The sequence below is a fragment of the Canis aureus genome, chromosome 1 (genome assembly GCF_053574225.1).
Source record: "Canis aureus isolate CA01 chromosome 1, VMU_Caureus_v.1.0, whole genome shotgun sequence".
Classification (NCBI taxonomy): domain Eukaryota; kingdom Metazoa; phylum Chordata; class Mammalia; order Carnivora; family Canidae; genus Canis; species Canis aureus.
In genome coordinates, this window is record NC_135611.1 from 63,408,179 (window position 1) to 64,480,627 (window position 1,072,449).

The 1,072,449-nt window shown below is 37.3% G+C and overlaps 2 protein-coding genes, 2 long non-coding RNA genes and 1 other non-coding gene across 8 annotated transcripts; 4 read left to right on the forward strand and 1 right to left on the reverse strand.

The window, feature by feature from the left end:
- Positions 1–17,492: 17,492 nt before the first annotated feature.
- NKAIN2 (sodium/potassium transporting ATPase interacting 2) lies at positions 17,493–969,612 on the forward strand. 4 transcript variants are annotated; one of them, XM_077902211.1, is made up of 8 exons: positions 17,496–17,708; positions 464,559–464,696; positions 534,590–534,670; positions 801,599–801,799; positions 942,679–942,739; positions 962,796–962,877; positions 963,576–963,664; positions 967,144–969,612. In XM_077902211.1, the coding sequence occupies exons 1-7, from the start codon at positions 17,655–17,657 to the stop codon at positions 963,598–963,600; spliced, it is 642 nt and encodes a 213-aa protein (XP_077758337.1). In that variant the 5' UTR covers positions 17,496–17,654; the 3' UTR covers positions 963,601–963,664; positions 967,144–969,612. The 4 variants fall into 4 exon arrangements, with proteins under 4 accessions (XP_077758358.1, XP_077758337.1, XP_077758349.1 ...); XM_077902217.1 differs by lacking the exon at positions 17,496–17,708 and adding an exon at positions 331,282–331,345; XM_077902223.1 differs by lacking the exon at positions 963,576–963,664 and having other exon boundaries at positions 17,498–17,708.
- LOC144316390 (uncharacterized) lies at positions 133,776–137,066 on the forward strand. Its single transcript, XR_013382316.1, has 4 exons — positions 133,776–134,073; positions 134,696–134,858; positions 135,747–135,955; positions 136,820–137,066. It is a non-coding gene; the product is annotated as an uncharacterized LOC144316390 (long non-coding RNA).
- LOC144316367 (chromobox protein homolog 1) lies at positions 680,802–682,917 on the forward strand. Its single transcript, XM_077902199.1, has one exon. The coding sequence runs from the start codon at positions 680,996–680,998 to the stop codon at positions 681,551–681,553; it is 558 nt and encodes a 185-aa protein (XP_077758325.1). The 5' UTR covers positions 680,802–680,995; the 3' UTR covers positions 681,554–682,917.
- LOC144316392 (uncharacterized) lies at positions 783,277–800,901 on the reverse strand. Its single transcript, XR_013382319.1, has 3 exons — positions 800,550–800,901; positions 791,380–791,474; positions 783,277–785,984 (listed from the first exon to the last, which is right to left on the reverse strand). It is a non-coding gene; the product is annotated as an uncharacterized LOC144316392 (long non-coding RNA).
- Positions 807,290–807,362, forward strand: TRNAK-CUU (transfer RNA lysine (anticodon CUU)). Its single transcript has one exon. It is a non-coding gene; the product is annotated as a tRNA-Lys (tRNA).
- Positions 969,613–1,072,449: the final 102,837 nt, after the last annotated feature.

Sequence of the window (1,072,449 nt, forward strand, 5' to 3'; positions counted from 1 at the left end):
TGGCCTTGGTTTCTCCTCTGTCAAAGAGGAAGAGTGTGGGATTTGTGGGTACTTGTACTCTATCAGTTATTAATAATATTTTGTGTTGAATACCTTTAAGTATTGAGTGACCATATAATTTATCAAGCTGGGATACTTTTGAGATTTTAAAGGGGGACATTACTTATCATTATTCTGAGATAACCGGCATAAATTACATTTGTTTTGGACAAATGAGATTTATGGCGAACCTCCTGAAATAATCCGATGGAAGCTCTGAACACTAGGTTAGGAACCCTCCCTCGAAGATTGGGGGTACTTTTATCCTCTACAACTGTCCTTTTCAAATTTCAAATTATAAACTGCTCCTTTCTTAGTGGCTTTGAAATCAGGTGCACTGAAATGTGGAGTTTTAGGGGTTTTCTTATTGATTATAGAAGGCAAGTCATAGAATTAATTAAAGTCACAAACAAAAATCCAGCCTCCTAGTCTAAGATCCATGGTGGTTCAAGGTGTCTCTTATACCATTGATCTTAGTCCGATGATCATGGACTTTGAAGTCAGAAAAACATGATTTAAAGGCATGGCATGATTTACAAGGCATGAAATAATACCTCTTGTTATCTGTGTGCCTGTGGGCAAATTATTACTCTCCTGAAGCCTCAGTTTCTCCTTGTATAAAAGGGTGCTGTTGCGAGGATTAACTTAAGTGAGAGATGCATTGTGCTCAGCACAATGCTGGTCAAACAATTTATTGACAGGTGCAATATTTTATATTATTAATCTCAATGCTTCCCAGTAATTCTCTAAGTCATGGCAACAAAGAACAATAGGTAAAATATCTCTGCCTTGACATTTCCTGTGTTTCATACCCATACCCAGCTACCTACCTACTTGCTATCTCAACTTGGTAGTCTAAACAACACTATAAACATATGGAAACAAACAACCATTTGTGTAAGATAAAGCACAAATTGACCCTCTAAAAGTCTTCCCCGTCTCCCAATATTAGTAACCCTGTTCACTCAAGGTGGTCAGGATAGAAACATAGGAGTTATCCTTAATTCCTAAGGGCCACAATGCTTCCCACAACCATCGGTGCATAAGTACTACTGACTCTACTCCCCAGATTTGGCAAATCCGACCATTCCTATTGGCTCACAAGGCAACCCTACACAGCAGTTACCTTGTGCCAAAACCACTGTAATTGAGTCTTACCTGTTCTCTCTGCAATTCTTTCAACCCAAACAGCCAAGGTAAAAATTTTAAATTCAGATCACATTCTCAGGTGTAAACACTAAAATACATTTGTTTTATTGATATATTTATTGATTGTTTGGGAAGTAGAGAGAAAGAGTAACAGAGGAAGAGAGAGAATCTCAAGCAGGCTCCATGCCCAGTGCGGAGCCCGATGTGGGGTTCTGTCTCACAATCCTGAGATCATGACCTGAGCCAAAACCAAGTCAGACTCTTAACTGACTAAGCCACCCAGGCCCCCAAAATACATTCGTATTTTATTGAATAATTTCTTTACTTTAAAATCATAGCCCACATGGTCTCCTATGATCATGACTAGCACCTTCATATTTTTTGGTCTCAGGTCAACTTTTATTTCCTTAGAGAGGTCTACCCTAACCATCCTACCTAAAGAAAGATTATCCATTAAAAAACATTTTTATTATGTATTTTCTTATCAGCCACTAGCCTGTGTATGCATGTTGCATACTTTTATTTGTTTTGTTTTCCCCCAGTAGAAAGTCGATGCCAATGCCATAAAGGCACTGACTTTGTCCTTTCTACTGTTTTATTCTCAGTATCCAGAATGTGCCTGGCACATGGTTGATGCTCAAAATAGAGCGACTGAGTACATGACTCTCTGCTCTCTGTTCTGTTTCCTAAGCTTTGGTGTTGTCTTCAAATACAAGCAATCCAATCATGAAATGGGCAAAAGACATGAAGAGAAATCTCACAGACGAAGACATAAACATGGCCAACATGCACATGAGAAAATGCTCTGTGGGATCCCTGGGTGGCGCAGCAGTTTGGCGCCTGCCTTTGGCCCAAGGTGCGATCCTGGAGACCCGGGATCGAATCCCACATCGGGCTCCAGGTGCATGGAGCCTGCTTCTCCCTCTGCCTGTGTCTCTGCCTCTCTCTCTCTCTGTGACTATCATAAATAAATAAAATTTAAAAAAAATATTAAAAAAAAAGAAAATGCTCTGCATCACTTGCCATCAGGGAAATACAAATCAAAACCACAATGAGATACCACCTCACACCAGTCAGAATGGAGAACATTAACAAGGCAGGAAACCACAAATGTTGGAGAGGATGCGGAGAAAAGGGAATCCTCTTACACTGTTGGTGGGAATGTGAACTGGTGCAGCCACTCTGGAAAACTGTGTGGAGGTTCCTCAAAGAGTTAAAAATAGACCTGCTCTACGACCCAGCAATTACACTGTTGGGGATTTACCCCAAAGATTCAGATGCAATGAAATGCCGGGACACCTGCACCCCGATGTTTCTAGCAGCAATGTCCACAATAGCCAAACTGTGGAAGGAGCCTCGGTATCCATCGAAAGATGAATGGATAAAGAAGATGTGGTTTATGTATACAATGGAATATTACTCAGCCATTAGAAACGATAAATACCCACCATTTGCTTCAATGTGGATGGAACTGGAGGGTATTATGCTGAGTGAAGTAAGTCAATTGGAGAAGGACAAACATTGTATGTTCTCATTCATTTGGGGAATATAAATAATAGTGAAAGGGAATATAAGGGAAGGGAGAAGAAATGTGTGGGAAATATCAGAAAGGGAGACAGAACATAGATACTCCTAACTCTGGGAAACGAACTAGTGGTGGTGGAAAGGGAGGAGGGTGGGGGTGGGGGTGAATGGGTGACGGGCACTGAGGGGGGCACTTGAGGGGATGAGCACTGGGTGTTATTCTGTATGTTGGCAAAGTGAACACCAATAAAAAATTTATTATTAAAAACAACAACAACAACAACAAAAACAAATACAAGCATTAACCAAGCCTTCAGTAACAGTGTAGAGAATTAAATATGAGCCCTCGTCTACAGCTTTACAGACCACAGCACAATCATGGAGGAATCAGCAACTGAATCAGTGGTGCTTGGTGTTGACATGGGCCTAATAAACTCTGTCAAATGAGAAACAATACAATAAGTGGGGCAGCTTAACACCGACATAACACTTTTATTACTGATAAGGCTGATATTGAAGGAAGTATCAGCAGGAAGGTGAGATCCCTAGGACTGAATTAGGCACTCTTACTTAAGTCTCAAGCACGGATGAATAATCAGAGCCTCCCTACACAGGAGACAATCTTTGTGGAATATAGGGTTTGGTGCATGTAGGCATGCTGGCTCCTTAGAGTGAGGAATGTCTAGGCTGCATAGGCCCGCTTTCTCTTTTTAAATTTACTACACAGATTAAACCCCACTTTCTCTGCTGCGGAGAAGTGAATGAGGCCAGAGACCAGCAGCAGTGGTATAATCATGGAACTCTTACCAATGGACAGAAACTAAGTTTTGATGAGGGAGTGTCCTTCAGTCTATGATGAACACTGTAATTTCTAAAATGTACATGTTTTTATTAAATTTTCATGTAATATTGCCTTTCCTCAATTTTTAACTCTTAATTTTTTTTTTTCACTAAACCTGAGAGTGAAAAGGAGGTAAACCATAGTGTTTACTATTCTAGACCAAGATGAAATGGCCCCAATTTAAGGGAAAATTAGTTATATTTAGGAATAACTTTTGAAGATATGGTCCTTGGGAATTATCATAAGACTAACATTTGAAACACATTTTAAGTCAACACTTTAATTCTATAGGCACTTCTATGGAAGCTGAAATGGAGAAATTACCCATTTTTATTGAAAAATGATTGCTTATTATGACTAAATTTGGAAGCTCTGCATTATTTACCCAGTGTGATAGCAGACATTAAAACAGTCATTACCAAAAGAAGGTCTTAGCTTCAATTTTCTCTCCTCTACACAAAACAGAATATATTGAACATGTAGAAGTATCATGAGTTCAATGTGAGCTTATGTTAATAATACTATTTTTTCAAATTTAAAACTGTCTTTGGGATTTTATGTTACTTTAGTTTTCAAAGATTTTTAGCATCTATAAATGGAGATTATCACTTATGCAAAGCATCATAATGGATGGTTCATGAAGAAATCTGTACAATATAAATTTTAGGAAAGAGTAAATGGAAGTTTGCTGAGAAGGAGCTATGACACATTATCTAATTTTATCCCTATGAAAGGATCAATACCACCATGTTGACTTTGCTCTTTCTGGCCATTTTCTGTGTCCAACAGTTCCTCCTTAATATCCCCTTGACTTTATTTCTCTGTCAGATGATTTTTACTAAATAAATCTCATTACATCCCATTCTCTTTCAAGCCTCATGTCCAAGTGTGAGCAGCATCAATTATTTCTGTGATCTTTGTTAGCTAGATCAGGGACTCTTGCCAGTGTTCTTTACCAACCAAATTTAGAACAATCCTCTCTGAACTTATATCTCTGTCTCATCAAATTACTAGAGGATGGTGAATTATCTCACTTTGGGAATAGATGATACCCAGTGTTCACTTACCTTAATCCAGTATCTAATGTGAGGAATGCGTGAAGCAATGAGGACTACCTGCCAACCCTGGTCAGCTAAATACTAACTTGAAGACCCTAGAATTTCTGCTAAACTCCTCCGAGGTGCTGGCCACTCTATGTGAATAAGCAGAATGTCACCATATCATGAAAGGAATTCTAGAGAGTAGTGCTTTGTTTAGGAGCACAATGAATCCAGTTCTAGGTGTTCCAGGCTCTAAAAATAACCATATTGTTTAAAGTTAAGTGGGTTAATGTGGCTATTTACTTAAGAAAAGTGTTAACTACAAACTGTCCTAGGAAAGAAACGCAGGTGTTGTAATAAAAACACGAAGTGGTACGTATGGAGACCTCTCTGAAATAGGCTATCCATTTTTCTGGGTCTGGATTTGGGCACTGAGCAGTGTAAACCTAAAGAAGCATAAATCATGCAATGACCTGTGGCAACTCAGAATCATGGACAAGACCAGCATCAGTTGGCAATGCAAATTCTACCAGAAAGGATCCTGTATGCTTATGTGGGTTCAGAAAAACCTTACTAGTATGTTTTCATCCATAGTGCATGAGTGATGTTGGCTTGAATCTGACCTTCTCCAGAGACTGTGAGTGATATTACAAACCTTCCTCATAGGATACGAGGTTATGTTTATTTGCCTATGGCAAATATTGTGTTATGGTTAGGTTAGCATGATTCTAAGTAGGAGATAAGTGCTGCGCTTGCAGATGGAGCAGTCTTATAGTTTTTAAAGGTTAAAAAAATGACTCTCTAGCTTCAGACATCTTAGATGTAACTTTGCATATGATGATCAAGTGAACTGAATCCACTATCAAGTATTGGTAGCAGTAAGTTATTAATAGTCTGGGATTATAATTCAAGGGTCTAAGAGGGTGAGAGAGAAAGTGGGAATTCAAAAATTTTAAAAGGAAATATGTGTTTTTCCATAATTAATTTTATAATGTCAAGCAACACTATACAAACAATCACTTCCTTGGGGTCTTAGAACTTTTAATATTATTTCATTTAATTTATCCAGCAATCATATAAGTACTATGTTAATATGTCTCCATATTATAAAGTTATAGAGGGTTATAAAAATTAAATGAGATGTCTAAAGTTGAATACATTATAAACAACAAAGGGGCATATTGGTTCCTCAAAAAAAATAAGAATAGAACTATCATATGACCCAATTCCACTTCGGTATATATCCCAAGGAAATGAAATAAGTATTTCTAAGAGATGGTTGCACACTCATGTTCATTGTAGCTTTATTCACAAAATCTAAGATATGAAAACAACATAAGTGTCGGTCAATGAATGAATGGGTAAAGAAAACATATAGATACATGAACATGGATGAATTTGGAAGGTATTATGCTATGAGAAATAAATCAGAAAGAGAAAGACAAATACTGTATGACATCACCCAAATGGAGACTCTAAAATGGAAACATGGAGTAGAATGGCTAGAGCGTGGGAAATGGGCTGCTGTTGGCCAAAGGGTACAAACTTTCAGTTAAAAGATGAATATGTTTTGGAGACCTAACATAGAGCATGGTGATTATAATTGACAAAACTATATTATATACTTGAAAATTGCTAAGAGGTGGATCTGAAATATTTTCACCACAAAAAAAGAAATGGCAGTTATATAAGGTAAAGAAGGTGTTAGCTAACCCTATAGCAGTTAAAAATCATTTCACAATATATTGTGAGTATCAAATTAACACATTAAATTTACTTAATGTTAAATGCCTCCAATGAAGCTTGAGAAGAAAGAAAGAAGGAAAGATGGAAGGAAGGAAGGAGGGAAACTAATAAGGGAGGAAGGAAAGGAAAAATAAGGTTGGGTATAAAACAAATGATTTGATGCTTGGTCACGACAAGGAGCTTGTTATTTAGAGGAATTTGGTGGCAGTATTTTCTTTTCTAAAATAAATATTACTATTTTTTCCTGGATTTTCTTGGGTTTTTTAGAAACTCAGAGCATGCAGAAAACTGGTCCTTATGTTTTTGATAGTGGCAGATATTATATAACATCTCTGCAGTTGGCTGTTACAAAGAGAAAGATAAAGTGAGCCATGGTGACGGGACATGGTGTGTCCTCTGCTTCTATATGACTAAGGAAAATAAGACTTCAGTGTTCATACTTACAAAATATCTGTATATTAACAAAAGTTTTGTCAAAATATATGTTCTTGGTGTATGAATTTTGTGGTAACGTATATATGACATATTTGAAATAGTGAATATTTTTTTGTGCAGGTAACCTTGAAAATACTCTGTGACCTGTTGAGAACTATATATTTATATATATTTAATCGCTAAAATTACCTAATTTTACTGACCATGAATACCAGTCTACTTCATTAAGCTTTTATATGTAACAATATAGTATGTTTTGTTTGGTTGGTTTTTTTCTTTTTTTTTTTTCTTTTTCTTTTTTTTTTTTGGTCTTGTACTTGAACATCTGAGGCATTTTAGGGCTAATGATACTTCCCCCTAGCTCTAGCAAAGAAAAAAAAGAAAACACTTTCCAAAATTCATTTTTACTTGGTTAAAGACAAGTTTTTCCTTTAAGACCTCTTTACAGAAATCACTCCTTAGTTAAAAAGATTTCAAGCATGAGACAATATGACAATTTTGTCACCATGCAAAATGTGAAAACTGTAATTAACATAAGGCGTTTCACAAAAGTATGTGACAGTGTAAATGTCACTTGGGCAATCAAATCTTGAAATCCTGTAGGAGAGAGGAAAAAAAGCACTTGGCATTCCATCTTCATGGGAACCATGAAATGTCTGTCATAATTTGGTATTACTATAATCCTGCTAGAATGAATACAAACAACTCTAAGAACTATAAACTTCCAATAGTTTTTATTGTGTCTTAAATTAAGTATACAAATATTTCCCTTGTTTTGCTTTTCCCGCCACATCATAAACACATTTGCTAGTGCATTATTTTAAAAATGGTATTCTTTAGTCCAACATTGATACCTAATTATATATTGTCAATCAGATAAATACACTTAATTTCTGTCTTTTCATTCAAATAGTCACATTTTAACAGGAACATAGAAAAGCCCAATTAAGTTATGTGTATAACTCACATACTCATATGTCTTAATACGTTTAAGTTTAAAGCATAACAAAGTTATTGACAGACAAAAAAATGTGTACCATGTTTTATATAGAAAGGAAGCTTCTGATATATTTGGATCTGAGCATGGCAATACATATGTGACTATAACAACTGATAGAAAATTGTATTTTTTATTTTTAGGATTCGAATATCGAACTCTTTGCCAAAGGATCTGTGGAACATCAAATCCATCACAAATACCTACCTTAGTGAAGGACTGAGAAAAGCAGAGTGGTAAAATTGGTTGATTAAATATAATTACTTAAAAGTTGACTTCTAGATGTCTTGGCCATACCATACGACATGGAGCAATGATTTCTGGCTCTAGTTTTGGTGGTTTCCTATATCTACACTTGCTTCTTTCTAATCCATTTTATGTACAACTGTAAGGTGACTTTCTGGGGAGGTGGGATGGGTAGTTCTTGTCCCTTCTCTGCTTGAAATATCTCATTGGCTCCTCATTGTTACTCAGAGTCCAAACTCTTTAGACTGACATTCAGACCTGCCATTCCAACAACATTGCCCGGGCTCCCTATGCTGCAGCTAAAATAACCTACTTGCCGAGTCTGGGTCTGTGATGTTCCTACCTCCAAGCCTTGAGCCAGTTTAAATACTCTGTTTCCAACTCACCCAGGTGACTATAACTTCCCCTTGTTAGAACTGCCATGCCCTCAGCCCCCACCTCTACTGATTTATGACCCTGAATAACTTTTCTTTGTACCTTGGCGATTTTTAGAGTCTCCCCATCTTCTCCTAGAGATAGTATATGTGTTCCACTCAACTTGCAGCTGTTAACAGGTATAACATTTTTGCTCCCTTTCTGCTGGCTGCTCTTCCCCTGTACCTCACTCTCGATTGTTAGCTTCTCTCTTAGAAGAAAGAAGAAGGGGAATCCTGAACTGGCAGGGAGAAGAGAAGGCAACTCACCACTTTAAGCCACTGGAGGACTGGTGGAAAGCAGGGTAAATGGCAAAGTAGGAGAAGCAAAGGGAAAGGTGTTTTGTGGTCCTTTCCTCACCTACTATGGTGGAAGTGAAATTCCTGAATGGTGGGTGTAGACTGAGGACAAAGTCCAAAGGAGAATTATATTTGTCACATTCCCCACGCTGACACCTCCAACATGGGGCAGCAGCAACAGAGTAAAATTGGCAAGTTAATGTGGCTGGACAGTGACTGCCTGGATATAGTTCTCCAGGGTCCCCTGGACTACTAAGTCATGTGACAGCATCCAGAAATTGCCCCTGGTCCCACAGAGGATTCTTGAGTCAGGCTGGCAGTGCTGTCTGGAGACATTCGATGATGACATTGTGACACACAGAGAATCGGTTGTTGGGCTGAACAGTATTATGACTAATGAGAATTTTATTGTGATTCGAAGCTAGCACTTATGTGGTTTTTGCCAAAGAGGCATATGTGAAAGCAAAAATACTTCAGGAAGTGGGCGAGTGTTGGCCATGCCCCCCTCCCCGAGATCATCACCAGAAGGCATCAAAGAACCCCCGTGTTTATCACAAAATACCCGGGCAAAGCCCACCAGAAGCATTTTAGAATCATCGTCTTTACTGGACAGTATCAGGATCGACAACGGAACCTGAACAGACCTACAGGTTCAATATAGACTCCAGCTCCCAGCCAAAGAAGATAAACACAAAATGCTTAAGTCTTTCATCCACCTCCAGATTTAAAAAGGACAATTTAAATTCAGTATCCCACTAAAGAATTCATTCCTTCTCTCTCAAAAAGGGAAAACAAACATTTGATTAGAATATCATATTTATATTACTGAATGTCTTAACTCTAAAAAAAGACACAACTGTGTTTAGAGATTTATTTTCCTTCCCTCCAGAAGCTCAAAACATACCACTGTGTAAGGATTTTGAATTAATCCTATTATAAGTAAGTACACTACATCTACTTTCCTAACATTTCTCTTTGTCACTATCTAATATTCTATTAAATTGGTATTTATTAGGGTTGTAGGAGGATAAACTGGGGAAAGCACAGCAAATAAAGAAACTTTACAGTAACTACATTATCTGGAAAGATACTTTCAAGCTATGTAATAAATCTTAATTACATGGAAAAAAAATGTAGAGTACATATTACTATTGCTTCACTAAAAACTAATCATTTGTTTAGTCTCATTCTGTTGAATGTTTTAAATACTCTATTCCTCATTTCATAATTGTAGGAAATGACTCTCAAATTTTAACTTGCCCTTGAGAATGTGAAGTCATTTGAATGGATAGAATATATATTCCCTTTACTTGTCTTGTCCACAGCATATGAAACCCAGAGTCTAATTATTATTAATCAATATTCATTCTGGTTAATTCAGAGTAACAGTTTCTTTTATATTCAATTAGCTGGTTTCCCTGACATATTAGTATAAAGGTAACGTTTTTATTTTGATACAATAGCATTATGTCTAAATTTTAATTTTTACTTATTTTTTATGTTCAGGAAACAATAAGTTCCCTTTAATTATGATTCCCTTTCATTATTAAATGGTTAAAACAGAGATTTGAAAACATGGCCCTCTACTTCTTTGACGTTTCTCTGGGAACAGGTGGGGATCTAAATCTTACCCCCTCTAGGTAGAGTGGGTTTGTAACTTCCTTGTAATTTAGCTAGTAGAATACGGGGTAGGAAAAGTAAGATAAAAACAGAGAGGGAGACAGACAGACCATAAGAGCCTCTTAACTATAGGAAACAAGCAGTGTTGCTGCGGGGCTGGGGTAACTGAGTGATGGGCATCAAGGAGGGCACGTGATGTGATGAGCACTGGGTGTTATATGCAACTGATGAGCACTAAATTCTACCACTAAACTAATAATACACACTCTATGTTAACTACAGAATTAATTAATTAATTAATTAATTAATTAATTAATTATTTAAAATAGGAAGCGGCTGGAGCCAGGTGACTTTTGAGGATGGCTTAATAAAAGGCAGTCCTGCTTCTGCCTTGCTGGCTGGACCACTGCTAGGAGACCTCGGTAAGGAGTCAGGCTACCCTGAAGCAGCCATGCTGTGAGGAAGCCAGACTGCAAGTACAGGCCATACATCTGCTCCAAAGGTCTGCTCCTCACGCCCATTCCAGCCATGTGCCAGACTTGTGAGTAAATGAATCTTCGGGTGAGCCCTGCCTTGAGCCATGAAGCCACACCTTCAGTCTTTCCAGCTGGAAGCCCCAGATGGTGTAGAAAAAACTTTCCCCTCTGTGCTGTCTCTGAATTCCTGACCCACAGAATCCACAAGCATAATTATTGTTTAAAGCCTTTGTATTTGGAGCCGATTGTTACAACAGCAATTATTTTTTTAAAAATTGTATTTATTTATTCATGAGAGACACAGAAAGAGAGAGAGAGGCAGAGACACAGTGCAGAGGGAGAAGCAGGCTCTCTGTGGGGAGCCCGATGTGGGACTCGATCCCTGGGCCCCAATCACACTCTGAGCCAAAGGCAAATACTCACCCACTGACCCACTCAGGTGCCCCTATAACAGCAATTAGAACACTAGGCTTGTCCTTACACCTATTTTCCAATTCTTCTTGTTAAAAAAAAAAAAAAAATCAGCACAAATTAGGGGAAAATCAGAAGATGACAATACAGCTTTTCTAATCTCGACAAATGTTTTTATTTCTATGCCTTTCTATGAGATAATTCACTAAAATAATGTTACAATTGGGAGTACGTTTGTAAAATAATTATATTAAGCTTTAAAATATAATAAATATGGTTGAAATGTTAAAAATAATTAAGTTAACGCATGCAACTGATCACCTGCACATAGGTACTGAGTATGGTATCCCAGCTTATTTGTGGTATTTTACTTCATATTATAAGTTTAATTTACATAAATTACAAATTAAAATAATTTAATTTAGAAGTATATAACCCAAATTATATATAATATAAAAATAATGACTGGTTAGGCATTGATCATAACTATAGCTCCCATCCTTATGATGGCATAGTCTGTCATTTACCAATATCTGTTCAGTGTTTTCCCTAACGGCCAGCATTTTGGTTAAATAGATAAATGGACTTTCATTGCTAAGGTTCCATAGAATAGAATCTGTCATTGGATAATACTATTAGAAATGGAATTGAACTTGTGAAGGAAATCATCACAGAAAGGCAAGAGATAATGTGATATATTTATGGGTCATAGTCCATCTCAGCACATTTACTAGGTATTTAAGAAATGATCGTTATATAAAAAATGTAGGGCAGCCCGGGTGTCTCAGTGGTTTAGCACCATCTTCACCCCAGGGCCTGATCCTGGAGACCCGGGATCGAGTCCTGTGTCAGGCTCCCTGCATGGAGCCTGCTTCTCACTCTGCCTGTGTCTCTGCCCCTCTTTCTCTCTCTATGTCTTTCATGAATAAATAAATATAATCTTTAAAAAAATGTAAATTACAATGGAAGATGGAAAAGTTTTTTTTTTAAAAGAATGATAATATCCATTACTGATAATGGCAAAGGGGAAATGACAAGTGCATGTCTTATAGGTTTATGTTGATAGAACCCCTGAAAGGAAATTTGGTATTATTTATCAAAAGCATCATATTGTTGCTCATTCTTTGACTCAAATATAACTCCTAGAAATTTATCCAAAGGAAGTAATCCTAACATAAGAAAAACATGCCTACAAATTGAAATACCAGAAAATAATATTGAAGCAGTGGAAGTAAACTGGATTTTTTTTTATTGCTGTTATAACATGTTACTCCAAATTTGGTGGCTTAAAATAGCACATATTAAATATCTCGCAGTTCAGCAGATGAGAGGTCTGACAAGAGTAGGCTGGGGCATGAATGCATTGCTCCTGGAGGCTGTAGGAGACATGCCATTTCCTCACCCTTCCTTGTTTCTAGGGGACACTTTGATTCCTTGACTTTTGCCCCCCTCTCCCTCCGCCCATTTATAAATTCAGCAATAGTGGGTTGAACTTCTCACCTTGCATCTCCCTGACCTTCTTCATCCACTTTCTCCATTATCCTGCCTCTCACCACTTCACTAGCCGGCAAAGGTTCTCTTCTTAAGGGCTCAAGCAATTGGACTGGGCCCACCTGGATAATCCAGGCTACTCTCCCCATCTCAAAGTTCTTAATTTGGGTTCAGTGTCTTTTTACCATGTGAAGTAACACATGCACAGGTTCTAGGGATTATGGTGTGGACATATTTGAGGGGCCATTATTTTGCCCACCACAACAATTCTAGGTCTAAGAAATGGATAAGAATAAAAAAATTGGGATACTTGCTTACGTTAGAATTTTATACCATGATTAAAGCTCCATTGTATGCAGAATAAAGATAATTATCCTTAAAAAATGTTAAGTAGGCACCAGGCCCTGTTTTGAAAGCTTTTCCTATATTGACATTTACAACAATCCTCCCAACAACCCTATAATGTATGTGCATGATTACTCCCCCTAACTCCTTAACCCCTTATAGGAAAGGATTCCCAGGCACAGAAGACTAAGCGATTTACCTACGGTTCACCGTTGGGAAAAGGCAGCAGTGTTCGGAATATGAAATTAAATGGGCTGTAGAATTCATAAGCTTAATAATTAATGAGTTGGACATATGTTGTTGATCTATTAAGTGAAAAGAAAAAGCAGATTAAAATATATTATGGATGATATAATCCCATTTTTACAAAAAACTGGTTTGTGCAAAAGTGACAGGTTATCTCTGGGTAGAAGGACTACGGGTGATTATTATCTTTTTCTATTCACCTTCTTTAAAAATATTTATTTTTGATTGAGAGAGAGAGAGAGAGCAAGCAAGCAGGGAGAGGGGCAAAGAGGAAGAGGGAATGAGAAAATCTCAAGCAAACTGCTCTGAGCCCAGAGCCCAAGGCAGGACTCAATCCCCCTACTCTGAGATCCAGACCTGAGCCAAAACCAAGAGTTCGACACTTAATTGACAGAGCCACCCAGGCACCCCTGATTCTTTTCTTTATAAAATTTATTTCGAAAATACTATTTTTTCCCTTTTTAAAAATATTTTATTCATTTATTCATGAGAGACACCCAGAGAGAGAGGCAGAGGGAGAAGCAGGCTCCATGCAGGGAGCCCGATGTGGGACTCCACCCCGGGGTCTCCAGGACCACACCCTGGGCCGAAGGCAGGTGCTAAACCGCTGAGCCATCCAGGGATCCCCCCTATTTTTTCCCAAACAAGAACAAAAATATGTCACGTTTTGCATATCACGTTTGTATATCATAGTCAATGAATCAGTTTTGTTGGTTTGTGATTGTAAAGTTAACTGCTGCCATCCTGTTTTTTAAACTATAATGAACAGAGTAAAAGTCAGATAAAACTGCTCAGTGGTGTGACAGGGCCAGACTTAAGTTCCTGCTCTTGTCAAATGATTGGATGTTGAGCAGACAGCAACTTTGTGGCTGTGTACCTACTGAATTCCATGAATGGTTCTGAGAGATAAATGAGATAATGGGGGGGGGGATAACCTTGAAAATACTTTAAAGGAAGATGTCAAGGTCAGTCAGATGGCGCTGTGTGATGTGTAACACATTCTCCCCGCAGAAACAAGACGCTTAATAATAGTTCTATCACCAGACTAGTCAAGGAAGACTAGTCAAGGAAAGCCTTCTATAGCTGACCAGTGTATGACTATTTCTAAATGAAAGTGCAATGGACGTTCCAGCTTGAGAAATCTCTCTCCTTCATGCGCTTCAATGGGACAATTGGGATTCTCTCTCTAGTCTTTTCCCCTAAGGCTCCAAGGATAATAGGAAATGCAACAGAAAGCACATAGCCACTGTGGGGAATGGAACTGTAGCCCGATCTAGGTACCTTTTCATAAGTCAGGCTTCACCTGTACTGTATCTAAAGGATGCAAGGTGAACTTAAAGATAGCAAAATCTGATCTCAATAAAGCTGGGAAAAGAGATAAAATATGTGTGCTCATTCTCCAAAGTATTTTTAAGGCATCATTTCTGTATGGAATTCCAAAAGCATGATGAAGAAGTACAGCAAAATATCAACACCGTATAGCACAGTGGTTAGAAGAGTGAATTTTGATGTCCCACAGACATCATGGGCTTCTTGTGAGTGAGGAATGAGACGATGCGAGTGTAGCATAAAGTAGTAGGTGCACACAATAAATGTTCGACACTATAAATGTAACTGGTTCACTCCTCTGAGGAGAATGTGCCTATGATGCCAGATTAGGAATAAAAGCCCTCGCAAATTTGCCTTATGTTGGGCTTCTCAAGATGCAGCCCTGACACAAGGATCTGAGTGATTTAGTTTGGAGGTGATCCCAGGAAGTACTGGGAAAGAAGAGAAATGAGGCAGGGAGGGGAGGAAGCTAATTCTGGGTGCACGACTGAACTAATAGGGTGAACCATGGGCATTGTGGGCTCCATCCTTGTGGGGAAGCTGATGACGCAGACTACAGCATGTCTCAGGATTTCCCATCTCTGGGTTGAGAAGTTGGGGTACCGATCCACCGACTCCCAGCCATTATTGGACAAGAATCGTTCTCACAGCTGTTCACTCCGGAGTCAAGCACCTCCAATGGTGGCTAGAAGGAGCCTGTAGACAGATACAGTCCCAGGTGCTTGAAGAAAGAAGGCGGGCACGCACTGAAAGGCAAGTGCTCAGGGACTACGGGCAAGGGCGCCGAGAGTCAGCTTCTCACTAACTCATGGGTTTCTTGTGAATAATGAATGGGGGGATGCAAGTGTAGCAAGCAGTGAAGTAGCAGGGGCGCACAATAAATGTCCAACACTGTACTTGTATCTGCTTTCCTTTAACCTGTCCATAGTCTAAACACCACTCAGGCTGTTGGTGGTTGCAGAACCACCTGCGTGGTCGCGGGACCCACCTGCATTGTTGCCAGTATGAACTTAGAAAGGCAATACAGTGCTTTCCCCCCTAAATGGCAGGAGCTTCTTCAATACTGAACATCAACTCGACAGCTTTTGGTTGGGCAGTGCAAAATGCCTGCATCCCCAGCAGCTACTCAGGCAGCTGAACGTGCGTGTAAAGACAAAAACAGTGACAACCTAAAGAACCATCTGCACTACACACCCCTGGCTTAGTTTTACCAAGGAGTGTGGGGCAGCTACTACCTACCAGGTCTGGCAGTGAGTAGGAACATAGATCGGGTTCTCTTAATTCCATTAAACCTTGGAAGACACTTTTCTGAGAAAAGCCCATTTACAAGAAGAGGGTGATTCAAAGCGGGCGTTTCCATTACGCTAATAAAGTATCTGCATTTCAGCAATTTGGCAAATCGAGTCCCCCTTTTTTTGGCTTTCGACGACTGACGAGTCCTTTCTGAAAATTCAGGGCCGGGTTTCGATGCCCTCTTCAGTTTCTTTGTATTTAGTCGTTCCGATAGGTCCTGACATTTATCTAAAGGAAGACTCATTTGGGATCCCTCCTTTGTGGTTCCCAGGCTGGAGAGCGCTACCCTACACAGAGGCCGGTTCATCAGAAGGCCAGATCCCGTTAGCGGTGGGAAGCTCGGCCCGGCGCGGTTTCATCCTTCACCCCAAGGGGAGTGGGGAGTGCGGGGCCGGCCCGCTCGCTCGGTGGCCTTTGCTCCTTTCTTCTCAGTCTCAGCTCCTCGTTGCAGCCGCTCGGCTCCCCGGCGCAGGTGCACCTGGCAAGGCCAGTGGGTAGCCGCGCCGCCAGCCGGCTGCCGGGGGCTCCGAGGCAAAGTGCACCCCGCGGTCCCGCCTGCACCCCGAGACCCCGGGACCCCGGGACCCGGGGTGCGGGCGCCACCTGGACGGAGCGCTTCGCCCTTCAGGCTTCCGCCCGCAGGTGGCAGCAGCGGGCTCCGGAGCGGGGCTCGGCGCGCGGCTCAGGCGGGCCCCGGGAGCGCCTGCACGACTCCCTCCCGGCGGGCGCGGGCCGCGGAGGCCGAGGGCCGGGGTCGGCTCCGGAGGCTCTGATTTCTGGCGCGGAAACAGTGGGAAGCAGCCGCGCGGCCGCCCGCGGGGGGTCCCCGAGTCCCCGGCAGCATCCCCGTGCCCGCCCGGGTCACCCCCCGGGGCTCCCCGAGCGGCCGGGACGGCGCGGCTGCACCCCCGCCCCCTCCCCCCCCTCCCGCAGCGGCGCGTCTCTAACCCCCGTCTCCATCCCGTCTCCGCGGACCCCCGGCTGCGCACACTTCGCGGGCGCCTCGGGCTCGGCGGCGGGAGCGGGACCGGCGCCCCCCGCGCCCCCCGCGCCCCTCCGCGCCCCCCTGCGCCCTCGGCGGCAGCCCGGCCAGAAGTTTCGGTGTCGGGAGCGGCTCCGCGGGCGCGGGGAGGGGCGCGCGGCGGCCCCGGCGTCTCGCAGCGGGAGGGAGCGCGGAGCCCGGGCGCCGAGCGGCGGCGGGAGGGGCGCGGGAGGGGGAGGGGCGGGGAGGGGGAGGGGCGGGGGCGCGCGCTCCTGCCGCCCCCGGAGCCGCCGCCGAGCGCGCGGGGCGAGCGGGCGCGGGGAGCGGCGGGGGCGCCCCTGGGCGGCCAGATGCCCGTGGGCGCGGCGGCGCTCCGAGGCTGCGGCTGCTGCCCCTGCGGGCCCGGGCGCGGCGCGGCGCGTGCGGCGAGCGGGCGGACGGAGGTGCGGCGGGCGCGGCTGGAGCCGGAGCCGGAGCTGGAGCTGGAGCTGCAGCTGCCGCCGCCGCCGCCGCCGCCGCGCCTGCAGGTCCTAATGCCTGTCCCCCCCCAGGACGCGGGCAGCAGCGGCAGCAGCAGCGGCAGCGGCGGCGGCGGCGGCGGCGGCGGCGGCCCGGAGCCCCCGAGCCCCCGGCAGGTGCGCCTGCCCTTCCCCGCGATCTGATTGGATACAGTGGGGGCTCGACGGTGGCCGCCGTGGGACAGTGCGGCGGCGGCAGGGGTCTCGGAAACCATGGGTTATTGCAGCGGCAGGTGCACGCTCATCTTCATCTGTGGCATGCAACTGGTAAGTGACACTCGGGTCCTCCCCTCGGGCGGCGCGCCTCCGGGCCCCGGGAGCCCTGCACGGGAGGCTCCGCCGCCGGCCGCGCTGGGAGGGGAAATACAGGAGGGCAGGTGACACAGGTAGCGGCCGGCCGTGCTGCACCGGACCGCGGGGACGGGCGCGGGGTGCGGGACCCCCCCCCCCCGTTTCCGCTCCTCCCAACGCAGTTTGGCAGGTGCGGGTTAAACTTGTCTGGGATCTCCCGAGCTCGGTCTCTCGTGCCTGCACGGTGTGCATTCCTGCTCCTGTAACCGCGTGCCTGCCGCAGACGGTCTACTGCACAGGGGTTGGAAGAGACACGGAATAATTTTTGACTTTCCTCCCGCCGGCTAACCCCCCGGCGGTACCTTTTCCTCCGTTGCCATGTGTGATGTTTCAAGGAAGATAATTCCCTTATCCAACTAACGCCCTCGCAAGACCACTGCGCAGGGCAGGTGGTGTCTCCACAGCAGCCCGACCCAGCGGCCACGCTGAGTTGTAAAAGTGTGTAGATTGAAGGGAAATAACTCGGACGGACTCGGTAACGCCACTGCCGTGAACCGAACCGGTGGCCTTTAAATCACAAATACACTGAACTAAAGGAAAGCATTGTATCTTCCTCCACGATGTATGTAACCGCTCCTGAAACAGATCACGTTGTCTCTGATCCTATAGGATGGAGAACCCTATGTACTTTTTGAGGAATGCTGTGTGTTTGCAAAGAGGCAAGGAGCCGGTAATGGAACACGTCAGGTCTCTGAATTTAAATGCTCTAAGGGCAATAGGAGAGGCGGGGGGCGGGGGGGTAGTTCAGAGGTGAGGCATGTACCACTCCAAGTGGTTAATTTGAGGTTAGGGAGTGCTTGCTCCCTCCTGCTGGCAAATAGCGTTCCTTGGAGAGTATGAATTAATCTGCAAAGCCACCCCCGTTTCCAACAATTGTTTCATAAAGGCTGAAAGGACCCCCAGACCGAAGGGGATTGCCGAGACCCCCACCAGGAAAGTGTTCAGAAGAGCAAGGATTTGCTGTTGAGACTGGTAGAAGAATTCCTTAGGGGGTCCTCATTGTTCATCAGTTGTCTTGATCCCCAAGACTGTTTGTTGTTGTTGTTGTTGCTTACTATTTAGCTGAAGCCCGTGCTTTTTGGTTGCATATTGTCTTGGGGTGTTTTTCTTCCCCAGGAAAGTTATCTCAAGATGCCTAGGTGGATCTGTGAATTACTTAGGCTTTCCCACCTTGGCACTTGGTTGTAAGAAAAAGAAGGTGGAACTGTAAATACCGTTTTAAGAATGTAATATTTTTGCAGTGAGTGTAAAGCAGTTTCTTTTTTGCTACACGCTTAAGTTGCGCAATAAAGGACTTTGACTGCTAACGAGAAAGCTAACCCGAACAATGGGAGAGTTTACTTTGTTAAACCAGTGGTTAGGCCAAGTAAGCCCAATTGTATAAGTGTTTTTTTTTTTTTTTTTAACATTCCTATGTTCATATATGATTCAGAAAAGAACACATTTGCTGATTCACTGTGTAAAAGCATAAAACTGTGAGAATGAGTGGGTGGGTAAGTATTCTCATGCTATTTTCAGTTTGAAAATTTTAAAATGTGATTTAACTTTAAGTCATTTAGCGCAGTAGGGCTTTATGGTGGCGGTTGTGTAGGCATTAGATCTATGTGGCATTTTGTGTGATGAACACAAACTTCTCAAGAACTTAGCAATTTTGGAGAAACCTAAGTATACAAATAAGCTAAATATACAAAGTGGCACGATAAGGCTCAAGATTTCTCTGTGTGTGTTTTGTTCATGTGTGTGCACATATGCGACGGTGTGTATCGGAGAAGTGCTCCATCCCTTATGGAACAGAAATTCTGAATCAAAGTGAAGTTCCCTAACAAAACAGAGGCAGTTGTGATACAGGAATGTTCAGCCTAAGCAAGTCTCCATTCGAATCTTAAGGATGTTCTATAACAATCATGTGATTTTTTTCCCCATTCCGACTTTATGTGCCACCAGGCTAATATAATTAGCAGCCATGCTAATGCAGATGCAGAACAAAAAACAAAGGACGAGGAACATTCGTTGCTTTGATAAGGCTAAAAGATCACGTTTAAAGGACCTCAGAGATCTGGAATTGTTACGTCTTAGAAGTAGAGTATTTAATTTTAATAAAATAATTCCTTTGCAAACTAATAATTGCAGAGCACTGCACACAGACACATAAAATAGGGGGATGAATATGTTTTCCTTTGCTCTTGATAGATCTTTAGAAACTTTTTGTATCTATCAGCTATTATGAGTAGAAGTGGTTTTTATATGTAGGGGTGTTTCCAGAGTAACTTATGGCTCAGGTACCGTTGATGGACACAGAGGTTCACCCACTTTTGTTTACTTCTGGAGTGTTCAGTGTGTGTTTTTGTGACGTTTGGGCATGTTGTACTGATAAATCTTAGATCTATTAAAATGAATGGAAGCGAAAGGTAGGCTAGGACAGCAACTTTGTAAAATTCCTTTATTAAGTAACTTGAAGTTTCTGGAAACATTTATTTCCAATTCCGTAAGTAGAATATCTCTGTGTTAATTAGACTTAAAGGAATAGTTATGTTTAGGCCAGCTTGCAGCTGACCTTTGTGGAGGATGAGGTAGCTGTTGGTACACTGGCGATGAGAGAACCTCATTCATCAGGTTATTATCAGAGCAGATGCAGTGTGTGATCTTTTAACAGGTGAGGGACAGAGACAAACGCTCCAGAAAAATTTACCTGTCAGGATTCGACATCTTTGCCTTTAATTATATTAAATGTGCTTTAATTATATTAAATGTGCGTTTAATTTAACATTTGGCAGATTACAAGTGTGGATAAACATACATTCTTTTAAAAGTCAGTTTATGAGACAGGAATTCAGAATTTCATACCAAAGAGACCCAATACAAAACTTCCATCTTATGAAAAAGTATCTGCTGCTGTATATCATAAATTAAAATCTTTGAGATGTATGGTTATTCTGACTTCAGATTTTAGGATGATTGCTATGAAAAAGGGGTGTGATCTCTGGGAACAGATTTGTTATATGTGCACGATCCAAAGTTTAAGCTCTTAATCTCAAGAAGGTAATTTTCTTTTTATCATCGCTGTCCCTAATGCTCAGAACCTGAAGATTTCAGATAGTAACAAAACTCATCACTGCATGTGCAGTGTTGGATATAGTGGCACAGGACAAGACCAATCTAGCTTCTTATTTACAACTCAGCAGCTTGAGATGACGTCTGTGTTGTTTTACTTTATTATTTTTGCTTTTTGTTCTTCAGTGTTTGGTTGACTCAGTACTTTATTTGAATATTGCAAAAATCACTCAGATAATCCTCAGTGAAAATCACTTAGATATACTGTGGAAAAAACATAACTTATTTTGGTTTGAAAAGAAGGCTTTGTTTTCAAGTAAGAAAATTAAACATGCCCCCCCCCTTTTTGTGTGCATCATATTCTTCTATGGAACATAGTGTATGTGCCATAAACTATTGAAAGTAGAGATTTATGTCCAGAGTAACGCTTGAAGGTGCCATTCTTACCATGTGCTTTCTGAAATATTGCTAACTTGGAGCAGGAGCAACTAAGGATTGTGTTAGTTCCCACGAAAAAGCACATTTGAAACTTACTCAAGAATGACCAGTTACCTTCTACTGCACAGGTAGTTACTAAGCATCTTCAGAGGGACACATTTTTTTAGAAAAGAAAGCCATGAGTGTGTTGATAGACTAAATAAAAGCAATCTGTTATAATTATGGAGTATTTCAGTGATGCCTGTGATGTTTGTACAGTGTTCATAGTTACATGAAGTATCATCATTTTTTTTTTTTTTTTTTTGTAATTAAAGCATGATGTGAAGTGACTTGAAAACTGCCTGTGGAATCTTACGATTTTCCTTTTGACATGTTTGAAAGTCCTGCAGAAGTTTAGAACTCTACCTGCCACAAAACCTCCATACCGGGACAATTTAAAATTTTAGTTTCCTATGCCACTGATAGTAAAATCTTGTGATCATGACCCAGTCTAACTCATGGAGAAGACTAACAATTTTCACGTGGTATTTCAGAGGCTTACGGTGCAAAAGTATGCTGGGTGTGCTAAGTTGTAAAATAACTTTCTTCTTTTCAAATGTTTTTTTCCTTTTGCATCCCAGCATTGTCTTGTGGGTATGTGTGCACATTTTTTTAGACCTGTCTTTTCATTGTAAATTCAGTACTGCTCTGCTCTAAACGTTTACCAGGAAAGATACAGAAACTCCTTCCCCTGTCCAGCTCTGTTTCTTGGTTCACGAGCCAAGTGGCAAAGCTCTTTTTTTTTTTTTTTTTTTTTCCATATACCCAAAGTTTCAAAGAACCAATCTGTGCAGAGCTTTTCCCCTGCTTTCTCCAGTAGAGGCTTGGATGGGCAGCATGCCGTGTGCAGAATGCCAGACTCCTCTCTGGCATGGGCCCCATTAGTGGGCAGTGGCCCAGAAATGTGAATAGGCATTGCCACTTCCTTTTCCCTGTGATCCTGCTTTATTTTGGGGTCAAATTCTCTCCTTGCCCAATCAAGAATTTTAGAATGGCAGCCAGGGACTCCCTTGAAATCAGTCTTTATTTCTGGTTCTGGTGCTTTTTTTGTGCATTCCGGCTTGAGAAAAATAAAATCTGAGACAGAGGCACATTTTAACCCTCCTAGATTTATACTGGAAATAAAAATATTAGAATTATGGCATCAGTTGCATTTAGTATTTGTATACATACAACTAATGGCCAAAATTTCAAAGGATATACTTCAGTTATGTTATTTGGTGGAATCTCAAGCAGCTCAGTGTAATTTTTCCAAAAAGTAGTTTTGAAACGAGTATCACTAATAATGGATAATTTTCTGTTTCCAGGATTTACCACACTCAAGTGTCAGGAATCAAACGTACGCATGAGAAATATTTCTATTTCCTTTCTATTCCATTTTTTCACCGATTACATGAACTCCTCCAATTTTAGCCGTCATTTCCCCCCAGAGAAACTTGATTATTGTTTATTTTCAAAATAATAAAATACATGGTCTATCAAGATACAATACATCTAAGGTTCCTTTTTCCCCTCTAAGAAGGATAGAAACAAATCTTGTGTTAACACTTAGATAATTTCTACATATGGAATGAAAACAAAAGTGTATGAAACTTTTATTCCTACCAACTCCAAGAAAATGAAGGATATTTAAACACTGGAAAGAAATAAGATAAAATTATGTTTTTTTTTCTTTTTTTTTTTTGCCTTTCTACATGTTAAGGTGGAAAATGAAATTTATAAACTGGGTTTCTTTTCTTTTTACCATTTGAGGTCCATTTGAGGTATATTTAAATTTGCAAGTTCTTACTATTTAAAGGAATTACTTGCTTCATCTTCCTGAATGCAGTGCTTTTCTTTTTAGGCTTAAACTCTAAAACAGGCCCTGGGTCTAATGAATAAAAATATTTCTAACAGTAAGTCTGATGGAATCTATAGACTTTCTTTCTTTCTTTCTTTCTTTCTTTCTTTTTTTTTTTCAACCCAGAATGGAAATAAGGTGACTTCTGATAATTTTTACCTTTTGAATTAATCACGGATCACATGCTAACTTTGAGCCTTGTAGAAACTTTACTTGAAAAGTTACAATAAACTGACTCTGGTGTGTACTTGGAAACAAATTTTGTGCTTTTATAATTTATTGTGCTTTAGACGTCTAGCTTTGTAAAATACTTATAATGATGAGAGCTGTCAGTATTTACTGGAAGCTTGTTCTGGGCTAAATGCTAATCATGTTTTTTCACCAATTCCAATAATCCTACGAGATGGGTGATAGATACTAATATCCTCACTTTACAGGGGAGAAAGTGGAGACTCTGAAAGTTTAAGCAACTTTCTGAAGTCCTTCTCTCAGTGAGTGACAGAGCTTGCCCTCACCCCCCCTGCCCCACTCTAAGCCAGACTGAGCTTCACTGAATCCCTTCCATGTGTCATAAAACAGTGTTGTAGCTCATGTTTCTTTGACTCACAAAGGCAAAATCTCCCTTCTGATTCCTAGTGGGCCCAGAAATCAACACAAGACTAAGCAGGCTCGGGGTGTGGGGGGGTGTTGGTGCCAGGCTTCTGTCCAACTTGGCCGGCCTGGGGGGGACCCAGGGTGGCCACAGCGGGGGGCTGCTGGTGGGTGAGGTGTGCGCTACAAGCAGACACTGTTCCCTGCACAGTCAGCTTGCCTCGCTGTTCCCACTGGATTTCAAGTGTGCATTAATATTGCAAAACACACTTGCAGTTATCCCTTGGAGAGGTGATCCCTCATAATGACGTTGTGTTTCTGTCATTGCTGAAGGGTGGGGAGGAGTGTCACAGCTACTATCTGTGTCCGGCCATTTATTGAGAAATCAGCACATGGGATGGGCTTGCACGCTTTGATATGTATGTTTTAGAAAGATTCTATGGGAAGACAGAATGTATTTGTTTTTCTCAAATTCCCATTTTTTTAAAACCAATTTCTGATGAATTGCTTATGCAGCGTGATGTTATTATTTGCCTCTTGTTTGTTTTTTTTTTTTAAACACGTCCCGGTCCTAAATCCATCAGGATGAGTTATTAGTAAGAATATTAGTTAAAATTATTGTCGTTGGGGATGACTTTGAGTAATAGGTTGTTTGAAATGTGCATTGAATATTCTAGAGCACTTCTGGGTCTTGATGGTGCATCAGAATCACTTGCAGGGTGCTCCCCACACAAATCAACGGACCCCAGGGCTTCTGATTCAGTAGGTCTCAGCGAGGTCCTGGACCTGGAATTTGCTCTTCCAGTGAGTTCCCCAGGGGGACACGGATGCCGCTGGTTAGGGACCACATTTTGAGAACCACTGGCCCAAAGAATATGTCTTCACTTAGGGTGTTACCCGAATACGTGAACCTTGTTTTTGAAAATTTTCAACCTAAGTAGAAAATTAGCTCATTCTTCCTTTGGCCTTTTATTTATGCGAACACAAACTCCTTCAGGACCAACTGTGTCTATTTAGGACTTTAGCTTAGTCTTATTCAGAAGTTTAAATAAGGGGAATGGAAGGTCTTTCTCCAGCACTTGAGTCTTTGCAGCGAATAGAGACGCAGGCCATGTGCAAGTGATTCTGTGCTTCTAGTGGGTTCGCTCCCTGCCTGTCATGCTGGAGCCGAATTGGTTCCTTCAGCTGTCTCTCTTTGCTAGCCTAGCCCCTCACTATGAATTTCTGGAATAGCTTCTCACTGCCAAGCGCAACCGTGGGGGACAGAGGGAGAGGTGGGGCTATGCTGGGAAAGCACTCAACTAAGCCAGAGGGCAGATTTTTCTACACCCCGTCTGCCCAACTAAGTGACTGATTGTCATTTCATCACTTACAAAAGAGAGGCAAATAATTCCTCATCCGTTTCCCCTACAAGATGCTTAGGAGCATCTGGGGAGAAAATGGGCTCAAAGTTTATGTATTGAAGAGCTTCCCAGATGTGAAAGGAGCTTCCCAGACTTGTGATATCTAGACAACCTTTCAGACTTGTGATATCTAGACAACCTTTGTAAGTATGAATAGTTTAATCTTCCAGAACTGCTTATCCAGTCACAGGAGGGGGGGGGGTATGGGCTGTTTGTATATCACTTGGACAATGACTTTAGTTGTTGTAACAACTAATTTCTTGTAGTAACAGTTTTTTTTCTTCACCCACCTGTCATTTTGGGGGACTGTGTACATAGGATGATACCCCTGGGTGCAGGTAGGTGAAATAGGTCAAGCGTTATGCTTCGGTGTCTAATACACCTACTTGAAGTGTTCATTAAGGATTGCATTTTACAAATCGGTCAGTACAGTCCTTCTTTGGACTGGTATTTCTTTTAATTTTTCATTATTTTTTATTTTTTTATAAATTTATTTTTTGTTGGGGTTCAATTTGCCAACATATAGAATAACACCCAGTGCTCATCCCATCAAGTGCCCCCCTCAGTGCCCGTCACCCAGTCACCCCCACCCCCTGCCCACCTCCCCTTCCACCACCCCTAGTTCATTTCTGGACTGGTATTTCTAAAACTGTGTTCCATGGGCACATGTTCTGCAAAATGCTCTGTAGTACAGGAGCTCTGAGGTTAAATAAGTTGTGGGATGCTACAGGCTTTTCAGCCTCTCTCCTGCCCCCGAAGGGTCACAATACATTCTAGTGGCCCCTAGAAGTCCTACACCAGAGAAACTGCTGCTTAATTCCATTTAACTTCACAAATACTTATAAAGTGCTTGCAGCCAACCAAAGACCTCTTTTCCTGAGAGCCCCTATTAATCTTCCATGGAACCAGCATTCTCAGTAACACTTTTTAACGAATTATTACTCTTGGCTAATAGTGCCGTCCAAAGTTAATAATATTAAATTATTATCTAAACAATATTGAAGGGCCGAAAATTCAATATGGACACTCTTAAGCTACTAAAGAGGTATTTAGCAAATAGCGATACATAAAGATGTCTAAGAATATCAAATATTACCATCGCGTAATTAAAATCAATGAAGGGGACCTCGTTTTCACACACTTGGCCAGTTTTTCATGTATTTCCTTGAGTTTCGTGAAATGATGTCTCAGCCACTAAAATCACACCCCTTAACCTTGAAATTCAGTCAGGTCTCATTATTGGTGTTACGAAGAAGGAGGGATGTTGCAATAGGCTTCCGAAGATATTTGGAAATTTAGAACACCTGGGGGAGGGCATCTGCGGTGAATTTTTTTTGAAGTCATAGGTGAGGAGCAGGGCCTGTATCTTATATCTGAAACCAAGCCAGCCTTTCCAGCATCGGCCCCTAAATGTCTGTCTTTGCAGGGCTGGTGGTAAGGAGTTTTTGTACTGACTTTTGTTTCCTAATCAGTGCACACACTCTAAAACAGTAACACATTTAAAAGCCCTAACAATGTTGTGTTCTTTGGAAACAAATGGGTCTTAGATGGGAATGGAGGAATCAGATCTCTTCTGCTAACAGAAGTCTTTGTACGCATGTGTATGATGCTAACTGCACAACAGAATAAGGAGGTGTTTCAAATGTTTTAACTGACAGCCATGAGTCAGAGGATAGATGGGTCAGTGTTATGTCTACAATGTTCAGTGGTCGGGGATTCATATGAGACTCCTCTATGTGGGCTTCTAGGCCTGGGGGTATACAAGGCAGATCTCCTAGACTATTATTATTATTATTATTATTATTATTATTATTATTATTATTATTATTATTTTTGTAAAGGACAGTCTCTGATGTCACTAGGAAAAAAACGTGGGGAAGACTTTTACAGGCCCCATGGAGACCATTACAGCCTGCATGCTTCCGTGGTCATGGGCCCCTGGCAAAGGGCTCTGTTGACTTGCCTTGGCATTGAGTACTTCCTTTGTTATGGCACCTGCAGGTGGTGGGAGGCAGCTTGCTCCTGGGGGTCATGATTCATCCTGTGGATGCGCAGATCCTGACCTTACTCTCTCAATCTGTAAATTTAGGGAATAGCTGACCTATATGAGTTGGTGAATCCAGGCGCTGCCCATTTGTTCCATTTGATTTCTCTGAGCTGCAGAGGTGAGATCAGGATCTGGGGATGAGTTTAACGCCAGTTATTGGGGGCAGTGAGCGAGCTACATATTTGAAGACTTTAGAAGCATCTGTGGGTTTGATAATGCGCAAGTGGTATGTAAAGAGCTCTGGGTCTTCCCCCCACCCCCTTCCACCTTTTTAAATAAAGCTTTGCTTGGCGTTAAATACAGTTAAATAAGCCAGTTCGGACTGGCTGGCTCAGTCGGAACAGCACAGGACTCTTGATCTCAGGGTGTGAGTTCGAGTCCTGCGTTGGGTGTAGAGATTACTTAAGTAAATAAGAGGATTTTAAAAAATAAAGCTTGCTCAAACTTGGTGATTCTCTACAATATTGGAGCTGTGTCTAGGGTTATGTATTTCTTACCCTTATCAATAAAGGATTAATGAAGTTTAATTTTTGCCCATCTTTCATAAAATGTAGCTCCATTTTATTCAGTCAGAGGATGTTAGTTAAATTATGGCTCTTCAATAGCATTTATGAACCTGAGTTTTGCTTTTCTTTTGGATTGGTATTGAAAGTTTTCTTCTTTCTTCTAAAGGGTGGGGCTGGGGAAGTAGAGAGATGTAGGGGAGAGGTGGCTGGATCCTGAATGTCTAGCAGTTAAAAGGCAACTAATACTTCTCTACTTAAAATGATATATGCATTTTTAAAGCCTGTGAAGATGACTGCGAATTCACTAATGAGTTTTCTCAGGAACATATTTCTGGTTTTATCTATAATGTTCTTGGGAAATTCCACAGGCTCTTATAGGGGACACTGCTCTCCCGTTTTACCATTTTATAGACTGTTGGAGTAGATTTGTTGCTGTTCAAAAAAAGCTGTCCTAGAAACCAGGCAAGTGGCATAAGTTCGATTTACATTTAGTAAATGTAAATCTTCTAATAACAGTGTTTAGTGACCTTTAATTATATGCCTCTCTTACTTTAATTCTTAAGGGAAACCTGTTGGTTTTCACTTTCTTTTCACAGGAATGAGATAGTGATGATTGCTACGTGATTGCACTTACTTTGACTCCAGGGTTATATTAAGTACCACAGCAGCCTGAAATGTTAGCTTTTCCTATAAGTAGGGAGAAATAAAACCCAATGTATTTTTTTTTTTTTTGAGATTTGTATACCAGTAAGGCAGACTTTACATGCAAAATAGTTCTGTTGAATATAGGCTTATTTTAAAATTTAATCTTTCATAATGTGAATAAAAATGTCACATATTGAACTTTAATAGTAATACATGGATGAGGAGTATTAGCAAAATTGTTGAGTCAGAGGCAGTGATCCCAGTTTACAGGAGGGGCATTAACTTTTTGGCTGAAAAGTTAATTCTGTGACATAAAAATATCTTTCTTTTACAAAAATACATCTCCCTGAAAGTCTTTCTGATGTAGTTTGAATGCAGCAGTAGTTGGACCCATGATTGTCAGATTGTCCGAGGTGGAGAACCACCTATGCCTGGGGCCCTGCCCTTGGGTCTTGGGAGAAGAAGACCCAGTGCAACTCCAGGAATCAACCTAGAGTTGATTACTAGCCTGCACTGCTGTGTTCCAGTTATTGTTTCAAAATAAATGAATGAACAGTGGGAGGAAATGAAGTAACTACTAAATCAGCTTCATCAAGAAGGATTTATGAAATGTCCACCCATGAATAGCATACTGACATGTGCTGAGTAACTTAAGTGTATGTTTCTGTCCTTTTGGCAGTTAGGGTATGGTCTAGCTGAAAGGAACGTCAAGCTGTGTTTCTGTCATGGGTTGATCTAATATTTAGTGTTTGTAATAATTGAAGATCAGTTTAGGTTGCAACATGATCCTTATTTATTTATTTACGAAGCCATAGTACTTGCTTAATGTGGTAGCACTTAAAAATGCTCTGCTGTTCTCTGTCATAAACCGAAGATCACATTTCAAGCTACTATAAATAAGATCAGTGTTGGTGAAAAGTAAATGTTGATGTAAACTGGGCCATCTTTGAAAACTGTGAATTCATATCTTTCAAATTTGTATTATCTAGCTTTACTTACCGTGATTGATAGAACATTATTTAAAGGCTCTCTTAGGTCAGAATGTAAATAATGAAGTGAATCCTGTCTTTATAGTTCACATCTCCAGAGCAGTACTTTTTACTTTTTGACTTTTTTTTTTTTTTAAATGCCTGATGGGCTCTTTTGAGAATCTGCTAAAAGTTACGAACTTTCTCATCAGAAAAATACCCATATAATTTGTGGGGGTTCACAAATGTCTCAACCCGATACATGAAATTGGGGTGAAACCTGCTGATAAATTTTTCCGTTTCTTTTTTTTTTCGTCTAACATTTCATCAAGATATTCTATTTATTGACAAATTTAATTCAGTTACTTTGAATTTGCAAGACATTTTAAGAGATTCTATAAATATATTTGACACGCATTATTTAAAATATATTGTAAAGATAATATAGGCTCTTTGTGAGTGCCTTTGTGTGAGTGTTATGGAAGGTAAAAGATGCAGAGTTGAGTTGGATAGTGTAAGCAAACTAGGCCTTTATCTAAGAGGTTAAGTGATATGCTTGGATACCTACAGAATGATATGGAATAATAAGAACTGTAAGAAAAGTAAGAGTGAAGTAATAAGGAGACTTGGGGGAGGTAATCACTTACGTCTTCCTAGGCTCATCATCCTGGTATATGATAGGTCGACTTCTACAACTAAAAACTGGAGAAAGGAGAATCCCAGAAGGAAGAAATGGTAGTCAGGGGGTGCCTGACTGGCTCAGTTGTTTGGGCATGCAACTCTTGATCTCAGGGTCAGGAGTTCCAGCCTGCATTGGCCCCACACAGAGCTCACTAAAAAAAAAAAAAAAAAAAAAAATAATAATAATAATAAATAAATAAATGAAGAACAAAGGTGAGAATGAAAGAGTGTGTGTGTGGGACAATGAAGAGTCAAGTTTACTGGCAAGTAGGAAGAGTTGGGGGGTGAAACAGAGAATGAAATGGGTAGGGCTGCAGTTTGCGGATGGACTAGAGCACCTTTGGAGGGAGTTTAAACTTTATAGGATATGCATTTCTACAGATGTCAATTTTCCAGGTGAATGACACCATTCCTCATAGTAGAATAAGAAGCAACATGACATGAGGGTGAAAGCCTGAGGTTTGGAGCAAGCTCTGTGGGGAATGTAAGGGAAAGCAGTGATAAATTAATTAAATAAGTGCTAAATTTCATCAGAGGCCTTATTTGACAGTGGGTTGCATGCATTTGTAAGGGAGCCTATTACTTTTCCATCATTCCCCAACTTTCTAAGAGCTGGAATGGAAAAGCAGAAAGTGGAAGTTTCCTTGGTCTTTCAACAAAACTGAGGCTTTGGTTGTCTTGAAATAAAGTGTAGGACTGGTGGCCATGAATAGGGTGCCAGAATGAAAGGGGCAATTAGGTAACTAGAGCACCATTGTGGATGTTCGAGGATAGGAGGCGAGTTCAGCAGAAGGGGGATGACAGGAAAGGTGGTTGTGTTAGTTAGTGGTATGGTGAGACAATACACAGAGGGGTTTAGGTCTTGGAGAGGAGTGCTGCCTGGGGCATGCGGAGCCCCTTGATTGGCCACCAAATTGGTGGAGGGTCTAGTTGCTGAGAAAGATGAGAGGCCACGAGGCCCAGCTGTGAGAAGAACCATCACTGTACATTTTGGCTTTATTAAAGATGGTCAACAGTTAGGGACGAAGAGGAACACAGGAAAGAACAAGAGCGTTGCAGGGATTGGAGGTAATTGTGAGAATTTGGGGAGAGTATGGTTTGATCTGGCAATTGGAGCTGGAAAAGAAGGATGGTGAGTGGGTGTCAGGAGGAAGAATTAGGAAGAATGGAAACGTTTAAAGAGTATGTGAGTGGAAAGATGAAGGAAGGGAACAGTAGGTCTCAGGTAAGGTACTGTCTCAGCTTCAGCAGTATTGTCATTTGGGACTGGATACTTCTTTGTCATGTGGGGCTGTCCTGTGCATCGCATGATGTTTAGCAGCATCCCTGGTCTCTACACATTGGATGCCAGTAGCATACTCCAGGTTGTGACAACCAAAAATGTCTTTAGACGGTGCCAAATTACAAAATAGCCCTCTTGCTGAGATCCACTGAGCTAGAGCAAAGCCCTAGAAAGCGCACTTAATAATAACAGCAGGTTTTCTTCATACTGATGGAATTTGGAATTGTCCAGAGAACAGTGGAAATATGGGTGAAGGGAAGAGAAGCTTTAAGCTTGGCCATTGTATACCTGTGAGGGTCATGCCCTGTGCACCGTGGCCGTGGGTCACAGTCACTGGGGGCTCTATTAAAAGTCAACACCAGCACTCCTTTCCCCAGCCCCTTGACCCTCAGGGAAGCAGCCTATTCATCTAGACATTTTGGAAAGTTTCTAGATGATTCTTCTTGTTTCTAAGCAGGTATCACATGAGAGCAGGCCAGTGGGTGAGCAGCTTTGGAGGCGTGCAGAGAAGTGGGAGGAGAGATAAAGGAGATTGGGAGGTAGGTTGAGATGTGTGTTAGGGACTGGGAGATATACAGTAGGAATCGGGAGCTAGGTTGAGATATACACTGAGTTAGCATTTGTGGGAATAGCTGGTGAGGCAGTGTCGATTGTAGATTCATTTGAAAGCTGCTTTTTATGGTCAATTATGTGCTCAGCCAAGCCTTTGCCTTCTTGGCTGTCTTGCTCCTTTCAGCTTGTACCAGGTGGATGTTATCTAAGAGCCAGTGAATGTCATCTTTTCTTTGGTGCCTGAAAGGACTGTCCATGAATATTTGACACTTTGCATTTGTCCTCTCCCAACTCTGATAGCCTGCTAAAATATGCACGTAGTATATAGTTCTTCACGAAATGTCTTAGTTAAGAAAGATTTCAGGTACAGAATATGTATTAATGAAGAGATAGACATGTAATCGTTTATATGAAGAGCGAGACATGAAGTTTTGGGTCAGATTGTAAGTTTTTAATTTGGGGATCCCTGGGTGGCGCAGCGGTTTAGCGCCTGCCTTTGGCCCAGGGCGCGATCCTGGAGACCCGGGATCGAATCCCACATCGGGCTCTCGGTGCATGGAGCCTGCTTCTCCCTCTGCCTATGTCTCTGCCTCTGTCTCTCTCTCTCTCTCTCTCTCTCTGTGACTATCATAAATAAATAAAAATAAATGTTTAAAAAAAAAAAAAAAAAAGTAAGTTTTTAATTTAATAAAAGATTTTGGGTAAGAGTTACTATGACTGTAAATAAAAAGTAAACCTTTTTTAAGGCTCTAAAGAATTTGGAAACGTTCCCTCACTCTTATGGAAATGCACAGACACACCCACATAAATTATAGCCCGTGCCGTTCAGGAACTTAAATTAAAAAAAAAATACTTAAGCTATTAATATTCCTTAGGTGATTCCCCCAGACCCAAGAATATTCAACAGCATTTTAATATTTGATATCCTGATTCACTAGAAGGCCCAGTTATTGCTAAAAAAGTATGGGAAGACAGCAGAGATTAATCTTTTAAATTATCCTATCTTAGACTATATAATTCCTCTTGGCCCACGTTGATTTCTTTTGGTACCTCAGTCTTTTGGTGGACTCTGATTTGCATGCCTGGGGGTAGGAGAGTAAATTACATGACTTCTTGAAGGTCCTTTTAGCTTGAAGATTTTGTGATTAAATCTTGCATTTAGAAAATTGGCTTTTTCTGGGAGATCCAGACTATAAGGTACTTTTCCATCTTCATATTTGTAGAGAGCTAAATTAATATGTCACCTCATGCAGTTTTTCTTTAATACGGTACAGGACAAGATAGCAGTAATAGAGGCAAGAATAAAACCAACACGAACACCTTAATAAACTTAGAACCAAGATGCATATGATGCTTTCTCAATTGCTCTTATGTACAAGCTTCTAAAGATGTAACTGGGTCCTCTGAAGGTTTAGGTGTGTGGCGTGTGTTTGTGTGTGTGTGTGTGTGTAATGAGTGCAGTGGGTACATGGTGGGAGCAAAGGGGAGAATAAAAATGATACTGTTCAGAGGAATTGACTTAGGTGTGGTGGATGTATGTATGGAAGAAGAGGGAAGTGGGTTTTCTTAGAATACACTCTGCTCTTCTTAGCACATTGTTCTTCCGGATGTGCTAGGTTTTCAGCAGGTCTTGTTAACTGGATGTCCTCAGGGCATGGAGTGAAAAGCAGGAACCTTCATGAAGCTCAATGCAGAGACAGAGAATGGAGAAGACTACTGTATTCGGATGGAACCAGTGCAAGTATAGGTAGGCGGATTGCAATTATCCCCACTGGAATTCAGCCAGGACACACATTAGTGCATGCTACTTCCTGTCTAGCCTAATTAAAGGATTGTTGAGAACTAACAAAGTTGGCTGATTTGCAAAAGTCAGCGCTTGCTAAAATTTGTAAGCTATAAGTGCTTAACAGTATGACCTGATTTTTATGCCAGGGTCATCTTATTAATTAAAGTTTTCCAATCATCTAATTAGAAAATACAGTCTGAGCTGAGTCTGGAGGATTCCCAGTCTTACTTGCTAATTTAAAGAAAAGTGGAAACGAAGAAGAACAGCACTCAATTAAAGCAATGCAATGGAAAGCTGTGTTCTGGACATGCCTTCAGAGATGCTCCATACCAGCGGGGTAATTATTTAGGATGTACTTCCAGTAGAGACATTAAAGGGACACCAGTGAGTTAGCTTTAAAATGGAGAAATCTGTGCCAGCCCCCAGATTAACTCTTGGACTAGAATATGAGTGCACAATGGAAAGCTGGAAGGCATGACCAACACTACTGATTGAAACGAAACAGTTTGCTCATTGACGTTATGCTTTATTTTTTTAAGCTCAAATAGTACTTTGTCCGAAGAGCAGAAGGAGAAAGAATAGTCTAATAGGATTTTAGATGATTACCTGACACTTAAATATATCTTCTTTTGGGAAAAAAAAAAAGTAGATAAAGGATTCTATGTATTTTCTAAATGTAAGATTCTCTAACTGGGGTGTCACATTTAAGTTCTGAATAGTCTGGAGTTAATTTCTCATTACTGTTTTTATATGCCTAGTATGCTGAGAGCAGTGCTGTATCCCCTGCCCCCCCCCAAACAACAACAACAACAACAAAACCAAAAAGCAAAAACCTTCAAAACATTTTATTAAATATCTATTATGGGTCACCCACTGGACTAAGCAGAAAGTCTTAAAAGAAGCACAAAAAAGATGTGGCCAACACAAAAGACACATGGGTCTGTGGATATCTAGCAATTGAGTAATTAATCATAGGTAGCTGAAATCAACTCAGTATTTCTCTGCAGATACTAGTAAATGAAGTTTTGTACAAAGAATTTTTTTATAAGAGCTTATTTCTACACAGTGAAATAAAAGGGATAGAAAGGAACTTTTAATTTCTGTTGAAATTTTAAGAATAAGCTGTCTGTATTCTGAGTTGTCTTGATCAGACACACGTTTGTAGAGCATTTCTCATTTATGTGACAACAGATAAATAAGCACCATGGGACATAGATGTTCCCTCCATCTTCCCATGTTGACCATCTACATGCTTCGCAGCTGAATAAATCACGCCAGCATTCAGGTGGCTGTGCCAAACCAGAATCTCTCCATGACAGCCATTGAGTAGAGCATGAGTGTGAATCACCTCTCTTGACCAAAGGTAGATTTATTTATGCATCTTATAGCTGAATTGGATTTTTAAAAAAATTAAAAAAAAAATTTGGTACTTGCTTTGAAATTAAGGGATATTGTTACTACCCCTTTGCTATGTGTCAGTATCCCCTCAACAATTTTTGTGTTGTCTTAAGCCTATAGGGTGATGTTACCTACATCATTTTTAAAAGTTAGAATATTATACCCATTCATCTGTAAGAGACTTAAATAATACATGTCAAATTAAAATTTCACCTTTAGGCTTCACTCAAGATGCACTTAGAATGAATATATCATAAGCCATAGAGGGAAAAACATTCTAGCTGTTTCACAATGGTTTGGCCTCAAAAAGAAAGCAGCCAAAGAAAAAAATGTAGCTGATGGTTTACACACCAACAACAGTGCTCAGGAATTTTTTGGGCCATTGCTTCTGTTTTTAATGAGCAATAGTACATGCCAGCCAATCACGTATCACTGGATCATTATATATATTAACACTTCCAAAGCAAATAAGGCACACTGACCTGAAAGGGTGGGAGTGAAGCATTTCTGTAGACAATACTGTTATCATAGGTAGATGTCACCAGTTTTTCTTTTCATTGAGAAATTGAAACAACACTTTAATGAAACATGGCTCCTTCATATTGTCCCTCCCTTTTTTAGATCAGGCATCGTATTTTTAGCTGGGAAGATGAGAGCAGCTGGTTCAGGCCAGGTGCTGATAGTACTAATGTTGATGTAAGATGCTGCTCAGATGGATGGTGCAAAGGGAAATCATTGTCCCTTGATTTGATCATGCTGGCTCTAAAATTTATTTTTTGATCTGGCATTTGACTTTGCATTATACTCAGAGAGCTGGAAATCACAAAGCTGTGCAGCTGCAGAGTATATATAGATAGAGACCCTGTACCATTACCTCACACACCCAGCACTATTAGCAGTCTGTGTGAGTGAAAATTCCGTTGGGGAACAAAAGCCCGTTATTTTTCTCCATACTGTAAGAGAGGCTTATAGCTTGGGCCTACTGTGGGTGTGTGGAAGGCCACAGACACCACAGACAGAGGCAGAGCTGGGGCCAGGGGTGGGGTTGTGTGAGGATTAGGGACCCATCAAGTTAAAAAACAATATTGTTTTCTTACGAGGTCTGTTTTACCCTTGCATATATGCATGCGCGTGTGTGTATATATATGTGTATATCTATATATGTGTGTGTGTGTGTGTGTGTGTGTATGGATAAACTGATTTTAGAATCTGATTAAGATTCTAAATATTTTTCATAAAGCTGGTAAGAGTAAAAGGGCCGAATACTAGAGAAAACAGAACTCAGTTATTATGCGGAGTTAATTGAATTTGAATACTTTTCCTTTTCTGCCTTTCTTATGTCGATGATCTTTTTTTTTTTAAGAGTGAAAAATACATGATTGAAATAAAATACTCAAGATAAATGGACTCAGAACCTTGTATGGAATTAAAAAAAAATATTGCTTGGGAAGTATTAATTTGCCCCGTTACCACATTTAATGAGATAATTTACCATATCCAGGCAAGTGATTTACACAAATGTTATAATTCTTTGCAAGGGGGAGAGCTGTGAAAAAAATTACTCCCAGGCTTCTAGCGACTCATTTTTATGCCTCTGTTGTGTCCTGATCTCTTCTTTCTAGCTTTGAGTGTTTCTGAAGGCCTAATTCTCTCTTTGCTATTCTTTAACTTTTGCCATTGGAGTTATACATTTTGGAGATGAGAAATCAGTTGGTCGATAAATATTGATTGATTACATACAATGGGACTTCTACAGAGCTTGGTATTATAGAATAGGGGAGGAAAAAGTTTTCCTACACTCTTCAGGGACCCTACCTGGGTCTGAAGGTTAAACTGCCAAAGACAGATTAACAGGAGAAAAAGCCTACAAATTAATTAAATACACATTTTACACAACACAGGAGTCTTCATTAGGAAACAAAGCCTCAAAGACAGAGTTAGACCTGAGTATGTTTATGCGAAATTTGATGAAGGGTGGACAGTCATGTAAAAATATGATGGGTTGAGTATGAGGTAAGTGTAGTAAACTGGGGAGTCTTGGGGAAGCATCAGGTGAGGGTTTTCTGACCTGTTTCAGGGGAGAAGAGAAAGAGGAAGGTCGGAATGACCCTGTTTCTGCCATTTTCTCAAACTCTTTCAGCTTAAATTATTGAATATGCCAAGGTGCCATATTTGGGGTAGCATGTCCTGAACCCAAATCTAAGGAGAGAAGATGATGCTATGAAGCTTTCCATCTGGTTAGCAATTCCAGAACGAACAGACTATCTTAGGAAGATTCATTGGTGTGGTACGTCTAGTTGAGTGCTGAAGCATGGATAAAGTTTAGAGGAGTTACCAGCAGAGTTAAAAAGGGAAGTGTGAGGCTGGGTAGATCTGAGACATCTCTCTCCCATTTAGGTTGATGTATTAATGTGGACGTAGTGGGGGTTACGGACGGATAGAGACGGTTAAGATTACAGATTTTAAAATACAGTGTAGTTTTTAAGAGCTTAGCTGCTGGAATCAAATTCTCAAATGATGACTCTACAGTTTTTGTCACCTTGCCCAAATAAGCTCTCTGGGCTTTACTTTTTTAATCTGTACAATGAGGATGATAATCGTATTTACTTTATAGAGCAGTTGGAAAGGTTAAAATAATTTATACATGTAAAATGCTTAGACTAGTCATGGAGACCTGCTAAACACTCAATAAATGTAACTTTTGTCATTATGAAGAGTTTTGAAAACTGACAGAGGATTCAAAATTTTATGGGATAAGTGACATACAGCCAGGATAGTTTCTTTATTATGTAATGACATGTTCAGAGCAACATTTAAGGCAAAAGAGGTAGAAAATATAGTACCAATTCACATGCGGGAAGGCTCCAGACAAGAAGGCTCCTGTAATAGGAAATATCTGGATTTAAGATAATGAGAGCCTAGGATAGTAGCTACATCAAAAATGTGGATAACAAGCACCAAAACCTGTTTTCTTTATAAAATACTTTTGATATAACAGTACCTCTGTTGCTACAACAATATCTTCAGTTCAGAAATGAAGAAATGGAAACTTGGTGCTGGTTTCTATCATGTGGAAAGAGCAAAGATAGAGGGTAAAAAACTGTTATCAGAGGATCTTTAAAAAAGTAATTGCTGAAGAACCCTTGGGTGGCTTAGTGGTTGAGCGTCTGCCTTCAGCCCAGGGCGTGTTCCTGGGGTCCTGGGATCAAGTCCTGCATCAGGTTCCCCGCAGGGAGCCTGCATCTCCCTCTGCCTGTGTCTCTGCCTCTCTCTGTGTGTCTATAATGAATAAATAAACAGTCTTTTTTTTTTTTTTTTAAAGAAAAAAGTAATTGCGGAGGTAGTTGAGAGGGTACAGGGTTAAAATTCTCTGGGTTTGGGGAATCACTGTTGGAAGGTTATCACGTTAGGAGAGGGAACCCTTGAAACGAAAATGAATAGGAGCTGGTTTTGAATTTTTTTGCACTTGAAGTGACAGAAGTAGAATGATAGAAAAGTCTACAAGGCAGTTGCAGAATTTATTTAGAGGTTAACTGAGACTCTTTTCTGACCAATGAAGCAAGACAAGGGCTGGGGACGTGTTTTCAGAAATGCCACCAATGGGATGAGAAGGGGAAGAGGAATTGCTGAAGAAAAAGAAAAGGCAAACTTGGAGTAGCTGGACCAGGACAGGTCATGTGTCATCGAGGGATGACACTAGGGGAGAGAGAAGTACCTGGAAGGGGAAAAAACCCTGAAGACAAAAGCCTAGGGGGAGGGTTGGGCAAGCATTTGGGTTCAAAACTCAGGGAATTTTTGACAAAGTCATTTAATTAGAATGGGGAAAATCAACATGAGGGATTTAGGGAGAAAGTGGTAGTGAGGAAAAGAAGGCAAAATATGTAGACTATTTCAAGGAGTTAAAAAATGCTGAACTGGGAGGTAGGATCCTTGGGGTTTAGTTCTGGATTTGCCATTAACTGCATGACCTTTGACAATTTCTCTGTTACTGATAGAATTTTCTGTACAAAACTGAAAGTACTTGTTTTTTACATTTAGGAAGCACTTTTGACCTTTTCGATATTCGTAAATCTATATAGTAATACAGTGTGTAGTTAGGATCCTGAAAAGGCCCTCAGAGGCCTCTGAGCATCCAGGCAGTTCAGAGTTGTAACTGAGGCCCAAGAGTGCAAGGCCCCTGGCCCTAGGGCTCCCAAACAGACCAAGTGTGGCCACTTGCCACTGACAAAATCCCAAGGCAGAGAGACAATAGTTAGGGGGGGTGGGGAAGGAAGGTATTTCAGCAACGCCAGCAGTGGGAAGACAGCAGACTAACATCTCCAAAGTGCTGAAAATACTTGTAGGATCATGTAAGGAAATGTGCCACAAAAGTCAGTGGGTGCTTGAAGCTGGCAGTAAAGGTCGGGTCGCTCATTGTCTTGGAGTCAGTCAAGGGGAGTCAGGTCGTTGCCTTGGGGCAATCCCTGTTGCTTGAGTGGGTAGTTTCCGTTCCCATCACAGGATGCTTTGCCTGTGGAGTCTCTTGCCTGAGTTAAAAGATGAGTTGGAAAGAACCTAATTAGAAAGTACGGGCCAAGACCAAATTGGGGGCCTTTCATGGTCATTAAAGCCCATGCTTCCTACCAGTAAGTGTGAACCACAGGCCTTTGCTAGGACTGTCTCTTCTTAGATCGAAACGAACATACATGAGCACGATGATGTGATGTAAACCACAGCAGACCATCTGTAGGGCCAGGTGAAAGAGCTTTGTGGCAGGTGTACTGATGGCAAGAAAAATTAATTAGATAGCAACGTCCTAAAGGGACAGAGGATAAGTCCAGCAAGTACAAGACTTAAAAAGTGTAACAGTTTGGGGACATTTTGGAGGGAGGGTGCACTCAGTCTCTATTCACCTGACTTGGTTTCGAAGGGCATTATTATTAGGAGCTCGAAGTAGCTTAAAGTTTAAAAGTTGCTGTCCCATAACCCAGTTAGCAAGTGAAGGGTTTGAGTTTCAGGACTAGATCTCCTGATTTGGAGTCGGGACAGCAAGCTGGCTGCCTTTCTTCTTTTCTGCCTGAATGAAAAGTTGGGTTCAGTATTCTCTGTTTCAGAAATCAGGGAAGTACATGATGTACTTTTTGAAAGATTTCCAGTCATTAATGCAAAACAAAACTGAGTTTTAAAGAGATGGGCAACTATTATCTGGGAAGAGCAGTTATATTCAAAAAAGCGTTTCTAGCTTAGAGTGGATTATGGATACTAGTTTATTGATAAGCTTTCTCTAAAATTCGGTTTTCAAGGTACACCATCATATTGGCACCTATTTTGACACAAAAATAGGTCCAGTGTAATATCCTAACCCTGAAAGAATGCTGAATCACCCCGCTCCGAATCTGCCAGCTATTGCATACCATTCTCGTTGTTAACAATGGATAATCTTTTTTTTTTTTCTCACATACCATTTCAGAGATGATTAGTGTATTCAGGGTGGGTTAAATGGGCATATTCCACTGCCCTAGAGCAAAATTTCACGTTGAATTTGTTTTGAAAATCACTTACACTGAGTTTGTTGTATAATTCAGTAACTTTGGTCAAGTGAAAACACCTTATCTTGCCATCTATTAAAATCTCCCACTGTGTGTGTTTAACAGTTTCCTTTGCTTTAAAAACAATGACAGAAATGCTCTCGCAGCATTCAGAATGATACGTGTTTTCAAACAGCAGCCCATCTCATTTCAAGAGATGGAATAAGTACCATTAAAATGGTAACTCAAATCAGTCAAAGCACTTTTCTGGAAGATTTAGATTAAAAGTGATTAAGAACTGCTGTGGTTTGCCGATAGACACTATTTTGTATGACATTAATTTCTGCATTTAAAAATAGATGACTGCTTTTAGTGCTCTAGGAGAACATTCAGTATCCCCTGAAATGCGTGGATTTAGTGGGGTGATCCCATTATATGGTGTCTTCGGCCTGAAAAGAAGGAGCACACCGCTGAGAGAAGACATCTCAGCACGGCCACTCTCGGTATCAACAGATCCTCAACAAAAGACTGCAAGGGAAGGAGAGATTTGTCAGCTTTTGCCTCTAAATTGGCCAGGAGAAATGTGAAGGATAAAAATACAACCAGTTGAGAATCCCCTAAATGTTGTTTTGAATAGAACTGGTTAGATGCTTGGTGTTGAGGAGTGTTAATAATCTTGGCAAGATATCCTGCAAATTGAACAAACGGATTTCCTGTCCCAGATGTCGACTTTGCTCCAGAACAACTCTGGGATAACTTTGCAGCTTTTATTCATTTGCTTAATTTAGGCTTTTTCTGGAACATTTCTCACTTATGGATGTACCAGATTATTAAAAGAAAAGCAACAGACAATAAAATAAACTATCTTGATAGATTTGGTTATAAGTGAAGTTAGTACCAGCCAGTCAGAATGACCAGGTTGCCCAGTAGATCCAATAACTGCGTATTCATTGTTTTGCACATCAGATCTTTTCAACAAATCTGACTTAGAGGAATGTGGAATATGTGAAATGGTTGACTATATGTACCCCTTAAGAAAGGTATTTGCACTTGAGCATTTTTTTTTAAGTGACATGGTGTTACGATTAACATAGTGAAAACTGGAACTATCTAAAAATGCTTTTCAAGGTATTCCATATTTTGAAAGGGCAAATGTTAATCTAAACTGAGAAGGTGAGGATAAAGGAAGAGAAAACAAAAGCCAGCATTGTTGTCTATTAAAACATTTTGGGCTATAGAATTAGGCTTTCAAAACCTCACAAGACAGCAGGCTCATACGTTGTAAATTGTGAAGATGTAATGGAGTTGTTACTGAAGTAAAGTTTTCTTTTTCAAGTTTAAATTGCTAACCATTTGAAAAGCTTTATTGTATTTTAAAATATTGAACAGGGGGCAGCCCAGGTGGCTCAGTGGTTTAGCGCCACCTTCAGCCCAGGGCATGATTCTGGAGACCAGGGATCGAGTCCCACGTCCAGCTCTCTGCATGGAGCCGGCTTCTCCCTCTGCCTGTGTCTCTGCCTCTCTCTCTCTCTCTCTCTCTCTCTCTCTCGAATAAATAAATAAATAAATAAATAAATAAATAAATAAAAAATCTTAAAAAAATAAAATATTGAACAGGGACCAAATTCATTCCGTGCATATTATCTTTAAATGTTGGGAGAAGTTTCTGAGAAGACCACACTGGGGCAGAATGCCGTGGCACCCAGGAAGGACCCACCGCCCCCCCACCCTGGCATATGCCCGCTGTTCTTGCTTAAGAAGCAGCAGATGTTTGTTTTGTTACTGTAATTTCTGTTGTCTTTCTAGCACAGCCGTGGAAGACGTGCTGTGAGACACAGAACTGGTAATCTGGAGGATGAGCTAGACATGTTCCATCCAAAATCTTTGGGGCCTGACAGTCAAGTCCAGCATATTCCGAGGATCCCTTCATCACCCCTATGTCCTAAATATATGGTGATTCCTCAGAGGTGTGCTTGGCAATTTTCAAGATATGGGGAAATCTAAAACAAGGCAACATCCGTGAGGAAGTTAAATATTCCCACAATTCAGTGGCATTTCATCCTTAGATATGCCTGTGGGAAAGGCTTGGGAAGGACAGGGGACTGACACCAGTGGAGTGCCTCCCGTGTGTCTGGCACCATATCCAAACTATTTAATCTGAACTTTCTGGCAAGTGTGTGGGGTAGCTATTCTCAGTGTCAATAACTGGACAACTCTGAGTTAGTTCTTTATCCTTTTTAATAAATGTAAACCTATTTGAAAAATGGTTGAATCTTACATTTGCTAATTAATGTGATGTTAGATCTGATTATATGTGAATTTCATTCAGACCAACTCTCATTTTACAGTTGAGATTATGAGGGCACAGAAGGGTTGTATAATTTCACCAAGATCTTGTTTCCTTATTATCTTATTAGCAAACCAAATATAGTTACTGAAATTGATTACAATGATCAAGGTTAATTCAATGCAAGATTAAAACGTGGAGAAGTATTTTCCCGTAGCAGCTGAATGGGGCATCTTGCTCTACCACCAGGTGTAAGGTAATTTACTATACCGAATCCTGATGTTCCTCTGAAGGAAGAGCGGATGGGAAGAGGGACATTTCCTGTTCAACTTGATACTTGATGGCCCAGCCTCTTCCTGCTGGTGAGAGGTTTGAATTTAGAAACCATTAAAAAGTAACCACCATTTTCAAGCTACAAATATTATTGAATCATCTCTTGTGGGTCTTTTTCCTTCGAATGTTTTGTGAAAATCCTTTAAATAATGTAATTTTACTAATGGCTGTTTGCTTCAGGAAGCTACAATTATAAGAAAAAGTAAAGTTCTGAGTACTTTATTAGAATTTAAGTAATTTTTTCCTCTTTATTTCAAAACTGATTGCATTCAAATCTGTTAAGTACTACTGTCACAGTAGAAAACGATCTAGCCAAGATGTGGTGTACATGTGTTCTGTTTTGTGATGGAAATGTTGTTAATGATATTTCGGGAGTAATGTCCCAAAATTGTGTGCATGACTAATAGTTCAAAGTATTAAAATGGTCTGTTAGTAGAAAAAAGGCTAATGATTGCACAAGGGTTCTCACTTTTACCTCAGCTAATTTTTAAATTACCAGTAGAAGCAGCTCAACATTTTGCTGAATGAAATTTACTCTATCTCTTGTTGCCTCAAAGGAAAGACTTTACTTAATCTTTTGCAAAGCTTAACATTGAACTGTGATAGGCCAGATGTGGCACTAGAGGAAGAGTGAAGAGATTGTTGTGATATGCTGTTATGATTTATAATGGTATAAGCTAAAATTCTTGCAGCCCCTCTTTCCTGTATCTTTAATTTAGAACAGCGCGCTTCCTTTTGTAAGAAATACTGCTCTGGTAATCCCAATGCGTCTACCCTCCTTATCTTAAGTAACTGTTGGAAGCTTTCTCTTGTACCTGTAAAATTGAAAGGAATCTGAAAAGCAAATGTAACTAATGGCTCATAAATATCCTGTTTTCATTGACTTCTGAAGTTTAGAGGAATATGGTAAAACCTTTAGGCTTTAAAAACAATTTAAATCAAATCAAGGGATTTGAATAGGGGAACAAAGTGTTTTTTGTTTTTTTTTAAATCTTCAACCTTCTGAACTTTGCCAAGGATATCTAAGTCAGGGATTTATAAACTTTTTTTTTTTTTTTTTTTAATCTCTACAATAGTCTTTACTATTTAAAGAAAAAAAAATGCAGCTTGTTTTACAGACCTTCTCCCAATCTACCTGAAATGTGTATTTTAGCACTGGCACTGCTTGAATTACTTCTGTAAATCCTTGAAACAGTTTCTCATTCTTTGAAGTAATTCTCAATGTTTTTATATTGTGTTTCCTCTACTTTCCTTATCTCCCATTCTTACCCTCCCAATAAACTTGCAGAAAAAGTGGTGGAATCATAATTTCTCTCTGTTCACTGTTCTTGCATAGCCCATTTCTTTTTTCACTGAGAATGCTGCTATTCTGAGTAGTACAATGAAATTTTAAATGTGAACCCTTGTATAATAAAGTTGCTTAGCACTATTTGATTTTAATTTAATTACATAAGAACTTCAAAAATGTGTTCAGAATCAGATATCTGTAGAATTAGGACATTCAATTGGAGAGATCATGTTATGGAGCCATTTCTCTACAGTTTTCAAAAGGAGCAGATTGAGATGATGGACTAGGAAGGTTCTGAGCTCCCCTCCTTCCTTGGACACACCAGTAATCTATAACTACACGTAGGAAAACTGTCTCTGAGAATGAACTAAAGACTAGCTGAACAGATTATACACTAAAGATATAATGAAAATGGCACATTGAGTTGAGTAGGAGGGCCGAAGTGTGGTTTAGTCAGGACCCACATGTAGGAGGAATATCACAACTATAGAGGGACTTCCTGAGCTACCGGGGTCTTATCCCCACATGGGAACTCACAGCCCAGGGGTTTGTACTGGGAAGATGAGCCCCCATAATGGGCTTTGAAAACCAATAGGCCTTATGTCTGGGAGAGTTGGAGGGTAGTAGGAAACTGTGATTCAGTTCTTTTTTTTTAATAAAAAAATTATTTAGAGCAAGCAAGAGAGAGTATGAGCAGGGGAGAGGGACAGAGGCAGAGGGAAAAGCAGACCCCCCACTTAGCAAGGAGCCTGATGTAAGGCTCGATACCAGGATCCTGGGATGGTGAACTGAGACAAAGGCATATGCTTAACCAGCTGAGCCACCCAGGTACCCTTGAGATTCAGTTCTTAAAGGTCATGTACGTAGACTCACTTGCTCCAAGTCCTAGTGTAGAGGCAGTAATTTGGAAAGAATCTGGGTTACTCATGAAGGATACCCATTGACTAATTTTAGGCCATGTGCCAGAGGGACAAGTTTTGTGCAGTTTCTCTGGGGATGGAAGCACTGTCAGATACCTTTGTCACTTCCTTTCTAACCAGCTGCCTGGGTGTACTCCATCTACTATTCTGGCACCTCTTGCCCCTGGGATTCTCCTGTGGACTCACCCCACTCAACCTGTATGTCTGGTCTGGAGCGTCTCTAGGGGTTTCCATTTCCACAATGTCAGGCAGATGCCCCTCAGCCAATTGTACGTACTTCTAAGAGGCTTGTGGCTCTGCTATTCCTGGCAGGTAGCCTTGGCTGGCAGTGGAGCCCCTCCCATGTAACTGTGGCCTAGTTGGAGGCCAGCCCTCCAACAGTAAAGTTTCTACAATAGTCACAGACCTGTGACAAGCCATGCCACACTCACCGCATCCCTGCAGCTGTCACTCCCATGCCTTGCAGCCAATTGTGTTAGAGGCCAACCTGTACACTAGCACATCTACATGGTTGTGTTTGGGCCTCTGAGCCAGATGGGCAGGGGCCAGCCCTCCTCACCAAGGTGCCTACAGCAATCACAAGTACAGCAACCTGTACACTAGCACATCTACATGGTTGTGTTTGGGCCTCTGAGCCAGATGGGCAGGGGCCAGCCCTCCTCACCAAGGTGCCTACAGCAATCACAAGTGGACCTTGCAGAGATCTGTGTCAGGGACAAACCTTCACACCAGCAAGTCTGCACCAGTTGTGACTCAGCCACAATGGTAGAGTGCATGCAGTCCCCATGGGGTCACCGGGGGCACCTAGTTCAGGTAACCAGGAGTGTTTGTGTTACTGGGCCCCACAGGACACCTTTTGCTTAAAGCCATTCTTTCAAGACTAGGAGATGTAACCAATCAAACTAATAAAAAGAAAAAAACAGAGTTAGGCAAAATGAGAAAAGAGGAATATGTTCCAGGCAAAATAAAACAAAACCTCAGCAGAAGAGCCAAATGAAACAGATAACCAATCTACCAGATAAATAATTCAAAGTAGTAGTCATAAAGGTACTCACTGAACTCAAGAATGGACGAACATAGGGAGAACTTCAGTAAAAAGATAGAAAATATAAAACAATCAAAGCTGAAGAATATAATAGCTGAAACGAAAAATACAGTATGGGGAATCAACAGCAGGTTAGATGATGTGGAAAAACAGAATAATGATCTGGAATACAGGGTTGTGAAAATCACCAAAGAGAAAAAAATAATTTAAAAAAATGAGGGTATTTTAGGGATCTCTAGAACAACATTCAGTTGCATTATAGGGAGTTCCAGGAGAAGAGAGAAAGAAAGGGATAGAAGACCTATCTGAAGAAATAGTGGCTGAAATGTCCCTACCATGGTGAAGAAAACAGACACCATACTCAGGAAGTACAGAGAGTCCCAAATGAGATGAACCCAAAGAGGCTTCCCATCAAGACCTGAATTATGATCAAAGTGTCGACAGTTAAGGATAAAGAGAGACTACTAAAACAGCAAGAGAAAAGCAGCTGCTATATACAAGGGAACCCCCATAAGACTGTCAACTGATTTTTTAGCAGAAATTTTATAGGCCAGAAGGGAGCGGCATGATGTATTCAATTCTTACAACCAGGAATACTCTTCTTGGCAAGATGATTACTCAGAATCGCAGGAGAAATAGGGAGTTTCCCAGATAAGCAAAAGGTAAAGAAACTCATCAGCACCAAACTGGCCTTATAGGAAATGTTATAGGGACTTCTTTAAAAGGGGAAGAAAAGGGCAGCCTGGGTGGCTCAGCAGTTTAAGCACCTGCCTTCAGCCCAGGGCGTGATCCTGGAAAAGACCATACTGGAAATGAGAAAGAAAAAAGTCTCACTGGTAAAGGCAAAAGCATAGGAAAGTTAGTGGAACACCCACCCACATAGCTAGGATGAGAGCTAAAAGACAAAAGTAGTAAGGTCATCTTTTAAGGGATACTCAAAGTAATAAGATGTAAAATATGACATCAGAAACATAAAAAGGTGGGGATAGACAGCAAAACTGTAGTATTTTTAGAATGTACTTGAACTTAAGTGACTTTCAACTAAAAATAGACTGATGGGTATCCCTAGGATATTATATATGCACCTCATGGTAACCAAATGTCTATAATAAGTACACAAAAAATAAAGAAAAGGAATATACACATAAGAGCAAGGAAAGTCACCAACTCACAAGGAGAGACAGCAAAAGAAGAAGAAAGGAACAGAGAAGAACTACAGAAACAAGCAGAGAACAACAGAGTGGCAATAAGTACATACCTATCAATAATTAATTTACATGTAAATGACTGAATGCTCCAATCAAAAGATTGATGGCTGAATTATGAGAAAATAGGACCATCTATATGCTGCCTAGAAGAAAGTTGGGGAAATAATGCTTATGTAAGACTAAATATACTTTAAAAAGACTGTAACAAGAGACAAAGAAGTACATTTTATAGTGTTAAAGGGATCAAACCAATAAAAGGATGTAACACTTGTAAATATCTATGCACCCATCGTAGGGGTGTGTGAATCAATAAAGCAAATGTTAACAGCCATATAAAGGAGACATTGACAGGAATACAATAATGGTAGGGGAACTTAACACTGCACTTACGTTGAAGATTAGATCAACCAGACAAAATCATTAAGGAAACAATGGCTTTAAGTGACACATTAGAGCAGATAAACAATAGATGTATACAGAGCATTCCATCCTAAACAAGCAAATACACAGTCTTTTCAAGGGTACACGAAACACTCTTTAGATCACATGTTAGATCACAAAACAACTCTCAGTAAATTCAAGAAGATTGAAATCATATCAACCATTTTTTCCAAGCAGTGTGATATAAATATAGAAATCAATTACAATAAGAAAATTTGAAAAACCACAGATATAAAGATTAAACAAATGCATCTGAACAATCAGGGGGTCGATGAAAAAATCAGAGAAATCAAATATACCTCGAGACAAATGAACATGGATACAAAACAGTTCACAATCAATGGGACACAGCAAATATAGTTCTAAGGGAAGATTATAGTGATATAACACCACCTTAAGAAATAAAAATATAAAATAAACTGTGTAACCTTACACTTAAAGGAACTTGAAGAAGGACAAAACCCAAAGTTAGCATAATAAGGGAAATCATAAAGATAAGAGCTGAATAAAGGAAATAGATATGCCAAAAATGAATAGAACCAATGAAAATTAAGAACTGGTTCTTCAAGGAGATAAACAAAATTGATAATCCTTTAATTACTGGACTCATCCAGAAAAAAAGGATAAGTCCCCAAATAAGTAAAATCAAAAATGAAAAAGAGGTCACAACAGATACCACAGAAATACAAAGAATTATGTGAGAATACTATGAACACGCTAACAGATGGAACAACCTAGAAGAAATGGATAAATTTCCAGAAACACAATCTTTCAAGATTGAATTAAGAGGAAATAGACCATCTGAATAGAGTTAATTACTAGTAGTGAAATTGAATCACTAATTCCAAACCTCTCAACAAACAAAAGCTCAGCACCGGATGGTTTCACAGTCAAAAATCTACCAAACATTTAAATAACAATTAATAGCTATCCTTCTCGAACTACTCCAAAATATTGAAAAGGAAGGAATGCTTTCAAACTCAATCTATGAGGCCAGCAATACCAAAACCAGACAAAGGCACCACAAAAATAAAAATTATGGGCCGGCATTACTATTGAACACTGATGCAGAAATCCTCAACAAAATATCGGCAAACCAAATTCAATAATGCGGTATAAGGATCATACACTGTGATCAAGTGATATTTGTTGCAGCCATGTAAGGATGGTTCAGTATCTGCAAATCAATTCACCAGATATACCACATTAACAAAAAGAAGTATAAAAAAAAAAAATAACTTAGGATCATCTCAATAGCTACAGAAAAATCATTTAATAAATTCAACATCCATATATGATAAATATTCTCAACAAAATAGGTATAGAGGGAGTATACCTAGACATTGCCTATACAAGGCTATATATGACAGATCCACAGCTAATATCATACTCAGTAGTTGAAGGATGAAAGCCTTTTCTCAAGGATCAGGAATAAGACAAGAATGACCATGCTTAACATTTTTTCAACATAATAGTGAAATTCCTAGCCATAGCAATTAGACAAGAAAAATAAATAAAACACATCCAAATTGGAGAAGTAGTAAAACTGTTAGTCACTATTTGCAGCTGTTGTAATCCTGTGTATAAAAAACCCTAAAGGCTCCATCAAAAAACTCAGAACTAATAAACACATTCAATAAAGTTGCAGATTACAACTTTGATATACATAAACCTGTGGCACTTCTATATAATAGTGAACTATCAGAGAAATTAAGAAAACAATATCATTCACAGTTGCATGAAAAAGAATAAAATATCTGGAAATAAAAGAGATAAAGACAAGTATTTTGAAAACTTTAAGATGTTGATGTAAGAAATTAAAGACAGCACAAATAGGGACACCTGGATGGCTCAGCAGTTGAGCATCTGTCTTTGGCTCAGGGTGTGATCCTGGCGTCCTGGGATCAAGTCCCACATCAGGTTCCCTACATGGAGCCTGCTTGTCACTTTGCCTATATCTCTGCCTCTCTCTCTCTGTGTGTCTCTCATGAATAAATAAATAAAATGTTAAAAAATAAAATAAAGATGGCACAAATAAATGGAAATGCATATTGAATTCATGGGATAGAAGAATTAATATTGTTAAAATGTCAGTACTACCTAAAATAATCTAAACATTCAGTGCAGTTCTTATGAAAATACAGTGGCATTTTTCACAGAACTAGAAAATTTGTTTGGAGCCAAAAAAATCAACAAATAGCCAAAGAAATTTTGAGAAGAAAGAATTAAGTTGAAATCACACACTGTGATTTCAAACAATACTGTAAAGTTATAGTAATCAAAAAAGTAGGATACTGGTGCAAAAACAGAGTCATAGATCAATGGAACAGAATGGACAGGCTGGAAATAAACCCACTACTATATGGTTTCTTAATCTTTGGCAAAGGAGGCAAGAATATACAATGGGGAAAAAGAGAGTTTCTTTGGTAAATGGTGTTGAGAAAGCCAGACAGCTATATGCAAAATAATGAAACTGGATTACTTTATTATACCATATACAAAAATAAAATGGATTAAAAACTTAAATGTAAGACTGGAAAACATGAAACTAGTAGAAGAAAACCTAGGCAGGATGCTCTTGGACATGATTTTTGAGCAGTATCTTTCTGAGCTTATCTCCTCAGACAAGGCCAAAAAAAAAAAAAGGAAAAATAAATATGACTGCATTAAACTGAAAAGCTTTGCATAGGGGAGGAAACCATCAATGAAACAAAAAGGTAACCCACTGAATGAAAGAAGATATTTGCAAATCATACATACAGTATGTGATTAATATCTAAAATATATAAAGAATTCATATAACTCAGTATAAGAAAATCAAGTAATCCAATTAAAACATGGGCAGAAGACCTGAATAAACATTGCTCCAAAGACATACAGGTGACCAGCACATTTGACAAAAAATGATCAACATTACAAGTCATCAGGGAAATGCAAATTGAAACTGTACTTACTAGCATGGGAAGCATCAAAAAGATGAGATATAACAAGTGTTGGTGAGGATATGGAGAAAAGGAAACCCTTTTGCCCTCTCTGTGGGAATGAAAGTGGTGTAGCCATTTTGGAAAATAGTATGGAGGCTCCTCAAATAATTTAAATTAGAACTACCATATGATCCAGCAATTCCACTTCTGGATATTTATTCAAAGAAAGCAAATACACTAATTTGAAAAGATAAGGTGCATGTGAATCTATGTTCATTGCAGCATTATTAACAGTAGTCAAGCTATGGAAGTAACCTAAGTGTCCACTGATAGGTTTATGGATAAAGAAGATGTGGTATATATGTATAATGGAATATTACTTGGCCATCAAAAGGAATTAAATCTTATTTGTGACAATGAGGATGACCCTTGAGAATATTATGCTAAGTGTAGTAAGTCAGATAGAGCAAGACAAATATCTTATGATTTCACTTACTTGAGAAATAAAAAAAATACAAAACAAACAAACAAGCTCATAGATATAGAGAACAATCTGGTGGTTGCCAGAGAGGATGATGGTGGTTAGATGGACAGAATAGGGGAAGGGCATTAAAAGATTCAAACTTCCAGCTATAAAATAAGTAAGACATAGGGGTACAATGTAGAGCATACGTAATATGGTTAATATTATGTAACAGCTTTGTGTGGTGGCAGCTGATAGCTGGATTTATCTTGATGATCACTTCACAATGTATATAATTGTTGAATCATTTTGTTGTATACCTGAAACTAATATGCGTGTCAGCAACTTCAATTAAAAAAAAGGGGGGGGGGGAGCATGATGATATTAGTATTCTATAAGGTCAATGATCTGATATTACTCTCTTTACAAGCTTATAATGTACACTTTACTATTTCATGGATGCATTCAGGATACTAGAGACTCCTGGATCAGAGACAAAGAATTGCATTATCCACAGCACCCGAAGCAGCATGAGCTTCATCAGGTGAGTTAGGCCCCCCTGTGCCCAAGCCCGAAAGAGAGGAAGATGGGAAGGATAACTCTGTGGGCCTACATGGATGCTAAACTCTCTTTTGCAGGCTCCCTTTCAGGTAGCAAGAGCCCATGAGACTGCTTCTGGCCGATGAGCTATACAGGGAAATAATGTGAGTTCTCATCAAGGCAGAGGATATGATGACAAAAACGCTGTTTTCAGATGCATGTGACACAGTGGAGAGAGGCTGGGGGAAGCCTCTATTTCTAAATCACTTTCATCTATTTTTATTTTTATTTATTTATTTTTAAGATTTTTAAATTTATTTATTCATGGAGACACACACACAGAGAGGCAGAGACACAGGCAGAGGGAGAAGCAGACACCATGCACAAAGCCTGATGTGGGACTTGATCCCGGTCTCAAGGATAACACCTGGGACTGCAGGCGGCGCTAAACCGCTGCGCCATCGGGGCTGCCCACTTTCATCTCTTTTTAAAGGAAATTTTTATTTTGCTTGAATGACCAGGTATACATATATTAGTGTAGTGAATATGGAAAAAAATCAGTTTACATCTATGAGATATGAATTCAAGCAGTTTTATCTGATAATATGTGAGATAAAAGCCATTTTGAAGACAGCTTACTCAAAGAATGATACTTACTCTTAAACATATTTATTAAGTATCTACTATGTGTTTGGAACTGGTCCAGGTTCATTTAGTTGTTTCAATGACCAGGACAAAGATTACTGATCATCCTGGTAATGGAACTTTCCTTCTAATTGTGGGAGGACAGGAAATGAACAACAAGCATAGAAAACATGAGAAGTAAAGGAAAAAAATAGCAGTGTAAGGGAGGTGAAGTTTGCTACATGTATTATTTTTTGAAGGGTTATCAGGATGTAAAATTCTTTGCCTGGCATAAAAGACCATTCTAGAATCAGTCTACTAATTCAATGTTTACTTCTTTATTTGTAAATTTTATTTCTCATTTGATTTTTACTTTTTTTTTTTTTTTGGAATGCCACTCTCTCCTACACTGTTAAGCTTCTGTTTAACCTTTGGGGTTAAAGCTCAATTCAGGGTTTCTGGTCAGCAAGCAGTTTTCTGCATGGTGACTTAGGAAGCCAGTTTCATCCTTTTTGTAGCTTTACTCTCTCTTAAGGCTTGTGGACTTTTGCATGAGGCCAGCAGATGGGGAATGAAATGGAAAAAACACACTCACCTCCTATAAGCTTCATGACCCAGTGCAATTGTCCATCAACTACCAGTGGGATCCAGTTACATGGCTCTCGTTCAATGCAAAGGAATGGGGAGTGGGGAAGATACAGCCCCTGGTAGAGCAGCTGATTCCCACAAAAATTCCTCACCGAGAAATGTCAAGTGCAGATCTTTGGCTGACATCTAATCATCTCTGACACATTCAACATGGCCAAAATTCAACTAATTTCCCAAAGTAACTAACCAGCCACGCAAACAAATGAACCCCAGACCTCTTGTTTCAGATAATGGCAAGTTTCTGGTAAGCTACAGACATAGATGTTATTCTTTTTATCCTCTTTCCCAAGCTCTTTTCTCAAAGAGGTTTATAATTTGTCTGCTGTTTTAATTCCTGATTTAAAAAAAAAAAAATCTGGGAAAATAGAAACTTTAAAGGTTAGGGAAATGGAAGCCGGAAGCCCAGGAATCATCTCCGACTCTTCCCTCACCCTGTTGATTTTGCCTCCTGTGTATCTGTATCTGCGTCTGTATCTATGTTTATTATCTGTATCTATCTCTATCTCTATAGCTAATCTTTATATAGAGAGACTGGGCTCATTTCCTCTCTGCCTGGACCATAAAATAGCCTAACCATTCTTCCTCATGTCCTCTGGCTCCTCTCTAGTCTTCTTTACACAGCAGGCCAAAGTGAACATTTAAAATGCAGATCTAATCGCATTATACCCCTGCTGTTAACACTTCAAAGCCATTCTATTGCTTTTGGCACAGAGGCAAAACTCCTTAACATAATTTACAACTTCACGCTTAGCCTGGCTCCTACCTCAGCTCACACTCTTGTTACTATTTCCTACCTTTTCTCGCCACACTGTCTTCTGGTGTTCTCCGTGCTACCCTCTGCCATAGGGCTTCACCTTCAAAATCCTCTCCTTTTTTTTTCACCTAGTTAACACTTACGTATCCTTGATATCACAGTAGAGTGTCACTTCCTTAGGAACACTTTTCTTGATCTCCCTAACCAGGTCAAATTCACCCATTTAAAACTTTTCAAGCAGTTTGTATTTCTCTTTTGTAGCACATATGACGATTTTCCACATTTCTTTGTGTGACTGTTAGATTAATATCTCTGCCACTGGATCTTACGTTCTGTTTGGCTCAGTTTTCTCTTTCGGTGTCTATATCAGTGTCTGACAAGTGATCAGTGTTTAATAGATTTTTTGAATGAATGAATCAGTGAATGCTGAATGAATGATTTTGTATACCAGGTAGTATTATCAGCTGACGTCATTATTTCTATAGGCATATAGAGATACATATTTAAGAACTTAGACCATCCCCGATATTTTTGTAGTTCCAGGGTTTTTTTAAGTTGCATATTTAAGATTTCTTTATGGAACAATGAAAGCCTTACAAAGGTTAGAGCATAAAGACTAGAAATGAATTTGTTCTGCTTAGAGATTTACATCAGATCTTTACATGGTTGAAATTTTCTTTTTTTCTTCTTCCCACTGGGTTTCCTAGCAACATACTTTGACACGATGGTAGGACATTCTACAGATAGTAATGCCCTTAGTGTCTTTCTGCGGTATTGCATTTATATATCCAGAAATAATATACTTGCAATTGTATTTCCTGAATATCTATATCTTTCTATATGTATATATGCATATTTATGTTATTTGCTGAAAATAGTATCATATATGCATATTGTGCAATATTTAAATCTTTTGTAGCTATGATTTCCAAAACTTTCCATGGCGATAACATTTATTTTTAATTTCTGGGAAAAGTTATCCCAGTGTCTAAACTTATTCTTTTTTTGGCAAGAGAGCCATACTGTGTTCTAACTGTGGCAATTGTAGGTGTTAGATATTCTTCTCAAGATTCCCGATCAAATGTTTGGCTCTGAGGTCTTCATAAAGCATATTTCTGGTATCATGGTCTTTAAACTACATTTCCATAGTGCTTCTTGGACCCCATAATAAAACAACAAAAAATTTTAAACTGTTTAATCAATTTGAGCTTCAGAAAATACAGATTTTTCTATATTAGTAACATCTTTAGCATATATACTCTTTTGCATTGTCCATTCTTTCTTTCTTTTTTTTTTGATACACAAAGTAAATAAAAGCAATGAGATGTGATCACTTACCTTTTCCCATATCTAGAACTGACTTTATGTTTTTATCATTCAACTCTGTGAATCAGTATTGTACAGGAAAGCATGCATAGTTTTTCATTAAAGAATTTTTTTTTTTTTTTTAGCTTGTCAGCAGTTAGGGGATTCAGAATGAACTATAGGACTTGTGACTCTGTTCTTTGTTTTGTAAGAATATATAGGTGTTCTTTCAGTGTCATGCTATTTAAAAATATAAGTATCAGAGTACTTCCTTTTGCATCCAGTTCCCTGTCTTCTGAACTAATAGCACAGAGTATTGGTGGTGTTTTCAGTTTTCCATGACCTAATGCTGTTGAGCCTCTCTGTGATGTGTACACTGGACTCATAGTAAACTGGGCCCAAACCTGTTTCCTTTACTTAAGACATTGGATGGACTGAAGTGTATATTTCTAAAGCAATTGATAGTTTGTGTAATACAGGCATACCTCATTTCATTGTGCTTCACTTCATAGGACTTTGTAGATAGTGTTTTTTTTTTTTTATTTTTTATTTATTTATTTATTTTTTTTACAAATTAAAGGTTTCTGTCAATCCTGCATTGAGGAAGTCTGTCCATGCTATTTTTCTGATAATATTTGCTCATTTTGTGTCTTCGGAGAACATTTTAATAATTCTCGTATTTCAGATTTTTCATTATTATTATATTTGTTAGAGTGATGTGTGATCAGTCATCTTTGATATTGCTGTTGTAACTGTTTTGAGATGCCATGAACCACACCCATATAAGATGGTAAACTTAATTCATAAATGTTATTCCTGGTCTGATTTTTCTGCCTACCAGTTGTTGGCCTGTCTTTCTCCCTTTCCTCAGGCTTTCCTATTCCCTGAGACAGTGTAGTATTGAAATAAGGCCAATTAATAACCCTATAATAGCCCTAAATGTTTGAGTGAAAGGAAGAGTGGCATATCTCTCACCTTAAATCAAAATCTAGAAAGGATTAAGCTTAGTAAGGAAGGCATGCCTTTAAAAACCAAGAGAGGCCAAAACCTAAGTGAGCCTCTTGTGCCAAACAGTTAGCCAAGTACTGAATGCCAAGGAAAGTTCTTGAAGGAAATTAAAGGTGAACACACAAATGATAAGAAAACGAAACAGCCTTATTGCTGAATATAGAATGTTTTAATGGTGAAGTTACAGCTACAACATTCCCTTAAGCCAAAGCCTAATCCAAGACAAAGCCCTAACTCTCGTCAATTCTGTGGTGCTGAGAGAGGTGAGGGAACCACAGAAAAAAACTTTGAAGCTACCAGAGGTTGGTTCATGAGGTTTAAAGAAGCCAACTCTATAATACCAAAATGCAAGATGAAGCAGCAAATTGTCCACATCTAGCTAAGATCATTTTTGAAAGTGGCTGCACTAAACAACAGATTTTAAATGTAGATGAAATAGCTATCTTTGGTGGAGGATGCCATCTAGGACTTTGATAGCTAGAGAAGTCAATGCATGGCTTCAAATGTTTAAAGGACAGCTGGCTCTCTTGTTAGGGGCTGATGCAGCTGATGACTTTATGTTGAAGCCATTGCTCAGTGACCATTTCAAAAGTCCTAGGCTCTGTAAGAATGGTGCTAAATCTACTCTTCCTGTCTTCTCTAAAGGGAACAACAAAGCCTGGAAGACAGCACATATGTTTACAGCATGGTTTACTAAATATTTGAAGCTGACAATTGAGACCTTTTGCTCAGAAAGAGATTCCTTTCAAAATACTACTGCTCACTGACACTGTTCCTGGTCACCCAAGAGCTCTTGTGGAGATGTGTAATGAGACTAGTGTTTTCATGCCTGCTGATACAACAGCCATTCTGCTGCCTGTGGACTTTCAAATCTTATTATTTAAGAAATATATTTTGTAAGGCCAAAGTGATTTTGTAAGACCACAGTGATTCCTCTGATGGATCTGGGCAGAATTGAAAACTTTCTGGAAGGGATGCAGCATTCTAGATACTATTAAGAACATTCATGATTCATGGCGAGAGATCAAAATACCATCATTAATAGGAGTTTGGAAGAAGTTGATTCCAAACCTCATAGATGACTTTGAGGGATTCATGACGTTAGTAGAGGAAGTTACTGCTGATGTGGTGGAAATAGAAAGAGAACTAGAATTAGAAGTAGAGCCTGAAGATGTGACTGAATTGCTGCAATCTCATGATAAAACTTGAATGGAGGAGAATTTGCTTATTATGAATAAGCAAAGAAAGTGGTTTCTTGAGATGGAATCTACTCCTGATGAAGTTGCTGTGAAGATTGTTGAAATGACAACAAGGATTTAGAATATTACATAATCTTAGTTGATAAAGCTGTGGCAGGGTTTGAGATTGATTCCAATTTTGGAAGAAGTTCTGACATGGATAAAATGCTATCAAACAGTATTGCATGCTACAGAGAAATGGTTCATGAAAGGAAGCCTCAATCAATATAGCAAACCTCATCATCTTATTTTAAGAAATTGCTACAGTCACCCCAGCCTTTAGTAACCACCACCCTAATTGGTCAGCAATCATCAACATTGAGGCAAGATTCTCCACCAGCAAAAAAAAATTATGATGTGTTTGAAAGCTAGGATGATGGTTAACATTTTTTAGCAATAAAGTGCTTTAAATTAAGGTATATACATTTATTAAGACATAATGCTATTGCATTCTTAATAAATTATAATTAGGCATGAAAATAATTTTTGTATGTACTAGGAAGCCAAAAAAATAATTTGGTTCCCTTTACTTCAATATTACCTTAATGTGGTGGTCTTGAACCAAACCTGTAATATCTTGGAGATATGGCTGTTATTAGGATGGAAAAGGAATAAATGAAATGTAAATTATATGTTATATATGGCTTCATTTGAATGACAGCAATGAAGTAATTCCATTTAAATTCATTAATTCATTTCACTGACTTTTCCCTGTATCCAATTTTATTCAATCAGTTCAGTTGACACTGCTTTTGAATCCTGAAACAAAAATAGAAAAGCATTTGAAATTCCACTTTCCTATGTTTGTTTATTGAACTAATCAACTTATTCATGCTGAGGTTCTCAGCCTAAGCATTTTCTTTTTTATTTATTTTATTTATTTTTAAGATTTTTATTTTATTTTTAAGATTTAAAAAAATTATTTATTCATGAGAGACTCAGAGAGAGAGAGAGAGGCAGAGACAGACATAGGCAGAGAGAGAGGCAGTCTCTGTGCAGGGAGCCTGATGTAGGACTTGATCCCAGGACTCCAGGATCATGCCCTGGGCCAAAGGCAGAAGCTAAACCGCTGAGCCACCCAGGCGTCCCCTAAGCATTTTCTTTTTGTGCATTGTTCTATAGCTGTTATTTATTTATTTATTTTAACAAATAAGAAATGAGATTATCTACAACCTCTGTATCTACCTCTATATCCATTCATTAAGAGAGGTTGGCACTTACGTCCATAGGTGTACTTTCCAGTCCTGGCAGAGGGTAATTTCTTTTTTCTTTAGTACATAAGGCAAATTAAATGTGATGTTTACTCTTCCATTTTGGAAGGGGCTTTGTGTGTGAGCATAGGCATCGTATCGCATAAAGGGGTTTATTCTTTATTTTGTGGTTATAACCTCATAGCTGGTTTTTAGGCTTGACTTAAGTGGAATGAACTTACATAATCTTTGTAAGACAACTGGTTTGTCTCTTGCTACTATTGTCCAGAATTCTGGGGAAATTGCATATCTCTTAAAGTGCTATTTCATTATAGTTTATTTATTTTTATGCCCAGGGTACAAAAGGCTCACATATCTGGCTCCCCTGAGATTCGTGTTTGGGAATGTAGGGGAGGAAAAATAATTTACTTTCTCTCTGCCCTTCTAGGTTCTTGGTTGAGATGTGCCCTCTAACAAAAGATTAACAGAAGAAAAGCAAACAAAAGTTTAATAACATGTATGTCTCATATATACATGGGATACAGATAGGAAAAGTGAGTAACTCCCTCAAGTGGCAAAGCCACAACCTTAAGGACAATCTCTAGCTAAAGACAAAAGAAAGATGTTAGGAGGAGGAGTCAGTTATGGGAGTTTTCCAGGTAAAGTTCATTAAACAGGGTTATGGTTATTATGCAGACTTAAATCTGTCTCCATCCATAAAGATTTTCTAGAGATTTAGTCGTTCTTCTTTTCCAAGTACTGAGAGATAGTAGTGAGATTTCCCTGATAAATGTAAATGACTCTGATAAAATGTTAACGTCTGGTTTTCAGAGCTTCACCAGTGTCTACTCTATCTTAAAAATAACCTGCCTCAAATCAGTATGTGAAAGAGGCATATTTTGCAGTGGTATATTTTTCTCCCCTTCAGAAAGCATACTGGTTTCTCTTCATCTTCAATCTCTGTTGTGATTTGCATGTATTTTGTATGTATTTGTAAGTATTGAGCTATATATTTATCTGTAAGATATTGATAGAAATATGCATCCTTCCTACTATAGTTTTGGAAGAATCGAAATAAAATGATACACTGTAACAAATAAAATATCCTTGAGTGCATACTAATATTACTAAAAATGAAGAGGGAGAAGGCTAACTCTTCTTTGCAGAAAAATGTGCTATAAGATATGCAGATACTTTCTGTTCTAGGACGTGAAGCTCTCCTTGAGTGTAGGGTAGACACAGTGATTCATTTAGAAAAGATAAAGTCTAGGAGTGCCTGGGTGATACAGTTGGTTAAGTGCTCGACTCTTAGTTTTGGATCAGCTCATGATCTTCAGAGTCGTGGGATGGAGCCCACCCCACCCCCTTACCCCCACTGTTGGTTTTACACTCAGCTTGGAGTCTGCAGCTCAACAACAGCAATAGGGTACATGCAACACACATAGACACCCCTGAAGCACTAGGTTCTAGTGAACAGGAGACATTGTACTACAGGTCACTATTTGACCTCTTCTTCATAAGGCCTCTACTTTCATGAGAAGGAGAAAAAGAAAATTTGAACAGATCAGTTACCAGTGATAGAGTTAAATCTGTAAACAAAAAACTCCCAGCAAACAAAAGTGAAGGATCAGATGGCTTTACAGGTGAATTCTACCAAACATTTAAAGAAGAGTTAATACCTAAACTTCTCGAGCTATTCTATAAAATAGAAGAGGAAGGAAAGTTTCCAAATTCATCCTGTGAGGTCAGCATTACTCTGATGCCAAAGCCAGATAAAGGCACTACAACAAAAGAGAAGTAGAGGCTGATATCTCTGATAAATATAGAAGCAAAAATTCCTAACAAAATATTAGCAAACTAATCCAAAAATATAGTAAAAAAGAGAGAAATCATTCACCATGATTAAGTAGGGTTTATTCCTTGGATTCAAGAATGGTTCAATATTCACAAATGAAGATAATATATCAACAAGAGAAAATATAAAAAAATATATGATCATTTCAACAGGATAAACATTTGACAAAGTGCAATATCCATTTGAGATAAAAGCTCTCAACAGAGTAGGTTTAGAGGGAACATACCTCAACATAATAAAGGCCATATATGAAAACCTATAGCTAACATCATACTCAATGGTGAAAAACTGAGAGCTTTTCTTCTAATATCGGGAGTACAATAAGAATATCCACTCTCACTACTTTTATTCAATACAGCACATAGCCTATAGCAATCAGACAAGAAAAAGAAATAGAGTATCCAAATTGGTAAGGAAGAAGTAAACTTTCACTATTTGCAGATGACTTGATGCTATTATGTAAACTTCACCAAAAAATAACTAGAACTGACAAATGAATTCAATAAGGTCTCAGGTTACTAAATCAATATTTAGAAATCTGTTGCATTTCTGTATTCTAATAATGAAGTAGCAGAAAGAGAATTAAGAAAATAATCCTATTTATAGTTGCACCAAAGATAATAAAATACTTAGGAATATACTTAAGCAATGAGGTGAAAGACCTGTTTTCTGAAAAGTATAAAACACTTGTGAAAGATACTGAGAATAACACAAACAAATGGAGAGATATTTCATGCTCATGGATTGGAAGAATAAATATTGTTAAAATGTCTATACTATCCAAAGCAATCTACACATTTAATGTGATCCCTGTCAAAACATCAACAACATTTTTCACAACTAGAATAATACTAAAATTTATATGGAACCCTGAATAACCAAAACAATCTAAAAAAATGAAACTGGAGATACTAAAATCCCAGATTTAAAGATGTACTACAAAGCTGTAGTAATCAAAACAGTATGGTACTGGCACAAGAATAGACACATAGATCAATAGAACAGAATAGAGAGCCCAGAAATAAACCCATGATTAAAATGGTCAATTAATCTTTGACAAAGGAAGAATGAATATGCAATAGGAAAAAGATAGTCTCTCCAATAAATTGTGTTGTAAAAACGGGACAGCTACATATGGAAGAATGAAACTGGACCACTTTCTTTTACTATACACAAAAATATGCTCAAGATGGATTAAGGACCTAAATGTGAGACCTGAAACCATAACAGTCCTAGAAGAGAGCACAAGCAGTAAATTCTCTGACATCAGCCATAGCAGTATTTTTTTTTTCATAGCAGTATTTTTCTAGATATCTGTCCTGAGGCAAGGGAAACAAAAACAGAAACAAACTATTGTGACTATGTCAAAAAAAAAAAAACAACAACAACAAAAAAAAAAAAACCAAAAACTTCTCTACAGCAAAGGAAATAGTCAACAAAACTAAAACACAATCTACGGGAATAGGAGAAGATACTTGCAAATGATATAGCCAATAAAGGGTTAGTATCCAAAATAAATTAAAAAACCTATATAACCTAACACTAAAAAAACCCAAATAATTAGAAAGTGGCAGAAAATACGAATAGACGTTTCTTCAAAGAAGATATACAGATAGCCAGTAGACACATGAAAATATGCTCAGCATCACTCACCATCAGGGTAATGCAGCTTAAAACCACAATGAGATATCACCTTACACCTGTCAAAATGGCTAAAATCAGTATTATGAGAAACTAGATTAGTGAGGATGGATCCCTTGTGGGATCCTAGATTAGTAAGAGGATCCCTTGTGGTTTTTAGGTGGGAATGCAAACTGGTGCTCTCAATTTGGAAAACAAATGGAGGTTCCCCCAAAAATACTAAACATAGAACTACCTTACAATCTAATAATTGTACTACTGGGTACTTAACCCCAAAATACAAAAACACTAATTAGAAAGGATATATCCATGCCATGTTTATCACGAGCATTGTTTACAATAGCATTGTTACAATCAACAATAGTTGATTATGCAATCAACCCAAGTGCCCATCGATAGATGAATGGACAAAGAAAAGGTGGTAAATATATACAGTGGAATATTATTCAGCCAGAGAAAGAGTAAAGTCTTGCCATTTACACTAAGGCTGGAGCTATAGAGTATAATGCTAAGTGAAATAAGTCAGTCAGAGAAAGATAAGTACTGTATGATTTCACTCATCATACAGTGAAATTTAAGAAACACAAAAAAATGAACAAAGAAACAAAGACAGACCAAGAGACAGATTCTTAACTATAGAGAACAAAGTGATGGTTACCAGAGGGGAGGTAGGTGGGGATAGGTGAGATTGGTGAAGGGGATTAAGAGTACATGTATCATGATGAGCACTGAGTAATGTATGAAATTGTTGAATCGTTGTAGTGTATACCTGAAACTTATATAACACAATAATTACTAATGTAATACTGGAGTTAAAATAAAAATAGGAATGTTGAATTAGATCCAACATGTGAAGAGGATGCCTTATTATTCTTTTACTTATTCCTTTATTACTCTCACAGCATCCCATCCTCCATTTCATTTAGTGGTTTTCTCCTGTTCTAGTTGTTAGACCAAACATATGGGGTTCATCCTTGGCAACTCTACTTCTCTTCCACCCACATTCAATCCATTAAGAGATTGTGTTAGCTTTACCTTCAAAATATATCCATATGAAACCAACTATTTCTCGTTTCTTCTGCTATCACTCTGGTCCAAGCCAATCATCCTTCCCTTGGATGTTTTCTCAGTTTCTACCCATATGGCATAGTCTATTCTCAACACAGCCATCTGAGTGTTTGTATTAAAAGAAATTCATGTCCTTCTCCATTCAAAATCCTTCTTTGGCCTCTCTTGACACTCACAGTAACTAAAATCCTTACTATTCTCTGACCTGTTCTTTCTGAATTATTAAATTTTATTTTATTATTTATTTTAGTGTTGGACTGTTTTTACTTAGAGGAAATTAGAGATAGTTTTCATTACTGTTCCACTGTGGAACATTCTGTTCTGTGAAAAGTGATGTGGAAACTGCCTTTCAATATATTCTCTTGAATAAGTCTTTGTGCATGGAAATAGTGACACTGATTGTCGGAAGTTTTGTAGATGGATCTTTGCTTTGATTTGAGAAAGAGGACAAGTTCATTAAAAAAAAAAAAGAGTTATGCAACTGTACCTGGTAAAGAAGATTTTAAGAAAGAAACAAGATTTAAAGCAAAGGCAGATAATAGGAGGAAAAGTTTACCCTGAACAGTATTTTACAGGAAAAAATTGGCAGAGTAGCTAATGCGATATTCTTGGAAATAAAATGCCAGATTTTGTTTTATTAATGCAGCAGTGATTTGTAATTTTCCCTTTTATTTCCAAGATAAAGAGAACTGAATTAAGGTAAATATGTTTTAACAAATGAACAAATGGAAGCTAAAGTGCTGAAGTCTACCTTTCTGTTTCTAATACATATGAGAAATTAGCTGAAGTGGTTTTGAATGCTACTTCATAAACTCTCTCCTTTATGAATCTATATTTTTCCACTTTTATAACCTCATAAATCCTGAGGGATGATTTATATAATTTAACACCGTCCTTGTCCTTCCATTGTTGATCAAGAGAGCAATAAGCCAGTCTTTGGTATAAAAGTTATAATGTTATTCATCCTGCTGCTGTCTGAGTGAAGGAAGTCATTTTTTATTTGAACTATGTCAAATTTCCACTCTTAGGTTTTTGATTTTTGAAATATACATATGCATATATATATTTATTTAAAAAACCACTGTAAATGCCATTTGATAAGAAATAACTAATATATTTACTTCATTTCCCATATACAGTAAAAATAAATGTGCCTCAGGCAAAACAGCCTATCAACATAGACACAACAAGCAAACACATCACATGGAGGGATCATTGTGTTAAAGAAGTGTTTTTTATTACAGTTCTACTGGAGGGTGCTAGGGATCTGGGAATCATTTTTAAAGGGGTAATTGCCTTTTACTTGTATGTTTGAAATCCGTTGTCTTTCAAAGAGTGTAAGATTTTACCCTAGGTGCCAGAAAAAAAGGCAATTTACCTTCCCAGGTTAGATTAGAGGATTTGTTCCTTTGCACACATAAAGATGCTGCTAGCAGTACGCTCTCTTGGATATGTATGAAAACTCTCAGAATTTAACTTGCAGAATGGCTAGTCGTCCATGGGTTCCAGCTCCACCTGCACGACAGCCACTGTTGTGCTTGAAAGTCCAGGGAGCAGAGCAGCTCGGGAACAAAGGGCAGCAACTGTCCTGTCCTGCTTAGGGGGGCAAGGGCCTTTGCATGCTTTATTTGGACATCTGAAGAGGCTGGCAGGACAGAGCACACCTTTGCATCTTAAACCTACAGAAGTGTAAAGGGTTTTGAAAGGTCATTTCAAACTTATTTTGCATCTTGTAAAGTTTATAGTAAATATAAATGCTTTTAGTAATTTAAGGAAAATACAAAGGAGTTATTTAAAATGTTTCATATATGTAAATGTTGTAAAAGTTCTCCTTTTAACTTGATGTGATTTAGAGAATTTCTCCAGTTATGAAGTGTTGACAGCAGACGATCTTTAGATGCTTAAGTGTGTCTAGACAGCGTATGCAATCGAATCCTATTCTTTCTGTAGGATTCACTGAAACAGTACAAATGAGCATATGCTCATTTGTTTTGTTGTTGTTTTTTTTCCTATAAAGTTGTCAGAGTTTCTACGTCCCTTTAACAGCTCAGTCTTTTTCTAACTTTCAAGATTTATTTTCACTTTGGCTGTAAATCCTGCCCCATCTTCCCCCCCAACTTTCTTTTTTTTCAGCATTGCTGTAACTACTAATTCCAGCTTTAATAACTGAATGGTTTAAAGTATTTCGGTCTCTATTTTTATTCACAGGATATTTATTGAGGGCTTATTAAAGATAATATAGAATAGATTATGAAAGATGTTCCTCTGCTCAAAGTATCACTTTTCAAAATTAGAAATTTCTTAATATATATGTTATGTTATAATATATATATTTACTTTTTATATGTTATTCTTAATATATTATATGCAATATATAGTTTTACTTTTTATATTTTTATATATACATATAAATTTATTGGAAAAATGTTTTCAGTATTAAGAAAAATACTACATATGACCCTCTGAAAAATAAATCAACCCATTCAAAACTTTCCGTATTAACTGGACTTGATTAAAAACAAGTTGGTTTGCTATATAATTTTTGGTTTTGGTTTCCATGTTTTCAATTAAATAGATATTATTTTTGACATAAAATTCGGAATAAACTAATAGTTACCTCTAAGTCATTTTTCTTCTATGGTTTCTTTATAACCTGTGGCCATCAATAGATATGGCAGGAACTGTAGTTGACAAATACTTTGTATGTATGTGCACGTCTAAGTATGTATGTTTGTGTATGTTTAATTACTACTATTATCCAAAGAGTACTTAGGCAAATGCTGTATTCTTTATATGATTATATGATGTTCTAAAAATATTTACTTTTTTAAACTATGAAAGTTGTATTCATAAAATTTACATATAAATTATATCTCTTGTGCCAAAAAATTATACGCACATAGAAAAAAAATGAAACATTCAGTTTTTTTCTTTCACTTAGAGATGGATTTTTAGGCTTGCAAAACTGCAAGCAAAAAACTCCATATTTATACCAAAAGGGATGTTTGAGGAAAAACTTATAATTGTTTTGTAAGTTTGCTTATATTTTTATAACATAAAACCTGGTTATAGTTTTATAATTCCAACTAATTTTTCACGTAATTATCATTCTCAAAATAAAGAACAAAGAAGTCATGGATGTCAAACGTCTAAAATGTATTTGAGGTACTTTTCCTCAAATGTGTTTTGAAATACATCTTATTAGACTTTTATAGTACTTAAAAAATATGAAAGTATTATATAGGTTTTTATTGAGTATTCAAAATGCACTGTGGTTTCAAAGACCAAAACGGGGAAAAAAGTCTGCAAAAGACTTCATCTCATATTATTGGGACTTAAATATGATAGAAAGGACCTCTTCATTAATTTTATTTGGTCATTTCATAACTTATGTACCATCCATCACTCTTTACTATAGGGCTGTTAGAAAAATATTCAAAGTATATTCTCTATAGGATTTTATCTTTATGTAAAGGAAAATGCATTATTTCCTTCAGACCATTAGAATTATTACTGTTCGTTCCATTTCACATTTGGCTGAGGTTGCAAACCAATGGAACTTCTACCCTTTGTGTATTTTTAGTACAATGGCAAATCCAATAAAAATCCCCAGACTCAGGCACTCTTGGACCTTAGCACAACTATTCTTTTGCACTTGCACTAGGAAAATTGCCTGGTGTGAGGGATGTGAATAGAGCAGTATTTGTACTCAAATAGAAGAAGAAGCTTAAGCTTTTTTTCCTTTTTGACCACATCTTTGGGAACTTTAACATACCACTCTCATTGGGACCAATTTGCAGGTAAGATCATCTCATAACAAGGTGCTTTAGATATTCTTAATTAAATTCACTTGAATGGAGTCCAAAATAAACTGGCCTAATACCAAATGCTACCCTGTAGTGAATGTTGTGATAGTGAGATGTCAGAGTCTAGCGTGTTTCTTTAAGCTGTAGTAATTAAACATGGACAAATAAGACTGAAGAGGGTGACTTGCTTTACAATGCCATATAATATGGCAAATATGGAAACCAAGCAGGCCTCTGCCCTTATCACTGCAGCGAAGAGTTCAGTTGTGATGGTAAGTCACACCTGAATAGCTTTCCTTTATGGCATCCATCCCTCATCAATGGCAAAGCTGTACGCATTCTGAGAAGGTTTCCCAGATGTGACATTCTGGGTCGGGTGCCCATCTCCTGAAGACAGTCATGGAACCAAGAGCCAGAGGAACAGCTTCACTGTGACAGCCCTAAGTAACCCTCAACACCCAGGCTGCTGAGGAATTTTAGAACATTTCAATCATTTTCATCAACAATAGGAAAAGCAGCAGAACTAACAGTAGCAATAGCCAAGGGATTCTCTATCATCGTAAAGACCTTGGCTTGAGTTTTCTTGGATCAGTTATTTCATAAGCTTGTCAGTCATGCAGCTTTGGAAGCAGCTATAGCATGACTTTTACAGAATGACAGATGCAGCATGGGTTCAGAAAACATCATTGAGAACTCAGTTGTGTTGGCTGGTAAACTGTTGGATACTGTCAGCAGATAATGGGCCGATTCCACAGTAGAAGAAGTGGAAGTGTTAATTAGCCCATTGTGATTTTAGGAGTGTTTGTCTACCAGTATCAGTAGCTATCCATTTTTGCTGTTTCTCCACTCCCAAGGGGTAGAATAATGCTGACAAAACAAACTTTATTCAATTGATTTTGGAACATTATACACAAAAATTAACTTTGATGCACATATTAGTTTACTTGGGCTGCCATAACAACAACAACAACAACAACAAAAACCAAAAAAAAACAGACTGGGTGGCTTAAACAACAGAATTTATTTCTCACCAGTCTGGTGGCTGGAAAGTCCAAGATCAAGGTGCCAACTGCTTAGATTCTTGTTGAAGGTTCTTATCCTGATTTGCAAATGCCTCCTTTTTGCTGTGTCTTCACATGGTGGAGAGAAAGCTGGTGTCCCTTCCTTTTCTTATAAGGGCACCAGCTTTGTTAGATTAAGCCCCACCCTCTGACCTAATTTAACCTTTATTGCCTCCTTATAAGCTCTGTCTTCAGGTATAATCACATTGGAAGTTGTGGCTTCAATATATGAATTGGGCAGGGGAGTGGTAGAGAGGGGCAGTACGGATTTTTAGTCCATAACAGTGATAATTAGGTTAATAGACTCTTTTGGAATTCTTAGGAACTTTTCAAACTCAGGATCGGGGCAAAGATGACTGATTTCATTCTTTTCTACACCTGTGCTTTACATTGAACTCCACTTACAGGATTAGTTGTGCTCCATGTTGGAAGATCATTCTTGTTCAGAAATTAGGGACATTTAAGAACTCCTATGCTGGTAGGTTAGTGAATCCTGAAGTCTGTGTGTCTGAAGTTTTTTCTGAACTTCTACTTGGGCTCCAGCAGTGTGCACTTTTCCTTTTCTCTGGTCTAGTCCTTTATCCCACACCTAATAATAAGGCCCTGGTCTTGCATACTTATCAATGCAATCCATACAATCCATACCTTGGTTTACTGGTTTCTTGGACAGTTTTGTTTTTAAAATGTTTAATTTACTTCTTTATTCAGATAACGTTATTTTTTTTGACTATTGACTAGTCAAAAATTATTCCTATTGACTAGTCTCTGTGCTGTGGGTTATTTTCCTATTGACTAGTCTCTGTGCTGTGGGTTAAGAACTACAACTGTGAATAAGACATTCAGGTTTCTAGTCTCAATATCTCTCTCCTGATGTAACACTAATATCTTATGTTCCTAAACTGATAGCCAACTAGGTATTTTATTTTCCTAGTTGCTTTATGATGGAAACAGATTTAAATAAATAGGCAATTTCAATATAGCATAGTAAACATTAGAATGAGGAAGAGGGGTACGGGTGATACAACAGAATGACAGGATAATACAGCAAACTTGCCAGAGTTGGACAAAGTTTCTTGAACAAACTGATAATTATTTGAAGTCTTGAACATGAAGAGAAGTTAGCTTAAGGAGTTACAAGGAGAGTAATTCTGGAAGAAAGAAATGGTTACACATATATATTGAAGAACTAAGTGGGTAAAGCATGGGCTATGAAGGAAGAATTAGTTCTACCTTATTTTCACTACCATCTTCCAGATGTTGGAATTTTGATTTTGAATCCCCATGTTTGTAGGTTTATTTCTCTCTGATGTATGTCTGTCATCTGTTGCTAAAATCCCATTTAGCTGGTCTCTGCTGAATCTCTACTGCTTGCTCCCCTTAGCCATTTCTAGGTAGCTAATATATGTGTGTTTTCTGAACAGGTGAAGTAACTGTCAGGCCATGTGGGTTTAGATTAACACCAGGACACGTGTCTGGGGAGAAAGGAGCAGAGTTTAATCATACCACATGGACATAAATGTATGTGCTTGATCATCAGTGGCATTGTCTTAAGAAAGTAATGGTCTAGATTTGATGGGAAAGCTTACAGATTTATTCATATCACACAAGCAGAATAGAATTTTAGTCCTGGAAGGGAGCTAGGAGATCGTGTGATCCCAGCCCTGCTAGGTTAGGTCTAACAGATGTGATTATTACTAAGTACAACTTTGGGTTCTTTCCATATCACCATGTGGCTTCTGTATTTATGTAGTATTGGAGATACACTCTTCATCAAGAGCGTATTTCTAGGTAGACTCATTCGGAGAGATATTTGCTGTTGTAGGCAGGCCTGTGGCTAAATCTCAACAAGTGAAACTGAACTAGATTACTTGGTTTGAGTGACAGAGGGAAAATCGAATAAAAGAATTAAACATTACCGAAGAAGAAATTTGCGTTAAGATGTTAATTGAAAAACAGCTTTAAATCCCTACTGAATAGATACCATTTGGTTTTTGAGGGGTCATTTCAGGCTTTTGAGAAAAATAGATGTTGAAGTAGAATATTCTGATTATAGGCTTATATACTTGGAGTAAAATCAATACATGTATTTTTTTTTTCCTTTGCAGATAGCTTGCTATGTTTCTGAATTGGGTCTGAATACAAATACTATCAAATGTGTTATCTTCTATGACATGAAACAATTTGATAATATAAAGAATCCAGTCATCTGTGATACTTAAAAAAAGGCATGGGATTCAAATAGTTTAAAAGTCTTTTGACAGAAACAGAATGTAATAACCTTCAAACATTTCATAAGTAGACATGCAGCCATCAAAAAGAAAAATACTAAAGCAACATGAGAAGTAGAGATTTAACAATTTTTGCTCTATGTGATGTATTTCCCTTTTATACTTATATCCAATACTATATTATTTATCTCAAGTGAATCACATATTTTGTATTTCTCTTCATTTCTTGATTTTTATTATATATCTTAAACTTCTATATAGTAATAGAGGCCATATCACAGATGGTAAAAACGTCCTAAATAAAAAGACTAATTTGAAAGTCATATAAAATTTTGACTTCTGTTATTCAACTTGTATGCAAACCATTTTTTTCTTTCTTCTTCAGTCTCTTCATGTACTCTCCATTCTTATTCCGTGACAATTTTAACCAAGTCTCTCTGACTCATGCTAATCTTTTTGAGTTCTGTCCACTTTAATTTTATGACTATACTTTTAGAAGCTTACATTTTTGCTTGTTTTATCTACATATTATTTTCTAACTAGAAAGGACCTGTCTTTAGCCCTATTAATGTGCTAAACTCTGAGCAGAAATCAATGTGTACATGCTGAGTTGGAATTAGGCTTTCAACTCTCATTTCTAGGCATACCTAGGTGGGGTAGAAAAGACTCTGAAACTGGCTTTGAATGAATGGATTTTCTTTGCTTATTTAATTCCCCATAAGGTAAAAATAATACTCTCTCCTGCCACCTTATCTAAGATAGTAATGCTTTTGCTTCTTTACTTAAAAAGTGAGCTCAATACTTGCTTCTATCCTTATCAAAACGTGGGGCCGAGTAAGGAAGAGATGTATGTAGCTAAGCGCTGTTTTTATTTGAAATCTCTACCCCATGGGCTTTTTATGAAATTATCTAGTCTAACTTGTAGACATCTGTTGCATTCACTTCTAATCCTTTGTGATCTATGTTTTGCCTTTTAGAGGTGATATTATCTCAATTGTGAAGAAATAAGTGAGATGCTAATAGGAATAGAAAATGATTTCTCCAGCAACATTGCATCAAGGAAAATTAGGTTGTGAGAGCAGTTAGTTCTTCATAGGAAAAAGTAGCAAGCAGTATTTGTGCATGAGCTTCTTGTTTTTTCAACGTTCTTCAAACCTAGGCCTCCTGGTGAGGGTGCTAATGGAAAATACTGTTGAAAATCTCTTTTCTAGAGGCATTCCCGTTCCATTAACACATGCACACACACACACACACACACAAACACACATAACTGTCTCTTGATTATTCTTTCATTCACAGATACCTAGTGAGTACTCACTCTGGGCCAGCCACTGTCCTGGAGGTGAGGATACAAGGAGAAACATGCCCTTTTGGGTTGTTCTATATAACACTGTGTAGGATGGTTAAGAAACAAGAGAAATTGTTGACCTAAGCACAAACTCTTGACCTAAGAATTCTATACCTTGGCTAAAAGGCTCCTAACTCCCAAATGTGCTGGCATCTTTCTAAATCAGCCTGGGTTGTCATTATCAATACATGTATATCCACCATAGTGAACAAATGTTCCCACCTAATGAACACACATAAAGGAAACATATTCTATAGCCTTTAAAGGCATTTCATCATGAGCTGACTCAGGAGAATTCTTAATAGATGCATGTCAATTTGCTGAAAGATGGTGGAAAGGGATTACATCTTACAGTAGTAATGATCTCCTTCACCTTAGTTCATATTAAAACATTTCAACCAAGCAGGAAAAAAAATAACATACACAGATAGTTGCACTATATTTAACAAAGAGGGTCTGAAGGATGTTACTTTTTTTTTTTATAAACTTAATTTTTTAGAGCAGTGTTAGGTTAACAGGAAAATTGAAAGGAAAGTGCAGAGACTTCCATATATACCTTGCCCCATTCATATATTGCCTCTGCTGTGATCAAGAACCCTCACCAGCCTGGTACATTTGTCACAACTGAACCTACGTTGACATATCATAATCACCTAAGTCCATAATTTACATTAGGGTTCACTAGGTATAATGCATTTAGTGGGTTTGGAAAAAAGTATAATGCCATACACCTACCGTTTTAGTATTATACAGAGTAATTTCACTGCTCTAAATATCCTGTGTCCATCTATTCATCCTTCCCTCCCTGGTAGGATGTTGTGTTTTGGTGCATCAGCCCAAGTGGCTATTCCTTGATAGATGGAACTCAGTGTCAGGAATTAGGTGTGTCCTGGTTGTACCAGATGTTATTATACAGCCATGAGTATATCATAAAATCTTTCTTAGGATTTGTTTCCTCTTCTTTAAAATGACTCAAATAAATGCTATTTTGGTCTCATAGGGATGATATTTGTGAGAATAATTTATAAATGGACAGGAATTATACAAATGCACCATTATTATTATTATTATTATTTTTATTATTATTTTTAAATGCCACCCCAAATTCTCAAATTTGATATTAAAATTGATGTGTCTCAAATGCAGACCTATCAATGTAAACTAGTGGTTCTCTATGCTGGCTTTGTTGAGAAGCACCTGAAAAGCTTTTAAAAATCTTGCCTAGGCAATTGGATTGGGATGGAGTCTGAGAGTCTGTTTTTTTTTTTTGGGGGGGGGGGAAGGTAGGGAGGAGTCATTTTATCAAGGTCCCATATGATCTACTGTACACCTAGTGTGAGAATTGGTGGTTTAAATGTCAAGACCTTCAAATATAAGGACCTTTAAAAACAGTCAAGCAGCAACATTCTAGCGCCTAGAGCAATGAACTCCATCTGTAGCCAAGAAAGAAATAGTAAATATTCTTATCAGAAAACCTTGTAATGATAGGTATTGTTAAATGAGGGTGGAAATACTGTCTCAACAAGTAAAACATTGCAGTAATGGAACTATATGCATCAATGCCTGGAACCATTTTCCTATTATCTTGTGGGTAAAAGGTGAGAGAAGCTTTAGAAACCCATATTGGTGCATATAGGTTGGATTGATAAGTAGTCATACATGACAGTGGGATTCTAAGACGAGGTGAAGAATCTGCAGGCTAATGCCAACTTCCATGACTTTAAAGTGTGAATGTTTGCATACTGCCACCGTGCATTTAAGGACCAGGAATAATTTAACTGCGACCAGGAGACATGCTCATTGTCAGGGTGCATCTGCAGTTTAGAATAATCAGGATTCTGGGTAGTTTGCTGTATTTCTCATGGCAGCTTCCATATCTGGAGAGAAGGGGCTATAAAACACAGCCCCTTCTCTGTTGTCTACCTTTGAAGAGGTCTCATATTACAACATAAAGAACAGGAAAACTCTAGGACTCAGTGACATTTCTACAGAATTATTCAAGCTGAACTTCTAAAATCACAGGACGGGGATTCTTTTACTTAAAACCTTTCAGTAATTTCCCATTTTTTTTCTTAAAGATTTTATTTTTAAGTAATCACTACACCCAGCATAGCTCTCCAACTCACAACCCCGAGATCAGAAATCTCATGCTCTACCAACTGAGCCAGTAATTTCCCATTTTCTTTCAAATGACATACAAACCCATTTTCTTAACACTCAAGGCCTTTTAAGACGTTGGTAAATTAATATCCCTTTCCTTTGTTGTACTTGCTTAATGAGTCGTGTCATTTTGTGTAACTTTTAGGGAATCTTTCTCATTCATCTTTGTATTATTTTCAATCATCCTTAGTAATAATAATAGTAGCAACCTGTTTCCGGAAGCTGTCCTTGAGATGGAATTCCTGTGCATTGGGAAGTATCCCTGGAAAAAACCCGAGGCAGGGTAAGAAAGACATTAAATGGAAGGAAGATAAGCAAGGAGTGAGATATCCAGGAAAATCCTACAGTGGGTGGGAGTAACATGACTCAGTCTTAGAGGATAAGCTCCTGGGACACTGTGAGGCACACTACTGAGTGTCCCATTTAGGAGGCAAGGGACCTGGAGTATTTTTTTGTCTTAAGTCCTTTAGTCATTGGCTAAGGCAATGAGGTTGGCTGAAGGCAGGGAGGTGGTGTATAATCCCTGGCGCTTGCTAATTTTTGTGGGCGTTGGCCGAGCAGTTCTGGTATCTTGTGGGCATCATTCCAACGAGGAACTGCAGATGTTGGTGTTGGTTGGGGGTGAGAGTGCACTTGGGGTTGGGGTACGGGAAGATGGTAAAGGGATCCAAGGAGATAAGGGCCAGAATGCCATATTCTTTGACTTCTATGTTCAAGTATTTCTTGGATTGGAAGGTCTTTAAAAGCAGATATGTCATTCCTTTTCTCTCACAAGCCCCTACAACACCTTATCCAAAATAATAAAAAGAATGGTTTCATAAATATTTATTAAGTGATTGAATAGATGAGTCAGGGTTTATTTTCTCTTTTTTCCCCCCTTTCTTCAAATGTTTCTTTGTATCTGTGCCAGGGCTGAGCATCAAGCTGCTGAACATGTGCACTGGGAATGCTGTAGGACGTGATCAGAACTCTCTCAGGGTACTCATTACAGATCACCCCCCTGAGCTCAGTCAAACAGCAAGGATGCTAGCAATCAGATTAGCTGTTGAGTTCACCTGAGAGGCCTGAGGGTAAAAAGACTAAGTCACATTCCCCTCTGCTTTACTGGGAAGGACCAAAAGACAACTACTGTTAACGACACTTGCAAGTTGCCAAAATGATGCGTTTTGTTTTGCTTTGTTTTGTTTTGTTTTCACAGGAAAGGCCAGTGATGGGTTAATGTCACCAACAAAGACAAACATTTTGTTTGGTTTGTTTGTTTGTTTCAGATGTTTATTTAAATTCTAGTTTGTTACTGTAGAATGTAATATTAGTTTCAGGAGTAGAATTTCGTGATTCATCACTTAACACGCAGAGCTTCATCACAAGTGTCCTCCTTAATACCTGTCTCCCACTTAACACCCTACACCTTCCCTCCAGGAACCTTCAGTTTGTTCTCTGTAGTTGAGGGTCTGTTTTATGGTTTGCATCTCTCTTGTCACCCCCCCCCCATGTTTCTTAGATTCCACATATAAGTGAAATCATATGGTATTAGACAAGCATTTTGAAGGAGACAATGAGTAATCAAAGGACGTTGTACCCGTGTTCATTGTGGGAACAGCCTTTTTACTGCCTAGTTGCTCTAACTCTTCCTGCATTAAACTACTCCCACTGCATTTTAGTAGAAGCTCCTCTTTCTGAAAGTTCTCTTCATTTGTCACTTCCAGTGTTATACATATACACCGTGAAGGAAAACACCTTAAGGAATTTGGGGTGTGTAGAGTGGTTGTGGTGCTCCAAATAAATCTGTGGAATCAAGAAAGGAACAAGTCAGATGTGTGCCGTTATATAGCATTAATTTAATTTAACAGGAGCCCCATCCTTAAGAGACTTAGAGTGATAACACCAGGAGTTCCATAGATTGGTATCATTACCATTACGTTGAGTATAATTATTGATGTATCTGAAATAAGCACTATGATTCATTTATAGCCCACGTTTCTTTATACTGTGTACCCCACAGTATAATAAACAAAATAACATATTTTAATGGAATGGCAAATTTTTAAAAACCAGTTACTTGCAGTTCGTTTTTACTTTGAAAAAAAAAATCTCTATATGATAGTGGGAATTTAGTAATTACCCCTATGAAAAATATTGACTTATCTTAAGCTTATCAATGTAAATGGATATATACCACGTTTGGTAAAATGCAATGCCCTTTTTATATATAATTCACAAATTGTTAATAGAAAAACTCAATGGTATCTATTCTGCAGGCAAAGTACATAGTAAAAAAAAATTCTAAGTAAGAAATTGCTCAGATTTCTCAAGTGAAGTGGTCACAAAGAAGAGAAAACCTATAGGAAATCTAATATTAATAAAAAGAAAAGCAGAGAATTAGACTTGACATTCCATTCATTCATTCTACAAACATTTATTATGCTATAATGAAATCTTGGTTATTACATTATCAGATAGGCAGAAACAAAGCGCTATGTTAGAAACACTAGCCTTTTCATTAATTTTTGAAAACATAAGGAAAGAAGTAAATACAAGTGACACTTCAGCTACTTGGAGTAATGACAAAAAGGAGGAGAATATTCAATAGAGAAAAATCAGACTCAAAAAATAATTCATTCCTGTGATTTCTGATGTTTATCTGCAATTTACCTTTAGATGGAATCATAAAGGGGAATATTTCTTTTCTTATTTTTCTCTTGGAGCAGGGGAAGGGGTTTAAAGGTGAACCATGAGGGAAATTTAATTTCAAAGATGTTTGGGAATCGATGCTTTGAAAACAAAATTTAAAATATACTTTGCCATGCCTTTTTATGCTGTACAAAATCCATCACTTATAAAGCTACTGATTCTGACAGTGCCTCTCTGCAACACAGGACATAACACAGAGCAATCAAAAGGCATTTTAATTTTTAAAATGCTCTCATCTGCTTTTCTATTGCCTTTGGTAGCTTATACAATTTTAGAACATATGCCGCATGCCAAGTTGTCTGGCTTTATCTGCCCTTTGAAGGAAAGATGTCACCAGAGCTGTGCATGGACTGTTTGCTGGAAATGGAGATTTTCCATGGGTCAAACTTAGTTTTGGATATTAAAATATTAGCATTAATAATTACCATTATTAAACATAATTATTACACTTAAGTTCTTTCTATATATACCAGGCACTGTGCCAAATGCTTTACATACATGATCACATTTTACCTTCAAAGCAACCTTAAAAAGTCATCATCAATATTCACATTTTACAGACCAGGACGATGAGACTTAGTGCGCAAATGACGACAGAAGGTCTCAGAAACTTTTCTGAGATAGAATCATGAGACCATTAACTTATTTAGATCTTCAAGCTTTTCCTAGAAGGATGCTGAATGCTGAGGCAGATCTAAAATAGCTTTGCTCTTCCAGAATTTCCCTTGACTGGGACAGGATTCCAGTGAATAGTCCTGTTTTCATCCTCACGTAGACCAATCACTGAAACAGAAACATTCTCTTTACTGTTTTTGGAGTGGGATTCATACCTCTGCTTTGCCCAGAAGGTCGTTGTAGTTGAAATTCATTGTCAGTTAAGTAGAGATGGGTTCGGGAAGTGATAAAATAAAATATTATACGAGGAAATAGGGTAACATACCCTTGTACATGAGCAAATTTGACCTCTTATGTGAACTTTGGGTTCAGTCTGAAATTCTTATTAATCACTTCATTGGCATAGGTTTCATCGTACTGCATTTATGGATTTTCCTCCCAGGAGCTCATCCCTAATTTTGGTGAATTAAAATATTGTGAACAAATATTGTTGCCCTTCTATCACAGTACATATGGCTGAGGCAAACTTAGAGAAAAATATTCTTGGATGTTTTAAGTCTGACATTTAGAAACTGGGTGGCACATAAAAAATACTGCCAAGGTGACATCATATTTCCTACGGATTCTGGAAACCAATTCAGATCACAAACATTTAAATTTGTATTTTTATGTGAATGCCATTTAAGAGGGCTTTTGACTATTGCAAATTGACCCAGAAGCAATGTGTGAAAAATGATATTTTCTAGCCCTCATTCTTTGTGGTTGGGAGCCTCCATACTTCTCAGAGCACCATATTTGCCACCCATCCTGGTCAGACTATTCTAGACTAGCCGAGGTTACTGCAGTTTCCTGTCAGCCACCCTTATTGTACTGCACGTGCTATGTCCCAGGATGATAGAAATTAGACAGATATGCTGGTGTTTTTGCATTAAGGAGGCAGTTCTGAGTGACAAGGCTATTTGTGTACCAAGCATATAAATATTGCCTGATGACGTCTGAGTTCACACGGCTTCACCATAGCAAGCTTGCGTAAGTGCCAAATAATTAATTGTATTGTTTAGACTTATAGAAAAATGATTAAAAGGATGGCTATGTTTGAAGAATTTTAGGTTGACCGTATTAGTTGTACCTTGCAGGGTGTAAATGCATTTTTAGCAATTATCAGGGTCATATTGTTGTGAAGTTTTACAATTAGGTGCCATTTTACCTTTCTACAATGTATTTCAAGATTTTTATAGTTTCAAATGACCTATTATTTAAACCAAATTGGAAATAATAGATGAAATGTTGCCTGTATCTTTGATTTCTTTGTTTCTCACTCTTTCACTTGTCATGATGAGCTGTTAAATTTATATAGCCTATTTATATTAGAACTGGGAATAAAACTTTCTTTTTCCCCCAGATATGTAAGATTAATCAAAGTTTAAGTCTCCTAATTTTTTCTGAGAGCATTGTGATTCTATGATTCTAGAATTATAGGGATGTAAACAAAACTGTTGTTAAACTGAGGCACTGTCTGGAATATAAAATGAATTTTATTTATGTTTTCATCTTCAATTCCACAGCACTATAATCTAAATTTGTGATTATCCGCTTTTTATTTATTCCTGTTTTAGGGGACAACAGTCAACAAGATGGCCTTTGAGATTGTCATTTCTTATCCTGAAAATTATTGAAAGTACCATTGGTATATAAGTCTTTCTTTTTTCATAGATTAGCTCTATAACTCTATATTATAGCATCTATAATAACTTTTATTGCTCTTTAGAAAAAATACAATAAACAGAATCTTGCCTCAGGATGCCTAGTTTACAAATTACAATACGGCACAAACTATTAAAGGAGAAATTTTTAGTGGATTGGAAGAAATGCAGTGTTTCTCATCAGGTTTTTCTGTTGGTTACCTAGATCTATCACTCCCCGCCACCCCCGTGCTGTTAAGTATGCAGATTCCAGGCTCCAACACAATCCTACAGAACCTTAGCTGGGGCCAGGCACTTTGTGTAAGAAGCCCCTGGTGTTGGAGCACACTTCAGTGAGAATAACTGGTGCTTCCAAAACCCTCCTTCTCTGAGTAAGTTTTGTCACATTGGCGATAAAAATAACTTTGTGATTTCTGGCACCTAAAGGGAAAAAAAAAAAAAAAAGAGAAGAGAGAGAGATATTGAGGTTCCTAATTTTCCCTTTCTGACCACACTAATTCAGTCTAGATTTAATTCTCTTTCTTTCCAGTATTTTTATTTCTCTTAAAGTATAAAACTCTTAACTTCTTATTATGTATTTTTTGATGAGGGAGTATGATGGGCTCCTTTCACAATCTAGGAAAGCAGTAGAAGCTCTATCTAGAAAAATGTGTATCATGTTTTTGTGTACAAAATCAAGGGTTTATGGAACACCTGAAGCTCAGAATGGTCCCTAAAATAAGAATCCCCATGCCAGTAGGTCTTCATAAGTATTATAAAACAAGCCTGTGATTTAGAGATTTATTTATTTATTTTTACATATGTGATAACTGTTGGGCAATACAAACAAGGGCTTTTCAGTGTGTACATTATTTCTTTGTAGCTGATAATGGCATCTAAGGAATCGTAAGCATGTAAAGTTGTAATTATTGAATTAAAAACGGTCTATACTGTTTTTCAGATAGTTCAGAATAGCACCAATTTGTAAACATGCAATTTCATTTTTTTAAAGTTACATTTGCTCTGTAGGCCATGGAAATTGCAAAAATTTCTTTTTTTAAGTTTGCAGAAAGAGTAAATCCAGAGAAAAATTTATATTAAACCAGAGCTTATTGTCAAATTGACATGGATGTACATGGATAAGACCTTATATAAATTTTTACATGAGAAGACATGTTTTTAGTTCTTTTGGATATATACCCAGCCGTGGGATTGTTGGCTCATATGGCAATTCTATTTTTAATTTCTTGAAGTATCTCCATACTGTTTTCCATAGAAGCTGCACCATTTTATATTCCCACGAGCAGTTACAGGGGTCCCATTTTCTTTCAACGTGTCTGGAAGTGTTTTTTGGTATATTGATGCATTCTACTTGATAAATTAAAAAAAAAATTCTGCTTCATTATTCTTCTATAAATGCAATTGATTACATATTTATATTCATATTACTATTATTAGGGTTTTACTTATATATTATATTTATGCTTACCTTAAAATAATTTGAGGAATTTTCTATGGTCTAGGTAAATAAGTTAAATTAATAATAATAATTTAATAATAATTTAAATAATTTTGGCATTGTCTGCTCTTTAAAGGTTACTAAAAAATTCTCTGAAAAAAAGGAGACATATTCAAAAGTTTATTTAACAAAAGAGAAAAACACACTTATCTAGTTTAGCTTTTCTGAAGGTTTCATCATGCTTAATAAAGACATGTTTAAATAACATTTTTTTTTTTTTTTTAAGAAAAAAAGACCACACATATCAAAGCACAGAGCTATCAGTTGTATTCATCAGACACACTTCGGGCCAGAAGATCAAAGCTTTTGCTTTTATAATTTTATTTAACCTCTCCAGAATATAGTCAGCTGCCCCATATGTCAGTATGATTGTATTTGAAGAGTGAGAATGACACAGATGATTGGCTTGACAAAGCTAACTTGCTAAACAAAGATATATTAGATTTATGTGAAGACTTGGAAAGGTAGTGTGAATGTGTTGTTTCTCCTGTCATTTTGAGAGTGAGTTTATTAGGGAGATAGGAGATTGATAAATGAAAAGTACCCATTCACAGGAAGAAAGGAGTCTAAGAGTGTGTCCACATAACATGTGTTGAACTCTCATTTTTTAGCATTATCTTTTTGATTTTCCAAACCTATTTTACAGATGAGAAAGTTAAGGCCGACATAGCTTGCCCAGATACATGAGTGCATTTAAGGGTGAGGATAACTCAGGGTTCTAGGGGGAATACAGGCTAGATCTCAGTAGAGCATGACCTGTGGTATTTAGAGCTTTGCAGCTAGTTCTCATCTTGGTAGTAGAACTTGAGAATCTAGGCTAATGGATTTCAGGTCAGACTGTGTGGATCAAAATCAGATATTATTGGACCTATATCATGACCTAATGAACAGGAAATGAGTTCTATGTACTATCGAAGAGGCAGGGTGGTGGAGGGAGCTGAGGTTAGTATCAGCAAATTCTAGGAAACAGTGGGTGTTGTGCTGGAAGCCTTAATTGAGAGTGGGGCTGGCTAAGCAACCATAGGAATGTGAATGGTTCTGAGGACCCCGATGTTCAGATAAACTCATGTTTTGAAAGACGTTTGTACCCAAAGGCTAAGATTGTATTGATATATCTTTATAAGCATACACACACACACAAACATATGTTGTAGACTATGTGTGTCTGTGTGTACATCAATAATTATTCTAGTTACTAGAATGCTCATTTACTGCTCTAAATGAAGAATTACATAGGACATTACACAGGGCATGACGATACAGTGTTAGGGGTCATTTTGTTGAGGGATACGGAAAATTAAACCACAAATCAAAGCTTTCTTTTGAATCCCTATAAGAATTCACTGTCAGAGTAAACAAACACAAATTCCATGTCAAGCAGTATGTTATTTCTTTATATGGGAAACCAAATTGTCATCAAAAGGGCATGTGATGAATTGGATGAATCAAAAGGGCTGGTCGTGACAAATATTCCAGTGGGCCCACTGGGTTTGAAGATACACAAGCAAAAGTTTTCCTGGACTGGAAGTTGCAGGATCTCATTTTAAAGAGACAGCCCCAGGGCGTGATCCTGGAGTCCCGGGATCGAGTCCCACATTAGGCTTCTGCATGGAGTCTGCTTCTCCCTCTGCCTGTGTCTCTGCCTCTCTCTTTCTCTGTGTCTCTCATGAATAAATAAAATCTTAAAAAAAAAAAAAAAAAGAGAGACAGCCCAATTCAGGACTTAACATTTCCCCAAATCTTGTCCAGCAGCATTTTCAGGAGTGTGTGGAGAAGGAATTGTTTAGCAAGTGGCTACCCATCTGTTTGGTTGTCCACCTGCTATTTCATCTGTAATACTCTCATATTCATCATGGTAGGAGATGAGTGATCAGCTAAATGTTTGCCTCTCTGCTTTTCAGAAGCCAGATTACTTGCCAGAATGACCCCTTTTATTTATTGAGTGAACATGGAGTATCTGATTTATTTAGCCTGTAGCACTGAATGTCTTAGGACCACTTGGGATCTAGTGCTGAGAATCTTAGTAAACATTGGCAGCATAGGGCTGGAGAGTGACTTATGCAAATAAAAAGATCCACCTTCTGCTGTAAATGTTTCTCAGAAATGAAAAATATGCCAAGAGGTAGCCCCCAAAATCTATAACCCCCAGAAAAAGTAAATGCAGAGCTGAGGATGTAGATTTTATTGGGAACCAACTGCACCAATTATGTTCCAATTTTTTAAAAAATTTTCTGTAAATGGTAATATATGGATTTTTATTACATTATACTTTATTTTGTTAAGTATTTTATTTTTTTCTCGAGTTTCTATTTAAGTTCCAGTCAGTTAAAACTTACAGGGTAATATTAGTTTTCAGGTGTTTCAAAAATTTTAAATTTTAGTATACATAATAATCTCTAGTAAACTTCCTGGAGATCTCCATATATAAAAAATGATCTTTCTCTCTGTCTCACTCTCACACACTCATGCCTCTCTCCTTTGCACTTCTCTTCATGTGTAATGTGTCTTTGCCTCTAATTCAGTCCAACTCAGTGTATGCCTCCTTGAGGAATTTAAGAGAAATAAGAGCATTTTCAGAGTCCCCACAGGGCACAAGCCACATTAGTAGGTGCCTTCTCAAAGTCTACTTAGAGAAGCTGGGGGTCCACATTGACCATCTCCCAAATCTCTGTTCTTTTCACATCGTGGCACCTCCTTGGCTTGGTCAAGTATTTGGGACAGATGATGATTTCCGAAGAAGTGCTTTGGTCGCAGTTATCACCAAAGTCTCCAAGTCTTCTGTCTACATTTAATAATTACTTCTAGTAAATCACAACTACAGGAAACAAAGGTGAACTGAAGCCAGGAACAAATGAGATGGAAGTCCTGTTTATTTCAATAGCCTTTCTAGCTGTTAGGAGCACAGTTTTCTAAATATATATTGAGGGTCTGATACTCTGTTGTATGTGTGTCCAAAAGTCAGTCAGTGTATAAAGGCAATCTTGTAAAATGTCTTCATGTATTTCAAGTTCAAATTACTATGTGCCATAATATGATGATGTCTCATTAGTTTCTAACTCTGATGACATACTATTGGGAGACATTTGGAGGTGATAAAGGACGATATTGTCCTTTCCTTGTAGAAACAATAACTATCTGAAAATCACATTGAAATTTATTGAGGTTCTATCCTTAGGCAACATGAAAATAAGTATTTCTGTCTCAAATTCTGTCATCTTAGGGGGGAAATCGAGGAAATATGTCAAATACTCTAATTTTAATCTACGTCGAAAACAGGAGAGTATGAAATTAACTTCTAAGTTTGTTTTCTCTAGGTTGTCCTCCTATCTGGACTTCTAAGAATTGTTATATCACCTATTTCCAGTTAAATTTCCCCTCTTGTTTTAATTTCCTTTTAATTTATTTTGATACCTCATTTGCATCAAAATGTTATTTTTACTATAGCGCTACCATTTAAGAGTGTATTACAGAAGTGAGTAAAATTAAATACATAAATTTAATAGATTAGAAACGCATGCATTTGATAAGTTGTTGTCAGTTGTAAATCTGTATGTCTGGGAACAACCTTGGAATGAAAAATATGGTACTATTAGTAGTAGTAGTATAACCACTCATGTCCTCCTAGGAGTTATAATATAACCAAGCAGTTTGGAATCCAGGTTGCAGCTTTGCCACTACTGGGCAAGTAGTCTCTAAGGCCCAATTTTTTTTGTATGTGTAAAATAGAGGATTGTTTATTCATTTGTTGTAATGAGGAATGTGTTCTATATATATATGATATATATATATATATCATATATACGAGTTAATATCTCAATGAATATATCCGTATCAGTCAATATCTCAGAATTGTCACTGACATGCCCCTCTCTGGTATCCCTGTGGCCCATCCTTTGTAAACCATTTTCTCTTCTGTCTCACTTCTCCTTGTTGCTCTTGCCCATTTTCATCATTGTCACTTTATTCCAGACCTCATCGTAGGTTACCTGGACTATGGTAATTGCCACCGACCATCCTGTCTCCTTACTCCCCTGTCTCCATTCGCTTTCCTGGCTGTTAGATTACCATTCATAATGGTACAAACATAGTAATAGCTGTCACCTCAGTCAGTAGTCAGATTCTTTCTAATACTGTTTTTTTTTTTTTTTTTGCCTCTTGAGTTCAGATGTAGCGTCTTAACATCTGTGGCCTTCCACAGTATAAACTTCGAGTCTCTTCCCTCTTGCTCCACTGCATATATCCTGTTATCTAACAGATCGAACTTTCTATTCTTACTTATTCTTCTTTAATTCTTTGCTTTTGCCTACAAGAGCCATCCTTAAAATCCATTTCTCATGACCTGTTTCCATACTGGATCCCACAAATACATGCAGCGTCTTCTTTTCAACCTTCAAAGCCTTTGCCTTTCCTTCCCTTATGGCATATATCATTTTTTCTAGCGTGTGTTATAGTCAGTTGTGTATCTCCTTTTCCTCCTACTATACTGTAAAGCCTTTGTTGGATGAAAACTTAGTCTTACCATGGGTCTCTGGTAACATTCAGGGCAGTACACATAGCAGGTGGCCAATGAATAAATTGTTTAATTGAATAGCTACATCTCAAAGCCCTCTCTTCTGATTATTAGTTCTATGGATTTCTGTAAATGTACAAATCATCATAATAAAAAAAAGTTAAAAGACAGTCATTCTGTAATGCCAGTTGGCCTCTTCAGGAATCCATAGGGACAAAGATGTAAGGTCAGAGTGCTATGGGGGAAGGGAGGGGAAACAAGTTATGTTGAAAGAGCTTCTAGGGTGGGAGTATATTTAAAATGGAATAATGTGGGTTTTTATTTTCTTGCTGGATTACAATACTTTGGAGACTGTCTGCAGTCATCAATGTTTGTCTTAGGTTTACAGGTAACTATAGCAATTAATATCATAGTCTGGATTTCAGATTTACTTACTAATCTCTCCTGTTTGTTATTTTTACTTCCAAATGAAGTTTTCACATTTTGTACCACCTTATTTTTTTTTTATCAAGAATCTATGAACTTTCCATTTGTACTAGCAGGTTGGAGAATTAAGGTATAGAGGGATGAAAAATGTCTGTCTTCTGACCGGAGTTTCTAATGTATCACTAGTTAAGTTGCAATCAAGTGATCTCACTCCTGAGAAGATTGTTTATAGCTATAGTATTAACCCACAGAAAAGCTGATTTGTGTTCAGGCCCTCTTGGCCTATGGGCAAAGCTTAGAGCAGATTTGGTACATTATTCACTGCCTTCCTTGTGTGATGATCTTCCTGGGTCTAGAACACCAGCACCAATGCCATGCTGTGTACTAAGGGCAGTAGTGCAATATGCTGAACGTAAAAACTTTCTCCCTTTCTATAAATGCAGGCTCCCATTTCACTCTTTTTCCCTTGATTTTTTTTACATTTCAGCTAGGGAAAATGAAGCTAACTCACCAGAGCCCAATTATTTCTTCTGTAACAATAAAGTTGTGTCAGAAGTCATATAGTTATCATGAAAGATACATAAATGAAGAAAAGATGCTCCTACATTACATCTTGTATACATTTTTTCTTCTTCCAGCTATAAATATCAGATTATCAAAGAACATGTGATAATCTTTTGAAGATCCGTATTACCTCTTCCAGAGTGAGTTTGTGTTTTCTTTGTTTGTTTCTTTCTTTGTTTGCTTGTTTTGCTTTTCTTTTGTTCCTGTTGTTGAAAGCATGAGGATGGCATAGAATGAAGTTTTGGGATCTGTCACTCAGTGTCTGTTAGATTGCTACAGCCTGTTTTAAATATTATCAGAGGTAGTGAGACTATAATTGGCTCCAATGCTGTGAGCTTTCTATTGTAAATAAATAGGACAATTCACAAAGTGAAATTCAATGATTGTGACTCCTTTGTTTCAATATCAAATAAATAATCTTTTTCGTCTCTGAATTCTTAAGTTCATTCATTCACAGATTGTCATTTTATTGTCTTCCACATACCAAGTACTATTGTAGGAGCTGGAGATGTAGTGGGAAACAAAACTAAGTCCCTACTCTTAGGAAACCGTCCATCTGTCTGGGCTGCTATGACACAATATCATAAACTGGGTGACTTATGAACAACAGAATTTATTTCTCACAGTTCTAGATGCTAGGAAGTCCATGATTAAAGTGCCAGCAGATTTGATATCTACTGAGGACCCACTTGCACTTCCTTTTGCAAAACATGGTGGAAGGAGGAGGGCAGTTCTCTGGGGTCTCTCTAATGAAGGCACTAGCCTCATCCACAACCATTTCACCCTTGTGATCTCATCACCTCTCAAGAACCCAACTCCTAATACTGTCACTTTGGGCATTAAGTTTTAATTTATGAATTTTGGAAGTACACAAACATTCAGACCATAGTGGGAGTTTATGCCCTATGGGACAGAGAAGCCATAAACAGACTCATAATGTGGAGAGAAGATAGAGATTGGAGGAAGGCAGATGCAGTTTCACCTAGAGCAGTAAAGGCAAGTGTTTCTGTTAAGAAGGCATTTGAGCAAATCCTGAATGAAGGAAAGAGGAAACTCATGTGCGTATCTGCAGGAAGAACATTCTGGGCACAGAGGATAGTAAATGCCATGGCTCTAAGGTAGGAGTGTGTTGCATAAGTTAAAGTATTAAAAATATAACAAGGACAGAAATTAGATAAATTGAATATACTCACTAATCAAATGTTCTATATTTTCTCCTGAACTTAAAAAAAAAAAAAGTGCTAGCTGAATCTCAGTTAATCTCCTAAAAATTAATTGGTTATGTAGAACAATTAGTAAAAGCATCATATCAACCTTTAATAATTAAACTTTTACACAGCAATATCCTGGTTAATTATCTTTGCTTTCGTTGAGCCTTTATTGCATTTTTATGGTCATCTATGCTGGAAAAATACTTTCACATTTTTCTCTGTTCCTTTTAATTAAGTTAAATGAACTATCCTAGAAAATGCCAAGTAATCTTAGGATCCTTTAGGCAAAGAACAAAAAAACATATATATATATCTAAGAACCTTTTAAAATTGTAAGTCTAACACAGATATCTTTCGATGTGAACAATGTATGACTATTGGCAAATTAATACATAAAATATCTATTATGTCATTTATGAAATCAGTCTCTTGGAAACTTTGGTAATTTAATCCTGATGCGTGCATTTTTTCCAAAGCAATAAATATTGTAAAAGTTTGCAGAAAGTCATTAAATGTTAATAAAGGGCTATATCTGATACTTTATCAGGGTAAGATGTCTTTAATTTCAGTTCATTCTGAAAGAGTCCTGATGGAAAGACAACTCTAGAATGACATTTATTCCAGTGATAAACATTTTTCTACTATTAAGCTACATAGAAATCTCTATGTCTTCCATTAGCTTTTTCTTATAATCATGCTTTAATTATTATTAAATATTATTATGACTCAAAACAAGAGTTAGCGATAGATATATATCACTTATATTACTGGGTTGGGCTAAATCAAGAAAAAAAGGTACATATTACTTATTCTATTATATATTTTAATCTACACAGAGATGTTATATATTTTATGTGTTACATATTTTATTGTCTATTCCAAAATTTAAACTTAATGCAATAATTTCATAATTTGCTTTAAAAATAATAATAATACCAATTTCTTAGGAACAAACTTCAGAATTTCAAAGAACTTAATATGTATCCATGATGTAACTTCCCAGGAAACATGTGGTTCCATAATTCTGTGTCAGGCCATTGCTATAGTGCCAAGGTCAACAGCAGTTGAGACAATCAAACAGAAGAATGGCCTTGTTGAATATTGAGAAAACAAAAATGAATGAATGAATATGTTATAGTGAGGGAAGATTTAAAGTGTGCAGATCATTTGAAAATTGTAATTATGCAAAGCAAGATTTTTAACATTTTTAATTATACAATGTACCAAAGTGCTTTCTCTCCCACTTATCTTCTATTAGACAAATAAAATAACTCCTTTGCCAAATGGTAGAAAACAAAATGCTCCCAGTGGTCCCAAAGAAGGATTCTGTAGGTGGTTTTAGAGTTTTGTCTTCCTAGAATAAACTATGATTTATTACCTGGGTAAAGCTGTCTTTCCCCATGGCAGATGTAGTTAGAAGTAAATTCCCCTTGTGCATTTCACTGACGACATTTGCTCATTCAGCTTCCCCTCTTTCCTGTACTCTCTCCCTCATGTTGACTCCTTTCTCTCTTTCCGTAACCTCTGTCCTCATTTGACCCTCTCTCTTACCGTTTGCAGCCAACTTTCTTGAAAGAGTAATTTATGCTCATGTTAAAAGTTGCTCCTCTCTATTGGTTATTATAGCATTATTTACTTTCTTTTGTTTGTTCCAGCCTCTCTGGTTGCTTTCTTTTGGCTTAAAAAAAGTTATTCCTCATCAACTGTATAAATTTGGCATTTCTTTGGATTCTACTTTTACCACCCCCACTTTCCCTATTTATAAAATTGTCATGCTTTTCCATGGGGAGCTTTTAACAGCTATCCTTTTCTTAATACTGTATACATAAATGACTCTCTCATTCCTCTTTACACCTTTCATCTGAGCTCTGGAGTGTTATCTCTGTATTGTCCAAGCCAGAGCCCAAGGAGACATCTCAGTTGTCTCTCTCACCATCCACATCTAATCAGCTATGAAGACATCTTGACCCTACCGCCTGAAGATCACATGACATTAGGTATCTTTTATCTTTCATCTCTTCTGTTACCTTTGAATCTTATTTACTCTCACTAGGAAAAATGCAGTAACTTTTCCTCAATATATGTAATTTCCCATCTTAAAACCTATTAATGGCTACTAATGCTGTCAGAAACAAGTCTGAGTTCCACAGCAAAGTGTGGTATCATTGTTTGGCTATGTCTATATTCTTTCCTTAGTCACTTCACTTTTATTAATCTTAAGAAAGTCCAGTATATTGGTGATCAGTTAAGAGCAAAAGTTGTGAAATCAGATGACTTGAATTCCAGTCTAAATCTTATGTGAATCGTACATTTTATATAGCCCTTATGAGCTTTTGTTTCCTGATACAAATTATAAGAAGTATTTACTTTCACAGTATGGTTGTTAAATGAATGCTTATTAAGATGCCTGATACATAAATAGGTACTCAAAACTGTTAGCTATTGTTAATTATTTGTGGTTTCCAGGTCGTTTTATACTATTTCCAAATAGGTGCCTCTGCATGTACTAAGATTGTGCCATCTGACCTTCACTTTATTATTCAAGATATAGTCAAGCATTTACTCTTCTCTGACACTTTCTCTAAGCACACTCCATTGTAGCTCCTTCCCCTGCACCACATGGTAGGTCAGATGAGAACTGTTGTGGAACTGGAGCATCCTTCTATTATTCATTATTGTACATTCTAATTGTTGGCCTATTCCAGTCTTCTTCCTTGAGGTTGTAAGATCCTTGGGAGCAAAGTTATGTCATATGGATCTCTTACTCTCCAGTATTTCTCAGAGTCTGCTGGTACTGAATAGGTTCTCAGTAAGGATTTGAAGGAAAAATGACTGATTGATAGAATAAATTAATGAATAAGTGTATAAATTAAGTTTAGCAGGGACATCTTTTTCTTGTTAGTCTGCCATTAGAAGTGTTTAAGGACTTATTAATTGATATTTTTTGATTAAACTGCTTGTGATATTTTCCTGAATGCTAAAAAATGAAATTAATTCATTCTTCCTGACTATAAGTAAGATGTAGTCCCAAGTTGAGATTTTCCAGTAAAACATGCATAGAGAGTTTGCTAGTTATATCATTGATTTGGTTGTGAACAGATAAATAGAATGGTTTAGAAATCAATTTCAAAATTACTTATAGGGATCCCTGGGTGGCGCAGAGGTTTGGCGCCTGCCTTTGGCCCAGGGCGCGATCCTGGAGACCCGGGATCGAATCCCACATCGGGCTCCCGGTGCATGGAGCCTGCTTCTCCCTCTGCCTGTGTCTCTGCCTCTCTCTCTCTCACTGTGTGCCTATCATAAATAAATAAAAAAAAATTTTAAAAAAACAAAACAAAACAAAAAAAAACAAAATTACTTATAAATCTGTCTTTGTATTAAATAAGTAGAAGTAAATAGAGAAAAGTTGATTACAAACCAGATGATCCCATTGGTTTTTTTCATTTAAGATCTTTCATATTTTATGCAGAGATAGTTACTTCTCCACATGTCCCACTATACTCATACTCAGAACTCTGAGTAATATTAGGAAATAATAATGGTTGGGTAATTGCACAGCAAAGGAAATAATCAACAAGACTAAAAGACAACCTACTGAATGGGAGAAGATACTTGAAAATGATATATCTGATGAAGAATTAGGATCCAAAATATATAAATAACTTATGTAACTCAACACCCTCAAAACAAATAATTCAGTTAAAGAATGAGCAGATGATATGAACAGACATTTCTCCAAAGAAAGCATACAGATGGCCAACAGATACATGAAAAGATGCTCAACATCAGTCATCATCAAGGAAAGACCAATCAAAGTCATGACGAGCTACCACCTCATACCTGTCAGAATGGCTAAAATTAACAACTCAGAAAACAACAGTTGTCAGTGAAGATGCAGAGAAAGGGGAACCCTTTTGCACAGTTTGTGGGAATGCAAAATGGTGCAGCCACTCTGGAAAACCATATGGAGGTTCCTCAAAAAACTAGAAATAGGTCTACTATACAGTCAAGTAACCTTACTACTGGGTATTTACCCAAAGAATACAAAAACACTGATTTGAAAGGATGTATATGGGAACAAAATCTTGCCATTTGCAACAACATAGATGGAACAAGAGAGCATAATGGTAAGTGGAATAAATCAGAGAAAAACAAATACCATATGGTTTAATTTATATGTGGAATTTAAGAGAGAAAACAAATGAAGAAAAAAAAAGACAAACCAAGAGATAGACTCTTAACTATAGAGAAGAAGCTGTTGGTTACTATTAGGTGAGGGGATGAGTGAAATAGGTGATGGGGATTACAGAGTTCACTTACCATGATGATCACTGAGTAATGTATGGAATTGTTGAATCACTATATTGTACATCTGAAACTAATAGAACACTGTATATTAACTGTACTGATATTAAAAATCTTGATTAAAATAAACTTGAAAAAATAAAGATATGGCAATTATAGAAATCATCTAATCTGTCATTTGTATTTTGAAGATAGTGAATAGTTATAAAAACAAAATTTAAAGAAGTTTAAAAAAAGCTACTTACTAATCAGGTACATATAACAATTTATCAGAAGAAATCCTTCTGTCCCAAATAAAGCCTGTTATTGATTGGTCTTTAAGTCCCAATTATCCAAAGAACTAGAAGGTCTTGAAGAGTTAGTTCATCTAATCCTGAATCTAAATCACTTTAGAGATGAATAAAAAACCAGAGATATGTGTTCTCAACAAAAGGGAAACAAAAGTGACTTTGTCATTTAACTCAGTGACTATTTATTAAATAGCCCTATACTTGGCCTCCCTAGCTCTTAATTGACCTCTTATCAAAAAACACTCAGTAAGTTCAAGTATGAAAGGGTAATCTACTGAGGGTATTGTGTTCGCCATTAGTTATTTATAGCTGTAAATCTGGAAAAGATTACAGACTTCTTATCTTTTAGTCTAACCAACAACATAACAAGTGGGTTCTTGTCTTCCAACCTTATATCCCCTAACAGACCACTAAATTCATGCAACTGTCAATTGATTTGAAAGCTAAATTATTACCTCATTATGCTTGCATCAGTCTTGCATTACAGATCGTACACAGGATCTTGAATGATTGTGCAATTTCAAGTGATTTCTGCTTGGGAGATTTTGGGGGAACATATGCTTTACTATTTTGTTTGCCTACAACCCCCCCACCCCAACATGAGGCACATGTTTCTCTACTCATGGACCCACTTTACCACAACAAGGCCTCTGCTTATGTTTGCCTATCAGGAAACATTATGATAATCCTGATGAAAGCAAAAGTAAACTCACTAACTGTTAAGGTTGTCCCATAATCCATTCTTGTACATGGGAGAAGAGGTGCTGTTTTCATAGATTTGTAGTAGGACTTGATTTCTCATAAAAGTGCTTTCATCCATGTTGTCTTCTTATGATAAGTTGTGTTTTGACAAGATTTGATAATCTCTACAACATTTACAAAGAGTAAGTAGAGTTTTCAATATGATATGGTGGTGGTAAAGATCTTAGATTCTAGGTTCATGAATTTGTAGCAAATTCAGCAGTTATTTTTTGACCCCATCATGTGTCTGATGCTCATCTGAGCCAAGAAATGGGTATGTTACAAGGATGTGACAAGAAAAGGGTATGTTATGATAAGAAAAGAGACAAAAAAAAATCCTTGTTCTTAACGGAGCTTACATTTGATTGATGAAACTGGCAATAAAGCATATCAATAAATGAACTATATGGTGTTTCACACGGAGAAGTGCTATGGAGAAAATAAATAAAGCACCCAGAGGTTAGGGGATGCTCGTGTGTGTGTGTGTGTGTGTGTGTGTGTGTTGAAGAGAAAATTGGTTTCCACTTCAGAGAGGGTGGTCCTGAGATTGTGAGATTTGTACAAAGACTGTGCAAAGACCATGGGACATGTGGATTTTTAAGGAAAAGGCGTTCCCACCAGAGAAAACTGAAGTCTTACTGCTGTTGCTTTCTGGGCATGAGACTTGAGCAGATACTGACCTCTCCTAATCCTTGGTTTCCTCCTATGTAATATGGAGAAAATTGTAGTACTATCTCAAAAAGATACTATGAGAATTAAATAATATATGCATTACAGACACTGGATAAATGTTAGGGATTATTGTTATTTGGAAATGTAGAGTTTCTCTTTCAGATCACTTTAGTCAAAGCCTTTACCTATTGGTTAGTATCTTGGTAGGATGTAGGATTCCTTGTTTGAATTAATCAGCTGTAAAAGAAAATATTCTGCTCTTTCCAGTAGAGGTGGATAAATATTAAATGCTCAAATATTAGATGACAGAGAAATGGTCCAAAGCTCTTTTTTCTCTCTTTAATGTTTGATTTTCAGTTGTATAAGAACAAAAAGGTGAGTCTTTTTTCTCACCCCCATAGTCTCATTCCCAATCCTTAGAAGCTGTTTTCAACTCTTTCAACTCTTTTCACTATTTCTTTTGATATTTGCTCCCATATATTTAAGGAACAGGCTTATGTTGCTACTTCATGATTTTTCAGTTTCAGACATTAACTCTTAATTTCCCACTATTAATTAATATTTGCCTTCTTTATACCACTGTGTATGCACACTTTGATTCTCCCACTTACCAGTATAGTTACATCATAATTTTGGTTAGGTAAGTGTTCAGTAGTTACGTTATTGTCACTCTAAAGTGCTATTCACAGCTGTGCAATGACTAGCTTTCCTTTCTTTACTGCTTTTTGTTCCCATGAGTTAATAATTGTCTTTTTTGGTTATTTCTTTACTTCATTTGCTTACTACTTCACCCCCGGATACTCCGTTAGAAATTTATATTTCTTTGCACTATGTTCCAGCACTTCGGATATCTTCTCAGTTTCTTCTTCAGAGCAGGTACTTTGCTGGAGCATTCCAACTAGCCCTAGTGTGGCCTGATTGCTCTCTGAGTCTGCTTCAGGGACAAATGTCATCACCATCAGCTCCTGGAGACCCTCTGTGCCTCTTCTCTTCAGTTAGATGCTGTTTCTGGAATCACATATGTGTTCCTTCTCCTTGCTTTATCCTCTTGTTTTAATGGAGTACACGTCTAAGAGCTCCCTGGATAAAGGTGTATGAGAGATATATTTTGACACTTTATACATCTGAATGTCTGTTCCTTTTGCAATTAATAGTTGCCTGAGTATAGGATTATAGTATGGAAATAATTTCCCTTTAGGGTTTTGAAGATATTTCTTTCCTGTCTTCTGTCTGTTAATATAGCTATTCAAATGTCATTGTGATTCTGATTTTTAAAAAAAAATTAAACATTTCATATAATTTGAAACATATAAATGCCCATTCATTTGCTAGTATTTTTATTAATAAATCAGTCTTATTTTTCAATATGAATTCCTGATTGCATTTCCTTGTCATATTCTTATATGCAACATACCTGTAATGCATCATCTATAATATGTTTCCTTTTCTTTAAGGTGGCGTGAATTTTAGATTTTTCTAGTTTTTCACAACCTTTTACCATTGACCTGTCCATTCCCAATTTGACATTGTTTTAATCTTCTCATGGTATTACTCCCTGCATGCCTGCAGTGTTGTGTAATTTCAGTGACATGACCAACAACTGTAGCCATGTTTAATATTATTCTCTTTTTTCATTTTTCATTTTGCTTATATTAACTGTCTTAGGTTGAGTTTCCCAGAAGCAGACCCTGAGATGAGGATTCATGTGAAAGCAATATATTAGGTTGTGTTTCCGGCAAACACTGGTAGAAAAATGAGAAAGTGGCCTGGAAAGGAAAGGGGGCGGAACAAGGAAGGGTGTGGAGAGAGTGCTGTGCACACCTTAGTTATTCTCATCTGTAGCCAGAGAGCCAGATTGTTTCACCCTAGCATCCTTTCATCAGTGCTTGAGGACAACCCCAGAAGGGCATAAATTTCAGACTCTCAATGTGCTGAGGCATGGTGGGATCCAACAGGGTGAGATAACTCTCCTGTGAAAAGACACAAGTGGTGAGGCACTTGGTGGCTCAGTCAGTTGAGCATCTCACTTCGGCTCAGGTCATGATCTCAGGGTCCCAGGATAGAGCCCCATGTCAGACTCCCCACTTAGCCAGGAATTTGCTTCTCCCTCTTAATCTCCCTCTTGGTGCTCTCTCTCAAATAAATAATAAAATAAAAAAAAAAAGACAGTAGTGATGCTGCTTAAGAACTGATGTTTCCTAGAATTGTGTCTAGGCATCTGAGGGGATGTGGGCTGACCACTGACTGCTGCCTTATTTTATAAGAAATAGCTGATAAGAAGCATAGGTCTTAAGACCCCAATATATCTGACACAAAGATAATATTCATTAAGCATGCTGAAAGTGAGATCATTTCTCTTCAATCATTCATTGCCCTTAAATCACTTGACTCCTATATTCAATTATAGAGGAAAAAAATAAACTAAAAAATGTTTATAAGTGCTAACTACATTATTTAAATTATCTAAAAAGGTAAGTATAATTAATTATGGGATTCTATAATATATTTAGCTTTCCAGGAGGTGAATCCATATTATACCCTAGGATTATTATTGGTTAGCCATATAGTCTTCTAACATACATGTTTTCAGGAACATCTTATTAATTCTCTCAAGTATTGTTGAGGACCAGTGTACTAGGCACTAGTTTTGGTGCTGGAGTTAACACTTGGAACAATATGGGTAAGATCTCTACTCTTAGGGTGTGTACATTCTAATGGGGAGATATGATGAAAAAATAATTAGTAAAATGAAAATAATGATAGGAATTGTAAAGAAATTCAAATAGAATGAAGTGATAATAGAGCACCAGAGGGCCAACTTGTATGCTCAAAAAAGACTGCTCTGAAGAGGTAATATGGCATGGATAATAAGACATGGATGATAGGAACTGACCAAGAAGGGGAAACTTGGAGGAAAATTGACTCTGAGAGGAGGGAACTCAGGTGCAAAGGCAGGAATGAGCAGGTGTGTCAGAGGATCTGAGAGTGGGCCGTGTGTTTGAGTGAAAGAGCAAACAGAAGAGATGACACTCAAAGTTAGGTGGGGCCGAATCATGAAAGCCATGGGAATGGATTCTGTGTTATGTCACTGGGCTTCGAGAATTCTTGGAAAGCTACTGGAGAGTTTCGAGCGGGGCAGTGACGTGATTTCTGTAGTATGGAAGATTCCTGTGAAAATGTTGTGTAAAATAGGGAAAGAGGAGAGAGAAGGAGAATGTGGAGGCAGGCACCTCCTTGGCCTACAGAATGGTACTGCAGTGGGAGGGACATAGGCAGATTCTGAAAGTCATCTTGGAGTAGAGTTGACAAGCATATTGATGGGAATAGATAGGGGGTCCTAGGTGTTTGGCAGGAGAGCCTGAGGGCATGGGAGCCCCATTTTGACCTTTCCTTATGTATGTGCTCATCAAGTGCAAGTGGTTGTAAGCAGCGTTGCTTTACTCTTCATCGTGCAGAGTCTAACTATAGGTAAACGTATACCATCCATCCAGGTCCTCTTTGTATTTCTTGACTGATTTTTGCCTTTCTCCTCACTTTGAATTTTGTTTGGTTAAAAGAGTTTTTTGACATATAAGAGAAGCAAGAAAAAAAATTGCACATATCGTGCCATCTGCCTCATTTTAATTCCTTGCCGGAAAATTCTCCGATGGGATGCATTGTCTTATTGATGCCAATTTTGTCATCAGAGAGACCGTTATATCCCTGGTTTTAACACTGACCTATTGTGTGGTCCTCGGTACTGACTTACTGGATACTTCCTTTTCAACTATGGGGAACTTCTAGCTGTGTGTCCTGCTGGGCCTTGAGAGAGATCCTTTCTTTCCCCCTTCTGATATGGCTAAAACTTGGGCTGAGTTCCTAAATCCTCGTTTGTGACAGTTGTGACTGTATCTCAGTAGATTCATAAACTATTTCTGATTTAAAAATCACATTACAGACATTCCAGGTTATCTGGTTTATCTAAGTAATCCCTTGTCTTTGAATGTTGGACCCTGACTTCAGAAGCATGCCCTCCTGTCCTGACTGGGAAATGGCAAGATTAGGAGAAAGCAGAGATTATGCTCTTCATTGCTGAAAGCTTTTCAGCAGCCATGAGAATTAGCATAGCTCCTAATACAGAGTCTGAAGGAACTTATTTTGGCACTAAATAAAATAGTTTATTAGAAATGAGAATATTAATGCAGTTTAAAAATGGAACTCATTGCTCTACAAATGCATTTTTTCAGAATTATTGATTCTCATTACAGTGAGATACAACATTACACTGAACAAGGTTCATAAAATTAAGTGGGTGTATAAAATTTTTTTATTGTTTCTTTTGATTATAAAAATATGTTTGCTGTAGAAAATTGGAAAAATATATGAAGTTGTGGATAAGAAAATAAAAACTTGTATTCCCTCTGCCAGAAGACAACTACTACTACCATTATTGAGTAATTCTTTGATTTTTCCCCTTCTATACATATATGTATGTGTGTACATGCACACATCTATATAAATTATGTGAAAAGTATTTATGACTATACATAGAGTTAAAGAATTTGAGATCTTGGTGCTTATATTATTTTGTAGCCCACTTTTCAATGTAATTATAAGTACATTGTAAAATTTGACTTATTTTTTCCATTTTTCCATTCTTAAACTCTAAAGCTTAGAAAAACAATATTATATACTATTACATATAATTTTACTGAGAATTAATATTAAATGTATTTATTTTTAAATTATTGCCTTGTTTCTTGGGAACTCTGTGGAACTATTGATGCCAGAAAGTCATCAGTTTTGCTCTCAGTTCAAGATCAAATGAACTCAATATAAATTATAAGTAATCCAAACATTTTTTTCTGAATATTCTTCATGTCTGTTGGTAGATACATGTGCTATTTATGAAGCTTAGTTATCTTTTAGCTACATTAAAAAAAGGATATAGTTAATCCAAAATGCAGAATTTCATATTTTATCTGTCATGCTGTATCCCACCTCATCTTGTATTGGGGTGAAGTCTACATTGCTATAAGAAACCCAGGGTACCTGGGTCACTCTTTCAGTTAAGATCTGACTCTTGATTTCAGCTCAGGTCATGACCTCAAGGTCCTGAGATCGAGCCTGCATTGGGCTCCATGCTCAGGGTGGAGTCTGCTTGAGATTCTTTCCTCCATCCTCTCCATCTCCCTCTGCTCCTTCCCCTGCTAGATCTTACATACATTCTCTCTCTCTTTCTCTCTCTCAAATAAATAGGTAGATAGATAGATAGATAGATGGATAGATAGAATCTTTAAAAACAACAACAAAGAAACCTCAAAATACAGTGCTGTAAAAAGATAAATATTCTTATTGCTCATGTAATATTTCTTTTTTTTTTCCTGAATGTAACCTTTGGCTTTTGTTTAAAATATACAGTGTTTTTCTTAAAAATTTTTATTTATTATTGAAGAGCTGTTGCCACACAATGTTACATTGGTTTCGCGTGTACAACATAGTGATTTAGCAATTCTATATGTTACTCGTTGCTCACCACAGTAAATGTTGTCACCATCTGTCACCACACAACGTTATTACAGTGCTATTGACTATATTCCCTGCGCTGTACTTTTCATCTCTGTGACGTATTTATTTTATAACTGAAGTTTGTACCTCTTAATCCCCTTCATGTGTTTTACCCATCTCCCCACGGACTCCCTTCTGGCAACCACCAGTTTGATTTCTGATTTCTGTATTTAAGAGTCTGTTTGTTGTTGTTGTCCTTTTTTTTTTTTTTTTTTTTTTTTAGATTCCACATATAAATGAAGTCATATGGTATTCATCCTTTTCCTGTCTCATTTCACTTGCCCTCATACCGTCTAGGTCCATCCTTCCTGAGTTAGCATTCTTGAAGGGAGTGGTCCAGGTTGTTGGCATAGCTCTGCTCCTTGTGGTCACTCAGGAGCTCAGTTCCTCCCACCTTGTCTTTTCACCATCACCCAGTGGCATGGTCACAACTGGAGCAGGAGCACCTCAGTATTCTAGAAGGAACAGGAAGGGCAGAAAAAGGGGAGCATCTCAGGCCCAGAAATGGCCCACGTCACTTCTGCTTACATGTCTCATTTGAGGAGACCTTCGTCACATGGGGCCACCTGCAAAGGAGACTTGATCACATAACTGTGCAGTGGCAATGCCCTTACTGGTAAAGGAGAGAATGGAATTCAGTGGTCCTCCAGCAACTCCCAGCGCCACACCTGTACTCAACGACTGCATGTTGGACAAGGGCAATGCGGGCCCAAATATATCAGAAAAGAAACCTGAAAAGATGGAAGGGCAGAACATTTATTTTCTGAACATTGCCTTCATTTTGGAACTACCAGGTAGTTGGCAACTTTCAGGAATAAAAATAATACTTCTATCACGTATCTTGGTGTGCTTACAGTTGAATCACTTGGTACAGTCAAAGGTACCAAGTGCTGGTTTTCAGAAAGTGTAACCTGGGGGAAATCAAGATATTTACTTTGAATCTTTTTCACCCCATTTTATTTTTGAAGTCTCTACTGTAATGTAAAAAGTGATGCTTGAAGGAATGGTAAATATTTTCCTAAAAGCATTTGATTTGAAGACATTTTGTAGTCAGCTGTGGTGCCAATGAAAGGAATGATCAGATTGGAGTCTGTTGATTTCCATCAGAGTCACATTCAAGGTTGGTGGGGCTTGGAGCGAGACAAGAGCCCCACAGGGACTGACAAGAGGGTGCTGACTACTCTGTGGCTAGGGATTTCATTCCAAAGCATGAGTCAGGAAAACAGACACAAGTTTGTGTATATGGAGAATGGTTTCATGTGTTCTGGCCACCGAATGAGAGTCCAAGGACGGCAGGAAGAGGAGCAGTATAGTATGTGAAGTGAAATGAGACCTTTTATAGTGAAACCTGATGTAGTGTATCTAGTGTCACAGTCTGATTGCTCAGTAGGGAATTAGGTTGCCTTTAACTCTAGGAAGAGGTATTAGCCAACTGGTTGCAGAGAACACGCATTATCCTTTTTTCTTCAGGAACTGTTTTGAGAGTTTGTTTTGTATGCCTGGCCATTTAGAAAGGTCTCTTATTTGTGTATTTCAAATATGATGCTTGGGGTTATAAAAAATACAATTCAAAGTGTGAAATCTTATTAGGAGAGCTCTATGTACTGTGACAGAAACATGAGACTGACGTTTTAGTCTGTAAGCCACTATCATGGTATGTGTATATATGACATATATATGAAACAAGTATAGGCATTCTAACTGCATATATACCTTCTGTCCTACGTAAGGGAGCTCAAATGAGCAAGAGGGGTTTAGACATGTCCTACAGATTTTTAATAAGACTTTGTGTTTAAATTTAGTATTGTAGTTACTGTTCATAATATTATTAAAAATCAGCACACCATATTACTAAAATAAGAACTACCATATTTTAAATTTTAGATTAGCTTGTGCTTGATGAATTATATTTGAACTTTACATACAGGATCCATAGATTATGCATTTTTTTTTAAACTTAGAGAGATTGCTGGGGTGCCTGGATGGCTCGGTTGGTTGAATGTCTAGCTCTTGATTTTAGCTCAGGTCATCATCTTAGGGTTGTAGGATCAAATCCCATGTTGAGTTCCCATGCTGAGCATGGAGCCTGCTTGTGCTTTCTCTCCTTCCCCCTCTCTCTGCCCCTCCCCACTCTCTAAAAACAAGAACAAAACCAAAATGAAAACCAAGCACTTAGATTGTTAAATTTTTTCGTGTTGCTGACATATATAATTAGTAATGTCCACCATCTGTAAAGTCTGATCTCTTCATATTATTTAATATTAACTCTTGATTTAAGTTTTTGCATAGTAAAATATATTAAATAAATATATTTTATTATTTTATTTTTTATTTCTTTATTTTTAAAGATTTATTTATTTGAGGGACAGAGAGACAGACCAGGGGGAAAGGGAGGGGCAGAGGGAGAGGAAGAAGCAGATTCCCCCACTGAGTAGGGAGCCCAAAGCTGGGTTCTGTCCCAGGACCCTGAGATCATGACCTGAGCTGAAATCCGGAGTCGACCACTTTATTGACTGAGCTACCCAGGCACCCCAAACGTACACATTTAAAAATAAGATTATATGTATATACTGTCATTATTTGGGCAAACTAAAGTATAAGATGTTCTAGGATTTGGGCCATTGATTATAGAAGAAATCACTGCTTTGAATACAATGTTGAGATAGATGACATGTGTGTCTCTTTCCATCCTGAAAAGAAGTCTCTCAGACTACTTGAAAATAGTTTCATTTTGGTTTTCAAGGATTATTTGTGTGTCTTAGTGTAAAAAGAATAGAGATAAACAATTTACAGGTTCTGTCAATGAGTTTGAAAGCACAATATTTTGTGTGTTATTGTGAACTGACTTTATAATAATGTAGTAACGTCTTTATTTTTATTATTTTTAAAAAAGATTTTATTTATTTATTCATGAGAGACACAGAGAGAGTGGCAGAGACACAGGCAGAGGGAGAAGCGGGATCCCTGCATGGAGCCTGATGTGGGGCTCGATCCCAGGATCCCAAGATCACGACCTCGGGACAAATGCAGACGGTCAACCACTGAGCTACTCAGGCGTCCCTATAGTACCTTCTTTTTTTTTTTTTTTTTTTTTATAATTTTTATTTATTTATGATAGTCACAGAAAGAGAGAGAGAGAGAGAGAGGCAGAGACACAGGCAGAGGGAGAAGCAGGCTCCATGCACCGGGAGCCCACCGGGAGCCCGACGTGGGATTCGATCCCGGGTCTCCAGGATCGCGCCCTGGGCCAAAGGAGGCGCCAAACCGCTGCGCCACCCAGGGATCCCTAGTACCTTCTTTAAGTGGAATTTATCTTTTATTCAGTATTCAGACCAGGTTTATGTGTATATGTATGTGTTTGGAGGACATCTTGGGAGGTTTACAAAAATGCAAACATCTTTTCTCTGGTAAAAAAAAAAGTCAGTATCTTTAAATGTTAGTGAGTAAATGTATAATTAAAGATTTAATAACTTGAATCTTATGGCATGGATTTGTTATTCATCAATCATGGTGAATTGTTTACTGATATTTAAAAAGAGGACCCTAAAGTCTTGTAAAACTTAAAATGAAAAGAGCCATTTTTAAGCAAAAAGAAAATCAAAGTAAAACAAAACATAGCATCCACATGCATGTGTCTCATCATGTTCGGGAAATTTAAAATAACCCCAATCAAGCAGAAACTAAGGCAGAAACTTTGACGCTCTCTGTTACGTCTGGATTTTGCACACACGTGTGTATATATCAACATGGGCATGTCTTTCTTCCTTTTAAGGAAACAGACGTGGGAATTAAGAAGTTACTGGAAAGACTGAATATAGTCAAAAGATTTTTCAAAGCAGGTGTTTGTGTGTGTGTCTGTATGCTCTGGGCTAACAGCTTTCCTAAAGGAATCTTTTACACTTTTGATTTTAGTTCAACGAGTACTCTGTTGATTTACTTAAGTAAGAGACATTTAGCAACGAATGGGTCATGACAACGTTGGTTGCTATCACTACATTCCTGTAATTCTGATAATCTTTCCAGGTACTTCCTAGGTTAACAACAGACAGTGAAAGGAATTCACTACAAGCAATTCATGCCCATTGGTCATAATATTAGATAAAACATTCATTCAACCCATTATAAAGACTAGTGACTAAGTCTGTAATAAAATTCACAGAGTGTGATATGGTAACTTAGATTACTATTATAGCTGGGCAATAAGCAGTGTCTTGGTTATACCTTGGTCATCATTTGTTTTAACAGTGTATTTCTATATAATTGACTATTAAAGATGCAGCTCATTTTTTTTGAAGATTTTATTCATTTATTTGAGAGAGACAGAGAGACAGAGACAGAGATAAGGAAAAAGAGCAGGAGCGGGGAAGAGAGGGAGAAGCAGGCTCTCCGCTGAGCAGGGAGTCCGGATCAGGGCTCCATCCCAGGACCCTGAGATCATGACCTGAGCAGAAGGCAGATGTTTAACCGATGGAGCCACCCAGGCGCCCCAGTGCAGCTCAATCTGTTGATTATCTACCTTGTGCTCTTTGCTTATTCTAGTTCTCATTATCCCAGATGCAATGAGGAAGCAATTTTATCCTCAGTTTACTAGGTTTGGTCCAGTTTTACGAGCCAGAAAGAAGTGATAATGTACTCATAAATCATATTTTTAAACACTTTATTAGATTTTATGCCTTTTTACAGATTTACTCACATAGTGATATGTTATCCTTTTTAAATGCATATTTACTCCCAAGCCTTGTATTCTGGATGCCTTTTTTTTTTTTTCCTGAATGATGTCAAAGGGTTCTGGATGATTTCACTTTTTAATCAGGCTGCAAAGACAGGTGGCTTCTGTTAGGGTTAGAGGGTAGCTTTGTATCAAAATTGCTTCTGATTAGCAGTTACACAGTCTGGCTTCCTACAGGTTGGTGTTTATCTCTTCTCAGTTACTCTGATGGTCCCTCTACAATAACTATATTTTAATCATTTCTGACACATTGATATTGAAGAGGGGCAAAAAAGGTATTTAGATTGAAATTTTTGATCAGATTTTTGGATGTCTTAGTTTTCTCAGGGAGTGTTAGCTTGGAACTAGTCAATAGTTAGCTTTAAAATATTGAGGTATAAATAACATAATAGGAAAATGACCGTGGCCACTGGGTTTTTAAGAGCAGCTAGCAATTGATCTCTTAAGTTCTAAATTTGAGGAAAATACATTCTTAGTGATATGAGAACTGCCACTGTTCAAAGGAAGTACAAGAAAGACATGTTTGGAGTGCTGAGCTATGCGATATTGTCTCTGTATTAGTTTATAGGCTAAATTGGCGTACCAATCAGAGGTCCTTTCAGTTCATCATTGACTCTTCTTTTGTATGAATGTTGCATTTTACACACAATGACAAGAAAAGCAACCAAAAGAATGTCATTTAAAAAAAATATTACCTAAAGGAAGAATGCTTTTCTAGACTTTTACTTTCTGGTGCCATTGCCACATTAGCCAATGAGGAATGAAAAATCCAACTGAGATATAGCAATGATCAAAAGAAAATAGGATTCCCACTAAGAAAAGGTGGCAAGGATGGAAGCAATTCAAAGAGACAATAATGATGGTTAGTAAATGTATTAAGATAGTTTAAATTCACTCATAGTAATAGTATAGGCAGATTAAATAACTTTTATTCATAAAATAAGTACATAAATAAAATAAGGACATAAAATATACTCTTCAGAGATGGGGAAGAGTGTTTCTGTCTGGTTGTGAAGGTAAATGTCCATACAACTTTCAAATTGGTGGTTTGGGAAAAATTAACATCATCTTTAAAAGTGTTCATACTTTTTGATAAAGGTGTTTTATTTGTAGAAACCTTCCCTGAAAAAATGTCCAGATGATGATTTGCTTATTAATATATATTAATAGAGTATTATGTTACTTCCACATGACAGCATATTTTAGTCATTAAACTATTTTGGAAAATGTTAAAGGATTGGAATAGGGCAGCCTGGGTGGCCCAGTGGTTGAGCGTCTGCCTTCAGCCCAGGGCCTAATCCTGGAGACCTGGAATCGAGTCCCACGTCGGGCTCCCTGCATGGGGACTGCTTCTCCCTCTGCCTGTGTCTCTGCCTCTCTCTGTGTCTTTCATGAATAAATAAAACCTTTTTTTTTTTTTTTTTTTTTTTAAGAATTGGAATAAGGACAGTATATTGCAGCAGGTTAAATATCTGACTCTTGGTTTTGGCTCAGATAGTGATCTCAGAGCCCTGGTCTCAGGGTCGTGAGATTGAACCCCATATCAGGCTCTACACTCAATGCAGAGTCTGCTTGGGATTCTCTCCCTCTCTCTCTGTGTCCCACCTGCTTGCTGTCTCTCACTCTAGTAAATAAATGAATCTTAAAAAAAAAAAAGAAACAAAAGCACCAGCTATATATACTCTCAGATCTAAAGCCTATAAAAAATGTATGTATGTAGGCAAAAGTGTGGAGGGAGGGAAAATAGAAAATTTTTTTTCTTTTTTTTTTTTTTCTTTGTGTGTGTGTGTGTGTGTGTTTGTGTCTGGGATTATGATCCTGGAACAAACGTGTTAATTATAGTGTAATAATAAAAATTTCATTTTAAAAGGAAAGTAAAAACTAGAATGTTTGAATAGAAAGAAGGAAGAAGTATATAAAATTACTTTTTGATGGAATTGTTCACAGAAATAGCCAATCAATTTAGTAAAAAGGAAAATCAATCAGTTGGTCAGCTCTTTCAGAACAGTAAAATATTTTGTCAGTTGCCCCAATGGAATTATTTTTCAATTGACTATATCGACTAGCTGTTTTGCAGTTGTGTAGACATGTTTTTGGAGATGAAAATATTGCTGAAAATACTTAGTCAGTGAAACTTAATAACAGGGCACAGTGGGAGATCATTAAAATGAATCCTCTTGCTTCATTGAGGCAATGTCCTGTAATGCAGATTGTATTGATTTACTGCAAATATCCATATGAAATGAAATATCTGTTCCCTTCAAGTGAGCCTATATATTAAAATCTGTATGTTATAAAAGCCAGAATGCAAGTTTGTTTGATGTCATTTTAACGAACAACCAAGCTAGTTAAACCATCACGTAGTTTTTGCATCCTCTTTAGATTTCTTTTAGCATTATGCAGGAATTCATTAACTACCTACATTCTCTTTTCTGTCCCTCCTGACCGCTTAGGAATGGATACTTCAGTGTTTCTCTTCTAAGCTGTTTCTAACAATGATTCTGTATTTGGGACACTTAGTAGAAATATATTACCCGCTCACAAAGTCTGCGCTCGGATATGACCTGCTGTAGCTCCCATGGTTAAGAAGAAGCTCACCTTCGTGTGTTCTAGTTTAAGCATTTGCCTTATTCACAGTTTATTTACGGTAGTGCCATTTTATACTTACCTTTACATTGAGCAGTCACTTTCAACATTAAAAACAGATGGAAAAATCAGGAAAGCTGTCACAAAGGACATTAATTCTGAATCAGATAATGTTGTATCTTCAGCTCTTGGTATAGTCAGTCTTTTTTTTTTTTTTAAGATTTTATTTATTTATTCATGAGAAACACACAGAGAGAAGCAGAGACATAGGCAGCAGGAAAAGCAGGCTCCATGCGGGGAGCCCGATGTGGGACTTGATCCCAGGACCTGGGATCACGACCTGAGCTGAAGGCAGACGCTCAACCACTGAGCCACCCAGGTGCCCGATATATTCGGTCTTTACACACCCGGTTTCTGGCACCCGGTTTCATCTCGTGCTCTTAACTTTTGTAAATATATTGCAGGTCAATAGCTCTGAATTTTAGAGGAAAAAGAGGTCTTAGTAAAGACCTTCCATTTCTTTAATGAGGAATAAGAGGCCCAGAGAATTTAAGGAAATTGCTAAGGTTAGATGGTAGTTACTGAGAAATAAAAATTAGACCTTTGTTCTGTTGCCCTATTATCCATCATTTCCTTCTTCTTTGAGAAGCTACAAATGAAGCCTTTCAATAGTGTGGTGATTAAGGGTGGAGTCTGGAGCCAGACTTTCTTGACTTAAATTCTGGCCCTATTTATTACGAGCTTTGTGACTCTGGGAAAAAGACTTAACCTTCCTGTCCATTGGTTTCTTTATTTGTACAATGGGTAGGTAATTGTGAAAATCCAATGTGCGAATATTTGTAAAGTGTATAAAACAGTGTCTGGGATAAATTAAGTGCTCCATAAATGTTTCTTAATATACATACCAAGAGGAAAAGCACTCTAGACAAAGAAAACACATTATTCTTAATGTATATGTGCTTTTATATTATAATCAATTTTAGTTTCAATAATGCTAATTTTATATAAAGGGAACCCAGGCACCCATATATATCACACAAGTTATAAAGATTAACAGATGTCGTTTATGACAGCTTTATTTCATATCTTCAGCCCATACATTTTCCAAACACATCCTCTCTTTTTCTGTGGCTTAGAAATACTTTCCAGTTAAGACTTTTTTTCACTGATAGTTTTAAATATTTACCTTTCAAAAAGATTTATTTATTTTAGAGAGCGAGAGAGAGTGAGAGAGTGTGTGCATATGTGAGCAGGGGGTAGGACAGAAAGAGGTGAGGGGGAGAGGCAGAGGGAGAGGGAGAGAGAGAATCTCAAGCTGGCTCTAGGCTGAGCCCAGATCCCAAGGCCAGGCTCAATCCTAGGACCCTGAGCTCATGACCAGAGCCCAAACCAATAGTTTGATGCTCAACTGACTTAAATGCCCCTTAATATAATGTTAAATCTTACCAGAACATGTACAGAGGGACCATTGTGGGGAGGGGCATTGGGAAATGTTGAGCTAGGTGTAAAACTTGATAATGCTTAAGTTTTTTTTTCCTTTACAAATGAGCATTTGACAATTTTGAATTTTTAGTCTTTTGTCTTTCCCTTCAATAATCCCTGATATTATTGACATATTTTATTAACAATATGCTATCAATATTAAAGTTCTTATAAAAGAACTTTAATAAGATTATTTTTCTTTTTCAAATTAAAAGAAAAAAAAAAAAACAACTGATCATGGTTTCCTTTGGTTTGAGGACTATCTTTCTACTTAATTAGAGACTAAATGATCCCGATATATTAACTCCCTTTTTAATGATCTCTACTTCCAGAGAATATTTAGGGGGAGATTTTAACTATTTCTCTTAGGGAGTATTCACACTTGAGGAAAATAGCCTCAGACCGAACATTTTCCGTGCATGTTTGAAATGGTAACTGCACCGTCATGCAGGCTTCACATTCTTGAGCTATTTTCAGCTCTGGCTGCTTTTAAAACAGAGTGGAGAGTGAAACAGCAGCTATAGAAGGGCGAGCTGGATCATGCACTTTCAAGTGTAGACCTGGCCTTAAAGAACAATCTGCCGAATGGCATTGAAAGGATAAGACCCAGAAGAGATATTATTTTCTCTATTTTAATGCTTTCTGAGTGCCTTGAAAGTGATACTTGACCTGTATATCATAAATCCAAACCAGAACATTTTAGAAGAGTCATTTATGTCTCAGCTTTTTATACTTCCGTCACATCCCGATAATGCATATCATCATATTATTAGTTAGACTAAGTGCTTCCTAGGGGGCATGGTAACTTGACATATGTGGAGCTGGTTGGTCTGAATGGCATATTCTAAATGAGGTGTCCTGCTTAAGTGACTAAGAATGGTTTCAGGGTGACCATTATATTTTGACCTTTTCTACCCCAGCATGACCTGAAATGGAAAGCAAGAGCGAACCTCTTGCTCTGCCCAAATTTAGGTTTCTTGGCATTTATTGCAAGTACCAGAAGAGAGGAAAGAAGAATTAACTGTACAATGTTGACACGAGCAGACTGTCTCCATGTGAATCTCTTGATTGAGAGAATACAAGGAGGAAGAGGAAAAAAAAAAAAAAACACAACTTTGGAATGGTGTGGGAATACTCTTAACCTGTATCTTAAATAAATGTCTAATATACCTCTTGAAGGAAAGGCTTGTTTCAGGCTTTTCTTTGAAATGATAGTTTGCATAAGGAGAACATAGTTAAATAAAACACTGAGTCATTAAGTTTAAAATAAAATTAAATCAACTCATGGAAGTTGGGGATGTATTAGAGATTAGGAGGCATATGATTCATGCTGTATCACCCCCATGTTTTTTGCCTGTTTTAACATGAATTCTCTTTCATCCTTGAATGTTGAAACAAACTCAGGACATAAAGTTACTGTTCTGGGTATTTTAATTTCCTCTTAATTTGGGGATTGGTTCCTGGTATTTTTCTTTTCACTTGTAAGCCACAAAGATGACATACATTTTATATTTTGTATGTATGGTTGCCATTCACCTGTATCTGTTCATGGATAAAAATCTGCCACTACTCTATCGTGCAGCCCATTTTTCTGGTCTATATGTGAAGTCCCCAGATATGAGTAAAGCAGATCAATTTGGATGATTTTGAGCTCAGATACCAAAACACCCATCACTGGCTTAAAATAGAACAATTTATTACCTCATATATAAAGACATTCATGGATCATGTAGATTTTCTGGTTGAGTGATTTTTGGCTTGAGTATATCATCAAGGATTCAGACTTTTTCTGGTTCTCTGCTTTGACATCTTTGGAGTTTCAGTCTTGTCCTCAGGCTGGTTCTTCTTACAGTTGTAAGACAGCTCCAGAAAAACCTATGACAGTGCACTGTCTTTTTATAACATATGTATGAGTGGGGTGGTGTGGTGAGGTGGGAAGAGAGAGAGATCATGGAGCATCTTTCAAGCCCTTAAAAAGCTTTCGGTTTGTCTGATTGAATTCATCCTGGACCAAAATCAGTAATGGGGAATACCACGAACTACGTGGCTAACTAATCAGCATCACCATCTAGAGCTGGGAATACAGTTGATACTCGCGTAAAATAGAATTCTTTAGAAAAGGGGAAAGAAGAAATGCTTGTTGGGTAAGTAATCATCAGTGTCCATCTTAATTAGAAGTCTTATGTACAAAACAATGTAAATCACCTCATATTCACTAGTATGGCTATTATTTAAAAATGGTAAATAACAAATATTGACAAGAATTTGGAGAAATTGTAGCTGTCATGCATTATTGATGGGAATGTAAAATGGCGTAGCAACTGTGGAACAGTCTGGCAGTTTCTCAAAAAAATTAAATGTAGACTTACCATATAATTGAGCTATTCTACTCATAGGTATATACCTGAAAAGAATCAAAGCAGAAACTTAAACAGATTCCTGTACACCATGTTCATAGCAGCGTTATGCTAAAAGCACATGTTCATAGCACAAGAGCTAAAAGGTGGAAATAGCCTCTGTGTCCATCATCAGAGGGATAGATAAACGGAATGTGGTTTATAATACAATGGGATATTATTCAGTCATAAAGACGAATGAACTTCTGATATACATTAAAACGTGGCTGAGCCTTGAAAACATTATGCTAATATGTCAGACACAAAAGGACAACTGTTGTATGATTGCACTTATATAAAGTACCTCAACTGGGCAAATCCATGGAACAGAGAGTAAAATAGAGGTCACCAGGAGTTGGGAGGGGGCAAATGGAGAGTTGCAAATGGGTACAGAGTTTCTGCCTGGGGTGATGAAAAGATTCTGGAAATTGTGGTGTTGGTTATGCAACATTGTGAATGTGCTTCCTGCCACTGAATTGTGCATATTGTAAGTGGTTAAAATGGTAAACTTTATGTTGTGTATATTTGACCACACAAAAGCTATACAGAAGCATGTAATGAGTTCATATATTGGCCACTTTAAGAGCTTGTGGATAAGCTTTAAGAATCAGGAAATTAGTTTCTTTGCTGTTCTCCTTATTCCTGCACACCAGGATAGAGAGGGACTGAATTCAGAGTATTGATTGAATGCCATTCACCAGAACCTGGTGCTTACTCCTAAAGATTAACGCTCAAACATTGGTGTTTGTTCCTCATATGAAACTTGGCTTTTTTTAGCCATGTAAGGGTCTGATAAACTGATTAACTTCAGCTGTTCTTCTAAAACAAGTGTCGCCACAGTGATAAGCTTCAGCAGTAAACACGGGGCAAAATAAACTACATCTCTCCCTGAAGTCCTAGTCTTAGTCTTTATTCTCCAATTTCGTAGTTAAACTGCTGGTAAGGTAGAAATTGAGATGGAGGGGTAAATGCCAAATCTCTCTTGCTTTATTTTCCGAATTAAATGAAGAATGGATACAAACATTAAATGGAGTGGCAAGTACCAGCCTTATTTTTGGCTTCATAGATACTGGCCTCCTTATGAAGTGGGACTCTGATAAACTGTATGGTATGGTGAAGCTTCTCCCCCAAACCCAGGTGGCTCTTTAGCTACTTTGGATCACATCTGTGGGCAAGGCCAGCTTTATAGGGCAGGTTAAACCTGATTTTCCTAGCCAGTATCAGAAAACCTCGGAGAGACAGAAGATGGTGTTCTTTTCTTTTTTCACAATGAGGAGGTCCCCCTCAGGTGTACCTAAAAGGTGACTAAAAATAATGAATGGCCTGTTATACCTGGACATTGGCAGGTCCAACTGCATTATATATCGCCCTGCTACAAGTGAGCAATGACCTTTTACACACGAATCTCCTCTAGCAGAATATGATTCTAGTAACTCTCGGGCTTTCCCCAATCAGATTAGCTGTGAGTCCTAATTTAGGGAGGAACATGCTCCTTTTTACACTCATGGAGTAGGCCTAGATTTTCATCTCACAGATAAAACTTGTACTTTGGAGGGAGCAAACAGACCAGCATGTGCAGGCATTCCAGGTGTATCTGGCTAGTGGGGCTCTCCACCCCAATCCTAATTCTCACGCAGCACTATCCTAGGAGTTGAGCCTTCCATCTATCATTTATTTCAGTTTGTCTTCTTGACATTGAACTGTCTCCTGGTGGTGTTTCTGAAATAAAGTTGGGCAGTAAGTAGAAGGCAAAACAATCTGAAATTCTGTGATACTAAATAGGAAATAATTAATAAATTTTGAATATTTATGTTGGATATAGGACATTGTTACCTGTCTCTGTTTTCAAACAACGTGTATGCAGAAATTTCTAGCTCCTATAGCTCTTTCTCTGAGGGTAATTAATATAGGATAATAAGCTCTCTTAAAAGGTTCTTTTTCTTATTACCCTGAAAACTGAAGAAATGTATATTGTTGGATCTTGAAGCTCTAAGGGATGACAAATATTGGTCGATCTACTCCCTTTAAAGTATTAGGCAATTGATGCTTGTAAGTGACTTGTAAGCCCAGTGTCAGGTGGCTGGGTGGTGATAGAATCCAGGATGTGGATCATTTGTCCCCTTTAGTTGGGATTTAATGGCATATTCAAACATTTGAGTCAAAGGCTATGGTGAGACCCTGAGAAACAGCTGTAATGTGACAAGGTCATATTCGATCTTTGGCTTTCATGCTGTTATCTTAGATTAGTGGCAGGGATTATTCCAGAAGAAGGCCCCCATTTGGTCAGGTCCTCTAAAGAAGGCCTAGAACCCTAAATTTACGTGTTTCACCTTGCTTTTCTCTGAATCATACAAAGATATTGCCTGATATTTTTAGGTGAAAAGTGTTAATATGTTAATATGTTTTTTATATACACATTGCTGGAGCCTCTCTGGAGCCCCGAGTGGCCCTGTCCCCGGCTCTTGGCCGCACAGCACACGTGGCCAGGCACATGCTGCTCACTGCAGCGGAGCCAGCTGTCGGTGTCAAAAATTACAGCTGTCCAGAGCCTAGCCCTGGGACTCGAAGCAGCCTTTCAGAATCTTTCAGGACTCCAGAATAACTGGACAAAATCTAGAAATCAGTATGTTGGCCGTGAGACAGAAGAAACAGGACCAAACAGCAGAGAAGAGCAAGGTTGTGAGGATGAGAGAAGGTTCGCCGGATGGTGCACAGATTGGCTGTTGGTATTTTTAAAGGACCTATGCAGCCTTAGAAGCTTTCAAGGACGGGGGTGAGGTGGAAGCCACCAAGAAAAGCAAAGCAGAGGAGCAAAAAGGAAGAGAGTGGGCGAGGAGGAGCATCAGTAGTGGAGAGAGAGAGAGCGAGTGAAAGGGAGAGGCAGGAGTGGGCTGAGAGGATAAAACACAGAACCGAACCCCAGAACACTGGTCCCTCACACCCCAGGATTCTGTAAAGGAATATCGTGTCCCTGCTATGCGATACAGGGAGGGGAGCAGGTAACGGAGGAGACTCACCTGGACTTAATCTCTGAGGTCAATCAGAAGCCATGGCAACCATCGCCACCCAGCACATTATACAAGATGAACTTGACTGAGTCCTAGAAGTTGTGTTTTAGAACCATCATGATGTATCAGTCGGGCTAAATGAGTTGAAAGAAAGAAAGATCATCCTACTACATTATCTAAGGAAATAAAGGGGAGTATATTTTAAAGAAAAAAAAAAAAAACAGAATGGAAGGGGATGTCTAAAGTCCTTGGGCTCAAGACGTCTTTCTCCCAATTTTCTCCTCCTATGGCCTCTTCCCTTCCTCGTCCCCTCTCCCCTTCCTCTCCTTCTCTGCTGCTCTGCCTCTCTCTGCACATCTGATTTAGTCTCTGTTCACACCAGGTGATTGCATCCTTTTTCTCCTCTTGTCTTTTCTGGTCCCTCCAGACTTTAGGTTAACACGTGACGTTATTTCACCATTAGCTCACTGCAGAGTTCCTTGGCGTTTCCCTTCATGGGTTTTGAAAACTAAGAATTTAAAGGTTTAGCTTACCCTTTCAGAGCCACATAGGCCATGTCGCATGCTACCCCATGAATCATTGGGCCATACATCTGGTGCTGGTTCTTGGGCCAGTCACCCAGCGGCAGGCCCAGCACAGGGTCACAGTGGTATGAAATTTGGCTGCTTAGGCCAAGTAGACCGTGATCGGCCTGGGCGATTATCCAGGAGAGATCCTTTGACATCTCTGCTGCAGCCATAAGCTCAGAAGTGTCGTCAGATAATGAACACACATGCAGTAGAACAGAGACTGTTGTCATGTTGTCGGATAGTGTGGAGTACAACTCAGATCCCAGATTTCATTTATAAAAGACAACCGGCTGGACAAGGCCTAGGTAAGTTGTGTTACCTGTGAAAGAACCAACGAACATCTTAGAGCTTGAAGAGTGCCTGCTACATCTGTTCGTCTCCCTTATACGATATCAGATCTTAGAAAGGCAGCTGTTGACATTTTTTGGTGCTTGGTAAATCATCTCAAGCTGCTGCCGATGCACGGTCATGCGTATGACAAAATTAGGCAAGTTAACTGCTTGTTACATGAGTGGCTCATTTCGCCCGACGTTCTGTTACAGTTGTGGCTGCATCTGCATCTTAGACACGTAGCGTTCACTGATGTTCGTGATGCCAACACTGAGTCATTGAGGACATCTTGTATTATGTCTGGTACAGTACCCTTGGGAAGTAAAGAGGTGGGGTCCAGGAAGAACCGTGGATTTCTGAATTCTTGCTGAATTGCAGACCCGGAGGAGATAAACTGCTTATGTTTTTGTCATTAAGTGGAAGGATTTCTGTGAGGCAGGTACAGTTACCCCCACTTTACAACCTAAGAAACCTATTTAGGCAGGTCACATACACTGTCCAAAGTCAGTTTAGGAATCCGGATCCGAATGACTCCAGAACTTTTGCTCTCCTCCTTATACCGCAGATTCAATTTTTTTTTTTTTTTTTTTTTTTAATGAGAAATGTTCAAGTCAGAATTTAAATGAGTTACTCTTGGCTAGCCAGCTTTAACTAGTCAGTGATTGACTGGAAATTTCCACAAAAGAGAGAAGAGAACTGACATTTGGAACCATGCACGATGATTTATTACCCTGTGAACTATGTATTATTATCCCCAAGGTATAAATTAAGGAAATTAGAGTTCACTGGGGCAAAGTGACTTGCCTAAGGCTACCACACTTACAAAGCTAGTCTTCTTTGCAGGCTTCTCTTTTTTAATCCACTGTTAAAATGGTAGGGTTTCTTTGTATTTTGATTTTTTTTTTTTTTTACGTTCCAGCCTCAGCCCCTTTTTCTTCTTCTTAAGTATACTTTTTAAGAGTAATTTCACATACCGTAGTGAATCTGAAATTGTTAGCTTTAGACCCTACCTCTCTCTCAAATTCTCTTAGATACTTCCTCCTTCATGTCTGATGGAATGCTCAAGCTCCAAATATGTAATTTGTTATTTTCAAGCAGTCTGTTTTTTAAAAATAATTTTATTTATTTATTCATAGAGACAGAGAGAGAGAGAGAGGCAGAGACACAGGCAGAGGGAGAAGCAGGCTCCATGCAGGGAGCCTGATGTGGGACTCGATCCAGGGTCTCCAGGATCACACCCTGGGCTGCAGGCGGCGCTAAACTCCTGTGCCACCGGGGCTGCCCATCAACCAGTCTGTTATAGGTGCCTCCCACCCTATGTTCTTGTCTCAGTGAATGGCCCTAGTTTGCCAAGCAAGAAATCTATGCATCATCTTGCTTGAGTCAATAGATGCTGACGGATTACTCCTTGATACCTTTGACATTCATCTCCTCCTCCTGCTCGTATGCTATTTCTCTAGTTTAGGCCAATCCTAAGTGGTTGCAGTAGCTTTATTAGTCTGTCTTTCTCAATGCCATTCGAGTGGTCTTTCTGTTGATCAATTCTGATGACGTCACTCTCTTGCTCACAGTTCTTCAGTTGCTCCCCAAAGAATAGCATCCATACCTCTTTGCATAGTACACGTAAACCTTCATGACCTGGCTTCTGTTTGCCTTTCTAATCTTACCACCTGTTACTCACTCTCATTTGTCATGATATAGTGATTTTGGTGCCCCGGACACACCAAATATCATTGTATCGTTGCAGGTTCCTGACTTTTCCTATGATTTTCCTTTCACCTGCTGTTTCACCCAAGTTTATCAAGCTCCCTCTCAAATGGTATTTGCTGTCTAAGCCTTTCCATTTTTTTTTTCCAGGAGTGCTAATACTCTTCATTCAAATTTCCAATACAGTGGCTGTCTTAGTGTTAGAATTACATATGGACCTTTGTTCCATTGATTGATCATCTTGAATTGAAATGCAGGAGGTACTGGGGTGGTCAGACCCTTTGTGGTGGGCATTCTTTCTGATTGGTCAGGTATTTGTGCTGATTAGTTGATGCTTATGCCATACCATTGTTACATATTTTGAATATCGACTCTAGCTTACTACCAAGCAGTGTGTGGCATACAGAAGGTGCTCAGAAATGCCTGTTGCTACTTAGATTATGAATGGCTGAATGCCTAAGTGATGGCTGGCCCCGAAGCCCCATCTCACCCTCTTATTCTCACTGCCTCTGGTTGTACTGTGCTAAGCCAGATGAGTCCCTCTGATATATCCATGTGGGCTGGTTCTGTAGCAAAGAACAAGTGTATCTCACAACAAACTCGCTTATTTGAAGAAAATATGCATGTCTCATTGAGACTTCGTTTTTTTCTTCTTTTATGCAAGCATAGTGAACATATAGTATTATATTAATTTTAGATGTATAATATAATGGTTCAACAATTTTGTACCTTTCTCAGTGCTCATCAAGATAAGTGTACTCTTAATCTCCTTTATCTATTTCACCCATTCCCCTGCCCACCTCTCCTCTGGCAACCACTAGTTTATTCTCTTTATTTCAGTCTTTTTTGTGTTTGTCTCATTTTCCTTTTTTGTTTTTTTCTTAAATTCTATATACGAGTAAAATCATGTAGTATTTGTCTTTCTCTGATTTACTTCACTTAACATTATACACTTTAGGTCCACCTGTATTGTTGGAAATGACAAGATTTCATTCTTTTTATGGCTGAGTAATATTCCATTATATGTATGTGTATATATATATCATATCATATCATATCATATCATATCATATCCATTTCATATAAACACCCCCCCCCCCGCACATCTTCTTTATTTATCTGTCAAAGGATTCTTTGGTTGCTTCCATATCTTGGCTATTATAAATAATGCTGCAATAAACATAGGGGTACATATAGTTTTTTTGAATTAGTGTTTTAATTTTCTTTAGGTAAAACTCAACACCAAAACAAATAATCCAATTAAAAAACAGTCAGAAGACCTATCTAGATGTTTTCCCAAAGAAGACATCCAGATGGCCAACAGACACTTGAAGAGATGCTCGGCATCACAAATCATCAGGCAAATCAAAGCCACGATGAGATATTACTTTAAACCTGTCAGAGTGCCTAAACATGAAAACACAGGAAATAACAAATATTGGCAAGTATGTGGAGAAAAAGGAACCCTAATGCACTGTTAGTAGGAATGCAAACTGATGCAACTACTCGGGAACATAATAGAGAAGTTCCTCAAAAACTTAGAAATACCATATGATCCAGTAATTCTGCTACTAGGTATTTACTCAAGGCTTCTTTTTTTTTTTTTTTTTTTTTTAACAAACTAATATTCTCACTTCCCTCAATTATTTCTCAAGTAGTTTTAAGACTTTCTACTTCCCATAGATTGTCTTCTAATCATCTAAATTTCTACTTACAGCACAGGAATCACAACTAAGACTAATAAATTATTGCAAGGTGAAGTAAGATGATTGCCTTCCATGTGTTGGAAGGGCCTTGCCTGATACTGATGCAGACGTGATACATTAGTTCCCTTCACAATCATATCACATTGAACTTGTAATTACTTAAAGCCCAGGTTTTGTTTTATTTTTTCCATATGAGCTGCTATCAAGTTAGATAATTATATTCCCATACTTGTGTCATTGATTTTTTAAAAAAATCTAAATGCAGACCTTTATTTTTTTATTTTTTTAAAATTTTTTTTTTATGATAGTCACAGAGAGAGAGAGAGAGAGAGGCAGAGACATAGGCAGAGGGAGAAGCAGGCTCCATGCACCGGGAGTCCGATGTGGGATTTGATCCTGGGTCTCCAGGATCACGCCCTGGGCCAAGGGCAGGCGCTAAACCGCTGCGCCACCCAGGGATCCCTAAATGCAGACCTTTAATTATGTTCCTGACCATTTGAAAAAATAAATTTATAGTTCCAGTGATCTCATCCTGCATGCACCTTTGTTCTCCATCCTGGTTTGAGATTCTCTGTAGTTTGACAAGTTTGCTTTCTATTGCTTTCTTAAAAATCACTGATGAAAATACATACATAGAAACGTAAATCACAGAACCCCAAATTACACAGCTTTCCTTCTAACTGCAGATTGATTCATTGGTTGACATTGTTTGGGTACAAAATGTTCAGGTATCGATTCCTGACTCTTGGGGTGTTTTTTATTTTCCTCTGTCTCATCCTTCTACTTTGTCCACAGAATATAATTAGAGACTTAATTAAATGCCTTGTTTAAATTAACAAGCACCACGTCTGCAAGTTTACTTAATCAATTACCTGCTATATTAGAAAATCATCCTCATTGTTGTCATCATCATTGATATCATCATCCATCTTTGAAGTCAATTTACATATGTAAACCCCAGTCTTAGCTGTTAGCAGCTCTCCAGTTCTACATCTCAGAGTAATTTATTTTTAACGATTTTATTTATTTATTCATGAGAGACCCAGAGAGAGAGGCAGGCAGAGGGACACAGGCAGAGGGAGAAGCAGGCTCCCTGCGGGGAGCCTGATGCAGGACTTGATCTCAGGACCCTGGGGTCACGACCTGAACTGAAGGCAGATGCTCAACCACTGAGCCACCCAGGTGCACCTCTCTAAGAGTAATTTTTAACTTGGATTAACCTAGGATTCCATGGCCCAGAATGTCTAAGTTGTCTCCTGGCTTTTTGCTGAGGCCCAACAGGGTTCACTTGTATGGCCACCTTTGCTTCTATCTCCTCTCAGCTGCCTTCATAAACTCAGATGCAAACTGAACACCTTTCCCTGATTCTCCATGAAGTCCACTCAGGCTGAGCCTCCCGGGGGTTTTCAGGTGTAGAGATCTGCACGTACACATTACAGGACTGTGTCACTTTCTGCCACCTTGTTGGCTCAGTCAGGGGCTGTAGCCTATCATTCCCCTCCCACTTGCTCCTCACCTTCTTTCTCCTAATTGCCCAAGGCTTCAGTTTCTTCCTTTCCATTCTGCCTAGCAATTCAGCGCTCCCTGGTTGCCACCTGTACCTTGTAGTGTGCCAAATCTGCCAACATTTTTAGTGAATAAACCCTTCTATTTACACTCCCTGTGGAGTTGACATTATAAATAATTCAATCTTCGTTGCATATATATTAATTCATTTAATTTGTAGAGAAGATCTGTGGGCTAGGTCTGGGTCTAGCATTTTGCATATTGCTAAACTGAGGTGTAGATAGATAGGTTGGCTTTTGTCAAGATCCCCAGCTAGTTGCTTGTGAATCTAGGTTTGTGACTCAGAGGCATCCGTGTGAGCCATTGAATTAACTCATCCTGTTAGCCTCAGGAGCAGATTTTCTTTCTTCCTTTTCCATCCTGTCTTCAGCTCTCTCTTCATAGGACCACATTGGTTGTCTAGGAACAAGTTTGAAGCCTGGATTCAACCCTTCTGGGTCAACCCCCCCCCCCCCCCGCCCCAAATGGAAATCAGAACATATCTCCTTTCACATATCTTGCAATAGATTATACATGATGGAAAAAGGACAATGTTTTCTGGTTGTTGTTTTTTGTTTTTGTTCTTCTGTTTTTAATTTTAGCCAAGCGTTAGTGATGGGGAAGAAAATCTCTACAGTCTAGTTAACCTCTGAGCTTAGTTCTTCAAGCATAGTTTTTGATCTGCAAAAGGAAAGAAAGCAACTTGGAGAATACTTTCTTTAGAGAATTTCCTGGTTTTAAAGGCTTTTGGCTTCTTGCCTAGTCATATTTTCATGTCAGAAGCTGACCATGCTTCAGTTTTTCCCTTTGCAGTGTATCTAAAACAAATTTTAATGAGTCCTCAGGCAGATGGAGGCCTTAAACTAGCAGGGGAACAGCAAAAGAAAAAAAATAGTGATATTTAAAATGATCCACTTAAGTAAAAGATTGGACATATTAATAACTTTTAGCTTTATATTTGATTTAATTTGAGATTTTCTTTAAGAAGATGGAAGAAAAGCACAGCTATGAGAAGTTAAAGTTTTGACCTAACAAGTGTTAATATTAGATCATCATTTGGTACTTGTAGTGGATCCATCACTTCCTTGATTGTTTTCTTTTTAAAATCATGTCTTTTATCTTAATATTATTGTTGTTAGTATTTTTTTAAATATTTTATTTACTTATTCATGATAGACATAGAGAGAGAGAGAGAGAGAGAGAGAGAGGCAGAGACACAGGCAGAAGGAGATGCAGGCTCCGTGCTGGAAGCCCAACGTGGGACCCGATCCCGGGACCCCAGGATCACGCTCTGGGCCAAAGGTGGGAACTAAACCACTGAGCCACCCAGGGATCCCCTGTCCTTAGTATTTTTAATAAGTCTCAGTTCATTTTGAGCTGAAGGACTCCCCAGAAGAACTCTATTAGCTTCTGATTTTATTTATTCCTTCTTTTGTGCTCCTACATTTTTTTTTTAAGTTTTTATTTATTTCAGAGAACGAGCAAAAGAGCACAAGCAGGAGGAGGGGCAGAGGCAGGGGGAAAGGCTTGATCCCAGGACCCCCAGGTCCTGACCTGAACTGAAGGCAGACACTTAACTGATTGAGCCACCCAGGTGCCCTGAGTGCTTCTAACTTTTTATGGCCATATTTTCGTAGGGAGTTTATTAGAAAGCAGGCAATGAAATAACATTATCTTTTTAATGATCTCACTTTTTTTCTCCTTAGGATTATTATTATTTGTTTTTAAGATGTATTTATTTATTTGAGAGAGAGAGCAAGTGTCAGTGGGGGTACTGGCAGAGGGAGAGAAGCTCAAGCTGACTACCCAGTGAGCGCAGATCCCTAGCGCCAGGTAGGGGTGGGGTGGGCTCAGTCCCCTGACCCATGAGATCATGACCTGAGGCAATGAGGCACTTAACCAACTGAGCCACCAAAGGACCCCTCCTTAGGATTATTTTTAATTAAACATCTGTTGTCTTTGCAGTTTTAGAAACACTTTATTTCAGTCTCAGTAGCAGGATACAATGTAATATTTTTTGAATTTTTTTTTTTTTGGAAATGTTTCACAAATTGTAAAATAAGTGGTTCAATATACCAGGCATTTCCTTTGTTTTTAGTTTGTTTGTTTTTTATCCGCAGTTTCAATAAGGGATTTTCTTATTTTCTTAGTGACTTCTGTCATTGTCACAAACAATATTTCCTTAGGAGTCAGAAGTAGATTTATAGTAGACATTTCCCTTCCTGCTGTTCTACATATCAGTCATTTTTCTGCAAAGACAGTGAAAATTTATTGAATAAGAAACTTTGAAACATCACACAATTCTCTTTTTGTGTTGTGAGCATATTTCATGTCTTTGAATGGAGACTTTTGTTCATTTCCATATTATGAACAATGTGCTATTATTATAAACATTCTAAAGCAAGAGTTTCCAGGATACAATTAATTGATAATTTTAGAGAATTGAGAAAAAGAGAAGCTAAGCTAAGCTGATCTTTACTTAGATACAATCCTTTTATTACCCTGGGACATGAAGACATTAAGTAAAGAGATTGATACTAGTTTCTCTTGTATGCTCTTAGTTACATTGAGTAAAGTTTTATTTTAATGGACTGTTAGATAAATTTTAGGAAACTAAAACCATAGAGAATCATCTGTGTCTTGGGGACACCTGGCTGACTCAGTTTGAAGAGCATGTGACTCTTGATCTAGATGTTGTGAGTTTAAGCCCCACACTGGGTTTAGAGATTACTAAAAAAACAAACTTAAAAAAAATAATTATCTATGTTTCCTTAGCATCGTAACGTCACATTTATGGAAATATAAAAGAGTTTAAATACTGAAGGACAAAGTTTATCAAGTGGTAAGTCAGGTGCAAAAATGCACTTGTGAAAAGATGACCCTATGAAAGGTGGAAGTAAGCCACTTAATGAAGCCACTATGCTTACACACATGTGGACATCCATGAAACTACACAAGAAAACTTTATTTTGATAGTGATCATGAGTGGCCATTAGGAATGAAAGTTTCTGTGTTTATACTGCTTCTATGCATCAGAAGTTGGTACCACCCGACCTAAGCAAAGTAAAAAGGGCCAGCTTTAAAAACAGGAATTACGATTTTGCTTTAAAAGAGGAATTCCTGCATCTAGTGTGAGATAGGTGGTTCAACCCCTTCGTTCTCCACATTGTTGATGTGAATTTATTGCACTGCGACTTTCATGTTAAGGGGCATTCTCAAAAGTATGACCTCCCTAATATTGATACTGAGCACCATTTCCAGCCATGCAATTAATCTTAATTAAACATTAGGAACATTAGCATAAAACCTGGAAGATCAGGAAGTTTTTAGTATCGTCTTGAATCTTACCCTTGCAGAATTAACATCCTGTTTGGGGTTAAAACATTCTAAAAATAAATTTAAAGAAGCTTCAATTTGTTCAAAGGGGTTGTATCTGCTTCATATGCATCCTTCAGTAGTATTCAGGAAACAGCTGTCAGATAAATTATAAAAATACATGATAAACAAAACCAACTCATCTTTTTAATTGATTTTAATCTAACTTCATCTAGGCAGCATAATGCTTTTTCACTGATAGTAGGGTGAATAATATATGTGCAATTACTTAGCAATTCACCATGGCTTAAAAATATGCAGAACCTTCATCTCTTACTAATATAGTCTAATGTGCAAAGTGGCAAATTATTGGTGGGAGCTATTAAAAGTCAACTGGTAACTAGTTGTACTGCTTGTTCCAGTTTAATTTCAAGAAACAAAGGAGGAAACTTGATTACTGGTAGTGTTAGCAATGACTTATGGGAAACTGCAACTGAATAATTTATTGATTAATAGTGACTGGAAGTCATTATCCCCTCATGGTTGTTCAAACAGCTAATGTGAAACAATGCAACTGATGTCTATCATTAAATTCCTGCCTTATTAGTTCTTTCTTAATTGTTGTTTTATTCCTTGCAGTTGAAAATGGAACGTGGATGGGAGCATCATGATTCTAAACTTTTTTCTTTTTTTCTTTTTCTTTTTTTTTTCTTTTTTTTTTGCTGATAAACAAAGTGGTTTTCAGTTTTAAATGCCTGCCATAATAAGTATTTTATTTGGCTACCTGAAAAAATAGTACATGTTAAATGATGAAGAATATCAAGATTCTTCAGTCTGATGACGTGCTTTGGTAATATTGGATGTCAAAGGTTAGCTTAGGCTCTTCTCTATGGAAATAGTTGAGAGTGGCCCATGTTAGTTCTGTCTACCACCTAAAAAGAGAAAAAAATGATTCTGGCCGCTCTCATTATCATTTATTTATCTGTTTTTTTTTTAGACTTAGCCCTCTCTCACTTGCTAGCAATTGGCCAAGTTTCTCTTGAATTTTGGACTGCTTACCATGGATTGTCAGAAATACAGTAAGGCTTTAGGATAGCGTTCATAAGGTAGACCTCATTATCTTTATATGTCAGATATTGGAAGTACACAATGGATATAATCAAAGTATAGTAATGTGATTTACCTATTTAATTTTAAACCTGGGTAATAAACACTAATTTAATTACATTCTATCAATATAATAAAAACTCATGCATTGAAACTTGTCAACTGATGATTTTTACCATTAGACTGTACAAGGCTACTCCAATCCATTTTATGGGATTTTCTATGAAGATGACACAAAACAATCAATTAAATGTGTCTGGCTTAGGAACTTAATGTTGCTTTTTTAAAAAAAAAAATTAATTCCAGTGTGGTTTACATACCACACTGGAATTAAATTATATTAGTGTTATATTGGTGTCAGGTGTACAACACAGTGATTCAGCAGGTCCATGTTGTTCAGTGCTCATCAAAGAGGTGTAGAGTTTTGTTTTCTAACTGATTTGGTCCATAATGAGACTTTGTTGAATAACAACAGGTTATCAGTGTGAAATGGCAGGTTAACTTTGTATATCTGCCATCTTCATATTGATCAAGTATTTATTATCTGCCCGTTTTGTGTACAGAACTTTACCATTATCCTAAGCCTCATAGAATAGACTTACCTAATAGATCCAGTTGGTTGTTTTCCAGGTTACCCTTCTCACACTTTGAAATGTTGAGCTTAGCTTTAAGGATTTCTCTCAGTGTACAAGTAGATCTTCAATATGACACTGAGTATTTTTCACTGAAAGAGTTATATGTGGGAATGTACAAAGAGTCTGTAGTTAAAGAGTTAATAGGCTTTTCACTCAGTGAACGTCCATGAACCTGATATGCATTTGTTTTGGCATTTCAGAAATGACATGCTAAATGAATTCTTGGATGTTGATTAGCAAGCCTGCATCTAAGATTTGCACTCCAATTTTTCTCTTCCTCACATGGATATAAGCCTAACTAGCTGAACTGGAGATAAGAAGGAGTGAACAGGGTGATGGAGGAAACCTGGTGTGACCTGTTTGGGGATATGTCTTAACATCTGGGCTCAAAAAACCATAATTATATTTTTTCAAAGTCAGTAGTCATGAAATTAATTGTATTATTTACATAATCAGGAATACCTACTGAAAGGGGCCAATAACCATTTTGTAATCTTAAAACACCTAGAAGAATTTCTAGAAAAGTTCATCTATTTCTTTCATGATGACTAATATTTGGGTTCCGATCAAGAATGTGAAGGGTCTGAGTTTGTTTTCCTACTTTCATGCCAGCAGGATAGCCTGCAACAGTTTCATGGCGGATTCTTGCAGAAGGCATGATATTCCTGGATCAGAGACAAAGGCTTTATTACTCACAATAGAGCAAGTGGCATCAACTTTATTATGCCTCCAAGTGCTTTGGGGATGATACGGATAGGCCCACCCTGTAAACATAATTGGTTTGTATCACAGCTGTGGAATCTTGAGTTTAGGAAATCTGAATCTTTGATAATGGATACTAAGCAAATCTGCTTGAATTTTATTGGGGAGAGCAGCCCTTATCTTGATACTGGACAGTAAACAAACCTGCCCTCTGTTCCCATTAGAGATGCTGTCTTCCCAAGCTGTTTACTATAGGGCGGTTAGTGTCTCTGCCTCATTCTGTACAACAGTGAGAGAGACCCATAGAGATGTAGGTCCTAGTCCTGTGCACTAGAGTTTGTGCTAGTTTATGGTAAGTGATCGTCAGGACTGGCAAGGCTCTCAATGAGATTGCATATTTCTGACTCAGGTAAAATAAAGGAATATATGGAAAACAACACTGCTGGGGATAATCATGCATCAGTTTTGCCAAAAGCTAGTGTTAATACAAGAATATCTTTAACCCCAGATTAAATTAACATGCTCCATCTTACATCAAATGTAAGAGTGCTATTAATCTTTATATATATATATATATGAATATATGTTTCTATCTCCAGATTAAATTAATATTCTTCAGATTAATTTGATATGCTCTAGTTTACATCAAGTATAAGATTGCTATTAATCTTTGACTACATATATGAATATATATTTCTATCTCATTGTTAGCTTAGCATGTGTATCATTATATATACCAAATTAAGATTGATTTTTGGAATTGTTTTCTGCCTTTTCAAACAGTGTGATTTTTTTTTTTTTCCACAAATTGTTGCTACACATGGTTGTGATTTCCCTTTACTGGTCTGTGTTAACACTAAAAGTACTGAAATTCACAACCCATTATGCAAAGAATCAGTCTAAACTGTTTCTTGAATTATAGAGTAATAAATATAATCTGTGTAAAATTTCCCTTGATCTTTTTTTTCCAATTAGTACTTAAAAAAATTGTTTGCCCTTCTATACCTTTGGATAAGCCTTCAATGATTTTGGTAAATTATATCTCAGTGACATTATCCACCTCAATTATCACCACTTTCTAAGCTCAAGTTAAAAAGCTTCTTTACCAAAAATGTCTCCATTTCCCCACTGCTTTAACCTCATCAGACTTTCATCACCTCCCACAGTATCTGTTTGTATTAAATGAGATTTTATAGTGAAATTTGATATATGCCTATTTGGTAGGTTATAGAAATTTTCATCTGATGATAAGGTTTTGCATCAAAGTGTTTTATGGTAATTTTTTTCCTTTACTCAATAATGGACACCATAGTATTAAGGTTAAATATTCTGGTGAACTGAAAATTATTGACACATATATAGCACCAGCATTTACAATACATTCATAACAAGTTTTCAAGGACTCGAAGGCAAGTATGTTTAAACTAAAGTTGTGATTTGATCTTTCTCTTCTGTTGCATTTAGTCTCTTACTTTGAACTGTAGGGATTTCTACATTATTTTAGAGATTTAAAATATTTGACCAAATCTTCACTTACCCAGTATCACATTTACTATTTGCTCCTTTCTGCTTTTATTATGAGTACTGTCATTTTTACTTTTAAAAGCCTGAATACGAAGTTCATAGGAAAAAGTACTGGTTACTTCTATTTTATGTTTACTAGTGTTGCAAATGAATAGGAATTTTTGTGAACCAAGTTTTCCTATATATCTCCTAAGATAAATTGGTTGCAAGAATTTAAAGTTCATGAGAATATATCATGTTATAAACCTAGAAGAGATCTTAGTAGTGATTCAGCCCAGTGTCTTCAATTTACAAGTGAGGAAATTGGTGGGTCAGATAAGTTGACAGACTGTCCTATGGTTTTCCAGATTATTACACCATAGAGCTAAGACCAGACCCCTGGTCTTCCATTTCTCAGTTCATTGCTGTTTCATAACCATATTATACTGGATCGAATATGACATTATTGTAAAATGTATCACCATTTCACTTATAAGGAAGAAAAAACGCTTTCATTAAATTATGGCAGTTTCATTAATAATATTCCCGCCCAAATCATAGATTCGTCACCTGTGTCACTTATTGCTTTGAAATTTGTCCTTCCTTAACCTGAATTGAATTGCATACGAGGCCATCATTTTGCATAAATATCAGACACAAAATATAACATAGCTTCATGTAATTCTTTGTCATGTTTCATTGGGCACATGTTTGTTGCATTATAGGAAAATCAGTAACTGTGGTCATCTCTCCCACAAAGAATGTTTTAGTAAGAGCAAAATTTTATCCTGTTCTTTGTTGCCATTCATTTCAGTATAAACAATGTATTTTTGTCTTAGTGATGAATTGTACTGTAAACATTTTGAAATTATTTTATTTTATTTTATTTATTTTTTAATTGAGCTCTGTACCCAAGATGGGGTTTGAACTCATAAACCTGAGATTAAGAGTTATATGCTCAAAAAAAAAAAAAAAAAGAGTTATATGCTCAATGGACTGAACCAGCTAGGAGAACTGAAGATATTTTTTTAGATTAAATTAAATTAAATTAAATTAAATTAAATTAAATAATTAAAATAAATTAAATTTTATCTTATTACTTTTTTCTGAAGATATTTTAAAACAGCAGTTAAATGTAGCACATATTGTAGCAACAAGGCACATGAGGATTTGTTTAGCTATGACCAAGAGCAGGTATTTGCAGCTATGTCATGACTGTCCATTGTATTGGTCTTCCCAGCATTTAAAAGACAGTATTGATAGTAAGAGGTTTCTTGACTTTAGAGATGTTAAAATGTAAACAAAACAAAACAAAAATCTGAGTCTTCCAAATGGTGAAATATGAATATCTCCTTTAGGAGATAATATACCTAATATCTAATATTAGGTATATTATTAATACCTAATATCTCCTGTAGGTTTGCTAGAAGCATGCTTCAGAATATTAATTCTTGAGTAGTATTTTTACAGAACACTTTGTTTATTTACCTATAAAGGCTCCTTACCTCTTGTTAGCCCCTCTAATCAGAGAAATACATCTGGGACTTTTGATTGCATGCATATCCCAATATACTTTTATACTTACCCAAATCTAATAGATGGCTTAGTAAATGCTCCTTGGTACATATGTCCAGAGTATTAACTTTGTGTTTGGTACATTGCTTTTGTCTTGGAAAATTTATTTACATGTAATGAATATCATAAATGACCCTAGATTTCTAAAATTGAGAGTGGTCTGTTCTTCATTATTTTTCAAAATTGAAATATATTTCAAATAAACATGATTTCAAAATCATTAAGCTACTCAAAGCAGTTCCCAGTTATATACCATTTATCTGAATCATGTTGTTGAATATTCAGTAATAAAGAGTTTGATTAGGGTTTTTTTTTTTAAGTACCTTAGTTTGGAATATACTGACTGTATGTAGAGGACAGGAATTTAATTTCAAATAAGTTTTCAGACTGTTTCTCACTTACCAAGTCATAATTACTATTTTGACAGTTATGTCTCATAGACATTTATTTTAATTGCATATGTTAGCAATTCATTTTGGCATGACAGTCTCTGCCATTGTTGTGTTGCTGAATTATGCTTACAGAAACTATGTCAGAAATTCAACATGTGGAGAACAGTAATTAACCTGAATCATCAATTAGCTTTTGTGAATACAGATGTCCTATGAATACACTTTAGTTGTTTTTTTTTTTTTTTAATTAAGTAAAATCTCACTAACCTGAGTGTCTCTACTACCCCCCCTATTTCTAACCCAACACTAAGTCTTCTTGATTTCCTTCCTAAATATGCTTTGGACCTGTCCTCTTTTATTGGTGCCATGTTACCCTTGTATATTGTAACATTAGCTCTCTCAGCCTGCTTTCTCCCTACACCTACTCTTAACCCTTGCGATTCATTTCCCACCTTGTAAACAGAAGACTTCATGAATGCAAGTCAGGCCTTAACATACCTACTTGCTTGGAGCGAATCAGGGGCTACTGCATTGGAAAAGACTAGCATCCTTGAGAGAGGATTTGATGCCACTACCCTGAGTGTCACTGTGTGCCCTTGTCTATGCCCACAGGCCACATTGATCTTGACAACCATGCTTTTTCCTCCATAAAGCCCTACCTAGAGTATTTTTTCATCTCCACTTAGCTTTTTTTGGCCAGCTCCCTCAGCTTGCGTATCAAGCCCCTGCAAGCATAGCATTGCCTTCCCTGACCACCCAAACCAGATTAGGTCTTCTTTATGTGTTCCCATAGAAACTTGAGCTTGGCCTACATCATTCTCATCAGAAAGTGTGAACATTTATTTTTGTGCTTACTTTCATAAGGTGTCTTTGCTGGAGTATAGTGAATTTTGTATGAGTATTCTCAGCCATTGGCTCAGCAATCTGCAGATACTAAATGTGCAGTAGTTACTTATGGGGGGAAAAAAAGAATAATTATACGACAGTGGAATGAGTGATTGTTAAATGTAGGGTAATGTGAAGTTGACTTTTTAAAAGTTTGCCATGAAAAATAGCCTGATCAATACATTGGTCCTTTTATTTTTTTTTACATATTTTTTTAAATTTTTTAAATTTATTTATGATAGGCACACAGTGAGAGAGAGAGAGAGGCGGAGACACAGGCAGAGGGAGAAGCAGGCTCCATGCACCGGGAGCCCGATGTGGGACTCGATCCCAGGTCTCCAGGATCGTGCCCTGGGCCAAAGGCAGGCGCTAAACTGCTGCGCCACCCAGGGATCCCCATTGGTCCTTTTAAACAGCCTTTGAGGAATTTAACAATATGAAGTTTGGAAATGCTCCTAATTAAAAAATGTATCTTATCATATGTGAGTCAGAGACCTTGTATATTTGCTTGGGCACTGCTACTTCCTGGCTGTGTGAAGTTGAGCAATTAATTACCTTCCTGAACCTGCTTCCTGCTCTATGTATTTCTCTGGTTTGTTGTAAAGAGAAAGCAGTGGGGGCTGGGGGTGTGTGAATGATGAAGCAGTGTTTCTAAGGTTTAACTATTTGAGGATGCCAAGCAGATTTTATTTTAATACATCTTTTAAAATAATTTCTAAAATGCCTTTACAATGTTCTGCACTTCGTATTTCCACTAATTGACTATCTTTAAAGTAGTCTAAATTCTAATGTATTTTAGTATTATCGTATGTATTTGTTTCATTAACCAATATTTGTATTGAGGACAGTGCATTCAGTGCGTGTTCTTAAATCTAGAAGTTTCAGCTCACCTGAGAAAGAGCTCATAATGATATAAAATAAAACTTTAAGTTGAAGATTTTCTCTGCTGTTTCATACAAAATCCTTATTAAAATTTTCAGATCTTGCAGCAGCTAATAGATAGTCATGTAGATTATAGTGGACATTTTTAAACTCAGTACAGGGACTTTTTAGATTATATATATATATAATAATATATTATATATCATATGTATATTTAATTATATATATATCTTATATACATGGTCCACATGTTGATTAGGCATTATCTAGATTATCAGGTTTACATTTTGTGTGCATGTATGCTATATTATACACGTATTTTAATATTTTTATAAATACACATTAAGTACAAGATATATGAATACACTTTTCTTTTAAAGCCTTAAACATTGTAAACCTCCTTCTGATTCTGCCCATGCAGAATATCTTATATACAAATTTGGAGAAGCATTTGGAGTGCCTCTTTGATGAATTAATCTTTATCTTTAGTGTTTTACACTAATAGTTTACAGCAATAAGGAGTGCTTACGTGTGTATTACAGTAAGATAGTCTTATACATATATCCCTAGGATATATTTTCTCAAGAAAGCATCAAGCACTTGACATACATTTTTTACTGAATATTTTCTACATTCCAGGTTAAAGTTTATAGCTTTAAGTTACATAATAGTAAATTAGACACTAAGTAAAATTAGCCAATATCCATAACCTCCTGGATTGTCTGGAATCATGAAAGTTCAATAGCTCCTTTCCCCAAAATATTGGGAAGTAGACACTTTTCTTGCTTATTAAACTAACTCTCATATTTACCTCTAATTATTAAAGGTAAAGTAAATTAAAGACTTTTTATTGCTGAGATAGATGATCTTTTTCCCGTGTCAAAGATAATCTTGAAAGAAATATAGGCCTAATGATTGGATTTCAGATACAACGTGTATTTTGTAATACATCGTAATACATGTATTTTGATGTTTGTGTGTATGTAATGCCATTTATGACATACTTTAGTAAATCATAGCATTTAAACCTGAGTCCACTTCAGTTTGATTCAAGTTACCAAAAGTTTCGAGCCTAAATTTTATGTTTAAAATATATTTGCTCTATTCCAAATGGGATGTGTGTTTTTTTAAGGCATTGAGTTCAGATTTGTTTCTTTTAGTGAATACTTTATTGATCTTTGCTCATTCCCTCATGAGTATCTGTTAAAGGATCCCTTAACTACTGTGAGTTAGCTTAACACTACTTATAGAAGAGGTTATGGTTTTACTTATTTGTATTATCCCTCATTAAAATGGGTGGATTTCTTAGACATCCCAAGGTTTGTGCAATTACTGAATCCAATATCAGTAGCGCCGCCAGTGCAGGCCTGTGCATCGTGCCATTCCTGGTCCTAATGGTTAACTTCATGAAGATAGTCATGAAAACATTGTTGCAGAAGTTAGGGCTTGGGGGAACCACACATATTCACCCAGGTTAAATTACTCCCCAACTCGTCCAACATCACTTCCTAACATGTCAGTAATGGTCGAAAATGGGCTACATTATAGGAATCGATAGAAACCGATGAAACATGGAAACTAATAGTACTTAACATCAACCATTTTAGTTGAGGAAACAAAGCAGGGAACCATGTTTTTATTGACCATACTGGAAATAATTTAAGGAATGCTTTGTTCTTTTATAACTGGCTGGAGTTACTAAAAGAGAAGAGAAAATACTTTTAACTTATCTTATGTGATTGCAATTTTTATGATTATAGATTACTCTTCATGAAATAAAATTAATATCATAATTCTTTCCATCTCCAAAATGATTTTGTAAGACAGGTGGCATTATTCAAAAGTGGATGCTTACTATGTGTATTAGGCCATGCTGAATGCTTTTACGTATATTATTTCATTTCATCTTTACAGGAACCCTCTGTATTAGTCTGCTGTGGCTGCTGTAACAAAATACCACAGACTGCGTGGCTTACATAATAGAAATTTATTTTTTCCATACTTCTGGAGGCTGGAAGTCTGATATCCATGGCCAGCATGATTGGCTTCGGGTGAGGGCTCACTTCCTGTTTTATAGACTGCTGCCTTCTGTCTGTGTCATTATGTCTCTCTTTTAGAGACACTAATCTTACTGGACCGGAGCCCCACACCTATACCCTCTTTATGCTTATTACTTCTGGAGATGCCCCATCTCCAAGTACCTCCACACTGGGGGTTAGGGCTTCAACATGTTAAATTTTGGGGGATACAAATACTCATTCCGTAACACCCTCTGAAGTAGGTTCTAATTGTCTCCAGTTTGCAGAAGAGGCAGTTGATGAAGATACAGAGTTTGGTGATTTGCCAGGTGCCCCATGATAGTAGATGTTAGAGCTCGGATTCAAACCCAGGCTATCTCACTCACATCTCATGCCCTTCATCATATTTCATCCTCTGCTTTATCCCAAGGAAACATAGAAAAGGTAAAAAGAGTAGAGACATTTGTGATAGGAGTAATGGATGAGGAAAGAGGACTTAGAAGAGTCAGATGTCTTATGTACAGTTGCAGGACTTGTGAAATGGCTCTGATCTAGAAGGTACTTGGTCATGCTTTCTGAATTTCCTATGTGACCTACCTCTGTCAGTTAGTTGTAAATCAGCCTGCCTCAGAGGAGAGTCTGTTACAGATTCTCAAGCCCACCTCACACTTACTGGATCAGAATCTCTGGGTGGCTGGCAGTCTGGGCCTGCATTTTGAAAGTTTCTCAGATGCTTCATGTGTGTTCTGAGGTTTGAGAATTGCTGCTTCTCAAAGGGTCATCCAGTTCAATTTAGGTCATCCAGTTCAATTTAGTCATAGGTTTGATATTGACCCTTGTTGGGGTGATGCACTGGCTATGTTTAAGCTCTAGCTCAATGAGAAAAGGTGGACATGCACCAACCTCTTCAAAGAAAGCTCTCCAAGGAGAATATGTTCTAGTTTTAGGTAATCAGTTCCTACTGCCAGCATTTTCTTCTTGTGTCTTTTTCACTGTTTGCCTTGGATATTTTCCCAGTCCCATGATCTGGCTCCATTTCCTGGTTGCCATCTTGATACGTCATTTGTCCACCCACTCCCATCTTCCCTACAAAGTGCACTGACTTTACTGTATGACACCTTTCCTTTCTTTTTTTTTTTTTTTTTGACACCTTTCCTTTCTTACAGGAAAAGTGTTATATGCAGAATAGCACATACTGATATCTTGCATATCATAAAAGAATGTAGGATATCATGCACCGCTTCACTCAGGACAGATTCCCTTGTCCTCTTCTTTCTAACTTAGCCATTTTTTTTTTTTTTTTTAATACCTAAGAGAGTAGTAAGTCATTTACCTGGCTTGATTTGAGGAGCACTGACAGGCCCACCCAACTCAACATTATTTGAAAGTCTAATTTCTGCAATGGACTACTCACATTGCATGGAGCAGTATTTCCAAGATAGACATCAAAGTTCCACGGTCACTTTTGATTATGAAACCCTTCAGTTTGCTCTCCATCTTAGAGGTGGTAAACAGTGCACATCTGGCATAGTAAATGTTCTAAAAGGAAAATAATTAATTCAGTGTAGACAAATCCACCAATCTCCAAAGTCATTTGATCCCGGAACACATGTTTTCTGCATAGTTCTGTTGATGTTCTGAGGAATTAATGTACTGTGGACACATTTTAGGACTGCTACGCTCCACTGGTGTGATTTGAAGTACTGGTTGAGGCTTAATTTCCCAAAAATCTATTTAAAAATACCAGCAATTTGCCTGGGGCAGAGGGGGCAGGGGTCTCTAAATACCTTGGAAAATTTTTATCACACAGAGAGTTTAAAAGCTTAGCTAGCAGAGAGTACGGAATAGGAACTCCCCTTGATATACTGACATATCAAGTATATATGTTTTTTTAACGATTTTATTTATTTATTCATGAGAGACACAGACTGAGAGAGAGAGAGAGAGAGGCAGAGACACAGGAGAGGGAGAAGCAGGCTCCATGCAGGGAGTCTGACGTGGGACTCGATCCTGGGTCTCCAGGATCAGGCCCTGGGCTGAAGGCGGTGCTAAACTGCTGAGCCACCCGGGCTGCCCGAGTATATATGTTTTGAAATGAGAAAGACAGCATGGAAGAACCAGAATGGAATGTTGGGTGTAACTGGGGTCATTGTGATGTTCTTGAATGAACTCTAATATAGTTGGGAGGGAACACATGAATGGAGAAGATGAAAGAAAGATAGATATGAAGATGGGGTATTTGAAAGCAGATTTTATGTCCTTCAAAAATTTTTTTTAGCTGCTACACCTATCAGGAAGATAGAAAACTGAAATCTAGAGGTAAGGGTGTATGTGTGTGTGTGTGTGTCAGACTTCAAATGACTAACCCTAATCATCTCAGGGCTCTGTACTCATGATATCAATGGCATAGTCATATCTAAAACTTTCTAAAATTGTGAAGTTGCTAAGCAAGAGGTCTAATACCCTGCTGTGTGTGAAGATAGGAACCGCCATAGATTAGAACACGTGGAACTTTTATTTTTATTCTTACTTTCAAGTCTTTCATTTTTTATTAATGTTCTTAGAGCCTCTTTCTCTGAAGACATACTTTGAAACTTTCCGTAAAGTTTTTTAAGAGACAAACTCTCTAATAAATTGAACAAAAGCAGGTGAGCTTGGATTTCATCCCCTTTTCATTTTCCTATTGGAATATAGATAATAGAATTCATGTGTGCTTAGGTTGTGACTATCCTGCTCGCATCCCCTATTGGCAAATATAGTTTTTTCGAAGCCGATATATATATACCTATATCCTAAGAACACTGCCTGAATTTTACATTGAAATCACAAATCATCCACAGAATGTATATGTTGGGCAGAAACTCTAAAACGTGTTAAACTCTGTCTAAAAGTTCATAGTAAAACTGAGCAATTGAAATTTCTCTATATTTGCATTTGTCAGAGCACCATGTAGGAAAGGCCATTCCCAACCTGGTTTTCAATTTGGCTCATCTTGCTTCTCTGAGAATCTGCTTGTGGGTCTATTTCCTTTTCCACATCCCTTCACATGTCTCCACATTGTCACTCTGTTCATCAAAGCCCGCCCTCAGGAAAGGAGCTGCCGTGTGAGTCCATAATAAGTATTAATAACTGATTTGGCTGAACGTATTACAGGAGGAGCTCATTATACTTTATTAATGTTAATCCTTGATTCTTAGTGAATTAAGTTCTCATTGTAGAGTATCATCTACCAGCAATGTTTAGGGAAAGTAAGGCTTCAGTGTATGCTGGAACCAGCTGCTACCAGCTCACAAGAAATTATTGTTACATTTTTCAGAATTGTGAGCTGGTTGTTCAATGAATGCCATTATTGAAAATTAAACTCTACAAACTTACAGTTAAGTAAATCATATTAAAAACAAAGTTCACTTTCCAAGCTAGTTATGTCCTGGTTTTACTACTACATCTCAATCACATCCATGCTCTTGGTATTTTCATCCGTTGTGTCAGTGGGATGTGTGACTACATATCCTGTCCCAACTCTGCCCAAGTGGCATTATATTGGTAGTTTGGAAATGGCAATGGTATGTGTATTTACACCATGGGAATGATCAAATCAGAGTTTAGTTGATTGTTTCGCTGACTTTCCAGACTTAAGAATATGTTAACAATGCTGATGGACCCTGAAAGTGTGCTAGAGCTATAGGTTTGACATTGTTTTAGTAGCACAGTGACGGAGGAGATATCCCCTTTGTATGTAAACGATTATCCAATTCAGCAACAGAGTCACTCATATCATTCTGACACAAATATCCTTTATTTCGTTTTCTCCATATTCTTTGAAGTAAAAGAAAATAACCAGCATTCATGATGGAAATGCCCTGTTCATCCAGGGCAACCACAGGTTAATTACTGGGATGGTTAATTTAATATATCAAAGAGGCGGGGCTATGGTACCCAGATAATGGATCAAATGTTATTCTAGAAGTTTCTGTGAAGTTTTTTTTTTTTAGATGAGATTAGCATTTAAATCAGTAGATTTTGAGTAAAGCACAATGCCCTCCATAATGCGAGTGGACCATATCCAGTCAATGAAGATCTTATTGAAAAAAACAAAACTGACCTTTCCCAAAGAAGAACTTCTACCTGCAGACTGACCTCAGACTGTAGCATCAGTTCTTCCTGCGGCATCCACCCCATCAGCCTATCCTGCAGATTCTGGGTATGTCAGCCTTTATAATTACGTAGCCAATTCCTTAAAATAACTCTTTCATATATGTGCATGTATACATATTATATGTATAGCTGCATGATACACAGACACACATATCCCATTGCTTCCATTTCTCTGGAGAGCTACTGATTCAAAAGTTTAGTAAAACAAACAGTTATGTACCAATCAACTGGCTATAGGGAATTTGGAATAAATGGCAATATAAATTTAAAAGTTATCTGTGAGTTGTGTGCTACACTTTCTATATAGAACTAACATTGATCAAAAACTTAAATATGTGTATATGTGCATACGCTTTCTTTCTCAGAAATCCAGGTGTTACATACTGAGCATCAGACCTCCGACAAGAGAGCGTATGAGTTCTTTTAATCATATTGTCTCCATGTAGATGTGATTTCATGTTTCCCTAGTTACTTATCAAACATTTAATGTAGGGACAGAAAAAATCCTATCTATTATATTCGTGCTATTTGAAAGACAGATATGAAATTTTTGCTTTCTGAATGTGGAACGACTAATATTAATTGCGATGTGTTTTTTTTAATGCAAAACTCCCGAAAGTAATTAACTGTGGTTTAATAAATATAATATTTTTGCAAACAATGCCATTCAGATACTTCTGCTGCAAAGACAAAGTTCATATGTGAATAACTGCAGGTGGTTCAGTGTTCAAAGCCTTTGAAAACACTTGAACATTGAAGCCTACGTGGTATTTTATCTCCTGAAGAGAGAGAGAGCTTGAGTGGATTCCACAGTTGTTTGAAGTTTGTAGTTTCATAATGCCCCAGCATTTCAAATTCAAGATTTAATAATCTCTCACCTGCTAAATCATCAAATGCCCTTTCATTACAGGATGCTGTAGTACCGTTCATTTCAATGGCAGCCCTGGGATAATATCGTCTTAAGCCATTGAGAGTGATAAAGAACCTGCAGAGCAGCAGGGGGAAAAAAAGCAAGCAAGCAAGAGCCTGTATGGATTTAATATGTTTTTGCTCCTTCAAAAAAGGCAGAATATTAACTTTAATTGATACAGTTACTCATTTTTTTCAACCTGCAGCATTACATTACATAATGTGGAAAATAAAAAGGATATGCAAAGTAGCAGCAAGCCCTTGTATGAACGGCGCTTTCTTAATGTTCAGTTATTGATTTTCTTTGCATGACTTGACTTTGCAATGAATATGATGGAAAGACAAAATCAATATGAAACGAAATTTACATAAGGGGTATTTTCTGTGTGGTACAGATTTTATACATCTCCAGACTGTATAGGTTTGTCTTTGTGAAGCAGTTTATAAAGAAGTACATGGAGTCAGTGGCAATAACCGTATAGCAGAATAAGTACATTATTTCTAGAATGGTGGCAATAGAGTCCTGCTCTAGAATTGTTGCTTTATAATTCTGACAGGTTTTATTATTTTATTTTATTTTATTTTTATTTTCGACAGGTTTTAAATTGAACTAATTTGGGGTGTATACTTCTCTACCTTAAGCCCATACCTTAAGCCAGTGCCCCAACCACCTGGCCCACAGCATCATTGTTTTCTCCATTACATCCCAACTAAGAATAAGGAAAACAATTCATATTCCTTCAAACTTCATATAATACCACATTTATATTTTGGCTACAGCTGTTAATTATAAGAGGTTCAGATAGGACCACATTATTTTGCTTCACTAACCCCCTTTGCCTATGAAGATAACTATAATGAACAAAGCAGGAAATTTGCCGCTTCTGTGGCATTACTCAAGTCATCATTTCAGAAGCTGTGAAAGAAAACAGAAATGGAAAAAAACACATGTATGTATATACATAGGAGTGGGGTTTCTAGTTCTTCTCCACTTTTACTCATAAGCACTTGGAATGTGACCGTGTGGTGGCCGTGGTAAGAGTAAATGGATGAGCAGCTAAAATTTGTTCTGCTGTAATACTGCTTGCTCTTTGTGGGGGTGAGAGTGAGGATGAATTATCAGGGTAGAGGGAAAACACCAAAAATTAGTAGCTTAAATGAGAAATGAGGCCCGACTAACAGAGAAATTCAAAAAGGAAAGGAAATCACAGCATCATTGGAATTTTGAAAGTCAGCCAGTCTGAATGCCTATCTGCAAAGCGCTGCCTTCTTTAACGACCAGTGGAAATGGGCAGAGCTTTGGGGGCACACCCAACTTTTAGAGACAGCCCATCTACGTTGTACAGCTAGTTTCTAATTTGTTTCATACATAAAAGCAAAGCTCTGTTCTCCCATAACTTGTACTTAATTCTGTGATTCTAGAGTAATTTTCTGGCTCTGGATATAATCAGCAGATGATTTGCGCATTAATTGATTCACCCCCTCAGTTATAGAGTCAATATTTAGTGAATATCTATAGTGTGTTAGGAATTATGCCAGGTGCTGACTATATCTAGCTCTTTTTCTATAGGAAAGTACTTCAAATATTTGAAGTCCTATAGCCCTGAAAATACTTCTTTAATTTCTCAGATGACATAATTCCATGTCTTTCACTGTTCTCGTCTCTCTCTTCTCTTTGCATCTGGTAATGGGATGGAAAGGTGAAGATGATCACTGAAATTACCTAATAAGAGGAAAACTTCTTTTTTCAGTACCTATATAGTATGCCTTCTTACTGCAGGGAGCCATATATGAGAAACCCAAAATCTGGTTTCATCATTTTGTGGCCATTATCTCATTGTTTTGCTTTTAGAATTGCCTAATTGTGATGAATTTTAGTAGTTTATAAATTATTACTCAGTAATTTTGTTTCAAGGTGTATGACTATTATGTAGTGCCCATTAATTTGTCTTAGGGTTTTTGACTTGACTTTACAGAAACACCTGTCTAAATGTTTCCCTTTTTTTAAACCAGAGTGAACTTGTCCAGCAATTTAATTTTCTTTTTCTCAAGAGATTTGAAAAAATTAAATATTCTTAGCTGAAGGCAACTCATTTATGTAATTACCCAAGTTTCTGAACTCCTTAGCTATTATTATTTTATTTTAAATTCATGCTATATATATTCTAAGAAAAACTATCTGTGAAAATGAGAAATGGAGAGCTTATAGACAGGCTGTGAAAATAAGTCTTTCCTTGGATTAAGTCTTATCTGTATGTGTTGTAAATTGTTGGGGAATGATCTGTTTTACATATGACAATTCTGTTGGTCTTTAATAACTTCTTTTCTTAAAAGATTTTATTTATTTATTCATGAGAGACACGGAGAGAGAGAGAGAGAGAGGCACAGACACAGGCAGAGGGAGAAGCAGGCTCCATGAAGGGAGCCTGATATGGGACTCGATCCTGGGTCTCCAGGATCACGCCCTGGGCCGAAGAGAGGCGCTAAACCACTGAGCCACCCAGGGATCCCCAAGTCTTTAATAACTTATTGGTGCTTATTGATTTTGTGGAACTCTGTCAAGATCTGAGAACTCCATACATAGTGGAGTAATACTGTAAGCCTTACAATATTTTCCATCATCTCCTTGTTGGGTGCCTAGTTCTGTTATTTCCTTACAGCTTTTGGTACATTTTGGGAGCAGGGAAAGAGCAACTGATATTATAGAATAACATGCTTTCCTCACAATAGCATCTGGATATTTATAGGGTTGATGAGGCTTACTTTCTTTAATGTGTATGGATTATAGTGCATAGGAGTCCAGTCTTTGTTGTTTGCTCAGTAATATTTTTCAATTATTCCTTTTCCTGAGAGTACGTAGTGGATAGAAGCAGAAGGCAGAAGGTGTACCTAGAAAACTAATCTTTTACTGAGTTGGCTTCTTCTTTATTGAAATGCAAAGCATAATTTAATATTTTTGGCTTTAATATTGGAAAAATTCACTATGGTACACTTAGAACTCTGCTCGCTCAGCATAAATTTCAGATCAAATATTATGTAATTATTTTTTGTATTACATTGGGTTTGTTAGAACATGCTTAGCTCCTTTCTGTAGGTAGCGTCTAACCAGAGCCGGTATAGCATTATGGCTACATACATGGGCTCTGGAGTCAGACTACTTGAGGATCTTCCCTGCCAGGTGGTCCATTCAAGTTTAATGACTTTGCATTTCATTTTTTCCCACCGTTAATGGGGTCTATAAAAATAACTACTTCATAGATTTGATTTTCTTATTGAAAGATTTAACTAAAATAACACATGTAAATAGCCATGTTAATATTAGTTACCATTATTACTCTGAGTACACAGCTTATTGAATTCACCCCTTTAATTTTGATTATAGGGAAAATAAAACAAAGTAAATAATTCCAACAAATAAATCTTGTGGATGTTTTGTATTATACTTGACATCTGTAACTTTTTACTGTAAGCTTTATGTATTCATTTTTTTCTAAATGATTCTGAGGATGCCACTTTACTGCTTTCTAGGAAATGAGTTTTGGTTTTTGGTAGTCAACATATTACTATCTCTAAAGAAAGCCTTCAGAGTATTTAACAGATAAATCAGATTTTTAATGTCCATCTACGGCAGGCAGGCAGACATATCCATACAAAACCTGACCTTAATCTGAGGGTAAGAATTTGGAGAAGCTGGTAACACATTGACTTTCAATAATAAGAGTCTTTTATAATGTGAACTGTTTTAATGGTCTAAAATATACAAATGCTTATAAATAAATAAATAAATAAATAAATAAATAAATAAATAAATAAAATTGTTTTGACGTTTAAAAAATTTCTTGTCTAGCCTCATTGTGTTTGTTTACAATTGAGTTGGAGACACGCATTTGGCAGTTATTTAGGCCACTATGTAATTGAGGACATCCTGTGAGGACAGTCTGGAAGCAAGCTAACCATGGGATTGGCCAGACCCATTTGGTAAAATTCCATGACAGTAGCAACGTTGCCACTACCTCTGTTCTCTGCCCTGACCTCACTTCCGTAATTTGGTGGTGTAAACAGCCCTTTCATACTTATTTGTGCATATATGTTTGTAGACTACCAGAAGGAATGCTGAACTTACTATCTGTGTGACTTTAAGTCACTTAACCATTTGGAGCCTGTTTCCTCATCTATAAAAAAGAAATACTTTCTCCATTATCCCATCCCATAGATTTTATAGTAGGGACCAGAGCTTTATCATTTATGAGGAGTGATAGCATTTATAAAATGATGTTATTTATGGAACTTATAATCGTCTGCAGAATTTATGTATTGCCCAAAGGTTATTTATTTATTTATTTTTCTATAATGGGGATTTAGTGTTACAGTAGAAGAAGAATGGGGATGAGATTAAGGAGGCCTGGATCATTCTGTTAGGCTTTGTATCTGCATTTCTTTATTTGTTGAATGAATGGGTTGCTTTCTATGAGATCCCATCTAGCTCCACATTTTAACTATAATCTCATGGTATCATTGTAATTTTCTTTAGGAATTTTTTCTTGTGTAAAATCAAAAAAAGAAAGGGATGCTTTTGCTTTTTCAACATGCTTTAAAGAAGAATAAAACTAGGAGGTAATGTGTTATACTTTTTTTAATGTGTTAAACTTGGAGATATGTATATGTATAGATATGAATATACAAAACTAAAATATGTGGGTTTTAATATATGTAAATAAGCCTTGTGATTAAGTTTGATTGATATGTGAAATGTTAAAATTATTGTATTATTTTATAATTGGAAAAAGTGTAAAGCTCAAAGAAAACATGTTTATGAACCAGATTATAAAATTTCAACTACTTTTCATTCAGAATGAAATTTACTTTGATTTTCTAATTACTTGTTGAAGTGACCATAATTTCTATTATAGAAGACACAATGGATGTGTTTATTTAAAGCACTAATTTTCCTCATAAGTATCATGTATATTTGTTAACTGAGTGAATTATTTGACTTGCAGAAGAAAGAAAAGAAGTCAATTGGCTCATGTTTTTATACTCGGTGCAAAGTTTGAATATAAAACATTGCATTATGATAATTTGTATTCTAGAAAAGTGCCTCAGGATCAGTCTCCAAATAAAAAGACACTGGTTCCAGAAACACTAGTGCTATTTTAGAAATTTCTAAAAGCTGTCCAACAAAGTGGACTTGACTAGAACTGCTTTCAATTTGCACTTGTCTCCTGGGTATCTGTTCAAACCTGTTTATGAATTTCCTCTGACTGATTTGTAAAGGGGGTTTGGTTTTGTTTCCTAGCGGTGTGAAAAATTCTCGTAAAAGCCACACCATTTCCCTGTTTGGTTCTATATTACACTGCAAGTTATCCTCTGTAAATTAAAAAAAAAAGTTATAGAGATAAAATGCAGTCTAGTGTCTCTTGTTTTCCTAGGTTTGCATGTGAAATAGTTCTAAAATCATTACCCTGACTGCATTATTGAAGGCGTAGGGGACATTTTTTGGTGCACTTCTTTCTGTTCATAGCATTTCTGCATTGTCTTCAAAACCATCCAACCAGTCTCCTCTTCTTGACTGATCTTCTTTTCAGCTTCCCCCAAACTTTGGCATTTCACACCCTATTTATCCTTCATTCTCTTCACTTCTCGCTCTGTACTGTCCAGGCATGTGATTGTAGCCACAGCAGTATGAAATGCTGGCTCCTTTATGGATAATATTTACAACAGTCTTCAGGACATTTCCACTTACATGGCCCACAGTTGCCTTTAAAGCAGCCTGTCCTAAACATCCTTAAACCTAACTCTTTCTTCATTTCTCCAAATTCCTGCTGCAGTGTTTACTACCAGCGCCTCCTAAGCTAAAACCTGGAGTGAGTTTCACCTCTGCCTTTTTTCCTCCCCTCCCCCAATACTTTTTTTTCACATTCTCTTTAGCTGTATTACCCAAATTTTGCCCCTCATCTTAATTTTCCACGCCGTTGTTTTGCTCCAGACTATATAAATGACTTCCTTATCACAATTCGTGGTCTCCCCAATGCTCTTCTTCACTACTTCATGTCTGGTCAACCTTCATTTATTTATTTATTTTTAAAGATTTTATTTATTTATTCATGAGAGAGAGACAGACGGACAGACAGAGACTCAGGCAGAGGGAGGAGCAGGCTCCATGCAGGAAGCCTAATGTGGGACTCGATCCTGGGACTTCAGGATCACACCCTGGGCTGAAGACGGCGCTAAGCCTCTGAGCCACCCAGGATGCCCTCTAGTCAACCTTCAAACGTGCAGTCAGATCAGTTACAACCTTATTACTTAAAAAGTTTGTCATGTCACTTAGTCTTCAAGATCCTCTATAATCTAACCCGATCTATTTCTGATGTGTGTGTGTGTTTGTTTTAAAATTTCCTCCTCTCTTGGACCTCTTATTTACCCTCATATGGAAGAAGCTGCTAGTGGTCTACCCAAACATATATTATTCTTCCTTGGGCAAAAGGCAAGACTCTCACCATTTGTTTGTAGTTCAGATGTGGCAATGAGATTAAGTTCCTGGGAATTGAAGTGAGAGCAAAAGTGGCATGTAACACCTCTGGGTTTATAATCTAGGACATTGGGCATATTCTCTTTTCCCCCTTTTCCTTCCTACTGTCTGGAATCTGAGGCAACCGTTTGACCACGAAGACGAGGACACTTAAAAGGAAGCTACCTGTCTCGGTGACTTCTCCGAACTGAGCTGCCTCCACCATCCTTGACTCTATACGGTGCATGACTGTATGGAAGTGAAATAAACAATTTTTCTTTAAGTCACTATGCTCTTTACAGTATGAACAGTATTTCTTAATTTTTTATAGAAACATTCTGTTTTATCTTTGGAAATTCTGTATCTTTGCAGAATGAAGACATTTTAAAAAGCTGCATATTAGTCAATAAAAGTGTCTCCAAGAACAGCAAAGATCTTTTTGAAAATAGCCTTATCTTATTTGCAATGTTCCACATGGTGGGAGAATGGAAATTAAGACTGGCCACTGGATCACTGACCTATGGCAGACATCACCATCTGTGATGTCCATGTGTTAGGATATCATTTAAATTGTTTTAGCAGACTCAAAGAGAACCTGGTTTAGGTAAGATGGAGGCTTATTTCTTAAGTAAAAATCGAGAACAATATAGAGAATGGTATAGAGCAACTCTGTTCTGCAAGATGCTTCTTCAGTCTTTTGGTTCTGCTACTCCTGAGTGTATTGCTCTCGTTCACATGACAAAAATGTGCCATCAGCAGTTCATTCCCTTTTTAGTTAATGAGAGGGGAGGAGGAAGTAGAGGGACCCAATAAGTCTTACTAAGGCCACAACCTGTAACTTGCAGAATGCCTTCTGTCCAGATCCCATTGTTCAGAACTTAATGTGTGGCCACACCTTCCAGCAAGTAAAGCTGGATATGAAATATAGTCTTTAATTGTGAGCCATGAGCCTGGTTAAAACTTGGTTATTTCCATGATCAAAAGGAAAAAGAGATGGGGAGTATTGGGGGAAAAGTAGTGATATCTGACACACCACATGGCTGTATAAGCTCTGTAAAATTACCTGCTAGCTCTCTCCAAAATGGAAATATTTTTTTCCTTCTAAATATTTCTCTCCTGTGGTCTACTTGATCTTGCCAAACATACCATCATCTATCTAATTGAAAAAAGAAACAAAAAGCCCAAACTACTTCCTTAATCCTCATACACATGTCTAATCCACAGCATTTTCTGTTGATTCTGTTTCATTAACATCATGTTCGCTTTTTCCTTTCCTCAAGATTTTGCAGTACAATCCACCTCTTCATCTTTCTTTTCAACTATTACAGTGGATCTTGAAATGGTGGTGGGCTTTTACTATTGTGTCTCTCTAACTCATTTCCCCAAACCATAATGATCCCTCTGAAATTCAAATATGATCATTTCTCTCCTCTCTTAAAGTGCCTTTTTTTTCTTTTTTTCTTCTTCTTAAAGTGCCTTTGATGATTCCTCATTGTCTATGAAATAGAGCCCCAAATCCTTAAGCAGAGCACTTGGGCACTCCGTGGTCTCACCCCTTATTTGGGTATGTGTGCATCCTTACCACTTGTAATCTACACTTTATCACTGCTGTCCCAGTTTTCTAACTGTGGAATGCTGATAAAATCTTTGGTGAATTTGCTTGCAGATGTTCCTCTCCATAGAAGGTTGCTCCCTGCTTGTAGCTCAGGAAAAAAAAAAAAAACTCTCTTTTAAGGCTACTCTTAACCCCGAAACTTTTATGAAGACTTCGTTGGCGTCTGTGTGCATCTCGGTTTGACCATTCACTCATTAACGCCTACACCGTCTCTTATGTAGTCATGTGCAACCAGGATGGATGCTGATCACATGGAGGCAGAAACAAGAGTAGGATTATACAGTTATTTATATTTTTATGTTATGCAATACCAATGTAAATACTGGATATATTCTTTTTTCATTTGTTCATTTCTATGTCATCACCTTTATTTGACTGAGAAGTCCTCAAGAGAAGATTCTGTCCCTTGAGTTGTATTTACTAGCTCAGAAATCAACACAATTTCTGGAATACAGTAGAGGCATACAATAAATGCTTCTTTAAAGCTCTAAGGGTATACCTTCAAATGCTAATGGTGGGGAAGTGAATTAGTACAACCACTTTGTAAAACAAGGTGGCAATATTTATTAAAGCAGAACATAATCTATATGACCCTATAATTTTATTAATAGTTGTATATCCAACATAAGAGCTTGAGCATGTGTGCCAAGAGACATGGACAAAAATGGCCCTAACAGCATTGTTTCTAATATCTGAAGAGTGGAGAATAAAGCCCAATGTCTATCAGTATTATAATGGATAAAGACATTGCAGTATATTAATACGATAGAATTTTACACAGCAAAGGAAATGAAAAAACTATAGCTCTTTGCAGTAACTTGGGTGACATCCCCAGATTAAAACAAAACAAAACAAAACAAAACAAAAAAAAACCAGAAACCAAAACACCTACAATGTATGAGCCTAATTGTGTAAAGTTATAAAACAGAAACCACAATGTTAGAATCAGGGTAGTATAGTTACTTAGGAAGATGAAGCAGAGAGTAGTGACCAGGAAGGAACATGAAGATGTGGTTCTGGTTTACTGATGATGTTAGATATTGATTGCATGTTTACTTTGTGGTAATTCAGTGAACTGTGTGTCTTATACTTCAGCAAAAATGTTGAAAATGAATGACTGATTGACTGATATGCTAGGGTGACAAAGGATCTTGAATGGGTGGGTTATAATTTGTGGCCATTGCTTTTTGGATGGGCGTCATGGGAGAGGTAACTCCGCCCCTCTGAGCTTCACTTCTCCAAGAGGGTGAAGAAGATTGATCTATGGTCTCATAGTTATATTCCAGCTCTGGCATTCCATGCAGAAATTAGAAAGAGATGGAAAGGCTCTATTTTATGTCTTTTGGGGAACTACTTTATGCAGTAGCTCAGGTCAAATTAAAAGAAAGGAATTCAAACTTTTTGCTACATTCATGTGTAAATCAAGCCTAACTTCTTAGGCACTTTGACAATAGGTGGCCAAAATGATCAATGCATTATAAAGTATTCACACTGCTATTACTTTGATTATGCTGCAGGTCAAATAAATTTTCCAGTTGGCATAGTAGAAGATGTGTTTGTCCTTCAGTGTAGCATTTAGAGCACACATTTGTTAGGGATTTCATGGTGAGAATCTCTTGTAAATAGAATTCATCAACCTGAGTAGTTTTAGTCCATCCAGCATTTTAAAATCAAGACCAACGTACAACATTCCAGAATTCAAATGAAAATGCAGTAATTTACGGTGAATCTGCATAATGGTGACAGTCAACACATATCAGTTATTGGATATTTTGGAAAAATGAATTTCTGCCAGAATTATTTAATTATTTTATTTATATACATTTTTAAGTGTAGATTTAGCCAAGTTATGTTTTGGTTTGAGTTATTCAGATGCGTAGTTACTTCATCTACCTTTTTAAACTTTCCTATGTAATCATGGTAGAATTGTTGCTAGAATGTGTAAAAATCTAGTTTCTTTGATTGTATTGTACATCCCATTGCCAATGTGGCTCCTGTCTTCTAAATCTAGAATATATCTTAAAGGAAAATATTCTTTACAGTTCTTGCAAGCTGCTGAGGTGAAAAATGACTTTTAACTATGACGTCTTGTCTGTATTTTGAATTCTACGGATATTACTTCTTGGTATCTTGTTTAGTACAAGTCATATATTAAATACACAATTTACTACAATAAATCCCCTAGAATAATAGAGGAGGGAGGAGCCTTCTGTTTATATGTGTTTGTAATACTTCTCCCTCCCTCCTCCTTCAGTCAATCAGGAAATGTTTATTGCCAAGACTACTCTGCAGACACATGGAAGGACACAGATTAGGAATAAGGGGTGTCTCACCGTCTTTGAGCAGCCCTAGCCAGGCACAGATAAGTTTTCGAATCCAAAGCAGCTAGAGAACCGAGCCAAAGAGCATATATAGTAGCATGTGGAACAAACTGGGTAAGGATAATAGAAATTCAGGAAGGCAGTTGATGATTGTGTACAGCTACAGTCTTCGGTGATTTCAAGGGGGAAAATGAACTCAAAAATAAGAAGATCTGTTTTGCCTGAAAAGGAGGGGTGGTGGTGTCCTGGCGGTGTGAATACACGGAGATGGTCAGAAGTCCTATTGATCTGTTCTTTGTAGAGGCTCTCACAGATGTTCCTACCCCCTCTCTCAGCAGGTGAGGTTACCTCTTATCTCACTGAGACCATCAAAGCTTCCTGACCTGACTTCCCCCAGCCCAAACAGTTCGATATAGCATCTTTTTCTCATTTACATAGCTCTGTAGTTTCACGTGTTCTTCGCGCTCTCCTGCTGGCCTTTGAGGAAGACATATTCTCATTGAATTCTCGGTCCCTGTTCTTCGTGGTCTAACACCATCCCCACGTGACCTTTTCAGATATTTCCATTTCTCACTCTCCACTGAAACATTCACATGACACTCTGAGCTGGAAAAGAAATATAACGTGGCTTATGTCTCTGTGTTCATTTCATTATGACCTTTCCTGGATTCTGTTTGATGTTTAGTTGGCAGTTTTGTGATAAATATGTCCCCTGCCATAAGCTCCCTGAGGGCAGCACGTCTATTTTCATTCTTGTTTTCCTAACAGTACTTTGCATAAGGCAGATACATCTTTTCGGATAGATAAGAGACTCCACATATTTTCCTGATTTCATCATTTTTTACTCTTTTACCTTTGTTTCTATTCCTGTCTGTCCCTTGATTACTCAAAGGGTTGCAGGTGGTCTATAAAAATAATAGAAAACATTGAGGTAACGGTGAAAACATAAGTACATATTGAAGATGATTACTCATTTGTCTTGAAAAATACTTCACCTGATTCTGCTCATGCTGTTCACCTCTCTTCTATTTAAGTTCACTCTTACCAGTAGCACATCTTAAAAAGGAGCAGTACAATTGCAACCTCCATTTTATCAACATCCACTCAACCTTTACATTCTCTCTAGTCTGACAATTTCTGAAAAGGTGCTCTCCTGAAATTGCTTCCTCCAAGGTCACTTATGGATATATACTTAAAAATTCAAAACACTTTTTATCACATCTCACTTTTTTTTTGCTCTGAAGACATACAACACTATCATATTCCATTCTTTTTAAATAAACCAGGTTCTGGCCTGGTATCACTGAGTTGCTGTCCTCACCTTCCTCAGATCTTTGGCTGCTCCATTTCTCTGAAGGCACTGGCTTTTCTTGTTCCTCTTGCTTTCTAAGCTGTGGTATCACTTACATGTTAGCACTCATGGATGCCTTCTCCCTGCACTATCTTTCCAGTACAATTTTATTTAATTCCATAAAGAAACACCATGTCCATGATGGTAGGCAGATTTCCACTCAGTTCAAGTGCAACAGGACAATGACCAATAACTCTTCAATGTCTCTCTTCCACTTAAGAGGCAACATACATGAAGTGGAGACCTTTGACTTCCTATTTCACCGGACAGCATTATTAGCCAGTCACAGAGGACATTTTGACATTTGGAGACAGATTTTGATTTCTCCACTACATTTTCTGCCATTTTGTGTCACCTTAGATCCCCTTTTCCTTCTATTACTTTCTTCTCTCTTTGCAGTGACCCTAGTGAAGGTCTTTAATTCTCACCATTCTGTTGTAAACATTTCCAGTGAGTCTCCCTGCATTTCTCTTTCTCACTTCAATCAGGCTTCTTTTAACCTGTTTCTATTCATGTCTGTCTATTTGACCCTTGATTACTCAAAGGATTGTAGGTGGTCTATAAAGACAATAGAAAAATCTCATGATTAAATCTCCTGAAATACATCCCTCTTCAAAATTCTTGACTGTCTCTCTGTTACCTACACCAGCAATTTTTAGCTCCAGTCTTCACAATTATCTGTGCAGGGTTATCTGTATAACTTTCAGGATCCAGTGCAAAATGAAAACGTGGAGCCCCTGGTTCAAAAGCAGGGAAGAAAAAGTGTCATTAAAGAACTAAGATGGAACAATGCTGTGCTCTTCCATGGTCTCTCAACTTCTCATGGTGTTTTTAAAATTTGTAATGTGCTAAATAAATAAAAATTAAAATTACTAAACTGAGTTTTATTATTCATCTTTAAATTGTACAGTGACAGTTTTAAATGGAATTGTAAGACCATTTAATTCATACCCAGAAAGATTAACATTACTCTTTTGCATTTTGTATGTGCAGAATACTTCTTTTTTTACCAGAATATTGGAAATGAAGCTCAAAACTAACTCATATGTTTTTATGTAATTTTTTGTTACATTCATATTTTAGTAGCACTCGGCTTATAGGCAAAGAAGGAAGAACTGAAAGGAAAAGAAGTTATGAGTTACCCTCTTCTTCTCTTTCTATGTCTTCATTGTAAGAGTAGATGGTTGGTTATTACAGAGGAGGCCTCCTAGTAGGAAAGGATAGGACAGGGTCCCCTGGTCGTTTCTGTTGCCTAGAATGCCACTGTGTTCTGTCTTCCATGCAAATTCTGGTTCATGCAGAAAACATGGCCTCTTGGGACCTGTCAGTGTACTTGCATTCAGTCATAGCTATTGTAAGCTTACCTTATATTAACTTTGGGTCATGCTGAACTCCCACACATTTGGGATCCACTGCAATTCTGCATCATAGGCCATTGTGAATATGACGTATGAAAGTAGTGACGAGGAATGGTGGGAGATGAAAGACCAATGGTAAAGTTATTGAGAATGTTATGATGGTGTGTGCTTGGTTGGCTCAGTTTGTGGACTCTTGATACAACTTTTGATCTGGGGTCATGAGTTCAAGCCCTATGTTGTATGTAGAGATTACTTAAATAAATATAACTTAAAAAAAATGTTAGGATGGTTACAGCAGAGTATTACACTAAGTATGGTGCCCTTATTAGCATGGGGACCTGTTAGACTGCCCAGGTTGTAAGCCTGGAAAGCCAACAGTATATCTGTGGGTTGTTTTAAAAATAGTCTCCAACCTCAGTCTCTGGGAATCAGAATCTCTAGCATGGAATTATGAGTATTCAAAATTAACAACCACAACAACAATAACAATAGCAACAATTTTGCAAGTGATTTTGTGAGCTTATATAAAAGTCCATGCTCCTGTAGGCTAGCACTGAAGATCTTTATAATCAATTTCTTAACTTGCTTACTTTTTTCACACTTCTCCCCACTTTGAGCCCTTGTCTGTGACCCATTAGGACTATTTGATGTGTCTGGTTATATTTCCTGTTTTGGTTTACCCTGTATTGCTCATACCATTATCTCCCATTTCAGTGCTCATTTTCTCCTCGCTACTCATTGGAATTGTACCAGTTTTTTTTTTTTTTTCCCACAAACACATATCAAAGCCTAACTTCTCTATAAAATCATCCTCCACTACTCGAGCCCATGGTGAACCCTCCTTTTCCTGTTTTTATAGGTCTTATGTTCTAGGCCATTTATTTTATGCATGGTGTTCTACAGTGTGCCATTACTTACCCTTTTATGTGCATGTTCTTTCTTCCTCGCTAGATTCAATGTGTCCTGAGCACCTGGTCTTCTATTGAGGTTTAAAATGGCCAGGCCAGGGCCTAAGAATTATGAATTGTGCCTAGAAAATCCTAAAGAATAAATAACTCTGATAAATAAGCTGACTGCTCTTTTTAAATTTGATTGGACCATAGTACTTTTTCAAAAGGAATGTCCATTCAGAATTTATTTTTCCCAGTCACCTTGACAGCTCTTTTTAAACTTAATTAGTTTTTGAAATTTAAATAAAATCTTTGGAACTCAACTAAAATGTGATGCCTTAGCTGTGCGATCACAAGTTGCTACAAGAGTTGCCCAATCTATTTTCTACAGTGTTTTGTTCTCCCCTCTGAATGACATTTGGGTTGTTTCCCTGAAAGACAGAATTTTCAAATAAAATGAAGAAGCTCTTTTCAAGTAATTAAAAATATAACTTTATTAGGCTTCTTTCTGTAAACTTGTTTTGGAGCAAGAAAGAAACAGATATAATTGGACTAGTTTTCTTTTATCTCTCTTGGTTTTTGGCCACAAACTAGTGGCAATATAGAGGATACTAGGCAGTGCTGTCTTTCCTGGGGAAGAAGAGTGAAATCAGGAGTTGTGTCCAAGTGGTTGGCTTACAATTTCTTCTTTTATTGTCAAAGTCACTATTTTATAAAGTGAGTTTGAAAAGTAAGGTATGTTCCACACACACACACACACACACACGGTATATTCTTTTATTAATTAAAATCACATTTTTATAAACTGTTAGTATATACAGATAATTTCTCGGGCCCCTTTCCAGTTTATATATTATTTTATGATTCTGTGATTATTTAAGTATAGGAGTAGATTTTCCCTAAAGCCTAGTCCTAATGAAAATCTTATTCCATGTTATTAGAATAGAAGCTTTATTTTTTAAAAAGATAATTATATTCTAATACTACATCAAATTTAGAAAAATAAGCTGTATTGAGGCACCTGGGTGGCTCAGTTAGTTAAGCGTCTGCCTTTTTCTCAAGTCATGATCCCAGAGTCCTGGGATCCAGCCCCACATCGGGCTCCCTGCTCCGTAGGGAGCCTGCTCCTCTCTCCCCCACTTGCCCCTGCTTGTGCTCTCTCTCTTTCTGTCAAATAAATAAAAAAAAAATCTTTAAAAAATAAAAATTAAGTTGTATTTTTACATATCAGTTACCTAAGGCCATTTAGTAATATAAACAAAATGTCTCTAAGTTCTAGCAGGGCTAATGCAGAATCCTTTTCTACTTCAGATACTAAATCTAATTGTCTGACGAAGTAAATTGGGTCACATTTATAATCACCAAAAGGATACTGGGGGTTCTTTTGTGTTTCTCTCTTGGGCCATTTAAGGAGACTGAGGATAGCCACACGTGGCTATGGCTGTGCCTTTTTTTTTTTTTTTTTTGGTTCATCCTTCTCTTAGGAATGAAACTAGGCAAGAAAAGCAGAGTAAAAAGAGATGTAACCTTGCTATGACATTTCATGACATTTCTACGTTTGAACATCTGGAAAGCCTCGTATGACAGTGACAACCCAATTGACAAAGCTGCTGACTGCATCCATTGTCCCCCCAAATATGCAAGCACTAAAAGCACCACTTTAATTCTGAAAAGCTTGTACAGTGTCTTTCCATTTTGGCCTTGGAGAGAGAAAGAGAAGCCACATTCATTTTGAAGATGCATTCTGAGTATTGTACACCACATGCATCGGCAAACAACGGTTCCAAAGAAAGGACCGTGCATTGTAGGGAAAGAGAAGAGCAGCTGCGGGACTGGCTCTAATTGCAGATCCTGGATGGACTTGATAATCAAATGACTACTCTGCATAAACTAGGAGTAAAACAGCAAAACATTAATTACTCCTATTATTACTTTTATATATTGAGATGGAAAAAATAAATGCATAAAACATTTTAAGAACTGAAATCGAAAGGAACATAAAATTTTCCACATTGAAATATCTGCAGTGGTGATGAAAAGATGTCACAGGAAGAGATGAATCCTAAAATAAAATGCTGACAGAAACAAAAGAGAAGTGATATATCTACATGAGGCTCTCATTTAAAGAAGTTATGAAATGTGGGTGGTAATAATATGAATAATCTATTAAATGTTTAAAAGAAGACAACATATACAGTATGACTTAGCCTGGTGGGGCTGCTGTAACAAAATGCCATGGACTGGGTGGCTTACAAATAACATAAATTTCTGTCTCCCGGTTCTGGAGGCTGGGTGCTCCACGATCGGAATGCCAGCATGATCACCTTCTGGTGGGGGCCTTCTTCCTGGTGCATAGCCAGCACCTTTTTGCTGGTTGACACGACTCTGGAGCTCTGTGGGATCTCTTTTATAAGGCTTCCAATCCCATTTATGAGGGCTCTACCCTCATGACCTAATAAACACTAGCCAAAGACATCACTTTCTATTACCAGCCATGACATTGGGCATTAGGATTCCAACGTGTGGACCTCAGTGGGCTTTGGGCACAGAAACATGTAGACCCAGCACAGGAAAATGATTTGATTAACTTGCAACAATTAAACAAGATTTCTTACGTTGGAGTAATTATGCCAAAGTGTTGTTATTTGATGTGCCAATAAATGTTATGATTTTTGTCAATAGATTGTGTCTGAAATTTAAGGGGCAAGAATCCAGTGAGCAATTACAGGAGAACAAAATGTGTTGGTGTTGTAGAACATGGTCTGTGATATTATTATTCTGGACAAAATAACTGCTTGGCGCACCAGTGTTTGTAATAGAAGCTCTTCATTAAAAATGGGCATTCTTCTATTATGACTAGATTTTGGAGATGGATTCCCAGTTAATTTCTAGAGAAATCACAATTAGCTCAGTGACCACTTGCACTACCACCATACGTGTGCAGCAGCTACTAGTCCTCCATGTCAAGAAACAAAGACTGCCACCACCATCACTATCATCACTACCGCAAGAGGCTTTGCTATTCTGACATTAAGTTCCCGGAGATGTCTGTTCTATTGATTTTATAATAAGGATGTCTTAACACAGTGTCTTTAAGGACCTTGAGAAGCCCAAGTCTAGTCTCTGCTCCATACCTCAAGAATAACCTCATGTTCCAGAAAGTTAAAATCATTCATTGAGCCAGAGCAAATTTATCCTTAAATCTAACTTAGCTCTCCTTGGAATGGTTTTGATTTCCAGAAAGAGTTTTGACCTCCAGAAAGGGTTTTGATTTGTCGAGGATTTTGTTGTCAGTAAGAGGCCCAATTGAACTTAGATCTAGATATTACAATGCCAGGTAATCTGCCATTTACTCTTCTCATCAAATTTGAACACTTTCTTTTAAAATTAACTTGAGATGTAGACCACTCTTGGGGAGTTAACCGTTCCAGTTAGCTAATAAAAAAAGTAAGAGTACACCATTGCATATGAAAACAAGGATGAGATTACCTAAACATTGCTTCGTTCCAACCTAAGGAGGAAGAAATATTTGCTGGTATCTTAAATTTCATATTTTAAAGACTCAACTATTCATTAATATAGACAAAATATCTACATTCTTTTAACTCATTGACTTTGTAGCCAGAGGTAGCCATGAGGTGGTAAACTCTTAATTGCTAACTTGATACTCATTTCCAGTGTCTTCGTTCTTAATTGCACCCAATTTATTTTGGGTGTCAATGTGCCCAACACAAGCAATGGATTATCTGTTTCAGCTAATCTTGCCAATTCTCTTTATAAAGTGTGTAGTCTTATGTGTAGCTACAGGTGTCCACATGACCCAGTCTGGCTGCTGAAAGGGTTTCACAGGAATGTTTATTTTCTAGATGAAAGGGTCAGATGTGGTCAGCTCTCACCTTTATGCTCCCTTATCTTGTACCTTCAGTGGGATCTGAGGCACACAGCTTCATGAGGAAATAGTGTGAGGAAAGACCAAGAGAATCCAGAAATCTCAGCTCTGGTATTGTTGAATTGCTGAACTAGTAATGGTAGCCATCTATCTCCACATAGTCTCCTTTTGTGAAAAAAATAAACCCCTTTTTTTGGTGTTTAAGCTACTGTGAGCTGGATTTTCTGTTGCTCGTAGCCAAAAGCATTCCCAACTAAAATCACATGGCTTAGGATTGAATACGCTCATTTCCAACACTAGAAGAGATAAAAAGGAAAGGATAAATGCCATTAAAACACACTTCAAAAATTGTTTTGATTTCTTAGAAGTTTATTTGAGCACTTTGTGCTTCGCTGTGATTGCCTTTACAATTCCTCCGTCAAGTGCCCGGAGATAGAACAATCTGCAGTTGCCATGAAACCAGAACTCATTTACAAGGGCAGTTCTTAAAGAATATAATTCCTTTTCTAAGGCAGACTCACAGGATGACCTGCATTTACTGACTATTGCAGACCTACTGATACTAGGAAGCTGAGAGAAAGAGTCCATCTATGAAATCATGGAGAGTTAGGGTATAAGTGGTCTCAATTCAGGCTCTGCTGGGTGTATTAGGACATAATGTTAGTGAAATTAGTGAAGAAGAGTGAGTATTGGCCATGCAGAACTGACCCATATGGTGGGTTAGTTCTTAGAGGAACAGTCATCAATTTACCTGGAATATCCAAAGAACATAGTAAAGTACAGACTTGTCTGTTCAGAAATAAAATTTTGGTGGCTAGGATAAGGCAAAAGGAGGTTCCAAGAAGCAGGCAGTGGTTCAAGAATGTGCTGTAGTTCATATTCAGAGCAGATCACCAGGCTGACTTTGGAAGTCTACGCGAAAGGGCCTCTGTGATGGGAGGAAGAGTCTGGAAGGATCTAAACAGAATACTAAGGCTTGGACCAAGAGAGTTTCGGATCTGGGTAAAGTCTCCAATTTTGATTGTAGAGTACCAATCAGGTACTGATTTTCTGGAAGTTGTAGAGTACCAATCAGGAAACTGAACCACAGCCCAAAGATAAAGTTATCCGAGGACCATGGTGGGTGGGTGGCACTTAGCACCCAGGAGCCCAGTGTTCACCAAGACATTGGTTATATAACTGCACAGAGGCTAACAAACTCTATACCTTGCACTCTCCTTGTGCTGAGATCTGTAATAATCCAGGGGCCCTGTAGCCTGTTTTCTGTGGAGGGTATGTTTTGTGAAATGGAAGATGATAACTCAGCACTACTTGTGGTAGTTTATGCTTAGGCTACTGGCTTCCATACATTTTACAATGTGACCCACGGACAGATGTTACATGACATAAAAAGACATGAATTAGAGATGAAGCAAAAATCATCTGGTGTACAGTTTACTGTGAAGGATGCACTGGGATAATTTCATTTTATTCAATTTTATGCTATTATTACTTGAGGGGAGAAAAAAAGGATCTTGGGGAGCCTGGGTCGCTCAGTCGGTTAAGCATGTGCCTTCAGCTCAGGTCATGATCTTAGGGTCCTGGAATCAAGCCCCACTATGGGCTCCCTGCCCAGCGGGGAGTCTCCTTCTTCCTCTCCCTCTGCCTCCGCCCTCCCCCCTGCCCCACGCTGGTGCTCTCTCTCAAATGAATAAATAAAATCTTTAAAAAATTAAAAAAAATTAAAAAAATTAAAAAAAGGATCTTAATCTACAAATTTGATTTCACAACCCACCAACAATTGGTCAGGACCTGAAGTTTGAAAACTCTGGCTGAGTTCTTACAAAGATTCATTCTTGGTACTCAATTTTGGTTTTCTGTCTTGGGTTTTCTTCAGTTTCTCGAGTCTGAATTCCTCCAGCAACAGCTTCTTTCACTTACCATTCCTGCAAATGCTGTCCCAGCCTTCCAGGCTTCAGTGAAATTAAGGATGCCTTCCCTCATGCCAGGAGGCTTTTGCCAGTCCTGAAGGCCCTGCAGATCTCTACCTAAAGTTTCCTCACTCATTTTCTGGAAGACACCTGGAGTCATCTTAGCCAAGACATGCTGACGGCCAGTGTTACACACTTTCTTTGTTTTTTGCTCGCAGATCTAGCCCGTAATAGTGTCATTACGAGCTCTAACTGCTTATCAGAACACAAAACAAGTAGCTGAAAGAGACACACCAGTGAGAGAAACACACCAAGGAAAATTCTTCTGCCCAGGATAAAGTTGTAAAAGGCCCTTGCGGGGATTTAGCAGCCTGATGCTCATGGGTCAAAAGCTATAGTTTGGTCTGCCAGCCGAGTCCCTACTGGCTGACATCATGCAAGAAACGTTCACGGTAGCTGTATACTACGTGAATTGTATGCATACAGACATATACAGTTTTTTAGGGAGATATTTCAGAAACAGATATTTTTAAAATTAGCAGCATTAAGAAAAAGGTTTATCTGATCTGCCCTGCTGTTACATTCCTTCTGGAAGCAACATCTTCAGGAATTCCTTACTCTGTCACAGAGTTCAGAAAGGAGTCTGGATAAGGAAACACTATGACTAACTCTCTTGTGGTTTTATTTTATTATTTTATTTTATTTTATTTTATTTTATTTTATTTTATTTTATTTTATTTTATTTTATTTTATTTTATTATTTATTTTTTCTATCACAGCTAGGCAGGTGCCCATGAAATGTCGCTGCGTGCCACGTCTTCTTTCTCCAAATCCTTCTTTGCAGATTCTATCCTCAGACTTTATCTTCAGTCTCATTTCACCTTACCTTGGTTCTGCAGACCAGCCCCAAAGCCTCAGAATAAGATGTAGCAGTATAAAATAGGTGGTTGGCTTTTGCTGACATCATCATTTTATGTGTATATAACAGTAGATCATTTTGTTGTTTATGTACTGCTGATGCGTCCTTAGAACAGTTACTCCAATGGTTTCTTAGTCTGAAATTGATTACTGAATACTACATGAAAAATTATTTTTCCATTTATGCAATTAAATGAAAACTGAGCATATTGGAACAGAATGTTCATTTACCTTCACAATCGGTGTAATAAAGAATAACCAAAATAATGACTAACATTAATAAAAAAGAGACATAATATTAATGAAATTTAATAACTAAATAAAAATCAGTGACAAGGTTTTCCTGTATGCAGCTCTAGAGAGTGAAGAATTTCTTTAAGAGCATGACAAAATAAGATGAAAATAAATATTTAAAAAGTATTTGTCCCTGGAGTTAAGTTCTGAATCATACTAATGAGAAGCTGTTTAGGGATTTCATATTCTAAGTTATATTCTTTGATATTTTTTTTTTTTACCGTGACACAAGACTGAATTTTTCCCTGGAGCTCAGTATTATTTTCTGCCATGTGTTAATTTCTTGCATGAATGCCTTATTTACCTTCACTTAGACAATGCTGCAGGTGGAATGTGAGCGGTACTTATTGCTGATATTTTTGTTGGCCAAAGCTGAAGGACAGCTATGAAGGTCTTGCATAGCTCTAGGGTTTTATGGCTATGAAGGCAATTTCGAGGTGTGATTTGTCATCACAGGAGAAGACGGACTTCTTAAACATTATTCTGTGAGCCATGATTCAAATTAATAAACTCTCTCAATAGCTTCTGAATAGGTGGTGTCTGTTTTAAAGGCCCCACTTTTTATTTAAGACTTCAGTGTAACCATAACTGAGTTTGTTCCTGGAGGAGTGCTTATTTATGTAATAATTGAGCCACTACTCTTACTAAACCTTTGTTAGGTTTTAGCTGCCATATTATAAACTATTTTTCTCTCTTAAAGCAGCCAGGTTATTACCTGTTACTCAATCCCACGTGCATTGCAAACCTTATGGCCGTAAAATTTACAGTGTAGTTTGCTTTGATTCATATGCATTTACTTTAGTAGTTTTAATAATTGCACGTTTCCATCAGGGGTAGTTGGAAAGGAATACAGCTGGCAAACTATTGTAAGAGGTTAACAGCCACTGGGCTTATGAAGCAAGCAGTAGTTACCTCTGAGCTATAATTAGTACGTGTGTCCAATACATCTAGATCTTTCTAAGGTGATTATCACCTATTAAATATGCCTGTTATTCTTCCCTCAAATACTTGTAGATTGGTACAGATATGTACAGCTTGCTTATATTCTAAATAGTAAATCAGTGCTTCAAAGGGTTTTTTCTTAATGACTTGCGTTATTATTTGAATCCTTCAGGAAACATATTCATGTAAAGGTACGACAAAAACCATCATTTTAAAATCCCAGTAGTCTTCTGGATGGAGGTGAGTCTTCTTTTGTCTCCCTGTGGAAAGGGAGTAAGCCATTGGGGGCTCAGTTCTTTTCTCCCCCGGCTTTATTGAGGTATAATTGACATATGACATTGTGTAATCTAAGGTGTTGATTTGATACATTTTTATATTGCCAGATGATTACCACCATAGCATTAGCTCATACTTCCATCCTGTCATTTCTAAGTGATGGGAATATTTAAGATGTACTGTCTTACATATTATTATACTAGTATAGTAGTAATGCAGTGATAATCTAGTAATAGTATTACAGCAGCAGTATAATTAGTTATAATCCCTATTAGCTCTATAGATATAAGTATATAGATATATATCACATCTTCTTATCCATTCATAAGTTAGGTTGTTTGTGTTTCTTGGCTCTTGTGGATAACGGTACAGTGAATTTGGGAGTGCAGACATGTCGACAAGATCCTGATTTCAGTTGCTTTGGATATATATTGGGTTCAGTTCTTCACTGTGTCTCAACTCCGCCTCAGTATCCCAGTTTGTAAAGTGGAAATCATACCCACTTCACTGTAGTGTTGGGAAGATTTTAGGAGAAAATATGTGAAGTATCTGTTTCACAATAGGTTTGCTTGTAATAACCATTCGCCTGTCCCCATGAAAAGAGTCAATATGACTTTAATAGTTCTCTCTACTTTATTGAAAATTAGACTTTAATTGTAAGTCAGCCTTGTTGGTTTTTCCATTGTTCTACGTATTCAGCTGCACTGAATAGCTGAGAGAGCAATTTGGAGATGCTTTATGGAGGTCAAAACACTTTAGCTCAATAATACCATTTTCATTCATTTATCAAACGCTTAGTGATGTCGTAATAGCTTTAAATAACAAAAAGCCCAAACGCAAACAAACACTGTTCACAGGGCTGTGTTATTGGACCTCATTGAATTTAAGTATTTACCTGTCTTTGAGTGACTACTTAGATAAATATTTGTGGACACTAATTGATTCCAAAGGGATTCTTTGAAGTTTTCTCTATAGTCCTATGGGATAACACCAGTTTCTTTCAAACCTTGCTGGGCCTGAAGCAAAAAAAAAAAAAAAAAAAAAGTATCAGGTCTATTTTCTTTTCCCATATTTGTGCCTTCCTCCTGTTTTTACTTATGGCATACACTTTCCCCAGTTTCTGATGCAAGCAGTGAATGATCAAGCTTATCACCAGTCCCCATTCCAGTTCATCCCCTCCCTGGTAGGATTTCAAATTAAATCACTCTTCCAGAATGCTAGATACTATGGCATAGACTGTAAGGATTTTGAGATTCCCACTTTAATCCTTAATAAGATTTTAGACCTTGTCCCTCTACATCAAAGGGTAACAACTGAGCCCTCTTTCTCCTTGAGTTCTGACACACTAGCTTCTTTCCCCCTTCAGCATGAAGCCTTAGGCTTTGATGGCTTGGTCATCAACTAGTTCAGGATATTACCCAGAATTGTGTCTTGATAGCAGTAAAGTCTTACTGACCAGCTCTCTTGGGTCTAATGTTACTCCTGTAATTGTAACCCTACCCTGTGCCCTACTCTTCTTGATACCTAATAAAGAAACCTACACCGACCCTACCTCCACTCAATCTCTGTAACAAACATTTTGATAAGGAAAACCATAAGACCTGAGAAATTAGTCTCTTACTTAATAAGAGAAGTTACTTTTGGATAAAGAGAAACCATGAAGCAATCACTTGGATACGCTGTTGATGCACATATGGTACAGTAAATAGCAACTTCTCAGGATTGTTTTCATTACCTTGGTATTTTCAAAACTCCTATCACTGAACTCCTTAACTCAAGGTCATAGTTCTAGATTTGGATAGACTTTTGATCTACTGTTGGGATTTGTTCTGTTTATATTCCTGTCACCCTGATACCACGGGGATAAGAGCAATGTCAAATATGTTTTCGAAAATGTCAAATCATGCACACATGTGTATATATATAAATTTTGTATGTGGAAACTTAAAGATTTATGAACCATATTTTAGGTGTTTTCACAATGTTGTAGAGGAGGGGTAAAATAGTGGTGGTTTATAAATTGAAGGAATTTTTTTTTAAGATTTTATTTATGTATTCATGAGAGACAGAGGCAGAGACATAGGCAGAGGGAGATGCAATCTCCCTGCGGGGAGCCTGATGCAGGACTCGATCCTAGGACCTGGGATCATGACCTGAGCCAAAGGCAGAAGCTCAACCACTGAGCCACCCAGCCATCCCAATTGAAGCAATTGCTAATGCTTAAGATGATAAAGCACTCACAGGGCTCCTGGGTCACTTAGTTGATTAAATTTCCGACTCTTGGTTTTGGCTCAGGTCATGATCTCAGAGTTGTGAGATCAAGCCCACACTGGCCCCTCCGAACTGGGTGTGGAACCTGCTTAAGATTCTATACTTCTGCTCCTCTGATTCCCCTCTCCCTTTCTCCCTCTCTCTCTAAAAGAAGAAAAAAAAAAAGATAAGTACTCACATTGAATTCTAGTTTTTTTATTCCCACTTTGTCCAGGGTCAGTATAACTGCTTATATTTGGAAAAGCAATTAGTCTGCTTTTCCCAGAGCAAATCCCCTGCTCTGATGGTCAGTACCATTAAACATACTAATAATGGCATTTATGACAATATCCTAAAGCTAGCACAGTGCGGGGCTGTGTCTTCAGTCATCTGCAGTCCTCTGTTTCTGGGTTTACTGGGGCCTCTCATAGGTCAGGATTGGTTCAGCTACATCCATTGTTGTGTCTCTTGGTGTATTAAAAAATAAAGAAATGTCTGATATTCTTATGGAAATTGTGTATATTGTATATATTGAGAATTTTAATATGAATACCTCCTTTCATTGAGCTGTTTCAATGTGTCTGTGACTATGTGGTAAAACTCAAAAAGAGGTAACATCAGCTTCTAAAAATGAGGTTCTTAGAGCAGGTGAGACCCAGACTGAATGGCCTTCCTAGTCCCCTCATTGTTCGTTCGGCCTGGCACCCCAACTTCTTCCATGGTGATCGTGAGACTGTGAACACACACCCTTTGGTTCTCACAGCTGTTCCCCAGACCTGCCTGGACCTTTGAGGTCAGTTTGGCGACTGTCCAACCACTGTTGCTCGATGCATCCTACTTTAGTGTGAGACTCACTCCCTTTTGTCTTTCCCTCCTCCTCTTTCAGCAAAGGAAACCTTCATCATGTCTTGTGTTGCTGGGAGTTATCCTTGCGAGTGAACTATTTCTACACAACAATTGAATTTCTGAGATAATTAGTCAATTGTGTCAAATTGAAACTTTTAATCGTGTATAATTCAAGTGAGATTAAACCATATTTAGAATGTTTTAACCCTGATTCCTGTTGGGTAAGTCATAAAGAAATCCACTATGGATGACTGAGCCTTCAGCACAATTTCACCCTCAAATTATTAGACTGTAATTTATGCTAACATCTGTTTCGGATACCATATCATTTCCTTAAACTGCATATTTTCCTTATGTCAATATCAAGTTCATTCAATTTTTATTATGGCATTGGAGAATAATGTATAATTAGTAACAGTTATTTCAAAATCTGTAACCACCTGTATAGTCTTATTTGCATAATAAAAAGGGAGGGTTATCAGCTGCACAACAGTGTAGCTGTATTCTGGTAGGTTAATGAGGAATTTAGGTGGTGAGTTGAGAAAGTAAAGTATTTCTCTTGGGATTAAAAAGAACCTTACATGTAAGTGATGATTTTAAGAATGAACGCCTATAATTTCAGTGGCACACAACACTAATTTCCCTGAAATTGTTTTTATTGTCTGTATTTTCCCCTTAAATGTTGACTGTATAAAATATTATTAAAATATATCTCTTTGAAATACTTTGCTCTAATATGCGTGATGTGTTAGATGTGCCTCAAATGAAATTTACACTTTAATTTTTAAATCTAATTTTACAGGGAGCTTCAGAACTCTCACTGTGTTAATGTAATTATCACTGCAGAAATTTTAAAACATGTTTTCCTTAAGGAACTTGAAGTCTTTTCATAATTTTCAGATGATGTGCCTTAAAAAAAACTGTGTCACATTACATCTGAGGGTTGTCATTAATTGTATCGTGCAACAGAAAAACACTCGGAATTTGGGGTAACCCACTGAATTGCCCCAGCTCTAAATAACAAGCTGTGTGATAGAGTAAAACCAACCTGCACATTCTGTGATCCAGATTGTTCAGATTCCTAAGAAATCTCTATACTGCTTTTTTTTCCCCCTTTCGTTGGTGTTTGGTAAGGTGCAGAAGTTCAAACAAGACATACCTGTGCTGTGACTATCAGGAGGAGAATGGGGGCATCAGTAAATGCCTTTGTCTGGCAGTCTCTGTCTCCTGAAGAATGATCGTTCAAGTGCCAGCCTCAGAGGTTCTAGATGTTGTTATACCCAGGAAAGAAAACCTTTCTTGCTGGAGTTGTTTTTAAGCTGGGGTGCCTCTGTCCCTCCAGGCTTGTTTTCCTACACTCAAGAGCAGCATGGGGTATCTAGCTGGCTCAGTTGGTTAAGCGCTGGAGGCTTGATTTTTGGCTCAGGTCATGATCTCAGAGGTCCTGGGATGGAGCCCCACATCTTATGCTCTCTCTCTCTCAAATAAAATAAATCCAAAAAAAAAAAAAAAAAAAAAGAAGAGAAAGAGCACAGAGTCTCAGCAGCCCTGGGAGTTACCCTCACCTGGACCACTCTGCCTTGATGTGTCAGTGCCCTGATTGATGTGATAAAGTGAAATGGCTGCATAATTCAGTTATTCTAGCCCATTGTCTTCGAGGTCAGAGCTATGATCTGGAAAGCATGTAATAGTAATATATATCAAGGCTTACAAAATACTTGGACTGTTTCTTTATCTGACTACACGACTCTACCCATTCAGCTTAAACTGAACACATGTGTCCATGTTTCTCCATGAAAAGCCAAGATAAGTGGAAAAAAAAAAAACTTGGAGGAGAGATATAGTAGCATTTTAAATATTATATTTGAGTCAAATCAACTTGTGTTCATTCTTCTGAAATACCTGAAATACTCCTTCACACTTTATCTTTTTTGTTCTCTTGCGTTTGTATACCACCAGAAGATTATTTAGATCCTGTGTTGCGGAAAGCTTTAATCCAAGACACTATTAAGGACTTAAGAGCGCATATCTGGCTTTGTCTACTTCTCTTAGCCGAGGCCAGACAACCATGGGGACAGGTTGCTGAGGCTTCAGAGCTGTTCATCCCCTCTCACCCATGCACTTTCCCTTTCGCCACGGCTGCCTTGGCCCCAGCACCTCTGTAAGATGCTGACTCAGGGGATCCTCTCCTTGGCTTGTGTTCTTTATTGGCCATCACACTGCTTTATCCTTTTCTGACCTTCCACCTTAGCATTTGAGCCCTTTGGTACCCCCAGAACCGAACTTTCTGGCTAGGGAACAGGGAGCGGAGTGTGTTAACATTTCCAGTGAAGGAAGTTGGAAGCAATGAAGAAAACAGCCATTTAGTAGAAGCTCAATACAGTGCCTGTGATCTCTGATCTCTGGGGTACGTGGAGGGAAAAAGCACAGGCTGGGGGTTGAGGGGAGAGAGAGAAAGTGAAAGAAAAGACAGATATGTAGACAGAGCTCCTTAAACATACCAATTCAGCCAGCATTTTAAAGCATTAATTTGCTGTTTGAGGCATTTTTAGTTAAAGGGTAGAAGAATATATAGCTGCCTCTCAAAGAGTTACTGAAGAACTGTAAAGAAAGAAAAGCCAAAAACTTTACTTGGCTATGCAAATGTAGAACTGATTATATTAATTAATGAGAACTGTTTACCATTTGTAGCTAATTGTCATGCCACAGACTAATGATTATGGATATCATGAACGTACTTTGATTGGTATCCTCCACTGTTCATGTATACCGTCTACTTCAACTTTCATCCTCAGTTGCTCAGAGCTTAAGGATGTGGGCATTTTGCATGAGATACAATTCATTCTTTTTAAATTCTTCATCACTGAAACAACTAGGTAAAGAATACTGATGAAAGCTGCAAAAACATCAGCTATGTAATCATGTAATCCTCTCAAAATTACTGTGGGGTTAAATTTAAATTTTCATATTTAAAAGCACTATTACATTCATAAACCTGATTGTAATTAAAATGCTGTATTTCTCTAAATATATTTGGATGTTTGGCTTAGAAGGAAGAAAGGAAGCCCACTTACTTGGTCTAAATTTCACAATTCTGAACCATCAGATTCTCAGAATTTTTTGGGGATAACTACCTTTCTAACAATTTCATCCAAGTTATAAGTTGAATCAGGAGAAATACCTTAGATCTGATAAGGCATTTATTAGTGTTTCACTCAAGAGATCAAGCTAACCCTCTGTCTCTGGGTCAGGATAGAATAAAAATTCATCTAAAGACTTCTGTAATTCTATTGTCAAGTCTGCTTAAAATCAATTATTTTTTAATACAGGAAACTTGGGGTTCCATTTGGCTGTAGAAGCACAGCGTACCATATAAAACTATTATCTGCCTATAGAAAAATAATGTTTTAAAAATATTCCATCAATATCTTAAAAATAGATTAGTAAATCATCCCTATACTGAATCACTAATTCTCTTTTATCGTTTCAAAATGTCAAAGTTACCTCTTTAGCCCATGTCTGAACTTTAATTCTTGTATCATTAGCACCTGGTACAGTGCTGGTTCCATCATGGAAACTCAAGCACATTGGAAAAATGAATGGTATATAAAAATTACATGATATATATCTTATGTTTTTCAGCAAGTAGGATATTTCCTGTTAATGTTACATTTAACAGATCTAGATCAAAGTAATTACTTTTGAAAAACCCTTTGATTGTAAGGAATGATTATATGTCTAATTATTATCAAGGTTCTTCAATTCTATCATCAGTTCTTCTTTTACTAATATAATTTTTGTTTTCAGTTTAGGTGTTTTTAAGTTTTCCATGGAGTATGCACTTGAATTACACTGTAGAAATGATCTACTGTGTGTTATAATTTAGTCCTAGAGGAATTGGGTTTTTAATATGCCATTGTTTAAGTTAATATACCACCCAGAAAGACAACTTATTTCTTAAAATAATTAAGAGGGTAAGGGATGTACAAAAAACTTCAAAATTAATTTTCTTTTTTACGTTAATGTTCGTGATTTATTACGTGATTCTTTTCACTGAAATTCTAGTTAGTTAAATTATTTAATGTGGGCATGAGGCTATCACGGTTCAGTTGGATTGATTGTGTTTTATGGAAGGAAAATATAGAGGTAATATTTGTAATGCACAGTGTGTCATGATACTGGTAATATTTTTACAAGTGGAAGGGATATTTGCCACTAGCCTTGTCTTCTCTTAATCATAGCTATTGTCTTTCCAAACTCCTGATCCTGAAATGGCAGAACCAGGAGACATTTAGAGTCTCAGCTTCCCAATAGCTGGGAAACTGGGGAGTGTAGAAGGGTACTCCCTACACCCATTTGAGTGCTGCTGTACCTGAAAAGTTGAGAGACAGCTTTTTGTAGGGAAAAAAATACGTTGCAAGTCATTAGAAGAAGAAATAGGTTTACTAAATCTGAAACTATAGACCATCTCATCCTTTGTCTTCATTCCTTTGGAAGTTGTAGGCAACTCCTGTGAGATGAGATGCTTTGGGGACAGCGATCTCTACTCTGTTCACCTCTCTGCACGTGGAGCCATCTGTCACTCCCTAGCCCTCAAGATCTGTCTGGTAGAGGAGTTAATATCTGAATCTCCCTGAATTTTGGATGTGAAGTTCCTCAAGTTGGACTTAAAGTTGTTTCAGAGTAGCTACCTTCTCTGTTCAGTCATCTTTCTCTTCAAACCAGCGGATGCTGGATGTGCCAGATTTGAATATTGGCTCCACCGAAACTAGACTAACTTCTCATTTTCCCCATGGCTCGCAAGGCTTTCCTTGGCCTAGCCTAGCCCACCAGCTCCTCTCCTAATGCCATCTCCAGTTCTTTACTATGCCCCAGCAGGAAAAACAAAACAAAACAAAACTGAATACAAATAGAAAACCAGCTAATGTATTGTATTAATTTATCTGATGACAACTCTAACCTCCCTTCATCTTTCTGTCAACATATCCTATTAGCTCTGCCTTCAAGATATTTTCCTGATCAACAGGTCCTCCCTGTATCACAGCACTTATGTTAGTACCACTCTTACTGCCTCTTTCCTGAACTTCTGCAGTCTCCATGCTCTCCGTGTTCTCTTCCTACTCTCCGTCTTCCACAGTGTAGAACAGGTGGTCCCCTAGGAGCCTAATCACAGCATGTCATGTATTTGAGGAGAATCCCCTGGTGGGTTCTAATTGCACGTAACTTTTCTCTGTGCCCTCCAAAATCCTAGAAGATCACACCTCTGTCCTCTGATCTTACTTCTTAACATTCTATCATTCCAGCCCCGCCAGGTGGTCTTGGCCATTCTTGCAATAGGAGCATTCCAATTGTCGTTCCTTTCAACTAGAATGTTTTTACCCTACACCTTTGCTTCGACTCTGTTCTCTACTCATATGTCTCCTCCGAGGGCCTTCACGAACCACCCTATCTAAAATAATTCCACCAGCCTGTTAGGCTGCCTACCCTATTTTAGTTTTCTTTAAAGCACTCACCGTGGGCTGACATGTATTTCCTCATCTATGTAATTGTCTTGGATATAAGTTTCTGGAAAGCAAGCATGTGGGACGCATTGTTGACTTTATCCTAGAGCTTACAAGAGTGCCACCATGTGATTAATCAGCCCATCAATAAATATTTGTGAAATGAATGGATGTTTATTTTTTATAAAGGCAAGAAATGAAATATGCTATAAATGAAGTAAGACATTACAAACGACTCATAATTTCTTTGGCAGCCATTGGCTATTGTTCTTGAATATGTGGCCTACATCAATGAGACATTTTCTTTGAGACCAACCCCAGTGAAGCTGTTACTCCTAGGTGGTGAGTTGAATGGTTTACTCAAGTTATCAATGTGACTGTTTGGGGGCTAGGGACTGGGAGAAGGGGCTGATGCAGGAAAGAGTTTATGAGAGGGAATTTATATAAACAGTGAGTCTATGGGTCTAGAAAATGAGCCAGGTTTTGCCAGGCATCTACATAACAGAATTAGACGGAGGATGGCATTCTTTCTTTGTGGCCATTAATGCATTGATGCTGCAAGTCTTGAGCTTGCCCTGGCCTCACACTGTGAATCTGTCTTTCAGATGCCTCCTGTAAGACTACAGAGCCATCGCAGAGTTGTTTGTCCGGTGGCACAGAGTAGAGTCAGAAGGCAGAGCCAGAGGCCTGCATGTGGCAGGTCTACACTGCCAGGAGCCCTTCAGGTGACTGGGGAGAAAAAAAGAGAAATGGGAAATACGGATTTATTTATTTATTTATTTATTTATTTATTTATTTATTTATTTATTTATAAAGATTTTATTTATTTGTTCATGGGAGACACAGAGAGAGGCAGAGACACAGGCAGAGGGAGAAGCAGGCTCCCCATGATGTAGGACTCGATCCCAGGACCCCAGGATCATGCCCTGAGCCACCCAGGCGTCCTGAGAAAGGCAGATTTAATACCGCAACCCTTGTACTCACTTTACAGAGCTTATTTTGAGAAAGTGGTTGTTGTAAAAATTATTTCTTAAATGTCCTTGAACATGATATTCCTTCAGTTTCTAATGTAATTGCCAAATGGGTATATTCATACTCCCTTCTAAAGGAAGAAATGGATTCTCCAGCTTAAATTGGTTTTCGTGTTTCTTAAACCTGTTAACATCATGCATAGAGAAGAAATATATTAATTGAACTATGAAAATACTTGCTAACTCATTGTCTAACTCAGCTTCAAATAACTCCAGTAACTAGGGAAATGAGATCCCCCCACCCAAGACATACTGTCTTCACTCATACAGCTATAACAAAATATCATAAACCGGGTGGTTTCTAAAGAATATAATTTATTTTTCAGGGTTCTGGAGTCTGGGAAGTATAAGATTAAGGTGCCTGCTGATTCGGTGTCACTTCCTGATGGTTCACAGGAGATGATCACAGAAGATGGTTCACAGATAGCCATCTTCTTGCTATGCCTGGATGTGCTGGAAGGGACACAGGAGCTCTTTGGGGTTTCTATTATAAAGACATTAGTCTCATTCATGAGAGTTCTGCTCATAGGAATCAGCTACTTTCCAAAGCCCCTGCCTCCTAATACAGCCCCGCTGGGGGTTAGGATTTCAACGTAGGAAATTGAGGAGGAGGATGCAAACACTTGGTCGATAGGACGTATTTCTCTTGACCTATAATTCCCCCTAATATTACCAGCACAAAGAAGACATAATTTGTAGTCAGAATGGGGAGCGACAGAGGGAGAGGGAGTGAGAAACTCTGAGCAGACTCTGCTGTGCCTGAGCCCACTGCAGGGCTCGATCTCAAAACCCCCAGATCACAACCTGACTCAAAACCGAGAGTCCAACACTTAGCTGACCGCATCACCCAGGTGCCCCTAATTCTACTCCTCAAAGAAAACGCAGCTCAAGCCAGGCAGCAGATCCAGGTGCAGACACCTGTCAGCTGTGATAGGCTCCTGGCCATCATTTGCTATATCTCTGACCGGAAATTAATGGCATTCATCTCCCAGCTTGGTCTCATTCACACCTCTGCTTCCGCAGGTATGCTCAAAAGGCCCTCGCTGTTGTCACTTGCTTTGGGGAAGGACCACTCCTCCCTCCAGATTTTCTCTATTCCGTCTCCCTGAGAAGGTCAGGAAGGTCTGCATCTCTAGGCAGGCTTTTCTAGGAAGCTGTGGCTCTCTCTCCAGAGAGTTCCTTCTTCAGAGTGCTCAGCTACATCTGGGGAGCACCGCTGAGGCCCTGGCCTAGGTGTGCGCCCCCTTGACGGTTCTTCAAGTGAAGTCTTTACATGATTTCAACTCCAAGGTCCTCCCAAGGTGGCCTTAAGAACAGCTTCTCTCCTCCGCATCATGACCCTTTCATGGGCTCTCCCCTGCTCTTATGCCTAGGCTGAGGGCATTTGCCATCTGCTTTTACTGGGGGGATAAGGGGCAGGACTTATCCCCAGCCTTGTAGGGTAAGAGTTCTCTTATGGTCAGAAGCCCACACCAGGCACTAGATCCTCTTACTGTGCAGCCGTTCCTTAGACTCTTTCTAGATGAATAAGAGCCCTAATGATGGACCTCTCTGATAAGTGGTGGGAAGGGGAATTTACTACAGCCCCTGTTCGTTCTTTTCAGGGATTATCAGCCTAAGCAATAATGTCAAGGTCTTTTGAAGTCAGGACAGAAAAATGTGCCTTTAACTCTAGTTCATATTTCAAAAAAAAAAAAAAAAAAGAAAAAGAAAAGAAAAAAGAAAATGAAATAGTTGTGAGTAGCTGGCTTCCCTGTCTTTGTCTAACATTGCACTGGTGGTGTTCGAGGCGTGCTGTAGTAGATGCAAAACAGACGTGTGTGTGTCCTTCCCCTTGTAGAGTTCTGTAGCCTGCCATTGTAGCTATTGCTCTTGGTGATAGGAAATGCGCATTGGCAACCATAAATGTGGAAGTGACATTCTAGTAAAGAAGACAAAGCAGAAGGAAAAAAAAAAAAACAAAAAAAAAAAACAACCCACAGTGCCATAAATGCACCGAGTTTTCTCCTGTGTCCCATTTTGTACAACAACAACAACAAAACAAGTCTTAAAACTATATAAAGCCTTTTCTTGTCGTATACTACTATTATTCTTGATTCATTAAATACTTTTGTGGCTGTAATCAAATTTGTTTAAAGCTCACGTGCTCATGGGCTAGAAAAACACTTTAGAAGAAATGTGAACAATCAAAGCACAATTGCCAGCATATTATTATTGGTATTTTTCAGCATAATGAAGTTTCTGTTCTAGTCTACTCCCCTTTCTGAACATTTTATGTGTGTAGGCATATGCAAGGACAAAGCCCTAATAGAATTCTTATTATGTCAGCACTTGAGCTATATTTACTTGCCAGAATATTCATAATATTAGGTGCCTTGTGAAAACCGTTTTATTTTTGTGGCTGAGATTGTATTGGGGAGATGATAGTTTGATATCAAACGACCGCCGCTACTTACGGCTTGTGGAATGATATGAGGCGTTTTTTTTCTGTTTGATAATAGATAAGGACACATTTTTAACATCGGCTGATAAAGCTTTCCCCCTTTCTACAACTTCTTATATTATTGTGTGAATATTGGTAAGTGTTAATGTTGAGCTTTTGTAGCTAAGGATTGAAATAATACCTCCCAAGCCTTAGCCTCACACCAACCCCAATATCAGGCAAACCGTGCTCTTGCCCAACCTTACCATATAGTATCCTATCCTGTTCCATTTTGTTCTGTGTACACACACACACACACACACACACACACCAGAATGAACCCTTCAAAACGCTGCTTATGCAATTCTGAAATAAAAATTATTCAAGATCGGTTGTTCAAGGAGAAACTGGTTCTTGAACCTTTACACTAAATTAGGGACCCAATTTCATTACATGTTGTAACTTTTCAGCATTTGATAGGCCCAGACTAGCTAATTTTTTTTTTTTTATTTATGACAGTCACACAGAGAGAGAGAGAGAGAGAGAGAGAGAGAGAGAGGAAGAGACACAGGCAGAGGGAGTAGCAGGCTCCATGCACCGGGAGCCTGACGTGGGATTCGATCCCGGGTCTCCAGGATCGCGCCCTGGGCCAAAGGCAGGCACCAAACCGCTGCGCCACCCAGGGATCCCCAGACTAGCTAATTTTAAAGTTCTGCAAGTCACAGCGTGTCTGTTAAGATGGAAATAGTAATGCATGCTCTGTTGAAAATACATAGGAATAAAGACTATACAGAAAAGATATGATTTAATTTCAAATAAGTAGTGCTAAAAACAATGAGTGTTATGGATGAAAGGATGATTAAATACATAATCTGTTTAAAATTATATAGAAGAAAATGGAAGGAACATGTTAAAAGATTTCTATAATTACATTATATCTCAGCAACAGCGTGTTTTAGACTATGCATTATTACACAGTAAACAAACTGAAAAGAAAAGAAAAAAAACCCTTTGCCTTTTATTGGTTATCCCGAAAGCTATAAACATTTTGTTTTTGTTTGGTGATATGTATCTTGAAATCTACTACTCTTGTATTAAAATGAGAGGTTTAGTTTACCCAATAAAAAGAGGTGCTTATGCATTGGGGAGTCAGATCCAGTATAATTTTTTCTTATTAATTAGAGATTTGACATGTTTCTTCGAAATTGGCTAATTTCGAAGGGGGCACCTGGGTGGCTCAGTCAAGCATTTGACTCTTGATTTCAGCTCAGGTCATGATCTCAGGGTTGTGACACTGAGCCCTGTGTCAGGCTCCATACTGGGCATGGAGCCTGCCTTGGATTCTCTCTCTCTCCCTCTCCCTCTGCCCCTCCTTCCCCCAAAAGAAATTGGCTAATACCAATAATTAGATTTTAGTTATGCTGATATAATCATCAGCCTTCATGACTGTTACTACATATTATACATATAATGCATATGTATTACATATAATCACAAAGCCAAATCATACCTAATATGCATGTGCATACATGCGATACATATAGGTGTATATGCATAGACATGTACACGTGATGTTTATATGTAGCTTAGCTGAAACATAGTTTAAAGACACCGTTATTTGACCAGCATTATTCCAAAACTGTTGGTGACTAAATATTCAATTACCTTGAGAATATATATGCAGAGACTAAAATATAATTTTATAACATAGTTGAAGGATGTCAGTAGGAACTTTATTCAAATTAGTGCGTGGAAAAGACAACTTTTAAAAAAACATTTAAATCTATCAACAGCGTAGATACTCCTGTTGTTATATTATCTCTTTTTATACTAGATTTTAATAAAAAGTTAGTTCTTTTTATATGCCATCTAACCATTTTATAATTGATCTTAAGGCAAGTGGATATAAACATCGTATTTAGTTATCTTAATGAAAACCTCTAGCAGTATCACAACCAACCAGAAAGTTAACATTTATTTTAAAATCTTATGCACACTGGAAGAAGGCACACTGGGTTTTCATATGGGCATTTTGGAACATATACTGGTGTAGTGGTTTATTTCATAAGGAGTCCCACTGGCCATTGCTAGTCTAGATTCGTGTCTGAAGAAAAACCTCTGGTGGGGCCATCCCTGAATTTTGAGAGGGTACATTTGACTGTCATCATTTCAAAGTCAGATGCTTTCCCATCTCCTTATCTCTCCTTACTCAGCTATTTAGAATCAATGATTTTTTTTTTTTCTGAGTCCTTTTAACCTTATTTGTATTTTCAGTTTCTACTGTCTCTTAGACTTACAAGTGTTCTGACACTGTAATCATTTGTGCAGAATGTTGGGGAGTTTCTCCTTTTACCATGTATGATTTTTCCACTCTCCTCCTTTATTTCTAGCTGACAAATGCTGAATTTCATTTCTCATCACATACATTGGCTTACTGTTGTTTTATTCGTGGTGTTTTGGGCCTAGAGTGGTGGGTGGCCTTTGCTTCATTCAGGAAGACGTTGTACAAAGTGGGGAGAAATGATGATTTCACTAACGTTATCCAAGGCCTGAACTCATACACACCACAGCGCCATCTGCATCAGGGCTGAGGATTTGTGTGGCATAGTCAACTGCTTACTAGACACATGCCTTTCTTGTGACCCACTTTAATCTTCCAGATAATGTTTAATATTCTTGGAGTGAAGGGAAAAAAGAGGGAACAGATGAACCAGAGAACCAACGATGAAACTCCTTCAAATCTTCACAAGGAAAGTCTATGTTACTATTTGAAACGAAAGATCCCTCTTTTGAACACAGCTCAAATATCACTGGAATGCTTCTCCTTGTTACAGAAGAATTTTGAGAGAAAAAACATTTTTCCAAAGAGCAGCATTTCCATAGTGTAGTATTTTGGATCCTACTTTCAAATCTTGACGCTGTCCCTTATTAGCTATGTGACTTCAGCCAAGTTACCTCATTTCTCTTAGTTATAAAATAAGCATAACAATTGTGCAAATATTACAGTGTTCTGAAGAGTAAGTAAATTAATACTTATGGAGTGCTTAGAAGGGAAACTGAAACATAGCAAACATGACAAATAGATAGAGGATAGATAGGAATAGGATTAGAAAAGGAAAGCAGATATTTAAGGACACTTGCAACATTTTCAAATTCAAATTCTGGCTTTCCAAATAAGTCCATCTGGATTCTGAGAAGGCACTCAATATTGTTGATTAAATATTTAAATTATGCTTATTATAGCTACTATATTCATTTTTAGATAGGTCAAATTTATGAGGCAACAGAATTGTAATATTGCATGTGGCGTGCACAATTTTATGGTGCATTTGGGCTCCTTGTACAATCAACATGTACTATTCATTTATGCCCATTTCATAGAACTAGAAATATAATGATGATGTTTTATTATGTAGGCCTAGTATTGTTCCTCTTTGCCTTTATTGCATATTGTTGATCATATCTCTGATTTATTTGAAAAACAAATTGTTGTTCAGGAACACAATATACAATTACAAAATTATTCCTAGGGGAAAATACAAAAGCTCTTTTATGGTGTGATTTCCAAGAATGCTTTGTGGTATGAAATAGAAATTACCTACATCAATTTTGTTTTCTTTTATTTATTTGAAAACTGTCTCAGCCCTTTGCTTTACCTTGTTTGTTCTAGTAGCCTAGGATTTAGTAAATAAGTCAGTATTTCGTCATTATTATACAGGCTGTCTATTTATCCTTTGACCCTTGCGTTGCCTCTTCTTGAACCCCCTCTAATTTCCTTGGATTTAATTAGTATGAATTCCTAGTGTCAGCAACATTGGATTGCTTTATAAGGCTGTATGAATGGCCTCCTATGGCTCTAATGTATATCTTAGTCATTCTGGCTAAAATGTAGAAAAACTTTGCTTAAAAATTGGTCTCTGCTATAAAGACATAAGTTCCCCCTCATCTCTATATCATATCTCAATTTCCTCATTTTATTACTGAAAGGACATGAGGATACAGGAAGGGCATGTATAGGAGTTCCAAAAATGATTATAGGTTTGAAAAATAATTCTTAAGTGAAAATGTCAAATGGGTTTGGAGTATTGCCCGGCTTCTTTCCTGCACCCACATTCATCCAGTATCCACCTCGTTGCCCTTACCCCATCTGGAAGCTCGGCTTCACTCCGGGTCCTGGAACCGTGCCAGCCCACACTGAAAGCTAAATGAGCCCTGCATCCATTTCTCACCTAATGGATCCAAGTTAAACATGCTTCCTAGTCCTGTTATCTGAGCTCTTAGATCCATCCACCCCTTGCCAATGGAATTCCTTGCTGTGGGATCCTCCTCCGTCTTATCCAGGTCACCTATATCTTTACTGACTCCAGAGCTGTCCCCAGACAGCCAGGGATGCTGAAAATCAAAGCTGGACCCTGATAACTTGAACTTGGTTGTCAAGAAGTGGAATCAGTAGTTAAGTTTTTCAGCTTAGATGACTTTTAGTTTATAGTGAGATACAAGATCAGAAATATTCTTAACAGCAGTTGCAGATCTAGTTTGATTAAGAGATGAAAACTGGGAATTTAGGATTGGGAAACCTCATATTTATCCTATCATGGGACCCCCTCTTCCTCCATGGTCAGAAACCTTTGCTGTCTCCCAGGGCTGCCAACATTTTAGCTCATTGTTCTTATCAGAGTATTCAAGATTCCCTGTAATTGATAATCATTCCTTTAATTTCCCATATGCTTCATTCCCCTACTCATCTCCTGTGATCACGTAAAACTAAACTACTGCTTTATTTCCCAGAGTCCTCACAATAGCCACCGTGGTGCTTTTGTTCATTTTGTTGCCCAGACTTGGAATTATTCCCTCCTTTCTGGCTCTCAGGATGCTATTTAGCTTTTGAAGCGGATTTCAAATGCCATTTTGTCCATGATTTATTTCCTCCTTTCTCCGATCAGATGTTAGCTCTTCCTCCTTTGAATTCACATAATAATTTGTTTTGGCGTCATGTACTGCATCCATTCTTAAATCTTGCCTTGTGTTATTGGTATACAATAAAACACGATCTAATTAATTAGAGGGGCTCAACACATTCTTAAATGCTAAAATGCTTACCATGTCAGCATACATTATTGCGGGCTTAATGCAATAAGTGTAGGCCAGCCTGGGTAGCTCCTTGGCCTGTAGTTCTTCAGGTGAAAAGAAAAGAAAAAAAAAGAAAAAAAGAAAAGAAAAGAAAAAAAAAAATCACCCCACCCTGATCTTGGCTGTGGTTTGGTGCCACCTGCTGTCCAGGGTATATAAAAGCTTAAATACCAGTGGGGATGATTCTGGATCCTGTGGTGGGCTTGGAACTTCCACAGAAATGGCAGCAATTTCAGAAATCTCTCCAAATGAAGCTTCTTTGGCCAGCCTGACCCAGGGAGCTTCCGTTGGGAGTATCCTGGGAGTGCGTGGGCACTCCTCTGCTTTCCCATTTTCTGCAACTCCGCTGCCAACTCTGCTCATTCTTCTCCTTTCACTCCACGTTTACTCAGTCATCCCCCAGAAGAGAAGAACTTTAAATCAGACCTCATCCTTCCTGCACCAGTTTGAGAAAGGAACCTAGGCAGTGCATAGGAGTTGGTGGCCAATTATTTAACATCCTAATTTGCTTTAGTACTAAGGTACATTTTTGTAAGATTTTACGACATCTATATTATAAGCTTCACCCAGGCAGAGGATTATCTTTATAATCCATCAGCAGGTAGCACAGTGCATTGATATACTTTGTGCTCAACAGTTGGTTACTTGGACTGAAGCTGAGACTGAGCTCTCCAAGCAAGGGTTTAAAGAAGGGGGATTTTCTCAGGAAGAAGTATAGAGAAAGCTAGTGATGTCAGACCCACAAGAGTCAAAGGCAAGTTCATGTGTTTGTGTAGCAAAAGCACCAACCGTAGTTGAGCGAGTCACATCATTTTGAGCCTCAAGATTATCATCTTTAAAATGCTATATTAATGCCCACCGCAGAAGGCTGTTCTTCACTCCACGGATATTTATTGATCGCCTATCCTGTGCCCAGTGCTATTTGGGAACACTTGAACGAAGGCCACAGACGTGCTTCTAAATCTCATGACATTTTCTTTTTCACTCTGAAAGAAGATGATTATTATATGCTTTAACTGTTAAAATATTAAGGACGTAGTTTACATAAATATTATAAAACTCCCTAGTCTGAAAAAATAAAATAAATTGCCCTGGCTTTCAAGAATGATCATTATAGGAGTGTCTGTACTTATATTCCCTTCCAGTAATTCCCTGAAAGTATTTATCTACTTTCAGGGATTATGATTAAAGGAGTATCCATACTTTTATTCGCTTTCACTTAGCCCCCTACCCCCTAAAAGAGTTTGTCCAGACAGAAACAAATACAGGGCTGCTCTAAGGCATAACTGGAATAGACAACATTTTTACTATGTTTTGAGAAGTACTGGGTGCCGTCCTCATCATTTCTCCCTAAACAACTGCCTTATCTACTTTACTAGCTCAAACTCCACTTTCAGAAAGACAGTGTTGAGAACGTGCACTTGTGCATGCAATTCAGAGGTAGTATTCTTCGGGGGATAAAACACATGAGGTTGTTATCAGTTATGAATATAATGAGTTTCTTTGATTCTTCCCTTCCTGGCACGTGGCTGAGATCACTGGGTAGCAAGCTAGGAAGGTGCTAAGCGCTGGAGTATAAACCATTTCTGTACTTAAAACCTTAAAAGTTACTCTCTTCTGACTCGACTACTTTCTATTTTATTTTTGTTACCTGGTTCGTTCAGCAATTTCAGCTCTTCATGTCATCACTCATGTTTGAGGTACAGTCGGTCAGGATTGGTGCTGGAACCTTAACTGGGGGTTTTATCTCCACCTGAAGGTCAGTGTGGAGCACAGACACTTAATGCGGCCAGTGTTATCTTCAGCTGGTGTTAAACACAATGATTAAAAAAAAGTGTGTGCATATATAAATATGTAAATATACGTGTGTGTGTATTATGGGCACTTAGATGAAGATGATATTAGTTCCTAGCATGTGCTTTCTACTTATGAGCAAAATAGCAAAATACAGGATTGGAATTCTTTTCTTTCTTTCTTTTTTTTTAATCAAGCCAAGTCTCTGACTATGAACAAACCACCTTGAGATACTGAAAACGCTGCGCTTGATCTCCATGGCATCACAACACTTAACTAATTGTGCCTATAAAGTGATGCTCTGAGGGCTCACTTAAGAAGAGAAGAGGGTTCAGGTGCCTCTCAGGATGTAAAATGATGAATTCTGGATGCACATTTTCAACAGATGGACACGGCATTAAGAAGGCAGCCACGAAAGGCAGCAGGTGGAGGAGGCAGCGGGAAAGCAGTGCCACTTGCAGGAGCACTTGACATTAATTACACCTGTTGGAATTCTCGCCCAACCTTTTGTTTTCAGATGTGTTCTCAGTATAATCACTGTGAGGAGAGAGGAAAAAGAAAAGAAGCTGAGGCTTGTAAACAGGAAATGGAGCACTTGTAGTGTAAGAACAAGGAAAGTGGAGGTGGGTGGTTTCTCTGGCTTATGTCCTCTGATGAATCACATGTGCAAAACGAAGAGCCAGGTGACGATACCCTCTTGGGGCTGAGCAGGACAATTTAAAAAAGGAATGTTTGAGGCTGGAGTTTCCATGTAGTAGTACTGTAGAGATTAAACGTGTTTTCCTGTATCTGAAGAGATCCAGTATGTACATGTTCCTTTTTGTATCATCTGAACACATTTAAAAAATACTTTCTTGGCCATTTGATGATTTTTGTAATTCTTTAGAGTCTTCATTTATTTGTGCCTGTAGATTTGAATCCTCGCTTCCCCACTAGGCTGTGCCTGTGACAACCAGCCCAGCCTGCATCTTCTGCACTGTGGCCCACATTGAGGCTCCATTCATAATAATCTTTGACTGTTGCCTGAAATTGCCTGGGTGCCTCTTGTCATTGCTCATGCCTTTCTTTCTCCCCACTAATGCCCTTTTCTGCTTCACAAATATCTGCTCGTCATGAAATGTCAACTCAAGGGTTAAATCTGCAGTGAGGTGGTCAGTGATTATCCCCAGGGCCAACCCAAGGCTTCATGCCCCCCAAAGTCAGAGGACCTGTACATCCATCTGCAGAGTGTCTGCTATCTTGGTATGTTGCAGTGTGCTGGGGCTGTCTCTTCCCCTTTCCACTGGGCTGGGAACTCCAGGATGACAGTCCCCTTTCTACTCTTCTGTGTGTCTACCTTCCCAACTAGGCTTCCATCTCCTGCTTATGGTGTCTGAGTAAATGAGATTTGAATAAAGATTGGGTTGCCTTCACCTGTAGGTATAGGCCTCACCCCTGCGAAGCAATGTGAGCATTATCTGGATATCTTTTGAAAGAATAAGGCATGGCCTTCAAAATTATCAAATGTCTTCATGTTTTGCTCGCTTTTTTTTTTTTTTACCATTATTGCTTCTCTATTAAACATGGCAGCCACCTCCGTTCTCTTTAAAAATTGATGCATGGTGAAAATTTTGCTCATCATGGTACAGTAGAATGTGCAGTATAACATATATTTTCATGGCTAGGAGGGGGCATTGTTAAAAAGAGATCTTATTGAAATGAAGGAAAAGGAAATGGAAATAAATGTAGCTTGTGAAGAAATGGGTAAGAGTTCACAATGACATTCAGCTGCACATAAACGGAAACATGACTAAGGGTAGAGGTTGAATTTTCTCACCAACCAGAAGACTGGCACACCTTGTAGGCACACATACATGATTGAATGTTTGCACCAGCTTAAGGATGTCAAAACCAGTATTCTGTGCACTTTCCTTGTCTTTTTTTTTCCCTTATGGTTTGAAGATGCTTGCCAGAGCTTACCATATGAATATCATATGAATATCATACCCATATTCATATGGTAACAAAGCATAGAGAGTTGCATAGGGGCCTGCAACCTGTTACTCAGGAAAGCAAGAGATTTATCAAAATTAACTCTCTAGAGAGCTGACATTGTTTAAAGAGGGCACATCAGTGTCACGTGGCCTCTGCTAGATGCAAAGGAAGCTAAAGAAAGGGAAGCTTTTGCTTTCCGAGACTCTGTAGTGGAGCAAAGAAAGAGACAAGGGTATTTGGAATGGATTTTCAGCTACCCACTCAGCAGTGTCTGCTACAAAAACAAAATATAGAATTGTTGAATCATTTTCTTGTACACCTGAACCTAAGATAACACTGTATGTTAATTATGTTTGACTAAGAAAAGGATTGAGGGGCACCTGGGTGGGCTCAGTAGGTTGAGTGTCCAAGTCTTGGTTTCAGCTCAGGTCGTGATCTCAGGATCATGGGATGGCCCCATATAGGGGAATCTGCTTCTCTCACTCTCCCCCTCCTCCTTCCTGCTCTCTCAAATAAATAAATAAAAATCTTAAAAAAGGGGAGGATTTAAATTAAAAAATGAATTGACCAAAGTAAATAAATTGAAAGAAGACATTAAATTCTAGAAGGATGTAGAAGAAAAATGAACAATTCCATCATGAGATGGAATAATGCATGTTGATAAAAACTGCGTAAGCTAGACATCTGTGTGTGAATCAAATCTATAATATCAAAAACAAAATATAGAGTGATGAGAAAGCAGATTGGTTCAATATTATACTACTCTTATAATTAGAGACACACAAAGCAATAGTGATTTTTTAAATTGACATGTTTCAGTATAAAAGTATAAAAATAGACTGGAAGCCACACATTACGTTCAGCTTCGTGGTTGCCCTCTGGGAAGGAAGATCATTAACAGAACTGAGGAACTGATGGGACTTCAACATTATTTGCAAAGTTTCACATCTATCATAAAACAAAAGACAAAACAACAAAAAAACTAAAACAGTGACAGGCATGTATCTGGGAGTTTGTTGTATAACGCTAGTTTTTGTGTAATTGTTAAGGAAAACAAAAGAAATAAAGTTGAAATTTAGTTATGTTACTGAAAATAAATTTAAGGGAGTGTAAAATGAAAACACAGGTGGGTCTGTTATTGTCACAGAGGCTTGGACGCTTATCTCAGGAAACAGTACAGAAAAAGAAGACGACACAGAATCAGCCCTTGACTTACTCTTTTTAGCTAACTCTCTTTGAACTTCAGTTTTCTCATTTGAGAGATGAGGATTTTGCGTTAGATTTTTTTCTCCATTCTTGAGCAGTATTGATCTTTTAAGAATATTAGTCGTTTTGCAGTAAGACAGGGTTTAAAGAAATCCTTACTGTTGGAGTAATACGTTGTGGTGATTATATGTTTTATAAAGTATCAAAATTGTTCATTTATTTGATTCATATTCATTAAATACCGATATGTTGCCTATACAGAAGATGTTTTAGCATTGGGAATATGGCATAAGCAAAGGAAAAGTCTCTGTTCTGAGGAAGATCATATTCTAGTTGAGGAGGAGAGATAATAAGTACATACATAGTATATAAGTGGTGCTAAATCCATAAAGCAAAAATGTAGTGAGATGATAGAGTCCTTGGGACAGGATGACAGTGGAGCCAATGCTGTTTTGGATAGATAGGGGTATTAAACATAGAATATAAATGTAAGATATTTTCCCAAGTAGTATTTGTTAGGAATTATTTTAACTATGTGTATGTGTGTGTGTGTGTTGCATCTTCTTCATAAAACTATTAAGAGCCCTGTGTTATTATGGGTTTGTATACACTTCATTAGTGTTTGCTCTTTCTTACTGCACACACGGTGCTTCTCCTGAAAGGACTCCTGTCTAGTTGGGGTGGACACTGCTTTCTAGTTAATCTCTTTATGTAGTTTGGATGGATACCTTTGATTTGATCCTTGCATATTTGACACTGTAGGCTGATCTTTCTGAAATACGATGGTAAGAGTTTCTCTTCTGGGAAAGCTTATTGCCCTTATCACGTCTATACTAAGCCGTCATTGGATATACAGTGTTGGCTGGTGTTGGGAGGATTGGGACGATTTTCCGTTGTTTCCTGCCTCCTGGACAAGATACATATAATGAGATCTAAATAGGTTATATGTCCATTTTCCACTCAAAAGTTTAGCTCTTGTATATGAAGATTGATATGGTTCAAAGTTGATGTAGTTCTAAAGAGTTGTTAAAAAGGGGTTTTAAAAGTTAATTGTATTCTGGAACAGTCTGGACAACTAACATATATTATTATCCAGATTTGATCAATGTGAATTTTTATGATTTGATTAGAGGTCGTCCCAGAACTCAAGGGGTTCTTGTGAAAAATAGCATTGTGGAAGGTTAATTGCAAAATGAAGAGGTCTTACTTTACTGTGAAAATTGGCAGTTGGAACTAAGGTTTATGAATCTGAGTAACTGAGAATACTGCCACTTGGCCTAGTGTCTGGAATATGATATTGAAAGATTGGGAAAAAAACCCATAATTAAATGGTGGGACCCTTTGGGTGCTGTGGAAAGCTTTGTAAGATATAAGAGCCTAGTGTTAGCTTAGAGTAAGTCCCTCTGACCCATTAATATTGGCACAACTTTGTTCTTGCTCAGAAAATATCCCTGAGTGTGAAAACCCACAAATATTTTCATAAGCCTATATATGATATTTTTCCTACTTAGATTGACATCATTTGCTCTTTGGCTTCTAGAGGTAGGTCCCCTATCCTGTTGTGCAGATCATAGCATTGGACATTTTTGGTCTATCATAGAAGCTGTACGGCCGTAGTGAGGTCTAGATAGATGATAGAATACATGTACAGTGCTTAGAATAGTGCCTGATGCATGGTAAGCACACAGTATCTATAAAATAAATATTAATCAAACCAGGGGCTTAATACTATCAAAATCAGAGATCAATATATTTTATAACTTTTATGTTTGCTGCCAGATTTTTATTTGCTCCCCAGATACCAAAACAAATACTGTCTGTTGGAGAAATCTAACATTTAAAAAATCGACTCAGGAGAGTTCTGGTTTCATCTCTAGTCTTCCCTGTGTTGTAGTGTAACCTGATCAGAGGGCTGTTCTCTCTCAAATGCATCATTCCTGCTGGAAACCGTGAGGTCTGATGTCACCATCAGAACTTAGAGTTTTCTATCTCTGCATCTACGTGGTTCAACCAAACATACCCCTGAAAGCTAACAGCCTTTATTATTATTATTAATAGTAGTAGTAGTAGTAGTAGTAGTAGTAGTCAGAAACATCAAGTTAAATAAAATATTCCTGAAAGAATGAAAGACAGACTAGGGTTTGAGTGAATTTGAGGAGGGAGAGAAATGGGGGGAAGATACCAGGAGAAAGGGAAGAGAGATTAAAAAAGCAGAAGGGAAGGCATTGAGCCTTACATAGCCTGCATCTTTCTTGTGTCTGGAGCAGTCCCTGGCTGTCTTTATGGAACAGAAGGTCACTGGTTACCAATTGATGATTCAAGTTGAAGATTCCTGGTCATCACAGTCAAGAGTAAAGATCAGAGTTTATCACCAGAGCAGGAATGCAGTTTACTTCCTGGGTTTCTGTCTATTTATAATCCCAGACTCAGTGTTTTTAAAACTATTTTATTTATTTATTCATGGGAGACACAGAGAGAGGCAGAGACACAGGCAGAGGGAAAAGCAGGCTCCATGCAGGGAGCCCAACTCAGGACTCGATCCCAGGACCCTGGGATCTGACCAGAGTCGAAGGCAGATGCCCAACCATGGAGCCACCCAGGGCCCCTCACAATTTTTAATCACATAATACAATAACTTGTTCTACCATATTTAGGAATCCAGCTATTGTGTCGGATTCTTAGCCAGAAAAGTTTGAAGAATTGTTAAAGGATAGAACTTTCCTTATAAAGCTCAATGTTGTGGTAGAGTCAGAGCCCTAAAAGTAGAGGAAAACTACTCAGAAAAGAGAGGCCCTTCTTTAAAGGAAGGAGGCTTACCTTAAAAATCAAGACAGAAGAAATGCCATGGAAAGTTTGATTTTGTGGCTAAAAGACATGAAACTTTTTGTTAAGAAAAAAGAAAGAAAAGTAAAAGTCGAGGTGCTTTCATATAAATGATGAAAATGAATCCGTGATTGTTATCCACTCGTCTGTAGACAATGTTATTAGATCAGAATGAGAACATCCTAATAAAGAAAGGCTCTTGGATAAGTATGTTGTGAAGCATCATAGGATGTACAAAATATGGTTTGGATGGCCCGAGGTGGTGCCACTGTGACTCCCGAAATTAGCGAAACTGTAATTCCTCTAAAAACGAAAGGATATTTTCCCTTAATGATGAGAAAAAAAAAAGTCAAGAAATAAGGTCTTTTTTTGGTGGATACTTTGAAGTAAGGATCGCAGTAGGCTTTATTGCTTCTTGCTGTGTTTTTTTTCCCCTTTAGATTAAAACTATGTATGTTCAAAAAAAAATAAAACTATGTATGTTCAAGGGGAGATGACTGCATAGGTTCAAATAAGAATTACCATGGTTCTTCCAAGGATGTTCCTTTAGTGGCTTTGAAAGAGGCTCTGAAATCTTCCATGGGGACTGTAGACTGCACACACAAGTATCAGATTCTGGAATAACAAGGAGGCAAAAATCCAATGTCAAAACATAAGACTGCTCTAACTGGCACATCGGTTTGGGAGTTTTCTGCTTGGGTAGCAAAAGGTTGGCCGCTGAATTAAAGAATGTGCTTTGTAGAATAATCAGTTCTTTCAGGGAAAGGTCAGCCAATGCAGGTAAGATTATTCAGTTGAGGTGCACCATGTCAGTGGGGACCCTCGAAAGGGACTTGATATTATGGTAGACATTATCTTCCATTTTCTAAGAAAATTCTAATAGGATGTAGAGAAGACTAAGTGTATTGCCTGCATACCTCTTATTAACACTGTCTTGCTCCACAGAGTGTGTGTCCTGCGAAAGGTAAGAAAAGGTAACACGCTTGTCATGCTTACAGTGATGAAATGGTGTGTGTGACCTCTACAGTAAGTTACTCATCAGTAAAGAATTAATTTTCTAGACCTGAATCCATTTCTTCTCTTACTTTATTTATTTATTAGTTTAGTTATTAAGAGGAAGGGAGAAGAAAACCTGAAAAATAGAAGCAGAAAATAAAGTTATTAACCCATCTTGCCAAAAACTCATTCCAAGTAGTAGAGAAAACGTTGAACTACTCCTTAGGTTTTTTTTTTTTTTTTCTATAAGGTTGGGTGCTGGGATTTTATTACAATTAAAATAAAATCCTACCCATTTAAGAAGTGACAGTTGGTGAATAAACTGGGCTTTGAAGAAATATTATAATGTATTTTTAAAGAGAATATAAATGCTCAGTGAACCCGTTACTCAATTTATGTTTCCTTTTTTTCACCTAAATTAAAAAAAAAAAAAGTGTGGCATTTTCTTATTTCCATGTGGATAAGAAACTGTGTAAATGAATATTCTCATACACTAGGAGAACTTTTTGAAGCACTATAACTTAATTATGGATTTAAAAGATGCCATTTTATAGAAGGAACTTTTAGAAAAGTTACGGGTCTTGACACTATTAAGTTTCTCCAGAGAAACATAACCAATAGGATGCACATATAAATGTATATGGAAAGAGATTCCTTATAAGAAATTGGCTCATGTGAATAAAGGGGCTGGTAAGTTCAAAATCTGCAGTGTGGGCCGGCAGGCCGGAGACTCAGAATCATCAGTGATGCAGTTATAGTCCATAGGCAGTTTGCCAGAGAATTCTTTCTTGGTGAGGAAGCCATCTTTTTGTTTTATCTGGCCTTATTAAACTGATTGGATGAAGCCTGCTCACGTTCTGGAGAATGACCTGTACTACCCAAAGTTCATTGGTTTAAATGTTAGTCTCACCAAAAATAGTTCCTAAGTTGACACTTAACATCAACTGTCATGCACCATATATTCGCAAATGGCCAGGAATTAGGATGACCTACCTTCATACACAGCTGCATTGGTAGCTGAATTTTCTATAAGAAGAATGCATAGACCAAGTTGTGGCTTTTTCCCCATTCCATCAATTTCTAAGGATTTAGAAGAATGGATAAGAAAGTGGTAAGGGCAATGGCGATGTCCACTCTCTTCTGTCCAATTACCATTTTGATCTTTCTTCTTTTTAGAACAATCAAAAAAAGAGATGTGGACCCGGGATACTAATAGTCCATTCAGAAATGTGTTTTAACATTAACATTAGTATCAACTTAAAATCAGGAGTTTTCTGTTAGTGATTTAAAAATGGAAAAGATATAAAACTAGTAGTGCAGGCCTACAAGGACTGTATATGATGGTTTCATTTTAGTCAGATGATTTTCTTTATTGAGAGGAAGGCTAGAATTCAGTGGAGTTGTGAGATATATCCCATTTAGGAAAAATATGCTAGCCAACATGTAAGATGAATATCCTTGCTTATTATCTATATCTTCTCCAAAGCCCTTCCTCCAGCAGTTAATTGAATGAATGACAGAGAGTCTTTCTTCTATGATCTTGGTCATGTTTGCACTTCAGACATCCTTGGGCAGTTAGAGCAGGAGTAACAATAGGTTATGCGGATATTTTTCCTAAATTGAGAATATTCATCCTTTGTATAGAAAGAAATAATGCATCACTCATATTTCTGTCAAACACTTGATTCATTTGCCTTCCTTTTATCCTAACTCCCACTGGAAGAAAGCATGTATCATATTTGAATTTATTTAAACAAACCCTCAAAGTTTACAGAAGGATAATATGTTGTATGGAACTTTTAGAGTGTAGCTCTTATATTTCGAAGAGGATCATGCAATACTATATGAGCATGATAAGCAAATACAAAAATGTGTCAATTTAAAATATTAAAATATTGCTTTTCACTTATTAATACCTATCATTTTTCCATATTATCATTAAAAAGCAACTCTTCTCTTTGCTTAAATCTTTACTATACTTTAAAATACTTAGCTTGGGTGCACCTGGGTAGCTCAGATGGTTGAGTTTCTGCCTTCAGCTTAGGTCATGATCTCTGGGTTCCTGGACTGAGCCCCACATCAGGCTCCCCCCTCAGCAAGGAGTTTGCTTCTCCCTCTTCCTCTGCCTCTCCCCCCTGCTCATGCTCTGTCTCTAAATAAATAAATAAAACCTTAAAAAAAAAACCCTCTATACCTTAAAAAAATGCTTACCTTGTAGGAATCATGTTTTTTTGTGTTTGTTTACATGAAATGCATACCAAATACAATCTTTAATTGTTCAATTGCAATTGGGCTCTGTTGGTTTTCTCACATTGTATTTAGATCAATGAAGTGAGAATTCCTAGTGGTCTGCTGGACTCCAAAGAATTTATTTTTTAATGGTGGTTAAAGTAGAAATTAAACAAGTTACTAGTATGTGTACCATTTTCCCTCTTGAATTATGAGTCTGCAAGGGCATTGCAATTTGCAACTTTAAGTCACTTTAGAGCTGTCAATGAAATTTCATACTTTGGGGCAAAATGTAATGGGATATAGCCTGTTAACAATTATTAATATGATATCGGTGCAAATTCAAGCATCAGAACAGTGAATGTTAGTCTTAACCACCTGTGTTGATGCACGGTGTTGAATATAGGACTTTTCTTTATCATAGTTTCCCAGAAAATGAATGCATTATTGAACAACTTAATTAAAAACAAAACAAAAGAAGCACTGAGAGGTTTTTTTTTTTTCTGTTTGGTTTTTAATTTCCAAAGTTCAAATATGCATATGTTTGCTTATGAGTGAATAAACATGTATTACACATAAACGTACACATTATTAAGGCTTGTTCTTAATTGATTGACTTGTTTCTACAAGGCAGAGTATATCGTCAATAAATTCAAGAGTACAGTATTTATCAGAGCATTTAGCTTCATCATTAAATAGCAATAGACTGCCTTCACAATCAAAGAGACACATTTTTATTTTTTAAACTTCATCACAGAGCATATGTATGTAACTGGTTAGGACTTGATCCTATATGTGTGGAGGATCATCATATTTAAGCAGAGGTTTGAATATGGACCAAACTCTGCCTCCTTCTTAGGAGATATAATCACATGAAACAAATATAATTATCATTCCCAAGCATAATTTCTGAGCAATCATGTTTGTGATTGTTGCTTAATATTACTGCATAAAATGTTCTTTTATATTCTCCATCTCCCCCCTCTCTTTTTTTAATAGGAGGACTGAACATCAATTCTGATTTGAGCCAGTCAATGCCTAACTCTCAGAGAAGCTCAGAAAAGCTTATGCATTTTTTAAAAATATTATTTTATATTGCAGTTTAAAGTCTTGTCATTAGAAAACCATAATTTAAAATTACTTTTTGAAGGTGCTAGTGAGGTGATGACATTTTTAACAAACGACAGAGCTCCAGTCTTTCAGGGCAGTGTGTATGGGATATGGGGGTACATATACAGGCACCAACATCGTGTATTTCCGGCCTAAATCACCTTCCACACTCTAAGACTGGCCGTGAGCCTTCTTGGGCTTCACCAGTATTGTGAGACCTTTGCAACTCTTACTTCTAACAGACACTAAATGACATCAGAACCCAAAACATTTGTGAATATAGGTGTTTATGCCATCCAGCATTCCAGAGAATTATCTTTCCAGCTATTTCTTTGGTTTCCACTTAGGAAAGTTAGCTTACCTGACGAGGACCAAATATAAATAGTATTAAAAAATAAAGTCCCATTGCAGTGTTCTTTTGCTCTTTACCTGTACTGTGGATCAAGTTATGGTTCCTGTTGCCTCATGCCTTTTGAAAAGTTCCATTTAATTCAGAGATACTTTATACAGTGTGTTCTCTGTATCTCCTTAAAACCCTTTTGAGCTCACCCTGGTTCAAACCGGTAATGAGGATGAGACAGTGAAACATGAGCAGGGGAAATAGCTCGTTTGTATTTACATTTTTTTTCTTTTTTTTTTTCTCTCTCTCTGTACCTGAAATGTCATCCAATTATCTCCTGCAACTATCTACAGAATTGTTAGTCAACATTATGCTACAGGTATTAGACAGTGATTGGTCTAATAGTTCTGGGAATCTTTACATATTCATAGAGCTCTTAATAAATTGGGAATATGTTTGAATTTGATGTTGGCATAAACTTTTTGTATCCTTGAGAATCTTTGATAATTGCTATTAAGTTTCTGATGTTTTTTTAATATAGAAGCCAGACTACTTCTTGCTATTAATAATATACAAATAAATACTTGATTATTCTAGTGACACCTCCAAAAATAAGGCAGATTTTCTAGGCATCTCCTGAAATAAATGTCTTTTTTGAAGATTGGAGGCTGTGAAGCTGTTAATGAGATAAAGAAGGAGCATTTTTGTAAAAGTGACACGTTATTTTAATCACAAAGGTCATGCATGTCAGATAGCACTATTGTGTTTTGAAGTGGCTTTGACTCTGCTTAAGTCAGTGAGAATTAAGATTTCAATTATACATCACTAATGGCTGGGACAGAGGGTGAGCGAGGTAGAGGTTTAAAACCTAAGCATTGCTGAAACGTCGTCTTGATTTACTGGTATCACTGCTAAGTACTCTGTAAATGCCAGCAGTTTATACCCTGCCACTAATGCCCAGGAGTAATGCCACGTTAGAATTACAAAACAGACGGCATTCTGCAATTCCCGGGCAGCAGAGTTAACTTCCAAACAAGATTTGAATACTAAAATGAATGTCATCTTTGAGAAGGAAAGGCTTTGGAATGATCAAGTTGGCTCTGTTTAATTATTTAAGTGATACCTTGGGGGACACTTACTCTCTTTACTACTTCTGATCCCATGGTGGACTTTCATCCTTCTAAACTGGGATCTAAGAAGAATGGAGCAAAACAGAGATCCTGGAATTAAGTGGGATGTTCCTGCGTCTTTATTTCTATTTGTCTGTTGGTCTGTGTATCCCTCTCCTTCATATCTCAGTTCATACAGATGGTGGATGCTAAGGGAACAGTCGTTGATGGTGAAGAACCCTTTATCGTAGGAGTCTAATAACATGTACGCACATGTTTTAATTTATGTAGACAGTTTAACCAGTGCTAAAAGAATGATGCCATCTAGTAGTGGGCAAAATGCCTCGACCAGCTTAGTTCTGATCATTTAGAGAGCCGTTTTGGCCAGGAAAAACAAGACATTTTCCAGGTAGTCTCGTGTTCTTCGGCATGCCCCACAATGCTGCATTCTGGTTTAGCATCGGGTCTTTGGTGAATGCCAACTTTCCTGCCAGCCACTATCTGGTCTCAGTTACTTTGGCTCCATCAGTATGGAAATCAAGCTTAATAACCTCAGGAGAGGGAGAAAAAGTGTATTCTATACTGACTGTGTGTTTCAGTTCATAATATAATTCTTTTATAAAACTTGGCTGGTGCTGCTTCTTTTAATGGCAGAAAGGCTAAAGTCACAGGACATTGAAATACTGTCCAAATATGCTTTATTGATAAAGGAACACTGGGTGTTGAGTGAGCACTGAATGAAATAAAGAGGGTTAAGTCTGAAATACCATAATTTTCCTGAGATGGATATGTGTTGCAGATGGGATGCTGAGGAAGAGAAGGAGAGAGGGAAGGAGAAGAAGGAAGAGAGGAATAGAGAGAGTGGGAGAGAGGGCAGGAGGAGAAAGAAATAGACCAAGCAGATTCAGCAGAAGGTAGGGAGGGGATGTTTTGGGGGTCCAGGTTATTATTTGTTGATGGTGGTCATTATCAGAGTGATCTGGGGGTGCTGATTAGCAATGTGAGGGGCACTGGAGCACTGCAGTGTTTGTTGAGAGGTCTTATTAGAACTCTACATCCCAGTTGATAATTGAAGTACTTTCTTTAAGTTAGATCTATCAAAAATATTGTTGCCATGTGACCAAATTTTCTTTTTCCTAGAAAAAATTTCAGGTTATTGTCCACGATGTGGTCTGACATGTGCAGAGCTGTTGTTGACTATCATTTAGGTGCTGGAGATGCAAAGATGTATGAGAGGCAGATCCTTGTCGCCCTCGGAGGAGTGGACACCTTAGTGATTCCTAGACTATAAAATTATGTGCTTGTACTAATATTATGTTTGTCACTTTCAGACACTGTAATAGACAAAATTTTGTAGACGTACAAAGAGGCTAGGGTATCTTAATTCTGAAAGTGAAGGATTTACAGAGGTGACTTTTAGGTTGACTGTTAAGGAGAGATTTAACTATACAGGGTTTCGATGAGACGGAATCAGGCTATGATATTTCAATTTGTGAACACCACCTGAAGAAAGGGGGAAGGATGCCAGATGCATTTTACTGTGCCTCTGTGTGACCCTGGGGTAGATGGGGGCAGGAAAGGAGTTGGGTTTGGGGCTGCCATAAGCTACAAATATAAAAGTATACCAAGGACAGGACTTTAAAGGCCCGTATTAAGCTACAGAATTTGAACATGATTTAAAAATAGTGGGACCCATTAAATATATTTTTAAACCAGAGGTGACCATTATTGTAAAAGAAAGATACAAGAATGAGAAATTTAGGGGCACCTGGCTCTATTGGTTAAGCATCTGCCTTTGGCTCAGGTCATGATCCCAGGATCCTGGGATCAAGCCCTACATCAGGCTCCCCACTCAACAGAGAGCCTGTTTCTCCCTCTCCTGTTCCCCCTGCTTGTGCTGCCTCTCTCCTTCCCTCTCTGTCAAATAAATGAATAAAATCTTATTTTAAAAAAGGAATGATCAATTTAAAACAAGATAACAATTTGAGAAATAAGAAAATGGTAGGCAAGTGGCAAGAGACAAGTTGGAAGGCTATTGCAATAATTAAAAAAAAAAAAACAAAAAAAATAGAAGCACCTACCAAGGACCATCAATGTGGAAATGCAATAGAAACAGTGCAGTTGAGCCTAAATTTAACTCCAAAATTGAAACTCCCCCTGTCCCATTCTTCTCCCTTTTACTCTCTCCCCCCTTTATTCTTTCCTTTCTTCCCTTCTTTTTGAAGTATTGTTACTCAGTGTCTGGTTTGTGCCACGCTGTGGAAGTGGGCAAGGGAATGGATCAAAGACAATGCCAGAAGGTCTAGCTTGGTGAAGTAGTAGGGCTGTTAACTACGACAGGGAACATTTTCGGAAAAGAAACAGTTTTGCAGCAGGGAATAAAATGACTTTGAATTTAGACAGACTGATTTGGAAATGCCTGTGGGACTTTCTTATTGAGATGTCCAGCAAAGAGCTGAGAGAGTTCCTGACATTGCTGTGGCTGTGTGCAATGAACGGTTCCCTGATGAGCCCAGGAACTCCTAGCGCTAGGAAGAGACATGGCTTGGCCAGGTGGCCTTGAGCCAGATATGTTAGGTGGAACTCTGGTGAGAGATTATTAGCAATCTTGAACCAAATGGAATACATTGTCCTTCAACCATCCAAGTCTGTAAGTCTGCAGATATGTATGAGATACACACACCTTGGCTTCTTTTTAACTCTGTGTAGTATCACAAGCATTATTACATCTGTTGACATTTTCCGTGTCACTTTTCTTGACTTCTTAACCTCAAAAGTGAATGTCTGGACGACTGAGGATGTTCTAATACTCCATGTTTCCCCACAGCCCACTCACTTCTTGGCTAATAAGGCTAATAAGCAGATATTCATGGTGTTTGCTACAACCTCAGTGTCACTTGGTACTTCACAATCTCAACCAAATTAGGGTAAATAGTTGAGGATATATTTTCTATTCACAATATTGTTAGGATATTCTATTATAAATTGAAACTAATAATTTATGAAATTCTTCTTGATGATTTTTTTTGGGGGGGTAAATTTGTCAGCAGTAAGAAATAAGGGTGAGCCAATATTTTGTTAGAGAATCTCCATGCTTTAAGGTAAAGCTTTAGGTTGTATTATTACTCCTATTGATTTTAGTTCCCTATACTCAGACTTTTACGTATACTTCAATGGGCTTTTACGATTTTGGAAAATATGTGAAATGGTATGCTATTCATAACTTCAACATACGTATAAATATAATTCATATCTTATGTAAGATTCTAAAATCTAGCACTATTGTACACTGAAATATCAAAAAGAAGAAGTGGTGTTGGATCTGATGCCTTATTTTTAATTTGTTCATGTACATCTGAAACTGTTTGCCTCCTACACAGGAACATTAATTTTAGATCCTGTGAGGTTTATCACTGGATGAGGTTGGACAAAGCAATGTAAATGCTTAGGAAAGCTGTTACTACCATTCAGCTGTCTTTCATGAATTTGATAGGTGAGTTAAGATTTAAAAGTTTGACCTACAGAGCTTTTCTGTGCTCCTCAGTTCTCAGTTTTCCGAAATGAATCAGTTTGGCTATTACTGAATGATTCATAGCAGTTGATACATTCATTGATGAAGATAACACAAATGGCTTCTTATAATAGTATATAAAAGAAAATGATGAGTTAACATTAAAAAGTAGAAGAAAAAGATTAAAAAATTTAAAGTAATTTACACTATTGATGGAAGTAAAAATTAGAAAGATAACTTATGGAGAAAAATGTATCACTTAAAATTAAAGTGATACTTTTTTTTTTTTTTGAACTCCGTGATCTCACCTGCAGCACTCTAAAGTCAATAATTGTACAGGTGACCAAATATGCATGTACAAGGATTGTAATTGGACAGGAAGATCTACGGGTAAAAGATTACATCAAGCTAATTGGTAAATATAGTAGAGTACAAACAAACAAAAACAGAATTCTCTAAAGAATGAGTGAGATTTACATGTAGTGACCTGGAAGAGTTCATGATATCCTGTCGAATGAAAATAAACAACATATATGTGTGCAATCCCATTTATAAATGTACTTATATGCCTTCAATGTCTGGAAAGATCCACAGATCCACACTATGCTGTTAGCATTCTTTCATTCAGTAAATGTTTAGTGAGTCCCAATTATGCAAGATGCCACATACTGGCAAAGAGATCTATGAAACAGTTATTCAAAATAAAGTGTGATGGGTTATTATATATTTGGTTTTAATTGGGGTTGCAAGGGTTGCATTTGGGAGGGAAAGTACTGGTTTAGACATCTGGGAAGGCCTTCTTAAAATAACCTGATGTCTAATTGAAACCACAAAGGGAAGGAGGAATTAACCAGGGGAAAGTTATTTCAGGCCAAGGGAATAACATCTAAGAAAGACTGCAGGCCAGAGAGATTTAATATATTGAAGGAACTGAAAAACTTAGGGATCAATGGATTGTAGAGTATAGAGGTTTACCTTTGGGGTTGGCATTATCCGTGCAAATTTACTTTCTGTTTTATAAATTTCTATCTTTGTGAATGAAGAGGTTTCCATTAAAGCATAAGTAATTGGGATGCTTGGGTGGCTCAGCGGTTGGGTGCCTGCCTTCGGCTCAGGTTGTGATCTCGGGATCCGGGATCCAGGATCGGGTCCTGCATCGGGGTCCCTGTGAGGGGCCTGCTTCTCCCTCTCTCTGTGTCTCTGCTTCTCATGAATGAATGAATGAATGAATAAATAAACAAACCTTTAAAAAATAAAGCATAAGTAATTAAGAAATTAGCTAAAATTATCACAAAAAAATGAGGAGATTTTAAATAGGAAACAAAAAAATAGTAAGAAAAGACAAAAGAAGTTGCAAACAATTAAGTTGAAGCCTAAAACAGGGGTAACGTATATTATGCTGAATTAAAGGAGAGGAATACAGTGATTTTAGAAGATGAATATATTTATAATAGACCTAAATAGAAACATTAATTAAAGCAACAGTGCAAATCTTTTTAAATGAGACTCCTATTATATAAAGACCCACAGGAATATTTGTATCAACATTACCGACCTTCCTTTCAAATGATTCTTTTAAGGCCTCAGGTGTCCTGGTAGATCTCATGAGGCCAAAGCAGGACCCCATAGACTGTATTCGCTCTTTCCCCCCATTGTTTCCAGTCCAGTTATAGTTTCTATAATCCCTTCCAAAGGGATAAGCCATCTCTAGATGAGAGGGCCTAAACCTTGGCTTCATGTTAGAATCACCAGGAGAGATTTAAAAAAATTTGATGCTCAGGCCCACTTCAGGTCAATTAAATCATTATCTCTGGCATTGGGCCCCAGACAGCAGATGTTTTTAATCCTCCCAGGTGATTCTTATGTGCAACTGAGACCGAAAAATCACTGTTCTAGGAGGGTTTAGCCTATTAACGCCTTCAGCGTTTAAACAGAGCTGCCTAGCATTAAACTGGGGACAGCATCAATCAAAAAATAAGTCCAAAGAACTGAGCGAGTCAAGGACTCAGAATGAGAGCTCTCAGACTTCACTGAGAGGCTGAGTGGTGAGGTTGTTTGGGATGTGGCCATTTGAAAGGTGTTCTATGCTGAACGAAGATGGAGTCTTTGCTGGAGAGATGAGCTATAAAACATAGGAGAGATTTAAAATTAAGATAATGTAGGAGCCAAGGGCAGGTCGCCCCAAAATGTGCCACTTTGGCAGATTGATTATTTTAAATAAAAGTTACTTAAGAAGCAGCCAGTGCAAGGACACTCAGAACCTCCTCTGTCCCTGAAAGCAGGAAACAGACATCCCATTTGGAAAATACCTTCACTGTACTAAGAAGTAAAAGGACATCCTATCATCAGAAATAGGGACTAAAGCTGATTGAGCTCTACAGACTTTGTTTTTTGTTTTTCTAATCACTACCTCTGCCCAAATTCTACTTAGAATGCCTTATCAATTAAAGCTCCCAAACATCTGTTTTCTGTATCCTGTGAATTCCTCATACATTTACTATATGTCTAAAATGTATGAAAACTGCCTGCCTTGGTCCTTTCTTTAGGTCCCAATTTCATTATATGCAGATAATAAAGCTGTTTTTTCCCCTCCTATTTGTCTGTCTTATCTAAATTTAAATCTTAGTCCAGCTGGAAGACCTTGAAGGCTAGAGATGAGAATTTTCCTGCTCTACAATAACATTAAATATGTGAAAGATAAACTTAAATCCCTAGGACTCTCAGTTTTCTCATCTGTGAAATGAGAATGTAACTAGTTCATTCCAAAGTTGTGGTAATTAAATCAGAATGCATTTAAAAGCATGATGCATAGTGCAGTTCACTGATAGTTCAGAGGCTCAATTAATAGAATAAAAAAATAGAGAAGTAGGGAATCGGGCCCTTTTAGATCTCATTTGTCAAATGTATTATAGCTTCAGTTCTTGGTTTCCATAAGTTTTGTCCTTTTAATGGTCTTTTGTTCACAGTAATGAGCCCAAAACAGTAGTAAAAGACAATGTACCTATTATCTTGGATATAGGTTTTCTTTTGTATAACAGGTGACCACTGATTCACAGCCTGTTGGAGAAGGTCATCAAGAGCACAGGACTTCCAGTTGACCCTGGTGCTAGACTCTGGGAAGTGGGATGCTCCTCATCCTTTCCCCTGACCTTGGAATATCCCTTCTGCTCACCGGGCCCACGGTGGGAGCTGTTCCAAGGATGCAGCCTTGAAAGAGTAACATGCTGTTGAGACCATCTGTTCCTCATATGGGGCTGAACTCAGTGAAGTCCTCTGTTAGAGACTTTCAAGATTCTCGTGGGCAGGCTTAGAAATCTGCTCGCCTTGTGGCCACCCAAGACAAACGTCATATGGAAATTCTCTCTCGCTTATTAAAGCTCCATCTGCCAATCTGGAGTGATCTGCTTATGTCTTTGGTCTCTCGTCACCCTCTGTGTATGGGGCCATTTTGCAAACCACCGGTGCTTTAAAACACCAGTTCATGAGCTTAGCTCTGTTGGTAAGAAGACCAGGCTGACGGGGCAGGTTTTTCTGCTCAGGGTCTCACAAAGCAAACACAAGGTTTGAGCTGTGCTGCATTATCATCTGAACTCAGATTCCTTTCCAAGCATGTGATTGTGGCCAGGTCCATTTGTCAGCAATTAGAGGGCTGAGAGTTTTGTCTCCTTTCTGGCTTTTAGCCAGAGCTCCCCTCATCTTTTAGAGGCAACCTGTGTTCCTTGTCCAGTGGCCTCCTCTGTCATCAGAGCCAGCGACAGAGAATTTCCCTCTTATGCTTCAAAGCTCTGATGTTCTCTCTCTGACATCTCCATCTAGAGTTAAAGGGTTCATGTGATTGGGTAAGGCCTCACTGAAGAGACTTGTGCTTCCTTAAAGTCAGCGGCACCAAATAACCTAGTCACAGGAGTGAGAATGCATCTATTTATGGGTGTCTCTCATACCAAAGATTGAGGTGATTATACAAGGGTGTGGATCATTGAGGATCACCAGAAAAGGTGATCCCTCATTTAATACTCCCTCATTTAAGAAGAATGAGTGGACTGTGTCACATGTAAGCTGACTTGGTGGAAGCAGGGAATGAGAAAACTCACTACTTTGCTTCATCAGTGAGTATCACTTTTTATTGGATATGGTGTATAAGGCTTGCTTTAATTCCTACAGGAAAAAAAGGGGAAAACATAGAATGATATTAATTATGAATTAAAAATATAAGCTTTGTTTCATTAGGATTTTGGTGCCTTACAAAGACTAGATGTGCTCTTATTTCTTAGTTATTTCTTCCCTTTTCATTCTTACTAAATAACATTTCTCCTACAACTTAATCTCATGACAAGGAGATATTGAAACATATACACTTAAACTTTTCTAAAGGAGCCACATTCAGCAAATAAAGATTGACACACATTAGTTGGTTTTTTTTTTTTTTTTTTTTTTGAAGGTTGTATTGATACAAAAACCAAGAATAGCTTGGTGGTACTCTTGGCTACATTGAGTGTAGCTGGTTGTGTGAGTTCGTTGGACTTACCACAGAACAAGGAAGGCCTCAGCTTCCAGCCTCCCAAAGCTATAAAACTTCTCAACACTTGCTTTAAGTACTTGACTGCTTTCTTACTTAATCCCCTGCAACTCTTTAAGAAAAGGTGTCTGTAGCCAGGAAATGTTGTTTAAGTTTGAGCCAATTTTGTATTTCTCAGAACCAAACTAAAGAAATAAATCTTCCAGCTGTTTTCCAAAAATTAAAAATGAATGGATTAATGGGTATTACTAATAATGCTTGGCCTTGTTTGGTTAGTATAATATTACTGAAGAAAATAAAATTCTGACATTCTTTGGAATACTTCTGTATAATTTGTATTAAAACTGAATAAATTGCCATAGATATTTGAATCATTAAGGGTGTGTTTGTGTGTGTGTGTATTCATAGGGATATGTGTGAATGTGTTTATCTGCTGATGATAAAAAGAAAATCCTTAGGATGATTTGTTCATTTCATTTCAGTTATCTGAGTCATAGTTATGGTGTGCTCTATTTTTACTTGTGTACTTTTAGGAGAATTGAACATATATAAGTTTAATATAAATAGCCATCATGCTGCTGTGTAATACACTTTAAATTGGAGTGTGCATATCCTTGGGGTTATGAGAATTTCCTACTGGTATATGGACTTGGTGCTTTGAGGATACCAAAAAAAAGGAGACCATTTGTTTGGTTATAGTATTGACAGATGGAATGGCTCTGATGACTGGGTAATAAATCCATATCCAAGTCAGGTGGTTTACAGTTCTCTACTTTAAACCAAGTTGCAGAAGGGCCTAATTGAATTGTCAGCCATTATGTGATTAAAATAATCTTTAATGAAAGATCACTGACTTTTGACATATAACTGAAGAGTTTGAGGAATTGGGTGACATAGCTATGATGGAAGGAATTCCTTCCATTTTCAACTATTTACATGAGCAAAATCTCCACAGTTACAGTAATAAAAACAAAAGCTATAAAAAATGGAAGAAAATTGATGTTGGACCCTGTTTCCTTTTAGCAATAAGTAATATTTCATGTATTCCATGGGTGACTAAGTGGGGAAAAAAGTCAAATCTATCCATCTTATTAAGAAATTAATTTCCAGTAATTGTAGCATTTATTTAATCCTATTTAATTTATCACAGTTTTAAATCTGTTTTGATAATTGTGTTTTTACAATTATAATTATTTAGAACTCAATCCAGGGGAAACTTTTTTCCCCCCACTCACAGTCATATGGTCATGGGGAATTTTTTTAAAGTCAGTTCTGCATACATATTTTTGTTGCAGAGAAATATGATCAATGAGAAGGCTTTGGAGCATAAAAATTATTACATTAAGATAAGATTCAGTTGGGATGGAAATATGAGTTCAGAAAGAAAGAGGAAGGAAGTAAAATTTCCAGCTGTAAATAAGATCCAGCTCATGTAGTTGTCTCTAGTAGTTAGAAGACTATGGATTCAGTAAAAGAATTATGTAAGTTTTATTCCCAAACATCAATATTTCTAGTATGTTACAACCTGTGTCCCTTATTATTTAAACTTAGCATGCAAAAAAAATGTCCATCTCAAGGTGTATGAGAGGCACGTAGCTCTGTCAAATTACTTAGAAGGGTTCATTAAGTTTGAAGACTATTGCTGTTGTAGAAAGACTATCCATGTGACCGTTGGCTTTCCCAATGTTGCAGCTAGTTCTAAGATTGACAGTAGTTCTCTTTTCTCTGAGCTCCTGAAACCTTCTTTCACGCTCTCAAACATTTCATGTTTTTTTACATGTCTGATGGTGTTGACACGAAGTATTGGCTATGTTAGTATAGGCTGCACTTTAGACCAGCTCCTAACCTATCATCCATACAGTTAGTTGGATTTCAATAGTAAAATGTGTCATTAAATAGACATACAGTGTCTTCCAAGTCATAATCTTCGTGTTGATGCCCAGATTGCTTTCCTGTATACATATATTGTATGCTTTAATGACAAAGTGAAAATACATGCTGCAGAGGGTTATAAGGAAATAAAGCAAAATTTCATTTTTCTCAAAGACGTGAAAGGTTATCTTGAGCCTGTTTACATCTGGGGAACTTTGTTTTGTTTAATGCAGTTTATAACTCTACCATTACAATTTTGATTAACAGATGCTTCATGAGTACCCAAATGCTTGATTTCTGTTTGCTGAGGGGTTCTGTGCTTTAGAACTAGTCCTGCTATTTGACGTTTTATGACCTAGAAGATGGCATCTGAAGTCTCAGACAGAAATGAGCTGTAGTTGGCAGCTACAGAAGTCTTAGACAGAAATGAGCTGTAGTAGGCAGCTTTTACTAGAAGAGTAAAAGCAAGTTTCTCAGATATTTAATAATGGTAGAGAAGGAGAAGGCGGGATTGGAAGGATCCTTAGAAGGAGAGTTAGCAAAGAAAACTTGGAGCATGTATTGGAGCCTGTGGAGATTTCAGGTCAACAGAAAGAGCTCCATGTGATGTTTAGCTGAATTCAGTGAAATGAGGAATAAAATGACCACTGGAATGTTAACTTAAAATATTTGAGGGCATAAAATTCAAAGGAAGAGGAAAAAGCCTCACTTTCTGTAGGATCTACTTAAAGCTTGGAAGTGGTCATTTGTGGTCAATTTTGTTTTATGTGGAGAGTAGATAGAAGGAATGAGAAAAAGATAATTTTTAATGGTCCCTAGTATGAATGGTAGAAGCAGAGACATGGAAGACAGTGGCGGTAGGGAAGAGGTTGAGATCTTCTCCATTGTTCTCATTTTTTTTTTTTAAGATTTCATTTATTTATTCATGAGAGACAGAGAGAGAGAGAGAGAGAGAGAGAGAGAGAGAGAGAGAGAGAGGCAGAGACTCAGGCAGAGGGAGAAGCAGGCTCCAAGCAAGGGACCCCAATGTGGGACTCGATCTTGGGTCTCCAGGATCACACCGTGGATTCAGGGCGGGCACTAAACCGCTGAGCCACCCAGGGATTCCCCCATTGTTCACTTCTACATCCTTTTGGTTTTCTTCTCTCTTCCTCCAAGAGAGAATGCTATCCATGAGAAGGCAAGCAAAGGAGCGGTACTTCTACATCCCAATAGGTGGAAGCAGGAAGGAATGGATAATACTGTAGTGCAGGTAAGATGTGTGCTACTGGAAGTTTCCTCTATTTTCTCAGGAAAGTTCTCTTTTCTCATGAAATATGAAGGAACTTCTGTTGGAAATGAAGGAGGCGAGGGGTGGTGGTGTTCCCCAAGATGTCAGAGGTTGAAAACAGATAAATTTGGAAAATCAATGCAGAGTGGAAGAATGAATTGATGAGGTAATATAGTGGGGTTGTTGGACTTAACGGATGAAAATATTAGAACATTGATCAAATATTTTGGATCAATTGATAAAATATTGATTCCTCCTTGAGGAGAAAGTAAAGTAATATAAATGCATATACTATTCCATCGATTTGGGACAGATTCATTTAAAGATGTTGAATGTAACGATTTGAAGACATAAACTTATGCAAAGGTGCATGATTCAAACACATGGATTGCATTTATGAACAAAAATCACTTAATGCAGAATAACAATGAAATATTTGATGTCAGGCAAGTCTGGGACTGGAAGAAACAAAGCTGGAGTTGCCCTACCACACTAAGCCAAATGTCTAAAGGAAGTGACCTTTATTAAATAGTGGGAGCTGAGTAGTATCACTTCTGGATATACTCACCATCACTTGTTCCTATTTTATTCCCTTGTGGTACCTTTGCTTCTAAAATAAGCTGTGTAACAAATCTACTACTAGCCCATAATCTTTGTCCTACTAACATGGTTTGAAGCCCAGCTCTACTACTTCCTAGTTCTGAGAACCCAGACAAAGAGCATAAACTGTCTCAGCCTTTTCCTCCACCTGGCGAAACAGGAATAATAAGACAGCCATCTCCTAGGAGTGCTGTGAGGATCAAATAGGATAAGTTATGTAACAATCACAGCACACTCCATGGCATATAAAAACTCAAGTGTTGTAACAACTTATTGTTAACTTTCTTAAAAGGGTGGTTAAGGCACAAGCATATTCACCTATTTCTGCCCACATCATTTTCTGTCATTGTTCCACTGTGCTAATTAATCTAATTCACTTCATTATAATAAGTGATAATACATTGGGGTATGAAACTCATTTTGATTATAGTTATAAGGGAATCAGTGTGGTAACAGCTTTGCAGTTCAGCAGCCTGACCAGCGTTAGATGAAAATCCACAGTAGTCCATAAATCTTAAAATTTTATAAAAGTTAATATTTAATGTTCTTTGATATTTTGAAAAGGACACTTTCTTCAGGCCTCAGGATCTATATGGGCATAACCCATGTGTTTCATTGGCATCCGATTTGCTTAACTATCCTTAAAGAAAACCTTCAAAGGTGGACTCTTGTTGACGGTATCAATACTACCGATGAAATGAAAGCCAAGTAGGTAGTTATTTTGACAATCAGTGCTTCCAGAATGATCCATATCCAATGTGCATTCTCCCCAGAGTTACATTGCTTATAAATTTTATTTATGCTTCATATAAGGTTTTATGTTCCAACATTTTTCCAAAGGACATCCTTTATGTCCATGTGCCTGCCCTCACTTATCCTCATAACTGTCCATTTTGTATTAAGGATCACATTGAAAGTAGTTCTTGTGATATTTCTGAATTATAAAAGAATTTAATTCCTTTTCCAACAGGGCTGTGCCACAGTTGAAATGTATTGTGGGTCTGCAGTAAGCTAATTGTAGTAAAAATAATTGGATGATCTTCCATGGTATTGAAATGACTGATGAAGTTTGTCTTGGCTAAATGGAGGGCTCAGGTACAGAGCCGGATTACCCACAGTCGTCCTCTGCTACTTCCCTAGAGGGTTCAGATTGTCGGAAAGTTTTCTGTTGAGATCAGAATTTTTGTTCTTGAGCAGTATTGGCTCTAAATTTGGTAGTTCTGCCCACAGGGCTCCTTGGAATACACCTCAGTTGGAGAAGGGAGAGGGACAAAGAAACCAAGATTTTCTCCCCCCACCCCAGCTTCTGAGGTCTTATCTACCAACCTGCTCGGTGTACCTCTGGGGACCCAGCATAGTTCATAGAAAGGCTGTTTTGTTTTTGTTTTACAGATAAGTTTGATCCTAAAGTTCCACAAATATTTACTATGGTGGGTAGAAAGAAAAAAACATTTCTTCCTCCTCCTCCCCTGCTCAATTTTGCATTGGGGAGGAAACCTTTCTATGCTTACTCTAGCCCAAAAGGGAATGGAGAATTAGAGTGTCTGATCTAGACATGATTTACCACTTTATTGTGGGTCATGCTCAGTTGTTCTGTAAGCAAATAGTAAGACTCTCAGGACATTTTCCCCAGAAGGTCAGTGGAGAGCCGCTTAAACTGGGAAGAAATACCTAATCCAGTTATGCCAGCAGTTCTCCTCTCACACCTTCCCCACGGGCCTCAAATAGGCTACAACCAAATGCATTCCCTGTGACCTCTCTTCATATGAAAGAGCCATACCTTCTACAAAGGTGTGTCCCATATGTTCCTGTGTTCCTGTGTTACCTGTTGTAGAAAAATTGGAAACCAGTGATCGATTAGTCTGTTTTGTCATAACAGGGTCCTAAGAAACCTTACACTGCCATTGCTTTGTATTTTGACATATTTGTGTGAGAGCTAAATATGCCCAGTTTTTGAGGTATAAGGCAAGCGTAAGGAGGGATCAACCTAATAGAGATACAAATACTGTTTTCATTTTGTTTAAGCTCTGCAAATATAAAGTGCAAGAAGGAGAAGGGATTTGGGCCAGGTACTGTCAGCAAGGTTGGGGACCTGTATAAGAAAAGACAGCCCTGTCCTCGAGGATATCACAGCCTCCTGGAAGAGGCAAATTCAAAGGATTTAACAAATGAGTGATGGAGGAAGGCACCATAACCACCAAGGTGGAGGAGGAGCCAACCAGGTGACAAAAGGGGACAAGGAAGTTCCAGGCAAAATATTTGGAAATGGGACAGAATAACAGACAACTTGGCCTTTTAGAAACCGAATCCCTTCTCCGCGACTGAACTCTGTGAACTAGTTTCCTGTTATGTAAAAATAGTTAATTCTTATCTACTTAAGGGATTTCCTAAGGGATAAGTAGAATAATTTATGTAAGGCACCAAGCATGGTAGGCAGAATTGTTAAAAAATAAATAAATAAATTCTCTTTCATCCCCTTTCATTAGCCCCTTAATAGTGAAATCAGTATTTTAAAGATGATGCAATTTAAATGTAATCAGAAATTAATGAGTAGTCAGATGAATTGGCCCTTTTCTGATATGGTCAGAGCCATTAGATAGAATCAAAACCGCCATCTTTGCTGTTAAGGCATTAAAATGTTATTGACATTTTTTGTAAATTCACAAAATTTTGTTTATAAGCCTGAAGGATTTTCTTGGTAGATGCTTTAATAGTTACTAAATAATCCACAGGTTGATTATTTAAAAAAAAAAAAAATTGAAAATCTCTAGTACAACCAGTTAGCTGAGCATACATTATATCTCCATCTTCATTATTATTGTTGTGATTATTATTAATGCTTTGCTAAAATACCATTTATGGAGTCAAGTACCAAACATAGATGATTTTTTTCCCCCAACAAACTAGTTTGTAACTTTGGTAAATAGGAAAATTTCACTTTTCATTAAAATCTTCATGAATGGGCAGCCCAGGTGGCTCAGCGGTTTAGTGCCACCTTCCGCGCAGGGCCTGATCCTGGAGACCCGGGATCGAGTCCCATGTCCGGCTTCCTGCATGGAGCCTGCTTCTCCCTCTGCGCCTCTCTCTCTCTCATGAATAAATAAATAAATAAATAAATAAATAAATAAATAAATAATTAATTTAAAAAAAGTCATCTTAAAAAAAATCTTCATGAATCAGTGAGATCTGGGTATAAAATCTCTAAAAGCTTATATCTTGAGCATATTTGAAGCAACAAAAAGTTGTATAGAAAGGGAAACAGCAACATAGGAGCGCTTTATTGAATGTTCAGTTATTTTTAATCCATCTTTCCTACTTCTTCCTTTTTCTTTCTTAACTGCATTGACTTGTACTTTTCTTAAACTGAAAGATAAAATGAATCTCAGGTTTATAAGGGTCAATAGTAAACAAAACTACTTTTTTCTCATTTTTTCCTAGTAAACCCCTGGGTACTCGGTCCCATTAATGTTTACTATAGGTTACTATTCTCAAACTTTTAAGTAACTTATGCCATTTTGGTTTTATTTATTAACTTTTTCCATTTTGGTTGTAAATAATAGGTTATTTTTCAGTCATGAAAGTGGTTTTCTTGGTAGCTAATGTTTAGTTTTCAGCTAATAAGTTTGTAATATCTCGATATTAATGTGTAAAGTAGAACAAACTTTATATTCCAGTTTGGATGCTTTAATGTTAAAGGTAAGATTTTATTAAATAATTTCAAATTATCAGCTAGTAAGTCTTAAATGATATTTTCCATATTTTGGTGATACATGCCTTTGCCTTATTTATCTGAGACATCTGAAAATTCTTTGCTTTTACTAATATTATAGATTGTTTCTCCTTAAATCCCTTTAAATCCAAACTCCTTCATTATTTGAGATTAGTGAATGTAAGAAACTTCTTAGAAAGTTTATCTTGTCAATTCTTTGAACCTCCTTTGTTTCGTAAAAGAAACAAATTCTGATTAAGAGGCCCTTTGAACTTCATTTCAGTATATGGATATTGTTGGACAGATAATTTTACCTTATTAAAATGGTTAAATATGATTTTTAAAAAACAGATCAGAGCATTTTAGTTGTGAATGTATTTTGGTCCATCATTTGAAAGTTTTTTTTAGAAATAGAGACTTGTATTTTGTTTCAAATTATATATTGTGTTTCTTTAAAGGATGTTGGAGATTCAGCATAATTGAACTGTGCATATCTGATGCAAAGCAACTTTTAGCACACAGCAACCATTTTGTAAACCATCAATCTAATGTGTGATCAGAAGATAAACATATTAAGGCATTTGAATAAGCTGCTATTTATTTTAGGCTGATGCGTTTTATAATTAACTCTAGCTTTCATAGATACCATGCTTTAAATGCAATCTATTTCGAGCATTTTCTCCTGTAATATTCTGTGACTATTCTCTACAAACATGGCCAAATGGAACTAGCCTATAAAACATGTTTCGTCTAATTCATTGCTACCCGTTTATAGCTGCACCATGTGGTAGGAATCCAGAAACATCAGGTCTGCTGTTCTTGTAACATTCAAGTGGCCTCCAGGTGATAGGCATAGCCAACTGTCTTGGCTAAGTGCCAGTTCACAATGGTCCTATCAACCAGCCCCACTTAGCATATTACTTTGAGGCAGTGAATGATCTTATGTGGAGCAAGAAAGGATTTTGCAAAGTGGTTATTAAGTTCTTCTGTCTGTGAACTGGTACGTGTCACTAGCTGGAGTCTACTGTTCTTTGTTCAAACAGTTTGTGTTTTGGGCCCTCTAGGAATTTTTTTTCAAATGGAATGAGGATAGTTGTGTGTAGATCTAGTCCTTCATTCCCCAGTTCCTTCCACATTCTACACCCCTTTTACCTTTGTCTTTTGTTATTTATATTTTTATCAAGTACATTTTATGTTAATTAGAATTGTAGGTTTATCTACTTAAATAACTACACTTGATCTTAGCCAAAAGGCCGAGAAGCGATCTACTTAAATAACTCTCATTAGTTTGGCTCTTTGTTATATCAAAGGTGTGTGTGTAGGGTGGGGGGGGGATGCAACCTACCAAAAAATTTGTTGGTATCAACAGATTATTTAGTGCTGAATTTTCAGTTCTGCATCTTCCTTTTACTAAGAAGAAATTCCCCAAGGGAATAATAGGTATCTATGTATTCATATTGAGCACTTTTATATACTATATTAAATATAGGCAATGTCAAACAAAGAAAAATATGTACTTTTTATGGTGAAGTTTGGCTCTGGACAAATTAATTGGTTCTCTAAAGCACCTAGAATTGGAGAAAACTATTCTATGTTGTATGCTTCACCATGAAAATCCTGTGGGGGAGATAAATGGAAATCTCAACAACCTCAAAATTAGAGGCAAACCTTAACCCTGAAATCAAAATATATCTAGTAAAATGGGCATCCAATAGGATAATAACCTGATTAAAGCAGTGTTGAGGGAGCAATGGGGTGGAGGAAGTTCCACAGAATTATCATGGGTAAGATTGGCACATTCAAGGTTAATTTTTATGGGGTATTGGCAGTGACACCTATTGGAGGAGGTTTTGAAGAGACCTGGTCAAATTAGATGAGGACTATATAGTCAAATATATATAAAATTTGTAAAATGTTTGTACCACATCTTATAGTCAGAGCTATAATAATGGGATTGTTTCTATTTAAAGATGGTCTTAAAAAGTTTGGTCATCCCAGGCCTAAACTCTAAATCTTTAGAACAACCATTTTTCTGGGTTGGTTTGAGTTGCTACTAGATTGCTTCTTGAATTCCGTGGTACCAGAATCAGACTATATTTTGGTGAGGATGATAGCATCAAAAAAGATGAAACGAATGCTCCACAATTTAAGTTTGCTTTTAGTTTACATTGTTAAAAACTAAACCCTGCCAACTTTTTGATACAGTCTTCATTATTTAAGACTTTATAGCTTTAATTTTATTTTCATAAACTTAAGCATTTGCCTTTTTTTGTTGTTGTTATGAGCGAAGCATAGACTCCTAAAGTAAATAGTTCATTAATTTTTATGTCAGCCTTGATGCTATTTACATGCATACAAATGAAACTAAAAGACCCCAGGGAACTTGTAGAGGGTCGGTTTCAAATCCATGAATTAATGCAAATGGTAAGGTTACATCATTTGGGTATAAGCTATAAGCTTTGGAGAATGGAGGACAAGCAATCAAGGTAAAATAGCCCTAGTGCTTGCATTATTTATGAAAATGAGATCCTGCCATTGCTATTCTAAGATGCTGTTACCGGAGCTAGAGCTACCTGTTTGTGCAGGTGCGCTATAAAGGTCAACGTGTGTCTAGGACCAGCCTGATATGTGGGCAGAAAAACTCTTCTGCTGCATCTTTATTCAGAGGAAATCCACAAGGCCTTCATTTGACCTGCTGTATTTCTAATGTTTATTGCTACCGTCCCTGAAATCTGTCCAGGCTGAGGGCAATCCTATTTCATCTGTTCTAAGGTGTCCTCAGTGCAAAGATGTGCATTATGTCCGGTATACCGCTAAGAGGAAAAGTGCTTCCAATGAAAGTGGGACTTTTCATAAGCTGAAGGCTCATCCCAATTTCAACAATGTGAAGATGTGAAAACTAAAAAGTCACCTTAGAGTTATTGAAATATGGTACTGCTTTTCTTTTATCAAGAGTGCTTGCTAGCTTGAAGGTAAAGCTTAAAGGTTGCTTCCGGAGGCCTGTCTCTCTCAGGCACAGACAGGACCTACAGGGAGTGAGAGGCCAGAGACTGCATGTCTCCCATTAACACATTCGAGAAACGTGGGGATATGAGAGCTGCGCCTGGTGGGGGTGGAGTGCTCAGAAGGCCTGCCTCTGTATCTCTGTCTTCCTGTATTTAATTGCTGCCAGGGAATTTTAGCATGATAGGCATAAGAACACTCTGGCAGTGTTTCATACACTATATTGTCTTATTAGTACAATTCTAAAATTCTACATCTCCTTAAACCATGCAGGCATTCTTAGTTGCATGCCGTAATAAGATTTTTGGGTACTTGGTTAATAAACCAAGCAAAAACCCTCATCTCCTTAACCTCTCCTATTTCAAAAAGTGGTAACTGATGGCTTCGTAAGGATCGAATAGCAAGGAATACTTCTCTATCCTTAAGAGACACAATTTCAATTGTTGCCACCCATACATCTACTTTGTTAATTAAAGCAAAAAGTCCACAGACAAAATGTAGTGCCCAGAACTTGAATTTTAATAAACGCAAATGAGCCAAAACTGAGAATAATCAGCTGAAGTTCCAGGATAGGATATTTGTCTTGTATTTACCTTGGAATTCATCAGCTTTTACTCAGCTGTAACGAAAGCCTCAGGAGTGAAGATAAAAAGAACGAGATTATTCCAGGAATTTGGCAACTAACAAATATACTTTGTAAATGCTTCAGAATTAAGCGTGTGGGGAATCATATAAATTCCATGAAGCCAGATGAAGAAAGAATATGACCCAGTCCTCTCTTTTCCATTTTTTTAAAATAAATTCCTGCTGTTTTTTTTTTAATATTTTATTTATTCATGAGCAACACAGAGAGAGAGCCTGAGACACAGGCAGAGGGAGAAGTAGGCTCCATGCAGGGAGCCCGACTTGGGACTCGATCCCAGGTCTCCAGGATCACACGCTGGGCTGAAGGCAGCACTAAACCCCTACGCCACCAGGGCTGCCCTCTTTTCCATTTTACTTCAACTCCATGAACACTGTTTCTTCATTCCCCATGTGTCTAGGAATCTGGGTCTTAAATTATCTCCTAAAAAAATACTCTGTAGGATTTATAGCTTTTAAGGATAGTAAGCATGTTATTCTTACCAGGTGATGAGTTATATCTTTTTTTAACCCAACATCCCTGAATTGCCAACACGTTTTTTGGTTTGTCTTGTTCTTTTTGCTTGTTTGTTTGTTTTTCACTGACACGCTAAATTCTGTTATTTGTTGTTGTTCATTAGGAAAGGAGCTTCCAAATCATACCAGGAAGGCAGTACAATTATTATTAGTGGCATTGCTATGAAGTGTCCCTTCTCATTATAGTGTGATTCCTTGGTTAATTGTCTCTCTGCTCCAGTACACTATAAAATCCACAAACTAGTTGTTCATCATTGAAATAAATAATCACCAGCACTGAGTACAAAGCCTGGCACATAGTAGATGGCCAGAATATTAAAATAGCCCATGGCTTGGTTGCAATAGCACTGGCATGTGCTAAAACTTCTTTTCAGAATGACCTAGATCAGACCAAACTAGAGATGCCAGTTAGTGATGCTGAGCAACCCATTATAATCTTTTTTTCCCCTTTCTTCCTCCTTTCCTCCTCTCTCCCTCCTTCCTTCCAAGATTTTATTTATTTATTCATGAGAGACCCAGAGAGAGAGAGAGGCAGAGACACAGGCAGAGGAGAAGCAGGCACTTTGCAGGGAGCTTGATGTGGGACTCCATCCTGGGACTCCAGGATCATACCCTTGGCCAAAGGCAGATGCGTAGAGCTGAGCCACCCAGGTGTCCCTAAATAAATTAAGGAGAAAGTTTCTTTTCATTTCTTAGGTGTAATTTTGTTTTATAAATTTTATTTTTCCTTCACTTCTCTTCACTTAGGGGAATGGCCTTTGAGTATCATATTAGAAAGCAGCCTATTTAGGGGCCCCTGGGTGGCTCAGTGGGTGAAGTGTCTGCCTTCAGCTCAGCTCAAGTCAGGATCTCAGGGTCCTGGGATCAAGCTTTGCGTTGGGCTCCCCGCTCAGCGGGGAGTCTGCTTTTCTCTTCCTTTCAACCCCTGCCCCCAGCTCAGATACTGTCTCTCAAATAAATAAATAAAATCTTAAACAAGCTGATTTATTTTTATTTTTTTTAACTATTCAGTTCTGAAAACTGTGATTGACTAATACCATGTCTACATAGAGAAAGTGAAACAGGAGATGAGAGGTTCTGTAGTGGATCTGTGTCTATGAGGTCAACTCCATGGAATGAAGTTATCCAGGACTGTGAAGATACTCATGTAAAGCATTCTCCTATAAAGACTTTCAACAATAGCAAACAGGACAAAGTAATATACTGCTCTTTCTATAAAGATTTTGAGAGAAAGAGAGAGAATCTGAAGCAGACTGTGCATTGAGCACAGAGCCCAATGTGGGCGGATCCCCTGACCTTGAGATCATGACCTGAGCCAAATCCAAGAGTCAAATGCCTAATAGACTGGGCCACCCAGGTGCCCCAGTAACGTACTCTTTCTTAAGTTGACATCTGCCTGCATAACAGAATCTCATGCACTGCTTTTCATTTAGGCATCTGGTTTTTCTAAAAAATAATGAATCAATGTATTTTCTAAAAATATGTCACTAATGTTCCAACTAAATATATATAGACGTGCATAGGAGTGTCAGCACCTAAATTCTCATTACCTTGTTAAAGAGCTAAATTGACAGATTTTTTAAGAGGCTGTTTCTTAGAATGCTGAACAATGAGTCCTACACAGAGAAATCAAGTGAATTCTAAAAGGAATGAGTAGTATAAATCAGTATTTATATCACATTCTAAATAGAATATGTAAGATGTTAGGTGCCAGTTATCCTACATATGAAAGCATAAATGAACATTGTAAATAAGGGTTACTCAAAGGAAAAATATTATTTGTCCTATATTATGATCATGTTGGTATTTCTCCATTGAATCATAATCACTGTTAGTCTGAATACAATTGTATACAGTTTATTCATTCAACATTTTATTGAAGCTGAGGGCTGCCTCTGAGTGCTACACAAAAGTGATGCAGAGACAGATTCATGCCTGAAAGATTCTAGTTGAAGGGTATATCTTCATATTTGATTTCCAGAAAAGCTAGTATAGAACAATAATCAAGTTTTCTCTATCATTCTTGGAGGCATAATGTAGAAGGGAACACATTTTTGGGCACCATCTGAGATGTGCCAGGTGTATCCATCCGATGCCTGAATATTATGGATGTCCCAAGACTGTAATGAGATTGGGGATAGAGAACACACTAAAAAAATAAAAAAAATAAAAAAATAGCATAATTTGAGTCAAATGGATAGTCTATGAGGAACTAGAGAACTTTGTGCTGGCATTAGACACCGGAGAAATTACAAAGAAACAAGTCTTCCTATTTAATTTATCCTATCTGTCCCTTTTTTCCCTTACTACTGACCTAATCCAGACTTTCATTTTCTTCTGTAGTTTTTTTTTTTTTTTTTTTAAGTATCAACCCATAATCCATCTTGTGTGTCCTCACCAAAAGAGTCCTCCATAGATCTGCTTCGACTCTGGAATAGAAGCTCTACCTGCCTTAGTTTGACATTTGAAGCTCTACCTGCCTTAGTTTGACTTTTAAGGTATTTCACAATCTGTCCTGCCTACAGTGTTCCTTCTTATTTACCTTTACTCCTTCCAGAAGAGCGTCTCATTTTCTTTGTTTATTGCAAGAAGAATTAGAAGAGCAGTTGTGAAAACAATTTAGTGAGAGAGAATTGGCCACCTTTCCAGTATTATATACTGTATTTGAATTTGTAGATCCACTGAGAATGAGAAGGGGCTTCATATGGATTATAAATAGACTTTGGCAGGGTTTGAACTGCCCATACTGTGTTCTAAGCTTTGAGCAGAGCTCTGCCGGCATGCTGCAACAACTGAAGCTCTCATGTGAGTTATAAAGACACAAAGATGAGTGGCTCCATTTGGAACATTGTGTTTCTAAGTAGGTAGAATGAATTCCTGATTAGACTTTCTTCTCAAACCCTTTTCATTCCTCACAGGATAATTATGATATCCCTTCTTGACCCAAAGGAGATAAATTGCACTATTCTTTATGGAAATGTTGCTTTATTATTTACAAGAACAACATAAGGTACCAAGACTCATTATGTTGGCAGCCCTATTTAAAAACAGTGTTAACATCAGGGGTGTAGATAGAGATCTAAAATCATATTTTCATAAACTTGCTGATGACCTAAGCTTGGATGCGTACATGTGTTTTTCTAAAAAATCATTCAAGATAGTGTGGGATCATCTTAAATGTTCTAAATTCTACTTTTGCCCTGGCCATATAGGCATTAAGAATGCGTTAATAAATACACAATAGGAAAGAATCCATATATCCCCTTTACTGGTACCATGATCTCCTACTGTTTTTGTGTTCTTGTCTTGGTTCTTGCCAGACTTCTTGGAACTTCCTGATGGAATGCAGTTTGTTTAGCAGACTTTGCTATGGAGTCCTTAATGTGTGTCTGCTACTGCTTTAACTGTGTGTCTCTAAGGACATTGATAGGAACAGGGGATTTTGTCCTTACCAAGATAGAGGAATGGCAAAGTGAGCAGGAATGACTGACAGTACACCTTGTGGGGCCAAGCAGATTAGTGTTGGGGGAACGGAACTGGTCACAGCCTCTGCCCGATTTCAAAGCTACAGAGAAGTGACTCCCACTGTTTATTGAAAGGCACCGCATTCTCAGAGCAACACTGCCATGTGGGGCTCCAAGTGGAGATGCCTCCAAGCAGCAGAGATCCCGATGGATGAGTGGAACTCCGCGATGGAAAATATCAGAAATGAGAACTGAAATGTATATAGCATTCAGGAAAATGGGGCACCTAGCTGGCTCAGTCTCGTAGAGCATGTGACTCTTGATCTAGGAGTCATGAGTTCAAGCCCCACTTTGGGGGTGTAGAGATTACTTAAAAAATAAAATCTTAAAAAAATGTTGAGGCAAAGAGAATAACTTATTTCTGCTTCTAAACTATCCTAACAAATTCTTCCCTAAAGACTAATTGTAAATATTTTTTGAAAAAAAAAAATCCGTGGAATGACTCTAAATATTTGCAAATATCTAAAATGTACCAATAAATGAACTCATCTTAGGAACTGCTAACAGATTTAAAGTCTAAATATAACATACACTTATATGTATGTCATAATGTCATAAATCATTTTATAGCGGTCACATGCTAGGTCATGTAACGTAATATATCCACTAGGTTTGAAATACTTAATATTCATTTTCATGTTTCAAATATCATTTCCCTTTTTATTTAATTTTGTACCAATTCTGGCAAAATGCCACCTTAGCATAGTCATTTAAATGAAAAAAAAAAAAAAAACTATAGTCCTGCCTATTTTACAAAATCCAATCATTTGTTTCCTTGAAGGGAATTACCAATTTATGACCCGTCAACCTGTAGAAAAAAAAATTAGTTCTGATTGTCCAGTATGATTATATCAGGGTGACGACGGGACAAGATTCAGGAGACCTGGCTTTTGGTACTGTGTCTTTATTAAGCCATTTCAACCAGCTGGGCAATCTGCCACCAATCTCATCAATCCCCTTGAGTCTTATAACTGTTCCTTCTTTTTGTCATTCTTTGAGACAGGCCTTTGTCATCTCACTGCAGGATTCCTGTGATAGACTCCTACCAGTTCCTCTGCATCTTTTTCGTTCCCTGCTCATCCACCCTTACACTCCAGCAAGGTTCAGAACACTGCCATTGTATCCTGTTTGTGTAGAATTTACTTTAAATAATTCTGTATGTATACCATAAAGGCTTGACAGTGTTTGAGGACAGCCTGAGGCATTCTGGAGAGGAGGGATAGTTGAAAAGATTTTTAAACAGAGGTGTACTTTCTGCAGGGTCTTTAAAAAAAAAAAAAAAAGTAGAATTTACACAGGAACATATTCTAGGGAAGACCGATGTCCTGAGAAAGGCTTTAACTCTCCTGGCTTTTTCAGTCGGTGGTGAGCAAACTGAGATTGAAGTTCCAGCATCGATGGGAGATAAAGCTGTTGAGAGTGGCTCTAACCTAGATTTTTTTGGGGGGTGAGGGGGTTGGGGAGGGCTACGGTGCCCAACTGTCAGCCTTCGGGAGTGGAATACAGGAGGGATGCATGAGGTAGTACTCATTCTGTTTCTAGTGACCAAATACAACTCCAGCCTAACTTAAAATACAAAGCGGGGATGTTGTTATTGCCTCATATAACCAAGAAATTGAAGGGGTCCTTTTGGGTCCTACTGAGCCCAAATAGCTGCACTTAAGAATATTGGAAATCAAACTCTATTTCCCCTTTCCTCCATGCACCACCCCATTTCCTTTGTGACCCAGCAGAGTTTTGCCCTTTTGCTTGTAAATCCACAGCTATTGGTTTCTAATTGTTCTAGCAATGTCCACCACCCCCTCCACTGAGCTTGCCTCTAATTGGACCTGGCAGGATGTAGAGCTCCAGTGCTCCTGTATACAGGCCTGAAGGTGAAGGTAGTAGGGTCAGGATGTCTCCAACAGACTAGAAGAGAGCAGGATGGCTCCCCCTGCCACTGTCACCGAAGGAATGGGGTATGTGCTGTTGAAAGGAACAGAAGTCATTCTAGGTTCCTCAGCACAATGCTGTGAAAGAACTGTGGTTAACTGACCTACGCAAATATGGCTGTTTAGTAATAGATTCCCGTAAACTTTTGCAGTCTCGGAGGGTAGAGATAAGTGGGCCATATGGCACCACCGCCCACCCCTATGCCCGCTGCCCCCACAACCATGAGGTTGCAACCAGTGAGATTGCACCATGAAAGCAACACTCAGATTAAATTCTGCTAAATGCACAAACGTTTATTGTCAAGCCATCGCAGAACTGTCCTGCAGACCCGTCTCCGAGCTCAGGGACAGCTGTCCTCTGCCCACAGGCACCTGGCTAGCCTGTACATTGAAGGTTTACTCTGGAGCAGCTGCAGCGACCCCTCCGAGGCAGGGCTCCCCAGCCTCCTACGTGTGTGCCGTCTGCCTCTCTCAGCCTGTTGATAACCTGGGCTGGAACTGGACCTGCCCTTGTGATTCTTCTGATGATTGCAAGACGCCCTCAATGGTAGCTACCCAGAAACTTTGGTGAGGGGGGAGGTTTATTAGTTAGGAGTCTGGAAATGAGGTGGCACTTAGAGCAGGATTCTGGATAGGGAGAGAAAGCGGGTGTCTGCGAAGGCCTGGGGTTCCGCTTTCATTGGAGTTGAGCGTGGGGGCCTAGAGTTTCGCAGGCTCAACCCTTATTGGTGAATTTAAAATCTGAAGGTAAGAATTTAAAGCATGGAAGCAAAAAAAAAAATCAAGGTCAAAGGAGGCTGGGGTGGACGGGGGCGCTTGTGAATGCTTTGTCCAGTCCTGTGCTTACTGGGGATAGCCTCCCTGAAGCTGATGTCTTGGCAGTCAGCGCCAAAGTCAGGCACTTGCATTAAAAAAAAGAAAAGCCAACTGTCAGGACTTCTACTACATTAGAACCAATGACCAAGTCTTTGCTGAAGTCGAGTGACACAGGACTAACGGCGATCTAGACCTCAACCTGCTGTAGTATTTATTCTGTGAAGCGCAGTTCATTCCAACCTACCACTTATGTTGAACACCTCTTATTTCACCGATGAAATATGATTTTTGACCCCTTACCCTCTCTGGTGTAGAGTTGGTCATATTTGAGGCCCGAAGTTTCAGTGCCCTAGGGTTTATTCCTGTTCAAGCCACATCACATACTGAGCATCCCGAAAATGTGTATTAAAGTTAATTGAAACATACACATGATAGCTTAAATCTGTCTTTTTCAGATTGCGGTTGTGGCGATCATGATATTAATTCAGTGGGTCATAACTACCTTTCTAAAATGAAACTACAGGCAATATAAAAATTAGAATACGATGTTTTAGAATAAAACATTTAACAAGGACAAGGACTGTTTTATGAAACTTTAGTTTCATGTGTTAATCTTATTTGTCATGAAGTGTGTTTTTGGTGGGCTACTGTTTAAAAGGTTGTGAGAGCCACAAATTTAAAGCATGTGAGCATTTTATTTTCCTACTGTGTTATGGCACAGCTGCTGGTTGCAATATATAATGTATATATAGTAAACATATATATTTTGTTATACAAGTATATATGTAAGTATATAATACTTATATATAAAATACTTCTATATTATTACAGTTATTTTACAGGATTTTATTAAGTTAGACTTGAATGTGTTTATGTTGAATCTATAAATTGTTTTTACACAAAATCATCTGAATTTATCATAGATTAGGAAGTGGGATATTGAATTACCAAAGTTATACTTAAAAGCACCTATTCCTCTCTTCTCACTTGCTGTACCTGGTTCTTCTTCTCCTTACTAATAATTATTGACTACTAAGCACTTTACAGATATTATGTCATTTAATCCTCTACCCTTGAGGTGTTTATTATTGTTCCCATTTTACAGACGAGGATATTGAGGCTTAGAGTCTTGACAGTCATTTCCTCAAGGTCACCCAGTTAGTATTTGAATGAGGCAGTTTGACTTACTAGCCTGTTATCTTGACCAATTTTTTTTTTTTTAAAGACCAAGTTGGATCGTTGTTATCAACGCATCCTGAATCAATTTGCCCTGAACACAGAGACCACAGGGAAGGAGAACACTGGAGGGTCTCTATTCCACTGAATTGCACACACTTTACCCTGCAAACTTCATATTCTCATGTCTCTAGGGCTTTGACTTCTGGAATTACAGGCAGGGGCATGAACAGGGAGATAAAAGATGGAAGAGTTGTGCACCTGAAAACTCAACAAAGAGCAGATAGACAGTGTCATGGAGGACCATATTCTGTTGAAAGCCCCTGTCCACCATCTCCTGCTGGTCATGCTGCCCCAGCGATGACCCATGAGTCAATCCAGGGCAGAGGGTAGAGCCAGGATGAAGAGTACTGGGTTTTGTTGTTTTGTTTTGTTTTGTTTTCAAACTTGAGCTCTCCAGTGGCTCTGCTTTGGTCAGAACCTTTCAGTGGCATCAACAGAGAAATGTGATCTTTCATCTCACGTGTGCTCATCTTTATTCCTCTTTGCATTCCCACTGCCTGCCAGCAAGGGTCCGTTTATAAGCATCGGTTCCTTTTTTCTTAACGACTAAGGAGTAGGACTGTTGTACAAACCAAACCAAAACACAAAAACAACCGTGTAAACACTTCTGTTTAAAAGGAACAAGATAATCGCAGATCAGGACTACTTTGAAATAGAAATCTATATTACGTACATCTTTTTGTAACCTACTTGAGAATCATTAATTTGGTAAGTGCATGAATGTGAAAGGCATTGTCATCTTTTCTTCCCTGAGGAACTCAGTCTGCCCCAGAGCCCTTTGGGTAGGAGAGGAAATGGCATTTGTGAAGCAGTTCCAGAGAATCAGCACAAATCTCATTATGAGGCCTTGGAGAAGGCCAGCCTGGAGTCAGTAATTCAGAAGTAGCCGGAACCGTGGCAAAATATGTTTGCTTGGATGCATGTTTATGAAAGCTTGTGCTGCGACCCTCTTCTAGAGGAGATGTTCAAGAATTAGAAATTGGGTCAAGCTTTAAATCTCCCATTTGTCATCCTGAAAAGTAATCCTTATAAATGGCTGTCTTGGCAACAGACAACCCAGTAAAACTGACACTTGACTGGCCAGATCAGTAGACTTCTTATTCTTAATGCAACACAGGTGAACGGTAGCATGAGTGATCCTTAGATGGACCCTTTGAGAGTAACCAAGAGATGTAACTCCTAGGAAATGGATTCACTGGCATGTTGCCTATTGCTGTGAGTATTCTTGGGGGAAAAAGGTAATAAAACCTATCATGAGACTTGGGCATGTGCTTTCAGATGGTTTTCCATGTTTCTACATATGAAAGAAAAATTTTCATTAAAATTAAGAGGAAAAACAATTACTAGGCTCTACATGATAGGTCAGAATTAGTAATGATTGTCACAAATCTGCACCGGAACAGTTGTAATCCTGAAATACAAAGCTTTGTTCTTTCGATTCCCTGGTTTAATTTGAGGTGCCTGTGTCTCCTATTCACTCTCTTCCGTTTGTTGCCTCCTTTTCTTCTCCCATCTCCATCTGCCTGCCTGCCTGCTTGTCTGGTTTGCAAGCTCCTCTGGAGCTTCTGGGTGAAATCTGAAACCTTGCCTCCGTATTTGGAGGGCACAGAGAAGTGGAAGAAGCCAGTTGCTCCAGATCAATAGTGGCAGGTTTCATAAGCAAGGAGTTCAATATGAGGCTTGTCTTGGGTGGCTGTAAAATGAGTGTGGAGGTCAACTGTCCGAATCCTAAAAGTTTATAGAGGCCTTTACTAGGTTTAGTCGTGTTTATACCATCTGGATGCTGTCCACACCACATCACTATCTCATGACTGTGTCCTTGAGGCAGCTTCTGGGAGGGGAGAAAGCAAATGGATCCCACATTCCAAGGACAAGGGGAGCCTCCAGTTGTTGGGCTCCAGCTCATGGACCATCTGGTGGTCGCTTCTTAATGACATCCACAATGACTGTTTCTCTTCTCTCTCTGTGTTTCTCTGAAGACTTGCCCAGTCTACTTACTTTTTTAGCTTTCTAGCTATCTCTTATTTCAAACTGATAGAATTTGTTTCATTTCCATAAGTGGTAAGCAGTCATCAAAGCTAGTTCTTTGCATTCTAAGTCTTGAATAGTCTGCTTTGTTGCTTACCCCACCAAGAATGTGACATTCCCTTTACAAATGTGCAGAAATAACGCTGGGTGGCAGCTTAAGAAGATAGGCTGCTCTTGCCACACACTGGGCAATGTCCCGTCCGTGTCACCATTGGACCCTGCAGATTGTTCTTTGCCAAAGAAGTACTCCTGACTTGCATTGTTTGTATTTCCATCCTTATCTTTTATACCGCTGAAAACAGAAATTTACTTATAATTAGATGTAGTCACTTTATGTGCAAACTTTTCTCATTCTATGTGAATGAATCTGTGCAATGTGCAGTATCAAGTAGGCTTTAAAAACTTTTCCCACTGGTTTTGGAAAGTGTGTCCATTTTGTTATCTATGGTGTTTGCGTGTCTCACACACTCACAGGTGGAGTGTTTGCCCATAAATCTATCACTTGGTTTGCATTGCTAACAGTTAGTGCCCTAACAAATAATTATTTACAGTTTTAAACTATAAATGGAGATGGATGGTGTACCTTTTAAATGCCTTCTCAATACTCAAGGGTTTGAGGTTAAATTCATAATATTATTAGAACTTTTAAATGTAAATGCATTTACTTGTTGCTGCTGTCCCCTGGCTGTTCTCAAAGTATGATTTGTGGACCTTTCCAAGAGTCAGAAAGATTGAACTATTTTACTAATAAAAGGGAGACATTATTTACTTTATCCATTTTACTGATATTTACACCAATGCAGAAAGTATTATTACTCACTTTAGCATGAATCAAGGTGCTGGCACCAACGTATACTTGTCCATGTGTTCTTTACCATAGTGCACTCGGAGTGTGTGTAAAAAAAACAAAAACAAAAACAAAAACAAAAAACCAAAAGCTAAGTTTCACCTAAAGTCCTTGATGAAACAGTAAAAACTATGAATTTTGTTAATTATTGCCCTCCCCCCAAATAAGTATCCTTTTACTATTCTGTGTCAAAATGAGGAGCATGCATCAAGCACATTTGCTGTATGCTGAAGTGTGATAATGTCATCTCGAGGAAAAGCACTTGTGCAGTTGCTGAGTGAATCTCAGTGCATTTTTTTCCATGTTAACATGAATTTTACTTGGAAAAGAACTGAAATTATGATTATTTAGACTTGGGTATTTTCATACGTTTTCTGAAACAGACAAGTTACGTTTATTACTTTAAGAAATTACGGTAGACATGGGCACCTGGCTGGCTCAGTAGGTGGAGCAAATGACTCTTGATCTTGGGGTTGTGAATTCAAGCCCCTACGTTGGGAGTAGAGATTACTTTAAAAAATAGAAATTAAGAAAGGCAATTGACTGTGTTTGTTTATGACAAAATTTGAATTTTTAGTTTTCAGTTGTAGAAAACTTGTACTTGCCATTGTGAATTTGACAGCTTCCAGTACTTGAAGAATTTTCTGAATCAGACGGGTGGTAACATTAGTAATGAATATGACTTCTGAATACTGTTTAACAAAAAGAGGCAACATTTGGAAAATTTGCAAAATTCAGATTATTTTCAAATTACTAATGTGGGACATTACAAAATTATTCCTGGGCAAGGAATCATCCAAAGTGCAAGACACACCAATTGATTTTAATATCACAAAATTGTATTGATATAGTTTTAGATCCATGTTGCAACATAACTTAAAAAAAAAAACCCAAACTACACCTTTCAACTTTTGGTATAGTATCAAAGAATATTGAAAGACTATTATAATACTCTTCTCTTTTCCGACTCCATATTTGTGTAAAACTAGGTTTTCTACATACTCTTTCATCAAAAGAGCATATGGAACAGACAACCAAATAGGAAACTCAGACTTTCTCTCCATAAAGCCTGTAATTCTAAAATACGTATATAATATTTTTTTCAGTTCTTTTTATTTTAGAAAACTTATTTTTCATAAATACTTAATATATTTAGGTTTATTTTTATTTTAAAATGTTTAAAATTTCTAATCTTTGTTGTGGTAAATATCACTATCACATAACCTACATAAACCCCTTTTTGGATCCAGTAACTACACTGTACCTAGGTTCTGAAACCAAGTACTTTTAAGAATAGCTGGTCTTGGGCAGCCTGGGTGGCTCAGTGATTTAGCACTGCCTTCAGCCCAGGGCCTGATCCTGGAGACCTGGGATCGAGTCCCATGTCAGGCTCCCTGCATGGAGCCTGCTTCTGTCTCTGCTTCTTGCTCTCTCTCTCTCTCTCTCTTTCTGTGTGTGTGTGTCTCTTCATGAATAAATAAATAAAATCTTAAAAAAAAGAATATCTGGTCTAATATATTCATATTGAAGTAATTGATTTTTTATTTTTTATTTTTTTTAAGAAATAACATATAGAATAGTAGGAACCATAATATATGTTAATCAAAAACAAAATTAGGTTGACTTAATGAGAATATACGAAGTCCCATAATCTCCCACAGAAAGCAGTATCTTGCCATAGTCCATGTGAAATCTCTTAAACAATTCTGTTCTCATCCAAGGTAGAGCATCAGTCTCTTAATACTACTTCTCCCCCTTTTAATTCCAAAGTGAGAATGCATCAAAGGAACAAAGATTGGCTTTGAAAAGATACCATGGTCTTGATTTTAAATGAAAATCCCAAGTTTGGATTTTTTTTTCTCTTATGGGGCCCACACTAAAAAATCTGTTCTCTTAAAATGTCAAGGAAGTACAATTCCTTTGAGAGACCAACACTGCCCTCTGAACAGGGTGGACCACTCCCACTTCTAATTCAGACTTTGCTCTCTGAGGAATTGAAGGGATATAAGGGCCTTTGTAAAATGACCTAACTCTCCTCAGAGGACAGATCAAAGAGTAACCCTTGGGCATTTTTCAACTGACAGGGGTCTATCCTACCCTCACCAAGGGTGGCCAGAGTAAAGGAAAGCATGTAATAGTAACTGCATAATCCTCCCTTCAGTAGTTCACAGCTATGGCCTTTTACTTTCTTTCCCCTTCATATCGTGAAGTTGTATAACATAATTATTTTGTATATCTTCATTGCAGATTTAAAGATGATCCCAGGAACAAAAATCATCTAGGAAGTTGGGTGCATCATCCTAGATTCCTTTAGTGTTCTGTTTATTCCATAGTGTCCTAGCTAAGAGTGTACCCTGGACTCAAACACTGTCTCTATCACTTACTAACCTTGGGAAAGTTTCTTAACATTTCTTTGGCTTAATTTCCTTCTCTATAACATAGGGATCATAATTGCTTGTACAAGCATAGGGACTTTTTAAAAGTTAAAGTGTGTGTGTGTGTGTGTGTGTGTGTGTTTAGAGTAGTGACTGGAATGTTACAAAGGATCAACCAAGTTGGCTAGTATAGTTATTGCTGTGGTGGTTTTACATTATGATGGGTCTTTCTGCCCTTAGGAATGGTTTTAAAAAGCAGAAATTGGCTGGGACTGTTTTTTTTTTTTTTCTCTTCTCTTTTGTACAGTTTTCTTTTATTTTTTTGTACAGTTTTTAATCTTCAATAGATATAATCTCTTTTATATTTGTTATCTACCTATTGATACATTTTTAAGGAGTAACCCCTAGTCACTACCTTTACTTTTTCTCTCCTTAACTCAAATTCATCGGTTTAACTCTTTTTGACCAGATTCTACTCACAAGGCTATGTGGCAACTGCCTTCACAAAGGCTGTTAATGAATCTATAAATGACTATTTGCTGAATCTATAAATGACTATAAATGACTTGGACTTTAATTCACAACCATTTGGCTTTCCACTGGCCATTGTTAAGTACCTCTTCCTCCTTTGGTCCTTCTTTTTTTCTATGGTCCTCCTTCTTAGTGTTGAATGGAGTCTTTCTTCAGTCATCTATCATACTTGAGGTCATTTTCCAGAGGCATAACTAAAGTCCTCTTTTGTTTTTGTTTTATATACTCTATGTGAGACCATCCATCCTTTTATGTTGAATGATCATAGTTCAGTTATTTATTCCCTAATGTATATTTCCCTTTTAAAGCTCAAGACTTATATTTTCAACTATGAGTCTCCATCTGAATATCATTTTTGCACCTCATAGTCCACATGTCTCAAACCTAAATTACTACCTTCCTTCCTCAAACTTGTTTTACACCTCTGTGCTAGTGATATCATCATATGCTGGGTCTCCCAAACTTGGTTCATCTCTTACCATACACTCTCCAGATGCCTTCATATTTCACGGAGCATCAGTTCTTCTCGCCTGAATTCTTTACATCTGTGCATAAAATTGGTCTCCCCTTGTTTTTCATTGGTCTGCTTAGTTTAGACCTTCATCAGATTTTAAGTAAAGAATAATACAGTCTTTGCAACTAGTATGTTCCTGTCAACAGACTCTTGGCGATCTCAGTTCAAAATCCACACTACTTGCTTCAAGGCATATTTTTTAGTGGTCTGATCAGATCACTCCCATTTTATCAATTTCACTTGGCTCCTCATTACACGTAGGACAGAATTCAAACCTGTAGCAAATTGGACAACATTCTGAGCCATAGCTTACCTGTCCAGCTTCACCACCTAGTCCCATACTCCTCCTTTCTTCTATTCATACAGATATAACCTATCTTTTTTTTCTGTTTTAAACAATTTGAGGTATAATTGGCATGAAATAAAACAAATATAGTCAAAGTTTTGTTGTACATATACCATACATATACCAAAGTTTTGTTGTACATATACCATATGGAACCTTGACCACAGTCATGATGAAAAACCTCCTCACCTCCAAAAGTTTTTGTGCCCCTTTTTTCCTACCCTCTCACCTCTCCAATCCCCACCCCAGATAAGGACTAATATCCTTTCTGCCACTATAGATTAGTTTCCATCTTCTAGAATTTTATATAAGTAGAATCATACAGTATTGCTGTTTCTTTCATCTGGCTCTTTTTTTAAATTTTAATGTGTATTTATGTATAATTCTCATGAATGTAATGCTTTCCTTTCTCTTGATTAAATATTTGGAATGAAAGGCTAGGTTATATGATGGTTGTATATTTTACTTTTTATGAAACTGTCACACTGCTTTTCAAAATGGTTGTAACATTTTATAATCCTATCAGTGATGCATGAGAGTTTCAGCTACTCTGTCTCCTTGATAACACTTGAGATGTTCAGTCTTCCTAATTGTAGCCATTTAAGTAAGTGTATAATGAAATAAAAAAGGTGTATGTGGTATTTTATTGTGGTTTCATTTGCACTGCCCTATAATCATTTTGAACATCTTTTATGTGATTCTCATAGAACTTCTTCGGTGAATTATCTATTAAAATATTGTCCATTTTTAAATTAGAAATTTTATCTTATTCTAAAACTTCGAGCACTCTTCATAGGTTCTGCATATAAGTCTTTTATCAAGCACACTTGAAAATATTATTTGAGTCTGATTTCATTCTCTAGTGTTCATAAAAAAATATTTAATTTGAAGTACTTACCTATTTGTTCTTTATAGATTTTGTTTTACCATTCAAGAAATCTTTGCCTAACCCAGAGTTACAATGGTTTTATCATATATTTCTCGTCTAGAAGCTTTAATAGTTTTAACATCAAAACTATTAACCTATATCTGTTTACATAGATAAGCTCATCATTTTCATCTCATTATTAAAATATGAGAAATCTAAGGTGAAAGGAGGTAAGGATATAGTGAATGAGTTGTTTTCCTTGTAAATTAAAGTTTCATTATTAAAGACCATAGTTAAGACAGACATCCCTGATAATTTGTGTGGTAGGCAGAATAATAGTCCTGGGTTGGGGGGAACTCTGCGGGGGTGGGAACTCTGGAAACTGACTATATTACCTTATATAACAAAAGGGAATATTCAGGTGTGATGAAGGTTCTGGAACTGCAGATGGGAAAATTATTCAGATGGGCCCAGTCTAATAATATGAGTTCTAAGAGCAGTGAACATTTCTTAGCTCAGGTCAGAGACCAATGCAATCACAGAAAATGGCTTAGGGAGATACCACCTTGCTGGCTTACATAAAAGAAAGGCCTCAAGCCAATGAATGCAGATGGCTTTTGGAAGCTAGAAAATGTAAGGCGAGGGATTCTCTCCTAGTCTTCAAAGAAGAATGCAGCCCCAGTGACATCTTGATTATAGTCCAAGAGATCTTTATTGGTTTTATAAGCTCAATAACTGTAAGACAGACCATGTACATATTTGCTAAGTGAACAAAAAATGGCAACATACAAAATATACAGTATTGTAATCTACTTTTTTCAATCAATAATATGTTGTAACCTAGTCTTTCACCGTGACCATCTTTCTAGGTCGATAAACATTGGATTTCCCCAAAAAGGCTTCTAGGGTTGGACACTGATATTATTTTAAGTATTCTGTTATTACAAAAAATTATAAATTTATTGCCTTTGGTATTTAAAAGTTCCTTTCTTCCTCCTTTTCAGATTATTTTTACCTGATTAAAAATATGTATTTATTGAAATACTCTAGAAAATAAAAGTGTGGGAATCCCTGGGTGGTTCAGCAGTTGACTGCCTGCCTTCAGCCTAGGGCGTGATCCTGGAGTCCCGGGATCGAGTCCCATATCAGGCTCCCTGCACGGAGCCTGCTTCTCCCTCTGCGTGTGTCTCTGTCTCTGTCTCTCTCTCTCTGTGTCTCTCATGAATAAATAAATAAAATCTTAAAAAAAAACAAAGAAAAAAGAAAAGTGTGTATATATAAGAAACTAATAGTTACTCTGGATGTTACCATTTTGTTGAACATCTTGCATTTTGTTTTAGAGCACATATTTACATAAAAGGAAATTTTAATATGCTTGTTTAACAAACTATCAATATTTTTGTCATTATTTTGAAAGGCTGCATATTCAGCCATATGAACATTCCATTATATGTTTGACATAACTTGTGCTAGTAGATATTTTTCCATAATATTTGGTATTTTAAATAGTCTTGAAATCAGTGGTCTTATATGAATAATTTTTAAAATATTTTCTTTGATTATTATCTTACAGAATTTTTTGAGATAAATCTCCTGTTCCAATGGAATGTATAATTTGAAGGACTCAGACTGTCTTTAAGGACATTTTAATTTGGATCATGACTAGCAGAGTATGAAGGCTGTATGCTGCCTGCCTGCCTAAAACCATCTCTTCTGTTTTCTTGCCCATAAGATGGTTATTATATTTGCATTTCTACAGCTTTGGGAAAGGGACACTTTCCCTTTCTTGAGGGTATATATAAGCCAAATGTATTTAATTCTTTTCCATTTGTCCATGAATGTTTTTAGAGATGGGCCCATAACCCAATTTTGCCCAAAATCTTTAAAATTTTTTTCTTTACTCTTAAATAGACAGTGAACTTTTCCTTTCCTCCCCAAATCCTATTTATCAATATGTGATGGGTTTTTTTTTAATAGAGTTTAAGTTTTAATTTCTCATTCCTTTAAATTTTCAAATTGATCCTGACTTCTTAAATCCCATCACCACGAAGTCACACAGTGTGCCTCATGCTTGAGAGGATCTTATTGGATCATTTCATAGTTCATTAAAAGAACCACATTTTGAATGGTTCAGCTGAGAATAAAAACCACCGTGAAGTACTGCAAAGCTGTTCTGTAAGTTTAGCATAACTGCTCAGTCCTCTGGTTGGCCATAAAATCATTAGCTGTGACTGGGTCATTAGTAACGATAACATCTCCTTTGATAACATACATCAGTCCAAAGAAGTTTGGCTCATTTTATTCTATGCATCTCCTATAACAATCAGTATTTATGAGCTCTTCTCTTGGAAGTACCATTGCAGGTGTGGTTTTAGTCTTCCTCCTAAGTACCCTGGAGGATGCCCTACCATCTATAGTGACCAGCACTTGAGATTGAAGCAATTACTAGATTTCTCTACCAGAATACACTTTGCAGACCTCCCCTTTCTCTCTCTCTGTCTCCCTCAATCTCTCACTCTTTCTCTATCACCAACTCTCATTATGCAATCAGTCCACACTGCTGAAATTCCTCTGATCCATATTCTGTATCTTTCTAGCTTCTAATTTTTCTTTCTGGGTATTTTCGATTTTGATTTGTGGATTCAGTGGTTAATTTATAGAATACTTGCAAATTTTAAAAAGCTGCATGAAAGCTATCTAGCTTTTTCCCAATTTTTGCATTTAACATTTTAGAACTTAAATTTTAAGAAAACTGTTCAGGGAATATTACTTACTACTTAATAAACAGAATAAAAACTGCCAATATAAGACCTCTCCTGGCAAGGTTTATGTGTACAAAGGAAACCAGAGATTCCTTTGTAAATTATTGACAGGCCAAAGTGTCATGGGCAGGTTTTGTCGTAAAATTTGCACAATAAAAACTCCTGAGGAAATTTGTTCAAACCTCAACAAATCATACCGTCAAGAACTAGTTAATTGTAAACATAATAATGTGAATTGCTGGAATTAAAAAAAAAAAGTTGCATTTGTATGCAATGCTTGATGTACCTTGATTAACTTGGCAGTTTAGTGCATGCTTTCCCCGAAAGCAGTGATCACTTTTTACTCAGAATAGAATGAGCCGTTGTGTGAATTCATGCCACAGTCCACAATGCTAATCAGTTTTGAGGAAGCTGAAATTACCTTTTTAACTTGGCTTTGACATTTTCTTTGCTCAACTTTCTTGCCTCAAACAATTTCACTGTTTTTGAGGCTGTTCCCCGGACTGCAGGCCTTGACTGTGTACATCAGCCCCCCAGACAACAGCAACAACCATCTGTCTCAACTGCAGGGCTGACTTATGGGGTCTTCTGTTTTGGTCCAGGTCAAGGTTTTCATCCTTCATTTCCTTTTCTCTTATGGTCCCTACAGCAGCTGTGGGAGGTTGGTTCTTTTTATTTCTATTTTACAAATTTAGAGAAATAACCAAAGACTGGAGATTTGAATTACATTTGCCTGCCTGAGGTATGTGTTGGAGCTTGTATTTGAACCCGGATCTGCACTCCTGCAAATGCCCAAGGCTGTGTTCCAGTGAGACACCCCCAGAGAGTCAACATACCATCCAAACATCACAGTGGCCCACTCTGGTACATTTTCTCACCATTAAAATATAGCCAATTAGGGTCATTTTTCCCCCTTAACATTCCTATCTTAATGTGCAACTCTTAAAATATAATAATTTAAAGTGACATTGGCTTGACTTTTCAAAGCATAATTCCTGCCTCTCTTACTATGGAGGTGGAAGGAAAGCATATTGAAGTAAATTAAAATATTATTTGGCATTTGGATTGTAAAATTCTGTGAAATTTTAAGGGTCTTTTATTTTGAAGTTTAAATTGTCAGGGTCAACAACAGTTTTCCTTCCTAAATCTTTAGGAGTTTGTTTTCTATAGTAAGAAACTCTTCGTGGTTACCTTTACCTAATGTCTTCATTTTTGTATCTGAGCAAAAACTTACAAAGTACCCCAGATCATCTTATAGAAAGGATAAATATTTTAGATCACTTTAAATATAAGGGTGTCTGTTTTGGACAGAACTGTGCATCGCTGGTATGGAAATTTAGTTTTGTCATCTGCATTTAGATAAATCAATGCATTAATATTATCTAAAATCCTTAACAAATTCTTGGCATGATCATAGTAAAAAATCAGTACCCCCTGCCTTCCCCTTCCCTTTGTTGGGGATAACTATTTTTTTCCATGATAACTAAACAGACTTTTAGAAAATATTGAAGATATTAGAGCTAGATAGAAAAGCATTCTGGTGAAAAACAACGTTCAATGGAAGCCACTAAAATATAATTTATTAGTGAATATTTTTATTAGTGAACTTGGATGGTCTGGGTGCTGTGGAAGATAGGCATCTATCTTATTGCTTATTCATTCATTCTCTTTTATATTATTGTTCACTTCAGCCTGAAATATCATCACTTTGAGTGATCTCTCTATTCCTCTTTATAACATTTGAACAGAAAAGGCAGTAGGAAGCGGAGATGACTTTTCCCCTGAGATCCTGTGAAGTGTACATCTGTACCCACATTGTCCATACTTATTCTTTGTATTTCTAAAAGCCAGTGTGAAAATGGGTCATTCTCTCTTGGTGAAGAAGTAATGTTTTTCTTGTGAAAATTAATGACTATCATTGATCAGTGTCCTTTGCATAATAATATAAGAATGGAGTTTTGAGGGTTTTTATTGGATCCATTCTCTTCCTATGCAGGTCATCCAAAACGAGATATCAGGGACAACACTGGTATTCTAACTTCTGGTTTTGCATCTTGAGAATAGGCTAAAATAACAGTAACATAGAGTCTTAAGTTTCCTGCCATCTTCTATGTATTTCGGGAAAGGACTTGATAGATATGTTGTATTGTCATAGAAGGACAATATTTAACCTTTTGAAGGAATATAGAAGCCGACATAATGATATTTATATTGACTCTTAAATGAATGAATGATTTAATAGCATTCATTCAGGCAGTACTTGTTGCATGCCTACTATATTTTAGATACCGTTAGTTCTGAAAATTATGAAAGATTGTCTTTTTTTAAAAAGCTTAAAGTCTAGTCCGAATGATTATGTATGTCATTTTCATTTATATCACCTAAACTTGCCATATTACCTCTCTTACTATTTCAATACCATATACTATGAATATTATCCTCTGAAAGCATCAGAAATTTTCTCTTCTAAAAGTGATCCAGAAAGAAAGGAGAGTTTTATACTCATCCACCTTACATGTTTTATGGAATTTTGAAAAAGAAGCAGTTTTTAAATTTTCGGATTTATAGGCTTGCTGTACAGGCACGTTTGTGCTCCTTTGCTGGAAAAACTTATTTGGCAATCTCCTTCCCATTTTACTACCTGTAATTATAGCTAGGTTTTTATGAAATTTCTGTAGGAGTTAATTGAATACACGTAAGCTCTCGTCCTATCATGATCATAATCTTTAACCAGGTGGATGTAAGGCATGGAGTTTCCACGTTTGTGGGTCTAGACATTTTTGACCATGTATTTTTGAGATGAAATAAAAGGAGGATAAATGACAACTTATTCCATTCTTTTCCAGTTACAAGCTAGGGTTAGAAAAGCCAAGTTCAGTCAGCTAAAGATGAGTTATCTACAAATGAGCCTACTTGGAAACAGATTAGCAATTTAAATGACTAAGTTAATAAGATCCAATTATAGCTAATTTGCCCATCCTTTCTTTCCCTTGCCCTCCCACAGGCTTCAGAGTGTGAACGCTTGCATGGATTCCTGGGAGTAGAGGAGGAGGTTTTTAGGTCAGGGGAGTTGTGAGGGAAATAGTCACAGTTATTACCTCTGTGGCATCTGTATGGGCTCTGCTGCCTGTACATGTGAATTAACAAATAATAGATATTTTAACACATGTATGATTATATGTATGTTAAAACTGTGTGCATACACACACGCGGGGGTACATCTATGCAAGTGTGAATATGTGTGTGCATGTTATAGAATGTGGGTATTATGTAATGTACATACATGTATGTGTGTGTACACGCATATACCCCTACTCAGCCGTATTCCAAGGGATATTCTAATTGATTCTTTTCATTTCTCACCTCTCTGGCTCACCTTTTCCTAACTACTCCTTCAAATTTACATTTTTAAAAAAAGATTTTATTTATTTATTCATGAGAGACACAGAAGCAGAGACACAGGCAGAGGGAGAAGCAGGCTCCCTGTGGGGAGCCCGATCTGGGACTTGATCCCAGGACCCTGGGATCTGACCTGAGCTGGAGGCAGATGCTCAACCATTGAGCCACCCAGGTGCCCCTCAAATTTACATCTTTCCCAGTTTGCTAGCATACTGCCAATTCTCCTTAATTCTTTTTCCCAACGCTTTTACCCCAGATCACTTAATTTAGTAATCCCTTTCCACCTTTCAAATACTGAATCTTCTCTGTGCCTTAATTTTTTAAATGTACTTTTGTTCACTTTTGTATCAATATGTATCTTTGAAATATTAGCTTATTGATGTTAATAACACGTTGTTACATTTAAGACTGCCATCGTTATCAGTAACATATTTTAAAGAATTTGAGATTTTAGAGAATTTCTCATTATTGCAGGAGAAATTAACTTTACATTGATTTTTTTTTTTTTTTCTCATTACCTCTGCTCAAATGCAGATAGTATTTCCCCAAGCGCTGTGTGGCTCAAAGAAGAAACATATATAGTGCTATTACATTTTTGTGACTGAAAAGTTACAAAATGTAAAGCAAAATAGGTGAGGGATTTGGACTAGGCAATACGGGGGAAAATTAAGAAATGTGGCTTTCCAGAGTTAAGAAACAACCTCTATTAGTAGAGTACCAGATGGGATAAGGAAAGGATTGATATAGAAAAGCCATCAGAAATTAATGTTTAGGGATGTAATAGAAAAAGTATACTATCCTTAAGAATTGTTAGGGAAGGGACACCTGGGTGGCTCAGTGGTTGAACACCTGCCTTTGGCTCAAGGCGTGATCCCAGGGATCCTGGATCGAGTCCCACATCAGGCTCTCTGCAGAGAGCCTGCTTCTCCCTGGGCCTGTGTCTCTGCTTCTCTCTCTGTGTGTCTCTCATGAATAAATAAATAAAATATTTAAAAAAATAAAAAGAATTGTTAGGAAATAATTACAATGTTTCAAATTTGAAAATTAAAAATCAGATCATTGGGGGCAATTTTTAAAAAATGGAGTGGTGTTAAAAACAAAAAACAAAAATGGAGTGGTGTTGATTTGTGTCAGTGAGAGAAACCATGTCCTGCACTCAAATATTGTCCAAATAAATGATTTATTTTACAATAAGAAAGTTTCAGGTTTTTGGGTGTTTTTTTTTTTTTTTTCCCAATGATGTATCATTTGTTTTAGTCAATATTTCCTCAATCTAGGAAATGATAAACACCTTATTAAAGTGTGTTATTGACCCCTTACTAAACATCTTCCATTAAATCAAACCTATTAGGTTAGTCCTTCACAAAATTTACCAGGCATAATAGTTTATACATCTAGATCACTTATATTTTAACATTGAGTGGCTTTTATAAAATTATATGTAATAGAATGCACAAAGAATTGTAGAACACCTGCTGAATGTGGGCGTCTCCCACTGCTATATTGTGTAGTCAAAACAAGTCCTCTCCCCCTGGAGGATGCGTTTTGTAAAAATAGAGAAGGGGAAAAAACAACACAAATACTTTAATGGATGCTAGGAGATATGAAATAACCTACGGAATTGTTTCATATATACTCATTGATTTTTATATTTAAATAATTTTAGATATAACAGGTCTTAAGGTAACTGTTATATTTTGCATGATTATCAGACAATTATGAAAACAAAAAAAATTGTGACCCTGCCACTTCAACAGAGTGCTTTTCCTAATTATTCGAGTGTATTTTGTGGTAATTCATTACTGGTATGCATCCATTTTCTAAACAATCTGTGTTAAAGATCCGCTTTCTTGGAGTACCTGGAGTGCAGGGAAATGCGTTTTTGCTTCAAACCAAGGCCATTTTTTTTTTAAAGATTTTATTTATTTATTCATGAGACACAGAGAGAGAGAGAGACAGAGACACAGTCAGAAGGAGAAGCAGGTCCCTTTGGGGAGCCCGGTGTGGGACTCGATCCGGGACCCCAGAATCCCGCCCTGAGCCAAAGGCAGACACTCAACCGCTGAGCCACCCAGGTGTCTCAAGGCCAATTTCTTGATGTTCCTAAGTCACTAATAACATACTCATTTTCTATCTTTTCTCTTTGTTTCTGAGGTTAGGGATTTCAGGGAGCTGTCCTTTATTTCCAGTGCTTACCTCACAGATCCTTTGTATTGATGGGCTAGGACATGAACTCCATGCAGTAGGAGAGTGAGATCTGTGATGCATGAGGATCTGTTCTCATCCATGCCCAACAAACCCACAGATCTAGAGAAACAGTGAGGTCACAGCAGAATAAAGAACCCCTCCCACATTCTTGCAGTGAAGTCTAGATAAGAACCAATAAATGAATGAAGGGAAAACCCCAGAAAAAAAAAAAAAAAAGATATCCTTAATGCATGGTGGTGGTCTCTTTTTCACCTTTTTTGTTTGTTTGTTCGTTTGTTTGTTTTTTAAGGTCAGACCTTCAAATACATTATTAATTAGGAAAATAATGCCTTCATATTTGCTTGTTTCTTTAATATTCTAGTAACCAATTTTATTTAAAGATTTTATTTATTTGTCCGTGAGAGAGACAGAGAGAGAGAGAGGCAGAGACACAGGCAGAGAGAGAAGCAGGCTCTATGCAGGGAGCCCGACGTGGGACTCGATCCCAGGACCCCAGGGAATCACACCGTGGGCTGAAGGTGGCCCTAAACTGCTGAGCCACCTGGGCTGCCCTGTAGTAACCAATTTGTGAGTCCTAGGGAAGCTGATTTCTAGCAGGTCAGTGGATTGCTCAGTAACTCCTTACCAAGAATGCCTTATTCTTCAATTCTCCTTTCCTTTGCTGATCAGAAAACTGTAATGTCTACCAGCATGTCCACTGTGCATCTCATCTGTAGATAACCCTACACCTTTGGAGTAAACCTACAAAGGAATGGCAGATCTAGGATATCCACGCCACTGCTTCCTTCTCCTGCTTGTAGCAGACACTCCTCGTCAATCACTGCTTTCCCCTTCACTGAACCTTACAGGCATCCCAGTTGTGTTCTTGACCTTGTGTTAGGACAACTAATACTCATCAGGGACCCACAGGCAAACCTGTTTCTTATCCCTTTCCTATAAACATCGTAAACTCTCTCATCCTAAAACAAAAACCAAACCTTGAGCCCACCTCGTAGTAGCTATCCCTTCATCTCTTCTTTCCTTAGCTAACCTTCTTGGAAGAGTGTCTCCACTAGCTTTCCCAACTTCCTCACTCTCTATTTTTGGCTTAGCCCCTTGTGGCCTGCCTTCCGCGTGCACTGCTCCATTGAAGCTGTGCTGGCAAATCGTGGGTAAACCTTGGGCTATGCGGCTGTTCAGGTTTTATCTTCCTGCCACTGGGTGCATCCTTCAGACTCTCTTCCTCTACACCCTCCTCCTGTTTCTTCATTTCTTCTCCTGAGTTGTCTTCCCATGACTCCTGAGCTGCTTATGCCACTTATATTCCCTAGGATGTCCTTGACCCGTAGTGGGTCTCACTCTCTACCTGTCCTCTGTCAATCTCTCTCAGGACTTTTAAAATTTTCATGGCTTGACATCTATATGCCCTACCTTAGCCTTTTTTGATATTTATTTAGTCCTTGTATATCAAAATTCCTGGTGGCTGTATCTTCTCTGATAACCCATGAGAAACCCATATGTAACATTGACACCTCCTGCAGTCCACCTTTCAAAGGATATGGTCACCTTCCAGTCATGCCTGGGTCACTTGGATATAGGCATTAGCATCACTCCTTATTTCATCCATTGCCTTCGCCTCAAATGAAGCAACTGTCAATTTTCTCATGAACTCCAAGTAGCTCTTCTGTTCTCTGTCTCTGTATCTTGTTACCATTGCCCTAAGTCAGGGCTCTAAACTACTCATCTGTTGCACTTCCATTCTTTGCCGCATGCAAAGAAAAATATACCTAACATTAAAATTCAGCTCTGCCATTCATCTGATCAAAATCTTTGAATGCTTCCCAGATACCTATAGAATAAAGGCCAATGTCTTCAGCATAGAACATATAGTTTCCCATGATTCGGTTCTTACCTAATGATATCTTTGGATTTTAGTTAGGCTAGAATGGCACTGAAAGGTATAGTGATCTCTGCACAAACCACAGTGTTTCTCAGTCTAGCCCATAATCCTCCTCTCTGAACCTCCATAGCACTTTTCTTTTTTTGCATGCAGTGGGTTGAATCATATTCACATTTAATATAAGGTGCCAATTTCATAATCTGAGCATGAAGAATGTAAGGCTTATTGCATTCCATGTTCCAGAGCCTGAGAATGATGGTTATTAAGTGGGGCCACAGTAAGTGATACCAGTTTGGGAGGACAGAGGAGCACATGGCCAGATCTTTATATTTTTCATTGTTAGGGATCTGATAAAGATATAGATCAAATCCAGAAAACATTTGTCGGTAGTAACTGTGTGCCAGACCTTAATGACCTGCTTTAAAATATATTATCATGTTTAAACCTCACCAAAAAAAATACAGCTTTAACTTAAAGAAGTGAGGTTCCATATTAAAGTAGAATGAAGTAAATGTAGAGGCGAGTAGGAATTCTTTAAAAATCTTCCATTTTCTCTTCCCTTAATGATTGTGAACATAAAATGTTGACTCTCTGGCCCTTTCCACAAAACTTGTTTTTGGTTCTTGAGTCTTAGCGGTTCTCACGGTGTTGAATATAAATCATTAGGACAGCAGTAGCATACAAGATCTATACTGGCTTTTATGGATGATTTAAGGAATTTACAAGGATTTTTATCTCGATGTACCAAATGTGCTTTTCTTAGGAACTGATCTTGCTTAAGATGGGATACCAATTAAGAAGTAACTCTGTCAGTGTAGAAACCAGCTTTGTGATCAGACAACTTCATACACACGTTGTATAGGATGCATGAATATGTTCTTATGAATTTTTGTATTCTCTGAGCCCAGGTTTAGTGCCCGGAATGAGTTAAGTGCTCATTAAATCTTTGTTGAACTGAACTAGACTGGAGGTCAACACTACTGGTACTCAAAATGGAGGAGAGCCACTTGCCCTTGTATTGATTGCTCGCCACACAATCCGATGTGGTGTATTCCTTAAGACAAACCAACCAGATTCTCTGAGGTATGTGGTGATGGAGCTGGCAGAGAGGCAGAATGAAAAAGCCATACTTTAAACATTTTTCAGGAAGAAAGCAAAACAAAAGATGAATCTGCCGCATGGGTAGAGGTAGAGGTAGATATGGTTGGGTTTAAACAAAGTAAGAAAGACTAAGGAAGCAGAAATATGCCAAACGTTCAAGACTCTAGATGGCCATATCCTATATTGAAACTTGTTTTTGTATCAAAAGAGATGGCCAAGAAGTAACCATTCCACTATGATCTCCAGTAATCTGTCTTTAAATAGAGTACTGACCCCATGTTTTTCAAAGATCATCAATTTAGGAAGAAATTGATGAGCTACCTGTGGAACCTTAGAACTTCATTTAGTGGAAGTAATCTCTCTGCATAGCTTCCAATTTGTTGTCATTTTTACTACTTAACAAAAGTAAGTAGGTGAGCAGATAATTCTTTCATACTGGGATAATCATTAAAAGCCTTGGGGGAAAGGCACTATTAAATTCCACAAAAGGGACTTACTCTTATAAAGCAATATAAAAATGATCCAAATTGCCATATTAATGTAATTATAGAATAAGAACATATTTAACATCATTTGATTTTTTTCTCATTAAAAAATAAAAATTTAAAAATCTGAACATTCAAAGGCAAGATTTGCTTGAAAGATCTATCTCCTTAGCTATTCCTTCATTATATTGTCATGACAGCAAACCAATGAAGGTAATATAGCAATAGTATAACAATATTTCCTTTCTGGTAATGTTTGTTTGCCTAGGTAATGTTTGTTTGCCTAGTGCCCTATTTTTGTATATAATGCTTTATATGTTTGCTTATTCTCTGGGAAAAAAATCAATGAAATATCATTGATTAACAATGCCTAGCCTACATGTGTTAGTAAACCGAACCACTTTGCCTATTGCTAGTATGATAGACACTTTTTATTTTATTTATTTATTTATTTTTTGATAGACACTTTTTAATATAAAAATCTGAACCAAAGGATGGCAAACATGTTTCTCTTTCAGGAGAAGATGTAGGGAATAGAGAGGAGAGTGATTCACAATATAAAAAGTATTAAAAAAAAACACATTAAATTGATGCATTAGCCATTTACAATTATTCAGGAATAGCATATTGTCTAGTTTCAGGGACTTGAGAAAGGATGAAGATTAGTGTTCTATTATGTAGAGTTAAATATGTTGCATTAATGCCTTAAAATAACTTGGATGATTATGTAAAAACCAGTTAAATTTTTAAATACCTGATAGAAAATATCTCAGTAAAGATTATTTTACTGTTCTCTCATTAGGCATAATACTTAAAAGATATTATTTAAAATGAATTAGCAATATAGGAATAGGTTGAAAGAAAGCCAACCGATGTGTTTTAAGCTGCTGCTTATTTAGGACCCTTGGACATCCATTGTACCACAGTTGTAAACGTACTTTCTAACTAGAATGCCGTGTAAAATAATTTGAGAATTAGTTAACAAAGGTTAAATCACATTTGGGACATTGAAAGGATAATTGATGAGCAGATTGTTGATGGGTGATTCCATTCTCACTAAGAGAACATCCCATCAAAAGAAAGAAAGGCCTTTGCATTATTAAAAGCCTGTTCTGTAACACTGTTGGGAATTTGGTTGGGTCATGAATGCTGGCAGGTTGTCAGGGAAACAGAAATAATGCAACTGCATGCATAGTCTTCTTGAAAAATGGCTTTAGCAATGCTACTTTTGATCGTCTAATGGCCGATCTGGAATTTCGAAAAGTAACAATGGAGAGGAACATATTTTCTAGTTTAATTACATATACCTCTCTGTCGATAATAGTAGTAATAAAAATGTTTTTCTAGATATGGAGTATTATACTTCTAATACAAAAGGAGAGTATTTTTCCCACAATTAGGGTTTGAAATTTTTGCTTTGATGACAGTTTGTACTTTCTGTTCATTTTTTGATAATGGTGTTACCCATTATTACATAGTGATGAAGTTTGCTAGTAGTTGTGTGAGGGTTTGTGTTAACTAGCTACATTCACTTTCCCATAACCCCTTTTTCTAATGCCTGCTATTTAGAAAGAGGCCTGGGAGGATCTACCTCCATCGTGTTATCTCTGATAAGATCTGACATTCTGATACAATGATAGGACCTAGTGACTGCAAGTACATGAAGACAAACATCCAGTAACGCTGTATCATAAATATTTATCATGATTCAAATCTATAGAAATGCAAGAAAACAAAGACATGGGGCCTTTTCTACAAGAGGCTGAAAACCCCTGAAGTGGAAGACAGCTGTAAAATTGTTCATAAGTTAGGGTTTGATCTTTTCAAAGTGGAACCAATAGTTTGACCATAAATAAATCTTTAAATTGTGGGTTTAAGAATATTCACATGAACTAAGAAAGCCTAGATGTTAAATTATAGCACGTCTTGTGGATCTAGCGCATTTACCTTGAGGAATATCTTCTTTTCCTTAGCTTGCACAAGCAGACCTTTAATAATCTCTTTAATACCTGTAGAATAAAAGTATTATCTTCATCTTACCCTAGCATTCAGGACCTGCATGCTCTCCCCTCCAAATTATCCCAAGCCATCTCCTCTAGTTCTCCCATGCCTTATTTCTTTAGATGCACACTGCTCTTTCCCAGCTGTCCCCCACTTACCATGTGATTCTGTGCAAGTTATTTCACCTCTGTGTCCTTTTGCTTTGTCTAGGACTTGATCTAAGTAATAGTAGCTGATACACAATTGCTTAATAAGTACTAGCCAGTGTTTGTTTTGTTGGTTTTTGTTTCTGTTTGGTTTTAGTAGGCTCCAGCCTAACCCAGGGCTTGAACTCAAGACCATGAGTTCAAGATCTGAGCTGAGATCTACTACTGAGACTACTGAGCCACCCAAGTGCCCCTAGCCAGTGTTTTTATTATCATTCCCACTTATGTGATTGACTCATGCTACTCCTGCCCCAAATGTCTCACATCTTAATTGCTGCCATTCAAACCCTGCCACGCTTTTAAATAAAAAGAGCATTTTTATTTAACATTGTGTGCAAGAAATTCAAAACTGCATTTTTGGCCCTGATATTTATCAAGGTTGTAAACCCACTGCACTTTGGTACTGCTTGTGAGTTAGAAATAATGTGTGGGGCCCCCCCATGCTAGTAGAAGGGGCAGGCCAGGTGTGTCCCAAAGGAACCTGTCAACTGGAGTGTTTGATGGTAATGCTGGAGAGAAAAATGAAGATGCTAGAAATGTGTTTTGAAAAGCATGCCATTGTGATAATGTAAAAAAACAGCTCAGAATGACTTGGTATTAAAAGAGTAAATAATGGATATCGTCTGTTAAGATTGATACCATGTTGATCCCGTGTAATTGGAAATTCTCTATTATACCTCAACCCACATGTGATACCCATAATGTCATTGATTTGATAGCCACAAACCCCACATTGTATCTGACCAGTAGGATTTTCTCAAGGCCAGAACTTTAGGTCGGAAATTTTTTTGGAGTATTGATACTGGAGACATGATCTTGAATTTACCTGTTTTACTTTTGACACACTTGTATGGCCGTTGAGTTGGTGTATTTTGGTTTGATACACATTTTCTGGTGAGACTTGGCTAAGACTATTTTCATTTGCTTTCCTCCCTTTACCCTTGCCGAAGTCTAAGGGAGATTGTAGATTCTCCTAGTTGCTATTCTTACTGCAACTTCCCTATAGCCTAATCCAAATATTTTTATACTATGTTTGTTTAAACGTGAAAATAGTGCCTTTCCAACCCAGCCCAAGGGAATAGTTTCTCTAGAAAGGAGAACCTTTCCTCTCCTTTTTCATTGGCTATAACAGATACTTATCTTTTATTGAGGAAATGAAACGAGCAGTTCATCAGCTAATCTCTCTCTTATATATCTATTTTGGTTTCTTTACCAACAAAATATTTTACAAGCCCCATAGCATTAACAGAAATTCCTGACCTTGCCTATTTTTGAAAGCCTGGGAAGTTAAACTACATCCCATAGCAATCAGGCATCAAAATCATTTCTTTTCTACTTCAAAAGTGTGTATGCAGTTTTTTTTTTTTAAACTGCTAATGAAAGCATTACAAAGATTAGCTTTTGAAGTGGTGAGCAGCTTTCATTTATTTTCCTTCTGGTATTCCCTCTGCCTCCAGCTAAAATTTAGAACCTTAAAAATGTTGCTCTTCGGTGCTAAATTCAGTTGATGTTCTATCAAAGTGCATTTGGATTATCAAAGCTTCGTTCTTATCTTGCAGCTCAGTATTCCTGAGAGAACACTAGTCAGGTTATAATCGACAAGTCTGTGTCTGGTGCTTTCAAACTAGAATGCTCTTTCTTCTCTACCCCGGGCCTGCCTACCTACACTGTTTGACTCTCTCCAGTTGCCGTGGAGGGAGTGGGTGTCCACACTGTGAGGCTAAGGGAGGCAGTGTTCACTTCCAGAAAGCGGAAGAGCTGCGTCAGCCCTCGCTACGATGGGAAAGGGTCACACAGAAATTACCAGCGGGAAGAGAATGCGTGATGAGATAAGTAGATTCATAAAACTCAAATTTGGAGACATTCGGCTCCATTATATTACCTAAAGCAGGAGGCTTCATTTTTTTTTTTTTTTTCTGCTTCTAATGACTTCTGAAATGGAAAAGAAAAACTTGGACACTAGTCATTCCATTTTTATGTCAACAGTCTTTCTTTTTTTTCTTTTTTTTTTTTTAAAGATTTTATTTATTCAATTAAGAGAGAGAGTGAGAGTAGGCGGAGGGGCAGTGGGAAAGGGAGAGAGAGAATCTTAAGCAAACTCTCCGCTGAGTGTGGAGCCCAACGCTGAGGGGGCTCGATTCCAGGACTCTGAGATCATGAGCTGAACAGAAACCAAGGGTCAGACACTTAACTGACTGTGCCGCCGAGGCGCCCCAGTCTTTCTCTTCCTGAATGCCATAAACTAGCACCAGTGAAATTTGCTTTCATAATATTTCACAGATGTTCTATTCTTCTGAGGCTGTGTAGTTACTTGCTCCTGAAAACCTTTGTAACTTGATATTTCTTAGAGGCTGTCTCCCCCACCCCCCCAAAAAAATTCAGACACATTAGATTTAATCATAATATTGGTTTAATGTGATTTAATTCTATCTCCCTCTGTACCAAATAGTATCTTGAGGCAGATTTGGAAACCACATGGTTTTATTTGAAGGCTTTGTTGATTCTTAAATGTTCCATTATAGTAACATTTATCCAAAGACTAGAATAGCCAACTGAGCTTTGGAATTGTATAATTTTCTGGGATTCTGAGGAGATGGCTAAACTTACATAAAGTAATGGGAACAAAAGTCAACTTGAAAGGCGTAAGACCTTGAAAGGTCTCAAAGCACCTGGCATGAACTGTGTGCTCGATGAGCTTGGTGCAATATGTGAAAAGTCCATGACTGGGCCAAAGGGCGAAGGAACAGCCAGGTAAGATGTATGTACTTTAAAGCAGAGCTTGTCTGTGAAAGTCAGGGCCATAGGGTTTTCCTGAGTTGTCTGGTGAGGCCTGGTTCTTGGATGAGTATGTCCCCTGAAGGGACCAACATCGTGTGCTTGCTTGAATTGAGGGCAGTGAAAATGGGTTTTAAGAGATCCCTTCATCTTATAATCTTGAAATCAACCAAGCTGACCACACATTTCCCATTAATTTAGGTGAGGCTAAAAGGTTTGTATAATTTAGTGAGCTGGCCCACAATTCTGCTGACATGAGAAGTTTCATCTTTCTTATCACTATAGATTCCAGTTTCCGCCTGAAACTGAACCAGGATACTTAAACTGCATATTCTCAAAAGGAAATAGGAGACCCAAGAAGGACTGTGTCTAGGTTATGGGTATATTGAATAACTTCATATTTTGTACTATAAGATTTGAGGTAAAATGCAGGCAATCACAGGACACAGAATCCTGATTTCTTGAACAAAATAAATTGATACTGAATTTTCCACTCTCCTCCCCCGCCCTTTCTTTCCAAACACATGCACAAGCACACAGCATCAATGAATTGATAGTTTCTATACCATACTAGCTCAGATAATAGATTAAAAAGCCATTTCTCTGATATCCTGTTAATGAAATACACCCAAGAAATTTCATTTTAATGAATAGGAACATGAGATCTTGGCACCTTTATTTAGGACTATGTACACATTCATACTTTCTAGTTTCATCAAAAGCAAATTAACAGGAGAGTTCAGGATTTTATAAATTGCTATACTTAGAATCAAGGGTATTTTAACCAGTGGTGTCTTCTCTCTCTCAGGGGATCTGTGACAACTCTGACAATTTTAATTCAAACTCTCCTTTCAGACAAATTTTCAGGGTCATGGGAGTAGTTGGGAGCCTTCGTGTTCTCACTATCTGTATTTCTCATGCAAAAGACATTTTTTCCATAAGTCTTTTAACATCTGTTGAAGTTCTAATGTATTTACTTAACTTTGTGCTTATTTTAAAAATACAAGCAGGGTTGCCAAATATTACCAATGAAAATAATTTGAAATATCAGGACCTATAGATAGGCTGATGCCTAGGTTCTATTGCAACACAGGATCATACTGTTTTAATTACTGTAACTTTATAATATTACATAAAGTAGTATTATACTTTATGTGTGATAGGGCAAGTAGTCCTCCACAATATTCTATAAAATATCAAGGCTGATACCAACTATTTTTAGAAGTACAGACATAATTTGTTTCATTACTGTGAATGCACTGTGTTCATCTATAGGTGTGTAAATGTATATTTATAATAATGAATGTAGTCATTTATTCAGTTATTTTACATCTTCATAAAGACTAGATGCATTTTTTTCTCTTTTTCTTTAAGATTTTATTTATTTATTTGAGAGACAGTGAGCGAGAGTGAGTGCCAGCATAGGAGTCGAGGCAAGGAACAGAAGGGGTAGGGAGAGGGAGAGGGAAAGAATCTCAAGCAGACTCTGCACTGAATGGAGCTCTAGCATCTCCCAGCCCTGAGATCATGACCTGAGCTAAAACCAAGAGTGTGAAGCTTAACTGTGCCATCCAGGTGCCCCCAGATGAATGTTTTCTTAATGCTACATATTTCATGTTTTGTGTTGCTACCATTAATTGACAAAAATTTTTTTGCTTATATTTAATCATTCCCTTATTCAATTAATATCTACCGAGAGCCTTCCAGAAATGGGGCATTTAGTTGTAGAGAAGAGGCAGTTCTTCTCCTTAGCTTAGGAAGATGATTGCTTTTTATATATTAATTGAAAACCTGTCCTTTGATGAAATTACATCTTTTTTAAAAAATGGGTTTTTGGTTGTCTCTCTCGGGCTGTAATTTACCCATATTGCCACTTTCTGCAAAATGAATGTCTTTTTCCATTCTCTTTATTTCTTTCTGTTGCCTGGTTGCAAAGATACTTCCCAAACAGCTATATGAGTAGATATATAGGAATACTTCCTATTAATAAGAATACTTCCTATTATTCATTACTCTGGCTTTTGAGACACACAATCATACATGTCTCCCCTCACCCTCCCCTCCAGCCCATACACATAAGCACAAGTGGTTATGATCTGATTCAAGTATGCAAGTGTTGCTATGATATAAGAAGTTTGTTCTGTTTATCAGGACCTTGCTGGAGGCTAACTTATTAATACATGTAACTTATTAATAGATTTGCTCCTCCGCCTCTTCCTCCTCATTATTGTTAAAATTATTGTACATTTTACCAAGCTCCAAATTTCTGTGCTGAGTCACTGCTTCATGGTATCACTGAATGCTACCCATGCAACTACAATGTAGGCATTTTCAGAGACTCTGGGACTCCCTCTGGGCTAAACGTGTGACTATGCCCATGGCTCTATCTGGCCCTAAGCTTCCTGGGTTCAAATTTATAAAGTCAAGTTACCAGAAACAACTGACTTAACATTTTTAATCTCGGTGTTCTCATCTCTAAGAAGGAGATGAAAGGGGTATTTATTTTAATAATATAAAAATTGATATAATGCAAGCAACTACCATAGAAACTATTACGGTTGGTGGTCGTAAAGATTCAGCATTGGTCCAAGGTCCTAGAGTCAAAGAAAGAGAGAGAGGAGCAGAGCCTGATTCTAATGCTCAAGGTCTTCTACTCTATGTTGACAGCCACTTCTGAACTCCATTCCCAGTTTGCTGTTTTGTGTACTTTTATTCATTTGAGTAATTCACCACCAGGAGGAGAATTTTTAATTGTACATTAACAAGGCCACATTCTACAAAGTCACGTGAATATATTTCTGATTCCACTATTGTGATAGGGGTGTCCTCTATCATTGTTGCAATATCTACTGTGCCTCCTTTAGCCTTTGATTCATGAGTGTGAGCACCACTCCTGTCCATGTTACCAGCTGAATGACTTCTGCTTTTAGTGATGATTATCTGCATATCATTTTTTTAAAGATTTTATTTATTTATTCATTAGAGAGACAGAGAGAGAGGCAGAGACACAGGCAGAGGGAGAAGCAGGCTCCACATAGGTAGCCCGATGTGGGACTCGATCCCGGGTCTTCAGGATCACGCCCTGGACTGAAGGCAGCGCTAAACCGCTGAGCCAACCGGGCTGCCCTCTGCATATCATTTATTGTGAGGACATCGCTGCCTTCTGGGCACAGAAATTGAACAATCCAGGAGACTTCTGTCTTTGTAATACTGTGTTGGATAAGCAGAAATCCTGAGAACTTAAGGCCAAATTGAGTTTGTTCAAACTTAGTGCAAATATTTGCATTTTGTTAATTTTACCCTATTGACATTCTTACGTATTTGTTATCATTCAACATTTTAGCCATGCTTTTCTGCTTTGAAATATAAACATTATTTCAAATAGATTAGTTTCATTCTAGCTAAAATGAAGAGTTGACAGGTTTCCCTTACTACATGAAAAGTAGGGCATTCCTAGGAAGCCTTTTGTAAGCTGAAATGATGTGAAGCAAAGAATATCCACTGCTTTCCTAAAGCTCACGTTATGCCACTTAGCTTTTAGTGTTAGTCAGTTTGAAGTTACTGTATTAATGTAGGTCTTTCATAAAAGTAGAGTGGCATAACATGAACTTTCAGAAAGCAAGGGTTACTGTTCAGAGGTTGAAAATTCCTGTATTTGTTACTGGAGTTTTTTCACTTTAGTGTTTTGCTATGAAATACTTCTGCTAGACAATAAAAATAATACTTTTATTACTATTAATAAAGGAGAAATGTTGGGGGGACCTGGGTGGCTCAGTCAGTCAAACGTCTGCTTTTGGCTCAGGTTGTGATCCCGGAGTCCTGGAATTGAGTGAGCCCTGTGTTGGGCTCCCTGTTCAGCAGGGAGTCTGCTTCTCCCTCATCCTCTGTCAAATGAATAAATAAAATCTTAAAAAAGTAAAATAAAAGAAGAGATGTTGATTCTCATATCTATACAGAGAATGGAAAGCAATACAAGGAAACATACATGTTTGCTTTCACAATCTCAAATTTGGATAAAGATGAAGTCATTAAAGTATAATGCTTTTTAAAAATCGATAAAACTAAGCTAATTTAATCAACGGGTGTTCAGTGATCAACTTGTTTTCTGAAAATTGGCCTTTTTTAGTTGGCTAACTCATTTGCAAGAAGAAAGAAGGTGCCCATGCCTTTCCTCACTTGAATAAACTGGAAAACTGTATCACTACTCTTCAATTCTAAATAAACAGGAATAAATGAATGGGTTTCTTGGTTTTCACCACCTGAATGACATTTGAGAATTTCATAGTGATGATAAAAGGGTCTGGTTTTTATTGTGTTGGGCTTGGGAAGCTTGGATTTAAATGATCCCTTAATTAACGATAGTGAGCCAGTGTGTTTGTTAAATGAAACAGAAGGACACTTCACTTGTCCCTCGGTGTATTCTTGTGCCCTTGCTTATTTGATCGGTAGCACAGTGAGTCACTGCTCACCTGGTTGGTGGCCACAGTGTTTGGAGCCAGAATACAAAGAAGCCTGTTCAGAGCAACTTACAAGGATGGCACTTGGCAGAGATACTAATACCTCTCCTGACTGGACATATGGTTCCTAAAGCTCTAGAGCATAGGACAGTCGAACCACATTGATACGTGACCATCAGCAAGTGGCTGGCCAGGGCTCCAGAATATCATTGCATTAATTAGAAAACATAAGCCCAGTTAACTCATTTTCTCATTCTACTCTTGCATACTTTGGGAAATGTAAATTGGTTTCAATATTCACTTAACTCAGAGGGGAAGAACAGTCCATAAATTGATCTCTGAAGAACATACTTACTATCTTTCTATCTTGGCAAATTTAGTGGTACAACTGTAGGCTGTGCACTAATTCTGAGACCTAAAAGCCCACAGGCAGCTGAAATTGGCAGTTTCAGCTCATAGAAATCTTGTGCATAGTGTAGAGCTAGTTAAACAGGAATACATTGTATACTCTATTTTCTAAATATTTAAAATTTTAAGGCACTATTGAGATTCAGAATACATTTTTTAAATGAACCGAAATGCCTGGAGTGTCCAAGTGAAATCTAGAAAACTATAATTTGAAAAAAAAGATTTTAAAATACTATCCATGCACATTAGCCTTTTCTTTTTGAGAGAGGTCTCTCATGTTCTTCTGGATGCATGAAAAATGCTGGTGAACTGAATGCAGTTAATTCCAAACAGAATGGCTTTCTCTGATATATTTAACATATGTTAATTCCTTTATCTTGATGGATAATTAAACATTTTTTAATAGAAGGATCTGTTTTTCCACTATCCCTATTAAAACATTAGGCAAATAGCTAAAGGGTATTTATTTGAAGGGATGCTAATTTAGAAACTGTCCCAGCTGTCTGCCATCTAGGTTCTACCCTCTATGACAGCAACCAATCTAAAAATTTAATTTTCTACAGGTATCAAGGCTCTTTTAAAAAGGTTAAAAAAAATCCAACTCTGTTTATAAATTCACAGTAAACAAAGTGTCCTGGCAGTCAAGATCCATTTTGAGAATACTTAAAATAATACGTCTTAAAAAAAGGACATAATAAGATATTGTTGAGACCAAAGAACTAGATGGTGACTGAGATCATATGTTTTTAGAATTATAGTTTTTGAATATTAAAGAGTTCAAGGATGATATTTTTTTCCCCGCAGGTTGTCTTACATTCCTCAAGTGTTCAACTCAGATCTATTTTGAGATTGTATTGGGCACTGGTATGGAGAGGAATGAGCTGTTCTTTATTTGAAGACAATGCATGTGAGGTGTTGTGCAGCTATGGATCATATACATCAGTAAACACTGACTTCCCTGGTGAATGGAAAATAAGACAGTGTGAAGTTTACTGCAAAAGGCATAATCAACTGGTCCTCTGCTCATTATCAACTAGACACGTGTTCTAGTTGTAAACCTCTAATGAATCACCATGGTTATGGTAGAAAGAGACTTGGGGGATCCCTGGGTGGCGCAGCGGTTTGGCGCCTGCCTTTGGCCCAGGGCGCGATCCTGGAGACCCGGGATCGAATCCCACGTCAGGCTCCCAGTGCATGGAGCCTGCTTCTCCCTCTGCCTGTGTCTCTGCCTCTCTCTCTCTGTGTGTGACTATCATAAGTAAATAAAAATTTAAAAAAAAAAAAAAAAAAGAAAGAGACTTGGACTGGCAACGCAAACACTGTTCTCAATCTCTTATCTGCTACCTGTGACCTTTAGCAAGTTATGCACTATTTTTCAGTCTTGGTATCTTACATTGCAAACGAAGTTAATGTCTCCGGAGCTCCCTGTAAAACGTCCAATTTTTGATGTTGCAATTTCTCATTATTACTTACTAGGCTCTTACAAGATGGCCGGGCTATTGTAAATGGCCAACATTTATGATGTAGAACCAAAGCAAAAGTAGTCATTTTCAACCATCACAAAGTTCCAAGGCTTCTACAGAAGAGGGTACTACACTTTCCTAAATATTAAAAATTGCAGGGTTTCTGCAGACATTGGGTTGGGATTATTCTGAACTACACCCGCGTTGCCCTCCCATCTCAGAAGATGTCTGGTTTCTCTCTGGGCCATTGGAAGGTGCCTTTTGAAGTAGTTTCTCTGTTCAGTAACTGTTGCCACTCCTTTCAGTAGTGGAGCTGGGAGTGACCAGCCCTGAAGCCTAGAAGGTCCCCTCTGAGTTGCTAGAGCCACCGGTCTCCCTGCTGTGATTTTTGCATCTGCTGCCAGGGCTCTGGGCCCCTGGAGGGCCCTCTTAGTGCTGTTTCCTTGTTCCCTGTGCATTATACAAGGTCACTCACCTAGACGGAATTTAAATGGTATTTTTTGACCTCCTCCTTTGCAGGTCAATTGCTTTGGCAGGATGCTAACCTTTTTCCAGAGTGCTGATCAGTTATCTGTATTTTCTGCAACATCCTCAATTATCATCGAAAGATGTTAAGGGTGGAATTTTCTTACCTGCCATAGAGAAAGAAAATCGGAAGAAAACTTCCTTTTAGTGGGTAAAGCTGGAGTGGAGTACAATAATTGTTGTAAGGAGGAGGAATATTTTGGCCTTCACCCCACCTTGATGCCCTCCAGCAGCCTAAACTGGGTCTTCTGATTCCTTGGAAGGGTAGTAGTAGCTTTGTCTCTGTGCCTGGAATTATCCAGTAGAGGTAATGTGGCTCATCAAAAAGCTGTCTCTCCATTAATGAAGCTCTCTTACGTCACCACTCGGCTTTACGTGTAGTTCTTTGAGTCGAAACCATTCTGTATGGTTCATTGTCCTTGTTCTGCTCTGGTCTGGTTGCCTCTCTTGCATGTCACTGAGCTAACATATTGGTTAAATGGATGAGTGGATGAATGAATGAATGTATGCCCTCCTGCCGTGGAAACATTTTGTGGAATTTACATAGTGGCATAAAGGGATAAGAACTTCTCCATTTCACATTTTCAGTTAATTTTAAAGACATTCATAGGGGGAGGAAATCTTTACAGATGTGGCTGTAAATACAGTTTTTAATCTCTTGTTTAGAAAACAATTTGTGTCTGCCCTTGTGTAAGAGATCAGCGAAATCCTCAAAATTAAGCACTTAATGCTCATCAAATAGAAAACAAGGCTGTAGCCTAGTAACCTTTGTCTGCATTGGAGGATTAGAAATGAAGCTAAGTGGTGATTCATAGAGATGGTGATTATGTGTTTCAGCTTATTCCAATGCGTAAGTGACATTTAAACCATATTCCAGAATTTGAAATTGATACATTCTGGTTTTAAAAGGTTACAAACAGTAATCCTTATCAATCTCTGACCCTTTCAGTAAATATCCGATATTTAACTTAATAATTAAATGGTCTTTTGATATAGTATTAGGAATGTGTGTGAGTTTAAGTTGAAATAGTTATGACGTCCACAAATTCAATTTAAGAATTGGGTGTGTCTGGAAATTGAAATTTGTCTTTTGTGAGTCTTTGGTTTAGCCGTCAAATGCAGACTAAATTAATTTGCAAACATTCTAATACAGTTGCAAGGAAGGAAATGTATTTCACGTTTTCTTTCTGTAGGTTTTCAGGAATTTGCACTTGATAGTAGGTCTCATAAAACCCGATTTCGGTTATGACTTTAAATCTATTGTGGTGAAGCTCTGTTACCCTAAAAACTTATCAGTCTTTTTGCACGTACGTGGAGTAGCCTAATAGACAAATACTATCTTTCTTTTTGAAGAGATTTAAAAGAAAAGTGATCCCACCTAGTTTGCCAGTTACCTGAATCATTGGGGAAAATGGTGCCTGTCTCAGATTCTGTTTCCAGAATACTACTGTTCCACACAAAAAAGACTTCACAATGAAATGAAGTAAGTGCTGTTAGTCCTTCTTGGGGAGTTGTAGTGCACATTAGCTCATTTAACACATCTACGTAGCCTCCCCATTATCAACAGCCCTCATAGGAGCAGAGTATTTGTTACAGCTGATTAACGTGTCCTAATCTTCCAAAGTCTACTGTTTACCTTTAGGGTTCCCTCTTTGGTGGTTTACATTTTATAGGTTTTGACAAATGTATAATGACATGTATCCATCATTTTTGATATCAGAGAGTGTTTTCACTGCTCTAAAAATAGAAGGGTTTTTTTCAACTGTAGCCATGAACACAGCTTTCAGATAATTACTTTACAGAGGAAGAGAAAGAAGTAAAGAAAGAGAGGAAGGAGATAGAGGGTCAGGGTAATATGTGGGTCAGGTAGTCACTGAACCAGGACATCAATTTCAAGCCCTGTCAATAACAGTGCTTCTCAGGGGATCCCGGACCTAGCAGCATGAGGATCCTCTGGGATCCTGTTAAAAATGCAAAACCCCAGAGCTACTTAATCAAATTCCGGGGGCTGGTGCCCAGCAACCTGAGTTTTAATCAGTTGTCCAGGTGACTCCAAGGAATCCTAAGTGTTGGAGATGGTGAGCCTGTGGGTACAGTGCTATGAGAGGAGAATCTGCTGCCCAGGAGCTCGTAAGTCTGTCCATACAGTAAGTGGGTTCTACAACCAGATCTCTGAAGTGCTTGCCGAGAAGCTGTGGAGTAGGGTCAGGGTAGTTCTGTGGTGTCTTTCATGAGGACAAGAGTGTATCAAGCTATTCAAAATGCTGTTTCTGCTTTATAAAAAGCTCAGTCTGTGTGTCTGATGAGAGCACTCCTGTGACCAGTCTTAAAATTTGGAACAAAGGGCCAATACCTGCACTCCTTCCATTACCTCTCCAGATACTTGCTGGTTAACCCTTTATAATCTGATTACTGTCATGGAAGACCTTCAGGTAAATCTGATTTGTGAGGTCGAAGGTCTTTGCATTTGCCTGGTGACTTATTTTCCTCCTTGCAGGACTGTGATTGCAGTGCTCATTGTGGGGCCCCTCGGATCTCTGCCCTTTCCTAACATTCGGCTGCAGTTGCCATAACTGACTGTATATATAGATCACCTACTGAGGCCCGTGTATTGGACACTTTGGTGAAACTCAATCAAATACTTGCCTTTCATGTATCTGCAATATTTGGGGGAGGGTCAAATAGAGTAGAATCAAGGAGTGGGGAAAAATGTGCCCCATAAATGTGTAGTCAGAGTAGGCTACATGATCTTAATGAGGTAAGAGAGTTGTCATGGGCCCTACGTTCTCACACAGAAAAGCGATATGAGAAATAGTGCTTCTCCCCTGGCTGCCAGGCTGTGCTTTAAGAGGCTCTGCTGTAAATCCAGGCAATCCATTTGTCATCCACCCTTAAAGACTCCGTGAGTAATACCAGCTCTGGCGCCCAAGTTATTTTGGATAGTGACCAATTTCTTCCTTAAGTAGAGGGCAGGAGCAGAGTGTAAAATACCCAGCTAATTCTTGGCACTGGATTTAACAAGAATAAAGAGAATGCAGACCATTGGTCAGTCTGTCTCTTGGCCGCCAGCAGTATTTGGCACCTTGTTATATAAATCAAAGCAGTGGCTTACCTAGGAAGGGGTGTCTCTTCTCATTTTGGTAGACCCTAGAACGTCTCCCCAGTTCTTGGAATCCCAGGCCTATGGATCAACTACTTCTTAGGTGCAGCTGGGTTAACTCTGTTCTTGAGATGTATTTGATCACTATTGGAGTGATATGGCTGTGAATATCACTTATCAGTTCTATTGCTTTAGCCTTGGGCATCATTGTGAGCTTTGTAGGCTTGAACATCAGACTTTCTGACACACTTGTCTCAGTAGTTTCTAACATCATCTTCTGACTCTCTTGTCCCATTTGGAACACTGCACACTACATGTATATGGATACTTTCTTTTTTGCTTCTGAAGGGAGATATTTTCCAAGATACTCCCAAGAATATTAAACCACACACACTCAGATTGTAGGAATCGAACTTTTTTTTGTGGCCTCTACTAAGTCCTTATTCTTGCCTTTTATTTTCTTAAGCAAACCCAATGCTTTAATTGCCTCTTTTGTAGACTTGAATAAAATTTCTTTAACAGACTATTTCTGTCTCCTAGAGATTACTACTCTTTGGGTTGTTTTCTTATCACTTTTTTTTTTCTGCATTGACATTCACATACTTTACATGTTTAAATATGATATTCATTTTGGTATTCTCTTTGCTTAATATTATGCATTGTGTGTTTTCTCATATTAAATCTTGGTGAATAGACTTTCAGTGTCTATTATCTCCACTGTAAGGATGCACTTCAATGTTAATTGACTTTCCTAATGATGTCTCTGAAGTGCTGTGTGAGCCTGAAGAATCTGGTGAATCATTAAAGAAAGATCAGACTATATTTAGTAATATTTGTGTTTATAATCTATTTCTTTTTTAAATAGCCAGTTCATACCTGGTATAAGTCATACTAAATATGCTAAGTAGTATATTTAAATAGTATACAGTTGTATTGCCTGGTTATCACATACGTAGTAAGATACTTGGCAGACTCATCATTTCCTATCTGTGGTCAAACAAAATCTTTTGTAGATTTGTGCAGGTCTGATAAATGCTTAGATTATGAATGTTTCAAAGATAAGTAACGGTAATACAAGTTGATTTTTTAAAATTAGTTATTTATTTGGCAGGGATAGAGAAAGAACACACACACAAGTAGGTAGAGTGGCAGGGAGAGGAAGAAGCAGGCTTCCTGCTGAGCAGAGCCCTATGCGGGGCTTGATCCCAGGATCCTTGGAACATGACTTGAGCCAAAAGCAGATGCTTAACTGACTAAGCTACCCTGGCACCCCAAAGAAGTTGTTTTTTAAGTGACATTAAACATTAACCATTTTTAAAAAGCATCATTAAGCGGTAAACATTTTTGAAACTTTGTGATTCTAAAGATAATTTTTTTTTCAATGAAAATCACTTTGAGATTGGTTAGGGATATTGCAAAAGAAATTTTACAGAGCAAATCTTTGCATTGATTTAGACAAGAAAAATGGACAGTTTACGATTATGGTATTTAATTCACTGTACTTTGCAGAAAAAAATACAGAAGTGAGTAAAGTATACACAAGTAAATATATATATCTACTAATTACTTAAGTCCTCAACAAAAATAATGAATTTTCATTAGGTCATGAAGACAAGAATAAATAGATTATGTTTAAGTAGTGGTAGGAACACAAAGCCTGTTTGGTGCCTAAAATTTAGAAAAGCAACAAAAGAAAGATCAAAAAAGACATGACAAATATTCAAATTAGACTTTTAGTGTCCTTTTATAGCTGAAGAATGCACATTTTTATGTTTCTCCCAATTTATGCTCAAGATTTCTAAGTATAGGAAAATGGAATACTCATTCAAAATATTGTATAGAGAAAGTGACTCAGTTTGAAGACTTGAGTTTCTCATAAGAAAAAATGGATTGACCCTTTCATCACCCCTTACACATTTTTAAAATTCTAATGGGCCTAACTTCCATTACAACTTGATCTTCAATTCTTTCTACATTTTGGCACTTAAAAATTCATTGAGGAGTGTTGAAAAGATATGAAAAAGCTCTAGGAGGGAAGGGAGAAAATAGTCTATTTCAAGATGCATCCTCGCAAATGCATTGAAGTAAAACTGAAGCATGATATGTGATAAATGAAGATGTTTGTATTATCTGGTATCTTGAAGAAGAACTATAAAAGAAAAATTAACTATTTGAGTTGCTGATTCTATCTGAACATGATCATGGGAAGGAGACACTCCTTAGAACCAGAAGTGACTGTTAAAGGTAAATGTGTGGTTGCCAGTTGGCTGGGGTAGGAGAAGAGCCTCTGGAGGAGACAGTGCAAGATAAAAGCAGAAAGAAATGTAGGTGGCTCCGTTGGTTGAGCATCTGACTCTTGGTTTCAGCTCAGGTCATGATCTCATGGGTCGTGGATTCAAGCCGTGTGTTGGACTCTATACTTAGCAAGGAGTCTGCTTGAAGATTCTCTCCCTCTGCTTTCCCCTCTCAAATCTTTTTTTTTTTTTTTTTTTTTTTAAGCAGAGAGAAATAAACATCCTGTTGATTTATAGGAACTGAAGTAGTTGGAATCTTTAAAGTTAGAAATGTAAAGTAGGCACAGTGATCACACAACTAAATGAGCTCAGATTATAGACTTTTATATGGTATAATAGGGACTTTGGGCTTTCCAGTCTTCAGTGGGGAGCCTGTGTAGGATTTTTGAATAGGGAGGACATGTGATCATATTTATATATGGGGAGAAATTCCTCTGATAGAATTATATAGGGAAGGGAAGGAGCTCTGGGCTAAGGTTACTGCATTGAAAATAATCATTATCCTGATGGTAGAAGATGCTGTTAGGATAGTGAGATGGTCTCCTGATTGTCCTAAATTAAAAGAGAGGCAAGACCCAGCACTGGAGATCACCTTCTTTGTGTGTGTACACAATTAAACAGACTTTTATATAACTGGTAGAAAGAGAGTGAGGAGGATTTAAATACTTCAGGAAGATTTCCTTCATTGCTGGCTGTTGAGACGGTATCTGTAAACATTCCTTTCTGACTGATTAATTTTTCCTTCTAGTAGTGGGAAAAATGCTAGCATCTATACAAGGCCGATGGTTACTTGGAAAATGCATATGAGAATAAAATGCCTCTGGGCTCTAAATTCTTGGCAATATTTTTAAGTCTCTGTGATGCTTATCAATTGATTGAAAGCTGTTTTCATTTTTGATGTAAAGCGTTATTGGAAAGTTCAGCTGACAATAGGAAAGTGAAAGAAAAGCAATGCCTTTTGGAAACATATAGTACACTACCTTATGCTGTTTAAGTAATTTTCCTAAGTGCGTCTCTCAATCACATTAGGTCTGGATTCTGGATTCTATTGGTCATTAGAGGCTGGAACTCTTAATGAATTGTAAATGACCTATAGTATAAATTTATCAAATGTTCTTGAAGAGAGTATGTAGGATCTGTTTGAAAACATTTTTATTGTGCTTATCATTTAGACTGTAGTTCTATTTATAAGATCACCTAGTGATTTTTAAATCTTATTTTAGATAGAGGGAGAGAGAGTGTGGACCAGCAGAGAGGGGTGGGGGGAGGGGAGAGAAAATTGAGAGAATCTCCAGCAGACTCCCCACTGAGTGCAGGGCCTGACATGGGACTCCATCCCAGGATCCTGAGATCATGACCTGAGCCAAAATTGAGGGTCAGATGCTTAACCAATCTACTTAGGTGCCCTAAGATCACCTAGTTCTTATTTTCATTTTTTTTTAAGTTTTATTTATCATTTATTTGGGAGAGAGCAAATGAGAGGGAGCAGGTAGGGGGGAGGAACAAGCGGACTCCATGCTGAATGGGGAGCCTAACTTGGGGCCCATCCTGTGACCGAGAGATCATGACCTGAGCTAAACCAGGGTCAGACAAGGGTCAGATGCTTACCTGACTGAACCACCCGGGTGCTCCAAGATCACCTAATTTTTTAATAAAGCACACATTATTGATTTCTAAGTTGTTATGGCTTTGGGAATGTTTGAGTCAACCCCCTGCATTTTATTTTCATAATGAAGTCTCAATATTTAAAACCACCTGGAAGTACTTTCATACATACCTCCTTTGGAGTCATTTGCTTGTTCACACATGGTCTAGGATAGTTTCTTGTATATAACAGGTGTTTAAGAAATGAATACTAAGTAGTTATGGAAAGCAGGACCTCATGCAATCTCACCTGAAAACAATGTATAGAAACATTACCTAAGATGGGAGACCCTGGAAGTTCCTGGAAGTCCTCTTCAGAGTCTTTCACATCTCTTCCAGCCACTCCAGGGCTTTCAAAGAGTAACTGTGGGCAAAATGAAGAAGTATAGCTCCTTCATCTCATATTCACCAAAGCTTCCATCCACTCCTTAGTCAGGATGTATTAAATACTAAGCTAGACAATATACTAATTGGGAACTGGAGAGGGAAATGTTACCCTTGATACTGTGGGGTTTGTAGTTTGCGGAGCATTCATACATTGAAACAGTGATCACAAGGGTGAGGAGTCTTGTCAGAGGAGAAATTTATGGTGGCAGTTTACTAATGGAACATGTAACAAGGGATTTACTAATGGAACATATAAGTGAGCAGGGCACTGGACAAGGTGCCTGCAGAAGCATTCACTGGAGTTAAACAGAGGATCCTGGGTCACGTCCCCTAGTTCCATAATAAGCAGGGTAAGCATCAGGCATCTCTCCTCCCATGTCCTAATATTCTTACCACATGGCAGCCTGGGTGGCTCAGCAGTTTGGCACTGCCTTCAGCCCAGGGTGTGATCCTGGAGACCCGGGATCGGGTCCCACGTCAGACTCCCTGCATGGAGCCTGCTTTTCCCTCATCCTGTGTCTCTGCCTTTCTTTCCTTCCTTCCTTCCTTCCTTCCTTCCTTCCTTCCTTCCTTCCTTCCTTCCTTCCTTCCTTCCTTCTTTCCCTCCCTCTCCCTCTCTCTCTGTCTCTCATGGATAAATAAATAAATAAAATCTTAAAAAAATAATATATTTACCACATTACTGGGAAGGAGGGTCAGCAGGTTCTTTTCAGCCTGTCTTGGGGTTCCGTGGGTTTCTTTAGAAAGCTCTGCCGTATGCACAGATTGGCAGATGAAGCCCATTTTGTGATCTAAAACTTGACTTTCTATAGTCAATGTGGTTAAGTTAAATTGTGCTTATTTTGTGTATGCTAAATTTACATTATTTTTACAATATTTTTTTTATTTCTTAGTTTAGATAGGGCTATTCATGAACTCAAATCCAGTATTCTTTACATCTTAAAATGCTTTCAAATGAATTATATTTATTTTTTTTCTAGCTTTCTAAAACTTGGGTGTTTCAAGTGACATACAGTCTAAATGTTAAGACCAGGACTATAAAATCAGTTGTACCTATTGAATCAGTGAAAAGTTATAGGAATTTTGCAGCTGATCAAGATCCTTAAATATGTTTGTCCTTTTCTAGGGGGAAAAAGAAATACATTGAGTCAAATAACTTAAATTTCAAATAACAGATTAAATTTGTAGTGCATAATAATTGTGAATAGAAATCCATTTTATTTTACAAGCTATTTAAATTATTTTAAATGGTTTCCTGTGGCTAGAGGCTTGTGTTTTGTACATGCATTTGAACAGATAATATTTTAATGATAGTCATGGTGAACTTTATAGACATTTTTTGTCTTCCTAAACACCCCCTCAGAGCCTCTCTGCATGCATTAGGATTAATTAGATAATGTCTCCCAGGTGCTTAGAGCTTTTTGGAGAAAGGGAATAAAGTATTGTGTTAAAATGATTATTACTGACTTCAAAGACAGCTATATGAGAGTTCAGAAAGAACAATTTTTTATTAATAATGACTCATAAATGCCATTGAGAAATAGCACTGTATGATGTTACAAATGGTCATGCTGTTAACAAGCCAGTCACTTTTTTTTTTTTTTTTTTGTTCTTTCCCCATTAGATATCGTGGGGAAGAAAATAAGTGTGTGTAGAACCAAGATACAGGATGGGATGCAATGAAGGGAACTAAAATGGTTTGATTACATTGGTTAAGTTCATTTAGGCGAATGGAATGACTTTAGCCTTGGCCTCTCTGGAAGCCTTGGTTTAGTGCTACCCAATAAAAGTCCCAAAACAGATGACGCTTACAGAATTTAGGCCTTTACAGGCAAAGAGGAAATAGAAATGGTGTCACTAAAGGATGGAGCTCAAAGCAGTGAAGCAGCACATGTCAGTAGTAGCCCCCCATCCCACTCCTCCTGGCAACTTGGAGAAGGGGAGCAGTAGACTCCCAGAGTGGGTGGAAGATTCTCATCTCTATCCCTCTAAGGTACATTTAAAATGCGACAATCTCAATAATAACTTTCTTTGTGTAACACTTCAAATTTTATAGAACTTTCACACGCATTATTTGACACTCAGAGCAGCACCATGAGGTGGGTACTATTATGCCCATTTTATTTATGTATTTATTTATTTTAAAATATTTTATTTATTTATTCATGAGACACACACACACACACACACACACACACACACACACACACAGAGAATCAGGCTCCATGCAGGGAGCCCGTTGTGGGACTCAATCCCAGGACACCAGGATCACACCCTGGGACCGAAGACGGATGCTCAACCTGTGAGCCATGCAGGCATCCCTATTATGCCCATTTTAAAGATGAAGAAGCTGATGCTCAAATAATGCAATGTAAGAGACACAGGTAGGATTGGAGGTGGGCTTGCCCAGTTGCATCGGAGTGCCCATTATGATGTGCAGTTAGAGGAGAGTAGCTCACTTGGGTAAGCTGTAACAGGTAGTAAGCTGTGGGACCGTAAAGTTGATCTGGTGACATATAGATAGGGTTGTTATCTGTTTGTTTTCATTAACATCATCCTGATTGCAGTCCCCCAAACCTTGAGTTTACAAAGAAAGTCTTAGTTTCCAAGTGGAGTTCAACTACCTTTGAGAGATACTGACTGGAGTAGTGTTCCACTGTTTTATTCTTCAACTCATTCATTGCAAAAAAACAGCTATAGATTTGTTATGTCATCTTGAAGATGCTATTATGGGAATTGATTAATTATATTTTCCACCTGTCCTAACTATTTACAGATCTTCCTTGGTTAAATATGCACTCAGGCTCTCTTTGAGATGACTCTGAAGTTTACAGCCCCTTTCCAATGGAAAAAAAAAAAATCCTTTTTACCATCATGTACATTCAGAGGGTAACTTCGTGTAAACACCAGCTTTATATTAGTGTCGGATAAAATAAAACAACATATTCTCATTTTTCAGTTGAGTTTGTTTGATTTTACCCTTTTAGCATGAAGTGTTTTGAGGAAAATGACCCTTACAAATAAAAAGATGCTCAAAAGGGGAAAACTGAATAAAATTTCACAAAGAAAGCAATATGCACAAAGAAACCCATGCTATGGTATTCACTTCAGCATTTTCTGTAACAGTGAAGTATGCTCTACCCATGTCTATCAATTGGTGAATGCATTGGCAGGACATGGTAAAATCATTTGATAAGATGTGAAAGGGATTAGTGACATTCATATTTAATCAAAATGCATGGATGCTATGTAAGTTTTTGCCAAATTTCACGAGAATACATAAACCACTAAACTCTATAGCTTCAAAGGTATATACAAAACATACCCCCCAAAAATATATATAGTACGTGTGTTTTTCATAGGTAAATATAGGTACATAAAAAAAGTGATTTGGGGAGTGTCTGTATCAAATAAAGTAATTGCCTATGAAATATGGAATTGAGGATGGAGAAATAAAGGGAACATAAGAAAGTCCTTCATTTAATATGATAAGATTATGTCCCTGAGACTCATACTTGATTGAATCTGCAGTACTATGTACATAATTTGCAAGCAAAACTCAAAATCTAAAAATGGTTATTTGATTTCCAAACAGGCTGAGTCTATGTAACTAATAGCAGCTTGGATAACTGCTTTTATTATCATCTTTTAAAACAATGGGTCTTAACCAGAACCTCACAAGCCATGGGTGTATTGATCTCAGAAGAAAGGGTTAGAATTACATGCTAATACTTCATGCCTAACCCCCAGAAGGCAACTTTATTTGTGATGCCTGCTGTCAGGTCCTATAAATCCAGGCCATTTTGCAGCTATTTCATGAATGTTAAAAAAGTTATGCTGTGCTAGGAGAACAATGTTGAGGAGCATAGATTTACACACACAACACACACACACACACACACATGTATTTCTAAAGATTTTGCTGGAATGCTTTTTAATGTTAGAAAAAATTCTAGAGTAAAAACCAAATGTACCTAGGATTTTTATTAAATGGTTAACCAAAATAAATTATAATTATTGATAAAGGACAGTCTAATGTAAACTTTTAAAAATTTAATGAAACTTACAAATTAATAAAACATATTTGCCTCACAGTAGAAAAATATAAGCTTTACAAGATGAGCTATACAAAAAGGATAAGTTGTTTGTGGGAGGATATGCTTCCCATCAAAATGACTCATCAAAAATTATTTAGAGGTATTCAAAGAATAGTAAAGACCACATTCAGTTAACAGGAGGATGAGGAAGTTCGTATAATAAAAGTCTTGTGATAAAGATAAGGCACGTGTGAGATAGGCCTTTCCACATGAGGCTTAAATCCTTTGATTTATCTCTGAATCCAGTGACTTCCATGTAGGAAGTAGAAAAGGATAAGCAAGTGAAGACTCAGAAGTTAGAATGGAAGCAAACTGAAAAGAAAGGAAGTTGGGGGAGGAATGAGGAGAAGAGAGAAGGGAGAGAAGTTGAGTGAACAGACGGGAGAAAGGATTGAAATGATTAACATTTTAATTTAACATCTAAGGCACTGGCTAGCATGTGTATGATGTACAACAAGCCAGTAAAAATGCCAAACTGGAGGGCAAAGCTAGAAACTCAAGATGTGGGGTGGAATACTGGTGGAAGCAATCGACTAAATAATTTAGTGTTACCTCTTTTATCTGGCTCAGCATTTCATTGGCCATTAAATACCACCTGTCCTAGACTAGAACTCATGGCAGTGGGCTGTTTGCTGTGCCTCAGTAGGTTAAGGCAGAGCCAGTGCGTTGGTAAGTTCCTGAAGTCCTTGACAAAGACCATTTGCTCCTAATGCATGATGAAGACCTGTTTATTCAAGAGTAGAATTGGTCTGTTGAGTTATGAGATCATTTTTTGTTCTAGAAGATGGTCTCCTCTCCATGGTAAGGTTTGAAATGGGTGCAAGGATGAGCATGTGAGTCTTTAAATGGATTGAGGAGAAAAATAGGTCCAAGAGTCAAGAAAATTTTCATCTAGGTTAGTCTGGCAGTTATGAGATTCTAGAAATGGTGGGTTCAGTGTGCTAGAATTTTTATGCTTCCAGCTTTCAGAGTCCCTGAAGATGGAGAAAACACTAATAAGAATGATGCTTACAAATGTAAGGTTATTGTAAGATGATGCAGCCTGTTTGTAAGGGAAGAAGGAACGTCGGATAACAAATTAATAGCTTGAAGAGAAATATTTATATTCCATCAAATATTCAATTTTTTAAAAATTTATTTTAGAGAAAGAGTGTGAGTGGGGAGGAGACTGGGGGAAGGAGAAAAAATCTGAAGCCAACCCTGCACTTGGCCTAGAGCCTGACCTGAGGCTTGATCCCTAAACTGCAAGATTGTGATCTGGAGCTGAACCCAAGTGTCAGACGCTTAACCAACCGAGCCACCCAGGTGCTTCTAGGCTAAGGCATTTTATATCTTATCCATTTTGTCTTTATAGGGTACAGCAAAAAAAAAAAAAAAAAAAAAAAACAGTCAGGCTAAGAAAATCATTAGGATTCGGGTAAAATCATATCAGCTTTGGTGGAAAGATAGGTTTCAAGGCACAGGTCTTCTGAGTCAAAGCCGTGTTTTTTCTGACTTCACATTGTCTCTAAAGGAAAAAGTTACCGAGGGATTATAGGTGGGAGATCAAATAAGGAATTCCTGCTATGTTATTGGACTGGCACACTGGTAGAGGAGGACAGAGCAAGTGAACATAAGTGGTTACAAATGGTAGGGTCTGTGCCTCCAGCTATCACTGTAGACATTGGGAAATAGTATTAAGAGTTAGACTCGGGAACTTTGTAGTAGAGGAGGAGCAGGTCTAAGCAAACTAATTTCATTGTGAAAGTTTTATTCAGACAGCACCTATTAAAAGTTGGTGGGTGGCTCCATCAGTTAAGCATCCGACTCTTGATTTTGACTCAGGTTATGAGACTGAACCATGTGTTGGGCTCTGCGCTGAGCATGGAAACTGCTGGAGATTCTCTTTCCCTTTCCCTCTGTCTCTCTCCCTAGAAAAATAATTAAAAATAAAAAAATAAAAATTGGTGAACATATTGCAGGAGTTTTCTTGGGTTCAGCTAATCATATTTGTGGTGTTGTTGGGACAAATGGTCATGCTAAAATACAATAGTTAGCCTAGATACAGAAGAGACCTTAAATATCGGCCTTGACTGTGTTTAGTCCATTGGTAACATTCAGAAAACGTGTCAGGTAGTTCATTCTCTGCCCAGGACTTCAAGGAATAGCATTTTATAATTTTGGGGCAGCCTATTCCTTTCCCCCTCATCCTAGCCAAGGGTCAGAATGGGAGATCTTATCTTTCAGCACATCTGATTGCCTGTGACCCTGCTCTCTGGTCACAGAGATCGAGGAAGCAATGGACTCTTTATCTATAGAGGGTCTCCCAGCTTGGGTGGCTCAGCGGTTAAGCATCGGCTTTTGGCTCAGGTCCTGATCCTGAGTCCTGAGATCAAGCTTGGGTCCTGGGATCAAGTTCAGCTTTGGACTCCCTGTCAGTGGGGAGTCTGCTTCTCCATTCCCCTGCTCTTGGGCTCTCGCAGTCTCTCTCTCTCTTTCTCTCTCTCCCTCCCTCCCTCTTAAGTAAATAAGTTAAAAAAAAAAAAAAAAAGAAAAAGAAGAAGGTACCTCCTAGAAATACACACACAATCACCCACCCAGCCTTTCTTTGAGGCTGTCAGAAGCAGATGGGGGGATAAGGGGAAGGGATGTTGACTGAATTCAGGTCCCTGGGTCTCTGGTTCCATGACTGGCTCCATCATTGCCCTTTCCTTGGCTTGATGAGAGGTATCAATAGTTTCCCCTTTGTTTTGTTGAACTTCTATCACTTGTGACTAAAAGTGCCCTGAGAAATGACCGAAGAATTTTCTTGATGACTTATGTCAATATAATTCAAAGATAGTCTTAATTTGCTATTGGATATTAGTTTTTTTGCTAGAATGAATAATTGGTAAATTTGGATTAATTAAATTCAACTGAATTGTGAGTTTTGATTTTTTGGAGAGAACATTCCAGGAGTTGGGGTGGGGAGGGGCTTAAGCAGGTTCCGCACACATAACTGCAGAGCCCAGTGTGGGGCTGGGTCTCAGGGCCCTGAGATCATGACTGGAGCTGAAATCAATAGTCAGAGCTCACCTGACTGAGCTACCCAGGCACCCCTCAAGTGAATTGTAGTTCAAATACCATTTCACCAAGATAGTCTTATGTATTGCCCATTAAAAAAAAAAAAAAAAAAAAAGTCCTGCCACCTAAGCAGAATTGTAATTTTCTTTCATGATAGGGAGGTGAGAGAAACAACTTGCATTCCAAATTCCACAAAGGTTTTAGTAGCCGTTTCTCCCTAAATAAATACTGCTGCATTTAGTTGTTTTTCATGAAATTACAAAAGGCAGGATATAAAGAATGCATCATTTTATTTTTTAAATTTTTAAAAATATTTTATTTATTTATTTGTGATAGACACACACACACACACACACACACACACACAGAGGCAGAGACACAGGCAGAGGGAGAAGCAGGCTCCATACAAGGAGCCCGACGTGGGACTCGACCCCGGGTCTCCAGGATCACACCCTGGGCCGAAGGCAGCGCTAAACTGCTGAGCCACCTGGGCTACCCTAGCCTGGGAATTTTCTTAACAAGAAAATTAATCATTGTATCCTAGACTGAAAAAATTTTAGTTTTACAAGATACAAGTTAAAAATGGACAGGTGATTCAAGAATTATTATTTTTTATATATAAATTTATTTTTTGTTGGTGTTCAACTTGCCAACATATAGCATAACATCCAGTGCTCATCCCATCAAGTGCCCCCCTCAGTGCCCGTCACCCAGTCACCCGCACCCCCTGCCCACCTCCCCTTCCACCACCCCTAGTTCATTTCCCAGAGTTAGGAGTCTCTCATGTTCTGTCTCTCTTTCTGATATTAAAAAAAAAAAAAAAGATTCAAGAATTAGATGGAGGATAGTTAGTTGTAGCATTTTGTTTTGTTTTGTTTTTAGTAATTATCCACTGCTTTTTAAAACTCAGTAAGACAATCGACCTTCCAATGAACTCCTCTCTTGAGTCCTCAGAGACCAGACATTTAGGAAAACTGGGAACAAGAGTCCCCTTAGTCAAGTCATGGCAGCCCTGGGTAGAATTCTGATTATTGGATAATTGTGCAGCTCTAGAATAACACAGCACACTTAATCACTATGACCTTCAAGCCTGAAAAGAATCTGAAAACTTGGGCAGAGTATGAGGCATGTTCTCTCATTTAGACTGACTTTTTAGAAATCACTTTGCTCTTCTGTCATTTGTTGAACAAAAATGCATCATTTTCATCTATTTTAGAATATAAGTGACAGGAAATGAGATATTCAATAAGGAAATGCAAAGGGAATAGCCTGAAATTCTGTCAACTATTGATCTAATATGTCAGAATTTTGACTATTATCTTTGAAATTGTCTTCCATTTTTCCATTAACTTCTTTCCTGGCTAATAACTTTTCTCCAATCTGTATAAAGCAGGTTAACCAAGGATAACATTTGCTGTGCTATGATTTTTGCATGTTTGTTCTACTGATTTCAGGTGAGCTGATCCATTGCCCACATTTCTGGAAGTATGAGACAGATCCTATGCCTAAACACAGCCTTGCAGGAGATTTGGCTGAGCAATGCAGGGTAATAAAAGTAATGAGGCCATTGAAATCCCTTTAGCTTTGTGCTGATGCCTGGAAACTGTCATTTATTTTGTAGTGCCTTTAATTGAGAAGGCTTTTTTTTTTTTTTTTTTTTAATTCCACACAGTAATTGGTACTACAAATTTTTCTTATATTAAGAAGAATAATAAAGTTGTATATCTTGTTTCTTGATTTTTTTTTAACAAGCACTGATATTTGTGAATCATGTCAAAATTTATTTTTATCGATCCTTTTGGTATTGTCACACAGAACTTAAAAGATCCTTTTTGGTACAAAGAGTAGATAAAGGCCAGTTCTTGTGACATTTATATGCATGTGAGGTTGAGAACTCACCTTCTTCCACTCTGTGAGGTTTCCTCCCCCTTTTGCAGTTCTCTAAATATAGGTGAATAGTAAATATGTATCATTAATAATTAATAGGACTGTAACAAAACACAGTATCAGCATAATCCTCTAAGACACTGACGAGTACATGTTGCCACTTTAAATAATGGCATGAAAGGCAGGGTGCTCTCTAATATGGATTTGCCGTAGTAAATGAGTTTGTGTTACTGTATATATTTTGTTCTACATACCTAGTTATCAATAATCGTCTTCATGCCTCTCAAAGGGCAGCACAAGCAGGAAAAGAATTATTGCCACTCTTCATGGAGCCAGCTTATTGATGAGGTGGACACAAGTAATATTTTTAGCCTGCTGGCTGTCCATCTGTAAGCAGTTTCCTGGAGCTGTCACTTCTCCTTTCTTTGGAAACTGTTATGGCTTTGTCTGCCCAAGGAGAAAATAATGAGATCCATCTATCAAGAAAAAAATAAACAATAAGCCCTATACCTTCCAATTAATTTGTTTTCACCTATGTTTACCTACGTGCATTCTGTTAACTATCCATCATGTTATATGCATGTAAAGAAATGCATTTTTCAAAAGGTTGAATCCATTAACCCTTTTGCTAACTAAATATATAGGCACCCCTTTCAGCTAAATCAAGGAGTTGTAAAAATCAATCCTTTTGGAGAGCTCATAAACACTTGGTCTGTCTTTCCCTTGTGTGCCCAGTGTTGATAAATCTGCAAGCTTAGTATGAACCAAGCAGGTTGTTCTCATTCATCCCTCCAAACTAAGTATATGTTTTTCCTTAAACATGTCTTTGATTTTAATGCCACCCTCACATTTTCAGAAACTTATGGAAGGAGCAACTTAAATCAGAAGCTTCAACTTGATCTTTTTTTTTTTTTTTATTCGTTAAAAAGCATTTAGTAGCAAACAGCGCACATAAGCAACCAAATGGCATTTTTATTTCTCCTCTCTTAAAAAGTATGCTTTTCCAAATAAAAGACACACACAAAAATGACTCAGGAAGTAATTTGTTCGTAGGATTTTGCTGACATTTATAAACTACTTGAACTTTACTGTTGCCTTGTTGCTGGCAAGAAGCTTCAACAGTGAAAGTGGTCCAGCAGTCAAGTATCTTCCTCTTTTTATCTATCTGTACTATCAAAATAGCCACATTAAATAAGCACTTTTCAAATGTTTTAAAGCCATAAAGGATAGCATGATAGAAGTCTACTGAAAATCTCCAATTAAAAAAAAATGTTCTAAGAATTCATTTGTAAAGAGAGTGGTTTGTAATTTAGAAGATCCAATCCTCAATATGGTGGTAAAATTCCTAGTTTAATGTACTAGGGACTATAGAGTCTCAGGGGTAATAACTTATCCGGATGTTATTTAACTTAAGACCATGAGTCTTAAGACTCTTGGTTATAGATATGAGGGAAGTAAGAGGTGTAGGGTAGTAGACTTGTTCAGTTTCAAAGAAAACAATTGTGAGCATACTGCTCGTTGAAAGAGAAATACAATGAAATTAGAAAATAGATGCATTGCTAACTAAAAACCTGATGCTTAAGGGGGAAAATGGGTTTCATTTGAGAAATATGAAGGGAATAGTTGTTTAAAAATTCGAAAGAACCTGGGTGGCTCGGTTGAGCATCTGACTCTTGGTTTTGGCTCAGGTCATGATCTCAGCATCCTGAGATGGAGCTCCGCATCCTGCTGCTTGCTCCACACCGAGTTGCTTGTTCCTCTCTCTCTGCTCCTCTACCCATGTGCTCTTTCTCTCTCTGTTTCACTCAAATAATTAAATACAATCTTCTGAAGAATACTAAAGAAAACTGGAAATATTTAGTGACCGTAGAGGTTGAAAGCATTGATTCTGAATAAAGGTTCTGTGTAATCTAACTTTTGGTTGGTTTGTTTCTGGTCCTAGCCATGTAACTTGCTTATAATTTGTGACCTTGCAAAGGGTAGGAAAGGGGAGGGCATGAGAAAAGAAGCAAGAAGGCATGATGAAGAAAGAAAAGGCGACTAAAAATATGCCAGAATTAGAAGATGAGAAGGAAGAGTGACATGAGGAGGGAGAGAATGGGAATGTATTAGGGCACTACTCAGCACTGGTTGACAGTGGGGGCTCCACATGTAATAAATAGGCTTTCTGCCACATTTTCTCGAGGAGACCTTGGGAGCATTCCTTAGGCATGCCTCTGTTTCTTTATTGCAAAACACCTATAATGCTGGTGGGTACCTCATAGGCTTGTTGTGAAGTTGACCTGGTACATAGTAAACCCTCAGTGAAAGCTAGTTGCTATAAGGCTAGCCATCTAATTTGTCATCTAAAAGGCAGATTAGCAAACTACAACCCATGGATCCAATCCAGCTACCTGTTTTTGAGTGGCCAGTGAGCTAAGAATGATTTTTGTGTTTTTATTTATTTTTTATTTTTTGGTTTTTGTGTTTTTAAAAATGGGAAAAGTCAAAAAGAATATTTTGTGACACATTGAGATGATAGGAAATTCAGTCTCAGTATCCATAAAGTTGTTATTAGAACACAGCCATACTCATTAGCTTCCATATCAGTCATGGCTGCTTTTGTGCTATAGTGCCACGGTCTCCTGGCTGCCTGGCCTACAAAGCCTCAAATCTTTTCTCTTTGACCTTTGACACAAGAAGTTTGACAATCCTGGTCCAAACCAGGACACACTTGAGAATGAATGAGGATACTGTGAATCATAAGTTGGAACAAGTGGCATAAACTGAGAATATCCTAAGCAAGCCGGTAAGTACAGTCAGCCTCAATATATATTGTGTTTGGGGGCAGGGCCTGGTGGGAGGGGGGCCTGATGAAAATAAGATTTTATGCAAGTGATGCAACTTGGGTAATTTAAATGTAAATCTTTGTTTCTCTCCTTTCATCAACTCTACCAACCATTCCCAAACTTATTCTGCAAAAGGCCTTATGTAATCTGGTCCCTGCCTGCCTCTCGGACACCTTCTCCAACAGCTTTCCTCTTTCTTCACCTTGCTCTAGTCACACTTTCCTATTCCAATAACATAGTAAGCTAGTCTCTATCTTAGGGCCTTTGCAGGACTCTCTACCTGGGATGCTCTGTCCCAGAGTTAGAAGTCTGGCCCGTCACCCTGTTTGAGCTATCGTGGTCCTCCATTCCTTATTCCATTTTATTCTCTCCTTAGGACTGCTAGTATCAGAAACATTGAACCGGAGCTTTATGGTGGGTGTGGGTTTTTCCTGTTTTTGTGGCCTTTGTGGCTAGCTCCAGTGTCCATCACGGTTCTGGCACAGAATGGGCGCCAGTCTGTGTGAACACATCCCCCTGATTCTCTTGCATTGTTGCCACTCATCTGTGCTGAGCATGTCAGTGGTTCCACTCACTGCTTTTCTCACCCTGAGCTTCCAGTGGGTCTTTGGCTCTAGATGAGTAGTTTGGCATTTACATAGGTTTTAGCCTGGGGTCTCTGGTCTAGATGGATCCTGTAGGCACACAATATATCTTTGATGAGTTTTCCTGCTATTTTCATATTCTTGTTAGCTAGGCTTACTTATGTATATGTCTTAGCAGTCTTTTCCTATCATGGCGCTTCCAGAGCCAGGCCTTATTTATTCATCGTTCATATCCCACATAAAATAAAGAGGAACATAGTAGCTCGCAAAAAAAGTAGCTTCCTTGGGGTTTATGCTGAATTGTTTTCAATTTTTTGGTTTACAAGAGTTTCCAAGGTTAGGCTGTAAACTCCTTGTAGGCAGAGATGATAACTTTTAAACTATTTCTTTGTGTCCTGCATAACCCTGGAGCAGGCAGGGGCAGGTGCTCCAGGAATATATGTGAATGAAGAGTAGAGGTAACTCTGTTACTCTCTGGGTAATGGAACAAACATCAGGAAAAACACATTAAAATCATTTGGCTTTCAGAAACCACTTTTGATCTTGCTACTGCTAGCCTTTGTGCCAGTCACAGGTTTCTCTTGTTTTCATTCTTGTTATGTTGGTGATCCATTTATCTTCTCGGAGCTCATGGAAGCCAGCCTTACAGCATGTGAACCTCTGTGCAGTTGTTAGTAGTCAGCTGTGGAGCCTGAGAAAAGGAGAAAAAGTTTCTCCGGGTTGTTGGTTTGAAAACTGGACCCCATCCGCCGAGGACAAAGCGAGACCAAAGAAAGAGCAGAGCGTTCCAGGTTGGGAGGCAGCAGCTTTAGGATGCAAAGGAACTTATATGTGAGGCTTGTCTTAGTAGCCATAAGGTGAGATTTCTGCACCAGCCCTGCAGAATCTTGCAAATTTATATTGAGTCCTTGACGGGGTTCAGTCTCCTATACACCAGATGATCTCAACAACATACTACTCTCAATGCTATGTCCTTGAAACAGCTCCTAGTGTGGGAATGGAGGGCACAGTGTACATTCTGAGGATGGGACGGGGTGAGAACCCTCCTCCCATTGCCTGGCTCTAGCTCACAGGTCAGTCAGTGGTCATGTCTTCAACACAATCTCCTCCAATACTGTTCTACTCCCCCCTCCATCCTTCTGCTTAAGTTGAGGCTACAAAGAAAAGAGGAAAAGCAGAAAGAAATGCAGGTTGGAACAGTGTAGTCTCCAACTCTAGCCAAGGCAGAAAAAAATGCCTATGGTCCATTTTTAATGCATTTATCAATACACCTAACTTCAGAGCTTCCAAGAGAGAACTGGACATCATTCACCAGAATGTGAGTTACAGGAGAAGTATGTCTGCCTTATTTAACATCTTTGCCAGATAAATCTGGTACCTAGAACAGTAGGGAATTGATATTTATTGCATGAAAGAATGACTTTCACCCTTAGTTCTTTGCTTGCTTACTCATCCAGTAAAGTTTAGTAGCCTGTGTAAATAAAAACTAAAATTTCATCCTCAGTGTTTAATTACAAAACTCTCCAAAGCAGAGCCTTAAAAAAAAAAAAAAAAACGTGAAACTTAACAATAGAAGAATTAGAAAATATGCAACACAAGGTTCTCTCTGGGATGTTATCAAATGCTTTGGCATGAAACTATTCATCCACTAAAAACAAAATGTCATCCAGCAATGGAGAAATAACATGATACAGGAAAAACTTGGTTGAAAAAAAGGGCATTTCTGTGATGATTAATGAAAATATGGCTTTTTATCCTAAGTATGTGTAGTTTCGGAGAAAGCTTTCAGCATATATAACACGTTGAAAATAAAAGTTAATGCGATTTGATTGGAGAGTTCCAACCTTTGAGAGACAGTAAATAATACAGTGTTTAGGAAATTACTTTCGATATTGTTCTGATTGGCTAAGATTGTTCACAAATTGCTGCACCTTTTGGGTATTGAAGAAACGAGTCTGAATAACCCATGCATCTTGAAGACAAGTTGAAATCCAACACTATTTTTATGCTCAAGGTGGAAGGGGAGGTATTCCCAGTAGCAATAACATTCTCACAGGTGTTTATAATGATTGGTTACTAAACAGCTGAGAATGTTATTATAGAATCTTCATCATTAACCTTCCTAGCAATTTTATGCGGAAGCTGGTAGAAGCAAGGCATCTTTTCAAAACTTTCTCAAAAGTCTTTAATCTTTCTCTCTCTTTTTGTCAAAAGTTAGATAATGCATGTGATTCTGTGGTGAGGATTCCATTAACGGAGATGTAATTTAAATGATGAAAACCTTCACACTAATAGTGTCTTTTGTGAAAAGGCAAGCAGGCTTGGTGTTCAAATACAAGTAAAAGGACAGTTGTTTACATCTTCCTTCCTTTCCTACTCCTTGGGTTCTTTCATGTTTTAATATTTTTTAAAAGGTGATTTAAATATTGGGAGATGTGCTGTCCCCAAGCACTGCCTACAAATTATTCATATTGCTCCCGTTACTTAGCAGCCTTAGACAGTAAGAGCTATTGCCAAAGAAGAGATCGGTTATAAAAAAAAAAAAAAAAAAAAAAAAAATCTCAGGAGTCCATAAACACATCATCAAAGATTATTTTCAGGTCTTTAACAAATAGTACGACTCATTCAGTTAAGGACAAATTAGAAATGATGTCTGCAGTTAATCCCAGCCTTTTCAAAAAAATGTTCTTCATTGGTTGATGAGACTTAAGCTGAGTGTAGTGGGCCGTGAGACAAAAGGGTGAAGGAAATAACACCAAGTATGTGTTTCAACATAAACAGGGCAGAAACTGGAACACCTTTGGTATTGGAAAGCAATCACACTTATTCCACCAACCAAATAAAACCAACATAATTTTAAAACCTTTCTTTCCCATCTGTTACCCAAAGTTATTCCGTCCGTTATAGTGAAATGTAAATATAAATAAAAATGTAAGCATAGGGATCCCTGGGTGCCTCAGCGGTTTAGCGTCTGCCTTTGGCCCAGGGCGTGATCCTGGAGTCCTGGGATCGAGTCCCACGTCAGGCTCTGGGCATGGGCCTGCTTCTCCCTCCTCCTGTGTCTCTGCCTCTCTCTGTCTCTATGTCTATCATAAATAAATAAATCTTAAAAAAAAAAGCATAAATGGGCATGTGAAATTCATTAACCTATTTTTTTCATCTAAGGTTATGGCCTAAATTGTTTTTTTATATTTTACGTGGTCTTTAAGATCAAGGCTTTCAGATCAAAATCACTCTCAGTTTTAGCCTATCTTTCTAATGAGAGGAATGCAAATATGATTATGTAATTCTCCTAGCATAGGGCATTTCCTTTTTTATTGCTCTTATAAATATTGTGATAATGAATAGCTTTGTCTTTGCGTATACAGAATACTCTATATTTTCCTTAGGATAGAGTGAGTCCCAGGAACGGGTTATTGTCAGTGACCTCCTCTGTGGCTTTTGATACCTAATTCCAATTTATATTCAAAAGAATTGTCAGCAGTGTAGGAGAGTTAACACTTAATGGTTCTTATGTGTCAGACACTCTTAAATAAACTTCTACATGAATTAACATCTTAAAATTCTCACCACCATCTTTAAGATATATGGTATTATTGCACTTCTTATACAAATTCAATTCCAGAATTGAATTTGAAGAAATTGCACCCCAGAGACATTAATTAACTTGCTCAAGGATGCACAGTTAATAAGTGGCAATAAGACCCCAGTTTCCTTGTCTTCCTTAATATATGACAAAATATATCACAATTCATTTTTGTGAAGGTAATGGACAAAATAATAGCTTTATGTTATTTCGCTATTGCTTTTTGATTAATGACAACTTTTTTCAAAATTTTTCCCCTACTGGATTAGTTACTTATCTCATAGGAGTATTGTGAGGAACAAAATTAATATTTGTGAAGGACTAGCTTGTGTCAAGTGTGGTCATAGCCATCTAATGAATGGTGGCTTTTGTTATTTTTAGCTAAATTACCGAGAGAATTAAGACAAAAACTCAGAGCCATGTATCTACTTCACTTTTTTCTTTTATACCACTGTTTTTAAAAGCGAATTAGTCTTAGTTCACTATATTTATTTTATATATAATTGCTCCGAAAATAAGATTACGTTTTGTAACCTATAACTAAATGTAAATTTTGGAATGGAATAGGATATCATAAACTGTTTTTGATCTCTTGTTTTTGACAAAGAATATATTTTAGCACACACAGATGTATGTGTATTTATACTGTACTAACACAAACAAATTGACATATATTGCATATAGTCTATAATTTTATTATGTGAAATAATTTTTTAAAGATTTTATTTATTTGAGAGAGGGAGAACACAAGCAGGGTGAGGGGCAGAGGGAGAAGGAGGCTCTCTACCAAGCAGGGAACCAGAGGTGGGGCTCCATCCCAGGACCCTGGGATTGTGACCTGAGCTTAAGGCGGATGCTTCAGTGACTGAGCCATCCTGGCACCCCATGAAATAATATTTTAAATAATTCTTATTTACAAACATTACAAAATACTTGCTTTTGCTAAAAATGATAAGTATATTTCATAAGAGCCATATCAGATCTGGTTGGATTAGATATCATCATTTTTATCTTGTATTCTGGCCAACAAGGAACTCCTACCAGCTGTGTGCTTCATTATTTGGTTTCACCCCCAGTATTTATATTACTTTCCATCCTCAGAGTTTCTTACAGAAATACGTTGGGCCATTTGAAGGTGAGGTTAGTGAAACCTAGAAAATGAAGCATCCAAATCCACTTCTCCCAGCATCAGTAAACTGGAAGATGTCAAAATACTCTCTAGACTAAGAAACTCCGTCTTCTCCAGATATGTCTAGGAAGTGACATTTGCCATCTGGACCAAACACGGATGCCAGTTCAGACATATATACCTTGGAGATATAAGCATCAGTAAGTGGTGGAGACCATGGGAGAAATGTGTAGAGTTGAAGCACGTGGGCCTCAGCATGTATGTGGTTGGGGCGGCCAAATTGTAGGACTGGTCTGGGAGCCCAGGGTGGGACCGAAGAGCTTTCAGTGGGATTAAGAGGGTAACAGTCATGTGAGTCAAAGTGCAGAGGATGGAGGCTGATGCAGGTGATGGAGAGGCTGGGGATCTCTGTTGCCTGGCGGTCCCTGGGCGCTGCACAGACCTGGGGTTTAGCCCAGGCTATGGCAGTTGGAGGATGTGCAACTTTGGCAGGTTTTAAGTCTCAATTTTTATGTGTACATAAAGCCCTCATGGGGCTGCAAGAAAATATTAATTTGTATAATTCTCTCATTCAGAGCAGACTAGCACAAAGTTAAGTGCTCAGCCACTGTTGCTCTAGGCAGTGGAGCATGGGGCCAGGCTGCCTGGATTGTAATCCCCACTCTGGGGATAGCCCATGACCTCTCTATGCTTCCTTGTCCTCACCTGTGAGGTGACAAAAATAATGATACCCACTTCACAGGGTTGTCATAAGGATAAAATTCAACAAGCTGCTGTATTTAAGCGTGCGTAGAAATGCCTGTCACTCACCAGGTAAACGCTAAACACATGTTTGCCGTTAATATTCCTGTTTTAGGTAGTCGTCGCTGGGATTTTCAAATAGCTTCCAGGGTTAACCCCCCGTGAAGAATTCCTCTCTTGTCCCTGGTTTATCGTCTCCCCTCTTCCCTCTCTCTCTAGATGCAGGGTGGTATTTGTGATGTTGCACCTGTAACTCTGGTTCTTGGCATCCAGTATCTGCTAGCTTTGGACCCATGTGCTCTCTCTGCACTGGAATACGGTGTTTTATCCACATCTTCAGTGTGTGGTAGCCCTGGTCTTGTGTTCACTGTGCTTTTCAATGGATAGAAAAGTGAGCCAGGTTTGCAAGGTAAACCTTGAAAATCCCACAGACTTACTTTACGTGTTCTTATTTTCCATCTTAGACATTTCTACTCACAATCTCACTCGAAGTACAGCCTTTCATTATTTTTACAAAAGCAAAGATCTTTATGGTATTTCCTTTAACTTCCTAATTTTTGCCCTGATTTTTCTTTTTTTCTTCATCTCTCACTCCTACCAGATGAACATACGCACATGAATACAAGACAGTCAGAAACTGAAAACTCCAGTGACTTCCATTTGATTTACTGCAAGTAAGAGCTCGCTAGCTGCTTTCCCACATACAACATGCATGCACACCAGCTCCTACTGACCCTGACCTGCTACTTACTGGGCCTGTCTTTTCTATTGGATCAATAGATTGATTGATCTATCTCTCCATCTTTTTTTAAAGATTCTATTTATTTATTAATGAGAGACACAGAGATAAAGAGGCAGAGACATAGGCAGGGGGGAGGCAGGCTCCATGCAGGGAGCCCCATGTGGGACTCAATCCTGGGACTCCAGGATCACGCCCTGAGCCAAAAGCAGACACTCAACCACTGAGCCACTCAGGCGTCCCTATATATCTCTTTTAACTCATATACACACATATATAATTTCATATATATATATATATATATATATATGATTTATCTTTTAACTCAGGCGTCACATTATATACAGTTGAATATTTGTTCATTTGAAATTCACACTTTTATGTTCTTCAACCCCGGGTGCATAACTCAAAAAGCTTTCATAGTTTCTATTAGTAAGGTAAGTGTGCATATGTGTATATGTGTGCAGATGTAATATACGTAGATATAATATACGTAGCCACACATCTGCATACACGCAACAGCATATGTGCAACTTTCTGAGCAGGTGTGAGGGTATGTGTGAAAGTCTAGATGAGAGAATCCAGTATCAAAGTGAGGAAGAATGTAACTTGAGTTACACAGAACTTGCTTTGTAAAGTTAGCACCCTGCACCGTGTCAACTTTTTTGTCTTCTCCAGGTCTTGGTGCCCAGGCGCATGATTGGTCCCCTTAAGAACTATGCATAAGGAAGAAAAAAAAAAAAAAAGAACTATGCATAAGGGTGTTGCGACCTCTTACTCTGGCCCTATCACTTAATGAGACTGTTATTTTTCTGAATTATAGGTATATTTGAGGTTCCACACCTAATGACTTTTTATCTCCCTGTTTCCTAAGCCGTGTTACCAACGTGGCAGTCTTTGGCTCTCGTCTGCCATTGCTGTATCTCCCCTCCTTGTCTGGCTGGGGTTCCTGATGGCACTGGCAGGAATGTGCACAGCTTTAGCTAATTAATTGCTTCGACAGAGCAGTAAAGTGTACTTACCTAGAGTGCACTTCCAGCAGGCACTATAGATTTATTAGAAAAGAGTTACGGATCGTGATTCATAGCTCATACATGCATATGCACATTAGAATTAGAACTGAGATTTTATAAATAGTATGTTAATGACCTCTCAGCAGTAACAGGTCCTGAGACCATTATAAACTTAAGAACTAGAAGCAGCAGGGCTTAATTGTAAAAAAATAAAATTATAACATATGATTTAGCCATATGTGTTTATATGTAAAAAGCTTGTTATTTAGAATGGGCTTCCTTTTGCTTCTGTAACCGCTTTAATAAGCAGGGAAGCACATAATCCTTTGAGTGCAGAGCATATTGTAAGGATCCTATCTCAAAACACACTGATGCAACTTGAAAGAGTATTTTAACTGTGCCTCATTTTTGTTTGTGTTAAAAGCAGCAAATACTCAAACTCCCAGCTTGAGAATATCTTAAATGCAATATGCCCTTTATTTGTCAATCTAAGCCAGCGCTTCTGAGGCCAGAAGAGAATATCCTCTCTTTGGCTGATGTGCGCAGTGTGACAGAGGCATCTTGTAATGGGCCTTCTCCATAAGCCTCGTGTGGCAGGTTTCTCCCTGTATTTTTAATCTGTTTTCTTGTCAGCTACTCCACTCCTTTCAGCCTCTTCCAAGTTCTCTCTGGAGGCTGAGGCCGACCAACAGAGCGGGTTGGGCTTTCGTGAGACAGCCGGGCATTCTTCCTAGAACAGACACAGCATGGATAATATTTTTGAATCACATAACTTTCTCATGCTCAACCCTCTCTAAGGAAAACATAGTTGTGGGTGCAGACCATTCTCCTAAGTCTGTCTATATTTGTCTCCTTTTATTCCTGCCCTTTGTTTTCACTCCACAGCCTTTCCTTTTTTTTTTTTTTTTTTTGACCCCAGTCCATTATGAGAAACCCTGATTCTCACTGTACTTCGCTTGGACGTACTCATTATAGCAAAGAACAAATGCTAGAAATCGAAATCTGAGGATGAGACACCTAATGACCTGATTATAATAAGAATTTCTAAAATGGAACTACATGAAAACACTTTGAACTCTATTCGTTGGATGTTTCTGCAAGTTAAGATTTCATGCAGTTTTCTTTTTGTTTTGTTTTGTTTTTTGTTTTGTTTTGTTTTTTTGACTAGCGAGGCTTTAAGATCATTCTCAATTTCTCTGTGTGGTACAGTAGGAAAGCATAGACTCTTGATTTAAAATCTCCCTTCTCCTAGATAGCTTTATTTCTTCCTTTTTTAACCTATAATTTTGTTTGTTTCAGGTATACAAACAACATAGTGATTTTGTGTGGGGATATGTTGTGAAATGATCATCACAATAAGTTAATATCCATCACCTCATGTAGCTACAATACTACTGTGATGAGAACTTTTAAGTTGTATTCTCTTAACTTAGAAACGCACAATACATCACATGCCCAGCATTTATGTATCTTAGAACTGGGAGTTTGTAACTTTTGAGACTTTTGACCACCTTTGACCACCACTCCTTTTCCCTACTCACCATCCCTTGCATCTGGCAACTGCCAGTCTATTCTGTTTGTTTTTAGATTCCACATATAAGTGAGGTCATGAATCTTTCTTCGACTTATTTCACTTAGCATGATGTCCTCAAGGCTCATGTGTTGTTGCAAATGGCTGAGTTCCCTTCTTTTTTGAGTGAACACTATCCTGTTGTATATCTATGCACCCTGTTTTCGTTATCCACAGTCATCTCTCGGTGGACGCTTCAGTTGTTTCAATGGCTTAGATATTGTAAATAACGTGACAGTGAACGTGGGAGGGTGGCTATCTCTTTGAGATTGTGATTTTATTTCCTTCAGGTAAATACCCAGAAGTAGAATTGTCGGATCATATGGTAGTTCTAATTTTTTTTTTTTTTATTACTTGACGATCCTTGATGCTGTTTTTCCGTATGTACCATTTCCTGAAGATAGAAGTTCCTCAGTTATAATCCAAACATAATGATGTCTGCATCACAGAGTTAATGTGTGAATAAAGTGTATCTACTTATCCAGATATTTATGGGGCACCTGTTTTTGTGACTGGCTCCTAAGTGCTAGGGTAACAATCAGGATAGAACCAAATGAGGTTGGGGAAATGAACCTATAAAGAGAAGAGTAGTAATATGTGCCACATGCCATTCTAAAATTTTTACATGGACTACATACAGTCCATAATGTAACTTTATGAAAGAGGCTTTATTGTACTCAATTTACGTGTGTGGAAACTGAGGCAGATGGAGTTTTAGTGACTTATTCTAGATAATGTAGTTAGTAAGTAGAAGATTAGGGATGCAATCCTAAGTGGTCTGGCTCTATTATGTAACCTCTTAAACACCCCTTTAGTAGTAATTACACTAGAACAAAATGAGAAAATAGAAATGCAGTTTCCAAGAGAAGGATTCGAGTTGGGGAAGATGATATAATGAACAAGATACATAGTCAGTATGCAATGAGTTAGTCTCTTTTCCTGATTTCTGGTAGAGGTTGAGATAGCATGCAGCCTGCTGTATGTCGGTGAAATGTAAGATACTTTCACCAATTCTGTCTCTGCCAGTGGTTTTTAAAAAAGATTTATTTATTTTGGAGAGAGAGAGCATGTGCACACAAGCCGGGGTGGGGGCCAGAGGGAGAGGGAGAAGCAGGTTCCTTGCTGAGCAGGGAGCCCGACTTGGGGCTCAGTCCCAGGACCCCGAGAACATGACCTGAGCTAAAGGGAGATGCTTAACCAACTGAGTCCTCTTTTGCTCATCTGGGGAGGAGCGGTGGGAAAGCCTAGTTGTGGCTAGCAGGGCACTTCATATTTGGTGGATGCGGGCAGCATTGAAAAATATCTTTTGGCTCGGGAAAGAACATTTTCTTGCCTATTGAGCTTTGCACTTCTTTGGAAGGATAACTTAATTATGTATCTTTGGGAGAAGGATCAACATAACCAAACCAATGAATGTTTTCCAAGTGGCGGCATGGCTGATATCTGGGGAGAAGACATGAAGGAGTCTTTCCTGAGAAGGGATCTTTGGAGAGATGAGTGGAGGGTAGGCCAACTACCCAGGCCATCTGGCCCCATGGGCCTGTGTTAAGTGACAAAAGTTGGAACACCATGGAGTAGATAGGTTAGCCATGCTTTGCTATTGCAGTGAGTTCTCCTCAAAGTGATTTTACTCCTGTCAACAGAGACCATAGCTTTCTGACACTGCCCCCGCCCCCACTTTCTTTTAAAATTCTGTTATGTATCCAGGGAGCACTATGTTTTGAAATCCTGCTTGGTTATCTGTTTCTTACATTTCAGGAATTCTGAGTAACCATTCTGCAAACACAGTTGACCACCACATCATCTGTCTCTATTTCACTGCAGATAGAATCTCATCTTTATTACTCAGGTTCTATTAAATTTTATTACCTCTTTTTTTTAACATTTTCTCTTAGAAATTGTTCACAGTCAGCTCAATTCCACAGAGCGATGGCCTAGCAAAATTTTCACGTGTAAACACAGCTACATCTGAATTGTCAGCTAGATATCCCTGAGATTTAGGAGAATTTTGAGTGAGAGGCTGTGATCCTGGCTGTCTCAGTTCTAAGAGTCCTCCACTTGGGACAGTGGCCAGTTGGTCTGGCTGCTGCAGTCACTCCAGTCAAGGGTACGCAAAAGAAACCTGGATTCAAGTCATTCAGGGAAGCAACCCCATTTCGTTGTTATAACTGGGTGTGGATTTTCAGTTGTGTAGTCCAGGGGAGCACTGAGGGGTGGGGGGAGAGCAGTTCTAGCACAGTGGCAGCTCCTGGTGTCTAATTAGACAGGTGACCTGCGGTGTGTCCGGACTGGGTCTGTGGTTTGCTCAGGCCCAGCTTCCCTGTGGAGATAAGGCTCAAGTGTGGGTAAATGGATGAGAGCCATGCATAGAGGTGATTTTGCTATTTTTACTTTGAGTCCTGCTAGCAGGTGCCACCTGCCCTAACCAGGAGCATCACTGATGGCTGTGGTAGCTCCCTGGCCAGCCGCGAGGCATGCTTTCCCTTCGGGCACTCATACCAAATTCCAGATGGTCTCTTATGAAGCTGACCTCTGATTCTAAGCCAGGGTAAAGCTGTAACTAGTCATGGTTGTGTCTGCCACTTACGATGTTTTCTACATACTTGTCAGTTCCCTGGTATAAAATGGCTTTGAGCCCTGGATTAGGAAACAGAGAAACCATTAACTTATTATTTTAATCGAACAAATTAGTATCTACTTATCTTTCTTACCTCCAGCCACACCACTGTCAGGACATGTATTTTCTGCTTTTGAAATTAAAAGTCTACATCTCATTGATACCTTCTTGCCTGCAGCAACCACAATACTGCTTTCCTTCAGCTAAGGTCACTTGTGAGCTCTAGTTCTACCGATTATATACACATTTTAGATAAGTAATGAACCTGTTTCTGTTCAGAGCGTGACTTACAGGCCTTCATCCCTTTCTAATTCTTCCAACCTGTCTTCTCTATTGTGGTTATAGTTGGCCTCTGACCCCGAGCCGGAGGCTGTGTATAATCCTTTATATAATGCATTGACTTCCAACCTGCCCTAAACTCCTTGCACTTGTTTTTACTCCTGCTTCTTGTTCCTCAAACCTAGATATGTTTATTTGTTCTGGATCTGAATTTGGTTCGATGGAAACATGACTAACCGGTGTGGGCTGGTCTCACTCTAGCCTGCTGGTAGCTGTACGAAGAATCCTTGGCTTTTAGCTCTTGGCTGTCCTGAGTGTAGCCCTGGAGTGGATTAGAACTGGAGAAGGCTCTAGAGGCATATGGCTGAGATTTGGTTTCCAGCTTTGTCCATTCCTCTAAGCCCAGTCTGAATATATCACACCTATGTTCAAACACCCGCAGATGACTCCCAGTGCCCATCAGAAATTTCATTTTCCTGTAGCATTCGTGAGCCCCCACCATTCTGCCATTGCTTTCCTTCCCAGCCATTTATACCATTCCTTCCCTCCATCTGCCCCCCCCCCCCCCCCATACCGGATCAATAAGCCATTCACTTTGTCCTCACTGTCTTTCCTGCCTGGATGGCAAAGACTCACTCTGAAAATGCTGATACTTTCTAAATTTTCAAGGAATGTTTCAAAATTTACCTTCTCTATGAAGCCTCTTTATTCACCACACCAAGTTTTATTTCCTCCTCCTTTGACCTGTGTACTTATGTTGTTACACTCACCATAATCTGCTTTTTATGTTACTTATTTTTTTTCCATAATTCCTGGTTTCATGGAATAGACATTCTTATCTTACATCAGTTCCCAATTAAATTGTAGGTTCCTGAAGGACTGGTGCACGGTCTGCATAATTTTATTTATTTTATTTATTTTTATTTATTTTTTTAAAATTTATTTATGATATATATATATAGAGAGAGGCAGAGACACAGGCAGAGGGAGAAGCAGGCTCCATGCCAGGAGTCCGAATGGGACTCGATCCCAGGACTCCAGGATCACGCCCTGGACCAAAGGCAGGCGCTAAACCGCTGAGCCACCCAGGGATCCCCCTCTACATGATTTTAAATCCATTTGTACTGGCTATGTTAGGTCATTTTCCCTGGGAAGTATATTCGGAAATGGAGGTTGGCGTGCCGGTGGATGGACTAGTCCTCTTGGAAACAGCACTAGCGAGGGAGAGAGGAGAGCAGAATTGAGCAGGTGAGAAACTGAACCATGGTGACATTGGAGCAGTGGTTCAGCCAATCCCCACAAGGAGCTCTAGAGCTTGGATAGGACTTCATTTTCCCTAAATTGAAGCAAGGAGGCTGGATGTCTTTACTCGCATCTTGGCCAGTTACTGGAGATGCACAAGGTGTCCAGGAAGGATTTGTAACCTTGGCAAAAGCATCTCCCTCTGACCAGGCAGTTCTGAGAGGGAATCAGATCATGGCTCTCGGAGCTGGGGGGTTGGGAGGGGGAGTGTTCTGGCCCTAGAGAGAGGCTGGCAAGGCTCACCACAGTATCCGCTGCGCTGGGACAGAGACTTAGACGTGACCAAGACTCTGTGACTGTTTTATCACACTGTATTTAAAGTGCTTCATAAATGTCTTACAGCTTCTAAGACTTTAGGAAGCCAGTTTCTGTATAAAATTTGGCCATGACCAGAGGCCTCAAAAGACCTCATGGTTCGCTGTTCTCTCCTTTCACAGGTGTTTTCCTACAAATGGCATGCTATTTTTTTTAAAGATTTATTTATTTATTTATGATAGACATAGAGAGAGAGAGAGAGAGGCAGAGACACAGGAGGAGGGAGAAGCAGGCCCCATGCCGGGAGCCTGACATGGAACTCGATCCTGGGACTCCAGGATTGTGCCCTGGGCCAAAGGCAAGCGCTAAACCGCTGAGCCACCCAGGGATCCCCCATGCTATTGTTTTTAATGCAATAGCAGCAGTTCTTTATTCTAGCCTATGTCCAAAATCTCATTAGATATATTTACAGGGGGAAAAAAAAGTGATACCAATTCCTTTCTGCCATATGTTTTGGTCTTTTCATTCGCTACCCTACCTTGCCTCTCTCCACTTTGATGGCTGATTAGGCATCACGCTGGAACTACGGTCCCCCACCCAGCCGAAGGATCCGGATGTTGTGGGTCTAAAAGGTTAGACAATTGTGGGATCCCCTTTAAGAAAAGGAATACAAACCTTTCTTACCCTGAACATTTAATAAGACCTATTGTGTTGGGGGTCTTCAAGACCTCCTAGGTTTCATGATATGCTAGGAGGATTCCCAGGGCTGAGCATTTAATTGTACTCACAGCTTTATGGCTGTGATTTATTACAGTGAAAGGATATGAGGCAGAATCAGCAAAAGGAAAAGGTTCATTGGGCAGAGTCCAGAGAAAAGCAGGTATGATCTTGCAAGAGTCCTCTCCCAGTGGAGTCACATAGGATGTGCTTAATTTTTTATGCAGTGGATTGTGACGAGTCTGAAATGTTGCCCACCAGAAAAGCTCATTTGAGACTTACTGCCTGGGTTTTCCTTATGGGGAGCTGGTCACGTAGACATCCTCTGTCTAGCAGGTACCAAAGTTACAAACTCCCAGGAGGAAAGCAAGTTCAGCACAAACCCATGCTTTTGGGTAATGAACGATGTAGGTGCAGTGAGCCACTTGTGTCATTCATGGAATGGTGGGAACTCTCCTGAAATCTAAAATCCCAGATGCCAACCAGTGGAGAGTAGACCTTTCCAAGGATGGGAATTCCAAGCCAGGGGAACTCTTGCCTGTACACGTGTAAACAGTTGAACCCATTGCTTGGTTCCTTCTAAAGCCTTGGAAAGGGCTGGTGCTGGGGAGGGGACGTGAAGCTGAAGCCTTTTCAGCTTCCATGCTAAGTGCTTCCCTGGTTCCAGCCACACCGAGACCCTTTCCGTACCTAAACTCACTAGCTCTTGCTCATCTCTGACTTTGCATGTGCTAGTCTCATATCCTCAACCACCTGTGTTGTTTCTTCACCAAAATCTTGTTCCTTGTTTAGCTTTCAGCATAGGTGTCCCATCCTCCTGTGTTTCTGATTTACCTACTATGACCCCCTAGTGAACGGAACTTTCCCATCATAGCACCTGGCATAGTGTAGTTACTAAACCACTTCCCTCCATCCCCCATGAGACTTGAGCCCCCAGAAAGCAGAGTCTGTTTAGTCTTCATATTTATACTCCTGTGCCCAGTGAGGGTTGTCCCTGCCACAGAGCAGACCTATAGGAATACTTCTTGAATGATGTAGTTACTCACTGATAGTGACCAGATTTACCACAGTACTGCAGTTAGTCCTCCAGTGGATAGAATTTAAGGATTTAGGTTCAATTGTGAGCGTTGTTCCATAACAGCATGGATAGCACCATGGTATCAGAGAAAATGTGCTGCATCCATCCTCAAGGCTCTACACACTTGTTGGAAAACCTCTAGGCAGTTTCCCTTAGCACCAGACAATCAATTAAAAAAAATCCAGTAGAGACACAGGGAAGTTATGGGACCTATATGGGTTTGCTAATAAAAAGCTTGGGTAGATTTTCATGCGACTGTATATGCCATAGAAAGGAAGCTACGTGGTGTTGGTGTTTCTCTTTCCTTGTAACATTTATTTATTTTCCATGTCTGTGCATATAAGCATGATATCCTAATTGATATTAATCGGAGTTAGATTAATTTCATTAAATTTTCAGAAATTTTATTTATTTATTCATAAGAGACACACGCAGAGAGAGGCAGAGACACAGGCAGAGGGAGAAGCAGGGAGCCTGATGCGGGACTCAATCCTGGGACTCCAGGATCACGCCCTGGGCCTAAAGCTGGTGCTAAACTGCTGAGCCACCCAGGGATCCCCAGAAATCTGTTATTAAAACCGGTGTTGTTAACTTTGTTGTCATAATTTTAAGACCCATTTCAAGATCTGCTGTAACTGTAGTGGACCTACTGGGAATTCTGATTCAAAGATGTGTCCCATATTGCTTCTGTAAAACATGAGGCAATACGGCACTTTGAAATAGCCACTCTTGGCATATGAACTACATACACATGCTTGTGTCTCTATATTCATTCGCATAGGCCACAGACAAACATGAAAACAGACAACCTACTTATTGTGTATTCTCCAGGCAGGCTGTATGTGAGATAAATATAACAATGCTGGAAGAAGTTGCTGGTGGCTGATGTCTCCATTAACTCCCAGCTTTGGTGGCCAGCACACCTTAGAAATGAAAAGGTTACCTGGATCTAGTGTTCGTAGTTTTAATCAGATCTAGTTTATTCTGGGGGCAACTAAGTCGCCGGTTGGTTAAGCATCAGACTCTTAGTTTTGGCTCAGGTTGTGATCTCAGGGTCGTGAGATCGAGCCCTGTGTGGGCTCTGTGCTCAGCGTGAGTCTGCTTGAGATTCTCTTTCTCCCTCTCCCTCTGCCCCTCCCCCTGCTGGGTGCACTTGGGTTCTCTCTGTCTCATAAATAAATAAATAAATAAATAAATAAATAAATAAATAAATAAATAAAATCTTGAAAAAAAAAAAAGAAATAATTAATTCTGAAAGAATTGATCCCCAAAGGGAATCGTAGGAGAATGAGAAATCAGCAGCAACATCAAGAAAGTTTCCCAAGAGTAGGGGTCTTAGAAAGTTGAGGCCGATGTCAAGCATCTGAGCTGGAAGGGAAGGGGGCTCAATAAAGGAGCCCGAAAGGAATGGGAAAAGTTGAGGTGATTGACATTCCCAAGGGTTCTTTTCATTTGTGTTTGTTTTCAAAGGCTTTTTCTGGAGGCCCAGCTAATGTGGGGATTGAAAGGCTGTGTCTTGGTGGGCTGTTTGTGGGCAGACTGCTGGGCAGAGAGAAAGTCTGGAGGAGGCATGGGGGAGGGTAGACCCACACTCTTGTGCTGTCTGTGTACGTGCTTCAGACAGAACATCTGAAGGTGAAAGAGCGGATCATTTAATAGCATTCATTGTATAATACAGAAAGGGTGGAGGTTTTGTCCTTCACACACATTTCTTGGAGGCCCGAAGACCTCAGTGGAGGTGTTCTTACACTGAGGTGGTGGTCAGAACCCTGAGCTTGTGCCGCGCTCAGCCCTGGGACATCTCTGCAGATGGAGGCCTGCATCTGGAATGCCTCTACCATCTAGCAGCGTAGGGTTTGGACTCTCGCTCTTCATAAATAGGGGATTACAAACCCTGTCTGGGGGATGGCCATGCAAAAATTCAGTGAAATAAGCGCTTAGTAGGCACCTATAGTAAATGAGTGTGTAGAGCACTTAAAACATAAGGCACTTAGTAAGTACTGAATAAGAGTAAGGTGTCACCTGCCTTGTTAAAGGGAATATACTTGAGACCCCTCAAGCTTGGAAACTCCGAGCCATTCCTCTGGATGGGCATCAGCTATAGTCCCGTACTGCAGTAGGGCCTTGGCCTCCTGCGTGTGACTGGAATACCTCAGGACAGTTGGTGTGTAAGCGGGCCCAGTGGCATTTTGAATCTTTTCAGTGATTATTCTTTCATGCACATGGTTTACTTTGGTCCATGTTCTTGTATCCATCTTCTCCTTCTCTTTTGCTGCTTAAAAACCACTATGAGCTCAGAACCCATATGAAGAGACTTGATATAAATATGGATGAGCTGAGAACACACCACTCCACAGGGAGGAGGTGAGACTTGCAGATAGGAGCCAGGTGGGTGAGGTTGTTGGTCCAGGAGACATCGACTTGATCTTTTCTGTGGCCTTTTAAAATGACTAATTCTTGGATTTCACTAGTGTGCTGTAGCCAGATGAAGTACCGTGAGGAAGTCTGATTTTCTCATTGCTAGTAAAATGGATATTATGCAACAAATCTTAAAATTCTTAATTCTATTTCATGACAAAAAACCGAAAGTTAATTATGGAAGATGTGTAAGCATTGAGGTTAATATGTTTCTTTTAGTTTGAATTTTATTTGATGTGCTCACTAATTCCGTTTTTGCTTCCATCCTCTTGATTTCATTCTTATTTAGGATATGTATTGTGGGAATAGAATATAGTTTGTTTCTTATCAGGTTTGTAAAGTAGTACCTTTTTAAAAGGGCTTAGGGATTGGACCTCAAAGATGTAAGTCACCTATTCCCATAGAGAGCTAGCCATTTTTAGTGTAATTTTTCTACACAAATGGACTATATCCTATATTTTTGGACTCTTATATTTATTGCTTTTGATCAAGATTTAGCCGAGCTGAAAATAATCTCTTAAGGATTTGCAGTGCAGAAGTGGAAGTTAAGTCTGCTTTTGAGTCAACAGGTGCTTAATCAACATGCCTAATATGTGCCAGTCAGTGTTGTTAGTGTTTTACAACTATTAATCCATTGAATATTATGGTAGCCCTTTGAGATAGATGCTGCTATTGAGACCATTTTACAGATTAGAAAATTGCAGCCCAGAGAGGTTCAGTAATTTGGCTAAAGTCACGTGTCTCATAACTGAGAGGAGAAGGTTTGAACCCAGACAGTCCAACCTCACAGCACTTAATCAAGCCTGAGAATGATCTGTTTGGCAAAGCAAATTGAAGAAGAGCTCTTTATCTTCAGCATGTTGTAATCTTAGTCTAAAGAAGTTCTCCTATTATTTTAAATTCCTGTAATATTAAATATATTCACCTGATTTAAATAGGATGTTTGTTTTTCCTATGACATTAAGTGAAAAAAAAAAAACAGATGACCATATATTATTTGTGTGTGTGTCCAATTATAAACCACGTGGAGATTTCATTTATTTTTATATAGATTATAGGCTTAAATCTTGTATCCCTAACTACTTTATCATTTCTTAATGAACATGTTGAAGTTATTTGTGTTAGTAATTGTAACAAAAGTGTATCCTGTATTTTCCTCCTTCTTCCTCTTGCTGTGTTAGTTTCTGATAGTTGTATGTATTTATCAGGCACTAACAGTGGAGGCAAATAAAATGCTCAAAGTTAAAATTAGCTTTGACAAAACTTAGTGGATTGGGTGAAAGATTCTTCAGTGTGAGGTACAAATCACCGGAAAATATTTCATTTTGCATTCTATTCTGTTTTCCATGTAAAACTGTAAATTAGAGCTTATTTTGTTCCCCCTTGGTGTGTGTGTGTGTGTGTGTGTGTGTGTGTGTGTGAGAGAGAGAGAGAGAGAGAGAGAGAGGTATATTTTAATTTTGAGAGTATAACTATTGATGATTATGTGATCACCTGAAAAAATTAAGTGCTCTAATTTCTCGGATAGCTGAAGCATGATAGGGTTTACTGACTTATAACCATCCTCGTGGTTTTCCTTTACACTTAGTGTTTTCACTACGTTGGCATAAGAGTTGAATAATGGTTATGTCCATTTAAAACTTCTTGTCCTGGGCATGCCATCTATTTTTGCTAAGCCTGCAGCACCGGGGTGTATTAATAAATGTGTAATTTACCCTAAAGCGATAGCCTCTTGAGACCCGGGAAACCTGCCTTTCTCTTGCCACAGAGAGAAGAAATTACTCAAGGCAAAATTAAAGGTAGTGAGCAGAGAGGAAAGAATTGATACTGGGGGGGGGGGGGGTTGCAAAAAGACGCAAAATTTTGTCCTCAGAGAGAAATGGTGGGAAGGCCTAGAGGGGAAAGGAAGCCTGGGCATCAAAGGATGAAAGCAGTGGGGAGTTTAGATTAGTGCCCACGGTCACCCTGTGTGATTCTGATGCTGGGATCACAGGTTTGCTCAGTGGTCTTCTGAGGGCCAGTCCTCCAGGATGGGCTCCCCACTGGGCATATTGTCCAAGTTCACCCAGGCTGGGGCATTTCCTGTCTCTCCTTGGACTTCCACATCTGTATATCACAGACACTGTAAGATTTGCCACAGGTATTTGCAAAGTTCTTCCAGATCTTTCATGATGGCCCTCTTGTTCCTACGTTAGAGCTGAGGTAGCGGGTCCCTTGCAGTTTCTTCTAGATCTATCAATCTCCATAAATTCAAGGTATATTTTTCTTTTTTTTTTTTTACTTAAATACTTATAATGATCAGTGATTCTTTTTTAAATTAAATCTCACTTCTTACTAAGTTCTTGTATATCTTAAATATATTATCAGTTTCCACCTTATATATAATGTACAGATAGACAGTATTGTTTGTAATCTCCAGTAGCTGTAAAATTACTTCCCTTGAGTTTGTTATACTAAACATCACTGTAAAGACTAAATTCCTTAATAACAATAAAAAAGGAAGAAAATAAACTGAGGATAATTAACACTTTAGTTTAATGGCCCTTCTTGATTGAATCTGGCTTTGCTCTCAAGCATGCACAGAACTACTGGCAAAAACATTTCCCCAGCTCATTGTAGGAGACCTTTTTTACACTCTCCTATCTTCCCTGTATTTATATAAATAATAAGAATATTCTTGAAATAAGATTCTTGGAATATAAACTCTTAACATTCTTCTAGTACTAATACTACCAGATGTGTCATCTTGCCAAAAACTTCAGAGAAATTAAGAGGCCTTATGAGACTAAATTTTTAATCATAAACTAACTTACCTACATCAATGTCAATATCACCATAGTAATGAAACTGGATTTCAGGGCAGTTGGTTTCAAGGATTTATTTATTCACTGGTAGCGGATAGTTTAGTTTAGATAAAAGAAAAATAAATCTCCTGGTCTTAAAAAAGAATTATTTAGCCTGAAATTAAAAGATGTACATTGCATGTGGATGTTCCTAGATGTCGCTTTTAATTGGCACCTCTCTTTCAAAGACTCTTATCTGCCAAAGAACCCTGGATGACAGGAGGAACTTACTTTATTTGCCAGCCTAACTGTGGAAAATACAAGGAATGGTGTTTCTGTACAGTAATGAAATCAATTTTATGTGTGATTAGTGGAATCAGATGAGGTGTTCTAAGATAAGGTTATATTACTAGTTTACTAAAATGTTCTTATTTCATTCATTTAGCTTTTACATAAGACTTGCATCCTTCTTATACAACATGCTCTTTACTGGGATTGAATGGTGTTATCTTTAGAGTGTCTAAGTATAGTCCTTATGTATAGAAGTTAGTAATTACTCATAAATTATGTTTTCTTTTGCAGATATGTTTTGCAAAAGGATTGTAAGGAAAGGAGAAAAATACTTATTACTTTTAGTAAAATATGCTATAATTTAGTAAACTTGAGTTGAATCTTCTAGCAGAGACATAATATAGAGTACATTTTTAGATATACTGTGATGGTTATTGAAAATACGGAGAATCAAAACTCTGAATCTTCAAGGCCAGTTTGCAATGTGAAGGCATAAATTTTTAGGACCAAATGGATTTCGAAAATCCAGTTAAAATATGTTTTGTTACAATGTGAAGATAGGAAGGTCCAAAAGTTTTGAATAACATTTTTATTGAATGACAGTGGTAGTTGGATCAAATACAATTATTTTTATGTTAAATAGCATTAATCATTATCACTAAATTAAAAATCTGACCTCTTCAGCATCTCGATTAGCCAGCCCTCTGAGGATTGCGGCTAGGCAAATAAAGCACAAAGGTAAATAGATCTGGCACCTGACCTCATTGGAGAAAGAGAAATAAAGCCAGTGTCAGGTGTGAGGAAGGATATGGGAAAGGTATTTTAGGAATTCACAGAGAGAGGCAAATAATCCCTCCTGAGACCCCAGGTTGGCATGTTGGAAGCCATGGCCAGTGGTGTGGGAGAGAGAAAGGGAAATCCAGGCTAGATTCTGGATTATGAATTAGTGGCAAGGACTCGATCTGAAGCATTAGTTCTCTGTGTCCTTAGGGGTCTTTTCACTCTGGCTATGCTAAACATCAATGCAAACAAAACTGTTATTATCATGAGATATTTAGTAGATCTTTTTCCCCCAAGTTACTTAACATTAGAGGCTATTGACATAAGGATACAGTTTTCTTTAATTTCAGAGTCATTTAAATGCAGACAGGTCCTATTGCATGTGAGCAATTGATGTGAAAGATACCTAATATGTACTTTGTGTACAATTTAAGTTGACAAACCTATAAGGTTTTGCTTTGCTTTTTCTCTTATAGGCTCCTTATATTATTCATTCATTGAGAAACAGAAATCTGGATGAAAAAGATATTTTACTAAAACATAACACATTTGGAAAAATAAGTTATATCCCTTCTTCAAATACTTGCTTTTAGTAAAAATGGCCAATATAAAAAAAAAATAACATATTCATTAGAATTCTTCCAAATTTAGGAAGCTGTGTCACAAGATTCAGAATCCAAAATTGTGAATTTGGATTCATGAATTCTTACAAGCCAGATTCTTTAAGTTTCTGTATGGTAGTTGTATCTGGGTAGGATCTCACAGAATAGAACTGTGTTTAATATTGAGGATTTAATAATTTACGCACACCTCCCAAATATGGAGAGTATATAATGCCTATTAGCAAGTAGTAGGTATTAATGCACATAAAATTAGGATTATTATTTTGCATTTATTGTAATATTTTTTATCCCTTTCATGTGTATTAACTATTATATCTCAAATGTCTTCCTAATGTGAGAAAAATCTATTTGGAAGAAAATAGAACTGTTTTTTATTTTAATTCCTAATAAATTCCTACTACAAGATATACCTTTCTATGAGCCCTTATATTCAAAAACAGAAGTTAATATGCATGTAACATTTGTTTTGAATAATTTTGGATTGCAATAAATTGAATTCAGATTTTTTTTTACTAATTGAGTGACTAGGCAAATTATTTACCATCTTAACATGAGTGTATTAATCTCTAAGATGAGATATTTATAGTACTTATTTATAGGACTGTTTCAAGAATTAAATGAAATAATCCATACAAAACATCTAGTAGAGCTTGGCACATAATCATGCTCAATAAGTGTTAACCGGTCTATCATTGTTATCATTGCCATCATTACTTTTCTAAACATAAAAATATTATCAATAAATGTTACATGTGTAGATATTTGGTGAAATAATGCTGTTTCATTTTTCTCTAGATCCCAATTTTCCCTTAATTTCAATGACATAAAACTTCTATTTAGCGATGGTTCTTTCATCAATACATATCTTGCTTATGTGCTTATAAGAATTTTTAATTGATATCCACATGCTTAGATTTCTAATCAATCTATAATATTCACCAGAGTCTTTGACATTTTCCTTTCATTCCATGCCAAATTCAAGTTGGGACCAGTTCTCAGTGATCTGTAGCAGCAGATCAGATCTCTGTAATTAGAATATCTACAAAAAAGGGACAAATCTTTTTATCAAATGCCCTAATTGTTTTCCAGTCTAAGAGAGACGGTAACAACAATCAGGTCTCTGTGATTGGCAGGGAGTGTACTGGCACTTTTAAAGGGCCCAGGATTATAGACAGCATCATTTTTCACACAGTTGCAAATTCCAGCATGGATGTATCCTTGCTGAGAAGCGGGGAACTGAAGAGGGATCCAAAATGATTGTAGAAAAGATCACACATGTTTTCATCTTGATCTTGAGAGCAAGAGGGACCCACTGAAAGTTTTAAGCAGTGAGATGGCAAAATAAGATCTTCTACTTAGGGAAGTCATTTTGGCGATCACTGGATACTGAACTAAAGGGACAGGGTTCCCAGTAGGTAGGTTGCTACAGTCATCTGTGTGAGAAGGGATGAAGCCATGGATTCGTGTGGAAAGGAGTAAAGATGGACATGAGGATACAAAGGAGAAGAAAGGCTGACTAGCTGGTTAGCATAGTTGTATCTGGAAGAAAGTGGATGTAGTGGGTTTAGACGCTGTCAGGTTTCTGGCTTGATTGCTGTGGTGGGTGTGGCCTTTGCACAAGAGGAAAAAGGAAATGAAACTCCTGGGAGTTGGAGGGAGGAGAGGAACACCCTTGGTTTTGGCCATCTTGTCCTCTGGATCTCAGATCAAAACTGTATTCTTGGGGTGTCCAACGTGGCTCAGCAGGTTAAGTGTCCAACTCTTGATTTCAGTTCAGGTCATGATCTCAGGGTCATGGGATTGAGCCCCACTTTGGGTTCCGTGCTGGGTACAGAGTCTGCTTGAGATTCTCTCTCTTCCTCTCTCTCTGCCCCTCCACTTGCTCTCTCTCTCTCTTAAAAAAAAAAAAAAAAAAACAATGGTAACAGTATATTCTCTGGTAGAACTTCTGTGAATAGTATTGATCTTCTGGGTATCCCTGGGTGGTGCAGCGGTTTGGTGCCTGCCTTTGGCCCAGGGCACGATCCTGGAGACCCGGGATCGAGTCCCATGTCGGGATCCCGGTGCATGGAGCCTGCTTCTCCCTCTGCCTGTGTCTCTGCCTCTCTCTCTCTCTCTCTCTCTCTCTCTCTCTCTCTCTCACTGTGTGCTTATCATAAATAAATTTAAAAAAAAAAAAAAAGTATTGATCTTCTGTTTCTCCATAACCTGATAGTTTCGAGTGTTTCCCCCTGTGCTACCTCATCTTGTCCACGAGATATGATGTGTGGGAAAGGGAAAGAATGTTCTCTATCCCCTTGTAGAACCAAGGCTCAGAGATCAAACACATACAAATTGACATGTCTAGAACCAAAGTCCAGGTAGTTGTACTGAAATCATGTAAGAATCTTTTTGGGTCAAGAATAAAGCTTACCTGAAGAGAAGGTAGCGGGGTTTCCAAGGAACTTCTCCTGTTGCTAGAAAAGAAAAATATCTCTCTGCTTAAAAATTTGCTAGTCTTGCTGAGAAACCCAAAGAGCATTTTCCATCAAAAAGCCGTGCACAGCAGGTAAATGCTATGATGATATTTGCTTAAAGAGTTTAAAATTTGTTAAAAGGAGGCTCACACCAGGATCTTACATGTCAATTTTCCACATGCATTTTATAAGTTAGAAATGCTGTAAATAGCGTATTTTGTACTGAAGAACTGACAGTGTTGTCTTTAGTATGTGAAAGCAAACTGAGGAAAATGCTTTTTAAAAAAATAGATTATGATTACAGTTCAGGAAATTATTTTATGCTCATCAGTTGGAATTCATATTTATGCGGCAATGGGGATTTTTAAATGCAATTACTAAATTTAAAATCTATAAAATTCCCAGTGGTTTGTTTATTAAAGAACTTTGAGAACTATAATTTATACTAAAGAGAAATGAGATAACCCTGAATTTGGCATTTAACAAAACTGCATCTAATGGCAAGGCAAAAATCATTGTATCAAATATATTGAGTACGCGCACTGTCATGGTTCTGTGCATATCTCTAGTCCAGAACTGGGTGGAATAGTAGGCAAATCTGAAGAATGGGCAGTGGGTGGGGAGCTCTTTGTATCTGGCAGATGCAAACTTAGGCTCACATCACCTACCTGCTGATGTCTGCCTTGGTATCCTTGGCACAGAGTTCACTTTTGTTGGTCTAGGTTTCTTCACCTGTAAACCCTGGTTAGTAATACTTTAAATGGTGTTGAGGACCAAGGACAAACAAATTATTTATGCATGCAACAGATATATATTGAGGGACAAATGTCCTAATAAGCACTACTTTATTTTTTATCATTTTATCTTATTTTCATCAAGGTAAGTATACCCTTTAATCCCCATCTCTATTTACCCCATCCCTCCCACCCACCTCCCCACAGGTAACCATCAGTTTGTTCTCCATAGTTAAGTCTGTCACCTGGTTTGTCTGTCTGTCTCTCTCTCTCTTTTTTCCTTTGTACCTTTGTGTTGTTTCTTAAATTCCACATGTGAATGAGATCCTGTGGTATTTGTGTTTCTCTGACTTATTTCAGCTGGCATAATGCCCTCTAGCTCTATCCATGTTGTTACAAATGGCAAGATTTCATTCTTTTTATGGCTGACTGATATTCCACTTTGTGTGTATATACAAACACATTTGGAAACACCTGTTTCCATAATCAGGCTGTTGTAAATAATGCTACAATAAACATAGGGGTGCATTTATCCCTTTGAATTAGTGTTTTTGTATTTTTGAGGTAAATACCCAATAGTACAATCACTAGATCATAGGGTATCTCTATTTTTAACTTCTTGAGGAACTGCCATACTGTTTTCCCCAGTGGCTGCACCAGTTTGCATTCCCACCAACAGGGCAAGAAGGTTCCCCTTTCTCCACATCCTCACCAACATGGGTTGTTTCTTGTATTGTTGATTTTAGCCATTCTGACCAGTGAAGTGATATCTCATTGTAGTTTTGATTGGCATTTCCCTGATAAGTGATATTGAGCATCTTTTCATGTGTCCCTCGGCCATCTGGATGTCTTCTTTGAGAAATGTCTGTTCCTATCTTTAGTTTAATTTTGCTTTTGAGTATTGAGTTGTATAATTTCTTTATATATTTTGGGTACTGACCCTTATCAGATATGTCATTTGCAAATATCTTCTTCCATTCAGCAGGTGGCCTTTTAGATTTGTTGACTATTTCCTTTGTTGTGCAGGAGCTTCTATTTTGATGAAGTCCCACTAGTGTGTTTTTGCTTTGGTTTCCCTTGCCTCCGGAGACATATTCAAAAGAGGTTGCTAGTGCTGATGTCAAAAAAGTTACTGTGTTCTCCTTTAGGATTTTTTGGTTTCTGGTCTCACATTTAGGTCTTTAATCCATTTTGAGTTTATTGTGTATGGTGAAAGAAAGTGGTCCAGTTTCATTCTTTTGCTTGTAACTCTTCAGTCCTCCTGACACCACTGGTTGAAAAGATTGTCTTTTTTTTTCCATGAGATGTTCATTGTTCTCTTGTCAAAGATTAATTGGCCATATATTGTGGGTTTATTTCTGGGTTTTCTGTTCGAATCCATTGATCTATGTATCTGTTTTTATGCCAGTACCATACTGTATTAATTTCTGTTGCTTTGTAATATAACTTCAAGTCTGGAATTGTGATACCTCTACTTTTGTTTTTTTCTTTTCAAAATTGCTTTGGCTTCTCAAGGTCTTTTGGGTTCTTTATAAATTTTAGAATCATTTTTTTCCAGTTCTGTGAAAAATACTGTTGGTATTTTGATAGAGATTGCATTAAATCTGTAGATTGTTTGGAGTAGTACATACATTTTAACAGTTTGTGTTACAACCCGTGAGCATGTAATGTCTTTCCATTTCTTTGTGTTGTCTTGCATTTCTTTAGTCAGTGTTTCATAGCTTTTAGAGTACATGTCTTTCACCTCATTAGTTAGGTTTAATTTTAGATATTGTTTTTGGTGCATTTATAAAATAGGACTGTTCTCTTAATTTCACTTTCTGCTGCTTCATTATTAATGTATAGGAATGCAACAGATTTCTGTACATTGATTTTTATATCTTGCAACTTTACTGAATTCATTTATCAGTTCTTGCAATTTTTAGTGGAGTCCTTTGTAGATCACATCACCTGCAAATAACGAGTTCCTTCTTCCTCACCAGTTTGGAAGCCTTTTATTTCTTTATGTTATCTAATTACTAGGGCTAAGACTTCTAGAACTATATTAGGTGTAAAAGTGGTGAAATTGGACGTCCCTATCTTGTTCTAGGCCTCAGGGGAAAAGCTCTCAGTTTTTCACCGTCGTGTATGATGGCGACTGTGAATTTTTTATGTAAGTCCTTTATTATGTTGAGATGTATTCCCTCTAAACCTACTTTGCAGAGGATTTTTTATCAGGAATGAATGCTGTACTTTGTCAAGTGCTTTTTCTGCATTTATAGAAATGATCGTCTGATTTTTATCCTTTCTCTTATTGATGTGATGTGTTACATTGACTGTTTTGTAAGTATTGCACTGCCTTTGTGTTACAGGAATAAATTCCACCTGATTGTGTTGTATGATTTTTCTAAAAAAAATGTATTGGTGGTTTCATTTTGCCAGTATTTTGTTGTGGATTTGCGCATCATTCGTGTATTGGTGGTTTCATTTTGCCAGTATTTTGTTGTGGATTTGCGCATCATTCATGTAGTTCTCTCTCTCTCTTTTTTTTTTTTTTTTTTGTGGTGCTTTTATCTGGTTTTGATATCAAGGTGATACTGGACTATTAGAATGAATTTGGAAGTTCTCCTTCCCTTTGTATTTTTTGGAATAGTTTGAGAAGAAGGAATATTAACTTCTCTAAATGTGTGGTAGAATTTGCTTGTGAAGCCATCTGGTCCTGAACTTTTGTTTTTTGCTAATTCTTTGATTACTGATTCCATTTTACTGCCAATAATTGGTCTGTTCAAATTTTGTTTCTTCCTGGTTTCATTTTGTTTCTAAGAATTTATGTGTTTCTAAGAATTTTAATCTATGTATTTTTAAGAATTTATCCATTCTAAGTTCAATTTTTTGTCATCAAGATTTTCATAATATTGTTATCATTGTTTGTATTTCTATAGTGTCGATTGTTATTTTTCCTTTTTCATTACTGATTTTGTTTGAGTCCTCCCTTTTTTTTTTTCTTTGATGAGTCTTGCTAGAAGTTTCTCAAAGAACTGGCTCTTGGTTTCATTGATCTGTTGCCTTTGTTGTTGTTGCTTTTGTCATTTAATTTCTGTATCATTTATTTCTGCTTTAATCATTATCATTTCCTTCCTTTTGCTGGTTTTGGGGTTTTGTTGTTATTCTTTTTGTAGCCCTCTTAGGTGTAAGTTAGGTTGTTTGAGATTTTTCATGCTTCTTGAGGTAGGCCTGTGTTGCTATAAACTTCCCTCTTAGAACCACTTTAGTTGCATCCCAAAGATTCTGGACCATTGTATTTTCATTTTCATTTGTTTCCATGTAATTTTTGATATTTTCTTTGATTTCTTCATTGACCCCATTCATTGTTTAGTGGCACATTATCTAACCTCCATGTATTTTTGCTCTTTCCAGATTTTTTCTTGTGGTTGATTTCTAGTTCCATAGCATTGTGGACTGAGAAGAGGCATGGTATGACATGCCTTTTTTTGAATTTGTTGAGACTTGTTTTGTGGACTAATATGTAATCTCTTGTGGAGAATGTTCTGTGTTCACTTGAAAAGCTGCTGGCTTGAGATGAAATGTTCTGAATATGTCTGTTTCATTCATGTAGTCCAGTGTGTCATTCAAAGGTGCTGTTTCCTTGTTGATTTTCTGTTTGGATGATCTTTCATCGTTGTAAGCGGGTGTTAAAATCCTCTTCTATTATTGTATTACTATAAATTATTTATTTTATGTTTGCTATTAGTGGCTTTATGTGTTTGGGGGCTCCCATGTTGGGTGCACAAATATTTACAACTGCTATATCCTCTTGTTGTATTGTTCCCTTTATGATTGATTATAGAGTGGCCTTCTTTGTCTATTGTTACAGTCTTTGTTTTAAAGTCTATTTTATCTGATACACATATTGCTACTCTGGTTTGGTTTGCATTTGACATCCATTTGCATGATAAATGCTTCTCCATCCCCTCATTTTCAATCTGTAGGTGTCTTTTGGTGTGAAATTAGTCTCTTGTAGGCAGCACATAGATGTGTGTTGGTTTCTTTCTACTCTATCACCCTTATCTTTCAACTGGAGCATTTAATCCATTTACATTCAAAGTAACTATTGATGGATTTGTATTTATTGCCATTTTGCTACTTGTTTCGTGGTTGTTCTATAGATTTTCTCTGATCCTTTCTTCTCTTGCTCTATTTCGTGGTTTGTTGATGTTAGTGATATACTTGGCTTCCTTTCTCTTTTTTCTTTACATATCTGTTATTGGTTTTTGAATTGTGGTTATCATTAGGTTTGTGTGTAACATCTTCTGCAACAGTTGATATTAAGTTGATGGTTGATGAAGTTTAAACCCATTCTTTTTTTTTTTTTTTTTTTTTGTTTAAACCCATTCTTAACTACTCACACCCTAGATCCATATTTATATATAGGGTGTCATATTTTATGTCCTTTTATTTTATGAATAATTTTTCATTTTGACTTGACTGATTTTTACAGAAATATAATTTTAAATGAATTTTTTTTGTGTGTGTGTGTGTGTTCTTTTGTGTTTTGTTTTGTTCTTTTGCTTTTTACACTCTCCCTTAGATGATATTTCCTTTCCACTCAAAGAACTCTCTTTAATATTTCTGGTTGAGATGCTTTAATGGTCATGAACTTTTTTAGTTTTTATTTGTCTGAGAAACTCTTTATCTCTCCTATTCTGAATGATAACCTTGTGGGATAGAGTATTCTTGGCTGCAGATTTTTTTTCTGTGTTAGCACTTTGAATACAGCATGCCACTACTTTTTGGCCCACAAAGTTTTTGCCAAAAAAATCTGCTGATTTTCTTAGCCTTACTGAGTTTCTCTTGTATGTAACTGCCTTCTTTTCTCTTGGGGCTTTTAAAATGTTTTGTTTATTGCTATATTTTACCATTGTAATTACTATGTGTCTTGGTGTGGACCTCCTTAGGTTAAATTCTTAGGGGGATTTCTGTGCCTCCTGGATCTGTATCTGTTTCCTTCCTCAGATTAGGGAAGTTTTCACCTATTATTTCTTCAAGAACATTTTCTGCTTCCTTCTCTCTTTTTCTGAGATTCATAATACAGATGTTATTATGTTTGATGGAGTCATTCAGTTCCCTAAGACTATTCTTAATTTGCCTAATTTTCTCTCCTCTCCTTTGCTCAGCTTGGTTGCTCTTCATTACTCTGCCTTCCAGGTCATGCATCATTCCTGTGCCTCATAAAGTCAGCTGTTTATTCGATGATGCATATTTCATTTGTTGTGTTCTTGATCTCTGATTGGTTCTTTTTTATCTCTGTGTTAAGGGTCTCACTGATGTCCTCTACTCTTTTCTCAAGTCCAATGAGTATCTTTATGATCATTGCTTTAAATTTTCTATCAGGCATAGAAAGTAAGTAGGAAGAACAAGATATATCTTGCTTTGGTCTCTTGCCATGGGTTGGCCTTGTTCTTTCATGTGGAAGATATTTCTCAGTCTCTTCCTTTTGACTGACTTTGTTTCTACATGTGTTAGCAAAGTCAGGTATTTCTCTTGCTCTTAATGATAATAACCTTATGAAGAAGAGGTCCTGTATTCCCTGTAGCGCAGTATATCCTCTTCTCCAAGGCCTTGCACTTTAGGGAGCATCTTCTATATGTGTTGCATGTGTTCTACTGTTGAGTCTTGGCCTCTTTTTCCTGCAACCTAGTGGTCTGAAGGGACTCTAATTGCCTCTAATGGGGTGGGGTGCATTTTAACAAGGTGTGGGGTGGTCTTCTTGCTAAATGAGACCTATCAGCACCAAAAATAAAGTCCCACAAGACCCAATGGACAAGAGATATGTTGGCAGGGTTTGCATTGGTCTTCTGAGGGGTCTACAGCCCCAGGACTGAGGGGACTGAGAAGGGTAGATCTGTGAAAGCCTCAACGGTGGGGGTAGTGGGTTTAGTGCAAGCTAGTTAGGTAATGAGTGTTAAGGCTAGTTCCTACATGTGGTGTGGGGGTGGAGAAAAATGGCACCTGCCAGTTCCTTTGCTCCTGGAGGGCTCTCCCAGTGATTCCTGTTTCAATGGGCCATGTTCTAAGATGGACAAATCACTCTCCCTCCCACATGCCCCCTCTTTTCATCCCTCCCCCCAATCCTAGGATTTTTTCAAGCTGCTGATTCAAGTCTGTATCTGCATGGGTTGTTTGTCCTGCTGTCTCTCTTTAAGGGCAGGGACTCTGCTTCCTAATGCCATCTGGGCTTTCCCAGAACCCATGAATTTTGGCCATGCCTATTTTCAAAGGTAAATATCATGGGGATTCATCCTCTCTGTTTGCTCCCCAGTGTGAAAATCTGTTTTCCGTCCTTCACTACACCACTGGCTCACTCCCCACATAAAAATCCTGTATGCTGTACTTATCTTGAGTGTCTTAACTAAATTAGCCTACCTTGTTGGCAGTGGTAGACAGGAATAATTAGCATGCAACTGGCCACCTATGAGGGGAAAATGTTTTAGCTATACTTGGAGAACATACACAGCTGAGAATGTCACTTAGAATTTGAAGATTGTATTATAGTAAAATCTACTTAATTGTAATATCCTCATGGAATTCAAAACTGTACAGCTTAAGTATTTACGACAATTATTAGTGAGTGTTTATATTATACATGTTCTCATCTTCACTTTTAGGATTTCCTTCAGGAGCAGTTTATAGTGGAATCACACATCCTTAAATACACCTGTAATAAAGCACATGAGTAGCATGAAGTTGCCAGAGGTCTATATAGCACATAATGTGTCTTGCAGAAGAATAAATGCAGTATTTGCAGAAGACCGTATTTCAGATGTCTCTACTACAAAATAGCAATTCAAATCCTTGACAAGTAGCTTCAAATAAGGAAATGGAAAATTGACACGGTTCTGAGGTCAATCCCCACCAGTCGTTTGTTAACCACTTAGCAATTTCATTACTAAAAATTTTTTCATTGTTCGTAAAAAATGATGTATCTATCTTTCACCTGCTCAATATAGTCATCTTCAGTACTATTGCTCTCTGTAGCAATAGTGGAACCTGACTAAACCAAATCTAGAAGTTACTCATTGAATTTAATGATGTAAGCAAAGTTCATAGGAAGCAAACAATATTGATTAGTGACATAAGATATTGAGTCCATTTACATATGATACATTATGCATTGCCATTGTTTTCGGTTTAGCAAAAGTGTCTGGTAGGATTTCTTTGCTAAAATCTTCTGAACTCACATGTATAATATCTTGAGTTCATAAAATTTACAAGTAAGTACCTGAATACATTGTCTATATTATACATTAACATTAGGAAACTTCATTTTCATGTAACTTCATTTTAGTATAAAAGTGAGAAATGTTGCTGTAGGTTATTACCTGTAGGACCTTTGCAAATACTTTAACTTTTTGAATAATCTCTACTTATTCAAGAAATTCTTTGTAAAATTATGGTAAAAATGGTTGAAGTCAACTATGATATAATAATTTTGATTGAATATAAAACAAAGTCTATCACCATTGAGTTGATATATCATCTGTTCCAGTACTAATTTCTTTTGAAATTGCACTCAGGTTAGTTACTCTCAATTAGTAATATGTACCATGCTTGATTAAATTAAATGCAATACATTGTTGTAATGTACTTCTTCAAAATGGGCTATATATAATGAATGATAGGAATTACTTTGAAGTCACCATTGATTAATTACTCATGCTAATGCAGAGGTACAGAGTTTATTGAAGTCATTATATTATGTATTTTGAAGTAAATGCTATGCTTTTATGTTGAATATTAGCAGATACATACGTTGCTTAATTGTTTGGGTGGTTAAGTTGAAGTGCAAGAAATGCTCTATGAGCTTTCATAAGAAATGTGTGAATTCTCTCCCAGTCCAAATAGGAAGTATTTGAAAAAAATGCCCATGATGTATTCTTTGTTGATCTAATAAAAGTGTTAATTCACATACTTAACATCAAATTATGAAGTAAGTGACAATTAACCAAATCAAGGTAGGGTGTTACCACTCAGTGGTTATTCACAGAATATATTTGGCAGAAGCTACATAACAAGTTGGTGATTGTCTTATTTTTCTTTATTTATCAATTTTATTCAACAAATGTTTCCTAAGTACCTAATTTGAACAAGCCACGATTCTGTCAAGCTAGTCCTAGTACTGTGATTAGACCTGACAAGTCATGGCCTTTCATCTTGAATTGTTTAGCATCTACTAACTCAATTGACATTAGAGGATCCTTGCTGGCAAACATTGTTATCTTCTCTCTTTTAGATTACTCTGTCTTTGTGATCTGTTTCTTACCACTTCTTTCATTTACCTTCTTTAATTTATCATTTTAACTCCAAACCCTATATCCTGTCTTACTGGAGCATGACCATTTCATCAGTAGACAGATAATTCATTCATGCCCTTCATTAGATGGTTCCCTTGCCCTAGATTGTATTTCTACTTTCTTTTCCATACAACCAACTCAAGACACAGGACTCACGTAGAACTCTGCAAAAAATTCCCTCCTCTCTCCCCTAGAAAGACTAGATTGGCCTTTCTTCTGGGTTCCATAGGACTTTATTCCTATAATTTAGCACATTCCATGATAATAAGTAAAACATATTAGCTAGTGACTATCAGGCACTGGTGTTAGCTTGACTAACTCTCAATATCACCTAATGCAGCAAATACTCTTATCCCTATTTCATGGGTGAGAAATCTAAAGTACAGAGTTTCTGCAAGCTTCACAGTCTTACCCAGCTAGTGAGTAAGGTGGCTTAAGTCATCATTAAGAATTCACTTTCAGAGTCTTCCTTCCCTCTTAACCAGTTTTCTATTGTACATCTATAGACTGAATTATAAGTAGGTGCTTGTATATATTCCACTATACCTTTATTTTCCCATCTCAATATTGATTTTCTTAAGAGACTGTATTTATGCCCATGGTATTCAAAACACCATTTAAGGAACTGCTTTGTAAATATTTTGCAGAATCATAGACAAGTTAACAGTGTGTCATGTCTTATAGGAATGCTTTAGTAATCTTATTTTGAGACATTTATAAAAAAATTGTTTTTTGCCTTCAGCTCTTCTAAACACAACCATGTTTTAGAACCTTCAGCTAAAGTCACAGTTTTCACAGGAGGACAGAGAAAGTCCAGAGGATCTTTAATATGAAAGAAAATGGCTTCAGGGTATTAAATCCTAATAGCAAAAATTAACTTGTGTGTGTGTGTGTATAAACTCTGATTACAGTTGTTTTGATATAATTGGGTAATAGTTCTAGGAAGTTGTAACATCTCCTGTGTAAATTAATAGTGGAGTTTTTACCCTGTTCTGAATGGTCTGAATTTTGTTCATGTAGAGGCAAGAGTCCGATTAAGTGGCAGTTGCCATAGTGATTGAAACCAGAGCTTCTAAGTCTGGATACATCTTTCTGAATCTAAGCTCCGTTGTATATTCAGAAAGTTACTTAAAATCTCTGGGCTAAAAAAAAAAAAAAAAAATGCTCTAAGCTAGGACTTGCCACTTAATAACTATGCAAATTCCTTAAATTCTCTTCATCTCATGAAATGAGATGAAATCACAGCCTACCTCTTGTTTGTTTGTTTGTTTTGTTAAGATTAGGTCACAGAGAACTCAAAGTGCTCAGCATCTTGCCTATAATACTACTTGCTGAACAATAATAATTCAGTGTATTTACCTATGAAATACAAAGAATAATGTATAGTGCCTCATAGAGTTATTTGAAGAATTAAGTGAGGTAATGAACATAGGAGCTATACCACTAGGCCTGGCATGTAGTAAGCTATAAATAAATGGTAGCCATAAGCCATTATATTATCAGATAAACATCCACAAGTTCTTCCAGTTGGATGCTCCTTTAAACCTAAGTCATAACAATTTAATAGCCTATTACATTTTAAATACTTTTGAATTGGAAATTAGTATAGCACATTACTGTGATTGTTGATATGGTCTATGTGACTAAACTCAAGGTAAAAAGGCTAACAAACTGAATGTGAAATAAACATTAAATTGATTTTAAATGAAGGCTAAGCAAAGCATTGTGAGATTGAAGGAAGCCGTATGCTACATGAAGTACTGAGACCACATTATAGTCCAACGGATCAAAGGAGTATCCCAAGGCTACAAATTAGGAAGATTATCAAGGCAAGAGCATAATCACTTGAGATCCAACTTGGAAAATGTAAAATATGATGGCAAGAATTTTCCTTTAATGATATATTCCAGTTTACCCATATGTTTATATGTGTATATCAAAGAAAGTGAATTTTTGAGTAAGAGGAGATTTGAGAAAAATGTAATTATTGGTAAAACTACCTAGATAATGGGAAAACTGAGTCTCATAAAGACATAGTCTCTAAACACTGGTTTTTCATCAAAGACCGTGGAGAATCTGAAAATATTTTTTCCTAGAAATTGGCTGAGTGGAACAGATTATCATTATCAAGCTCTGAATCATTTACCACAAGCCAATCACCTGTTCCCTCACAGATGAGCACCCAGCTGGAGCTGTGTTCCCCCCCACCCCCACCAAGTCGTCTCCCACACTTCAGCCTCATGGCAGTGATCCATTTACTCTCAGGTGGCTGCTTCTCAAAAATAATGCTTAAATCACATCGCTTATTTCAGTGGTACCCTTTGTCTTGTGCATTGAAGTCCATCTTTTCCATCGTTTGCACTTTTATCCCCTTACTCTTTCTTTCCCACATCATAGCCAGATCTCAATCTCCTGTTCCTTTTCAGCGTGGAATTTCTGCTTCAGTCAACAACCTCGTGTGCAGACTCACTTAGGGCATCACATTCCCTTCCACCTAACATAGTCCCCATCTTTGCATTTTAATTTTCCTAGTGCTGTGTGCTTTGTTAATCCTAACTTACATCATTTGCTTTTTAAACGGTTTAGTCTTCATGTCTGCATGCCATATGTATGCCCTTTCACCTCAGGGATTGTTTGAAGGAACCAAATAGCATTTGAAGACTTAAAATTCTGAATTGCCCATATTTTATATTTTATGTCTTGCCCAAGGCATGAGAAATTAAAAAGAACATCTTTGTGGTTGGTTTTCTCTTCAGATATTTTGAGAACATGCAGAGATCATCAGAGTTTAGAAAATATATAAGGAAAAATTTTCTGTAAAAGTATTTTATTTTTTAATTTTTTTAATTTTTATTTTTTTATGATAGTCACACAGAGAGAGAGAGGGAGAGAGAGAGAGAGAGAGAGAGGCAGAGACACAGGCAGAGGGAGAAGCAGGCTCTATGCACTGGGAGCCCGACGTGGGATTCGATCCCGGGTCTCCAGGATTGCACCCTGGGCCAAAGGCAGGCGCCAAACCGCTGCACCACCCAGGGATCCCTGTAAAAGTATTTTAATGATGATTATAATTTATCATCTTTTATAATCTCTTTACTGATTTTCAAAAGGACTTAAAGGCAATATTCAAGAGATTTTTTTGTAGTCTTTTCCTTTATGTAACACTACATGTTAGATTTTTTTTTCTTTAATTTCACAATAGACTCTGCTACTACATAACTATCTAATGCAAGCTTACATTAATCAACTTTAGAGTGACCTCAAGGAAGCTTAATTAACCTCTTTTGGTCTCACTTCTTTCCTGATGGGTTTGGATGATATCTAAACTCCTTTCTAGCTCTCAAGTTTTGAGCCTATTTAGATAAAATTCTTTCTTTATGTAGAGTTCATCTCAGTCCTACCAGACTAGATATTCTTGGCTCACCAGAGTAAGTTATCAAGAACTAGAAAAACTGAAAGAAAAAAAAATCACCTGAATAGGGCTGATCTCAGAAGATATAAAACTATTAACCATTTCTACATCATCAACCTCTATTGTCTTCAGCACTTTGGCTTGATTAAAGATTTTCCCCCCCACTGATTTTTCTCTCTATTTAATCCACTTAAATTTGCATCATTTTGTTTTCTTTTATCATCACTGCTTGCGGCTTCCTGCCAGTATGAATTTTAAAGTCTTATAGCTCCTAATTCTCATCTGCTTAAATGTTATAAATGTTGTGCAGATCTTAGCTGCATGATTCTCTCTGGGCATATTTTTTAAAAGCTTACTTAAAAACATTGAACTCCTCCTCCCTCAAGTCTACAAACTCTAGTTTGATTTGGTATATATGTTTATGGAAACCTGGATATATGTAAGATTAGAAAAATACATATACAGTCCCAGGATAAGAATTCAATCCCTGTGCAGTTTCATATGAGAAACTTACTATAATGGTGCTGCCAAGATAACTGGGATAAATGAAGTGTAGTGTAAGCTCTAAATCTACACTCCTAGGTTCGTGTGCAGGACCCACTGCTTCCCAGCTGTATGGCCTTGAGCAAGATGCTTAACCATCACCTCATAGGGTTGTTATATGGGTTAAATGAAGTACTTATGGGAAAGCAACCAAAGGAGAACTTAGTACATAGTCAGCCTTCAACAAATGTTAGTTGTTGTTATTAATGTATTCAAAATATTTTTAGAGTTAAAATTTAATCAATAGAGGGAAGAGAGCATTCTTCCCCAAGATTCAGAAATCTGTATACTTTAATATATATGTTTAATGTGAGCTTAAATATATGAAGTTTCCTATGAAATCCCATGTTCTGGAAAAAGTTTATAAGATGGGAATATTGATCGTATCATTTCTCTGACCATAAGCACCCTAAGGAATAGGAACATGCAAAACTATAGAAAGGAGATTGCTATAGCTACTAAGAACACCAACAGACTCATTCCTGCTACATTATGCAAGACATCTCATGGGACACATCGGAGAGAACATCAAGGAGAAGGATTGCATTTAGCATCATCTGTTTTCTTGAGATTTTTCTTGTCTAAAACAAATTAATTGGAATACAGAAATCAATGTTTATGTGATTGTGAGGGCCTGACTTTAACTGACAAGTCATTTGATATATGGAACAGCGTTTTTGTGTTTCTCACGCTTTGCTATGTTTGGACAGAATTGTAGTCTTCCACGTGGCACATAATACCAATACAGCCTTAGGAAACATTTCTCTTTTCCTCTTCTAAATATTTACAGTAATTCTAACACTCTACCACTTAACATTATCAGAGAACTAGAGATTTATTTCTAATTGTTTCATATACTTAAGGTTCATTTCCTCATATAGATTAAAAATCGAGGATTGAAGCCTTCTATCCCCTTGAATTCTTATTTCTTATCCCAATTCTGGAGTACTTTTAAGTTAATATTTTATGTAAAAATGGCCTGGTAATTGTGACTTTAATGTTTCTTTCTTTCTTTTTTTTAAAAAAATTATTGATTTATTCATGAGAGACAGAGAGAGAGAGAGGCAGAAACATGGGCAGAAGGAGAAGCAGGCTCCATGCAGGAGCCTGACGTGGACTCAATCCCATGTCTCCAGAATCATGACCTGGGCTGAAGGCGGCGCTAAACCGCTGAGCCACCCAGGCTGCCCCTAATGTTTCTTATTTTCCAGAAATTGTCTTTGCATTAGTTCCTAGGACAATCATGAGATTAAAAAAAACATCTATAGAACTCTACATGTTAGATGTTTTTTTTTGTTTTTTTTTTTTTTAATTTTTTTGAGGAAAGAAGAAAAGAGAGAAAGCAGGTTAAAAAAAAAGATCACAGATCAGATTTGAGAGCTTGCTTAGAATTTCAACTTTAGTTGGGCAGGAACCATTGGAGCTGGTTTCCAGTTGCCGTGATTAAATGTCTCTGGTTCTTTCATCCCCAGACAGGAACACCAGTGTCATCATGAGGGATCCACCTTCATGACCTTATTCAAAAGCAATTACTTCTCAAAGGCCCAATCTCCAAATTCCATCATATGGAGGGATTTAGGGCTTCAACATACAAATTTTAGGGGGACACAAACATTTAGTCCATAGCATTAGCTTTATTATAATAAATCTACTAAAGAATTTGGAGATTCTTCTTCAAAAGCTGTCTCAGGTGATCAGAGTGGTTGAAAAGTTACTGATTTTTATGATGTCATGTCAACCCAGCAGTTCCATTAAAAAAGTCATTATAGGGTAAAAACATGTTGGCTAGATGATTTTGAACTTTCAACATGTCTCAATGAATTAATATGTCCATTTGAACATTATTTAATCTAATTCTACAAATATTGGATGCTTTTCTTGTTTCAAACATACACTTGTGAATAAGACCTGTGTAGGTCATGGTTGATCAGGAGCCCTACATAAAATCTTGTGATGCATTCTGAGTTCAAATAAGGCTTATTATTGTAACTTAAAAATGTGTATGTTGTAGTTGTAGGTATTTATTCATAGATCTAAATTAAATGTTCATTTAATTATATTATAAAAATATGTATACCACTTTCAAAAATATATATGTGTAAAATTATTTAATCAGAATGTGGATTTTTGCCCTTCTTTGAAGCCTAATTTTAAAATGATCTGTATTCAAGTTATATGCAGATATATTTCATTGTTTACATAATTTTGCTGGAAATCCTAGGCTTAAAAATTTTCTAATACTATATTAGTCCACTTACCTTGGTAATTATACAACCCCCTCTGAGATAAACTCTATGAATATACATTAAATATCTCCCTGGGGCCTCCTTTTTTATTTTATTGCTTTGTAATATAATATGAAGTGATCCTATTTTTCAATAAGCTGGTTTGCATTAAACATCAAGCTTACTCATTCCCCTGGGTACTGTTAAGTATACTGTTGTAACAACGGGGCTAATGGTTGGAAATCAGAATCTGAAGTTGTGTTGTCTTTGCATGCGTGCAAGTGATAGTGTCTGAGTGTACATCCCTGGGTCCAGAGATCCCTTTGCTGTCCCTGACTGGGGAGAGGATCTTATTAGCCTAGGAAGATCAGGCAATTATGCCTCTGTGAACAAGGAGCAGAGAGTGGAAAGCAAAACCGTAGGAAAACTTTGCAACAAGAAAACATTGATCTAATGAAGTGAATAATAGTTTTCACATGAATAAGTCATTGCAGCATCTATTTGCTGGTCTGTCTGATTGCAAGAACTGAAGTGAAATATTACAACTACAAGATTTTCATTGCATTTCCTATAATGGGAATTCTCTAAAATATTGTACGGGCCGGCCTAACATTATCAATCAAATGGCAATGTCGAAGGATAGCCATTGTCTTCTCTTCCTTTAGCTTGTTGAAATCTGGCCATCCATGGCCTAATTAGAAAAATTCCCTCTCAAAGTGATACATGTCCCAAAACCATGCTGCCTTGATGTTTTAATGAACAATCCTGTGAGTGGCTCTCAGACCTCTCTGTTCTGGAACCCTCCTCACACATAGGCTCTCCTAATTCTAAATTGTTTTTAGTTACAGTTAAGCACCATGCTGTTCCACAGTCTTGATTGTATTATTCCTGAAAATCCTTCTTATCTTCTTCTTTTTAAAAATTCTTACTTATCTTTTGAGGCTTATTCCATGGTCATCTTCCCCAGGAATCCTTCACTGAGCTTTAGGATAGGCTGTAGATATTTTTTCCCCTGTACATTTTACTTATATTATTAAAATGGCCTATTATGTGTTTTTCCTCACTAGGCTTTGTAGCCAGGGGCCTAGAGCAGTTTCATACTCGTATTTAGACTTCGAAGGAATGTTTGTTGAACTGAATATGATTTAGGAAAATCAATGAAGGCTCTGACAAGACCGCTAAATAAGAAAGCATGTTTTATTACTGATAATTAATTATACTTGAGATTATAGAAGCCTTCAAGCTCAAGGAAAACACAAAGTTCAGCGACATTATCTTTTTTTTTCTTCTAGAATATTATAATTTAAACACAGGCTGTAATAAATGTGAGTTTCACTTTTAGATAGCAAACTAGAGAGTTTTCCAAATTAGATGGGCCTAGTAGACAACTAGCCAGTCATTTCTTTGCTATTTGCTGACATTTAGATTTATTCATAAGTGAACGGATTGCTCAGTTATTTGCTATCTATGTATGGTTGGCTGGCAAGTGTATCTCCTTAAACCAGAGCTGTGGGCGGTGATGCAAGATGAAGTCAGCAGTCTGGCTAAACTTAAGAACAAATGAGATGTTAATAATCCTACAACTGAAAATGTTGGCCCATAGATTGGCCAAAAGCCTTATGCTTTGGATACAAATTTTTCTAAACAGCATGTTGTATTTGTGCAAAGTGTGCATAGGACAAGTCTAGGGTGAAAGGAATCTTACGGCAAAAGGAGCCAACCTAGTCTGGTTGTCAAGCTCAGGGAAGAGTATCCTGCAGACCTAACCCTTAACCTGAGTCCTGATATCTTGGAAATTATTTGACAGTATTTCAATCTGGCTGAGGGGTGGACTATACTATACTATCCACTTTTTTCCCTGGGCTGGTCACCTGGTGGTGGGAAATGATTTGACTGGATCCATGAGTCTCTGCGAGAGAACAAGGGGTTTCTGGAGCATGTTACCTGGTGAAAGAAGAGAATATTTGAGCAAAATGAGGAGATCATGCATCCTGGAGAAGATGACTAGATTATATTGCTTTAACTTTGGTTATTTCCTGACAGCGAATATACATTTATTCAAGTTTTGTTGTTGTAATTGTAAGATTCTGGAGGGCCAAAATCATGCTTTATTTGCATTTCTCATGTGAGGGATGCCCAATAGTTTGAGTTGTTGTGTACAAAATAGTGTGCCACATGTGATTCCTATCAGAGTATAATATTGAACAATACTTCATACTATATATCCAGTTAACATCAATAATATGCATTTCATTGGTTTTAGACAGCTGCTTAGGATGAATAGGTTTCAGGAGGGTTTTGTAAGAAATAGCACTCCAGTTCTTTAGTGAGGTCAAATTGTGTCAATTGTGTGTCCTTTACTTATTATGTTTGAAAAGAATACAGCCAGAATCTTAAAGATGAAATAACTGTTAAAGTTACACTTACTCTACTGCCTTATTCCATCATAAAAAACAAATGGAAATAACTATGAATTTTACTCTTTAGAGATCTAGAGGCTCTTCCAAATGATACAGTTCTAGTTTAATTATTAAAAAGCTAGGAGAAGAAATATGCTATTTCGAAGAGAAAAACAGAACACACATAATATTTTTATAATTTTATGGTTATAAGCATAAGGTAATAGATTGACTATCTAATATGTGGCTTGCCCTTTAGGGCATTATCCCATTTGATTTCTATAATAATGTAGAGATACTGTTATCTATGCCTTTTTAATATGAAGACTAGAAGTGTCCAGAATTTAAGTAACTTAATCACAATCACACAGCTTCTAAATGTTAAAAATGAAACTTGAATTTTGGTTGCCTGACCTTAGCGACCTCAAAGCACTGACATTCCCTGAAACACCAAATACAGAGCCAAATACAGTGGCTTGGCACTCAGGATCCCCCTAAAATTCATGGCATTGGATTTGACTCATTCCTTAGTTACAGATCCCAATATCAATACACTGTTCAGCCTTTACAACTTTTCATTTTTATGGATATTAAAAATCAAATCCTTATTTGCTCAATAAACAGCTGTGTGAAGGAAATGACATGGAGAAAGTAGCTATAAGGGAATGAGATTAAAACAATGGCTCTTGGGGTGGGAATTTTGCCTTCAGGGGACAGTTGAGAGTGTTTGGCAAGTTGACTGTCTCAGTGTGTCGGGCGGGAGATGAGGGAGGAGAGGTGCACCTGACATCTCTTGGGTAGATACCAAAGATACAGCTAAACATCCTGTAGTATATGTCACGACAATAAAGAATTGAATTATCTGACCCCAAATGTCAATTGTGCAGAGGTTGAAAACTGACTTAAAGCCTCTGCATGGAACCTTACACATTACTGGATTCTTTTTGTCTCATTTGCTTTGATTTGAATTTCTGTTGGGTTAAGAGATCAATTACTACCAGTATTGCTGCCTTCCAGGATACTGATCTTCTAGAAAAGACATCTTAATTTTTAAAGACCTTCATTCTAGTGATTGGATTTTAAATCAAGTGGAAGTTAAAGAAATGTTCTTTCACATGTTAAAATTGAACATGGTTTATTCCTTACTGCAGACATTTCTTCCTTATTCACTACATGACAAAACCACTTATTGTTTCTCTCAAGACTTCCTGATCCTTCAGACATAAAGGGATGCTTGAGTGCTTCCTTTGAATTGGCAGATTTTTGAGAGTTTATGCAGGACAAGTAATGAAGTTAGAAAGTAATTTAAATCTAAAAAGAACACTATTAATGAAGTTTATGTAGAAGAAAAGTGGCTTGGAAGATACTATTCTTGAGAAAAAATTAGTTTTATCAATGTTTGAAAAGTAAGTACAGATATATAAAATTTACTTTTGCCTTCCAAATACGTATGTGTAATTCCTATCATTTATATATATTGAACTTAACACTTATTTAGTGTCTAGTGTTTATGAAGAGCCAGCAGACCTGTATTTCTCAACATTTTCAAATGGCAAAATATTCAGCAGCAAATAGAGTAGTTAATGTGAATGTTAATATAAATCTATAAATAGAGACACAACTCTTTTTAGGTTGTGATTATCTCAACGTTAATTTAAAAGAAGAGCTTTTCTGTCACTCATTGCTGTTCCTTAAAAGTAAAAAAAAAAAAATCTCTTGCTGCTGTATGGATGTTGATATCACAGCGTGAAAATTTAGACAGTTCTGCTTTATTTGAGAAGGAATCAGTAAACTCAGCTGCAGCTTCTGATAGTTTGGGGACCCCTGGACTTCTGGGCTATTCTTGGTTTATAGAGTCTTCCCCTCCCTCTAACTCCACCCCCCTAACACACAGACACAGGTGCATGTGCTACCTCCTCTCTCTCTCTCTCTCTGTCTGTCTCTGTCTCTCTCTGTCTCTGTCTCTGTCTCTCCTCTAGCATATTGATCTCAACTTTTGCTTTCTGCCCTGTGTCACAAATCTTCCTCGAGGCAAGGAAGCACAAAGAGGCTGGCTGCCACCTTCTTGGAATTTGAGGAGAGGACGGAATAGTGGGAGTACATGATAAGGTTATATCTGAATGACGTCCTGCCATAGATGTTTACTGGTATAATAGAATTGCTCACATTTTATATGTTTTCCCCCATGGATACAGTGAGCTCTATCTTGATGCCATCCAATCATTGTGTAATACCCTAAACATGCACAGGGAAACCATCTGTGTCTATCACAAAAACAAAAACAAACAAAGAAACAAAACAAAAAAAAAAAACAAAAAACAAAAACAATGAGCCGGTGATGCCAAGGTGTGAGATAACTGCCTTGATAGACTGTAAGGTTGACCCTTCAGGCTCCCTAAGACGGCCACCCAGACATTAGTGTTTATATAGGAGTGATGCAGCCTTCTGGAACTGAGTGGGGGAAATAATGGTCATCTTTGAAAGTTGGTGATCTCAGAAGACCTGCCGAATGCCTGAGGGAAAGTGCTGAGGGAATCCGGCCAGGATGTGTTCCTCACCATTCCATTTTAGGCAGGAAGCCGGCTGGAGGAAAGACTGTCATTTAGGGATAATGTCTCAAGAGTAGACTGTCCAGGAAATCACCAACATCCAACTACTAGAGGATTGCTGGGCACGGAATGTCAGATGTCATAGTTTCTATTAATTTTTTGTTATGCTTCTTGAACCTGTTATACCCCCTCCCCTGCTTCCCTCCATGGGGACTGAGAACCAGCCTGCCTTTCCATCTGTTGGGATGGAGCTAAAATATGTGTGTCTTGAGATGAAGTACGTGGAGTGGAAGTCAACCAAGATGTAATTGGATGTTTAGGGGTGAGAACTCACTGAGTGGCAGACTGATGGGTGCATGTACCAGAAGTAAGTGACCGATTTAGAATGAGTCAAGCCTACCTGGGTGTAAGACATGGTGAGCCCTCAAACACGGGTCCCAAAGGTGGACAAGGAGGCTGAGCAGAAACCACTCACCGAGTCAGGGCAAGGAGAGAAAGATGATGACTTGGCCACCAACGAGTCTTGGCACAGATGTTCTGTAGGCAAAACTCCCTGAGTCCCAATGCCAGAGGCTGTTGCTTTCAGGATGTTAGAGTAGGCAGGAAGGATATTCAGAGGGTGGCTTGGCACTCAGGATCCAGGCAGGTGGCAAGACTTGTATCAAGAGGCATGACTTGACTTTAGTAAAAGACCCAGATTCAAGGACTGTTAGGCAGTGTCTCACATGAGAGGAGGTGTAGTGGGTGGATTGGAAAAGGAAGTGAGATCTCAGAGGTCAGAAAAACACAATATGGGGTAAGAGAACGCTGCCATTGCCACTTCAGTGGTACAGGCCACCTGGGTCACCTTCACATCAGCTTCCATGGTCTAGTTGGCCACGAAGAATCCTGGGCCTCTGTGACATGCCAGTCACGGGGCCTGAGCACCTCATATCTGGGCCTGGAAATCTAACTTAATTCCAGGCTCTGGCTCCCATCAGAAATGAAGGGCCCGGTGCTTGGATTGGAGGCTTTTGGGAGATGTTTACCTTTTTTTTGGAGACTTGAAATAGACTAATTCTAAAGGTGAATTATTGATATGAGGTGTTAAGGCGGAATCTGGAAGTGGGGTTATTCTGTTTGTGAGTGGAGGCAAGATGCCCCACGAGAGAAGATTGTGATCACGACACGACACATAGCGCTTTCCTGCAGGAGTTGGTAGACTTCTGTTTTTTTTGTTTTGTTTTGTTTTGTTTTGTTTTTTAAGATACATCTGTATTGAGATCCCTAGTGATGCTCAAATGGAGCATGTGACTCTGTGCACAGGACAATTCCCTGAAGCATGTCCTCTTTTGTGAATGCATTGTGCTTTTTCAGAGAGCCTTTTATAACTATTCCACATCGCATCGATTGCTTCCTTTTAAAAAATTCTGTAATGCAGCTGGAAAAATGTAACGGAGCATTTAAACAGTTTTTGCTTAATAGTGTCTAATTGTTTCAGATATGTAACTCTTGTGTTTCTAGAACGTTGGTAGGTAGAACTGTCCTGTTGCTTTTGGTTTTCCTCAGGAGAGACCTAATAATACAGTGGTAGTCTAAACACGTGATCAAACATCTTTGCCTTTTGATCAGTTCCCTGCAGAATTCTAGACGTTGTCTGGACACACTTCCTTGAGTGGCATCGTATTCAGAAAAGAGTAGATTGGAAACCTATGGACTAAAAGTCTAGTCCTAATTCTGTGTATGACTTGAACAAAGGATGAGTACTAGATTATTCATCTGTAAGATAAAAACATGCCATAAACGGTGGTCACAATTGCTCATGTATGAAACAGACCTTGTTCAGGTATCCAGGTAGAGTGAAATGAGAGGAAACCAGACTTTGCTTCTAGTCCCAATTTGACTAATGTCATGTAATAAACACAGCAATTCAATTACATGAAAAATATATTATGAATCAAAATAGAAGGATTTTCCTAAATATTACCAACATAAGGGGTTTATTTGGGAGTTTATCATGTTCACATCTACTTTTCCAGAAAACCAGCGAAGGAGTAAGCTATGTGGCTGTCCTGTGCAATGTGAAAAAGATATACCTGCATTTGTCTTCTAGGATCTATTAATTTAATAGTTTGCAGCATTTTACCATCAGTATCTTTAGTCATTTCAGCTAATTAGAACTATCTGGGAGTGTTATTATTGAGCTAAAGAATGTCTGACCCTATAATTCATTGAATTATTTTTCTAATAATGACTTCAAATTTATTTGAATGATGGTAATTAAATGGAATGATTTTAGAATTACAGGAATTATATTACATTTTAAAACAAGTCTTTGTTGACTATGAGGCATGGAATTGTTTTTATTTTCTTTTTTTTAAATTTTTTTTTAATTTTTATTTATTTATGATAGTCACAGAGAGAGAGAGAGAGGCAGAGACACAGGCAGAGGGAGAAGCAGGCTCCATGCACATGGAGCCCGACGTGGGATTCGATCCCGGGTCTCCAGGATCGCGCCCTGAGCCAAAGGCAGGCGCCAAACCGCTGCGCCACCCAGGGATCCCTATTTTCATTTTTAAAATGGTAAATAATGCAATAAAGATGATTTAAAAAATGAAAAGCAAACAACTAAACTAACTTATCTGCTCAGTCTTTTTCTTTCCTCTTTTCTATAGATGTAGTAATATGAAGCAGTGAAGGAATGCTTCTCATACTAATTTTTATTTCTTTTTTTTTCACTTGGCTAAGTTCTTGACTCATTATCTCATGGAAGAAAAACTTTGAATTCAGCTTGAACTCATATCATTTCATATGGCCTGAGGTTTTTAGAGGATGTTCTCTTTCTGTTGTCAAGTTTGTTGATGATGGTGCTGCTGATGATATTTTGGTGTCATAAAAGTTATGATTAAATGCTCATTTGAATTTTTGTCTCATCAAGAATGGCATGTTTTTATGATTCTGTAATTTTTCATCTCAAGTTAAGAGTGAGGTATCTTTTCCAGTGATTTTACATGGATTAGGGAACTAAGGTATTTTAGATTTTTTTCCTTGGAATTTATATATATTTTTCCAAATTACCACAATTCAGATATACATGTGTATGAATGCAGCATACATCTATATTGTTAAGAAAAAAATAAAATTTACTTTCTTTCCTAAAGCCTCTAAAATAGATGAAAGAAAATATGGTATTGGAGATTCATGAATAAAGATTGTGCTCATTCTAACGATCGACCTATGAGATTCTAAATGAGATTTCTTATCTCTGCTCAGTTTTATAATTATTGCAGCCAAGAGATGACACTAGCATTGTTTTTCTTTTGTAACAGAGCATCTCGCAGGCCCCAAGCTATCACACATGTAGCTAGTATGTAGGGTTATGCAACACTCCATCCTTAAAATCTATTTAAGTGTACTGTTTAACATGGAGATTGAGACATCCTGGGAAGTGGAGGTGACTTCTGTCCACAGTTGGAGTTTGGAAATGTACAAACATATCCATCCTACGGACCGTGGTTGTGAGGTACTATGAAAAATCAAGATTGCGGACAGGGGGACTTTCTCTGTAAAGAATGAAGTCTGACGTAGCAGTGTGGTATAGCTTTGTGTGACCACAGGTACAATGAGCCAGACAGGTGTGTTTGAACAAGAAAAAACATCTCGTGTTTTCTGAGTATGGGTCCAAACAAATCTTCTTAACCATAGCACAGTGGAAGGAAGTGTTTGCCTTTCAGGGGGTGCTTGTGGCATGGGATTGGTTGACAGCAGAGACCTTCACTTTGGTGGATACAGATATTCCAATCAAGCCATTGAAGCCAAGAATGGAGTTCTTTTTCTTTTTTTTTAGGTTTTATTTATTTATTCATGAGAGACGAGAGAGAGAGAGAGAGAGAGAGAGAGAGAGAGGCAGGCAGAGACACAGGCAGAGGGAGAAGGAGGCTCCATGCAGGGAGCCTGACATGAGACTCAACTCAATCCCAGGACTCCAGGATCATGCCCTGGGTGGAAGGCATGAGCCACTCAGGGATCCCCAGGGATGGAGTTCTGATTTGGGTAGAAGAGCATAATGATAGTGCCAGTATTTTTACCTGAATAGTGATGGAAGCCTATCAGGGACAAGGGTCTTTGCATCAGTGATTCTCTGGTATTGTGTCTGGAGGAGAATGATCAACAAGACTTATAGTCCATTCAAATTAGTTGGGCAGAGACAGGCTTATGCTAGAGTCTTGAATCTGACCTCTGGAGAGGCATGTGGGTATAGGTAGACTTGTTGCTTTATGATAAGAAGGATTTCAGGTGTTCACAGTCAAACCTCTCTGGTGTCAAAATTGGCATTCAAATATCTGATACAAGTGTAGACCCAATGACATCAAGAGTTATTTAACTTATACATGCTCGACATGTGTCACTGTCTTCCTATTTTAATGTTTAAAGCTGAGTCATCAGGTTGCAAAGGAAAATTTATAAGCAAAGAAAACAATTGTGCTGTTTCCTTTATGTCAATAATATGTCAATAATAGCAAACGCCAGTGAACATTTTACATTCATTATCTCACTTCATCATCTCTGTAACCTATGAAGAAGGTGTTATTTTATTTTATTTTTTATAAATGAGAAAACTTAAAGCTGAAGGAGCTTAAGTAAGGGATTTCAACCCAGAAAGTATGTGCCTAACCACCAAATTAAGCTCACTACCCGGAGTAATATGTAACACCAGAACAGTTTACATGAATATTAGATGGTATATTCCTTTGAGCTTTAGTAACAAATATACTGTACTTTTTGAATATGTTGAAATAATTGATTAAATCAAGATTTCATATGAATCCCCTGCTCTATAATGCTGGTGCCAAAGTATATTGATACTAGTTGTATGATTGTGTAGTTGGTGGTTTCTGTCAGCTGTGGATTGGCCATTTGATGGAATGAATGGAAGAGCTGAAAACACTACTTGTGAAAAATCTCTTTTTTAAGAGTTTATGATTTTTCTCTTTGTAGCTGTTGGGAAAATGCCTATATTATTGCAACATGCTTTAATTAAATGCTACCAAATGAGACCATTTGTGTGTTATATCTAAAATATACTGAGATAAACTCCATTAATGGTATTGGTATAGCAATTGACAAATGGTTTTGACTTTGTACTACAATCAAAAATCCCATTTTGATAAAAACTTACAAGTTGATTTTGTTATGCAAGGAAAGGCAGAATGATTTAAGCTTGGTAAGTAAATCTAAAACAGATGTTGATTATTCTTTCTAAGTAAAGCTAAAGGTATTTCTCTGGTGATGTGTTTTATGACTGTCCTTCACTCTGTCCACCTCAATATTTTAATAACAGAATGAGGGCATTGGAGAAGGAGTAATCGTATTTATAGATCCATTCATTTGTGCATTAATTCATATTTACTGAATACCTTCTAATGTCAGGCCCTATTTTAGGCAACATAGCTGTGAACAAAATGCAAAAATGTCATTGCCTACATAAATTTTTACATTAAAATGTGAGACAAATTCTACAAAAAAAAAATCCAAAAATGAACAAACTGTGTCATACATTAGTATAGGTGCTATGCAAAAGCTGAAAGAAGGCAGTGGGATGGATACTACTGAGGGTCTACAATTTTATGTATAGTTGCCAGGTAAGGCCTCACGGAGTAGGTGACATGTGACAAAGACTTGACAGGTGAGGGACTATATTGTGCAGATACATAAGGCAGAGATGTCGACTTCTGAGAGTGAGTCTTTGAAAGGTTTAGATCAGAGGTGTTCTATGACTTGTTTTTTAAAGATCTGATTCTGGTTGACTGGTAAAAAACAGGGAAACATATGTTGTAGAAGCACAGAGATCCACTGCAATAATTAATTCAGGCAAGGGATGCCTGGGTGGCTCAGTGGTTGAGCGTCTGCCTTCGGCCCAGGGTGTGATCCTGGAGTCTCAGGATCGAGTCCCACATCGGGGTCCCTGCATGGAGCCTGCTTCTCCCTCTGCCTGTGTCTCTGCCTCTCTCTTTCTCTCTCTCTAATGAATAAATAATTAAAATCTTAAAAAAAATTAATTCAGGCAAGAGGGTGTGTTAGCAGTAACTATGCTCAATTTCTGGATATTTATTTTTGAGGTAAAATTTATGTATGGTGTAGTACATAAGTCTTAATTGTATAATTTGGTGAACTTTGACAAGTATATACACTTCTGCAAGCAACTACCCAGCCAAGTTGTAGAAGGTTACCATGCTGCAAAGTTTTCCTTATTCCCCTTTCCTGTCAATCCTTCTACCACCATAAGCAACCACCCTTATGATTTCTTTCCCCTTAGATTGGTTCTGCTCGTGTGTGTGTGTGTGTGTGTGTGTGTGTGTGATCAAGCATTTTGTACTCTTATTTCTGGCTTCTTTCAGCATCATGTTTTTGAGATTCATCTATATTGTTGTGGGTGCCAGTAGCTCTATATTTTTATTGCTGAGTACTATTTCACTGCGTGGATTACATCACAATTTGTTTATTTTCCATTTGGAGGACATTTAGGTTGTTTATATTTACATTTACCATGAATAGAGCTGCTACAAATATCCTTGTACAATTATTTTTGTGGTTGTGTTTTTCTTTCTCTTGGGTAAATACTAGGAATATCATTGCAGGGCACTTGGGTGGCTCAGTGGTTGAGTGTCTGCCTTCAGCTCAGGTCGTGATCCCAAGGTCCAGGGATGAAGTCCCTAATCAGGCTTCCTGCATGGAGCCTGCTTCCCCCTCTGCCTGTGTCTCTGTCTCTCCCTCTGTGTCTTTCATGAATAAATAAAATATTTTAAGAAGAAGTATTACCATTGCTGGCACACAGAGTAGGTATATGTTTAACATTTTAAGAAATTAAGAATTTTAAGAATTTCTGGTTTTTCAGAATGCTCTAGTGTTTATTCTTTCACCAGCAATACATGGGATTTCTTTTGCTTCACAGTCTCGTAATATGTTTTGTTATTGTCTTAATTTTTACAATTGTAATATGTGTAGGGTAGTATTTAATTGGGGTTTTAGTTAGAATTTTCTGAATTCTTTTAATGGAAGAATGAATAGGATTTCTTAATGATTTGGATGTAGTTATGAGAGAAAGAGTAGAGTAAAAGATGACTTGAAGGATTTTTGGCTCAGTTAACTAATAGCTGTATTGTCCATTAACTGCAATGGGAATTACTGTACAAGGAGAAGATGGGAGGAAAAGAAGGAATGTGAAAAATCTAGTATAGAATATGTTGATGTTCCTATTAGATAAGGTTGAGTGGAGATGTCAAGTAGGAAGTTGGCCATAAGAGTTTAGGTTCAGGGGAGATGCTTATTTAGAAGTCATCTGCATATAGATGACCAAATCCATAGGATTTGATGCTTTTGTTTATAGGATACATATAAATGGAAAGGAGATTAATTCTAAGTACTAAATACAAGCGTCCTCCACAATCAGATCTATTAAACCAGTAAAGACTGAAGAGGAGATAAAGCAAACAGAGAGGAAGGAGGACATGTGTGAGCTGTGGCACTCCTAAACTTAAGGAGCCTTCAATAGAAAGGAGTGATGAACTGTACCCCATGTTGCCTAAAGGGATGATCAGTACAACTAAGGTATTAGGGTGACAGGAGGTGGTGGCTGGAGAGTGAAATGCTTGAAACTGATGGTATATAGGATTCCATCTATTAGCAAATGGAAGCATATGAGGATGACCACTGGGACAATGGTTCTATTTAGGATTTAAGATCACAGGAAGAAAGGAGTTTCAGGGGCAGAAAGGCCAGTGTGTTCGCAAGTGTGCTGGAACAAATGATAAATACACAGTTGTAAAAAGTAAAAATTTATATATGTATATATAGTATATGTATATATTTGACAAGCGGGGATAATAGGCAAAATCTAGCAACATGCCATTTAATAAAAAAAGGAAATTCTGATTTTGTATTTAGGTCTAATACACTAAATAAGCCAGGGAAATCATCATTTTACATTGGACCATAAATATAGAATTCAATGACTTTAGTTGCCTTGCACATTTAATAAGGGTTTGCCAGTGGATTTTTTTTTTTTTTTTTTGGTTTATTCAGCATCATGATTAGGCTATTACATTTAGCAATCAACAGCATGGGTACAAAAAACAAATGAAAAACCACTATGTTAAAACCCTTTGTTGGAATGCTTTCTACTTTCCATAGAACAGCAACTAAAATAACCTGTTCTATAGTTCGTCACACATATAGTCCTTGAGTTTTTTTGCCCATACACGTGAGTATTGTCTAAAACAGGTCTTCTTTGTAGCAGCCAGGCCCTGCCACCACTGTGCTTGGCTGAGGTCACAGATCTGTTGTATCCTGTAGCTTCCCTGTCACTTCCCTGGCTCTCCTCTCCTGATAAGTTTTGTTTCCTGGTGGTAATGAAAACCTTCTGCCCCTGCCATAGCTGCTGCTGCTGCTGCTGGAACTGCCATAGCCACCTTGGTTTCATGGTTTGGAAAAGTATTGGCCTCCAGCACCATAGAGGCCAGAGCTTCTGCCTCCAAAATTTCCTCCTTTCAGAAGACCAACATTTAAAGATTGATTGTTGTAGTTGCCAAAATCATTATAGCTTCTACCTCCAAAGTTGCTTCCATCATTACCATATCCATTATAGCCTGCCCCACCGCCACCATATCTACCACCATCTCAACTGCCACCAAAGCCACCTCACCCACTGGAGTTTCCTCCATGACCAAAGTTGTCATTCCTACCAAAACCACCTCCATGCCTACCACCGCTTCCAGAACTGTTTCAACCTCTCTGGCTGGGTGAAGCACTAGCCATCACTTGCTTAGATAGGGCTTTCCTTGCTTCACGGTTGTGGCCATTCACATGATGGTATTTCTGAATGACAGTTGTGTCTACAGTCATGATCACCAAATGTTACAAAAGCCAAACCTCTCTTGCCACTGCCATGATCAGTCATAATTTTAATCACTCCAATTTTCCCATACTGTTCAAAATAATCTCTTCGATGATGTTCTTCAGTGTCTTCTTTAATGCCACCCACAGTTATCTTTGTTTTTTACAGTTAAGTGGGCACCAGGTCTTTGAGAATCTTTTCTTGAGACAACACTCTTTGGTTCTACAATTCTTTCATCCACCTTATGTGGCCTTGTATTCATGACGGCATCCACCCCCTCCACAGTGGCATATGTGAAGGGAGTGAAAATGCCTTTTGGGGAAAAAAAAAGGTACAAGAAGGGCAGGGGTACTTGGTGTTTGGATCCCTCATTACCACACAGTCCGTAAGTGTTCCTCATTGCTCAACATGTCTCAGACTCTCATCCATTGTTTCAAAGCTCAAACCTGTGATGAAGAGCTTCTGCAGCTGTTCAGGCTCTTTGAAGACTCTGACTTAGACATAACGGTGGTGGGAGGGGGGGACTTTAATGATGCTTACTCGGTGATGTCTGTGAACAGAAAAGCAGGGGTTTGTCAATTAGAGTATCAATAATGTTTCCCTCCAAAATTTGGCAGGAACAATTTTCCAGAAACGTAATTTGTTTTATTTTGCATTAAATAATAGCATCCAAAATAAGGAAGACAGTTTCATGTTACTAGCATAGATAAGCAATATTAATATACTGTATTCTTTTATATTTTCTACACAGCAAAAAAGAGAAAGACATATTCCCTTGTCAATTCAAAGGACAAGAGAGTGGAGTTATGTGAGAATTCCAAACAATATCACATAATCATGGTGTTGCCAAACAGACATTTTCATATTTGTCCCTTCAGAAAAAGAAGTTGAAGAAAAACAATTGAATGGCATTTAATATTCCTCCTTGAGCAATAGTCCTGAGAAAATGGAGAGATACCCCTTCTTGACAGCCTTAATTTTTTTCTATTTTAATGATTCATAGCACTGCTTCATCAGAAATCTAATCCTTTAAAATTTTTGAAAATTGGAGTTAACTTTATGGCGAAGGCTTATATTTTACAGATTCGAAGAAATATTAGATAATTATAAGATTCACTGTTATTTAACACAGCAAATTGCCATTAAAACGATGACATGCCTTCCCTTTTAAGACCCGCCGTAATTTCAGAAATGTCAAAATATGAAAAAAGATTAGCTTATATTAATGATATATATGCTAATTAAAAACTACAGTCCCTCAAGTTCTTGTTTTTAATAACTGTGTCTTAGGGTACTATGTATTTTTAGCTATCCCAAATTAACATAGAAATACATTGTGGAAAACACCATTTGATTTTTTTTTTTACAAAAATGTTTTTTTCTACAAAAATCATATTTTTGTTATAGTTAGGGTGGCTGTATGTTTTCCTTAAATCTTTAATACATGTTATCTCTTTCAGATCAGTGACAAAGTTCTTATTAGACTGATATCAGTTTTCCAGGCAAAATATCATTCTTGTTGCACAGAGGCCTTTTTTTTTTCTACTGGTGAGAAATGGAGATGATACAAAGAGTATGTTAGAACCATGTATCTTTAATACTCCATCTGCAGTGCCATCAGCCAGTTTGCATTAAGAAGTCCCTCTGGCTGTGTTGTAAAGTAGTTCCTGCCCTTCTTGTACCTTCTATGCATGGATTTTTGTCAGCACATTCTATCTTTATTATTAAGAGATCTTCCTTGACATTATATTAGACTATCATGGAAGCAGCATGCTTCTGAGATGCCTGTGTAATGTTGATAAATGTGACACGCTGTAACAGGAGGTAATAGTGCGTTATCACAAATAACTGAATTACGGATGTTTTAACTTTAATTCAGGATCCCTTTATGAAGAACCCTAAACACACGGCTGTAAAGATACCACTGAACACTGTTTTTGTGTGAATATCTAGTAGAAAGCTGGATTTGAGCGTTAAGTAATTTTAGCGGAGAGTAAGGAAGTAGCACTTCAAGAAGTAGCTGTGAAGCAGATATTCTAAACATCAAGCATGTGGTAACTCGTAAACTTCATGGTTTTCTTTTCTTTTTATTTAAATTCAATTAACTAACATATAGTACATCATTAGTTTCAAATGTAGAGTTCAATAATTTATCAGTTGTGTATAATACCCAGTGCTCATCACATCACATGCCCTCCTTAAATGCCCATTACCCAGGTACCCCATCTGCCCACCCACTACCACTCTGAGGACCCTCAGTTTGTTTCCTAGAGTTAAGTATCTCTCATAGTTTGTTTCCCTCTCTGATTTTTTTCCCATTCAGTTTTCCCTCCTTTCCTCTATGATCGTCTGTTCTAATTCTTATATTCCAACATGAGTGAAACTATATGATAATTATCTTCCTCTGACTTATTTCACTCAGCATAATACCCTCCAGTTCCATCTATGTCCATGTAAATGGTAAGATTTCATTATTTTTGATGACTAATATTCCTGTGTGTGTGTGTATGTGTGTGTGAGTGATATATGCGTGTATATATATCTCACATCTTCTTTATCCGTGGACATCTGGGCTCCCTCTACAGTTTGGCTACTCTGGACATACAGTGCCAGCAACATGGAGCCACAGCAGTTATAGACCTATGCTTAAAAAGAGGACTAAAAGAAAATGATAAAGATCTTGGTACTGTTTAATCTTATTAGTCATTACTTCTTAATTATTGCTTCTTATGACACTGTTTCATTTCTTAAAATGAATAGGTATAGGGACACCTGGGTGGCTCAGCGGTTGAGTGTCTACCTTGGGCTCAGGTCATGATCCTGGGGTCCCAGGATCGAGTCCCACATCAGGCTCCCTGCAGGGAGCCTGTTTCTCCCTCTGCCTGAGACTCTGTCTCTCTCTGTGTGTCTCTCATGAATAATAAATAAATAAAAATCTTAAAAAAAAATAAGTAGGTATAAAATGCTTTCTGGGTTTGAACTATTTACCTTTCTAATTCTTTACCTTTCCGTTATAATATAGGGTGGGAGATTCAGGTGGGGTGAGTCACTTGCTTTTTTCCATAATTGATTTAGAAGTGAATTCAGTTTTGGTTAAGGTAGGAAAACATTTCATAGAGAAATTATCCAAGTTAGGTGTCATGGAAGAACTAAGGTCAATGTATTTGCATGTCGTTGTGAGGCTTACAGAATGAAGTTCAGAAATACTGATTTTTTTTGAAATTTTTCTAAGTAATCTCTACCCATTGTGGGGCTCAAACAACCCCAAGATCAGGAGTACCACACCCCACTGATTGCTCTGATTATACTTTAGTAAAAGTTGAAGTGGTTCCTTCTAGGAGATCTGTCTGAGGCATGTGATAGCATGTCTCTCAACACTTCAAATTGCCCAGGGAGCAAGTAGCAGAGAGAATGGTCAGCATCATCCTGCATATTTCATTAGGCAGTAAGACAGAGAGTTGACCTGAACATCTCCCCATGTTATACTCTAATCTGATTTTAGTAACATCAGTATAATTCTATATTGACGCCCCGCCCCCCCTTTTATGTTCCATTGCCATAAAACGCTGCCATTACAGTATGTACTCTGTGCTAAATCTCATTGGATCTCTATATAAAATCCTTAAAACTATCAGGACCACGTTACATACCTTAGGAGGTGTTCTAACTATGAGAATGAGGTTTTCTTTCTCCTCAAGATACAGCCCTGAACATAACAGTAGGGAATTTTTTTTGTTTGTTTTTCTTTAAGATGAGGTCTTCATAGGGTCAGAGTATTCTCTTTCCTTCTTATTTTCCAGAGGCTTAAACTGAACCCCAGGGATAGGGCATGATGCAATCATAGGAATGGATTCTGTGACAGACAGAAGGTGTAAGCATCTTTCCTTTCATGTCTTTTTCTATGTAACTGATACTCTCATTTATTTATATCTACTCTTAATTAAAAAGAGATGAGATATGACTAAAATAATGTATACATTGCACCAGTATAAAGTGAACAAAGGAAACAGGGAAAAGGGCAACAACAGGACACGAGGGAGCTAAAATGAAACCAAGGGTCAATTAGTAAGTTGGAAGGTGTGCTCTGCCAATGGAAGTTAGCAGATTGCAGTTTTTAGCTTTAAGATTTTTAGCTTTTAAGGGAAAGAGAAAACAAATTATAAGACTTGAAGTGCTTATGTTATTAATGCTAATTTCTCATGAGGAAAATAAAAAAAGACCTTTTGTGGTACTCCAACTATAGATCTCTCATTTTCATAGGGGGCCCTGTGATGAGCTTAATATCCTCAACAATATCCCTCCAGTCAATGCAGTACAAATCATTCTAGATATTTTTCTTATTACCTATATTTAATGTGAGCCTGGTAGTGACATACACATGAAGTTCAATAAAAAGTTATTGTATGAGAGTCTGTAAAAGTGATCTCTAAGGACAAAGGACTATAATTGTCTGATTTTGTATGTAAGTACACAGATTGGAATACCTAGAGCAGAAGTTGTCAAACTTGTCCTACACAGACCAGAGTGAATATTTTCAGTCTTGTGGGTCATATGGCCTCCATCACTTATCATTCAGTGCTAGCATGATGGCATGAAAGGAGACAAGATAAAGTGTAAATGGATGAGTGAAGCTGTGTCAAAACCTGCTTTATAAATCAGGCAGTTACCCAGATTTGGTTCATGAGCCATATTTTGCCAATTCCTGATAGAAAAATGAATGTCATTTAAACAAAGTTACGTCACCTCTGAATAAGGGCAGGTGAGTGAGTAGAAGCAATAGGAGCAATATTTCCCTCCCCAAATTCCACATCCTGTGTAAGAATAAGTGTTTATCTATATGTGGGATATGGGAAGTGTACTATTAAATAATACGCAGCCAGGATTGGCCAGGTGTAGCTCTTGGCTCTTCTACCTGCCAGATCTGTTAACGTAATCAAATTTCCTCATCTGTCTCTAACTTGATCTCCTTATCAGGAAACTATGCATAATAATTCTTTCCTCACAAGGTTGTTATGAGGCAAAATACAGCTATTATGAGGCAAAATAATAGCTATTACCTGAATGATTCATATCAATTAATAGATAATAGGCAAGCTATTATGAGGCAAAATAATAGCTATTACCTGAATGATTCATATCAATTAATAGATAATAGTTTGGGTCCTGAAGTCTGTGCTAGAAATCTCAAATTGTTGGCCAAAGGACTCTGTCCAACATATAAACATGTTTAATTTGCTCTGAAAAACATGGACTGTTTAAGTATCTGACATGCTAACATGAAAATATATATATATGCACACATATATATATATTTGGTGACTATCTATGAAAATAAGGATTTTAGGGAAAAGATAAAGGAAAGATCTAGCTGCCTTGGGCCTGTAGCATTGAATGGAAACAATGAGCTGCCCATGTTGGGAGGGCAGCCTCTGGTTTGCATCGCCCCCACCAGCACACCTCGTCTCCCTGGTGCTCAGGCTGAGCTCTGTTGGCATTTATAATCCAACATGTCCTACTTGTTTTGCAGTTCCCAGGGGGGAAAAATCCACCTTGGTACCTTGTCTACCTCTTTCTTTTTCTTTTCTGTATCTTGTCCCCTTCATTGTTTGTTGTTGGTTGTTGGTTGTTGTTAAAACTCTAGAGAGTGGTGTCTTAGAGAGCATGTAAATTGATAAGTTAATAAGGTATCTGTGGTCAAAGAATTTTAAAAAAAGAATTCAATGGTTAAATATGGTTAGGGATGATGAAAGAAGCAAAGAAACCAGGTGTCTTTCCTGTGGGCATCTCATTATCCTTTAATATATTAATGTGTAGTTTTCATTTTCAAGATAGGAGAGTGCTCTACAGCTTTCCTGAATTGACGTTAACAAAAAAAAAAAAAAAAAGAAAGAAAGGAAAAGAAACTGTGTGAGAGACCTGTACTCTGAAAAGTATAAAACATTGATAAAGAAATTGAAGAAGACACAAAGAAATGGAAAGATATTCCATGCTCATGGATTGAAAGAAATATTGTTAAAATGTTTACACTAATAAAAGCAATCTACAGATTAAATGCAATTCCTATCAGAATACCAGCAACATTATTCATAGAACTGGAGCAAATGATCCTAAATTTTGTGTGGAACCACAAGACTGTAAGTAGCCAAAGCAACCTTGAAAAAGAAAAGTAAAACTGAGGTATCACAATTCCAGACTTCAAGTTATACTGAAAGCTATAGTAATAAAATCCAATGGTACTGGCACAAAAATAGACACAGAGATCAATGGAAAAAATATCTGCATTTATATGGTCAATTAATCTCCAACACAGCAGAAAGAATATCCAATGACAAAGGCAATCTTTTCAACAAATGGTGTTGGGAAAACTGGACAGCTACATGCAAAAGAATGAAACTGGATCATTTTCTTTCTTTAAAAAAAAAATCTATTTATTTATTCATGAGACAGAGAGAGAGAGATGTAGAAACACAGGCAGAGGGAGAGGCAGGCTCCATGCAGGGAGCCCGAGGTGGGATTCGATCCCAGGTCTCTAAGATCAGGCCTTGGGCTGAAGGTGGTGCTAAACCGCTGAGCCACCTGGGCTGCCCGGATCATTTTCTTTCACCATAATAATGGATTAAAGACCTAAAGGTGATACGTGAAATCATAAAAATCCTAGAGGAGAAGATAGTAACCTTTTTGACATTGGCTGTAGCTAGCAACTTTTTACTAGTTATATGTCAGGAGGCAAGGAAAACAAGCAAAAATATGCTATTGGGACTTAATCAAAATAAGAAGCTTCTATACAACAAAGGAAATAATCAAAATTAAAAGGCCACCTACTGAATGGGAGAAGATATTTGCAAATGACATATCTGATAAAGAGTTAGTATCAAAAATATATAAAGAACTCATGCAACTTAATACCCAAAACACAAATAACCCGTTTAAAAATAAGCAGAAGACATGAACAGACATTTCTCCAAAGAAGATATCCAGATGACCAAGTGACACATGAAAAGATGCTCAACGTAACTTATCATCAGAGAAATGCAAGCCAAAACTACAATAAGATACCACCTCACACCCATCAGTATGGCTAAAATCAAAACCACAAGAAACAGTTAAGTGTTGGCAAGGATGTGGAGAAAAAGGAACCCTCTAGCACTTTGATGGGAATGCAAACTGGTACAGTTTCTGTGGAAGACAGCATGGAGTTTCCTCTAAAAGTAAAAATAGAACTACCCTACCATCCAGTAATCCTAGGACTGAGTACCCTCAAAATACAAAAACACTAATTCAAAGGGATATATGCACCGTTATGTTTATTGCAGTTTTATTTACAGCAGCCGAATTATGGAAGCAGCCCAAGTGTCCATCGATAGATTGAATGGATAAAGAAGTGATAATTATATACATATCTATAATTATATAATTTATTACATAAAATAAAACAATTTAATTGTTTTATAATAAATGTAATAATTTAATCATTTATGTGTCATTACAAATAATTATATATGATAAATATGATTATATATGATTTGTTATATAAGGTATTTATTATATAAGGTATATAATTATAGAATTATAAATAGATTATATATAATTTATTATATATATATATATATATATATATATATATACACACACACACACACACACACACACACACACCATTATTCAGCCATAAAAATCTATCCATTTGGAATGACATAGATGGAGCTAGAGAGTATAATACTAAGTACAATAAGCCAGTCAGAGAAGGACAACTACCATATGATTTCACTCATATGTAGAAATTAAGAAACAAAACAAATGAGCAAAGTTAAAAACAAAAACAAAAACAAAAACAAACAAAAAAAACAGAGACAAACCAAGAAACCAACTCCTAACTATAGAGAACTGATGGTTACCAGAAAGGAGGTGGGTGGGGGAGTGGACAAAATAGTTGATCAGGATCCAGGAGTACAGTTGCTGTGATGAGCATTAGGTGATGTATGGAAGTGTTGAATCACTATATTACACACTTGAACTTAATATAACATGGTATGTAAACTGTAATGGAATTAAAGTTTTTAAAAATGAAAAAAAATGGAAATTATCATCCTTTAGTTTTAGTGCTCCATGCAGTTGTGGCTACTTAGCCATTTAGTATTATTTCCATAGAACATGATTTGGGAAACATTCCCATTACCATCCTAAAAATCCCCATGGAATTTGTAATTTTAAGACAGACATTCTAGATATAGGCATGGCAAGTAGTCTATACTGATACTATTTCAGGTAATTGTATTCACCGATTACATCATGATTGAACCTACTTTATAACATTTACTGGATAATAATAGTATCAAGAGTAATGTATATAGCCAAGATTAATTGAATACTTGCAGACAATGGGTAAGTACTTTGCTGGATTATTTAATTTAATCCTCACAGAAATCCTCTAAAGTGATTTTGTCTTATCCTTATTCTACAAAGGTTGAAAATGAGGCACAGAAAGGCAAAATAATTTGCTAAAGGTCACACAGCTACTAAGTAAGGCAACCAAGATCCTTAGTCCTTACTCTTAGCAGCTCGACACCTGTCTTGGCTAAATGCAGTGACAGTTGGAAGACATCTGACCCAAATTATATCTAAATTAGTGTGGTCTTGGACTGTATTTATTTTACTCAATAATTATTACATATTACATATAAAGATAAATTACCTGCTGAGAATAACTCACTTTTTTATTACAAAACTTTCATAAGAAAAGTGTATGTTCTCTTTCACTTCCTTTTTCTTCTAGGATGTGTATGTAGCAAATGCAGTAGACTCACAGAATTATGGTAAAATTAAAAAAAAAAACTTTCTGAAGCATCACTACTAAAACTATGAAGTAGTTTTAAAATGTTATATGATCTGATGAGATTTTTTTCTAAAGATTGATACCCATGGAATTAAGGCACAGATTACTTATACCTGTCCCAGAAGGTACTGATTAGCCCCAAACTGTTCCCTACTTGAATCAATAAAAAAGGGCCAAGAGAGATCAATAAAATCCACACATAACTTAATGTTTCTAAAATCCCCTCTGCAAAATGATAGTGTTTAATAAAGAAATAGATATGCCTAAGTTCCCTTTGTCTCTGTGTCATCACTGTCCACCCTTTCCTGGAGTTTCGTGTATAATTTTGCTCAAAGTACAAATTTCTAATTTATTAAGGAAAAAAATATAAGAGTATTGGAAAGATGTTTATTAAGGTCCAAGAATGGTCAATAAGTTAGAAGACATTTGTTATTCAGTAGATTGGAGAATAAATACATAACAAATTATAATAAAATATTAGTTTTAAATGTATAGATGTATACACAAATATAAATATATACATGTTGCATTTCATTGATATCAAGATGCTCTTGTTATATTACACGTAACATCAATGTAATCGAAGCTTTTAACAGAGAAGATGAACAATGTACCAAACCTGCAATTACAGTTTTTGTAAGACACATTCAGATTTCAGAAACTATAAAAATTCGAATGTATCTTATGGTGGAGTCTGGCTGAGATGGAATTAATGGATTATTAACTAATCTAATGTGGGGGTTGGTAGAATGAGCGAGAAGGAGAAATTAATTGAGATTGGTTCCAGGTGACTGGCATAAGGGTAGGGGTTGGTGTATATGGGAAGCAAATTGAGATGTAGCATGATGTGAAGTTTATTTAAGGTCTTAATCAGTGTCAAGTTCAAAGCCTTGTTGAGTTAGTTGGGGGTTACCTTTAGATGGGTCACCCTCTAATCATGCCTTATTTGTCCCTCTGATGTATTTACAGGTACTGAAGATGGATGGGCATCATTAGGTATCTCTTATTATATTGCCCCACAAATATCTTAACCGTGAGTTTTTCAGAGTAATATTTTTTCCATTCATGTCTACAGGGTGATATCCATTTGGAGAATTCATGACCATGCCTAAATGTTCATATTAATCCATTAAATCAAAACATGATTTTCTTCCTGAATTTTTTTAAATAACATATATTTTTCTGGTTCTGAAAATGATTCATGGTAATTGAAATCAGTTTGGAAAATGTTGGTATAAAATAGATGACTTAAAGTCACCTATAGTTGTACATCTACCTATAACTAATTAATTTAAAATGTTTCTTTTTTATTTATGATTTTTTTCACATAAAACTGAGATTGTGTGGTATAATAATTTTTACTATTTAAAATGGACATTGTAAACATGTCATTTTAAAAATGATTAGTCTGGATAGATAAGTCAATGTTTCACAAAACTTAGACTCATGTTCATCCATGTTACTAGACTGACTTCAAAGAGGAGGGTTCTATAACCTATAATTTTAACAAAAATCTATTGCCTTGTAAAACTAGCAAGAGGAAAGCAGATCTAATTACCATACCTCTAACATTTCATTGTATTTTGTAATATTACAATACCATGAGCTCAGGTGTCTCCATATATTTGGAAATTGGACACATTACAACTGATGATAACACTCCAAAATTCTGTATCATTTCTGGAAAAAATAGTGATTCTCTGTAATTTCAAATTCTCAGAAATATCCATAAACATATGTTTTCTATACAATTTCTGGATCTTAAATTCAATAAGAATATTCCTAATTGATAAGACTCTTCAAGTTATAAGCCTCTACCTTTGTTTGAAGAAATTTCCATAATGTCACAATTCAACAATTCATTCTCTTCCCAAAAGGATCAGATATCCACATTGATGTTTAAAAATAATAGGAGAATTGCATAGAATGTTTAAAAATGAATCTAAGTAAAGTGATTTATAGTACATATCACTGGGCCCATGATTTGATTTGATTTATTATTTAAATTCAATTAACCAAAATATAGTAAATCACTCGTTTCATATGTAGAGTTCAATAATCTATCAGTCGTGTATAACACCCAGTGATTTTAAGCTCCATTTTAATAATAAGTGTTAGGTAACCTATTTCAAAATAAGCTTTTTTTTTTTTTTTTTTTTTTAGCTTGGTCATTAGTGGCGCTGGGCAAAATAATAGGTGCCCAATGAGTGTATGACTATTTGGCAGAAGGCTGCTATGGCAGGCCCCCAGAAGGTAAAGGAAGAAATACAGAGCTTGGGAGGGTTTGAAACTCGGAAGGCTCTTAGGGTAACATGGTTACAATGGTAAGAGAGAAGATTACTGAAAAAGAAGTAGGGATAATCTAAAAGGAGACAGAAAGAAGTTCCAATATGTTAAAGATTAGCTAATTCTTGTTTTTCTTAAAATATATTTTTAAAAATTACTCTTTCGTGATTTTTCTTTTTCTGATATTATGCCCTAGATAGACTATGGAAATCAAGAGATTTTTGCATGGATCTTTACTTTTCACATTTATAGCAAAATCTAAGACTGTCATTTCAGAGATTATATATCAGTCATCAAGCAACATATGAGGAAAAACTATCTCTGATCGCTGAGGTTGGACAGTGACACATTAAAGGGAGTAGCTTCTCATTTTCTGGTAATGACTTTGTGGTCCTAGCTATGCTATAATTAAAAGTTGACCTGTGGATTACGTACTACCCAATAGCAGGGGCTGAGTTCTTTAGCCTGTGTTGTCCTATCCTGAATATAGCCGATGACTTAAAAACACTCAAAACTGCGACAAGATGCCATTGCATTTTAAGACAAAATTGATTGCCTAATCAATGTTAAGAGATGTTGAGAGAGAGAAATCTAAGACTTGACTTTGGATTATTGGATTGTCTAGTTGTTCTCATGATGCAGGATACTGATTCATCAATATCACTGACCACTTAGGATGAGCTGTCACAGCCCTCCATGTGCATTACTTTATTAAATCTTTCACATTTGGAGGGTGCAGCTATTTTTTTTTTTTTTTTTTTATGATAGTCACAGAGAGAGAGAGAGAGAGGCAGAGACACAGGCAGAGGGAGAAGCAGGCTCCATGCACCGGGAGCCCGACGTGGGATTCGATCCCGGGTCTCCAGGATCGCGCCCTGGGCCAAAGGCAGGCGCCAAACCGCTGCGCCACCCAGGGATCCCAGGGTGCAGCTATTGATGTGGCCATACTTGCTTGGCCTGAAAGTGTTCACAGTGTATTGGATTTTTTTAAAATAATGGAATTGATTAATCTCGTTTTTATTTATTTCTAATTCCAAGAAGGATGGATTTAATAAAAATATTACACTGGAATAGGAGCTTTATTTTTGTATATAGTTGGGAGAGAAAAGATTTTATAGCATCTCCATTTATCAGTCAGTATATGCAACTTAATTGTCCTTAGTTCAGGAGTTACCTCAACAAATAATTTATATTTAATATCATTTTTAAAGATTATATCAGTTAGTGCATGTCCTGTTACAAAGCAGTATTAATAGAAAACTGTTAATGGAAACTTGAATCATCTAAAGTATCCAGAATTTCAAAATGATACATCTATGATTTACTAAGAATAATAGTCCTGCAGTTTAATATAGTTACTTTTCTTTTTTTTGGTTTGCAATTGTAATATTCAGCCTGTTACTTTGTACAGTAGAAGAGGAGACAAATGTTAACTAAGCCAGGAATGTAGATTTTCTTTCTTTCTTTCTTTCTTTCTTTCTTTCTTTCTTTCTTTCTTTCTTTCTTTCTTTCTTTCTTTCTTTCTTTTTTTTATGTGGATTTTCAAAGATGCCTTCTGCTCAGTTCTCTGCATAGGCTCATTTCTTGCCTTGTTAACCATAACAAAAGACAGAAATGAAATATTTTTTAGTTTGATGTCTTTGTATAAGTTTTTTTTTCTTCTTCAATTTGTTTATACATCAGTGTATGATTTAGTAAACATTGTTCTTCCAAGTCAAGATAAGCAGGTGATCTTGTCACCTGCAATAACACGGATGGACCTAGAGGGTATTCTGCTAAGGGAAAGAAGTCAGACGGAGAAAGACAAATACCGTATGATTTCACTTATACGTGGAACCTAAAAAATAAGAACAAAGGAATAAACAAAACCAAAACAGACTCATAGATACAGAGAACAATCTGGTGGTTGCCAAAGGAGAAGAGGATAGGGAGAGAGCAAGACAGGGAGAGAACATCCAATATAAATAATACAGGGTGCTGTAATATGCAGCATGGGGAATGCAGTTAATAATATTATAACGGCAGCCTGGGTGGCTCAGCGGTTTAGCACTGCCTTCAGCCCAGAGCATGATCCTGGAGACCCGGGATCGAGTCCCACATCGGGCTCCCTGCAGGGAGCCTGCTTCTCCCCCTGCCTGTGTCTCTGCCTCTCTCTCTCATGAATAAATTAAAATCTTTAAAAAAAATAAAAATAAATAATATTATAACTTTGGTGACAGATGGTAGCTAGATTTATCATGGTGATCACTGCATAATATATATATCTTTTTTTTTAATTTTTATTTATTTATGATAGTCACAGAGAGAGAGAGAGAGAGAGAGAGAGAGAGGCAGAGACATAGGCAGAGGGAGAAGCAGGCTCCATGCACCGGGAGCCTGATGTGGGATTCGATCCTGGGTCTCCAGGATCGCGCCCTGGGCCAAAGGCAGGCGCCAAACCGCTGCGCCACCCAGGGATCCCTGCATAATATATATAAATGTGAATCACTGTGTTTGTTGTACATGTAAAACTAGTATGTCAACTATGCTTCAGTTAAAAAAAAAAAAAACATAGGTGATACTTGCTTTGGAAGTCTTCTAAAGGTGGAGGTTGATGGGTCTGGGTCTTTTTTTTAAATTTTTTTTAAGTTTTATTCATTTATTCATGAGACAGAGAGAGAGGCAGAGACACAGGTAGAGGGAGAAGCAGGCTCCACACAGGGAGCCTGACGTGGGTCTTGATCCCCAGTCTCCAGGATCAGGCCCTAGGCTGAAGGCAGCGCTAAAATGCTGAACCACCCGGGCTGCCTGGGTTTGGGTCTTTTTATAGTTGTCTACAGTTGGTGGTTCTCTGCAATGTTGCTCCTTTTCTTCTCTGTAATTCCATCCTAAATAGAGCTAATATGGAGTCAGTTTCTACTCTATTCAGGTAACAGGTAATAGGTACCTTGTATCTATTCCATTGTGTTTCCAGAACATTCTTTTTCATTTAGAATGATCTTTGAGACTAGGATTTTCTACTTATTTGAACATCACCAATAGTTAAGTCGTTCCATGTTTTAACCATAATAACGTTCTGCTAGATTGTCAGTTCTATATTCAATATTTTTATTTATTTATTTATTTATTTATTTATTTATTTATTTATTTATTTATTTATTTATTTATTTTTTAAAGATTTTATTTATTTATTCATGAGAGACACAGAGAGGCACAGACATAGGCAGAAGGAGAAGCAGGCTCCATGCGGGGAGCCCGATGTGGGACTCGATCTTGGGCTGAAGGTGGCGCTAAACCATGCTGCCCCCATATATTCAATATTTTTAAACATCAGTGGCTGTATAGTATATAGAATAAGGTCCTTTTAATAAAGAGATAAATTACAAACAGTTTTATAACTGTTTTATAACAGTGTTATAAAAGGGTTTTATAACAGTGTTTTGTGATTGAGTCACAACTCAATTCTTGGTGTGTGTATGTGTGCATGCGCACGCTTCCAAGTACACACTGTGTATGGATTATTTCATTTTGCCTACATGATAGCATTACCTACAGTGGCCCTTCTTTGTTTCACTTTATTTTCTTCTATAAATCTCAAATTGCTCTTTAATATGTGTTTATGAGCTATCCATTTCTTATTCCCTCCATATTTTACGAAGGCAAACACAGTTAAGTCAAGATGACTAATGGGTTGGTGGGGAGAAGTTTGGGCTGATAAAAACTACATAGGGAACAAACGATTTCCCTTTAGAGTTATCCTTTTAAAATAGCCAGTTATTACGAATAAAAAGGCAGCATTGTTAAACATTTCTTTTAATTAAATTTTACAATATATTTGCCATTCTAACTTCCAAGTCTCGTGTTCCCTATGGCAGGCCTCAGTAGGCATTCATAATATGAGAGAATATTTGAGTTCTGGAACCTTTTATAGGAAGGTAGGAATCTTATTTTATATACTTTAAAGTATTAGATACGGTGTTTACCAAAACAAAAGACAATCAATCATTAGCAAATATCAGTTTTCATCCTCTTCTGGGAACATCTTTCCCCCTTCTTACTCTCGTCTGATAGTTTTCTAGTCCATTCTGGTTCTTACTTATTCAAAACTGATAACATGTTTTCTTGACTTTTCTTTTTCTTTTTTTTTTTTTTTTCCAAATTTCAGCCACCTCTTCCACTGTCTACCCACTTTCCTGGCCAACTTGGCTCTTGCCTCACTGAGTAAATTGAGACTACCACAAACTTCCACAATCATCGTATTTAACACCTACCTGAGATTAAACTGAATCTACTTTTGATGAATTGTTCATGCTTTTACAGAAGGCTGCACCCTCTAAATGTTTTTTAGAACCTACCTTCCTTACTCAAGACTACTGGTCTAGCGATTATTACAATAGACGAGTGCAATATGATGCTGTTATTTCTTAAAAATCAGTATCTATTTACTGTGAAGGATGATTTAAGATGTGTTTTCAAGTTAAAGAAATATATATGTTACATATATGGAAAAGGATGTATGTCGTATAGCAATATTATACATTACATGTTATAGACATTCTTTAAGTAGGGATGTGAGAAATATTCAAACGTGGCCTCAAGAAGGTAAGACTTGAACTGAAAATTTTGGATGGAGAGATTTGGATATATGGAGAAAGAATCAAAGCAGCCATTCCAGACAAGAGACAGAACATGAGGACATATGCAAAAGTGCCGATGAGCATGGTATGTAATCAGGGTTCAGAAAGGAAGCCTGAGTAACTACAGTAGAGCTTCATGAAAGAGTTCAGAAAGGGATATGATGGCAAAGGAAGCTTGGATGCTGCTTTGTGATGCCCTTGAATTCCAGGATACATTCAACAGAGATGATATAGAACATCCACATGGAAATATCTAGTGGTGAATTTTGCATTTCTTGAGCTGAGATTTTATAGTAGGGTATGCTTAGACTCATGTTTCTTTTGATTTTCTGTTTAGTATCTTCCAAACTGAGTTCATGTGTCATACTTCAGGATTGAGGAAAAAATACACATCTTGGTGGCATTGAGGACACATACTGGTGAACAGGAGTATAGAGGCCTGAACACATCAAAGTTCTACTCCTTCATTGAGACATACGAAGAACAGATCAGGTCGGCATAGGAGGTTTTCCCAGTGAACAGATCCAGGGTTCCAGTTGAGTTTACATTTCAGCCTACCTGAGCTTCGGGGTCCCAGGATGAGACAGCAGACCCCATGAGCAGGGACTTGGCCTTTTAAGAGAGGAGATTGATGTTGGCCATTTCATGTGATGACAGAGCAGAGACCTGAAAGTCATTTTTCACCGAACAAACGATGTCCCTTACCTCCCCTTCTCTGACTCTGTCATTAGTACACTAACCTCATAGCCTAGAGCATTGATGTCTACTAGAAGTTTTTCTGATGGTGAGAATGGTCCATGGTATTTGTGGGTATTGAGCCCTTGAAATGTGACTAATACACATTTTTTTAAAATATAAATCTAAATTGTTACCCGTGGCTGTTGGGTATGGAATAGTATAAAGCAACTAGAGAACCAAACTTGAGCATTTCATGAGCATGTATCTTGTGCCTGACCTAATTTAAGAACTTTACATGTATGGACTCACTTAATCCCCATAGGAATCAGCACCAGTAGGCATTATTCTTTTTGCCATTATAGGACTGAGGGAACAGGGGCAGAGAGGTTTGGCACAGGGAGGAAATGACAAAGGTGGAATTTAAACCTAGGCGGTATATGCACATAGCTTCAACAACTGTGTTGCTTCATCTTTAAGTCCTTCATTGGTCTTGCTCTTCCTTTCTTGCTCACACTCACTCATTTGTGTATGTTATTACCATCAGCGATGCCAGAGACTGTTTTATGCATAAAATATGTTAGCCATTCCTGTTGAGGCTTGGTATGCTCCCTTACCACTGCCCCTGAAATAGCCTAGGTTCATTTAATGTGTGAATTACCGAATGGTTTCCTGATCATCATACATCTCCCCCAAAGCAGTGCTTCTGAAACTTGGGTGTGCACCAGAATCACAAGAAATACTTAGCTACTTGTTTCTAATACAGGTCTAGGGTGGGGCCTGAGAATTTGCATTTTTAACAAATTTCCTGGTGATCCTGATACTATTTTGCTGGACTGGTGGCCACACTTTGGAGACACCTGCTCTAAACCAAGTTTTATTTTATTTTATATTTATATTATATTTATTTATTCATGAGAGACACAGGCAGAGACCCAGGCAGAGGAAAAAGCAAGCTCCCTGCGGGGAGCCCAATGTGGGACTCAGTCCCGGAACTCCCGGATCACGCCCTGAGCCCAAGGCAGACAGATGCTCAAACACTGAGCCACCCAGGTGTCCCACCTAAACCAAGACTTAAATGTGCTGCTGGGTTAATTAACTTTAAAATAGAATTGTTAATACTTCTCGGATTCCTTCAGTGAAAGACATAATCCTTCATGGTCATTTTTTGCCTTGTTTGTTGCACAAATAGTATATGTATTCACCTGTTGTCAGGAGGTGACATACAGTGAAAAATAAAAAGGGAAGGAGAAGAAGAAAGAATGAGGGGGAGGGGAAAGCAAAGACACGTGAGAAGGCAGCAAGAAAGCCAAAGAAAAACATTGATTTGTAGAACTGAAAGGCTAGATTACACCAACCCTCTAAGATTCAGGCAGGGGTTGCCACCTGTTACTCACCAGGAGGAATCTGGTCGCAAAGCTATTGTGATCAGAACAATATTTGAAAAAAAAATCATTGTTTGTGATTAGAGTATATCTTCATTTTCCACAGATCTCACGGATGCATTTTGTTTTACGGAGATTGCTTTACACATTTACAACCTTTCCCCATCAGTTAGACTTTTAGGTTTGCTAATCTAGATTTAGAGCAACAAGAAATGGAATCAAGACTTGCTCAGTCCTCCTCTATTGGTATTTCCTTCCTCGAAGTAGGTTTTATTTTCACATTGGCTGTCTTGATATGGTGATGATGGTGACATCTGTCAGTTTTAGCCTTATGTGGATTTTAGTCCCTTTCAGTGAGAAGAGGATTGCCTTTTCCCAGTAGACCTTACAAAGTTCCATGATGAATCCTGATTGGCCCTGCGTCAGTCATGTGCTTACCCCTCTAATAAGAATGGCAGGGGTTGGGGTAAAAGAGTAGACCCTGCGGTAGAGGATGAGGGCTGACTACCCAAAGTAGAATTAGGGTGCTGTTACCCATGCACCAGGGGTAGGACTCCGGACCCAAGAGATGCACCAGGTATCCACAACCTAGGATGTGAACCCAAACCATGTTTCGAATTGTAACCTTGAAACTGTTCTTCTTACCTGAAACCCAGTGGCAATATACTTAGCAGTGGAAGAGGTTTATTAGTAAATAAACTGTCTGCCATTCATGGTAAATCTCAGAAGCCTCATCCATAAAAACGGTTATATCCCCTCCTTGAAACTAATGTTCCTTACCTTTTAAAGTAGTAGGATATCGTATTAAAATATCTCTCCTGTGTACCAGCTCTAAAAATAACTTTATATATTTGCTCTCTTTCTCCTATATTTCCAGGCATATGTAAATAGGAACAGTTTTAACATATTACTCCATAATATAGATATGATAACTGAATTAAATGTTTGCATTCCTTTTTCATTTGGATTTTGTAGAATGGTGATCTTCAGTGTGTTAGTCTAGCACTTACGATCACTCTTCTTGCTCAATTTTACTTTGAATTATTATTTGAGGGCAATAATCGCCTTTTAGGATGATATTTTACAAATAGAGATTGTGAATGCATTCATAGAAAAATGTTTAAAATAATTCACCGAAGAACAAAAAACAACTTTATATGTACTCCAGGTCATGGTGAGTAGACACTGATACAGGTGATCTTATCTGGGATGTAAAGTTAGGACAATTTCCAAACAACCAAGTCTAGCTGCTTTTTTCAGCTAGTGACAGGGACATGCGCACCAGCACTTGCCACATGGCTCGATGTCTGTCTCGCTTTTTCCACAGTTTGCTTAAGACCATCAGTACACACTAAGAACTCTTCTAGTTATAATTTTCCATGATTTTTAGATTATCTTAAAGTTATGAACCAGGATTCCATTAGTTTCTTCCTCTGCAAGAAACTTTAATCTGAGTTGTTTTAAAATTAGGCCCTCCACCAAATTATCAGTTGGTAGGAACTATGTGAGATACATAGTTTTTACCTAAAAGCTAGTTTATATTACTCAGTCTTTTTTGTATGAAAATTTGCATGATACATCACTTTTAGAAGTTAATGGGGGGAGAAAAATGGTCTCTCTAGACATATTAGATTTTTTATTTGAAAAATAAAAATTTATTACAGTTGATAAAAAGTTAAAAACTGAATTTAAGGCATAAATAAAATTACTAAATTACTCTGAGATTTATGTATGAAAATCTTCTCCTTAAAAAATCTTCTCCTTTATGATTTTTAAAATCTATTTAAGGGTCCTATTGTAATTTTTTTCTGAAATTATCTTGAATTGTTTTCATCTTATTCTTCCTTAAGTAGACTGAAGAACATAGAAGAAGAGTGTTTGACAGAAGCAGGGTATTTTCATTCCTTTCCTTTCTTCTTAGAAAATACAAGTTGAGTCTCCAAGTAAAGTTCATTAAAATACACATTTTTGCAGCCAAAACATGTGGCTTAATTTTAAGATCTGTCTTTCAGAAGATGACATAATTTCAAAAGTTAAGCTCTCATTAATTTCCTTCCCTCCCGCCCCCCACTGGAAAACAGAGTCTGGGAGAAGATCACCCAACACTTTCTAGTTAATATCACAAGTCCAGGGATCCCTGGGTGGCGCAGCGGTTTGGCGCCTGCCTTTGGCCCGGGGCGCGATCCTGCAGACCCGGGATCGAATCCCACATCGGGCTCCCGGCGCATGGAGCCTGCTTCTCCCTCTGCCTGTGTCTCTGCCTCTCTCTCTCTCTCTCTGTAACTATCATAAATAAATAAAAATTAAAAAAAAATTAATATCACAAGTCCAATTCATTGAAATTAGAAGTAGGAACTTCAGAAGGAAACTGGAAATACTGAAATCCTCTAAACTGAAACGAGTTATAATAGAACATTACAGTGATGAAACACAATAAAGTATCATGTGTTACTGTTAGACATCAATCTTCGCCCTCAGTCTGTCTTTTGCATAATCAAAAACGTTGCTATGGTTTCAAATAAAATAACTTTATTTTGGTACCAGAAATAATGCAAAATACACAGTATGTAGGTTGCAACACTAATGACAGTTCTCTGAATGACTGAAAAGCATGAATTCACAATACACATCATATTTATTCATCATTTGAAAAGTTGTTGACAATTCTCTTGGTGTGAGACAATTTGCTCTCCATTATCAGATACAGGTAAAAACATTAAAAAGACATGATCTATGCAGTGGGGTTTATGAGCTCAGTTATTGAGATGTTGCCTTCCTTTCCGAGAATTATCTGAACAGTGTGCTGCCTTTTCACTCCACCAGTTTCCACCTAGACCAGATTAATGGAAAGAACTTTTGAGAGTGACTGCCATCTTTTTCATTGACTAGCAGTGTGGCCTAGGGCCAGGACACTCACTGGGACCTTAAGTAACCAGCCTCTAAAATGAAGCATTCAAATCATGTATTACATTCCTATCCAACTCTCAAAAAATGTGTTTATTTCTATATTAGATTTTTATTACCCCAATAATGCATATTCATTGTAGAAAACATTTTAAAATACAAAAAAAAAAAAAAAAGAAAAGAAAGCTAGAAAAGGGAGAGGTATCTGTAGTTCCTTCTGCAACATAAAATGTTTGGATTTTCATCATTATCCATCTAGCTGGGCTCAGCCATGTAATGAGTTTGTTTCTGTAGAGACCTCTCAAGTCATTAATAGTATTTGTAATATTATGGAGACAAGATTATAGCAGTTCAACCTGAGATCCTCAGCTTTTATAATGTTTTCTAAGAGAATTAGGATTCTTCATAGGATAAAACTTGTAGTGACACTGCTGTGTGAGCTTGTTGCCAATGTTGCACTGAGTTGACCAGGCAAGGCATCCTTAGAAATTAAGCCACTAGGGAAATTTATCATTTATCATTCAAAAATAGAAGGAGGTATATACCCTTGTTAGATCAGAAATAGGAAAAATTAAAATATATGATTTCAGTTTCCTGGGAACAGCGAAAATTGCCTATGCTTGTTTAAGTGGGATTTATAAAGAAAAGATGGTTTTTTCTTTTTCTTTCTTTCTTTCTTTCTTTCTTTCTTTCTTTCTTTCTTTCTTTCTTTCTTTCTTTTCTTTCTTCTGAATTTTTTAGACTGTTAGCTTGAAATGTTTCAGTCAGCCTAGCCCAAGGAAAACCATTTTCATAAAAGTTTATTTAATAGTGGGTATTATATAGTTATTATATAAATAGGGAAGATTCAAATATGGAATAAAAATATTAACTGTTGGGAAGTTCAACTTAGCTTCTGAGTCAGCTTTCCCGTTCTGTGGAGGAAAGCCTACTTTTGCCAGTGATAATAATTTCATTGTCTGTGGTTTAAAATGGAAACCAGGGATCCCTGGGTGGCTCAGCGGTTTAGCGCCTGCCTTTGGCTCAGGCTGTGATCCTGGAGTCCCAGGATTGAGTCCCACGTCGGGCTCCCTGCATGGAGCCTGCTTCTCCCTCCTCCTGTGTCTCTGCCTCTCTCTCTCTCTCTCTCTCTCCCCCTCTCTCTCTCATAAATAAATAAATAAATAAATAAATAAATAAATAAATAAATATTTAAAAAGTAAAATAAAATAAAATAAAATAAAATAAAATGGAAACCATTATGGATTACTGTGGTCAGTTCATAATCTTCCCATCCTTCCCCTCCCCTGCCCCTTTCCTGGGAGCTTCTGGGTTCAGGAAAGTTTTACTAACCAGTGTAGGTGTGGGAACTGGGTTTGCAGTTCATTCTTGGTTCTCTCCTGTCACTGAGGGCTTGTGCTGAAGTGTGACTCATCAGATCAAGAATGTTTCTCTTTGTTTCTGATGCATCTACTGCTGGGATGCAATTCCCATCATGCCCTCCAATTCTCAGCTCCCTGTGCTCTGTGTCTTCCTATACCCAATCTCAGCACCTCTTCTGAAAATTTTGGTCTTTCAACAAGTTTACAACTCTCCTCTCTTCTCAAAATTCATAGCCATTCTCCCTACAGTACCTTGGCTCATACAAGACCCAAGCTGTGTTCAGGCTGTATCTCTGCACTTTCCTCTCATAATGGTTTCCTGACCTATATATGGCAAGTTCTTTGTTAGCGGCAAGTTCTCTGTAAGAATTGTAGTACCTCACACAGCATCCTGAACAACCCTTCTTTTTTTTTTTAAGAGTTTATTTATTTATTCATGAGAGACATGGGGGGGGGGGTGCAGAGACACAGGCAGAGGGTGAAGCAGGCTCCATGCAGGGAGCCTGACGTGGGACTCAATCCGGGGTCTCCAGGATCATGCCCTGGGCCAAAGGCAGGCGCTAAACCGCTGAGCCACCCGGGCTGCCCCTGAATAACTCTTCTCTGCAATTACCCCAAAACTTCATGAGGCAGGTGCTGCAGTTTCAGTGGTCCTGCCTCAGCTCCATTTGGGGGTTCTACAGTAGGAGGGGTCCTGGGACCCTTCATCAGAAATCCTCTATATCCTGTAAATAGCACATTTATTCTTTTCCTACTCTGTGTTGAGATTCTTGTCACCTTTTCATGAGAAAACATCTCTTAGATAATCATGAATTCCTTTTCACCCTATGTTTTGGATGTGATTACCATATTTTAAATCTTACAGGACTCAGGAATGAAAGAAAAAAAAAACTTCTGTTCTTGCTTTATGTTATTTTCTTATAATTGGAAACATGATATTCAAGAATACGTGTTTCTTCTACTAAACACTTTTGCAAGCCCTTTATTTATTTAAGATCTAAGCTATTTGAGAGAGAGAGAGAGAGAGAGAGAGAGAGTGCATGAGCTGGGGGAGGGGCAAAGGGAGAGGGACAAGCAGACTCCCTGTTGAGCAGAGAGCCTGACCAGGACCATGAGATCATGACCTGAGCCTAAGTCAGTTGCTTAAACCAGCTGAGCCATCCAGGTGTCCCCAAGTCCTTCAAAGAGTGAGAAAGCTCAGAAGAGTGACTAATGTTCTTACTACATCAGCCTTTCCTGAATATAGTGTATTTATTAACAAAAGATCAGAGAAGAGAGAAGTTAACTGGAAAACCACACAGTTGGATATCAAAATGTTATGTCAGTTACATTAACATATTCTATAAATGTTTGAAATACTATTTTTATTTTAATTTCATAAAGAATTTGGATTTTAGGATTCTTCTTATCAAGGCTAGAAACCCAATTTATTATGTTGTGCCTAAAGGAAGAAAGAAAAATAATTAGGTCATAAATTTGAGGATGCCTTTATTTTAATTATAGCACATCTAATTTATAGAGTGTTCATATTTTTCTGTTACTATTTTTACATTTCATGTGCATTTTCACCATATGAAGTAGATAAATATTTTGTCTTCCATTTTATCAATGAAAACATTGGGGAAAAAGAGATGGAGTTAACCAAGGTGAATCAATGGATAAATGAGAAAAGAAAGATCTAAATCCAAGACTTTTGACTCCAAAATCTCTGCACTTAATTGTGCTGTATTCTGAGAAAATGACTCAACCTAGTTAAATTTTTATCTCATTACAAACTTTCCACGAGTCTTAGACATCTTTAAAGTCTTCATAGTACTTATCAAATCCTAAGCATATAAGTAAATAGAAATCTATGTCCAAGTGGTTTCAGAATGCAGTGTTTTAAGTTTAAAAATGCATCAAAAACCACTCATTATTAAAATAAATTCTTCAGTTAAATATCTCACGTCTACGTAGGTGAACCTCACAAAGAGAATATTGAGCAAAAGTACAAATCAAAAGAATACATTAGGGTTCCACTTCAAAAATTTCAAAACTTACAAAGCTAAGCATGTTATTATTTAGGCATATATACATATGTGAAAAGTAGTGAAGAAATCAAGGGAATGAGTAATTATAAAATTCAAGAATGTGCTCTGGAGAAAAATGTGGTTGGGAAGCAAATGACAAGAATTCAAAAGTCTTGTCTTCCCTGGTCATACTTGTATTTTCACTGTTTTCAGTACATCCGTGCTGTTCTTTTTCACCTCCTTTATTATGTCAGAATTATTCATTAGTACAGGATGCAAATGTGGAAGTTTTTGAAAAACATTCTCTATCACCTTTTGTAGCACACTGTGCATTCATTCAGGATATCCTGAAAAGTGTGATGCTCAAAAAAAAAAAAAAAAAAAGCTGTGATGCTCTGATCCATCATTGTAAAGGTTCAGGTCATCCTTACTAACCTGAGAACGTAAACAATAGTGGATGGAGACAATTTCATTTTTGACCTGCAGTGGTTAAGGATCACTTCTGGAGGTCAAGCTCAACTGTACATGAACATGTTGCACATATGGAAGTAGAAGCAAAAAACTCTACCCTGAAGAGTGATAAGATCCAATTTCTGCCCACGACAAAAGAGATAAATAGACCGAAATGCTCAAAAGAAAGGTTTACTTTTCCAATAAGAGTCTCAAAAGAACTCTGAGAATTGATTATATAACCTTATGTATTTTGAGATTTAATTAGGTAATGTCTGGGGGGAAAAGAACTGAACTCCTCAAAGAAAGATGCTATCAAAGTGACTTTTTTATTAACTCTGGCAATTTTGAAACATCTTCAGCTGATGCATGTTTGCTGTTGAAGCTTGTTCATTTTCCCTCTACAAGCTGGTTCTTTTAATCCTTCAGTTTAATTGGCCATTACTTGCACTAGTAAAGCTATCAGTAGGAAGATATTTTGAAGTAATGGAATACTTAAATTTCAGTTGTGTTTCTTTTTCATATAAAAGGCTGTGAATATTTACAGGTATGAAAAATCCGCCTCCCGCCCCAGAATGGTAGTACATAGCTCCATAATACCTTCCCTGGACATAGCTTTCTCTTCTGTCTCGTTTTTATTGCAGGTCCATTATATACTAATTAAATTTATAATAATTGATATATATTCTACAATTACTCCTTTTATATTTCTGATTTCTGAATAAGTGTCCTTCTTCCTGTTTATATTTGAGGAAATGACTTCATATATTTAATTTTTAGAACCTCTGTTAGGCACCTGCTTTCTGCAAGAAATTATAAGATATAACTTTAGGGAAATTACATTTTTATAATTAATATTTTCCATTTAAAATTTTGTCGAGGGCAGCCCCGGTGGCGCAGCGGTTTGGCGCCGCCTGCAGCCCGGGGTGTGATCCTGAAGACCCGGGATCGAGTCCCACGTCGGGCTCCCTGCATGGAGCCTGCTTCTCCCTCTGCCTGTGTCTCTGCCTCTCTCTCTCTCTCTGTCTCTCTCATAAATAAATAAATAAAATCTTTAAAAAAAAAATAAAAAAAAATAAAATAAAATTTTGTCGAGATATGTGACATACCATAAAAATCATTTTTTTTTAATTCATACTGAATGTGGTTTTTAATATGTTCACAGAGCTGGGCAACCATCACCACAATCTAAGTTTAAAACAATCTCATCACACGGGAAGGAAACCTCCTATCTATTAGCATTCATTCCTCATTTCTACTTCCCTATCCTCCTGGCAACCACTGAATGATATTTCTGTCTCTAGGTTTATCTATTCTGGACATTTCTTATAAATGTAAACATATAGCATCAGTTTAGGGGGACTGGCTTCTATCATTTATAGTGTTCATACATGTTATAGCATGCCTCAGTACTTCCCTCTTTTCTGTTGCAGGATAATACTGCATTGTATGAATGTGTCACATTTTGTTTATCCATTCATCACTGGATGGACATTTTGGTGGTTTCCACTTTTTGACCGTTATGAGTAACACTGGCTATCAATATTCATACAGAATTTTGTTTGGGTACATTTTCATTTCTTTTGGATATATAACTGGGATGGGATTGCCGTGGTTACTTTATGTTTGAAGATTTGAGGAACTGCTCAACTGTTTTCCAAAGTGAGTCCATATAACATTTCCACCAGCAACATTGAGATTGAGGGTTGCTATTTTTCTCCATCCTCAACAGTGCTTGTTAGTGTTGATTATAGTCCTGCTGGTGGGTAGGAAATAGCATCTCCCTTTGATTTTATTTTTCTGACTAAAGGTGTTAAACATCTTTTCATGTTCATATAGGCCACTTGTACATCTTCTTTGGAGAAGTGTCAGATCCTTTGCCCATTAAAAAAAATGGGTTAGTTGTAAAGGTTCTCATATATTCTGGATAGAAGTCCTTTTCAGGTATGCAATGTGCAAATATTTTCTTCCATGCTATGGGTTGTCTTTCCATTTTCTTGGTAGTATAATTTGCAGTACATAAATTTTATCTTCTTTTTTTTTTTTTTTTTTTGCATTTGTGCATTTGGTGTCACACCTAAGAAGCTATTACCTTAACCCAAGGCCACAAAGATTTGCTCTTATATTTTCTTCTAAGAGATTATAGTGTTAGCGATATGATCCATTTTGAATTCATTTGTCTTGTGTGTATGCTGCAAGAGAGGGGTTCAACTTCATTCTTTTGCGTGAGGAGATCCAGTTCTAAAACAAACTGGTTAAAAAGGCTATTCTTTCCCCACTGAGTTTTCTTGGCACCCTTGTCAAAAACAAATTTGCCATAAATGAAGAGGTTTATTTCTGGACTCTTGATTCTATTCCATTCATCTGTATGTCTATTCTTAGGCCAGTGCCACACAATCTTGATTACTGTAGCTTTGTAGTAAGTTTGGAAATCAGGATATGTGAGTATTCCAATTTTGTTCTTTTTCAAAATTGTTTTGACTATTCTGAGTTGCTTGCAGAGAAAGATTTTTTTTTTTCTATTACCAATGTATATCTACTTGAGGGAGACTTTTTGGTTTAAAAAAGAAAAAAAAATCCAACACAATACTGCAAAACATATTAAAAAGAAAGTCTCTTCCAAAAGCTCAGACATGCCTGTTTGCAGGACACCACTAAGAAATGGTGTCCCATTCCATAAATAATAAATGCATGTGTTATTTTGTGAATATCTATTGCACAAAATTCTCTGTTGTTTGCTATACAAGTTAACAATATAATCCAGGGCCTCTATCACAGCCTAATAATCTATTTAAATAGTCATATAGAATTCCATTATAATGATAAATTGCAGTTCATTTAATCAGTTCCTTAATGATTGATATTTACATTAATTTTGGAGTTTTTGCTATTACAATCAATGCTGTAATGAACTTGTTTGTATAAACATATCAGTAGTAAGCTCATTTCGTAGAAGTTGAATCCCTAGGTCAAATATACGGGCATTTTACATTTGCAAAATGTACAGATTGCATTCTAGCAAGCTTTTGAGGACTTTAAATATGTTTGTGTCATTCATAATTATTTTCCTTTGAAATCTCTATTCTTGCTCTTCATATTTCTACTGAATTCATGGCATTATTGAGTTGAAACTGTTTTTACATATTATTGAAATTAACCCTTTGTCAGATCTTTCTTTTACTTGGTAAAAAAAAAAAAAAAAGTAATTACTAGTTTCCTCCTCACAAAAACCCTGTCAAGTAGGTATTACCCTCATTCAATTAAAAGTGAGGAACCTGAGTATAACCTCTATATGCTGCCATAAATTAAGGAAATCTACTCAGAATAACACTTTGATAGAAAGCTGAATCCCATAGTGTGTGTTGACTTTTATTTTCAAAGCACTGTTGTCATCTTTAAACTTCTGGATTTGAAAAAAAAAATAATATTGTGTTGTGAAACATAAGTTCATTTTTATGAGACAAAAAGTTACTGTGCATCTCTGAATTTTTCTGGGAAAACTGTTTTTAGATTTCCCTTTTTTAATGGAGTAAACAGTTTGTATATGGGATGAACAAAGAATAATCTGTATGGTAAAGTAATTTAAAAAGACAAATCTATAGTGAGAACCAATCTGTGAGAAATTTACATATGTATATACTCAACAATTTCCGATATCAACATTCTCTACTTTTTAAGATCCCTTCTTCAGCCTCCCATGTGCGTTACTGATGAACATTTGGATTATTTCCCATTAGGGGTTATGTTGTTGGGACATATGCACTAATTTCTGATTGGTATATCTGTAGTAATGTAATTGCTGAGTTACAGGGGGTAAATATGTTGAGTTTTAGTTGATAAATCCAAAGAATTTCCCACGATACACTCCCAGTAGCAACGTGTGAAATTTTCACGTATACTACATTCTTGCTAACATTTGATATTGTCTAGCCTTTTCTTTTTAGTGATATGAAATGGTGTGTCACATGATCACACTGTAATTTTTATTTCCCAATGACTTATGATGTAAGCATTTCTTAGTATGGTTATTGACCATCTGGACATAATCTTTCATAGAGTCTTTGTTCAAGATTTGCTAACACTTAGAAATGTAGTTGGCTACCTATATATTGATCTGGAGGACATTATAAATATGTTTGTATATTTGACATATGAGTTTTTATTTATGTATATTTTTCTATACTAATGTCTTTTTATGTAATATCTCTTAGGAAATCAGATAGTTTTATTTTTTTCAAGTTTTATTTAAATTTCAGTTATTTAATGTACCGTGTAACATTAGTTTCAGTTTGTAGAGTCTAATGATTCATCACTTACAACATACAGTGCTCATCACCATAAGTGCTCTTCTTAGTATCCATCATCCATTTAACCTGACCCCCTGCCCACCTCCCAGATATTTTTGCTTTTAATGAAGTAAACAATTTTTATAGTTGTTTTATTTGTTCTGCTTATTAAATCCTTGTTTACCTAAGTCCATGAAGATAATTCCCTATAGTTTCCTCTAAAAAATTCATTTTATCCTTCACATGTAGGCTTTTGATCTATCTTGCCTTATATTTGTATGTGTATCATAGGGTGTTTTCTTTTCTTCTGTTTTCCTGCCCCCAAACAGATACCCAGTTGATTCCATATCTTATATTGAAGGGACTCCTTGTCGTTGAATTCTTATGGAACTTCCATCATGGTTCTAGGTGACTGTAAATGTGAAGGTCAGCTTCTAGTCTTTATTCTGTTCCATTGGTCTAATTGTTAATCCTTATACCACCACCACATAACTTAATATAACTTTACAGTAAGTCTCACAACCTGAGACTATATGTTCTGTAGCTGTACATCTATGAAGATTGTAGTGGAAATCTAGATCCTTTGAAATTCCAAATCCGTTTCAGAATTAGATCTTCAATTTTCACAATAACAAAAAACAAAATGACTGGTACTTTCATTGGGATTGCATTTAATTTATACATCATAAGATATAATTAACTTCTTCACATTATTGAGTGCCCCAATCTATGAACATGAATATTTCTCTACTTTTTTTAAGTCTTTTTAAATTTCCTTCAGTAAGCATGTTGTATTTTTCAGTTTTGCAGTCTTACACATATTCAATAACACTCCTCAAATGTTTGACACTTGTGGTATCTTTTATTTTGGTATTTTTTCTTTAATTTCTCAATAATTTGTTTCTGAAATATATGTATGCTATTTTTTTTTTGTATATTGACCTTGATTCCAGTGACTGTGGTAAATTCAGTTAGTTCTAATAACTTATAGATTCTTTTGAAAGTAAAATTAGTTTTTATCCCCTCCCCCCAATATCTTGTGCTTTATATTTCTTTTTCTAATTTCACTGGTCAAAACCTGCAGCAGAATGTTAAATAGATATGGCAATAATGTGTATTTTTGTGTTGTTTCCAACCTCACGGGAAAGCATTATTTCATCATTAAATATATTTTGTATGTATGTTTTTGTAGATATCTTGTATCAAAAAAGTTCCTTTGTAGTTTTAGTATTTTAACTGAAGCATGGTTGAGTGTTTTATTACATATTTTTCTGCTCTTATTGAAGTAATCATACAATTTTTCACTTTTGCTCTATTGGTAAATTATCTTCACTGGTTTTCAAATGTTAAAATTTCTTTTTAAATTTGAGGAATAAGCACCTCTTGCTCATAGTTTTCCAGCTGAGTTCCATGAAATATAAAATTTTTACTTTGGCTATAAATATTAATACCTCATTTAAATGATGTCAGTGGATATTCATTAAAGAAATGTCCCTCAAATTATGAGTTTGTTAAGCTCTGTCATTCAGTTCTTTACATACTAATGCTTTCTTATGTCCTCCTGTAAGTAAGGTGATTCTTTCACTCATTTTTAAAGTTTAAAGTGAGCATTATTCACCACTGAAAAATGTGTGTGTTGTGAGTACATAGAGAGCACCATGGGATTGCATTGTTTGGATTTAATGCCAAATTCTAGACTCTTTCTTAACTGAAAAAATATTATCTGACAGATATAATATATAATAATATATCAGGTAATAATGTACAAAAACAAATATTCCATTATAAATTCACATAAAATGAATATTCCATTATTTGTGACACGATTTTGTCCATTGAGTATTTATTGGGAGAGATTTACATAAATGTGATTTTTAATCAGAACTATAAATAATTGATGTTCAATACTGTCTCAGATGGCAGGCAAGAGATTGTTTTAGATACTAAAAGGCAGAAAACTGCATGGTGAGTTTTGAATTCTGACATTTCAAAATTGCTGCTTATTCTGGATTAGAAGCTATTTGATTTTAAGCCATTAATATGTGAGATATGTTTGATATATGGATATACATATATATATTTGTCTTAGCTATTTCAGTATCTAGCAGAATGTGCAAAAGATCACTTAATAAATGGTGAATGAGTGACAGAATGAACAGGTTGATGAAGGAAGAGCTTGGAATTTATAATTGTAGAAATCACAAAATGGCCATAATGAGAGTCTTATTCTAAATGATGGAAGAGTATACATATAATGTATGCTGTCTTTTTTGCTATATTGTGTCAGGGGCAATTTTGATATGACTTACCAATTGCATGATATGGAGATAAATGGAAAAACAATTTGAAGGAAAATAAGCAGTTTATGCTTTTGGCTTCTAAATTGTGAGAAAGGTGATGTGATGACATAAGATGATAGAGAAGCAGATAATTGACACATAGTGAATGGATGATTACTAAAGCTGATATTTTAAGTGAATAAGACCATGGGCATAAATGAAAAGATAAAAAATGAACTCAGTTCATATTTCCCTACATGCCGTTGGTTTTGCACTTAAGGTCTTTAGGAACAATGAGAAACACAGAAATGCAAATAGTAGGACAGGGAAAGGAAGAAAAAATGCCTAAACCTTACATCAAATATGATGAATAAGTGGAGCAAAGGGAGGTTATGTTGCTTCCGAATAGGAGTAAAGGCTATTTTTGACAAGATGGACATTGTACTTTCTATTTGGGAGAAATACTTGAATTTAGAAATTTAGAAGTGGGGGCACCAGGGCGGTGCAGTCAATTGAGCATCTGACTCTTGGTTTCAGCTCAGGTCATGATCCTGAGGGTCATGGGATCGGGCCCGACATCAGGCTGCACACTCAGTGTAGAGTCTGCTTGAGATTCTCCTTCTCCATCTGCCCCTCCCCACTGCTCGTGCTTGCTCTCTCTTTCTCTCTCTCTTACTCTCTCAAATAAATAAATCTTAAAAAGAAAAAAAGCAATTTAGAGGGAGTAGGATAGGGACCAGAGAAGAGGAAGTAGATCACTGGGTACTGATGGATAACTCAGGTGTAAAGGAGAACAATAAAGAGAATGGACTTCATGTTTCTTTCTATTCATGCAGCTTTTTACTGGAGCAGCTCCTGCCAGAGTAGAAAAGGCAGGTTTTAGGGTTTATATCCATGATTCATACATGCATATTTATCAAACACCTTCTCTGTGCTAGTAACTGTCTTCCAGGATTTCAGTAGCAAGAGCCATACAAGGTCTTTCATTCTAAAGAGAAAATAAACCATCTAATATAACTACATGAACAAGGTAATTTCTGAGAGTGAAAAATGCTATGAACAAAATGAACAGAGGAGTACCATAGAGACTTAAAATTAAGGACTACTTTAGCTTGGGTACTCAAGTGAGTCTTTTCTGAAGATGTGACCTTTATGATAAAACATGAATAGTCAACTGTAGAGTGATTTGGGGAAAGAGTGTGCCAGGCAAAGGAAATAACAAGTTCAGGAGCATTAAAGCGTTGTTTAGGAATCAAAATAAATTCATTGCATCTGGAAAAGGCTGAGTGGGGGAATCCTAGCACAACATGTTTGCAGAGGTGGGCAAGGATCCCATAGGGCATTGTAGACGACTGGAAAGAGTTGGAATTCCACCTTAAATCAAAGAGAAAATTTTTGGAAAGCTCTGAATAAGAAAGTGAAAAAAAATCCAGTTTACATTTTTATTCTTTTTATTTTTAAAAAGATTTTATTTATGCATTCATGAGAGAGACAGAGACACAGGCAGAGGGAGAAGCAGGCTCCCCGCGAGGAGCGCAATGCAGGACTCAATCCCAGCACTCGGGGATCATGACCTGAGCCGAAGGCAGATGCTCAACCACGGAGCCACCCAGGTGCCCTCACTTTACATTTGTAAAGATCATTCTCCAGCCTTGTAGAAAGTGTAAAAGTGGAGGTTTGTAGGTTAGGCATACACAGTGGTACAAATGAGAAATTATGGACTGACTAAAGCAGTAACAAAAAAACGGAGATATTCCTGGGACATATATTAGAGAAATGGCAACCAGGAATTAATTGTCTAAGGTTAGGGTGAGTGCAATAGGAAAACAAAACATGTATATCCCTGAGCCCAGCACGTGCCTTCCTGTTAATTGATCACAACTATATGCATGTTCCTACCTAGTGCATATTGATAGTTTGATTATATGTTAAGGGTTTCTAAAAGCCATTCAGAAAAGTTCTTCAACTAGTTGTGTTTTCCTTCCTTCCTTCCTTCCTTCCTTCCTTCCTTCCTTCCTTCCTTCCTTCCTTCCTTCCTTCCTTCCTTCCTTCCTTCCTTCCTTCCTTCGTCTGGCATTGTTCACAAATGAAAGAATCCTATAGGAAGTAAAATTACCATTTTCTTTTTGAAAGATTGGTGAAGTTGTTTTTAGATCAGCTTATGGATCCATGGTTGAAATTAAAAACCTCATTCTCTCATGACTGACTATCTTTGTGAAGGGCGAGGATCACTGACACAATTGGTCAACTTTATCAACTCTTCTCCCTTTACTGTCTTATTTACTCCATTCTTGATGATGTATGCATGGTTTTCAAACTTTTTCAAGTGGCTCTAACACTCAGCCTCTTGAGGTTTCTTTTATTTTTATGTTTTTGGTTTTAACAATCTATATGAGAGGATTGTCTGTCATTCTCTGTTTATGTTGATCTCATTAACATAAATGGAAATTAAACTAATGTGGGTGTGGGAGATTGTTTCACTCTCTCTTTTTTTTTTTTTTTTAGATTGTTTCACTTCTTAAGCTGTGATTCCCTTCTGGTAGTTACATTTTTTTAATGTTAATGAATCCAACCTGCTTACCATGTTAAAGTGGGCTAGCCCTGAGGACAAATTTAATTAGATATGAAAGGGGTCCACCTGTGTCCACATTTATTCAAACTGCCTACATTTGTAGTTTTCTGTAAAAGCCTCTATATCAAAATTCCTATGTAGAATCCCATATGAAGAGTCTATTTTCTTCTCCTTTTATTAGTTTCTTAAGGGCTTCCATAACAAAATGCGATAGAGTGGTTGGTTTGAACCACGGACATTTACTTTCTAACAATTCTGGGGTCTAGGAGTTCAAGATGAAGGTGCTGGAAGGGTTCGTTCCTCTGAGGCTTCTGTCTTTGGTTTGCGGGTAAGATAGTTACTATCTTTCTGACACTTTGCCTGGTCTTTCTTTGTCCACAGGGATCCCTGGTGTCTCTCTGTGTGTTCTAATATTTTTTTAAAGATTTGATTTATTCATTCATGAAAGACACAGAGAAGCAGAGACACAGGCAGAGGGGAGAAGCAGGCACCCTGTGGGTAGCCGATGTGGGACTCGATCCCAGGACCCAAGGGATCAGGACTTGAGCCAAAGGCAGATGCTCAACCGCTGAGCTACCCACGTGCCCCTGTGTGTCCTAATCTTTATAGAGACACCAGTCAGGGTGGATTAGGGCCCTTCCTGACAGTCTCATTTTAACTTAATCACCTCTTTACAGGTCCTGTCTCCAAATAGTCACACTCTGAAATTATGGGGGTTAAGCCTTTAGCATATGAAGGGAGGGAGGCACAATTTAGCCCAGAATCCACTGAGGATTGGAATGAAACAAGTTATAGGTATGATAGTGTGCAAGAAAATATTAAAACAGATTTACTAATCCAAGAATGCTATTGCTATCTATCCACATAATTAAAATCTCTAAAGTTTTGGGATGAGTAGGGCAACATTAGTCTTGTAACTTGAACTGATAACAGACAGTCACTGTATCACTCCCTTCCTACCCAGGCGTGCAGAGTACCTCAGGATTTAACAGAACTAGCCCACTTGATATTTCAAGCCCTTTGGCTAATGAAGACCTTGCAGTATCCAGTTGGAGAAAACAAAACTTAATTTCACTCTGCATTTGTAGGCCGGACCCTTTCCTACTTGCCCATTTCTCACATTGCATGGAACTAGCCCATCAGATATAGCTTCAATAGCCAGATTGTGAGTACCCAACGTGTGACCTATGTTTGAAAGAGGCCTATGCTTTGGGGGTCGGAGAGGCCAGAGTTTATATGCCAGCTGTACTCTTTACTTGATCTTAGGCAACTGTTTGCTCCTCTGTGACATAGGGTTATACGTGCATATCACATAGGGTTTTGATGCTGATGGAGGTGAATGACATAGATGTCCCTCCTGACACCCATGCATTTTTTAGGGCAATTAGAATATACGGATAGGGTAGACTGTGGTCATTTACTCAGTCTCTCACTTCTTGTCCCATTTCTGTCATCAATATTCCCATATTTGTTTATCTGTGAAACTGACAGTATTGTGAAAGGACCTCAGGTCTTTGCTAGAAGATGTGGGAGGGTGCAGTGTGATCAAAGCCTTCAGATTTTTAGCAGGTTTGTCTTAATTTCACTGTATACAGTCATTGGAGGACTAACATCCTTATGTATTAATTGTTTATTGTTCGACCCGAAAGAAAATTCTCTTGATTGTGGCAGGATGTGGTAAAACCACTCAGGGACACTCAAACTCAAATCAACTAGTGTTTGTAGTAGTGGCTTACTTATATTGAGCAATTATTTTTTTACCAGTTCTCAGAAATGCCTACCCTCAGAGAGCTATACATACTGGGCAAGGAGAAAGTCTGACTGAAGCTGGGTCATGTCTGAGTTGAGTAATGAATTCATCTGTTGGGCTCAGATTGTGGAATCATCAAAACTGAGGAACTAAGAAACACAGGATTTAAGGTGGCCTGAGAAACCCAGAGGCTTTTTTTTTACCTGTCAAATGTTCATTATTTAGATATGTCCAATGCCAAATTATGCCCCATGTAAGAAAAATGTGAATACAGCTGACCATGCAATACACCCGACCAGACCCTAAAGCTGTGAATACTAAACCATGAACTTGGCCGTGGAGGGAGAGTGTTCAGTGTTCCACAGTCAGCCAGTGTTCGCCTTCCCCCTTTCCTGTCTTACTACTTATTTTTAAAGCCGTCATGGGAGTTGGGACTTGGCAAGGATGCTTATTCTGAGGAAGCAATGAGGCTCATTTGGCAGGGGAAGGGGGAGGGCCGTAAACACCAGCATGCATATGCCATCAGAGTACAATCAGGAAAAGATTCTTCCTTCAAGATAATATACCTAGTGGGAAATCTATTCGGTTGGGTGAGGAGATCTACAGCAAATAAAGGGACAGAGCTATAGGGTAGGAAAAATAAGCCTGGCTTTATCTACACAGCAGTCTCTTCTCCTTCACACTAACTGCTAACAGCAGCAATCTATTCTCAATGCCACTCTCCCGCTCAAGCCAAGACCCAATTGCTCCCAAGTGCACTTGTGTATTACAAGCTCTCAAGAGGGTACAAGAGTAATTCTATCAGTGAAATATATTCAGGTTTTATTTCGAAACAGCTGTATTTGGGAACAACTCTATCCTCCACATTAAATGTATGCATCATTATATGTTACATACTGTATATATGCATGTATATGTGTATAAACTGGGTCTCCAAATACATGTCTGTTTTATGTACAAGCTAAATATGCATTTAAAACAAATGTGTCTGCATACATTTAAGTTACCAGAATGACTGGACTTGATTAATTAAAACTAAGGAAAGCAGTTTTGTTATGCTGAGGCTAAACTGCCAAATCCAAAAATTTCAGATTCAGGAGAAGGGTGATTTATATAACTATGTTTATGCATGTATTACAGATGAGTTTTTTTGAGTTTGCGAGAATATCTGAAATCTGAATTTATAATCAAGCTACAAAGAAATTTTAGTTTTATCTAGTAGGTATCTCCTTTGCCATTAGAGTACACACAAATAGATAGAAGTTCGTTTTTCTTTTTTGAATTTCAAGATCCCATCATAATCTGGTAAAAGTCACTCAGTAAGGGCTTTCTTGGGTATAACATTTCCATATATAATGATTATTAATTGAACTATTTATATTTGCAGTTTTAACTTACACTAAATGGCATTGTCTTTGAAAGGACTATGGAAAGCTAGTTCTCTATTAAGCTATGAATTATCATATTAATAGAAAATGAATCCAAAAGCAAGATGACTTTATCTTTGAAAATTTCTGTGATGCTTTTTAATGACAATACTCATGTCACTGAGAATAGCAATGATACCAGGGTTTCCCCTTATAAATTGAAACCTAAAATGTATAATACTTGAAATATTGAAAAATAAGCATGCACAAGACAGGTTATATAAGAACACCAACTTTGAGAATGTGACTCTGTATTTTAGATTTTAAAATTATTTGAGGTTTAACATTGACTTTAAGTATAAGGCAGCCTTTGAAAATAAAATATGTTTCTTTTTTTTTTTTTTTTTTTTTTTGGTGAGGTCAGAGCAATCTAATGTGAAATCCGAGTTATACCTTTACTTGATTTTAAGCGGATCAGAAATTCTTTAAACATCAGTGTCCAGGGTGAAATAGTGATAGTAATATATACCTCATAGGGTTATATGGGGATTACTTGAGATAATGTGTGTGTGTGTGTGTGTGTGTGTGTGTGTGTGTATCTTGACACATATGGTAAGCCCTGCATAGGCTTAGGCATAGAAAGTTATGCTTTCTTTAACATTTATCAAGGTCCAGTTATGACAATTAGAATGGAATGATGAAGGATTACTGTCTTCTATCTGATTTATCATTTACTTATAACCTTAACTTGTGGATATTTCTACTTGGTGACATCAACAAATAGATACTCATTCAATGAGACAGTATTAAACACGAATGGATGAAGGATTTTGTTTTTGGAGAAAATTGGTATGGTACAATATAGAGGAATTGAACTATGCATGTATGTCAGAGAAACAAGTAGAAATCATGCTGTATGCTAGCTACAGATGCCATCTTGCTTTTCCCTAACAGTTCAGGTATTCCACTTCCAGAATGCCTGTGATACTTGGAAATATAGATCCACTTCAAAAGGTGGTAGGTGATAAACATTGATCGCAAACTTAAAATTGCCATGGGCCAGATAGTCCCATCAGGAAGAGAAAGAGCCTTAGTGAAAGAAGTCACAGGAAGAGAAGAACAGACCCTTCTGGGGGCCAGGCATTGTGGCCTGCAATTTCCAAACTGGAAATAGCATTTGGGGGATATTAGTGAAGTGATCCTTTCAAAGCATTCCTTATGTTTGAATAGCTAATATAGTAATACTTCCCCAGACATGAAGTTGTTTGAGGCAAAGTTCTATTGAATAAAAACTTACTGTTTAAAAAAGGAATATTCTTAATTTAGGGGAAATAAAGTTTGTTTTCAAAGACTCTGTTACAGTTACATGCTGTCTGGCTCGCAGTCTGCTGGTTTTCTGATTCTACCCTTACTATACAGGTGCTTCCTAAAATGTTGATCACATTTATATATCCGAAGTATGGTGTCTTTGATTGTTGAACTATTAATATTGGGATATTAGTTGATGCTTCAAAATCTACATGGTCAATACAAAATAATCTGTGTGAATTAGAGTTGAGTTAGAAATTTGACTTCTAAAAAGATAAAATAATAAAATAAAAAAAAAGAAATTTGACTCCTAAATTTATTTTAAAAATAGTTTCTTGTTTTGTTTTGCTTTTTCCTGAGGATGAAATATGCTGTAGTTAGAAAACCAATATAAGATTTCTAGGAAACAGGCTTGAAATATAAACAACAGTGTCACTTGATACTTGTTTATTAATCTAAAATGCGTCCATAGGAAATGTATTAGACAATTATGGTCAGTTTTGTACAAGGCCAACAAGAATGTCTCATTGATACATTTTAAAATTTGCTATGCTATATTTATATTATAGATATTTAAAAAGCAAGAATTTTCAAAACTATACTCCTGAGATCCTTCAAAATTTTCTCATATGGTTATGTTCTAAACAAAATAGCTTCACATAAGAATTTTTAGTATTTATAATCTGTGCGAATGGTAATAGATTTCATTGGCTGATAGAGGTCTTCCATACATAATTTCTCATTTAATCGCATAAGCTGTGCTCTGTAATTTTACTATTATATTTGTCAATTCTCTTTGAGGATCGATTGCTTAAAGAAATTTGGTGATATTGAAAGATAAAGACAAAAAAAAACAGATAAAGAAATCTAAAGACAAAAAAACAGATATTTAAAGAAATGAAAAGTGGAACCTGTGAGTGAAGATTAAAGGGAAATAGGGCTGGTTGGTTTAGAAAGAGACAAACATGATCTTTAGTTGTAGGACAGTGTTAATGTTGAAGACAAAGAACAGTCTATATTTATACAAATGATGGGTTAAGATAAAATGAACTAGAAATTGAAGGAAGATGAGTGGATTGAGCAAGCTGTTATAAACTGTTACAAACAACCCTGGAGTCACTCAGAATGAACTGCATCCTTAGTTCTACTTCTTTGACTCAGTCACCATTGGGTGGTATTTGGATTTTCTAAAAATTCCTATCAACCTGTACAAAGTAAAGTATGAAAATAGTTTTATATTCTGAAGGAGTTTTGTGAAAACTCTTCAGTAGATAAGAGTTTTAGGAGCACCTGGGTGGCTCATCTGGTTAAATGTCTGCCTTCAGCTCATGTTGTGATCCTTGGGTCTTGGGATCAAGCCCTGAGTCAGGCTCCCGGTTCAATGGGGAGTGTGCCTCTCCCTCTCTCTCTGCCCTTCCTTCTCCCTACTCATGCAGTCTCTCACACAAATGTGAATAAATAAAAATCTTTAAAAAAAATAGATACAGAGTTTTAGACAAGATTTAACAGATATTTTGGTGCACTCATTTCAGTACTTCAGAAGAACTTATCAGGTAAACTCTTATGTCGAGTGCCATGGAAATTCAAAGCCCCAGAGTAAAATAGCATATACTGGTGGATCCCAAATAGTATCTTGGGGCACCCCAGGACACCTTAAGGAACTCACAGGGCATGATGAGATTTTCTAAACTTCCAAGGAAAATAATGATGCTTTACATCGGTTAGATATCACACAAGCTACTATCTCAGGTAGTTCATAGATTTAGTATTAGAATACAATACTTACTTTTAATAGTGTTTGTTTTGAGTTTTCAGGCATTCCTGAGAAAAAATAAGATAACCATGGGAAAATCTATGTGGAATAGAGTATGAGGGTGGTGATGTCAAGTCAGAATCAAGGTTTTTTTTTTTTTTTTTATTGCGGTTTCTTTTTTTTTTTTAATTTTTATTTATTTATGATAGTCACACACACACACACACACACACACACACACACAGAGGCAGAGACACAGGCAGAGGGAGAAGCAGGTTCCATGCACTGGGAGCCCAACGTGGGATTCGATCCCGGGTCTCCAGGATCGCGCCCTGGGCCAAAGGCAGGCGCTAAACAGCTGCGCCACCCAGGGATCCCAGATTCAAGGTTTAAAACGTTGCCCAGCCTCCATACTATGTATGGCACAGCTCACTCATACTACTTGTGTGTCACTGTGATAATTTAAGAACATAGTAAAATGTATTATTTTTTCTTTCCTTTGTGTGCATTATTTTTTCAAATGTCACTAAGTGTTAGACAATAATTATTTGTAATTTTAAGTTGTTTGGACTTGACTTATTACATAGAACTGCTAGATTTTTCCCCCTGTAGTGCTGTGAAAAAAATAAATAAATCAAAAAAGTGACTCTGAAACCACAAAATTGAGAATTTGTCATTTTAAAAACCTATTTCTGTTTTAAAGCAACAATGTGCATCTCATATATTTTATAATATGCCTACATTGTAAAAGTACAGATTGAACCCAATCATTGTAAATTTATGACAGAACATTAGACTTTAGGCCATAACTTAATTGCTCCTTTAAATGACTTCCATGGTCAGAAGGTGTTCTTTCCAGTCAGTTCTGTGGGGGTTTTGAGAGGTTTCTTATTATCATTAAGGTCTTGAAAAATCTAGATTCTTTTTATTATTTCTTTAAGACCAAGAATTTCACAAGTGAAAAAGTATTTTAGTGATAGCCTAGGTCTTCTCCTGGCTCTTTGTGGTGTTAGCAAAAAGCATGTTTTGAGTCCTTACTAAAATTTTAAACATTTTGAAATAAAGAAAATTTTTTTTTAGATATATCAAGGAGCCTTCTTCAGTAATACTGCTTTCAAATTAGAAATGGAATGTCTCTTGAGGAAAAAAAATTGGAATCACTAATTATAGATTTAATAAAATGTTGCTAATAGACAAAATAGTCAACTTTGAATTGAAACTTCCAGCATGAGAAAATATGAAAGGGTGTAATTCTACAGTTTATTTTATTTCCTTTTTTGTTACGCATTCTCAACATGCTAGGTTGTTTGAAAATGTTGTTGAGAAAATGGAGCTTCCAACTCTCAAAGTCGATTCGTGTGTTTTGACTTCAGTGGTGCATTACAGATTTGTTTACTTTATTTAAATGGTTAGTCTCTTGAGTTTGAGACCTGAAGCATTGCAGGGTAATGTTTATCAAAGTACATGTGACTATAGAGAAACACTTCTGATCAATTCCTTCACTTTTGAGAATCCCAGTCCTATATAGAGCCCACAGAAAAATCAAGCATTTATTCTGTCTTGATGCCATTATTACTTGTCATTACATTTGAATCAGAGGTGGAACACTGAGGCAAAATCTAATTAGTATCTGTCCTGCCATATGATATTTTTGCAAATTGAACATTTCAGTTTTTTAATAACACATAAGATTGTATTACATCATTGACAGTTTATTATGGCCATAGCTCTGTAAAACATCAAAGGGTAGCTGGGGACTAATTCCCTCACATAAGTCACATGTGGCTGACCAGTAAAGATGCTGTCAGAATAATCATACTTTAAATTTCTAAAAATTGTTTGGCATTTGTGGGTGCTGTGACTGTAATGGAATTAAAATAACTCTCGTTTGTCCTAGCTTAAATTGTGGTTCAGAATTATATAATGGTGTAGTAGGAATACTGTTGTGTATATACTGAATTCTAAAGAGAACTTTTTTGGCTATCCAAAAGATAGTTTAATAGAATATTAAACGCAAGTTAAATTTCAGTTACCAGTGGGCTACAGATAATTTACACTTACATAAAAAATCCCAAGTAATATATATGACAGGAGTTAAGTTCTGTTAAGTTTGTTTTTATTCTTTTTTTTAGTTTGTGGATGCACACTAGAAATTATATATCTATTTATTGTAAATCATTCTTTGAATAATTTGATTTTTGTAGACATTGCCCATTTGTTGACCAATTAGATTTGTATGTATTTAGATATTGTGAAATTAGTCCTGATACCAACACTTTATCTTGGAAGGAGAATCAAGCAGAATAATTATAATGGGTAGTAATAGCCTCTTGTAAATTTTATCAAGGGTGTTAAGAGCAGTTTCCTTAGTAGCCATGTCATTAAGGATTGGCAGGTTGAAGGATTTCCCACAATGAATATTCAACCAAATTTGTTTCAAACTTCAGGCTTCTCCCTTTTCCTCTTGTAGCATCTCCCATTCTGTAAATCTTTGCCTGGTTTACTTCCTCATTTCATTCAGATTCAGCTCAAAGATGACTACCCCTTGCCTTATCATCTAATAGTTTCCACTCCCCTCTTTGTACTTTGTTGCTTTATAGAACAATCTGGTTCCATCACAGGACCATTTGGCATTAATTAAATGTTTTTATTTAATTTATTTTTTATTACTCTCTGTAATTTCCATGGAAACAGGAACTTTGTCTTGTTCAGTACATCTGGAACAGTATCTGGCATATAGCAGGTATTCTACAAATATGTGTTGAATGAATGAGTAAAAGATGGATGTTATGTCATTTCTAAATATAGTTTTCTTTACTTTAGCCTAACTTGGAGTTATCTCTACCAAGTAGAAACTACGCAGGGAGAAGTATCTCTGGTGTGTGGCAAAAGGTATCTGACCAGACAAAATCATTAAATTTAATAGCTAGAGTTGGACAATGAAAACACTGCAGCAACTCATTACAGAAATTTCTCTGCATTATATCCTGCTCACACAGCGAACTGATTTTATCTTAAATAAGGAGATCTGTGGCTTCTTAGTTTCTACAAAATCTTTTGATATTTTCTGCAAATATGGTGAATTTGGCCTTAAGCCACATTTTGTGAACAATATATACATTCAGACCATAAAAAATTAATTGCAAAGAGAATAATAAGTGTTTTAATTTCAGAGATATTCTTAATACACATTTCATTGTATGTAAAATGTCTACATCTAACTCAGTTGGCAAACCTAGTCACATCTTTTGCCTTTTTCAATAAATTGATTACTTGCTGGTGGAATTAATCATACTTAATTCCTAAGCTCCATAAGCTTTCCTAACTCAGTGTCTCAATATTGACCTCTTGATCCTGGTGGAGGAAATTTCATGTAATTTCTTTAGAAGCTTTGTCACTACATTTAAAAAAAAAACATTTTTATAATTCCAGATTTTTTTTGAAAATTTAAGATATGTGAGAGAGAGGTGAAAATAAATAAAGACTACTGCATGATTATCATTTTGCCACTAAACATAAATTTCATCAGTTTCTACAGCCTTATCCATGTAATGAATATTATCCCTTTTTAAAGACATATTGTCTGGAGAGCTAATTCTGATGTCAAAAATCTGTTGAGAAATTTCCCAGGTTCTGTTCTCTACTATATCATTCGAATTAAAAAATTTTAAGAACCTAGAAATTTTCATCTCTTCATTTTAGTCAAAGTAATTTGAAATGAAATGGCAAAGTTTGACATAGGATAAAATATAGAGGTTAGAGAATTTATTTCTATAATTTCTGGAGATCTTTTTTAAAACCGTTTTTCATAATATGATGGATTTTCAGGTAATCAGAAAACTAGATATTTGCCATAGTACTAATAACAAAACAATGCTAATTTTTCCCTAAGATAGGACCAATTTTATTTGAGAAATTAAATGAGTGCTTTTGTATTATAACACACAGATTTGAATATTTTGGCTTTTGAATTTTGTAATTCTGTGCTAGACTTTTAAAAACTGTCTTTTAGAACCCATTACTGGATTTTGAAATAAATACATCAAAACCTATGTTTTCTCAGGTGGGTGGAATGGAATGAGTTAGGAATGGAAGAAGATAGGAAAGAATAGAACAGAACAGTAGAATAGGGAAAATAGAATATCCTGGTTTCATTCTAAACCATGTTTCTTCTTGTGGTAGAAGTCAGAGTTAAAAGGCTATGAGAATCTGTGTAAGACTGTGGGATCACTGCTTAGTTTTCTTTTGGGACATTAGATTTGCTTGAATTCAGTCCAAGTTTTTGCATTAAGATTTGAAATATATGTGTGTACAGCAGTCTTTCTTCACTTATTTGATGAAGGTCAAGCCAATTATAAAAAATATCTCGATTTTTAGGGCACCTGAGTGCTCTGTCGGTTAAGCATCAGACTCTTGATTTCTGCTCGCGTCATGATCTCAGGGTAGTGAGATCAAGCCCCTTGTCAGGCTTTGCATTGGACATGGAGACTGCTTAAGATTTGTTCTCTCTCTCTCCCTCCCCACACCCACCTTTCTCTGTCTTTCTCTTTCTCTCAAAAAAATAAAATCTTGGTTTTAATATTCAGAAGCCTGTTTCTGTTTTTTAATATGTAGTATGGAAGTAATTTGCATACAACAGAATTTGGCTGAAGCTTTGATTCCTTATGTTATACCACATGAGGAAGACTGCTACTTCTGAATATACTTTTGAAATTATATCCATATACTCTGAAAACTTTTCATCTAAATAGCTAAGTTCCAATTATATGATCTCAAACCATGTTGATTTTATAACTAAAGTGGAATATGATCGGTACCTAACATCCTCTAAAACTCTCTGTTTACATCAATGCCAATGTAGTTCCAAATAATGACGTTTACAGTTGTCTAATTGCATGATATAAAATGCATATGTAATTAAATTAGGGATCTCTTTTTTATAGAAGTCTAAGAGATCACTGCCTCTGTTTTCCTTTAGGAGTTTTATGGTTTCAGGGATCACATTTAGGTATTTAATCCATTTTGAGTGTATTTTTGTGTATGATGTAAGAAAGTGGTCCAATTTGTTTCTCTTTCTCTGTTCCTTCCCCTTCTTCCCTCTCTCCCTCCCTTCTCTTTCTTTCCTTTCTTCATGCTGTCCTATTTTTTTCAATAATATTTATTAAAAACACTGCCTTTTACCCATATTCTTGCCTCCTTTATCACAGATTAATTGACTATTTAAGTGTGCATTTATTCTGTTCCATTGATCTCTGTGTCTATTTGGTGTCAATACCATACTGTTTTGATTGCTACAGCTTGGACGTGTATCTTGAAATTTGATATTGTGATATCTCCAGGTTTGTTCTTTTTTCTCAAGATTGCTCTGGTGACTCAGGGTCTTTGTGATCACATAAACACTTTAGCATTATTTATTCTAGTTCTGTGAAAAATATTATTGATATTTTTATTAGTATTGCAATAAATCTGGAGATTGTTTTTGCTATTACAGACATTTTAACAATATTCTTCCAGTCCATGAACATAGTATATCTTTTCATTTGTGTCATCTTCAGGTTATTTTCATCGGTTTCTTATAGTTTTCAGAGTATAGGTCTTTCATCTCCTTGGTTAAATTTATTTCTAGATATTTTACTATTTTTGGTGCAATTGTAAGTGGATAGTTTCTTAATTTCTGCTTCTACCACTTTGTTGGTATAGGAGCACAACAGATTTCTGTATATAGGAGCACAACAGATTTCTGTATATTAATTTTGTGTCCTGCAACTTTACTGAGTTCAGTTATTCTTTTGTTGAATCTTAGGGCTTTCTAAATATAATACCATGTCATCTGCAAACAGTGACAGCTTGCTTCTTATCAATTTAGACAACTTTTATTTATTTTTCTTATCTGATTGTCCTAGTAGACTAGGTTGGATAGAAGTTGAATAAAAAGTACGATGTTGGATAAAAATGGCAAAAATGTACATGCTTGTCTTGTTCCCGATCTTAGAGGAAAGCTCTCCGTTTTTTCACCATTGTGTAAGATGATAGCTGTGTTTTTTTTATATACGGCCTTCATTGTGTTGAAGTACATTTCTTCTGAACCCACTTTGTTGAGAGTTTTTATCATGAACAGATGTTGTAATTTGTCAGATGCTTTTCTGCATCTGTTGAGATGATCATATTGTTTTTATGTTTCCTCTTGTTACTATATGTGTTACAAGGATTGATTTGGGAATGCTGAATCATTCTTGCATCCCTGGAATAATTCTCACTTGATTATGGAGATTGATCCTTTTAATGTATTGTTGAATTTGGTTTGGTAATATTTTGTTGAGAATTTTTAGATCTGTGTTCATCAGGGATATTGGCCTACAGTTTTCCTTTTTTTATAGCATCTTGTTCTGGTTTTGGTATCAGGTAATGCTAGCCTTGTCAGATGAATTTGGAAGTTTTCCTTCCTCTTATTTTTTTGAATAGTTTGAGAAGAACAAATATTGACTCTTCTTTAAATGTTTGCTAGAATTCACCTATGAAGCCATCTGGTCCTGTACATTTGTTTGGGAGTTTTTTGATTACTGATTCAATTTCATTACTAGTAATCAGTCTTTTCAAATTTTATATTTCTTTCTGATTCAGTTTTAGAAGATTGTATGTTTTAGGAATATATCCATTTCTTATAGATTGTCCAATTTGTTGACATGTAATTTTTCATAGTGTTCTCTAGAATCCTTTGTAATTCTGTGGGGTTTTTTCACTCTTTCACTAAGCATGACTGGCCTTTAAACATGGAGACAAACCTTGGAATGTGTATTGTAGGCCTGGCTCAAGACCACTGCAATAAAAGTGAATATTGCCATAAAATGAATTGAATTATTATTATTTTTATTTCCTAGTGCACATAAAAGTTATGGTTACATTATACTATAGTCTGTTAAGTGTGCAATAACATTATATCTAAAACCATGTACATACTTTAACTAAAAATACATTAATTCTGGGGCACCTGGTAGCTCAGTTGGTTAAGCATCTGCCATCATTTGGGGTCATGAACCCAGGGTCCTGGTATTGAGCCCTATGTTGGGCTCCCTGCTTGGAAGGGAGTCTGCTTTACTCTCTCCCTCTGCCCCTCACCCCCCACTCTTACATACTCTCTCAATAAATAACTTTTTAATATCTTAAAAAATAAAAATGTATTATTGCTAAAAATTTCTGTCTGAGCTTTCAGTGAGTCAATCTTTTTCTTGGTGGAGGGTCTTGCATTGATGTTGATGGCTGCTGACTGATCAGGGTGGTATTTGCTGAGGTTAGGGTAGCTATGGCAGTTTCTTAAAACAGGACAATAATTGAATTTGCTGCATTGATTGTCCAACCCTTCTTTTCTCTAATGATTTCTCTGTAGCATTTTATCGCAATAGAACTTACATCAAAATTGGAGTCAGCCCTCTCAAACACTATTGCTGCTTTTTCAACCAAGTTGATGTAATATTCTAAATCCTTATTGTCATTTCAATACGCTTCATAGCATCTTCATCAGAAGTAAATTCTATCTCAAGAACCCACTTTCTTTGCTCATTCATAAGAAGGAGCTCCGTATCTCTTCAAGTTTTATCATGAGATGGCAGCAATCCAGTCACTCTTCAGGCTCTGCTTCTAATTCTAGATATTTTGCTATTTCTACCATATCTACAGTCACTTCCTCCACTTTAATCCTGAAGCCCTCTGAGTCATCCCTCCTCCAGACTGATAGTTGGAATCAACTTCTTCCAAACTCCTGTTAATGATGATATTTTGACCCCTTCTGAGACTTGTGGATGGTTTTTAATGGCATCATCATGGTGTATACTGCCCAGAAGATTTTCAGCCTACTTTTCTTTGATCCATCAGAGGATTCACTATTCATGGCAGCTGTAGCATATTAAATGTATTTCTTCAGTAAGACTTGAAAATCAAAATCATTCCTTGATCCCTGGGCTACAGAATGGATGAGGTGTTGGTAGACATGAAAAGATATTAATCACATTGCACATCTCCATGAGAGCTCTTGAGTGACCAGGTGCATTGTCAGTGAAAGGTAATATTTTGGAAATGGATCTTTTTTTTCCCTGAGCAGTAGGTCTCAACAATGGGCTTCAAATATTCTGTAAACCATGTTGTAAACAGATGTGCCATCATCCAGGCTTTGTTATTCCAGGTATGGAGTACACTCAGCATAATTCTGAATGGCCTAGGATTTTCGGGATGGCAAAGGAGTAACTGGCTTCAACTTAAAGTCACCAGCTGTGTTAGCCAGTAGCAAGTGAGCCTGTTTTGTGAAGCTTTTAAGCCAGGCTTTGATTTCTCTCTAGGTAGGAAAATTCTGGATGACCTCTTCTTCCAATATAAGACTGTTTTGTCTACTTTGAACGTGTCTTTTTTAGTGTCGCCACTTTCATTTATTATCTTCGCTATTAGCTAGATCTTTTGGATAATTTGCTGCAGCTTCTACATCAGTGATTGATGCTTCACCCGGCACTTTTATGTTATAGAGATGGTGTCTTTCCTTAAAGAGGCTGGTTCCTTGTGAACCATCCTCTGCTAGCTTCAGACTTTTCTTCTGCAGCTTCCCCACCTCTGTCAGTCATCATGGAATTCAGGAGAGACAGGGCCTTGCTCTGTATTAGGCTTTGGCTTAAAGTAACACTGACTGGTTTGATCTTCTAGCCAGATACTCAGACTTTCTACATATCAGCAATAAGGCTGTTTTGCTTTCTTATCATTCGTTATCCACTGGAGGTGCACTTTTAGTTTCCTCAGAACTTTTCCTTGGCATTCACAATGTGGCTGGCACAGCAGGCCTAGCTTTTGGCTGTCTTGGCTGTCAGTATGCCTTTCTCGCTAAGCTTAATCATTTCTAGCTTTTGATTTATAATGAGAGATGTGACTCTTCCTTTCACTTGAATGCTTAGAGGCATTGCAGGGCTATTAATTGGCTTAATTTCAGTATTGCTGGGTCTTAGGGCATAGGGAGTCCTAAGGAGGAGAGACAGGGGAACGGCTGGTCTGTAGAGCAGTCAAAATAGACACAATTTATTAAGTTCATCATCTTATACCAAAATAGACACAATTTATTAAGTTCATCATCTTATACCAGCATGGTTTGTGGTGCCTAAAAACAATTATAATAGTAGCATGGAAGATCACTGATCACAGATCACCTGAAAAATATAATAATAATGAAAAAATATGAAACATTGTGAGTTTTACCAAAATGTGATAGATATATAGACATATTAGGAAAATGATGCTGACACAGGGTTGCCACAAATCTTCAATTTATGAAAAACTCATCATCTGTGAAGCACAGTAAAGCAAAGTGCAATAAAACAAGATATGCCTGTAAAATAAAAGTGATTATGTTGATTCTTAACATTCCTCAACATGAACCTTATTTTAGACATTCATTTTAATGTACATGAACATACATAACATTAATTTAACATATGTTTAGCATACAACAATATATGTTTTAGCATATATTACATACACTGTGTGTATTATTTTTAATACATAGCTGGACATTTCCTGGAAATGCTTTTATCTTCCACTCTAGTAATTTAGGCTAATATTCTAATTGCAATTATAAAGTGAGCTAGCTAAATAAATAAATAAATAAGATAAAGTTAACTAGCCTACTCCTATCTCAAAAATCCCTACTATGAAGATTAAATGTCATTACATAGTTGAGCCTTACAGAAGCAACAACAACAACAAAAAGTCATGCATACAAAATATGAGTTGGTTCTTAACAAAATAGTCATAGGCTTTTTGGAGAATTTTGAAATTGAAATTTGCAAAAGAGCAGAAAGAGGATATATTTTGCTAACACTGGCACAAATCTAATTCTTCAAAATTATACTTAAAGTTGAAATTAAGTGAACATTGATTATATGATAGCTATATCAAATATTATTTTGTCTTCTCTGAAAGTAAGGGGGAAGTACAATAATTTGAATAATTTGAATATTTTCCTTATTAGTAGTATTATTTTTTATTTTTCTAGTTTTTAGGGTTAATGCAGTAGAGTAGAATAAGTAATATATGTATCATACCTGATATCGCAGTTCTTTAAACTTCACTTGAGAATGACATCTTGATAATTATTGGTTTCTTTTTGTTTTTAATATTTATTTGAGGGAGACAGCGTGTGCTTGTGTTGGGAGAAGGGCAGAGGGGGGACAGGGAAAGACTCTTCCAAGCTGAGCACAGAGCCCAAGGTGGGGCTCCATCTCCCAACTCTGAGATCATGCTTGAGCTGAGATCAGGTTGGACGATTAATTGACTGAACCAGCCAGGCACTCCTTGATTACTGGTTTCTAAGATGATAGCTATTCTTTTGAAAATAAGGGATTGAAACTTTCATGCTAAGGATTTGATTCTGTTTACATTAATTTCTATTATGTAATAGGGATTTTGTTTATGTTTATGTGGCCCTTTAAAAGCAAGAAGAGATAGTATGGTAAAGTATGTATTTCTTATTTTTACATTCTATTCAGCCTGTATTAAACCATGAAATGGAGCATAGATGTCTACAGAATTTAAAGAAATATTTGATACATGCAGGATGACATCTGTGCTAAATAAATAAAAGTATGCTTAAAAAACTTCTATAGAAGAGTTCCCACCAAAACAAAACAAAAACAAAAACAAAAACAAAAGAAAAAGAAAGAAAGGAAAAAAAAAGGTACTTAGAATTCTAAACTCAGAATGTCACAGAATCTAGGCTTTGGGAGGAAATTCAGAGGTTGTTCATCCCATATTAATACTAAGCAGATTTAAGATCAGAGGATTAGCCAACATTTTGAACCAAATTTCAAGTATTTCCTTAAATGAAGAGAACACTTCCAGATTCAGAGAAAATAAAGATAAAAAAAGATATACCATGGATGCCTGGGTGGCTTAGTCAGTTGAGCATCTAATTCTTAGTTTCAGCTCAGGCCATGATCTCAGGGTTATGAGATTGTGCCCCGTGTAGGGCTCTGCACTTAGGAGGGTGTCTGCCTGAGATTCTGTCTCTCCATCTCCCTCTGCCCCTCCCCCATCAAGTACATAAATAAATCTTCAGGTGGCACCCGGGAGCCTCAGTGGGTTAAGCCTCTGGCTCTTTTTTTTTTGGCTAGGGTCATGATCTCAAGGTTGAGACCCAACCAGCCATCAGGCCCTGCATTCCATGTGGAGTCTGCTTGAGATTCTTTCCCCTCCCTCTACCACCACCCCTTCTGTCCTCCTGGCTGCTTGTACTCACTCTGTCTTCTCTCCACCAAAATCAATCAATCTTAAAAAAAAAAAAAAAAAAAAAAAAAAAAACAGAAAAAATAATAAGAAAAAAGATACATCTTGTACCTTGTGTTGGTCAGGAAAGGCTAAGTAGCATAAAAGGAATCCCCTAATTTCAGTGACTTAATACATTTTTAATATCTTGTTACACTGGAGCAGGTGTAGTACTCTACAGAGATGTGCTAGGATCCTGCATTCTTTTCCTGCATACAGTATCCTTATCTAATTCTGTAAGGTCTGTTCATCTAAATAGGCAATGGACAAAGAGAGTAAAGGAAAGATCCTGTTAGGAGATTGTTGTGGACCCGGCCAAAGAAGTACATACTACTTTTTCCCACATTCCATTGGCCAGAATATAGTCACATGACCGTACCGACTAACAAGGACAGCGGAGAAATCTAGGCAAACTTGGTGCCTGAGAGGAAGGGAAAATGAGTTTGATGACAAATTAGCTTCTTCTACAAGGCCTTGGCAGATTACTAGTTTCAATGGAAGATTATCCCCATGGCTCCTTTTTAACCACTTACATGTCACCACTTAAATAAGATGAAGAGCCATGTGTATGTGGAATTTGCAATTAAATCTGAGGGTTTTAATAAGTATTCCAATTAGTAGAGTGATTCTTCTCTTACTTTGTGAAGCTCTCTGACTTATTAAAATAAGGCCATTTTCAGTTGAAGCGATACATAGGAAATTTTTTCAAGTGTCATTATAATTTGAGTTATTAAAATGGGGATACTCAGTGGTATTAACACAACTGACTTTCCTTGTACTTTGGATTCTATGCAGAGATGATTATTGTGTGGTTCTCATCTAAAAGACAACTGTTAAATGCTTGTATGAACCTGTGGTTCACCCTGGGTGACAGATATACATGCATGAATAATGGACACCTGTATAATGTCATTACCATTTGTAAAAAAATAAAAAATAAAAATGTATATAAATCTCTCTCTCTCTCTCTCTCTCTCTCTCTCTCTCTTTCCTGGAGGGAGAGAGACAAGGAATATTGTAATAACCAAAGTCAATATTAAGCAATTGGGATAATATTCCAAAAAATTGCTTAATTCATCTGGCATAAATGTAAATAGTTGAACTCCCCAAACATATTTAAAGTTAAAACAAGCACTTAAAATATATGACAGGAGCTCCCCATAATACAGACTACTAAAGGGAAAATGAAAATTGCTTACGTTTGGGATCTGATCAGTTTGTACATTTCAATGATCATCCACTTCATAGATACATGTATTGTTTATATATCATTTTATACAAAAAAGTTAATAATAGACATATTCCCATGACCCCAATCTTTCTCTGTTTCTTCTGTTTACAGAATGTACTCCAGATTCATTTGTTTGTCATCCCAGATTTTCTTCAATCTGGCGCTACTAGGTTTTCAACATTATCTTCCAATCTGTTAAATAAACCTGTTACTCTACAGTGTGTGTATTATCCTCCCTCCCATCCCCTACCCACTTAATACAAGTAGATTTATGTTACCATAATATGCTTTTTAAACTTTCTTTTACCCTCAAAAGGTTACTGCTTGCCCCTCTCTCACCAGAAATTATATAGTCACAGTCTGGGTTACCTGCCAGTCTTTAACAATAGCTCCTCGTGGTGGTGGTGGTGGTGGTGGTGGATTCTTTGGGATTTACTATTTTTAGGATCATTCATTCTACAAAAAAAAGTAGAGGGGGGAGATTGTTTTATTTCTTCCTTTCCAAATGGACACCTTTTATTTATTTATTGCTTCATTGCTTTGTGTATGACTTCCAGTACAATGTTGAATAGTAATGGTAAAAGTAGACATATTTTTCTTGTTTCTGATCTTAGGGGGTAAACATGTAATGCTTTAAATGTGTTGTCAGCTGAAACGTTTGCCTTTCCTTGTTCTAGATTTAGTAAAAATAAATAATAGCTTCGTAGAAGATAGGATAAACATTAAGATTTCTGGTGGATTAACACATAATTTAAAAACAAAATAAAAAAAAACAAACAAAATATTATGTAAATGTCACTATGATATACTGCATTATAACTTAACCGTAATATAATTGGTAAAATTGAATACCTTTCATGTATTTCTCATATGTGTCTGTCAATTTTTCATTCATAAATTTGTTTTTCATTTTTGTTTTTGTCTTTTTTAATTAACATTCAAGTTATTATATTACAACTATTATCCTTTTCCTATCTTATTTCTTATAAAAAGCTTCACTAATGTGGTTTTTATCTTAAGGTTTTTTTAAATACTTTTCCATATATTTTTAAATGCTGTGGCATAAAATTTACTTATCCTTTATTTTATTATTTCAGGTTTTACATTCTTCTTTAAAAATTCTATTTTGGTAAAATAAAAAGGAAATAATATTGTTGCTCTCCAAGATATTTTTTGGAAACTTTAAAAACCCTTGAAATCCAAATACAGGAGAATTTTATACCAATCTCAAGTCACAAATTGGTAGTAACATTAACAAAATATAAACAATTTTAGTGATCCTTGGAGGTAAGTAAGTTCAGGAAGCATAGATAGAAGCAATGTAATTTTTTTTCCCTCACAACTGAAGTTTAAACATCTCCTTATAAGGGGAAAACAGGAACTACTGAGCACAAACTGGACAATTTTATGTTTAGAGCATGGCAACTTCTGACTTGATGTGATTTCCTTAAGACTGACATTTCTGGTATAATCCTGCCTCAGTTCTGGAAATGGCTACCATCAACATCCTTTTTTTGTGGCTCAGATACTGATTTTTCAGAACATCTTATTAAAACAAAGATCTGTGACATTAATATATACATTTCATGTAACATACACCACCAATACGTTATATGTTATTACAGTTACCCTGAAAAAGTGAAAACATAATGAAAGCCAATTCTTATTTAAAGACCTTTGTGTACCAGACATGGTATTGAGTGTTTTACAAACATTGCCTCTTTGTCACATCCCATCCTTACAAGATAGATATTATGCAGTAGCCCCATGTTATAGATAAGGATGATGCCATAGTGTGGTTGACTAACTTCCCCAAGATCATAGAACTAGTCCTTTAAAGGGCCAATATTCATACTTGGGCAATCTGGCTCTAAACTTTGTGCCTTCCGTGTGACTGGCCAATTTGGATTGGAAGAGAAGAATACATACTTTAAATACAATATGAACGAAAGGAAGATACCCAATTCAGACTGTAATTAAAGAATGATGGGCAGCCGAGGTGGCTCAGTGGTTTAGTGCTGCCTTTGGCCTAGGCTATGATCCTGGAAACCTGGAATTGAGTCCCACGTCAGGCTCGCTGTAGGGAGCCTGCTTCTCCCTCTGCCTCTCTCTTTCTCTCTCTCTCTCTCTCTGTGTCTCTCGTGAATAAACAAAATCTTTAAAAAATAAAAAGATTTTCAAATATAGCCCTACAAACCAAGACCTTTAAATAACCTGTACCAGGTATAGTACCATCTTTGGTGAAGGAGTATGCATTCATTTCAGATACTAGTCTTCAACCCAACACAGTTGATATATCATACAAGTATTACAACCTGATTAAAATAGTTAGCAAAGACCATAATAGTGTTAACTTGCAGATAAAAAGAAAATAAATAAGATTTCTGGATCAGTTCTAAACCAAGATGAGGAATTAAGATACTTAGCTGTCAAGCCATATATAACATTTGTACCAAATTAAGATCAGATCTAACTAAGTACAATGTAGTGAAGACTAATGAATCACAGACCTAGACATATCAGAAAAGTTCATTAATACAGGCTATGGAAACCTTGCCTTTCTCATTTTAAACTGAATATTTTATTCATCTAACCCATGTGCAGGCAGTTCTGATTCTATTTGGAATTAGAAAGAAGTGATCTCAAATACAGTGGCTTAAAATTAGCTCTTGGCTTCAGTGTGGTATAGTACTTATCTTAGGTTTTAGGATCAAGTAACATAAAGGCATGCAAAAACAATTGACAGAAACGTAAATCTCTAAGTAGTTTTAATTACTTTGGTAATTAAAGTTTAAATCAAGAACCACAGAAGTAGTAAGCGTACTGTTGAGAGGAAAAGGAGGGGAACAAGGAAGTAGAAAGGCAGTGAATAGATAGCAGAGGGACCACAGGGAGACTCATATGGTACTCAAGGCGTATTTTCTCCATTTCACCGATTACCCATGGGTAGGCCTTGGATATTGGGTCTTTTATCCACAGTATTACTTTCTGAAGGGAATTGTTACTGTGACTGTTATATTGGTTTCTTTTCCTGTGAAGCAATGTGCAAACATCAAAGAGGTTTTCTATTAGAATCAAAGTACTTCTCAATTGGAAACCTTCTTAAATAATGGATGGCACTTGAAGATGTTGGTTGTCATTTTTAATAATTAACTATGTCTAATTTTGGCAGTAACTGAACTTTTATTTTCTGTGAGAGCTTGACACACACTACTTGATTTAGAGGAGCAAGAGATTTAAATATGGCACAGTTCTTTGAGCCACAAATTCTGAATAAATTTTCAACTTCCCTGTATGACACTTTTCAGTTGATTTTTTCCTCCTTTCACAAATATTGTAGGTAGGTTGAAAAGTGGATAGGTTGATTAATTTATAGATAGACTGACTTAAGATAAGAAATGCAATTAAACTTTATAATAATGAGTCTCTATAATTTCAAATAATTTTTAAAAAACTACTTCATTATGAATTACAACAAGGTAATTGTTAACTATACTGTATCATACACAAGTTCTTCATCGTGTACAACTGTGTATTCTTTGAGTTTACCAGTAAAATATATATATATATTTTTAATAATAAATTTATTTTTTATTGGTGTTCAATTTGCCAACATACAGAATAACACCCAGTGCTCATCCCGTCAAGTGCCCCCTCAGTGCCCACCACCTAGTCACCCCCCACCCCCCGCCCTCCTCCCCTTCCACCACCCCTAGTTCGTTTCCCAGAGTTAGGAGTCTTCCATGTTCTGTCTCTTTTTCAGTTTACCAGTAAAATATTTTGAATGTAGCAGGTCTTCAATAAATATTTGCTTCCAAATATTTATTTTACATATTTTCTACATATTTTTTTGCTCTCATTATCCAAGTGATTTTTTTACAAGTGTTTTTTCATAAAATTAAATTTACTTGTATAATCTATTTGGGAAATTTCAGGTCCAGGTGGTTTTACTTGATAAGTAGCCAATAAATTGCCCCTAACTTTGCTGTCTATAAGATTGTCTAAATCCATGTTTTAATATTTTGGATTTGAAACAAATAGGCCTGCTTGAAATTATACTTCAGATGGCAGATGGTTATTATATTTTATTTAGCAAACATTTATAATGAGCATGTTATGCCAGGCACTGTTCTAAGCACTTTAAAAATTACTGGGAAAATGTTGCTCTGGAAAATACACATAGGAAAATATTCATCTTGAGAAATTTAAAACTATGTTCTATTATGTTTGTGTTCACAAAATATATTTTTTAGTAGATTTCATGTTCTTTATTACAGCCATGAAGCCTAGACATTACTGGAATCAAAATGTTACATATGCAAAAAATATTCTTGCAAGATGAGGAATTATCATTATCATTTTATTTTTGTACCAGTTCACTTATTCATGATCTTTATCTCCTTTGGAAAATGTAGATTGAGAGTTATGATGCTCTGTCCTATGGGAAGTGTCAAGGTAGAAATCTTCTGGGAATCTTTTCACATTGGATTTAGGCAAAGAGAGTTATGGTTTTTATAGATCTTGGGATAAAAAAATCTGAGTAGGTAATAAGGAAGTTGGAACTAGCAGAACTTAGATTCATAAGCAAAGTGTGAATTTAGGAGTAAAATAATGATCACACCCCCATGATCTATTTTAAATACATGCAGACACATATACATTTTTTGTTTATATTTACTAATTTAGTGCTTGTATGTTTTATACTTCCATAATTACTAATAAAAGCATAGCAACAGCTGATATAATGTATGTTAAGCTGTAGAAATGTGATCAATATAAATTATTGGAGTATACTCTCTGTATTGAGAATTTTAACTACATTTGGAAGCTTAATTCTTCTATATATCTCGCATGGCAAAATTAATTGTTATGTTTTACAAAATAGTCACATTATTTTCTCAATATAAGTTTATATTTAGTAATTGATGGACAATTGTTAATCTTCATGTTAATATTTATTAGAATTTTCCCCTAACGTTCCTTATCCTAAACACTGCCTCTTTTTCCTTTAAAGCTGTAAATTATTTTATTTGTAGCATCTTTTGATGGTTTTCAAGAGTTCATCTTATATCCTCCCTAATTAATTGAGATGCTGGGTTTCATATAGGAAATTTCATGTCATACAACTTTTTCCACAAAACTATAAAAGACCAGAATGTGGTAGATTTACTTCATTTGCAGAGGCATGTATCTCATTAGAAAACCTTGTTACTTTTTCGAGATTGAAATTTTACACTGTCACCTTCAGTATGGAAAATGTTTTTTAAAAAGGCACGTTTGATTGTCATTTAAGACTGCAGAACTAGTGAGGAATACAGACATCTGCCACCACACATACAGATTGATAATGACTTTATTTGTACTTTGGCCTCATGCGTATCTTGTCAGATCATCAAAACAAGAAAAGAAGAACTCATCAGATAGCAAGAAATGGCCAGATGTTCACAGATTGATGAAAAGTCATTGTCTCTTATCTTTTAATGTTCAAAGTGTGCAAAGAAGACAACATTCTTTATAAATATAGAAAGAAATCTGACTTCTCAAATGCAACTGCTACTTTAGGGAAATGCCCAAGCATCCTGATCCCAAAGTGTTTGCTTCTCTTCAGCTTCCATGATCAACTTCTCATCTTTATAGTTAGTTCTTTAAGAAATTAGATGTTCTCTTGATCTTAAAACCTTGAGGATCCCAAAGGTGCCCTAACTCTTTTGTAACCATTTTTCTTCATTTAATTTTCTGTATGTGCTTACAAATCTCTTTAATAAGTTCATGATTTTTAGACCCTTTGTATGTTTTAGTCTCTCAAACACCTCCCAGCAACATTTTGTTTTTATGTCATCTTGTGCTTCATGATCAGCCATTTAATTCTGTTCTTTTTTTTTTTTTTCATTTTTATTTATTTATGATAGTCACAGAGAGAGAGAGAGGCAGAGACACAGAGGGAGAAGCAGGCTCCATGCACCGGGAGCCCGACGTGGGATTCAATCCTGGGTCTCCAGGATTGCGCCTGCGGCCAAAGGCAGGCGCCAAACCGCTGTGCCACCCAGGGATCCCTAATTCTGTTCTTAACACCAGCTGAAGATTCCCTTCCCTTGATCTTTCACCCATGTTATCTTGATGGGAGAACTCTGTGCCCTTTACTGTCCATACTCTGATCACTCTTCTAGAGTGCTGAGAGAAGTAACAAAACTATGCTCATGATTTATCATGAATCACTCATTTTCATAAATGATTGACTTAATTTGGGGGAAGAAACAGCTCATAGATGTCCATGTTTTAACAGTTGAAACTAAAGAGAGATCCTTTTAATTTGAGGTGAAAAAAATCTAAGCTCAAAGTATCTTTGTTTAGTCCTAAAATTAAAAGAATTGGAGAAGCCTAAAGAAAGCAAATACTTGTTAAATATAGACTTGCATAATTATCTTATATTTCTTCAATTGTTAATCATAGATTTTAATGGATGGAGCAGTAGACTGGGACAAGGGAATTAATTAGTAGGAAATTGAATTAATTATTACACAATGTACATCTATTCCTATCATTGGTTAGAAGAACAAATGAAAGCATTTTCTTCATATTAAAATTTATGACCTACTAATTACTCTATCTTGAAATACATCATTTACTCTATGTTTATGTTCATTAGCTTACAATATAACCATTTAAATATAAAACATATCTATGTTTGGGATATTCCAGAGGCCTCTGATTTTGGAAATGAAATTTATGACGAAATGCAACTATATTACTATGTTCAACTTGGATTGAACTTTTTCACATTATAGACCTCTCAGATATATCATTATCCTACAGTGGTTTTGTGCAAGTAAATTATTCATTTCATTAGTATTGTATCTAAAACAAAACATTTCAATTTTCACATAATGCAGTTTAAAATGATGAGCTCTGGTTCTTTGGGGAATTCTTCAAATTGTAGAAGTCACAGGAGTAATGTGTGTCAGCTACAAAGCCCTAGGGATTGTAACAGAAAAAAAAAATCATCGAGCCATAAAAATAAATGCTGATACAAGGAATATCCTTTATACTCAAAGAAAGATGAACTTTATATAATGAACAATAAGATTGTATCCGGTATCTGTATCTGTTTTATTTTTTTCTGTGCTAATTGCTGCTATAACAAATCTGAGAAGTGAGATCTATATAGTTATTACAATGAGCACATTTGCTTAGGAAGTTATTCCAGAAATTTCATGAATGTAGCAGTCCTCCCTTCATGAATTTCAAAAAAAAATGGCATTTTGTGTGTGTAAATAGACTTGTTACTTATATACAATATATGGAAGCTCTTAATAATAGTATGAAGTTGTCTAGTTTCTTTATATGGTTTAAAGTAGCTATTTACTGATGCTCCACCTGTTTGGAATTAAGTTTTATGAGTTCCTTAAATGACAGTTTTAGATATTGTATAGTGACGATACCAAAGTCAACTCAGGGAAGATAAATGAAATGAAGTCAGCAAACATTTCCCCTTGAATTATAATTCTCTGTGGAAACATCAAAAAGTAAACTTACTATGATACTGCTATTTAAAGCATTTGCTTGGGAGCACTTGGGTGGCTCAGTCAGTTAAGTGTCTGCCTTCAGCTCAGATCATGATCCAAGGGTCCTGGGATGGAGCCCTATATGGAGCTTCTCTCTTCCCGCTCCCTCTGCTTGTGCTCTCCCCCCACCCTGTCAAATAAATAAATAAAATCTTAAAAAAAAATAAAGCATTTGCTTGTTGTCTGAAATAGGTACATTAGGAGCTCAGAAGAAGATTGGGATTGAATGCTTCCATAATGAAATTGAGGATGTATCAGGGGAAATGGTAGTAAAGGGTGAGGGAATAGTGAGGCAGAGTGAAAGGGACCTGACACTTGACATATGGAGAAAAGGGGTAAATAAGAGAGTGATATCTTCATATATGTGCCCTAAATGTCTACTGTTAAGCATATATAGACCTGAAGACAGATACTATAAAATTATTAAGATTTATGACAGTCCTTATCAAATTAAGCATTTTAAAATATGTCTATTTTCAGGAACTCTATCATATCTAAGTGTATATGTTTATTGCTCTGTGATATTTATTCACTGAATTCACTATGCTAAAAAAGTTTATTTCATGTTAAATTAATGTGCCTTCTTTAGAGAATCCATGTATTTTTTTATTAGGTAGGTAGAAGGTGTAAGAAGAGTGTAGAATAGGAAATACTGGACTCTGTGGAAACTATATGAAAAATGTAAGCATTAGAGCTACGTCTGTGACTATACATGTCTGAACTGTTCTGTTAAGTGTTATTGAGGTTGACTTTTTTTTTTTTAATCCTTCCAGTATATATTTTTAAAGTATTTTGTCTGACAAGGAAAGTAAAGTACTGGTTAAAGTTGTTTTCTTTTTTTTTTTTTAATACTTTGTTATTATTTAAGCTGCACTCCGTAGATTTACTGATCTAATGCTTTCTAAGAGTTGTGTGTGGGATTTATCCTATACATTTCCATGTAGCTTTATTAGAATGTAGATGTCTTAAAACGCCTTAAGAATTACTTCCTTTTACTTTGTTTTGATTTCTTTGTTTAGCAGAATCCTTGTTTAAAAAGTTTTTATTTAAATTCCAGTTGATTAATGTACTTTAAGCTCCTTGTTAATGTACCCTAGCTTTACCTAATGCTATTGATAATGCTCAGTAACCTAATATGGATGGATTAGAAATTACTTCAGGACCAGCTTTAATATTTTACTTTATTTTATATCTACTAGTAATATTTCAGTAAAACCAGCATGATCTGTCAATGTGCTTTTTTAAATTCTGGATCCTCAAATCTTGTATTGTGTTGAGTTAATGGGTAGGTAAAACCATTATGTCCCCTTCATTAAGGGTGTACTCCATTCTGTAGCTCTTTTGTTTGTTGCAATTGCCCTTGTCTAAATGGGCAGATAGAACAGTTGATGATGAGACCAAACGGTATGTTTCCTGGACAGTCAAAAAACATGATCAAGGGTAATGATACTTATGTGGGAAAAAATGTCAAAAATTAAGTGAAATCTGTAGGCTTTTCCTTGTATCATAGAAAAGGAAGAAAAAGCAGAGATTATGAAGTTGTGAGTCTTCAAGTATAATCATTGTACTATGTGTATCAGAACCCTCAATGGCATTTGCTTAAAAACAGGATTTCTGAGCCCTGCTTCAGGCACACTGAATCAGAATCTCTGAAGACAGATCACAGGAAACTGCATTTTGTAACACCTTTCCTAGCTAACATCTGATGACCGCTTTCCAAAAAGCGTATTTTTGCATACCAAGACAGATGAGTTCAATTTCTCTTTCTCTGTCAACCCATCTTGGAATCTGCGTCTCATCCCTTTTAACTTTCATTTGCCATCTGTAGTGCATGCATGTGAAACCTCTGTGTCATATAACTTAACTTACCGAGTTCACTTCTCCTCTACCCCAAATATCCTTTTCCTCTTCCCCCTCCTTCTGAGGATTTTCACTAAGTTGTTAGGAATATCCACATATCCCTGTTTAGGCCTGGATTGTTTTAGTTACTTCCATTCCTTAACCAAGTTGTTACTCAATAAGAAAATACAATTTAACCTGAAACATGCTTTAAATGAAATTACATATTCTTACTTGTTTCCTGTGTCATGGAACCAGTAGATCTTTCCTTGTCTGTTCACTGTAGATTCAATAATCTATTTCTTCTATCTTACTGCAAAAAACATACATATATATATAGACTATATAATGATTCTAGAAAATAAAATGCCTCCTAATTCTAGAGCTGAGAGCTTCATAAAAAGTCAAAACTCATTGGTTCTACACCTTGCCTGAATATAGTCCCATAACCTGGTAACAAGATTTAACCAGAGAAGCAAAACCAGTGGGAGAAATATATTAAGAGATTTACTCTAAGAACTTGACTCGCCTAACTGTGAGGACTTACTAGGCCTGAAATCTGTACCGCTTGCTATCAGGAACAGGAGACTAGAACAGAACTCTCAGACTAAATCTTCCGAGATAAGATAACGTTTTCTCGGGAATCCTTAACTCAGCTTTTCAATTGATTGAATCAGGCACCCTCAGATGATCTAAAATAATCTCCTTACTCAACCATCAACTGATTATGGACTTCAATCACATCTACATAATACCTTTGGGGTACTGCCTAGATTACTGTTTGATTGAATAACTGGGGACTGTAGACTGGTCAAATTAACAGATCAAAAAAAAACTATCACAAGGAATATTGACTTTGTTTATCTGATTTAGCATTTTCTGTACTGGTGTTCATAGCCAAGTATTTCCTAACTAGAAGTCTTTAAGCATGTAAGGTACTTAGGTTTATTGTTTTTCTGGAAACTACTCCTCCAGAGAATAGTGTAAGCTACGATTCACTGGTGAGCCTATTGGTCAATAGTTTGATAGAATTTATAGCTGTGTTTCCAGTCTTTTAATGGCTCTCTCAGACTCATCAAAATCCATACTTAAATGCCATGTTCAATATGATTAAATATTTAACAGTTATAGAAAATCTCTTAAGCTTTGTTCTGATTCCTCTCATAACAGCTTGATGAGGGGAAATAGCTACTTACAAAGAACTCTGGACAAATGTTAAAAAGCATTATTTCTGAAAGATTTATAATAATTTAGAGAAACATTTTAACTAAGCATCAGATTCCCTAGTATAGCATTGATTTATGTGACAACCATAACATTTTTACTGTCTACTGAAAGCATACACACCTGGAAATTTTGTGTGCATGTGTTAGGTGCTCACATGAAGGAGAAAAAAAAAAAAACAACAACGTTTCACATTACCGGAAATCAACCAAGTAACAAAGCATGAGATTGTTGAAAACATATTAAAAAAATCACTAACCTATATAACATGACTTTTTGCATGAAAAATAGGAATTTTTTAAAGGATTTGTGCTCTGAACCAGTTGCATCCTTTGATGATTTAAATAAATGGAAACCCATAGAAATGGAACTCCATATTGGACCAAAGATTCTTTTTGCCTGTTAATATTGCAAAAGCAATGGCTAATCGTGCAAATATGGTTATTCAGGTTTAAGAAGAATGCAAAACACTTGATACAGAACTTTCCAGGGACTAACATATGATGGCAAAATGCCAGACACAAGCATGTCTTTCCTTTTTTTGTGGTAATTACTGCCCTTTTGAATGGTGCACAGGGAAAGAGGAAAGATTTTTATCATTGTTCTCCCAACTCAGATGAAGTAAAGCAGAATGTCAGGAACACAATGCGCCTTCACAATATAGACACTTGGTATTTTGGTGTCTATATTATCTTTCGGAGTTTATTCCTCTTACTGAAAATTGTGAAGGTCAGAGGGCAAGTTTTCTAAAAAGTGGTAATTATGGGAAATGTATTAGCTGTTATCTCCTTGTTCCAAAATGCCCTGCACATGCACACGGACACATAGAAGTGTGTCTTTGGTGGAAATAGTAAACAGTTGAGACCTTGGCCAGTAGGTCTGCTGTGGGTCTTCTTCAAGGAGACCATCTCCCATTCATAATGTAATGCGAAATTAGTAGATCCACCTATTTGTTTTAAGCTTCAGTTTCTTTAATTACTCCATATTGGAGGGTTATCCTGATGCTCAAATTAGATGAGGTATGTAAAGCACTATGTAAATTTTAAAACACAAACACACATATTGGTAATTATGCTAGAGGATTTTAACCATTCAGATGAAAAGTGAGACATTCAGTCTTGTATGCAAATGTCTGACATCATGTAGACAAACGATTTTGTCTGAATTTCTTATTTGTCTTTGGAAACTTGACACCATGTAACTGTTTTGAACATACTGCGATATCTTATCAAATAGTAACTAGTCTGGCAGGTTGTTTTCTGAAGACATTTGTTGGAAGAATAAATTCTTTTTATAGTGGCTCTATAATTGACATTTTTGAATTTCCTCTTGCATTAAATATATTTAGTATGGCAATGTATTTTGGAGCTGCAAATTGTTAATAAGAATAAACCCAGATTGCTAATAAGCATATATAGTGGTAAGTGATTCAGTGTAAAAATTCAACCAGAAAATATTCATCTTCTCAGATGACAGAGCGTCAGACAAGAAAAATTACATGTAGGATTAAGACATTAATAGAGAGATCCTTTCTGACACCTCCTACCCTGCCAAATCCATCCCACTGTTTGTTAGTTATGTGGTCACTTTTTAAAATTCTCTCTTTTAACAGACTTTTTTTTTTTTTTAAGAACAGCTTTAGATTCACAGGAAAATTGAGCAGATAGAGGGGGATCCTGTACACCATCCTTCCCCACCTCATGAACAGCCTTTCCCACCATCAGCATCCCATCTCAGAGTGGTGTACTTATTAAAGTTGATGAACCAACACTGACACATCATCATCCACCAAAGTCCATAGTTGACATTAGGATTCATTTGTGATGTTTGCTGGAAATTTTCTGAGTTTGGACAAATGTAAACATGCATCCACCATTACAATATAACAGAATAATTGCACTGCTCTAAAAATCCTCTGTGCTCCACCTATTCATCCCTCCCTACCCCCACACCCCTAGCAACCAGTGAGTTTTTTATTCCATAGTTTTGCCTTTTCCAAGATGTCATAGAATTGGAATTATACTAGACTTTTGCAATCGTGTACCTTTTGAGTGCATGATTGAGATTGGCTTCTTTTACTTAGTAACATCCAATTAAGTTCCATGTCTTTTCATGTTTTAGTAGCTTTTTTTCTTTTCTGTTTAGTACTAAATAATATTCTGTCTCAATGTACACAGCTTATCTGTTCACCTACTGGTAAATGGCATCCTGGTTGCTCCCAAGTATTTAGCAATTATAAATAACACTGCCACAAATACCCATATGCAGATTCAGTGTGGACATGAGTTTTTAGCACCCTTTGGTAAATACCAAGGAGTTTAGTTGCTGTATTATATGGTATAAAAGTATGTTTAGTTTTTTAAGAACCTCCTAAACTGCCTTATAAAGTGGCCATAGCATTGTGCAATTCCCATCAGCAATGAATGAGAGAGTTTCTGTTCCTTGCCAGCATTTGGTGTTGTCAATGTTCTAGATTTTGGCCAATTCTAGTAGGTATGTAATGGTATCTCATTGTTTTAATTTGCATTTCTCCAGTGATATATGATCTGGAGCATTTTTTTCATATGCTTATTTGCCATCTGTGTATCTTCTCTGGTAAGGTATCTATTAAGGTCTTTGGTTCATTTTTAACTGGATTATTTGTTTTCTTACTGTTAGGTTTTAAGACTTTTTAATGATTTTTCTAATATTTTAGATAACAATACTTTGTAAGAAGTGTCCTTTGCAAATATTTTCTTCCAGTCTTTGGCTTGTCTTTTCATTCTCTTGTCATTCTCTTTCCCAGAACAGAAAAATTTAATGTTAGCAATTTTTTGTTTCATAGAACATGCCTTTGGTGTTGTATCTAAGCCATTGCCATGCCCAGGGTCATCTAGATTTTTTTCTGGTGTTACATTTTAGGAATTTTGTAGTTTTGCATTTATACTTAGGTCTGTGACCTGTTTTGAACTTTTTTTTTTTTTAAGGGGCAATGTCTCTGTCTAGTTCTTTTTGTTGTTGTTTTTTGGCATATGGATGTTTAGTTGTGCTGGCACTATTTGTTAAAAAGCCTACTCTTTTTCTACGTATTGTCTTTGCTCCTTTGTCAAAGGCCTGTTGACTATATTTATGTGGTCTATTTTGGGTCCTTCTATTCTGTTCAATTGATCTATTTGTCTTTGTCTATAACACCATAGTGTTACTATAGTTTTTTATACATTTTAAAGTTGTATAGTGTCAAAAAATGAATAAAAGTTGTATAGTGTCAGTCCTCAAACTTCATTCTCCTCAAAATTGTGTTGGCTATTCTGTGTCCTTTTCCCTTCTACATGCTAAAATCTGAATATTTCTGTCTCTGCCCCTCTATCGTATGTCGAAACCTATACCCCAAGGTAATGGTATTAGGAGGTATGATCTTTGAAAGATGATTAAGTCATGAAGATGTAGCCCTCATGAATGGGATTAGTGTCCTCACTGAGGAGGCCCTCCTTATCTCTCTTTCCCTTTCTACCAGATGAGGTTAGAAAAAGTCTGCAACTGGAGGAAGAAAACTCATTGGACCATGATAGTACCCCAATCTTGGACTATCACCCTCCAGAAATAGAAATACATTTATGTTGTAAGCCACCAGTTTTTGGTATTTTGTTTTAGAGTGCCACAAAGGGACCCAGGCATTATGAAAATTTCAGAATTGGGGTGCCTGTCTGGCTCAGTCAGTCCAGCATGTGCCGCTTAACCTCAGGGATATGAGTTCAAGACCCACTTTGGGCCTAGAGCTTGCTTAAAACAAAACAAAACACAGTTTTAAAACACTTTAGAATCAGTTCATCAGTATCCACAAAATAACTCACTGGGATTTTGATTAGGATTGGGATTGCATTAAATCTATTGATCAAGTTGGGAAGAACTTGACATCTTGAAAATATTGAATCCTCCTTATCAATAAACATTGAATATTTCTCCATTCATTTAGTTCTTTGATTTCATTCATCAGAATTTTGTACTTTTTCTTACATAGATCTTGTAATTGTGTATGGTAATAGGTCACAAAAAAATGAAGTTGTGTCCATTTTTAAGTGTGTATAAAAATTTCCAAAAATAAACTCGTATCTAAGTTAATATAAAAAGACTGAAAGGGTTATTTAATTTTCGATGTAATTATATATATCAATTGTAAATTTCTATGTAGTTATATATATCAATTATTTTACAAATTCTGAAGCAATATGTGATGTTATACTTTTTTTGATATTCTGGCAAATGTGTAAAGTGAGTTTTTAAGTATCTCTTAGTCTGGATGCATATGATTATGTTATATCATATATATATATATTTTTTACCTAGATGGTGTCACTTCATCTAATATATAATTTTCTTCATTTTTATGGTTAGTGTTTTGGGTGTCACTTCTAAAAATGTTTTCCTATCACAGGAATTCAACCATTCTATTGGTAATATTTCATATGTGGAATCTTTTAGATTAAAGATTGAAGTTCTTCTTTTATCACCCCCTAATGAATTATTCTGAGATTTTTAAAAATGATTTATTTATTTTTAGAGAGAGAGAGAGAGAGAGAGAGAGTTGGGGAGAGAGTCTTTCACACAGATTCCCCACTAAGTTAGGAGCTCGATCCCATAAACCTAAACCATGACTTGAGCCCTGAGGCTCAATCCCGTAACCCATGACCTGAGCCAAAACCAAGAGCCAGATGCTTAACCAACTAAGCCACTCAGGTGCCCCTACCTTGAGATTTTTATTGAGGATCAATTTTTCTATCATTCCACTATTTTGGCAAATTTCCTTTTTTTTTTTTTTTTCTGAAGCCGACTTTTAATTCCTAAGACAAACCAAACAAGCATTATATATTGTCATTTTTGAATATTGCTGATTCAATTTGACAGTATTTTGTTATGGATATTTGTATTTGTGTTTATGAGGGATGAAGTATCATTTTTTTTGTCTTGCAGTGTCTTAATAAATTATGGTGTCAGGGTCAAGCTCCATGTCCCCTCATCTTTTCTTAAAGAGTGTGTATATGACTGATACTGTTTTTTCCTAAGTATTCTGTAGAATTCTCAAGAGAAAAAAAATCTGTACTTGATATTTCTTTGTGTAAAGGTGTTGATTACAAATTAAATTTACAATAATGAGTGATCAAATTACTTTTAAACAATAAGTAAATATATAGAGCTATTGAGATTTTCTATTCTTTCCTAATTATGGTATTTTTTCCTACATAATGTCTCATTTTATCTAAGTTATATTTACTGGTCTAAAGTTGTTCATAATATCCTCATAGTATCTTTTTTATATCTAGAAGATCTGAAATAGTACTCCTTACTTTCTTCTGATATTGATAATTGCTCCTTTCACTCTTTGGTTAATTAGTCTTGATAGAAATTTATAAATTTACCAATATTTTCACAGGGCAAACATTTATCATGTTAGTTTTCTCTCTTAGTCACCTGTTTTCTACTTCATTTACTTCTACTTTCAGTCATTTCATTTTGTCCAGTTACTTTGGGCTGCTCTGCTCTTCTTTTCCATTCTTTGTAGGGTATAAAATTAGGTCACTGCTATTAAGTCTTTCCCCATTTTCTGCTATAGGCGTTTAAAGCTATATACTTTTTTTCTAAGCACTATTTTCACAGCATCCTACAATTATTAATATACTGTATTTTTATGCTTTGGGAAATATTTTCTAATTTTGCATTATGATTAATTCCTTGATTCATGGATTATATAACAGTGTGCTATTTACAAATTATGTGATGGTTTTATAGATTTTTTTGTTTGTGAGTCCTAATTAAATTCTATTTTGATCAAAGAACATATTCTGTGAGACGGCAAGCTTTTAAAATTTATTGGGAGTTATTTTGTAGCCAGGCATATGGTCTATTTTGGTGAACGTTTTCTGTGTATTTGAAAAGAATGTGTATCCTGCTGTTATTGCATGTAGTGTTCTATAAAAATTAGGTCAAGATGATCAATATTGTTGTTTACATTTATATATCCTTGCTGATTATTGTCTACATGATTTTTTTTTGTTTATATGTTGTATCAGTTGCTGAGAGAGAAATTTTAATATCTGCAACTGTAACTTTATTTCTCTCATTAGTTCTATCAGTTTTTGCTGAATACCTTTGGAAGCTCTGCTATTGTATATATGTTTAGGATTAAGTATTTTCGAATAATTGCCCACTTTTTTCATTATTCCTATTCTCTGATATTTTTGTCTTAATTTGATTCTAAATCAATACCATTTTCTTATGATTATTTGCATGCTATATCTTTTATTTTTTTCTTTTAACTTTTGTTTCTTTATGTTTAATGGACATTTCTCATTGATGGCATATGGTTTTATCGTTCTGGTCTAATCTGGAAATATATGCCTTTTAATTAGAGTGTTACTGTATCATTTAAGTGGTACATTTAATTGATATAGTTGAATTTAAATCTCCCATCTTACTATTTGACTTTCATACATCCTCTTTTTTCCTTTTCTTTTTTTAACTTTTGTTGCTCCCTTCCTGCTTCTTTTGGGTTAATCAATATTTATTCATATTTTATTTTATGTTCTCTATGACGTAGGTCAAAAATGGCTTAAGTATTGATTGAGATTTCCATAGCCCACCATCTTACCTCATGACTTCTTTTTCCTGCATGCACTATTAGTAGATCAATCTATAAGATATAACTAAGAACGGTTCCATTTTACAACATATAATGGAGGGGAAAGAGAGGAGTTAAGAATTACTTTCAAAGTTTTGAAGCTCTTATGCCATTTACTGGAATAGGGTATACTAGAGGATGAGAACTATGAATTCTTGGATTTAATTTTGCATATTGTAAGATACTTGTAAAACATAGAAAAATATATAAAGTAGTACAGTATGTACAAGGCTATGGACATTAAATGTGAAAGATTCATGTTTGTCTTATATTTGAACTTTTTCATTTTGATCTTACTGCATATAAAAAGATAATACATTTTTTATTCACATCCTATTCTCACATAATGTTAAAAATGTATAAAATTAACTTATAATTATTAATAATAATGTTTGCTATACTTATTATATTCCTTTGAATAGACTTTTCTATCTTTAAGGACATTTTTTAAAGGTAAATAAGCCTCTTCAAATAATAGTCCTTGTTTCATAGTGACCAATGGAGCAAAAAATTTCCATTTTAATTGTGTCCCAATTTTGTGAGATCTTACTAAAACTAGATTAATTTCCATAGTATGCATCCATTCTGAAGATTACCTTGTCAGGTTTAAATATAATAGCTTGTATTATTATTTTTTAAACCAGGTAACTCAATGAAGTGGATATAAGTTTGAGTCTCTTTACAATGAGAAAGAAATTCAATTTTGTTTCTCCTCCTATTCAGTATCTTACTCAAAAGACAGAATAAATGTTCATGCAAACACTTACTTGCTCAGCATTTAAGAGTTCCACGTGCAAGAATATATTTCTTGAAAGGATTCCTGAAGACTTCTCATTTGCATATGACTAAACTGATTCCAAAATTGTTGAGTGATTTTTTTTCCCCCAAGGATAATGATGTCATTGATAGGGTGAGACTTGGGTCCAGCAAAGTCTCATTTTTTTCTTTTTTCTTTATCTAACAATATCTCAGTGAAACGGTTAATTTTTGCATGATTTCAAAGAACTGTGATGGATCTGTGAGCTATCCTGTTGTGTAAGTTAATTTGCCCATTCGTTAAATAATGTTGAACTGCTGTTTGTGTGCATGAGCTTTCTATTTATCTTCCTTTCTCTTCACTCCCGGCCTCATCTCTGATATTCATCTAAATGCTGCATCTAGGACCTGCTCCCTTTTTTCTCATAATTTGCTGCTTCCATGTTTGTTTAAGAAATACCAATATTCACCATTTTCCCCAGTTTTTATCAAAGATATATGCACATCTGTCATTAAGAATAATTATGGTTTTAAGAGAAGCTGATGCTTTTTAAGAAACTGACAATTAACTTTCATTTCCTGATTTGAAATTGTAGTCTTATTATTTTCATATTTTTGAAATATTAGCTCATTTTCATTTATAAATGATTACGTAAGACAAGCAGTTATCTTGAACAAATATAATATTTATACAAGTAAGTGTAATTTGAATTACAATGCTTGATTGTTCTATATGTTAGCTAAATATTAGCCAAAAATAACAGCAACAATTAACATACAGTGAATGCTTTCTGGGTGACATCTCATGTATTTATTCATTGTAACACTCTATAAATAAGAAGAGTACTGTTGTATTTCCTATTTTATAGATGTAGAAACTGATGCTTGAGGAGATTTTTAAAAGTCAGTGTAAGTCAAGGCAGATGACACAGCCATTTAAACAAATTTGGTCTTACTCCTGAGACTGAATCTTCAGCTACCATATTCTACTGACTGTTAAACTCGAAATAGATTTCAACCTGTATGTCTATATATCAGTTCCCACTTACCCATAAGGAAGACATTCCAAGAACTGATGGGACGCCGGAAACCACAGAAAGTACCAAACCGTGTATGTTTTTTCTATACATACCTACCAATAGTAAAGTTGATAAATTCAGCGCAGTAACAAATTAACAACAATAACTTATAGTAGAACAACTCTAACAAAAACTGTTATAAAGAACAACTCTAACAAATACTGTTATAAAAGTTATATGAATATGGTTTGTCTTTCAAAATATTTTTTGTACCATACTCACACTTCTTGCATTGATGTGAAATGACATATCAGAAGGAAGATCATGTGCTTTCTGACTGTGGTGACTATGGGAAACTGAAAGGAAAAAAAAAATTAAAAAAGACTGTAGAGCAAAAATGTGGATAAGGAGGAACTACTCTATACCCAGACTCTGTCTTGTATCTGCTCCTGACCTTGATCTTGAATAGGAGTTTCTCTTCTTTCTCCCATGATAGGGGGTTTAAGCTTGAGTGAGTTAGGATCTTAGATCCCAGACAGTTTACTGTCCTTTCTCTAAGACTAGTGGGTTTTGTTTGGTTTTGTTTGCTTTTTGCATCCATTCCCCAGCCATAGTGCATCTTTGCTGCCTCTCCCCTCTGTTCCTTTTTGCTTTTTGCAAAGGCTTTTTGCTTTACATGAGAGAAAGGTCCAGAGCAGTGCCAGGCATTTTGTGCAACCCACTGCTGCTCTCTTCCAGACTGCCTGCCCCACTGAGGGTGTCTCATCTCAGGCTCTGTTCTGCTCCTGTTCCTACTCAACACAGGCTGAACGCTACTGAAGAGAGCATGCGAATGAGTTTAAACTCCCTTTGTGGCTGTGGTCTCCAGTGATTTCAACTGGATACATAGTCCAGAATTCTTGGGCTCTTTGTTAAAATTTTAGCTTTTTTTTTTTTTTTTTTTTTTTTTTTTTTGGTCTCTCACTTTTATAGGGGCTCTGGCCTCTTCCTTGTATGATCATTAGTTAGTAAGACAGTTTGTAAGCCCTGAATCTCCCTGAAGGGGCCTGTCCCTCTTTGGAATTTAGGTTTCTTGGTTGCATTAGACTTATAGGTTTCTTTTTTCTTTTTCTTTTTTTAAGATTTTAAAATTTTATTTATTTATGAGAGACACAGAGAGAAAGGCAGAGACATAGGCAGAGGGAGAACTTTCTGATAGATTCAAGAATTAAATTCTCATTTTGAAGAATATTTGGCTTATTTTTATTGGGTGGGAGGGAGAGTCCTCTGGATCTAATATGGAGGTCCACATCCTCCACCTTATGTTGTTTTATTATCTGCTTTTTACTTACAAATATATTCTAAGCAACCTTTCTTTATCATAATGACTTATGGTGTTACACAATTTTTCAACAGCATGCTATTTGTAGATTTTTCTTTTTTTTCTTTTTTTTTTTTTTTAGATTTACTTTTCAAAGCCTGCTAAAATTTTAGTTGGATGATAGTCCCTAAAGAGTTATAGTGATAGTACCTGTCTTTATATATATATATATATATGTGTATATATATATATATATAATTGTGAGCCAAATAAAAAAAGTCAAGTCCATTCCATTAATGAGTTGGTATGGTGTGATATTTTAAAGAATCATGAAATGTGAATGTAAGATCTGGCTCTGGTCCCATGTCCTTGCCCTCTGCAGTAGATTTCTTGTCTGGAATGCACATTAAGTTTTCTGCTTCAAGGATGACCAGTGCTCAGGGCTCGCATTCATTCTCACTCCTAAATTATGTGATGCTTCCTTTCCTCGTTTGACATCTTCAAAGTGAAAAGTGTCATTGCCAGGGAAGCATGAAGATACAGTCAATCCCAAAGGCTGTCTTGAAAAACCTACATAAAGTTTTGGTATTATTAGAGCAAAAAATAAATGTAAGGGCAAAAATATTAATATGCATTTCTACATAAATCATTCAACTTTCTTAACTGTTTAAAGATCACATTTTGTAAAAAAAAAAAAAAAGTATAATACTGGGTGGGATTGTTTGAGTTTAACATTTTGAATGTAGTAACTACAAAAGAACTGATCCAAAAAATCGAGTTGGTATGTGAATATAATCAAGAAATAGGAGTTATTTTAGGTTTAATTTCTGAGAGAGTCTCTTAACCTGTATATCAAAACATATTTCATAATGCTGGTGATGATTCAACCAAAACAAATATGTCTTCAAGGAGAAATATAGTCCTGAAATAAGTATTTTTAATTCAAATCTTATATAAATATTACTGTCTGGCATTCCATAATTTTCTTTTAAGTGATTTCAAAAATTCAAGTATTAGTTGAGAAAACAAATCAATAAACAAGAGACCCTGTTCACAAATAACAAAGGTTTGAATGTTGCAAGTTTTATATAAGCTCTACCAAGTTTTGATTATTCACATCCAGATGGCAATTAAATCAAATTGAGGTATAAATAAATAGTCAATGAACACTCACTACCTCTTTATTGACTTTCATTTGCCTAAGGCAGCCTATAGCTCAGGAGAACACTTATCAAACCATATCTGCAGTCATTTTTTTTAGACTCAGGATTTTTTTTTAATAAAAGAATAAGTGTTTAAACTTTTCCACAGCATTCATCAGTTTGAAGGGAAATCCTCTATATCTGTGGTATGAAGGAAGCAACGGGGAATGTACAGCCCTAGGTAAGGGATTCAAGCTCTGGTTTCTTCCCCCCAGTGGCAGTACTTCACCATGAAGCCTCCCTGTGTGAACTGCTGTGAGTTCATTATCAACAGATATTTATATTCAGACAAAACCCTCGAAATGCAGTTCCAAAACAAGTATCCGTGGTATTCCTCTGCTCTTATTTTAAACTATGCTATGTTTTCATTGCCAACCAATTCATGAGTATCTTTATATGTATATAAATTTCATCTGTACCTTGGCTTTTTCAGGAATTAAGAATTAAATTATGAGAACAGCACAATAAATTGTGCCTCGTCTTTTCTCAATGAAGCTTGTCCAATTATTTGAGTGCACTGTACTTTGAAGTTCATAATCATTACCTTCTTTTTTATTCTAACTCTCAAAAGTGAGGACCTGATTACTGCCATACGACTTGTGCAAATATTCCACTTTGCAATATGTGCTGCATATAAATGTGCGGATTGTATAGTAGGGGGTAAAATGGGCAGCCTCCCTGCCATCTGTGTGCTAATTAACCAGTGTCGAACACAGTCTTGTCATAGGAAAAAGTCATCTTCATTTCTACAGGGTGCAAATTATGTTGCCAAGAAGATCACAAGGACAGGGTTAAAGTTGGCTGTCAGCAATGGTGCTTGGTTTAGCTTGTGCTTTGAAAAGTTAGAGGAATTTTCAAAGAGAACATAGACTAAGCTGTACTTCTGTATCTAATTTGTACACCTACATAATAAAGTTGTAAGCATAAGACAATAAAAACCAGCCTTTTCATATGTGACTACCTACTTAGAACTGGATTCTTTTCTTCTGGTATCTTAGTAATGCTAAGATTTGTATACCAGGGGGATGGATTAAAATATTACATTAAATATACACAGAAACATAATTAAAATAGAACTCTGTTAATGGTTCTCTTGTTTTTCAACACTAGAAACCATATGAATCAAAGGCTCAATAAAATAAGAGTTTACCTTTAAAAAATACAATTTTCAACACTAGAAGTCATATGAATCAAAGGCTCAATAAAATAAGAGTTTACCTTTAAAAAATACAATGTATTTGTAATTTTAGATATAGTGGCCCATAAATTAATCTTTGGCAAGATAAAGAATAAACCTTAAACACTTTAAAACATATGTAAGTATTAAAATTCAAGTCAGCTCCAATTCTAATTAGTAAGAATCATATCAGAAGTACTTAAGGGAAATTAGCTACCTATTGTTGTTAACTATAATTTAAAAATTTAGTAATCTTTGGTAGTTCGTTGTTAGCAAACACGAATGTATGCACATCTGTAACGTGTGCCCTAGTCTGCCAATAGAACTAAATAATTGAAAATGAAATATCACAATATTTTGCACATTATGTCAACATAATTACTCTCATAATTAAAACTTAGGAAGAATTGGAAGGCTAACACTTTACTCCTGTGGGTATACATGGAGATACAATATTATTTCTCCCATCAATTCAAGCATGTGCTACAAAGACGGGGAAAATAAAATCACATCAAATGGTAGCTAACTGGTCTGCCTATGTTCTTAGGTGATTTTTTTTTTTCACTGAAATGTTCTTGATTAGGAACTAAAAGTCTGTTGCCTTATTCTTTATGAAAGTGATAGAATTACTTCAAACAGAATAACATTTATTTTCTGTGTAACAATTTTCCTTTGGTGCTTTTTTGGGAACAAACTTCCATTAACATTGGAGCTTTTAAAAACATATTTTGTGTTTGGTTGTATTTTATCAACAAATGTGGTTAGATGTAATTTTCATACTACCCATAAAAAATATTCAAGGCTCTTTTTTACTCATGGGCAAAGTGGCAGCGGTATGACCGGATAAGCATTGAAGTATGCTTCTCCATAAAAATGCATTCCTGAAAAATATAACCTTTAACTTGTTTGGTCATTATTTTTTGACTTAAGGGGCTCTTGAATGTCCCTGAAAAAATAAGAATGTGATATTTCCTGGTATTGCACATTAATCCTTTAAGCCAATAGCACTCACCAATATCTTACTTTATTCTTTAAGACCCACTTGAGATATCAGCTCCTCTGTGAAGCATCCCTTCTTCCCAGGGCCACCTTTATTACACCCTCTGTCTTCCCACAGCAATTGGCTTGTAGTCCAGAGAGGCAAAGTACAAGGTCCGGTTCTCTCTTGTATGCACTGGACTCAACAGAGAGTCCACCACAGAAAGTATACACAATATAGTTGAATGAGTGAAGAGAGGTACATACATCCATTAACCTTCTAAGCTGATATCACAAATCTTTGAGGGAGTTGGATTTAAGAAAAGCCTTGGGTGAATGTTCTCGTCTTTAGGGAATAAATGTCCAGACTTTGGAATTTGACAAGGTTGGATAGAAATCCTGATTCTATCATTCATTGGCTGTGAAAACTTAAGTAATTTAACACCTCTGCATCTCAGCTTTATTATTCTAAGGAATGACACCAAATATGGTCCTTTGCAGGATTGTTGGAAGAGTTGAACCCTTTTTTCCTAAAATGCCTAACAACGCCTTGTTGCACATGGTAAGTGCTCAAGAAGTGATAGCTCTTCTTTAGTGAGGGAAAGAGGTTTCCAGACCTAGCCAGAATCATAAGAGCTACAGGAGAAATTTATGAGGTAGTGACATAGTATTCTTGCGGGCTTTCTGTCAATTTTCTTATCTGAAGACATGGAAAGACATGAAAGAAATAATTGCTGGTAGTGATTTTGGCATCTATAAAAGACATAGAGTGATAATACTGCGTGTAATCTCTAATTTAAAACATTATAGATGTGTAATATATTTGTTCGAGTTTTAAGTAAGCTCTTCATGTAGCTTTTTCATGTAATGTATCATGTCTGTTTAAATGTTAAAAAACAATATGACATTTTAGATTTGATTTAAAATTTCCCTTCTAGATTCACTTGTCTGCTGAGTACCTTAAGGGTTATTAAAATAGTTCCCTGTAGAATGTAAATACTTATATTGTCATTAGAACTGTACCGGATTGCTAATCTGGTTTGGTGAGGGATCCCATGTTGTCAGAGCATTGTTGTTCTGATCCTGCACTACCCATGGGTTTGGACTATCAGGTATATCTAGTGTCTGCTTTCAGAACAGAGAAGAGCTGAATAGAGAAAAATCATGTTTTACCTTGATAGGCTGTTGTTGCAAAAGCCATATTAAAACTATGTATTTATGCTATTTCATGGGAGTATTGAAGATGCCATCACAGGCTTCAAAATGCACCCTCCTGTAGGTGGGTTCTCTAATGGCTAAATCTCAGGTAAAATTCAAAATATTAATTATAAGAATAGTCTAAATTTCTGGGTTTTTTTCTTCAGAGAATTTTAAGGCAAATCCTGCCCATGTCAGCCCCAATGGGTAGATCTAACTAAGTCTGCACAAATAGGATTAGAGTCTAGGGGTGGTGGAGAGTGGTTTAAAAGAGTAGGTTGGCTCCTGTATCTGGAAATTTCCTATTACAGAGAATATACGAGTTCTGTTTGCTAACAGTAGTGGGGCAAGCATTTCCTGAGTAAGTCATAGTGAGAATTAGAGGACATCTGGGTCAATTAAAAGATTCACAGCATTACACTTTTTTTTTAAAGTATCAGTTTAGTAGGTTTGAGCATCACGGAAGATGAAATATCCAAAAAGTAATAATTGATGATATTTTAAGAGGATAATAAGATAATTTAATAGATGTGCAGAACTGCCAAATGATTTTGAAGAAGTTTTACCTCACTTCTGAGTGAACCATAAACTCATAAGTATTCACCAGGAGATCAACTCATGGTGTGGTGTGCAGACCATTGCAACATCTCTGATACACAGATAAATCCAGTGCACACCATGTATTTAACTTTTGGTCCCGGCATCCTTATCCTGCTGCTCTTACTGCACCTAAACTATGCACTTCAACAATCTTGTGTCTGATTAAGAGAAATCAGTTGCTGATTCACAGGTTATCTGTATTTGCCTCAGGACAAATGAGAGCATAACGGAAACACAAGTTCCACAGTAAGAGGCATTCTGCATATTGTAAAAGTTTTCCATAGTAAATCACAAATTTAGTATGTGAATAAATCAGGGAAAAGACAGCCAAAGTAGCTTCACATTAAGACATATATTGGAGAAATTATTTTGGCAGAGAAGGGAATGCACTGAACACCTTAACCAATACAACTGAAGTTGTATCTATTCTTAGTTTTTCTATATTGATCATTTGTCCTCACTTGAAAGCAAATATATCACTTAAACAAAAATTGCTTATAATAGAATTTATAACATTGTTCATATCTTCCAAGGTTATCAGAGACTAAAGCATAGAATAGGCAGGAGAGGACAGAAAGGCAAACAAATATGATTACTCAGTGAACCCTGTGTGCCAGGTGTAAATAACACCTAACTTTATCTTTGGTATAGACCAATTACATGGATATTATTTAAAAACCTGAAGGGAAAAATAAAGAACATAAATGGAAAACAAAATAAGCTAAAGAAATATTTCACATTAATTTTTTTTTGTTAAAAGTCAAGGATTTAGAGGTTGGGTCAAAAACATCTTCTAACTATATGCTATTTACAAGACACTACTAAAATGACAAGTAGATATTAAAATGCTGGTATATGTATAGCAGGCAAGCACAAACAAAATGCAAGGTGTTTTAATATCAGATAATATAGAATTCATAGAGGACAGCATTAAATGTAACAAAGGGGATGATTTTGTTTTGCCAAAGGAACCATCCACCTTGGAGAATCAGATTTGTTTTAAGTAATTAAAATTCCTGCTGTGATTAATAAAAACTACCTTTAATGTCACTCACCTTTCTTCCTCTAAAGGGCAGACTTCATGTTATCTCTAATATGCCTTAGAACGCTTGTAAAAACACACTCCAAAGAACACAAATGTTTGTGCTGCAATGAAGTAAGGACCGCTCCCCAAACTCTGGCTTTCCTTGGGTGAATGGTCATTGACTAGAAACCCTCTGGAAACATAGACACACACACCCCTACAATAATTTCCGAACTACAATAATTGACAATCAATTTCCAAGTGTAACTGAGAGCCTCTAGCCCTCCTCTCTCTGCATGTCAAGTGTAGCTTTTAAGTGTAGCTTTCCATTTATTGCTCCTCATCCTTAAGCACAAGCCTATGTATGCCCAGGCACTTGACAGTATGCTGTGTTAGTATTTCTTTGTATATTTGTTTCTCTTTATTTTTAATACATCTAACTTTGATCTTCCTGTTGTAAAGAACAGAATATATGAAATATTTAGAGTGTGAAACAAGCTAGAGAATAATTCCTCAGTTAGGAAACAGATGATTTTATAAACCAGAAAGCTGTCCAGATTGGAATACACTAAGGCTTAAGAATGCCAAATGAAGTGCCACATTTAAATTGTTCTTTAATATTAAGCTCTTCCTACATATAGGATTATTGTGTGTAGGCTTCCAATGGACTTGAAAAGAATTAAAAAAAAATGAGTGAGCATTATTTTTAGTTTTAGCTTTATTATTAGTGTTCTTTTTCTTCCTGAACTTGAATCATTATTCATAATATCAGAAAAGTATTATTTACATGGATTCATATTCCTTACTTTTTAGTCATATGGCTACTCCTCACAAATCATATTTTTTAATTTTCAAGATTTTTTTCTTTAGTTCTTTTCCTAACATACTGTTTTTTAAGATGATCTTAAAGAAGCGAAATTTAAATGATGAAAAATAGAAATGATCCATAGAAATAGGATTATGCCAGGAACTAACAGTCAATCGGACAGTTGGCTTCTGTCCTCAGAAGTGGTAGATTAAATCTCTACATGATATGGAAATCATATTTTCTTAGGTGTAAAATGCGGGGCTAACATCTAACACTTCATTAAGAAAAAATCTGAATTTGGAACTATTGCCCAATGGATTGGTCAAATCTATGTGATCAGAGAGCACATTTCCAATTAAATGAAAGATATTAAATTATACCTGTAACCTAGCTCACACCAGTGCCCCAAAAATATTCTCTGGATAAATCTATAACCAAAAATCACTTTGAAATAAGGAGCTTTATTATAAATCTGTTAAAGACTATCTATTAAGGAGTTCCCATCTCAACCTCTTCTTAATTCTAAGGATACTTTAACTTTGTTGAAGGATCCTAAATTTTGTTCCTTGGAAACTGGTAACTATTTGGGGAGTACATAAAGTATATGTTTCTGAACAACTTCCTAGATGCAGTTTGTTATATCCTTCTCTGTGTTGGTACATAATCTCTACACTTTTACTAGAGTTTTCATTTCATTGTTTCATTTATTGTCTTAAAAGTACTCTTGGGAAGGACTCCATTTTATTTAAGCTTTCTTTTTCCTGACTTGTATAGTACTTGGCACATAACTGTGCTCAACAACTGTTTTAAGAATTATGAGTAGATGAATTTAAAAACATAATTTTTTTTCCAAAATGCATAATTTACCATTTTTCTTTGAAAGACAGTGGTGAAAGATGACCTGTCTTCACTAAATAAAAGAAGCCCTACATTGTTTTGATTTCAGTAAAGTCAAGAAATATTTGTTATAAGCCTAACAGTATAAGCGATGTAATACATAATACAGTACAAATAATTTGCTTGTTCATTGCCCAATTTCAACTGTAGACAATGAACTATTAAATATGACAGTTGTGTTATATGCATTAGAATTCCATGTGTTGTTTTCTACAGGGTGACCCATTCAGCGAGTATCAGACTTGCCTTGGATACTTGCTTTTGGGTAACTCATTTAGTTTACAGTTAAAATACCAGAAAGAAACTTTTTAAAGTGCTTTTCTTGATCACTGTTCCTGTTAACTATGGAAAGTACAGCACAGAGACCAGAAGTTCAAGCCGTAAACTGTAATAAATTTAATTCGGATTCTCACTGTGCTCTTGTGTCATCTTGGGTCACTTAGTTAGCATCTCAGACTCCATTTCTTGGTCTGCAAATTTTGAATATTAACAATACATATTCTGTAAAGTAGTTGGGTAGGTTCAAGCTTTCGATCAGTCCTGGGTTGCATTAAGCACATTAAGCTATATTAGCAAATACTCCTACATCCTTCAATAGAAATTTTAATTATCCATATGATACCCAATGATAAGGTAAGATCTAGACAGTAAAGTACAAATTCCTATTTAGTGAGAAAAATGAAAAATGAATTATCCATATAGTTTTCTTTTCATATATTCATACGTTTGTTTTTTCAATATTTATGCAAACTTTATGAAGACTTAGCAGTATGTGTATTCATTACATATATATATATAATTACATATATATATATATATACATTACATTTATAGGATTCCACTTAAGAGATAATTATTTTTTTTTTCTTAGGAGATAATTAAATTGCAACAACCCCAAGTTTTCTATATTTTGTTTGTTATATTTTTGTCCTATAGAAAATCTAGTTAAAATATATATTTATTTTGTATTTTTTGTGATTTTCTAAATGCTTATATTTGAATGGAAGTATATTATTTCCCTGCAAGAATGGGGAAAATACTTTAGAATATTATATTATAGAATTATTGTGGCACCTGGAGCAATAGAAATATGAGAGGCCTGCTATTATTGAATTTCCTTGACTATTCTCCCAAAAACCCCTTTTACCAAAAAAAAATACCTTTTTTTTTTTTCTTTTATGGGATGTAATATCCTCCTTTTGGGAAAATATTTAAAAAGAGCTTTGAACATAGTAGGTATTAAGAAAATGTTATAGACATGAAATGAATTTAATCTTTCAAGTCATTTAAATATCTCGTATCAAATTACTGTTTTCTTGACCCTGTGTAGTTCTGTTCTGGAATAAAGAGAAATGATAAAAAATTCAGAGCACTTAATATTTGCCAGACACTATTATATATTGAGTTTGGCAATGGGTAGAATATATGTTTGTTTTAGATTAATTCACTTAAAGTTTTGTTGCATGTTCTTTCCAGATTTTGGAAATATCTGGGAGTTCTTTGCCCCCTTCACACATTGACTGAGGGCTTCTTTGAGGCTTTAGTGGATACACTAGCCTGTTGCCAACAGGATGATTCACCAACAAGTTGTTAAATTTTTAATTTATATAAAAATTCAGACTTAGAATCAGTGAAAGGAGGGAATGGCTATTAATATTTAACTATGCCTGATATTTTGGATTTTTTTCTGTATGGTGCCAAAATATTTTAATAGAAAATATTAAAAAATAATACCAAGTGTACAAATGTTTCACCTTTTCCAAATATCAGTTTGGTATATTCCTTTTCTTTGGATGATTGTTACTTTTCAGATATAGTGTTTAATCATCCTTAAAGCTTCTTGGCATAATGGGCTTTCTTCTATTATGGAATATTTAGTGTTATTTTAACCAAGTTTCGTGAGATTTAAAATCTATTCAATGAGAACAGAATGTGACCACTTGTTTTTACTTAGTTCTGAAGATACACATGGGGATATATTGCTTTTAGAAAGCAAATGTACAATCAAATAACTTTTCAAACTAGTACAGTTTTTGGTGACATTTACAATAACTTGTCTAAACCATTCATTCTAATCACTATGTCATTATTTGTGGTTTTATCTTAAGCACATTTTTAATTAATTCCCCTTACTGTTTTTTGTTTAAAATGTAATGTACGGTTCTCTCTTAGTTTACTTTTAAGCTTTCAACTTAAACCTTCAAATAAAGGGAAAAAAATAACAGATGCCCTTAAAATGTAGTAATGTCCGAAGCCTTCATAAACAGTAGTCATTATAAAGCAATATTTAGGATCATTTAGACAGTCTTGAATAATATCTCCGTACTTTTAGTAAATAGAGCACTGGGAAGTTGTGTTCTATGACATTCTTGCCTTGTGGTGGCCCTGTGCAGGTATGGGGAGCACAGTGTCACAGAGAGGCCTTGTGCAGATGTGTTCAGTATCAGGTAAAAATGGTTTGTGCATGTAACAAGTTTTAGTCATTGTTTAGATCTTTGCAATTCTGTCAGAAAATCTTGTTATATTATTAAAGTTCAGAATTCAAACACACACACACATATATATATATATATATTTCTTAGAAAGATCTATGATTGGGGTGCCTGGGTGATTCGGTCAGTTAAGCTTTAGACTCTTGATTTTGGCCTCAGGTCATGATCTCAGGCTCCTTGCTGGGTGTGAAGCCTGCTTAAGGTTCTTCTCCCTCTCCGTCTGCTGCCCCCCCCTTTTGCACTAGCTTCCTCGCTCTCTCAACCAATCAATAAATCTAAAATAAATAAATAAGATCTACTATGATTGTGGATTTAAATTTTGTTAGTTTCTCTGCCAAAACTCATAATGAGAAGCATTGGAGCATGAATTATAATTACCCTTGCAGTGTTTAAAGTTATATTTAATTTTCTGATTATTTTATAGAATATTTATTTGTTATTAGGCTCAAAATTATGAAACTTAGACTTTAGCTTTTCTATATAATAGTGAAGACTTCAATAATGGCATTCATGAATCATCAAGGAAAGGAGAGAACAAAATCACTTTATTAATACCTCTCCTCTAGGCACATTCATGAACGAATTAAACTACTCAGAAATTAATTCACTAGATAACCTTGCATATTTCTATGCCTTTATTCAGCCTTCTTCAAGCAAAAATGCCTTCCGCTTGTGGGCTTTCTCCCTCTGTATCCAAGTTCCTACCTACCTTTTCCAATTCAGATCTTACATCATATCATCCTTAATGAGATGTTTAATGATCTCCCCAGCAGTTAATAATCACCTTCTCTGAGTTTCTCATGACACAGTGTCTGTATCTCTTATGGCATGTATCAGTTTTTACTTTTCATTATAGTAATTTACATACTTCCATCCTTTCTCTATTTTGGATTTCTTGGGGGCAGATTCTGTGTTTTATAAATTTTCTTTGGGTACGCAATAAATATCTGTCAAGTAACTGAATAAATGAATGAATGAGCTATCTTAAAATTAAATTGGTTACAGTACTCTCAGTTAAATACAGACGGACACATTTTTATTTTTGTCCTCACTCACAAAACTCCATTAAAATCAAAGATATAAAAACCCAACCCAACCACACCCACCAGAACAAAGAGGATAGAAATGAAAAGAGAGGAGAGAGAGAGAAATACATTTTTGAATATGGAGTTTATAGAAATTATAACAGATTACCAGAGAGAGAAAGCATCAAAATAAGTGCCTTTGTTGCTAGAGAGAAAGCATCGAAATAAGTGCCTTTGTTGCTATTAAATATTTAACAACTGAGTCTCATAAATATGCATATGTATGTGTGCTTAAGGTTTTTTTTATCAGTACAGTTTACTACTAATAAAATATATAATAATTAGTAATAACTGAGAATAAAATATATATCCTTTTTTGTAAAATCCACTTAGAAATCTTATTCTTACGGAACAATTTGTGGATTTGCAGAAATATGGTATTCATGCCAATCTATTATTGCAAATGATGTATGGACTTATTTTTTGACATGAATGAGGTAGGCATTTCTGTTTACATGGATGAGTAAGATGAAAGCTAAGCAATGAATACATATGTTGGAACTTAACTGTTTCAGCATAATATGAGCAAATTCTTTCTTAGAATAGCTGGAAGATGGTTTCCTCAATTTGATTAGAGTGTAATGCTACAGAGACACTAACATTTTAGGCTTAATCTGCATTATTAACATTTTCCTCATCACATTCTTAAATATAGGCAATTGACAAAACAATAAATCAAACCTTAATTTGTAGCATCTGCCAATTTCCATGTTGTAAATATTCCTACCATGCCCAGTTTCAAGCTATTGATGTGATGTCACTGAATGTGAATTTGGAAACAGTTGTGAAGCAACTCACCATTATATATTCTTCTCTACCACACAGATATATCACAGTAGTAAAATATTAGTAAAATAAGTGAGGAGTTTATAATAGATATTTATTTTGAATACATATATTTATATTTTAATGTAATTCATTTAACAGTAATACTAATAGTAATAATTGCTCCGTTTAGCAATGAACTTGTAAAATTCCTGAAAACTTAGCAATTGGATATCACAAGAATCAAAACTTGAATACATTGATCCCACGGAAAATGGGATTGAAGGTAGGAAAGTAACAGGCAAATAGTCTGAAAGTTTTTTCAAAGTCCCTCTCACCCGCCTCCTACCCAGCAGCCTGCAGCAATCAGGCATTTATACATCCCTTTTTTGTAGGAGCAAGCCTGTGCCAATGTGCAGAGGCTCCAATGAATTTTATGGAACTTTACTCTTAAATATAAAAAAATTAACTGAAAGGCAGAAAAACAACAACAACCTTCCATACAAGAGATAAAAACAAAAATACAAACCAAATTCTTAGGTAAGAGAAAGTGGTGAGAAGACTCAGGGAAGAGATGTAGAAAATGTTTGCGTGACATAAGAAAGAGATACTCTTGAAAAAACAATAATCATAGAACATAAAACATATTCATGTCTAAGAAATCCAGAAAAACATTTTGGAAATTGGATTATTACAGCCATTTATTTTCTTGAGTATCAAAGAATATTTGAAAACTAACCCCAAACAAATCTCTCAAAAAAATTAGCAAATCAGGTGAAAAGTAGGAGATAAAACCCTTTTAAAATTAGGTCAATCAAGGAGATCCGACATCTAACTTACAGGAATTTTATAAAGACCAGGCAGAAAAAAGGAATGTGATTTTCCCACAAATAATACACAGAGGAATTTGAGATTTGAAAAATAAGAGTCTCCAATATGAAGAGCCTCACCTCCATAGGCTGCATATGACAACATTTAAAAAATTGTACACACGTGTATCATTTTGAAACCTTAAAACCATTGAATATTAAAATTCTCCATAGGAAAAAAACAAAAACCAGTGTGATCAGAAATAAGAACGATATTGGAGTTTCCACTGAATGCTAGAAGTTAACACAAGAATGAAAACAGTTTTGATAATGAAATTAAAGCATAACTACACTACTAAAACAACTTTGGATTTTAAAGTAACACAAATTAGTTTAATTTAAATCCATAGTGCAAAAGAAAAATTAGTCAATTTTTTTTGTTTTAGTGAGATCTAGAGATTAATCTAAAAACCATCTGGAAGATGGAACATGGTAACATCTCTTATTTTATTGGAGATTAAATATTGATAAAAATACGTGTTTTTGGATTTTTTTTACTCAAAAGTATGTTAGATATTTGCTAGTGTGAAAGCATGACTAGTTAGATCATTTTCTCATCTTAGAATTCCAGTTTACATTCTCAACTGCATGAACAAATGATTCTACTGGATTTGGTCTCCCAGTATGCCATATATTTATTACAAGGCAGTGTTGTGTCTTGGCAAAATTCTACTGGCAAATACATAATGTAATGCTCAAATTTACACTTAAATATTCTCCTTGCCACCAGTTTCTAAGATATACATAAAACTAAATCCATTGAGCTTTTCATAATACTACAAACCCTATTTATGTGGAATAAGAGTAGTAAAATAGTTTGGTTGAAACTTCTGAAAGCTACATTTCCAGAGGAACCAAAGGGAAAGAGAAACTCTTCTAGTGAAAGATAATTGGCAAAATGATATATTTAAAAAATGGAAAAGGTGTTACTGACTTGCAGAATGTTCTAAAAATACCTCATTCAATAAGTACATCTTGCTATTTGACACACAATTATGTTAATGTAGTAAGAGTTGAAGAGTAATTTAAATATAATTAGGCTTTAAAAGATAAATGATATAGAACGTGGAACCTGCTTTCCTCTTTCTGGAACATTATTTTTTTATGAAAGTGAAAAATAAAAATAAAAATCTGTAAATCAAACTTCTTGGGGATTCCTGGGTGGCTCAGCAGTTTAGCACCTACCTGCCTTTGGCCCAGAGCATGATCCTGGAGTCCCGGGATTGAGTCCCACATTGGGTTCCCATCATGGAGCCTGCTTCTCCCTCTGCCTGCATCTCTGCCTCTCTCTCTCTCTCTCGCTCTCTCTCTCTCATGAATAAATAAATAAAATCTTTAAAAAAATTCTTGCAGTATTTTCAATTTAGTTTGAGTTTTATACATGCATAGCTGATACAGATGATGAAGCAAATGAGTTTTACTGTAAATTTATTTTCTAATAAGTGATATTTTCAACATCTTGTTTTACAGAAAAGAATGAAAAAAATTTTATTGAATTTCTTTTCTATGCACATTCATTCTCATTTAATGTCTAGAGCTGTATTGAATAGGAAAATAGTATACCAACCACTGATCACTAAAAAATAGCATAAAAATCACATTGGTTGATAATTTTAATGAGTTTACTGATGATTTTCTAGGGAGTTGACTTTTTGACATAATCTGTGATCCATTTTACTGTGCCATAGAAAGATTGAATTAGTAACATGTGAAAAATCATGTAATCTGACATTTTTTTCTTCAAGGCACGAGTAAATCAAGTATAACTCCTAGGGATCTTGATAAGCAAAGTGATCCTTTTTTAGAACTCTATCAGATTTTAAAAATTAAGTCAGCCCATTAACTTTTCAGTAAATATTTATCGAATATATACTATAATTCATGAATGTATTTGTACAGGATATAAGCAGAAAGTAAATAAAATCATGACGAATGCAATGATAATCATGCTATGATGGGGTATTTTAGGAACCTATAAGAAAGAAATGGTTCCTGAGTCCTAAAAGCAGACTTTCAAGTGAAGTAGATTTTGAGATTTTAGACACAATATCAGTGAAATGATTCAGGGCAGGATATTTCTATTTATTCCTACATCTTTATAGTTTTAATTGAAAGACAAAAGATAGGTGAACAGGTTACAGAATATAGCAAATTGTAAAGAAATATAGAAAAAATTGTAGGAATGAAAGATAAAGGATTATAAAAAATGGTATATGTTATCCTTTGTTTCATTTAGCATTGTCTCAAAAGGGTCTCTCCATGACTTTAAGTATACAGAGCACCAATTTTAATAGCTTCCTACTATAATATCTATTTTGTTCCTATCATTTATTATGCCCATCATTTTATTTTATTATCATTTTTTATTGAATAGAAATTTCATATTTGAATCAAAGATATCCTACCTCATAAAACATGAAAAGCATGGTTGTATGTAAGAATAGTTCTTATTGACTGTCAGGGAAGTACTTTTCTGATTTAAAAAAAAAAAAGAAAGAAATATACTCTTATGGTGTAAATCACTAAGTTTTTTGTTTTATTTTCTTCATTTTTTAAAAAGGTTTTTATTTATTCATTCATGAAAGACACACACAGAGAGGCAGAGACATAGGCGGAGAGAGAAGCAGGCTCCATGAAGGGAGCCTGATGCAGAACTTGATCCTGGGTCCCCATGATCACACCTTGGGCCCAAGGCAGGTGCCAAACCGCTGAGCCACCCAGGGATCCTCTATTGTTCCATATTGAAAAGGAACAAGGACAGATCTTCTGCAATGCCCAGGATGGGTGAGCACTCATGACTTACGTATGTCATTGTCTCATTTTTATTCAATATTAGTTGCATCAGTCAACAGAAAGAAATATAAATGATTGTCATCATTAAGATTACACTCTGGCTGGGGGAAACGGAAATAAAGTAACCAACTAAAAAACTAAATCATGAAATTTCATACGTACATACATGCACACATACATATACGTAAGTAATAAGAGAAAGTGTCAAGTGGCAATTAGTGCTGTAGAGAAAAGTAAAACAGGAAAAGTGTTGGTGTACATGGATGCAAATTCAAATTAAGGAGTCACATAGATGAATGGATAAAGAAGATATTATTGACATATACATATAGAGAGATACAATGGAATATTATTGAACCATAAAGAGGAATTAAATCTTGCCATTTGCAACAACATGGTTGGATCTAGAGGGTATAATGCTAAGAGAAATAAGAGAAAGACAAATACCGTATGATTTCACTCATACATGAAATTTAAGAACAAAAATGAAGCAGAAAATGAGACAACCCAAAACCACACTCTTAGCTATAGAAAACAAACTGACGGTTGCTAGAAAGGAAGTGGATGGGGAATGTGTGAACTAGGTGAAGGGGATTAAAAGCACACTTATCACAATGAGCACTGAATAACATATGAAATTGTTGAATTACTATGCTGTACACTTGAAAATAAGGTAACGTATGTTAATTATATTGGAATTAAAAATAAGTAAATTGAGGAGTCAGGGAATGCCTGATAGAGAAGCAGACATTTGGGTAAAGACTTGAAGGAAAATAGGGAGTGAGGCAAGAGAACACCTAGAGAAAATATTTTACAGGCCAAGGACCACAAGACGATAGGTCCAGGCCTGGAGGTCAGGTGAGAACTGAGCTCTGGTCACTCTCACATTAATGGGCAAGTTTGATGAAATATAATCAGCACAGGGGGCTGACGGGGGAAAGGCCTGATGAGGTGCGAAGAAACTCAGAGTGAGGTATTTGGAAGGCCAGGTGAAGAGGTGTTTTGAGGTAGAGAGTCACTATGCCACTTTCTGCTAAGTAACGTAAAATACGGACTGAAAATTAGCCAGCTGGCCATGTAGCAGTCATTGATGATGACAGGAGCACTTCTGGTTCCATGATGAGAATGAAAGCCTGACTGACGTGTTCAACACATGTTGTCGGGGATGGGGAGAAAGGAAAGCCCTATTAGAGTGCTGGTGGGAATGCTACCTGGAAAGCAATATGGAGGTTCCTCAAAAAGTTAAAAATAGGGGTATTCTATGACCCAGCAATTGCACTACTGGGTATTTACCCAAACGATGCAAACATAGTCATCTGAAGGGGCACCTGCAGCCCAATGTCTATGGCAGCAATGTCCACACAATAGCCAAACTATGGGAGTAGCCCAGATGTCCATCAACAGATGAATGGATAAAGAAGATGTGGTGCATATATACAATGGGATATTACTCAGCCATCTTGAAAAAGTCAAAATCTTAACATTTGCAACAACATTGATGGAACTGGAGGGTATTATGCTGAGTGAAATAAGTCAGCCAGAGAAAGACAATTATATGATTTCACTCATATGTGGAATTTAAGAAACAAAACAAAGAATCATAGGGGAAGGGAGCAAAAATTAAAATATGGTGAAACCAGAGCGGGGACAAACCACAAGAGACTCTTAACCCTAGGAAACAAACTGAGGGTTGCTAGAGGGGAAATGGGAGAGGGGACAGGGTAACTGGGTGATGGGCATTAAAGGAGGGCATGTGATGGATTGAGCACTAAGTGTCATAGGCAACTGATGAGTCACTAATTCTACCCCTGAAACTAAGAATACACTGTATGCTAATTAATGGAATTTAAATAAAATTTCAAAAAGAAATAGGAATAAAAGAGTTAGAGTGAATATAGGCAAGTTTGAGAAATGTTGCACTACAGAGAAAGAGAATGATGGAGTTGTAATTGGAGGTGAAAATGGGATAAGAGCAAGCTTTTGTTGCTGTTCTTTTTCATTGGGGGAGAAATAAGAGCATGACTGTCTGCTAATAGGAAAGATCCAGTAAAGGGGAAGAAAGAGGATAAGAATTACTCAAGCAAAGTCCTGGAATGAGTGAAAAGGAACAGAGTCGAGCATGCAGATCGCCCCTCATGGTGGGTATCCTGTCCCTGCCCTCCCTCACTCATTACTCTTGTCCTACCATTTACACAAAACCTTAGGACTGTAAAGGCATGGCCAAGAATTCCATTGTTTTTCTGTGCCTTCATTCTACTTAGGGCTAGAAATTGATAAAGAGAGTTAAAGCAATCTTCTACTTGGACCAGTTCGAGAGTTCTATACAAAATATAAAGTTACCTTCAGTTTCTTGGTTTATTCTTTTGGCAACTTGCATGGGAGAATTAAAGTCAATATCATTTTATTGTTGTATGGCCCATTTAGGCATCCTTCCCTACTGAGATTTAGTTAGAGCATTTGCTTCCAATGGATCGTCTGCTGACTTGGGATGGTTATCACCTATTGCTAGATGACAAAGACAATGAAAATATTGAGATCTGAAGAGTAATATAGAATGAGAAGTTTACCGCGTGTGTATAATCCTGTCCAGAAAAGAATTCAGAGGGAGAATGTTTAAAATGAGATGGTACTTGGAGAGGATACCATTTTGTTGGCCTAATTTGAGTACAAACTACAATTTTAGGAGTATGGAATTTCAGAGTTTGGTTTTAATTGCTACTCTAATCTGTCATAGTCAAAAATAGGAGACTTGAAGGACAAGCACTTTGTTCTGTGTGTATGCACACATCTCGCTGTCAACATTCACGCATATACATCGATGTATACGTTCATGTGTACGTATCTCTTTTTTGAATGGGAGACTGCTGATTATTTCTTCTAGTTGAGCTAATTACCTGTGGTCCTTTGATGACTCAGTTTCCTGAATGAAGCTGGTAATAATACCAAATAGCACAATTGTCCCAAAGCATCGTCCTATCTCGAATGAAGTATTTGATCCAAAGTTACTATGAAAAGGGTTCGGCCAACATATATGAGAGTTGAGTCATTTAAACACGTGTTGATTAATGAGGGCTGCTTTTGTGTCTTTTTGAAACATTAGCCTAAGACAATAAAAATCCTCTGAGAATTACATGTTTTCTTATTTTTGTGTTGTTTTTAGGTACAAATAAGGAATCTCTAACTCCTGAGAAATAGCCTAGATACATGTACCTGGGAAGTATTGTTTTAGGAAAAAAACATCACTGCGATTCTAATTGATGACCGGCATAGCAAGCAGTTTTTCAGCTTGCCTCTGCTTCAGCCCAAAATAAACATACCTAGAGAATGTTCTTTGTTATTGTTGTTTTTGTTTTCTTCATTCCTTTTCTGTCCCAAGGTTTTAAGGAATCCTGGTCATTTCACATTATATGAAAGCTGTCTCCCTAAGACACGGATGGCTGGCATTAATAGAAGTGGTATCTTCCGCACTTTTTTGAAATGTTTATAAGCCTTGAAACCTTTCTGGATATTCAGTTTCGAACAGGTTTTAGTTTTTGTTTGTTTTGTTTATTATTATTATTTTTAGTATTTGTGACTATCAGGTGTATTTTAGGATGTGGCCATTCCTTGAATAGGAATAAAGGCTGAGTGGGAAATATTAGCTATTTTTTTTATTATATTTAGTCAAATACTGAAGTCAAGGGACGCCTAGGCGGCTTAGTAGTTCAGCGTCTGCTTTCAGTTCAGGTCATGATCTTGGGATCCTGGGATCCTGGGATCAAGTCCCGCATCGGGCTTCCCGTAGGGAGCCTGCTTCTCCCTCTGCCTCTTTCTCTGTGTCTCTCATGAATAAGTAAATAAAATCTTAAAAAAAAAATACTTAAGTACTACAGTGATCCCTGATGTAACTAAAAAAGTAAAACTTATCCTCTCGGCTAATATGCATATCCTGTAGTTATAACTGTCTAATCATTTATTCATTCTTCATTCTATACATGTTTACCGGGCATTCATTATGGATTGCTTTGTGTTAAAAGCTGTCTATTCATTAAAAATAGGGATGAAATCATAGGATATTCAACTAAAATGTTTCTAAATCTTTGTTGTGATAAATTTTCTCTTAATTAACACTTATAACTTTGAAAACTTTTCATTTATTTGTAGAGGGCCAGACTTCTCCAAGAAAGAATGAATGTTCCTTAATAGTACTATATATATTTTTAAGGATAGTATAAAATGATAGCAAAATTTGAACTGCACATCTGTGTTTACTGTATTTTTCTTAGTCATTGATGTACCATGTCTTTATAAAAGTTTCATTTTAAGTGACTCTCCTCAATTACCTGAAATCTTGAGACCATTTTCTGTACACCTTAATTATTACTGTCTGCTCCCATTCTCTAAAATAATCCAAATTAATCTTCATTTTTTTATCTAAGATATCCCTGCCTTTCAAAGAAGGTCTTTCAGAATTCTTAACTTCAACTTAAGGATCAGAAAGTAAATTGCTTCTTTTTTATAACTTGTCATTTAGATGCTTTATGACATTACAAAGCATGCACTCTTGTCAAGAGTCAAAATAATAGTTTTTGAAGTAAAATGGAACATGGAAAATCTGCATATAAATACGTAAAAATTTTAGATAAACTTATTTTACTGGTTATTTTCAAATGTGTGTTATCTCCCTATAAGAATATAAGCATCTCCTAGTTTGTAAAGATCATTTTTTTTCCATTTACATTGGAAAATTTTTTGTCCAGATGCTGAAATACTTCTGAGACAGGAAGAATTATGTCATACCATCCAGAAAATCCTTATCTTTCTCTGGTGGCATGAGGTGTAATGTATGATGAGTGGTTCTCTTTTGCTGTTTGTACACTGGTCATTCTAGCAGAGGCCATTTATTAAGGAAACAGATGGGGAAACATCAGTTATATTTTGTGCCTTCTGTTTACTATAAAATGTTAGGAGCCTTGGAAAGCAGAACTAAAGTAATTGAAGACATCAAAGACTAAGTCAGGTATGATAGGAGAGAATGGACATTCTCAATTCCAGTATAGGCCTTATTTTTTTTACTACTGAAAGCTTTGAAATAACCTTTAAGTTGTATTTTTTTTTCCTGTGTAAGCTATTAGGTCAGTGGATATTTTGTGAGTTTTTAAAAATTAATTTTATATGAGCCTGGCAGTTGACAGTCATTCAGGAGCCAACTATTATTTGTTCAAGACATCGAAAGGTTGTAGAAGAACCCCCAAACTAGATTATCTTGGAGTAATCATAGAATTTGATACCTTTTATGATAAGATTCTTTTTATATTGTTGTTCACAATAGCTTATATGATACACAAATTTACAAGAAATGCAGTGTCTTTAAAACAAGTGTTTCCCCTGCAGAAGTTATACAATTTTACACTAATGAACATTTCTACTCTCAGATTTTCAAGACTTGTGTTCCCCTTATAAGAGTTACATTATTGAATTATTGACAGCAGATAATTTGCCACTACCATTGTGGAAGGCAGTCCCCCCCACCCCCCCAGTGATTAAATCTAATTCCTTGTGACATTGTTTGAGCCTGTTTTCTCTTCCTCCTCTTTCTCCTCCTCTTCTTCGTATTGTTTTCATTATTAGTTTTTGCCTTTGAAGGTTCTTGCATCTCCTTTTTTTAACACATAATTGCATTAGAGTCTAGTCTTCAGTAAGGCAAAGGGCCAGTCTCTCCTTCACTGACCATGAGAATGTCTTCTTTTCACGAATCAGAATGATTTTCAATAATGCTGATAAATCTGCCAGGTATGGTTTTAGGAGGTTTTTGGGGAGACATTTTAATTTTATTTATTGTGTTATTACTTATGATGAATTTAGCACTTCTACATAGCAGTCTTTTTGTGAGATGCACTTTACAAATATCTTTGAGCTCTCCCAATGACCCTGTAAGAAATAGAAATAGAGTATTTATAACCTCCATTTCACAGGTGAAGCTGCTGAAACCACACATTTTTACTCTTGTGTGTTTAGCTCTTTGAGAGAAATGTCTCTTCGAGTTTGGAAGATTCACCATTTTCTGCTTTCCTGAAGGTCAAAAAAGAAAGACTAGTAATATTCTGAAACTGGTGGCCTGAAGTCAGACTTCCTCACTGACGTATTTATGCCACTTAGAGGGATTTAGTGGCACATTTCTATCTGGACCCTTTTCATGTTGATTGTAGACTGATCTTTCCTGCATTTTCGATGTTATGTAGCTGAGGCTTTTTCTATGAAAGGGTTCATGTGTTTGATTTAAAAGAAAGTAGAGCTATAACTTTGCTGTTTTGCAAAACCATGCTAATATTGAAGCTGGCATTTACACTTACACACAGTTCTCCAAGGATTTCAGTGCCTGGTGTGTTTCTGTAAGCTTTGTGACTGTTTTATCTTTTAATCTGTTTTTTATTGTAAAACATTTAGAATATTTGCAGATCCAAACACCCTTAAATTAAAGGAGTGGTATTAATATTAATGTTATAATTTTAGATTTAGAGTGAGCGTATTCTTACCTCTAACAAATAGTCACAAACCATCCAGTTTTGCAAAGATGCCACATATTTCGTTTGTATCTGTTTTTCATTAATGACTTGATGTTTTAGGCTGACTCAGTTTCCCAGGCATCTTTTCCATTCCAGCTCTGGAGTGACTAACTTAGGCTAAGTTATGACTTCCTAGATCATGGAAGGCACTGCCTCATAGTGGAGAGAATATGGGTCTACCATGCCAACATGGAATACTCAAGTAATCTCTACAGATATGGTAGTAGCCAATGACCTGGCTCCCACCTGCTGCAATCTAGATAGTAGTACATTATAAATCTCTTATATACTCAACAGTACTATTGAGTGTGAGCTCCTGTACTTCAGAAAGCAGGTCTCCTAACCATTTGCTATATAGGTCTGTGGCCAGTTCTTACACTGTAATACTGAAATTAATCTTTGATAAACACACAAAAAAATCATCATAACGTTAAATGGTATTTTAAAACTGTTCACCAATGCAAAATAATATAAAACAGAAAAAAAATAGTGTCCATTGTGTCTAACGTCATTCATTCTACCATGGGCAGGTTTTTATCACAAAAATATAGAGTGAGACATTCTAATAAGCAAACCCTTATTTTACAAGATGAAAGATCATGTAACGTTATTAGTCAAGTGGTAAATAGAGTACAATTAAATACGTATTTCTTAAGTCATGGTAGGCACAAAGTTAGGAAAAGATTTGTAGTGATAAGATGGTACCTAGATAATTTCAAAGTATTTTCTATACTAGCCTAGCTCAGAGAGTATTTAAAGATAAGAATCCTCTGACTAGCAGAGAAGATGGAAGATAAATAACTAAGGGTGAAAGAAATGGGGGAATGCCAGCATGGCATAAGTTAATAAAGATTAACTTACTCATGAATAAAAATGAATTTATATGACTGTGGTAGGCAGCTATTCCGTATCAAGAAGTTCAAACAAATTGAAGATTTACTTTACCTACTCTCCATAGTATGTGGACTACCTGTAGGACAAGCTGTAGTCTGGGGCCTTAATCCTAAATATGTCATGAAGAAGTTATCTTATGCATGAGATCATACAATTTGTTTTAGAATAGTATATTATTTTCACATTATTTCCAAATATTTTCAAAGATATAAATAAACACATACATGGAAAGAATACTCAAAACTTGAAGAAAATACACTTATTTCTTAATTAGGCCCTACCTTTTGTATCCTCCCTCTTTTAGCCTCCATAACTACATACAACAACATTTATTTGTTTATTCATTCATTCTTTCATTCATTCATAGACGGGTAGAGAGAGAGAGGCAGAGGGAGAAGCAGAGGGTGAGGGAGAGAGAGAATCTTAAGCAGGCTCCACACCCAGCATGGAGACTGGTGTAGAGCTGCATCTTACAGCTCTGATGTCATGACCTGAGCTGAAATTAAGAGTCAGGCACTTAACTGACTGAGCCACCCAGGCACCCCTAAACATGACACTTTGGAGATCAGGACTTATCAGCTCCATTTTTGTAGGTATATATGATTTAGACAAAAATTTCCAAACTTCTTTAAACCTGTCAACATACAAATATTTTTTACCTTTCCACTGCCTATTTCCTTAGGTTAGTATTAGATATGATATGATATATGTTATGATATATGATATGATATACCATGCCAAACATGGAGACTTCCAGTGTGCCAGCCTCTTCTAAGAAGTCTTGTGACCTAGATCTTCCGGGTATGACTGACTAGACTTCAGTGGACAGATACTCCAAGGATATTTCATCCATGGGTTGCTGAGTTCCTGTAAAAAGGTCTGAAAGATTTTATTGAATGTACTAGAAAATGTGGAGTGAATGAAATGGTTATTAGTGGGAATGGAGGTTGTAAGGAAATACATAGAGAAGAGCCATGATAGAGCATAAGCCATGAAAATCATGGCAAGCTTAGGTTCCAGGGAAGACAGAACTACACATAACCAGACTCTTTGGGTAAAGAAGGGAGGAAAAAAAATATATCCTTTCAATGGAAAGAATAAATCAATTGCAAAGGAGAAAAATGGGCAGACCTTAGAGAAGCTGAAGTACAATGCAAAGGAAATTATTGATGCTTAAGAGATACTGATCCTTAATCCAAGTATATCTTTATAACATTTTCTGTTTTTTTCTGATTAAAACTATGTGTATTTTCTGAAATTTGATTGCCTCAAATATTCTCCAATAGTACTGACTATAATTGCATGAATGACATGATTTTTAAGAAAAAATAATCTTGGTTTGAGAAGACTGGAACTACTATCTTTCACTAAGTTCTCTTTTTCTGCAGTACTTCTCTTACACTCCTTATTGCACAAATCAAGAAGCCATAGCAACGCCCCTACTTTGTAACTGATTTCTAATGGCTTATGTTATTTGGCCCTTTCACACCAATTCTTCAGAGAAGGAAAATGTCTGGACTGGGTGGCAGCTTTGCATAGGGAAGGAAAGATTTTTGAGGTGCAGGGGTGCTTTGGGAGCCAACCTGGGCCTCAGAAGGAACTACTCAGTTGGAAGACTTATGAACTCCCATCATATTAGCACACGTATTCACATAGCAAATCTGTGTGCTCTACATTGCTTATTAGGCTGGGAAATTGTTCTTCCAAGTGAGCCTTCTTGAGCTCATTTTAGAGGGCAAAGTTGTGTTCTTAAGAGAAAACAGAAAAAGTTCCATATTTAAATTTTAATTTTAAGATTTCTACACAAACCATCATCATGTCCCATCGTAACAGTTTGTACTAAGATGGAAACACAATGGGCCAGATCCATTGCCTCCTTGACAAGATGATGGATTTTGCTCTCTCCCACCTGTGTATCCAGGTGTCCTAGCTTTGCAGTTCTGCTCCCTACAGGGAGCCCTGATGGTGATTCTAATGCTGCCAAGGCAAAATGAGGAAAATTCTGCCTAAGAACCAGCTTCCCATTCTATGGCTTTGGAAGGGAGCTAAGAATATGCTTGTTTTCTTTTCTTTGTCTTCATGCTCTCAGAATTCACACTTATATATAAGAAAACATTGAAAATGGGCCCAAACAAGCTGTCTTTACTATCTTCAAATTTTAAAAATATGACATATTTTGAGTCTCTAAATTTCAATTTCCTGTTCCCAAGATCTTTGTAATCTATTACTATGTTATTTTTATATCATGTGTACTCTAAATCACCAAGAAAAGTATAGCCATCTTCAAAAATTCTAAAATAACATAAACAAGATTTTCTAAATTTTACCATGCTCACTATACTATATGAACTCCCCCAAATCTTTCAGATAGCATCACTGTTTGTTTTTAAATTATTTTCCTCAATTGTTAATCTTACACAATCTTTGCTTTCGAGTGGTCAGGTGTTTTTGTTTTTAAAGATTGATTTATTTGAGACAATGTGCCAGTGTGGGAGCTGGTAGGGTCGGGGATGGAGGAGTTGCAGGGTAGAGAGAGAACCTCCGGCAGATTCCTGGCTGAGCATGAAACCTGATGCGGGGTTCTATTCACAATCCCGAGATCATCGACCTCAGCTCATGACTCGTGAAATCAAGAGTTGGAAGCTCAGTAGACTGTGTCGCCCGGGTGCACACCTTGAGTGGTCAGTTCTTAACATCATTTCCCTTTTCCTCTATGCCTGAAATTTTATAGATCATTTCCTTCATACAGTGATCCTGGAATGTAAATCATGGCTGTATACACCCTGGAATTTCATCAGGCCAACCCAACTCTCTTATTTTCTCTAGCTTTTTCTTCTCTCTGTTTTTTTTTTTTTTCCTCTAAAGAGCATTTATTTGTACACTTACTTTTCAGCATCAGCTTTCTCTAATCATCTCTGTCCTAAAGCATCATTGAATCTGAACATGACACCCCAATGCTATAGTTTCCCCAAATAGTTCTTCCTCCCTTTGTGCTAATCTTTCCAAAAATGTCATTTCTTTCACAGTCCTTTTTCAGGCAAGTGATAATTTAACAAACTTTATCAATCATATTTTTGGATTCAGCACAATACTAGTCATGCCCTTAAAGTCATTGATATGCCCTTAATAACCATGATGTCCAGTAGGGAAAAAATAATATTCCAAATGAAATCAATAGAGAGCTCAATTAGAATTACATTCTCAGTGCTACATTCTACAATGCATGACATATATTCTTTAGAAAGGTAAATACTTTATACTCCTTCATCTCTTCCTGTTTACCCAATTGCCTATCATGACCCTGGCCTTAAAACCACAACAAAATATAGATATAATTCATGTTTCTGTATGTATTGATAAAATGTTAAACATTCACATACTTTGTTCAATTTTGTTAACTGTTTTTTCTTCATCTTCCATCAATGTCTGTCTGAGATAATAAGCCATGTGAGCTTTACTAACATTTAGTTCAGTGCCCTCCACAAATTCTAAGTCAAATTCTATTACATAAATTTATATATTTTTAAAAAAATTTTGATTGAACAAATGAATAATGTTAGATTTCAAAGTTCTCATTATAGGTACAATCTGTATTTTCATACTTACCATAAGCTTTAAGTATCATTAACTTCAAGAAGACTAGTTCCCCAGTAGTGCCAATCTTTCCATCATGCAACTTAATAAGGTAGAGTTGTAATGCTGGCCTCCATTCAGATGGTGACAGGTGGCAGAGAAAGCACACAATGGAATTTTCCATCTGTTCTCTACTTTCTATCCAAGGCTTAAAGGGCAGAATCTATTTTGTTATATACTCTTCAAACACTTTTCTCCATCCAATACCATTAAAAATATATAGGTATAAATATAGATATATACTTTAGCTTATAGTAGGCTTACAAATCTTGAAGGTCAAAACCACATGCTCATCTTTCCTCACATTTTTTGAGAAAGCACTCTGGTTTATTTCTTATGAACAGCTGAATTCTGGCTTGGGCTTCTACACTTTATTTCTGGAAAATATTTCACTTCCTAACAGTTTTACAAAAAATAATGTATGTATTCATAAAGAGTAATACATATAAGGAAAATCAGTATACTTTATACTCATTGAATCGTTACATTCATTAAGGAGAACCTCACTTTGTTTTTATTGATAGTCTTGTAAGGCTTCGATTTTGATGATACTCATTATGGAAGCAATATTATAATACTAATAAAGAATATAGCTATGGTAGATGCAGGTCTGCCAGTTTTAAAGCTTGCTTGCAAGGGAAGATATTGTATATTTTGGATGGAAATGGTGAGTTTTTGAATTAAAATTTTAGTTTTTTTCTATTTAATTTTCCATGAGTCATTTTTATATGGCCTGTTCTGTGCCATTATAATGCAGTAAAGTTTAAGAACCATAAAAAAGGCAGAAAATATGTAGTTATAAATTTTTTTAGGGAAATTGCCCTCCTTTCTCAGTCATTGAGAATTTGGAAGGTATTTCTAGTATGACAACTAATAAAGACTATATTTTAATATATTTAATTGTAAGTGACTTTATCTGAGTGAATGGATTAAATCTACTGATTACATTTTTTCTTCAGCAATTATTAAATACTTAACATGTAAGACACTATGTGCCACATAATGTGCACATTTAAACATGTCACTCTGAGGGGTTTGCAGAGTATCTGTAATGGAAAAATGATCAATAATGCAAATAAGGTAAGAAAGATAAGTTGGAGTTAAATTATGACCCTGTGGTTCCCAAATGTCATGTCTAGGAATCATGTCTAGGAAGCTTATGAAACATATCATGGCATTGATTTAGGCAGTTCTGATTCTAAAAGTTAGGGTCCATTGGGGTTCATTTAAAAGGTGACCCAAATGATGTCGAACAAAGGTCCATACAAAAAGGTTTGAAGAAATCCTGAATAGTTAGGGTGGGAAGTGAAAACTCATCCTTGACTTGATAAGCAATGGAAAGACATGAAAGGCTTTTGAAAAGATATATGTGTTAACAGAAGAGTGCTTTTAGAAGGTTCCTCTGGTATGAGGAAAAATAGGCTGTGACTCTGAAAATGCAATGGAAAAGAAGGACATGTGAAATAAGTATTCTTAGGACTTTGCAAGAAGTTGGGTATGTGAAACCAAGGAAAACTGGAATATTGTTGACAACGGTTTCTGTTGGAAAATTAGAGTTGTTGGAATGCACTATGCAATAACAGACTTAAGGGGTCAATTGGATACTGAGTTTACCTAGAAAATAAAACTGACTTTGTATGTGTTGAATTTAAGCTTCTTAAAGATCACCTGGACAGAGCTCTTTATTAGGTACTTGTGATTACAGCTCTGACCCTCAAAAGTGAGAAAGATTTTGGATGATCCACAAAAGTAGTCTAGTTTCAAACATGGGTACAGATGATCTCTAAGAGATACTACAGAAATAGAAAAAAATGCAAATTTAGAACTATGACAATATCTACATTATGAAGCAGGAGAGAATAATCTGTGAAGAAAGAAATATTGACCTACTTATAACCAGCTAGGAAAATGCATGTGGTGGAGGTAAATCATAAGATTTAGGAAATTTAGTATAACTGGCAGTGTGAAACACTGTAGAACGATAAGGAAGGTAAGACTTAGAAAAGTTCAGACTTGGTATGCTGGAAATCAGTAATAACTAGTGGAAGGACTTTTTTTTATTATTATTTGAGGGTTTGAAACAAAATAAATTGCAGTTTATTTTACAGTAGGAAGGAGTGACCGGCTAGTTGGCAAGTTGAGACATAGTGTAGAAAGCATTTTTGTTTTATTTTGTTACAGAAGGGAACAGTAGGAAAAGAAACTAATTAAATGTTAGTGAATTAACTATACCCAAGGAGGCTAGATGTGTGTGATTGTGTGTGTGTTGTGTGTGTGTGTGTGTGTATTTTAAGGACACTTTCCATAGGAGTACATCATTGGCAAGGCGGGATGGATACTTCTACAGAGACAACAATGAGTGAAGAAAGGAAAACAAAATCTAGAAAGGTATTGCTAAAATACATTAAATCTTATGGAGTTTAACTGACAGTATTTCAACGTCTTGAAGGTATGGAGCGAGAGGAGGATTCTTAAATATCCCTGCTACTTTGAGCTTGATAGCTAGAGATGATGCTATTATAAGAGTAAGGAGCACAGAAGAGGGATCCTATTGGAGAGGACAGTGATGTGATTGCCTTGGGTAGTGAGATTTTGAGGTTATCATAAGGTCGTCTATAAGATATGTCCAGCAGACATTGAATGTATAACTCAAGGACCAACATATTCACAGAGATTTCTTTTTTTTTTTTTTAAGATTTTATTTATTCATGAGATACAGACAGACAGACAGAGGGAGAAGCAGGCTCCACGCAGGGAGCCCAATATGGGACTTGATCCCGGGTCTCCAGGATCACACCCTGGATTGAGGGCAGCACCAAACCGCTGAGCCACCCAGGCTGCCCTTCACCGAGATTTCCTTAACAGTCATTTGCAAAGAACTGAGAGTTGAAGCCGTGGAATAAGATAAAACAAGTGACAGAGTAGGAAAAAAGACATGAAAGAAGTTCAGAAGCACCTTGTCATTTTTGGACATCTGAGAGATAAATGGATGAAGGGTAAGGAGAGAAGAAATAGAAGGAGCAGTGATAATAAAAGGAAGACATTCAGGGGCCCCTGGGTCACTCAGTCGGTTAAGCGTCTGCCTTCAGCTCAGTTCATGATCCTGGGTCCCTGGGATGAAGCCTGCATTGGGTTCCCTTCTCCACGGGGTGGGTGAGGAGGTGGTGGCTGCCTCTCCTTCTGCCTCTCCCTGCCCCTCCCCCTGCTTGTGCACTCTCCCTCTGTGTCAAATAAGCAAATAAAATCTTAAAAAAAAAAAAAAAAAGAAAAAGAAAAAGACATCCTGAGGGTCTACAAAACAACTGGATGAATAGAAATTTCCAGAAGACACAGTTGTTGAGTTATAAGAAACATAACAAAGATAATTAAAAATAAAATAAAAATTTAAAATCTATAATCATGGATTTTAATGTCATTGGATGGCTTCATGGAAACTATTTTAATTAAGTTGAAGGAAAGGAAACAGTACTAAAATAGGTTAAAGCATGAGTGTTAGGCAAATAGTGAGGGTGGAAGCCAATGAATATAAACTATTTTTTTTAATTTTGGTTGTGGAACAATAGAGGGTATCATTAAAACAGGGGAAGTTTTAAGATATAAAAAATATATTAAATTTATTAAATATGTTAATAAATATTTAATAAATTTATTGAACTATTTTAATAAAACACATATTTAGTAAATTCATTTAAAATAATATTAAAAGACTAATATATTTAACAAATATATTAAAATTTAGAATATGGAGAAAAATCTTCGGTAATTCTACTGCAGTGACATCTTCCATCACTACTAAATACCACATTTCCTTGTATGTGTCATGAACTTTTATTTTTACCTTTATATTATGGTAGCACTTTTTAGAAGATGTCATTAAGTAGGTTTCACAAAGGAAGGCACCTCACAATGAGGAATTTATGGTGATTTTTCCCATGAGAGGCTAATCTCAATTGTTAGAATCATGAAAAGGAGAAACTGAGAGGGGAAAATAGAGGTGAAAAGTGAGGAAGGAGCTGAAGTAGTCAGAAGAGATTTGATGAGAGAGGTTCCAGGACAGAAGTGGGAAAACTAGCTTGCTAGCAGTTCGGAAATGTTCTGAAATACAGAGGTAAAAGTGAGGAAGATAGAGAGGATGATGTCAGAATTGAGAAATATGAGAACTTTGACAGCCAGAGCATTGAGAATGTCATCCACATGGATCTTGAAATCACCAAGATTATTGTCACCATGACCTTCCCTATAGGTTGCTATTGTTTTCCAATAATCATTTGTGCGAAGAACTACATGAACTCTCCGATCAAACTCTCAGCATTTATTGATTTGCTGTTTTCTATAACCACTCTTCTACAGAACAGAATCCTAGATTATTGGATTAGGTGAAGCTTTTAGCTATTCTAGCTTGAGTGATACTGCTTTTCTTTTCTACAGTAGACTTTGTGCAGAGTAAGTTACATACAGGGAGTTTTGCTATCACATGCCAGATCTTGGTCCCAAAGTTTATTCATTTCTTAAAATATTATTATGAATCTCATGTGAGAATCAGCATATCTTGTTATTTGCAACGGTGATAATATGAACATGGTTTTAATATGCCATAAATATATCCATCACTTCCAAGAGTTTCCTCCTACTTTCTTTATTATTATTTGTGTATGTATGTATGATAAATCACTTTGTAGGATCTATCCTCTTAACAAATTTCTAGGCAATTAATACAATTTTGTTGACTGAAAGCTTTATGCAGTACAGTAGATCTCTGGGACTTACCATTTTGTATAACTGAAACTTTGTACACTTTGATTCCCTGTGTTGCTCCCCACCCCAAGCAACCACCCTTCTACTCTTTGCTCCTATGTGTTTGATTAGTCTAGATTCTTCATATAAATGGTATTATGTGATGTTGATCCTTCTGTGCCCGGTGCATTTTACTTAATGCCTTCAGCCTCGTGTTGTTGCAGATGGTGATATTTCCTTCTTTTTTAAGGCTGAGTAATATTCCATTGTGTGCATATACCACATTCTCTTTCCCACCTATTGATAGACAATCAGGTTACTTCCATTTCTTGACTTTTGTGAATAATGCTGCAATGAACATAGGAGTGCAGATATCGCTTCAAGATCCCGATTTCACTTTTCTGGATATATACCCAGAAGTATTGCATATTGATTAATATGAACTTAGAAATAAATCCACACATTAAGAGATGCCTAATCTTTTACAAGGGTGCTGAGAACACACAATGGTTGAGAAGATCCTGTTTTCAATAAATGGTACAGGGAAAACTGGATATGCACATGCAAAAAAATAAAATTAGGCCTTTATCCCATACCACACACAAACATCAACTCAAAATGGATCAAAGACCTACATGTAAGATCTAAAACCATAAAATCCTTAGGAGAAAACTTAGGGGAACAAATTCCTTGACAACAGTCTTAGAAATGATTTCTTGGGTGTAACAACAGCATAGACAGCAGAAACAAAGGTGAGACTGAAACGGAAAATTTATTTTTTATTGGTGTTCAATTTACTAACATACAGAATAACCCCCAGTGCCCGTCACCCATTCACTCCCACCCCCCGCCCTCCTCCCCTTCTACCACCCCTAGTTCGTTTACCAGAGTTAGCAGTCTTTACATTCTGTCTCCCTTTCTGAGATTTCCCACACATTTCTTCTCCTTCCCTTATATTCCCTTTCACTATTATTTATATTCCCCAAATGAATGAGAACATATAATGTTTGTCCTTCTCCGACTGACTTACTTCACTCAGCATAATACCCTCCAGTTCCATCCACGTTGAAGCAAATGGTGGGTATTTGTCATTTCTAATAGCTGAGTAATATTCCATTGTATACAAAAACCACATCTTTATCCATTCATCTTTCGTTGGACACCGAGGCTCCTTCCACAGTTTGGCTATCGTGGCCATTGCTGCTATAAACATCGGGGTGCAGGTGTCCGGGCATTTCATTGCATTTGTATCTTTGGGGTAAATCCCCAACAGTGCAATTGCTGGGTCGTAGGGCAGGTATATTTTTAACTCTTTGAGGAACCTCCACACAGTTTTCCAGAGTGGCTGCACCAGTTCACATTCCCACCCACAGTGTAAGAGGGTTCCCTTTTCTCCGCATCCTCTCCAACATTTGTTGTGTCCTGCCTTGTTAATTTGCCCCATTCTCACCGGTGTGAGGTGGTATCTCATTGTGGTTTTGATTTGTATTTCCCTGATGGCAAGTGATGCAGAGCATTTTCTCATATGCATGTTGGCCATGTCTATGTCTTCCTCTGTGAGATTTCTGTTCATGTCTTTTGCCCATTTCATGATTGGATTGTTTGTTTCTTTGGTGTTGAGTTTAATAAGTTCTTTATAGATTTTGGAAACTAGCCCTTTATCTGATATGTCATTTGCAAATATCTTCTCCCATTCTGTAGGTTGTCTTTTAGTTTTGTTGACTGTATCCTTTGCTGTGCAGAAGCTTCTTATCTTGATGAAGTCCCAATAGTTCATTTTTGCTTTTGTTTCTTTTGCCTTCGTGGATGTATCTTGCAAGAAGTTACTGTGGCCGAGTTCAAAAAGGGTGTTGCCTGTGTTCTCCTCTAGGATTTTGATGGAATCTTGTCTCACATTTAGATCTTTCATCTATTTTGAGTTTATCTTTGTGTATGGTGAAAGAGAGTGGTCTAGTTTCATTCTTCTGCATGTGGATGTCCAATTTTCCCAGCACCATTTATTGAAGAGACTGTCTTTCTTCCAATGGATAGTCTTTCCTCCTTTATCGAATATTAGTTGCCCATAAAGTTCAGGGTCCACTTCTGGATTCTCTATTCTGTTCCACTGATCTATGTGTCTGTTTTTGTGCCAGTACCACACTGTCTTGATGACCACAGCTTTGTAGTACAACCTGAAATCTGGCATTGTGATGCCCCCAGATATGGTTTTCTTTTTTAAAATTCCCCTGGCTATTCGGGGTCTTTTCTGATTCCACACAAATCTTAAAATAATTTGTTCTAACTCTCTGAAGAAAGTCCATGGTATTTTGATAGGGATTGCATTAAACAAAAAAGCTTGTGCACAGCAAAAGAAACCACCAACAAAATGAAAAGCAACCCACAGAAAGAGTGAAGGTCATTGAAAGCCATTTATTTTCTAAAAGCTCAATATTCATAATATATAAGGAATTCCTAAAAATGGACGGCAAAACAAAATGACCTGATTTAAATATGGGGGAAAGAACTGAATAGATTTTTCTCCAAAGAAGATGTACGGATGACCAACAGGTATATAAAAAAGGTGCTCCACATCACTAATTATCAGGGGACTGCAAACTGTAGCAACAATGAGATATCACCTCAAACCTGTTAGGGTGGCTGTTATTTAAAAAAATAATAATAATAAGCTTTGGCAAAGATGTGGAGAAAAGGGAATGCTTATGTACTGTCGATGGGAATGAAAATTAGTGCAGCCACTATGGAAAAGAGTATGGAGGTTCCTCAAAAATTTTAGAATAAAACTGCTCCTTATTTTTTATTATTTTTTTATTTTTTTATGCTCATTTTTAATGTGCAACTCAGTCACTCTATACCCATTACTGCTGCATGTTGGCTCCATCCTCTAAGTGTATTTTAATTAAAGTCCTACAATTCTTTGGTGCATTAATTAGTCAGAGATAAGCTAGCACATTCTTAGTTCAGAATCAGGTCTCAGATTATTTCTCAAATGTTTGGTCTTGGTCAGTTCTGGTGACATTTTCTTATGTTCTTTTTCCCATCTAAGTGTGTTCCTCTTAGCTTTTAAACCTGATAGTTTTCTGAGAGACATTTAATACGTGTGGTTTATTGTTTTAGCTCTTATACATCCTATTTTATCACTTCAGTGTATTGTAAAAGTACTTTGATTCAAAAGATACTGAGCAGCTTAGTGAGTATTTAAAGAATCTTACTCTGGGAGAAATAAAATTTGGTAATTTATGCCAATTACATAATTTTAGCATTTTGACTTAATTTAGCACAGAATTTAGAATCCACAGGAGTGGTATATATGCATTTATGCTTTCATTAGCTTCAGATCTTGCAGTTTAGCTACTACAAGATACGAGGCTATTTTCATTTGCTAAGAATAAAGAAATTCTTATTATTCTCCAGCTTGAACTTGTGTTTGTCCCCAGTTGGCAGATTAACCAGAGTAAAAAAAAAAAAAAAAAAAAAAAAAAAAATCCTCAATGCTTTAGTAACCAATGTTCAGAGAAATAAAATTAACTTCCTCTGAAATTTGAAGCTTTACCAAAGCGTTAATACATTTGGGGCAGGAATCCTAAGACCATGTCTAGAGTTCAGTGGTTGATAATTTTGAATTCCTATAGCTCTGAGTTTGAATTCGATCTTTGTGATTTACTAGTTTTGTGAACATTAGCATGCTTGTATCCTGTCAGCACCTCAGTGTGAAGATCTGTGAACGGGGCTTATTAAGAGTAGCTCTCTCATCAATGTTTTATGAGGAATATATTCAGTAATACATTACTTAAAGCAGAGCCCAGAATATAGCATCTAGTGAATGCTAACTTCTGATAGGATTTATATAAGCTTCTTTTAAAAGTACCTAGTAAAGTCTTACAAAATGAAAATTGTAGAAATCTCAGATTGCGAAATGTCATTTCCTCCCATACCCTGCATTCAGCACTCCTCCTCAAACTTTTTATTTATTTATTTATTTATTTATTTATTTATTTATATCTCAAAACTGTCATTTCCTCCACTTTAGCCATAGTTTTAGTTTTTATTGCAGTTCATTGGAGCTAATAAAATAGTGTTCCAGTAGTTTGGGGGTTCTTATTTATAGTCTGTTTTTACTGCTTTCTCTGCTGCGCTAGCTGGTTGATTGTTTCCAGGCACATGCCAAATAAGCCTCATTCTTGTTCAGAAGGCACTGATGCCTTACCATTGTCTGTTGGATATAGCAGATACGCTTACTGTGGCATTCAGTATCCATCAGCATCACATACCTACCTACCGTCTCTCAAGACCAGTGACACTGGATCTCCCCACATTCCTCCAAAACTGGAAGATTTATCACACTTCTGAAACTATGCCTAGCTCACTTCCACAATCCATTTCACTCATCCCCGTATCTGTGTTTTACCTCATCCTCTTAGTAGCTTTGTGACCTGGTGTTTTAGGAGTAGTCTAAACAAGGCACGATGGTCTCAACAGTTCTTCCATTAAGGGATGAATATGAGGGGTAGTGCTATGGATCTGGATTTCGGAGACAGGACCTTCTGTCCTGACACCACTGTCCATTAGCCAATACATCTTTGGAAAATAGTCACAATAATTTGAGCACCAGTCCTCTCAACTGTAAGAGAGACTACAACTATTTTCTCTCATTTCACAAAGTTGTTCTGGGTATCAGGTGCTGAATTATTTTTCTGTTTCTGCTTAGCAATTACCAAAAACGTAATGGCTTAGACCACACAAATTTGTTATCTTACAGTTCTATAGGTCAAAATTCAATGGTGGGGGTCACCTGGGTGACTCAGTAGGTTAAGCATCCTACTCTTGACTTTGGCTCAGGTCATGATCTCAGGGTCATGAGTGAGCACAGTGTTGGGCTCTGCACTGGGTAGGAAACCTGCTTAAGAGTCTCTCTCACCTTCTTCCCCTCCCCCCCTTTTTCTTTTACTGGTGTTAAATACATTTATTGTAAACTTTAGACACAAAAATAGGTTCTCTAGGCCATTCACATGCACATTAAAACCAAAAAGCTGCCAACTACAACAATGCATATGATTATACACACAATGCCACTCTCTGATGTTTACAGAATTGCTGTCCATGCAAGGTGATCAGAGGCATTATCTATGAAGCCTTAAGATCCAGAAGTGTTGTTACTACCAAACCTCTGATTAACACTGTGAAGTAAGTGCGGAAGGCAGTTCCACAAGTTGGCTAACATTTCTTTAAAGCAAATGACTGCTTCTAAGCTTAGCCTTACAAGAGATTTTGGTTAACTGAAAATATAAGTATTTCGTTACTGTGTGCAGCTCTGTGATGGACAAGAAGGTTGTTGTCACACCCACCAAAAACAATTACTCCTCCTTCGTCACTGGCACAAGCCGTATGCCATATTTGTGCTTTCTCTCTCAAAAAAATAAAAAAATAAAAAATAAAAAAATTCAGCAGAGGTCTCACTGAGCCAAAGTCAAGGTTTTAGCAGACCGTGTTCCTTTCTGGAGGATTAAGGGAACAATCATTTCTTTGCCTTTTTCAGCTTCTAAGGGCCTCTCTAAGGACCTCACACAGTGGCCCCTACATTTCAGAACAAGCAGCAATGGGTCACTGTGACCTTCTCATGCTTCCATCTTTCCCTGATCACAGCTGGGAAAGATTTTCCACTTTTAAGGGCTTGTGTGATTAGATTGAGCCCATCCAGAGTCCAGGATATTTGCCCCACCTAAGGTCCTTAATATTAATTATATCTGCAGAGGTCCTTTAGCAATGTAAGGCAATATAGTCATAGGTTCCAAAGACTGGAACGTGGATATCTTTAGGAGTCGCTATTTTAGTTCTCATAGGTACAAAATGATGCATCAAATAAGCAATTGTTAATGACATAGTGAAGGACCAAAATGTGCTCAGGAATAACATTCATTTATCTCCCTAAAATGCTTGTTTCTTGCCATCTACATTCCATTTTTTTTTCTTTTGAGAATTATAGAAGTTCAGAATTCAGTTTGTGTTTGTATGTTTGTGTTTAGTCATTTAAGGGACAATGATTTTTTCTTTGAAAAGAAACCAAAAAATATTAACTTATAACAAGAAATGATAAGCTGAAAAACTATTTTACTTTCTGAAGTTTCATGAAAATGTTTTTTTTTTTTTTTTTAGGAAATGCCTGGGTGGCTTATTTGCTTAAGTGCCTGCCTTTGGCTCAGGCCATGGTCTTGGGATTGAGCCCCATGTCAGGCTCTCTACTCAGTGGGGAGCCTACTTCTCCCCCTCTCTCTGCAGCTCCCCCTGCTTGTGCTCTCTCTTCATCAAATAAAGAAATCAAATCTTTAAAAAAAAATTAAAAAGAACTTTTTATTGAATTATAGTTGACATACAATATGACATTAGCTTCAGGTGTAGCGCATAGCAATTGGGCAACCCTGGCCATTATTCTGTGCTCACCACGAGGGTCACTACTGTCCCCTATGATGTTATTACAATACCATTGACCATAGTCCCTCTTTTGCACCTTTGATACTCATGACCTATTCATTCCTTAACTAGAAGCCTGTCCTCCCACTACTCTTTGCCCATTTTGCCCATCCCCCTACCTCTCCCTCACCTCTGGCAATTACTAGTTTGTTCTCAGTATTTATGGGTCATTTCTGGTTTTCTTGTTGTTAAACTGTTTTCTACAACTTCTACTCAACCTCATTAACTAGAGACTTTAGTTCCATTAACATAAAATAATTTGAGCAAGTGTTCAGATCATATGGTATGGAGAGACTATGTGAAGAAACACATAGACTATGTGAGACATTTGGGGTTGTACTCAGGTAGAAGAAGGATTTTCTTGAAGAGCAAGTGGAGGATGACAACCCTTCATCTGGAAACAGCAAGAAGGGCTGTTTTCTCCTGTTTAACAAGATTGCCCAGGAGCAGAATCTAGAATGCACCCTTGTGTGAAGCACCTGCTATTTGTGGTAGCAGGTGGATTCCCTTCCCTTTGTGGATTAAATTATATATTAAGAGAAACTAGCATAAATAGGCTTTGTACGCATTCAATAGTCTGGACTTTAGGACATGAGTATTCTCTTGGTGCAATGCAAGAATCCTTAATTAAAAATTAAATATACCATTAATTTTATAGAATTAAGTAGGAAGATTCTACTTCAGTAGATTAATGTAAGGTGTTATGAGTGAAATAATCTGTGCACAGTACTTTTAATAAAAAGCTACTCTCTTTATAATACTACTCTTTCTAAAATTGTAGCCTTTACCTTATTAGAATGATGCAGAATTTTCTGTGAACTTAGGTAAGAGAGAGAGAGGTAAAAAAAAATAAGAAATGAACTCCAGAATACATTTTAATTCATTCATCATTATGTTAAGAAAATCCTAATAAGATTTTTTTTCTTAAAATTTCCATGCTCAGAGTGTCCATTAGGGTTCAGGTACCATTTTAGCAGTAGTCTTGTTTTGGCCTCAATTTCTTCATCTTGAAAATGGAGTGATAAGAAAAATTGTTTTTGATTTGCCCTTCACTGAATTGTGATATCCTGGTAGTTGAGCAGAACTCACTTAGAGCAGTTAAAGTACAAGAAAGTCTTCTACTGTTTAGTGGTTAATTAGTACACCTGTGGGGTTTTAAAAATGAGTCTTTTTATTTCTCCCCTTTTATCTCATAAGTACTTTGCTCACATAGTTATAGTTCAAAAGTGAGTTAGGTAATTATACTTATTACTTATTAAACCTGAGGATTTTTTAAAGCTTTTTTTTAAGGCACGTCTTTATTCTTCAAACACCATCACAGATTCTTTACTCTCTATAGTACATTTATCATTAATCAAATATAAACTACATTATGTTTAGTTATAATTCTATACGTGTAAATGCATTTTTCCTATAGTAGATTGAGGAGTAATGCTAGATTTTAGACATCCTAGTGCAGTGCCACTGAGTATCTAATAAATACATCCAAAATCCTGAATTAACAGTTCATTGTTTGGCTATACAAGGTATGTGTCTCATCATGTGGCTTTGTGATTTAAATTCTAGAGATAAATTAAGAATTGAGACTATTTACAGACAACTATCTGCTAACACTGGACAAGAAAAGGGAAAAATCATAGGAAATTTCTTCTTGTGCTAGACATTATGTAACTTCAGAGCATAACTATCCCTACAGAACATCATATTTTTTATGCAGGTGTTGGCAAATAAAGTGAGATTAATAGCAGGCAAATAGATTTGAGGACAAGATGAGGTACAAACTCAGTTTCTAAACTTCAGTAAATAGTGAAGAGGTGTTCAGTCTAATTCTTTGGCAAGGTGTTGTGAAGTGTTTAAGAGGAAGGCACAATTAACTACAGTTTTTGGGCATCTACTATGTGCTGCAACACCTCTACAAATAGATTAGTATGTTTCAGGCTCTAAATGATAGTATCAAAGTGTAAGGTTTGCCTGACATCAAAGTATTTCTCTCCTCTTTCAAAGTAAATGGGTTGTGCAAAACAGAGGTCATTACAAACAATCAAAGGATGCCCTTGATGCTCAGGATAGAAGAGACTGCTGGTGGCAAAAAATTCTTTTTAGGAAGAGGTGTGGGGATTTGGTCATATGAATCCTATCTTATTGGACCGTTAAAGCAAATGTTTGAGGCATGTCATTTCATGTCCCAGGTTCTCTAAAAAGTTAGTATGAGGCTTCCGTTTGCCACTAACGTGATGATTTTAGATATCCTGAAGAGCTCTTCTTGTTGAAACAATGCAATACTGGATAAAAATAGTTGTAGAAATCTGTTCAAATGCACTACTGGGACCCTACCCATCCACCCACACACCCACACCCACCCACCCACACCCACACAATAATACAAGAGTCCTGAAATAAAATGGAACTTAGAACCATGGGAATTGAGTGAGCACCAAGATTGCTTTCATCTTGTAAGTCTTGCTGAAATCTCGTGACCTGGAGTTTCTACTTTAAGGACTGCCTGCCTGAGGCACAGAGGGTAGGGCTTAAAACCGAATGTAGGGGATCTAATATGAGATCTCAACAAGAAAGTGGAAACCCATACCTCTTTGCATAGAGTGAATGAGGACAAAGCCCTGTTACATAGAAGATAGAAAAGAAACTTTCCTTTTCTTGGCCTCAATGTGAGATAGGAGTAACAGATACCCTTTGATATTATAACCTAAGCTTTGTGTGGCTGAGAATTTAGTCATACAAAGTTATACGTCAACTTTTAATCCAAATAAGATTATCTATTTGAAGGAATAAGGTGATTCTTAGGGGAAAATTTAGTGTAAAGTTTCCTTGGTTTGTTATTTTCCCAGCCAACAAGAAAAAATATACAATTCCTTTTTTTTAGGATTCAGCTTTACCCAGGTTTCGAAGAGTTTCCATAGATCCAGTTAAAGGAATAAAAGCAATTTACAGGAAAAAAAAGTAAATAAGACTACATAAGTCAGAATGTACAGAAATGACACTCAAGAGAACCAGACCTATAGAGCCTTAAGGTAATTGGAAATAACAAAATATGAAATGCATTAGTTTATTTAACAAAGGACATGTGACTCCAAAGAACAGCCAAGAAGACTGATAGAAAATCAAATAGAATACAATTCACAAATAATTGAAGTTAAAAAAAAAAAAAGAATGAATTACAGCAAGTTAGACAAAGAGATATTAAATGGTATCCAGGAAAACAGTCAAAGTCATAATTCAAAATGAAGTCTAGAGACACAGAAAGATGAAAAATAGGAAAGAAGGATTAAAAGGTATGAAGGTCCAAGTGAAAGATTTTCATCTATGATGATTCTGAGTTTTAGAAGCACTAATAGAAAGGAGAATGATGGGCAAACATTTAATAGCATTCTTGCAAGACCACAATCCTAAACCCCAGTAATCCCAAAGATTTCAAAGGAGAATTAGTAAAGAGATAACTTACAACTAGACATCATAGTAAACCGTAGAATCCAGATAAAAAAGGAAGAGCTGAAAAACATTCAAGAAAAAGAGGTATCATTAATTAATTAATTATTTTTAAATGATTTTTTATTTATTTATTCATCAGAGAAAGACAGAGAGAGACAGAGAGAGAGAGAGAGAGGCAGAGACACAGGCAGAGGGAGAAGCAGGCTCCATGCAGGGAGCCTGACATGGGACTCGATCCCGGGACCCCAGGGTCACACCCTGGGCTGAAGACAGGTGCTAAACCGCTGGGCCACCCAGGGATCCCCAAGTATCATTAATTAATATTAGACTTTTCAATGGCAACAGAGAAAACAAGACAGTGAATTGGTAGCTTCAGTCTACCAAGACACAAACATTATGAACCTAGAATTCCACAGACAGGAAAAGGGTCTTACTAATATTAGGTCAAAATGAAAATCTTCAAAACAACCAAAAAGTGAAACAGTTTATCAATAAATTATGCTTACTAAGGGAAAGTCTAAAGAAAATAATTTATATTGAAGGAATAAAACATAAAGGTCAGGTTGGATGACCTGAGACTTAAGACAGGAGTGTGCGTAAAGATAAGGGTAAATATCTGAAATGTAAGCAAATATTGACTGAATCCAAACTAATAATCCTAATTCATGAAGGGGAAAAGGAGTAGACTAATGACAAAAAAAAAATAGCACATATGATAGAAGTAATAGGTGGTGTTGAGATCTAGGGATTTGGTATCATCAGAAGGAGAATAAAGATGTTTATTAAATTTAAATGATAATCAAGTATTCTAAAATAGCTAAGATAATTATTAAAATAATAATTACAGGGATAATTTTCTAGGCAAATAGAATAAAAAACAGAATGGGGAAAATTATATTTTTAGGTAGAGCAATGAATCTTTAAAAGTGAGAGAAATAAAGAGTATAAAACAAATTTGTGGAAATAATAATGGCAAGTGTTGGGGCAGCCCGTTTGGCTGAGCAGTTTAGCGCCACCTTCGGCCCAGGGCCTGATCCTGGAGACCGGGGATCTAGTCCCACGTCAGGCTCCCTGCAGAGAGCCTGCTTTTCCCTCTGCCTGTGTCTCTGTCTCTCTGTCTGTGTCTTTCATGAATAAATAAATAAAATCTTTAAAAAAAATAATGGCAAAAAAAAAAAATAATGGCAAGTATTTGAAATAAGAGGACATTGACTAAATTCTCCAGTTAATAGAAAACGATTGTTGGATTTTTAAAAATTCAGTCATATCCTGTCTCAACTTCAAATATAAGGAGACATATTGAAAGGACAGAAAAATATATCCCATACAAATTGCATTCAAAGAACAGCAACATATTTGTACTCTTAGTAGAAAAAAATATTGTTATTAGTCAGAAAACTTAGAGGAGAAAAGTCTTGTCAAATCTGAAAGTTATATCAACATAATGACCACAACAAAAAGATTTCCCAAATATTTAAACAACTTTTATGAAAATACCAACAGTAGAGGGATGCCTGGATGGCCCAGTGGTTGAGCATCTGCCTTCGGCTCAAATCGTGTTCCCAGGGTCCTGGGATTGAGTTCCACATCGGGCTCCCCGCAGGGAGCCTGCTTCTTCCTCTGCCTATGTCCCTGCCTGTCTCTCTGTGTCTCTCATGAATAAATAAAATATTTAAAAAATAATGAAAAATAAAAGAAAATGCCAACAGTAGATACATGAGCTACAGAAAGGAACAAGCATTTTGTGAGAGAGGAAATTAAAATTATTAGTAATCACCTACATGGATATTATGGCACTTTAGAAATAAGGAAAATTGTTAAAAAAAAAAAAAAAAGAAAAAGAAAAAGAAAGAAAGAAAGAAAATGGTGAGGAAATCTATGTTGAGAACCCATTGTAAAACTACCAGATGGGTCAACTTTAAAAAAAATCAGTCAATACTGTTGGTGGTGTTGGTGTGTATTGTTGGTATATAAGTGCTGGTTAGGATATGGTGCAAAGGATTCCTCAGTTTCCCCCAGTGGGAGTTCAAACTGATGGAACCCTTTGGGAAAATGTTTGGCATTACCTACAAAATATTGAAGGTTTATATGCCCCTAGTGCCTAACAGTTCTACCCCTAAATTCAAATCACATAGACATTCTTGTACCTGTGAAGAAGGTATATATAGGAATATTTGTGACAGTAAATATATAAGAATATTTTTGTTGGCTTTTGCTAATAGCATGTGTGCAGATATGCTCTTGTATGTTTACACATATGCACATAAATATACACCAAAAACTGGAAACAACCCAGAAATCCGTTGTGGGATTTCCGGAGAAAGCAAAAACAAATGTCATAATCATCAGTGAAAATAGATGAAAATACTACAGCTACATGCATTATATGATCAATATCAAAAGCATGATTTTGAGCAAAAAATCAGGGAGAAATATCTAAACTATAAATAATTTTTGTAATATAAGCTTAAATTAAAATATGCTGTTTGCAATTGCACCGCCTATATTTATATCACTAATAACAGGCAATAGATCATTACCACAAATTTCAGGATAACTTTTGCCTAAAAGCTGAGATAATAAAATTTGGGGATGGCAGGCACCAACAAGATTTCTGAATTACTGTTATATCTTATCCCTTTGTCTTGATACACATTTTTATTTAAAATATATATGTATATATTTAATATATATAGCATACACTCTAATTCAAAATTAAACATGTAGGGGCACCTGGGTGGCTCAGACAGTTGGGCATCCAACTCTTGTTTTACTCAGGGTCTTGAGATTGAGCTCCTCCTTAAGCTCCAACCTCAGTGTGGAGCATGCTTGTTCCTCTCCCTCCCTTGGCTTGTGTGCATGCTCTCACTCTCTCTCAAATAGATGAATAAATAAAATTGTTCAAAATTAAACATGTACTAAAGAAAGTGATATTTCTGGTCCATTACAAATTTATTGTAGAATAGGACAGGAGAAGATTGGATTGCTTCTCCTCACTGTGGTGTAGTGGTTAGCAACAGAATCTGAGACACTCTGCATTCAGTTTATACCTTTGTAGCATTCAGCAGGTTATTTAGCTTCTCTCTGCTTCAGTATATTTATCCCTGAAATAAGGATAATAATAGTACCCAATTCATGAGGTTGTTAGTAGGATTACATGAATTTGTATTTGTAAAGCACTCAGAACAATGCCTGACACAGAGCAGAAATACGTAGGAACTACTGTCTTTCTTCTGGCAGTCATGTATTTGCTTTTCAGAATTTGTAGGATATCTATGGGAGAATCTTGACAGATATTTAGATTGATTTTGCATTGAATGTACAGTCAATTTAGAGAGAATTGGCATTTTTACAATATTGAGTTTTGCAGTTCATGAGCATGGTCTATCTGTATTAGAGTGGTCATTTTTCTCCGTCATATTTATGAATTTCAGTGTCAAGGCCATGCACAATTGATAATTATTTGATTTTTTTTGCTAAGGTTATTGCTGTTGAGAATATATCTTTTATCAGAACACGATTTTTAAATGTTGCTGAATATAAATACCACTTGCTTTTGTACACAGCAAATTTGCTCACCTCATATGCTAATTTTAGTAATTATCTATAGACTTCTTTTTCTACATAGGAAATTGTATCTTCTACAAATAGTGATAATATAATTTTTCTCCAAATAAAGGGATCAAAAAAAAAAAAAGATGGGGAAGAAGTTACATTTTTAGAGCATTTCTTGCAGAACAAAGATTTAATATCAGCAGATTCAGGGTAGTTTGTAAGTTTGGAGGCTACTTAACTCCTCCCTAATCTGACAGTACACTACTGCTTATAGTGAGGCGTGTGTGTGTGTGTTTCAAATCATTATTATTTACTCTGAAAATGAGATGCGAGATTTCTCTACTTCCTAATGGCATTTATTATAAGATTTGCAACATGAACCATGGATGCTATTTGAAAGAATGTCATAGCATATCTGTTTTCTTCTAGTATATGTTAGCTTGGTGACTAAAAGTATTTTTTTTAAATCATCTGTTCCTTAATATCTGTGGTTCATGTGCAGCTGTTATTAAGTGTTCTACTTTCAATTGAAGTAATTTTCCTATTCTAGCTAATTCATATTCCTGTTTTGTTATATATTGCTGATATTGAGGGGCATCCCTATGAGACAAACATCTGCCAAATATTGTACTTTGTTTTATATAAAAGACTGCTTTTAGGGTATGGTGAATTGCTTTCTTCTCATTTTTTTAGGGAACTGAAGAGTATAGCAGTGATATATATATTGATTTGTACTTTTTTCTTTTCTTCCGTGGTGGGTTTTTATTTGTTTCATTGTGAAAGCCAAAATAATGGGAGTTTTCAGAAAGAGAGAGACGGTGGGGGGTGGGGGGGATGGTGGAGAGAGGCTGTAATGAATACTATGGTGTAACCCAATATAATGATTTTGGTTTTTTTGTTTGTTTTTTGTCTTTTGTTTGTTTTTTAACATTTATTTATTCATGAGAGACACAGACTAAGAGGGAGAGGCAGAGACATAAACCGAAGGAGAAGCAGGCTCCTCTCAGGGAGCCCAATACGGGACTCAATCCCAGATTCCAGGATCATGGCTTGAGCCAAAGGCAGGCTCCCAGTGGCTGAGCCACCCAGGCGTCCCCAAGATAATGATTTTGAATATGAAATTCTATATACAGGACTTAGAAGTCTTATGACATTATTTCATCTTTAAAAGGACACTACAATTTGATGCAGTTGCCTGCTAAGTACTAATTCTCCGTCCTTAACCTTAAATATCGATATTAGAAAGATTAAAAGTACATAGTGAAATGCTTTAACAAAAAAAATAATTAAAAACAATAGTACAACCTAACATATGCCTCATCTCTTCATGAACATCTAATTATTACTCTAACATAGTCACCTCTATTTATACTCAGCTTTTTATTGTGCTTAATAGGCTTTCTGATTAAGTCTTTTGACTGCTTTAGTCTTCACACTGAATGAGATTCTCCTAAAATTGAGGCCAGGTGATGAATTAAGCCCCTTGGCTCAGATAGTGAACTAGTAGAGTCCGGTTGTCTAAACAGCTATTCCTGTTCAGTTGCATCATTGTATTTCCCTCCAGGGTGATAATTGCTCACACCACATTGTGGCTCATTTCTTTATAATGCCTATAACAGTGCTTTTTCAAGGGAAGGAATTGCATATTTTAGTGCTGTGATAAAATGCAAGAAGGCGTGCTGCTGTAATGTGGTTGGACCCATCTTGTGTACAGCTATGAACATTTGTATTTATGACAACCATTTCACACTTGTATATTTGGGAAATAGTGAAATGTTTATGTGCTCATATACCAGGATTTGTGAATTTTCCATCTTCTGCTAAGAATAAAGAACACTTGTCTAATTTCAAACATTTATTTGAAGTGTCAACCTGTAGGGGGGAGGAGACAAAGTGGTTGTATACATCCTCATTCTGTAAAGATAATATGCATGTTAATTCATGCTGATATTTTGAACGAGGCGCAGCTGCTGAATAACCATGTGATCCTTCTATCTCACAGAGGATGCTGCATTTTCATGCAGTCATGGAGCAATAGAAAGAAAGCTTCCATTTTGTATATTTGTTACAAGCAGAAAATAAGTGAAAGGGAGGCTCACCTGTGAGTACTAAATGAGAGAAAGCCCACCACAAAATGTGATCAGAATGTTCAGAGCTCTTTGGCCTGCCCATTGATCCTCAAACCACATGAAATTCTGTTTGATCAAACCATAATTGAAACCATCATCCTAGCCATAATCAGTTATAGGATGCTTGCATTAAAATATACTCTTTCTTGTCCTTTGGTTTAGAAATCCCCACAGGCTCCATGCTGTTCCCCTTATCTACCCAAGTCATAGACCCTGTATGTGCTGGTATCTTCTTTTGGGCTGGTATTTACTTGCTCAGTCTGCTGTTCTCGAAACCTCTAGCAATCATTAAGGAGCAACATCACCTTGTTTGGAAGCTCCTCTCCACTAAACAGTAGATATAAAATAGAAAGTTTATTTTAGATGTCTAATTAGATAACCTTTTACAAGGGTAATTATCCCTTGTAGCATTGACATGCCACTCTGTTCTCAGCAAGTCAGTTGGCAAAGAGGAAACTTTAATCCTTGGTCTCTGAGATCATCATCTGGGCAAAATACTTTGAAGGAAGGGAAATGTTACTGCAGCAAAAATCCAAAAGGTCTTCACCCATAGATACAGGTCACAGATTTATCTTAAGAAAACTGCATTGGTTCCTGGTGAAGGGTGATTTTTCTCTCACATATTTCTGTGAAAAATGAGATAGTGCAGAAAGCCCTTACAAGCCTATGAATAATTCATAGCCTTGTTAAAGCATGTGAGGCAGTCTGATCAATCTTAAATGTAACCACCCACTTTTGCCTTTCCAGTGCCCACAGAGAGGTAACCCAGGAACTACGGGGGTACCGACAATCAATACTTTTATGTAACTTCAACACTAGTACTAGAAAAAGTGAAGAAAATAATACACAGTGCTAAATCTAACAGTCCCATATCACAAATATTTTTCCCCAGTAGCTTAGCATGACTATTAAGACTATATTGTCTTGGAATTCAGAAAATTTTGGTTTCAGATCTTTCATTTAATGATTGATCTTGTGCAATTTACCTAAAATATTTGTGCAACAATATCTTACATCATAGAATTTTTGAGGAGTTAAGTAAAAGTAGGATATTTCCAAATTCCTGGTATATTTTAAGCATTAATAAATATTAGTAAAATGAATCTATGTGTGATGTGTTAAGAAGATAGAATTAATTTTTACTTTATTTTTTCCATAACGTCTTTCCTCCTGGGATAAACACCATCTCGATTAGCATTCCTGATAAAAAGTTGTATGAACAACAATACATAGCAACATACAAAAGCAACAAAATTCTTCTAGAAGGGAAAGATAAAATCTTGGGCCTGAGATTGCCAATGCTTTTCTCTCAGGCTGTGTCACTGAATGAATTTCTTTTCCACAGGATCAATTTCCACATCCCTGGTCAGGTTGGTCATCCAAAAAATCCAGTCCATTGTCATGATGGATGAAAGCAAATGACCAAAGAATTTTGAGCTAATGTTTTTTATCGCCTCTGTTATGCTGTAGTCAACTAACCAAAGGGTGAAACACTCGCTGTGAATCTCTACCCTCAAGCCTTGGTTGCTCTTGCATGCTCTTTCTGAAAATGCTGCATTGACAGAAACCCCTAACCGATGGAGCCAGGTTCCAGGTCTGTGGTTTAAGATTTGCTTCAGCAAACAGGCTGTGCAAACTTCTTACAGCTCTTACGGGCTCATTGTATGGGATTCATTCTGCATATCGCCTAGAACTAATTTATTCAACCAGTATTTTCAGAACAGCAAATTTTCTCTTGGAGTATACCCTATTTAATTAGAGTCTTTAATATTATAAAATTAGAAATTATGAATATAGATGAAAATTCTTTATTTTCTTGAACCATTTATGGAAGTCCACTTAAAATGCAACATGACAAAATGTGATTTACCTAAGCCCTAAAGAGTTCTACTCTTATTTCCCAGATATGAGAGAAAATAGCCATTTGAAGTAGTGTCTGCTTTAAAACCTAGAAGGTCCTTTAAAGCGCTTAATAGGTGCCTGCACTTCTATATCCACCTGACTTAAGTTATCTCATTTAATTCTCAAACTGCCATATGAAGTTGGTACTACTGCAATACTCTTTTTAGAATTTAAAAAGTGAAATACAAGCAGAGGAATCAAATGGGTCAGAGTAACACTCTTGCAAAAAGGCAAAGGTGGTTTTGAAATCCAGGCACCACGTCTACAGAGTCTGATCTTATATAATTCTGTACGTTAGTATATTTGCATTGTTTGATTATTTCCTTATGTCTCACTTCAAAAGGAAATGAAGGATCAGAGCTTGCATCAAGGAGCATATCTTGGGATCCCTGGGTGGCGCAGTGGTTTAGCGCCTGCCTTTGGCCCAGAGCGCGATCCTGGAGACCTGGGATCAAATCCCACATCGGGCTCCCGGTGCATGGAGCCTGCTTCTCCCTCTGCCTATGTCTCTGCGCCCCTCTCTCTCTCTCTGTGACTATCATAAATAAATAAAAAAACTTAAAAAAAAAAAAAGGAGCATATCTTTATTCATTCATTCTCTCATTTTTTGGTGTAAGCATTAGATCATTGTAAAAAATAATCCAATGATTAAAGTCATGATTTTCTCAAAAGGGTTTATAGCTTCTTTTTCAGTACATTCTAGGAACCATGGGAAACAAAATAATAGCTTGGAACTGTGTAGTATCTAATAGTATAAAATTGTGAAGACTTGAAATCATATGATGCAGGGATTAAGAACATGGAATCAGTTCAGACCAGGCACCAAATTTCTCAACTGAATTGTTTCAAAGGGGAAATAAAATACTATACATGTAACAGGTATGAATCTCAGCCAGTCAAGGGACACACACTTCACTTTCTTAAAAACAAAATAAAACAAAAAAAAGCTGAATTTCCATTTTGAATCTTCATCTTGACTCATGGAAAATGTAACCTTACTCATTTGGGGACTTCACCCCTCCATGCATTCTTTTCAAAGTTACAATGAGTGAGTTATGTAGTGTCAGGCCATTGTGAGAGCAGCAGAGGTTCCTCTAATGATATTTATCATATGATTAGGATAATTGGATAATTTACATTTTCTTAGTCTTCCATAAAATTTTCTGCAAGCCCTGATTGAAACCCACCCACACCTGAGATGGGGTGTTCTCTCTGGATGCCTCTGTTTTCCTCCTTTTTATAATTTCTTAAGCTTTTACACAAAAAATAAGTTTTGCCATATGAAGTTGGCAAAAAGATTTCTGCCTCCTAGTGAAATATAAAAATAGAAGATAGATGAGACTAATGATTAATATTCTCTATTGATTCTCATTGGTAATGATTTTATTGAAGATAGTGAACCAAGTGATTAGTAATGATTACACAGCCAGTTAGAGTTAGAACAGCATCTATAAATCACGATAGCCCTTCTCAATTTTTAACACTCGTTATTTAAAAAAATATTTTGTTATCATTATTGAAATTCATTCAGTCCTTCAGCATATATATTGGGCACCTGCCATATGCCAAACACGGTTTCAAGCACTGAATATATGTTAGTAAATCAAAAAGAAAAGTCTCAACCCTCATGAAGCTCACATTATGGTGGGAAAGAGAGGAAATAAGATAAAAAGTTAACATACATCCAATGTTAAGAAGGGGTAAGTGCCAAGAAGAAATGATAAAGCAGATGGGAAGTTTGGACAATGTGGTGGTGAGATTGTAGATTTAGGCCAAGTGGCTAAGACGATAAATTTTTGTATAAGTAATTGAAAGAAATAAGGGAGCAAGCCAGGCAGGTGTCAGGGCAAAGAGTTTTCTAGGCAGACACAGCATGTAAACGCTGTGAGGTAGGAGAATGCCTGCCATGTCTAGGAATCGGCGAGGAGCCCCGGCTGCCTCTCATTGAGTGAGTTCAGAGAGGAATACAGTCAAAGCGGAGGGTTGACATGATCCGAGTATATTTTGACAGGATCACGCTAGCTTTTGTCTTGAAAATAGGCTGCAAGGGAACAAAGGCATGTAGAAGTTCTCTAATTTATGAGCTATTATAGAGAAAATGTTGATGTAGCCAAACCCATTGAATTCCAATCCCATAAATTCTTATTTTATTTTATTGCATCTGAGAATTTGCCATAGTAAAATTCTAACTTTTATATTTGTGATTATATCCACTCAATACTCAGTAATTATGCTGAGGGTAATATGTATGAGTTGTAATTCTTGGCACAGAGGGTAATACTTAGATAAGACAGAGAGGACTGCCCTGAAGAATTTCATGTTTCAGAAGTGATGATAGAACATGTCAACATAGGGGATCCCTGGGTGGCTCAGTGGTTTAGCACCTGCCTTTGGCCCAGGGTGTGATCCCGGAGTCCTGGGATCAAGTCCCACGTCAGGCTCCCTGCATGGAACCTGCTTCTCCCTCTGCCTGTGTCTTTGCCTCTCTCTCTCTGTGTCTCTTATGAATAAATAAATAAAATCTTAAAAAAAAAGAACATGTCAACATGGAGGCTTCTAGAACATTGACAAATGGAAAATACAGAAGATTGGCTGCAGTGCCCTGGTTGTTCAGGTTCCTGACCGAAAAACAAAACAAACAAAAAACTCAAGCCAAAAATATCATCTACAAATATTTCAGAGTTGAGAAATAATCAAATCCATAGACCAACGTGGTCTTTTTTATTTCTATTTTTCCCTCTTCTCCTGCCCCCTCTCCTCCTCTTCCTCCTCCTTCTTTCTCTCTTTCTCTTATAATGAGGGAAAACTGTGCATGTTGACATCTGTTGTTGATAGCATGAATTGATGAGTTTGCTAAATCCTTAAATTTGCAAAAGACTTAGCCATTTTCCATTTTGGATTATCAGAGAGTGAACACTTCAACAGGGCTAGTTATGACTGCTTTATGTCTTTGGATCTCTCAAGACCACGATGGAACTACCTCAGTAACAAGGTGGCTGACTCTCATATGTATCAAGATGTGGGTGGACTGCAACTATTAGATAGAAAGCATTCCACTTCATCAGAAGTTGAAGTTTCAATGGCAGTTTGGGGAGAGACAGTCCATGGATTGGAGACAACCCGTGCTCTCTTCTTTTCTCTTCAGGCTGGGTTAAGTACCCCTCTTCTGCCTCACCTAACACTTCATGCATAGCTGTGTTAGTGGAATGGACCTAAATTAACTGGGAATGTGCCCGTGCCACCCTGCCATCCTTTGGGGGGCATGGCCATGAATAGTTCACACCTATTCAAAACCCTTCATAGTATCTGAAAGATATTAGCATTCCGTAAATGTTTATTGGATTAAACTGTTGCAATGACTGCTAATGTGGTACTTAAATGATTTTCACATGGAGAACAAATAGACAAGGAGTAAATGCTTTCAGGAGCTAAGTATTTGCCAGGTATCAGACACCTATCGCTCAAGGCTACATCAAACTCCATTCTCATCCTGTAGGAGTTCACAGTTCAGTGAGACAAAGACCTGAGAACTCATAATCGCAACACAGTGGGATAAGACTCTTAACCAGTCTAAGAAAACAGGCAGCCCAGAGGAGAGCTCCTCAGATCTCTCAAAACTGCGAGAGGATTCACTGGGAAAGTTTGATTAAGATCTTGAAGACTGGATGTTGTTTCTGGTAAAGAGTAGGACATTTGTTCTAGGAAATGTATACCGGATGTAGAAAGTTGTAGAGGCATGGAGAAAATGTGTTGTCAATGCTTAAGAAAAAGTCTGGGTTGTATTTGCAAGCTTAGTGAGTGAGTGGAATGAGCTTTTCAGCCAGAAGCTAAAGGGTATTATGAGATTTGAGAATGAATTTGAATGCATGGATTTAGTGAAATGGTTTGAAAATTATAAAGAAATAATATGTTAGGATTGTATTTTCAAAAGGTCATTTTGGTGCCAGATGGAGGATGGATTAGAAAAGGAAAAGACCAAAGACTGGAAAACCAGTTAAGTTAGTAACAAAGTAGCATGAGATATCTGTATATAGTTTTGTGGCTGGAAAAATGGACTCTGGATCCTGATTGTCTGGATTTGACTTCTGATCTCCATGGCCTTGTGCAAGTTACTAAACTCTTCAGTGATTTCAGTTTCTTCCTCTATAAGATGGACATGATGATGACATCTACATATAGAAGTGTAATAAGTATTACATCAATGCATATAAACATGCATAATGGGCACATAATAACCACTTAATAAATGTAGTTTACTATCATTAATATTCCATTCAAACATCATAAAAACCCCTGAGTTATAAACTCATAATATTAGTATCATATTAGATGATACTCATTTAATAAATATAAATACTAAGACTTCTAGGATTTAACTCTGATGGCTAATCATGGCATTTCATATATTTGCATATTAAATACACATATAATAGGTCATAGACAATGAGCGAAAAAAGGATTTGCAATTAATGTCTATTAATGGAGTTTGAATTTGTTAGACTTATTAAAAGCATGAATCATGATGCTCCCATTCTCTTTTGTTTGCTATGAGTTCAGAAGATTGGGAAGGATCTGAAACAACCAGTGGGATACATAGAAACTGACATTTTGCACTCCAAAGCTGGAAAGTATCATCTGTAATTGACAGCGTTTTTTCATTGTCCTTGCTCTGCAGAGACAACTCTCTGCCTACATTTCCACCTGTGAATCAAAGAGGTACTCTGCAGACTCAGTTTCATAATATGGTCACATTCGTACATTTTGCAAAGTTGCACTTCTTGTTGAGAAGAAAACAAAATGGATCATGTTGTTAATTCCCAGCCTTCCATCAAACTAACAGCCCAGATAAGGTCAACATTACAACTGGTTTATAAATCATATAATCTATCCTGCAATGTCTATTTGTGTTTTTTTTTTTCATTTGTTTATAATAACCGGTGACAACACCATCTGCCGGCTTAACAAATGTTGAATGTTTACCATGGTTCTTTAAGACACGTAGCTCTTTGTCATACCCCTCCTTGGATGTGCACAATATCACTTGGTCAATAAGAAAATTCAAATGTGATAGGCATCTATGCTTTATCAAGTGGTTCATCGTGGGTGATGTTTATCGCCTGTGATGTGCATGCAATGGAAAATGGCAATTTGCTGCAGCTCTCAGATGCATTTTCAGGAATGTTGGGAAGAAGCTGATAAAAATCTGTCTTCTTTGTGTAGGGCAAAGGAGAGAGATCACCCCGTGGATAGGACCCAACTACTATTTCCTGTCGCCTTTGAAGTTTTAAGTTCAGTGCACTGCATTTCCCCAGTTTCTAGGAGTTTGAGGCATCACAGCTTCACAGAGTAAAAGTTTCTTTTTATTTTCAGAATATCAACTTCTGTGTATGGCAGAGGGAAGTGAAATTAGAAGCTTTTCAAAATTGGAGTTGTATATTAAAATTACAATTCAACTTTTATTTATTAACAACTTGCCTAAACTCTCCTTTCAGATCATAAATTCCGCAGCTTCTAGTATGCAAATACCTCACCTGGGCAGCTGCTTCTGTATTCACCACCACCTTTCCTTCCTTCAGGGCCCCAGTTGGGAGATCTCTTACTCAAGTCAACTCTAAAATGTGTCCAGTGATAAAATTGGCAAAGATACATGAAACATTTAATATCGATTAAGGATTATTAACATTGTGCTCATACATTTCCAAATCCTAGTTTGATTTGTGAGGGCAATCATTAGTTACTTACCTAATTAGAACTAAGTCTGATATTAAAAAAAAGAATCTATAGTTAGTTATTCCAACCAACCATTTACTTCTGATGAAATTCCTCTATAAAATAGGCATAAAATCCCCAATACCACTGAATCTCAATTACACTGTGGAATGTGAGAAAAGACGTTTCAGGAAATTGACAATGAGTTGAGCCCCCAGTGAGAATGAATGCTGAAACAGCAGGTTGGAGCACCTTATTATTTTTATACTTTTTTGAATTCTTATTATTTTTTGTTCTTAGTTCTCCAGCTTTATTAAGATATGATTGACAAATAAAAAATTGTATATATTTAAGATGAACAACATGGTATTTTTAGATAAGTATCCTTTGTGTCATGATTATTACAATCAAGCTGATTAACATGTCCATTGCCTCACAGAGTTACCATTCAGTAAACTCATGAATAGATCCAGCTTAAAATATAGTTTTCACTTTTCAGTTGCTATCTTAAAAATATATATCTTCTGTGATGTTGGTTAATATGCAATATCAATAATATTTTATTTTATATTAGAGAAAGAGACAGTGCAAGAGTGCGGAGAGGGATAGAGGGGAGGGAAAAAGAATCTCAAGCAGACTCCATGCTCAGCTCAGAGCCTGACATGGGCATGACTCTGAGATAATGACCTGAACTGAAATCAAGAGTCAGATGCCTGACTGACTGAGCCACCGGGTGCTCTGGTAGTGTTTAGAGTTTTATGTGCCAGCTAGTGTGTTCAGGTATTTTTCTGGAAGCATACCCCCTACTGCTCTTCAGCCATTTTGCCCATCCCCCTCCCCTTCACCCATTTGACCACCATACAGTTAGTTCTCTGTATGTATTTGTTTCTGCTTTTTTATTCAATTGTTTGCTTTGTTTTTTAGATTCCATATCCAAGTAAAATCATATGGTATTTGGTTATTTTTAAGTAACCTCACTCAACTATGCTAAAATTATTAGAAACGCAGCCTACATAATTTCCATTATGATAGTTAAACTTTAAATCATGCCTATGTTTTAGGTTCATGTTTGTGAATGATAAGAAAAAAATGTCTTGATCCAAGATTCTTTCTAAAATTACAAACTTTGGAATATTTTACACTTTTAAAATGATCATAGTTAGGTATATTAAAACATAAATATACTATTTTTTATAGTTTATGTCTAATACTATTGTATGCCAAGTTAGTTAACATGAGTTTAATGCAGGACTTCTACTGCATATCACTATTGTAAAACATACCCGATGTTAAAGTACAATTCAAACTTAGAACTTTCAGAATGGATACATTAAAACAGCCTAAAATTATCAACTTGTTTTGAAATGAGATAACAGAAGGGAGTTCAGGCAATTTTATTTGCCTTTTATCAAAAGTCCCATGCTTATTTTCTTCCAGAAAAACCATCAGTGCAAGTAATTAGTAGATTGTGCTTTTCTAACTAGGCTGATTTCTAATTCCCACCATGATGTGCCTTGATTCTCTATGCATTTACAGGACTGTAATTACCTATGAGGGTTTAGACTTTGCTAGGCCAGCACGGTGTTCAACCCCCTTAGAACGAACGGGGAGTGAGAAAGTGGCACGAGAGCGCAACACCATGGTGACAACACGCCAGTAAAAGCTGCATGACCAATGGTGAGCTTGGCAGAGCTCAGCTGGAACCCGGGGACTGGGGTCTCAGACTGACATGGTTTCCATCAAAGTGAAATGTGAAATGTGATTGTCAGTGAAGCAAATGAAGCCAGTCAGAGAGAATTAAAGAAAACAAACAAAATATAAACAATCGCCATAACAAACAAAGAGATTAAAAAGGCAAAGCAGGGAAAACCATGATTTTGACACCCGGCTGTAAGTTTTATTTTGTGGACTTGATTGTTCACATGTGAAGAAAATATATTCTTCATAATTTAATATCTTTTTGAATCAAAGTCATAACCTGTGACCCATACCGCTCATAATGATACTTTATACGAAGAAAAAGTTTGAAGATTTTTATTGACAAATAACTCCTTATAAATTTTCTATAGAATTTTTGAGTAGGATCTCTCTGTTGGGTAAAACTCTATTACATGGCTGAGATGTAGCGGGCTTCTGACTGTATTTATATCAGGGACTCTGTATATATCCGTGTCACTGTACACACACATGCACGCACAATTCTTGGCTTTAACTACTGTATCCTTAAACTACAAGAAGAAGGGGCAACTTGCTCATCATCTGCAAGCCTTTCTTTCTTTTCTCTGATTAGCATACTTAAAAAAATCAAGAAATTTCAACCTAATTATAAGGGAATTATGTAGATACCATGGGCATTTTGGCATTCTTTGGAACTTCGAACTCTAGGAAAATGTTAAATCTCAGGAAGCTTTGCCAATAAACTAGTTTTTATGATGTATTTGGAAAAGGTCAGATTACTGTCAGAACTCTAAAAAAAATAACATAGCTCTAGAACCTGACGGTTGCTCATGCTGAGATTGTCAAGCGCATAGCAAATGAATGGAGAGTCCTGGTTAATTATTTATGGAATCATGAAAAATAATTGATAACTTCAAACCACTTGCCTAAAGGAAAGTAAGCCTGGTGACTGTTGGCACTTTTCTGGCTCCTATTTGCTCCAGGGTGTGAGATAATGGTCAGTATTTATCCTTCCTAAACAATATCATGAATTAAGATCTATGGAATCATTTCAGTGCTCTAGATTATGGTATAAAGCAGTGGGTATATTACTTGTTTCATACACAAAATTACAAGAAATGAGTTTGCTACCAAATTGATGACACACTGTAAATCTCTTTAGACGCTAGGTCAGTTAATCCAAAACCTTTGTAAAGGGGTGAATTATAAAATAGTGATACATGCATACCTGACACATTTTATTTTAACTCAAACTGCAAAAGACTATTCTGTTGGTGTAGGACTAAGGACTCATCTTTGTGTGTGGACTCAGTGGCTAGAGTTTGACATGTTCTTTTTGCATAAGAAATCCATAATTTATTAATTATGAATTTTTATGTACTGGTTTCTTTACAATGGAATAGGAACTCAAAGACTTGTAAAATAATTTGGGCAAAGGTTCCTTTAATATTTTTATCGTTGTTTTTCATCTGTCCTTTAGAAACTCACTTTTAGGGACGCCTGGATAGTTCAGTGTTTGAGCATCTGCCTTCAGCTCCATGTGTGATCCCAGGTCCAGGGATCGAGTCCCACATTGGGCCCCCCGCAGGGAGCCTGCTTCTCCCTCTGCCTGTGTCTCTGCCTCTCTATGTGTCTCTCATGAATAAATAAATAAAATCTTTAAAAAAATAGAAACTCACTTTTATGCCTTAATGTAGTCTTTCTAATATGCTAAACTTAGGGGTTTTTTAAAGCTGTATTTTTGCACTCATAAGTTAATTGTATACGTAATAATTAAATTGTGCAGTGATATACGTTATGAGTACAACTGACATAACCAGGTTCAAGTCTGTGTTTATAGCTAGATCTGTATAAACATATATAATTTTGGGACTAATGGGACATAGTGGTTCAGTGCTTTTGGCTCATAAGTAAATTGGACCTCCTAAGCAATATTTAGCCTTTTTAAATTTCTCTCCAGATGGTAGTATCACTTCAGAAATATTGACCAATTTATTCCCCATGCCAATGGAACGAAAATGCGTATCACTGGGAGATACCAGACTGAAAGCATTGCAGCAATGTGGTACCATGCTGAGGGCTACATATAGTGGAGAAAACTCCATTACTTAAAAAAAAAAAAAATTAGGCAATTTTTGTGTGGTTTCAGCAATGTATTAATGAACCACTGAAAAGAAATGGTATGATGAGTACATGAAACTAAAAAGAAAATATTCTTGAAACATAGTGTATCGAAGTATGTCATGTGTACATATATTTGTATCTGTAACATCTTACATATATACACACATATGTTCTGTACAGACATGTATTATATATGTATGTATATTTATAATATGACTTGGGAGAGAACATGATTATAGTTCAAAGTTTGGATTCTAACAAGTCATCTTCAACCAATTGATGGCGAAGTGAGCTTGGGCATTTAATCTCTGCCTCAGTCTTCTCATCTTTAAAATGGAGACAGTAGTATTGCCTGCCTCATTAAATAAGCCCATACCTGTAAAATACTTAGAATAGTGCTAGGAATAGTAATAGTATTATATAAAATCGGTGTGCATGAGGACAGAGAAACCATGTGTATGACTTAGGAGTGCTTGTGATGCTTTGGATTTTCAAGTTTAAGGTATGAAATACATTTCATAGCCCAACAGAATTTGTCATTTTGAGCCTGTACCAGTTATCTATGCTACATTAATGGAGTCTATGGTAGAGCTCCTAAAGCTGATAGAGAATATCACCTCTTATTACATTCACCCATGGACAGCCACAGACATTCTGTCAACAGAAAAACAAATATTATGACTGCCTCTTTTCAGAACAGCATCTCCATATCTGTGTTGAATTCAATAATATGGTTACTTTAAAGGGCACAGAAGACATGGTATTTTTCCATGCCAGAAATAGCATATCTTATGACAAATTCTAAAATGCTCCTGTAGCCATCTGAAATGGTATTGTATTCCTCTTTGCAATTTCTGATATAACCCACTGCTACAGTGACTGCCAGTACATGGGAGTGATCTTGATAACATTTCTGCTTTCATTTCAACTCTTGATTGGCCTTTAGCAGTGAGAGTAAGTGAGGCTGTCATTCCATCTCCTATCCTTATGAAATTGAATTTTATGAAAGAGACGTAACCTAGAGTTTGAGAGATTTGATTGACGTCTTCCATATGGCTGCCTTGCTGTAGTCAAAGAAATAGTGCCTTCATTTGAGGAGGACAGAAGGGAGGAAAAGGAGACAGAGAAGACACTGGAGTGCAGGACATTATGATGTCCACCTCTGTTCCCTGAGATAGTACGCATGTGTCCACCTCCCGTCCTGGCAAATACTCAGCATCTGCTTAGCAAGGAGCACCAGCGATAGTAACAAAATTATTAATTCACTGCCTCAAATGGGGGAGGGCAGGAGTATTGGAGTGGCATTTTATCTAGTTTTGAATTCACAAAAGAAAAATCTATACAAAGATAAGAAGTATTTATTAAGACCCAAACTGAAGGCTCCCTAGACTTTGCTTCTCTGATAATGATATATGTGGCATCTTTTTGGACTCTTTATCAGCTTCACAGAAAAAAAATCATATATATATATATATATCTGCATTTTACCTAGTTGACAAATTTGAAATTTTCCAGATGGCAGCTTTAATATGTTTAATAGGATTGTGCTATTAAAAAAAATAGCAATAGAGTTTTCTCTAGAGAAAGTCATTTGGTATGAGAAAGGAATACCATATGATACACGAAAATAAGAATATTGCAAGCTATTTTTGTTATTTGTCTTTTACTGAGCTCTCTTGATGAATTAAAAAAAATTAAAGTCTATGCTGACCAAATATATGATGCTGATAATGAACTTAGCAACTTATTTTGCCCAGTTCCTGAAGTCTTTTATTAAAACATAGTCAACCCATCTCTCATCTGTTTTTCTGCATATTAGTCATATTAGCCACATGGTGGTTTTTTGTGTACACCTGCTGCATGAGCAGTAGGAGATCTGGAAATGGATCAGAACCAGATAGATAGATCCATAGCAGGGGTGTCATTTGAACAGCTACACCTGTGCCCTCTTGAGAGTTTTGAGAATCTCTGCCCTAAGAACCATTTCAGATATTAGATATCTTGCAGTGTAATACTAATTCTGCCAGACAACATGAAAATTGATTCATCTCATCACCAATTCCCAATCCCACTTCTCACTGGTGCTTTCCGACAGTGCTTTGCATCTCCCAGCACTTAAAATATTGCCATCAGTGCTTGTAGATATGATTCAAAAGTCCGTGGCCATGGTCTTCTGCACTTTGAGGAGTTTCTCCCTATGTTATAAATATTTATCCCATTTGTGTATTAGCTTGAGCTTGGATGAGTTGAGACTCTGTTGTGGTGATACTGGAAATTTCAAGGTCAAATGGATGCATTAAACTTTCTAATTCATACCTGTCATGTGCGTTGTGTGAGCCATGAAAACTACCTAGAACAGCTGTCATTTTGACGTGTTCTGATTCTTCTGAGAGGTTAGATTTCCATTGAGTAAAATTATTATAGACTCTGTGGGAAAACCAAAACACTGATCCATCTACCAAGAGGACCTGGGCTGTGATCTTTTTCGTTCATTTATATGAGTACAGGGAGACCTTAAACTTAATAAATGAAAATTTGCCTACTTAGGTATGGAATCATTTCATGGCACAAGTCTACATAGATGTCATTTTATTGACACTTTGCAGGATTACTAGTCTATTAACTGCAGCAATGCTATAAACTTTCAGCTTATTTTATTTCCAAAAGAGTTCTGTCCTAACTGTAAATTTGACTATAGAGGGAATTATACAATTTGTAGAAATAGAGTTATAGTTATAATGATGATTATTTTATAGGGTTATCATAATTATGTGAGTTTACAAGCCATAGAGCTATATTATAAAAAGATATTACTGTATATTTTTTATCTTTTATCTTGTACAAAGAACCTATTATGTTATTTGCTTATCAAATTAGGGAAATATTTGGTAATAAAGTAGAAATGATGCCCCAATGTTCTTGAAAGCAGCAACATAAGGTTCTAGTATATTATGGTTCTAGTACATTTTAATGTGTTGTAAATAGTTTGTGGCTAAAAAACATGGACATTGAAGTTAGAATGACTAGCTTGATAATCATGATCTTGGTCATGATATGAATTTCCTCATCTGTATAGTAAAGATAATGAGAGACAATCATTGCAGAGTGCATGATATAAAAGTAAGCATGAACTAAAATAGCATATTAAAGTTGTTATCATAATGCCTGAGATATACTAAGCACTCAACTTTTAATAATTATTGTATCAGAATCCATACTCACTATTCAATCAGAGGGCTGCGATTTATATGATATGGAGATATTGAGTTAAAAATGTTAAATCCCCCCCCCCAAAAAAAATGTTAAATCCCCACTACGGAATATCAAATAATATGTAGTGATTTCTCTCTCTCTCACACACACACACAGACACACACACACACACAATTTGGCATATGAATGTACAGATGAGGCAGTTATATGAGTTGGTAAGTTCAATTCAACAACAAACAATATTATTTTGTGCTCTAGTGTCAATTTGCTGTACTACTTTTTCAAATAATATATTTTTAAAAATCTAGTATAATATGCTAGTCATCAACTTGTCTCTTGATAGCATGAATGTTAACTATGAAGTGGTTATAAATTACTATGCAGAATGAACAGCTGTGAGAAGTAATAAATGATTCTGTTATCACAACAACTAGGATATTAGCTGGCTTATGCAGAATTATATATAAATGCCATTATTACACAAAATGGGGAAAAGTCTTGAAATATAATATTCGACTCTTATGTGGGTCAATTAAATAGCCCTCATAATTTAACCTCAGAAATAAGTGATTGACTATATTTCAATAAAAATCTGTGAAGAAATGCCATGGACTGTTTCAGTAATGCAGCTTATAAGAAAATACACTTCTGTAAAACACATAAATAATAAACACTTCTTTTATTTAGTTCCTTTGAGTTTATCCCAAATAAACTTATTTTTATTTTTTTAAATTATTATTTTCTTGAAAATCTTTACTGTGCTTAACTGTATGGAGATACAGGTTTTTAAATAAGGTGGAAAGAAAGAAAGAAAAAAATATGAAAAATTGCAATATTTGAAGTCTGTTTTTTTACATAGTAGTATAGCAGATTGGAAACATGGAGCGTTGAATCAGGCAAGAAAACATTCACTGAGGAAGAACACCCCCCCAGATATTTGAGGCTATCCATATTATAATTTGCATTTGTGACCAATAAAATAAGAAATATTTAGTCATCTCTAACTGAAATATTCTGGCAAGACTATTGGTCTATATAGAATATTTGTACTAAAATACCAGGGTCTAAACATGTTACGTGTTGTTAAAATATAAATTAATTAGCATCCATCTTAGAATGCAACCTAAGCTTTATAATAATTATATGCATTATTACTTTGATCTTCCTGCAAATCTTAAGAGCTATGTACCACAGTGTCCCCATTTTACAGATGAAGACACTGAGGTTCACAGAGATCAGGTGACTTTCTGTGGTCACATTCCGAGTAAGATTTTAAACATGACTTTCTGATCTAAGACTTGAGTTCTGAACCACTAAGACATGTTGACTTCTATTATAATTGAAGCCATTAAGACCAGATCTCCTTTTGGTGGTATTTTTGTTATTTATTCTTGTGGCTTATTCCTTTGTTTTGTATTTAAAGGAAAGCAATTATGTGGGAGGAGACAGAAAATCCTTAGTTTAATTGAAATAAGGTAAATTATTATTTGCGACCCAATACTTTACCAAACACCTTATAATTTTATTTTGTCCCCTTAGTGAATAAACACCCCAACACATACACACACACAAACACACACACTCACACACACATTTGAAAACTGCAATTACTCAAGAGTTAATAAAACTTTTCAAACAAAGCTCTGTGCTTGGCTCTGTCCGTATCTTACATGTACAATTAGTATAGACCCTACTTCAATTATTATAGACCCTACTTCAATATTCTCTTCATTTTATATTTGAATCAGTTCTCTTGATGAGATGAAAGATTTGTGTCTAGTGTACCTCCTACAGATAATGTTTAAAAGTTGGCATATATGTTCTCACTTGTCCACTGTGAATAACACAGAGAATCTTAATCAGGGAGCATCATCAATCTTATTCATAAAGAGTCTTGCTTTGAGACACTCTGGTGTTTTAAACAATATCATAAAGACCTCAGCAGTATCCTAAAGACCCAGAAAAGCTCTCAAGTCCTTACATCTTTCCTGAGGATTGGCTTAAAAAGAAGAGAAACCCATACAGGGCATCCTTTCTGATTCTGGAGCAGACAGTCTAGATTATGTTCAAGATTGCAATGCACCATAGGAGACTGCAGGAGAGGGTAAGTAGAATATAGATGAGATCTAGTGTGGTGAGATACAGTGAATAAATATAGACATAAGAACTGGCAGCTTTACCAAAGTGGGCAGACAACCAAGAAACAGAAGATGTACCAGAGAGTCAGACACAGGAGACTATGAATCCAAGACAAGATCTCAGAGCAAGGATAGAAAGAGCAAAGTCCTATAAGGAGCAAGGAGACACGATCAGAAATGTTTCCTTATCTCCTTCAGTGTTACATGCTCTATGAGGCAAGAAACAAAAGGTAGAACAACTGGGAACGAGGAATTGACCATACTTGATTGGCACGAAGGAAAAATCACAGCACTTTCTGTTGACAAAACTCTGACAGATGGCCAAGAGAGCTTCAGTCTGGACGTTTATGTAAACTTTCATAGTCCTATGGGTGAAATAAGAACTTTGGACCCATTACAGGAACTGTTATGCCCATCTCAATGTTAATCATGATTTCCCATAGTATTTCCTACTTTTTAGGCTGTAACAGTTGATTTCGTTTGTTACCTTGTCCTGCAAAGGACTAAAATGCAAATCCTTTCTTTTTCAATTCCTGAAATTACACAATTTGTATTTTATTGACTCTTTGAAAAGATTGATTATTCATTCATTCATTCATTTATTCATTCATTTATTTATAAGAGACAGAGAGAGAGATCGTATGCTGGGGGAGGAGCACAAGAACAGGGAGAAGCAGACTCCGCATTGAGCCTGAAACCAAGAGTTGATTGGCCAACCGAGCTACCCAGGCACCTCGGTATTTTATTAACTTTTGATGAGCTTTGCCATTTCCCTGAAGTTCAGTTGGACAATGCAGGGGGGACTCCCAGTCTATCTTCTCTCTCCTCAGAGACATGAGAGTGGATACAGTCTGAAAGCTTGGGTTTCTGAAGGAGAGTGAGGACAGTGGAGCGGGAAGGGTACAGGGGGGAACAGGCATGACCATAGGTAAATTCAATTTCAATTTATAATTTAGCTCTGGAAACAATTTGGTTGTTTCTTTTTAATTTATTTTTAAACCAAGGAACCTGTGTTCTACCACAATAGAATAAAAAGTCTATTTTTCCTCTCAAATTCTGCGTATAAGTTTTATTGCATATTAATTATAACAACTTACAAGTCACACTTAGGGACAAAAATTTTAGAAATATTTGGGAGGAAAATTTATTAAGAAATCTTAGTAATTATTAGCAAACTGTAGTGTCTCAAGGAAACCGATTCCCACCAGTTGAAAACAACTAGCTATAAACATCCTGTTATGGCTTTGAAAAATATTTTAAAGTGTTCATGCACATGTAATTGCCTTGTTAATAAAGTGAAATGGCAATAGCTACCTAGGAAATATGAACGATTCTCAATTTGCTATGCAAACATTTGAAGTGCACTTGTTTCAGACTGAATACTCTGTTAAGGGGTCAAACTTAATTTAGCAAATTATTTACTTAATTGGGCCCAGTTTTCGCAGATTTACATTGAAGAGTGTGGAGTGAGTGTCTTCCAGTTTGAAAAGTCAATAAATATATTTATCCTAAAGACATTTCACAGGTGCTTTTTATGATTATTTGTAGTCATTGTTAATAAGATGAATTTTCCTCAATGTACTTATGAGAAAGGTTTTTGAAAACTTTTTCAGTTTAAGTTTACTCTGCTAGATAAACAATGACCACTAAAATTCATGTTTGCTGCAATGCAAAAGAGAGGAGTCATTTTCATGTTTTAAGATTTTATTTATTTATTCATGAGAGACACATACACACAGAGGCAGAGACACAGGCAGAGGAAGAAGCAGGCTCCCTGCAGGAGCCTGATGCAGGACTCGATGCCAGGACCCAGATCATGCTCTCAGCCAAAAACAGACACTCAACCACTGAGACACCCAGGCATCCCACATTTTCGTGTTTAAATAGTGTGTGTGTATGTATGTGTGTGTGTGTGTTAAGTAATAATATTACGGATTTTGAGATCTGAATTTTCAGCATTTTCACATCTGGGGATTTAGCCTATGGATGTGCCAACACATACACAAGGTTGTTTAATGCACTAGGAACGTTATAGTTAAAAACTAAAAACCAATGGAATATCTCTTAAAATGGAATGCTTAAATAAGGGTATAAGAGGTAGATCTATACATGTAGGATGTGCTAATGTAGAGAAACACCCACAAACATCATAAAGTACAAGGGAAAAAACCCATACCTACATTGTGATCCTATTTATGTAAATAAAATGATGTGAAAAAATTTCTTACACGTATATGACAGATATATGCCTATATGCCGCCAGGCACATATAATATTTTTCCGGAAAAGCTATGTACTTTATAGTACTTCCCCAAATTAACAACAATTGTTTTTGGGAAAGAGAATAGGACTGAGGTTTTCTTCAAAGTTTGTCAAGTACTTAAATGAACATTGTACCTTATGTTTTAAGGCTGTTGCAAACTCTATAACAGAGTTAAAGAAAGAGAGAAAAAGATAATTAAGTTATGGGTCAGTGTATCAATACAAAACTGCAAATAAATTTTTATTTAACCCAAACTGAAACTGTGGTAAAAATAATACTAAATTTCAAGTAAGGATTTTTCCCGGGAAGCAAAGGATAATGGAACATGGCAAAAACTATCAATATAAACAATCACAGTAATGATATAAAAGAAAGGAATAACGTGATTATCTCAATAGATGCAGAAATAATAAGTGATAAAGATTAGCTTCTATTTATGTTAACAAATAGAAACTTCATAAATAATAGTCTTATAAGGGAACATAATTCTTTGTGGAAAGCACTAAATTTTGCATTAATAATAGACTACTATTTAGAAGCCAAACACAAAGAACAAAATTTATTTATAGCAAAACAGACAAGCATGAAAGAGTCTTATTCCATAAGACGTTTTATATGGAAATGGCACATAGAAACAGCAGCAGTACAGACAATCCCCAACATTACGATGGTTTGACTTGAGATTTTTTGACTTCACAATGGTGTGAAAACAATACGTATTCAGTAGAAAGTTACTTCAAATTGTGAATTTGGATCTTTTCCCAGACTCCTGCCGTGGCACTACCATCCTTTCTAGTTACACTGGGCAAGAGGCAGGGACCCACACACAGCTCCCAGGTATCGGCATGATCACAAGGGTAAACAACCAGTACACACTTACAGCTATTCTGTACCCATAGAACTATTCTGTTTTTCACTTTTAGTACAATATTCAGTAAATTTCACGAGATATGCAACACTTTATTATAAAATTGGCTTCATGTGAGATGACAGTGCCCTGTTGATCACTAACAGAAGTGTTTTGAGCACATCCAGGGTAGGCCAGGCTAAGTCAGGATGTTTGGTAGGTGAAGTGTAGTAAATGCATTTCTGACATGATATTTTCAACCTGTTTATCAAGGCATAACCCCATTATTAGTCAAGGAAGATCTGTGTAAGTCTTTTGAGGCCGTGTACATAGATTTGTATGCTGAGTATGGAAAGGACATAAAGCAAATGTATTCCAGAGGGTCTAATGGGAGAAAGAAGAATAACACTGAGAACATGGATTGAAGGAGGCAAATAGTAAAATAAAATAAAGTGAAAACAGGACCTTTGCCTTGACTAATGTCGTGAATTGACAGGTATGATCAAAGAGATTCTTTACATCATTCCAAAATAAGTAAGGTAAAACGGTAGTACATATCCTGGGACCAGCATGGGGGGCCTACAACATAAACTGTGAAAGCTTTTGTTTTGTACTAGGTGTGTCCCAAGTCTGCAACGTCAGGACACACCTCAGGGACCTATGTTTTGGGGTTGTTTTTTTTGTTTTATTTTTTAGCACTTACCACTTCTGTGACATTGGGAGAATCACCTTAGCTGTATTCCATCTTAGATTTCTTAATCTGAAAAATAAGATAGTAAGATAATATTGACCTCTCTGGGTTTTTTGCAGCATCAATGCGGTAATACAGGGGGATTAGCATGAATGCCCATCACATACTAAGTGTTTTAACTAATGTCCTCCCACCTACAACACCCCCCCCCCCGGCCCTTCCAGTAATTCCATAGTTAATATGCTTTTTGTGGGAAGCGGATTCTTAGAAAAGGGTGCAACTACTTCTACATAGTGTTATTCCCATTATACTCTCTGAATTATCCCCAAAATCTTCCCTTCTCTGGTCCCAGCTCTAAATTACAAGACCTGTGATAACGCTACTTATGATGGCTAGCCGGACCAATCAAAAACAGGGTAAAAGCAGAAATATTAGTGAAGAATCACACATTATTCAGTCTGCATAGCCTTGTAAGTAATGTTTGATGAAACTATTAGTTCTGTCATAAAAAAAGCCTAATAAATGTTGATGTAACTTCATTTAGCCGTGCAGACTTAGCAAGTATATTATCATCTATATATTTTTTATAATTAACGATGGTGTTATTTTCTTCCATAATTGGTGCATTTATTGAGAGAATTCCCACTGTTTGACTAATGCGTTTCATCCTCTATACTTTTTCCCTGCTGTGTCCCCACAGTTATGACGCTCAGAATTTATAGAGTTTAGATTCCTCTTGCTGCTGTTTACATTCCTACTTACTGTTTATTCATAGGATCAAGATAGAGAGTTCCATGTTGGAGTGAGCTTCTTATACAGATGATTAGCAATGGGGCCCTGAGAGCAACCACTTGCTTTTTGGTACCATTAATGGGTTCAAAAACAAGGCATACAGAACACTGCCTGACACCCCAAATGGGTCTCCTCTAAGTGAAGTGTTGACTGCATGAGAGCAGTTGAAGAAACATTTCATCAGAAGGAGGTTGAATGTTTATGAATCTGGAGTCATGTGAAATGTTCTTTGCATTCCACTTTTGCAACACTGATGGGTATTGTGGATGTAGAATATGCAGGGTCGAAGAGACCTACATCCTCTCTCTTGATTATCACCGCCAAGGCTAAGTGAAAAGGAAGATCTGAGTAAGCTGGATTGCCATTACAGCACTTACGTGGTACCCAGGGTGCCTTGGGAAGCAGACGTGTTGTGCAAACAGTTGTCATGAATTTATTTTCTTTTTAAATGCCTGATGGGAAAATGTGCTGTGCCACTAAAGAAGTGCCTTGGGAATATCGATCATTCAAGAAATCTTCAAAGTGAGCTACGGGTATTTCATTGAAAAGCACGCTATTTTGAGAGTTAGTATGTCCTTCCAACAAGAAATATCATTAAAGCACAGTGATGTCAGTATCTGAGGGATTTTAAAATTCTTCTCCTTTAAAGCCTGGCTTGGGGGGAAAAAAAGTGTTGAATCTTTGTGTGGAATATCATCAGGTCCTTTCACAATGTTTTACTCCCAACGGTTGATTATCATTCCACCTGCAGGCAGGCAGGAGGGACAAAGCTGAGTGGAATGCACCATTCCCCTTTTGCGTTGTTAGCTATGATGAGAGACTTGCTAGTTATCCAAGTTTTACTTCTCAATATCAAATGGCACTTCTGGACCGTGGCAGCTTTTGTTTGTCTTGTTGGTTGGTTGGTTTTGTTTTTCTTCTCTCACTCCTTAGATTTGTACCTGTGTCTTAACTATAAAATTGTAAGCACAGAGGAATGTAGGATAGTTTGAAATGACCTAAATTCCTTGCTTTTATAACAGTGATGCTTTATTTTTAATTTTTGTTTCCCATTGTTTTAATGTATTTTTCCACACCCTTTTGTCTGGTTATTTAGGTAACTGGGTATGACAAAAAAAAAAAAAAAAAAGTCATGTTTAATTTATGATTCAGTACTATTTGAGGTAGAAGGACCCTGGACATTAGCCAAAGTCCTGCATTTTATGAATGAGGAATCAGAACCCCGAAGAAGAGAAAACTTAGCCAGGAGACTAGAGGTGTTTAGAGGCAGATCTAAGTCCAGAATCCGGGTCAGTTGACTTGTTGATGAGTTATTTTTCCTTTACATCAACCCCCTTTGTTTTATTTCCAGTTTGCATGATGACATTTGAGCAGATCCTAACAGCAAACCCTTTGTGTGGACTTTGCAAACTTGCTGGTTGATGAATTAAAGTGTTAGACAGTGCATATGACAATATAATTTATCCTGTGACTGCACAGATGATATCCTGTGAAAATGGCTTGATGCCTCCACAAAATCATCCCTAAAAGGATTGTAGCTGTCTATGGATCTACAGCTTCCATAGTATTTCTTTGAAATTTACCTGAAAATGTCAGTCTCACTGTTTAAGACAAATGCCAGATATACTAACAGTTATAATTGCTAATTACATGATGTGATCTCTCTCTCTCTCCCTGTCTCTCTCTCACCACTGTGCTTACCTATATCCTGTTTTGCTGTTCTAGGTTTGTGTGCTGGAGAGGCAAATATTTGACTTCCTTGGATATCAGTGGGCACCTATCCTGGCAAATTTTGTACATATTATTATCGTCATTCTCGGTTTATTTGGAACTATTCAATATAGACCTCGTTACATAACAGGAGTAAGTACCCTTCCTGCTTCTTTAAAAAAAAATTGAGATACAGATGCAAATTACAAATGTCTTGAAAATTTATATGTATATCCTTTCCTTAAAGTACTGTGGGGTTGTTTTCCTAGTTTCAGATTACATCTACAGTAATTGAAAATGTCAAGTTTTAAAACACTTGATAGTGAACGTAATCAGATTGTATTTTTATAGATTGCACTTCCAGCAAGTATTCTGCTGTAATTAAAAACAGAATGATGCCCCTGTATTTCCAAACTATAAGATTATGTCCTTTGATTTAACAGATTTTGATGGGAATTTCCCCCATTTTAAATAATCATATTTCATAAATTGAATAAGGATAGTTTGAAATCAATACAAATGAACATATGATTTTGATGTCAACATATTTATATATATTGGGGTTCATATTTGATACATTTGAAAGTCTATATCTTTCATAATTCTCTTTTTTGGTTCAGAGGAAGTATTTTGCATCTCTACTCAAGTTAAACTTACTTATCATAAAAGTGAAATCCAACTGTGTTGCAGTTGCTATGGGAACCATAACTTAGAATTTTTACTTTTGTATGTGCCTCAGATCTCAGCTATAGCTCTTCATTAATGTAGTTTTTTTTTTTTTTTAGTCTCGTCATTTTTTTCTCTTCTATTTTTGACAAAGGAAAAGTCTATAAGCATTTATTTAAAATTATAAAGCAATTTGGTGGTAAAGGAATATATATAAGCTAGTGCAGCTAGCCTTATTCAACACAAACCAGCAAGCCCTCTCATGTTTCACAAAGGCCTCCTTCACATAAAAGATGCTCTCTTATGACCTGTTGTCTCAGTCATCTGGAACCTAGATAAAGCTCACTGGTACTGAAACAGACAATGTGGTGACAGCTGGACCAGGGGATCCACTGTCTGGCTAAGGATGAGTGAGAAAGCCATAGCTTTCTCCTCTGGGTGCATGCCCAGAAATGAGTGCATGTCCCTTTTAAGGGTATATAGCCATGTAAATTATGTAAAAAGTACGATGCATTTTGTTGCAGTGTGAAGTTTTTTAAAACACAAGACATGATAGTACCATTCACTTTCTTATATAAATTGTAATATGAATCAATATTGGGAAAATAGTACAGCAATTGGGAGTCGGTCTTCTGAAGTCATAATACCAGGATTTAAATCTTGTGTCTGCCATTTTTTAAAAACTTTTTAGACAAGCACAACCTTACCATTTTTAGTTCTCCTACTTTTAAAATAAAAGTAATAATGATATTGACTCATAGGCTTCAGTTCATTGATTATAAAACATTATAGGAAAGATTCTTAATTTAACTGTTCTCTTTCATTAGACTTTGAGGGTCCTCTGTGATTTTATTTGTATAAATAATGTTGCTCTGAGTATAGTCTTATAAATATGCAGTCTCCATTTCTTATAAAGTTGTTAGAATAAAAATCTAGATGTGGATCGAAATGTTGGAACGGTTTAAAAACTGAGAGGTTTGCTTAGAGCAGTAAGTGGAATATTCTTTGAAATGTCCTTAGCACAATGCTTGGTGCTTAAAAAGTGGTCAGTAAAGGTTAGTTATGATATTTTTCTCCTGATTGTTATTTGAAATGATACTAACTTGTATAGACTAATGATAGGCTGGTGAGCAATTTAAAAAATAGAATGAGGTGTTCTAAGCTATTGGTTGTACCATTTCTTTCCCTTTTATTCCAGGCTGCTACAACTCTTAAAATGATTTTGCAGAATTTCTATGTATCAAATTATAATCCCAATCCCATCCCTTTAAATAAGATACATACCCACAATTCTTTTTAAGACAGGCTGTGCTCTCTAGCATGGGCTGAGGATTAAGAGGCCATAGGACACCTTTAAGATTGTTAGATATTTTATATAGCCAAGAGAGTCTCTGAAATTTTTCTGAGGTCCTGTGTGTCTTAGAGCTACATTTTTTACTTGATCTCGACTTGCAAACAGCATTCTGAATTTGATCTTTTCCTTGAGACAGTGTCTTACCTAGAAAACCTTTTGCCAGCTGGAGGCCTGTAAATGGGAAATCATGATTTTTCATCACTCCAAGTCCTGAGTTGGGAAACATTCTCTAAATTCTGCTTAAAAATGGAATTGTTCTGTCTTTAGCTCATTTCTCTCTTACAATCATTATATTATGTGGGGCTAAAAGGTGACAACACTGTCCACTCTTTGCTTAGAAATCCCCTTAGGCAGACCCACAAGCTGACCATTGCAGCCAATGGTCAAGCTGATTGTTCTGATAGCAATTTATTATGAATCCTTTTTTCTCCAGTCCTCAAAAATGACTTAATTACTGTCCTTCTTCCTGTCTTCAATGAGTCTCCTCACTGCCCTTCTGGCCCCCGCCCATTACCTTTCCTCAAGATTAATACTGTGTTTTAAGTTTATGTTATAGTATCATTCAGTTTTGATACCAACTTCTGGCTTAGTTATTTATTTCTGTGATTTTCTGTATAACAGACTTCTGAATAATCAAATTAATGGAATGGTATGTCCATGATGCCATGTTAAAGATCAGAAGTTGATTCAGGAAAGTAGAGAATTTACCATAAAAATGGAATTAAGTTTTTTAATTTGCCTAAAGATGACAAAAGGGATTACCATTAAAAGAAATTTGAATGGAATCATGGATACCAGAAATTCTGATCATTGAAGAATCTGTGGTTAGCAGAAGAATGCATAGCTGGGGGCAAGTTGTAACTAACAATAATGAATCACTGCACTTAAGTAATTTCCAAAGGCTTTTTGTGCACAGGAGACTCAGATATGAACAGTGAAATTTATTTTTCTCTCCCCTAGATATGCAGGCCTTTATTATTTCTTTATTTGCCATTTTCTATTTTTGCATTATAAAACAATTTAAAACAATTTAAAAGACAATTTAAAACAGTTTAAAAATAGAGATAAACTCATAAATTCACAATTGAAAGTTGTTATTAATATTTCTGCATATTTCCTTTGTGTATGTGTGAACGTAACATGTCAGAATCTGCAGCATCAAAAAGGTCTTTATCTCTTTAACATTATATAAACAATTTTAAATTCATATGGATATTCATTTAACCCTTTACACTATCATTATTTATCATACTATATAATAATATATAACATATCATGGGGTGTTATATATTGTGTGGTTTCCATGTTTTTTGTGATAAATAATTCCAAATAATCATCCCCATAAAAATACTCTCATCTTTATTTGTGATTTCATCCCTTAGGAGAAATATTTCAGTATAATTAAATAACATGAACAATTGTAAGGTTCTTAGGATATGATTGGCAATTACCTATCCAAAATTATTTTACTGAATTATCCTCCCACAAATGTACAGCAGAGTCTATTTTACTGCACTCTTGCTAACCCTGAATATTATCTGTTCTCACATCTGTCAATCTGATAGGAGAAAAAATGTCATTTGTGTTTTGAATTGCATTTCTTATCTTGACAAAGTTGGACTTTTTCATATGTTCATTAAACATTTTCCTTTTTTATATCCTTTTTGGGGGGGATTCTCTTTTGATTTGTGTTTATCTGTGCTCATTCTTTTCTTTGGAGTCTTAGTGTTTTTTTTTTTTTTTTTTGGAGTCTTAGTGTTTATCATAATAGTCTTTTTATATCAATCATATAGTAAAGATATACTATGAATGTCATAATTTTTTATTTTGATGTTTATTACCTTTCTCTTGTTAAACTCCCTATACCTTTATGGTATCATCTATTGCTTTACAATTATAAAATTTAGGGGCTCAGTCAGTTAAGTGTCTGACTCTTGATTTGGGCTCAGTTCGTGCTCTCAGGGTCTATGGGATCCAGCCCCATGTCTGGCTCTGTGCTCAGCAGGGTGTCGGCTAGAGATTCTCTTTCTCCTTCTCCCTCTGGCCCTCCTGCACACAGTATCTCTCCCTCTGTCTCTTAAATCAACCAATCAGTCTGTCTTTAAAAAAAAAATTATAAAATTTAAATACCATTTTGAAAAGTGTGATGATAAATCTTCATTGAGTTTTTTTTACTACTCTTCTGTCTCATAAAAGTGAAGAAATATTTAAAAATTTATTTTTTAATTTTATTAAAAAAATTTTTTTAAAGATTTATTTATTCGTGAGAGAGAGAGACATAGGCAGAGGGAGAAGCAGGCTCCTCATAGGGACCCGATGTGCGACTCGATCCCGAATCATGGAATCACGACCTGGGCAAAAGGCAGGTGCCCAACCACTGAGCCACCCAGGTGTCCCATAATATTTAAAAATTTAAAACAGGTAACCAGAACAAGAACTCAGTAGTACCCTTTGAGGGTCTCTGGCATGTCAAGGAATTTAGCATGTTGAAGGAAAATGAAATAGATGATTTCAATTCTAGGCAAAGGAAATCTGAAGCCAGGATCCATAGAAAGCCTGTATTGTATAATTCTTGACAACATTATCTCTCCCCAAAAAAGCCCAGTTAACTCTGGCAGAATAGTTTATAAATGAATATATACAAAGGCCTCCTATGAAAGCATTTCTTCATGTCATAAATGGAATTGTCCATCACATCTTCATTAGGACTAAAGATACTGGCAGGCAGGCTGTGATTTGGGGTATTCAGTTTATTAATGACCAAAAAATGTTAATAAATTGCACTGCTAAAAGTTGTCTAAAGTAATTTGAGGAGTGTGTAAGATCCTAACTGCTAGAAGCACAGCAATTTTCTTGATGATACTATTAGAGGATGCGTTGCCGTAATGGTCAGAAAGATTTCTCTCTTTTTCCTTCCTTCCTACCTTCTTTCCTATCTTCCTTACATCCTTTTCTCCTTTCCTCCCTCACTTACCCCTCCCACTATTTCCTCCTATTTAAGTTATTTTCACAGAAAATACCTTATTTAGTTTGGATCCACTGGCTTGGTCAAGGAAACCTAGTCCTAAAACTAGAAATAAATTTAAAATAGCTAAAAATCCACTACTCTGATTTCATAAAAACAGAGAAGAGGACAGCATACCAAGATCACAGTAATATTTATAAGAATCATTTTTTTACTACTTCCATTGCCCTCTACAGATGCTCCATCTTCCTCTACAATTCCTATGAACCTTACATCAACTTCATACAATTTTTGTCCAAACCCATGTGCCTAGGAAATAGCAGAGTTAGGATGTATAGATCCAGGTCCTTCTAACTGCCAAAGCCATGCCTTAACCCCTGTACTGAATTGCCTCTTAGGGATACAGTACAGAAGGCCACAGTCTATCTAACAAATGAAAACAAACTTTGTTAAGTTACTGGCAAATTTAAAATCCATCATGGCATTCGCAATTTGGAGAGCATTTAGATTTTAAATTGTGATCTGCTGTCCTCTATCAAGGATTATGTCTTTAGCTCTGTATTTAATGAGGAAATGATCTCATGCCTCAGGAATTAAGAACAGAAAACCCTTAGTGATGGATATTTTATTCTTACAAAAGAATAGCATCACAGGGTATCCTTAATTTCCAGAAAGAGTAACTTAGTGTTTTTTCTCTTCTTACAGCAATCAGTATTTTGATGATGATAATTCACATAAATACACATCTGTATATATAGTCTAATTTATATCTAATATAATTATATATTAATTAAGGACAAAGTATCTCTTCTTATATTTGTTATTGGTAAAGAGCTTCAAAGAATTGATGAATTTGTGTCTATGTGACTGAAAAAATACCCATATCATGCATTACCCATATTATTTTGGTAAAATCTGTATTAATGTATACTATTATTATCTAGTGCAGAGGTTTGCCATGACATCAGTTTAGACTGCAATAGCTAATCCTAAAATTAAGTGAATAGAAATGATTGGGATGGTTTCCTGTTTTGTCACCGAAAAAGCAAGAGATTAAAATAATGTGGTTAACGCTAATTTGACAAAATAGGGCTGCGATGGCTAGAAAAAGAAGCCAATATTCATTCATCTTTATTCCTGGTATTTTAAGAATGATAAACTATTAGACTATGCTGTTATATCCCTACTCATTCTTTTAAAATAATAAAATAATTGAATACTCGTTTAGTTCATATATTAAAGTTTTAAATGGTAATTTCTGACTTTTTTTTTTTTTGAGAACTACAGCTCCTTTTGGCCACTCTGTTTCCTTACTACAATTTTTTAAAAAATATATTACATGTGCTGCTCCATGTGTATTGATTTGTGAATTGATACACATCCTTCTTCCCATTGAAGGTGAGGGCACAGCATTAAGAAGACACCAATGAAGCAGTTTCAGACAAGGCTCACCTGTGTGACTTCCCTGATTTTTCTTCTCCTTGAGCTAACATGTTAAATAAAAAACCCCGTGTCATCCAGGGCAAGACCTGAGACTCACAGTCACTCATAGTGACTGAAGCACCAAAAGATATGGAGTGCCTGGGTGGCTCAGTCAGTTAAGCATCAGACTCTTGATTTAGGCTCTGGTCCTGAGCTCAGGGTAAGGAGATCCATCCCTGCATAGGGCTCCAGTCCATGCTGGACGTGGAGCATGTTTAGGATTCCTTCTCTTCCTGTGCCCCTCCCCTCTTTCCCGTGTGGGTGCTCTTGCTCTTGCACAGTCTCTCAAAATTAAATAAATAAACAAACAGAAGACAGATGTGAGGCCCATTTCTTAAAACATTCAGATATGACTATTTGGGAAATGTGTACGCACTGTAGAAGATCTGTGAAAGCAGATAGTCACATGCTTAATTTGTAAGGGGGAAAAAACAACTTCTCTAAATTTCTCGAATTACTTTTTATTGATGACGGACCAGGAGTTGAACTTTAATGGCTCATGGAGCTCCGATCCTGATAGAGACTAACCAACAGTAATAAATGAGAAGCCCTTGTATGTCTTATTTCTAAGTCATGTGCTTCTTTATGTTTTTACTTTTTCAAGTTCTCTAATAATGTTACCTCCCTAAAAATTTGTACACTCTTTGCAGTCATTTCTAGAAAGTTATTAATCTATGTTCAGGCAGTTGTTTTGCCTCTTTCATCAAGTTTTCTTGGAGAAAAAATATCCAAAAAGAAAACATACTGCAGCTAATGCATTAAAAATGCACACTTTCTGTGTTTAGGACAGAAAAATCAATGTAGATTAAAGATGAAGAGACTTGAGATAGTAGTAAATTAACAATGCTTCTAATGACTTAGCATAGTTGTGAGAATAAGTCTTTTCCCATAAGCCTGGGGGCGGGGGGGGGGGGGAAACATCATTACAAGTTTTATGGATTTAGCCTGTAGTCCTAAAATAAATGTAATCATGCAACATGGTAAATGCAATTTATTCTCAAAAAGATGTGTTCCCTTGGGGAAGTGTGGGCCATTTGTTCTACAAGAAGATACTTTGTGCACTCATTCTGGTGTTAGGCTGTGACTAAAGATTTAAAGAATGTGGTAAATATAAGTAGAATGTGGTAAATATAAGTATTTACATTTGGACAGTCTAAAATCATGATTGTAAATCATCTAATAATTTTTGAGAAAATATTTTTTTTAAGATTTTATTTATTTATTCATGAGACACACATACAGAGTGGCAAAGACACAGGCAGATGGAGAAGCAGGCTCCATGCAGGAAGCCTGATGTGGGACTCGATCCCAGAACTCCAGGATCACGACCTGAGTCAAAGTCAGACGCTCAACCACTGAGCCCCCCAGGCATCACTGAGAAAATATTTTGAAGAAGAAATGTGATATATATGTGTATGTATTACTTTCTATTAAAAAATCAAGTTAGGGCAACCCCAGTGGCTTAGTGGTTTAGCACTGCCTTTGGCCCGGGGTGTGATCCTAGGGACCCAGAATTGAGTCCCACCTCGATGTCTCTGCCTCTCTCTCTCTCTCTGTGTCTCTCACGAGTAAATAAATAAAATCTTTAAAAAAATTAAAATTAAAATTGAATATTAAAAAAATCAAGTTTCTTCATATCGATATTTTACAGAACCAAATAATAAAATTGGCTTTACAATAAAATAAAAGTCTTTCTCTTACCACTCTCCAACTGATCCTAATCTCTTTATAGTTCTTCTTGGATAGATAGACAGATCTATATCTATATCATCTGTATACATAGAGAATATGCTTCAGACAGTTTGTAAACATGAAATCATTTTCACCTAATTTACTTTTGGATCATACTTTGTTTTTACCACCCATACCCCCTGCCGGAGTTTCTGGTTGCCTTTCTTTTTTATTCTTATAAAAGAGAATTGGGATTTTTTTTTTTAAGCTGTATCCTAAGTATATTTCCAATTCTTATTCATTCTATCTTGGTACTCATGCCACTGGCTATTTTGGGAACACATTGCTTTCCTGTTTGACCATTTTCTTCATATTTGAACATGAGATTATCTGTAGCTTTTTATTTTAATGGTATGCTCTTCTTCCCTCAAGATTTCTCTCATAGTACTCTCTTCTTTTGCTTTTATCTAAATTGGTTGCTCTCTGGGCCTCTTAGACATCTATCTTCCCTGCATCATTCCCTGAGTTAGATTCATTCTTTCTTAAATGTTATGTATTTTCTTTCTGATACTCTTCACACTTCTTGAAAAGGCATGTTTGCAAGGTAAACTTTCTGAATTTATTCTCCCTTTACACATGAGTAATACTTTTGTTAGATGCAGAATTCAGGATTAAGAATCTTTTTTTTTTTTTTTTTAGAACACTGAAGTCATTGCTCAATTGCATTCTGGGGAGCAGTATTACTGATGGGAAGTCTGATATCAAACCATGTTTCATTCTTTCACTGACAATTTTAAAAGAAGTTCTTGAAATACTCATTTTATCCTTTTTGTCTTAACATTTCAAAATGAGGTGTGGACATAATTTAAAATTTTGTAGGTCTCTTCTGATTTTAAATGACATGAATTCCTTCAACTCTGCACTTCGTATGTATCATTTTGATGATTCTCTATGCATTTTAACATTTGCCTTAGGCTCAGATCATTTAAGAATTATATATTATAGCTATTTGTTTGTTTAGTTAATTATTTAAAAATCTTTTTTTTTTTTTTTCTCAGTAAAGATAAATGCATGGCTGGTTCTAAAAGTCATAGAGGATTATCTCTGATCTGGCCCACTTTTAATACTCACTTTTGTTCACATGTTCATTCCTCAAGTCTCTAGAATATACAGAATTTTGCCTAACACTTCAGCTTCCTTTTTGTCAGTTCAGCCCACCACATATATGGTAGACAGCCAACTGTTCCACTCTGCTTGTTTATCAATAAATGTAGGTCTGGCCTTCCTCTTCCAGCAGTTGGCTGAAGTAATAGTTGCAGAACTGTATGTGTTATATGCTCAGTTTGTTTTTTTTTTTTTTTTTTGACTCAAAAGTATAACAATAACCATTAAAGTGCATTAAACATATTCTACTTTGAGATGATTTTCTTTCTATCAATGAGAAAGACAAAAAAGGTTGTACAAAGATGTGGAAGTCTAATGACTTCTATTTAATTTTATATTCCCAGATTGTTCTTTGAATATCAATTTATAATTACTATAAAATACCCAAATCTTTGTTCATTTCTTGATATGTTTGTCTTCTAGCTAGTTTCTATTTATAGATATTAACTTGTTTTGGTATTACAAAAATTAACTTGTCAGCCTTCAATATGTGTTGAAAATTTCTCTGTATCTCTCTTATGTATTTTTGTTTTGGTCACTTTAACCAAAATAACTATTATTTTAACTTTTATCTAATAAAATATTTATATTTTCCAAGTTTCCTGTCTTGGTAATGGAAATATATCCACCCTAAGTAATATATATAATATCCTATAGTATAGGATTATAATTTTATATATTTCTAATGTTCATTATTATCTAAGGTGTGTATTATTTAATATTTATAGTAAGCTTTTAATTACTCTGGAATGTATTTAAGTATTTAATATTAAGTAGGGATCCAACACTAGCTTCTTCCATATGGGAAACCATTTGTTCTACCATTTATTTTCCCAAATAATAGAAATATCTTATTTGTTTATATTAAATTATCAAATGTACTGGATTTTTTTCTCAATTTTTTTCTCTATTCTCTTCCACTGATTTATGTGTATCCTGTTTCACTACCTAATTCGTGATTATAATGGCTTTATAGTATGTGACAGATGGTAAAACAAGTCTGCTCAATATTTTACTTGTTCATACCTCCCTTGGCTATTCTCCAGCTTTTATTCCTTAATGTTAATTTAAAAATCATTATATCCAACTCAAAATAAAACAAAACCTATTAGGATTATAATTAGAATTGCTTTTTATAAAAAAAATTAATTTCACAGAGGGATAATTTATGAAGTTTAGACTCCTCACCCAAGAATTTAATACATCATTCTATTCTAATCTGTCTTGTTTTATTTTGATCTTCAGTAAGATTTTATTGATATTTTCATATAGATTTTGTGTCATTGTTGTTAAATTTATTCATATGTGTTTTGTAGGTTTCATAACAATTATGAGTAGAATATTTTCCCTAAATGTCTTTTATTGAAAGGGAGAAAATATGTATCTTTGGCACATTTTACATGTCTGAATTCTCTTACTAATATAGTAAAGATTTTATAGCATCTCTTGGGTTATTTCAGGTAATATCTTTAAAGGGAAACTTAAAAAAAAATAAATAAATGGAAACTTTTGTTGTTTACATCTAATATTAATAGCATTTATTTTATATTCTTGTGTATTCACAATATGCTCGAAAAAAATGTTAAATATTAATGACAATAGGAAGAATCTCAGTCACATTCCTGAATTTAAAAATAGTTTAGTATTTTGTTATTTATTGTTAAATTGCTATTTATTAAGTAGTCTTTATTACATTTAAGTAGTTTCCTTCAGTTATCAGCAATGGCAATATATATTACTAAATATTTTTCAGCCTACAGTAGTATGATAGTATCATTTCTTTTTTTTTTAATTTTGGATGCATTCAGATAGGTTAATAAATGTTCTTATATTAACCCAACCTTCCTGTGCTAGACTATAGCTTGTTTAATATATTATCCTTTGCTCCAGTTGCTGTATTCTACTTCCAATATTTTTATTTACACTTTTTGCAACTTTATTAAAAAAATAGGTTGATTCATAGCTTTCCACCTATAATATTTTGCAAATTATGCAAACTTCATAGAATAAATTGGGATTTCCTACTGTTATCTGGAACAGTTCAAATAGGATCAGAGATACTAATATTTTCTAAAACTCATCTAGTATGAAATAATCTAGTCCTGGTACTTTCATGAATGGTAGCAATTTAATCATCTTTCCAATCTATTCTACAGTAATTGGTCTTTTCAAGTTTTCCACTTCTTGCATGATTTTAGTAATCTAAATTTTGACAGAGCATCTATTTTCTGGAGCTTTCATTTTATGGTATTGTTGTAGAGTTTCAGGAATGCTTGATTCCTTTCTTTTTGAAATATCTTCTGTATCCCTGGTTGGTCTCTTTTCTCATTCCTTTTTTTTTTTTTTCCTTTTTTTTTTCATATTTCATGTAGTATTTTCCCTGAATCTAGAGGAAAGTGAAAACAGGTAACACCAAAGACCTGCTTTTACCCTCCTCCTTCATTCCACAGCAGTAGGAAGAAGCAGGCTCTTGGCAGCCTGAGCACTACCTACACAGTATATTTGCTGATCTTTATGTTAGTGAATGTGGCAAATTGATGATGTAGATTTATGACTTTCTTCAGTTTAGATTTTCTTAGCATAGTTTATATGTTAAATAACAATTATAAACCATCATTTTAAAAGGGAAAAGAATGATTGGGACTGAACAGAGAATTTCCACTTCAAGTTACTTAATTCTCAAATACACTAACAGCTTTCATTTCCCATTCCAGCCAGACTGACACTAAATAAAGAAGTGGTCTTCAGGGGCAGTGATTCCTATACAATTGCTTCTGTGTAATATTCTTTATGCTATGTATTTCAAAATAAATCTTTCGTTGCAACAAGATCACAAAATACTCTGAAGTTGACCCTTCAGGTGCCTTGTGAACAGTTTTCCTTGCAGGATACTTTTTGATTGCCCAGCTGTCTCTTTAATGGAATAGTTGTCATTTTTCTGGTCATCTCTGTGTTTTATGTGTAGACATCTTGTCAGTGGTTTTTGGAAACTTTGCCTCATCTGGGAACTCCATACACCAGAACATGTTATCTAAAGTCCACAGTTAAACCTCTGTCTGCCTAGACCTGTCATTTTCTAGAACACAATGGAATCAATTTTTTTTTCTCTCTCTCCCACCCTTTTTTTTTTCCTTTTAAAGGTACACTCATATTTAAGGAATTTGTAAAGGAAATGTTTTACTACATGTGTTAAAATCATTCCATCTAGAATTTATTTGTATGGAGAGGAAGGGAGTCATGGGATGAAGCTTATTAGCATGTGTATGCAAGAAGATGCCCCTTGGAAGTGAAGCTGCTAGTTTTTAAATAATTTCACTTCATAGCAAAAATAAAATTGGAACCAGGAGACATCTTATTTTAATTATTTTGTCATTGTTTTGAAAAGTTAGTGTTTGATTAAAGGCTTAAATGCTTGTATTTACATTCAAGGTTACACTTTCAGAGTAGTTTTTGTTTAAAAATTTATAATGAGGCAAAATTATATTTTGACATAGTTGTCATTCCGTCTTCTTCTAAAGCCTTTGTTTCTCCTTTCTCATTCTCTTTTTCTTGTTTCTTTTCTATTATTATTTCATTATTATTATTTTAATGCAAGACATTTAATCAAAGGCATCAGGGAGCATGTGGACATTGTGCGAGGTTCTTTTAGCAAATGATGCTGTCAGGTGCAAACTTACTAATATTAAAATCATCTTAGCCCCCTAACTTTAGGTCAGTCTAGAACAATCAAATGGGCCGGATTTTCTTTTCTTGTTCACCTGCATTGATGAGGTGAGCATTGCTTACGTGGCCTACTGTGGGAATGAAATTCTCTGGTTTTAAGAAAGAGGCTAAAAATGTATGTGTTTTAACAAACCTAATGCAATTTTATCAAGGTGAAGTTAAAATCCTTTGTAATGTCTTTTAATGCCCCTGCTGTTATTGATGCCTTAAGACTGAAAGTGAATGAATTTCCATAAACCAGATAGAACACTTGCTTTTAGATATCTGATGCTAACACCTATTCTCAAAGTATAATATAATTAAGGCTTTTCTCAACTAACGATATATGTAATGAATGAACTGTTTTAAAACAACATTATCTTTTTTTCTACAAACAGCAATTTTCTAATTTAAATGCACTTTCACTGTTCTTGATAAAATAGTGAGAATAAGTGAGACCACAGAGAACATTTGCCATTTATCTGGTGGTGCCTCTTCTCCTGTACCATGGCCACCCCCTTCATTATGAGAAATAGACTGCCCATTATTGTACAACCCCACTTTATTTTCATGTATAACACCATTGTTAATATGCAAAGAAGGGAAGAATTATTTTTTTAAGATTTTATCTATTTATTCATGAGAAACACAGAGAGAGAGGCAGAGACATAGGCAGAGAGAGAAGCAGGCTCCCCGCTGAGCAGGAAGCCCGATGCAGAGCTCGATCCCAGGACCCTGGGATCACACCCTGAGCCAAAGGCAGATACTCAGCCACTGAGCTACCCAGGCATCTCCAGAATCTTTTTTTTTTTTTTTTTTGCAAATTTTAAAATTCAAAAAATTTTGGCTTTTCAGTATTACCGAGGTAATTGTAGCATTTCCCTCAAATTTTGGTTCTTTTTTAAACACTGAATACCTTAGATTTACATTTGTTCATGATTAAGCCTCCACTCAGCTTTCACACTTTGTAAATCAGAGTATAATGAACTTACTTTTTTTAGAATGCTTTTAGTCATAAGAAGATATATACAGAATATAAGTATAAATTGAAATTTATAAGCAGGAAACTGATAAAATGGAATTGCTAGACCCCAAAATTCTTTGGTTTTCTTTTCTTTTAAAACTTATTTGATGTTTTAATTTTTTAGTGGCTCTTGAAAACATTTTATGTTAATATTTTCATTTTACAATTTTATTCAACTATGTGTGTATAAATATATGTCCAAGCAGAAATTACATATACCACAGTTGGTTAGTGGGGCTATTTAGAAGTTCAGATATTATCAAGAAGATGCAAAAGTTTCATGAAATACGTGATGCAAGAATTATATAAAAATTGCATTAAAATCAAGCTACATAAAAGTAAGAAAGGTGTACAAAATAATGGCATGCACTACCAAAATAATAGATTCTGTATCTAAAAGACCTCAACTCACCAAAATACTACTTTTTCCACATTTCTCCACCGTGATCTGGGAATGAATTATAGAGCAGTGAAATAAATACAAACTAACTTAGGGTCGCTTGGGTGGCTCAGTTGGTTAAGCCTCTGGAGCCTCATCTATGATCATGATCCCAGGGGTCGAGCCCCCCCTAGGGCTCCAGCCTCAGCATGGACGTCTGCTTCTCCTTCTCCCTCCACCTCCTGTGCTCTTTCTCACTCTCTTAAATAAATAAAATCTTTCAAAACATATATGTAAATTAATTTAGACTTTCCCCCACAATTATTAGGAGTAATTAATACACTCAGGAAAATAATTATTTAGTATAAAAATATTTCACTAAGATCTAATCCCTTTTGAGACTTCTAGGTGTGCCATCTGCTTTAATATTAGATGTGCCTTTTGCATACTTGCAAAAAGATATAAACTCTCTGTAGGTAAATCCTTCATGGTATATTTTTGTTAAAAGGTAAATGGATTGAGATGTATTTAAATTTTTAAGAGTTTATTTGAGCAAAAGTCAATTCAAATGGATCAACACCCCATATAGCAGATAGAAAGGAGCACCAGGGAACTGTACAAAATGAAAGACCTTTATAGGCAGAAGGGAGCAGGAAAAGAAAGTTATACTAGGCCAAAAAAGTGGGTTACTTTCCTTTAGGGGATGATGGCAGGGGTCTGTTAGGCAGATAACCTAACTTGTGCTGATCCAGGCAATTCCTGAGTGACTGGTTTAAGATTCCATTTCTGGGAGAGATAAAACTGTAATTGAGTCAAATTTCGGTTTGGTGATGTGACACTTATCATAAGTGACTTCATTTGGGGCCCGTTGTCTTGTTTTTACCACTTTATACTAGATCAATCAAACCATCCCTAAGATAATTTTCTCTATCTCTCTTGCTCATAAATTGCATGCAGGTGTTCCTAGATGGTGATTAAACCTGAAATAATTATGTTAATAACAATTACCATGATTCCTTGCATGTAACCATATTCACTATAATGTATATAAACTATCGTCAGAGTCTTTCCCATGGTCACTCAAGGTAGAATGATAAAGTTTTCAGTTTTACAGAAAACTGATGCTTAGTGAAATTAAGTAACCTTCCCAGTATATCCTACTGCTAGTATGTAGACACTTTGGATTGGTCATAGGTCTGTCTTCAAAGATCTTGGCTTTTCTTCTTGGTTATATGGCCTCTCTAAGGAATGAAAGGGCACAAGACAGTGAATCCTATACAGCTAATGACAGCAGACACACGAAGCACACATGACATACTCAAATCACTAATGGGGTTTCTGGTGTCACTCACCAATTCCTACAACCTAACCTGTCCCTGCAACCTCGAACCACAAATGGTATCCAACCAATTGCTGCCTCCTTCTTTGCTGCATTTCTGCCCTCTGTGCTTCTGCTCACATGCCGGAGTGATTACTTCTGATTTCAGAGCTCAAAGGGTAGCAGTAAGGAATTCCTAGCATTTAAATTTCCAATTCCTTGAAGTCTAGCAAAAGATTATTAAGAGACAGGTTCATGAACTCTATTTGTACTGCTCTATTACTGCTCCCATTTCACCCTGAACAGATCTTCATAGGTCTCTAACTGTTGTCTCATTCTCCTCCGCTGTAGACAAATTCAGCTAATCCCTACTACACGGTGCAACATTTGCTGAATTGCTGAAGTTATAGATTTAAAAACTCTGACTGGCTCTGTAGGTAGGAAAAGAACAACACATGCTGAGGATTTGTCTCATTACTGGGAACCCCTTTACTTTCTGGGTCCCATTGCTAGATGCTGTCAGCAGCCCCAGCTATAGCTAAAGTACTTTGTCTTCTCCCTTCTAGAATTGTATTGATTCCTGTATGCTTGCATGGCTTGCATGTGGGTTACACCGTGGCAATTACTTTAATTTCTTTGAATTTCCTAATCTTTAAATTGAGGATGCTTATGCTTACTCTAGCTACCAAGAATGGGCAGAAAAAGGGTTTTACAAAACAGAAAGCACAAATATTTGGAAGGATACAAGCAGGAGGTGTATGCAGTATGACTTACAAATGTCATGCCTATTAAGGAAATTATGTTTTTTCTGCAAAATCAAATTCCTGGTGAATTTGGAAACAATTTCCTGGGGTTAGAACCTGAAAACACTGCTAAATGACTAGCCAAAGAACTATTTTTCCATTCCCTGTATTGTTTTGGTTTGATATTCAAAGTACAATCTAAGGGCTACTTAAAACGTTATTTTCTTCAGTGTATTTCCATGCAGCGAGTAATTTTTTCTTCCCTCTTTTGCTCACAAAATTGTTTCCTGTACTTCAGCCACTTCTTTAAACTATCTGAACAGTTTCAACTTCTCCAATCATATTAAAGTTGAAGGGCTGCAAAATCTATTAAAAACATAAAAGACTTAAGTATGGATTATGTTATAACCTTCATATACCATTTACCCCTTCCTTATGCTTCCATGCTGTGAATGGTCTGTTCTTTTAATGCTGCTCTTCATTTGTATCACGCTAATATATTTGATTTCACAATTCATTCTTAGTGCTTCTACAGCCTGTTGTTAATAATTGGAAAGTCATAGGGTTTGGGTAACTATGTCCTTTCGTGGAGAAGAGTAATTTTAAATAGCATGTCTTATGAGCTCCTTTGTAGAACTATGTAGGAATATAAGGATGGCATCCATCAAATATATTGGAAAGTTAAGGAAATAATTCTATTGATACTAAATTGGTTACAGATTGATATATCAGTATATTTATAGCTCTGATATGTGGACAGAAGAAGGAAATGGAGGCTGTTCTCAAAAAACTCAGGATAGATGTGAGAGCTCTGACACGTTACATATAATACATTTTTCTTTGTGTATTATCAGCTATGCATGTTTCCTCAAAAAAGTATTCCCTGAATGTATTTTCTGAAGTTTGTCTTCATGTGAGGTTGTAGAGTAATGAGGGCAAGGGTAGCAGCTTTTTCTTTTTAAGTGAAATCGTTTTAAGACTGCCGGACCGGACATATTTTTAAATTATTTCGGAATTAGAACAATTACAGACTCTGCATTTAATCTATGGTACCTAATGTAAAGTTTCAAGTTAACAACATTTTCTATGAAAACCACTTTTAGTATTTAGATGATTTTTCACAGTACAGCATTTTATTTATTGGTAAACAGTTAATTGCTAAGAATATGAAAGCATTCAAGCCCCCTGCTGCTTTTATTTTGTCAGTAATCAACAGTCAAGGAAACTCTGACCTCTCTGTTATTATACTTAGATCTTTCGTCTAGCTAGCCTCTGTTTCATACATTTATGGTTGTAATATATAGTGAATAAAGACTTTTAATTCAATCTTATATTCCAGGAAATAGTTTGGGTCAAAATACGTACTTGTCTAGAAGAGATAGTCAGCTGGTTTATCACCGTAAAAATAATAAAACTTCCCTTGATTTATTTTACTTCCATTTTTCTTTTTTAAACTTCTCTTTCTTCACTGAAGAGACCTATCAAGTCTATTTTTTTATTTTTATAAATTTATTTTTTATTGGTGTTCAATTTGCCAACACATAGAATAACACCCAGTGCTCATCCCATCAAGTGCCCCCCAGTGCCCTGTCACCCAGTCACCCTCACCCCCCCCACCCACCTCCCCTTCCACCACCCCTAGTTCCTTAGTAAAGACCTATCAAGTCTTTATGTTGATCCCAGTCATCTTCACAACATCATCTAATGGGCCATTATAACCACAAAATGAAAGTTAACTCAGAGCGGTTATCCCCCTGGACAACAGTGTTCCCGTTGTTTTCAGGATTATTTGGACTTGCTTTATTCTTTGGCTTTGGAAGCTATAAGTCTACATCTTAAATTTTTGATAAAGCCTGTGGTGTGGAAAAAGACTGCACATAAATTAAAGAATGTTATTTTTTTATATGAGAAAAATTCCTTTCCAAGTTAAATGATTTAATAGTAAACTTTTTTGGACTTTATAGGTTCATTTTCTCCGGGATTTCTTTTATGCTTTAATTGCTTCCAGTTCCAATTGTTGATATACTTATTTTTGTATATATAAATTTATTTATTTATACCCTTACTCTTCCCCAAATTAAGAGAACTTTCACCGTACAAACCAATCTTTTCCATTAACTTGTCCTCTTTGAATCCTTCCAAGACTGGGAGCATGTGTAGATCTTGAAAGACCGAGTTCTTTTAAGTGAGGCATCTCAGGCATCCAGCTAACAAATGATGAGTCAGGATGTAGGTATATTTCTAACATCGACTTTCCTAACTCTCAGAGTTGCTGGACAGAATTATCATCCCTCAGATAAAGTATTTCGTTATTCTCCAAGCATCCCCTGACAACTGCTAGAAATGCAAATTATCTCTAGGCGGCCCTGCCCTCCTGAATTAGTAGCTGGAAGTGGGGGCCAGACATCCGCTTTGATACAAGCCCTACAGATGAGTCTGATATGTAAAGATTTATGTAAAGATTTATGACATCTTTCTTGAGGGATGACTCAAGAGAGATCTTTGGTTTGTTTTGTTTTGTTTGCCTGCAATGGAGTTCAGGAAAATAGATTTTTTTAAATCTCTAAATTGATCAGTCATTTGGCTGTCTTTACTTCTGGTTGTACTCTTTTAATCATATTAGCTCAAAACAAGGTTCTTGTTAGCTTTTTTTATAATCAGATAGTCTGTATTTTCTCTACTTCCTTAAGGAGGGAAAGGAGAAGACTGTCTCACTGCCGTCCTGGAGGAACATCCTTGAAGTCACAGGCACAGGTTATTCCAAAAAACAGCTTATTTGGATTTTGTTTGTTTTTGCTCTTTAAAAATTTAGTGTCATCACAGAATAACATTCAGTCTTTGAAATGCAAATCATATAAAACCTAAAACAGCCCTTGACAATTTTGATGGACCAAAGGAAAGGGAAAAGCCTTCATGGGAAGCCATTGGTTACCACCTTAGTATGATTTGAAGTCTTCCTGTGTTTTTCTCTCAGCCCCAGAATGCTGTCCTGGCTCTGAGGATAAACTATGGCTCTTGCACTTAGAATTTTAGTTACAATTTAGCCAACTTCAGCCCATCATGGTTACCCTGACTTTGATCATTTATTTTCTCTCTCTCTCGCTCTTTTTTTTTTTTTTTTTTTTTTTCAATTTCAAGAGCCACACACCGCCATCTACAACAAATCCTCTAACTCTGCAGACATGTTTTTTTGCTTTTGGAAGCACAGATATGCAAAACTGAAGTATTATGACTATTAATAAGTCTGTGGCAATAAATTGATGGTTGTTTCATTATTTGAATTGACATTTCTTTTTAAGTTTTTGTTTAAATTCTAGTAAAATACAGTGTAATGTTAGTATCAGGTGCACAAGTTAGTGATTCAGCATTTCCTTACAATGCCTGGTGCTCATCAGTGCCCTCCTTAAATCCCATCACCTATTTAACCCGTCTCCCCACCCATTTCCTCTCTGGTAACCATCAGTTTGTTTTCTAGTTTGCCTCTTTTTTCCCCCTATGATCATTTTGTTTCTTAAATACCACATATGAGCAAAATCATATGGTATTTGTCTCTGACTGACTTATTTTGCTTAGCATAATGCACTCTAGCTCCTTCCACATCATTTCAAATGGCAAGATTTCATTATCTTGGATGGCTGAGTAGTATCCCATTGTGTGCTGCATCGGTTTACATTCCCATTAGTAGTGCAAGAGGGTTCCCCTTTCTCCACATCCTTGCCAACACTTGTTTATTGTTTTGTTGATTTTAGCCATTCTGACAGGTGTGAGGTGATATCTCACTGTAGTTTTGATTTGTAGTTCCCTGATTACCAGTAAGGTTGAGCCTCTCTTCATGTGTCTATTAGTCATCTTGCATGTCTTCTTTTTTTTTTCAAATATTTTACTTATTTATTCATGAGAGACACAGAGAGAGAGAGAGAGAGGCAGAGACACAGGCAGAGGGAGAAGCAGGCTCCACACAGGAAGCCCGATGTGGGACTCAATCCCGGGTCTCCAGGATCATGCCCTGGGCTGAAGGTGGCGCTAAACTGCTGAGCCACCCAGGCTGCCCCATCTGCATGTTTTCTTTGGAAAGATGTCTACTCATGTCTTCTCATTTTTTAATTGGATTATTTGTTTTTTGGGGGTTAACCTTATAAGTTCTTTATATATCATAGATACTAACCGTTTATCAGATATGTCATAATGTGAGACAGGAAACCATTAAAATCCTGGAGGAGGACATAAGCAGTAGCCTCTTTGACATTGGCCATAGCAGTTTCTTACTAGATATGTCTCCTGAGGTAAGGGAAACAGAAGGAAAAATAAACTATTGGGACTTCATCAAAATAAAAAGCTTCTGCACAGCAAGGGAAACAGACAACAAAACTAAAAGGCAATGTACAGAATGAATTGAGTGCTTTTGAAATTTTGATTTATTCATTTTTACTAGGATTTGTAACTTAAATCATAAAACGATTATTTTTTAAAGCTTTTATTTATTCATGAGAGAGAGAGAGGCAGAGACATAGGCAGAGGGAAAGACAGGCTCCCTGTGGGGAGCCCAATATGGGACTTGATCCCAGAACTGTGGGATCACACCCTGAGCCAAAGGCAGATGCTCAACCACTGAGCCACCCAGATGTCCCCATCAAATGAATATTTTGAAAAAATAGCTTATTAAGTCACTCTCACATTGAAAAACAAGTCTTCACAACTTTGCTCTTCACATTTGGCACAAGGACAATAATCTGTAACTGGTATTCCAGATGAATAATTTATTGAGACATTATTACATCAGAAAAAAATAACCTGGGTCAAAGTTTACGCAAAAGTTTTCAATGCATTTGATTATGTTCCAAACTTTATTTAGGTTGTAGGAGTTTGTAAGTAAATGGGAAACTGAACACATGTCATAATTCTGTCTAGAGATCTCATTTCTAAAATGTTGATGAAGAATCTGTTAGAGACAAGCCTCTAATGATATTATTTTCAACTTGGTTTAAGAAACAAAAAAACAAAAAAGAACCTCAGTTACTTATTTACTTGAAGTTAAATTATACTCAACCAAATTTTGTTGCTGTAACAATACAGCTAGCAGAGATAAATCACAATCCTTTAAGTATGGAATGTTCATAGGATCTCTGCCACCTGCCAATGAACAGAACTGTCGTGGCTTCACATTTCCTGATTTTAAGCTGAAACTTAGACGTCCTTAGATCTCATCAGCTTGCAATGAAATAAAACTAAGGTCCTTTAACATCCAAATTCTCAAGACTCCCAAGTTCACACCTGCCCCAAATTAACATAAAATGCAATTTCCTCCACCCCATGTCCCTCTTGCATGTTATGTCCTAGCATGCCCAGGGATGTTCATCCATGTCCAAGAGATTAGCCCTGGTTATTTTGCCTCACCAATGAAGTCCATACTCAAATACACTTCTGCGTGGCCAAAGGACCACGCAGTATCTACCAGGAATGGCGAGTGTGCCATAAACTGCCGCCACCTACTGCAGGGTGACTGCACCCAGACAGTCCAGTTACTATGCCATTTTCCATTTTACTGCTGCCATAGCTGCTAGGGGTCGGAGATTAGTTTTCCCAATACGCGCTGTCACAATATTACTCTGAGCCTTCATAACCACTAATGAGCCAGTCTTTGCTGACTGGCTCGAGCTTTGATGGCAACCCATCCTCAAAGATCCCCTTCAAGTCTGTCATGCTCTGTCTATGCTAGAGAACCACTTGCCTTGCCCCCAGGGTACAGCTGTCACTACTTATTCCATTTCCTAAAACCCCTCTACAGTGCTCGACTTTGGTAGGGTCAGAACATCATTTATACTCTAGGAATTAGGAATTCCTAATGTCCTTATATTACACTTGGGTCACTAATCGACATTTTCCTTCTGGTGCGCTTCCTCTCAGAACCCTGGTTTTTCTTCCTGTCCTCTAGTGTTATTTGGGACCACAGCAGTGCATCATTTGAATGATGTTGATGCTCGAATGAAAAGGAAGTAGGTCAGGGACCCTTTCCCTCTCCATCCTCACAGGAATTATTTTAGTGTGTGTCAATACAGTGATTCGTATAGATTCCGAAGGGAGGGGTATTGAATGATTTACATGCCAGTCAACAACATGGAAGCATTTACCTTTGCCTGACCGAATTAGATCCTATTTCGGCTGTGCTTTCTCCATTGACCTTAAGTGAAACTAACTGTGCTCTTGATTCATATAAACTAAAAGGCAGTGTTTGTAGAATAATGGAGAGTCTTTACTCTTCACTGATGCGGAGACCTCTCCCTCGTGCCAATTGCCATTTTCATTTTTCAACAATTTGAATGCTTAGCCTCCCTGAAGCAGTCTATAACAGAGTGAAGAAATACATCAGAACCTCCAAGCACTAACCACATACCTAATGAGGAGAGTTTTACTGGTCAGTAATTTCCAAAGTCATGACTTTTCTCCCATAGTTACATGGGACAATGTGGGGCATTTGTGTGGAAATTGCTAGATGCTCATAATTTAATAAAATATTTTCCTCTAAAAATCATAAACTTGGGTTAGAGACAAGGTTCCCGAATCTGAGGAGAAGGATCTGGCTCTCTCAGTTCTGAAGTATGTTCACTTGTCCACTCCTGTCCAAGTCGAATGAACTCTTTTTTAAAAAAATTTTATTTATTTATGATAGTAAATAGAGAAAGAGAAAAAGAGAGAGAGAGAGAGAGGCAGAGACATAGGCAGAGGGAGAAGCAGGCTCCATGCACCGGGAGCCCAACATGGGATTCGATCCCGGGTCTCCAGGATCATGCCCTGGGCCAAAGGCAGGTGCTAAACCGCTGCGCCACCCAGAGATCCCTCGAATGAACTCTTTAAGCTTTAGTTTCTTGCTCATATCTGTTGTCAGTTATTGCAAGTATAGAATAAAAGATTAATATAAGATATTGAGCATGAGTCTGGTACAAGACTCTCAAGTTATTGTTTATCATGTTAAAAGGTGTCACTACCTTGTGTCATCATCCTTAGCCATTCTTTACTGAGGCTTAAAGCAAAGGAACATCATCTAGGAGTCAAAAAGGTTCTGAACTAAAAGATAATCAAAAATTTTAAGACCTTTTCTGAATAGGGTTCTAATATTCTTCTACCAGAAATTTATTTTAAAATGGTATTTATGTATCTCCTTGTCACAGATCTATAACAAAACTTGAGTACCAATAGACCTCTTCTTCCTCTCTTTCCATTTTTAATGTTTCCATTATGATTTCCATCTTTCAGAGCTCAGCAGAAAAAGGTCCACTATTTTTTCCAATCTTGCTTGTTGTCATGAGTACCATTACCAGGAATGAACCATTTTCAATCTGACACTGAAAAGCAAAATAAATAACACATATGGTTGTAAACTGTCACACTAAAGATGTTCCAAAATGTCCATTGCTCACTATTTCCATAATTTACTTGTCAACAGCCCTATTTACTTGGGGATTGTTCTTATGGGTTTTTATCTACACTAAAGCATACATGACAAGGCCATATACGTTCATCTGGGATAAACAGAATTATAAATAATATATAATTTTAAATCTAAAATGATCAAAGATCCTAGGAAAGCAGCTCTTTGTTTTCTGTGAACTCAGCAGATAATGCCTACATCGGTAATGTTGGGATGCATTGAAGACCATGCTATACTGTGCCCATTAGTAGTAGAGATGCTATTTCAGACCATTTTAGAATAGTACAGGGAACCATTTCATATCATGCTGGTGAGGGCTGCCATGGGAATTTGGTGAAGTCTTCAGAGAGTAATGTGGTTTTAGTATGTCCATGGCTAACAGCGTATCAAAGGTTTCTCCAGGGTAATCATGAGTGAAAGTTTATGGATGGTCCTGTGACCAGTAAAGAAATGGTCTTCCCAATTTGCTAAATTCAGTAAATAAGCATCTTAATCCATTTAAATGATTTTAAGTCTCATTGATTCTGAAGGTGTGTGAAGTCCACTGTCCTGCTATACACAAGGAGAATACAAGACTTGTTTGCAAAGGGTTTTAGGTTACATTAATAGTAATAATAGTAATAATAATACCAATAATAAGCATAATTGAGCTCTGAATATCAGTCCTTAGAAGATACAGATGAAGAAATTAAGGCAAGAAAATTGTTATAAATACAATTTTTAAAATTCCCTGTGGTAATCGCATAAATTTCTATAAATTGCCTATCACCTTTAATTTAGGTTCTGAAACTGCTAAAACATGAGCATTTTAAACTGTTATTGGATTCTAGAGTATTTTTTCATAGTAATTGTTTTTTCCTACATTTTCACAAATCAGATCACTGCCCCGAAAGGAAAAATGACATTTTTAAAAAGGGTGATATTTCTAAATAAGTATTTCCCAAGGATAATTTATGATTCCATTGTATTCTGACAATAGTGAACACAAGGAAATTATTTTGAAATAATAAGGAAAACATGGTTTATGTCACAAAAATGAGATCATCATAAATACCAGTGTGCATATAATCAAATTCCCATTCTCTTCCTTCAACTTTTCCTCCACAAGTGTATATTATTTTCTAACTATACTTCTCTTTTCTATTATTTTCTATTATATTCTGAAATAAGGGCTGAAGTTAATTGGGTTAAATTTAATTATTCACTGAATATTTCCTTATAGTTATCTACTAAAATGAATAGAAAATATATAACTTAAAAGTAAAATTCACCAATTAAGAGTGTTGCACTTTGTTAAATGATTGGTTTCACATTATTTCATGATGTTTCACAATATTTCACACAAGAGAGAATTTGAAACTGGTTTTGGTGTTGCCGATGCATGACTGTGGCATTTCTCAGATCAGCCTCTGAAGGGAATGGCTGGGGGGCCTAGCTGTCCCTGGATGCTCACTTAGCAGAACTGTAGGATAGAGGATTTGCATACTGGCAGGCTAGTTGGGAGACATAATGTTTAATATTCCCTCTAACCCCCAAATCCTCTGATTCCTAGATTTCTCAACTTTGTGATGGCTTTTGCAAATATTGAAAATTTTCTTCCATGACATAGACAATAGATTGTAAATATTTTAATGAAGACTTGTCTGTTCATCATTCCTCATTGATAATCTTGTTTTTATAATTTTTGAATATGCTAATATGTCAATATGGGCGATGTTTCAAAAATCTGTCTTAAGGTGAAATAGCTATTTATTTTTGCCTTTTTTGTGAAATAGCTATTTGATTCCAATTCTATCTTTGATTTTTGCATTCAAAGTCTATGTATTATCAGGTGAAAACTAATAGAAGACACAAACACACACAAAATGACTATTTACCATATTCCGGTACATACTTTACTATACACACAAAGTATGCAGTATCTAAAATATCCTCTTCAACTTCAAGGGCTCACACAAAATTAACATTATAAGAATAATGTCAGTCACCATATTAAAGACACCTAAGAGAAAAATAAATAAATAAATAAATAAATAAATACACCTAAGAAAAGGAAACATTCATATCTGTCTGAGAAAGTTAATCAAGACTCTGTAGAGAAGGTAAAATTTGGGCCTCAGCTAGGATAATACATGTTATTTTGGCAGGCAAAAAAAAAAAAAAGAATCTAAAAAGGGGATGATCAGAATATGCAGAGGCAGAGAGACAAGAAAGAGCTTATGAGGTTCATAAGACTTCAAGGGATTTTGCAGGGGCTTCTGGGTAAAAATAGCAGGAGTTAAATCCATTACCCTTTTTTTTTTTTTTTTCTTTCCTTCTTCTGTTCCTCCTTCCTCTTACCCATTCCTTCAGTTATCTTGGGTCCAATTGCCCTTGCTCTTCAGGTTACTAATAGATAATTGCCATTGCCACTGTCTCCTACCTCCTCCTTCACCTCTGCACCCCACAACACCAGCACATGCTAGCAGTCCCAGATTAGCTTACTTGATTTTCACGATCGGAATGCATATGCATTTATTGAGAAGCATTTTTGAAATAGATTGGTATGTATTTTCAGGAAAGAGGTCTCTTTACTCTTTTAACATGGTAGATTACTTCTTATAACTGAAGAGTTGGTAGGCAAGACATTTAGGGATGGTCCTTTTGAAAAATTAATGTCTGCTCTGTGGTGGCTTCCAAGATTTAGCTTCCAAGACTCAGGAAAGACTAGGTGACAAGGTGACATTTCAATAGCCTTTAGAGCTATAAACTGTGAATAGCTTTTAATAACTCCTTCCTACATGCAATTGTATATTTGTTGTATAAGAGAAACATTGTGAAAATGAATGTGAGAATCTTATACCATTAAAAAAATCAAACTATGGACTATAACTCTTAATGCATAAATGAGGTGTTTCAGGAATTTTAATGTGAATGACTGTGATTTCAATCCAAACAACTGATGATTAAAGAAAACCAAATCTGCCATGACACAGCACTTTCGTGGATCAATATAGCAACCTGCCTTTGAAATTTATATGCTGAGGCTTTAAGTATGCAAATGAAATGGGACCAGATCACTCTAATGTCCAGGCATGACATATGTCTTCTTTATTATTATTATAACTTACATTTATTTCATGCCGAACAAGTGTCAGGAGTTTTACGTAGACCCTGCTTATCTTTATAACATGCTAAGTGAGTTTTTCCTAATTACAGTGAGGAAGCAGATGCCCGAGTAATTTTAAGTAACTAGTTCAAAGTCACAGGATTAATAAGTATTGATTATGATTATAAATACTGGAACAAATCACTGTTTTCTCAAGATATTTGAGAAAATGAGAGGCCTGCGGTTCTGATATTATTTAAAAGGTATGTCTAGTGTCAAATGACTTGATGGCCACATGAGGTTATTTTGATCCTCTCATACCAGGAATACCCTCAGATCTCAACCCAAGATCTAGTCCTTGTCCGGATATTTATATATGTGAACTTTCATGGGACTTTTTAATTTATTTTAGTCTTGTTTATCTTTGGTTATCAAATTATATTTAAAACATATGTTAATAAGTATATTACATGTATTAACATATGATCATATGTACACACATAGTAATAATCATATGCATATGAGTATATATGTTAAACTTTGCTGCTAAATCCAATTTAACCTAAGCTTTGTTTTCAATAGAAAATACAAACCAAAAAAAAAAAAGAAAAGAAACACCAGTAGTTCATGTTTTATTTCAAAAGATGTAACATATCAAGGGCCTCTATATGAAATTTTTTCAGGCATAAATTTAGTGTATATCTTAGTTAATATGGATGATATATTCCTCTGATAGCACAATATATAAGTGATAGGAGAAAAGGCAAATGAGTTGGGTCTGCCCCTCCTTATTTTTTTAAAGATTTTATTTATTTATTTTTATTTATTTATTTATTTATTCATTCATTCATTCATTCATTCATTCATGGGAGACACACAGAGAGAGGCAGAAACATAGGCAGAGGGAGCCTCCTCCCCTCGAGGAGTCTGACGTGGAAATCAATCCCAGGAACCTGGGATCACCTGAGCAGAAGGCAGACGCTCAACCAGAGCCACCCAGGCATATCCCTGCCCATGCTTATTTAAGGCAGCCAGCAGTTATTTTAACAACTCATGAATAAAAGCAACTGCAGGGTACCTGGGTGGCTTAGTGGTTGAGCATTTGCCTTCACCTGAGATCATGATCCCAGGGTCCTGGGATCCAGTCACATTGGGCTCTTCATAGGGAGTCTGCTTCTCTCTCTGCCTATATCTCTGCCTCTCTCTGTGTGTCTCTCATAAATAAATAAATAAATAAATAAATAAATAAATAAATAAATAAAATCTTTTTAAAAATGTTGTAAAATGTTCTGGCTAAATCAAGATAAAAATATAGTTCTTGAACAGCCCAGTTTTGTCAGGATATGTAAAGTAATTTATATGCTCATGTTTACATTATTGTTCATCAGTTTCTTATTCCACAAGGCACTATTTCAACAAAACTCTGGGGAAGAGTGGTAGGGAGTGTGAATAGGATTGGATATTGTTAATGGTTATTTAACAGTTTAAAGGTTTGTTGAAGTCAGGTTGAAATATTCATATTTACGGGAGAAGAAGCCATTAATCCACCCTGTACAAATAGCTTACAATCAATAGCCATGCGTATCTTGTGGTCTTCACTGATGGAAGTGGAAAGCTTTTAATATACATAAAAGTTGACAATTACAATTGAATTTTTTACTCTTTATTACCATAATCCATAGGAAAATATTCTTGTAAATCAGTATAAATTACTATATCTTGAAACTATTTATTAAAATATGCTAGATCATTGAGCTTTTATTATTTTGTTTGATTATTTTTTGAGGTTTGTACTTTTTAACTCCTTTATCTGATCAACCTTCCTACCACTTACTTACCTCCTGGCAAACCAGTTTCTTCTCTGTTTTTAGGAGTCTTTTTTTTGGGGGGGGGGGGGTCTGTTTTGCTTGTTTGTTTTTTAGATTCTACATATTAGTGAAATCATATGGCATTGTCTTTCTGTCTGGCTTATTTCTTTTAGCATAATACCCTCTAGGTTCATCCATGTTGTCACAAATGGCAAGATTTTATTTTTTGTGTCTGAATAATATTCCATTATGTATGTACACAGACACGCACACGCCACATATTTATCCACTCATCTATTGATGGACACTGGGTTCCTTCCATATCTTGGCTATTGTAAATAATGCTAGGGTAAGCATAAGGGCATATATATCTTTTTAAATGAGTGTTTTCGTTTTCTTTGGGTAAATACCTAGTAGTGGGATTACTGGATCATATGTTTTTTCTATTTTTGATATCTGACAGCATACTTTGGCATACTCTTTTAAGGAATTCAATATTATTTAGAACTCTTTCTTTTGGTTCTTGATTTTTTAATCAACAATCCTGGAATGGACACTGAGAGTTTGGAGTTTCCAGCTCTGCTACTTAATTATTACGTGACCTCAGGCCAGACAGCTCTTCTCAAGGGTCTTTGTTGTCTCATTTGTGAATTGATGGAGGTGGACAGGGTGATCCTATAGACTCATCCCAATCACTATGTTCCACACAATGTTCTATCATTTTTGGCATTTTTATTGGATCCTTTTAATGACACACAGCAGTCTTTCTTGACCCATACATTTCACCTTAGAATGTTGGCCAAACAAGACCAGTCTTCTGACTTTCTCTCTTTTGTTTCCTTCTGTTCCACTCATCTTACCTTTGGTCCATCTTTTCACCTTTATTCTAACTCTTGGGATTTACAATCTCAAATGTTAATGAAAGAGGTCAATCTATCTGGTTAAGCTTATTCAGATACACGTGTTAGACTTAATATATGCATGCTTCATAGAAACTTTTAAGTTCTTTGAGATAAACAGGACTTGGTGAAAAGCAGTATTCCCATTATATTTATTACGGAAACATGCGACCAATTAAACACTAAAATGGGATCAAACCACTAAGCCAAAGAAGAAAAGTGCATTGAAACGCACATATCTGTTCCACTAGGGTTAACATGAGAATAGAAGGTGATTTACATAGTTAACTTAGCACTTTCACTTGCGTAGATGAATTTTTGTGTAATTTTAATTTTATTATTTGTGCAGCTGGGTTGGAATTGCCTTGAATTGCCATCCCTGCTTATAATGATATTGCTGACACATCACTTGTGATAAGAGTTTTTTAAATTGCATAAGACAAATATTTTATACTCTTTCTGAAATTGTGGTTAGAAAGTTAATATTTGAAAGAGTTTTGGTGTTTTGACAAACAGAATGTGGGCTATGGATTTTTTTGTTGTTTTATCTACAAATTGCAAAAACCCCAAATATATCTCCTTGAGTTGATTTTTTTTTAGGCAAAATATATTGCATCTTGGAGAACATTATAAACCTCAGTGCAACTGGAAAATAGCCATATGCTTCTCAAAGGCTGGGTAGATTCATTAGAAAATTGACTGAAATAGAACAGCTAAAAGATAGCTATTCTACCAAATATGACCAAAATTTCTACGGAAATCAGAGGTGATGTTAGTAAGCAACTACAGTCTTGACACCAAGAATCTTCAGGCATACCTTTGTCAATTATTTAGAACAGAAATATTCAAAATCCCACACCTTGGAAGACAGAAATAATACAAACAATGAAGTTAGCATCAAAAGGGAAGCAGTATGGTAAGGTGGACTGAACATCTGACATGAGAGAGAAATGCTTAATGCTTTGGGCCTGGTGGTAGTTACACCACAAATTTGGGACTGAGTTATTCATTAGTAAACCAATAAATCAATTTTATTTTCTCGTGACCAAAATAAAGTTCGTAATGAGACTTTCAAATATCCTTCTGTAAAAGCTTGAATATTAAGAGATTCTCTTTTTCACTGAGTTATTAAAATAGATTTCAATATATAGAGCCAAGAAATGTGGAGATGCTTAAGAGAAAGGAGAGAGAGGGAACAAGGGCCCCTTCTGCCATTGTGATCACCCTGTGCTGCTAATTAGTATGTGGCGATAGCATAGCATGGCACCTCTGCAGAGTCCAGGAATACTGAGAAGCCCGAATTTTGGACAAGATCCCGTACTAACACAGATAAAACTGTACCCTGTTGGAAAAACATACAGAGTAAAAGATGCCACAAACTCCCTTTAGAAATCCATTTTAGTAGAATTAAAGACCCAGCCAAGATTCTCCACTTACGCAAGCATGCTGCTGTCACTTTGTGCTCACATACTTCCAATGTAGATATACTCCTGGGCTTCCCTGGAACTGTGTATCTCCATGGCCACTATGGAAAATCCTAGATTTGTTTTTCATGTTTTAAAAATAGGGAACTACAGACTAGCCAGTTTCCAAGGACCACCTCTACTACATTAGCTTATGGGAAATTGAATATAAACAGGAAGCAAGAAGCAAATAAGAAGGAACATGGACCACTATGGAGTTAGTAAAGTGGCAGGCATATTTTCTTATTGGATTTTCATTTATATGCTCGGTAGAGCCCATTCTTAATTGGTACCTCTAGTGATTATAAAGTCATGACATATTCGCTAATGTCTGAAGAGACCTGCATGCAGAAGAGAGACCATTGCCTTCCTGATGAATCTCTTCCTTTGACTTTAGCTGTTTAAAAAATATATACACATTCTTTACTTTCAAAAAATGCAAACAATACAAATAAAACAAAATTTCAGTCTGCCTTTGCTCCCAAGTAATCCTACTAACAATTGTTACCCACTGTTAACCTCTAGTTTTAGCCTTTAGAGAGAGAAAAGAGATATATAAATATAGAAAACTTATACAAATTTGTAATCATGCACTTTTTATTTGTATAAATAGGATCATTTCTTTGTAGATTTCTCTTTTTCATTCGATGTTATGATTATGCTTCCTTTCATGTAAGACTATGAATTCTTTTAAATAAAAATAGAGATGCATAGTTGAAAATTCTTTACTAAACAGAAAATTTGTCCTTCAGTTAGTGTATCTTGTCAAGTAGGAGAGTAAATGTCTTAATTTAATCATTCCTCTCCAATGAAGTTGACTAATATTTCTCAAGTATTTGCTGGAATGAAAAATAACCAGGTGTTGAACAGTTTTAACCCAGTGGGAGGAAACATCCATTTTCCTTGATTCTCACCTTTGACTGCAGTGTGTGATTCCTATTTCCCATTCCTTAAAAAAAAAATCTATGGCAGTGGGGCACTGGGTGACTCAGTTGTTTAAGGGTCTGACTCTTGGTTTCGACTTATGTCATGGTCTCCATGTCATGAGATCCAGCCCAGCATCAGGCTCCATGCTCATCAGGAAGTCTGCTTGAGATGGCCTTTCTACTTCTCTCTCTGCCCCACCCTTCCCCATGCTCTCCCTCTAAAATAAATAAATAAACAAACAAATAAATAGATAAAACTTTAAAAACAAATGGAAAACAAAAACAACTCTGGTAGATCTCATAGATTCTTTAACTCTTCAGATCTTTTTTTTTTTTTTCAAGTATTTTATTTATTTATTCATGAGAGACACAGAGACATAGGCAGAAAGAGAAGCAGGCTTCCCACAGGGAGCCCAATGCAGGACTCGATCCCAGGACCCTTGGGATCATGACCCGAGCCAAAGACAGACACTCAACCACTGAGTCGGTGCCCTACTTTTCAGGTCTTACTATTCTAGTTCAGTCCAATATACAATACCAGTCACTTATCCACTTATTCTCCCCATCAGCTTCCTTTCCTGCTTCAGGTACCTACGTGGAAAGAGGCCATGACTGCTACTCTATGCTTTCTTTATACTTCTGTGCTCTCTATCTTCTTCCAGTATTCTTTCTTCTCCAGTGTATTGGTGACCAGGGGGAAGATGGGGAAAAAGAGATAAATATCTCTGACTTAATTGATTATGTTGAAGTTCTCCCATTTTAATTATGAAAATTTCTCCAGTTATACCCTCTGAGTGGCTGGTACAATGGTGCTGGCTCTTTGATACAGCTTGCATCATTTCTTTGAAGGATTCTTCAACAGCCTCATCATGACAAAATCAATCTTCAATTCAGAAAATTTACCCTGGCTCAACCTCGGTTAGCCTCTCCCATCCCCTCCACCAACTTCAAAGCACTTGGGCCTATCAGCAAGTCTGCTACCAAGATGTCCTATTGAATGTGATACTAACCTCTCTTCTTTAGGATTGTTTCAGATCTCTATAAGGGGTACTTTTAGGGGCCACAGGGGGTGGGTGGAAGTTTGGGAAAAGCTGTGGCAGTCCCTGACTAGATCAAGGCTTTGCTCTGCAGCCCTTCCAATTTTTGTTTAGAGCTGAAATGGGAGCACTGAGGTGAAGGTTGAGGGAGCAGAGGTGGATTGGCTACTGAGGAGGTAGAAACCCATTTTTTAGCCTTCATTAGAATGTGAAGCAGGGGTGCCTAGGTAGCTCAATAGTTGAGTGTACCTTTGGCTCAGGTCGTGATCCCAGGGTCCTGGGATTGAGTCCCACACTGGGTTCCCTGCAGAGAGCCTGCTTCTCCCTCTGCCTGTGTCTGTGCCTCTTTCTCTGTGTCTCTCGTGAATAAATAAATAAAATCTTAAAAAAAGAGGGGGGGGTATGTGAAGTACTTTCTCCATGCCTTTGCTTTCTAGCTGTGTCAGACAATTCTAGACTATTGGGGAAGTCCTCCTCAACATTCATTACATAAGCAGAAACTAAATAAAGACAGATTAGCCTTATCTTCTCACTCAAAACAAATCGTTAATGGAAAATGAGCAGGAAACAGTCAGGACTTTTTGTTTGACACTTTGTGTTTGGGGCTCACTGAATGAATTTCTACTAAATATTACTCCTATGAAGTTCTCCAAAAGGAAAAAGTTTAGAAGTTTCCTTCTATTGTGTTGTGTGGAAACATCCTGAGAGGCAGAGAACTTACTTGGAAGTGCTAGTGGAGGGGCCATGTCTACAGGGAAGGGAGGGATGCAATGTAGGGCTGAGGGAGAAACTGCAAATGGGGTCTCTGTTCACCCTACAATGAGCTCTGGATTGGGCATAAGCCTTCAGAGTTGTACCAGATTGAGGCACCACAAGGGCTAGGGCCTTTCTATTCCCACATTAGCCAGTCAGTAGTTGAATCTTGCCCTTTAGAAAGAGATGGAGCCTTGGGTAACGCAGTTCCCTGAGGCCAAGGGCTGCACCCAGTAAAAAAAAAAAAAAATCAGCTGTGAGCTTTCAACAGCCAACATTCCCAGGGGCTGGAGGAGACATCACCTACAGAGAAGCTATAGAACAGGGCCACTACAGTATCCACTGCAGAAACCATATGAATTCATTCTAATATTTTATTGGAATAAATTGCTTATGTTTGATTATACATTAATTAAATATCATAGCTCACGAATGGCATATAATTTGAATATTTTTAACTTTTCTAGAGAGGCTTAGCCTCAGTTTCTCTAAGTCTAAAATGAGCATTCTAATGTGGAATATTTAATGTTATGTAAATTCTTTTTATAGCATATGATTAATATTGGTCAGAAGTGGTAGTGTGCCTCATATATTATCTCCACTATATTATTATCAATGAAAATTCCTAGATTCTTTATTTTGGGAATAGCTGCAGTTTTCTCTTTTAGATGATGAGGTCAGTGTATCTACATTTGTAAGATTTTTAACCGCATCCAGAATCAACATCTGACATCTCATACTTGGAAACTAATCAATAAAACCATCCAGGCTTCCCAGGCACATGGCTACAAAGTGACAGGAATTCAGAGCTCAAGCTATGGATTTTTTCCAATAGGATATTACAAAAAGCAAATGAGCAGATACCATTTATAGAAAGAAATAGTTACAATGTCAGAGAAGGTAGTGAAAGCACTAAAAAAGTGATTTCTCTCAGGATAGCAGCACAAAAAGAAAACCTCATAAAACTAAAGAAACTCTTACAATCTTGGAAGCAATTGACATGTGTAAAATTATTCATGGATCAAAAGTTGCTAAGAGCCTAAAATCTTTTCTAGTTTCTAGAGACTCAACATATTGAAGACATGACTTCAATTGTAAGGACTTAGCATATGAATAGAATTGGCAGAGGATTAATGTTCCAAAGTGTTGAATCTCCAAATATAAATTATACTGCATTGGTCCTTTGTTCACTGAATGCAATGGAAAAGACACTATCTTGCTAGATGTCCTTGCTTTTGCCTTGCAAAATACACATTTAGAGCAATGTCCAGTGCAGGTATATTAACATTAGCTTTTATATCTCTTCTTATTAAAAACAAATCATATTTTCCTGTGGAAATAAAAATAGCTATTAGAAACACAGATAATTGATGGGGTCAACTTTAAATACTTCTATCATAAGGTGGGTGGATTTTCTTCCTAGAACGTTGCATCTAGGGGGCTCAGAATCAAGAAAGATTAACAGAGTGAATTGTAATCAAATAGTCATTAAATGTTCACTCGTAACTAGATGTATGTCTGTGTGAGGCAAAATGAAGATCAACATACTGAAACGGTGATTTTTTTTTTTAAGATTTTATTTTTAAGTAATCTCTAAGAACCCGTTGTGGAGCTTTAACTTACAACCTCGAGATCAAGAGTCACATGCTCTATTGACTGAGCCAGCCTGGCACCCCAAAAACAATGATTGATATATGGATAGACTTGGTGTAATCAGTGTAAATAAAGCAGACTATATGATCTGTATCATCTGTCTCATTAACATACAGAATATATGCATAGTCACATTTTATATACTGACTCTCTGAAAGTCATAAGGTTAGAAAAGTAACTTTATGATATGATATTGATGAAATCATGAACATAAAAGAAAGGAGAAAATGAAAAGAGAGATATTGATGACTATTATAAAAATCACAAGAAACAGTTAAGGAAAAGAAAAGTTAGGAGTTTCAGGTAAAACTTCCCAGTGCAATTGTAATATTTTTGAAGTTTCTTGTGTGCTTTCAGAGAGACAAAGTGCAATAAAGTTAACTTACTCAGCTCACAGTATCCTCCGGAATTGAAAGTTTCAGGTGGGCTGGGAAAGCACTATTATATTTTAAATGTACTGTGTTGCTTTATTTAAATTTAATTTTTTCTCTTGGTGGCTATGGAAGGTCAAGAGCCCCTGTGCTTAGTAGCAGTGGGGCTCTATTTGAACTAAATTTAAGATTTCTGCTGTGCTCCTGAGGTGGTAGATTTGAGAGGTGGGGCCTAAAGTAGATCAGGATGAGCCCCATTTAGCATTTTTTCTGGAACTTTTTAGAGCTTACACTGTGGGATCTCATTGTGGTTTTGATTTGTATTTCCCTGATGCAAAGTGCTGTGTAGCATTTCTTCATGCGTCTATGGGCTGTTTGTATACCTTTTTTTAGAGAAATGTCTGTTCATGTCTTCTGCCCATTTCTTGATTGGATTATTTGTTCTTTGGGTGTTGAGTCTGGTAAGTTCTTTTTAGATTTTGTATACTAGCCCTTTATCTAATAAGATAAATACGTAAATCCTCTCCCAATCTGTCAGTTGTCTTTTGGTTTTGTTGACTGTTTCCTTGGCTGCCCAAAAGCACTTTATCTTGATGAAGTCCCAATAGTTCCTTTTTGCCTTTGTTTCCCTTGCCTTTGGAGATGTGTCTAGCAAGAAGTTCCTGTGGCCAGGGCCAAAGTTCTTCTCTAGGATTTTGATGGATTCCTGTCTCACACTTAGGTCCTTCATCTATTTTGAGTCTATTTTTGTGTAAGAAAATGGTCCAGTTTCATTTTTCTACACGCAGCTGTCCAATTTTGCCAACACAATATGTTGAAGAGACTATCTTTTTTCCGTTGGACATTCTTTCCTGCTTTGTCAAAGATCTGTTGACTGTAGAGTTGAGAGTCCATTTCTAGGTTCTCTATTCTGTTCCATTGATCTATGTGTCTTTGTGGCAATACAATACTCTCTTGATGATTACAGCTTTACGATATAGCTCGAAGTCCGGAATTGTGATGCCACCAGCTTTGGCTTTCTTTTTCCTTTGGCTATTTGAGGTCTTTTCTGGTTCCATACAATTAGGATTATTTATTCCAGTTCTGTGAAAAATGTTGATGGTATGTTGATAAGGATTGCATTGAACGTATAGATTGCTCAGGGTAGCATAGATATTTTAATGATATTTGATCTTCCAATCCATGAGCCATGGAACGTTTTTCTCTTTGTGTCTTCCTCAGTTTCTTTCAGGAGTGTTTGATAATTTTCAGAGTACAGATCCTTTGCCTCTTTGGCTAGGTTTATCCCTATGTATCGTATGGTTTTTGGTACAATTGTAAATGAGATTGATTCCTTAATTTCTCTTTCTCTTGTCTCATTGTTAATGTATTGAAATACAATGAGATACCACCTCACACTGGTCAGAATGGCTAAAATTAACAAGACAGGATTGACAGATGTTGACAAGGATGTGGAGAAAAGGAAATACTCTTATGTTGTTGGTGGGAATCCAACACTCCAGAAAACAATATAGAAGTTCCTCAAAAAGTTGAAAGTAGGCACTCCAGAAAACAATATAGAAGTTCCTGAAAAAGTTGAAAATAGAGCTACCCTACAACCCAGCAATTGCACTACTGGGTATTTACCTAAAAGGTACAAATGTAGTGATCTGAAGGGGCACCTGCACCCAATGTTTATAGCAGCAGTGTCCACAATAGCCAAACTATGGGAAGAGCCCAGATGTCCATTGTCAGATGAATAGATAAAGAAGATGTGATGTATATATACAATGGGATATTACTCAGCCATTAGAAAAATGAAATATTGCCATTTGCAACGATATAGATGGGACTAGAGGGTATTATGCTAAGTGAAAGAAGTCAGCAGAGAAAGACCATTATCATATGATTTTACTCGTGTGGAATGTAAGAAACAAAACAGAGGACCATAGGGGAAGAGAGGAAAAAATAAAACAAGATAAAGAGAGGAAAACAAACCATAAGAGACTCTCAATCATAGGAAACAAACTGAGGATTGCTGGAGGCAGGTGGATGGGATAACTGGGTGACAGGCAGTAAGGAGGGCACATGATGTAATGAGCACTGGGTGTTATATACAACTGATGAATCATTGATTCTACCTCTGAAACTAATAAAACACCATGTGTTAATTAATTGAACTTAAAAAAAATAATGCACTGTGGTCTTTTCTCAAGTTTTAATTCTGATTTTCATATCAATGCATTGGATACTTCTTGAGGTTTAACTGCATACAAGTCTTTGGCTTGAAGGCTTTATCCTGAACATATAGTATAGGGAAGTATTTTCTCTTTGTTTAAAAAAAAAAAAGTCAGATCAGTTTAGATCCTATATGAATAGTGTTTCTAAAGGGTTCTGCATTTCTACTAGTTTAGAAGATATTAGTAGCAGACTGGAGAAGTGACTAGTGCTGTATGAAGCAAGCTGTTCTCATTGCTTTGAACACATGTGATGGTCTGTGAGATCATCATTCAGACTTCTTATGATTTTTGTCAGGGTGATTAACTTAGGTCACAATAAAATTCAATCTTTATCATCTCATTAGATACTATTTTAATGCAAACTAAAAAGGAGGGAAGAAAAAAATCCATATTTCTTAATATTATAAGCCTCTGAAATTTATATATTTCTTCATGCTCAGAGAAATACTAGGGCAAAGGCTATCTTTCAGTGATTTTGATCATCAAAGTACTAGGTTATTCACAACTGATAGAATTTTAGTTGAAGAATTTTTAAGATTCTGATCAGGATTAGATTCAATATGTTTATAATACCACCGAATATACCTAATGTATAGATCCATTTCTTATGACACTAGTAAATAGTGCCTTTTACTTTTCCTGTAACTTTTTTGGCTAATGAAGTTTGCTGGTTGGATTTGTTCTGATCATCCTTAAATCCTTCCATGCTGACAGTTTTAATTAAAAGTAAAAATTCCAATCATTTCTCTAATGCCAGAGAAATGCTAAGTACAAATCATTTCTATTCAGAATTTCAATACCATCTCCTCTGCTAAAGCCTCATGAAATAGTTTTGGCATTTATGGAGTTTTTCATAGATTGCATAGTAAATGTGAGCAATGCTGCTTTGCTTATTGTATAAAAATATTATCCGGGACCTAAAATGATTACAAATGTAGTATAATTTAGTACTGTTGTTTTGCTATTTTATTCTTATTATGGGTTTAGAGCTCCCCCCCATTTGAAAATTTGGTTAGATTTGCCATGCTTTCCCTCAGCAATTCAAATAATTCTTTATCTTGTCTCTTGAGTTTTATGTCTGTTGCTGACATTTACTCTGAATCATCTTTGGAGAGAGTGAAGCAAATTATGGATTTTCATTTTAGCAACATTTTCCTCATCTACCAATAAATTATTCTTGATAATTCTGAAGTAAGGATGGCCTTCTGATAGACTTTTGGGTGTTTTTTCCATTCAGATAATATCTTAGAATTATTATCCCCCTGTCTGTCAGAGATTTTTTAAAATTTCCCCTGTCCTCTTTACTTCAACTTACTTTTCTTTCACTTAAAACTTTTCAGCTTAACTGAGAATCTGAATATCCAGTAAAAAAGAAATATGTATTTCTGCACTAGATAAGAAAATTATGCTAAGAGTAAAAGATAAAATCATAATGCTAAATATAGAAACAAAGGGGGCAACCAGTCAGGGGGGCAAGTAGGCTAGCTCCATATGATCAAACCTGACTTTAAAATAAAAAGATCATTGCCCCCAGTTCTCAGACAAAGAAGAGAGATTGTAAAGCTCACTGAGTTAACAACTCTGTCGCTTACCCTGAACCAAGAGGCATTAGTGAACATTTCCTTCCTTAGGGTTCATTCTCACTGACCATGATTAGGAGTATTTAACATAAAATTGTGGTCAAAGGTGCTTTACTTATTTACTGTGAGCAATGGCAGATCATCCAGGCCATGTCTGGGCTACGGGTTCTATTTAAACCTGTGTGTCTAATTGAAGAAGTGTACAAAGATAAAGCTGTGATCTGTCCATCCAGTTCCCAGAAGGAAGTGATAAGCATGAGCAAATCCATGTTACAAATGGGAAAATTATAACCCAAAAAAATTAGGTGAGTCACTGAAAATTATTTAAAAACTTATAGTACATAAAATAATACACATTTATTTATCTGTGTTTTTTTTAATTAGGTATGAAGGACATATAACATTATTTAGTTTTAGGTACAAGTATAATGACTTGATAGTATATTTTGTGAAATTATCATAACAGTAAGTCTAGTTACATGTAGAGTTATAACTTTTTTTTTTCAAATATGCAATACAATATCATTAACTATAGTCACCATGCTGTGTGTTATATGCCTATGACTTACTTATTTTATTACTGGAAGTCTATACCTTTAGACCCCTGTGATGCATTTAAATCAAAATCTAACTTCAGACCCCCTACTATTTCCAGTCATCAGCAATATTTCAGCATGTACCATTTTGGTATTCAAATGCTAATTCCATACCCACTTTCCCCCCAAGATTTAGGGGCATATTTCATCAACTAACAAATCAGAAAAGTCTAATTACTTCCTCACTCATCAATAGAAAATTCTGTAGGCTTCCAACACATAGAGAACCCTTATTGCATTTTATTGTTGATAGGATGATTTTTTTTTTTAATTCAAGTATAGTTGACATAAAATCTTTTATGAATTTCAGGTGTACAACACAGTGATTCAACAATTCCATACATTTCTCAGTGCTCACCATGATAAGAGTAGTCACCATCTGTTACCATACAATGTTATTACAATATTATTGACCATATTCCCTATGCTGTGCTTTTCATCTGATAGGGTGACTTTTGTTAGATGATTTATTTAATGCTCCCTGAAGTATGGCAATATAATTAACTATGCCATTATCTTTGCTATAAATGTTTTCATTACATAGAAAATTATTCTGTTCTTTTTGCTCCCAGGTATTTTTATTTGTTTTCCATGACCTCTAGTAACTATGGGTGCTAAAATGTTATTATACATGCTGGGCAAATAAATATGTCCGTTGATTTCAAATATCTTCCTTTCAGATATCCTGCCCTTTAACTTCATTGAATTTGTCCTCTCAGTCTCTTATTATGCATTGGGTACAAGGGCAGAACAAGTTCATTTTCATCCTGCCCTTTGTTATTTTGAAAAATCAGAATCAACTCTTTATATCTTCGATTTTTTCTGGATTGCTACTTTTATGTTTTTACATTGAATTTTAAGTTTTTAATTAGTCACAGACTAGTCACAGCCAGATCATCAAGTGGAGAAATTAGCAGCCATAAATAAAGCCACAGTTTTAAAAAAAATGGGCTTTAAAAATATCTTGAAAGGTGCCCATATTTAATATGTTACACTTTCACTGTGGGATTTGTGGAGGATCCATTTGGCTCATGATCCTTCTGCCCTTGAATTGAAATCTGGGTTAATTGAGGCAAAGCTGAACTTGCTCTTTTGTGAAATGTGTGGAAGCCTACTGCTCTTTTAATTGCTAAAATCATCAATACTGTCTTGACATTTGGATATATTCCCATTTTATTTAAAGTGTCAGCTGTTTGCTCTCATATTTAGTTGCCTCTTGCCCTCAGGTTTTTGATTTAAATTTTTATCCAAAATGGCATTCATCTCTAATGTTGCAAGAGCTATATCCTTCTGATTGCAGTCCAATTCTACAAAGTGAAGAGCCCAGCTCCAATGAGGAGATTTTTAAAATAGGTTTCCTCTTGGAAAGGCCTTTAAAATAAAAAGAGATAAAAAGTGGTTGAGTAATGACATTCTGCAATCCTCCGCGAGCTCCCAAGGATAAGATTCATCCTAAACTGAGCGAGCTACTCCTTTAATTCCGCATAACATGTTTCCACATATGAAAATCATTCATTTCCTTGCCCATCTCCCCCAGCAGACTGAGATCTTTGAAAGCAAACTACCTATTATTTATTGCTGTATCTGCCGCTCCCAGCCCAATTTATGGGCTCAATAAATGTTTGTTATGAGAATAAATATTTAGCCAGAATGGTGAGACTGTAGCTAAAGTCTTTGACCATTTTGATTTAAAACATTTCATCCATGATATTCAATGAATACCCCAAGGTACAATGACTGTTTTATCCATTGTTTGAAGTGGTGAACTTGATGAAGCTCTGAAGACTTTTAGGGTGCTTATGGGTTCTCAAACAGCTAATAGTTTCTTTTATAAACCATAACTGCTTTAGTGCAGAGGATGACAAATGAGGATATTAAAGGGAGCTTTAGCTCGGAAATAGAGATTTGTTGGCTCACTGATTTTCGAAGCAACCTGCATGAGTCTTCTCTCCCACAGCAAGGTATAGCCAGGGCCCAGCTAAGTGTTCCCTCTGCCCCCTGAGCGAACTTCTCTCTCACTGATTTAAGTAATTATGTTAATTACTACATAATCTGTAACTAGCTGGTGTCTCCATACCTCGTGTTGACTGTGAGCCGATGAGAATAGGCAGCGTAGGGGTTATGTCTGGAAGTTAGCATCTCCTGGAGTGCCTAACACAAATAAGGGTCACATGATGCAGTATTTCCTGGGGACTTACTAAGTAGAAAAATGGCTGGAGTAGATAGATACTTTCACTGAAATTGTCCACACCATGTTAAATGTGCCTTCCTTTTATTACTGTTATATCTTTCCTTTCATTGATTATTTTAAATTTTCTGTGATCCTTTTAGTCTTTTCCTGAGGAACTTATAAAGCTTTTTGGCTACTCTCACGAACATATGGATTAATAGGTATACTTAGAAGAGTTTTGTTAAAATCATAAATAAAGCATTCCATTTACAAGATACGTAGTTAACTTATACTTTTTTGGTAAGTATAGGATCTTAATTTTACATACTGATTCCCATACTAGTTCCCAGTGCTTTGGTGGATATTATTTAGGTTTGTAAGAGATATCAACGAAGGGCCATGACCCATAGACCTTTTCATAATGTCTTCACTCTAGAAGGACAACCTAAGCTATCGATTGCTAAGTGATTCACTCACAGGCATGCAAGCCATGGGTCTTCAGGACCCCTCCCTGCAAATTCTGTGGGACAGCCACTCAGAGGCGATGGAATGTTGGCATGGCTTTAGAAAATGCTAGGCTAAAGTCTCACAAGCCAGTTGGTTAATCTGACCACTATCTAAATGGGCTTAACGTTTTAACACTTACTATTTGCAATGGAGACAGAACATTTACAGATTGTATGATACATTTTGCTTTTAAATACTGAACTTAATATTTATTTGTGCGTTATTGGAATTCTATACCTTTTAGTAAGTGAAAATCTATAGTAATGCAGGCATGGCCATCTTATGATAAAACAGTTTTTCCATGTAGAGCTACATATAATAATTCTAACCAAGAAGGAAAAACGACATATGAATAAAGCCTTAAAAAACAACAAAGAAAATTGTAAATCAAGTTTACTAGAATAAACTAGTGTCTTTGCTTAATAAGATGAAAACATTTATTTAACAAGAAAATTATAAAGCATTACACTTGAGTGTGGTCCTTTAAGAAGTAAACCTGGCTTTAATTAGACTGACTAAAGAAGATAATAAAATAGATTTTAACTTTGTATTTTGAAGTAATTATAGATTTCAGGAAGTTGCAGAAATAGTCCAGACATCCCTTCCAGCCTTTACCCAATTTTCCCTAATGGTTAAAACTTACAAAACTATAGTATAGTATCAAAATACTGGGATCCCTGGGTGGCGCAGTGGTTTGGTGCCTGCCTTTGGCCCAGGGCGCGATCCTGGAGACCCGGGATCGAATCCCACATCGGGCTCCCGGTACATGGAGCCTGCTTCTCCCTCTGCCTATGTCTCTGCCTCTCTCTCTCTCTCTCTCTCTCTCTCTCTGTGACTATAATAAATAAATAAAAATTAAAAAAAAATATCCATCCTAAAAAAAACAAACAAACAAACAAAAACAAAATACAAGACATTGGCTTTGGCACAATATGTGTACTTTTATGCCATTTTGCCACATGTGCAGATTTGTGTAACCACCACTGTAATCAAGATACAAAATCATTACCATGGAAGTCTCCTAGTGATACCACTTAAATTATATCCACCCGCTCCTCCCCACCATCCCTTAATTTTTAGCAATCACTATTCTTCATCTCTATAATTGTGTCATTCCTAGAATATTACCTAAATAGAATCACACAGTATCACCTTTTGATACTGACTTTTTTCCTTCAACATAATGTCTTTGAGATCTACCCAAGTGGTTGTATGTATTAATAATCTATTCCTTTGTATTGTTAAGCAGTATTACATGGTATGTATCTACTAGTTTGCTTAACCATTCACTCATGTAGGAGGTTGTTCACCCATTATATGTTAGGGTTGGTTCCTGTTTCAGGCTGTTACAAATAAAATTGCTGTGAATAGCATATACAGGTTTTTGTGTGAACATAATTTTTATTTTGGGGGTGGGCAAAGACCCAGGAGTATGATCACTGTATTATATGGTAAGTAGTTTTTTGTTTGTTTTTGTAGTGTTTTAAGAAATTCCATAAGTAATTTCTATAGTGGCTATAGAATTTTACATCCCTGCCAGCAGTGTATGAGAGATCTAGTTTTTCCAAATCCTCACCAGCATTCCGTTTGGTCACGATATTTTTGTTGTTGTTGTTATTTGTTTTTGTTTTTGAGAGAAAGAGAATGTGCGTGTATGTGTGTGTGTGTGAGAGAGAGAGAGAGAGCAGGTGGTGGAGGGTAGAGGGTGAGGGAGTATGAGAAACTTAATCAGACTCCACACAGCGTAGAGCCCAACATGGGGCTTGATCTCACAATCCTGAGATCATGACCTGAGCCAAAATCAAGTTGTATGCTTAACCGATTGAGCCACCCAGGTGCCCCTGATTTTTTGTTTTCAATTTTAAGTTTTCTAGTAGATATCTAGTAATAACTCATCATGCTCTTATTTTCCTATTTCCCTAATGTCTGATGAAGTTGGGAATCATTTCCATGTGCTTATTTGCCATCTGTATGTTTCCCTTGGTGAAATATCTCTTCATGCATTTTGCCCATATTCTCAGTATATTTTTAGGGGTATTTTTGTTTGTTTGCTTTATTTTAAAGATTTTATTTTTAAGGACTCTCTATACCCAGTGTGGAGCTGAAACTCACAAATCCAAGATCAAGAGTCACATGCTCTTAACGACTGAATTAGCCAGGTGCCCCAGTTTTATGTTTTTAATGTTGCATTTTGAGGGTTGTTTATATGTACGAAATATGAGTTCATTGTCATATATTTGGTTTGCCAATACAATCTGCTCCTCTGCAACATTTTTTCACCCTTTTGCCAGGGTTTTTTACAGGATAAAGTATCTCATTCTGATGAAGTCCATTTTACCCATATTTTTACTGTTACATATTTTTGCTGTCCTGTAAGAACACTTTGCCGACTTCTTGTCCACAAAGAATTTCTCCAGTAAGATCTTCTAAAAAAGTCATAGAAATGAATATGTGATCCATTTTGAATGTATTTCTACATAATGTATAAAGTTTAGATCAAGTTTCATTTTTTGCCTATGGATATTCATTTGCTCCAAAACATTTTTTTTGAAAAGACCCTCTTTCTCCAATGTAATTGCTTTCATACCTTTGTCAAAAGTAAATTGGATATATTTGTGTGGGGCTACTTATGAGTTCATTATTATGATCCATTAACCCATGTGTCTGTATGCCAATGCTACACTGTCTTAATTACTATAGCTGCAATATTGGTACATTCATCTCATCTCACTTTATTTTTCTGTCTCAAAGTTGAATTAGTAATTTTAATAACTTTACCTTTTCATATCAATTTTAGGATAATCTTGTCTATATCAAAAAAAAAAAAAAAAAAAAAAACACAACCTTGCTGGGATTTGGCCAGTAGTGGCTTTAAATTTATATTTCAATTTGGAGGGGATGCCTGTGTGGCTCAGCGGTCTAGTGCCTGCCTTTGGCCCAGGGCATGATCCTGGAGTCCCAGGATCAAGTCCCATATCAGGCTCCCTGCATGGAGCCTGTTTCTCCCTCTGCCTGTGTCTCTGCCTCTCTCTCTCTCTGTCTCTCATGAACAAAGAAATAAAATCTTAAAAAAAAAAAAAATTTTATATTTCAATTTGGAGATAATCAACATATTTACTATCTTGAGTCTTCCAATCCATTAACATGGTATGTCTCTCCTTTCATTTAGATCATTTTTATATTTCCTTCATCAACATTTCATAGTTTTCATCATACAAATCATGTTTTTCTAGACTTACACCTAAATATTTTGGGCTTTTTGAGTGATTACAAATGACATTTTTTTATTTTCATTTTTTAAGGATTTTATTTATTTATTCATGAGAGACACTGAGAGAGAAACAGAGATAGACAGTGGGAGAAGCAGGCTCCTCACAGAGAACTCACTGAGGGACTCGATCCCAGGACCCCGGGATCATGCCCTGAGCAGAAGGCAGATGTTCAAACACTGAGCACCCAGGCATCCAATGGAATTATATTTTTAAGTTGTGTTTATTGCTAGCATGTAGAAATACAATATGTTTATCTTATAATCCGTGACTTACCTTAACTCACTTACTAGTTTTAGAAGGATTTTTGTAGATTCCTTGTGAGTTCTGCATAGACAATCATGTCATCTACAATTAGGGAAAATTGTCTTCAGTCCTTTCTGACTTGTATGCCTTTTTTTGTCTTATATTATTGTGCTGGCTGGAACTCTCAGTACTGTTTAATATAAATGGTGGAAGCAAACATTCTTGCCATACTCCCAATTTTTAGGGAGAAAGCATTCAGTCTTCCACCATTAAGTAAGATTTTAGTTGTAGGTATTTTTAAATATTTTATCACATTGAGGAAACTCACCTCCTTTCTTATTTTTCCAAGGTTTTCAAAATAAGAATTAGTTTTGAATTTTATCAGAAACTTTTCTGTGTCAATGTAATTGTGCAATTATTTTTTTCTTTAGCCTGTTACTTTAATGGATTATATTGACCAATTTTCCAATATTGAATAAGCCCTACGTATCTTGAATAAATGCTACTTGGTCAGTTTATGTTTTATTGCTGAATTTATACATATGTTTTTATGTATTTAAATATTATACTTATGTGTTGCATAGTTTATTATTGAATTTCTACATTATTATTTTTATTTGTGTATGGCTAAACACTTATTTATATATTTATATATTGCTGAAACATATATTCATATGCTTTATTTATATATTGCTATTATATATGTGTAAATTGTATGTATTTCATGGACTGTATTTTGTTAAAGATTTTTGCAGTAGTATTTATCAGAGATATTTGTGCATAATTTTCTTTTTGTTGTTGTTTATTTTTTAATGTTGGCTAGTTTTATTATCAGAGTAATACTGGCCTCATAATATGAGTTAGTGTTCCCGTGTCTTGCAGTATTTTTTTTTTAAAGTAAATTTTAAATCTTCTTTAAATGTTAGAATTTTCCAGTGTAGTCACCTGGGTCTGAAAATTTCCTTTTGTAAAATTTTAAGTTATGAATATAATTTCTTTAGTAGTGATCAGGCTATTCAAATTATTTCATAATGGGTGAGTTAGTAGTTTGTCCTGTTTAAGGAATTGGTCTCTTTTTGATGTCTGCAAATTTCTGAATATCAGAAATGAAGTCTCTGTTTCTGATATTGATACTTTGTCTTTTCTTTCTGCCTCTGCCCTTTTACCTCTCTGTCAGTCTTGGAATCAGTTTCATTATTCTTTTCAAGAACCAGCTTTGTGTTTAATTGAGAATATCTGTCCAATAAATATATTTTTAAAAATGATGTTCAACTTCAGGGAAATACAAATTAAAACTCTCTGAGAGTCTTTTTTATAAACAAGCAAGCAAAAATTTAAAAATTGACAATATTGATTGTTGAAAAGGATATGGAACAACTAAAATTCTCTTGTATCACTAGTGGGAATGTAAAATGGTTCAAACACTGTGGAACACAGTTTGGCAGTTTTGATTTTTTATTAATGGCATACTTTATAACCTAGTAATCCCATTCCTAAGTATTGACCCAGGAAAAATTGAAATTTTGCATTCACAAAAAGTCTTATATATGAATGTTAATAGCTGTTTTATTCATAGTAACTGAAAAAAAAGAACTTATCTATCAACAGATGGGTAAACACATTGGATATTTCATAAAATAGAATACAATAAAATAGAATAAGCTGCTGTTACGTCAATCACATTGATTAATCTCAAAAACACTCTGTGAAGTAAAACAAAAACAAAAACAAGCCAGGCAGAGTAGAAAAGGAAGAACTAAACTATATCAATAAAATTAAAATAGTAGTGACCTTAGGTTGGAAATGATTATTAGGTTGTTCAGAATGTTTTATAACTCTGTTGGGGTGCTGCTTACATAAGTTTATACAATGGTCAAAACTAATAGAACTGTGCCTTTAAAATTTGTACATTTTATTACATATGGATTATGCCTCAGTTTAAAAAAAGCAATACTTTTACTGGCATATGTTTCCTTTGTGTGGAATGAGTTTTCTTTTATTTCAAGAAAGTTTTATTGAATTAGAGGTTTAAATATTTAAGTATTTTCATGCTTTGTTTTCATTCTTGGAAATTCCTGTTTCTGTGTGAATATATATATTTTCTTGGATCTTTTTTACCTTCTTCCTTATTTCTATTTTATTCTTTACACTTTTCTGTACACCACTTACTCACTTTACAGTCAATTTTTCTTTAGTCATACACCTTTTAATTCCATCATTATTTCTGAAGATTTTTTTCTTCTAAATCTTACTTGAGAAGTGTCAGTTAATCTTCCTATTATCTAAACATCTTTTTTTTTAGCTTTTCTAATTATAATTTTTGTCCGATTGTTATTCTTTTTCTTTTTTTTTTTTTTTAAGATTGTTAAAATTCATGAGAGACACAGAGAGAGGCAGAGACATAGGCAGAGAGAAGCGGGCTTCTTGCCCAGAGCCCAATGTGAGACTCGAACCCACTACTCTGGGATCATGCCCTGAGCCGAAAGCAGATACTCAACCACTAAGCCACCGAGGCATCCCAGTGGTCTGTTTTCTTAATTTTTTTTGGTTCATTTCAAAACAGTGCTCTCCACTTTAAATAGTATTTTTGTTGTTAAAGGACTTTCTAGGATCTGATGTCTCTGGTCCTATTCCCTCTAGTATTTACCTCTCTCTTACCTCAAATATGCTTATTCTGCTCATTTTTATTTGACTTCTAATAATGTTTCTTTAGGTTGAGGTTCTACACTTCTAGATATTTTTGATATCCTGGAGATAGAGTTCCCAAACAAACTGTAGATGCCTGGTAAAATTTGATGTTCCAATAAGCAATAGATTTTTATTTTTGTTATTTTTATTTTTATTTTTATTTTTATTTATTTATTTACTTACTTAATTACTTACTTATAATTATGTCCCATATAATATTGGCTGAATCATGTGATCCAACCCAGAGGGCATATATGACCACAGCTGTGTTTATGCTCCCCATATGTTCCTCTCTCCTTACTTAGGGAACTTAGCCATTCAATTTTTGTACCCTCATGACTCCCTAACTTTGATTGACCGTTCAAGAACCTGAAACCCAGGACTCTCTGTTCAATGTGAGGTCCTTGCCTTCTAGAGGTGAATTTATTTCTAGTATAGATGTTCAATGTCCCATGAGACTCATCAGAAATTCCTTTTCATTTCCTGCAATTTCCATTGCTTGACACTGTGAGTGATTTGACTACATCTACCCATATTCTGGTGTTTATAATGCTGATTACTTGTTAACACATATTGTAGAAGCTGCTTTGTATTTTCTTTCCCTGTATTGGTTGACACATATGGTTTCTTCTAAAGAAGTTTTATTGAACAGAAAACTGCTTAGCTACACCGTAAGTCTAAGCCAGAAGTCCAGAGGCAATCCCAGGACTCTAGGATCATGACCTGAGCTTAAGGCAGACACTTAACAAGCTGAGCTACCCATGTGCCCCAGAGTTTTTTAAAATGATATTTTCTTACTACGTTTCCTTGTGTATAGGAATATAATTGATTTTAAATATTGATCATGCTTCTTTGTTGAACTCTTAATTAGTTCAAGTAATTTGGCAATTATCTTTTGAATAACCATATCATCTATAAATAATGAAAGTTTAATTTCTTCCTTCCCAACTCTTTATTATTTTTTTTTTACATTTTCCTATGTTGCATAGGGTATCAACTATAATGTTAAATAGAAGAGCTTATAGTAAGCATTCTAGTTTTGTGTTGGTTCACTCAACTTTTTAAAAGATTTATATATTTATTTTAGGGAATTGAGGGAGAGGCAAAAGGAGAGAGAGAGTCTTAGGTAAACTCTGTGTTGAACATGAAGCCAGAGAGTCTTGATCCAACGACCTTGAGATCACTACCTGAGCCGAAACCAAGAGTTAGATGCTTTACTCACTGAGCCACTCAGGCACCCCACTTTCATTCAGTTTTTAATGGGAATAACAATGGAACCTACTTCATAGTATTGTTTGAGGATTGAATGAGGCATTCATAAAAAATTACTTCAGCCTATTTAGTACATATTGAACTGGTAATGAATAATAACTATTATTGTCTTTAAATATCAATAAAATCACCCCATATTATACTCATGCAAATATAAAGTAGCAGAAATAAGTTAAAGAGCTTAGGAAATAGTAAGTAGAATATGTATGTGAAAATACCAAGTAAAAGAAGAGGTTTCAAATAACAAAGCTATGTAGTCATTTCTTTATTTCTGGCTTTCTATATCATTCTCTTGAAAAAGAAAAAAGCTAGTCATATTTACATATAAAAAATAATAACTAATATGTAAAGCAAAAGATATCATCATTCCCCTTACAATATGAGGAAAGCATATGATTTTGTAGGTGTGCAAAATGGGTAAACGAACAGGAAAAGAGAAAAACAAACAAAATGGAAAGGAAGACCCAGCTGAAGATGCCAGAAGTGAGTGCAAGGATATATTATGTAGGAATAGTCTATGTATACTACACTGTAGGGGGCAGCTTTATTGAGATTGTGGAATAGACATTATTAATATGGGACATTTGGGCTGTTTACCTCTTAAAATAGTCATAACCTATTTGTTTTTTTTAATCTGTAATATATTTGTAAAATAATAGAGTGTTGATATTGATCCCGGTATATACATTTCCACATGTAGTTGAGCCCTGGTCTTGCTTATTCTTACGGTGCTATTAGTATTTCTTTATGCTTATGGTATTTTCATCAAAGTGATTTATGAAATCTCATTTTTTGTTGTTGAAGAAATTCAGGGAGCTTTCTCTTTGTGATGGCCTGTAATGATTTCCACCCATAGGTCAGCTTTCCTGGGATACCAGGTCTGAGACAGAGATTTACATGCAGCACATTTATTATAGTATGTGCTTAAGAGCAAAAACAGGACTAGGCCAATGAAAAATTGGAACTGCAGGGCAATTGCAACACAGGAATCATTTGGTATTATGGAACTCTCTAAACCCAAGGTGACTTTCATAGATGTCCAAAACCAGGGGAGTAATAGGAAGCCTTTTGTATTTCCCCATGGACCTATCATTAGTTGTAGGCTGCCTGGAGAAGCAGGACATGTCCTTGAGTGTGGCTGAGGGACTCAGCACTGCAAAAGTAAGTGCTTAATGTTAAAGAGGAGATCTCAGTGGCATACCACAGGCTTCTCTTCATACCTCGTGCTCCACAAGGAAACAGTCCTTATAGGTTAGTAGTTGGTTTCTTTCCCAAGGTAGGCTTACAAGATTAGTGGGACAAACTGCAGCCCTAGCCCTACATCTGGTCCTGGGACAACAGTTGGTGCACATTGTTTCCATCCTCTACTATCCATTCTGTCTGTATTCTGTGGACCTTCAGCTACCTGTGTAAGCAGTTTACCTACTGAGATAATCCAGATCCTCAACCCCAAGGGGTCTAAGTCACTATCCATCATGCTTGTCAAGCTGTGGTTATTCCTCTGTTGCATCACCATCAAAACTAAGTGGATGGTCAGCAAGAGATGCCCCACTGTTTCACCTGGATGCCAAAAATAGTTTTCCCTGGTTCCACTGACAGGTCCATTAGCCCTGCCAGGAAGGTAACTCCTATTTTTCACTGTGGTCTCTTGGATCAAAGAGTCTAAAGTGACTGGATGGCAGAATAACTTAATTAAGCAAGACTTCACTTGCTTCCAGCAAGACTTATTCTGTACTAGAAGCTTTTTCTTTTGCAATCTGGGACTTCTAAATCCATAGAGGCTAATTTGTGGGGAGAGGAAGCACATTCCCCAAATTCATCTTTGAAAGTGATGTTTCATGGTGCCCCTCCTGTTTTCACTGCTCTACTCCCAGACCCATGTGTTCTACCTGTTGGAGACCCAGCACCATGTGATATTCATGTAGAGCATTCACTCTTTCCAGAAGAAAGGCACCTAGCCTTACACAGTTTCATCTCCGAGTTAACACCTCATCTGCATTTTCAATAACCACATGAGTTTGTCAGACTGACAGCTTCTCAATTTCATGGGACTGATAGATCCCATAGAGATTTGTTAAATTCTCTTCTTTAACTATGAAGTGAGTCCTGTGTACCAATGCAGAGTTTTATGGTATCTTGTATTGACGAATCAAACATTCTCTAAGCCCTCAGTCCTTCCAAAGCCTTATAAGCAGGAAATGCAACCCACATGGAGAATGTTTCAATTTCTTCCCAGTTGAATTGCTCCCATTTTTAGGGTAGAAGGGATCTAACATCATCATCCATTACATACTGGTTGTTGGTCTCCTCTAGAAGTGGTACCATACTGAGGGCTCAGCATTGCTCTGTTGCTGGCAGTTTAGTTATTCAGCTATGATTCAATAAGCCATCCTAGTTTACCAACAGGAAAAATGTTAATAGTTTCAGTGTTACTATCTAGGCCAAGAACTATCATTACACCATCTATTGCAGTGATAAGTTTTTCATTGCTAGTCATCGGGAAGTGATCTAGGGTTGAAACTCCCTTTAACATCTCTTTTTCCAGGACAGCTCCTATTTTCAGTGGTTGTTAGTTCTTCAGGTGGTAAGTTCTGAAATGAAGATTCAATGCAGGTCACTTATAGTGGAGTGCTTCCAGGAACAACATCTGTAATGGAGTGAGGGGAGTAGGACAGTCGGAAGAAGAAGTTACAGCATCAACAGAATGATGCCATGTAAAGGACTGAAGCTGAGCCAGTTTTTCATAAATGTCCTCAATTGAGACAAGGGTCTAGGAGCTTTGTACCTTAGCATCCACCAGTCATGAAATAAGGGTTGCTCCTGGAGGTGAGTGTAATTGTACACAAGGCAGCTCACTTTGGCAGAGGCTAATTCATGAGAAGGGACTTGGCTGTGACCCATCTATCAACAAGCAACACTTCTGACAGTTGGAAAATGATTAGTGTCTCAGCCCAAAAGAGGAACTTGGGCAGTGCTCACAGCATCCACTGAAGTCTCAGTTCTAGAATGCTTTATTTTTTATTTCTCTCAAATATGTGTTTGTCACACTGCGATTTTATACAGAAATAAGTTCGTAATGAAATAAGTTGCTAATTTGTTTGCAACTTACATATAGGATCTGTCAGAAAAGATACCATTTCTATACGACTATTTATGCACCAATAAGGAATATGGCACAAGATTTTATAAGTTGTTGAAATACATTTTTACTGTTTATTACATTCTTAATTTAAAACACCTTGTAGCCTTGCATTTTTTTTAAAAGATTTATTTTTATTTATGATAGAGAGAGGGACAGAGACAGAGACACAGGCAGAGGCAGAAGCAGGCTCCATGCCGGGAACCTGACACGGGACTTGATCCCAGGACTCCAGGATCCCTGGGCCAAAGGCAGGCATGAAACCACTGAGCCACCCAGAGATCCCCTAGCCTTGCATTTGTAAGACATGTGTCTGTGCTAAGACTGATGTTCTATAGACGGGAGCAAGAAAAACCCTAAGGAGCTTGCATGAGCATCCAATCCAAGACTAGGGTTTCATTAGCAGACTCATCTAAACCTGGGATAAAATATTCTTAGATTTGCATAGTAGTGTGATGAAGATACAATAATGACATCTTTATTAAAAAAAAAAAAAAAAAGATTTATTTTTTGGGATGCCTGGGTGGCTCAGTGGTTGAGCATCTGCCTTAGGCTTAGGGTGTGATCCTGGGGTCCAAGGATTGAGTCCTGGGATTGAGTCCCACATCAGGTTCCCTGCAAGGAGCGTGCTTCTTGTGTCTCCCATGAATAAATATATAAAATCTTTAAAAATAAATAAAAATAAAATGATTTATTTATTTGTTTGAGAGAGAGAGAGAGAGCACACAGAGGGAGAGGGAGAAACAGACTCCTGCTGAGCAGGGAGCCCAACAGGGACTCAGTCCCAGGACCCTGGGATCATACCTGAGCAGAAAGCAGATACTTAACCAACTGAACCACTCAGGTGCCCACAAAAATGTTTTCTAGAGCCAAGTATAGAACTTGATTTTTTTAGGATCATGTAGAATTAACTCAATTTTACCTTTGAGTAGGAGAAAACATTTTTAAGAGGAAAATAGCTTTTAAACTTTTAAACTTTGAATCCTATATTTAAACTAGGAATTAGTAATTTTAGATTTAGGATGATTTAAAAACAAAAAAAAAGGAAACAAAGATAACATAAAATGGGAAGAAACAAATATATTTAATGAAGCATAATTTCGTTATTAGTGCGTGCAGATCATCATGACATGACCTTCTTTTCAACTTTTGGAAAAGTTAATATATATTAAGCTCTCATCCAAAGATCATCTTAGTACTAAATGTACATTAAACCTTGTACATTTGGGGGCATTTCTTTTTTTTTTTTTTTTTAACACGTTTTCCAAGGTCCTATGCACTGACAACACATTGATCAAATAGCATCAGTTTGCAAATAATATGTCTACTTGATGGCCATTTAAAGGCCTGGTATTTTTTTCTCAAGATATGTTCCTCAAGAAATTATGAATACATTCTTTATAAAAGAGTTCTTGTATAATGATACAAAAAGTGATTGCTAGTGCTAATACTTTTGGTTGATACCACTCTGCAATCATTATTTCCAATAAAAATGATTGACTGTCTAAGTGGCTGACATAAGGAGTAAAACATTCTGTTTATTGCTATTGCCATTGTTGGACTAGCCCATGGGCACTGCAGCTATAAGGTTTGTTATGTGAGAAAGGATATGCTTCTCCAGAAAAATAACAATAAAATCACTTTGCGTTCTTCCAGGAATGCTTAGTTTCAAGAGCAGATAAAAATCCCAACATTTTTCAGATTATAGAGGTAGATTCAGTAAAGAGTTTGGATTTAAACCCAATTCTCCTAACTTATAGATATATCTTTCTATTAATTAACTCGTTTAAGTAAATAATATAATTGATATGCTATATCAAACTGTCTTAGAATTCCAAAGGAAATACATATACCAAAAGTCAGACTGAAAGATTTATTAAATCCAGTCCACTAAAAATACAACATATTTATATTGTACTTGATCCTTGTGGAAAATTATTTGACAATTAAAAATCTGTTTCAGAAAACTGAATACTTCAGTGTTCAAGTATTAATTTGCTATTGCTGAATGACAAATTACCACAAACCTAGAGGCTTAAAATAACACCCATTTATTCTCTCTCAGTTCTGTCCAGATGGGCTTGGTTGAGTACTGTGTTTAGAGACTAATGAGACAGAAATCAAGATAGTGACTCTCCTAGGGCTCTGGCATGCAGTCTGCTTCCAGATCATTCAGGCCATCAGCAGAATTCAGTGTCATTTGGTTCTGGGACTGAGGTATACATTTCCTTCCTGGCAGTTGGCTGGAGATTGTTTTCAGCTTTTCTGGAGGCCACCAACATTCCTTGTCAAAAGGATTCCTCTATCCTCAAACTAGCAAGGTACTTGAAGTTCTTCATGTGCTTCAGATCTCTCTGAGGTCCCCTTCTGCCGCTAGCCAAAAAGTAGTTATCAGCTTTAAAAGACTCATAGGATTAGATCAGGCCCATATTGGTAATTACTCTATTTTAAGTCAACTCTGCCTACAGCATAGCATGATCACAAGAGTAATAGCTCAACATATTCACAGATTGTGGGGATTAGGCTGAGACATATTTGGGGACCACCATTTTGTCTACTACTATTAAAATCAGAAATAAAAAATGAGTTTCAGAAAAATGCTAAATATATTTTCAAAAATACACTGTTGATCACTGTTTCACAGATGAATCAAAGTTGGCACTTAAAACCAAAGATAACTTATAAAGTAATCCTTTAACTTTACCTTTTTTGTCCTCAAAAAGAAATGAAATCAAAAGAACGTTTTTATTGGACACTCTTGCAATTTTCAGAATATAAATGCAAAGCCAAAAGATGCATAATTTAAAACTTACTTGTGTTTTGCATTGAACCAAGTACTTTTAAAAGATTTTTCCTTTTAAATTGATTTAAAAAGTAGTTCCTACATTCTGTGATAATTTATTTTAACTCTTCTGAAGGTAGGCTTTCTACATTCAATGTTTCTTATTATATAGTGGACATTAAGCATAGATATTTAATTAAAAGTTTGATGATTTCAAGTTTTCTTCTCAAACACTGAATAACATTTAGATTTGAATATGTGGTTCTCTGGACTTCTTAGCATATTAGAACTCTTGAGCCCAAAATGCCAGCATAGCAAGCAGTATTCACCAGATGTGCTATGACTAAGATTTTACTATTGACAGTACCCAACCAAGAAGACAGGTATTCAGAAGACACGTAACACATGAGATATTGTTAAATGTCTATCCTGTCACTTACGTTGGCACACGCAAAAAAAAAAAAAAAACTTACCCAGTAAAAATTTTGATGGAAATTTTATAGAGAAGGAAGTTAGGAAATTGTATTGTTGGAGCAACTTTAAATGTTTGAGAGAACTTGGTGATTTCACCCACACTTAAAATCCAATGGCCTGCAGGGACAAATACCATATGATTTCACTTGTATGTGGAATCTAGAAAACAAAACAAATGAACAAACAAACTTAAAAACAAAAACATAAACCGTAAGTACAGAGAACAGACTGGTGGTGACCAGAGGGGGCAGGGGCGGGGGGGGAGGGCAGGGGATAAGCAAAATGGATGAAGGGAAGTGGAAGCTACATGCTTTCAGTTATGGAATGAATAAGTGATGAGGATCAAAGGTACAACATAGGAAATAGAGTCAATGGTATTATAATAGCACTGTATGGTGACAGACAGTAGCTACACTTGTGGTACACATAGCATGACATACAGAGTTGTCCACACACTGTATTGTACACCTGAAACTAATGTGACACTGTATGTCAATTATACTTCAATTAAAAAAAATTAATCTAATGTCTTACAAAGGACCCAAGAAGAATGAGGTTTCCTTAATGTGTCAGCTTATATATATTGTCTCTTCCTTATTTGGATATTTTAAAAACAAAAACAGCAAGTAATCATTTTTCAAGGCCATTTAATAGGTTTATCATATCTCCCAACTGGGATAATTTACATATTTTAGAAAGCTGTTTACCTTACTGTTAGAATTTCTTTCAATTTGAGATGAAAGTTAGGAGGACAGAAAAGCTAAGAGATTAAAACATTTCTGGTTGAAAGAGATCATGTTTCCAATTCCAAAGGAAGAAAATAGTAGACTGTTTACTCAGTGTTGTCAGTCTACCATCTTAGTGAAGCATATTTATGTAAATTTTGAAAATGTTATTAACTTTTTACATATGACTCTTTAAAAGTTCCTCTTTTCTTTATTTTAGTATTTTTAATATTCTCCATAACATTTTTTCTTCTTTCTCAAGAACAGATGTTCTGCATTTCCAATGAGAAATCTAACACTAAGTACAGTATTTTTCCTCTATGTATGTACTTCATCTAGAAAATGGTTTGTAAGACACTTCATCTAATTCATGTTTTTCCTCTATGGATAGTCTGAATTTTTTTTTTTTTTTTACTTACTTTTACTTACTTTGGTTGTAATATTAAGTTGAACTTCTATTTAGTTGAGTTTCTATAGTCTTACTGAAACAAAGGATTAGGTATTTCTCTAGAAAACAAGAGACATAAAAAGTATAAGATAGTGATGATTCACTTTTGCATATAAAAAAAACAAAACGTGCATAATTTTCAGTGGCAGACAGTTCTGTCCTCTTATTCTTCTCTGCCAGAAGAATCCCAATTTTGTTCAGATATTTAAATAGCCAGCGAAGCTCTCAGGGAGGTCTAATCTTCTCACAGGTGTGTGTGTGGGGGATGAATTACAGTTGGTTACAAACATAATTATTTCCATCTTCTTTGCCAGTGATTATATTCACAACAGGCATATGACACAGTTCCAGCTAGTGAGGTGTGAGGAAGTCCACTTAGTGCCTCTGGGAAAAACTTTTTTTTCCTTAAAGAATAAAGTGTTACAGAAGGAAGGGGCCTTTTCTGCCCAGCACCTTTCTGCTTGCAGAGTGTATTACCGTGTGAGGATTTGAAAGAAATTCCAGCCGTATGAATCTACAACCACAGCAGCTCTGAGCCACCAAGCCAACAGCAGCCCACTTCCAGACTTCATATGAGGAGAGATTTTTTTAAAAAAACCCTTGTATTTAAACCTTCTCTAGGGGATCCCTGGGTGGCTCAGTGGTTTAACGCCTGCCTTTGGCCCGGGGCACGATCCTGGAGTCCCGGGATCGAGTCCCACGTCGGGCTCCTGGCATGGAGCCTGCTTCTCCCTCCTCCTGTGTCTCTGTCTCTCTCTCTCTCTCTGTCTATGATAAATAAATAAATAAATGAATCTTAAAAAAAAAAAAAAAACCTTCTCTAGTTCGCTGTGTTACTTGCAGCCAAAAGTATTCCTGATTGAAAGAGTTGGTTTTCATTTTGCTTTAATTTTTATCCATCTTACCAACATAATCCTGTTGGTAATGGATTTAAGCCCTGCCTTTGAGATAGTAAAGGAAAAGTTCTTTAGCAAATTAAAAAAAAAAAAAAAAAAAAAAGAAGGAAGGAAGGAAGGAAGGAAAGGAAAGGAAAAAATCTTCTAAAATGGGAAAAATACTCCATAGTTTTAATTCATTATTAACATACATAAATTTGGAACTTCACTCTTCAAACATCAAACAAATATTTACAATCTCAAAAGTATCAAGCACCTAGTTGAGAATACTGTAGGAGCAATACATATTATATGTAGGTTTGGCCATTAACGCAAAGAACATTGCCTCTTTGATTTGTTAGCTATAATTATCACACAATTAATTGGGTCAGCTCTGTGATACTCCAAAATATCCTTTAGGTGACTATATAGAATATAAAGACTTATGCAGAATTAGCTATCCTAGTTATTAGGTTGGACAGGCCAGACTTTATTTTTGATACACAAGCAAATGTATCTTTTTAAATAGAATTGTGCATTATGTGTGTTTTTTCTGAGCAGAACTTCCCGTATTGTCACAGCTAATAGATTGCAAATGTGTTGGCATGTTGAGTCCTTCAAGAACCCAGGGTGGCCAAAGCCCCTGAATCAATCATTTCATCAGCGAACTATGGCTTTTATTTATATTAGAGTGCATTATAAACAGTATCATTGTCCATATGTGCCATGAATTCTTCCAAGAAGCACAGTTTAAAATCTATAATTCAATACGTGGGTAAAGTACATCTTCTTTAAATTAATTATTTGTCATAAGAAAAGACAAGTCAATGTTCTTAGGCATCATAAGTTACATTGGTGAACTGGTCACACATACATCAAAGTGGCCAAAATGCTCTTAAGAATATGCCTAAAATAATGCTTTCCACTTACCCACTGGGACAGATGTCATAGTATTTACTGAGTGTTAAAATATTGGCTAAAAAGTGTTACAGAAGAATATCTGTATATAAATACTGGGCTGACAGATATTAAGTAATCAGCAATTTAACACCTCTCTAAATTTCCAAGGCGACTATGATGATTGATAAATTTAGGACTGCTATTTTGTTTATTAGAATTCTTAATATTTTTAGTGTCATGTGATCCATTTTCCCAACTAAAAAAAATACCAGCCTATTATATTGATAATGTTTATCATTTCCTTTCCCCTTTATTCCCTTCAAAGTTAGTCACAATAAAACATTACTTGAAATTATATATTTTCCAGGTACTTAACTCATTTTGTCATTTTTCACACCTCTGGTAATATTCAGGACTCTAAATTTATTGATTTCTGCATCCTGGAACTTTATACAATACATTCTGAAAACAATAAAACAGCCTTGTATTGTTAGAATATTGGAAATACACTGAGAACTGGTTGAGGCTCATATAAAACAAGAGTACCTCATTTTCTATTAATAGATTTTCACAGCAATTACATAAGGCATATAAATTCAAAAAAAAATTGTGTTGCATACCATTCAAACATTACAATCTCAAAAGTATCAATGGACAGATTGTGAAGCTGTGATATAATTGCCCAAAGGGAGTGGACCTCAATTTTGAAGGTAATTGCACGTGTCCACAAGTATTAGGAATAATCTCCAGGGTGACATTTCATTGACAGAGTGATTTTGGAGAACAGAAGAGTTGGATGGATATATTGGTTTTCTGTGGTTTCTGTAACAAATTACCACAAATGTGGTGGCTTAAAACAGCAGAAATTTATTCTCTCTTAGTTCTGGAATCCGAAAGTCTGAAATCAGTATAACTGAGCCAAAATCAGAGCTCACATTACCTCTAGAGGCTCCAGAGGAGCTTGCTTGCTTCTTCCAGCTTCTGCTAGCTGCTAAGATGTTTTGGCTTGTGGGCACATCACCATAGTCTTCAAGGCCAACACCTTCAAACCTCATTCTATTCTATTCATATTGTCCATTTGTTTTCCTGTGTAAAATATCCATCTGCCTCCCACTTATAAGGATATATATATGATTACATTGGTGCCACCTAGATAATCCAAGATAGTCTCCCCATTTAAAAACTTTTAATAACATTTGCAAAGACTTTTATTTTCTTTTTCTTCCTAACTTTCTCCTTCCTTTCCTTCCTCCCTTCCTTCCATCATTGTTGGCTACATAAAATGATATTAATGGGTTCCAGAGATTAGGATATCAGTGCCTTTGCGAGGGTCATTTCTCAGTCTACCATCTTATATGTGGGGAGCAGAGGAATAGCAAAATAATGAAATAAAGACAATGTTATATGTATGGTATAAAATTTTTCAAATTCACAAGATATTAGTTTTTTTTAAAATACATTATAATATTATCTTGACTTGATCTTCAAATACCAGAACACCAGACCTAGAGGCAGTTTCATATATTTAAGTATTATTGGGCTAGTCCAAGAAACGTCACCACAGGGTAAACCACTCTTACTAGCATTAACTATGATTTCCAAAATCAATGAGGCCAGTATATTTGACTTTTTAATTATTTACTGAGTAGCAAAAATACTGTTTTTGATTTCACTTTTAAGCACAAGTGGTGATGATTATGTACAAGAAAACAAAAATTGCCTTTTTAATAGTTTGAGGTGAGATTCTTCTCATATCAGTTCTCACTTTATAATCTATGTATTAAATGTCAGCATCTTAAAACCCTGCTTGACAAACAAATATCATTGAATAAAATCACTGTTTGGTTCTTAAACTGTATAAATTTCAGATTTTAAAACTGTAGATTGGGATTTTCTCTCTAGTTTTTATGTTATATTAGCTGTTCAAATCTCTCATTTGCATACATCAATATATAGCTTGATTTATTTTTATTTCATATCAAAAATTGTTTCAAAGAAATTCTAGCTTTAGGGTTATAGAGCTGTAAATATCTCTGTATGAAATATTGTCAATGAGTTAAAATTTGTCATATATGGATGTCTTCATGCTAAATGAATGCTATTTTTTTTTCAAAGAGAATTATTTTCTACTTTATGCTTCAAGAAGAATAGAATACCTTTGGGATACTGCTTTTATTTGGAGTTGCATAAAATTTAATTGCCATTTTTATATGTTCATTAAAATAATGCCCGTTGGACATTCTAACATTTATAGTCTGTCTTAGAAATAGTCTGTGTAAGCAAAATATTTTCAAGTATGTTTTAATATGTCAAACTAAACATTTTAAGGAAAATCCAAATTTATAGGAATTGATCAAAATAGAACAAGAGAAGCATAAAAAATTAATAATTAGTTGAATAAATACACAAAATCATTTTTTATTTATTTTTTTAAGATTTTATTTATTTATTCATGAGACACAGAGAGAGAGGCAGAGACATAGGCAGAGGGAGAAGCAGGCTCCATGCAGGGAACCTGATGAGGGACTCGATCCCAGGACCCTGGGATCACGCCCTGAGCCAAAGGCAGACACTCAACCATTGAGCCACCCAGGTGCCCCCAATAATTAATAGTTTATCATTGAATTGACATGTATATTTCAGAATACTTAAGGTGACTTTTTAATCAAGTGGGGAAAAATCAGATAACAATATAAAGCAATATTCCTATTTAATTTAAACACACATGTGTTACCAGTGATTATGTCTAAGTATGATATTTTCCAAATGTCTCTTTTTGATAGTTAAAATATTAAATATTTTATACAATAGGAAATGTCTGTAATTGGGAGAAAAGCAAAATAAATCTTATTTTAAAATGAACTTAAAGTTATTCAGTCTTTAAAATAAGTAAATATAAAACTACAAGTAAGTTTAATCATATGATAGCAGCATTAGTGAAAGATGCGAAAAATCTGTCTTCCTTTATGATCTATGTGACGTATGAGTAGAATTGGATTTCTATCCAGCTCTGGCTAATTAACTAATCAGAGTCTTCATCCCTGGTCAAACTAGAAGTTGCAATAACTGTATTTTTATGTAGGTATTTCTCTTAAGGGACAAGTTTTTATAGCATGGCATAGATATAACAGGATTTTTGAGTTAGGAGATGGAATTTTAATCATAAAGCAGCCTGTGCGTGGTCATAAAATGATAAAGAACTAGGAAATAAGCTCCTTTCTGTGGGCCACTTTGTTCTTTTCTTATCATAACAATGGATGAGAAATTGATATGAGAATGCCTGAGGAGATTAAGTGATATTGCTGTTGAAGATGATAAAATTAGGCTAAAATGTAATTAACTTTGAACAAAAGATGAACATAGTCCAACCATTTTGACCAAGGATATTTGTTTGAGTATACATTTATATTTATTAAAACACTTGATCATTAATAATTCTAAATCCTTGCTTAAAGGAGTTGTTTTTAAGGTATGATTTACTAATACAATGCTTCTAACACAGTTTACTAGAATGGATTACATTATTCCTCTTATGGTAGCAGCACCATGTCAGTAATGTTGGTAAGCTGGTAGTTTTGCTTTCTGCTAAAGGTAATCATTCCTGAAACCATTCCTATAGATTGTATCAATTGCATATCAGTGATAAATAAAAATCATTTTAGGGGATTGACTTAGTTATATCCTTGTAATGTTTCTCTACAACATCTGTTATAGATAGTTGCATCCAGCTGGTACTTAATAAATGTGAACTGATTGACCCAACTCCTTTTCTGATTAGCCATTTAGAGCATCATGTGGCCAGTGATTGAACTGCATTACCCTCTTTCATCTTCTGACCTTTACTGAATAATAGTTTTCTAAACTGTCATTTTTAAAAGAAAGTCACTAATATAATTTAGTCCACTCATATATATTACATATGTTTGTGTGAGCATTTTCTCTCCCCATCCCTCCTTTCATCATCTATCTATCTATCATCTATCTATCTATCTATCTATCTATCTATCTATCTATCTATCTACTATCCCAGCTATTTTTGTGGTAAACAAAAAATATAGGTCTCTGCCCTATGTAGTTTACAATCCAACTGTCACCTAAATATGTTAGAGGGAGGAAGGGAGAGGGAAGAAATAAAACAATGAAATAGTTTGCAAGAAAGATGCTCTTCCAAGGTCCAAGCAAAATTATTTAAATGCATAACATTTTAAAAAGTATAAGTGATAGTGAAACATAATTAGAAATGTATTAGAATGAATTAAATAATTAGAATGTAGTTATTATTCAATATTTCACCCAATAACATTTTGCATGAGAAAGCTTCTAGTATCAAAAAAAAAAAAAAAAAAGCCTAAATAAACATAGAAATGTTTCTTTGAAAAACTGGAATATTATCTGCTAATATATTATTCCAATATGTCTACTCTCTGCAGACATACAAGAAAGAGAAATAAGAAATTAGAAAGCCAGATAAATCATAAATTTAAACCTCCTTTTTATTTTTTTTAATTTTTATTTATTTATGATAGTCACCCAGAGAGAGAGAGAGAGGCAGAGACAGGCAGAGGCAGAGGGAGAAGCAGGCTCCATGCAGCGAGCCTGACGTGGGATTCGACCCCGGGTCTCCAGGATCGCACCCTGGGCCAAAAGCAGGCGCCAAACCGCTGCGCCACCCAGGGATCCCTTAAACCTCCTTTTTAAAGGAATGCTTGCTTTAATGGGAAACTTTTTTTCCAGAAATTGATTTTAGAATCATTTCATACTGAGAAAGTACAAAAATCTGTTTGTCTTAATAGCTTCTCTTTTCCAGAGTTTTTGTACAGTAAGTTATTTTGCAAATACAGTGCCATAAAGATTCCAGTTTTCCTTAAAATAATTCATAATCTGAATATAATTCGAATAAGGGTGAAAAAGTTTTTCTCTGTGTATGTGTGTACATGAAAACCTGAGAAACTAGTACTAAAAATCATATGCTTTGCGTGTGTTAAATATACTTTATAATTCAAAAAATACACTTTAATTAGAAAGGTTTATTGTAAGAGAGAGAGGTAGAAAAGCAATGGCAGTGTCATTAAGGTGTGACTCATTATATTCCAATAAAAAGTTTACCAGCGTTCTAGTCTGAGGCTCTGTCTTTCTAATTATTATGTAACCATGGCATATAATAGCACCATGTCTCTGGATCTGGCCAATATTTTGGCCTATTGTGATTGACAGCCTTAACGAATTTTTATCTTACGCAGCTAATTTGATTTCATCATTAGAGCCACAAATACAACAGGGAAACCATGATGATTCAATTACTTTTTAGCTGATAATTTTTACCACTTAGCTGGAGACTCACGTTAAATCAGCCTCTCAAATGGTCATTTAGTGCTACAGAAATCAGCCCTTGAAGAATGAATTTCATCATACAATGGGATTTTTCTATCACGGCAGTTCTCTCATAGTTGTTGGGTTTTTGGTTTTTTTTTTACTTGAAACATAAAATACCAGATAACTTTCTCACATAAAAGGGAGAGACTAAAGAAAAATTAATTTTATAGCAGATAACTATAAGGAAGGTGATATCTGGCAAGTGTGATACTTTGTTATCCTGTTAGGTTATCTCTTCTGGGCAGGACATCGTTTTCAATTATATTCAAACTGAGCAATTGTCAATTATATCACATCAACTGTAGCTGTAGCAACTGGGAAGAAGTTAGTACAGATATTTATACTCTTAAATAAATATGATGAGTAATTTTAAGAACAATGTGAAAGATAGGATTTAATTGACAAAAATCAATCATAGACCAGATTTACAAGGGAATGCCAAAAAATCTATATTTAAGAAACAAGGCAAAATTCAATTGAAGATGATTTGATTTAGGCAAATGCCAGCTACTAAAATGAGAGAAGGAGGTATAAAAAATAAAAATGGAGAATGAAAAAAAGCAGTTAGGAGTCAAATGACAGAAAGTTAATGAGTTAAATGAGATAAAGCCTTGCTTTGGGAAAATGCAGGGATTCGCCCCCCCGCCCCAATAGCGTAGTATGGGTTTCTGTGTTTATTAAAGGTGTCTCACCACTGCAGGCAGTTATTCTCTTTTGTAAAACTTTAATGATGTAGAGTCCACTGTGAAGTCAACTGGTTTGTAACGAAGTATAGGATGGAATGAAAATAATGAACGTAAATGCAAAGATATGGAAAGTATATTTGTTATGTTCCTTCTGGACCTATCTTTCCAAATTACTCTGGGAGAAAAGAGATAAAAAGAACAAAGGGAGTGCCAGGGTGGCTCAGTAGGTTAAGTATCCAACTCTTGATTTTGACTCATGTCATCATCTCAGGGTCATGGGATGGAACCCCATGTAGGATTCCATGCTCAGCAGGGAGTCTGCTTGAGATTCCCTATCTCTCCCTCTCCCTCTGCTCCCCACCACACACACTTTCTCTCTCTCTCTCTCTCAAATAAATAAATAAATAAATAAATAAATAAATAAATCTTTCAAAAAGTTATTACTAATAAATAGGTCTTTAAAAAAGTCTCAAAAACAAGACATAGAATGCTTTATAAATATGTAGGGTGGGAAGTCAGAAATAATAAATTATAGTAATGACATGATATGAAGCAAGATTTCATAAAATGCCATTGGTCTATCAGTATTGGCATTCGTGTATCAAAAAAAGAACATCTAGGGCAGCCAGGGTAGCTCAGTGATTTAGTGCTGCCTTCAGCCCAGGGTGTGATCCTGGACACCCAGGATCAAGTCCCACATCGGGCTCCCTGCATGGAGCCTGCTTCTCCCTTTGCCTGTGTGTCTGCCTCTCTCTCTCTCTTTCTGATGAATAAATAAATAAAAAATCTTTTAAAAAAAAGAACATTCTAGAGAAGAATATATAGCACTCATGAAAACAGGTCTAGATTGCAAGTTTAATTAGGAGAATGTTTTACATTAACGTGAAGAGTGTATTGTTAGTATTGTAAGGGGATAAAAAATGGCGATTACTGCCATATTATTTAAACAAGAAGTGGTGATATAATCATAATAAAATGGCAACGTGTAGTTAAGAACTCAAATATTGACTGTTTTCAAGCACTCTGTTATTCTGTCTTTATATAAACTATGTGTGTTTGCTCCTCTTACTAAGGCTATTTTACATTTGAGGAAACTAAAGTGTAATGAGACCATCTGGCATGAAAATAGCCACAGAGCCTCCCTCCAGGTCCCGTATTCTTCATCTCTCTGTGCTATTCATTTGCTTGTGACCCATGATCTTTTCTGTCCTTCATAAAGTTATTAATTTTGGTGACTGAAGCATAAATTTTTCAGCCTAATTTTTTTAACAAAGCGAGGCATAATTTAGATCTACGCATGCACGTTAAGGTAAGTAAGTGTAAATGATGTCCAAATTCTTATTATATATTCAACATGTAATATTGAAGTAGTGCTTGTGACATATATACCTCATGGATGCACATGACCTTTTCAACATTTAAGGAGCTTAAAATATGATTTTGATTTGGAAGCTGAAAAGCTACAATATTGATATTCCTTAGTGCTGCATCAGGATATACGTCTACCATTGAGTTTTTTTTTCCAGAAATAATATATATACATATTTTAAAAATATATATTTTAAAATAAATATATATTTTATATATACATATTATATATATCTTACAAATTTTTTCATCATTTCTTACCCGATATTTTACTTATTCTGCTATATTGGCTTTTAGAAACTAGTCCTTATTTTGCTTCCCCTCATAAATAAGGTGGGAAAAGTGTGCCACCATGAACAAAGTCACTCAGTCACTTTTATTCTTTTCATTTCTTTTTATTTATTTTTTAAAGATTTCATTTATTTATTCATGAGACCAGAGAGAGAGAGACAGAGACACAGGCAGAGGGAGAAGCAGGCTCCCTGCAGATAGCCCAATGTGGTACTCAATCCCAGGACCCCGGGATCACACCCTGAGCCAAAGGCAGACGCTCAACCACTGAGCCACCTGGGTGCCCCACTTTTATTCTTTTTATAGTCACTTAAAGGAAGTCACAGGAAACTACAAACACATTTAGTGTTTTTTAACCTGTTACTTATAAAGTATGACCCAACACTGCAGTATATTTCTAAAACTTAGATCCTAAATAAATAAATAAATAAATAAATAAATAAAGTAAAAATAAATAAATAAATAAAATAAATAAATAAAATGTAGATCCAGATCTGTCAGAGAGTCAAATAAGTCTAGATTTTTAGGTTCTTGGAATTGTAAGGTAAATATGTGCTTTACAGTACTGAGCAAACTTAAATATTCATTGGATCTCTGTTTTAGAACTAACATTCCTTGCTGCAGCCTGTTTAGTGTTCTGACCCTGTTTCCAGTCTCCAGCCCTCACCTCATACAGAGTCTCAAACTTCTTCTTTTGTCTTGGACCATTTAGTTTATTACTCTTACTTTATTCTCACTGAGGAACATACATATTCAGCAGTAAGGTAAATCCATCACCTGGAAAACAGCTAAGTCACTATGTGTTATTACATAAACTCACTATGTAGGACCCTTACTCCTCACACTCCATATGTGATCATAGTCTTCTCATAAAAATCAGGTCTGGGACAAGAGCATGCATCTTCCATCTGAAAATAGTACAATCTTCCCTGTATTATTCCTCATTTGTTCATTGATTTGCAGAATATTATCTGAATCCTGTTTTGTACGAAGTTAACAACTTAAAGGTATAAACATATATTTCAAAAAGCCCCTTTTCTCAAGGCACTGGTCATCGGGCATTGGAGGAAAATATGCAAATAATTAGATTTGCATCTGCAATTAGACATTTGGAATGAAATTTAGGCGGGCAAGATCTTATTGGAGCACTAAGCACCACTCGTTGGGCCAAGTCACTTTGGATGGTTATCACTCAGGAGGTAATATTTAACTTGAGCCTTGGTGAAAAACAGAATATTTATTGGTGGTAAAAGGAGTACCTAGGGAGGAAAAAGATTATTAAAGAATAGAGGAATAATATACAAAATAGCACAGAAGTGAGAAATAGCTTTCCGTGTCTGCTGAACAGCAAGTAATCAGATACGTCTGTGATCTATAATGCCCTAGATATGAACTGAAACATGTGTCTGAAAAAATAACATGTACAAGAGGCAAGAGCATGGAGGTTATTGAACTATTAAAGAAAAATTTTGGTTTGTCCCATGTAAAGGACAGGAGCCCTTGGTATTTATTTTGCAGAGAAATGACATGATACACTCTTGTCTTCTTTTGTAGTTCACACCTGATGTTTTCTTTGTTTTCAGCATTTTCCATCAGAGCCCCTCTAACCTCCACACTTTGATTTGGTCAAGTCTACAAATTAGCTTGTTTCACCTCTATGGAAGGTGTTTTATCTCTTCTGTTAGTCTTTGCAGGTCTTTTTTTTTTTTTTTTCTTTCCCTCAGGGTAGTTTATATACTTCTCCCATCTTCCTTCCTTGTGCTCAGACTATACATCTTTTTGTGATTCTTATAGAATAATCCTCTCTTTTCTTATCTGTCTCCATCACTTGACTTGAATTCAGGGAGAATCTATCATTGATCTTTGTATCCCCAGTGTCCTTCTGGCTTGTTGCCCTCTAGATGCTTAATACATTTAGTTGAACAAATGCTCATAAATATAACTTGGTAAGAAAAATGTGTCATCAGTGACAAAAACACACTGAATAGCAAACCTTGTAAAATCAGAGATAATGACTCCATGATCACTAAAAGGGGAGATCACGAGAGAGTAAAAGAAGAAGGTGAAGAGAGAAAGGAAAGGAAGACAGCAAAGATATAAGGCTGCTTAGATGGGACTGAGGCATGGGGACTGGTTTGAAGATGATGCCAGATAACTGGGAGAAAGGTTGTGTAGTATCAAGCATGGCATCGGTTTTGCTAAAGGAAGATACAAGTCTCTTTTGGATGGTTTTTATTTGATATATCTGTTGGAGCATCCCATTTTGTTAGATGTCTGGAGAACATAATCAGCCCCCCCTTAAAGCATAAATGTGGTCTACTGTAGCTTTTGTATAAAAGCCTTAATCAAGTTTAGGCTACAGTGAGTACCAGTGAGAAAAAAAGTCAACAGAGAAGAATGTGCATCTCGACCTGTTCCTTAGACACAATAGCTAATATTTACCACTAATCTTAAGATTAGGGTATTCAAAGGTTGGAGTTCTATTTAAATCTTACTCAGCTGATCCAAAATTAATTATATGTTATTTTTCTCTTGCCTTTCTACAGTATGCTGTTTGGCTAGTCCTCTGGGTTACCTGGAACGTGTTTGTTATCTGCTTCTATTTGGAGGCTGGGGACCTCTCAAAGGTAATTTTGCCATCTGATTTGCCTGAGTCATCAGTAGTGTGTTAACAAGCCTTTTCCTAAATAAGCCAGACTCTCACCCTGGTCTTGTCACTTAGATGCACCTCGAATGAAGGTAAATTGAAAAATCTTCTCATCTATATCTCTGCTTTTTTACCATCGAAGATGTGTTTTAGTTGTCACAAAAATGTACTTTTATTATTTTAAGCAAAACTAGTGTGAAGTAATGGTTATTACAATGACCACGCTGTGTACTTTTAAAACATTGACTGATGAGAGACATTTCTGAAGCAGAATAGGATTTTTTTTCAGAGATAAAATCTTGAAGGTTTTTGAAATTACTTATGTTGCTTATTACTGTCTGAAAGTTTTTCCTGCTTGGACCCAAATAGTAAGGCAGTCATTCAAACCATTAATGGATTTAAGTTGAATAAAATACTTACCAGAGGGAAGTGGTTAAATATATAAATGAATAAAATAAACCTTTTATTCTAAAATAGTCTAGGAAAGATTTAAAATACTTTTTCACATAGGTTTTTTATTTTGTGCTATCCTCATGTGAGTGCGTTTATGTATTCTTGTTTATGTGTATTACTGTTATATTTCTAACATGAATGATTTTGCTATTGAAATAATGTAGTTTTTAGATCTCTAAAACCAGCAAGCATCCTTCTTCTATTGCAATGTGGTTATCAGCAAATAAGCCAAATAAGATAATTCATTCAAAGTGGCGGTAAATCCTGCTTAAGGTACTTGAGACAGTGACGAACTTGTCCTTCTTCATATTAACTTTTAAAGACAGATTTTAAAATGTTCTATACACTTTCCTTATTAGAGCAGAAAAACCCTGCCAAGATGTTGACATTTTTAAAGCCTAGAGATGATAGCCTGCTTTAGAAGTTTAAAAGAGCTAAAAAGTTGCAAGGAAATATCCTTGTAGGGCTTTACATTTTGGGGAGTGGGGCGTGAGGGTAATGATAATACACTTTATATAATCCAGCATACAGATACTTCACAAAGGACATCATTTTCAAGGATGTTTATTATTTAACTGTGATGTGGCTTTATATCAAGTATAAATAATCTTGATTATTTTGTTGAATGGCAAATGACAAAGGATAAAATAAGAGATAACATTATGGCATGAGATAGAACCAAAGCTTCCGGAACTTGTGTTTTTATGATCAAATTTTGGGCAAGTCCTCACTGTGTCCTTCTGCAAAATCTGTGATTCTTGCCAGGCATTGTCCTCCACACTCTTGGCAGCAGGCAGTCCTTTCCCGAAGATGCCGTGACCAAAGAAAAGAAATTGTTCAGGTGGCCGTAGGAAGGATGCAGACAAGATAGCTGCTTAAAACCTATATTTTCTCTGTACTGGAAAAGCATGCCTGCTTCCCAAGACTTGAATCCCTTACTCAATTTATATATCCCTGCTGCTCTATAATCCATTTTGTTCAAAGAAATTCCATACTAGAATGATTTTTAATGATATTTTGATTTTAAGCAATCACCCTAAAAATTGAAAGGCAGGTATTCAGATATCTTGGTCGAATAAAATAATCTAGAAGATCAGAGTTTGTAAATCATATATATATGTGAAGAAGGAGAGAGGGAGATTTGAGCCAGGCTGGCTGCAGAAATATTCTGTAATTGAGCTCACTGCTCCACGTGATCACTGCAGGCACAGAATAAAGCTTGTGATCTCCTGACCTCAGACATGGGCATTAAATCCACAGTGAGGGCACATCCTAACACACTGTAGTTCAAGACAGTTGCAACCCAAATGACTAAGAATTCTTCTAATGCACACAGGCAGCTAGTGTCTAACCCTTGGAAATGAAGTAGTTAATACTCCCTTCTTCTCTTCATCTTATAAACCAAGTCAGAACTCTGCAGAGCACATGAAAATTTAATAATTTCCTTTTAACAAATAATCTAAAGGAAAACCATAAAGGGCAAAGTTATATAGTTCTCTATACCAGATTTTTTTCCTCCCTTTCCTACTCAAAGGGTTTGAGAAAGGTGTATTTATACCATTTAATTCTTTAGCTGCTGCAACTGCCTCACATTCTTCAAGTAATGCAGCGCCAGAAGGAAGCAATGGTGATTGAAAAATGTACAGATATATGAAAACTCAAAAATGGGACTCCTGAAACTGTTGATAATACTTAGATTACAGAATATAAACTGTTTTTTCCTCACTCCACCAAAAAAAAAATAAATAAATAAAAATAGTTTGACCATAGGAGTGGGCCAGTTTGTTTGAGGCCAAGGGAGAAATATTGAGAAATAGAATCAGGGAGGAAGTTCTGTAGTCCTTATGGGTGTGAACAAAGTGTGTTTATTTCCATAAAACATTTTGTAAATAGGCGACTTCTTCATGATGAAAATAGACAAGAAGTGGTAAAAAGTGGTAAAATATTAAGACAACATTAATTACCTGTTAAGAGTTCAGAATTTTGTGTTGTCATTTTCCACGGTGTCTTTTCTGCAGAACTCTATGCCATGTACTTAAGAGTGATCCAGAGATCAGAGTCATTAACCAACCCAGTATATGTACTCAGCAATGAAATGGCTTAATCACAATAACATGATACACAGAACTGACCTGTCTGATCTTCAGTTCCTCGGTACCTATAGTTATATTGGTTATATATTTTGTTCATCAAAAATTCTGTGTAAACCCAACACTATTATTAAGCCATCAATGAGTGTATTTTAATTATTATTCTCATGGGACGTAAGGGAAAATAAAACTAATCAACTAGAGAAATAGCTTTTTAAAAATTTTGTCTCAGTGAAGTTGACAAAATAATGGGAATTAATGTAAAACATTACTTAATATGATAACATTTATATTGCATAATAATTATTTCTACATTGTTTACATTAATGATTGAGATACTAGTGTTATAACTAAATATCCAAAGATTAGTTTTCAAGATTAGTTTGTAATCCAGTACCTGCTAACTTCCTAGGCAATTGTCTTTGAGCATTAAATGTGACTTGGACTATTAGACTAATAGTTTTGTGAACTCCTGGTGTAAATAATCGTATTGTTGAATTGCATCATTCTGGGCAGTTGTGAATCTCCTGCTCACATATCAAATAGAGAGAAATGGGAATTAATCTCAGCTATCAAGTGAATTGAGTTATTTTGAAAAGGGAGGAGATCTACTATTTGTTCTGTAGTAATTTTTAACGTCAAAGTGTATAGCAGTTAGTAGGAAAACACATGTATTATGGCAATTCACCTATTAGGTTCAGAACCTGGGAAAATAAAATTTATGAAATAAGTTTTGAATAATAACACACAGGGAAAATATATAGTGGTCTTCCGGTTATCTGTAAAAATCTGTATCTTATTGGATGTGATACAGTTGTAAATTATTCTGAACCTGAAATGATATTCTAACACTTTTATTTATATGAATATTTTGAGCTCTTGGTTTTTATTTTCATAATTTATGGGGCAGCGTCAGAGAATGATGCCTCTGTCTTTAGAAATAAACTTACAGAGCATAAATGATTAGCCAAGGGTTTGAATTACACTTAACGCAATCCAATTTATTTGTGTTTGACCCTTTGAGAGTTGGGATGCAGGTACATATCTCTCAGGCTTCATTATATTATCAGAAGCTTATCTAGTTAAACATAGCCTAAAGCAATTAGTTATACCTAGTGATGTGTATGTTTCAGAATGAACACATTTAATAGCAACTTCTGGAAAGCTGTGGTATTTTAATAATTTTGATAGTCACTTCTGAGATCTAGATATAAGTTTCATTTTAAGAATTTGATAGATTAAAAAGCCATGGAATAATGTTGGCTATTTGAGCTTTGGAAAATAAAATTGCACTCTTGCAAATATAAGAGAAAGGAAGAAGATAAAACCTGCCACACACTATAGGGAACAGGAAACAAATCCTTAAAACCAAATGTGAGTTATATGTAGAAAAAAAGTACTATTGCAACAATCCCAGTTTTATTCCTTTTATAAAGAAGTATTCATTTAAGAAGGTATCTGATATTTGGATATTTTCTGCTCAGTGGAATCAGTGCTTGTAACAAACTTTGCTTTTACAATTTCATACAGAAAAATATTGTGTAGGGCACCTGGGTGGCTCAGTGGTTGAGCCTTTGACTCAGGTTGTGACCCCAGGGTCCTGGGATCGAGTCCCACATTGGACTTCCTGCAGGGAGCCTGCTTCTCCCTCTGCCTGTGTCTCTGCCTCTCTCTGTGTCTCTCATGAATAAATAAATGTTAAAAACTTTTTTAAAAAGACAAAAGAAAGAAAAAGATGGAATGGAGAGAAATCTTCTATAATTATTTTTAATTGAATTAGTGCTCTTTTTTAAAAGGTAAAAATATCTATGAAATTATTAATAAAAAAGAATACCTCTGATAATTTAGTTCGGACTAAATTTAACAAATGGAAAGAAGAAAATTGATTGGACTTTTTTTTTTAATTTTGCTTTTCCTACTCTAAAATGTACATAGTATAATAAAACTTCACTTAATTATTACTGAAGTAATAGGAAAAATTTTCATTTCCCAACCATCAAAGTAGATTTTGCTTTAGGATGTAGAATAAAAATGTCCTATTGTCATTAAGAATTAAATTTAATGTAATTTTGCCTCCCAAATAGAAATAAACCAACATATTATAATTTGGTAAAACCATCACTACTTCGCCCCTATTGTTTTCTTTAATCGTATTTCTTGAATTAACTGCCTATTTTCTTACTTCTTCAGTTCTCTTTGCTTACTTTTTCCACTTTGCCCCAATACCCCTAAAGTGAGGAATAGAATCCTTGAATTTTTCTATTTCTCTGTCTGCATTCTTTCACTTGAAAATGCCATCTGCTATCATAATTTTAATTATCATATTTACACATATATCTACCAGATTTATATCTTCAGTTTTGACCTTGTTGCTAAGGTAAAGTACCACAACTTTCTGTTGATGTCACGTCAATTCCATTATCACGTAAAATTCACTATGTCCAAGAGGATTTTTCATTATCCTCAGATAATCCAACTTTCCTAATTCACATCTAATTCAAATAAGAAAATAAATGGTAAATTATATTTTGAAAAACGAATAAAAGGGGAAAAATAATTTGGTGGAGAGAACCTACAGAAATATTTATAGATTGACTTTGAGATGAAGCAAGGAATAGATTTTTTAAAAAATATATAGTGCTTGTATGGAGATATATATATATATATATATATATATATATATATCCATGTTATAAATTTCAGACAAGTCACAATAGTAGAGAAGTAGAGGGAAGTAATGAAATTCTGAAAAGGTAACCCCAAATACATTAACTGACTTTTTTTAAAGGTTTTATTTATTCATTCATAGAAACACAGAGAGACAGAGAGACAGAAAGACAGAGACACAGGCAGAGGGAGAAGCAGGCCCCCTGCAGGGAGCCCAATGTGGGACTTGATCCCAGGTCTCCAGGATCACATCCTGAACCGAAGGCAGGTGCCAAACCACTGAGCCAATGAGCCCCCACTGACTTCTTAATTATGCTGTACTCTGGGAATATTTGCTGGTTTTGATTAGGGAAAGATGCTAAGAATCCAAACTTTGAACTCATATGTGATGACTCCTGGGTTATATATAAATCAGGATAGATTTTAGGGAGAGGTCCTCCAGTACATGGACAGCTTTTTGGATTTTGGTTTTTGATTTTTGTTGTTGTTGTTGTTGTTAAGGAATTGGTGACTGTAAGGCAAAAAACATATATAGGAAGACTAAAAGCAGAGTAAAAAATTGGGGGCAGTCTTACAGAATGGAGATGGAAGATAGGAGAGGGGCTCTACAGAATAAAAGAGCTTATAGTTGAGAAATCCATAGAGTGAACCAGGGGCAAAGGAGAGCTACATACCACAAACATTTCCACGGCTAATATCCAGGATCCACTCAGTATAGTCCCTGATTAAAATAGGCTGATCAGCACTGCTTCATCTGTATTATTGAGGAAAAAAAAGGAAATACCTCAAGACAAAGATTATCTTGGTCTTTACAGTTTATTTTTGTGCATGATATCAGGCAATTGAAAATTCCTACACATGCCAAAAGAGAGAACCTCATTAATGAAGGTGAAGAAAAACAGACAATTGAGGCAGACCAATATGCAAGTATTTTAATTACCTGTTAAGGACTTTAAAGAACCATTATGTTGAAGAAAATAATGTATTTAATATATTATTAGGGTGTAATATGTTTATTATTAACAGATAATATATTTACATATAAAGAGATAATGTATTTAAAGATGAAGAATTTACCCTCACAGAGTCAAGACCTATATAAAGAATCAAATGGAAATTCCAGAACTGAAAAATATAATATATGAAAGCAAGAATTCATTAAGTATATGAGTTCTTGAAAGATTGGAAGACAAGTTTGGTGAACTGAAGGATTGGGTAATAGTAAATATCCAAACCAAAGCACAGAGTTAACAAACAGAAAAAGGAAAGAATAAAATAATAAAAACAATGTCAGAAAAATAAAGGGTTCTGCTAAAGGCTCTGTCTACAAATGCTGAATTTCCAGAAAGGGAAGAGAGAGAAAATTGGGCAGAAGCAATATCTGAAGTGACAATGACCGAATTTTCCAAAACTGATTAAATATATAAACCCACAGACTCAAGAAGACTTTCAGATCTCAAGTGTAGTAAATATCAAGAAAACCACATTCAGGCATAGCCTGATATCACTGATGAAAATCAAAAGAAAAGAGAAAAATCTTAAAAACCATCAAAGATGAAAGACCCATTGCCTTTAAAGAAACAACAAAACGACTGACAATTGAACTTGTAGCAGAGGCAATGAGTCTAGAAGGCAACTGAATGACACTTTTAAAGTACTTTAAAAGTGGCAACCTAGAATTTCATTCCCTGCAAAAATACTGTTCAGCAATAAAGGTAATATAAAAGTATTGTCAGGCAACAAGATCTAAGATAATTCACTACTAGCAAACATGCACTAAAAGAAATACTAGGAGGGCCCTTGCTGTGATGAGCATGGGATATTAATATGGAAGTGTTGAATCACTATATTATATACCTGAAACTAATATCACACTGTATGTTAACTGGAATTTAAATTTTTTTTTTAAATGAAACTAAAACGAAATACTAAAGGAAGTTCTTCAAGTGGAAGGGGAAAAAAAGTTCCAGAGACAAAAGTGAAATATCATGGAAAAAGTTAATGGAAAGGATAAATATGTGAGTAAAACAATACAAAATCATAATAGCAAAGTCTTTTGGAATTTAAATGGATATAGAACTAAAATGCATGACAACAACAACACAAAAGCTAGAAAGAGTGAAAGTGTTCTAAGTTTCTAGTATTAGCAAGGTAATAGTAAAGATAATATTTTTAATAGATTATAATATCCCAAGGATTAATAGTTTCTGGTATAATAACTAAAAGAAAACATAACTGCCAAAAACCAATTAGATTTGAAAAAAAAATAAATAATAGAAATAATTGATCCAAGTGAATCTAAGAAAGGAGAAAAACTAACAAAAAATACAAGGAGGTGAATAAGAAAAAAAAATATCAAGATGGATGCTATAATGTCAAATATACCAATAATTACATTAAATGTAAATCAAATACTTCACTTAAAAGACTAAGACTGTCAGTCTGGATAAGGACACAAAACTCAACTATGTTATATATAAAATACATCTTAAATATAAGGATTTAAATTTAAAATTAAGAAAAAGTAGGGATCCCTGGGTGGCGCAGTGGTTTAGCGCCTGTCTTTGGCCCAGGGCGCAATCCTGGAGACCCGGGATCGAATCCCACGTCGGGCTCCCGGTGCATGGAGCCTGCTTCTCCCTCTGCCTGTGTCTCTGCCTCTCTCTCTCTCTCTCTGTGACTATCATAAATAAATAAAAATTTAAAAAAAAGTAGAGCATAAATACCATATAAACACACTTAATATCATGTAATTCTAATATCAGGTAAAGTGATGTTTAAAGCCAGAAGTAACACTAAAGAAAAAGAGGGTATGTCTTTAAGATATAAAAGACAAAGGTAGGGCATCCCAGGTGGATTAGCAGTTTAGTGCCTGCCTTCAGCCTAGGGCATGATCCTGGAGACCTGGGATCGAGTCCCACGTCAGGCTCCCTGCATGGAGCCTGCTTCTCCCTCTGCCTGTGCCTGTGCCTCTCTCTCTCTCTCTCTCTCTCTGTGTGTGTGTGTGTGTGTCTCATGAGTAAATAAATAAAATCTTAAAAAAAAAAAAAGGTAAAGTTAAAAAGGTCAATCCACATGAAAATATTACAGTCAGTATTACCTAAATAAAATAATCTGGCTACAAAAAATATAAAGCAAAAATGGACAGAATTCAAAGGAGAAATAGTCATTTTCACAATCACAATTGGAGATTTTTAATATTCCTCTCTGCATGTATCAATGAGATCAAAATTCAAAAGGAACAAAATATCTACACAATTAACAAACTTAATGAACATATGTAGAATACTGCACCTACCCATGTAAAAGGATGCCTATTATGTTCAAAGGTACAAAGAATATTCAATTATAAAATGGGTCAAAACATAGTCAAGTCAAAATATAGAAATATTTACAATTATCCAGCAGATATTCTCTAATCAGTGTGGAATTAAGCTAGAAATTCTGTGACTGCTTAGAAATTAAGCAATACATTTCTAAATAACCTATAAACCCAATAGGTTGAATGGAGTCTACTATAAAATATTTTGAACTGAAAATGTGAAGTGCTTACAGGAAAACATTTGGCCTTACATAGAGATATGAAAAGAAAAAATGTTTAAAAAATTAATAATCTAAGCTTTCATACCCAGAAACTAGTAAAGGGACAGCAAATGAAACCCCTCAAAAGTAGGATTGAAATAATGAAGAAACTAAAGCTCAATGTACATGTAACAGAAACAATCAATAAAGCCAAATTAGTTTCTTTAAAAATATTAATAAAATTGTTAAAAACGCTATCAAGAGAGATAAAAGGAAAAATAAGTAACAACATATTTTACTAATATTACAAAGGACCCTACAGATTAGATAGTGTATGTTATGAGCAAAATTAAGCCAATATATTTAGCAGCCAGGGTGAAAAAGACAAATTCCTTGGAAAATACAACTTGAAATAAATTTAATATCTAAACAATTTTATCCATTAAAAAAATTGAATCACCCTCCCCCCCGAAAAATTGCATAATTAATTCAAATATTTTAACAAAGAGGAAAAAAAAAACCAGCACTTCATATGGGTTTTTTCTTTATGTCCACATGGCTTCACTAGTGAATTCTTAAAAACATTTAAGAATGTTCTAATACCAATCTTGCGCAAATTCTTTCAAAGAGCAAAGTGAGAATGCCTCCTATCGTATGAGCCAGCGTAACATTGCTTATTGGAGATAGGTGAGATTGTCAAATGACATACACGTTACTGAATTAAAATGTAGTAAGGTAAATAAGAATAAAGAAAAATGCTAAATGTCTCTATATAACTTTATAAGTAATTATGAATTAGTTTTTCATGCTGTATTTACTTATATTTCCATCTCTCCTACTAAACTTCAATTTGCCTAAAGGCCATATGTCATCATCATTATTCAAGAGAATGTCTGCCACTGAGCTACTCCATAATAGTGAGGAATTATAGGGTAAATTATGAGCATTGTATTTTTTTATTTTTTTATTTTTTAAAGAGCATTTTACATGTTTATAAATAAGCCTATTTAAAACAATAAATTAAAAAAATGCAACAAGTTGCTCTTATCAGCATGTTCTATGTATCTGTTTACTTAACTCTCCCTTCTTCAACATAGGGATTATGTTTTATTCATCCCGGGGCCAAGGAAAATGATAGGCATATGAACAGTGCTTACTGGAATGAAGTCAAATCTTAATAGAGTGGATTTCAGTAACTGTCTAGCGCCACCAAATAAAGCTCCTAGAAGTGTTCTCTTCCACTCTACCATTGCATGGGTAATGGAATCAACATCTCCTAGGGCTGGCCCAGCACTCAATGGTTGGTGGTAGCAAGCCGAAGGAAAGCAATCCAAGCAACTAGCCACCAAATCAGCACTTATCAAGATTAAGAATCATGTGAATCACCTGGAGATCTTTTTTAAATACAGATTCTGATTCCCTTGGGCTAAAGCCTGAGTCATTTCGTCTCTAATAAACTCCTGCATGATGACATTTGTATTTGTCTATTAAACATACTTTAACTGGTAAGACTTAGATTATCCAGAACCTTTAAACAGAGCAGATTCTGGTTTTCTAGCTGTCCTTTAAAGCAGAGATCCCAGTGTAGATCTTGATATTTGTGCACATGCAAATTGACTACCCAATTTATTACTTGATAGTTATTCTAACCAAGGTATAAAAAGAAACAAATCAGATTACCCAGAGCCCTGAGAAGAATTTATGCTTAAATTCAACCTCTAATACCCAAATCATATGTGGCCTTCCTTTGTGTGGCAAAATACTATTATCCAGGAAGTCTCCACACACCTTTTTTCATAATGTAACTGACTAGCCATGCCTCTAATTTTACTTTATTTGCCTATTTTTTATTATTATAAATGATTTACAGAAGCTGAGGATCCCAATTCTCAGAGTAACAAAGCTATGGTATATCCAGTACAGCTCTGATTTACAACTACAGCCGTATCTGAGAATTCCCATTTGGAGTTTGGCTTTCTTCTCTTGTGATTAAAACAATAGAAAGCATTTCAAAATTCTGCTGTTTCCTTTCATACTTGAGTCACTTCCTCTTTCCACTAGAACTAGATCAGCAATATGCAGTTTCTATGACTGTAGTAAATTAACTATTTTGTACTTTCTTAATTTGATGTCTTTCCCTCTTGCTGATTCTCCTTCCAAATCCCCCTATCGGTATCAAGAATCCCATCCTTTCTTTTGTGGGGCTTAACAATATTATGGGTATTGAAAGGAGGACCTTCTACCTAGAAGAGTCCCCATGAGCATTAGCAAAGTTTTGAGCATGAACAAGCATTATTTCTTGCTATTTGAAGCTGGGTGATGTCACAGACATTATACATGTAAAATGTTAGTAGAAGATCCTCCCAGAGAAAGAAAAATGAGAACAGACAAGTTGAGCATCTTCCTGGAGTAGCAGAATGGTCTCTGAGTAACGACTTGGCTCCCCCCAGTCTCTGAACTTCTAGCAAAGTTCAATGTGTCAGCCTCAGAATGCTGATTCAGCTGCAATTCACATTGTTCAGGATCTGCTGTGCATTCAAAGGCATACTCGTTCCTACTACTTGAGCAATACCCAGTACATTCTTTTTTAGGTTTGGGCTAATGTGGTCGTAACTGTTCGCTTTACAATCTGCCTTATCCTAATTTTCTTTTTTGGTAATCTTTTATTGTATCTTATAAATCAAAAACTTTGGTTTCAAAGCTTTATTTCTCATAGAGACTTTGAGAAAGTCTTTTGGAAGTCGAAAAAGAAAAAATAAAAAATCAAGCAGTAGCCATTTCTCTTTTCATTGCTACTAAAACAATGATAATTCTCTTTGAAGCAATGAGGATGTCAGTGACTCACTAGGGAAAGTTTGTAAAAGATAAATATCAAAAATAAAAGCACACAGATTAATATTCCAAGATAGCATCCTGCTGGAAATAAAAGGAAAGCAAATATAAACATGGTCCTCACAATTGCCATCCCTGTTGGTCTCCAGAGCCTAGTCTATAGAGATCCTCCTGAAACAAGATTTTTTTTTTTATCCCCAAACAGTCATGTTTCTATAGTTCTATTATTTATAGATGGCAAGTAAGAATATGAAAATATGTTTGCATTGGCTTTATATTTAGAAACATTTTTTGGGGATCCCTGGGTGGCGCAGCGGTTTGGCGCCTGCCTTTGGCCCAGGGCGTGATCCTGGAGACCCGGGATCGAATCCCACATCGGGCTCCTGGTGCATGGAGCCTGCTTCTCCCTCTGCCTATGTCTCTGCCTCTCTCTCTCTCTGTGTGACTATCATAAATAAATAAAAATTAAAAAAAAAAAAAAAGAAACATTTTTTTAAGTTGAAAACCAGCACAATTGTTTAGAAACTTTGGAATACTTGGCCCATATTAGAATAATCTCCTATTAGGTAGTTTTTTTCAATCCTGAAATAGTTGCAGAACCTAATTGGGAATTATGTTCAGTTCAGCATGGTCCCCCCAGCCCTGTGTACTCTCAGTCTGTGATAACTTTATCAAAATCACACCCTTCACTGTAAACCATTATCCTAGCTTGACCCCTGCAACTCATTTGGAAACTAAATTGAGATTGACAGTTGCCAGCCTAGCTTTAGAGGGCAGAGGTCAATCTCTTGATCTACAGATTTACTCAGGGACAATTGATGCTTTGATGAACTGTGGGAAATCATATAAAAATACAACTCGGGTGATATTAAATAGTGAAATAAATGAAAGCTTTTTTGTTTTTTGTTTTGTTTTGTTTTGCATCTGGCATCCAGGGTCATTTGGCTAGAAAGAGCAAATGAGTGCCTATCTTCTGTGCTTTACATAAGGTAATGAAACTACTCTTTTCTGTCCTGTACTTAAAATTTACATAGAAAATGCAGTTGAACCTTTGGATTAGTAGTTGGGTACACTATAGGTAACCAGGGAGCAATGTTCACTAAATACTGTTATTAGACCCAAAGCAATACAAAGAAAATGAGACTGTTTAAATCTCGTTTGTTGGGTGCCTGGGTAGCTCAGTTGGTTAAGTGTCTGACTCTTGATTTTGGCTTAGGTCATAGTCTCATGGTCATGAAATTGAGCCCCAAGTCGGACTCCACACTTAGCACAGAGTCTGCTTCAGATTCTCTCTCTGTCCCTCTCTCCTGTGCTCTCTTTCCCTCTAAAATAAATAAATAAATCTTTAAAAATAATAACAAAAATAAAAAAAATCTCTTTCCTGGTGGAGAATTGAATGAGGAAATTTTGCAATACTTGTTATTTTACATTCTGACATGGCACCAAAAGTGTTGCTTCCCCTTCTCTTCCTCAAAGATTTATTTTCAAATCAGTAAAGCAAAATGTGTATGCAGCCTGATGCAACCAGAAAAGCAGCTTAAAGGGTAAAAAGAGGAAGATGGCTCACTAATAAATAGCCACTCATAGAATACAATTAGCTTTTCCCCTTCATGAGCATATGTAACCTGCCAGAAGAATGGGTGTGATGGTAACTGCAGGACCCCAGGGTGTTCACGTTCATAGGTAGTATAATACATAAAACTGAAGTAATTAGGTGGCATTTCAAGAAGTGCCATCTTTTTCCTATTGTAACAACTAGGCATTTTGTAGCCAAGTAGCTGCATTGGTACCGTAGGGACATTCTGTCCCTTTTCCACTCTGACAAAAAAAAAAAAAAAAAAAAAACTTTAGTGACAGGTCCTCACATCTTTCATTTGAATCACAAGTAAGAATGAGTTTGGTGCTCTTAGTTAGTCCCGAGAGGGGAACCAATATCATATAATTTGGCACACCCTGCAATTGTTTCTGAAGAGATCTGTAGCTAGCAAAGCGCTCGGAAGGGCTGTGACTCTCCTGGGGGTACTCCTGCTACACCAGATTCACCAGGCAGCGTGCAGAATGGATGGACTCAAGCTTTCGCACTCCGGTTTTATGAGCACTAAAATTAATCCATTAAGCATTTTGTGCATCAGACCCCCCACTACTTAGTTTTCAACGCATTTATATCGGATGTTAACTGTGGCATCATAGTGCGCAACATAATGAGTTCGATCCTTCTTGTCTTTTTGCTTCCTCTTTCCTTCTTCTCAATGAAGAAAAAAAAAAAAAAGCTGAGTTTAATATTACCAAATAGCCAAATAATTAGTACTGCTGGATATTTTTTCTCCTTAAGTTATGCTTCAGAAAATATAAAATGAGAAACGCAATTTGAAAACAAAGATAGCAGAATATTATCTAATAGATAAAATGGCTGTGAATGTACAGTCCAAAAACCATAAAGTATTAATTGCTAATGAAATAATGAGAAAAGAGTATTTCACAGCAATTTTCTATCCCTGGAGAAATGGGTCCTCAATCTGTGACTAATTCTATTCTTTATTAAGTGTGCAAGTTGTAGCAACTTTCTGGGTTCCTTTCAGAAAAAGCTTCTGGAATAAGCTACTGTAAATGTGATTTATAAAGGTTATAACACTTTTCCAGGTTTAAATCACTTGCCTGGCTGTAAGCTTTTTATTTTTTTTAATGATTCCATTCTCTCGAGCATTGCATAAGATCAAAAACTCTCCATAGGGGCACAAGTGACATGATTCCATTTGGAAAGCATTGTTAAACAGTCGAGCCAAAATGCAAATGAGACACAAACCTTAATATTTTCCCTGACAACTATGGAATTAGTAAATCTAAAGACATATGAAGATTGAAAAAGGAGGGGGAATAAACCAATTCCATGTTCAGAGTAAAGGAAAAACTGGAATGGTCTGGGTGATGCATTTATAGGTACTGCAAAAAGGTCTGGTGACAAAATAATGTAAATGATCTTACGAAATGTAATTCCTTGAAGATATTTTGGCCTCAGGATTTCATACTCTTACAGGATACTTTGTAATCTCTATCACCATTTGACCATGTTTTGGGCCACATTTCAAGCTATATTCTCCCGGAATGTGTTAAAAGCAAAAGCAACATGAAAAGACAAAACTTTGAACAGAACACGAGGCGGGCGGTCTGTGACATCTATCACCCTCAGATCTCCAGGGTCTGTTCGATCTGCGTTTGTGTTTCCTGGAGCTCTTTGCTCATTCGAGGACTTTGCCCTACCCAGATGGAGGAAAGCCAGGCTTTCAAACTCACTAGGATTGTTGTCCTCGGGATTTTTAACGATTTCGGTTTGTTTGTTTGTCCTAATTGATGAACTGCGTGAAAAGAGAGGAAACTCAGGCTTCTTCATATTGAAATGCACTCTTTAGGGAAACCACACAGTTTGGAAATTGTTTAAAAAAAATGTTAACATGGATAAAAACGAATTGCCCCATGTGGTGACTTTGCATTTAATTTTCTTTTATTTTCAGAGTATAACCTTAGTTTATGTGTCAAAATTACATACATCTAAATTGCTGGCAAATACTATCCCTTCATCATCATCCTAATTCTTGTTCAGTTTTTCTTAATTTCTATATCATATTAATATGCTACACTAAAAACTAGTCTTTGTTAAAAATATTTGAACATTATAGATTGATTTTTCTATTTGAATGAACTTAAACACAGTATAAAACAACTCCTCTTTTTTCTCAACTTTCTGAAAATGTAAGGCATTTTTATTTTAAATGTGATGAGACTTTGACTAGGGTAAGAATGACATTACCTAATTTCTGTTTGTAAAATACCACCCAGACTGTTGTGAAAATATTCTGTAAGGGACAAGGATAGCAAAAGGAAAATTAATTTGGACACTTTTACATGTAAGTTATAAATGATTTGGATTGAAATGAGAAGGTGACAGTGGTGACAGTGACAAATGCATATGATGCCATTTAAGATTATGTGTAGTTATATTCTAGATATCATATGAGGTTAGGGCAACAGGATTTACTAATTTTGTAAATGCAGGCTGTAGCAAGTGAATGATCAGGGTTGAGCCAGAGCCACTGAGAGATTTCCATGTTTCCATTTAATGACATGGGAATGGCAGCAGATTTGGAAAAAAGGAGGGGTATGTGTGAAGAACCAGTTCCTCTCTTTTGTCCATATTGTATCCAAACTGCTCATTAGACATCCCAAGCAGTCTTGTTGAGTAAACAGTAGGATACATAGGTCTTTCATTTAAAAGAGGTAAATACACACACACACACACACACACACACACACGAGAATATTGCTTGGTGGTAAAAAAGAAGGTATTGCCATCTATAACAATGCGGACAGACCTAGAGGGTATTATGCTAAGTGAAGTAAGTCAGACAGAGAAAGATAGCTATCATAAGATTTCACTTATATGAAGAATACAAAAAACAAAAACAAACAGACACTTAAATATAGAGAACAAACTGGTGGTTGCCAAAGGGAGGGTGGAGGGGAGGCAAGTGAGTGAAATAGAGAAAGAGAATTAAGAAGCACAAACTTCCAGTTATAAAAGAAGTAAGTCATGGAGGTGGAAAATGCAGCATAGGGAATATAGTCAATCACCCTATAATAGTGTATGGCGACTACACTCACCTTGGTGAGCACCGAGTAACATATGGAATTGTTGAACCAGTATGTTGTACACCTAAGACTAGTATAACACTGAATGTTAATTGCACTTCAATTTTTTTTAAAAATAAAAATAGAGATTTTGAATGGTAGACATAAATTTGAATCATCAGTAGATAAATGGGGTTTAAATGCACACGGAAGGAGATCTCTGGGAAGATGCGTAGAGAAAGGAAGAGAACCAAGAATTGTGCTATGGGGTCTCTACAACTAGTCAGGTCTGGGAGAGGAAGATCCAGACAAGGAGACGAGGGAGGAGTAGACAGGGAAGTAGGAAGAAAGGACAGAAGACCAGTGTCCTAGAGGTGGGGTTAAAAACATTAAGATGGAAGGATGATAAATTGTGGCAAGAATGGGGATTGAAAACAGAACATGAAACATGACAAAGTGGGAGTAGACTTCAAAAAAAAGTGGTATTGATGGAGAAATAGTAAAGAAAACTTTATTAAGTGAGCTGAGGTGAGAAAATGAAGAGAATGAAAGGCCTGTTTCTTCCAGGGCTGTTGCCCATGAGAGGCCAGGGGAAGAGACCTGGGGCAGGTTAGGGAGGTCGGTCAGCTTGTATACGCTGTGTCCACGTGGATATTGGATTGGAGAACATGTGTATGCTCATGGACACAGTCTAATGAGGGAGAGACATTCATGGGGTGGGAGTGAAGTTTTGGAGTAGCTGCGGGAAGAGGAAATCCAGTGCTCACTGAATGGTCCATCCTTAGGTAGGAACAGGGACAGTGCACCTAAGGCAAGGAGAAAATGCAGAGCTGGTGGTTAGAGATGCAGGCAGACCAGGAGAGGTAATGGTTAGACAACAAAGTCCCTCTTAGTTGCCTCACTGTACTTCAGTAAAGTAAGGGGCGAGAGGCATCGATTTGAGGGGTTAGGTGTCTTGCTTTGTTTTTTAATTTAAATTCAATGTATTTAACATATAGTCTTAACAGTTTCAAGAATAGAGGTCAGTGATTCATCAGTTGCATAGGACACCTAGGGTTCGTTCCGTCATGTGCCCTCCTTGATGCCCATCACCCAATTACCCTATCCCCCTACCCCCTCCCCTCCAGGGACCCTCAGTCTGTTTCCTAGAGTTAAGAGTCTCTTACGGTGTGCCCCTCTCTGTTTTCATCTTTTTTTTTAATTTTCCTTTCCCATCCCCTATGTTCATCTGTTTTGTTTCTTAAATTCCACAGATGAGTGAACTCATATGGTATCCATCTCTCTCTGACTGACGGATTTGGTGAGAGGTAAAGTTTGGAGAAAAAAAAAAGGAATCTAGGTTTTGACAAAAAAAGAGGGGGAAGGGTGTATGAATGGAGTGGCCCACAAGAGTGAACTTAACATTGATTTTCTAATCATAGTGATACAGATGTGCTGAGCCAACAACATGGTTGTCAAGTGGTACCTATGACCTGTGAAATTCATGGATGCCTGCTAGTTAGGCTGAGCAGCAGTGCTGGGAACCAGCATAGTCATTTGCCTGTAACTGCTACTACATTAGCTTCATGCTCTTTTGAACCAATTAAGCAAATTAGACTCTGGGAACTGACCTAGTAAGTGAGCTTAGGTAGCATGGGTTTTCTGGGTTGATTCCTTTGGCACAAAGTTTTAAGTTTTGTTTTTAAATTATTAGTAACTAAAAACAAAATTATTAGTAACTAAAAGGCAACTTTAAAGTGTCCTGTCATAGATAAAATTAGAAATTAGGACAAAGTATCATGTACAGGATGTAAAAAGCATTACGTGTATCGAGGAAATATCTAGCGACGGTATCTAAATACCCAACAGTGAGAGGATAGTTAACCAAGTTATGATATATCTATATGTTGTTTATTTTACAGTTCTTTTAAAATCCAAAATGTAATTTTAAAACTAAGATAATAAAGATCATTCTATAGGAAAGCATTTAACACATGCAAGACACTGTCTGAACCCCTGCCTGGCTCCTGGGCTCCTCTGGCCCCTCTTCACCTTGCGGACTGTTCCAGCATGTTCCCTTCTGCTCTTCCTCAACCCTCCAAGCACGTTCTTGCTTCAGTTCCTTCTTATGTGTTATTTCTCATGCTCAAAACCTTGCTCCTCAGACTGTCTCATTCCCTACAGCAGCTTTCCTTCACAGAGGTCTCCAGTTAGGGTCAGCTCTTCAAAAAGATCTTAGACTATGCTGTCTAAAATGCCTGTTCAGCTCTCATGCCTGTTACCCATCTTGGCTTCTAATCATAGCCTTTATAATAGTCGGCTATTACTTTTTACATTTATGTGTCTACTTGTAATGTCTGTCTCTCCTGTGAAAACCGGAGCTTTCCTGTGTATCTGAGCGCTGAGAACAGTGCCAGTAGGTGCTCATTGTATGTGTGTCACATAAACACAGTTACAAGTTGATGAATTATATGAATTAATTAAATGAATGTTTTATTACAATGAATTAATAAAGTAATAACATTTTCGTAAACTCTATAAATATATAACTGTGCCTGGAGATCGTTCTTGCTCATCCAGAAAGATTTCGCCTCATTTAGGTATTAGTAACTCCCCAAAAAGAACCAACAGAGACTCTACCCAGCAGATGAAGTATCCAACCAGAAAAAATATCTAGGTTGGGCGATGAAAATCAGAAGAGTTGTTCCCCATTTAGCTAGAGAAATTATATTCTTTTTTTTTTTTTTTTTTTGCTTCTATCCATTCATGAGAAAATGTGGTTGATATGGCCATTTGATACAGGAAGTGAGAGCAATAGAGAATTCAGAAAGAAAGGGGGAGAAGGACCCTTTCTAGAGGAAAAAGCAGAAAAAGTTCCAGTCAGAATAAACACCTCTGTCGACAGAGTATGACTCCTAGACCTCCATCAAGAACCTAATGACTCAAAAATCCTGGGCCTACACATTTCAGTCACAAGCTCAGCCTCTAGATTAGCTCTTTGTTCTTGGTTCAAATATAGTCCCTCTGAGAGATAGAACATCTGATGCTGCCTGTGTGTGACTTACGCTGGAGTCTGAACATAGAATGGAAGGGAAAAGTCTGATTATAGGTAGCAGGAAAGGCCATAGGAACAATGAGATTGGAAGTGTTTGTGTGGGGAGGACACTGCAGGGAAATCAAGATTTTGGAGCTACAGCAGGGAATTGATTATATTTATATGATGACAGACCTGAGAAGTTGAACTGGGGACACTGAAGAAGACCAAAGACTGGCAACAGCAGAAAGCTACCCCCAAACCTAGGCTGTAGACAGACAGTGGAGACAGTGCTAATGGAACCCATGAATGGAGGCTACTGTTAGAACCTGGAACCGTATCAGATACAACTGACAGGACATAGAGGAGATGTGATCGTGGTTGGGACCTTGGTCACACTGGGAGAGAAAAAGAACTATCTGGATTCTCATTTATTCTTGCCAGTTTTCCATCAGATGACCTGGAGCCTGAATGGGTCAGCTTTCTTGAGATTTAGAGCACAGCACTAACATCCCAGAGTCCTATTCCTAGTTTACAGAGATTTGATGACAGGAGACCAGCAGGAGTCCCATCAATGCTCAGTGGTCATCAGCAAGGGGTATGTTACCATTGACATAAAATTCTATTGGACTGGAAAGAGAGGACACAAAGTGGAAAAAAAAAAAAAAGAGAGAGAGAGAGAGAGAGAAAATGGATGACGTGGTTCTGAGTATCAGAGATAATAGAAGTCCAGCCTCTAGTAGCAAAAAAAGATGCTGTAGATGCGGTAGATGCTGTACTGTTTGTCTCGGGCCCAGGAGAGTGTGAGGAATTTCCACCAGGCATAGCTGAGGTGTTGCTTTTCCTGTAGACTCACTGGGTCTATGCGAGCATCCATGCTGGCAGCCTGACCAGAGGCCTCAGACTTCCCCCACTCCACTTTACCTTACGGGGTGGCCCCCCACACTACCTCATGCCTTCCTATACCTTGTGTAATCAGAGTGACTCTGGGTTCATGACGAGTTTCACACGTCTCAGGTAGGGATTTACAAGCTCTCTCTCCTCTTAAGGAGGCCCACAGTCCCCACAGCATGCACTCCCCGTGGGAGAGGCTCATCTCTGCCCCATCCTTTAATTCAGCAGAATTTCAAAGCCCCACATCTCTGTAGCACCACAATCCCAATTGCAGCTGCCTTTCCACCCCTATCATCCTTCAGGGGGGCCTGTGCTGGTGCAAGAAGCTCAGTTATAAACTGAAAAAGTAGCCTGAAGGGCCTGGCCAGTGTGGCTGTGTGCCCTTTAGTACGTGTAACTGCTCCTGGAGCTAGAAGTCACACCGGCACCAACAGTGTCCAAAAGCACTGGAAATGTCACTCGGCTTCTGGGATTCAGATCTTATCTACCAAGCAGCAGGTTGACACGTGTGGCACAGTTCAAGTAAGCACAGTTCTTCTGAGATTCTAGAAGGTCAAAGAGAGGAGGCTGGCGTCTCTCCAGAGGAGCTCTTAAGAGTCTTTCTCTGAACTTCCAGGAGGTCCCAAAACTTTTTCCATCTTGCACACGCTTTGTTATCATACTCGTCACACATGACCGTGATTACATTTTAATGATCTATCTTCTCTGCTAGACTTTGGAAAATACGAGCAGAAGACCTGGTCTGGTTTGCTCCCTGCCATGACCTTTGGGCCCAGGGCACAAAACTGATGCTTAAAATATTTTTTGAAAGAAAAAAAGGAAGGAAAAAAAAGAAGAAAGGTAGGAATGCAATAACAGAAGATTGGCAAATAGCAAGATCTGAAGATTTCTGGAATATTGTTTCAAAGTATCCATTGTTGGGAGTGCCTGGGTGGCTCAGTTAAGCATCTGCCTTCAGGTCAGATCCTGACCTCAGAGTCTTGGGATCAAGCCTGGAGTTGGGTTCCCTGATCAATGGGGACTCTGTTTCTCCCTCTGCCCCCCGCCCTGCTCATGCTCACTTTCTCACTCTCTCTAACAAATAAAATCCTTTAAAAAAACCCACAAAGTATCCATTTCAAAGACTGCATTGACATCGAATAACACCTGTTTTTACTGATAAGACATTTCTCCCATCTAGAAGGTACAATATCCAATTCCTCACTAAGGCAACCTTTTGCTGGCTACATAGATCAGGAAACTTTATTTGCAATCCAAAACTCACATTAAACGGATGGCATAATATAATGTTTACCCAGCATCCACCAGCAGTGCCGACAATACCAAAGTTCCCTCACTGAGAACAATTTGTTGATCGAGGAGTTAATTTGTAGGGAAGTATGGTTAAACTTAACCAATAGATCCATCTTAAAGGCAGCGTGCTTTCTTTTATAAATTAGGGCACCTCTAGATAAAAACAAACATTATTAATAGAATAGATTTTTGTGTCATTTTTCCCATGAAAGACTAAAAATCAAAGTAAGAAAGATGAATTATATTTACCAATATTAGAAAAATAATTCTTAAAAACCATGGTTCCAAGGAGCATCACATAATTCTGTTTAGCACTGTGTTAGGGAGATTGGGCTGGATATGAGGAGGCTATTTAAGCACGCGAGAGTCTAAACAAATGCACTGATTGAGAAAGTTTATTCCTGTCATCTGTTCTCTGATTTAATAAAGAGAGAGAACCTTTAAATTTGGAAATATGGATCAAATTAAATTTGCTTCGGGGAAAAACACAGTGCACATATTCAGGGCCAATTCCCCTCGCAGGAAATATTTAATGTAATCTTTAATGTACTAATGTATTTCACACTATGGGTTCTGTCCCGTTAGCATTGGGCTGTTTTTTACATTAAAAGAAAAACAAAAAACAAAAAAAAACACACACACTTTGTATTATCCAAACTGAAAAATAAACAATAGATCAAAACCATCATATGTTCTTTACCATGAAAATTGTTGATTCAAATTCATTATAGTAATCCCACCAAGTGCCCATTTTTTCCAAATCTCATTTAATCACACTTGGATGAAAAGAAATCATTATGTGTGTTTTTGCATGTGTGCATGTGACTAAAAGGCAGTGAATACAGTATGGGATTTTAGCAGGGCTGGTTTTAGTCCAGGCTGTGAATGTGTAACTTTTTTTTCCAATTCCTAAAGTGCTTTCTGTATTTCTTATTGGACCCTAACTGATACAGCTTTTACATACAGTAAAGATAATGGTTCCAGTAATTCTGTACATGAAAAAGGTGGACATAACTTATAGGCTTGGAAAAAAAGTCTAGGAGTCTAGAAGCTTACTTCTCTCATTGTCGAATCAATGCTGTATTTGATTATTATTTCTATAATGAGAAAAACACCTCTAGCAGAAGACAGTGTGTCAGGTATCTCTTTTGAAAAATCCATCAAGAAGTCCAGCATGAGAGCTAGTGTCACTTACACACCAGGAAAGACCTTCTAAAAAGAATCAGCTTATCTTTGTGAAATGTTACTGTAGCCCCTTTATCTTGTAAAGTCCCACTCTTCCTTACCAGAGTCATTTCTCTATTAGTCTGACTTGTTTTTTTTTATTATTATTATTTTTTTTAAGGAAAATAAATAAAAATTCTGCAAGAAATGCCAGAATTTTCACTGAGTTTACCAAAAAAGAGGAGTATTCAAGTACTGAAAGGAAGGGGGAATTTTACTTTTCAATTTATATATCCTTTAAAACTATTTTACATATTTCTACTATTTGCACTTGTTAATTTTCTAATAAAGTTACAAAAAAGAAATCCTGAGAAATCTGTTCCACCATTGAGTGATCAATGCAAATATGAAACAGAAACGAAACGCAGCTACTGTGGCCCCTTGTGTCCTGGTGATTCAGTGACACCGCAGAATTATGGCTGCGTCTCATTTGTAACAACCTACCTTCTCTTTGTTCATCCATGTTTAGAACTTCCTTAAGAAGTAACTAGTGGACTGTCAAGCAGGTGAATTGGAAAGAATTCCTCCTGCAGCCCAACACATCTACAGCTATGATTTGAGAGCATTTTAGCAAAAGAATGATAAGATATTTTCCAGGGACTATATCCCCTGCCCCCTTTCCTTGCACCTAAATGTAACTATATAGATAGTTCACTCAGGAAATACAAGCAGAAATAATGTGCGTCATTTTAGGGAAGTGTATTTTTGAGACTGAGTTGTGCTGTCTACCCTCTTTCTCCTTTTTTTGGCTGGATGTAGATAAAATGATGAGATATTGAGGATAGTGAAGCTATAAACTAGAAGCCAGGGTCTCTGAGTCATTTGTATGGAGCAGTGGTGCAGTAAGTATCATTTGATAATTCCTCAGGATTCCAGAGGCCCTGACTTCAGATTTGTAACTCAAAACTTAAAAAAAATTTTTTTTTCATAATAACCCTGAAAAAAATCAGTGATACTAGTAACTGTGGCTTTTTGATATTATATAATGAAGTAAGTTAATACTTGGGACATCTTTGTAGCTCAGCAAATCAAAAATGTCCAAATGATTCCACACATGATGTTACAAATCAACCAGGGACAAAAGATCCATTCAAAGTACAAGACACACAATTGGATTTTAATATAAAAGAGCATGGAAGTTCATTGATATGGTCCAGATTCCACATCGCAACTGACCTTTAAAAAGCTACCACTTGTCAAGCCTAGGTATAGTGTCAAAGAAGAATATTCACTACAGTTTGAAATATTTAAAAATATATGAGAAGGTTATGAAACTGCTTTTCCCTTTGTGTAGTACAGTGTGAGACCGTATTTTTTAAAAATATGTTACAACTAAAACAATGTCACAAGAGATTGGATGAAGCAACAGACATGAAGTCCCGTTGTCTTCTATTACCCTAGACATTAAAGAGATTCCTAAAACAATGTCACGCTTCTCATCATATTTTTGTTTGGGAAAATAGAATCATTTTCCATAAAAATATATGACTGATATTAACGTGGTAGGTTATTACTTTCAAATGAATTGATCCATATTTTTTCTTTGCTCAGTTTTAATTTTTAGATCTATGTGTATTGATAGATAAAATATGTGTAAACAAAAGCTTCTTAGAGTCTTCAATAATATTTAGAGGTGTAAACAGGTCTTGAGATAAAAAAAAAGTTTGAGAACCATTCTTATAGAATAAAAATCCACCTGTTTATTAGAAACTTGTAAGAAATAAACTCTTGAGTTTGAGACATTCTGTATTTTGTTGTCTACATGTTCTATCACTGAACTGCGTTCTAACTAATGTAAACTCCTGGGATCCATACCCTGAACCCATGATTGAAGTATCATACATTTAGCTCAACTTTTCTGTAGCACCTATTTGACCCCAACCTGGATATCTTCATGTCTACCATTAAGGAGAGTAGCTTGATGGGTGCCAAATAATAAAGGAAAAGTAGATAAAGTAAATAATAAAGAAAAATAAAGTTGAAAAAGTTTTAAGAACTTTTAAAGATATTAGTTGCTTGTATTCCTTAGGGGCAAAAAATAATTTCTACTTAACAGTGGTCAGGAATCTTCATCTGTAAATGTTACTTTTAAGCCAGACGTAAGTATTAGCATACATTAACATTTGCATTATTTGATTCTCAGGTTCTCAGTGCTTGAGAATGAATACACACATTTTGTACTTATCACCCACCTGTGAGGCAATGAAAGTAGGTCTTCTGTGTTTTCAGTCACGTTAAATAAACTGATCACTTTATTTACAGTAGTAAACAGTACAACCAAAATGGTATATTTGAATTTTAGAGGTGTTTTAGGTTGTAGATAGTTTTTAGGAACAGCCTTTCTTCTCTCTCTCTCTCTGTCAGATTTATGAATTCTTTTTGCACTCATATAAAAGGTATAAGACAGCTGCTTCACTGTAATCCTATATCCAATCAATATATTATTTAAGGACTATTGACTCCAGGAAGAAGAAAGTGCAGTTCATACTGTTTTTATGTTTGATGCATGCTTCCTCTCCAAGTGGAAAAAAAAGGGGGGGAAAGTTAATTTATGGGCAATTTATATTTTATTCATTTTCTAACTTTTTTTTCAATCAGTTGCAACTGAAATCAGTGGACAGGCACCTAGCCCAATTGAAGCAAAGATGGGCTGAAACCCTGTTGTAGTTGATGGGCCAGCCCCACTCTGGTATAGTTCTGAATAATGTGCACAGGGCTTGGAAGACTTATCTGGAGTATATTCCCTGATAGGTCTTTTCAGATCTGCTCAAGCTACACAGTAATGAGCTAGTTCATGTCATGCAATTCTCTGTCAGAAGCTCATGGCTAATGGCAGGGAATGTAAAGCAGGGCACTTTGGTAGAGCTATGGGCTTGCTCTACCTTCACTTATGTGCCACATATAGAATAAGCAGAAGAAAACGATGCCCTGATATCTATCAAAGGGAAGGAAATGCTATATAATGGGGCGTTCCAAGGAGAGCAACATCTATTTCCTATTACAAATTTCTCATTTCTTTGTTTAAATTCATATTGCCAACTTTGGTTTATTTGGGGGTGATAACCTAATCGTGAATATTTGTTACCCTACACCATTGTGAAAGTAAGCAACACAATCATGTGAAATCTGTTGCTCGTGACAATAAAATAGTAAATGGTTTTCTGTCGTGCACTATAATTATCCTAAATGGCTTAGATAATTTAGAGTTCATTAGGTGTCACCGCAGTCAATAAGGTAAATACTACTTTTTCCCTTTGTTTTGTAGATGAGGAAAGAAGTCTGGCAGTTAGCAGTTGGCCTGATGTCCTTCCCTCAATTTGCTCTTCCTCTGATTGTATCACCATCCACCTAGTCCCTCAAGCCAGAAACTGGGGACTCCATTAGAACTTGTCCCTGAACTCCTTTTCTCTTCTCAGCCTCCAAGAGATATAAATTGTGCCCCCCGCCCTCCCCCGCCCCCTCTACCGTTACTAGAGACAGTATCCATCCCCACGATGACTGGCTGACATAAATCATGATCCTTGACTGACCCACAGATAAACTTTCTCAAACCATTTTCTTTGCTGCCTGTCTGGCTCTTCAATCCAGTTTCAACCACTGGTTAACAGAATGATCTTTCTAAAAGGGCAAATTATATAAGGTCATCTACCTGCCTGAAACACTTCAGTGGCTCCCTGTTAGCTACAGAATAAAATCAAACTCTCCAACGTAGTATACAAGGCTCTCCACAGTTAGACCTCTGCCTGTCTCAACTGTCATCACTCCCTGTCCTCCCCCACGACCCGTAGCCCCTCATGCTTATATTCCTCTCATGCTGGATCTGATGGACATGCTCTTGCCTCCACATACAAGCCATTCCTTCTGCTTGCAGTGACCCTCCATCCCCACTTTTCTTGGCAAAACCCTATTTAACCGCATTCTTGTCTCCAATGCTGGTCTCCAGCAGAGCTTTTCTGATCCTCTGCCTTATGTTGCCACCCCTCTTCACCTCTATACTTTTAGCACTGAGGATATACTTACCTCTCAGTTGCTTTATTTTCATTACTCTCTCTCCCAGACATGGGCTTGCCTGAGAAGCTTGAACCATTAGCCAGGGGGGCTTTAAATCTTGGCTTTTAGGATGCCTGGGTGGCTCAGTGGTTGAGTGTCTGCCTTTGGCTCAGGTTGTGATCCCAAGGTCCTGAGATTGAGTCCCACACTGAGCTCCCCGCAGGGAGCCTGCTTCTTCCTCTGCCCACCTCTCTGCCTCTCTCTGTTTGTCTCTCATGAATAGATAAATAAAATCTTAAAAAAAATCTTGGCTTTCACGTAACTGCCTGAGTGACCACCACAAGCCAGTGACTCTATTTTTCTTGCTTTTAGTCTCCCCATTAGTAAGATAAGAATATTAAGTATACTAACATCATAAAGTTAATATAAACATGAAATGATTTCAGGGGAGTGATGTTCTTACTTTGGGGCTCATACTGTGAGCATATTCAATAAACACAAATTATCAGTATTAGCTATTTTCTGGGAACAAAACAGAAGTACATTGATGGCAATGAGTTTTCTTCATAGTGCTTGCTTATATGTATTAAATATCTGTCTCCGAGGTGTAGAAACTAAAATTCATGAGAACAGTAAATTTGGTAAACTTACTCACTATTTACTTACTAGCATGTCCTGGGCAATCAATATATGTTATTTGAATAAGATATAGATTTAAAAAAACTGTGGTAGCAGACTTAAAAAGCAGACATGCCCAGGAAACAGAGGATTAAAGGCACATTCAAGTATTGTAGTTTCCCTGGATCATGTTCACCAAGAACAAGTGGTTCTATATAAGACTAAGTAAGGTTATACTGATAATGTGATGTCATTTAGTAATTAAATTATATACCTCTTTATCAAAGTATAATCAATAGTTAGCATTAACCAAAAAAATTATTGAGATGAACAAGGCCTATTTGCTTGTGATACAGAGTTGGTCACAGTGGTTGACTCACTTTTTAAATTCCCTTTAACTTGATTTCTATTAGCCATTGATGTTACTGAATGGCCAAGACTCATTAATTTCACTTTTGCTGACTACTTAAAAATAATATGCCTGGAATTGCAAGAATAGAGCCCATAGGAGATAATTACTGTAGGAAATAATGTCCCAATGCCAAAAACCTGGCCAAGGGAGACTCATGTTACAAATGGAAAAGGCTGGACATCTGAACGTGCTTTCTTGTAGCCAACTGAGAAGTATAAGACGTCCTATTGGACATTTTTTAGGGGCCAGTTGTAGGACAAGGCCATCAGCAGGATTTGGCATGTCAAGGAGATGGACAAGGTTCTTTAAGAAGCCACAAGAGGGCACTCCCTTAGCCCCTGACAGCCCTCTCACAATTCCTTGAGGCTGTCTATTGACTTGTTAAGAGATTTCCTCCCTCTGATATTGCTTTGCACCAATGTAACCAGTCTCTGTCTCAACAACATGTGATTGTAATCACTCTTAGATCTTTCTAAACATAAAGAATAAAAAATTAAAAAAAAAAAAACCATAAAGAATCCTGGGCTCCTAGCCAGACTCAGTGTATGAGTATGCCCTAATACTACAAATTTAAAATGTTAACTCATTAAAAATGTTTCACTAATAATACAGCTTAAGTAATAATAAATCCATGTTTGCCTAGGCTAGTATTGATCTTACCTTGTTATTCTATTATAATGTACTCTAAAAATGTCCCAGTTTGAGTAAATCATATGTTCACCCTGTCTATAGGTAGTTCTGTTGAGAAGCCAAGGTCAAGGCTTCCTCTTAACTGCCTTTTCTCATATTTGTGCTCTATATTTATGGAGCTCTTGCTAAAAACTTTGAGATAGATACATATGTGATTTGGGTGTGTGTGAGTATACATACCTGCATATATATACACACATGTATTTTTTTTTGACATATGTTTCACAGTAGAGCAATGATAAGGGTGATATCTTGGGTCCTCAGTCTTCTATAAAATGAAGTCTTGGCCTCATTAAAATTTTCTTCAAACACTGTATTTCTTGCAGAGTATAGGAGAGGACTCCCTTGCCCCTTTACATGAAATTGAGTGTATGAACTCAACGGCTTCAGAATGTCTAGCATTTTCCCATACTCATTTAAACAAAGCATCAGACCAATACTAAGGGAATAGTCTATCAGTGTCTGGTTGATTACCTCCCACCCTATTTACCCATTGCTTTTTGTTCAGTGATGAAAAGCATTAGATGAAGCTTGAAATGACAAAATGAACAACACAACAAAAACAAAGTGTATCAGTAACAAAGTTCTCGCCTAACATTTGTGGGCAGCTCTGTGGTTTCAAAATTGGATTTTTCTCACATCCAGAGTGGCAGCAATGAAATCTACGTAGGTTGATGGCTTAATCTATATAAAATCAGAATAACAGTTATTTTCCTCTTCTTAAAAATGTTTTTTTTTTTAAATTGGTTTCTAAAATTTAAGACCTCAGAAAAAAATCATCATGCACTGTGCTTTATTTATCTCTGCATCTCTACCCCAAGCCCAGTCTGAGACCTAACTGGCAGTTCATGAATACTAGCAGAATTAAACTGAATAAATTAACAAATGAATAAAAATAGCCCTACACTGGGTCAGTAATTCTCAATCAGAGGCAATTTTGCCTTCCAGGGAACATTGATAATATCTGGAAACATTTTTGGTTGTCACAATTGGGAGGTGTGACTGGCATCTAGTGGGTAGAGTTGTGGGATGCTGTTAAAAATCCCATAATGTACAGAACAGCCCCTGACAGCACAAAAATTACCAACCCAAGATGTTAACAGCTCCAAGTTTGAGAGATACTGCTCTGGGTCAGTACTCTAGACCTGGATTACTTCCAATTAAAAAAAAAAAAAAAAAAATATATATATATATATATATATATATATATATATATCAGTTTTATAAACTTGTTTTACTTCTATAAAAAGGTAAAATTGTTCACTTTATTATTAGTATGGGATAAAGATCAATTTAATTGATTTGGCCATCAGGACACCAACCAAATCTACCCTACTGACCCCCCTTTACTTCCCATTATTACTCTTTAGCTAGAACCATTTACAGTGGTGATTCTCTGTATCATACTAACTTGGAGCACTTGTTAAAATGCAGATTTTTGAGTCCCTTCCCCAGAGACTTTAAGTTAGCAAGTCTGTGGTGGGACCCAAGAATTTGCATTTCTAAAAGTCTCTTGGTTGTGCTGATACTGCTGGTCCAGGTACCACACTTTAAAAAATATTGATCTATAGAAACATAATCCACTTTTTTGGCAAATTCCCAAAATTGCTGTGCTCTTCTCTTCCCTAGGTTATTTTTAATGAAGGTTGTCTGCTTCTGCATATCAATACAATATAGCTTCATTTTAATAGGTTCCATGCTTTCAAATTTGCCTACATGCTAAAATTTCTTTACCATCCTCAGATCAGTAATCACAGTGCTTTCATGGTCATTCGTGCACATGTGCAAAGCAGCAAAATACTTGATTCACTCTGCACATGATCAGAGCTGAGGTTGAACCAAGATGCTCTCTTGTTTCAACTCTCATGATGTAAACAAGTGCCCTTTTCACAGTCTAGTTAGTGCTATGTTTTCCATATCTGTGTGCTTTTGTTGGTGATTTTTTTCTGATCAAAATGGCCCCAAAACATAGTGCTGAAATACTGACTGATGTTCCTAAGTACAAGAAGACTTATATTCCTTATGAAGAAAATTTGTGTTCTATAAGCTTTTCTCAGGCATGAGTTACAGTGCAGTCCATCATGAGTTTAATGTTAATGAATGTTATATATATAAATATTTTATTTAAGTAAAGACACATAAGACAGATTATATATTGATAGGTTCATGAAAATGTTGTGACCAGAAGTTCACAGGAACCTGACCCTATTTTTCCTGTAGGAGCAATGATTCAATGTTCACCAACCCAATATTTGCAGCTACTTTATAGAAAATAACTACCCTAAGTATTAAGAAATGACTATAAATAAATCTTTCTCACCCATCTGCCCCACTTTTCCCAACTTCTCTGTTTTTGTAGAGCTTGCTTTCTATGCATTCAAATGGGTCCTTCTTTTTTTTTAAGATTTTATTTATTTTTTTATTCAGGAGAGACACAGAGAGGCAGAGACACAGGTAGAAGGGAAGCAGGCTCCCTGCAGGGAGCCCCATGTGGGACTCAGTCCCAGGACCCCGGGATCATGCCCTGAGCTGAAAGCAGATGCTCAACCACTGAGTCACCCAGGTGCCCTCAAATGGCACCTTCTATATGCAAGACACTTTAAACAATAGAAAAAGTCTTGTAACAATGCAGCATTATGTTGTAATGCTCTACTGGATTGGGTTTGTATTTTATATTCATTTGGTTTCACCTTTGTTAAGCATAATGCTGGATACCTAATGGGTGTATACTAAATATTACTAAATAAATTAATTCAAATGCAAACATTGTTGTCTCTGTGGACATTGCAAGGCTTGCATAGTTTGCTTATTCCTCGAAAACTAACAAACTCAGAGGAAAGAGACCACTTCACAAGTCAAAGTCATGAAAAGATAGTGACAGAATGATTTTTTTTCTGAAGGTCAAATCCATTACATCCTATTTGTGTGTGTGTATACATGTGTGCATTTGTCTATGGGCTTGAACCAATATTAATGGTTCAACTGAATTAAGGGATTTTGAACCAGTGAACCTAAGAAAGAAAATAAAAGCTCGCTTATTGGCATGTTGGAAAAGGGGAAAAAATTGACATGACACTAACTGCTAAGCTGTGCATCCATTTCAATTCCCTATCCATTTCTAGATTCTGGATTCTGTTGAAGCATCACTTTTGGCCCCAGAATAGAAAACTTGTGTAGGTGAATATTACTTACGGAATAGGTCATGGTAATGTATATTCCTGGACCATGGGCAAGCTGCGTGTAGGTCCCCATCTTTCACCCACTGAAGACATTTGAAGGCTTAGGTTGTTATGTTGATAACATCAGCCTGACAGGGTGGATTTTGAAGGCCAACTGCAGTGGACCTGGTAAATCTCTACAAATTCTGAAAATGTATAATGTCATCTCATCTTTGACATCAGTGCCAAGTGGTTTTGTTTTATTTTTTTTTTCTAGACCTTTCCTTCAAAAGCCCAGAAGTGAATGGGTGTGGGGCTTTCATTAGTTTATTCTTACCCATGAACTGAAGCAAGGATTTTAATGAGTTTTTTCTTACTCAAGATAAATAGGCTTAGTGTTCAAAACAAATAAACATGGATACTTTTTGAGCACAAACCAGTCAGAAATGAAGCCAACCCTAGAGCGAGTGGTGGGGTCCCAGAACCCCATTGTTGTCCTCAATATGAAATTACACATACTCAGTCTTTAGAAGAATTGGGAGAAGTCATCTTAGAAGAGAGGCCAGGATAGTGGCACAGCACTCAGGGAGCTTGGGACACTGCAATTTACTAACTGTTTGGAAGTATTTCAACATTCTGACAATTAGGCTGAAGCAAATATTTATGAAGACAAGTTTACTGAATCAGAACATTATTCTGAGAAGTACTAACAAGTAAAGGACTGATTTTATTGTTTTTAAGATGCTATCTGAATGCTAGATTTGGCTTCTGTCTTTTCCAGAGGAAGAAATTACATCTGCAGATGAAGTTGTCTAATACAGAAAGAAACCCGATTCATATTTTCTATCCCAACCCCATGGCTAGATATTCATGAAACGAGCTTAAAAAATATATTCACTACAGAATAGGTTAGGAAAGCCCCAGTGTTGTAATTTGCAGGACACATGAACATATTAGAATCACACAAGGGGAATTTTATCTTACCTTCGGCAGAAGACGGTAATGTGCTTCTTTATCTATTTCAAGGCCTATGAACTGGTGGGAGGGACCATATCCATGGGCCTGAGGGAGTAGAAGAAAGCACAAGAGCTGCAAATCCATAATTTAGGTCTATATAGTAAAGAAGGGGCTGGTCTGATCATGGGTCTATTGGAGACTCAACGAAGCCAAGGGAAGCCATTACAAGCACTTTGAAGAACAAGTTAGTAAAGGAGAAAGAAGCATCTGAAAAATAGGTTGAAAGGCCAAACTTCTGGGATTGTTAGGGCATTTGGATTGGAAAATTCTTTTTAGTCTATATAATATATTTGAAGGAAAATTTCATTTTATAGAAAAATTTCATTTTCTGGCCCTGGTTTCCATGAGATGAATGACTATATTCCAAAAACCCAGTATTGTGCTGTGCACAGGTGTAGATGATCAGTAAATACACATTATGTGATTAAAACCTTGCCAGCCAGAAACAAAAAAGGACCCAAACTTGAATGTTCACTGAGTACTACCAGTTAAAGCTGTAAGTCAGGATCAGACTGCAAGGACTGTTGATATTCTGAAAATTATTCTTGTCACAAACCTACCCTGTCAGCTGATGATGTGATGTTTATATGTGTGGGCAAAGGGGGTTAGCAGGTATCTGTAATCATTCTGTCCTTTTGACCTTTTGTTTTCTTAATCTGTCAGTGGCAATTTGGCATGATGTGACCTTTTGAAGTCCAGGACTGTGCCTGTCTTGTTCACCAGGGCCTGACACAGAGTAGCTACTCAATAAATATTTGTTCAGTGAATGAGAAGCCCTTTCACAGTTGGGAGCATATACCTCTGCAGAGCAATAGACTCTAAACCCATTCTGAAATCACTTCCGCTTTCTTGTCTCTTCAAATCCAAAAGAGTCTGAACACGCAGAGCAAACTCTCAATCAAGTAAAAATCCCCCTATGACTACGGAGTCTAAGGTTAAATATAATTTTTTTCAAGTTGTCTTCTAGGATTCAGAGTTCTTAGTTTCAACTCAGTGTTCTCAGAGGAAGCTCAAAGAGCAGGGAAAACATGTGAAAAGACTGAGTCTATTTATAAATTACTTTTGGTGCAGCACGGAACATGGTCAAAACTTGAACCTCTTGTTATCTTATGAACCCTCCACCCTTCTTATTGTTAACCCTGCTATCTCTTTTCCCTACCTCAATCCCAGAGAGTGGATTTCATGGACTATATTGGTTACCAATCTCTATTTAGTAATCCAGCCCTTGTGATTATTTCTGTGAAGCTAGAATCTCCAGGTAAAAAAATAATGTATCTCCCCTTTCGATGCCAAATAACCAATTTGCCTGGTATAGCAAGTTCATTGGACATTTCTGCTTCTTTATATAGGCAGAACTCAGAGCAATTAATCTATTATGTGAATAGACTTTGTCTCCTTTTTTTAAAGATATTTTTTTAAGATTTTTTTTAAAGATTTTATTTATTTATTCATGAGAGACCCAGAGAGAGATCCAGAGACATAGGCAGAGGAAGAAGCAGGCTCCCTGTGGGGAGCACAATGAGGGACTCAATCCCAGGACCCTGGAATCATGCCCTGAGCCAAAGACAGATGCTCAACTACTGAGCCACTCAGGTGCCCCGGTTTTGTCTCCTTTTCTAATACCACCATTCTGTCTTGTCTTTTTCCTGAATTAAAAATATTTTAAAACCTGGAAAATGTACTTTCCTGTCATTTTGATTTCTAATTACTTTTTTAAATAATGAGGTTTCATTCAGAGCAACTGAATTCTGAACACGATAGTTCACAGAGACTATAAGCTTTGGGAGGCCCCTTCTTTTTCACTTCAACATAATATCCAGCACCTGGTATGATGCTGTATACATAGCAGATCTTCAGTACATATATGCTGGATTACAAAGGAATGATCTTTGTGGTGCTATGATTTCCTCCATTACTTCTTAGCTATAGACAGTGAAGAACACATTGGCCAGAAATGACCCTTAAGAATCTGAAATCACGAGCTAAGCAGAGATTGATTTTTCAGTTCTGGAAAGATCAGGCAAGGACTTTTCCAGCAGAGGGCATAGTGAGAAATAGTTCATTTGCCCTGAGCTAGAGAGTTTATGGCTTTGCTGACTGTAGCAGTCACCATTGGAAAAGCTGTCAGAGCATGCTCCCCATACTTGGTTATTTCATGGCTTTGTTCCAATCACATAGAAAAAGTATATTTATGATAGAGGAGAATACAATTCTTCCTCCTATTGATTTTTGAAGGCTAGAACAATTTAAAAGATGCTACATTTGACAGAAATGCCAGAAACTTAGAAGAGTTTGGAAATTATTCAATAAAAGCCTAGAGGTCTTGTCTCATGCAAAATAGAATCTCTGATCTACAGTTACTCACCCAGTTAGGTCACTTTGCTCCTAGTCATTCTTTATTTCCTCCTTCCCTAAAAAATTTGATTTGTGTCCCTTTGCTCTTGGAGCTTGCATCCTGTCAGATTGTCAATAAGTAAATAAAACTGAGAAGTTGGAAACAGCTGGTGCTTAGTAGAACATCACTGGGGATAAAAGTAATGGAATTCCAGTTTAGTCTGGCTCACTTGAGCAATAGGAAAACCTTGCATAAGCCCAGTCATATGAAATCAACTTATTATACCTGTAAATCTCCATACACTGTGCAGATGCTCATTAGCATCGCTGCTATGTAATGGCCCAATGCCTGGGATGCAACTGCGAACTGGTAAGAGTGATTCTTTGTGCCACTTACAGAATATGGTTTTTTTATGGAACTATATCATGTAATCTCTCTGATGTGATATGTGTATTTTAACAAGACTGGATAGTGGGAAGATTTGGAATTAGAAGACCTGGTTTCTAACCTTAACCACACCATTTGTTAGGCTTATGGTATAGACAAGTCATTTGCCTTTCTAAAGCGATAATTTCTTTTATCAAATTAAGACAAAAATAGCCTCAGAGCACTGCTGAAATTTCAAATATGAAACTGAACACTGGTTGGAAAGAATGCTACTACTCTAAATGATTAAGAGAATAAATTATAATGAAATTCTATGCCCTGGTAAAGACTGGTCTCTAAACCCCATTGCAAACACCTCAGACCCCAGCAAAGCTGCTCCTGTAAGTTCCATCCTTGAGCCCAGTGTCAGCCACATATGCAGGACTATACGAATTTAATTATGTAACAACAATCGGAACCATGTTTTGTGTCCCTCTATATGCCACTCAGTGAGTATTATGTGTGTTATCTCATTTAATCCTCACTACACATCAAAAACTGTAAATGTTATTTCCCCACCTATAAACAAGAAAATGAAGACCAGAAGAGGTAAAGTGAGTTCATGAAGGTTAAATGATTTTTAGGCAGCCAAGAGAGGAATGAAGTCTAGGCTCATTAAGTCTGAAGTCAATGATGGTACGTCATGTAACCAGGGCCTAAGCATCTAAGAGTGCCTACAAAGACCTGGGTATTTTGTTCTGAGCCTAATGCCTGTTTGACTTAATATTACAAGAACTATATATTTAATGTGTGGGTTTCCTCTTTATCTTTGCTTTATTATAATGATTAATTATTCTGCCGAAAAGACATTGGAAAAATAATATGAAGAAATTGGGCTCCATGAGGTCATCTGTTAAATGACTTGTTTTATGTCCTCCCCAGCTTTTATAGTACTATTATTCTGGTAAAGGAATATTATAGTCATACTTTCTTTATCAATGTCTTCACTTTGTTCCTTGGCTTCCTTTAACAGTATTATATTAGATGGTCAAAAAAAAAAAAAAAAAAAAAGTTAAATCATGACCTGCTAATAATAAATGCCACTTGTATTAGTCAAGGTTCTTCTGAGAAACAGAATAATCAGAGATATATCCTTATGCATTCATCTATAGCAACAGCTATAGCTATCTATCTATAAAGAGATTTATTATAAGAAATTGGCTCATGTGATTATGGGGTCTAAAGTTCTAAGATCTAAAAATTCCTAACTCTGGGAAATGAACTAGGGGTGGTGGAAGGGGAGGAGGGTGGGGGGTGGAGGTGACTGGGTGACAGGCACTGAGGGGGGCACTTGACAGGATGAACACTGGGTGTTATTCTGTATGTTGGCAAATTGAACACCAATAAAAAATAAATTTATTATTAAAAAAATAAATAAATAATAAAAATAAAAATAAATAAATAAATAAATAGATAGATAGATAAATAAATAAATAAAGTTCTAAGATCTGCAATTAGCTAACTGGAGACCCAAGAGAGCTAATGTGCAGTCCCAGCTTGAATCTGGAAACCTGAGAACCAGGAAAGCTTATGGCACAAGTTCTAGTGTGAAATGGAACAGACTGAAGACCCAAGAAGAGTCCATGTTTTGAGTCTAAAAGCCAGAAAAGACCAATGTTCCATTTCAATGACTTGGGCAAATGGAGTTCCCTCTAACTCAACCTTTTGGTTTTGTTCATGCCTTCAATTGATCTGATGAGGCCCACCCACAATAAGGAGGGAGAACAATCTCCTTTACTCTGTCTACTGATTCAAATGTTATGTTTATCCAGAAACACCTTCATAGATACACTCAGAATAATGTTTCACCAAATGTCTCAGTGCCTCATAATCCAGTCAGGTTGGGCTGGATCTTTCCAACTTCTTTCCAGAAGGTCAGAGCAAGGTCTTTAAGAGAACTTAAAGATGATTTTCAACACTGTTTTGATATGTAAGTAAAAATAAAAGCAATACTGGAGCACCTGGGTGGTGCAGTCAGTTGAGCATCTGACTCTAGCTTTTGGCTCAAGTCTGATCTCAGGGTCCTGAGATTGACCGCCACTCCCCCCGCTTGAGCTCTGTGCTCAGCAGGGAGTTTGCTTGTATTTCTCTCTCACTCCCCCTCTGCCCCTCCCCCTTGTAAAATAAATAAATCTTTAAAAATTAAAAAAAAAAAACTAGACCACAAAATAAACACATAGGAATTGAAAGAAATCTGATCCTCTCATGAAGATCATTTCCATACCTAAAATTTGAGGGTCCCCGCATTTTGTTGATGTCCTCAATATGCCTGGTCTGTCTATTTGTTAGCCAATACTGCCCTCTGTTCCCACAGAATGAGCGCATAGATGAAATTCAAGTCATAGGTGACTAAAGACAGAAATCTCTGTGAAATGCTGTCACCTGTCATTTGTTAAATTTTGTATTTTTATGGAAGATCTTCCTTTGTTTAACAAGTAATATGTGTTTTATTGTGGTTAAAAATTGATGTATCTATAATTTATTTCTAGTAAACTACTGACAATACAAAACCCCACAAATTCAGGCATGCCTGGGCCTGTGTGGCTCAGTCAGTTAAGCTTTGGACTCTTGATTTCAGCTCAGGTCATGATCTTGGGGTTTTGAGATCAAGCCCCACATCAGGCTCATTGCTGGGCATGGAGCCTGCATAAGATTCTTTCTCTCGCATTCCCTATGCCCTCCAGCCTGACTCGCACACTTTCTCTCTAAAACAAACAAACAGAAACAAACAAAATCCAACGATAAAACACACCCACACATGCACACGCACGCATAAATTCATCTGATGCAGTAGTGCACGCAAAATGTTTCATTCTAATGTTCCAAAAGTGAAAACAAGGTTTAATAAAGACATGGTGCTCATGGATTTTTCTGATACTAGTTGACTTGGAAAGATAAATATCTTGGCCATAACTGATCCTTGGCATATAGAAATGTTGAATTAAATTCCTCTCTCAAACCCTCAAGATAATCATGACTGGATAAAGCAACATTAGTGATTTCTTTGATTTTCTTTAAGATTTTATATTTAAGTAATCTCTGCACCCAACCTAAGACTCAAACTCACAACCCTGAATAAAGAGTTGCAGGCTTTATGGACTAAGCCAGCCAGGCGCCCCTGATTATTTTGTTTATTATTGCTAAGTGTGGATCTCTCCAGAATTCGTATGTTGAAATCTGATCCCCAATGTGGTGATATAAGGAGCTGGGCCATTTGGATAGTGATTGGCTCACAAGGGCCACAATGATCTCACAAATGAGATTAGTGCCTTTGGAAAGAGATCTCAGGGAACTCCTTTGCCCCCTTCCATCACCTGAAGATACAGACAAATGTTAGCCCATCTCGGAACCACTCACTGAGCTTTCACTAGGCACTGAATCTGCGAGAATCTTGATCTTGATTTCCTATCCTCTAAAACTGGTTGAAATACATTTTTGTTGGTTATAAGCCACTCAGTCTATGACATTCTGTTAGATCAGACCAAGCGGACTGAGATCATTGCTTTCCTCTGTAGCATGAGATAAGGAATATAGAAGTATTTGAATAAATAGTTGTTGAGTTTATATCATAATAGAATAGGTATAGTTACATTTTATGCTGCGAGTATTATCATATGTTCTACGCAGATATCTGCATGGTAAGTATGGTTCGGTCTTTTGAGGATATACTCTGTTGATTTATTCGTTAGCGTATTCAACAAATATTTTTTGAGTGACTACTATATGCTAAGCCTCTAGGCTCTTGAGCTATAGCAGTGAATAAAACAAATGAAATTTCTTCCCTCAGGAGTGATGTTCTAGTGTAAGTAAGCATCGATATTTTGTATTTGCATACATCCCCGAATTCTCCCATTTCAGATAAGGTACATTGATTTGTGCTTTAGAACTTTATCTTAGTATTTTCCAGCTATGAGAAATAACTGACATATTATATCACTGTATGAATAATTTAAGGTGTACGGTGTGATGGTTTGACTTATGTATATTGTGAAATGATTACCACAGTAGGTTCAGATAACCTCCATCTCCTTATATACATTAAAAAGAAAAGAAAGAAGAAGAAAAAGGGGAAAAAATCTCCTCCTGGTGACATCTCTTAGGATTTATTCTCTTAGCGACTTTCCCATATATCCTGCAGCAGAGCTAGCTATTGTTGTCATGCTGTACGTTACATTCGTGGCACTTATTTATCTCATGACTGCAAGTTTATACTTTTGGCCACCTTCCGCCAGTTCCCCCTACCCCTGCCAAAAGTCTGACCTTTTTCTAAATGAATTTTTTTTTAATTTTGTTGTTTGTTTTAGATCCACATATAAGATCATACAGTATTTGTCTTTTTTGCGTCTGAGTTATTTCACTTGGCATACTGTCTTTATCTCTTGTCATTTTGATGACAGGATGAAGGCCATTCTAACAGGCAGGAGGTGATATTGTAGTTTTAGTTTTCATTTCGCAAATGACTAGTGATGTTGAGGATCTTTTCACAGACCCATTTACATTTCATATATCATCTTTGGAGATATGTCTATTCAGGTTCTTTGCCTATTTTTAATTGGGTTTTTTAGGTTTTCTTTTTTATATTGAACTGTATTTTTTATTTATATAAATATATTTTTTTCTTTTTTTAATTTATATTCAATTAACCAATATATAATACATCATTAATTTCAGTTGTAGTTTTCAATAATTCATCAGTTGTGTATAACACCCCATGCTCCTACTTTTTAATATTAACTCTTTATGAGATATATATATAGTTTGTAAATATTTTTCCCAGTCTGTAGGTTGTTTTTTCACTTTGTTGATGTTTTTTTTCCTGTTATGCAGAAGCTTTTTAGTTTGAAATAATCCCACTTGTTTATTTTTAATTTTGTTGCTCATGCTTCAGGTATCATATCCAAAAATCATTATAAATACCCACATCAAGGAATTTTATTTCTATGTTCTCTTCTAGGAATTTCATGGTTTCAGGCCTTAAGTTTTAGTCCTTAATACATTTTGAGTTCATTTTTGTCAGTGGTGAAAGAGAGGGCTCCAGTGTCATTCTTTTCCATGTGAATATCCATTTTCCCAGAACCATTTTTTGAAAAACTTTCTTTTCTCATTAAGTATTCTTGGCTCCCGGGACACCTGGGTGGCTCAGTGGTTGAGAATCTGCCTCTGGCTCAGGTCATGATCTCGGGGTCCTGGGATCGAGTACTGCATCAGGGTCCCTGCAAGGAGCTTGCTTCTCCCTCTGCCTCTCCTCTCTGTCTCTCATAAATAAATAAAATCTTTAAAAATATTTTTTAAACAAGTATTCTTGGCTCCATTGTCAAATATTAGTTGACCGCATATGTTTGAGTTTATTTCTGTGGTCTCAGTTTAGTTCTGTCGGTTTGTCAGTTTTGATAACTATAGCTTTATACTATAGCTTGAAATCAGGTAGTGTAATACCTCCTGCTACACTTTTCTTTCTCAAGAGTTTTTGGCTATTTGGGGTCTTTTTTGACTCCATATACATTTTAAGAGTGTTTTTTCTACTTCTTAAAAAAATGCCATTGGAATATTGATAGGGATTGCATTGAATCTATAGATGCCTTTAGGTAGTATTGACATTTTGACAATATTAATTCTTCTAGTTCGTGAACATAGAATACCTTTCCATTTATGTCTCTTCATTAATTTCTTTCCTTAATATCTTATAGTTTACAGAGTAGAGATCTGTAGAGATCTTAATTAATGAGTATATACTAATTTTATATGCTAATTTTGTATTCTTCAAATTTGCTTAATTCATCAATTTGATTTAGGTCTTTTTTTGGTTGAGTCCTTAAGATTCTCTGTATATGAAACCATGTCATGTGCAAATAGAGACAGTTTTGTTTCTTCTTTTATAATTCTGATATCCTCCCTCCCTCCCTCTTTTCTTTTCTTTTCTTTTCTTTTCTTTTCTTTTCTTTTCTTTTCTTTTCTTTTCTTTTCTTCTTTTCTTTTTTCTTTTCTTTCTTTTCTTTTTCTTTTCTTTTTTTCTTTCTTTCTTTCTTTCTTTCTTTCTTTCTTTCTTTTTCTTTCTTTCTTTCTTTTCTTCTTTCTTCTTTCTTTTTCTTCCCTCCCTCTCTCCCTCCCTCCCTCCCTTCCTTCCTTCCTTCCTTCCTTCCTTCCTTCCTTCCTTCCTTCCTTCCTTCCTTCCTTTTCTTTCTTTCCTTCTCCCTCTGCCTCCCCCCTCCCTTCCCTCTCCCTTTTTCCTTTTCCCTCTCCTCCTCCCCCTCTCTCTCTTTATGCCTGATTGTTCTGGTACTATGTTGAATAGGAGTGTTGAGAGTAGACACCCATGTCTTAGAGGAAATACTCTCTTCACTGTTGAATATACCAGCTGTGAGCTTGTCATATATGGCCTTTATTATGTTGATATATGTTCCTTCTGGGCCTAATTTGTTAAGAGTTTTTATCATGAATCGATATTGAATTTTGTCAAATGCTTTTTCTGTGTCCAGTGAGATGATAATATGATTGTTTTGTTCTACTAATATGGTAAATCACATTGATTGATTTGCATATGCTAACCATCCTTGCATCCCAGGGATAGATCCCACTTGATCATGGTGATTGACCCTCTCAATGTGCTACTGAATTCAGTTTGCCAGTAATCTACTGAGAACTTTTGTAACAATATTCATTAGGCGTATCGGTCTGTAGTCTTATTTTCTAAGAGTGTCCTTTTCCAGTTTGTTTAACAAGATAATGCTGACCTTGTAAAATGTGTTTGGGACCATTCCCTCCTCTTTGATGTTTTGGAAAAGTTTGAGAAGAGAAGGATTGGTGTTAACTCTTTATTAAATGTTCAATAAAATTTATCAATGAAGTCATGTGACTCTAGGCTTGCCTTAATGGGGGAATTTTTGATTACTAATCGAATCTTCTTACTAGTAATTGGTCTATTCAAAACTTTCTATATCTTCTTGATTTGGTCCTGGTAAATTGTGTGCTTCTAAGAATTTTTCCATTTCTTTTATGTTGTCCAGTTTGTTGACATTTTGTTTTTCATAGTAACCTCTTATCATTTGAAGTTCTGTGGTATTCCTTGTAAAGTCTCCTTTTTCATTTATAATTTTGTTGATTTAAGTCCTCTCTCTTTTTTCTTAGTTAGTCTAGTTAAGAACCAATTCACGGTTTTGTTAACCTTTTCTGTTTTTTTTTTGTTTTTTTTTTTTTTTATGTTGTCTATTTCATTTATTTCTGCTCTAATACTTATTGAGGGGCACCTGGGTGGTTCAGTTGGTTAAGCATCTGTCTTCAGCTCAGGTCATGATCCTAGGTTCTTGGGATCATGACTAACATTGGGTTCCCTACTCAGTGGGGAGTCTGCTTCTCCCTCTCCTGCCAGCCACTCCCCTTGCTTGTGCTCTCTGTCTCATTCTCTCAAACAAATAAATTAAATATTTAATATTTATTGTTTAATTTCTTCTGCTAACTTGGGCTCAGTTTTTTCTTCTTCTAGCTCCTTAAGTTGCAGGTTTAGGTTGTTTATTTAGAAGCTTTCTTGTTTCTTAATGCAGATATTTATTGCTACATACCTCCTCTTAGAACAGCTTTTGCTGAATTTCACAAGTTCTGGTGTGCTGTGTTTTCATTTCATTTTTGTCTCAAGAAACTTTTTTTTTTAAATTTCTCCTTTAATTTTGTCTTTGATTCATTGGGTTGTTCGGGAATGTGTGTTTAATTTCCATATGTTCATGAATTTTCCAGTTTTCCTCATATTATTGATTTCTTATTTTATGTAATTGTGGTCAGATAAGGTTCTTGGTATGATTTCAGTCTTCTTAAATTTGCTGCAACTTGTTTCAGCACCTACCATATGGTCTGTCCTAGAAGATATTCTATGTGTGTTTGAGGAGGATGTGCATTCTGCTGTTATCGGACAGAATGTTCTATATATGTCTGCTAGGTCCATTTTGTCTATAGTGTTGTTTAAATCTACAGTTTCCTTATTGATTCTCTGTTTAGATGATCTACCCATGGTTGGAAGTGGAGTATTAAAGTCCCCAACTCTTATTGTATTACTGTTTATTATCCTTTTGTAGCTCTGTTACTTTTTGCTTTATGTTTAGGCACTCAGATGTTGGAAGCATAAATATTTACAGTTAGTATATTTTATAAATGTATTAGCCCCTTTATTATTATATAGTATCATATACACTGTACAGTTTATTTTTTCAAAGTATAGCTACTTCTGGCTGCTTGCTTGCTTGCTTGCTTGTTTATTTGTTTGCTTATTTGGTTACCATTTGCTTGAAATGTTTTTTCCTATCCCTTTACTCTCAAACTATATGCATATTTAAGGCTAAAGTGAGTCTCTTGTAGGCAGTATATTGCATTTTTAATCCATTCAGCCATTCTATATCTGTTAATTGGAGAAGTTAATTTGCTTACACTTAAAGTAATTATTGATAGATAAGGACTTACCATTCCAACTTTATTCCTTGTTTTTCTGATTGTTTTGTAGATCCATTGATGCTTGGCTTTTTTTTTTTTTTTTTAAAGAAAACCAGACTCTTTTAAAAAATATTTTTTTTTATTTATTCATGAGAGACACAGAGAGAGAGAGAGAGAGAGGCAGAGACACAGGCAGAGGGAGAAGCAGGCTCCATGCAGGGAGCCCAACGTGGGACTCGATCCCGGATCTCCAGGATCAGGCCCTGGGCTGATGGAGACGCTAAACCTCTGAGCCATCCGGGCTGCCCTGATGCTTGTTTTTTATTCTACTGTCTTTTTTTGTATTTTGATGTCTTATATTTTGTGTATTACTAGAGGTCCCCTTGTGGTTTTTCTGAGATTCACATAAACTATCTTAAACTTATAACATCCCACTTTAAGCTGACAACTCAACTTCAATATAATTTGTAAATTTACAGTTTTACTTCTCTCTCTCACATTTTAGGTTATTTCTGTTACAAAATACATTTTTAATATTATGTATCTAAGAAAATATTATTTTAGTTATGGTTATTTCTATCATGTTTTTTTTAAACATTTCAGTTGGAGTTGTAAGTGAATTGTGCACTAATATTACTGTATCACAGAATCTATGACTATATATTTACAATTACCAGTGAGATTTACAGTACCTTTTTGTCTATGATGTTAATTAGTGTTCTTTTACTTCTACTTAAAGAACTACCTTTAACATTATTGCCAGGCATGTTTGGTGGTAATGAACTCCCTTAGCTACTGCTTTTGAGGGAAAGTCTTTATCCCTTCTGAAGGACAGCCTCATTGGTTATAGAATTCTTTGTCAGCAGTTATTTTCTTTCAGTATTTTAAATATGTCACCCCATTCGCTCCTGGCCTGAAAAGTTTCTGTTGAGAAATCTGCTAACAGTCTATGGGGGTTCCTTTGTATGTAACTTCTTTCTTTTCCCTTTAGTTCTTAAAACTCTTTGTCTTTGATTTAATTATTTATTTATTTCCATTTTATTTGATTATTTATTTAGAATGTATCTCCATAGAGCCCTGTTCAGATTCAACATATCTTGGAAGTCTTTTGAGCCATCTTGCATCTGGATGTCAGTTTCTTTCTCTAGGGATATTTTTAGCCATTATTGCTTTAATTATACTTTCTGCCCCTTTCTCTTGATCTTCCTCTTCTGGAATTCCCATAATGCAGATATTGTTTCTTTTCATTGTGTTCTACATATATAGGCATTTTTTTTACTCTTTTATTTATTTATTTATTTTCTTTTTGCTCCTCTGACTGGCTAATTTCTAATGACCTATACTCCAGGTCACTAATTCTTTCTTCTGTATGTTTGAGTCTACTTACGAAACTCTCTAGTGAATTCTTCAATTAAGTTATTATGTGTTTCAACTGTAGGTTTCTTTTTTTTAATGATATTTATTTTCTTACTGAACTTCTCATTTTGTTTGTATATTGTTTTCCTAATTTCATTTAGTTGTCTATGTGTGTTATAGTTCACTGAACTTTCTTAATTCTGAATTATTTCTGACAGTTCAAAGATCTCCATTTGTTTAGAATCAATTATGAGAGCTTTATTAGTTTCTTTGATAGTGTCATATTTACCTGATTTTTCATGATCCTCAATTTCTTACATTGATACCTGTACATTTGAGTAATCTGGGCTTCTCTTCCAGACTTTACAGGTTTGCTTTGGCAGAGACAGTTTTTCACCAGTCAGTTCTGTTGGGGTTTCTAGTTTTGTCTTCTGGTGATATGCTTTGGCAGTTGTGGCCTGCTCTTGAGATCTATTTTTGAGGAAGGCAACTGTTCCAGCTCTGAGTACAGGGAAGGATGGGGGTGCCACTGCCTGAGAACAGTTGGCTCAGACTGCTGGCTTGGTTCTCTATCCAAGTGAGGCTGTTGATTGCCTGAATTCTCTGGTCAGCCTTATTAGATAGTTGGGATTAGCAACTATATTCAGTAGTCAGTGGTGTTATGAGTTAGATCCCCTGCTGTGGCAGGGAAACAGGATAGGATGTAGAGCCTGTACAGTTTGTTGTCTGGGAACTTGAATCAGGCTAGAATGTGCACTGAATTTTTGGTCAGGTAAAACCACTGCAGAGTTTTGCTCTGCAGAGAAGAGAAGCCACAAGCTGTGCTCTCCATTCAAATACCACTCTGGAGCTGTTGAATGGGCTGTACAGCTTCCCATGTGCTCGGGTTAGATTTCCTGGTCAGACAGGCCAAAGGTGGTTGTGTTCAGTGATGAGCAGGGCAATGAATTAGATCCTTTCCCTGGGCACAGCAGGAAAAGCAGCTCTAAGGCCAAGACTTTGCTTGTTGTCATCACTAAAGCTAACCTACAACCCAAATTCCTTGACCGAAAAGGGCCACTGGCTTTGCTCTGAAAACTATTAGCTCTGCCCACCTACCCCTCTGCTTGATTGCTGCTGGGCTGCACAGCTTCCAGGAATTGTCTCCAGATTTTCTGGTCAAATGAGGCTAGATAACATTCTCAACAGTGGGTGGGCTTCTGTCTCAGCTCTCTTTGCTGGGTGCCAGCAGAGATCTATGTGGGCTACTCTCAATTTCCCATGCAGCCTCTCTGGTTAGGAAGGGCTGGGAGCTCCCTTCAGCCTTGAATATAAATCAATCTCCCTGCTTGCTATAGAATGGGAATGCTCCATACCTGACACTGCCTTTGCTCTGGGGGCAATCAGCTCTGCCTGCCACTTCTTGGTTCAAGTGCCAGTGGGCTGTGCAGCATCCAGGAGTTGTCACCAGCCCTTCAGGTCAGATAGGACCAGAAAACACCCTCCACAGTGCATGGGACTGTGATGAAGCATCTTTGCTGGCTGTGGGAAAACCAGGCCCTAAGGCAAGCAAAATTCCTCATTTGAGGATCTGAATCAGACCAATCTGTATACCACTGAGTTTCCTGATCAGAGAGTTCCCCTGACTTGGTTCTGCAGATGAGCAAAGCTGCTGGTTGGGGTTACTACTTGGGCATTGCAGATAGATATGAACTCTATCTTCCAAGATATCTATACTGGTTATTGCAAGGCACTCCTACTTCTCTATAACAAAAATCTTAGTGATTGAGCCCTATAGATTCTCCGTCAATCCCCATGGTGTAAAATCAGAGTATAAGGTCCAAAAAAGTGAGCCATAATGCTAGGAGGATCTAGTTCTTCCCCCTGGGTTCTCCTTTCCCACGGGAGAAAAGGGTTCTAAATCTTCCCCCTGGGTTCTAAATCGTGCTGCACTGGCCTAAGGGAAAGGCAGTTAAGTCAACGTGTAGCCACTTCTCCTACCCTTCGAAAGCAATCCTCCCATGGTATCTGTGATGAAGGTTGGGGGAGCACTTCAGCCTCACCGCTGTGTTCCAGGATTTTTTCAGTGGGGTCTTGTTCTTGAATAGTTGTTTTTCTTGTGAGGCAGAGTGAAACTAGGAATAACTTAAGTCACAATTTTGGTGACATGACTTCCAAACTTTATCTTATGAAACATAGGAGGTTAGAGGCACTTTATCACTCTGAAGAAAACAATGTATATCTCACAATATACACCATATGCACCATGTAGGGGCAAGAGGAGCAGTTAAAATAAATTGTGAATACTGGAATGGAATGTAAGAAAGGGAAAGATAATATTAAGATATGAATAATATTATTTTGGAGCAGAGAGAATGGCTGAGGAATGAGAAAAGAACTGGAGAAAAATAATGCAATAAAATGCAATGAGGTTTGGATAAGGTTTGTTATCTGAATTTGATGGAAGGGTGTTGGCTGACTGGTGGAGAGATTTAAGGGGAATAGTTTTAATGAAATACAATAGTGAATCAGAAATGTGATTTCAGTCATGTCATTTTGGCTTAATTAGAGGGCAGAAGGTTTAGAAACAGAACTGCTGATAGGGAATGTGTTTCAGTGATTCAGGCCAGAGATCATTAAGAATCTGTAGAGACGGAAAGGAAGAAATAACTGTTAGAGATGTTGTTGAATTAGAATTATATGTGGGAGGAATAAGAGGAATCAAAGATAACTTAGAAAGTCGCTCACCTAAGGGACGTGGTAGATGGTGGGAATGATGGAAATGTTGCATAGGAAAAAGAGGAATTTCATTTTTTTGCATCATTTAGGTTTCCTTATGGAGAAGTATTAGTTGTCATTAGAACATGAGAACTTTATGCTTTTTATAACTTGTGGTAAAAATACTGAAATGTATTATAGAATAATTCCATTCCCCATCTAGAATAGGAACAGCTGAGAAATTCGTAGCAATTGATACCTCAGTCAGTACTAAAATAAGTATGGTCCCTCACTTTTTATTCATGCCTTTTGGATAATTATATAACATATCCCTCAATATAATGCTAAATAAAACAATAAAAGGAACTATGATGATGGTTTTAACACTTAAGACATAGTGTCCCTCCTTTGAAATTTTGCTCGAGGGAATTAAGAACAGCTTGGATAAATTACATTTCAATTTAAATAATGCAAATAAATATAATAATTTCTCAGCAATTTATGATATTTATTCTTTCTACGGAACTCTGGTAGAATTCATTCTAAACATAATTTATTACTTACCAATAATAACAATCTCAAGAGCAACAGTAACAAAACAGGATGGCTCTTAACAGTAGCTAAAAAGTATTGAGCATTTACTGTTTACCTGCCACTGGGCTAAGTGCTTTGTTTCATTTAATGATAGATACTGTCATTGAGCTTATTGTGTGGATTGATATAGTCAGGCATAGATGGATTATTTTTGCGACTAGGTTGGTTTTGGAACCAGGTTTTGAACCCCAAGATTTGAGCCAATATGTTATATACTACTAGTCAAACTGCTGAAATTGAGGGAAAATAATGGAAAACTCGAGTTGTATACATTTCAAATTGTTTCTTGTGTATTTTTTTTCTTGATCCATGTAACAAGTACATCAAGTGGACTAGTGTTATCATCCCCCTTTCAAACTAGAACACCTGGCTTAAGAAGATTAATGAACTGTCAAAGCCAAAACTATTTAAGTGGTGGTGTTCGAATTTAAAGTCTTTGTTTTACTTTTGAATTTTAAAGTATATTAGCTTTCTTAGAAAAAGAAAGACCTGAACCTTTCAAACTAGGTTCTCAAAATATAATGTGCTTAAGAATTACCTGGGGAATCACTTTATAATGAAAATACCCAAATCCCAGAATCCCAAATTCCAGGTGATTCTGATGAAGATAGGTCTTCATTTACCTAGCAACAAAATATTACCATAGAGTTAAAACTTAAGTGGTCTGAGATGAGGGAAGGATTTGACCAAAGACACCAACGTAGAAACCTAAGGCCGGTAGCAGAAATCAGAGGAGTTGACCGACAAGGGGCTATGCAGAGGTAGGAATGAAGAGAAGGGTGGAAAGTAAGCTGGAATGAGTTGATATACGTCCCAGACTGTAAGCCAAATTCCTATCTCAAGTGTCTATACTTCATTCTTGGGCTTGGAAAGGCTTCAAAGGATTTTGAGCAGAGACGTGTGTTAACGATTAAAATCAGCAATAGTATGAAGAATGACTTACAGAGGCAATTTTAAATTGTGCAGATTTAAATGAGATGTTATGAACCTAAATTAGGGTGTTACAAATGGTAATGAATGGGATGAAAAAGACATAATCAAGTCTACTAGTTTGATTTCTGACTAATCAGAAATGAAGTACAGAAAAAGTAAAAGATAAACATAATGGGCCTTTTAAGTCTCTATCACTGAGTATGTGCTCTTGAGAGGAATACATTTAAAAATTATCCTGGCAAAAAAAAGAAAAAAAAAATTATCCTGGCAGATTGTTTCGGATTTTGGAAAAATGCCAACAACTGCTATTTTCGACCTTCTTTAAAAATGTGTTGTTTTCGGTTATACATATCTTTAAGTTTGTGATCTGAGGCCTGGCAGGTCTCTTATCTTGGGGTGGGTTGGGGTTTGCCTACTGGTGTGTAGTCTCTATGTAAGTTGAAGGTCAATCACTTGAAATTCTTGGATCTTCTTCACCGGATTATTTCCCTCTAGGGCCAAGTGGCATTAACCAAATCTGAAGGATGCATTAAGAAATAAGGGTTTCAGAGTTTGCAGAGAAAAAAGTTACAGCAACCCATAGAGGCTTTTTGTGAAATTAAACTTGGGTGAAGCCATTTAGCTTCCAGATGAGCAAAAGCTCTCACGAGGCCTATCGACAGGTATTCACTTAAGAGAAGAGGGTCAGGCAAGCACAGTATTCCAGAAATATACTGCAAATCTGGGCAAAATTTGCCTTTCACAGTATCTGTCTGATTAAGTGCAACCAGCAGCTGGAGATTCCTTATTTAACAGAGGACAGAATTAGAAGAACAGCGAGCTTTGGCCAGATATTAGGTACAATTAGTGGTCCCCTCTATAAAAATGGCTCCTGGCAGTGCAGGTGGATGAGAAATCATTGAGAACACTCTAACAGCCTACTGGGGCCAGAGTTACAATAATTTCTAGCATGGAAAAGTGATTTTTTATCTGTTTTGCTATTTCTATGAATGAATGAATCAAAAATTTTCAGAAAGAAGCAAAATACATTTTTTTAATTGCTAAACTTTTTTAAAAAGTTTTATTTAATAAAAATAATCTAGAGGATATGTAAGATAAATGGGCCTTTACCACAGCCATTACTATTTCTTCTTAATTGACTACACTGAGACAAGTTAAACATTTCTCACTTAATTATGCATAATTCTGAAGGGTCTTTCAGGTCAGTGGTTCTCAAACTGCCACACATTAGAATCTCCTAGGTAACCTTAAAAAATACCTGGGCCACACCCTGAGAGAGCCTGACTTAATTAGTTTGGGCTAGATTTAAACCATGGATTTTTTTTTTTTTTTCCTTAAGTTGCCAGCTGATTTTATTATGCAGCCAGGGTTGAGAACCGCTGAGATGGATAAATGTGAACTCCTCAGAGCTCACTGGTTAAAACCATGTTTTTTTGTAGGACCAGTGATTCCTCCCATGTATTGAGCATAATTCATAATAAGGATGGAAAAGTTAGGAAAATGATCTGCATTATGAATTATTTTATTTGTAAGGTTCAGTTCTTTGGCTAGATATAGTCACAAGAGAATAGAATACTTGGCATGCCGTGAATTTGGCCCAGGCTTCGGGAGAGGAAACTTCCTCATCTGAGTGTCTGTTACACTCCTAAGTCTGCCTTGCATGGATATTTATATCTCATTCGATGGACGGATGGATGGATGGAAGGAAGGAAAGAAGGAGGGAGGGAAAGAAGGAAAGAAAGAGAAAGAAAGGAAAATTCAAGTAAAATTTTTAAACTATTTTGAAATCTAGCACTCAAACAAAAATGTGCATATGAAAAAATGTGCATATGTATATAAAACCAAGTTCTTACATAAATACCATCCAGGTCAATAAATAATATATAGAAAGAGAGCCTCTCAGAACTCTTCCATATGCCTTCTCCCTATCTCTACACCAATATTATGACTTCTATATAACATTTATTTACTTTCATTAATGTTTTCACATAAACTTTGCTAAACACTATAGCTTTACTCAACACACACACAAAGGTACATTTCAATTATGAAAGACAGATTTCTTTGTTTTAAAGATTTATTTATTTTAGAGAGAGTGCACAAATGGGGGTGGGGCAGAGGGAAAGAAGCCTCAAGCCGACTTCCTTCTGAGCTCAGGGCCCCCGCCCAGGGCTCTATCCCATGACCTATGAGATCATGACCTGAGCCTAAACTAAGAGTCAGATGCTCAACTGATTGAACCACGCAGATGCCCCTAAAAGACATGTTCTTTGATGACAGCCTTTAAAAAAATTCAGTTAGTGAGCACAGCATATACTCTTTTTTGTCTGCCTTTTTTTCAAATATCCTTATACTAGTTTGAGTCAACTCATCAGTGTGCTCTTTTTTTGTGGCTGTAACATTTCATTATTTCATGTTCTAGTATGTATCCCTTTTGCTATCACCAGATGTATGAGATATTTCTATTCCTTCTTATTACCAAAAATTGTGCCAGTAACTTCTTGTTCCTATCTCTCATGACATATTTGCTTACATTTTTGAGGAGTGTAAACCTAAGAGTGAAACCCCTGAGAATATGAGTAATTTAGGAGATAATGACAACTTGGCCAAATTTTCTGTTTACCAATTACACTCTCATCAACAATATATTAATATTCATGTTATTCTACATTGGAAATCTGTAAACTGTGGCTCAGTGGCCAAATCTGGACTCCTGCCAATATAGAAAAATGAGATTTTTTTTCACAATCTCTCCGTGCCCATTCATTCACCCATGGTCTATGGTTGCTTTTGTGGTACAACCACAGAATGAAGTATTAGGGACTAAAACCATACAGGCTGCAGAGTGCCTGGCTGGCTCACTGGGTAGAGCATGTGACTCTTTATCTTAGAGTCATGAGTTCAGCCCCACATTGGGTATAAAGATTACCTAAAAATAAAATACCTTGTTAAGCAATAAAAAAAAAATAAAAGAAATGGCCAAACTGTTTATAAAATAAGTAAATAAAAATAAAAAAATAAAAGCATGAGGCCTCAGTACCTGAAAGACTTACTATCCCTTCTTCATAGTAAGTTTGCTGACCCCTGTCTTCATCCTCCATCACTCTTGATGTTGTCAGACTTCTCCATTTTGCCATTCCCGGTGGAGATGTAGAATTTCCTTTTGATTTATCTGCAATTTCCTGGCTACCTGTGGTTCTGAACTTTTCCATATCTTGACTTTCACATTAAGATCTATAACGTAATAAGGAATTGATTTTTTTTTTCCTTAAGAAAGAAAGAAAGGAGTGGGGAGGGATAAAGATGGGGGGGAGAGAGAATCTCAAGCAAACTCCACATCCAGTGCAGAGCCCAATGCAAGGCTCAGTCTCACAACCCTGAGGTCACGACCTGAGCTGAAATCAAGAGTCAGATGCTTAACCAACGGAGCCACCCAGGCGCCCCTAGGGAATTGATATTACGAATGGGATGAACTAAGGATCAGGCTTCACTGTCTTCCATATGCATACCTGGCTGCACCAGCACTAGTTACCTTTTAAAACCACTGTGCTTTACTGTCCCGTCTGCTTTGAGATGAGCCAAACGTGTACAGAGTTCCCCAGGCTTACCATGCTCTTCCGTTGGTCTGTTTCTCTCTCTTGTCTGTCCTTATCCTAAAACATCTCTTAAATTTTAAAGCTTTATATAAACTCCTGATACAAGTAGACATTTACTCTCAATATATTCTTCCTCTCCAAGAGTTTATTTACAGTTTTATGCATTTGGGTAGTCAGTTTATGTGCTTCTATAGTTTTGCAGGTATTTTATATTTTGATGGCATCATAAATGTTATTGCTTTTGAAATTCCATTTCCTAATTATTTATTTCTAGTACAGATATACGGACTTCAGGGGCTTTTGTGTATTGACCTTAAATCCAGCAACATTTCTAAGTTCACTTTCTAATTCTGAGAAGTTAGACCATTTTGGATATTGTACATTTACAATCCTATCATCTTCGAATAACAATAGTGGTTGGGCAGTAAGTCTCTCTCTCTCTCTCTCTCTCTCTCTCTCTCTGTGTCTCTTTCTCCATCACCACCACCCCCACCTCCACTCTCCCTCCATCACCAATTCTAATACCTTTCATTTCCTTTTTCCCCTTTCTGTCACTGATTAGGAATTATTCTAGAAAACTCTTTCACTATAGTCAACCATATTTAATCAGCACACATTCTGTCAAAAATATTATAGTAACAATTATTAAGAAATAAATTTTCCTGAACAAACTTTTTATCCAACAATTATTTAATGAGTATCCACTATGTGCTAAGAATTCTATGAGGCACTGATGAAACAACAATGAGTAAGACATGATCCTGGGACACAAGGAGTTTACATTACAGTGGAAGGACATAGAGTAAAAACAAATAAATGGGGAAAACATTGCTCCATTCTGTATATATTCTTCTGGCTTAGCTTTTAGTTGATTCATTTTCATTCTCATTATATGTAATCTGTTAAACATGTCCTTTGAGATCTTAAGTAACTATAATTTTAGTTCTAGACTTTCAGTTTGGGTCTTCTCAAATCTATTGGTCCTTTCTTTTATAGTTTATATTTATTTGTCAAGATTCTTAATCCTGTATTTTGTTTCCTCAGTTCTTTTAAAATGTATGTAGCTTTACTCCAATATCTAAAGCACTTATGAGTATGTTTTTATTTTCTATTATTCCTATTATTATTTGCTTTGTTGTACATTTGATTGGTGTTTTTTTTTAATTTTTGTATTAAGACTGTTTTTAGAGCAGCTTTAGGTTCACAGAAAATTGAGGTAAATGTACAGAAGTATTTCATATATACCTTGCCTCCAAACTTGACCTTCTCCTATTGTCAGTATCCCCAACCAGTGATACATTTGTGACAACTGATAAACCTATAATGACACATTAAAATCACCCAAAGTCCATAGTTTATTATGGTTCACTCTTGGTGTGAATATATACTATGGATGTGGAATAAATGTATAATGGAATAAATATATAATTGTAAATTATGATATCATATCTGATTGTTTTGAATATGTGCTAGGCATTGTATCTGGAAATATTTTGTCAAAATAAATTAGAGCCTTGTATGATTCTATCGTCTTCCATAGAGGATTTACATTTGCTCTGTTAGTTGCTTAGGATGACCAATCCCAGATTACTTTTATTCATTTTGCAGGAATAGAGATGATTAGATGCTATACCTGGGAGAATTTCTCTACTTCTGATTAACTTTTATCCCTAGTGGAGGGATCCCAGGAGATCCTAGTCTAAACACTTCTTGGTGACCCCAAAATATCATTCACTGTGCTCCTGCCAAGAGAGGCTGCCAAAATTTCCTCTCAGCAACCTTCTCGGGAATTAGCAAACACCCCAAAGGAATAATGGTACTACCTCTCTGAGTCTTTTTTCCTGCCTAGATCCTGACCCAGTAATTTGTCCCTATCTCATCAGAGGTCTAACTCCTTCAGATGCTTTTATAATTTGTCCTGTTTTTCTGGATGTACTCAGTAGGAGAGTTAGTCGGAATTACCTAATTCGCTGTTCCTGGAGGAGAGGTCTTCAGGAATTGTTTGTTCATGTAAAAGACTAAAGAGTGATGGAACTAAAATTTCTCATAAAACTTATTTTAAAAATATTTTATATATATTTTCAAAAAGTTATAAATTAACTGCATATATGTATATATGCATGTTTTAACTGTTGTTTACATTTAAATCAGAATTAAGATATGTTTACTTTTTTTACTATACAATTAAAATGTAAACCCTGTATCTTCACTTTATCAAGAGTCTTCTCATTAATTTCATTCTGAAATGAAATATATTTAGTGCAGAGAAACTATTATTTAGCATGTCCTCCCATTGCAATGTTTAACATCATGAAGCCAGGGATCATGTCTTTCTTACTGAAACTTATACCCCAGTACCTAGTGAAATGTTTGCTCTACATTGGAAACTCAAATGAATATTTGTTGAATAAATGAATGCTTTGTTCAAACCATTTGTTTCTATAATCATGCCTATTGCAATACTTTTGACAGGTTGCATGTTCAGTAAAAATGGTTGATGATTATACTAGAAGAACTTTCTGACATAAGTCATAGACACAGTTGAGTAAAGGCCATTTTTCATGATTTACCGGGTTCTAAATTTATGCAAATGTACCTTTTTTTAGCATAAGTTTTACAAAGTATGGGAAAAAACACAGATAAGCTTATTGATACTTGGATTCTTGATAGAAAATAATAATATCAGTTCCAAAAGAACTTATGAGTGCATATCATGAGTCTAAACACCCTAAAGGAATGGTACACGGTTTTTGTGGGAAGATTTTCAGATTTCAGAACTCAGATATGTAGAAAGGAATATTTATTTTTAAAGTCTCAGTATAGAAGCTGTTTCTGTTGGTGATATTTTAAAGTCTTATAAATTCACACTACCAAGATAAATATAGAACCTATTTTTATTATCCTAAAATATTAGGGAATTCAAGTCAATTATCACACTAGTGAGATAGTTTAGATCCTCTCTGAAAATAATTTTTAAATTCAAACAACATAAAAATTAATACAATTTGCAATGCCACGACTGAGAATTCTAAGTCAAAATAAAATAAAACAACAACATAAAAAAATCAAGTAACATCACTTCATTATTAAGATTTAAAAAAATTCTGGCTATCTAAAATTAGTATTTTGGGAGCACCTGGGCTGCTCAATTGATTAAGCATCTGCCTTCAGCTCAGGTCATGGTCTCAGGGTCCTGGCATCAAGCCCTGCATTGGATTCTCTGCTCAGCATAAGTCTGTTTCTCTCTCTCTCTCTCCCTCTGCATCTCCAGCCACTTGTACTTACTCACTTGCACTCTCACTAGAATAAATAAATCTTTAAAATTAGTATTTTCTTAAATTAACTTTAAAGTAGGCCAACTTCACTCTAGCTAGATTCATTGTAAACCTATTGTTTACCCCACTTACTCATTACTGCCACTGGATGTGTATGTGTTATATCTATTGATATAATCATATAACTTTTTTTTTAGTTTGATGATGTCATGAATTACAGTGATTGATCTTAAAATGCTGCATTTTAAAATACTTTATTCCTGGGAGATTATCCATTGTATTTGGAGTTGCATTCTATTTGCTAAAATTTTGTTTGGAATTTTTCTATGTTCATGAGGGATAATACTGTTTCACCTTCTTTTCTGGTATTACCTTATGTCCCATGTTGATATCAAAGCAATGTTGGCCTCATAGAATCAATTGGGGAATATTCTTTCCTCTTAAATTATCCTCTTAAAGTCTTTCCTCTTAAATTTCCTGGAAGAGTTTTTATGAGACTGATATGCATTTTCCTCCCAAATACTTGGTACAAATCAGCAGTGAAGCATCTAGTGTTTGAGGGTTTGGGGAGGGGGTAGATTTCACATTATAATTCCAATTTCTTAATAGGTATAGAGATATTTGATTTTTTTATTTTTTCTTGAGTTAATTTTGGTAATTGTATTGATGCATTTATCTAAGTGTTTTATTGTATTGATATAAACGTGTCTGTAATATTCCCTTACCATTTTAATAGCTGTAGGGTCTGTAGTGATGAAACCTTGTCATTTCTAGCATTGGTAATTTGTTTCTTTTTTTAAAGCTATTATTCATGGTCAGTCTGGCTCAAGGTTCATTGATATTATTGATCTTTTCCAAGAACCAGCTTTGGGTTTCATTGATTTTTGTTTATTGTTTTTCTCACTTTTTCATTAATTTCTACTCTGATTTATTTTATCTTGTTTACTTTGAGTTTAATTTGCTCTTCTTTTACTACTCTTTTGTAGTAGAAGGTAAAGTCTTATTCTTTTCTTCTGGGACGCGAATGACACCAAAATTAGACCTTTAGTTATAGTCCCACTTGTTCCTGAGGCTCTGTTTATCTTTTCACTCTATTTGCACAGGACTTACATTTCTGGAAAAGATAGAGTACATACACTTTTCCCTATTCCTTCCAGTAAGGACCACTAAAATCTTTGGATATAATATAAACAAACATAAGAAACTTCTGAAAGATAGAGAGAAGAGACTGACCACTTCAGGCTCCAAAGAACAGGATGACCAGAATGGCAATGAGTATCCTGGGTTTTCTTTTTGCTTCATATATCCCAAACTGGATAACAATATCAGTTTATCTGGATCATAAAAAGAGATAGGAATCTCTTCGCCCAAATTATATGTGCATTTTTCTTGCATGAAATTTGGAATTAAGTAGCACCCCACTAGGATGGTATTGTAGGAGGCCTACTGGAAAGTTGTGACTTTCTCTACCACTCATCAGTGAAGAAGCAACACATCCATTCCCACCCCTTGCAGTAGAGGCACATAGGGGCAGTAATGAAATATTCCTCCCCTTCCCAGCCAAGGTGGTATCAGTGGAGTTCAGTGGGGATCCTGAACAGCTGCCCTCATCTAGCAGTTATAGAGATTCCTGTCCCCTCCACCCCAACAATGCAGGATGTCAACATAGGCCAAGTGGAAAAACTGAAATTCTTCTCCCACCTAGCAGTAATGAGGGGATGTCATACTTTACCCAGTCAAGCAGTGTTAGAAGAGGCTTGCTAAAATTCAAGACTAATAAGAGCTAGTCATTCAATTAATACCAAATAGCCAGTTTTTTTTTTTTGGTTTTATTTAAAGATTTTATTTATTTATCCATGAGAGACACACAGAGAGAGGCAGAGACACAGGCAAAGGGGGAAGCAGACTCCCTGAAGGGAGCCTGATACGGGACTCGATCCCAGGACTCCAGAACCATGACCTGAGCCAAAAGCAGACACTTAACCCCTAAGCCACCCAGGTGCCCCATCCAGGTTTCATTAAAAAAAAAAAAAAAAAAAAAAAAAAAAAAACCCTTCTCATGAAAGGAATCAATACTTTTCAAACTGAATGAGAAAAGACAATAAATAGATGTAAATATTAAAATGACATAGATTTTAGAATTAACTGACAGGGATTTTAAAGCAGCCACTGTAAAATGCTTTAACAAGCATTTATGAACACACATAAAGTAAATGAAAAACTAGAAAGCCTCAGAAAAACTTGAAAGTCTAAGCAAAGATATACAAGATATAAAGAAGAATCAAGTGGATTAGAACTAAAAAAAATTTGAAAATTCAGTAGATATATTTAAGAGCAAAATAGGGAAAAGAGATGGGAGAATCAATGAACTGAAATAAATAAGCAGTAGACTTACTCCATCTGAACAAGAGAGAAATAGACTATTTCTGATATTTCTTTAATTTACATATATGTCTGTTTTCTTCCAACCTATCTTATACGTTAGTTTCTTAACATTATAGCGTTTGATATTGTTATTTTGGCTGCAAATTATCTTTTCCCCTTCAAATGTCATTGTTGTTATAGACCAAATGTTCTAATATATTAAAGTCTTTGCAACTATTTGGAAAGTCTCTGTAAGAATTACACAGATCTTCTACTCTGTATTTTGTGACTTGGCCCTCAGGTTCTTTATAAGTAGTACTCATAAGTAAATCCAATACTTGAAGATAATCAGAGTGGACAAAATTAGTTCCTGTGTCTCAGGATGACTCCAGACCTGGAATGGTTAAGTAAAAATTCCAGAGCCTCTTTCACGTTGTCTATTTTACTCCCTCCTTAAGCGCTGCTACGTGACTGTCTGATAGGTAGCAGGGAATTAAAAAGCTAGATGAACAATAGCCAGATTCCTCCCCCCCCCCTTTTTTTTTGTCAGTTGTTTTTGGAGAAAATACAATGTGGTAGTTATGAGAAGGAGATTCTGAATCAGGCATTCGGGTTTTAAATTCCATCACTTTCACTTCCCAAAGTACTGAACTGCCTGCTTATGACCTAGTCTCCTCATATATAAAAGTCTAGCAAAGTGAGAGACATATTGGTCATTTAATAAATGTCAGCTCCATTTTTTTGTTTTATAAAAAGAAATGTTATAAACTTGAGCTAGAGTAACTTGTAGCAAAACCAGTCTGAAACCAGGTTAAAACAAAATGCTATAAGGGGTCTATTTGCTTAGTTTTCATTTTTTGAACATAAAATAATTCTTTGTAATAAAAATAGGGTCTTCCAAGATTATGTTTATATACCAATATCACGGGATCCTTCAAGGGTAATGGAACATTTTGTTAGAGTAACTTTCAAATGGGCAATATATACATTGATATAAGTTAATGTGGGGATATAATATACAAGTAGAAATATTATGTAATGCATGCCAATATTGTGCTTTCTCCTCATTCAGAAACTGAAAAGATTTCTTACCCCTTGAGTCCAAGGTAATGAGGTGTTGTGTTCCTTTGAACTCTCCCTAAAAAAAAAAAAAAAAAAGGTGCTACCCCAGTACTGATCATTTTTGTGCCCTTAGCACTCTTATCTCATTTTGTTCTGGACTGAAATGATGGATTATTTGATTTGGTTCTTTGACTAAGATTTAATCTTTTACATATGTGGATGATTTACATTACACACAGTCTACATCAAATAATTTTTGAAATGACTTTAAATCTTTTTTATATGCTTTGCAAAAATTTTCTTCTATATTTTTGTTTTAACCAAGGAATGATTTTCTCTGAAATGAAAATTTCTTGTCTGTGTGTCTGCTTTCCATTCTGTGATTAGCATTCACTCTGTCCATTTCACTATTTTCTCTCAAACTGAGGCAAAATAAATTTAATCTGTAACTTTAAAAGCAGCTGTGTCTCATGAAGAACTATAATCCTCATTAACTGTCTCTCTCTTCCGCTTTCTCTGTGCATCTACTTTATTTTTCTTTATGATCTGCATACCTAAACCTTCATTGCTGTGTGTTATTTGTAAAATTACCTCTATTAGACTATTAAAGTTACTTCTCTTAGAATCACTGCCAGTATATAAACAATGATTCTCAAATCATACCTGATCACCTGCCGCAACATTTTACACTTCTAATACCAAATCAGTGTTGAGGAGGAAAATTTTTCCTAGATGCAATACCATGGGGCATGCAAATTAAACTAACAAAAATCATATTAGCAAGAGAAAGGGTACACAATTTTTATTAATATTTCTAAACATGAAAGTTCACAGAAAAGAAATAAAACAAAAAAAAAAGGTTAGACTTGGAGCTTATGTACGCTTTTAACAAAGGAAAGAGAGGTTGGGACTCAAGGAAGAATAAATTATGGTAAGTGACTCGGAAGTATATTGGGAAGCTAACAGAAGATACAGGTTATTTTAGTAGGTTTTGTTTATGCAAACTCATCTTGATGTTCTCCTTATCTTCCATAAGAGTCACTCTTCTCTCCCTGGTACCAAATGGGCCACTTTTTCGAGGAAAATTTTATGCCCTACTTTTAGGCAGATAAGAAGAGAAATAAAGAACTCTTCCTGTATCTTTTAATTTTCAGTTGCCTTCAACTCAAAATAATCCTTGTGCTGAAGTGGCATGTTTTGGGGTGGCATATTCTGATTTTCTCATCAGTCATGACAAAATTCCTAAAATTCCTCTGTGTGAAATGAAATTCAACAGCTAAGGGAGGGACTTTGTTCATTATAGTTTGATGGGACTTTGAAAACCAGGGTGCCATAATTGCTGCTAGGAAGTGGGAACCATGTTTTTGGTTCAGTTAAACACACATTGAACATTGCAGATACAAGGTTGCCTAAGACTGAGGACTTCTGACCTCTAAATTTCATGCCAGAAAAATGCATATACAATTTGGTTGAGGAAACTCCTATATCTTTCTATGATCCAGATTAACTATTACTGTTACCAAAAGCAGCAGATTCATAGTCCTGAAATGACCCATTCATTCAGAAACAGTAGAAGATATGTAAGATAATATACCGCTGCAAAAAGTAGTGTACATTCCCTGTTGGTTCCTTCCTGGATTACTTTCCAGATCTAACAATGTTTTAATCTTTCTGTGGCACAAATTATTTTTTTTTAAGTCCCTCATTTTACTAGTGAAAGGAGCAAAAAAATGAGTTAATTGTGCTCTCTCCATTTTTATAATTCCTTTAATTGCAAATATAAGATTCTAAAGTACTACTGATGGTGTGAAAAGGTTGCACACTGTCTTGTTAGCAAGATTTCTCCCATCTTGTCCTGATTATCCTGGAATATGAACATTTGAACAGAGTGTTCATGTAAAGGAAAGATGAATTGATGAAGAAGAATTAGGAAAAAAAAAAAAAAACATTAAGAGAGCCAGTCTGAATTGTTAACCAAGGTGGATTTAAACTTGGTACTAAACTGTTTAAAAAATAAAACTCAAAAAATAAAATAAATAAAATAAATAAAAAATAAAACTCAGACAATAACTTCAGAAAAATAGTTATTTGAAAAGAAAGGTTTTTGATGACAGCTTATGAAAAATTAAGTCAAACACTCCACCAGTTCTGTAGGCATTAATGCATTATGAAGGAATCCCTTTGTTCTGACAGTTGAAGTAGGGAACCATTTCCTTTGTCTTGCCCTAAGTCTCTCTTCATCGTTGCCTAGAAACCCAGTCTCCTAGAGGCATTTGCCCATCACAGTGCAGTTAAGGTAACATTTGGTTTTCAGATGGAGATGATTAGAAAGGAATGGAGTGAGGGTAGGTTAAACAATTTGAGCTTTTGGTTTCTGTGTAGGTCTAAAATTACACGTAGAAAAAAATAAAATAAAATTACACATAGAACCTGAGTACAAATACAGAAGAGTTGAGTAGAATTCTAAAGAGAAGAATAAAGCTATAGGGTAATTTCTTTCTTAAGAGAACAAAAACTATAGGCTTGTCAGTAGTTAAGATCATTAAAGGAACCATGTGTAGAAGCTCATTATCTGCACAGTAAAACAATTAACGATTGACTATGTGCCAAGTACTTTCCTTTTGAATGTTCCAAGATTGCCCCAGATTGGTACAGATTGGCCAACTATATTACTAATCCACTTGCTTTCTGTGGTTACAACAAAGATACCCAGAATCTGGACAAATAATGAGTTCATGTTTTTATTATGTGGATTAGGTGGTTTCTGCTACATTTGGCTTTTGTGTAGTTTTATCTTCATTTCAATAATACAGAATTACTAATAAAGCAGTATGAAAATATAACTACAAGTTCTGCTGACCAGGATTTCAGGTAGAAAAAAAAAATAGATGCCTACAACAGATATCTCACCACCTATATACATAATATTACATTCACTTTCTTTAATCAAACCCCATTAGAGTTTTAGGCAGTAAATAACATTGAAAGAAAAAAGAAAGAAGAAAGAAAGAAAGAAGAAGAAAGAAAGAAAAGAAAGAAAGAAAGAAAGAAAGAAAGAAAGAAAGAAAGAAAGAAAGAGAGGGAGGGAGGGAGGGAGGGAGGAAGGAAGGAAGGAAGGAAGGAAGGAAGGAAGAAAGAAAGAAAGAAAGAAAGAAAGAAAGAAAGAAAGAAAGAAAGAAAGAAAGAAAACCAAACAATGACTGCTACTGTCAAAACCTGAAAAAGAACACTTTCAATCTGTCCCAATATCTTTGAAAAATATCCTGTGTGGTTAATTGACCTTGGTTTTTCTCTTCAGAAAACAGGAATTTGCTTCATTCTTCCAACTGCTGCTTCCATGCTTTATTCTTGAGAGCTCTTGCTATTATTGGCAACCAAAACCATAACAAACAAAATAATATTAAATCTTATAACTTCCCTGAAATTTTGGAGAAGGAGATGGTTTTTACTTCTAACAAATGGTGTATAGTAAGATCCAAGTGGGGCATTAGTAGTGACTGAACACACAAATGACTTCTGAGCATTACCTAAAGTCTATGCCTCTGAAGTGTTTCTGTGGGGCATTTCTTTGTATGCTACCCATGCACAGCAAAAGTGTTCCAACTTCTCTCAAAACTCTTTGGGTTGAATCTAACTGCATTTATCACAAAAATCTCTGACAAGAACAGGACATAACTATAGTATTTTTAGTAAATGCTTTGATAAATGAGTTGTTATTATCTTCTGTTCATTGTTATGTACTAGTAGGGATTACCGCTTGTGGTTTGATGTTGTAACTCATACCAGGATTAAAGAAGTACTGTGAGCATGCAACATGAGTTCACTCTAGATGGCCTATCATCTCACATCATTCACACAGAATTCTTTTGTTTTGCAATATTAAAGCTTAGTTATTGTCCATTATCAGATATACTTATCAATGCATATTATGTAAACACATGCAACTCTGAAGACATTTCCTCCCTAATTACAAAGATGGAATTGGTAGCTCAAAAGACAATATCCTAGCAGTATTTTTTTTTTAATTTTTATTTATTTATGATAGTCACACAGAGAGAGAGAGAGAGGCAGAGACACAGGCAGAGGGAGAAGCAGGCTCCATGCACAGGGAGCCGGATGTGGGATTCGATCCCGGGTCTCCAGGATCGCGCCCTGGGCCAAAGGCAGGCGCCGTACCGCTGTGCCACCCAGGGATCCCCCTAGCAGTATTAAAGCAGGATTGTTTACTCCATAATAGGAATTGTTGATTATGATTAACATAATGCCTGGCACTTAATGTTATTTTATATATACATTTTGGGGGGGGCTGTGATCAAAACAGCAAGCAGAGACTAATGCTTAATTTTTATTTTTTTTTCAAATTTTTATTTAAATTCTAGTTAGCATATAGTGTAATATTGGTTTCAGGAGTAAAATTTAGTGATTCATCAGTTACATACAACACCTAGTGCCCATCATAACAAGTGCCCTCCTTAATGCCCATCACCCAGTTAAATAAATGAATGAATTGAATTTAGGGTGAGAGTTTAAAGCAAGATGCAAATGAAATAGTCTATAGAGCGACAGGAAAAACAAAAGTATGATTTGATGTAATAGGATTAAATAGTTTATAAATATCAAGTATGAAATGATATTATTGATTTATTATTAATTTGGTTTCCTTTGATTCTGTTGTTTGGCCCGAGACGCTCATTTAAATTGAACTTTTTATGTAATGGCAGCAGATGGTTGGCTTTTTGAGAAGCTGAATTAAATATATTTTACCAAATAAAAAAGACAACAGTAAATTATCCACATATTTGTAAGGTCTGAAATGGAAGGGCTAGGAAAACTTCAGATGCATATCTAAAGATAAAATGCATAAAGAAAGATGTATTGCTTATACCACCTAACCAAGTTTACCTTATTTAGATATTAATTTATATGTTCAGATTATGGCTATGTTACCTCAGAAACATTAATTTTTTTGTTTTTGTTTCTGTTTTGAATTTATAAGTGAAATCAGCACACTCAAATTTGACTTACTATGTTATTCATAACTAACTAATGTATAAATTGAATTTTGTCTACATCCTTTGCCTACAAAGAATAATGAAAAGAACCCAAAACAGAACAACAGAAAAACAACAATGAAAATAGCTCACTTGCAACCTGGATCAAATATCCTCTTTATTTTACTATTCTCAGCAGGGTTAGAATTGCATTGAGCCAAGACATAGCAGTGCAGAGCTGAAGTGTTTGTCTTTTAAGGTTCAATGAAAATCCTGTGAGGTTCTGACCTTTCTTACAGATGGTATGTGTTTGGGGCAGTCCAATGTTTGCTATGTGTTCCTCAGGATCCTATTATAAATGGTTGAGTAAATCCCCAAGCCCTCAACTTCATGACATACAAAAGAAAATCATTTTCAAAATAGTAAATAATTCCCAAGGTAAACATGAAAATACACACACATTTGAGCAAACTAATAAAAAAATAGTTGGATTTAAGTGATTCTTTTTTGAAAATCTAAATAGCTTAAACATTTCTGTTGCTGATATTGATAGTCAAGTATAAATGCATTCTCGTGTTCTTTTCTGTGAGCATTGAAAATATCGAAGCAACACTGGAAACAGATTTTTTTTTTCATTTTTAGGGACTTAAATCATTAGATGTTTGGATGGACTATTACTGTGATTATTAAGTGATAAATGATAAGGAGAATTTGCTGTCATTGATCTTACAGCCAGTCAAGCATAGTAGGAAAAGTGGGGGCTCTGGAGTCAGACCTAGACTCTGAAATGAACTCACGTATTAGAAGTATGAGTTTGGCAAATATACGTAACCTTTGTGAGATTTCCATATGTAAAATATTTATAATAATCCCTACATCAAAGTTTTCAAAGAAACATATTTAAGTACCTAGCACAAGATAAGGACTCAAAAACATATTTATTTCAATATTAAACTAAAAATGAAAAATTAAACTTTAAAATATGTATTATTCTATTGTAAACACTTTTTACTATTATTCACAATATTGTTCTCATGACTTCATGTTGTTTTTGTTTTAATGTAATTTATTTTTATCTACATACTTCTGTAACTAACAAATATAGCATTGCTCAGACCATATGCCAATGAAAAGCTAACAGCAAGAGTTGTGAGTTTTCAATGTTCATCTAACCTAGGTTCTCTGTAGCAATTAGACTTGTAACTTTTTTTTTCCCTTTTCTTCTTAAATCTGTCTCCTTTTTTGAACTATGTGTCAGATCATATTTTCAAAGATCATTGCAGCAATAGCTCTCATCATTCATGTTTTTTTTTTTTTTCACTATGACTTTCTATTGTTCCATGGAGAGACAGTGTCTATGACCCTATCCTTGATCTGAGCAGGGCTGTTGTGATTGTTTTGACCAATAGAGTATAGCAGTATGATGCTCTGTGATTTATAAGGCGATATAGCTTCCACTTTGTTCTATGGAATAAGTGATCTTAAAACTATCAGCCAAGATTTATGCCATGACTTACCTAAAACTGCCATTCTCTGCAGAAGCTCAAACTAGCCCATGTGGAGAAACTATGTGGGGAGGACATAGGGATTATTGCTAGGTCCAGCTACTATTTGACAGCAGTTCCATGAGATATGCTAAACCAGAACCACCAGCTCTTACTTTCTTGGATTCCTGAGCAACAGAAACTAAGATAGGAAAATAATTTTGTTGCTTTAAGCCATTAATTTTGGAATGATTTCTTATGTAGATATGTATAGCCAAAAGAGACTGTTGCTAGAGCTCTTGGTCTCCCTCTGCATCTCTGGCATTCCTTCTCCATCACCATCACAGGCTCCCTTTTTTCTTGCTGCCTTTTGAATATGAATTCCCAGGGTGCCTGGTAGCAGAGTCGGGGGAGCATCAAGTCTTAGTTTGAACTAAGGTCAAGATCTCAGGGTCATGAGATGGAGCCCTGCATCAAGCTCTATGCTCAGCACAGCCTCTGCTTTTGAGACTCTCTCTTCCCCTCCTGCTGCCTTTCCCTCTGCCCTATGCATTCTCTTTCTCTCTCTCTCAAAATAAATGTGTCTTTAAAAATATAGATATATGTGTATAAAATAAATATATCTTTAAATATTATATATATGTATTTTTAAAAATGTTTTTTAAAATATAGATTCCCATTATGGTTTTATTCACAGCCCTCATCTCTCTGCTTTCCATATATTCTTCTGCAGATATTTTGTTTGCTGCCATGACTACAAATATTACCTAAATTTTATTGAGTGATACAAGAGGAGGAGAAAGAGTAGACAGAAAAGTATTTGAATAAATCATGGCAGAAATTCTTCCAACTTTGATGACAGCTATAAGCCTACAGATCCATGAAGCTCAATAACGTAAAACATGAAGCAAAGAAACATAAGTAAAACTCTATCAAATTTTGTCATAGTAAAATTGGGTAGAATCAGTGATTAAAATAAAATCTTAAAAATCACAGACAATAGACACTTTAGATACAGAGGAACAAAAATAAGTATGATAGCAAATTTCTCATTGGAAACAATGCAAATAAGAATTGGAACAACATCTCTAAAGTGTGGAAAGAAAATAACCTGCCAACCTAGATTCTCCTCTTTGTTTCAAAACTGATGGTAGGTTATGTTTTTAAAAATTAGAAAGCTAAAAGAATTGATCAGTTAGCATATCTATACTACAAGAAATGCTAAAGGAAGTCCTTCAGCAGGGTCATGAGGTTGAGTCCTGCATAGGGCTCCATCCTCAGCAGAGTCTGCTTGTCCTTCTACCTCTCCTCCCCTCCCTGTTCTCTCTCTCTCTCATTCTCAAATGAGAAAGAAAATAAATAAATAAATAAATAAATAAATAAATAAATAAATAAATAGAAAGAAATAAAATCTTTTTTAAAAAATTAAAATAAGAAGTCTTTCAGGCTAACTAAAATTATTTCAGAGGGAAATCTGCATCTCTACAAGTCACACCTGTAATTATGTAACTAATAATAAAATAATATTTTTCTTATTTTTCAAATTTCTTTGAAAGGTAACTGTTTAAAGTCTAAATGATAACAAATTGTAGGGTTTATAGCATATTTGAAATAAAATATATGACACTGGGATGCAAAGGCTGAAAGCTTCCCCAGTATAATGTAGAGTTCTTATAGTATGAGTGAAGTAGTGCGATCTCACATGAGGACAGAGCATGACAGGTTAAAGATGTGTACTATAAACTCTAAAGCAAGGTAGAGTGGCTATAATAATAACTGCCAAAGTATATTTTATTTTATTTTTTTTAATATTTATTTATTTATTTGTGATAGAGAAAGAGGCAGAGACACAGGAGGTAGGAGAAGCAGGCTCTATGCCGGGAGCCCAATGTGGGACTCAATCCTGGGACTCCAAAGGCAGGCGCTAAACCACTGAGCCACCCAGGGATCCCGCCAAAGTATATTTTAAAGAAAAATATATAATTATATAATCAAACATAAACAACGTCATTTCATAATGATAAAGGGGTCAATTTATCAATAGAATCTGAAAATCATGAACATTTATAGCTCAATAACAGACTCCAATACATACAGGAAAAACTAATAGAGCTGAAAGGAAAAAAAAATCCACAAAAATAGTCCAAGATTTCAACACTTGTCTCTTACTAGTGTAAAGAACACTAGTAATGATACAGAAGACTTGAGCTACCCCATCAAACACTTTACCTAATTAAATATAAGTGAATAAACAAATAAATAAAACCCCCAAGTAACATAATCTTAAAAACAAAACACTTTACCTAATTGATATTTATGCAACATACCTACCAGCAATAGCCCAAGATACAAATTATTTCTAGTTAACATGGTGCATTTATCATAACAGACTATTTATGGGCCATAAAAATTCTTAATAAATCTAAAAGCATTCAAATCAAAGAAGTGTATTCTCAGAGTCCTATTATGGGGATTCTGATTATAGTGGAATTAAATTAGGTATAAATACCTAAGGATATTTATAAAAATCTCAAATATTTGAAACCTAAATAACATACTTCAGGAATAAATAATAGTCATCTGTGGGAAAAAAAGCCTACACCTAATAGCATATGTATTATGAAATACTGATTACTTTGTTATTAAGATCAAGAACAAGGTTGGGATGCCTGGGTGCCTCAGTGGTTGAGCGCCTGCCTCTGGCCCAGGGCATGATCCTAGAGTCCCAGGATCGAATCCCACATCAGGCTCCCTGCATGGAGCCTGCTCCTTCCTCTGCCTATGTCTCTGCCTCTCTCTATGTCTCTCATGAATAAATGAATAAAAGCTTAAAAAAAAAAAGAACAAAGCACATATGTCTGGTCTCACCATCACTAATTAATGTCATACTAGAAGTTCTAGACTGTGCAGTCTGGATCTACACAAAAGACTGAAGAGCACAAGAAATGGTAACTGCATTTAGGCAAGGTTAAAAAAAAAATCCAGTTTGGACAGAATTAAAACTCTACATTTGCACATGACATTTCTATGGAGAAAGCCCTAGGGAATCTGCAAAAAGCTACTAGAACTAGTAAGTGTGCTTAGCAAGGTTGTGGGATATAAGAGTGATCTATATAATCAGGTGTATTTTGTTTGCTAGCAGCAAAAGACCAGGAAATGAAGATTTTAAAACAATATTATGTAACGTAGCTAAAAATATGAAGTAATTTAATATAACCTCACAAGATATGTTAAATATTTGTACCTTGAAGAACCAAAATTGTTGCTGAGAGAAATCAAAGAGAATTGAATACATGGAGAGATATATAAAGTTCATGATTCAGAAGACATAATATTGTTAAAATGTCATTTCTCTCCAAATTTATCTATAGATACAATATAATCCTAACCAAAATCTCAGCAGGCTTTTTAAAAAAGAAATTGAAAAGCTGCTTCTAAAATGTGTATGGAGCTGCAAAGGGCCTAGAATAAACTATTTTGAAAAGAATAAAGTTGGATGATCTATATACTATCAGACTTCAAGCCTCCATTATAAGGCTATTGTAATCAAGAGAAGTATGGTATTGTCATCAAAGTAGATCATTAGAACAGAACATGTGGTCCAGAATACACCCAAAACTCTCTGGTCAATATTTTTGTTTGTTTGTTTGTGTAGGCAATTCAGTGGAGAAGGGATTGCCTTTTCAATAAATAATGTTGGAATAATTGATACCTATATGCAAAAAAAAAATGTTTTAAATCCACAGAACTAAAATAAAAGCACAAAACTTCACCCCATACCTCACACTCTATAACAGAAAATATTTAAAAATGGATCAAACCTAAAAATGAGACAGGAAGTGATAAAACCCCTACAAGAACATGGGAGAAAATCTATATGAAATTAAATTTAGGAAACATTTCTTGATGGCACTAAATGCATGAGGCAAACACACAAAAATAATAAATCTGGCATTATTATTAAAATTTCTGTCCTTAAAAAGATAACGTTAAGAGAAAGAGAATACAACCTACAGGATGGGAGAAAATATTTGCCAGTCATATAGTCATAAGTGACTCATATCCAGAATAAAGAGCTCTCAAAATTCGAGAATTAAAGACAAAAGAGAAACATAGGCAAGAGATTTGAAACAGACTCTTTGCTAAAGAAGATAAAAAGATGGAAAATAAGCACCTGAATCAGTTATGAGGACAATGTCCTATAAAACCACAATGAGATACCATTATATATGCCTGAAATTTAAAAACAAACAAACAAAAAAACATCAGGTGTTGGCAAGGATGTAGAAGAATTGGGACAATCATACTGTTCTGATGAGACTATAACATCTGTAACAACTATTCCAGAAAGCAATTCACTGGTTCTTTAAAGATTAAATTTATAGGGGTGTCTAGGTGGTTCAGTCAGTTTAGCATTCAACTCTTGATTTTGGCTCAGGTCAGGACCTCAGGGTCATGAGATCAAGCCCCGTGTTGGGCTTCACACTGAGTATGGAGCCTGCCTAAAATTCTCTCTCTCTCCGTATAGCTCTGCCCCTACCCACCAGCCCATGTTGTCTCTCTCCCTTTCTCTAAAAAAAACAAAACAAACAAAAAAAAGTTTAATGTACACCTCTTATTAGCAGTTGTTCCACTCCTAGATATTTACCCAAGAGAAGTGAAAATCTATGTCAGTACAAATAATTGTATATGAATATCCATAGCATTTTATTTGCAATAGGCAAATATGGAAAATGACCAAAAAGTTTGTCAACAAATGAATGAACAAATTATGATATATCTACATAACGGAATACTATTCAACAATAAAAAGAACAAATGATGGATACATAATAATATGGATATATCCCAAAATAATTAAACTGAGTGAAATAAGCCAGGCAAAAAAATGAGTACATATTGCAGGATCTCATTTGTACATTATTCCAGAAAATTCAAATCCATCTCTAATGATGGAAAACAGACTAGTGCTTGCCCGGAGACATGGATGGAGAAGGATCGCAGAGGATTAGAGAAGACCACAAGTAAATTTTGGGGAGTGATGGGGATGTTGTTATCTTGATTATGATGATGACATCACACTTTGCATACATACATCAAAACTTATCAAATGGTACACTTCAAATATGAGCAGTATTGTATGTCAGGTATACCTCAGCAAATCTATTTTAAAAACTAAAGCAAAAAACTCTTGGAGTATCAGTATTCTGATATGACATTTAACTCTGACTTTTTAGCAGTTTAATCTCTGTGGCCCTGTTTCCTTTGTAAATTTGGATAATTATAGTGTCAAGTACGTAACTCATTGTTTTGGGGTGTTTTCGTATTTATTAAATGAGCTAATCTCTGTGAGCCTCTTGGGGTGCTTGGAACATAAGAATTAGTTACTAGCTATGCTTAATAGATCCAAAGAGGCAACAGGTCCCTCACTGGCCTCATGGGCAGTGTCTTTCCATTTTAATGGAAGTCTGTTGCTTTCTCCAGTGCCGTAGAACGAAAGAAAGGGATGTGCAGTCTTGGGCTACCAAAATTTGTATCTGTAATAGCTACATTCTTGTGATTTAAAATGTATTTAGAATTACACTATTATTTAACTTTACCTCAAAAGAATAGAATGCTAAAGACAGACTTCTCTTTTTTTTTTCATTTTTTTATTATTTATTTTTTTTATTGGAGTTCAATTTGCCAACATATAGCATAACACCCAGTGCTCATCCTATCAAGTGCCCCCCTCAGTGTCCATCACCCAGTCACCCCCACCCTCCGCCCACCTCCCTTTCTACCACCCCTTGTTCGTTTCCCAGAGTTAGGAGTCTCTCATGTTCAAGACAGACTTTTCTAATCCTTTTAAATATATATTCCATTTTCTCACTTTATATCTAGATTCTGTGCCAGCATGGTATTTTTACCTCAAAAAATGTCTCCTCTCTATCCCGACACATAATAGATCCAGTAGTGTTCCCATTGCTGGTTATTACTCAGCAATTTCATTGTTCTTAAGAATCTTTCATTCTAGAATTCCTTCTCCTCCGACCATCTCCTAAGTACTGTAAGCTAAGTTTATAAACATAAATTTCCATGGCGTGAGTACTTCTTGTGAAACAGAAAATGCCGCCAAAGAACTGGAGACATGTTTCATCCCAATTCCTGATTGCTGGCCATAACCCCTACACAGCTCTTTATTAACGATATCACAGAGCTGAGCTGCCATAACCGAGAGACCAAACTAAGGATGCTTGGGTTTTTTTTATTTAGTCAGACTGGAAGCAGCTGCATTTTTGTTTGAATTGCTCCCCGAGCTCTCCTGCAAATATATAAAAGGATGTTATAAATAAGTTAGGAGTTGATGATTCTCATTTGTCAGGGAGGGCAGCCTAAGTGAGAGCTGCGGCAGGCAAGCATGGAGGCAAAATACTCGGAAATCCTTCATAATGGTAGAGTGACTTAATCATTCAGGGGATATTCTCAGAGAACCTGAGGAGATATTTAAGGCTAAGAATAATATCTTTTCTTTGGGAGAGATGGGAAGAAGGAGATACATCTTTTCCAAGATTAGGTGCAAGATTTTATAACTTGAATCGCCAGCATTGCTAAATCAATTTTAACACCAGCTGACACTTCAAGCCTACAACAAGTATGTGCCTCTTGAGCGTGCATGTGTGTGCCCATGTGAGGTTGCATATTCCATGAGAGGAGTAAAGAAGATGCACACCATGTGAGGCTTTTACCATCTAGCCCTTACTCACCTATTCTCCAAGAACCAGAAGTGGTTCAATCTTCCCATACCCCACACCCTTGGGGAACCCCTTCAGTTTTACTAAAACCTGCTACTTTCTGTTTCCTGAACGTGAACCCTAGCATCCATCTTGTGGTCATGCGTGTGAATTTGTATTCTTTCTTTTTGCATTTCCATTCTTTCTTTAATTATCAGTTCCAGTGTTGTGTTTGAGACATCTCGTCTTCTTCATGAGCTGCAGTGGGAACTTCCTTCTTTTTGTTCCCATAGCACTTGATGCATACTTCTGTTGTGCCAGCTGTTCATCAAAATCCCTGAGGTTGGCTCTTTCCAGAAGGAAGCTTTTGAAGACACGGGTCACATTTTATTTTCCTTTGTATCATTGGTGCTAAGCCAGTATTTGGCATTGCAGTCAGTATTCTTTATAGGCTCATGGATGAATGACTAGATAAATAAATGAACAACCCTGGGACCTCAAGAGGCAGAAAACAAGAACAATACTCTCGGGGGTTTTAATGATCTGGCATTGGTGACACCGAGCTGGTCTCTGGCAGCTGCTACAGGCCTTGCTGCCAGGACTTCTTGTGTCCCTTGGCCAATCCTGAATTATTGGGGATTATGGGTAGGCAATCATTTGAAAATGCTAAAAAGAAATACTTGATGCAAGAAAGACTCAGCAGCAGGGACTGAGGAATGATGATTTACATGGTCACAGAGACATTTAAAATCAGATAGATGAAATGAGGCAATGAAAAATCCAAGGGGAAAAATGTAAGAAAGATTTGAAGGAAAAAAGACTGCAACAAAGACAAAGATTTCAGTATTTTGGAAGACCCAAGAGACAAAAAACATATAATGTGATTCACCAAGTTTCAATTATTTTTAAGGAAAATGAATTATTAGGATAATTCTTTGATGAAATTTGCAATATAAAGAATTGATCCATCTGGGGTTAAAAAAAAAAAAAACCTTCCTTTATGCTATAATATTTCAGAAAATAGCCCAAGTTATTTAAAAAAAAAAAGTTTCTCGGAAAATATATGCACATCATGGAAATGTTCTCATTTGATGTGTGTGTGTGCTCACATGTTCCCATTAGCAACCCCTATATAACAAACTTTCCCATATTTGTATAATTTAGTGATTTACAAAACAATCATTTTATCATTTTTTGTTACAGAATTTGACTGCACTCGGGCTCTTCTCTTTTGGGTCTTTAATGTGGTTTCCATCAGTGGTGGGCCAGGCCTGCGATCTTCTAAGGCACACTCACTCAAATCTAGCTTATGGGCTGGTGAGGCACAAATAGCTGAGGGCCAGGACAACCCAGGTCCTCCCGCCTCTCTGTTTTCCTCTGCAGCACTTCCATATAACCAACTCCTCCGTGGTGGCTCAGACCTCCAGAGTCATGGAGATCCCCAAAGAGGTGGGAATGCATTTCCATGAAGACTTCACAAGTCATGCAGCTTCATTTACACATCTGTTTATCAAGACCATCATAAAGACTCTCCCAGGTTCAAAAGGAAGGGACAGAGACTCTACCTCTTGATGGGTGGACATGTCAAACCATCGTACACATTCTTCAAGTACAGATTAAGACACATGTGCACGCGCACACACCCAGAGCCAATTCCTTACAAGCTTTCAATTACTTGGGTGTCATGAATTTTCAGTGTGTTTCAGACATGCTTTTAGAACTGCTCATGTCTTGCTAATATGCATGACCTCCATAGATGTTTAAATGGAACTTTATCGAGTGAAAATGGCAATAAATTAGAATGAGATAATAACTTCTTCATTGCCTATTTTTAGAGAGACTAATTCCTAGAGAGATTTTATAAAGTGCATATGATTGCAGTGGGATTGAGAAACTTATTCTGATAGTCTATCACCGGCAAAGGTTGCTTGGGAAACAGAAACTGCCAACTGTTTTGCATCCAGGGGCTTGTTTGACGGGATAACTGATTTTCCCCGGTCCCTGTTCTCTATTTACTCACTGCAATGTCTCTGGCCAGATTCCCACATGTAGATTTTCTATTTATGCCTTATTTTTGGCTCTCTTCAGAACAATGACTGAAGCTGCTATCATGGCACTGCAAATCAGAATAAAATCCTGGAAGCTAAGGCGGTGGCCAGGATTACTTTATTTAAAAACATTTTTAAAAATACTCAAGATTCACTAATACCACTACAGATACCCTATGACAGTGTTTTTAATCTTTTTTATCCTTATTGTCCTGTAAGTTCTCCCCCTCCACGTGAAGTTTAACATCAGAGATATACTGCATATCTGTCTATGTAGCATGTATAGCTATGCTTTATGCATAAAAACAATAATATTTTTTCATGCCTCAAGGCCTAATTTTTCCTCTTTGAGAGTAATGTCACTTTTGTTGAAATGCATGTCCTATAGGTATATATTTAATCTAATGATTTAATTAATTAAAATAGCAAATCAGAGATACCATGGCCATCTGAGAAATGCACGTTTAAATATTGACATTTTCAAAGAATTTGTGTCTGACACATCTATATAATTGTGTTCATGTATCTAAATATTTATGCATAATGCCTAGGGATACTCCTACTGCCAAGAACAACAAAAGCAAGAGGATAAGAGGTCAATTTACATAGTTCAGACACAGAAATAATACATCAATGAATGACACAATGTTCAGAAAGATAATTTTGAGAAATATGGGAAATAAAAGCCATTAGAACACATAAACTTCTTTTAAACCCCGTTTTTAACCTGAATAGTGATCTTTGTGAACAACAGATTTCAAAAAAGGAGATCTAGTAGGTTTCACAACTTTGTACACGTCTTGAACTTTAAAACGGTGTATTTACTGCCACACTTCGTATCCAGCCATGGTATAGTCACATGGACCTGCATTCTGCATCAGACAGAGAGTTTCCAAGTCAGAATGTTTCTGATGGACCATTATCAATGAAGGAGAGTTTAATCTACACTTGCCCTCTCATCCTGGGAACCTGAGTTCCGGCATGTGATTGTCAAACCATGTATGTTGTGTCTTCTGTTTCATTTCTAGGATGTTTGGATGTGAGATATCATAGATCCTTAGTGTGTAAATAGATGCATGTTCAATCTTAAATTGTACTGAGCATTTCTGAAGGGCTCTATTTAAGATTATAAGGTTTGAGTGAACCACTGAATAGGGCAATACCTGTTTGGATTAAAATAATAGTAAATTAAACTGGCTTCCAGCCTCTATGGCCACCGTTAGAAGAGTGATAGGTCCACCTGAGGGAAGCACCACATTATCTGCCCAGGTTGGCCTTCCCAGTCACCCTCTCTGAAGAACTTTTCTTGAATCCTTTCTCCCTCAGCCCAATAACCAACCACTCCCTTTGCTGTGTCTCAAATGCACCAGTGTGTCCTGTGTGTGCAACTGCTGTTGGAACTGTCTTCCTTATAGCTTTGCCTTCCTGGAGCTCACCTGTACCCTAATGAATTTGAGGGTCCCTAAGTAGTCAGGGCATCTCAGTTGTCTTTGTATCCCCAGTTGGCAGCAGAGTGAAGCACCTGTAAAATATTTCTGAAGAATGGAAGGCATGCTGGCAGGTTATTCTGAATTAGTTTAACAGATTTTCTCCGGAGCAAACCTGGTATGGCCCCAGTGGCAGCTCCTATCACTGCCCATTCTCCCTCAGAAGACACAAGCCCTGAAATTAGGTGGTAGAAGCATTGTCTGGGCTGGACCACTTTTCCTTGCTTGTTAGAACAAAAGCCTATTATATGCCATAACTCCACTCTCCCCATCTCCGTCACGCCAAAAACTCTGGAGAAAAGAAAGCTGATGGAATGTCTGTCAAAGGGGAGAAGATTTGTATTTAGTTAAGTCCCAATTGTATTTTTAAGGCTGCATTAATGCCTTTGGAGGGGCAGTACTCAGCTACAGGACAGAACTTGTCTCGCTTTCTATCACTGGCCCTATGACTTCATATAGAATTCCAGAATTCTGATAAACTGTCATGTGGAAAAATGATAAAGTGATTTATGCTCAATTTTGCTAGAAGGGAGAAATGCAAGGGCTGTCAGTCTGGGTCTTGAGAACAAATGAGTTACAGTTCATGAGGCAGCTCAATAAGGCTATCATTTCCCATCAGCTCCCATCACTGACAGCCAAGATTTACTAGCTAGAGAATGGGAAGGGGGCTGAGATTTGGTGCCAGGTGAATCGGCACTATTATTCCATCAACCGAGCTCATACAGACAAGAGGCTACCATGAATATTTGATGGTAGCATTTTCCCAGAAATGCTCGTGAAAGGTAGCATTACTTTTCTCCCATTTGCTGGGAGCCTCTTCACTATGTCCACATGCTTGCGCATCTCTTTGAAAAATGACCACTTGTAAACCACAAAGGCATTTGGGATTGTTTGTTTTTGCTGCTTGGGCTAGTGGCGTGTTCCTCTTGGCAGTCTGTGCATGCAGTACACTAATTCATCGTCCTCCATCCTCATAGGATGAAGTGAAAAATCCCTCGTCTACCGAGACGCTCTATACATTACATCTGTCATTATCCATCCGACGGTGGCAGTGAGCAGACAGCCTGCAAGCCCCCTATGTGCTCAGAGAAAACAGACTTTGATCTATGGCATTTGCTGTGTTCTCCAGGAAAACAAAAGGTGGAGGTGGGGGTGGGTTTACACTAGGCCTAAAAATAGTCCCTGTTGATTTTCTTTGAAGTAGAAATACATAACTTTGTAAATTCTACATCATTGTAGGGCTCTTTTTCTCCAGACATTTATTTTTAGTGAGCAGGGGGGGAAGGGGGCACTTAACCTCAGTACATTTCATATGGGTTGGCTTATTTTTAAGAGAAAAAAAAAGAAAAAAAACAACATGTAATCTTTGCCCTCGGGAGCTAGGGAAATGTGATTCTAAAATCCCTAGGGGGAAGTTTGGTGTTTATTTTGTATTCAAGATCATCTCTAGATGATTTTAGATAAGCTTTTTCTGTTTCATCATTTCCCCAGTTGTGATCTTCGGAGTACTAGTTCAAAGAGGATAATAATAGGTGTTTTGTGAGCATTTGGGAAACTGGGGGCATACAAACAAGGGTGAGATTTCCAACTGCTGGCTACTTTGTTTGCCTTTCTACAGGCACTACATAGGCAGAGTGCTTCATCGAATTTTGAAACTGATTTCTCTTAAATTGTCTTAACATTCGACCTAGTGAAATATTAATAAAAATATGTTGTTCTATAGGAATGTGTTGCTGGGTGCTGAGCACCAGTCATTCCTGCACAGAGTTCCTTAGTCTATCAGCTGTGTAGGTTTGAGGCTGCCAGAGCCACATGTTGATGCAGGGCAGTGGTGTGAGCCTGTGAGGTCAAGCGTGGCATCAGGTTCACAAAGGGTGGGCAGACATTGGAAGCCAAGGAAATGCAAATTCTGAGTTTTAACTTTTTTGTTCAGTCAATCAGCAGTATTCCATACAGGCATTGTTCTTGCTACTCTGAATAGTTTTGAGTCCCCTGTAGCTGCTAAATTAATTGGGAGAGCTAGAAATAAAAACAAAGTATTAAGAAAAGTTTGAGAAGGTCAGAAGTATTTTGAGGGGACTAATCAAGAGTGAGGTAAAAAAAAGAGCGGCTATTTATTGATTTTAGCCCAAGTCAAGGACATTGCCCTGAGGCAATGGCTTTTAAACTGAAATCCAAATGACTGGAAGGAATATGGCATCCAAAGGTCTCCAGAAGGAGCATTCCCAGAGGAGGAAATGCTTAGTACAGTAGCCCTAGGATAGAAACTGATTAGCATGTTCTAGAAATCAAAAGAAAGCCAGGGGTCAGACCACAGCGGTCTTGGTAAGCCATTAGGTCATTCTACAGCAAAAGCCCTCAAATTCTCTTTCTGGGCCAGAGAGTTAGATACACTCAGTAAGGTTCTTTTAAGAGAAGAAAAGGAATGTTGAGTATTTTCAACAAACATTACAGCCGTTGTGAAATGAATGTTTGTTGTGTGCCAAGCATGGTTCTAAGTGTTTTATGTATGTATATTAAATCTTTTATTCCTCACCATAGCCCTGTGATGTCAGTATTTTTATTAATTCTCTTACTATACCAGAGGAAACAGAATCATGGAGAATTTAAATGCACTTCCCATGGTCTCACAAGTGGCTGAACTGAGGTTTGACCCAAGTGATTTGGCTCCAGACCCCATGTCCTTATTGGGGGACTTGTTGCAGACTTAAGGAAGTGTTTCTTGAGTATTTTTTCTGATATGAACGTACACCTTTTGCCACTGAGATAAAACCGTACAGTGTCATGTTTTGCTGAAATGCTTCTTCATAGACTTAATGAAAACTTATATTCAGAAGTTTCAAAGCCAAACATTCCCTCGTCCAGAGAGACCCTTTGGTTCTTAGAAATGTAGTCTTCAGAAAGAAAAATTTTAAGAAAAATTTACTAGATTAAATAGAAGTAGTTTCTTCAGAATTCTTGAATTCAAAACCCCCAATATAAAGTTCTCTGGGAAAGAAGTACTTGCTTTTATGGCTAACCACAATATCAAGTTGAATGAATAAATAAGCCAAATTTATATTTAATCCATGTATTTTTGTCTTTATGTGTTAACAACAACTGATGTATTTTATGTATTACATGCTTCCACTTGGTACATTGAAGGAAATGATATGCTGAGTATTGTATGGATTTATTGTCTATATACTTTCATTCCCTGAAAAAAATTTCATTAAAAAAAAAACAAAAAACCTCTACAGTATCAACTTTCTTTCCCATAAAGTTAGTTCAGGTGCTTTTCTTAGCTTCTTCTCCCACTCAACTAAGAAACACCAGAAATGAAGATTTTTTTCCAATTAGACAGTCTTCAAAATCACAAATGCTTATTTTTCTACCATTACAATATGATAAAATACAGTGTTTTTTACTCATTAAACTCATTGTTGATCTAATTCACAATAGTCAATAGGCAGGAATAAAAATGATTTCACGTTGATGCCCATTCATATAAACATATGACTACTTTTGAGAAACAGAAACACAGCTGAATAAAACTTTCATCCCCAGAATTGGAATTCGGTAAGAAGGAGGTTTCTCCTGGTGTCTTTTTCAACCGCAGTCCACTCCCATCTTCTCTCAGGATATTTCCAGAACCCACCTCTCCCGCTCCCAATGCCCACCTTATCTCGTACCTGGCCTCTCTCTGGCCCTGTTTTCTGTTCCCAATGCAGCTCCAGAGAGATCCTTTTCCTTATAAACCCCATCAAGTCACTCTGCTAAACTCTTCAAATGGCATCCCTCTCTCTCAAGGGAAAAGTCTACAGTGGCCGTGGTGTCTCTGTGATCTACCAGGCTCCCCATCCCCTTTGCCGTAATCACCTTACTTCCTTATTCTCTCCCTTTCACTCTGCTTTAGCCACAATGGTGTCCAACACTCCAGGCACACACACCCTGCCTTAGGGCTTATCCACATGCGGCTTCATCTGCTTGGGATTCCCTTCCTCTAGGAAATATGTGTGACTGACTCTCTTTTTTTTTTTTTTTTTTTTTTGACTGACTCTCTAAATCAGATAACTTTCCAGTGAATCTTACTCTAACCACCCATTTTAAGATCGTAGCTCCTCCCCTTTGCACTCCCAATCCTGGTCCCTCTGTTGTTTTGTTTTGTTTCTGTAGCATTTAACACATTGTCATATCCTCTGACACTGTATTATTTAGTATAGTATATGATATATTAAGATTACTTGCCCCAGAATATGAAATCCAATAGGCCAGGGAACTTTCAATAAGAGCCTCCAGTGGGCCTCAGGCTTGGTACAAAATTGGTGCTCAAAGACTATTTGTTGGATGCACAAATTTGCCTCTTCTTTTAGAACATTTTTCAGTTTTTATCCAGTATATCATTATGAGTCGTGACCTTGTACATTTTGCCAGTTAAGTGATCACAAGCCATTCTTTCTTGTGATGCTACTTTCCATGGTCTTTCTATTTATTTTCCCCTTTCCTCCCCTCCTCCTTGTGTTCCTTTCCTTCTCCTCCCCTCCTCCCTTTTTTTCCTTTCCTGCTTCTCTTTCTTTTCTATCTCCTCCTCCTCCTTTTCCCTGTCTCATTCTGGGTGAGGGACAGGCAGGATTACTAGGGAGAGAGATTGGTAGGGACCTATGTGATCAGACTCACAGAGATCCCAAAAATGCCGAGGTGTAAGTAAACCAGAGATAAGGGAGCAAACCAGAGCACCCTGCCCCAGAATAGTGTCTTTTTATGACAGTCATCTGTGACCAACAAAGGAATAACCAGACCCCAAAGAAGTAAGCCATTAAAGATGTTATCACCAGTCCTAACTCACACAAGACAGCACAGGAATCTCAAGGCCACAAGCTTCCCAGTCAGTTCTCAATAAAAGACTTCCACTGCAAGGCCTCAGTGGCAACCCTGTCAGGACCCCCTCACTTCTGAGAACTTTCTCTCTATCTTTGCTTAATAAAATTCCATCGCTTTACTACTCTCTGTCGTCTGTGAGATTCATTCTTTGACGCGGTGAGACAAGAACCAAGCTCTCCTGAATCAATTCAATAACATGGAATAAGAGTTATGAGCTGTGGATATGCAAAGATGAGTTAAAAACTGTGCTTCCTGTCACAGAGCTTCGGTCACATCTTAGGAACTTAAAACTTCAGTGCACTGGGTTACGTGCCTTGGACAATGCATGTGCCTCATGCAGAATTGGGGAGAGGGTTAGAGAAGAGGCTTAGTGTGATGAGCTTTGAATTGGGCTTTAGTTATTTCCCCAGTGGCTTAAGGACACGACAGTTGAATTATAAATATTATTTGCTGATCTTTAGGTTTTCTTTCTTAACCATAATTACTGGTTCAAAGCAAAGTTCTGGTTTTTCTCAGTAGTTATTATTTGTATCATTTTAACTTGCAGTCCTGATATCAGATCTGGAAATATAAGTGTGTGTGTGTGTGTGTGTGTGTGTGTGTGTGTGTGTATGTGTGGCAAGAAAGTCCATTGGCATCACATTTAGTGAACACATTTCGACCAGACTTCCTATATTATTAACCAGTGAGTGAAAATTTTCCGGGAGTATCTTTCCATACACATAACTTGTCATTATTTATATCATTATAAAATTTGAGACCATTCAAAGTTTTAGATAGGAAGAAAAAAAATAGAATTTGCTAATCAGAATCAAGCTCCAGTAATTGTTTTGAAATCTCCAGAATTTTATTTTTAATGTATTTCTGATTCTGTAATTTGTTTTTTTTCCAAATACTTGACCTCCTAAGCACTATATCCACTCAGCTTTAGAAAAGAAGGTGCAGCCTATTTGTACCAATACTGTTTTCTACCACATGGAAGATGAAAGGTCACTCTAGCTAATTTAGGATTCTTATATTATCAATTATTCTTTTTCTCATATAAATTAATCTTCTAGCACTGAATTCCATTCTCCCTATTGGCTCTTAAATGTGCTTTATTTTCTTCAGAGAGAAACACAGAGAGAAAATATAGGCTGTTTCTGTCCTCCTACAATTCACATGTAACCCCCTGTGTGATGTTAAGAAGGCTTTTGGGAGATGATTAGATTTACACGGGGATATGAGGGTGGGGCCTCCATGTTAGAATTGGTGTCTTTAAAGAAGAGGAAGAGAGATTAGAGCTCTTGTTCTCTCTGCTGTGGGAGGACACAGCAAGAAGAAAGTTGTCTGCAAGCCAGAAAGAAGACTTTCACCAGGAACCAAGTGTACCTGCACCTTGATTTTGGACTTTCAGCCTCCAGAACTGTGAGAAATTAATTCCTACTATTTAAGCCAGTCAGCCTGGTATTTTGTTATGGCAGCCTGAGCAGCTAACAAAGAGAAGAAATTATGACAAATGAAACAAAAATGCTCCACTCCCCCTTTCGCTGATCAGCGTCTCTCTCCTGCTGTTGGCAGCTGAACTTGTGACGATCTCCGATCTCATGCTTCTTCACTCTTTAACCTGCTCTTATGCAACATCTAGCCTTTCCACTCCAAGAAATAGGTCTTGATAATGTCACCAATGGCCTCCATGTCACTAACTAAAAAATTAACTAAAATCAATGTTTTCAGCCTCGTCTTCTGTGCTATATCAGCAACATTTGGCACCAGCTTCCACTCTCCTTCTTAAATCATTTTCTTCCCTGTCTTTTGGAACATGAGAGCCATTTGGGGTTTTTTTTTGTTTTTTTTTTGTTTGTTTGTTTTTGTTTTTTGTTCTTTGTTTTTTCCCTTCAGGGAATGCATCTTAAGTGTCTCCTTTTATAAATGCATTTCTATTACCCAGTTGCTAAATCTTGGAGTTAGTAGACACTTGGTCCTAGTTTGTCTTCTTTCTTTTCCTACTATAATCCTATGTAATTTCATCCATATCTGGAGCTTCAGTTACCACTTACTGATCTACCTAAATGATTTCAAAACTGTATCTCTAGCATACACTTCTTTTCTCAACCGTAGAGTTATACATGAAAACATTTTACTTCTTTGCAAATGGCTAATGAGATCTCCAATGTTAAAGTGTTAAACTCCTGATTCACACATATACACATCCTCTCTAAAGAAACCTAACATGGCTTTTTCCCAGTGTTTTTTAATCTCATGAATGATACTAACCAATCACCTGATTGTAAGTCCAAGAACCAGAATTACTGCCTATTCCTCATGTCTACCCTAAATCTAGGTACTATAGATTTCACCTGCTAAATATCTCTCAAATTTACCTATCTACTTATCTTTATTTCTAACATTAACATCCCCATCGGTTTTCTTGCATGCTCATAAGCTTAACTCTTACTTCTTCATGTAGTAGACCTAATGGTACTTTCAAAAGCAATTCTTGTAATGTCAGATTTTTCTCTTAAATATCTCCCTCCCTGCTGTTCTTAGGATCTATACTAACCTCTTTAAAATTCTTCCAAACTATAGCCTGGATTCTAAACCCCTTCTCTCTAGTTTTGTTTCATTTTTAATCAAACCTGTATTTTTGAAGTAAGACACATCATTCACAAATGCATTATTTAGGGAAGGAAAAACTTCTGTGGATGTACCTGAAAATTAAACTGATGTAAGACAGGTTAACAGGAGAACAACATACACATCATATTCAATCTTTTTCCATATACATGGGAGCTTGCAAAAGGAAAATGAAGACCCAAAGAGAAGTTAGAACCAAGAGATTATATACTTTTTAATCCAAAAATAAATAAATAAATATAAAATAAAGTAAAAAGGATAAATTTGTGGAGAAGTGACAAAATAAAGGGGTTGGGGTAATAAGTTGTGGATCAGTGACTAGGAAACATATGGGAGAATTTACAAAAGTAAGGGTAATTTTGATAGGCTTGTTTGTAGGGGTCCATTTTGGCATGTTATCACCAGTTTCTGGTGATAACAATATTCTTCCAGTACAGAAAAGGCACCTTTCTCAGGGGAAATTTTACAATACGCTTTTAAATAGAAAAGGGGAGGTCAGACAGCCCTTCCTGCATCTGTTGTTTCTCAAGTGCTTTCAGCCCAAAATAATCTGTAAACCAAAACAGCATATTTTGGTATGTCAGGTTCTGAACCACTTCAAGTACTACAAAAGACAAAAATATTGCCATTAAACTGTAACAGAATTCTTCTTTTTCTTTTTTTAAAAATGATTTTACTTATTTGACAGAGAACACAAGCAGGGGGAGCAGCAGACATGGAGAAGCAGACTCCTTGCTGAGCAGGGAACCCAATGAGGGGCTAGATCCCAAGACCCTGAGATCATGACCTGAGCGGAAGGCAGATACTTAACTGACTGAGCCACCCAGGCACCCCTTGTTTTTTATAAATGCATTCCAAGTGGTATAAGTGGTATAAAAGTGTGAAAAGAAAACGTTTACCTTACAGATGATGAAATAATGTGGTATTTCTTCAGATTCCTGTGCTCTGTTTCTGATTCTATCTTCTTATTCTCTTTATTTTTCAGATAGGGTTCCCTAGGAAGCATTCTCTGAAGAAGGTTTGCATGCAGGAAGTTTACTAGAGCATGTTCTCAGAGTCAGCAGCCAGAGGGAATCTAAAAAAAGCATATTTGAATACAGGGTGAAATGTAACTGTGCCACAGCAGGGGTCTCAGATAATCCTGTAAAAACTAAGATGATCTTTCATTAATATCTTAAGTTGGCCAAGTGACTTAGACCTTATTTATCTTCATTGACCAAGCATTGGATTTGGCATATCCTTGGGGAGCAGGCAGGGACTTGAGTCAGCCACCAACAATCCAAGCACCTAGACAATGAGTGTTCGGTCCAAAGTGGATTGGTGAATCTAATAAGCAGCACACAATGGCATCTACTGAAGTCCACTCTACTTTAGATAAGCTATGGGAAGAACTCTTTGGGGATTCCCATGGTCTTCCTTTTCCTGGGAAAAACCTTTTGCAAGAAGGTGGTTAACTGAATGAACTTAAACCCCATTTGCTGTAGCTGATCTTGAGGCCATAACTGATACTTCCATACTCACCCTCAGACAGTTTGTCTGATAGTTGAGATGAATTCCCAGATGAGGTGTCTGAACACCTGGTTATGTCTTTCTAGGGGTATGCCTGCTGTACTTTTCCATTTACCATCAAAATTAGGGAATTAAACACCAAGAAATGTCCAATTGGATCAGTGACCATCCAAATATATTGTTCCTTGATCCATTGTGTAACATCAATTTGACCTCTTCTAATGATTGGTGTCATTTAGCCCTTCTAGGATGCTGACTTCTCTCTTTACTTCCTGTTTTTTTAGAGCAAGGAGTCCTAAGTGAATGGGCAACACTTAAAGCTTGAGATATAATAGGACTCTTGTTGTGTCCTTTGGTATAAGGGTATCCTCTCTGAGAATCAAGACTTTGAAATCCAGAGTTGTAAAGTGAGAAGCACAGATTCTTCCCAAATAGTACACTGGGAATGGTGGTAGGTAGTCCCACTCCTAGTTCACTCACTGGTTCCTAGGCACATGTATTCTCCTTAAAGAAGACACAGTGCTATGTACTAGTTCTTAATTTAGGGTATATACTGTCATCCTTTCAAGGTATCATCTCTAAGCTCACAGTCAGATAGTTTTGCCTTTACCAAGTCATTCTTCTCTCTGTAAAGCTGGTAGTTTCTGGATACTGAGTGTATCACACAGTCATTGGATGTTTTATACCCATTACTGCCCCTTCCTTTTCTATAAAATGACTCAATCCAATTTGATTTTATGCAAGATCCTATGTCAATTAATCAAGCCCTAGAAGTCCTCAGATAGTGGCACTGCTGAGTCTCTGCAGCCAAAAAAGAATAACTCATACTCAGAATCTATGTAATTTCAATCAAGATGAATGTGGTAGATTAAAAGTGCACAAATTCTTTGATATTGTTCCGTCAAAAAGTGGAGTCTAATATACTTTCTCTTGACTATGGCATGACTTTAGTCATTTTGTTTAATGAATAGAATGTGGGAGAAATGAGGTTATGTGATGCCCAAAGCTAAGTTAGAAAAGATGACATAGTCCTGCTTCATTGTCTCTTGCTTTTGGGACACTTGTCTATGAAAATTACCATCATGCTATGACAAGGCCAAGCAGCTTCAATGAAAGACCACATGAAGGAATTTCAGCTCCAGTCCCAGCTGAGATTCTAGCCAAGAAGTCAACATCCATCAGATGAGTGAGTGAGTGAGTGAACACTTTCAAATGATTCCAACCCCTACCCTTTGAGTTCCTCTTGCTTTACCTGCAGTAGAATAGAAAAGAGCTGGTGATGGTATGTGAAAAATAAATGTTGTTATTGTTTTAACGTACTAGGTTTGGGGATGGTTTTCTGTGTAACAACAGATAACCAAAACACTGAATTACTGTCCCTTCTAGGTGTAAAGGATGCAATAGTCACCTTTCCACCATATTTCCTGGTCTGTCTCTGCAAAGGATGGGCTATTTTAGGGGGTGAGTCATTTCTATTTAAAGCAGATTAAGTATTTGACAGTGGCAGTAGCTAAATAAGTCTTTGTGATCAACAACCCATGCTCTTGGGCCCATGTGTAACTTTCATTTTCTGCCACCAGGACCACTCCACTTGTGCATACATAAGATCAGCACTTGGGATGACAATGCTGAGTCATTCTGTCTACTTGGCAGATGTTCTATAGTGGTGTTAATATCAATATAAAGATCTTTACACATTGTGTTTAGTCCCATATATTCATCCCCATGCCTTTATCTTTAACCTCCTTATCCCTCCCTCACCATTCACCTTTTCTCCTTCCAGATCTCTAAACAACCAGTACTTGCCACTGCTCATGAGTCAGTATATGATCTTACCTTAAGCCACTTTTATTTTCAAACAAAGTGGACAACCTGGTGTACTATGGATGTTTTAATTATTAGACAATTTCCCTTTACCGCTGTACTTTCCAGTCAACCCTGAGAAGAGCTCTGATGTAGTCAATGCTCGTTTTGGTTGGCACTCACATACTGAGCAGATCTACTCAGGATCCAAGATTGCCCTTTCCCTTCTTTTATCATCTGGTAAAAGGGACCTCCCATTCAGTCAAGTGAACTGAGAGGTATTTGTGCATTAATGGCGAGCAGCATTGGGTCTGAGATACCTGCTCATGCATCTTACTTGTAACCTCTGGTCTTACTCACACCCAATCCCTGAAACACCACTTCCATCTTATAGAAAATTGTTACTAGATCCATTTGAATTTATGATTCAGTAGTTCTGATAGAACTTAGAACATGATAGGCACTTCTGTCACTTTATGTCCTGTATTCAGGCACTCCATTTCTACCATGTCCCGGTAGCATGTCAGAGGCTTTATTTTGGGATGATCTTGCAGATGGCATGGCCTTGCTCCAATACCTTAAAATTCTATATTATGATTTTGTGGAGGGAGTTTGCCACAAGCCGAAACTGGATTTTCTCTCCACCAATACTCTAATACTGTAAGGTCTTCTGGGTCCTATGGCCCTAGGGGCAGGGTCACTTACACCACTGCCTGGTTCTACTCTAGGCCTCACTCTAAGCTAGCAGCCTTTTATTTCATATGGTAAATAGGTTTGAGTAGTATTTCCAAGTATGGAATATGCGATCTTTAGAATGTAATGAGGCTGGGGTACCTGGGTGGCTCCGTTGGTTGAGTGTCTGACTGTTGGTTTTGATTTTGGCTAAGGTCATGATCTCAGATCATGAGATCAATCCCCATCTTAGGCTCAGTGGGGAGTCTGCTTGAGATTCTCTCTCTCTCCCTCTGGCTCCCTCCTCTCTCTCTCTCTCTCTCTTTCTCAAATAAATAAATGAGTATTTTTCAAAAATTAGAACATGATGAGACCTACAAGAAAGATGTTGTTATTTCTTCTTGATCGTGATAGTTACAAGATGTAATACTTTGTCCCTTACTTTAAGGGAATGTCCCATTAAGCTACAGATCATTCGACTCCAACAAACTTCACTCAGTGTGTCCTTCAGTCTTTGCAGAGATTATTTCCTATCATACCACATATACCTTCCCAAGTCTCCAATGTATTTTCTACTTTTGCTGACCTATTTTGGTTGATGTTTTTGATATGGTTCCACCAATTTAATGGACCATTGAGATATTCTGTTGGATATCCAGATAATCCCATTCCCCTCAGACTATATTTTGACAAAGGAAGAATTCATAATTATGGAGCAAGGCCATAAATGTATACTATTTCTGATTCTCATTTCTGACTGAGATAGAAAAGAACACATGTGACATTCCAAAGGCCATGTCAGTTTGCTCCAGCAAAGACATTATATCCAGTGTGGTGGCTACAATCGGGGATGCCACTTGTTTCAGTTTTGAATAATCCAGTGTCATTTGGCTTTAGTAGGGTCCAAACTTGTGAATCATGTTGGGATATGATGGGGCCTTCAAAGGATAGCTCTAATCTCTTCTATTGCCTACAGGAAGTAATATTGTTTTTCACTTACTCTCTTGATAAAGGCTTCCACTTGGACTTATTCACTGAAGTTCTTACCCCACACACCCAGGGGCATGTTGGGAATTTTACAACTACAAAATAATACCCATTCTGATTAGACATTTGGAGACAGGGCAAATGACCATGGTTCTGAACCCTTGTCTCACAAGGTCTTTGCAGAGGCTGTTTCCTCTCTAGACATGCTGTCTGTTTCCCTCTTTGCTTCCTTGACTCTTACTTATAATTTACATCTCTTTAGAAAAACTTTCCTGAATAGGTAAATTCTTACATCATAAGCTCTTAGATGACCTGTAAGTCTCCTTTTCAGTATATAGCAGCTTTGATTTTATAATTATTTGCATGATTTTTAGGTAATATTTATTTGCCTAACTAAATTGCAACTTCTATGAAATATAGGGAGAATATTTGTATTTATAGCATTTAGCATAGTACCTGGCATGCAGTTGGTATTTAAAAACTTCTATAGTTAATTTATATAGAAGGAACTCTAGAACGCATTAATGAATTAGGAGCTACACTAGAATTTTGACTAGAGACTGCAAATTCTGTCTCATAAAAATAGGTTTGTAGGACCCTTAAGATTAAAAATATATATAAATAGCTAATTAATACCTGGTACTTGGTTCAAATTGCCTGAACTTTTGATGTATTTTTGACAAAAATTAATGTTGTCCAGATTTGAAATAATCCACTTACGCTTGCCAAATTCATGTTTAACTAACCTGAATAGCTCAAAACGACTCTAAATGCCTAGCTGGGATGGTTGTAGTATAAATGATTTGAGGCTTTCAAGTTATCTTTAGCCTAAGATACCCATATAAGAATATTTGAAGGAAAGTGGGGTAACCATGTTATATATGCTGTTGAATCATTTATTAAATTGGTGTAGTACTCATTTTTGTTCAATAGCATGCATTCTAATCTAAACTACCAAAACTTTTCTTATGGTAAACATTATATTCTTAAATTAGGCCTTCGTTTTATATACAGCATATTTATATTATATATACTTTAGAATATATTAAATCTAAGAACTTAGATTTCTGTCTCCTAATACTTCTGCATCCCAATAGAATTCCAAACTCAAAATTACACGAGAAAATTACATGTTCATTGACAGAAATATCTAATTCAAAAAGCTGTTTTTGAAATCGATGAAATTGAAATTAAAGAAATTTCATTTCACTAAGAATGAATCCTATAAACATTTTTATAGAACTGCTCAAGGATGTATGCACAAAATTTACAGTGTAGAATTCTGTGTTCACAAAGAAACTGAAAATATGCACCTCTCCATAGAAGGGAATTGTTAAAGAATATACACATCCAATAGAATATATACAACATTTTGCTATATTTTGTTGCATTTTGTAGATTATGAGGTCATTATACACAATACAGTGGCTATAAAGAAAAGAATGCAATAGATACATGAATAATAATATGGAAAGCTCTACAACATATATTTTCAAGTAAAAAAGGCAAGATGTAGAGCAAAACTATATAGAATTGTCTCTTCTGTGTGAATAAAACTTTTTGGAAGGATACGAAAAAAAAAACTTTGTTTATACTTCCTGGGAAAAGGAATTAGGAGTTGGAGGGGAGAGATTATCATTCACTTCCTATTTTTTGCCCTTCTTTACTATTTGAGCTTTTATTTTACATATACATTACTTTTATTATAAAAATTCATTTAATTTAAAAAATATATTATTCTATTACCTCAGGGAATAAAAACTTTAAAGTAAACATCCGTATATGTGTTAAGGAATAATGTTCTAGAGTGTTATCTAAAAATATTTTTTTATTTTATATTCTATTTCTCAGGTAATTCAATATTTGATGTTTTGTTAGGTCAGCAACTTTCTGAAAGAATCAGTAAGGCCCAACCATTATTTCTATATTGAACATGCAACCAAAATGTTTTCCAGGTCTCAGACCACTGTTGCATCACGTTTCAGAATCTCATACAACAGCACTGTTTGTGATTAACACTGATAATCTTTTACCAACAATAATATAACAAATTCTGAAGGAAGTATTTATTTTATTTTATTTATTTATTCATGAGAGACAGAGAAAGAGAGAGAGAGAGAGAGACAGACAGGCAGAGGGAGAAGCAGGCTCCATGCAGGAAGCCTGATGTGGGACTGGATCCCGGGACTCCAGGATCATGCCCTTGGCCGAAAGCAGTGCTAAACCACTGAGCCCCCCAGGCTGCCCCTGAAGGAAGTATTGATGGAACACCAACTATTACTGCCAAGTGGCGGGATATTAAAAAACAAACAAACAAAAAACCAAGAGCCAATACCCAGGCTTGGCATGCCATGAAAGAGTGCTATATGGCCTCTTCACTACCTTTGCAAAAGAACATATATAATATTGCCAGTAAGCCATTTATTTGGCAAGTTCTTGTTATCCACATTAGTACATTTTTTTTTTTGCTTTGTAAGAGTTCATCAAAATAAAAACAAAGAAATGTCATTTTCATTCTATTTTATGTGCAATGTAATTGCTTAGCTAATTGTGAAGTAACTGCTCAACTTGGTCTTTTTGGGTGTCTTGCTCTGTCAGGAATGCTGCTCACTGAGATATGGCAAGACTCAGATACTGTTTATTATTTTACTTGAAAGCAAATACTGTTTTGTTGTTGTTCTATGTGGTTTTTGTCTGTTTCTCTGTGTCCCCTCTATAAGAGTATCAATACATGAGGAATATTCAATAATGAGAACTATTTCTAGTGATTCATGTTAGTTTAGGAATTTGGATCCCCTTTGAAAAGGGCAGAGCTCAAGCCTCTCTCTCTGAAACTGCATATATTAAAAATACATGTTTTATAAAATTTATAATGTGTCAGAAGGTATATGTGTGTGTGTGTGTGCGTGTGTGTGTATGTGTGTACACACACATTTGTTGTCTAAAGGCAGTGGGAACTCTATGACATCTTGGCATCCTAGCTACTATATAGGGAATATCATAAGTTCCTTTGCGTGGCATATAGCCTTTGGTTATCTTCTACCAATTGTTTTTAAATAAGGATGTTTCTGCCCCAAAAAGGACATACAGAAAGGGACACACAGAAAGGTCTGGAGACATTTTTATTCTCACGACTGTAGTGGTGGTAACTGGGGAATACGAACTACGGTTATCTAGTGGGTGAATACCAGGGATTCTGTTAAACAGCTACTAAAAATGAATAGGGTAGTCCCAACAACAAAATTATCGGGTTTAAAATGTCAGTAGTGCCAAGGTTGAGGTATCCTGGACTACTTTTAACATCTCACTCTCTCTCCTTTCCATGCAAAACTACTTGCCATTCCCATGAAAATCTCCTCTTTCTACAATTCCCTTCCCTGATGACCATAGAGTCACTTATGTTCAAAGTATTTCCTTTTAAGTGACTCCTCGTCAGTGTGTACAGAGAACTCTTTTGTTAAATGTCTCCATTGTAATGCTGCATTGTAACATTTACCAGCATATATATCTTGCGCATCAGACCCTAAGCTCAGTCAAATAACCAAAACCCTAGTGTCTGGTAGATGGTAGCCACTCAATAATTATTTGTTGAACACTAACTGAATAAAGATAAATTGTAAAGGTTGAAATACTTTTGAATTTTGTGTGATGTTTTCATGAAGGAAGGATGAAAATGCCTTTGACCAGTTATTCTTCAAATGGATCCAGGAGGCTGTTATGGAATTGTGGGGGCGGTGGTGGGGGGATGAGAATGACCTGTTACGGGAAATTAATTCCAATCGCAATGAAGAAGTACTCTTCTTGGGACTTATATCAGAGTCTCTGCAGTTGCAGGTGCTTTCTTAGGCAGAAGATGAATACAGTGGTTGAATGGCGCATTGGCAGCACAGAGATGATACTAGCATAGATCATAGAATCCTAATTGCCTTCGACGCTTCTAAACGTTCTACTATCCTGTAGTCATTTCAGGGTGGCTTCTGCTTAATTGCCTCCATCTCTGTAGGGCACAGTAACTCTGGGAGTTTCTCTTGTGCTGAAAGTTTTTAGATGCCAATGAGTTTGTGGAGATGTAACTGAAACTCATTCTCTCTATCCCTCACCCCGCGGCACACATTAACACGATGGCCCTGTGTTTCCACATCCCTCTGTGGAGTGCCACCAACTTTTCCAAGCCATTAAGTTGCCCTTTACACTGGAGCAAATTTGCTCCTATGATGTGTGAAGTGAAACCCTTCGGTTTCTCCAAGGCGGAGATCTATTTTGAGTTTCCATTGCAATGCTGTGTATACTGAGTTTGTCGAACACCCGGACTGAGTTCTGGCTCTGCCATTTGTCAGTTGGATGGCACTTTGATTAGCATTGAGTGTCAACTGAATGCCACTTTGCCGTCCTGGGCTTCAGGTTCTTTATCTGCAAAATGAAGTGTTGGAACACAGGATCTCTGAGCTTACTCATACATCTGCTCTCTTTTAACGCTATGATTAGCATCCACAAAGAAAACCTCAGCTCCAGTTTTGCATGTGCATGTAAGGGTTTGATCATGGAATGACTCTAAGCCTGCTTGATCTTTAAACAATTCATTTAGGACTTTACTGAGAGGTAGGTGAATTTTACGCCCACCCAAATGAATTTGCACTCAGATAGTGACCCACACCAAGAGAGACCTGTCAGGCCTCTTTGATAACCAATCAAAAAAGTATGTTTCCTTTATTGAGGAGGAGATTTCTCCTTCTTGTCCTATATTTAGTCCCTACAATCCATATATCCATAGAGACTGACTAATCAACAGAAGGACGCTGCTCTCCTTGACTGGACTAGTTAATAAATTCAACCTCTATATGAACCTGTTTTGGACTTTGATTATACTTCCACAGCTTTGAGTCAGGAAATATTAAGCTCAGTGGAAGCTACACATTTTCCTTTACTGGGGTGCTTTTAAAGCAATATTAACCATTTAATCTCTACTGTCTGTTCTGACTTAAGGAAACAATGAAGTAGAAGTAGTAGAGTTGGAGCTTCTAGGCACAGATTCCAAACCGAGGTTAAATATTTTAAGAAGCAAATGCCTTCTAATTGTCCCTATGCATAGTGAATAGCATTCGTGATCAAAATTTAAAACACCAATCCCTGCCCCTGCATGCTCTACTGACTTGTAGACATTTGGACTCTGAATTTAAAGATTAATTGATGGTTCATGCTGCTTTAAATCATGCTTGGTCAAGCTTTATACATATATAAATAAAGTCACTTTTGAGCGACAAGGTTGTTAATTTAATAACATCTTAAATAAGACCTTAAGTAACATCTTAAATAAGTGAAAATAGATATGTAAGGCTATCTTACTGAATGTGCTCCATAATTATCAAAGACAACTGTATAAATTTTCGGGGAACTCCCTTAATGAATATCTTTACATTTAGGTAAGCCCTTTAAAAAATAATAGGAATCCAGGTAAAAGACCTGAATATGTGAAATATATGAATGCTTTCTTGTGGTAATTTATGGTTTTGTAAAATAGCTGCCTATCTAAGATGTGCTTTCAATATTGTTTTTCCATAAAATATAGTTTAATCTGATTTATTGTTTCTTTTATAATGGCTACATTTTGGGAAAGAACTATCTGAAACATAAAGCCGTATCAAAGCAGGAATCAGCAGTCATCCTTAGGGTTGAACGATATGCACCAGCCAGAGCATAAGATATTTTCCAGATATAACCAACCAATATTCTGAACAGTAGGAAGCAATAGAGAACCATGTACCATTCTCACACATGACCAAAAGTAGAGATCAATGACAAATCTAGACATCAAAAAGTCAGTAAGTTTTCTTTCAAGCCAGGCAAAGGATCCCACAAATCAGTCCTGAGAAAGAGTAAGTATTATGGATCTAAGAAGGACAAGTTTATGCTTAGACCTTCTGAGCAATGAATCCCTTAATTTCAAGGAAGATTAACATGCACAATCACACATCAGATCTCAACATTTTGAATTATGCAGTTTTATCTACAATATCCAATGTAATATAACTGAAATAACTGTTGATATAGTCATGATAGTCTGAAATACTTTTATGACCAAGTATGTAGATCATATCATTGTTTGAATCGAGGCTATAAGTTGTCCTTAACTGCTAGATTGACCATATGGCTGTTATTTTTTTTTTGGGGGGGGGGATAGATTGTTTCATTTGCTTTGTTTTTCAATCCAGTATAGCCAAAGACTGGGTTAACTTAAATTGGAGACATTTGGTACAAATGGGTACAATCAGTAAATTGTAACATGGAGAATGAACCTTTAGCTGCAATGCTGATTTTGGATTTCCTTACTGCAATTGAAGGGAGGAATTACATCTTCAAATAGGAAGGAAATAAAGATATTTGCCAATATCAACAGTACAGTCAGTTTTATTTTCTACTCTTTATGCTTATTCTCATTATCACATGTCTCAAAATGTGCTATTTAGTTTTTATGATCCATGTAACCAACTAGTTGCAAGACTATCAAATATTAATAAATTTCTCGTGTAATTTTCTACATCATCCTACATGACATGAAAATTTTAGAATATGTGTGTATGTGTATGTAATAATATAAGTTTTCTAACCATTAGAAGTAGGTTATTTGCAATTCTTAAAATCGTTCTTATTTTAATCTGAAAAAATGTGCATGTATGATAAAATTTTGACATCCAAGTTTTCTATGATTTAGGGTATTAATCTAAACATTAATAATCCACATCAATGCTTGTTGATCCATATAACTACACATTCTTATTAATAATGTTAAGTCTACACTTATAATTTTAACTCTCAATCCTGTAAGGATGATGACTTTTCATAATGAAAATAAATTCTTCACAATGGAAAACAGAAGAGACACTTTTATTTAATAGACTCTGCATATCTTCATAAGAATATTAATTGATTCTAAGATTTGTCAAACATTTAAATACAGTAGAAATGCAAGCTCTCAATTTGCTCCTTACATTTGAAATTGAGGCAGTTAGATAATTGAACTTTGTTTTACAAAATATAATTGCCATATAATGTTGATCAAAATACCTTGGATTTCCACTCAAGGAATTTTTGTTTGTTTGAATTCCACCAGATGCCTACATTCACGTAGTTTAAAATTTAAACATATATTATTCAAATTGCTAAAGATTTATAAATCTGCTACCTGGGAAGATAATGTAAAACTCAGTAATGAGGCATAAAAAATACTCTATCTAGCTATGCAGGAATGCAGGAAACAAAACAAAAAAAAAAAGTCTAGAACATACATCAGTGAAACCAGAAATGGAAAGAATCAGTTAAAATAATAAAACCTTTTAGCCCAAGCACACTCTCTGTAAAGTAATTTCATCATGATTATTCTAGGTTCCTCCACATGAAATAACATATCTATATTCATTGAAAGAAAAGCCAGCCGCATTATCTTTAGGGCCCTAGTGGATTTATATTTATTTTTCTATTTATTTTAGGTCCATTGATTTTTGTTCCTTGTAAGGGTTTGTTTTTTGTGGAGCTTTTTCCCTGTTTGTTTGTATTTAATAACATACCACAGCAGATGTTTAAAATGCAACATTATGATGTAATGATTTTGCTGTTTGCCTTTAAAACTCATGAGGCCAAATAATTATATTTCTAAAGAACTATTCATTTGATTTAGATATATAAAATGGATTATTGATCAATGAAGGTTTTTTTGTCACATTTCAAAGGAGTGGTCAGGCCTTATCTAGAGTATTGTTTGTCTTTCTTGGTTTCCCATTTTGAGATAAATATTCACAAGCTAGTGATGCTCATAGAAGGAAAGAGAAGAGATTATGGTTTAGGGAACACACTTCATAAATAATAGTTGAATCAAGGGAATATATGCAGTTTGGAAACAATATCAATAAGAGGAGTCTTAGGTTTCTTCAAATATGTATAAGACTATGATGAAACAGATTCATTTCTTCATAGATGACCAAACCTGTGATCACTAAATGGACATAGGTCAGTATAATGATGAACATTTAACAGTTCACTCTCCAAAAAGAAGAGTGCTTAAGAGAAAGGGGTGGATTTCTCTTTTGTTTGTTTATTTGTTTTTTTCCCTCAGCTTTATTGAGATATAATTGACAAATAAACATTTTATGTACATGTGTATATGATATAGAATGTGATGTTTTTATATACATATACATTGTGAAATGATTACACAGGTTAATTAACCTATCCACCATGTCATACAGTAGTCATTTGTGTGTGTGTATAGGAAGAACATTTAAGCTCTATTGTCTTGGCAAATTTCAAGTATACAATACAGTATTTCTTATACTGAATTTCTATTTATCATGGCTATGGTAAGGGGGATTTCCTAATAAAACTGTAAAATCTCTTCCTCCTCTTAATTTTAAACATCTAGAATTGTATTCTGATAAAAGGATCAGTTTATGCTGTATTACTTTTTTTGTAAGCTTCTGTTTGTTGGCTAGAGCATTCCATTACAAACAGAGGTGAACCTACCCCATGGGGTATGCGAGACACTACATTGGGATAGAGCAAGAAAACATTAGAACTCCTATTGGGGTTTATTTTATCTACTGTTCTCACATATTTTATAATAAATATGTTACAATAGTTATGCATGATTATGATTTATAAACACATTTTAAATTTATAAATATGAAAATAAATAAAAAATATTTTTATAGATATAGGTGAGATATCAAAAAAATAAAAATAAAAACATCTGGAGACCACTGAAATAAAGTTAGGAGTAGAGGAAAGTTGGTTTAGAATAACTGCACTGGAATTTCATGCATCTATGACAGAAATAAAGTACAACTCACAAGTAACTTAACCTTTAATTTTTATGTTTTTCAAGCTCAAGCCAATAAGGCTATGCTAGGATTCAAACCTGAAGGTATAGTGGAAGGACAGGCCTTGTTAGCCATATTAATGTTAATAAGTTCATACATTGTCACAAAATTAATTGTGTATGTAAATTGGGATGCAGTAATAATGGCCTCGTAGACTAAGCACTACCCTCTCACATATAGGGTCATTCTACATCTAACCCAAGGTTTTAACCACAATTAGTTTAGTGGTTTGGGGTTATTACCTGTTAGGCAGTAGTTCTCCATTAAAATGACTGTAAAACACATAATTTATCACAATTAGGCTTAATTGGCTATCTTCGTCTCTGTTCAGTGAATGCCAAGATTGGAGACAAAATGGACAACAATTCTCATCTCAGTACCCAAAAAGGACAGTTTTAGGTCATTTCCTGCCAATTTCTATGATGGATGTGGACTCATGTCACTCTCAAGTACTCGAACAGAGGGCACCCGTATCTCACACCACCAGTTTATTTTGTCTTCCTAAGAGCTATTGAATTTGTATTTTCTGACCCCAGCTTCTTTTCTCCTTCATCCTTCTCCATCCTTCTCCTTCTCCTCCTCCTCCTCTCTGTCTCCATCCCTCTCTCCCTTCCTCTGCCCTACCCACTCCCCCAACACACACGTAGTTTCTTATGCCAATCAGGCGACTCCAGTCAAGCAATGGCTATTCAAGAAGGAATATAATTTTAACAGTGTGACATAAATACAGGTCACTCCTGCTTTTGTATTGAATTCTGAAAGAATTTCTATATGCTAAGGACAAGAAAGTGAAGAAAAATTTTACCTTAATGTTTCAAAAATACCCTCTCCAACATTCAGCATTTTTCATCCAGGGGCCATTAAAAGAAAAAATAAGCACTTTTAGTTTTTAATATTGAGAGCTTTTGGCAGAGTTGTACCAACATACAACTCTCTACATTTATGCTCTACAGCATAAATGACACTAAAATCGTCAAGTGTTTCTAGAGTACTTAAAATCAAGAAAAACCAGCAAAACACAATACTGGATGAGGGCTATGATTTTCCTCATCCACAAGGAAACAGATTTTTTTTTTTTTTAAGACACACATTGATTAACATATCTAGTACAATTATAGTTAAAGAAAGTGTGGATTTCTCCTGCAGGCATAGATAAGATAAAACACTGAGATTAAGTATATAAAAATAAATTTATTGAGGATTATCTGAGAAAAAAGGACAGAATATTTCAATGCTAGAAAATAAAGATTAACATTACTCAGTAAACATGTAATCCAGTGGCCATGGCAAAACCATTTGTTCCTAAATAAACCAGAAAAGCTAACTTAAGTTAAAATAGTTAGCTCTTCAGTATGTTTCTTTTGAAGTTACTGGTTTGCTGACATTCATAGATATGTTGTAGACTCAACTATGCCATAGAACTAGATTGCACTGACACCTGTCCGTAGTATGGATGTCATTATATTAAAAGGATATTTGTGTTCAATTTTCATTGTAAAAATATTTTTTTTTACTTGTGGCCTTAATTTACACTTAAATTCTGAATATAAATACAGCAGTAATATAAATAAAATTGTAAAGTGCAAGGCAAATTGACAAATGCAGTGTCTTATATAGAAAGTAGTATTGCAAGTTTCTCTTGCAATAATATATACTAAGTTTTCCTCTGGTTGTGCTATAAAGCGTACACATGTAAGAGTCTCAATTTCACTTGATATGCGATATTTTTTTACATTACATAGGTAAGCAAAGAACCCTGATTTCTGGTTGTAGCTTAAAAGCTGAAAATCTGTTGATGTAGGCTTAAATTAATTGTCTTCTTTTTTAAAACTGTAAAGGTTGTGAATGACAATACATGTTTTTGCTAGGTAAAAATCAGCGTAGGGAGGATCTTCTTTTCTAAAAACATGCTCAGAAGATAATTGAGTTATTGTCGCTGAGTTGTTCTAGTAGGCCTAATGAGCACACGGGTGGAAGGGAGGGGTGGTGTCTTATGAGTAAAATTGAGAATTTTATTTCTATTCAGTTTCTTTCAGGACTATTAGTAGCTCTTAAAACAAATGGTGTTCTCTACATTTAAATATCTCTGTAAGAGAACCGCCGACCTTAACAATTCACAAGTTATCAGAAGAGAATGAAACACAGGCAGTCCAATTTTATCTATTAAACCTATTCATCTATCAACATGTACCTATTGAGATTGTTTTTTTTTATTTTTTTATTGAGATTGTTTTTGATATTAGAATCAAACCTACATGGTGATCTCAACACTATCGTGTGTTGAAATGAGGTTTTTAAGTGTTGAACTTTACTCCTACGGGTAACTCAATCACAATCTGAAACATGGGCATATGTATTCATGTTGGACGTCATTGGGAAACAACAAATAATTTTAATGAGTATGAATATCCTTAGTGTCTAGAAATAGTCACTAAAAATGTTAAGTGCCTGTAGTAGGTGTGCCCTTCATCATGAGCTGCCCAGCACTCACATGTGTGTGCAGGCTCTTGGCAGATAAAAAAGAGCATTTGTGACAATGCGCTTGGAACAAAGGTACTCCCAGCTGAAGTGTAAGCAAATACATTTAGGAGATACAAAGAGTGTTGTTCTAGTGTTTAAAATGATATCGAGCACTTAGAGAATGAGTAAGTGGAAAATGAACAGTTTGTCCTTCAGAGAAGCCCTGACAACCATAAACAGTGTTCATCAAGAAAATATATCAGTAGCGAACCGCTATGATGACATTAGAGAAATGCCCCAGAATCCCCTTTTAGTATTTTTGGTTTAATTTCTTTTAGAAATTAGTAATATTTCCCTTAATTACAAAGTCATTAAGTTTACTATTAAAAAAAAAAGAATAAGTAAAGAGATATTAGTAATTCTAGTATCTAGTAATTCTAATCCTCAGATTTAGTTATGATAAAATGGGGGAGGGAGTCACCTGGGTGGCTCAGTTGGTTTCAGTTCAGGTCATGATCTCAGGGTCAGGGGAGAGAACCTGAAACCCCTACCTTAACGTCCCCTCTCTCCCTCTGCCCCTCACCCCTCAAAGAATTAATAATAATGGTAAAGTGGTGTGTATCTTTGCAGATATTTGTATATATTTATGTAATATATACACAAATATATAAACAGACATATAATGTAACAGATACCCCTGAGCCTGATTGGCCCCAGGGCTAAAAAGCCTTCTGAGACTGCCTTACTGATCTAAACATAAAAATGATCCCCATCTCCTATAGTGCAGTCTGACAGACTCCTTGCCAGATATTCTGTTTTTTTTTGTTTGTTTGTTTGTTTGTTTTTTGTTTTTATTTTTGTTTTTGTTTTTGTTTTATTTAAAACTGAAATGCCACGGGGTGTAGTAGTGGAAGACGGTGAGGGAGTGGAGACACTTTTAAAGGTAGCAGCATCGGGAATTATTTTAAATTATCATTTCCTTTTCTTTCGTGTATACTCATACACACCAGTCTCACCAGACAGACACACTTTAAAAATAATAGTGCAGGGATCCCTGGGTGGCGCAGCGGTTTGGCGCCTGCCTTTGGCCCAGGGCGCGATCCTGGAGACCCAGGCTCGAATCCCACATCAGGCTCCCGGTGCATGGAGCCTGCTTCTCCCTCTGCCTGTGTCTCTGCCTCTCTCTCTCTCTCTCTCTCTCTCTCTCTGTGTGTGACTATCATAAGTAAATAAAAATTAAAAAAATTTTTTTAAATAATAGTGCATATCTATTTCATCTACTTTAAAAATAATAGTGCATATCTATTTCATCTTCTTGCTTATTGCCCTTGATACATTTTAGACAATTTTTTTTTTTAAGATTTTATTTATTTATTCATGAGAGACACAGATGGAGAGGCAGAGACATAGGCAGAGGGAGAAGCAGGCTCTCTGGGGGGAGCCCAATGTGGGACTTGATTCTAGGAACCCCGGGGTCACCTTCTGAGGCAAAAGTAGACAGACACTCAACCACTGAGCCACCCAGGCATCCCCATTTTAGACAATTCTAATGTCAGTAGATATAAAGCTCTTTCTCTTTCACTAATATATAATATTCTATTTGCCTTATGTAATAAAATTTATTTTCACTTTGCCTTATCAGTGATCACTCCAATATTTGAGTTTTTACTATTGAATATAACTCTGGAAAAAAAATACTATTTATTTATGTATAGATATATAATTAGCTCTTTACCAACTAATTCCCATTTCTCTGCAGAGTAGATTCCTTTTTTTTTTTTTTCGGCTGTCATAGAATACGCACAATTTTTGTTTAGCTGTGAAGAGTGCCATTTCTGTGTGCGCTTTGCTGGCACCAGGTTTTATCAGATTGGTTGATCTAATATATGGATATATTGGTTTCACCTTAGAATTTGCAGTGAATAGCTTTGCATCTGGTTATTGACTATTTGTTTATGTTTTTTGCCCATTTCGTCTATGGGTTGTCTGGTTTATTGATTTGTAAAACTATTTTATACATTATTAATGTTAGCCCTTTGATTCTAAATTTTGTTGTTTGATTTTTAACACTAGAATTTTTACTATGAATTTTATATGTTATACATTTGAGATTAACAATGTCCTCTCCACTTAAATACAGAAAAATTTATCTGCCTTAATAGCATTTGATTGGCTTGTTGGTTAATTCTTGGATCCTTGATTTCTATTATTTATTGTGGTATATGGTATAAAATAGGGTTTTACTTGGCCAATCTATTTAAAGCACTTAGAAAAGTACCTGGGGCATTGGAAGCTCTCAGTGACTTTAATTTTTGTTATTTGCCTTTTGGATTAGATTAAGTTGCAACTCCTTTGTAGTACAAGCTCTGTGTATGCTCTCTGCACAGGAAGTAGGGCTATATTGTAGAATGAACACTGAATGAAAATAAGCACCCAGATTCTAGATCTTTCTCAGCCAGGAGCTAGGTAATTAGTAACTGTGCTAAAGGAACTTGATGTTCTTGGCCTGTTTTCTGCATGAGAAGCTGAGATTCAGCCTCCTTGTCGTTTCTCAAATTGTCTTTTCAGAAGCACTGGTTGTGTTAGGTGTTTATTTTAAGAAAACAAAAGTGAAATAGGTGAGCCAAATACTGGATTAAAGAGAGATAAACAAGTGATGTGTGTGTGTGTGTGTGTGAGAGAGAGAGAGAGAGAGAGAGAGAGAGTTTTGCTTTGCTTTTTACTGTGGGCTTCTCAAGGCCATTACAATCACAGGTATTAAAAAACAATCACAGGTGTTGCGCATCTACATGTATTGTGCAATATTTTCTAAACTTCTGTGTAATCACACCCCCTTTTTTGCCCTTAGGGTCTCTTACAAAAAATGATGATTTGCTGGATGCAATGATCCCTGAGTCCTTTTACTTCTCTAATATTCTAAAAATGTCAGATACTCTGAAGCTCAGCCATGCTATAATATGCAGATCTGGATTTCTTACGTTATTCCACAGAATCCTACACCATTCACACCCACTTTCAACAATTACATTGTTTTCTCCTATAGCCCCACATACCCATGTGTTAATTAATTAAGAGTGTTAATTTTCTCCACTGCCAAATGCCAGGCGAGGTTCAGAGCATACAGATACTTGAGACTTAGTGCCTTTCCTTTAGAGTCCCTAGTACTTCTGCAGTGGCTGGGGAACACAATGCATTTCTTAAGTTTAGAGCCAAGTCCACTTCCAAGAATCTGTTTGTTATTCAGTAACCTGTGTGCGTGAAAGGTGCATAATTTTTTTTATATTGCAAGATACTAACGAGATCAAGTTTGTTGCTTTTTAGAAAATTACCCTTTCTTTATAGCACAAGAAGTATTTGTGCTCTGCTTTTTGATAGCCTTTAAATTGGGACATAAGTTGCTTCCATGTCTTATTTGCTTAAAAGAATTTTATTTTCAGACCTCTGTACTTAGTATGGCTTATGTAGATTTATTGCATACATTTCTATGGAAGTTTATTGCAAAACTAAAGCATGTAATTTATTGAAATATTACAGAGTCATTTAAAAAGTAAATAAGCCATATGATCAAGGAACCATCCTGTAGAGCTATGCTGTGACTTAATTATTTTCAGGTGGAATATGAAATAACCAAAGCAAATCTAAATAAATTGGTGTAGCCGGTTTAACATTTTTTTTTTGTTGTTGTTAAAACTCTGACAAGATATTTAGCAGTTGTAGGAATTGAGAAATGTACCATTATGTTTTGTATTCTCAGAGGAAAACTAAGGCAGGATACTGAATGGAGGGAGTACCTATAGGACTGTGCTTTTACTCTGCTGTAGGGTCCGTACATCGTTATTTGCAAACAATATGATACAGTGAGGGAATACTGTACATATCTGTGCATATGTACATATCTGTACTATATCCATTATCATTAATGGAACTTAAATGTGTTTACATTTAAAATAACCTATTCTGCAAGAAGAAAAATGAAAAATGAAAAAAAATATGATCTAGATCTTGATATTGTTGGCTAGCATGAGTAAAAGTATAGGACTGGCATGTTTTTTGTTTTTGTTTTGGGTTTTTTTTAGGACTGGAATGTTTTGAGGTGATTTCCTTTCAAAACAATATCTAGACAGCGCAAAATATGCTGTAACACTGGAGATTTGCATGGGACCTGGTCATTCTATCCTCATAGCTGAGGACTGGAAACGAATGTGTAAACTTGACCCTCACAGCTTCCTACTAAGAACATGTTATCAAGTCTGAGCGTCGCCTTAAGTGATAGAATCAGAAAAGAAGAAGGGCCAAGCAGAAGTACCTGCCAGAAGTTTCCCACCATGGCAGGGACTGAATGAATTCCTTCTATAAATCCTTGTGACTTCTGACTCAGACCTTTGGGTCAGGCCACCAGACTAACAATCTCTGCAATTTAATGATCTGTAGTGAATATTGACTGACTTTCTAGTTTTCGATCACTAAAGACATGCATAATGTTGATAAACTAGTATTTCTTTGCTAATATATCTTAGAAAATGTATTCTAAACATTACTGCTTTCTTAATTACTGATATGAAGGGAGGAGGAGTCTCCAGGGACAAAAGAAGAATAGATCAACCTAGACCTTGAGGGACAACTGTTGGGTCACTCTGTACTCTGTCAGTGACTTCAGTGGCCTGAACAAAGTCCACAGAAAAACCAACCACCTGGCTCTGTGGCTTACCTGTGTCCTTGAACAAAGCAAATTGCTGATGCATTATAGCATGAATTGCATTAGCACATTTACATTAAAATGTGACATGATATCAAAAGATTATAATAGCAAATCTTTGGCATAGTATCTGGGAAAAAAACTGTGGATAAATGTCATGTTAAAAATCTTGTTCTGTCATGATTATAAGTAGAGTAGTAATCGCAAATGACAGCTGTAAGAGGCTAGAAAAGAACCATCTTGACACCTAAGTGATGATATCATTATCTATATTCCGAATAATTTTACTTATAACAGGTATTACACTGTAAGTCTGCCTTGCAATCTATGTTTTCATTATGAAGAGAGAACATTCAAGTTGACTTTCATATTTCCTTAAAATTTATTTACCATGATGCTAATAGTGCTTCATCAGTTTTCATTCAACTAGAGTAGTATAACTTATTTTCATCTCTTTTAACATAAAATTCCCTAGGTCATTTTGCTATAGTGTGTCTTCTACAAACAGTATGGAGTTGAATTTTATTTTATTGTTATTTTGAATAATTTTCATCTTTCAAGGGGCAGACTTAATCTGTTTATATTTATTATCATCACAGATATGACAATTTTACCTGAATGTGCCTATCGAAGTGTGCGTGTTTGTGAGCTATTCTCTTGCTTTATCTCCTGTCCTCCTTCATATTGGATTTATAAGGTTTCTTAACACTCACTTTTCCTCTTCTAGTGGTTTGGAAGCTATACATTCTATTTCTAGTCTTTTCAAGTTTACTCAGAACATACTTATTTAACAGACCTAAGGTTAGTCAGTGTCACTATGTTCTTCCCAAATAATGTGAGGACTGTAGAGTTCTCTAACCTTGACCTTCACACAGCCAACATTGTGTTTAGTTTTCTAGTTCCACTTAAAAAAAAAAAAATCCTCTATGTTAGTCATGGTTTCCTTTGACAATGTTTATTACATTCACCAATAAGTTGATTGAGTTCACTGCTCACAGTCGCTTCTTACATATTATCCCTTTCCTTCATTCTGAGTTCAGTTTTCTTCTACTTATTAGCTTTAGAAGTTCCCTTGGGGAGGGTCTGCAAATGGTGACATATTTTTGGTTTTGAAAATGTCTTCAGTTGGCCATCCTTCTTTTCAGTGCTATCTGTGCATGGCATAGAATTCAGAATTGATAGGTCAAAACTCTTTGCACTCAGAACTCTTAAGACATTATTTCATTGTGTGTCTCTCTTACTATTGATGATGAGAAACCTGTTGTCATCTCTTCATTATGCCTTTGTAGACGATACACTTTTTATCTTCTGTCACTTTTGAGGCTTTTCTTCTTACGTTCTAAAATTTTGCCATGATTTTGGGGGATCCCTGGGTGGCTCAGCGGTTTCGTGCCTGCCTTTGGCCCAGGGCGTGATCCTGGAGTCCCAGGATCGAGTCCCGCATCGGGGACTTATACAGAATTTGACCTGCCGCCTCGCATCTAGAGTTTTATAAGCTAATGGGAAAAGGAACATTAAAAATAGAACCAGGAAATTTGAAACAAAATTAAGGGAAAAAGTTACATAGCTATCACCAAATTCTAATCACTTAGAAAATGCTCAAAGTCTCTTTTGGTTTTACTCAGTATTTTAGGTATTTGCCTATCCCTCATTAACCTCAATCATTTGAATTCAAGACTTTTGGATAATTTTTTTTCTCATTTTGCTTTGTTCAGCTGTTGATATTACAACAATACTAAATTCTAACAAAAGCATAATATTTCAGCTGCAGTGTACATTTTAACAGTTTTCAGTATGCTCATCTTGGGATAGATCGGTCATTTACAATCTTAGTTCCCTGAGAAGATACATTCTGACTTTTAAACAATGAATTATGAAATTTAGAACATGATAAGAAATCAAAGAAAGGTAGTAGTGAAGAGAAGGAAGGAGAGAGAATGAATATAGGTAAAAGACAGTATCCTGTTTAAAGAGACTAACAGCTTCATATTCCAACAAAAATCTGGCTTTTATTCATTTAAGCTGACCTTAGAGAGTAATCTTATTTTGTTGTTAATTTGTTTGAGCTTTTTAAAAAAACTAGGTTTACTAATTTAAATATTAATACTTAGCAAAAAATATTTAATAGGCTATATGAATTTATTTAGGATATAAAATAAATTAGTACTTGTCCCAAGTACTAATCTATCTCATTAGGCAAAATGCATCACATTGTCCCTGCAAGATCCTTAATGTTTATTTCTTATCCACACCCTTATATTAGAACTTCCAAATCTGAAAACTGTTACAAAACATACAATAGGGAATACCACTTTTATATAACTCAGATTGACTGACTCAAATCTTCTAGAGTAAAGAATCTAGAACAAGTATACTGACAGTTCAGTATTATAATCTTCCTTTCACATCAGATTTCTGAAATATTTATTTGACTTTGTAAGACAGTATGCCTATTCAGGACTCTAAAGAACTTCATTTACAAAATGTTTCCTGAGACATGTTTGCCATATTTTCATATGTACATCTATATTGTACATCTATGTGTATCTCTATTGAATACCCCATCAAAGAAAATATAGAATATGAATATTATGACTTTCAAGCATCACAAAATACTCTGACATATGATTGAAATCTGCCTGATGGAAGTAAAGTGAATCTTTAGAAAAAAAATCTTTGAGCATTTATTCCACAGCTCTACGAAACAGTTTCATGCTGAACCTCTGAGTCAGAAATGTGGGAAAATAAAGTGATTGAAGCATGTCAGCCAACGAAATCAGCTAGCAGAGTGATGATTCCCCTATACAAGAGAAGTGAATCAAGTATCTAGAGTGAGTTAAACTTAAATCAGTTACCATTTAAAAAGATGGAATTTTGGAATAAAGCTGAGTCGTAGGTGAATAATTAAAATGTATGTGTGTGTTTGGGGGTGCACATGTGCACACTTGTGTTCCACTTTTTACCTGATAACCTTAGTTTAAAGAATAATCCATGACTGAGTAACATAAATTTTAGCCCAATAAAGTACACGCTTAACATATTTCAAACATGTTTTATTGCCACCGCTATGTAGATTTTGCTATTTATTTCTACCAATTATGTTCGTAAACATATACACATTGTACTGTAATGAGCAAGGTATTGGCACCCTCTGGATCCCCTAATGCTTCCAAGATAAATTCTAAACCTCTTATCTTGACAATAAAGGTCTTCTTCCATCTGGTCCTATTGCATCAGGCCCACCTTATCTCCTAATCTTTTCCTGTCACATAAACCCTGCCCAGCGACTGTTCTCCCACCTTGTCCCTTGAGCTCTACCATATTCCATCTGTGACTTGTGTACAGCCCCACCCCCCACCATTACCTCTGGCAATGCCTTCCTCTCCCTTATGTATTTGAATCCTTCCAATTCTTTAAAGAGACAACTTTATGGGACACCTCACCTGGGTGGCTTAGTCGGTTAAATGTCTGCCTTTGGATGGGGGCATGATCCTGGGGTCCTGGGATAGAGCCCTGGGTCAGGATCCTTGGTCAGCAGGGAGTCTGCTTCTCCCTCTCCCTTTATCCGTCCTCCTGTTCATGCTCTCTCTCTTGTGCTCTCTCAAATGAATAAAATCTTAAAAAAAGAGAGGGACAACTTGTACTGTCTACCATGATGCCTTCCTTACCATCTTCTGCCTAAAATAACCCTTCTTTTTATTAATTCCCATAACATTTACCTATAAAATCATGTACATGTTTATTTAGAGCTATTATTACAGACATTATTGAAAGACTGTTTTGTGTTTCAGTTGCTGTTCAAAATGTTACTGCTTTTCGAAGTCACTTAAACATTGTGGTTATTTTTACTGTGTTTGAATCCTGAGAGATTTCAATCCAAAATACGGCCCTTAGAATATAGAAAATATCTATTTAGCTATTTATAACATCTAAAGAAGTAAGGTTGGTACAGGAAATCATTTAAATGACACTTTCAACTTGACAATTTCAGAGTCCTTGACAAAATATATCTTATATTCTTTATTACATGTCTGGGATGGTGTTAAGCAGTCATTATTGACATTTTTTTACTTTTATAGCAAAATTAGCCATGAACGCTAAGCTTTTTTTTTTCTTCAAACCTAAACTGTGACTTAGTGAAAGTACAACTTGTGAACTTTAATTTATTACTTCTTTGTTCCCACTGAGGCATATTTATCATCAAATTGGCTTAATCCCCATTGTATTTGTTCTACCTTTATTAGATTATCAATTAATTACCTAATGAGAGTAGTTTGTATGTTGTAAAAAATGCTTATTTTCAGGAAATTCCTATGACACCGGTGATTCTCTGTTTCCTTATCTACACATAATTGTGTTACAGAAGCTACATGGTCATATCCAATTCCAAATTGTAATAATGCTTTATTCATGAATGGCCATGGCCTTAAGAGGGAATTTGCCTAACTATGAAAAAATTAGATGCCAAATAATGATATATTACATCAATGGTAAGAATATTTTACACTTCTGGAAAATGACCCCGTGAAAATAACATTTATAATTTTGTACATAGATGAGCTAATAGAATTCTAAATATGTGAATATTTGCTAAAAAGTATTTCATATGCCCTCCAGCCCAGGAAAGACTTCCTCGAAAGTAAACTCAGATAAAGACACATATCAATATTCCCTATACATTCTCTTTACTTTTAAGTCACAAATCATACTTTTTAAATTCATTTATAATCCTCATGGATGGGATAGGTATAATGTTTTGTGCACTGTTTGGCCAACAGTAATTGGCAATTGGATTAAGAATCCCAATCCCAAATCCCTGGATGGCACCAGGAAATCCTGACCCTTGAATTAAGGCAAATACATTTTACTCCAAGTTTTACAAAAGAAAGTCACTGACAGCTAACCGTGAGGTTGCAATTCTCATAGAATGTTGCTCAGTGGGAGAATAAGCTACTCCAAGTGCCAACGGGTTGAAAACTGAAGAGTTCTTTCTGTAAGATTAAGTACTTTTAGTATGCAGTCACAAGGAGCTTGAAAAATAAAGAAAACATCAGTAATTCAGCTTTAAAATAATAGTGTTCAGTTGTTAAAAGGTCACCTGCCTTTGGCCTCATTTCAGTTTAATTGGAACAGGTTAATCTTCTTCCCTGTTTTTCTTTCAATTTGGAATGAAACTCGGATCTCTGTTAGTACTCCTCATCCATCAAATCCTGTGACCTTGAAAGAAGACAGCAGCTCTCCTTCTCAGGAGAGTCTGAAAATGAGAATTAAAATAGGTCTTCTCAGTAGAGACCCACAGCAACATGTAATAAGACATGTAAAAAAAGATCCTATCACTGCAGGCATTCTGTAATATTTTTCAAAGTAACATATGGAGTCAAAAAAAGAATTCATTTAAGCTCAGAGCAAAAAAATTAAAAAAAAAAGAAAGAAAAATCAGCAAAGTGTTAAATCTTCTAAAAGTCAACTAAAATTGTCTATGAAACTTTTTTATGGAAGTCAATAATTTTATAATTCACTTGTTATTATGAAAAGCTTCACACCTCAAAGTATAAACCATTTTTAACTCTGACTCTCTAGAAAGTATCCCTCAAGAACAGTAATAACATTAGCAAAAGGTTAAAGATGTAATTTTTATTATTATAATCTTTTAATTAAAAACAAATGATAAGACGTTTTAAGTAACCATGGTGTGGGCCACTATGTAATAATAAATGCAGAATTAGGATGAATACATAATGAGCACTGCTATAGCAACATATCCAATATCTAAAAGTCAACATTATTTCACTATTTTCGGTATATTAAGGAAAATTCACGTGATCCCAGGGACTATAAAAGTTTATGAAAAGTATTGGGTGCAATATGTCCTTTTAATTCACAAAAGCAACCTGTGTAAGAATATAAATGGATTACCAAGTAAATTCCCATTCCTCTTACAGAATTACCCAAGAAAACAATATTGCGAATAAGAAGAGGTTGTTGAATTTAAGACTAAAGGGCTTTTGAATTCTCTGTGTTATTGTAATTTTATTTGAAATCAACTTCATGAAAGACCATTATCTGTAAATACAAGACTCTACTAGAAGTGTGTTTCTATGCTTCCTGTAACCAAAGCCATGTGTGCACATTCCCACATCTCTAAATTTGGTGCTACTTCTATTTACAAATTGCTCCATTTACAAGGAAAACCCAGACAATGCTCTCTAAAACTGACTAAAGGTCCAGGAAAATTTAATGATCATCCATTGCAAAATTAATAACCAATCTCATATACACTTATTTATTAACTATAAAATTATCTATGATGGACAAGTATACTCTAAACATCTGATACAAATAAAATGTCAAAAGGAGAGTATTTATAATGTTTTATTTGTTTTAAAAGAAGTGTTTATTGTGAAAATATTTGGATTTAAACTGATCAAAGCTCAGGCTGAGCCAACTCAGAAAGAATCCATATTCCAGTATCCCTTGTTACTGGCTGGAGGCCTTACAGAAATTACTTAATCTCCTGAAGCTTCAGTTTTCTCCTGTATGAACTTTGGGTAATAGACCTACTCATCATTGGGCTGTTGTAAAGATTAAATATGAAATACTGCTTGGTTAAAGTAAATAACATGGTGCTAGGTACATAGTGAGTGCTCAACAAATGTAATTTAAATTTTTTACGATTTTATTTTGACACCTACATGAAATAACATGAGTATGTCTTATGAATCCAATAAACAGATTTTATATCTTCTGATATCAATAAAGGCAGCAACCTATTTTATACTACTTAAAGCCTCAACAGGAGTTTCAAGATAAATCTGAGCAGGATGATGGTTGTACTGGATGATCTCATAGCCTTGGTGAATTAAATGTAGTAAATATCAACCAAAGGAAACATAAGGGTAATAAAATTCTGATATCTTGATTTAGAAGATGCCCCAACCAGCAGACATAACTATGGCAGTGAAAGAAAAGAAGAGATAGGGTGATGATGAACGCTACATTCAAAGAATTGAAAAATGATTTTTAGAAACGAATAAATATATTATGCTCCAGGAATTATGCTAAGTGCCTTACACATATTACTTTATTTAACCTTTCCAATAATCCTACCCTTTGTTTCAGAAATAAATGACCTAGATACTTAGATTATAGTCTTACAGGAGCATTCTTCATGCTGCTTAGTTTAACAAACACCGAGAGCCACTATCCAGACCTCAATATTGATATCCATGATATTGTTTACCTTAGCTAATGTTTGCAATTCAAACCATTCTCATGCTTTGTTCTATAGGTACACCTCTCTAAATTCATGGTGAAATATGAGAAAACAGACATGTCTTTACCTAGGTTGTTTTAGCTCAGATTGCATAAAATCTGTGTATGTTTACAGGATGCATGTGTATTTAGACTTTTGCTCCACTGACTTCATAATTTGAAAGAAAAAGAAAAATATGATAGCTTCATTAATTATTTACATTCTGTATTTAGTTCCACCAGGTGCTGAAAGAGTTTAAGAAACATTGATCCATGAAACTTTTGAGGGTAAAGTATATATCTTTACTGTCGCAGAGTGGCGCGTACATCTTGAGGCAGATTAGGGTTTTACCATAGCAAGCAAGTTCACTGGCATTTTGAACTAAACTAAAAATGAGACTGGAAAAATGTTATAACATGGGAGCACATAGTTTTACTTTAGTACCTGTGAAAGGTGATGACTTTTTCTTTTGATAGTTTAATTTTTATCTTGTAATTATGTGAAACTATAGAAAAAGGTCTACTTCACAACATCAATCTAACCTATTCATAATATTCCTAGAGAATGTCCTGTAAATGGTGTACCTGGAATTGCTCAGTGCAGCAGCCCTGTTGATGTCCAGGTACTCCAAACACCTGATTGGCTTGTTTCCATTCTCTGTTAATTCTCAGGGGCTGTTGCTTATAAAACATTCCTTAGGTGATTTCTTTCTTTTTCTGTCTCTTTCTTTCCTTCCACCCCTCCTCCCTTATCCGTTTTCTTCTTTCTTTTTCTTTCTTCTTTCTCTCTCTCTCTTTCTTTCTTTCTTTCTTTCTTTCTTTCTTTCTTTCTTTCTTTCTTTCTTTCTTTCTTTCTTTCTTTCTTCCCTCCTTTCCTTCCTTCCTTCCTTCCTTCCTTCCTTCCTTCCTTCCTTCCTTCCTAGGGAGCAGTGTACAAAGCCATGGTATGACAAAGGCATAACATTTTGTCTTTTTCACAATATCCAAGATTTTCTTGATGGAATGGATATATTAATGGACCACAGTCAATGTAATTATATGACTCTTAAAAGAAATAAAATTATCTCTTCCAAATAGTTCATTTTAATTGATTAATACATTTTTCTCCTTGCATGTTTGGACACTTAATTCTAAGACCAGATGGTGAACTTTTCAACTTCTGCCAAAATATAAGGCATTAGGGATGTCTGTGTGTATATGTGTGTGTGTATGAAAGAGAGAGATGAATATATTCAGTTTGTACATATTCAGGAAATGGAAAACTCTGGTTCTAATTTGTGTCAGTTTTATTCAGTGCTTTCTTGATAATCACTGCACATAACAAAGGCCTATTATGGTCCTTTTTTATATTTTTGCTAATGTAAACAAGGATAATATAATGCTATACGCCTGCTTATAAATGTGTTTAAAATTGAGAGTGTTTTATTTAAAAATAGAAGAAAATCACACTCTGTTCAAACTCCCTACAGAACCTTCCTTATAGATCTTATTTTGTCAGTTTTATAGGGACAGTTTTTCACAGTAAGGATCCAAGAGACCCACAACAGGACATAAAGTACAGGCTTAAAAAGAGGAATGATACACATTTCTCATCACCTCATTTTGGCCTCTGAACTTGCTTGGAATTACATGGTGATTGGATGTCCAACTTTCTGTCATCTCCCCTTCTCTCCCTGAAGACAATAACTCCAAACTTGCATGACTTTGAGAATGAATACATGCTTAGTGCCTCAGTTGCCTCATCCTTGTCTAGGCCTTAATGGTGTAAGAGAGTCCTACTGATAGATTTGAGGAAGTCAGTGAAGTCAGAGAGGGATTTACTGGGGAAGTGAAGCTGAAGACCAGCTGTGAGGGATGACAAGTTAACTAGATAAAGGAAGCAGTGGAGGGAGGGGGCGGAGACTGTTCCAGTTAGAATAGTGTGTGCAAAGGTCCTGTGATGACCGTGAGAATGAGAAGTATGAAGAACCAAGAGCAGGCCTCTGTGACTGAAGCCCAGAGCATGAGCAGGCACATGCAAGAGACTAGAGAGCAGAAGGTTGCAGGAACTTGGCCAAGCAGAGCTATGGAAGCCTTGGGAAAGATTTTACTTGTATTTGGACTAAAGGGAAAGAATTTTAAAACTTTACTTTTGCAAGTAACACTGAACCTGCGGTGTTGAGGAAGGATTGAGGTAGCGTTCCAAAGCAGTGACTTTGCAGGATTCTAGATGAGTTGATGGAAGTGAAACAGTAAGAGCTACTTAGAAAGCAAATCAACTGGAGGACTAGGATGCAGGAGGATGAAGGAGGTGTCAAGAAGAACTTCCAGGTTTTATTGCAAGTGCAATTAGAAGAGACAATTGATCTATATATTGAATGTACACACACGCACAGACATACATAGAGAAATGGAAAATCTTTGTTTAGAAAATGGTCATCCAGATGATCCTCATATTTCTAGTTGGGAAAATAGAAACTCTGGGAGTCTCAAACTTAAAAGAAAGTGAAGATATTCTCCATTCTATATAGCCGGTGGTCCCATCATTTTGGATTGTTAGCATAATATTAGTCTGATAGAGGAATAGGTGGATTTTGTCCTTGTAAAATACTATGCCTCAGTTGAATCCATTTAAACTTACTCATTTAGCTTTTCTAAATTAATATTTTTCTTGCTCTCTTTAAAAAAAAAATTAAAACAGCAGTTGGCAAAATAGAGGCTGGGGGTCAAATCTGGTCTTCGGTCTGTTTTTGTAAATTCAGTTTTATTGGAAGACAGCCACGCCCACTGATTTCCCTCTTGAATATGGCTTATCTTAGGGGGAACAGAATGGAATATTTGCAACAGAAATTATATGGCCCACAAAGTCTAGAATATTCACTGTATGGCCCTTTACAGAAAAAGTTTTCTGACTCCTGGGTTGAAAGTGTTTTCTTTACCTTTGTTCTCTCATCATAAAATGTCATTTGATAAAGTTACCTATATCATTATATTCAAATAAAATTTGATATATTTTGTATTTGGAATTTGACCTTGTGCATAGGACCTCAATTTCTTCTTTCTTTAGAACAAACATAATTTTATATGTAATTTTGTGTACCTGAAATGAATATCATTCTAATCCACTATTCTTAAGTTATGCTTTCCAACATTTTTCTCTTTTTCTAATGTATACCTCATTAGTCAATCTCTGGCATATTCAAAGGCAGACATAGTCCCAAGGCGATTACACGTAGAACTCTAAATTTTTATTACAAACTTTCCATGTCAGTGTATCAACTGCTTTATTAAAATATTTGGAAAACATTCATGCATCAAAACGTGTGCTGAGTGTAAATACTTTACTGAGGAATAAATTATAAGGCTTCAGCTAAAAAATAATAATAAAACACTGATATTATTGAGAGCCTTATATCTTACACATAGTAATCTAATAATCTATGGATCAAAGGAACTCAATAAGAACTTCTGTTCAATAATTTAAGTACAAATATTTAGATACAAGTAAAACTCATATTTTTTATCATATTTGTTTTGTGTGTTATATTTATCATAGTACTACTTTTGTAAGGCAGTGGTGAGTTGCCAGAGCAAAATAACCAACATGAAACATTATTTTACATTTTAAGAATTTTTAATGAATATATATAGTTATTATTTTTCAATTGTGTTTTCTATCTAGAAATTTTTTTAATGACCAAAGAGCTCTTAAAGTATTTTTTTTTTACTATGTGGAATAGTCAATAGGCAAAAACAAAGGTCCTCAAATTGTTTTCACCACTTTGTTATATTTAGAGCATCTAAATGAATAGGGAATTGGACGGATTGTCTATCCTGTCCTTGATTTTATTTAACTATACATGATTCACTAGTAACACCCCAAAATATCTGTAGTAGACACCTAGGAATCACTTAAGCTCTGGAAATAAAGGCCTTCCTGTGAGGATGCATTAGACCAATTTGTGGGGAAAAGAATATCTGAATGATTTTATTCATGCACAAATAATTTGTTTAGCCCTTTATTTGAACAAGGCAGTAATAGTATCCAAAATATTAAAACAGAAATATATAATCCTGTCTTCAAAAACATACAGTATATAGAGAGCAAATGATGCTAAAGAAGTATTTGCAAGATGAATGCAAACGATTACACATAGTGTTAAAAAAAAAAAAAAAAAGCCACATACCCACCTGTAGTAAGCTCTCTGCTCCCAGTAGGTGAACAGCACTTTGGAAGCAAGGACAAGAATCACCTCTCCAGGGAGCAGGGGATGATCTCTGGGAGCCAAGATGTGGAAGGTCAGAGGAAGTTTTCTGTGCAGGCAAGGATGGGGATCAAGCACAAGGAACAGCATAATCAATAGTATAGGCCTGAGCAAACATATGAGCGTTCAGAAAATAGCATCTGGTTCATTATGGTCAGTGGAGGAGAGGAGGGGGGAAAGGAAGATGCACGAGGGAAAATCTATGTGTACTGTGTGTGTGTAGGTAGGTAGAGGGTAGTGGGGGACACAGAGGAAGAGAGAATGTATCAATGTGTGCCTTATCTGGACACATACATAAAACCCTATAAAGGAAATAGGGAGAGTTGGGCTTGGCATTCCATACCCTCTCTGCCACCCCCTCCTGCCACAGCCCTTGCTCGAGAACTGCGGGAAACACCAGTGATGCTGCTATACACACACAGCAACAGGACTTACAATCTGAAGAAAGGCCGAGGTCCTCTGTCGAGAATCCACCCATGAAGACCCCAACTGTAAAGGAATACCTCTAAAAAATGAATTCCTCTTACTACAGGACAGTGAAAACAATTTGTACTTAAGAGGCCCAGGGATTATTGATTAATTTAATATGAGTGTTGAGTTTTATTTTTGCAGCTCATCTTTCTAAAACATGAACACATATTTCAGAGGTGCTCTGTGATATTCGAGGGCTTACTAAGGGAGATGAGAGCTGGCCAGGAGGTGAGGACAGTGAGGTGGCCAGGCTTCTGCTAGAAGCCTTTTTTCCATGGACAAAACAGATAGAAAAAATAAGATTCTTAGCTAAGATTGACTTTGAAATAAAGTCTGCCTTTGCTTTAGAATTTGAAAAGCTCTGCACTGTTTAATAAGATATACAGATTGCAGTTCCTAAATTCAAGAACGTTTATGGCTTTGGGATTTATTTTACTCACTGTAACAAGCAGTTTTTTCTTTGAGATTTATGTGGGCAAATTCTTATAAAAGTAAATTCTCATGTTTGTTGGCACTTCTTTAGCAGACGAGCATTTCCTTGTATTAATGTTTAACAAACACACCCGACTAAATAAAGCACACAAAATACAGTTAGAAATGTCCTGTGATATTTCCGTGTTCTACTGTATGCTTCCTTGCTGAGGAAATTGGTGGTTCTTCCTAAAAACAGGCTCTGTAGACCTTATGTCCAAAGCTGTGGCACTTGTGAGACCCCAGTGCACCATCATCCTCCAATCTAGCCGTTCAATCTGGAACTCCCTGAATGCATTGGTTCCATATCAGTTCCACCAAACCATGTGTCAAAACCTGGAAAAAACCAAAACAAAACAAAAAAACAGAGCAAAAATTCTTCAAAGCACAGTGTGCCAACAGAGCCATTAATAGCAGCAGTTAGGGGCACCTGGATGGTTCAGTGGCGCCTCTGAACCATCCAGGCTGACTCTTGGTTTTGGCTCAGGTCATGATCTCATGGGGTGGTGGGATAGAGGCTCGGGTCAGCCTCCAGAGCTGAGCGGACACTCTGAAGATTTTCTCCCTCTGCCTCTATCCCTACTCGCATGTTCTCTCTTTCTCTCTCTCTCCCTTTTTAAAAAATTGATTTAATTTAAAAATAAAAGCAGCAGTTACAGCCACAGGTAGAAGCACAATCTTCAGGTACTAATGAGTAATAGCTTTTTTCAACTATATGCATGCATATGAGTCACCATCAAGTCAGCATTATCAACTATTAATGCAAATCACTGCTGTGTATCAGTAGGAGCCCAAGTACAGTATCAGTAAACATATTTGCCTTAGATTTTCTTAGAATTGTATTTAAAGGGAAAAATGTTTCCACCTATTCAAGGTAGCACCTGCCAAATTTCATCATTTTAGAGGTGCCCCATTCCCCCACGTAAGCCATATTAAGTTCTTTGTCATGAAGAAGGAAAGGAAATAAAGAGATTGGGCAAAATAGCACAGACTGTGTTAAAACAAATACCGTCTGAGCTTACTTCTACTGGAATTTGGCTACAGGTTCCATGAACATGCCATACAAGCTATCTCCTGTCCAGTTTGGGAGGACAAAGTGATTCTACAAATACAACAGCCTCCAGGACTCAAAAATGTGATGATTATACTCAGGATGTTTGTTCTGAGTGTGAGTGTGTGTGTTGTGTACACATGCAAACACTGTATTCACATATGTACTTTCAATTTTAAAATGGAAAAACTGTATTTTTTTGGAAGATTTTATTTATTTGATAGAGAGAGAGAGAGAGAGCACGTGTTGGGGGTCGGGGAGAGGGAGAGAGAGAAGCAGGCTTCTGTTGAGCAGGGAGCCCAGTGTGGGTCTGGGTCCCAGGACTCCAGGACCATGACTTCAGTCAAAGGCAGATGCTTAACTGACTTGGCCACCCAGGTGCCCCAAAACTCCCTATTTTAAAGAAGGCAAAAAGAATACTATGACTAGTGGTAACATGCTAGATGCTAAATATTTGAGAAATGTTGTAGGTGTCAGAGTAACTTTCCTTGACATAACCTTTGTCAATAATTATGCTTACAAATTATAAGCAATAGAATTATTTGGGGCCTGTCTGTGACATGTATTTCCTATTCCTATCTAGAAGAAGGCTTTACTCTCACTGTACATATATATAATTTGCTCAAGAGTAGATCCATGGCCTCTTGACCCATTTGGATGTGAAAAAATGCATTGTTCTAGACTAAAGTATTCTAGAATATTCCTGAAATAAATTTTTTGAGAGTCTGTGGCCTTCTCAAGCCATAAGAAGTGGGTATTCAACATGCAACCCAACTGATTTTGACATGATCAGAAATCACCAAAATTAAGATATGGCCTCACTTTATCGGTCTCTTTCTAATAATGAACTGTTTTTATGACTAGGATTTAAGGCCCACATCTGTAGTTTCTGCTAAAAAATCAGTCTTCCAGTTCATACTTTGGTACTTACACTGCTGCATATGATCCCTCTCTAAAACAAGGTAACAGTTTTTAAGGCAAGCAAAATGGGTAAACTTGAAACCTTAGAGATAGAAAATGTAAAAGACCTGTGGATTTTCATCCCCGAGTAGATGTAAATGCTAATGAAATGTTCCTTAAAACACATTTAAATTAAACCAGGAGCTACCTTCAGCGATTATATGAAGTTCAAGGGCTGAAACTGTAGCTGCCATTATGATAACACAGAGTACCAACGCACTGATGGGCCACATCCACGGGCTGAGGGTGGTTTTCCTCTTGCTGAATATTAATAATGACAGGTGGTGCTGGAGATAATTTTAACCAGATTATGGTGAGCTCTAGTTCTGATTCAAAGACTTTTTTCACTGCTTTGCTTGAATAGAGGATGACTGAACACACTTAAAAATTCATTTCTTTCCCAAAAGCATTTAAAGATTTTTGTGAGAGAACTGATGAGGTACTTGCTTTTTTTTTTTTTTTCAAAAATAAATAAATAAGTGTTTGAAAAACTTAAAGCACTGATTTTTAAAAGGCTTCTTAGACATTTATGCAAAGATAGCTTTTTCTAATTCCTGAATATGAAGATGCCTATTCGTAGAGCTTCCAAACATTGAAGCGAGTGTGTGTGTGTGTGTGTGTAAAGAATGCACAGGAAAAAGGATTTTTTCTCATCCTTGGACTTTAAAACAAAGTTCCTCCTAATTGGCAAGATATGGAAATCATTTCAGCCAAGACAAAAACACTTATATCTCTTTGGTGCTTATATTGCATAAGAAAAAAAAATGTTTTTCTGAGTAAGTTAAGCTTTGGCTAGCATCTGACTCTTGGTCAAACTCTGAGGCATTTGAATCTCACTCACAAGGTCTGAAGGAAGTTTCAAATCAATCAAGGCTGTTTTGTTTTGTTTTGTTTTGTTTTGTTTTGTTTTGTTTTGTTTTACTGAACTCAGAAGTGTGTATGTGCGTTTGTGTGTACATGTGTTTGAGAAAATGAAAAAAAATACATTCTTCTGATTTTTGACAGGCATGTTAAAGGCATAGTTTCATTTGCTACAGCAATCAGAAGCAAAAAATACAAAGTTCTCAGATATGAAGTTGAGAAACCACTTAAATATATAGCCAATGTTAGGACTTTTGAATTTGAGACAAGCTTCCTTTTCAAAAGCAACGCTATATGCCTTGTGACAAAAAAGGAATATATCTGAAGACAGCACAAAATCATTATAGTACAATTCACTTATTTTATTTAATCCCTCACACTTTGCTTACTATACTCTAACCTCTTTGCAAATATGAACTCAGTGATTGCCCTTAACAATACCATGAGGTGGAAACTGTTTGCACTTCTATTTTATTTCTCCAATGCACATTATCATTGAGCCACAGACCATCCAAGGTTGCCCAGCTCGTGAAAATGTTGAACCTTGGATTTGAATTTAGGCAGCTTTCTGTTTACTGCAATTATTTTGACTACACCAGAATCTGTGTGCTTAACCACGTACTCAGATGCCTTAATCAGAGTGTCACCCTTTGAACGGAAAGCACTTTATAAATACTGGGTCTTAGACTCCCAACCACAATTAGCTAATCTTGAGGAAGAAAGGAAAGAGCTGTACCACTCTGCATTAATTCTTCCTGTCAGATATCCCAAGGAATTAAAAGACATCCCTTATAAAGCTCTTTCAAGGAGCGATTGATTTGCTCTAATCCTTAACCAAAGTAAGGAAAATATGAGGTATTTTTGGTATGAGTCTTAGTCCACAAATGCAAATGAGTTAGAAACATGCATTAGGGTTGCAGAGTTCAACTTACGTCCTTTTTTTTTTTTAATTTTCAAAAAAAGATTTATATATTTATTTGAGAGAGAGAGAAAGTGTACATGCATGGGAGGAAGAGGGGCAGAGGGAGAGGGTGATGGAAAATCTCAATCAGACTCCCCACTGAGCATGGAGTCTGACATCGGAGGGCTCACCCCCACGACCCTGTGGTCATGACCTGATCTGAAATCGAGAGTCAGACACTTAACCAACTGAGCCACCCAGGCACCCCTTTATTTTTCTTTTATTTTTTCAACTGTTTTCTAACTCCAAGATTCTGTTTATGACCACAGCCAAGTGCCAGCTCTAAGTATTCCACAGTGTCAGGGTGGTGTGGAGGAGAGAGATAGGTCATCTGCTCCAGTCGGTGGCCTAGTGAGATGCATCTATTTCCAGTTCTGGAGGCCTCCTCGAGTTCTGTAGCTTTCTGCTATTTTGTGCAACTTATGGGAGCCAAGAATCTTTTGTAAGACTACGTATAATCCTGTCTGCTGGGAACTACCTGTCTGGCACTTCCTCAATAGTGCTATCCTGGCCTGATTCTCCAAAATTATTCTGTCTCCTTCTCTCTCTCTTTTGTGGGAAAGAATCCCAGTGTTTTCTCTGATGATCTGGTCAAAACTGCCTAAAAGTGCCAATAATTATCCTTTTATAAAGAGTGTCAGTGCTTTGAACTCAAACCCGGGGAGACTGGCTGGTGCTTTTAGATGTCTTTACTGCCACATTTTGCCCCTTGATGTGAGGAGCACAAAGCCAATTATCTTCTAAAATGGGTGAAAGGTAACAAGGAGAATTCTAACCCAGGCACCCCAGTTTCTTGTTATAAAAATTACGTTCATCTCGGAATGATTGCCCTTCTCTTCAAGAAAGCACAGAGAACTTTTTTCTATAAAACCAACCTTTTAGGGGTTGAATGTATTCTATACTAACAGGTAACAGGAAAGGGCTTTTGAAAGCCCTTTAAAAATACTGTTTTAAAAACAACTGTTTAAAAACACTGCTGTGTTTATCACATAAAAGTTAAATGGTATGCTTAGCATTCAGATCTGTTTTTTAATGGTACTCCCAAGTAAAAGGAACCAAGGTTCCTTGGAGAAGTGACTGATTCTACAGCTGCAGCAGGGAATATGCACAATGAGCCTGGAACATCTGGTAGCCCCAGAAAGTAAAAAAGTAATAAAATACACACACACAGACACACACACACACACACACACACACTAGGGTGTGTCAAAGGTTCTTAGGGGCCAACAGAAAGGGCTCCAATGGCCAAAGCTGGAACAATTTGAGCAAGAAAAAGAAATAACGTAGTATTAGATGACAAACCCAAATTATGGGGTAAATATATGAGTTCATGCTGATATAAATAAATGATTAAATTGATGGGTTGGAGAGAAAAGATACATCTCCTGTGCAGAATTCCAAATAACATTTGTAGATACTATACCCTCAAGGAAGTAGAGTATATCCATTAATTCTTTAAGTACAGGCCGCCCATAGCGACTTCCTTCCAGAAAGCACGGTTTGGAAATGGGTAAAAAAAAGTAATTTTACAGTAAAGAAACCTGAGAAACACCATCTCAGGTGATCAAGGTTAATAGCAACAGTAATGCATCGTGTTGATAGCACGTAGCCTTGATAAGACATGATGAAAATGGTACTTTTCCTCTGTGGTCTTCTTCCCAAAACACATTACCCAGCCTAATCATAAGGAAAACAGAGAAACAAATTGAGGGACATGCTGCAAAATATCTGTCTAGTATTCCTCAAAGTTGTCGAGGTCAGCCAGAGAAACTGTCACAGCTAGAAGAGTATTTGAAGATCTGACAACTAACTGTAATGTGGTCCCTGGATGGGATTCTGGGACAGGGAAAGGATATTAGACAAAAGCTAAGGATATCTGAATAAAGTGTGAACATTAGTTAATAATAATGTATAGACGTTCATTCATTAGTTGTGACAAATGTCCCATACTAAGAATGCAAGATGTTAATAACAAGTGGGTTAGTTGTGGGATGTGTAGGAACTCTTGGTACTATCTTCAGAGCCTTTCTGCAAGTCTGAAACTTTTCTTGAATAAAAAGTTTAAGCATCCAGATGACAAAAAAATAATAATAAAAATAAAAATAATCCAGATGACAGCCAATCAATCTAGGAGAAGGAATAAGTGATCTCACTGAGCTTGCCCTGCCATGGTGTCTCAGCAAAAGCAAGCCCCGTATGCAGGCCTCTACGCAGCAGTGTGGTGGCAAAAGTCATAGCATGGAACAGGGTTAAAAACTAAAAGCTTTAAGTTTTTGTTTCTTTTTTGAATCATTTGTTTGCCTGAATCAATATATGGCTATGGCAAGAAATTTTTAACAATCTAGGCATGTTTTGTTAAATGATGATTTTGCTTCTTCATTTTTGTATTTGTTTAACTGAGAGTCTGTAGTAAGATACAATTTGGGAGCTTATGGAGAAATTCTAACCACTGTAATTTTTTTTTTTCAGTGCAGGCATGTAAAAGGCTACTAGTGTGCAGTGTGGTGTGTTGTTTTAGAAAGAGATAAAAAAAAAAAGAGTAGCAGATTGAGTTCAGATAAAGGTACTAAATCCAATTAGAAAAAACATTTAAAAAACAAAAACAGAAAAAACACAAATAAAAAAAAAAAAAGTAAGAGCAAGCATTACTCTCCTTAGATGGAATCACAGCTGTGCAATGCTGAGACACTAATGCATTCTGCATAAAACAGATTGCAGAGGAAAAGACACTCTTATTTTAGATGCAATTCAGATTTGGGCACCATCTCCCAGCTTCTGAGGTCACTTGCTTTTTGTTCATTACGGTGCATAAGCATTGCTCATACCTTGTTCAATGCTGATTCAAGTTTGAGGTAATGAAGTTCCTTTTTTTTTTAATGTCTGTATAGATAATTGAGAAGCTTTTCATTTCAGGGCTTACAATATTTAGTGAGCAGGTGGCTTGTTGCCAGTTACAACTTACCATTCATCAATCTAAAGAGAAAAAACTGTAAAGAGTTCAACATTAGCTACTCTTAAAGCCTCTTCGGGGCAGGGTCTCTAGGTTCCCAGGTATCTTCAGAAGGGTTCGGAAAGGTAGGTAGGTAGGTTCAGAAAGGCCTACCATGTGATAAGAGAAGAGGAAGGAACAGATATTGTTATATTGTTAAGATACAAATCAGTGTTTGACCTTTCAGCTTAGAGCTTTATTGAACTTTCATTTTTATATAATTTACTTTTACTTTAAGAAATTTCTTTACAGGGCAGCCCGGGTGTCTCAGGGGTTGGCGTTGCTTTCAGCCCAGGGCGTGATCCTGGAGACCCAGGATCGAGTCCCACATCAGGTTCCCTGCATGGAGCCTGCTTCTCCCTCTGCCTCTCTCTCTCTCTCCTTTTCCCTCTCTCTCTCTCTCTCTGTTTCTCATGAATAGATAAATAAAATCTTAAAAAAAAAAAAAGAAATTTCTTTACATATTCATTATCAGAGAAACCTTGAAATCTGTGGGTCTCAAGAGACCTGTATTGTCTCTATAGATCATACATGTTGCGGGGAGGGGAGGCGGTGCTGGTTTCTCCCAGGTGAGCAAAAGTTGGTTTTTTGAGGGAAGATGAAAAAAAAAAAATAGGTCGTACAATGGTTTGGTGCTTTCCAAAGAGTCTTAGTACATAAACAGATGTAAGTGTTAACATGTAATGGGGAGTGATTAGGAAAAAAAATGTCTAAATTGGTTTGGGGAGAGGGCAATAATGAAGAAAAGGTCAAATCACTGAAAAGCCAAAGCAATTTAAATATATATTTTAAACCCTCAAGAATGTATCTGGGTTAGAAAGCAGAGTGCCAAGTCTCTTCCCAAAGCAAATTAAACTGGCTGAGTTATAAACCTTTCAAAAATTAGACTTATAATGAACATGCAGACAGATCTTTAACTATAGTGATTCCTTCAAGGACTGAGCTACTTTAACGTTCTCTGTGAGCCTAATTGAAACTGATTGTGGTCTGACATCTCATAATAGACTTCAGTGTAGATGATTTCTTTTTGGCTCTAAAAACATTCTTGGTCCTATGTAGTTTTAAAATAGACAACAAAATTCCTTTATAATTTAATAAACATATGTTGTCAGTAAGGTGGAATTTCTAAAAATATGTCCAGCTTCCCTCTAAAACACAAACATGGAAGGAAAAAATAAAATAAGATAAAAACAGAGAGGGTGGCAAACCATAAGAGATGCTGAACTCTAGGAAACAAAGAGGGCTGCTGGAGAGGAGGTGGGGGGAAGGGGTAACTGGGTGATGGGCATTAAGGAGGGTAATTGAAATGGTAAAACTGGGTGTTATATGCAATAAATGAATCATTAAATGTTACCTCTGGACCTAATAAAAAATAAAATTAAATAAAACACACACATGAACTAAACCAGAGTGTAGGCCACACAATTCATGCTTCTCCAATCATCACATTGTATTTATTTGGACTAGTGAAGGCCTGGGAGTTTTACTCTCTGACAGACTAAATCTTTGAAGGGATTTTGCCCCCTTTAATTCTGTATTTAAGCAAAATCTGGGGAAAAGTAACAGTTGCCATCCTCAGAATAGATTTATTTTTATAAGTATGGGTTTTTTGTTTTGTTTTGGTTTTTTTTTTTTTTTTTTTTAAGATTTTATTTATTTTTTCATGAGAGACACAGAGAGAGGCAGAGACACAGGCAGAGGGAGAAGCAGGCTTCCGGGGGAGAGCCTCATGAGGGACTCGATCCCAGGACCCTGGGTTCACAACCTGAGCCAAAGGCAGACACTCAACCACTGAGCCACCCAGGGATCCCTGATTTTATAAGCATCTTTAAGAAAATTAGGAATTTCCAATACTTAGAGATTTGCTTCTGTGATTTGTAATTACCAAAGAAAATGCACAATTTTGATGTATTTGATTCTGTTAAAAACATATGTGTAGTATATAATCAAATAGTTTGATATGGCAGCAGTTTACCTTTATGCCTTTATGTTCGTTTGTTAATTGTTTTTTTCTAGTAGCAGTAATACTGCTTTTTGTAATAACAGTAATAATGGTAATCAGCTACACTCTATAAGAAATGCAGAATGCAAACTATAGTACCAATCATACTATAGCAAAGCATAAATTATAACTGCATCATTGTAAAAGGCTTTCATGACAGCGGATCTATCAAGTTTTCATCATGTTATTATTTTTTTTTTTGCCAACATCATTTCATATGCCATAGCCTCCAGAAGAATAAAAGGAATGAGAGTATATTTTGTGCATCTATGTGTCAAGCATTTCACTAAGACATAATCACATCCAAGAAATGTGGGAATTGAGTCACAAAACATTAAGTGCAGATAAAGAGCAAATCAAACCAGAAAATATGGTGAAAATAGCATTACAGCTTTTTTTCCAACTCTGAGCATTAAGACATATCTTTGCACTCATATTTCTAATTTACAGTAAATGTGGTTTCAACTTCTGACTTCTTAATTCAGACCTAAAAAAAGAGGAACCTGTTTAGTCTGTAGTCATTTAGAAAAAAAAAAATGTTTAGATAAAATAGCATGCAGTAGAACTAAAATATATATGAATAAAGAATATAAACTACAAATAAAAATATAGACTCTATATTCTATCACAGTTCATAATATTGAATTTTAAATCATGTAAGGACAGCTGGAAACCACATGAGAACCTTGATTCTTTAGAATCTCCAAGGAAATAAAAATTGTGTAGAGTAGCAAATACATATATATATGTATTTGTTATATATTTGTTATATATGTATATATAACAAATAAGATTTACACAACACTGTAAAATATTTTGTATAGATCAACTAAAATTAGATAATGAGATAGCCTTTTATTATTTTATAACCAGTAACCATGTTTAAAAAACCCAGTGATTGAAACTCCAGACAATTACCTAGCATTTTGCTATGAGATCTTCAACATCTCAAGAGTCGAGCATAGGCCGCAGCGATTTTAGACTGGACGTCAAGCTAGGACATGTCAAGAACACCAGACTAGACTTACTGAGCATAAGTACCCTTGTACTTGCTAATTAACTGACATCTTTGGGGTGTTGCTGTTGTTGTTGTTGAAGGTATTTGGGACGGATGCGTGGTTTTTGAAATTTTTGAATCATGGCCAACTTTGAGAAAACGATAAAAACTATAGAATAGCTTCTCAGAAAAATTCTACATAAGCCAAAATATTTCCATTTCTGGAAGGTTCTTTCTGTCTTTGAAGCCACTTTGTGGAACCATGAGAATCCATTGGTTTTGTGAACTCAGGGTTCAGGAACTTTGAATTGGGGGATTATTTTAAAGATTCATTTTATTTATATTTATGGTCTATATTTCTAAACCAAGTTCATTCTATGTTTGATGGATTATCTCAACTTATATTTTGAAGCACAAATCAAATGGAGTCTTTAAATGGACTCACACCATTTAAGTATATTTATCACAAATAGATCCAAGCCTACTTAAGGACAAATCAACCAACCAACCTACTTCAAGAGGAAACCTAAATGTAACTGGCTAAACCCTAAAACTTGAGTGATCCGGGATCACAGGTCTGTTCCTAAATCATTTCCTACTGTAGGAAGAAGGCTAGGATATTGTTTAGTGTTTTTATTGTTGCTGCCTCTCTCCCTCAGAATTCCTGGGCTTCCAACCCCCTCATGGTGGTAGAAAAGACAAATTGCAAGTATCTGGTAGGAACACCTTAGATCATGGTAGGAAAAGGGATTTTGTGGCAGACAGAAAATTTATATCAGAATTCCACTGCTTCTTTTTACTGGTTGAGTAAGTTGGTGATTTAATTTCTGGCTCTAGACTTTCATTTTCCTTATTGGTAAAATAGAATATAAACCCTCCAAGGCAGGATTTTTGTGAGATAACAGAATACATTTATGTGTGCACGCACACATATGTATGTATAAACACCCTCTAAGATAGGTTTTTTTCAGAGAGAAGAGAATATATACATAAATACATATATACATGCATAAATAAATATACCATGTGTCTATGAATACACATACATACATAAATACATACATGCATGTGAACATGTGCTCTGTGTGTGTGCCTCCTGTTGTTTTTGGCAAGGACCCTACTAGCATATAAAGCACCTTGTGCACAATAAAAGAGGAGCTCCTTAATGGGTACATTATCAAAAGAATCCTGTTCTCCCTCACTAAAACAGGCCAGTACCAGTGCTCCAGACTCGATTTCAGTTATTCCTCACACCTTGAGCTGGGCATTAGAGACGGCTCCGTTAGACATTCAGCTGCTCTCATTCATACAGTGTCCTACACCAGTAATTCTCAAAGGATGCTCCCAAGATCAGCGGCAGCAGCACTCGGAAAATTTTTAGAAATGCACATTTTCAGGCTCCATCCTGACCTATTGAATCAGTAATTCTCGGACAAGGCTCAGCAATCTGTGTTTAACCGGCCCTTCAGATGATTCAGACATTTGCTAAAGTTGGGAGACCACTACCCTATACCACAGTCTACCAATTACACCAGCAAGTGATAAGTAGTTAGGACAGACTCCCTCTTCTTCCTTCTTTTCCTCACCCTCCTCCTGCTTCTCCTCTTCCCTAGACTTCTCAACCAAAGACAATGTACCATGACATGCTGAAGGGATGTGAGGGCATACATGCTTTATAAAGATAGAAAATAAAAAGTTTCTTCAGCCTGATACTGTGCATTTTATTTCTTCTAAGTGTTGCCTCTCCTACTGTTTACATCAGAGGAGTGGCACCTGGTTATGCTTTCATAGGTTCCCCCAGATGACCTCATTGCCTTATGATCTCTCTTCTCCTGAGCCCTCCTCTAATAATAAAGCCCTAACTGCCAGCAAGTCAAGTTACTCAAATCCCTATCTCTAGAGTGTAGCATTTGGCCGGGACCATATCTTTTAAGTTGGTGTCAGAGCTCCTCTTCCGTAGTCTGGTTTCCTGTGAGTTATACAAGCAGCTAGGTTGATGCTGTGAAGACCCACAAGAGGTTTTGTCAGCTGGGTGATGTCTCAGAAGTTGGAATTTTTTCATCAAGCTGCGTGAAACTAAGGTGTTGCCTTAGTTATTGACTCTGACCCACCTTCATCCTTAACAGGCTGACTCTAAAGGAGGGCTGAATTTTCATTTTCATTCTTGATGTTAGCTCTTAACCCAGGGCTCTTCTCACTCACCCTTACTGGTTATAAGAAATAAAGAGTAATAAGAGAGTATGGACTTCAATAATATAAAATGAAATAGATGGAAACATAGGGAATGTGCTGAGTAGCTTCTAAAACTCTTGCTAGTCGGGTGAAAGAAAGATGAAGTTTGTCTCCTTGACATCAGAATGTTACAACAGCAGGATTTCATAAGAACTCATTTATGAAATATTTTGTACGATAAAAAAGGATAGTTTATAAAATAGAAATAGAAGTGGGAAGTAGATAAATGTCTTCAATAGGGAAATAATGGGGAAAAAAACTCTTACTCTTTTATTTTGAATGTATGAAATGTATCTGGCTTTGTTTTTAGTAAGAGTTGTTTTGTTTTTTGCTCTCATTTCTTTTTTCTTGCCCCACTTATTTGCCCTCCTCCTGGATGTTTGCATATTGATCTTGGCTCTACCACTTCTCACTATTGCTTTATATTAGAATAACATTTTTTTAAGCCAGGCAATACAATGATATGAGCTACCAATCTGTAGGTTGAGTGTAGTCCATTCTTTATACTGTCTAACATTCTAGAAATTTCTGATGCTTTTATTAGCTATGATCAGTGAACTTCTATTTCAAAGGATTTGAGGACTTGTCCTTTAAATAATGTGAAAAAAGAATGTTTATTCTTAGTTTCACCATCTCTCCAATTTTCCTACGCACCCATCCCCTTTCTGCTCTTTCTTTGTTCCTCAGAGAACCAGTTGCAATACCTCACTGGATATGGTCCTCAGATCCAACCCTTGCTTTGCCCATGATCTACCATTCCCTCATCCTATATGTATTTCTTCACAAATCTTATTTCTGACTGCTATGATCATCTAATTTAAGCTAAGGTAGTGATTTAATATACCAGTTTTCCCAAGGTGATAGACAAGTCTTTAGTAGGGTAAGTATAAAGTCAGCTCAAGAGTAGAATCAAATAAGCATGAAGAGTCTTACTGGGCACCTGCAAGTAACTTTCAGGCAGTGTATCTTATCATAAGTTGTGAATTTAAAGAGTTGATGCTACATCATTTGAGAAAATATATCACCACAGAAAAAAATTAATGCCCCTTCCCATTAATACCTAGATGTTCTGCCCAGAAATTCTAAATTTCTCAGTTTGTTTCTGGGTATATGTAGATGTTCTGCTTCTGATGATTCTGTTCACTGAGGGTCTTTACTTGAGGGGTGGATAGTCTTTTTATACATCCAGTCCCTTCAATGCATGAAAACCATAATACCATGCAAGACGACGAGACTCCAATCTTATTAGAATAGCCTTTATCTGATTATACAGATTCAGCCATTTGGTCCAAGAAAATCCTCCTTTTAGAAAATTTCTGAGCTATGCAAATATGCCCACTCTTAAAATTCCACCAGTTTAATTTACTAAAGAACTTTAATATATTAATCTTCCCAAACGACATGGCCTTTCAACAAGGGATTTCAAGGAGTGACTAATATGAGAATTGCAGACCATGTGGCAAGTCTGTGAGGAATATCTATTGAACAATTGGATTGCTCATTTTCAACACTCACAGCAATAATTGCTAGAAATTTAATATACCTTTTTATAAAAAGGAAATAGAAGTATCTTTATGTATAAGAGATCATGCTCTTCTCACCTTTATATTTCTATTTCATATTTAGAAGTAAATGAAAGATTAGTTTTATAAGATAATACCTTTGTGGTATTTCGGAGTAACAAGACTAAGAGAGAGCACAGAGAACATCTTTTCCAAGAGTATTAAATCCCAGCAAGTGTACTTGCCCAAAGTTACAGAGGAAATTAAGGGTGTGCCAACATAGGACCTCTTGCTCAATCCAGTTTGCTCTTTTTTTTCACTGTGAAACCTTTCATGTTCTACTGTACAGAAGTGAAAAGCCAAATGAATTTGTTTTCCTATCTTCTAGGAGTTATTCAGAGTGATGTTTGTTTATATTCTTGGTGTTAATGACAATGTCAGCTAATACCCTGGAAATTTTCCCAAGTAACTTGACAACTATATATGTGGCGTTGTACATCACTTAAATTGAGCGAAAGTATGACTAATGCAGCATGCATCAAAATTAATTCTGTCATGAACTATTCTGTATGAGTCATAGAAGCCACAATAGTGTGTTTAGAATAATAATAAGACAAGGAATAATGGCATCCTAAAATTTAATGAGGTAGTTTAGTTTAAATGTACATTGTTAGTTTGTGTCAACCTACTGCCCATTGCAAGCAGCACATTTTTTTTAACAACCTTGTGCAATGGGGCTGTAAATTACTATAATTAAATTAAGCCATAACCTTATCCAGGCAATATGAGGTATTTGTACTTTGTTTCTGTAATCATATTATCTGCTCAGAACAAAAACCACAGTGGAAAAAAAAAAAAAACAGCACAATTAACCATGTTATTTGTAAGTTTTCAAAAGGTAAATAAATCCATTTGGGATTTCTACCCATTTTCCAGATAGAAAACTTTCTTGTATGAGTTAAAAGCCTCGGTGGTAGGAATTGAGAATTTTTAGGTCATATCATTTGTAGCTTCCATGACCACTTTTAGTATTAAGAACATTTGGCCCTCAAATTATCACAATCAAGCTCTGGTTTCTCTGACTTCATCACAATTGCCTTGTCAAATTCATTCATAGCCCCCAAAGTACTGAAAAATGTAGATGGCAGAGTCACCAAATAATTCATAACATCCTCCTCTCTTTATCATGGGATATAACTGTGATATTTATTACACTGTGTTTCTGACCCCCTTTCTCTATGAGGGATACCAATTTGGGCCCGGGTCAGAACTTTCATGATCTCACTGTCTTTGCAATTCACTCTTTAAAGCTACACATAGTGTTTCAATCATAAAAGAATTGGAATTGACAATATAAAATAAAAGATGAGCTGATGTTTCTAGAACAAATGAGTGTGTGTGTATTTGTGATTGTGAGGTTTTTATGATCAGTTAATATTCACTGCTCTTAGCCCAACATTAAAATATCTTTGCTACTTGGTCCTGGCTACATTTTGACTTCGCTCAGTAGAACTACCAATGCATAGAGGTGGTTATTTAAAAAAAAAAGAAACAGCCAGAGTGTTTATGAGTCAGTCAAGTTTCTTGGAACATCCTGGGAAAAAAAAGAAAATAAAAAACAAAAGGAAAGCAAGCCAGTCCCTAGTAGAATATGAGCTGATATGTTATCATTGTCAGTGAAAGAGAATAAGGCCAAGTGAGTAGTCTCTAAATGAAATTACATGAATGTAGCAAGGGATTGAGGAATTTCTCTCAAAGGAAAAAGAATGTATAGAATGATAGATTTTTTTTAAACAATCCTTAATCACGGTTCACTGTTTCCTTGCTATCACATTAATAGCTAATGGTTTAAAAGGTGGGGGGAAAATGCATTTAAATACAAATAAGCAAGTATTCAGTAGGGGAGTTATGTTGCTTTGTACATTATTCTTCTCTGTGGTAAAATAGCAAGTAGTAATACCATTAATTTCAGCCCTGTGAGTTTAAATGAATCATGATGTACTATTTATTTTTCTTGTCATTGAGTATGTCAGGCAAGAGGCTAATTAGTTTGAAAATCTCATTTAGAATATCTTCTACTTTATAATCCATGTGCATGGAAATTGACAGTATTTAGTGGAAGAGAACACAGTACAATACCATTAGAACAAAATTTGTTCTTATATTTATCTTCCTACAAATGAGAGTAAAGAACTAGAGTCCATTTTGTTTAATTGCTATATTATTCAAAATTGATGATGTTTTCTAAGTCCTAAAGATCATATCTAATATTTAACTGAAACTCTAGGAGAAAAGGTATTTTCTAGAAAGTGCTTATTTTTTTAGAAGCTACTTCCTTATTTTCTTTTGTTATCATGAGGACATACCAAGTTGTAATACATAGTTTTTATATTTTGAAATTTCTGGTTGTAATACTTAGAATAAAATTCCTTCAAATTGATATCTTTGGAGAAAATTAATATCATTTTTTTAGAAAATGATGATCCCTCACTAATGAGCCAAGCACTTGATAAATGCTACACACGTGTTATCTAATCATTTTCAAAAGTAACTTATAGTTCCCATTACACCAGTTTTATTGATGAGATCACGGTCAATGCCAGTGAGTGGTGGGAAATGGATTAGAACCTATTAGTATGTCTCAAGAGTATGTGCTATGTTGTACTATACCTTAGCCCTGATTTCTGGGTTTTGTTCCAAATCTTCTGATTTATTCACTGATAGATGATTTAGTCTTTATGAATTTCAATTATCTGATTGATAAGATGGATATTTTAATTCTTACCACTTCAGGAAATCAGTCCTGTATCGTGTTATTGAGAGTGCTGTGAGAAAGGCACTAGCATGTATTATACATGAGTGCACATGGACATAGTCTTTTTAAAGAAGAATGAAAATGAATCAAGGGCCTGTAAGTTTTTTACACCCTTTTTTACTTTGTACTTCCACAACTAATAACATATCCTGAAGGAATACTGACAGATGTGGATAATGATTTATGTCTAGCTTGTAACCATCTTTGAAGAGAATGTTCAACAATAACAATAAACCTAAAATTTGCAAACTATAAGATAAGTGGATATGATAGAGAATGTTCTCCATTCCAAAGCATGAAAGCAATAGTCAGTAATTGAGATTAGTGATGACCTATTAAAGTCAAAATGGTTGAATGCTTTGGTTGTATCCAGTAAACTTAAACTGTTAAGGAAGAAAAAAGAGTAGCATCTGCATAAGAATATGCTCATGTTTGTGTGAGAAAGGCCTGTAGAACATAGATTAAATTTATAATAATAGAGAAGTAGTAGCAACAGTCATGGTGTCGGGGAACTATGGAAGCCAATGACAGATTAAAGAAACGAATTTAAAAATAAAGAATAAGATTCACATTAATAAAAACACAAGAGAATGAAGGTGAAGGAAAACCCTTTGGATTTGATTGTAATCAGTAACCTGTTGCTGACATTTATAGCTCATGAAATATTTTAATACAATTTCAAGATCTTCATATAACTGTTTGCAGTAGGTATTATCTCTAATAGAATTGTTTCGTTAGAGTCATTGGGTGGGACAGATATCAGATTTCTGACATAGATAATTTTAATTGGTAAATAATATGTTTGTACATATGCTTGCTATTATGCTTTAATCTGTATCCTAGATTTTTAATTAATTTACTACATTTAATTTCTTTGATCCTTACAATAGGTGGTCCTTACAACCTATGTGATGTTTAATGTATCATAACCATATTTCACAGATGTCAGAATTGAATAATTTAAGAAATATTTTTTCACAAACATACACACACACAAATCAAATGAAGCTTAAAACTTCCAATAAGATGAATTTGAATGAAGACAAACATACTGAAAATTTTTGCCTCTGGTCAATTTGTGAAATTTGGTTCCTCTGGTTTCTTGGGAATAGTACACCATGGTGGTCAGAAAACAGACTTGTATACATACAGGTGGGTGAGTTCAGGCAAGACACTAGCCTCTGCCAGCCTATTTTTTCATTAGTAAAATGTAGTTAATTATGGTACCAATTTACAGGGTTATTATAGTGATTAAATTAGAAAATGAATGTAAGAGATTTAGCACTATGCCTAGCACACAGTAAGAGCACTCATGAAATATTAGGTGTTATTATTAAGAATATTTGAAGGAGGATTGAACCTATAATACATTCTTTTATTACAGTGGGACTTTATTAAAGCATAATGAGCTAAATCAGAAATACATAAAAACATTTAGCCTAAATATAATGCTTGGCACACATTAAGCCTTCAGATGAATTAAATAAGTCCATGAATATGACAGATTTAACCTATAGAAATTTTGTAGAGTTATTTCTGCATTATAGAAATGATAATAAGAAATACACTTTGAGCATTATCTCAGTTGGGAAATACTCCTGTGGATTCAGAGTAATATAAATTGAAATAGGTTTTGTCATGAACATTCAAACCCTATTAGACGTGCTATCATATAATTGACTGATAATGATCAAGAAGCATGTCCTCTGGGTTTAGTCTGCTAACATTACATGAACTAATTTCTATAGTTAATAGCTAATTGTCAGGTGGAATGATCTTTTCTCTGTACTTCTTACAAATCCCTTGACCATTACATGGAGAGAGTATTTTCTTTTATGTCTCTGCATCTCTCCATCTTATACTGTCTCCTATGCTGGATGAGTCTTCTTGTTGCCTCCTGATAAACCCCAACATTCCCAACCCTATGAGTCCTCCTACAGAGAACCTTACCACTGCCTCCTTCACCCACACTGATAGGTTGACACATCTTTCTGCTTTGGGGAAAGCGATGTAAAAGCTCCCCACTGTCTGCCCTAGACCAGATTGAAACATTTCTTCAGATGAGACCACATCCATATTTAGCTTTCTCTCATCCTAGTCTGCTTTCCCTCATCCTCCTCAATCAGAGAATACTCTCTGTAGGAATCACTTCTTCAAGAATCCCAGTCTCTGGCTCTACTTATAGAAAATTCAACCCATGACAACTTTTCTGATTTCCCAGACCAGTCTTCAGATAGCAAACTCCACCATGGGTAATGCTTACTCTTAAAATGCAAAATTCATGGTATTTCATTGGTTTAGCTGTCTTTCTTACCTACAAGACTGAACTCCAGGAGAAGAGGGATATTGTTTTATTGTTTTTGGCGTCTTAAAGCCTTTCATAGTGCTTGTCATATATCAGTTACTAAATAAATGTTTCTAGAGTAAAAAACTCAAAATATACTCCTCTGTATTAGCACTAAGAATCAATCTTTTTTTAATATACTTGTTCAAATGACAAAAATATTCAAAAACACCTTTATGTATATAAGCAGCAATATTTCAAATATAATAAGATTCTAATTTTCAAAAACAAGCTTATATTGCATTTTAAAATGAGAGTAAATGGATTTTATTAAAACTGTGACCTTTTAGTAAGGATTCTTATGAACTTAGTATGATACTTAATGGGAAAATACCACATGTCCAATTTGATAAACTATAATGTGTAAAGTTCTGTAAATATATAAAAGAAAATGACAAATAAATCATAATGAAGTGAATCATGAATTCCACTTAGGTCAATATACAATGAAGAGTCCAGAATACTTTGAATTTGAACTACAAACAGCACAGTTTGAATACCGAAAAGTCATCTGATTGCCATCTCAAAGTCTTTTGTTTGTTTTAAGTGGACACATATTTGTTTTTATGAGCGTTTCTCTGATTGAGGAAGAACACCTGATTTTGCAATCCATGTCTGAACTTAACTTCAGAAAAAAATAAAAGTAAGCATTAGCATTTGTAAAATAGGAAAGTAGGGAGCTCATCCTATGAATATTTTTTCCAAATCCTTTTGTTCTTATTATGAAAAATACTGGTAAGATTTTAAATATTTCTCTACAATTGCAATGCAATTAGTTTTCTATAGTCATTGGTTAATTCTAGGCTTTATGACAATATTATAACAAATGCCTATTAACTATAATTGGATAGAAAGGAATAGTCAGGCACCATGTCTAATGATTAACTTGGGGTTTTCTGAGGAAGTACTTATATATATTTTCATCAATTCTATATCCAGATGACAACATTTAGAAAGAAAATGAAGTACATTGATTATCAGTAAGAGTAGCTTAGGGTCAGGGTTTATTTCCCCTTTTGTTTCCATCTTAAATATACAGCTCTATTTCCTTTAGTTTTGAAAGGTATTTTTAAATTGAAAATTTCTTCATTACATGATTTGAATGGGAAATTCACTTCTATATTTTTTAGGCCTTTCTTAACCACAATGAGGTACAAAAACTGTTACTCTTCTCCTTTGGCCATCCCCTGCCTTAGAGCAGTGCCTCTCAAAGACTAATGTGAATCACCTAGGATCTTGTTAAAATGTATAGTCTCACTAAGTAACTGTGCAGAGTGACCCGAGACCGCATCCCTAAGTAGCCCTATGGTGTTGTCAAGCCTGCTGGTCTGCAGACCACACTTCAAGAAGCAAAGTCTTAGTTCTTTATCCTTTGTAGCCTCAGTTTTGGTCTTTGCATTACTTTTTTTCTCAATGAAGACAATTTTGAATGATTCCAAAAGATGAAGCCTCTGCAGAGTTCCTGTGACCTTCTTTCTACCTGGCATCGGCCTTCATACCAAAAGGTCAACATCAGCATTTCCGAACCTTCTCTGATTACTTTGACTTTCCAGCAGGGATGGTGTCAAACCATAGACGACTTCAGCACTGACACTCCTAACAGGCTGGTGTGCTGCAATGGCTTTATCACACTTTGGTGAAATTTTTTGGCAACCACGAAAGTGGAGTTGGCACAACGTATAGAAACTTTGCTATGACAAGGAGGCAAGATAGTTAGTGGCAGTTTGACAAGTCTCTCTGCATGAAAACAAATTAAGATGCCTTGACAGCTCTGAAAAAGCTGTTCTCTTTGGCATTTTACTTCTTCCAGTGTTCTCCGAGTGTGTTATCTCAATTTCTCGTAAAGCTGTACTTATAGCCCAAGAATTTCCTTAGTAGCCAAGTCACACCTCAGAGTTCCGTCAGTTGTGAATAACCCTCAAGGATTTTTATTCCCTTGTCAAATGTGCCTGTATAGTACTCCAGCCATCAAGCCTTTCATTTCAATAAAACTTTTACTCTCCCAAGGCTTTTGCATCTCTGATCTTATATCATCTTATCTTTCTACTGAATAAAATAGTAGAGATAACCTTTTTTTATATTCATTGACACAATAAACATTAATTAAATTCCCGCTATAGGCAAGGCTTATGGTAGGTACCGTAGAAGATATAAAGATTAATAAGTCATGGCACTGCCCTCAGAGAACCTATAATGTAGCAGAGAGATAAAAACATGTGCATGAATTGCGAGGTAGAAAGGGATAAGTGCTTCCATGAGTTACAGATCACATACTGGGAGAATTTTTCAAAAGCGGGCAATCATTTCCAGCCCAGAGCAGTGTGTAGGAGGTGTGGAAGGCACCACAGCACAGTAGCTTCATAGCTGGACTTTGAAAATGATTGGAATTTAGAAGTGGGGATGGAGCAGGAGCTGTAGCAACGCATCATGGAGCTGGAAACCAGGGACGTTGCTTGGGGAATAGGTAGGCGTCGTCTCTTTGTGCTGGTTGGGGCTGTTGTATTTTGGAGAGAGTAGACTGACACTAGAATATTGATGGGGTATGTTGGAAAGATGAGGGTTTAAACTCGGACTCACGTTCCTCCTTTTTTTTTATAGCTGAAGAAAATGAGGTACAGAGAGCTGAGATGACTCCTAAGGAGTCAGGAAGCTTGCAAATGGCAATATTGTGTTTTCAACCTAGTATCTGGGCTCACTCTTCTACTCTCAAGAATAGTGACAGGTTGGATCCTGGATTCACCTGCATTGCAGCTGGAAGGCTCCTAGCCTCCCGAGGGAGGATCGCTTCACAGGACAGGGACAAGAGAGTAAAAACAACAGTTTTTTATCTGAACAAAAAAAAAAGATCAAAATATCACTTAACCACTGTTTGGGAATTTTTTGAACTAAAATACCTGGATTTAGTGCAACTCTTTTTGATGTATTTTTTATTTTTGTAATATTACAACTTTTTTTTTCTGTATTCATGCTTCAGGTGCATCCCTTTTTATAAGATATATGACTTGCCACCAAAAAAACACAAATGTGTAAATTGCATGTGGCTAGCCATCATATTTAATTTTTTTCTTAAACTGTGTTATTACCTCCTAGGCACTTTCTGCAGCACATTTGTTCAAAATAGATAATACATCATCATGGCTTTTCAAGGCAAAGAAGGGGATTTTAATGAAAATGCCACTTTTAATAAGAAACCGCAATAATATGTGGTCTTGGCTGTTCCAGCTGAGATATTAATGTCTGGCACTTTTTTTCTAGAATTCAGTAACAAAAAGATATAACGAGTTTGGTTTGAAATGCAATGCTAAAGAAGTTGGAAAAATAATTGTCTCAAGATAGGACATATTGTGTATATAAAGTAAAATTCTCAAGATTTACTGCAAGCTATATACTATTTCTTCTAAGTGTTTTCTTTTCTTATTGCTACCAAGCCTCAAAGTTACAAAAAAAAAAAAGGAAAGAAAAGAAAGAAATCAAACTAGTAATTAAGTCAGGCAAATTTTAATAAATATATTTCTACTACTTTAAGTTTCATGGTTTTATATTTGTTTCTGAAAAAAAAGGGGGGAAAGGGAGATTTTTTTTAAATGAACCAGGAGTCCAGGGATCAAGCCCCATGTCATAGGATGGGCTCCTACTCAAAGGAGTCTGTTTCTCCCTCTCCCTTTGCCCCTCCCCCAGCTTGTTTTCTCTCTCTCTCTCTCTCTCTCTCTTTCTCTCTACCCCCTTCCCTCTCAAATAAATAAAATCTAAAAAAAAAAAAAAAAAATCATCGTCTTTTAAAGAGGTTTGTCCCCACACTAAGGGAAACTTCACCATCTCTAAATTTATGTATAAGAATTTGTCAAAATGTCTGTTTCCAGATTCTTTTCTCCCTAACCGCCCAAGTGGTCATGTCAACTGTTCAGGGAGACTGTATCATTGAGAAGGACAGGATGGATACTATACCTCCCCATTTTTACAAAGCCTAAATGAAGAAGAAAAAGAAGAAAGCTTGAAGTAGAGGAAAGTAACAAAAAGGTCAATTATTTGTTCATGCAATATTAAGTGTGTCAGGGGACCTTACTATATAGCAGGTGATATGTGGCAGAGGGACGAGGCAGAAAGATTGGCCATGCATGACAGGGTCTGGTAGCCAAGAAGGCAGATTGACTTGTGTTCTCAGTCTGGAGCCCTCAGAGGACAGACATGCCGTTGACCATGTGTGAAGGAAAGACCTGGCAGGAAAGGATGGGGCAGACATGATCATGGCCATGCCGTAAAAACTAGCAAAATTTGAAGCACAGAGCTCAGTGAGCCCTTGGCATGCAGGTTATTACATTATTTGAAAAAGATTATTTCACAGGACTGGGGCTATGTCTGTTTTATTCGTTGCTGCCCTATTCCCAGGGAGGCCTATGGAGACCTGGCCTACAGCAGGCCCTGCTCTCTTGTTGACTGCCCCAACTCAACTCCTTTTTTTTTTTTTTTAATTTATTTTTTATTGGTGTTCAATTTACTAACATACAGAATAACCCCCAGTGCCCGTCACCCATTCACTCCCACCCCCTGCCCTCCTCCCCTTCTACCACCCCTAGTTCGGTTCCCAGAGTTAGCAGTCTTTACGTTCTGTCTCCCTTTCTGATATTTCCCACACATTTTTTCTCCCTTCCCTTATATTCCCTTTCACTATTATTTATATTCCCCAAATGAATGAGAACATATAATGTTTGTCCTTCTCCGACTGACTTACTTCACTCAGCATAATACCCTCCAGTTCCATCCACTTTGAAGCAAATGGTGGGTATTTGTCATTTCTAATAGCTGAGTAATATTCCATTGTATACATAAACCACATCTTCTTTATCCATTCATCTTTCGTTGGACACCGAGGCTCCTTCCACAGTTTGGCTATCGTGGCCATTGCTGCTATAAACATCGGGGTGCAGGTGTCCCGGCGTTTCATTGCATTTGTATCTTTGGGGTAAATCCCCAACAGTGCAATTGCTGGGTCGTAGAGCAGGTCTATTTTTAACTCTTTGAGGAACCTCCACACAGTTTTCCAGAGTGGCTGCACCAGTTCACATTCCCACCAACAGTGTAAGAGGGTTCCCTTTTCTCCGCATCCTCTCCAACATTTGTTGTTTCCTGCCTTGTTAATTTGCCCCATTCTCACCGGTGTGAGGTGGTATCTCATTGTGGTTTTGATTTGTATTTCCCTGATGGCAAGTGATGCAGAGCATTTTCTCATGTGCATGTTGGCCATGTCTATGTCTTCCTCTGTGAGATTTCTCTTCATGTCTTTTGCCCATTTCATGATTGGATTGTTTGTTTCTTTGGTGTTGAGTTTAATAAGGAGCCAACTCAACTCCTTAATTGGCTAATAGTCACCCTAATGCGTTAGCAAACTTCTCACAAAAACATTTTGAATTCCTTGTGAAACGTACTTTGTGCTGCACTTGATAGCAGTTATTACCAATTGTAAATGAGTTATACCAAATTACTACTGAATTATACCAATTAAGACAAAAAAAAACAAAAAACAAAAAACAGGCAAAAGCTGTTAAAAGGAGAAAACAAGTAGGAAGTCCTAATACTACTTCCGTTAAAATCACGCATCATGGAATCTCAAAGACATGTCTCTCCTGGGGGGTGCAAGAGTAGGACTAATTTGAATGATAAAACTATATAGCATCTCAACATTATACACATTATGTCATTATGACCCAGAAAAGGGAATGATTATATTGGCCAGAATAGGACAGAGCCCTCAAAAGTGCGTGGAACCGGATGCATACATCGTACAACATAGATCACGGCTAGATCAGTGCTGTGATGGTGAAAACATAAATTTTTCATCAAGATAAAAAAATCTAAGAAAATCTGAATGTCTTCTTGGGGAAATAGTTTTCTCTCATGTCTGAGACTATCTTATCCATTCTTGTTTTCTTTTTCACTGTATGTCAGTGGTACGGTCAGAGAACCTCATGTTTCACATGTCATGGGGAGCATATAGGACATGTTTGGTAATTAACATATATTATAAAAGCACTTCTTTATCCATTAAAGTGCTGCCTGAAAAGATTGTTATTAAAAGGGCATTGCATAAACAGCAAGGAAAACAAGATTTATAACCATCTTGCCTACAAAATTGCCACGGCATTAAATAAAATCTTCACATAAAAAGAGATAGAATTGGATGCTTGCTACAAATCCTTTCAGATGTAATATTTTTGTAATCCTAGTCATCGGTAGATTCACTATATTTCTGAACTCTTAGAATTTTGGGCTATTTTTACAGATAGATATTTGTCCCTAATATTTGTAGACAGACCTTATTTCCTTATTGGCAAACACGGATCTTGTGCCCATGCAAAGATAAAACAGAAAAAAAAAAATCACAAGTCTAGGGAACTCCATATCCTAAATAGGCTTTCTGGGCTTAAGAAAGGTCAAAAGTTGACACTTAATTAAATTACCAAGTCATTGAGATTATTTTTCCCTTGCTATTTTCCCAGTTATGTGATTTACCTTTTTTTGGGGTAAATGATGACTATGTTATCATCTGAACAACTCATCTCAGAAACATAGGCCAACTTACACTTATTAGAATCAATAGTTTTGGGACACCTGAATGGCTCAGTGGTTTAGCGCCACCTCTGGCCCGGGGCGTGATCCTGGAGTTCCGGAATCGAGTCCCACATCAGGCACCCTGAGTGGAGCCTACTTCTCTCTCTGCCTGTGTCTCTGCCTTTCTCTCTCCTACTCTCTCTGTCTCTCATGAATAAATAAATAAAATTTAAAAAAAAGAGCCAAAAAAAAAAAAAAAAAGAGCCAATAGTTTTGTCTGTCAGTGAAAGGTGGACAGCTCGGCTGATGCCTAAAGACAACCTTTGTGCCCTTTCACAAGGCTTCAAGATCCCAGAAGATAAAGAAGGTTAAAAAATGGAAGACCATTGGTCTCAGTTAGATTTAAAAGTCTTTGTGATCATATCCAAAGCTCTCGGAAGGATTTATATGGCCTTATATATAAGGAAGGAAGAAAGACTCTCTGAGCCAAGAATTCCCAATACTGCAATTTATTTTAAAAATATACTCTGTTTTTCAAGTTTGGTGGCATTAATGATTCTCCACATTCTACTTAGTTGGACTTGGACAAACAAGACTAGGCAAATAAAAACTATAACCTGAGTTCTTTATGAATGTGTCTGGATAAGCTTTTTCCAAGCTATCTTTTTGAAAGTAGTACTATTCCAAGAGATAAAAACAGTAGTGAATGAGAAGGTGCATGGCAAAGGCTTGACACCATATGGGAAAAGAACTCCATGTGCGATAAATGTTACTAATCCTTATTGCTATTTTTATATTGTGCTTTTAAAAAGGTGAGGGAGCTTTGCGGTGAAACCAAATACAATTTAGTCTTCCACTTCATTCTTATCTAATGAAAATTTCTAAAAATAAATAAATAAATAAAAACCTGCCTAAGTTTGTTGAACTAATTTTCCCCCAAGTATAAAGAGACCTGTTTTCATAGAAGGCATTGGGAGCCAAGTTTGTGAAATAGCAATCAAGCCATAGCTCATAAGTAAAGGCATTTCAGTTAACTGGGTGAATACTGTCCTCCTCTTACATGTCTGCTTTCCAGGTTGCACTAAGGGCTCAAGTGTCATGTTCCTGAAGCTTTAGTGACAGTTTTCCATCCATCAAATGGGGATCAGAATGTTATCTATGCCATGCAGTTATTGCAAGGTATAAAAGACATAGATGAAACAGCAGTAGAACGGTTCTGCTTCATAATTAGTTAGCTCTAATTAGCCGTGATGAAAAAAAGAAGAAAAGAAAACTGCTTCAAAGTGTTACTGAAACAGATTTCGTAACCTACCGTGGTATGGGATATAGGACAGCCCACCACGTGGGCAGCCCCTCGCTGCCTCTGGTGTTGCCACCTCCCTGTCCCCTGCGCACAATCAGTTTTCTGCTCTTGGGCCAGAGTCATCCTCTAAAGTGCAGCCCTCTCCCATGGCCCTCTACAGGGCCTAGGATCAAGGCCAGCCCCCTTGACATAAATTACAGAGCCCTGCCTGTCCAGACCCACCTCTCCAGCTGCTTCTTCCACCGCTTCCTTCCCTACCATCTCTACTCCTGAAAGTGCTGTGAGCTCCCACCTGCTGGGAGAGCTCATGGGAAAATTCTTCATTCCTTCTTTGCCTGGTTATACATATTTGTTTAGGGCGTATAATGTAGGATGAGGGATCCTTTGGAATGATGCATAAAGATGCCAACAACAACAACAAAAAAGTAAAGATGCCAACAGGTGACTTGAAAGAGGGTGTTGCATAGTAACATGCCAAGAAGAAAGTTTCTCTTTCGGACCTGCCTTGTCTTGGTTATACTGCTCAGAGGCAACCATTCCATGTTATTTCAGCATTATATATGCATTTTCTCTTACATTACATTCTTCTTAATTAATCAGTGATATATATTTAAAGACTGGATGGATATATGGTGAAAAATCTCCCTACCTCACAGCCACGCACTTTCAGTTTATTGTGAATTCTTTCAGATAATATGTCGTGCGTTTGGAGACAACTATATGCATATGTAAATCCCCCACTTACAGAAATGTGTAACTTGTTATGATATCAAATTTGTAAATGTTTTCTGAATTATGTTTCATGCTTGGACTTTACTTCAAGATTATAGAAAAAAAGTCTCCATTTTGCTAGTACATTTATGGGTTATTATGTTTGAATTTTTGATACTTGTCTAAGATATGAGATGTTGTTCTAACCTAATTTTTTCAGAAGTTTATTTTTCTATTTCTTTATAATTGATTATTTTGTTAGTGATTTGAAATGTGCCTTGATTCTCAGACTTTAGTCCTATATGGACTTTATTTATAGTTACATTGATCTGTTTCTGTATTCATGTGCATCATCAGTCTTTGTATGATTCAGGGATTATAAAATGTTTTAGTATCTGCTGGGGTTAGTCATTCCTTATCATCAGCCTTTTTCAGAATTTTCCTGGCAACTCTTACTTCCTATTTTTTAACAAGAATTTTATGATCATCTTACCTGAATTAGAAAAAAAATTATATGCTGTTATTAGAATACATTAAACATATGGATTAATTTGGGGACAGTCAAAACCCTCATAATGTTATATCTTCCTATCCAAAAAAAAAAAAAAAAATAGTAGGTCTTCCGCTTTTTTCAGTGCTCATTTAAAGTTTTCCACATACAGATGTTACACATTCCTAGATAGTTTGTCTTGTTACTGATTTTAATAAGGCATTTAAACAATTACAACTTTTAACTAGTGTTTGTACATGACATTGAGTTCTCTAACCTTGCCCAAAAAGCAACCAGTCAAGCAGAGTCCAAAAGGAAAATTACAAGGATTCAAGTCAAGGCTGCCACTTTAATTTCAGAAAGGACCTTGGAAAAAAATATTTCACGTACCTTCATAGAGACCTTAAGGCTATGATTTCTGTTGGCACACTTTTTTTTCATAATGTAGATAAGAGTGGTAAGGTTTCTTGTGCTGAGTTGAAAATAGCCTAAAAGTATTCCAAAATATTTTCTACTTACACAATATTAAGCTATGCAAGAATTCTCACAAAATAAGGAGGAGGTGAGTGAAGCAGCCAGTATGAATAAAAATGTTATTAGATACAAAGGGGTATGCTACTATTCAGAGGTCCTCCTGTAAAGTTCTATGCCATCAGAACTGACTTTTACTCTTAAATGAGTAGTTCTTTGCTAAAGAAGTATTTATTAAATACCTACTACAGACCAGTCACTGTCCAAATTGCTGAAGACACAAAAATAGATCTATTTAGTTATTGCCAATGAACATTTAATATTCTTTTTTAAAGATTGTTTATGTAACATTGTAAGATTGTTATATGACATATAAAAATATTGTTTATATATATATATATAAAATATACATACACTCATACACACAAAATAAAGCAGCATATGAGTCTCTACTAGTTTCTCCTATCCTTTTCTGAGCCAACATTACTATTCTACTGGTTCCTTCATTAATAAACTAACCTTTGCTGTGTACTCACTATATTTTTGCATAGGAATGATGTCTTTTAACTTTATACAAATTCTACTTTGACAATATCAATAATGCTTCATTTATTTTTCCTTTTCATACTTGGATTTCTAATGCCACCGTGAGAGAAGGATGGTGCAGTATTTGAAAAAACTTGACTTTGGGAGGGCCGTTGGCTGGGGCCTGCGGTACGCCGCTTCAGTGAGGGGCTCGACTGCGGCCACCGGCTTGTTGCTTTTCTGGGCGCCACTGCCCCGGCCGGCCCGACGCGACGCGCCATTAGCGCGGCACCGATTCCTCTCGGGCTCTTGGGCGCTGCTCTGAGCAGCGTCACCCTTTAGACCAGAAAGCTGGCGGGCACTATGGGGAAGAAACAAAACAAGAAGAAAGTGGAGGAGGTGCTAGAAGAGGAGGAAGAGGAATATGTGGTGGAAAAAGTTCTTGACCGTCGAGTGGTAAAGGGCAAAGTGGAGTACCTCCTAAAGTGGAAGGGGTTCTCAGATGAGGATAACACGTGGGAGCCAGAAGAGAACCTGGATTGCCCTGATCTCATTGCCGAGTTTCTACAGTCACAGAAAACAGCACATGAGACAGATAAATCAGAGGGAGGCAAACGCAAAGCTGACTCTGATTCTGAAGATAAGGGAGAAGAGAGCAAACCAAAGAAGAAGAAAGAAGAGTCAGAAAAGCCACGAGGCTTTGCCCGGGGTTTGGAACCAGAGCGGATTATTGGAGCTACAGACTCCAGTGGAGAACTCATGTTCCTGATGAAATGGAAAAATTCTGATGAGGCTGACCTAGTCCCTGCCAAGGAAGCCAATGTCAAGTGCCCACAGGTGGTCATATCCTTCTATGAGGAAAGGCTGACGTGGCATTCTTACCCCTCGGAGGATGATGACAAAAAAGATGACAAGAATTAACTGTCCTGAGTACCTGCCCCTGTCACATCTGACTGTGGGTTTCAAGTGGGGAGGGAAGGAGTTCTACTCGTCTTGACACCGTAGAGGTGGCTTGAGAAGATGTCCTTTGAAGAGCCAGTATCGTTTCTGTGCCCTACAGCAGCCCAAGTGCTTTAAAGCCTTTCCATGCTGTGTAGTTTGCACACCCATCCCAGTGGAGGGGAAGGAAGAGAAGTATTGCAAGGCCACCCATTCTGTACTTTGCTGAGAAAGGCAAAGGGCCTTCCATGAAGGACAGAACTTGCAGAATGGGTGTGTGGGAGAGCAAAAGATACTGTAGATCTTCAAAGTGCATCTCCACAACCCACAGCCTTCTTCCCAATAGTGTTAACTCTGCATTTTTACAGCGTAGCATGTGTGTAGTTTTTGGCTATTACTGGTGTATCATTTGGGGGTGGGAGGGTTGGGGGTGGGAAGGAACGGAGATGGGTAGGATCATTTTTGTTAAAATTTGGGGCCTGATTGGGAAAATGGTGAAACAATGGAAAGAACAAACTTGTGGTGATTTGGTTCTGTGTCCAGAATATTTTATCTTTTCAAAAAATGTCATTGGCAACCTAAATGAGGACTGTGAGAGACTGTTTAAAAGCTGTGAATGCCTGAAACTTAAAGCCAAGGTGTTCCCTGCCTGAGCTTAATGCTATTCCCAACAAAGGACTAAGCCAGTTAATAAGTTACCAAAGCTGCCATTTTGGGGATGGAAACTGGTTGAAGAGGGAAAGTCTTATTGGAGCGTATACATAGGCAGATTGTTCTGTCATAGAGGTGCTAATTCTTGAAATTGGTAAGAAGACCCTTTCTTTTCCAACTATGAAGTTTTAAACATCAGCTTATCCATCCAAGCCACTGGCTGAGGTATTTGGGGAGGAGAAGAGGGTGGTATAGAAGGTGGGAGAGTAGAGAAAGACAAGGGCCCATGCTCTTAGGGTGGAAAACTCTTGGAGCCTATTATTTGAACTTTGAACCCTGAAATCATTGGTGGCAGGGTTCAATCACTGACAGCACAAGTTCATTGAATCACTTCAAGAGTTGAATGACTTCAAAAGCCCTGGTCTCAGGAGAAGATTAAACTTTCATACTGGGGCAGTGGTTCACTTTAAAACACAAAACAAAACAAAAAAATTTTTTAATCCTAAGAACTAATACCCAAAATGCTGTCTTGAATCATGAGATCCATCAGTTCTTGACATCGTCTAGACCTGCATTCTAGAACTCCATTGTAAAATCTTTTTAGGCATGTGTTAGGTTTCTGTGAAAACTTTGTTTAAATGTAAACTTCATACCACATTTGTCAGTTTTGTCTTAATAAAACTATAGATTTATAATCCTTGAAAAAAAAAAAAAGAAAAAACTTGACTTTAACTTTTATTTTATAATGATAATAAAATACTTTAAAATTCTTTCAGTGATTTCTTAATACAAATAGATGGTAGAAGAATAACTTATTGCCAGCATACTTCTCGTTTTTCAACAGTGAATTCTAAATTTTACTTATCTTTCTTTTCTTTATTTATTTACTTTAAAGCACAAGCAGGATGGGCAGAGGGAGAGGGAGAGAGAATCTCAAGCAGACTCCTTGCTAAGTGCAGAGCTGGACATGGAACTCCATCCCAGGACCCTGAGATCATGACCTGGACCAAAATCAAGAGTCAGATGCTCATCCGACTGAGACAGCCAGGTGCCCGTAATATGTTCTCATTTTAAAATTTAGAATTCAGGGATGCCTGGGTGCCATAGTCAGTTAAGTATCTGACTCTTGGTTTTGGCTCAGGTCACAATGTCAAGGTGGTGAGATGGAATGTGGTGTTGGGCTCCATGCTAAGCAGAGTCTACTTGGGACTCTCTTTTTCCCTCTTCCTTTGCCCTCCCCGTCTCCAACGTAAATCTTAAAATAAAATAAGATAAAATAAGAACACTTTAAATTATTTTGAGCACAAGCTAGTCATTTTTTAAATATTCAGCTATACCTCATTTTAGAATAGAAAAACCAGAATTAAAGGGAATTGAATTGAAAGTATCAGCAGGAATTGCCATCACAAAAGTAAGGATGTCTATCTACAGTATGCATTAAATCTTTTGTACTGGGGTTGCAACCAAAAAAGTTTGAAACCCAGTGGTTTAAACCTCCTTAGCTTCTGGCTATTGCAAGATAAGTGATTTTAGGCATATGAATTGACTCTGGGAAGTATGAACTAAAGGGTCAGGTTTAGTCGAATATCAGAGGACTCCAAGGATCCAGATATTTGAAGTAGTAACTGAGGCAATTATGTTTTTGCATGTCCTTTTTTATGGACACATTTCGCTACAGGACGAGCATATGATGAAGGACTTGCTCACCAACTCTGTTAGGATTGATCATGGAAATGGGGGGGGAAAGGCTTTATATATCCATCCCTAAACTATATCATTACATTTCAGAATACAGTTCACATAAGGTGCCAATTAAATCTAAGCTTGAGAATGAAACCTATGCCAAAGGGTTCTGAAATTTGTATTAGAGAAATAAAAACTAAAAGAAATCCCATTTAATGTTTGAGACGAAAAAAATGTCTGTGCTTATGTATATTTTATATTCAGTGAGCGTAGTGTGGGATCCTCTACCTTATTTCACTTTCCTAATGTATCCTTGAAGTTCAAGTGGCATTTGACCCTCTTCAATATGGAGAGCTCTGTGTAGCTGGTCTAACTAATTCAATGTATTTAAATGAAAATATGTTGTAAAGCTCACTAGGAAAAAAGACATCAAGTATATTCTAACATCAGAACCTCTTCCATCAAATTGCCATCCATAATTGTGGCACAGAATTTTAGTTTTGTGTAGAAAGAAGAAGCTTTTGCTGAAATAATTCCATGCTGAGACAGCTCTTTAATTGGGAACTACTACTAGGATACCAAACGTGTTCAAAGGCCAGCAGAACGTTCGGGATGGGAAATGATCTGCCTTTTTGTAAGTGACTAAGTTCTATCACTGTATTGAATCTGTCAAACGTCTTCAAATCTGAAAAAAGAGAGGCATAAGTTTGGATGCTCTTTTAACATAAAGTACAATTTTCATCCTGTTGTCAGTCTCTGGAAGAGTAACTCAAAACCCACAGGGAGGCATGGTAGGTGCAAGTGGGTGGAGCACATGTTCAACTCCCCTGAGGCATTTTTCAAACTATTTTGGCCTTCCTCCCCAAATTTCTGCAGGCTCTTTCTTCAACTACCTGCCCCTAACACTCAGCACTTCTTAGTGAGCCACTATGAGGGTTGTTACCCTCCGGTATGTTTAGGTATAAAACAGTCAGGACCTTTCATTTCTCTAGTACAGAAGGTGTTGTATTCAAAAGTTGTTCTTGCTTTTTTATATTGCTTTCTATCTGAACTACATCCTTGTCATGTTCAAATTTGGAGGTGGTCAAAGGAAGTGTTCTAAGAAGCTTTGCTGTTCAGAGTGCAGAGCAGTAAGGGCTGATCAAGAGCATCTTAATGTGCAGTCTCTCCACAGGAGTGAGAGTGGATTTGGCTCATCCCAAAAGGGTCAGTGAATTGAAGAGCTATTAAATTTGCCGGAATGGCCCCAATTGAGCTTTTCATACCTTTCTCCTCTCTCAGACAGTAGAGTTTAACTCAATGATGGAAAGCAGATTTAAGAATGTTTTTAGGGCAATTGCAAGTAGAAACTTTCCCAGGGCAAAGAAATAATGAGCTCTAAAGCCCCAGAGACATTGTTTTAGTGCAACTATTTTCTCTGTAAACTACTGATATCAGAGTTTTACGTAGGAGGAAGAAAGATGGGAAAGGTTAAAGAATAAATGTACTTTGCTTGCCATTTAGACTTTGTATATATGTGTCTGAAGACGTAGCTTAGGCCTTTGCAGGGCATTTTTAACAATGCTCAAAACTGCATTGCAACTCCACATGGAGCCCCCTGACTAGGTGCATAGGCGTTACCTGGGAGCTAGATGGAAATGCTGAATCTCAGCCCTGCACCCCAAGGCTTCTGGGTTGGAATCTGTAATCTGAATAAGATCTCTAGGTAAGGGGCCCCTGGATGGCTCAGTGGTTGAGCTCTGCCTTTGGCTCTGGGCCTGATCGCGGAATCCTGGAATCAAGTCCCGCATTGGCTCTCTGCATGGAGTCTGCTTCTCCTCCCTCTTCCTACGTCTCTGCTTCTCTCTGTGTGTTTCTCATGAATAAAAAAATTAAATCTTAAAAAAAAAAAAAAAAAAAAGATCTCTAGGTGACTCCTGTGCACAAAAAAGTGTGGGGAGCTGTGGTTGAAGGAACATTGCTCTCCTGCTACTAGAATACTTGCTAAAGTTAAAGCTCCAAAGATGTAATGACCAAAGAAGGGATACACATTTTAAAAGTTCTTTGTACACATTATCAGATTGCACCTCAGGAAGGTCATGGTGATTTTTGTTTGCACCAGCAGAGTATGAGACAGTCTGTTTCAATTACACCCTGGTCAATGCTGGGCATTATTACTTTTAAATCGTTAAATTGTCTACTGAGGCCATAAAATATGGCATGTGGTAAGGAGGTAGCTTCATATTCTTAAATAGGTAACCAGTTTTCCTAGAATCAGCAAATGAACAATTCTCCCTCTCTGTATTGAATTGAAATGCCTCTAATACCTTACCTTCCTATGACAAAGCTTTTGAATTTTGTGTCTTACCGACGGCATGTCTTTTTATTCTGACATCAGGACCATGAGATTTTAATTATAGTGGTTTTATGCTAGGTTTTAAAATATGCTCTTGGTAGTTATCTTGTCCATCTTGAACTGTGTCTAAACATTTCTATCACATTCTTAACATAAATCCCTAGAGCATTCTGAGGTGTAAAAGGGATTCAACTTTCAAAATTGCTTATTTTATACACATATCATAAGGAAAGAGGACCTGAACGTAACCCTCATTTTTCTGTCAATCTACCATATATTCATTTCTCTTTATCACATTTGTAATATGAGGCTCAGTAAGACAATAAAATCTTTGAATCCCTGCATTCATCATGGTACCAAGCCAAGTGGCATGGTAAAAAGGGATTCAAAATGAGGAAAAACTAAGGAAATTTAGGGACTCCACTCTTAGGAAGATTATAATATAACTGAGGATTTAAATTAGGTTTAAGATATAGACTCAAATACATGTAGATATACCCAACCAGAGAAGACCAAATGAAACTATATGAGTTTCCTTGGGCTTCTATAACAAAAGATCAGAAACTTAACAGAAAATTATTCTTACACAGTTCTAGAAACTAGAAGTCTGAAATCAAGAGCTGTGCTTTCTCCTGGCCTCTGGGTGTTCCAGGCCACCCTTGGCTTGCAGCTGCAGGGTCCAGCCTCGCCTCCATCATCATGTGCCTGTCTTCTCTCTGCCTGTCTCTGTCTTCATGTGGTGTTCTCTGTGTCTCTTCTTGTTTTATGAGCTTATTAGTCTTACCTGGTTAAGGTCTTTCCCTGCTTAAGTATGACCTCATCTTAACTAATTATATCTGCAATGACTCCTTTTGCAAGGAAGGTCACATTTCAAGGACTGGGGGTTAGTACTTCAGCATATCTTTTTGGGAGACACAATTCAAACCATAACGGAGCTCTTTAAAATAAAGGGATGACCCAGATGCGATTGAATTTGGTGTTCCTTTTAGATTCCTTACCAAGAGAAACACATTCTTGCCACTGGTAGGTGACACTGTGTAAATATGTAAGAAAGATTTCTACACTCTTTTCCACTCCAGCAAATAAGTGCACCACTGAAATGTCCTTCAACAGATGAATGGATGAAGAAGATGTCTATATATACAATGGGATAGTACTCAGTCATCAGAAAGGGTGACTACCTACCATTTACATTGACATGGATGGAACTGGAGGCTATTATGTTGAGTGAAATAAATTAATCAGAGAAAGACAATTATATGGTTTCACTTATATGTGGAACATAGAAAACAGCACACAGGATCATAGGGGAAGGGAGGGAAAACTGAATGTGAAGTCATCAGAGAGGGAGAAAAACCATGAGAGACTCTTAACTCTAGGAAACAAACTGAGGGTTGCTGGAGGGAAAGTTGGGGGGTGAGGTAATTGGGTGATGAGTAGTAAGGAGGGCACATGATGTGATGAGCACTGAGCATTATAAGCAGCTGATACATGATTGAATGCCACATCTGAAACTAATGATATACTATATGTTGGCTAATTGAATTCAAATAAAAAATATAAAGTCAGGTTAGTGTAGACAACATAAAAAAAAAATAAGCGCACATTCAATTTGATGATTGAGGGAACATCTTTCACTAGTTGATCGCATTGGATTACAATTCAGGAGAATATGCTGTTATCTTCAGGAGTTAGAAATGGTGAAAGAAGGGAAAAGTTCATGGATGACTCTGCAATTTGTGGTCCTGAAGAACTGAAAGAAGACAATGCCAACTATCTGGATGGGTGGTAAACATTACCCATGACTTAGCTGGATTTGTTTTGCTGTTCTAACAGTATAATTGACAGACTGCCTTATTATAGGTCATTGTTTGGCTGTTGTTATTTTTTCTGTGACTTATCTTCTTAGATAGTCTATAGTTAGAACTCAATTTTGTACTAGAACAAAACACTTGCATTTCTGAACAAAAGTGTTTTCTGAGCCCATGACTTGTCTAACCATCTGCCACTCACTCACAAAATTATGGCATTTACGCACTATACCCACCTAGTAATTTGTGAACAAGAAGCCAAGGTGTTTGATTAAAGTAATTAATTTTCTCACATCATCCTTAAAATGAGCAAGATGTGGAGCCAGGTGGTTTGGCTGGTGTCCTCTAAGTGTACCCTCATTTATTTTGCTTGTTTTCATCATACGATGGAAGACTATTTTAAAAATCAGCATATTAGAAGGGCTACATTGTAAAAACTTGGACTTTAAGAGGATATAGACAAATAAATACAGACATTAGTCCAATGTTCATTTTGAAATGAACATCCAAGTAAAAGGAGATTTGGGATTTGATTGTTCTTTAGAACAAATGTCAGGAGGAACATTACCTAACGACTGAGACATCCACAAAGGGATGTTATTCTAAATCTATTCAAACCAAAAGCCTCTTTAACACATGAACAATTCATTTAATCTCTGTCATTTTTCTGTTGTTCCCTAACTAGGGACAATATCCTCTGAGGAATAATTACTGTAATTTTTTGAAATTTGGTAAAATCTTTAGTGCTTTGGTGAAAGAAATGATAATATTTATAATTATACAGAACGCTACATCTCATAGAACTTTAGAAATGAGCAAGTCTAACACTTTTCCAAATTGTGGAACCGAGTTCGTTCTATTTATCTTAAAAATAGAATTTCACTAGTTTCTAGAAAAATTTGAATCAGATCTTATTTTCAGTGTTATTTTAAATTATTGTGAGAAGTCATTAGAGTCTTTCTTTAACCAAGACCTTTAACATCACGCTTGAATCTGATGTATGACATTTCGGCATCCATATAATTAATCAACAGAGGTCCAACGTAATGCTTAAATGCATGCCTTCTCATAAATGTTAGTAAGTGACTTAATTTTCCCAAAATGTTAAAGTCCACATGCCATCTTTATAAAGTTAAAAGATTCATGCCGTCCTTTATGCATTTGATATTTACAGTTGAAAGGCCTGTATCGTAAGCAATCTGGTTCACAGTTAGGCGTTTAACTTGACATTTTATGAAGCATGGACATTTGAGTCTTCAATCCTTTCAGCTTGTTTTGAGTTAATTGTGAATTAAGTGGTGGATATAAAGACTCTGTCTGATATTTTAATTAGATATTGAAATGTTTTTCTTGTAATTATTTGTATCTGACTACTCAAAAAAATGCATTTTATAGAACAACGTTTCTGTCATTACCCACGCACAGAATGTATTTCAGGTAATTCCTTCCCACAAAATAGGGAGAATGCTAGATACATTGTTCCTGTGTTGCCTATTAGCAGACATATATCAAGTGTGTTTCAAAAATATACATTTTTGTTTGATTATAAAACAACAACTTCATCTCAACATATGTATGATGTGTTCTTGGAAGGTCTGGAAGCAAACTGTTGCATATATCCTGATGCCTCTATGCTGCCGTGGGCCGAATCAACAGCGCTAGTTTCAAGTGAGTTACACCGGCCGTCATAAGGTTGAAAACGGGGGCCAATTATATATCCTAAGTCCTCAGCAAGAAAAAGTATAGTTGACTTCTGGTTTATTAACAAACCAGAGATTGGTTTCAAAAATCTGCAAATTTATATCTGTCAGATATCTTGAGTATCTTAGTTCAGAAATTATCAGTGCTGCATTAGATCAGATTGAGAGACAAACAAGCTAAAGCCATTCTTTTACCCTTAAGCCTGGTAAAAACATGATGAGTTCTCCCCCGGAGCAGCTTGAGCACTGACTGGGCCCTGCGTTCAGGATGGTTTTCTTCGAATAGGACAGAAAATCATAGGTTACTTTGTGCCTTCTCCCAGAAACTGCCCACCTATGAGAGCCCAAAGCAATTAAAAATAGAAAAAAAAAAAAGATTCTGTGCAGTTTCTGTGCAGTTTACTCAATTTCTCCTTTGTGCACATTGCTAATCTTTCCCCAGCCAAACCTGTCTTCGTATTTTCTTTAACTATCATTTTCTTTAAAACTGCTCTCAGAAAATAACTGAGAATTTAAATCATAGTAATTTAAGATTTAATAATAATAGTAACTAAGTAAGTGAAAATAATTCAAATTAATATGGAAATGAGCCATCATTTTTCTAGGTGGTACTTTAATAAGAATAAATCCTCTAGGTCTTGAGAGATTTCAGGCATTAGCATTGCAATGGAGGAAATATTTGGGGGGATTTATGGGTTCAGCCTTGTGCTTCCCCGGATGCTGCTAAATTAATTTACTAGCCAAAGAAAGAAAGAAAACCAACAACCAATAAGCAAAGAATTGGTCACCGAATCTCAGTCTGCTGAACCCCTTTTCAAAGCTCCTGTCCCTTATAATGTAGCAGCTAAGCCCAATTAAGGAAGAGGTAAAAAAAAAAAAAAAACATTTCCTCACTTGCCAAGCCCAGCATGTTAACACATGTACCCTTTCTGACCTTCAAAAGGGCTCACCACTTTTGAAATAATTCTTTTCGGATGTATTTATAAAATCATTCATATATATGAAAAAGCAACAGAGTTCAAAAATAATTTCCTTTTGCTCCCCTCCTCCACCGCCTACTGATTTTAGTCTTGAATTTGCTCTAGGGATGATTTATGCCAAGTTTTACTTTAATTTAAATGGGACCCAGGTGATCCCTTGGCTAACACAACTAATAAAACTACATAAAAGCATTTTTTTATACAGATCCACTACTCTAGGCATCCTTTGGAGAATAACGGAAAGGATGTATATTTGACAACACCCACAACTCATGCCACAAATTGCTGCTACAGAGGAAGCAGACTTGCCCCCAAACACACCATGGAGGGATGATCTTACTATTTCATCTCTCCAAGAGGTTCCCAACTTCCTTCCACAGATTTCTCAGATTCCTCTCGCTCATTGGCAGATCAGAGACGAATTTACCCAAGAGTGCGTGTCCTTTCTGTTCCACTAAAACTAAAAATAAATGTAAATGAATGAGAGATGAAGTGAAGCCCATATAAACTTATATTGAATAACTCTCAGTTGCTTAAATTATCTGAATTTTGGAAAGTAGTGAGAAAGAACAGGAAGCCAACAGTGAGTCACAGAGGAGTAGCCATGAAGAAAATTAAAATAGCTCGAAGAACATAAACACTAAAAGAGCATCCTCCCACTGAGTAACAGGTGCAGGACTCGACACAGAGAAGGCAGCCTGTTGCCATATGGCTTCCGTTTAGAGCCACAGCCTGTCTGACCAGCAGCCCTGTGACATGGTACAGTCACCAGGGCTCAGACCTCTATGAGGAAAAGTAGTCTGTGTTTCAGTTTGGTGGGGGGAATGGTGGAAACCTGTCGGGGGACTGTGAGCCGAGCAAGTAGTGCAAGTTGGTGGACCACTCAGAATTTTGCTGCAGTTTGTATGGGGTTGTGTTGTAGGTGCCAGTCACAGAGACAGGTAGAGCTACGGATAAATGGTAGTTCCTGACAAGTAGATCTACAGGATGTTTAAAAAAAAATCAAAATGTTATAAAAGATCCAAAAGGGAAAGAAAAATGTTTATGGCATCCTGAGGCTGCTAAGAAAATTAGGCTCATAACAGGTGTTTTTCCAGGCACAGTTCATCGTGTAAGAATGAAGGCCCGACCTCTGGGAAGTCGAAACAAATGAATGAGTGGGAAAGAGTTGTGGATGCTCTAAGGTGGTCCTGGGACCCCATAAACTTCTTGGCAATAATGTTTCTCATGTCAAAGCAGTATGAAAAAATGTTAAGCTGCAACTATGTGAAAAGTTTCTGGTATTTGGCTAAAGGTGTGTTGGTTCACATTTATAGAGCTATATAGAACTTTGATCTCATTTTAATAGTACTTGCATTTCCAAGTACTGGGGGAAAAAAGAGAATTTTTACTGGGTAAAACTCTTCTTCTGAATTGTTGCCTCCCAACACACCTGTGAGAAAGTGAGTAATTTGACAAATGCAAAAATACATAGCAAGTGACAAAACCTCATCCTTGCACACGCTTGCATTTAGTGGCGATATTATATCAAGAGAGAAGACAGAAATTATGTCAAGAGAGAATTCATTTTATTTGTGTCACTGGCAACTTCTTCAACTCCTGTTTAGCCCCAGCTAGGGAGTCCTTTTGTTTTCATTTGAAGGAATAGTTTTCTTCAAGATCGCTTCAGTGTTAAGCTGAAATGACATCCCATATGGGTCATAGGACCTAGGACCCTGCTTAGCCATGGATGCATTTGGGCAAACCACTTTGTTCCTCCCCAGTATTTTTATGTGACCTGAATAAAGTTCTAAAGGCAGTAAAAGCAATATTTAATAGGAACAGAAACACAGAGTCAATCTCAAAGGTTTGTGGAAAGCTGGGAATGATTTTTGCCTTGATTGGCTATTGAACTGATTCAATATATTGTTTTAACCAGTAACAGCACCAGTGCTGGTGCTACATCCTTTCACATCATAGTTTCCACATGGAATTGTAATCCAAAATGTGGGAACCAGGGACATTACTGTTAAAAAGTTCTATACATATGTAATGTGTGATCGATGTTATGCTAGGTAGAATTTTGAAGATGCGTGGCAGGCAAAATCCAGCAAGTGTGAGCATTACTAACTATGCTCTATTTGTGAAGTGCCTGAAGAGGCATTCATGAACCAAATGTTATGGAAACATAGAGAGGATGAGCAATCAGAAATATGTTACAGAAAGTGGGGAACATGTCACACGTGCATGTAACTAACATTGGGATGGCTCTCTTGGTGGATTGTAGACCAATCCACATTGTGGACTGTTCCAGCCCATGCTTCTCTTGAAGCATCTATCAGATGTTTTAGACTTGAACCACCCTTGAAGATTTTGAGAAATCAGTTGTTGAAGTGCACTGGAGATCCAGAATAAGAAGGGGTGCGGATATGATAATATCCCTCATTGCATTTCCCCCAGGGCTATTCCCACAGGCCTCATGAGCTATATCTCAAAATGTCCTTTCTGTAGGGCAACGGCTTTCAAACTTTCAAACTTGTATCATGAGAAGCCAACAGAAAACTTTCAGGCCCCACTCAGGCCGAATGAATCAGAATCTCTCAAGGTAAGGCTTAGGAATTCACATTTTAATATACTCCCTAGGTGATTCTAAGGTATTCTAAAGTTAGAGGCACACTGCCAGTGTTTGCTCCTGCGGCCTCCGTTTGGGGTGGATGGCTGATTAGCTCCCAGATAATGGCTAGCCCCCAGGTTCAGAAGATTCTCCAGTAAGTGGAGTTTCAAGGGTTGACAAACCTTCATGCAGTAAGGCAGTAAATAGAGAATTTGTCAAAGTTGTCAAACTTGACTGCATACTGGAATCACCTGGGGTGTTTAAAAAAAGACACCCATGCCTAGATTTCACCCTCAGACTTCTCATTTAACTGGTCAGGCACTTTTAGAAACTCCCCACATCATTCCAGTCTGCAGTCAGGTTTAAAACTACTGCATCAGAAAGTGGCTCACTGACCCTTTCCCCCCTAGGAGCCTCTGGAAGCTGGCAAAGGTAACAATTTTTGACAATAAAAGATAGCAAAGGGAAATATGTTTTTAAAATATATCAAACTTCATTCTTGGGTTGCATAGCGTTTTTGAGACTTCTATCTAAAAAGACATTCCTAAAAATTTTACTCTGTAATGACCGAGTAGCATAGATATTTCAGAGTGATTAAGGGTCAGAATCTGTGATCATTTTTCATCTCTTATTCAAGTACATTGAAACCTTGAAGCAGCTAATTAAATTGTTCTCTCTTCTTCAAGACATTCCTACTTTTCGTTTTCTTCCTTTTTTTCTCTTATTATTTAATTCCCATTTTCCATCTCCTGATTGTCTCTACCATTAGCACCTGATGACCTTCTTCTACCATTACAAAATGTTTTCCTTTAGAGTCCTCCGTATTTGGTTATTGCATTTTATGATACTTACTAAGTCTTTTGAGGGGCATGGCATTTTTCATAGTCACATGATGATTTCTTCAAATTTCCTCAAAAAAAATTTTTTGCATTCCCACTATATATATTCCAGGTTCCAAGTACTGTTACAGGTATGTTTCTGAGGGAGCTTAATTCTAGTGGACCATGCAGGAAACAATAAGCAATGTACAAGACAGTGTATAGTCTGTGACAATAAGTGCTATAGAAAAAATAAAAGAGAGAATGAGAGAGAGAGAAAGAGAGAGAAAGTAAAATATAGCAAAGGAAATTGATAGCACACGGATGGGGAATGAGAATTTTGGACAGGGTGGTTAAGGAAGGTCTCATTAAAAAGGGAAAATCTGAATCAAGACTTGAAGGAAGTGTAATTATTTGAGAGAAGAACATAAAAGATAATACATTTCATGAAATGTTGGATAAGAATTTTTAAAAAAGAAATGATTTTGTTTTTTTTTTTCTTATAGTAAAGAAAAAGGCAGTGCTTCCCTAATCACTCTGGATCACTCTACTGCCATCTTTCAACCTCTTCCATGTTAATAGATATTTTAAATTAATGATTCATCCTTGTCTTAAGATATTCGTTTTTGCTCATTTTCCAAAAAAAATTAGGAAAACACAAAGTTCACGTGGTTATTCTTTGTGTTGTCATTGACAGGTATTTACGTTTGTCTTTCACCAAGCACACTGATATTTTTCAGCATCCCAAGGTTGTATGTATATGTGTTTGTGTGTTTTAGTTACACCCTGCTGTGTGTCCTGGTGAGACCTATATCACCACCAGTTAGACACAGACAGTAGAATTGTCCTGTGTCCCAAATGCTCTCTTTTGCTGCTCGTTAAAGAGTTCAGACCCCCTAAATCAAGCCAATGAAGTTTTTGACAAGAGTCTCAGAGTTGCATGGGTCTTTAAGGCATAAGACAATTTTTGTAAATGTTGGGTACATGAAAACATCTTCAAAGGTAAACTTTAATTAATTAATTAATCAATCAATCATTCCCACAGACATGTAATGAATGTACTCTACGAGGGGTATGTTGCTAGATTTTTGCCAACACACGGGATACTTTTCTGAGTTGGAGCTCCTTTTCATCTACTCTAAAGAACAGCTCCTACCCTCAGTTTTAGATGTGTCTTGGGAAGCTTATTGTGATTAGATTTTCACATTAGATTTTTCTGGTAATTATATCTTAAAGCTCTTAAGTTCAAGTGAAACTCACAGAAGTCACAGGTGATGCAACTACATTATTGGTCATGAGTGTATATATAACATTCGAAATAAATCTTGTTATATCCTTGGTAATTAGAAGTGGTCCTTTAGGGAGTCACTCTAAAACTAAAGAGGGAGCAATAATATGAAACTATCTTTAGGGCAGAAGTACTGTTTAATTTATAGTTCTTTTTGATTTGATACAGTTGCTAGTGGGCTCCAAATCTCGTGCACACACACATGTGTGCACACACAGCCACACACAAATCCCATCTTTATTCCCAGAAATGACTTATTTTTTGTTTCCCAGATTTATTTTCAATATACTCCAAACAGTGGCTTCCATAAAAGTGCCCTTCATCAACTGTGCTAATCAGTTTTCTTATTCAGGCTCTGAAAGAAGCTCTCGTGTCAGAGCAGATAGGAAGAGCAAGGCCCAGGCTCCATTCCTTCCACCTTCAGCCTTCTCGTCCTTTGCCTCCTAACAGCCCTAACTTACTTTGCAATGTGCACCCAAACAGGTTATGTAATTGTAAATTTCTATAAAACAAATGCTTAGAAGAATAATAATCATATTATATTTGACTCAGGATTTTAAATAGCAATAAGTGTTACATTAATTCTGCTTTATTATTTCCTATTGTATTTACAAGAAAGATAATTCTGATATTTACCATTTTCTATTTAAAAACTGTTGTTTTTTTTCACATAATGCTTTTTAGGAGATGCAAATAACACTTGATTAGAAATAATTTAAGCCTTCATGTGAAATTGGCTACATTTTATATTATTAATTTTAAGGGAGGATAGAGATAAAGATACTTAGCATTTATTTTAGATTTTTATTGAATACAATCTAAGACATAGGTTAGAGTTTTATTTCTTTACAGAATTTTTATTGTATCATGAAAGAGAAATTCCGTGTTTTTTAAAGAGCAGTTTATTTTTAATGTGATACTATATTAATTACATTTTCTGTGAAAGCAGGCAAAAATTCTGTCTTCACATTTTATTGAGTTGACCGTATTTGTATAATTAGCACTGTGAGGCTTAGTAAAGCCTAGATCATTACTATAGGATTCAGTGCAGACTCTGGAAAAAAAAAGAAAAGAAAGAAGAAAAAAAGAGGCTCAATACTTCAAAATCTAATGCAAACATTATCCCCAGTTGTGTTATGCGTATGTGCTTCTTTCTGCCACGGGTCATTTTGACAGTATTGATTCACTGGAAGAGGGAAAAGAAGACTAAGTGAACATTGTGAGATTACCATTTGACTTAATTGATACAATACGATCTTAGATACTTTAGAAGGCATTCTTTATAGAATACCACTCATTCAACAAGTATTTAGGAATCCCTAAAAGAAGTAAATTCTTCCCGGACCCAGAAGTAGAAGAACCAGGATGAATTAGCTGATGAAGGCAAAGGGTCATCAAGACAGGTCTGAACAGACACTTGGCTAGAACGCAAGCTGGGCGATAGAGATCAGAGAGTGAGTGAATTTAAGGGTCCAGTTTGTGAAATCAGTGAAACAAAAGCAGGAGACAAATTGTTTCTTGGCCAAAATGAGCTAGAGATGGGGCTAAATAAATAAGTACATAAATAAAGCATAGCAGTGAACAAAACAGAAATGTAAAAGAAGCAGAAAGGGACTGAATGAAGTACAGGTATGACAAGGAACCAAAATAAGTAAAGGCGTCATCATAGGATGGGAATGGGGAGTGAACAAGGAAGAAAACTTGGCTTAAAATGTCTCTTAGCAGGGCAGGGTTCCCGGCTGACAACAATCAAAGGGAACTGACCATGTGGTTTTAACAACTGGAATTAGGATTCCAGGAAAATGAAAACAGGACACAAGAATTACACTGTAAGAGGAATTTATGAGATTTATAGGTGTAAAAACTGTGTCAAAAAATCTCAGATTTGAGATGCAGAAATCATAGCCTGACTTTCTCCAGCACACTTAGAACAAGGTTACTGTAACTAAGCAACTCAAAATTTCCAAGTAAGCATAATCATCCCTGCAGATTTTGAAAGCTTAATGCAAGTTTTCAGAGTCTGAATTAAATTAAGAATGGCTACAACGTTGAAGAATTAATAAGTACCTGTATATAACAAAAGATGAATCCCATGCCTACAAATAGAGTGTTTAAGAATTTTAAGGTGACTTAAGTAACTGATTGGAAAGTCAGCAAGTGTAGTTTACAAAAGATATATAAGAACATTTCAATCTTAATATTTGCATATCTTATGACTTATTGGAGATCATCAAATGTGAAATATGTGAGCTTTTATTATGTGTCCAGTACCGTCCCAGGCTCTTTACATGAATGATCTCATTTAATCTATACAACACTTCTGTGGGGTAACTACTGCTACACATGTTAGAGATAAGAAACTGAGGCAAGAGGGTTTAAGCAAGCCCGTAGAGCTGGTGTCAGGGCAGAGATACAAGCCTGCCTGCTTGGCTCTAGGGTGTAGGCTTTAACTACTCCCTTACACGGTCTAGTCAGACAGAAAAACAGGCCAGGAAGCAGAGATATTTTTCTCTGAATTCTTAAGGCATGCAATTTAGTTTCTAGAAAAGAATGGAAAACAGGCTAAAAGGCAGGGTAGGACCTTTCTTTTTTTTTGTTTGCTTCCTCAGTGATGCTTGTGATCTTTTTAGTATACTTAAGATGTTTCTTCTCATGTTGTTTGCATTCGATAAAAGATAAATTTCCTCCCATTGACCTTTGTGAGGTCCCTAAAACCTAATACACTGAAAATTTTCTTATTAAGAATTATGAGTATATAATAATTTCTAGTAATTACAAAATTGTTTAACATCAAGGATTTACTTTTTGACTGCAGTGTTTTTATCAGTACAGCCACTTTCACAATAATTTTTTAAAGATGACAGCGGAGAAGACTTAGAATCTATTGCCACTTGACTTGTGCATCAGCATATTTTGCCGATTTTAACAGGGGCCATAAGAATGAGAAACATTCCAAACGAGACAGAGATTCAAAAAAGAAAATTGTGATCTAGACTCTGGCGTTAGTTTTGTGGTTTGCTAAGTCATTTATCTCTCTGAATTCTTATTCATTGTTTACATAAAGAAAAATCCCTTATGGCTCCAATGTCTGTGACTTGATTATCATATTTCCACAAACAGGAAACTTAGAAATTACGTAGTCCAAGCAATGAAGACACACCATGTGACTGAATGAAATCGCTTCAAATTCTCAGGAACAGATGAAAGGTTTCTTTAAACCTAGACTCTTAGATTTTCTATTTCCAATTGCTCATTGCTAACATATAGAAAAACAATAGTGGTGGTGGTGGTGTTTTTTTAATAGCAAACTTGTATTCTAGGTCCTTGCTAGACTAATTGATTATTTCCAATAACCTTTTTTATTCTTTGGGATTTTTTTCATATAATCATGAAAGATGCAGATTGAGCTTTATTTCTCTCTTTTCAATCTCTATGACTTTTCTTTCTTTTTCTTGCCTTATTGTACTTGATACGATTACTAGGACAATGGCAAATAGGAGCCATGAAAGCAGACATCTTTGCCTCTTTCCTGATCCCATCTGTGCCGTGTTTTTCATCTTAAAAGAAAAGCATTCTGTGTTTTATCATTATGTGTGATCCTGGCTGTAGGATTTCTCTAGTCTTTATTAGGTTAAGGATGTTTCCTTCTGTTTCTAGTTTGCAGTGAACTATTTTAATGAAGGGATATGGATTTTGTCAAATGCTTTTTTCTTCATTTATTGAGACGATTATATGTTTTTTATTCTTTAGTCATCCACATTGTATTTTAATTATTCATCTGCATTCATCTCCCTAAATGCTCTTTTGTCATCTCCCTGGTATTTAACATGGCACCTGGAATATGGCATGCAATTAATAAATACTTATCAAGTGACTAATCCATGAATGCTGGTCATTGTGCTAGATGATCAGAATCCCCTAGGTTATACGCTTTGCTTCCCTTCTCTACAGGTACGATTCTTATTTCTGCAATACATTTTAGGTTACAAATATACAAACATTAATTACAATTAACTATGCTCATGAATAATTGATGGTATGATTTTCTCCTATAACCTTAAAATCAAGACGAGGTAAAATATTTCAGACACTAGCCCAATTATTTCCTTAAAATGCTCAGTTATAATTAGGTGAATTTTAGATACGTGTATGTGTCCATACTAAACACTGCACAAGTATAGGGATATAATGCTTTTTTTTAGCAAATGAATTATTTAGGGGTATGTGTGTATGTGTGTGTCTCGATATGTATGTATACATTTTTAATCCTTAAACTCATTTTTACTCTTTTTGGTGAGCTGTCTTAAGTTTCATTCCCTAATCATTAATAGAAAATAAAGACGTATCTTATTTGGTGATCCTTTCTCAATAACAACCCATTGAATGTTTTAACTGCTTTTGGGCTTCCTGCTTTATCCTTTTCCCTCTCCCATCTGACTCACTTGCTTATGGTGGCTTTTATTAGAATAACAAATTGTTTTGTAGAATTGCTATCAGCTATTAAATGATGCTTTTGTGGCCCAGAGTTCAGGGCAAAAAGTCAGTATCATATATAATGGAGTGTTTATAAAGTTATATTATATTCTCTAGTAAGAATAGTAACTAGAGTGATGTAAAACTGCTTTCATATAATGCAGAATATGTTGCTGCTCAATCACATATATGCTCCTCATTATACACAGCATGACATTTAGTGTAGTTGTAAGGGCTTCTCATAGGAAAATTTGATGAAATACATATCCTGAAATGGAGAACATTCTTTCAGGAGTAGGCATATTAATAATGTGATTTTGGATGAGGTTGTATAAGGGAGTAAATATAAAATACTTCAGGAACAAAGTATTGCCATTGAGTTTATTCTCCAGCTGGGTACTATGATTTTCTTGTCAGCTTATAGTGTCACCTGCTTAAGTGACAGAAAACCTGTGGTTTCCTCTTATTTTCTGTTACAGATAGAAACCTAGAAAGACATAACCTGTCCACAGATTTAATCTTGTATATGAATTCCACAGGAACTCCATGGTTGCTCCATGTGCAGAGTTTTCTTTTAGCCCATTAGTATAAGACAAAGGCTTTCATTCTAATCGAGATGTAAAATCTATATTGATAAAATTTTTTTCCTGTTGCTATTGCTGAGAAGGAAGGCCATATCAGTTTTATGATGTTTTTGTAGGCTAACAAAAAATTATTTTTAAGCAAACACTGTTTTTTACTATCTCACTGTCCATTTCCATAATCCTCTTTAAGGATAGCCAGCTTCTATATCACAAAACAAGTTCAAGATTATGTTCATAGTTTTACCTGCCTCACCAAAATGAGTGGAATGGGTCCTTTCATATTTTCTGGTACATGAAGATCACTACCATTACACCTCTTGCTCTTGTTTCTTAAACTATGACTTTTATTTTTAATTTTTGGCAACATCATAGTCATTAGAAAGAGCCATATTGGGTGCTATATTTATTAAGAATTTTTCTGTGAAGGATGCCATTTTCACATTTTCCCCCAAGGATTCACTGATAATGAGAAACAAATGAGAGTCATAATGGAAAGCTAGTGTAGAAATGAAATGAAATAATGAAGTGAAATCAAATGAAATAAATAAATAAGATGGGCACATGACCATATCTAATTGCCTTATCAGTGCAAATTATATGATTTGGAACTTGACTGAATTAAAGACACTTTAGTAAAATTGTGTCATTTTGCTGTATAAAGGAGAGACTACCACAGGGACATTGGTAGAGAGGAGAAACTATGCTTCTGTCCTCTCTAGGTAAACCCTGCCCAACTCTACAAAACTGCAGCCAGAAAAGGATGAGAAAGAGAGGAAAAACAGTGCTAATAAGATTTTAAGCATGGATTATGGATATATCATCCTGATTAGAAGGTCTTCAAAAAGGCACACATCTTGACTCATTACTTATGTTTAAAAAACTAATGTAGTGGGGATTCCCGGGTGGCTCAGCGGTTTAGCGCCTGCCTTCGGCCCAGGATGTGATCCTGGAGTCCTGGTATCAAGTCCCACATCAGGCTCCCTGCATGGCTCTCTCTCTCTCTCTCTCTCTCTCTCTCATGAATAAATAAATAAAATCTTAAAAAAAAAAAAAAACTAATGTAGTGTACCTGAAATCTTGTAAGCCATAGCAGGCAACAGTCTGGTTATTAGTGGATTGCTTTCTCAGCCAGAGAACACATGGAACGAATGGAACTGTATGTATTGGAAGTCTAGGAATGGCATGCTTTGTTTGGAATGTTACATAAATTGCTACTTATTTAAAAGAGCTGATTAATATTTACATTCAGCAGTTACTACTTTCTCAGATGTTGTATGTGGAAAACTGAAGGTCTCTCTTGACAATGTGGTATTGATCTGGATGAAACAAGATCAATAGGTGTTATAGTTGCTCAGTGACTAGCTTCTTAGAAAATAAATTTGGAATTACCCTCCTGGCCAATAAGCACAAATTTTATAAGAAATACTCAAATTTGTTTGTATGTTATAGTGTATTTATTGTTCATTTGTAAATACAAATAAGCCTTTTCTAATGTTGTAAGCTTTATTTATGAAATGCTGGAATGATGTATTTCTTTAGAGAGATTTTTCTGGTCTATACAAGACAACTTTATATAATTAATTTGCTGTAATTTAACACTACTTAACATATCAAAGTGCATTCTGTCATTTTAACGAAAATAATGAAAATAGTAATGTATTAGTATTACATTTTTAATGTAAAGCTCACTATACACATGTCTCTACAGATAGCAGTTTTTCAATATTTTCACATTCATTGTTGATTTATGCCCCAGAAAAAAAAAAAAACTTAAGAAATAATGGGGCATGTGGTGCTAGCCCCTTGTCTAATAAGTCCATTTGATATTCAAGGGAATATCTCAAACTGACAGAGCCTTTGGTGATAGAAGTGGACACAAAGGTATTACACCCATCCCAATCCACACATTTTCTGTACACGGACATCAGGTAAAGTCTTCAGAGAAGCAAGACCACACCAGTGAACACCAACACAGCCGCCAACATTCCTCAGAGTGGAATTTGCAAGCTTTCTAGACTTGGAAAATGAGAAGTGCAGTTAAGTGACACAATTGGTTTCTGAAGAAAAAGGCTGAGCTTCTTTTCAAGCTCTGTGGGTATCTTTTGTAGCCCAGTGAACCACTGGCAGAAAATGAGACAACAGCTTCCAGAGAGACAGGAAGGAGCATGTGAAGGAAATATCAGAAAGGTCACCAACAGGACTTTATATACTGTATGTGTCTCTCTCTGGACTCAGAATTGATTTTTTTCCATTAACTAGAACTGTCTATCTCATATAGAGGTGGGAATTTAACTTTTTTTTTTCTTATACAATGTTTAAAAATCCCAAAGGGGTTTTTTTGATAAAATTTTTACCTATCATTAATGGCAGGAAAGTTACGAATTGCTTTTGTCACATAACATAGTAAACAAAATAAGAGTAGAATCCCGCCAGACAGTGAAATTAGCTCCTTATACAACGTTTACTTTAGTGATTCTAGCAACTTGTGTGGGTCATAATAATTTGGTGGGAGGCAGAACAAGTAATGGAAGGAGACTTACCTGGCCCAGGATTGTCTGTACCGTTTTTTTTTACACATGGATGAGGGTGTTATCCTTTGTCATAATAATGTTTAACTAGAGGTTAGTTTGAACTTTTCTACCATAGTATAGACTTATAAAAGAAATATAACTCTGAATTTTTGTTACTGTTTTAAAATGTGAAGTCACACCAGAAAATATAAAGTTAATGAGGAAGACTTCAGAAAACACTACATTGTTGAAGCTGTTCTGAGAGTACATGATGCTGAGAACCTGGAATCTGTGGCTTCAAACCTGAGGAACTTTCAAAAAAGTTATATTAGGAAAATAACATTTTAAAAAGATCAAGCAGGTAATGGCTTAAAAATACTTACAAAGTTCCATGCCAAGGACAAGTCAACATAGCACAAAATGAGTTCCTTTGATGCTCAGAGCAGGTAGAGATATAGCAGTCAGAAAAGAAAAGAAAGGAAAAGAAAAGAAAAAAGAAAAAAATGATGATGAAATGCATCAGGGTTACCAGAGAAGTACATTTGAATTCAAATGCTGAGGTAGGTGATGCGTATGAAGCAGAGTGTGTGGTGGGTGCCTTCCAGATAGGAGTGATAATATGTAGAAAGTTGCAAAAGCAGAACATGGTAAGCACCGTGAACGAGATCATCAGGAGAAGCTGGGATGAAGGAGTGGCTCTTAACAGGAGATTAAATGCACAGGGCCAGTGCCTTTAGCAGGATAGGAGAAGGGGAAAATAGCAAACAACATAAGAGGTTAAGTGAGGCAGTTAGAGCCCTTGAAAAGCCTTGAGATGACCATGGCATGGGTTAAGGATATCTTACAGATTACATAAAATGAGGCACTGGATAAACTGAGGACTGCATGAGGTTATTCCTTTCTGCCCAATGGAAGTGGTGAATGCTTCCAGGCCTTTTACATGATAATTGCTTGCTGGGGTCTCAGAGGGCTCGAAAGAAGTTAGAAAGAGATATATCTCAGAGACTGTCTCAGGAAAGAGATAATAGAACCTAATAATGTGTTCTCTCTGAGGAAGTCAGAGAAAAGAGAACACTTTAAAAATAAATCCATGAGTTTTGAGCCCAGGAAACTGCGATTGGAAATGACCAGCAATTATGACTCTCTCCAGTTAGTTTTTAGTGAGCACTGTCTAGTAGAAGGCCCAATTCTAATCATTATGTGTGAGTCAAAGAAAAGTAGATGCTAGTACCATTTTCTTGAATGACTACCAGGGTAGTGTGGGAGGGGTGGTATGTGTGATGGGTTTATATGTTTGTTCATGGACAATACTAAACTGTTAACACAACAGCCTAAAAGATATATCACCAGAACCAGTCTTCTGGGCTGATTTTTCTTTTTTCCTTATTAACTCCAGCTGTTGCAGGAATAGATTTCGTGTGCTTTGTGTCTTGGACTAAGTACCGTAGCACTTAACTACCATGTTACCTAGAAACTAATACTACAGCGTTCCATTCTTGAGAAAACTGGAAATAAGTACCCTACCCAGAGCTCTCTATTATATAACCTACACTTTCATGTAATTAGAACAAACAGGCAAATCAATACGAGGTCTTGTATTTACAAAATCACTGGATACATAGTCAATATGATTCCATGTGGAATAAGGACAAGGCGCAATGACTTTTTATTTAGATTCTTTGTATGACTTGAATTATTATTCTTTTGTGCTTACTGTGGCAAAAATATCACATAACATTTAAGAATGTCAGAAAAAATATGATTTTTTTCCCTTGCTATTGTGTTCTTATTCTAAGGCCTGTTCTAAACAACTGTTCTGAAATAACTGAAGTGTCTAAAGTGTCAGTAGCTCTACTTTCCACCAACTCACTGTACTTTTCCTTAACTTCTCTAAATGGCAAGCATTTCTGAAGGTATATCATTAATTCTAGAATTCATCCCTGACTTTTGTTTCACATTATATGCTTTCTTATTGTGGGGGTCAGCCTGAGGAGTTCTGCATTCATCTGTCCTGTGAACAACTTGTTTAGCTAATGGTTGTTGAGCATGCACAGTAACACATAATACACAGTCACATGGTCACGCAGGGAAGGGTTCATGCTCAGCACAATCAATGTTATGATGTGAACCAACAGACAGCCCTTGGGACGCGAAAGTGATGAACCTTACCTCTTCTGAGTATAGCACGGTAGGTAGGAATATAGGAGTACATCAGAAAGGCCTGACATACCCCTCAACTGGGTCATGCAGCATGATTAGAAGTTGCACAAGTGAAGGGAAATGAGAAGAGTTTACAGACAGAGTGAAGTTGGAGAGTTCATTAGCCACCAGCTCATTGACTCCCTTGCATAGCATGGCAGGAAGCTTAAACTCCACCCAAAAGGTACTTGGCAAAGAGAAGTGTGATATGATTAGCTTCACACTGGGGAAGATCAGTGGCAATGGGAGATTCACTTGGAGAGAATTCACTTGGAGCTGGAGTAGCAGGCCCGAGATGCATCCCACAGAGCGATGGATGCTGATGGCCTGAACAAAGATAGTACCGGTGGATGGAGGCAGAAAGATGTATTCAGCAGCTGTGAAAAAAGGAGAAAGGGAATCTAGATGTTTCTGCCTTGGAAAGCATTAAGTTCCTCATTTTACCTCAGCATTTTATTTTGCCTTCTGTTTACCTGAGAGCCTTTTTTATATGTGGGTGAACTATTTTCTGTTTTCATGAAACACTGGGTCAAATGCAGTGCCATAGTATTTTGTCTTTTTAAGTAAACACTCACAAGAGGTTTGACACCTTGCACAAATGTGTTAGGTATTTGTTCACCCAAGGCAGTTTCTTAAATATAATTGACTGTTATTGGATCATTTTAGCCCATTGTTCTTAAAAACAAAAACAAAAAACCCTACTACACTGTAGTAATTTCAATAACTGAGATTACCACATATAGAGAAATATTATCAAGTCCTGGGTGTACTAATTTTCTCCAAAATCAGTGCCTGGGGGAATATGAAACTATCTAATTTTTTGGAGAATTAATAACTTTCTGTATCCTTTAAAGAAACCAAGTATGTAGTAATCCTCAAAGGGAAACAGTGAATTAGGAAAAAAAAAAAAACATTTTTCAACTGTGCCTCCTTACTTAATCAAGTAAAGAGGTAAGCCACTGTATTATGCAGAACCTAGCAATGAGAATCAACAGCCAACAAAGGTTCTTTTAAGAGATGCCATACAAGATAAAGTGAAATTACAGATTCATCGAATTTTAGAGTTAGAAGGGACTACTGAAATCAATTTTCCAGATAGAAATATTTATTTGGGAGTAAAGCTAAAGCCTGTTTGCATTCACAGGCCTAGACAACTCAGAAAACATAGGCCCTCTATGCTCAAGAATGTGGTTTGGAGCATATTTTATTGAAAAACGAAATTCATGTTTGACTCAATATAAATGATTGAGTATCATGGCAGTAGTCAATTATATGTTCCTTTTGGGCAATGAAATCATCTCTTGTACCTTGGTACTAATCTTACTGCTTAGCATCAGTTGCTACTCTAACATGTGCTATTTGTGCACAAATAACAGAAACTCAACTCAGACTAGGATGAGAAACCAAACAAAATTAGGGGCAGGAAGATAGAGGGATGCTCATGGTATCACAAAGTCCAAGGCCAATTAATGTCACCAAGACTTCACCTCTCTTGAATTTATCTCTCTGCAGTGTCTTCACTCTCGGGCAGGTTTTCCCTTCAGTCAATCAGCTCAGTAACTGAATAAACAAAAACCAGCATCTCTTGTCCCATAGTGACAGAAAACATTCAAGATTTGGTCTTGTTGGATGACCCAGGACCAGGAGAGTCAGGTTTAATGTCCTTTTAGCCTTGTACTCTGTCCACCCTGCAGAATGGTGATGTGTGTGAGGGAAGGAGAACTCTGATTGGCCAGGCCTGGGTCACGTGTACACTCTTGGGAAGCAGATTGGAACCACCTAGATGGAGACTGACAAAAAAAGGGTTCCCCAAGGGAAACAATGATGGTTTTAGAATATAAGAAAGGACAATAGATCATGATTAGGGGAAATCATCAGACGTCCTGTACGCTGCAATTTGTGATTTTCCTTCGTCCTTATCTTTACCATTCATATCACAATTTGTTCTTGTCTCTGTGCCAACTCTTATCAACCTAAGCCTACAAATAGGCTATTGTTATTGTTGTTGTTAGATCTGTGTTGGTTTTTTTTTCCCTAACCAAAACATATTCTTTATTAGGAAATGTCCCTCTTGTCCTAATCAAAATAGGTGTTTCTGTTTTGTTCTAACATGTGATCTCTGTATCTTTGGTAACCAAATTTAGAGATTGTTAGAAACAGCATGAAAGACTGTAATGGCATCATGAGGTAATGACCAGAGCACTGATTCAAATTCTAGGTGCTAAAATATTAGTCCTGTGGCTGAGAAATATTCCATTGTATATGAATACCACATATCCTTTATCCATTCAGCCATTGATGGATTACTCAGCCACCAGAAAGGATGAATACTTACCATTTACATCAATGTGGATGGAACTGGAGGGTATTATGCTGGGCGAAATAAGTCAATCAGAGAAAGACAACGATCATATGGTTTCACACATATGTGGAATATAAGAAACAGCACAGAGAGTCATAGGGGAAGGGAGGGAAAACTGAATGGGAAGTCATCAGAGAGGGAGGAAAACCATGAGAGACTCTTAACTCTAGGAAACAAACTGAGGGTTACTAGAGGGGAGAGGGCTGGGGAGGATGGGGTAACTGGGTGATGAGCATTAAAGAGGACACGTGATGTGATGAGCACTGGGTATTACAACTGATAAATTATTGAACTCTACATGTGAAACTAATGATATACTGTATGTTGGCTAATTGAATTTTTAAAAATAGAAAAAATAATAAAAAGAAAAAAAAAAAAGATTAATAGCTCTAGTGTTCACCACCATACTCACGATGAGAAAGCTGGGATTGCCATGCTGTCTTCCAGCTCTGATGCCCCATGATTCCTAGAGAGAAAATAGATATGCTTCTGCAAGGAAAGGGTTGGAGTCATATTAGGTCTCTGCCTTGGGCTGAGTATCTCTTATCCATGGCTCAGCTGCTTCCTTAATATATGACCCCCCGTTTTGTGGTCCCTTTTTGCTCAGTGTTCAGCTTGCCCCACCCCCCTACCCCTGAATGCAGAAAATGAAAAAGTAGTTATTTGGGAAGTGATCCCAGGGAGCAGGAGGAAGGAACCTTGAAAACAAAATAAAGACGGTGGAAAGCAAATAAGAAGGTGAATTTCTGAGTTCCCAGGGCCACCAAGGATGATATTTCACCGGGACTTTGTGAGGAAGCTCTAGAAGCTTGCAGATGGCAGAGAGAAGCATGTCCCTACAAGCCCCTCCACCATTGTAGAGGATTTTCCTTCGGGGCACAGACATTCCTGCACACCCAAAAGACCCCAAGCCAGAAAGCAAAAGGCGGTAATGCATATTTGAGGTAAGATGATGTCGGCATACAGGGAAGCCTTAGTGGAGCTGTCTGCTGCTGCCAGGGCCAGATAGGAGGAAGAGGCAAGAGGTGTCTAATATACCTGCCTTGCTCCCTGGATTCTTCAAAGATCTCCCTCACATGCATAAAAATCTAATGCAGGCTGTCTTCTATGCTTCACCGTGCCCCGGACTTTGGACACTTGGCAGCAGGCCTGCCTCTAGCTCTTGGCTTGCTCTTCACCTTTTCACACCTTGTCCTAGCCTAGCAGGTCTCTGGCACTTAAAAATGTGATGCTGCTCATAAAACACGTGACTTGTCCCAAGCGAACAAATCCCTCCCCTTTGATTAGTCTGGGTTACTTGTAGTCCACCAGTCATAATGATTATTCTGATAAAATGTTGCAGGAGCATCACATGCTCATATCATCTTCTCCCTTCATTATTTTTTTCTTTTCCCCACTTACATGCCTGTCTCCAAATTACCCCCATCCTTCAGAGCTTCAGTGATTGAAGTGTTTTCTCACCTCCTGGAACCCACATGGTTTCTTGCAGCGTCCCATTGAAATCTCTTGCCTGGCCCCATTACGAACATGTATTTTTACCACTAGCTCTCTAATTTAACTAAAATAAATTACTTGACGCCCAGGAAGGTACAATGTATCTGTACCCACCAGAGCATCTAGGTTGTACAGATAATGTTGTACGGATAATATTGTGCAGATAATGCAATTTAAAAGTTCCTGCTGATTAGTGGATATTACCTAGGGGGTCAGTGGCTGGGATTTATATTTCCTCATGCCACTCAGTGTCTGTATGACACCCATCAGTACCTCAGGTTGTTTACCTGTAAGCAGACCTACTAAGAGTACCCACCTCAGAGTGTGAACAGTAAATCACATATGTGAAGACGTAGCACAGTGCTCTGCAGAGAGATGCTCAGCCCTGCATGGGTGGGTTACTCTAATTGCCCTTAAATAACAGCTGTCAGTGCTTCTGTGGCACATGCGTATTTTTTTTTTCCAGGTAATTAATGTGAAATTAGTCCAATGCTGGAGATGAGTAGCCGGTTACTCGATGCCTATGACACCAAAAGCCGATAGCTACTTTTGTGAATGGCAGATGGTTGGGTTTGATTTCAGGATATCTTGGTGTTCTGTCGGAGGGAGCAGACATTGGCATATGTAAGGCACGTAAGATGCTTGGACTCCATTCCCATAAGATGCTCGGACTCCATTCCCATTACCCTGCCCAGCGTCCTCTACTTCTCTCCTTCACTTGCCCCATTTCAGGGATCTTTGGGTGGCTGCCTCCTTCAGGAAGCTCCCTCTCTCACCCAGCCCACATTGCCCCCCCTCTGCTCGTGGTGCACTGGGACAATCTTACCCCAACACTTGGCTTTTGTCTTTTCATCTAAGGCTTTCCCAGTACTGACTGTATCTTTCCTACCAGATTTTGAGCTGCCTTGGGGCCAGGATCCTAACCAATGCGTTCTGTATCTGGGACACGGGGTAGCACACTGCACAGCCTGGGAGAGACTCGGGGAAGACTGGTTGATTGGCTTACTAATGAAATCGTGTTGAATTTGTAAATTCACAGTTCAGTTTACTAGTTTCTTGGCAGTCAGGCCTCGAGTCAGTTCTATTTGGTTCGCAGTGCTGGCCTGCTGGCCTTTGCTACGTGACAGTTGCTGCGGAATGTCAGTCGTGGTGTGAGATCTCGGAATCGTTAGCGAATGGAAAAGTAAACAAAGCCAACGACTTCCTTTAATTAGATAGCCTTTGAAATGACAGTGCCCGAGTCACTAGGTTGCCCTTAAGAAATACTGGATTTTTGCTGTTTCGATGCACTAAAACCAATACTTCATTAGACTCGCTGTCACTCCCTTGTGCCTGTTTACACTGAGGAATACAGTGATCACACCAGTGACCTCAAATAATTGCCATGTACGTCTGCTTCCGATGAAGGTTCAATTTTTTTGCCGAAAGATGCCTGGAGCTCAAACTGCTGCCCTGGTGGAGCCTGCAAGTTCTTGGGTTGGGTTGGGTTTTTGTTTCTCCCCAGGCCAGGTGAAGAAGGAGCAGGAGCAGTTCAGGGAGACCAGGCCTCCCTCCTTGCTGCTTCCCCCAGGCAGGAGGCAGCAGCTGGGGCTTCAGGAAGGAATGATCATTATTTGTCTTTCGTGCTGAGGCCCAGGCCAGGGAGGAGGCCCGGGGAGACTGGCCTTCCACGGAGCCATCGGAGGGCAAGGCCCCGCTTTTCCAGTGGAACAGAGCCACTGACCTAGAGGTCGCTCAATAAAACATTCAAACACCCAAGTAATAACTATCGAACGTGAGAAACACATCAGACACAAGGGAAATGAGAAAGAATTGTAAAACTGCAGACAGGAGACGGTTTGTCTTGAGCAAGGCTGCTGCTGCTGCTGCTGCTTATTTATTTATTTATTTATTTATTTATTTATTTATTTATTTATTTATTTATTTATTTTCAAGCAAGACTTCTTAAGTAGGTCCTGCACCTGAGTCATTACTGTGTGTGGGTTATTTGCTTGTGTGCAGCGTGGGCAGCCCTCCCGTGTCCAGCAGCTCCTCCACCTGGGCTCATCTGCAGCCTCCTCTGTGACCTCGTGGTGCCCACTGGGTGCCCTCACGTGCACTGTGATGCTGCAGAGGTAGAGGCCAGGTTCTCCAGGCCCTGAACTGATTTTTCTCTGCCTCCTGCCCCCTTCCAAGCAGAACAGCAAAGCCTCCTCCACTCCACACTTTTTTTGGGGGGGAACCTTTCCTTGAATTGGTTAGGAGTCTCCTCGTGGTTACCAACAGAAAAATGCATGAGCCAGCTAACCCAAAAGGAGACCTGATCATAAGGATGCAGGGGTGTTTCATGCACTTCAAGGGCTGCGAGGCTTCTGGGCTTCAAAGCCTGGAGTTGCAGATTATCGGGCTCTCCTTCTCGCAGGGGCCTGGATTCATTTTTTTTTTTTTTTCTCTCTTCCCATGGAATATTTTCTCTTACAGGTTGCATAAACAAATAACAAGCACACACACAAAGACCAAACCAATGAGGACCAAAAGCAAATAAGCACGACTCAGCAAAGTGGCATTACGTGGCTAGCAAGCAGGGCTGGGAGGCACTTAGGTGACACTCGAGCTTCGAAAGGACAGGCCTCTGTGTGGGCAAGCTGCCCCAGCCCCAGCCCCGGAGACTCCCTGTCACCTCTGTGACCACGTGGAAAGGGAGAAAGTGGGTCCTACAAAGTGGGGACAGAAAGCCGAAATGTGTCCACTTTTCTACCTTTGTCTACACAGCTGTGCCTGGCAAGCTCACTGCTGCTTCCTTCCTGTTCACAGACAGTGCCTCAGAAGGAACACTGGAAAATTCTCCTAAAGTGAGAATTAGAACTGTCGGAAAAGGAAATTAAAGTTCCTCAAATCATAGAGAGTAGCTGGAGTGTTAATCTGTTGACCTTGATCTAGCTTGTTCTCCGTGTGATAAATTGATTTAGAGAATAAACCTCCACAAACTCATTATTGTCCTCTCCTCAGTCAGATCTGGTGCATCAGTGTCCCCAGTTACAGCCCAAGTCCCTTTTTCCATGACCCGTGTTGCTTGCTTTAGCAAATGTTTTATTTATACTTAAAAAAAAAATACACACTTCGCCTTACTGGGTGTAGTAATTTTATACACGCGTGAGTATATTTATGTATATCTTCATGGTGTTAAAACAGGTTTGTTGTTCAAATACGGATGCTCATCATCCTTTATGTGTGCATAAGTCTTCAGTTGCTGACACTCTCTTGTGGATTGGGCTCAGTTACATCCTGCTGGATTCTTCTTTCCTCTCTCTCCCTTTCTCATATCTGTCCATAGGAGGCTATGTGTAAGATACAAGTTCATGGCTAGCATATCTGCCTTGTAAATATTCCCTTTTATCCATAGATACTGTGTCTTTTGATTCCTAGTGGGGCTTGTTTTTTGTTTTGGTTTGGTTTTGTTTTGTTTTTAGATATTGTAATTACTTATTTAACAGAGCAAAAGAGAGCAAAATCAGGGAGATGGGGAGAGACAGGCAGAGGGAGAAACAGGCTAGATCTCAGGACCCCGGCTGGCATCATGACCTGAGCCATCCGAGTGCCCCTCTATTGATGCTTTTTGCTTAAATTCTATAATTAATACATTGTGGTAGCTGTTTACTTGGTACTAGTATTTACTTGGTAAATCTTTTAAATTTATTTTTCATAATTTTTGTCATTTTTTTTTACATATACAACTACTAAAATGTAAGAATGGAATAATAAGTATCTTGTTTACCCATTCACTTATATAATTTCTGCTTTTAAACTCGAGCCAAATCTTATATTTATTGTCATTTTGCCTATGTTTTCACTTCAAATATTTTATTTAATGCTACCTTTTACCCATGATTTTACAGACCACAGTTCACTAAATTTAACAAGGCATCTCAGTTTAATTTTGTATGTCTTCTTTGTTCTCACAGTCTTCTCTACTATGTTTACTACTCCTCTTAATAATATCATCCTTTAACATATCTGTGTGCGTATGTGTGGGAAGGGCCACCTTTAATGTTTTCTGAAAGTGTCTTTAGTTTATGTCATTCCAGGGATAGTTTAGCTGGGTAAAATCGGCTAAGTTTGCTTAGCAGTATGAAGACATTACTGTTTTTGGCATTAATTATTGCATGTGAAGGAAGGCTATTCTTGTCTGAGTGTTGTCTCCACAAATAACCTTTTCTTTCCATCTTTTTTTTTTTTTTCACTGAAGGTCATTTTGGTATATTTAGCTATAGCATCCATTAATGTTTGAAAACACTTTTCAATTTGGGAACATATCCATCTGGAAACTACACAGTTGTTCTTCAGATTCTGTTTCTCTGCCATTTCCTCCATTCTCTTAATTGGGAACTCATTTTTATCTTTGAAAAAACTCTGAGACTGTTCATTTTGTCTCCTAGCTGCTATATATATATATATATATATATATATATATATATATTTTTTTTTTTTTTTTTTTTTTTTGCAGTTTACTGATTGTAACTTTTGGTGTTGTATTCTGACTAAATTCTGCAGTGCTATTCTATGATATTTATTTTCTTACAAGACTTTTTTCTTTCCTTTTGGTTCAATGATGTATTTTTCATTTTAAAATTATGTAATTGCACATTTCATAGTCAATTGTTCTTGTTTTATTTCTGCGTATTTTTGTTTTATAACAGTGTTCTTTTTAAATGGAGGTTATTTCTATCTAGCTTCTTAAACATAATTTTACATTGTCTTTGTCATATTTGTCCATGAAATTAATTTCATTTAGAATGATGGGTAAGGCAAGGGTGGTATCTTATAGCTCTACATTCCTAATGCATAGCACATGTTAGATGCTTAGCAGAGATTCAGAAAAATGTTTAATAAATAATTATACCACTGTTCTATTTTGTATAATCAGATATATTAAATGTTCATCTAGAGTTTAGACAGTATTTAGTTCAGCACTACTCTTGTTTATTTATGAGGGAGCTGAGACTCAGAACAATTTTATCTCTCAGTTAAACAAATACTCAGGGTCAGAGCCATGAGTGAAGCAAATGTCACTCCCCCTGCCTTTATTCTGTTCTTCTGTGAAATACTATTTTTTCATTCAATCATTTATTTGTTCATGCATAGTGGTTTTCATTCATGTATTGCAATACATGTATACAAAATAGCCTAATTATCTGCAATAAATTCTCTACATAGGGTCCTATTTTATAACTTGAATTGAATCTAGATGAGATGCGTATTATTTGAAAATAAATATCTTATTAAAATTCATCAAGTACAGTTTTAATTATGTTTTAATTAATTTTCAATTGTTTTAATAAATATATTTAATAAAGATTAAAGAAAGAAAATGGCAAGATCCATTATGGATTTTCAAGTCATATTCCAGTCACCCTTAAATTCGTTATTTAAACACCGAGGTCTTAAAATATTTATGCATTAAATATGCTCAGTGTCTTCTGTAGCAGAAAGGATGTGGATTTTACATTTGATTTCTAAGCAAATTAATGATGTAGCCAGAAAGCATAGCAGGATATAGTGGGCTATAAAGAAACCAATTTAAGTAATTTGTGCAAATACTTAAAAGTTTTATGAATTAAATTTCAGACAAATTTCCTATGACAAGGCAACTTCCTCACAGAGCACAGCCCCAGTCATTTTGATGTACAGATAGGCAATTAAAAAAATTCAAATTAAGAAATTAAGCCTCATGGGTCTAAATCAGCTGATTTTGTAATTTATTTTTTCTTTGAAAACAGTTTCCTTCAATTAAATATGACAGCACTTATAAAGCTGTCTTTCTCCCTATTATCACTGATAATTTTTTGCACATCTGTAATGATTCGCATTCCTTTTCTTTTAAGGGAATACCACTCACTAGAATGATTGGGAACAAAAGTATTGAGTCAAGCTGACCTAGGATTCAGTCCTAGCTTAGCCATGTACTACCTGGGCAGTGGCGTGTAAGTTATTTTGCTCCTCTAAGCCTCAGTTTGCATATCTATGAAATTGGGATAAGAATATATACTCCATAGTATTTTTATGATGAGAAAAATGAGATAACATGTTGTATTTTGTGACCAATAGATGTTATTTAGAGCCTTCTAGACTTACTTCTACTTTTACACACATACACACACACATACACACAGATGCCTTGTATTAACCTATTTTTCTAAAATGAACTTACTGTTACTAATGATTATTATTGCCTACTGACTTCTTAAAGACTTTTCCTAAAGAGAAGTATGCAATATCTAAGCATAGCAGACAGTATATTATAGAGGTTAGTCTTCTTGAATATTTCAGTCAGATACATGAGGGTGATACACAGGGCAGCATAAGCAAGTAACTTTTCTAAGTCTCAATTTCCTCATTCTTATTATGAAAAAGATAATGGGACTTTTATACATTACAAGTGGATCAATTAATATAAAGGGCTAATTCAGTATATGGAACATATTAAGTGCTCAGTTAACACAACCTTCCATAATTATGACCATTATTAGAAAATGTACTTTGGAAAATGTCTATAGAAAGATGCATTTAAGGAAAAGTATGTGCTTTGCTTGGTGTTAGAGCTAATACATTGGCAAATGTCTTTAATACTGTGACATTCAACTGTGAAAACCAATTATTACACAATTAGAAGCCTCCTCAATTAGGGAAAGATTAGGTCATGTTTTTAAAACACCCACCAATATTTGCTGCCAGCCCCATCTGTGACACAAATTAGAGAGACCCCAGTTAGCAGTTGTTTAAATCATTTTCCTAACATTGGCATCCGTCTCCTTGGAGACATCCATCAGAGACTTGTGTTAACATCTTTCAAGTTGCATCTGGATGGGACCAATATGTGATCAGCCTATTGCTACATTTCACTGGCAGACAGTATAACATTTGCTTTTCATTCTATCTTTAAGTGTTTATAATAAATAAATGCTTCATGAGATATATGCCCATTTTTAATGATATAAACATAAGGACTGAGCACGTTAGCTACAAAGGAGACACATACATATTTAGTAATTTGTTTTCTGAACATAAGAAATTTATTTGAAAATTAAACTTTAGAAATAAGAGTGAATATGAATTATGAAATATAGATAAACACTGTGATATAAATTTAAGGTAAAAGGAAAATGGGATACTTTCAAAGGGATTTATTATCTCTAAAGGACAGACTTATTTTCATAATTTAAATATATAACATGTTATAGCTAAACCTTTCATTTTGGATGAAATAAAGCTGTGGTTTAAAATTCAAAATACTTCAAGATGGCGTGAGTGGAGGTGGATGGCATGGGATGCATTAAAGCATAACTACCAACATACAAGTCCTGACAACAGCGTCTAATCTACTAGACTTTATTATAGATTTAATTTCTTTTGTATTTTAAGAACTCTATAATGGTTGGAGGAATGTGCTTTCAAAATTTTATTTGGTAAAGCGACAGATTGTGATGGGAAAATCTGTTTTCTGTAAGTTTTATTTGTTGCATACTTTGACTTAAAGGTAGATTTTTATATTAAAACAAGTCAAAATACTCTAGAATCTTTTCTTATCTCTTAGACTCAAGGAAGAGAATGTGTGGTAGTAGGTGAGTGGGAAAAATAAAATACTTAACATTGACATATAATTTCCTTGTATAGTTCTCTTACACAGTTTTCTTTTTTATAATAGTTCTTATATAAATTATTTCATGTCTTTGAAAGTTTGGTGTGTTTAGCTTCACTTAAATTAAGAAACAGAGGCTCAGAAAATGGATGTCTTGGCAATGGGCAAATGTAGAGCAGAAAATCAAACTCAGGTCTACTGATGTCAAGTTCTATTTGAAGACCTTCACAACTGCCTAACAAAAAATGAGAAACAAGTTACAAACTAGGAGTTTAGATTAGACAAAGGCACTTCTCAGTCTTAAAATCGTCATTGCAATAACAGTATTGCAAACAGTTTGTCAAAAATGCTGCTGGTGGGAGAAGAGATTGGATGGCCTCAAAGGATCTTACTGACCCAAGATGAAATATAGCAGCCCCTTGACTTCGGCTTCATCTATCCTAAGTTCATTGTCATCAATATAAGGCAAAAGTTACTAAAATTCTTATTTTGAATAATCAATAAACTAAAGGAAAAATAGGCTGTAAAAACAATACTCATAATATTTGAACTTAAAAAAAGAAAATATGTGTTTGGCAAACATTTTGATGAACAGATAGTTTGAATTTCTATATACAATAATATTAGATTGGTTTCTTTTATCTGAATACTTCACAGCACTTGATAAGCATTAAATTAGAGCTTTGCTCAGCATGGCTGCTTGGTGATTATTAAATAATAATAATAATAATCAAAACACCACTGTGAAGTCAAAGAATACTTCTTTTTACTAGATATTTTCCCCTGTGTTTACAACCTTACGAGAATTTAAATGGTATACACTATGTCTACCAACTGTTCTAAAAAGTAAGAAATGTAGCTGTTTTGTCATCTTAATCAAAATTTGCATCCCATTTTCCTTGGGAAACTTTACATGCTGTTATACAACTAATCCTTTCACTACCTAACCAAATAATTAATATCTTTACAAACACATCATAAAATATAGATTAGGATATAGCCCATTGTGTACTTAATTTCAATACTAATTGTCTAAACACTTAATGAGCACTTCATTGTAATAAGAAGGCTGATGTTTATTTTTATTAGATATAACTTCAGAACAAAACACACTTGATCAACTTTTGGCCTAATTTGTCACATTTAATAAAAATTCTTAAAGGGGAAAGTCTCACCATTATCTATTGTTAGATGATTTAAATAAATATTATGTAATAGAGTGTTAAATTAGAAATGTGGACTGATGTGCCAAAACACAAAAGTTGCTCAATTCTCAGTCGATACAAAACTATATGTAGAACTTACAAAAGTAGTACAAAACCTCAAGTCCACATTAAGTGGATAAGGGGATGAGGTTGTGGGAGTTGAAAGGAAATAGTGACTTTAGTGGAGAGATGCAGATAGGAGGGAAGCCCCACTCCTGCAAGGGAAGGAGTATATACCAAGTTCCTCCAGACAAGAAGGAACTTCACTGGACCACCTAAAAAAACGTGAGCCCTGAGTTCTGCTGTTAGTGGGCACATTGGACTGGTACTTGACCCCTGCCTAGGAATCTCTAGGGTAAAGACAAGCAAGGAAGTGTTGGTCAAAGAGTGAAAAGAGTCATACTGCATTGGGATCAGTCTGTCCCTCGTATTTGTTGGGTAGAAACACATACTTGTTTTCCAAGGAGCAGGTGCAGGCCGCTCCTAGAGAGCCAGCCAAGTTCCACATGAAATTCTATCAAATGAGGCCTCCTGGATGTTTACAGTTCTTGGTCCAGAAGGAACTGCAAGGAGGCCATTAGAATCCTGGAGTGGAATAGAGTGACTTTCCACTGGTCAGGTAGTTTGTTGTGAGAGACCCACCATGCATTGGGGTCCTTGAAGAGCTCCCCAAGATTCAGTCAGCTCCAATAGCTGTCAAGCCCAGAGAGGAGGAAACCAGTCAGTGACGCTCCAGGTGAGGAAGAACTTTTCAGCCTCCCAACTTCTCTTCCCAACCCTCACCTCCTAACTAGATCTCCACCATCAGAAGGGTCAGGAATTTCTGTTTGCAAGACAGAGGATCAAGAGCTGTGAAATAAAGAATGACCACCTTCCCAGGGCCAGGTTCCCTCCTTGAGCATATACAGCTGTGGAATGTGGAAGCAACAGAGATTTTAGGTAAATGTGAAACTTTCTGAAAGTCATGTGAAACTGGGCATTCTAATCACAGAATTTAATTTGTATCTTAGAATGAGCATTTTAGTAACTGAGAGCAGAAATGTCACAGAATAGCCTGTGTTCTAATCCAGGGGCAGGGAATACTTTCCCTACCTCAACCAATTTGAAATGATGGTAAGAGGAAAAGAACTAGATGCTATGTGAGTAAATTCAACGAATCCTGCTTGTTCAGCATACCGATTACAGTTGTTATATTTAAATGAAAAACTGGTTACTGATCATTTCAAAACTTCCTGCAACTCAAGATCCTTAGCTTTTAAATTAAGGACTAAGAGGTGATGGAACCAACATTTTTGAGTGTTTAAATCCTAGTGTTCACCCAAAGAAACAAAGCTCTTTTGTATACCTTTAGATAAAGGTAAATATAATTTGATGATAAACAGTTGCGAGCGTAGATCCCTTTGAATTTGTAAATGCCAAATCAAGCAAAACATGGAAAAATCAATAATTCCCTTTCTCTGGGCAGTGACTTAAAACTCTTCTATTAGGATACTGTAAAGCCTTCTCGCTTCATTTAGAAAGGAGAGGGAAAGTATTTGAATTTTACATCAACTGAATTGCCTCCAGAGATATGGGACTGAATTCTATTTACTAAGGCAAACTTGTACATGCAGAATTGCACCAATGTCTGCCCTGAAAATAGCTTAACGTTGAGTCACTTGCTCTTTAAATGGAAACTGAAAGCTATTTGACTTGAAAATAATCTCACTTAGGAAGGAAAGCTAGCTTTCTTCATTAGAAGCAATGAAAAATAATTTGAGAATGGCATTTTCTTCTCCCCGCTAAAATTAAAACCTCTTTCCATAAAGACAAGCAATGGATTAAGTCCATGCAAGAGAGCAGATCATTGGTAGGGTAGCATCAGATGCATCTTGGCAACACAGCTGGGGTGTATCAGATAAATCTTATGGTAAGCTTCTTGAGATGACTGAGTCAGTTTACAGCCCAGGTTATTTTGTCCTTTCTAAGTGTTTATTGTTTGGCAAACGTAACTTGAAATCAGTGTATTTAGCTTTCATTTTTCCATTCCCAAGTTTATAGTAAATAATCTGGAAACTGTGTACACACACACACACATCGTTATTTTCATCATGATACCTGATTTCCTACCTTTGTATGCACCCATCAAATGCTAATTACTTTACTCGATGACACTGATATAGTTGTTTATGTGCAAGGTACTAAATGATGGTGATATAATTGGTAAAATTGGCTTTCACTTACCCGCAAAATAACTACAAAATGAAATGACACAAACATTAGTCTCAGGAATTCTGCCCTGAAATTTGATTATTTGAGTCTGTGTTAGTGACAGATACTGTATTCTCTGATGACACATTAGAGGTAAATAGCAACATTCGAAGGCTGCTTTCCCTCCTTCAACTATTTTTAATGTTCTATTTTGAATAAGCTCTCCTGCAGGGAAAAAAAATAGTGCGGAAAAACATCAATTTGTTGTTTCCTGATTTCTTTTTAAATCCTGTTTCTGATCAAAGTTCTGGTGTTAACATATAATAGGAAGGAATAGTATGGAGAGAGAATGCCATATGGATCCAGGTGCAAGTGATGTCGTTAACTCTCTCTTTCACACACGTGTCAAATTTGATTCGTTAAAAAAAAAAAAAAAAAAAAAAAATCTGATTCTTTGAGCCGGGAATACAGAATGTAGTAGAAGCAACATTAACAGAGTAGAGACAGAGGAGCATTTCAGTGTGGCTTTTGTTCCCTGGGTTTGCTCTCTCGGGGCCTCAACATGAGTCTTCAGTTCCCAACATAGCAAGCTGTTACTGGTGATACTCTCCATGCAGATATTGTCCACATAGAATTAAGAAAACTGCTGAGCACTTGTTGAAAATTGCCTTTTACATATTAGCAACAAAGCCATATCCTCAGATAAAGTCATTTCTCAAGTGTCCCTGAACAAGAATCTCAAGTTATCTGGCATACATGCCTATTCACCCTCTCTCACCTTATATAATCTGAGTCTTTCTTTTATAATCTGAGTCTTTCTTTCTTTCTTTCTTCCTTTCTTCCTTTCTTCCTTTCTTCCTTTCTTCCTTCCTTCCTTTCTTTCTTCAGTATGTCATTATGGATTGAATCTGTTGGGAGGCTACAAAGGTGTAACAGAAGCAGATAAAACTTCACCCTCTCTCATTTCAGGCTGCTGTAACAAATACCCCATAGACTGAGTAGTTTAAACAATAAACATTTATAGCTTACAAACATCTGTTTGTATGGAAGCTGAGAAGTTCATGATCAAGGTGCTGGAAGACCCAGGGTCGGGTGAGAACTTGCTCCCTGGTTTGCAACATCCGTCTTCTTATAACCTCACACGACGTAGAGCAGAGGCAGTGGAAGCAAGCTCTTATCTAAGGCACTAACTTATGAAGGCTCAACCCTCTTGACCTAATCAGTTCCCAAGGGCCTCGTTTCTAAATGCCATTATTAGGGATTAGGCTTCAACATAGAAATGGGATTGGGGGGAGGGGACACAAACATTCAATCCACGGGGCATCCTCAAGACATTTACAACCTAATTGAACCAAGTTTAGGGAAGAACAGAGAAACTCACTGGGGTTGAAAACTCCAGTAAGTCACCACTGAGCAAGATATATTTAAACTGGGCTTTGAAGAAGTGAGTCTCCTGGTTGGGAAAGTGGGGATGGAGACAGGGAAAGCAACAATGAACAGGAAAAGAACATACCAGGCATCCCAAAGGTGATTTTTTAAAAAATATTTTAAAGAAAAACAAAGAAATGGTTATTCTTTGCAAATGGTATTAGAAAAAACTAAATGCCTAAAATGCATTTAGACAAGGATACCATAAACTGTTAAAATATGACCACATATTTTTGGCCCTTTGATAAACTTCTTGATTTATTAGTGGTTCAGGTAAAGAAGAACATTCTATTGCTTTTTGATGGAACTAATATGCACAAACTAATTGAATGATGTAAAGTATTCAGGGTCTCTAAATTATGTTTTACTGTAATGTTTTAGATAGGTAATAACATTTACAAGATTCGACCATTCAATTATAAATACATACAGAGATTACGTTAAAGTCTGGGACATTATAAAACAATTATCCTTTACCTTTGTTCAGCTGTTACCTTAAAAACAAACCTATTTGGAACAGCTGGAGCCTAAAACTGACATTTGTAATGAACAGAAGCAGTACTTTTTAAAATTGTACTTAAATGCCATTTTTTACACTTCTTTGTCAACTGTCTTATTATGTGGTTTTGTCTCCTGAAAATGTGGTTCAGAGAGTTTCTTTAAGAATCAAGGAAGAGGGATACCTGGGGGGGCTCAGTGGTCGAGTGTCTGCCGTCGGCTCAGTGCGTGATCCCAGGGTCCGGGGATCGGGCTCCCCAAAGGGAGCTTGCTTCTCACTCTGCTTGTGTCTCCGTCTCTTACAAATAAATAAAATCTTAAAAAAAAAAAAAGTAACCAAGGAAGGGGGAGAGGTCAGTTTGGGTACTTGATTTCAGATGGTAGCTGTAAAGTCTAACGGATCTGTAGCATTTGTCCTCTTTCTTTCTTTCTTTCCTTTCTTTCTTTCCTTTCTTTTCTTTCTTTCTTTCTTTCTTTCTTTCTTTCTTTCTTTCTTTCTTTCTTTCTTTCTTTCTTTCTTTCTTTCTTTCTTTTTCTTTGTGTGTGTGTGTGTGTGTGTCCTTTGCTTTTCATTCCAGTGCCTCCAGCCTAAGGCAAACACTATTGCCTGAACTAAAACACAGTATCTTAACACAGTAGCTTAGTCGCTTCCCATTCCCCTTTCCTTCCCTCACCCCCTTTCTACACACCAATATATTCAAACTGATAACCATTGACACCTGTGCAAAATCATGACGTTCTTTTTGGTAATGTTACAGATCATCTCCTGATATTTCTTGGGTTCAGCATTACTATTATATGAAATTTACAATAAAATCTCAAAACGAACTATTGTGTGAACCATGTGATATCTCCTCTTTCTTGTGGAAGAAGATGTTAATATATTGCCACATTTTCTAAGCACAGCACTCCAAGGGATTGATCCAGTCCAGTCTATATTACACCTGTAATTCATCACTTGGAAGATAAAACACAAACAATCTCATCCCTGAAATAGAAATTCATTTGTATAGGAATCTTACTACCTAGTGCTTTTGGTATGTGCGGCCTCCTAAATATATGAGGAAGGAAATATTTCCCTGAATTACAAATGAAGTAAGAGGAAACAATAATGGGATTTCATGGAAGCAAGTCCTAATTGGATTGGGCAGAGAATACAATTACGTTTTTTCCAATAGCATATGATATTTATCCTAGAAAATACTAACAGGTCCATGTCTCTCCCTTCCTCCTCACTGAAAGGGAAGCTTGGTGAATACTGCAGAAACATAGCCATGAAACTCAGATGCCCCCTCTGTCCTCATCCAGCTCTCATTGCTAAAGAAGGAAGCCAAGATCCTTCAGGCAATCAAAGATTGTCACCTCCAGATAGGGAAAGGAAAGGTCAGGGCAGAAGGTATAAGCATGTACATAGCTTTTCAAAGCATGAGAGTAGATAAGTAAAGGAGGAAGGGAGTACAGAGAAGAAAAGACAGCCAAGAATTAAATTTTAGGAACTCCACCATCCACGGAGGAGAATGAATCAGACGAGATGGAGAAGGAGCACGTAGCAAGTCACGGAAGAAATCAGGAATATGTGGTAACATGAAAACCGAGAGAGAAGATAATGTTTCAAAGACTAAGGTGTTACCCTTCATAAGCTACTGTGGCTGAGACACGGAGGTAGTTTTAAGGTAAAGAAGGAACCATCAGTTTTGTCAAGATGGAACTGTTGGATGATAGTTCTAGGCAATGGGTCCAACCACTGGAAGGTGAGGACATAGTCCGGAGCCACAAACTACTCTTTCAATGAGTATGCTGAATGGTACCTAGAAGGAGATATTAGGTCAAAGGTGGATTTTTTAAAATTACATAATAGTATGGCATTTAACTACAAAAAATAGCACGGCATTCCTATATACCCTTCACCCATCTTCTTGTTATGTTACTATCTGATATATTTATAGAGCATTTATCAAAACTGGCACAATACTATTAACTAAAGTATAGGACTTATTCAGTGTTTCCTGTAATGTCTGGGATCCTTTTGAGTATTAGTTATATTATTTTGCTTATAATCCAATACTGTCATCATTCATTCTGTCACTAGGGTTGTTTTCACTTGGGCCATTAGAGTCTCTTTCCAGTTGCTTCCTATGACCTTTTTATGTGCCCTAATCCTTTTCATTTTGTTTTCATTCTCTCTCTCTCTTTCTCTCTCTACCCTCCCCCATTTCCTTACTTTCTGGTACCACAATATGCTCATCACATATTTTCTCTAACTCAGCCATGGAATCACCTGGCTCCTTTTATTGGGGAATGGTATTTTAAAAACTACCATCTGGTGCCAGGTGTGCTCATTGCTACTATGGTATCATTGCTTCTAGCCTCAAGAGTGATTTTCAAGATGAGAGATTAAAGAATTTTTATATGTTAGTGGCGCTGATCCAAGAGAAGTTGATTATGCAGGAGTGGTAATTCTTTCAGAAGCAAAAGCTTTGAGAAGGAGAGGGTCATCACCATCACTCCAGAGGTGCAAGTAAGGGCTTGGCCTTTGATAAAAACTAGGACATTGTTCACTGTAAAAGAATACAAGAAGGAACATTATTCAGATTCAAATAAATTTTGATTTTGGTAGAAAATGAGGAAGTTCCTATTTGTTTTCCTGGTGGTGTTGAGGAAATTGGCAAGATCATTAGGTAGGAGCGAAAGGGGAAAGTGATGAAGTTTGAATAGAGGGAAAGTATTAAAGAACATGCAAACCGAATATATTAAGGATTAAGGTAGAATTGCATCAGGGATTGACATTTTGGGAATTCGTGGTCATGAAGATAAAATGCTACAGCATTGTTTTCAGATGCAGGCATGAAGTCGGCAGATAAATTTGGTGAACCTGTAACTGAGGTTTCTCTAGGTGACTACAGATGAAGTAGGTAAGAGAAGTAGCAATATTTGTATGTCAGTGTTTCAATCTTAGGGATTAAATGGGATTAAATGGGATTAAATTGGATAAGGGAATAAAAGGGGAGAAGCAGTGTATTATCAGTCTGTGGTCATAGAAAAAAATTCTGATTTTATTCATGGCTCTGAATTTATCTACATAATTCAGTTGAATGCTGTGACTGAAATTAGAAAAGTAGAGAATTTGTGTCAGGTTCTTTCCTTCCTCTTCAAATGGAGTCCACACTAGCAGCACTACCATTCCTCTAAGCTTTTATCTCTTGACCTTGCCAAGTGACCTCCTCTCTTGTGTATGCCTTAGTCCCTGACACTCCTTTTCTCTCATCACCCTTCTCTTTTACCACATCTCAATATTTGAGACCATTTCTCTGGTAAGAACACAGTCATTTCCTAAGCAATTGAAGGAAGCAAAAAAAGAAAAATTTTATGCCTTTAAAGTCACAGACATTTCACCTAATCTTTGTCAGGAAAAAGATAACAAAAATTGGGGGATCACAGTGAGCTTCTTCAAGGTCACTAGAATAACAGATTTGAGGGGCACCTGGGTGGCTCTGTTGGTTAAGCGTCTGCCCTCAGCTCAGGTCATGATCTCAGGGTCCTAGGAGCCCTGAGCCGCACCTTGTTGGGCTCCCTGCTCGGCAGGGAGTCTGCTTCTCCCTCCCCCTCTGTCCTTCCCACCCCCCACCCTCATGCTAGCTCTCGCACCCACACTGTCTCAAGTAAATAAATAAAATCTTAAAAAAAAAAAAAAGTAGAATAACAAGTTTGAGAATCACTGACAGCATCATTGCCAATCTTCTATCTGAAAACATTTCCTCTGTCCCAACCAAGGTCATATAATGAAGGCAGAAAAGTAAAAATAAAACCTATTCTGTAGGAGACTCCATTAACCGATCTGAAAACAAATTGATGAGAGGATGTGGTTTAATTTTTCACTGGTCAGAGTCATTACTTTGTGAGACATGTTTGGTCACCTTTGATGTGTCAGCTAAATGGCTGTTTCTAAAATTACCTTGACCATTATTCATGAGAGTGTTAGTAATTACTCAGTGGTTAATGAAGTTGGTTTCCAGTTGATGATTGTTAGAAACTGAGCGTGACCCGTTGCACAACAGCATACTGAGCAGAAGTCTCAGATTTACCCACTTTCTGCTCACTGGACTTGGTTCTGACCTGAAGACACTGTTAATAGCCCCAAAAAGAGAACATTTTCTAAAAGAAACATTCCTTGATATCCAGAAACTCTAATTTCAGTCGTCTATGAGTGATCCTACTAATAGTGTCCTCCTCCTCTCTCTATGCTCCGAGTAATCATATACATTCTTTAGGGTATGCACTAGTTTTATATCTGCTTTCAACTAAACTTCAAAGCACATCAAGGTGCAGACTGTTTGCCTTAGACTTCCAGAGTCAGGGAAATGCTGGGCACATAGCAGGCACTTGAATCAGAATGAGTCAGGCAAGCACTTCTCTGATAATCAAAGTAAGAGACATTGGCGCAATCTTTAGCTAGTGTTCTTTTCAATCAAGTCAGTTGCCAACTCAGACCACTTCTTTCTACACACGGATTAGGTCTATGTAGAGTCACAGTATTTTGGTTGTGGGAGAAACGTTAAAGACCATCTAATAGGACATCGTCTTTTAGATAAAGGAATAAAAAATGATCCCAAAGAGTTAACCAAAATTACCAACATTATACTGCTAGCATAGCCAAGGCAGTGAAACCACTGAATTAAAAATTTACGAGGAAAGAAAAAAATCTTCTTGATGCTTACTTGACCAACAGAAGGAAAGAGGGTCTCAAAATCGAAATCTAAAGGTTGAGCTATTCACTTGTTGAAAAAAAAAAAAAAAAAACTTAATCACTCATTTCTCAATCTACAGATTAGAGCCTGAACATCTCAGGGGTTTCAATTTAGACATAATATTTGCTGCCCAAGTATGTTTATGCACCTAGGAATTCATAACAATTTAAAACAAATACTGCTCTGGTGCTATTATTTGAATAATTCTATATTGTCATTTTTTCAAAGTACTGAATTAAAGACTACTTTAGAAGGCAAGCAGGAGGATTCTATTTTTTTTTAAGTTTAATTATTTTCCTTTCCTTGATTGAAAGACAAAAACTAAAACTTCCCTCTGGAATGTTTTAAGGAAATAAAAGTGTCTATATCATCCCTAGTCCTTCCTGTGTGCTCAAAAATGTCTAATAACAAGCAGAGGGGAAATTTCGATATCAGAGTTCCTTTGGTAAAAGAGTCTGAATTTTGGCAGAGTCCATATGGGGCAGAATGTGGCACAGTTTCAGACATACTGCCAGGATTTTGGCCAGGATTATGCTATGACCCCTAAAGTCCCAATAACAGAGACCAAACTAGCATTTATTATTTCCTGTGTGCCAGAGATTTAGGGGTTTTAGATACTTACTTCACTTGACCTTCACAGAAAGGTCCAATGGTCTTTTGAAGTATTAATTTTGGAACATTAGCCCTGTTTTGTTTTTTTGTTTTTGTTTATGTTTTTGGTTTTGGGGGGTGTTTTTGTGTGTGTGTATGTGTTTTGTTTTGTTTTGTTTTAGCTGCATTTACATCAAAGAAGTAACTTGACCACTACTCTACCGCAGGACTCAACTTCATCTCCAGGCTACCCACCTCTGAAGGTTTTACCTGCATCTAGTAAAAAGTATTTAGAATTAGCCAACACTGCTTTCCTAGCGGAGCTGGAGGAGAGGGTATAACTTGACAGGCACTTCCTAAAACATTATTCTGTTAAATCACCAGAAGCCCATCTTCCCTTTATCACACACTTAATAAATACACTGGTACTTTTTGTTTCGTTTTGTTTTGTTTTTTTATGAGCCTGGAGTATGCTCTTTTACAACAGGAAAATGGGAAGATGGTGAGTGTTTCCTTTATGCCCATGACAGATTTTTACTCTCGTAAAGCGGGCACATCCCCCAGAGGCAGCTGATCTTGGTGGATAGCTACAGCCTGAAATGATAGTTCAACTTTAATTATGTCAAAAACTAAAATTATTGTCTTTGCTAAACTTTCATCCCAGTCCCATCAGTCAGTTCCAAATAACTCCTTCAAGCAGGTGAACTCATCGTCTTTCCTGGGGGTCTGTTGTACAGCTAACCACTCCTGGCAGGATCAGTGCTGCTCTAACCTGCTACCAGTGTGGGGAACTGTTCTTCCCATATCAAGTGGTTTTCAGCCCAAACCATTTCTGCTGCATTCTCTGGTGAGAGTGTCGAGTTTCAGTCAAATATTATCTGAAAGCCCAAATTGAAATAAACTGTCTTCGAGAAGGATCCCAGGCTGTCTTGGGACCTCTGCAGAGGAGCACCAGAATCCAGAAGTCCTTTTTCGTCTTCTTGCGTTTCTCTGAGTATTTTATTCACACAACCCGGACATTGTGAGAGAATGTAAATTTATTATTTTCTGTAACTGATGCCAGTTTTTTTTTCCTCCTAAGTCCCACCACAATGGATAGCAAAGACATTGACATTACCAGTTAACGGTATCTCTTTTTCTAAAAATAGTTTAGATTTGGTACACAATTTTTGTCAATTCAAAGTTCAGCTCCGGACAGGCACTGTTTCCCCTCTCTTCTTTCTTCTTCCCGAGATGATTTCTGAGCTTTTTGGGTAGAACAGGGCAAGGTTCTCAGCCACGTGGCAGGCAAATGATGAGTCCTTGGTTTTGTTCTGGCCGTGTGCTGTTCTCACCTGTGCTCTTTCCGTGCTGGCATCTACTGTTGAATTCCTCAGGCTGTTGTAGCTCAGAGCTTAGTCCCTGCCTTAGGGACTTCGACTGTCACCTCTTGGTACCTGCACTTGCTGGATCTGATTCTTAGTAGGCTCCTGGAGCAGCCTGCAGTGAAGCCTTCAGACCCAGGGCTGCTTCTCTTGTGGGGCTCCTGACATATTGCCACCTAGAATCCCAGCTTCTTTCTAGGCCCTACACGGGCTACAGAGAAACCAGTTGATCACTTCTACACTATTCACAGGCTCTTGGCGGGGCGGGGGGGGGGGGGGGGGCAGCCCCAGCCCTAGATGGAGTGGCAGCTGGTTCCTGGATACCAAACAGAGAACATGGTAAAAGCCCTCCTCTGCTTTCAGCTTTCTGATAAACTTATCAAGCACTCATCACCTCTAGGACTTTAGACATCACTGATCATTTGGCTCTTCGGTTTCTGTCTCACAATCTCCAGAGTTGACAAAGTAGACTTTATCCCCCTATACTGTATGACAAAAACTCACCAAAGTTCTCTCTACTATTGTTGGGTAGTAAAATACTATGATATATTTGGCACAGACTGGCTCATAATATAGAAAGAGTTGATTAAAAAAATAGAAAATCACTTCACTTTCCCTAAACCATGGATTTCAAGACTATGTATTCCTAGGACTCAAGAATTCTCTTTTGTATATCAAACCCTTTAGTTTTTGTTTGCATTTTTGCTTCAAGTATCCTAAACTTCCCAAATGCAAATGGATGATCTTGGTTTAATAGAAGGCAAGTAAGTCAAGAGACAAAAAATATGTTAAAATATGTTCACAAAAATATAGCACTTTATAATCCAGACAACCCTACCTAACCTAGTTTCCAAATTAAACAAATTATATGGGCCAATCTGCTCTGCCTAACATAACAAAAGGAACTAAAGGAACAAAAATTATCTTCTATTAAGCTCCTGCCAAAAACAGACTGAAAAAGGAAAGTTGAGTGAAGGTTGGCGTCACCATGCCTCTAATCTCTTATATACGTGTTAAATTAAATCACCAGCCAGTTGAATCACATTCAGTTTGATCTTTAGTGTGTTGTTTAAATGGTGCCCTTGGCTTTTATCAATAGGGAAATCATATAAAAACTACTTCCAGGGGGATGCCTGGGTGGCTCAGCAGTTTAGTGCCTGCCTTAGGCCCAGAGCGTGATCCTGGAGACCAGGATCGAATCCTACATCAGACTCCCTGCATGGAGCCTGCTTCTCCCTCTGCCTGTGTCTCTGCCTCTCTCTCTCTCTCTCTCTCTCTCTCTCTCTCATGAATAAATAAAATCTTAAAAAAAAAAAAAAACTACTTCCAATTTTGCTTGAATTATTTTGTCTGTTATATTATTGAGTTTTCAATGTGAAAATGTAGACTCTAATAATAGGAAAACATCTGTATCTTTTGAGAAATTAGCCTACTTTTAGCCCACTTCCTCCTCATTCTCTTAATTAGTCTGTGTGTCTCTTCCTATTTCCACTTTTATCCTGACTTGCAGGAAGCACAAAGACCAGTGTGATGCTCAGTCATTTCCATCTTTCTTTCTTCTTTCTTTCTTTCTTTCTTTCTTTCTTTCTTTCTTTCTTTCTTTCTTTCTTTCTCTTTCTTTCTTCGGAAGACCTATTAACATTATTCCATGTATGTCTTTTTTAGTCATTGCAAACTCCTGAGGTATAGGTAAGGTATAATTACTGTGGAACTAACCTCCATAAAACTCCACAAATTAGGCATTATATGTTTTACAGATGGAGAAATGGAAGTTTATAAGGTTTTATAGTTTGCTATGGCTGTAGCTGGTAATTGGTAAGGCTGGGGTTAAGAATCCAACTTTCAGACTCTATATCAAGTGCTCCTTCTGCTCTACAAGACTATTTCCATTTTAAAGCAAAGAAAAACCTCCTTTTAATTAGCCAAATCTTAGCTCTTCAATTTGTAATTTAAAATTAAATATATGATTGTGAGATTATCTTTAATGCTTATATATGTCTGAAGAATCTCATTCATTTTTCTGTATCTTTATTGCAAAGTTTCTTGCATGATGTAAAGAAGTCTCAGCCAATGAATTAGTTAATGTGCAGCCTTCGTAAACACCAGGACAAAGATCTAACCACTAGTATTTCAGACAGTGAGATCACACATGTATCATTGCACCATTAAGATGCAGAAGATTCATACAGAACATTAACATAGGCAAATATAAATGATTTTTCTTGGGCTATCATACATAAGCTTCAATAAATCATGATAAAAACAGTCTTATGGAGAAACGCCTATAGTCCTACATAGTAGAAATGTGATCTTAACCTTTGAGTATTTAATATTCAGAATACAAAGAAGTAGGTGTTTTTCTAAAGATGACTTGCCTTTCCCTAGGGGGGATAATTTTCTTTGGGTTACATTTGGCTTTGTAGCCCACACTAAAAAAGCACAATTTTCCTCCTTCAAGATAATTCTACTTTTCCAAATGTGTATGTGGACAAAGGCTCCCTTTTGGTTCAAGCAACTACTGATTAAGGAAAACAAACCAGAACAAAACAAACTACCATAATGGTATTTTTAACAAATTAGTACTGTCCCTATAGACTATATGAGTCCTGATAGGAAAAAGAAAGAAGAATTAAGTAGCAGTGACTTAATTCTTGTCAGTGCTTTTTCCAACCCTGGGTCTTTCTTCAGGGTACTATGTAATCTGAATTTTTTTACATTTATTTTGCTTCTTCTCTGAGATAATCCAGCTGTATTTGAGGTCAGACATAAAGCATAATTTACAATGCCTGACTACCTTAAGAAAACTAGAAGCATCCTATATTGTTCTTTTATGTATGATTGGTTTAAAGAAAAAGCTTTCTTATTAGAAAGCCTTTTCCCTCTGTTATCAACAGCGTATCTCTTTGACTTACTACTATTAGATTTCTAAAGTGATTCATTCTGATGGAAAGTGAAGGTACTGTGATTTTAAATTATCATAGAAATGTGAATTTAAATATTAGTAATTACCCCAAATTTGCACATGACCTAGTAACCCATGTATTACATGACACAAAATGCACTGCTTTTTAGATCAAACAAAAAAGACAGTGTGTTATGCTTTGGGCTTCAAAATTCACTAACTGTTTCTCCCAGGAGAACACAGCCAAAATCTGAATATTTCTTTATGTAGTTTATGATGGTGATAAGGGCTAGATGGGGCAAGCAATAGGTGGTGATGCTGTTTGGAGAAAGCCAAATGTATTGCTATCATTATCTTCTGGCAGATTTCAGTCTTGTTCATGATTTACATGTGGTGCCCAGCAGTTCCCATGAAGCTATTCAAACAGCTATGGACAGGAAACACATAATCAAGATGTAACAGAAGATCCTTGACTGAATTGGTGAATATAAGCTGAGGCTTGTGGCAATATCATAAAGTCCAAATTAGTCATCTCACCTCTGGACTCTTCTTTCTACTTCATTTTTTTTTTCTTTCATTCCCCTCCCTTCCCCTTTAAAAGAAGCTAGCCTTCTGGCTTTCTAAGTCTCCTTCCCTATCAAATCAGGAAAAGGATTGCTTTAATTCTTGTTGGCGTCATTTCTGTCATTCATTCATGGGGTAATTTCTCCTGGATATTTGCCTTTCTATTCCTATAGGGTTCGTTTGTGGAGTGAAAAGCCTAATCTTCTGTTCAAGATGCCCCAAAGGGTGGTGTGCAGGAAGAAGAGAACCTTCTCTTTGCCTCAAAAATTATGCTGGAGTTTATAGACTGTTGGGAGGATGGATCTATTGAATCATGCAGGGTACTTAGGTGAAACTGGCTCAAAAGTATGTTCCAGGTACCGATTCCATTCCTGGTTTACTCTTCCTAGCTTAATATGTATTCACTAGATGAATAAATATTTGTTGGGATCATGTAACTCTTGAAGTATCAGGATGGGATTGAAGATGATTGAATAGAGCAATTGACCAACACAACATCATTCTCTGACTTCATGGAGTTTATGTAAAACCTTATGCAAGGAGACAAATATCATGGGTGATATGAAAGAGGAAGCAGGTGTTATGAGAGCATATAACAGGACTTCTAACCTCATTTTGAATAGTCATAAAGTTGTCCCAGAGAAGTAAGCTGAAACCAGATGACTCTCAGGTGTCATGGAACAGTGTCCCTAGCCCCTTGGTGAAAGACTGTCCCTTGCTGTCTCAACTAATCCCTCCTTAACATGGTAACTCTACTATAATAGACCTTATGACTGTTTATATATATAAAATATATGTATAACTGTTTATATATATTTATTACTATTATATTTATATAAATATATAAATTTATTTTATATATATATATATGTGTGTGTGTGTGTAAAACAGGTGCTGTACTTCGCCCTCAGAGTTAATGAGTAATGTAATTCTCTTATGCTGATAGAATGTGAGGGAAAATGGCTTACATCATCTCCAGGCAAAAGTTCTAATGGTTGACAAATACCTTGTCACATTCTTTCTTCCCCTAACAATGGACTGAGTCCTAAGTCATCCAAGGTTCTGGTGTGAGCACCATGACAATGTAAGACAAAGCCCCCAGGGAGCCTGTGATTGACTAGAGAAATAAAATCTTTGATGCCCTACACCATTGATATAATGGGGCTGTTGCCACAGCATAACCTAGCCTATATGAATAATACATTTACCCATATTTCAGTTTGTGCTACTTCAAGTCCTCTAGAACATTAGTATCCACTCTATCCACTCAAAGGAACTTTAGGTTGAAAGATAAAATTAATGATTTTATATGGTATTACAAATGTGGTGTTTGTTTTTGAGTATTGTTCATTTATTGGCAAGGCAACATAGCATCATAACTAAAAGCATGAACTCTGTGCTGGCCTGACTTTGAATCTAGAATCTCATATCCATTAGCTGTGTGACCTTGGTAAAGTTATTTAACCTCCACATCTCAGTTTTCTTGTGTTTAAAATGAATATAACAATGAGGCTATGCTGTGTGTATGTTGTAAGGATTAAATGAGAACCAGGCCTAGCACATTGTAATCACGATGTAAGGATTAGCTATTTTCATCATAACACTAAATTCGCTATGGAAAAATTCCACCTTCAAACTAAGAAGTGTAAAATGTAATTATTTTTGTTGCTTATCACATTATATCTCAGAGGAAAAATTGGAATAATCCACTCTGAATATCATTCTTTGTTTAAATCAAGAACAGAAAAATGACAAAGAGGGAGCCTATCATTTCATGCCAAGACCATTTGAATACTTTCACATCCTGAATGTGACTCTGCTTCTTGGAAGATGTTTCAAAAGTAGGCAGATGATGAAGGCATTAGGCATTCAAACCAGGGCCGGCAACCTCCTAGACCCAGAGGTGATAGTAAAGTAAGAATTTCTGGTCAGGTCACCTAGATGCAGAGGCTAAGCCCTCAGCACTGCCCTCATCAGCCCTGATGTGCATCACTGTCTTGCTTCGGGCCACAGAGCAACATTGATGCAAACAGAGTGATTACTGGAGAACAGTCTAAGCAAGAGAAACCAAGCTACCATAGAAGACCTAATGATCCCAGATGCCTGTAACACAAAAAAGCATTTTTGGTCCAAATTGTAACTGAAATAATTGATTTTAACAGATTTCTTTCAAGCAGTTTAGCCAACATATCTATATAGTGTATATAAATATCCCTCAGCCATTTATCATCTCTTTCCTGTGACATTTGCAATCTCATGTTTTACGCAACCAGCTATTATGTTAAACCTGGCCAATTTTGCATTTAGGCAGCTTTGTGAAGTGTCACAGCATTTGATGGAATGGCACGGTTGTAAATTACAATCTGGGCTGTGGAAAAAATACTTAAAAAACATTAAATTAGTTTTTGTTACTTAGCTGGCCCTCCCCCCACCCCTCAACCTCTATCTCCCTTTCTCTCAGTACCATTCTCTATATATAACAAGACTTAATGAGAGAAAGATCACAGTGGTTAAGATGTATTGTTTTGTCTTTTTCTTACTCTCTAACCTTAAAAAAGAGAAGTAACAGATTTACCCTACGAGCTGGGGAAGACGGGAGATTTTTTTTTTTTTTTGTAATTCTATTGCATTATTTTAATGCTAAATATATCCTAAAAGAAGACAAATCTTATACTGTTTTCTGCTGAAATAGCCCATGTTTTTAAAATATACTGGGGGACTCCTTTGCACTTTGGCTTATTAACAAAAAGATCCATCCGCAGCTGTCAGCTCTCTGGATAGCAGTCAACAAACGCAAGGCCATGAATTCTTCACATAATAAGTCAAAGCATTGCACACAGTGCCTTACATTCAAGTGAACTGACTTCAATCTGGGCAGATCTCATATTTTATCTCTGCGCTGCTTTAGTATCTGTCATTGTGGAGAAATTTACCATTAAGATTTAAGTCCCTGGGATCTGGTGCCTTTGGGAGTTTTCTGAAAGCTAGGTTCATAGTCATGTAAATGTGTAGTGACTTTTCAAGTTACTTCTGAGAGTCTAACAATCAACATAAATTCCTTTAAATCTCAGCACCTGGAAATTCACATAATACTGTGGAATGGATGCTGGATATGCTAAGTCATCAAAAAGAGAAATTTACCATTGTAGCAACAGTAAAAAGGTTTTCTCCTCCACGCTAGTGCCATTGACACACCATCTCATTCAAATAAAAAATGAAGTGCAAATTCACCAGTACCTTCAGACCCTCTTAGATCAACAGTCTCAGTCTACAATAGCTAAGGCACACACATGAAACTGATTATTTCCCATGGTTTAGTTTTGTTCAAATAGAAAATAAATGGGTAGTGTCAAATATTGAAAGTTTTATTTGGCTATATTGAAAGTTCTTAAACTCGTTTGGTCTCAAGATCTCTTTACTCTCTTAAAAATTATTGAGGAACTCAGAGTTTTGGTTTATGTAGGTATTGATGACCATATTAACCATTAAAGCTAAAAATGTTTTAAAATCTTACCTACAAGCTCATTTAAAAAGTTTAGTATAAGCAACATTTTTTTCATGAAAAATATCATTTTCCAGAACAAAAATATTCATGAAAAGAATGGCGTTGTTTTACCTTTTGCAAATATCTTTACTGTCTGCTGTTATAGAAGATTATCGATGTTTATGCATGCTTCTGCATTCGCTCTGTTGCCAGGCCATACAACAGGTGGTTTCTGGAAGACTCTACTATTCTATCAGAAGAGAACGAAAACAAAGAGGCAAATGAAGTCTTAGTATTATTATGAAAATAATTTTGTGCAAAAGGGTCCCTGGATCACACTTTGAGACCTCTGCATTAGTCTCTCTAGAGTTTTCCAAAAAAGATGAGGATCTTTGGATAATTCGTGAACATTAATATTATTTTTTATTAGTTATTAACGGAAACCTAAAAAAAAACAGTAACACTAATGAAGTCCCTTGAAATATTTTATTTTAAGACAATCTTTCTATTCTAAAAATAATTTTGTATTCAAATTTCCACTGGTACCATCATTGTACTTCACCTCTTGAACCTTCTCTCAGATTGTATTCTCTCTGGTTCATACCCTCCTTTCACCCTTTTTAGAATGAAAGCAAATTTAGTGTGTTTATATTTAGCAAAATAGTTGTACAAAGGAAAGACATGAACCTTCCTAGAGACTGATCCTTTGCATTAAATATATGTCAAATAAATAGGATCCCAATGTTTTCACTCCAGTTGCTGTTTCTCCCTCCATTTTCTGAGACTGACTTTTACTATTTAACAGACTATACAAACTTCTCACATTTTACCACCCAGATCTCACCAGGGTCTGTAACAGATCCCACATTTTCCATATTTCCAACTGTTACCGTAAAAGAAAGAGATCTGTCTGGGATTAGGGGGGTGTAAGGGTATCACAGAACTCAAAGTCTCACAGGGCAGTGGAGAGTGACCATAGCCAAGGTTCTGAGCCTCCACTTCACATGTGCAGAAAGCTGATTCTTTGAGTGTAGGTAGAATTGACCGGACTCGTTGGAATGCTTCATCTTAGCCTTCCCAAAGAGCTTGGGTGTAAACCCAAATGCCAATGCATTACATTTTCCTAAGTCATACGACCTCCAAAGAGACTTCAATAATTGCATTAACTGGTTAATACATTAGCTCACCTTAATGCAATCTATATGAGAGGCCAACATATAATCAAAGTGAAGGGGATCCCTGGGTGGCTCAGCGATTGGGCACCTGCCTTTGGCTCAGGTCATGATCCTGGGATCTGGGATTGAGTCCTGCATTGGGCTCCCTGGGAGGAGCCTGCTTCTCCCTCTGTCTGTGTCTCTGTGCCTCTGTCTCTCTGTCTCTCTCTCTTTTTTCTGTCTGTCATGAATAAATAAATAAATCTTAAAAAAAATAAAGTGAAGGAAATCAGTAGGATCATCTGAAATGGCCTTTTTATAAGGCTACTCTAATCTGATGTGTTTATCACCATACTAAAAAGATACTATATCTCAATATGTGATTAAGACCTAATTTTCCGGGACTGATGCCTGAGACTCAATCTCTCTCTCTTTAGAATCGCTTCCCCTTTCATTCTGTGTGAAACCACTTAGTGTTCCTTGTATTTATAATATTGTTTTATGCCTCTGAATCTTTAAAGAATCTATTAGGCACTGACTGACCCCACATGATTTGGCCTTGCATAGGTTCTTTTTGGTGGGTTCGGGTAGTGGATAATGAAGACTGAAGTGAGTGAGACAGGAAATCCTTCTTAACAATGGCTGAATGCAGGATTTCCATGGAGGAAGAAGGAAGCTTGATTCCAAAATATAAACACTTCAGATCCCACTCACAAAAGGATGACTAGTGTCTGTAACATGTTTTAGCCAATCTTGAATACTGTTAATTTGAACAATGAAAGCCTCCTTCTCACATTCCTCATGATAAATAAAAACCAATTGAATTCTACAATAAAAATATATTTGCTATGCTAAGTAGGAGGGCCTATGGTCTCGGTCCAGTTCTGGATGATGGAAGACTTCTAGTAGCCACCTCTGGAGTGTGGCATTTCTGACAAAACACTAACCACTGCTGGAGTGAGGATTCTCATAGGTCCCATTTGCCCCCAGGATTGAAACTTAAACTTGCAATTAGCATTACCCTATCTGTGTTCAAGTATTTTAAGGTAAATTACAGATGTAGGAATCTGATTCAAGTTTTACCTTCTCCTAAAATCATTTTCTTTTTCTTCATTCAGCCCCACTGTGTCCCAACCACCAAGTCTTGCAGATCTCCTGCCTGAGAGAGAACTCCGCGTGGACTTTTATTAGTCCTCACCTTTATATGTGGCAGTTCTTCCTTTTGTTGTTCATCTCTCTGTCTCTCTAATTTCGTTGTAGGTAGAGGCAATATTTTAATCCACTTTGTATTCTACAGTGAATGGTATGTAGCAGGGGCTCAGAAAATGTCGAATGCTTGAATCAGTGAATGAATTACTCTTGGCCTGCTCTTTTTGACTCCATGAATCCCTTTCTCCTCCTGTTGACACACTATTTCCTTAGATACATTGACAGAATTGATTAGCTGACACTATTGTTTACTAAATTTTTTTTCTCCGCAGGGTATTAATGAATCGATAAAAGATTTTGGTAGTCAAAAATGTCTATGAAATGCTGAGTTAGATAAAGTTTTATAAAACTCTTTACTGTAAGACTTATAATTTAATATGCTAGTATGTATTTTAAGTCTTCAAGACTTAAGCTAGGGTGAATTCTTAGGGAGATGTAGTTGAGTATAAAGAAAACCATAATTTAGTATTTCACATACACAAAAACATCTTCCCAGAAATGTTGTCTTACAAAATTCAGAAAGAAAGGAAATAAAAAAAGAGAAAGAAAAGGAGGAAGGAAGGAAGAGAGGAGTTTCTATGATTAAGTTTGTAAAACCTGTATTTTCATAGCCAACAAGGCAAATGTTTTGACCATAAGCTCTTGTAAACCATGCTTAAGCAGCTTGTTCTTTAAATTCTGTAGGACCTTTAAGCCAGTCACCGCTTAACATTTTCCAAATCCACCAGTCCTCTCCTTTGGGCTTAGATTCCATTCTTATTTCAGTCACTGTTGACAATGAAATAAATTCCTATACCTTCTGGCTCTGTTTATCACACCCTGATTGTAGAACCAAATTCTGGATGAAATAATGTGCTTTTTAGATCATCTACCCACCCCCCCCAAAACAGCTGAACAATGGGACACACGAGAGAGAGATGTCCCTCTAAATCATGATCACCAATTAGCTGTGCTAATTCAACACTATCCAGAAATGCTCCTATGAATGAACATCCAATCATTTCACTTTCCTTTTTGCTTCAGTGACTGTTTCAAACACCCACTTTGTTTCAAGCCTTTAATCTTTCATCTCTCTTCATGACTTTTATCAAAATTTGTATTTGTACATTTGTTCTCATTATTATTCAATAGTTCTCTGTCTCTCTAACCAAAACGTGAACTCCATGAGGGTAGGGTCCATGTATGTTTTCAGTTTTCACTTAGCTTTTGTTGGAATGCTGCAAAATAGTTGCAAGCACTTACTTCTCTCATGACTCGAAGTTGTCAGGGGTGGCTCTGTTGATCTCAGTGGGAATCACTTACAGTTTCTGGTTGTCTGGTGTTGGTGATCAAGACCAAGGATCAGTAAACTTTTTCTTTTAGAGATCACAAAGTTTGCAAACCATATATGATCTCTGTCCTGTCACCTTCCTTTCTTCCTTTCCTTTCTTTCATTTGTTTTGCTATTGGTTTTGCTTTAGAACTCTAAAAATGTAAAGAACATTCTTGATCTGTAAGTCATATAGAAACATGCCACAGGCTAGATTCAATCCCCAGGCCATAGTTTGCCATCTCCTGATATAGACTATGTTTAATTGGGTACCTCTGCTTCCAGCTATGTGTCTAGTTGAGCTTTAGTGCTGTTGGTGGAGCTCTGGTCTGCTTCACAGGTGCCTTCTGGGGCCCAAGGGATGCTCTTCTTATGGAAATGTTAAAAGCAGAATGGAACAAGTAAAAACCCATGATGGCGCTTAAGGCTAAGGCACAGAACTGGCTCACTGAAACTTCAGCCTATGTTCCATTAGAAAAAGCAAGTCATTTGGCTGAGTCCAAAGTCTCAGTGTGGAGAGGCTCACTTTCCCTTTAGTAGGAGGACAGAAAAACACATGGTAAAGACGATGGATCCAGAGAATAGCAAAGAATTCGGGCCAGTAATTCAGTCTCCCACATTATTGGATATTGAGTATTTAAAATAATGACTGATACCTAGTAGGCCCTTAATAAATAACTAATAAAGGAATGGATTTTGCAATAGCTATAAAATTAACCATGGGCAAGATGTAGAACATGTACTCAGTTCTAGGAAACACACTAAATAAATGTTTTACATATATTATTTTTTCCAGTTTTTAAAACTGTTTGGGATAGCTAATATTATTTCCACTTACTGTTGAGAAAACTGATTCTTATAGAGGTTAAGTAACTTTCCTGGAATCAATTAATATTAAGTTACATTTCTGTCACTTTCCAAAATCTGGGTTCAGTCATTCTAACCCCTGAAATACTGAATTTATCATTGTCAATACTCATCAGTCCCATCACTTCTAGTTGACCATCATGAAATCAATCTATATAGCCTATTACAAATGCAGGGTGGTCATCTAGTGGTGAAAGAGAGTTTTTTAACTATTCACTAAGGAAAAGACAACCTAAGGTTGGGTGGGGTGTGAGATCTTTGTTCAGCTTTTGTTTTCCAGTATTACTGCCAGAAATGTATTATGGCAAAAAACGGGGGGACTGCCTGGAAAGTCTTTATTAAAATAAACCAATAAATATTTAAGAACCTTAAAAGGATGAATAAGCACCCAGCACTCATTATTTGTGACCACAAGCTCTTAATCTGTTCTTTCTTCCATTTCCTAACATTTACACAGTTTCCCATTTTGGCCTCACTCACATCTGTGGTCTGGAATCCAAGCTCAATCAAGTCAATATTCCACCCACTTACAGTCTAGAATCCCACATTCATATGATCATCCATGCTCATTCACACGTATGGTGTGAATACCATGCGGGATGATAAAAACTGCTGGAGAATCTCAATAAACCATGGCTGAGACCACAAGTAGAATTCACACTAACTACTCTTAAATTGGCCCTCATTGCTGATTTTCATCTTACATTTCTTTTCTCATTGATTCCTTGTAACACCTTCTCCCTGCTGTTCTAAACTCTGTATTCTTCAGCCCCTAATTCTATCCTCAGCAACTCCACTCTAGGAGCAGGGGGTGGCTTCACTTCTAATTTACTGAGATAGGTGCCATTTGATGCCAGCTCTCACAGATTTCTTTCTACCTAAAAACCAGAATAAAGTTTTTACTTCTAGATTTGTCTTCATTTTGACTTGTTAAAAACTATTCCTCTTCCCTATCAGAATAGATGTTCTTTTTCCACCTTCTTTCACCCTCTCCTCACATTTTTTTCTCACATTTGTTTAATCTTATTTTCTCCTCTCCTGCTCTACTACTTTCCCTCAACTATCCATTTTTCTTACATTCCATCCTCTCCTCTGGCTCCTTTTCTTTTGCCTATAATCATGCACATGGATTCTTAATCTAAAGCAAAATAAGTTTCAACCTTATAATTTCCATGTGCTAATGACTCCAAATCTTTCTTTCTTCAAACCAATGCACCTTTCAAAGACAGGATAGCTAGTCTTTATTCATCTCTTTGTCACCCACTCACTCTGACCTTGCAATTTGGTTTCTGTCTCCATCAGTCTACTTGATCTGCTGCTTTGAAAGTGATCAGTGATCACTCCGTAGCCCAGTCCAGTGACGTTTCCCTAGTCCGCATTCTCCTACAATTCATTATTTCACCCTGTGTGTTCCCACTCAAGTCCTTTTCCTCTCTTGATAGCTGTGACCCTGCACTGTGCTGGTTCCTCTGTTACCTTTCAGGACTCTGTTCTGCCTCTAATGGCTTCTTTTCTTCCCCCTGACATGCAAGCATTTTCTCCTCTCTTCTCTCTGTACACTTTCTCTCAGTAATGCATAGTGATTTTCAACACAGCATCACTTGCTAAAGAGTTACTCTGTGCCAGTTACTAGATACAGTGATGAACTGAGTATTACCCCAAATGGGTATTATCCCAAACCTGGATGATTTGTAGTCTAACAGAAGTAACAGAACAGTAAACAGTCACTAAATTTCACTTGTTAACTGCAGTAAAGGAATACATAGTCCACAAATGATGAAGGAAGTACAGAGAAACAATGACTTATCTGGACTCTATAGGAATGAGTGGGGAAAGGGTAGGAAGGGAGACTTTGAGGTGCAAAGTATCCAGGGAAAGTTTCTGAAGAGAAGTTCAAGAAGTGAGTCAAAGTTAATAATGTGACTGTGTAGAAGTGGATTCTAAATGTAACTAAGGGTATTTCTCTGTCCTATTCAGGACTCTTGCAAGTCAATCAATCAGTCCTTTCTTAGTATATGCCAGAAAGAGACATTTCCCAGCTGAGGTATTTATCTAGTAAAAGTCTCCTCCTTATTTGCTCTTCTTGCCTGAACTTTCTAACTCTCAGGAGATTATTTAGGCCTCTTTATTGTGGCAGCTCTCTCAGCTACACTCTTCTGGACTGCCCTCCTGCCCTGCTGCAGGACCACTGATTCCTCTGAATTCCTCTAGAGCTGCCAATGAGAATCATGACTTGGGCCAATCTAGAGCTGCATTGACTGGGCAGACCTTTCACCCACTCTTCCATCCTACCCACCACGATAAGATATATCAGAATCAGATTACCATCTGATTCCAGATAGGAGAGGTAACTTGATCTCATAAAGACTAAATGATTGTTCTGCCTGTGAAAACAAAGGTAGTCAAATCTAGAAAATAAAGATTTCATTTTTTAAATGAGATATCTGATCCCAAAATAAAGAGAATAAGAAAAATGGAGTAGGGGAGGCAAAATAGTTAAACTCTTCACCTGCCATAAATGGAATGCTTAAGTTATTGTTTTTTTCAAATTTTAGAATGAAATAAACATTGATATAATAGGATTTATTAACACAGTAAGTCAACAACTACCAATTTGTAAAAGACTAATTTCCAAACCATTGCAAAACAAATAAGAAATAAATTCCCTTTTTTAAAAAGAAGACAGGATAGGAAAAATAGAACTAAAACATTATCTAATTGTTTAAATGTTTCATTATTTTAAATGAAACAAAGATGGAGAAGTCAGTTCAAATTTGTTTCATATTCTGACAGTTAAGCAATTTAAACTTCCTTATCAAGGAGTAGCAGTCTTTTGGATTTAACCCAACACGTTTTTTTTTTTTTTATAAGAGATACAATTAATAAAATATATTCACAATGCTGTAAACCTTGGAAATTGTATTTCAGTTAAACCTGGACAAAATTTAAGATTAATTTTAAGGCAGAACCATCCAGCACAATCCTCCCTCTCAGATCTGAAGCTGAGGCCTCGCATAAAACACAGAGCACTCAGCGGAGTATAACATATATTAAATCTGTGAATGATGTATAGCACAGTCTGTGAGATATAGAAGTTGTTGCACTAATGTTAGATTCTCCTTTTAGGTAAAATGCTCCACTCAAATCCTTGTGACAGCACAACTAATTTTATTCAGAGTCAGGCTGGGGTGGAAAAGCCACTTGTGTCTTCTAGTTTAGGTGACAAAGGGGTAGAGGTTTATTTGCTCTGCTAACACAGGCTTTTCCACTTATGTGCAGTTAAAGCTACAAAAGATAGATACAACCAGAAGCAGCTCCTTCAGCCTGAATATAAAATGGAAAAGCCCCATGCATTGCCGTCAACGATCTTAGGTATTGGGGGCAATTAAAAAAGAGAGAGAGAGAGGAGAGGCCAAAAAAGGCAAGTAGCAGATGTCAACAAAGACGGCTGGTAGTGTAGGCAGCCACGGGGCAGCTGTGTTCTGTCTGCAGAGCCTTTTGGAAATGCTTTTGCGGTTCTTTGGATATTTGATTAGAATTTCATGGATGCTGATGCTGTATGAGAAGCTTTAACATTTTAGTGTTCTTCTTAACGTTTTATTTAAAAAGATCCTGCTAAAACACAAAAATGACTTGAAAAATACTGGTGAAAATGGAATATCAATGGGCTTTAGCATCTGACAGATCTGGGTTTAATTCCACTTTAAAGTAGAAGTAGCTCACCTTGGGCTACTTAATCTTTCTAAGTCGAATTACTTCATCTACAAAATTTAACACATCTCATGGGGTTATTGGAGTTACTAAATTTTTTTAAGTACACAAAATGCTTAGTACATAGTGAAGGGTAGATTAATGCTAGTTTTTATGACTCGTCTGCCTGTCGTAAGATATACTGAGTGACACATTTATTTGGAGTATCTCTCACAGGCAGAAGGATTAGAGGTTCTTCTGTGAACACCACCACATCGGAGTACCTAAATATCAGTCTATAAAAATCTGCTGTAGGTCCATATCAGAGATCCAAGATGTGAATGCCATCTACAGTTAAACTGCAAAGTTCTTCTTCTGAAAAGAAGGAAGGCAAACAAACTCTTTGGTAAGCTTGTTTGTAACACCAGACTCCTAAATCTTAGTGAGGATGTCCCTACGGACTGTGCTGGTCTCCATGACCCAGAGACTTCAGAGTACTGAGACAGTCTAAACCCCAATTCACAGAAGAGAATAAGAAAGCCATACCACTTAGTAAGATCCTTGATCAAGCAGTAAAAAATCATTAATTTATTAAATTTCAACACCCCGATGACACATCATTTTAGTGTTGTGTGGGACAACCTAGACAGTTTGCATAAAATACTTCTATTCATATTAAATGAAGTATGATGGCTGTCTGGAAGGAAAAACATTTGTATGATTGAGTTGCAAACTGAACTAGCCACTTGTTTTTATAGAACATGATATTTACTTTGAAGAACAACTGACAGATAAAATATGGTTATACAAACTTAGATTTTTGGCAGACATTTTTGTTGAGAATGAACAAAAGCACATGTCACTTCAAGGCAAAAACTTAAATTTGATGCCAATGACAACATTTGAACTTTCAGGCAACAAATTAGAATTTTTGAAACTTGTATCAACAAGTTTGACAGTGAGCTTGACAACTTGCAAAAATGTAGATATTTTTGATGAGATTCTGGATAATATTAAAATATGTGATTTTTTGATATTTTATAAATGAAATATGTCAAGATTTTCGAAAACCTAAATAGGTCAGTGAACTGGTATTTTCCAAATAAGCAATATATGATTTCATAAAATCAGGTATAGGTAAAAGATCCGTGTAAAATCCAAGATAGACCGATACATTTTACTGTAAAAAACAAGGGAAAGTTCATTGATAGGGTGGTGAAGATTTGCACATTGCCAATAATCTTTAGGAAACTAATACTTATTGAATACAGTACTGTGTCAAAGAAGATCCATTTCTCAAACCATATACCAAAGTCAAAGTGAATTGGAGACCTAAATGTAAGACCTAAAATTATAAAACTGCTAAAAAAAAAAAAAAAAAAAAAAAAAAAAAAAAGCTTTAAGACCTTTGGTTAGGCAGAGATTTCTTAGATACCAAAAGCAAAATCCCTAAAAGAAAACTACCATAAATTGAACTCTGTCAAAATTGAAACCTCTGCTCTTCTCTATACATGAGTAAGCAAATAAAAAGAGAAATATTTCCAAATCATATGTTTAATAAAGGACTTGTAGCCTAAGTATATCAAGAATCCTATAAACTAAAAAATAAGAAAACAAGTACCTAGTTTTAAAAAATTATCAAAATATTTGATCAGATAGTTCAAAGAAGAGATACAAATGGCAAATTAGCATATAAAAGATGTCCAAAGTTACTAATCATTAGGGAAACGCAACTTTAAAATACAGTGAGTTAATTACATACTTATTAAAACGGCTACAGTGTTTAAAATAAGGAAGAAAACCAATAATATCAAGCACCTGCAAGTATGCAAAGTAAGTGAAATTCTCACATTTTGCTGGTCAAAATGCAAACTGGCACAGCCACTTGGGAACACAATTTGGCAATTTCAAGATAGAGTTGCCATGTAATCAGCAATCCTACTTCTAGATATTTGCCTAAGTGAAGTAAGAACTTACAGTCACACAAAAATCTGTACATCAGTGTTTAGAGCAACTTTGTTCCTAATCATCAAAAACTGGAAAAACCCAAGTCTCCTATACCTAATAGATAGATAAACTATGATCCTTCTATACAAAGGAATATCACTCAGCAATACGATGGGACAAACTACGGATGCGTGCAACAATGTGAACGACTCTCAGATGTATTATGCTGCGTGAAAGAAGCCACACTGAAAAGGGCACAATACAGTCCCATTGATATGATTCCCTTTATAGGATATTCTAGAAAAGTCACAACTGCTGAGGCAGCACACATATCCTAGGGTGACAAGAGGAGTTGACTAGGAAGGACACAGGGGAATTTGGGGTGGTGGTGGGGGGGTGGGGAATGATGGAACTCTGCTATCTACTGACTTGATTGCTGCATGTCCTTCTCAAAACTTTCAGAATTGTGCACTAAAAAGCATAGATTTTGTTGTATGTAAATTTTGCAGCGTAATGATAATAATAGCAATGATGGCACAGCAAGTTTAAAAAAAAAAAGAAAAAGAAAAGGAAAGGGATCATGTAAAGGGAAGATCCTAATCCCTGTCTCTCCTTACAACCACCAAAGCTGATATTGGAGGATGTGGTGTTCATCTGTGGACAAATTACTGAAGTCGCAGGCTGTGGCCCACAGAAGTTGGCCTGCCCAGAGCGAGGGCACCAAGCTTCAGCTCACGTGACTGGCTGAGATGAGACAGAACACATGCTCTCTGCAGGTAGAAAGAAAGAAGGCTTGTGGGAAAACTGAGCTCCAGGTATGTCATGGGCATCTCCCAGACCTCCACCGGAAAAGAAGGAGGTAGGGAAAGATCTGGATTGCTCTAGGAAAAGGCTCTCCTGGTAGAAAACAGAAATGGGAAAAGAAACATCTCTGCTCATATTACCAATCCACTTTTTTTTTAATGAAAAATCTCAACATGTTGGAACCTAGCAAAGCATAACTTGCAAGGCTTATGAAAAGAGCATTTTTGCAACAAGCATCCCATCCCCAGAAAACTCCTTTTCCTGCAAGAAATCACTAAATGAGTATGCTCCATTGCTTGTACATGGCCCAACTAAACCATGTAGGTTCCATTGCAATACCCACCTGACTACATATCACTGACATCTCCGTGATGTCTCCAGGTACAAATTCTATAGCAGTGAGGGATCAGGTCTGTTTAATTATCGATGAGTGGTGCCTAACACAGCATCATGGAAAGATAATTCATTATAAATTACATTTATCAGGGTGCCTGGCGGGCTCAGTCAGTGGAGCATCCAACTCTTGATCTCAGAGTTTAAGTTCAAGCCCCATGTTGGGTGTGGAACCTACTTAAAAAAGAGAGAGAGAGAGAGGGAAAGAAAAGAAAAAATTACTTCTATCAAAAAGATAGTGTATACTATAGCTGTAAACAGGAATCTCCTTTAATTTACTTTTCCACACCCTTTACATTGTCTCTGCTTCCCAGAATTTGCTAAGAATCTTTTTTTTTTTTTTTTTTTTTTTTTTTTTTTGCTAAGAATCTTTACTAAGATTCTCCTAACTTAAGAGCACTATTTATTTAAAAAAATACTGATGGACAATTAGACCTTGGAAAAAAAACTGACCGTAAGAATTTAAAAATCTGATGCCTGTGTCAATAATTGTTATACTAATAACTACTTACTATTTACTGAAAATATTTATGTTTTCTTAGGGTTTACTATTTTTGAATTTTTGCCTCCATTTAAAATGATACATCGGGTTCCAAAGTGAACCTGGAGCACAGGTCAGCTCAATAAATGAAATTCACTTTCAATTATGTGTACTAATAATTGAGTGAGCTATGGTAAGTTATTTGGGACTTTGGGCCCATATATTCTCAAGAAAGTGAGCCCAGAGATACTCAGAGGTGCTACCAATTTGGGATTGTAATAGAGCTCTTGATTCTATTACATGCATCACAGACTTTCTAGTGTACCCCCAGCTGAAAGCTCCTTTAAAATAAGCCTCGGGGACCATGGAGAGATTGATCATTTATCTGAAATAATGTTATTTCTGTGGTTTAGTCTGTTTGTGCAACCTCTGGAAAATATTTCCTATCTTGACTTATAATAAAAAAAAGTATTGTTTGCAATTGGGAGAATCTACTTCAGTGACCTATTTTGGGTATTTTCTCATTATGGTAAATAATATATTATACTTCTTTAATGCCTTCTTATAATGATGCTATGTTCCTTCTTCATCTGTATATAGATTAGATACATCTCTCTAGTATATAATCATTTAAAAAGCAAGAGGCAAAAGATAAACTTGTGAATCAGAGAAACATATATTATGTAGTTAAATATAGCATGCTAACTTTTATAAATCAATATGAAAGGAACGGAAATTGTCTGTGTGAAAATGCTTTAACAGAATATAGGTCGTTCCGCAGTGTTTGCTTTTCGCTTGTTAAAGGAAAACAAACACCAAAGACGGAGGTATGCTTCGACATAAAGCTTCATTTTTCTGCTGCTGCTAGAGAAATCAATTAGTGACTTTTCTGGATAACTGAGCTATAATTTCCATAATCTTCAAAACTCCTTATTTAACCTCTTTCTCCTAGGAGTGATATTCTAACATGTATTAAATATTGTAAGATCTTCCTAAGTAAAATACTTCAAATACAGTTCGTGTTCTTCTTAATAATTTGGGGTCACTCTTAATACCACGTTTCTTCCATCGTAAGACTTCTTCATATTAGGAAGTCCTATTAGTGCAAGAAGAAAAATAGAGGAATATTAAATAGACTCATTGGCCAGAAGTATACATGGCAATCTCAAAACATTAAAACGGGGGGAGGGATTACATCTTCGAATGTCAGAACTGTATATTCGTTCTTAAAATGTTGCCCAAAATGCAACAAAATGCTCCTGCTTTTATTGGTCTCCCTACTGCTTGCCAGATTCTCTGTTGTTACTTCTCAACTGCGTTACTTCCAATGTAAACTCATGTCCATTCCCCTCTGTTTTGCTGCTGCCCGGGCCTGAGCTGTTGGCAGAGTTGGGAAACCCAGATGGCAAACAAATCAATAATTATGTGCTAAATTGTAGCCGTCAGTTTCTTCCCTGAGACCCTAAGGCTATACTTCAATGCTGACATTTTGTGACAATTGCTTCTGTGCTCAGAGGTTTGGGGTCATATCCAGTGTCAGGACGATGTCCCAATGAACTAGAATTGCCAGGAACTGGTGCCTTGGCTGAATGGCATGTTAACTGCATTAGGAACCTCAAAATCCATTTTATATAGATGACTGAAGTCTGCACAGTCCTATGCTCTCGTTGCTTGAAAGAAATACATGAAATGTTGACACCATACATCTTCATTTCAGAACCGACTCTGTCAGGAGACACACTTAGATCTCAGGGATGGGACATGTGGGAAAGAAGAATCTGGGAGCAGGAGGGATGCCATTTTTACCTTGTGATGGGGGCTAGTGGCCTTGTGGCTCTTGGCACATGCCCCATATCTGTGGCAAGCATTGGGATGGTATTTCCAGGGGGTGGGAGAAAGTGAGAAATGAAATCAGAGGGGAAATTCAAGTCTTAGGTGACTCTCAAAGTCACAGGGAAAGCATTGGCATGGGTTCTTCATAAGAGGACTTCAGTCAGTGGCTTCATAGGAGGTTTAAAAAATGAAGGAACATGGGATCCCTGGGTGGCTCAGCAGTTTAGCACCTGCCTTTGGCCCAGGGCATGATCCTAGAGTCCCGGGATCAAGTCCCACATAGGGCTCCCTGCAAGGAGCCTGCTTCTCCCTCTGCCTTTGTCTCTTCCCGATCCAGAGAAGCACGCTGGGATTCCCCTGACGTGGCTGGGTTGCAGTTGGTAATTGGGATGCCTGAAGAGAAACTGGAAGGGCCCTAACTGGATCAACAAGATAAAAATAGAGAATACAGTCACTCAAGGGATACACCGTGTTTGGATTTCTTGCTTCCATGAGACAAGCACTAAGTATGTCAGCTACAAAGAGCCATCCCAGCCATGACCAACAGGGCAGGTGACTTTGCTTCTGATGAGTCTGAGCCTGAGGAGCATGGACACTGGTGCCCACTTTACTCGTGAGAAATTGGGAAACTCTCAAGAAGTCAAGAAATGACAAGCACATGATTGTTTTCAAAGTCTATGGGGTCACAAATGGAATGTACCATCTTTGTAAGGAAAACCATGGATTCGGCCCTAGGTCGTTTATAAGTCAGTTGTTTACAACTCTAGATTCTGCTGGTCTGAGGCAAGGAACTCTTGAGGGAAAGTCCACATGATGGAAAAGAAGACAAAAACTGATCAAACCAAATGTGAGGGGTAGAGAAGAAAATCCTACAGAGGGCATGAAACTGTGGAAAATGGGAGATGAAGGAATGAAGAACTATGAGAGGCAAACCTACAAGTCAGTATGTTCTTTTAGAGGTGTTTTCACAGCCCTGAGCCATTTCCACGCCGAGTCTACCTTTTCTTCTAGTGAGACTGGTTTATATGCTCCCTTCTCCCGTCAGTACTTGTCACTGCCTCCCATCAATTACAAAAGCAATTTGAAAGGATTTTATTTTTCTTGTTGTTTTTGATACTATTGCTGAGTATATTAATAAAAATAATAGAAAACCAAGTAGGTAATAAATATTTTCCTCTTCCCTCTCTTCCTCCATTGTATATTCCACTGTTATTTCACATATTCTGTGAATAAGGAACTTTGCTAAGCTTGGAGGCTAAAAAAAGGAAAAGTGTTTGCAGTGCCCTCTTGGAGTATACAGTGTGGGGATGAGATACGCATAGGATCACCATGAAAATGTATAGTTGTTACAATACTGAGTATATTCCAACTACATCAAAAATCTAGAAGAAAGAGCACTGGTCAAGGTCAGGGAATCAACCAGGCATTCAGAGAAAAGGAAATTTGTTGCCAAAAACCAAATCAAATTGAATAAATGAAAACCTCCACCACCACCATCTCGAATATGAACGATGAAACAAGAGTAGGAGTGTACCAAGTGTCATAGGTCAGGTTTCCTTGAAGTAGAGTTTGGGATATGAATTCCATCCATGTGTAGGATTTATTGGGGGGGAGGTACACCTGAAGGAAAACCTCTCGCTGAGAGAGTGAAGCAGGAGAGGGAAGGGTAGAGAACTGAGTAGGGGTGTGGTCTCAGGTAAAGACCTAACCACGTAAGGAATCATAGCTTAGAATTTCAGTCACCTTCCTAACGTCACAGAGTTAATAAAAAATAAAGCTAAGGCTAGGTCTTGATGAATAAAAAATCCATACACTTTTCACTGTACCAAACTTTCTCCTTCAGAGAATAGACCCAAAAGAGTCAAGACTTTATGCTTGCTCAACTTTAATGAGGATGAAGAAAGGCCACTCTAATGAAAATGTCCTTGACTGTTAAGAGTTTGAGCTAAATTTGGAGTCTGAGAGAGGTTATATTCATTAGCCTCGAGGGCAAAACAAAACAAAACAAACAACAAAAAGGTACATAAGGTTTTGTCCAGTTTTCAAATTTTTAGATAATTGTTTTTATATGATTATGTACTCATATACATAATGTTTTCTCCACTGGTATCTGTTACATGCAAGAAAATGTTTCAGGGGAGATTTACATTAATACATGGCTAGTGTCATCGGTGAAATGCAGGAATTCAGGAACCTCTTAACCCCGGAAATATGCAAGTCACTGGTTAAACCATAATAGAGTCATTTTGCATAATCTTTTGCATAATTATTTTGATTCCTAACACTTAACTGTGGAAAGGGCATAGACTGACTAAGAGGGAAAGCTCAAGTTTGCCTGAGCCATGAAGCTTTGGAAGCCTCTACTTTGGAGAATTTTAAAGAAATCTAATTCATATTCTCTTTGACCCAGAGCTAAATTGCAGAAGCGATGAAAATATTTATTCACCAGTACTTGGGCCTAAGTGCTAGTGACATGCTCACCTCACAATACGGTTCTCTTATCCTCGAGTGGTTAGGTTTGCACCTGGAGTTGCCACTGTGTAGCTATGTAAGTTCAGGGGTGTTCCTCTGCTTCACTTTTCTGCCCACTGGTAACATGAAACTGAATATTCCATGTAAAGTACTTGGACAAGTGCAGTAAGAATTCAGCAGTTCTGGGTATCATGACTGCTTTGAACCTGAAGCTAGCAATTCTTCTATCAAAGTCCAAATGGAAGTCTCTCCAAAGATCTCTTCTGACATTCTTTCTGCAGACCAATTTACCCTTCCCTCTGCTGGCATCCTCCCACTGACGTTCATAGCACATGGACCTCTAAGGAAGCAGAAAGAGGGAGAGGTACCTCCTTTCAAAATGAGAAAACTGCCAGAAAAATAGAAAGAGATCAGTACATGAAGAGTCTTCTAAGATATCTGAGCTTTGTTCTGAAAGCTATAGGGAGCTACTCAAGGAATTTGAACACTGAGGAAACAGTAGGATTTGAACTTTCAATCACTGTGACTGCATTGTGGAAGGTCTTCAGAAGTTGTTACTCACATGACTTAAGGTTATACTCAATTAGACTGGAGATAAAGGGAGAATTTGAGAGATATTATGGATGTAGATTAACTAGGACTCGGGAAATATTTAGGGAATTAGTGAAAGAAGAACCCGAAGTAACCTCCAGGTTCATGTTTTGAGCAAGTAGGTATTTACCGTTGCTATTATATTTTGTCATAATTAGAGTTTCTAAGGCACAGGGTTATTATATAGATTAAACGAGTTAGTGCATTTAAAGTGCCTTACACCATTCTTGGCATGAAATCTTTTATTTGCAGAGATACAGACTATACAGAGGAGGCCAAGGTCAGTGTGAGAGATGGGAGGGGTGGTGAGCACAGAAGATAAATTATGTTTTGGACTTGTCAAGTCAGAAGCGGGCTTCCTGTAGGACGTCCGGTCACATATGCAGAACTCAATACAACAAAACATATCTGCCGGGAGCTATGGCTTAAAGTCTTCAGTATAGCGAAAGTCATGAATTTAAATTATTAAACCAATTTAAACATAAATAGAGCAAATAGAGTGAAATGATGATTGAACCAAGAACAAAGCCCTGAGCAAATCAACGTTTAGGAGGAGGGAGAGAGAGAAGAGCCTAAGAAAGATGAAACAGTAGACTAGAATTCAGACAATCTATTAGGAGAAAAGAGTTTTTAAAAAGATGTGGGGGAGAGGGGGGATGTCGGCATTGTAAAGTGCTGCAGAAAGTTCCTTTAGAATAAGGACTAGAGTGTCAGAAGGAGGAGATTGATGTACCTAGAGATATCTCCCTGGAGTAGTAAGACTTAATATCTGATACAGTCATCTTGAGGTCTGTGGAAAAGGAAATAAGGAAATGAGTCCAACAAATTTTGTTTGGGAAGGGAAGGAGATAGGACTATCGCTAGAGGGAAACATGAGTTCTTCTTTCTTCTTTCTTCTTCTTCTTCTTCTTCTTCTTCTTCTTCTTCTTCTTCTTCTTTCTTCAAAATAGTATATTTAGTATATTTATTTGTGCCAGATCGAGGGAGAGGAGAGTGGGAGAAGCTGGAGATTGAGAGAAAAGGGACAGGGATTACATTAGACCAGAAGAAGAAGAAAAGCACCTCCTCCTCTGTCACAGGTGGGCAGGTGAAAAGATAAGCACAGGCAGTGCATAAATATGGTTGCTAAGGAGGAAAATCGAGATGTTTTCTCCTGATGAACTCAGTGAAGTGAGAGTCCAAGTCATCTGCTGAAAGAGAAGTGAAAAGTAGTTGTGTTGGAAGTTTGAAGAGGAATCTAAAAGTTTGAAATAAAAGAAGAATCCAAGAAGAGTTTGGGGCCTCTGGGTTTACATAAGAAGAGTTTGGGGTCACCCAAAGGAGATCATCAATTGGTAGTGGCTTCTTTTCACAAGGCTGATTGTTATTCAGTATCAGTCTTTCTTATTAGTGGTGCCCATGATTGTCATTCAGACTCCTTGCTTAGGTTCTGATTTCTGTGCTTTTCTACTTTATCTTGACCTCTAACCTTTGATCCCAGTCTTACAGTCTGATCTCCTCTTCAACACTGCTTCAAATTAGGGCACCAGATCCACCAGGTGGCCCTGTCCGCAGACCCTGCCTGCCCCCTCTGGGTTGTGCTAACATTGCAAGACTTGACTTCTGAGCCACTTGATGTCTTGACAATTGCAGGGAAACTCTTGTTTGGTGATCAGGCCCCCAGCCTAGGCTCTAGTGAGGAACTGAGAGAACGACCATTTTATAAGCAGGTGATCACCAGCCCTGCTTTGCAGAAACCCCAGTGTGCCTTCAGATATCTCAGGGAACTTCTTGGAGGTATTTTTTTTTCCTCAAAATAATGTTAAATTTATTTTAACACATATACTTTGTGGGAAAGGAAGGGAAATCAAAACAAAAATTAAACATCAACAGGAAACTCAACTTCTAAAAATTTAGCCTCTTTTTGCTAATACAATATCATGTGTTGCTCATTGACATCTTTCTCACCCAGGTAAGTTGTGAGTAGTGCAGAGATTATAGCAGAGCTTTGAGAATGATGAAGTTACGGAGTTCCTCAGCACCAATTACACACAAGACCTATTTCTTAATGTACAATTGCCAGGGTTCCCAGCAACTAGAGAGACCAAACTTATTGGGCAGCCTTGACCACCACAGATTTAAAGTGGGAATGGGAGGTGGAGAAGAGGAAGGAGAAGGAGGAAAGTGTGGTGACTTCTCTATTTGACAGAGCACAGTATCCATGAAAAATGGCTCTTGTCTTGATGTAGGCTGGCTGAGTCCTTGGCTTTGTGCAAGACAGAAATCAAATGTGATCTGAGAGGAAGTGAGAGCAGAGTTTACCGAAGGTAGAGAGAGTGTAGATACAGATGGAGCCTCTGAGAGACTCAGAAAGGAAAGAAGGAGTCTCATCTTTGCTCGGGGTCTGGAGTTTTTGTTGAGGATGGTCTGATGTATGTGTCCTCTCAGGCAGCCAGGAACTAGTCAAAACAAGGCTGAGTGCTCAGATGCCCGCCATAGGTCACTTATACCCTGGAACCAAGGGTCTTGGACTCAAGGCATCTGGAGTCAGTGGTCCTGGAGAATGTTCACTATGACCCCTCCTGGTCACTCCTTAGATATTATCTATTTTGTTAGAAGCATCCAAAGAAACCATTAAGTTCTTGACAAAAAGGACATAGTGAGAGTCTAAGCCATGGGTAAGGCCAGGGTGCAGGTCCTAGCAAGAAGCAGGAAAAGGAGCAAAAAACAGTTTTTTGTTTGTTTGTTTTCATTTGGGCCCCTTCAATTTCCTTATCTCATGCCCATATGACCTCCCAGTGGCCATAGACCCTTCCTGCTTCTTCCTGGTTGTGCTAGAATTCTGGTGGTTCTCCTTGGGGAATAAAGAGGTGAATGAGAACTCTAACAGAATTATTGATCATATATAGTATATGATAGTTATCTATAGGAAGGAGAGATTGATGCCTTGGTCTTCCACTTGATGTCTGCGTGACCTAGGTCTTGCTGACTTGTTTAGTTACTATCTGAATATGGAAAGAACACTGGTAAGATAGGAAGAAGGCATCAAATATTACTCCCTAGCATTCTCAGTGCCCAAAGTGTATGTGAGGTGAATATTGCCATGAACCGCGTCCTAGAGCGTGGATGAGATTGCTTGTTGTAGACTTGGAGGGTGGTGAGAAATGCTTACACCTCAGAGGGGTCCCATGTGAGAACTCCAGATGATGACTGCTAGTTGTGGCTGAGGGTCAGAAGGGAAAATCTATGCATAAGACTAATGCTTGAGACTGAATACACCCTCAGGAGCAGAGACTATTGAGGTCATCCACCCCCAGCAAGTCCATAGCAGGCCAACAGAGTACACAGCAACTTTGTCATGGTCAATAATCTAAAAAGTGGATATTTCTTCTTTCTCCTTCCTATCTGTATTAGTGTTCTCCAGAGAAATATAAGCAATATATATGTGTGTGTGTATGTGTGTGCATGTGTGTGTGTGTGTGTGTGTGTGTGTGTGTATATATATATATATAGGAATTGGCTCACATACAGAGGCTGAGAAGTTCCAGACCCAGGAAAGCCACAGATTATATAGTTAGTTTCAGTCTGAGTCCAAAGGCCTGAGAAGCAGGGGAGCTGATGGTGTAAGTTTTAGTCCAAGTCCAAATCCAAAGGCAGGAAAAGATTGATGTTCTAGCTCAAGTCAGTTAGGCAGAGAAAGCTAATTCTCCCTTCCTCAGCCTTTTGGTTCTTGGCAGGCCTTCAATACATTGGATGGTGCCCACTCATATTGAGGATGATAATCTCCTTTCTCAATGGACTGATTCAAATTTTAATCTCATGCAGAAACCTCCGCACAGACACATCCAGAAATAATTAACCAAATACCTGGACACCCTGTGTCCGGCAGGTTGATACATAAAATTCACCATCATGCTATCCCAATTCCAGAAGTTTAAAAATGAACAGAATTAAAATAAACAAGATCCTTCTTCATAATTAGATTAAAACTCTTAATAGCTGGCAAATGACTGAAAAGCTGCTTAATCAGATGAAGATGTTAAAGAGAGCCAGGCAATATTTGGGACATACTTACACTAAAATGTAACTTATTGCTTATCTGCAATTTAAAATGAAATGAGCATCTTCTATTTTATCTGGCAACCCTACAATCATCCTCCATACCAGAATGAGGAATAATTGGACTTACGAAATTAGATGGAAGTACTCATTTCAGTCATTTGACACCATTTACATGAAAAATAAATTGTACTCATATTGTGTGTTGCAGTGAAAATGCATTGGGAATAGCAACCAATAATGCATATTGTTGATGTGTTAATATTCGAAAAGGTAGTTTATAAGATTATTTCATCATACACCTCAGAGCCGCCCCCAGAATTCTAAGAGACTTGGGATATCCATCCAGACTTCTAGTTCAGAGTGAAATAACAGAACCAAAATTCCTCTAACCCTGAACAAATGGTTGGAGCTCATAAAATCATAGAGTTTTAGAGCTATAACGGATATTAGGGATCATCATTTGATTAAAACCACTCTTGTGCTTTTAGATGAAAAATTGCTGGTTTTAAAGAAGAGAAGTTGTTCGGATGATCTTTTAGCTCTGCTGCCTGACATTCAATAAAGCAGAACATCTAAGTCTTACTATCAAACAGCTATAACCGTGCTGTCAAGTACGACTTTTTAAACCTGTCAAATAGTCATTAGTTCTTCCTTCTTAAAACATCTAACTTTGAAGCTGTCTAACCTTTTCTGAGAAAATTCAAAGCGTAAGTTCATTTTATGAAAAATTACCTGGATAGAGTAACTTGTTCCTTAAAAAGTACTTCTGAGAAACTTCAATCAAAACCATTTTAATTATTGCCTTTCCAGGAAAAAGTCGTTGTGGGTCTCATTGGTTGGAATGCCTCTGTGTTTATTAGTTATTCGTCCCTAATTAATTGATGTTCTAAATAATAGGTATCTACTTTCTCTTTCATAGGGAATCGAGAGCATGAAACTTTTTTGGTTTTATCATAATCCTTTAAAACTGTCAACTCTACATCACTTCGTGAATTAATAAATATCTAAACTACTGGTTGGCTTAAAACTCATAAAAATGTGCTTTGTTGGCATCTTTTCTCTTCATAGTTAATATCTCCTTTCTGAGATATATGGTCTTGATGCAGAAGAAAAGGGAATAATGGCAAAACCATGTGAAAGGTCTTGATGTTTCTGCTTAGATGTGGCATGTATCACTTCCATCATATTCCATTGTGCGAAGCAAGTCCACAGACAAGCCAGATGTGAATGTGGTTGGAAGTATACTCCTTTCACAAAGAGGAGAACCAAGGTAGACCCTATAGGAATTAACTGAAGAGAGAAATTCAGTGAATATTTTGAATTAAAAGAAAAACATACTATTTAACATAGGAGACTAAAGTCCAAAAGAGATGAGAGACTAAACCACATAACAAAGTTCACAAGTTATCTGTTGACAGAGTCATGGTTGGAACATAACTTCCTAATTCATAGATGTTCTATTCATTTCCACTTAGCCCCCTCTTATAGAAATGTGCACACATACTCCTAAAATTTTATTTAGAGATCCCCCTTCCCCTTATCTCTTTGTTCAGGAATAGAATAAGTCAAATATTTCCAGATTCACTTTAAGGGGACTAATATTCAAGTTCATAGAGGAAATGAGTGACACAAATCTACTTTCTCTCTTTCAACCCAATATCCCACTGTAGTTCTTTCAAGAACCTTAAATTTCATCACAGGGCACGCAAATAGCCTCTATCCAGCCATTGGTCTTACCTTAGAAAACCTAATGATTACTTCCTGTCTTTAGCTTCTGCCAAACCCTAATTAGGTCCTAGAGGTTTCATCTTACATTTTTAATCTTAAAATAGATAATATTGAAAACTAATAACTTGAGTCAAAAGGTGATGAGGAGTAAGAAAACACAAGGGTAAATTAGGTAAAATAAATTAATGGATGAAAGATAAGAACTGAATTTGAAATATGAAGACCCTTTGTAGGAAAAAAAAAAATTCTGTTTACCGCCTTGAAGTGAGCACGGATTTCAGTAAAACATATTTAATTGGAGCAAGACATCATGGTTCCATCTAGTCTTTTGTCCTTGCAGTGGATTCCATAGAAATCCCCTGCTGTAAGAAAGCACATTGTATTGCAGCTCAAAATAGTTAGAAATTATTTTTAATCTATGTGTGAAAGCAGAGACACAGCCATGGCCCTTATACCTTGAATACCCTTCAAAACTGATCATCTGTTAGGATGGTGGATAATTCTTGGGTGAGGGCTAGAAATAAGAAAAAACAGTAGTTCAAATGCCATTTTTATGGCATTTCATTTTATGAAAGGTGCTCTTCGCCTTTCTTTGAATATCATTGAATGGCTAAGAAGTGGTCCACAATGCATCAGGTAGCTTTCTTTTGCAGCCAAAAGGGAGCCCAGCTGCGAATGGCAGAGAATATCTACCTCTCCTCTTCTTTCAGCTCTGTGTGACCAAGGGTGATGATAAGTGACATCCTTGGGGTGTGATGAAATAGAGCACAATGCTCTGGAATATACAAGGTATGCTCTGTTTGTGTCAGAGGCTCTGTCAAAATCAAAACTGGTCAGAGCATCAAATAGCCTGTTAAGGGATCTAGCAGCATGACTTCTTGAATCTATGCTGGTAAAGATTTCCAGGGCTCCCAGTGGATTTCATTATGTTGGGGAATATATGTGAAAGTAGAAGGATTGGACCACTGTTTGAGTGAGAACCATGTCACAGCGAGTCAAAGAGAGTGTTAATGTTCACTTCAGCAAACCAAGCAGCTATGATGTGACTGGATGCCATCACTGCAGTGCCAGGAATTGTTATAGGAGGATGTAATAAGTGACTGCTTTTGGGCACCCACAGATACAGTGAACATTTAGATGTTAGCATCCAGCTAAATTCTAGATGCCATCCACATATGTGGCTTTTTCAAGTGGAAACAACTATTTTTCAAGGCAACCCATAAAAGCATCTGAAACCAATGGCATTATTTATGTGCTTTTATACATAGTATAAAAGCAGTCAACCTTATTGAACCTAAATTTTATTTTTACAAAGGAAATTTATTTTTGAATCATGATTTATGTCATATTACACATTTTATGTGATAGTGAGCTGCCCAAGAACCCTACTGAAAATGTTTATTTTCAGGAACCCATGTTTACAATTCTTTTTTTTTTTTTTTGTATTCTCACTTTTATGCTTAGATGTTTAGCTCTTTAAAATAAAATAATCTACTTTGAAACTATTTCAGTATTTGAGGACTCTGTGGGCAGCAGCAAATAGAATCCAGAGGGTTAAATTTGTCTAGCATAAATTTGATATTTGAATGTTTTCAATTGCAGAATAGTCGGATTAACTCCCTTATTTTAAAATGTCACAGAAGAAAATTCGTGGAAGCCCCCTGTAGATAATAATTGAGCTACATCTATTCGGAAAACAAATATTTTCATGGGTAGTAGAATAGGAAATAGTCTCTCAGTTTTGACCAGAAATATTTTTGTCAACAAGTAATGGTGCCCTGCACTTAATAAACCTTGACTATATTTTTTTCTTAAATGAAGCCATGAAGAAGAATCATCAGACTAAATAAAATCTCCCAAAGCTCCTGCTTCAGATGGTATTGTTTGAATCCCCATTGAGGTCCATTTTGAATGTCCAAGTCATTACCATATAGGCAGGGAGGATAATATTGTACTCAGTTTACATCAGAGGAAGGAGAAGAAATTTAAGTCACTCTGATCAATTCAAGCTCTATGCATAATGCTCTGTCAATGGACACACCACGAGGCAGCTTCAGTTGAATGCTAATCCTTCCATTTCTAAAAGGTTACATGGCATGTTAGCTTCATGACTTCCATTAAAGCCAATGGGAGTTATACCATTACCATGCTTTGGAAAGAATGCCCTCTAATACTATTGATTTTGATCTTTTGAACTCAAGCTCTGATGCCGGTGTCCATTGACAACTACCCTACATAGTTCTTACAGGATTCTGTGCTCCTGAAGTGCTGGATTAGTGAATAAGCTTCTTTTTCAAATTAATCAGCTTGTCTATCTGAGACAAATGTTTTTATCTTAATACTCTTAGAAATGTCACGTTTCAAGCTTATTTCCCATAGCTAGAGTATATAGTTCAGAAGTGCCAACTATGGGTTTTGCAGAAGGAAATGGAAAGCCCAGCCCAGGAGGAGGGGAGCCATGGTGACATGGTCAGATTTATATTGCAGTGCATCTGAAGAGTAGCTATTTGATTAGGAAATGTGGATAGCAAGACAAGACAGAAAGTGGTGGTAACGGTTGGAAAGCAGCTGAACATGTCTAGGCTACTGATAATGACAGTTTGGACTATGGTGTGAACAATAAAGATGGGGGGGCAAAAGAAGGAATTCTATTGATACTTACAATTGACATAAGCCAGGCTTGTAAAGCAAATCATTAAAAAAGTATTATTAACTTCTAAGATAATGAGAATTGACAGCTGGGGACAGCAGCAAATTGGGTCCAGACATTTGCTCCCAAAGTAGGAGTTTAGAATTAGTGCTGTCCTTTTTTCTAATTAAAAAAAAAAGTATACATTTGGATATTAATGTGAATCTCCTGACTTTTAGGTATTAGCACCACTGGATGGATATCCTAGAACATACTTGGATGCTAACTCTGCCCATGGGCTGCCATTTGGGGTCCTCTACCTTTGTCCTAGTATTTGATTGAGACTCAGTAAATCTGAATATACTTTGGATAGATGAGGAATAAACAAATGACTGGAGTAGACCGACTCTAAGGTTGTATGTGGTTTCAGGTGTTTTGTAATTCCGAAACTAAGCTTAATGGAGTATTTGTTTCATACTACCTGCATTTGAGGAAAAAAATTTATATTTGATAGTGTAAGGGCTAAATAGCCTCCAAGCTTTCTTTACATAAAATTATGCTTGGATTTTATATTAAACATCTTTTTATTCTGGTTCACTTAGGCAATTTCTATTTGTCACAGGTATAAATGATGATTACCTAGCAGCTAATACCAAAATTTTCTTAGAAATAACTGTCATTGGTAGCATATCACAAGCCACTTTTAGATGAATTTTGAGAATTGACATAAAGCATAATGGGCTCTGCATAAAAAAAGGAAAGAAGAAGACAATATGAAAAAGAGAAAGAAAAATAGCTAAGGAAGAGGCTGACAACTAGTGAAGGATTTTGACTCTTGTTCTTTGTTCTTCCCTTAACTCCTTACTTTGGAAACTCAGACACTATTGATCCACATTTCTTTTTCTAATATGTGTATTTGAGGATGAAAATTTCCTAAATACTTCCTTGCCTGTGTCATCCCCATTATGGTATGTAGAACTTTCCCTGTTTACAAGCCCCATGAGACCAAGACTGTCTGTGTCCACTCTATCTCCACAATGTCCTTCTCATGTAATAATTGCTGCGAATGGCATTTCACCTAAAATCAGTACACCTAAAAAGAATCAACTGCTGTCATAACTCATTAAAAGATCTCATCTAGTGACATCTAGTCACCTAATTATAAAAACACTGAACAATGAGCATAATAGAGCATAAAGATTAGACAGGCTTGTGCTTTGCAACCAGAATTTATAAATCATTTATAATATGTGCTACTTTATTTCACCTTTATAATTTAATCATCACAACAACCCTGTTAGGAGATGTGATCCCCAGTTTACAGAAGAAGAAAAGAACAGTCACAAAGATTAAATGAACCCAGACCCACAAAAGCCACATACTTTTATTCCAAAAGATCTAATAGTTCCATGTGTCTTGATATTTTCCCTCCTCTCTGCTACTTAAAATGATTCTGCACGGTTATGTGTCATGTCTGCCTTCAAAGCAAAATTGTGCTCTTATCGAAATGTATACTCCTATTACAACTGTCATTTGAAAAGGTTTCATTGATAGTCAATTTTGATATTAATTTTCCTTAACTTTCTGCATCTCCACTTTCATTACATACATTTTGGTTAATAATATTCAATTCTTCTCAGAGAAATAAATCAAGAATTACCCAATTCAGCTGTCTCGTGTACAAAGAACTAACAAATTACTTCAATGTAACTCTCATTCTGTGTCTGTATGTCAGCTTAAAATTATTAGTTTATAGAATAGGATATTTGATTAACTGAGCTGCATTACAATTTACCATTCCTCACTGAGTTGTTACACAAAGTAGGGTTTTCACAGTTTCAACTTCTTCCTTTCTATTATATTTACATAGGATGACCATATAATTTATTGCCCCAACTGGTACACTTTAAGAGTGAAACAAAAAACAAACAAAAAACAAACAAACAAACAAATACAAGAAAATGGGACAACAGGGTTAAGCGGACTGTCCTGGGAAAACCGAGATGTGTGGTCACCCTAGAGTGAAGTCACAGTAGATCAAATAAATATGACCATTTCCTCTTACCTAAACTCAAAAGAATCAATCCAAGATAGCTCTCAGCAATGTTGGTTTCAGGAGATGAAGTGTCATGAAATTATAACTTCACGGTGGCATAGTCACCATCTCCAGACAGTCTCAGCTATTTGGGATGTGCCACCATCAGAGGATGGCCATGGCACAGTGGTAGGTGTGAGATACAAAGACTGTAAAGGACACATTTTTTTCCTTTGAGGATCAAGACGATAGTGGTCTCTGCAAGGGCTAGATCAGAGCAAAGCAGCAAGCACATTTCTTGTAGTTCTCATAGCTAAAGGCCACTGGATGATTAACAGACCCCACTCCAGACCTACCAAAGTAGCAACTCCAAGGCCCAAGAAGATGAAATTTTAACTAATCCTTAAGAGATTCATATTCTTCTTACATTTTGAGAAGCACTGATTTAAATTAAATACAAATATGGAGCACCTGGGTGGCTTAGTTAGTTGAGCATCTGACTTTTTGGTTTCTGCTCAGGTCATGACCTCAGGGTTGTGAGAAGGAACCCCTTACTTGGGCTCCATGCTCGGTGGAGGGTCTGCTTGAGATTCACTCCCTTTCTCTCTGTCCCTCCCCCTGTTCATGCACATTCCTCTCTCAAAATAAATAAATCTTTTCCAAAAAAATAATTAAATGAATACAAATGCTAACATAATGTGATATAATCCCTGACTGCTACTACCTTCCTTCTTAGGCCTTCCTCTGGCTCATTTACTGTCTTAACAAGTGTCAAAACCCTCTACCAACTTGCATTTTATCCATAAAGTTGAGTTGAATTAAAGCATTTTCAGACTTTCTAAAGTTCTTTCTTTGCCAGAGTCTCCCCGTGACCCCTCTTTTCTGTTCTTCTTTTCTTTCTCTGCTTTCCTCCTCTTCTCATGAGAAACAGATGGATCATCATTAGATCTTTTTCTCCATGCCTGATAGTTTTGCCTCATTATCTTCACCAAGAAATATTAAATATGTTTTTAATATTAATACTTAATCATTGTAATAAAAGTATAAAACAGAGATGTGATAGTTCATCTTTTTTTTTTTTTTTCACCAACTAAAAAGTACTTCTCTAAGCATTTTATCTGTTTGGGTTGAGAAGTGAAATCTACCTTCCTAATCACTTGATTCATTTGCATGTCATGCTGTAAAAATCTGTTGGCTACAGACTTCAGGGCTCTAGACTCAGTGGCCCTACCACTTGGCTTTGACTGTATTCCTTACAAGAAAGTATCATAAGACTTGAGGGCAAGATCTCTGCTGTTTTATCCTTGTATCCTGAACAGCTCCTAGCAGAGTGTCTTGCACAGGGAAGACACCCATTAATATTTGTCAAATGAATGAACAGAAGAATAAAAACACCTGGGCTTCCTCTTACTTTGTCACACTGGGTTCATAGTGAATCAAACACCTATAGACACCCTTTCATAGTCTAAATGAGAGTGATAGCCCCTGTTTTGTGTAGCTTTTTAACATTTTAACAACTGTGTTCAATCTTTGCAGTTGTTAAGACTGAAAATAAAAGAAAATGTTTTATACAAACAAATAATTTGAGATATGAAGGAGACTTAGGGATTTACTGTTGCTACTTGTATTCCCTGAGTCTGTAATAGAGTTAGTGGTACAGTTAGAGAGCTTTGAGGGTCATGATTAATAAGCATTTACTGAGCCCTACTGTTTGCATGGTACGATTTAAAAATGTCATAGCTGAGTTAAAAGAAAGTACATGACATATTTTCTCCCTCTCTAGCATGCAACCTTGATGGAAAGCAAGATTAGGAGCAAAATTAGAGAACAATATAGGGCTACATACAGCAAAGTGCTAAATTGAATATGATTAAGCACATTTTCCATTAATAATTCCAAAGTACAAGAAGTCGGAGGGGGGGGGCGGGGAGATGTTGGCTCCCATGTAATGAAATATGCCAAAATTAATTGAAGATGGAATACACAGTATTTCAAGTTGTTCTATGGGGAATTTCATGGTGGTATATCCCCAAAAGATTTTTGAGCTCAAATTTTTCCATATAAAATGGTGAGGAAAAAGTGATTCTGTATCCGAATTTTTCTTCATAGATTACTTTGAAAAACCTTCTATTTCATGAATTTAGGACAGGTTACCACAGCTACCTCCAAGAGAAAAAAAAAAAAAAACAACTTTGTAATATACAACATGGTTTCCTTTAAAATTATTTGTGTTTGCTGATAATGTTCGTACTGAATCCCTTTAGTTTATAGGTATTAAGGGAAAGAGTCATCTTTTTAGTGGGGTCACGATAGCAGAGAGGGCAAGGCAACTTATGCCCCCGGCGGTTTGTGTGCAGCGTCCTAATGTGTGCATCTTTTCCGGAGAAGAATTCTTTGGAGATACAAAAGCTTTTGAAACATAAGGGTTTGGACTTTAGGAAAGAATTTTTAAAAGTAAAGATCTAAAGTTAGGCTGGTCCTGTTTTTCATCATTTAGATTTTATACATATTTGAAATTTCCATTTGGCCTCTATTTTAAATCCTCCCAAAGTGATAGTACCTCTACTCACCTCCTACAACTCTGTGCTCATAAATATTCTATTTCTTGGAAATACCTTGATCTCAGTGCAAAGAAAAGCAGATAGTATCCTGGGGCTTGCTTTTCCCAGAAGACTTCTGCTTTTTCTTTCTTTCTTTTTTTTTTTTTAATTTCATGCCAACTTCATTTTCCATCCAAAGGAGAATTATTTTTTATAGGACGAAGGAACAGAAGTGAAAGGTTGAATAAGTTCACAATCACACCTCTACTTGCTCCTTGCATTTAGTTAGTAATATCTCAGTGCTATAGTCTTCAACACTGTAGTTTTTTAAAAAAATTCAGCTATCAAAGGAATTTTGCATTGAAGTATTGAGGAGCTTTGTGAAATTTACCAACATCTTCTTTAATTGTACATCCATTAGAGATATCAATATGGAAAAGAACTTTTCATCGAGGAAAAAAATTAATATTTCATGATTTCTGGCATTTTATATAAATGATAAATGCATAGTAAGAAATAATAATGTCTTTTTCAAAAAATAACTTTAGTAGTAAGAAAAATAGAAGGAGGAAAGTGGGGAAGTAAAAGGAAAGAGAACGTAATTATAGTTTTATCTTCATGAAGTCAGCAATAGTCATACTAAATCAGTAATAGTAATGGTAAATAGCAATAGTGTATCAGTGAACTTACCATCCATGTCATTGGTTCATATCACCTGCCCCCTTCTTGCTTCTTCCAAAGAGGGGGTTTAGAATCCCTATTTATAATTTTGAACTACACTTCAAGAAAGGACCCCATTTAAATTGGTTAACAAATAGGATAACAGTTGGCTCACACAAATGGGGAATTAACAATCTTTTCCTATGCACCGTCGGGTCATTCATCAGTATGAGTAAGGATGACCCATCAGCAAATAGGGAAAAGTGAAATTATGGAGGGGAAAGTTTGGAGTTTGTTGGACTCAGCGTTGTGTCTGGAAAACACAAATGAAATAGGTTAGAGAGGAATGAACTTAGAGTGCTATAGAAACCTGTTATCACTCATATTTAGGAGTTTTAGAATAATTCACGTGCTCTCTGTAAAGACATCAGACCCTAATACTCATTTTAAATGACTGTGATAAAGTCTGATTTCAGTATATAACTATAATCTTCAAGTAACTACTGCCACGCTGGATTGCACAACTTAATCTTACTCTTTGCTATACACATATATACACATATGTCTGTATCTGTGTTTGAGCAAATATATGTGTATAGATATGTATATACATGGGTTGATATGTCTTTCTTACAAGCATAAGCTAACAAGGGAAACTGCCTGTGATAAAATTTGTGTTTTCATTACCAAATGAATCAAACTTTTTGGTTCGAGACACCTGGGTGGCTCAGTGGTTGAGCGTCTGCCTTTGGCTCAGGTCATGATCCTACCGTCCTGGGATTGAATCCCACATTGGGCTCCTTGCAGGGAGTCTGCTTCTCCCTCTGCCTGTGTCTCTGCCTCTCTCTGTGTGTCTCTCATGAATAAATGAATAAAATCTAAAAAAAAAAAAAAGAAAAAACCTTTTGGCTTTACCATGATCTCTTGTCAACCTCTCTCTTCTTCTACCATTAGCCGCAGGCTCTTTAAGGGTAGAGACTCCCATTTACTCATGTCACTTCCCCCCGACCTTTGCACTTAACAGATTACGGGCACACACCAGGCACTCGGTACATGTTTCATAAATTGACCTGAATTGTCTTCCTTATCTTCCCCTTCAGGAAGATGGAGATACTAAATGGTACTATATTGGAAGTGGAGGGGGATCTAACCATCCGAAGTAGCCGAGGCCACAGAGGAAGAGAATTCATATATCTGCAGGAGCTAAGCAGGCAGCCTGGTGACTGAAGTCCCAGGATGGTGCTGAGCATGGAGAGAATGGGCCTTCCCCAAGGGATCTGTGACCAATCAGTTCCAATTGGTTTCCTAACGACCCCTGGGTTGCCAAATCTTCCAAGTTTCCCAAAGAAGCTAGGCATTCCAATATTTTATGGAAACTTCTGGGGTTTTAATGTTGGCCAACCATTTGAGATTATTTTTTTAAACACTGTGCCTGACAAACAAAATATTTCTGTGACTGCCATCCAGCCCTGGGGCTGACAGTTTCAACATGATTTAGGGAAATGGAAAAGCTTGACCGAGAGGGTCAAGATGTTCATTAGGCAGCATGGCTGGCCACAGGCAGGCGCCTACGGACTATTATTCTTCCCCCCACTGTCACCTGGCTACAGGGTGGTAGTGTTAATGACAGTTGAGTAGGATACACATACGTCCGTGAAGATTTGTCAATCTGTGGTGTATTCTCTTAATGGCTGAAAATCAGCTGTCTCTTATTATGTTGTTATGGTTTGTTTGGCGAAACTCTGGGTTTGGGAGTATTTGTGGCTTAAATGCTTGGAAACCTCAATGTAAGCGAATCTAGGAATTGTTCAGGGAGAAGATATACGGGTGAGGCAGGAAACCAAAAAGCCACCTCTAATTTCAGTTGTTGTCTGGAAGGCAAACAATGCTGCTGGTTGCCTGACCAAGATTTCCCCTCAATTGAAATGAGCTGATGAAGGAAAATAAATACTCTTTCTTGTGGCTGCAAGAGACGGCAAAAATCCTCTTATGATCTTATTTGTAAAGTAAAAATTAACGAAAAAAGAAGATGAAAAGAAAGACACAAAATAATCATTACAAAGCTTGAGGCTAACGTCAGTTTTACTTTATTTTTCATCATTGGCCCTAAAACAGTTTTATAGGCTGTTTTGAAAAAAAATTCTGAGATGAAGAAAAAAAAAAATCACAGAATCTCCAGATGTTAAGAATTGTTCAGTTGAATATTTCTAAAACTCATGTCATTGTTGGCCACTGAGAAGTTGGGATGCATGAGAAATTTAAAAGGGCATCTTGAACGTTTAGCGTGGGTGGGGGACAGGAGGATGAGTGAGGATGATGGGGAGTCCCCAGGCTGTCCCTATCTGTCTCGCACCCCCTCTCCTGTGACCCCACCAGTGTGCACCTGGCCTCCAGCAACTCCACACCCGTCACTGTTCTGTGAATGCACCTGAGCCCTTTTGAATTCACAGACTTCACCATGTGTCTGAGACTGTTTACCTGAAAAAAAGAGAGGGAAGAAAAGAGAATGGAGTAGTTGTTGAGGGCTTAAACTCCACGGCCAGAATGCCTGGGTTTTTTCTCTATCTCCAGCCCTTACTACCTGTGACCTTCTGCCTCAGTTTCCTATCTGTGTAATGGAGACAATAATAGTACCTACCGTACAGGGTAAATTTGAAGTTTAAGTTACTTGGTAGATAAAGTGCGTGAAGACTTCTAGCCATGTAGCAAACCCAGTGTAATGCTAAGTTGAAATTAATGATTTGTCTCACATCCCCCTCTTACCGTTTCTCACATCCCCCTCCGTGTGAAGCTAGCTTTGCCTAGCTGTCCCTTCCTTGCCCTGAGCTGTAGCACTGGCAAGTACCTGCTCTCCGAAACAAATTGCTATATTTGACTTTTCTTTCACAAACACTTAGTTAGGATGGGGCATCTGGATGGCTCTATCGGCTGAGCATCCATCCAACTCATGGTTCTAGTTCAGCTCATGATCTCTCAGGGTCATGGTCTCAGGGTTGTGGGATTGAGTCCCAGAGTCAGGCTTCAAGCTCAGTGAGGATTATGCTTGGAATTCCCTTTCTCTTCCTCCCTCTACCCCTCCCCCTGCTCGTGCTCATTCTCTTTCTCTCTCTTTCTCTCTCTCTGTCTGTCTCTGAGATAAATAAATCTTTAAAAACATGCTTAGGATAGTGTATTATAATATCTACTTGAACATCCTTCTAAACTGTGGGCTTACTCAGGGCACAAACCACGTTTATGATCTTTCGTTGTATTACCCAGAGCTTATTCCAATATCTGACACACTATTGACATTCAGTTTGATGAACGAATTAGAGTATTTGCATGAAGTTTGATTCTCACACCATTTCATGCCTTGCATTTAGATTAAGTATGCTTTGGAATGAATATTGTGTTTTTGTGGTTTTTGACTTACTGTTTGTCATAGCAGCATACAGTGCTCTAGTATCGTTTCCAGAGTGAAATTATCTGTACTCAGTAAAATGCTGGCTTTTTTACCATTTCACTCGCTTCCATTAGTAAACTCTGACTCTTCTCGATTTTAAATGCAATAGTATCACCTACTTTGCTATAAGCTCATACTACTGCTGTCTTGACACAAGTTTTCTGGACTACAAAATTGTCATTAGAGCCTTATCTCCAAAACATAACCTTGCTCTCTCTAGATGCATATTGAAAGAGGAAGCAGAGAGCAGCTTTACTTCATTTCCATGAGTTCAGTACATTTGACAACGCCATAGGTGAAATTAAAAAAAAAGAATAAAATTATAAGTGACACTTCTCCTGATGTAGTATATTTTATGAGTTTTTTTTTTTCAAGGAAAGTTACTTAACTATCAATAGAATATTTATAAATCAGAAAAGCTGACTCAGAGCAAGTTCTTTTGTAACCTTAGGCATCATTATTGTCTTATTTTAATACATATACACATAAAGGATAGAATTTCCTTATCATAACGGATTTCCTGACTTCAATCTATAAAACACTTAATTACAAAAAATAAAAGGCCACTTAGAAAAATTTAGACGACACTATTTTATGCCAGAAGAAATGGGACCAAATGTCCTTAACTCTGTTTATTAAACTATAACCAGCTCATGTGACTATTATCCAAATTCTCCTTTTTAAAACACTGTTTCCTTTATTTGTTATTGTTGTTATTAGTTGGGTCATCTTCATAGGGCATCAGAAAGAAAGAGGTGGAAATCTGGCCTAAGTCATTAGTTAAAGGAATAGGAATCATTTACCTTGGAGAAGAAAAGGATAAGAAAATAAATAGTATTAAAAACAAGTAGGTAAACATGCTGTTTCATGGACAGCAGAGGGAGAACAGAATGAAATAGGGGTGTGTGTGTGTGTGTGTGTGTGTGTGTCTATGTTTGTGTGTGTGTAACCAAAGAGCTATAGAGACACACATACTAAAAGAAATTTGCTCTCCCTCATGCTGGCTGTTTATAATGTAATGAACATGTCTAAGGTTGCTTAAGTGTGACTCTCTTGAGGCCTACAAATGGGCTCAACTGGACCTGCCCTTCTATCCTAAGGATCACATAATGGGACAAAGGGAGGTTCCTGTGTGTTTTACTGCCAGTACAACTTAGAAAGAAACTATTTTATCAACTTCAAATTATATATAATGTGTGGGCATCCATTGAATTTCAGCCTTGCAGTGAGAGACACAAAGAGTGGGTACTACTACTGTTTTTTCTTTAAATTTCTTCTTCTTAGAACTGCCATTCATTCTCAAAGCTCATATAAAGACTGCCATTTGTATCTCAAATAAATATTCACCTTTTCCCCATAATTTATGCATATTTATGCATATTGATTATATAATTTGTGCTGAGATTTCATTTGAATCACTCCGCCTCTTTGGAATAGATAAAGGTCTTATTTACAGGAACACAATTTTTATGTGAAAACTGTTAAGGAAAAGAAAAAATCCAGAATCAAGTAATACAGGTTGCTTTGCATTAAGTAAAGGAGAAATTCTTCCCTTCTTTAGTATTTGTGGTACAGCAGAAATTCACTTTAGATAAATTCACATAACTTAACAGTAATATTGATGAGATTGAACTTACTTCTTCTTCTGTGCTTATCCTATGGTAAGATATTCAAAAGATGAAGTTACCAGCCTGTAGCATACAGAGTAAATCTCTGTGGAAATCTAATTCTTAAAGTCTTATGCCCCAAAGGCAGCAGAGAATGGGGGAGGCTGAAGTCACTGGACCCCAACTTTGCTTTCCGCTGTACAACTTACGTACTGTATGGCTTAAAAATCTCTGGGGCAGAACCGTCCTCTCCTATAAAAGACACTTTTGAATCAGATGATCTCTAAGGTCACTTTTAAGCTTTATGAATATATGGATTAAAAGAAAAAAAAGCCCAAGAAAGTTACAATCACAATACCCAAAAGGAAGCAGACATCTTAAAGAGAGTATAACTTCAAATCATTTCCAACTATGTGTCTCTGATGATGATTGCCGACGTGGTTATTATGTATTATTTGCATGGGAGAGTCAAGAGGGACATCTGAATTTTGGAAGAACCAATGACAAAAGTGAGGGAAATAAGATAATCTTTTGGGCATTACACTACCAAATTGACATGTTCAAGAGCCAAGAAATAAAAAGTCACCTCAAAGACAGCAGGTAGCTCTCATGCCAGCAGGACTAGAATGTAGCTTTTTTGAACGTTTCAATATATCCAGAGCATGCATGTGCAGTAGTGGAAATAATTGGAAGAATAGAAAAAGGAGAATGAGTGCACAGATGGTGGCAGGACCCACACAAGCACAGTCCAGTGGGAAGTGAGACTGAGCATTTTAAGTATTTCAATGTCAATAACAAGACCATTGTGAGCTGGTGAGATAAATACATCAGGTTATCTTATCCTGATGCTATTAGAACCTCCATTCATCGAAGTCCCTTGTTCTGACTTTCTGCCCACCAAGCTGCCTTCTGATTATATTTTATGCATGTCTGCCTCCTGGAAGAAAGGGCACTGAGGATCGACACGTTGAATATTACCTGTCCCCATCACAGTGATTTCTTGTGGAAAATTAAAATGGGTTTCTGATTATGATTTGGCTTCCCAAGTGCCTTACCACAGGGAGGATATGCCCGTGTGACTATTCTAGTCTATAGAAGTATTATTCCTCATTCTAAATTAATAAGTAAGTATGCCCTAATTTTGTTTGACATTTAGTGAGCATAAATCAACACTCAATGCATGAAATCCATGGATCCCCAGAAATGTCTGGTCATTCAAAGCAGAGGGCTAGGTTTTCAGATGAGGCGGTTAATCAAGGCATTGCCCAGTGAGTTTTTACCTAGATCCAACTGGCTTTGCTTGGCGTTAACACTCCATTCATCAACCTATTTCTAAATGTAGACAGAAATTGTACCAAGAGAATCTAAATAATCATTGTATATAGGTCAGTGCCCAGTTACTTTTGGAGAAAGAGAAGGCCTAACCGTGATGGCATCTGGAGTATCTCTCAAGCTATGCTGACCCAATATACGTAAGGACTTCAAGCAGAATTACTAAAAAGTAAATATTTAATTTCTTTTTTTAATCCCCCATAAGAATGTAAGACGCAGAAAGACAAAAACTTGATTTTTCCATCAGTCTCTGTCCAGCACTGAGTACAGTGCCTGGAACATGGAATAGACCATTAAACACACGTAGAATAAAGAAATAGGGCTAATTCACATTTACTGCCCCTTTTATTTTTCAACTTCATTGCTGTGCTGATTTTAAGCAAGTAATCTCAACTACATTGTCTCTGATGCAGTCCATCTTGAAATATTTATTTGCCTTTGCTTTTTAGCAGCTTGTCTATGAAGTGTCTGCATCAGGTTTTCTTCATTTTTATCCTGCTTTAATTTGTATATCTTTTCCCAGAATTTGGAAAATTCTCGGCCATAGTTTCTTCAAAATTTTTTTTTCTGACCCAAATTCTTTTCCCTCTCCTTTTGGGATTACAACTGCAAAGGTATTAGAACTTTTAAAAAACTGTATTTGACTATTCATTTCAGCCATACCACATAGTGATTCAACATCCTCCATAAGTTATGCTATTGTCACCACAAATGTAGCCACACATCTGTCACCATACAATGCTATTATAATATCATTGACTATATTCCCTATGCTGTGCCTTTTATTCTTGTGACTTACAGAGTGGTCCATAACTGGTAGCCTGTGTTTCCCACTCCCCTTCACCTATTTTGCCCATCATGCCACCCTACTTCCCTCTAGCAACCTTTAGTTTGTTCTCTGTATATACAGGCCTGAATCTACTTTTTGTTTATTTGTTTATTCATTTGTTCTTTTTTTTAGATTCTACAAATGAGTGAAATCATATGGTATTTGTCCTTCTCCAACTGACCTATTTCACTTAGCATGATACCCTCTAGGTCCATCCATGTTGTCGCAAATGGCAAGATTTCATCTTTTTTTATGGCTGTGTAGTAGCCATAAAATAGTAATAGTCCATCACATGTATTAAACACATCTTCTTTTGGATATTAAAATTCTTGATATAATAACACAAATTCCTAAGGTTCTGGTCATTTTATTTTCTATTTTTCAGTCCTTCTGTTCTTCAGATTACATACTTTGTATTGCTCTCCTCATTTTTACTCATTTTTCTGCCATCTTCATCTGCTATAAAGCCTATGCAGTGGCTGCTGTTTTTCAGATACTTGTTTTTTTTTTTTTTTTATTTCCAGAATTCTCATTTGGTTCTTTTTTTTTTAATAGTTTTACTTCTTTGCTGATATTTCCTATCTTTTCATTTACAGTGAGGTTATTTTTATTCCCATCATTCAGTGTTATATTATATTAGTGTCTGCTAGCTCTAAAATCTGAATTACTGCAAGGTTGCTTTCAGCTGATTGTTTTTCTCTTCTAAATGAGTAATATTTTCTTGAATCTTCATATGTGAACTTTACCCTGCATATTGCCATTTTTAATATTGCGGAAACTTGGAATTCTGATACCGTACTCTGAACAACAGAATCTATTCTGAAGATTTCGCTCGTTTATTTATTAGTGTTAGTAGGCAGTTTAACTTCATTGGATTCAAACTGCATGTCAAATTCTGTCCCTTAAACAGTAGTTCAAATCTCCATTTGGTTCTTTAATTCCTCATTCTACTACTTGGAGTCAGCTCTGTACATGTGTGCTTCAGGACACAGCCAGAGATTTAGGCAGATTTATACACAGAATTTGGGGATCTTCCCCTCTGGCTATCTCCTTTTTGTGGTCCCCCTTTACCTCCCGGCATCAATGGTTGCCTTCAACCCCATTCTTTTATTCTTCTGACCAGAAAGTCAGTGCATTCTCATGAGAATTTTATATACCACATGCAGTATGCCATTCTCTTCCTCCAAGTGTTAACTCCCCTCTACTTTTCCTGCCTTTTTTCACTTTCCAGTGCCTTCAGACTTTTTGTATTTTGCCTAAAATTTACAGTTGTTATTTGCAGGAATGTTGGTCTAGCAGTAGCTTACTAGAATCCAAAATCTATTTCTCTATTCAATGCACAAGTTATATTGTCCGTGCATTCTTATTACTTCTATGACTTAGTCTCTACTGTCATCTTTCTGGGTAAAACTTCCCTTGCTTTAGGGCTACTTTTTTTTTTTTTTTAAACTCTTAATCCTCGTCCTCCACACTACTGAAAGGTTATTGTCCTTGGTGCATAGTTGTGATCATTCAAGAGAATGGCTATGGTCATGATATGCCTTCCTGTGGAAGTAGCCAACAGCCCTCCATTTCCTGAAGAACAAAATCCAAGAGTATGATATAAACAAAAGGACAGTCATTTTAGATAAGTAAATCTGGGTTTGAGTTCAAGATCTGTCTCCAAATAGCTTTATAATCTTGGGCAAAATTTCTGAGTGTCCATTTCATCACTTATTAAATAGAATAATATCTATCTCAAAGAATCATTATGAGGGTTGATAGATGTGTTACAAATAAAGTAGCTCTCCTGATACCAGTGCTCAGTAACAGGCATTTTAAAATAAGAGACATATAAAAACAAAAACTCTTCCTCCGAGATGCAAGTTTTTCCTTGATCTGGTTCCAAGGTAATTTCCTATCTATTCTCACACTTTTCTTATCTACACAATTCAAATCACACTGTTCTCTAAGACCCAGACGTGTCTCACACTTGCCCATAGAATTGTTCCAACCATTCTTTCCTTTTTCTCCTTTCTCCTTAATGAATTTCCAAATATCCCTCAAGGAGCTGCTTAGATAATGTATCCACACTGAATCCTTCTACAATCTTCTTTCCATGTAAATCTCTTCAGCAGACTTTTATTTTTTTATGTAACTATCAGGTTCTAGCTCATATTATAGTGCTTCATAAGCCTGTTAGCTACCTTATTCACTGAATTATCAACTCCTTTAGTGCAAGGACTTGCTCATGCCTGAGATGGTTGCTAGGTAAATGAACAAATAGGATATACGTAGCTTATAAAAATTGGGAGTGCGGATTATAAATTCTAAACCTTAGTGTGGTCCCACAAATAGTGACTATGATAACTCTTTATGATCCTGACTTAGAAACCACAGGATCTTCCTGATAAAATGATTTTGTTTTACATCAATCTGGATTCGTTTTCTTTGGTCCATGACCACCATGTACAGCCATGTCCTAGAAACGATCTGAAGACAGCTTATTTTTCATAAGCAATAGTCTGGAAATTTAATTGATATGCCATTCCTGCCTCCCAGTCCAAGCCCCTGCCCAGTCCTTCCTCTTTACCTACTTTGACTTTGATTCTTTTAGTTCTTCCTATTTTACAATCACCAGCCATTCCAGAAAAACATCTGCTAAAAATATCAAAAAAAAAAAAAAAATGTCCTTGACACCGCCAGAGGCAGCCAGTTCGGGCCCAGCTACCCTCACCTGCCCCCATGTGTGAGACTACCATGTAAGAGGAGAATTGTATTGAGAAGACATATTTCATAAATATAGACTTAATAGAAGATTAAATTTTCTTTGTATCTGTGACTATCTATGGATAATTCAAATACCCAGCTGAACCCCTACATTCAAATGGGAGAATTCTAAGGAATACTTGGGCTTAAGAAATAGTCTACTTAAAGATAAATCTGGAGTAGAGAAGGCAGAGAATAGAGCATTTTTTTTTCTTGTAGTTGGACAAGTGAATGCAAAAGCAAATATTTTATTCACAATAAGATAAAGAGTCAGGAGCACAGTTTCTGTACAAGGTTATGTATCAGCAATAGCACCTGTTTGAAACTTACTAATTCTTCATAATTTCCATAGAATGAGTCTAGTAGTAAGGTCATTAATATCTTATTTTGGATTGTTTCAATGAAGAATAAATTCTCCTTTTTGCATTTCTCTACAAATTCCTTTCTTATATTTATGATTAGATACTTAGACATTACTGCCAGTATATTTCACTTTTTAAGTTAATTTTCCTGGGGTGTCTGGGTGGCTCAATTGGTTAAGCATCTGACTCTCGATCTCAGGTCAGGTCTCAGTCTTATGGTCATGAGGGTCAAGGCCTGTGTTGGGCTCCATGCTGGGAATGAACCTACTTAAAAATTAATAAACAAATAAATAATTTGTCTCCAAATAAGAGTCAATAAGTTTGAAACCACTTTATTGATGAATCTAAATTTTGAAAGGAACAGTACATATTCTACAGTTCCAAAAACAAAGATATTTAGAAGCAGGGGGAACATGGTAGCTATGAGGAGCAAATTCACAGATCATTTTAATGCCTTAATTGGGGGGGAGGAAGTAGTTCAATCAAAAGATGGTTTTGAGACCTATATTAAGATTACAGGCCCATTAAATGTGAAAAAGGCAGACACATGGTTCATGTATTCATAAAGCATTTCTTCTGAAAAGTTTGTTGTGACATTGTTGATATGGTAATCACCTTCTGGGCCAGGTGTTTCTGTACATGCTTTAAAAAAAAAAAAATAAAGCATTGGTTTCCTTTGGATGAATCTAAAGTAAGACTGCATTTCATTTAAGATTTCTATGAATCTTTTTTTGAAAAAATAAGAAAAAAACTTCTTCTCCTCCCAAAAGTTCCTGGGAAGGTTTCCACATTAATCATCACATTTAAGGAAAAGAATTAAGTTGCATAATTAGAACATGAAAACCAAATTATTTTCAATTTTGATTTATTACCTGAGGATCAAAGAGACTTAATAAGTATCTGAGCTTGGTGTGGAAGACACATATTTCCTTAGGTTTGGGAAGATTCTAAGATTGTGCCATGTTAGCATTATAATTCCTTTCCTATTAACATGCAGGGGAGGGTATTCTATCAGATAAATTATTTTCTACACTCCTTGGAAGCCCATAGGACTATTTGGACATTGCCGATAAAATAAATGGTTTTAACTAATCCCGAAATAGAAGTTTCTTCCATTTCTGAAATTTCCTAAGCCTAAAATATCTTTATTGTGAAACTGAGATACTATAATATTTCATGTTCACAGTATGGTCTCTAAAACAAATTTAATAGTCAAACGCATTCAGTTCTTCGACTTGATCATTCCACTTCACTTCAGGGGAAAAAATAATCCAAAACTCTTAAAAGTATTGGTACTGAAGAACAAGAATGTATACATTTTATTAAATCCTGTCCTTTTATAGAGGCCAGTGTCTCTAAAAAAGCAGTACTACTCTGGTAATGAGAACATCAGGGAGATGCTATGATGACAGACTAAAACCTGACAAAGAGTTTGGTGAGGATGAACAAGGAATCTGTACCAGCACAATTCCCACATTGAATGGTACCTTCTAAATAAACAATTGCAGGGGCAGGGGAGTGTGACAAACATCAATGTTTCCTATCCTTTTTTAGATGAAAAACTGTTTTATGCTAGAACTGGGGATCATTGCAGACAAATAGCTGGAGAGTTAGACTGATTTTAAATTCCTTATTTGCCAGATAGCCTTACATTTCTTAATATCCCCGAGCTGGCCTTGGGTTCCTCATCTCCTCGTTGTGAGGTCTAGATGAGAAGTGCCCAATGCAGTACTCAAATAAATGTTAGGCTAATAAATGATGTTTTAAAACTGCCTGGCCTCCAGATGCCTACAAATATTAAAGTCCTTTCCCTTTGACATACTGATGTTAAACAGAAAGAGATGACACTTGTGCCATAGACCCGGATGCTTTTCGCAGGTCCAATTCTTCTTTCATCCTGAAGGCTAGACTTTTTAGATAAGCATTACTTTACTCTTTATTAACCATCTTTATTATTTGAAGTCATGCAGGCAAAAAAACATATGTAAAGGATTCCTATTCTTCCCAAAAATTCTAACTCGTATTTTATCCTTATTGTTGGTTTACAAAACTCATCCATACAAATAACTCTAGTTTATTTATCCTGTAAGATTTATAGGTGAGGTAGTACTCGCTTAGGTTAACAGATGAGAAAAACTGAAGTTCAGCTTGGCAAACAAACCTATGTAGTGATAGAAAATCTTTTTTTAGGACCCTAAACTCGGAGTTCTTTCTTTTGCCACATGCTAGCTTCAAATCCCCACTATTCTAGAAGGTTCCAGGGTTTATGATAAGTGATCTTCAGTGTTATATGGTCACAGAAGCTGGGACCTAAAAAAAAAAATCTATAATTTGCACACAATTTAACATTGAGTATTAATGTAACACTAAAACCTTTCATAAGCTAAGTGGAACGCTTCAAAGATAACAGTGCATTGGCCTGCCTCATGCGGAGCACTAAGCTTTTGAGCAGTGTGTATGGTCAAGTTAAATTTATTAGTCCCTAATAAAATAACGAGCTCAAAAGCTTGGAGGGTTTTTCACGGAATAAAAATAAATGAGCACAGCCTACCAAGGCTAAAAAGATATTCTCTTAACTTCTGCTAAAGAAAACTAGCAACAATTTGCCAGAGGGAGCAAAAACAAGATTAGGAGCTGTCTCCACAGAGGTAGTGAACTTCAAAATCTTGACACAATAAATAGGCAATACTTAGGGTTGCTATTTAAAGTAAAAGCCTTCTTTTTCCCCCCCTTGCCCTGCAAATCCTGTTTGTGAGCCATAAAACAGTGGTTCTCAGCTTTGGCTGCACATTCGAATCACTTGGGGAAGCTTTAAGAACATAGCAAAGCCCGAGTCTCACTCTCAGAGACAGATTTAAGCGGTCTCGAATGCTACTGGGCATCAGGAGTTTTTAAAAACTGTTCAGGTGATTCTAATGTGCAGTCAAGGCTGAAAAACCACTACCTTAAGACACTTTCTTTGGAAATTCATTGTTGGAATTCCAGGCTAATAGGATACTAATACTTATATATGCTGCATTTCAAGAATTACATTAAGTGGCTTTACATTGCGTATCAACGTGCTCTGGATAAAGTATCTTGGACACAATGTGATTTACTGGCTCTCATAACTAAAAAGTCTGGAGGACACAGCAGAGGAGAATTGGAAATCCTAAATCATGTAACCAGTGTCTTACTTCTCTCCCAATCTCGGTTTCAATTTTTCTGGTTGGCTTTATTCTAACACCAGATGTCCCTTCAGGGTCAGAGGATACATCAGTGACTCCTAACACTACATTCTTCTCACATTTGAATCTACGCGAGGAGAGCAAAGGGTTCTTTCTCACACTGATCAGAAGTCTCTTTTGCTCTGCTTGGATCAGAGACAGTTCGAGATCCCAGAGCTGAGGCCGAAGCTGTAATTTGCACTCAGGCCCGCCTGATGACAGAGCTCATGCTCACTACCTCAAGAAAAGATTACCAATTTGATCGGAAGGGAATATACTTGTTTCCTAATGAAGAATTTGAGAAAGAAGAGATCCCCTCATAAGACTTGGCTGATACTTGAAAACCACTCCCTACTCGGGTGGAGGTAATTCCCTTTCATCTCCACTTTGTGTGCACTTTGCCCTCCCTCTTCTTGCTCCAGAATTAACTCTGTCCAAGGGCACATCAGGGCTGTGTCCCAGGCTGGGAACCTCGGTGACAAAAATAACAACCTATCCATTCACTGATTGTGAAATAATTGATCTTCACATTCCTGTTCTATACATTTGCATTCACTTCCTGTGGCTGCCGTAGAAATCACCATAAACAACAGAAATGTATTGTCTCCCAGTTTGGGAGGTCGTAGTCTGAAATCAAGGTACCGAAAGGGCCCCCCTGTCCCTCTGGGGGCCCTAGGAAAGAGTCTGTCCTTGCTGCTTCCATTTCCTGGTGGCCCCACACAGTCCTTGGGCCTAGTCCCGTAGACATAGGCAAAGAGTCTTCTGTGTGTCTGTGTCTCCTCTTCTGGCTTTTATAAAGACATTTGTCATTGGATCTAGAGCACAGCAGAACCACGAGGACGACCTTATCTTGAGATCTTTGACTTAATTACATCTGCAAAGATCCTTTTTCTCAATGAGGTCACATTCACGCGTTTTGGAGGGAGGTTCAGGCACTGAAGGGGGGGCGGCATCATTTCACCCACAGCGATGCTCCTTGTTTCTCAGCTTCTAGTCATTTTATGCTGGGAAACAAAACCTGTTTTAAGGTTTTCACTTTAGAACCGTTCTTCGGCTCATCACCCGCATGAGTGGGCTGCATGAGTGGGCTGCAAGAGAAGGAGCAGGACAGACCTCTCATCTGGAGAGAAAGAATGCTCAGCTGTGAGGACAGGAGGCTCCCTAGGCATGTGTGGCTTATCAACAGAAGACCACAAGTGGTTCCTCGGGGCCTCAACACACACTGCTGAACTTTATAAGCAGAAATGAAGACAGAAAAGAAGAGGCACGGTTCCTTAGGTCCTAGAGTCGTAGAGAATGATGACTCTGTGTGGTAACAAGTGCAGGGAGCTGTAGAGAATTTGAGGATGCAAAGAAAGAATAATATTGTGTTACAACTCCTTTAAACCCGAGTGACAAGAACCCAACCCAGGCTGGCTCAGGGAGGAGAAAGGGGAAGGGATTGGCTGGTGAGCTCGAAAATCTAAGGATGGGCTGCTCGTTTCAGGACCAGTGGAATCCAAGGATGCAAGGGGTGTGAATCCATCAGGGATTTATCTTTCCTTTTGTACTGTTTTTCTGACTTGTTTTCTTCTGTGTTCTTGCTTCCCTCCCAGACGTGCCCCCCTGATATGGTCGGAGAGGTGCCAGCAGGCCTGTCTGCAGGCTTCCTCAGTCTGCAGTTTATTCCCCCTCAGACAGAGACGTACTCTTCCACTGAGGTTCATTGCAGGTTCCTCCAAAGGGATGCTGATGACCCCCCTCCAACCCCGTCCTGGAATCAGGGCCTTTCCCCTTTTCTAAACCGCTGTGTTGAGGCAGATCAAGTACTGTGACTAGTCAACATAACATCACACGGCCAGGTGATTCCTCTTATCAGGAGAAAGAGAAAAGGGATGTCAGTCAGGTAATAATAACCCAGACCCCGGTACACCTCTTAAAAAGAGAATCTTCCCTGAACCCTTATGTTAGGGGCATGTCTGAGCGAATCAATAAAAGTAATCATAGCCTGTTCCAGATGGGGAAGGAAGGAAGGAAAAAAGGGAGAACGTTTTGCTTAAATGATGATCTCTATAAGGTCAATAGGACAAGAGTGTCTGATTTGTCCTGTCTGGAAGGATAAAAATATTTTAAGAGACGCAGTAAAATTTAGGAAATTCGAGACTTCCATCTAGTTCTGCAACTTCCCAGCAAATAGTATAATTTCTCAGGTCCTTCATGGCTTTAAGACCCCAAGGATTACAAAATTGAGAGGAGGAAGTGAGCTCAGTTCCAGGGCTGAAATGCCAAGTTTCGTCATCCTAGCCTGAGATGGTGGGATGGTTTGAAGTGAAAGGATGTTTAGCAAGCATCTAGCAAAAGCTAAATTGAACCTTTTGATCTGCTCATCGGTGCACCTTCATTTTCTTCTTTTTCAAAATCCTGACTGTGAGGAAGTCTTTCGAATTATAGCCAGAAAGTCATTCATTCTACACCTTCTCAAAAGCAGTGAACAGGAGTGCACGTTTTATACACTAGGACTTTTCATTCTGGCAGCATGCTGTTCTCAAAAAGTTTGAGTCTGCGGTATGGATTTGTTTGTCTTGAATCAGAGTAGGTACCTGTTAAAATTAGAGGTTTGAAGCTGAAAATATCACTCGAGCAAATGGTTACAAGTGACTTCATTAAAAATAATCAGATCATTTCAATCGACTCTGCTGGCTCATTTGTATTGCTTAATTTCTTGAAAATTTTCCATCTCCACTTCGAGCTTTCTCAAATCCAGTTTTGGGATATTAATTTTGCTCTAAAGGAAGAGAGTTAAATTGCTAAGATGCATCATTCACAGATCAAAAATACCACGAAGGAAGAAAAGTCATTTCCTCGAGCATCCTCTGCAATATTGATTTGCGTTTGCCTCCTCTGTCTTCCTGACACGAGAGTTTCTTTCATTCCACTTAGGAACTAAACACAATCATCAGAGTCTCAACATAAATCGCAAAGCCGTAGTTGAGCGTAATTTCTTTCTTTCCCTGGGACATATTCTCTCTAAAAAAATCTTCCTAACCTGTCCGGGCAGCAGTTGTTTAGGAGACTTGATTACATGCCAGTTTTCTAAGCAAAGTTTTTCTCATTGCCACAGAGGCTGCTGCTCTAAGGCTGTGACCCTAGCAACCAAGGAAGAAAAAGGCTAGACCTTATGATGCGAGAATGGGAACTCATAGTCCTTTATTTTATTTTATTTTATTTTATTTTATATTTTATTTTATATTTATTTTTTAATCTGGGCAGAAGTCGTTGCTAGCAAGCAGGAAATCGCCGGTTAGTTAAATAATACCAGACACCAAAGAGTTGGATAGGATCCAGTGGTACATCAAACGTATTTTTCAAAACTCTTAAATAGCTTATCTGACTTCACTTTTAACAAATTGAAAGTCATTATGAAAAGAGAAAAGAAACTCTTTTCATTGAGCACCCACTTTGTGCTGTGGGTCCTCTATGGTTTTTGGCCGCAATGGAAAAACTTGAAAGTATTATCTACCTTTAAAAAAGGGAGACAGAAAGGTTAATTAACTTGGCTAAGATTACACAGTTAGAAACCATCAAATACCAGATTCAAAGTGTGTCTTATTCCAAAGTCCTTACTCTTTCTACTGTAACACATTGTCTTATTAAAAAAAAAAAAAAAAGGTAATGACTGTAATCAGATTTACTTTATTTTTGTTACCACTCAGAAACAGAAAAAAAAAAAAGAATACTCTTTGCTCCTTGTATGAATATCTAAAGAGGAAGTAATTGGCAGGGTCTGAATAAGTAGGAATACAGTAAATAGGGTAAAAACGGGGTTGAGGGCCACATTCCAAAAGCCTCATTCAAAAAGCTCCATCCTGAGTCTGTTGGAATGTTGACAGCTCTGAATTGATGAAATACCGAAACTTCTGATAAAATATGCAGTAAATGAATCACAGAGTCATGATATAATCATATCAAGGGCAGGGCCTGGGATACCCGAGCTGTTCAGACTTCGTTGTGATACGGTGGAGACTCATGGACCAGAGAAGCAGCATTTACATATCCCAGGGTGTAAATCTATCCATCTAACACGCACTTAAAGATGCGTTAAACACCCAGGAAATCCATTCTGTGGAATGACTCATGCCTCATTAAGTGCTCCCATACGTAAGTAGGAGTCTAAAAGGGAAATTTACAGATGTCAAGACCACTGATGGGCCCCCCCTTATGCTGTCGAATACAGCATTTCCAAAAGAGTGCTAGATTCTTTCTGGGGGGTACATGGTCAGGCAGGTGTTTTGTTTTGTTTTGTTTTTTTAAAGTTGAATGGGTATGTTCAGGGCCGCCACATAAAGCTATGTAGCTTGTACCCTGCTCCAAGGCACCTGTCTGAAGTAGGGACTAAAGTATAGTCTGAGTTTTGCTCACCAAGCCCTGGGTCTTCATTCAGAGCCAAGTCACACCAGCATCTTTGGGAGGGGTGGGGGAGTGGGCTTTTTCTCACAAAAGATACCTTATTATGTGTGAGCTAGAGGATTCTATGTCATACAAGAATTCTAAATTTATATTAAAAAAAAAGCATACCCAGCATATCAAATGGCTTTAGAATTTCCTTTCCAAAATAAGTAATTAAAACTTAAAGTGTAAGCTAATGACGAGAAAAATATTAGGAGACTAATACAAGTGGTGATAAGGCAAAGCAAGAAGAAAGTATGTAAACAATTGAAATTTGGAAGTCTCTGATACTGGGGGGAAACCACAAGCTTTGGAGTAAGACAAGTAGGAGTTCCATCCAGGTCCTGCTTGTCCTTTAGCAAGTCACTTAATTGCTCAGTGGCAGTTTTCTCTCCCCCTATGTAAGAATGTTCACTCCAAAGAATTGTAATGAGAATGAAATGAGATAATGTCTGAACAGCTGTCAGCACATGTTGGTCTCCATCCTTCACCTTTTCTCGTACAATGCAAGTCTAAACCTTCAATCCTCCACGCTGACTCCCTAGCTTGTGCAAAGGTCCTGAGTACTGGTGGGTGTTATGGTCAAAGGGATGCCTCACGACTCCACAGTGACTCTCCCCGGGGGCACATGCAGGCACACACACATATTTACACACACACTCTCGCATAATCACATATAATTAGTTTTTTTTAGGTTTTATTTATTCATATAAAGACAGAGAGAGAGGCAGAGACATAGGCAGAGGGAGAAGCAGGCTCCATGCAGGCAGCCCGACATGGGACTCAATTCCAGGGCCTCAGGATCACGCCCTGAGCCGAAGGCAGACGCTCAACGCTCAACCCCTGAGCCACCTAGGCGTCCCACACATAGTTAGGTTACACACATACACATGCAAAAGCAAGCCACTGTGGCTCCATAGACCTACTCACCATTTCTTAAATATATCCTTTTTAAATTCTTTTGTTCACTTTGTACTTTCACCCACAATTCCTTCTTACATCTCTTCCTACTTAAATCTTCTCTGTCCTATAAGGCTTAGTTCAAATACCAGCTTCCCTATTGAGCCTTTCATAGTGACACCACAGGAGATGACCTTAACTTCAAAAGTGCTGGGGTTTTTTGTTTTGTTTTGTTTTATCTTTATTAAGGTCATAGACACATTTTCCCTTATGATGTAATTATGTATATTAACTGCATATATCAGATTGTACAGCCTTTGAAGACTACAATCCTGTCTCACTTATCATTTTATCCTTTACAGTGATGGTGTTTGCTATTTGGAGGAACTATAATCTTAGTTCATTTTCATGAAAGAGACACTTTCCAGTTACCACCGATCAAGACATATTTTAGAATACCATACGTGACTTGGAGATGGATATTTTAGTGACATACAACTAAATTTATTTAAATGTGCTATTTTCAACCCGGGCAAGACACAAGATCTAACTAGTCCTGTTGATCCTTATGCAGTATAAGGTTTCTATTCATTATCCAGCTAGCAGTGGACATAGATTTTGGGTCCCAACTCAACATTCCTCAAAAGCAGGCTGTGGGTATGGTGGGTCCTTGAGTAAGATAGACTTCTCTCAGTACTTTTCTTGGGCCCTCGAGTTTCCATACCCCATTCTCCAGTCTAGTATCATTCAGCTTCCAGGCATAAATTCAGTTGAGTTGTATATTTTTATAAAAGATAGCAATATAAAATATGAATGTATCTTTATAAAATATTCTCATAAATATTGCTATAAGGAAGATATAGTGTGTCCCACCGATTTCACCCTGTGGAGTGATAAAGATCCTGTGCATTCTGCAGATAAGCTGGCTCCAAGTGAGAGAGGAATGACTGTCCGAAGCATGCTCCATCTCTCTTCCAAACTAATCCATCGAATAGGTCCATTCTTCGTGGAAGTGATGAGGCTAAGTGCATGGAGAGATGTGGGAGGTTTGTTTCTCCCATCCTTTTTTTCTGAGGAGGGTTGAAGTGGAAATTCTTTTTCATCTCTGAAAACTGGAAGAGTCAGAAATAAGACTTTTACTTTTCTCTTAATTCATTGAGTCTAAGAAGTAAGCCCCAGGGGTATAACAAGCTCACAGAGGAGACTGGGTTGGAAGTCCAGAACAGAACCACAACAGTCTTCCCACTTTTCAAGGGACTTTTTTTCCCCCAACCAGTTTTGCAATTTTAGGTCTTTTCCTCCAGCACTGATAAGCAGTTTATCATTTGCCTCCAGAATTCTCTGAAATGATTTCTATCCGATTTTAGTAGCCACAGAATTCATACTCAATACTGCTTCCTGTCTCAAATTATGCCCCCCAAAACTAGCGTATCAAGATTTTTTTTTCTTACTCATTCTGGCCCATGGGAAGGAATAATTCACCCATGTGCACAGAAGAAATATTGTTTTCAGTTTACACCGAAGAAGAAAATAAGTACCCTGGAGCTTAAGAGAAGTAAAGATACACTGACTTGTCGTCATTAATCTAATTGAACACAAGTTTCTTATTCAATTCCTCTAGCCTCTCTTTATGGTTTAAATCTAATAGACATCAAAATTTTTCCAACATTAAGATATTGCAAAAACTGTTATTCTTTCCAGAAGTCCATTTCAGTCACAAAGAAATGTTAAACCTAGTTATAAAGAAAGAGCTCACGTGACCACAATACATTCATTATCTGTACGTGAAGCCTATTGACTCAATAATTCAATTCAGAAGCTCTATTAGATGCTTGTCATCTTCAAGAGATACTTATGCCAGTAATTAGTTATTGAACATATTTAGACTCTAGGATTTATGCTGATGCTCACTTGGTCTAGAAAAGCAGTTGGCACAGAAGGGCTGTGAGGCCCTGGTTCTGAAGCCAATGGTGATGTCGGGAAACACAGCCAGGAGGACAAGTAGCATGGGAAGAAATGTCCTGTAGGTGCTGCAGCAGCCCGTGTGGAGGCTGGGGTGTTAGGTTAGAGAGAAGGTCTCCAGCAAGGGGAAAAAGCCAACAGTATGTTCTTAGACATACACAGGCCAACGTCGACTCCTTACACTTGGGCAGAGGTGAGGAAGGGGGTCTGCTCTGGGAGATTGCGGACGAAGTGACAAAGCGGAATAGCCAGGAAACTGGCCACTAAAAATATAAAAGTAAGTCAAGGCTCTGTCCTGTGCCATAGTGAGAAGTAACTTGAAATGATAAGAAAGGGTTTTCAACTGTGCACTAATCCTCAGTCAAAGGTAGGTTCTTCAGATGAGAATGGCTAATTATTACAGATCTTCAGAAATCTCATTATTTCAATATCCTACCGAGCCTCACCACTAAGACCAAATTCATCCTTATTAAAGGTAACAGGTCCCATTTTACTTCTCTAGTACTCAATTACCTGGAAAAGCACGGTCATTATCTCCTCTGTATTACTGAATGAAAAAGCAATATAGAGAATGATGCCCATGGTCATGAACTCATGTCTTCTTATTCACTGTCTTTTATTCTTCCCACCATCTCGACTCCCTGTTTCTACTGGCAAACAGAGCAGAGAAATTACATAATTACCTGGATAATTTAGACCAGAAGAAGGAAGAAGAAGAAAAAAATAGATGATTCCTATGAATTACATGAGCTCTTTCAGAATTTTCCTGAACATGAAATATTTTTACTTTTGCCTTTCTCTTATTCTCCGTGATCTCAGACAGGCACATACATCTCTCTTTATGGAGAATGATTAACATGGACTCAACGAGGGAGAAATCGAATTATACAGTTAATAAAAACTAAAGCTTCAATCCATGCTAAGTGACAATGTAGCACAAGGGAAAATTAATTACTACGTTTTAGAGTGAAAGGAGTCCGACACGTCAGGTTAGAGTTTAGCCTTAGGATTCACAGTAAATTTCAGTTCTTCTGTGACTGAGTTTTTTAAAGTGCGAAGTTACTCAAAATCACATGGCTGTTTTCATTAACAGTAAGTGACTTTTTTAATAGTCTAACTAAATTAAATTCTTAGGTTGCTCGGATTTTTGTGGGAATCTTTTCAGATTCGTTGTGTAAATTCAAGGCATTTCCTTGATTCTAACTATGAGCAACCACTGGTGAAAATTTATTGAAATTGCTCCCTTTCACAAGAGTGTTTAAGTGATTTTGATACTTCTAAAGAGATTCTCTAAGTGCCCTGATGCTGAGAATTTATATATAACTATTGTCAAATACAGCATAGTATATGGTATTTAAGAGCAAAAATGAGTAGTTGTCAGTAGAGGCAGATTTTTAGCAGTTGAGCATAAACTAGTCATTTGTACACTTAAAATTATAGTGTATTTTTCCTAAGTCATTTCACATCAACTTCAAAAGTTTACAGTCCATCGTCCCTTTAAGTGGCCCCAAATAAACCTACGCAACAGAAAATCGTATCATGTGTGATCTTTAGTCTCTCTCTACTCATATAAACACAGAATCGTTTTGAGGGAGGATACTATACAAGTTTTGAGTACAGACCTTCACTTTTTTTTTTTTTAAGATTTTTTTAAATTTTTGCACAAGAGACACAGAGAGGCAGAGACACAGGCAGAGGGAGAAGCAGGCTCCCTGCGGGGAGCTGGATTTGGGACTCGATCCTGGAACTCCAGGATCACGCCCTGGGCCAAAGGCAGAGGCTCAACCACTGAGCCCTCCCAAGTGCCCAGGCCCTTCACTCGTAAAGGGCCATCCACCCTTTCTTCAAATACCACAAGCTACGGGACTTCATTACACAGCACACTACCCATTCTGCTTGGGTGCCCTTCTAATCCTTTGAGGCTTACGTTCCGGATAAATTCATCAGCTTGAATCTCGGGCTGCTGCCCTGGAGTTAACTATAAGTAATGAGTCTTATCACTCTGACTTTTGATATTTCTTTAATCATTGGAAGACAATTATAAGGGTCCCTCTCCTTCTTTTCCAGATAATTCAACCTGAATTCTCTCAAGGTTCCTCACGACTTGATTTTTAGCTCCCCCAACCACCCAGACACCATGTCGGGATGCGATTTTATCAGTGTCCCTTTTCAGATGCACAGCCCAAAATAAGCAGGCTGATCATAAAGCTATAAAGATCCCTTAGGTGTGTGAGAACACCAGATAGCACACAGTTTCTTATGTTCGCTGCAGGAAAATAGCTGGTTATTCTATTATTCCTTTACTGATGTAGCTTAACAAAATCCACCTGTAACTTAAAAATTATACCTCGGTGTTTTTCTCTTATTCCCGATTTCATACTGGATGTACTTATATATGTCAATTAAATGGGTTCCTTGGCTTATGGCTCTGAACAACCACTTTGGGGAGGGAAGGGAACAATTATTAAACTATTCTTTTCTCAAGTCATTTTTTTGATACTCTTGAGAATCATCAATAAATAGAAAAGAATATTCTGATAATGATGCCTCCTTTTTGTAGGCAAAATGAAAAAAAAATAATTTGGAAGGAAGTGCACACCCTTTAAATAGAACTAGGTTGTAGGGGGTGCTGCGGCAATTATCAGCACCGTTTCTAGAATGAACTACTGTCTAGTGAACTACGGCTCTGCTCTCATCTCTCCAACACTGCCATACAATGATTGAACAGTTTCTTTCTTCCCCTCTATCTGTGCCTCCAACTTCTAATTCTGTCTTCCCTAACTTCTGGGGGAGACTCTCCTCTCTTCCTGAAGGAAACTAAGAAACTAAGTGCCCTCTCTCTATAACCATGATGATAAGTATTTTTCTGTTTTTTAATGTTTTCTTCTAGACAGCAACCTTTCCACCAGTAGCCTCGTGGCCTTGTGTGTCACAAAAGCTGCAAAGAGCTCTTTGGAAGCAAACCAAATGAAATAGGTACATATACTTAAAGGTGCTTTATTTAGACTTAAAGGTTTATTTATATTTGTCTCCACAAATTCTAAGCAGTATTGATCTATGTACTTGCCAGGATAAAACAAGACAAGGAACAAATCTTACCACTTAAAAAAAATTCTCTCATGAGAATAAAGTACAACTAAAATATCTTTAAAAGCTTCTTCATCCAAACGCGTGGCAAATATAACTCTACTATAATATAAATGCAAGGTACAGTGAATTTTGGATTAGAGTTGACAAACCACCTAAGAGGACATGTCAAGGTCTTATACAGTGCTGAGTAGGTTTCTGAATAGCAGTTAGAAATTTGTGAAGTAAGTTGTATGAATTATGTGTCTGCCATTTTTTATTCTAGTACATTCTCCTAACGAATACCAAATACGGGTGTTTTGGCAATGATCGATTGAGTGACCAATAAAAATTTCTCAAGAGGCAACAAGGTCCAGTAAGAAGGCACAAAGTCAGGCAAAAATAGGTTTGAAATCTAGTTTCATCCTTAATAAAAAATAACTTGATAGAGTTGTAAATCCACTCAGTCTCATTTTTTTCCCTTTCTGTTGAAAAAAAGAGATTGTAATCCCTACCTCTAAATGTTGTTGAGGCAGATACTAGGTAATGAAATACATAAACCTTACTTCCTTTCTTTGCCGTACGTACGGCCACAAATTTAACAGTAAGTCGCAGAATTTATTGGGAGATAAACATATCCCAATGGACTGGGAGACACGCTTGTCTTCCAAATGAAAAGATTTATAGAGATTTTTTTTAAGATTTTATTTATTCATGAGAGACACAGAGAGAGAGAGAAAGAGAGAGAGAGAGAGAGAGAAAGGCAGAGACCCAGGCAGAGGGAGAAGCAGGCTCCATGCAGGGGGACCGATGTGGGACTCGATCCCGGGTCTCCAGGATCAGGCCCTGGGCCGAAGGTGGCGCTAAACCACTGAGCCACCCAGGCTGCCTGATTTATAGAGATTTTATAGAGGAAATTTCTATCGATTGATATTTCATTCTATTTCCAATTACGATCATTCTCAATAAAAAAATTACTATGAAGTCCATCAGCGATACCATTAATACTTGGCTCATTGTCTATCCTGCTACCATTTCTTGGTCATTTTCTCTTCCAAGAGAATGAAGGAAAGAAAGAACATGAGACTATATTAAACATCTCTGGCAACAAATTTAATGGAGACCTTTTGAACCATGGATCAAAGTGAGATCCGGCTCCAGATTCAATGCTTGATGAGCTAAAATCCGTGGAGGCAAGCACAGATGCTATGCAAGTTCGAATTTCTGACCTTGGGATAATGACAGGGTCAGTCCTGGGGGTGGGCTGTGGAGGCATGTAGGGGGACTAGAGACTGGCAGTGATGGGGGGGAGCAATGAAGGAGTGCTCCTTGAATGTCTCCAAGCCTTTGATATCATTAACACCTGGGTGCCTCCATGCCCATTAAAAATCCACAGAAATATGCTTTATAAACGAATGAAATGGTGGCCTTCAGGTGGGGGCTCAAATGGCAGTAACACCAGCTCTTGAAATAGCTCACCTGTTCTTCGCCTCCGGAAGCGCCTAGAGTGAATGCAGATCACTTTGCAAAGCTCTTAGACCGGGAAGGAACACTCACAAGATGGGAAAAGATACCTGCAGGGAAGGAACAAACGGGAAGTGAGAAAACAGCAGGAAAAGCCGCCTGAAGAGGTTTCAGTACATGGAAAACTATAAAGTCAGTGAGAAGTTGATCTTTCATTATTGTAACCAGCTGAGAAAATTCTGCCTCGAGCATCTGCTAGGAAGGGTGTGAAAGAGAGAAGACTCATTTTGCCAAACTTAGATCCTACTCATAGCCGATGAGTAACTTTAGAAGGTTAAAAAAAAAAATAGGACTTTCAAGCCTGGAGGTTCGATTAACTTTAACATTAGCACAGAGGCTTCCTTGCTGAATTACCTTCCCATCCTTCTTTCCCTTCCCCTTCCCCTTCCTGCTCCTTCCCCCCTTCCTTCTCTTTCAGAACATTAGGACGATCACCTTAAAACAAAATTCTCTATAGTTCTCTATAGATGCCAACTTTCTTCTTCAGCTGAAAGGTAATTTTTTGAGCAGAAACAGTGGCTACCCTTGGGGATTCACATCTTCCTTTACCCTTAAGAAGAAGCCAATTAACCAGGATAATATTGCTATTCATATACATATATAAAGAAGTACTGAGTGTAACATTGTGGTGCTGAAAAAGGGAATGGAGTTAATCAGGAAAAGCTTGTTAGAAGGAGTAGCCAGGAGCAGGACTTTAAATGCAGAGAGATATACAGGATGTTAATAGGAGGTATTGAGGAGGATTTTATTAAAGTGCGATTTTTGCAGCAATGTTCAGCTTGCAGAAAGTGCCAGACCAATTGTGAGGTAACATAAAACATTTATCTGGACTAAGAAGGTGGTCAGGATGAGATTTGGAAAAGTGAAATAATGGCCTTTGTTGGACCACAGACAAGAAACAATGAAAATACCTAATAGCACTGAACTTTAAACATCGTGCATTAAATCTTTTGCGAATCTTTCTGTGTAGCAAGAAGCAACACTTTTTATCTTAAAAAATCTAAATTTTAACAACCCCAATTCCATGAGACTCCCCCCATCTGTTTTTAGAGCAATGGTCATAATGTTTTCCATGCTCACAGAAAAGATGCGTGAAAAACTTTTTTTGAATAATTAATGACCAAGAACTAGGAACTGGAGTTAATGCCAGCTATGGTGTTATATTGAGTTATGATCCATAATCAGCCAAATCCCAAGGATGCCCATAGTTGAAGATTCTCAAAGAAAGTAAGGGCACAGATGTATATTTGATGCTGAATCTACTTCCTTTAAGTTCATCACGTAGCAGGATAAAACACATCTTTGGAGTTGGTAGATAGGAGCTTCCTTATGTTCTGGGCTGCGTTCCTACATATGCAACATCCATTCAACCTGTTAAATAAAGCGCATTTGTAATTTTTTCTTATCTTCTCAAATCTATATTTGCTCAGCTTCTTGTTTTTGGCATCTTGAACAATATAATTTGCTTCCACTGATTTTCATATGTTACCAGGATAAATTTAGCATTTGGGGTTTTTATATGTAGATTTGCATAGATCTATGCATATCTTAACAGAAAAACACAGCTATATTTAGGGCTGGGATATTAAGTTCACCAGCAGGAAACAAGCCACGGATAATGACAATTTTTAAGACTTCTTCAGCGTTTCCTATGAATTGATACCCATATGTAGATATTGGCAATAAGATATAGAATGATGCTTTCTGGCGTTATTTTAAACTGTAACCCAGTGTATATTGGCTGTAAATAAATAAGAGTTCATTGAAAAAAAAAGTGATTCTTGGTGTCAAACATAGCTTTTCCCACTATCCCAACACCTGCATCATCCGCTAATACAGAATATCATTCAATCACAAGATTTCCTAACTACCTCTCTGAGTCCTAACAACTAAATATGTAAGCTTTTTTTTTTTTTTTTTTTTGAGAGAGAGAGAGTGAAAGAGCAGGGGAGGGGGAGGGGGCGTGGGGGGGTGGAGAATCTCAAGCAGGCTCCGTGCTCAGTGGAGACCCCTCCCGGGGCTCAGTCTCAGAACCTGAAATCATGACCCCAGCCAACATCAAGAGTCGGCTGCTTAACCAGCAGAGTCAGCCAAGTGCCCCTAAATGTGTATGCTTTTATTAGTATATTTTGACCTCCCAGAGCATTGTTGTTTTAAAATTTGCTTCTTTCCATTAAATGTGCTTGCTGTCATTCCTCTAATATCATGGCCAGAAGTATGTTTTAAAGTTAGAAGAAGAGCAGGCTGACTTGTTCCCATTCTTCCTCTGACTACTGAAAGCAGCTGTTTGAGTCCTGCCTCCCTGGGCCCACGTAGAACTCAGGACGATAGTCTGGGCTGAAGAAGGTCAAGCATTTGAATTTATGGCATGAGTACTCATCACCTCCGTAATGACTGTTGTCTAAAACAACACCTGTACTGGTCTCCATCATGTTTCCTGCACTGCCTCAGCCCAATCCTACAACAGACTAACATTTATTGCAATACCTCTTGGTTCCTGCTTGACGGTACTGACATCTTGTTGTTGCTCAAAAATCTTTCCATAAGCCAGGTTGTTTTGTTCTGGCATGTAAGTCCCTGCTCAAACCAGCCCCAATCAAGATCTTCCCAAACTATTTTATACTACTGCTCCTTCTCACAAACCCTTACCTCATAAAATTAAGGCTACTTAAATATACAGGTTCTTAAATATACAAAACTTATAGCTCTGCTATTTTGATTTTTCAGGCCCTCTACTTAAAATAGTCTTCCCCTCAGGCTGTGGGCCTCGGCAAGCCTGGCTTTTTTTCAGCACCCGATAGAGTTCCCACACTCTTTAGGAAGCTGTCCCACCAGTGTACACAGGCATCACACCCTCCAAAAGTCCTGTGCATAGATTGTTCACGCCTCTCTTCAGGTACTTATCAGATATTTCCTTCCATTGTACATTATCTTTATAGCTTGTCTTCTCAAAAAGAGACAGTAAACCCCATAAAGTTAGGGATCACATCTTCTGTTGCTCTACATCTTTATAGCTTTGCATATAGGATATGAATAATTTACTATGTGTTAGCAACTATGCTGCTAACTGTAACCTAATTGCCTTATTTCAAAGTGCAGTTTCTAGCCCTTCTGACAGTGACTAAGCAGTCTAGAAATGAGAAAGTATCCATTTTCAGTATTATTCCAAAAGAACTAAGTCATAGAAAACTCCAAGAATCTAAGAAAACATTTCAGATTTTTTAAACTGCAACTGACAATTTCTCTCCCACTCTCCACCTTCTAATCTCTGCAATATATTCTCCATCACTTACTCTTGAAAAGACATAGGCATGTATGCTCTCCTTCAAATGCCATAAAACTGTGAAAGTAAGTTTTAGCCCTTTATTGAAATTTCGAGATGTTACTAGTATCTTTTACTCATTTGCTTGTCAACTTTTTTTTTTAAAATCAAATGTTTATTTGTTGAGCAATTAGGGTTCTTGTGCTGACCTGAATGCTTATAGCTTCTGCCAGAAGTGACTTTTTAGTGCTAATAACAGCTTTCATGTAACACATCTGACCCTGTTATTTCAAAAATTGACATGACCAATGATGGGGTCCTTTCATCTGAACGTTTTGGAGACTTACTAAGGAAACGTATAAATGTATTGATACAAAGGATTTTTTTGTCATTTTACTGATCTGAAAATATAATTATGAAAGTTTTCTTTAGATTTAAAATTTTTAAGATCTTAAAATTATGAGACCACTTGTATGGTTTTCAATATGAATCTGTGCAGAATTCACAAGATTTGCTTTGTGGTTTACTCTCTTATTTTGTGCTATCAAGATTTGTTCTTTGAAAAGTTCTTATAGTTTGAGCTCAAACTTACAAAATAAATGCGAATTAAATAACCTATTGATTATGTATGGAGCAGATCACAGAGAAATTTCTGTTGCATTGAAAAGGGAACTTTAAGACCTTTCTGTTATTTGCTTTATACAGATAATAGAAGGAATTTATATACAAGGAATTTATATTTTGTGGTTAAAATAATGCACACATGCCCATAAAAAAAGTTCTTTGTTTAACAGGAAGATAAATGAGAATAAAAGATAATGCCAGGAATCTTCCAGTTAATGATTGCTGGTTGAAGATATGCACTTATTTACATTTCATTTCTAAACTCTATAGTGATGTTAAAGTGATAGTAAAGAATAAAAAATTACAAACTAACAGTAAAAGAGAATAAGAGGAGGGTGAAAAGGATAAGAGGTATCAACAGTTTTTGGAAGACAGAAAATAGATGGATGATTGGCAAGTGACTTAGTAGAGTGGAAAAACCTAAAGTTTATGAACATGTGGAGGAGGGTTCCAATGTACAGATTTGACCTATAAATCCCTTCATAAGTCAGGATTTAGAAGTAGGCAGAGTGTGTGAGGTGCAGGACTGGAAATGGGAATGGACTGAATAATCTGTTCAAGGAGAAATTAGATTGCCGCAGGCTCTTCTTTTAATGTATACAGTCAGGCTTCTCCTCTGGACAAGTGAGACTCCTGAGACACAAGCAAGCATGAACTAAATTTCAGAACACATGAGGATTACCTTAAGACTGCATATTGGGGGGGTGGGAAGTGCATGCAATGTAGCAAAACCAGAAACTCCTCCCCAGTTCAGCACAAGCATTCTGTGGTCTGGCACCTGCCCTGCCCCATTAGTAGAGTGGAAGACACAGAACAAAGACCTACAGATCCATACAGGTCTAGCCTTTGGGGGCACTGCCCAGTCATCATATGTGAAGGATACTAACTGACTACCCCACTAGTGCATAATAACTGCCAATCAAGCTTTACTTTCTCCTCTTGGATATCAAAGAACAACCAGAAATTGCCAGACTTTTAATGAAAGACTCCCAACAGGAAATGCCAAAGACAAAAATAAGAGTAACAGAAAATCTTCAGGGCATTCCTACTAGCTACTACCTCTGCTGGGAATATGCTTCCCTATCTTTGCTATACTTCACTTAGGATTCTCTTAACACAAAATATTAGGAGATTTTTTTTTGGTTTACCATTATAATTAAAATAGTGTTACACTCCCCCTGTAACTCTATTCTTGGTTACCCTGTTTCTTGACTTGAATTTATTTTCTGCCATATGTTAATTGCTACACTGATACTTTTATATATTTATGCATTTTTTTGTCCATTTTCCCCATTGCATGATGAACACTCATAAAGGCAGGAATGTTGCATATGGCATATAGTAGATGCTTGATAATTATTTTATTTACTTATTTATCTACTTATTTGTTTAGTAAAAAAATGGATAAAGCAAAACCAATGTAGGAAACACAATTTTTAAAAATAATAATTCAGAAAACTAAGAAAAGTTATATCCCAGAAACAATTAAAAAATATTAGCTATGAAAAAAAAAATATTAGCTATGCGAAAGCAACAATTAGAGAATAATAATTAGCTCTTAAAAATTCAAAGTATTAAAAATAAAGTGTATAGTCCAACATCACACTGGGAGGAATTGGTAAAGAAAATCTCCAAGAAAGTCAAGAGAAATGTAAGGTACAAGCAGTGGGAAAGAAAAGATAAGAATATAACAGGTCAATCCTGGAAGTCAAATGTCTGACTAACAGAAATTTCTATAGTAACAGGAAAAGTAGAGGGGAGGGAACAATTTAAGATAAAATGCAAGAGTGTTTCCTGGAATGGAAGGAACAGTCTCATGATTAAAGACCCTCCAAATGCTCTATATACTAAATGAAAAAAAAAAAAAAAAAAAAAAGCCTTCTAGAACTTCAGAAGCTGAAACTAAAAGATTGTCTGCTTAGATAAACTTCAAAAATATAATATGCAACTAAAATAAGTTAGAGTGCATGCACATTTTATTTTTTTTTCATTTTAAATTTATTATTTGAGTATAGTTGACACACAGTGTTACGTTAGGTTGAGGTGTACAATATAGTGATTTCTTATCTCTATACATTATGCTGTGCTCACCACTAGGGTAGCTACCATCTATCCCCATACAACACTATTGCAGTATCATTGGCTATACTGTCTATACTGTACCTTTTACTCCCATGACTTATTCACTCCATAACTGGAAGCCTGTATCTCCCACTCCCCTTCACCCATTTTGCCTAACCCCTCTATCCCATCTCCCCTCTGGCAACCATCAGTTCTCTTATTTTCAACACTGATTTGGCTTTTTGTTTCCTTGTTTATTCATTTGTTTTGGTTTCTTAGATTCCACGTGAGTGAAACACACGTTTAAAAACCTAAAACCAATATTTTATATTATTAATGAATATGTAAACATGTAGTAAAACTACAAAACACTTTCATGAGAACATTAATCCAAAATCATGATGGTAATTAGCTATGGAGAAGGAGAGAGAGAAATAACACTTAGGAGGAATACAGAGGAAGCATTATTTATATGTATAAAATAGTATTTAAAAAATGACAGCAAGCAAATATAGCATAACATTCAATGAGGCTGGGCGATGAAGCTAATGATACTGCTGTAATACCCTCTATACTTTTCAATATTTTTGAAACATTTCACTATTTAAGACAAAACAGTGTAAGAGATCAGAAAAAAAGAAAACAGATCACATTAAAAAATTGCAGGAAACAAAATGGTATCAGATTTCTTAACTGTTATAATAGAAACCGGAAGATGAAAGAGAAATATTCACCCACTCTGAGAGAAAATCATCTTCAACCAAGAGGCATATAACCAGCCAAAATATCAATCAATTAATATAAAAGCTGAATGAAAACACCTAAGGCTTAACATCATTTTCCTATTCTTAGGAAACTAGTGAATTTTGTACTCTGTTAAACAAGAGAGAAAACCTATTAAGAGTCATGAGACCGGTTAAGAAAAATTGCACTGGGCAGTTGTTAAAAATGGCAGGACAGGTTTTCTTAACTGCTATAGTAAGGAAGAGAGATGTCAGTATAGAACTGAACTCAACTCCAAGTGAAATAGGCAAGAAAGATTTTATTTATGACTGTTGCTACAGGGAGAGAAATTCAACTCAATTTCACTGAAACAAAAGTTGAGAGGATTTGTAAGTGCTGGGGTGAGCTAATGGAAAAGTACCTGAGGACATTCTGGGAGGTTAGTCAATGTGATTAGGCCATCTGTGTTTGTTAATTGTTGCTTCTCAGAGTTAAGCTTCTATCCATCCACAGAGGCTGAGAGATACAGATGCTATCTTTCTTGACAATTACATTGCAAAGAAATGGCTCCCAGGACATTGAGAAAGACCTTCTTGAGTTTTAGAAAATTTACATCTTGAAGGAGCAAAGGAAGAATTTATAATTGAAAGTTTTCTAAAGAAAATGCTTTAAGGGGGGGGGGAACTTGAGTGGCTCAGTCTGTTATGTGTCTGCCTTTGGCTCAGGTCATGATCTCAGGACCCTGGAAGGGAGCCCTACATTGGGTTCCCTGTTCAGTGGGGAATCTGTTTCTCTCTCTACCCCTCCCCTTGCTCATGTGCTCTCTCACTCTCTCTGTCTCTCAAATAAATAAAATCTTTAAAAAGAAAAAAAAGGAAGAAAGAAAAGAAAATGCTCTTAGGAAAGTGAGGTCAAGGCCTATACTCAGGAAGAAATCTGTTTGGTCAAACTGAAGGGAATGTCAGGATCATCTTAGTCACATAGGAAACTGGGGATCCAACATAAGAGAGAACTAATGATATTAAATGAAGTCCCATGTCCAATTTTATGCATCAATCGCATAGAGCTGATGAGAACAGAAGCCTGTGGGATTCCAGTTCAGAGGTCCATAGGGAAAAAAAACAAACAAAAAAGGAATTGATTGGTTCTAAAGTGTTAGAATATGTAGAAGTTAATATTGAATGAGTTTCTGTGGTACTGGTGGTCAGCTGAAAAACAATTAGTGATAGAAACAGTACAGAAAGGGAGTGAAAAATATGCCACAGAAATGTAAAGGAATCAATAACAAAGATAACTGGAAAATTCCCAAATACATGGTAATTAAAGGTATATTTCTAAAGACCACGTGGATCAAAAAAGAAATCTCAAGAGAAGCTAAAACTTATATTGAATGAATAAAATGAAAATACAGCTCATCAAACTATGGAATGCAGTGAAAGCAGTGCGTAGAAGGAAATTTATAGAATTGAATGCTTATATTAGAAAAGAAGAAAGATCGAAAATCAATAACCATGCTTCCATCTTAAGGTACTAGAAAAAAACGGGGCAAATTTAATCCAAAGTAAACAGAAAGAAAGAAATAATAAAAAATAGAGCAGAAATAAAATCCAAAACAGGAAAACAATGGAGAAATCAATTAAATCAAAAGCTGGTTCTTTGAAAAGATCGATAAAATTGCTAAGCCTTCAGCCAGGCTAACTAAGAAGAAACTAGAAAAGACACAAATTACTAATATCAGAAATGAAAGAGGGGGCATCAGTACAGATCCCCTGAACGTTGAAAGGATAATAAAGGAATATTATTAACAACTATATGCCCACAAATTTAATAACCTAAATAATGTTGACAAATTCCTTCAGAGACACAATATGCCAAACCTCACACGAGAAGAAACGAGAATCTTAATAGGCCTATATATTTTAAAGAAATTGAATCAATAATTAATAACTTTCCAAAACAGAAAACATCAGGCCTATCTGGATTCAGTGGTAAATCTATCAAACATTTAAGAAATCATACCAATTTTCCACAATCTCTTACAGAAGATAGAAGCAGATGGAAAACTTTCTAATTCATTCCGTGAAGCAAGCATTAACCTAATACCAAAACCAGACCCAGACATTACAGGAAATGAAAAGTACAGATCAATACCTCTTGCAAATATAGATGCAAATATCCTCGACAAAATATTAGTAAAATGAATCCGACAGTGTATGAGAAGGATTACACACCACTACCAAGAGGGATCTATGTCAGATTTGCAAAGCTGGTTCAACATTCAAAAACTAATTAATGTAACCAAGAAGTGAAGACACTTTTGTTTGGCCATTTGCAGGTAGCTCCACCCACAGGCTTTCATTTAAGATTTATCAGGCCTGAGTCAGAAACTAGTCTGCTCTCCCAGGTAGCAAGGGAGCCTTTGTCAGTAGGCTGGAAAGAAAGAAAATTTACTTACCCCTTTCTAGGAATCATGTGTCTCATAGCATAGCTCGCTCCAGAGGAACAACCCTTCCAATCTCCAAAGCCCCTGGCCACTTCAGCTGAACCCTTTCATGAATTCAGTGTGAGTGAGTGTTCAAGGCCGCAAAACCTGATTTCAGATATTTTCTATGCAGGATCTGCCTAATTAATCCAGCACCTCATTTCAAAGTGAGAATAGTTGGCCTTTATTATCTTGTAGCACTATCACCAACAGTGAAATGATTCCATTTTCTACCATTGACGCTCTGGGTTAGGATTCATTTTCCCTTGACTTGCTGTAACAGAGTGTGTTTGCTGTTTTCCATTTAGTCATTCTCTTTCTGAAAGACAACATGTGTCTCTGTGCTATTAATAGCTCTATGCTTGTGTATGTGATTACAAGCTCTCCAGTGCAGAAATCCACCTTCTATTCCATTTATAGCTACCCATCACCTAGGACGCTGAACTTCATCTAAAGAGTTGACTTATTCTCTCCACCCTTCAAGAATTTGCTAATATTTCCTAAGAAATATTATGACCAAGTTATATTATGTTTCGTTAAAAAAAGGTCTTACAAATTTTAGCTTTAGCCACATTATGTTAAAGTGTGCCAAACTGAAGTTAACTTTAATATTTAAATGTATAAAAACGTAAATATTCTGAGTTTGAAAAAGTAGCTGATTTAAAATAAGACGAACTTCACATGATAAAATAGAGTGAATCACTCCTTTTGTAATATTTACAAGTCCTCAAAAGTAAGGACTCTTCGGTGTTACAATTAATGTCAGTCACTGATAAGTTTACTAATAAATATTTTTATTTATATTATTGTGGTCAGGAAAACTTCACAAGTGGAATTTATAGACACATAACTCTCAAGTGAACTAATAGTTTTACTTGGGATGTTTCCTTTATGTCCATAAAATATGGTGAGGGGAGGGGGGGGAAACCCACATTTCCAAACAGAAAGCTCCAAGTCAGTCCCCGATAAGCTGAGTAACATCTATAAAGTAATTCTCATCCTTCTAAATTGCCTTCTTGCAGGAAACAGACCTTATCCTGACTTTTAATATTTCAATGCACCGATCTTGGTGGATGGAGAATGGACCAGGATGTACGGTGACATCAGTGACACCTGCACCAGACTGGGCCCCAGAAGACCATCGCTACATCACGGTCTCAGGGTGTTTTCTGGAGTACCAGTACATAGAAGTGGCTCATAGTTCCCTCCAGATTGTCCTCGCAGTAAGTGTTGACACCCAACCACTCCTTCTAGTGCTTGTTTTATTTCCGTGCAAATTGAGTGCACACAAATGGAGTCTGTGAATAAAGCGTGGCTATTTGCTTTTTTTTTCCAATTAATGCCCCCTTCTATAGTGATTTTTCAGATTAAATCAGGGCTCAGTAAAAGGTCATCAATCAGTAAATCTGTAAATAGGCTTTGGTGTCTTCAGCATTTTATGTAAGAAATCCAACCAGTCAAGGTTTGATCATTTGATTTTTGGTGATAAGACTTTTCCAAGGATTCCTGCAGAGAGATGAGAGAGTCTTCACAACTAATGTGCTACAGTGCCTTAATTTATAAGATTTCAATAGATATTTTCCCCCGGTGCTTCTTTGTCTCCATGCTGCTAGCCCTAGGAATTCTCTTCTCCACTTGCCCATAATCTTCTTCCTAGATTTTCTCAAAGTACAATGCATTATCTTTTATCATTTCCCTTCTTTTTCAAAACAGTTCAGCTTTTCGTAAACTCTACTTCTAGGACTCTTGTGCCTCCACTTTTCATATTAAGCTGATAAAGAACCTTCCCTCCACCAAGGGGCAGTAGGAGTTATAAATGATTCCTTTGTGTTTGTGCATAGTATTTATAGAGCATACTTGTGTAAGATATGCCTGTTATATAAAACATATTATGCTATGGGGCGCCTGGGTGATTCAGTCAGCTGAGCCTCTCACTCTTGATTTCGGCCCAGGTCATGATCTTGGGGTTGTGGGATCAAGCCCTATGTCAAGCTCCCCACAAAGTAGGGAGTCCGCTGGGTGTTCTCTCTCTCTCTCTGTGCCTCCCCTGACTCATGCTTTCTCTCTCTCAAATAAATATTATTATATTATTTTATGTTGTATGAGTATGGCAGAGATTAAAAAAAAAACACATCTTTTTCTCAAAAAGGACTTTCACTAAGGCTAAATACATAATTTTGTAGGACTTTATAATGGCAATTTTATTACACATGCCTCCATATATATAGTACGGATCCTATATGTACAGATCTACATATATTTTTCTTAGACTCCATATACATCTGCAACTTCTGTGCATAGCCTTAAAATTGTTAATAATAAATAATGCAGATAGAATCTGCTTTTTGCCTCTTGATTCTATTAATTACATTCAAAATGATGTTAACTCATGATTCTTAAATATCAAGACATAACACATTCTGTATAGAATGGCATTATGTAGTTCGCATAAAATTCTTCTGGAACTAATAAAACCATGGACTGTGTGGATGTTAGATTATGTAACTAATAAATAGTTATTAGATTTTTTTAAATGAAGAATACAAACACACACACACACACACACACATACACATACATACACAAACACACACATAAATTACAGTGGGCTAAGTATTCTGTGCTAGTAAACATGACCAAATCATTGTTACTAAAAACCATAAAGGTTTATTCTATGGATCAGTAGATATTTCTCCCAATCACTGTCACAAAGAGAAGGTCGGTGGAGCAGCCACTGTCTCAGTCACCATGGGTTGCCATGCCAGAGAGCACAGATAGATCTGGAGTATCTATCTTGGCACAAAAATGCTTCACCTTGGGAAGAGAATCTCACTGTTCACAGTTCATTGTCTAGAACTGGTCACATAGTCCCAGCCAACAGTAAAAGGGCCAAGAAGGAGAGAGAATGTAAATTTGGGGAAATCTGCGTGAACGATTGCCACAGAATTTGAATCACGTTTTGATTAAAAGCATTGAGTGATGATCTCCCTTGAATACGTACAACCTGAGACACTTTTTAACAAATACACCCCTCTGCCGTACTCTTAAACCCTAAACGTTAGTTATCTTGAAATAAAGGTAAGTTAGATCTGATGGGATGAAAAAAGTCATTCCATTATTTAAAATCTATTTGGGTGAAGAACTCATTCTCACAAAGGGAAAAAAATAAAATGTTTCTGGTATTTCAGGACAGAGTGTGTTAGAGAGGGAGTTTGTTTGTTTTTTTTAAGATTTTTATTTATTTATTCAAGACAAAGAAAGAGAGAGGCAGAGACACAGGCAGAAGGAGAAACAGGCTCCATGCAGGGAGCCTGATGTGGGACTTGATCTTGGGTCTCCAGGATCATACCCTGGGCTGAAGGCGGCGCCAAACCACTGGGCCATCGGGGCTGCCCTAGAGAGGGAGTTTTGATAAAACATTCCCTCATTGGAAGTCCCTTATTTATTGTATCCATACGTTTTGGAAAACTTCCACTTAGGCATCAAGGATATAGTTTATGTGCATGGAAAGTTCTATATGACTGTTTTAGACAGTTCGTTGAATTAATATGTGTATGTATAAGCTATACTCAGAGATTTAATAAACCCACATAAAGTTTTAGCACATGAGCTATTTGATGATGATGATAATAATAATAATAATAATAATAATAATAATAATGGACATGAGGCTGACATACAGCCCAAAATAAAATCATCTTTAAATGCAAAGGGGCGAGAGGGCAAAGAAGATAGAAGGAGTGTCCCTAAGAGCAGATGTGACTGATCATTCAAGCTACTGGCTCCCTTTGCTGTCTCCACGGCCCTATTTGAGTAGAGAACTAGCTTGAGCAAGCCATCCCAGGTTGTGGTGTCTTTCCTCTCCCCTTCCCACCTGGTCTTCCCCACCGGGTGGGCGTCTCTCTTGGGCAGTGCTGACTGCAGGTCAGCTGAGAGTCGGTTCTCAAGAGTATACCCAAGCCAGTTACTTGGAGAATTCTCAAGACCCTTTCTGTCTTGGGGCTTGCTGTTGTCTAGCCAGCCTCGGGCTGAAAGTGTCTGCTGCACAGAAAACCTAACATATCTTAACTGGCGTTGTTGAGTGGACACCGAAATGGGACTTCCCGTGGATTTGCTCTGCCTACTAGTTGGAAGCCTCCCAACTGGGTTTTCCTGTATCATTCTGATCACTTCTGCCATCGTGATTGAGACAGGAGAGGGTATTTTGAAGTTCCGGTCCTGCCCTTTTCATGTGACCCAAATGACCCCCCGCCCAAGACAATCCAATATTCATTCCAGTCGGGTCCAGTGAACACTTCCTGACTGCTTGTCCCCTGCTGGCATCCTGAGAAACAAATGGCCTTGACAGTGTCACAGTCAGAAATAGGGTGACGTTTCTCAGGATACAAACCAGGTGCACATGGGTGCATTTTGGGGAGCATACGTGGTAGACAGAGGATACAGTTTGTGCAGTTTCTGGCATATTCTTCGCTCCACCCCGCTTTCTGCAAAGTCAGCTAACCATCTGCTTCTCCTAGTTTCCACCGGTCTCTGAAGGTGCCCTCTCTTCCAGGATGTCTGCCTGGGATCTGCTTTCCCAAACTGCTGCCCTCCCAGCTCCTGCTCTCGGCTCACTCTGAATCTCTCTAGCTCGTGTCCCCCAACTTCACCCAGCCTTCCCTTCACAGGCTCCTGGCCCCCGGCGATCCTGTCACCCTGTTGTGCCAATCGACTCCTAGCTGATTGGGAAATGAGCGTTCACAAAGCCCACACTTGCATCGCACACACAGGAGAGACCTTCCACCCACAGCCAGAGGAGGACGAGTACAATAACCACATAACTGGGAAGAGGGGCTGTGAATCCCACAGCCTCCGGCGGAGTGGAGAGGACAGCCAGGGCACTGTCACAATGAGCCAGGTGTGACACTTGGAGGCTTCTCCTCCCTCAGCAGCATTTTCTTTTACTTAGTATCAGATATCGCCCTCAAAAGGAATACAGGTGTGCACAGCTTTAATAATAATAATAAAAACATCCACACTTACAAAACAGATCAAATAAATATGTATGGGAAGAGCCTGGAAGGAGATCACCTACAGAGACCACGTTGTTGGCATTACAAGAGAATTAAGCTGATTTCTTCAAACAACGTATGATTGCAAATATAGGGTTTACCAAATGTGTTCGCAGGAATTTAATCTTTTGATTTCCCTAACAGTCCTGTGAGGCCTGCAAGACAGGCTGAAAGCCTTTCCCCAGATGTCTTAGCTGGGAAAGAGGGAGGACAGACACGCTGACCTAAGTTCTTCCCTGGCACCAAGGCTGGAAGTCGATGGCAGCCTACAGGCCAGCAACAGCTGGTTGGAGTTGGACTCCTGAAACCCCCAAATTCAGAGTTCTTCAGTGGCACAGAATGCCATGACCGCGTGGCCACTCTGTGGGGGGTGAGGGCAGTGGAAGTGTGTGTGCCTCACCCCTGCTGTGCACACATTTCACCTCACTTCCCGTGGCTAAGGGGAAACCATGAAAATGGAGGGTGTTTTCCAAGGAAACGTAAATCAATGAAGCTTTAAGGGAAAATATTTATAGCAGTACTGAAGGAACTTTATATTTTAAAATATAGGTTACGGTTTCAAATGATACGTTGGTAAAAACAAAAACAAAAGCAAACAAAAAAAAAACAGAAACAAATAATTCCTCGTTTTTCTGCTTACCCCCAGAGAACCATGATCTCTAAATGTAAGATAAACCTCTCCAACCAAAATTGCTGGGTTTTGTTTTCCTTTATTTCCTTTACTTCCAGCACACTTCTAAGTTCACAGCAGGTTGATGATTAATATTTTTAGGATTCCAGCAGAGGATATTGGTAAAAACTTTAATAAGCTTACTATTTTTCGGAGCTGTAACAATTGGCTGAGGAACCATGTACAAATTAGCAGGGACATCATAGAAGACTTTAGGAAAGCTTCTGATACCTGGGACCCTGTTCACAGCTAAAAATAGGATCACTGTCGGGTTCAACCTTCAGTCATACCTATTCCCTATTCAGAAAACTTTGCATTTTTAGAGTACATAAAATGATGGCAGTCATTGTTTAACAGATTGTGGTTAAAAAAAATTTTTTTTTTTTTGAAGATGAAACATGTGCCTTCACATGGATGGAGCCACAGACATCTCCAATTATTCCCAGTTAACCATAGATATATTTGATATTTGGCTTGTTAAGACTTACCAACAATACGATTGGTGAGGAGCTTTCAAAACTTTGAAATCCTTTAGCCAAGTTAATCCAGGATTGTGCTGGGAATGGCGCAGAAGCATTCCTTTGGATGTTGCTGAAGTGCATGGCGCAGGGATGAAAATGAGCTGCCTGACTGCTCCTGCTGCGCTTTACTGCCTTCTTTAATTTGGAAAGAACATATTCGCAAAGATTTGGTTGTCAGAGATTTGGGTCTCATCTTAATGTAGCTTACGGCATTGATATTAAATGGTAAATAGTAAATCTGAGCTGTAAACTTGCATCGTCTTGATGGGCTACATGTTTTTATTTTTTTATTTTTATTTTTTTGGCTACATGTTTTTAAATGAAAGAAGGTGAATTCCGAATCACAGTGGCATTCAAATTTCATTGGACGGATTTCAAAGACTATAATGTCTCTTTAAAAGATATTACTACTTATAATATGCCAAAATAAATAGCGCTCTTGCAGCTATTTAAAACTAGTAATGAGAGGGTGCCTGGCTGGCTCAGTTGGTAGAGCATGGGACTCTTGATCTCAGGGTCATGAGTTTGAGCCCCATGCTGGGTACAGAGATGACTTTAAAAACAATAAAATGCATTTTAAACAAATAAAAAAAAATAAATGAATGATGAAAATATCAAGCATCAAATGTAACTTTTCAAGTGAATTCTTAAAAATTCAGGATATATGGGATTGGAAATGCTTAAAGGCATTTAAGCATTAAACTACTCTAAAACAACGATTCTTAATGCTGCTTGAGAATAGAAATGATTTACTCACTTGTTTCAAGGCTTACCATAAACATGACCTACTTCTGGAAAGTCTGGGCCCTAGGTGGGTATACTTTTGAAAATTTTCACCAGAAATATCAGTGCCTTCTCTTTATCCTCACTACTGATCCCTCTAATTGTCCTGAATTGCTCAGAAACATGGTATTTGTTTAAAAAAAAAAAAAGATTTTGTAATACCAAAATGGTACCACAGCTTCAGTTGCTCCATCAGCTTCTGGAAATGACTTGAGAGTCACTTCCCTTCCAGTGCTGAGTCTGTGAACCTGTACCATGCCTGCCTTATCTCCGCACCAAAGAGTGAGTTTGTATGGAGCTCTTCTGAGTCTTCTGATTCCTACTCCAGGGTCCATGACTCTACAACAGTTTTCTTCTTAGGACAGAATTACTTCCTGCCTGTGATAGAAATGGGCAGAATGACAGACGCTCAGTTCCTTTTCTAGCTCCTAGGATGGCCAACAGCATTGCTGCTTGGCTTCAAATGTCATACATGCTGCTCCAACCCTAGGTCTCCTGGACACTCAGATATATAGATCTACTTGTCAAAAGGTAGTAACCCAAGAAATGAAATAAATGTCATTTGTCTTTCTGTAACATCAGAAGAGTTTATACAAATACAAAAATATGGAAAGAACCAAATCACAGTTGCGAACAAGAGATTTTTTCCAAGGACAAACCTACTGAAATAGGAGAATGAAGGCAGTGAATAAATCAGGAAAGGATTTGTTGGCACAATCGAGGGCCGCAAAGCATCAAACAACTTTCTGCAGATTAATTTTAGAACCTGACCTGGGTTTATGCCTAAATAGTTAAATATATCAAGATATATTGATACTTCTGAAATGGGCACATGTTTAACCTCCTAATGTAAATCTCAATTCCTCTGGACAGTATCAAAGTCATTTCAATACTGTCACTCAGGGTATAGCACCCTGATGTCTTGTCCACAATTATCAATCAAGTTGTGGTAAAAAAAACAAACCCTAAGTAATCAGTTATCATGGTCTTTATTGTATTTTGCTTTATTTCTGAACGGTGCCCTTGTAAAATGGTGAATAGTTCTGTGAGTTTGTGAACAAGCAGAGTGCAAGAACTTCAGTAGCCTCAAAAGTCAAATTAAGTCTAAGACTTTTTTGCTTGTAATATTCTCTGGTATTCCCTACATGCAAAGTCAGAAATATAAGGTAAAATATTCAGGGTCTGGGAGTAACAATCCTTAAATCTTACACCCAGCTGTATAATAAGCTATTTTGTAATTATGAACTAAATGAGATAATTCCTAAGAAATTGCTTGAAAACAATAAAGGTGGTGTTATTTATTTTCTCCTTGGCTCAGTATCTTCCACTGCTTTATTGAGAATACTGTTACTTTTTTTCAGACTAACTCATGATGATGTGCAAATATGAATTAAATCTTACTAAGTTGACTCACTCCCCAGATAGGACTGTGATTCTTAAAGCCAGTGTGATACCATTTAGTGTACCAACGCACTAGCCTACACGGGGGCAAGTTTTATCCCACATCAACCATTATCATCAGTGTGCAATATCTGCTTTTCTAAGTAATGTTTGAAGCACTTGCTCACCCCCGAAGCATAATATCACTCGACCCATGAGAATACAGAGACACGTGGAATAAAAGTGCCAGTATGTTTAAGATGATAGTGAGGATTATAAAATGCAACAAATTACCAATAATTAGATTTTCTTTAGTACTACGAGATTTAAGTTGGATTGTCTGAAATTGTGCAACGAACCATGTACAATCCCATTTCTTATAATTAATTTTCTAAGTATAAAACATCTCAGAATAAATAATAAGATATCTTAAACCATAAGTTAGCTCAGAAAAATAAGCATATATACACGTATACGAAAAATAGAGTAATTTGAAAAACATGAAAACCTATTGGCCTTGAACACAGAATTACCACCTTCCTCTGTCACATATAATATCGTTGTCTTTGAGGACGTCTTGCCAGTCACGATCATTTATTCTGATAAAAAGTTTTTAAGAAATACGTCTTTGATGGCTATTTCCTTTTCACTGGAACTTCTAAACACAGCGGCGGAATAATAATAGTGGAATGTGTGAGTGTTTTCAAACAGCAGCAACGTATTCTCAAAGGAAGGATGTGAAGACGATTGGTAATGACAGCTATAATATGAGGGATAATTTATTGTTTAGCATGTTATACTTGAGTGAAAAAAGAAGAAAAATATGAGCAAACACACTTAAGCTAAATAGTGTTTACATAGTAGGACAAAAAGCCATCTGTAATGTTCCTCCTGCACCTTTTGTGTTTACCAGTCCTATAAATAGGATTTTAAGCTCCACTGTTCTCAACCCACACATGCTTCTCAACAGCTGGGTGTATGATTCCTGGTCTTCACTCTCCGCCTGCCTATTCCTGCCTTTATGGATGGTGCCTTTTGTCCCGACCCTGTCGTTTGTTCCCCTCTGACCTTTCTTCTGACTCTCAACGGGTTGTGAGATTCCCCAAGAATCAAGACCACACCTTCTCACACGGGTGTTTCTCACTTGTAATGTCTTCCTAACTTTATTCACAATATTTTTTATTTTCATACCTAATGGGGCAGCTACTTGTCACAGGATGATTTGGGTTAACGCCACTTGCGACTATGGCTGCAAACCCAAGGACTGGATTGCAGAGAGTCATGGCTCCAAGGATATTCTGGTTTTCTGTATCTCTTCTTTTATTCGGGAATGTCTGCCTTGCTCTCCTCTCTTTATTGATTCTTAATCTCTCTGCCTCTTAAGTGTAATCAGCTTCTTATCCCCAACTTCATAAATACAAATTGTTTCTTTTACCCCAAACTATCCTGGTGTCCTCCAGGCATTTATCTTCACTTTTCCTACCCATTTTCCAGAATTCTATTGATTTCTTTCTTTGTCACAGAATTATGAGTGGAGTCTCCCTCTCTTTTTTCTAATTTCTAAATTTTACAAATGATATTTGTGTAATTTAATACCATTTTCTTAGTTATCTATCACGGTTAGGTTGATTTAGTCCTAATATACTTTATCTGTTACAACGAAAATCAATTTTTTTAAAGATTTTATTTATTTATGCATGAGAGACACACAGAGAGAGGCAGAGACATAGGCAGAGGGAGAAGCAGGCTCCCTGCGGGGAGCCCGATGCAGGACTCGATCCCAGAACCCCAAGGTCACGACCTGGGTCAAAGGCAGATGCTCAACCACTGAACCACCCAGGTTCCCCCAAAAAATCAATTTTAAGTGAAATTATACTGTGAGGTACAAAAACTTCCCCTGTCAGTGACTCAATAGTTGTTGGTGTATTCATTATCAGCAATGTGCTTAGTTCACAAATTTAGGAAAGTCTGTGTTGCTCGCAAATCAAAAGGCTCGAAATGAGTTGCCAAAGGAAGCTGAATACTAAAAAGATGGTAAAGGGGGGACCAAAACTAAATCGGAAAATACGTTTAGCCACTCCTCTGGTGTCTTTTAGTTGTGAGACTGAGGTCTGAATTAGAACCACCTCGCCACGTGGTGCCCACATTTTTATTTTTATTTTTTTGGTTCAAACTTACACACTTCAGAGCTTCAGCGTTGCCGTGGTACTTAGTAAACAGGGTTCAGGGTGGGTGTCCTGTCCGTGCTGCTGGGAAACTCACCTGAACATTTCAGTTATAAACTAAAAGAACAAAAAAAAAAAAAACAAAAAACAAAAACAAACAAACAAAAAAACACGTTGAAACCTCTATTTAAATATACCTGTGTGAACATTTACCTGAGATGAACCTTCACTTCTATTTTCTTTCTGTGATCTGTGATAGACTCTTAACCCCAGATGCTTCCAGATGTTAATCTGCGGAGAAGGAGGCCCATTCTCCCAACCCGGGTGGTTTGCGGCCTGGCCTGGCTTCGCCCACACCCAGGCAGAGGCTCTGATGACAGACAGTCCCCTTGTCCATGCTGCTTCCTGAATCCAAAGAAAATGGAACTTATCAGAAGAGCTGAGCCTCCAGCACCACCTGTGCCTCTCATTTGGGCCTCCTCGTGCTATAGGGTTGGCGGGGGGGTCTCCGTCGTTCATCATTTGGCTCACTGACAGAAAGAGAAGGAGCTGTTGCACTTTTAGGTACCACTCTGCAGACTGCTATAGTGCAAAATAAACAAACAATATATTTTTAGGGCACCACCTGCAGCAAGCAGCTGTACCAAACAGAGCAGAACCACGAAGGATGTGATTTGTTCCATTTAACATGAAGCCTTGAGGTTTAGAAGAGAGGGAGGAGAAGGTTCTATGGATACAACCCACACATCCGCAATTTAAACTGAAACTGATTTTTTTTTTCTTTTTTAGATTGGAATTGAAGTATCATTATATCTCTCCTCCTTTCCCACCCCACAACCTCTGGTTGAAAACAATTCTATTATTGGGGTTATAACTGTTAACTGAGAAAATCATTTTTCTCTGCCAGTAAACTTCCTCTTCCATTCAAGGGCAATTTTCTCTCAAGCAACCTATACTTAAATGCCAACATCTGCTATATCTAAGCTGTATATAAATGGTGTCTGGCATTTACATGATGCCAATGACATGATTAGAGAAACGCATACACTTGGCTTCCATGGAATTTTCTTCTTATCTTCTAGTTTTCGTCTGTCTCAGCCCTCCTTCAGGATCTGTCTGCCTCCCGACGTGCGCCACACCAGGCCCAAAATACTCCGAAAGCTGCACTTTGGGCTCTTATTCTGATCGCCAATCGACTCCTGCATTAACCTCTACCTTCCCAGGCATTCCAGCTACATAATGCATCCTGATAAAGTCCCACCGTATCTGTGTTGTCTGCGTACCCAGAATTTTGAGGCTGATGCAAGGGATATTTTAAGTACTTGCTTTTTTTCCCCTAGATTTAAAAATCTCCTCATTCTCTTAATGGCTATTGATTCTGACCTCGCAAACCAAAGTCACCATTTCATTTTGAGTTCTTCTAGGTGAGCTGGGATAAATATAATTAAATTATGGATGACTCTGGAAGCAATCCAGGTAGTTACAAATTGAGGTCATTTTAAGTACAGAGAGGGACAGTTACCTTTAATATTAGATTGGCCACCAAGAACAATATGATGTTTGGCTGTTTCTTGATGATGGACACATTTTATAAAGAGAAACTGGTCTAAATATTTAGAGGGTGAACTCGAGTGCCACCCTTAACTTCTCTATCACTAGCTAGATTTTTAATTTGAAGGAGAAAAGTCTATTGACCATCGTTTTGTGGCTCATTAACACACTTTTGTGGGACTTACAGATATTGCTCTGAGATTCAGAGAGGTGAGATGAAGGAATTTCAAATCTGCAATGATGCATGCCTCTAGCTAATAGAGAAAATCAAATCCTGTGAGCCACGAAACTAAGTTTCCTACATTATTTTCACCTTGCATCATTAAGATGATGATTTTTTAAAATATTGGGCACAAAATAAATTCCTGCCAAAGGAGTCTCCAAGAGTGTTGAATGTGAGAACTGCTTCCCTCTCCTTCACCTTTCTAACATATTAACAGAAATTTTCTGGAAAAAAGCCCAGACTGGGTTTTGCTAAATTATATCCGCTTCGGAATCCTTGCCGATCAATCAAGTTTCTGCTTTATGACTTATGGGACAGTGCTTTTCACTGGATGTCACTGAAACCGGAAGAACGAAGGGAAGTATCCGTAGTTCCAAGGGACAAATGAGCACTTTTAGTCGGAGCATCTTTATGTTCCACGGAAGTAAGAGGCAGTTGGATTGATCTTTAATTAGTAATTACAGTAGACCAAATATTCTTCAGGGTTCTCTAGGGAATATTAAGAGAGAGAGAATAAAAGAAAAAGAAGGTCTTTGACCATGAGGTTCAGTGAGTGTAGAATGAGGGAGAGATCGGAGTGGGGTAGGGGTAACTGCATATTGAAAAAGGCTAACAAAATGTGGGTGGCAAAGGGGAGGAGTCACCATTTCAGACAATGGAAAGTGTGGGCAAAGGGCACAGAGACAAACATTAGCTTCTTCCCTAAGCTTCAGTTTCTTCATCCACAATAGGCATAACTCATTGCACTTACAATTACAATTATTGTTGGTTTGGGTGGTAAAATAAATAAATAAATAAAATAAACCACATAACCTGAAATTTATCCTCTTAAAGTTTTAATTGTACAATACAATATCATTAACTATACGTACATGGTTGTGCAACAGGTCTCTGGAACTTTTCAGTCTTGCTTGGCTGAAACTCTAGACCTACTCAGTAGCAACTCCCAATACCCCCCTCCCTCAGCCTCTGGCAACAGGACTCTACTTTCTCCTTAAGTTTGACTGTTTTGGCTACCCATGGAACTGAAATCTTGTAGTATATTTTTTTTTCTGTGGCTGGGCTTAATTCACTTGGCATCACGTTCTTAAGGATGATCCATGTTGTCACATATGACAGGATTTTCTTCTTTCTTTAAGGCTGAATAATATTCCATGTATATACCACATTTTCTTTATCTGTTCATCATTCAGTGGACATTTAGGTGGTTTCCACCTCTTGGCTGTTGTGACTATACGATGCCAAATATTTCTTTGATATTCTATTTTAAATGATTTCGGATAAATATCCAGAATAGGGATTTCTGGATCATCTGGTAGTTGTATATTTAATTTTTTGAGGAGCTTTCATTCTGTTTTTCACTATGGCTGCAAGTTTTGTGTTTGAACAATAGTGCACAAGTGTTTCTATTCTATTTATCTGTATCCTGCCCCCACTCTTATCTTTTTTATAGTAGCCATATTCACAGTTGTGAGGTGATATCTCATTCTGGTTTTGATTTACATTTCCCTGATGATAAGTGACGATCATTTTTTAAAAATATGCCTTTTAGCCTTTGTATATCTTCTTTAAAAAAATGTCTGCTCAAATCTCTTACCTGTTTTTAAAATTTGGTTTGTTATCTTTTTGCCATTGAGTTGTAGATGTTCCTTACATATTCCAGAAATTAAACGCTTAGCAAATATATGGTTTGCAAATATTATCTCTCATCCTATGAGTTGCCTTTTTACCCTGTTGTTTCCTTTGCTAGGCAGAGCCTTTTATTTGATATAGTCCCACTTGTAAATTTTTGCCTTTATTGTCTGGTTTCAATGTCATTTCCAAGACCAATGTTATGTTTCCCTGTGTTTTCTTTCTAGTAGTTTTATGGTTTCAAGCTTAAGTTTTAATGTTTAAAATTTTAATCCATTTTGAGTTGATTTTTGTGTGGTGTAAGATAAGGGCCCAATTTTATTCTTTTGCATGTGGATATCTAGTTTTCCCAAAACCTATTTGTTGAAAAGACTATCTTTTCCCATTGTGGATTCTTGACACTCTTATTGAAGATAAGTTGACTGCATGTGCATGGGTAGATTTCTGGGCTCTCTATTTTGGTATATATCGCAGTCTTTATGCCAGTGTCATACTGTTTTGACTACTATAACTCTGTAATATGTTTTGAAGTCAGAAAGCGTGAGATCTCCAACTTTGTTCTTCTTTCTCAGGATTCTCTCACTACTGAAAGTCTTTTGTGGTTCTGTACTTTGACAATGTTTTTGTTTTGTTTTGTTTTGTTTCTATTTCTGCCAAAAACACCATAGGAAATTTGATAGGTACTGCCTTGCTCAGTGGCCCCCACCTTCTCCAGACTTGGAATTACTTTCTTAAGTTTCTTTTCAGATAATTTGTTGGTAGTATATAGAAATACCAATAATTTTTATAAGTTTATATTTTGTATCCTACAATTTTGCTAAATTCATTCATTAGTTATAACAGGTTTTTTTGTGGAATAGAGAATTTCCTACATATAAGAACATATGCATCTACAAATAGGGATAGTTTTACTTCTGCCTTTCTGACTTGGGTGCCTTTTATTTATTTTTCTTAGCCCTAGCTAGAATTTCTAGTACTATGTTAAGTAGACATGGTGAGAGTGGGTATCCTTGTTTTGTTCCTGATCTTTGAGGTAAAGTAAAGCTTTTGGTTTTGCACCATTGAGTATAATGTTAGCTGTGGGCTTTTCATATATGACCTTTATTATGTTGAGGTAATTTCCTTCTGTGTCTAGTTTGTTGAGTGCTTATATCATAAAGGGGTGTTGAATTATGGCAAATTGTTTTCTTCTGTATCTGTCGAGATGATTACAAATTTTTCATTCTTTGTTCTATTAATGTAGTATATCACACTGTATGGTTTTCTATGTTGAACCATCCTTGTCTCCCATTTGGTCATGGTGTATGATTCTTTTAGTGAACTTAAATTTAGATTCCTCATATTTTATTGCAGATTTTTGCATTTATGTTCAAAATGCATGTTGGGGATATCAGCTTGTAGTTTTCTTTTAGTGTCCTGTCTGGCTTTGTGGATGAGTGTTTGTATTCTCCCCCCAAAATTGATATGTTGAAACCCTGCCTCCCAATATGATAGTATTGGAAGATGATGACTTTGGGAAGTGATTAGCTCCTAAGGGTGAAATCCTCATGAGTCAGATTAGTGCCCTCATAAAAGAGACACCGGAGAACTTTCTTACCCTCTCTGACACATGAAGACATAGGGAAGTCAGCAATCTGCAAATAAGAAGCACTCCCTCACCAGACATCAGCTCTGTTGGTGCCTTGATTTTGGGTTTGTAGCCTCCAATACTGTGAAAATAAATTTATGTTGTTTATAAGCCATCCATCTATGGTATTCTGTTATGGCAGCACGAACCAACTAAGGCAGAAATTGCTACTGTAACAAATGTCTAAAATGTGAAAATGGCTTTGGAACTGAGTAATGGGTAGAGGCTGTAAGAGTTTGAGGTACATGCTTGAAAAAACCTAAATTGTTAGCAACAGAATCTTAAAGGCCATTCTAGGAAAGCCGCAGAAAGAAAAGAGGATAGCAGTAGAAAAGGCTTCTTTTTCGAGAACAGATATGGATGGCAAAGACCTGATGAGGTCTCTGATGGAAACGGAGAATATGTTATCAGACGATGAATAAAAGGCAATCCTTATCATAAAGTGGCAACAAATTTGGCTGACGTGTTTATGTTCTAGTGCTTTGTCGAAGATAGAACTTGTGAGTGATGAAATTGGCAATTTGGCTGAGATGATTCCTAAGGAAATTTATGAAGGAGCAGCTTGGTTCTTCTTGCCTACTAATAGTAAAATGCAAGAATGAAATGGCTTAAAAGTAGATTTGCTAAGCAAAATGGAATCAGGACTTAAGTATTTGGAAAAGACTCAGCTGGCCAAATTTGAAAAAATTAGAAAGTGTGCTCAAAAGAGAACACTAAGGGTGTGGTCAATTAACAGTTCGATAAAGATATGAATAGTAACTAATCAGTCATCTCAAGAGAAGCCAGTTTCTATTCTTAAAGACAAGGGAAGAGGTGCTCCCTTCAAAGGCAATTCAGAGTCCAGGGTTGCCACTTCTTCCACAGGCGCACAGCATGAGGGCTGGTAGAAACTGGGGGGATACAGAGAGGCCTCAAAGGGTGGGTGCCTTTCTGATTATGGTGGACCAGGATGCCCCTGTCTACTGCCTCAGGGATGGGACCCTTGCAGAGAACTGCAGAGCTGTAACCAGCAGAACCGTGTGGGTGGGACCACCTGAAGCCATGGGGACATAGCCTTATCCTGGGAGACCTTTGGGTATACAACCCATGCCCAGGACAGCTAGAGACACAGAACTGCCACCACAGTGGGTCCAAAGGTAGAACACTGTGCCAAAAAGGATTACTTTCAATCCTTCTGTTCTAAAGAATTTGCCTGTTTGGTTTTAGACTTACTTGGGACCATGATCCCTTTCTTCTTTTCTATTTCTCCCTTCAGAATTGGAGTGTCTATTTTTGCCTACCTCAAGTCAAGTACTTGACTTTTTGGTTTCATAGATTTATAGCTGGAGAGAAATTTGCTTCAGGATGAATTGTATCTTGAGTTTTACTCATGCCAGACATATACGATCTTTAATAAGACTTTGGACTTTAGAATTTAGAGCTTATGCTAGAATTAGTTAAAAACTTTTAGGGCTATTAGGATGGAATGAATGTATCTTGCCTATGAGAAGGACGTAAATTTGGGGAAGCCACACTGTGGACTGAATGCATCCTCCAAAATTGATACATTGAAATCTTAACTGCCAATAAGACATTATTAGGGGAGTCCATCACTGAGAGGTGATTAGATCATGAAGGTGAAGCCCTCTTAGATGAGATTAGTACTCTTATAAAAGAAATACTAGAGACCTCTCTCACCATCTTTGTCATATGAGGATTCAGGGAGAAGTCAGCAATCTACAACCAGAAGGTGAGTTTGCACCAGACACTGAATCTTCTGGTGTATTGATCTGAGATTTCCAGCTTCCAGAACTGTGAGAAACAAGCTCTGTTGCTTATAAGCCACCCCAGTCTACAGTATTCAGTTCCAGCAGCCCAAAATGCTTAAGATACTTGGTATCGGGGGCACCTGGGTGGCTCAATCAGTTAAGGATCTGCCTTTGGCTCAGGTCATGATTTCAAGGTCCTGGATTAAGCGCCCTCTTGGTCTCCTCCTTGCTCAGTGGGGAATCTGCTTCTCCTTCTGCCCCTCCCTCCATTCCTGCACAATCTCTCTCTCTCTCTCTCTCTCTCTCTCTCTCTCTCCCTCTGTGTGTGTGTGTGTCTCCCTCTCTCATAAATAAATAAAATCTTAAAAAAATACTTTGATATCAAGATAATGCTGACCTCATAAAATGAATTTGGAAGTGTTCCTTCTTCTTCACTGTTGTGAAATGTTAAAGAAAAATTGCCATCCTCTTAAAAATGTACGGTGGAATCCTGCAGTGGAAGCCATCTGGTCCTGAGCTTTTCTTTTCTGGGAATTTTTTGGTTACTGATTCAGTTGTCTTACCAGGTATAGGTCTGTTAAGATTTTCTATTTCTTCAGGGTTCAGCCAGAGTAGAATGTATGTTTCTATGAACTAATCCATTTCTTCTAGGCCATACAATTTGATGGCATATGATTTTTTATAGTACTCTCTCATAACCCTTATAACTACTGTGGCATCAGTTGTAAAGTGTCCTCTTTCAATTTCTGATTTTATTTATTTGAATGCTTTTTTTCTTCTTGATTAGTCTAGCTAAAGTTTTATCTACTTTGATTTTTTAAAAACCCAACTCGTTTGTTAGTTTTTTCTATTTTTTTTTCTATTTTCTATGTTGTTTATTTCTGCTCTGATCTTAATTATTTTCTTCCTTCTGCTAAGTTTGTGCTTTGTTTGTTTTCCTAACTGTAAGGTATAAAGTTAGACTATTTATATGAGATCTTCCTTTTCTCTTAATGTGAGCCTTTACTTCGATAAACCTCCCTCTCAGTATTGCTTTTGCTGCATGCCATAAGTTTTGGTATGTTGTGGTTTTGTTTTCATTTGTCTCAACATAGTTTCTAATTTCTCTTTTGATTTCTTCTTCGACCCAAGAGTCAAGAGTGTTCTTTAACTTACACATATTTGTGAATTTTCCAATTTTCCTTCTGCTACTGATTTCTAATTTTATTCCATTGTTGGTGGAAATGACACTTGGTATAAATCTTCTTCAATTTGTGAAGACTTGTTCTGTGACCTAACATGTGATCTATCAGAGAATATCTATGTGCACTTGAGATGAATGAGTGTTCTGCTGCTCTTGGATAGAATGCTCTGTACATGTCTGTTAGGTCCATTTTACCTATCGTTTTGTTGAAGTTCTGTTTCCTTATAACCCATATATTGTTGAATTGGTGTGTCTCTGAGGGGAAGGAGGGTCCAGGGCTTCCTATTCCATTAACTTGCTGACATCACTCCCCCACTCACTGAGTTTTGTGTGTAGGAATAAAATAAGATGATGAATGCTTTTAAAAATCTCCATTCCTTTCATAGAATAAGTATTCAGTAGAAATTAGCGTTACTATTGTTCTCGTATTTATTATTTGTGAAAGGAAGCAGTCAGGGTTATTTGAGAAAAGAGTGGAAGTAGTGACCATTAGAGATTTTCCTAAATGAGGTAGGAAGTAAAAGTGTGTCAGTTGATAAAAGAATCTGAAAGTTATATCAAATGCTTAGATGTGACTTAAATGATAAAGGAAACCACTGTAAGCATCTAGACAGATAAGGAAGCAAATGATGTCATTGTTTATTCATTACCCTGAGCCACCAAATTTTTATCATTCTCTCACCTACCTTATTTTCTTCTAGGTGATGATAATTAAAATTGCCTTCTAACATATTAAAGATTTCACCATAATACTCCAGTTGTAAAGTGGCATTAGTAAATACCAAAACTTGATGGTTTTATGAATATGGAACATTAAAAAAGGATAAATCAATGACAACATTCACCATTTGTAGAATATTTCTCCTTAAAGAAAATTTATCACAGACCTTATAAGAAGTGTTGTTTCCTTCAATTTTCCAAAAGGAGAGACTAACAGATGCTATGCTGGTTTCTGGTGACTTCACCAGAGTCAAAGACAGAATCAGTGTATGTCTGAAAATAGAATTTACATTTGGTTAATGGCATTTACTTACATTTAGTTAGCATTCACAATGCAGAATGTTTACATCAGAATCAATTATTCGCATCATGATTTAGAGTCCACACAGTATACAGGCATGGTTGTCAGAGTGCCAACCGGGAGGAACCAAATTCTTGGGATTTTATTTCTTAGTGGTACTTGGCTATAAGATGACTTTCCTTGAAAGATCACACAAATTGAAGTATGTTTGTAAATACAAATACTCACCACATGCATGCAAAAAGGAAATCATCCATGCAAGTAGGCAAGGGTATTACAGGATAGCCCAGAATTTGGAATATTTCTCCTTCTTGTTTTTACCTAACACTTCCACAGGAAGAAATAAAGAGTTTTAATAGAACAAACTGCTAGAGCTCTTCAATTAATACTTTAGCTGAGACAGAACTATAAGCAAACTTTAAGGAATATAATAAGATATGTCATCTAACTTTGCTTAGAAAATATTAACAAAATAGAATGATGAGGAAAGGAAACTAAGAAATAGGTATATTTAAAATAAACTGTTGGGGTACCTGGGTGGCTCAGTCAGTTAAATCTGATACTTGATTTCAGTGTGGGTCATGATCTCATGGTTCCTAAGATCTAGCAGGGTAGGACACTGTGTTCAGCAGGGAATCTGCTTGGGATTCCCGCCCTCTACCCCTCCCCCCACTTGCATACCTTCTCTTGATAAAATAAATGAATCTTAAAAAAAAAATAAAAGAAACTGGCATTTCATACTTTACTTTTTGAAGATTTTTATTTATTCATGAGAGAGACCCAGAGAGAGGCAGAAGCAGGCTCCCTGCGAGGAGGCTGATGCAGGACTGGATCCCAGGACCCCAGGATGCCCTGAGCTGAAGGCAGATGCTCAACCACTGAGCCACCCAGGTATGCCCATTTCATACTTCGTAAAAACAGAAAGTAAGGCAAAATATACAGCTAGATAACAATATAAGACAAACAATTCCAGTTAATCTCATTCTAAACACTATTTTAAAGCATCAAAAATTTAGATCAGATAATAGAGATCACTTAATGTTATTTCTTTGTTTTATAGATCAGAACACTGAGTCATACAGCTGAGTGGTTCCAGGGTTGGGACTACAGCCACAAGGCACACTCCCTCAGTTCTTATTTTGAAATTCCAAGTGTTATTTTCATAGTCAACAACCTCTTTTACCTTTCGCATAGAAAGAAACACCTTTTGAAAAATTTTATGGCCTCTGTTTATGAAACTAACAGGCATAAAATCATGTTGACTAGGAAAAATCGGAAGATGAACTCAGATTGTTTTCAGAAACTTCACATTTCTTCCTTCAGGTCTCTTCCCCTTCCTCAGTGGGTACCACTCGACCCTGTTCCCCTCCTGAATCCAGTCGCTCATTCTGCTTCCTGTTCTCCTTTCGGATGGGAAGGTGGAAAGAACATCGTTATATCACTTAAACCCAGCAGCCTGCTTCCAACAGATTAGTATGTAAGAAATGTTCATTTGAACGTAGAAAATACTCTCAGTCAGCTCTCACATTTGAAAACATATGCTAGCCAGTGAAAGCTTTACTACCCCTCATGGAGGCAAACAATATGCAAATCAACACAGGATTCTAGAATTAGAAAATTCTTCAGAACTCAGAAGAATGAATTTTGATAGTAGAATTGAGCTACAATGGAGGAAATGAGGATGTTGTTTCTGGCATGGGAAAATGTTTTCAAGACATTCCTTAAATCACTACCAGGGGCTGGCTACCTTTTTTCGTCTAATTGGAAACATTACTCAGCAACACTAACGCTCACCATCATCATCGCCATCCTTGATTGAAATTTTACAGTACTAGAGACTTCCCAAATACCTTCTCATGAAATACTTCATTTTATTAAAATGAGGATAATAATGGGACTTACTTTGTGAGATTGTTGTGAAGTTTAAATTGTTTAATACATGTAAAGGACATTAAATAGTTCTTAGCTAAAAGAAAGCCTCCAGTAAATGTAGCCACTATTGGTGTTATTATATCCCTCCCTCCTTCCCTTTCTACCAAGGCTCTCTTCTCCAGGCTAAATCCCTTTATTTTATCAATTATAGCTTAGGGGACCTGGGCTTGGCCTTCATGACTGTGGAGTCTTATCTCTGTAGAGTCAGCAGTGTAGAAATGACAGCTTTGTCCAAAAAACAAACACAACTCTGCAAGTGTTGTCCAACTAACTGGCTTTTTTTAGTCTGCCAATCTCAGAAAGCTATCTCCTCTCTGAGTTACGACAGTACTTTGATTATTTAATAATTGAAAATAGGTGAACATTCCATAACACCAAGAACAGAGACCGACTGAGGAGTTTAACACATTCAACGATTAGTCTTTACCCACATAAGTTTTTCACATCAGGCGGAAGTTGGGACTTTCCACTTGGCTGAGGGATCTGCTTCTGTATCCAGTGATGGCCCTGTATACTCTGGCTGGAGGCAGAAGGAAGATCAAATCCTCAATACAGCAAAAGGGAAGCCCATACTGACCTTTGTATCAGTTCAGGGTAAGTTTGCAAGCCCAGGAAGCAATTTGGTTACAGATGACAGCCTTGATGAAATCTCACTTCACTTTTATTTTGCTTCATTTTATAACCGAGGAGCAAGTCTTTAAATAGCTAGGGAACACATGTCAAAGGAGATTAAATAAAGGGATCTACAACTGGAGCTCTCTCTATTAATCACTAATTATCAGTATGTAAGGATCTTGGGAAGAGCTGAGCAAGATTTGAATACCTTTATGAAAAATATCAGTTATTCTGGAGGCATCTGGGTGGTTCAGTTGGTTAAGCATCTGACTCTGGGTTTCACATAAGGTCATGATCTCATGGGTCATGAGACTGAGCCCTGCATCAGACTCTGTGCTCAGCAGAAACTGCTTGAGATTCTCTCTCTTCCCTTACCCCTCCTCCTGCTTGTTCTCTCTCTCTCTCTCTCTCTTTCTCTCTCATATAAATAAATAAATCTTAAAAAATAAAAAAATAAAAACAGGGACACCTGGGTGGCTTAGTAGTTGAGCATCTGCCTTTGGCTCAGAGTGTGATTCCAGGGTCCTGGGATCGAGTCCCGCACTGGGCTCCCTGCAAGGAGCCTGCTTCTCCCTCTGCCTGTGCCTCTGCCTCTCTCTGTGTGTCTCTCATGAATAAATAAATAAAATCTTAAAAAAAAAAATTGGTCATTCTTCAGGTCCCTTTGGCAGGCAGAAAATCTTTACACATGGGATGCTAGCTTTCTATCAGGCCCCAGTTGGAGATTTGCATAAACAATAGGCCAGCCCTGGCATCTTCCTTGTCCAAGCTCCTGGCACATCCACCGCATCACCACTGCAATCTTCTTTCTCCATTCATCCTTTCCTGTTACCACCCACCCTGTTGTGCAGCTGGCTGATGCCTCTAAATGCTGCCAGGTCAATTAGGAAATGATCATAACCCAGAGAAATGCTAATGCAGCTCTCTCCTCCTCTCAAGGAATTTAAAAGCTCAGAAAAGTTAGACTTCTAAATTTCTTGGCAATCTACAGATGTGCACTATTTCCTTGCTTCAGTCTGTATTTTATTTCCTTGATTGCTCTGAAAGATAAGGATCTTTTCATATACTCTGCAGAAATTCATGTTTCTGTGGAGTCCCTAGTCCTAGGGACTTTTGTCCACTTTTCAATTGGTTTATGTTTTTAATGTTTTTGTTGTTGTTGTTGTTGTTGTTAATTTATAAAAATATACTATAGAGATTTATCTTTTGGAGGCTGCCTTTGTCTCTTCTCCTTGTTATGTGGTCTTCCATCATGCAAAATACTTCATCTTGATATGGTCAGATTTATCAAATTGATTCCATGAAGTTGTGTGCTTTATAAACTTTACATAAGGAATGTTTTATCTCAAAACTATACTCCTATATCTCAAAAATATACTCCTGTACTTGTTCTGAAACAAATGGTCTAAACATTTGCTTTTCACATTCACGTCTTTAACTTATCTCAAACTTACTTGTCCTTGTTAGTGTGATAACTGGAAGATACCTACCTCATTTTTTCTCTCCCAAAAATAGACAGCTGTCCTAACGCGGTTTACTGAGCAATCCTTTACTTCCCCACTGATGGGTAATTCTATTTCTGTAATAAACCACATTTACCTCTATGCTTAGGTTTGTTTTCAGGCTGTCTACTCTGGTCTAGCTATTCCTATTGTTATGCCTGACTTCTTTAATTACTACAGGCATGCCTCAGAGACATGGTGAGTTCAGTTCCAGATTACTGCAATAAGGAAAATACTGCAATAAAGTGAGTCAAATGAATTTTTGGTTTCCCGTATAAAAGTTACACTCACACTCAACTGTAGCCTGTTAAGTGCACAAAAGCATTATGTCTAAAAAAGCAAGGTGCATACCTTAATTTAAACAGACGGTATTGCCAAAAATATGCTAATTATTTTCTGAGACGTCAGTGAGAGGGTCTTGCCTTGATGGCTGCTGAGTGATCAGGATGGTGGTTGCTGATGGCTGGGACTGCTGGGGGCAATTTCTTAAAATAAGGCAATGAAATTTACTGCACCGATTGACTCTTCCTTTCATGAAGGATTTTTCTATAGTTCCCAATCCTACCTGCTACAGCATTTTACCCATGGTAGAACTTCTTTCAAAAATGGACTCAGTCCTCCTCAAAATCAGCCACATCCATGTAATATTCTAAATCCTCCATGGTCATTTCAGCAGTCCTCACTGCATCCTCACGAAGAGCAGATTCCATCTAAAGAAACCACCTTCTTTGCTCATCTGTAGGAAGCAGCTCCCCATCCACTCAAGTTTGATCATGAGATCGCAGCAATGCAGTCCCATCTTCACGCTCCATTTCTAATTCTAGTTCTCTTACTATTTTTATCACATACAGTTACATCCTCCACCAAAGTCCTGAACCCCTCAAAGTCATTCATGAGGGTTGGAATCATGAATCTTCCAAACTCCCGCTAATGTTGATATTCGGATCTCTTCCCAAGAATCATGAGGGATCTTTATGGCATCCAGAATGGTGAATTCTTTCCCAAAGGCTTTCAATGTATTTTGCCCAGGTTCATCAGAGGAGTGACTATCTACGGCAGCTAAAGCCTTAAGAAATAGATTTCTTTTTTTTTTTTTTTTTTTTTTTTTAAATTTTTATTTGTTTATGATAGTCACAGAGAGAGAGAGAGGCAGAGACACAGGCAGAGGGAGAAGCAGGCTCCATGCACCGGGAGCCCGACGTGGGATTCAATCCCGGGTCTCCAGGATCGCGCCCTGGGCCAAAGGCAGGCGCCAAACCGCTGCGCCACCCAGGGATCCCAAGAAATAGATTTCTTAAAACAATCAGACTTGAAAGCCGAAACTGTTCCTTGATCCATGGGCTGCTGAATGGATGTTGTGTTAGCATGAAAACAATATAAATTCAGTTGTACATCTCCATCAGAGCTCTTGGGTGACCAAGTGCATTGTCATTGAGTAGTAATATTTTGAAAGGAATATTTTTTCTAAGCAATAGGTCTCAATGATGGGCTAAACCATGTTATATACAGATATGCTGTCATCCAGCCTTTGTTGTTCCATTTACAGAACAGAGGCCGAGTAGATTCAGCATCATTTTTAAGGGCCCTAAGATTTTTGGAATGGTAAATGAGAACTGGCTTCAACTTCAAGTCATCAGCTGCATCAGCCCCTAACAAAGGGGTCAGGCTGTCCTCTGAAGCTTGGAAGCCAAGCATTGACTTCTCCTCTCCAGTTATTGAAGTCCTAGATGGCGTCATCTTCCAATAGAAGGCCTTTTAATCTACATTGAAAATCTGTTGTGCAGTGTAGCCACCTTCTTTAATCATCTCAGATAGAACTTCGGGATGACCTGTTGCAGCTTCTATAGCAGCACTTATTGCTACACCTTGACCTTTGATGTTATGAAGACAGTTTCCTTCCTCAAACCTCATGAACCAGCCTCTGCCAGCTTCAAACATTCCTTCTGCACCTTCCTCACCTCTCTCGGCCTTCATGGAAGTGAAGATAGGTAGGGCTTTGCTCTGGATTAGGCTTTGGTTTAAGGGAATACTGTTGCTGCTTTGATCTGTCCAGACCCCTAACATTTTTTCTACAGCAGCAATAAGGCTATTTTGCATTCTTATCATTTGTATGTTCACTGCAATAGTACTTTTGATTTCCCTCAAGAACTTTCATTTTGAGGTGCCTGGGTGGCTCAGTCAGTTTAAGAATCCGAAGTCTTGATTTTGGCTCAGGTCACAAACTCAGGGTTGTGAGATCAAGCCCCATCTGTGTTGGGCTTTATGCTGGGCATGGAGCCTACTTAAGATTCTCTCCCCCTCTCTCTGCCCCTCCCAATTCCCCCTCTCAAAAACAAAACAAAACAAACAAAACAAAACAAAAAAAACAAAAAAAACAAAACCCTTTCCTTTTGCCGGAGGCAATGGGTACCCTTTCCTTTTGCCAGAGGCAATGGGTTAGGGAATGGGCAAAATGAGTGCAGGGACATAGGAAGTACAGGCTTCTAGACATAGAATGAATAAGTCACAGGGATGAAAGATACAGCACAGGGAATATAGTCAATGATACTGCAAGAGTGCTGCATGGTGACAGATGGTAGCTACACTTGTGGTGAGCACAGCATAATGTATAAACTTGTCAAATCACTATGTTGTACATCTGAAAGCAGTGTAACATTGTGTGTCAACTATACGTCCACAAAAAAAAAAAAAAAAAAAGAACTTTCCCTTTGCATTCACAGCTTGGCTGTTTCCTCTAAGAGGCCAAGCTTCTAGCCTATCTTAACTTTTGACATGCTTTCCTCACTAAGCTTTATCATTTCTAGTTTTTTATTTAAAGTGTGAGTTATAGGACTCTTCCTTTCACTTGAACACTCAGGAGCCATTGTAGGGTTATCAATTAGCCTAATTTGAAGATTGTGCTGTTTCAGGGACTCAGGATATCCGAAGAGAGAGAGAAAGAGAGAGAGATGGGGAATGGCTGGTTGGTGGAGTGATCAGGACAATTACATTTATTAGTTAAGTTTACCATCTTTTATGGGTGTGATTCGTGCTGCCCTAAACCAATTACAATAGTAATATTAAAGATCACTGATCACAGATCGCCTTAAGAAATATCACAATAGTGAAAAAATTTGAAATATTGTGAGAATGACCAAAATGTGACACAGACATAATGCGAACAAATGCTATTGGAAAATGGGACAGATAAACCTGATTGATGCAAGGCTGCCACAAACCTTTAATTTGTTAAAAAAAAAAAAAAAAAAAAAAGGCAGTGTTAAGAATTGCAGTCAAACAAAGCACAGTAAAATGAAATATCCCTATATAGCTTTGTAATACGTTTTGATATCTAATAGAAGTGCTCACTTCTTGCTGCTTCTTCAGAATCATTTGGCTCTTTATATGCTTCCATTTCCCCACATAAAATTTAAATTACTGTATCAGGTTCTATGAAAAATGCAGTGGAAGTTGCATTAACTTTACAAATTAATTATGGAATAAATAACATCCTACAACATTGAGTAGGAAAAAAAATTGTATCATAAGATTGTTATTTCCAACTCTGAATATTATATCTCTATAATTTTCAAATCTCCTCTTATAGAGCTCAAAAATTTTTAATAATTATCTCCATAAAAGACTAGCATAGCTTATTGTAACTAAAAAAGAAACCTCTAGGTACATGGAATGTTATTAGAACTATAAATTTGATTTTTTTAACGACCCTATTACTTTGTCTAATTGTAAATATTGGAATTTAGGAGTAACTTTGATTTTGTGTCCAGAAACGCCTTTGATGAACCCTGTTATGTCCTAAAAATAGGCCTGTAGAATTTCTTGGATTTTTAGCGTAGGTGGACATATCACGTGCAAATAATGATATTATGATTTCCTTCTTTTCCTTTAACCTCATATCTTTGGCTAGTCTTCTCCAGTTAGCCATCATAATGACAAATTATAGATCTAATAGCAGGATTCTGATATGTTCATCTTGTGGCCTTTATTGTACATACTCTAAAATTTTAAGGATGACGTCTACTAGGTTTGTTTTGCTTTTGGGGGGTATGATATTCTTTATCAAGTCAAGTTCTCTTTTCTTCCTCCTTTAAGAGTATCTGTAAAATTTACTGGACATTTTTCTTTTTATCTTGATGATTATATAATATTTCTCCTTGGCTCTTCAATGTGGTTAATTGTGATGAAAATCCTAAATTGAGCTATCCTTGCACTCCTTGCATACATCATACATTTTCATGTTGTTATTTTGTTATCAATAAATAGTTAGATATGAAAATATTTTGTTAAATATTTGCTTAATAAATTACATTGTCCATGATGTTCTATAATTGTATGATATGTCACTACTCCTGGTATTGAGGCCATACTAGAATCTTTAAAAGCATTCTATTTTATTTTTTTCTTTCTATATACCTGAGTGCTCATCTAGCATAAAAATTTCCTGTATATTCAAAGTTTGTTAAAATTGCCTGAAAAAAAGTTGACCAGCTGCCCTTGTGGAAGTGAAATGAGGGTGCAGATTTCTTACTATGAAGTTAATATCTGTTTATATATATATAATATATATATATTTATATATATATTATATATATATATATATCTTCATGTTTTCTATTGCTTCTTAAGACTACCAAATTGATAATTATATTTTTCTAAAACTTGTTTATTTTATTTAAATTCTGAAAATATTTGACAAAATATTTATACTATCTTATTTTTTAAACATGCATTTTTGATAATGTCTTTTTTACTAACATTGTATATTTTTGCCTTCAATTTCTATTTCTTCATTAATATTTCCAGAGGTTTGTCTGTTATTTTTTTCTAAAGAATCAACTTTTGTTTCCTTATGTCTGCTTTTTTAACATGTTAGAAAATCTCTTTCATCTTTATTATTTACTTTAACTTTTATTGGATTTTTTCTGCCATTATTTTTCCAGCTCCTAGAGTTGTAACTGCACCCTATTATGCTGAGTGAAGTAAGTCAGTCGGAGAAGGACAAACATTATATGTTCTCATTCATTTGGGGAATATAAATAATAGTGAAAGGGAATATAAGGGAAGGGAGAAGAAATGTGTGGGAAATATCAGAAAGGGAGACAGAACGTAAAGACTGCTAACTCTGGGAAACGAACTAGGGGTGGTAGAAGGGGAGGAGGGCGGGGGGTGGGAGTGAATGGGTGACGGGCACTGGGGGTTATTCTGTATGTTAGTAAATTGAACTCCAATAAAAAATAAATTAAAAAAAAAGAATCTAGAATCAAAGTAAATATACTACAAAAAAAATAAAATAAAAAAATAAATAAAATAAAATAAAATAAAAAATAAAATAAAAAATTTAAGGATAATTGCAGCTTCTTTACCAAAGACTTGTTATGTAATAAGTTTTTGTCATTCAGTTTTAAACAATTTGTAGTTTATATTAGAACTGTCGCGTAATTCATGCATTATTTTGAAGTTTCGTGCTTTGGTTTTCACAGAACAAGGGAGTTTCTCTTTTGTCTCAAAATTTATTTCATTTTGAAACTTTTTCCTTTGATACTTTTGTTCATCCCTGGTGCCTTACTATATGGCCATTCCTGTAAATGTACCATGTGTTTTGTTTTGTATTTTTTTTAAATAATGTGTATTTACTTTATACTGGATGCAGGCTTCTATACCATGATTGTCACATAGATTTTCCTTATTGTATTTTTAAGCCTTTTACATTCTAACCTTTTTTTAGTTTACTTAATATATCAAATGTTCAAATTTGTTAAAAGTACCTGCTATGTTTATGAATGGGTTGTTTTGCTTTGCTTTGTTTCTACAGTTCAGTCAATGTTTGCTTTATATGTTTTTGGTTTGTTCAAAAATTCTGGACACCTAACATAATGATAGTTTCTTTGTGGATTACTCTTTTTATCACTATATAATGGTTCCCTTCCTGTAGTAATGCTTTCATATTTAATTCCTTTGGGTCTAGAATTAGTACTGCTGCATCAGCTTTTTCTTAGTACTTCCTTACAAATCTAATTCTATTATTTTATTTTCGGTACCATTACCATTATGTAAACAGTGTACAGCAGGATTAAAAACACCTCTGAGGAATTACTGAAATATTCACTTACAATTTCCTTTCACGTGTTTTATTTACCATATTTTTAAACTGTTTTTTCACTGCCTTATTTTGGATTTTTGAATTTTAAATTCTTCCTCTATTCTGTACTTCTTAAAAAGGTGTATTTTCTATTTTGCTTTTATTAGTTGTTAGCACAGCATCTTACCCTGAATCATTAACAAAGTCGTATATAATCAATATGTTTAGCATCCTCCTGAATAAGAAAAGGCATTAAAATGCTCTAACTGCCCCCAAAATACCCTGGCATTCTACATCCCATGATTTATTACTGTATGTCCCACTTTATTTTTATGACTCTCCTAATCCACTATTACTTTTATTATTTTTAATTCTTTATGGCTCCCCCCACTCCCTGTTTCAAAGAATGCTTTGTCTCCTATTGTTTCTCAGAATATCCTTCCATAATCAGTTTTCTTGTTGCTTGTATATCATTTTCTCTCTTTAACATGCTTTTGTGGGTAATGAAATGTTCAATCTTCATATATATCAAAACTAATGTTTATCTTCACCTCTTAATGATAATTTATTTGGTATAGAATTGTTAGTTGAAGCTATTCTAAGCACTTTGAGAGTATTATTCTATTTTCTCCTGGCATTAGTTGTTCCTAAGGAGAAGTTGGCTCTGAGTCGGCTTATCGAGTTAAAGGTAATGTGTCTATTTTCTTTAGAAGCCTTAAAAATCTTGTCCTCTTTTTTGATATTCTGAAATATTACTGAAGAACAGAATTAGATGTGGATTTAAAAAAAATTATTTCCTGCTTGACACTCTGAGCTTGCCTTTTTCATGTTCTTCTTTGATTCAGGAAAATGCTCCAGCATTTTCTTTTCAAATATTGTTTTACCTCCTGGAAATTCAATTGTATTTTGGAGGTCCTTGTTCTCCACTTTTATATTTTTTTATCTTTTCTTTTCTCTCTGTGATGGAGTTTTTAAATTTTAACAAATATATTTTTCATTTTATAATTTCTTTTTAATTCTTTAAAAAAATCTGCTCCATTTCTTAAATATTTTTATTTTATTGTTATTTTTAGTCTTTTATCTCTCTTTGCACTAAATATGTTTTTTTAAAGCATAGTTTATTTGTTCTCACACCCATAGTCCCTGGACTGGAGAGCTTTATTATGTCTGCTATCTATTCTGCAACTGGAGTGTAACTTATACACTTTGTAATTACTTGGTATAAGCATCTCTTTATCAGGAGTTGTCTTGAGTGAGGCTCCATCATTGCCCTATATTGGGAAGGCATTTTGCATTTACCGAGCCTAATGTCCTAAAGCCATGCATGTAGTTCCTAGACTCCCTGTCATGCAGAGATGAAGCATTGGGCTTCAGGTTTCATGATGACTGACTCCATCCACCTGTGGTCCAGGATTGCTTCATTCATGGTCAAAATGCCTCTTCCTATCTCCTCTCTTTTTTTGGAAGGAAGTGCACTTCATCTGTTCATTGTACCTGAGTCTTCTGAGTCCAGTTTCCATAGCATAATGAAAGTCTTCTTTCTGGGGTACATATTTAATCTCTGTGCCTCCAAATATTACAATTTCAGCTCCATTCATCATCTTGGTTTTAAAATCCCATCTTGTTCATTAGGCTTGAAGTTTTCCTTTCTTTCCTTTTAATCTTAGATCTGACTTTTATTTTAATTATAGTTTACCTGAGGGAATTCCTATATATGCTCTATTCACCATATGGACTAGAACTCTCTTGTAAATGAATGAAATTATTTTGGTAGGAAGTATTCTAAAATATGTCATGTATGTTTGTGATTTATTAAGCAGAGAAAAATGGGTATAATACTATCTTTTCAAAAAATTGTTTGCAAGACAGCTATCAGATAAAGAAATGAAAATTCCATTTTTATAAAATATTAGATTCAGCTCTGCCCTTGGCTCTTGCCACTTCAACAAATAACTATACAGTTCCCAGTTTCTCCAGTTGCAAAATGAACATTATAATATTTACCTTAGAATATTTTCAGATACTATTACAAATATTATGTAAAATCTTTTTAAAAGATTATTTTCAAAAATTAAAAGTAACATCTACTAAGCAACTAACATACTACATTATAGACCTTTGATAAAGATACCAGTTATTTAATGCAATTTGACAACACATTCAAGCCCCATTGAATACATGTTGGAATGTTTTTTGTTAAATCACGAAGCTATAGATAGAAACTTTTGTGTCCTTACATATACTATCTATATTTTTTCTGTTTTTTTTTTTTTAAGTGAGTTGGCCATAAGTCATCTGAGTTTTGTCATCTGAGTTATGTCTGCCTCTTATTGGGCCTAAATTATCTTTTTCCTCTTCAGCTTCTATGTTTCCCATCTGTACTCTTCTGTGGACAGGAAAACTGAGATTATTAGAATTATTTTTAAAATAGTAATTCATCTTTGAGTCACAGACAGAAAGTCTCTCCCCTAAATGAAATGTGTAGGACTGGTGAAATGTTTTAGATACTTAGCCTGTTTTTGCACATTTCCTGACTTAGGACCATATTCTATTTAAGGATCTTGTTTAAGAAGCATTTTAAGAGAGGTGACTGACTGGCTTAGTCAGTAGAGCATGATCATGGGATTGTGAGTTTGAGCCCCATGTTGGGGTAGAGTTTACTTTTTAAAAAATACTTATTTATTTATCCATTTATTTATTTATTTCAGAAAGAGAGAAAATGCAAAGGTTGGGGAGGAGCAAAGGGAGGGGGCGAGGGGAAGCAGACTCCCCTGAGCACAGAGCCTTACTCTGAGCTCTCAGTACCACAACCCTGAGATCATGACATGAGCCAAAATCCAAGAATCAGATGCTTAACCGAACGACCCAGGTGCCCAGATAGGGTTTACTGTTTTAGAAAAAGCAATGTAAGTGCAAATGAAGTGTTTCTCTGTAGAAAAGAACTCCAGTAGTACATATTTCCTTGTTACATATCTATTAAAAACCTTCATTTTTCTGGCCTGTCAATTAGTTAGTGGTTGAGACTGAGCCAGTACTATCCTACTGCCTTTTCCAAATTGTCATATTCTTTCCAAATCTTTGTACTGATTCTAGTATTCACATACTATGTTGTTAACACCATAAGAAGTATGACATAGAACTCTATTTACATATGATTTATTTTCAAGGCCAACTATAAAACAGCAGAAATTTGTTTTGACATTCTGTTTTCATTCCTCCTACCCCGCACTAAGACATCATCTTGTTTGAGATAGATCACACCACTGATTTTCATTTATTTGGAAAAAATGTTATTTAGAAAAAAGAACATCTCTGAATGACATAAATTACATATGTTTCAGACCTTCTAAGTTCATAGACTAATAATTTAGTGCATCATATTGGTATACTGTTAATCTAATCATTTAATTGGCTTTTCAGAGAAATGTCCTAATGGCCTTTGATTCATGCTTGCTGTTGAATGATGCAGTTTTCAGAGTGGGTCACGTTGTCATTGTCGTTTCATTTGGTTACTTTGCATATGGCTAAAATCTATGCATAGTATATATGTTCTGCTGCTATAGTTAGGAATGAAGAGTGGAGATTGAAACATATGGGGATAGAGAAATGAATGCCTGGAAAATCTATAATTGGATATAATTTAGAGTCTCTCTGGTTTCCTTTCCATGTGAGAAAGGTTTCTGTGTTTCTTATGATTCTATCCCTCTAAGCACCATCACCTACAAACAGGTGAGAAACCAGAAATAGAAATTAAGGCTTGAGAGATCCTTTAAATTCAGACTTGATATCTTGAGCATCAGCAAAGCAGGTGAATTTGCAGGAAAGAGAAACAGTGGAATTGGAATGAAAGGAGGAAAACAATGACAGAAGAAAGGCAAGGGAAATGTCAGAGAAGTGTAGAGGATTGCAAAGACCAGAAAAGAATGCGACATGCATACTTACAAAGAAGCTAGGGCTTATTTCAAATTCCAAAAACATTTATATGCACATACTATTCTGTACTTCTCTTTTAGGAATAAAAATGATCAGTGACGCACTTAAAAGAAATGGTAAACAGATGCAGAGGACAGATTTAGCATGGGCTAATCATTAAATAGCCAGAGAGTTATGATCAGAGATATATCAAATTTTAATAACCAGTATTTGGTGCAGGAAGGGGGACTTTGTGGCAGTAAGTTAGAAAACTTCAAAAAGACTATTTGAAAGAGATGCTGACACCATACACTTGAAAGTGGTCACAGTATTAATCCATTTATGATCTGGGAAAGGTCACAATGTCTGACTAGGGGCATAAACATTAAAAATCTTTTATTAGCTGGAATTTTAACTTTTAGAGTATGTGACACGAAGTTCTTATAGTAGAGACCAATACCTTTGTAAGAACTCCCTAGCATAGGACATTATAATGCCAACTCAGTATTGTCTCAAAAAGAATTATGTAAGCAAAATAGTCTTTAAAGTCATTTCAGTCCAGAGGGGGAAATACTCTTAATACCTGTGATAAAATACAAAGTCTTCTGATTTGAATAAAAATTTCCCTCTTGATCTACATTTTAAGGACAGTGTAAATCAACGTTCTCTGATATAAGGATTGATATATTTTAACTTAAAATCATGACCAGTTCTCATCAGAGAGCCATAAACTGGATAAAACATTTATCCTTTAAAACGTTTTATAAGGTGAAACTATGGAAAGCTTGCCAATAGCCCCACATATGGAAGACTCTGCTAGAAGGATTATCTCGGTTTTACTCAGACCCTGCAGTTGACACATCGAACCCGCATCTGCAAAGGAAGAGCTCCCACAGAGCTATCCTGTTGAACTTCCCAAGTTGTGGGTGGTGATAAGTTTTGACTGTGCAGCCAGCATATGTCATGATAAATTTTCAACTCTCTAAGTAAAGAGAATACACAATGTTCTCTCATCAAGATTAGGCTTGATTTCCCACCCACTCTCTTCCTCAAACACATCTTGGAACAAACACGAGTAAATACTTGACAGGTGAAATATCACCTGTGCCATTCAGTGAACCAGAATGAACCATAAGTAGAAAGTGTTAACTCACTGCTGCAGTCACATCCCGTTAGCACAGAAGGGCTCACCTCTTCCCATCCCTTATAACATAGCCACAAAGAACAGATACCTCTATTTCCTGTGGGCAACAGGATAACTCTAATGGGAGACTTTGGGATGAGATTTCTTTACATCTTCTTGTGCTTTCCATCGTCTGGGTTTACCTACATTACCTCTCTGTTCAGCTCTGAATCCCTTTGCCATTCTGTCCCACCCCCATTCAATGCTCCATGCAGAGAAGCTGTTCTCGCGTTGAGTTCACCAGAAGAAGGCGGTTTGGTGTGGCATTTGCCAAGTAGATGCCACATGAAAGGTTCAGGCAGATAGGAGCCCCACACAGAGGACAGTCTGTGAGGGCCAAGCAGCAGCACATCACATCACACACTGTAATCAGCCTGGTGAGGGGTGAGGCGGGGCGGGCTGGGGGGTGGGGTGACTGACCAGTGTGCCTGCCAGATTTGATCCCCCTCCTACTTCAGCACATGAAGTGCCAACAGCAGCCTCCATTTAGTCACTCAAGCATATGCACTGGCTTCAAAAGCAAAGACAAAAGGGGCAGCTGTTCTTATTCACAGCAAGTGGGAAAAACAGTCACTATGCAAAGAGATCTGGAACTTGGCAGTGAACGGTGAAGCCCACATGGCTCTGGCTCATCGACGTGGGATTCTGAAAGCATTGTGGAAAGTTGGGGCTCCCTCTAAGTCACTAAAAAGTCACTGGATTTCTTTTTTTTTTTTTTAAGTCACTGAATTTCTAGAGGAGAAGGTATTCTTTAAAGGTGACTCCCCATGTAAGAAAGCATTAAGTTTCAAAATAAAAAGAACATACAAACCAGCACATTAGGGGGTGAGCATTTCTATCATACGGCATTTCTCTCTCGATAAGTCATGAGGATGTAACGTTCAGCACAGGGAATATAGTAAATGACGTTGTAATAACCTTGTATGGTGACAGATGGTAACAAGACTTATCCTGGGGATTGTTTCATAATGTATATAAATATTGAATCACTGTGATGTACACCTGAAAGTAATAGGCTATGGTATCTCAATTATGCTTTAATAAAAAAAATAATTCCTCTCTTGAGAATTGAATGAAAGGTTTGTTTCCGTAGCGGAATAAAATGGAATTCGAATGATGAATAAAGTTTCAGGAATATACAAATTCTATAAAGTGGGTTACACCTGCAACCTGATAGTTTCAACAGCAAAAAGGAAAAAAAAAAAACATGTCTGCTTGAACTTTTGTGCTTGCACGAATTTGTTGAAATAGTTTACATTTCTTTTAAAAAATAATTTTAAATTAAATTAAAAATTAAAATAAAATTTTATTTTATTTAACAGCCTAACAATTTGTAGTGGAGATTGCTTAGCTACCTAAGCAATTACTCAAAGTGTGATCCCTGGACCAGGAGCATCAGCAGCACCTAGGATCTTACTAAAAATGTAAAAGATCAGATCCCACCCAGACCCCTCAATCAGAAACTGTGCGATGGACCCCTGCATTCCGTTTTAACAACTCCCACAAGTGATTCTGGGGCACACTAAATTTGGCAACCACTGCCTTAGCAAAAGCAGAATGTTGGTAAACAGTTCCCATTATACATTATTTTTGAAACATTTGGGGGGAAAGTGAATAGAGAGAAATCTCATAGAATTGTATAAGGAACCCATTAAAGAAAATCCAGAATGAAAAATCTGGCAAATTTAATCATTGCAATGGGTTTCTTCTAGCCCAGAGGATGAAAAATATAAGCTCTTTAGTCTGACACACAACGTTCTTCACAATATGTTCCCCCGTCTGTAACTCCAGCCTCATCCCTTAGCCAGTCAGTCACTTAGCCAGTATGTACTGAGCACCTGGACACACTTGGACACAAGCAAGTAAATGGAGAAAGACAACTAATTATGTCTAACGACCGTAACCCCACAGGATGTAACCCCAGCTCCTTGTGTCCCACTCCCTACTCCAGGGGTTCTGAAACTTGAACACGCTTTTTCTTGTTCTAAAATTTATTCTACCCCCTCTCTTCCTGCTTCATCCAACAGACTCTTAACCATCCTGTAAGCTCCAGCTCAACTAGGTGAAGTCTTTCCAGACTTCCTTGGGTAAGGTTAGTTATTTCTTGTTCCGGGCTCTCACAGAAATCGACTTTTCTTTCTTTCTTTCTTTCTTTCTTTCTTTCTTTCTTTCTTTCTTTCTCTCTCTCTCTTTCTTCTTTCTTTCTTTCTTTCTTTCTTTTTTTCTTTCTTTCTTTCTCTTTCCTTATTCCCTCCTTCCTCCCTTCCTTCCTCCCTTCCTTCCTTCTGTCCTTCCCTTCTCTTCCATTCCTTTCCCTTCCCTTCCTTTCCCTCTTTCTTTCCTTCCTCCTCCTTTACTCCCTCCCTTTCTCCCTTTCTTCCTACTTACAGGTTTAAAAGACACTAGGTCCGGGGCTTCTGAAGATGAGAGACTGGCAAATTAAGTAAATAGTTAGGTGCAGGGGATATTTATCCTATGTCACACGAGTGACTTGAAATAAACCTATGGAAGGCTCCTGTAGAGACCTGAGTGACATAAAAATGTTCTGCTAATTTGAGTCCCTGTGGAGAGGTAAAGGATTCTACTTTAAACTAAAAGACAGAAAATAATTATAATTAGTAGTTTAAAAAACGTATATATATATATATATATTAAATATGAAATGTGATTGTTTTACTAAGTGATTTCTCAAGGATCTATTTGTCATTCAAATCTGCATACTAGGGGCACCTGGGTGGCTCAGTAGTTGAGCATATGCATTCGAGTCTAGTCATGATCTCAGGGTCCTGGGATCGAGTCTCATATTGGGCTCCCTGCATGGAGCCTGCTTCTCCCTCTGCCTGTGTCTCTGCCTCTCTCTCTCTGTGTCTCTAATGAATAAATAAATAAAATTATTTTCGAAAACTCGTACTAAAAGCATGCAAACGGTATTATATATGAGATTATTTGCAAGAAATTGTGCAAAGCAAATTCGCCTAAGCATGATACAAACTAGGAACATTAATAGTGAAAAGGAATAAAGGGGAAAGGAGCAAAAATGAGTGGGAAATATCAGAAAGGGAGACAGAACATGAGAGACTCCTAACTCTGGGAAATAAACTAGGGGTGGTAGAAAGGGAAGTGGGTGGGGGTTGGGGGTGACTGGATGATGGGCACTGAGGGGGGCACTTGATGGGATGAGCACTGGTTGTTATTCTATATGTTGGGAAATTGATACCAATAAAAAATAAATTTAAAAAAATTGGAACATTGAAACTGGAAGACGTTTTAGAGATTTTTCTGGTTAATCCACTGTGGAAGTGAGGTGACTTCAAGAAAGGCAGTCTTCACCTCAAAAAAAACCCCAATAAGCTGTGAGAGAAAAACCTACATCAGGAAGATATTAAGATTTCAATATTCAGCAGCCCCTGAGTGGTTTAATAGGTTAGGCATCTGCATTTAGCTCGGGTCATGATCTCAAGATCCTGAGATCAATCCCCAGGTAGGACCCCCTATTCCGTGGGGAACCTGCTCCTCCCTCTCCCCCTTCTCCTGCTTGTGCTCTCTCTCTCTCTCTCTCTCTCTCTCTCTCTCTAATAAATTGAATCTTTAAAAGAAGGTTGTAATATTCATATTAATCACATGTCAGATTCATAGATCCTATTCCATTGTCTACTTGGCCCTGGCTTCCTCAGGACTCCACAGGATTCCTGACTTCTAGCCCAAACCATCCTCCAGTTGTATCTTCTCATGAAAGGGGTTGATTAATAACATGGACATTGTGATTGGATGGATCTGGATGCAAATTATACCTCTGACACTGACCACTCTGGGCATTTGTTAAATAACTGAATATCCTCAAGCCTGAGCATTCTCATCTTGATGGGGATAGTGATAGGGAACTTGTGGAAATCAGAGTGAAAATAAAATGTATGAATAGTGATTATCGGGATCCCTGTGTGGCTCAGCAGTTTAGCGCCTGCCTTTGGCCCAGGGTGTGATCCTGGAGACCAGGATCAAATCCCACATTGGGCTCCTTGCATGGAGCCTGCTTCTCCCTCTCCTTGCTGTGTCTCTGCTTCTTTCCCTCTCTCTGTGTCTCTCATGAATAAATAAATAAAATCTTTAAAAAAAAAAAGAAAGAAAAGTGATTATCATCATGCCTAGCATATGATCAAATACGCCACGAATAAAACTCCTATATGGACTCCATTATAAAAGCTCCTTATCCTAAGAATTCTTCAATTAGACCAAATTAAGGCTAGAAAAAACATAAGAGATATCCTATGCCATCCCTCCTTTTATTAACAAGGCAAACCATGATTCAGCAAGGTAAAGTTCCTTGGCTACTAAAATGTAATTCTGTTCCCAGTAGACCAGAAACTTCTTCATTATACTTTGATGGTTATGATAGTTATCTTATCGTCATTATATCAATTTCTCAGAAATGTAGTTGCCTAAAACAACCCACATTTACTTCATAATTTCTATGGTAAAGAACTCTGAGCACAACTTAGCTGAGTTCTCTGCTTCAGAGTTTCTCAAAGGTGACAGTCAAGGCTTTGGTCAGAGCTGTGGTCTCATCTGAGGATGGGCTGGGGACAGATTCCCTTCCAAGTTCAGTGAGGTTGTTGGCAGACTTCAGTTCTGTGTGGCTGGAGGACTGAGGGCCTTGGTTTCTCACTGGGGTCAGCCAACCTCAACTCCTAGACAGTACCTACAATTAATTCATTGTCTTACGGGCCTCCTATTATGGACTAATTTTTGTGTCCCCACAGAATCCATAGGATGAAGTCCTAACCCTCCGTGAGATGGTGTTAGGAGGTCGGGGCTTCAGGAGGTAATCAGGTCATGAAATTGGAGCCCTAGCCAATGGATTTAGTCCCCTTATAAGAAGGGGCATGAGATCCTGCTGTTGCTCTCTCTGCTCTCAGGCATGTGAGAATACAAGACTAGAACAAGAAATGAGCAGTCTGCAACCCACAAGAGGGCTTTTACCACAACCAACCGTGCTGGCAACTGAATCTAGAACTTTGAATCTCCAAAACTGTGACAAATAAATTATTTGTTATGCATAAGACACTCGGCCTCTGGTACTTTGTTATAGCAGCAGATTGACCAAAAGACCTCCTAACACAGGCTACCTGCAATATGGCAGCTTGCTTTTTGAAGCCAGCAAGTAGAGACTTCTGGAAGACAGGCCTTACTGTTTTATGTAGGTAATCATGGACACGTGGTCATATGAAGCCCCTCACCTTCCTGTATTCTCTTGGTTAGAAGCAAGTCATAGGCCGTACCCCCACTCAAAAGTATACAAAGCCATGCACGTCAGAAGGTGGGAATCAGAGGGGACTCCCTAAAGTCTGTCTATGACAGCATCTTATAACGTCCATTTATTCAATAATCCTGGCCCTTTATCTCTAATCAATTTTTATTCTTTCCTTGCTTCTAGCAGTCACCTGACTATTACTCTTATGAAAAACAATTTACCAACCAACCTTATTCATCACAGATCAATTATCCTCTACTCTGAGTATGAGGGTCCTCTCAATACAAAACATTTCTAATGTTTCCAATGTAATGGTATTACTGATTTTCTGTTAACTTTTTCTCCCTTTTTATTTTCCAAGTGTTAACAAAAATAACAGTATAGCCAAGTGTTATTCTCTTATCACATTCAGTGTTTCACCTTAACAGAGTTTACATTATACCCTCCTACTCTTTCTTTAACTTTGAATGTATTTTTCTTTTTACGATTTTATTTATTTATTCATGAGAGACACACAGAGAGAGGCAGAGACACAGGCTGAGGGAGAAGCAGGTTCCCTGTGGGGAGCCAGATGTGGGACTCGATCCCAGGACCCCAGGGTCACGCCCTGAGCCGAAGGCAGACGCTTAACCACTGAGACACCCAGGCACCCTGAATGTATTTTTCTGAGCCATGCCTTTTTCTATTTCCTCAGGCCTTGTAAACCTTAAGATAATTGTTTTTCCTGTCCCTTTTTGCCTCAGTTGGGCTCTTCCTACTTATTCTTCCTCTATGGTGCATCTCAGGTTGAACCTTCATCCCTGTCGCCACCTTGGTTGTTTATGTGTATTTCCCTCTGGGTGGTTTCTCTCCTATTCTGTTGTTCTATACATTATAGTCATACTTTCCCCCTAAGCAGTGTGTTAATATTGTCACATTTGCTTGTCATTTCAGAACCAAATTATTTCAGACCCCTTCTCCAGTCTCCCTGCCCTACCCTACTCTCCTAATTTCCCACTATGCCTGGAGAAGGTATTAAAATAATATCAAGGAGGGTGCCTGGGGGGCTCAGTGGTTGAACATCTTCTCAAGGGAGGGAGCCTGCTTCTCCCTCTGCCTGTGTCTCTGCCTCTCTGTGTCTCTCATGGATAAATAAATAAAATCTTTAAAAAATAATAAAAAAACAATACAATAAGAAGGAAGGAAAAAAAATAAAAAGATGCAAGAAAGGCAGCAGGTTAAGTTGTAACTTTTTTTAAGTTTTTATTTTAATTTAGTTAGCATATGGTGTAATACTAGTTCCAGGTGTGTGATATACTGATTCAACACTTCCATACAACACCAGGCACTCATCACAACCCTGAATCCCATCACCTATTTCACCCATTCCCTCACCCAACTCCCCTACTGTAACCCTCAGTTTTACCATTAAGCATCTGTTTCTTGATTTGTCTCCCTCTCTCTTATTTTTTCCCTTTGCTTGTCTTGTCTCTTAAATTCCACATGAGTGAAATCATATGGTATTTATTGTTCTCTGACTGACTCATGTTGCTTAAGCATTATTATACCCTGTGGCTCTATCCATGCTGTTGCAAATGGCAAGATTTCATTCTTTTTTAGAGCTGAATACTATTCTATTATATATTTATATATATATACCTCATCTTCTTTATCCATTCATCAATCAATGGATATTGGGCTGCTTCCATATCTTGGCTATTGTAAATAATGCTGCTGTAAACATAGGGTGTATGTATCCCTTTGAATTAGTAGTCCTGTATTCTTTGGGTAAATACCCAGTAGTGTGATTGTTGGATCATAAAGTATCTATTTTTAACTTCTTGAGGACCCTCCATAGTGGTTGCACCAATTTGCATTCCCACCAACAGTGCATGTGTGTCCTTTCTCCACATCCTTGCCAACACTTGCTTTTCTTGTATTGTTGATTTTAGCCATTCTGACAGGTGTGAAATGGTATCTCATTGTAGTTTTGATTTGCATTTCCCTGATGATAGGTGATAATGAGCATCTTTTCATGTGTCTGTTGGCCTTCTGGATGTCTTCTTTGGAGAAATATCTGTTTATGTCTTCTGCCCATTTTTTAATTGGGTTATTTGGGTTTTGGGTGTTGAGTTGTTTAAGTTCTTTGTATATTTGGGATACTAATGCTTTATCGGATATGTTATTTACGAATATTTTCTTCCATTCAGTAGACTGCCTTTTGGTTTTGTTGATTGTTTCTTGTGCTGTGCAAAAGCTTTTCATTTTGATGTAGACTTAATAGTTTACCTTTGCTTTCATTACCCTTTTCCCAGGAAAGAAGTTTCTATGGCCAATGTCAAAGAAGCTACTGCCTGTGCTCTCTTCTAGGGTCTTTATGGTTTCATGTCTCACATTTAGGTCTTTAACCCATTTTGACTTTATTTTTGTTTATGGTTTAAGAAAATGGTCCAGTTTTCCCAACATCATTTGTTGAAGAAACTTCTTTCCCACTGGATATTCTTTCTTGTTTTGTCAAAAATTAATTAACAATATAATTGTGGGTTCATTTCTGGGTCTTATATTCTGTTCTGTTGATCTCTGTGTCTGTTTTTGTGCCAGTACTGTACTGTTTTGATTACTACAGCTTTGTGGTATAACTTGAAGTCTGAAATTGTGATATGTTCAGCGTTGTTTTTCCCTTTCAAGATTGCTTTGGCTATTCAGAGTTTTTGTGGTTCCATACAAATTTTGGGATTCTTTGTTCTAGTTCTATGAAAAAATGCTGTTGTTATTTGATAGCGATTGTATTAAATGTGTAGATTGCTTTGGGTAGTAAGACATTTTAACAATGTGTGTTCCTCCAGTCCATGAGCATGGAATGTCTTTCCATTTCTTTCTATCATCTTCAGTTTCTTTCATCTGCATTTTATAGTTTTCAGAGCATGAGTCTTTCATCTCTTTGGTTAAGGTTATTCCTAGGCATCTTATTTTTGCTGCAATTGTAAATGGGATTATTTTCTTCATTTCTCTTCCTGCTGCTTCATTATTGATGTATATGAATGCAACAGATTTCTACACATTGATTCTGTATCCTATGACTTTACTGAATTTGTTTATCAGTTGTAGCAGTTTTTTTGGTGAAGTCTTTCTGGTTTTTCATATATATAGTATTATGTCATCTACAAATAGTGAAAGTTTGACTTGTTCCTTACCAATTTGGATGCCTTTTATTTCTTGTTGCTGTCTGATTGCTGTGGCTAGGACATCCAGTCCTGTGTTAAATAAAAGTGGTGAGAATGGACATACTTGTCCTATTTCTGACCTTAGGGGAAAAGATCTTTACTCTTCCTCATTAAGGATGATGTTAGCTGTGGGATTTTCATATATGGCCTTTATTATGTTGAGGTATATTCCCTATGAACCTACTTTGTTGAAGGTTTTTATCATGAATGGATGTTGTACTTTGTCAGATGCTTTTTCTGTATCTATTAAAATGATCATATGTTTCTTTTTATCCTTTCTCTTACTGATGTGATATATCACACTGAGTGATTTGCAAATATTAAACCACCCTTAAGTTGTAACTTTTTGCCTCCCTTCCAATCCACCCCCCTTTCTAGCTTGTGTTATGGGAAACATTACTTTTATTCCAAGCATGGAAATAGGTTTGTCTTTATATTTTCTTATGCTATAGTCAGATTTTCTAAAAATCCTGGATCGCTTCTACCAAAAGATCACCAGAAATCACCTCTGCACCCCCACTGCTCAGGTATGATCTTCACTCTCATCACCACCCTGCTGGATCCCTCCAACTTAATTTCCATCTATCCTCACTGCTCTCAGTCTGTGTCCTTCCCACTCAGCACAAAATACTGCTTCCCAAACCACCTTTATTGCCTACCAATTCCCCAAACCCTATGTATGTTCTCTGTTATTCCTCCATAAAATCCAGATTCTTCACAATGATGTTTCTGGCCCCCTTCCATTGAGTGCCTACACTAGGAGGTGGAAAAATTAAGGCAGTAGCCTCTTACGTTGTTTCCACCTCTGTGTCTGATTTTCAAGTTGCATAGCTACTACTCCCAGTGTCAATAGGACATTTCTCTTTTTTCTTCTGCATTATCCAAGATTTCTTTTGATTTATACCCTTTCAGGAAGCCCATACTAACCAAACAAGAATGGAGAAAAGTCATACTCCCAGCATTATCTATACAAAAGTTTGACCAATTTGATGTTTCAATTCCAAAATATTCACCCATTGGTAACGGATGAGGCCTCCCTCCTGCCACACAATGGGAAAAGCACATTCTGGAAACACACAATGGGAAAAGCACATGTAACAAATTCAAATGTACATTCTAGCTTCTCCTTTGAATATAGATCTTAAAGTAATTAGATTACTGCTTTCTGAATATTTTAAGTACCTATGTCTGATGCACTGTAATTGTGTCCATAGTCATCAGTCATCAGTTAGTTATATTTTGATACTTAAAGGTACAGGATAAAAATCTAGAATGTAATAATTGGATAAAGCTGAGTATTTAGCTATCTTTTATCAGAGGTACTCAAAACTAACTTTATTATAAAATGTACTCCATTTACCAATATATTTTGACTTTCTTTGAAATACTGCTTTAACTCCTCTTGTAACTAGAAAGTTTTAATTCACTGGTGCATCACAGAAGTAGTCATGCCGGCTTTGCTTTTTCACGTTTTCATGGGGTATAAGTGTAGGGTGGAAGGCGGAAGGAAGTATCTTTGCTATTTTTCTCCCATTATGCAAATGATTGCAAGGTTTGTAGATGACATAATAATCATTGAGCTGAAATATTCATATTCTTATGAAGGTACTCTTTGTCTCTCCCCATGATAATCTAAAAATAAACATAAAGCTAAGTAAGGCAAGTGGGCATGAAATCAAGTAATTTTTAAAAACTAAAGTGGTTATTTTCTCATAGAAACTAATATTTTTTTATGATTATGATGGAGACTCTTGGGACCCCAGTATTATATATTATAATCACAATGAAAAAATCAGTTATGTGGTACAGGCTCCAGTATTAACACAAGATAAATTATGCATTTAATATGGAAACCATAATTTATTTATGATTTTAAATACCCGGGGTCACCTGGGTATCTCAATGGTTGAGCATCTGCCTTCACCTCAGGTCATGATCCTGGAGTCCTGGGATCGAGTCCCACATGGGGTTCCACACAGGGAGCCTGCTTCTCCTTCTGCCTATGTCTCTGCCTCTCTCTGTGTCTCTCATTAATCAATCAATCCCAACCTATTCCTCAGATAATTAGTATAATCTGAACTCTACAATGAGCAGCCCAGGTCATAATGCTGATGCTAGGAAATCGTGATCTAACCTGTACTTTACACCGATATACACTGTACATCTCTTTCAAGTCTTGCTCTTAGAAAATATTTATTTGAAAGTCTTCTAAGTCAGGACAGTGTCATTTTTTATACAAATCTTTTGTTGTCAGGAGTACATTCCAGGTTTAAGATAAATATTACAAGGTGATGTCATAAGTAGGATGGTAGAAAAAAAAGTCCAGGTATTAGGGGAACTCAGATAAGGAATAATTAACACAACCTGGGGAAAGCAGAGGTAAGAGGTGAGGTACCCCTGACTCAGTTTTGAAGGATGAGAGGAAGTTACCAGGGAGCAGCAGTGAAGGGAGAAAGGGAAAGGCCAGGTGTTCATGTAACTGGAGCATAAGGAGTGCACCGAGGGAGGCATGCCAGGGGAAGCCAAAGATGTCCAGAGACACTGGATGTGGCACATGAATGTGCCATTCCTTATAACCTCTGTTAATTAGACACTTCCTGCCCAAGGACACATACCCTAAGAATCCGAGGAGACCTGGTGTGCAAAATAAAGTCCCCCAAGTTACATCTGTTTTAGTCCTATCTACTTGCTTGTAAACTGTAAAAAGAATGTAAAAGTACATGTTAAAAACAATCTTAAGACATTTTTAAAAAGGGAAAAACAGACACCATCGCCATAAAATTGGTAACCCAAGCCAATTACCATAAATGTGCATCTCATAAACAGCATTCCATCAAGTGCTTTAGGCATTTGCTTAAAAGCACTGTTTGCATATATGAACACTTAGTATATGGCACATAGTTAAACAAGTGTATGAGTGTATATATTCTTTTACTGAGCATTATCTTTAGCAAAAAATAATGGAGTGTTCTGCACGTTTGCATCCACAATTCCGCTGCCCTGGCGCATATGGTGAGTAGGAATAGTAGTTGAGGCTCACTCATGCAATCATTTTAATGAAACTATCACAATCAAGCACTCTGCAAAGTAGTATTCTATTCCTCTGTCCATTAAATACACCCCCCCATCCCTTTCAACTCTGCATAAATTGCAGAGGCAATGGTATTTACCAATTGGAACTGGCAGCATTAAATTAGCACAGGCTGATTACTAGACTCTTGCCCAGTGAACTTTATGTCCTCCCATTGAATCCGTTTATTATTGCGGTCTCTACTTTGGAGCATGCCTTCCCTAGAAAGCATTTCTTCATTCAGTCTCTGTGCCGGAAACAGACAACAGCTTGAAGTCAGCAGCTGCTCTCCAGCAAAGCAGGTAGAGAGGCAAGGAAGGCTGCTGAATCCACAACAATAAGCACATCATGACATAATTACAGGAACTCTCCAGAGTGACCTGCACACATTCAATCCCATATGGTTATTTTTGGTGCTGGAAATGTGTAGCCGGGAGCCATAGTTTAATCTAGCCACTTTCCACGGTATTCCTGCTAGCATGAAATTGATTTTTTATCCAGAAAATTAACATGAATATTTATTGACAGAAGTGAAGACTATATTTGCACAGTCAGCTAAGTGTGCCGCTAGATTTAATAAAAATGTTTGAATTTTGTTTTACCTGAAATGTATGAATAGGTGAATAGGAATAGGTGAACAGAAGTTTTTTGTTTTGTTTTGTTTTGTTTTTTTGAAGAGTTGAGTGTTTTTATTTGTTTGATTTTACTCTAGTAGCACTTTCGTACAATGCAAGAGACACATTTCAGCCTCTACTTCCCTCTTTATGGGGCAGTGTTTCTCCAGTGGAGCTTAGAGGAACTGTTCTCTGTTTCTCTTAATGTCTTCATTTGACTTGGACTCAGTTAATAGGATTAACTGCTCCTGTAGCCTTCCCTGGAAAAATAGATTGTCAATAAAGGACAGTGCCTTGTGGTCCATCGAGAATGAATACACTGTCCTCTCTTGCCCTGCTTCTGAAAATAATTTACTCTTCAGAAGACTTAGATTTAAACCTATGTGTCAGGGAAGTGGGCCAGGCCAGAAGCTCAGCCTCCTAAACTCACTGAGAGGTTTCCAGGGCAAATCAAGTCTTACCTGGGCAGCAGAATAATCTAAGATATTTTTAAACATTTCATCACTCTCTTGAAAATATTTTTCCCTGCAATCTCACTCATTGATGTGAGTTTTGAGAGCCTTAAGAAGGTTACATATTGTTCTGTGCCTTCACCAGGTACAGTAGTCCCATCCTAATAACAGAGGACTGAATAACCAAATCCTAAACCATGTCCATCCTACAACAAGAGTCCTAGAGGATTCTGGGCAACCTGCTTTATGACATGAGAGGGTCTTTATTTCCAGAAGATTGTGATGCACTCAAAACACTTTATTGTGCAATCACAGTAAAAGAAAAAGAAAGTAGAAGGCAAAGTCTGCTAAAGTGAGAGGGCTCAAAGAACACATATGTTGGTGTAGGAATGGCGGCTAAACACGAACTAATTTCATTTCCGAGTTTTTCTACATGTCTTGTGTCCTGGCCATGAGTTTCCTCTGGTGACCTGAGGCCTATGGAATTGAAAATAAACCCCAGATTTGTTGTATTTTGGGGTAGAAATTGGGAATTCCCCTCTTCTATCTGAGAGTGTCACAGAGCAGATCTTTCCTCTGTCATCATCATGGGAAGCCAAATAAATCCCCGGGAACAGAAACAGACACTATCTCTTTCACCCCAACAACTTAAATTGCTGAAATGCCACCACTTTTAGGTCCCTTCTTGAGAAGCAAAACAACTGGCATTGTCTCATGGACTTGACTGGACATGTACGTACCAAAAAGTAAAAGAATACAGGAAAATTACTAGCAGTGATGGTGTAGATCAAGAAGATTGAAATAAAGCAATTTAGGGAACTTTTTCAACGGCTGGCAGAAGGAGGATTTATTTAGGCCATTGTTATTTGTTTGCCACTTTTATGAATGTGGGTTGCAAACAGGTTCACTTGGGACTTAATAAGTAAGTGCTTCAGTAAGCAAAGAAGGCAGGGCGGGGAAATGGCATGTTTCCTGTTGACTCCACTGCACAACCTTCAGAGAGTTATTTTCATGCTGCCTCTGTCTTCTACAGTATAAACTAGAAATCTTAATAGTAATCGGTTTTCTCCCAGGATTTTCTTGTCTTGAAAAACTTTGTAAAATTAAAATGCACAATAGTCACTGAAAGTCGAGCAGAACCCATCACCTGAGCTTCTGCAGAATCCCTAGGCCTTCAAGTGGCCCAAACAAATCAACTAAATGTTCAGAATGCAAAGGCAACTGGTCAAAGGTAATCGATATGACAAAAATAGTGGCAGAAAGAGGGGTGGGAATCAGAAGAAGAAGGAAAATACGCCTTGTGTAAAGAAACACAAATTAGGGGGATCCCTGGGTGGCGCAGCGGTTTAGCGCCTGCCTTTGGCCCAGGGCGCGATCCTGGAGACCCGGGATCGAATCCCACGTCGGGCTCCCGGTGCATGGAGCCTGTTTCTCCCTCTGCCTATGTCTCTGCCTCTCTCTCTCTCTCTCTCTCTCTCTCTCTGTGACTATCATAAATAAATAAAAAATTTAAAAAATATATTAAAAAAAAGAAACACAAATTAATTAGGTGCAGGTGTTTCTGACTCAATCCTTGATTGCTCAATAGACTTTTAACCTAGTGGCTCATTAACTGTCTAACACCTAACTTAGATGATGAGCTTTTACCTTGTCAGTTGTCCCATCATATGAAATATTTATTTTTTATACAGAGGTCGTACGTCCACTTATGTGTCTTTATTACACTAGAGCACTCCTTAATGAAAACCACTATGACGCTCTAATACTTGCTCTCTCTGCATAAGCAATGCTCTCATGAACTCCAGCAAAGCCTAACGCAGGATCTTACACTTGCAAAATAAATGTAGGTTAACAGGCATTCGTTATTTATAGCAGTTAAGCTAACTTTTCCTACCGATATTTTGTCTACCTCAAATTGCTAAATTTTATCATTCCTAGAAAGCATACCGACAGTATGCTTAGTAGTATTATGTACTAACAGAAATCAGTAAAATATTATTTTGTAGAACACTTCCCCTAGGAAGAACCCAGGCCGCCTTTTAGTCCTTCTTTCCTTAAAATCCCTGTATCTCACACACTTGACAGTGCCCAGACTTATAGCCCATCCCTGCAGCTGGTCTATGTAAATGAGCTAGGAACAATAGGTGTGTGTCCTACACTCAGCAGCCTGGCTTTGGTGGGGTTGTGCCATTTCTGACTTGATTAAGAGTACACCTGTGACCAAGCAGGTGATGAAACATGGAGCAAATACACAGGGACAGATGGGTTAAGACTGTCATAATTGTAGTTTTACTTGATTATCATTTTCACAGGCTCCAGGTGATTTCTCTTTCTTTACGGCTTCACTCATCTCAGGAGGTCCCAGTGGACCTTGCACCAGAAGAGAGAGACACATCCTGCTTTTTGTCTCCGCCGGCTTGCAGAGTGGGCACTTCAGAGAGTTGTGCTATGAAAAAGCAATTAGCTTCTTGAGTCTAGGGTGCCATTTAGAATATCTAAGCTCCTGCACTTCATCATAAAATTGACCTTTTTAATTTTTTATGTTGGAAATTTCTACTAAAAGTGTTAGCATGAAAAAAGTACAGCTCCAAGGAAAATATGAAGGGCATGGGAAGGAGTCAGGAAAGGTTGTGCTGCCCTGAAGGAAAGTTGAAATCCTCTCTACTTGGATATAATAAATACCATGTCATGAAATACCCTGTGCTTAATTTTTAAGTAATTGCTATCATTAAGTAACATAACAATGACATAGCAACACCAGATCAGCGTAAGAAGTGGGCAGGCAGTGTGTCTTAGATTTACAGCCAACTCACAATCGTGCAGGATAATTGCTTTGCTCTCTAGAAAAGAGGTCCTTTTCTCATTACTTTTGACTGCCATTCCTATGCTATAATCATCTTAATGTGACCGTAATTTATGTACTGTATTTTTCCAAGCTGTATCAGATTTGCCATTTTAATTTCCCTGTCCAACTCCAGTGTTTCAGCAGAAGCAAAAAAAAAAAAAAAAAAAAAAAAAAGTCATTGTTGATAGAAAAAAAGGAAGGGAAGTTATTTAGAAACAAGAGAATTGCCACAGTGGGTCATCAGAGTCATCCATGTAGGCCACTCTTCTCTTACCATCAGTAACAACACAGAATGCTTTCCAGGGGGATAAAGGTTGAGAATTAACTTACCTATATTGCAGCCTTGATAACTCCACTTATTAACTGTATGACCTTGGGCAAATTTTTTCACCTTTTGGTGCTTCAGCGTCTCTATCTGTAAAATGGGAATGCAATCTAGTTACAGTCTAGATCTATTCCAAAGCTAAGTGGCTTAAAGCAGCACTTTATTAATTAACACCCAATGTGCTGTGGGTTCCCTGGGCTCAGCCAAGTGGTTCTGACTTGCAGAGCTCAGCCAGGTGATGTTTGGGCTGAGGGCTGGTATCTCTGGACTGGGCGTCCAAGATGGCACATCTTCCATGCAGATGGCAGTTGACACCAGCGGCTACACAGGGCTCACCTAGGAGATAAATCAGAGTGCCTACTCACAGCCTCTCTGTGTGCCTTGGTAGCTTAGTCGGGAGGGAGGCAAAGATCCTGGGATAGTGCCTTCCTGGAGACCCAAGAGGAAGCTCCAAGACTTTTATAACCTAGACTTGGTAGTCCCAAAGTCATGAGGTGAAGAATTAAGACTCCACATCCTGATGGAGGGAGTGGCAAGATCACACTGTAGAAGAACACTAGGGGATGAGAAAGGTCATTGCAATCATATTTGCAAAATAAAATCTGTTGACTAACAACTATATAGTATCTGCTTTGTAAGTTTTGGGGGTGGTTATATGAGCTAGTAACAATAATAGGCAAATATTTAGAACAGTGTCTGGCATATCTTGAGCCCTCCATAAATGTTGGATATTAACATTGTCCTCCAGAAGCTGGAACGTGCTGCATTATGTCCTGATCTCGTTATCCTCTCTGTCATTTGTAACTGTGATATTTTTTTTCTCAATATTTCAAAATTAACGTCTTTTCAACCTCTACCTACTCTTGCAGACAGGGGAAAAGAAACATTCACTGATTTTTTCAGGCTTGAGTAGATATGTAAGTATTCACTTTGTTGATATTCTTTATAATTTATAGTTTTAGAATTTCTTTCTCTTAACGTGGCAGCTGGCCACACTCTGAGTCCCAGTACATTCCCTGGTGCCCTTTCACCAGGATTCCGTTGCCTCTCCCTGTGACGACTGGTTATGGCATAGGGAATCTCTAGTCAATAATGGGTCGATTCCAGGGATGTATAAAATTTTACACAAGTGATGAAAAGATGATATTTTTAAAAATTAAGACCGCTTTCAGACCAAAACATAGTATTTTTATCTTGAACTTCACATTGCTGCAGAAAAGAACTCAATATGCAAAATCATATTCTTATAACCAAAATTGCTACAAAAAATAATAATGATAAAGATAACCAATGTCATTGAAGTACAGTTTTATTGGTATTATATCTTATATAGAGAGGGAAATTAAACTTTCTCTTCTTTTTTTGGCTGTGCTAGTTAGGCAAGATTTAGGATCAAGAATTCTTTTCTCATAGCAAATTCTAAAAGAAATATGTGTTTATAAAGATGATTCACTGGTATATTTTTAATTTCACATTTTGATGACTTCCAGCACACCTCATTACTAATATTCAGAATAACCTATTTTCACTCTTTAAGTGAGTGACTCTAATCATTGTTCTACAGATGACATTATGGGAATTAGATGAAAAATCAGGCAAAATCATGGAAGTCACAAGGGAAAATAACCCATGCATTAAATACTTTAATAGGATCTCACCAAGATGTGGGAAAGAACATTTAAAAATATGCTTCCCACTGAATTGATTAGTATTATACTTTTGTTCACTTGGAATCTCATTAATAAAAACCCAAGGTGTTAAGTTACATCACTAACTCTCTGCCAAAAGCAAAAGATTTGTCCTAAGAAATTAAATTATAGTCACCAGGTGGAAGACATTGTTCTAAACACATTGTTCAACCCCATTTGAATGTCATATAATTGATGTGGGCCTCAGTTTACAAATGGCTAGCGTAATTTTATTTTTATCAGGCTTCTTCAAAGATGGACTAATAAAGTAAATGACAGAAGCCACCACTGGCCAAAGATGTGGAAATGCATCCCCGTAAACAATTACAAGTCAGCTCAGTGACATACCTAGAGGCAGGCTTACAGGCATTTAGAAAAAGTGAAACATAAAACATCTCACAGAGACTAAACTAAGACAGAAAAATACACCCAAAAATAACTGGATGTCTTAACACAGAAGCCCATTTCCAACCTTGGACAACAGAATATTAGAGTGATTTCCTTGGATTCCAGGAAAAAGTGAGTATGCTAGATCAGGCTCTTCTGATAGAAATCATCTCTTTCCTCATATATAAATACTGAAATGAAAACATTTTAAAACAACGCTTTAGAATTTTGAAACTTGTGGGGACAAAGTCCTATAAAGCCTTCAAATCTAAGCTTATTGCAAATTATGTTATTTACTCACAGGGTACTGTCACTTAGCATTTTTAGCATAGAAAAGAAAACCATGATGGATAAAACTAAAGATACATCCACAAACTGGGCTACATATGTATTAAACACTAGGCCACAAGTTTGGAGCTTTCTTTTTTACAGTGTTCTATGGGTTCTTTTCATTGTTCAATGAGTTCTGTTACAAGGTTAAAACTATAAGAAAAGACATTAAACCGTGTGACCCTATGCAGTTTTCATAAGGACAATTCATTGACCATGACTTTCTTTCTTTGAAACTTTACCCTCAAACATCTGTCCATGTGAACTTTACATGTATTTTTGAGAAATACTCAGATTAGTTATGTATTTATTTATGATTTTTTTCTTGGTTACTAAAAATATAAGACAGCCTTATAGGGGCATCCAGGTGTCTGCCTTTGGCCAGGTCATGATCTCAGGGTCCTGGGATCAAGCCCCACATTGGGCTCCCTGCCCAGCAGGGAGTCTGCTTCTGCCTCTCTGTATGGCCCCTCCCCACCCCTGCTTGTTCTCTCTCAAAGAAATAAATAAAATCTTTTTTAAAAAGATAGCTTTATAAAAATTAAATGACATGACATAGTATAATAAAAAAATAAACTGAAGACAACTACCTAAAGAAAGAACAGAAATAAGTAGGGATTTGTTACCTATAACACAATAGTCTCTCAGGGGAAAAAGAAACATGATAATAAATGTGAATAAAATTTTATTTTCCTAATCAGCACTAACACACATTCATGTATGTTGCTCTTCTTTGTGTCATTACCAAAGCTTAAATTTTTGTATTTTTCACATTGAGAAACCAGAGGCTAGTTGGTTTTGGCCATCATCAGTTCTGCAATGAGAACAAATCATTTGGCTTTTATATTTATGAGGAGTATTGCATGGCCCAGTAGAATATACCTTAATAAAGACATTGCAGAGTTTTAGGATGTTTGGGAATAAGATTAGCTCTGTTCTTTTATCCCAGATTGGGCTAGGGATTTGTGTTGACGTCTGGAACTAGAGTCCACATAGGGCAGTTATGGAGATTCAAAGACCTTGGACATAGCGACAATTTGAACCATTTATATGTTTAAAACATTCTTCCTTAGAGAATAATTTGAAATTGAGTTACATTTAACTGATAGATATATATAAACGCAAGTACTGCTAAACATACATATTTGCCTATAAACCGAATATGCATGATGAAAATGGCATAAAATATCAAAATCAGACACAGGAAGCATTCTGAACTATTTTAGAATCCTTTCTGGATATTGAAAATTTATTTTCTGTATGGATAAATATATCATGTTTTGAATTTCATGAAAATCTCCACCTTATAAAATCATAAACTTTAACGTTCATCTTTTTGGAGTATGACATATTTGTACTTAAATGTACAAGGACAAACAACAAAAGACCATTCATGTTTATTTGAATGATTAGTAAGCTTTGCGAATTGTCTTCATGAATTTCATATCTAGCTAACATAAACAGCCAGCAAATTCTTGCCAACATTATTTTCATTTTCTTTCACAATGGGGCTTCTTTAGATACATTGCAGAGTTTAAGGGAAGTGTCAGAAAAAGGCAATTTGTAGCCAAAAAAATGTGGAAGAGGGAGAGAAAGAAATCGGTTCGTGATGCTTCTTTCCAGCTTCCATTATTCATCATACTCCCGGTCTGCTTGCCTTGATGCTAGTACTGTCCTTTTCCTATTAAGCAGGCAATGCTTATTAGCTTTCTGGGAGCAGCAGAATGTAAAATTTCAAAAGCTAAAATGACAGCATAAATGCCTTAACATTGGTCATTATATCTCTGTGCCCCCAAAACAGTCAGAGTCTCTCAAGTCATTAAAAATGCAAACATGGCATTGAAAATACAGTGAGATTATTTCAATGCTATGTGGGTAATTTTCCAAATCGGATACATTCCGATAAATGTATGGTTTCATAAGTTAAATTTGGCTTGCTCCTTTACTCACATGATAACATTTTTACTTAAAAATGAATTAAAGATAAGTTCTGTGGGCTTAGCAGTCATCTTGAGCTCATGTGCCAAATAGAGTAAATGTTGCATGCAGGTTAAGGGCATTACTACTTGTTTCCATCATTCTACTGGGTATATTTAAAATTGGATTCAGCCAGTACTGTGTCTGTCAAGAAAGTCATAAACCTTTCACAAATGTATTGTCACCAAAAGACAAAAACTATGATCTGGAACAAACCAATGATCCTTCAAGACTGTCTGTGACAGGTTTACTGTGGGAACCTTCAAAGGTAGATGTAACATACTCTTCAAAGTAAGAATGAGAAAGAAAGAAGGAAAAAAAAAATAACTGTGTGGGAAAGTTTCTTCCAGACCTCAAAAAATCAGCATAATCTTTGAACCATGAACCTTGATTGCTGTTTGGCATCCTTTCCTTAATTGGGCAATTTTGGAAGTTGTTTGCCTACAGTGACTTCGTAGAGCAGAAAATTCTGCTCTTTTGTTGCACTGTTTGACCAACATGTTTCTTTAATTTTCTTGTGCTTTAATAACTACAGTAATTCATACATTCAGCTTTACCTTAATCTGTAGTACTATAAACAGGAAGGAAAATACTAGAAGATGGTACAACCTAAAAACTTACAGCTCTCACAGGTGTTTAGAAAATCACTATAAGCCCCAGGTGCACACATCTAGTCATGAGGGTGGTTAGTTCCTTAAGCTGACAAGTAAGGAAGGGACCCTGCACTAGCTCTGATGTGTCTGGTAGGAGATAAACTCTCTTGCCAGAATACGAATATGAAACAAAATTGAGAACCTGCCAAGAAATATAAAATTCACAAACAAATGTTTACTTTTGCTAGTTTGTGGTAAATCTGGAATATGCTACAAGAGATTGGGATATATGTTCTGTAAATTTACTGTCATATAGGAAATAGGCTTTGGAGCACATGTGTACAAGTTTTATCTCTACCATTTGAGAGTAGTGTCTCTGTACAAAACAACAGCAACAATAAAACTAAATAAAAAGGGAGAAATAAAGAATTAATTATGCATATGGTGCTAGAGAGCAGCGCTTTTTTAATGAGCCATGGTTGCAGATACCAAAATGGGAGTTCCTGGAAAATACTGGTGTAGATCATAACAATGGCCCACAGGGTCTTCATAATGACAAAGGGAATATCATGAGAAGAGGTTCACCTAAGCATCAAAGAGAATTTGAGAGAAAAATTGCACCCCCTCCTTGAAATAAAACCAATGAGAAATGTGTCAAAGATTGAAGCATAAAAATTAATATATTTATTCAAATGTGTTGAAATAATTCTATATGGCAGACATTATGGTTGGGAATTTATTAGAAAAATATATTTTAAAAAATCAGAGAAGACTGTAGTAGGAGAAATAAAGTGCATTGGTCACAGATGTTCAGACTACAATGTGTATAATTCACAGAAATTAAATAAATAATGTAAATTGAAATTTAAATACAGGGCTACTAAATAAATAAATAAATAAATAAATAAATAAATAAATAAATACAGGGCTACAGATATAATCTGAAACATATATCCAAGACTGACCAGAATGGCTTATGGCTATTGAATGACAATGGAAGGCTTATTCCCCAAAAAACCTTAACAGAGAAAAGTAAGAGTTCATGTCACAAACATAATCATTACTGTGGGAGCGTAATAGACAAAATTTTACTGGGAACAAATGGTAAGAGAAGAACAAGATGGGCAGCCCGGGTGGCTCAGCGGTTTAGCGCTGCCTTCAGCCCAGGGTGTGACCCTGGAGGCCCAGGATCGAGTCCCGTGTGGGGCTCCCCGCAGGGAGCCTGCTTCTCCCTCTCCCTGTGTTTCTCCCTCTCTCTCTGTGTCTCTCATGAATAAATAAATAAAATCTTTTTTTAAAAAAGAGGGAGAAGAACAAGAGTGTGAGTGAAAGAGAAAAAGAGAGTCATGACCTCTTGATTGAAGTATCCTGAAATGTTCTGGTTAGATGGGTAGAGTCTCCTAAAACCAGTTGAGACCAAATATCTTAACCCCACAGACTTTCATTATCTGGACAACTACTGTGATTTATATCCTGATAGAACCTAATAAATTCTCTACTTACCTTCCTGATAAAGAGGAGGAAGAAGAGGCAATACAGAGAGTGCTATCTGCAATTAATTGTGACTACCCAAGAAGAATCAATTAATAAAATGGAAGCAAGAAAATTCTGCATGGATGTGATAATATTATTTTAATGTCTATAGTAGCCATGGAAAAAAATGCTTGATTTAGCCACAGATGTGTCCTCTGCTCTTTAAAAAGTTTCTGCTGAAGGATAAATACAAGCCAACAGCCACAAGCTCTTAGAAAAAAAATATTGCTCAGCAAGAAACTAGATGCTTCCCAGAACAAAATACTGATCATACAAAGATGAGCTTGATAAACAATACTAGAGAGAGTTAGCTAAGGAGTTAAGGGAAGCTTCTCTAAGAGCTCTCACTGAAAAGGAATCCATAGAACAGATGGGAAGTCCTTCAATTATTATTAAGTAGAACAAGCTGAGGCATTCAAAAAATAATAGAATTATAAAGATGAGTTTTTATGTTCAAAACAAGATACAAATAAGACAGAATTTGCTATTAAGACAGTTGACTAAATGCTGTCAAATGACATGAAAAATGCAGAAATTCCCAGATGCTTTCTTGTTCTTTTCTTTGTCATGGACTGGTATGAGGAGAGGGAACATTGGTGAGAGAGAATTGAACCTTAAGGGGAGAAAAAAATGAGTACCTAACAATGCTACCTGGACTCAAACTTCTTGCTTAATAAAAACTGCATCCCAGAGTATTGAAAACGTTTGTGAATGAAAGAGTGCTGAGATGCTATCAGTCATCTGTGGACAATATAAAGACACAGGCATTTGGAAGACCAAAAACAGGCGAATTATGTACTGATTTCCAAAAGCTATAAAAAGATTCCTGAAGGGAAAAAAGACATCTCTTTAGAGTAAAGAGTAAAAACATAACAGGTAATATTAAACCCAGCATTTTGAACACCAAATGGAGATGGTGATCACTAAGGCTCAAAATAGTAAGGGCTAGAAAAGAGTTCATGGAAATAATTAAGCATATGTTGTTTAAAAAAAAATAGAAGTAAGTCCAAGAAATAGCATTAATAACTGAAGCAGGAGAGGAACACTTGGAGAGAATATAGACTCACTAAATCAAGGGACCCACAGATTCCACCCCCATATACTGTTGATGGCCATTGAGTGTTTAGAGAAAGTGATGACAGTGACAACCAAGACAAAGCAATAATTACCACAACAGTGGTCATGATCATGATGACAGGGTCATTGATCCATTGGCTCCCGAGGGCAGGAACCATTTTTGTCTTGTGCATTGGTGTGGTCCAGTACACACTACCTACCAAAACATCGATATGTTTGAGTTGAATTGAATAATAGCTAATAATAATAAAAATAATTCTGCATAAGAATTGTCTAAACATCGTACAGTGCTTTCTTTCACTTCACTATCACAACAAGCTTGTAAGATCCAGATAATATTATTGCCCCTTTTATTACAGATGAACAAATGAGGCTTGTGTGGGTCCTTAGTAGGACCCTAATAAGTAGGGAAGTTCTCATTTAAATCCAAGGCTGTGTCATTCAAGGCCTTAAGCTCTTAACAACTGTTATATTTTTTGTGTGACAATGAGCAACTTTTCATCCTGACTGAAGCCTGATTCTGTGGCAGCTGAAACAGTTTTCTTTGTTGCATAGAAGGTCTAAGGAAAAAAAAAAAAAAAAAGAGTGAATGGCAGGAAGTCGAGGCAGAAGTATCAGAAAAGCTGAAAATTCTAAGGAACAAAATGAATAAACTGACAAGTTCAAAGGAATTCAGAATCAAGGAGCGGGGTGCAGAATAAGGGCTAGTGGAAGGAGGTAGAGAAGTGTCAGTCTAAATAACTGGTTGCAGAGCATCAAGGCACTGAGTGTGACTGTGCCAACATGGTGCCAGATCTTCGTTCGACCCTAGCACGTTATCTGGGGCATAGTGTATCTCCAGCTGAAAAACATTAAATTAAGTTCAGTTAAAGTAAATTCACAAAATGACTGAACTTATTAAGGGGCTTTTCCTTTTCTTATATACCTGGCTTTATTTTAAGAAGCTCTGCTTCTCAAAGAAAATAGCATTGCATCTAACTCTACAGGAAGAGAAATCAGGTTTCATGGTAGATAGTGAAAAAAGAGCTCAGGTCTTAAATTATGGCATTTGGGTCTGTTTGGTTTTGTTTTCATCTAGTTCCATTCAACTATCTCTGCTTTAGATCAAGAAACGGTAGGGATAGAAGGAGAAAAAAAAATCTAATGTGATGCGTGACACAGGGGACATATAAAATAATAACAATGGTGGACATTATGGGGTGCTTCCTATGTACCCAGCTGTTGAAGTAAACAGCTTATGAAGCTTACTGAATACTTACATCGATCCTATGATGATATGATCCCTGTTATATAGATAAGGAAACGGGCTCATGTAGACTAAATTCCTTGTGTCAGGTCATAGCTACTAAGTAGAGGATCAAACTTTCAAATCCAGAAAATTCTTTCTCTTAATCATGATAACAAACTAACATTAAGTTTGATTCCTTCCTAAGAAAGCCTGTAAGAATAGTCCCAAATAGAATATGGGGTAGGGAGTATGTGGTTTAGCAGAGATCCCAAAAAAACAAAAAGCCTCAAAGATGTAGTTGACAGCCCACCCAGTAGGAGTCAACAGGGTGCTTGAGGTCTCAAATAAAGACAAAATAGGCTTCAGTTGAATTAAAAGATCTTGGAATTTCAAACAACGGTGGTGGTTACAGCTTACCTCTCCACATTTGGAGTGTCGTGCCCACTTCTGAACGTCGTCTGTTAAGGGAAACTTCAGGAAATGGTAACGCATCTGAAAATGGTGATGAGGAAGAGACGTTAGAGCCACTACGTATGAAGGATCAGATCCCCGAGCTGAACTCAGGATATTAGGATGATTGTTCTCGAAAATTTGAAAGACCATAACCTAGGAGAGGTGTAAGGTTTCCTTTGCGTAGTTCTAGAGGAGGGAGGCAAAATTTTACTCTGAATAGGAAGTAATTCTGATAAGCAAAAGAGTTGTGAAATATAAGGGAAATGAGCATTCCATTCATGTAAAGATTCAGGAGGTTGTCTGGTCACCCGTCAGAGATGCCCTAAGAAGGATGGGGAAGTGACCTTGAGTCGTACGTTTCTCCGAGAAACTTCATCATTTGCTCATCTAGCAACTTTAAAATTGGCTTGGACAAGGTCTAGCTGTTCCTGAGGCCCAGATGCATGGTCCTCAAGACATTCTCCTCGATATGTCCTTTCTGTCAATGTGACTTCGTTCCCAAAAGAGTGCCTACCTGACCCTGACACGTTGTTTCCAGCTCTTTTAAATGTCTGCTTTGTGAACCCCTTTTATTACCATAGTGGCTCTGCCTTCAAGAGAGTGGGATGTGATCTACGTAAGGGCTGAGACTGAGAGATCTAAATTAAGCTAAAGCCTCTTGGTTTCCTTTAAAACACAGACCGTAGTTCTGAATAGAGACATAAGCACAGTCGGGAGTTACTCAACCAGAGGTGGCTCTTTGATTGATAAATCAATTTACAGGAATATATTAAATGATTAATGAATCCGTCATATCAACTAGGACACTTGCTAATTGTTTTCAAGGTTCCAATAAATGTAATGGCAATTAATTGCACCTGCTATAATCCACTCCATGCCTGCCGCTGACGTGGAAGTTTAGCTTTCATTTTTCACTGGTGAAAAGCCTTGTGTCTATTCTCGGTCTTCCTCCACACCTGCCTGCTATAGGAACACGCTATTTGGGTTAGGCAAAATCCTGCTTATTAATGGCTATAAATTTAAAGCTCTTAGGGCCCTCCCTGCAAAGGAAAGGGAGAGGAAGTTTTGCCAGGCGCCCAGAGAAGAAAGTGGTGTACTTACAAATCTAATTTTCATCTGAGTATAGTATATTGTGGTTCCCTGAGGCAGGCCTTGATATCACAAAAGCAATTTCTGGCAGATTGGAAGGATTATTCCCTTCTGAGTTTCCAGCATCTGACAGGAGATCAGAGTGGAGGTCCTACTCTCAGGGGACTAGCAGCTTCATGAAGCAGATGGGACCTGACAGGCTATTTCCAAGAAACCGAGGCTTCGAAGCAGGAAGCAGGTATGCCTGACTGAGTACTGGGAGGCCCCTCATTTAAACTGGGAGAGCTGGAGCCCGGTGGTGGCAGGCAGCATTTATTCATGTCAGAGGAGCATTGCAGGAACCCTGAGAAGAGTGATTCAGAGCGCTGAGCACCCAGGCTACAAAATTCATTAGGCAGTTTAACCCTCTTAATGCCAGCCACTTCCTGCAAGTTCTGCGAAAAAGTGTATTTCATCCCATTACCTTTGTGGCTCCGACCCTAGGGGACATTTTCTGTTTTCTCCTACCCACATCACATTGGCTACTTTCCTCAATTTGTAGCTGCTAAAAGTGAGACTCAGCTGTAGAGTCTCCCTCCACACCCAGAGCAAGGTGCAGCTGGGTTTGGGGGTGGGAGGAGGAGGAACATGGATGCTTGCCCACCTCCAGGACGCAGGAGGGGGATGGGAGCTGCAGGGGGACAGGGCTGCTCCATCACCTGGTCGCCCACTGCCATCCTGCGCTGCCTTCTTCATGCCTCCCTTCCCCATGCTGCAGAGTCAGAGGCTCGATCTGGAGCTCTCATCACCTTCTGTCTCCCCGAGACCTACCCTTCCACACACCCCCCAACCTAGCCCTCTGACAAGGGTGGCCCCGGCCTGCCCTTGTCCCCCTCTGAGACCCTCAGCCACCCCTTCCCTCCTTCACCTCTTTGGAATTCTGGACGTATTTATGGCTCCACCTCCCCACTTCCTTCCCCCAATCAGTGGGATGATGGAGGGAGGGTTACTGCAGGGAAGAGGAGAGCCCCCTACCTGCCAAGCCCATTTGCTTCGACGTGGATGGAACTGGAGGGTATTATGCTGAGTGAAATGAGTCAATTGGAGAAGGACAAACATTATATGTTCTCATTCATTTGGGGAATATAAATAATAGTGAAATGGAGTAGAAGGCAAGGGAGAAGAAATGGGTAGGAAATATCAGAAAGGGAGACAGAACATAAAGACTCCTAACTCTGGGAAACGAACCAGGGGTGGTGGAAGGGGAGGTGGGCGGGGGGTGGAGGTGAGTGGGTGATGGGCACTGAGGGGGGCACTTGACGGGATGAGCACTGGGTGTTATTCTGTATGTTGGTAAATTGAACACCAATAAAAAATAAATTTATTTTAAAAAAAAGGATGTTCCCACGTTTTGACTGCAACAAGTGATGCAGCTATGAACACTTGTGTAACAACTCTTGGTTCATTATCTTTTAATATTCCGAGTACTATGAGGAAATCCGCACACTTTGCAACTACCCAGTTGAACACTCAAGCCCCAACCTCAGCAGACTTGGCTGCGTGGTTTTGTACATGTATTTGGCTTCTCTGAACTTCTGTTTCCTCTGCAGCCTGTCCTGGCAGAGTGTAAATGCTCAAAAGTGATGCTGATGCAGGAAACTCAAAAAACATTCTAACGTTCTATCTCATGCCTGTCTTGACGGCTATTTTAGAAGATGGCTGGTTGGCAAACTCCCTCTTTCCGAGTCAATTTAAAAGATCTAAACCTTGCAGGTAAAATCTGAGGAATAAGAAGTGATAAGCTATAATCTATAATGTGTTAATAAACAATAAAATCCACAATTTGTTAATAAAAATTCAATTTAACACTTCACTTGACAAATGGAAGTGTCCAACTGGTAAAGAAGATTTGAATAATACATGAGTTTAATGTAATTTTACTGGGTGTTTTTTTGTGCTAATTTATCAACATAGAAGGAAAAAGGAGAAATGATGATACACTTTATCATCTATTTTTAGTCAAATAGACTATTTTTTTCAACAGCATTCTTAGCATAAATTGCTAATTTCCATTTTGTGTAAAAATCAATTTTTATGTAACAGTCTTTATCTCAACCTGTTCCATAAAACTGAAATTTACTATATTCAAGTGCTGACGATGGTTCAGACTTTAATAGAATATGTAGGGAGTATTTCTCTCTGTTTTTTTTTTTTTTTTTTTTTCTGACTATGGTACATTAAGTCTCCAGAAGGAGCAAATGTTTAGCAACATGTTACTTATCACTATGTGACTGTACTGGAATCTAACTCAGAACTGTCTTTTTCAAGTAATAATAATAATAATAATAATAATAATTCTTACAAGGCAGTCATTATCAAATCTTGTACCTTTAAAGACTCTCAGTAAACAAATAGTTTTCTTTATTTATGGTCTTCTTTACTAGGATAAGATCAGCCCATGAGAACTCTTACGATTTTTCCAAGGGCATCATCACTTTTCTTTTTCTTTTTTTTTTTAATTCCAAAGGCTTTCTGTTCCTAGAAAGTAAACACCACAGTTGACCTATATAGTAGATATTTCTGTTCATTAAACCTACCCTGCTAATCAAGAGAAATAGGGAAATTTGTGTGCACAAGCATAGTATTAATGCTGGGACTTATTTCTGCTGGTTCATATTGTAATGGAATTTTTCCCCTATGGTTCATTCATCACTTTAAAAAATTAAGCCAATTTAGAAATATAATTTGAATGTATAATTGAATTTGTCAGTTGATCTTAGCCTTTACAAGTTAATCAAATAACATGGACTTAAGGAAGTTTCCCACACATGCTCTCATTTATGGGCAGCCAATCATCCCCTAAAGAGAATGTCAGGTTCTTTCAGGATTTTTTTGTTGATTAGATCCTCATTCTTTCTTTAGAGGATTGAATCATTTTTTCCTCCTAGCAATCAAGATTCATGCTATCAGTCAAACTGAAAGGAAGAAAATGGCATAATTTTAGCTAAAATATTAGAAATGACAAATAAGTGAAATATGTTAACTGGAGTGGAAAAGAAATGTGTAATTAAGCAGCACAAGGACCATATGTCAGATTCTTCTATAGTAATAGATGAGGGGAGAGTTTAGACTTTTTGCAAAGACCACTGTAGCTATCAGGACATTTTAGTCTTCTTTATGATTCACTGGACTCATCGGGGACATCTCACCTCAACCAACAATTGACAAGTTAGTTTGTTTTCTTTTTTTATTTTTCATTAAATAAAGGAGGGTCGGTTAATTAATTGTTAGATGTGGTAAATTCAGTGGAGCAAATTATAATAGATAGGCAAAAGATAAATGTTATTTAAATGATTTAAATACATGCAAAAATAGGGTCTTTGGAATCTTGAAATATCTGAATTGCTACTTTTCAAATACTCCTCAGCCCTATGTCAAGCATATTTTGAACATTTTAGTGGAATATGTGTCACACTTACAATAGCACCGACTTCACGATGTCCCAGTGGTGCTCCAGGCCCAGAGCCCTCTTTAGATTTTCTCTGCAAGGCTAGGAGATTGGACATGGCTAGATTGTAAAGTGGGCGTTGGAGTCCTGCACTATACAGGGAGAGAAGCACCTCGGCAACAGGTGACCTCTGCTCCCAAAGCCCAGAGAAGCCTGGGAGCAAGGTTTGTTCCATTTAGAGAAAAGAATAACAGGATCTACAAACTTCAGCATGAGAATACTTCTAAACTCCTATGGAGATGTAATGAAATCCAGGTCCCAATATTGGAACATGTGTTCTTTATACTCAGTGTGGTTGCCAAGATTATTATGTTTTGAAATACACCACCATTTTGTCCATAGACTTGACATCCGTAAGTCCTTTTATGAATAGGAGTGTGCAGTGCAAGAACAATGAAGTGAGCCTCCTTCCACATTTGGCGTATCTGAAACTGATCATTTTGGTGCCAGCGTGGTTCCAGTCAGAGAAGCCAGAGAAGGACTTTTAACCCTGATACCTACTCACTTTCACTTATGTCTTAGAAATATGAAAAATTAGAGTCCCTCAGACGTTTCACCTAATTCAGTCTCTGATGCAGAGTGTACATGGAAAGATTAAGGATATTGAGAACCTATTAGGTGCCAAGTTTTATTCATGAATTATAAATATATTTCACACATACTATTTTATAGTCAATTCCCTTGCATGATTAACATTTCTGTCTTCATTGGATCCTTTCCTTAAGTTTATAGTCTTCTTTAAGACCCTTCCTTTCAAACTACTGCTCATCCCCACTTTCCCTTCACAGAAAATATAAAATTTACCATCTTAACGACTTTTATGTGTACAGTTCAGTAGTGATAAGTACATTCGCATCATTGTGCAGCCAATCTCCAGAACTCTTTTCATCTTATTTTTTTAAGATTTTATGTTTATTTATTCATAAGAGACACACAGAGAGGCAGAGACACAGGCAGAGAGAGAAGCAGGCACCTCACAAGGAGCCTGATGCTGGACTTGATCCCAGGACCCCGGGATCATGACCTGAGCCAAAGGCCTACACTCAACCACTGAGCCACCCAGGTGCTCCTCTTTTCATCTTTAAAACTGAAACTCTGTGCCTAGTAAACAACTTCCCATTCCCCCCTGCAACCAACCCTTGGCAAACACCATTGTGTTTTCTGTCTCTATGAATCGGACTCCTCCAAAAACCTCATGTAAGTGCAATCATATAGTATTTGTCTATGTGTGTGGCTTGTTTCACTTAGCTTTATGTCCTCAAAGTTCATCCAACTTGTAACATGTGTCAGAGTTTCTTTTTAAAAATAAATAACATTCCACTGTATGCAGATACCATGGTTGGCTCATCCATTTCATTGTTGATAGATGCTGGGGTTTCTTCTTCCTTCGACTCTTACGAATAATGCTGCCATGAACATGGGTGTAAAGCTATCTCTTCAAGACTTTGCTTTCAGTTATTTTGAATTTATACCCAAAAGTGGAATTGCTGGATTGTACGGTAATTCCGTTTTTAGCTTTTAAGGAGCCACCAAACTGTTTTCCATAGCAGCTGCGCCATTTTGCGTTACTACCAACAGCGCAGAAGGGCTCCAGTTTACCCACATCTTTATCAACACTTGTTAAATTTTGTCTTTTTGATGGTAACCATCCTAATGGGTGAATGGGTGTGAAGCACCAGCTCATTTTAGACTTAAAATTTTAGACAGTTTTCCAGAGGGTAGTTTGCAAATGACATTCGTTAGAATCACTTCATAAACATATTACAAACATTCAGGTTCCTGGGTCAAATCTCTGAGGATGGGGCATGAGCAATATTTTGACAAGTTCCTCAGACAATTCTTTTGAAGACTTTAGTCATACAACTTACTATATTGGAAAGTACCTTGAGAAAGGAAACACCCGGCCAATCCTACAATATTGCGTAGAATATTTGCTATAAAAATCTCACTTTTTATCTGCATAAAGAGAGATTACATAGACACAACTAACATTTTTCACCTCTAGATGTGTAATTTTTACAAATATACCTAAGTCCTTGAGCCACATAGTAACACTTTGCAGTGTGTTGCTGGGTGTTATTATTATCATCCCTGAAGTAATGGAAAACTATAAGCACTTTTTTATCCTTTGAGGGTGTGTGTGTGTGTGTGCGTGTGTGTGTGTTGTGTGTGTGTGACATGTATAATGATCCCTGACTTACGGCTGCACTAGCAAAGATTTTTATTTTTATCCATTTCACTTCTTTTGCAGAGTAAAAGTCGGGGTTGACATTTCAGTTCTATTACGATTATTTGAGTCCTTCCCACTGACGACTGTGCGAGGCAGGCACTGTTTATTCTCTGGAGTAGATGGTGTCTTAGACCTTAGCTGTTTGGAAAGCTGCTTGTTTATTATGAGAGAAGATCTTAGGGACCAAAAATGAAATTGTGCCCCAAATGACAGCGGGTAGAAACATGGGCCTAACAGGGGAAAAAATCAGTATTCACTGGTGGTTAAAGGTGCTTGATGTCAAGACTTGAAATAAGAAGATTTAGGTTATGCCAAAGAATTTTCAGAAATGTAAACTACTTGTACTGTTCTGCATCAGCACAATTACATTTATAAAATCACGTGTAAGCAGACCCTTCACTTCCAAAATACCGGGCATCTTTCCAATCCTAGTCTTCAGATTTATTGTCTTTCTATAGTTCGGTGCTGATACTTTTGTGCTTCTGAAACCCTGTCTGCTTTCAGCAATTAATAAAAACGTTATGGGTTTTGATTTGCATCAGCGCAGCATATGAACTAAATTACTTTTCATCGGCAGGTTTAAAGCAGAATAAAACTCTTTGTGATAAAGTTTCATACTGTTCGCATATGAGTTGCTGGACCGTGGAATCCAATGAGCCAACACCAAAGGCAGCCAGGAAAAGAGGCTGCCTTTTGTTCCAGTTTATATCATCCCAGCTAAGCAGTCTGCTGTTCTAGGAGGTTTTAAATGTTAAGCCCCTCTGTGGCTTTTAGAAACTGAATAATTTTCTGACCAAGAGCAGCCCCTGAACTAAACCCGAGCACAACGTGGGATGGCACCTTGTCTGTCGTGGCTTAACAATTGAAGTTGCCAATTAAGTGCAGAAAATTTTGCTCTCAGAAGTATTTAAAGAACAAATATTATAAGTTACGGTATCCTCAGTAGAATTTATTTCGCCTTCACCTCCACCCAAGGAGAGAGTCAAAGTTATTTCTCCTTCTGCTGATTTCTCTGTGTCCCTGCCTTTCTTCATTGCTTCTTCCCATTGTTCTAGTTCAGTTCTCTGCAGTATAGCTCACACGGATGGTGTACTCCACTACTTTTCACTACAGTGTAAAGGGATATGCGCGTCTGTGTGTGTATAGGAGATTTTTATCTATTTATCTATCATCTCTCTTCGAGAATAAAAATGGAGTGGATTTTATTTTGACAACACCTGCAACATAGTTACAAAGATAGGAAGTAGTTTATCAATAATCTAAGCATTAAGGATAAGGATGAGTTTTATTTATAGGCAGCCCCCTCCGTGTGTAGCCCAGTGTGTGCATGTAATGAAGGAGTAAACTCTAAATGCATGAATAAATTAAGAAGAGGTTCCTGGGTTTAAATACTCCCCTTTGGTTCATAAGCCCCTCCGTAGATCTTGGTCTTAGCTTTCTTGTTCTTCTGGATAATCTGTCCTCATTCTCTCAATCCCTTTTACTTGCCGTTTTATTTTCTTAGGGTAGGGGGATCTCTTATAAAGCTGCAATGATCTTTTGTGCACCTGTCTCACCCACTCTGCTGCAGTTTTCCTGGAATCTGGCAACAATTCTGTCTTCTTCCTTTTGAATTTCTGTGGCTTTTGACTGAGACCCACTGCAGTACCTGTGTTGTTGTTTTGTTTTGTTTTTTTCCAAAGGAGCCCTTCTGTTAAGGAGCTTTCTTGCATTCCCAGAGAGTATCCTCCCAGCCTCACTCCCATGCACACCCCACTTGTAGGTCACAGTTTGGATACTGGCAAACCAGCTTTGCCATTTGGCATTGTCCTATAGTTGAGAGTTTCCTCGGGCTTCATCATTCTAGACATTTATGCGCCCTGTTCTAAGTTCTAATTCTCTTTAAAGAGAGGACTTCTGGTTTTTCTTATATTCTCCTGTATATCGTATACCGAGTTATTTTGCCTTTATTACTTAAACCCTAGCTATTAAACTTCAAAGTGAGAGTGTTCTTAAAGGGAATAATAGAGCTGTGTTCTGAAAGTTTAATCAGTTGTTTAAACCCCAGAACACCTACCAAAAAAAATTTTAAAAAAAACCTCAAATGTAAGCCTCATGAGGGTGGTTCACTCACTTTATTATAGCTATGGCTAATCATCCACCTGCCTTCCTTCTAAGAAACTATCTTGAATTACTCAGTTTACTTTGTGCTTTTGTAATAATATCAATATAACAGTAAATAGTGCCTGTTTAAGTATAAGCAGTGTCTACATAACAGTGTCTATAAGGCCCAAATGAAATGAAGTACATGAAGACTGAACAAAACAGTGGTTGTTTGACTATAATAAATGGATATCAGAATACTTTAAAAGCCTATTTAACCCACATGTGGATGAATTATTCTAATGAACAGTATAGTATCATAGGATGTAACCTCCATTTATCAAAGCATCTCTCATGAAAACTCCATAGAACTTCACAAGAAGGGTAAAAGAAACACATCTTCTCTGCTATGACTTTCACACAGTGAGAGCCCACCTTCTCCATCCCTTCTTTTGCCTTTTGAGTGAGAATAGCCTCCCTGAATTCCAGTTTACCTCTGGGGATTCTAGACAAGAAGGGACCATTGGAAAATATTAGGGACCACATACAAAGAGTAAGGAGTAGAGATCTAAGCTATTGCAGGGAGATAAGGAATAGGATAGAGTTTGGTGAAATGAGAAATAGGAAGGAAAGGAAATACAGGTCTCAGACTAAGACAAAGAGCAGGGGATTGAATCATGAGGTTGGAATGGAGCAGGGGGTATCTGAATGATTACTATGTGTCAAGCACTGCGGTAAGGATGCTACGTGCTAATAGTGCTCATTTAATTTTTACAAGAACCCAGCCAAGTGTATATTATTACTCCTCACTCCATGGATAAGGAGATTGAGACTCAAAAATTTCATTTTTTATAGTTCCACATCCAAAAAAAATAATGGCACATATGAGTACAAGTAAAACTGGTGAATTCTGAAAAGGATTTGTAGATTATATCAATGTCAATCCTGGTTTTAATATTTTACTATAGTTTCACAAGATGTTACCTCTGGGAAAACTATAAAAGTATACTCTCAATTTAGGGATTCTTTATATTATAAACACTAGCCCTCTGTTGTATATGTTGTGAATATTTTCACCTAGTTTTTCAGTTGTCTCTACTTTTTGTCTATGGTGTTTGTTTATGGCTATGGGAGAAAAAAAAACTGTGTAGCCAAAGATATTAATCAGGTTTTTTTTTCTAGAATTTTGAGTCATAGAAAGTCTTTCCTTATAGGCATGTTAAAGAGCAATTTACTCATGTTTTCTTCTAGTACCTGTATGGTTTCATTTCTTACATTGAGATCCTTAAATCCATTCTCAGGCTACAGTGCAAGTTTGGTATTTCAGGAAAACTGCTGAGAGGTTTCAAGATGACATTTTTTTGCTCATTAGTCATGAAAGGTTTTCTTAGCACATTGATCCATGCACATTTTCCCCCTGCATGATAAGCACCAGATAACTAATGGTATTTGGTTATTGTTCCCACAGTCCTTGCACAGAAAGAATTCAATCAGGAACAAACTTCCAATGAAGAATAAGAGTGTCATTGGTTCCATAGACTCATAGGATCTTTGTAGAACTGTCTGTGTTAAAAAGTGGCTTAAATTCACATGAATTTCTAGTGCAGACAAAGAGCTTATCAACAGGCTTCTTTTTGAAAAACCTTGAGGAATTTCTGCACTAGAATTGTGGATTATACTATTTGTGGCTCTTTTCAGGCTTTGGCTTGGGAATATGCAGAAGACAAGAGTCATAGCAAAGTAGACAGACAATAATGTCAAGAGCCTTGTAAGCATCCAGGAAATGTCTGGGTCACCTTAGATGAGAAGTCAGCATTTTGCTAGCTATTTCTCACCCTAATTACTGATTTCTAATCTATGAATATTGCCACTCTATGTGTAGCATTTACTTTAAAAATAAATATTTTATATTACTTCCCATAATGTCTAGATGTTGTAGAACAAGACTTAGTAGTTAGGGTAATTGATGCTGGCAATACACATATCATTAGCAAATTACCATTAAAACATCAATACAATGAGGTAGAGATAAGAGACTGATCTAAGTGGGGATAACGCATCATAAAAAACGCATAAAATACGTTAAAATCAATTTCAGTTTCTAATGGATAATTTGGAAACTTCCAATTTTAATGTCTAATTTTCTTTTCCAAATGAGTAGAACTAAATACAACAAATATAATATTTATGTTATTTTGCTGTTATTTTTGAAGTTTGCATTGTATGGCAATGAAAATTATTACAACAAGAATAATTTTCCTTTTAAACATTCATTCCAGCAAAATCTTAAATTTTCATTATCCCAAATTTTAAGGATATACTAATGATGATGATGAATTATTGAGGTCAAAACATTTCTATAATCAACAAGGATTAAAACAGTCTATTTTAAAAGTACACAGAGATAGCTCTTAAAAAGTCACTAGCATGTTTGCACAACAGGAATTTAAGTTCTTTAGCATTTGGTGCAATTTTAACACTTTATTAGTGTATTTCCATAAGAAATCCAATGTAGTAAACTCTTGATTCTTTCATGTTGTAGTATTTTGGAAGCTGTTTAATCCAAACTCGTTTCTGCAACTATCATTCCATCTCCTATTAGTTGGGATGTAGAAATAATATACAAGAAACTATTTTAATTTTGCTTGAACTTGAAGCCACACGATGCCAAATCAGAAAGGTAAAGATAGAAGTAGTAAATTAGGGGTGCCTGTGTGGCTCAGTTGGTTATGTGTCTCTTGATTCCAACTCAGATTATGATCTCAGGGTCGTGGGATTGAGCCCCACTTCAGGCTCAGTGCTCAGCTTGGAGTCTGCTTCTCCTTCTCTCTCCACTCCTCTCCAACTTGCTTGCTCTCTCTCTCTCTTTCTCAAATAAATAGATAAAATCTTTTTTAAAAAGTAGTAAGTTAAAGAAATAATGCCAACTAATTAGTATAGATTAAGGAACCTATAATAAAAAACTGAACCCCTTCCCACACAGTTGTTGTGACAATATATAGCTATGACTCTTAAAGCTATTTTACTATTACAATAAATTTGCTATTATAAAACAGATCATAAAATGCATTCAAAAGGCAAACACATTTAATATTTAAGATTATCCCTCCAATTTGGATTATTTATTCTACTGGTCCCCAACATGAGTACATTTAATCAACCTTTGGATATAATTTGAAGTGCTATAAAAATTAAATGTACTGATGATGACTTGCAAATTGGAAAATAACCCAACAGCTAATTAAGTGAAATGCAAGAATTTTGCCAGCCTTAAAAATTTGCATTCTGTTTCTACTTATTATAACTATTATTTTATTTTTTTTATTTTTTTATAACTATTATTTTAAAAGTTAAGTAACTTTTTAACTTTTCCACATCTATGAGAATGGCTACAATCCAAAAATGAATTTTAGAAACCAGACGATACCAAATGCTGGCATAGATATGAAGAAACAGGAAATTTTATTCATTGCTGGTGGGAAAGAAAACTGGTTTAGCTACTTTGAAAGATGGATGGCAGTTTCTTACAAAACAAAACAGTCCTATGACATCACCCAGGAATCATTCTAGTAGGTTTTTATGCAACTGTTTTGAAAACTTATATCCACACAAAAATCTGCGCACTGATGATGTGTTTATTTAAAATTCCCAAAAGTTCAGAGCAACCAATATGTCTTTCAATAGGAAATGGATAAACAAGCTGTGTTATCTCCATACAATGGAATAGTATTCAGCAATAAAAACAAATGAGCTATAAAATGACACAGATCAACATTAAATGTATATACAAAGTAAGAGAATCCAATTAAAGTTAGTATCTGTATGATTCCAATTATATGGCATTCTGGAAAAACCCAAACTATATCACAGTAAAAAGAAAAAAGAAAAGAAAGAAAAAAAAAGAAAAGAAAAGAAAAGAAAAAAGACAAAAAGAAAAGAAAAGAAAGAAAGAAAGAAAAGAAAAGAAAAAGAAAAGAGAAAAGAAAAGAAAAGAAAGAAAAAAAGAAAAGAAAAGAAAAAAAGAAAAGAAAAGAAAAGAAAAGAAAAGAAAAGAAAAGAAAAGAAAAGAAAGAAAAGAAAGAAAAGAAAAAAGAAATCAGTAGTTGTCAGGACAGAAGGGCCCTAGGAGTAAGATAGAATAAGTGAAGTACAGGAGATTTTTAGGATAGTGACACTATTCTTCATGATATTGTAGTGTTGGATACATGAAACTATGCATTTGTCCAAACACAAAGGACATTATAGCGTAAAAAGTAAAATTTAATGTATAAACATTTTTTAAAAAAATCTTTCAGGAGTTTCAGAGATCCCAGGAAGTAATGCAGATGATGACAAGAGAATCCAATTGTGTCACGAATGTGTAAAACAACTTCACTGAAGGGGAGGGGTGGGATGGTGCTGAAACTTGGAAATGAGCCTGAAAAACTAAAAGAAAAATAAACTGCCCATAAGCACTGCACAGTAGTTGATAAAGTTGTTTCCCATGGGTGGCACAGGTTAATAATTCTGATACTGCTACACATGTATACCTGAATTAAACAGTGACATAAATAGATGGTGAGAGACAGATTTTTCACTGTTAGAGTACAAGATTGCAGATAAGCAAGGAGGGAAGGCTAGAATGATCCTGTGGTAATGGATTAGAGTTGGAGACTAATCAGTATGAACTCATGTTTAGCTTAATATAGATATATATAGTTACATATATAAATATACAGGTACACATATGCACAAATATATATACACACATGCATACACAGGTTAGTGTACACATATATTTCTTTGCTCTGTCAGATGAAAGGGCCCAATGCAATAAATAGCACCCCCATAGAAATGAGCACATCTAATGCCTAGATTTTGGCTTATAATACCATTCTCTAATAAGAAGAAACTGGGCTCCCTGGAAAAAATAGCCGACTCTGTAACCAGAGCAGGAAATATATAACCTGAGCCTATACTACCTTGAAATACTAGAAAATAAGGAAATATCTTTTAAAAACCTCACAATTTGGGGGTTATGTCAAAAAGCAAAGCAAGGGCCACCTGGGTGGCTCAGTGGATTAACTGTCTGCCTTCAGCTCAGGTCATGATCCTAGGGTCATGGGATTGAGCCCCACATTGGGCTTCCTGCTCAGGAGGGAGTCTGCTTCTACCTTTTCCTCTGCCTTTTTCCCGGCTTGTGCTCCCTTCCCCTCTCTCTCTCTCTCTCTTTTACTCTCTCTCAAATAAACAAAATATTTCTTTAAAAAAAACAAACAAACCACACACACAGAAGTCAGCTACCAATCATCAAAGTTGGAACTATTTGTGCAATAAAATAAAGTATTAGTCTTCTGTGGCTGCCATAACAAAATACCATAAACTAGGTGGCTTACATGACAGAAAATTTTTTTTCACAGTCTTGGATGGAGGCTGTAAGTTCAAGATCTGAGTACCAGCATGGTAGGTGAGAGCTCTTTCTTTGACTTGGGCTTGCAGATGGCTGCCTTCTCACCAAGTGCTCACATGGCCTTTCCAGCACATGCCCACATGGAGAGAGCAAGTTCTCTAGTGCCTCTTCTTACAAGGGCACTAATCCCATCAGACTAGGTTTCCATCCTCATGACCTCGTCTAACCCTAGTTACTTACCAAAAGCCCCAACTCAAAATGCTATCATTGCGGGGGCGGGTTCAACATTCAACACATATATATATCTCTTGGATCTTGACCCTGTTTGCTGTTATCTCTGCTGGGTTTTATTATCTCCCCTTGAAATATCATCACAGCCTCAGAACTGGACCCTCCACTTGAGCCTTGTCTATAGTTCACTGTATGTTACAAAGTGTTCCAGAGTAACCTCTTTAAGTATATCTCTCACCATGCTTCTCTTTTGACTAAAACCCTTAAATGGCTCTTCACTACCCAAATTCCTTAGTGGTGGCCCTTGATAATTTGACCCCAGATTACCTTATCAGCATTTTCCACCATTTCTCCCTGACAGAACAGAGACATCCTATAAACCAGGACAAAACCAGCTTACTTCCAAAGAGAACTTCCAGGAGAGACCCCCTAACAGACCTTGACTGACCAAAGTAGGTAGTGAGAAGAAATTAGAAAGTTTGTGGAATGTCAAAAAAAATAATAACAAATGCTAGACATCACCCAGTTCAAGGCACAGAGCACATAGATAATGTTCCATAAGTGTTTATTGAACAGAAAAGTCAGTCCAAAAGAGGCAGAGAGTAAATATGAGGACATCAATGATAATTCTTATTATTCATGGAAAAATAATAGTAATATTCTTTATATGTAATATGCGCTTAATACATCTTGCATTGAAATTCGCGTTCTGATTTTTAAAAATATTTCATAGGATATATATAAAATTCCTGTAAACTTTCCTCCATCCTTCTTCCTCTTGCCTTGTCTACTATCCTAGAAAGACTGAATGGCATGATCAGTATAGTGGAGAATGTAATTTAATGGCACACACTCATAGTTTATTGGCCAGCACAATGCATAAATAGTAAAAATTTGAGCAACATTTTTTAAAATGCAGAATTCACATTTAAATCCAGATTTCTGGCTTCCCTTGAAATTGATGAGATCTGGGACTCCGAGCTTTTATTTCTACATGGCAACACAGAGTGAGAACAGAGGGGCACTTGCAGCTGGCCACATGCACTCAAACACTTCTCTCTCTCACCTCTGTAGTCATTGTAATTGAGTGAGACAGACTTTTATGAAAATTGGTTCTGCCAATTACCAACAGGGTGGACCTAGGCATATTATATAAACTTCCTGCACCCCACTATCTTCAGCTGTAAAGTTGGGATAACAATCATCTCTCAACAATAGGGTTATTGCATAAGATAAGTGAAATAAATTCTGCAAAGGCTTTTAACACATAGCAATAACCCTAGAAATTGTAGTTATTTTTTAAAATACCATTGTCCTTTTGTTTTGTTAATACTAACCAAGATACAGGTTAAAAATGAAAGTAATGGTATGTTGAGAGAAACAAATAGTACTTTAGTTTTTTATGGGGTAGGATTGTGCTGTTAATATTAAATGGAATTTAGGAATAAAGGACAGAAAGCCTAAACCATCCTGTTAAAAAATCTCATGATGTCCTTCACAATGATTCACCATCCTGGTCCAGATACTTGTCTAGCCACTTCCTTGTCTCATCTGATGGTGCCACTTTCTCCATATGCGTCCTAAATATGAATATAGCACAGCAGTGGTGTGCTGGAACAAGTCATTCCAGCTCACAGTCGATTGTTAGCTTTTGATGAATTTTGCAAACCAGTTGACATCACAAATCTAGCTTGAAATCAGCTATGATACATATATTTATACTGTAGAAATTAGCAAATGCTACTAATTAAGGCTTTTTTTTTTTCTTTTGAGGGTATTAAACAGTTATCAGCACATCACTGGCCCAAGCCTGACTCTGGTTCTGTGCAAGCTTTTCTCTCCCTTGAGAAATGCATCCATTCTTATAGTTTCATTTTTCTCACGTAAACTCAGATTTCTCCCACATCTCAAACTAACAAGGCCTGACTTCATTATTACCTGTAATGTCCTGGTAAATATTTCCATATAGACAACCCATATATATGGGTCTCAAGCTGAGCATTTCTTTATTAATTTCTTAGGGCTGCTGGAACAGTGTCACAAAGTAGAATTGTTTAAAACAACAACAACAAAAAAAAAATGTATTCCCTCACAGTTCTGGAGGCTAGAAGTCTGCAAAGTGTCAGTAGAGCCATGTAGGGGAGGGACCTTCTTTGCCTCCTCCAGCATCTGGCGAGGTCACCAGTTCCTTGCCTCCCTTTGTGGGAGCACTCCAGTCAGCTTCTTTGTCACATGGCATTCTCCCCTCTGTATGTCTGTGTGCCAGATTTCCTTCTTCTTTTAAGGACACCAATCATATTGGATTAGGACCCACTCAAATGACTGCATCATAACTTGTCCTCATATGCAAAGACCCCATTTCCTCAGAAAATCAAATTCACCAGTGTTGGAGGACTTTGATGTAACTTTCTTTCATGGGGATACATTTCACCTTATAGCAATTACGGAAAACAAACTTTCAGTCAAATAATCTCTAGATTTACCCCATTCTTTCAAGTTAGAATCCTTGGCGACATCTCAGAAATCTTCATATTGCTGGTTCTCCGTGGTCCTCACCCATTTCTCAGATTCATTACAGCGTGCACTTTGTGCTAGTGCTTTAGTTATTGCAACAATTTCCTAAGAATCTCCATATCTACTTTAGTCTATCTTTTCTTCCAAGGCAAATGTTGCTGTGGATTTTTACCACCCTATTTAAAAATCCTTAGCGCCTTCCACGGCCCAGAGCATAAAATTTATATGCCATTGCTTGTTTTTAAAAGCTCTACACACCAAAGTTTTGATGCATGTTTTCTTAGTCATGCTTTTTCAGACTTCTCAAAGTATCCCACCCTTCAGTAGAAAGCACTGGACTTCCTCCATGAAACCTAAAAAAGGCTGCAAACCTCTGTCTTCAAATATCTCTAGCACTTGTTTTCCAATCCATGTACTTGGCTCATGTAACATATAGCAATCTGATTATTTATTCTTCATAGTGTTTCTCTCCTCCCTCACACACTACTACAGGAACTTTAAGGCAAAGACTTTGTTACTTTCTCCTGGTATATTTCCTTGCTCTTGGTGGACACTTCATAGATGTTTATTGATGCTGATACCAAGATTGTTGTCAAAGAGGATGTTAGTGGGAAATTAAAAGGGTGACATTAAGATAAAAAAGTTAAATGGCCTTATGAGATATCAAATTAGTTCAAATGAGAAGTTTGACTATTGATAAAATGCCATAATGTAGTAATTTTTTAAAGATTAAGTAGCTAATCATGGCTAATCATTCATCATTCATGAACCATTTATTTTTCTTAGTGTGTGCCTACTACTGTATTAAATAACAAGAATTAGTATGCATTATTCCCTCAATTTCTATCTACAGAGAAGAATTTACATATACAAAGTATATATAAATATATGTATATATGTTTGTGGGTACATATTTGTGTATATATATATATTTGTTTAGGTATTTTATATACATGCACACACAGAGGGAGAGAAAAGGATTTGTTATTAATTTTTCATGGAAGGAGGAATGGATGTATTTCTCTCCATTATATAATCAATGCAGTTGCTATATGCACTCTTTGAAATATATGCAAATAAAATTTTACAAATACTCAAATCAGATAGAAGTTGCACTGTTGAGTGGTATTGCAATTTATCAGAGAACCGACTCACAAGTACGAGATTCATATTCTATTTATCCCCCCCTCTAGGAAAAATACACAAACATTTTACTGTACTTCAGAGAAAAATATCCCATTTGAGATGAAAATGGTCTAAATTCATAAGCAAAATGAAAGTAAAGCATGAGATTCCTTTGTAATAGGCCAAGAAAAACACTTAAGCCACAATAGTAACATATTTTAGAGGGCATAATTCAGGATGGAACTGCAGAGAGGTTATTAAAAGTGAACAAAAAGATTATAAAAGTGCAAATGTACCATACAGAATATATTCACAGAGCATAAAATATACATCGCTGCAAAAACCTAACAACTGTAAATGTGGACCTTCTATAGTGCATTGTGTTGAAGAAAGCTCCTAGGACAACAAAGCCAAAACCTAAAAGAAATCTCAAACGTGTAACCTTTTCAGCAATCACTGGCTCTGCTCAAGGAGAGAGCTAACCAACCCTGAGGAACAGGAGCACGTTCATATCCGCTGCCAGTCAAAAGCTACATAGGTTGGCCATAAACGAACAATTTTCTGTACCCCCTGTAGTGAAATTCTTATTTTTAACAATACCCACATGGTGAAAGAGGCTAGATTACTTCTTTCTTTTCTTCCTTAGAGGAAAATCAAAAAGTCTGCATATATAAAGAGCCAGGCATATTTAATTTTCTCACACTATCAATGAGGAAACCAAAGCGTAGAAGAGTCAGGTGACTTGCCAAAACTCACGGAGCTCTTGGTCACTGAGCTAATGGGATGTGATGACTGAGTCTACTCTGTGAAATGAGAAAGAGAGAGGAAAAAACTCAGCTATCTTTACTTGATGTGTATATATGGATATATATGTATGTACAGTGAACAAACAAGCATGTGAGAAAATACATGCAAAAAGCAGAGTTAATGTATAAGTATACAACCACATAATGTGGCTTATGTGTTTTACACGTGAGAAAAATATAGTGATGGTGTATATTGCTCTAATATTTTCTTTTTACCACTATGTTTCTTTCTCTCACTTATTCTTCTGGGTCTTGTATACGTACCAAGTCATCCTGCATTAAAACAATTACTTTCTTTAAACTTGGATTTTTTTTAGACATTTTATTTACTTATTTGACAGTGAGAGAGAGAGAGCGCGTGAGCACAAGTGGGGGGTAGTGGCAGACAGAAGGAGAGAGACAGACTCCTTGCTGAGTAGGAACCCCCACACAGGGCTCCATCCCAGGACTCTGGGATCATGAACTGAACCAAGGGCAGATGCTTAACTGACTGAGCCACCCAGGTGCCCCTTAAAACTCAGATTTTATTTTGATTGTCCAATCTTTCTAACCTGCCTCCAACAACAGCTCCGAGTTGGAGGCATGAAGTTTAGGATCTTCCCCAAGTATGTCTCAATAATTCGGGTGATCCTTTCCTGCTGTCAGAGCTGGTACCAATGCTCGACTGTGCACAGCATATTCTGCAAAATGCCTCACACCTGCTTTCCTCTGGACTGCCTTGTTGAGCTGATCTGTGCCCACCCTCTACGCCTTCTCCTCTCTATTTAGTCTTGCTCTGACCTGCAAAGGGAACCAGCTCCCTAATTTGGGGGGCACCATGCAAAAAGGCTCCTTGTCCAAAAATTATTAAAATGAGGAGAGCAAGTCTTGGGCCCTTCCGAGCTGAGGCCCTGCATGACTGTACACAGCACGCCCATGAAGCCAGCCCTGCCTGCAAGGGCGCACGGAAGGATTTGAGTGCTCTTATGGCTTTTGGCAGGAAAAGAACTGCATCCAAGCTAAATCCAGCCTCCTGTGCAGAAGTCATTGACTGAATGATGCCTCCCATGCCGCCCTATTGCTCATCCCCCCTGGCTGCGCTGCCATCTGGGGTATTGCTCTTTAGCTCTTTCCTCTGCAGTTCCACGTCGGCTTCTCTGGGACCAGAACTGAGGTTGCCTGAATAATTCCACATGCTTTTCGACTCTATTACCTTCTGATTTTTGTTGACCTTGAGATAATATCTGTGAAACTCTCTGTCACAGTCCTTGGCATAGAAGAGATACTTGGCATGACATTTTATTAAAATGCTCACAGACTCATAGACAGAACTTCAAGGGACCTAAAAACAACCTTCTCATTTTCCAGAGGAACAGACGTGAATCACAGCCAGCGTCGCTCAAGATTGCAAAGGGTGATCATTGAACAGCCCCCTGTCATTCTCTTTCCTTCTGCCAAATGCACACCTTTAGGGAATTTTGTCCCTGCTTGATGCTATGCTGGCAGTTTTCTTATCCAAATTATAAATTTATTCCATTTGGAACTAGGAGATATTTATTTTCTTTTCCATGATTACTTGACTATCTTAAACATAAGAAGAAAGCAAATGCTATTATTTCACTTATTCAACAAATGGCAATTGAGCCAATACTGAGCATGATGCCAAGGGATGCCATAAGTACCTGAAAAATATAAAAAGTGCTCATGATCTTCAGAAGCATTATCCAGACATGAAGCAGCTAAGTAACTCTGGAAGGCAAGAGATAATTGCATGCCAAATACTTATTAGAGAAAATTACAGGGAACCAGTAATGGGGGACATCAGATGAGGTAAGAATCACTGGAAAGGGCCTTATGGGATCCCAGAGAACTGGAACCACATATCAAAGCGGTGGAAAAGGTGCTGGTTGCAAACTAAGAGTCTGGAGACCAGAATTAGCATGATTTTTCCATTGAGAGTGAAGCTGTTGAGTATTTTTCTTTCATGAGGCTTAAATGCACTCTGCAAACAGATATAGTGAACTTGGAAATGAATTACAAATCTTTTGCAGAAAGCAGAGTTAGGAACATATCAATAATAAGAAGATTCTGTATCGGATACTTCAAATTTCGGAGTCCTAAGAAATTGCTACCTTCCAGTCTTGATGGAAGTATGGAAGTAAACCAAACACATCATTAACCTCCATGAGAAGCACCCAAAACTATGTACTGACACTCTCACGACTATGTTTTCTCAAAAATCCAAAACTTGTTAGAACTGTGTGAAAATGTATAAGGAAGACCAGGTAAGCGGAGCCCTCCTGAGAAAAGAATTCTTATTTTCACCTGTAACCCACATTTATAACAGCAGCAAACCAATTGTTTGAGCTTAACAGCATGATACATTCTCAGTTACAGTTATCCACATGCATCAGCCAATGATAGTTTCCCTGTCAGAAAGTATCTTCCAATCTAGGTTAGCGAGAAAGCGATTATAATGTGTCATCTTGTCATGGTTAAAAATAAACCCTTGGAATTCGGAACTTCATACAGTTTGTCAGATATATTTAATTGAGTCAAAGAAGCCATTCCACAGATCAAATCCGGATGGCACTATGATAACATAATAAGTAACAATATGCACAAACATAGAGGAAGTGCAGGGTAATGGAAATATATGAGGTCATAAATACTTCAAGGGAAAATAGTAACTGTAAAATAAAATGTGATTTAAGGTTCAAATGGTCTATGGGGTCTAATGAATGTTAAATAAATGTGGTCTAACCCTGAGCTTGGATCCTGCAGAAGTGTAATCCTGGCTCCACATTTATCTCCACCCATAGCCCATTTAATATTGGCATTAGATAAATTAGCATCAGACATTGAATATTTTTAAAGTAGCAATAATATTGGCTACAATAAACAGCAAGTTCAACCAATGTTGTTTTTTATTTTTTTTTTTGCTGTGTTTTGCAAAATGCCTGCCACTTGAAGATTTGTTACATAAGCAGTCTAATTAAATAAGAGAGTATGAACATAGTACTGTTTTTTCCCCTTGGATAATAAAATATAACAAGGAAAAAAATGAAAATAACTTTTAAAATACTTTTTAAAAATTTAAATTTAAAAGGCTGCTTCAAGTATGAATAGCTTTTAAAAAATGTTTCTTATCTTTGTTCCACAAAGCAAAATTTTAATATTGCCTTGTAAATGCAATGTTTTGTGTCTAAAATTGCAGAAACAATGGAAATTATTACTATACCACTTAGTGATATTTTATACTCTTATTAATTATCAATAATAATTTTTTTAGTATGCATTCAACTTCTCTTCATCTAAACTGTGCATCTTTGAAGAGCAGTTACTGGAAGACCTTCCTTGCATCTTGGTTGTGAGGTGGAAAATCATATCATTTTTTCAGTCTCTTTTTCTTCATCATAATATAGAGCTCAACATCTCTGTTATAGGATTGTTCTAAGAGATGAAAGGTAAACTGTATATGAGAAAATGATCTGCAACTTGTGTTGTCCACACATGAATGATTAGTATATTTCTTTGTTCATGTTTAATAGATTATTTCCCCAGTGATTCTCAGGGAACTCAAAGCTGTGCTTATTAAGTCCAGTTCATCTATCTGTTTATTTCATATATTCTCGTATTTTTTTTTGTTTTTACACAATGTTTGTGAGTACCAAAAACAACTATTGAAAAATTTATAAAGATTTATCAACACCTTTCCAAATTTCGATTGTTGAGGCAGAGGCAGCCAAGGCAGAGGCAAAAATTAATCATAAGCAATTTAGAGACTAATTTCTTCTATGTGTGTGCACACATCCTTCACAAATAACTAGGAAATGACTTATAGTGGTGGCTTGTGGAGCATTGTGGCCAGTGACCCTTCCATACTGTGATTATTGAGTTACACTCCTGGTAATGTTTGGGGCCAGCTCATATTCCGTTCTATATGTCTATATATATTCCATTGTTATCATAACATGACTCTAAGGGTGGTAGGGAGAAGTAGAAGTCCTGTAACTCAGTTGACCATGGTTATGACCATGGTGAGAGCATGAGAAGAAATGGCACAATAGGCACATTGAAGATGGGTTTGGCTTATGACATTTTCAACCAGGTCATAAATGAAATCATAGGGTAAACACTACAAGTAACTTGATGCCTAGGGCAGCACAAAAACTAAACCATTCATGATTCAAAAAAAAAAAAAAAAAAAAAAAAGTCCTGCATGGTCCTGCCGCCTGTAGACCAAATGGTTAGGTCTCCTAAAGAGGCCTTAATGATGTCTGAGTAGCTTCCTCCAAATCAGCGTGTTCTGCCAGAGGTGGCCAAGGAAGCCCAAGGAAGGTAGTCGACATTGCCCTTCCAGCTCTGGTTTATCTGCGACAAAGGGGCCCAGAGAAGCACTTAGTGATCTGCATTTCCATTTGTGCATAAGGTCAAGGGCACTTCCTCTAATCTTGCCTCAAAGTTTCCCATCCAAAAATAACCAAAAGTTAGTTACTCCTTTTTTTCCATTTCCATCATTTTATCAGTAAACTGAAATGTACAGTTTAAGTATGACAGTAACCAGAGAAGGAAGAGGAATGGTAAGGAGCCAACATTGAAGACATGGTTAATTCATAGCCTATATCATCTACACCCAGAGAATGTGTGTATGTAAGAATTTATGTATGCAAATATTCAACTAATATTTGCTGAATGCCCTACTAAATACTAATTACTGTTTGAGGCCCAGGGAATACATTAGAGAACAAGACAGGTAAAGATCCTACCCTCATGGGTTTCACCATTTAATGGAGGGAGACAGAAAATAAATATATACATAATATAATGTCAGGTAGTGACTGGTGTAGAAATAAAAATAGACCAATGTGCAGAAACAGAAGGAAAATGGGAAGAGGGGCTATTTCGATCTAGAAGAGCCAGGAAGACATCTCCGATGACCCTTGAGCAAAGAGCTGAATGAAGTGGTAAAATGAACCATGTTAATGTCTGTGGAAGGAAAATTCCAAGCTGAGAGGACAGTAAGAGGAAGTCCTAAGATGGTAAGGAGTTTGCCATTCTCAAAAAAACTGTGAGATAGTCAGTGCCTGTGAAGAGGAATGAGTGAGAAGCAGCATAGTAGAAGATAAATTTGGAGGAAAAGCCAGTTCAAATGGGACAGTTAAGGCTGTGGTAAAGACTTTGAATGTGATCTGATTATATAATGGGAAGATTTTTGTAAAGACTTTGAAACATGGTGCAAAGAATTGGTGGTGGGAAGTCAAGAATGGAAATCTATAGAGATACCAATTTATTTTTTAAAGATTTTATTTATGTATGCATGAGAGACACACAGAGAGAGATAGGCAGAAACATAGGCAGAGGGAGAAGCAGGCTCCCTGTGGGGAGCCCGATGTGAGCTCAATCCCAGGGCCTCGGGATCACAACTTGAGCCAAAGGCAGGCATTCAGCCACTGAGCCACCCAGGCACCCTGAGATACCAATTTAGATGCAATGAAAATAATTTAGCTGAGAAAGGATTAAGTTTTAGAGAGGGTAGTAGAGCAAAGGAGGTAGAAAAATGTTTTGATGCTGTCTATACTTTAGGATTCATATATCTAAAATATGCACATGGAAAGGAGAGAAATCATAAATACATCCTAAATGGACAGTAGTTGAATAGTGATTCTATTTACTGAGATGGGGATGATGTGAAGGAGTAGGGTCAGAAGCAGAAAATCATAATTTAAATAATTTTTTGGGAGGTACAGCTCAGGATTCCTTAGCTTTAGAAATGAACACTGAAAATAATGCCAATATGAATCACAAATACTATACTACGAAGGCTCTGACTAATCCACTATCAAAATATGAGACCCTTCAGAAAGAATCCAGTGTGTGCTTGTCTTGGACTAGAAACACTAAGGTATGAATAGAAAATGAGGAGCTGAACTTCCACTGAACCTCAGGGCAAAAACAATAGCTAAAGATGGCTATTATTATGTATCGTGATTATGATTCTGTATTGCACCCTCATATTGCAATTTGCTAAGGCAAAGTGCTTTATAATTGATTTTACTAATCCATCACAGTCTACTCTACGTATATGCCTTTTGATCGTTTTCCTGTCCGAACTCACATGTTTTGAGATGTAAGCCACTTTGATCCTCCTTTGAATACAAATCATAAAAACAAATATTTCATAGTAAGCAAGCTGAGTCAGTTCATTGGTAAATGGTACAAGTTGAACTTTCTCATTGAAGGGTAGAAGCCTGAGGAAAGTCACTGACTTGTCTTGTGTCATGAGCAAGCCAACAAGAGTACAGTGCTCAGAATCCAACAGGGTCAACGTCAAAGCTGGGATAGTGCCTTCATCAACTCCTCACTTCTCATACCCCCAGCCATAGCTACCCTATAAAATGCAGCAAACAACACCTTCGCTGGATCACATGTGCCTCTCACTCTGACTTAGTCATTTAGGTGGATTGCCTTAACCTGACACCTACCACAAATACACTGTGTCCTCAGGAAACGTTCCCTCCCTACAACCTCCACTGCAGATCACTGGTGTGGGCCTTTTCCACCTCTCCATCACACCCTCACCCAGGACACTATCGCCACCCTGGGTCTGTGTGCCCGAGGTTCTGATTCCTGGAAGGTGGTCAGATTTTAGAGGCACAGGGCTATTACTTTCAAAGAAGACAGTGGAGATTTTACAACATAACATGATCAAGACATTAAAATTATAATTCATTCAAAAATTCATTCCTTCACAATTCAGAAGTGTTAGACTGAGCTCCCAAGAGTGGAGATCTTGTCAATCTTGTTCACTGCTTCATGCTTGGCATCTGGCATTATGCCCAGCTCGTTGTAGGCCATGGATAAATAGAAGCTGTGACATCAAAGGGGCAGGGCATGCTGGTAGGAAGTACAGACTCTGATGTGAGATCACCTGGGAAAAACCATAGCTCTGCGCCTTACTAGCCCTGTGATCTTGGCAAGCTACCTAACCTCTCCAACTCAATGTCTCAGTCTGGGAAAATTGGTGGTACCTGCCTCCGAAGATTGCTGTGCGATTCAGTAAACCCCCACACAAATAAAACTTGGAATGCCATAGGTCTTGATGTGCTTTAGATACTGATGATGAATTATTTAATAATTTACAGTGTTATGTGGGTGATGAGTTAAAATCCGTGTCTCTGCATTTATTCCATCATTGAAAATAGCACGTGTGCAAAGATAGACACAGGCAGCTGCTCCTGCTCTCTTTCCTGTTTCTTTCCATCTGCGAATTCCATGACCCTTAGAGGCAGCACTGAAATTAGAGAAGCAAGAGATGTTATTGGTAAGTCCATGGCTCCCCAACCCTCAAAGAAGAGGATTCCATCTGTTATCATTTACAGTCCTCTATTCCGTGCAGCCTTCATGGTTCCTAGATATTCAAGTTTGCCAGAGGAATCAGGATCAGGAGACACATGAAATTCATTGACCTAGACCACAGCCAGAAGAGTTTGCAGTAGAAATACTGGTAGTTGATTAATTTAAAACAATGTTAATAAGGTGCCTGGGTGGCTCAGTCAGTTAAGCGTCCAACTCTTGATTTCAGTTCAGGTCATGATCTCAGGGTCGTGAGATCGAGCCCCCACCTATATAGGGCTCTGCCCTGGGCATGGAACTTGCTTGAGATTCTCTGCCCCTCCTTTCTCTCTGTGTCTTTCTCTATCAAAAATTAATAAATTAAATAAATAAGAAGGGTAATAATGACCATTTATTAATTTCTAATGAAAAACAAAGCAACCTAGCACACAAAATAATTGTGATGAGTTGGTTTTATTAGAAATTATTAGAAAAAAATCTACATTAAAAAGCAAGTTATACTAAGAAAAAGTTTGTTTGTTTGTTTGTTTGTTTTCCTGTTCTCTTCTCTTTGAGGATGAGTTTGGAAACAGACCACAATGTTTACTTTGATTAATAGCTGATGGAATTAAAACAGGGTAGCCTGATACATACCTTGCTACTGTAAGGATAAACCCGAATAATACTGATGGTTCCACTGCCGGCACATTCCCCGGGCTTATGTACTTATATACTGGAGGACACAGAGAAATCCTTACCCTCTGGCCTTTTATTTTTATTTATTTGGTGAAAAGAAGGGGTAGATTTGGATTACACAAAGACCATCTGAGTCACTTAGGATGGTGATTATGTGTAATTTTTTTCTGGCTACTCATGTGGTTGTAATACCTCCTTCATATTTCATCCAAATGATTTTCATTGAATTTGTGACTTCCCCCAATTTTTTCTACTATTTTGTGAAAGCAAAATTAAGCTGCTCTGCATCTATTTGTTTTTCCTGTTTTCTTTCAAACTTTACGGCCGGGGAGAGGCCTTACTTTACCCCCCGTGGAGTGACCAACAGGCATTTTCAGAAATATTCTGATTTTGAAGTTATTTCCCAACCATTTTAAAAGCAAGTAGCATTATATCTATCCTATTTTGTGCATTTGGGGCCACATAGGGGCTCCATCAAATGATTCAGTGATCTTACAAAACCTTTCTTCTAGGTTAACAAGAGTCATGATATGTGCAATCCACAAATTTTAGGAGAAGTGTTTTCCAACACATCTTTCTATCACCACTTTCCCATCAGGGCTAAAGAGATAAATGCTGTCCATTTAGAAGCATAAAACTATAATGTTTTCCAAGAAAGGTTCTTAAGATGGTAAAGTTCAAACCGGGGAGATGTCATCCTTGGCTACATGTTAACTCCATTTTCCAGTAAAGGGCAAATGTCTCACACAATTAACAAAGATTCCATCAGCCAATAAAATGCCGGGCTTGAATGCCAACCACTTTCACATTGCTGGGAGATCTTTGGATTCTCTTCTGATTTTTTTTCCCCGCTTAAATTTTTTCCAGTCACCCTAATATGAGAGCAGAGAAGATAAATTAGTCTAATGCAGGATACTGTGAAGTGTTCAATTACTGCAAAAGATATGGCCAGCTCCCAAAGGAAGGAATTTAATCGAAACTAGATCAAAATGGGAAAATGAATGACAGACTATGTAAATATTCTCACATACTTAAAGATGATTTTACAAAAAGGCTTAAAAAATGAATATATCACAGTAGATGTACAAACACTTAAAGGCATTCAATTTGTCCATTACCTAGTGGGACTTTAACATTTGATATGACAAAATTTCTAGACTTAAATTTAAAGATGAATCTAATATTAAGGTATTTCCCAGTAGTGGAGATTTTATGGGTATCAGAATTTTCCTAAAATCTTCTTCTATTTTGGAATAGGAATCTGTAATAATTTTTGAATTATCTTTGTTTTCACAACAATTATTATGGGATAAAAACATGATAATACAAATTTTCAAGTTGTGTTACATGTCTTTTCAAATGTTATTTTAAAGGATTGTTTTTCTTTATTTATTTATTTTAGAGAGAGAGACCATGAGCAGTGGAAGGGGCAGAGGGAGAGGGAGAGAGAATCCCAAGCAGGATCCCTGCTGAGCTTGAACCCAGGACCCCAAGATCATGACCCAAATCAAAATCAAGAGTCAGACAGTCAACTGACTGAGCCATCCAGGCATCCCCTTTTAAATATGATTTTTTTAAACTGTCTACTAATACCTGTGACTGAATATCAACCTTAGGAGAGTCAGAGATACTGAAATAGAAGACCATTCACATCTCCAAAAAGGATGTGAATGGTACCGTTATTTCTCAATTGTATTTCTGGATATTCTTTGTCTAGACATTGATATGTTCCAAAGATGAGACAAATCATTAGCACACAGGTCCATGCAGCTGTTCTTTTTCTATAAAAAATACCTGGTTTTCAAAATAACAATAATAACATATATTTATAATAGTAAATAATTATTATCTAATTAATTATTAAATTGATTAAAATTTAATAAAATTTATGGATCAAATAAAATTTAATTAATAAAAAATAAATGTTATTTATTTATAATAATAAATGTTATTAAGTTGTTCATTATTCATGAGGCATTTTATGGCATACATGGAAAAGAAACATTAAGAGTTATTAACTAAGTACAAATCACAAAATCAAACAGTATGGAGATGCTTTTGGTTCCAGGTATCAACGAGATTCAAAATGAAAAGTAAAAGATACAAGATATTGATTTACTGATTACTTCTTGTCAGAATGGTTTACAGCTTGACTCATAAAACTCTCATCAGATGTCTAGCAACTTGGGTAGAGGCCCTACGTTTTAGATCTCAGCTGGTCAGAAAAGCAGTGTGCTGCAATAAGGAAGAGCTAGGTTTTGATGTGAAACACTTGCTTTTCAGGGACAGTTATCTTACAGCTGTGTGATCTCAGGTAAGTTACTTAACCCATAAGAGAGTCCCTGGAAAGAGCTGAAATTCAAAATGATGGCCCTGAATCATTATAATTAAAGTTAAAATGTTCTAATATTCTTTATGAAGGTAGGAGAAAATAGAACTATTTTTTTTAAGATTTATTTATTTTAAAGCAAGAGAGCAGGAGCGGGAGAGGGGCAGAGAGAGAGAGAGAATCTGAAGCAGACTCCATACTGAGTGTGGAACCCAACGGGGGGCTCAATCTCATGACCCCAAGATCATGACCTGAGCCAAAACCAAGAGTCAGGTGCTTAACCCACTGAGCCACCCAGGAACCCTGAGAATTAATGTTTTTAATAGGTAAAGAACATTTACAAATCCTGAGAAAGAATGGTATGATCAAAAACAGGAAAAATGGACAAGGGAAGGGGAGGCTAGTTTGCAAACAAGTACAAGGAACTAAAAGTTGTCTTTTTCTCCAATGAGCAAAGATATTTATACTTATGGGGACGTGCTGACAAGGAGCATTATTCAATTACTACAGAGATAGCCTAGAGAATTTTGTAATGACAGTGAAAAAATCTGACATGTTAATATTGAATGAAAGAAGAGGATACCAGACTGTGTAATAAGATCCCAATTTAAAAATCTATGTCTATATCTAAATACAATGAGAAATTATTAGGAATGTTTATCTCTGAACTGTGGAGTTACACAGGATTTTAATTTATTTTTTTATCATCTGCAGGTCCCAAGTTTTCTACAACGCGTATTTATTACTTTTATAATCACACACAAAAAAATTTCAAGACCGAGAAATAGGAAAACTTCTAGGTATGGTCCTATCATTAATAAGCTAAGTGACCTAGGGGAAGTCACTTAATCTCATTGAGTCTCAGCTTTCTTATCCATAAAATGAGAAAATTGAACTCGATCACGTCCTAAGGTCATTTTCACTTCTGTAATTCCATGAATCTATAATGTAGTGCTAACCTTGTGATAGCCAAAGAAAACAAAGACTAATTAAAGTATTAGTGGCAACAAAGTTACTGCACAGGCACTATGCCTACTAGGCATTTTTAGCAAACCACACCTCACTGGCCACTTCCCTCGACGCATAACACCTTATACCTATGATAAAATTAAATTCCCAAAACAATCTCAAAGATAAGATTGAATATTTTCTTTTTTTTTAAAGATTTTATTTGTTTATTCATGAGACACACACAGAGAGAGAGGCAGAAACATAGGCAAAGGTAGAGAGGGAGAAGCAGGCTCCATGCAAGGAGCCCCATATGGGACTCGATCCCAGGAATCCAGGATCATGCCCTGAGCCAAAGGCAGATGCTCAACCGCTGAGCCACCCAGGCATCCCAAGATCGAATGTTTTCTTAATAGTAGCCCTGTAAGTTGCACAAGACAAAGACACCGGAGGTGAAGAGCTAACTGCATAGGGTCAGAGGTGAGGGCACACACGTCCCCTGATCCCTGGAGCCCATCAGGCCTTTCTCACTATGTGATGCTTTCCTGGGTCGCCCTCGTCCCTTCTGAGAATCCCACCAGGTTATGTGTTGCTTTATCATGTGCCATTTTCCTAGCTGGTTAATCAGAAAACCCTGTTTCTCTAGGATTTGGGGGATTCTTCTAGTAATAACTTTGCAGCCATAATTAAGAAATATGTTAAGCCTTCTGCCAATTAACTTAACTGATGTGAAAACCTGACTGGTCCAGAGAGCGATGGATTTCCCCAGCTGCCCCTTATCAGGGACCAGCTTAGTGTGAAGGAGAGAAGCTAGGCTGAAGCCCGAGCTGTAAAAGTGCCAGGAAAATTGGCACAAATTCCTAGTGCAGGGGGTGAAGAGGGAAATGTGCTCTGCTGGTGTGTGGGTGTTGCCTAAGCAGAAATTGTTTTAAAATCTTTAATTGATGGAATGAATAATTGCATACATTTCTGCTACATGAAAGTTTCTCCCAAACACTGGGCCAACAGGACAATTGGGGAAAGGGGTCTATATGCAACCCGAGGAGGGGCAGTCCTTCTGCAAAATATTCCATAATGGAACCCCATGAAAATAAAAATTAAAAAAAAAAAAAAAAAACTTGGGCCAGAGCAAGCGCTCAGACAAGACATCCCTGACCTCTCTTCTTTCCTTCTAGTGCTCCTCAGTCTAGGCTCGATGCCTCTTTTAAATGCTTGACCAGTGCTTCTCAGACTCCTTGTGGACTATTCACTTTCCCAATCCATCACCTGCAAAAATGGGTATTTTTATCAAGTATAGGAAAAATAAATGAGTACAAAAATCGTATTTTAAAAAACATAAAAATAAACCCATTTTTATTATTAGAGTCAACAAACGTAAAAACCACTCTGTCAATTTGCTGTAAAGTTTCTTAATATTTAACTCTGTGCATTATCATCACAGACCAATAATACACAAATTCCCAGCCAGGAGCTTTTGAATAGCACTGTGATCAACAATTACCCTGCAAAAACTTATCTCGGCTTTTCCCACACCGCAGCTGTTTGTTTAGACTTCTACACACCTAGATTAGACGGGGAGTTCTGCAAGGGGATAGGCAATACCTAACACTCTGGGGTGCTCAGCAAATATTTATTGAAAGAACGAACGAACAAATGAATGAAGCACAAAGGAACGTAAGCGTTTCTGTCATTACACCAATGGAGATCCTTCCAACACCCAGAGTAACTCCCACACTCTCCTCACGTCCTTTAAGAGATTCCCAAATAAAAGATTGACTTGGCCTCTTGCTTAGTTCCTGCTCTTCAAAGATCATAAAAACACTGGAGTCCTATACCTTTATTTTTGAGTTTCTCTATTTTCCCCCATTTGATTTCTTGCACCTCTGTGAAAATATTTATTAACTCTTCTCTTGGAGCCATTCGCTGCTTTCTTCAGCCTTGACGTCAAGTATGCTAGTATATCCGCTTTCTGTTAAGACTGTAACCCGTTACCATAAACTTAATGGTTTAAAACAACAAAAATGTATTATCTCACAACTTCTGTAGGTCAGAAGTCCAGTGTGGTCTCCCTGCCCTGAAATTGTCTTTGCTCATTCAGGTTGTGGGAAGAATTCGGTTCTTTGAGGTTATATGACTGAGGTCCCCATTTCCTTCCTGTTAGTGAAGGGCTGTTCCCAGCTCCCAAGCCATACCAGTTCCCTTGGCTTGTGGCCTCCTTCCTCCACCTCCAACCCAGCAATGGTGGGTGCAGTCCTCACGCAGCCCTTTCTGCCCCTCCTGGGGGAAAGGTTCTCTGCTTCTAAGGGTTCATGTGATTGAAGTGGGCCCACCTGACTAATACAGGGTGCTTTCCCATCTCAAGATCTGTAACCTTAATCATATCTGCAGAGTTTGTTCAGACATGTGACGTAACCTATTCAGAGGTTCCAGAGAATAGGAAGTGCCATATTTGGGGACCTCTGCCTAACACAACTATAAATCCATGCATTTATGCTGGGTAAAAGAGAAAACTAAAAATATGCTATTAGCTTTATATCCCTGGATAAGGTCCAAGTCTTATATGAGGACTACTGAGAAGAGTGTCAGAGGCTTTATGGTGGGATCTGTGCTGTGTTTGTGCCCCTGCTCTATTGGGGTGTTCTCCAAACACTGCCCCAGCTCCAATATAACCCCCAGAGAGCCACCATCATTAGCTCATGCCATTTTAGCCCTCTACCCAAAATTATTTTTTTAATATCTAGATGCCACACTATAAAATTCAATTTATTTTGTCTAGCAAATCTGATTCTTCATAATTTGAGCCCTCCCTATACTATAGCCTCATTCCTCACTAGTTCCTACTCATTGCCTACGCCGTAGCAAAACACCTGCCAAATACTTGTCATTTTGTGCTCCTCTTTGCACATGCTTTTCTTTCTGCTCGGATGAAACTTCCTCTGTCCTTCCCTTTGGGGACATGTGGGATAATCAAAATAGAGTAAACTTGGAAATTAATTCGAATTTGAACTAGTCACTCTACCACTTTACTAGACCTGAAGCTGCCGAAAGCTTCCTTGGCCAGGGGAGTAAATGGGATTATTAAAGCCTACTTTGCAGGGATGTTTGAGGCCTTGAAGTGATATACATAAATGCATATAACACAATGTCTGTCATATAATAGCCTTTAATTTTATGTTAGTTATCCTTTTGCCATTAGAGAACATCCTTTTCTTTGAGAACTTCCTTTTTTCTTTAGGCTTTAGCTTAACATCTCTTCTGTCAAGTTGTCCCTGACCCCTCGGGTAGAGTTAAGCTTCAGCCTCCATAACCTCCATAACCATGTGTATTTAGTACTTTCACATTTTAAAGGTAATTTCTAGACCTATCTTTGCCCTCTAGTACATTATAAACTTCTTGAGTGCCAGAATGTCTTATTTATTATTTTATCCATAGCACCTAATCATTTGATAAAAGTTTTGGATGAATGGAAGGATGGATGGATGGATGGATGGGTGGGTGGATGGGTATAGAACCTAGCACAGTAATAAAGTATATACTATATACTTAATAAACATATGCTAAATTTAAATCAACTATAAGTATTTTATAGGCAAATAATTCTGTTATTTTATCTTCTTATTTTATTAGTTATCTTGCATGCTAAATGGTAATATCTTGTGTTTGTATTTTTATGCCTATAACCATAGTAAATCCTAAAAGCATGCACTATTTCTTTGTTAACTTCATTAAAGCAAAGTTCTATGTTCTATACATAGTAGGTGCTCAGTACAATTTGACAGAGTGATCAAAAAATACTATGATATATATATATATATTTAGGGTGTCTAGGTAAACAGTAGACAGGAGCTGATTCTCAGAAAGCCAGCTGCATACGCAGGAAAGTTTCAACAGCTGACCGAACCATGATAAGAAATATTTAGAGACTTGGTAGCATGAAGACCACCTGTGTTTGCTAATTGGCCTCATCCAAAGGAAAAGCAAACTTTCTAGTATCTTTATGACAGGGGATAGTTTTACAGCCTGACAGAAATTGCCTATGAAGTCAAGCTCCTATCTTCCCAAGGAATTAGGATACAGAGTACCATCTTCCTTGATGATTACGTCTCAATGGGATAGCTTGCAGGACCTTGAGAAAGGCATTCCTGGGTTGTCAGATGGGTAAATAGATTTTTAAAAAAATGTATATCCCAAAGGGGCAGAGAAAGAATTCACAGTACAGGTTTTCTAAATTAAGTGCTCTAAGAAAAGGGAGGTCAGAGTCTGGAAGAAGTGTATCTAAAGTTGAGTCATGCCAAGGGGAATGTTAAGGCCCTCTTGGTCAATAGGAACCTAAATGTGTATTTCTGGATCAGAAGGGATGAGTTAGAAATGTCACTTGAACGCCGACATAGGCATGAATGAGTAAATTCCTCAATGGAATCTATCCATCATGGTGCACCACAGCATGTCCACTGACACACAAATTGAACCTAGCAACCCCTTAGCTGAGGTGGTTTAAAAATAGGCCCAAATCTTTGGGTGTAGAGGAATACTTGGATTGAAAAATGGAGTTGTAAATCTGGCTCCACTTGAACATATAGGTAGAAGTGTTAATATTTCAGAAAACTTTATTGTTTCAGAAAATGTGATGTAGTTTTGCTTTTCAACTCCCATTTTTCCCTTAAAAGGCAGAACAAGTCCCAGCCCAACTGACTACGTGGTCTGTGTCCTCACTTCCTTCCCATTCTTCTCATTACAAAAGTGGGTGAAGGAAAAAGCTCAAATATTGCTCTTGGGAGAGAGCATGGTGATTAACCTCGGGCGTCTCCCAGAACTTTTAAGTTTTCATATTTCAGGCATTTTCTTTTCCTCTTCACATTTATTCAAAGTTCTCGATTCTGCAAGTCCCTAAACCATACTCCAGGAATTAAGTAAAAAGTGGGAAGAAATGGGGGGAAAATATTTGTTTCCCTTCTTCTGAGTATATCTTTTTAAAATTTCCCTCAGGTTTTCTTTTATTTTCTTCCTCCATTCTTACTCCCATCTGCTCCTTGTCGTTTTCTCTACTCTGAACATGATCAAACCCTGGTTATCAAAATGATATATTGAAACGTGTGTGAAAGCATGTCCATATGTTTGAGAAGGGTGAACAATCACCAACTAATTTTATAGGGAAACAATCTCCCAACAACCTGACGACTACTCACTTGACCTCCCAGCAGAGCTTGCCTAGAGTTTAGTTGGGTCAGCAGAGCTCATACATACCTTCCTATGCTCCTGATACAGTGACATAGTAAACAAAAAATATACATCTCAGCATATATTCTATAAAGAAAAGAATAAATTCTGCTTATGAAATGAATAAACTATAGTTACAAAATTAGAGTGATGAAATGAATTCTGACAGATATGCTAAAAATATTTCAAGTATCTCATAGACTGTACATCAACAAAACAAATAAGAAAATATCCCAGTTTTGGATACTCTTTCCTCTCTATCTCATCTCCTTGGCTCTCAATGCCCATACTCAGGCATAATTTTTGAAGATTTTTTTTCTTTTAGCCAGTTTTCACTGAAGAGGTCAGATGAGGTCAGGGTCTTTACAGTAAGTCACACTCTTGTCAGTGTGAAATTCTGTTGTACTTGTCATTTCTCAGTTAATTAAGCAGGATATCTCCTTAGAGATCTTTCTTCTATGAAATTGGAAACTGGCTTCATGTCCGTGGTTGTACCAAAATGGGCTTTAAAATGTAAAAGTCACTAATCCTCTTTTAGAAGGGCAAGTGTTTTATGTCACCTTGTCTGTAGAGCAAAATCTCTCTCTGAATGAAGGATACAGCTTTGCTAAACCGCACACTCTGATTACAAATCAACCAGTACAATAACAGTACTGCAGACACCACCTCCTAAGATAATCTCTTTAGCACAAAATTGTATTCAGCAAGATGAAAATCCTAACAAGAATGTGATTTCTGTCAGTTTAGCTTTTCATGCATGCCATTTACACTATGATTTTTTTTTTCCAAACTCTGGTTACCAGCTCAACCCAGAGTGGGGGAGAAACAGCTTACTATAGGATCAGGGTTCATATGCGTGGCCCACAGAGGGTCTAAAGCATACGAGGATTTATATCGAGTCAAGATTCCTAGAGATTAAAGGGTGTTCACAAGAAGGAAATAAACGTAGTTAGAAGGCCACGGTTGGCTCATGAACACAGAGAGGAGCAGAGGTACGTAGCCGGACTGCAGCTTGCCAGCAAGAAATGAGGACTCTCTGAAGAGCCCAACTTCAGAGGAGAAGCTGAAATTGTTTATTGTTGCCCTGGGGATGTGTAATTGGGGTTAATGGGATGGAGTTAAGCAAAGAAAAATTCAGGATGTGTATCAGGAAACACTTCTTAATAACGAGGTCTTTTATAATATTGTCCCGGTGGAAGTATTAGAAGCCCTTTTGTTTGAGTCATTCAAACTTCAAGTAGGAAAATATATGGAAAAATAGGCTGTAAAAGACAGTCTCATACCAGTCCTCCAGGGATGAATTGCATAGCACGATCAGATCTCTCTCAGCTCTAATTTCCATGAGTCTTTCAGTAAGTTCCTCAAAGGCTCAATTTTCAAAATGCTTGTTCAATTGCTTCTGCTGTGCACCTGCATCGGTAACAGGTTCCAATTAACTCTACTTGCAGTTGCACACTGCAACAATTGAGAGGTTTGCCTGAGAACTCGGAAACCCAAAGTCATTGGGGATGACCTCAGTATTTATGGTTGTAAAGGTAGTTAATACGAAACTCGGTATAATAAACAAAGCTCCGAAGAATGCTACCAGTAAACGGATCCAGTTGCTTGTCTCATTTGATTTCTTATCACATTCTTTAATGCATTAGATTAGAATGTATTCAGAATCTCTTAAATGCTGGCCACTGAATAAATGCTTGGGATAGAAACAGAAAAATATTAAATAAAGTATTTTTTTCCATCTTCTTTGAAATATATTTTAGCTAAAGATGGCGTCTTTTCTGCCGTTTCAAACCCTGGTACCTAAGCCAGTGTTGGGCCCATATATATTGAATTAATTAATCAACTAATTAATTAATTAATATCCACACCTGAGACTAACACTAAAAGAGCATAAGCTCATTCTGTGTCTTTCCTCCAATGCACTCATTACAAAAGATATATTTTTAAATTAAAGAAAGAAAGACAGAGGCAAGCAAGCAAGACAAGTGATGGTTTAAGGATGTTACCCAAGATCTTCCACCTTGTTTTATTCCAGAGTTTCTGGACAGAAGGCCCAAAAAAATGAAAAAGAAGCACTGGTTGCCTGAGGCTCCTTCCTCCTTCTTAAGTGAGAGTGGGAGTGAAGCAGGAGTTTCAGGGAAGGTTCCTCTGTCTGTTTTCAACCCTGGGCCTTTTAAAGACACTGGAGTTAACCCATTTGTGTTTTCTTTGGAGAAGGGGAAAAGACTACCATTTAGGACCTCGCCTACTCTTCCCTCTATGACCAGACTCTGCAAATACCCAAATCCAGGAGTGCTAGCCCTGTATACCGGTGGACACCAAAAGAAAATTTAAATGGGGAAATGGCAGCTTACCATACAGAAAAATCAAGAAGTAGAATGATGGAATTCATACAAATTAGAGCCGTGGCACCGACTAAACCAGAAGCTCTGGTGATTACTCAGACTTTTTTTTTTTTTTTTTTTTTTTACTTATGATTGGCCTCATTCATACCATTGGTCTTCCTTTGTGTTTTATGTTATAGAAGCAACTTATTTTTTATTTCTTTGGTCTTTGATGGCAACACATGTTTAAATGCTTAAAAATATTTGCTTTTCTTTTTACTATTTAATATGGCTCTCATGTAATTTCTAATCTTTTTCTACAGAGGTCTAAAAATAGATTATTTACTTCATTTTTTTTCTATGTTACGTCGATATTTTGTATAAAATCAGTATGAGGAAAACTTTAGTGGTATTGTTAGAACTCTGCTTATTCGTTTGTAGTCTCTTTTCCATTCTTTCTGCCCTCCTCCCTTTTTATCGGGAAAGGACAACTCTGCTGCTAATAAATTGGAGTTTTAGGTTGGAGGCAATTGCATCGTTTACTTTCTTTAAAATCTGTATTTGAAGTAACATTTATCTGGCCTCTGATGTGCTCTCCCTTTCGTTTTCCACATTTGTTTTTCCTGCATTTCCTCTCGTTAAACAGAGTATAGATTTGTCTGGCCATTTGGAGACCTGATTTGCTTTGCCGTTATTTTATTCTGCACACCTCAACATTTCTGTCACCATTATATATTGATTCATATGGTTATCTATTGGGAATCCCTGGTCTCATTTTTTTCCCTCCAAATTTCCAAGATGCTTGCCTCTTGTGAAGGATTCACTAGATATAGTTTACATTTATTCAACTACACATGCTCAGAAATCAAACTAGATATGTCCCCTCATAAAATTGTAGCTTATCTGAAACAAGAGTAAGTGTGACAGTGATAGGATGTTTCATCTAAGTTTAGACCAACATATACATTGGTGCATGTCTGTAGAGTTAAAGCAGGTTCTCCAGGAAATATGTTACCTTTTCCAAAGCACTAAAGCATGGCAGGCTATGGTCATTAAAAGGTAACAGTTCTCACGGAGGTAGAGAGCATCCTGGGGCATACAGGTTTGTGTTGGGTTATCCAGAAGTGAGCTAATCTAATGAACAGTAACTTGTTATCTTGGAAATAAAAAATATGCCAGCACACTCAATTAAATAGGCCTACATAGTTTTAAACAGCATGGGCTCAAATTGAAATGTTACAGAAAACCCAGTGTTACTGAGACGAAGCATAAAATATAGGAGTATCAACCCCATATTTATTTAGTTTTGATTTTAAAGTTTATTTATTTTAGAAAGGAGGGGAGGGGCAGAGGGAGAGGGAACCTCCAGCCAACTCAACGTTGAGGGCAGGGCCCATCGTGGAGCTCAGCCCCATGACCCCGACATCATGACCTGAGCCGAAACCAAGAGACGGATACCTAACCAGCTGAGCCACCAAGGCGCCCCATATTTATTCAGTTTTTTAACAAATGAGGTATTGTGGCTTTATGAGATTCCCTTAATAAGGGAAGATAGAAAACTGTAACAGAGAACAAAGTATGAATCCATTGCCTGCAATCTCTGAATTCCTTACTGTTGTAGGCATTCCGGTTCAGTAAATTCACTGGCAAGGGAACATTATGATAATAGCCCCAAATTGTGCTTATTGTGTTACCAGTATGTTATACAAGGATTGTTGTTTTTTTTTTTTTTAATGTTTGGAAAGATTTTGAAAATGTTTCAACTTCAGGTTCCAGTTCTAACTGCCAAGGATCCAAAGAGATGTCAGTAGATCCACCCAAACAAGCCCACGTCCCATCACTGCACACTGGCCTCCCCTCTGACTTTCTGGTGATGATCAAAGACATCCTAGACGCTAACCCTCAATCAGGCCCCTGCCTCACCCCCATGGCGGAGGCTCACTAATTAACCTCTCTGTCTCCTGTATCATCTAGCTTGCCAGAGAATTCTTAAATTACAGCTCAAATACCTTATTTTTCCCTCTCTTTTCAAAAAAATGTTCAGTGGCTCCCCATTTCTGTCAGATTCACTACAAATGTTTCAACCCAGAATTCAAAGCCTCACATACTATGGCTCCAGCCTCTCACGTCAGCATATCATTTTCTATTCTCCAACCCAAACTCTATATTCCAGCAAAGTCGAACATCTTGTGTTCATCACATTTTCTAGTATCTTCTCTCCTCTAGGGCACTGTTTCTATTTTCCTCTGTCAGGAGCCTATCCTTCAATGTTATTTTAAATATTAACTCCTGTAAAAACAACTTCTCTAATTTTTCAATCAGGTATTATGTCCCATTTCCTTAATACACCAGCTATTTTTTTTCCTCTTATGTTATACCTTGTATGATGGTTGTTTTTATTTGCCATGTCCCTGGTGTAAGAACTGTTCAGAGAAAGCAGATACAGCATCTAACTCCTGAAGGATATCTCCCACAACAACCTGGATGGTGCCAGGCAAACAGGGGCTGATCATCTATTTATTTGTGTGCTCAACAAAGACGTGGCAAATAGGCAGTGTGTGCCAAACACAGTGTTATTGACATCACAATAGCGTTTCACATATAAGGAAAGTCAGAAGATATTCTTTGATCTCATTACTTGCTGTGAACAAAATTTTTTCACATCTTTAATTGCTAGTAAGGGGTTCGGGAAATTATTTTAATTTAATAAATATTAACTACTGAGTCTAATCAATACACTTATCATATAAAATATTAATTTAGGATTTAGTGTTTCAAATGACCTACACCTGGGATGCTTATCCTTTTCACAGAAATTGCCTTAGTTCTCTCCTCTCTTCCAGTTTTTACTGACATGACACCTTCTCAATGAGCTACACCCCGGCCACCCTATCTAGTACTGCAGTACACACACACACACACACACACACACACACACACATATACACACACGTCTTATGTCCCTTTCCTGCTCTATTTCCCTCCTTGGCACTTATCACCATCTAACATGTAAATATCTTATTTATGTTTTTATGGTTTATTTTCCCTGGGAGAATGTAAACTCCATGACAGTAGTTTCATTCAGAGTATATTATTATTTACGCAGGGAGCACACCATAGCAGCTTTAAAGTAGTGCTTATTGAAGAGGAGATTTACAAGCAGAAAAGTGACATTATACACATGATCCCATGTGCCCTAATTAGCCAACAGAGAGGCAAGCTTTGACTGGATGCTCAAAACTAAAAAGGGACACTGTCCTTGAGCTACTGTATGTAACCGCAGGAGAGGCAGAGGGAATAGGGAACTTGGAGTTGATTCCGGTAACAGCGAGAGCTTCCTGGCCAGACAATGTCTTGTTAGAAACGGGCTAACATTTCCATTCAGCCAGATTCCTTCAACTCTGCCAAAAAGGGAAACTCTTCAGGACCATCCAGATTGGATTTCCTTGATCTATGGGAGCTCAGAGCATAAGGTCCAGTCACCCACTGTCACAGACACTAACCTGTTCTGGTGTTCGGGAGTTGGGTATTGATAAGCATCCCTGCAGCTGAGTCAAGGAAAGAGCGACACGTCCACTATTACTGTAAGTTCAGTTTACGAGCCACTGCTTGTGACAATCTCAAAGTGACAGGCTCAAGCACCTCTCAGACTGTCTGTTCACATCTGCAATGGAAATGAGTTGTTCAAATCACCCCACCACCCCACAGTCTTCATTCACTTCCCAAGATTATAGGACTTTATAGCCAATCAAAGGAGGGCTCTTGGGGATCCCTGGGTGGCTCAGGGGCTTAGCGCCCACCTTTGGCCCAGGGCATGATCCTGGAGACCAGGAATTGAGTACCACATCAGTGCTCCCTGCATGGAGCCTGCTTCTCCGTGTGTGTGTGTGTGTAATAAATAAATAAAGCCTTAAAAAAAAAAAAAAAAAAAAAGGAGGGCTCTTAATACATCTCGGGAATGAGCCAAGAATTTTTCTCCACTTTCTTCACTGTTGTGTCCAAGTACTTAGAAAGGTTCCTGGCATACAGTAGGCACTCAATAAATGTCTGTTGCATGTATTGTTCAATACAAGAGTTTATTGCCAACGTAACCAGTTATATATTTCTAACCATGAGAATGAATGATAATAGCAAAATTTCTTCTAATAACCAAATTTCAAAATATTTGTATTAATTACAATATGAAATACATTATCCTGCTGTTACTTTATGGATTTCTTGTTTCAGATTCAGAGTAGCTACTACACATGATAAGCTACTTAGACACTGGTCTTTTTCTTCACATTACTGGTGCTATCTGAGCTTACAGAACCCCTTTTATGGATGTTGTCATTTCTTACTGAGATTCTTCTTAATTTCTTGTTATTTCTAAGGCACTCTCCCACTATGAGAAAGATGCCACTTATCTGTTTTTTGATAAACTCTTTCTCTCATCAACAGACTTTCACTCATCAGCTCCCAAACATGTTTTTTTCTCTCTTTGCATGAAATTATATATTTATACACTACATAGCTTGTATCCTTTCCTTTGGCTCAAGCCAAATAGTTCCTGAATTCTCTATGTATTACCTTCTGGGAATGTATTTTCAAACATTTGAACACTTCCTTACTTCATTTTCTTTAATTGACATTTTCTAACGTAACCTTCTCTTTTCATTGCAGTATTTCTGTTTATAAATGCAATATAATTTATCAAACTAGCATCTTGCAGCATCCATCTTTGTTATGATTACCACATAAGGTCTACTGAATGGGAAAAAAGGAAGTTAAAACCCTATCTTATTAATCAGTTCTGTAGTATTTTTCATCATGAATCTGTTTGAGTAAAGCATCATGAATTCTGAAGAAACAGAAGTGGGAAGGTGAGATATGCCTTAAAAAATGTGCAGGTACACACCATATCTCAACTTCAGCTCACTTGTCTCATCTCTGTATCTCTCTGTCTCTCACTCTCATTCTTGCTCTTGCCCTTGTTCTCTCACCTCTCTCTATTTTTGTATTTAGAAAGAACTAATATATATTCAGTGTAGAACCATTCATAGCTGATATTGGTTTATAACAATATACCACAGACTCGGTAACTCGGTAACTCAAACAACAGCAACGTATTGTCTCACAATTCAGGAGTCTAGAAATCTAAGATCAAGGTGTCAGCAGGTTTGGCTTCTCCTGAGGTCTCTCCTTGGCTTGCAGATGATGATCTTCTCGTTTTGTTCTCATGTGATCTTTCCTTTGTGCCCTGTTTGTGTCTCTCTCTGCACCCAAACTTCGTCTTCTGATAAGGACATCAGTCAGATTGGATGAAGCTCACCCTAGGGCCTCATTTTCACTTAATCACCTGTTTAAAGGCTCTATGTCCAACACAGGCACATTCTGACATCACTGGGGTAGGACTTCAACATATGAATTTGGAAAGCACAATTCAACTCATGGCAAAGCTCATGGTAGAGAACAGTGAAATCATAAAAGATGTAATTCAAAGGATGTTGTGATAAATATGATTATTATTATATATTGTGTTTCTGGATTGGTTGGTGAGATGTTTGATTGTTGGTTTGTATTTGAAGGAGGTGGGATAAGACCTAGATTATAAGAGGATAATTTGACTTTAAAAGATAAGACCTATACAAATAGAATGGGAGAATAGATAAAGGGAGTAAATTGAACACATTCCCAATGGCAGGAAAATATAGGATAGAGAATAGAGATCTGGAACACTGAGTGGTGGGGACTGGTAATTTGTAGGAGCAGGAGCAGGATGACCCTTGTGTAGGAAGAAGGGGAGAAAGATATAAGAATGGGAAAGCTATGTAGGACTTCATTATCATGCTGAGAATATTGGATTTTACTGTTAGCAACAGCAGAGTTTTAAGGTCACAAAGTTCCCTTGATTGTTCTATTAATTACATGTATCATTCCTTTTTTTTTTTTTTGAAACTCCATATTAACAAAAATCTAAATCATAAGGCATTTGGCTTCCCTCCAATGTTTGAACGTTTCCTGTTTCACAATGGCACCCTAAATTCAGTTGAAATGTTCATATACTAATTCTTAAGAGCCCAAACCAGTGATTTACTTTGGTCACTTAATCACCTTTCACAAATTCTGACACCCTCAAATTCCTTATGTCAATGTTATCAAACTATAGTCTTTGGTTCCCTAGGCATCCATGGATTTATTCTCATGTTCTTAAATAGAAGGTTCTTGAAGACGGGGAAGAAAATAAGTAGGTATTTTACTTTCACTAACTTCTAACTGAAATATGACCTGAGTAATGTTGGTAATGCAGCTGGAAGATATTTTTTATAGGGCATTACAATAACTGTGAAAATCTGGAACATTTTTATGCCCATCACTAATTCAAAACCAGTTATCAATCTCATCTTGCTAGATCTTATTGAGTTAATAAGGAATGCACCTGTATTAAATATGATTTCCAGAATATTTTGATAGTATAATTCTACATAAAAATTGGTTTCCTCTGTAAGTTTCTGCATTTAAAAACATTGTTCTGAGAAGACGTCCCTAAGCTACACCCTGCCAGAGGACTCCACAGGATGAAAATGGTTAAGGATCTGTGCTTTAGGAGTCTGTATATTTATTACTGAAGTTTGGGGGTGGGGAGAGACCTGCTTTGTACTGTGACTCTTCTTTGTTGTGAGATACCTGTATTTGGGGATGGGGGATAACTGCCTTGCATCATTGCACCTCCTTGCTGTAAGAACTCGTATTTAGGCTTTTGGTTTGACTACTAACCCATCTATTTCTGTATTTATCAGACTTCTCTGCGTCGATACTTCTGAGCCCTTCTAGACAGTTTCTTATCACTTAAAAGTTGGCTGTAAATGGATTCTTTTATTTAGCCTACCCTGGAGTCAGAACAGGCAGGAAGAAATCAGGTTGAGAGGAGTAAAGCATACTAAGGAAAATTCTATCAATTAAATGTTAATGCAAAAAATATTTATTTATTCTCCTGATTCTTATTACTTGAAGGTAAAATTCAGAGTATTGAATGAACTTATCACAAGGTTGCCTAGATGCCTGCAACTTTTTTGGCACATCCTTTCACTGAGTTCCACTAGGACTAAAATGTAAATATATAGCTTCCACTTAGCCAACTTCCAGATGGTAGTTTAAAAGGTAATGAAATAATGCCTAAGCTCCTCAGATGGAAGCTGTTATGTAAGTACAGGCTACAATCATTATTATTTTCATAAATATTGGGATACTCAGATCTCACGGAAACCTTTCACATTCTTTGCAGACCATCTGTGCATAGGAAAATGCAGTCGAAGCATGTTGCAATGCAAATACCTATCTTCTTCCTTTCTGTGGGGAGTTAAAGTCTCAGGGAATGGCCTGCTGAAATCTCAATGCCTTTATCACAGGAGACCCGGCCCAGTTTGTCCAACAATATTTACAGCCTCCCTTAGCGATTTCACTGCATTTACAGAGAGACCTCAACAATCGAGAAGGAAATGTGTGTTTTGCTGTTTCTTGGCTCACTTCAGTGCCTGGTTTTATCAAGCTGCTGCACAGCACTTCTGTCCTGAAAGACGTCTGTGTGACTTGGATTCCATTTCACAGAGTCACACTGGATCCTCTTATGTCTCGCCAATTAAATTATCTTCTCCAGCCTTTCTTCCTGCCAAAGAGGTTCATTCAGGCTGAGATTAGGTCACACTCCTCTTAAGTTGCTCTTTGAAATAGTGTGGAAGGCCTCGTGGAGAATATGAGCATGTACAAGCAGTCAGGCCTCGGCTTCCCCAGCCTCTGAGGAAGAAAACCGAATTTCCTTGCAGCACTTCCTCCTGTTGTATACTTCTACCCACCGAATCTCTAAAAACTAAAGAACCCTCTATAATCTTAGTAAATGAAATCATAGCACAACCGAATACATGTGGTAGAGGTGGCCTTCCACTCCCACGGTGCCAGTTGAATTACCGGTGGGGCATCGCAGCAGCTGAAAGAGAATTCGTGGATTGGTCCTCTTCAGAGACTCTGGGGGCCAGTCATCGATTCTACCTTGTGTTTTTACAGAACTGTCTCTATAGTGCTACACATACCAAACAAAATTAAGTTTCTGTGAGCTGTCTAGATATCGGCTCCTCTGCATGCTTGTCATCCTGGCACTTTGCCTTGACTTTCTCTTCCCTACAAGAATATTTCCTGAGAGAGAACTTAGATGAGGGGTATTTATTTTAAAGAAAACATTCGGTATAATCATTGAGCTTTTAGTGGATTTCATATTAAGATGAAGGGACTAGTTTTCCCCCTGAAGAACCAGCTGCAACCTCCAACTCTAGACTGGGAGGAGACAGCAGAGTCTTCTCCATAAAAGTGCCTCTGAGAGCTGTCGATGATATCAACATGGATTTCACTTTGGTAGTGTCAGATTGAGAGGAAGAGAACCTACGGTTGCCTTGGAAGAGTGGACACCGGAGTCAGGGGCCCTGGGGTTGTGGTGCTCACCTCCACTCAGGGGGTACTAGCTTCTGACGTTGCATCATTCTCAGCCGCTTGTCCCTCCCACATACACCCTCCCCTGCCTGCGAACAGAATCAGTCATGGATTGTATAAGCACCTACATCACGACTTTCTGTCTCTGCTGAAACATCCTTTTGGATTCTTAGTTCTTCGGTGCTCTGCCCCTGGAGGTGATTTCATATGTAGAGAACACACTGCCCACCTTGCGGACACTGGAAACACACAAGTAGCCCTTGCTCAAATGTCTGCTTATGTGTAATTTCTGGCTTGGCAAGATACTAAAATGAGGAAAGGCTAGGCTCTAGAATCTGTGTTTTTCCAGAACTGGCTCTCATTATTAACTGTTCTCAAAACAAAGTCTATTTGAACAGCTGTAACAGAATGGAAGGCTGGAAATCTTTAGGCAAAGGAGCCGAACACAGTGGTGATGGAGAAACCTTCCCCATCTTGGGGTATTTTCCTTTGAGATGTCTTTCTTGTTTGAAGTACAAGACCTACATCGTATTTCTCATCTCAAACTGCATCACGCCAACTCTCTAGGTTACTTCAGGTGTTAATGAAGGAGGGGAGATGGAAGAGAAGCAATGCTAGTCACCCTCCTGTTTTTTGACAATGCTGTTCCAAAGCACTTCATGATTTAAAAAAAAAAAATGTGCTTTGTGATTCCCTAAGGTCTTAGCCACCAGAGAAATATGGCATGAAGGTAATCAGATGTGCTTTTGCTTTTCACAGTTAACGACATTGTCACATTCAAATTCTACACAAATACTCTGTTTTCCTTTTGAATATTGGAGGAGGGTTATGTAAGACATCAAGTGCTCGAAGATACTTTTTCCTTTTGCCAGTCCACACACACACACACACACACACACACACACACACACAGTCATACCACTTATAAAAGATTCTGGTGTTTTCCTTCCCACTCAGTCTTTAGCTTTCAGCCATGTGCCCCCTTTCCTCACCTCTTCCATTTTTTTTCCCTATTCTCTGCTGTTCTAGCTGACTGGACAACTTTCTAAAATACCTCCTCACAAAAATTCCAAGAGTTTATGTGCTGGCTTTCATTATAATAGGTAAACATAAATTTGGTGAAACGTAGCTGTGTTCATATATGTAAACAAAAAAAAAATCGACCTCCAGTTACTGATAGGACTAAATAGTGATGCCCTTTTTAGATTTAAAACAGCATTTAATTTTATTTTTTATTTTTATTTGAGTACAGTTGACACACAACATTGCAGGAGTTTCAGGCAAACAACTCAATGATCTGACAAGTTTATGTGTGATGCTGTGCTCACCACAAGTATAGCTACAGTTGGTCTCATTACATCACTATTGCATTATCACGGACTGCATCCCTTATGCTGTGCCTTTTATTCCCATGACTGACTCATTTCAAACTGGAAAACTGTACTTCCCACTCCCCTTCACCCATTTTGCCCAGCCCCCCCACACACACCCTGGCAACTCTCAGTTTGTTCTCTGTGTTTCTAGGTCTGATTCTGCTTTTTTCTTTGTTTATTCATTTGCTGTAATTTTTTTAGATTCCATTTATGCATGGAATCATATGGTATTTGTCTTTCTCAGGCTGACTAATTTCACTTGGCATCATTTCCCTGAGTCTATCCATGTTGTGTTAAAGGGCATGATCTCATCCTTTTTAATGGTTGTGTACTATTCTATTGTCTACATGCACCACACTTTCGGTATCATTAGTCCATAGATGGACACTGAGGTTGCCTCCATGTCTTGGCTGTTGTAAATAATTCTGCAGTGAACATAGAGGTGCAAAAACTTTCTGAATTAGTGTTCTCAGAAGTGGAATTACTAGATCGTATGGTGTCCCTATTTTTAATTTTTTGAGGAAACTTCATACTGTTTTCCACCGTGGCCGTACCAATTTGCATTCCCACCGACAGTGTGTGAAGGTTCCTTTTTCTCCACACCTTCACCAACATTTGTTGTTTCTTGTCTTTCTGATTTTAGGCATTCTAACAGGTATTAGGTGATATTTCACTATGGTTTTGACTTGCATTTCCCTGATGATGAGTAATGTTGAACATTTTTTCACATGTCTGTTGGCTATCTGTATGTTTTCTTTGGAGAAATGTCTATTCAGGTCTTCTGCTCATTTTTTAATCTGCTTGTGTTTTTTTGTTTTTTTGTTTTTTTTTTTTGGTGTTGAATTGTGTAAGTTGTTTATATATTTTGGATATTAATCCCTTTTCAGACATGCCATTTGCAAATATCTCCTCCATTCAGTATGTTGTCTTTTTGTTTTGTTGATGGTTTCCTTTGCTGTGAAAAAGCTTTTTATTTTTGATGTAGTCCCAATAGTTTATTTTTGCTTTTGTTTCCCTTGTCTTGGGGGACATATTTAGAAAAATAACATTTTAAATTCATATTCTTATACAAGTCATTTTTTTCAAATTCCTAACTGGCCCATGCCTCCCCTTTCAACCTCAGCTCCCATCACACTTACACCAGATAAGTTCTAACCCCACTGATTTTCTTCTTGGCCCCCCAATATGCCAGACTCTGTCCTACTTTGTAGACTTTGCACTTGCTGGACCTTTTAGCTAGAAAGTCCTGTCACCTGATCTTCGTATGTCTGGTTCCTTAATGCCCATTAGGTCTCAGCTCAAATGCTAGTGTCTCAAAAAGTCTTCAATGACACCCAACCCAAATCTAATTCTTCTCCCATCACCCTTTATCAGACTACCCTCCTGTATTTTCTCATAATACTTATCTCTACGTGACACATCATGTCTACTTATATTTATTTTTAAATTAAGATACAATTTACATAAAATAGAATGGACATATTTTATACACTCTCTCCAGTAAGCCTTTGATAGACCACCACCAGAGGCAACTTCTGTTCTTATTTCTATCACTATACCTTAGTTTGCCAATGCTAACACCTTGATATAAGTGGAATCGTACAATATATAGAATCTTTCATGTTTGCCTTCTTTCACTCGGCAAAATTTACATTGGTATTCATAAACCATTTTTCAAGGAATTTGAACCTTTTATTTAAGTTGTCAAATTTAAAAGCATAATAGCCTTTTATTAATATTTCAGTAAATGCAAGAACTACAGTGATATTTTTTCTACCATTAGTGATATTGGCAAGATTTTTCTTTTAGTTTCCTTCTGGTTGCATTTTTTTAGGGATATATCAGTTTTATTAATCATTTCAGCCAACATTTGGTTTTGTTGATATTCTCTATTTTTTGATGTTTTGGTGCATTTCATTGATTATTATTCTTACCTACATTATTTCCTTTCTTCTATGTTGGGGGATTTTATCTGTTCATTTTGTAACTTTTAATGAAAACTTATATTATGAACTAAACTTCTCTATTTTCAACATGACAAAATTAACTTTAATTGTAATTTTAACTCCATTCCATAAATTTTAGTATTTTGTGATTTCATCAGCATTAAGTTTTAATTTTTTTTTTAAGTTTTAATGTTTTTGAGTTTTATTGTGATTTTTTTCTCTGACCCATGGGCAATTTGGAAGTGTGGTACTTAATTTCTAAAGATATAGTAGTAATTCTCTAGATATCTAATTATTATTCATTCATAATTTAATTATGTTTTGGTCAGAGAACATGCTCTATTTAATTTTAATACTTAAAAGTTTGACAGTTTTATATTTTGGTTTTCCATTCTGTATGTTCTGTTGTCTTTTTAGCCATACCACTTCATGTTACTTAACGATTTCTGTAAAGTTGCAATATGCATTATTCACTTACATTGTCTAACATAATGTTATATCATTTCAAGCATAATGCAAAAATCCATATAAGATATAACCTCATTTAAATCATTCTCCTTCTTTATATGTTAATATACACTATCCTTCAACATGTTATTACTTCCACAATTTTTTCTGAAAAATAAAGATCATTTATTAAGTGACAAGTTGATAGCTGTGTATTAACAGAGAAACCAGTTATTAACACACACAAAATTTTATCTCTCATCAAAATGAATTCTGGAAGAATAAATGAGTAAACATTTAATAAGATAAGAGCAAATCATAGAATACCCAAATTTAAACTATTCAGATATTTCCATGCCCTCCATGTACAAAATTCTTTTAAGCAATTAAGTCATGAACAAAACAAGCTCAAGATGTCAACTTGTTTTTTTTTTAATTGAGGTATAACTGACACAACATTGTAATAGTTTCAGGTATATGGCATAATGATTCAATATTTATATATATTGCAAAATGATCACCACAGTAAGTCTAGTTAATATCCATCACCATCAGTAATTAGCAAAATTTAGCTTGTTTCCATATTTTGGCTATTGTAAATAATGGTGCATTGGACAAGGAGTTGCATATGTCTTTTTGAATTAAGGTTTTTATCCTTCGGGTAAACACCTAAAATTGAAATTGCTAGATCATATGGTTGTTCTATTTTTAATTTTGAGGAATCTATTTTCCATTGTGGCTATACCAATTTGCATTCTCACCAACACTGTGCAAGGGTTTCAATTTCTCCACATCCTTACCAAGATTTGTTATTTCCCATCTTTTTGATGACAGCTATTCTAACCGATGTAAGGTGATATCTCGTGGTTTTATTTTGAATTTCCCTGATGATTAGCAATGTTGAGCACAGCACCTTTTCATGTACCTGTTGGTCATCTGTATGTCTTCTTTGAAGAAATGTCTATTCAGGTCCTTTACCCATTTTTTAATCAGATTGGGTTTTGTTTGGTTGGGTTTTTTGTTTGTTTGCTATTGAATTGTGTAAGTTCTTTAAATATTTTGAATATCAACCCTTTATGACATATAGGATTTGCAAATATTGTCTCCCATTCTTTAGGTTGCTTTTGCATTCTGCTAATTGTTTCTTTTGCTGTCCAAAAAGATTTTCTTTTTTCCTTCTTTCTTTCTTTCTTTCTTTCTTTCTTTCTTTCTTTCTGTTTGTTGTAGTCCTATTTGTTAATTTTTGCTTTTGTTGTTTGTGCTTTTGATTGTTTAGCAGAAAAAAAAATCATTGTTGATACCAATGTCTAGGAGCTTTTTCCCTATGTTTTCTTCTAGAAGTTTTATAGTATAGGGTTTTTTAAAAGTCTTTAATCCATTTTGAGTCAATTTTTTTGTGAATGATGTAAGATAGGTGTTCATTGTCATTCTTATGCTTAAGGCAATTGATTATCTTTTAAAGGATGAACAAAAAACAAGAAAATAACATTTTACATTTATCTCTGTGGTTAACATTTCCAGTGTTTTAATATATATCCTAGCATCATTTCTCTTCAACTAAAAAAGCTCCTATTAATAATTTTGATACTGCAGGTCTGCTAGCAACAATTTTACTCAGAATTTATCACCTTCTCTACTGGAAAAAAAATTCTCCTGGATATAGAACTCTAGGTTGACAAATTGTCTTTTTCTTTTCTTTCATTACTTTAAAACTGACATTCTTTTTTCTTCTAGCCTCCATTGTTTCTGATGAAAAGTCAAATATTTTTCATATCTTTTTCCCCTTGGCTGCTTTTAAGATTGCCTCTTTGGCAGTGGGGTACAAGATGCCAATATAATCCTGAATTCACCTCCTCCCATGGACACATCAGATCTACAACTACACATGGAATAATTGCCTCTGAAACAAACTGGAAAATTCAATGAGCAGAGCTCCCACAACAAGGATAACAGGACAGCATTGAGATAGGAGAGACAGAAACAGACTCAACAGGAAAAAAAACCACCCCCCAGCTGTTGTGAGTCACAATTGGGAGGACAGTGAATATACAGAACTTCTCCCTGAGGAGTATGGGGTTGGAACTGTACATCAAGCACCCCAACCCTTAGACCCTTCACAGGAGAGAAGGCTCACAAAAAACTTGGCTTTGGAAATCAATGGGGATTATATTCAGGAAAACTATAAAATGGTAGGGAACAGAAAACCTAGTCTTAAAGGGCTCATAGGTAGACTGGCTCAGCTGGTTATCAGCACATCAATTTGAAAAGTGCTTAAATATAGGTAAAGGAGACCCATTTATCAATCTTTCAGCATCTGCCAGAGAAGCAAGAAATAGCAGGAACTTTGTCCAGAGACTGAAACATTGGCACAAACCATTTCTTTCGGTCTCAGTCTTTCTTACTAATACTGGTGCTGACAGGCATCATTTTGGAATTTTCCCTATAACCTTCTAGTGCCTGTGGGTGTGTTCTGCTGAGAGTCCCACCCACCAAACACTGTATCTGTCATGGGCACACCCCACAGCAAATCTAGAGACCAACCCCACCCACCAACATGCCTCGGCAGTTGGAGCCATGTTCCATAGCTAAAATGACACCAACTCTATCCACTAATGTGCCACAGACATGCCCCCACCACATCAGGAGGGTGCACACAGACCACATAAGGGGCATCCCTTGAGTGCCTGGCTCTGGTGACCTGAAGAGATTAAGCTTCTTAGCCCCACAGTACATCTCCTCCATAAGGCAAATCCTACAAGATTGGGAGAAGTAGCTGACTTACTTAATGCATGGAAACAAATGCCAAGAGCAAAATAAAAGGAGACATAGGAATAGGCTTCACACAAAAGAGCATGATAAAACTTCAGAAAAATAACTAAACAAAATGGAGATAGGCAGTCTAACTAATAAAGTGTTCAAAGTAATGGTCATAAAGATGCTCACAGGACTTGAGAGAAGAGTGAATGAACTTTAGTGAGAACTTTAACAAAGATAAAATATTTTTAAAAAGAGCCAATCAGAACTAAAGAATAAAATAACAAAGGAACTATATGAACAGCCAGAAAATAATTAGCAATATGGTAGTTAGTATATACTGCTCAAAAGTTACTTTAAATTTAAATAGACTAAATTCACCAAAAGCCATAGAGTAGCGAAATGAATAAATAAACAAGACCCGTCTAATATGCTGCCTATAAAAGACTCACTTCAGAAGTAAGGACACACACAGATTGAAAATGAAAGGTTTGAAAAATATATTCCAAAGAAATGGAAAAAAAAAAAAAAACTAGAGTAGCTATAGTATCAGACAAAACAGACTTTAAAACACTGACCATAATAAAAGACAAAGAAGGGCATTACATAATGATAAAGGGGTCAATCTTATTGGATTTAAAAATACATATACATCCAAAATAGGAGGACCAAACTATATAAAGACAATATAAACAGAACCAAAGGATAAATTGAAAGCAATATAATAATATTAGGAGACTTTAACACTCCCTTTACATCAATGGAAAGATTATCCAGACAAAAAATCAATAAGGAAACATCGGCCTTAAATGACACTTTAGACCAGATGGAATTAATATATACATACAGAACAATCATCCAAAAGCAGTGGAATACATATTCTTCTCTAGAGCACATAGAACATTCCTCAGGATAGATCGCATGTTGAGCCACAAAACAAGTCTCAGTGAATTCGAGAACTGGAATCATATCAACCATGTTTTCTATGGTATAAAACTAGCAATTAATTATAAGAAGAAAATGGGAAAAACGACAAAAACATGGAGATTAAACAATATGCTACTGAACAATCAATGAAGTTTTAAAATACTTAGAACAAATGAAAACATAAATACAACATACTGAAATCTCTAGAAGGCAGCAAAAGTGATCCTAAGGGAGTTCATAACAATACAGTCTTATCTCAGAAAACAAGAGAAATCTCAAATAAACAATTTAACCATATGCCTAAAGGAACTAGGAAGGGAAAGTAAATGAATCTCGAAGTTACTAGAAAAGGAAATAAAAAAAGATCAGAGCAAAAATAAATGAAATAGAGACTAAAAAGAGAGTAGAAAAGATAAATGAAACTAAGAGCTGGTTCCTTGAAAAAATAAAATCAGCAAACCTTTAGCCAGACTAACCAAGAAAAAGAACTCAAATAAATAAAATCAGAAATGAAAGAAGTTACAGCAGATATACAAAGAATCATAAGACTACTATAAACAATTATATGCCAAAAAACTGGACAACGTAGGAGAAATGGATAATTTCTTAGAAACATAATAATCTTCCAGATCATGAAGTAATAGACTGATTTAGTAGTGAGGAGATTGAAACAGGAATCAAGAACCTCCCAACAAACAAAAGTCCAGAACCAGACATTGGCAAATTTTACCAAATATTCAAAGAAGATTTAATACCTATCATTCTCAAACTCTTCCTAAAACTTTAAGAGTAGGGAATGTTTCCAAACTCATTTATGAAACCAGCCTTACTATGATACCAAAACCAGACAAGGACGCAAGAAAGAAAGAAAGAAAGAAAGAAAGAAAGAAAGAAAGAAAGAAAGAAAGAAAGAAAGAAAGAAAGAAAGAAAGAAAGAGAGAGAAAGAGAGAGAGAGAGAAAGAAAGAAAGAAAGAAAGAAAGAAAGAAAGAAAGAAAGAAAAGAAAGAATGAAAAGAAGAAAAGAAAAGAAGAAAAAAAGAAAAGAAAAGAAAAGAAAAGAAAAGAAAAAAGAAAAGAGAAAAGAAAATTACGGGCAATATTGTTGATGAACAAGGATGCAAAAATCAGATGCAAACTAAATCCAACAATACATTAAAAGTATCATATACCACAATCAAGGAATGCAAGGATAGTTCAACATCCACAATGTGGTACATTACATTAACAAAATGAAAGCTAAAAAAAAATCATATGATCATCTCAAAAGATGCAGAAAAAGCTTTTAACATAAAAACTGTCAACAAATTAAATGTAGAGAGAACATACCTCAACATAATAAAGCCCATATAGGACAATTCTATACCTAACATCATACTCTATGGTGAAAATCTAAAAGCTTTTCCTCTAAAATCAGGGACAAAACAAGAATACCCAACATAACCACATTTATTCAACACAGTGTTGGAAGTCCTAGCCACAACAATTATACAAGAAAAAGAAATAAAAATCATCCAAATTTGGATGAAATAAGCCTATCAATCAATATTTGTAGATGCCATGATACTAAATACCAAAAAACCTAAAGATACTACCAAAAAACAATTAGACCTAATAAATTCAGTAAAGTTGCAGAGCACAAAAATCAATATACAGGGATCTCTGGCATTTCTATGCAATAATAATGAATCATTGGAAAGATAAATAATTCCATTTTAATTACATCAAATAATAGCTAGGAATAAATTTCACCAAGGAGGTGAAAGATCTATACACTGAAAACTATAGGGCACTGATGAAAGAGATTGACAAAGACACAAATAAGTGGAGAGATATACTATACTCTAGGATTAGAAGAATTTATATTGTTAAAATGTCCATCCTACTCAAAGCAATATACAGATTCAATGTAATACTTATGACAATTCCAATAGCATACTTTACAGAACTTCAACAAATAATTCTAAAATTTGTATGTAACCCTTAAAGAGCCCAAACAGCCAAAGCAATTTTGAGAAAGAGAAACAAAATTGGAGGTATTATCCTCCCTGATTTCAAAGTATACTACAAAGGGATAGTAATAAAAACATCATGGTAATATTAATAGAAACAGACACACTGACCAGTGGGATAGAATTAAGAGCCCCAACATAACCCCACAAATGTATAGACAGTTAATCTACAACAAAAGAGCCAAAAAAAAAAAAAAAAAGAGCCAAGAACATGCAATGGAGAAAGGACAATTTCTTTAATAAATGGTATTGAGAAAACTGGATAGCCACAGGCAAAAGGTTTATCCTTTTGGTCTGTTTTATACAGACCAGTATCTTTCATCATACACCAAAATTAACTAAAAATTGATTAAATACTTGAATATCAGACCTGAAAACATAAAATTCTGAGAGGAAAACATGAGAAATAACATCAGTCTTAGTATGTCTTTGTGGATCTGACTACAAAGGCAGGAGAAACAAAATCAAAAATAAACAAATGGTACTGTATCAATCTAAACAACTTCTGCACAACAAAGGAAACCATAATCAGTACAAAAGGCAAACAGAAAGGAAAAACATTTGAAAACCATATACCCAATATCGGCTTAATATCCAAGATACATAAAGAACTCATATAACCCAAAAACAATTAGCAGCAGCAACAACACAACCCGATTTTAAAAGTAGGTAGAGGACCAGAATAGGTGTTTCTCCAAGGAAGGTATACAGATGGCCAACATTCACATGAAAAGATGCTCAAAATCGCTAATTATTAGGAAAATGCAAATCAAAACCACATGAAATATCACCTCACACCTGTTAGAATGGTTATTATCAAAAGACAAGAGATAATAAGTGTTGGCAAGTACAAAGAGAAAAGGCAACTCTTGTGCACTGTTGGTGGGAATGTAAATTTGTACAGTCACTATGGAAAACAGTATGTAGATTTCTCAAAAAGTTAAGAATAAATCTATCATATGACCCCAGCTTTTCCACTTCTGGGTATTTATCCAAAGGAAACAAAAATACAAATTTATTTTTTTTAAATACAAATTTAAAAAGATATTTGCACCTGTATGTTTTGCAGCATTATGTATGATAGCCAAGATAGGGAAGCAACCTAAGCGTCCATCAACAGATGAATGAATAAAGAGGTGTTATAAAATGGAACACTACTCCGTCATAAAAAGGAAGGAAATCTTTTCACCTGGACATGGATAGACCTTGAGAGTATTTTGCTATGTGAAGTAGGTCAGATGAAGAAAGACAAATACTCATGGTTTTACCTATATGGGGAATCTGAAGAAACAAAACAAACAGACAACAGAATATAAAACCAATCTCCTAGATACAGAGAGCAAACTAGTGAATACCGGAGGGGAGGGGAGTTGGCAAGTGGGAGAAGGAGCAACTGTAGGATGATGGACGGTAATTGGACTTGTGGCGGTGATCACTCTGCAGTGTATCTAATTATAAAGCTGTACTCCTGAGGGGTACCTGGCTGGCAACTCTTGATCTCAGTGTTGTGAGCTTGAGCTCCACACTGGGCATTGAGCTTCCTTAGAAGGAAGGAAGGAAGGAAGGAAGGAAGGAAGGAAGGAAGGAAGGAAGGAAGGAAGGAAGGAAGGAAGGAAGGAAGGAATTACCTATAAAAAATAAAACTGTGCCCATGAAACATATATATAATATTATATGTAATATATGTAATATGTAATATATGATATGTAATGTATATAATTAATATATAATATGTAATATATAATATAATTATATTATAATATAACCATATTATAATATAAGATAATAAACATATGTTACATATATTTATTATCTTTAATTTTGAGTAGTTTGACTATGATGTGCCTAAGTTTCATTTTCATTTCATTTCTTTGTATGTAATATTTACTGAGCTTATTTGATTTGAGATTTTCCTAAAAGTCAAGTTTAGCCAGTATTTCTTCAAATTTTCCTTCTGTCCCATACTCCATCTCTTCTCTTTCACAGACTTCAATACTATCTGTATAAGGCAGCTTGATACTGTCCCAAATATCATTGAATCTCTCTTTTTCTATTTTATTCTCTCTGTGCTTCAATTTAGATAGTGTAGCTATTGTATGATCTACAAGTATAATGATCCTCTCTTTTGTTGTTACATAAAGCGCATTTAATCCCATTCAATAAATACTCGATTTCAGATATTGTATTTTTTGGTTCTAAGATTTCTATTGGGTTCTGGTTATAAATCTCTCCTGAAGTCCCCTCATTTCATTTCTCCATCTAGTATAACCATCTTTTTCGATAGATTCTTTAAAATAGTTTTCTTTTTAATTCTTTATTACAAGATTCCAAAATCTGGGTCATTTCTTTATTCTATTCCTATTTTCCTCTTCACACGTTTTCCTGTTTCTTCACATGCCTAGTAATTCCTGATGTATACTAGACTTTATAAATAATACAGTGTAGTTAATATCTTAGGATTTTGTTCATTTTCCTCCAAGAGTGGTGAGTTCCTTTCTACTAGAGAGTTACATGACTGGCAGATTATTTTAAATTTGTAGAGGTTTGGTTTTATACTTTGTTAGAGTGGATTGTGTTGATTTTTCTGCTAATTCAAGGAAATCACTTAGTTGTAGGACACAATCTTAACTCTGTGGAAACTCTGGGTATTTATCAAGAACCTTTGGCTTGGCTGAACTTGAACTACAAATTTTTTTTTTTTTTTTTTACCTTTGCAGTTGAAATCTCTGCTTACCTACCATTCCCTTCCTGGGCCTTGGAACATTACATGCACATATGTAGGAAAGGAGTTAGCCAAGAGTTTGAAGGGATTATTTGGTAGGTTGATTTTGGAATCCTTCATTGTTGCCCACTCTTTTTCAGCATTCTGGAGGCCCAGGACCCATCCTCTGATCTCTGAGGCAAATAAGGCTGTGGTTTTCAACCTCAATTTTAGCTGATCCACACTGTGCTGGCCCATTTATTTTTTGGTCCACTCTTTTATCACTTGTAATTTTGCCTGGCTTCTCCCACTAGAGCAAAAGTTTTGGAAGAACAGATTCTTTATCTGGCCCCACTGTAGTTCAACACATAATGCTATGCACGGGCACACAGTAGATTTTCAAGAAATAATTACCTAACTCATAACATTTTACATCATACCATATCACAGTGGCTTTAGAGTAGCCTTATAATTGCATTAACCGTTGCAACACCATGAAAAGTAAAACAAACAGAATGTCTGCATCCGCATTTCACAGAGAGAACAAAAAAAAAAAAAAATCCAAAACATTGAAAATAAAAACGCTAATCATTTAGGTCCAAGAAGTCCTTAAAAACCAAGTATGTAAATTCATATTATTTTTAGATAGTCTATTATATAACCTGTGCAACTATTGAACACAACACACCAGGATGGAATCAATCAACTCTTTATTAAGGTTATATATCCAATGTTATTGCGAAGGTAAGCATGTACGAACTCTACATTTCTGCCAGCATGGAGAAATAATCAATTTTCCCTCTGAGAATGCTGAACAGCCATGTCAGCTAAGTTCTTCCCCTCCATCAAGACATCAGTCTCATCTGTCATCTGAGCAGCATTCACGGGCCATTCTGTGAAACATCCTCCCGTCTTAGGCTTTGGAGAGCCCAGACTCCTAAACTTCACTATCAGAAAAGTAACCAAATCAGACTGTCTTGATCCTACAGTGCTTCTTAAGCTAAAAAAGCAGTATCAAAATCTTCATCTACGCCTTTGAGAGAACTATAAACAGATGTCAATCACCAAATACACCTTCTCCATCATCTCCTAAATATAGGGATCGTATAATTATTCATACTTCAAAATTTTCCTAAGTAGGGGGGGAACCTCTCTATTTGATTTCTCCCTGTCTTATTTGCAGCATTTTAATAGTTGGCATGATGTAGGAAATGAACATTTGTACCTTGTCCTTTACTGGGTTGTACTTCTTCCCAGAGATAGAAATACTGATGCAAATGCCATCTTAATGACCATTTTATAGCATCACATTTACGAAGATATTTTGGGTCACCACGGTCATTGGAATTCACTCACCCCTCAGCAAATATTTCATTCTGGTCATAACATCACATTTTTCCTCTCATGCAAGACGAACAATCCACAGTCATATGTTGTTTCTTTCTTTAAGCCACAGTTTCTAAATTGAGTGTCTAGCATTTATAATCAACTGCTTCATTTAATTCAGGTCGATTTTAAATGCTAGGCATTCATTTGGTGGGCTGTGAGCAGCCTGTGGTTTTGTTAGATCTACAGCATAAAGAAACAATTTTTCTTATCCTGATCCTATAGCTGTCTGGAAAAGGTGACACACGGTGAGACATAATGATAAGAAAGGCTACAGCTGCCCTAGGCAGTCAGATACCAAAGCCAGATGATTAAACCATTCTGTAGCATTCCCCAAAGACAAAGCAGAGGGGGAAAAATGTTTAGAATGCTTAGTGCTAAAAAAAAAAAAAAAAAAAAAAAAAAAAAAAAAAAAAAAAAAAAAAAAAAAATTAAAAAGAAATAAAATAAAAAGAAGCAACCCTCCAGAACAGAACTCACTCACACAGGCTGTATGTGTTTCTGTCCCTCCAACCCCTACCCTCTGCCTCTGGTTCCTCCTATTAATTGAAAATTCAGAATGGGAAGAATGATGGGTTTTTAAATATCCATTTACTTAGGATGTCTTTTCTTTATTTGTTGTATAGAAATATCAACTTGGTTAACTTTGACAGATTGTAAAAGGGCTTAGAATTTCCCATGTCTCCCCATGAGGACGATTGTTTTCCCTGTTACAAACAGCACTCTTAAATGACACACTCGTTCACTTTATTGCTTCTTCTTATTTCTCTTTCTCATGCAGGCGCATTTAATAGTAAAGCAACTGAAATATATTTAGGACAGTTGAGCTCGCTAGATTAATTACAAGTGATGGATGGGTTCACCTGGCAACTTCAAGACCTGTTTGCTTTTTTTTTTTTTTTTCAAAAGTAAACCCTTAATCCCAGCTCTAACATGAAGATTCATAACCTGGGCTGACCATTTCTAGGTCCCCGAAGCAGACTCTTATCTTGACACTCTTGTTTTAGGTGGAGGAGTGGGGAAGACGGAGGATCAGTGTACATAGTCTGATACCTCCCCTCCCTCCAGAAATTCAGGAGTTAACTTTGTTCTTTTATTATCTGCAACTTGGTTGAAGGCAGGTAGCAGCCCTCTCCAGAGACAGATTGTGTCAGCACTTCAATAGCTCCCTCGAATGAGAACAGTCACATTCAATAGGGTTAGAGAAAATAGAGTACATATTTGCCTTAACAGGAGAAGAGGAAAACATTAACCAACCAAACATGTTCTTTTAAATATATGAAAGCATCAAGCTTTAAAGTCAAAGCGCCTAGCTAAGCCTTGCAATATGAGGCACTGGCACCGGGTGCGACTCCAGCCCTTGGGCCAACTGGGCTCCGCTCCACCTCTCGTGCCCGCTGCTTTTCTCCTTGGAAATTTTCTGTTCCCCACCTCTGGGTCTCCGTTCACACCCTTGAACTTGTTTGCATCTTTCAGAAAAAGGAAGTGATAAAACTTCACTAGTCTCTTAGCAAAATTCTAGCTCCGTATCTGTGAACAGTGTGCTGCCAAACACCTTACCATCCCGTCCCATTTCCCCACAGAATTGGACCTTCTGGGGTGAGGTATTGAGAGGTTGGGCTTCCATTTCTCCGCATGACGGTATCTTTTATTTTAATGGCCTCTGAATGTCATCCATTTCTAGATTTCATTGTGTAATTTACGCATTATGATCTCTTTTCTTCTCTTCTTTTTATTTTTTTCCTCTCTTCTCCTTCCTGCCTGAAGTCTGCCTTTTCTTAACTGCTCTGTGATTCATTATTTCACCTCTTATCATCTGACTGTTTTAAGTCCACCAGAGACTACTTAAAAGACTATTAAACCTCCGGAGGACTGATTGGTACATTAGCTCAGTGACTCTCTTGTTTTCTATCTGATGCCTTTACTTGGGCTTTCTTTCGAGCATACACTATATTGTCCCATTTCTTTAAATAACAATGATAAAAAGTCCCACAGCTTATCTTCCTTTTGCCACAGCAGGAGAACCATTAAGTTGGGAAGAAAAGGAAACAAGCGGAAATCTAGGAATGGCTCTTCTCACCATTCAGTAGCTAATAGCTACTAAAAAATTCCAAGTTTCTGGTTTTTAAACCTTCTCAGAAGCCCCTATTACTCCCCTAAAGATCCGACTCCATGGACATCTTGAACAGTCCACCAGCCCTTGCTTCTAATTTCATCAAGAACTGACAGGAGAAATACTTGTAATCTAAGTCAGTTTCTTCACACAAGGCATTTTGGAGAACCTGTACCTTTGAAGCAGTTCAAAAAGTATTATGTTTTAAAAGTAAGTATGTTTTATTAGTTTAGGTTTAAAATACAGATTGAAGTTGTTTATAGAAGGATTAACCAAAATTTGGCAAAAGCTATGAAATGTGTTAGTATCCATGATGCAGCAATGCCATTCTGAATATGTCCTAGAGAAATCATTTGATAATTGAACCCACATGTATGTTTTCATTTGAATTTTTAATCAAAAGAATGGAAGTTCTCTGAAAATACTAGGGGACTGAGTGAATTAGGCTTCATCTACAGAATGGACTATAGGTGAACATTTTTTAAATGATCGAAAGTTCTATTTATTGTCATTGAAAGATGTTCAAAATATTTTGCTGAGGAGGGAAAAGTGGGTTTCAAACAGCATATGTAATATGATGATATTTAACATTTTTGAAAATGTATGGTTTTATATGTATGTTATAGATAACATTGTGTTGGGTACATAGGCACGATTGGATAGACAAGAGTATATTAGCAGATGGGGATCCCTGGGTGGCTCAGCGGTTTAGTGCCTGCCTTCAGCCCAGGGCCTGATCCTAGAGACTTGGGATCGAGTCCTGCGTCAGGCTCCCTGCATGGAGCCTGCTTCTCCCTCTGCCCATGTCTCTGCCTCTCTCTCTCTGTGTCTCTCATGAATAAATAAAAAAAATCTTTAAAAAAAAAGTATATTAGCAGAGATTAAGTAAATGGCAGACCTGTGAGTAATTTCTATTTTTCTTTCTCCTTCTTTTTTTAGTGAACATAGCCTAATTTTGAACTTAGTGAAATTTAAATCAAATTTTAAAAAGAAGGGGTTTGCCTCACAAAGGACCCCAGAGACTGAGGACATGACATCTCAGCTGAGGTTTGAACAAACAGAAAGGGCTCCCAAGGTGAATGCAATTGTTCCCTTTCGGGTACAAAAGAGCAGGAGGGGGCAGGAGCCATTAGATGTTGGGGAGTTATAGGAATGGAATTTATGAACAACGTCAAGTGGTTCGGTGTGACTGTGCAATGGAAATAAAGTTGTATGAGAGGCAGGAGGCAAATCTTGAAAAACAGCCTAGATGCCAGGTGAAGGAGTTTGAACATTGTCCTGAAAGAATGTGAAGGACTTTTTTTAAAAAGAAGACTGACATGATAGGAATGCATTTTTAGAGAGATCACCCTGGCAGCCCCGTGGAAAATGAATTGGCAACTCATTACATTACACCGTGCAAGAAATGGCAAGGTCCCCGAGGAAAGCAGTGGCCATGTGCTTGAAAAACCAAGAACCGAGTTAATAGATCCCTAGTGAGCAGACAAGGGGCTTAGTAAGGTGGGGGCAAGGGTACAGGTGTCAATAATAATCTCTGCGATCCCAGCTGATAGGATGGAATAGATAATAGTACTAGTCAGTGAGACAGGGAGCAAGAGAGGAGGGAGCAAGAGTTGAGAGCAAAGAGGACTCAGTGCTGCAGGGGATGCATGTGAGATGCCCTTAGCTCACTCAAGCGGTGATGCCCCTGGGCAAGCTGACATTAGACTGCACGACCTGGGCAGCAGATGTGAACTTGCACATAGTCCGGGCACCTGTAAGTGTGAACACAGAAGTATGTGAAGTGCCCAGTGAGGAGGGGCCAGGAGACAACCGTGGAGTCATAATGACCCCGTGTTCTGTTAAGACAAAAAGAACCCAGAAAGGATCGGATCAGAGAGGTAATGGGGGGGGACACATGATGCCATATTTGGGAGCCACTGTAACGACTCGGGCCTTCACTCTGAGTAAACTGGAGAGCCAGGGAGGGTTTGAACAAAGGATCCAACTTACATTCGTAAACGATCACACTGGCTGCTGGGTTGCAAGTGGATTACAGGTGGAGAGGAAACCACTGGAAGTGGGGGGATGATTGAGAAGGTCATCGCAGCAATCCAGGTGAGAGAAATGGCAACGCGCATCTGGGAGGCCTTGTGATGAAAGTGGTCAGCTTCTGGACATCCTCTGAAGGCAGTCCTACAGCATCTCCCGGACGGGCTGGTTCTGTGGCCTGACAGAAGACCAAGGATGAGTCCACAGGCTTGGCATTTAACACCTGGAAAGATAGCATTGTCGTTGCCTGAAACAGGCCGTGGGCACACTCAGGTATTAGGGAAAAGAGCAGAAGTTTAGTTTTAGCGTGGTAGGTTTGTAATACCTACTAAGACACGGCGGGGGGATGTCTGGTGGGCAGTTGGTGACACAGTACAGAGCTCAGAGAGACTGCCAAGGAATCTGGCAATAATTTTTTTAAAGTCGGGTTTCCAATTACAATTCCAGAGGGGGCAGAAACAGAAAGGTTTGACCCCCTGACCCCTCAATCCTTTGTACTCCCACTACACCTGGACACAGCATATGGAAGGGGCTCAGTCAATATTTGATAATCCAATAATTTGAGCACATTCTTAATGGAGGAAAATACCTCATCTCTTCTAAAGACAGGATTTTTCAAATATTAAGGATTCAATGGACTGAGTAGGAAAGGCCAGAGTAGGTATTCAGGCAATTTTTGAGCAAAAGTGAAACTATGAAGTGAGTTCTGCATCTGCCACTCTCCCAGGAGGCTAATTGAGCCCAATCGTTCTGAACCCTCATTTGGCAGCTTTCTTGGGACAAAGCCAGCCTTTAATCTCCTCAAAGGAACTTCTGTTTTCACCCATTGGATTCATCATTTTACCTAAGAAGTTGAAACAGGGCAGATTAAAAACCTGCATTATAATAAATCGAGGTCATCTCCCAACAACATATTCAAGTTCTGAATTATTTAGGAAACTTGGGCCACCCAGGAAACATCACATTATTTTTTAATCCCATCGTATTCCCCCCCCCCCCGCCCCCGAAAGCTCTTTGACTAGAATGCGGTTGTATACAGGAAAAACTGCAGCTTATCATGAAAGGATGTATTGTAATTCCACCTGAACGTAAAGAGAACATTATCTTCGAAGTGGGAAAATGCCTGTGGCTTCAATCTTTCATTCAGCTTGAGCAGTGACCCTGCCATCCTGGCTGTGATAACACCGTGAGGAACCAAACTGTACCAGTCAGGGTTATTGCACTGGGCAGCTTCAGAACCCTCTTGACACTGGTTTAATTGAAATAAAGATTTTTTTTTCTTTTACTACCCTGAACATTTCTGTTCCCTTACAGAGGTCAAGCTCCTAAAGCACCAACAGCATCTAAAGAGTCAGAGCCAAGGGGACGGAAACAGAAATTTGAGGTGGGCCAGCCTGGGAGGATTCCGTAACGTGAGAATGCCCCACTCGCTGTGCCAGCTTCAATCCTCTGCTCCTTTTGACTGAGGCCAGCATGTCTGGCAGAAAGCAAAATCAACCCCCATCCTTCTAGAGCCACTTGCTCTTTGGTTTTGAGGATTTTCTGTTCTGAAACAATATGCAGAGATCTCTGTTCACAGTCCTTTCTGTGAGAAACGGTTAAACCAAATTTGGCCTAAATTGTTCATGAAGCCTCTACAGATATTTCTGCATAACTGTGAACTTCATATTTCTCCCCACCACTGTGTCATTGAATTTTCTCTGATGATGCCAGGGCCCACCCGTGGCTTTATAGTACCCGACACGCGATTTTTCCCGAAGGCACTATACTTGAGACTGGCATAACTGAGTTGGAAAAAAAGCAGGAATTCTAGGCTTAGAAGAACTGAGAAGAGGAAGTAGGGTGTTTCACCTCTTTTTCATTTGCCTTTTAATCACTCAGTTCACCCCAACAGTGGGAAAAGGAATGACCACTGTGCAAAGGTAATAAAACGTGCACCACTTGTTGGTCATCGTTGCGATTTTTTTATTCCATCTGACTCCAGGAGCATGTGATGGTCTGTGCCCCAAATAGCGTCAGCTCCTGAGGGTGGGGCTGGACGTTTTATCTCCGTGAAAGCCTTGTATGTCACTTTTAATACAGCCTAAATATGGTCTTATACATCTCCATTTTTATGACATCTTTCTATTATACTATATTTTCTAAGAGATAAAACTGGTTTATGGGTTCTTTTCCCCCTCTAACAATAACTAGAGTATCAAGTTTCAAATTATAGGCACTCTATATTGAAATTTTAAGTATTTTTCTGCCAAGTGTTTTTTTTTTCCCCCGCTCGGTTATTTTACCTTTAGGAAAATTAAAAGTTCCCTTCTTTATATTGAGTGTCCACATTTCATCTTTGTTATGGCTTATTTCATCTTAATCATAGATGTACAATTTAGGTTACAGGCTTAGGTGTTCCATTAAATGTCTGTACTACCTAGAAATGGCTGATATGAGCCTGAAATGTGTCCCTCTGCAAAATAAAGTGTAATCAAGGAAATGGACTGGCATGTGGGCAGATGTTTTTAATCACCTACAAATTTAAATATAACAGACTGTATTTTCCATACAGGATTTTAATAAATAAATAATGTGAAAGCCCAGAGGGGAAAGTTATGCTTTTCGGCATTTATTTATGTTTGCTTTCCTAAACAGCTGTGTTTTAAGGGAAAGATTGTAGTCCATGAGGTGGATATTCTAAAAAAAAAAAAAAAAAAAGATCCTAGTACCAAGGAGCATGCAGCCTTGTGGGTCCAGGGCTGAGCTGACAGGACAGGCTCCTAAAGAGCATGAATTCTGAAACCAGCCAGCCTGGGATTGAATCCTCGCTCTGCTACTGGCTAGCAGGTGACCTCAAAGAAGTCACTGACCTTCCCTGTACCCCAAATTCCTCAACTGTAAGGAGAGCATAATAATTATAGCTACCTCGTAAAGTGTAAGGAGTAAAAGACTTGACATATGAACAGTATCTGGCACAGACTGAGTACCATATAAATGTTAATTATTATTGTTCACTAAGACTCTCAGATTGAATGTGTTCATCGGTGATGATGAACCACAAAGTCTACCTGCTTTTCAGGAAGCTGTAAAGACTGGATATGGTTTATGACAGGCACAGAGAGGTTACAAGTAGTTGGGGATCAGCTCTCTGAAGAAAGAGGTTTAGAAGGAATCATACAGATTCTAGATGGGGACTTCTGAGATGGAGGGGGCAGGTCAGGTATAGGAAAAATATCTCTAAACTGTCTTAATTTTAGAAAATTGGTCTGTAGAAGCAGGCTGGGCAAATCTTTAAAGAATTCAGTCAACCTTCCTAAAAGATCATGAAAAGCAACAGAATGTACTCCCTTACTCAGTATTTCTTTCTCTCTTAAACTCACATTTCTCTCTCTCTCTCTCTCTCTCTCACACACACACACACACACGCTTGTGCATGCACACACATGCACACAGCGATGACACAGTAATGAGATTTCAATGATTTTGAAGTCATTAAGGTAAAGTGAGGAGATAGATTGTCATCAAGCCTCACTTTTCTGGGAGATACAGCTGTTAATGGTGGCATCTTTAAAGACAAGAAAAAAGAGGACGGCTTTCTCTGCCTGTGATCTGATGCTGTGGTTATGAGCAGTGTGTTCTTATATCTTCTCAAATGTAATAAAAAAAAATAATGAGATGGAACACATATTTTCCTAGAGTAGAGGAAAAACTGCAAGTCAGTGTAAATACTAATGTGCTGAGTTAAAAGAATAAAAACCTGGTTCTTACAGCATATAGATCACAATTTTTTTATTTTTTATTTTTTTAGATTTTACTTATTTATTCATGAGAGACACACAGAGAGAAAGGCAGAGACACAGGCAGAGGGAGAAGCAGGCTCCATCCATGCAGGGAGCCCAACGGGGGACTCAATCCCAGGACTCTGAGATCATGCCCTGAGCTGAAGACAGGCACTTAACTGCTGAGCCACCCAGGCATCCCCAGATCACAATTTTAAAATAATAAATTAAAAAATAATCCCTGCATGGGGGCCATTCTCAGCTATCTTTTTTTCATATCTTTACAAACTTATCAAATCCTCTTCTTTCTCTTTTATTTTCTCTTCTCTTCTTGCTTCTTAATGAAGTCATCAATGTTGTACTCTCCTTGATAATTTTTGACAAGTGTATAATGAGAAAATGTTAATGATATAATAATTAGAGGGAGAAAATAAGAACTGATAATCCAGATAGAATTAGTTTGACATAAGTAGAGGAAGAGTTAGAGCTCAGAAATACGAATGCAATTTACTAATAAAGAATAAGCAAATATCTTTTAAAGGACTTTTAAATGGAGAGGCACAATCCTAAACCCCACTTCAATTTTAGTAGGTTTTTTTTTAAGATTTTATTTATTTATTCATGAGAGACACAAAGAGAGAGAGAGGCAGAGACACAGGCAGAGGGAGAAGCAGGCTCCATGCAGGGAGCCTGACATGGGACTCGATCCTGGGTCTCCAGGATCATGCCCCGGGCTGAAGGCGGCACTTAACTGCTGAGCCACCCAGCTGCCCTACTAAGTATTTTAATAAAAATTTGAATTCAGCCAACAGTTCTCAACTTCTATACCTTTGAAGTTAAAGAAGAAGGAGGAGGAGGAGAAGAAGATGAAGAAGAAGAAGACGAAGACAAAGAAGAAGGAAGAAGAAGAAGAAGAAGAAGAAGAAGAAGAAGAAGAAGAAGAAGAAGAGGAGGAGGCGGAGGAAGGAAGAAAAGACTACTTGAGATGATCAATATAGAATGGGAACAAGAAAAGAACTAAAAAGACTCTTCCTTCTTGAGGAATGACTAAATAAGAGTCTGAGTCTGATGGAGATTTAGAGATGATTAATATATGATGTTTCTCCCAGGAGCTCAAAGTCTGTTCACAGTTATGATTTCACATTGTTATCTTCACACTGGCCTATAAACCATATAAAACATATCTTCCTATCGCTACTGAATCCTTACATCTTAAAATATAATTATTTAAATGAGTTAGCCCAAGAGACATGATTGGAACCAAGTGGAAATAGGAACTAGTAAATTTTTGAGAGCCTACTAAGTGTTGGGCATAATGCTTATTCACTTTCCATTAAAAGCCTTCCAATATACTGGGATCAGCTCATTCTTTGGGATTAAAAGAAAGCCCAGACTCCCAACCCATATGCAATATATTCTGCGATATCAGTGGGGGATTGGCTGCAGAAGGGGAATGTTTGATGCCCTTAACTCCACTATTTTAACTGAATTCTCAATTATCTCTTTACATCTCACCCTTGTACATGGTCACCCTGATTCCTTCAGTTCCCCCAAAGTACTATTCATATAAGCCTGTAAAGCAAGACTTTCCTCAAGTTTCAAGTATAATGAGATGTGGGGAAGATGATCACATCGTACAAACATGCCAAAAAATTAAAAATAAAACTAAAATTTAGAGTAGAGCAATCTATATGCTTGGAAGAAGCCAGTTTATACTCTGGAGGCTCAGACCTCTTCCAGCCAGCCAGGCTCCTACGTTGCAATGACCCAGCAATTCCACTAGTAAGTATTTCCTTAAGAGAAATAAAAATATACATTCACAAAAGATCTGTAGGAAATGTTTAAGGAGGCTTGATTTATAGAATCACCAGGAGTAAACTGAAGGTAATTGGTGGCTCACCAGTACTCTTCTGATATTTGAAGACCATTCTGAGCTTCTGTTTAGAGACACATATAAACAATTCAGGAGAGGATTATAAAATCATGATAAACTGGAACCACTGAAAGAGAACTGAAACAGTAATTAAATGAGTGGAAGGAACATTCTAGTTCTTCTACATACTACAGGTTTCCCTTGAGTGGCATTAAGCCCTTCTGTGGTTCTTCTGGTAGCTCAGCCAGTTTGTTTCTTGCTGATTTCCAAGAATCTGCCAACCCAAAGCTCAGTACATCCTCGATGTCCAAATTTCCAACTTGGAAAACTAAGTGAACTTAATTTCAGGAATTTTTTTCCTGAATGTGAATTTACTCTGATTCTTAGAATCTTAGGTTCCCTTCCCTTGAGAATGTTGTGAGTTTTGCCTGTTGGAGAAGTTGACAATTCTGTGTAAGAGTGGAAAATAAAGGATTTCAGGTTTGTACACATGAAGTCAAGGCCTCTTCTGACTATCTCTTAATCTTGGGACATCAGTTAATTTCTGTAGCCTCAGTTTTCTCATTTATGAATCATAGATGGTGATTAAACTCTTTCGTTGGTTCTGGAAAGAATGGATGGACAATAGCTCTAAAGATTTAGCGTATACCCAGAATATAGTGAGCACTCCAATAATGCCAGCCATTACTGTGAAGATCAATCACTAGCCTTTCCTTTCCTACCTTCCAGAATATGAGGGGTTAGTTATATGATTGGTTACTTTGAGGTTTAAACATGGAAGAATTAAAAAAGCAAAATAAACAAATGCACTTATAGGTTTGTTTTTTGTTTTGTTTTTTGTTTTTTGTTTTTTGTTTTTTACTTTATGTATTCCCAAATGGTGATAATCATGTCACTAGTAAGTAATGAAATCAGTTCAGTCTAAGCTCACTGATACAGTGTCTTGTACCCTCGTATTGGCTCTGACTTATGTAGAAAGAAGATAATCTATAATTTGTGCTGAACAGAAGGTAACTCAGATGGGAAGGAAAAAGGGGTTCGTGAAGAACACCAATCATAGCCAAGTTCTGATTCCAAACTTATTCAATCCAACTAGATTATACTGCTGCACATGGATAGGGTTGACGGGCCTTTTAAAAGTACTACTTTGATTCAGTTATGTGCCTTTTAAAATTGCTTTGGGAAAAAACTGGTCTTCAAATTTGTGTCTTCCCCAATCCATAGCTTACTCCCTTTAGGGTTCTTTTTCTGTTACTACCTTCGCTCCCATTCATCTTCCCCTGCCTCATGTTACAGCAAGTACTTTGCTTCAGAAGCAAGCTCCATTGAATGCTACATAAAATACCTTTTCATAGAGCATAAAGCTTATTCCCACAGATGTCATGGTAAATGGACCAATTGCTCTAAGTTTCCCTTTTAACTATATTTTCAAACCCCAAATAATACATCTAAGTTTACTATCACATTTCGAGGCAACTTTTCTCTCTAGCTGGCATATTCTGATGTTTTCTTTTTAGCTTTTTTTTTCTTTCTTGGTACAGTAAAAGCTCTAGTCTTGTTGACACCATTTTTCTATCATATTAACCAATAAATTATTTTTGATAATAGTGAGTTTGTCACCTAGCAATCTCTTCTGATACTCATTATCTGCCAAAAGAAAAAAACGTCTTATGGAGATTCACCAAAGTTAGGTAACACTCACTCTTTCTTACGTCCCACCCCATAGCCAATCAGCCTTGGCCAAGGATTGCTCTTATATTGTGAGAGTATAGCATTGGCTTTCAAGCCATGGGAATATCCGAGCTGGCCATGTCAAACATCCATGGAGCTGGCCAGGAGCTTGAGGTCAGGTTTGTAGTTTGCCTAATGAGATTTATGATTCTCAGTTATATTTCTTGACTCAGCCCCCATTTCTGTAACAAAATCCCTGATGGAAGTTACCTTCTCACTGGAAGATGACAACTGGGTCAATTCCAGAAAGTGAGAATTTCTAGTGAGATCGTGTCTAATTCGTATCCTCAGATGAAATCAGAAGGAATGACTTCTACCCATTCAGAAGCCTTGTGCCCACATATATCTGTATTATCCTAAGGATCCCAGATGACCCCAGACTCCCTGAGAAATGTGAACAGGACAGAATCTTAGAAACCAAAGGTAATTCATCATCCCCAAAACATTAAATGGCCTACAGTTTTCATCAGAGCTACCTTAACACGGAAAAACACAGAATATTTACTAATCTTGCATGCATGGATGTGTTCACTTTGCCCTTTGACAAATGCTAATTTAACAGCTTATTTGCACAGGAAACATCTGAATGCACTTGTGATTTCCAATCTTTATTTCTCAACAATGACAGTTTACTCGTTACTTCCTTTTTTAAAATCTCTGACGTGAAGTGGTCACAAAGTTCATCTGGTCCCCAGGGATGTTCCCAGGAAGCAGTCAACCATCAACTTGCATGGAGAATTCTGTTTTCTTCATCGTCATCATCATCATCACAAAGTTCGAGAACTTTCTATGATTGAGAAAATTTCCTCAGCCTATCTCATTTCTCTGTCTCTGTACACAGTGTGCTTATGATTCCATTGGGTATCTCTCTTATTTATGGTACCAGTATTGAACATTGTCAGCATTTTGATGGACAAGACCAGAAGAAAGTGGGGCTATTTGCCTCCCTGGTTCTAGATAAAGTAATTTTCTTCAGACTACTAGGACCACACTACTTGTATCAGCATCCTCCATCACTTACAAAATGTGATCATCAGGTCATTGTTGACCTGCCTCAAGAATTTTTAAATGTCCTGCAGAACAGGACTTAAGGAGTGAGATGCCTAAAGCACATCCATTGGAACTGCCCTCCATTTTAAACTGATCTCTTCATCATTGCTCTTTGCAGAGTCCAAGTCTTTCATCAGACACAGATCCAGTGTATAGTTTCCATGCATATTCTACATATATACCTCTACATATTCTCATGGTGTCATTTATGATTTCCGGAAATATAGTGTTGTAACATGTGCTGCAGGACCAGGTGCATTATATATTCTACATTTTCCTTCTAAACAAGCACCTCTAAAAAATGTTAACATAATTTTAGCACCTTTTTAAAAGAGGTTATTTTTGCAACTAGTGCTGCAATACAATTCTCCTCCCTTCCGAAGAATCTGACCTTGTATTCCCATCATCATCACTGGGACAGCACGCTCCCTCCAATGAAATACATTATTAGCCTTGTCTGTTACTGTTGACATACCTAAAAGTTGGGCTAATTTATTCTGCATATATCTTATTTGTGTCATTAATTTTGCTTTCAGTTCCCTATTATCTTTGAGCAAAAAAATATGCTATTTGAACCATTTTCACACAAAGGAAATATGTGCTTAATTTCTTCAATTCTTTGCTGGACAATATTGTTTATATTTTACAGAACATTTTAAAACTGCATTTCTTTCTCAGATGCTACATTATAATAAATCAGAGTCCCTATTATATTATACAATCTTAAACTTAGTCTAACTATTGAAATAAATAGTAGGGTGCTGTTGACACTTTTAAGTTGAAAATGATTTTACTTGCTCTACATGCTCTTTGCATGCTTTTTGCATTTCCCAATCATTTCCTTTAAAAAAAAAAGAGAGAGATAATCAACATACTATATTGTATTACTTTAGGTGTACAATATAATGCCAGTTATTTTCAATGAGCAGTTTTGGTTAAGGACTTTTGTTCCTACCTCAAAAACTGAAGGCATCCTGTGGCAGCTCCACTGAACTAAATAGCATTTCTTCAATCACCCTCCAATTGGCATATGCATAGAACAGTTGAACTACTGCTCTCAATACGGTTTTTAAACTAATTTGATATTTAAACTCTGAAAGAGGTATTAACCATCATGACATTTGAATTTTATTAGTTGTTCTTTACCCCACCTGAGTATCTTTCATTCTGCCAACTTTACAAATACGCCGAACTCACTTGAACCGAGGTAACTTTTTTGCTAAGTTTGGCCTAAAGAAATCTACCAGTCTCCAGAGGCCAGTTTATAATGGGAATTATTGGTTAAGCCAGCGTTGGCATTTGGTTCAGTCCATTTCCCAGCCTTAAGTAGATAATACAAGTTTGCATGTATGTCTACTTTTATTTAATCTTTTAAAAAGTGTTTAATACAGTCATGCTTGATGATGCAGCACAATACCTAAAGGCTGGTATTAAGATATGTTTCTGATCCTCTGAAAAGCTTTTCTGACTCAGTAGGCTGTGAACGTTCACAATAGCCCTAACGGCAATCCTCCATGAGTTATTGTAGGTTGATAACTGCACCTGGATTATCTGTAGCAAAGAAAATTTGCAACACGCTTTCCAACAGTCCAGTCAGTGGAATGGCATTGGATAAGAATCATCTGGCGGACAAGATAGATGATACACCAGCGCACATAAAAAATATTTCGTATAAAAGGCCTTCATTAATAACACTGATATAATCATATTAGAATCCTGTGCTGAAGCAATCTCAAATTATGTAAATGGGAGTAAGATATGAAAGAGCAAGTAAAATCTTTTGCAACTTAAAAGTATATTTTGTGAGGGCATCATATCTTCTGTTCAAATCCATATTATAAAAAGCATGGGCTTATGGCATCCGAATTATGAAATCAGAACAAAAATAGATGATTTGATATAAATGAAACATAGAACTAATTTATTTGAGAAGGATATCATTGCAAATTTAAAAAAGAAAAAAAGTGTTTGCAAACTCCCTCCCATCTCCAACCCCAGGCAAGAAAAGAGTGTTAAGTAGTGATTCTATATAGTATCAACATGAGAGAAGATTGTAGACTTCTGTGTTGGTCTAAGGGCTCAGAATTAAAGCGTGTCTTTGTACTTAAGAAAATCTACCTTGTTTACATATATTTGCAAATGTAGACATAGTAATACAAATTTTTTTAAGATAAATAATGGTTGCCTAAAATACAGCACCTTTGAATTAAATTTCTCATTGGGAGATAATTATAGATCACATGCATTTGTGTGAAATAATGCAGGGAGATCCTGTAGACTTTTTACCCATTTCCCCCTGTGGTAATATCTTGCAAAACTATAGCACAGTCTCACTGTGGGGATGGTAGCATTGATCCAGTCAGGGTGCTGGACTGCTATCACCATTAGGATCGCTCCAGTTGCGTCTCTATGACCACATCCACTTCTCCATGACTCCCACCCAACCTAGTCCCTGGCAACCACCAATGTGTTCTCCACTTCTATGACTTTGTCATGTGAGGAATGTTATTTGAATGGAATCATATGGGACGCCTGGGTGGCTCAGTGGTTGAGCGTCTGCCTTTGGCTCAGGGTGTGATCCCTGGTCCGGGGATCAAGTCCCACATCAGACTCCCTGTGAGGAGCCTGCCTCTCCCTTGCCTATGTCTCTGCCCCTCTCTCTGTGTCTCTCATGAATAAATAAATAAATTTTTTAAAAAATGAATGGAATCATACAGTATATAACCTTTGGGATTTTTTTTTTCACCCAACATAATTCTATGGACATTCGTATAGGTTGCTACATATATCGATAGGCCCTTCCTTTTATCACTGTCCATGATGTGGACACACTGCTGTTTAACTCTTCACCCACTGCAGGACGTCTGGGTTGTGTTCAGTTTTTGCCTTTTATGGATAAAGCTGTTAGGGTACAATTGTTCGGGTGAACATTCATTTGGGGTAAATGGCCAGGAATGCAATTGTTGGATTGTATTGTAGTTACAGGTTTAGCTTTTTTTAAGATTTCATTTACTTATTCATGAAAGACACATAGAGAGGCAGAGACAGGAGAAGCAAGCTTCATGCAAGGAGCTGGATATGGGACTCGATCCCGGGACCCCAGGACCACACCCTGAGCCAAAGGCAGACGCTCAATCACTGAGCCACCCAGGGGTCCCTGTATGTTTAGTTTTTAAAACAACCCACAAACTGTTGTTTTTCAGCACTGAATACATAAATATTTCCCTCTTTCTGCTTACAAGATTTTTGTCTCTGATTTTTCAAAGTTTGATTATTGTGTATCTTGTTTGGTGTGATTTCCTTTGGGCTTATCCTGCTTGGGCTTCACTCAATTTCTTGAATGTGTAACGTCACACTTTTTGTCAAATTTCGGAGGTTTGGGGCCACTATTCTTTGTAGTATTTTTTCAGTACTGCTCTCTTGCTTTTATTTCAGGACTCCAATGGTACAAATGGTCTCTGTTTTATTATAGTCTCAGGGGTCCCTGAGGTTCTTTCCATTTTTGTCAATCTACTTTTTTCTCTCTTGTCCATATCGGATCTATCTTCAAGTTCACGGATTCTTTTCCATTCTGTAGTTGAGTTGTTTTATTATTCTGGATATTGCATTTTTTTCAGCTCTAGATTTTCACTCTGGTTCTTCCTTAGGTTTTCTCGTTCCTTGCTGAGACTGTTATTTAAATTTATTTCAGATGTATTCATAATTGCTTGTCAAAGCATTTTTATGCGAGCTACTTTGAAATATTTGTCAGACAGGTAATTCTAACATCTCGTCCATCCAGCTCTGTGTTATCTTCCACTGATTGTCTTTTTTCATTCAGCCTGAGATCCTCCTTATTGGCATGGTGAGTACTTTTAAATTAAAACATGGATATTTGGGGTATTATGTTATGAGACTCTAGGTCTTTCTTAAACCTCCTGTTTTAGCTGGCTTCATCTGATAGACTTTGGCAGGGGAATGAGGGATGCACACTTGTCCCTGCCAAGTGGGACAGAAGTTCCAGTTCTCCACTCACCTTTCTTTGAAACCAAAGTTTAAGGAAGGGCTTCTCATGAAGGCTGGTAGACAGCGGAAGCTCCCAGGTCGCTTTGTCTGACACCGCGGATGGAGAGTCAGGATTGCCTTCATTACTGCTGGGCATTGGTGGAAATCCTGATTCTCCACTAGATCTCCTCAACATCCCCTGAGGAGGGTGTTTCAGGGGAGGCGTACCTCCTTACTACAAGTGAGGCTAGAAGTCTAGTTTCCCCACATGGTCTCTACCTGACATGAGGGAGAGGGCCTTCCTCCTTCCTCCCAGGAATGCAAGTCCAAGCTTTCTGCCTGACTTCTCAGATACTCCAGCATGCTGATGGGAGGCCTCTAACCTCCACCCCCCTCCCCGCCCCGCCCCAACTCTTTGCTGCTGTGGTTGAGGAAAGGGACTAGTTTTTTCCATGGTGTTTGACTAAAGGAGAGCTATTATTGTCTTAAAATGTTGTCTTACTAGCCTGGCCCTTTCCTGGTCCTTTGGCTAGAGAGAGCAAGCTTTTATTAGGGCTTCTGGATATGTGTCTACCAGCATCTCTGAGTTGTAAGCTCCTTCAGCTCCTGGTCCGGTATATATAAGATGAAAGAAAAATAAGGAACCCATTCCCATGTTGTTCCTTGGCTCTTAAGGTTCCTAGCCAGTCTACATTCTTTCCACTTTTCAGAATCTGCCTGTTTTATATATATATATATATATATATATAATATCCTGGTTTTTTTTTTTCAGTGGTAGTTAGAGGGCGGGTTAGGGACAACTATGTGTCCTCCAACTTCCTGGAAAGAGAAATTCAAAAGATAGTAATTTAAACACTAAGGTTGTTAAATTTTCAATTACTACAATTGGATCTTTTCAAATACTTACCAAAAGGCTTTGGTTTCCTCTTATCTATTAGCTTCTAAGTGAGTTTCTGGGACATGCAATCATAATTTGGTTTGTAGATACAAAAAAGAATTTTAATCTGATTAGTTATACAGAGAAAATATCATTTCCTTTCAGCCAGTAATGATATCAAGATGATATGAATTCCCTATCAGGTGAATTAGAAGTGAACAAATCTTATTAGATGTATCAAGGTGAAAAGATGAATAAAAATAAAAAGATTTAGGCTTAGCTCTGCTTTGAATGCCAAAGACTAAAACAACTAGAATATTTCATTTAGTATCTTATATATATAAGTGTTTGATGGTGTGTTTGCCTAGTATAATACCGCTGGTATCTTTCATTATTATTCTAGTTATCCTTAAATGAAGAACAAAATTAGATTATTTTTTAATATTTTATTTATTTATTCCTGAGAGACACAGAGAGAGAGAGAGATTGGCAGAGACACAGGCAGAGGGAGAAGCAGGCTCCATGCAGGGAGCCCGATGTGGGACTCAATCCCGGGACCCCAGGACCACACCCTAGGGCAAAGGCAGGCGCTAAACCGCTGGGCCACCCAGGGATCCCCAATAATTTTATTTAAATTCCATGTACTCGGATCTACTTTGACAACACAGGTCAGTGTTCTCTGATTTGTGCACCATTGCACCCTTACCCTTGTCCGAACTCCTCTAAACCAGGCTACTTGCTCCTCCCTGAACATAATCCACATCTTCCCAGAGTTTTCCTGAGTTCTGCTTGGAAAACATTCCCACCTTCCCCTTCATTATTCCCTCTCAAGCCCTCCAATCTCTCAAGCTGTATTTCCAAAGTGCCAACCCTGCAACCTATCTTGGGAACGAATTGCCAGTTCTTGGGAAACACTACACTTTAATTCAATCTTAAGGGATGAGTTAGAATTACTTAGAGGTGCAAACGGGAGTGGGGTAGTAGGGGGTGGGTAGATAGGGCATGCACATGCTTTGTTGGCAGAGTAGGTTAATGAGTCAAAGAACAGAAGGAAACCACGTCATATAGGTTGGCAGACGACCAACAGCTTACTATTGGCATCAATTCCAAGGCTAGGAGTGGTGAGAAATGAGACTAGAAAGGAATCTAAGGATCACGTTAGAAAGGATTTGTATTCCACAAAAAGTTTTCTACTTTATCAGTAGAAGATGAGGTGCTTCTTTTTTATTTTTAAGTTATGCATGACTTTTTAATCTTTTGGATGTGCATGGTTTTTTTTTTTAATTTTTTACTTAAATTCAATTTAGGTAACATTTACTATATTACTAGTTTCAGGGGTAGAATTCAGTGATTCATCAGTTGCATATGACACCCAGTGCTCATTACACCCAATGCCCTCTTTAATGCCCATCAGTCAATCACCCCGTCCTCCCACCCACCTCCCCTCCAGCAGCCCTCAGTTTATTCCTTATAGTTAAGAGGCTCTTATGGTTTTCCCCCCTCTCTGTTTCCATCTTATTTTATTTTTCCTTCCCTTCCCTTATCTTCATTTGTTTTGTTTCTTAAATTCCACATATCAGTGAAATCATATGTTGTTTGTCTTTCTCTGACTGACTTACTTCGCTCAGCATAATACCCTCTAGGTCCATCCACATTGTTGCAGATAGTGAGATTTTATTCTTTTTTTGGTGGCTGAGTAATACTCCAGTGTGTATCCATGAAGATGAGGGGCTTCTTAAGTGTATTGTGTAGAAAATGACATAGTTAAATTTGCGATTTGATACATACCTGAATCTGCCTTCATCACTTTTATTTCCATTGCTCTGGTATGGGGGGAGGGTCCCCAAACTCTCAGATGGAACTACAGGCTCTTCTCTGAACACAACCCATACCTCTCCCACTTGATGAACATAATCCAGAAAAGCAAGGTCTGTTTTACCTCCCCTCTACAAAAATACATATGGTGTTCTTCCAAGGGTGGGAATGAATGTGCTAATGCATGAAAATACAGAGTTTACTGTTTGTCACTTAGGAGGCATTCAAGGTTCTTCCTTCCTCATGACACTTAACTTCATCTTCCTCACACTATAATTATATGTGTATCCCAGATACATGATTGCAAATTCCTTGAAGATGGGACTGCCTCCCATCTAAAACAGTGGCTTTAACTAGGGGCAGTTTTGCCCTTTAAAGGACACATGACAGTGTCTGCAGACATTTTTGATTGTCTCAGGTGTCAACTGGATTGATTGTAGGCTATTACTGCTTAAGCATCCTATCATTCACAACAAACTCTACAAAAAAGTATTACCCACCCCAAATGTCAATGGTACCAAGGTTGAGGAACTCTGGCTTAGTTTGTCTTTGTAGTCCACGTAGCAGTTAGAGGAGTTGCACATTATAGGAAGCATTCAGAGTTGTTACAAATGATTTGAAGCCCCTTTTTTGTAGGTAAATTTCATAAATTGCTATGGAGTAAAAATTAAATTATAAATTTATCTGGTATTGGAAAATGGGAAGATAACAGAAGCTTATGAATCTTGATTAATTTGGGGGAAACTTATTTGCATTTGCATTTAGAGGTGACCAATTTAAAAACTAAAGTTCTCTTAATCAGCAAGCTTTTGTAATGAAATGCAGCAGGATTTACTTTTATATCGAAGGAGCTCCCCTGATAGTTAAAGAATGCAACTGAATACAATTAAAAGATCACTGGTAAGCAGAATACAATGCCTTGGCTGCATTCTGGGAGAGTAGTACACTTAATAATCCAGAATCTAGTGACACTTTAATGAGAAGTTTAAATTTATTGGCCCTGAATCTCAGAATTTATCAATGCTCTCTACCTAGATTTTCATTTAGAAGTAATGAAGTGATGAGTGAAAAATCAAAAGAAAAGTTTGTGACCAGGAAGAAGTTGCTTTATAGATAATTCAGGTAGTAAGTATTTAAAACTGAAAAGAGATAAATTATTGATAAATGGATAGCATTTAGCCAAGGATGTTAAGGATTTCCTGTGGAGGAAGGAAAGGAGCTATATAGGCAGTACCCAGGGGATTTAACCAAAACCACAGCCTCTTTAACTAGCCACAGTCAAATCCAAGTCCTAGTGACAGCATACCCTTGGGACTAGCCCACTCAATGATTAAAGCATTTCCATGGATCCTAGTGGATAAAAGATTAAGAAGGATTAGTATAGTCTGTTTCTTCGGTACCCACAAAAATGTTCAAATTACTACGTAATTTTGTTTACAAATCTTAGCTAAAGTCAAGTTTCTAATACTGCCCTGTACTCTAAAAATGAGCCTGTAAAAGCAATCCTGATGATTCTATTCTCTAAAGGAAAGAGGTCTTACTACCACTATTTCATTGCCCATAGCAAAACATAATTTACTTTTTTTAATAATTTATTTGTTTACTCATGAGAGACAGAGAGAGAGGCAGAGACACAGGAAAAGGGAGAAGCAGACTCCCTGCGGGGAGCCCGATGTGGGACTCGAACCCAGGACCCCATTATCACACCCTGAGCCGAAGGCAGACGCTCAACCACTGAGCCACCCTGGCATCCCTAGCAACACATAATTTAAAAAGAAAATGCTGATTTGATGATTTTTCTAAGATATGTTTGAAAAAAAAAAGAAAAAGAACTTAATATATTAGTGGTTTTCTTACATAGCTCTGTGTGCTGGTTCAGATACTACATGCAGGGGGAGGCGAACATTCCCTCTTAGCCAGGATTTGAAAACAAAAGCCCTTGAAAAATAAGTTGCAGTTTTTATCCTCATCCATCCCCCCTCTTGTGTGCCAGGATAACTGCCGTTTTATCCCATGCCAGTTCTCTCTGAAAGACAACTAGAATCTACCAAAATATGCTTTTCCTCCCTCAAATCTCAACTAGGGATTTTCTAAAGTTTCTCTTTTAACTGGACCCCTCTTTGTCTCCAGATAATACTGTGCTCTTTAAATACCTATCAGCGTACCTCTGACTTAAAAGTGTTCCACTCACATCTTCCAGAAAGATCACTGTCAGCTAATGGAAAACAACTTCATTAGGTTTCTCACAGGGGCTCCCTCTTGCCCCATGCCTTGGCTTCCTGCTGGAAGATGGCAGGATTTCCCAATGTCCCCTTCCCCATGCCAAATCGTATCCCAAATATTGTCACAGATGGTTAGTTCTCAGCCAGATCAATGCCTTTCTGAACTCTGAACTGTCGTCAAGAATAATCTTCATCACTGTCCCATGCTTTAAGGATTCCCCCAGACAGGAATGTTTTGAGGGGAAAAATTGCACTATCAGGAAATTATATGAGTTTCCATACTTTCACCAGCACTCATAATTCCAGTAAATAAATATTAGACTGATACAAAGGAATACAAAAGCACTCCACCTGAGGGGCTAGGCATCAAAGAACTTTGCTGTTCTCCTTAACGATTTCAGCGAGCAAAGACTTCTCTGACCATAGGCACCTATTTGCTGTATGTTTCAGAAAGGATGATGTGATGTGTGCAATCCCAAATTCAATGTCTTGTGATAGCATTCACCCCCATGCTTCTCTGTAATATGTCATCCTAATTGTGCTTCGTATGCTCTGGTTCCTGTTACTGGTCTAAATAAACATTTTTTTTTTTATTTACAAAGTGTCCGTGCAACATACCACAAACTCTTAATATTTTTCCCTCAAAACATTTTCCTGATAGTCGGTAAGAGTCCAATTTTAGAATCTAAGGCTCTTGGCTAATGAACGTAAATTAGAAGTTGATTGGCACAAGTGCAAATGTTATTCCATTAATAAATGACCATAATTGTTTTACGGAACCTAAAATAACTTGTTTTAGATTGCCTGGCAGTTAACAAATCTTAGACATAAACGCAGCTCAGAGGAAAAGAGAGCAATGTATTGATTTACAGGGAAGAAGATAGACATCACTTGAATCAAGAATCCACAATGGAGTCAAGATTTGGTCTGAGGAACCATCGTTTTGGAAAACTGAATCTAGCTTCTCATACACTGTCTGCCTTTGAAGCACCACTCCCCCAATGAGGTCCAGTACGGTTGCCTTTGCCTCTTGTCTAAAGCATCTTTGTTTTGTTTCAGCTGGCAGGGTTCATCTACGCCTGTTATGTTGTGAAATGTATAACTGAAGAAGAGGACAGCTGTAAGTATTAAAGCTCTATTCTGTTTCTTTCAAGTTCAAAGCATCTCCTTTACTGCCTCCTACCTACCTTTCCTACTTCTCAGACAATATCCTCCCAACACATCACTGGAACAGGGAATAAGCCTTTTGTATCCATCGGACTAAAGTGTTTTCATAAAAGTATCCAGCATATTGAAAAAATGGAGAAGCACCCATGTTGAAAACATATTTCTTTCATGTCATTAAAGGTATTTTTAAAGATATATTTCTCTTATAACAATTCCAGTAGAGAATAAAAAGGGGGCATGGAAGACGGAAATGATTTTTTCAGTGTGGTTAATGTGATGGTTTTCCTTTTATAAACCCTTATTAAGTATTGCTGCCGAATCAGTGTCACCCAGGAGTAAAATTCCCAGCAATCAACAATTTGGAATTGTTCCTAAAATTTTTAAGACTTCAGCTTAATTCAAGGAATGTGTTTCAGGAAACCAAATGTTCGTATTTCCTTTCTGTTACAGTTTGATGCAAATAGCTATAACTCTTTGTCAGAGTCTCGGCATTGAGTTCTATTGGGTGATCCAAAGTTTAGATGCTGGTGTCCTTTAACGAGCCTCAAAGTGGTTCCATTGTGTTTTACTCTTCTAAACATGGCAGATGGAAGGTTTCAATCCTTTCTCGCCCTCCAAAGATCTGAAATTGGAGGACTGGAAAAATACTACTATGCTCGTGGTAGTATCATGGGTACTTGCCTATGCAGCTATCTTTATTCTGAGGAAAAAATCAGAGTTGGGTTTTTTTTACCGGTTTCCAAAAATATTCATAATGATGGGGATTTCAAGACAGAGAAGATGAGATCCACTGCTCTGTACAGGATAATTTGAGGGAAAATTCCAAAGAGAAATATGTGTTTCTTCTTCACTTTCCAGTCATGCTAGAAAGGAAGAAGCAAGACAAACCATGAGAGACTCCTAACTCTGGGAAACACACAAAGGGTTGCTGAGGGGGAGGTGGGTGGGGGATGGGATAACTGGTGTCGGGCCCTGAGGAGGGCACTCGATGGGATGAACACTGGGTGTTATACTATATGTTAGCAAATTGAATTTAAATTTTAAAAATGAAAAAAAAAAAAGGGAGAATCAGTATTGGCTGACTGATTTACAGAAGGAGCTTTTTCAATCACAGTAATACATGATATAAAATCAGGAATATACAGTACATAGTTTATGTTATTTGTGTGTTAAAAGAAATGATGGTCCTTTCACCAAAAAAAAAAAAAAAAAAAAAAAAAATGTGTAACACTCCTCAGTAGATCAAGTGTTATGTCAGGCTTTGGAGATTTTAAGATTAGTAGCACACAAGCTTTAATCTCTAGGCATTTACCACATAGTAGGGAAAAACAAACATGTGAATGTATAAGTATAATAAAACTCTGTAGAGCATATATTGTAGGGGATAGAAAAGAGACCAGGAAAGAAGGACACTCTTGAGCATGATCTTGACAGTTGAGTAGATACTGTTGGGTAGCTGATATGAATATGGTGATCTGAGGCAAAAGATGAAAAAGCACCACGGCCTATCACAGCCTGCCACGTGGAAAGCAGAACCCCTGGGACTACTGTGGCTGAATTGTATCTGTATTTCCTGAGAAGACTGGAAAAGAGAACATGAGTGAGTCAGTAGACAAATGGTCATGAGGAGTGAGGAGTTTGGACTTCATTTTATACAGCATGACAGCAAATCAATTGGCAGGCAGTTTATGAAAAAAGAATAACATAATCAGAAATGTGCTTTAGAAAAATCAAATTGGTATCAGGATGAAAGAAAGACTTTGGTTGGGGGGACAAAGCTAGGGAAAGGAAGATTACCTAGGACATCATGAAAATGACTGAGCTACGAGTTGATGAGAGTCTGGACATCTCTGTATCAGAGATACGGTAAGTGACATGTGAAAAGGGGTGGTTCCTGGGTGATGGGTGGGTACTACGTGAGAGAAGGACCAACTGATTCCTGGGTTTCTGGTACGAGTGAATGACTAAATGGAAATGTATTTGAGGAAGTAGAATGGGGATGTGACAACTGGTTCTGTTTAAACACGTTGATCCAGGTACCTAATGAATGCACAAGGGAGGATATCTCACAAGCATTTGTCTTATGCACAAAAGCCTTATTCAAAGATTAGGAAGGGTAATAGATTATGGATTTTAAAATATACGGACTCCACAGCCTATGTGAGTTCATTCTAATACTATCATTTAGTGTCTTTGTGCCAAATCCCTGGTGAAGGGAAAGTCCAAATTTCATAGGGGAATTGAGCCATCTTTCAATCTATAATGTTTGATTTCATTTCACAATGATGTCAGCGCATTTTTATTTTCAGAAAATACTGACACACCAAATCTCCTGGACAGATAATCAGTATCTCTCCAGGAGAGTGCCTCCCAAAGGGGATCTCAGAAATGCTAGCTTCATAAGATACATTGCTCAGAAAAGATTCCAAAGCCAAGGATGTCAGATACCAAAAATTTAGAGTGCACATTTACATATTAACAACTCTGGGGGTTTTGTGGCAAAGTAGATTTTATTTTTCTAATCTACAATTTTGTATCAACCATACTACGTTGGGTGAGCCCAAACGCAAATCAAAGGGAGAAACTAGACAGATTTTTACAGTTTCATGATGCTCAACAGTTCCGCAGAGAAAACACAAAAACATCATACAAGGTCATTAGGAAGGGTCATGGGGCAGAGTGAGAGAGCAGAACTTTTGGCCAAGCACCTTTATTATGGTTTCCTCAGAAAGGAATGGGCAAGGCAGGGGAAACAGATTTAGGATTGGCTAGCTAAGTTTGAACTTGTGTTCCCTGTGACTATTAGCGGATATAGTCTGGGGGCACCTAAAGTCTCCAGATGGTTTAGGCGAGCCAGGGTTGACTTGGGAATAACCAGTGGTCATTTTGTAGGTGTTAAAGCATCAATTTATAGAAACAGAGCCAGTGGTCATTTTGTAAATGTTAAAGCATTAAGTTACAGAAATCAAAAGTGGAGTTAATATCCCAAACATTTGAACCCAAAACCCATTTTCATAAGAAATCTTAATAGTCTAGAGAATTAGAATTCAGAGTTTAAGGAATTCTGACCTATGTCAAGGTTTGGCCAAAACCATGTAAATCCAAAGGGATATGAAATCACAAATACCTTTTGGAAGATCAGGTTTCTATTTTAAGCATCTAATGAACTATTTTCAAAAAAAAAAAAAAACTCCAAAAAATAGTGCCTATATTATGTGTACTGGACCATGACCCCTTATCTGCCTTTCTCTACAAATTCCAAGCAGCCTCCTTGTAAACAAGTTTCCAATTTTTAGTCTTTTTTGCTCAGTGGTTTAGATATGAACTACTTATTTATCTGTATAGCCAAATAGACTGATACTCACCTTAGGCATTCATGGGACTTGTAACCAGTCTGGAGGAAGTGCTAATTTGGGCCAGTTCAGTGTCCAGTTAGGTCCATTACCTGTGGTCATTTACACTCAGAAGTACATTCCAGGTATTTGTCGAACACGGTGCTTTGGATTGATATTTCCCCTGCAGTACTGTCTGTATACTCACCTACTGATACCGCCTAAATGTTCAAGAGTAAAAAAGTTTTGAGATTTCTGTCTAAGTTTTGGTAATCGTATTGCAGAGAAAAAATTATTTTGCTCCTTCAAAGCATTCTGGTTTGGTGAGGAAAAAAAAAAATGTTCTCAGAAAGTAAGGCCTGAAGAATGGGAGAAGTTTAGTGTATATGTCAACAGGGAAGGGATCTCGGGAAATGTCCTTTCTTCCCTGCTACCGAACTGCAAGGAAGCATTGGATAGCATAGGAGTGGCGGGAGGACGTGTTAGCCACCTGCTTGCCAAATTAGACAAGGTTTCATTCCTGGGAGCCTCGTGATGAGCAGGGGGTGGTTTTAGTTCTGTAACTGTGCTGAAAACCCGCAGTAGAGAGACAAGGGCCCAGTTTTGGAAACTGGAAAATTAAGATATGTACTCTTGATGTCAGTATGAAACTTGACCGGCTCTGTGCTTCATTTGGATACTTCAAGCCTCGGCAGCAGGTGTAGCCAGGGGGCTTCAGAGGCAGAAGCCTCCAGGGAAACTGTGGAAAGGATTCAGGCTCCAGAAGCAAAGTCTCCCACTTCATTCCACGAAATAGCAATCAGTCATCCGTGAGCCAGAGGGAGTTAGACCGTAGGCACACCAAATGCCTGAGAATCTTTGTTTTCCTTATTTCTCCGTGTAAACTGTACCTCATTTACTTTTGTGAAGCCCCAGCTTGATAGATAGGTAGATAGAGGATAGACAGGTAAATAGATAAGAAAGATAGCTATGCTTTAATACAAAGATTTTGTTTTTTGGGGGGTTTTGGGGGGTTTTGTTGTTGTTGTTGTTTTTGTTTGTTTGTTTTGTCCCCAATGAACTAGCTCAGACCTTGAAGTTGACATCTCTGACCTTTCAGTTATAGAAGCCAGAGGCACAGCGAGACAGGCCAGCTGGCCGGGCCAACTCGCAGGACGCCACTGCCATCTCCTGTTCCTTCCTGGAGATAACAGCAGCCCGGGGAGCAGAGCCTCTTCCTTAGAGCAGGAAGATGGGGACGCTCCTGCCCCCATGCACTAATCGCCTAGAGGCTGCAATACCAAAATACCATATTGGCGGGGGGGCGGGGGGGGGGGCTTAACCAACATTAATTGATTTTCTCACCGTCCTGGGGGCTACAAATCCAAGATCAAGATCAAATTATGGGCAGGTTGACTTCTCACTCTGTCCTGATGGGACCCTTCTCTCGGTGTGGACATGCCCCTGGCATCTCTTCCTCTTCTGACAAGGACGCCAGTCCTATTGGATCAGGGCCCCACCCTTATGACCTCATTTGCAATTAATTGCCTCTTTAAAGGCCTTATCCCCAGATATAATCATATGGGGGGTTAGGCCTTTAACATATACATTGGGGGGGTGGATTTTAGTTCTGACCATTCCATATCCAAACACAGACACACACACACACACATACACACACACACACCCTGTGGCTCCAGGACATTTGAGAGTCCCTGTGAGGTGCAGATTGAGGCCAGCAGTGGCCGTTGACCCATGAAACGCTTGTGGGTAAGAGGCTCCAGGCTGTACTACTTCCCACCTCCCACCCTCCGGGCCCCACGCTATCTAAGGAGTTCTTGGTCAGCACCTCCTGCCTGGGTGTGGGGTGATCTACCTTCAGATGAGTCGCTCTTCTGCAGAGAACAGGCTGGGAGCCTGCTCCAGAGGGTGTGCCTTGACATTGAACCCTATTTGACTGAGGCAACCATTGTTGCGTACTTTCATGTATTTGTTCCTGAAAAGGCAGCGCTATTTCTTCGGAGGAAAGACTTCCTCCAGGAGAGCAGGTGACCCTTGCTGCGCTGTCTTTGTGGCAAGGCCCTTCCCTGTGTCATCTGTTGCCAACCACGCTGAGTTTTCCTCGTGACCTCCAGTCCTTTCTATTCTCCTCGACTTATTCGCTTTTACAATATTCTGTGAAAGGAATGAAATGATCCGAGATTTTCGGTCTGGCATGCTTTTTATGATCTATGTAGCTCTTCTCTGTCTTCATTCCCTAGCTCACCTGCACCACAGTTGGATGTCCACTTACAGCGATAGAATGAAAAACTTCTCTCTCTGCCTCATTAGTGCTGTTAGATGTGACAATTAAAAGGAAGATGTGCAGCCATGGAAAATAGCACCAATCCAGAACAGAAAAAAAAAAAAAAGAATCATATGATTTGTCCATTTGTATTATGTTTTCTCATAAGCCTTTTATTTCATAGTTAAACTAAAACTGAGCATCGGTCCTCGAGAAAACGAATCCATGTGTCTAAGGAATCGCTATCTTTTCTAAAAGAGATTCGTGTATTTGCAAGTGTCATTAAATATTCAAATGACCTCTAGAAAGATACAGAATTTCATTAAAAAATAATATCCTACAGGGACTTATTTTGAAAAAAAAATATCGAAAAATGAATTCTAGGTGTTTAAACGTATGGATACACTCAAGCGCAAACCCGCCAGCCAAGAGGAAATGCATAAAACCCTGTCCTGAATTCTCTAAATTCAAGCAGCCTTGGGATAAAAATCACAATCGATTTATAGAAACCTTCATTTGAAAAGCAAACCACAGGAAATTATTCACTTCTCTGAGGCTAATAATTTTCTGTTATTTTTGTTTGATTTTTCTTCTAAAGGCTGCTGGCCTACACTTCTGTGTATTGAACTTCCTTCCATATGTTTTGATCATTTTTCCAGTTTGTCAGGATCATTGAGTTTGGAGGTAATGCTTTGAACACAATCACACACACTCCCACTGTGGGGGGAGAGAGTAGTGGCAGCAGGGAGGGGTACTACCCCTTTAAAAAATATTTGTTTCTGGGGGATGCCTGGGTGGCTCAGGACATGATTCTGGGGTCCTGGGATCGAGTCCCACATCGGGTTCCCCATGAGGAACCTGCTTCTCCCTCTGCCTGTGTCTCTGCCCCCCTTTCTCTGTGTCTCTCATGAATAAATAAATGAAATCTTTTAAAAATAAAAATAAAAAATATTAAAAAATAAAAAATAAAATTAAATAAATAAAAAATAAAAATATTTGTTTCTCCCCATTTATAAAGAAATGAAAATCTACAGAAGAATGCATAGAAAATACAAACTACAAAGAAAAGAAAATTAGAATGACCCCATAATTCTGAATTTTGTTTCTCCATTAACATTTCAATGTAGTATATGGTTCCTAGTCCTTCCTTCCTTCCTTCCTTCCTTCCTTCCTTCCTTCCTTCCTTCTTTCCTTCCTTCCTTCCTTCCTTCCTCCCATCTCCCCTCCCTTCCTATTATCTATCTATCCGGTTGATAGGGTCATTCTATACTTTTTTTTTTTTTTTTTTTTGGTAATTTAAACTTTCCTTCTTGTTATTTACAAATCACTCCTCAAACATAACCTAAGGGGTAGGCAATTAGCAGCTCAAAAAAAGGCACCAAATTCTTGGGTATCAGATTGACAGAGTTCTGAGAACGTTGTATCTGCTTTACTTTTGGAGTGTCATACTCAAACCATCAAATGAGAGAATAATATATCGTTAGTATGGTACTGTTTTATCATCTCTATAACATTTGTTTTGGATTTTCAAGGTAACTGAGGGAAATAATCTTGTCCACGTCTGCTAGCCTCCCACAAAACCCAAACTTGCCATTTCACTCCCCATTTCTGAGTGGAATCACCTATTATTAAAGCCTGGAGCCCCAGATTTTGAATGCTACTAATCTCTAGCTATGCCGCACGGGGTAAAAGATGTTACCTTGCTCCTTCCTCAAGCCCCCAAAACCTCAGAAGCTCTGCTTTTATTTAATTTTACAACTATTGATTCTGCTTGAGAGTCCTTTTGGACTGAGAACACGGCAGGTTTTAAAATGATGGAAAACTGTCTACCACACCATTCCAACACCTTAATTTTGTAGGCTCATAAAGATTAAATGACTTGCCCAAGGTCGCTGAGCTCATTCGTGAACTTCTGACACCAATACTGCGTATACTGACCCCCTCGGGATGAGGGACTATTAGTCAGTGCCCTCCAGGACCACACCTGTCTTGACCACTGCTGTATCCTCAGCATCTAGCCCATCTCCAACCTGGAGCAGGACTCAATAAGCATCTGGGAAATAAATGAATAAATCAATCAGCTCTCTGCAAACGCCTCTTGGACTATCTGGAAACTGATGGGGAAATGTGACATCTCCTTAGACCCCAGTTTATTGTAAGTAAATGAATAATCAATTATATAATAAAGCACTTTTGTCATATTCCAAGCAAATGACAGGAAGGGGTGGGCTGGAGACATGCCGCCATATGTAAAAAATAAAAGACTGAATAAATGATCAAGACCTGAAACAAGTGCTGACGTATACATATGCCTCCTGTCCATCACACCAAGTTTCTCTCAGAGGCAACAGCATTCCCTCTCAGTGAAATACACAGTTTTGTATTTCACTGTCTTCCCCATTAACCAGGACGGCTCTCTTTTTTTCCTGCCAACTGTTACATTCCTCCCTCTTGTGGTCACTGAAGGGAAAATACATGAGCTTCGTTTCTAACCATGAAATTTCAGGTGGAAGTTGAGTCTGATTCCTCAATGGTCACTCCTTATTTTCCCCTTTTGCTCACTATGCCCCCTCCATTATACCCCACTGCTTCCCACTTATGCCCACACACATACGTACTCACACTCACATCCACACACCCTGGCACATGCACACACACATGTAACCATCTTTAAATAAATTTCATGTCCCCGAGTCAAAGATGAAGGGGAAGGAAACTGATTTATTCCCTACCCTCTGTTGATTCAGAACAAACAGGACCTTGTTTCTAGAGAATCATGTCGAGGTGACAATATGCATAGTGGCAAAAAGGAGGCCCTTTGGGGTGTGATAAAGGAAGTGTTCCATGCAGAAGAGATTTCTGGCTGGGAGAAGTGACATTGTCTGGTATTCTTCAGGTTGTTTCAATCAGCCGCGATGGAAAAGAAAGCCAGCAAATGAATGGAAGGAGAAGTGGGGACATTTACAGAAATGATTAAAAGAAAAACCTTCCAATTTGATGACTCCGCTTCATCTTCCAGTTCTGCAGGTCGCGGCCCCCCTGTAATGGACTCACACATCTCTCTGTCCTCGCATTGATAATGACATGACAAAGAAAGAGGCTAAGTGGCAGGAAAATGGCATGCTTTTAGCACCACAGTGTAGATACACACGCTCACAAAATAAAGTTGCTGGGATCCCACAGCCCCATCTCGAAAAAGAACAAATGAGAACAAGACAAAGCGCCGGCCCAGGACACCGAGCACTAAAAGCCCTCCAGAGCCTGCTGGTCAAGAGGGCTCCACATTCAACGTTCGCCTTTTGATACGTGATGCTGGCAGGTGCCCACTTCATTATGTCCAATTGTGCTTGGGTTTGGGAAGTGCCTAATAGAGACTCAAGGCCAGGCTTAGCTCTCTCCCCGATGGCAGGAGGACAAAAAGGCCCGCAGCACTGGGGAAGGCCACCAGGGATGCCCAACGGAAACATCTGAGCAGAGAGCAGCCTTACACGGAGCCTCTGAAAGAGGGCCTTGGACCTAAGTGAGCAGAGGGCTGACCCTCAGGCCTGCGTGACATTTGAATGAGGCTGAGGTCGCTGCGGAGGCTTGGAGGCTGGGGAGGCCTCCACGAGGATGGGTTGGCATTGTGTGGCAGCAAGTGAAGGAGAAACAAACTCAAAGCTCGCAGGAGGTGAGGTCTGTTTAAATAATAGAAAGTAATTAGACTGAAGACAAAAATCAGCGATGGCATTTTATAATTACAATTAATTTAAAGGTTAATTTCCTTTGGTGCTAAAATCTTATTTAAAACATTTACCAGGGAAAGAAATTAGGATGTTGCTATCAAGAGGCATAGCGTGCTTCTGGGAATCCAGGCCTATTATCACTTGAAAATTAGGTTAGGCCCAAAGTGGGAATTTCAATTCATTTTTGCGTATAATGGATGGTGGTCAGGCTCAGAGTCAGTGGGGTTGGCTGGGGCAGGCGGTGCAAGATTTGCATATTTGGTTTGTTTGTTTATGGGATTAATTGCAAATGTTTTCCAACAAAGGATCCTGGTTTATACATGAACAATCCTGACATGAGAAAGAAAATTGGATATGGATTGCTTGCTGCCTTTGTAACTAATGAAGTTGATGTTAAGGAATTCCCAAAAGCAGAAAAGCAAAGGGAAGCACAGAGTCACATCCTTGCGCCTTCGTCTCGGAAGTGAATTGAGTCGGGGGGACGGTGTTTCTTGCGGTTGGCTCCAAACCTACCAATCCTACTCCCCACTCCCAATTCCCACATTTGTTTTCATCACCCTGTTTTCCAACTGGAAACCGTCACATCTTAGGTTCCAAATGCTATGTCTGTGTGTAAATATATAAGTATAAAATATGCATATACTACACAGACTCCACGGTATATGCATAGACTACTCAGCAGCTCATCTCCCTGGAAACTTGCTGAGTAAAATTAAAGTATCATAGTATTAACAGTCAGAGAGAAGTAATTCCTTTGCCCTGATTTTTTTCCCATTCACTCTGCCTGGGTAGATTTGCTCATTTTAAATATTTTATTGCTGCCATTGGTCTGTAAACTCACCCCAGAAATATGGAACCGTGCAGGATCCTAGAGCTGTGAGCAGTATTAGCAATCAGCTGCTTTAATCCCCTCATTTTACAGTTGAGGAGAGGGACCCTCAAATTGACTTGCTCTAAATTAAACAGTCATTTAGAGGCAGACCTGGGAATTGAACCCAAGTCTCCTGGTTTAAATATACTTTCCACATCGCTTCACTATGACAATCAAGATAGATTCTTTCAACACATATTGATCAAGTAACCGCTCTTTGGTTGGCTACGTGTTAGTCACAGGGAACCAAGCAGATCCCGCCTTTGCCTTCATGATGGTTAGAGTCAAGGATGCAGCTCACGCAGACACCCACCGTCGTTCCTGATGAGAACTCAGGCAAAGGGAGGAGGCGGCGTGGTGGGAATGCATCCCCGTGTGCCTCGGCCAAGTGAGAAGACTAGAACATTCTTCCCCGAAGAGATGACATTTTGGCTGAAATCTAAAAGATACGTCAGGGACATATGTAGAATTTGACAAAAATAGGCGCGCCTTTGTTCAAGGGGACTACTTCCCAATCCATACTGACCCGAATGTACACCATAATTCACACAGGAATAATATTGTTTTTAAAGAGCTCAATATAGTAAATCTAGTTTCAGCTTTCCAAAACGCCGGTTAGAATGCTAGGATAACCACTGGACTCTCTTTCCTGAAACTGCTACAGTCGTTCTGAAAAGATGATCAATTGAGGCTCAAGAGTTTGGTGATTTTCCTTTGCATCTAGAGGATGCAAAAGTGATGCCAAGGTGACATTAGCAAGACATGCACGGCTCTTCTCTTTTCCTAAATATGCCTCCCTGCACAAGTGGGCCCGCACCCTGATGAAAACTGCTGCATTTAAACGGGCCGTGCCTTCTACATGTCACCTGGATGTCAGCTGAGAAGACAAGCCGGGCCGTGACCTACTCGCTCACCTGTATCTCATAATAGCTGCTCTCTCCGATTCCAGCTGGAAGGCCTGGCCTACCTGATTGAAAGCAAGTAGAACAGGGGAGAATGAAACAAAGATTTGGGGAATCTGCTCCATCCAAATGGCCCAGCACAGAGTGAGCCAAGACACCTTCAAAGCGGTCGTCTCCTGACAACCCTACCCAAATCTGAGAGGAACAGGTAAACCTTTTCCTTCCTTAGTAATCCTTCACCAAGCATTGAGCTCATGCTCTCTGCCTGGTCCAGCAGGATAAGCTTTCAAGATCTGCATCCTAGCACACTCCACAGGATAGTTCCTTTTGCCTACATACAGGCTGACGTCTCATAGACTGTAAACCTCATAGACCAAGAGATTGGTCCCAGCCTCTCTGTCCTTGTATATAGTATACAAGGCGATTCCCAAAACAAAACAACTAGAAATATGAAAACTCAGCTCCATGTAGTTTTTTAGGCAAAAAATATCTTCCCTTTGTTCTATATTATGTCACACCAGCTCTTCCGTGGCTTGTCAGACCACTGTTAACCAACAGAGTGGGCAGTTGAAGGGTTTCCATAGACCTACCTCAGTTGTCCTCAGCTTCTGCTGATGACCCAATACTTGTGTCATTCCACACAATACGTTTGTAAATTCTAACACCCAGGTCTTGTCCTCTCAGTAAAGAACCTAACTATGCATTTTAAATTATTTTCTTTGCATAAATCCCTTCCAAAAAAAGAAAGATGAGATCTCAAATCCATGCACAGTGTATCTTTAATATACACGCGTCTAAGTATTGCACGTGACACTCGATCCTGTCAATAACCCAGTGAAGTTGGGATGGTTTCATTATCCCCACTTGAGAGAGGACAACAGTCAGGCTCAGAGCAATTGTGACCTACTTGTGGGTATGATGCTGGTAGGAAGTGAAGATCCAACCTGAGCCAGGTCTTCTGACTCCAAAGTCTGTGATTTTTACGCTACTTCATCACTTCCCTGCTGTATCCAGTGGGACTTATAATAGTGGAGGCTCGTTTGAGAGCAACATCCTGGTGTCAGCGGAAACACAGCATGTGTTGCTTCAAATCTCCCCTAAAATACCACCTTCACTGCAAAGAGGCAGAAAGAGGCAAGAGCAGAGAGACAGCATACTTTGTCAAGTGGAACTAATATTTTCTTTATTTTTTTTTTTCTGTTTTCAAAACCAAAAGCTTAAGGGGGTTACTCAAACTAGTTCTCACCGAAGAAGTATCTCTTCTGCTACGGTATTACTGTAGTGATTGGGTTTCACTCATTTTTTGGCGTATGTAAATGCGTTTGTTACCAAGTGTAAAATATTGAAGGTCTGGTTCTAACACAACTAAGAGAGAAACATGAAGACCGGGCCCTGAGAAGAACCTGAACAAGGTTAGGAAGTGAAGCATCTGCAGTGATTTAGCTCATGAGTCTCATTTCATTCCATATGCGCTTCGTCTGTCAGGATCTCTCTGTAATGTAACAGTCACTTTAGTGACCTTTACGTCACCAGCAGGGTAAAGTACCCCTGCAAAGGGTTGTGTTTCCCTAATCAGGGGAAAAAAAAAAAAAAAAGATAACACAAAGTCCACTCAGGGATTTTAGCCCAGACCAAACACCTCAAGCTCCCACAGTAAGCTGAATTGCTGCCACCAAGTAAGTCTTTGTGGAGGAAGGTAGTTCTTTTGAATTTGGCCTACCGTTGGTTATGCTCTAAATTTCTTTTGTGCAACTGGAGATAAGTACCCTTGAAATTCTCACCTGCAGAGATAATGTATATACACTCTATTTTCATGGGCCCACACACATTCTTTCATGTCTTTCAATGAGTTCTTCTAAATATTTAGCCTTAGTTTTATGTGATCTGCCTTTTAAAATTCCCCCTCATGGTCTTTTCCAGTTCTGTCTCCAAAAGGGAGTATGTTAACTAGTGGCTTTGTCATTAATAACCAGGGTACAATTTTATATGACAAAGCCTCACTACCAACATTTATTTCAAAAAGGTAGCTTTAGGTTTACTGAACTCAATGTTCATGATTAAGAGGTTTGAATAAATGGGAAGCTCACAACAGGGAATATATTTTAGCAAGGAATATTTATTCAAAAAGCATTTTTCTCTTACTTAATAATATTTAAAATTCCACTATTATTAATGTTATTAATTCATAGTTATTAAACTGATATGGTAATTTACTAATTTAAAATAATTGGACCTCCCAGTGTCTCCATAGGTCAGTAGCTATAAATACACCCATATTGCAGGTATGAAAAGTAAGGCAGAAAGAAAATGTAACAATTGCAAGGAAAACGGTAACATTCCCGAGTTGTCTTCAGAGGACCAAAGGCGAAATCCCTCCAATGAGGCAAAAATTAAACAAGCACAGTCTTTATTTTATTTTGTCAGCTTCTGCCTCATTGTCTACCTTTGTTTAGGATGAAGTAAACTGAAAAAAAAAGAAAAAAGAAAAAAAGGATGCTGTAAACTGGCCAGAAAGAGAATAATGTTTTTCCTTTTTTTAAAAAAAATATATTTTATTTAATCATGAGAGATATAGACAGAGACACAGGCAGAAGGAGAAGCAGGGTCCTCACAGCGAGCCTGATGCGGGACTCGATCTTCAGACACGGGATCACACCCTGAGCCAAAGGCAGACACTCAACCACTGAGCCACCCAGGCGTCCTGAGAATAATGTTTTTCCTACCAATTATCAACATTTGTGGCACTCGATAGCTTTCTTTGATGAATGACTCTCTCAACAGTCTCACTTTGAAGCTGATGATGTCTTAACTCCTCTAGGCCAAAAAGACCACAGTGGTGGCTTCTTCCCATTGGTATTCAAAAACTTTCTTTTTATCTCACAACAACTAACATTCTAGGTCTTCCAGAAAGGGTCTTCTCTTTATTATCATCATCGAAGGCTTTAAGGAGGAAAGAATAAAAGCAGTTGAATTTCACCAACATCTTCCACGCTCCAATGATTGCCTCATTTTTCTTTACAGCCTAATAAGTTTATAGAGAGTTCACTCAGTTAACACAGTCTTCCAGGAGCCAAGACACTGTTCCGGGTTCTGGGCTACTGTAGGAAACAGTAAATTTCACCCAGTTTACCTTATAGCAATGGGATCAACAAAGAAACAAGTAGATTACAGGATGTCAGATGGAGATAGATGCATTCCAGGGAAGCCCAATAAGGTTGAGTCAGGAGAAACTAATCTCTAAAGATCCCAGCAGGTCTCCACCTGACCTTCCACTAGTTCACGTTATGTTTCGCTTTTTATAGGAATGCCCTGGCCCTTGCCTCTTGTATGTGCCAGTTATCACTTACAAACTACATTTCCAAATGAAGCCCAGCACCAACTCCCTGACATTTGGTTTTGTTCTATTAAAGGCAACAGCATTCTCCTAGTCAACAAATGTCTGAGTTCAACATTGAATCTTGCCTTTTCCTCTCCTTCCCCCATATTCAAAAGCTTGGTGTGGGGAATGTTTTCTACCTCTTTCTCCACATATCTTGAATTCATGGTCATCTTTTCTTTCTCATCCCCCTAATCCTAATTCAGGCCGTTAGTAATTCCTGTCCTTCACGTTTTCTGATAAGCAGATAACAGGCAATATTCCAAGTAGCTATGAAGAAAACCGGCCTCCTTATTTTGAAAGACACCACTGTAATCAGAGTTATATGAGATGGGGCTGAGAATATAAGTAATTTTCAGGAAAAAGGATCATTTAAATGTTTATATGGTATCCTGCATAAGTTATTAGACACAGAAGAAATGAACTAAACCTTTAAGGATGCTCACCTTATCTCCTCTGAAAGATATGATACACAAAAACCAAGACATCTCATTAGTAACCATCACTGAAAAACCAGCTTAGGTGGGGTTTTGCTTTGAACCTTGTTCACATCTGAATATTCCTAGAATATTAGGTTGGAGATGAGAAGAAGATGAAAGAGTAAATTTTCTAGAAAGACTATCCACTTCACAGTAATTTTGTAAAGATAGTTGATATCACCTAAAAGGGCTTTAGAAACTCTTAAGTATTATGCAATTGTCTGGAACTTTATTTTTATTTTCAGGAAATAAGGAGATTCCCGAGGAACAAAAAATAGGCTTTTCCAAATAGTGCAGAGATGAGCCATGAGCCAAATGTCTAGACGCCATCACAGTTACTTAGAAAAAGGACCTGTCAGGTGTTTTTAGGACCCTTATTGCCCAGAAAAGTTTTACAGCATGGAGTACTCTCCTTGGAGCCTAAATACATGTCATTATGTAAAAGAAAAGGAAAACAGATCAAAGGGGTATTAAGGTATTCTAAAAATGTAAGTTAAACCCCAGTGACTCAATTTTTTGAGGAAGAAAAAGAAATGGTTTCTTCTACTTCTGCTCTGCACCCATGTGACACCAAAAGAGTTCCAGATGTGGGTGAAGGACCATCTGCAAAAGTGCAAGGAATTGAGCCTGTCTACATGGATCACACCAATATTGACTGTAGTAGTTAGTGGGGACCAGCTTGTGTCTGCTCCTCACCCTCGGGCCTTTATGAAGACATCCAAACAATTAGCGAGAATGAAAATATGTGGAAACTGACCTTTCATAATTTCCTCTGCTGTGAACTCAGGCATGTTTATAAAATACCCAACAGAGAATATGCCCTTTGATTGTTGTTTAAATGCGACTGCCCTCCTCGTGAGTGCAATGGTAACAATCCATCCTGGTTACATTCGGATCCTCCTCTTTTCTCATGTTGGTTCTGAGTCACCTACTGTTGGAGCCTCTTTCTGGCTCCAGATGATCTGAATTAGCAGAACAATGGCAATCCTTCTACCACAGTTTTAGTGAGATCCTCCCTAACTTGGGGAGTTGTAAGCCAGCTCTACCAACCCCCATACCAGATACATCGCGGCTAAGAAGAACAAGTCCCAGACAGCTCAAACACTCCTCCCAACACATACTCAGAACACACCTCATTTCCCTTCTGGCCTTCTCTCATGTCTTGCTCCCAACTGCTCCCAACTCAAGCTTTGTTTTCCATGTTTGGTCCTGATTCTATCCATTGGACCTGAAGATTCATCATGGTTTCTTCTAGTTACCCCTTGGTTCACTCCTCAGTCTTTGGCTTGTTACCATCTGCCTTTTCCTGCTCTCCATCTCAAACTCCTGGGAAGCAGCCAAGGAAATATTTCCTAACACCAATAATAACAATAAACCTGAGTTTGACTTAGATTTCCGTTTCAGTGGAGGATACCTTACCATTTACGTCTGCCGTGATCTTATTCTACTCTAGCTCACCCTATTCTCCAGCGCCAGAGTGAGGACCATCCTACTGAGGGGGGACCTTGGAACAAGGACACGTTAATGCTATGAACACCTCTCAGCAAACCTGTCCCTAACAAAGTCCCATTGTTGACAACAGCAAACCCAAATGAAAGGGAATTTAGGCACTATCTGTACTGAATCTCCAATCATAGACAATAATTTCTCAAAATAGCAAGCTTTAAATATAGTTGCCCCTTAATTATGGGATAGCTCTTCTGGTGCCATTTATATTAGCTAATGTACAAATGTGGGCAATTCAGAAAACAAAGGAGACTCCTTTTCTTCATTCATCTTCTGTAAAATACTCAGTACAGTTTCATAGTTGTCCCAAAATACACTCTTCCTGTTTTTTTTCTTTCTTAGAAGAATTATATAAAGAAAATCCTGGGGACCCCTGGGTGGCTCAGTGGTTGAGCATCTGCCTTTGGCTCAGGGTGTGACCCTGGGGTCCCAGGATCAAGTCCCACATCAGGCTTCTTGCATGGAGCCTGCTTCTCCCTCTGCCTGTGTCTCTGCCTCTCTCTCTGTCTCTCATGAATAAGTAAATAAAATCTTCAAAAAAATAAAATAAAATAAAACCCTTCACTTGAGAAAAAAAAAAAAAAAAGAAAATCCTGATTTTTTTAATGAGACTTAATTTTCTTCTTCCACACCATATGTCTCCCCCAGGGCTCTCCATTCCCTATTTCATTTTATCCTCACACTAATTGTATGAAATAAGTATTTTAATTCCTATTTCTGAGAGATGTTAAATGATTTGTTTAAGGTCACACAGGCTGGCCTTAAAGTGGTCAAAGCAGTATTTGAACCTTGATCTTTCTAACATCAGGGCCTTTGTTCTTACACCGTTCCACTTTTGATGAGAAAGAGAAATTCACCCTCAAAAAAGCATTCTCATAATAAAAAGAAATGAGGTATTAAACCATAAAAAGACATGAGGGCACCTCAAATGCACACAACTAAGGGATAGAAGCCAATCAGAAAAGGCTACATACTGTGTGAGTCCACCTATATGATGTTCTAGAAAAGTTAAATTATGGAGACAGTAAAAAGATCAGTGGTTGCCAGGGATGAGGGGAGGGAGGGATAAAAGGCAGAGCACAGAGGAATTTTAGGGCAGTGAAACCCTTCTATATGAGACTAACATTGTGGGTACACGTCATTATACCCTCATCAAAAAACATACTTGAGGGGCACCCAAGTGGCGCACGCTTGGTTTCATCATGGATCGTGATCTCCATGATCTCATAGTCATGAGATTCAGCCCCACATCAGGCTCTGCACTCAGTGCAGAATCTGCTTCAAATTCTCTCTCCCTCCCTCTCCCTCCAGCTTGCGCTCTCTTGCTATCTCAAATAAATAAATAAAATCTTTTTTAAAAATTTTAAAAATATGGTTTAAAATACCAAATGTGAACCCTGATGTAAGCTCTGGATGTTGACTGATGATGATGTGTCAGTGTAGATTCAACAGTTACAACAAATGTACCACTCTGGTGTGGGATGTTGATGGTAGGAGAGGTTGTGCGTATGTGGGGACAGGGTCTGTGTAGGAACTCTATACTTTCTGCTCAGTTTTGCCATAAACCTAAAACTGCTCTAAAAAATAAAATCTGGGCATCCCTGTTGGCACAGCAGTTTAGTGCTGCCTGCAGCCTAGGACATAATCTTAGAGACCCTGGATCGAGTCCCACAGTCAGGCTCTCTGCATGGTGCCTGCTTCTCCTTCTGCCTGTGTCTCTGCCTCTCTCTCTCTCTTTCTCTCTCTCTCTCTCTTTTTCTGTCTCTATGAATAAATAAATAAATAAATCTTTAAAAAATAAATAAATAAAATAAAAAACAAAAAATAAAATCTATTAAATAAAGCTTTCCCCACTAAACAAACATCATAGACTTGATGTTATTGCACCCCTTGCTCCAATTTCTACCTGTAGCATTTAGGATACTAAAAAGAGAACAAAAACTAGTCAAAGCTAAAGCAATAGACTCTGACTCCAGAAGAAGTAAAGACATCCACAGGCATCCTAATTCAATCTCAATTTCCCTTTCTTTCTCCTTCCTGTCCTCTGTATCACCAGCCTTTCATTATTTTACCCATTTCATCCCTGCCCCTACACAACGGTTATATCCAGGAGCGTAAAAGAAAGAACAAAAACAAAACTTTTTAACAGTACTCTTAGTATTTACTGTTGCCGTGACTACTGCTTCCAAAAAGTCAGTGGTGTTGAACAATCATTTATTATGCTTACCAGTCTGTGGATACGGATTCAGACAGGGCACTGGGAGGATGGCTTTTGGCTGATCCCTGATATCAGGGGCCTCAGCTGGGAAGACTCCATGACTGGGCTGGAAGCATTCTTGCTCATGTGCCTAGGTGGTGATGCTGGCTATCGGAGGGAACCTCATCCAGCCCATTGGTCACAATACATACCCATGGAGTCTCCATTAATCTCTCCATGTGGGCTAGTTGGGCATGGCAGTGGTGTTCCAGGAAAGCATCCCAAAATAGCAAAGGGACGCGCATGACATCTCTATGATCTAGCCTTGGAAGTCACAGAGTATCACTTCTACCAAACTCTGTAGGTCAGAGTGGCCACCAAGCTCTATCTGGGTTCAAGAGAAAGGAATACAGACCAAAACCACCAGATGGGAGGAGTGTCAAGGTCACCCTGTAACAGCTATGGAACAGGAGATCTTGTTGCAGCCATTTTGGGTGATATACTCTATCACAGTAACTTTAGTTATAGATCACTGTACCTTAAATATTTAGGTATGTAGGGGCGCCTGGGTGGCTCAGCAGTCGAGCATCTGCCTTCCGCCCAGGGTGTGATCCTGGGTTCCTGGGATCGAGTCCCACATCAGCCTCCTTGCAGGGAGCCTGCTTCTCCCTCTGCCTGTGTCTCTGCCACTGCCCCCTACCCCCCGTGTGTGTGTGTGTGTGTGTGTGTGTGTGTGTGTGTGTGTGTGTCTCATGAATTTAAAACAAAAAATCGTCAAAAAAATATTTAGGTATGTATTGCATTTTAATGTTTGGTTGGACATTGCCCCACATCTTTATTTCTGATTGCATATTTCAAATTATAAATCCCATATTGGCAGGGACAGCCGCGTTGAGTTAATTTACACAGGCTCCACCATAGCACCTTGTACTTGACACTCAGAGTATAATATTATTACTAGTGCTGCAGTCGCTGATAGATTCATGCACTTAAGCGATCATTATTTTTTACATTTGTAATGTGTTGCAGAAAATCTCCACACTCACCAAAAAGACATATAGCATCTTTACTGCGCAAGTGAATTTTATTACTCCAATTAGGTCTTGGTTGCTTGAGAGGAGTACGTAATTTCTTCTCCAAGTGAATAGATTCTTGTAAAGCAATAATTGAATCTCACAATTGAGAGGGTGAAAAAATCACTACCCTGAAGGAACGACGATCGGTTTTCCTCCACAATTAGTCACCTTGGTTTTAATAGAGTATTAAATGGTTTATATTAGTAATCTGTGTGAGATCTTGATCGCGAACGTTGAGTTCTTTTGAAAAGTTAACTAATGAAAGCAATTGTCCCTTTTCAGTTGATTTCATAGGTGGGTTTGATTCTTATGGCTATCAAGGCCCTCAGAAGACATCTCATTTACAACTACAGCCTATGTACATGTAAGTATCCTACTTGGAGTATTCTTCTGTGATACTAAAAGATGATTAAGTAAACATTACCTGGCACACAGTAGATGGCATGCAGCTTTCCTCCAATTACATACTTCCAGTATTTTCTCTTCTATTAATATTGTCTTTGGGATAATTCTAATGACATTTTCTTCATAATTCTTTTTAAAATTTAATTTATTCGAAATGCCATCTCTAAAGTGACCTTTAGTCTTATATATATAAGTATCAACTACATAGCTCGAAAGCCTTTATTAATATACTACTTATTTGAATGACCCCAAACTTGTATAATTTGAAAATATGATATAACATAGGAGGTAGTTATATGCAACTATATATAAGCTGCGTGTTCTGGCTTTTCCAGAAGAGTCTCAGTTTACACGGGTTGTCCTGGTATAGTTATTACTGGTGCCTCCTCTTCCTCTCAAAAGTATTCTCATTTGGATGATAAATGACAGGTTATACATAGTTATATATAGCATAACCCTAGTATATATAGTATAACCTTAGTTATATGTAGTGTTAAAATTTTTTTTAAACTGAGCAATTATACTCTGTATCATTTTTCTGATGTGAAAAGTGAAAATTAAGCCAGAATAGTAACACTGAAATTTATCAGACCCTTAGCTCTAGCACTCAAGAGAGCAGACATACAATCAGAGCCTGATTTTTATATCTGTGTTTAGGCAAATTCCCTTGGATAACAACTGATAACAAATTCTATATATCAGCATCAAGTGATATGCTGAATTGCAAGCGAAGATCAAAATAGAAAGTAAGATTCCAATTCATTTTGAAATGTGAGCTTCTCTCTTTGAAGATATGTGTTTGTCGTCGTTGTCCTCCACCATTGAGTCATCTTACCTTTTAGTATCATTAATGTGTAGGATAATAAATGGATTTTTGGACTATTTCCCCTCCGAGAGATTAAAGTAATCCTTATACACCTTGCCCCCGTAAGCTTCTCCTTCAATGGGAAAGGATCTATGCATCGTGCCTGCATTTTTCTTTGGAAGTATTTGGTAACTCCACTAGTAAAAAAGGACTTTATCAGGTCAGAACTCAGCCAATATTGTATGTCATTCAAGGCATCCCCTCTGCAAACAGTGCATTACACATTTTCTTTTCAGTCTCCCTGCAACCACTGCCCTGATTCAGGCATTCGTTACCTTAAATCTCCTGTTGCTTTCTGATTTTAGTACCTCTATCCCATCCTCCATGTAGCTGCCAAATTAATCCTCTCAAGGTACCATTTTGGCCATTGCCCTCCCCTGCCCCCAAACTGTGAATGAATCCTTATTACCTGCTGAACAAAGCCTGCACTCCTCACCATGCAAGCTTATTCTGCAAGCTTATTCTGATCTGGCCCCAGCATTCTGCTGAAATATTATCTCCTCTCTTGGACCCTTAACAACTTTTGACTCCCAATCATATGCAGATGACGCTAGGAGACAATGAGCAAATGTAATAATAAGAACTGGCTACTGTCCTCCCAAAGCTTATAGTCTATTGAAGGCAGTATTAGTCTGATATTTCACTTTATCTCTTTTTGTTTGCCAACCAAACTAGATCTCTTGCTTTCTGCAAATATGACATTTTTTTTCCAATTGTCCGTGCAGTACTCGACACCAAACATATTTTTTCCCCAAGATGAAATCCCACTATCCTTCAGATTGTATCTCAAATACATCTTTTGGAAGATTTTTAAATCTCTTTTTCCTCTGATGCTTTTTTTTTTTCCTTTTGCCTCATACTACAGTTGTTTTCTATTTAGAACATGCCTCTCCTAGCCTCCCAGGAAGATTCATTAGCTTACATAAAAAGTAAAATGATCTTTTAAATTCTTTACCACTCTTCTCAATATTATATTATAGACTTATGTAAAGTATTCTATTAAAAAATAATGGCAAAGCAGTAAAGAGTAGTGGTTAGGATGACCTACTGAAGGCAGAGTACTGGAGATAAAATTCCTTGTGACCTTGGACATACAATTTTATATTAGCATTATATTAACAACTTTAACTATTCTCATCAAACCTAAGTTTCCTTATCTGCAAAATAGAAATAATATAGCATACACATTTCATATAATTATTCTGAATCTATAAGCACATATGACATAAAACATGCCACATAGTAAGAGCTTAATAAACATAACTTATCATTAGTAGTGATGATGCTGTGTTAACCAATACTACTTACTAAAAGATTGTGTCAGATCAGAAATAAATATACCATTTTTCATTCCCAAAAGATTTCCTCTGTAAGCAACGTGTCATATATATAATAGCCACCCAAGCAACATGTGACAATATGTTTGTGCTTAAGATTAGACCAGAACATCAACAAAGCTTGCGATTGCTCGCATAACATTTCTTTACCGTGTAGCACTTCATTGTGTTGGTCAATAGGGATGATCAATAAATGTGATCGAGTTATAATAAATTACGTGGAACCACATACGCAGGATTAGCTATGATAATAACATGAGAATGCTAATTGAGCATCATCAAGTATATTGTTTCAGATCAGGCATTAGTAATTCTAATGTTGTCTTTAAGGAGGCGACTCTGCAGATTTAATATCCAGCATTAAATTCCTTGAGGACAAAACTTCCCATGGTCTTATTAAACAGAAGATTTTAAATGCCAAACCAAAAGTAATAAAAATACTGTTTTCTTCCTTCCTGCCTGCGAATGCTAGAAGTATGCAAGAAGTTTCAAGTCTCACGGCTCATGAAATAAGTGATGTTTAATGAAATTCAATTGAGAAATTAGAAATACTTGCCTATAACGAATCACTAGTCAAAATACTACTCCTGTCCCTTCTACAAAACGTCCCCTGTGGGACTTCAAATACTACAACACTAAGATTTTTATTTTACAGATGAGGAAACAGGATGAAGAGAAAGGAAAACGAGGGTCACAGGACTTGTTAGCTTTGCAACCCTCAGGGATCAGCCTGCTGAGCCCTTATTTCCCTGTTCTTTCCAAATTCTTAGACAGACCTGTGAGTTTGCTCTGGCATTCCCTGGATTTCCTGATTTTTTATTTAGCCGCCGGACTCCCAAACAGGCCTGCATCCCTCCCGTTCTCTGTGCTCCGCTCATCGCCTCTGATTTGACATTACACAGCGCTGAATGAAGGGCTTTCCACCTTGGCAGCCCTCAAAACCACTCATTTGAGAGCCATTGCCTATTCAAATTCTGTAGAACACCCCAAAGCGACTCACATATAAACCTCATCCCCCACTGAGAGGCAGGGGTCCCAACATCTCCTATGTCTTTGTCCTTTGGGGTGTAGCCTTTCCTGTCAACCTGCCATAAAGAAGTCTCATAAAATAAGAGTAATCTAACATCATGGGCCAGTTCAAGCACTTTCACGATATTCTATAGCAACTAGAAATAAAAGCTGTTCCTTAGAAGGAAAGCAAATGCTTAAAAGTAATGTGCAGTGTTAGCTGGGGGGCTTCCATCATCCCCAGTAAATTTGTGGACCGAGAGCTTCAAAAACACTGCCCTGACTTCCATTCACCTCCCTGTTTCAGCTCCTACCATCACTGAATTAGTCCTCTCTTCTTCACTTAAGTTAGGCAAATGCTCTTGGCCTGTAATTCTTGAGATTATCAATCATCCATCCCTAAAGAAAAAATGTTCATTAATTTATTTCTTATACTTTGGTCAACCTCTTTGAAACAAACAACAGCTTTAACGTTGCTGCACACAAACATTCCCGTGTCCACAGGTTGTTGAACAAAGCAGGTGCTTTGACTCCCACTTACCTACATGCCGTAGCCAGTGGAGCTCTACTCAGGGCCCCTGAAGTATAAGCTGTGAGAATATCCATGGTATCTTATCAGTAACATCTGAAAGCCTTGTGTTCTATTTGTCAGCCTAATTGTACGGCAATACCTACTCATTTCATTTGCCCCCAGAAATGGATTTTAAATGATCATAAGTGGCCTCTTTATCCAGGAGATTACAGACAAAAGAAAGAGAAAGAAAGGAAAGAAAAGAAAGAAAGAAAGAAAGAAAGAAAGAAAGAAAGAAAGAAAGAAAGAAAGAAAGAAAGAAAGAAATGGAAAGGAAAGGAAAGTTGTCTCTTTTCAAACAAAACTTGGGCTTGGTCTTTTTTTTTTTTTTTTTTTAATTTTTGCTTGCTTTTGTGCTTGGAGAGGTGAGAAAAGGTGCTGAGCTCTCCCCCCCTCGCCCCCCCGATTAAGAACATCTTTCCTCTCTCTCTTTCTCTCTCCCAGGTCAAAATAATACAGATGGCTTCAGTATGTCAGCTCCTGGACCTTTCAAAGAACTTGTTTCACAGTGGCCTCCTGCATTTTATGAAGAGCAAGAAGCAACTGAGTTTAAGTATATATACATATTAACAAAACAAATATAAAGCCTCCACATACACTGGGACACACACGCACACGCACACACACCCAGAGGCACATACTAATTCCACTTGGCCTCCTCTTTCTAACTGAAACAAACATGCAGGACATGCCCATCTCGGATTTCCTGAAAGTAGGCTTCTTTCTCCCAGGCCTTTGGAAAGTTCCTAAGGAGACGTGTTGGTGCCCACTGCTGGCCGTCACTAACTCCTCTGCAGCCCAGCCAGTCGGCCTCTGCGAGCTGCGAAGTCACCCAGGGCGCGTTAGTTTGAGAGCCCTGTCTTCTGCACTCCATACGTCTTGGTAGCACCACGGCTATGTAGGCAATGTGATTGCAAAAACAAACGAAACATGCCATGATGACCTAGTAACCGAAGTCCGAAATGGCAGGTTGTTTGCCCTAAAGGCTATACCGTACATACTTGCCTTAACCCACCTAAGTTGTGCGCCCGAGTCTCAGTGCAGACCTCCCCAAGTCACTTCCTTTAGGCTAACACACTGCTATTAATTCCGAATGAGTTCGAGTCCGTGTGTTTCATGTCAAGAAACAAGACTGCGTAGCTCAGCAGCTCCAGTGTGTCTGTGTACAAAAACTGCCAGCTGTCAGCAAAGTGCTTTACCATTGAACCTCCATGGTGGCCAAAAACAGACAAACAAGTGACAGTAATAACAACAACAACAATAATCGTCATCTTTATAATTCTTAAATGTGGTCTTCGGAAGGGGTTGGGTGGGACAAAGTAAAACTTATTAATCTACTAAGCTCATTAACCTACTGGAAGCAGAGAGCAGTACTGGCTTAACTCACTGATTTTATTTGTCGCACTCTAGGTGCTTTTATAAGTATCTACAGATGTCTTTTACTAACACAGAAACAGCTGTGGATTTCTATCAACAGAGGCCAACTGAATATGTATTAGCTATGTTTACTCTTTTATATCTAATTCAAATTGAAGACCCTACGTAGGTGAACCTTTTTTCCTAACTTCAGCGTACGAGATTATTTTTTGGGTGGGCGGGGGGGGCGGGGAGCAATAGTTACCTTGGTGAAATATTTGAGATCTCTTTGTGGTATTTGGGGGATCTGTTGTGTGTTAGAGTGTATTTTAATCCTCCTGTATTATTGTGGCAGAAAAACTGTGCTGTTAACGTAGTTGGCAACAAGATGCCTTTGGAAACTTATAGTAGGTCAATGTGTTTATGGAATATTCTGGAATCCTAGGAAATTTTGTTCTATATATTCAAACATTATTTGGTTTTCATTAGTGGAAAACATAATTAGCTCAGGCTTGTCAGGAACTCAGAAGAGTCATGTTTTTTCTTGGATCCACCCGAGATGCTAAATCAATTTTTTTTTTTAAACTGATACAACATCCTTAAATGCAGTGAAATTGAGACTTGAAAAGTTATCAATTGGCATGGAGCAATGTTTTCTCTTGGTTTCTATGTAGTTTCAAGTATTGGGTTAACCTACTTTGGACCTTAGCCCACCCAGATCTACATAAACCAGTCCCATTACTGTGTTTGCATGGATGTCTGTGAAATACATGCATCTACATCTGAAAACGATAAAGGAACAAAGGTGATATTGGAACATAAACTACAAAAAAAAAATGGTTCCAGCACTTGTGCTTGAATTTTCTCAGTGGCTTGTATATGTTTGTCCATACACATACATGTATAAAATCTATAATTGCAAACATGTCAGTGAAACCTCATACGATGATTTTATAGTGACATGCATGTTTAATGTATGAGAAAAATACTTACTAATGTATTGTCCTCTGACTCTTAAAATATAAATACTATACATGCCAGAAACTGCTCTAATGTGACTATTAATGTGACTATTAAAATGAGGTTTCACTGTACATTCATGCACCTAGAGGTTCCACCTTCTAGGACATGTATATGGATAGAGATTTAAACGCACAGAGAACAAGCCCTCATATTCCTGCTTTAAGTTGCAGCCAAGCTACCACCTAATCACTACTATATCATCGCCACCAAATTTTTCAAAAACAGTTGTTGACTACTAAAAAGTAATCAGTGGACAGGTCTTTTTTTGGGAGCAGTGAGCACAGTAGTGTGATTATATCTGGAAAAACATCTAAGTTGTACAGCTGAATCCTCCTCAAAATCCGGTGAAGAATGCTATTTTTCTAGGCTGAGCTTTTGTTATAAACCTAATATTCGGAAGGCAAGAGTTACAATCCTGATGTGTCCTTTTTTTTTTTTTTTGAGTTTGTTAATTCTGAATGTATTTTTAACAGAGTGATTTTTTTGACTTACTAGTGTAATTTGCATTTTAAAAATAAATGGAAAAACAATTAAGTTTCTGAGCCATCCCTGAAAGCCCCTGCTCCTTCTCACACGGTATTTGATTGTGTCACTGACAGGGAAACCCTATTAAATTTACATGAAGGCAACGCTGGTGTTCTGTGCCACGTAGGGATGGATGTGTCAGCAGTAAAAAGAAATTGCCAGGTCACGGCACCATTTTAGCTCAGTCATAGGTAGCACGTACTTTCATTATCTCTTAACACTAAGGGTTCTTTTACGAGACTGCCTGGAATAGACGTGATGTCATTTAGATGACTTCCCTCACCCCCCTCCCCCCTTCAACCTAGAATTTAGAGTTAAGCATCCAGCCAATAGCTAGAGGTGTGAGGGCACTATATTAAAAACCTTTGCTTAACATAGGTAAGGTTTTTCATTTTTTAAAGGCCAAATTATTTAAAATAAAATAATTTAAAAGACTCATTTATTCATTATTCCTTTGACGACACAATCTTTGACAACACTCTAAGTGAAGCATGTTGGGGGTAGAGGGTGAGTAGGGAAGATTAACCCCCCGCATTTGTGATTGCACGACTGTAATTTCAGCTGAGCTTCACTGTATGGATGAAAGAGATAGAAAGTAGCTTAAACTTCCCCTGGCTTGGGCTGTCTCAGGCTTGAGCTGCTGTCGGGGTTCCTCTCCCTGCACACAGACACACAGCATCCCCTCGAACCCCAAATGCAGAAATCGATTAAAAACAAAATAAGGCCTGGAGGCGGCATTCGAAGAAGGTGAAGATCAACTTGTAGTATTTGCCTTCTTGGCCACACGGTGAGTCTTGGAAATGATCAGGCCTGTTTCTACGTTTGTTCCCCGTGCAAAAGGTACGTTGACTGGTTCATCATGGATGACTATCAGAATGTGGCTTCACACTGTGAGATCCAAGGCACACAATACCTCGGTTGCAGCGAAAGAGATAAAAGTTACTAAGGCAACTATTTAGGTCCCCTAGAGAAAAGATTCTGGCCTCTGGAGCTCTCAAATCGGGTGTGCATTTGGTTAAATAATAAATGTTTTTTTGTTGTTGGTACCAAGATTCTCCTTTGGTAACTATTAATATCATAATCTCTAATACAGTGAAGGAAACAGCCAGCATTCCGTTGTACTATAACGAGTGGGCCATCAACTCATACATACAAACTCATTTTAAGTAGGTCTCATCGCAGAACAAACTTTTGAGATCCAAACCCATTTATTACAGAGACAGTATACTAAGGCCTACAGAGACCAAGAAATTACTCGAGATTACCATTTATCTTGAAAATGCAAATAACTCACCATCCTACACCAAATTCTGGTATGTGTACTCTGGTCAGAATAGAATAAATCAAATCCCAGATGATGAGGATTTGTCAACTGACCCTGGACTGCTAAATCAGCATGAACCCTGATAAGGAAGACCCCAAGACAGTATAAGGTCATGAAATGTGTCTGGATTATTATGTATTAGGTTCAATATAGCCTCAACGTGAAATGTTTATTTTTTTAAGATTTTATTTATTTATTCATGAGAGACACAGAGAGAGGCAGAGACACAGGCAGAGGGAGAAGCAGGCTCCCTATGGGGAGCCCAATGCGGAACTCGATCCCAGGATCCCGGGATCACGCCCTGAGCCAAAGGCAGATGCTCAACCACCAAGCCACCCAGACATCCCTGAAATATGTTTAAATATGTTTTATTATCTTGCAACTCTTTTAAAGACCAATAACTCGTACCCATATGTAAACCTAGTTAACCAGTTAACATTTGATTTCAGGGTTAGAAGTTTTCCTGTTACTTCTTTCGTAATACATTTATGAAGAGTTGGTATTAGAGAGATTGGGATTACTTAAACAGTTCCGTCACAAAAATACTTACTGTGATTGTCAGGATAATCTTCCCTCAGGCATTTTATCTGTCTTTGGTAAAATTTCAGCACTCAACACTCATACTCAGAAAGCTTTGGTATCAAGATCCTTACATTGTAAAAAATGAAGGCCCAGTTATCCTCATCACAGGTGAATCTTTGCTTAGGATGCATATTCAATCCTCTTTTCATTTTATTACATCTTCCTTCCACCCACTCCTGAGACAGGAAAGAACAAAATCTGTGATTGATATATTATGTCCAATTTAAAACATGCTAGTATCTTGAAACAATCACTTTGGGTAACAGAGCAAAATCTCAAAGACATTTACGTACTCTCTCCTTTTTAATTCAACAAAAACTTGGACAGGATCATTCATTCCAAGGGTCTCATTTACCACTGAAACCTTCACGGGTATCATGAGTTACACCTTCCAGTGACAACAAAGAAAATGAAGGGGAATTTGTCTGAAAAAGGGATCAAGACACATCTTTGTATATGTTTTGGAATTATAACGAAGATTATTTTTTAAAATCCTCACACACGGAGTTGAGAAGCAAACGAGCATAAAATTTTAATAGGTATTGAAGGTTTATTTCTATAAGATAAATTCAAGGAAGGAAAAAAAATCCTTTTATAAGCCACATGTTGATGCTCTGACACAGTCCAAACTTTAATTAAAATGAATGTAAGGCTCCTATATAATGAGAGCACAGCATTGTGGCACCTTAATAATAAAACAGTTCTATTTTTTAACCTCTCATTCTACCCTCGTACGAATTTAAGCCATAACAGCAATAGAATAAAACAACTCCCCCAAAAAAGATTGCAAATTGATGCTGTCACCCCAAGGATGATGGATTGATTCAATTAATCAGTAAGTCTTTTCTAAGAGTCCTTCAGGGAGTTATTTACCAGAGGCATACCCTGTTTATTCCCCTCCCATGTGCCTGTCATTTTTCTTCATTATTCTTCTAGTTTTACTCATTATATCCTTTGGGGATATGTGGATCCCCACGTGCAGAGAGGTTTTGCACACTGCTGTCTAGACATAAATCTTCTGAGCCTTAAACTAGAAGCCACCAGAACACCTGAGCCTCTTGTCATTGTTATCTCAGGCTGACCAAGGCTCTCAGGACCGAGTCAAGCAAACGGACACTGAGTTACAAATGATAGGTCACCGACAACTTATTAAATCGAGTAAAGACTATGAAAAATCCTGTGTTGGCAAAGATGTAACAACTCTGTGCGGCAGGCACCCATGGACCTAGTCTTCCCATCTGTAAAAGATAAGACAGAGGCTGAGCGTTGAGAGGCTGGGGTCTGTGCTAATAACTCATGGAAAAGCAAACTGTATTCAGGGTTTGTGTTGTTTTGAGTGCTGAAAGGCAAATATCCTCAGACATGAAACATTTCTATTTCTGATGAGCCAAATATCTGTCTACATCTTGCCATCAGGGGCGGATACACAGTTTTGTGAGACCCAGTGAAATAAAAAAAAAACGAAAATGTGAAGCCCTTGTTCAAAGAGTAGGAAAAAAGGTGCTACTAAAAGTACTAAAATAGGGTCGCCCGGGTGGCTCAGTAGGTTAAGCATCTGCCCTTGGCTTGCGCCATAAGCCCAACCCCACATCGGGCTCCCTGCTCAGTGGGGAGTTGCTTCTCCTTCTGCCTCTGCTCTCCCCCACCAACTCGTGCTTTCTCTCTCTAAAATAAAGAAATAAAATCTTAAAAAAGAAAAAAAGTAAAGGTACTAAAATATAATGAATTTTCCTTGGGGAGCCTGGGTGGCTCAGTCAGTTAAGCATTGAACTCTTGATCTCACCTCAGGTCTTGATCTCAGGGTTGTGAGTTCAAGCCCCCTAAAATAAAGATTTTTTTCATTTATTTATGTATGTATTTATTTTTTAAGATTTTATTTTTTATTTTAGTTTTTATTTTTTTAATCTCTACACACTACGTGATGCTCGAACTCATAACCCCGAGATCAAGAGCCACATGTTCTCCCAACTGAGCCAGCCAGGTGCCCAAAGATTTTCTCCTATAAACGTATTTTATTACTTATAAAACATAATAAGGGTGAATAATAACACATAAATAACAAAACAAAATACACATAATAAAAAATATTTTGGCGTCATCATTTTAAATAATACAATGAATAGAAAATTAATGGGACATCTTGATTGATCATAGGATGTGTGACCCATCTTTCTACAATTTAATATTAAGTCATCAAAATGTATACTTTCAACTGATTAATTTTCAATCAATATAAATGAATGTGATAACCAGTCACTCTTGGCAGATGCATCACAACTTTTGATGATTTTTATAAAGTTGTAATTTTTTATAATTTTTAGTTTTGAGAAGAATCTTCCTGCTGTTTCCACTTTACTAGAACCATGAAGACTATTTTACAAACAGTGACAGCATTGAGATAAATTTCTAATAGGTTACTCTTAAATAGAAATTTCAGTCATTTGAGTTAACGGTTCACAGAACAATTTTTCAAAAAAGATTTAACCTCACAAAAAGTCACTCTAGTGTAAGTCTGAATCTAATTTCAAAGAAAAAATATACAGTAACATCTTAGCGTTTTCTCCAACATTTCCTGTAACTTGTTCAAGAAGCTGAAAATGGCTTCATGGTTTCCATGTACTTGAAAACACCCACTTAAGGAATCTATTGCTATATATTCAATTACAAGGAAAATAATTTTAAAATTATTTCTCATTAATAATTTGTTCATCTGAAGCATCATATGAAAATTGAGTTATTTTGTGTCCACTACTAAGGCTACAATCTTTACTTTTTATGTGTAAGCCTGTGGATTTATTGTACAGTGTTACAGCAGTTCTCAAAACCAGGGACTCCAAACTCTTACAGTAATTCCAATAACTCTGTAATAGATATGCTTTATTTAATGTCGATGTGCATACTTTCGTCTTCTAATAATTTACTGACAGCGTTTGCTGCCTGACGACCAGCAGTCGTGGTCCAGCGCAGAGCCACAGTTAACATTTGGGCAGAAGCTGCAGAGGCAAGCGCTCTTGGGGAATTAATAGGTAAGTTGGCCTCCCCCAATTCCCAGGGCTGCCCAGGGCCCCTGCTTTCCCCCAGGGGTAGAGCTGCCACTGTCACCACTGCCAGTCCTTTCCCAGGTCACTCCCCAGTCCAGCGGCATCTTCGACTGCCCTGAGGCAGGCCAGGCCAATTGCTCTGCAAGCTGCACACTGTGCCCAAGGGCCTGAGCCAGTGCCCTCCAGTCCTGCTGCTAGATCACAAGCATTCATGCAAGCTGTCACCCCAGGCCATCTTGTCTGCTCACCACATGCTCAAGAAAAATATATTAAGAATTTCATGAAGAGGAGAGTGGAACGTTAAACTAAGTACCAGACTCCTCTGAGCGTGGGGACCCTGTGCAATGAAACATGTCACATGCCCACCCAGTCATAATGCTAGGTGGCCCTGCTTGCTACAGAAGCCAAGAGGAAAAACGTCTACATCCATCCCCACTTCAAACTTACGCCCGTTTTGTTACTGGAACAAATGAAGCTAGGATATTTCATTTATTATTAAAAATAGTCCTGAAATGTTTTTACTGAGAATGAAAAGATAAGATTTGAAGAAGAAGAAGAAGAAGAAGAAGAAGAAGAAGAAGAAGAAGAAGAAGAAGAAGAAGAAACCAAAAAGGAGAGATCAGATGCCTTAGACACCAAAGCTGTTGAGTATTTTCACACTTTCCAATGAATTGAATCAAACATCTAGTTATATCGCATAATTGGTCAGGTTTTTATTACTCATCTCATTACAGAAGAAGTTTTATTGTGATCATTGAAATCCATTATGGTGCATGGGCACTAACGCTTCATGGCTGTAATTCAATCTGATTCTGCAAGTTTAAGAATAAATTTCAAGAATAACAACAAAAGTTGCTGTTAAATCCTTCCCACCAAAATTCAGAAGTAGGAATTGTTGAGGTTAGTATAGCTCCAATACATTTAAAATAAGATAGATAAATTGTTGGAATGCATGTAGAAACCAAAAATAGGGGCACCTGGGAGGCTCAGATAAACACCCTCAGTTTCAGCTCAGGTCATGATCTCATGCGTCCTGCCTGGGACTCTGGCTTAGTGGGGAGTCAGCTTGAGATTCTCCCCCTCTGCCCCTCCCGCCACTCACTCACTCACATGCTTGCATGCTCTCTTTCTCTCTCTCAAATAAATAAACCTTTTTTAAAAAAACTGAAAAGATAACTAATTATAACGCATTGTGAATCAAGGCAGCATGTGCCAAAAGAGTACATTGAAAGACTATTTTATGTAATTGAGAGATTTTTATTCCTTCGTGTTTCTCTATGAAGGCCTATCTTGGAAGCACTACAGTAGCAGAATCCGCTCCCTTACTCCTTTTTCTATTTTTCAACATTCATATAAGGTGATATTAGAGCTATAAGGGCCACGCAGCACTCTACATGGTCAGAGCATCTAAGTGACAGATCCAAATCTCAAACACAATCTGTCTGCAGAGCCCATGGTTCTAACATCTACTAAAAATCTCCGGAGAACAGGACACAGATGTGAATAGCTATGTTCCCTTTAATATCAAAGAAGATCTGTCTCAAATTATAGTCATTCTTACCCACTCACCCACAAGATATGTAGTCCTGACTTTATTCGAACGACTTCCTTCCTTCCATCCACCACACCTCTCCAGACACTTTCCATTTGAGATAGGACATGAGGTTTCTTAACAATTAAGGCTGTTTGGCAGAGGGTGGACATCAGAGGAAAATTCTGGAATTATTCCTCTCTCAGGGGCACCGTGGCTTAAATATGGCCCATGTGAGCCCTTATGACCACAGGCCCTCTCTCACCAACTTTCATCCCTGTCTGTACAGAGAGAAATAAAAGCACAGTAAATCTTGGTAAACATGGTCAACTCTGAAGGAAAACAAGACACTTGTAATATATTGTGTTTATAAATTCCCTTCTCCATAAGTCCCACTTTGGTTGTGCTTGACATTTAAAATTGAAACTCACAGAGAAGTGCTGAGCTAGAGTGAAAAGAGATATGGATGGGCAGTAAACCAGCACTTGCTAAGTATTTGTTGCCAGTGTCATTCATTTTTACAGACAGAATTTAATATCACTACAAAAAGTCACATCTTCCTAAAGGACGATTTATATTAAAAGGCTAAACAAAAACTGAAGCGAGTTCCACCATTCACGCCAAGCATAATGGTCTTCCCTCATCCCTAGTCTCATCGAATGTCTATTGGCAACTTCTCCTTCTTAAATAGTGTACATTTACAGCTAAAAGCCAGGTATGTGAATAAAAAGGGAAAAAAAAAGTATTTCCAAAAAAAAAACACCTTACTTACTGATTCATCGTTTCTTACATTTTTGTCCATAAAAGTCAACAACATTTTATATTATCATTGATTGTTAGTGGGTGATCACAAATTTTCTTCAGTCTTGTTTCGGGGGACAATTTCTGTTTGTATTAAAGGAGATGGAAATACATGCAATTGTTATGACCCTCAAATTTTAATTCTAGCTATAAATCATTGCATTAGTTTCCTGTTGCTGTGGTAGCAAGTTAGGACAGCTCGGTAATTTAAAACAACACAAATTTATTAAGATATTAAGATACCCCTCTGGAGATCAGAAGTCCTAAATGGGTTTCATGGTGCTAAAATCAAGGTGTCAGCAGGATTTTGTTCCTCGTGGAGGCTCAAGAAAAGAAGCCATTTCTTTCCCTTTTCCAAATTCTAAGATCTGCCTGCACTCTTTGGGTAACATCCTTTTGTCCATCTTCAAAGTCAGTAGTGCAGCATCTTCATCTCTCCCCTAACTCTCTGACCTCTGATTTCATCATCACACCTCTCTCTGACACTGACCCACCTGCCTCCCCCTTATAATGACCCTTTTTTAAATTATTTTTTTATAATGACCTTTTTGATTATATTGGATAACCCAGGATAATCTTCCCATCTCTAAACCCCTTATCACATCTGTGAAAGGGACAACAAAAGTCCCTTTGTTATATGAGGTAACATATTTGTAGGTATGAAGGGATGGAAGTCTTTGGAGGGCCATTGCTCCACCAACCATAATCACCTAAGTCTCTACCTAGGTAGTCCCTACACACCCAGGTGGAAGATGTTCTTGCTGAGGGTCAGCATTTCTAATGGCCGATATAGACTATGTAGGATATTTTTAAAATCTTGAAAGAATTCAGAGAACTACTTAAATAAGCTCAAATCCTCTGCTTCCTGGCAATAAGAGTTAGAATCCTGGAATTGTAAGGTGGGACAGAAGATGAACTCATCATCTCCTTTTGTAACACACGAGATCGTTGCGTTTCAGGTTGGTGACACCCCAGTGGAAGAGCTCAGTGAAACTTTCAGAGCACATGACACAGCTATTTCCACCATTGGTGTTGTTGCTAATAATTTGTAAAATTCAACTCAGTTTTAATAAATCACTGCTAAAGACCAACTGTGACTGAAAAATAAAAAGAAAGTCGCTAGAGGAGCTTAGCTGCTATCTACCTACTTGTGAAATTTTTGCAGGAGGGTCCTATAATCTTGCAGAGCTCATTCATTTGGATTCACATCAACTTAAGAAAGTATGCCTTTAAAAAAAAAAAAAGGATTTTATTTATTTATTCATGAAAGACACATAGAGAGAGAGGCAGAGACCTAGGCAGAGGGAGAAGCAGGCTCCATGCAGGGAGCCCGACATGGGACTTGATCCCGGGACTCCTGGGTCACGCCCTGGGCCAAAGGCAGACTCTCAACCACTGAGCAACCCAGGTGTCCCTAAGAAAGTATTCCTAACAACACTGAACTTTTTTTTCACAGAAACATAATAGAAATTAACTTTTAAGTAAAGTACTCATTAAATAAAAATAATAAGTGAACATGTTAAAGACATAAATACTACCGAAATGTATGAAATGACAAATAAAAGTCATTCTCCCCCATACACTTACCCTATTTCCTCTCTGTAAAGGTAATCCTTATTCATCTTTTTATATGGGTCCTTCCAGAAAAGACACTGGTTTATAGGATGGCATATGTGCATAATGTTCTCTGTGTGCTCTTTAAAAATGTACAGATTAAAAAAAAAAAAAGAAAAAAGAAAAAAAATAATAAAAATAAAAATGTACAGATTAAAACTTTGCACATTCTGCACTTTACTCATGTTCACTTGCAAATTTATCCATGCCAATCTACTTCATGATCTTTAATAGATGCAGAGTATATTCTAGTATATGGAGCACCATAATTTATCTAACTTAATCCCATATTGATCAACAGAGGAAGGAGTTGAAGGTTTTGTTTTGTTTTACTAACACATGGCTTTTGAAAATGCATTATTTTTATTTATTTCAGAAAAGGCAATATATGCACTTGGTTCAAAATTAAAAAGGTCTAATAGGGGTGTGAACTCCTCTTTCTTTAAACCTGACTTCTCTTTCTGAAGGCAGCCACAGATATACATTCTGTGTGGGCATCTTGCTATTTTCTTTCACTTAAAAAAAGTGCACATATACCTTGTTTTATTGCATTTCCTTTTTTGCAATTTACAGATACTGTATTTTTTACAAATGGAAGGTTTGTGACAACCCTGCACCAGACAAGTCTATCAGCACTATTTTTCCAACAGCGTCTACTCACTTCATGTCTCTGTCATAGTTTGGTAATTCCTGCAACGTTTCAAACTCTTTCACTATTACTATATTTGCTATGGTCACGTGTGATCAGCGTCCTTTGCTGTTACTATTGTGCTTGTTTTGGGGTGCCACAAGCTGCTCCCAGATAAGACGGCGGACTTAATAAATGTTGGGTGTGTTATGACTGCTTCACCAACCAGCTGCTCCCTGTCTCTCTCTCACCTGCTCCTCAAGTGTCCCTGTTCTCTGAGACACATTATTAAAGTTAGGCCAATTAATAACACTGCAATGGCTTCTAAGTGTTCAAGTGAAAGGAAGAGTCACTAGCCTCTCAATTTAAATCAGAAGCTAGAAATGATGAAGCTTAGTGAGGAAGCTATATGGAAAGATGAGATGGGCTGAATGCTAGGTCTCTTGCAGGGACCCAAGTTGTGAACACAAAGGAAAAGTTCTTGAAGGAAATTACAGAGCACCTCCGATGACTACACCAATGACAAGAAACTGAAAGCCCTACTGCTGAGATGGAGAAAGTTTGAGTGGTCTGGATAGAACAAACCAGAAGCAACGTTCCCTTAAGCCAAGGCCTCACCTACAACTAGGCCCTAACTGTATTCAATTCTCTGAAGGCCGAGAGAGGTGGGGAAGCTGCAGAGGAGAAGTCTGAAGCTAGCAGAGGCTGAGATATAAGGAATGAAGCCATCTCCATAACATAAAAGTGCAAAGTGAAACAGCAAATGCTGATATAGAAGCAACAGCAAGTCGTCCACAAGATCAAGTGGAGACAATTAATGTAGATGGCTACACTAAACGACGGACTTCCGATGTGGATGAAACAGCCTTATGCTGGAAGAAGATGCCATGTAGGACTTCCACAGCTCGAAAGGAGTAGTCAGTGGCTGGCTTCAAAGCCTCCAAAGAGGGCAGCCGGGTGGCTCAGCTATTTAGTGTCGCCTTTGGCCCAGAGCGTGATCCTGGGGTTCTGGGATCAAGTCCCATGTCAGGCTCCCTCCATGGAGCCTGCTTCTCCCTCTGCTGTGTCTCTGCCTCTCTCTCTCTCTCTCTCTCTCTCTCTCTCTGTGTGTCTCTCATGAATAAATAAATAAAATCTAAAAAAAAAAAAAACCTTCTGAAGACAGGCTGACTGTCTTATCAGGGACTACCGCAGCTGATAACCCTAAGTTGAAGCCAAGCCAATGCTCATTTACTCTCCCCAAATCCTAAGGCCCATAAGAATAAATCTACTCTGTCTGCACTTTATAAATGGAGCAATAAAGCCTGAATGACAGCACATCTATTAACCACATGGTTTACTGAATATTTTGAACCCTCTGCCAGGAGCTATTGCTTGGAGAAAAAATGGGGGGGGGGGTTCCTTTCAAAGTATTACTGCTCTCAAAGCACTTGCTCACCCAAGAGTTCTGATAGAGATGTAAGACCAAATTCATATTGTTTTCATGACTGTTGACATAATGTCCATTCCACAGCCCACAGGAGCAGGTTCAGTTTTCAAGACTTAATATTTTAAGAAGTAAATTTTGTGTCTAGTTGCAATAGATAGTGATTCCCTTGGTGAATCTGGGTAGAGTACATTGAAAGCCTTCTGAAAAGAATCCACTGTTCTAGAAAGAATTCACCATGCCATTAAGGACATTTGTTATTCATGGGAAGAGATCACAACATCGACATTAACCAGAGTTTGGAAGATGTCGAATCTAGACCTCATGGATGCCTTCGAGGGCTTCAGGACTTCAGTGGGGGAAGTAATTGCAGTTGTGGTAGAAACAGTAAGAGAACTAGAGTTAGAAGTGGAGCCTGAAGACGTGATTATAACTGCACACACACACACACACACACACACACACACACACACACAATGGAATATTATTTGGACATAAAAAAGAATGAAATCTTGCCATTTGCAACAACGTGGACAGATCTAGAAAGTTTTATGGTAAGTGAAATCAGCCAGTCAGAGAAAGACAAATACCATATGATTTCACTCATATGTAGAACTTAAGAAACAAAATCATGAACAAAGGAAAAAGAGAGAGAGACAAAGTTAAAAAAAAAAAAAAACAGATTTTTAACTATAGAGAACAGCTGGTTACCAAAGGAGAGGTGGGTGGGGGGAGGGTGAGTAAAACAGGTGAAGGGGATGGAGAGTACACTTATCGTGATGAGCACTGAGTCATGTACGGACCCATTGGATCACCATATTGTACACCCAAAACTCATATAACACTGTATGGTAGCTATCACGGTATTAAAATTTTAAAAAAATGTATTCTGAGGCCAACCTATCACCTATGTCCCTTAGTTAAGAGCTCAACAGCACTCACTGCAGGGACACTTCCTTGTGTTTATTCCAAGTGTACTTTCCAGCAATTTAAGCATATTGACAATTGCTTTGTCCTCATTGAAGACAGAATAGCGGGTTACCACTCAAAAAGCAGTGATAAGTATCTCTTAAAAAAAATCTCTGCCATATGAGCATTCACTTGTTTCTTAATGCATCAAGATAACCCCAATCTTTGATAGAACAGATCAGAAAGAGAAATATTGACATCCAGAAACAAAGCAAAGAAAATCATGAGCACTTTCTAGGACGAGGCCTTAGATGAACACTGTGCTACTGACGGATGCAAGGTACGTATATGCTGTGGTCAACAAGGGAGGCAACTACTTACCTTCCTCACTAAGAGGAAATTGATAAGCAAAGGTCTCCAGAGCATATATACGTATGCAACTTGCAATAAATGATTGTAGTAGACACAATGGTTCCAAAAAATGATTTATAACATATTTTTTTCCCTAACTCTGGGAAAATGTTTACAAGCACAAGTCTTATAAAGGTAAGTTTTGAATTCTCTCACTCTTCTTTTGTAAATTTCTCATTGCACAAATAACCTCCCACTTCTCAGAAATGACTTTTTGCTAGAACTTTTCTCCCATTGCCCACCAGATGCGGTCATTGATACAACGTTCATTAACCCATCCATCAGCAGGGAACAGATCTCAAATTTTCCAACCAGGATTTTCAATGAACTTGAACCTACCTCATCTTCCATGGCTATATAAATCAACTCATATGTAATGAGGTTCTACTATGTACTATAAACTCTGATGGAACACAAAGGAGTTTTAAGACAGATATCTGCCTTATTGAACATAAAGAATTAACAATGCATGGTTAAATATACAATGAGTGCTGTAGGTATGAGTGCTGATGGGAACCACTTGTGGCTAAAAACAAATAGTCTAAATTTCAATGATTTATTTCTTGGGCATGTTAGTGAGATTTCACTAAACAAATGAGAGTGAATTGTCTTAGTGAAGAAAAACAAAATACCCCTAATGATAAGTACTTATGAAAAAAACTTACAAATTGTTTATAGTCTGGCATTGTCAAGTAGTGGAAGAACAAAGCAGTCAACTGCAGAAAACGTAAAACTCATTTTGCTCTCATTGTTTTCTTCTATCCCATCTTGTCTTTCTCCTCTAAGCCAACTATGAAGAGAGGCACAGACCAAAATAACTTGCAATTATGCAAAAATTTTCTTTTTGTATTGCATTGTCTCAGTTTCAAAATAACTGAAGAATGAGAAACCCCTGTCTTGGTTCTAGTTGTATCGTACCAGAAGGCTTGACCCAGACACGTGCGAACTCACCAGCCCTCCAGGATTTAGACCAAAGGGGCTCAAAATTAAAAATGAAAAGAAATATTTCCTCTTTCAAGTATGAAGAAGCATTCATTAGTTTTCATGTTAGACACATCTGACAAATAAAACTCTGAGAAGCTAAATTGCTTGTTTTCCTTCAGGTAGTAAAAGCAATGACTTCAATTTGGTGCTACTACAATTAAACCCGAGTGGCAGCGAGTAGATGTACAGTTATGACTGGATCTTGAACAAAATGTTTTTCACATTTAAGTGCCATTTTATTGTCCTTTGAATTATTTCGGACATGTTGCCTCTAATGGTTGTTACTGAGATTCTTCCCAAGCACCTCAGGCCCAAGTCTCCCCCCGACCCCCGACGGAGCCACATCGAAATGCAGATGCTGAGTATCTGATGTCACCTGCCCCCACCACCACCGCTGCCACCCTCCTAACTGAGTCTGCTTTGCTCTTTGGAATCTGCAGGCCTATCACATGCAAACTCTCTCACAGCCTTGCCCATGTCTCTTAACATGCTCCTCATCCTCCTTCTCTACTCATGGTTTTCCAGTGTTGGGGTCATAAACACCACGTGGGGTGCTGGAGAAGCTGCAGCAGCCACTTTTCCTGCCACCTCTTTCTCAAGGGCCAGTGGCTGCCCATTCAAGGGTCTGGGGCCATGGGCTCAGGGGCCTATAGGGAGCTCAGTGCCCAGCCAGCAGTGTGCAGGTGGCAGCCCCAAGACACCAATGAAAGTGCTAGAGGATGTGGACCTGGCATCTCTCCGTATCCCGGCCCTGGTGGGGTATTCTGTATGGAGAGTGAGAGAGCACCAAAAGGAGGAACATGCAGGATTATCAAAGGAAGTCAGTGCTATGATTATGGGGGTCTAGACCATCAGGCCAAGGAACATAAGCTTCCATCCCGTCCCAAAGTACCCCTTCTCTCAAGGCATCCCAGCCCAGGCTTGGCCTGCTGTTCATAGGACCCCTACTCATAGGCAAAGCCAGTCTACTTGTAGGAGGAAAAAGAGATCCACAGTTGGGCCTTGCTCCTACAAGACAAGAATTGAACCACAGCGGGTGGGGCCTGTCCTTTTGCCTTCAGGAAATTTCTAGAAGCAGGCCTCAATCAGCAGACTGGAGAAGGTAGGGATAGGGTGGGTAGCTGGCATTGCCCAGCTTTTCTGGCCAAGTCCACATCAGTCACCCCTTCTTCCTTTTGGGGGGAAGAGGTTGAGGCAAAGGAACTCCAATCATGCTCTGTTCAGATGCAAGGGAGGGTTTTAGGGAAACTCCTCTGGAGCCTGCAGGCTTTAATAGAGTCAACATCCCCAGAATCTCCAGCTTTTTAAAAATGGCCTGCATCAGGAAGTTGCTTTCCTTCTAAAGAAGAATATATAATACTATTTCTCATGCTAGATAGAAAAGATTAAATATGAGCCTAGATTCATGGGTCCACCCACAAGCCACTACATTCTGTTGGAGGGAAACTCTCAGGTATGAAGCAGGGTTTTTCCACGTCTTATCTCCCCATCACCCACTCCTGGGAAAGGGTGTCGGGAACTGTCCCAAGACATAGGGATGGTGATGATAGGTGAAGGGAGCAGTTGAGGGACCAGCTGCAGACCTGCTTCCCTAAGCTGTCTGTTACCCATATTGCTCATTTCTGGGCCAACACAATTTTATTTATTTGCTCCCTTGGACAGCAGTACCTTGGGTCCCCCTTTCTCAGGAAACCAACTATACTAGCTGTGTGCAAATGGCATACCTTGTGCATTTTAACTTCTTTTCTTAATATAATTATTCTGGGTTCGTATCTTTGTGCATTTTAATCTAAGGCCCCCATTCCCACACTGTGTTCCCAGGTACATGAGCAAGCCCAGGGGTAAGTGGGCAACAGCTCTGGGGCTGCACAACAGGAATACATTTTACTGTTTTATCACCACGGAGAACTATTTGGAGTGCAGAGCCTATTGAGCTACCTCACTTTTTCCAATTAGGGCTGGCTTTTCTGCCATAGTGCCCTCTTGAAACCCTTCCACCTTAAACGTTTCATAGGAGACTGGGTTTTAACTGGCTTGACTTATGACTTGATTTCCTTCTACTGCAAGACTAGAAATTGGTCTGAACAGGAAAAGGTGGTACAAAGAGGTTAGGAGAGGCTGGGCCAGCTGAAAGGCATCTGGAGGAAGCCAAGATGAAGTGAGGGTTACGTAATATGTGATAGATGTTTCCTGTCACAGACCTTTGATCCCAGGACATAGCCCTGGCATTACATAGCAGATACATCCTTCACTGCATTGGGCCAGGCCTACCTTGCACAACAGGGTCTAGGTATTTGTGAGTTGCTAAAGTTGGGTTTTAACAACAATACCTCGGTAGCCATCTTGCACTGCCCAGGGATGTGTATATCAAGTAAGGACTAAAATCCTTAACCTTCAAAACTTCTGGGCTCTCCTTCCTTGGCTTCCAGAAAAAACACAAGCAGTGTATTCTTTTGGTGCCCAGACCCAGTGTCCCACCCTGCAGTAGTGATTAATAGTGTTGTGGTAGCTAAAGGGAAAAAGGGTTTTATTTGCTTGCTGTGAGATCACTCCAAACCTGCTTCGCTGTGTTGAAACGGGGAAAAGGCAATAAAACACATTGGGTGATGTGTGTCTGATCCTGGGTTCTTGTTTCTCCCAACTGTTGCTCCCCTGTAGCTGTTTTATTTGTCTGGGCTTTGCAGGACTTCACAAGTTACTGCTTTGTAATTGCTAGTTGGCCTGCTTTGTATAAATATGTGTTGGTCTTTCTCCATAGTCCTTTGGAACTCTACTGTTGAAAAGCTGCTTTTTGTGTTGAGAGAAAAATAGTCAAAACATCCTTGGCAAGAGTTTCTGCACCAGGCAAAAATATCTAAAACATAAGCTTGGAGACCTTTCTTCTTAAATTGGGCGTCTTGAACCATCCTTTCTTTGTGTTCCCCTTCCCCATTTCCTTTTCTTAACCAGACCCCTAGGCCTAAAAACTTGACTCCAACCCTACTCCCTTCTCTCCCATCACCCCAAAGCCCACACACCTATTGCCATACCCATTTACTTTGTGGGATGTCTTCACAACTCTTAAGTGATTTGTGTAAAAATCCGGAAGAAGCTAGAAATACACTACCCCTTATTCCTAACCACCAAGTCAAGACCATTCCTTGATGTGATTCATGCCAAACATTTTCCCTGCTGTACTTGGATTGATTGATCCTCCATTAATCTCTAATCCTTGGGTAGAGAGAAGCAATGAGAAGCCCTTCCATGTAGAAAGCAGAGTCAGAAGTCAGAAGACCAAGGAAGAGAAGATAGTTGTATATCCAAGTTGCTCAGGAACTTTTTGCAGGTGCAAGAAACATGTCAAAGTGGCTGTAAGATTGTTTAATAGGAGACACAAATGTAACTCCATCTTTACTGCTGGAAACCAAAGCTTTGTGTGAAATCTTGAATTTATGGGGAGGGAGGGAAGGAAGGAGAGAGTGTGCCTGTCTCTTCTTTCCTTGATCCCTTTCTCTCATTCCTGAACTACAGGAGACTGAGCCCCTTTGGGCTTTGGTGATGCCATCACTGGGGAGAGTTTATTTGATGGTTGATTTTGCTGTTCCAAGTACTTCCTTTCCTGTTTGCTATCATTTTATAACACAAATGATTTTTTTCTTTTTTTTTTCCTGGCAAAATACAATGAATAAAGATTTATTGGTGCTAAAAAAAAAAAAAATCACCCAGATTACTTGTTAAAAGAGTGTCCTAGGCTCCAACCCCAGAGATTCTGTTCAATAGGTGAGGATGGAATCCATGTGTTTTCACAGATGATGCCAAAGCCACTTATCCAAGGACCACATTTTAAGAACCACTTCTTTATAAACATCTCTGAAGACTCTCTTTCCTTTCACATGTGAAAGTGTTTTCTCTCCCATACTCGAATTTATAGGGCATTCTGGCTGGGTGTGCCCTTCTTTCTCACTAATAATACTTCCATTTCTTCCTTCATCATTCTTATTTCAAAAACCCCAGATTGCCTGAAGTGCACATCAGATAGACTTTACCATACACCACCTTTCATTGCTTATCATCTCACATCTCTCAGTCTCTCTCCCTCTTTTAGTGTTGTCCTCAGCATCTCTTTCTAGCCCCACTCCACCTTTATTCTTGAAAATTTCAACATCCATATAGATGATCCATCCATCACCGTAGTTTCTTCCTTCACTAACTTAGAGGCCCTCCGTTTCTCTGTTCTGCACTAGGAAGGTCATGCTCCTACTGGTTTTCTTAGAATCCAATCTTTATCTCTGATTCACAGTCTGATAACATACTAGTTGTGTTATTCTTGTCAAGATTAGCTGTCAGGGTATAGAGTCTGGTCAACTGCACTACAGCCCCACCTTCATTTCCTGTATCCCATCTGGGTCCCTACTTATTCAGCTTCCCTGAATTGATCTTCCTTTTGCTTCCATTCAGTTACTTCCTGCAATGTACCCTAGACCCCTTCACCTTTCGCTGAGGGCTAGCTCTGACAGGGTTTAATGTACAGAATGACTATAGAGGTGTCCTAGAATATACACTATACAAATGAGATTACATACTAACAAGCTGCATGATCACAGATAAGCCTTTGAATCATTTACCTATTCTTTGTATCAATTTCCACTTTTATAAAATGAAAGAGTAGATAATGTGAATTACCTTACTTTTCATGTCATTCCAAATTCCAACCTAAATTATTTGATATCATTTCTAAAGTTTAAGAGTTTAGTCAAGCTATAACCCCCAACCTATAGTCCAAAGGAAAAAAAGAATCAAAAATACATTTTCAAATAGAAAATTAAAATATGTGATGATTATAGGAGGTGACTACACGAGGACAAATGTGGCAAGGTGAAGGAACAATCAACATTAGGTGAATGTTGTCAGTAATACCTACTTGGAAAAGGAAAACCTGAATAAAGTGTTGTCCATGGATTGGCAAAGGTACAATGAGAGCTAAGGTCTCCAAGTTATAACCCAACCACTTTCCTAAACTTCATGACAAAGTGAAGCTTACCCAGAAAACCCAATTAGGCCAATACTCACCTAGAGGTTAAATTCAACTCCAACAACAATTATTAAAAAAAAAAAAAATAGGGACAGAAATCCTAAAAACATAAAATTGGAATCACCAGAAAGCACCATGTTCCATATCCTTCTTCAGGCTTATCAGTATGGAAGATACCAGAGAAACAAAAAGATCATCTCTGAGGATAAAAATAAAATTTCCTGCCATCCAAGAGTATATATATCTCAAAGGAGACAAAAATTAAATTATGAGAAATAATTTTTAAGTGGCTCTGAAATTTATATAATTAAATGCTAAGTTACAATTTTCAAGATTTATAGAGGAACAGAGCAACCAATTCAACAACTTTTTAAAAGAATTCATTTCCTAAAATATTAAGAGGGATTAGTTTCCAGATTAATTACCAGTTTTCTTGGGAGAGACCTTTCGCCACCAAACTGCACACCTTCTTCTCTACAAGACTCAAGGAAGTCCCGGCAGTAAGCAAGCAATCAAAACTCTTTTTATACATCCAACACTGGAAGAGATGGCCCCCCTCTGAGTAGGGCTCACCCCTATTTCTACTCCAGCTACTCCCTAGGCTTGGTCATAACGAGGGGGTGCTCCCTCTCAGAAACATTAAATTTCAGTTGTCCATTCTGACCACACTCTGGTCCTTACTGACCTCTCATACCTAAGATTATTATATAGCCTTTGACCTCAGAAAGATCTCTAGCCCACTGACCCTTCAATTTTCTTTCTCCTAGTCTATTAATTACTTTTTGAGCTCTCTTAATTCCCTCCTCATGGGCTTCCAGATCATCACTTGTACCTGGAATTAATTAGCATGCCTAGCTTCCACTCCTATAGAGCAAAACCTTTCCTCTACTACATTTTGTTAAATACTGCTGAACATATTTTAAAAAGAAAAAAGAAAAAAATACAGGATCTGGCCACTAAAAACTCACAGTTTAATCTCAGACAACTCCGTATCACTGCCCATCAAATTGTTTTGCTCAAATACTTATGTCATTCTTGGATCTGTATGGCTGCGTAGCATAGGTGGCTGAAGTATAGTAGGATGGATAGGGAATTGGAGATGAGGTGATCAAAGAACCAAGTACTAGGTTATTTGATGTGATGCTCACATGGAAGTTTAAGTTACTGAGGACTCTGTGTGTTAAAGAAGATCATGATCCAGAGGCTCTTAGCTGAGCTGAGGGCATCAGTGATGAGGAGCTGATGTGAGCCTATCAGGTTAGCATAAGCCTGAGGCTGGAGTTGGAGAAATCAAGGTTTGTGAAGCAACATTTCCTGGGAAATAGGGATCCATGTAACCATATCCCAGTCCTGAGGTAACTGTGATGTAGAAGAATAATTATTATCCTCTTAAAAGTCAGGAAACCAATGAGGAAGACTGTGAAGACTATGTCACTGTGAACACTGGCACCACGCTCATAGTCTTCCTCATTATAATTCCTTCTTCCTGACATCATCTTTAATGACTTAAACGTCATCTTTAAAAAAAAAAAAACACGTCATCTTTAATGACTTAAACATCAGTGAATAATCAATCCAATCCACTGGCCTCTTGGTTTTGTAGGGGTGCAAAACTTTTCCCAGCTTCTCTTCTAGATTCTTTGGCTGGCTCCATAATTAAATTGACAGGGCACCTGCCTGGCTCAGCCAACGGAGTGTGTGACTCTTGATCTCAGGGTTGTGGATTTGAACGTCATGTTGGGTGCAGAGATTACTTAAAAATAAAATCTTTAAAAAACAATTAAATTGACATAAGACAGATGGCCATGAGAAAAATACATTTAATTTCATACATACTGGAGGCCCATAAAAAGTAAGGGACTCCAAGAAGCAGCTACAGCAGGAGCTTTTATACCCTTTAGGCAAGGAAATAATAAATTTGTGAAGAAATGACAAGACAAAGGGGTTTGGGCATGGGGTAGTAAATTAGCGAAGAAGTAACAAGGTTTGTTTATACAGCTTTCTCAGCCCTAAATTCCCTATCTCTGGCGATAAACATGCCTTCTACCTTCCTGGTACAGGGAGGGCACCTTTCACATGAGAGATTTATTTTCTGCTTTCAGAGGGACAGAGGAGAGTCAGAGTGTCCCTCTTGCACTGGCTATTTCTTAAGTAACTTTAATTCAAAATAATTAATATGCCAAAATGGCATATTTGGGGATGGTATAATTCTGCTTTCCTCCAGTTCCCTGGCTGCCTCATCTTTTGAAATCTTTCCCATAATTCTCTTTAGTTATCTGGCCCATGGTCAACCCTAGAATATACCTGCAGTATATATTCTGTGGTGCACTATCCAGAAACCTCCTTCAGAACAGAAATACTCCCTTCTCCATCCTCTGGAAACATCGATGGCTGGCAGCTTTCTACCATGATCTCTTCTGAGACCTCTCCTTGGCTTGACCAACCCAAATGACACCACCTTCCCATCACCGAAGCCCACAGTAAATGACTGCTCACTGTGGAAATTCGTTCAGTGTACATATTTTAACCTGATGTCAGTTTTCTCTGTATTGCATTTTGTGAAACAGAATAAAGGAAATCTCATTTAAAATGGAGTCCAGAGAGGGCTGCCTGAGTGGCTCAGTGGTTGAGATCTGCCTTTTGCTCAGGTCATGAGCTTGAGGTCCTGGGATTGAGTCCTGCATCAGGGTCAGGCTCCCCACAGGGAACCTGCTTCTCCCTCTGCCTGTGTCTCTGCCTCTCTCTCTCTGTGTCTCTCATTAATAATAAACAAAATATTTAAGAAAATAAAAGTAAATAAATAAAATGGAGTCCAGAGGCCAGAAGAAGAAGCTCTCACATTGTACCACTACTTGCAACCCTTGACCAAGCCAAAAGGAGGAAATGTACCACCTGTTGCATTTCCATTGGGAAGAAGCCCTCTAGCCAGAGAAAGGAAGATTTTCTCCTTGCCCAGCAGCAGCGTACCCAACGAGAGCTTGCCACAACTAAGCCAATGGAAAGCCACTACACTTGGAACTCCCAGTTCATGCTGATGGATTTTTGCTTAAAACAGCCCCTCTCCACAAGTCCCTTCACCTTTCTTCTATAGGAGACTTTTCCCCTCTTTGTTCTCCAGACTTGCCTATAGCTTTTGCTACAGCTTGTTTTGCCTTTAAGGTTGACAATTTATAAAAACACTTAACTTTATAACACACTAGTTCTTAACACTATAGGAAATGTATAATGGTTTGGCCATTTATGCATCACCTGTTTCAAAGGAGATAATCCAACTTTATTCTTTTGCAACAGGCCTGACTAAAAACCATTGAATCATTTTAGGGTTTACATCTTGATTTCATTAAAAGAATCTAACCCTGATTCCAAATCAAGTTTAAGCAAAGAGAAACAAAAATGCTAACGTACGTGACCTTCTTTTCTATTGAATAATTTCTGCTATCCGGTAAGGTTTCTACGTACCAACACAACCCTAACCTTTCAAACATTCTGAAAAAGTGAGAATTCTAAAGCTTAAATTTTAGTGGTTCTCTGATTCCTACTAACTCTTTAAAAGAAAAGTTTTTGGACTCTCCTTTCCAGCCATCTGACTATCTTGGTACCAACAAGATTTAGACCAGGGTCCAGCAAAACCTTTGTTTTCAAAGGCCACATAGTAAAGATTTTAGGTTTTGCTCATTATACAGCCTCTCTTGCGACGACTCAACTCTGCTACTATGACTTGAAAGCAATCATAGACATGATAAAAAATGAAAGGGAGTAGCTATGTTTCAATACAACTATTTAGAAAAACAGGCAGCTTTTAAGAATTATTTATATTTGGTCATTCACGTGTATTTATATATGCTCTTTAAACAAGAAGTGGATTTGTGTTAATGAAGTAACTTCTTGAAAGCACCTGTGGACAGGTGGGGAGGGGTAGGTTGTCAGGGGAACCAATCATGAACAGGGAGTTGGAACTTTTAGTCCCAGGCCCTGATTTCTCAGGAGGCAGGAGGGGCTGGAAGTCAAATCAGTCACTAATGGTCAATGATTTAATCTAATAAACCTATGTAATGAAGATTCCATAAAAACCCAAAAGGAAGGGGTTCAGAGAGCTTATAGGGTGGGGAATCAGAACTCTTGCAGGTGACACCATGCTGGGCCTCAAGCATTATGAGGGTAGAAATTCTTTGGTTCAAGATCTCACTTTATGTATCTCTTCATCTGGCTATTGATTCATATCTTCTAATATCCTTTGTAATAAATTGCTAATCTTGTGAGTAAATGGGTTTCCTGAGTTCTGTGAGCCGTGCCAGCAAATTAATCAAACCCAAGGAAGGAGTCATGGGAACCTCTGATTTATAGCCAGTTGACCAGAAGTACAGGTGACAACCTGGGCTTTTGATTGACATCTAAAGTGAATTGGTATCTTGTGGGACTGAGCCATTTACCTGTGGAATCTGATTCTATCTCCGGGTAACTAGTGTCAGAATTACTTTGAATTTTCAACACTGTATTGATGTCTGAGAATTGCTTGTCAGTGTGGGGAAACCTCCACACGTATGCTCAAGAATTATGTCCAAGAACCTAATTTACTGAATCTGGCCCAAGGGCTGTAGTTTGATGGCTTCTGATATAGATTTAAAATACACTGGAAGAGGAAACGATAGTCTTGTAAGATTGTCTATATCATGACAGAACCATGATTCTTTAAGGAAATAGAAGAAAATACCCTCTTTTATTTTCTCCAATAGCCTCTGGTTGTTGCATATTTTATTTTAAATATAAGCATACACATAAGGCCAAAATATTGAGTTAAAATAAAAAGGCAGAGAAAAACATATTCTGTGACCCTCCAATCAAACAACATTCATGGGTTTATTAGTTTATTTTATATATATTTGTAAGTTGCCTAAGATATATATTACTGTGCTAGGTACCATAACGGATGTAAATATGGATGAGATTTAGACTCTTTCATCGGGAAGTTAATAGCCCAATAGGGAAAATAACACATATTCATAAATACATATAGTGCAAAGTATACAAGGAAGTATATCACAAAAGAAATAAAAATACATTTTTCTAGATGAGGGAGAAATTACTCTTGACCAGCTTGAGGATACATGGAGGCTTGGGAGAGAGATCCGAGCCTTTTTCGTGAAGAAAATAATATACAAACCGGGTCTTACAGACCTAGGCAAGTAGAAATTCCAAAGGCAACGCTAAGAGAAAGGGCATTAAAAAAACAAATAGAACAGCAGAAATAAAGTCCAGTAGTGAAAGAAAGACAGAGAGGACTGTATGTAGTAACAATGAATAATTACTTTTTATAGGAACACAAGGTAAAGGGCTGACTTTACATAAGGCCAGACAGTTAAGTAAGAGCCAGACATTTAGTGGGACTTGAAAGGGACTGGAGCAGAGGAGATCCAGGCCTGCAGATTCTGAAGCTCACAGTGTTTCGAGCTGCGTTTAAGAACAAGAACACAAAATTACATATAGAAATGAGTACATACTTGAAATGAGGAAAGTCATACCAAATTACAAACTTTTAAAGTCAGGCAAATACTGGGTACACTTGGGTGGCTCAGTGGTTGAGCATCTGCCTTCGGCTCAGGTCATGATCCCAGGGTCCCAGGATCAAGTCCCTCATTGGGCCTCCTGCAGGGAGCCTGTTTCTCCCTCTGCCTGTGTCTCTGCCTCTCTCTCTCTGTGTCTCTCATGAATTAATTAATTAATTAAAATCTTAAAAAATAAAATAAAATCAGGCAAATACTACAAATATCACAAGATCCAGAAACTATGGAACACTCAAGCTACTCTACTCTTTCCCGTTGACTGGCTACACTCTTGACTCATGTCTCTGTCTGCTAAGGAGGATAACTCAGGCTTTCCTCTAGCACAACTGATCAAAATTCTCTTATTATCAATAGCATACGAGTTTCCTTTGGCCTCACAAAATGTTACTGATAATGAGTAAATGTTTTGGACTGTTGTCAAATTTAAGTCATGAGATTTCGAGTTATTTCAAAGTAGTCATGCAATGAGAAACTGTAAATATTCCTTGGTTTGATAGCAAGTCCATCGGGAGTCCCTGATGCCCTTAGGTAGTGGCATACCATGAGGTTTATGGTATCTTTGTTGGAGGAAGTATTCTGTGTCAAGAATTTAAATCTTTAATCAATGTGATCACACTTAATTATTAATCAGTTTATCAAACTGCTCAAGAGCCTATTCATTATTTTCATTTGCAATGTGTTTCTTCCTCTTAGTGAACTTGAAGAAAACTCATTTGATGAAAAAGCCTGCAGTAAGGCAAAATCCGTGGGCCACTGAAAGAGCATTTTGAATAATTTTCGTTACAGATTATGTATTTCCATAGTTTGGTAATTGTATTACCTATTTCAGTAATCGAGAGTTCTAATAGCAATTACTTGTTTTAAATGTTTAAAAAATATATAAACAATGCACCACCTTATGAGGTCATCAGATTGCTAATGTTTCCTCCTGATGAAAACAGAATTTATCATGCTATATTTTCAGTGCCATCTAGTGTTTAAAAGATTTCATCGACAAAATAAATGAGCAAACAATTTAGTTTTAATTTTTGTCAACACATATTCTTTGGTTCTACGTCCCAGGGATCCCATCCAAGATTTTATACTAAGTATTGACAATAAAATAATTGATTATGAGGCCATAGGGACATCTAGAAATTAAACTAATTATTATAGAAGGACAAGAATTAAATCGTTCCTTCATTGTTTTGATAAAAGGTATCAGTTAGGACCTCAGCTACCAGAAGACAGAGAGACTGTTTCTCATTGAAATGTCCAATCAGATACTCTTTTTGTCATGGACTCTTAGGTCTAGAAGGGGTTTTTTGTTGTTGTTGTTTTTGTTTGTTTGGTTTCATTTTTTTATTGTTTTCTTTTTTAGGTTTTTATCCATTTATTTGACAGAAAACACAAGCAGGCAGAGCTGCAGGCAGAGGGAAAGGGAGAAGCAGGCTCCCTGCTGAGCAGAGGGCCCCATGCAGGACTCGATCCCAGGACCCTGAGATCATGACCTCAGCCAAAGGCAGGCGCTGAACCGACTGAGCCACCCAGGCGGCCCTAGGAGGATACATTTGATTCAAATCAAGTTGAATTTGAATGAGGGCCAGGCAGGGCCAGGCAGGGCAGGCAGGGCAGGCAGGGAGAGCTGGGTGGGGGGCCACAGAATCAGGCTTACAGAAATCCCAACGGTGCTGAGATGTAAGGAAACCAGAGATAAGGGAATAAGCCAGACTGCTTGGTCCTGGATGTTTTTTTGGTTTTTTGTTTTTTTTTTTAAGATTTATTTATTTATTTATTTATTTATGATAGACACACAGAGAGAGAGAGAGAGGCAGAGACACAGGCAGAGGGAAAAGCAGGCTCCATGCTGGGAGCTCGACGTGGGACTCGATCCTGGGACTCCAGGATCATGCCCTGGGCCAAAGGCAGGTGCCAAAACGCTGAGCCACTCAGGGATCCCCCTGGTCCTGGATGTTAGGGAGGGTCTTTCTTTGGAGACTACAATGTAATCACAGAAAATCACCAGACCACAAAAAATTAAGTCATTAAGGGTGTTACCGTAGCCCCTGCTCAAACCAAGACTGCACAAGACTCTCCAGGCCACAGGCTTCCCCGTCAGCATTCAATACAAGGCTGTCCCTAAAAACCTTCGGGGGCGGCCCTGTGGGGACCCCTGTCACTCCTCAGAGCTTTCTTTCTCTGTACCTCAGCTTAATAAACTTCTACGGAAAAAATAAATAAATAAATAAATAAATAAATAAATAAATAAATAAATAAACTTCTACGGCTTTGCTCACTGTCCTGTGTCCTCGAGATCCATGCTTCCACTCGGTGAGACAAGAACCCAGCTCTCCTGCTTCAAATTCAAACTGAAAAAAAAAAAAAAAAAAAAAAAATTCAAACTGCATGTGACTCTTTCTAAATAAGAATTTTTTGCAACTAACCTTAAGGCTGGATCAAAAGCAAAACATTTGATTTAGCAAATCAGTACATTTATTATTATCACCATCACCAAAAATAGATATTTTAAGCTCTTTAATTTTATCAACATAACAGAGCTTGCTTGGTTTTACTATTTTTCTCCTATGGCAAACAATACTAGGTTAACAAAAGTTTACTCAGATGATTTTTGTTGTTACGTATGAAACATATAACTAAAGACTGAAAAATGTTTGCAAATTTAACATGAGAAAGAACAAGTACAGGTTCTTTCTCCTGCCATTACTACTCATTCATTGGCCATGAAACTGCTCAACTCACAGGCCAGTAAATTGATCCTGCCCTTATATTCTGATAATTTAGGTGAAAAAAAACAAAGTCCAAGGAAATTACACAGGTTTTAAAAGCCGTACATTCCACAAATGCCACAAGATCCAAGAAATACTGAAATGATTTTACCCTTGGCCAATGCTTTAAAACTATGAGAAGCAAACTGCACTCCCCTGGGCTCACAAAGGCGTTTGTAAGGATGAAGCAAAGCCCCCCCAGTGATGCTTCCTGGTAGACGTGGTTGGATGTTCAGGCTTCAGACCCTCGGAGGCTCAGCCACCCTGTCAGCCACCCCTCAGCAGGTCTGGCCCTGCAGAGGCCACAACCCCCACCGAGAGCGTGCAGTCTAACCCAGGCCTGCGCAAGCCGGGAGCCACTGTGCAGCATCACAGGATCAGATGTGTATGGTCCTCCCAGGGAGTCATCAGAATATTGGATAAATTATTTCAAGATGTTAACCATCAACAATGAGGGTAGCGACAACAGCCAAGCCCCGGGGAGGCCGCAAGGGGGTGCGAGGCAAATGAGTACGCCTGGCAGGAATTCCCTCCATTGAAATCCCATGTTGGGTAGTAGTAGTAGCAATAGGGTGTACGGGGCGCGCGTGAGGATCTGTATATTAAGTGACAAGCAACACACCCAAGTGCCTCTGACTAGTCACAATAGAGTGCATTTTGCTGCCAATTCACCTCCTGATTCATAAGCACTTGCCTTTTCTCTCATGTGAGATGCTCTCCACTACTACTTTGCTCTACCGTCCAGGTCGTTGATACATACACTCTGAACGATTTTTCGATTTTCCCCTTAGACAGAGCTAGCGAAAATAAGAAATATTTTGGATGTGAAAGGAAGCAATTTTTAGCTCATTGGTTCCTGCTTATTCCAGGTGCTGCTAAATTCCACCTGCTGTTAGAGTTGCAATGTTGAAAGAAAAGCCTCCCCAAAATATTTCCTGAATTATTCATCTTTAATCCTAAAATGCATTGTGGTTTTAGTGGCTGGTGGAATCTGGGCTGGCAATTTCTTTTTTTTAAGAATTTATTAATTCATGAGAGACACAGAGAGAGAGGCAGAGACACAGGCAGAGGGAGAAGCAGGCTCCATGCAGGGAGCCCGATGCGGGATTCGTTCCCAGGTCTCCAGGATCAGGCCCTGGGCGGAAGGCAGACGCCTAACCACTAAGCCACCCGGGCTGCCCTAGGCTGGCAATTCTTATCATTAATTAGGACACGGTCCTCAAGCTGAACATAGAACAACCAACAAGAAAAAAAATCATAAACGTGACTTGCTACCGTGTTTTGCTCATAATTTATAACGTATTTCTTTTAAGCATCCCACTAAAAATTGCTTTCAAATGCAATGTAATGTTGTTACATTACCAATATTTTAATCAGTAGAACATTTTAAAACTTCATGCTGTTTCCCAAAAAGAAATTTGTTGGAAAGTGATATATTAATTATACCTTCCATTTATAAAAATTATGTTTATTTAACCCATCTGTTCTACTGTTCCATGTAGGACTGCAACGAAGTAGCCTCAGGCAAAAGAAAACAAGGTATTCTAAAGAGTCATCCAAAAAATCCCAATCACAGCTACTTTTATTAATCCTTTCCAACAGTTCACGTTTTTCTCTGAACAGAAATTTTTCCTAGTAAATACTTAGGCATCTGTGATCAACAGAGGAGCTAATTATCACTACTGCGACAATAATATTAAATCTATAAATATATCAAACTAATATGTTGTAAACCTAAAATTTACACTATGTTATGTGTTAAATATATTTCAATTAAAAAAAATACCCAAGTTCACTTTTTGAGGTATCGTATTCAAAGGAAATCAATATTAGTGTGTCACCCCCTTTCATAAAACAAGTTTCACAGTGTCTCCTGAAGCTTTCCTCTATAAAATAAATGTTTTTCTTTCTGCTCTTTGCTACAAACCCTCTGAAGCAAAGTAGTTTATTTACTCAACTGCTCACTTGTTTGCTCTCTCATTTAATATTGAAATCCTTCCTTGCTATTCATTTGGTATTGAAATCCTTTCTTGATTCCCCCCCCAAAAAAGCCCAAGCCAATTTTACAGATTTGAAGGACAATTTTTAGAATTAAGGCACAAAGGAAGTCAAGGGCAAGTAAAATATTTAAATGCTAAGGTAATAGGAGTGTGGTTACAAGAGGAGGAGCAAATGCCTTCAGATGGGAGACAGCGAATCTTTTATCATCATGATTAGCCAGTTTTCGTTTTTTAGGTTCTAAGATGCCTCAAAGGGTGAAAATCACTAACGGATGTGCTTGAACTTGGAGATGACCTTACCACACAAGCTTCTCAACCTTCTCAACCAGCCAGGCCCTGGGGAGCAGCCCTGCACCCTGACTCAGCCAGGAGGGCCCGGAGAGCAGAGGCGCGGGCCTAACAGGGCCTTATCGCCTAAGCGACCCAGCCTCATTGGTAGCAGAGTCCCAGAGGTGCCCACTCCCAGCATCTCTGCCTCTGTCACCCCAACCCAGGCCACGATTCCCTTCTTCTGGATCACCACAGTACTTCCCCGCTCCTACCCTCCTAGTCCCTTCTACACTGTGCTCACACAGCACCCCAACCCAGCCACTGAAAATATAATTCGGATCAGGTCACTCCTCTACCTCAGGCTTTTTGGTATCTTTCTACTATAGTTAAAATCAGATCACGTGCATGTGGGCACTCTCACTCTAATCAGGTCATCAGGGATCCCTGGGTGGCTCAGTGGTTTACCACCTGCCTTGGGCCCAGGGCATGATCCTAGAGTCCTGGGATCGAGTCCCACATCGGACTCCCTGCGTGGAACCTGCTTCTCTCTCTGCCTCTCTCTCTCTCTCTCATGAATAAATGGATAAAATCTTTAAAAAAAAATAAAAATCAGGGATCCCTGGGTGGCGCAGCGGTTTGGCGCCTGCCTTTGGCCCAGGGCGTGATCTTGGAGACCCGGGATCGAATCCCACGTTGGGCTCCCGGTGCATGGAGCCTGCTTCTCTCTCTCTCTGCCTGTGTCTCTGCCTCTCTCTCTCTCTGTAACTATCATAAATAAATAAATAAATAATTTTAAAAAAATAAAAATCAGGTCGTCAGACCTGTTGGCGTATATATGGTTGACCCATGGGACAAGGCTGTTGTCTGTGGGATGGTGACTGAAGGCCTGGGATGGTGACTGAAGGCCCCTAAGTCAGAGTCTTGCCCAGTCAGGAGGTCACAGCGGGACAGGGGGCACTGGGTTGGCCCTGGAGAGCTGGCCCCCCACCATCCTCACCGGCGGGCTGCCGTTCAAGATGATCTCATAAAACACATCTTCCCTTTCAAATCTAAAATGACCACCACCTGTCACTCTCCAGGGCCCTGCCTGCCTTAACTTTACTCTTCGTAGCACTTCCAACGATAATTCCTGTTCATTTTTCCGTGGATGGACTGTCTCCATCACTGGAACAGGAGTTCCTCGTGGACAGGAATTCTGATTTCTTCCCCCCAGTGTCTTTCGCGTTTAGGACAGTGACGGGGGTACTTAACGGTGCTCAGTGTATACTTAGGGGCTAAACACATGATTCTTGATGTGACAGAGACCACTTGGGAGAAGATGCCTTCCGGGTTTCTAAGTGGCCACTGAGCCATAGGACGATCCATTTGATATACTCTGAAATGTTGAGTACCTGGCGCTGCCAACTGGCATTGGCATTTGGCCATGTGAAAGGCACCTCAAACCCACAGTGTACACCCAGTCCCCCCCCTCGAGGAGGGGCCCTTGCTAACCAGTGTCACTTCTTTCTCTGGGCGTGTCGGTCAAAAACCTGAGTCATTCCTGAATGTTCTTGCTACCCCTACCCCCATAAAACAGCTAAATCTGTTTCCAACAAACCTATCGATGGTCTGACCATACTCAAGTTACCCTGTTTTATGTCCCTTTCTCTTGTTGCCTCTCAGGTCCCTGTAACCAGCAGGCCCACACACGTCCCTATTAGCACGCCACCTGTCCTCACCTGCCCCGACCCGCCCCCCACTGTAACCAAAATGGTATCTTAAGCCTGCAAATCAGACCGGCCACGGCGTCCCCTTCTCCAGCGCAGCGTCCACACATACCTGCACTCACGTCCACTTAAAATGCGTCCAGTCTTCTCGATTCCTTTACAGTGAAGGGAGAATGGGGAATATGGGCCACGGGGCCCTACCGGGCCTGGCCCTGGCTGCCCAGCAACCCCTGTCTAGTGTCCCCGACTGGCCGTCCGCCTTGAGGCCGAACAGCCCCCCTCACTCACCTCCCACAGAGCCTGCAACCCTCCTCTCTTTTTCTAGAACACTCCTCCCCCATGTCCCATCCCAGCCCCTTCTTCTCAGCTCGGTTAATTCCCGCTCATCCTTGGGATGTGGGCTGGCTGGCTGCTACAGGAGTGGCCAGAGCCACACCTCCCGTCCATGCGAGCTTCCCCAGGAGCTTCGTCTTCGCTGCGTAAAGAAGCAGAACCTTTCCCCTCCCCTGGAACCCGGGCTGCCTCGTGACTGCCTTGAGGACAGACTGTAGTGGGAGCGACACCACGGCACAGCTTCGGTCCGGCTCTGTCTCTCTCGGGAGGCTGGTGCCTAGGACCCGGCTGTTGGGCGGTGAGGAACCCGGGCTTTGCGGGAGGGCCTGCGTGGGGGCGCCCTGGTCAAGGGTCCCCGCCGAAGTGCCAGCCTGCAACCAGCTGGGTGGCCCTAAAGGATTCCAGCTCTGGGCTTTAGAATCCACAACACACACACCCCTACACCCCTACAGCCACACACACGCACACACGCACACTCTGAAAGTGCAAAGATTCATGTTACACCCCTAGGACGGAGCAGCTGGCTGCAGAAGCTGAGCTGAAGCCCACGAAGAGCTGCCCACCTCGGCACCGGGTAAAATCAGAGGCCAGGAGACGTGGCGGGGGCAGCCAGGACACCTGCTGGCGTGCACTGCTTGCGGCACGCAGATCTGCCCCTGTGCACGTGGCGTCCACTCTGTCGTAGGTGTGCTGAGAGGTTGTCGACCATAGTCGGGCTGTAATTAGCAGTCAGCATCACTCACTCACTCCGTCTAGACGTCCCTCTCGCTGCTTCATCTTCAGCTGGCGCAGAGCGCTCACCTGGAGGGGTGCTCGGGGCCTCCCGCCCCCAGGAGTCTCTGCCGTTCAGGCTTTGGTCCTGGTCAGGCCTGGGTGGTTGCAATCGTCCATCAACATCATCACTGTATCCTAGCGGAGGCAGGGGTGACCCTGCCGATAGTACCCCCAGTACCAAGAGGCACTCCGGGGAATCCTTTCAGTTCTAGACAGAAAGCTTCCCCGTTCCCATACGTAATAGAATGCTAAAAAAATAAACAAAACAGACCATTTACCCTTTCCTTGCTGTGTCCGCGGGGCCCTTGGCCTGAGGACCCCTAAGTGAACAGGTGGCAGTGTATAGCTTCCCATCCACTTGGCCACCGACCGTCTCCGTTGTAGGAGACGCTCCTCCCCACTCTCCATCCCCGGTGGCCAGGACCTCCAACCTAGCAGAGCCTCCAGGGGTGAGAGGCGAGAAGTCTGCAAGCCAGTCACGGTAGTGATGAGGACGCCAGCACCTGGTAAGCCGGGAGTCCAGAGAAAACATTTCTTGGTTTATCTAGACCTACCAGAGCCCTAGAATTCTCATTTTTAATTAAAAAGGACCACACAGGGATGCCTGGGTGGCTCAGCGGTTGAGATCTGCCTTTGGCTCAGGGCATCATCCTGCGGTCCTGGGATCTAATCCCATATCGAGGTCCCCATGGGAACCCAGCTTCTCCCTCTGCCTGTGTCTCTGCCTCTCTCTCTCTCTCTCTCTCTCTCTCTCTCTGTGTGTCTCTCATGAATAAATAAAATCTTAAAAAAAAAGCACCTAGGGGAGGGGAAAGAACTGTATCCTAGCGGAGGCAGTGGGAAGCTTGAAAGAAAACAGAAGCCACCTTGGTGCTAGGAAGCACCAAGGGTGAGCCTCACCTGCACCCTCACCTGGCAATGATGTAATTATTTGAGTCTCGGCGTCTTCTACTTTTCTTCTACTATTTCTTCTACACAGAAATAATGATATCTACCTCACAGTGCTCTTGTGAGAAATAAGGTTTTGTGAGGATATTAAAAATAAATTCTGGAACTGTCTACCTTCACAAAGGCTTTTTAGTACCCTCCACAAGGTTGACAAGAAATCCAGCTATGGGAAGCGACTGACTTTCTTCTAAGCTGTGCATCCTCCCATCACACGTTGGTATCCTTGAGTCGCCTTTCACACACCAGGTGTGAACCTCTGTTACCCCAAAATGACCATTTGACCATTTCTGGTGTGGGAGTCTACTCCACCCCCCCACCCCACTCCCACCCCCACCCCCCCACCCCCGCTGCATGACCAGCTTAGTCGTCATGGGTAAAATTCTACCCCCTGTCATGCAAATGCCCTGTCGTCCCCAATCTCTTCTCATGCTTGTCTGGAAAAACTCCCTTCTCCCTACACCTGAGGGGCTGAATATTCTGAAGAGAACACACCAGGAGGCGGGGTAGTTTCTAGGGAAACCCCAAGAGGGAAACCTCCACTAGGGTCTTAGGAGTTGTGGGCCTAACAGTCCAGGCCCATTTCATGGCCTGCTTCAACACAGGCATCCTTCTCCCGCCAGCTGTCTCTAGGAAGGGAAACGTGGCTGGGGAGGGGCTCCTCCATTGTGTGGTGTCATCCATCGTACGGTCTAGTGGCTCTGGACACTTTACCTGGGGGATACCAGCTGGCGAAGAGGAGGAAGGCCCAGGGAAGTGCAGACTCTGGGGACTCTGGGTGCTAACGGGCTAACCTGGATGCAGACGTTCATGGATTCCCATCCTTCCCACCAGCTGGTGATCCCACCTTCTCCATCACCTCCACACTGTTTTACCTCCATTAAAAACAAGCCTGTTTCTAAGCGGCACCTGATGGGGCACCCGCTGTGGCACCCACTGCGGCACCCGCTGCGCACCTGCTGGGGCACCTGCTGGGCCCGGGGTGGCCTCCTCGGCGGGCAGGGCCTCCCCAGGCTCCCCGGCTTGCAACCACACCGCGTGGAGTCCTTCCCAAGCCTCCGATGTCTCTAAGGGCTGCAGGCCTCTGACTGGCTTCTGCTTTCCTCCTCGGCGTCTAAGGGCCCCTATGATCCCAGGGGGCCCGTCCAGTGACCCAAGTCCAGGTATTCGGGACCAGCTGCCCGGCATCCTTAACCACATGCATGGGGCTACCCGAGGTCCCTAACCACGCTGACAGGCCTGCCCAGAGTCCCTAACTACGCACACAAAGCCTCCTCCCCAGGTACCACCTGGGCGTCGGCCACATCACCAGGGTGGACCTGGTAGGGACAGCGGCCTCTACATTGCGAAAGGCCAGGCCCAACACCTTCCGTGCACTGTGGCTGTTTAACCATATATATAACCAGGGGACGATTACTGTCACCGACAACCAAAATAGCAAAACCAGCAATCTCTCTATTCTTTGTTTCCAGACTACCCACCTCTAGTTAGCAGGCTGCTTTCACGTATCTATTACCCTGGATTCTATTTTTCAAAGTTAAATGCAAAAATTAAACACTTGGGGTGCCCGGGTGGCTCAGCCCGTGAAGGGTCTGCCTTCAACTCAGGTCGTGACCCCAGGGTCCTGCTCAGTGGCAGCCTGCTTCTCCCTCTCCCCCATGCCTATGCTCTCGCTCTCTTTCTCTCTCTCAAATGAGCAAAATCTTTAAAAAAAAAATTAAACTCTTTAAAGGATACGTTTGCTGTATAAGCAAGGGACGAGGTATGACTTAGGTTTCTTTGGGTTTTTTTTTAATCTCAACTTGCCTTTTCTCTATATGCTCATTTCCACAGTGTGGCCAAAAATCCTGATGCTGAATCCGTGGCATTTCCATGGCATTCCATGCTGAATCGTGGCATTTCCATGGCAACACACCAGGGAACCTCAAGCACAAGGCTGCGTTCACTTAACAGCATAAACAATTCACCTGATTACGGGCTATTAAGGAGCCAGACATGAGGCCTTGTGAGTGGACGAAGAAAGGGGGCGGGGGGTGCTCTTTAAACATACACTGGGACCAATTTGGGCAATCCCTAATAAGCCAAGATAGTAAGGAGGATGCTGATAAGATGGTAAAGGATTCTTCCAATTGGATTTTGCAGAAATTGGGCAGCTTCTCAGCTAGCTGACTTTGTAGTGTGCCTTTGCAAGATTCAGGACGGTTTCTCTCTGCACAAAGTGCAGAGTATGAAATCTCTCTCTCTCTCCTTCTCCCTCATTATCCGCCAAAAAAGTATTCCTTTCTCGCCACATAAAACACAAAAGTGTTTCTCACACAAAAGTGGGGTTATGATATACTCTTATTATGAGTATGTTATTTGAAGCCAAGACAGAGAAGAAAAAGAATATCTAATTTGGAATTTTACATCAGGACCGAAGCCCGGAAAGAGAACAGCTTCTCAAAAAAAATCATCATTCTCGATGCTTTTCTAAGTCCGCTGAAATGCGTGGCGCTGCCCCGATAGGCACCCTACCAATTGCCACAGCAGGCCACCTCCACCTCTGAGTTGAGATTTCTCCAAGCAGAGACCTCACTGAAGTACGTCCAGGCTGTCAGCCCCTGATGAGACTTCGGTCTACCTTATCGCTTCTGGAAATTCAAACTCTCCTGGGAAAAGAAATGGGTCGAGTCACATTAAAGTTAATGAGTTTTTGTTAAATATAGTATCTTATTATCTGGCTTCTCAGTGCCCCCCGCTTCCACTAGCTTTAAAGGAAAAAAAAAAAGGGTGACTCAGTTTCCCTTTAGGTACACCCTCCCGATCAGCTCTCAAGGCTGTCCTTTTGCATCTTCTTCCCTCTATGGTGCTCTTCGCTGCGCGACTCACATTTTGGCTTCAACCTACCCCCCACCTTCCACCTCTGACCCTACATTCATTCCGCATGCTGGCTCTCGTTGGTCTGCTGGTTTACCTGTGGACAACGGTCCTGAGGCTACATCGCAAGGGTCTACACATTTGATAACCCCAGTCCTGGAAGTTTTAGCACAAAGGACTCTCTCCTCTCTGACAATGACACACTTTTACCAGGAACTAATTAGTGAAGTTATTACTCAGCAAGGTTGCCACTTTGATCGGATTGAGCCCCCCAGGAAGGGCAAAATAGTCAATAAAGGGCAAAATATTCAACCCTGCCTTTCAATATCCTCAGAAACTTTGGGTGTGACCTAGCGAAGGAGGGCCTGGTGATCATCTGCAGAGCACCCACATGCAGCGTCCAGCATCCATGAGCGGTCAGCTCTGCGGGATCTGAGCTTCCTCTTGCAAATGGAATTCCATCTTGTGTGGGAAGCTCAATCACAGTTATGACTTAGCCTCTGAAGACTAGCAATAAATTATACGCCTCGATAGGCCAAGAGAGGGTCAAAGAGGCCCTGGAGAAATTCCAAAAATGTGACAGACACAACATTGGTGCAGTGAAAAGAGCAGAGGTCAAATGTGCTCTCAGCTCTCAACTGGCAACTTACAAACTGGTCACCTTGGACTGGTTGCTTCAGTTCTCTGGGCCTTGGTTTCTGCAAGTACGAAAGGCGTCATTAAATGCATTGTCCAAAGTAGGATATTTTGAACAGTGATGGGGGTGGGGGGGTGTCCTGTGAGCAATTACCCCAGGACAGTTGCAGTAAACCAGGACTGTCCTACGAAGTCAGGATGTCTGGTTACCTGCTCAGGGTAATTGAAATTCAATGCCTTACACCCCGGAGTTGTCGTAACCATAAATAAAAATGAACTAAACATTTACTATGTAGTCAGCACTGGGGGCAAAACATTCCATTTTTATACCTTTCCCCCTCTTCTATGGGGAATAGAAATATAATTTTGGAGCACCTGGGAGGCTCATTTGGTTAAGCCTCTGACTCTTGGTTTTGGCTCAGGTCATGACCTCAGGGTCATGAGATTGAGCCCAAGTCGGGCCCTGAGCTCAGCAGAGAGTCTGCTTACGATTCTCAATCTCTCTCACTTCCTCTCCTGTGTCCCTCCCCCTGCTCCCACACGTGTATTCTCTCTTCCTCTCTCATAAATAAATAAATAAATAAATAAATAAATAAATAAATAAATCTTTTTTTAAATACCCTTTTTTTTGTGTGTTAAAAAAAAGGTTAAGAAGAACACAATCTGTTAGTAATTGCGTAATGAAGAGGTAAACTGACATCCAATAATCTTCATGGCTAAAATCTATTTGCCTATTAAAAATAGTCTAAATGAAAATATATTTAACATATTTTCACCATATATACTCTACAGTCCACAACTATAACCATGCTTGTTAAATGAGTAATTGAATGAGTAAGTCACAAACTCGTCTCTGTCATACGTCGCTCTGCTTCTCTCTCTACCTTCTATCACGTATGAATGGAGAGGACAAGATCTGCAGTCAAGGAGCCCTTGACGCCTGGCTCTAGCAGTTATGGGATCTTAGGAGAGTCACTTAAACTCTTGCACTCAATCTTCTTTGTCAAACCCGCAACCATTGACCCCTTTAAGATGACAACTGGGAAATACCCAGTACCTCCCTTGACATGCAATAACCAACAAATTATATCAGTTTTCTTCCTTCATCCTTTCTCCCCCCTTGTGGTGTTGCCATTTGGGCCCTAAGCTTATACTGGCCCTCAGATATAAGCTTCTTTGAGATTTCTGGTGCGTAAAAACAGTTCCTGGTCATCACACACCGCAGTTCAGGTAGACTGGTCAATCCCTGACTACCAGCAGTGGTGATTTTCAGTCACATTTCAGAAATTTCATTACAAAAATATGGAAATACAAACTTTTTTTTATTGGAGTTCAATTTGCCAATATATAGCATAACACCCAGTGCTCATCCCATCACGGTACTTATACGGAAATACAAATGTTGATGCAAATTTTGGCATCCCTTGTTAAAAATCAGAATTTCTCATGCCACCCAATAACCAGAAGAGGGCGCGCTAAGATTGAAGTAGAAACTGCAGCTTCGTAAAGTTAATAACTCAAATTTTCAATATAAGCGAACTCTGAACCAAAAATACCTGAGTGATACAAAAAAAAAAAAAAAACAGAAAGACAGCAAAAAATATATTTGAGTCTTTATTCGAAGATTTTTAATTTTTTAAAGAATTTTAAATACAATCTAACCCCCAAAGTGGGGCTTGAACTCACAATCCCAGGATCAAGAGTCTCACGTTCTACAGACTCGGCCAGCCAGGCACTCCTTTATTCAAACACTTAAATATGGACTAATTTATTATTTTTTTCCAAATGAAATACAAACTCTAATTTTTTTACCATGAAATACTTTTACTAATGCATGTTTATAAAACAGCACGTTCACTCATATCTGAATTTATACAAATATTTAAAAGATTTCCCAAGTATACTATGATCTGTCATTTTTTTAAACTATTGAGATTTTAATTCAGATTGCTATGGATCTATACATAAATTTGGTCTTTATGTATTGACTCTTTCAAACCTTGGGTATAGTACATTACCTCTTCTCTCCATTTATTATATTTTCTTTCATGTATCTCAAGAATGTTTTGTTTGTTTTTTTAAGTTTTTATTTAAGTACCAGTTCGTTAGCATACAGTGTGATATTAGTTTCAGGTGTATAACATAATGATTCAACATTCCATTATTTGATGTTTAAAAATATTGGAGGGTGGTGGTGGAAGGTGGGGTCATTGCTCCCTCTGTTACCCTCCTTCTAGTTTTCTTTCTTCTGGTTGCTAAAGTTTAGGGGTATATTCTTAAGGGTTTAAAAATGCCCAAGTTCTGTGATACTTGGCAAAACAAATTAGTCTTTTGTTCATGTATGCTCAAGCCTGACTGGTTCTTACTTTCTTGGTCGCCAGCTCTATCTATCTATCCATCCATCCATCTATCTACCCAACTATCTACCTAACTATAATTTTATCAGTCAGAACTTATAACCTATATATTGACAACTGATGGGAGATCAACCAGAAACTATGAAAATCATAATTATTTCATGACTTATTTCCAGCAAAGTGATACAACAGCAGGCATACAAGATCAAGCCGTGAACTGCTTCAATTAGTTAAACGAGATGAAGCATCAAAAGGAAGAAAAGTTCATCTCCATTCAATCAAGTATGACTTAATCGTATTTGCTACAAGATAGTCAAAGTAGGGGCACCAGGGTGGCTCAGCTGGTTAAACATCTGCCTTCGGCTCGGGTCATGGTTATGGGGTCCTGGGATGGAGTCCTGCGTCGGGCTCCCTGCTCATGGGGAGTCTGCTTCTCCCTCGTCTTCTGCTCCTCCCCCTGCTTGTATTCTCTCTCATGTTCACTCTCTCAAATAAATAAATAAAGTATTTTTTAAAAAAAGTAAAAATAAGAGCTTGGAGAATTTGAATAGAGATCGGCCACTAATTATCCACATGGCATTTGAAACAAGGTTTCTCATATCCCAATTGTGAACGAAAAGAACAGTCACTCTTCTACAAGGCTAGTTGTGCAGACAAAATGAGATACGACATGTGAAATTCCTCACAGAGCACCTGTAACATAGAAGTTCAATATAAACAGCTTTCTTTTCTCATTTTGCAAGACCTCTGTCATCAAAGTCTGCATTTTCATACCAATCACTCACAGAAGACTCTACTAATCCGATTTCCCTACAAAGCTATCTCATACATGGAACTGATAGTGGATTATATGATGACTGCACCGATGCAACAGCAAATTCTAATAAAAGTTATCATTTTTTTTTGAGCAGTTTATCAAGCACTGTATGGCACAAGCTGGAGTTCATTCAGTCGTCAAAATCTTTTGAGACAGGTCCTTGCTCTCATCCTTTTACCTTAGTAGGCACGAAAGAGGCTACTTAATTGAGTCAAACCACACAACTAGTGATCAACAGAGCAGAGGTGTTTGACCACAAAAGCCAGAATTCTTAACCATTGCCCTTTTTTGCTCAAGTATATTCTGAAACAGAAAGTTGGCCTAAAAGTTATTTGCAGTAGGGTTTGAACCAGTATATTTTAACAGATGGGTAAACAAATTGATTATATATGCGTGTGTAACCAATTCTGCGGATTTGGATGAGCTGCACTAGCTTGAGTTTTACAAAGAATCGGTCAATTCCTTCCAAACTGTCAAATCTGTGAGGATAATATCGTTTATAATGTTGTTTTATTATCCTTTGAATAGCTGTAGTGTGAGGAGCGATGTCACCTATTTCATTCTTGATATTGTGGATTTCTGTTTTTCACTTTTGGTCTTAGTCATTCTTGCTTAGTGGTTTATCATTTTTATTGTTTTTGTTTTGAAAAAAAATAACCTTTTGTTTCATTAATTTTCTCTGTCATTCTCCTACTTCAATTTCACCAATTTCTGCTCCTCATTATTTTCTTTCTTATGCTGCTTTGGATTTATTTTGCTCTTCCTTTTATAGTATCTTGAGATAGAAACCTAAATTACTGCTTTGAAAACTTTCCTCATTTTTCAGGTCAGCGTTTAATGCTATACTTCTCTCTGTCTCTCGGAACTGCTTTAACTACATCCCACGTATTTTGATGTGCTGCATTTTCATTTCCATTCTGTTCTTTTTTGTTGTTTCCTTTTAGACTCATTTTTGGCCCAGGCATTTTTAAGAATGTGTTGTTTAATTTACGTGTGTTTGAAGACACCCCTATTTTCTTTCTATTATTGGTTTCTGGTATGATTTCATTATGACTAGAGAATATACTCAATACGTATTTGACTTCAATTCCTTGCATTAGGGCTCTGGCTTCCTTGATTACTCTTCCATGGAGACCTATTAACAAGTGCGTTCAGCTGCTCTTGACCAAAGTGCTCTTATCTGCCAGTAGGTCTGTTGGTTGATCATATTGCGCAGATCTTTTACAATCTAGGTAACTATAATTTTGGGTTTCTCAACTTCCTTTTTCAGTTCTATCAATTTTTGCCTCATGTCGTTTTTTCCTTCACATATGTTTGATGTGTGCAGCATTAGGTTTGTTATGTCCTCTTGGTTTTAGTCTAAAATCTAGCACTACAGGGGCACCTAACTGGATCCATCAATTGTGCATGAAACTCTTGATCTTGGAGTTGTGAGTTCAAGGCTCAAGTGCAGAGCTTACTTAAAAATAAATAAATAAAAATATTTTTAAAAATTTGATCATTATGTAATGTCCTTCCTTTTCCCTAGCAATTTTCATTGCTCAGAAGTCTGCTTCATCATTCATTCTTTTTATTTTTAAAAATATTTTATGTATTTATTTAGGACAGAGAAAGAGTATGAGAGAGAATATGAGAGAGAGCAGTGGCAGCAAGAGGGGCAGAGGGAAAGGGAGAAGCAGACTCCCTGTTGATCAGAGACACCTCCCCCCAACACGGAGCTGGATCTCAGGACCCTCGGATCATAGCCTGAGCCAAAGGCAGACCCTTAACCAACTGAGCCACCCAGGCGATCCTTCACCATTAAAGAAAAAATTAATATTGGCATGTATATCCTTTTCCATCTTTTTTCTACCCACCCATGTCATTGAATCTGAACTGCTTCTTATATAGCACATAGTTGGGTTATTCAGGAACAGTTTTTACATTCATTTCATTGGCTTAAAATCTACACACAATGTGACTAATATTCATTAGAAGGCTGCTTTGCCTACTTATATTTTTGCAGGTGACACTTTTTCCAATTATGGAACTGTAGGGAATAGAATGTTCCTGTCATGTGCCCCAGGCTGACAGATAAAGATTTCTCTGGTCCCAATTTCATAGTTTGTACAGCTCTTTGATGCTTCTAGCTTTATACAGAGAGCTTAATTTCAGGTCTTCATATGCACCTGTCTTTATTATTATTATTATTATTATTATTATTATTATTATTATTAAGTAAGCTCTACACCCAACGTGGGGCTTGAACACATGACCCTAACATCAAGAGTCACACGCGGGGCAGCCTGGGTCGCTTAGTGGTTTAGCGCCGCCTTCAGCTCCCCGGCGTGATCCTGAAGACCTAGGATCAAGTCCTATGTTGGGCTCCCTGCGTGGAGCCTGCTTCTCCCTCTGCCTGTGTCTCTGCCTCTTTCTCTCTCTCTCTCTCTCTGTGTCTCTCATGAATAAATAAATAAAATCTTAAAAAAAAAAAAAAAGAGTCACATGCGCTACCGACAGAGCCAGCCAGGCACTCCAATATGCACGTGTCTTAAAGCTTGGCTTTTCCATGTCTTGGTGGTTGCAAGCCCCTGGTTTGAGCACTACTATGTGTTTTGTGTACCTGCCCCACTCACTGATTATTTCAAGCACACCTGTGTTTTAAGAAACCTCGTTGTTTTATTCGGAGTCCTCTGTGCTTTGGACCTGAGGATTTTCCTTCTGTGTTATTATAGACCACTCAACTGACTAGAAGGCTTAGACCTGATGCTCCTCTCTGGTCCACAAGAAAACCTCCCACCTGGGTTTTGTCTCCATGTCATCCACAATCTATTCTATATTATCATGTAAACCAAGACTTATTTTTCATTATTATTAATTCACTATTGTTATTTAGCCAACACGAGCTATGTGCCAGGTACTCTTCTAAGTGTAAGTTGACTCATGGAAACCTCACAACAACTTTGCAAGGCGTGTGTCTTTACCATCCCCATTTTACAGCTGGGAAAGTTGAGGACGCGCGGGAAGTCGCAGTAACTTTCCCTGAAGTCATAAACCAGTCAATAGCAGAGGTGAGATTTTAATCCAAGCAGTCTAGCTCTAGACTCCATGCTTTTAACCACTCTGCTCTCCTCCACATGACCTCCCAAACTAGTTTCCTAAAACGCAGAGTGAATGACAGAGAACAGAATTCCTTGCCTTACCACACGAGTTCCTCCAATAGGCTTCCCCCCGACTGCCTCGACTGGTGCTTCGCCACCTGCACTTTGTCTAAACCCTCTTCGAGGGCTCTGGTCATTCTGGACTTTTATTTCATGAATATCCCATGTATCAACTCTTTGCAATTTCGGTTCTGCTACCTACAATGACCCTTTTTATTGTCTCTGTCTGGCACGTTTATACTCCTTCTTCCAGTCTAAAGTCAAAGTTCCTGTTTTCCAGGAAGTTTTCCTGGAGTACCCTTGCTAAAGTTCATCACTGGGGTCCTAATCACATTATTCATTTATTACTACTGCACAGTTGCATTATGATTCATTTATTCAATTGCTGAAAGCCTTGCTGCTTGAGAGTAGAGTCAGAGTACTTTTTATTTCCGTGTCTTCACCACCCAGCCCGCATGTTGATCCCGTACAATACTAACAGCGGGCAGCTTGAACCAAGATACTTATCCTGTGCTGAAATTTCAGTGTTTTTATACGAGCTCTCTTGAATATAACTAAATCTTCGAAAGGTGAATATAACTCCATTTTATATATGAGAAAATTAAGGGTCAGAAAAAGATACATGACACGTAAACTAGAGAGACATTTGTCCCCATAAAAGAAGTTCAGGCATAAGGAACTTTCTGCAGAGCTCTAGGCATCCTTATTTAGCAGAAAGCAATTGAAGAACTACTTACACAACTGAAAATATTATTGTAATTGGATTTGAAAATATGCTTTTGAAATGTAATAATTCACTTCCGCAATGATACTAGTAGAATACCAAGGATGCACAGAGAATTAGAAATGAGAAACAATGATGCAAACCACCAAGTTCACGTTCCCTGCATCTGAGCAACAACCTAAGAGAGCTCTCTCCAGGGAATAACTGGTATAGCTCTGACGCTGGAAGGTCCCAGGACTTGAAGACAGCCGTCAGAATCAATAGCTGTCACCAAAAAAAAAAAAAAAAGACTGGTAAGCAGAGACCTTATCTTGGTTCCTCAATAGCATACAAACAACATAAATTTATGTTATTAAAGGTAAGGAAAAAAGAAATGGCCAAGAGGGTTAAAAGCAGTCTTCTTCCTTTCTCGTCCCAGTAGAACATGGAGAGCTCCTTCTGAAACTCTGGCCACTTAATAATTTGCTTATTCACTCCCTCATGCTTTCCTTCAATAACTATCATGCAGTCCCTACTCCACGCCAGGCACTGTTCTGTGGGCCAAAGACACAGGGAGAACAAGTCCAACAACATCCTCGCTTATGCAGCAGGCCCGTGTCCTCCTCCGTGGAAGTGAAACCTCCCGCAGTGGGAGTTCATCACCTGATGACTTCTCATTTCTCCTACATTTTGCTTTGGCTTAGCAAAAATCCTGATTAGCTGATCAAAGAATACAGCTGAGTTTCCAAAGTGCCAAATGCCCTTCGAGTCGAGGGCCGAGATACTCTGTCAATAGACCAAGGAAGACGTATGGTGAGCTCTGTGACATAAGCTTAAGCTGTCATGCTTACGCTTCCTAAAGTGACAGGAACAGCCAATCTGGGGAAATGGCTATAGAAAGAGAATCTGATCAAGGCAAGGCAATATCTGCAAAGAAAAGGAATAGGAGAGCGAGTCCCATGTGGATACCCAAGAGCCACCAGAGGCAAATATAGATAATACAAAGGGCATGAGTTCGTGTCTCTGAGTTACAGTAACAGTGCTTCCTTCCAAATAAAATTAACTTTTTCCAGAGCAATTGATTTAGCTTGCTGATTTTTCATTCCCAGGTGGTCAAGAAGGGCTCCATCCTTCTCGAGGATTGAATACATTATTACGGCTGGAACACAAATGGCTCCAAGTTACTGGAGAAGAGATGGGCCACTGGATTCCCCTTTATAGCACTGACTCACAGTGTATTCTTAGACATTCTGGGTAGTTTCCTTATTTAAACCACGGGGTCCGTAGCACTTGTCGGTAGGAACGTGTGTGAACCCTCAAGGAAAGTTTAGTACATGGGCCTCGTGCTCAGTGTCATATTATTCCCCCAATTGGAACTGGCTCTGTGACAGATTTCAAATACCAGGATCCTGCAAAGCAACTGCAACAAGTCTGTGCATTCCTGGCAAAGCTGAGAGCACATTCAAAATATTGGTGCATCTGGTTTTCCCTAAGGCAGCAGCTGCAGCTGCTCCCCTTGCTGTGGGCTCTGGAGTGACAGCCCCGGTTGCCAGGGTCACTGTCCCTCAGGAGAGAGATCACAGGGCCAATCTCCTTTCTGTTTTGGCCACGCAGCCCACAGACGTCAACGGGAGACCCGACAGCGTGTCGGGCAGGAGATCAGAAGCCTCCGAAGCAGGAATGCCCTCGTCACATGGAGAGTCACCTGTCCCTCGTGAGACCAGACAGCCCCAGGAGGGAGAGAAAAATCCATCTGAATCTCCGCCTCTCTTGGTTCTCATCAGTGAAGACAAGCAAACCCTGAAATATGAGCCTTGGTGCTGACATCCATAGCTAAAAAAAAAAAAAAAAAAAAAATAGAGTGAGAAGACTGAGGCCTTATTTTAAATGGCTCTGGGGGTGGGACAAGGGCAGTTTAAGAAAACATAAGCAGGCAACATGTTTTTCCCTCCTTTCCCGCAGCTGTTTTTTCTACACAGGATTTCCTGGTCACATCATGGGGAACTATGTAAATATGCCCCCTTTGACTTAGTGGCAGAAATCCATTTCCTCTCAGGCAACTTCAAGGAGGAGAAAGGACCCCGCCCCCCGCCCCCCAAACAGCCCAAACCAAAAAGCTATGAATTGTCATATAAAATTTGATGGGAAAAAAATTTTAAAGACACTCAAAAACATCATTCTATAATCCATTCTGGGTTGTCTGAGTTTTGTTTTGTGTTGCTCTTTGGGTCAAACCTACCATTTACACTGTGAGACACCCTGGACTTGGCATCTTGTAATCGTTGTTCAAGGTAAATTCCATTTCTTGAAAGGTTTCGGCCTTGTGTGAAGCCCGGGGTGATTCGCCGTTAAGAGCACGTCCTCTTGCTCTCCATCCTCGTTCCCACCTTGTTTTATGTGTCATGAGAGTAAGGGATGCTCAGCTGATGCAGACGTGGGTGCTTAATTCAAGAAAGGAAAATGTTCTACGATGTTTTTTCCACACTAGAACGGAAAAAATAAATAAATCCATGGAGCTAAATGGGTCATTTACATTCTTATGTAGATGATTCTCTTTCTGATCCTGTCTCTCTCTAACTCAGAACATTTAATACTTCCACATCAGTGCGATTCAAATCCTTGAGCAGTAGCCTGAATGTCTCAGCTATTTCTGCCTACTTGAAGTGTCCTTGGCATCTGCTGAGCTCAGAGATGCCTTACAATTATTCAGTTGTTCACCGCTTCTTGGGCAAATGGTCTCTCCTTCCCTCTCTCTTGCTTTCTCTCTCTCTCCCTTTCTCTCTTTCATAACAGGAGTAGTTATGAGTTGTTATAAGTAGGAGGTACTACTGTTTAGTGGAACATTCTTTGGAAAATGCTGTTGTGAAAAAAGAGCTTTATAAGAATTGAGTTCCCTAGGACTATACCACGTACTACACCAGTTGCGACACTTTGTGTGGAACCGACGTGTGAATAAGCACTAAGCATCCAGCCTCCTAGCTTCTCACTTCTCCTAGGCAGGCCAGGACGGACTAGATAATTCCAAGGATGTCTCTTTTTTTTTTTTTCTTTCCCCCAAGGATGTTTCTTGAAAGTCTCATAGCATCATGTAACATCAGCCTGTGTTCTCTGAAACACCCTTTAGAAATCACAGATTTAGGGGCACCTGGGTGGCTCAGCAGTTGAGTGTCTGCCTTCAGCTCAGGGCATGACCCTGGGGTCCTGGGATCGAGTCCCACATCGGGCTCCCTGCATGGAGCCTGCTTCTCCCTCTGCCTGTGTCTCTGCCTCTCCCTCTGTGTCTGTCATGGATAAATAAACAAAATCTTAAAAAAAAAAAAAAAAAAAAGAAATCACAGATTTAGAACACAGCTAAACTGCACGAAAAGTTTCGCAGGTTTTGAAAAACATTTGACATTCATTTTCCAAGGTCAGAGATTATGTAGATTCTCTGTAATCAGCCCACCGCCTTGGGCCGCTATGCTTCTGTGGCCGTGGCACTTGCCACCACTTTGAATTACGTTTTCAAATTCAACCCAAAAGACATCACTGCTCTTCCATATAAGTCCTTCCACCGAAGTGATTCAATGATGCTGCAACCACACATGGGTCCTTCAAGTCCTCCAGAACACAAGGTGCTTTTTCTCCTTCTCAGAGCCTGAGACACCAGTTGATATCCCACTCGTATTCAGCTGTTCATCAACTCAGCTGTGTTTAAACATGGCAATATGAGAGCCCAGTTTTCAGATATCAGCACCTCTGGTTCCCCTACCACTCCTTAAGCCAGTGGCCTCCTACCTCAGCCCCCTCCGATTCACTCAACTCCTGTCATACAGCAGTAGCTCTCGTTGGTAGGCACCTCGTCTATAAAATAAACCATGCTTGGTATTGATATATTTGGAGGTCACCTAGCCACGAAGGTTACTTAAGGCAGGATCCTTCACCTCAATGAGCTCAAAAACTGGGAATGGAGAAAATGTGGGAAGAAATAACGACCGAACCGAGTACCGAATATCTTAGGAGGGTCACCAGGAAGCTTCGCTGAGCACTGAGGAGAGTGACTCAGTCTCAAGGAGTTTTGGAAGATTCCCACAGGGGACGAAGTGTGAGGTGGGGCTTGAAGACAGGTTTCTGTGAGGCTGAGATGGAGAGTACAGGTTAGGGTTGACAGGAGATGACCCTGGAAGTGGACGAGTAGGGCGAGGACAGCAGATGAAAACACCTTTCCACCTCAGTGAGAGATCTAGACTCTTCCCTCAAGGAGATAAGGGCCTTGGGAAAGTTTTAACCTTTTACCCGGAGAAGTGACATAATGAGGTCCTGTTCATCCTCTTTAAACTGTTTGCTGGGGATAATGCAAGGTTTGCCCCCAGTCTTAAAATGCTTAAATCAGACTTATTGTCTGTGACTCTCTTTTTACATTATGTTACACACACGGAAAAAATAGAAATGAAAACAAGTATCTAATCCCGGTCTCCAACGGGAGCGAACTGCTTTTAATTAAAGCTCTCAACTAAAAACCTTTGCCCTAGTTTGTTCTTGAAGAAATATACTTTTCTCAATAGTTTGTATGTGGGAACAGCTAGTAAGGTGTAGCTTCATCTACATGTAACCTTCCTCTGTCATTCCAAAGTCTGTTTCTAGCAACAGGAGCTCAAACTCTGTCTCTCCTCCTGTGACAAAATGGCCTCATTTTGGTCAGAAAGACATGGGGTGTCTGGCTGGCTCAGTCGGTGGAGCATGTGACCCTTGATCTTGGGTTGTGAGTTCAAGTTCACCCATGTTGGGTGTAGAGACTGCTTAAACATAAAAAAAATTTTTTTTAAATCTGAAAATAAATAAAAGAAAGAAAGACAAAATTTATACTAAGCATATGATATTTCCAGTAGGTCTGAGCCAAAACATAAAGCTAATTTTTGACACAGGCACATAGTCATGAAAGCACCTTTGAAAACTCTCTTATTTCTTTCCTCTTCCTGGATAAGGGTGAACTTTTAAGGCATTACAAAGTCCTAAAGCAACTAGATTCAAGTCAGCAAAATTTGATGGCCGGTTCAAAAACCAGATGGGTGGAATCTGGTTGTTATTGCGAAGGAAACATGTTACCAAACCCTCCGGTGCGCCCGTAGGAATGTGGAAGGCAGAATTCAAATGGCCATGTGAGACGGAACTGATAGTACCAGACAAGTAAGCCCCTTCTTGTCTCAGTTACTTCATTATCCACGCGTGAAATGAGAGCGTAGTGCCTTCTTGACAGGATGCACGTTGGCGCTTAAGCGAGAGGGTATGTGCAAGAAAAGCACCCTTGTCTTCCACACGTTTTAGTCATTTTCACTGAGTAACTCTAAACATGTGACTCAGCTCTTGGGAACACTGGCCTATAGAACCACATCTCCTTGGCTGTCACCCCATGAACCAGGGTGCATGCCCTCCTTGCAATTAAAAAGTCCTGATTCCAGAATTTTCTATGTGGCCCACCAGGCCCCGGCGCCAAGGCATTTTCTTGCCCTCTTATAATGAAGTAGCATGAGAAAGATTTTTGGTGATGTCATTCATAATAGGGGTAGGTCTATGCGTTTTCTAACCTCAAAGTTTTTTCTACCTGCAGGTCTCTGGGCCATTGTTTTCCCCCTAAGCTCTCCAGGCTGGCTTTCAGAATTGTTCCTCTTCTGGACTCTTCACCCTTACCGACCCCTTCGTCCGCATTTCTTTTGGCATTGCTCTTCCTTCCTCTCCAGGAGCAAAGCGCCCTCCAAACAAGGAATGGCTGGTTATTTTCTTTCTTCCTTGAGAAAGCCCATCTGTTTCAGGCTTGAGCCATGTTTTTTGTTTTGGGGTTTTGGGTGGGTTTTTTTTTTTTTGTTTTTTGTTTTTGTTTTTTTTTTGGTGTGTGTGTGTGAATCATTTACCCACTGACCCCTGACCCCACATCTCTTCCTGTTTTCTGATGGTGACACCCTCCGACCATCCTCTCCACCGAAGCCTCCATTTCCTCCCAAAGTGAGTCCAGACTCACAAACAGGACACTTGCCAGTTGCCCGGACTCTGAAGTACCATCTCTCCAGCCTCTCCTGTCTCCTGGCAGCTTGTTTGGCCATCACACCTCATCAGTGGCCAGGCTGTGCTGCTACTTCCTCTGCAGGACCTCAGGCATCTGCTTCTTCCTCTCGGGGTAGCAGGCAGACACCTGAATTAGATCTTCTTGTCTTTGACTAAACTGGTGCTTGTGTTCCTTCCGTGCCACATGTTCCCATTTTCAAAATCTTGAATTTGTTGTTACCCGTTGTTATCGCTGTTTCCACCCACCACTTACTCATTCACATTTTCCTCCGGCCTCTTCACTCTGTCCTCTGTCCTGTGTCATTTGTACCTGGTTTGGAAACCTGACTCCAAAGCATCCTGCAAACATATAATTTGCCATCTTCATACTCCTTTCCTCCACAATCCAGTTGAGAGAACTTTCTCCCAATACTTCGTCATTGACTTGATGTGTAGTCTGCAGGTATAGTCAACGTCTATACTTCCAGGCGAGGATGGGCACAGATCAGCTCAGTCCAATAAAACTTTCTACGATGATAGAAGTGTTCCTTACCTGCATTCTTCTACCCGGCACCCATTAAACGCATGTGACTATTGGACACCTGAAATGTGCCTGGGGCATCTGAGGAACTGAATTTTTAATTTTCCTTAATTTTATTTTATTTTATTATTATTTTTTTAATGATAAATTTATTTTTTATTGGTGTTCAATTTCCAACATTGAATAACACCCAGTGCTCATCCCGTCAAGTGCCCCCCTCAGTGCCCGTCACCCATTCACCTCCACCCCCTGCCCTCCTCGCCTTCCACCACCCCTAGTTAGTTTCCAAGAGTTAGGAGTCTTCATGCTCTGTCTCTCTTTCTGATATTTCCCATCCATTTCTTCTCCCTTCCTTTCCATTCCCTACACCATTATTTATATTCCCCAAATGAATGAGACCTCATAATATTTGTCCTTCTCCGATTGACTTATAATTTTCCTTAATTTTAATTTAAATAGCCACACGTGGCTAGTGGCTAGTATATTTGACAGCACAGTCTAAGCCTAGGCCTTAAACTATCAAATGATACTGTGAGATCTGAACTCATTAAACACAATAAGCTTTACAAGGATATAGGGAAATTATATGAGAAATGAAAAATATTATTACAAAACAACAAATTTTAAAATCAAAGAATAAATGATTAAATATCGCAAAATGTATTTTGTCAGTTTTAAGAAAAATTATTTAAGAACTCAAGAAATTTGCGTTGTTTCCAAATAATTTGTTTTTATTTTTCTTCTTTTTTTTTTACAAGAATTCCAAGTATACTAATAATTGCCAAGAAATCAATTCACAGCCAATTGTAAATTAAATGAGTTTCTTTTGGCCAAATTCTATCAAAAACACCACCATAAAAACTCCTAAAATTTGTATAGCAAAAATAATATTCAATGTGTATGGTTTAGCTGTGTTTGATATGATACCATGTGGGAACTCTGCAAGAGGGCAGACAAGCATAATCTCCTGATCTAACAGAAAATTTCAAACTATGCACCCAATCTCCCTGTTCATTTACTCAGACCCATCTTTAACATTTCCAAGACAGAGCAGAGTATAAATGGGAGCTCTTGCCCATGCTCACTATCCTTCCCATTTCACTTCATCCTGTACCAGGAAAGACATCTTCATGCTTATGGACTTGGTCCAGCCTCTTTGCTTTCAGAAGTCATCCTAGGAATGTGCACGTCTGTGGCTCATTTTTCCCTTTAGACTAAAAACACCATTAGAAGGACCTGAAAGTGAAGGGGTGCCTGGGTGGCTCAGTCAGCTGAGTGCCAGACTCTTGATTTCCTCTCAAGTTATGGTCTCTTTGGGCGATAGGATTGCACCCTAGGTCAGCACTGCACATAGTGGAGAGTCTGCCTGAGATTTTCTCCCTCTCTCTCTATGCCTCTCTTGCTTGTACTCTCTCTATCTCTCTGTAATAAATAAATCTTAAAAAAAAAAAAAAAAAAAAAAAAAAACGGACTTGGAAACAAGGGATTCTGGTATTGCTGATTTGGAAATACCAAGGTACAAATGATGCTTGACCCCAGGGACTCCTTGCTTTGTGAGTAGAGGTACAACTGGTGGGCAATAGTGGAGTCCTCTAAAGTATGGAGCCTGGGTAGTACTGCTTTTATCTTTCTATACTATCCAGAATATTATTTTGTTTGTTTGTTTGTTTTTTAAATATTTTATTTATTTATTCATGAGAGACACAAAGAGGGAGGCAGAGACACAGGCAGAGGGAGTAGCAGGCTCCATGCAGGGAACGTGATGTGGGACTCAATCCCGGGACCCTGGAGTCATGACCTCAGCCAAAGGCAGATACTCAACTGCTGAGCCATCCAGGTGCCCCTATTTTGTTTGTTTTTAAATCTACATTTAAGGAAATATTGCTACCAGGGTGCCTGGGTGGCTCAATTGATTAAGCATCCTACTCTTGATTTCTCCTCAGGCCATGATCTCAGGGTTGTGAGATTGAGCCCTGCATTGAGCACTATGATGGATGTGGAATCTGCTTAAGATTTTCTCTCTCTTGGGCAACCCGTGTGGCTCAGCAGTTTAGCACCTGCCTTTAGTCCAGGGCGTGATCCTGGAGACCAGGGATCAAGTCCCACATCAGGCTCCCTGCATGGAGCCTGCTTCTCCCTTTGCCTGTGTCTCTGCCTCCCTCTCTCTCTCTCTGTATCACTCATGAATAAATAAATAAAATCTTAAAAAAAAAAAAAAAAGATTTTCTCTCTCTCTCTTTCTCCCTTTCCCTTCCTCCCTCTGTAAAAACAAATAAATAAATGAGCAAATAAATAAATTGCAAAAAAAAAAAAAAACAGAAAAGAAAATATTGCTGCCACTGGACTAAAAGCAGACTTTGCCTGTTATGATACTAAAATAATAGGAATCTTAATGATAGAATAGCATGTGGCCTATAGCAGATAATAAGTAAATATTTGTTCAAATATAAGTGATGATTTTTCAAAAATTTTCTTACAAAAGGATGGCATTTATATAGAAAGAATATGGTTTTTGAAATTGGATAAATTTAAATTGCATTCTCTTTCATTCAGTTATTAGCTATGACCTCAGTCGGTAAGGATAAAAAAAACTCTAAGCATTTTTTTCATTTCTTCCAAATTTTTCTGGTTTTTTGTTTCTCTGTCTTAATGTGTACTCTGTTAACTGTGGTTGGCCACCTGTTAGTGGCTACCCCCAGGCTAATTTAGCTCTGTAGTTCCCAAAGTGTGGTCTATGAGACCCAGGGGGAGCCGGTGGCAGGGGTAGGGAAGAGGATCACAAGATTTTTTCAGGAGATCCATTAGGTCAAAACTATTTTCATAATAATACTAAATGTTACTTGCTTTCCCACTGTGTTGACATTTGCAACATGGGTGCAAATGGAAGAGTGGGTAAAACTGCGTGCCTTTAGCAAACATCAAAGCAGTAGCACCAAACTATACTAGTAAGCAGACACTGTATTCTTCATTGCAATGCACCCACAGTTTAAAAAAAAATTATCGATTTCATTTAGGAATGTCCTTGACGAAACAATGAAAATAAATTTTATTAAATCTCAGCTTAAGGATATACCTTTTCAATCTTCTCTGTGACGATAGGGGAATAGTGAAGTAAAATGCTGTCTCAAGGAAAATTCTTGTGCAATTAAGCTACCAGAGGAACGACATACTTTTTAAATGACTTACCATTTCAACTTGAAAGAACAACTGAGGAAGTACTGTTATTTGGTCCCAGGTATTTGGTCACCACTATCGTGAATGTGAACAAAATGAGTGGGTATCACTGTTACCACTATTGTTTCTAGCTTTCAAAAATTGGAATTTTTGAAAAAAACTTGTATCTACCATTGAGAGCTTGATACGTCCTAATTTTTAATGACTTTTCTGATAAGATGAATGGTGATATTAACAAATGCAATTTTTGATATTATATAACACAATTTATAAACATTTAGAAAATCTTCATAATTCAGTAGACCAATGTTTTCCAAGTGATCCCTGTATGTTATGAAAACTCATGAATGGGTAAAAGATCCATTCAAAGTGCAAGCCAGGCTAACGGATTCTAAAAAAAAAAAAAAAAATGCTAAAAATTCACTGACACAGTTTCAGATTTCATGATGCAATAACCTTTAAGAAACTACCACTCATTGAATTTGGTGTAGTAATAAAGAAAATCCACAATTACCTTCAAAAGGCTATTAAAATGCTATTCCCTTTTCTAACTACATGTCTGTGTAAAGCCAATTTACTTCATCTACTTCAATTTAAATAGCATTCAAGTGAATACAGAAGCAGAAATAAGAATCTAGTTGTCTTATACCTTAAAGGGATTTGCAAATATGTAAAACAAAGTCATTTTCCACTAATTTTTCTGTGGATTAGGGATATTTTTCATTAAAAATGAGTTAACAGGGCAGCCCGGGTGGCTCTGCAGTTTAGTGCCACCTTCAGTCCAGGGCATGATCCTGGAGTCCTGGGATCGAGTCCCACGTCGGGCTCCCTGCATGGAGCCTGCTTCTCCCTCTGCCTGTGTCTCTGCCTCTCTTTCTCTCTGTGCCTCTCATGAATAAATAAATAAATAAAAATCTTTAAAAATAAATAAATAAAATAAAATAAAAATAAAAATAAAAATAAAAATAAGTTAACATGTAATGGGCTTATTATCATAATTTTTAGATAAATATTTTTCAGTTTTCCATTTTACTTTATAATATGGTAAACATCAATTTGTATAACTTGCATAAATAAAAAGGCTTTGAGGGTCCGTAATACTTGTTAAGAGTAATAAAGAGCTCCTGAGGCCAAAATGTTTGAAAGCCATTGATTTAATGGATCTTGACCAGTATTTTCTAAATGCAATAAGATATAAAACAGCATTGTATTTTTGTATTACCAAAATCATATTTTACATTAATTTTTTATGTTTTAGATTTTATGGGAAAATATCATTTATTGAAACCTTTGTTACAGTTGTGCAGATATATATAAGTGCATATGGGTCACAGATAAAATTTATTTTTTTACTATGTAGTCAAAAAGTTTGAAAAAGTAATGTACTACCTCAACTGCTCCTTAAAATCAAGGACTGTCCTTTTTTATCTTTCTAGATCAAGATACTTAGCACAATGCCTGACATACATGATGACACAATAAATATAGGACGAGTCCTGTCTCTCAATTTGCACATCCTATGTGTCAGCAAATCCTGTTGGGTCTGTCGTCAAAACCTGCCCAGGATCTGACTACTTGCCATGAATCCATGCTGCTCTCATTTCTACTTTGGATTATTGTAATGTTTGTATGGTAATGTTCACCCTTTATTCAATTTTTTTGCCTAAACTCTGTTCTTAACACAGATGCCAGGACAAGACTGTCACATCTCTCTGATGTCAACTCCTATTATTCTCCCCCTTTGCTTATTCCCTTCAACTACTTTATACTCTTCCTTGTCCCCTGAACATTCAGAGCTTATTACGGGGACTTAGATTTCAGCATTATAAATACTCTATTTATACTAAGGACAATATATTAACACCTTCTTCCACTGTTGCCTTTTGCCACCTGCTTTCCTGCATCACATTTTCCATATCCTTGGATGAATTTTTCCACAGTAATTTTTGTGTGTGTGCGTGTGTGTATTTTTTATTTATTTATTTATTTATTTATTTACTTATTTATTTACTTACTTATTTATTTTATAAATTTATTTTTTATTGGTGTTCAATTTTACAACATGTAGAATAATACCCAGTGCTCATCCCATCAAGTGCCCCCCTCAGTGCCCATCACCCAGTCACCCCCATCGCACCCATCTCCCTTTCTACCACCCCTAGTTCGTTTCCCAGAGTTAGGAGTCTCTCGTGTTCTGTCTCCCTTTCTGATACTCATCTTTTTTCGCATCGAGTAAATGGGAATGACCATTTGTCACTGAATCACCTTAACCAAATGTTAATAAAAGCGTGGCAGAAAGCAGTTGAGAAATTAGCAGCCCTTACATCTGCATATTGCCTGCAAATCAGATACCAACCTATACTAACAGGGAAGCTTAGCTGAAGTAATGTAAAAGTGTAATAATAACTCAACATTTCCTGGAATAAAAAAATAAAATTCTTCAGATGGACCTGTTCTAAACTAGCCACAGGAAAGTTAGGGAACAAAAATCTGAGGGCACCCAGGTAGCTCTGTCAGTTAAGCATCCGACTCTTAATTTTGGCTCAAGTCATGATCTCAGGGTCCTCGGATGGAGCTCCAGGATGGGTGAGCTCTGCGCTCAGCGGGCAAGTCTGCTTGAGGGTTCTCTCCCTCTGCCTCTACTCCTCCTCCTGCTCATGCTTTCTCTCTCTCTAAAATAACCAAATCAATCATTAAAAAAAAAAAGAAAACAGAAATGTGAACTGATATTTTAAGGAAATAATTTCAGTAAATTAATCCATGTCTGAAGTAAAAGAGGGCTATGAGCTTATTGATAAAGTGGTCCTGGAGAAAGACTTAAGACTAAAGTCACAGACATGCTGACTCTTTCCTTCGCATGAACAGAATTCTTGAATTTCCTCTTATTTGAAAAGGAACTTGGAATTTCGATGCTAAATTGTTTGACCAACTAGGCTTTTAAAAGTTTTTTTATTTAATTATGTTTCTGTATTTTCTGAATTTTCATATATACTTTTGTTAATGGGAGATAACATTTATTGTACCTAGAAGTGACATATGACCATAAATTTAACTTCTGTGGTAATTGGAATTCCTTTCTTGGAAAAAAAAAAAAAAAGGTAAGAAAATCATAGGGCACGGTAGACTTAGCAGTTACTTCCCAGATAGCAACAAACAGAAAACATTTCTTTTCTGTCCATGACTGACTACTTGTCCTGCTCCAGCCACAAAATGATTGTAACTCATGTCAGATTTCTGCGACATTTCTTCACAAAGTAATTGTACTTTGGGAATATTCTTATAGGCTCTGAGGGACAGGTAATAATGCTAGAATAAGCTTTTATTTATGATAAAGGAAATGATCAAAGCCAAAACTGACATGCAAAAGAAAAAAATCACAATCAAATATAAATTAACATAAAAAATGCATCACTAAGACAGCTAAAGATAAAAAGAAAGGGAGTTTATGATTCAAAGAAAATTGGCATCTTTGTCAAACCAGTCCCCACAGGAGTTTGAGGCTCACTGATGTTCCCTTAAGCCTGAGACCTAATCCTGCCTACTTAGTGAATTCACTGTTACAACTCACTCAGGGATGTCCCCAAGCTGCTCCTTCCTCACCCAACTTCAATCTCTGACATCATCCAGAAAGGTTTTTTTTAAGATTTTATTTATTTATTCATGAGAGACACAGAGAGAGGCAGAGACAGAGGCAGAGGGAGAAGCAGGCTCCCTGCAGGGGAGCCCGATGTGGGACTCGATCCCAGGACCCCAGGATCACGCCCTGAGCCCAAGGCAGATACTCAACCACTGAGCCACCCAGAAAGTTCTTAATCAGTGATACATGATTGTGGCTAGGATTAATCTATTTTCAATGTCCAGTACTGCGGCTTTACTACCTTAACTAATTTTTTTTGAATGAAAGAACTCAATCAAATGATAGTACATGAAAGATGAATAGGAAATATACAATGGAGAAAGTAATCAAGGGCTTAGCAATATTAATGAACAATTAACGAGCAGTTCCTTACTTCTCTATTCTTTTATTTATTTGACCATTTAACAACCATCTATTGTGTGCCTACAAATACTGTTAGAAAGGTGTGGATGAGATAATGTTGTTTTTCTTAAAGTTCTTCTTACACTCTACTATCTGGCTGTATCTGCAAACCTCAAGCTACCATAGCTAATGAGTTTCTAGACGGCATGAATAATTATAAATAGGTTTATTATTTAATGGTTTCTCATTCTTTCAAATTCTGTAAAGAATATATTACAATAGTGTCTCTTAGCGCAATTTCCTAGACATTTAAGACAGCAGTTTGGTCAACAAATCCATTAAGAAGAAATTTTAAAAATCAGAGATTATAGCACAATAATTTTATAATTTTAGAGTTGTGATAGCATAGCTGCTCTATGAATTTGGGATGCTCTATTTTTAGAATAAAAGAATCAGAAGCAACAATAATAGATCGTTCCAGAGGGACATCTAAAAGTGGAAACTGACTCTGAAAAGGCACATTTAATCCCATTTGTAAAACATTTAGCCTAACCAACGCCATGACCACTGAGAACCTTTTGACATTTCCTTTGCTCCTCCTCATTTTATTTTGCTTTTCAGTAGTGAATATAACGAAACCCTTAAAATGAATAGGCCCTGTACGCTTGTTGAGTGACCACCAAAAACGGGGCATCCGAGAGAGGATGCCCTCTTGCCTGGCAGGCCCTCCGGAGAAAGGAGACCCAGGACGCTTAGACAGCGATAAGGGAAGGAAGCCACAAAGCCCTGAGGTCTGCCAGAGGAAAAGAAAGGTGTGGAATCAGTTTCCAAGTGACCTTTAGACCTTGACTCAATCTTGGGAGTTCTTGCGCTCCCCCCCCACCCCCCCACCCTGCCCCTTCCCTTTAAATGCATCTCTGCCCGGGCTCTCAGGGGACACCACTATTCCTCTTCAAGAATGTGTTCCAATTAAACACTTTCATCATGTTCTGATCAATTTATGAAAAGCAAGCAGCCAAACAAACAAAAAAGCAAGATCATTCTTCCCTTATGGGATAGATAACTTCGGATCACGTAGGGCAAAGTTTAACACTGTGTGTGCTAACTCACTGAATTTCACAGGAGCTCTAGAACGGATGCCCTGCAATTAAATTTGATTTGCATCAGAGAGAAGGGAGCAGTTGAGTGCCCTTGGTCATGCCACTACAACTCCAGGGCGGTGACTGGCGGTCAGAGGCTCAGAAATCTTCAAAGCCTTGAGGCCTCTTTGAGCCCCTTCCTAATCTTGTTTTTCTAATGGCTGTCTTGTTTACTGAATTTATCAGAACTTTGTTTTCCTAGCTAATATGATTTGCACGAGTAGTACCCAGCCTGTAAACCTTCTGGCTCCTGTTAGAGCAGTGATGCCGGTGGACCCACAGCATCAGAGAGCAGCTGCGTTATCTCCTCGAGTCACGAAATCCCCCTGGGTCTCCGCATCTTTGTCTGTAAAGCTAAGGAGTTAGATCTGATTATCTTTGAGCTCAAGGATTCTGTTGTTGATTTTCCATTCTGGGAAAAATTATAGATGTCACAGATGTTTCCAGAGTATAACTGATTAAGTCTCATTAGATCATTTTTGTTCATAAACAAGGTCCAGAAAGATGCTAGTAAACATGGAAATAAGGAGGGAAAATGTCTCATTATTTCTCATCAGACCTATTTTTAGACATCTAGGAAATAGAGAATATAAGACCAAATGCCCTAATTCAGATTTTTATAGTAAAATGTACATAACAAAATTTACATTTTGACCACTTTTAAGCGCATTAGGTCCATTCACACAGTTGTGTAATCGCCACCACCATCCACCTTGTTCCATCTTCTTCTCCACCTTAAACTCCTTACCATCACATCACGCATGAACTTCTCATTTCTCCCTCTCCCAGGCCCTGTTGCAACCATCATTCTTTCTGACCCTATGATCTTGACTACTCTAGGGACCTCATAGAGGTGAAATCATATAGTTTAAGTATTTTTGCCATGGCCTTATTACTTATAATGTTTTCAAGCCTCATCCATACCATACGATGTGTCAGAATTTCCTTCCATGTGAAGATTGAATAATATTCCACTGTATGTATACACCATGTTTCATCTTTATCCATCCATCTGTATGTAAACACTTGTGTTGGTTCCACATTTGGGATATTATATATAATGCTGCCATGAATATGAGTGTACAAATCCCACTTCGAGTTCCTACCTTGACTTTTTTGGGGAGTACATACCCAGAAGTGGAAATGCCTGGATCATATCTAATTATGTGTTTATTTATTGAGGAACTACCATACTGTTTTCCATAGCAGCTACACTATTTTATGTTCCCACCAACAATATTCAAGGGTTCTAATTTCTCCACACCCTCCCCAACACATGTGATTTTCTTCTTTTTTTAAGATTTAATTTATTTATTCATGAGAGACACACACACACACACACACAGAGAGAGAGAGAGAGAGAGAGGCAGAGACACAAGCAGAGGGAGATGCAGGCTCCTCGAGGGAAGCCTGATGTGGGACTCCATCCCAGGACCCTGGGAGCATGACCTGAGCTCAAGGCTGATGGTCAACCACTGAGCCACCCAGGGGCCCCACATGTGATTTTCATAATAGCTATTCTAATGGGTGTGAGGTGGTACCTCATTGTGGTTTTGACTTGCATACCCCTAATGACCAGTGAGGTTAAACATCTTTTCATGGACTTATTGGCTATTTTTAGATCTTCTTTGGAGGAATATCTTCATGTTTTTTGCCCATTTTTAATCAGATTGTTTCAGGTTTTTTTATTAAGTTAGAGGAGTTCTTTATATATCCTGATATCAATCCCTTATCAAATGTGGGATATGCAATTTTTTCTACCATGCTGTGGGTTGTTTTTACTCTATTGCTAGTGCCCTTTAAAAATTAAAATGTGTTTAATTTGATGAGGTTGAACATTATTTTTTTGCATCTATATGTCCAGTTTTCCTCACATCATTTGTTAAAAAGACTGCTCCTTTCTCATTGAGTGGTCTTGGCACCACTTATCTAAAACATTTGATCATGTACATGAGGGTTTATGTCTGGGATATTCTATTCCATTGGTCTATATGTCCATCTTTTTTTATTAGGTTTTTGAAAAATATTTTACTTATTTGTTCATGAGAGACACACAGGGGGGGGGGAAGGGGGCAGAGACACAGGCAGAGGGAGAAGCAGGCTCCATGCAGGGAGCCCGATGCAGGACTCCATCCCGGGTCTCCAGGATCACACCCTGAGCTGAAGGCGGCGCTAAACCACTGAACCACCCGGGCTGCCCTATATGTCCATCTTTATGCCAGTACCATACTGCTTTGATTACCTTGGCTTTGTAGTACAAAACTTGAAATCAGGGAGTGTGAGCCTTCTAACTTTATTCTTTTTTTAAAGATTATTTTGGCTATTCAAGAAAAAGTAATCTCTTTGAGAGAGAGAGAGAGAGAGAGAGAGGAGAGCAGGGACAGAGGGAAGGCAGAGGGAGAGAGAATCTTAAGCAGATGCCACGCCCAGCACAGAGTCCTACGTGGTGCACAATCCCCCAACTCTGAGATTATGACCTGAGCTGAAATCAAGATACAGATGCTTAACTGACTGAGTCACCCAGGTGCCCCAGAAAACAGTAATTTTTAATGCAGAAGTAAATGGACTTAAAAGTTTAAGATATGCATTTTATGATAGACATACAATAAGATATTCTATTCATGAGTAAATGAGAACTTGTTTTTAAGGAGCTAGTTCTCTGGTCAGGGAGATGTGTTCTTAAAACCATAATGAAGGAAACTAAACGCTACGCAGATTTCAAGAAAATGAGATACTGTTTCTGATGAAGGTTAACAAGGAAGACTTCTTTGAGGAAGTACAATTTAAACTAGGTCTAAAAAAATGGGAGAACAAGTTGAGGAAAGGTATATTTATTGATTAATTAGTTCTTCTATCTTCTATTTCTACCTTGTTCTATGTGCAATGTAGAATATTTCCAGCCTGTTTTTACACTCTTTTAAAAGCTGTGGTTTAAAAAGAAAATATAAATACCTGCTTAGATAGTATTCTATACTTTGTCTCATTGTGTACTTTCCCAACTTTGAGGAGGAACTGCACAAATCTTTTCAACAGACTTTCTGAATTAATGATGTTTTAAAAAATCTTGTTAAAATATCTGTTTTAACATTTTATCAGGGAAGTTATAGAAATAGCAAATAAGCATACGAAAAGATGCTCCAGGTCATAGGTCATCAGGTAAATGCAAATTTGAACAATGAGATACAACTACGGTACTTATTACAATGGCCCAAATCCCAAACACTGATAGCACCAAATGCTGGGAAGAATATGGTGCCACAGAAAGGTTCATTCATTTCCAATAGGAATGTAAAATACCACAGCCACTTTGGAAAATAGTTTGAAAAAACCAAACATACTTTCACTATATGATTCAACAATCAGCAACTTGGTATTTACCCAAAGGAGCCGAAAACTTATGTCCACACAAAAACCTGCACTTGAATATTTATGGAAATTGATTGATTGATTGATTGATCTTTAAGTAAACTCTTGGCCTAATGTGGGGCTTGATCTCATGACCCTGAGATCAAGGGTTGCATTCTCTACCAATTGAACCAGCCAGCTGCCCCTGGAAACTTTATTAATAATTACCAGAGTGAGCTTCTTGGAAGCAATCAAGATGTCTTTCAGTAGGTGAATGGATAAAAAAAATGTGGGTATATCCAGATGCTGGAATATTATTTGGTATTAAAAGAAATAAGCTATCCAGCCAGGAGAAGACATGGAAGATTTTAAATGTATATGACTAAAAATGAAGCCAATCTGAAAAGGCTACATACTGTATGACTCCAACTATATGACACACTCTGGAAAAGGCAAACCAATGGAGGTAGTGAAAAGATCACAGGTTGCCAGGGGTTGGGGTCAGGGAGGAATAAATAGATAGAGCACAGGGGATTTTTAGGGCAGTGAAAATACTCTGCACAGTACCATCATGACGGATACATGTCATTTATACTTTTTTTTTTTTTTTAAGAAAGCTCTACACCCAACAGGAAGTTTAAACTCATGACTGGAGATCAAGAGTCATATGCTCTACCAACTGAACCAGCCAGGCACCCCATGTTATTTATACTTTTGTCCAAACCCACAGAATGTACACCAAGAATAAAACCTAATGTAAGCTCTTGACTCTGGATGATAAGGATGTATCAACCTAGGTTCATTAAGAGTAACAACTGTATCACCCTGGCGGGAGATGCCGATAACGAGGGTAGGTGTGCATAGGGGTCAAGGGAGCAATACATATATAGGAAATCTCTGTACTATCCACTCAATTTTGCTGTGAACCTAAAAATGCTTTAAAAAACTAAAGTCTGTTTTTTTTAAAATGGTCTTTTTGAGTTTCTCTTTGGGATGTTGAAAAAGTTTTGGAAATAGGTAGTGGTGATGGTTATGTGACATTATGAATGGTATTTAATACCACTCAACTATACACTTAAAAATAGTTAAAATGTTAAAATTTACATTATGTGTATTTTATCTCTACTTTCTAAAAGGTCTGTTTATTGTCTGGTATAATATTTTTCTAAATAGGAACTTTTACAGATGTACAGAAATTTAAAAATTACTGTAATCTAGGGCTTATAGGAAATATGGAGGCCATGATAGAGAACCAAGAAATATTGGTAATTGATGTTTTATAAGTGCTTTTTATGCTCCAGGGTAGATAAACTGATGATGTGGCATTAGAAGAAACAAAAGAGCTTCCAGAAAATTCTGGAAAGTCAACTAGCAGATTTTAATTTAAATGATATGTTTAAAAGCAATTAAACAGGGAGATAATTCTCTAACTCTTCAGGATAAATCCCAGAGAATACATGAGGCTGGAAAATCAAATTAACAGAGCAATTTTTGACGTGAAAATAAAGGGATAGTGCCTTGTGCCCAGTAAAGATTTTTTTTCCCCTCCAAGAATCCAGAGGAATAGAGGAGAGAAGTCAATCCAGGCCCAAGCCCAAAAAGGACCCTGGAGACCTTTGGCTTTTTCTCAACCATCAGTGAATCCTCTCTCCCTTGTGGTTTTTCTCAAAGATGAGTCATGCATCTGGGCATCAGCTCTCCTTTCCTTAGTAGTCACCAAACATCCTTAATCTAAAATTTCACAAACAGTTAGAAAGAATTACTTGGTGTTTTAAAATAATGACAGAGAAATGAGGCTGTGAGGCTCTCATTCCACCCTACAATGGACCTTCAGAAGTTGTTCCTTCAGGACCCAGGCAGTAAGTAAAAGAAAAAAATACTACAAAGGGTCACAAAATAAGATGTGGAGCATGATGGTTATATTCACTATCCTGACTGAAGTGATGGTTTCTGTGATTCATACACATGTCAGTAGTCATCAAATTGTTCAACTTAAGTATAAATAGCTTATTATATGTCAATTATCTCCAATAAGCCTCTGAAAATAAAACTAAAATAAAATAAATACATCTAAATAAAATAAATTTTTAAAGTGTTTTAAGATTGTATTTTTAAGTAATCTCCACATGCAACATGGGACTCAAACTCACAACCCTGATCAAGAGTTGCATGTTCTATCCACTAAGCCAGCCCGGTGTCCAAATAAATTAAATTTTTTTTTAAGAATTTGCTCCCATAGAGACCTTCCCACTGAAGTAAAGATTAGCTCTGTCTGGCTTTCACTAAATTAGGAGCTCGCCATTATGTTCAGCAAGTATTTAAGAACCACTTTGTGTCATGAAGGGAAGAAAATGAATAGAACAAGAGGCCCTATCTTTGAGGAGCTTTCAACATAAAAGGAACTTGATATACTTTATCTTTGTAGAGAAGATCTACGTGTGCTATGTGTTAGACTTATGGTGTATTCATGATCCATGATCACTGATCAAGCACTTTCTATGAGCTATGGCTATTTCTAGGATTAGGATTTGGGACAATACAGATGAGTGACATGGGTTTGTGTGGTCATGGAGCCCGGAAAGTGAAAGGCCACGCACGGAAGAAGAGAATGCGAGTCAGATCTCTAGGTAACATCCAGCATTACTGCACCTTTTCCATGTTTCAGTTTCTCTGCCAAGCACTCGGCTTTCATTAACTCATCAAATCCTCATCAAACTTCTTTGAAATAAGAATTAACGACCCCAGATGGAACTAGAGGGTATTATGCTGAGTGAAATAACTCAATCAGAGAAAGACAATTATCATATGATTTCATTCGTATGTGGAATTTAAGAAACAGAAAAGAGGATCATAGAGGAAGGGAGGGAAAAATAAAACAAGATGAAATCAGAGAGGGAGACCAACCATCTAAGACACTTTTAACTCAAGGAAACAAACTGAGGGGTGCTGGAGAGGAGGTGGGGGGATGGGATAACTGGGTGATGGGGCTTAAGGAGAGCATGTGATGTAATGAGCACTGGGTGTTATATGCAATTAATCAATCACTAAACTTTACCTCTGAAACTAATGATACACTGTATGTTAATTAACTGAATTTAAATAAAATTTGAAAAAAATTAACAACCCCATTTTAAAGTTGAGAACACTATTATCCACATAATTGCGTAATTTCAGTAGAAGTATCTCTGTCAAATAAATGAAATCCCTTTTTTTGTTAATAGAAAACAAATCCCTTTAAAAATCCCTTTTAAAAGGAGTTCTCTAAGGTCACATAGCAAAAGTAATTCAACCCTCGAGTTTTTTCCTATAAATGTGATAACCGGAGGCATCATATTGTTTTGTATCCCAACTCCAGTATAAAATATGTAAAAGTCTTTACTCCTCTATTCCCTTTTGATGAATTCATCAGAAAAAGTTCTTGAGCCCCTGTATGACCATAATGAAAGAAAAATAAAATGTCCTAGCAGCATTAAAATATGTTCAGATTCTCCTAGTGAAGCTCCTGAGACTGGAGCTGACAGTCCTGTAGGAGCACCGAGTCGCACGGGAAGATCTTGCCTCGTGACAGACACAGTGCAGAAATTATGCTCTGGGAGCGCACAAGCAGAAGGTCTGCATCATTCTTTCCTTGTTTGGTTGGTTTTGGTTGTATTGTCTTGACAGTTGAAGCAATTCATCTATATAATTCTCTAAATTATTTACAACTTCACTACAAGGCCTACAAAAGAAGAAAGCAAATATGGCAAGTCTTTACATTTGCAGAAGTATTTTCTCTGCACAAAAAAGAGAAGGCTATTTCTTTTGTTTCCTCATCTAAGTTAGGTTAGAGTTATCCTCCCTTATAAATCAAAATACTGGAAAAAATTAAAACGACTGGCATGTCATTGAAAAGAAAAATAAATATAAGAATATTAAATTTTGGAAACCCATTCACTGGTTCCAACCATCAAGTCATTCTTTTTCTATATTTTGTTGTTAGAAGAGGGATTTTCATTGGACACACACACATAAGAAAGGATTTTTAAATATTTTTTTTATTTATTTATTCACGAGAGACACAGAGAGAGAAGCAGAGATAGAGGCAGAGGGAGAAGCAGGGGAGCCCAATGTGGGACTCGATCGCAGGACTCGGATTCACGCCCTGAGCCAAAGGCAGACGCTCAACCCCTGAGCCACCCAGATACCCCTAAAAAAAAAAAAAGATTTTTAACAGAAAAAGCCAAACTACAGCTTTCAGAAAATTGGGATGTGACCCCCTTTAAAGGACAGTAATACTAGTTCTTAAATGGTAAACTTTTTAATTCATTAATAAGCTTAGAATTAGAATACCGTAGGCTCACTTCCCTTGAGTGTCCTTGCTCTGCTTAAGTAAAAGCCAGCATCACCGGATACATTTTCCTTTTCCCTTGAGCTTGCCTCTCCTAATTAAGAGAGATAGTAATGGCACTTAGATTTCATCTAATCTGGCTTTAGGTAATTATGGTTCATTGTAGCAATTACAAGTTACATTTATAATGAACAATAAAGGGAAAAACCTTTCAAATTCAGTTTATTAAGCTTTGCAAACCTGCTACAAAATGGGCAGTCAAGATATATTTACTGGGCAATCAAATTCTTTTGTGAGAATGTCGAATTAAGTCTAAGCAATTTATGCCAAAGGCTCTCTTTCCATTGTAACTCTGAGCCCATTTCCTCCACAATTCTCCCATAATTTATCCCAAAATAGCACTGCAGTCTAATGCTTCCTTAGTTTTGTATAGAGATAGCCCGCAATATTAACTTGCATTGCCCATAAAATATGATCTTAAAAAATATTTCATGGTATTTTTCCGTAGTCCTTCATTTATATAGAAATGTTATGAGAGCCAAAACCATCACCTCTATACCTTTTATTTCTTTCTGCAGTTCCTATCAGCAGGTCTCACTTAAATTCCTTCACTAGGAGGGCCCCTCAATTACGTTGAGATCCAACTGGAACCCTAATATCTTTTAGAAGTTCTTCTAACTACGACCAGATCCTTTGTCAAGTGTTACTTGCTTAAGAGTCTCTCTCTCTTCCTCTCTTCTTGCCCCCCACCAAAAAATTTTAAAAAGTAAATAAATAGATAAATAATAAAAATAACTTGATGGCTCTGGTTCAAGATGGCAACATAGGAAGATCCTGAACTCACCTTCCCCTACAGGCACACTGAATCTACAGGTATATGTGGAACAATTTCCTCTGAAAGAAACCCTAACAATGAGCAAAGACCCCTTCACATTGAGCAAGTGAGAGAGAAACCACATCAAAGCAGCTGCTGCCACAGGACACCTCTACTTCGCCTGGCTCTGATGGCCAGAGGGCACATGCCCGTAGGTCCTACATGACTATAACCAACAGGGAAAGAGTTCTTGAACAGATGCTACCACCAGGGCACAGAAAGAAGCAACACCCAGAAGCTCAGTCTTTCCACAAAAAGGGGCTATTAGCTTATTATCATAGCTGCAACCTGACGGGCAGACTATAAACCTTTCCAAAGACCTCACAGGGTGCACATGGTCTTTGTGCTCTGCCTCTGCCATACTCCAAAGCATGAGCATCTCTCAGAGGGGAACTCTTATACATGTCTTGTGCTCCAGTTCTTACTTCTGCTACCCTGGTTTTTGTAACTGCCACCTTGGTCACTTGGCTCTGGTAGGCAGTGGGGCTTACATTCCTAGGTCCCACTGGACTATAACAATTGGAGATACAATTCTTGGCAGATGACCACCCCCTAGGGTGCTGTACAGATAGCATCCCCAACCTTTCTGTGAAAGAAGCTTACTTGTTTCTTCCATAGCATTAGCCTTAGAGGTAGGCTTCAGGTTTGGCACCCATCTAAATGCTACAGAGCTGCTCTCAGGGAACATAGGTCAGGGCATGCTGTCTTTGTGTTTTCTCTCTACCTCATTACAGCTCACTAGGTTCTTCCAGAAAGGAGGTTATATGCTCATTTGGAGTCTTGATTTTTGTGACACTTAGGGGACACTTCCAGATAGCCTGGCTCTGGTGGCCAACAGGACTTATGCTTGTGGTCCTATAGGAGTGTATATATTTGGGTCTTGTAAAAGCTGCTCCCTGAGGGTCTGGCTTCCAATCAGCTGAAGCAAAGTGATGACTGTGGTCCTTCCCTTTAAGACACTGATTAGTCTTGGCACAATCTCAACAACTGGAAGATATTAAAAACGAAGTAGTCTGCTTGGACAATCACAAAGATTTGAAAAACAACCAAGAACTAGAGCACAGGTGAACAATAAGGTTTACTTCCTACACAAGGCCAAGCCTTCAAGACTAGGAAAGATGGCTATTTCATTTAATGTAGAGAAACCAATACAGACTATAAACCAATATATAGACACAGAGGAATATGTTCCAAATGAAAGAGCAAGATAAAACTCTCAGAAAAAAAAAATCAGGAAATGGAGATAAGTAATTTACCTGAGAATATTTCAAAGTAGTGGTCATAAAGATGCCCACTGAACTTGGGAGAAGAATGGATGAACACAGAGTTTCAACAAAGACAGAATATTGAAGAAGTCACAAGAGCTGAAAAATAGGGGCACCTGGGTGGCTCAGTGGTTGAGCATCTGCTTTTGGCTCAGGTCCTGAGCCCAAGGTTCTGGGATCGAGTCCGCCTCAGGCTCTCCACAGGAAGCCTGCTTCTCCCTCTACTGATGCCTCTGCCTCTCTCTCTTTGAGTCTCTCATGAATAAATAAAAATAAAGTCTTTAAAAAAAAGAGCTGAAAAATATAACTGAACTGGAAAATACAGTAGTAGACTAGAAGGAACAGAAGAGAGTATGAGAGAACTTGAATATTAGGTAGAGGAGCTCACCCAATCAGAGAAGCAAAAAGAGAAGGAAGAAAGGTGAAAATAACTTAAGGGACTTATGGAACAGCATCAAACAGACCAGTACTAGCATTATAGAGGCCCTAGAAGGAGAAGAGAGTGAGAAAGGGGCAAAAAATTTATTTGAAGAAATAATCCCTGAAAACTTTCCTAACCTGGGGAAAGAAATAGACATATATATCCAGGAAGCCCAGAAAGTTCCAAATAAAATAAATTCAAGGAGACCCACACCAAGACACATGTCAAAAGTTAAAGACAAGGGGAAAATCTTCAAATCAGCAAGAGAAAAACAACTTTTTACATACAAAGTAACCTCCATAAGAAGACAAACAGATTTTTCAGCCAGAACATTGCAGGCCCAAAGGGGATGGCACAATATACTCAAGGTGCTGAAAGAAAAACCCTCCCAACCAATAGTATCTTACCCTGAAAAGCTGTCATCCAAAGCTAAAGGAGATCACCACTGCTAAACTAAACCTATAAGAAATGTTAAAAAGACTTCTTTAGGGCAGCCCCAGTGGCCCAGCGATTTAGTGCCGCCTTCAGCCCGGGTGTGATCCTGGAGACCCGGGATCGTGTCCTACCTCGGGCTCCCTGCATGGAGCCTGCTTCTTCCTCTGCTTGTGTCTCTGTCTCTTTGTGTGTGTGTGTGTGTGTGTGTGTGTGTGTGTGTGTGTCTCATGAATAAATAAATAAATAAATCTTAAAAAGAAAAGACTTCTTTAAATGAAGAAGAGGCACTAATTTGTAGCAATAGAACATCCAAAAGTCTAAATCTCATTGGTTAAGGTAAATATATTGTAAAGACAGTGGATTAATCACTTATAAATCTAGTAGGAAGGTTAAAAGACAAAAATAGTAAAAATAACTACAATATTAGTTAAGAGATATAACAAGATATGAAATGTGACATCAAAAACATAAAATGGGGGGAAGGATTTAAAAATGTAGTGCTTTCAGATGTGTTCAAACTTAAGTTGTTATCAACTTAAAATGGACTGTTAAAAATATAAGTTGTCATATGGAAGCTCATGGTAATCACAAAGCAAAACCCCATAGTGGATACACAAAGATTTGAGAAAGAAATCTAAGCAAACACAAAACAGTCATCAAACCACAAAGGAAGAGAGCAAAGAGGAAAGGAACAGAGGAACTACAAGACAGCCAGAAAACAATCAACAAAATTATAATAAGTACACGTCTATCAATAATTACTTTAAATATAAATGGACTAAATTATCCAAATAAAAGACTAGAGTAGCTGAATAGATAAAAATTAAGATCCATCCATATGACGTCTACAAGAGACTCACCTCCTATGTAAGGATACACACAAATGAAAAGCAAAACGATGGAAAATGATAATCTGTGCAGGTGGAAATGAAAAAAAAAAAGATGTAGTAGCAGTACTTACATCAGACAAAATAGGCTTCAAATAAAGACTGTAATAAGAGACAAAGAAAGGTCTTACATAATTATAAATGGGTCAATCTAACAAGAAGAATATTTACATTTTTATGTACCCAATATAGGATCACCTAAATATATAAAGCAAATGTTAACAGACCTAAAGAAAGAGATAGACAGCAATATAGTAATTGTAGGGAATTTAATACCCACCTTACATCAATGAAGAGGTCATCCAGACAGAAAATCTGTAACATCAGTCTTAAACAACACATTAGATCAGATGAAAGATAGCTTAATTTGTAATATTAAAGGCATAGAAGCAAAATGAAATGCAAGGGGCCTACTTAACACAGAACTTCTGAAGAGCAACATGAGTATAGCTTATTCCCATCAAACTCCAACAATGCAATCATTGTGGTAATGGTTTGGAACTGCAGTGGTGATACGACTCTTAAGAGGACTTTCTAGGTAAGCAAATCACATTCAAGGACACCAATAAGTGACTTTAATAAATGGTTTAGGGCAGCCGGGTGGCTCAGCAGTTTAGTGCCGCCTTCGGCCCAGGGGGTGATCCTATCCCAGAGTCCCAGGACCCGAGTCCCATATCAGACTCCCTGCATGGAGCCTGCTTCTCCCTCTGTCTATGTCTCTGCCCCTCCCTCTCTCTCTCTCTGTGTCTCTCATAAATAAATAAAACATTTTTTTAAAGTAAAAATACAAATAAATAGTGTAATCTTTAAATCTTTTAACTGTAGAATTTAAGTCCTGAAGCAGTAAAATGACAATGAAAAATACACGGTAATTTTACTCACCCTTCCGCTTTCAAAAAAATAAGATAGTTGAATCATACCTACCTCACACAACACCGGCTTCTGTTTGCCATCTTTCAACCTAGAATCCTTCAGTTTTAGGATTACAAGCCATTATTCCAAAAGAGCTGAAGGTATTTTTCAGTCACCACCCTTGTACTAACACCAGAGGTAGTAGTGTTGAGAATCATTTCCTACACTCCTGACCCTGTTCATACATGCAGGGCCACTGAATTGAAGGGCATGGCTCAATCCAGCTCACCCCCATTGCTCCCAAGAATTAAGATCTCCCAGTAGTCATCAGTCATCCTATCCTCACATGCACCTTGCTGAACATTGGAACACACTCCCCTCTGGAAGATACTCTAGTTTCTATAAACACCCATCTCACTGAACTCAGAACTCAGAATATATCTAGGTAATACACCTACATCTGCATTTAAATCCGTTGGCTTTGTAATTCCATTGAAAAGCAACAGAATCCAGACCCATTAAACAAAGTGTGCCTGCAGTCAAAGCTGTAGAAGTAAAATAAATGGATCCCACACTTAATTGCCTGCAGTCCATAATGTAGAAGAGTGGAAGGGAGCACTCCTGGCAGCTGAGGTATAGCAAAGCTCACAATAGGGTTTCTTTCGAAAATGTGTGGGTTGCTTTTTTGCTCTGCACTCCAAATACCCTGCAGAAGGTCAGGATTTAATTTGCCAGCCTTCCATTTCAGGGTAATTTGAAGCATGCTTCTTATAGTTCACCCCTCCCCCAATATGATGAAATTTAGCCCATGGAGCATATTTCCATGAGAAAGAGACATCTGTAGTTCTGGCTTTACACAGGCGTCACCTCAGCATTCCTTTCTACCTACCAAAACTTTTTGAAAAAGGGATTCATTTAATCTCCTTTTTAATGTGACCCAATATGTTTTCACAAATGGGAGATTTTTCTCAAATGTGGCATTCATAACAGTCTGCGTGGGTGTATGTGGCATGAGTAAATCAAACAGGGAACCTCACCATTTTGACGGTCTGATTTAACTGGACCATTTTAAAGCACTATGAGCAGCAAGAGCAAATACAGACAAGCCAACCAAGGAATTTTTCAGCCAGTCCAATTGAACCACATATTTATTCACACAGACAACCCCGATCACCTGAAAAACTCTGAATTTAATTATATTCCATGCTTTTAGGGATTTCACTAGAGATTTTAAAGACAGGAATTATCCCATGCCCTACAAAAGGAAATATTTGTGGTTAGTAGAGATGTTCCTGCATGGTCTAGCTCCAACGCTCCCACTCCTAATCATTACATCATCTACTCAAAAATCTCTGAAAGCACGTTTGGGCCAGTACTAGATATAATTGGTTAATTCCATAGGAAGCCTGATTCACTGGTGTTAATTTGAGCAGTCTACACTATTGATTTTCTATTTAAGCATCAAAAGGCAAACGAGCCAGTTGCGTTTCATGTAGAATAATTAGTTTATAATCTGTGCATTTAAACAGAAGGCTGAATTGGAGGGACTATCTTTGACTAGATTATAGATTTACTCAACTAAAACCTATGCAATCCTCCATTCCAGTCCCGTAATTTGCTGACTTTGGTAGTTACTACCACAGTCTTCGTGTTTCCAGGACTTAGTCTTGTGAAGTGTGCTCCAGGGTACCTGAAGATCCCAAAAGGATAACCGAGGAAACATACTTACTCCAGAAACCGGTTAGCAATTTCCCAGCTGCTTCAGAGATGAGAGAAATTCTCTCACATCTTGCATCCAGCTCTTCAGCTCCATGGTTCAGGTAAAGGGAGATATTGGTTACTGAGCAATCAAAGGGTGTCCTTACACTCAGTAGAACTAGATCTGTTCTACTGGATAGGAGGACATCTATAACCAAGATGAGTTCTGATGATGAAACACACATCTATTGCTCTCCCAAGTCCACAAAAGAACTCACCAGAAGAAAGAAACTTTATTCAGAAAAATTAAGTACAGTTAAAAGAAGAAAGAATTCATTTGATGAATAGGAACAAAAGAAAAGTCTACTCCAGGAATATTTATATATGAAGGGACTCTCTGATTTTTTCGGTATTAGCTTCAGTGAGGCAGGAAGCCAGGGTATGAGGTCTTAAAACAGTGTCCACCTAAGGTATTCATAATTCTATCTTCAAACATGATGCCGTAATTGACTTGATAATAGCCATGAATAATTTTTTTGCATCAAGTAAGCATATATTTTTTAAGCACTTACTATGCGTTTAGCTCTGTTTATCTTAGGCAATGCCATATATATATTTTTAGTGGTCTCTGTAAAAATTCTCTTTGTGATTCTATTCTCCGAGGGTCACTATACCTGCATTCTGCTTCAACTGTATCACTTTGGATATATAAGAATGCTAATGCCACCCACCTCCTTTGAGACTCCATTTCTCTTACTGCTTCCACTCAGTATAGAGCCAAAAGGTCTAATGTTTGAATCCTGTCCCAAATATTTAATCCTGTGTAACTCAAGGCACATATTATAACGTCTGCAAATTTCAGTTCTCCTGCCTGCCAATGATGATGATAATGGCATTTTTCTAGTAAGGCTATTATGAAAATAAAATGAGGACACGAATGTAAAGCACTTATAATGCAGTCATTACGGTAAGTGCAAAAGAAATCTTACTACTCTCCTAAAAAAAACAAAAGCATGTATATTCTTATAAAGGATTCATTTCTGCTCTAATAGAGGTTATCCTCTCATGGAAAAAAACAGACAATAGGGCAAGAGTTGTGTGGGAAGGACGTTCTAGATAAGGAAATCTGCTCCGCCAGGGCAAAACCCTAGAGAGACCCTAGGAGAGCAGGAGCATCAGTCAGACTGATATCTGGGGGTAAAGCATGAAAGGCAGCCCAGGAGAAGTGCATAGGCCCTAAGGAGGACATGGTTTTGGGGAAAAAGACCCAAGGTGTCCACAGCAGAGTTGGAGGAGAGAAGGGTCATCCTAGAGAAAGTCTCCTGATCTTCCAGCCACGGTAAAGACTTTTTGTTTCACTCAGCTGAAAAACCAATGAACACCTTTGAGCAGAGCAAGACATAATGCGATTTGTTTTTTAAAAAAATCACTCAGGGGGGCTTCCTTCCTACTCAATGACAAAGGATAGCTATGTGTCTGTTGTTTTCTTTCTTTCTCTTTCCTGTGCCTTTAACCAAACTCCTATTTTCTTTCCAAAAGGACTCCTGTTTCTATCTTGAAACACTTTCAAGGGAAAACAAACTCATTATTTTTGACAGGGAAATAGGCTTGGCTTCTGTTTGTCTTGGGGCAAAATGGCATTTTTTGCTATTCAATGGGACTCATTAACATTTTAAAATGAAACTGATCGTTTTAATTATGCCAATAAAGTTCTTTGGGTTTTCTTCATATTATTACAATCACAAGTCCACTCAAATACTCATATCAATGTATAGACTTAAGATGTTACCAGAAGCTAATTACTCTACAATCATATATGTAAAAAATATGTTCTCTAATCAGAATGCTGCAAATTTATAACTATTCTTAATGTTAAGATTTTTAATGTTTATTGATTTAAAAGGTGTTTAAAGTATAATTTTTTACTATGTGGTCTACTTATCAGTAGAGCAAAAGCCAAGAAGTCCGTCCAACCATGCCAGCTATGTGACAGCAAGTGAATCTCTTACCCATTTACGATCTGGGTTCCTTGTCTACAATATGAGGATCCTGGGTAGAAAATGATAGGTTTCTTTCTATGAATGGTATATCTAGGTAAGTTGTAAACATTTCAACTTAGCATTTATATAGTGTGTCACTTGGTCTTTTCATTTAGTCTGAGTTTCCAGTGTGTGTCCCTTAACTTACTGTTTTTTAAACTTTTTATATAGGATCTTCCTTCATAGGCAATACCTGACTAGCTCCATGTAGAGTACAAATGGATTTTGAAAATTAATAGTATTTGTTTATAAATCTTCATTTCTTTCCACTGCAATGAACTTTGGGTTTTTCTATATGTCAGTATATTGGTTTTAAATTCTCAATGGAAATTTACTTCTTAAGTCCCTGGGAAATGATGTAACGGTATTGTATCACTATTGAATAAACAAGTTTTGCCTGAACTTAAAAATTTCTTTCTATGCTGTTTTATATACCCCTACCAAAGTGTTTCTTATTTCAAATGGCAAAAGAGGTTGTATTTTTAAAAGTTAAAGCTTATTTTAACTCATCATACCATAGGCACATATTGAACATCTAAAAAAATGTGTCTTGAAATCTTGTGCCTGGAAAATTCTTACTGCTGAATTGCTTCTCCTGGAAATCTGGCCTTAATTTGCATTGAATTTCAATGACTTCCTTAAGCAAACACCTGGAGTTCCTCCAGTCTAATGGAAATGAGGGTCCACAGACACAATTGTGCAAAAACAGTGAGTTCTTTGGCAGTTTTAGAAAGGTTGAACGCTGGCCATCATCCCGACCACAAGCAGTTCACACTGTTATTTCCAGACAGGCAGTGCAAGCAAGGTACAACATTGCCCTTGCTAGAGCAAAAGGATTAGAGCTCCGATACTGGTGCAAACTGGTGTTTGTACAGTGAAGCAGTTTCATTGTCATGATGAGTCATGCTCATGACTCGGGAGGCTCCTAAATAACTGTGGTTTTGGACCTTGGCCAAGTCTCCCCGTCCCAAAATGGCATTCCCTCCAGAACCACTTGGATGATCTAGATTTTAGAGCATGTCAAGTATGGCAGAGAAGTACATACTCCAAAGACTGCTGTGCCTCTCTGCTGCTACCCGAGAAGCCGAGATCCAAGGATTTCTTAATTTCCTTTCTACCTCTATTATAAACCAGCTACAAAAGTTGGAGTTATTCCAAAGAAAAGCAGTCATTGGTAGTGGATTTAGAAAAAGGAGAATTAAGAAGGCCAACTGCTCAACAGCAACAAAAAAGAGGAAATGAAGCAAAGTTCACTACATGTCTGGAAAACATTAAATGATGCAGAACAATAGGAAATTCAGATAGAATATAAAAGCATAAGAAAAGGAAATCGACATATAAGCAGACTAGATTTTGGAAGAACTTTTCCAGCCATACATGCTGTGTTCGCCGGTGTTATTGGAAACTTCAGTGTTTTGTATGGTACTGTGAAATTTTTTCTAGTGTGGAAAAATTTCTGTTAAAAATTAAGCTACATAGTATTACAGCATGAACAGCTAGATGACTAGGTTGACAAAATGAGATATGCTGGCACTAAGGAGAAGATAAGAGGCTTATTGTTATGGCCAATTGGTGTTAAAAGAAAAATCATGTGTTGAGACACACCAAGGGGTCAAAGAGTTCTCCCCTCTGGTGTAACCAAGGAGCTATTTAAATGCTTCTGAAACACAGGTACCTGGCAGTAGTTGTGGAGTCTCCTGGATGGATTATTTTACTCACATTATATCTGAAGGCTGGCTAAGAAGAGGACATTTAAATATCGTGCAATTCCCCTAATTCTGTCCAATCGGCTTCTAATGTGGAGTTTTGAGCTAATCTTGCCAATGGAGGGTAAAATTTTCAAACATTTACCGTTTATTCTTTCAAAATATATAAGTTTTGTAAGTTAGTATGCAAGATGTAAATGATGAGCCCTCTGTGAAGTGAATTAAATAAACATAGCCTCGCCGCCCTGGAGTTCAGTCTCATACAGAAGACTAAATCTTCCCTAGAAAAAAAGAAAAAAATAAAAAAAAAGATGCAGGTACCAGTAGAAAAATAGGCAAAGGGTAAAAACAGGTGATTCCGAATAAAAGGACAATCGGTCATAAAACAAAAAAAGAAAATCGTGTTGACAAGGATAGTCATGAAATTTGCTCTGTGAGTATATGACAGAGTGTAGAGCAGTAACGAATTTTTTTCAAAGGCATATTTTCAAAAGCCATCAAATACATAATGTGGTTTTCATAGATACTTTTCTAAATTCTGTGGGATCTTGTTATATGCAGGATGTTTCTACTGTAAATTTTGCTAATTTGTTTTGAACCTTTTCATTGTTCCAAATTTCCAACAACATTTTTGTATTCAAAAGGATGTCTCAGGGGTACATAGGTGGTTCAGTGGTTGAGAGTCTCAAGTCGTGATCCCACATTGGAGTCTCTGCGGGGAGCCTGCTTCTCCCTCTGCCTGTGTCTCTGCCTCTCTCTCTCTCTCTCTCTCTCTCTGTGTGGTCTTATGAATAAATAAATAAAATCTTTAAAACAAAAGGGTGTCTCAAACACAAAAAGTTTATGAAGCAATGACTTACTTACAAAAATGATTTTAGTATGAGGTGGGGAAAATCACCCTAGCTTCAGTTTCTGGGTATATACCCCCATGGACCACATCACCAAGACCTTCCCCAGAACTGTTTACATGTGCTGAAAAAAAATTTTTTTGAGAAAAATTTAATCTAAAAGTTATCTCTAATATTGTGATTAATCTTACAGTCATTACAGTCATTACCTGGCCACAAAATGATGCTTTTAAAGACATTAAATTGGGGTACCTGGGTGGCTCAGTGGTTGAGCATCTGCCTTTGGCTCAGGTTCTGGATCCCAGGGTCCTAGGATGGAGTCAAGCACCAGGCCCTCTGCAGGGAGCCCGCTTCTCCCTCTGCTTATGTCTCTGCCTCTCTCTCTGTGTGTCTCTCATGAATAAACAAATAAAATATTTTATAAATAAATAAATAAATAAATAAATAAATAAACAAACAAATAAATAAATAAATTGAATTGGGGCACCTAGGTGGCTCAGTCAGTTAAGAGGTTAAGTGTCTGCTTTGGGCTCGGTTCATGATCTGGGGGTCCTGGGATGAGCCCCAAGTTGGGCTCCCTGCTCAGCAGGAAGTCTGCTTCTTCTCTCCTCCCCCCTTAAAAGGGGGGAGAGTCTGTTGCTATGTCTCTCTCTCAAATAAATAAATAAAATCTTTAAAAAGATTTAAAGAATCTTTAAAAAGAAAGACATTGAAAATATAATGTAAAAGATATCATACATTATACACTCCGGGGATTAAGCTATTTATAAAAAATAGTTCGTAAAGTACAATTTTTTCCTTATTATTCATTGATGATTTAAGTTTTGGATTTATAACATACGAAGAACTAACTTTCAAAATTTAGCTACTAATCCATTATTTGAAGATTCATTAACAGAGAAGCTCTGCAGAATAACGTGAATTTCCTTAGGAAACAATGGATTACATGAAGTCAGGTGAAGAAAGTTTTTTTTCACCTATTCACAGAAGTGTTGTTGTTTTTTTTTTTTTATCTAATTCTGAAATTTTTGCCCAAAGGAGAAGAAAAATGTAATTAAATGGCAAACTTGATCCCATCCCATGAATCCATACCCATTGATCATATTTAATTGCTTAATTTGATCATCTTCCAGAATATTTTAAAATTATTAATAATGTAAAACTCATATCCTGAATGATTAAATGGGATTTTGTAATATTACTTCTCTAAATGAATTTTTTATAAATGTTCAGTGCTTAATAAGCCTTCAAGTAAGAAAAAAAAAAGATAGAAAAGAGAGATGATAAGCTTTTCTGCTGAGTATTATATATAATCTAATTTGGATAATACAGTGACTTAGTCTTAATTTATCTCAACATTCACTTGTATATTAGAATGAACAACTGGTTAATTTAATAATTTGTTATAATTCATTTGTTTCTTGGGTATAGTTTTAGTTTGCCTATTGTTATGTAATACTATGGAAATATTAAATTGTTAATTTCAATATGGCATAAAAACATTTGCCCAGTGTTTTCCTCTTTATAAAACAAAAAATTATTCTTATTATGTGGATCTTTCTCCTGTAAATTGGGGGTTCTCAGTAGCTGTCGGTAAATTAGGTTATCATTTCATACATCTCTAAAAGCTTTTGCAAAGAACATAAAATTGGGCAATCTGTTCATTCTGATTCTACAATTCTGGTTCTAGAACTATGCTTTTATTTTATAGGATACTATTTTAGTTTTAGTGGTCCCGTAAAGTCAAGATAACCCATCTATAAAATTCTCTTCCATTGCTTTGCCCTCATTGCCAACACCCATTCCCTTATATCCTTTATTTTTTTTGATGTGCCTGCTAAAATTCTGGCACTTTTAATCCTTATAAATTTTTGAAAGATAAAGTCCTGCTTGCTGGAAAGCATTCATAGAGTAAGTATAACACATAAAAATGACTATTTGGGAAGGAGTCATGAGGTATACAGCAGTAGAAGCCAGCCTAACAGGATTTGTGGTGGAAGTACTATGTTATAATCCTACAGAGTAAGTTAGTAACGGGAGACTCTAAAAACTATAGCTTGTTGGAAAGACCAAGATGTGAGACCTTTAAAGACATTTCCTATGTCTACTGACCTATAGGCTGATATCTGATTTGTTTCCCCAGGAAAATCATGGGTGCCTATAAGAAATCATTGTTGAATAAAATGAAATGGGAGTGCCTGACTGGTTCAGTCCATAGAAGAATGCAACTCTTGATCTCAGGGTCAGAGTTCAAGCCACACCTTGAGTGTGGGGCCTACTTTTTAAAAAATTTTAAGAGGGGAGGGCAGAAGGAGAGAGAGAGAATCTTCACCAGGCTCCACATCTCTTGTGGAACCCAACACGGGGCTTGATCTCACAGCCTTAGATCATGACCTGAGCTGAAATCAAGAGTCGGTTGCTTAGCTGACTGAGTCGCCCAGGTACCCCTGGGGTAGAGACCTCTTAAAACAACAACTACGTACAATTAAAATAAAATGTATTTGACTGTCATTACCTGGCTGATCTATAAAGCAAATTCATATATCTATCATAGACAACTTAATATCTTTAATATACACCAATCAATACATAGAAAGATGGCTAAATATTATGATAGGAGAACTACAAATAGTGAATAAAGATATATAAAAAACAGTCAGTATTATCAGCAATAGAACTACCAGCTGCTTGGTAAAGGGAGGAGGAGCTTAGTAAATTGAAAAGACAGGCCATTCTCTCATGGTCTGGGGGCCTACATGGAAGGAATATGTGTGTCTCTCTATACAATGTCACATCATTTATGGAAATCTTTTTTCCTATTATCCTTACAGGAACCAAAATTATCATCTCAACTCTTCCTTTTGCTTTGACTCTGAAGTTTTGGTCTTTAACAACTAATATAACAAAAATGAACTGAGTTGGAAACTTTTTCTTTAGGCATTTTCTTCTTTTTTAGTTTGGGGGATTTTTTAAAAAATCTATTATGTGTTTACTTTATTTGGCAGTAAAGAGAAGAAATATAGAATTAAGTGTCTGCCTTCAGCTCAGGTCATGATCCCAGGGTCCTGGGATAAAGTCCTGCTTCGGGATCCCTCCTCAGCAGGGAGTCTGCTTCTCCCTTTGCCCTTCCCCCTGCTAGTGCTCTCTCTCTCTCTAGTAAATAAATAAAACCTTTAAAAGAATTTCTCAATGAAAATAACTGAGAAATTAAGAAATGGTTAAGGGATCTAGAAATGTGGAGACCTTAAAAAAAAGATCGTTCACTCTATCTAGATGCAAAAGCTAACAGGCTGATTTTTCCATTTATTTTATTATTTATTTTGCCATATTCACACTTCTTCTTAGGAATCACAGAATATTAGACGTCAGTGAGACCTTATAGGTTACCATATCCAACCCCTCTTCACTCAACATGGGAAGAGAAGACACAAAAACTAAATGACTTGTCCAAATCATTTAACCAATGCATGCCAGCTTTGGCACTAGAAATCATGATCTTTTCACTAAACCTCAAGTTGATTGGATTGACAAATTAATTGCTTCTTTTTTTTTTTTTTTTTTTTTATTTATTTATGATAGTCACAGAGAGAGGGGCAGAAACATAGGCAGAGGGAGAAGCAGGCTCCATGCAGGGAGCCCGACGTGGGATTCGATCCTGGGTCTCCAGGATCGCGCCCTGGGCCAAAGGCAGGCGCCAAACCGCTGCGCCACCCAGGGATCCCAAATTAATTGCTTCTATGTATTTTTTCACACTCATATCAAGGGTCTAATGTTCCTGAAAAGGGTCTCATATCATTTTTCCAAGGGCAGTTCAACATCGGGTAGCTCTTCAGCAGACATATCCTTCTTTCTCTTTTCTTTAACGATGTTATTTATCAGGGCGCCTGGGTGGCTCAGTTGGCTAAGGGGCTGTTTTTGACTCTGGTCATGAATGATCCCAGAGTCCTGGGGTCGGGCCACACGTCAAGTTCCTTGCTGGGCAGGGAGCCTGCTTCTCCCTCTTCTCCCTCTGCCCCTCACCCACCATGCTGTCTCTCGCTCTCTCTCATAAATAAGAAGAATCTTTTAAAAACAACAAAAAAATGATGTTATTTGTCTATTTGAGAAAGAGTGAGTGATCTGGGGGAAGGAGCAGAGGGGAAGGAAGAGGGAGAGGGAAAGGAAGAGGGAGAGGGAAAGGAAGAGGGAAAGAATCTCCAGCAGACTCCACACTGAGGGTGGAGCCCAAAGCAGGGCTCGATCCAGGGACCCTGAGATCATGACTTGAGCCAAAACCGAGAGTGGATGCTGGACTGACTGAGCCACCCAGGTGCCCCCTTTCTTTTCTTAAGGTGAGAGTGGAGCTATGTTATCTACTGCATCTGACCTCTTTTTCTATGGTTTTTAAATGCCTTCTCTACCATCTGCTCTGCATTTCTCAGAGAACTATCAACCCCACTGGCCATTTTAAAATTACTTTAGGAGCTGTGTGTAGAGTCAGGACTATGACAAAAGGAAAGACTTTTTAAAAGTATGAAGTTATCAAGAAAGGAAATGAATAAAGTGCATATTAATGGAGAACATCCAGATATAATTACATTTGAAACCAGTAAATTTAAGGTAATGGAAATAGATTTGTATGGATGTTCCTTCTGGAAAAAACAGGTCAGACAACTTAGTCCATTTAATTGTAATAATTTATTCAATATTTTGCTTGCTAAGAAAGCAAAGAAGGATTTTTATTTTTATTTATTTTTTTAAAGATTTTATTTATTTATTCATGAGAATACACAGAGAGGAGAGAGAGGTAGAGACACAGGGAGAGGGAGAAGCAGGCTCCATGCAGGGAGCCCGTTATGGGACTCGATCCCGGGTCTCCAGGATCACGTCCCCGGCCATAGGCGGCTCCAAACCGCTGAGCCACCGGGTCTGCCCCTAAAGAAGGATTTTTAAATGCTAAATAATATGGCTAAATACCTTCTTCCAGAACACTTTGTAATCATGTTGTGATCCCACAGGGTTAGTGAAACTATTTCTTCTAGCCAAATCCACTGTTATTAATTACTCCTTAAAATTCTATCTTCTGTTATATCCTACTTCCTCACTCTCACCCTCTCTGCTCTTAGAAGTGGGTATGCTTTTATTTTTAATAAATTCCACCTCCACTGAGCTCCTGGCTAGAATTCTCTGCTCTTTTCCTTCTGAACTTAACTGTCCTTGAGAATTTTGCCCCGTAGCTTTGTTGAAAATTCCAAATTGAATGCCTTCTTCCTTATTGCAGACTAGCTCCATATTTCCAGCTATCTAGAGGGCATCTCCCCTTGCTCAACACACATTCACTATTGAGAAGACAAAAGTGTAGAGTTACAAAGAAGAATAAAGAAAAGAATCCTAACCTCAAAGTATTTACAATTACCCAGTGATCACAATGAATAGACTTGCAGAGGAGCTAAGAATTCATTGAAGAGATTAGTGGATGTTAAAACTTGAAAGGTAAGGAGGTTGTAGGCTGCAAATGTTCGTAGGACTCCAAAAATCAATCTAAATATCAACAGCTAATGGAAGGAAGCAGACTCTTTTATCTTTAGTCATTCCTTACACATTTTTTGTGGTCTACTATGTGTTAGATACTCTTCCAAGCACTGGAGCTGGTTTTACAGCAATGAAGAAAATACACAAAATGCCAATTCTTATAGAATTTGGTATTCACATGAAAAAGTCAATGAACAAACAAGTGAGATAAATGAAAAAGAAAACTCAGGGCAGCCTGGGTGGCTCAGCGGTTTAGCAGTGCCTTCAGCCCCCGGGGCTGTAATCCTGGGGTCCGGGAATCCAGTCCTAGGTCGGGCTCCCTGCATGGAGCCTGCTTCTCTCTCTGCCTGTGTCTCTGCCTCTCTCTCTCTCTCTCTCTCTCTCTCGCTCTCTCTCTCTCATAAATAAATAAATAAATAAATTCTTAAAAAAAAGAAAAAGATAATTTCATGTGGCAGTAAGTGCTATGAAGAAAATGATTTCGGGTGATGTGACTGAGATGGTTACATCTGGGCTGATATTCCAACAGGGAGAAGAGATAGGCACAGAAAGGGTTTGGGGGAGTATAATCCAAGTAGAAGAATAGCAAGTGCAAAAGCCCTGAGGTCAGAATAAGCTTGGTGTATTTGTGGGGACAATAGAAGGCTTACTGATGTGGCTAATTAGTGTGGGAAGGAGACATTATGAAATGAAGTTGAGGAAGTGGACAAGAACCAGATATGTGAGTCTTAGTCTATCAACATAAGAGAGTTGAATATTGACCGTAATTAGTCACAACAATAAATTGATAGCACTTTATTACACAACATAAACACATTTATTGAACTTGTCATTGAAAACTGAACAACTGGCAAAAACCACAATAGCTGTCAATATTTAACTAGTGTTATTTAAGACTCAGAGACAATGACTCCGGGGACATGAATATGTTCGCTAGAGAAATGTGCTCTCTGCCGACTAAGGATATTTTCACAGAGGCTATGTTCAATATCTTTTGATTGAAGCTTCGGCTTTCCAGGTACCTAAATACAAGGAAGGAAGGTGCCCCCAGAGAAGGCCCTCATACATTAGATAGAGATTCCTGGAATTTGGTCTTTGAATCCAATTATAAATTAATATTTACTTTGTCCCTGTTTTTGGTTAACTCCACTCTGACTCTACTTGGCTTTATTTCATCATGGAAGAGGCTAGTTAAATCTATGTGAATTAACAAAGTGTATTCATTTATTCATCAATCAACATTTATTGAGTTTTTACTATTCAGTTGATGCCACGCTGTGAACTGGGGATATAAAATGTGTAAGTGAAGGCCCTACCTCCAAGGAGTGTGTGGTACGATGGGAAAAAAAGATGAACAAACAAAAACAATTACAAGACAGTGAAATAACTGCTATGTTAGGTGTTGGCAATGGCCAGTGAAAGTGAATATTGATACAACCCAAGAATCCCTTTTGTGTGTGTGTGTGTGTGTGTGTGTGTGTGTATGAAGAAGGACACTGGTGTGATGAGCACTGAGTATTTTATATATGTGGTGAATCACTAAATTTTACTTCTGAAACCAATATTACACCATATGTTAACTAACTAGAATATAAATCAAAACTTGAAACAAACAAACAAAAACAAAAATACTTTCAAATCAAGCCAGAGAGAACAGGATAAACTAGGGAATTCTTGCTTAGTTAAAGACCCAATTATCCCAACTCATTAAACTTTTCTTTCCCTGAAACTAAGAATACAGTGCTACTGATAAATAAAAAATAGGGTGAAATTATAATTAAAATCTTTGTCAGGAAACACATATTTGGAGGTTAATAATGTCTCTAAAAACAGTAGCATCATAGTGAATATTAGTGTTACTTAAAATATTTTACTGAAAATGCTCTCTGAGGAAGGCTATATATACATCCTATGAGTGCTCAGGAATAGGAGTCATCTGTTTAGCAAATCTTTCATTGTCTTTAAAACTAATTGTAAGATGGTTTAGCAATAGCTGAAAAGTTCCTTTTCAAAGTGGTTAATAGAGCCACATGGATGTAATTATTACAACATTCGTGTTTTTAAAAACAGAATATATTCCATTCTTTCACGTCTAAATTCCTGAAGAGAGCCAGATACAGTAAGAAGACATTTATTACTGGACAATGTGTTTCAGGGGCTTGGAGCTTTCTCTTCTCTCTCTCTTTTTGATTTTATTTATTAATTCATGAGAGACAGAGAGAGAGGCTGAGACACAGGCAGAGGGAGAAGCAGGCTCCCTATAGGGAGCCTGATGTGGGACTCGATCCCAGGACCCCGGGATCACGACCCAAGCCAAAGACAGATACTCAAACACTGAGCCACCCAGGTGTCCCTGGAGCTTTCTCTTCATGTGAGAATCTGGTCACATTTCTCCTGGAGCCATCTTCTCAAATTTCCACTCTGGATTAACTCTGAACTTCTATATAAAGCTCTTAGGCCTAGTGTCTTAGTCTGCCTGCCTTAGTCTAGGCTGCCATAACAGAATTCCATAAACTGGGTGGCTTATAAACAGAAGAAATTTATTTCTCACATTTCTGGAGGCTGAGAAACCGGAGATCCAGACACTGGCAGATTCTGTGTCTGGTGAGAGCCTGCTTCTCAGTTCATAGCCTTCTCAGTGTAACCTCACATGGTAGAAGGGCAAGGCAGCTCTCTGGGGTTTCTTTTATGAGACTACAAATCCCATTCATGAGTGCTCCCAAAGCTCCGACCTCCAAATGCCATCAAATCAAGGGATTAGATGTCAACATATAAATTTTGGGGACACACAAACATTCAATCTACAGCACCTTATTCAAGCTTTCTCCCTTTCATAAAGAATTTATTTTGTCTTTATCTGTAAATTACTAAAGAGGTTGCTGATGTTAAAATAATATCCTAAGAATCAACTTTAAGACTCTATAGATTAATAGGAAATTGATCTTTTTCCCAAATGCTTATGTAGATGCATGGGGTATAAAGAGACTTTCCAAAATGCCTTTAAGTAAACTCAAGACTTCTAAGTAAGATGAACTTTTGTTTATTTACACAATGTAATTCCTGGTTTCAATTTTTTTTCTCACATTTTATTATAAAAGTTTTCTGGTGTACAGAAAATTTGAAAGAATATTATAGTGAGCACCATGAACCCAGCACCTAGATTTTACCATTAACATTTGACTATGCTTATTTTATCACATATCTATTCATCTGCTCACCTTTCCATTCCATCCATTATGACATCTGTACATTTCCCTCAACTATTTGAACATTCATATTCAAATATGTTTACATTTTCTCTTAGTTTCTGAGCTCTGATAAATGAATATATTAATGTAATCTAAACTTTTACCAAGATACTACCTTAGAAAATTTCCTCATGCTCCTTTTTAAGCAATTCCTCCTTCTATTCTCAAAGCCAACTATTTTTCTGTTTTTTGTTTTTTTCATAATTTTCCTACTATGTATTAGATTGGCCTGTTTTAGAACTTCAAATAAATGAAATAACATACCAGGTACTCTTGTATCAGTTATCTCTCACTTAGCATAATATCTTAAAAATTTATCTGTTAATGTGTGTATCAATAGACCATGCTTTTTACTTTTTTAGTTTTTAGTATTTATATTATATAATTATACCGTATATTAAATACATACATTTAAATAAATTCCCTTTACTTCTAATTTGGGTTATTATAAATAAAACTCTTATCATCATACTTCTATTAGTCTTTTTGTAGACAGATATTTTTTGTTTTCTCTTGGGTAAATACCTAGGGTTGGAATTACTAGGTCATAGGATAAACACATGTTTAGTATTACAGTAAATTGTTATAACTTTTTAGGAAGTTGTTATACCCTTTCACATATCAGCAAGTATGTATGAGAATTCCACTTGCTCAACTTTCTCATTAACATAATTCTAGCCATTTCAATGGCTATGTGGAGGTAGCCCTTTAAGGTTTTAATTGAATTAATTTTCCTGGCAACTAATGATGTACACATTTTTTCTTGTGCTTACTAGTCATTCATATACCCTCACTTGTGAAATTTTCTCTTCAAACTCTTTGCTCGTTTTTTTTGTGTGTGTGTGTGTTTTTTGTTTTTGTTTTTGGTTTTGGTTTTTTACTTTTTTATTGTCAAGCCATAGGAGTTATTAATACAAGTTGGATACCAGTCTTTTATTATTACATACATGTTTTTAAAATATTTCCTCCCAGGCTTCAGTGATGTTTTACATGAATCTTTGATGAACAAATTTTAAATTTGATAAATTGATATTTCACAATTTGCTTTTTATAGTCATTATTTTCCATAATCTAAGAAATCTTTGCCTATGTTCAAGTCACAAAAACATTCTACCATGATTTCCTTAAAAACCCAATGATTAAGGCTTTTAGAGTTAGGCTTAAGAGCAATCTCAAATAAATTATTATGTGTGGTATGAGAGTAGAGGTCAGGGTTTATTTTCTCCCAAATGAATAATTCTTTATTCTAGCATCCCTTATTGAAAATAGTTCTTTTCTTTGTTATATTGTTTTGGATCATTTATTAAAAAATCAAATGATGGGCAGCCCCGGTGGCCCAGTGGTTTAGCGCCGCCTTCAGCCCGCGGAGACATGGGGTAGAGTCCCACGTCGGGCTCCCTGCATGGAGCCTGCTTCTCCCTCTGCCTGTGTCTTTGCCTCTCTCTCTCTCTCTCTGTGCCTGTCATGAATAAATAAGTAAAATCTTAAAAAAAATCAAATGACTCTATAAATCATGGGTTTATTTCTGAGGTATATATCTGTTCCATTATTCTGTTGGTTAATCCTTAGGGGAATACCCATATAGTCTTGATTTATTAAGAATTATGTAGTCAAAAAAAAAAAGAAAGAAAGAAAAAAGAATTATGTAGTCATGTGAATCATGAAATCAGATAACATGTATCCTTCAGCTTTGTTTTTCCTTTCCAAGATTACTTTGCATATTCAGATCCTTTGCATTTCTATATAAATTTTTAAAACTATTTGTTAATTTTTACCCAAAAAAGCCATTGAGTTATGATTAAAATTGTATTAAATCTATAGATCTATCGAGGAGAATTAAGTTCTCCATAATATAGCATCTTGGAATCCATGAACATAGTATATTTTTCCATTTACTTAGTTTTTCTTTAATTTGCCTCAGCAATATTTTGTAATTTTCAATGTAGTGGTCTTTCATAACTTTTGTTAAATTTACTGCCAAGTATTTTATGTTTTTGACACTATTTAAAATCATTTTTAAATTTCATTTCCTAATTGCTGCTAATACATAAAAAACAATAGATTTTTACATATTAATTTTGATTCCTATGATATTATTATATATGCTCATTACTTCTAAAAGCTTCTTTGCAGGTTTTATAGAATTTTCTTTGTAAACTATTGTGTTATTTGTGGATAAAGACAAACTAACTTCTTTTCCCCTAATATTCCTTCCTTTTCTTATTGAATTAGCTAGCTTCTTATATTAATGAATAGAATGGTGAAGATGAACTCTTGTCTTATAAGATAGGACACTTTAAAACTAAAAATGAAAGAAAAGAATAAACTCAGAATAAAGATATTTCCCAGAAAGTAATATGTCATTTTTGCTTTAAACACCCATATGAGTTTAAAGAAATAAAAACAAAAAATATTTTATACTTATAACAATACAACACTTTACATTTCTGAAGCTCTTTTTTTTTAAAGATTTGTTTATTTATGATAGACATAGAGAGAGAGGCAGTGACACAGGCAGAGGAATAAGCAGGTTCCATGCCAGGAGCCCGATGTGGGACTTGATCCCAGGACTCCAGGATCATGCCCTGGGCCAAAGGCAGATACTAAACCGCTTAGCCACCCAGGGATCCCCCTTCTGAAGCTCTTAATGTCATCATCAGTACAGAGATTGATATCTAGTATCATTTCTCCTCAGCCTGAAGAATTTTATGACCACTTATAGTATGGTAGGTTTTCTGGTAGTAATTTCTGTTTTTTCTTTTATCTGAAGTGTCCTTACTTAATATCTCTCTCTTTTTTAAAAAAGATATTCTTTGATTTTCAAATAATCCCTCCATCTAATGTAGGGTTTGAACTCACAATCCCAAGATCAAGAGTCACATGCTCCACCAACCAATCCAGTCGGGCACCCCTAAGCTTTATTCTTGAAGGATATTTTCACAGGCTACACAATTCTGGATTGACATTTTTGTATTGTTGTTTTAACACTATAAGGATGCTGTTCCAATATCTTTGGTCTCTACAGTTTCAGATAAGTCAGTGATTATTTGAAACAGTGTTCCCCTGTGTGTAACACATCATTTTTCTGATTGCTTTAAAATTTTTCTCTTTTATTTAGTTTCCAACAAATATGATGAGCATAGTTTCTTATTTATCTTGCTGAAAGTTGGCTGAAATATTTGATTGCTAAATTGGGGGGAATTTGGGAACATTATTTCTGTAAGTATTTTTCATCTCCAAGCCTCTCTCCTCTTCTGAGACTTCAGGTACTTGTGAATTAGATATTTTGCTATTGTCTCACAAGTACCTGAGGCTTTTGCTGTTCAAAAAAAAAAAAAAAAACGTTTCTGGGGATATCTGGATGGCTCAGCAGTTTAGTGCCTGCCTTCGGCCCAGGGTGCAATTCTGGAGTCCCACATCAGGCTCCTTGCATGGAGCCTGCTTCTTCCTTTGCCTATGTCTCTGCTTCTCTCTCTCTCTGTGTTTCTCATGAATAAATGGATACAATCTTAAAAAAAAAAAAAGAAAAGAAAAACAAGAAAAAAATGTTTCCTCTTTACAGATTAAATAAATTTTATTTATGTATCTTCAAGTTTAACTGACTCTTTTCTCTGTCATTTCCATTCTGATGTTATACCAATACAGTGAATTTCAAAATTTCAGATATTGTATTCTTTCAGCTAGAATTTTCATTTGGTACTGTTTTGTGGTTTCTGTACTCTTACTTAGTTTTCTAAATTCATTATGAAGAGATTTTCTTTATCTTATTGAGCATAAATGCTATCTGTTCTAAAGTCCTGGTTTTCTACTTCTAACATCTGGGTTATCTTGTGTGCGGTCTCTGTTGATGGTTTTATCTTCTGAAAATGGGTCATATTTTCCTTGTTGTTCATGTCAACTAATTTTGTATTGCATCCTGAATATTGGGAATGATGCAGAAATTCTCAAGTCTTTTTATTACTCCAAATTGTTGATTTTTAGAGATATTTGGATTTGGATATTTATTAATTACGTGTTGGTTTTGTTTTAACAAGTAATTAACTTGGCTAGATTAAAACTATAAATGCTGCACTTTGCAGCAGCTTCCATCTCAGTTTAATTATTTTATCCTTAGCTTGGCTGTTTGGTGGCTGCCCCGAGCATCTGTGTTTCAGGGTCTTCCAGAGATTTTGACAGAATGAATTCACAGAATTTGTGGCTTACCCTTCTGGCTCTCTCCTTATGGGATTTCCCTTTTACTTTTTGGCAGTTGATATTGCACTAAACAGTCCTCTGGCCATTCAAACCTCTAACAGTGGTTAAAATCTAACAGATTTTCTGCCACTCTGTTCATCATGGACAATGGTCTGTCCTTAGGCTTACGGCATAGAAACAGGAGACGCATCATGAGCCAGTTCCTTCTTTCAAAGTCAACTCTCTTCCAGAATCTCCTGCTTGGGCTCATAGTCCAGAGATTTCAGGTAGTTTTTTTGTTTTGTTTGTCTTTGTGTTGTTTCACTTTTGTTTTTGATGTAGAGTTTATAGCTGTTATATAAGAGAGGCTCAGTCCACTGGGAACTGACATGGCTATAGAAGCAACACTTGTGGTTCTAATTTTTTGAAATTTTAAAAACACATAGAACTTTTAAGTCTCTAAGAAAAGAAGTTCAATTATAGTGGCTATCATGTCAAGGAAAGTAGATAATTATTTCAAACAGTTGTATTTTCTATTGAATTCAATCCTACTTTATTTTCATTGCCTTCAAGAGAGTCAACATCCTAATATAATTCCACTGCTGCATTTTATTGTTTTAACTGCTGGCATGTTTTAAGCCTGGAAGGATGTAATTATCTACAGTTTAGCTAGTGGTAGTATTTCAAACTTATAGCCCTTAGAGATGGAATAAATTGAAGTGATCCAGGTAAACCCTCTAATTATGCAAATGAGAAATTAAAGACCAAATGATTATGTGATTTAAACATTAACACAGATGGGAATTAAAGATTCCTGATGTTGCATGTCCAATGAAAGCTATTTGGATTAGGGGCACCTGGCTGGCTCATTTGGAAAAGCATGTGACTCTTGATCTCTGGGTCATGATTTCAAACTCTACATGGGGTACAGAGATTACTTACATAAATATAAATTTAAAAAGGTTTATTTGAACCATATCCTTAGGGATTTTACTTCCATAGTATATTCTAGGGATTTTACTTCTGTAGTATATCACTACATATTACTAACTCTATCTACTCTTTCTGTTGGATATCTTTAGGACCGTATTACTTCATGAGCTACTAAGAATCACAGAGGTTTCTGAGTAGTTGATATGCATAGGGCAATACTGGTATAAGTTGAAAATTAAGTTAGATAATATTTATAAAAGCACATCTTAAGAGATCTCGGTACAAAGTTAATGTCCAATATATACTTATTCTTCATTTTCTTCCTACTTCTCATCTTATTATTAATTGCTCATATGAGAGATTTGAATTCAGGGAAACCAAGGGTAAGTATCACTCCTATTCCTTTTTGGAAACTTTGATTTTCAAAAATTAGTGCAACTCTCCCATTTTCCCATCCTTTCTTCTCCCCTTGTCTTGTTTACTTACTATTTCACTGCCTTCTCACAACAACTAGCTTCAAAGAGACAGGTAAGTAAGCAGGGTGAGGTCAGCAGAATCTCAGGCTATGGTTAGTGAGAAAGGACTAACTGTTCTCACTCCTTTCTAAGCAAAAGAAATTGAGAAAGAAAGAGAAATAGAGAGAGTGCAAGCAATAGCACTGGTTAAAAATAGATTTAAAGTCAAAGGGCTTCTAGCTCATCTCCTGTATGTAGCTTTGCCTCTGTTTTAATCACCTTTTAATAAAGATTATAATACTAATCCAGGGATAGGAAAACTTCACCTATAAAGGGACAGATAGTAAACATTTTAGACATTGTGCACTGTTTCATATTTTTCTTTTTTAAACAGCTTATTTAAAAATGTAAAAACTATTCTTAGCTTGGGAGCTGTACAAAAACAGGTGGCAGGTTGTAGTATGCAGACTTCCGTATGTTAGACATTCTATTGTCTAATGTTGAAGAACCAGATGACATGATACACATGAAAACACATTGTAATTAGTAGTATAGATAGGAGATATGTGTGGTATTATTATTAATGACAATAATTGCCCCTTGTCATTGCGGGGGGCGGGGCAGGGGGGTAGCCAAAGGCCTGAGGGAATTGGACATAGGTAAGGTAAGCTTTGATAGAAGGAATAATGGAGAACAATTCTGAGCCAGATTAGTATATGGGTGACACTGTTTTCCAAGGACCAGCATAAGATCCCAACCAGAATACCATGCTGCAAGGCAAGATAGAGGAAACACCAACACACACACACACTTCACAATGTTTTTCCACAGCTAACCTTTGCATAGCTAATCTGGCTGCTTTGGAATTAGAGGAAAATTCATGTAACCAACAGTCATAGTCTTCCCTAGCAAGGAACATGCCATGATTTGGTGTTTATTATAACTTAATTGAAAATAATTCTTAAATAAAAGTTAAATGTCTAAGTTTTTATTTTTAACAATTCACTTAATAGTCTTTCAAGTGATCATTGCAAATAAAATGAATGAATGATCATACACTCTCAGTTTTCACTGCTGCATTTTAATGAGCATAAATAGAAAGAATTATATCTAGACTTTAAATGCCTTATTAATCATAAAATTTTTCTGGGGGAAACAAAGAAAACGGTTTCCCAAGAATCAAGTCTTGTTTGATTCAAGTTGATGGACAGTTATTTATCACTGGTAACATTAAAAATTATATTAATTTTATTACTTTATTTTCCCCAGGAACTAAAATGGTATATTTTATTCTTAAAATAATAACATCCTCTCTGAAGCATAGGGTCTGAGAGGATTTGCAAATCCATGACTCACTCTGACAACTGGAGGTCAGCAGATTATGTCCCCGTGTGCCCGTAGAATTTCATACACAGACGTCATTTTGAGCAGTGCTGGCATGATGCTGAACGGTTTCTTAGGTATTGGAAAGCCTGTGCCATCCACCATTGTTGAGTTGTAATTCACATTATCTCTTAGTCATGTCTAAAATTGGAAGCAAGTAATTAAATAACAAATATCATGCATCACAGAACAGGCTGGATAATCATGTTAAACACATTGACTAATTCTCTAACTTAACTATTTGATGTAAAAGAGGAAGCACTGCATCAAATGATGAGGCATAGGCATCATAAGTTACACGAAGTTGAGGGAAAGGGGGAAAATGTGCTAGAATTCCCAGCCACAACCCCAGACAGAATAATATCAATAGAATCTGATGGTAGAAGAACCTAATACAAGTCAGAAGCACCATCTTAAAAATGTATTTATGAGTCACAACCTATTCACATTTCTCATAGGATTTACTGACTTGTATGACTAACATTAGGACTTTTAAAATGACGTTGAAAATGAAAGATTGACTTTTTCTCCGAAATGTAAAATGCAAAAATAACTAAATTAGGCCAGCAAATCTTCCTGTTTATTAATGCTTACTCCGTGGCCTTGACCACATTCTCTCTGCCGGGGATGCTGCTTGTCATACGTGTGGCTCCCTCTCTCTTTCTTCTGGTTGCTGCTCAAAATGTTCCTTTGTCATTGAGGCCTTCCTTAACCAAAATATATCAAAATGTGTTTAAAAATATATATATAATCAATATATGTATAAAAACAAAAATATATCACCACCCTCATATACTTCATCCCCAGTCATTTCTAGCCCTTTGCTCTGTTTTGTTTTCCTCATACTACTCAAGTGACATAAGCTATGTTTATTTCTTTGTTTCTTAACTTTTTCTCCCTTTCTTTTTTTTTTTCTTAAGTTCCACAACAACAGAGTACGGTTTTTGTTTGTTTGTTTTTTTTCCATTTGTCCGCTATTCTGCCCCCAGTGGATAGAACTGGGCTTGGCGCATAGTAGATGCTCGACAATTATTAAATAGTAGTCACCATTAGAGATAGAATCTGTGGGATATGGCAATAGATGCAAAGTGGTGAAGGGGGACAAAAAAAGAAATATGGCTCCAGGTATTTTTTTGTTTTTGTTTTTGTTTTTCCTGATTTCCTATCAGTAATCTTATGTCTTTCTAAAACAGGAAGATTTGCAGTTAATCTAAGGTCACACTGGAGTGGGATGGGCCCATATCCATTAAGACTGAGGTGCCTTGAGGAAGAGAAGAAACACAGAAACATGTGGGGAGAAGGTGGCCATGTGACAACAGAGACAACAATTGAAGTGATGCTTCTACAAGCCCTGGAGGGATTCTCTCCTGCAGATTTCAGGGTGAGCATGGCCCTGCGGTTGCCTTGATTTCAGACTTCTAGCTCCCAGAAAGATATAAGACAGTTAAGTGTTTGTGGTTGTAAGCCATCTAGCTTGCAGTCTTTTGTTACAGCAGCCCCATGAAACTAATACTTCTCCCTCTGGCCCAAAGGAAGAAATGCTCAGAATCTAGAGATGATAGCACCTATGGCCTTTGAGGGAGGGTACAGACAGCCTCCAGGGACTTGGCAGATTGAGAGTCAGAAAAATAAACACTCCAATTCTCTGATCACCTGCTAGCACCTTCCCTTGGTTGAACTTCACTGGGTGGTGGAGGGCAACTGGAGCCCCTGGTGTGAATCCCTAGGCATCAGCCTCCAGGGGCAGAGAGAACACAAAAGCAGAAGGGGACTCAGGACAAATACGATATCCAACACAAAGTTGCTGAACAATTTTGCGACACCTTATCTTTCTTGCCTCATCTCTTGTCCTTTTCCTACATGCCAGTAAGATCGGACACCAGGACTACTAGCTGCCACCCAAGGCACCATCATGCGTTCTGCTATCACGTGTTTGCTCACATGGTTTCTTCTACTGGAATATTTACTATCCTTACAAATCTTCTCCATCTCTAAAAATATAACTTGTCTTCCAGGCCCTCTATGAAATGTCCTGAGATCCACCAAAGCAGAAACCCCCTGCATTGTAGCTCCAGTACTTCTGAATTTATAGTTCTACAATCACATCCACCAAAATCATCTAGTATTGTAGTTAGACATCTGTCTTCTCTCTTTAATTGAGATATTCCTCAGGGCATGGATCATGATATATACATCGTTTATAACCGTTCACCTATATATTTCATGACGATATGCACAAAGTAGGGATTATTATCTACTGGTTAAATAGAAGATGATAATTTTAATATTGGAGTGAAATTTAGTGCCATCCAGTTCAATCTGCCCATTTCACAGAAGTAAAACTGAGGCCTAGCATTAGACAATTAATGGCAAAATGGGACTAGGATACAAATATAAATTTACTTAGTCTGGAGCTTTTCCATTATATAATTATGGGATTAAAGCCACCATCCTCATAAAGCTCATAATACGAACTTCAAAGTCTTATCAAGATAAGAAAAAATAAAATGCAAATGAGTTAGCAAAATGTGAATAAAGAGCTTTTTAAGACACTTGCATATTGAGTTTTTTTTTTTTTAAGGTATTTGAGAAAATATTTTGAGCTTTATTGATTCCACAATGTTTGAGAAACAGCTTGTGGTATTTAACAGCCCCCAAAGGCAGCTGGGTTCTCCCATTCCAACCTGGTAGCAAGTGTGTTAAGAAATAAATAGATAATTATCTTCCATAACTTAAGAATAAATATAACCGAATGGCTTAAACTGTCAGCTTAAAAAGTTTCAGAATCATTTAATCCTTTGCTAGATGTTGCAAGCAAAATGGCGAATCCAACTTCAAGCAGCCCGCAAAACAGAAGGGCCCATTCCTTATCTCTGTTATATAAGGCAATCAACAACTTTCTTGTGTGACAAGAACAAAATAATGCGTTTCTTTTTCTTTTTTTATTAAAGATTTTATTTACTTATTAGAGAGAGAGAGAGCAAGCATGAGTGGGGAGAGGGGAAGAGGAAGAGAGGCAGAGGGAGAGGGAGAAGCAGACTCCCCATGGAGCTCAACTGTGGGGCTCCATCCCAGGACCCCAAGATCATGATCTGAGCTGAAGCCAGATGCTTAACTGACTGAGCCACCCAGGGGACCCTATTCCTCTGTTGTTGTTGTTTTTTATATTAAACTTGGCTTATTCCTGCAGTAATTGATACCATACCTGCTCAATGACAGGTATTTCTGCTTGGGAAAACAAAGAAAACGAAAAACCTGTAAAAGCTAATGAACTTTCATATCTGTAGTGATGTAGTTCAGGAAGTTTCCAAGGCCACCTTCAGTTTCACTGATTCTCTAGGACCTTTAGAACTCGGCAAGCATGCCTACTCATGGGAAAGGTTTATTACAGCACGAGGACACACAGATTACCATCGGCAACAGGCAAACATATACAAGGTACACTTCCAGAGAGACCAGGCATGAAGCCACCAGCTGTCCTCTCCCGGGGGAATCGCCTGAATAGTGCTTATTTTTCCCAGCAACCACGTGTGACAACATAAATGGCATACTGCCGGCCCAAAAGCTCACCAAGCCTTGGTGTCCAGGGTTTTTATTGGAAGTCAGTGATGTACACATGGCTAACCACCCAACCACCCATGTGATTACTCTTAGTTCCCAGCACCTCCAGAGGTCAAACTGATATCACGTGACCTACGACCTCCCACCATAAATAACACTGTTCACATAGACTATGTGGCACGGCCTAAGGACTCCAGGTCAACAAAGAGACTCATTTCCTGCAGGCGGAGCCTAGGGGGGACTCCTAGGAGCTGGGGGCAAGGATCAAATCTTTCTGTAGGCAAAGTTAACCTTGACTACATAAATGTCTCTTGTAAACTTAGAGTATAGATTTCTAAGAGCATAAGGTGCTTATCTTGTTGTTTCTGCCCTGAGCCTAATCTGAACTTCCAAGCCTTCTCAGTCCATGGCGGCAGGCTGCGTCTGTTATTTTTCATGGTGCTCTATGGGTGAAAAGAAATCCCTACTAGTAATTAGGTCCAAACAACTTACCAATAGTTGTTTTCATGGTGTCCAAGAGGTGATTCTGTGATTCCTTGAAGAATTTTATTTTACTTTATTATTTTTAAAGTAATCTCTGGAGCACCTGGGTGGCTCAGTGTTTGAGCCTCTGCCTTTGCTTCAGGTCATGATCCTGGGGTTCTGGGGTCGAGTCCCGCATTGGGCTCCCTATGAGGAGCCTGCTTCTTCCTCTGCCTGTGTCTGTGCCTCTCTCTCTGTGTATCTCATGAATAAATAAATATAATGTTTTAAAAAATAAAAATAAAAAATAATCTCTACCCTCAATATGGGGCTCAAACTCATGACCCTGGGATCAAGAGTCACTTGCTCCACCAACTGAGCCAGCTAGGTAACCCAAGAATTTTGAATATCCCACTGTGCCCCTAGGAGTTTGCTCTTGTGCCTCAGGGCAAGTTGGGACATAATTTGAGAACCATAGTTCCATATAATTCTTACGTCACTAAGGAGACTATTTTGTCATTGTTTATGTCCTTTAGAGACGCTTTGTTGAAAAGTAATATATGTGCCGAATGCCAGGAACTGAGCTTCCCCATACAGGTAACATATGCTCTGGAGAGTTTAAAGTGTTTCTCAGATGTTTTAAATTTAATAATAAAGGAAAATTGGGGGAAAGGAATTTTTTTCTCCATTGAACAAATTAGTAAGCTAAATTTTCCAGAGCTTGACATAGGATCTAATAGACATTCAGAAAATGTTTCTTAAATTGAATTGTAACACAAATAGGAAAACTTGCTTAGCTTAACTGTCACAAGGACACATGCAAATAACATCTATTAACACTAAGCCTATTTCTCTGTTCATTAGGATGAAACTATTTTACTCTTTTAAAAAAATCTTTTTCTCTCTTGTCCAATCTAAAAGCAATAATATTTTGGAAATTTTAGGAAGAAGAGAATCATAACAACATCAACCTTATACAATAACTTCTATTAATTTTGTCCTTATTTTGTAATATATATGCCTACATAGTTGTAAGCATATCACACACTACATGGTTGTTGGTTTTTTTTTCTTTTGCCTTTTTTAACTTAACATAGTTTTGTAAACATTTCCCATTGTTCTAAACAAATCTGGTCTGAATAACCTTTTACTTCTTCCCTAATTTGGAAGTGATTTCCTCTTGCTAAGAAAAATCTCTATGCTTCAGAGTTAAAAGTATTGTTTTGTACAAGTGCATCTTTGGCTCTGTTACTTTGATGCTTGATTATCCTTTAGTTTGAACAAAATTATTTCCTTCACTGTGAATCACCTAGCAACGGTGGTACTGGGGGCTGTACAGAAAGATTTATCTTGCTCTTGCTTACCTAACCAATGAAGCATTCCAGTCTCAGGTCCAGGGAGGAGCCAGGCTGTAAATTCTCCTGACTTATGCTATAAACAAAGCCTGTCAGGGGAAGGCTGTGACTTGACATCCTTTTTAGAAAGAGAAGCTAAGGAACGAAGAGAACATACCTCTCTATTCATGTCGCTATATGCCTTGGGAAGAGGAGGTTGGGGATTCCATATGCAGAGCCAGGGCTGACATCTTTCTGGAAAACCATAGCCACGATCATCGAAAGTTTGAGTTACCTTTAAACTGCAAGGTCTTGGTGACTTCTTCAGTGGGGAGGGAACCGAACCAGTTCTCTGTCCAGGAAGGGTCAATTTTGCAGTTAGTGGACCTCTTTTTGTCTTAAGGAGCTTCCACAGTGTGGGTTGAGAGATGGGATTTCCTTGGCAGAGTACTCATCTGGGAATGAGTTTGTGCACTCAAATAGATGAATGAATCTGTGTTTTAGAAATCAAGGATCGGTATTATGGATGTAGAGGTATTAATTATGACTGAGTTTATCTCCGAACACTTTTAGACCACTATTGTCACTTTGGAAGAGGCAAAGAGGTAACTCAAGAAGAGTAACATGAGGAAAGGAAGCTGTCAGAACCATAATTTCAGGAATAGAGAATCGTAATGACGTAATGCTACATTGTAAATACCCAAAGGGTAATTGACAGTTAATGTTTGATCTTGCCCTTTTTTAAGAGAATGTACTCATTAATTAAAAAGTGAGATGTTATTTACAGCATTTTGAATTTAAAAAAAAAATCTCCTTAGAATGGTTAGAAGAGTAGACTCTCTTGTAGCCTCATTATTGATGGGACTATAAATCAGTGCTAAGATTCTGTGATAATATGTGCCAAGAGCCCCAAAAGTACATCTACCCCTTTTTTGAAGCAATTTAATTTTTAGGACTTTATGCTATGGTATATTAGGAAGGTAACAAAGGTTATATGCTAATATAAGTAAATATTAACATATGCTAAATGTTACATATCTTTTGAGAAAATTTATTAAGATTTATTTTATTTTATTTATTTTTATTTTTTTAAGATTTATTTTAAGGAGAGAGAGAGAGAGAGAGTGCCTGTGAGTGGGGGGAGGGGGAACGAGGGAGAGGGAGAGAGGCAGACTCCCTACCCAATGGTGAGCCTGATGCAGGACTTGATTCCAGGACCCAGAGATCAAGACCTGAGCTGAAATCAAGAGTTGGTCACTTAACTAACAGAGCCACCCGAGCACCCCTAAGTGTTACATATCATAAACTCATAAGTAATCTAATTTGAAAAATAAAATAGAATTGATTAAATACATTATGACGCATGTATGTTGTAAAATTCTATATGGTCATGAATCATGCTGATGTACAGATATTTTAACTATATGGAAAATATTCAGGATATATTACTAAGGGAAAAAGGCAGAAAAAGGGAATATACCATTTAATATATTCTTATACACATAGATGCAAACACTTGAATGAAATATCTCAATACAGTAAAGATGTGTAAGTGGTTATTTTGGGTAGTAATAGATAAACTTCGTCCCCTCGTTTCTTGCTGCCCTCCTTCTCTTCTTCCCTCTTTCCTTTCTTTCTTCCTTCTCGCTTTCTTCCCCTTCCTCCTTTCCTTATGTTCCTTGTCCTCCTTTTTATTCTTGGTTTCATCTACATTCCAAGCATTTAGGCTTTTATCCTAGAAGTTGAAGGAATAAACTGTGGGTTTTATTTTTATTTTTTTATTTTTTTAGCTTTATTTTATAAAAGCCTCTTACTTGGATTTAGGAAACTTAAGGTAGAAAAAGAAAGGGAAACCATTGTGTCCCTTTCTTTTCTTCTTGGTGCTCTTTCCCTTAATGTTCCAGGCTCTCTTCCTCCACGGGTGAAGAAGAGAGAACAGGAAAGTGAGGATCAACATTCCACTGTGTCTTTCAGGAGCAGACCTAGAAGACCATTCCATCCTGTTCATTCCTCTTCAGGAGTGAATTTGTATGTGTGGATTTTTAAAATATTTATTTATTTATTTATTTATTTATTTATTTATTTATTTATTTATTTATTTATTATGTATTAGAGAGAGAGAATCTTATGCAGATACTGTGCTGAGTGAGGAGCCTGATGGGTGGCGGAGGGTGGGGTGGGGGTGCTCTATCTCACACCGAGATCGGGATCTGAGCCAAAACCAAGAGTTGGATGCTTAAAACACTGCACCACCCAGGTGCCACAGGAAATGAATTTGTTTTAAAAATTAAATGATTTCTATTTCTTCTTGCTTGTTTGGATATCTGAAAGACTGGTAGAGAAACAAGTCAGGTGTTTGCTATATAATTATTTTATAATATTTAAATGTTATGCATTTCTTCTCCACAGCAGGCAAGAAATTAGTTTCACCTTTACCTCGTAAAATTAAAATGAATCATAGCTCTTCTGACATCTCATAACATTTTTCTAATAAGTTAATAAATCTCAGCTTTTTAATGTTCAAATTAATGTCTGAAGAAAAATTTTCAAGGGCACCAAAAATAAGTCATGTTTAAAGGCCAAGATAAGAGAAGCGGTAATAGAAAAAAATGTTTAATCCATCTACAGCAGCTGACTATGTCAATTCTCAAACTTGACACTGTCTCCCAATGGCAGTCGTGGTTTCGGGGAAGGTGCAGAGCTCTTTTTATTTTTTATTTTACTTTATTATTTATTTATTTTAGGTGCAGAGCTCTTGCAGATTAAAAAATATTGAGAGTTCAAACTGGTAGCGACAGATAGTGCTCATGCTGTACTAACAGCTGTACACAGCATGATGTGGAGCAGATAGTCTCAGTTTTGAGAATATGAAGCTTGTGGTAGATAACTGAGATTTATGCTATGGTAAGTATGTTTTCAGCCAGTCCTTAAAAAGTGCATCCTGTCATCACAATCATTATAGGTGCTTCATGCATTTCATTTCAGGGGAAATTGATGGGTCTGACCGGAATTTTAACTTTGCATTTTAACTCGTTTTCATGCTGCCAGTGTCCCAGATTGAACACCGGGGAGGCTGAGCCCAGGATTTAGGCAAGTCTGAGTCTGTCTGGAGGGAGAAGATACCACATGCCACGGTTCTCTTTTTTGCAGAGATAGATGAGGCCCGCAGAAGGGCAGTCACGGCAAGGAAAAGGGCTGAGAGTTTGGGGGAGCCTTCAGGATTTCTAGCAGCGACTTTCTAGTCGGTTCAGTGGCGAGGGAAGCCGCCACCAGTGAACTGAAGCCTGCGGGATAAGGAGCAAGGTGGTGGGCCCTGCAAGAACGAGTCCTTGGAACACCTATGGCAAACATGGGTGGGGGTGGCAGTCCCCACACTGTGCCAGGACCTCAAGGTGTTTGATTCCTACGGACACTGGGGGGTCATGCTTCCTTTGTATTCGTCATTGTTACCCTGGTCTTACTTTTAGCCTGCTGTCACCTGGAAAACACAGATTACTTTCGTGTCTCTTTTGAAAGAAAAGAGGACTAGTTGTCAAATGGCATATACAGAGGGCACTTCCATGTAGGCTTCTTGTCCCTGTCCTTCGAACATTAAACACTAGAGGTTATCATTTGGAGAAAATAGCAGTTAACAGGAAACGGATCAGCCAAAATGGGAAAAATAAAATAAAATAAAATCCTTGAATAGCATTTGTTCTTCCAAATGAGAATTCTTCTTTCTTGGGTCAGACTGATAAATGAGGTGGCATTTCCACTGATTGATTGGATTCATCCCTCCAGGGTGCAGCTGAGCATCAGACACAAAGGACAGAAAAGCTCTTGGACGTTGCTCTGCTCTCTTTGCGGTGCAGAGCTAGTTGCCTTTCTAGCATTTGTAACTGATTCGGAAAATATTTTCAAACAAACCAATAACGACTTCGAGATTAAAAAAAAAAAAAAAAAAGCTACACACTTCACAACTTCGTCCTATTAGATGAACGTGTAAATTGAATTCCGTTTCAAGATGAAAAAACAAGGGTTGGCTTCCCCACAATGTTTTCATTGGCTTTAGGGAACTAAAACACACCAGTCTGGGTGACTAACACTTCCTGTAAAATAAAGATAGATCAACACATAATCAAATTCTGGCTGAAATGTAATTGTTGTCTTGGAAACCCGCTGGGAGATAAATACGGTTATGCTAATGGGACCAACTCCCCCGGATTCCCCCCCATGATCCAGTTTAGTAATTAGGCCAAGTCATCTCACGACCTCGTGTTACCTGTTCTGTGATCTTTAAAGGGTTAAAGAAAAAAAAATGTCCTAAAGGGACAGTGACACGGAGGAGAAAGGGCCACCTCTTAGGTATCAGCTCCGGGGTCCCGGCGGGCGCAGGGGGCACAGAGCGCTCCGGGGGCATCTGCGGTCCCCGAGGCCGACCCGCGGCCCGACCCGACCCGGCCCGACCCGGCAGAGGCAGGGGCCGCAGCGCCAGCACTTTGCGCGTCGTTTCTCCGAACCGCCTCGTTGGAGGGTTTCGGATTCGGCGGATCCCAGAGAAACCCAGGTCCGGGGGTGCGGTCCGGGGCTGGTGCGCGGCCCAGGGCAGCCCCGAAGGGGGTGGTGAGGGGGGGTGAGGGAGGGCGAGGGGGAGGGGTGCGGACGGGGGCGGGAGGGTGCGGGGAGGGATGCGGGGGTAGGGGAGTAGGGGTGCGGGGGGGCGGGGGAGGGGTGTGGGGGGGTAGAGGCGGCGGGGTAGGGGTTCGGGGGGCGGGAAGGGGGAAGGGGTGTGAGGTTGCGGAGTGCGGAGGGGTGCGGAGGGTGGGGGGGTAGAGGTGCGTGGGTAGGGGGGAGGAATGCAGGAGTGCGGGGGGTTAGGGGTAAGGAGGGGATGTGGGGTGCGGGGGGGATAGGGGAGGGGAGGGGTGAGGGGGCGGGAAGGGGGAAGGGGTGCGGGGGGTAGAGGTGCCGGGGTAGGGGTGAGGGGGCGGGAAGGGGGAAGGGGTGCGGGGTTGCGGAGTGCGGGGCGGGGGGTAGGAGGGGTGCGGGGGTAGAGGTGCGTGGGTAGGGGGAGGAATGCGGGGGGTGGGGGTAGGGGTGCGGGGGTAGGGGTGCAGGGGGGCTGTGGGGGGAA

Bases quoted from the DNA above. Each gene is read 5' to 3' on its own strand.
- NKAIN2 (XM_077902211.1), top strand. From the start codon at position 17,655: ATGGGTTATTGCAGCGGCAGGTGCACGCTCATCTTCATCTGTGGCATG. The intron at 464,697-534,589 runs GTAAGTACCCTT...GCCTTTCTACAG, and splicing joins GACCTCGTTACATAACAGGA to TATGCTGTTTGGCTAGTCCT. The intron at 962,878-963,575 runs GTAAGTATCCTA...ATCTGTGTTTAG, and splicing joins CAACTACAGCCTATGTACAT to GCAAATTCCCTTGGATAACA.
- LOC144316367 (XM_077902199.1), top strand. From the start codon at position 680,996: ATGGGGAAGAAACAAAACAAGAAGAAAGTGGAGGAGGTGCTAGAAGAG.